The sequence below is a fragment of the Mauremys reevesii genome, linkage group 2 (genome assembly GCF_016161935.1).
Source record: "Mauremys reevesii isolate NIE-2019 linkage group 2, ASM1616193v1, whole genome shotgun sequence".
Classification (NCBI taxonomy): domain Eukaryota; kingdom Metazoa; phylum Chordata; order Testudines; family Geoemydidae; genus Mauremys; species Mauremys reevesii.
Genome location: NC_052624.1, coordinates 252,274,255 through 253,274,125, shown reverse-complemented (window position 1 = coordinate 253,274,125; position 999,871 = coordinate 252,274,255). Strand labels below are relative to the sequence as shown.

Sequence of the window (999,871 nt, the reverse complement as noted above, 5' to 3'; positions counted from 1 at the left end):
CAATGTTTAACTAACCTTAGAGCTATTGGGAAAAAGTTTTTATCTAACCTAAATCTCCCTTGCTGCAGATTAATCCCATTACTTCCTGTCCTACCTTCAGTGGCCATGAAGAACAATCAATGACTGTCTCCTTTATATCAGACCAGAACATATTTGTTATCAGGTTGCTTTTCAGTCTTTTTTTTTTTTCTCTCTCTCAAGACTAAACATGCCCAGTTTCTTTTTACTTTCCTCATAGGTCATTTTTGTTGCTCTTCTTTGGACTCTTTTTTCCAGTTTGTCCACATCTTCCTTAAAGGACACATTACTTCAACTGAGGCCTCATCAGTGCCAAGTAGAGCAGGACAATTACCCCCCAGGTTTACATACAACACTCTGGTTAATATACCCTAGAATACTAGCCTTTTTCACAGCTGCATCACATTGTTGGCTCACACTCCATTTGCCTACATCTACCTTGTTAAAATATTCTTTAACCTGTCCTTTCCCTATTGTAGTTTGTATTAAGTATCTGGTCCCAGTTAGTGAAGACTGAAGCAAAATAGCCATTGAAAAGCCTTCTTGGTGGTGTCCTTTCTTAGCTCTCCTTCCCTGACAAGCAGTGGACTTCCCTAACAACAGATTTCAGCAGCCTAAAATGGAAGTGATTTGTTACATTGTTGGTGAGAGGAAAGACCAGCCCAGCACACCCTTTCACTATTAACAGTGGTTAACACTTCATCAGCGTGAAAAGAAACAACTCTGATTTTGTGTCCTCCCTACCCCTCCTTTCCAGTATTGTCCATGAAGAGGAGTCATCAGCTGCACATTTATAGTCAGTCACAAGTTCTTATACTAGTTCCCCTAGCCAATCAGACTTCAGGTTCATCAGAGATCCACCCACCCTAGATTCAACCTGTGTGGATAACTCATTGATTCCCTGGCCATATGAAAAAAAATTGGTTTTGGTCAACCTGAAATGAAATTTTTTCAAAATGTTTGGTAAATCAAAACAAATTTAGATTTGGTTCAAACAAAATATTTTGTTTTGTCTGACATTTGCAATTTTTATTTTTTAATAAAACTGAAGTAAATTTTGAAGTAGTTTTAAATAAAAAACAAGCTGTTTAATTTTAAAAATGACAAAATGAAACATTACAATTTTCAGAATTTTTTTTATTTTAAACAATTTGGTAAATTCTATATGAATCTGCAAAATGCCAGTCAATCCAAATCAGCATGTTTTTTTTTGTTTGTTTGTTTTTAATGAAGAAAAAGCCTTGGATGAAAACTTTCACCAGGCTCTACTCCCGATACATTGATTTCATAGGCATCAGCAGTGAGAGAATTCCAGGCCTCCTGCTCTTAAAGTAGGTAACCCCTCTGACTTGAACTAAAGGAGAATCTCCACTGACAATCGTCGTATTATGGTGTATATCTTTTCAGACCACGGGAAGGCAGTTCTGATATTACATATCTAGTGGAGGGAAGTTGGTCACAAGGACATTAGGCAGTACATTACATACTTTCTACTACTTTATAGCCTATTATGATCACCCTCATTAAGGTACCACCCTGACTCACAGGCTTATTTTAATAACCGCAAATTAATTTGTTTACCCTGCTTTTTAGAACTTTGCAAAATTCAGAGATTCCAAGGCCATAAGAGATCATTGTGATCATCTAGTCTAACCTCCTGTATAACACAAGCTATAAAGCTTTCCCCAAATAATTCCTAGAGCAGCATATCTTTTAGAAAAAACATCCAATTTATATGTAAAAATTGTCAGTGATGATACAGAATCCACCATGACCCTTGGTACATTATTCCAGTGGTTAAATACTCCCACCGTTAACAAAATATGCCTTATTTCCAGTCTGAATCTGTCTAGGTTCAACGTCTAGCCATTGGATGTTGATAATGTAAAACAAAACTGGAAGCTTTTTATAATGTTTAATTTCTTAGCATATAACTGCCTCTGGGCAATTTAGACTGTACTGAAAATAAAGTGAGTCAGCATGTCACAATATTTGCAAGGCAGGAGCAGAGTAAGAGCCCAGTGTAAGCCCTGCATCCTCACATCTACAAGACCTAGTCCACCCCAACAAAATTCAGCAACAACACTAACAGAGAAACAAAGATTTTAGCCTGGCCTTGAAGGAAGTCAAAGCTGGAGTGTGGCATATTTAGTAGTGAGGGGAGAGCTACACAGACTCAGACCATTGATGGTTAATGCCCTTCTGAATCCCTGTTCACCTCACTTAGATCATGCCAATCTCAAGAGTCAATAAACAATCAGGTCCGCTTTTCATTAATTTTGTAAACAGTAATTGATTTGATTTGGGGATTTTTCACAGTAAACTAAGCACCTTCCTTACTGACAAAGGGTGTCTAAAAAGGGAAGCTGAGTGCTGGAGCATCAGGTGAAAGAGAAGGGACAGATGAATCAAAGGGAAAATCCAGCCGTCTGGTTCATTCTTTCTGTCTGAGTCTTGGCTGTGTGAGCTGTACTTCTGGGACTCACTATGACAGAGAGGTTGGAGTGGGTGGTCACAAGCAGCAGTGAGAGAAATGTGTCGTGGGTGGAGAGAGAAATGCTAGGAAGTAAATTCATTAACAATTGGCTGCAAATAAATAAATCCCTTAATTTCACATTTACATTGAGTGAATCAATGTTGAGTTGAAAGAAAAAAATGATTTCTTGCATCTGGAAAAACTCGAATAAAAAGGCTGGTGGCTGGGAGGGACCAATGCAACTTGGACAATCTGTAAAAGGAGCGGTAAAATCCACCAAAACAAACAGGAAAACAGCCAGGGAGGAGCCGAGGGATGGGGGAGAAAATATACTGTTCTGTGTTGTTTGGAAATGTAAGGGAGAGAAAGAGCAAGAGGTGAGAGAGAAACAGTCTCTGGAAGCAGGACAGCCCCGGAACAGTACTGTGGTGGGGCATGTGGCATAAAAACATAGGGCCAGATTCTGTCACCATTACTCACATGGTATAGGACCTTCTTCCTTGGGTAATCAATTGGAAATGAATGGGACTAACCATGAAGTGTGAGTATGGATAACAAAATCTGACTCTTGGCGAGCTAGATCTCATGCGCCCACCACAATCATGATTCACCCTCATAGCTTATAGCTGCTTGAGCACTCTAGTTTCCTACCTCCTCCAAGTCAAATCTGTGCACAAGTGCTCTAAGCACAGAAACAAACAAATGGTCATAGGTGCTCAGGTCTTACTGGTCCTGCAGACACAGGTGCCAGTCATACATTTTTCATTTAAATTCAATGAAAGTTTATTGGCATGACAAATTATGCAAGTGTCAGCAAAGTATCAGGGAGACCTACCCCTTGAGTATCTGCCAGAGATAGGTATGTTTCCCCCATGGAAGGGCTGTATAGTGTATTTGATCTACCACACTTGCACTGTACACTGGGGACTTGACCTCAGCTCATATAGACAGGCGGTTACCCTCCTCACCAAAAGCATTACCAGGATGGAAGATGAACCCTCCTACCAGAACTTAGACTTTGTCTGCAGTTGTAAGAGGTTGAACAGAGTTTACAGAGGCAGCTGGTAACAGATTTCACAGCACAGACCTTTTGTAATTAAATATGAGCTATGTATCAAAATTGAAGATTATTCAGATAGCACCATATGTATGTATGACAGTTTGCAGGTATGACACAAGCTGGGCCAGCTTCAGCTTTTTTGCCGCCCCAAGCGGTGAAGCAAAAAAAAAAAAAAGAAGAAGAGAAAGATAAAGCTGTGATTGGCGGCACTTTGGCGGCAGCTCTACTGCGCCGCTTCATTCTTTGGTGGCAATTCAGCAGCGGGTCCTTCACTCCGAAAGGGACTGGGGACCCACCGCCGAATTGCGGCCGAGGACCCAAATGTGCTGCCTCTTCCCATTTGCCGCCCCAAGCACCTGCTTCCTTCGCTGGTGCCTGGAGCCGGCCCTGGACACAAGAGTGCTTCCCAAAGGAGCTTGCAGTCTGATAAAATCAGAAGTGCCACAGACTCCATTTTTCACATGCAGGCCTCATAATTTATTCTCAACTTCACCCCTTATGTCAGCCTTTCTTCTGTGTTACCCAGTGTGTAATTGCCATGCATTGCAATTGATTCCTTTTTGATGAGCCTTCAATATCTCCACTACCTGATTTGTACAGCCTCTTGCAAAACAAACTAACTCCATAAAGAAAAGAATATTCCCCGCAGAGAACCCATATGGGAACATTTACCACAGAATGATACCACTGTTAATGTACAAAAGAGGCAGGCCTACACCTGCCAACTGTCCTGGTTTTCCTGGGACTAAGTTGGATGGTCTCAATCCCAGGTGAAGTCCAGGGCAGCTGGTTTAGCTCATTATATAACAAAGTGGACTTCCGGTGACAAGGAGCCACAGTGGGGAGCTGGAAATAGATACAACAGTTTCCTGGGCCTGTTGTGAGTGATGAGGGAGATGGTAGTTCAGTTTTCCCACCCCATCCCAATTCATGGAGATGGAGGAGGCTATTGGAGGATGTGGGGGATATTGGAGGATGTGGAGCACATGGGAGAGGAACAGAATGTTTTGTAGGACACTCACAAGAGAACATAAGAGGAACACGGGCAGCAAACACACTTGGACATACACACCAGGGGATGAGGAACACTGAAGGGGGATATGCAGACAACACACTGAGGGGGCATGGGAGATTAAGAAAACCACAAACCTCCCCAACTCAGGACAGAAACAAACAGGAGAAAGACCAGGAGGCTGATACCCCCACCTGTCCCCTGAAGACTCCAAAGGGGAGACAAATCTGTCTTTCCTCTCTGAAGGTTCTAGAGGAAGGCAACTGAGATAAAGAGGGTAGTTAAGGAACAGAGGATCAAGGAGCCTCCGTAGGTTCAGTTCTGTATCCAAATTTCTCAGTGCTGCTCTGAGCCCCTGTCTCTTTGAGGCCCTGAAGATAGTTATATTTAGAACACAGAAGTCACCAGGAAGCATAGAATTCTCCCTCTCCCCCTGGGATAGCCAAGCTTTTGTTAGAATGTTCCCTAGAAATTGTTTTTCTTTAAATGTTGGTAACCAGGCAGACTGCTCACCAGAAAACGAGTATGGAAGACACAGCTGTGAGTCTGGCAGTGCCCTAGAAGAGCAGCATAGCTTTCCTCATCATCCTTTAGCTGTTACTCGTTCATTCATCACCAGTGGTTTGAGGTAGGTAAGAGGGCAGGCGAGCAAGTGACATGTCAGTTAATTAAAATATTCCTCAGAGAACTGGGTGTAACAATGATACAGTTTAGGAGAAAGCACCCTAGAGTTTGCATGTTAAATTCACAGACTAACCCAACCTTTGGTAGTACATTTCTAGCCATTTACATTTATGGAAACCTCTTTGAGAGAGGAGTGAAGCAGCTGGCTAAAAGTGAGTATATAACTCATCTGAATAGTAATTACAATTTTATTCTTAGCTGTTCAGAGCAGAGATTTGTCTTTACCTTCTATCTCGTAAAACATCAACCATATTGTCAGGCTAAGTAAATAATAATTGGCCAACCAAACAGCAAATAACCAATGAAAAACTCTTCCAGCTAGCAGCAACAGCAGCACTTCCAGCTGATGCTACACTTTGTAAACATTTCTAGCCCAGCTGAGCTGGTAAGGACCAGCAAGCTGTTATTTCTCAACCAGCTATCCCAGCAGGCCTAGTTTCATTAAAGAAACACTAACATGAATGCAGTATTAATCTAGTAGTAAACTCACAATCTATAAAATCCCCACACCCTCTCATTGTAGGTGCCTATCCCAAGTATAACCCCCTTCTGGCTGTTGTGGGAGAACTTTACCATTACACCATGAGGCTTTCCTAGCCATATTACAGAGACGAAAGAAAATCTAGAAAGAAGAGCCAGATAAACAGCCACTCAAAAACAGACACACACACACATACACACACTAGTCATTTAAGGTAAGTAGTTTTGTATTCCTGCTACCAAGTATACCACAATCCTTCACATCCACATTAGTATGTCTGCCAAAATAACTGCTTCTCTTTGGTATCCTAAGCAGTGCCAGGGAAGGAAATACGAGGAGGACGATGGAGCCCCCCCTGCATCCACCTGCTCTAAAAGCTCTTCTTTCAGGGATCACAAAGAATCACACCAGCAATGAGTTTGTCAGTACTCAGTCAACTTGCTAATCAATTCTTCCTGAGAATTAATGCCTTTTTGCCATCCTCTATCACTTTCCATGTAATAACTAAGGCAGAGGAATGTGACCCCTCCACACCCCTTTTTATTCTATTTTAGCCAAGACTATCAATGGTGCCAGAGGAGCCCGCTGGCTTTGTGTCATTCATATATGGAGGGCAGGATGGACACCTCCCAAGGCTGCAGGACTGGAGGGAAATTTGGAGTTTTCCTCCTATACTTTTCCCCTTCTAATCTGCTCCATTCTCTCCATCCTCACTAGTACTATGGCAGTACTCCTTACCATTGGTCCATTCTCCCCCGCCCCATTACTAGCCACCCTCCATGATCTGCCTGGCACACATGGTCAGAGTGTGGGAGACAAGCAGAGATGTTTAAAAAAGCCCCTGCAATGATTGGGGCTTGTGTGTCAAGCAGAGTGGGGAATACTGACAGAAGTCATTTAAGGGGAGGAGAACAACAGTAACTCTTCTGCTGACTGGTTTCCCTCTCTCTCTGTTGCCTCTGGCCTCTTCCCACTCAGTTTTCTTCTTGCTCTCCAGTTGCACTTCAAAGTGAAATTTGCTGTTAGCCCAACTAGAGACAGCTCAGCAGTACTTGGTGACTACATGGACTTCTGTAGCTGCCCAGTATCAGGCAGTGTTAGCCAGGACAGGGTCATGACCAGGACACCCGGAGACCACACTGATTCAGCACATCCCCTAGGAAGCCTACGTTTGTACTCTAGCGCTCAAGTGTCTACAGTCAAAAGGCTGATGCACTAGGTCACTGCAACACCAATAGCCACACAGGACTAAGTGTCATTTTAGAATGAGTAGTAGTATATATGGACCAAATGGACTTTGATGCTTAGCTCTAGCCTTTGGTAAAGATGTGAGATCTAACAGGTGACAGCAGTCAGTAACCCCTGCTTAAAGTAGACAACAAAATTAAAACTAGTTCTCTATTTTTGACTTGCCTTGGCAAGGAAGTTCAGTTCAGCATCAGAGTGTTCCCAAGTAGCTGATGATGACTAATCCTGTGCAGATTTACTTCTCTACACTGCTTTGTGTTGCGCAATACACATTCATGCTGACTCATCATAAATTCCTTCATTGGGGTGGGGAGAGAGAACTGAATGGTTTGGGGTAGCCGGTATGCATTTATTAATACCAGTCTGTGGGGACTGACCTATTCAAAAGCAGGGTAGAAAAGCAATATCTCTCTGCAACAGTTGTTACTTACCTATAGGGGTTTATTAGCTTCATAAGACAGCCATTTGCAGAGAGGAACAACATAGTCATACATCAGGGCTGGAAAACTTTGGCTTTATTACTGTAGGTTGGAGAGCCTTGTGTTAATGACTGAATGGAGTTTGTGCACACATTGCAGAGTAACGGTGTGTAATTGCTATTTTGAGGTTGCACAGAGCGGGAAGATGGTCTTATGGCTAAAAGCACAGGACTGAACTTCAGATGTTTTGGGGTCTAGTCTTAGCTCTGCAATAGACTTCCTGTGTGATCTTGGTCAACTCATGTGTAATCGGTCTGTACCTCAGTTTCACATCCAGTAACAGAGATCTTTTAAGGCTTAATTTATTAATGTTAATAGAGTGGGATTGTAAAATGTACTCAACAGTGGCCTACCACTGGTCCCATTGAGGTTAATGGAACTTTATCACTGACTTCTATGGAAATAAAATTACGTCAATGCTAAGTACTTTTGAAAATCCCATCTGCTAAATCCATTTGAGATCCTCAGATTGAAGATTTCAAAGTACTGCACAATTCTTCCTCTACCCTTGCTACATACACTCCTCCTAAACCTTCTTCACAGAATCATCTCCCTCTGTGCTCACCTCCATTACCCTCACGTTGGGAACACGCTCCTTTCTTTGTTTGCCATGTTCCCTCTCTCCCCATTGTCACAGTTACTGGGCTGGACTTTTCTCGTAATGGCTGCTCTGGGCCAGGGCGGGGCTGGGCATTGGAACTGAGAGCAAGGGGCCTGACTCTCCTAGGTGATTAATGGCATCCCTGCTGAGACCCAGACAGCATGGAGGAGGAAGCCACAGGAGTTGAATGCAGAAGATACAAAAGCTGGACTGTGGGGAGGAAAAGGAGTAGATTGTAACAAGAAATTTGGTGAGACTGGAACTGGAGTGAGGAAGAGAGAAACTGCGACTGGGACAGGCTGGGAAAAGATATTGGGACTGGGGAGGCTGGCCTGGGAACTGTGGGGGAATAGAGGTTGTGGACTGGGAGCCAGGAGGAAGGGAGGGGAGGATGGATTTGGAGCTGGTGAAGGAAGTTGGGGAGGGACTGGGAACCAGTTGGCTGGGGTATGACAATAGGATCAGGCAAGGAGCTGGAGGGAGATGGGAGATTGGGACTGGCCAGAAAAAGAGACTCTGAATCTGTGGGTGGGGGGAATGAGGGCAGATGGAGGTGAGACAGATCTCAGAAGGAACTGAGGTGCAGGGGAGACATGCAACTGGCTGGGCAAAGACAATTGGGCAAGGCACCAGAAAGGGTGTAGGAGGGAGACTGAGATTGTATGAGGGGGCCAAGGAGTGAGATTAGGATTGGGAGCCACTGGGGTAGAGGGAGACAGATCAGACAAGGAACTTGTAAGGAGGCACCGGGACTGGCTGAACAAGGAAACTGGACATGGGATGAGAAACCTGGGAATGGAGATTGGCACTGAGTAGGCAAAGAGAATGGGACTGGGACAAGGAGCCAAGAGTAGGTCAGAGACAGAACTAGGAAAAGGACAGGTTGGAGGGGATGGGACAGGAGAGGTCAATCTTGAGGCAAATGAGCAGAGATTCTCTGTCCCCTTTTGAGCACATTCTACTCCAGGACTTGGAATGGAACCCAAGATTCTTTGAGTCTCACCACTCTTCTACTGTCAGTAAAGTTCTGGCAAAGTGCTTGTCCACATAGAGGATAACAACCTACTTCTGCTGTCAGTTACTCTATTAGTTCAAGTGTCAGAGGTCTGTGTGATAGATCTAAAGATTCTCACCTTGCAGATGAATAATGTCATGATGGAATTTATGTTTTTATAGTTTTCTTTTTTAAAAATCTAGGAAATTACAAAAAAATAAAACAAAACAAAAAAATCCCTATGTTCACAGAACATTATTAATATTGCAAGAAGAAAGTTAGGAAATGCCAGAATCAAGGTTGTTCAGGCAAACTTATATTACTGTAATCTTATATATGACCAGTGTAGTTCCTTGAAATTGTTTGTCCACTAGTGCTTGTCCACATAGAGGATAACAACCTACTTCTGCTGTCAGTTACTCTATTAGTTCAAGTGTCAGAGGTCTGTGTGATAGATCTAAAGATTCTCACCTTGCAGATGAATAATGTGGGTATCGACAAGCTGCCACATGATGGAATTTATGTTTTTATAGTTTTCTTTTTTAAAAATCTAGGAAATTACAAAAAAATAAAACAAAACAAAAAAATCCCTATGTTCACAGAACATTATTAATATTGCAAGAAGAAAGTTAGGAAATGCCAGAATCAAGGTTGTTCAGGCAAACTTATATTACTGTAATCTTATATATGACCAGTGTAGTTCCTTGAAATTGTTTGGAGAGAATAAGTTAGTCCAAGAGAAAACAAGGACACAGAAGGCCTGATTTTCCAGTGCCTTGCACTTTGTGGCATTTATGTATGTGTAAAATTAGTCCAGAGTGGTTGTCAGATGCTACTGGTTCAGAATAGTAGCATCTTGCTCTCACTTCACATATGTGTAAGGTCACCAGTTCAGCAGGATACTTAAAAATATGTTAGGCTCAGTGATTTCAATGGGCTAGCTCATGCTTAAAGTTGGATTGGAGACTAAAAGCCTGATACCTATTTTACAGTACAGCCACTTTATACACTGTGGTGCTACTGTAAAATAGGTAGAAGCAAATGTAAATTATAGAGTAATACTGCCACAACAATGTATGGTGGCCTTACCAGGAATGGGAATCAGGCCCTAAATGGCTGCACAAGGTGCAAGGCAGTGCAGAATCAGAGTTGAAATGGATTAAATAATAGGATTAAATATTATTACAGTTTCCCAAATTTTACCAAAATACTGGAGGCTGCTATCTTTTGACATCTATTTTTACTCATTTAAAATGTATATCTAATATGCAAATTAACTGGCAGCACTTTATGGAAATATTTTTTAAAAGCAAGAGCAATACAGGTGCAATATATAGGGACCTGTTGACCCAAAGAACTGTGAATGTATCCGAAAGGTTACTTGGCCTTTTTCAAACATTGTTGATGTTTATCATGTCTTTTTCTTTCTTCCTGACCATTCCCATTGCCTTGAATACTGGGAACCAGAAATGGAACTGAGAAGACAGAAAAGGTGGGTTAGTGACATGTTACCACTGAGTACCAGTCCTTCACAGACCCTGCCATCCAGCATTTTAAGTGCCAAGAGCTATTTTTTGCATAGAAATCCATTACAATATATATATGTGGGTAGTTCATTGTTTTTTGCACATGAAAATAAAAAGTTCTTCTCGCTATATGCTATTTGCAGTATCCATCCAATTGTGTTTTACACACAGAATTGCATTAACCATAGTGCAACTTGATCTGCTAGAAACTGAACATTGTTAACAGTAAGAAGCTGATTATTAATACCAATTATTTCATGTTTGGATCATGAGAACACCATTTATAAAGTAGGCACTTTCCACACATATATGAAGACACAGGGCCAGTGCATGATTATCTGGCCTGTTTAGGTGTGCCTCTGTGTTCTAATATAGTTCATGTGTTGTGTGGATAGGACAACATGGTGATAGAACTACAACTTACCTCTGGCCGCAATTCAGGAAAACACTTAAGCATGTACTAAAATCCATTTCTATTCAGGAAAGTATATTAGCATGTGCTTAAAGTTAAGCTAATGTTTAAGTACTTTCCTGAACCAGGGCCTTTATGATCAAGCAGACCAAGACCCTGGATTCAGCTACACCTGGACTTTGGAAAAGTTCTGATCTGCATCTGAATCTGAACTGTGAAGTTATTCTGAGAGAGAGTGCGAGAGAGAGAGAGCTTTTTTTTCCATAGTGTTCATGGCTTACCTTTGTAGCAAATGAATTCCATTTCCTTTTTACATTTTTCTGTGAAATCTTTGATCTTTTTCTCAGTATTTTTTTATGCAGATAACGTATCCGTTCCATCTCTATGTTGGGATAAAATGAAGTTGACACAAGTATTTTAAGTTTCGTCAGGGAGGTGGAGAATAACGCAAATATTATTAGACAAAAGATGATGCATCCAAGCTGGAGCCATGTTGAGGAGAGCGAAAAATCTGGTTTAGGGAGGCATTCATGCTTAAATAGAGAAGAGTTAAAGGAAACATTTGTTGTCTTGCGCTCTCCTTTGTTGAAAATAAACATGTTTTCATTTTTCTGTATGGGGGAAAAAAGCTGGTTTTAGTACCAATTAATTTCTTTTAAAATAGTTATTGCATTTCATACTCAGCTGTGCAGAGTGATCTGTATTAGACATGATGATCTAGCCCATCTCCTGTCAATGAAGGATTGTTCATAACAGTATGTTTACTTGTGAACTCCCCAGTTGTGTGTGAAATGTGCCAAATGATAGGATTTGCACCAAGTCTCTTTGGAGTCCCTCAGTCTAAGGGGTCAAACTGTCAGGAACTTTTTCTTGATGATATTGTCCCTCTCCTTAATTTTATCCTTTTCCTACTGTAAACCAGTCAATTATTCCTCTCTGGTGTTTACAACCTTCAGATATTTGTAGACGAGTCTCTGCTTACTTTTCAATTAGGCAAGAGCTAATTACACTCTCCTTTAGTCCAGCTTTACAGGGGTGTAAATGAAAGTGGTATTTTGCTGCTTGATCTTTCCTCATAATTTACTCTCTCTGCCTGCATCCCTCACCCAGTAACTTTTGTTGCTTTTTTCTGATCTCTTTGATATGTCTGATGATTAACAGCTAAAGAGGGGCTGAGGGAAATTTATTCACAAAGGTACTGTGTAAATGAGCCAGTGGATAAGAGAAGAAAGACCACAGTAGATATTCAGTATGAAACACAGATACAAAAAATGGAGCCAGATTGTGCCTGTCTTTATCAGGATTAAAGTGCTCAAGAGGTTGCAGGCTTCATTCTGCTTGACTAGTCTTTGGCCTCTATCTCTGAAACTGACCACTATGGGGCCAATTGTGGTGAAGACAGGGTAGGTTTTTTTATGTGGATACCTGCCTACAGGGTATTAGAGCCACCCCATAGGATCCAAATTCCATAGACTTCAAGGAAGTTGATATAAAGGTTTAAACTTTGCAGCCTGGGCTCCAATCTACTAGGAATTGTATTAATTTCCCACACAGCAGAAAACTGAGCAGTAATCAGAAGGCTACATTGTTCAGTCAAATCCATCTCTATGTGACCAGACAGCTCTCTGCAGAACACAGTTTGGATTACCCATAGATTATCCTGTTTGTATACTACTACCCTCTATTACAGAGACTCAGTACTGCTCATTTGTCCAGTGCAGGTAGAACTGATCACAAGTCAGAATCTCCATCCCATGAAATTCTGATATTTTGACAATTGCTTATGTCCAAGCTCAAATATTGAGTGTTTTGGGGAAATGAAAAGTCCTGAATGAAATGTAGAAACGTTTTGCTTCAGCTCAGTGAACTGCATTCCTTCACCTGAGCTGCCCCAATGCCTCAAAGGAGTTGCAACTCTGGTGCCTCAAATCCCCATTCTCATCTTTGGGTCAGGCCCCCCAGCCAGATTACATCCCCTATGATGCACTGTGACCAGGGGATTCCCATTATATCCCACAGAGGTCCACCCAGAGGGGAAACTGCAATGTATCATGTATGTTATCTGGACAGGGAGTCCACCCAATAGGGGAAAATGAGGGCATGAAGCCCGCAAACTACAAGTTCCATGAGAGACTGCAGCAGTACAGTAGATTTGATTAGACAAACTGAAAAGTTTCAGTTGGGGAAAAACCCAATCCAAAACATTTTGTTTCAATTTTCCCACAGAAATCTTTGATTGTGCAGAAACCACGTTTTCCATAGGAAAAACATTTTGTTTGAAAATTCTTGACCAGCTGCAGTTACAAGTCTTAAAAAGCGAACAGCTCTCTGCCTTTGGAGAGGAAGGAGCGAGGGTTGGATTAAGGCAATCGCCTCTTAGTAGCCCCATTCCCTTGCAACCCCATCCACATCCACTCCTGTAACAAGGTGGGGGGAAAGAAAGAAGCACAGAGCCTGCTGCTTATAGTAGGGTGGAGGTGGAGCTAAGCACACTCATAGATGCCACTGCTTGGGAAAGTAAGAAGGGTGTGAGAGTGCCATAAAGTGAACTGATTGGGAAGGCTGAGGGACCGTTATCCACAGAAAGACCACTGCTCAGGAGGGTGGTGGATCAGCATTTTCATGGAACCCACTGCATTGGGAATTCCTCTCGCCCTTCCTACAGAACCTATTGCTGTGCTGGGGGATGTGCCCCCAACAGTCCTCTGTGTGAGTGGGGGCTGCCACCTACAAAGGGATCTGGGGGTGGGAACTTCCCTGTAAAGCCTTCTGCTCAGAGCCAAGAGCATCGCTCTTCCCCAGGCCTACCATGTTTACTGCTCAGAATTTGTAGAGGCAGGAAGTCTGTCTCTTTGAAGAAGGGGGAATCTGAGGTTGTGCCCCATGCTTGCTGTGAAGATCAGGGTGGTCATGATGTGCAGTACAGCTGCCATAGTTCGTTCCATTATACTCTTTATGCTAACATACTTTCAGAAGCTTTGCAAATTGATTTCAAGGCCTATATATGAGAATCCTTTGCAGTGCTCACTGGCTAGGGAATAAAAGAGCAGTAAATGGGAGTGAAACCTAAACTCAGGTTTTCTCCATAGCATTGTAGAACACCCTCAGAAATATGAGAGGCAGTGGATTTGAATTTTAGTATACTCTGGGTTTTTAAGGTGAGTGTCTTCTATACTTCCCTTTTGAAGATGGGCCATCAATTTAATTTTATTTATTGAAATGAGTAAAATATGTGACACATATGAGAGAAAGGAAAAAAATATCTTGGCAGATCAAATATTAAGTAATTTTAAATCCCTTTCTGTTTGGTTGTAACTTGAAGCAAAATACCTAATTATTTCCCTCATTTTAAGAACCCTCCTCTTCAGAACACCTGAGATTTTTATAATTGCTTCTTGTATAAATTAACTATTGGGGGGGGGGGGGGAGGGAATTAGTGTTAGCACATTTAACCCTGAGAGGAAGTAAGAAGAATTGTACCTGCTGAGCAGCAAGAAATTAACAGTAGAAGAATGAACATGTGCTACACTGTACACACAGTTAAACATCTTGAAATCCCTTTGAAACTTCTTGATCCTAAGGGATCGAGAAGTTGTGTACTTTATGTAAGGTTTTTAGGCCCTAATCCTGCAAGCCACCCTGGGTGGGCAGACCTCCTGTGCCTTTGCAGGCCCCACTGATGTCTATGTGGCTCCACCCATGGAGCAGCTTGCAGGATCACAAACTTTGTTTGCAAGTATAAGAATGTGAGGGTAAAATGTTGATTGTTCCCTCTCTGTGGCATTCCATTGTGAGATCCACTTAGGGTGACCAGATGTCCTGATTTCATAGGGACAGTCCTGATTTTTGGGGCTTTTTCTTATATATGCACCTATTACCCCTCACCCCCTGTCCCAATTTTTCACACTTGTTATCTGGTCAGCCTAGATCCACTGTAGGTATTTAGAATGCAAATTACTAGAAAATGCATAGAACATTTAGATGGAATCCTCTTCCTAGTACACAAGCTTTCAATGCCTGTTAGTCAGCTTGAGTGGCTGATGATGCTGTTGTTATGGGTAAAGCAGCCCAGAATAAAGAGTATAAATTGTTAAAATGGCCTCCAGTACAAAAAATATTGTGTATAGAGAGCAGGAATCCTTGTGTGCTTAAAAGGAAATGAAGCTATTCATAAAGAGGAATTAAACACTAGAGCTTTCTTCTGAGATATATTTTCCATCTGTTGCCTTCCTCTGTGATAAACCAAGGGCGTTACCATTTTGTGTCAGAGTACTGGTTCCTGTTTAAAATATTCTGATTTCAATCCTTCCCTAAGCAATCTTTCAATAATGTCACACTTCCAAGATTTCATATTTAAACACTATGGTCAGGGTAACTTGTTGCTTCAGGGTAACTTGTTGCCAAAAAGTTTATGGTGATTGGGCTCAAGTGGCACAAATTTATGAAGGGGAAGCTGTTGTGAACAGAAACCAGAGGGAGGCTGGAAGTTCCTTATGGAGGACATGACCTGGAACTTACTTTGTGTAAGGGTCCTACTAGAATAAAGTTGCCACCCCACCTGTTTACCTGACTGATTTTGTTTGGGTCACCCTACTTTGGCCTACTGCAAGTTGCAGGGTGGTTCTTTTAGATGGGAGCCATTTCTATGTTATAAATTCTTTAAATAAAATGTGGCCACAGAGATCTTCTTCCTCACTCAGGAGCAGATCCAAGAAGGAGACTGCATGGAATACATGCATAAGTGTCACTGTGCAATATACTTGAGGAACACAGTGGGGTTGATAAAACAGTTTTAACATTTGCTCCTGGATGATTCAGTATTCCGTTAAATGGTGAAATCTTTAAACAACTCAGCTGCACACAGAGACATCTCATCTGTCACTTTCATGGTGATATAATTTACTATAAAAGTGGTGACCTACAGAGACCTTATCACTAATAGGCTTCCAGTATTATGCTCTTGGGAGCAAAGGACAGATTGTTTCAAGCAGAAGGACCTCTCTTTGGAACTCCATACCACCAGAGAGCATCTTGTTAGAATGCAATGCAAAATTTGTCTCTTTGTGTGGACCTTCCCCACAATACATCAACATACAGAATGGCTGCTGAAACTGTCCCTTCTCCTACAAATCTTGCCCTAGAAATATGAAACCAAAGAAAGAGCAGAGAATTGTCTGGTCCCATACAGCAACATTACTTGAAGCATTGTATTTGGTGCACAGACACTATGGTAATGACCCTACTAGAAACACATGAATACATGACTAGATGGGTAACGGTGACTTCTCTGGAATGAAAAAGTCAAGGGAAGTATCTATGGGCCTGATCGAGCATCCACTGAAGTCAAGAGGAATTTTTCTATACTAAAACTTATCAGGAGCAATATATTGTATTATAGGTAAGGTACTTACTTGGTACTTGACTTTCAAATTAACCTCTAGCTCTGGTAATGCTTGGAGATTCTTGCTCACTGACAAAATTAGCCAGTAAAGCAAATAATCTACTGCTGAAAACAGAACCCAGATGCAAGGATTAGTAAATACAGGGATTAGAACGCGTCCTATGCTTTTCCTTTCCTTGTGTGTAAGGCAGAGGGATGGGCCTATCACATACTTTTTTCTTTCTTTTTTATTGAGTGGAAGAACACAGGGCTTTTGTTGCTGCTTTTGGTGCTCATCAAATTCAATGAACTGTTTTGTAATGTAAATATTCTTAAACTTCACACCATGAGTACCCAAGAATTTTCTGAAGAAAAGGTATGTGCCAAGAGGAACTAGAAGAATTCCTATTATAGGCAACAATCCCTGGTTTATATAGGGCGGTATAGAAGATATATGGTTAGTAACACTCAGGATTTGTTGTTTTGTGTTGTTTAACTTCATTTTCAAATCTTCATCTGAAATTAAGTAAGAGACATTGAATTTGTCACTCAATGATGCTAGTTCTTCCACTGGGATACTTAAATGTTTAGCCTCATTATAAATCCACTGAATTATTTTCATATAGTCTTTTATAAAGGAAAATTGCTCAATCTCTAGATTGCAAGCTATACTGTCTGCCAATATCTTTAGGTTGTGAAAAATACTTTGGATGTTGCCAGCTACCACGACACCAGTCCCAGCAGCAATAAGTGCATTTCTACCTTCACGCAAGCTGCAAGAAAGAACAAAGAGTGTGCCAAAGCAGCGCATGTGCTTGGAGGAACACAACCCAGTAGACAGACCAATCCAGGTGGACCCAGAAATTGCTAAGGAAACCAAAGGATAGTGTGCTAGAAAGGATTTCAAGCCAAGAAATAAGAAGCCGCTTATGATGAAGCTAACAGTAGAGCAAACTGCAAAAAGCTGCAAGAGATTCTTCCAGCCAGGCTTCCTCTCTGATGCAAAAAGTCCCCAAATGTATCGAGTTATTGAGGCAAAAATTCTCATTTTCTTCTGAAGGTTGGTAATCCACTGATGGCTCATACTAGAAATAAAGGAAAACAAAACACGTCATTAGTCACAGTTAACTGCAGTCTATTAGTAGTATGCTTTCAACTGACTGACAAACAACACTTTGCATTACAAAATCTGCAGGGGGTTGGGGAATGGGGAAGAGAATGGGGCAGCCAGAGAGGACTCTGAACCAGAAGGACCATCTCTATGGTGCAAAAGGATAGCTCCATCTGTATGTCCATTCAGTCCTTAACCTCTCACCAACTGTATTGGCAAAGTGGCTGAACCAAAAGATACTTTAGCGTTTTTCAAAATATTTGCGTCCTTTTTCTTAAATTGTATATATATAGATTTAGTATTTGACTTTATATATATTCATTTTGGGCTAGACTGGGTCCTCATGCTACAGGGCGGTGCATGGGAGTAAGCCCCACCCTTCCCCTCAAACACAAACATACTCCCCGGCACAGTTATGTTAGCTTTGCCAGAAGCTGTGAGCAGAAGATGCATGCCCAGTACTTCCCATTGTGACGGGTATTTCCCTACACCCCCTCTGAATTTTCCCAACACCCCCACCCCAAGTTTTATAAACTAGTTACGTGCAATGTTGCCAAATTAGTGATTGTTTGGACATTTGAATTGAAATTGAAACATTAATACACACTTTAAAAGCATATACAGTGTATGATAAAATACATGTATCTGAAAAAGTATAATAGATTTGAAAAGTATGAACATAGACTAGCTTCCTTATACAGCTGTTGTTTTTTATGACAATGCCAGTGCATTCATTTCGGTGATGTTGGCCAACCTAATCATTTGAAATTATGATCTGTAAGCAAAGTCTAAATGAGCTCTCCCTGACAGCTAGTGATGAAGTGGCGGCTGGGGGGAAAGGTTTCAGGACCAGATTCTATTTACATTCACACCTAATCTACCTAGGCATCCAGCAAACAGAGCTGTGTTGCCCAAGTGATAGATTTTGGCTGGGGTTGGGTTACAAATCACTTGAATGTGGGGGTGGGGGGGAGAATGAAATGTTGTTATTCTTATTGTATGAGTAAAGGGCAGCAGAACTGTACTTACCCTGTGCTGATTGAGGGAATCAAGAGAGATGGTGGGGACAGGTGTTTTGCTTGATGGTCTGCCTAAGTCAAAAGTACTATTTGACCTGCCCCTCTCCACTGTTTAAAGACAGAGCTGATTAGGCTCCATGTTAGTCTCTTGTTTTGTTAAGCGGCCACGACAGCTGAAATCACTGATAATCAGGTCTAAGTGCTTAGATCTGCTGTGGGACAGTGTTTCTGTGGAAGAGACGGCCCAGTTTGCACTAGCAGCAAGGTTCCCCCACTGAGAGCTCAGCTGAAATCACTGAGAGCTGGGTGGAACCTCGAGAGACCGACTCACAGTGGTCACAGTGGCAGGTGGCAGCAGAAGGTGACGGCACAGGGCCATTGGCAACAGAGCAATGGAGTGAATGGTGGCAGAATGAACAACAGTGGCCAGAGTGAACAGTGAACTGCTGGAGGAACGAGCAAGGTGCCTTCTTGCCCCCCACCTGGGAAGTGAACTCATGTGAAAGCACCTCTGAACTCTGAGTCTCCACTGACCAAAGACAACACCGGTGAGTGTTAATGAGGCTGTTAAGAATGCTGGAGAAACAACACAGTTCCTATGAACAAACATGGCTGTGGCATCATACTTTCTATTTAAGCAAGAGATACCACACACTACAAACTGGAGGCCAATGTTAAGTGCATTGTCACTTGTTCATCCTGAAGTTGAACACTGGTTCCGAACAAGACCAGCAAATGCTCACTATCTTTCGGCAAGAAATTCAACTGACTGGCTAGAGGCATGTGTAACCCTAATCTCTCCTATACACACTGCAGAGGCCATCTACTCCAACTAGCACTAGTACGAACTGCAAACTCTTCAAAAGACATTAAAAATCTATAAATTTAACGTCTTCATTATGTTCTTTTTTCAGCAAAAGTCCAAAAAGACTGAATATCTTGGAAAATATAAAAGATACACTGGAACTGAAGTTCAAATTAGTCCAACCTGGGAAAACCCTCTGGCTTTCTCATGAGCGATCCTTGGCTGTTGTCTTAAAATTACTCCAGCTGTTATTACTGGCTTTGGAAAGTATCTACCAAGATGGAATGGCTCTAAGTAGTGAGGCTTGTGGATTATTTTTGCTACTAAGTTCAGAGAAGACTATTGCCATTCTCTCTATTGTAAGTCTTCTGTTGAAACCACTTGGGTCACTAAACAATGCCATCCAGGCATCTGCTACAACAGAAGTAGATCTTTGTCCAGCGATAGAAGCTACATTTGGATCAATCAGAGAGCTATCCATTGAAAAAGTACTGGAAGAAGCAAAGACTTCAGTCCAGAAATTGACTAATGAAAGCATTTATATTGAATCCTTAAGTGAAGAGGAAAAGAAGTGTTTGTTAAGACATCTGAAAAAGTACACAGACCTGATTCTTAAAAATCTACAACAGCGACTTCTAGATTCTACTCAACCTCTATGTAACTTTTACAGATCCCTGTCCTATAAAACACTGACAGTTGCATAGAGTGTGGCACTACCAGCAATGGGGCTGCCATGTGCTCAGGACAGAATAGAGAATTTGAACACAGAGTGGAATATCATACAACGAATGAATGGAGATTTGACTTCAACTTCTATTTTATCATCACTAGTGGCTCGACCAGATCTTTATGCTATGTTTCCCAGGATGAAAGAAGTAGGAATTCTTGCTAGTCCCAGTCACAACAGCTACTGTTGAGCGTTCTTTTTCATCACTGAATAGAATTTTGTGTTATGAAAGAAGTCGCCTTCTGCCTGATCATGTGAACAAACTAATGAGCATATCAGTTGAAGGAATGGAAGTTCCGGACACACGAGAAGCCACCAAAGATGAACGCATTGCATTCAAGAAGTTCATTAACAGAGTTGTGCAAAATTATAACAAGAAACCAAGAAGGATGTAGATGTAGTGCTTCACAGAAAGCTTGAGTAGCCAACTTTAATTTCTGTGATGATTTTAAAACATGAGTTAAATCTAATAAAATGGTCATGAAACATTTTTCAGTTTTTACTATGGTGTCATACAACCCACCTTCACCCTCATGGTCTCACCCCTCATCAGCCCTGAGGGACCCCCGCTGTAAATTCAACACCCCCCCAATTTCAATTCCTGGGGAAAACACTGCATTGTGAACAACTGAGTGGGTTCATCCCCTTCCCCAGTGCACCAGCCAATGGAGCTGTCTGGGTGAGGGTGAGGGAATGTGCTGTCTTCTGAAACGGGATGTAGCAAAGTACTCCTTCCCCCTGCCCTGGAGGAAGAACCATACCATCTCCCAGGGTGACGCAACTACATATCGCCCTTAATATATACAGCGAGGGTTAACATTTCAGGTATCCCAAAAGAGGACACTGCCAGAAGGGGAAGAGCTGTGGGGAAAGGGGAGGGAGTATTTGGGGGAAGAAAGAGGGGAGGGGGAGCTAGATGGGGTACCTGTGGAGGGGGTACTCACTGGAGGTGGGGGGCAGTGTTACTTCCTGTCAAGGTGGTAGGATGGCTGGCGCAAGCCCAGGATGCAGCAACAGCTGTCAGTCAACACTTCCCTGTGGGACTCCTGACCCAGAGCTGGAAGCTGGGGCCTGTGTGGGAGGGATTCAGCACTTGTGGCTTGCAGAGGAATGGACCAATCAGCTGTGGATGCAGGGGAGAGATCAATTGGGAAGCAAACCAATCGGAGCATTTTCTGAGCTGCAGCTTGCCTGCTCTGCAAAAACCTGGACACTGCATGTTATTTGAGAAATCTTCCCACACAGAGAAAGGGAAAAGAGGCAGTGTCAAGGAAAACCTGGACATGTGGTAACCCTATAACCTTAAAGACCCACTCTTGCCTTCTATAACCTTATTTTCTATGTGCCACTGTGTGTGGATGTATGAATATGTTTAAATTAGAGCATTCTTGTGAAATTAAATCACAATTCAACATTTGCTAGGTAATAATATATTTCCTGCAACCACATCTTTTTTTCCCTTCATTTTTTACAATATGTTTTTTATAGTGAGATTTCTCCAAAAATACAGGACAAATTTATACGCATATTAAAGTTTTAACATATTATGATGTCGGATACCAATTAAATAAGATAAACTATTGCAATTTTGGCCTGTAATAGGAAGCTGCTGTCTTTACAAAAACCATTTGAAGATATTACACTGAGTTTTCTTTCGCCTGAACACAGCAGGTTACCAGTAATTAGGCTAATAGTTCATACAAATACAGTATTTTACTTGCACTTGAGTATATGGATTCACTGAAGCATTCACTGTATTGCGTGTCTCTTCCTCTCCTTGTTGTTACTTGTTTGGTTTTAGCAGTACCAGAGCAGGGGCCTGATTCCAGCTATGTTCTAGTCTGAGACTTCTTTGTTCCATTCTCCACGCTGCCATTGCCTCATTGTGGCTTGGCCATCCAGGTGTGGAGCATAACCTAATGGCTGCTTTGTGCTCTCAGTGCTCATTGACTTTCAATGGGAATTTAGGGTGCACAACAGCTCTTTGGAAATGCGGAACCCCTACCAGTATCAGGATTGAAGAAGTCATTTAATCTCAGTTCCTGAGTTTACTCAGCTGTAAAATGAGTGCAGTAGCAGGTGGTAGTTATAATGCTAGACACATCAGAGGAATGTTATAATTAATGTTTGTAAAGTATTCTGGGACCTTCAGGTAGAAGGTGTCATGTCAGGCTTCAGATAAGTGATTCAGGGATAGAACTGGGAAGGGAACATAGAAGAAACAAAATTCTTACCCTAGCCACTAGAAAATATGTTCCTTCCTATCTAATCTATCATGAACATTCTCATCTCCTTATGTATTGTCTGTATTGCTGTGTGAGCTCATGATCTCCTTTCTGGTGGGTTAGTACACACGGACAGAGTCATATAAGAACATAAGAACATAAGAACAGTCATACCGGGTCAGACCAAAGGTCCATCTAGCCCACTATCTGTCTACCGACAGTGGCCAATGCCAGGTGCCCCAGAGGGAGTGAACCTAACAGGCAATGATCAAGTGATCTCTCTCCTGCCATCCATCTCCATCCTCTGACGAACAGAGGCTAGGGATACCATTCTTACCCATCCTGGCTAATAGCCATTTATGGACTTAGCCACCATGAATTTATCCAGCTCCCTTTTAAACATTGTTATACTCCTAGCCTTCACAACCTCCTCAGGTAAGGAGTTCCACAAGTTGACATATTGTATGTATAGTTGGGGTTATTTTTTCCAATGTGCATTACTACCAATGTGCATTTATCCACATTAAATTTCATTTGCCATTTTGTTGCCCAATCACTTAGTTTTGTGAGATCTTTTTGAAGTTCTTCACAATCTGCTTTGGTCTTAACTATCTTGAGTAGTGTAGTATCATCTGCAAACTTTGCCACCTCACTGTTTACCCCTTTCTCCAGAGCATTTATTGAATAGGATTGGTCCTAGGACTGACCCTTGGGGAACACCACTAGTTACCCCTCTCCATTCTGAGAATTTACCATTAATTCCTACCCTTTGTTCCCTGTCTTTTAACCAGTTCTCAATCCATGAAAGGACCTTCCCTTTTATCCCATGACAGCTTAATTTACATAAGAGCCTTTGGTGAGGGACCTTGTCAAAGGCTTTCTGGAAATCTAAGTACACTATGTCCACCGGATCCCCCTTGTCCACACGTTTGTTGACCCCTTCAAAGAACTCTAATAGATTAGTAAGACACGATTTCCCTTTACAGAAACCATATTGACTATTGCTGAACAGTTTATGTTTTTCTATGTCTGACAATTTTATTCTTAACTATTGTTTTGACTAATTTGCCCAGTACTGACGTTAGACTTACCGGTCTGTAATTGCCGGGATCACCGCTAGAGCCCTTTTTAAATATTGGCATTACATTAGCTATCTTCCAGTCATTGGGTACCGAAGCCGATTTAAAGGACAGGTTACAAACCTTAGTTAATAGTTCCGCAATTTCACATTTGAGTTCTTTCAGAACTCTTGGGTGAATGCCATCTGGTCCCGGTGACTTGTTAATGTTGAGTTTATCAATTAATTCCAAAACCTCCTCTAGTGACACTTCATCTGTGACAGTTCCTCAGATTTGTCACCTACTAAAGCCAGCTCAGGTTTGGGAATCTCCCTAACATCCTCAGCCGTGAAGACTGAAGCAAAGAATCAATTTAGTTTCTCCGCAATGACTTTATCGTCTTTAAGCGCTCCTTTTGTATTTTGATCATCAAGGGGCCCCACTGGTTGTTTAGCAGGCTTCCTGCTTCTGATGTACTTAAAAACATTTTGTTATTACCTTTGGAGTTTTTGGCTAGCCGTTCTTCAAACTCCTCTTTGGCTTTTCTTATTACACTCTTGCACTTAAGTTGGCAGTGTTTGTGCTCCTTTCTATTTGCCTCACTAGGATTTGACTGCCACTTTTTAAAGGAAGTCTTTTTATCTCTCACTGCTTCTTTTACATGGTTGTTAAGCCAAGGTGGCTCTTTTTTAGTTCTTTTACTGTGTTTCTTAATTTGGGGTATACATTGAAGTTGGGCCTCTATTATGGTGTCTTTAAAAAGGGCCCATGCAACTTGCAGGGATTTCACTTTAGTCACTGTACCTTTTAAGTTTTGTTTAACCAACCCCCTCATTTTTGTATAGTTCCCCCTTTTGAAATTAAAGGCCACAGTGTTGGGCAGTTGAGATGTTCTTCCCACCACAGGGATGTTGAATGCTATTGTATTATGGTCACTATTTCCAAGCGGTCCTGCTATAGTTACCTCTTGGACCAACTCCTGCGCTCCACTCAGGATTAAATCTAGAGTTGCCTCTCCCCTTGTGGGTTCCCGTACCCACTGCTCCATGAAGCAGTCATTTAAAATATCGAGAAATTTTATCTCTGCATTTCATCCTGAAGTGAAATGTTCCCAGTCAATATGGGGATAATTGAAATCCCCCACTGTTATTGGGTTCTTCATTTTGATAGCCTCTCTAATTTCCCTTAGCATTTCATCATCACTATTACTGTCCTGGTCAGGTGGTCGATAATAGATCCCTAATGTTATATTTTTATTAGAGCATGAAATTTCTATCCATAGAGATTCTATGGAACATGTGGATTCGCTTAAGATTTTTACTTCATTTGAATCTATATTTTCTTTCACATATAGTGCCACTCCTCCCCCTGCATGACCTGTTCTGTCCTTCCGATATATTTTGTACCCCGGAATGATTGTGTCCCATTGATTGCTCTCAGTCCACCTGGTTTCTGTGATGCCTATTATATCAATATCCTCCTTTATCACAAGGCACTCTAGTTCACCCATCTTATTATTTAGACTTCTAGCATTTGTGTACAAGCACTTTAAAAACTTGTCCCTGTTTATTAGTCTGCCTTTTTCTGATGTGCCAGATTCTTTTTTATGTGACTGTTTATCATCTGATCCAGCCCTTACATTGTCCCCTTCCATCCTCTGCTCCTGACTATAACCTGGAGATTCTCTATCATCAGACTCTCCCCTAAGAGAAGTCTGTGTCCGATCCACATGCTCCTCTGCAGCAGTCGGCTTTCCCCATCTCCTAGTTTAAAAACTGCTCTACAACCTTTGTAATGTTTAGTGCCAGCAGTCTGGTTCCACTTTGGTTTAGGTGGAGCCCATCTCTCCTGTATAGGCTCCTCCCATCCCAGAAGTTTCCCCAGTTCCTAATGAACGTGAACCCCTCCTTTCTACACCATCGTCTCACATCCACGCATTGAGACTCTGAAGCTCTGCCTGCCTACCTGGCCCTGCGCGTGGAACTGGGAGCATTTCTGAGAATGCCACCATAGAGGTCCTGGATTTCAGTCTCTTCCCTAGCAGCCTAAATTTGGCTTCCACCCTTCCCTGTGTGATCCGCAACCTTCGCACCAGGCAGGCAAGTCACCATACGGTTCTCCCGGTCATCACAAACCCAGCTATCTAAGTTTCTAATAATCGAATCTCCCATTACTAACACCTGCCTTTTCCTAGAAACTGGAGTTCCCTCCCCCGGAGAGGTAACCTCAGTGCGAGAGGCAACCCCAGCACCATCTGGAAGGAGGGTCCCAACTACGGGAAGGTTTTCCTCTGCTCCCATTGACTGCTCTGCTTCCCTGGGCCGTTATTCCTCCTCAACAGCGCAGGGGCTGTCTGAGCGGAGGTGGGACAATTCTACAGTGTCCCGGAAAGCCTCATCAACATACCTCTCTGCCTCTCTTAGCTCCTCCAGTTCCGCCACCCTGGCCTCCAAAGTCCGTACATGGTCTCTGAGGGCCAGGAGCTCCTTGCACAGACTGCACACATACGCCACCCGCCCACAGGGCAGATAATCATACATGCAACACTCAGTGCAATAAACTGGATAGCCTCCACTCTGCTGCTGGGCTTCTGTCTGCATTGTCTCCTAGTTAATGGAAGGGTGGTTTACAGAAAGAGGTTTTGAAATGTGGTTTGGTTTATAGGTTTTAGGGAGACTACAGAGGGAGGGTTAGGACCGACAAGGGACTCCCGCTCCCTTCCCACTCCCCTTCCAAACTCCCTTGTGAAACTCCCTGTTCACAAAGCTCCCTGGTCACTTGTGCGTGGCTTTATAAAGCCCTGGCCTGAGTGAATGCCCCGCCCACTGATTAAGGCTCAGCCAGTTACCAGAGGCTTCAAGCTTTCAAACCTTCCTTTGAAGCTCACGGCCGCCAACTGCCAGCCACAGCACACGGTCCTTCAAACAACCAAACAAACAAACAGACTGACAAACACAAGCTCAGCACACAGCAAGTAACCCCCAAACACAAACAAACACACACTACAGACAGTCACTTACCCCACAGATGCAGTATTTGCTCCTCCTTCACCTGGAGAACTCCCTTGCGAAACTCCCTGTTAGCAGCCCCTGTTCGCAAAGCTGGAATGCATGAGCTCAGTCACAGCAAATCATGTATTTATTATTGGAAAAGGGGACAGAATCACACCCTGTTGCTGCAAACTTCCTTTCAATGTTACTCCATGAGTCAGGGTTCCTTCCAGATGGGAGGAGCCACAGCCTTTAGGGGCTGTCTATGGATGTGATGCACATGCATAGACCCAGCCAGCACAGTAACTCTGTTACAGTCAGTGGTGAGCTGGAGCCAGTTCGCACTGGTTCACGTGAACCGGTTGTTAAATTTTGAAGCAGTTTTAGAACCGGTTGTTAACCCGCTTCCCCGTGAGGGGGCGCTGCAGCTTTGATGGGCTCCGGCCAGGAAGTGATGTAATTCCTCCTCTGGCCACCAGAGGCGCTGCGCTGCAGGAGCCATGTGGACTGCCACCTGGCCCTGTGTACGGGCCCTGTTGCTGCTGCTGCTCCCACAACCCCTGGACCTGGGGCTCCCGCTGCTGCCTGGTGGGTCCCCAGCTGCTCTGCTGGGCCTGGGCAGTGTCCTGCTCCGAGCCGCTCTCCCCATGAGTACCCACCACCCTGCCCACAGCCAGGCCCTGCCACACCCCCTGCCCAGGGGTGGCTCTAACCATTTTGCCGCCACAAGCACAGCGGCACGCCGCGGGGGGGCGCTCTGTTGGTCACCGGTCCCGTGGATGTGCCTGCGGAGGGTCCGCTGGTCCAGCGGCTCCGGTGGACCTGCAGGCGTGCCTGTGGATGCTCCACAGAAGCCACGGGACCAGCAGACCCTCCGCAGGCACGCCTGCGGGAGGTCCACTGGAGCCGCCTGCCGCCCTCCCGGCGACTGGCAGAGCGCCCCCCGCTGCCCCAAGCATGTGCTTGGCATGCTGGGGTCTGGAGGGGCCCCTGCCCCTGCCCTGCCTGCAGCCAGCCCCTACTGCACCCCCCTGCCCTTCCCATAGCCAGCCCCTGCCGCACTCCCTGCCCTGCCCTCAGCCAGCCCCTGCCGCACCTCCCTGCCCGAAGCCAGCCAGCCCCGCACTCCTCTGTCTCCAGCCAACCCCTGCTACACCCCCTGTGACCCTGCCCAAAGCTAGCCAGCCTCTGCCCTGCCTCCAGCCAGCCCCACACCCCCTTGCCTCCAGCCAGCCCCACACCCCCTGCCTCCAGCTAGCCCTGCCCCATGCTCCTGTCTGCAGCCAGCCCCACAGCCACTGGTGCCCTTCAGTTCCCAGGGCAGTAACCCTGCACACCTGCTTCAATGAGGGGGGAAGGGAGCACCTAGGACCCACACATGTGCACACCCTAGGGTGACCAGACAGCAAGTATGAAAAATCGGGATGGGGATGGGGGTAATAGGAGCCTATATAAGAAAAAGACCCAAAAATTGGGACTGTCCCTATAAAATCGGGACATCTGGTCACCCTAGCACACCCCCTGGGAGTGGCGGGGACCCACACATGTGAACCGGAGCTCATTTCTAGTTCAGGCCCATCTTTTTAAAAAAGAACTTTAGGTGGGGTTAACATACATCCATATTTTCCTGGACATGTCAGGCTTTTTGGTACTTAAAATTTTTTTAAATTCCTCCCAGGAAAATACGGATGTATGGTAACCCTATTGGTACAAAAAATACATACTGTGGCACATCCCTTAAATCAGAACTTTGTATCCGGAACTGGCTGTTAAGATTTTGGCAGCTCATCACTGGTTACAGTATGTAGTCTAGTTCAACATTTCTCAGATGCGGCCACCAGGCTTTTCTTGTGGCCACAGTCCCCTGGACTGTGATGGGGAGGGAGGGCTCCCTCCCCGTGCCCCTCACTTTTGTACCTAGATGCACTGCCTTGATGTTGGTTGCTGGGGCTACCAGCAGGGATTGGATCCTGCCCCCCTCTGGAGTCACTTGGGCCACAATGGTTGAGAACCAGGCAGACAGGGAGTTTCCTGCCTTCCCAAGGGCGGTGGGGCTCAGGCTTTGGGTTGGTGGGGTGGCAGACTCTGGACATGGGGCTTCGGGCTCCAGCCCTGGCCCCCGTCCTCCAGCTGTGAGACTTCAGGCTCTAACAGCAGGGTCTCAGGCTCCAGCCCCCTGCTACTTCCCCAGACCCCATCTCCCCTGGCCCCGTTGCCTCCCCCGACCCGCCATTCAGGGCTTAATTTGTCCCCAGGCTTGCCAGGGCTGAGTAAGACTGCTGTGAAAAGTGATACCTGTATGTTTGTTAATATCACTTTTCACAACAGACTTACTTGCTAGCAATAAATAAATACATCTCAAAATCATTGTAATTTGTGCATATTTATTTGGTTTTCCTAAAGCTAATTAAGTATTTTATGAAAAAGTGTGAGTGTGGCCACCAGCAAGAGTTGGTGGCCATATTCTGAGGCCACCAAAAATGTTGGTAGCTGGCACAGGTAAGGGATTACTTACGTATTATTATTGTAGCAGGATTTTGTAAATGGATTATTATAGTTTCACCTAATAGGGAAACCTTTAATCTACACATGAAAACAAATACACGTATTAAAGTTTTAATAGTAGGCATGTGCACGGTGGCGGGACAGAGGGCCAGGGTCAGTGGAGGGCCAGGGATCAGAGGATTTGCAGCTACGCAGGTACTTTAGTCTTTCGCCTCAGCAAAGGGAGTGGATCCAGGACTGTGGAAGCTACTCCACCTATTAGGCTGGTGTAGCATCTAAAGGGCAGCACAGATTTCACCCCACAGCTTCTATGGGAGGATTCCTGCCTTTCTTGCCCCATTACAATACTCCAGTCCCCAAATGAGTTAGGTTAAATAGATCTGGTATTCCATTTTTTTCAGTCTCAGAGAACTTCTGTGAAACTCCTAAGATACTTTGGGCTGTAGTCCTCTGTGATGGTACAAGGAATTTTTAAGCTCTGCTAAGGAAGCTGGCAAATCTTATAAACTGTGAAAACCAAATTTCTGCAAACCAGATCAAGGAGTCTGCAAGCTCCGACGGCGAAGCTTTGGTAAGTTCTATGGGTCAGATCCTCAGTTGGTGAAAATTGTCATAGCTCTACAATGGAATCAAGCACAGAACTGGAGGGCCATAATGGAGGTAAGACTGGGGGTCTGACCCAGGATACTGAAAAGATCTGGATTTCTGTTCTTTAATTAATAATTATATAAATCAAATGCAGATTTTTTTAGCATTAATGTTACATTAAGATAAGCACGCAAATGTGAGATAATCACAAATTATAAGGTTGATTTCTCTTGCATCATCCCTTTTACACAAGCATATTTTCTATTCCTCTTCTCCTTGTTATATAGATACTTCAGTGCATTATTGTTTGTTAATGATTATACTCCCATAAAATATGTAGGCTGCAATACATGGCCGGGGAATCAGCATACAACACAGAAAAAATTGGCCGGATCTAAGATAGCTTTTGAAATTAGGGAGATGAAAGAGAGGGAAATACCAAAGCAAGACTTTGGACACAAGAAAAGCATTAGAGCCAGGATGGTGGATATTTGACACCCATGAAATATACATAAACTCTGAAAACAAACTTGAATGTCTAATTCCAGGAAGAATGGGCTGTTGTTATGAGTTACAAAAATTGGCACGTGTTTGCATATCACTTTGCTACAGTTTAACAAATACAGGGCCAGATTGTCCCTAGTCTTTGTGCTGATACACAGTGTGGAGTTCACAAGGGGCTATTAGTGATCAGATTCCCATGGCCCCTGTGATAAATGAATTGGGTGTCTGCGCGGGGGAAGGGGAGGGAGAAGCTCCCTTTTATGAACACCCAGCCAGTTAGCTGTAAAATCCCTCTTGGTGTCTGTTCTCTGCTTGCTTTACCTGGAAAGAGTTAACAAGCCCCACAGGTAAAAGAACAGGAGTGGGCACCTGATCAAAAGAGCCAGTGGGAAGGCTAGAACTTTTAAAATTGGGAAAGAAACGTTCTCTTTCTCTGTTGTTCTCTGGCGAAGGAGATAGAGAGAAGCAATGCTATAAGCAGGAATTCTGTGTAAGGCTTGAACCAGGTATAAAAATTCATCTTCCATACCTGGAAGAAATCATTGGACCGGGCATGTTTAAATAGATGTGATTAGGTTTATTTCTTTGTTTTGGTGTGTGGATCTCCTCTGTACTAACCCCACCTGCTTTTGTTTGCTTGTAACCTTTAAGCTAATCCCCAAGAAAGCTATTTTGGGTGCTTAATTTTTGGAATTGCTCTTTTAAATTCTAGCAGAAGCCTAAGTTCCAGATGTATTTTCTTCCTTTTTGTTTTTATTAACATTTACCTTTTTTAAGAACAGGATTGGATTTTTGGTGTCCTAAGAGGTTTGTGCATGTTGTTTGATTAGCTGGTAGTAACGGCTAATTTCCTTTGTTTTCTTTCTCAGCTCTTCCCAGGAGAGGGGTGTGTGAAAGGGCTTGAGGGTACCCCACAGGAAAGAATTCCCAAGTACACCTTCCTGGGTTCAAGGGGGTGGGGGTGCATTTGGGTGGTGGCAGCCGAGCCAAGATCAGAGAAAAGCTGTAACCGTGGGAGTTTAATAGAAGCCTGGAGTGGCCAGTATTAATTTTTAAATTCCTTGCAGGTCCCCATCTTCTGTACTCAAAGTGACAGAGTGGGGATTCAGCCTTGGCAGCCCCATTTTCCTTCCGTAGTCACCCAGGGCAGTCAGTACAGTGCCTGCGTTTGGGAGTGCTCGGAAAGCGATTGTGCACAATCCCGTCCCCAGTCCCCCCAGCTCCACCTCACAGCCTACTCCGAACAGTGCCAAAATCACACCATCTAGATCACTGATTGCAACCCACCTGCTCAGCAGCTGTTTGTTTTATTCCCCCACTACCCAAGTCTTAAATATAAAATGTCATCACCTGAGTATAGCAGGATCACTATAAACGGTGAACACTGGGGACTTTCTTTAAAAAAAAAAAAGCCTTGAAAGCCAAAAATTCTTTGGAGTTGCATCAGCTACTCGCTCTCTAAAACAGCTGATCATCCTTGGGGCTAGAAATTAACACCCTGGTTCAGAATTAGAAACAGATCTGTGTGAAATGATTCAGCTAAAAATCATGCATCAGTCCTTAAAACAAGTGGTAAATTCTGAGAGCTTTCTGGAACTTCTAAAAAGGAAAAAGTAAATCAGTGAAGCTATGCTGAAGTATGTCTACGCCGCATTTGAGTAGGAGGGAAAAGAACAACCCCTCTATACCTGCTGTAATATTGAGGCTAAGTGCCCTCCACCAAAGAGCCTCATCCTTTTGTGTCTGTTGCCTACTTTTGGAGCACTTTGCCCACCAGAGACCCTGCACTTTCATTTTTACAAGTCCTGTGTCTTCCTTTTAGGAATGCAGCATAGTTATCCTTGTATTCCCCAGCAAACACAGATTGCCATTATACATCACAAAAAGAGAAACCAGTCTGGGACAGCAATTCCCCCTGCCCCCAGATTCTTATTTTCAGTCGGCATCTATATATTATATTATTGAGGGAAGGTGGATCCTAGTGATCTGAGCAAAAGATGGGAGCCAGAGACTGCTGAGTTCTACTCCTGTTGCTGGCCTGATTCTTCCTGTGTCCTAAGGCAAGTCACTCAGTAAATCTGTGCCTCAATTTCCCCACCTGTAATTTAACTATTTAAAACAGGAATCCTCATAATCATCTACTTTGCTGGGTACTGTAAGGATTAATTATGAGAGTGATGCCAGTGGCATTTAATGTTTGTCATGTGTTTTGATGATGTAAGGATTACAGACTGGAAGAGCTAAGAACTAGTATTTAATCTCATTTTTAAATGAAAGACAAGAATATTGGGAAAGGGCTTTTAGCCCAGATTGTAGTCTTCAGACACTGTTCACTGTTGTTGAAGTGGGATGAAGAACAACAGCATAGTACCAGAAGTTCCTGGAGAACATCATCTCACTCAGCCACAATCCCTCTGCTAGAACAGGAGTTCTGTCACCCTTTTAGAGCACATGCTCTCTACACACCCTGTTCCAGGCCCCCCACCACTGTTGGGTATGGAAGAACATGGGCAATAAGCATTCTCTTTTGGGGAAGTCCAGCATTATACCAGCCTGTGCTCCCCAGCTCACTGTAGTTGTCACCTCTGTGGGATCACAGGTTGGGGAGGTTGCTTCTTGTACCCTCTCCCAATCTCTTGTTCACCGATAATATAGCCATTCCTTTATATCTCACATTCATATCCTAGCACTAAAATCAAAGACAAGAAGTATCAGCGGTGCCAAAGGGAGAGGAAACCAACACGGGGACATTTCTGAAAACATCTCTATATGTTGTAAACTGCTACATATATAATGTAATGAGAGCTATACTACTGATATACAGCTTCACTACCCTCATCCAAATTCTTTATTGACTTTTTTAAAAATGATTTCCACCTTGGAAGGAGCATGCAAAATTCTGTCTCATAAAAATGAGAGAATTAATGGAATTTGCCAGCTAATATAAACTAGCTTCCACAAAATATTTTGACTTGTCAGTACAGATTCTAAATCAAACCACTAGACAATATAAACATGGCTCATTTGAAAGCCGTGATTGAATATCGTAAAGGCATACAGTCAAATACTGAAGTCCTTACTCCATTTTGATACAGTCTTTGCTTGGGAAAAGCCCAAGGACTGAAATGTTGCCTAGTCCATACACAAGTTGTTGGGTGGGGGTGCGGGTGGGGGTACTTGCATAATCACAGTCTGCTTCATGACTATATATAAGTCAAGTATAGTTTGACCACAAGTGGCCCCATTATTTCAACAGCTACTTGAAGGGAAAAGATTACTCATAAGGAAAAGGGTGGCATTATGAAACCATTCCCCCATACAATACACAGTATTTTTATACAAAGCAAAAGTTGTATTAATGGCTGCATTTTACATTGTGATTTTATCTCATGCATTATACTTATGCTTTGCATGCTGTTTAATTTGTTTTTTAAAATCCACAGAATACATAAAAGTAGGAAAAATAAAATCACATCTGAGTTTCAAAATATTCCCCTCCCACCTCTCCACCCCGTTTCAGCCGTCAGGGTTACACTGAGACTTAGAGTAGTTATTTCACCTTTTTAGAAGTACCAGGAAATGCTAAGAGGGTTTTATGAAGAGAAAAAATAAATGTAGAAAAGTTGCTTAAAACTTCTGTTTGCTTGGTAAGTGTGGGGCATTCAGCACAGAAATTAGAGCCTGGCCCAGAAGCCCACAGAAGTCAATGGAAAGACTCTTAGGGTATGTTTGCACAGCAATAAAATACCCACGGCTGGCCCATGTCGGCTGACTTGGGCTGTGGGACTATAAAATTGCAGTGTTGACGTTTGGGCTCAGGCTGGTCCCAGAGGTTCCTTGATCCTAGACTCCAGCCTGAGCCTGAATGTCAACACTGCAATTTTATAGCCCTGCAGCCCCACAAGCCCAAGCCAGCTGATACAGGCCAACCATTGGTGTTTCATTGCACTGTAGACATACCCTTACTGACTTCAGTCGGGCCCTTGGTGTTTAATGGAAAGTTCGTATATTTAAATTGTATTTAGAGAGGGGAGCGAAGGTAACAAACACACATCTCAATTACAATGCATAATGATACATACATGAATGTGTAACTAAAATGCAAACATACAGCAATACAAAGAAAATGAGGTACAATAACTATCCATATACAGACAAAAACAAAGATGCATCTAAACACCACACATTCTTAATAAGGGCCAAAGGACAATAGACCACCTTTGAGGTATATGACTCGGTAAAGATAATAAATAGTGCAAGATGGAATGGATTTATTTTATTCTTTAGGTTAGTAAGTTTCTTCATTGTAAACACATCCAATACTGAGCCAGATGTTCACAGAGGACACATAGTGATTATGCCATGGGGCAGCAATAGTAAGTCTTGCAGCTACTAAAAGAAAATGGAGGAAGGAATAAATTTTTCTAGTAGGAACATTGCTATCAACACCCCACAATGTTATGGACACAGGCCCCGATGCTGCAGACCTTTAAAAACATGCTTAACTTCAAGCACAAATGTAATTTTTTGTATGTTTGCAGCCATAGTTAATTGTGTGGGAAATCCCAAATGTAACTTGTATTTAGATTAGTTCCCCAAATATTTGTATGAATGTACAATCGAACCACCTATGTTCTGGAAAGAGCCTAGAGCTGAATTGCAGTGCCATCATTTAGGATCAGCTCTTCAGCTGGTGTGATTTGCTGTAGCTTCACTAACTTTACCGGAGCTAGTGTAATTTACACCAGCTGAGGAGCTGGTCCTTAAAGTGAATGCTTAGTCCTGGAATATTAATTTAAATTTTTAACAGTGAAAAATCAGTACTTAATAGTTACAAACCGTTAACTGATTTTCCACTTCAAGCCCTTGTAGAATAGAACTCTAAAGATTTACTTACATGTTCTTCCGTAAAGCACATGAAGATTCTTTGGGTTGCTGTACTTCTTGATTTTGGTGAGAAGCAGGGACTGGAGCTAATAAAAAGTTTCACATGAGCCACTTGTCCCTCTACTCCCCTGCTGAGTCAGGCACACCACAGTTGTGAAATTATTTTGGTTTTGACAAAGATAAATGAGGATGTAACTCATGCACAAAACTGAAATAATGTATAATTTGCAAGTGCCATTTTTTCCTAAAACTTTCCTCCTGTCAGAATAACAGAGATCAGCAAATGAGATTTAGGGACAGACTTGGAAACCTTTAACTTAGGACCAGGACTCCCCTGCTTCTAACGCCCCAACCCTTTAAATAGCTCTCGGAGCCCTGGGGTAGTGGTGGCGGGGCTCCAGGGGCTATTTAAAGGGCCCAGGGCAGTAGAGGCAGTGGGAGCCCCGGCCCTTTAAATAACCCCTGGAGCCCTACCGCCGCTACCCCAGGGCTCCAGCAGTGGGGCTCTGGCAGCAATTTAAAGGGCTTGGGGCTCCAGCCACTGCTGGGAGTCCCAGGCCCTTTAAATTGCCACCTGGGGAAGCCGTACCGGGGCGTACCAGCTTACTTTCACCTCTGACCCTTACACACACCTTGATTCTTGGTACAAATTAGAGCTTCTCAGGGTTGCTTATGGCCCCAAGGGGCTGTGCTGGCAGAACGGTTAACCAAGACATAAGGATGCTCAGTCATACACCTCTTTCTCCCAGACATGCCCTTGCACCAGATTATAACAATGGGAGTTCACCAGAGGCCAGATCAACTGGTTTGAACAGTTTCGTACTGCCAAACCAGCACAAAGCTGACAGAGTGAGGACTGGAATCTGGCCTATGGACCACACACTAGATAGAGTGGAAACTGCCTGGTGCTCCGCCTAATGAGAAAGTGCCGGGGAAGGGCAGGTAAGCTGTATGGGTCACATGGTGACATGATTCAGTTGTACATGGGAGGGAGAAGAAGGAGAAGTGCTGCTGTTTTGGATGGTTTTATGTTTTGTATCACCTGTTGAAATTAGACGAAGGTTTCTAAGCATTACAGGAGTGAAGTTCTGGAACAGCCTTCCAAAGGGAGTAGTGGGGGCAAAAGACATATCTGGCTTCAAGACTAAGCTTGATAAGTTTATGAAGGGGATTGTATGATGGGATGGCCTAATTTTGGGAATTAATTGATCTTTGATTATTAGCAGGTAAATATGCCCAATGGCCTGTGATGGGATGTTAGATGGGGTGGGATCTGAGTTACTACAGAGAATTCTTTCCTGGGTGCTGGCTGGTGAGTCTTGCCCACATGCTCAGGGTTTAACTGATCACCATATCTGTGGTCGGGAAGGAATTTTCCTCCAGGGCTGATTGTCAGAGGCCCTGGAGGTTTTTCGCCTTCCTCAGCAGCGTGGGGCATGGGTCACTTGCTGGAGGATTCTCTGCACTTTGAGGTCTTTAAACCACGGTTTGAGGACTTCAGTAACTCAGACATAGGTTAGGGGTTTGTTACAGGAGTGGGTGGGTGAGATTCTGTGGCCTGCATTGTGCAGGAGGTCAGACTAGATGACCATAATGGTCCCTTCTGACCTTAAGTCTATGAGTCTATGTTACGTATGTCCCAAAGCTTTAGATAGGGGTCTTTTGGTGTGGAGTTTCTTTTAGACTGAAATCTAAATAAATAAATCAACTCACTCTTTGGCCCTGTGCTATGGAACATTTTTATCAATGCCCTGGTTCACTGGGTAAGTTGGGCAAAAGCATAATATTTATTTACTATGGCTTAATGTAAATGGAGCAAAGAATGTAGGCATAGGCGCTGACTCCGTGGGTGCTCCGGAGCTGGAGCACCCTCAGGGAAAAAATGGTGGGTGCTGAGCACCCACTGGCAGCCCGTCTATCATCCCCTCCCCCTCCCCCTCCCCCTCCCCCCAGTGCATCCTGCCCATCAGCGGGACCTGCCCATCAGCGCCTCCCCCTCCCTCCCTGCACCACTGCAATCAGCTGTTTTGCAGCATGCAGGAGGCTCTAGGGGATGGGGAGAGCGAAGATGTGGTGTGCTCGGGGGAGAGGCTGGAATGGGGCAGGAAGAGGCGGGGTGGGGGTGGAGCAGGGGGTGGGGGCAGGGTGGAGGTGGGGCCTTGGGGGAAGGGGTGGAGTGGGGTGGGGCCTGGGGCAGAGCCAGGGGTCGAGCAGCCCCTGGCACATTGGAAAGTTGGTGCCTGTGATTGTAGGCCATACTTACAGGATGGGGGGACTGAATCCTCAGAAGCAGTGACACTGAAAAAGATATGAGGGTTATGGTGGATAATCAGCTGAATATGAACTCTCAGTGCGGTGCTGTAGCCAAAAGAGCTAATGCAATCCTTGGATGCATAAACAGGGGACTGTCAAGTAGGAACAGAGCGGTTATTTTATTTCTGTTTTTGGCACTGGTGAGACTGCTGCTGTAACACCGTGTCTAGTTCTGGTGTCCTCGATTCAAGAAGGGTGTTGATAAATTGGAGAGGGTTCAGAGCAGTACAACAAGAATGATTAAAGGACTAATAAACATACATGAGTGATAGACTCAAGGGGAACAAGCTGTGTAGCTTAAGAAAGAGAAGTTTAAGGGGTGACTTGATCACAGTCTGTAAGTACTTACATGGGAAACTAATATTTGATAATGGGCTCTTCAATCCAGCAGAAAAAGGTATAATGAGCGCTAATGACTGGCAATTAAAGATAGACAAATTCAGGCTGGAAATACGGCATAAATTAGGGTAATTAACCATTGGAACAATTTACCAGTTCCCCAGCACTGGCAATTTTTAAATCGAGATTGGATGTTTTAGGAATTATTGTGGGTAAATTCTATGGCCTGTGTTATACAGGAGGTCAGAATCAATGATCACAGTGGTCCCTTCTGGCTTTGGAATCTATGAAAGTTTATTAACTAATATTGGGATTCCTCCATGATCTTTCCACGTGGCATATCCAGACCACCTCATCCAGTTCTGGAAGAGCATTCTTCTAGTTCCCTGGGATCCAAAAAACTCAGTTTGACTCCAGCTTATCACTCAGGTTACTTTATTATGCATGTAACATCTCTTTGCCCACCCCAGCGAGGCCCAGATGCAGGGGTTTAGGTACAATTCCAATTCATGTCATACATTACACAGTTTATCTAGATCTTCCCTAGCTACTAACATCTATACTTCTTGCACATAAGGACTAGGTTTGCCAGGTGTCCGGTTTTTGACTGGAATGCCCGACCAAAAAGGGACTCTGGTGGCTCTGGTCAGCACCACTGACAGTGGTGCAGCAAGTACAGTCAGTGGCGCAGCAAGGTTAAGACAGGCTCCCTGTCTGCTGTGGCTCTGCACAGCTCCCGGAAGCAGCGACATGTCCTCCCTCTGGCTCCTACACGTAGGGGCAGCCAGGGGGCTCCGCACGCTACATCCCACCACAAAAGCCGGTCCTGCAGCTCCCATTGTCCAGGAACTGCAGCCAATGGGAACTGTGGGGGCGGCATCTGCGGACAGGGCAGCACACAGAGCTGCCTCACCATGCCTCCGTGTAGGAGCCATAGTGGGGACATGCTGTTGCTACCGGGAGGTGCTTGAGGTAAGCGGCGCCCAGAGCCTGCATTCCTGACCCCCACCTGTGCCCCAACCCCCTGCTTCTGCCCTGATCCCTCTCCCACCCTCTGAACCACTCAGTCCCAGCCTGGAGTTCCCTCCTGCACCCCAAATCCCTCATCCCCGGTCCCACCCCAGAGTCCTCACCCTCAGCTGGAGTCCTCACTCCCCCACACCCCAACCTCCTGCCCCAGCCCAGAGCCCCCTCCTGAAGCCGCACCCCCAGCCCAGAGCCTGTACTCCTTCCCACACCCGAACCTCCTGCCCCAGCCCAGAGCCCCCTCCTGAACCCACACCCCCAGCCCAGAGCCTGTACTCCTTCCCACATCCCAATCTCTTGCCTCAGCCTGGAGCCCCCTCCACACCCTTAACTCCTCATTTATGGCCCCACCCAGAGCCTGCACCCCCAGTCGGAGCCCTCATCCCCTCCCACACCACAACTCCCTGAGCCAGCACTGTGAAAATGAGCAAGTGAGTGAGGGTGGGGAGAGCAAGCAACAGAGAGAGACGGGAATAGAGTGAGCAGGGGGCAGGACTTTGGAGAAGGGGCGGGACCTCAGACAAGGGGTGGGGAAGGGGGTGGAGCAAGGATGTTTGGTTTTGTGTGAGTAGAAAGTTGGCAACCCTAATAAGAACCAATCGCTTTGCAGCTTGAATAAGGCAAGTTAATCCATTCAGGGTGTACCTGTCTACTTTGTTTACTATAAACATATCCACAATAGTTAGTTCAGTTAATTTCTGCCTCGCTTACTATAAACATATTCACATTAGTTAACTGTTTCAAGCAGTTACTTGTTCAGCAGTTGCTTGTTCAGGCTTGTCTTGTCTTAACTTGGGCCTACTCATGTCAGCTAAGGTAGCCCTGCAATGAAGAGTACAACACAAGTTCACTCAAATATTCTCATTAAACTTGGCTACTCAAAAAACCTCCTCCCTCAGGCTTGCTCTTTCCACTAGAAAGCCACTCCCACATCCCTTATATCAAAGTGGAATGACAAGTCACCTGCCTCAGGGAATCAGCAGAACCTACTTAACCCCAGTGTCAATGGTGGGTTTAGAACTCAGCTGTTCCTGGCTTCCACTCCCAAGTTTGGATCACAGCCCTCAAGAAATTGACTTCTCAATTTGTTTGTATATGGGCCCGATCCTTTATTCATAGTGCATCACAAACCTTCAGTGACCTAAGTGAGAGTTTTGCTCTGGCCCTAGCCTTACAAGTAGTGTTTGTTATTTGATTGTAGGATGTCAACAATTTGGAGCAGAATGTGTATTTTCTCCTGGTACAGGATTAAGCACATGGAAGGCACTTAATAAATACTAATTATAAGCAGCAGAAATGACACTGTCAAAGGCATTCTCATAAATCATGTTAGTCGCATAATAAACATGAGCGATGATTTACAACAAAATACCTCAGGGCTGATTGACTAAGCAGATACCGAATCATTCAAAATCCTCTTGTGATTTACTTCATTTCATGTACGGTTTCACACGTGTATGTGATGTTCTTGTGTCATGTTCAATTTGCATAAGCAGCATCCCAAACCAAATTTAAAAAAAAAAAAAGCAGAACCTGGCACAGATATTCAGCCCTGTTATTTTCAGTAGCTTAACATTCTAAAGGCAAGTTGAGATATGTCCATCCTCCAGGACTTTGCCCTCATAATGACTGAGCAGGGACTCTGGGACTTGGCCATGGTGTCTTAAATGCCCTAAATCCTTTGTGATATGAATAAATTGGGATACAGGCTGTTATTCTGAAAGAGAAAATAGCTCCACCATGGAGGAACGATGAGTTAATTTGAGGTGTTAATAGAATGTATTCCTTGTTCATGACACCAAAAACAAAAAGGTGAGCAGTGATCATTTGTATCCAAACATGATGCGAGAGTGTAAAACCTGGCAGTGCGAAGAGGACAGAATGCACAGCAGAGCCCTTTATTAACTACTAATTCATGCCGTAGCTGACAAATAGCTTCACATATCTTACATCTCGCTGGGAAATCAACAGAGCTAAACAAATGAGTTCAATTCTTTAAACTTTCAAACATTTAGGTTTGACACTCACATGGGGGTGATGTTTGTGTGTATGTGTGTAAGAGAAAGAAGTTTAGGTCCCAAGCACATTTTTAGAGCCATCTTAATAAGGAAAAATAATAGAGATTTACTTTAAAAAAATGAAAGCTGAGAGTCTTTTTACAAGCACCAAAGAATAATTCTATTAACAAGGGGCTCATATCAACCCCCGCAAAGTCCTTTAGTCAGTATACCATCCTTCTAATAGCCAGTATATACTGATAATTAATGTTCCCTTCAGAACATATTTAAGACTGTGGTTTTAATGACTTTATTAGACATGGACTTACCCACAAAATTCAGATCCACATTTGGAGGTAGAAATATCCATTCCTCTCCCCCAGAAAGATTCCAGGTATTTAGATCTGGGCCTATGGTGGTTTGACATGACCTGCCACAGTTACAAAACTCAGGTCTAGATTTGGACTCACCACACAAAGACTCTGGGTTTGTGTTCAGGCCCATCTCTGTGTTAGACTCAGTTACTGAGTACAGAGAACAATTCAGTCAGCAAATACAGAACTGCTGACATGAAAATTAACTGGTTTGTGATTGCTTCAGGGACCTGGATCTGAGTGTAATTCTTGGACAGCTGGTTCTCCAGCAGGTGCTGATAACACTGAAGCAGCAGGTCACACTAGCTCACCACTGGAACGGGCTTTACATCCACAGTGTGGCCATGCCCCTGCTGTTTCAATAGTCTCTATGGAACAAGGCAGGCAGCAAGATTAGAAAGCATGGTCTCTACATTATGCAAAATGTGAGTATAATTAAATATAATGCAAGTAAAAGGATCCTTTATATTTGACGACTCTCTTCATCATTAGATCTTTCAACAGCGCATATTCTGCATAACATTAAAGTGCGGGTACGTGTTAAATTTTCTAAGTAGATCTGTGCAGAATAGAATACAAACTATTGCATAAAACCTGCAAAATGCAATATTTGCCTCCATTCTAATACTGTTTGCATCTGAGTCATTCTATGAGTATCATATAGCAATGTCTATTATAGAAGCAGGATTTACCAAGTAGGCACTGGCCTGCATTCGGGGTGGTACAGAACTGCACATCCCCAGGAGACACAATGGCTCTCACAGCTCCCTAGCAAGCAGAGAGAGTGTGTTCACTGCACTAGGTGCAGCATGCATTCCCTTCCATGGCCAACCACCTGTGCTAGCTGATATGGCAGGAGAGCACAGGCATAGACCTGTTTCCTCCCTGCTGCCTTTGGAGAGCCTAGTGTCCTAGGGATGCTAGCGAAGTGCAGTCTCTACATCAACACCAGGGGTCTCAAACTCCTGGCCCACAGGCCATCTGCGGACCGCGAACCTCCCCAGTGTGGCCCGTGAGGCTCCAGCAGTTTTGGGGCCGGGTCTCTCCCTTGGCCCCACCTGCTGCCCCCAGGTGCTCCCCTTCCCTAGGTGACTTACAGTGGTCTGGGGCCCTGGCAGCGTAGCGGAGTGGTGTCTGCCTGCTCACTCCATGTGTCTGCTGGCCCCTCCCTACGGCCCCGGGGTGGGGCTGTGCCTCCATGCTGCCCTCGCCCCGAGCGCCCCTGTGACCAATGGGAAGCTGCAGGGGTGGTGCCTGGGGGGCAGCAGCATGCAGAGGCCCCCCATCTTGCTCTGCCTTGGAGCTCCAGGTAAGTGCTGCACCCCGACTCCCTCCCAGAGCCTGCACCCCCACCCCCTCTTCACATACCCCCTCTCACCCCGAACTCCCTCCAAAAGCCTGCATCCGCTCCCCACACACACCCCAGCCCCCAAACTTCCTCCCAGAGCCTGCACCCCTCTCCCTCCTCCCTCTCAGAGCCTGCAACCCCACCCCTTTCCCACACCCCCCCTCCTGCCCCCAAACTCCCTCCTAGAGCCTGCAACCCCACCCCCCTGCAGCCCCATCCCCTGCCCCAGCCCAGAACCTGCACCCAAACTCCATCCCAGAGCCTGCACCCCAGACCACCTACCCCACCCAAACTCCCACCCAGAGCCCAACCTCTTACCCCTTCTGCACCCAAACTCCTTCCCAGAGCCTGCAGCCCAATCCCCTACCCCAGACCTCCTTCCCCATCCAACCCCCCCCCCCCAGAGCCTTAGGCAGGTGGGGGAGTGGAGTTTTTTGGGGAGTAGAGTTTTGGGGGTCAGTGACATTGGCCCACTGGGAGGATTTGGGGACTGGCACTGGCCCTAAGATAAATTGAGTTTGAGACCCCTGCTCTACACAAAGGAAAGCACAGGGCTTGTAACTGTGCTTGACTCCTGCATGAATGAGGGTGTGGCATCCAGACAGATTACTGGAAAGAGAGATGGGTGTCAGTTGGCTGGTGGGGGATTTTATACACTTACAGTTCCAGATTGCTGGAACATAGAGGTGTGTGCTCTGTCCCCAGTGGCTGACTGTTGAAATGGGTTTCATCACTGAATGTCAGGGCATGTGATCACATAGTGGGGATTTGCAGAAGCAGTGTCACGAAGAAGAACAAATTCTCCCAGTGTCTGCTCATTCTTTCTTCAGATCCGAGTAAACTTGTAAAATCCATGTGGCAAAAACAAAAAAACCCCAACCCTGTAGCCCAGAAAATTCTTAACAACTGGAGAGTCAAGAGCCCATTAACCTATGTGTGTTTTGTCCTTCTAATGCCAGATTGTTATCCTTGGATAACTAGGTTCTGAACCAGGGGTGGCCAATTTGTGGCTCCGGAGACGCATGCAGCTCTCCAGAGATTAATATGTGGCTCCTTGCTAACTTTCCAATGTGCTGTGGGGTGCTCACTGCTCAACCCCCTGCTCTGCCCCAGGTCTTAAACCACTCCACCCCTTCCCCCAAGGCCCTGCCCCTTCCCCCGAGCCTGCCATGCCCTCGCTCCTGCCCCCTCCCCACCAGAGCCTCCTGCGCACTGCAAAACAGCTGATTGTGGTGGGCGGGAGGCATGGGGAGGGAGGGGAAGGCGCTGATTGGTGGGGCTGCCAGTGGGAGGGAGGCGCTGGGGGGGGGTAGCAGATGGAGGGCTGCTGATATATTATTGTGGCTCTTTGGCAATGTTCATTGGTAAATTCTGGCTCCTTCTCAGGCTCAGGTTGGCCACCCCTATTTTGGACAGTAACCACTAAGGATGCCTGATGCCTGAACTGGTGTATAAAACCTGTTCAGGAGTGACCCTTGCAAAGTGATAGGAACTCCCAACTTACTGATTTGATTAGCAATGCTCATAACTGCTGTTCTTTTTCTTTTCACCTCTGCCTGGTTGAGCACTGCAGATCTATCTGCTCCTCAGAATTGGTACTCAATGAGGACAGATGCTGTTGCCACTTCATTTTGACCTCTTTTCCTCTTAACTATTTAATCCCTGTAGAGTGTAAGCAAAGTTCTTCTCCAAAACAGAACAGAGTATCTTAGAAACTGTCTCCAGCTGTAGGTAATATAGTTCTGGCATATTTCCTCCTGGTCTCTTTGGCTTTATGCGGTACTGCAATTAATATAACTGACAGAAGGCAGTATTTTAGCTGTTATAAGATGCAGTATTCATACATTTACTGGTGTTCATTTTGTCCTCATGATGGTGAAGAATATTTCATTTTGTGACACAATGTGCTGCAGGAACAAACAGCAGTTAATACCAGTCAACATTGCATTACATTTTGATCATTTACTCTTCTGATCAACCTGGATCTGTCTAAGCAAGGTCAGCTTAGATTGTCCTTTCCAGCATTTAAATTCCAGGGCAGGCAGAAGCGAAGATCAGCTTTGGTAAATGTTTGTTCTCTGAGTCATTGTTTTCATACATGGGTCTGCTTTGCTGTTACATTATATATTTCAATTAAAAATAAAAGGAGAAAATTAACTGTTTAAAAATATTAAAGGAAATGAAATAATGGTTTAAATTGAACAGCAGTTACTTGCATGAGTTAACTTACAGGAGCAATGAAACTATTCCAATGAATAAATGCTACTCCGTGTGAGTAGAAGTTGCAGGATCTGGCCTATTATATTACAGACAGGACCCAAATGAAAATCTTGGGGCTGGTGGGCATTTAAAAATTAGATTGACCTACCTATGTGAAACATTTTGTGCACTGTAAGCCATAATTAAGTTAGCTAATGCCTCCGGAGAGGTGGATTAACTACAGTGATGGAAAAACCCCTTCTGCCAATGTAGCTGTGCAGCAGCTGTACTGTAGACATACCCTTGAATCCAACCTGCTGAAAGTTGAGGAAGTTATGGCTAGCGCTGATCTTTGTACTTTCCAAGCAAATATTGTTTGAGCTGTGACTGAGGTGAAGGCTAACATCATGATGAGACATTCAGGGTCAGCGCCCTGAGGAACATAACAGATGATTGTAACAGAGCAGTTAGGTGCAGATGTGGCTAACACATCTGTTATGGGGACATAGTCCCTTTAGAACCAGGAGTTGCTGGGTGTTGTAATCTCCAGACAGGGAACAAAGTGGTCGGCTAATGAAACATCATGTGACTGTCTGCTGGGGACTATATGTAAGGGGACTGTTGTCCCCTTACTAAAACTGGGGGTGTTTTGGTTGGCTAGCTCCCAAAAGAAAGGGGAAGGGTCAATGGGAATCAGGAACCTGAGACTGACAGTCCCCAAGAACAATGAGGAGAGGCCAATGCTCCAGGTCAGCCTGATTGACAGGGCAGGAAGGCTAATCTGGGAGTTAGGAGGCCATGGGGGTCCCGTCCTCCATGTGAGCTGGAATTGCCTGGGTCAGACAGAGTGGGGCAGAGCTAAGGAGAAAGCAGGAGTGCAAGCTGAGCTGGGGAGCAGAGTCATGCCAGCCAAAGGGGCCAGAAAAGCAGGTCAGTGCTGGGAGCAGAGTCACAGAAGCAGCCCACAGAGCAGACCTGTCCTGGGAGGAGAGCTGTAGCAACCAGAGCCAGAGGGGCCAGAGAAGCAGCCCAGGGAGCTGGAGGCAGAGCAGCAGCAGCAGCCGTGCTGAGGCAGAGTGGTGGAGCTGGAGCAGTCCAGAGCCGAGTGCGGTGAACAGTTGGGGAGAGTGAGGGGGACCCTGGGCAGAGGGCCCAGCGCAGGGAGACACTCCCAGCCAAGAGGCCTAGCAGGCCAGACTTGGAGGGGGATCATAACCCTGACGGGGCAGGGGCGACGCTGGGAAGAAGGGTCCTGCCACCTAAAGCCTGAGAGCGTGTGGCCACCGCCAGAGCAAGTGTCTGACCCGCAGCATCCCTGCAGCACAGCCAGGGCCTGAGAAGGGGCCTGGGACTTGTGAGGAACAGACTGTGAACTTCCCTTACATCCCAGAGACAGCTGGTTGTGATGTCCCTGTGCCACAGCGAGGGGTGACATGTTTTCCTTTAACCATTTTTTAAAATTGGTTGCTGTTTAATAAATTGTATTTGCTTTGAACTGTATGTAATGATCAGTGGGTCAGGGAAGCATCCAGTGCAGAGAGAGTACCCCAGAGTGGGGACACCCTAGCCCCTGCCCTAAGTGACCATGACAAAGTTGGGGGGGTCGAGCCCCCCAGGAATCCTGGGCCCAGCCTTGTTGGGGTTACAAGAACTCTGACACACAGGAGAGTGGAAGTGGAGCCCTCGAGGTCAGGCAGGCCTCTGGGTAAAGGAAGTTGGAGCAAGGACTCAGATCCTTTTGCTAGCCCACTTCACCAGGTAGTGTATAAGCCAGGAAAGTTCCCCACAATAGTGGGACCATTCCCCCGCTTACATATATAAAGGAATGTAACTGGCTCAGTCATGGGAAAATGAGGATGGAGGTAAGACCCTGAGGGAAATCTATACATGGAGTCCTGGCAGGAAGCATAAATGATATCCAGGAACTATTACATAAGGGGAAGAATGTGTCTGATCCTGCTTGCTGAAATCTGGAAAAGCTGCTCCTTGCTTAGCAAGTCTTTTGTGTTATTTTGATTCTATTTTGGAATTTGTTTTAAGAACTGCAGCAGAATCTGGACTTTGCTTTAGTTCCTCGACTGGTGTATCTGACCACTAGCTTACAATGGCCATAACTTTATCCAGTTACGCTCTAATACACCAATGGGCTTTTCTGAACTGTCTGAGTTTGGCTTCCCCTTAGTGGGAATCAGCTGCTCTCCTTGGCTGTGGCTCCTTGAATAGGGAAGAAAGCATGTGGCCTGTCTGCCAAGCACTATTCATGGTGCCATAAGGAGCAGTCACTCCCAGTAGATTATGCAGATAATTCTCCCTCTCCTTTCTTCCATGCTTTAATCAGCGGTGAAATAAGTTAAGTATCAACACTGTTAACTATTATAATTGCATATTGAACTTAACTCACTTAGATAAATGGGGCAGTTCACATGCCCTAAAGCTATTCTTTCAGGGTACCTGCAGATGCAGTGTATGTCTTCACTGCAGAGTTAACTCAAGGTATCTACACTCAAGTTACTCCTCTTGAGTTAACGGAGCTCAAGTGAGAGCAGTCATGCTGTGAAGTAACAGTTGAGCTGTTGTCTAGGACTGCATTGCCTTGTATGTGGTGCTAAGATGTCTGTCTTGGTTATAGTTTACCTTGATCTCCAGAACCTTAAGGGCTAGACACTTTTTTGTTTTAATTAAAGTGGAGAGTCTGCAGTGTAAGATGGCAGCTCAAAAGAGGTGGTGGTGTTGTAGTACAGCCATGAAATCTCTAAATTCTGGCCCCATGCACATACTTCAGTGCTTTGCTGGATCATGGCTTAAATGCAGGATTGCAAGTCTCCGTCTACTGTCTTAATCACAAGAATATCCTTCCTGTCATGCATGCAGACTGTTCCTGCAAGGTGCTATGCACCTACTGCAATATGTAGAGTGTATTCAACTTCCATTGAGTTCAATGAGAATTGGGGGCACTTTGCATATATCTGGAGTGCCAGAAGAAACCCAACAGCTCACAGGACACCCAAACTCTCATCAGCAGCCTAAAAATGCCCCTACCCCCACCAGGGCTGCCTGGGGGGGGACAAGTGGGGCAATTTGCCCCGGGCTCCGCAGGGGCCCCCACGAGCATGGCTGAGGCTCCCTCCCCGGCCCCACCCGGCCCCATCTCCTCCCGGAGCCTCAGCCCATCCAGCAGCATCCCGGACAGCTGCAGCGTGTCTCCGGCAGGGACCCTGAGCCCCACCCTGCTCAGAGCCGCGTGGTGAGGGGGCGGGGCTGGGAGCTCCAGGCTGAGCGGAGGGAGCTGAGCTCAGCGTGGAGCTCCCAGCCCCGCCCCCTGACCACGCGGCTCTGAGCAGGGAGGGGCTCAGTCCCCGCCAGAGACATGCTACCTCTGTCGAGCGAAGCTCCTGGATGCTCTGAGGCTCCGGGTGAGAGGGGAGCCTGGTTATGGGGCCTGGGCTGGGGGGGCAGGGTTGGCTACGGGGCAGGGTGTTCCGGGGACAGAGAGGGGGCAGAGGTTGGGGGGGGCAGTCAGGGGACAGGGAATGGGAGGGTTGGATCGTGGGTGTTCCGGGGGTCTGTCAGGACTCAGCGGGGGGGGGGGGTGATAGGGGTTGGGGCAGTCAGGGGACAGGGAGCAGGGGTGGGGTCCCGGGGTGGTGGTGGTGGGATCTCTGGAGGACGGTGAGGGGCAAGGAGCAGGATGGGTTGGGGATTCTGAGGGGGGAGGGCAGTTGGGGGGCAGGAAGTGGGTGGGGGTTAGATGGGGGCAGGGCCAGGCTGTTTGGGAGGCACAGCCTTCCCCACCCTAAAGCTCATTCAGCAGTTTGAGGCTTGCAGAAGAGCCAAGCTGTTAGCTTTTCCATTAGGGCTACCATCCCTTTCACTTCTCAAATGCCAAATTATAGTCTACATTTAATTTCAGTGCCATAGGGAGATTCATGTCAGGGGAGGGTAGCTTCATTTAAAATTAGCCACTGGAGGAGGGATCACATGAGAAGAGCAATCTCCTTCCCAACCCAACCAAGGGAGACCCCCCCTTACATTTCCTGAGGCTCCAGAGGGGTTAATTCAGTGGTTCTCAAACTTTTGTCCTGGTGACCCCTTTCACATAGCAAACCTGTGAGTGTGACCCCCCCTTATAAATTAAAAACACTTTTTTATATATTTAACACTATTATAAATGCTGGAGGCAAAGCAGGGTTTGAAGTGGAGGCTGACAGCTTGTGGCCCCCAGTAATAACCTCAGGACCCCCTGAAGGGTCCCAACCCCCAGTTTGAGAACCTCTGGGGTAATTTAATTTTAACATCCTATGCCCATTCACATGCATGTGCTATTTTGAGCATTTCAGTTTTCACAGCATAGGCTCATCCCAGATTTGGAACAAGCTGAAATGCTCAGTTCATGGAGTATGAACATAAGCTATACTAAAGACAAACCCACAGTAACTGTCTCCAGTTTGTGAGGGACCCGATGGAGCCAGTCTCTAGGAAACAGATAAATGCATGGAGGTTAAGTCCATTAATAGCTATTAGCCAGGATGGGTAAGGAATGGTGTCCCTAGCCTCTGTTTGTCAGAGGATGGAGATAGATGGCAGGAAAGAGATCACTTGATCATTACCTGTTAGGTTTACTCCCTCTGGGGCACTTGGCATTGGCCATTGTCGGTATATAGGATACTGGGCTGGATGGACCTTTGGTTTGACCCAGTATGGCTGTTCTTATATTCTAACCTAAATGAACCCAAAGTTATGGAGACAGATATGAGTCAAGGAAGTCAGCAGAGTATCAGAAACCTGGAAAAATCTCTGACTGGATGGGCTCAGGCATTTGGTCACAAGCTGAGGTTGTTCAAAAAGTTTTGGATTCTTTTTTAAGCAGAATTTTTTAATTGTTTCTTTTAACAATCAAACACAACAAGCAGCAGATATTTGGCCACTCACTTCTGAAACCCCAAACTATATTCAGGTTATGGCAGACTAATTTCAGCTTTTCAATTAAAAAAACCACAACAAATTTTGAAGGAAAGCAGACGTTGTCCGTGATTTTTTTCTGCTTTTTAAAAACCCCAAGTTTTCGATCCAGAAAAAGTTTTGACGGCACATATTTGTCCAACCCTTTTAATGAGCTTTAGTGCCTTTTAGCACTAGCTGATGCTGAGAACCAGTGATACCTTGTAAAGACGTTTTCTCAAAACTGGATTTGTGCCGAGATGCAGAACGTTTATTTTTCCCAGGGCCGCCCATGGGGGGGTGGGAGCAAATGGGGCAGTTTGCGCCGGGCCCCGCAGGGGCACCCACGAGAATATAGTATTGTAATTTTTTTTATGGAAGGGGCCCCTGAAATTGCTTTGCCCCAGGCCCCCTGAATCCTCTGGGCGGCCCTGACCCCCGCTGGTTATAAGTTGTTAATATTTTTATTATCTTGTTCATTTCTCATTCTCTTTCTTTTATCCTATTATCTTTTCCACCAATACAATGGGCAGTACGCCAAGGAAGTGATTATTCTGAATGCATCTAAAATAAAAGCAAATCAAATATAATGCAGCCGCAATAAGATTTTTCCCCAGGCAATTAAGCTTAAGTGATTGATCAGAATATTCCAATCTAATTCTCCCATAATGTACACAATTTTGGATACCTAAACTCAGTGGAGAGGCACATACAGTTCAGAAGGCCAAAGCAATTCAGAAAAAAATTGTATTAAAAAATAAATAGAGAAAAGTAATCATAGCTTTTGATGGAGCATGTCTGGAGAGATACCAGGAGATCTGATAAATTACTAATAAATTGCCTACTGTATGCTATTCAAAGGATCAATAAGATAAGGAAAGAAAAAATGATCCAATGTATAATAAGTGGTCAGTAATTTTTGCTTAGAATATTATAAGTAAAATGTATAATGGATATTTCACAGTGCCTGGCAATGCTGCTGTACAGTAGTTCTGTTTCTGTCAGCATTTCCACAATTATTTCTCATCTGTTTTTAAGAATTTTATAACTTTTCTGATTCTATTCATTATTAAATTAAAATATTGTTTTCCAGTTGTGGAAGTTTGTTTCTCACTACCTATTGGTGGCCAGCAAAGGCCTCAGAAACAGCTTTCCATAAAATGGGTGGGAGCGTTGCACACACGGGACTGTTGGGCTTCTGGGCGTGTAGAACTGTTAGAACTTGCATTTATAGATGGTTAAAAAGGAATTGGATGCAGCAATGTGAACTGACTGTAATGTTAGCAGAGAGACTAGACTCCAAGTGCTCAGGTGAAGAGGTAGAGACTGACCTCAAAGAAAAAGAAAAAAAGGCAAGTAGATGACACAATGCTTGTGTACAGCATCTTTTTGATGCTATGTATACACTTGGGATTTGCTACAGATAGGTAGAATTGCTCCAGTAAAGCAAGAAGTCAGGCACAGAGAGTGGTGCCCTTAACACATGGGAGAAGTCACTGTGGAATGTCTGATATCGCAAGGCTATAGAATGAGGTAGGGTCTGATTTGCCAGTTACAATGACACTTGGCTGTTCTGTAAAATAACTATGTGTAGAAACCACACACTGTGTCAGACTAGGCATCAACCAGCAGCAGTAGTAAATGGTCAAGATTTTCTGTCCATTAAACAATTATTAACCATGCGCTGTGTTAACATGAAATGTGTTTTTAGCAGAGGTGAAAGTAAGCCGGTATGGCCCGGTACGGAGTACCGGTAAAAAAAGGTGCAGCAGTGTACTGGAAAATAAGTGGAGCATTCAGTACTGGCTTACTTTCACCTCTTTTGGCTGCATAACAAAAAGTTCAAACTCAAAGCTAACAAAAGCTTGGAAAGGGAAAACTCACTGTCACATTTGTTTGTTGTTTCTCTCCCTCTCCTCCTCCAGCCAGGCTGCCCGATGAGGCTAGGCTTTGCATTCCCCCGACCCTCCCACTCAGCAGGGGCTGCAGGGGCTCCCAGCTAGCTTGTAGTAGGGAGCAGGGGGACTGGCTGAGGGAGAAGCCTCCCCAGGTAGCCTGCTGCCTGCATAGGAACAGTTTAAACTTACTTGTTCACTCTGCGGTCTGAATTGGGATTTGGGGCTATTTCTGGCATCCTTGTTAATTTCACAGATGGTTGTGGGGGTGTGTGTGTGTGACCAAAGCCAGGGCAGTTCTTTTCTGCCCCCTGGATGAGATGAACTTCAATAATATAACACACAAAAAATACAATCAAAATCAGGAACCATTTCCAAGTTCAAATCTATCATGACTTAGGAGCACCCAGCCTAAGAGGTAACTGGGTGACTGAAACACTGCCCCACCCAGAGGAACCTGGGACTTCAGCAGAATGCTGCCAAAGGTCCATGAGGGGGCACTACTAGAGACAAGCCACCACAGCAACTTGGATTATAAAGGGCCATGTCCCAAACAGAAGGGGCAACAGTAGAAAGTAGCCCAGGGCAGTGGGCATAGACTCCCCAGTGGGAGGTCTCCTTTGAGTGACCACTTGTCCCTAACTGCGTGGGACAGTTGCAAAATGTAGATTTCAAGTCCTGGCCCCGGGCTGAATGACCCCGGGACAGCATTTGTCCTGGATTCCCCTTAACACAATTCAAATGTACTGCTTAGCAATGGTCAAACCATAGCAATAACAGTGCAGTGTAAAGCCCTCCCACTACCACATTCACAGTGTTTACCCAGCCCCCAAATGACTGACACATTGTGTAGCCAATCTAAGACATAACTTATTGTCTCAGTATCACGTGACTTGTTACCCTTTTCACGTGTTCCCAAATGGATGAAACTAATCTGCTTTGGAGATGCAGATGGAAAACAAAATATAATTCATACATAGCAGTATCATTATTTAAATTTCAAACCAGTCAGTGTTTTCTTTTTTATTTTGTGAAATGACCGACTCCAAAAGTGGAAGAGGCACTGACAGAGTGATACATCAGACTCAGAGAAAGAAGGACCCTCGACCTCTACAACTCCACCAAAGAAAAAAAGGTAAGTGCCTCTGTGAATTCAGAGAGATAGGTCATATACATGAATTCAGAAAAATCCAAAAGATTCAACTACAGATTTTTGTGCTTTATGTCGAAAAGATGCTGGAATTGGACATGGAGGTGAAAATGATATAAAAAAGCATTTAAAGTCAGATGGACACAAAGCGAATGGTGTTTCTGATACCAGACAGATGCTGATGACTCCATTTGCTGTGAAAACAAATGATATAGATCAGATAAAGGAATGTAGGGCAGTGGAGATAACCATGGTTTATCACACAAACCAACATCACCATTCTTATAGAGCTCTAGACTGCACAAGCTTCGCAGTATGTTTTGTGATTCAGATGTATCAACGAAAACATTATGTGGACACAAAAGCTGTGGCCATAACTGAAAATGTACTTGCTCCATACAGCGTAGAGCTTATGCCAAACGAATTAAAGAAGCCCTACATGTCTTACAGTGTATCATCTGATGCATCAAATAAAGGAAACACTAAGCTCCTCTCCATTGCTCTGAGGTATTTTCTGCCAACACAGGGTATTCAGACAGGTCTGTAGGATTTTTACAGTGACCACAATGAGACAGCAGTTGATTTCATAGATAATAAAACACGCGCTGGATTCTAGAGGGTTTGACTTATCCCTCATGTCTGCCTATTGTGCTGACAATGCCAGTGTGAATTATGAAAAACACCATTCAGTAAATCAGTTGCTTAAAAAAGAAAACAGCAAACTCATAGCTGCCAACTGCCCAGCACAGATAACCCGTAACTGTGCAAAATTTGCTGTTGATCAACTGGAATATGATGTGGAGACTGTGATCATTAAAATTTTCAACCACTTTTCAGTTTCAGCAAAGAGAGCAGACTACTTAAGGGAGACTTCTGAATTTCTGAGATAGAGTGGGTAGAGTTAGTAAGATACATGCCAACTCGATGGCTTTCCCTCATACCAGCAGTAGATAAGATTTTAAAGTCCTGATCAGCGATCAGATCTTATTTCCAGTCACTGGGAAAGGAAGAGTGCCCCAACATTAGCTGGAAGTACATAGCAGATGAAATTGGTCAGCAAATTGCTACATCCATTCCAGAGCTCTACATGCTGTTTCTGCAGAATGTGTTACAAATTTTCCAAGAAACCATTCTTAAACTTGAAAAATAGGGTCCGCCCATCACTAGTTTATACTGTACAATGGTGTCATTAAGAAACAAATTACAGAGAAGGAACGAGGACAAATTCTTCAGCTATTTGATGAATACAAGTCTGAAAAAACTGGCAGACAATGATGCAAAAAAGATGAAACATGATCTCGGTTTTTATGGCAGAGTGCTAAGATATCTTGAAAAGTAGTTTGACTTCTCAGATGCCAATCTCTTAACATTTTTTGAAGTACTGTCACTGGAAAAAGACTGTTGACCTAGGGAGGTTTGTGCAAAGACCCTGAATTTGATGGATTCCTTAAAGATTGATTTGGATGAACTTTAAGAAGAAATTTCAGATATTGCTCCAATACTTAGCTGTGTTATAGAGACCAGTATGACCAGTGACCAAAAATGGAAGAATATCTTTGACAAGTTTGAACAGCATTTGAAACATCTTTTAAAAATTGTTTCATTTGTACTCTGCACACCTTGCTCTAATGCCTAAATTGAGAGAGTAGTCAACTTGATGAACATGATATGGCTGTATCAAAGAAACAGATGTTCTGTGGATCTGATAAAAGCTGAACTGCAAGTAAAACTAAACTACCAGTTCACTTGCTTTGAGTTCTATTGATTTGTCAGATCAAATGCCTAACTCTTGAAATCTGCAAGTTCAGATAGGAAATACATATTTAAAATCGAAATGAACACTGTCATTTTATTTTTTATTTTATTTTTTACATTTGTCAGAGAACTGTAACATTTTTACTGCAAAAAACATGAATTTCTGAAAAACAATCTGATGGATTAAAGTGAAAAACAAGACACATTGATAAATTGATATTTAATTTTTAATTACCATTATTAAACATAGAATATAAAATGTGCACACATACAATACCTCTCCTCCACAATTTTTTTAAAATGGCATGTGTGTTGTATTTTGCCCTTTGAAAAGGTCACTCTAGGTCACCTGCTTGGGGGTTAATTCACCCAGGGCCCTGGGCTGGGAATCTCACGGAGTGGGAGAGCCCAGGTCCCCCTAGTCCCGTGCCTTAAAGTCCGCCTCTGCCTCCAAACACTAGGCTGCCCAGCTTTCCGAGACACCCTGTTACAGTGAGTCTCCTTTGTTTCTGACTAGACTGTGAAATAATCTCTCAAATATGTAGCCTTTTTACGGACCTAGCTTAATTTCCCTCTTTAAAGTTAGTTTGCTATAATTACATTTACACATGAACTACCAGTTCATGAGTATTAATATTCATTGACAAACTTAAATGAGATTTTCCAAACTTCTGTGTTTTAAGATTTGTAATGAGAATGGCCTTGCACAGCTGCATTTGTAAAAGGGAATAACTTAGCAGTTAAAGTTAAAGACTTTTTAAAAAAAAAATTTTTTTATACACAGTTATTTTTTAAAGTCTATTATTGGCCATTTTAAAACACACAAGGAATATTTGTGATGGGTAAATTCTTCAGAGATAATTAAAATTATGGTAAAACAGGCTGAAACCGCAGGTGCAGCACTTGGTACATCTAAGAGGACAGCAAAGGTGTCTTGACATCTTTATGCTCCTCCCCTGCACTGATCCAGTAGGCAGGAATTGGCTGGTTTTGTCCTGGATGAAACTTAGAGGCCTCAGGGCTGCTCTAAGTTTCACTGGTAGGAAACAGTCACCTAATATTCATTATAGCAGTGGGGCTTGCCTGAAGGGAGCGGGCCTGAGGCCATGCCCCTTTACATCTCCAGCATGCTCCATATGATGAAGGTGGGGAGTCTGGAGGGAGGAGGTATAGAACTGGATACACTGGTTCTTCACAAGATGAGGATTCTCCTACAATGGAAGACACTGTAGAATCCCTTTACAGCATCGAAACAGTGCAAATGGGAGTTAGCAAAGCCAAGGCTCTGGCTCATAATGTTCCGGATAGGTTAGGTAGTACGGCTCCAGCAAAAGCAAATTAAACCACTAATTCCTGATGCATATGTTGATTCAAGTTGCAGTGTGCACTTTTGTGTACATTTCAAAGAATTCTCAGACGTCTCACCAAAAATGCAGGGTTATTGTTTCCTTTTGCTTCTGGTGGGCTGTAAATATTTATATCTGTGAGGAGGACAGAAAAAATCTCAATGCATTGCAATCACTTTTCCTTCCGTGATCTGGTTCCTGTCATCGTGTGGTCTAAATATTCCTGATGGAGTTTTTCCCCCCTCATCATAATTATATTAAAAGCTTTCAACAAGATCAACCATTCTGTTTCTGTCAGGTGGAGATTATATAAGCATTGATTGGTGCCATATCTGTAAGGTGAAATATCAGTCAATCTCTTTAGAAGCAGAGATAGTAGAGCCCCAGGCCCTATTTCACTGAAGTTTCATAAGAAGATTTATATCTTAGTCACTTAACTAATAGACGGAGAGCACAGACTTAGATCAGTGAAGAAAAGACCCTTTGCAATACTTCCAGTCAAATTGATTCTCTGCTGTTTGTTTAGCTACCCTATGCCCCAGAGAGTTTAATCTTGCTCTCATATAATGGACTTTGTAGATAAGCAGCTCCATTTATGTATTAGCTCTTTGCTTCCCTTAACTCATTGAGCATGCATTCTGTTAAGGGGCAAGGATGTACTTGGGCTGCTCATTGGGGCTATAGCACTCTCCAAAAACAATCAACACTCCTTTAATAATAGCTTAGAGTTTAGCACCTTTCATTGAGAAGGATCCCAAAGTTCACTACAGACTTTATATCCTGGGATCAGTTGAAATGCAGCTGCCTCTGGCATGGAGCAGAGCAGTTCAACAGCACATAGCAGTGGTATACATTAGTTTAGGACAGGAAGTGAAGAATACTATATTCAATGGAAGTTGTCAGGATTCAGGTAAGCAGAATGTGATTACTCAAATGGGAATTCTGCTAGGATACTGGATCTAACACTCAACCTGTATGGGACCTTTAATGAGCTCAAATAATGAAGGGATCTTAAGATCTGATTCTCTTCTCCTACCAGCGTTACGTTAGTGTAATTCCATTGATTTCAATGAAGTTACTCCTGATTTACACTGGGGTGACAGGTGAATCACATCCTCATTTTTTTTGGTGGACCAAATCTAACTTAATTGATTCAATGGAATGACTCCTATGGACTTCAAGAATGCTGGATCAGGCCCTCAATTCCATCTGAAAGATGCACCTCTAAAAGCATACTATAGCCTAACGCCAGGCTGGGACACTGGCATATTAGTGACTCACCGGAAAGAGCACCAATTAATGAATTACCCTGTATTTTCTTTGAAGTATTCTCATCTAAATATTGACTTTGCTTAGTTCATGAGATCTGATGAGATCACAGCCTGAAGTGGTATGGCTGCAGACCGTATATATCATGCAACTGCACAGTACAGCCCAGATATGGAAATGCTAAACAGCCTGTTGAAAATGGACCTGGTTGCAGTTTCCAGTGTGATAGATGATGCAGACCTGTCAACTCTGCAAGGTTTCTCTGGACAGTGTGGTCTGCAGGGAGTTTGGGCCTGCAGGGAAAGCCCCAGTCTCTGGGGAAATTCCAGGTGATTGGCTACTTTTCCCAGTATCCTTGCCCTTGGGGAATGGCAGACAATCAGAGCTGCTGCATGCGCTGAAGCCCAGCCTCAGCATATGTAGCAGGGATTGCTCTCCCCACCTCCCTTTCAGGAAATACAGGGCTGCAGCAAACCTGCAGCACTGAGCCCTGCGTGCGCGTAGCTGGCTAAGGAGCAGCTGCTCCCTGCCATCTCTGCGGGAACTCCTGCCCCCCTGCTGGTCTCCTCCCTTCGGGCTGCTGTGTGTATGAAGAATGTCCAAGGGGCAGAATCAATTGCAGGGCATATGGAAGTGTTGAGAATCAGAATCAACAGTGTGGGAGGCCCCAGAATTAACTGGGGGCTTGGAGAATGCCAGAATCAAGTTCATGGGAAGTCCCCACTATCAAAATGTGTGGTTGCAGGGGAAGGAGTGCCAGAATCAATTTGTCTGTATTGTTGACAGAATAAATGGTGGGAGAGTTGTAAGGAGGCAAAATTAAATGGCTTGTGTTGTGGGGGGCAGATTAGACAGTTTGGGACAGGGAAGAATGAGAAAGTGGTGGGTGGGGAGGAAAGAAGGAAACATTTAGAATGAAGAAAAATCTCCCTTCTTCCCTCTGCCCTCCCGCTTTCCCATGTAAACTACAATCACTAATCTCCCCCACATCCACGCCCAATCCTCTTTCCCAGGCCACAGTTCCCTACTTTTTATCCCTCTTATAACATAAGGAGAAAAAGATTGACAAGGTGCAAGGGGTCTAGAGGGAAAGCACATACCCTACCCTCATCCAAAGTGGGAAGAGCTGCTGTGGCACCAGGACCAACCATATCCACTTCCTGCCCTCAACCCCCGGGAAAGGAAGAGACATACACCCCATACCATTGAGGGCTCCATCCACATGAAAGCTGGATTCATCAATCATTAGCAAAGTCTTGAATTTGGCTATATATGAATGTATGCAAATTTGAATTCTACTGGGTTTTTTTGTCAGGTAGTGTTAGCGTATATGTGATGGCAATGAAATATGTAATAACCTTTGGGCACCTCCTGTGAAGATGCCCCCCACACCCACCCGCTGCAAAGACATCCTAGAGTTTAACTATTAACATTTGTCAGCTTGACAAGCTGTGTGTGTGAAACAGCTTCAAGGTCTGACTAAAAGCTCATATTGTCAGTTGTTAAAGTGGTGTGAGAATACAGAGAGCAAAGCACCTCTTCACCTCACTCTTACATAATAGGAACCACTGACTAACCTGCTAAAGACTGTATTTGATGCAAGATGTGCTTTGTAGTGCAATTGTGTGGCTAGAAACTGGTGTTCCTCCCCCATATTCAATTGCAGAAGATTTGACTGTAGCTTCTACTAAAGATTTTGGAAGATCCTAGAGAAACACAGCCATCATGTTTAATGCCACTTATTAGCCTGGGGAGCATATAATAAAATGATATTTGTTGCTGTTTCCCACCTCACAATTTTTAAAAAAATAAATCTCTTTTGCAGCATCTTTTGGGTTTGTGATAATACTTCTCAATTTTGTATCGCAAAGAAGTTGCTTCTTAATGTAGATAATTCACATTAATTCACTCTTTTGTGGCTCTTTTGTCCTGCTACTAGGTCAGGAAATGTATTTCACCAGCCCTGCATTAGTTTAGTCACTGGTGACAGCTGTAATCATTTGCTAACCCAGACGGTGCAGAATTAAGCAATAAAAAAAGACATAGTATTTCTTAGTGATTATAATGAAACCTGCTGAGGAAGTAATAATTGCATAGAAATGTTTTGTCTGAAGAAGTGTCTTTTTGTATTATGTGGAAGTAGTCAGTACAAATGGGGATGGGTTTATGAATCACTGACAGCCAAGATCAGAAGCTTCAAAGTTTACAGAGCTTTCAATCCTGTTGCCCTTGAAATCAGTGAAATCACAACTATCATTGACTTCAGTGGGAGCAGGATGGAAGACTTCATGAACTACTAACATAAGGTTGTATAAAAAGTCATCTACTTCAGAGTTAAGGTTGCTACTTTAGACCCACATACTATTAGAATTCAGAGAAAGGGAATTCTGTACATAGAGACATGTTTCCTCCAAAACAGCTTCTCTGAAAGCTTCTCAACTTCAGGGGAAAAAATACCACTGCAAACACCATGATGTTACACCCAGCCCCCTATAGGGTATAAAAATTACAATATACACCAGAATTTGTTTAAAGCAGAGACACACAGCTTTTCAGAAGCTCAGTCTCTAAATACTTCTGTCATCAGTTGTGGGGGTGGAGGCGAGATGGAAGGAATGCATTCACCCCAACATCCTGTACCAGTCTCATTCTTCTTATGTATTAAGAATTCAGCATCGGTTATGCTCCCCCTCACAATTCTCCCTAATGGTGTGAGGGATTTCCTAAGAATGCCCAAAAGAAAACATAGGAGATAGAACTACTCCACCATGCCTCCCACTAACTGCATAACATAAACACACACATACACATAGCCACATACACACATTTCTGCAAGGTCCTGACCATCGGCAACAAGTGTATCAGAGGTAAATATATTATGGGTACACCAGTTGTGTCTTCCTAGTTGAGGCTGAGTCTTGTTCTCCACTTATAGCAAGGATTCAAACTCTATACTGTATATGAAAGTACAGCATATCTTAGCCTAAATTATAATACTTATTCTTTGAATACAGAATGTTTTTTTAAAAGAATTAACAAGTAAATCTATTAATTAGTTTCTAAGTTAAAGGACTCAACTTCTAATTAACTTTAAGAAATGTAGCATGTGTGTCAGTCTTTTCTTTGTCTGGAATGATCCAGACTCTTCAAATGTTAGATATAGTTAAAAATCATTGAAATCTTATGCATTGGCTATATTTGAAGGCATTAGTTCATAATTAAGCCAAGTTATTATTGATTGTATCTAACTGTCATGACTACAAAGAGTACAGAAAAGGTCAGGTCAATAGTTGAGGTAAATCTTAAATGTGGCCATTGTGACACCACAGTTAGCTCAACCCATCACCAAACTTCCCCTACAGCTAATTTACCTGCAACAATTCTGTTGCTTGTGATGAATCAGTGGCATGAAGGCGACTAACAAATGTGTGAATAACACTTTTTTTGGTAATTCCAACAATAAAAATAAAAACTTGTTTCGGGTCAAACAAAGAGAAATTTTTCAGAATTTTTGGTGAAGCAAAAAGTTTAACAAATGTTTAGACTCAAATGAATCATTTTGTTCAACCTGAAATGAAACATTTAGGTACAATTTTGAGCATTTTGAAACATTTTTGATTAGGTATTTTTAATAAAATCCAAAGAAATTTTGTAATGAAAAGTTCTTTTGAACTTAAAAATTGAAACATTTTGTTTCAAAAATGTTGAAATTAAACATTTAGATTTTGAAATTAAAAAAAATTCTCCTGCAACAATTTAGTGAAATTGACACAAGATGTGAAACATTTCAGTGTCACCGAATGTATATTTTCACCAAAATGTTTCATATGAAAATATTCACCCACCTATAGGCAGGAGTTGGCATTTGCAGGTTAACTGATCCAACTGACATTGCTCCTGAAAGGTTCTGTGGCTACATGTTAACTTGGGCACTAGAGGTTTAAAAAGGCTCTCAACTTACTGCTGCCTCAGCCTAACCACAGGACTGGTGGAAGTGAGGCAGGCGCCTTGTTGAAACCCTTAAAGTGCAGAGACATTTCAACTGAGCTACCCTTGCACCTCCTTTCACAAAGCACTGATCCATGGCTATGGCAACATGATAGCTGGGTATTATACCTGCCCTCTCCCTGATTGAACTAGGGTACTAAAAATAGAATAGTAGCCATGGCCGCCCAAGTGGCTGGCAGCCCAGATGCTCAAATACAATCCTGTCCAAGACTCTAGGTACACACTTCAGCAGCTAGCTCATCCTGCAGCTTGCACTGCCATGGCTAAACTTCTATTTCTAGTGTGCTGCTAACTCAGAGCAAGCATAGGTATGTCTACTTGAGACAGAAATTATGCATTCCAGCTCCAGTGTAGACATACCTTTTGTAACCCAGTCCTCTAAGCCAATAAGTCAATTGCAAAATAAAGCCAGATTCACCAGAACACTTTAGTTGTTTTTCACTGCTCTGGCAGTATGAGGCAGCGGTAAAACACAGCTTATCTGGACAGTGCACTCTGGCTGTTTGGTGCTGTTGTGAATCTGCCTGCTTTATGCTGCTCTGAATCTGCCCTTAAAATATTTTTTTTTTAGATTTAAGGTTGATACTGCATATCTTTAAATCATTAGAAATAGCACATGGGTCTCTTTGGGTGTCTTCTTAATATATGGAAATTTTAATGATTTTTAAACCTAAGGAAATTCAGAAAACCACATTAAAATGGAGTTGAGGTTAAGAGTACTTATCATTATAAGGGTAAAAAAAATCCCCAAACTAAGCATAACAAAGTAAACCCAGAAAATTCAGCATTAAGGTTACACTTTAAAAAATCCAGTTATTAATCTATCAAAATAAACCATTAAAGCACCCAAACAATCTTGACTCTGCCTATGATTGGAGGATGGGACAGAACATCAGTCAACTATTATACTGATGTAGTTCTGTCCATGTCACTTAGTTGGCAGGTAATTGTCCTGTTCCCTTGAGAGTTCTTGTCTTTCTTTTTGAAGCCATGGTATTTGGGATTGGAAAGAAGACTGTACAGTGATTTTGACATCCTCCAAAATTCCTTTATAAATCCCTTGTAATAGCAAAGGATCCCAACCAATTTATTAACTACCCTCCCCATGGAAGGAGTACTTTCTTTCAAAGCCTGTACCTCAACAATGTCTTTTGGTCCATTTTATACCCCTGAGCTGGCACCATCTATCCAAACTAGCACACTGTCTTCTTGAAAAAAATCACATTTACTTGGTTGCAGTTTGATACCACATTTCTGCTGACTTTTGAGAATTTTCCTAACATCCTCCACATGGTCCCAGAAATTTTTGCTGTAGATGAGTACATTATCAAGGTAGGGTATGTACATTTCACCCTCAAGTCTTCCAGGCATTCTTCAGTGCAGTGCTGGGATTCTGCAGGGACATTAGTAAATCCAGAAGGAATGAAAACGCACTCCTATAATCCCCAGGGTGTGATGAATGTGTGCACTTTGTTCACCTGAGAATAAGTTTTATTTTTATCAAGGACAGAGATCCATGAGTTTTCCACCAAAGCAATCAAGGATCTCTTGAATTCTGGCTATAGGATGTCTTGTTTAACTTTGTATAGTCTAGACATAATTGTAATGTGCCATCCTTTTTTTCTGACACAAATCACAGATAATAATATGTTGACTTAGACCTTTTTATCCACTCTCTCATAAGAAGATATTTTATGTAGCTCTTCCCTTCATTATACAATGGTCGGGGAATTGCATTAGCATGTTTTCTAGACAGGAGTCTTCTTAGCCAGTTTAATATCCATTGTTAAAGTTTCAGTACACCCTACATCTGAATTTTCCTTTACAAAGGTGTTGCATTCTTCAAACAGCATTTCTCTGATCACTTCTTGATCTTCCTCTGTGAGGTGTTGCAAGTTGACACTAGGGTCCCATACTTCCCTAGAGGTTTGTGATGTATCTTTATGCTTGGCCAGCATTGTTGATTGGTTATTCCAATATTCATTTCCTTTCAATGGGGGCCCACTTCCTGGCTCCGGTGGTAATTACATAGGACAGATAGCAATGCCCATCTGTAATTGTCCTATTATGGTTCTCGTGTGTAAATTGATACTACCTTTAGTGACATTCACCCTAATCTAATGAGAGTTTCCTTTTCGGAGACATATTAAGTGTTCTGTAATATCTGGCCCTACAGGCCAGGGTGCTGTTTCCTTTGGAATAAATAGTCTCCCTTTGTGCAATTGGTTCTTGCTATACTCTTCACTTCAGCATCTTGTCCTCTTGGAATAGTGGTATCTCCTATTCCTTTCTTCACGTGCAAATATCTGCTGTCCTTTTGTCTTTCTGCTGTATGACATTAACTATAGTTTTTGCTTGATTTAACTCTGTCTGAAGTGCACACAAGGTGAGAAAGGGACATTAGCCTTTATAATTTCTTCAGTGACATGGAAACCTATTACAGGTTGCTCCATCTTCCCACGTCACCAGCATAGGGATATTTTTCTTAGTTGTATGATTGGTAATATATCATGATAAGCAGAATTCTATTTCAAACCATTCTTCAAAAGGAACTTTGGTGTCATTCACTGCTTTTATATCTACTCTCCCTTCAGTATCTAACAATTCTTCAATGGGTCTTATGTCTAGTCCTGGGAGATGGTCCTCTTTCCATTTTTTAAATCAGTCATTGATAGCTGGGCACCTGTTCCCCATAATGCTGTTACTTTCTTGTCATTGAGATAATACCACACTAAATACTTTTTCAAACTAACTTGGCAAGTTTTCCTGGCTCTCTAGGAGCATCTACATTAAAGCTTTGATGAGCCTCAGGGTTGGGTAACTTATTACTGTTCTCTGTGGAACCTTGCTGGGTTTGGCAGGTTATTTTATATTTTCTCCAGTGCTGCATTTGACAGTCTCTTGAACAATACATTTCCTGAAGACACTTTGAACTGTCTTTCATTCCCTTTATGTTGACTAAAGGAGCAAATATACTGGAGCTTCAATTTTGAATTTTGATCACTCCCTCTCCCACTGGTTGTGACCCTCTTTCATTTACTGATTGCTACTATTGACCTTACCCTTGCCATCTTCTTGGCAAGTGTGCACTGCTATAACACCTGTAGCAGCAATTGCATCTTTCAGTTGAGTTTCCCCAATTGGTAATTTTGACAGCAGTTCGGAAAATTATTTTGCATTTGTCCTCTCTGGTTAGCATAACTAGGGGAATTACTATAGGTCTTTCCTGAGATTGTGGTCTTCGTGAACACAACTATTTCAATTGCTATATGTTGGATTGCTTCATTGTTCTGTTCCACTTGAGTAACTAATGATTTTGGCTTTGACAATATATGTTCTTTGATAGTGGTGACATGTTCCGTTTCTCCTTCTCTCAAAGCGACTGCATAGCATTTACCTATAATGGCCTCAGTTGCTCTGATGCACTTATTTTTTTGCTGTCATATTCTTATTGTGTATACCAGTGCCAATAGATGGTAGAAACTGACTTTGGACCAATTCAGGTTATTTTAGTTAGAGTTCATCTTCTTGATGTTAAGATAATTTTGTGATGAAGATCCATTGCATGTGCCAGGAAATCCAATGGAGTCTTTTTGGGTTCTTGAACAGCCTTAATTGATTTCTGATAGAGATTGGTGGCTTTTTTTTCACAATAATATGCTCATAGAATCTGCCTGTGCTTGGGCAATGTGGGATCACACTTGCCCTCCAGATGACTTGGGAGTTTTAACCCTGGGATGACTGTACATCTTCTATAATGTCTGGCTCTCAATAATCCTTCTTTAATCCATTTTCAGTGTGGTATTCCAGACTTACTAAAACTGAACCTCTCCTTTTGTGTGGAATCACCAATCTGTCCTGTAATTCTGAAATCTTTCCTAAATACTGATTGCAGATTTTGCTGGATCCAAGGCTGTGTTCCCATATTACCTCAATTTTCAATAGGTTGCACTGATTCAGTTTTCATCAGTTTAGCTCCAAATTGCTCTATTGTTTTTTGATGCTGCAGCTCTGCCTGTTTCAAGTTCTGGTTTCCACTCCTGAGTGGGGTTTTCCTGTTTAGCCTTTTCTGGGTCTTGTCTGCCCTTCTTTTTCCGAATCAGATCCTGTGATCATTCTGATGAAGTAGTATAGACATTCCCTCATCGTCCATTGAGCTAACAGATGCACCCTCTAACGGCTGCAGATTACACTGGAACAAACCTCTGTGGCTTTTGCCCCTTACATTTGTTTGATCATCCCCTGCTATTTGCAGCCATTTAGTCACAGTGAGGAGCCCCTACTTAGCCAGGAGTCACAGGCAGCTTACAGTCTCAAGCAACATGTTTTCAGTCACTGCCATTTTTGTGGCCTGCTCAATAGCACTCCTTCAAAAGGGCCCAGAACAAATAACCTTAGTAGGATGTTCACATTTGTTACACCCTTAATGACAGGAGTCAGTTTTTCAGAGAGAACATTGCTTATTCTGGGAATTGAAGCTTTCTGCTTTAGGTGCTTCTTGCAGGCAGAGACCTCCCCAGTTCCCAGAAACAGGGCAGCCGCCTCTTGCTGCCACAGCAGCACATTATCTGAGCACTCCAGCCTCTGCAGTAACTCAGTCAGCCTGCCCCCACTCTGTTCTTAAGGGGCACCTCCCATTTCTCTTATTATATAATTTATATCCCCATTAACAAAAATATATACAATGATAAACAAATATTGAAATTATTACTGAATACCAACAATGTGAACATAGTTCTAAAATGTCTATTCCACGGACCACATATAGCCGTGGGGATTCTTTTTTTGATCACTAGTGAAAGGCCATATTGCATTGTATTAAGGTGGATTCCACTAAAAGGCAATATTTCACTCCTGCAGTGTTGTTAAATACCGCCGGATTTCATGTTCTAAGAGCCTGTCCCAAAGCCCATTGAAGTCAGTAGGGTTTGGCCCAGGCCTAAGTATAGGGAATAATGGAAGGAATTTGGCAAGTCACATGACACACTGATTTTTTTTTTAATAGTGCCTATGGATGTGCTTAACTCTTGCAAATGTCTGCTAGAAAATGGCAGGCACGGAGGCACAGTGTACTAAATGAATCAGAGTGATGGTTCAATAGCACCTTGCAACATTAAACACCAGTTCAGGATAGATAATGAATAATTACATTCTCAACTAAAACTTCATGGGGACTCTCAGAAGGGAGTATGTAGTTATGTAAGTTGAATTTGTCCAGGACACTCGTACAGACTAATGTAGACTGTTTAATGACCAAAAATGGCCAGGACTTCAGTATGGTGTCATGTCTAGAAACAAACAAGAACAGCCACAACAAAAAAACCCAGCTCCTTCAGCTGAATAGTATGCCTACCTCCATGCTGGGGCAGTGGTTCAATACTGATGTGATGGAGACCATGCCACGTACTACATTACCAGTGCTGCTTTCCTGTACCATTTCTCAGAGCTTCCCTTCCATCCCCTCCTTAGGCAACTCACTTGGCCTGACCCTGCTCAGCTTGTGAGATCTGATGAAATCACAGTGCAAGATAAGGCTACAGACAATCCACTACCTGTGCTTTGCTGATATCCATAAGATCTGTATGTGAGCAGGCACACATTGGTACAAAGGGTAAATCAGGAGCCTATATTATGCTATTAGGTGAATACCGGGATGTAATACATTATATTTCTGAAAAGTGAACATTAACAATGCATGCTGAAGAGAAGCCTGTTTCTGTTTCATACATTGTGGGAGTCTTAATGCCTACTTAGACACCTACATAGATGGCTGACTTTTAAAGCTGCTGAGAACCCCAGAGCTCCCACTAAAGTCAATAGGGATTGGAGTTGCCTGGTGTCATAAACAGATAGTTAAGGGTTAAAGTCTCTTTTACCTGTAAAGGGTTAACAAGCTCAGTAACCTGATGAACACCTGACCAGAGGACCAATCAAGGGACAAGATAATTTCAAATCTCTGTGGAGGGAAGGCTTTGTCTGTGTCCTTTGTTTGATTTGCCGTTCTCTCTTTGGATTTAAGAGAGGCCAGACATATTCTTCAAGTTCTCCAAGGTTTCCTGAAGTATTTTCTTCTATTCAGTATAGTGAGTATTAGAAGGCGGTTTAGTCTTATAATTGATTTCTACATTTGCAATTGTGTGTTTGCTGAAGAAATATCTTTATTTCTGTTTGCTGTTACTTTGATTATTCTGAGAAAGGGGGGGGGAAGCCTCTCCAGGTTTATAAGTTAGACCCTGTATTTTTGCATCCTGGTAATACAGAGATAGTGTACTTTTTTTTCTTTCTTTAATAAAATCTTTTCTTTTTGGAACTTGATTGATTTCTTCCCTTGTTTGGATTTTCAGGGAAGGAGGGGAAAAGTGAATCCCTCTTTGTTTGATTCAAGGAGTTTGAATCAAGGTATCTCTCCCAAGGACAAGGGGAGGGGGAAGAAGGTGGGGGGAATGGATTATTTCCCTTTGTGTTAAGATCCAAGGAAGTTGGGATCTGTGTTCCCCAGGGAAAGTTTGGGGGAACAGGGAGTGTACTAGACACTGGAATTTCTAGTTGGTGGCAGCGTACCAGATCTAAACTAGGATTTTAGTTTAGAGGAGCCTATGCAGGTCCCCATCTTGTGAATGCTAAAGTTCAAAGTGGGGAATAAACCTATGACACCTGGCGTCTCTGAAAATCAGACCACTTACAGTTAGGCGCCTAAATAAGGATTTAGATGCATAACTTTGAGCACCCAAGTTTAAAAACTTTGGTCTGTATGTAACTGTTACCTCTGATCATGCTGAGACCAAGGGTGACCTGCTCTGGGGGCAGTTTGAAAACATGGACTCATTTCTTCCAGGAACTTCAGTATAATTTGCAGAAGAGAATATGTTTCTTGTTCATTTGAGCCTCATCCTGGGAAGGAGATACACTACCTCTCTAGGGGCCTAATCCACTTCCCACTCGGTGAATCAGAGGAAGACCCAAGTGAGTTCAGTGGGAACAGGATCAGGTTCCAGATGTCCAGTGCAGCCTCCTGTGTCAATCTGAAAGACACAAAAAAGGGAAGAAAAAAATGTTGGGATGGTTTGGGTTTTGCAAATCTTTGTTGGATTACTTTGCAATACCATGAATGGTTTGTAGTTATTCTTACCATTTTTGGGTCCATCTGCAAAATGTTTGTTTTTAGCTGTGTTGATTTTCCCATTAAAACTAGTAGAGTTTGTATTCAACAGTTACATTATTTTAGTCTTGTTATGTAAATGTGTAAACACACAGGAACAACCGCTTGCCCTTTACCTGCAGCCTGTAGCTCTTTGTTCTTCTCAGCTGCAAGGCAGCCTAGGGAGTTTGGGGAAGGTTGGTGAAATAATTTGTTGGGTTAGACCCATTTTACCAGGGGCGGCTCCAGGCACCAGCGCAGCAAGCGCGTGTCTGGGGCGGCAAACCGCAGGGGGCGGCCTGCCAGTCGGTATGAGGGCAGCAATCAGGCAGCCTTTGGCAGCACGCCTGCAGGAGGTCTGCCGGTCCCACGGCTTCGGTGGCAATTCAGTGGCGGGCACACCAAAGGCGCGGGACCAGCAGATCACCCTCAGAAACGCCATTGAATCCGTGCTTGGGGCGGCAAAAAACATTGAGCCGCCCCTGCATTTTACATAAAATGTGGGAAAGTGAGAGCAGATTTAGGTTCCTCAAGCTCCTTCTGCATCTGTGTAGCTCACCTGCTTTTTTTATTCTCATCCTACTGATTGGTTAGAATGATTTCCACTTTCAAGGTTATCTCAACATGGCTGGATATGTATTACTTATAAAAAAGGAAACAGATTCCCCTTGACATTATGAGCTTGTGCCTTGTGGACCCAAAGCCAGCATTAGCAGTTTAGATGCACGTGCTTTCTATGCGTTCCATACCTTGAGCACAGCCAGATTTTCTTACTATATTGTACTGTAAACTGCTTTCAGTTAGCGGTGAAAGACAGTGGTTGAAACACAGCTCAATGGAAGTCTTTGCAGTGAAGCACTGTAATGGCTGAGCATGTGGACTGTCCACCACTTTTTATGGAGTGTTGCACTTGAAGAAAGCAATAATCAAACCTGAAGCCTGGGAGTGTGCCTGGAAGTGTGACTGCTGTGTATTGCCACATAGGGACAGGGAAAGGAGGCTACAAGGGTACACATGCTAGGAGAGAGGCTGCGGGCTGGCTGTGGTCTTTGTAGGTACTATTGTGAGTTAATGACCTTTAATATAAGCATCTATTGGAGTGGGGTTTTGTTTTTTGTTTTTTTCTTTTAATCGTGCTGAGATCTGCAGTGGTATGAACTAATCCTCTTGTGCAAAACTCTGTCCTCTGCAAGGACAAGCAGCGAGCTTAAGCTCCTTTTCCACAAGCAGTGCAGTGCCCTCAGAACTAATTCGCAAGAAACAAAAAATAGAGATAAGTTGTAATTTTCCCTTTCTTGGGCAAGTGAAAAGGAAGAAGATCCAGAGCAGCATTAAAATAAGAATTTATTGTGAGGAGTCAATATGAAGTGGGAGGCTATCTCCTGGAGATAAAACCATGTTTTGATTGCCTGCCACTGTATAGTGCAGGGGTAGGCAACCTATGGCACGTGTGCCGAAGGTGGCACGTGAGCTGATTTTCAGTGGCACTCACACTGCCCGGTCTGGGGGGCTCTGTAGTTTAATTTAATTTTAAATGAAGCTTCTTAAACATTTAAAAAAACCTTATTTACTTTACATACAACAATAGTTTAGTTATATATTATAGACTTATAGAAAGAGACCTTCTAAAAATGTTAAAATGTATTACTGGCACGCGGAACCTTAAATTAGAATGAATAAATGAAGACTCAGTACATCACTTCTGAAAGGTTGCCGACCCCTGGTATAGTGCATAACCCAGACACACTTTAAGCCTGTAATAACACTCCCTTTCTCTTAAGCTCTGTAGGGCCCTTGCAAACTCAGGCAGCATAGCTCACACACTCAGTGCAAATATCCCACCACATCAATCACTGTCAGCCTGCTGCAGGGTAAAAGCTTCTCCAGGAGGCCTACTACTCTGCTGATACTGCTCATCCAGTCTGGGAATCACTGGTATCACCAAGGGAAATGTTTTTATTTACCTTTCCTAAATTCTGAAGTAGTCCAGTAAGCTTTAGTATAGAAAATACATTGCATTCAGCAGTGGTTGTCAAGAGTGATTTAAAAGCAGGGTATAAAACTTTTATGAGACGCTTTACACTGCGCTGCCTTAAGCCAACAGAAATTATTTAAACGCTGCTTACAGTGCACTGGGCCAAATCCCACTCGCTGACGTGACACCACGGGTGGCTTTGTGCCTATTGTGTTTGACATTCATGTGTATGGTTCGGGGCCCACTGCTGCAATTCGTCCATTCACAAAACTCCCCTGAAGTTGGGGGCAGGGCAGGGTGTTGTTGACCGTGAAAGGTGAGCAGGCAAAGCCCTCTTTTGTGGATCACAATAATAAAAAATAATTAATAATAAACAATTAATAAAATGACAAAAATCCTTGTACATTTTTGCCCTTTCCAAATGTGTACATGATTACCCTGGCGTAACAACCCTTAAAATTCAGTGTACAAAACCCAGAGAGTGAAGTCCTGTAATCAATAGGAGTTTTGCCATTGACGTCAGTGAGGCCAGGGTTTCACCCAGATATTTTCAGACTTGACTCCTCAGGTACATATGTTAAATTGATTTCAATAATACAACACAACTTCGGCGCCTGCTCATGCTAGCTCTCTGTATTCATAGCTTGTATTGAAATCAAAGGGACTGTTTGTAGGATTCACCCCCTTCTTATACACAGTGTCTTTCAAACAAGCTGTAACTCAAAATAAGGGGCAGAGTTAAATAATGCATTTCACCAGCTCAAAAGAAAGCTAACAGCAGAGGAAGAGCGAAAGTGAGAGGTGTTTTGAGCTGATGTTGGAATGTGGTGAGACAGAAAATAAAGGAAGAGATATGGGAACTGACATTTCAACCTAATCCACTTTATAGATAGTGTATATTTGTGTGCGCGCGCACACACACACACACACACACACACACACAGACACACAGCAATTACTATTAAAAAGTCATTGTTTACCAATATCTATGCACAAAGGTGTTTGGAATACTGTGGTTATTTCCTGTACTTTTTCAGTATGGATTAATAGATTCAAAGGTGAGAAAGGACCAGTAAAATCATCTAGTCTTACCTCAAGTATAACCCAGGCCATAACCCCCCCTCCCCTTCCTGCACCAAGCTCATGGCTTCTGTTTGAACTGTAGTATGTCTTTAGATAGACAGCTCATCCTGATTTAAAGACTTCAGGCAATGGAAAATCCACCATGTCCTTAGGTAAAGTGTTCCAATGACTAATTACCCTCACTGTTAAAAATGTGTGCCTCATTTCAAGTCTGAATTTGTCTGGCTTCAGCTTCCAGACATTGGATCTTGCGATACCTTTTTTTCCTACTAGATTGAAGAGCCATCTGCTAGCAGAAATTTCCTCCCCAGTGTAAGTACTTATAGATTGTGTTCACCACCTCTTAAAACTTGGGAGGGAACCTGTGGAACTATTGGTAATGTACAGAGCTTAAATTCAACCAGAGCCCACCAGAGCACTGGTAAATATTTTCAAAGCTGTGGAAGCCTGGCTAAAGCTCCAAGCCCTGGAGTCCCCCCATCCCTGTGGGGCTAAAGCCCTAAGCCTCTGTGCTCCTTTCCCTCCCCCCCACTTCGCCCTTCCCCCTCAGGGCTAAAGCCCTGCGCCGTAATGGGGGGCAGGAACCCTGGAAATAATCTTTGAGAATTTAAGGGCTTGTCTACACTACAGGACTATTTCGAATCTACTTAAGTCGAATTTGTGGATTCGACCTTAATAAGTCGAATTTGTGTATCCATACTAAATACACAAATTCGAACTTCTGAGTCCACATTCACGGGGCCAGCTTCGACTTTGGAAGCGGTGCACTGTGGGAAGCTATCCCACAGTTCCCGCACTCCCTGCTGCCCATTGGAATTGTGGGATTTCCCCCCAATGCATGCTGGGGGGAAAAATGTGTCGTCATTGAACCGTCAATCCCGCCCTCCCTCTCTTCCTTGAAAGCGCCGGCGGGAAATCTGTTCGCGCCCTTCTCTGGTCGGTTACAGCGCGGACGCCACAGCACTGCGAGCATGGAGCCCGCTGCGATCATCGCTGCACTTATGGCCGTTGTCAACTCCTCGCACGTTATCGTCCACCTCTTCCACAGTCAGATGCTGAGAAACCGGGCGAGGAGGCTCCGGCAGCACGGTGAGGAGAGTGGCGCAGACCTCTCACAAAGCAGGGTACGCCGGGCAGTGGAGATCATGGTGGCAATGGGTCAAGTTCATGGTGTGGAACGGCGATTCTGGGCCCGGGAAACAAGCACAGACTGGTGGGACCGCATAGTGCTGCAGGTCTGGGATGACACAGAGTGGCTGCGAAACTTCAGGATGCGTAAGGACACTTTCCTTGAACTGTGTGACTTGCTGTCCCCTGCCCTGAGGCGCCAGGACACAAGGATGCGAGCAGCCCTGACTGTGCAGAAGCGAGTGGCCATAGCCCTCTGGAAACTTGCCACGCCAGACAGCTACCGGTCAGTAGCGAACCACTTTGGCGTGGGCAAATCTACCGTGGGGATTGCTGTCATTCAAGTAGCCCACGCAATCGTTGAGCAACTGCTCTCAAAGGTAGTGACTGTCGGAAATGTCCAGGTCATCATAGATGGCTTCGCGATGGGATTCCCAAACTGCGGTGGGGCTATAGATGGGACTCACATCCCTATCCTGGCACCAGCCCACCAGGCCAGCGAGTACATTAACCGAAAGGGCTACTTTTCAATGGTGCTGCAAGCTGTGGTGGACCATAGGGGACGTTTTACCAACATCAACGTCGGGTGGGCGGGCAAGGTTCATGACGCGCGTGTGTTCAGGAACTCTGGTCTGTTTAGACGCCTCCAGGCAGGCACTTTCTTCCCGGACCACAAAATAACGGTTGGGGATGTGCAGATGCCTACAGTGATCCTCGGGGACCCGGCCTACCCGCTAATGCCCTGGCTCATGAAGCCCTATACAGGCGCCTTGGACACTGAAAAGGAACTCTTCAACTACCGGCTGAGCAAGTGCAGAATGGTGGTGGAGTGTGCTTTCGGACGTCTCAAGGGAGATGGCGGACCTTACTGACTCTCGGACATCAGCGAGAAGAATATCCCCGTAGTTATTGCTGCTTGCTGTGTGCTCCACAATCTCTGTGAGAGCAAGGGCGAGACCTTTTTGGCCGCTTGGGAGGTTGAGGCAAATCGCCTGGCTGCTGTTTATGATCAGCCAGACACCCGTGCTGAGAGAATATCCCAGCGGGAAGCGATATGCAACAGGAGGCTTTGAAAGCGAGTTTCCTCGCAGAGCAGGGTAACCTGTGACTGTCCACTTGATTTTAAGAGAGCCTGATCATAAACCAAGTTTTCCCCACTTCCCAAGGACGTTTTAAAACTAAGGACATGTTTTAGTAATTAATAATAAATCTTTCGTTGACTTTGCATTTCTGTTTCTTCGTTGAAACATGGAAGCATTCTGTGCTGGTTAAGGTGTGCACTGATGGGTGGGTTTGCAGGAAGGGGCGAGGGGTGCCGTCCTTGGATAGGGGTTACCATGATGGCTGTGGGTTTGGGCGTTGGAAGGGGTGAGGGGTGTGGGGGAAGGGTGAGTATCTGCCCCTGGATGAGGTCTCTTTTTGGGGCTCGGGGCACCGGGGAGGATCGTGACTACGGTCCAAATGCATGTGAAGGGAAGCCTGCCTTTACATTCAGGGATGTCAGGCACCAGGACCCTACACATCAAGGAAAGAGCCGGGGCAGCATACACCACACACACTGTCCCTGGTGCCTAGTGACTGCAGTCTGTGTGTGCCCTGCAGTTGACCCTGCCCCCAAGTCTGTACCCTGGTAATGTGGGCTATGCACTGTAATTAAAAATCCCCCCCCCCCACAAAGTCTTCTGACACGAGAAACGTGACGGAAACAGAGAGTAACAGCAAACCGCTTTTAATAATGTTATACACAGTGGGGGGTTGAAACTTGGATTTGGGACTGGGTGATCCTGTAAGGGAAGAACTTCTACAAATTTACAGCGCGAGAGGTGTCTTGTACATTAGCGCTCTGCTGCGGTGCAGTGACAGTTCTCACGGCCCCTACCGCCCCTCCTTCTTGTCACTTTGGGTGAGGGGGGGACAGGACTTCTTGGCGTTGGAGGGCGGTTGCAGATGCACTGCAGGGGGGCTCTCTCCTCCTGCCTGTGGTCTTGCAGAACATCTACAAGGCGCCGGAGCGTGTCCGTTTGCTCCCTCATTAGACCAAGCAGCGTTTGAGTCGCCTGCTGGTCTTCCTGCCGCCACCTATCCTCCCGTTCCAGGTGTGTGCGATGCTGCTGACACAGGCTCTCCCTCGACTGTCTCTGCTCTGCCGCCTCCGCTCTGGAGCTGGCCATCAGTTCCTGGAACATGTCGTCCCTTGTCTTTTTCTTCGGCGTCTAATCTGAGCCAGCCTCTGCGTAGGGGATGGCGGGCAGTCCGTGAAGGAGCGAAGCTGTGTGATGCGAACAAGTAGGTGATTTCCTTGAACAAATACATGTTTGCCAACAGTAAACACAGTCTAGTCATTTTCAGTTAAGAAGACCAAACAGGGAACCAAGTCTCAGGAGATCTCGGAACTAGTCCGAGATTTCGGAATACGCTCTCATTGGCGGCGCGATTGCACTGGATAGCGCACAAGCGAGGAGAGACAGCTGCATCCCTCTTGCACAAAGTCCTGGTAAGCCTTACAGTACAGACTGCTTATCAGATAGTGCTTAGCTGTGCTCTCCTGCTGGAGGCAATGTGCAAAGCAGAAAAGATGAGCGTTATGCGGCATCTCCCGCCAGTGAGCGCGAAAGACCCCTGTATGCTTTTCCTCTGAGGCCTGCAACACGTGGCTGTTAAGCGAGGGTCATTCTTATGCAAAGTAAAACTCTGTTAAGCGAGGGTCATTCTTATGCAAAGTAAAACTCTGTTAAGCGAGGGTCATTCTTATGCAAAGTAAAAGTCTACCATGCACAATAGTAACAGTACACTAATTCCACTAATTAGATGCAGCACTTCCACAACGACATCACCCTGAGGCGTGTCAGGCGCACACAGAGAGAGCGGATGTTAATAGAAGCCCTGCACAGACCAGGACCCTACGCTGCCATGCTCGTAGAGGCGATGGTCCCCCTCTACCTGAGGATGGCATGGCGCGAAGAGTGTGCTTCAACGGAGCACCCAATAAAGCACCTCTCCCAAGAAACCTCTTGCTGAGGCTTTTCCAGCTGCTCTCTGAGAGCTTTTTTGAAATATCCCCAGAGGACTTTTGCTCCATTGCTGTTTGTGTAGACCTGCTGTTTGTTTAGTTTCATATTTTAAAATGTTTATATAGTATTTCTATTTTTTATATAAATCCCTGTTTCTTAAAAAAATAAATGTTTCCCTGTTTGTAGCACTTACCGCCTGATCCTTCCCCTGATTCCGAGTCCTGGTTAACGGGCGGGACGGTTGGTAGGGGATCTCTGTGAGGGTGATGAAGAGATCCTGGCTGTCAGGGAAAGCGGGAGTGGGTTCGATGTCGCCTGCGCCGTCCTCTAAAGACCCTTCCTCATCTTCCCCATCGGCGAACAGGAGGGGAACTGTCCCGGTACACTATTCCGTCCTCGGAGTCCACCGTCACTGGTGGGGCACTGGTGGCAGACCCACCTAGAATGGCATGCAGTGCCTCGTAGAAGCGGCATGTCTGGGGCTGGGCTCGGGCGTCCGCTTGCCGCTCTGACTTTTGATACCCTTGTCTTAGGTCCTTCACTTTCACGCGGCACTGCATCGCATCCCGGCTGTATCCTTTGTCTTTCATGGCTTTAGAGACCTTCTCGAAGGTCTTAGCGTTCCGCTTGTTGGAGCGCAGCTCCGAGAGCACAGACTCCTCGCCCCACACAGCGATCAGATCCTGGACTTCCCGGTCACTCCATGCTGGGGACCTCTTTCTATTCTGGGATTGCCCGGACTCCTCTGCTGGAGAGCTCTGCATCGTTGCAGGTGCTGCGGAGCTCGCCCCGATGTGCAACCAGAACGTCAGATTCAAACCGCCCAGACAGGAAAATGAATTCAAATTTTCGCGGGTCATTTCCTGTGTGGCTGGCCAGAGAATCCAAGCTCGGACTGCTGTCCAGAGCGTCAACAGAGTGGTGCACTGTGGGATAGCTCCCGGAGCTGCTAAGTTCGATTAGCATCCACACCAAGCCTAATTCGAGCTAGCAAGTGCGAATTTAGCGTTACTCCACCTGCCGGGGTGGAGTACCAAATTCGAACTAAAGAGCCCTCTAGTTTGAATTAAATGGCTTCCTGGTGTGGACGGTTGAGCGGTTAGTTCGAATTAACGCTGATAAATTCGAATTAAAGTCCTAGTGTAGACCAGGCCTAAGCCCTGGTAAGGTATAGAAGGAAACTGCAGAAGCTGTTGGGAAATGTTGACATTTTAGTGCTGACCACTGTCTGTAAATAACTATGGTTTCTAGACTTTGCCTTCAGGCACAATCCTGAGCACGGGGCGGTGTGTAAACTGCAGCAGCTACAGTAGCTCAGGAAGCTCTGTGCCTCAGGGACACAATATGGCTCATCCTGCATGCCTTACTCTAGCAGAACTTTCCTGGGCAACAGAGAGTCAAGCACTGGGTTTGCACACAGGCGTGGGGGGTATGACCTTTCAGGGAAAGATGATTCTGCCAGCATCACTCACGTTAGGGCTTGAGCACACCTCGAGTTGAGCACGAGGAGTAAAACCAGGCATATGCACTGTATGTTAAATAGCAATGTTACACTTGCTACTAGCCCTCCTGTATTTGTGTGTGGATGTTTTGACAGGGTCTGCAGGCTAGTCTTTAAAAATTAAACTAGCTCTCTTGCAGGCAGCTGGGTGTGGGGGAAGTGGTGGTATTTTAGGCCATGGCTGTACCGATGCAGCCGCGCCACTGTAAGATCGCTCGTGTAGCTGCTCATAATAAAACCACCTCAATAAGAAGCAGTAGCTATGTCGGCAGGAGAAGCTCTCCCACTGACATAGCACTGTGCACACTACCACTTATGCCAGCAAAACTTATGTCACTCAGGGGGTGCTTTTTTCGGTTATGTTTGATGTAAGACATGGCCTTAGTCTCAAGCCTTATTTGCCAGGCCAGTCTGGAATCTTTAGATACAAGTAAAGGGTCCAGGCCAATAGCAGACCACTATGGATATCTTTTAAATATATGTAAATCTGTGAGCACAGGAGCAGCACCTCCAACCTCTATTTAGAAATAAGCCCCGCCTCTATTATGACATTTGCACTTTTAGACCAGAAGTGCTTGACTTCTCCATCCCCCATAACCATCTTTCCTACAGGGCCCCCCAAGTCCTCTCCCCTCTGTCCTACGGCTGCTTAAAAACAGTTTTGTTTGACAGTTTGGCAGGCTCCCCTAGCTGATGCCATGAAGGAGCCCTAGTTGTCATATGGTGGACGTTTCACTGGTTGTGGGCAAGAGGAGATCAAAATCCTGACGCCTGCCAAAAAAAAAGTTTTTAAACCAAGTGAGGCTCAGAGAAAAGGTGATTCCACCTTTGTGTTTTAGTTGTAGGAGGCATTTTTGAGGATGCAAAAGCCTGCTGTATTTGTTAGAGTTGATTTATTACCAAAGTATTAAAAATGCACATGCACAGGACACAACCTTTAAGGAAATGTAATAAGCCACTTTAAACTCCAGCTACTTCTCCCAAAACCCATATTAGCCAGATGGATAAGCTCATGTGTTATAAATCTTTCTGTTCAGATGGGTTCTACTGAGCCTCTTGTTTGCATGTAAAACTTTTTTTTATTTGACAGGAGTTCTTCATCCATCTAGAAAAATAAAAGCATATTTTAAAAGTGTAAATGCATGTATAATTATTTAAATTAAACTATATATCAGCCTTTAATAAATATACATTTTTTGCTTCTAACTTTCTCTTCTCAGAAGTGTTGCCTCTTCCATCCTCATGGTGTCAAAATTGCTGTTTCTCTCTCACAGAATGTGGCTTTCTTGAAAAGAGAAGAACTCTGAGAACTCCTTCACTGCTGATGCAAAAATGCAGTAGAAGGTTATTCCAGAGAATGTCTTTCATACCAGCTGTACCCAAAGTGTATCATGGAGATAAAATGAGATGGTTTCAAAGTGAAAATAGCAATTGAAAGCAGAGGGAGAAAGAAATGATGAGATTTGGGCATGGTAGAAAAAATAAGCTGCACTATGAGAGCAGCTTGTGTGCTCTAACAGACAGGGCACTGGACTGGGAACTAGGATGCCTGGGTTCTACTTCTGGCTCTACCACTCATCTCACGTGTTACCATGGGAAACTCATTTCACCTCTATTTTCCCCTCCTAATCTTTGTCTTGCCTAATTGCGCTGTAAGCTTTTGGGGGCAGGGCTGTCTCATGCTATGTTACAAATAGTGACTCATTGGGGTTTCAGTGGTTAGAATGCTAGCCTGGGCTGGGAGACCTGGGTTCATTTCCTGCTCTGCCACAAATAGCCAGGATGACCCCGAGTGAGTCTTAGGGCTTGTCTACACTACGGGGTTAAGTCAGCCTAAATTATGCTACTCCAGCTATGTGAATAACATATGTGTTAAGTCCTTGGGGCAGCCGGTGTAGGAAGCAATCACTTGAGGCCAGAGAGCAGGCAGCTAACCAAAACCTCCATTTTATTTACAGATATACAGAGAGCTCACTCAGCCGGTTGAAACCGGTTGAGCTAACCCATAATAATCTAACTCAGTTGCCATAGCAACAAAAACCATGACAACCAAATACACAACATATTCCTCCCCCCCAATAAGAACATCCCCTAAATAAAACACACACTAGACTAGAGAAGGAGGGTAGACTGCCTCCATTCCCGGCTAAACCCTGGGGATTATTTTGCCCCATAACCGTGGGTTCGCCCTAGCTAAAGATCCAGCCGATGAGGAGGCCTTCTTTCTCTAGGTGGATTACGGCGAACTTCTGGTGTTATTGCACCCGAAAGCACTAGGGGCTCAGGGTCCGCAGCACGAACAGGTGAGGAGGTGGTATCAGCTCGTGCTGGGCAAAGGGGTATCTCAGCCGCCGGCAGTAATGGAGGAGAACAGTCAGAAACAGGTGACTCGTGATTCGGTCCCTCACCAGAAGAGGTGAAGTCAGACCCCTCAACTGCCGATGGGTCCTGAGGACTGGCATGACCTGGCAACAGCTGATCTACATGTCGCCGCCAAGTAAGATTCTCTGCAGTCCGGACTGTGTAGGAAACAGGTCCTGTTTGAGTGATGACTGTGGCCGGAACCCATTTAGCTCTGGAAGTATAATTCCGAGCCAAAACTGGCTCTCCCGGGCTAAAGGTTCGGTCTTTTGCTCTGGGTGCCCGTCTGATGACTTGATATTGCTGCTGATGTTGCACAATTTGTCGGGGTTCAGAAGGTTTCAGCAGATCAAAGCAAGTGCGCAGCTGTCGTCCCATCATTAGAAAGGCCGGAGATGCGTGGGTCGTAGCATGAGGTGTGTTTCTGTAGGAAAGTAAAAAGGTATCCAGACGCTTTTGAATGGAGTGTTGTCCCCTTGCTGATTTCAAAGCGTTTTTCATTGTCTGCACAAATCTTTCAGCTAATCCATTGGTGGACGGATGATATGATGCTGACGTGATGTGGTGTATCCCATTTGCCTTCATAAAATTTTGAAACTCCTGAGAAACGAACTGCGGTCCGTTGTCGCTCACAAGTTGTTCTGGCAGACCAAAACGACTAAAGAGTCCTCGTAGTTTTTGGATAGTACTCTCTGCAGAAGTGGACTGCATTATAGAGACTTCTGGCCATTTAGAATGGGCATCTATTGCCACCAAGAACATGCTTCCTTCAAGGGGGCCAGCAAAGTCAACGTGAATACGTTGCCACGGGTTTTCAGGCCAGTCCCATGGGTGTAGGGGTGCCCACTGGGGTGCATTCCTCACACCCTGACATGACATACAAGCTTTTGCCTTCTCTTCAATAGCGCTGTCCAGGCCAGGCCACCAAAAATAGCTTCGTGCAATTTCCTTCATGCGCACTATTCCACAGTGACCGGAATGTAACTGTTCTAACATCTGTGATCTCAGTGGTGGTGGAATAATGACACGTCTCCCCCACAACAAACAACCAGATTGGACTGATAACTCCGTCCGCTTGGACATGTAGGGAACAAGGTTGGATGAGACCGGAGAGGTTTGTCGAGATTTTCCATGCATCACCAGGTCCATAACGTGGGACAATACTGGGTCAACGCGAGTTGCCTTCTTTATCTGAGTAGCAGTGATGGGTGTATTCTCTACCTGTTCAAAGTAGAAGATTTCCTTTTGGGCACTATCTTGGTGTTTGACCGGCAAAGGCAACCTGGAGAGGCCATCTGCATTGCCGTGCAGAGTGGATTTCCGATATTTGATTTCATATGTGTGTGCTGAAAGTAACAATGCCCAACGTTGCATACGACTAGCAGCTAATGGGGGAATGCCTGTGTAGGGTCCAAAAATTGATGTCAGAGGTCGATGGTCTGTGAGAAGAGTAAATTTTCGCCCAAACAGGTACTGATGAAACTTCCGAATTCCAAAAACAATTCCTAATGCCTCACGTTCGATTTGGGCGTAGTTAGTTTCTGCTTTGCTTAGAGTGCGTGAAGCAAAAGCAATAGGTCTCTCTTCTCCTGAAGGCATAATATGTGACACGACTGCTCCCACTCCATACGGGGAGGCATCGCAGGCCAATTGCAGTGGTAAGGATGGATCAAAGTGCGTTAGAACTTCAGAATTTAGCAATGCATCCTTAGCTTTGTTAAACGCAACATCACAGGCTTCAGTCCACTTCCAGGCCTTGTTCTGCCCAAGGAGCTCATGAAGTGGTTTTAGCAGTGTGGCTAACTGTGAGATGAACTTTCCATAATAGTTCAGGAGTCCTAGAAACGAGCGCAGCTGGCTTACATTTCGAGGTGGGGGAGCCTCCACAATAGCTTTAACTTTTGCAGGGGCCTTATGAAGACCTGCAGAATCAATGATGTGTCCCAAATATTCAACAGAGGGCTTGAAGAATTCACACTTGTCTTTGCGAACTCGTAGGCCATACTCTTCCAGTCTTTGTAGGGTAGCCTCTAAATTCTTTAAGTGATCCTCTTCATTTCTTCCAGTGACCAGGATATCATCCAGATAGCACTGAACTCCTGACAAGCCACACAAGATCTGGTCCATAGCCCTCTGGAACAGGGCGGGAGCAGATGTTATTCCGAAGGGTAGGCGACAGTATCGATAAAGCCCCTTATGAGTCACAATAGTCAACAGCTCTTGGGACTTTTCATCGATGTGCATCTGTAAATATGCTTGACTCAGTTCAATCTTACTGAACTTTTGTCCCCCAGCCAGGCCTGCGAAGAGGTCATCGATGCGGGGAAGCGGGTATTGCTCTGCACACAACACTGGGTTGACAGTGACTTTAAAATCACCGCAAATCCGGAGAGAGCCATCTTTCTTCACAATTGGAACGATAGGAGTGGCCCATGAGCTATGGGTAACTGGTATTAGGACTCCATTGGTGACCAGGCGCTCCAGGTCTGCTTCAACTTTTGGCCTGATGGCATATGGCACAGTTCGGGCTTTCAGATATTTTGGTGGACTGTCAGGTTTAATGTTCAATGTCACAGTGACTCCCTTCATACTTCCCAAATCATCTCCAAAAACAGCAGCATGTTTCCTTAGAATAGGGGTTAGACTGGTTTCTTCTTTAGTCATCCGGTGCACTTCTGCCCAGTTCAGTTGAATCTTCCCAAGCCAAGACCTACCCATTAAGGCTGGGTAGTCACCTCTCACCACAAACAGTGGCAATTTAGCTGCCTGTCCATTGAGCTCCACCTTAACATCAATAGTGCCCAACATGGGCACAGCTTCACCTGTATACGTCTTCAGAACAGTTTTTGTTGCCTTAAGCGGAAGATGGTGTAGCTTTTCCTTATACACAGTCTCAGGAACCAGCGAGACAGCTGCACCGGTGTCTAGTTCCATGCGTATAGGTTTGCCCTCCAATAAAGGGGTTACCCAGTATTCATGTGAGCCCGCTGCCAAAGACAAAACATGCAGTGGCACTTCCTCTTGTGAGGAGGTGTCACCTTGATCATCCTGGGTCTGCTCTAGGGTATGCAAGGTTCCTCTTTTTGTCGGCCAGACCACAGGCCTCTTTTTCTTTTGTTTACAGGCATACTCAATGTGTCCCTTTTTGCCACAGTGTCGACACACCAGGTCCTTACACCAGCATTCTGATGCCTGGTGACCCAGCTACCACAGCGGTAACATTCTTGACTATGCACCGTTTTGTGGGTCAGTTCTTGTGACACTTTTTGCACCCTAGGGGATGCACCGATGTATTGTGCCTCCCTTGTAGCCAGTTCCATGGAGACAGCAATATCAACAGCCTTCTGTAATGTAAGCTGAGCCTCTGTCAGTAGGCGCTTCCGTATAGCTTCACTGCAGAGGCCATACACTAACCTGTCACGCAGGGCATCATTTAACATCTCTTTAAATTCACAGTGTTCTGCTAGCTTTTTTAAAATGGCTACAAATTGTACAACTGTTTCATCTTCCTTTTGGTCTCTTTTGTAGAACCTATATCTTTCAGCAATTACCAGTGGTTTTGGGGAGAAATGAGACCCCAGGATTTCCACAATGTCACTGTAAGATTTAGTCTCAGGCTTAACAGGGTGCAGTAAGCTGCGTAGCAGAGAGTAGATTTTAGCCCCTACAACAGTTAAGAATATTGGCACCTTCTTCGCTTCTGTAATGTCATTTGCAATACCAAAAAGCTCAAAACGCTCAGTATACACATGCCACTGCTCTGTATTCTCATCAAAAGGCTCCAGGGGCCTGGTCAGAGTAGCCATGATTTTTAGTTTCACTTTCACAGTCAGTGCAAACAAGCAGCTTTTTTTGTTTGTTTGTTCTTTACCGTGACTACTACTTCCTTCTGTTACTGGAGCAACACCAGGATCCCATCCTCGTCGCCAGTGTTAAGTCCTTGGGGCAGCCGGTGTAGGAAGCAATCACTTGAGGCCAGAGAGCAGGCAGCTAACCAAAACCTCCATTTTATTTACAGATATACAGAGAGCTCACTCAGCCGGTTGAAACCGGTTGAGCTAACCCATAATAATCTAACTCAGTTGCCATAGCAACAAAAACCATGACAACCAAATACACAACAATATGACATAGCTTAGGTCGGCTTACTGCGGTGTCTGCACTGCACTGCATTGACTTACCTTACTCTTCTCGGGGAACTGGAGTACCAGAGTCGACCAGAGTGCTTTGTGATCGATTTAGTGAGTCTTCACTAGCCCTGCTAAATCGACCCCCCACTTACTACAGTAAGTGTAGACATGGCCTTAGTCTCTCTGTGGTTCACTCCCCATTTGTAAAGTAGGTTAAGTGCCTCCTTACATTACAAGGGTGTTGTGCACATAAATACATGAAAAGATGGTGGGGCATTCAGTTAGACAGTGACGTGGCTCATATAAATATGTTAGCAAGATTTCAGTTCAGACTGTGAGGTCCCATCCCTACTGTAATATAAGAGATTTAAGAAGGTGTTCCAGCTGGCAGGAGCTGCAGAGCAGACAGGTGTTGTACTAACATTTGTAAAATCGTGTGAAGACACAGACAAAGGCTGATTGTAGATGAGCAAAGGGAGTGAGGGGGGATGGAGGGAGAGAGAGAGAGACTGTAAGGTAGTCTGGAAAAAGTCCATGGAGGCTTTTGAAACCACAGAGGAGAGTTTTGACCTGGATTCTGAAAAAGAAAGGGAAACCAGGAAGGTGGGAGCTGGATGAGGTAATGTGTTTGTTCTTTGTAGGTGTGACAAGTCAGGCTGGAGACAGTGCTGTACTGTAAGCGTTGTGGTGGCAGTGATGTTCAGATCGTCAGACACAGATGTGTGTCTGGCTATAGTAGGTTTCTCCATAGAACCAGTTAGAATAGCTGAAATCAATGGAAAGCCTCCTACTGTCTTAATGGACTTTGGATCAGCCCTTAAGCCAGGGATCGGGCACCTTTGGCCAGGGTCAGTTCCAGGGGTTTTGCCGCCCCAAGCAGCCAGAAGAAAAAAAAAAGCTGCAATTGCGATCTGTGGCAATTCAGCGGGAGGTCCTTCGCTCCAACCGGGAGTGAGGGACCCTCCGCTGAATTGCTGCCGAATAGCTGGACCTGCTGCCCCTCTCTGGAGTGGCCGCCCCAAGCACCTGCTTGCTAAGCTGGTGCCTGGAGCTGGCCCTGCCTTTGGCACACAGCCCATCAGGGAAAGCCACTCGCAGACCGGGCCGGTTTGTTTACCAGCCGCGTCCACAGGTTCGGCCAAGGGATGTGCTGGTCACCGCTTCCCACAGCCCCCATTGGCCTGGAACGGCGAACCGCGGCCAGTGGGACCTGCAATCGGCTGAACTTGAGGACATGGCAGGTAAACAAACCGACCCAGCCCGCCAGGGGGCTTATCCTGGCATGCCGTGTACCGACAGTTGACAATCCCTGTCTTAAGCAATGACATGGGAAGAGAAGGAAACATCAGCGGCATGGAGCTACCAAGATTACATGATAAGGCCCAGGATCTCTGCAGAACTACCCATTGATCCCTGCAAATCTCTGGGAATTTGTGAATTTTTTGAGGGTCAAAGCAAACCCCTTATCATTCCCCAGGGCAAACATCAGCTCCTTTACCCGCGGAGGAATGTGCCCATGAGAATTCACTGAGGGATGGGCAACGTTTAGGTCCAGCATAGAGAGAAATTTTGGGCCATGCTTTTTCTTTAAAAGAAAAAAAAAAGCGCCTATCCTCCAGTGACAGTGAGTGAAATTTACCTTAATTTCATTATTGTACAAGCTACCCAGGATGACACTGTCCCTTTAATTTTACTACTGAGTACTCTTCAGCAAGGCAGTTCAGCCTGGGCAGTTCTCTGTTCCTTTACCATTTTATTCCTTTCACTACCAAAACCTATTGTATATATTTCTTGAACAGTGGCATTCATCTGTAAAGGGCTCAAGCTGGTAATAGTGATAAGCCAGATAGATGTCATCAATAAATTATATGCTACTAAACAGAAAAATGTATTGCAAGTTTTTCAGAGGGAAGTGGTCTGTAGGCAGCTGCAGACTCAGAGTTCAGCCTTTTCAACAGAATGGTATTTATTGTCTTTCATCCTTACAGAGTTCAGACCAGAGGCAAGATTAAGGAGAGCTGCAGTGTTAGGCTAAAGGAAAACATGTAAGAACATACGAATTGCAAGCAGGGGTGCTGGACCAGGGGTGCTTCCGCTGATCCTGATTGCCAGACGGGGTCAGCCCCATCTTGGCCAGTGTCCATCTCCAGCAGTCCAGCAGTGGCATGAATCAGATGCTTCAGGGGAAGGTGTAAAAACCTGGCAGCAGGCAGATGCGGGCTCAACGGCCCCCAGGCTCCTGCCATGAATGTGTCAGCCTGATCTCAGAGTTAGAGGTTGGCTTAAACCCTGAATCACAAGGTTTAATATTCCTTCCAAAATTTGTTGTAATTACCGGGTAATTTGATACCTCTGGGTATTCTTCATAGCCATATAAATATTCAATCCTTTTGAAGTTCTTAACCTCAGTGACTCTCTGTGGCAATAAGTTCCACGCTTTAATTACATGTTGTATGTAGCCATTTATTTGTTTATTGGGATCTCATTTGTTTAAACAAGTAGGGCCTGTGTTCGATCTATTTTTCAAATGCCTGTAGACTAGACTGGACAATACAGTGAAGAACATGCTGAAGGGAACACCCATCTAGATAATGGGTTTTTTTTCTCTCTCTCATTTTTACTGTCAGTTACTTAGAGTTGCATGTAGTAGTCATCCTAATTAACAGAGATTAATAGGGCAGGAACCCTCTGCTCCTTTTACAAACAATTCCTATTACAGTACTTCCCATTCCTCAAATGTCTTTGCATGCTGACCTTCTCCCTTACTAGTACTAGCTGGGAATGAAGGAGTTGATATTAGATGAAGGAGGGGTGGCAGACTGATCTTGACAGTATTGATGCTTCCTGCTCCCTTTTCTTTGGGGGTGAGGGGTGTCATTCCTTTGACCACATTTCTCTTGGGCTAGCACTGCATCCACGAGTGCCTTTTTAAATTAACAGTCGCCTAGGTGCTTTCGATTCTCCTTTCATCTCGAGACTCTATCAGAGTTACCCTTACCTTTGTCGCCTTGAAACTGGATTATTGTCATAGACTTTAAATACTGGCTAGACTGAAAGACCACTCAGACACTACAGCTGGACCACAGTTAGCCACCAGGGAACATAAAACAGCAATTCTGCTGCAATTGTACCAGCTTCTCTTTTGTGCCCCAGTGAAATTCAAGGTGTAGGTTTTGGTCTATATGCCCTGGGTATCTGAGAGCCAGCTCACACCCCATGATTTGTCACAGAGGTTGGGCAGAACTAAGGCACTGGAGCTGACAGTGCTGATATTAAAATATGAGGGGCTTTGACACTTGAATGTGCTCCCCCATCCTGCACTGACAAAACTCAGATTTGCTCTCCTTTAGAGTTCAGTACACAGACCATTTTTTTCTAGGCATGAGGGGAGGAAGTGCATGGCCAAGGAGATTTTTGGCTGCCCTCCGAAATGTAGGGTTGGAATTACATTGTGCTTATTGGATTATCTATGTAAACTTTACAGAGCAGGCCTCTTATAAAAGTAAAACAAATCAACATGTGGCATTGGGATTCACTGAGACAGTGCTTAGATCTAAAAGACCCATGAAATAGGTATCCCATTCCTGGCATCTTAAATGCAGGTTCAGGACGTAACTGTATGAGAAAGCTGATATTCCAAGTACAATACCAATGTTATGGTGTCAAGAGGGAATCAACACAATGGATATATATGACCCAAGAACCCCTTAACACCATGTGGCAAGGGGGTTACAGGAATATACTGAATCTGGTATGTACATGCTGGTTCACCAAGGAATGTCATGTGAAGTCCTAAATGAAAGCTGGAGTCATACCGGTCATTAGTATTGTTGTGAAATGTATGTGAAGATACTATGTAAGGAGTTATGTGTATATACACTGAGCATATGTTCCTAGATTCTGTTTCCAGGCATGAGTCAACAGCAGAGGTGAAGAAACAGATTTTCTGTCAGACAAGAGCTGTTTAGTCACCGCTCTCTCTCTGTTGTAAATACAGCACTGTAAGCTAACACAATGGATGCACATTTAAAAATGAGGTTATTGAAGAGATGTGAAGTCAAGAGGGAAGAAGCAGACAGGAAAAAGAAGCTGTGGGTGGTTTATGCTGTCTCTGAGTGTAGAAAATGGATTTTGCAGATATAAGTAGAAGGCAAAGAAGACACCTAATCCTGCACCTAGGAAGTAAATGGGCAGTATGTTTACTTTCATGAAAATGGGATATCAGGTAACCTTGGTTGAAAAGCTGCAGAAGACATTGAGTGAGATAAACTACTTTAGACAGCCTAGCCACTATGGATGTAGAAGCCCTCTACACCAACATTCCACACAAAGATGGACTACAAGCCATCAGGAACAGTATCCCCAGTAATGTCACGGCAAACCTGGTGGCAGAAATTTGTGACTTTGTCCTCACCCATAACTATTTCACATTTGGGGACAACATATACCTTAAAATCGGCAGCACTGCTATGGGTACCTGCATGGCCCCACAGCACGCCAACATTTTTATGGCTGACTTGGAACAACGCTTCCTCAGCTCTCGTCCCCTAATGCCCCTGCTCTACTTGCACTACATTGATGACATCTTCATCATCTGGACCCAGGGAAAAGAAGCCCTTGAGGAATTCCACCATGATTTCAACAATTTCCACCCCACCATCAACCTCAGCCTGGACAAGTCCACACAAGAGATCCACTTCCTGGACACTACAGTGCTAATAAGCGATGGTCACGTAAACACCACCCTATACCGGAAACCTACTGACAGCTATACTTACCTACATGCCTCCAGCTTTCATCCAGACCACACCACACGATCCAATGTCTACAGCCAAGCTCTACGATACAATCACATTTGCTCCAACCCCTCAGACAGAGACAAACACCTACAAGATCCATATCAAGCATTCTTACAACTCAATACCTACCTGCTGAAGTGAAGAAACAGATTGACAGAACCATAAGAATACCCAGAAGTCACCTACTACAGGACAGACCCAACAAAGAAAGTAACAGAGTGCCACTAGCCGTCACCTTCAGCCCCCAACTAAAACCTCTCCAGCACATCATCAAGGATCTACAAGAATCATAGAATCATAGAATTCAAGATCAGAAGGGACCATTATGATCATCTAGTCTGACCTCCTGCAAGATGCAGGCCACATAAGCCGATCCACCCACTCCTTAGCAAGCGACCCCTGCCCCATGCTTCGGAGGAAGGCGAAAAACCTCCAGGGCCATTGCCAATCTTCCCTGGAGGAAAATTCCTTCCCGACCCCAAATATGGCGGTCAGCTGAACCCCGAGCATGCGGGCAAGACTCTCCAGCCATACCCTCTGGAAAAGGTTATATCATATCATTGACCCATTGTACTATTTACCAGTGTGGCACTTAATTGACCTATTGACTAAGCCCGTTATCCTATCATACCATCTCCTCCATAAACTTATCTAGCTTAATCTTAAAGTCATGGAGGTCCTTCGCCCCCACTGTTTCCCTCGGTAGGCTGTTCCAGTATTGCACTCCCCTGATGGTTAGAAACCTTCGTCTAATTTCAAGTCTGAATTTCCTGACTGACAATTTATATCCATTTGTCCTCGTGTCCACATTAGCACTGAGCTGAAATAATTCCTCTCCTTCCCTGGTATTTATCCCTCTGATATATTTAAAGAGTGCAATCATATCTCCTCTTATCCTTCTTTTGGTTAAGGAAAACAAACCGAGCTCCTCAAGTCTCCTTTCATACGACAGGCCTTCCATTCCTCGGATCATTCTAGTGGCCCTTCTTTGTACCCGTTCCAGTTTGAATTCATCCTTCTTAAACATGGGAGACCAAAACTGCACACAATACTCCAAATGAGGTCTCACCAACACCTTATATAACGGGACTAGCACCTCCTTATCCCTACTAGAAATACCTCGCCTAATGCAGCCCAAGACCGCATTAGCTTTTTTAACGGCCACATCACATTGCCTACTCATAGTCATCCTACGATCAACCAGGACTCCTAGGTCCTTCTCCTCCTCCGTTACTTCCAACTGGTGCGTCCCCAGCTTATAACTAAAGTTCTTGTTAGTCATCCCTAAATGCATGACCTTACACTTCTCACTATTGAATTTCATCCTGTTACTAATACTCCAGTTTACAAGGTCATCCAAATCTCCCTGGAGAATATCCCGATCCTCTTCTGAATTGGCAATACCTCCCAACTTGGTGTCATCCGCAAACTTTATCAGCCCACTCCTACTCTTGGTTCCCAGGTCAGCAATAAATAGATTGAATAAAATCGGACCCAAAACCGTGCCCTGAGGAACTCCACTGGTAACCCCCCTCCAACCGGACAGTTCCCCCTTCAATACTACCCTCTGCAGTCTCCCCTTTAACCAGCTCCTTATCCACCTCTGGATTTTCATTTCGATCCCCATCTTTTCCAATTTAACCAGTAATTCTTCATGCGGTACCTGAAGGACGATCCATCACTCTCACAGATCTTGGGAGACAGGCCAGTCCTTGCTTACAGACAGCCCCCCAACCTGAAGCAAATTCTCACCAGCAACCACAGACCACACAACAAAAACACTAACCCAGGAACCTATCCATGCAACAAAGCCCGTTGCCAACTCTGTCCACATATCTATTCAGGGGACACCATCATAGGACCTAATCACATCAGCCACACTATCAGAGGCTCGTTCACCTGCACATCTACCAATGTGATATATGCCATCATGTGCCAGCAACGCCCCTCTGCCATGTACATTGGCCAGCCCAGACAGTCTCTACGTAAAAGAGTAAATGGACACAAATCAGACGTCAAGAATTATAACATTTAAAAACCAGTTGGGGAACACTTCAATCTCCCTGGTCACTCGATTACAGACCTAAAAGTCGCAATATTACAACAAAAAAAGTCAAAAACAGACTCCAACGAGAGACTGCTGAATTGGAATTAATTTGCAAACTGTACACCATTAAATTAGGCTTAAATAAAGACTGGGAATGGATGGGTCATTAGACAAAGTAAAACTATTTCCCCATGTTTATTTTCCCCCCTTCCCCGCCCACACACACTGTTTCTCATAACTTCTTGTCAACTGCTGCAAATGGACCATTTTGATTACCACTACAAATTTTTTTTTTCTTTCCTGCTGGTAATAGCTCACCTTAACTGATCACTCTCGTTAGAGTGTGTATGGTAACACCCATTGTTTCATGTTCTCTGTGTGTGTATATATATATATATCTTCCTACTGTATTTTCCACTGCATGCATCTGATGAAGTGGGCTGTAGCCCACGGAAGCTTATGCTCAAATAAATTTGTTAGTCTCTAAGGTGCCACAAGTACTCCTGTTCTCTTTTAGACAGGAGATTAGCCTGTTGATTAAGTTTAGGTGCTAGAAAGTGTGTTATGATTTTGTTTTATGTTTAAGCTTTTGGGAGGCTAACAGGCTCCAGGTGGCAGGGAGCTGATATCAGTTAAGCTCAAACAAGACTCCCTTGTGTTGGAGGTGGGGGGGGATAATAATATGATTCACAGACCTGACTACCCTGAGAATGTCACAGGAACTCTTTGGGATGGGGATGGGGAGAGGAGAGGATGGGATGGTGGGGTGGGATGGTCAATGTATAAACTACAGAAGAGTCACAGTCAACAGCACTGACACACCAGTGTCAGTATGAAGTTTTGTTAATCAGACACAGGGTAGATATTGCAGGATCTTGTGGCAGGCAGCTCACTACTTCTGCCAGCCTGGGGCTCACCACTGGACAAAATAATGTGAGGGACATTGCTGCCTCGACGGTGGGTTTTTTTTTTTAAATAGCATAAAAACACCTCAGTCCTTAATTATGCTACCGTGTGAGCGAACAACCCGAATAGTAACTATCACCCCACTGCTGGGGGATGGAATGTGAGGGTTAAACACGGACAGCTCATTTTTTTAAAAAAGGTTCAAAATAGTTGGTCAACCATGCACATTACAGGCCCAAGAGTCATGGGACCCAGGCTTACTAGTTCTTTTAATCATCAAAGCTGGGTGGCCAAAGTTAGACACTCAAATAAATGGCCCATTTTGATAGATGCTTGTTGGAATTGTTATTAATATTGGCAATTATTAATATGGGAAACCACCAGACACCAATTTAAACATAATTTTTCTTATTAAACCCAAAGGCCAAATGACTAATTTATAAAATTGTTCTAAACAGCCTAAAAATAAGCAGCTACTGCACCCAATACACTAACAAAGTATTCATAAGCATGTGATGAGTATACTTACGGTAAACAGCCTGATTGCGGTGTGCACCAGGTAGGGCTGACAACACCTTCAAATTCATAATTCATGTTTAACAAACAAGTGATGTCGTTGCCAGTCACTGCCTTCAGCTGCAAACCAATTTGAGACAGTTCACCCTTGTTCCAGTCTTAAGCCCACTAAGATTTACAGCTGCCTTTCTTCCCAAGGCCTTTCCTCCTCTCCATCTTGCTGACCAAGTGTTTGTCCATTGCACCTAGGGTTGCCAACTTTCTAATGGCACAAAACCCACCCGCCTCCTGCCTTGAAGCCCTGCCCCTGCTGTGCCCCTTCTCTGAGGCCCCACCCCCTGTTCGCTTCCTTCCCCCATCCCTCGCTCTCCCACACCCTCACTCACTTTCACCAGGCTGGGGCAGGGGATTGGAGTGTGGGAGGGGTGGGAGGGCTCTGGCTGGGGGTGTGGGCTCAGGGATGAGGGGTTTGGGGTGTGGGAGAGGGCTCTGGGCTGGGATAGGGGTGTGGGGGTGTGGGAGGGGTGTGAGCTCTGGGCTGGGGGTGTGGGCTCTGGGTGTGGCCATAAATGAAGGGTTCAGGGAGCGGGACAGAGTTCCAGGCTGGGGCAGAGGGTTGGGGGGGCAGTTAAGGGCTCCAGCTGGGGGTGTGGGCTCAGGGGTGGGGGGCCAGGGATTATGGGTTTGGGATGCAGGAGGGGGCTGCAGGCTGGGGCCAAGGGGACCCCTCCTGCACCCAGACTCCCTCCCAGAAAGAAACTCAGCTAACAGCTGTTCTAAGGTAAGAATTAGGCTGTTTTGAATTAACTTCACTATATTCTACATGTTTTAAGACTGAAATGTAACCACAGAACAGCTTTATGTTAGTTAAAAGGCGAGTTTAGTACAGCGTTAATAGCCTCGATGCCATAATTGTGATAATTGCCCAACAAAAATCGCAGGCAGACAGCAATTATATTTTTATTATTTATACTTATTTATTTGTACTAAGGTGATACTGCCCATGTTCATCTGGGGTACCAGATGTCAGTGCCTTTTAAATCTGGTATTAGACAGAGTTGTGTTTTGGCCCCTGAACTCTTTTACTGGGCAATGGATTTCATAATGCAGCATTCCATCAGGTCTATCGGCATTGAGACTGATGATCGCTCATTCACAGACCTTGACTACGCTGATGATGATCTTTTATTACAGAGCCCCGACAGCATATGGAGACACTCCAGCATATGGAGAAGGAGTCAGCTAAGATTGGTCTCCATGTTTTATGGTCAAAGACAAAAATGGAAAAATTTAAGCCCAGGCCCACCTGCGACTCCAATCTCTTTTAACAATGAAACAGCCAAATCAGTTTACAGCTTTTGCTATCTCAGTTCTATACTTAGCAGCTCCTCCAATTCTCACATGGAGGATCTCCATCAGATTGGCATCGCAGCATCTGCCCTGGGCCATTTACAACGGATATGGAATCAACATCATTGTAGTATGACAACCAAGTTCAGGATTTATTCAAGCTGTGTCCTTCCCATACTTTTGTACGGCTGCAAAACATGGACACTATGCCACGCAGACTGGACAAAACTGGAAGACTTTCCACACAAAATGGCAATGTCAGATATTGGGCATAAAGTGGAATGACTTCATCTGTAATGCAGATGTTTATGGTCATTCGGGTTTGCAGACTACTGGGGCCATTGTCCACAGGCGGTGCCTTACACGTTTCAGACATGTTGCAAGGATGCCACAAGACGTTCCAGCAAACGCCATTCTCCGGGTGGCTTGTAGCATCCAGGATAAAATTCCACCAACTGAGGGGTGGAGGCGACCCAGCGCCCCCCCCCCCATTACATGGGTTCATCAAGTCTGTTCCAATGTTGGACTCTCAGGCCGGCAAGCCTTTGCAGTTGCTCAGGAATGCAACAAATAGTGAACGATCACTACAGCCAACTAGCTGGCTAAGCATTGAAGAAGAAGAAGCATTTGAATGAATCATTTCTTCCAATCCATGCAAGTGCCTGTGCATTTGCCAAAAGCCATTTAGATGAATCTGCGTCTACCATCCCTAAGTTTAACCCTCCTTGGAGAGTCATCCTAATGGGTAACGGTGAACTTAGTATCACTGGCGCCTTCATCTACCATTTCATCCTCAGCACATCACCAATAGTTGCAGATGCTGTTATTAAGGACAGGCACTTCTGACTGTGCCTCCTTAGTCCTCTGTTAGAGTTACAGGGCTTTTTACAGCACTGCAGGTGCCCTCCCTAAAGTCCAATGGTGTCTTTGTATCTTAGTAAAATGCCAAATACACATAAGGACACAACTGACTTGCACAGAGCTTTCATCAGCAAACTCTACATGATTAAATTAATGGAGCTGAATGAAGGTACATTTACTTTATCATGCTTTACTTTCCCTTTCTGTGCGTGGCTGGACTCAGGGAGAGGGGCAGTGGTTCAGTAATTCCCAATGGTAGCATTGCCACCGGTCCTTATCCCCTCAGTCAATTGGTTACTAGTTGGTTGAGGCCAAAGTTAATAATGATGCAGGCAGTTCAGATAGGACTTCTTCAGCTGAAGGATGTTTAAACTATGTAGGCAATTGCTGGCAGGATCATGGCTCCTTCACTCTATTAATAGTATCAGAGGGGTAGCCGTGTTAGTCTGGATCTGTAAAAGCAGCAAAGAGTCCTGTGGCACCTTATAGACTAACAGACGTATTGGAGCATGAGCTTTCATGGGTGAATACCCACTTCGTCTACATGCAGCCGACGAAGTGGGTATTCACGCATGAAAGCTCATGCTCCAATACGTCTGTTAGTCTATAAGGTGCCACAGGACTCTTTGCTACTCTATTAATAGTTACTAAATGTGGAACATCTCTTGCATGGCAAAATAAATGCACAGGCACTTGCATGGATTGGAAGAAATGATTCATTCAAATGCTTCTTCTTCTTCAACGCTTAGCCAGCTAGTTGGCTACTTTCTCCTAGCATTCTGCTTCTGATACAGGCACACACAGCTGCGAGCCAAGGAATGCCTTAACCCCCTGCATTGCAATCAGTTCCCAGGGAAACCCCTCTTATGCACAAGTTAGTCCTTGTTCAGGCCTTCCATGTAGCCTCTGATTTCAGCTTCTATTATTTCAGCCATCTTACTTCACAAAGGTGCTTAATTGCTTTTTTCATTTAGCCAGAATGAAGGGCAGCAAGCACATGCCTCAGCTTCAGCAAGGTCTATGATTGCCCATAAATCACATACACTTGCTGGCAGGTTCCAACACCCTCCGGCATAACAACATATATTCTGAATGTAGTGCTCACGCGTCGAGAGATGTAGCCTGGAAACTAATGTGTAAATTCATAAAGATTTCATTGGTATTTATACCTACATAGTGTAGTGCCCAGTAAAGTGCAACATTGTTCAGTTCCTACTAAACAATCTTTGCTAGGCATTCATGATCTGAAAGCTGGATGGATGCTTTACTGCTATATTGAATCTAAAATGACTCCCTTTAGTCATTCATTAGTGAAAAGTAGCAGATACACTACAGAACTTCTTAGAGCAAAACACTTGAATTTTGGCCAAAGCCTGAACAAACAGCCTTTGTACTGTGGTTCTGTAAAGGGATCCAGGAAGAGACTTCCCCTCCCCGAGCCACTCAGCGCTGCTCCAGTGTTAGTACTGCAGGCTCAGGGCTGCAGTACTGTCCAGCTCAGCTCTATGCTTCCCCTTTTCAGAGGAGTTTGGCCAATAGCTCTGCATAGCTAAGGAAGCACTGGCAGCACTCTCCTCCCAGTTCTCAAACTGCTGCACACTGCCACTCAGGGTTGGGCTACACTTGCAAGTTAGAGCGCATTAAAGCAGCCCCAGGCACCCTAACTTATGACCCGTCTACACTGGCAAGGCATTTAGAGTGCCTGGACTCTGCAGCTGGAGCGCTCCTGGTAACACCTCCATGAGAAATATAACGCTTGCTGCACTTTGATCGGCCTCCAGAAATGTCCCATAATTCCCTTAAGTGAAGTGGTCACTCTTGTCATTGCTTTGAACTCAGCTGTAGGAATGCGGCTATCCCCTTTCAAAGTTCTGTTTCTGACAGCCGGCATGCTTATCTGCTCTGGGACAAAGCAACCATTAGTGCGGAATGTTGCTGCTGTGAGTGTGTATGACAGCGAAGCAGGGGAGGAGGGGGAGAGGGGGCTGCTGCTGTCTAAACTTACAAGACAGCATGCTGACATGCTCTGAGCCAGGGGCGGCTCTATGTATTTTGCCACCCCAAGCATGGCAGTCAGGTGGCATGCCTGAGAAGGTCTGCTGGTAACGCACATTCGGCAGCATGCCTGCGGGAGGTCTGCAGGTCCCGCGCCTTCAGTGTACCTGCCGCCGAATGGCTGCCAAAACCGCGGGACTGGCAGACCTCCCGCAGGCATGCCGCCGAAGGCAGCCTAACTGCCGCCTTCATGGCAACTGGCACACCGCCCCCGCCCCATGGCTTGCTGCCCCAGGCACGTGCTTGCTGCGCTGGTGCCTGGAGCCGCCCTTGCTCTCAGCCCCCCCCAAAAACCCACTCTCTCTCCCCCCACATACACACAACACAGTCCCTGTCACACTCCACCCTCCTCCCCCCATTTGAAAAGCACATTGCAGCCACATGCATGCTGAGATAGCTACCACAATGCACTGCTCTCTGTGGTGTTGCAAGAGCTGTTAATGTGGCCACACCAGTGCGCTTGAATCTGACAGTGTGGACACTCGGCAGCGCTTTCCCTGTTGTGCTCTCCGAGGGCTGGTTTAACTCGCAGTGCTCTACATCTGCAAGTGTAGCCGTGCCCTCAGAGCCTGCAATGTGGCACAGAGGGTGTGTGGGGGCTTGTGCCAGGTTGACCTGTGCTGCCTCATCCCATGCTGCAAAACTGGACTGGTTTTCTCCTGCATTTAGGGGTGGAGCAGAATGTTGTCCTTAGAAGTTTAATTTTTGACAGTGTAATATTACAGTACAATAACTGAAGAAAACCTCTATTTCTTGCAATGAGAGCACTGCCGTATTGCTGCAGTATTGAGAATTGTATTTCATTTACATCATTGTGGTTCTGAAAATGAAAGCTACATTATTCTTTTGTTTTCCTGTGTGATGCTCTATGAAGATCACAACTTCTTTTAAAGAATGGTGCAAGTCATTCCACTTAGGAAAGAAACAAAGCATCACATACCAATTCTGTAAAGAAAACATTTTATTTAAAGTGTTAAATACCATCACCAGAATGAATTTGATTTACATTAGTTGGTGTTCATTACAGGCCTAATCTGCCCTTTTTTCCCCAACTGTAATTCCCTTTAACTTTTAAAACGTACTATGTACAAGACAGCAGTGATCACTGGAATAGTGCTATTTACATGACTAAATCATAAGTAGAGTTGCAGATGTGTGACAATTAAAAAAATTACATTAAATTTTAAAATAAATACTGCATAATGCAAGTATGTACAATCCTTCCATATGGTCGTATCCTCCTTTTCAAAATTAGAAATAATTTATAGAGGCATATGCATAAAAGAATGTGTGACTGCATCTGATAGTATTAGGAAAACAGTTTTGTACTTTTTTTAATTCTGGGGGATATCGTAGACTGTATGTCTTTAGCATTTATTTGTTGCTGGTACACAGGTGTCTAAATTATTTCAATAAACATAGTTTTACCGGTCTGTTCATTAACTTAACATTCATCCATCATATAATCTCAGAATGACAAGACACAGTCTTGATGTGTATCATATTGCACCACATAAAGGAAAAGGCATATAAAGTGATACTGTTGTTACTTTTATGAAACATGGACAGTTTTCTGATGGGCACCATTAATAGATTTTCAAACAAAATCAGAATAATTCGGTGTGCATGGCCTTAATTTAAAGTTAAATGCAATGTGTATTTCTAAAATTATTGCAAGTTTTCACCATTAAATAATAATTATGTATTAAAGGCATATAAAGACCAAGAAAAAAAGAGAAAGTTTATCATTAAATGTTAGCCAGTTACCTTCCCTTTAAATATGAGAAGTGAATGCGCAATCTAGACTTGCAGCCCCACCCAATGGTAGTAAATGCCTACTACATGGCGACAGATATTTTATAATCTGTTGACTTTGCATTTAGGCTTGTGATGATGGTGTCAAATAACTGTTCGATGGTACATCTTCTACTTTCTTTAAGGCAACTACAAATCAAAGTTTGACATTTTTATGGCAGACCGATGTTCACTAATTACATTGTTACCATCACAAATATAGACCATGAAAAACTGAACTTTACAGCAGAAGAGTTATGAAGAATTAATAATCTTTGTTGGTTATCATGACTCCAAATATGTAGCAATTTGTTTGTCTCAGTGCAAATGAAACTGCTGAAATTTAGTTCCTAAAAATCAAACATTTGGTTCATTTTTTTTCTCTCTCCAAAACCTTCAAGAAATTATAGTTCAACCCTTGAATGAATGATGCTGGTGCTGAAAACAAATTTATTGAAGACATATTACAATGGCCACATTATTCCAGTATTTTTGCTGTAGAATTCAATTTGCAGGTGAGAAAAAAATGAAAATAAGTTACCATGCACTGTACAATTAATTGCAAAAAGTTCAAATATCTTCTTTATCAAATACATGCTGAATTACTTTAATGAATCCCAAGCCATGTTGCAAAATCCTTTTCAACATGCTTGAAAAAAGTAAGCTCTTAAACAATATTTTTGACCAAGAATTCAGAAATGCAAAACAATCTGCAACTCTGAACCAAATATGGGGCATAAGCAAGTAATAAGTCAAAAGGTAGCAGTTTTAGGATATAATGGATCATCCTGGAAAATAAGAGGGAGAAAAAGAGCCAAAGGAAGATTCAGAAGAGAGAGAAAGGAGGAAGAAGTGTACAATTTGCACATAATGTTGAACTTTACAAGGCTTGTACCTTTTACATTTAAATAAATTTAATATATTACACTTATTTCTTGTCACATAAACAGAATTTTAAATATTAGCTAGAAATTATCTTTTATTTTTAATATCTGTCTGCAAAAACACAGATCATGATTGGTTTAAAGAATGATAAACATGGTGTCTTTGTATCACCCTGTTGCATTCTCTCCCCTTTAAAACCATGCACTAGTGAAATTTACTTTTAAAAATAATATAAATTGTTGAAAATGGCTGATTTATTCTTTTTTTGCAAGTTGCAGCCCCAAGAAAATAATTTAAGTGTTCAGCTAAATCTGTGTCCATGCAAAAAAGTTTCTTTAATTTCATACAGTACAGTTTATCCAAAGAATTTTATTTTTCAAAGACTCCTTCATATCTGGGGTTTCACTGTAGCGATAGCTGGAGTTATGAAGCCTGCCACTATAACTTTTAAAGCATTCTAGTACAAACAGTTTTCTCTGGTCTTTGTTCCATATGACAGCTGACTTTTCTTTTTCGATGGTCTTACATTCTTCTGTTGTTCTTCTGATGTCTACTATTCCACTGACTTGTAACATGGCTTCATAGGGGAGGAGTGTAGCTCCATTTCTGTGGCATAACCAGGCTTGGGGTAGGGGCAATTAAAAGGGAGCAACAAAATAGATATGCCATTGAAAAGGACTTTTGTTGCATGAAACACATTGATTCTTTTAGTTTAATCCATGGCTTCAGATTGGACCAAAATTTAAGTGTCACTGATCTCCAAACCTGTTAGTTCTTTACAGCTCCACTCTTTCACCTGAGGGCCTTCCTTAGTGCACAATGTGTGCAACTTCCTCTGAGAACACAGGATCGCTTGGTAGCCCTAGAAACAGGCTCAGAAGACACAACATTAAGCATGCAGTGTTACCAGGGTTTGCGACCTGTAATTTTTTTTTGTAACGCTGGTTGCTATGACAACAGTTTCACAGCTGCTATGAGCGAGCATAAGAAGGTCCTGTTGAACTTTCAAGAGATGACTGGGAAGCTCTTCTAGTCAGAGGAGCCAAAGTTGGATCTACTAAGGAGGAAGGGGGGAAAAGTTTGAACCATCCAATCACCATATTTGACAAGTCCAGTTCATCTAAAAGTATCTGTGCCACTCCCATAAAAGATTTGTGATCCATACGTCCATAGTCTCCCCAAACAATTATCTGTTGGTAAAGGAAACAAAAGATAGAGACGTTTCAGCAACAAATATGAAAGCTGTGATCTGATGCAACCAATTCTTCAGATGTAACCAGTTACCTATTCACAAACAACAACCCTAAAGAAAGATGGTCTGTTGGACTTTTGGCATGGTCTAGCCCTGGTTCTGCTATAGTGGTGCAGCCATAGAAGTCCTCTGGGCTGTAAACCTATTTAATCATGTTAAATAAGAACTAAAAGATTGAGACCCAGTGTGAAATGAGCCCATTTATCATCCAAATACATCCAAAATATGCTTGTACTAATGCCACCCACACAGTTTAATAGGTGGCTGAATCCACAAAGTGCTGGACAGCTTTGGAATGGAAGAGGGAATATACCGAGAGCTAGATCCCCCCTCTCCCTGAGCACTCCACCACCTACTGCCCAGCCAGAGGGAGATGGGAATAGACTGGTTCCTTGCTCCCCACAATCATTAATCTCAACAAGGGTCCAGGGTTTCTTGAGCCTCTTGCTCCATTTTAGCTGAGCCCACCTGCCCTCCCAGTAGTTATATAATATAGGAACTGTGTTTCTAGGATGCCATGGAACTGTTTTAGAGGTCAGGAAGGATTTTTTTCCCTGTCTGTGTCCAACTGGCTGAGGCTTATTAGGTTTTTTTCACTTTCCTTATAGCATCATGGAGACACAGTCAGGTTACACAGGAACAGGAGTTAGAAATGTGTATGAATGTTTAGTTCATCACAACTTGCAACCACTGTACAGTGCAGATAAAAGGCCAAACGGGCCAATGACTAGAAATCAGAGAACTGGGATTTCGTTGGTGAATCTCAGACCTATGGGAAAAGGGGAGACCTGAAGACTTTGCAGACTTTGAAGACTTTTTGGTATCTTCTGTCCCCTTTACAAGAGGGGAGGGTGAGATGATTCAGCAAAGTGAGCTGAACCATAGGGGTAAGCAGTGGAAAGTCTACCCTGTGTTAAGGAATATCTGATAGGAGCCCTGTAAACCCCACACTGGACCCAGTTAAAGGCCTAGTACAGGGAGATGGGGAAGATAACACCCCACTTCGATATTAAAGGTTAATAAAATTGTGGCCTTACAATTAAATCCATCCCTGTGCCTGTTCTCATTTGCCTGCGTGTCCTGATCAGTGTTCATGCAGCACCTCTTACTGGCTAATCATCAATAGAGCATAAGTCATTGCTATGGTAGCCATCTGCTCAGCAAGGCTTTGAAATAACAGGACTCGTAGAACGAGGCATGGAAGGAAGTCTTGGGCTCATTCAGTGAGAATTGTACAAGTGACACATTTTCAGATAGACAAGAATATTGATGTAAATTACCTGTAAAACTTTTCCTTGGGGGCTGTCTTCAAATGACAAAAGTTGCTGATAAAGAGGTTCAAGCGTTTTTCTTGCTACCTTTGTTTTCTTTTTGGCTATGCAGGCTCCATTTTCTAATAGATACACCTTTACATATGGTGCTTAGAGGGGAAGAAATGAAGAAGAGTAAGTGAAAGGCTAATCCAGATTTTGCAAGCTAGCTGCAATGTTCTATCGCCTTTTGCTGAGTCCTGTCATTTAGTAGATAAATACCTTAATTAAACAAGTGCTCAAATATAGTATTCAGTAACTATGAACCTTTATCCTTATGTAACATATTCATGTCTATCAGATTACAAACCTTCTCTATATTTATCTCTCTTTTGGTACTGTCTACTTTATGAATCAATTCAGTTTTTTAACTGAAAAAAATCAAACATTTCTTCAATGAACAGTATGTGCCACAAAACTGATCCAAAGCCCCTTAAGTAAATAAAGGACACATATTTCAATGGGCTTTGGGTCAAGCCTCAAGTAGTTTATGCTTTCAAATAATCTGCAAGACAAAAAGCTGTGGAGAGAAAGATTCTAAACTGATTTCTATTTTGACAGAAGAACTTGCTAAACATGTCACTGGATTGTCCCCTTCATTCAACACTGTATACTAACATAGTAGGACAATATATTGTAAAAAGAGAAGAAAATAAACATCAAGTATCTGTCTGCTTTCTAAGTTATGTATCTGTTCCAAGCATTTTGTTAACTTCCTCCTCTCCCTTAAATTACTTATGTCACATCTTCAACACATGCTTCCTTTCCCTTCCCTATAGCCAAGGAGGCATTTGCTGTTATTAAAATAGCTGTAGTCCTTTACTGCGAGCCCAGAGCACAGCACCACCAAAAACATTCGCTGTTAACATTTTTTCCGGACGTTGGGGCTGAAATGAAATCTTTTTATGTACATGTACAGGTCAGTACATTTTTACTTTGCAATGTACAACCAATGCTATAACCCACTGCTATTGGCTATTTGTTAATAGATTTCACTCAACTTGAACAGTGAAGCCTCAGAAATTTTTCTGCAGACAAAACTTAGTGTGTTAGAAGGTATTCCTATTCACATAAATGTGTTCTTCTTTTCTTACCTGGCAGTGTCTTTGAACCTGGTTTTACAACAAGGCCACGAGCTCGTATTATTTCTACCTCCAACTGTCCTTTTTTGTCCATCATTCCTACCTGGATATCACCTGGGAGAGGAAAATGTTGAGACATTGCAATTCAAGAACATCCAATCATGTATAAACTAGTGACATGTTATGGAATTAATGTATGACATCTTCTTTCTTTCACATAACACCAACAAAGTCAATAAGGAATTAACTATAATAGATACTTTTAAAAGATTTTTTCCCACTGCTATTTGAGGTCCTGTATAGTACAAAACCCACTACAGATAATATTCTCATCTTGGTTTCTCTCCCCTAATCCAAATTAAATTTCGTTTCCCCTTTACATACACTTCAGTGAGCTAAGAGTCACTAAAAGAGCCATTAAAATACATTTGTAAAGCTGTTGCAATCTATTTGCATCATGCTTCTAGTTTAAAAAAATATGCATTGAAAGATGTTTGTACATTTAAAGATTATATGAACAATAACTACAAATGTTTGCATTTAAATAGCACTTTTCACTTGACAATCTCCAGCTGCTCATACCAGTGGGTAAGTAATAATATCCCCATTTTACAGATGGGAAACTTAGGTACAGAGAGATTAAGGACCGAATTTTCAAAACCACACCTCTAGTTTTGAGTATCTGAATATTTCAGTAAGTAACTTTAGTCACCTAGGTCCTGATTTCAGAGCTGTTGAGCATTGACAATAACCAATTTCATCTGAAGATGAGGTCGTGATAGGTAGAAGACACTTCTGAAAATTTGGCATTTGGTGACTTGTTCAAGATCACACAACAAGTCCATGGCATGGCTAGAACTAGAACTCAGCTCTCTTGATCCCTATTACTGTTCTTTAATTACTAGATCACAAAGATTATGCTGAAACTGCAAGACATGAATTCTTACCCATAGATGGTGTCGCCAGTGTTTGGCGTCCTACTAGCTGGGCAGGGCCAAGTCCATCTAGAAAATCACTGAATTGGCTGTCAGAGGCCAAGCGCACACCTGGGAAGATCAGACTAAAGGAAACAGAACAGTTTAAATTACCAGTTTGCAAGCTCTTTTTAACAACCTCAACCAATGGCAACTCAGGCTCCAGTACACAGTTGATTAGGATGATCTAATTCTCATGTTCTTTCCTCCATTATGACATTTCTCCATCTTACTCCTTTTTTGTTACATCAAAGATATTGTTAATTCCTGCGGTATTAATAAGGGCGTGGATTCCACAAGGTACTTAAGCACATATTTAACCTGAAGCATGCGAGCAGTTGCATTGAAGTAAAGTTTTTGGCAAATATTTGTTTACATTTTTAAATGAACTCACTTTGACTGTGTTTGCTTTCTACAAATACTCAAGCAAATGAATGCAAGTAATGTCAGAAATGTTTGGTGAAATAGTGAACTTTAATTGAGCATGCAAATATTCATGGAAACAATTTTCAGAATCACATGCATGTGTATTTGCACCTGAAAACTCTTCTTATCTAATCAGGGAAGAGAAATGCACCATAAGGCTTATATAATTAAACAAAAGAACTCATATTTCATATACTAAAATTTGCCCGTGAACAACTACAGACCAAAAATTAGTCACAGAAATTATCTGGTTAATAACTAATACTTTTGACACAATCTTTCTGTGGATGATTTATGAACAGAAAAAACAGGAAAAATGGGTCAAATTAATTATTCATTACAAATTATTTTCACAGCTCTAGCCACATAAAAATTATGTACTTTGATACAACAAGCTCTGTAGAGTATATTGCTTGGTAGAGTATACCACATTCACATAAACCATACTTTGTAAGACATTTGTGTAAACTATTTGTGCAGATTTTATTTAAAGAATTATTTAACTTGGGCCCTCTTGAAAAAGCAAAGTGTAGGAAGTTAAAACCATAGGGCCAAATCTTTACTCTTGCCCATGCAAAAACACACAAAGGGTCACCCTGATGACTTTCTAACAGGTTGTGTCAGTATAGGCAGGGGTATTTGGAAAAAGAAGTAGGTTCAGATTATAGAATGTGTGGATCATAGAAGATGTGCTAGAGGTCCTCTGCCTGAAGTAGGTTTCACAGAATAGAAAGACTCCTAATGGCAGATTCTCCACCAGGTTACAAGAGGTACGATGCACTTAGTACACCCATCTGTATTCCTCCCAACCTGTACACTCAGATCCTATACCGACTGAGAACTATCTGCAGGTCTTAGTGATGGTGCTGCAAAGTGACACTAACAACTGACACATAGGCGGTAGGAGATTCCTCCATATACAGATCATAGAAGAACATTTTAGACATGCATCCGACGAAGTGGGTATTCACCCACGAAAGCTCATGCTCCAATACATCTGTTAGTCTATAAGGTGCCACAGGACTCTGCTATTTTAGACATTGTTTTTACTCGGAAAACCTCCCACAAGCAAACTGATTTAAATGGGAGTTCTGCCCTGAGTATGGACTTTAGGATTCAGCTCCTGTTTTTTTATAGGACTAGTTTAGTGGAGAAACATAAGACAAGAACATCATAACCAGTCAACCTTACTCACTTTCCCTCAGAACTGTAGCTGTTCATGCTGCCATCTGTAGATTCCCGGCTGGCCTGACGTGTCATCCAGTTTCTCATTTCCACAGCCAGCCCAGTCTCTGTGCTTCTCTGGACAGTGCTCCGCAGCTTCTTACCACCGGCTTCTGTAAAAACAGACCAAAACACTTAGTGGTATCTCACTATAATAAATAGATTTACTTAGAGGGCAATAATATAGACAATACACATTATAGAAGGATGCCAAAGTAGGAATATACAAATATATATTAAAAATATTGTGCACATATATTTGAGCAACAGACACTTTGACACAACAATCAGCAGACTGTGATATTGTATATCTTTTTAAATATATTGGTTCTACGAGTTGCTGTTTTTTATGCCAGCTTTGAGAGAACGAGAACATAAAAACCCTTGAAATATATTCAACTCACAAAGGTAATTAGATTTATTACATATACAATTGAGTGTACTTACAAATATTTTGTCCTTTCTATCTCTATACTAAATGTAGACATCAGTGCTTACATATGTTCTATTTTAATTTTAGATACTGAGACAGACAGATAAAGAAGAAAAAACGAATAAAGTAGAATTTGGGTGTAGTGATTTGACATTAGGGATTATAATCTATTCTCCAGGTGCCACACTTGTTGATAGCTTTTTTGTCAAGGCTAAGTACTGAAGCGGCATAGAGAGTGAACTTCCCTCTTTCATGACTAGAGGTGGTTATTCCAAGTTATGTCTGAGGTGCTATAGTATCTCTAATTCCAGCGAAGGGTGTAGGGAAGCTTGAATTCCAGTTGCTTGGCCCTGATCTATGGATAAATAGCTGACTTCAGCCTGTATACTGCCCAAGGCTTTTACTTTTAATCACTACAGTGATATGATGAATAATAGGACAATTAACTTTGCTGCAAAATTTTGGCCACTCATATGAATTTAGCATCCAATAAAGCAAAATCAGTTTTTGCTACATCAAAACTAATTACATCCATCAATATCAATAAACATAAATACAAGAACTAAGAGCTTTGTATTAGATCTGAAAAATGAAGGGCAAAGGGTGACAACTTCATTTATATCTGCTTGTACTGTTCCAAGTGTCTACTGGTTTTATTATTTAGATTAAACTAATGGAAGTTGACAGCCAACTTCCAACATTGGTCCAGAATTGATCTAAAATCCAGTTACTATGACAGGAACAAAAGAATATTCTTACACAGCTACATGACCAAACAGGCATTTATCTATTGTACATTGCATTACAGTGGAGGCCACATTAAAGGTTCACAATATCGGAAACCCCATACTCTTCACATTATGAGATATTACACTCTTAAAAAAAATGTTCTTTTCCCCATTCAGTGTTAGTTTTTGTTCAGTTTATATTCAAGTACTGATCATTCCCAAATCAGTGTTGTTATACTCTCTAATGCAAACAGGATAGAACACTTCCACTGTGCATGATTCTACAAGGTCACTATAATACACCTTCAGAATGGTCTTTTGGTCTTGTCGTTAACTGTTATTAATCATGTAAGGAAGAGTGACAATTCTAAATCTATTTGCCTTGACTCTTCAACAAAACTTACATTAAGAATGAACACATATGTCACAACTTGATTTACTGCAAAATTATGGAAGAGGCAAAAGAATCATCAGAGCAACAGCTGCTCAAGGCTCAGCACATGTGCACCTATTGCACCAGCTGTTCTGAGTGTGGCTATTGTGGTTTCTCATTTTAAAATATTCTTCTTTTCCCCTATCCATTTTATCTGAAACAAGTGATTCAGTTCAGATGAGAGGCCAGAGTGATGGCTGAGTGGAAGAAGGAACATTGCTGTTGCACGGAAGTTACCAGTCCAAAACTAACCTAAACCTTTATGTGTGTTTATAGGTTCCTAATCTGGAATAACTTTAAACACCCTCATCATCCCCAGCCCTTGATTGGGGTTGAAAGAAAGTTGTATGAGGAATCATTGGTAAGCGCTCAACAGAAGTCAATTTAGAGTTGTCTTATGGTCTCAAAAGAGACTGTCTGTCTTCTTAACTGCACAACACCACACCTTTATTTTTTCTGGGTATTTCTGAGCAGCTTCCTTTTCTCTTTTCCTCTCTGTACTCACTTGTATTTGCATTAGTGACAGTTATGTCTGTGCACCCATAAGGAGAATATATCCCTCTGTCTTGCCTCTTGTTACTCTGATAATTCAAACCTTACTATTTTCACCATTAAACTGTTATTGTTGTTAAGTGACTCATTGTAAGATACAACAAATATAAAACCCATAATAGTTGCAATTCATATTTCATGTGATCATCATTTATCTAAGAAAATCTAAGTGGAACAGCGAATAACCCAAGAATAAAGTTTTATAGTTGTACAGAAAAAGTACTTGGCATTAAGGCACTAATATAAAATACTACTAATACCAAAAAAAAATAATCTGTGCTAAATCTTTAGTTGCTTATTTGGCCAAAATGAAACAAGGATAGACCCACAATACTTATGATGGAACACTTTCTGAAATTTTTGCCCAAAGCTACAAGGAGTAAACCTCAATTCACCACTCTGCAAAGTAAATTCCAGTACAGCTGCTGATTTGGGAATATACAAAACACACTAAATATAATCACAGCTTCTGATCTTTTGTCTTTAACTAACTCCTAAACACTTTAACCTAGCTATGGCTAACTTTATTGATATTGTTACAGCACTGAGTGGTCCATGCACTGGAACCCAAGAAGTTGGTTATTTCTGTTAGGACAGAAAAATAAGTGGATGGCAAATGTAGGCTTATTAAATTATCCTAATCTACTTTTCTTTACAAATGTACAATTCCTGATAATAGGATATGAACAGACAGCACAACTCCTCACAGCAACTCTCCCTGGCTATCGTCCAGAGTCAGAGTAATGTTCTCAAACCTCATGCACCATGGGCCTGATTCACAACTGCCTTGTACTTTGCATAATCATCTACACCTATGCAGAGTGAGTATAAAATGCTGCCATATTAGAATGGTACCATTTTACATCCACCTTGAACTGTGTATGCACAGACTACACAAAGTACAAAGCAGTGGTGAATCAAGCCCACCCCAAACTATTAAAATCCCTAAAAAAAATAGAGCAAGTAATTTTGTTGACTAAAACTCTTATTTTATATAGTCTATACGAGGATTAGAGAAGTAGATATATATCCCCATCACTCAAACCATTCAACTCCCAGACTTGAATTTTGCTAGTTAGAGAGGTCAAAAGCTGATCATCTTCAGAGATAGTCTATGTTAAAACTACTAAGATCATTGCATTTCTGGGTTATGCTGTTAAATGCATTCATATAATTTTAGGCGGTATACTCTCTTCATTTGCTCATTAATGTTAACAGGAATTCTGTAGTGTCCTGGGTAGAATACACTTCTGTAAACTGTAAATGTTGTACATATTTAGGAGAAATCCTGCCTTTTTAAAAATTGTTTTTATTGCAGTTTTATTACTATTACATATATTAGAAAAGTATACATTTGAAACATGCAATAATCAGTAAAACCAATCTCTACCCAACTTTTGTTTATTGTTAGAGTTGCAAAGGACCATTATACACATTATCAGCAGGATCTGTGTCACATTTTTGAGCAATGTAGAGAATGTTTAAATAACTCACCACCCTCTGTTAGGGCTTAATGAGAGAAATCTTGCCAAACAGTTGGATGACATTACTGACATTACACAAATTAGACACAGTCCTAAAGCCTATTTTTGCAGGTGAGATATAACAGATGAATATCTATACGACCCCAGCCAGCACAAAGAACATTATTTAAACAGACCCCTGCTGCCAAGGTTTCGTCCCAAACACTCTCCTAGATATAGTGCAAGTTTCACAATATAGTGGGGACTGCAGATGTTTTCAAACAGTTCCAGATACACATTTGTAACTCCAGCTGAAGCAATGGTGCCATTGGGTTTTACTATTCTGACTATATCGGAAACACTCAACGAAGTCAAAAGAGGAATAGTTTTAAAGCTCCATTCAGTCACTTCAGTCAAATATTCAGGTTGCGTTAGGCTCTGACTCTAATAGGTCTAGTAAATGTCAGCCTGCCTGCAGATCTTTTCTAATTTTCGACCTTGGTTTTCCTGGTAGACTTGGGTCCCAGAATGTGCAAGCTATGTTTCAGTCACATTTTTTTCAGCATTTTTTTAAAGAAGATCTAGACATTTATGTCGCACTCATCGCCACGGTATCTGACTGCAGTTGGTTAAGTCCACTTGGGGATGAGGACTCACGTACAAGCTGCCTGAAATCACCTCCAGCTCTGCCAGAACAGCTGTAAAAGCAGGTGACGCTGACCATGGAGGGGCTAAGTCCAAGGCAACTGAGAGCTTTGCTGATTCAGTGCATCTTCTAGGCAGCTTTGCCAAGCTGCTCTTTAACATCATACACCAATATCACAATACTATTAAGAAGAGGAAGTAAAGGTGTTTTTATGAAAAAAGCCAAACTGCAAAAAGCTGGGAGTTCAGAGTGGAAGGGGCTGGGTGGGGTGTTTTTATGAACAAGTGCAAGGGACTGGGTGGGGTGTTTTTATGAAAAAACAAAGCCCAAGCTGAATCCCTTATACTCCGACGGGGAGGGTCTGGCATGCGGGGGCGGGGGGGGGGGGGAAGGCAGGGAGATGCCTGGGTCCTCTGGGAAAGGTTGCAAGGGGAGGAGGTCCCCAGTCCAAAGGGGTGTAGGATAAGAAGGCATGGGGAGGGCTTCTGGGGGGAAAATGGGGCGCAGCCTCCTAATCAGAATAATCGCTTTTTACTATGTTAGAATGTGTTTCTCTTAACCAGGCTAGATTCACTGGTGCACTCCAGTTCCTATGCCACATTTTGACAATCGAAACCTGGTCTGATCAGCCAGTTAAAGTGGGGGCTTGTCTACACTACAGACATTACTACAGCACATTTATGGTGCTGCAGCTGTTCTGATAGAGCGCAATAGCACAGACATGCTACAGTGGCGGAAGGTGTTTTTCTGTCACTGCAGTTAATCCACCCCACGAATGAATTCTTCCTTTACGCTAGCAGTGTCTCTACCAGGGCTTAGGTTGGCTTAACTAGTTCACAGCCCTAAGCAACGTAATTAGATCAACCTAAGTGTTAGGTGTAGACCAGGCCTGGGTTAATGAAATGGCAAAAAGTAGGTGGAGTATACCAATGAACATGTCCCTATATGGGGAAGGATCAAATCCTACCCAAACATTGTGTGTATCTCAGTGGTATTTAGAAAATGTTTCAGTTGTTGGTAAGGGCTGGCTTTCTATCTAGGTCAGGTAACATTTCTATGATATGGAAGCACACATACCATCGGTGCCTGACTTAGGCCTTGTCTAGACTGATGGCGGCATTGCTGGCATGTAAGATATGTGAAGTTACACACTGCAGTAAAAATCAGGCTGGGTCCACACTGTGGTATGTAGCTACTTGTGGTAGTGAAAATCAGGCCTTCCTTCTGCCAGAGCCCAGAAAAGGCTTAGAAAACTCAAACTCACCATTTTTACATCATGGAATAATCTCACACAAACTCAAGTCACAGGGTGAATTCCTGAGTTCTATGAAGTCAGTGTCAAAATTCCCATTCATTTCAATGGGGCCAGGATTTCATATTCAAAAGTGGCTGGATTAGACAGGTGGAGATTGTCACCCAAACCCTTCCCCATGCTAAATGTGATTTAATTTTGTTCCAAATATCAAACACTTCTTTCAGTAGGGGATAAACTTTAACTTTCAGTTAGTGTGACACAGTAATGCTAAAAAAAATTCCTTTGATAGCATCTATATGTGACTCAGGCTTTTCTCTAATACCATATGGATGTCTACTGATGTGTGTGTGTCTACCATACACTTCTCCCTGGCTTAGGGTGACCAGATGTCCCGATTTTATAGGGACAGTCCCGATTTTTGGGTCTTTTTCTTATAGAGGCTCCTATTACCCCCCACCCCCTGTCCCGATTTTTCACATTTGCTGTCTGGTCACCCTACCCTGGCTGTCTAATCTAGAATTAGCTTCTTAATAATGTTTTTTACTATACATACCATAGATAAACATAATAATGAAATAAAATGTTATTCAGAATAAATAACTGGCTGAAACTTCAATGTCCACACAGATTCTTCAACATAGAGGCAACTAGGAAACATAAAGCACTCTGTATACCGGAAAAGTTGCTCAATTTCTTATCTCTTATTCATGATTGTTACAATCATTATATCTCAGCAATACAATTTACATCATAAATTGACTAAGGGCTAGCTTTTCCAGTCTGATAAGTGGCGCAAAGTAGTCTTAAAGTGGCTGAAGATTGCCAGTGGAGAATTCTTCCTGTGCAGGGGAATTCTGAGTTACCTCTACCACCTTCTATGCCCAACTGCCACCCCCTGGGGGCATTCTTGCAGACAGGCTGGGTGCACGGGGGGATGTGGTAAAGTAGAGTAAGCTTTGTTACACCCAATTGTCCACTGTCATAAATTCTCTGCCTATGGGCAGGACCTAACTTGCACTGAGGGTCAAGTGATTCTGAATCAGGGAGCGCCCTGTGTCCATCCTTCTCTACTATATTTGAGCATAACTTGGATGTAATGGGGAGTCAGGAACTAAATCTTTCTATAATCAATTTCCATTGGGCTATGTTCTCTCAAACATGGTATTAAAAATAGTAGCTTAACTCTTATTAATAAGTTTGATTGACTTACACTTTGATCACTTCTAAAATGAAGATTATTATCCACATTGTATCTTTCCAGATGTAAAAATACATATATGTGTATTCAGTTCAATGGTTTATGGACCAAAGGTCCTCCAGTCAGTTTCACAAATCCACACAAATGTCCTGAAAGACAGATTTTCCATTTGTACTAGTATATCTGATTTAGCTGAAAATTTTTGTAAAAGCTCATATGGTGAGACATCTATCTTTTGCCTACGCACCACATGCAGCAGTTATTTCACCTCAGGGCTGGAACAGTTTACTCATGAAATGAGTTTGGGATCTGCCTTTTCAGATGACTGCATACAAAGATCATGGAGGGGAGAGGTTGTTTGCTCACTTTGGATCAAACCACACCTACTTATGGGATCTGACAGCACATGAAAGTAATGATATAAAATGTGTCAGAATATGGCAGATCCTGATCTGTGTGCAGAGGCTACTTGGAGCCCATCAAATACATCTAATGTTTATTTGCACAGATTCACTGAGTGTGTTTGAGAGATGAATTTGACTTCCACGCCTTTTCATTCCCTTTATAACCTCATGTGTATCCAAAATATCAGGCAGAAGAAACCCAAATTCACACAAATTCTGTGGGAAACATATTTCAATGTTTTCATTTAAATTACATGAGAATCATTGTCATATATGGTTGAACTCTGAATATGATCAGTTATTAGAGATTAACAAAACACTGAAAAGTGTACATACATTTTTTTTTGTTCTGATAGAGAGTCAAAAACAACCCGGATGGGAAAATATACAAACTGATATTACAAAGTAAGTAAAGGAAGGACTGTATATATGCCAATTAATTTTTAATTAGATATTCTAGTTGTTCCTCTACTGACTTACTATCCATTCACTGGAAAAGTTCTTTAAGGTGGTTGAAATTTCATTAAAATACCAATCATCAGTTTTTAACACACAAAGGCACTTACTGAATAGTAATTATTTACCTAGAGAAACTAAGTAAGTAGGCCAAAATAAAATAACTAGGTGCACAGTACCATGTTGATGAGACAGGATACATATAATAATTGTAACCCATGCTAGAAAATGGAAGAATAACTGTTCTGAAATGTACAGAGATGTTCTTTTAAAAGAAAAACTAAATACATTCAGCATAATTGATGGTAATTTAATTGCTTTAAAAACAGCATGTTTTTAACAAGAAATTTTTGGAGCATATTTTAATTACTATTTCTGAAGACATAAACCTTAAATTCCTTGTGATAAATGCCAATTACATTTAAAATAGTTCTACCTGTAAAATTATGAAAATGCCCATTTTTTTTTCTGAAGTCAATTTTCAGAACATGAGCTCAAGAAAAATCATTTGTAGCCTAGCAAGAATTTGGTATTATGCGTTAGTACATACATTTTCTATGCGTACACTCCAAATGGTAAATGATAAAAAGATACAATTTTGTTTTCAGGTTCTGTGTTAATTAGGTAGCTCAGTTTTCCTAATTTTCCATTATAATTATCTATTTTAACTACAGTCAAATCTGAGTTGAATTAATTTACTACTGTTATTTGGAAAAAATATATTTCCAGTATTTTTCATGTAAGGGTCTGATCCTGTAACTCACATAAGTAAATCATATTTATGCTAGTAGCCCTACTGAATTAACTGGGGTTACTTTCATGAACGGAGATTATTTACATGAGCCAGCATTTACAGAATCTGGCTCTAAAACTAGGTCTTCTGCCTACATCCATGGAATGAATTACTAAGGAAATGTTAAACAGGGACCGTATTTAATTATTCAAACCGGACTGGAACTGTTTTGGAACTGGTGTGTTAACTTCAGAGTAAGAACTGGTGGCAAGCTCAATATTGCCAACAGAGTCTTAGAAGACTGTATTTACTGCTCTCCAGACAGTTTACTCAAGAAAATAAAACCGAAAAACCCAGGAACACTTTCCTGTATAAATAATACTTAGCAAATGATCTAATGTCAAAATTACTCTTAACGGTTTCATTGACCATGTAAAAGGCTTCTTCTAAATTACAGCTCAGTGCTGATTTACAAAGCAGCGTGTCATTAATTACACTCTTAACACAAAGAATTCCGAGCGCATTATTATTTGTAATAACACATAACAGATTCAATTATATATACTTGGGGGCGTTCAAAATGTAAACAGGAAGCAATTTAAAAGTGGGAAACAATCTACCGTCGAGGTCCTCGCACTATGCTCATCTGAATGGGGAAAAACGAAGCTTGACTGTTAAGCACTGAGCTGGTTTTGCACGTTAGTGCCTCATAAGAGCCCAACCACCGCTTTACACAGCGAAGTGACACTTTTCCCCGCTTGCGGGTTACAGGGCCAACCCCCACCCTCGGCCCAGCGCTCCCCGGCCAGCACGGGGCATGGCACCGCGCTCCCCACCCGGAGCTCCCGGCGCACGGCGCTGCGCGCTGCCTGAGCTCACGCCTGCCCCGGGGACCACCCCAGCTCTGGCTGTCACCCCGGGGGTCAGGGCATCCCGCGCCGGGGCCGGCGACTCCCCCGTACCGCTCCTGGGAGTTGGCTAAACCGCCCGCCCGGGGCGTCCCCGCGCCCGGCTCCTCACCGCCATCGTCCTCCTCCTCCTCCAGGGAGCTCATGCAGGGGAAGTAGACGGCGAGCGCCTCGAAGGAGGCGGAGAGGCTGCTCCGGCTCGGGGACCTCTGCACGCTGCGCCCCGCGCGCGGCCCCTGCCGGCCCATCCTGCCTTTGGCGCGGTACAAGAAGCGAGGCGTCTTGGCGGCTTCGCAGCCGGGCAGCGGGGAGGGGGCAGGCGGCCCCTTTCCCCGGGCTCCGGGGCTCGGCGGGCGCACAGGGAGCGCCCGGCCCCGCCAGGCAGCAGGCGACCGCGCTCCCGGGCGTGGCGCTAGACCCAGCGCCTCTCTGCCCTCAGCGGCTCTGCGGCTGGCTCAGGGGAGAGCGAGCGAGCGAGCGGCGTCCAGCCGAGCCGGGAACTAGCCCTCAGCGAGCCCTGCCGCCGGGACTGCTGCTGCCGGTCGGAGCCAAAGCCAGGTCATGTGCAGCGCGCCCGGGTCGCAGCTGGGAGTCAGCACTGACCGCTCCGTGCGGGGTGAAGGCAGGAGCCCAGCCAGCCCCGGCTCTGCTGGCGCCCAGCAAACTCTCTGTCGACTCCCCTCGCTGTTAATAGTTAAGCTAGCGAGTGAGTCCCCTAAACCCAGAAGATGAAGCAGCGGGAAAAGGGCCGCGGGCTAAGAGGAGACAGTGCTAGAGAGAGCAGCTGGTGTCAAGGTTTTTCTTTTATCACATTTGTGTCTACTTTACTTTTTCGATAGGGGGCTCCCAGGGAGCAGCACTACTGCCTCTGCTCATTCACTAAATGTCATGTGTCTTGTCAGCACTCAGGGCGTGGACGTCATTGGTTGTTAGTCTACACCGGGGTTCTGAAACTGGGGATCGGGACCCCTCGGGGGTCATGAGGTTATTACATGGGGGGGGGGTCACAAGTTATCAGCCTCCACCCCAAACCCCACTTTGCCTCCAGCATTTATAATGGTGTTAAATATATAAAAAAGTGTTTTTAATTTATAAGGCAGGGATCACACTCAGAGGCTTGCTGTGTGAAAGGGGTCACCAGTACAATAGTTTGAGAATCACTGGTCTACACTTTTCACCCCAACTTTGTTAAATGGTATCAGAACATATAGAATGTCTCCTTGGTGGTGCAATCTGTTAGCATTATTAATAGACTATATAGTACTTTGATATGAAGTAATATGCAGTATTTGGGGGAGAGATCGCTCAGGGGTCTGAGTATGGGGCTCCTAAACCCAGAGTTGTGTGTTCAATTCTTGAGGGGGCTATTTAGGGATCTGGAGTAAAATCAGTATTTGGTCCTGTTAATGAAGGCAGGGGCTAGGTTCAGGTCCCTTCCAGCTCTATGAGATAGGTGTATCTCCATATATTCAAAGCACTGGCTATCTTAAAAAAGGGCTATTTACTATTGTAAAACTTTCACTGTATTTAGTGAATTATTATACAACAATCTGCGACAATGCAAAAGATGCATCAAGTTGACAAAACTGCTTTAGAACTCATACAAGTGGAGCTTTCTGAGTGGCTATTTTATACCTATATATATATAATGCCCAGTAAATGAAACATTAACAGTTTTTAATGTTATGTATTAACTCCTCAATAATAAATTATTATTATATAGGGTCTGAATGCAAAATGCCTAACTGATGTTCATGCAAGATGCTTATAGTATCAGGTCATTGGAGCAAATTTTTATTGGGTTGGTCTCTTGAAAGGAATATTCATGCCTAGTAATAAGAAGTTATAAATGGTCAATATTCTTCTTCTTCCACTATGGTAAAGAATCGCTTTTAGATGGAACATGTGATCCCTCTTTACTCATAAAAAGTGATTCTTGTGTATTTGTAATCATGTGCCACTAGCTATTTTTACAGTGTGCATCACATTTTTTATTTTCAAATCATTATAATCTAGTATTCCTAAGTTATGTTAGATAGGACCAAATAAAAAAAGAGAAAGAGCCAAATAAATGGAGAAAACCTTGCTCTTCTTCCGTGAGCAACTAAACAAGAAAAAAACGACATTAAAATTTCCACAAGAGCGTACACAATTGAATGTTAAAATGAGGCGATGGGTATGCCTACCCTGCAATGTAAACCCAGGGTTTGAAATCAGGCTCAAGCCTAACTTCTGTCTACACACAAATCACACTAACCCAGGGCTTGGTCCCAGGATCCCATGCAGGTGGAGGATCTGCACCTGACTCAAGTCAAAGCCCAGGGTTCAAGCCCTGTTGCTTTGCAATGTAGACGCAGCCCCACTGCACTCATGCTTTGGAAATCTGCCAAAAGTATTCCACAATCCCACAGTCTGACGTTCTTTGTCCTCTGGACAGTCAAGTTTTTCCACACCGTGCCATGAACAAAGGGCTAGAGGAGCCGCATTTTGGGAGAGCACTAGGAAGCCTGGAATATGAGTGGTTGGACTTAGGCCCGCAATGTTGGAGCCCCAGGTTGGGACCCAGGGTTCAGCAATTCCTAACCTAGGGTTACAAATGAGCGTAGATCCTGAAGCCCTAAGTTAACAAACCCAGGGTCTGCTAACTTGAAGTTTACTAACCCTGTGCTTACATTGCAGTGAAGACATACCCTGTGGCAAATTTTGTCTATAATAACACATGCTGCATTGATATTCAGCCACTCATATTACATTATTTTCCTTATATTTCACAAGGCTGTGTATCTCTATATTTTTATTAGAACAAAAAAAAACCCCACCCCAGATATTCCATGCAGTACATTTTAAATTATGCATATTCCTTGTCAATGATAAACCTACTTGAGCCTGTTTGTCATTTATGTTTAGACACCTCCTTCTCCCACCCCCTGTGCACCACTGGGGCAGCATAAAGGGGCTTTAAAGTGGGTGTAAATGTAATTTATGCCACTTCAAGGCCCCTTTTCACTTCCAGAGCTGTGTAAAGGTGCCATATATATTAGTTTCTATTATAAAATCATCAATAACATTTAAGGGTTAAATTCCACTGGGGGGACGGGGTGGGAATAGCAAGTAACAGATTGTACACATTATTGGTTCTTTCTATATAATTGGGATAACAGGTCTAATTTACCCAAATAATGGATTTGTCAGAGCTAACTGTGACAGAATTCTCTCTAGTTAATCCTCTCCACCTTGGACTATTCTGCATTATATTCAGTTACTTGTAAACGGCAGATAAACTTGGTTTCAAGCTAAGGATGGAATGCGAGTCAACATTTTTTGTTTGCAGCTCACTCTAAAATTTAAATCTGTCCTAAAATAAACTCTAAAATACAGTATTGAAATCAATGGCTAAAAGACTTGTGGGTCAAGTTTTCTACACCTTTACACCTGTCTTCAAATAAATGGTTGAAGCAGAGATGTAAAATGGCCTTTGTGTTTGCAGATCATTCTGCCTATTAATATAAACTAAAGTGCACTAAAAATAAAATATTTGATATGTGCAAATACTGCAAAATTCTGAACAGAATTGCCCATGGTTTGATTTATTTTAGTTTTCACTAAAGAGTCCTTTTGGGATATGGAATGTAAAAACAGTAAATCTTAGTTCCACTTCAGTTGAACTATCACTGATTTCCATAAAAAACTGTTGCATAAAAATGAAAAGAAATATGACAGGGACACAGAGGGGAAAAAAATCCCACTGGTTGAGCAACTACAACTGTGACTTTTACAGAAGCCAGGACAAACAATAGAATCTGCTTTCAAGCATGCCACAAGATTTACAACATTTTTAATCTATTTCTGCCATTTTCCCTAAAGCATTTCCAGGAAATTTGTAGCACACCTTTTGTATGACGAAAAAGAGACTATATAAGCTACTGGACAGAGTATGGAGTTGTGAGATAAGAATTCCAGAGTTCTAATACTGGTTCTACACTTGCAGATGTAGAGCGCTTTGAGTTAAACCAGCCTTCGTAGAGTGCAGTAGGGAAAATGCTGCAATCTGTCCACACTGACAGCTTCAAGCATACTGGTGTGGCCACATTTGTGGTACTTGCAGCAGCATTCGGAGTGGTGCATTATGGGCAGCTATCCCAGCATGCAATTAGCTGCAACGTACTTTTCAAATGGGAGGGGGGAGTGGAGTGTGACAGAGAGTGTATGGTGTGTAGATGGAGGGAGAGAGAGTGTGGTTTTGGGGGGCCGAGAACATGTTAGCATGCTGTCTTGTAAGTTCAGACAGCAGCAGACTTCCCCCTCCCCCCTGCCTCTCTCTCTCTCTCTCACACATAGCATTCCACAGTAATGGCTTGCATGCCGGCTGTCAGAAACGGAGCTTTGAAAGGGCATTTCTCCATTCCTACAGGAGTTCAAAACAATGACAAGAGTGGCCACTTGATTTAAGGGGATTATGGGACGTTTCCGGAGGCCGATCAGAGAGCAGTAACGCAACACCTCGTTCACACTGACGCCTGTGCATTGTAGCCTAGGCACAGCAAACGTTATTCCTCTTGCCGAGGTGGAGTACCAGCAGCGCTGTAGCCGTGGAGTCAAAGCACTCTACGTGCTTTGCCATTGTGGATGGGTAGTGAGCTAGTGTGCCTGGGGTTCCTTTATCGCGCTGTAACTTGCAAGTGTAGCCAAGCCCTTACTGTGTGCCATGGGCAAATTGTGTGTCTTCTCTATGAACAAATTTCCTCTTCTGTGAAATGGGTATATTATTAATATTTACCAGTAATTATTATCTCCATCTCACAGAAGAGATAGAGTTGGATAGATTATAACTAGTGCTTGTACTGAACTTTGAAAATATTTAACACAATTTTTTCAATCTTTCCTTGTAGGTCAAATTTTCTACACCTTTAATCATTTTTGCTGCTCTCTGCTGGATTTTTGGCAATTTGTCCACATCTTTCCAAAATGTGATGCTTAGAATTGGACACAGTACTACAGTTGAGGCCCTACGAGTGCTCAATAGAGTAGAAGAATTACTTCTAGTGTCTTGCCTACAATACTCCTGTTAATACATCCCAGAATGATTGGGTTTTTTTGCAACAGTATCACATTGTTGACTGATATTTAGTTTGTGATCCACTATAACCCCAGATCTCCTTCCTAGGCAGGCATTTCCCATTTTGTATTTGTGCTCAGGAACATAAGAATGGCCATACTGGGTCAGATCAAAGGTCCATCTAGCCCAGTGTCCTGTCTTCCGACAGCATCCAATGCCAGTTGCTTCAGAGGGAATGAACAGACTAGGAAATCGTCAAATGATCCACCCCCTGCTATTGCTATTGATTATTCCTTCCGATGTGTAGTACTTTGCATTTATCCATATTTAATTTCATCCTATTTATTTCAGACCATTTCTCCAGTTTCTCAATTTCTTTTTAATTTTAATCCTGTCCTCCAAAGTGCTTGCAACCCTCTCCCAACTTGGTATTGTCTGTAAGCTTTATAAGAGTACTCTCTATGCCATTACCCAAATAATTTATGAAGATATTGAATAGAACCAGACCCAGGACAGATCCCATGTAGCTCTGGGACAGACTATTAAACTTCCTTACTTTGGACCACATCCATGCTTCCCATGATTAAAACCACTGGGAGGAGGTCTGGGAGAGGAAATCTCTGCAAGGAAGCTTCCCTCCACCCGCCTCTAAAATCCTTCCTAATTATCTCATTAGGGAAGCCACTGCAAATCTTTTTGTCTCCTCCACACTTCGCAGATTTAGGAAACCATCTGCACTTCCCCCTCACTGTCTATGCCCCTCAACATTTCCCTACCTGTCTCCCTGGCGGTGGGGCTCCATTGGAGCTGCAATATGAAAGATTTCTCTTGACCATGGTTGCCTCCAGTTTCGTCTACATAGAAGATATAGCTGCCTAGATAATACTGTTATATGAGAAAGATAATTATGCCTAAGCCCTCTGGGACTTGAGAGAGTTCAATGTAACTCCACCCCTGGCCTGCCCCACCTCCGCACATTTTCCATGGCAGAGAACCCAACACTCATGGAACACCCTCCATGGCGTTTGTCAGGAGGAGATGTTGTAGTATTACAGAGGAGGCCAAGTCCCCTTCCATATGTAATGGGCCTCTTTCCACATGTTGGAGGGCCCCATCTATGTATGGATCTTATAGACACAGTCCAGACCTCATTATATATTTTATATGTTTTAACTGAGTTTTGTCCTGTAACCTGTTTGTCATTCCAGCTTCAGCCTTCACTAAGCAGCAGGGGCTGGTCTGGCTATAGGCAAAGTAGACAGTTGCCTAGGGCATCAGATTTCTGGGAAGCTGCCCAGAGCAGCGGAGTTGGCCCAGTTCACCCTCCATGACAGAGAGGCAGCTAGGCCAAATTTGAGTGGATTTGTGTGCCAGGTCACAGTGCCATTCACTAAAATTTGGGACAGAAGGGCAGCCAGGCCAAATCTGCTGCAGTAGGCCCAGACCTTGGCAGATTGTCTTGAGTGTCTTCAGACTGCCAATGCAGTTACAGAAGGAGAAAAGCATTTGTTTCTTACCATAAAGAAACCATTGGATAAAGGTCTGGAAGGGGGTTCACAGACTGATATAATAAGCTAATAGGAAAACAAAAAGAGAATACGGGAAGCCCGCAAGTACCTTATTCTTGAATATTAGAACAAAGGACTAAAAAATATTCACTGGAAAAAAACATTATTTGTGGTAATATTGTTTTAATTATAAACACAGTTAAATGTAGGAACAGCTAGATTTTGCCTGTAGCCTATTTACATTCAGTATCATGCTTACTGAGATGTAAACAAATTCTTACATTTGAAAGAGAAAAAACAGTCTCTCACACAAAGAGTCCATAAAATGTTGCCCACGTCATGTGGAATAGTGTTTGATGTGAACTGAATCTAACAGCATACACAGTGACTCACACCACTGAATACTTTCCTTCAGATTTTAGTCTGAGGAAAATAGTGCCGCTCATACCACTGAAAGCAACTAATGGCAGAACATTCATAATAGAAGTCAAAAACACTGACCAAATTCTTCCAATATATGAATATTGATTATCACTGGACAAAATGTAAATGCTTTCTTTGATAACTTTACGTTGGAACCAGGGGCGGCTCTACAAATTTGGCTGCCCCAAGCAATGCCGCCCGGAGCGCCGGGGCGGAGCGGACATGACGCGGGCGCTGCGGGCACGGAGGAGCTGGGTCGTCTGCTGGCTCTGCTCACTGGACTGGCCGCGCGGGGGGGGCTGCGCTCGGCGGGCGGTTCGGCTGAGCCTGTCGCCCTGCGCGGGCGGGCCGTCCAGCCAGCCAGCCCAGCGAACAGCGCCGCAGTCTGGCTTCAGGTCGGTCGTCCGCCGCTCCCGTGGACCTCCCGCCCCAGGCATGACTGCGCAGCGGCCACTGGCCCCAGCCTGCCCCCCCCAGAAAGGGGCCCGCGGCGTGCTGTGCCCCTGCTGGGCTCTAGAGCCGCCCCTGGTTGGAACTCCGCAAATGATTTTGTGAAGTCAGAGTTTCAGTGTGTGCTATTTTATAGTGTGTTTCATTTGTATTTGGAGTGACAGACTAAGTGTTTTTTTTCTAACTGGTCATGCAAGAGATTGTGTGAATATCCCATGACTCACATTTCTTTTCATAATATCATATCAAATCAATTGATAATTTCAGAATAAAATTGTTATCTTGCTAAATGTGACTTTTAAGCTCAGCTAGACCAAGAGAATAAAACAGTGGAACACCCAAAACCAGATTCCTTAAGACCCTGCACAACACTGCCACTGGAACTTGCATGGAATAAATGTATTTTAGAAACACCATCGAAGGACTATTCTGAATCTCAAAGAGCTCCAGAAAAGGAGTTTTTCATATCCAGAGGAGACTGTTGTTCTGAAGCCATTAGACAATTTCCAGACCAGGCTCTCAAAAACCTGGAATAGCAAAAACTTTATACAAGACATTCTACACACCATATCATGGACTATACTGTGCACTTATTTTAGTCCTCAAATTTACATTCGGTAAAGGAAATGCCAACTATGAGATGTATATGGTCTAATTTTTAGAAGTTCTGAGCACCCACAGCTGTCACTGCTATGCATTGATGATCTGATTTTCAGAGATGACCAGTGGGAATTGGAGATGCCTGGCACCTCTGAGACATAAAGTGCAATAATTATATACTGGTTTATATATGTAGTAGAAAGAGTAATGGATTTAGCTCTCTGTTTGCTGTGAACCTAAGATGATTCCTACTTTAAACAACTGTGACTTTTATCCCTCAAACACATTTAGTTTTGACTTTTTTTCTGTATGGATCCATACATGTTTGATGTTTTAAAGTATGTCACACTAAGCTGCAAAGTTTTGTTTTTACTGAGATATAAAATGTTTATTGATTTAAAAATGCTGTTTAGAAAATTATATACATTTAATAGACTATTTAATGAATTAGTAAATAAATTTATAAATTACAAATTAAAGGTACATTAGGTACAGGATTAGCCTTCAGTGGTTAGCTACTATCTTGTCTCCATATAGCTTCCCAATACAAGGACTTTTCCCTCAGTATTCCTTGAGTAATTGCATAGCAATTGGTTTGATGTCATTTTTCTAGCTCCATTCTTTTTTCAATATTTGATATTTTCTGAGCATCCAGTGTTTAGTAATTTGATATCAACCCTTAAATATTTTTGCTATTATACAACTGACAGTAGTTGATTTCCATTCTCTTGATTCTCATGCATTTCCTACTTTGAGGATCAACTTCATCGCAAGTGTTAGTCTACTGCAGTTAATGGATGACTTTAGCCCCAATAACTATAATCTGAAAATCCTGATTAATGAATGATTGAACCAGCAATTATTTGAAGATCTCAAAATGATCTTCCCTGCTTCTCTTTTGAACACATAAGTCTCAACCTCTAAAGGTGAACTTTTGAGAGAAGTTAAAAAAATACCTAAAATGGAAAAATAATTAAAATAGTTTGATTTTTCTTTATGAAAAAAAAAGGGGGGCAACAACAAAAAGAAACAATAACAAAAAACACTCTTAATTAGACATTTTAAGATCCAAGTACATGTTAGATGTTCAGATTTTTAAAAAGCAACATAGCAGAATTACTAGCTCTGCACATGACCCCCCCCTCCTTTATTATACCTTAATGACCATCAAGGAGCTTTGAAAAAAATCCCTATGGATTATTTTAACATTTGCAAAACGTGAAGGCTTTTTGTCTTATTTAAATAAAATATCCTCACCATTTCCTTCTGGTGTTTATAATGAAACTACAAAGTAGGGTAAGTCACACTCTGTATAATTAGACCATGTGAATGGTCTTCTGGCACTCTATATAGTTCAACAGTAATTAATTAAGGCTTATGAACCAGAGCAGAATACTTAAGTCAGTTAAAGTAATGCTGTTTTGATTAAAATAATATTGCACCTTGAGATCACAGGACAATTTGCAAACTGGGGAGGAGATCAACAAAATATGTTAATTAATAATGTTTTCAGTAAGGATGAGAAAAGAAGGTGCATAGAAATCAAAGCATATATCTTTTTAAAAAGAAATATATTTTAGAAAAAACATACACTAAACAATATAAATAAATATATAGATAATATTTAGTGATTTTAAAGAATTGAAAATTTACACAGCCTATCCATTTACTTCATTCTACCCTTGTCCGCCCTTCTTACTTAGCACATGAATCCAGATAGTCTAAAGTATTCTATAATATTCAGAGCCCTCAAATAAAAAATAAACTGACAGCATTCACAAAATAAAAATTCCTATTTATATCTTTATAACTGCATGTATTCCACACTGTAGGGATCCAACACATATTAGATTAGTACAGTGTAATTGAATTTGGTTCCTGAAACCATGTCTTTATGAGACATGACTTGTCTCCACCCATAATTCAGACTTCACTTCATAAATGGCAGAAGCTGTCTAAAAATGTTGACTTGATAGTAGCCTGTGACGCATGCTGCATAGAGTTATTGTAGCTGTGTTAATGCAGCAGTCCGCTGGCTTTATTTAATTATACTGTGGAAAAGCTCCTTCTGATCTATATGCTGGTATTTCTGACAGTATTTGGTCACAGAAACATATTCCAGTATAATGCTGTTACAAGTTGCATAAGAAAATAACAAATAGCAACAATATGACAAGAAAAAGAAGAAACAGAAAACAAAATAATTTAGGTACCACACCCTGCTTCTGACTAAGATAAGTGCTGTAATGTCTATCAAGAAAAAACATACAAAGTTTGCTGATAATTTTGTTACTGGAGTTCATGTTCAGTCAGCCATGGCAGCCATTTTCCAAGTTAAGAAAAATGCACTATCATAAAGCAATGAAAGCTTTTGGAGAATCTGGTTGTCAGCACTTAAGTGAGACATTTGAATGTGAAAGTCTATGCCCTAATTTTGACATCACCTTTAGAAACTTAAAAGTCCTCTACATGCTAATCATGGAAGCAACTCTATTTCAGGCACCTTTATACATAACGAAATGGTCTGTTTTTCTTGATATGACAATTAATGTGTGTTGGATATGTTATACTATAGAGGGCATTGCTTTACTGACTAGCCATAAAATGGCCCTGAGATTTCTTTTGGTTTATAGGGCCTTGCACAGCCCCTCAGAGCTACTGCAAATTTCACTTAGGGCTCAATCTTGCAAAGTGTCTGCATTGACTTCAGTGGGTATTGAGGGCATTCAGGACCTCATAGGAATGTTTCACACAATTAGCCCTTAACTTTTTACCCATTGACTTCAGTGGGACTCCATGTGGGTACAGAAGTCCATAGTGTGGAATCAGATGCAGGACTGGGGCGTTAATGTGGGGCTGAAAGCACAAAAAGCCTTATAGCACATAGGACTGTCTGCACACGGGGGGTGGATTTCATCTCCAGAGTTCAGTTCTCTAAAGGGTCATCTTAATCTAAAAAGGCATACATTAACTCACTGACTACAAGAACTGGAGTTTATAAAGCTGCCAGTGTAGATCAGGACCCATCCAATATTCATCAGTTTTTCCTACCAACTTAATTTTTAACTGACAGAATCCCAAATTTTAGTTTTATTTTATACAGGGCCGGCTCCAGGCGCCAGCCCAGCAAGCAGGTGCTTGGGGCAGCCAATGGAGAGGGGCAGCACGTCTGGCTCTTTGGCAGCAATTCGGGGACGGGTCCCTCACTCCCTCTCAGAGTGAAGGACCAGCCGCCGAATTGCCGCTGAACACTGAAGCGGCAGCGTTAGAGCTGCAGATCGCGATCGCAGGTTGTTTTTTGTTTTTCTTTTTTGCTGCTTGGGGCGGCAAAAAACCCTGGAGCCGGCCGTGATTTTATAGATCTTACAATTGCTGTTCTGTTATATTTAGGTACTTATACTGCACTCATCACTATAGGAGCTGAGTCCTGGAAGCATCTTGCAACTTGGTTCCCAAAAGGACTTAAGAGTGGCACTCACAATATTGACACCCCCTTCTTCTGCTCAAGATCTCCAACCAACCAATACACAAACAACCCTTCCCACCCAAAACAAACAAAAAAATCCTGATACAAATCAACCTAAATAAACCCCCAATAAATGTAAATTAATCAAATAAAAAAATCACAAGCCCTCCCCTAAGCAGAGTTTTAACCCAGAAAAGATTGAAGTGCCAGAAACTCCATTAAGTCCATTACGGACTTCACTATTGCTACAGATTTTACATGGAAAGTGTCAGATACTATAGTAATGTGCAGCAGTATAGTACCCTAAGGCAGAGTATCTATCGAAGGTCCAATGACCACTCAAGTCAGTGGGAGGAATCTCATTAACATCAATGGACTTTGGATCAGATCCTCTAAAATTTCCATTTCCATTAAAATTCTGCTTTTAAACAGCATTAACAAAACAGAAGTGTAAAGAATGAGGCTATATGGCATGTGGGGAAAGTCTGACACTATTCTGGCAATCAATTTGCTCTCAGAAGTCAGACACTACCATAGGTTTGAAACTGCTGAGCTAGAAAAGGATTATGGTTACTGAAATATAAAAATAGCGTACAGCAAGCACCATTATTTTTTGTTTCAAAACTCCTCTATGCAGTACAGCACAAATAACTTCTGAACAGAGTTAAGCATTATGAAGGCTAGGTGTAGATACCTCATTGTGTTCCTGAACTCTAAGGTGATTTGAAAGTTTAATTCTGAATTCTGTTGATTCAGTTGCTTCTGTAAGATCACTGACAATTATTTTTAAAGTATTTCGGTATATTTACTGTAGTCAAGGACAAAGGTATGCTCTCAGTTACTCTGGTGTAAATCCAGAGTAGCTCTATTGAAGTCAATGGAGTTACTCAGCATTTACACCAAGATTAATAGGAGCACAATATGGCTAAAGAGCTCTGTGTTTAAAGGTATAATAGTCTGCAGCCAAATTCTACCGTTAGATACCAACCAAAATGAAGTACTTTTTTTACTGAAATGTATAATTTGGAATCTATAGAAACCCTTCCCACTCTAAATAAAATTGTGTATCAAATCCACGCGGCTACTGGCTGGAACTGAGTGTCACCACGGGGTATATGGTTTGGGCAAAAGGGGGCATTTTCAGAATCATCAGACATCATGAAAATAAGTTGTTCCATCCAAACATTATAGCCTTTAGGTGGAATAATTAATACACTGTCGCATCTTCAAATGTGAAGCTACTAAGCAGATGGCAAGTACATATCTTCACACATATATCTGTTAATTTAAAGGTTACATCACACAATCATTATCACACAAACATTATGTAGATTTTAAATGCTCCCCAAAGAATTTCAGTTTCATTTAAACAAACCCTGGCAGTTTAAGATTAAACTTGCTACCCTAGATTTCATGTAAGTTAAAGGGAAACTAACCCTTTTTCTTAGATGAGCACTACAGTTTATAAAGATACAATGCACTTTTCTGCATAAATAATCTCTGGAATATGTAAGATGCCTAATTTTGGCATTTCAGAATTCTGGGATGAGAAAAATTGATATGTGTAAACACTAACCATTATTATTATTTGTATTACCATAGCATCTAGGAGCCCTAGTGATAGACCAGCTGGTGTGTATCTGGCTCTTTGTGTTCACATATCTGGGCTCAATCCTGTGCAATGTGCTGAGCACTCTCAGCTCCCACTGAAGGCACCCTACAGAATCAGGCCTGTAGCTAAGGAAATGTATGTCTATATCTAATAATGTATATAGTGTCGTGGTAGCCTTGTGGGTGAGGTAGTTGGTCCAATAAAAGACGTTACCTCATCTACCATGTCTCTAATAATGTCTTTCAGTATAGCATGCCGTATGTGACAGAGTGGTCTGAAACGATCTCAGACACAAAGTGCCTGAAAAATGCATTAATAGTTTAGAATAATGTAATAAAAGTGGAATTTGTAACAGGAAACATCATACAAAATGCTTTAAGCATTTACGTCTGAAATGTTGAGGTAAGTGCCTTAGAGGTTTTATATAATGTACTGAATGGTTTATTAAATGTTCTATACTATATAAACCATGTATACATTATAATGTTCAATATCTTGTTATACATGAATTCTTGTATAAGGTATAGGTGCTCTTCTCAAAGAGGTCAATTTCAGGTCCAAAAACTGAGCACATAACACATATGACAGCTGCATTTACTCTTTCTGAGGTCATTCATGTAGAAATAAAATCAAGCCAGGCAACAATTAATATAACTCCTCAAGCAGAAATCAGACATTTTTGACTGTCATTTTGAACTAAGTGTAGGAATCTGATTATCATACAGAGAATAAAAATAGATTGACTATATTTCCATGATATTCAGCCAATGCAGTGAACTTTGACAATTCAGGTTGCTGAGTGGTAGCCATGTTAGTCTGTGTTAGCAAAAACAACTAGGAGTCCTTGTGGCACCTTAGAGACTAACAAATTTATTTGGGCATAAGCTTTCGTGGGCTTCCACTTTGCCAGATGCATGGAGTGGAGCCCACGAAAGCTTATGCCCAAATAAATTTGTTAGTCTCCACAAGGACTCCTCATTGTTTTTGACAGCTCAGTTATAGATATCAAAGAAATAATGGAACCAACTATCCTACAACACAACAATGAGGACAGGGGAAATTTTGGCCATGTACAGTTGGGCAAACCTCTACTCTTGTGAAAAGTGCCATGGAATTGCAAATATCTCTACACAGCAGACAAGTACTCAGTTTATTAAGGTTTCTTTCAAAGACCTCCATACAGCAAAATTGCCTGGCACTCCTTTTAGCTGATTCAGATAAGGGATAATGCGCTGAATCAATCTTGCTGAGGATTGATCCTTTGGTTCAAAAGAGCTGAGGTGTTCAAACTTCATGCTTCTGGCACTAAATTATCCCCCCACAGATATTTATCCTTTTAAAAAATGCTACCATAATACATTTGATATTAGGCTAAACTACAAAATTGTAAAATACTTATAAAGTGTTTTTCAGAACTGCACTGTGCTGTCTGCTGACATCACTAAAGAAAAACCCAACAGCTACCTAGCTCCAAATCTGTGTTTTTTCTAAAAGAGACTGTCAGAACAGAAGAGAATGTCTATAAATTGCCATATTTTAGCTACTTAATGTTAGAAGATATTCTTTAATTGGGTTTATTTGATTGTCTCCTCGCTCCCAAGCCCTCATACAATGCACCAACACATAGTTTACATTAAGTGTCTAAACCCCAAATTGACATGCGAGCTGAATTTCAAAAGCACTGATAGTTTGTACAAAATCTTTCAAATATAATTCAGGTTGTTCCCTGCAGTGCAAGCAAAAGGAGGTGACAGGAAAAGAGAGAAGTGTCACCGATGCACTTCAGATATAGATACATTTTCATTCTCTAGCCTCCACTTGTACATGTGCATCTGTGTATGCAGCGGAACAATTTTAACACTTGCACAAATGCATTATTTGCCATGTTATTTGCATTTTAATTAGTTTTAATATTATTTTATTATATTGTAAATTGATTGTATTTTAAAAGGTTGCACAATGCCCCATGTGCTTCAGCTAGGTTAGGAATGCATTTATTGTCATTATTTAATATTTATATTGTGATAAGGCCTAAAGGCTACAACAAGGCAGGGCCCCATTGTGCTAGACACTCTGCAACAGGGGTGGCTCCAGGCCCCAGCACGCCAAGCGCGTGCTTGGGGTGGCATGCCGCGAGGGGCGCTCTGCCGGTCCCGCGGCTCCGGTGGACCTCCCACAGGCACGCCTGCGGAGGGTCCGCTGGTCCCGCGGCTCCGGTGGACCTCCGACAGGCACGCCTGTGGAGGGTCCGCTGGTCCCGCGGCTCCGGTGGTCCACCAAAGCCGCGGGAACAGCGGACCCTCCGCAGGCACGCCTGCGGGAGGTCCACCGGAGCCGCCTGCCGCCCTCCCGGCGACCGGCAGAGCACCCCCCATGGCATGCCGCCCTGCTTGGGGCGGCGAAATGTCTAGAGTCGCCTCTGCTCTGCAAAGACATAATAAAGTCCAGTTCTGCCCCAATAGCATACAGTCTAAATGACAAGACATAACAGGTGGACAAGACAAACAAGTGGGTCACAGAGATAGAGTAACAAATTTAACAGGATGCGTTCAATTCTTAGGGCTCATCTGTATAGAGAGTTAGTTCTCGGCAAGCTGGAGTGTAAATGTACAGGACACCAGCCTGCCATGCACTAAGTTTCCATGTGGACCTTTCTACCACGCACTAGAAGTTCCATAATGCTCTATGACCTGCTGCTGTTCCAAACAGCTGCAAGTCAAAACATACTGTGGAACTAATAGTTTGCTGTACCAAGGAGACAGGTTACTGCATGGCAGGTTAGAGTGCTGGAGATTTATACTCTAGCTTGCTGAGCACTAACTCTCCGTACAGACAAGCCATTAGCTAGTTAGAAGCAGTGATCACTACCTGCCATCTGCCTAGCCACTATCAGGTTGCAGTTTTCTGTGTGCATTAGCAGTAACATTGGTAGCAAAATTTTTGTCATTTTTAATATTTAATATTTTATGAGCCAGATTATATTGATCTAAATGTCACCAGTGTCAATCTGGAATAGCACCACTGAAGTCAGTGGATTTACTTCAGATTTCACCCAGTAAAATGGAAATCAAAATTTGCTTCTTTTTTTTAAAATTAAAAATGAAGAATAGTGTTACTGAGGGAGCTAGGATTTATAGCAACACCTGCTGAGGACAGCCATTAATTCAAGATTTTTGGAAGAATGTGGTCATAGCAACACTTATGGTCACTGGTAAAAGGATCAGACTAAGTACTACAGTACTGTCCCCGGGTTAGAGATCAAAGCAGAAAAAAAGGTCTTATTTTGTAGGTGGTATATCCTGTACGGCACACATGGAAACTTTTTTTTAAGTGCCTAAGTGACTTAGGAGCTGAAGTCCCACTGATTTCCATGGGACTTGGGCTCCTGAATCAAGTAATGTTTTTGAAATCGTTACCCACAATCAGGGCTGGCTCCAGCTTTTTTGTTGCCCCAAGCAGCGAAGAAAAAAAAAGCAAAAAAGAGAAACCCAATTGAGCTGTCGCTGAAGTACCGCCAAAGAGGAAATGAGGGACTGAACGACCCGCCGCCGAATTGCTGCCATAGACCCGGACGTGCCGCCCCAACAACGGATGGAGTGCCGCCTCTTTCTATTGGCCGCCCCAGGCACCTGCTTCCTTCACTGGTGCCCGGAGCCGGCCCTGCCCACAATATTATTCTGCTGGAAATCAACTCTAGAGTTGGAGAATTGGTTATACTAAATGAAAGAAATTTCAGTTAACTGCTGGTATCAACTGGAATTAATTTGCAAACTAGACACCATCAAATTAGGCCTGAATAACGACTAGGAGTGGATGGGTCATTACAAAAAGTAATTTCTCCACACTAATTTCCCCCTACTGTTACTCACACCTTCCTGTCAACTTGGCCACCCTCATTACCACTACAAAAGTGATTTTTCCTCCCTTGGTATTCTACTGTTGAGAATAGCCTACTTCCACTTTAATTTAATTGTCTCGTTAGCACTGACCCCCCACTTGGTAAGGCAACTCCCATTTTTCACATACTGTGTATATATACCTGCTACTGTATGTTCCACTCCATGCATCTGATGAAGTGGGTTTTAGCCCACAAAAGCTTATGTCCAAATAAATTTGTTAGGCTCTAAGGTCCCACAAGGACTCCTCGTTGTTTTTGCTGATACAGACTAACCACCACTCTGAAAACTGGAAAATGGAAAGCCATAATTTTACCTAGACCCCATTATGGGACATAAATAAGAACCAAACCCAAACAATGAAAGAGGACCCAAGACTATACCGAGAATAGATAGAACAGACTGAAAACAGCATTTAGGATTATAGCTCTTATCTTTATATCTCATGGTGATGTATATTTTTGTAGGTACCTTCCAACACCAGCAAGCAAAACAATATATTAAAAAAATTAAAATCATAAATGAAAATAATATTTTAATAAAACTATACTACTGTTAAATTCTCAAAATACATCTATTTTGGGAACAAAAGACGACAATCATTTTGTAAATTAAAATGCCTTTTTTGCTGAATGAACTCTCTGGCAATTGTTACTTTCTAAAAAAGTATTTTGCAGATTTAACAAATGCCAAATACTTATCAGCATTCTGAGCCAGCATTCATGTGTAGCCTTCTAATAATGCTGAGAAACCTCTACAAAATCCAATTAGAATAGATACAGCTCACTAATGCAAATTGATTATTTGAATATAACTTTCCTTCATCTGCCTGTTATGAAGTGCATCAAACAGAGTTCTCAACTCTCGTCTCATTGCCTTAAATTTACAAATCTGGATTTTAAGCTAATGTTTCAACTATACCTTAGTGAATTACAAAAAAAAGGCTCACTTAACTTTCACTACATATGGTTCAAACCCAGTCTGACCATAATTATTAACTGCCATGCGCTATTGAACAACTTGGGATATGCTTCCAGTCTTTGGGTTATATAACACATGGATTAATTCAATATTGTATGTATGAAAATAGAGGAAAGATGTTCTCTACCTTTGAATGTGACAAATGCACTTTAACATTATTTTAGTCCCTGCAATGTGACAATAATGCGTAGTATACTGAAGAAAACATACTCTTATGATAGTTTTCAAAGCTCCAGTTTCAGATCTTGGGGCAACAAGAAAGATATGTAGTTCCCTCTCACCCCCCAATATACAATCCCCCAATAATACAGACAAAAACTAAGCAAATGATTTAGCTTGAAACTCAGCTGAATGAAAGGGAGAAATTCAGTTTTATACAAAAGCTACCCAGCCACTTGGCCCAAGCCAGGGAAATGCTGCAGATGTGACAGGGTTACATATATTTAAGCCTGGAGTCACTCCAAGGACGTCAGTGGACTGCAGAAGAGCTCTGTGTAAGCTCGAAAGCTTGGCTCTCTCACCAACAGAAGTTGGTCCAATAAAAGATATTACCTCACCCACCTTGTCTCTGCATACTAGGATGGTAATTTTCAAAGGAGCCTAATGTACTTAGGTACCCAATTACATTGAATTTCAGTAGGAGTTGGGTGCCTAATGCCCTCAGGCTGCTTTGAAAATCAACCTTACATTGGTATAACCAAGATCAGAATACAGCTTGTGGGGATAAGAATTTTTAAGAAGAGCAATAACTGAATGAAACCTTAAGCCTGTCTAACTGGAGTGATGAAAAATCAGCTTAAGATAAGGTGATTAAACTTCCATAAAGAATCAAATAAAACCCAGCATGTGCCAATGCAAAGCTTAGAATAAGAAAACAGAAAAGGTTCTTTAGAAACTAGAATAATCTTTAAAGAATAAACCATATATAAACTTCTGTTTTCCAGCATCCATGGAGTTGGATGCTGAAGAGCACTGAAGATGAGGACAAGCAGCTTGAATTTGATGCACTAGGAAACAGGGAGCCAGAAAGGTGATATAGTCAGATCAGTAGTTAAGGAAGGTGATTTTAGCAGTTGCATTATACAGCAAAATAAAGTAGTGGAGTGAACGAAACAAAATGGGAAACTGAAGTGTGCCATGTAGAATTATACAGTAAGAAAGACTCTTATTTTTGCCTTTTTTCCTGTTTTTCCCTTAGAAATATTATTTTGTGTTCAAAACGCCCTCTCTCAGTCTGCTCTCAGTTACATTTATCTAAGTAGCATCATTGACTTCTTTGGAGTTACATCTGAACTGATGTAATTAAGAAGAATCTGAACCGGTGTCCACAGCAATTGCACCTGCTTTACTCATGATGTTTCTTTCCTATACCTATTAAATGTTGACTGGAATTAAAGGGCTCAAGTGATTTTCATGGATGAATTAAGTCATTTGACAAAACAAGTAAATTTTTAACCACATCACTGCCTTTGCTTCCCTCGCTCCTGCCCTGATATATTTTACTTGTATTATTACTATGGTAATAACACCTAGCTCTTATATAGTGCTTTTCCTCAGATCTCAAAGCACTTGGCGAAGGAGGGGAATTGTGGGTGCTCAGCACCATTACTCATATTTACTTTAAAACATTTTAATACCATTCCTCCTCCTCCTCCTTCGTCAGTATACAGTGCCTCTTTTGAAAGGGGCTCAAAGAGTTTTACCAGCAGCGAGGACCGAAGTATGATTTGCTGAGCATCTAGAGCACTCTGGTGTAGGCAGCATCTCTAGCAGTAACAAATGGGCATTCTGGGATGCTAGGGCTAATGCAATAAAGGGCAGGTCTTTTTAGATAATTAAAAAGCTGTAGCCTGAGTTTCTTCCTGAATTCCACTGCCAGCATTGTCTGTTCTCAGGTGGATCTCTGGCTCCACATCTACTAGGTTGATACATTCTGCCAGCAGCGCTCTCCAGCCTCCACCCTCTGTGCTCCCGAGCACAGCCAGTCAAATTATGGCTGCCTTCTGAACAGGTTGTGTATGTGTATGTGAGGAAGGGGCTCACTGCACCCTCTGTCTACTGTGTTGCACCCATGAGAGCAAGCTATAATTTGGTTCTAATTGATTAAACCTATCAATCCCCTAATTTACAGATTAAGAATGGGAGAAAAGGAGGTCTCCTGACTGCCTGGCTTCTATTCTAACAACTGGACCCCCATCTATCTACCAAAAATATATCCCAGATAAGAACCATTAGTAGAAACCTTTGCCCCAAAATATTCAATTATAAAGATCCAAATAGAGTACAAGCAAATACAGCTCAGATAATAATTAATAATGACTTCTTCATGCTCTCACTTTTTCCTTCCTTCCTAGCGCTCACAGCTTAACAAATGGGGACCGCTGCGTATTTCCAACCCTATAATAAGTATGTGAGAGATCATTCCCTGAGAATGTATTTTCAAAGGATCATATCTGCACATGGATCTCATCTTTCCTGTGCGGAATGAGTCAGCAGCATCCACAGCACCTATGTCTCTGGACCTATGGAGGTTTGCTTGAGGATTCAGTGATCTGTGTGTGGGAGAGGTATCAACTGAAGTCCCCTATAAACAGGCCAAAGAAGCACAGCCCTATTTCGTGCTTAGTGAAAAAGTATTACAAACCAGACTGCATAATCAACACAGTACATAAGAAAATATCAGCCAAAATTATTATACAAATTGCTCTGCTCCCTGGCTCTTGGATGGCAGAATCTGTTACACTAGACACTCAGATCTGACAAAGTGGTGTCTTTCCTGTTGTGAACTATTCAGTTCAGAGAAAATAGATGAGGGTGGAAAATTAAGGCAGAATAGTATGTACCCATAAATATGTATAATACAATATTTCAGAAGGCAGAATTATAAAAATTAGGAATAGAAAAAAGCCTATTAGGTCAGTTAGTCTATCCCACTGCTGATGCAACATTGTTCACTACAGGATGTAACGTCTTTGCAGTACAGAACAGAGAATAATCAAAGCACAGTGACAGTCCCAGGGCATGGTGCTGCAGATGCTGCTATTCATCACATGAATTGTATTTTCTTAAATAATTCAACTTGACTACAATGCAGGAGTAATTGTTAAAAGGGGCCTAGGAAGTAAAGTGGTTAATAGACTAGGTTTTGCCCCTTTGGAGAGCTGGGTTTAAATCTGGTTTAGGGCACAAGTGAAGTGAATTCAGTGTTCTCAATTTAATCCCTAAGAAAAAATAATAAACACAATGACCAGCAAATCCCGTTGGCAGTCTCTGCTCAGCAAAGGCTTAGAAGTGGAACAACAGGAGACTCCCAAGTCAGGACAGAAATATATCAAAAGAGCATAATAACAGCATGAATATATTATTTATTACTTGTATTGCAGTAGTGCCCAGATGCTTGAGTCCTATTGTGCTAGGCACTGTGCAAACATATAACAAAAAGATGGTTTTTCCCCCGAAAAGCACACAGTTTAATTAAGGTCTTTAACCTTGGGGAGAGACATATACACCTTTATCAAATGCCCACCTTAGTCTTTTTTATAGAATACTTAGCTTCATGAAGAATGCTCCCTGCCCAGAATTGATTTACATAGTATTCAAAGAGTAGAGTACAAAGAAGGATCATCCTTTTGTCAGAGGAGCATCTGGTTGATGACTATAGTGTTTGTTTCAATGCTGCACTTGGCTGCATATGTTACAGACATCTGATTTTAGAATAGCCCTTAAACCAAATTCAGACTGCTCCAGTTGTGACATGATCTATATTACCACAGAATACTGGCATGTGATGGTTAGTTGAGATTTTTAGGGCCCTCAAAATGTCATGACACTTTTTAGTTCACTTTTGCATTTAGAAGAAGCAATATGAAAACCAAACATGGGTACAGGAGGGCACCAGCAGAGGGTCAGAGCAAAGGAAGTTTTTTCCTCAACCCAGGAAAGCAGAAAGAGGGCAACAAAATCCCATCACAGCTTGAGTTACTTAAGACAGCTGCATTTGATTCCTTTCCAAAGGGCTTCTGAATGAGAGAGATCTATCCCTTTGGGTATGCACTCGTGGTGCTAGCCCATGCTGAAGCCCATGCTGCCGCAACTTTACTGCTTTTTGAAATTGTGCTAGCTAGATTAAAAAGACAGGGCAGATATGCCTATCCAATCACACCTCTGATTGCAGAGTAGTGTAGTGTACCCTAAGCTGTATTTTCTTTGTTATTTAATTAGCTAGTTCACAGGCTCTGAGTGGAGTCAACATTCAGGACATGGACAACCAAATTTTCTTTTTCTGGAACCCTGTGCAATGAGTGAGAGTGGGCTAGCAACATGAGTACATCTCCGGAGGACAGCACAGCTTAATACTCCTGGGGGAATTCTGTGCCAAAAAGTTAAAAATTCTACACCAAAAAATTAAAAATTCTACACACAATATTTTAAAATTCTGCATATTTTTTTCAAAATAATGCAATATAATCAAGCTGGTTTCAATTATTTTGGTAATTTATTTAATTAGGTGCATGACTGCTCTTGTGGCTTCCCTGTTAGAAGTCATTTCTCTGCGGGAAAGCAAAGAAATCTGTGGAGGCCATGAATTCTATGCACGCACAGTGACGCAGATTTCCCCCAGGAGTAAGCTTAAGCAGCCCATGCTGAAGACCATGTTGCTGCAGCTTAACTGCTTTTAGAGAGGTTTGGTTTCCCAGGTACATACCCACATGAGCTGAGTTTGGGAGCAGTTTGCCAGCAGTTTCTCTAAGAAGGACTCTAGGGTGATTTGTAGGGAGCATAACCAGAGCCCAGGGACAATGCAGCTTTTGCTTGTCACTCCTCAGAGACTTGTTCTCCTGAATTTAACATTGTTTAGATTACACAGATGAACCTGTTGGTAGATGTTTATGCTCATCTCCCCATTGAACAAAGACAGTAAACCCTTATTTTAAATAGTTGCTAAGAAGCAACTTCCTGATATGGTGATGTCCAACGTGTTGCAGAATCTCACAATACACAGCATCAAAGCATCTAGTACAGGGAATAGTAGAAAGCATGAAAACTAATGATTTGCACAGTGTACTCCACTGTATACAGATGTTTTCCCTAAGAAAGGCAGTTACCTACTTGTTTGAATTGCGTTCTGCAGACTGTTCATTGCTCATGTCATAAACAGATAATTAAGGGTTAATGCCTCTTTTACCTGTAAAGGGTTAAGAAGTTCACCGAGCCTAGCTGACACCTGACCAGAGGAACCAATGGGAGAACAAGATGTTTCAAAAGGAAGGAGGGAAGTTTTCCTTTGTTTAGAGTTTCAGTTTCAGCCGGAGTGAAAAAGATCAAGGAACCAGCCTCTTATCAGAGTAGTAAGAATTAGAAAGGAATAAATAGGTTTATGTTTATTTTCTTTGTAACTTGTCTTGATACCATTAAGGGAATTATCAAAATTGGGTATTTGGGTATTTTTTGTGTAACTAAGTTTTTGCCCAGGGGAACATCCTCTGTGTTTTGAATCTGTTGTCTGTGAGAGTAGCTGGTATGCTAATCTCTCCCAGAGGGTTTTCTTTTACCTTTCTTTTCTTTAATTAAAAGCCTTTTTCTTAATACCTGATTGATTTTTCCTTGTTTTTTAGATCCAAGGGGTTGGATCTGGATTCACCAGGAGTTGGTGGGAGAAAGGAGGGGGGATGGTTAATTTCTCCTTGTTTTAAGATCGTTTGGATCTGTGTTCACCATGAAATTGGTCAAGTTTCTCAAGGCTACCCAAGGAAGGGAGTGCTTGTGAATGGTGGCAGCGATACCAGATCTAAGCTGGTAATTAAGCTTAGAAGTGTCCATGCAGGTCCCCACATCTGTACCCTAAAGTTCAGAGTGGGGAAGGAACCTTGACAGCTCATCATAATCATTACTCAAATTGACCTTTGTTTTGCTGCTTTTGCTGTCATCTGGCTGTTCTGAGCGTGTTCACAGAAGCAGCAAAATATTTTGGCTTGAATACTACCTAAGCAGTATTGTCTTCAAGAGTGACTCCTGAGCTGATATTTGCGTTCAGCCAGCAGGTAGGCACAGTGATGACACGGTGAACTGTTGCTGTTACTAAAGGATGGTCTCCTTTGACAATTTGAATTTGTCTAACTAGTTTTGCCCATTAGAGTTTTATTAGTTCCTTGGACAACGTTTACCCAAATGTGCAAAACTTCAGTTTAAACTATCTCTTAATTATTCTTTATGGGCCAAGTCCAGATGCATGGGTTCAGGCAAAACTCCTAACAAAGTAAACAGCCTAAGTGAAGACTAAATAAAAAATTAAAGACTTCACAGTTTGGTCCTTCCAACAGTGAGCCTTGGCTGATCATTTAAAGGACTAGCAAGAGAACAGATATCCTCCACCAATGGTGGGTCTGCCATTCACCATCAACTTATACATTATTGCCCACTATCAAATACAAGAGAACATCTTCCATCCTTCATAACTCAAGAGAAAATGTTATTATTAACCAACAGAGGCCCAGCCTTCAACTCCTTACTAATTACTGCTTACATGAAGTGAATGGAAGTTTGGTCCATGGTTTCCCCCTTATTAGAATAATTGAGGATTGAGTAACTTTGTCTGTAACTTTCCAGTTTTTTTAAGAAGAATTTACAACTGTTGGTTTTGCATGCCTTAAGAACTGTACAATGACATTCTATGAATACTTATCTAACACAGGAAGATGTTCATTGAATAGCTGCTCTGAAAGATACAATCTTCTCAAGATTTACACCATTTTTGTTCCATAATTTCGGGGCGGGGGGGCATATATCACATTGGCTATGAAAAAGTTTTCCTTTCTGTATTTATGGCAGGAGGGGGAATACTACCAATATGCTATTCATGTTTCTTGGATTCTCCTTCTGCCCTTGATCCAGATGTGGAATAGATTCAGCTACATCATCTCCCTCTTAATTTCACCACATTTTTTTAATTCTTGTGGAGAAACATGTATTGGTGTGAAGTTTTCTGCTTGATGAAAATTCTGTCTTTTCATGGAGGATGGTACATCCTCAGTTGCTGCTTCAAGCTATCATTTATAAAGTATTAAGCCACCTTTGTGGGAAATGATATCAAAAGTTGCCAAAATATTTTGAAGAAACATCATGGACACTATCAATAGTCTCAGTTCCATATTTAACTTGGATGTATAGGGAAGAAATAAAGCAGAGGAATCCAGGTACAGTCAGAACTGACTTTCTCAATTACTTTCCATAAAAATGGAAGGTTCAAAACAGAGTAATTCTTGAGCGAGTATTTGTTGTAAAGCTACTAACCAAATAGCCAACCTGTGTTGTGCTTAACCTACTGATTACACAAGATCAATGACTGGCACTTACTTCAGTTCCTAACCACCCCTGCACTGCTTTATTTCCCGTTGGCCTAACTTTGTTCCCTTAACTTCCCCTCACTGCCTACTCAGTTCCTCCTGGATGTTAAAAATATTTTATTCTAAAGATGAGATTAAGACATGGCATATTAATTTACAAAGCTGACTGAAACGGCTCCTGAAGCAATGAGAGCTGTAGCATGACTGTTTTTATAACTAATTTATTTACTCAGAAAACCAGAGCTTAATCACAGTGTCTGGTTTTCAGTGAGGTCTTGCTCTTTAGCCGCTATCATTTTGATATCAATATGTTTCTAAAAGGGCAAAAACAAACAAACAAACAAACCCAGCCAACTAACCAAACAACAACAACAACAGCAACAAAACAAAAATAAACAACCACTGCTTTACCTAGGTCCTAGGCCTGGGAAAACTGCATTGTATATATAATATTCAGAATTGCTTTGTCAGCAGATCTTCAGAAAAAATCCTATTTCAGTCAGCCCTACCATACTTTTTTCAGAATTCAAGATCAGCTGAAGCAAGACTGGCAAACATGATTCCTTTCTTCCTTAGTGTTTACATCTTTCAAATATTTGTAACTGGTATGTGCCCCTTAGTGGGCTCTTAGACACGTTATACATACCAGATGAGCTGTATAAACATTTGCTAAACACAGTCAACCTCTTCCAAGTCAACATCAGTTATTTTAGCTTTTTTCATCTTTCCCCATGTCAGAATCTTCAGCCCCTAATTGTTTTTTACTCTTCTCTAACTTTTCAATTTGTTAAAATGTTTCTCTTAACATAGTATCCAGAATCAATAACTATTTTCCAAGCATGGTCACAACAGAGATGAATGGAAAGGGAAAATATTGGTTTCCATCTTCATGACACCTCTAACTATGCAGCCCCAAATTGCACTCGACCTTTTTGATGTCATGTCACATTGCAAACTCAAATTCAGAATTGTGGCTATGGCTCTGGGAGGCGGGGGAATGCGGACAGGGCAAGAGGGCCTGAGGCTGAGGCCATAGCTGGGGGCAAGGGTGGGAACAGAATCTCGGCTGGGGGCCGAGGCCGGCAGCCAATGCCCTGGGCACAGGGTTGGCAGCTGTGGCCAAAAGTCAAGCCTCGGGCGCAGGGCAGGCAGCCACAGCTCGCAGATGGATCCCCAGGCATGGGGCCAGCAGCTACAGCCAGCAGTGGGAGCCGGGACCAGGAGCGGAGCTGGGTGGCACTCCTTCTGCGTGCCCTGTGGCGGCTAGCTTGGGCCCCAGCTATGTCCCCCCGAATGTTCCTCCATGCCCCCTGAGCGAGGCACGCCCCACAGATTGGGGACCTCTGATCTAAATGCTGAGTATGATGCCAATATACATGCTCAGTTTACAAGCAGAAAAAGAACCATCAAAGATTGTTGTTCAGCTGAATGAAAACCAACTCCTCTAACTAAAACCATTGAATTTTAACACCCTCACTGCTAGCAGTAGCTTTTCCCCTCTCTTCCTGCAAGGATTCAAACAGGAAAGCTTCCCTGGACGGAAAAGAAAGGATCATTTTACAATCAACATTAGGTCCCAGTTCAGGAAAGCCTCCCTCTTCATGAAAGCATTTAAGCATATGCTTCACTTTAAGTACCTGCTTAAGTCGCTTTGAAGTGGTAAGGTTAAGCACATGCTTAAATGCTTTCCCAAATCAGGGCCTTGCAGACTATGGTCTTCAACGAACGGTTGAGAATCTAGTTTCTTCCTTATGTAGGGAGGGTGGAAGATGCAAATACACTGGTTGTAATGAAATAAGTCTTAGGTAAAGAATTAGAAATGTTACAGTCTGAATAACATGCACCTTAGCCCTAACTTTGTCTTTTATTCTATTTATTAATTTAATAGATGTTTTTATGGTGCTCAACACCAGAGTACCTGAGTGCTTATACAGATTAAAAAAATGAGGTGATCCTCAACTGGGTAGACATGGGGAATCTCTGTCAGATGACATAATGTATTTAATTAAAGATGTATAATTTTACACTGTGCAGAACATTATTTAATATATTTTAATTATGTGAAGAAAAAGTAGATAGTATCACCACAGATTTTTTCCATTGAATTAATTTTTAATTAAATTGAAGAAGGAAATTGTAGATGAGAGATATGATAATAGGAGCCCAAATTCCCATCTGATTTCTTCGAGAAATAAGACGAATGACTGGGAAACCGTTCTCACATTTTTACTTTTGAGGTCACATTACCAGGAGAGGCCTTTTCCTCTGAATAGCCAAGAAAACATTACTCAGTTGTAGTAAAGGAGCTAGTGAGGAGAAGTAAACAGACAGATTTCCATGAAGTTTAACTGTATATAGCTTACAGCAAAATTTGTGTGAAATGAACCACAACCCAGAAACCTTTGGCTCTTTTGTGATATGCATTAGATCAGTATTTTTTCCATGCTGTGACCCCATATCAGGACTGCCCGGGGGGGGGGGTAAGAGCAAGTGGGGCAATTTGCCCCAGGCCCCACAGCCCCCCCCCAGAATATAGTATTCTATAGCATTGTAACTTTTTTTTTATGGAAGGTGTCCCCAAAATTGCTTTGCCCCAGGCCCCCTGAATCCTTTGGGCGGCCCTGCCCCATATTATACAAGTAAAAGGCTTCAGAATCCCTTTCCCATAGTTTTAGGACCAACCCCTCCCACCTGACTATAGAGAAAAAGAGGGTGGTTGTGGCCCTTTAGACCTGTTAATGTCCACCATGAGGTAAATGACTCTCAGGCTGAGAACCCACATGGAGGTGAGTACAACCCACTGAAACGTATGGCATATTTAAAAATGAAACATATATTTGTTTTATTTTCAAGTTGCTGAAACTAAACATGGGTGAGTATGCTACAGTAATTATAAAGACAATTACAGTTGGCTAAAATTGCAATCCTCTAAGATAAATCACACCTATCACCTATTACCAAGAGATCAGGAGATCTCCAGAACTCCCACTGATGTAAAGAAAATCCCATCCCTTTCTACTGCCACCCATCACCTTAGTATCTGAATGCCTTTCATGTAAAATCAATAGCAATAACAAAATCCCTAGTAGACTTCACAGACTTTCTGGCTCTTCTCCCTTTTGGGGACAACAAATCTGCTTGGCATATGTGCTGGAGTTTAACCTTGTTTTTTGGTTAGCTGATATGTTTATTTCAGGTTTTTTGGGGAGGCAAGAGCATTTGGGAAGAAGGGGTTGTCAGTACTGTGAGTGGCATTCCTGCTATGGTGGAAAGGCTTTTTCAAAGAGAGGTTTTGCAACATATCCTCAAGATCATCAGAGTCTGGATTTTCCTCACTGAGTCTGGAATTCCCACCCTTCCAAATGATCAACTGTTATCTGGCATTTTAAAAAGATTATGGAACTACATGCAGCATTTACCGAGAAGTTTCTGTCTGATTATTGACAAGCATGCAGAATGAAATGTATGTTTGTCATAATAACAGGCTCAGTAGATCACACTTTAAGATACAAAGTTTACTTATGAAGACTATGGAAGACCATTTTATGGGAAAACATATTTCTGATTATTTTGACAAGTGTACAGAATAGCCTTATTCAAAATAATAACGAATATTTTATAAAAGTTATAAAAATAAACTAATATTTTATTAAAAAAATCACTCATAGAATAATTCAGTTGGGTAGGAATTTCTAGAGGTTTATCAATAACTAGCCAAACACCCCATGTTATGGAATGATTGCTTTAATTATTTATGTCACTTTTAATAGGTGGTTGCCTAACTTAGAATAGCCTTGAAAATGCTTCAGCAGTCTCCATTGGCAGTTTGTCCTACTGCCCAGGTGGTGTTATAATTATTCATGTTTTCTAAGGCCTGGTCTACACTAAGGGGGGGGTGTCGAACTAGGGTACGCAAGTTCAGCTACGCGAATAGTGTAGCTGAACTCGAAGTACCCTAGTTCGACTGACTTACCCGTCCAGACGCGGTGGAGTCGAACTCCGCGGCTCCAAGGTCGACTCTGCCACCGCCGTTCACGGTGGTGGAGTTCCGGAGTCGACCGGAGCGCGCGGGGAGTTCGAACTATCGTGTCTTGATTAGACGCGATAGTTCGAACTCCGAGAAGTCAAACTCACCGCGTCGACCCGGATGGTGAGTATAGACCTACCCTAATATTAAACCTGAAGTCTCTTTGCTACATCTTAAATCCATTACTTTTGTTCTGTCCTTGTAGACTAATGAGAATTGATCCCTTTTCTCCACAGAACATCTCTTTTCATTTCAATCATTTTTGGAAGATGCTTAGAAATAGAAGACTCCTATTTAAAAAAAAAATCAAGATTTTTTTGTTCCACTAATAGTAATTGTTAGTAAGGCTGAGTTAATATTTACTTTATAATATTTTAATACTACTTTGCACTTCTATAGTGCCTTCTATCCAAGGATGACTGATCGCTTTATAAACATTAATGAATTAAGCCTGCCAACACACATTTTACAGATGGGGAAACCGAGACACTGAGCAACTAATGCCACCATTTTTATTCTTGGGTTTCCATGTACAATATTGGAATAAATACACTAGACTATATTACGTATGGACTTTTATAAGCAGCTACATTTTTGTGCGTCTTTTGCTAAGGGGAGAAAAATCCAATGATAATGGAGAGAAATATCAACCAAACCTGAATAATCTTGATGTGCGTGAGTTACTGGAAATGTACAGAGGCATCTTCAGACATCTGCCATTTGAAATATGGGGCATTTCACCTCAGAAAAGCCCTTGTGTAAAAGGTCTAGCATGGGTAGGGCAATTATTACCATTGCCTCAGTTATTTTTCCTATACCACTTTGTTTCTATTTCTGATAATCAGCAATGAACCAGATCAAGCATGAACATCTGCTTATGTCTGTTGAGTCTGGGTGTACTTGGTATGATCTCACGGGAACTTAGCCAGAAACAGCCAAACATCCCTAAAATAACAGGTGCAAAACAACCTTAAGAAACAGATTTTCTATGGTCATTTCCCTAGGAGAAAATGCGACCTGCATGTAGCCAAGCAACCAGACAGTGAGATAAGAATCAGAAGTTAGAAGAAAAGGAGTATCTCTGTTCCTGTCCTTTTTCTTTGCATTTCTATAGTTTTCTATGTGTTTCAAAGTGATGTGCATTACTGTTTGTGTAAGAAACTGATGAGATATGACCCAGTATGGATACTGCCAGTAACTGAGCACAGGAGTATTTTCTATACCTCTTATGCGTGGGTAGCTGAATCTCTTCACCAATAAAGAACTGAACTAGCATATAAAATATGATGGGAAGAGTTAAACTACAAGTCACAGTAATTGATGTAATGGAGTATTTTGAGGCTGCACAAAAAAGGTAGTGAAGCTCAAGGGCTGTAGTCACTTTTGATCTCTATGTGGCCCGAGCAGAGAGAGAAAGGGAGTTTAAAATATGGACTAGGGCTGCTTTTGAGTAGGGCATGAATTTACATTATTTCCCCACTTCTTGAGTATCTCTGCATCTCCCTGCTGTGCAGCAAGTACCACTGACTTCAATGCAACTGTTCAGGTGCTTGAAGCTAAGCATGTGCTCAAATGCTTTGCTGGATCAGGGCCAGAGTGTTCAGCAGCTTTCAGGACTGAGCAGCTCATAAATAATATCAGAGTGCTTCTGTCACACCTCCATAATAACATAGTTCAGTTCTAAATCCCCTAAACTACCTTCATTTTCAACAATGCTACTTATTCAGAAAAACTATTAGACCGGGAGAAAGGGTAATGGATCCATTCTAGGTCAGGTAAAGAACAATAATCCAGTATGCAGATCACTGTGCCTCAAGCATCTCTCAAACCTCAACAAGCAAAATGCTGAAATTCCTTCGAAGATACTACTGCAGATTTGCACCCAGAACAATGAAAACTCAGTCTTGATCAGATCTATCTTATCTGAGAAACAGACAGAAATTTCCTAATGCTGAGAAATACCGACTGTGTCTGAGTGGATGCAGCCTGGAGGAGTCTGATGCAACAAAGAAATGCAACTGGCATCAGGAAAGCAGAGTCTCTATAAAATCAATTTCCTTGTCTCAGTGTAGAAGCCACATATATTTTTTGTTAAATTACAGGCAATATTATTAACTAGAACTTCAATAGTGGTTTTACTTTAGCTTTAAAGACCTTTTCAGAGCGTATAAATTTTAACAAGATAAATTATTCTAATTACTGTATACGGAGCTTGAAAAACACTAACTAATCTTGCTCACTCTTGACATTACTAAAAAAATTAAAAGACTATTAATTGATTTCAAATTATAAAATGTTGACATTTAAATCAAGTGGGTACTGTATTGTAAGTATGCTTATTACAAGGGAGCTTATTATCATGACTAATATACTGAATATATCAATGGGTAAATACATGCAATATAAACAAATCTACGGAAAGTAATTCTAATCCTTATGTACCATAGCACAGATTGATGCTATATAAGAACAGAGGGACAGTCAGCTTGTTAAAACAAAAAAATATTTTAACGCTACTTAAAAATCTGTACAATAAAGAGTATCTGAAAAAAACATAACTCTAATAATGATGTGCTAATGTCATCTAATTTACTCAATTATTTAGATGTCATTTTCTAAACAATATTAGGTTTCATGAAAATACTGCATGAGTTTTAAATTTAGTAATATATTCAAGATAGTCATGAAAGTTGAGCAATTAAGAGGCAAGAGGGGGGTCAGTTAGATTGTTTAAAACTCTGGTTTTGTTTATTTTTGTTATCAGCTATTGAACTTTAATAACTAATTAACATTCTGGATAAAACATCTTGATTAAAGATGCCACAAAACCTCCGGTTTAACAATTAAGGTGTTAGAGCTCACTATAAACATGTTCTGAGTCTTCAATTAGATCCTTCAGCAAAACAGACTAAGGCCGTATCTACACTACAAAGTTTTGTCAATGCAAGTTACGCCAATGTACAGCCACTGCTGTCATTAAATGGCTGTTGCATGTCCACACAATTTTCCTTGTGTTGGTAGAGTGCATCTGCTATAGTAGCTCTTGCATCAACACAGAGAGCAGTGCACTGTGGGTAGCTATCCCACTGTGCAACTGGCCACAGGGTAGGGAAGGGTTTGCAATGCCTCATGAGGCCAGGTACAGCATCACATGATGAAAATTTCTCAGTCCCATCATTCCATGGGCACCTTACTAGAGTGTCAGCTGCTTTTCAACTGCCCTGGTTACCTGCAACCCAGCCATCTCTGTCAGAAGCATGGATAGGATCTGTTCTTCAGTACTGTGCTGTGTGTTATGAACACAAGGCTATCATAGGAGCACGGTGTGGGGGCTATATGGCTGGGGGAATGCCTTGAAGGAGCATATTAACACTGAGTCACAGTAATGTGATGATGCTGTAGTGCACTGAGCCTGGCATTGCTTGTTTGCACCAGGCTCTGAGGCTTGTAATGGTTGCGGTATGTGCCCGAAAAGTAACATATTTTAAATCACTATTTAAAGTTGCACTCGGTAATATGACCAAACTGACATTGTTGAACACTAACATAAGAAGCCCATAGAAGGGTGGAGGGTGGGAGAGGAGAGATTGTGTGTGTGTGTGTGTGTGTGTGTGTGTGTGTGAGAGAGAGAGAGAGAGAGAGAGAGTGTGTCTTGGGAGAGTGTGTGAGTTGGGGGAGAGTGAGTGTGTCAGCATACAGTCTCTAAATTCAGACAGCAGCTGGAAGCAGCCAATCCTGAGGCAGAAGGTAGTGCACAGATATCTGGTGTCCCCTAGTCTCCCCACATCAGTTCACTGGCAGGGGGAGGGGACACCCCGACATCAGCCCCACCTCCCTCCCTGGCTCTGTAGAGCACGAGTCTCTCCTACCCCCCACCCTCCAGCAGCAGCCCACCCTGCCTGCCTGCCACTGTGATCCTAGTACCAGGGAGAGTCGAATTCTGCATTACTGTTTTGATTCCATGATTCCCTCAGAGTTCTCCCACAGCTTCCTCTCCCCACAAACCAAGGAGATCCACCCTCTCCCTTGTAGTCCAGGCAGGAGTGTGTTTGCTGCTAGGAGCCGGCATGCTCAACTGGGCAGTAGCTATGTAAGCTGAGCAATTTCAAAAACTTCCTGGGGTTTTGAAAGAGGAGAGGCACATGCCTGTATAGATGGATGCAGGACAGCGCAGTTAAAAATGGTGAGCACAGCGGATACAGTGGACATTCTGGGATACCTCCTGGAGGCCAGTTACGGTAACATAACAAACGCAGTATCTATGCTGCTGCTTTGTTGATCTAACTTTGCCTCAAAAGCTCTATGCCTCTCGTTGAGGTCATTTATTTTGTTGGCAAACCAGGAGAGTTTTGTTTGTGGGAGGAGCACTGTAGGGTGTACACCTCCACGGTTTTATCAACAAAAGCTGTCTTTTGCCGACAAAACTGTGTAGTGTAGAGAAGGCCTATATTCCTGATATTTCTAAGGTTAAAAAAAAGGCAGAAAAAAAGTTTTAAAAAGCTTTCAGGATTCCTTTATACATCATTAAAAATTGGCAAAAGGCCATTAAGAACACCTTTGCAAGATCTGAGAGTAAAGAACAAGGGATGACCATGGCTTTGAACAGCCAGTGGACAGGTAGGGCCAGGACAACAAAATCAGACTGGGAAACCAGGCTTGGTGTAGCTACAAAGGAAATAAATCCTGCTAAGGTCTGACCTATGCTTCAGCTGTAATATGACATTCCACTTTCAGCAGGAATGCTACTTATATTCCATTCTTCCTCAGTAGATTTATATCTACTTTATGAAGTAACATTGTTTACATTTTACAGACAGGGAAATGAGGGATAGAAAGGTTAAGTGGCTTTCCCCAGGTCACTCAGCAAGTATGTCAGAGATGGGAACAGAACCTTGGTTTATGGAAGCTCAATCCAGTGCTCTTACACTACAGAATCACAGTAAATGTAAGGGTTAAGGGGTGATTGTTTTAAAAGAATGATATTAAAGTAACTACATTTTAATGTTTCTTGGATAATGCAAAGCAACTGCCAAACTAAATCTGTTGAATTCTGTACTTAAATCGTTACAATCAAGCCCCTAACTAATGTGATAATACTGATATTTGAATGCACTGTGTGATGTCAACCCTGACGTCATCTGGTTTTTCCCACACACTGTTTTATATGTTCTTGAATGACCTTTTCCTGCTGTCTGATAGGCACAGGGCTTAGAAACAGCTGAAACACACCCATGTACCATACTGGCACGTTTCTGAAGCTATCATCTTATTCTCCAGAAGAAAACCTAAAAAATGTGAAGCAAGTGTATGCAGATATGAGTCTGTAGACACCCTGGAACAACAGCTCTGAGAAGAGAGGTGCAAACTGACTCATTCATCTCAGGGAGGTGACAACTCAGGGGCCGAGTGATGATAATTTAAATGTCAAAATTGTTAACTATTTCATTCTTCCTGTAAGAGAGGAAAGGAACAATCACCAATCTGTACAATTTACTGGGAGCGAGTCTCATTTTGGTGCCCCAAGCAGGTGGCATTTGGGAGATACCACCATTATTCTTTCCCCAATTAAGAGAGAGCCAAGGCCAAGGAGTCTAGCAGCACCTATGAGTATATTCAAACCACACTGCAATAACACACCTGTGGCTGGCTCATGTCAGCTGACTCAGGCTCATCGGGCTTGGGCTGCAGGGCTATACAATTGCAATGTAGACATCCAGGCTTGGCCTAGAACCTGGGCTCTGGGGCCCCACAAGTAGGCAGGGTCCCACATCCTGGGTTGCACCCCGAGCCTGGACGTCTACACTGCAATTTTATAGCCCCACAGGTCGAGCCTCGCTATCCCAAGTCAGCTGACATGGGCCAGTCATGGGTGTTTTATTGCAGTGTAAGCATACCTTCAGAGGGAGTCAAGCTCAAGGATCTCAGTGGAGTCAGTGAGCACACACAATCACATTTTGAATATCTGCGCAAACTATAGTGAGCAGCATGTCATGGATACAGTTTTGGAAGGTGGAGCTTGGAAGAGTAATATTAATACTTTTTGCCCTCAAATCTGGATGAGGGGGGCCTCAATGTAAAGTCCCATTTATTACAGTGGTTTATTATAAGCAGACAGAAGGCCTGCTCAAAGCTGCAATATTTTACTTGCTATGCTAGCAAAAAGGTAACAGAAAAGTTTTTATTCTGCAACCATTGTGTAGTGTACACGGTTGAGTCTGCAGCACTGTCTTGAATTATTCTGCAAAGGATGTTTGTTAACATGAGCTTTACTTTTTTGGATTACCCTTATTATTGTCTGTTGAGACCAATTAGTTTACAAATTACTTTTTGTCCTTAGACACAAATCCCCATTTACCATAAGATCATTATTGTATTGCTGATTGCATGGATGATGGTTAAATGTAATGTCACTAGTAAGATTTCACTTGCTAAAGAGCACTGCACATCTCTTTTGAAAGTACAACAACTTCTATGGTAATAGAAAATTACTGAATTAAAAATATACAGCCCTATAAAACTCTACTGTTTCAATTATCACAATAACTCCATAAAATAGTATCACACAGAATGTAATATATAGAATGTAACTCAAATTTTGAGCACCGTTCAAAATATGAATTGAATCAAAGTTCAAATGCTGTAATTTTTTGTAGTTGGAACAAGTTTCTGATTATTCACACACACAAATAGACCCAGTAGCCTTCCTTTTGGCCAATCCTAATAGCCCTCTCCTCATCAGCCTATTTGGAGCTAGAGCAGTGTCTCCCTCCACAACACACAGCCAGCTGGTGTCCCTCCAACGCCCTCTGGTGTCCTATACCAGCATTTCTGCGGTGCAGAAGGTTTTGTGCAGGCACTCTGTGGGTGAATAAATGTCACCCTTTATGGATAACTGAGGTTATTTTACACAAGCCTTGACTTTTGGGAATGGCCATGTAAACCCATGGCAATACTAGAAATATTGCTCCATCTGGAAACAAGAAAAACTAAAAGCTTATTCACTAAAGTATAAACTATGTACTGAATATATACACAGTGTAGTGATCTGGAATTCAAGTATCTTGGGAATATTAGCAGATTGGGCCAAAAGAAATATGATGAGGTTCAACAAGGACAAGTGCAGAGTCCTGCACTTAGGACGGAAGAATCCCATGCACTGTTACAGACTAGGGACCGAATGGCTGGGCAGCAGTTCTGCAGAAAAGGACCTAGGGGTTACGGTGGACGAAAAGCTGACTATGAGTCAACAGTGTGCCCTTGTTGCCAAGAAGGCTAATGGCATTTTGGGTTGTATAAGTAGGGGCATTTCCAGCAGATCGAGGGATGTGATCATTCCCCTCTATTCAGCACTGGTGAGGCCTCATTTGGAGTACTGTGTCCAGTTTTGGGCCCCATACTACAAGAAGGATGTGGATAAATTGGAGAGAGTCCAGCGGAGGGCAACAAAAATGATTAGGGGGCTGGAGCATATGACTTATGAGGAGAGGCTGAGGGAACTGGGATTGTTTAGTCTGCAGAAGAGAAGAATGAGGGGGGATTTGATAGCTGCTTTCAACTACCTGAAAGGGGGTTCCAAAGAGGATGGATCTAGACTGTTCTCAGTGGTAGAAGATGACAGAACAAGGAGTAATGGTCTCAAGTTGCAGAGGGGGAGGTTTAGGTTGGACATTAGGAAAAACTTTTTCACTAGTAGGGTGGTGAAGAACTGGAATGAGTTACCTAGGGAGGTAGTGGAATCTCCTTCCTTAGAGGTTTTTAAGGTCAGGCTTGACAAAGCCCTGGCTGGGATGATTTAGTTGGGGATTGGCCCTGCTTTGAGCAGGGGGTTGGACTAGATGACCTCCTGAGGTCCCTTCCAACCCTGAGATTCTATGATTCTATGATTCTATGATTGAAGAAGTGAATAATTACTAGAAGAAAAATATGAAAGTAGCTTATACACGTATTTATTATGCTCTCAAGTTTTTTTAGAGTTCCCTTCGGCAGAACATCCGTCAAGAAATTCATATGTACTAAATCAAGTTAGCAGGAGGCTTAGAAAATCAGCAATGGGGTGGCCTGCCCGGTCCCTTTCAGTTCAAAATGTAGCTTCTGTACAGGAAGCCAAAATTGTTTTTATAGAATAGAGCTCAGCTGACATAAACAAAACAAAAAAATGGGGCCATATCCTCAGCTGATATAAATCAACATCTGAGGATCTAGGCTGTGGTCCCAGCTGAATTAGATTATAAGGAATTGTCACAGACTCTTCTTATGTAACACATTTTAGAAAAACCTGTTTTATTGTGAAAACAGATATAAAAAAATCTGAAGACTTATTATAATGAGGTGTGTGTATTTTTTAAGCACAGATCAAGCTAATTTAGCAATACTCTTACCAACAAATATCACACTACATTTATCTCACTGTTCATACTGCTAATTACAAAACAAAAAGAAGACTGGTAGAAGAAGGTCAAACTAGAGTTTATATTTTACTTGCAGCTTTTTCCACATTTCAGTTTTGTCTTGATAATAAAATAGATGACCTGGTGTAAGAATATAGATTCTATTCGTTTTTTTAAGGAAGAGGCTGACAACATTGAAAATCATTTGCAGAAAATATTGCTCAGGTTTATTAGTCGATACCATCCTGATCCTGCAACCACTTATGCCTGGGTTAACTTTACTACCATTGAAGTCAAACAGAAGATTCATATGCATACATTAAGCATGTGCCTAACTGGACTGGGCCCTAACTATTACAGGGCACATTTTTAAATGAATTAGGGCCTGAGTCAAAGCTGGCTGAAGTCATTGGAAACACTCCTACTGACATCAGTGTACTTTGGAACTGGCCTTTAGTGAGACTAGAATCATAGGTCTAGAAAGGACTGCAAGGGTTACCTAGTCTAACCCCCAGTCAAGATGCAGGATAAGAAGTTAGCTAATAGAACAGATCTTTTCTATAGCTAACTTTGATAATACTAGAAAATAAATAAATAATAAAAATTATGGCAATACATTGGTCCAGCAGGTACCAAGTTGAACTATGTCCATGGAACTCTTTGATTTGGCACCTCTGTTTGGAAGAAAGCATCAAGTTACACAGAACACAAAATGAAATCTAAGAATACCGATATTTTCCAGCTCGCCAATTATGTAAATGCTTACTTTGATATATATCTATATCTATATATCTACACACACTTTGTTCAAAGATAAATCCTTTTATTTTTCTTCCCACTCCCTTCAGAAAACATTCTTCTGATATACCTGCATCTTCAACCCATGTATGGCATATGGAATGTCCTATATTTTATATAAGGGAAGGGCCTCCTATGGCTGATTGGCCACAAAACCACTGTTGTACAACAATAGTTGGTCTTTTTTAAAGTCAACATGAGTTTTGTCTAAGTATAGAGTTAAGCATTGAGCTATGAGCCATGTATTTACTTTCAATGTAGGCATCCCTTATAGGAAGTGCAACCATTGAGAGGCAAATATGCACCTATGTTCTGTTCAAAATTACTGTTAGGCATGAATCCATTAATTTCCTACTTTATTTCCTATTTTTCTACTCCAAAGAGACACATCTTACTTGTAACTTTTCTACTTACAGGTTAAAAAAATGAAATGAAATAAAAGTCAACCACACACATCAGTGCTGGGTGCTATAGCCACCCCAAAATTTGCCTTAATCGCCCTATAGCCACCCCTCTCAGCAAAAAGGTCAAACGTTATGTAGAAGTGAGGGTGGTGTGGTATGGTATTGACACCCTTACTTCTGTTCTGCTGCTGGTGGCAGCGCTACCTTCAGAGCTGGGCACTCGCCCAGCAGCTGCCAGTCTCTGGCCAGGCACCCAGCTCTGAAGGCAGGGCTGCTGCCAGCAGCAGCGCAGAAGTAAGGGTGGCATGGTATGGTATGTGTGTATCTGTGTTATATGTATAGTACAGACCCCCGCAATTTTCTGTCTAGCTCACCTCAGCTCCCCACTGGAAAGAGGGTGGCACAACTCCTACAACTACATATCTGAAAATATACAGGCAAAAATCTTGACTTACTAGCCTTTGAACTTTGCTATTAAACAAGTATATGCTTTTATTATGGCACTCCCTCCATGTTATTTAGTAAAAGCTGATTACTCTTTTTGGTAACATTATTTATTATAATAGTACTTTCTACCTGATAAAGGATCCAGGTCACATTTCACAACTAAAAATTGGAAATTTAGGCCCTAATCTCTTATCCATAGTTAAGATGATATTTCTTATTCTCAACATGTGTGGTTTATTTTGAAATTTACTCAGAATAAACTTTAGAAATACTTATAAAAGTGCAATATTATAAGCAAAAATAATTTACTAATCTTACATAACTTTCTTTGGGAAAAAATAACTTTGTACAAATTCCTTTAAAGATTTCTTTAAGAATGTAAAAGGTACACAGTTAAAAAATCATGAGTAAATCCTCAGCCTTATATTATTGTAGCTGTTACCAACAACAGTTTAGATTATAAAATCCAATTTGCTTTTCCCTATCTAAACTCTGGGTTGGGTTTTTTTGTTTTTTTAATGTCCCTCATTTTGGACAATGACAGTCAATTGAAATCAGACTCACTTTCAGTTTCAGTGTTAGGATTGCTAACCTTGCAGGCGAGTAAGCAAACATTTGGTTAAAAACAACCATGTCAGCTGGAATTGGCGGGGGGGGGGGGGGGCGAGGAGAACAAAGAAACATTTCTGATGTGCATTTGGTAAAAGCTTGATTTTACAAAATCTAAAGTCTGATATAAATTTGAGATGAGAAATTTAAGATCCCAGACATGACTGTGGCCAGTACTTGGCTGATTCCCTTCAATTATTTCAATGATTGTGAAACGCGATCTAGATATACTGTACATTTTATTCAGGACAGATATCATCATAACTAAAAATAACAGAGCAACAACTACTATGCAGAGTCCAAACTCTCCAGTTTCCTGCAGTTTGGCATTATTAGCACAGAAAGTTACAGTAGGATAAAATTCAGCTCAAACCTTCTACTGAATGCTTCATTGTTCCTAGGTTCTTTCCCCTGGATCCCTCATTCCACTCTACAGCCTCTTCATCTAAATAACATTCCCACTTCCCTCATGCCCAAGTGCTGTAAAGAACATAAAATACATTTACATGTTTGACAAATTAGAATTGCAAAAGGCTTCTGTCTAGTTTTGCTAAGTTTACATGCTGGGTCTCCAAAAAAGCTCTGTAAAAGTAACTGACTATAACTGAAGTGCTTCTTTGCATGCACTATGCAAGACACTAAAGTAAGTCAGCCTTTTTCCATTTGCAGTGGATTGATATTATTTTCCTTTTTACAAACCAGAATTTCATTGGTATAATTTCACGAGTATCATTATGACTTTCATAATTTAACAAGAATATTTATAAAAAGTAACACCTGTTTTGAAATGTTACCAGGTCCGAACAGTAATACTTTACACACATCTTTCACTGGTGTAAATGATTACACAGGGTAGATGGAATCAGAAAACCAGATCCTCTTTCACCACCTTCTACAGCTGCTGCCCCTTCTCAGTTGTATCTCAGCCACAACATGGCACACCTTCTACCTCTGACCTCCTTGGGTGCGTACCCGACCTACTTGCTACACTTGGGGGCCCATTCACTGTCACCAGCTCCACTTCTAGGTTGCTGGCCTCCATATTGTTCCTCTCTGGCTCATTGCCCCAAATTCCCAAAATAATCTGTGCTGTGTCCTATGATCAAGTGAAAAGAAGGTCAGTGCTTACTAGTTGTTTCAGTCAGGTTAGCTCTCAGATCTCTCACAACTGCCTGAGTCCTAATGCTGCACTGGCAAGTTACTTTTGATGAGCTTGGTCAGCAGGGTTAATTAGGTTAGCAATTTATCATCTCCTAAGCATTGCAAGTTTGTGTTATTACTGGTCCCAGGAGACCACAGCATTGCTTATCTAGGCCTTTGTTACATTTCAGATGGATTAGCACCACACTCACTTTGGAGTCCTTCCAGACCAGAATATACACTAGCTACAACTGAACTGATTCAAACTGCCTATGCCGGGATTTAACATTAACTAAATAACTTCTCACGCTTGACTTGTATTGATAAATATGCACTAGCTTCTAGTTAAATACTTTAATAATTTTTAAATGTTTGTGAGTTTATTTAAGATATTACATTAACTCAATTCATCTTCTTTTAAAGAATTTACCATGCTTTACTGTGGTACCACATCCTGTCTGCTGCTGATTTATCTGTTCATGAAGTTCATCATTACTATATGCAAAGCCTTCAAAATTTTCAGCTGTGGATAGTCAGCTGGATGACTATTTGTAGTTTTTAAATTAAATTTTTAACTTTAACTAATTTTAAACAAGCTGTACCCTAAAATATGTATTTGTATTGGTTAGCTGAATTTTTGGACATGAGCAGGGGTTTCAGTGCTGGAAACTACAGTCCTGAACAGACACTTTCTTGCACAAAAGTCTAATTAAAGTGAATGGGATTCCACTCAGGAGTAAGGACTCACACTAGAAGACCCTTTGGGAAAATCAAGCCCTGTATCAGTATGTTGACTATTGCTCTGTCTAGGAACTTACAGTATTTCATATACCACGCTAGGTAAGAGATTCAGAGAACTCCTTTCTTCAACTAAAACAGTTCTTTATTAAAGCAACTATTTAAACAGCTGGTCAAACTGGAGTTTAACATTCCCACAGACTGACTTCCTTGTGCCTCCTTCAAACACTTCCTCCATGCAACCTATGCTGCTCCCTCCAGGTCCCATGCAATATCTGAGCACTTATTAGATTGCGATGTAAGCTGCTTCTAATATTGACACAGAAATAAAGATGGTTTTATTTTTGTATTTTAGGGATAACATAGAAATCACTATACAATATGTAATGCTAATAACAAGGCTTCAGTAGCCACATTTGCTTATACTGCATGTCCAAATACCGATTATGATATTATGTTCCATCTAAGCACCAAAGGAAATACTTTGTGAAAAGGTGGCTGAAGTGTAGGACTGGGAGTCAAGAGTTTTGGGTACCATTTTCAGACTTGCTGTGTGAGCTTGAGTAAATCACTAAATCTCTCTGTCCCTCAAGAATAGAATGACAATAATGACAATACTAGACTGCCACAATAATTTGAAGATGCATCTTACAATTCTTTGAAATTGATTTTAACTATAGTAAATGTATGCAGAGAACATATAGGGTGCATATTAAATATAGGAATTGTTATACCATGCGCCATTTAAAAAATAAACATGCACATAGGATATGTGCTGCTGGACATCGGTCGGGGAGGTGTACTGGGTGGTGGTGGAGTGTTAGTTGAGGCATGCCAGATGAGACTGGTGAGTGTGGGGTGTGCTTGGTGATGATGACAGATATTGCTGGTTGGGGACTGGGAAGAATGCTAGATGCAGAGAGTGGGAGGATTAGTGTTGGGTGGGGGTGCTTAGAACTGGGTGTTGCTAGGATGTGTGCTTGTGAGTTGGATGGTAACTAATCTCTTGGGGGAGGTACCATTTAAGGATGGCATTTGATCAACTGTGGGGCTGAGTGCTTTTGAGCAGTGTGAGCCATGAGGTCCAGGCAGCTCCCTGGAGAAAATTCCACACCATCTTTAAACTCAGGATTTGAATATGGTACAGAGGCTAGGGGAGAAGTGAAGATCTGCAGTGGAGGGCAGCAGTAGCTGAAAGAGGGTTCTTCTCATTCTCTCATCCTAGGCCCTAGCAACCACTTCTAACCAGTAGGATAATTTAAAAAAAATAAAAACAGGGGTTTGTTGATTTTGTACTCATTACCTTCCCCTCTTGATCTACTCTGAGGTCATGACCCCAGTGATGAGGACTGTTGATATTGGGGCAATAAATAGATCTCCTTTTCATGGTGGATCAGTATAGCATGTGCGCAATGCTGTATTCATAAAAACATACCTAGACTAGTATTGCTAATATTCTAATTTGAAAGACTGTACAGTCAGTCACAGGGCCACATTACTAACTTACTTCAGTGGTGATTCTGTCTAAGTAACAACTGAATATGATTAGTCCTGGCCTATTGGTCTTGGGATACCTGAGTTCAATTCCCTACTACACCACAGGTTTCCTGTGTGACCTTGGACCTCTCTGTGCTTCAGTTTCCCATCAGTAAAATGGGGATAACAGTACTTCTCTATCAAACAGGAGTGCTGTGAGGATTAATATATTAAAGATTGTGAGGTGCTCATTTACTACAGTGATGGCCCAGGCAGCATATAAGTATCTAAAATAGATATATATGCTTCAGGATATGGCATGTAGGGTAAGAAATCTTTCTAAACTTGAAAGAAAGCAAAAGAGGATTGTCCTTCCAAGTATGAGACTCTTTAGTCCCATAAGGAGCATGGTCTTTTTCCTGTTACAACATCTGTTTATTCATTTTTCAAGAAGGAAACTTACACCTTTTAGAGTCTCAAAAACACCATATTAGCACAAGGCAATATCACATTAAAATGCAAGCCTCTGGAGAATGCAAACATATACTACATGTTCTATATGCAGAATACTCTGTGTGGCAGCCTTGAAAAGGGCAGTGCTCTAAAGATTAACACATATAGCCTGTATCCATAATCTCAGGGCCATTCTATCACAGCAGAAGCATGAGGTGCGCTTCTAAACCCGCTAAGTGACAATCAAAGCAGCAGCAATTGGTGAGCAGCAATCAAAAGGGATTACAGCATCTGTGAGTGAACAGGGTATACGAGGGTTGAGAGAAGAAGCATGGCTAGCAGTTACTGAATAGAGGATATAGAGTGAGCTGGACTACATGAGTTCAACAAAGGAAAAGCCAGGTGAATAAATAGGTGAATGAGGTGTGGACTTTAAACATTAATTTTATTTTAAAGCTTTTTTTTTAGAGCGAGAAAGTAAACAATTATCAGTTTTCCTAAAAACAAGACCTACAAGTTATATGAAATGGAGATTTAATTCTCCAATTCTCTATAATGTGCACAACAGTACTATCCCAGCACAGCTAACTCTGGTCCTCCTGAAGAGATCACAAGGTGGGAGAAGGAAGACCCTGTGAGAACACTACGATAATGGAGAAGCAGTGCACATGGAGGAACAATAGCAATAACGTTAAAAGGCAACACTGTCAAAATGTCTTTAATAAGAACATTTAAAAAGGGAGTATTGAAATTAGGAATGAATAAAAATATTGCCTGTAGACAGGAGTCGGTAATGAAAAGTAGGTAGAGTAATACTTGGAAAAAACCGAATACACACACACACTCACTCACAAAGCAGCAGGCCCAGACATTATGAATCCAGAGTTTTAAGATATTCACTAATGAACTTACTAAACCATTGGCAAATGTCTTTGAAAACTTACAGATAGTCAAGGTGATACTAGAGGACTGGGAAAAAAATAATGTTGGACCAATCTTTAAAAAGATACTAACTGATAAGTCTTACTTGAATCTCTAGTTAAACAATTACAAATATTCAGAGAACTAATCTTCAAGGACAAAGGGACTGTTGGATTTTGAGTATGGCTGGTTGAAAATTATCCATCAATATTTTTGACATAAAATTGGATTTTTCACTAAATGAAAATGTACATGTAAAGGGTTTGCTTTCTTTGAAAATATTTGATTATTTATTTTCTTCATTTTTTGGCAGTTTTCAGACCAAAAAAAATCTGGTTTTATGTTTTTGATTTTTTTTGACAAAAAGTATAAATTTTCCATAGGAAAGTTCTGTTTGCAACCAGCTTTAATTCTGAGAGTCTCAACTCTGAAGTCTGTCAGTGTATTGAGCTTGTTAAAATCTCCTATAATACTTTGTACTTATGCTAAGTTTGTCGAAACTTACTAAGATATAAATTGTTGTAACCTTTGTTCTTCATATATGCAGAATTTATCTTAAGCAAGAAGTACATTCTGTTGAGGTTTGCCAAATATGAATTGTATGGTTGGTACAGTTAGTGTAGATGTCTCCATGGCCGTGGTCTCCAAACTTTTCAGAGTCGTGTCCCCACCTTACCCGTGTCATAAGAACATAAGAACATAAGAAAGGCCGTACCGGGTCAGACCAAAGGTCCATCTAGCCCAGTATCTGTCTGCGACCAGTGGCCATGCCAAGGTGCCCCTGAGGAGTGAACCTAACAGGCAATGATCAAATGATCTCTCTCTCTCCATCTCCCATCCCCATCCTCTGATGAACAGAGGCTACACCATTCATACCCATCCTGGCTAATAGCCATTTATGGACATAGCCACCATGAATTATCATAGTCCCTTTAACATTGTTTATATCCTTAGTCCTCACAACCTCCTCAGTAAAGAGTTCCACAAGTTGACTGTGTGTTGAAGAAAGAAGAAGAAACTTTTTTTTTTTTTTTTTTTTTTTAAACCTGCTGCCTATTAATTCCTAGTTCCTCTAGTGGTTATAATAATAAATAATAACTTTTCCTTTTCCACTTTCTCAACATCACTCATTTTATATATATACCCTATATCATCTCCCCCTCTCTTCTCTTTTCCAAACTGAAGAGTCCTAGCCTTTTCCTTTTATCATACTCTCTATACTCCTCTCTCTTTTTCCCCAATTTTTTTTGCTCTTTTTTTTTTCTAGACCTTTTTTTTTAGGAGATTTTTTTGAGGTAGAGGACACCACATCACAGTACACAGTATCATGGATGTTTTATATATGATTTATATTATATAGTATATATCTCTATCTCTTTATTCTATCCCTTTTTCCTGTTTTCCTTTTTTTCCTGTTTTTTTTTTTGGCCCTCTGCACACTCTGAACTATCTTCTTCAGAGAACTATCGAGAACTATCCAAAGATCTTTTTTGACTCCTCATCATGTTGTATGTATAGTTAGTTGTATGTATTATTGGGGTTATTTTTTTTTTCCAATGTGCATTTTTTTTTTTATTTTTTTATTTTCATTTGCATTTTTTTGCCTTATTTTTTAGTTGAATGACTTTTTTTTTTTTTGGTGTCCACACCACCACTCCCTCCCCGAGATGAGGCTGGGAGTGGGGCCACAGCTCTGGTGGGGAGAAACACAGAGGTAAGGGGGCGGAAGCTGTGGCTGCAGCTGTGGGCGGGTAAGAGGCAGGGAGCAGGGCTGGGGCCAGGAAAAGACGGTTACTCACCGTAGTAACTGTTGTTCTTCGAGATGTGTTGCTCCTATCCATTCCAGTCAGGTGTGCGCGCCGCGCGTGCACGGCTCTTCGGAACATTTTTACCCTAGCAACTCTGGCGGGCCGGCTGGCGCCCCCTGGAGTGGTGCCGCTATGGCGCCTGTTATATACCCCAGCCGGCCCGTCCGCTCCTCAGTTCCTTCTTGCCGGCTACTCCGACAGTGGGGAAGGAGGGCGGGTCTGGAATGGATAGGAGCAACACATCTCGAAGAACAACAGTTACTACGGTGAGTAACCGTCTTTTCTTCTTCGAGTGATTGCTCCTATGCATTCCAGTCAGGTGATTCCCAAGCCTTACCTAGGCGGTGGGGTCGGAGTGAGACGTGGCGGAGTGTAAAACCGCGGAGCCGAAGGCTGAGTCGTCTCGTGACTGCTGCACCAACGCGTAGTGGGAGGTGAAGGTGTGGACAGAAGACCAGGTAGCCGCTCTACAGATGTCCTGGATGGGGACATGGGCCAGGAAGGCAGCCGACGAGGCTTGCGCCCTCGTGGAGTGAGCGGTGAGGCGGCATGCTGGCACGCGAGCAAGCTCGTAGCATGTGCGGATACATGCCGTCACCCAGGAGGAAATCCTTTGTGAGGAGACCGGCTCGCCCTTCATGCGGTCGGCGACTGCGATAAACAGCTGGGTCGAACGTCGGAAGGGTTTCGTCCGCTCGATGTAAAAGGCAAGCGCCCTGCGGACGTCCAGGGTGTGCAGCTGTTGCTCACGAAGTGAGGCGTGCGGCTTCGGGAAGAAAACCGGGAGGAAAATGTCCTGGTTGAGGTGGAAGGCTGACACCACCTTAGGGAGGAAGGCCGGATGTGGTCGAAGCTGCACCTTGTCTCGATGGAAGACAGTGTATGGTGGACCAACCGTTAGAGCACGGAGCTCAGAGACTCGTCTCGCTGATGTAATTGCGACGAGGAAGGCTGTCTTCCAGGAGAGGTAGAGCAGAGAGCACGTGGCCAGAGGCTCGAAGGGCGGACCCATAAGCTTGGCCAGGACGAGGTTCAAATCCCAGGCCGGGGCAGGACGCCGCACCGGCGGGTACAAGCGGTCCAGGCCTTTAAGGAAGCGGGAAACCATCTGGTTGGAGAAGATGGACCGACCTTCCACAGATGGACGAAAGGCGGACACTGCTGCCAGGTGTACCCTCAGGGAGGAGACCGCAAGACCTTGCTCCTTAAGGTACCAGAGGTAGTCCAGGATGGTAGGGACAGGGACTACGAATGGATTGAGTCCTCGTTGGTCATACCAGAGCGCAAATCGCTTCCATTTTGCAAGGTAGGTGGAGCGAGTGGAAGGCTTTCTGCTCTCTAGCAGGACGTGCTGTACTGCCGCCAAACAGTCCCTCTCTGCGTGGGTCAACCACGCAGGTACCAGGCTGTAAGATGGAGGGACTGCAGGTTCAGATGGCGGAGTCTGCCGAAGTCCTGTGTGATGAGGTCGGGCCATAACGGAAGGGGGATGGGATCCCGAACGGAGAGCTCGAGGAGCAGGGTGTACCAATGCTGCCTCGGCCAGGCCGGAGCGACGAGTATGACACGGGCCCTGTCCCTCCGAAGCTTCTGTAGCACTCGGTGTACGAGCGGGAACGGAGGGAAGGCGTAGAGGAGGTGATCCTTCCAGGAATAAAGGAAGGCGTCCGACAGGGAGCCCGGGGCGAGCGACCCTGGTACGAGCAGAACAGGTGGCACTTCCTGTTTGCCTTGGAGGCGAATAGGTCTATCCGGGGAAACCCCCACCTCCGGAAGATTGTGTGGACGACATCGGGACGGAGAGACCACTCGTGGGAGAGGAACGACCTGCTGAGATGGTCGGCCAGCGTGTTCTGCACTCCCGGAAGAAAGGACGCTTCCAGGTGAATCGAGTGGGTCACGCAGAAGTCCCACAGGAGCAGCGCTTCCTTGCAGAGGAGGGAGGAGCGGGCTCCGCCCTGCTTGTTCACGTAGAACATTGCTGTTGTGTTGTCCGTGAAGACTGTCACGCAGCGGCCTTGCAGGCGGGTGCGGAAGGTATGACACGCCAAACGGATCGCTCGCAGCTCGCGGATGTTGATGTGTAGAGCGAGCTCTTGGGGTGACCAAAGACCTTGGGTGTGTAGGTCGCCCAGGTGAGCTCCCCAGCCGAGCGCTGAGGCATCCGTGGTCAGAGTGGCGGATGGGCGAGGAGGGTGGAACGGGACTCCCGCACACATGACCTCCGGGTCTAGCCACCAGCTGAGGGACTCGAGGGTTGGCTTGGTGACTGTGACCACCATGTCGATGGGATCTCGATGCGGCCGGTACACCGACGCTAGCCAGGACTGGAACGGGCGTAGGTGGAGCCGCGCGTACGCGGTGACATACGTACAGGATGCCATGTGGCCCAGGAGGCGGAGGCAGGATCACACCGTCGTGGTAGGGAAGGTGACGAGGTCTCTGATGATGGAGACCATTGTCTGGTGCCGCGATCGTGGCAAGCAGGCCCTGGCCAACGTGGAGTCGAGAACCGCTCCAATGAACTCCACCCGCTGCGATGGAATCAATGAGGACTTCTCGGCATTGATGAGAAGACCGAGTCGTTGAAAGAGGAACAGGATTTCTGTCATCTGGTCCATTACCAGCCGCCGAGACTTTCCGCGAATCAGCCAGTCGTCGAGATACGGGTAGACGTGTATCTGACGACGGCGGAGGGCTGCGGCAACCACCGCCATGCATTTGGTAAACACCCTCGGTGCGGTGGATAGGCCAAATGGTAGCACTGCGAACTGGTAGTGAACGTTGTTGACTACGAACCGCAGGTAGCGTCAATGGGGAGGGTAGATCGCGACATGGAAGTACGCGTCCTTCATGTCGAGGGCGGCAAACCAGTCTCCCGGATCCAGAGAGGGAATGATGGTCCCCAGGGTGACCATGCGGAACTTGGGCTTGAGCAGATACTTGTTCAGCTCTCGAAGGTCCAGTATAGGACGTAGCCCTCCTTTCGCTTTGGGGATGAGAAAATATCGGGAATAGAATCCCCTGCCCCGCCTGTCTTGAGGCACTGCCTCTATGGCACCCACGCTCAACAGAGTCTGGACCTCTTGTAAGAGGAATTGCTCGTGAGAGGGGTCCCTGAAGAGGGACAGGGAGGGTGGGTGGGAAGGGGGGGGGCGAAACAAACTGAAGGCGGTATCCCGACTGGATTGTTTGGAGCACCCAGTTGTCCGTAGTTATATGGGACCACGCCGAAAAGAAATGGGAGAGGCGGTTGCAAAACAAAAGGGTAGGATCCGGTGGAGAGACTGATGGGCCGTCCTCGGGCGTCCCATCAAAAGGCCTGCTTGGAGCCTTGCGGGGCCTTGGAAGGGGCCTGGGTCTGGTTGCGCCTGTTGCCGGATGGACGACGGCGATTTTGGCCCGGTCGCCTGCTGTTGTAAGGGCGATACCGATGCTGAGCGAAAGGCCGTGAGGGTTGCTGCCTGAAGGACCGGCGCTGTGGAGCCGGTGTGTGCATCCCGAGGGTGCGGATCGCTACGCGACCGTCCTTCAGGGTCTGGATCCGGGCATCGGTTTTCTCGGAAAAGAGACCCTGGGTGTCAAATGGCAGGTCCTGCAATGTGTACTGCACCTCCGGTGGCAGTGTGGAGGACTGCAGCCAGGAGATGCGCCGCATCGTCACTCCTGAGGCTAGGGTCCGAGCTCCCGAGTCCGCGGAGTCAAGGGCGGCCTGGATGGAGGACCTGGAAGATTTCTTTCCCTCATCCAACAACGCCGAGAACTCTTGGCGGGAGGCTGTTGGGAGCAGCTCTGTAAACTTCGCCAGGGACACCATGATGTCATACGTGTACCTGGCGAGGAGGGCCATCTGGTTGGCGATGCGAAGTTGCAGGCCTCCGGCCGAGTAGACCTTGCGGCCTAACAGGTCCATTCGCCGCGCCTCCTTTGACTTTGGCGCAGGGGCGGGTTGACCATGCCTCTCCCTGTCGTTGACCGACTGCACGACCAACGAGTCTGGGGTCGGGTGAGTATACAAATACTCATAGCCCGTAGGGGGGACTGAGTACTTGCGCTCGACCCCGCGGGCCGTAGGAGGGATGGATGCCGGCGACTGCCAGAGCGTGGTGGCGTTCTTCTGGATTGTCCGAATGAACGGTAAGGCCACCCGTACTGGAGCCTCCGCTCCAATGACGTTCGTGACGGGGTCCTCATCCTCCTGGACCTCTGCCACAGGGAGATCTATGGCCTTCGCCACGCGGCGAAGGAGGTCTTGGTGGGCCCTCAGGTCTATCGGTGGAGGATCCTTGGCAGATGCTCCGGCCACCGCCTCGTCTGGTGACGACGACGAGGACAAGCCCTGGACGACAGCCTCCGTGGATGGATCTTCCAGCGGTTGATCGGCTGGCTCGGGCTGAGGATGCCTCTGGGGGTCAGGCGGTACCGAAACCGAACCCGGTGGCGAAGGGGGCGGTCGGCTGACGGTGGCCTCCGGCACCCTGCGCTCAGAGGCAGGGGCTCTTGGAGGAAAGGGTACCCCCTGAGTGTCGTATTGGGCCCAGGGGACCCAGAAGCCCCACTGTTGTGCACCCTGAGGCTGGCTCTGCGGAGTAGGTGGCAGGTGCCCGTTGCTGTCTGCCCCGGAAGCGACCGACGCGGGGCGGGATGGCCATGGGGGTGCAGAGGTGCTGACGGACTGCGCCGTGGAGAGAGGCAGTCTGGCCCCGGACGGTGCCGAGGATCGGTGCTGGGCATCACGGTATCGGGATGGTGACCGAGACCAACGTCCGCCACAGTGCCGGGAGCTCGACCGGTGCCGGGAGCTCGACTGGGATCCGGACCTGTGGTGCCGGGAGCGGCTGCGCGAGTCACAGTGCCGGGAACGGTGCCATGAAGCAGACCTCCGTCGGTACCGGCGCAAAGGCGATCGGGACCTGGAGCGACGCCGGGAGTGCGACCGGTACCGCGATGTCGAACGGTACCGGGACTGCGACCGGCGTCGGGACGGTGACCGGTGCCGCGATGGTGAGCGGCGCCGGGATCTTGAGCGGCGGGACGGTGACCTGCGTCGGGACCGTGAACAAGACCGGGACCGGGAGCGCCGTCTGTGTCGTCCGTCCGGAGAGGGGGGCCGCATCATCACTGCCGGCTTTCCCGCCGATACAACAGCCCGTACCGGCGGTGCCGGGGGCCGGAGGCTCGGAGCGTCTGTGAGCTCTATGAGCTCGCGCGCCATAGAGAAAGTCTCCGGCGTGGATGGCAGCCGAAGCTCAACCGCGGTCGGTGCCAGGGAGCATGGCGGTGCCGGACTCGACGGCCCTTGCGGCGCCTGAGTCAACGGCCCGGTGCACATCCTGTGCACGGCCACAGCAGAGACCACAGGTGGCGTAATTGACTTGGCTGCTGGGCCCTCAGCGTGGGACTTGGCAGCTGCCTTCGCCGGCTTGCGCTTCTTTGATGGCGACAGGGAGCAGTGCCGGGCCTTCGGTGCCGGTGGCTGAGGTTGCGGAGCCTCGGTGCCGGAGCGGCTCAGGGCCGCCGGTGCGCTCCGCACCGATGTAGTCTTCGGTGCCGGCGCGGACGGTGCCGGGGGCTGGAGCGACGCCTCCATTAGGAGCTGCTTTAACCTAATGTCCCGCTCCTTACACGTCCGGGGTTTGAAAGCGGAGCAGATAGGGCACTTATCTGTCCTGTGACTCTCCCCGAGGCAACAGAGGCAGGAGTCGTGAGGATCCCCGACAGGCACAGGCCGCTGGCAAGATGTGCAGGGCTTAAAGCCCGGTGCCCTGGGCATGAGCCCGCACCGGGAGAGGAAAGGGAGGGGGAACCCCCCTTATCCTTATCCTAAAACTAACTAACTAACTAACTGAACTATCTACACTAAGTAATGAAAGAACTATATACAGGAAAAAGTAGCAAGAGCTAGGGTTGTGGAGGACAGAGAGCACTCCACAGTTCCAACTGGCCGTCACGGGTGGTAAGAAGGAACTGAGGAGCGGACGGGCCGGCTGGGGTATATAACAGGCGCCATAGCGGCGCCACTCCAGGGGGCGCCAGCCGGCCCGCCGGAGTTGCTAGGGTAAAAATGTTCCAAAGAGCCGTGCACGCACGGCGCGCACACCTGATTGGAATGCATAGGAGCAATCACTCGAAGAAGAACGGAGCTATGGCCAGAGGCCAAGGCTGGGGGTGGGGCCAGGTCCTGGGGCCACGGCTGGGGCCACAGCAGAGCTGGAAGCTGAGCGAGGCTGGGTAGTGCTCCCTCGCTGGCCAGACCCACACTGGACCCTCTGTGCCCCTCTAGTGGGGTGCGCCCGATAGTTTGGGGACCTCTGCTCTATGGTTTACTGACCTCTGGAATGTTGTAAGAAAAGGTGTGTAGGGTCTATTGAATCTGTGGAATGTTCTACCTATCACAAACAAGGGGAGTGTAAATATGAGCAAAACTGAGCTCATAATTTGGAACCGAGTGAAGATGTAACCACTAAAAGACTGTTCTTCAGATTGGTAACGTATTGACCTTTCTGTATTATGCTGATTTTACTTTTGCTAAATAAATCCACTGAGCCTGGTTATCTGACATCTTGACTCACTTACTATCAAACCCCAATAGCTGATAAGTTTATTGCCAGTATGTAAAGCGTGTATATCACCACGGTATCTGTGTGTTTTTACAATGCTTCAACTAAATCATCAAAAATCCAAATAGGAGCAACAAAACACCATGGTCCTGATTTTAAGGGGTGCTTCAATGAGAGTTGTGTGCGCTACCATCCTGGAAAATTAGGTTCCATGTTGCCTGATGCCAACATCCAACATCTTTTAATCTAACCAGTCAAGTAGGAACTAGATTTACTTTAGTCAAACAGAAGATATTGAGCTCAATATTGGGCTAATTTGATGAAAAATAGTGACCTGTGATATACAGGAGCTCAGACTAAATGATCTAATGGTCCTTTCTGCCTTTAGAATCTATGAACCCAAGATGTCATTGGTCAGTGGGAAGGCCTATGGAAAAAGATGACAGCTCTTTCTAAGTATGGCCAAGGTTCATGCTTAATTGTATTTATGGATGATGCACGTTTTAGAGGGCCAGGCCTAATAACAAAAATGTCCTGTTTCTAGCATCTAGGTGGGCACTGCATTCTCACCTACCCACAACTTCTGAATAGAGAGCATGAGTCCAGCCAAGTAGTTACAAAGTGTGGATGATCAACAAAAGAGCCTCATATGACTGAAAATAACACAATCTAGGAGTATATAGGATTCTTGTAAAGCCCAAGATTGTGGACCACATGGAGAAAGGCCAAGCAGATACTTGCAACTGATGGAGTAGCTATAGATTTTGCCAGGCCCTCAAAGCAATTTTCCCTGACCATCAGCAACACCTCCAATTTTCCCATGCCAAGCTATAGCCAGCTGGCTTTCTTTCAACTTCTAACTTCTGCCAGGCATTGAGAAAGCCTAGAAATAACAGTGCCTAGGTCAGAATAGAAGAAACAGAATTGGGTGTTATCAGCATACAGATGATGCTGCAACCCATATTTTCTCAGTCTCCTTCGATGGATGTTGTAGAGGTGATAGGACTGATCTGTGCAGGACCTCACAGATGACAACCCTTGTGTGGAGGAACCAGCAGTTACCCATTATCACTTTCAAGGAACAATCTGAAAGAAATGTGTAGAATCATTCTGTAACAATCTGTCCATACCAGGTAGGTCATAAATATCAGCAGTGATCAGTAGTGATGAGGGTAGCTAGAAAACCAGTCTGAGAGCCCTTATTGGCAATTGAATACTCTTAGCACCTATCTGAAGGCATTCAGCTTCTGTAGGAGCAAGCACCAAGAGAATAACAAAACTGTAAACAAACAGCATTAGATCATAAAGGACAAACTGGTCAAAAGACCATATACAAAAGATGATGATAAAAGGTACCGTGTCAAGTTGGGTGAAGAAGAAATATCCATTGGGATAAGTTTTTGGCCTTGTTTTATTTAAAGTATTTATTAATGATATTGCAAAAGAGGTAACTAGCACATTGAACACTCAGAACATACGAACTTGGGAGGTACTGCAAGTACAAATGAGGACATAAAAATAAGGGGACCTAGAGAGATGAGATATAAAGACAGAAGATAACAGAACTACTCGTGAGATGCAAACATTCATCCTGGGGAAAGTAATCTAACAGAGGTTCAGTGGGAGGCTGATATTTGGAAAGCAGTAAAGCAGAAGATAGAAAATTGGATATGAGCTTGCAATATGATACGTTGGCAAAAATTCAGTCTGAGTTTGGCCTGTATACACAGAGGCATTGTGTCAAGGACTTGTTAGGAATAGTTCTTTTATATAGTAGTGAGTCCTTTAATAAAGCTAATGTTAAAATTATATAATACACAGGTTAAGGAAAGTGTCTGTATATTTGGGAATAGTGCTTATATTATTCAAAGTACAAAGGTTGGCTTAAAAGTAATACAATATATACAGACAGTTCTAGGCCAATTCAACATCAGAATAACATCTACAATAAGCTTACAACTAGTTACTAAGGGCATAGGAAGGGACTGATTTAGAATGAAAGGCTCAATGAAGAACTCAAACTGTACAGCATAGCTAAATAATGACCACAAGTATTTGAAGGGTATAAGTACCAAGGGGAAGAGGAATTGTTTAGGTACAGCACAGTTTCATATGACCAATCGGGAAAACCTATGGTGCCTTGTTAAATAACTATTCCCTCCCCATTATTTCTTCCTCCTCCTTCCCCACACCTCCCATCCTCCGTCTGGACAATCAGTCGAGGAAAGGAGAAGGCAATAGGAAAAGTCCTGCACAAACCCAAATCCAATCTTCTAGATTTACCATCCCAGGGGTGGGAAAGTTTTTGTTATTATCATGACCAACGCTAGGGTTGCCAACTTTCTAATCACACAAAACCAAACACCTTTGCCCAGCCCCCTACCCTGCCCCTTCTCTGAGGCTCTGCCCATTCCCCATGCCCCTTCTCCAAGGCCCCGCCCCCATGCACTCCATTCCCCCCCCTCCATCATTCACTCTTCCCCAACCTCACTCACTTTCATTAGTCTGGGACAAGGGGTTGGGATGAGGGACGGGGTATGGGCTCTGGGCTGGGGATGCAGGCTCTGGGGTGGGGCCGGGGATGAGAGGTTTGGGGTGCAGGAAGGAGCTCTGGGCTGGGGCAGGGAATTGGGGTGCAGGGGGGTGAGAGCTCTGGCTTGGGTTAGGGCCAGGAATGAGGGGTTTGAGGTATAGGAAGGGGCTGTGGGCTGGGTTAGGTGTTGGGGTGCAGGGGGAGTGAGGGTTCTGGCTGGGGGTGGGGCAGGGGATAAGGGTTTTGGGGTGCAGAAGGTGACTCCGGGCTGGGGCAGGGTGCAGAAGGGAGAGTGGGGTCCCAGCGGCGCTTACTGCAGCTCCGAGGAAGCAACCGCCAGGACCCTGTGGCTTCTAGGCACATGGGCACCAGGAGGCTCTGCACGGTTATGCATTGGTTGCAGTTCGAGGCCAATGGGAGCTGTGGAACCGGCACTGGGGCGGGGGCAGTGCGTGGAGCCTCCCAGTTCCTGGCCACACCAGTGTGTAGGGACCGCAGACATGACAGCTAATTCCAGGATCCATGCGGAGCTAGGGAAGGCAGGGAACCTGCCTTAACCTCAGCCCCTTGCTGCGCTGCCGACTGGACTTTTAACGGCCCAGTCAGTGGTGCCGACCGAAGCAGCCAGGTCCCCTTTCGACTGGGCATTCTGGTTGAAAACTGGACACCTGCCAACCCTAACCAATGCCCCTTCTGTTGAATGGAAGGGCCTGAAAATGGTGCATAAGTGAATCAGGCCTTTTCACTATGTGGAAAATTTAGCTGTCTCTTATAGGCATTTCCCACCGAAAAATGCCAGTGAAAAAGAAAGATTAGATATTTCCTGAAAAACTCATAAACCTTGTCCACATGGGGAATTGGCCCTGTTATCAGCTAATGGAGGAGCTACATTAATGCAAATGCCTAATGTAGACAACTTACCATGGCTTGACACCAGTGTGAATTCCACTAATGTATGTTTCAGCTTGCTTTGTCTACACTTTGGGATGGCATCGAGCACCAGTGTAGCCATGCCAATCAGTGGTTAGAATCTGGGCTAAATCCAACTTCAAACTTTGGAAAGTGGTACTCCACAGGAGGGAATTAATTTCATTATTATGAAGCACTCAGATACTATGGGGATGGATGTGGTATGAAGATATAGATGACATCACATATTGATTAGATAGAAATAATTCATTTATTCAAAATAGATAAATTGGAGACCAAGAAAAAACTGAATTGTCCTATTGTAAACTTACTGCAACATCGCTATTACAAAATCATTGTAAATCTACTACAGGATCACTACGCTTTGCAGTGTCCTCTGATGTATTTAGTTCAATTCACATCTGGCACTTTGGTTGACAATCCCAGCAAAAAGGTCAAGGATCAAAGCAGCCTGTTGACAAATATGTCCTTTCATGACTGAAGGTGGATCTTTAGAATATGTCTGAAGTAGGGGAGTATGAAGAAGCATAGTCCCTGTGTTGTATTTGTTCTGTGGAGATAGGATCTTGGTTTCCAGTGCTGTCAAACTAGCAAGATAGCACCTTTCAGAGTACTGAAAAAAGTCACTTTAAAACTAAAAATAACAAAACATTTAAAATCAAATTCAGTCCTCTCTGCTTGCTTTGCCTTCATGGCCATACATCCTAGACCTGATTTACTTTAATGTTACCCCCTGCCATCTCCACTCAACCTATGATGTAGTCTTGACAACCTCAGACATCTCTGTGCCTTCTTCCATGCTTGGAATGCCCTTATCCAACCTATTCATGAAGCCACCTGTCTTGCCATATTCAAATCCTTCTTGAGTACTCACATCTGCCACAAAGCCTATTAGCATGTGCGCGTGCACACACACACACCCCCCAGAACCATAAAGATTATGATGTGTACATGCTTTATCGAGTAGCAATCTGATATTGTTATTGTCTCCTTGCCCCCTTTTCTCCCCTCTTGTGGATCATAAGAACATAAGAACGGCCGTACTGGGTCAGACCAAAGGTCCATCTAGCCCAGTATCTGTCTACCAACAGTGGAACAGAGTGACATCTGTTCACTCACTTGTTATGTCTTGGTGAATTAATCTTTTCAGGGCAAGGACTGTTTTCATGTGTATCTAACACAATTTTGGGACTTAAAAAAAATTATAACAAAAATATTTGAATACATTAAACAAATGTTAAAGATCAGAATACAGAGTACATTAATTTATTCATCCCTAGAGTCGAAATTTCCCAATTCCACATCTCCTAACAACAAAGAATGCATTCAGTTTGCCTGTAACATGAAGTTAAATTCAAATGACAATAGAAATTAGCTCTTTTATGGAATTATATTATGAATTTACAGGCTGTTTGACTCATAGCCACAAAAACAGTCATGAGATGAACTCAGCTTTTTAAACAAAGCCACATTCTGTCACAGTTTTTAGCCATTAAATATAAACAAAGAACAACTACAACATATAACTTGGAGGCATCAGAAGGCAATTTTATAGTGACACTAACCTACCGCTATGTAACGACTTAAATTTGCCAACATGTTTCGGACAGTAAAAGTTAAGTACTTGTAAGTGTGATGGTAATTTCAACAAATGCTGTGTTGTTATTTCATAATTGTTGTTTCAGCCTTGGCATACCAATTTAAGAGACGCTTAGCTGACAGCTTAAGCATGATACCCTGTAGCGAGGCCGTGGGACACCCCACTGCCCCGCTGAGGGACAAACCTTCCCCAACCCCGCTGTGGGAGGGGCCACCGGGTCCTGCGCCCGCCCCTCAGAGGTCACGGCACAGACCCGGAAGCATTAAAGCTGGCTTGCAGAACTCAGTAGGGGCCCAGCCACCGCAGGGACCAGATGTCTGTGGCCGCGGCCCACCGGGGCACACGCCTCCCCAGCTGAGCCTGCCCCACGCTCGCTACCCGGAGGAGGACTAGCCGAGCCTGCCCCGCACTAGCTACCCGGAGGAGGACTGGCCAAGCCTGCCTCGCACTAGCTACCCGGAGGAGGACCGGTCGAGCCTGCCCTGTGCTCACTACCCGGAGGAGGACTGGCCGAGCCTACCCCGCGCCAGCTACCCCGAGGAAGACTGGCCGAGATCACCCCGAACCAGCTGCCCCACGGAGGAGCCGAGCCTGCCTCTCGCCCGCTACTCCAACGACCTGCTGGACCTACCCTCGAACCCTTACACCGAGGAGCCGATGGTGGTTGAGACCGCCGGGGACACCACAACGACGCAGGTACTCGACGAGGGGGAGAGGGGAAGTAGCCCGGGGGTAGCCGACCCCAGTCTGGCTGCAGCACTGCCAGAACCAATGTCAGTGTGTTGCGGCCAGGATCCCCACTGACACAGCAGCAGGCTGCCTGCTGCTGTTAGGGCCCCGGGCTGGAACGCAGTGGAGTGGGAGGGCCTGCATTCCCCTCTGCCACCCAACTCCTGGGTGGTGGACTCCCCCTTTTCCCTGGCCTGAAGAGGCCGAAACTTCATTGTGTTGCCCCCCCCCCCCGACCTAAGGGCCGGGCTTATAACTGTGCTGCTCAGCCCTGCCTGAGGGCCTGAGCATAGTGACTCTGTGTTTGCTGCCCCGCCCTGACCTAAGGGCTGGGCTTAAGACTATTGCTGCTCAGCCTTGCCTGAGGGCCTGAGCCTATTGACTCAGTGTTTGTCACCCGCCTTGACCAAGGACAGGGCTTAAGGCTATTTGTAGCGATGCCGTGGGATACCCCACAGCCCTGCTGAGGGACAAACCGCGGCCGAGCCGCATTACATACCCATTGAACTATGTTGGTACTGCTGGAAATTAATTTCCTACTCCCTTTATTTCAGGCAGTTTCTATATCATGATACTGCTTTGCTATTTTAATTGTATCCATTACTTCCTAGTTATACTAAAATCTATTTACAAGAACATTACAGCACGTTCAGTGTTTTGTCATTAGGTCTTATAGCTATTGTACAACTACACTAAATGCCATGGCCCCAGTATCAAGGAGCTTATAGTCTAAAGACTGGAAAATGACCCAGTGATAAAATAGACGGAAGTTACAAGTACTTGTAAATAAATTAAATTTGAAAAGCTTAACACTCTGTTCTTAACTTAGTCCCTCACTCCATAAGGTTACAGAGTTAAAGTAATTATTGTTCACCTGTTGAAACCTGACTGTTATTTGGAATTAATCAAATAAACTTACATCCTAGCAGGCCTACTTTTTATCCAGTAAAGATTTGTCATCTCCAGTACCCACACAGAAATAGGTATAGCAGAAGATACATGGGAAAATATAGACAGATAGGAAAAGTCTGCATGTCTGCCATTACTGTGAAAGTGAAATGCATTTGTTTATATTTGTGAATTATTTAAAATACCACCTGCTTCTCAGTCCAGGAAAATCAATGTCAGTTAGACTCCTACTTCAGTGAGGAAACTCTGAAAATTGTACCCCTAGTTTTTGTTTATAACTACAGGATACAAAATACCGACAAACTGATTTTAAAAAGTAGTGATGGCCACATAAATATCTCAACATGATATTTAGTCTGATCCTGTCTTACTTTGGATCCAGGCTATGGCAATCTTCCGACTCTTCTAAGAGAACAATGTATTACGAACTGAACGTCCACCCTGAAATCATTTGATGCCTCTCCTAGTAAGGGAGTCCTGACAGACTATCCCTAATCATGTAGCACCTTATTTTCAGCTCTGAAATCCACACACATCTGCACATTTACATTACAAGAACATTATTGCATGTGCAAATCCTTGATTTGCTTGTACACCGTGCCTAGGTGGACATGCATCTAGCCATGGGCAAACTGTACACCCAGTTAGCGGTTTCCCAGAACTGTGCCAGGGAGAGCTTCCATAAGGTGGCACCAAGCCCTTTGTAACCTCATCCTTTCCCACTCAGACATGTGAGCTTGGGGAAGGGAGAAGCAGCAGAAAGCTCTGCAGTTTCTGCAACCAGAAACTGAGCTGGCAGGAGCTGAGACAACTAACTGCAGCATGATGTCACCAGTGTCTGACTGTTTGTCATAGGTCTCACTCCAACTTGGAGCTGTTGGGTTCCAATGTGGGGACCTGCCTTGGTTTCCCTCTAAACTAAAATCCTAGTTTAGATCTGGTTCTCGCTGCCACCAGTCAGGTTAAAGTGTCTGACACACTGCCTGTCCCCAAGCTTCCCCTGGGGAACCCAGATTCAAACCCCTTGAATCTCACCAGAGAGAGAGAAACAGCCATTTCCCCTCCCCCCTTCCCTCTCTCCAGCCTGCTCTGGAGAGATTACCCCGAGTCAAATCCTTGACTCAATACAAAGAGGGACTCACCTCCCCCTCCCCTTCCCTTGAATCTCCACAAGGGAAGGAATTAACCAAGTCCTTAATAGAAAAGAATTTATTAAAGAATAAAAAGAAAGTAACTTGTCTCTGTAATCCAAGATAGAACAATTCAGGGTCTAAACTTATCAATCTCTGGAGAGAATTCCCCCCTCCCCCTTTCTTTCTCAGTGAAAGCAAAGTAACAGCAAACAGGAATAAAGAATTTCCTTTAGCAAACACACAATTGCAAATATAGAAAGCAACTCAAAAGACTAATCCGCCTTTCTAATTAATACTCACTATTAAACAGTAGAAACTACTCCAGGAGAACTTGGAGACATGACTGACCTCTCTTAGATCCAAAAAGAGCTCTAACAAAGAACACAGACAAAGGCTTCCCTCCACAGAGATTTGAAATTATCTCGTCTCTGATTGGTTCTCTGGTCAGGTGGTCATCAGGTACTGCATGTTAACCCTTTACAGGTAAAAGAGACCTTAACCCTTAACTATCTGTTTATGACATGCCCCCCAAATCGCAGACAGTGGGGGAACCACACTGGCGGTGATTTCCTTCTAGAACTTTAAAATAAACAGATTAACAAAACACATGCACTATTACATATACTACTAAGTATGTAAACAACAAGATATTTGACATTTAAGAACACTTTTTAACCATTTGACCGGACATACTTGGCAACGTCCTTGCCCATCCCCTCCCAGTGGAAGGACTTCCCCAACCTGTCCTTGGTTATGTTCACCCCAGAATGACCACTGGGATGTCATGGCCCAAGCTTAAGAGCTTGTGCTGGTACTTAGTTGGAACTACCAACTGTTTTTAAGGATTCTGGCCTTTCTGGTGTCCACCAGAAAGAATCTTGTTATGTAAAAGTCCTTGTTTTACAACAAACTGGGATCGATTAGAAGAGCTGAGAGGCGGTGGGTTGCTCCGTGCCGCCGCCCAAGCTTTTTTAAGGCTGTCATCAGCTTCCTGCTCAGTCTGGAACTGTTTCCTTGAAGCTGGAGACACTAGTTCCTCTTTAGACTGTGGATTTGGGCTTGGTCCCTCTGGAAGCGATGTAGGTGATGAGGTTGTTTCCATTGACTGTGGACCGCTCTCCGCTGGTGCACAAGGTGATATTTTAGGCTCTGGCTGAGCCTCTTGGGTAGGGTTGTTTGCTGCTTCTGCCAGTTCAGGCTCTTTGGCGCCCCCTGGCAGTGGAGTTGCAAGCGCTGGCGTCAGTGCTGGCGCTGGTTCTGCCGCTGGTTGCTCTTCCAGTTCCGGTCCTGGGACTGGATGTACTATGGCTGCTGTAGTTGTTGTCATGGGATCCGGTTCCACCACCTCTGTCTGGGTCTCTGGTAACACAGACGGGGTCCTGGTGGATGGCTTAGGAACAGGGATGGGAGTGCCTGCTTGTTTGGCCTGGCTGCGGGTGACCACTCCCCCCTTCTTGGCCAGCTGCACATGGTTGGCCAAGTTTTCCCCCAGTAGCATGGGGATGGAATAATTGTCATAGACAGCAAAAATCCACTTTTCTGACCAGTCCTTGTACTGGTCTTCAGGGATGCTGTACCCATGGCAGGTCCTTTTAAAATTTTTCAAGAAGGCCTTAGTGTCCTTACCTGCCATGTAGGTGGGAAATTTTTGGGGATGGAGAACAGTGCCTGGAGAAGGATTGTTAGGGTTGGCTGGAACATGTGGGTTAGCTCTGGCTAATTCCAGGTCTTTGTTTTTTAACTCCATTTGTTTTCTGTGCTCAGCCTCTTTGGCTGCCTCTTTGGCTCTGTGGTCAGCTTCTTGTTTCTCCAGCTCCCTCTTGTGATTAGCCTCTCTGGCCTGTTGCTTCTCCATGTCCTTGTGCTTTTTGGTGCTGGCCACACCCCTCTGCATTCAGTGAACTGTATTGCTTGGTTCACTTTTGCTACCCTTTCTATTCACGACTGAATAAAAAGAAACAAAAAACTTTTTATTTGCAAATGTGTAGCCCCTGTTTGCTGATATACTGAGAAGACCAAAAAAAACCTGGTTTGTCCTGTTTCTAGCACTTGCTAAGTACCTCACAGTGGGGGTCCTTCTAACAAGCCTCCTAGAAAACTTACACCTTTTTGCTAGCTGTTTTTTTTTCAAGCAGACAGAAAGAAAAAAGGAGAAAAAAGAAAAGAAGAAAAAAGAAGTCTTTTCCTAACACAGCCCGTTAGAAAACTTTATTTCCCTCAGCTAAACCCAGCTGAAAATCTGTTTCCAAAAAAAAAAACAATCTCCCCCTCCTGGCTCCCAAGAAGGTAGAAAACCCGGTTTTGCAACTCTCTCTTACAATTGCTAAGTACCCTCTCAGCAGGGTGTTCCTTGTAACAAAAGCCTGGTTAGAAAAACTAATTCCCTCCAGCCAAACTTGCTGAAGATTCCTTCTAACCCTGAAAAACTGCTTTAAAACTCCCTTTTCCTCAAGCTGCCTGTCCAAGCAACCCGAAAGAAAAACTGCTTCCAACAAAGCCTGCTGGAAAACTTAATTCCCTCCAGCCAACCTGGCTGAAGATTCCTTCTAACAATACCAGTTAGAAACTGAATACTTGTGAACTCCTCCTCCTCTCTCAGGTTGCTTTCCTGCTCTAGAAGAAGAGAATAGCTCTTTTCAGCTTAGCCCAGCTGAAAAAAAAACTGCCTCTAACAATACCAGTTAGAAAACCTGTGTCTGTTTGCCTTCGGGGTCTCTCTCCCTCCTAACCTGCAGTCCTGCTTTAGGAGAAGAGAATAGCAATGGCTGTTTGGTTCAGAAAAATCCCACCTCTGCCACCATGTCATAGGTCTCACCCCCACTTGGAGCTGTTGGGTTCCAATGTGGGGACCTGCCTTGGTTTCCCTCTAAACTAAAATCCTAGTTTAGATCTGGTTCTCGCTGCCACCAGTCAGGTTAAAGTGTCTGACTCACTGCCTGTCCCCCAAGCTTCCCCTGGGGAACCCAGATTCAAACCCCTTGAATCTCACCAGAGAGAGAGAAACAGCCAGTTCCCCTCCCCCCTTCCCTCTCTCCAGCCTGCTCTGGAGAGATTACCCCGAGTCAAATCCTTGACTCAACACAAAGAGGGACTCACCTTCCCCTCCCCTTCCCTTGAATCTCCACAAGAGAAGGAATTAACCAAGTCCTTAATAGAAAAGAATTTATTAAAGAATAAAAAGAAAGTAACTTGTCTCTGTAATCCAAGATAGAACAATACAGGGTCTAAATTTATCAATCTCTGGAGAGAATTCCCCCCTCCCCCTTTCTTTCTCAGTGAAAGCAAAGTAACAGCAAACAGGAATAAAGAATTTCCTTTAGCAAACACACAATTGCAAATATAGAAAGCAACTCAAAAGACTAATCCGCCTTTCTAATTAATACTCACTATTAAACAGTAGAAACTACTCCAGGAAAACTTGGAGACATGACTGACCTCTCTTAGATCCAAAAAGAGCTCTAACAAAGAACACAGACAAAGGCTTCCCTCCACAGAGATTTGAAATTATCTCATCTCTGATTGGTTCTCTGGTCAGGTGGTCATCAGGTACTGCATGTTAACCCTTTACAGGTAAAAGAGACCTTAACCCTTAACTATCTGTTTATGACACTGTTTTTACAGCTTTCACTCTGAATATTTTTTCCCTCTGGTGATTGGGCTGTTTGGTACAACAGCCTCCCGACCCACACAGTCTCTTCATTAAACCTCACTCCATGCTCCTCTCCACCCCCTTATTCTGTTTTTTCCTATCCCCTCCCTTCATTGTCCCTTCTCAATTCCTTTGTTCTCCCTTTCTCAGTTCAGCTAATCTCCTCCTAACAAAACACCACCCAAAAAAGTTGACAAAACAACAAAAAATTGTGACACCTGGAAATCATTCCATTGTTCACTCTGTATGTATGTTATATTCCTTCTCTCCTTCCCTTTGTCTGTAATTTCTGTTTAGATTATGAACTCTTCAGGGCAGGGACTGTCTCTAGTTCCACGTCAAAACAGTGCTTAGTACAATGGGGGCCTGATCTCAGTTGGGAATCCTAGGTGCTACCATAATACAAATAATAAATAATAATTTCTCCAGGAATGTATGAACAGAAGAGAGTGAGCTGTTTTTTACTGTATTTAGTATAAACCACATACCAACATAACACACTACTTTTGTATGAATATTAATGAGTATACAATATACATCGCATACTACACAGAGACACACATTTAAATATAAAATATCCAATTTCCTTTGTAAGAAACATTAGTTTTACTCAACTTCCTTAATTGCTAATGACAGCTTTTCAGAGTGAATTATACATAAGTGATTTTTTTCCAGATGTAAGGCATTTAATAAACAAAGTATCTAACACTGATTCTGGATGTCCTGGTATTAAGTCAGAAAATAACTCTATCCCTGCTTATGTAGAACATTTCAGTATTGAATTTTAACTAGTAAATGTAAAAAGCAATGAGGAAGATTTCTACCAATGACAAATGTGTTTGCAAATTGAAAAGGGAAGTATTGAGCAATTAAATGGTTATACTAATCCAATAAAATATAAGATACCATCTTGGTAATTAAAACTATTTCACATCAAATAAATTTTGCGTGTTCAAAAGTGAGAAAACGAGGACTGAAATATACAAAGAATGTTTATAACAAATGACAAACAATTCTGCAACTGCATTTCAGTGATCCTTCACAAATCATTAATAACAATCCCCAAAACATAAGCATAACAGCTCACATTGGTTCCTGAGAAGGAATGGATTATTGCATTAGGTGTGCTCTAGTAAGCATAAAAACACAAGCCACAGTCCAATCTGTAGGAGGATCTTTGCTAAACAAACAAACCAGTTTGGTAAATGTTCAGCCAGGTAAAAAGTTCCCACTCTCCTCTTTTCCCCTACAATATTGTTAATTAGGAAACTTCAGCATTACATTCAAATGACTAAATTGTAATATATACATATTATACATATTTAAATCACAAAATATTGAAGAAAAAAATCTGATTCCTACCAGTTTGGCTGAGTTGAGAAGTGCTGCGGCTTTTTCGTGACAGACCCACAATCGCTACCATCTTTGCGCCGATGCTGGAGCGTCGTTTTTTGCCACTAGTGCCCACAGTGCCCACTGCTGTGTCAGACTGGCTGCCATCATTCTTCTCTAGCGTGTACATGTCCCCGCCGATGCTGGTGCTCTTAGTCATGTTCTTTCCTGAGGCGCCCATCTGTCTGCTTTGCATTTTGGATGTAAAGACACTGTCAGCCGATGGATGGACAAACAATGTAGACAACAGAAGAGTGAAAAGGGGAAGACAGAAAAGGACAGGTTTCAGATGAAACATTTTGGGAGACTGTAGGGGCAAAGCAGCTAATTCACACAGGTGGGGTTTTGCTTTTGTTAGAGGTAGAGAGGAACAACTTTAATTGTCAAATTTCTGCTAGCACTTCATTGTTTTTCTCTCTTTAACCATAGACGTCACTTGTTAAACTTTTTTTTTAATTAAAAGGTTTTCCTTCTATTTATGAAAGTTCTTAAAAGTACATTATCTACATATAGCATAATGATAAATACACTTGTATACCATTTGTAAATGTAGGGAAAACATCATGTATTTTCATATTTAATATACAATTTATTAGTTCAGTATTTCCTTTCCATGTTTAACTCTTGGCCAGTCAAATTACACACATCTGTTCCTCCGGTCTGCCACTAGGCAGATTCTGCAAATCAGTTAAGCAAAGATTGCCTAGACCAGGCAAAAGAGGCAAAGCAAATAAGCATCAAAAGTGTCATCTGTAATGTCATTTTTCTGAACTAAAAATCTAGTGCTGCAGAATCCCTGAGTAGATGAGTAGTTTTTTGCACTGGATTCTCTTTCCTGAGTAGGCTCTTTCTTGATTCTAAAACTTATTTGCACTATATTGACATTTATGTATATTATCTTATAATTGCAAGTGATCAGCCTCTCAGATCAGTGATTCCCAAACCATTTCACAGTGCAGACCCCTTGGTAAGAAAGACTTGCTCTTAGTCACTTCCCAATGATCATGAACAAGTTATTCCCCAACCTCCGAGTCTTGATCCCTCGCCTTCCTTTCAGGAACTATGGTGCACAATTACATGAAAAAGCAATATGAGAGCAGGATTAGGAGACTAAATAAAAATAAGCTTGCTTCAACATGGTGGGGAGGGCTAATTGCTTATTTTCCTCCCCTGCATTTTGTATCTGTGCTGTGCCATACATTTATTAGTACCACATTCCTATTGTTGTCTGCATCTCCCATTATACTGCCTAGGTGACACTGCAATTTGATTCTCTCCTTATGTATGTTTGCTGCCACTACAACATAGGTGTCATCCACAAATTTATTATTTACACTAAAGAAACATCCTACACAGAAAGACACAAAGTGGCTGCACAGCAGAGTGCAGATGGGTACTTCTTTTTGCTGGAGTCACAGGTGGGTGTTTATTTTTGTTTGTTTAGTTTACTTGGTCAAAAGATCCTCTGGAAACCCTAATCATCTGTGACTGGGGGTCAACTAACATGAAGTATCACAACTTAAAAATTGGTAAATGACAAAGCAGTGTGACAGACGCAGCTCCATGCTCACCTATAAGTGTTCCATGAATCATGATGTGAGCGCTACATAGATCAGTGTTATACCATTTGGTGAAAAAGGACTGTCTGAGATGCATGATGTGGATGGTTTGGGAAAAAATTAAAGTCCTCCCTTCAGAAAGAAAGAAATATATGGAACACTTTACAGTACTGCACTTTTGTGTTAACTTTGAGCCTGCTGCTACAAGGTCTCCATGTTGACTTCCATGGGAACTCCTTGCACAGGATTCGGCCCTTTATTAGTTCGATTTGGTATGGCACCTACTCTTGGTAACTCTGCTTTAGACACAGGGCTGGGTAGAAAAACTAGAACAAAGTGGAATATTTTAGTGAGGCAAGGAAAATAATTAACAGTTTTGCTTACAAATAGTGATGCCACAAAGATTAACAAAGGCTTTTTGTTTGTTTGTTTTGAACACAGAACTGAGATAGGGAGTGAGTGATTTCCGCCAGCAGAGGGCTCCAGTGTGGCTTTTAGCCACAGTCCTAAGTAGTCAGTCCTCCTGGAGCTCCCGCTACTCAAGGAGAGTGGATCCACTTCGGGGGGATCCAGCATGTGCTCCCTGTAGAGCCAGCCAGCTCTGTTGGTTAGTGCAGAGGAGGACTGGGGCCATAACCTTGCCTCTTACTGTCTTTGGGGTGAACACTGGGGTTGCAAATGTCTTCACCCCTACATGGGGTAATGCTGTGACTCTCTCACTTGTGACCCTGCACAGGCAACAGCAGCCCCCTGGCCCATAGTTATTTTGTTCCACATCCATTTGAAAAAGCAGTGATGGCATCTTTGCTTTTTGCAGTTCCCACAGTAGATGTTACACTGTTATAAACATATTCACTGAGTCTATGTGGTGCCCTCCAGAGCGCACACATTCTTCCATTATTATACACTCACACAAATATAGTTTCCACTGTACTGAGTGACTGAGTCTGTTCCTCCCTCCCTGGAGAAGCAAAAAATTCAGCATGAACAAAGCAATTGGTATGTCAGTTCACATTACTGGAAGTCTGCTATTATGTTTGGGTACCTACTTTACAAGCTAATCTGCAGTAGTGGCCTGACTAGGCATCCCTGGGCACTATCTATAAATAGTAAAGCGCAAACATCTGGACAAATACTGCATACTTGAATATGTTTAATTGTGAGAAAAACAAAACAAGTATGCTGACTTTCAGAGCAGATCTGCCTCTTCTATGACTAGAGATACCACAGGGATAGTGGGAGCTGTTAGTGGGCCTGAGGTCAGGGAAACCCAATCCCCTAATGGGCAGGGTTCCCCATTTTAGGAAAACTCTTCCCTCAATGATGATGCCTATAGAAGCAGAGTGAGACTTCATCTACCTCAGGGTGACAGCCGGATTGGGCAGAGGAAGGACAATAACCAGTCTCCTGACAGTTTTAGAGAGTGCCCCCTTCACTGATCTGGCTCCTTGAATAAGGAGGTGGGCTAGCCACTCACTTCAACATGATAACTACAGGGGAAGGGAGACTGAACATCAGACATCTCCATCCCAAAGATTCCAAGGATAAGTCATGGGTGGTCCAGGATCATGTAATTAAGTGGGTTTATTAGCAAAAGGAACATAGGAAATATATGAAAATTAAGAGGTGGGGAATCTGGATCACTGCAAATCTCTGTGATTATCTTGGCAAAGTTTTGGGGGAAGAGTAAACATATTCCCCTTCAGTATCAAGGAAATGCTACTTCCCATCCTTCTGTGAATCCTTAAGTCCTTTTCAAGGACTGGGAAGCTTATTGGAGAATCAATATGATGTGATTAATGAACACAAATCAGAACTGAAGAATCCAACAAGGTTAGGCTCTTTTGAGGAGCAAGATGATAGAAGATGAAGAAGATATTTTCTTTTGGGCGAAGTGAAGGGATACAGGGTGTGAGGAGAGACAGAATTTGCAAATTACAGAGCTTTTCCTTTTTGATCCTGACTTACATTTACAGTGTCTGATTGAGGAATGGAGGATGAATCAGACAATTAAAAGAGGTGATGAGTAACTGTATGGAGACAGGGTAGCCTCATTAGTAAGAGAAGCCTTAGACTCTTAGACAGCTTGACCCATTAAGGATAAGATCTCAGAGTAAAACTCCTCTAGAAAAAAAAATTCTTATTGCTTGAAATTCACTCTCTCTCAACTGAAGGCCCATGCTTTAGGAGTAAGGGCCTTAGACAATGTTCCTTGTTGCCCCACCAAGGGGAGGTAGAACTAGAGTGCTCACATGACCTGAGCCTTACAGAAACTTTTTTATGGGTGACTGTCCCTAAGGTGCCAGCAGAGGTGCTCTGTCCCTGCAGAAAGAGAAAGGTTGGTGTACTGAAACCTGTCAGGCTGCTCAGCAAATAAACAGTAAGGCCCGTTTAATGCACCGCTCACCCTGAAGAGGGAGCAAGATTGCTGAGGACCAGAACAGTTTGGAAAACTTGTGAAATACATTGTCTGCACTGAAGTAGGAGGAGAAGCAGGAGCCTGAGGTCCCAACATGCCTGATGAGGTGAGCACAGGAGGGTGGACACAAAACCCAGGGCCTGAGATGAGCCTGATGGTCTGCCAACACTGCTATGGCCTTTGTTATAAGAGTGAAGGGAGACTGAGACGGCTTCTTCCACATGGTATCAAGGGAAAATGAGAGGGGGCATAAAATTTGGCACCAAGAACCTTCCACTGAAGAAATTTGGGGACCTATAACTTTCTGTCATTTGGCTGATTGCTACATGAGGAGGCAAAGGTCTCTACCTGGAGCCCAGGCAGTGCTTAAGCAGAGGAAAGTGCAGGAGCTAGTCTGTAGAGGAAATACAACTGTGGGGTGAGGAAAATTTTTTTTGGAGGCCAGTGACTGGTCACTCAGTTTAGCAAGTCTGTAAAACAGGAGGGATACCCATTGGTCCAGATTGTTAAATAAGTAGGTAAAAAAAAGGAGCCATAGAAATGTTAGGCAATTTGGGAGAATAAAGAGTCACCTTTGAGGCTTTTAATTTCCAATGAGATTTACACCAGGAGATTATGAAGCAGTGAGGGTTTTTTATTTTTTAACTGTAAAAGGCCTCCATAATCAGCCTTCAAGTAAGACTTGGCTGCAACCTTAGCTATGGAGAGGCTGCTGCCTCTCTAAATTACATAAGAAATGGAGATTAAGTAGGAAGGAGCAGCTAAAACGGGAGGGGGGGGCAAACTACGGATCGTGGGCCACATCTGGCCCATAGCACCCTTCCCTCTGGTCCCCAAGCTCCTGCCAGCAACCAGAGGAGCCAGCCCAACTCCCTGGCAGCACGGCGGGGTGGAGGCTAGCCCTTCTGCTCCCCTCCCTTCCTGCCTCCCTCGCAGTCACAGTTCCCCCCGGTGCCTGGGCAGTGTAGCTGCAGCTCCAGCATGGCGGCACGGCTATAGCACCGCCAGACCTGGTGCTCCAGGGTGGTGCGGTCAGGGGGTGGGGAACAGGGGGCATTCCAGGGATGGGAGGGGCAAGGAGCAAGGAGGGTTTAGGGGGGTGGTCAAGGGCCCTGGGGCCTGCTGCCGGGGACAGGGGCAGAGCAAGCCAGGGCCCCCCTCCACCTCCAGCATGCTTGGTCCTTGTCCCCAGCAGCCAAGCCCAGGCAGGGAGTTAGCCCTGCCCGACTGCCTTGGAGAGCAGCCAAACGAGCAGGGGAAATGCACAGGGAAAGGACTGAGCTCCCCTTTCCCCCATCCCACAGGTAACATAGGGCAGGGAGAGCAGGGAGGGTTGGATAGGGGGCACGGGTCCCCAGGGGGCGGTCAGGGGGTGGGGAGCAGGGGAGATTGGATAGGGGACAGGCATCCTGGGGGGATGGGCAGGGGTCAGAGAGCAGGGGTGTTTGGATAGGATACAGGAGTCCCAGGGGGCAGTCAGGGGTAGGGAGCAAAGGGGCTGGATGGGGGCAGGAGCCAGGCCACCCCTCGCTGTTTGGGGAGGCATAGCCTCCCACAGCCTTCCCTACCTGACCTGCCATACAATTTCTGTATCCAATGTAACCCTAGGGCCAAACGTTTCTCACCCCTGAGCTAAAAGCTCAGGCCAAGCCATATCCTACACAGGAAAATCCCATAGTAGGCTTAAGAAACTCTGAGAGTTAACTTGCAGTATCCTACTCAGAATTCTATTGTTGGCGCCAAGTGTGACTTGCCCTCAGAGGAAACAGGCTGTTGTCTCAAAAGGCCATTCCAGGTTCAGCACATGTGTAAAGTGTCCTCCAAGAACTGAACAGAAACCTAACAGGAGTTGGAATGGGGTGGGATAGGGAGGGAAAGAAGTGGTTGTCTACTACCAGGGTCTTTCACCTATGGCAGCATATTCTCTTAAAAACTGTCCTGTCAACTGTTATGAGAACCCAACTGTGTCTATCTTGGACATCTTTAGGGGTTACAACACAGAGGGACAATTCCAGTCCACACGAAGTAATGCTCAGTGTCAGCATCATCTGCATGATAAAATCCTTGTAAGATCAGAGAAGACTGATAATGGGAAGAGCAACTATCTGCATGACTACCTTACAGTAAAATCCTTGCAGGACTCAGAAAGTGGTATTTACATCCTGTGGTGCCATTTATCAATTATAAACTTTTAGGGAAAAATATTCAAATTGTGTTAATAAAACTGTTAATTTCCAAGTAGCAAATAAAAATTGCATTATTTAATACATGAATGTAATGCTGGGGAAAGGAAAGGTCCTAGAGTGGTAGCACTCCAAACTAAAGTCTTCTGTTTACCCACAAAATATGTACAGCAGTGAATGCTCCTGCATGACTTAGAAATATGCCATTACTAATCGTTAGGCTGAGCTATTCAGTTCCCCCTAAATGAAAGAGGTTCAAACAGTCATCCCCATTAAATAAATCTGTAGCAAGGTGCTTAAAATGGCTGTCAAACAAAGTTACTATAATTCCATTAGACACAGAGTACTGTACCTCATCATTAAAGAACTACATATTAGAAAAGCCAGCTAGTTCACTACAGTTAGGTACCTAAGAATTGGAAGCATAAGGTCATGTTCTGCTTTGTCTACCTGTAGACAATGAAGTAGATTTCAGTCAGGTAGGTTCTGTCAAGCAAACTAGTATATAAGGAAAGGGCTTCAGCTTCTGAACTGTGTGTAAAATCTCAAACTTTCCATTGTGTGAAAAGTAAAAATTAGTAATTTTGAAAGTTTACTTGGGTCACAAAATGTAGGACAAATTCAGATTTTACCAGTAGATTTTTGTAAGTATTTGCCTGAATCGTACATTTTCCACTACCAAAAACAGCTATTCCCAAACACAAGTATTACAAACCCAGGACATTCAGAGTTAAGGTTAAATTTAAAAGAAATCCAAACATGTTAAGATATATAAATGCATAAATAAAGCAACCAAACAACTTTAACTCTGACTTGTGGTGAGAAAATCAGGTGAGCAGGGGGTGGGGATGGGGTAGGAAATGGAAAAATATAGTGTCTTTAAATATCAGTTTAATCTATCTGGAACTACAGATACTGTTGTGCACTAATCATAAATGTGTGGTTATTGCATGGCATTGTTTAGGTCAGGGTTAAGATTGTTTGGGTGCTTTGTATATACATTTCTATACCTTAACATGTTTGGATTTCTTTTGAATTTAACCTTATCTCTGATTTTCCTCGATTGGTAATACTTGTTTGGGAATAATTGCAACACCAGTGTAATGTTTTTACCCTTAAGTTGTTGAGATGTACAAACTTTAAATCCATGTTAATATGGCTTTATCTGAGAATCAGTACATGCTTTCAAATCTGCATAAAATGCCTGCCCACCCCCACAGGGAGAGATTTTATTTTGTCAGAATGGCAGGGAGCAAACAGCCCTTTGAGTCCTGATGGGCAGGAAGAGTGGAAGGCACCGGTACCTTTCACTGTCCCACAGTTAGCAGTGTGTTCAGCCCCCTACTTCTGCTCCCATCCTCATAGGCATGAGAAGTGTGTACATTGTGGGCTTGAGGGGGCACTGGGAGCGGGAGAACTATGCCTCCAAGTAAGGCTGTGACTGGCCAGTCTGAGTGGAGGTTGCAGGAGTAGTTTAGCTCCTGCCTCAGCTCCCTCTAGGGATAAAAGGTCTCTTTCAGGACTGCATGGCCATTCAGCCCTCACGGAGTTGTACTCATCCATCCCATTCTTGATGCCTGTAGCTTGGCTGGATTTCCAGGTATGCTGTGGGCCTAGCCAGATTGCCTTTTAGGATATCAGGAAGGGATTATCCCTGATGGATCAGATTGGACCATGTTGGGTTGTGTTCACTTGGGCTACTGTCCTCAGCCTGGATTGGCTTGGGACAAAGGATGTTTTAAGTCTTGCACAGACCAAGTCATTCTCAGGGGCACCCTTATCCCTCACACAAGGGGAAAAGTATTGGGGGTTGGGCTGTGTTGTCATTTCCTCTCACTCTTGGTTAAATTGGACGGTTTTACAGCACCATTCTTGATTTGTATTACCACAGTGCCTGGGAACCCTAGTGCTGGACAAGGACCCCATTTTGCTAGGTGCTGTACTAACACAGAACAAAAAGATCATCCCTGTCCACACATAAATAACTACCTGGTATTCTAAGGGGGCATTTTCTGTCAGAGAAATGTAAAGAGACCTTAGGGTAGAAGAGACTCAGCCCCACAATCTTTTCTTTGATAGAAAAAAGATGAGACTTCTCTATAGATTTTTTTTCTAAAGACTACAAAACTATTATTTTTCTCTGATTCACAGATCTAAATGGGTCTGATTATGTAAAAAGCTGATAGGTACATGGTAATAAAAATACATTTAGTTTTAAGTTTAAGAAATTCCCATATATAGTACTTGAATCATAAGTAGTCTATATACACCAATATGCCACATGTCTGAGCCTTGGAATGCAAATACAAACCCGGGCTTGTTATCAGGGTCAGCTCCAGGCACCAGCGCAGCAAGCGCATGCCTGGGGTGGCAAGCCGCGGGGGGCAGCCTGCCGGTCGCTGTGAGGGTAGCAGGCAGGCAACTTTCGGTGGTGCGCCTGCAGGAGGTCTGCCAGTCCCGTGGCTTCAGTGGCAATTCATCAGCGGGGATGCCGATGGCACGGCACTGGCGGACCTCCCGCAGGTACGCCACCGAATCTGCGTGACCAGCGGACCACCCGCAGGCGTGCCGCTGAAAGCCGCCTGCCTGCCGTGCTTGGGGTGGCAAAAAACATATAACATGCTTGTTATACTTCATTTTATCTGTGTTGTTGTAGCTGTGTAGGTCCGAAGCTATGAGTGAGACAAAGTAGGTGAGGTAATATCTTTTACTGGACTAACTTCTGTTGGTGGAATGTACAAGCCTTTGGGCTACAAAGACCTGAAGAAGAGCTCTATGTAGCTCAAAAGCTTGTACTTTCCACCAAGAGAAGTTGGTCCAATAAAAGATATTATCTCATCCACCTTGCTTCTTTTATTTTAACTGGTATTTTCATAATACTTGCATATCAGGTACACTGTGCATACTTAGACTATCCAGTGTAAAAAATAATACAGTATTTTAGACAGTCACTGTACAGATGTAATTATTGAGGAAATATGATTCACAGAATGATAGAAGGGAGCACAAAATACAGCTTTCACCACATGTGCATTCATAATAAATACATTACCACGAATTTGTGGGCACTGGGAAAAATACACAATAAATAAAATATTAAAGAAGAATGCCATTTCCAATCAAGTCAGAGCAATGTTATGTGTAATAAATACTCTTAAAAACCCAGGGAGAACTAAATCATTAGGCAAATGATAATTGTCTGGCAGACCACAATAACAACAAAGTGGTCCAGAAGGTGAAATGTACTTATTACATAGACAAGTGACTAACTTGCACTTACAAAGTCTGGGTTCATTGACTGACCAACAAGTCTAACCCAGTGGGCTCAAAAATTGCCTCCTAACTTAGGCCCCAAATCAGCAAAGCACTTGAATATGAACTGTAGGCATGTGTGTAAATAAACGGGATTTAAGTATGTGCTTAATTGTAGAAATATGCTTAAGTGCTCTGTTGAATCAGGTCCTTAATATTGTAGTGAATACAACTGAATGGCAGAAGCGAATGATTTCTCCAGCTGGTCTTCAACATTGCTAAATTTATTTTCTAGCTCCACTCACTCAGTTGTGAGTCTTATGCACTTTTCCCAAAGTGCAGCATGAAATGCAACTATTGTTTGGTGGTACTTACTGTACGAAGGACAAGTGAAATGACTAATACCAGGTAAATTAAAAAGAAATGCATAGATCCATAACATATATATGACTACAACTTTACATATATGCAATTGAATATAACAACTTGTTCCGAACAAACTAAAAAATAGATAATTGGGACATTCATATTTTCTCATGGAATAATCACGTGTCATAGCCAAGTTTTCCCTTGAACAAGTCGCTTTACAATGTTTTTTTCCTAACTTTCATAAAATTAATACGGTAATTACATACAAAACAGCGAAACTTTGAAGGAACAAATTCCCAAAGCTGAAGCAGAATATAGTTTTTCAACAAAACAAATGAGAGAAGGCAATGAATTTAAAAAGGAATTATTGCACTTGGACTGTACTTATATAATTAGTACTAGATCATGGCTTTTAAAGACATGGACCATGTAGGAGGTTGAGCGTAGATGTACAGCACCAGCATGCAGGAGCATAGCATCAAGTCCATACTCCAAATGTATGCAAAATATACTTCACCCGTAGGTAGAACCAGCTTTGCTGGCCAGTTATAGAAGGTAGGAAGCATGGCCATAGTACTTAGACAAATCTTGTGCTGTCCTTGGTGCTACTATAGGCTCTGGAATCCTTGCTCTCTCTAAGCTCCTTGTGCACTCTCTCCATCCATGGTCAGGCAAAATCTAGTATTGACGCATTTCCTAAAATGTGGAAGGTACAAAATTCAGAGTGGGTAAGCTTGTACCTTGAGTCCTTATTTGTGGAGAGATGAAATTATGTTTCTGAATGCATCAGCTTTAAATGCATGGGGCTCAACGTCCTCTTTGTCCAAGATCTAACTTCATCTCAAAGCAGGGAGTGTTATCTGTCTCTGGGAAGAGGTTTCCTACCTCTTCAGAGCTGCCCAGAAATTTGAGACATCAAATGGCAAGAAACTGCCTTCCCCATCACTCTCTGATATAGGAAGGACTGGGGAAATGAGACAGAGGAACACTCCCTGAACGTAATGTCTAGAGTGGTCTCTTCCTGCTTTGACTGACCCTAAGAGTTCTCACCTGCCTAAAGGAGATCCTCTTAGAGAGGTGGAAGACAAGTAGGCGCCCCATGAGGGCTGGAAGGCAGGACTAAGCTCTGCTTCACTTCTCTGCTTCAGTCATGGTGTCTTCCATTTTAGACAGGTCATTGCCTTGTATCTGCCTAAGAAGGAAATTCAGTGTTCTGTAACGTACTATTGAACACAATCAAACTGGTCATAGATGAAAAACTGTGTACTGAGCAAACAGGCTTTAGATAAAAAAGACTGTGTATAGATCGCATCTTTACCCTGATGTAGGCATAGATTTTGCTGGACATGAGTAAACTTGCATATGTCTTGATTTGAGTGCTAAATTAAGCTGTAAACAAGGGTGTGACAGATTGTGTGATGGAGACTGTTTTTGAGCTAGTTGAGATAAGTAGGAACACCCTGAATGGATAAGCTTGAAATGTAGGTAAGGTGAGGACATAAGTGATTGGGCCTTACATGATCCATACAATATTCAAACCAATTAGATATAAGACATATAAATGTTAGTAGCTAGGAAAAATATATACAAACTGTGTATCGTGTGACATGATTTGGAATTATGGTTTCACCTTGAACTTAACCCCCCTGCTTCTAAGCCTGTATAACATGGGCATAGAGCTGTAAAATAAAATAACTTGCTTATGAGCAGGAGTTGAACTGAATTTTGTTATCTCATAAAACTGGAAAAAGTGTTCTCCGGAACTGGACGAGATGTTCTGGATAAGCTGAGTGGAAATGGTCTCAGAGGGAATCATAACACCTGGGATGACTGATTGAGAAAGGGCTTGCTTACCAAAGAAGATCAGTCTTGAACCATCTAGATTTCACCAAAGCTTTCAACTATATTCATAGAGAATTGCTAGGGAAGATATTGTGACAATATGGACTTCTTAGAAAGATAGTGGCAGTGGCTAAGATGCTGTATGAAGGTTCAAAATGCTGTATAAAGACAGAAAGTGCAGAGACCAACTGGCTTGATATTGTCTCTGGAGTAAGACAGTGATGCATCTTATCACCTCTCCTCTTCTGCATTGTGATAGATTACATAATACAGACATCAACATCAAAGGAAGATACAGGAATTACGTGGAGTAGATGAAAACTTCAAGATCTCTACTTTGCAGATGACATTGTTTGGTTGGACACAGATGATGATGTTAGGAAAAAGGCCATTAATCAATGTCAAATGTGAGGCCGCCAAAGTAAGATTAAAAATCAGCTGAAAGACAGCAAAAATCATGAACATTGAAAGAGGAGTCAGCAATGATGATGTATATGTGATCGATAATGAAGAATACAGCATGGTTAACAAGTCTGTATATTGTGGAAGCAGAATTTAGTACTGATGGCTAACTCCATAAGGAGATCAAAGCAAAAATTGGGAAGACAAGTAGTTCCTTTTCAAGACTGGCAAATATCTGGAAAAATACGGAGATTCACACAAGAAGCAGGATAAAGTTATACAATGCCATTGTGATCCCCACATTGTTACACTGTTCTGAAACTTGGCAAGTGCTAGAAACCCACATAAGAAATTTAATGCATTCCATCAGAGATGCTTGTGAAGAATACTTGGTGTCCACTGATAGGATAAAGTAACCAACGCTGATACGTTACAAAGGACTGTCCAGCAGACTGTAGAGACAATTATTGGAGAAAGAAGGCTGAAGTGATTTGGATATGAAAAGTGGTATGATGTCAAAAAACTGTATTCCTAGACAATCTGTTGATTGGATACTACCAGGCTGAAGACAGAAGAGAGGAGGAGAAAAGATGCCATATAAGAAAGATCCCACTGTCATGGTAACAGGCTATGTCATAGCAAGAAACTTGGCAGTAGCCAGATGAAGGTGGAAAGACTGGGTTGTCGCATGTCAGAAAGCACAAAAGCATCTAATACAATCATTCAATCAATCTAGTCTCTCCTCCTCCGTGGGGGAGAGTGAAGGTCTCATAGGGCAAAAGGGACCAGCTGCAGAGGACATCATGCCTGCTACATAGTTGCAGAAGCACCTTAGTGTGCTGCACTGGTCCTAGGAGCTATTGTACCATGTAAGAGGGGCTCCATTAGGAGTCAAAAGCATAGCAATTTCTGGGGGCTGTGAAGAGTTGGAGCTACCACAAAAATGTAGCAATGGGGAGCTGCTGGTGGGTTCCTAGCGGAAATTTATTTTAGCTCTTTTTTTTTGTACCTTAAACAGAGAAACCAGGCAGAAACTTCATCATTCCGACTCTCCCTGTCTCTGACTGATTCATTAGTGTCTCACAGGCACCTTGCGTGCCTGCAGAAGTTACTTATTTTAGAGTTATTCAAACTCACTGAAGGCTGATAGCACACTGTCCTTTAGCGCAGTCAAAGCTCAGACTCCTCATCTGTTTCAATGTTCTCAACTAGGAAATATTTCCTCTTCACCCATATCTGAAGAACATACTTTGCCTTTTGACTGCTACTTTTCTGCCCATTTCTTAAGATCAGGTGGTGTCCTCACTAGCTAGTCAGATTCTTGCCTTAGAAAATAGGTTCCAGGCAGAAATTGTTTTACATATGCGGGCTGGATAGTACTGCAAATGCCAAATTTATGCAGAAAACCTTTCCTTTATGCCAGTGAAACATTGAGATTATGTGTCTCCTTATGCTAGATAATGCCACTTGAAACTTATAATATGTGGCAAACCAACCAGAATTGTATTGAAGGAATGGAATGTGTTAAGTCCACAGAAACATTTTGCTGCTATACAAATTAGTTATATAGTCTCAAGTACATGACAAGCTCATTGAGATTTCCATGGTCATCATACGTTGTAGAAGAGGGAAGTACTGCCCACTCACTCTGTATACACACAATCCAGTAGCCAGTGGAACAAAGAGCAAACTAAGAAAAAGTACTAAATCATACAAGCTTCCAATACAACAAGCTTAATTGGCAAGGAATGAACAAGACAAAAATGCATAAATATAACTGAACATCAAAGTGAGTGATGCCTTTTGATGTGGGACAAAAACAAATGAGAAATATTCTATGTATTTATTTTCCAGACAAATGTCTCTGACTGCATGGGGTATGTGTACATCTTGTTAAAGAAATCATCACGTGCTGTACCACAATCCTTCCATAAATACAGATTGTATTAGGATTGTACTTGATCCAGCATCATACCCTGCCACTCTCTTTCCCTTCTTGGGGTTCTCAAAAACTGCACCCTGATTCTTGCTAGTCAAACAATACCCCTTCTTTCACATCTGGTTTATTCCAATAATATTGCATTTGCAATATCAACTTAAATCAAAACAAGTCTTTCTCCAGCTCTACAGTTCATTCAGCCACTTTCTAGACTGAACAATTCTTTCCTGTAACCCAGGTCCTGCTGCCTGGCCTTTCTTCAAGCCTCTTCATCATAAGGCTCATCGCTGTTGGTAGCTCAAGTCAGGCCTTTGTGTCTAGCTGGTATAGAGAACCCCTTGCCCTCTCTGATTCTCCAGCTCCTGCAGTCATGACACCATGCTCTCCCTCCTCAGAGGTCTTTCTTACCCCCCAAACTGAGCCGAGCAAATTCCCTCAATTGGTGGAAGCAGCTAAAAAGACACACATGAAGCTGAGCCCAATTCCCTTAAGTAGGTAATCCATCCTGTGACAGTTCAATACAATGATTTGCAAATATCATATTCCAAAGCCTACAAATGCCTTTTTGCAAAACTCTTTTTGAAATAAACCCAATATATATACATCCTTTTAATCTGCTGAAATACTGGTTTTAGTCAATCACTACCTGCATGTCCCTTCTCATGTGTTAGAATATGCATTCTCTAACAGTATGGGTCAGCCTTATGTCACAAGCCACCTCCCATATAAGTAAGGTTGGAAGAATTAGAGATTTATTTGTATGTGTCATAAGCATCAGTTTCACCACGCACACATAAGCCAAGGAAAAAATATTTCCATTGATGATAACAGAAATTTACAGATAGGCAAACTAAGAAAAATGCTGTGTGAGGATTTATTAAAATTTAATTTAAGGATATTTACTTTGTATATTTTGACATGTGATGTTGACAATTTCTGTTTTAATGGTTATAAAGCTTCAACTTTTTGAATCTCAATGTCTGCTGTCAGTAAATAATTGTCTGACTCTTCCCCATTGTCAGACCCGCAATAACAACTATGAAAATGTACAATAAAAAAATGCTTAAACCCCATAATTTTGAGGAACTGTGAAAATTTTAAATAAAAAAAATTAAAAATGCTTAAAAATAGATATTGATATAGACGTCAAAATTATAAAAAATAAAAATTGAATTATGCCAAGCCTACATATAAGGGTATGTGCTAGTTATGCGATTTCTTTCTCTGTGTAATTCATGATGACATTGCTAAAGTCCAGTTTCTGAATATTGCCAACTTAGTGGTTGGAGACAGACTGTGGACACCTGACTCACGTAAAATAGTTCCTTGCCCTTTGGGTAGTTCCTCTGAGGTCATCGTGACTACTTTTTGAGTACAGTGCTACTAAATGTGACTAAAAGTATTTATTGGAATCTGGTTCTGAATCAAGAATATCTGTTGCAGGAAACAACATAGTGGACTCCACATAGGTTACAGAGCTATAACTGAGAAAATGGAATTTTGAAGTTCAGTAACTGCATAATCAGTGGAAAGTTACTTACAGAAGTATCTAATTTAATTTTCTTTTACTAAGAAAAAGTAAAAAAATGTTATCATTTGTTTTCCACAATATAACTGAAAGCCAACAATTGATGTGTATGTATCAAATATTTTACTATTTATAACTTACTTGTGAAATACGCTTTAATAAAAACTTTATGACCAAACATTGCCTCTTTTTTATATTTGCAATATTGTTAACATAAATAATTTTTAGAGAATCAAAAGTTAGATCTAGATTATAATTCTTTATCTAGTGATATAATCTAAATAATTGTATCTCACTTATTGGATATCTTGTAGAATTTTGTTACTGTTTATTTTTATTTTTTAAAGCCTGAATTGCAGATTAATTTGTAAAATAAATTTGGGCCAGCAATACTTTCTTGTCTTTATACTAAAGATGTAAATATTAGAATCTGATTTATATTGAAGTCATTTGCTTTTCTCCAATAAAAATGCCAATATTAATACCTCCTTGTGGTTTTTCTTACTTCTTTAATGAATGATTCTTTATTGAAATGAAGCATTTACAACTAAGGCTGCAAGTAAGTCATGGAGGTCACGGAAGTCATGGATTCCATCACTTTCTGTGACCTCCGTAACTTTTGCAGCAGCTGGTGGGCCTGGCTCAGGGGCAGCTCAGGTAGCCCCTGCGCCAGGTGCACCGACTGCTGCTGGGGCAGTCTCCCCCACCCAGCAGAAGAGTTTGGGTGTGGGACGGGGTAGGGGGTTGGGGCACGGGATGGAGTGAGGGCTCTGGGTCCCAGGCCACGCACCACTGTCCGCACCCCAGTGGGGATCCCAGGATGTGCCCCACTGCTCAGCACACCTCAAGCACCTAGGCCACCCTCCCTCAGTACCCACGGGCTGCTCTGTGACCTGTCCATGACTTTTACTAAAAATACCTGTGACTAAAACGTAGCCTTATTTATAAATCTAACATTTCATTTTGCCATAGAATTGTAATGAACTAATATACTATGATGTTTTAGGGGGAAAATGATTTCTTAATTGCTGCAGAAAGATATTTCATCATAGTTGTCTCTTATGAGGTCAGCAGACCCCTCAAGATTTTCTTACACAGCTTTTTACAACTGAGAATGAAATTTAAATCTTAATAGATGTTTTATATTCAAAGATGCTTTCATTACATTGATTTGCTGAAGCAATTGAACAATAACAGCATTTTTGGGACAACTATGAGGTAGAAATTAACATTTCCATGGAAACTATGCTTCAGGCTAATACATGTATTCATCTGTCAATTCACATCAGAGAGAGACATTACAGTGTGAAAGTACAATGACTTGGTCCCCAGAGTCCTCATTTGGCCAAAAAATATTGTATTGACTCATTCTTAACTATTTATACAACTGATGTAAACTTCTAACAGCTACCCTTTAAACCATAATTATTAGATTTATTTAATTGAACTTATAATTAGTAGGTTGATTGAAAATAATTGAGCACTTAATTAGTATCTTTGTTAAAAAGAATGCTCTCAACACGCAATATTTTTCTCTTTCTCTAAAGAGAAATTCATCAGTGAATGAATAGGTGACTTCAATTTACTCTCTTATATATAGTATTATTCAAGCAAAGCATGTGTGTATAAAAATAGAAACAACAGGCCACACACAAAGTGCACTCTGGGACTTTTAGACTTCATCTATACTTGCCTACACCTGCGGTAGCCTGGAAGGTATTTGTATCTACAAGCCACAGCAAAAGGCAGACTGGGTCCAACCTCACTGTGGTGTGTAGCTACATGCGACAGTGAAAGGCTCCAGTGGGGGACAGGCAGCAGCGATATGCTCCAGCAGTTCCCTACTGCCAGAGCCTCTCACTGCAGTGAGGAAAGGCTCTGGCAGCGGGGAGGCGGCAAGGAAAGTCTATAGCAGCTCTCTGCTGCCAGAGGCACTGCTTGAGCATTTAAAGAGCTGTCTATGGTATATACCCTAGGGTTCAGGAGTGTAGGGAACTTTACCCAACTCACCTACCCACTGCCTCACTACTATTTATATCTGTGCTAGCTGGGGGTGCAGTGATGTTACTACATGGCAAGCTACTGCGCTGTAGATTCATACCCTGGCTTGCTGGGCAGTAAAGTTCCATGTAGTCAGGCCCCATGAGATCCCTCATTACAGTGTTATCACATATGTATCTGTATTGAAACCCTTTGCTAGGATAAACTGATATTAATTTCATAGACCTGATTCTGTGTTATAACCTTTCCCTCACTTTGGCATTTCAAGACAATAATTCACTACTAACATATCTTGGCACAAGTTTCTATTTGATAAAATTACACTATATAAGGATTTCAGATATGCAAATTCCTTTCTCGCATATTTATTTTTCTATTCTTTAGGACATTATTTTTCAATACCTTGTACAATTTCTAACAAAGACAAAATCTGAGTGCCAAATTGCATGATAATATTTTTCTTATTTGTATAACCTTTCTGTAAACAAATTCTCCTCTTGCTCTAACACATTTTTATCACTATAGAACTATTAAAAAAAAGGTTTGACCAAGTGAACTAAGTAAGGTGCCACAGGATTCTTTGCTGCTTCTACAGAACCAGACTAACACGGCTACCCCTCTGATACTAAGTACAGGATTGGAAGTAAATAATACTTAATTACTGAACTCCCAGAAATGTAGCAAGGATTAGTTAGTACTTTTATATTTTTTTAGTTTCATATAAATCTGTAGATATGGGGGGGTCAATCAGAGATCAAGGTTAGGACATAAGTTAAAGTGTGACTGAATTAGTGGAACAGAACTCATGAGGCTGATCCACCTAGCAGTTATTCACATCTTTCAGCTAAGAAGGTGAACAACCTATTTGCCCAAACCTGTCAACCAAACAAAACCATTTCTCAATACAGTGGAGTCGCATCATATGTGCATTTAACTTATATGAATTCAACTATATGCACACAATGAGCATATGCCCCGGAATAAGCATGAGATGGGAGAAGTGAATCTGCTGTTCCCTCAGTTGGTCTCAGTTCCTGCGTGCCTCTCATAGTGTGAGCATCTCTCCGCGCTAAGTGTGATTCTAGTGTTTAAAGATACGTATTTTTCGTACGACATGGCCCCTAAACACAAGCCAACTACTTCATCTGGTGCTCAGCCAAAGAAAAAGCGATCTGTTCCAACGCTGGAGGAAAAACTGGCTGTGTTGGACTTATTGAGAGACGGTATGTCAGTCTCCAACGTGGCACATAAATATGGCTGCAACGAATCTAGCATCTGTGCCATCAAGATTCGAGAGAGAGAAATTCGTCAAGCCGTGGCATCAAGTGCTCCAATAACTGCTAAGGTGACAAGCCAGGTGCATGATAAGACTTTAGTGAAGACTGAAAAGGCATTAAACTTATGGCTGGAAGTCATGAACCGTAAATATGTGCCTATCGATGGCAACACATTGCGAGAAAAGGCTCTTAGCACTACGTGCTCTTCAAACCTCCCACCAAAGAGGGACGGCCTTCTGATGAGAAGGAATTCAAAGCCAGCCAAGGTTGACTTAACAGTTTTAGGAACCGCTTCAACCTCAAAAATGTGCAGACTACTGGTGAAGCTGCATCTGCCGATGAAGAGGCAGCAAAAGCCTACCCCAAACAATTACAGAAAATCATAGAAGAAAAGGGCTATCTTCTGGAACAAGTTTTTAATGCCGACGAGACTGGGGTCTTCTGGAAAAAAAATTTGAAATCAGAAAGACAAGCCCCTGGCTTCAAAGCAGCTAAAGACTGTGTGACTGTGTTGTTCTATGGCAATGCGGTTGGACATTTAATAAAGCCGGGCTTGCTCTACAGGGCTGCAAATCCCCATGCCCTGAAAGGCAAGAACAAAAATCTCCTGCCTGTGTTCTGGCAATCAAATAAAAAGGTTTGGGTGATGGCCATATTATTTCTGGACTGGTTCCACAAGTGTTTCATTCCGGAGGTCAAGTGGTACCTCGAAGAGAAAGGACTTGACTTTAAAGTGTTGCTGATTGTAGACAATGCTCCTGGCCACCCTGAGTCACTCTGGTTTGTGCATAACAATGATGAAGTTGTCTTTCTCCCCCCCAATAGCACCTCCATCCTCCAACCTCTCGATCAAGGTGTGATTCGCTGTTTCAAGGCCACATACACAAGGCTTACGTTTTCACAGATACATAGTGCTATGGATGCTGATACCAATCTTAATGTGATGGAGGGTTGGAAGTCTTTCAACATTGCCGATTGCATCACTTATATTAAACAGGCAATGGATGCAATCAAGCCTGAAACAGACAATGCATGTTGGTCAAACCTATGGAAAGAATGTGTGAATGATTTTAAGGGTTTCCCGACCATTGACAAGGAAGTGAAATGCATTGTTCAGGTGGCCCGGCAAGTGGGTGGTGATGGCTTCGTCGACATCCTTGAGGAAGAAATTGAAGAATTAATTGAGAGCCAAAGAGAAACATTGACTAACGAAGAGTTAGAGGAACTGATAAAATCGTCTACAGAAGACGAAGATGATGACGATGAACAGGAAGAGCCAGCAAGTTGGAATCTTCATAAATTTGCTGAAATGTTCCAAGCAGCAAAACACTTGAATGATTTAATTTCTGAATATGATCCCTCTATGGAACGAAGCCTCAAAATCACACATAGTATTACGGATGATTTGAGACCATATCAAGAAATGTTTGAGCAGCTCAAGAGACAACAGCGACAGTTGCCGATCACCGTGTTTTTCAAGAAAAAACAACCAGCAGCAGATGAACCTGGCCATGACCTCTATCTCTCTCTCTTTTTTATGTAATTAAAATACAGTACTGTAAATTATATTTTGCATATGTACTCTTTATTATATACTGTACATTAATGTATATATTATACATTTATACATATTACTGTACAGGGTTGCATACTGTACACAAAACCATGTATACTGTACTTTACGGGCGATTTAAGGGATTTTCAAGGGTAATTTTGACTATACGTGATTTTCACCTTACGCGCTGACTTTAGAACCTAATCCCCGCAACTCCACTGTAGTGTGTTAACAATGAAGTTTCCACCTTTAAAGAGGGCAATGGGCCTTCTACAAGCCTGCACATTATGGCCCTGAAAGCATCCCTATTAAAAATGCACTTAGGCACAGGTTTAAATTTGAAATGAAAGTTAAGCACATGTTTAAATACTTTTTTGAATTGGAGTCTAGTTTATTGACAGTGGAAAGTCAGAGAGGAATGCTTTTTGTTTTCAATTCTTACAATGCTTATTAAATCACAGAACACAACTAAGCTGCAAGGTTGTTTAGGACTTGGTAGGTTTATTTGTGGAAGAATTGGAAAGTTAATTTTGAAATGAAGAGAAGTAGTGAGCTGATTAACCACATCCTGAATCTACCTTGTGTCCCAGAGCTAAAACTGCCAGAGACAGAACTTTAAATCAAGCCAGAAAAGTGAGAGAAATCTTGTAGGAAAAAAGATACTGTCTCCCATGACCTTCTCATAAACGAACTGCAGAAAAATAGCCTAGATGAACCTACTATAAGGTAGGTACACAACTGGTTGGAAAACTGTACTCAGAGAGTAGTTATCAATGGTTCACAGTCAAGCTGGAAGGGCATACCAAGTAGGGTGCTGTAGGGACCTGTCCTGGGTATGCTTCTATTCAATATCTTCATAAATAATTTGGATAATGGCATAGAGAGTGCACTTGTAAAGTCTGAGGATGATACCAAGCTGGGATGGGTTGAAAGTGCTTTGGAGGACAGTATTAGAATTCAAAATTACCTTGACAAACTGTAGATATGGCTGGAAATAAATAGGATGAAATTCAGTAAGACAAATGCAAAGTACTACACGTGGGAATAACCAATTGCACAAATACAAAATGGGAAATGACTGCCTAGGAAGGCAAGTATCAGTATGTTAGTCTGGATCTGTAAAAAGCAACAGAGAGTCCTGTGGCACCTTTAGATCTGTTAGTCTTAAAGGTGCCACAGGACTCTCTGTTGCCTAGGAAGGAGTTCTGCAGAAAAGAATCTGGGGGTTATAGTGGATCACACTAAATATGAGTAAAAAATGTAATAAAATGTGAACATCATTCCGTGATGTATTAGCAGGAGTGTTGTACACAAGACACAAGAAGTAATTCTTCCACTCTACTCAGCACTGATAAGGCATCTACTGTAGCAGTGGGTCCACTTTTGGGCATCAGACTTTGGAAAAGATGTGGACAAATTGGAGAAAGTCCAGAGGAGAGCAACAAAATTGATCAAAGTTCTAGAAAACATGACCTATAAGGAAAGATTGAAAAAAATGTGTTTGTTTAATGCAGAGAATAGAAGAGTGAGGAGGGGATATGACAACAGTCTTCAAGTATGTAAAGGGTTGTTATAAAGATGAGGGTGATAAATTGTTCTCCTTAGCTATTGAGGACAGGACAGGAAGTAATGGGAAGCTTTTATTGCTTCAAAGGACATCTGTTGGGGTAATTAAGCACTGGAACAAATTACCTAGGGACGTTGTGGAATCTACATCACTGGAGGTATTTAAGAAAAGCTTAGACAAACACCTGTCGGAGATGGTCTAGATAATATTTAGTCCTGTCTCAGTGCAGGGGACTGAACTAGATGACCTATCTGAGATCCCTTCCAGTCCTACACTTCTAAGAGAAAAATCATGTACAACCTTAGGGTAAGAGAAGCCACAATTTATCATTCTTTATTTGAGTAAACACATTAGCTATAAGGAAGCGTTCTCCTAATTAGCAAACACACCAGAAGCTAAAACATTTGTTAATTAAATTATGCAAGAATCAGATGGCAATGGCTACTGGAATTAGATTATTTAATATCTGATATACACTCTAAAGAACAGATACTTGCCCTACAGTAACTGTGGTTATTCAAGATGTTGTAGTTAGTGTGGATCTCACTATAGGTTTGCATTTGAATCATAAATGCAAGATTGGAGTCTTTTGAATAGCTATGTCCATCAAGGCTACACAGGTGCTTCGTGCCTTCCTGTGCACCCATTCGAGGGCATAAAAGATGGGGTGGTCACCTCCCTACTTCAATTGCTTCACAATTCAAAGTGTGAGGGTATGTCTACACTGTCCACATGGCAGCACTGTGATGTGGGTTGAGTAGACATGCTTTATCGCCAGGGGAGGGCTCTCCTGGTGATAAAAAATAACCACCCCGAATGAGCAGTGGTAGCTTTATCGCTGGGAGTGCGGCTCCTGGCAATAAAGCACTGTCTATAGTGGTGCTTTTCAGTGCTAAAACTTTTGTCGGTCAGGGTGTGTGTTTTTTCACACCCCTGAATGACTAAAGTTTTAGCACTGAAGGTGGCAGCGTAGACACAACCTGAGTTGCTGAGGACTCTGAAAAGCAGGGATGGAAGGCAGGTCATGGGATCCACATTGACGGCAACATCTGAAAAAATACACAGCTACTCTAGGGTAGCCATTCTCTTTTCTTCATGCCTCAGGTGGAGCCCACTGTAGGTGACTGAAAAACAGTATTCCCTCTGGACAGTGGGAATGAGCAGTATCAGCTACATCTGTCCAATAATGATTTGAATACTACTCTTGCAAACTTGGCATCAGATCTCGCCACCATATCAAGGGTGTAATACTTGAGGGGCATAGTACAGAGGGTTGTTCCACATTGCTGCTTTACAGAGCTCAAATACTGGCACATTTCTGAAGCACACTAAACTTGCTGTATGTACTTTGGGGGAGTGTGCCGTGATGTTTGGAGTGAGTGGCTCACCAGCTGAACTAATACATTACTTGATCCACTTAGAAAGTCTCTATGATCAGACAAGTTGGCCTTTCAATGAGCTGGCTACAGCCACAAAGAAACGAGGAGACAATTTGAAGGATTTGGTCCTATCCAGTTAATAGAGCTAGGCTCTGGAAACATCCAACTTCTCCTCTACTAGTGTTGAATGTGGTTTTGGAAAGAATACTGAAAGATTAATCAACTGATTCAGGTGAAACACTGGACTAACTGAACGATGAACTTAAGGTGCAGTTTCAGAACCACCTTGTCCTTGTGAAAGCATGAATATGGAGGTCTGGCCACGAGGGCTTGAAAATTTGCACCAAGCTGATAGCCACCAGACAGACTGTATTGAGGGTAAAGTGATGTATCAAACAATCCAATAGCATCTTGAATAGAGGTTCCATGAGGAGGAGGATGTTGAGATCTCATATAGAAGTCAGGTCTCTAACAGGTGTGTAAGTATGCAGGAAGTCCTTGAGGAATCTTGATACCATTAGATGTTGAAAGAATGAGTATGAACATATCAGAGCATGACATATTGTTATTGCTGTAAGTGGACTTTGAGCAAAATAAACAACCAATCCAGCCTGTTTTAAGTGCAGCATGACGGTTGAGGGTCTGTGGTATTGGAGCCTCAACTGGGCCCGGATTATGCTGAGCTGACGGATAGAGAACTGCTTCTATATGAAGGAGTAGTCTTCCTATTAGACAACTTCCTGTATTGGATGAGAATTTCTTGAGCCTTCCAAAAACAGTATGTCAATGGTGCTCAACGAGCCCACATCCATACTGTAAGATGTTATGACTGCAGGTCTAGATGTAATATCTCTCTGCGATTCTGGTAGACAGTGTTGTGGCAGATTAGGAGATGGATGGGGTGGGGACACAAATGGACATGTGCAAGAGGTCTCACAGCCAAAATTCCCATCGTCAATAGTTTAGCAATTCTTAGCTGATCACTGGTAGATAGCAGGCTATGAAGCACCAAAACAGCCCTTTAGGAAGAGAGTCTTAAAGTATATAATAGACCCTGACATTTTACTGTGTATTTGGATGGCACCTAGCAGGAAGTATTGACCTTGATAGGATCTACCATAATACAAACCATAAATAATCATCTTTATCACTGTGCACCCTTCCCACTAACAACAATTTTATTAATATAGTTTCTTACTTTCTTCAGGTTTGGGCCTATGAAATCTTGCCAAGTTCTTTCACAGTCATATTGTACATTGCCAGGCGGGATATATTTGCAGAATTTGAATCAAATGCACAAACCTTCAAAGAACATACAGCAGTTCAGTAAAGGAACTGAAGAATGAGGTTTTACAAGAGATGACAGTGGATCTGAGTTGCTCATTTTTCAGAGAAATGTCATTGCTTTGAAACAAAAATAATTAGTGTAGGAGGGAGCATTCTCTACTAGAGCTAGTGTTATGCATGACAAGGCTGGCATGACAAACTGACCTATGATTCACTGGAGCAACACTACAAACAGTTCAAACAATACACTAAACTTCTAATCAGACACACAAAGTATTATCCTTTCATAACGTGAGGACTGAATTGTTTAATTAACTATGAAGTCCAAATAAAGTTTTAAACTAGAAGCTATTGAATAAAGAGATGTTTGAAGGTAAACGTTTCAAGAGTTCATTTCAGAATTAGAATTAAAACTAAACTCAGGCAAATACATAGTAAGGACCAATTCACAGCTTCACTTTGAACTCACAATGAAGTCTCTTGAAGTTTTTTTAAATATAGATAACTTTTTAAACCTAATGAATATATTTTATTATTGTTATTCTTGGGTAACTGTGGTTTATAGTTCTGGCCAGGAGTGAAAGCAGAATGCCAAAGTAACTGAAAGCTAACATACACCTGTTCATGCAGCCCTACAAACACGGTCTCTAACAAACAATAGCTGCAGGCAAGGTGAAAGCCTCACTAGAAAAAACTGAAATGCTAAAGTTATTATGCAAAGGAAATCTAAAGGAAATCTGTGTACTATTCTGAAATTCTGCAGATTCTATTCTCAATTACTGCTCAGCAATCCAGTGAATTTGTGGTTGGACTGGTGTAAGTGGGAGCAAAATTAGGAGGGAGAGGAACATACTTGGAGTTCCCTATAAAGGAGAGGCCACAATGGGCAAAGGGAAGACACAAAAAGGGTGGGTGATTATCTGAATCAATACATTTTGGACTGATGTTTAATGTGGTTCCAATAAAGGGCTTAGGTGAAGGACAGTTTGATGCAGATTTACTGCGGTGGTGGCCATGAACTCTCACAAGTAGTTAATCATTGTCTAAGTGTCACACACACCTCCTGGGTGTGGTGTTCTGTCCCAGCTAGTGGTACTGAGACCACTTAGAGAAAGAGAGAGCATGCAATTAGTGAGTCTGCTCTACAGCCTTAGCTAACAGCCAGTTGGCTTTTAGCTCATGCATTAAGCTCCAGAAGTCCCAAGTTCGATTCCACCCGCCAATGACCGGGGTCTGTTGGCCTTACATAGGGATTCTTCCAGTTACTTTATTCTCAGAGTATTATTTATAAGGGACTTTAAAATGAGTTAGAATTAGAAACAATATATTTTTGATACAAACAAAAGGACACAGCAGCATGGATACAGAATACCTTCAAATAAGGGAATCCTAGAAAAATTATTTAAGAAGTTTGATCTATGCTGTGATTTTGCTATACATCAAGCAGAGGCCAAGTTTTTAGTTTCATAAGGCTTAATCCAGGCAAAAATTGACTCCAGAACTATTTTTCCCAGGAAGATGAATTGACTTTCACTTCTCTAAAGCTGTGGGGGCTAACTGCAGTTCTCTGGGAGAAACCTGCTCTCTTCAGCAGGCATGGACCATGATTAGCCATCCTATACTCCCACCTTTCTCCATAACAGTCTGAGTCTGTGTCTGATCAGGGTCCCCATAAGATTTTGACTTCCGAGGCCCACCTCCAGCAGTTTTCAATTTTGTACGTCTTAGTTGCTTATAGCAAGTAGTCTGTGTTGCCATTATTCCTGAGTATTATCAGCGCTTTGCTTAGATGTGTGTGGGGAGGGGTCTCTAACATTCTAAAATCTGGAGATCTGACAGCTTCTCAAGAAACCAATTTTTGATGATGACTAGGTCTCCGTGACTTTCCGTGACCATTGTGACTTCTGCAGCAGCCAGTGTGGGTGACTCCAGGGCCAGCGCTCAGGTGGCCCTGGGGACAGCCACACTGGCCACTGCTCAGACGGTCCCCCTCCCCCCGAGCAGCGGCCCCCTGGTTTCCTTCCAGCAGCAACCCCCTGGTTCTCCCATCAGAGGCAGGTATAAATACACAACATGAAAAGATATATCTGCCTCTGTATTTTCCACTCCATGCATCTGACGAAGTGGGTTTTAGCCCATGAAAGCTTATGCCCAAATACATTTGTTAGTCTCTAAGGTGCCACAAGGACTTCTCGGTGTTTTTGCTGTTACAGACTAACACGGCTTGTGGCTGAACTGGGGGCTGGAGCTTCCCATGTGATTGGGCTTCAACATTCTCTAAAATCCCACTACTCATGGTAAAATAGCAAGAGTTGGCAATGCTGTAATAAAAAAGAAAAAAATCCCTTCTACCATGTACAACAGAGCAGTTCACAGATGTCTGCACATCCTATTGCACGAGGACACTTTTCTATTGAAAAAAAAGTGGCATTGATACTGTTTCTTTAAATCAATAGCAGGAAGCAAGGCAAGAGAGGTCTGATGTAGGTCCTAGGCAGAAGCTCTGCAGTGAAGCAGAGAGACAGTGTGAGAGAGTAGCCGAAATGATAAAACTGCTTTTCTTATTCTAAAAGAGTTCCTTGTTCAGTGTTAAAAGAAAGTGACTGATTTTTTTCGCTATTGTCACAAGACCAAAAGAGGGGCAGAAGCATTCAGCCAATCAAGAAATCCAAATGTTTTATCAATGAGTAAATCAGATAAGGAATATTGCATTTTCCCATTATAAACTAAGTGGAAAACACAGCAAATGTAATGAATGTATATTAAATATCACAATTCCAGACTATTTCATTGTAGCCATAGTGTAACTCTGAGTGTGCTGGCGTAGAAACTGCATTGGTAAAAGCATATCTTATAATAATGTCATTGCATGAAATGAGCTCATCTAACTTCAGTAGTGTAATAAATGTCTAACTCAGTCTCTCACTGACCTAAATGCAAAGTGCACTCGGAATTAGGTGATGACCAGGACTGGCTTCCTGGGCTAAGGCAGAAGGAGGATCCTTCCTCTCTCTTCTCTCCTGGTTTCACCCAGGACTGCCACAAGATAGAAGCAGCCAGTCCTTTTTATATGGCCTGCAGAGGCATCAGTGGCTTCTGCCTGTTCCCAGTCCTTCTAGCATGCTGGAGTAAAAAGTCTCACTGGTTCCACCAGCAGCTGACCCTAGGAGGCCTTTCTAGACAACTAGTGAAAGTCCAAACTCTTCTGTCCTTTTTAAAAAGCCTGTTTCCTAGGGCATGGCACATCAAGATAGCAGGGTCTCCAGTAGGGGGCAGCAAATGCATAGGACACCCAGTCACAGGCACCTAAACATATTTTAGGCTTACTACAGCTGTAGAACTACACAACATGCTACCACCTCACAGCACATCAAACCATTAATGCAAATGGGTGAAGGAACCATTTTTCATTATTCATGTCCACAACTGATCCACACAGACATTTATCAGCCTATACAAAAGTAATTTCAGTACATATAAGTCTTGACGTTCTCTCTGAATTTGGGCTCAGCTACTCCTATTCCTCCCAACCAGCACTGCCTTCTTGTGCCTTTGTATCAGTCCTCAGCTAATGGGTTAATTAACCCTCTATCACCTCGAGACTGCCAGCCTGGTTAGATAAAATTACATACCAATATCCAATCAGATATCTCTAGGGGACCTAAATATAGTAGAACTTCAGAGTTATGAACACCTCGGGAATGGAGGTTGCTCATAACTCTGAAATGTTCATAACTCTGAACAAAGCATTATGATTGTTTTTTCAGAAGTTACAACTGAACATTGACTTAATAGAGCTTTGAAACTTTACTATGCAGAAGAAAAATGCTGCTTTTAACCATCTTAATTTAAATGAAACAAGCACAGAAACAGTTTCCTTACCTTGTCAAATCTTTTTTTTTAAACCTTCCCTTTATTTGTCTAGTAGTTTATATTTAAGACAGTACTGCACTGTACTTTTTTGTCTCTGCTGCTACCTGATTGTGTACCTCCGATTCCAAATGAGGTGTGTGGTTGACTGGTCGGTTCATAACTTTGGTGTTCGTAACTCTGTGGTTCTACTGTAGTGCTCACCTGCTAGCTCCCCAGCACTATGTCATACAGTCAAACACAAACTATAAACCAGTTCAAAAGAGGCTGTGGCTGCCTGCATCCTAAAGGGTGAAGTTAAGGTGTTTAATTATTCTGTTTGCAGAACCATTCCATTACAATCAAGAGATAAATTTGTTCGCTATTAAAGAATTATGGTTGAAGGTGAAGGTGGCTGCAGGGAACATAAACAACAAACTATAGCAAATAAAATACAAATGGGAAAACAAATAGGATCCAGGCATTGGAAAAAGAGCTACAGGACCACAGGGAACTACTGTATCTACAAACGGAAATATATTTTACCTGACATCATCTTGTGAGAATCGCCTTTGTAAATCCTCTTTTTTTCTCTGTGTTTTCTCTTTCCCTTCCTCAGTTTGATCATCATGGATCTTTTCATCATCTCCTGATTCTTTGCTTTCCTCCTTATCACAGTTTTCTGTCACCTCTTGCTCTTCCCCCTTTTCATTAACTTGTTCTTGCTTCACTTTTTCCTCAAGCTCCTGCTCCTCCTCCTCCTCCTCCTCAGGAAATATCTCCTCATGCTCATCCCCTTCCTGTCCCCCCTCTTTTTTTCCCTCTATATCCCTTGACCTTCTGAAGTCAACACAAATTGAGGAAGGCATGCAAACAAAAAAGAAGAGAAAGTGAAGTTAGGGTGTAGAGAAGAAGCATTCATGCAGTACACAAAAAGAAATTTAAAAGAAAAGAAATAAATTGGAAGGGAAAATGTAGTGAAAGGTAAAAGCATGCTGGCCAACTTCCAGCACAGGCTAGACAAAGATTAAGATGCAACTATTTTTTCAGGAGAGTCTGTAATGTACATATTTTGTATACAAAGTTACATGCTGATAAATAACACAAAAGTGTGCATAAACATATGGAATGCACAGTTCTGTATTCCAGACAATATCAATTATGCAAAATGAGAGATACTTAAACCTACTCTTTTTAAAAAACATAATTTATCTTGGGAGGGGAAATTTCCCAGAATTAGGAATATTAGTGCCAAATATTTAAGGCCCAATCTTACATTCCTTTTGTGCCCAAACTCCCACTGAGTTTGATTGGTGTTTTGAGTGTTCAAGGAATGGAAGGTGAGCCTATTTCTGCTTTCAAATACACTGTTCAATTCTTATTGAAGACTAAACAATGAGAGTTGCACAGCAACATATTTATTATTATTACTGGGTCCAGTATCTATAGAAGCACTTTACAAGAGGTTTTAAAAGTATGGCAATTCAAGTAGGGCTGTCACGATTAAAAAAATTAATCACAATTAATCACACGATTAATTGCATTGTTAAACAATATTAGAATACCATTTATTTAAATATTTTTGGATATTTTCTACATTTTCAAATATATTGATTTCATTTACAACACAGAATCCAAAGTGTACAGTGCTCACTTTATATTTATTTTATTACAAATATTTGCACTGTAAAAAACAAAAGAAATAGTATTTTTCAATTCCCCCATTACAAGTACTGTAGTCCAATCACTTTATCGTGAAAGTTGAATTTACGGGAGATAGTGCTGCCCACTTCTTGTTTACAATGTCACATGAAAGTCAGAAAAGGCATTCGCATAGCACTGTTGAAGCTGGTGTCGCAAGATATTTATGTAGCAGATGCGCTAAAGATTCATATGTCCCTTCATGCTTCAACCATCATTCCAGAAGACGTGTGTCCATGGTGCTGATGAGTTCTGATTGATACTGATCCAAAGCAGTACGGATGGACGCATGCTCATTTTCATCATCTGAGTCATATACCACCAGCAGACAGCTGATTTTCTTTTTTTGGTGGTTCAGGTTCTGTAGTTTCCGCATCAGAGTGTTGCTCTTTTAAGACTTCTGAAAGCATGTTCCACACCTCGTCCCTCTCAGATTTTGGAAGGCACTTCAGATTCTTAAACCTTGGGTCAAGTGCTGTATATATCTTTAGAAATCTCACATTGGTACCTTCTTTGCATTTTGTCAAATCTGCAGTGAACGTGTTCTTAAAACGAACAACATGTGCTGGGTCATTATCCAAGACCGCTATAACATGAAATATATGGCAGAATGTGGGTAAAATGGAGCAGGAGACATATAATTCTCCTCCAAGGAGATCAGTCACAAATTTAATTAATGCATCATTAAAAAAAATGAAGCATGTCTTCTGGAATGGTGGCCGAAGCATGAAGGGGCATACAAATGTTTACCATATTTGGCATATAAATATCTTGCAATACTGGCTATAAAAGTGCCATGTGAACACCTGTTCTCACTTTCAGGTTACATTGTAAATAAGAAGCGGGCAGCATATCTCCCGTAAATGTTAACAAACATTTACAAATGTTTGTCTTAGTGATTGGCTGAATAAGAAGTAGGACTGAGTGGACTTGTAGGCTTTAAAATTTTACCTTGTTTTGTTTTTGAGTACAGTTATGTAATAAAAAAAATCTACATTTGTAAATTGCACTTTCATGCTAAAGAGACTGCACTATAGCACTTGTATGAGGTGAACTGAAAAATACTATTTCTTTTATCATTTTACGGTGCAAACATTTGTAATAAAAATAATAATATAAAGTGAGCACTGTACACTTTGTATTCTATGTTGTAATTGAAATCAATATATTAGAAAATATAGAAAAACATCCAAAAATATTTAATACATTTCAATTGGTATTCTATTATTGTTTAACAGTGCGATTAAAGCTGTGAATAATCGTGATTAATTTTTTTATCACAATTAATTTTTTTGAGTTAGTAGCATGAGTTAACTGCGATTAATTGACAGCCCTAAATTCAAGCATAGAAATTGTGGAGATGCAGCAGTATAGTCTCTGCTCCATTTGTAAAGTATGTTGTAATGACTCTGAGACTGCTGGCAAGTATTTTGCAAATAAAATTATCCTTTAAACTGCTTAATATTTTTTTCAAAAGATGCAAGTCTAAGTGTAACAAATGCCCTCAAGACGCTTAAGTTTGCACGCAAGAAAATCCCTTTATTGATTTACAAAAAATACCTTGCATAAGGAATCAAAAAAGCAGTAGAAACACAACAATAAATGAAAACCTGTATTTTGGAAAGCCCTATAAGTTTTATTAATATTATATAAATTAAAGTTTAGCAAAATTTTCACATGCACTCACCTGAAAAGTATTCTATAAGGATATAAATGACCAACTTCCTAGTTCTGTTACTCACCTTATTTTCTTGTTCCCTCTCAGTCGTTCTGATTGGACAGACATGTAGCTTGTGCTGCTGAAACGAGAAGCGCTGCTTGTCCTTGATACTGCTGACACATCACTGACATCACTGTCTGAAGATTTATTGGAAATATTGTCTGAGCCTCGCTGAGGATCCCGTCCTGACCGATACTATAAAAACAGAATGAAAAAGACATAGACATAGTCAGTGAAACCATCATAAATCAGCTGTTGGGGCTTTTCCATAACAGTATGTTAATTGACTCCATTACCAAATTCTGCCTGCATTCTTACAATGAAGTTCTTAATTGGTCATACTGCCTGGAATACAAATCTTGTTTTTGTATATCTCAGTTATAACCTTACTGCACTACCCAACTCAAGATATTACATTAAGGTCCTTGCCATGGGCCATATGTTCAGTAACTTGTACAACACCTTTCTTCTGAGCATTTTCAAGGGCTCTGCAAATTTTACTGAAGACTCCCAACATCACTGTGAAGGATTTAATTATTATACCTATTTTACAGATGGGTAAATAGAGTCATAGAGAAGATAAGTGACTTGCCCAAGCTTGTTCAGCTAGCAAAAAGCAGAGCTAGGAATAGAACTCACATTCTAACTGTTAAATAATATTGGTATTCTAGGGAACGATACTGTTTACCTTCAAAATAATTTCTAACAAATATTAACTCTTGTTTACTTAAAACAAATGGAAAGATGAGATTATTAAACTAAAACTGGGAACAATATTTTAGTGTTCTAACTGCAAATTTAACCTGCAAAACTATTTAGACTGGGAATTTTAAAAGATCTTGAGGGAGCTAATGGCCAGATTCTTTTAAAGTCAGTAAGCACACAGAGATGCAGATAAACATCACTCCTTTAAAAATTTGGGCCTAAGCATTTAACTCACATTGACATTCAAGGTCATGCAGAAGGTTTGTGACAGACCCAGAAATTGAACCTGGGTTTCCTGAGTTCTAGACCAGTGTACAATCTGCTAAATCAGCCTTCCCCCACAGCTAGCTATGCTAGGCTATAGCATAAAGGCCATGGCATAGCCCCAAATTTACATTAGGTATAATCTGTATGATTCTTAAATATAACCAAACTAGTTCAGATAACAGTTAAGATGTTTTGTGAAATTTAGGATGCAGAACCAAAAACAGGAACAGTGTCATTTCTACCGACATAGATTCCAGGCTTTGACAGCTCTGTCCCCTCAGACCTTATAGGGGGAGGTTCTATGTATTTAGCCATAAGTTTGGGAGTACACCATATATTTGAATGTCACCACATTTATTGACTTGTACTGTAGCCACATAGTCAAACTTTTCTGACTGGTAGAATAAAATAAATTCATCTTTACATTCTTACTAAGAAGATCTCTTCTCTGTGTATACTTAGTCATATCTACTTCTGTCTACTCCATTTGATTTATCCTAGCATTCCAGACCCAAAGCAGCTATACTATGGTGAAGTAAATTGGATTATATTTTGGAATTTAAATCTTCAACAGTTGTTAACTAAATTCCAATGACAGGATATTTAATTACTTGTGGTAATTAATGCATTGACACAACTTGACTAGCAGGTGCCATATCAAGCTTGCACCACTAGCAGGAAAAAAAAAGTATAAAATGAACAAATGAGAATAGCATTAAGTGTAAAGCAGTGCCAGAATTCTGAGAGAGTCACTTTACAATGTATAACTGCACTTCAAAAATGTTTTTAAAAAACTGTATTAAGGTCATGTGACTTTTTGTGGCAGCCATAAACAAGCCAGAAAAAAGCATAAAGTGAATAATGGGACACTCAATTAACAGGGTTGTAGACAACATCCAGCAAACCATTCAAAATGCATTTATATAATTTGGTGTACTTTCATTCCACTGCTCAGAGGCATCAAAAAGAGTTGCCCTGGTTCTGTTCCCTGGCTATCAGCCCAATTTATCAGGGTGCTTATGAAGGTCTAAACTATGGCAGGCCCTAGGCATCTGGCAATGGGAAAGAAAGGAGTGAGGACATTCACCCCAATCTTATGCAGCCAATATAAGTGCTACCCTGAACTGCAGCCCCCATGCCTCCTAGATATCTGCTCTGGGAAGTACTGTACTTTTCTGAAGCAGAATGTTCTCTGATACTCTACCCTGGTGGTGAGGCTCTGCAGTGCACCAAGCACAGAGCTGTGCCTAAATGCCACAATTCAGCCTTAGTATTTTTTACTGTTTGTACTTATTGTTTTTTTATAAAATCCCTTACAAAGTTTATGAGATACACAGTTCTGTAGTGCACCTATATTTATAAACACACACATGCGCACGCACAGGAGAAACGGGTGGACAGATATTAAATATGTTCACCTCCCTTTTTCAAAATGATTCTAAATCCTCGATTACCTTTTATCATTTGTTATTCTGACAGCTAATAACTGCTCCTATAATGCATTTAGGTATAAATTTATAATTGATGCAAGCATGTAAGTCCCACTAGTTTTTATTTTATTTTGATTTATAATAATATATACAAAAAGATACTTTAGACATCTTTGCAAAAAATATTAATATTATTATAATCCCTCAGTATTACATCATGGAAATTATTTTTTTTAAAACAGCCTTCACAGCATAAAATATCTTTAAGCATAGAAAGGAGAGAGCTACTGTTTAAAATTTATCCGCATGAGTCACCAATAAATCCTGACCGCAAACTGACTCCACAGGTTTGGGGAGCCAGGAGTTTCATTAAACTCTGCAAAATTTCTGCATTTTAGGTGCTCAAATGCATTTGTTCTCCTCTGACTTTCATTAAAATTCTTGCAGTGCCTAAGAGTGCTGACTTCTGGAGGTCACTGATTGAGATGTCTTGCATTCCTAACACGTTCTTGCATTGCTCAATCATACCCTTAGTGATTGTGCCAAGTTCTCCAGTAATCATTGAGATCATCTTTGTTTTAGTTTTCCATAATCTTTCCACTTCATGACAGAGTTCTTCATACTTCTCTTGTTTCTTTTTTATGTTTCTGTCTGCTGGTATTTCAATATCAATTAACACAGTTTTGTTTCTCCTCTTTTCTGCAACAACAATGGCCAGCCTGTTTGCCTGCACCATTCAGTCTTGATAATTGCCGGGTCAAATAAACTTTTACACTTTTCGTTCTCTAGAGCATTTTCAATTTGGTGGTTATAATACTGCATTGTTCATTTAAATCTGTACTTACCACAGAGGCTTTAATGCAGACACTTGGCAACCTCATTGCGTCTGTTCATATGTTCCCTCCCAGCCAGGTGCTCAATACATTCTCTACCCTCTCTTTCTTTCTGGAACACATTCTGCAGTTTGGGAAGCAGTTCTATTGGTCAGTTTTGTTTTAAATGTAATGAAACCTTAAGGACTGCTCCTGTGTACTCATAATGAAACTTTCTGTCACTCCGTTGAGGAATCCTTCAACAAGCCATGAGATTGTTAATCTTCGATATAATGGGTTTGATCTCTCTCCAACAGTGTATGTGCACTGATTTCTGTGTAAATCTTTCAAGTCTTTCTTTAGTGGTTTGCTTTTTCATTTCTTTTATGCTTCTGGGATGCATGTTTGGTCATCACTTGTTATCATAACCAGATAATCTTTTATTCTGTCTGACTCCTCATATAGTTTGATGTTATAGACTTTGTCAATTGCTTTCTCCACAGATAGCAGACTTTTTCCTCCATCACATAGTCGGATGTACATCCTGTTCACATCTTCATTGATATTCATTACTCTTTGCATTGCCAGGAAATTTTTTGTTTGGATGTCAAATTTTGTTGTTTTTTTTTATTCCACTTGATCTCTCCAGCAGTGTACCATACTATCACAAATTGCACACGTATTAATGGCTGGGATCAAATTCTTTGAGATCTGTACTTAGAGAAATTCTTATTCAGCTGTAATATTCTTCCTCACTTCTTTGACTTTCTTATATTGTAACTTGTATATTGAGTTAGAACATACATAGATGTAAAGAGAATAAATCTTTATCATTTCAGGATAATGTGAGTTTGGGATGAAGGCTGTTTTTAGCAGAAATAACATTTTGTACTCTCTATGAAAGTTTTAATATACAATACCTCTTTCATTAAAAAAGGCAAAGTATCAGTAACAGGTTCCACTACATAGTCACACATGTCCTCTTGAATCTATGATATCAGCATCTCAAAATTGCATTCCATAGTAATATCTAGACTCTGCAACTTCGCTGCCTCCATGGACTAAGTTCAAATGCCTCAATCAAGGCATGCACAACTCTGCTCTGAGTTACTGTTAAGACTTTGTTTTCTTGTAGTACAGATCTAAAAAATCTATTTCTGCTCTTGTATCTGACCCCTTGATTAGGGCAAGTATCACAATGCTAAATGTTGCATGTCAGGGTTTAAAGGGTTGATTTGCACTACTGAAAGCAATAAGAGTCTTGCCATTGACTTGAAAGGAGCAGTATTGGGCCCTATGATTCCAATACAGGGAAGCTTCCAAAGTGCCCCTCTGTATTATGCTTAGCCATTAAATTAGTCCTTCAGTTTTATGAGTAATGGTTAAAAAAGAGATCGGCAATATTTTTCCTCTTGTGATGAAGCCTTATTTTAAATGTATATATTTGCCTAATTCAATTTTTGTGAAGTTTTAGACATTAGCCTGAAGATGCCAAATGAAAGCATTCCCTTCCCATTTCAACTTGTTCAGAATCTTCTCAAGGTGTTTTTACTTTATGGATTACAAGTACCGTAGTGGCCTTTAGAAGGAACAGAGTCTACCTTTGGGTGACATGCTTTATGAAAGTTGTGGAGAAATTGGACAGAGTCTAGAGGAAAGCAGCAAAAATGACAAAAGGTTTTAGAAAACCTGGCCATGTTTAGTCTTGAGTAAAGAAGGCTGAGAGGGGACCTGGTAGTAGTCTTTCAAATATATTAAAGAGGACAGTGATCAAGTTTATCCGTGTTCACTGAAGGTAGGACAAGAAGCAATGGGCTTAATCTTCAGCAAGGGAGAATTAAGCTAGATATTTGGGGACATTTTCCAACTCTAAGGATAGTTATGCATTGAAATAGGTGTCCAAGGGAGGATGAAAATCTTCCAGTAATGGGGCTTCCACAAACACCTGTCAGAGATGGTTTACTTGCGCTAATGTCAGTGCAGAGGGCTGGACTAGATGACCTCCAGTCCCACATTTCTATGATTTACCAGCAGCTATCATGTCTTGATATCTGAGAGATATAAGTTATTTCTCATCTCAACCAGAGGGAGGGATTGTGGTATCTCAGACATGTTGTGGGAACTGCTGTTAAGTACTGACTTATCTCTTTATTTATTTAGGATATTTTAACAGGTTTACAAATCAGTGCCATTTAAATATCAGAGACAAAATGATAATCAAATATTGCCTTTTTAATCACAACCAGTGTACTGAAAGAAGCAGTGCTTTCCTTTCCTTCATTTGGAAGTAGATATCTTTTAAAAAATATATTATTTAGGGTAAAATTTTCAAAAATACTTAGGTGAATTATGAGTCTAAGTCCCACTGACTTTCAATGAGACTTAGGCTGCTCAGACACTTGGGTGCATTTGAAAATTTTACCCTTCGTCAGATTCACGCAGGCTGCTGAAAGGAACCAAGCTCTGCTGTCATTTCAGTTTTAGCTATTGCAACATTATTGCAAATAGGAGGGCTGACAAGAATCACTCCTGATATGCCTATAAGCAACCAAGTTAACACTTCATGGTTATACTAGTAACAAGTACTGTATCTAACAACAAGCGTTTGTGGACTCTTAAAATCCTATCCTCTGTGGTAGAGAAAGTATTCATAAGAGGTTCTAACAAACTGATATTGAAGTACTTTTGTGATTTCTGATTTCTTGCATTGGCAAGGGAATATTTTTCTGTGGTGACAAATCTTACAAGAGTATTAAATCTGAAAAAGGAATAGTTATTCTGTTTTCTATTACAATGGGCTTTTAAATGCAAGCACAATTTCTGATTGATCTGCAAACTGCCATTACATGAGCAATTGATGGTGTGTGAATCTGAAACCTTCTTACACTAATTTCTTGAAGTTAACTACCCTGGAGCACGCTACACACAGTTAAAGAAATTGCTATTGCTCAGTTTTAATATAGTGTTACTGACCTTCCAGGTTGAACTAGATAATTTGGCTGCCAGATAATCACTCAACTCCCAGACAATTGACATTTGCAGGGATTTCCAACTCCCTTCCTATTTGATTAGTATGGTTTCTTTCTCATGTTATTGTCATCAGTTTTCATTTGTTAGCATTTATATTGGAACATATTGATCTGGTCAATTCTTCTACTTTCTTACTAATGGATCAGATTGTTGTGGGGTTGTTGCAGACTACAGTACTTTGCTCCACAATACCAAGATTAAGGAACTGTCTCAACCTTTTTAGGGCTTTATGCTTGCTAAATTTGTCTGTGACTGCAGAATCTACAGAATCTCTGTCAGCAGCTCAACAATTGCAGGGGCTGCTTCTTGATGTGAAGGGAAATTTCTGGTGCATTTTACAGCCTCAAAGGGCTGTGCAACTTTCAGCTGCAATACCGCACTGTGCTTATTCTCATCAGATTGTTGTTTTTTATTTAATACCTTGATAATGGCTGCACCACACACTAAGCCAATAAAATAAATACAAATGACAATAATGATAAATAGCAATACTACTAATAATATTACTTTTATATTGCACTATTGACCATAAACCACTTTACTAACATGTACAGATAAGGGATACACATATAAGATACATGTTTGTATGTATACTATATACTCACAAAATACATGCAAAAAGCTACATAAATGATGTGATATGGTTGCACACTGCAGATATATCTTATATTATGTTATCTATTTTAATATAAAATATTTTCAGCTACACATTTAAGAAGGGATATGGAAATAAAAATAGTAAAGATGTTTAATGTGGCTTAGTTGTAATTTTAATTGGAACCTTAGGCTAAAAATTTCAGATGGGGATACCTAAATAAGCACCTAAATCCATATTTAGACATCTAAATAAGTGATTTGATTTTCAGAGGTTTTGACTGCCCCCAGGTACTATTAACACTAATGGTAACACCACATGCAAAGCCACTCTGAAAATAAGACCACTAATTTAGATGCCAAAAGAAGCTTCCCAACTGAACAAATCCTGTGTGTATATAACACTCAACCACTTGAAAAAATACTATTCACTTTCAAGGGTACTTGTTTGTTCTCACTTGGTGTTTGGAGCCTAAGACTTATCAGTTCTGCTCCCTCTCACAAATCAGGGAGGCAAGTAAGTATTATGTGTAGGATTGTCTTGTATGAGAGGTCCTAAATCAAGGGGGAGGTCTAAGGAACATGCCTCCATTACGTGATGTAGGTTATCTTGTGGAGAGCATCCTAGTGCCAGGTTTGGGAGCAATTGAAACCTGAGCACTGAGAAATAGCAAGTGAGTCATGAAATTCTGGAAGCTGAAGGAGAAACTGCAAGCTCAGCAGCTGATATTGAAGCCACCTCTGGTACATTGTCTGGGAAGAAAAAACCTAGAGGGAAATAGTCTGGAGGTGATCCAGAAAAGCACCATCTGCTTCAGATACGCAAGCAGATGGTGCAGTTCTTTAAGGACTTCCTGGATACAAATGGCAATTTGAAACAACGATAATACAGCACTATAAAGGACTCTCAGATTACACTAAGCAGAAGATCCTGAGCCTGAAGATAGATCCTAAAATGGGAGAGGAGTAGGAAGACACAAGAGGGTATTCAGTGAGTTTGAGAATTAACTTGTCAACACCCAAATCTGGCTGTTCACATTCAGTTTCAGGACACTGAGTAGTCTCTTGCCCTAGCTGTTCATTAGAGGGAGGCAAATAATGGATTTTTTCAGTTCACTGGCAGTTTCAAAAAACTTGAAAACAAAAATTCATTTTGGGTCAAACCAAAGATGACATTTTTTTTAAATCTATCAGCAAATCAAAAAGTTGAAGAAAAAAAAAAGTCAAGTCAAAACTAATTGACATGTTTCAACATTACTGACATGAAAACTTTTGAGTTTAAATTTATTGACTTTCAAGCATTTTGATAAATGCAAATAAAGGATTCACATACATCTGGAGCAGGAAGAGGTGATGGCACCGCCGCTACCGCCTCCCTCTACAGACTTTAGCTCAGTCATTCATAGTGGCAGTTCATAGTCATTCATGATAACAATGAACATAAGAACGGCCATACTGGGTCAGACCAAAGACCCATCTAGCTCAGTATCTTGTCTTCTGATAGTGGCCAATGCCAGGTGCCCCAGAGGGAATGAACAGAACATGTAATTATCAAGTGATCCATCTCCTGTCACTCATTCCCAGCTTCTGGCAAACAGAGGCTAGGGACACCATCCCTGCCCATCCTGGCTAATAGCCATTGATGGACCTAACCTCCATGAATTTATCTAGTTCTTCTTTGAACTCCATTATAGTCTTGGCCTTCACAACATCCTCTGGCAAAGAGTTCCACAGGTTGACTGTGCACCGTGTGAAGAAATACTTCCTTTTGTTTGTTTTAAACCTGCTGCCTATTAATTTCATTTGGTGACCCCCAGTTCTTGTGTTATGAGAAGGAGTAAATAACACTTCCTTATTCACTTTATCCACATCAGTCATGATTTTATAGTCCTCAATCATATGCCTCCTCAGTCGTCTCTTTTCCAAGGTGAAAAGTCCGAGTCTTATTAATCTCTCCTCATATGGAAGCTGTTCCATTCCCCTAATCATTTTTGTTGCCCTTCTCTGAACCTTTTCCAAGTCCAAGATTTCTTTTTTTAAATAAGGCGACCACATCTGCACGCAGTATTCAAGATGTGTGCATACCATGGATTTATATAGAGGCAATATGATATTTTCTGTCTTATTATCTATCCCTTTCTTAATGATTCCCAACATTCTGTTAGCTTTTTTGACTACCACTGCACACTGAGTGGATGTTTTCTGAGAACTATCAACAATGACTCGAAGATCTCTTTCTTGAGTGGTAACAGCTAATTTAGATCCCATCATTTTATATGTATAGTTGGGATTCTGTCTTCCTATGTGCATTTTCCAATGTGCATGAATAGTCATTGGGCCAGGGAAAGAGAGGGAGAATGACGCTATAGACTGGTAGTTAGGCACTCATCTAGGATGAGTGAGATCCAGGTTCATGTCTGTGCTCCAATAACTATTTAATTGTTGATAAAAAGTGGAACAGACTCAAGCGGAGAGATTGAGAAAGCCCTGTACAAGGACATCTAATAATCAGGACACTCTCCTACAATGGGGAATGACTGAGTTTAAATTCCTTCTCAACAACAGGCAGAAAGGGGACTTGAACCTAGGTTTCCCACGGCCCAGGGAGTTCCAAAACCACTGGGCTAAAGCTTACATGGGAAGGGATGATGGCACCATTGCCGCCTCCTTCTCTTGCCATTTTGTGAAGCCTGAAAGTCAAAACTAATTTTTTTGGGTCAAAACAAAACAAAAAATATTTTGTTTCAATGTCAGTGAAATGTTTATACTTTTTCAGTTTGGCCAAAAGTATTCAGTGAACTCGACATAAATTTGCAAATAGTTCTGGTGGACTTGACAATGCATTTTTTGGAGAATAAACAATTTGATCAACAAATTTTCCAAGATCTACTGTTCATTTTCAAAAGAGAGGAACAAAAATAAAAGGCAATCCCTAATTCCAGCTGTACAAGCCCCTGTAGTTGCTCAGAAGAAATCTAAACTCTGAGGCCCTGATACAGATCTCATTCACACCCGTTTTTCACCACTGTAATTTCACAGACGTCAGTGGAGTTACTCCTTCTGACATCACTATGACTTAGATAAATCCAGATCTTATGAGTTTTGAGAGGAAGAGGCCACTGAGAATTTTATCTTGAGATTTGAGAAGTTAGAACATGGTTGCCAAGAGAGGAATGGACAGGAGCTTCAGAAGAAGAATCCTTTATGGAGTAGCATTAGGTAGAAGACTGTGCATCCTCTGTCCAACTCACCCTTTCCCAAATTAAAAATTAATGAGGAAAGGCAGGAGAAAAGGAAAAGAAACAAAACTCTTTCTTGGAGCTATTTGGAACAGGTGGCACATCAATTTTCCCCCTTCACACTAGAGGCTCATTTCCTGGTTTGTCAACTGCCATTTAAGAGAGATTGGATAGTTTTCCATCTAATTTCACTGACAAGATTGATTAAAAATAACAGGTAAATATACCTCCAAGTAAGTATGGCATTCTGTTTATTCATCAAGTGCCTGATGAACTCTCCCTGAAGATAATTCTTCAACCCGTCCAGCATCCTTTTGTCACATATTAACTTCTTGATTCAAACATAACTGGTCTCTGGAGGAAATTGCTTTTGTTTAAAGGAGGAGATAAGCAGTTCTTTATTCTTCTGGAAAACACTGTCCCAAATTCTACTAGAAATGTATCATCCTGAATACAGTATTAGCTGCTGAAAATCTCAGTTGTTCAAGCCAGGACAATCTCACATAAGCTGTTCTCCTAGGCTTGAAAGTCACTTCACAGTCCACAATCTACTTCACTTTATTAGATTTTGCTTTCAGAACTGGTCTCTTGGGGGAATTGCAAAGGTGGAAAATGTGGGCTAAATTGTCTAATTCAACTTAAAAATCCCTGGAAATCTCTGACCTTCATTAGCATCCTTTGGTCTGTTGTTCAATGGATGGGTTAAGATTTTACATTTGTGGTTTAACTTTCCCATTATGTAACTCAAGTACTTCATCTCCTGGTGAACCCAAGCATACACATTAGGGTTTGCTGTCAAGCCCACCTCTCAGATATTTTCTGGCACAATCTGCAGTAAATCCACTAGTTAACTGGGTTAATTCTTGTTGACGGTCAGCAGTTCCATTTCTGGTTTCCTCCCACGAGTAGATTTGGGATAAATATCTTCAAATACAGCTCTTGCATTCTCTCCTTTCCATCTCTCCGAAACGTCACATGCCATATTTGTTGCCTCTTAAATCTGTCTGGCATAAACCTTTAATAGATGATGGAGCTCACCTTCTTCAGGACTTTATAAAGCTTGCCACTTTGCTAGCAGTTCACTCTATTATCTTCTGCTCTGCTTTAAAGTCCCTCTTCTGGCTATGATTTTCTGAATGGACTGGATTTCTTCCAGATGTTTCTGGGTAAGTTCCCTTATCAGAGTCCAACAGTCACACAAGTTGAACATCTTCAGGATGTATGAAGCCACACTCTCCAGAGGCTTGTTTTTGACCAGCAGTTTCCATGATTACATCTGTTGGCCCTTTCACCTGTCACAAAATGTGAAAAACCTTTCAAGGCCTGTCAGTGAAGCAGAAGGAAGGCAGGAAAGTCATCTTTCCTTGTCACATCAACACTTTCCTTTAAAAAAAACAACACATTTCCCTTGAGGCCCAGTAAAACTTCCAACAAGCCAGTTGGTTGAGACAGCAGGGTGAGGTTTTAATCACCTTAATCCTCAATTCTTTATATAAAAGTTTAATCATGCTTTTCGTAAAATGTGTACCTGGACTTGTCAGCAACTCCAATGGCATTCCTGCCTAAGAGAACAGCTGGACCAACACAGACACCATCTGGTGAGTTTTTACTCCCCTAAGCAAAAATGCCTTTGTGAAATGTGTGGTTCAAGAACAAGATATAAATTCATGTTTACATGACTCCACCCCAAGGGTCCTCAAATGGCCACACCACAGATATTCTATCAAGCAGGGCTTCCAAAAGGGGTAGGATTACAGATTTTTTTTTTCCTGAGTGCTTGTTTTTATTGCCACTCAGGACAAACCTTGAAAAAGTCCTGCACAAAATAGTATGTACCAGGTCAAGACTGCTCTTTGGCTACAGGTTTTCTGATGACTCATATGAAATCAGCAAGAGGAAATCTGCTAATTTGGGACCCCTCAATGCATAAAATGTAGTTTCCTAAAATAAATGTTGCTCCTGTCAGGTAGATTTCCTTAGCATCACTACCCCATTTACCTTGAGAACTTGGGAGGGGGAAGGGTCTACAGGGATAGATCTTCTGACTCGCTTATCTAGGGATTGGAAAAAACACATCACTCTCTCCATACCTTGAACTCCACCTCTGGAGGAGAGAGAAACTAGAGAGAGATAGATTGTTTACCATTAAGCTGGTGAAAGCCACCTAGCACTTTCTAAATATTCTAATTTGATTGTTTTACTCACTCTCAAGCTGAAACTGTAGTCACTTTTTAAATTAACCTAAACAAGCAGCACATGTTGTAACTAACCAACTGGAGGAATGCAGTGTAGTTGTAGTCAGGGGCGGCTCTACGTTTTTGGCCGCCCCAAGCAGTCATGCGCGGGAGGCGCCCCGGAGCCGCAGGAGCAGCGGACCTCCCGCGGGCATGACTGCAGAGGGACCGCTGGTCCCGCGTGGCTCGGCTGGACCTCCCGCGGCTGCGGACGGTTCGCGGGTCCGGCGGCTCCGCTTGAGCTGCCGCAGTCATGCCTGCGGGAGGTCCAGCCGAGCCGCGGGACGAGCGCCCCCTCCGCAGTCATGCCTGCGGCAGGTCCAGTCATCCCGGGGCTCGGGTGGACCTCCCGCAGGCATGACTGCATGACTGCGGCAGGTCCGCCGGCCCAGCCTGCCACCCCCCCGGCCGCAGGGGACGCCCCCTAGATTTTGCCGCCCTAGGCACCAGCTTGTTTTGCTGGTGCCTAGAGCCGCCCCTGGTTGTAGTCATGTCAGTTCCAGGATAATAGAGAGACAAGATGGATAAGGTAATACCTTTTATTAGACCCAATTCTGGGAAAGAAGAAGAGCCTCAAAAGCTTTCTCTCTCATGAACAGAAGTAGATCCAATAAAAGACATTACCTCACCCACCTTGTCTCTCAGCTAGAGGAATGAGTATTACTTACAACCTCTCCTCCAGATTACACAAACCAATTTGACAATACAGACCAAACATTTGTAACATTTTAGGACAAGAAATGAAGACTACCCAACCAGTTGAAATTACAGGAGGAATTTAGGCCATTTCAGAAAATAGTTTAGCCACATTAGAATTTGACTAGGTATTGGGGTTGATGCCTTTACACTTGTGAAAATGTTTTGAGATCTTTCATGACTAAAAGGGGAGAGAACCTCGTTTTACATCTCATTTAAAAGATAGCCTCTCCCTTAGCACAACATTACATAACACCATTTTAGAGTATTGGTTTAATACTGAGAAAGAAAGAAGAATGCCACCAACACCACTTCTTATACATTTACCAGCTTTTTACCATTCTTGAAAAACGTTGATTCTGCAGATTTTTAAGTAATCAATTAAAGTCGTCTCTCCTGAACTTTAGGTAACTATAAATCAAGAAAATGTGGGAGTTTTCTGTTTGTTTGTTTGTTTTTGGAAAATCTGTCCAGAGTGAAAAATATGTAGAAATTAAACAAAGAGGATTCTGTTGTGGGAATCTAAAAATTGATAGATTTGGTCTTTAAATAATAAATGTGATTTACCATTCCAAACAAAAAAAGATTTCAGGATGACAAACCAAACTCCTAATTCCAAAAAATGTAATTGGTCTAAAATACTGAACACAAAGAACGTTAATATAATTTGTTTTCAACATTTAACAGAATTTTAAGTAGAAAAATACAATTTTTATTTTTTACTTATGAGTGAATCTGTGTTGAACTACAGAACAAAGGTAATGTAGATATGACTACTTGATAGATGTTTTTTCCTAACATGGTTTACATGGGGACAAGTTCTTTGAAAATCATTTGTTTTCAATGTATGTTGCAAAAAAGTTTTAGATGAAAAATCATATATACTCCAAGATAAGGAAAAAGGGGAGAAGATTCTTCTGACTAATATGTGGGAAATTTCTTTTTTGCCAGAGTTTTGATTTTAATTTTACTTATAATCTATATTGATTGATTATTACTTAATTATGAGGGAAGATTGACTCCAAAGTAAATTTCACTTTACACACTTGGAATTCTACTAATGGAATTAAGTTTATTTCAATAATCTAACCATTTCAAAATCTAATTTATAAAAAGATTTATATCTCATGAATAGGAATTAATGGTGATGCTGTAACAGCTCTCTACATCTGTAAATATGCTTGGGGATGAGAAGAAGAAGATATCTCTTGGGAATTTTTTGTGTGTGATAATTATTACCTCCCTCTACAACTGGGGACTTTCAGCATGACTTGTGAAGTATTCTTATTCTTCTGGTTCTCCTCATTGGGCCAAGTCTGCTCCCACTAAAATCAACAGAAAAACTATGTTTCACTTCAATAGGAGAAGGATGGTGCTCTTTCTGATCTACTGTTATCTAGCAATAAATTAATACAGTTTTTTAAAAAGTGAAACTTTCTTTCCCACAGGCCGATAATGCAGGCAGGCAAGAAGTGCTGTATTTCACATCTCATGTTATAATGGTGTTCTCAATACAAGTGCTGTTAGGGGGAGAAAAGGTTTTTTTTTTGAAGAAAAGAGCCATGTGGAACAGGGCTTCTAGGTCTGATTCTGCTTACATTGACTTCAATAATGCAGCATCTGGATCCAATGGAACAAAAGCAATATATGACTATTTTCATTATTGATTAGCTTTGTTACATGTTCAGGTTAATTCTACACTTGCATTGGTTTCAATACACATGCTAAAAGTCAGGATAATAGTCACTAGGATTAACTGTAATAAATAAACATATATAAGATAGTTCAACATGTGAGACAAAACGTGGAGTGCTTTGGAAAATCTGATGCAATTCCACAGCTTAAATTCTTGTATAACAGATGGCAAAGATTTGTAGAAAACTATAAAATCTGCTCTTTGAAAAGAGCCTAGAAATGGCCAGACTCCCACTGATTTCAATGGATGCAGAATTTCTGCACAGAAAATCAACTTCATTGTATTTTATGTTATTTTTACTTTAAATGAGGACTGTTTTTTATAAAATTAATCAATCACCCATGATAAAACTATTACATATGATCCACTATTGTAATCAAACTGTCTTTTGTGAACCAGCATGCTGGTGGCCCAATTCTGCCAGGAGTAACTCTACTGAAGTCAGTGTAGTTACACAGTTAAACTGATGTATATGAGAAGAAAAAGACCCCGGTATTACTTGTTGTTAATGTCACTGTATGCATAATTCTATACACATGTATAAGTAAAATATGCCTCACAACAGTTTCTTGGCATAACATATTTAGGCTTGGGGCTAAAATCTCAGCTGCACCTAAGAGCTGCTCTAACTTGCCCCAGCTCCCGAGTGGCTATTATGCCAGTAAGCACGGCAGAGTACTGTGAACTCTGGCTCTGATATCCCAGGGGAAGGGAGTAAGAAGCTGGCACAGAACCAGCTATACCAGCTTTGCACCAGCTGAGGATTCCCCCCCACATCCTCTGCTACCTAATTTGGGCAGCTGTAGGGTCCTTTTTGAACCACCTGTCATGGGCAAACATCCTGGTCCTTCACTTTCAATCCCACACACTTTGGCATATTCCATGTAATCACTGTACAATGACTTCACACCCTACATTTTATACTTTTGCCCACATGGATTAATGCCTGATTTGACATTTTCAAATGGAAAAAACCGACTGGATTCAGGCAAATATGTTTCTGGTTTATCTAGTTGTTTGGGAATACACTCAGCAATGGCTTTGCCATTGCTGACCTTCATCAGATGTCCATAATTTTCTTACTCCATCTGTTCTGGCTGTCACAGAAAATAATTAGAACTAAAAGTCTCTGGACTGGATACACAACATTCATGTTCCCTTTCTTGACATGTTCACCCCTCCATTAATTAAATTAACTCATTAAACTGTTAATTTACGAACTGTTCTATGAATTTTTCACTTCAGCACTCAGATATTTATCTAAATTATACCCAGCTAATTTTATTCCTGGCTTTTCCTAGGTTTTATTGATAGATATAGGGCACCATTTTATTAACAATAAGAAATGTAACTGTGGTTTTTGTGTGCCTTAGACAAGTGAAACAAGTTACTTCGACAGTGCTGTTTTATGTAATGATAGCAAATTATTTGTATATAACACTTGATATCACAAAGAATTTTACAGATTAAACTAACATATAAACTATATAGAGAGATCATTTACTTCACCATGAAAATATAGCCATCTTGGATCTAAAATACACTAATGGTTAATCGGTTCATAACAACAGAATAGCTTTGGACACAAAATGAAGATATTATATTTAATGAAAATTGTGAGAATAAATCAGGTAGGCAGAGTATGATTGCCCTTGTTGGAACTTGGCTAGGACAATAGCATTAACACTCTTATCTTTTTTGATCATTAGTAGGGATGATTGAATTTTTCAACTAAAATTGTTTTTCGATGGGAAATTGGGTTTTTGACTAAACAACATTTTCCATGGAAAACATCTGCATAATATTTATCAGTATCCTCACTAAGCCTATAATACAGGAAACACAAAATAAAAAGGAGTGGAAGCAAAATAAACTAACAGAACAATACCAGAGTTTGAACTTCAGCAGTGAAGAAGAAACTACAGCGAATCAGATTAGTGCTACAGATACAACATAAATGCTTATCTCATAATTTGGATTTCAACAATCCCAGAAGAAAAACTAAAGTTACTGATGGAAAAATAAATAACCATATTAGATTGAATTTTTATCCAAACACATTTGATTAATATTGTAAAAACTGATGATGGCCTTGGAGAGAAGGATAGAAGGATAGAAGGATAGGAGAGAAATTTCCCAAACCATCATCATCATCTTGCCCTTGAAACTCAAATCTAGAACTTTGAAAAATGCTTCACCTCATGTAAATCTTGAAAATTACATGTTTGGGTCCTTCCACATTGAACAAGATTTAGCAGAAAACAGATCTGCAATATCAGCACCCTGGTCCACAAACTTTACTGTTTATAATAAGTATTCTTGACTGGAAGTTTGCATGTCATAAGCGACACAAGAAAAGGGATGAATCCATTTCTAGAAGTATAATTTTTTGCTTTATTGATGTTATCACATGCCATTTATCATCAACCAATTAAAAGTCCTAATATATATCAAGAATCAAAAAAGTTGTGTTGGGTACCTTCAGTGCTCACAGACTGGATGGGGACATAGGAATCGCCACACTGGATCAAAGCCACGGTGCCACACTAGTCCAGTACCATGCCTGACAGTGGGTAGCACCAGATACTTCACAGGAAGTTACAAGAAACCTTGTAATGGACAGTTACCAAATAGCCTACTCATGGGGAAAGTTCCTTCCTAATCCTAATTAGTGGTTGGCTTATTTTCTGAAGCATAGGGGTTTATTATATCCTTTCTAAACATACTCCATACAGTGTAACTGTGGATGTTCTCATTCATCTAAATGTCTAATCTTATTATGAATCCTATTAGAAATGTAGCTTTTCTGGATCTACGAGTTCCACAGGAAAATTAAGTGTTGTGTTATCAGTGTCAATTTTTTCCCCTCTCAATTATTCTTCAATGTACCACTGCGTGGCTCCATTTTAATTATTTAGCCCTTTCAATCTCAGGCCATATATTTAGAAGTTTACTCCTTAAGTCTGGAATTTTAAAAGGAGTCTAAGGACTTACATGTTTACATGGTGCCGTAGTCTGCATCAACATCTGGGGCATTAACTGGCCCTTGTGATCCTGCTGGAGTATATTAAAAGTTCCCTACTGTGTGTTTGAAATGGGAATACATTAATAGGCACTAGGGAACATTTAGTGCATGTCAGCAGGGTCCATAAGGGCAAGTTAGTGTGCAACATGCTGGTGCAGACTAAATATTTAAACCTCACTGGTGTGGTCTAGCACACTGTGTAGACAAGCCCCTTAGGGAGATACATTTCCAAACTGCATTGAATTCATTGGAATTTGGTGCCTAACTCCCTTAGGAGCCCTTAGGATGACCAGATGTCCCAATTTTATAGGGATAGTCCCGATATTTGGGGCTTTTTTTTATATGGGCTCGTATTACCCCCCACCCCCATCCTGATTTTTCACACTTGCTATCTGGTCACCCTAGATGTTTTCGATATTCTAATGGTAGTTTCTATGGTTCTTATGGCTGTCATTTGTCAGATATGCAAAATATTGAACAACAAAGAGAGGTGACAAACTCTTCTCTAGTACAGCAGTTAATCAAATGTTTTAATAGATTGTAATGGGTACAAATCAGAAGGGCAGCACAGACAAAAGCATCACTGAAGCAAATATCTCAAGCAGTGCACAAAAATAGATAAGAATGACATTTCCAGGGAGTGGGATGAAAGAATAAATTGTGGCCAGACTAGCAACTAAAGAGAACCAGTAATGTGCATGCGCCCTCAAAGGAAAGCATCTCCTACCGAATCACTAACTCCACCTCTTGAACACCTAGGTGTTCCAAGGAAGTATTTTGTCCACAATTTAACTTGGCTTGACCCAGTTACTTTATAAGTTCTAATGGGATCACAAAGTAAATATGGCCTTAGCTTTTTTACTACCTTTCTCCCAAATCAAATACAGCGCATTCCTGGTTATACATGTATTTTGCACACAATATTTGGCAATTGTGATACTTGGATTGTCATTACGTATTAAATGGAATTACAGTATCATACAAAACTGAATATATAGAGGGTTTTTATTAAAATATATACATCAGTTATATCATCAGTTTAATAAAAGATTGTTCTCTATACTATGAATTTGAGTTCCATGAACACGAAGAGTTTTTCCTCCTTTCTTTCCTCCTATTTTAAATCCAGCCTCTTCTTTCTCAATAATAACAAAGGTTTATTCTCTTTTGTTATAGAATGCCTCAATGGCCCCATCTTGACCTTTCCCTCATCTCCATTTACCTTCTCTTCTACTGCTTCAAAACACTATAGTCCTCTTTCTAGGTAACAAGTCCTTATGATAGAGTATACTGGATCTAGGAATACTCTTAGGGAAAATACCATAAACCACATAAGCATTGCAGAGATCTGGTATAGCCACTGGCTGTAATCTTGGAAGATAATTGTTGAAATACTTGTGTGGAACTGTGGTGCTGTTCCACAATACCAAAGTTCTTACTGAGCCACTGAGATCCCAAACCACCATCAACTACCTTGGTGCAGATCCATCAGATTGCCAGTGGAAGTAGATGGTGGTAGTCAGTGGGAAGACATTCATTTGATGGAGAAATACTGGGACTGCTAAGATTATAGTTAAGCTCCATGCCATTAAACCCCATCAAATACTCCCAGCATGTGAAATCCAGGTTAAAGTTGCTAGTGTAAAAGCATTTGCTCTACCTACAGCACAGATTTAATTAGATCCAAGAACAGTCAGGGCTGCTGGTTGTAGGTGTATTGTCAGATATGCCATAGTCTTTGCTTTTGAGGAATGATTTTATGGCTTTAAAGGCAGAAGCAGTGAATCAGACCTTCTCAGTTAGCTCCAGATCTACAAGAGACTGTGTTCACCAAAATTCAAATAGAGTAGCTCACAGGAAGGAGTGGGAGGTGTATCCCCCCTGCCATTATCCAAGAGAAATCAAGTTACCTTCCCAGTATATGCAAACCAGTATCTGAGGAGGGTGTGTATGTTGTGTGTGTATGACAGACAGCATCCTACTCCTAATGAGGAAACCTAATGACTTGAAGGGCACAGGCCAGGGAAATAAGCTCTCTGCCTACCCTGACCAGGGGACCAAAGGCAGTACAGAGCATGGTTACTCATATGTCTAATCCTTTTTGGAATCCTCCTTAGCATTTTACTTCAGTACTATCTTGTGGTAGTAAGTTTCACAGTTTCAGGGTAACTACACTTGTATTTCCTCCTCCATGGTCCCTCAAGGGCAACCACTTAAAGGTTTCCAGCTCCCAGGCATCACTTCTCCTGGGCAGAGCCCTATGTCTCACTCCCTTCTGCTGTGGGGATTTTAAGTCTGCACAGCTCCCTATCTTACACTGTGACATCCCCAGCCAGCTGGTCTGCCTAGAAAGTCAGCTCCTGTGCTTTGGTCTCTTTCTCAGGGCTATGACCAATGTATTGCTAGCAGTTACAAGTTACCACAGGAGCTCCTTCTGAGCAAGCATATTTATTCTTAAGGAAAAAGTGTTAGAGGGAAAGCATATAAAATAATAAAAGACCCTACATGCCTGCCGAAAAGCATGCCAGAGGTAACCGTTAACTCTAACATAAGGCTGCAACAACACTGGATAGATAGATAGATAGATAGATAGATAGATAGATAGATAGATAGATAGATAGATAGATAGATAGATAGATAGATAGATAGAGTCTGCACTAACACCAGCTAAAAGAAAATTTTATAAAGAAAAGTCAAAAAGTCAACTTCATACTGAAGTCAACAGCTAAGATCCCTGGGGTTAGGAAAAATCTTCTTCCACAGACTTATTATTGCACAATTATCTATTTGGGTGGCGGGGTTGTAGCTTCCTCTGAAGCATCTGGTACTGGCAGCTGTCAGAGACAGAACAATACTAGATAGACCATTGGGCTAATCCAATATGGCTAGTCCTGTTGTTGGTACACCTTTCCACTTCCTTAGCAATGATAATTGGAGGGTTATTTTACCCCAGCAAATAGTAATTATGTTTATTTCCACCAAAAGAAAAAAATAGAACTGAGATACAACAGAATATTCCACCTGCTAAACTCCACTTGCATGCCATCTCCAGCTTAGTTAAAGAAACTTGTTCTCAGGTGAGGGGCTGCAGTAAACAAATTGTCTTCCCAAGAAAATGGCACACTTGACCTTATGCTAGTTGACAAATTTAGAAAATCAAAGCCATTTGCAATAGCTATAGACCAGGAGTTTTCAGTTAGTATCTGACATACCCAGATCAGTTCATTAATATAAAAGATACTTGGTAAAAACAGGTATATTATATGTATTTATTAATTTTCCTCTCTCTATGTAATATTAATATTTAATTGAGAAAAACTGGACCAATAGGGAAATGGTGAGAAAGTGAAGACTGAACTCTTTTGGTATGACTTTATGAGATCTTAGGGATTCTATGAGATTCTATTGATGCACACTCAGTGAAGTTTGTGAATGTGCCACTGCCTGTCTTCCTGGGCTAACTGGTAAGGCAAATCATTCCCTTTCCAATGGTAAAAAGTGGAGCCTGGCAGGGACATAAATCTGACAGTATACTTCTAGAGACAGTTTGCATAATTAAGAAGTGATTATTTTAAAAAATCAATCCTATATCAGACTTCCCATCCTCAATGCAGGAGGATAATGGTGAAGATAAACTCATATACAGGGGGAGACAGCAGAAATGATGAGGCACAGAGAGATTGCAGGGTCAAGGGGAGGAAGTGTTTCTTTGGAACTACAGTGTTCTATATGGTTTCCTTTGAAAAACACTTTTGAGGGCCTAATGATGCACCTTCCTGCACATGTAGTCCCAATGCTGTCTTATGGAGTCAGGAACTACACAGTGTGACTAAAGGGGACAGAATCAAACAGTGAGGAAGCAACTGGCTGAATAACTGCAGATCTATTTATATATTCACAATCCTTATATGGTACATAGAATCATAGCAGTTATTTATGGGGAAGTCTGGTTACAGCACCAAGTCCATTCCCGTACAAGAAAAGATAATGCCCTTCAAGAAAGGATATAACTGATAAATGTAAGAGTGATGGTTCTATATAAAATAAAGATGAAAACATTTTCTGACCCAAACCCCCTTATAAATGTTATTACATTACATATTAAGTACTATGAGTGAACCCATCCTTTAAGTCATGCAATACATCTACTGGTCTAAATGTTCAGAGCATAACAATATAGTGTGCCCTTTGTTCCAATGAATTCTAAATCTTTTCAGTAATAGACTCTTCCATTTTGTCTAGGACTTCTCATGAGGCGTTCATGTAATACTCCCACAATATCATGTACATTTTTTACTATGAGGAATTACATTATTAGAAAGCAATTCAATAAATTAACCTGAATTCTCTACAAAACTAATAGCACTTAATACAATTAATGGCTTCTTTATTTTCATATATTAAATAACATAGTTTTACCTTATCTTCCCCATTGAGCAATGAACTACACAATTAACATATAACGTTTGCCACAGAATTCTTCTCCTCAGTAAGTCTCAAATCAATTTTTCAGGTCTCAGAGAGGTCACTTAATTATTTTGTGGAATTATATAATGGAATTTTAAAATAATCAAGGTATTTTCAATTCAATTAATATATAATAGATGGCATGACCTAGTTCCAGATAACAAGAAATTTGGATCATAAATTTAGAACTGCATTGCTACATGGCCAACCTGATTACTTGCAAATTGCCACAATTAAGTTGGAATCTTGTGTATTGATTTGACTGGGAAGGTTATCTATCCAATGGCTAAACTTTCACTACCAGAATAAATAAAAACTATTATGTCTGTGCTGTAGAACTCTTTAGAAGGCCAAGAAAACAATAAAAAAAACCCCCAGTTTGGAGGGTTATATGATTATTTGCTCCACAGCATGGAATCCTGGCACAGGTTTTAGTGGCTCTCATTCTGAATTAGAACTCTAGGTACTTCCTGAGGCCTTGTCTACACTACAGGGGAAATTCGACCTAAGCTACGCAATTTGAATTACATGAATAGCATGGATCTACTTACCGCAGGGTCCACACTACGTGATGTCGACAGGAGATGCTCTCCTGTCAACTCCCCCTACTCTTATCGATCCAGTGGAGTACAGGAGTCGACAGGAGAGTGATCGGCGGTCGATTTAGCAGGTCTTCACTAGACCCGCTAAATCGACCGCTGATGCATCAATCACTGCTCATTGATCCCCTGGTAAGTGTAGACAAGCCCTGAGTCTATTGCTCCTTCTTTATGTTTTCTAAACTTGGATCTTAATGCTCATTCCACTGGACAACTAAATGATCATTTCTCACTTTTTGAAGCAGATGAACACTACATTTGATCAATTAACTCCTATATCTTAAACTTTAGTAATCAAGACTGTTTTATATTAGAGAAGTTTGTATGGTTGTTGCACTTATTTTAATTACTTTGCAACAGACATGTAAGAACCCCTTAGTGAAACAAAAAAGCCCACCCTATGCAAGGTTCATTTGTCTACATCATCCTAAAAGGATATCAAATGTTTCAGATTAGCATATTTTGCTGCTTTTCAAAACAAAACTCCCTTGCCTTAGAATGATAATCTTGCTCCAGCCTGGAGTCTGATCCTGCTGCCTGTTTGTACTTGCTTATTTTCATTTGACGATTTCTTTCTTCTACATCCATACCACCTGTCAAATAAACATAAATAAATAATCAATTAATTTTCAATCCTGAGTTTAAAGTGGTGCTCATACAATTTCTAACAGAAGGGATACAATCTGACTTTTGCTTAAATTACTGTATCTGTATCTCCAGGTAAATTAAAAACATTTCAAAATTATCCTTTTGTGGAAAACCTGGGAGAAAAGCCATAATTGCAAGAAATAGTAGTAAAGAATAAAGTATTTTAACAGTACCTTGGCAAATATTTTATTCTCCACAGTTAATATTAAGAAAACTTCCAAATTAGGAGAGAATGTAAATGGAATAGAATGTCTCACTGAATAATTTATTGCTGCTACAGGAGAAATCAAGACTTTTATTTAAAGAAAATAAACAGAAATGCAAAGGCAACATATTTATTTCCAAAAGGAGATATTGATCTTGTGATATGTTCTATTATGGTGATTTTAGCTCTTTTATATGAAATGACTGATTTTAGTTTCTATCAGTAAATAAGGATCACTGGAAATAATCTGATTGATTGGCATAACTTTTATTTACCATAATTTAATATGTTTGTAAAAAAAATTTAAAATAATTTTGGAAAGAAATGCTAACAAGCTGCCCAGTGGTGTTGCTGTATCACTCTATAATGACATTCAATTTCAAGAGTGATTTCAGGATTTCATTCTTCCTGGACTACAGGAAACTAAGCACGTAGTTAGCCTCAGTCTGGGGAAAGGATGCTTGCTATGTCGTTCAGGCAGCAGCCCTTTTCAGCCAACCTGCAGTGGCTGAAAGTACTAATAGTGCCAAAAGAAAGTCACAAAACAAATGCGTGAGAGAGAACACTGGAGGTGGAAGGTAGCAGCCCCCCCCCAAAAAACAATGGTGCGCAAATGTCCAAGCAAAAAGGGCATCTCTCCAATCAAGCAAAATATAGATATGTACTATGTACATAAATGGTCTGATTCTCCTCCCACTTATTCTGATGTAAATCAGGAGTAACTGATTGGAGTCAATGGAGTTACACCAATGTAAACAAAAAGAAGGGCATGGAGAATCAGGCCCAAAGTTTCTAGCTGAAGCAATGTAACTAATAGCATTACTTTTCATACAGTATTGTGGCTAAGTCACATTAGTTTTGACTGACAAACTTCACATACTGTACATTTTTCAGAGGAAGATGAAGATTTGCAAAGGAAAATTTCATTTCTGAATGGAAGCTGCTGTGTATTCAGCATTGTTGAAAATCTGCCCATTTATTTAGGCACCTAAATATAGGATTGGGGGGAACCTAACTTTATTTCCCCCGTACCACTGAGTCTTAAGGAGAAATCTAAGTGGCAAAACAGGTCCATGTGCAGGTCCTCTGAACTATGCTTTAGTTCTACTGATGCCACTACTTCGTACAAGAGAAGCCTGTTGACTACAAAACCTGCAACTCTTAACAGGAAATTGTGGGTGAGGGAGGGTGTGGAAAATAAAAAATAAACGTGATGTCCTATCAGCAGCATGCCCTTATGGTCTCTGCTTTTCCTTAAAAAAAATCTAAAATAACCTAAACGAAAACAGCAAATCCCAAATACGAATTCTTGGAATGAAAATCAATGGGGGAAATGAATGAACAAGAAGAAAATACAGGGATAGAGGCAGCTAATAATAAAGCATACAGTGAAAAACCCTAAAAGAAGATATCCCACAACGTTTAAATTAGCTACTATATAAACCTGAACCAGTAGTTGGCAACCATCAAGGGACCACACTGACTCTTCAGTAATTTTCTATTTAATTAAAGTGCTTTTGATAGTGATTAACTTTATTTTTCAATAATTATTTTATTTCCTACTTTGAAAAGGGAGATGCAAGCGCTCTGATTAAAAGATTGAAAGCTAGTTGAATTTCTTGGTAGCTTCTAAAAAGCACAGCTAAAATGCATCCTCACTTGGAATATTTTTCTTCTTTTGAATGACAGAAATAACACACCAGTGTCACTAAAGATGAATGAAAATACTCCAACCCCTAGCTAAAAAAAATAAATTTCCATGAAAACAGAATATTTTGCAGATTAATCCATACTTTTTTGGTGTTTTTAATGAAAAGAGAAAGGGATTAAGGGTAAAATATTAGAATTTTGGTTTTGCCCTATAATGAAATCATCATTTCTGTTAAACTTGGAAGAGTCCACATTCTGTCATTTTTTGCCATGAAAAGCTGAGGAAATTGTAAGAAATGGAGAAATATTACCTCTTGTATATAGAAAATCTCACAAATATTTGTGAGAATGTCTGTTTTTATATATGAACACGTGGTAAAGTGAAAGCTGATACTTTGCACAGCTCCAGTTCTACCCCTCTCTACTGTAATACAGGACTTGAACCTATAGCAAATATCAGCCATGTACAGAGGCCCTGCTCAAGGCCCAATACACCATTTAAGCCCTTTACTACAGTGAAGGAAGAATCTCTTCTGTTGCTGCAGCACATGCAGTAGTGAAGCTGCAACTCCGTTGCTGTAGTGTTTCTAGTGTAGACGTGTCCATATATTGCACCTCCTACAGAATCTCTGGGGTGAATGTCATTCCTAAACTACCCGAATAAGATTATCAATATAAACATATGTAAAAGGTTTTTGTTTTATTTTATATTCATATTTAGCCCAATGTATAGACTCACAGTTGATTTAATTATGCTGGGATACTTTCTGTTTATTGCAGAGAGAACTTTGCAGACCTACATTGTTTATAGATCCTCCCTTAAATTCTAGCATTATTGTTGAATTTTTGAATTCCTTCCTCCAAGAAATCTTCACTCCTACTAGTATATCAATGAAAACTCTACAACTCCTATTTACACTGCCCCCTATGTGATTAATACCTAATTTGTTCCAAGCCCAACTGTTTATAGAGTCAGATTTTTGCATGCAAGGAGATAAAAGCTCATTCAACTATATTTGGAGTGAGACAGTGTGAATGTAATTGCCTATTAAGCTCAAATAGAGGTTTCATTCTCTAGGGAAAGCCCCAAATGTATTTCCTAGGTTATGTTTTCTACTCCTAATTTTGTATTCATCAAAGGAAATACAATACTGTATACCAGCTGTATAATACACATTCTGGCTAAATATTGTAGTTGTACATCGTCTAAGGCAAACATACACTGAGATTTTTAATAAGCTGCCCTACCTGCATTCCCATTCTCTGGATCTGCTTTCTTTTCTTCTATAAACAAATGAAAGCAATGTGTAAACCAAAAACAAAAGGAGAGAAAGAATGCAGAAAATAATAATAAAAGTAATAGAAATCATGCATTAAAGAAGTAAAATCCATCAAATTCATTTGAATTCATGACTTTTGTCAACCAACCATGTAAAGTGTGCTACACTCAGAAGATTATTCACTGCATATTAGCATGTACATTTTATCACCCTTATTAGAGATTTACTGGAGGGAACCCATGGGTATTTATGCACTTCCAGTCTCATTAACACAGTCCATACAAAAGACAGCAAGGCAGGTGTCAAACACAGTTAGCCTATGGTTCTCATGAATAGTATGTCATATAAAGAAAAGCCAAAAACATACTTGTGCTATATGTTTTATGAAGCATATACGGGATTCAGCCAAGTGGTTCAAGCAGGAATATTAAATGTCTCATTTCCCCCCCTTCCCCCCAGTAACTACTTTAAACCTTTCTTTAGATAACCAATTCCTGTAGCTCCCACAGGTCACCAGATTTAATGACAATGCTACTGTAGTTTTGTCTTCAAGCTGGGGTATGATGAAAAATAAAACAAAAGATAATAAAGGCAGTACACAGCCCTCAGTTTTTGCACATAATTCCTACTGACTGATGTCAACAGACATTTTGAATGCAGATCAAGGGCTGTATATGGACCTATGTGTTTCTGTGGAAACAGGAAATGAAAATTAACTGAATCCCTATCCAAAAAGTTTGCCAGGACATACACTATACTTTGAAATCTAAGTTTGGCAATTAATGTATAAACATTCAATGTCAAAAGGAAATTTACTTTTAATTAGAATTAGAAGTATATTTATTTTTCAACTCAGTTTCTCTCTTTCTTATCATAAGCCAAAATAAGATTAATTAAAAAGAAAACTAAACCAAAAAAAAAATCACTGAAATGTTGATGGAACAAAATACTCCTGCAGGTCACAAATCCAAAATGGTATCATTCAAATTATTAAACCTTTTTTTTTCAGAATTGCCACTTATTAGGGGAGCGTTTCCACATTATCATTATTTATAGTGCACAGAATATATATTATTTATATTCCTCTGTCCTAGTGGAATAATACAAAAGATAAATCTTAAATAAATATCACAAATCTGACTTAATCTATAATTTGTAGTTAGCTACCAAAGGGCCAAATCGTGCCTAAGGAACAACTCAAAGCAGTGTCAGAGCATTGTGCATCATACAAATATAGGCTCTTGGAATGCAGGGAAGGCATGGATAGTACATCATCCTTTGATGCAGCACAGCTTTCATTCACCTTCCTGCGGGGAACCAGCTCTCCTGGTCAATGTGGAGCGGAACATGGGAAGCCATCATTCTACCCCCTCTCTGCTCACTTGGGGAAGTCACTATTCTGTAAGGTATATTAATATGATTGGTCCCTGTGTATAGGTGCAGGCCTCCTATCCAGCCTTGTGCTCTCATATACAATAGGTCTTCATATAACCTACAACATGAATGGTATTAGAGAGAAAAGGTGGGTGAGGTAATATTTTTTATTGGACCAACTTCTGTTTGTGGGAGAGACAAGCTTTCAAGCTACACAGTGTTCTTTTTAGAAGTACGTCCAATAAAAGATATTACCCCACTCACCTTGTCTATCTAATATCCTGGGTCTGACACAGCTACAACAACACTGCATGCAACATCATTTGGTAGTAAGTAATGGTAATAGTAATGGTAATGGTAAGTAATGTATATGTTCCCCACAACTAGTCCTATAGGAAGAGGGGAAGAGTCAATGGAGATAACAACATCAAATATGAGCCCCAAGAGGATACGGGATGAGTTGCAGAGGACTGCAAGGGAGAATAGGAATCGAGAGGACTTGCAGCCAGAGGGAACAGGGGATAGACCGGAGAATTGCACCGTCGTCAGGAAAAGGCAGATCTACGTGATTGGGGACTCCTTACTGAGAAGAATAGACAGGCCTGTAAAAAGAGCTGATCCAGAGAACAGAAGGATGTACTGTCTGCCGGGTGCTAAGATAAGGGATGTGGACCTGAGGCTGAAGAGGATCCTAACGGAAGCGGGAAAGAATCCACTGATTGTCCTTCATGTAGGAACAAATGATATGGCTAGATTCTTGTGGAACGTATCAAGGGAGACTATACCATGCTGGGGAAGACACTTAAGGAAACTGAGGCTCAGGTGATCTTCAGTGGGATTCTGCCTGTTCCTAGAGAAAGGCAACAAAGGTGTGACAAGATTATGATGATCAACAGATGGCTCAGGCAGTGGTGCTATAAGGAGGGCTTTGGAATGTATGGCCCCTGGGAGGCATTCATGGACAGAGGACTGTTCTCTCGGGATGGACTTCACCTGAGTTGGGAGAGAAATAGACTTCCAGGATGGAAGCTGGCACAATTTATTAAGATATCTTTAAACTAGGAATTTGTGGGAGATAGTTGGGAGATGTCCAGGTAATCTCCACAACGAATTTTAACACTGAGAGGGAAGAAAATGAAGGAGGAAAGGATACAGTCATGGGTAGGAGAATGGACATAAGGAGGAAGGGTAGTGTAGATACCAGTCTAATAGGTGATACTGGCAGTAGAATGTCTATGCCTAATTGGGTAAAGAATGTGAGCGAAGCCAAACAGCAAAAATTAAGATGTTTGTACATCAATGCAAGGAGCCTAGGTAACAAAATGGAGAAACTAGAGTTACTCGTGCTGGAAGTGCAACCAGATATTATAGGGATAACAGAAACATGGTGGAATAGTAGTCATGACTGGAGTACAGGTATTGAAGGGTATGTGCTGTTTAGCAAACGTGGTAGAGTAGAATTGTATATTAATTATGAGGTAGACTGTAAAGAAATAAGAAGTGATGGAATGATAAGACAGAATCTGTCTGGGCAAAAATCATATTGGGGAAGAAAGCTACTAGAGCCTCCCCTGGGATCGTGCTTGTGGTGTGCTATAGAACACTGGGATCCGAATTGGATATGGGTAGAGACCTCTTTAATGTTTTTAATGAAGTAAGTACTAATGGGAGTTGTGTGATCATGGGAGACTTTAACTTCCCAGATATAGTCTGGAGGCCAAGTGCTAGTAACAATAATAGGGCTCAGATTTTCCTGGATGCAATAGCTGATGGATTCCTTCACCAAGTAGTTGCTGAACCAAGAAGAGGGGATGCCATTTTAGATTTGGTTTTGGTGAGTAGTGAGGACCTCATAGAAGAAATGGTTGTAGGGGACAACCTTGGTTTGAGTGATCATGAGCTAATTCAGTTCAAACTAAATGGAAGCATAAAAAAATAGATCTGTGACTAGGGTTTTTTATTTCAAAAGGGCTAACTTAAAAAAAATTAAGGAAATTAGTTAGGGAAGTGGATTGGACTTAAGAATTTGTGGATCTAAAGGTGGAGAAGGCCTGGAATTACTTCAAGTCAACATTTCAGAAACTATCAGAAGCATGCATCCCAAGAAAGGGAAAAAAATCATAGGCAGGAGTGTAGACCAAGCTGGATGAGCAAGCATCTCAGAGAGGTGATTAAGAAAAAGCAGAAAGCCTACAAGGAGTGGAAGATGGGAGGGATCAGCAAGGAAAGCTACCTTAATGAGGTCAGAACATGTAGGGATAAAGTGAGAAAGGCCAAAAGCCATGTAGAGTTGGATCTTGAAAGGGAATTAAAACCAACAGTAAAAGGTTCTATAGCCATATAAATAAGAAGAAAACAAAGAAAGAAGAAGTGGGACTGCTAAACACTGAGGATGGAGAGGAGGTTAAGGATAATCTACGCATGGCCCAATATCTAAACAAATACTTTGCCTCAGTCTTTAATGAGGAGCTTAGGGATAATGGTAGGAAGACAAATGAGGATGAGGTATGGAGGTAGATATTACCACATCCCAGGTAGAAGCCAAACTCAAAAAGCTTAATGGGACTAAATCGGGGGCCCAGACAATCTTCATCCAAGAATATTAAAGGAACTGGCACATGAAATTGCAAACCCATTAGCAAGAATTTTTAATGAATCTGTCAACTCAGGAGTTGTACTGTATGACTGGAGAATTGCTAACATAGTTCCTATTTTTAAGAAAGGAAAAAACAAGTGATCCGGGTAACTACAGGCCTGTTAGATTGACATCTGTAGTATGCAAGGTCTTGGAAAAAATTTTGAAGGAGAAAGTAGTTAAGGACATTGAGGTCAATGGTATTTGGGACAAAATACAACATGGTTTTACAAAAGGTAGATGATGCCAAACCAACCTGATCTCCTTCTTTGAGAAGGTAACAGATCTTTTAGACAAAGGAAATGCAGTGGATCTAATTTACCTCTATTTCTGTAAGGCATTTGATATGGTTGCAATGGGGAATTATTAGTTAAATTGGAAAAGATGGGGATCAATATGAAAATTGAAAGGTGGATAAGGAACTGGTTAAAGGGGAGACTACAACAGGTCATACTGAAAGGTGAACTGTCAGGCTGGAGGGAGGTTACTGGTGGAGTTCCTCAGGGATCGGTTTTGAGACCAATCTTATTTAATCTTTTTATTACTGACCTTGGCGCAAAAAGTGGGAATGTGCTAATAAGTTTGCGGATGACACAAAGCTCGGAGGTATTGCCAATATAGAGAAGGACCCGGATATCATACAGGAAGATCTGGATGACCTTGTAAACTGGAGTAATGCTAATAGGATGAAAATTAATAGTGAAAAGTGAAAGGTCATGCATTTAGGGATTAATAACAAGAATTTTTGTTATAAACTGGGGACGCATCAGTTGAAAGTAACAGAGGAGGAGAAGGACCTTCAAGTATTGGTTGATCACAGGATGACTATGAGCCGCCAATGTGTTATGTCTGTGAAAAAAGCTAATGCGGTCTTAGGATGCATCAGGCGAGGTATTTCCAGTACAGGTAAGGCGGTGTTAGTACTGTTATACAAGGCACTGGTGAGACCTCATCAGGAATACTGTGTGCAGTTCTGGTCTCCCATGTTTAAGAAGGATGAATTCGAACTGGAACAGGTACAGAGAAGAGCTTGGCTAGTTTAGCCTAACCAAAAGAAGGCTGAGGGGAGATATCATTGCTCTCTATAAATATATCAGAGGGATAAATACCAGGGAGGGAGAGGAATTATTTAAGCTCAGTACCATGTGAACACAAGAACAAATGGATATAAACTGGCCATCAGGAAGTTTAGACTTGAAATTAGACGAAGGTTTCTAACCATCAGAAGAGTGAAGTTCTGGAACAGCCTTCCAAGGGGAGCAGTGGGGGAAAAAGACATATCTGGCTTCAAGACTGAGCTTGATAAGTTTATGGAGGGGATGGTATGATGGAATAGCCTAATTTTGGCAATTAATTGATCTTTGACTATTAGCAGTAAATATGCCCAATGGCCTGTGATGGGATGTTAGATGGGGTGGGATCTGAATTACTACAGAGAATTCTTTCCTGGGCGTCTGGCTGGTGAGTCTTGCCTACATGCTTAGTGTTTAGCTTATCGCCATATTTGTGGTTGGGAAGGAATTTTCCTCCAGGGCAGATTGGCAGAGGCCCTGGTGTTTTTTTGCCTTCCTCTGCAGCGTGGGGCAAGGGTCACTTGCTGGAGGATTCTCTGCACCTTGAAGTCTTTATACCATGATTTGAGGACTTCAATAGCTCAGACATAGGTTAGGGGTTTGATGCAGGAGTGGGTGGGTGGGATTCTGTGGCCTGTGTTGTGTGGGAGGTCAGACTGGATGATCACAGTGGTCCCTTCTGACCTTAAAGTCTATGATTCTATGATTCACAGATCTCGTAGGGGCCTTTTTCAGTTAGATTCTATATATCTATTTAGGAGATGGAATGAAGAGTACAGAATGCTAATTAAATTCATAGCTGATTTTAAAGCTCAATGAAATATTTATCTCAAGTGTTTTTGACAAAATTTATTAGTATAAATGTGCACAGTGCAGCAAAAATTGCAACAAAAATAATATGAATTGTTGAGGGCTATTAATATAAAACATTATGGCAGTGATGCTCAATTCAGGGGCAACATGATTTAAAGATATGTGCACTGGGCTAGAATCCCAGAGCTCCTGACTTGCATTCTATGTTTTCTGTAAAAAAATAAAAAGAAAAATAGAGAGAAAGAAAAATTCTGTCAAAATTAGTATTGTATTTTATGGAAAGAGTTTTATGTGAGATTTTTGTTTAAAGGGATAGTATCAGACATAATGGGCTCAAATAATTAAAAAAACTAATACATTTATTTTCATTTAGTAAAAAGCAAATGGCACTAATTTTTAACTATTTTCTTGCTTTTTAAATGTTGATGAGTTAATGAATATATATTGTTATAGAAAACTAGTATTTGGAAAAGGGCATTCTTTGATATTAATGAAGTTTTGGTTTTCTATAAATGGGTAGATTTAGATTATAGCAATGAGTGCAACTGTCAAAGAAAAGAATGAGAAGCTGGTTAAAATGTCAGAGCTGTGTGTAAATATTGTACTTAGTGAATATGAATGAATCTCTGAAATGCTGTTTTATTTCTTTTTTAGTTTGATTTTATATTAATATATCAATTAAAAACACTCTGGGAATGTCAGATCATCTACCAATAGCAAATAAAACACATATTACTAAAACACTGACTATGATTATCCCAAACTCATGCCAGTACACAGTACTCCATGTTTTCCAGTGGTTGTGGTGGATTCTCAATCACTGGCAACTGTTCAATCAAGATTGGACGTTTTCTAAAAGATATGCTCTAGGAATCATTTTGGGCAAAATACTCTGGCCTGTGTTAACAGGAGGATTAGATGATCACAATGGTCTTTTCTGGCCTTGGAATCAATCATTCACCTATCACTAGCTTCTGCAATATAAATGTTTCCCCCCCCTCAAACTTATACTAACATACAGCATTAGATAGGTGAGTGCAACTTTTCTTTATGAATGTTGTTGAATCATTTTAATAAACATCATGCTGATAAGCAGAAAATATGAACTTTTAATTCTAAAGGAAAAGACATTGATTAAAATGTAAAAAATGATTAAAACATAAAAATAAACTAGAAGCACTTCAGCATTATGAATTATGGCCAACCAATAGCAGCAACCTCCTCACCCCAACATTCTTTGTGATAAGAAACACTTAGGTCATTTACTAACCCCAAAAGATAAAAAATATATATTGTTTACATAATATAACATATTTTTTCTAAACCCTTAGGCTAAAATAAGTGGTGTAACTATAGTAACACTGGTCAAGTTAGACCCTAAATCCATATTTAGGTGCCTATTTTTTTTAAAAAAAATTATAAAGGGGTAGGAGACTGATTTTCTGAGGTGCTGAGTACCCACAACTTCCATTTCGAGATGCCTCAATATGGGTTTAGCGACTTAACTTTAGGTACTCACTTTATAAAATGTTAGCCAAAACTACTGTAAGTTACCACACTTGTTTCCATACAATGTAGAAAAGGAGGTAACCTTTTTGTAATTTGCTTTATAAAGAGTATAATAGCAACTTTGTGTTAAAACTCACTGAAATAATAATCTTCTGAAAACAGACAAATATTTTACAAGAGTTTTTTGGTCTCATTTTTTTAAAATGTTTGGTTTCAAATAGCAAAACTGGGACATATCAACAGCTCTGTACTCCTCTTACATGCAATAACAAAGAGTTAGGATTCCTTAAATTCTTCAAAGCATTCTAACTAATTCAATTTCCACTTCTATTTCTACCCCTTCCCCTGCCCCCCCAAAAAACCCTATCACTTCCTCTGTGTTCCGAAAAAAATATTTTACTGTATGCCTTACCTCCTGATTCAAGAAAGAGACTGGCTGGGTATTTGCCACTACTTTTATTCTTATCCCATGAATAGCATATATTTAACAACAGTACAACTCTTCCTAAGGGTATGTATACACTACAGGATTACTCTGATTTTACAGAATTCGATTTTTGGCAACAGATTGTATAAAGTTGAGTGCACGCGGCCACACTAAGCACATTAATTCAGTGGTGTGCGTCCATAGTACTAAGTCTAAAATCGACTTCCGGAGTGTTGCACTGTGGGTAGCTATCCCATAGTTCCTGTAGTCTTCCCCGCCATTGGAATACTGGGTTGAGATCCCAGTGCCTGATGGGGCAAAAAACATTGTCGCGGGTGATTCTGGGTACATGTCGTCAGGCCCCCCTCTCCCTCCCTCCCTCCATGAAAGCAACAGCAGACAACCATTTCATGCCTTTTTTCCTGGGTTACCTGTGCAGACACTATGCCACGGTAAGCACAGAGTCCGCACAGCTGACCATCACCGTAAGTCTCCTGGGTGCTGGCAGACGTGGGACTGCATTGCTATACAGCAGCAGCTTTTGGCAGCAGATGGTGTATTAGGATTGAAAACCATCATCATCATACAGAGATAAGAGTGACTCAGCCAGGCCATTTCCCATCTTCTGCCAAGCACCCAGGAGGAGATGATGGCTAGCAGTCATACTGCACTGTCTGCTGCCAGCCTAAGATGTAAAAGATAGATGGAGTGGATCGAAACAAGAAATAGACCAGATTTGTTTTGTATTCATTTGCTCCTCCCTCCTTCCGTGAAATCAACAGCCTGCTAAACCCAGGCTTTTGAGTTCAATCCTTGAGGGGGCCATTCTGTGTGACACTTGTTTGTGTTTCTCCTTGATGAAAAGCCTCTGCCTTTGTGGAATATAGGCTGAGCAAGTGCAGAATGGTGGTAGAATGTGCATTTGGATGTTTAAAGAGTCGCTGGTGCACTTTACTGACTTGCCCAGACCTCAGCGAAACCAATATTCCCATTGTTATTGCTGCTTGTTGTGTGCTCCACAATCTCTGTGAGAGTAAGGGGGAGATGTTTATGGCGGGTGAGAGGTTGAGGCAAATCACCTGGCCACTGATTACGCGCAGCCAGACACCAGGGCGATTAGAAGAGCACACCAGGAAGCGGTGCGCATCAGAGAGGCTTTGAAAACCAGTTTCATAACTGGCCAGGCTATGGTGTGACAGTTCTGTTTGTTTCTCCTTGATGAAAACTCGCCCCCTTGGTTGACTCATTCCCTGTAAGCCACCCACCCTCCCCCCTTCAATCACAGCTTGCTTGCAAACGAAATAAAGTCACTATCATTTAAAAACCATGTATTCTTTATTAATTGATTATAAAAATAGGGAGAGAACTGACAAGGTAGCCCAGGTGGGGTGTGGAAGGAGGGAAGGAAAAGGCCACTTCAAAACTTGTTGAATGACACCCTTCTGTTGCTTGGGCTGTCCACTGGGGTGGAGTGGCAGGGTGCATGGAGCCTCCCCCCACTTCTTGGGCATCTGGGTAAGGAGGCTATGGAACTTGGGGAGCGGGTTAAACAGGGGCTGCAGCGGCACTCTGCGATCCTGCTGCTGTTCCTGAAGCTCCACCAGACACCAGAGCATGTCCATTTGATCCCACAGTAGCCCCAGCATTGCATCCTGCCTCCTCTGATCTTCCTGCTGCCACCTCTCATCTCGATCATCCCTCCTGTCCTCACATCCATTCCTCCTGTCCTCACGTTCGTCCCTCCTGTCCTCATGTTCATTGGCTGCTTTCCTGTACTGTGATATTGTGTCCTTCCACTCATTCAGCTGAGCTCTTTCATTGTGGGTCAACTGCATGATCTCAGAGAACATTTCATCGTGCATGCGTTTTTTTCGCTGCCTTATCTGAGATAGCATTTGGGACAGCGGAGGGAGGCTTGAAAAATGTGCAGCTGTGGGAGTGAAAAAAGGGAGAGAAATATTTTAAAAGATACATTTTACAGAACAACGGGTATACTCTTTCACGGTGAACAACACTATTCACATTACATAGCATGTGTGATTTTGGTACAAGGTCGCATTTTGCATCTTAATATTGAGTGCCTGCGGCTTTGGTGTTAGAGATCACAGATGCAGGGCTGAGTAACAGAATTCGGCTTGCATGCGGCCATGGTAAGCCATAGTCTTTTGGCTTCTGTAACCTTCATAAAAGCAGATCCCTCCTTTCCCATATCAAGCAAAGCCCATTGAGTGCTGCGGTTTTCATGTTAATGTGCAGCAGCAGAAACCAAACTAACTCCCCCGCCCCATCCAAGTCTCTGGGATGATCGCTTTACCCCTCCCTTAACCACGTGGCTAGTATCAGGGAAGATCTCAACTAGCCAAACACGAACAGCTCAGCGCCACTGCTCCCCACACACACCACTTGGCTAACTGCGGGGAGGATTTCTTTTCAGCCACAGGCAAACAGCCCAGTAGGAATGGCCACCTCTGAATGTCCCCTTAATTAAATTCCCGTATTTCAACCAGGTTACCATGAACGATATCACTCTCCTGAGGATAATACAGAGATATAAAGATGTTGCTTGAATGCCAGCAAACACTGGGATCATACACTGCCAGGCTTTGTCATGCAATGATACCAGATTACTTGCTACTAGCATGGCGTGGTAAAATGTCCTACCATGGAGGACGGAATAAGGCTGGGCTGCCCAGAAACCTTCTGCAAAGGCTTTTGGAGTACCTCCAGGAGAGCTTCATGGAGATGTCCCTGGAGGATTTCCACTCCATCCCCAGATACGTTAACAGACTTTTCCAGTAGCTGAACTGGCCACGAATGCATCCCAAGTCCTCAGGGCAAATTAATCATTACAAACCACTTGCTTTTAAACCATGTTTTATATTTACAAAGGTACACTCACCAGAGGTCCCTTCTCCAGCCTCATGGTCCAGGATACCGCCTTGGGAGGGTTGGGAGGCTACTTCAGTCAGGGTGAGAAAAAGATCCTGGCTGTTAGGGAGAACGGTGTGCTGTGTGCTCTCCTCAAGCTTGTCCTCCTCCTCATCTTCCCTGTCCGCAAAATCCTCAGGCATGGCTGAGAGTACCCCCTCCTCGGAATCCACGGTCAGGGGTGGGGTAGTGGTGGTGGCCCCCCACAGAGAATTGCATGCAGCTCAGCACAGAAGCAGCATGTCTGCGGCTCTGACCTGGAGCATCCGTTTGCTTCTTTGGTTTTCTGGTACGCTTGTCTGAGCTCCTTAACTTTCATGTGGCACCGTACTGAGTCCCTATTGTGACCTCTCTCCATCATTCCCTTGGAGATTTTTTCAAATGTTTTGTCATTTCGTCTTTTGGAACTTAGTTCTATTAGCACAGAATCATCTCCCCATACAGTGATCAGATCCAGTACCTCCTGTACGGTCCATGCTGGAGCTCTTTTTCGATTCTCGGACTGCATGGTTACCTGTGCTGATGAGCTCTGCATGGTCACCTTTGCTGATCAGCTCTCCACGCTGGGCAAACAGAAAATGAAATTCAAAAGTTCCTGGGGCTTTTCCTCTTTACCTGGCCAGTGCATCTGAGTTCAGATTGCTGTCCAGAGCGGTCACAATGGTGAACTGTGGGATAGCTCCCGGAGGCCAATACCGTCGAATTGTGTCCACACTAACCCTAACTCAAACTGGCAATGTCGATTTCAGCACTACTCCCCTTGTCAGGGAGGAGTACAGAAATCAATTTTAACAGCCCTTTATGTCGAAGTAAATGGCTTCTTTGTGTGGACGGGCACAGGGTTAATTCGATTTAATGCTGCTAAATTTGACCTAAACTCATAGTGTAGACCAGGCCTAAAAGTAGGCCAAGCTGTGGTGTAACTGAGGAAAATGCCTATGTTTACCACCTGTTTCCACGGGATCAGCTAACACAGGTTGCATTTAAGGCCTTTAAGGACAGCCTCCAAGGAAACTAGCACTGCTATTCCTAGAAGAAGCATATTGGCTAAACTGTCCATTGTACCTGAATAAGGAGGATGCTGGGGTAAGAACACTGGCAAGCCTCATTCATACTCTACCTTGCATTATGAGTCTATCCTGATGCTCTTTATTCTTGCTGTCCATAGTTCCAAAGAAACTGCTGGTGGTGGCTGTTTTTAATGATTGTTGTACTACAGTCAGGGGTTGTACAGCCAAAGTAGGCAAGTGTGTAAAAGCCATCTTCAGTGCCAGCTGCAAGACCTACAGATATCTGACCCCTGACCTCTGGAAAGACACTGTATGCAGTAATTCTTTCCAGGGGGGTATATTATTGTCATCTAGCTATGACCTACACACAGCCTGAGTGCAGAGAACTTGAATAGCTGATGTGGAAAGAAGTTAAATGTTTCTGTACAAGAAACAAAATATTTTTTTCAGAATGATCTTTATTATTTTGAAAGGAAATTTAAAGGAGATTGAAGAGTCAACCACAGTACTCACAGGGGAAGGGTGGAAGAAAACTCTTAAGTCAGTGGAGTCCCTCAAGAAGGAGAATGTCTTTACTGTTTTCTGTTTGAGAACTAGCCACCAGGTCTATTCTTAGCCTCTGACTGATGCATTAAAAAAAGAGACTCCAAGGATATTTCTCATCAATTACACCAATTTCTATCACAGTGCCTAAAACATATTAATGATGTTACTTTACATTGACTGTAATTTGCTAAATAAATAACACTGCTTAGTAAAACCACTGAAGGAGATGACTTGGTGATCTAAGCCTTAGGACGGAAAGACCAAGACTCACTAGAACCACAGGTTCAAAAAATGATAGGGCCAACTCAGTTCTATCTTCTTCTGAGGTAGATACATTGAGATGGTAAATTGCATATGTCTTTTGGAGGAGGCCTTAAAAATGAGGTCCTGACTGAGCTAAGTACAGTAGGAAGGCACAATCCTTGCTCAGAACAGCTTACAAATGAATTGAATACAAAAACCAATGTAACAAACATTAGGGTGAAGTAGGAGAGGAAAGACTAAGGGCAGGTCCATACTCACAGCGCGGGTCGACGCGGTGAGTTCGACTTCACGGAGTTCGAACTATCACGTCTGATCTAGACGCGATAGTTCGAACTCCGGAAGCGCCGCGGTCGACTCCGGTACTCCACCACTGCAAACGGCGGTGGTGGAGTCGACGGGGGAGCCGCGGAGTTCGACCCCGACGCGTCTGGACGGGTGAGTAGTTCGATTTAGGGTACTTTGAATTCAGCTACGCTATTCCCGTAGCTGAATTTGCGTACCCTAATTCGAACCCCCTTTTTAGTGTGGACCAGGCCTAAGGTAACTACTAGGAGTGTGCAGTTATAGAGGCTTGTAAAATGCAAGACTGGATAATTCAGAATTATTTAAATGTTATGTTCTTAAACAAAACAAATAGTCATTGTGTGTGAGAGAAATTAGGATGCGGTAGGGGACGAGTGGTAGCAGACACTTGGGAAGGTTCATCCTTGCATCAGTGCAAGTGCCAGTAGTGGCAGATCATACTGCTCCCCATTTCAGGGATGGCAGGAATCAATGCAGCCTAATTCACAGGCTTGACCAGCTCTGAGTATTTTGTGGAGGCAGAGAACCAACTCAGGTCTTCTTTCCTCCTATTCCTGTTCGCCCCTGTGTCAAACACCCTCTGAGATGTTACATAAAATTATTTTTGGCAGAGGTGGGAATAGAATCTACATCCCTTAATACAGCAGATCCAATTCTCATCCACTTGGATGGACTGCCTCTTCGAAAGGACCTGTAAAATCCCTGTGGTTGGCCATGATATCTGAAAAATGGAGCAACTTCTGTTTATATAACTATTTCAAAATGTTATACTTCCTCCTGTAGTGGCTTGTGCAAAGAGGATAACAGCCTACTCTAGCTGCTAGCCATTGCAATTACTCCTTTAGTTCAAGTGGTAGAGGTTTAAGCTGTATTGCTGAAGGGCTAGGGTTCACTTCTTTCTGATGACCCTGAAGGAAGTAATACAACTGCACGTTACTTACAGGGCCGCCCAGGGGGGGGGCAAAGGGGGCAATTTGCCCCGGGCCCCGGGCTCCGCAGGGGCCCCCAAGAGAAGAGCAGAGGCTCCCGCCTCCGCCCCTCTCTGGGAGCCTCGGCGCATCAAGCGCCGAGACTCCAGCCGAGCCCCTGAGCCCCGCCCCGAGCGCCGTGGGGAGGGGGCGGGGCAGCTGCCTCCGCTCGGCGTGGAGCTCACAGCCCCGCCCCCTCACCACGCGGCTCTGAGCCGGACGGAGCTCAGGCCCTGCCGGCGACGCGCTCGGTAAGAGGCCGAAGCCGAAGCGGGGGCCGGGGCCGGCGGGGATGGAGAAGCGGCAGCCGGGGCGGGGCGAAGCGGGACCCGCCGCCATCGGCGCAGCCCGGTCTCGGCGGCGGGGCCTTCTGTTCCGGGACCCGCCGCCGAAGTGCCCGAAGGCCAGCGGCGAGAGCCCCCGCCACCGCATGCCCGCCGGAGCGGGACCCGCCGCCGAAGCGCAGCCCGGTCTTCGGCGGTAATTCGGTGGCGGGGGGCTCCCGCCGCGGGTCTTCGGGGCACTTTGGCGGCGGGTCCCGGAACGGAAGGGCCCCGTGCTGCCGAAGACCTCGGGCCCCCGGAATCCTCTGGGCGGCCCTGGTTACTTAATTTGTTTTTTTAAACAACCCAACAAGCCAAACAACACTAGGAAATTACACACAGAATCTAATTTTGTAGAATGTTATTAAAGTTGCAAAATCAAGCTCTCAAAAGTTATGAAATGCTAGAAGTAAGATTGCCTCCAGCAACCTAAGTTCTGTCTCTCTGTGCACATTCCTTATGGTACAGTCTTTAATTACATGATCACATACTATTTTGTCCACAGGACCCCTGCCTCATTCAGTCCACAGGATGGACAGTGCTCAGGCAACTGTTCAGTATGTCTTTTTTATGCTCATCACTCAGTTGTGGCCTCACATCTTATGTAGTACTCATCATCCAAACTCTGTACTGAATATGGAATCATTAATGTTCTCATAGGGTTTTCTATGATACTCATCACTGAAGTATCTGAGTGCCTCACAAATGTTAATTTATATCCACAACTCTCCTTTGAGATACAAAACTATTATCATCACTATTTCACAGATGAGTACAAAGAGCATAAGAACAAAATGTGCATGTGTTGACCAATTATGGTGCATAATTTTTCAAATATTTAGCATTTTATAGTTTTAAATGAATAGTAAATGAATCTTCACAACACTCCTGCCTGAGAGGTAGCTGGGTAACTATTACAGATGGGCAACTGAGCTAGAGCAGCACAGCAAACTGCTTAAAGCTACACCGTGAGTCACCATCAGATTTAGGATTAGACAGAGGGGCCTCCTGACTCCCAACTCTGGCCAGAGGTTCCACAGCTGCCACTTATTTTCGCTGCAATTGTGAGTGCTCAGCACTTGTGAAAATCAGGCCCCCCTTCTCATGTTGGTTTCAGTAACTCACCTAGAAAATATGTGGCAGAGGCAGGGAGAGAATCAAGCTCTCCTAGGTGGCATTCACTTGCTTTAACCACAAAATCATCCTTTCTCTGCCTTATTCTTTACACTCCTCCTACACCTTCTACAGTAAATATGACACATTGCTACATATTTCTGCCTTATTCAGCACACAGCCCTAATTCATTTAGTGAGCTCAGTGAATTCTGTGCACTGAATAATGCTTTGGTCCTTTGGAAAAAGTAGTATGTGATCATGTAAATAAAGACTGTATCATAATGCATACACACCATGGGGCAGAATGAAGGTTGTGTGACCTACCTCAATTCTGTCTTTTCCTAAGTTTTGAGAACTTAATTTCGCAACCTTCATAAAAGTATTTAAATATAGCTTTATTGTCTGCAATGTACTGCACAGCTGGAGTGCTAGATATAGTTAAAACTGGCTAATAATTTCTATCCTAGATCATTTCTATTCATACTTTTCTGAAAAATAAAATGTTCCAGGCCTTGTCTCTGATTTAGATGAATGTTGAGATAGGGAGGTGCTAAGTCATTTACTCATGCATTATGGGTGGTACATCCACATCTGAGTATGAGAAAATAGTGTTGTCAATTAATAAGATACCACAGAATTACAATATATGCCCATGTACTGTATCTGACCTTGTTCCTGCAAAAATTAATGTGTTTACCTTGGTATAAATGAGTAATTGAGGAAAACTACAATCATGCATGTGTCACAGAATCATAGGACTGGAAGGGACCTCGAGAGGTCTTCTAGTCCAGTCCCCTGCACTCAAGGCAGAACTAAGTATTATCTAAGGCGTTTATCTAACCTGCTCTTAAAAACAACCAATGATGGAAATTCCGCAACCTCTCTAGGCAATTTATTCCAGTGCTTAACTACTCTGACAGTTAGGAAGTTTTTCCTTATGTCCAACCAAAACATCCCTTGCTGCATTACAAGCCCATAGCTTAAATGGGCTTGTTTATAGGATTGTGACCTCTCGGGGCACATACACTGCAGCAGGCATTGTGGCTCTATTGTACAAAAAATATGAGATACTCTTTTTTGGTTGCACATTCCTAAATGTTTTATTCATTCATTCCTTATACAGACATTATTAGCATATTTAAACATTCCCTGGTTTGAACTTTGTGCTCAATTAGATATGTTCATATTAATATTAAAATAAGTTAGCATTATATGTAGCATTCTATATGTATTATTACAGAAACAGAAGAGAACATCTTAAATAAATCCAGGTCTCTCTGTTCCCCTCCTTTGACAAGTATAATTTGGGCTTCCCTCTTTCTACTTCGAATGATTGTGTCCTTGGTTCTCCTGTTACCCTCTCTCCCAACTAATGAACTATGGGCTCTTCTATTTCTCCCCACTATTAAATTAATTCTGCGCACTTCCCTCCTCCCTACATTTCTTTGCAGGCTCCTCTATTGCAGTCAGTGTTACCAACACTTCCAAATTTGATCACAAGTCTCACAATATTTGTTTTTTTAAGCCCCAACCCCAGTGGTCAGTCAGCTGCGAACCAGCTGAGCGGCAAACAGCGGAGAGGCTAACAGAGGGAGTTTGACTGGGAGTTCACCTGGGGAGAGCCCACTGAGGCTTTCATCTTGAAGGCTTCTCTGAGCAGTTCCTGCAACAGCTGAGGAAGCTTTTAAAAGGAAGGTAATATGGATGGTGAGCCATCGGCTGTTGTGACCTTCACAGGATGTGCCATGTTTGTCTTTCTTCCACAGGACAGAAGCGACTGTGTCTGTACAGCGTGCAAGCTGGTCTCTGTATTGGAAGAAAAGGTTCAAGGTCTGGAGAAACAAGTATTACCCCTGCATTGCATAAGAGAAAATGAAGATTTCCTGGACATACGTCAGGATATGCTTCTATGGGCACAACATTCTGAAGAATCAGAGCAGGCTGTGCAGCAGGGACAGAAGGATGGTGAAGTAATTTGGCAGCATGACCACCAGAAGAAGACAGAGGAGTGTCCATGTACCAGCAATGCAGATACAGGTGAACAACCATTTTCATGTTCTCTCACCAGGTACTAATGTGGAGAGTGTACTAGATGATACATCTGAGGGAAGGGAGCAGAAGGAGACTCCACTGATTGGAAGGCATGAGATGCACTGTCCTAGGGATGGGGGTTCCACGACCACTGCTCGCAAGAGAAGGAGGCAGGTGGTGATGGTCGGGGACTCCCTCCTCAGGGGGACTGAGTCATCTATCTGCCGTCCTGACCGGGAAAACCGAGAAGTCTGCTGCTTGCCAGGGGCTAGGATTCATGATGTGATGGAGAGACTGCCGAGCCTCATCAAGCCCTCGGATTGCTATCCTTCCCTGCTTTTCCACACGGGCACCAATGATACTGCCAAGAATGACCTTGAGTGGATCACTGCAGACTACGTGGCTCTGGGAAGAAGGATAAAGGAGTTTGAGGTGCAAGTGGTGTTCTCATCCATCCTCCCTGTGGCAGGAAAAGGCCTGGGTAGAGATCGTTAAATCGTGGAAGTCAACGAATGGCTATGCAGGTGGTGTCAGTGAGAAGGCTTTGGATTCTTCGACCATGGAATGGTGTTCCAAGAAGGAGGAGTGCTAGGCAGAGATGGGCTCCACCTAACAAAGAGGGAAGAGCAGCTTCGCAAGTAGGCTGGCTAACCTAGTGAGGAAGGCTTTAAATTAGGTACACGGGGGGAAGGAGACCAAAGCCCTGAGGTAAGTGGGGAAGTGGGATACGGGGAGGAAGCACGAGCAGGAGAGCACAAGAGGGGAGGACTCCTGCCTCATACGGAGAAAGCAGGATGATCAGAGAGTTATCTTAAGTGCCTATACACAAATGCAAAAAGCCTGGGAAACAAGCAGGGAGAACTGGAAGTCCTGGCACAGTCAAGGAATTATGACTTGGTGGGATAACTCACATGACTAGAGTACTGTCATGGGTGGATATAAACTGTTCAGGAAGGACAGGCAGGGCAGAAAAGGTAGGGGAGTTGCACTGTATGTAAGAGAGCAGTATGACTGCTCAAAGCTCCGGTCTGAAACTGCAGAAAAACCTGAGAGTCTCTGGATTAAGTTTAGAAGTATGAGCAACAAGGGGGATGTCATGGTGGGAGTCTGCTATAGACCACCAGCAGTAGCGTAGCTAGTGCGGTTCAGTGGAAGCAGCCGCTTCCCCTCAGGGCGGCAGGCGCGGAAGCGGCGCCTGCCAGCCAGCGCTGCCAGCAGTTCCTGCTGGCCCAGGAGAGCCCCACCAGCGCGGCCACAATGCAGAGGCAGTGGCAGAGCCCGTGCATGCTGGAGGAGCAGACGCCGCGGCTCTGCGCTGCTCATGGCAGCCACACCAGGCAGAACCGCGGCCGGTCACTCCCAGCAGGAGCTTCGACGCCGCCCGCGGCTCACCAGAATAAAACTCCCCCGAGGAGGGGAGAGCGCTTCCCCCCTTCCGCTGTGGCCTGTCAGTGCGACCCGCCCACAACCAGGCTCCGCCAGCAGCCCTGGGCAGGGCAGCGCCTCCCGGGCTGAGCAGGTGAGCCGGGCTGCAGCTCGCTCGGACCACGCCTGGCGGGGATCACTGCCTTCTTCCCCCACCCCTCAAGGGGTAGGGCCAGCGCTGATCTGGGCTGGTGCTGCATGCGGCGAGCCCCTCCCTGGCTCTCCCGGTTCCGGGGGCAGCTCCAGCCCCCTCTGCACAGAGAGCCCCGGGGACCCCAGCCCACTCCCATCCCCGGTAACCCCTCCCCAAACTCCATACCCCATGTACTCCTCCCATGTACCCCGTGCCCCTGCCTTTCCCTCCCCTTCACCTCCCCTCGTACCTCCGTCCTTTGCCAGCCTCCCTGTACAGCCATGGGGGGGGTGGCGTGGCCGGGGGGCCCAGCATGGCTGCAGTGTGGCTGAAGGTGCCAGCCAAGGGGGGGAGAGGGCACGGCATGGCCAGAGGAGCTGGGGGGCGTGGCCGGAGGAGGAGCCAAGTGGGGGTGCCTTTTTTATGTTTGCTTCCCACTGCTGTTAGAACCTGGCTACGCCACTGACCACCAGACCAGGGGGATGAGGTGGATGAGGCTTTCTTCCGGCAACTAACAGAAGTTACCAGATCACAGGCCCTGGTTCTCATCGGAGACTTCAATCACCCTGATATCTGCTGGGAGAGCAAAACAGTGGTGCACAGACAATTGAGGAAGTTTTTGGAAAGTGTAGGGGACAATTTCCTGGTGCAAGTACTAGAGGAACCAACTAGGGGCAGAGCTCTTCTTGTCCTGCTGCTCACAAACAGGGAAGAATTAGCAAGGGAAGCAAAAGTGGATGGGAACTTAGGAGGCAGTTACCATGAGATGGTCGAGTTCAGGATCCTGACACAAGGAAGAAAGGAAAGCAGCAGAATACAGATTTTGACTCTCTCAGGGAACTGATGGCCAGGATCCCCTGGGAGAATAACATGAGGGGGAAAGGAGTCCAGGAGAGCTGGCTGTATTTTAAAGAATCCTTATTGAGGTTGCAGGAACAAACCATCCCAATGTGTAGAAAGAATAGTAAATATGGCAGGCGACCAGCTTGGCTTAACAGTGAAATCCTTGCTGATCTTAAACGCAAAAAGAAGCTTACAAGAAGTGGAAGATTGGACAAATGACCAGGGAGGAGTATAAAAATATTGCTCAGGTATTCAGGAGTGAAATCAGGAAGGCCAAATCACACTTGGAGTTGCAGCTAGCAAGAGATGTTAAGAGTAACAAGAAGGATTTCTTCAGGTATGTTAGCAACAAGAAGAAAGTCAAGGAAAGTGTGGGCCCCTTACTGAATGAGGAAGGCAACCTAGTGACAGAGGATGTGGAAAAAGCTAATGTACTCAATGCTTCTTTTGCCTCTGTATTCAGGAACATGGTCAGCTCCCAGACTACTGCACTGGGCAGTACAGCATGGGGAGGAGGTGACGAGCCCTCTGTGGAGAAAGAAGTGGTTCAGGACTATTTAGAAAAGCTGGACGAGCACAAGTCCATGGGGCCGGATGCGCTGCATCCGAGTGTGCTAAAGGAGTTGGCACATGTGATTGCAGAGCCATTGGCCATTATCTTTGAAAACTCATGGCGATCGGGGGAAGTCCCGTATGACTGGAAAAAGGCTAATGTAGTGCCCATTGTTAAAAATGGGAAGGAGGAGGATCCGGGGAACTACAGGCCAGTCAGCCTCACCTCAGTCCCTGGAAAAATCTTGGAGCAGGTCCTCAACAAATCAATTCTGAAGTACTAAGAGGAGAGGAAAGTGATCAGGAACAGTCAGCATGGATTCACCAAGGGCAAGTCATGCCTGACTAACCTAATTGCCTTCTATGATGAGATAACTGGCTCTGTGGATGAGGGGAAAGCAGTGGATGTGTTATTCCTTGACTTTAGCGAAGCTTTTGATATGGTCTCCCACAGTATTCTTGCTGGCAAGTTAAAGAAGTATGGGCTGCATGAACAGACTATAAGGTGGATAGAAAGCTGGCTAGATCATCGGGCTCAATGGGTTGTGATCAATGGCTCCATGTCTAGTTGGCAGCCGGTATCAAGCGGAGTGCCCCAGAGATTGGTCCTGGGCCCGGGTTTGTTCAATATCTTCATTAATAATCTGGAGGATGGCGTGGACTGCACCCTCAGCAAGTTTGCAGATGACACTAAATTGGGAGGAATGGTAGATATGATGGAGGGTAGGGATAGTATACAGAGGGACCTAGACAAAATAGAGGATTGGGCCAAAAGAAATCTGATGAGGTTCAACAAGAACAAGTGCAGAGTCCTGCACTTAGGACAGAAGAATCCCATGTACTGCTACAGACTAGGGACCGGGTGGCTAGGCAGCAGTTCTGCACAAAAGGACCTAGGGGTTACAGTGGACAAGAAGCTGTGCCCTTGTTGCCAAGAAGGCTAACGGCATTTTGGGCTGTATAAGTAGGGGCATTGCTAGCAGATCAAGGGACATGATCATTCCCCTCTATTCGACATTGGTGAGGCCTCATCTGGAGTACTGTGTCCAGTTTTGGGCCCCACACTACAAGAAGGATGTGGAAAAATTGGAAAGAGTCCAGTGGAGGGCAACAAAAATGATTAGGGGGCTGGAGCACATGACTTATGAGGAGAGGCTGAGGGAACTGGGATTGTTTAGTCTGCAGAAGAGAAGACTGAGGGGGGATTTGATAGCTGATTTCAACTACCTGAAAGGGGGTTACAAAGAGGATGGATTTAGATTGTTCTCAGTGGTATCAGATGACAGAACAAGGAGTAATGGTCTCAAGTTGCAGTGGGGGAGTTTTAGGTTGGATATTAAGAAAAACTTTTTCTTTCAGAGAGTGGTGAAGCACTGGAATGGGTTACCTAGGGAGGTGGTGGAATCTCCTTCCTTAGAGGTTTTTAAGGTCAGGCTTGACAAAGCCCTGGCTGGGATTATTTAGTTGGGGATTGGTCCTGCTTTGAGCAGAGGGTTGGACTAGATGATCTCCTGAGGTCCCTTCCACACCTGATATTCTATGATTCTATGATCTTATTACATAAAAACCTCTGGTTTTAGCCATAATAGCTGCAAAGAAAAATTTGAAAAATTGAACCCTAAAGGCTCAAAAAACTAGAATGGAACATATATTATCTTTAAAGTATCACAATTTTTATTCAGTGTTGTGATTTCAGAGCCTGACTCATGATTTTTGATTCCTCAGAGTTGACAATACTGCTGCTTATAGTGGGCTCTCACTTTCCTAGGTCTTCCTCTCCACCTAACTCCTCTGCTGTCCATTCTCCATCCTCACTAAGGAGAGCAGCAATGGCTCTAGTCACTCCTTCCCCACTCCTTTTAAAGGATAAGTAGCAATTCAGTTGTTATAGGTCCTGTAAAAGAACTCTGCTTCCTTTCCTACACTCCCCTCCTGAAAAATGGGGTGGGTGAAGGGCTGCTCAATAGTTATCCTCCCTCATCATCTACTACTAAAAACAGCAGCAATGATATGAAAGATGAAATCCGCAGAAGAAATAAGAGGTACACAGCCTTGAGAAAAGTACTGAACAACATAGATATTAATCACTACATAAACAGCTCTCCAATGTTTAGTCATTACATCCTTATATTCTTATCTCACCCTTTTTGGTATGGGAGAACAGTGCTTGAACTCTAACAAGTTTATCTTCTAAAATCAATGCTGCATTTGATTAAGCTAAGATCAGGATCTCAGAGCATCGAATGCAAGCTAATGAAAATCTTCAATTTTCAAACTACCTTTTCCCCAAGAAAAAAAAAGAATGCTAAAATATTTGAGTTTCTGTAACTTCTGGAACAGTTTTTAATGTAGTGATAAACCACACCTCACCAGTAGGCAATGTGAGTTGACAGGGATCTTAGAAGCTAATATGGAAAGAAAATGGATATGGAGAATAAACAGTAATTTGGGAAAAATATAATAGATAGTTTGAAATGAGTAAGATAAGGTATTTTTTTACGTGTATGGCACCATTCCATTTACTTTAACACTTAGTATTTTTTGTGCAGTACATAGTTTACATGCACTGGTAAAATAATTATCTATATACAAACGGTAAACATCTAAAATTAAATTTTTACAATCATGAAGTGTTCAAATATATTGAGGGGACAAAAGAGGGGAATGTATGTGAGATGGGATATGATAAAATATACAGGACAAGTAAGATGATAAAATCCACAGGACACGTAAAATGAAAAAAGAGAAAAGCAGTAGAAGAGACAGACCTGAGTTTCTTCTTCTTGATGATTCCGCTTCTTCTGTGATCACATCATATAATGGACAGACATAGACAAAGGAGATGGGCGTGAGTGGATCTACTCAGAAGGTAAAAACTGAAACTCAGGGAAAGGGCTGAAAATTGTTTTAAAGACAAGCTTGTTGTGCAGAGTTAGTATATGGCGGTAAAATAACACAGCAGACACCAAAAGGAAAAAGAAAGCTGAGAAAGAGCTGATTAACTACTATTGGAGAAAAAGAACCAGAAAGACAGAGTTAGTATAAGAGATGAGGAAATAACAAATGTTACAGTTGACTGCAATGCCAGTCCTGGCAGCGAAGCTGAGGAAAGACTTGGTTAGAAAAAGGCAGGCTAATTAGCAGTTACTACTTTGTTCATGACATGGATTAAGCTTCTTGAAATAATATCTATTTAAAAGCAAGTAACTTTTTTCTTTCTTTAAATGAACCTTAAAGATAACAAACTCTGATTTCATTCTTAAATTGCCAACATTGGGAACTGTATTATTAAAGTGTTTTAATTATTTCTTTTCCTTTCTTATTTATGCTGAACCAAACTTCAGTTTATCCAAAATTATTGATTAATAACTGGAAAAGGACAAAAGCCCAATATTTTCCAGAATTCACATAACACACCCTGCAAATAATCTGTGTTATCATAACATTGTGCTATTGCAATATTATCCAGCCCAAACTGTAGAACAAGGACAATAAAAACAGAATATATGATTATTTTCTCTGACATTCAAATGAGTAGATAACTTTCTGGTCCCCTGACTTGTAAACCAATTATATATGACTTACAATACAGGATATTTATATAAGTCAAGTGCATGAAGCAACTGTGTCCTGTACCTTACATTAAAATGTAGCATTCAAAACCATTCACTGCCATTTAAGATATGAGTATATTTTGGGGACAGTTACACTCAGTGTATTATATGTCTATTTCCAGTTAGAGGGTGGAGGGAAGTCATCTTCAAAGGTAGTGGAAATTACACAAATGTTGGTGACCTGCCAACATCAGCAACATAAATGCATTCTTGTCTTCCAAAATGTAAGCAGAGCCAAAATATCCTGGCCTAGCTTTAACTTGCAATCCATACTGATCCTGAGACTTTCCTCATATATTCATCCCCCAATCAGAATTCATCTGCAGGCACTATATAAAGAATCCCAGAAAAGCTTGGGAAGTTGTTTTGCAATCAGTATTGTCATTCCAAAAAAAATTATATAAATTGGAACACATCTGCATAAGTCAATAAATTGAAAATGATGCTAAAGACAAAACTTAATGTTACCTGTTACCAATTCAATGTTGTGTGTTCTAAGTGCCTTGAATGACATTTCTAACTTTATTCCATGTTAAACTAGAGCTGGCATACTGTAACCTATTACATACTGACAAAGCCAAGATTCTTCAAATCTTCTGTAATAAATCAACATCTGATATTTATTTGCGCTAATTGAATAGGAATTTGTTTACAATATGGGTGCTAATCAATGAGCATACTGTATATGAAAGGAGTAAAAACTTAAACAAAAAAACACCAGAGCAGCTGAAAGCTTTGATAAGGACTGTTATGTACCTACATTTTGAAAAGGTAAAATGTTAGGATGAGTATGTATCCTTCAAGATAGGCAAGACATATATGTCATAAACCAAGATAAGAACAAATAAATACAACAGCTCAGCTTTTCCTAGGTACTAGATATCCTGTATTGGCAATATGCTAACATAATTGCCACAACCATATAAAAAAGTCCAACTTTGTTAAGCTCTTTGAACATGTTTTATGTTGTATTCACATATCCCTGAAACCCACACTATTAACTCAACTAAAAGTATTATTAGAAAGTGTTAAAATGAATATGGAAAAATATAATCTCTCTCTCTCAACCTCCTTATATTTTTCACTGGCTATTTTAAATATCCAGCCATTTGCTTATCTTAGAAAAAAAAACTTGCAGTTGGCCAAATCTCTCTAAGACGTAGTGAAGGGGAGTTTGGCCTGAGTAAGGAATAAAGTCCCAGTTTTGCAATGGGATCTACCTATGAGAAGTTCCAGCAAACAGGACTCTGTGTGGGCATAAGAGTCCATGAGAGAAGTTCGTTTGCAGGATCAGGTATATGATTTAGGCCCAAATGATCAATATCTAGTTTCAATAATATTAATAACATGTTACAATATTTGCTGCCAATTCTTGGGCAACAAATTGTCATGAACATTTGTGTGTATTTTATTTACTGTATATACTCGTTTATTAGCCCGTTCATTTATAAGCCGACCCCCCAAGATGGTTAGGTAAAAATAGCAAAAACTGTATGACCCTATATTTCAGGGGTTGGCAAAGTTTGGCTCCTTGCCATCAGGGTAAGCCACTGGCGGGTTGGGACATTTTGTTTACTTGAAGCATCCGCAGGCATGGAGCCCCTCAGCTCCCTGTGGCCACGGTTAGCTGTTCCCAGCCAATGGGAGCTGTGGGAAATGGCGCCACTTCCCGCAGTTCCCATTGGCTGGGAACAGCGAATCATGGACACAGGGAGGTGAGGGGCTCCATGCCTGCAGACACTCTAGGTAAACAAAACAACAATGTATTAGAAATTCAATTCAATGATTCCATAGAGTTTAAAATCATCAAATTTTGGTGTAGACCCATTTATAAGCCGACCCCTGCTCTTTGATGTGTCACTTTTTTACCAAACATATTTGGCTTATGAATGAATATATATGGTAAATTTTAACAATCCAACAGTGTCATCATCAATTAAGTGAAACAAATTTTAACAGTACAAATGTATTGTTCTTCTTCTGCTTCTGTTACAAGACAGAATATATTAGAAGCCCAATATTAACACAAGCCTGGCAGGAAAATTTAAAAAAAGTTATTTGTTTACTTGAGGATATCTGTCAGCTGGTGTCTCAAGAACTCAGAAGATTTTGCCATTGGTAATATTTTACTTTTTTATAATGACTGATTCGTAAAAGTTCCGTAGCAGCTAAATTAACAGTGCTATTAGGACTTCCTTCTACTGATGGTTAACTGAAAGGGGTTGGTGTGTTGCCATGCCATAACTTTTAGTGAGTAATCTATGAATATTTATAGCAGTTTCCTTTTAAGAAGCTATGCCATACATCCCAAAAAGTTTAAAACTCTCTCTCTCTATTTCTTTTAATCTAATGAATTAAATATTTGTTGATACAATTTATTAGCATCTGAGAGCAAAATTATGGGGTGAAAGCTGTTAAATTTGCATGGTAGTAATAGCAGTTGGTTCATTTACATAGTCATTGCTTTTGTAAGGAACTAGCATTTATTTGGATCTATTGTTCATTCTGATGTGGAACAATGCTAAGTATAAATGCTTATTGCACAGAAATTAAGAAACAAGTGAGTGTCTTCTACTGAATACATTTATAAAGAAAAGTCATGCCAATTATTGTACCATAAATTTGAATAAAACAAAAAAGTTAATTGATTATTCTTTTATCTTGTTCTGACACAAAATTCTGTAATGTTTTTCATGACAAATAAAATGTGAATTACTATAGAAAAGTATTTAATGAAAGGTATCAATCTCAGTTCACAAACAACTCTACCTGAAACTTTGCATATTATTGAGGTCAAACTTTGCTTTAACCTGCCACAAGGCAGGATAATTACACCAATCAGATATGCCCATATTAAACACTAATGGTAGTACAGGGCATAGAAGTAAAGGGCAAATATCTTCCCCTCCGGACAGATTTTGATTCCAATATTCTTTGCTCCTCACATACACTGATCTTCCATTGTATCTTGGCGCTCAGCAGCCTCTATGGATCCCAGTTCTGCAGTGCTTCATTGCCTGATGCTGTCCTCATAATATCATTAACTGCATTTAGAAGCACAGTGTCCTGTTCAAAATCCTAGAACATGGAGAAAATTCTAGGAAAGGATTTTGTATGTCTCATAAATGCATTTGATTAGCACACATCTAATTGGATGAGGAGAATAGAGGCAAGTGGCACCCCACCTCCAGGTCTCAAGAAAGGCAGCTGGTCCCTGAGGCCATGTGAACTGTGAAAAGGTGGGGATAGTGTAGGTGATCTGGGAGTGGGTAAGAGCAAGGAGATAATTATTAGAGGAGGAGTTTGGAGAATAGCAGTCAATTATAATGAAGTGGGAATAAAAATCAGTTTTCAGTATAATCTCCCTATCAAACAGAGACAAAATCAGATTATAATTATTTTAGACCCTCCTTGAGGACTAAATCCAAGACTCAGACTTCCAGTTCTTTTTCCAATTAGATAAGATCCTTACTACTAAAGGTGAGTTCTTTAAAGTTCAGGATCATCTACCAACAATCATTACAGCAGACTGGACAGCGACTGAGATTTTTTTGCACAAAACAATAATCAAAGTACTATGATGTAAAAATCCCTACAGAGAACAAAGAATTGGAATACTGGATTTTGTAGTTTGACCTTTCAAAGTAAATATATGACTAGATAAAAACAGAACGGGAATATAGAGAAACTACAGACACTCCTTTACATAGATAAGGCAATAGATAGAAAGGAGGTTGGGAAACACATAAAAGAACAACCTTTAAATAATTTGGGTGCATTATCTCTGTATTGCATGAAAAATATCCAGTGTGCATCAAACTTACTGCTTTACAAATCTCGAGATATATTTGATCACAGAATATAAGAAATACAAATGAGAAATGCAGAAATACTGCAGTTATAATTTTGTTCCTTTAAACCAAGTTCAGATTATACGTTTATATAAAAAAAACAGAAAGAATTTGCAAACAGTCTATTGCTATTACACACTGAGGGGCTTTTTGAAATCCAGTTAATAAAAAGTATGTCATTGATCTGGGCTGAGAAGATGGTAGATAACTCCCACCAACAGGTCATCTAATTTAAGTTATTAAAATTCTAATTCTGCCTCAGAAAATAAATTTTTCAGGGTATGTTACCACATTTATATACAATCTACTTGCACTATAGGCTATATTAGCTATTTTGAATTGTAATAATTGCTGTCAGAAAGTTGATCTTTCTGGTCTAATCCTACTCCCAGAGATGACAGTGGACTCAACTTGGGATAGAATCAGGCCTTCCATAGGCCTATGATAAGAGAGTTCACAAGAATTCTGTCCAAAGCAGCAGTCAGAAATGGAGTTAGGAATAACTATACACAAAAAGTAGTATGAAAAAGAATGCGACATCAGACAGTTGGTCTGTCATGCATACAGAGTCCAAGAAGCCATATGTGTGGTATGCTGTAAAATTCCTTCCTGACCTCTGTACAAGTTCCGTTTAAACTCAGAAGCCCAAGATTCCATTAAAACTGTCTCCTATGCAATAGCACCACAGCAGCAATCAACATACAGACCCCTGATTTAAAAGGAGACACGGAGATGGCAGGACTTTTTCCTATGAGAAGTCCTTATACTCTGGAACACATTTCCCCATCAAGTCTACTAAGCCTGGATTTGTTTCCATTCTTAGAGGCCATGAAAAGTAAACCTCTTCATGTGGACTTTTGACAAGGATGTGTATTAAGGGCTGCAGGTGGTTACATATAGGAGGGGGGTGTTATATTGATTTACTCAATTGTTATTCTACTCTGAATGATTTGGGCTGGGCAGTTCATTTGCATTTCATATTTGATTGTTGCTGCTGCTTATTTGAAGTACTATAACTTAGAGCTGTGGGTTATTAAGAAATCTAAATAAATATAAAAATCAATACATTAATGGAGTATTTGTTTTAAGTTTGCTGCCCTGGAGCAGCAAGGAACCACTGAATGGTTTTTGATAATGCCCTTTCTCATTCTGAGCAGAACGGGGTAAATAATTGATTTTTTTAGTTTATTGGAAGTTCTGAAACATTGAAAATATAAGTGTTGGTGAAAATAATAGGTAAAGTTCAGGTTGAACTAAACATTTTGCTTGACACAAAACATTTAATTTCTAAGCATTTTTAAAGGACTTGATTTACAAACTGACTGGAGTAATAGATGGCATTGCTACTGCCCTTATGACCGTTAGCCCTCAGCAGGGATGGGGGAGACCCAGGTTCAATTCCCCTAGTTTGCCTAATGTGGAAAAGGATTTGAACAGGGATCTCCCATGTTGCAGGAAAGTATTCTACCTACTGAGCTAGTCTGATATGGGTCCCTCTCAATCTCTCCTGTAGAAGCTGTTCCACTATTTATAAATAAACTTAAATAGCCATTGGAAAGGGACATGAAGTTAGGTCTCTCAATTCCCAAGTCAGGTGCCTTAACCAGCAGGCTATAGAGTCATTCTCTCTCTCTGGCCCAGTGACTAATTATTTATATAAAGTGGAACAGTTCAATGGGAAAGATTAAGAGAGACCCATACCAGAATATCCATATCCCAGTGGCTAGGGCAGTTTCCTGTAATGTGGCAGACCCATAGTCAAAATCCTTCTCCACATCAGACAGACGGGGAACTGAATCTGACTCCCACATTCTAAGTGGATGCCCTAATTAATGGGCTGACACTAATCAGGGGGCTGCTGCCACCACCTCCTCTGGATGTTTTGTGAATGGTCCCTCAGTCCTGAAATATATATAGGCCAAAACTATTCAGCATGTCAAATTTGGGAATAGGTTTGGTGACTGGAAAAATGCATTTTTGGTGAATTTATTATTTGCCAAAAAAAGTCGACAGCTGTAATTCTGAGTACTTTAATCGAGCCAGCTCTTACTCTTCCCATGTTTAATAATCCTAATTTTTTAAATTGCTCCTAACATGTAAATCCTGCTATAAATTTTAATCACCTTCACTTTCTCTCATGACCTTTTCAATCTTTGCTGTACCTTCATAGCCTCCTCTATCCATAACTTCTCTCTTTCCCTTGTCATGACCCAGTGGGGATGGTGTTAGCAATGAACTCTTTTTCCCTTACAATTTCTGATCCCTACCTCTTCTCTTTCCCACCCATTTCCTTTGAATCCCAATCCACTGTGTTTTCCTTTATCCTCTCTAAGTGAACATTATCTGCTCCCCACCTTCTTTCCCATCAAGCTTTAATGGCTGGTGCCCTTTCTTCTCATTACTCTAAGCTGCTATTTTAATACTAGGTAATTTCAGTTTCAGTATCGGCTACCCTTCTGATTCTCCTGCCTCTCCACTTTCTTTCACAAACCTCCATGTTTAATCACCAATTTTTGATGGGATTTTTTCCCCAAACACTGCTCTCTCTATGTATAAATTTCTTCTGATCACCATTTTCTCTTTTCATTATTGCTCGCTTCTCACTTCCAATCACATCCACCATTTGTATTCTTCCGTCTATCAAACTTTCCGACTTTTCTGCTGCTCTGTCCTTGTCCCACTCACTGCTACTGATGTCACTGTTTCTACTTTCAACTCTGTGCTCTTCACTCTCCTCTGACAGCAATCTTCCAATTGTTTAATCTCTAACCTTGACTTTTTCCCATCATTCATTACCTTCACATGTTTCTCAGATCTCTGCACCTTTGTACAAAGTCCCGTAACTACACTGACTTCCTTCTCTCTTCTCTCAGTTTCAATTTCCTCCATTCTAAACAAATTGATGTCATCTCTCTGATGGACTGCCATGACACCAATCTCCACTTAAGAGTTGTATTCTTACATGGATTCTTTGTGCAGTCTGTTGGGAAATATGTATGTCCCCCTCTGGACCTGCTCCCCACATGTGACTCTGGTGAGGGCGTTCTGTGAGAGCCCAAGAAGGGGAGATGGTGCCACAGAGGCACAGACCTTCTCCTTCTATATGTGAAGAACTTCTATATGCCTGGATCATGGGGATGACTAAGGACATCAGGATTTAGTCAAATAAAAATAATAAACTTTCTTAATTCAAAGAAATAAAATTTGGACACTATATTTCAGATAGCTGATAAAATGTTCGGATGATACCTACTGTATTATTTTCTATCTTGTTTTTGCAAATGGAAGCATCCTATTTTCTATTTTAATTGTTGTTGCACAATGGACAGATAAACGGTAGTCTCATTTTAAAATCCTTCTGCGTGATATTTTCTATACACAATTGGGAAATACTTCCAAACCAGAAGAAACAATTTAAATGCAATCACTAAATGTACTGAGCTATCCATGACTCCTAAGATTTCTGTCTTCATGATCCTCTAAGTTCAGACATTCAGCATATACGAATTTAGACTATTTTTGTGAATGTTCATTACCTTTCTCTTATTCTAGCTAAATTCAGTCTACCACTGTGCTACCTCTTCTAAATAATTAAAAATACATTAAACAATATTGCTCTCCAAAAATGACAATTGGGACTCCCAACTTTTAACGTCTTTGTACGCTGAAAGGCAGAAATCCACTTCAATTACTGTTTGCTGAATTGCTTTTTAATAAATGCTAAGACTTTCCCTCCCACCCAGAGATTATTCATGTTCCCTAATTGTGGCTTGTAAACTGTGAGTGCTTGTGGCAAGGTCTACATCTTTGATTAAATGCTGCAATTTCTTTGACAGAGAAAGATGAAGGAAACCAGTCCTGGTTATTGCTGTACTTTACCATATAATAGCAGGTAGAGATACAACAGGACCCTGACTGCCCAACTTACTAATAAAAACAGAGAGAAACCCAAATATCAGCTTTGTCATCTCATCTGGATATTTTATGAATCACTTTTATCATGTCTGGATTGAGCTTTAACTAGTTAGACCTCATTAAATCCCCAATTTTGTCTGGACACTGTGAAATCTGAAAGACTGCACAATCCATATAATCATTTCTGTGTCACGTTACTCATATCACTGACATATTACTGGCTTGGTAATCTAAACACTTCAATCTCTCCTCCAGTTGCTTCACATACACATTGAACAAAGAAGATGAAATAATGGGGACCTGCAGTATCAGCCAAAGAGAGCTGTTGGGATCAGATGATACTATCCTTTGATCTCTTTCGCAGAGTATAGACCCCCATCACCCTTTCACAACTCTTCATCTATCCTTGCAAGACAGTACAACAGTATCAACAATACATCATGAGATATAATATTAAAGGCAACTGACAGATCTAAAGTAAACAACTGGCCACTTAGTTTTTGTCCATTGTCAAGAGATCACTGACAGATGATCATCGATAGATCAGTTCTATGTCTGTATCATTATTAGTTCTAAAACCAGGGATCCAGGAAATCTGAGAACCAAGAACTTCTTCAGCACAACTTTAGCAATTACCTTCTCAAAAAATGGAATAGTAGAGATAGGGCAACACTGGCAAGATTACCAGTATCAAGATAGACCAATCCGGGCATCTTGCCCTACTTTATTTCCATCAACATAGGGGATACTTTCCATCAACATAGGGTATATATTTTTTATTTTATATTTTTATACCTATTCTCTGTCCACATACCAGTAACTTTTCCTCACACTCTTGAGAGTAATAAACCAGGCATAAGTTACTACCTCTCAATGCAGAGGACTATGCCCAGTGGTTAACATTGCTCCCAAACATGACCTCCACTCATACTTAATGTAGAGAGCAAAAGACTGAGGCTTTGTCCCTCTCCTTGCACTACACAAGAAAACAGAGGATTGAAGGCCTCAGAATGTGATTCCTGACACTGAAACTCTAACCCACCTGCCTTCATGCTTCATCCATCATAGCTCAGAAGGACGCAGTGTTTACAGCAGAAGCCACTATATCAATAGTTAAGGACAAAAGGTGAGTACTGTATTGCATCAGGTTGTTGACTCAGTGGTGCACTGACTGTGCAACATTTTCTCTCACAGAGCCATGAAACCATTTAAAATAAGGCACCACACTAGCCTTGAGTTGTTATGGTTCTTAAGGATATATTGCTTACCTATATCAATATTTCTGCCATTCTGCACTTAATTTCTTTCAAAACCTCTAGGTAAATACTATCTACTCTTTGTGATTTACTGAACAATAGCCACCAAATTACCCCATAACTTAGAGATTTCAATTTATGTTAAAAAACTCCATTGATTTACCATTAGGAAAACCTTAGGTATAGGAGTTTCCCCATCTTCTTCTATGGTAGAGACTGATCCATTTACTTCCTTTCATTTCTCCACATTTTTATTATAATCTTCACTTGTCCCCAAATACCCTTGCTAGACTCTAAAGCATTTCTAGTCAAACCTGCATCTGGCTTCTAATGCTTTTATAGGCTTTCTAAAATTATATTTCTTGTGATTCTTAGCTATTTCTTTTTATTTTGATCTCTTTACCTTTTTACTTACAATTTACTCCCACCTGACCCAATTAATGGTTCACTATATATATATATATATATATATATATATATATATATATATATATATATATATATATATATATATATATATATATAATTCAACTGGGATGTCTAGTTTTTAAAAAGATGCTTTATAAATAACAACAGTACCATGCTCCATGTGACCATGTAGGTTATATTGTCAACTGCATCCTGCACAAATTGGACTAGATTCATTATGCCAGAGCTGGCTATGGCACAGGGTCTTTAGCAGTGGAAAGTCCATCAGGAGGGGGCTGCAGCAGTGCAAAGTGCCCACAATCTCCCCAATGCCAGCAGTCCTGCAGATAGTTCAATGTAGCCTCAAAAGCAGATGGCCTGGCCAGGGACTGTGTTGAATTAGTGGCTCCCTGCTGCAGCTTGTGCAGCCTCAGTTCCTAAAGTGTTCTTGGTGAAAATTAAAGCCAGTCCTACCTTGAATCCCATCTTGGAAAGTTTCAGGAAATCTGCATCCCTTCTGGAGTACAGGGGTTCCTGGCAAGATTACTCCACTGTATGTATATATGGCAGGTTGGTGATTTTCTAATGGCATACAGTCTACAGGGGCTTCTACACCACCTCTCCTCTCAGCTGTAGTTCACAGAGGGTGGGCTGAAAAAGGGGGATAGTCACAGTGCTCCTATGCTGTCTCTGTGCTGATACTGGGCTATAGCTTTGGTCCATTGTAGCCATTATCAGTAAGGTAAATTAGAACAGTCTTTAGGCTATTTTATCTTGTCAGCCTACATCTTCCTGAGCCTCTAACCTCCAACTATCTTTGGCACTGGGGAAAGGCAGTGAGACAGGAGCTTCACAGGAGCTTGCATGAACTCTCTCAGTCTATTTATGAGCCCCACATGCCTGTTGAGTAATCATATGACCCTTCTTTAGTTCTTATTCCCACCCTCTCCGGCTGACAAATAACTATCTAATTTCTAACCAGGTGAAATGAAAGTGACTAAGTGGGCTCTTAACCCTTTCTTGCCTGTGATGGGGGTTTCACCCCATCAAAGGCCAATACTGTGCAAACCCTTTGAAGGTAAGAGTAAAATATGTCACTGACAGCAGAATTTGACTTACCAAACTTTGTCACTGGTAATGATGCCTGAGAAGGAATGAATCTAGCTTGATTCTCAGAGCTCAGGTTAAGTTTACTAGACTAATCATTAGAAAAAAAATATCACTTTTATCTGTAAAAGAGCAGAACTGAAATGGAAATCACTGACACACAATAAATATAAAACCTCACAATGCGTCTTTTTAAAAGCCACTTTTCAGAACAAAACCACCTTTTAAGCTTTGGCTTGAACTATCTTTCCACACTGTTATTTTTAAGTCATATTCCTGTAGACACCTCTTTAAGGTTCTGACACAATATAAGATTTTGTATAATAATTAATTTAAATCAGGGGGTTAAAGATTCTGTAATATCATGGTGATATGTGTAGAATCAGATCCTAAATAGATTAGATAGAATATATAAAATAAAATAGATAGCCACTCCTTGGGAAATAATACATAGGGGATCTTATCCAGATTAATTTAATGAGTGTTGTTTAATCTCTTCAACCAGAACAATATCATTCAGATTAATTCTATCAGCCCATCTTATAAAAATCTATGGAAAATAATGAAAGCGTTTAAGTTTAGGTCATTACAAAATTAGTCCCTTTTCATTAATGATACTTTCAGAATTTGATACTTACATCTTGGCTATGACAAAGACCTGGCTGAGATCAGGAAATTAGTTTGTGTCACTTAATGGTTATGTTCCACTAGTTATATTTTCTTTCATTATCTTAGAAATAAGGCCATTTCAGTGGTACAGCACAGGTTGCTCTACATCATTCCCATCTCCATTACTATATTTTATCACCTTTGGTAAAGTTTGTTTAGATTTCTGACTGATTTTCTGCCGAAATCTCTATTTCTCAAATGTAATGTGCTATATAAGGTGCAGATCATCCTGATTGTTATTCATTCCAATTACCTGAAATACTTATCTATTTTTTCAAACATTTTTATATATTATTGCAGATGTATTCTGTGAACAACTTGCAGATGCTATCATTTTTAAATTTAATTAAAAATATTTCTACTTAAAACACATTAGAGATCATATTCCTGTCCTGGTTATTTCTGTAGGTTTTATCTTATTTTCTGATTACTTTTTGCTACTATATCAAATCTTTAATTTAAAAAAAAGTTTCTAGCATTTATTTGTGCAGAAAATAATCGGAATGTGAACAAAGTGTAAACTGATGCAGTGCAGTGTTAATGAGTCTACAGAAAGACAACTTGAAAAAATACCTTTCAGAGAAGTGTGAACTGTCTCATTCATCAGAACAAATTGTTGATTCTGAAATCTAATTTTTGGCAATGTAGTAATTTTTCAGTGCTGATTAACAAAAACATTCAGCTCATGTGCGTATCCAAAATTTCTGGATGCAGAAATGGGTGTTGAATGGGGGATCAGGGCAAGTTATTATTGTTAATTACTAAGATGGGGAATTAACAATTCAAGGCTCCCCAAAAATTCAAGTGAAGAAGTTCTCTGACCCACAAGTGGAAGGAGAGAAAAAGTCTCTCTTCCCCAGTACCAAATGCCTCAATCATTTCATGGATTCAAAAACCCAAACTGCATCCCACTGTTCTTAATGTATGTCCCTTAATGAAACTACTCTTTATACAGCTGCAAAATCCTCCTGCTTCCCTCTGACAAATTCTAAAATGCAATTATGTATAATCAATAAAAATTCTGTGTCATACTCAAATGAAAATTGGAGGCAATTAAAAACTGGAAAACATTCAGTAATTCTGTAATTGTACTGATTTTCATATCAACCAAATCATACAAAGAATTACATACTGACTGAATTATTAATGTTTATATTTAACTAAATCTCCCTGGTTTTCAATTTACTGGGAATTGACCTATGATCAAAAGATTACATGAACAAAGAATATGTATGGCTAACTGGCTTCCCCTTCAGCAAACTCCCTGAATACAAATTCTCTTACATCATGTGTTTCTCACTCAACATCTCCTCTCCATATCCAAAATTTCTTTGCATTCCTCCTCAAGAAATCAGAAGATGGGGAGTCTCTCTCAACTAATATTTTATCACCAAAATCTCAGAGTCAATCCTAGTCATCAGTCCATAGCAACACAGTTACTTGCAATACTATTTAATTCAACCAAACATTCAGCAGATTATTGTAGTCCCCCACCTTGGTCACGTGACCACCCAAGTTGGAGGACTGAAACAATCTGTTGAGTGTTTGGTTGAGTAACAGTGTCTAATGTAACTGCTTTGTTATTCACAGGGAGAATCCCCCAGTGATTGGCTAAGCTAGCTTTAGAGCAGTGTTGCAATAACAGAATAGTGCAAAGCTGCTCAAATGTAGCCCAGAATCTGGTCTTACATTTTTAAAACCATTGAAGGGCTTCCTACATGCAGCTTCACAAATCTTGGTCTGTATTTCACTTTACACCATTCTTTACACTTGTTGAGCATTTATTTCTTATCTGTCCTTCCATACAGTCTCACCATGTGAGACCCTTCTCCTCTGCAGCTCCTACCATTTGGAACATCCTCCACTATTTCTTCACCTTTCACTTTCTTGGCTTGTTTCAAATATGGACATCTATATTTTCTCCCTGCTATTGATTTATCTTAATGTCTAACATCTGATGCTATTAATTAAAATTTAATTCTGCGTGCAGAGAATTTTGAGCTACCGTATGTTCGAAAGATGGTATGTGATGTCATATGTTGGATTATATTATTGGATTATATTATTGGATTATATTGGATTATATTAATAACATAACCCAGTATTTTCTCATATAGCATCTTTTTTAACATACTGTAGCTCAAAATGCCCTCTTGATTGCAGAACTAAATGGTTAAACATCCATTTCATTTATTAATTTAAAACCTTTACCAGAAGATATACAAAGGGTATGTTCAGAATATGTAGCAGGCTCATATATTCAAAATTGTTTAAAAAAATTAGGATTATTTTCCCAAAAACGTGTATGCTTTTACCCAGCTAATTTATTTTAGAATGTATATTTTATATTTGGGAACAGAACTCAGTTAGAAAATGCATAGGACTCATTTTGATGGGTCTTAGTAAGTCCTTACAATGACAAATCCCCCACTGAAAAGTAGGGACTACATAAAAATGGAGTAAAACTCTCCCAGTTGGCTTATAGCAGTCATCCAACAGACAGCAACAATTCCGTTGCACAAAGGCCAATCCTACAAACCTTTTCTTGCATGAGTAGTGATGTGAGTGACACCTGCCACATGTTGTTTATTCTCTCATGCTCTCCCCAAGGGAGAAGTGTGTGCTGTGTAGTGTCTTGTTTGGGTAGGGTGTTTGTGTTTAGAAATGTGCCAGTGAGGTTTGCAATAGTCATTAGTTCCTGGGGTAATTCATTCCACAGTCTTAGACTAGCTCCTGAAAAAGTTCTGTCTTTTGCACAGAGGAGCTTTATCCATATTGCAGGTTAGGATTCACAGAACTAAGTATATTCTAAACTTTGAGTATGTGAGTAGACCCATTGAGCTCAATGCTATGCACATCTCTGTAAGATAGGGGCTACATTTCCAAACCCAGATTTAAGAGTTCCTATCTTGGATACATGCAAAGAGTGGCACTGGAAAGACAGGAATGGTTGAGCCTTGTTTATGCTTTAAGCAACATCTGACATAGCAGGAAGGATTCTGTTTCAGATCTTGGGGAGGTGAGTGTCCCACTTCCTTATATACAGTGTATACCTTGGTTGGGATTAACCAAGATAAGGATTGGATGAACTCAGATTTGGATTCCTGAGACTCACACACATATAGAAATCAAAATAGAATTGAAACTGAAAAGCAAGCTAATGCTAATATTAAGCCAAATTATTTCTTTTTCTAATGCATGTGCAGTCTAACACAATTGCTTACACAAGTGGATCTAGTTTTGCTAATCTAAAACAGAACTGTGTACAACACTAAACTAAATGGTCTCTACATACTAAAAATTTCACACCAAAGTGAAAAAATAAGGTACATCAAGCACACACTCATTACAAAAGCATGAAATGTAATGCAATGCTTCTATAGTCTCATGCTTTCATGTGGTTTTCCAAACCCTGACAAACCTGGCTCAGAATGGTGTTTCTTTTTCGGCAATGGTTTGTCATCAGTTATTGTACCATTCACCTTTTTCTGCTGGTCCTCCCATGTAACTTCTAGCATAAACCAAAAGAAATCAGAGCTTGTCAGAAACATTATGTAACTTCCATTATAAGACACCTAACATCATTTGGAACAGCTTAATCTAAACAGGTAAACTGTAATTGGCAGGCCAAAACTTGAGTTCTTTAATTACTTTTCTTTATCAAACGTCTTAAAATACAGAACAGGACATACAATGTATATTAATCCCCATACAATCTACCAACTATTTTGGTTGCTCTCTCTGCTATATTTAACATTTTGAATAGGAAAAAATGTATATTATTGTTCAGTGGTTCTCAACCAGGGGTCAGGATTCAGGGGGTCCACCAAGCATGGTGGTATTAGACTTAATGGGGCCCAGGGCAGAAAGCCGAAGCCTTACCATATAGGACTGAAGCCCGGGGTCCACTGTCCTGTGGGGCCATGAGCAATTGCCCTACTTGTTATCCCCTAACACCAAGCCTGGCTTTTATATGCAGAAAAACAGTTGTTGTGGCACAGGTGGGCCATGGAGTTTTTATAGCATGTTGGGCGGGCCTCAGAAAGAAAAAGGTTGAGAACCTCTGTTATAGTGCACAGTGTGTTTACAGTCTATAGAGTTTTAGGATATTTTTATATTTCTGTAAGTTAAAAAGACCTTTACCAAAAATATTTTGGTAAAAAAGGCTTTGCAAATCTATAATTCAAACAAACAAAGAAAAAATGAAACCATCCACTATGTATGTTTCTTTTCAAATCAACAGCCTATTTTTAACAAATACATTATTTGAGTTACGTGCAGTATCTATTAAAATATTTATGCCAACTATAGTTGAGGTTGCCATTTTAAAAAAATCATAAATATTTAGTGTTTTAACTTACAGTTCATGGTAAAGTTTTGGGTTTGGTTTTCTTTCATTTGGTATATTAAGGGTAATATATCACTCAATTAGCACTCTCATAATGTGTAAATAGCCTCCAGACTCCTATATTGTGTAAATGAGCATATCTGACCTCAACACCAAGGTAAATTGTCAATAGATGCTTATGTACCCTCCGCCATCCAGGACACCATTCTCTTGATTCAGAAGGATTCTGAAATTTCTTTCTTTGGCTGTTATACTATTCTGGGCCTACAGGTTTACTCTCCATCTTTTGCTAGGGTTAAACTAGCCTCAGCAATCTCCTTTTTAGGTTTTAACGCTTTTTTAACCTAATCTCTTACTAAAGGGGAATTTAGACTCAGACTTTAAGGCCAGAAGGAACCATCCTGATCATCTACTCTCATCTCCTGCACATCAAGACCACAGAACCTCACCCAACCACTTCTGAATAGACCCATAACTTCTGACTGAGTTTCTGAAGTCCACAAATCTTGTTTTAAGTCTCAAGTTACAGAGAATCCACTCTAGTTTAAACCAGCAAGTGACTCATGCCGCAGACTAACATGAAAAAAACCCAGGGTCTCTGTGAATCTGACCAGAGGGAAATTTCCTTCCCAACTCCAAATATGACAATCAGTTAGACCCTGAGCACATTGGCAAGATCCACCACCTAGACACCTGGGAAGGAATTAACTGCAGTAACTCAGAGCCCTACCCATCTAGTGTCCCATCATCAGCTGTTGGGGATATTTGCTACTAGCAGTCGCAGATCAGCCACAAACTATTGTAAGCAATCTCAGCACACATCCCCTCGATAAAACTCAGTCTTGAAACCAGTTAGTTTTTCTGCCCCCACTACTCCCCTTGGAAGGCTGTTGCAGAACTTCACTCCTCTGATGATTAGATATATTTCTCTAATTTCAAACCTAAACTTGTTGATGGCCATTTATATCTGTTTGTTTTTGTGTCAGCACTGGTGCTTCTTCTTCCCTGGTATTTATCCCCCTGATGTATTTACCGAGAGCAATCATATCTCCCCTCAGCCGTCATTTGTTTAGGTTAAACAAGTAAAGCTCCTTGAGTCTTCTCTCATAAAGTATGTTTTTCAGTCCTCTCTTTATCCTAGTAGCCCTTCTCTGCACCTGTTCCAGTTTGAAATCATCTTTCTTAAACATGAGAGACCAGAATTGCACACAGTATTCCAGATGAGGGCTCACCAATGCTTTGTATAATGGTAACAACACTTCCCCATCTCTACTGGAAATTCCTCACCTGATGCATCCTAAGACTGTGTTATCCTTTTTCATGGCTGCATCACATTGGTGGTTCAGTCATCCTGTGACTGACCAATACACCGAGGTGTTTCTCCTCCTCTGCCACTTCCAACTGATACACTCCCATCTTATAGTAAAATTTCTTGTTGTTAGTCCCTAAGTGCATGAACTTGCACTTTGCACTATTAAATGTCATCCCAGTTCTATTATTCCAGTTTTCAAGGCCATCTAGATTTTCTTGTATGTTATTCTGGTCCTCCTCAGTATTTAGGGCAATTCCTCCCAACTTTGTGTCATCTGCAAATTTTATTAGCACAATCCCACTTTTTGTGCCAAGGTCATTGATGCAAATGGTCAATAAGATTAGTCCCAAGACTGATCCCCAAGGAACTCCACTAGTAACTTCCCTCCAACCTGATAGTCCACCATTCAGTATGACTTGTTGTAATTTCCCCTCTAACCAGTTCCTTACTTGCCTTTCAATTCTAATATTAATACCCATCTTTTCCAATTTAACTAATAATTTCCCATGTGGAACTGTATCAAATGCCTTACTAGAACCCATGTAGATTAGCTCCATTTCATTTCCTTTGTCTAAAAAATCTGTCATCTTTGCAAAGAAAGAGATCAGGTTGCTCTGGCACAATTTACCTTTTCTAAAATCATGTTTATTTTATCTCAATTACCGTTTATCTCTATATCCTTAACTACTTTCTGTTTCAAAATTTGTTCCAAGGCCTTGCGTACAATTGAGGTCAAACTAATGGACCTCTCATTTCCTGGATCACTTTTTCTCCCTTTCTTAAACAGGTACAACCCTCAAATTTACAGATTCATTAAAAATCCTTGCTATTTGGCTTGCAATTTCATGTGCTAGTTCCTTTAATATCGGCCTAATAGCCGTTGGATAGCATTATGCCCCTGATAAATCTTTGTCTTAATTTTGGACTATTTGGGCATTTTCTTTGCTGACCCAGAAAATCATTTGGACTACTCACAGATGTTATTCATGGGCATATTTACAGGATCACATCCACAATCACCAATAGGGAAAAATCATGAGAGTAGTGAAGCACATTTCCCACTGTGTAATCACAAAATCAATTTGCCATAAAGGGGTATTATTCCACACTTCCATTGTTATTATAAAGGAGGACGAATACACCTTTGTGTCAAAATGTAGAAAAGCACCTATACACATCCTTCAAGCTTCTGATCTGATGCTGCTCCATTTCACTTTTCAATATTAGAAAAGCAACCCAAGCCCATTATGATGACTATATTACTAAACAGATTCTGTAATTCTATGGTGATATAATATCTAAATTTAACTTCTGAAAATTCTGGAAGTATTAATTTAATGAAATGATCTTCCCCAGTTCTATCTATTTCTCTCCTATAAACAAACAGTGACTTAATCTCACCAGAGTATATGCACAACATCTGTAGTGCCATTTGAACTATCAATGCAATGCTGATAAAAACTAATATCGCTGTCATCTATGCTGATCGTTGGACACATCATGGAATGAAGAATAAAGTGTTGTGTAATCTGGCATTATCAAAAAGAGTGGTCACTATGGAAGTCACATCACAACACATATTCTGATGTTATACACATAACACTGAGGATGTTTTGAAGGCCAAGACTATAACAGGGTTCAAAAAAAAGAACTAGATAAGCTCATTGAGGATAGGTCCATCAATGGCTAGGATGGGCAGGGATGCAAAAGCATGCTCTGAAGTGTCCTAGCCTCTGTTTGCTAGAAGCTGGGAATGGGTGACAGGATGGATCACTTCATGATTACCTGTTCTGTTCATTCCCTCTGAAGCACCTGGCACTGGCCACCGTCAGAACACTGATATTGGGCTAGATGGACCATTGGTCTGACCCAGTATGGCCGTTCTTAAGTTCTTAATTTATGTTATTTTGGTGTAGAAAAAAATCAGTATAGGTAACAACTTACAAATTAGGTTTCAGAGTAGCAGCCGTGTTAGTCTGTATCCGCAAAAAAAACAGGAGTACTTGTGGCACCTTAAAGACTAACAAATTTATTTTAGCATGAGCTTTCGTGAGCTGCAGCTCACTTCTTCGGATGCATAGAATGGAACACACAGACAGGGGATATTTATACATACAGAGAACATGAAAAGGTGGAAGTATTACAAATTGACACCAAGGCCATACCTCAACTAGCAAAACAGGTTGCTTTCTAAAATGTATTAGCCAACATCCTTTAATTAACAAGATTTTAAACAGTACTCTGTACCTACTATAAACATGACAAGTCATGTTTAAATATGTATTAGCTGGTCATGGTCAACCTCAGGAGGGAGCCTACTTTCTTAGTGTAGATATTGCTTATATAGAAGATGATGCAAAATGTAAAATTCCATGTTCCATAATGACTGGCATTTCAATTTTAAAGCTATTGCATTGCATTTTATGATCACTTGTTTCAAGGCCAACTAAGTCTGAAATGATTCTCTAAGATCAGATATGCAGAGATTCTCAGAGGCATTAAAATAGATTTTTCCCCAACAGTGCTGAGCATCTACAGCAGCACCAGTTGGACTCATCACCCTCATTAGGAGTTGTAGGGACTCAGCATCTATGAAAATCAGGTCATTTATCAAAGTACCTCTTTATGCACCTAAGTCTGAAAATGTTATCAGAAGCCTCCAGTCCCTGTGGACTTGGCTAGCACATTTCAGTTCCCATAGGGGACCACTAAAATCGACGCTACTGTGTATATGAAGTGCATTAATGTTGGATATTTAACCAGACAAAATAAAAAAGAAGAAAGTACCACATGGCCAAGTTAACTTGGATGGGGGAACTTTAGTGTTTCCATTTTCTTTCATTTGTTAAGTTCAACCCAAATCTTCTGAGGAACTGCAATCCTCCATGCCAAAGGGGGTATAACAATGATGGATCCAGCCAATGAAGGATTTTCTTTGCTTAGTGGAATTCATAGTAACTCCCATGCCACTAGGCTAGAGGACGTGGTCATTAAGGGGGCAGGGGTAAGATATCCCTGACCTTTGACATTGGAATGGTTTTGGGGGCCTGATGGCAGCTCATGTAAAGTAGACCAACCTAGAGGCTTCTCTTGTTCATGCTGAGGACAGGAGTGGTAGATAGTCAGATCCAGGAGAGGGAAGGACATAAAGATGGCATACAGCAACCTTTGATCCCACCTTGACCTGCACCAAATGCAGCTCAGATGCACCCCAGCATCTGGCCCTTAACACTGCATTATGGAGGTCTCTGCATTTAGGACCAAATCCAGAATCAAGTTCCCACACCAGCTAATTGAACTTAGCATTGGGCAGAGGGCTAAGGAAAATATGGGAGGCATCTTCCCCTAAGTCTGGAATAGCTACAGAGCTACTATTCAGTCACTCTATTCAGCAATTTCAAACCAATAATGTAGTGATGCACACACACCCAAAATGTCCCCCCTGCAAACATAAGCTCTGAAGGATGCACATTGCAGTGGATCACTTGTCCTCTTCTTCCCATGGAGCTGAGCTACGTGCTGTATAAAGGGTGTGGAACTCCTGCACATTTCTCCAGAATCATACCCATCTCTTATGGAACAGAGTAATGCCAGTTCTGCTTTCATATGATCCTCTATGCACACAGTAGCAGAATTTTTGCCTCAGGTGAGTAATATGTTGGTTGGTAGTGGCATTACTACTACCACTAAGGAAGAGTCCATTTTAGCTGTTTCTGGTTTGAAAAAAAGGTATAAGTAGGTTCTCACTAAACCATTTCCTGGACTCCTGTGAAGCTCTACAAAACATGTCAACGAAATTCTAAAAGCTTCTAGTGCTCTTTCTTCTGTTTAATACTATCATAATCATGCCACAAATAATGATAAACTGAACTATTTTATTCAGCTAACTAGGCAATGGTTCCTTAACTGTTCTCCTCCTCTCTTCTCCAATGAGTGCACATGAAGTACAGACAGTATATAACAATTTGACCATTTAGTCTCTCCTGTATCAAGTGTTTGATTTCTGTTTACAGAAGATCTAAGATCAATGAAAAAACACACAACAGAGCCAACTTAGATGTTGTGGGGTCCTGCATCAAGTAGAAGATAAAATCTTCATGCAGAGTTCTATAGCCTTCAAAAGCAACTCTGGGGCTAGGATGATTTGACAGCTGGAGAGATCCAGGATGCAATCACTGACCTTAGTATTCACTGGGTTCCCCATGTCTTTATTCAATATGCAGTGTATAACACTCTCTTGGCCATATCAAAATAATAAATTATAATAACATGTAGATCTTTGGACTTTGTGACTGCCCTTGTCCATGTCCTTGGCTACTTCTTAGCATCCACCAATCTTGCACATGAGTTGGGATGAAGCAAAACTGCAGTGCTAGAGATGATGGAGCAAAATTTCAGGATTACTAAAGCTCCAGTTCTTTTCTATGTAAGTTCTCCTCTTTCCATGTGTTTTTTAGTAGTAGGAGAGAAAATGTCCCTCGGTAAGATAAAATCATATGTTATTTACCCGTGCATGTGTTATTTTTCATGCACTTTCCATTTTATCCAAATTTCCAATATTTTAGATTAAATCCACTCTCTCTGAATCTGTTTTTATCAATTCAGTTCCAAATTTCTAAAATTTCAATTAGATCACCAGAAAGTCTTCGCTTTTCTAATTAGAACAAACTTAAGGTAGTGACCTTTCCTTACAAATGAAAACCCTGAGAACTTATTTCTATTCCTCACACTATAAGATGAATCCCCAAAAAAGGAATTATAGTCTTACTAATGTATGGAGACAACTACTGTAAAAATTAATCAAGGGTGGCTCTGACTAGTGACTTATGAAATACAAAGCAGCACACTGAAATACTGTTAATCCTATTACATAAATTGTCAAAGGCAGAGAAATTACATGTAACGTCAAATGCTTATGCACTAATAGAGTAGGAAAGATGAATGATGTGAAGTAGAGATAGATTTATTAGGCCATCGAAAAGACCGGGTCCACATTATACAAATTTTTACTTTACAATGAAAAATCCTCTTTGAGCATTACGAGAATGAAAAAAGCCAGTGTTGTCAATACATATGCACACTTTAGGCCAGATTCTCAGCTGTGCCAGAGCACCACTTGGCATAGGAGTGGGAGGAGGGCAAAGGTGGCTTTAAGACACCTTTGTGCTTCCCTCATATCTGAGCCAGCCAGAACCTATTATACTATCTGGAACAACTCCAATCCCACCTTCCATCTTAACATGCTGCTCATGCCATGATGGCCAGGAAGGAATGGCGTAGACCCAGCTGTGTTGGCTTTATGCCAGTTAAGGACTCCCTCACACCAGAAGAATCTGCAGCTGCCCCATCAGAACAGCTTTCCAGACCCTTTGTACTCAATATGTTATATAAATAATATTTCTACACTGTGTCTTATAAAAATCTAATTATATCAAAATTTAGTGAAGATAACACAATTTCTCTGGGCTGTGTCATACACCAGCTTGTATTCAGTCATGTAATGAACTCTGAAAATAGGATTTTATAATGGAAATCCTATCACACTTTTAACCAGAGCATTTCACCCATGCAATACATTCACCCAGCAATACTCAAATATTTGTATGTCTTACAGTGCCCATCAATAGTTGATAATTTGGCTACAAGTTTTTATGGATTATTCAATAACTCTTCAATGTTTATCCTAGGTAGTATAATACACACATACATTTGCTATACGTTTCATTTTGCTATAAATTTATTACTGTGTTCTTTGTTTAGAGATTATTACAAATCTGATATTACAAAACTTATCATAACTCATTGATGTAACTATTTTTATCTTAGTAAGCCAGATTCCTAGAATTAATTCCAGAATGGCATAGCCTGTTTAAAGCTGCAATTTGATACCACCTCAAGGAACCGGTTTTCTTTCTTATTAAAGACTCATCATAGAGCTTGTGTTACTAACTAGTGCCTTTTGCAGGAGTTCATTGTTTTGACAAAATGTGACTTTGAGTGTCAAATGATTTTTCATTAAAAGAAATCAATCCATAAGGTTCAGATATTAAGAGCCCTTCTTCCTACTCTCTTTATGTGTGTAAATAATTCTGTGTTAATTTTAAAAAAAATCTGGCATATTAGTTTTAACTATCTTTAATGTTATAGAAAAACATATACAATACATGCTCTCCCAACTGTTTATTGTTCTGGCTTGAACTTCCTTGTTGAGTCTATATGTTCTGAAAACAACTTGTACTTTGTTCCTCCCTGTGACTGCAGTGGAAATGTATATGAACAACACTTACTAAGGCTCATGAAGAGTTTTAGTGTAAATCCTTTGGGCACTGTTAAAAATAGAGCCACCTGTCTATATTTTATATTATTACTATAGCTAGTATTCTAATACAGTTTAGTTTAATTTTTTTCCTCCAGTTATATTTTCTTTGACAGACTTTGGATAATTCAATTATTTGTAGTAGCAAATCACTTGGTAACTTTGGGAATGGAATGGGAATCCTTATCGCAATACTCTCAACGCAAATACCATCCATGTCGGGTTATTTTTTAAAAAAAATAATGTACTGTACTGGTGGTTTCTTCCATTTTTGTGGGTGGGGGGGAAGTGTATATAGACTTACTTATGTACCATTACTCAAAAAAAATACTTAGCTGAACATTACTTGCATCACCGCTTAATTGACATCACCTCTTCCCAAAATCAAAGTGCATTGCTATTGTTAGTATAAATATTATTGATTTTGCCAAATATTAAGAAACACTAGATACATTTCATAAAAGTATAAAATCAATAGATTTGAAGTAGTAATTTAACAGATAAATGGAACTTTCAAATTATATGAATATATTTAAATAACAATGAGCAAATATTAGAGAGACAAGTTGGGTGAGGTAGTATCTTTTATTCAACCAAGTTCTGTTGGTCAAAGAGACACTGCAAATAAGCAAATGTGTTGTTTTTAAGCCAACACTGAGATTTTTCCTTACAGCTGGGTAGGTTTTTTAAGTTTTTAAATATTATGACTCTGTTTTTAAAAGATAGAAGTTTTGCTCCCTCTTCTGGTTACATGCACATAACACATTAGAAGTAAGTATGATGCAGCAGGCCTAATGGCCTGATCCTGCAGGCCTTAATTAAATGAGTAGTCCTGTTAAGGTAACATGAGTCACTTTGGTAGGCGAGTGCTGCAGGATCGGGCCCCAAATCAAAATAACTGTTTAGTGGCTTTTGGTTTTGGTGTGTGTGTGTGTGTGTGTGTGTGTGTGTGTGTGCGGGGGGGTGGGGTGGTTTGGAAGGCGGGAGGAATGGAGCAAGAGGGAGGGAAAAAAACAAAACATCTTCAGACCAACACTGCAGCCCTAACTCCTATTGAATTCACAGAGAGGATTGCCTGAATCTGGACAGGACTGGGCCAGCAGTCTCCATCAGAGTGGACTTTAATAAAACATCTGACAGTTAGTAGTCAAGGAATTTTGCAAACATTGTAATAAAGAAATTTAGGGGATTACGGACAACACAAATGTGGAACAAAATTCTCCCTTCTGCTGGGCACTACTTCAGATCTCTGTTGCTACATTCATTTTGCATTCAGCACTCTCATAAATGTCAGTGAAAGTTCCAAGCATGGCCTGAAATCACAATATGCAATAAAGACCTACACTGCAGAATGCAGAGGATAAGTTTCTACGTGGTGCAGATAGTTGTTAAAGTTATACTTCAAAGATCCACACTATACATTGCCTATACAGTAAACAATGTAATACATAAGTGGAATCTGTACAAAAGACCTTCTCTTACAAATTCTGAAAATATAACATTGTGATTCATCTATCTATATTTCTTGGCACATTTGAGGAACTATTTCTGCTACATAACATAATTCTGCATCTATAGTGTTTATGATTAATCTGTTTCTTCATGAAGTTTTTGCATAGGTGCATCTACAACCAGAAAACTATAGATTTTGTTCAAACTATTTAAAATACAATAGTTTATACATGTTATTATATTTACAAGATTATTAAGACTTTATTTAGCTATCATATAGTATATGGCAATGATTACAAGATCTCATTTAAAGCTAGATTAAGCAAGACAAATCTTGTCATCTATAGTGCATACTTTCCTAGCTGAATAATACTTTCATACAGTAAGCTGTTCCCGCTTTACTGAAAAAGGTGTGTTCTTAATAAAGCAGTCAAGTTTAGCAAATTACTTAAGAATTTCTTAAGCAGAAGAACAATTAAAATTAATCATTACATGACAATGCAGCATGAATGCAGCATGAAAACCAGCAACTGGTTTGAAGAACAGATACCAATTAATAGAAAAAACTCATATTGCTTATAGAAGGATGATAAATGTACAGATTTGTTTACCCAGAAAGCCTTGTGTACGTCTCAATATCCTGGTACCTACATATCTACTAACTGACACAATGGATAGTTTCATTATTCAAATTTCATCCAATCCCTGTCTACAGCAAAAAAAACCTTAGTCATTGCTTTCTAAATCATACTTTTGGGAGAGACAAATCCAAGTTAATTATGTTTGATTAGCGATAAGGTGCCATCACTTCTGAATGTGCCACTTTTAGAGGTGACACTACTAACTGTGACACAACCTGGAAAAACCTGAATTGGAAGGAGAAGATTCCCACACCTGAGCCATTCTTTTTAAGTGATAAATCAGAGGAAATGTCCCCTATTGAGGTATCATTAGAGGAGGTTTTGGAACAAATGGATAAATTAAAAAGTAATAAGTCACCAGGACCAGATGGTATTCACTCAAGAGTTCTGAAGAGCTAACTGTGGCATGTAACCTATCACTTAAATCAGCCTCTGTACGAGATGACAGGAAGATAGCCAATGTAATGCCAATTTTTTAAAAAGGCTCCAGAGGCAATCCCAGCAATTACAGGCCTGTAAACCTAACTTCAGTACCAGGGAAATTGGCTGAAACTATAGTAAAGAACAGAATTACCAGACACATAGATGAACATCATTTGTTGGGAAAGAGTAAACATGGCTTTTGTAAAGGGAAATCATGTCTCACCAATCTATTAGAATTCTTTGAGTGTGTCAACAAAGATGTGGATGGGGGGAATCCAGAGGATATAGTGTACTTAGACTTTCAGAAAGCCTTTGATAAGGTCCTTACCAAAGGCTCTTAAGCAAAGTAAGCAGTGGTGGGATAAGAGGGAAGGTCCTCTTATGGATCAGTAACTGGTTAAAAGATAGGAAACACAAGGTAGGAATAAATGGTCAGTTTTCAGAATGGAGAGAGGTAAATAGTGGTGTCCCCTCGGGATGTACTGGAACCAGTACTGTTCAACATATTCATAAGTGATCTGGAAAAGGGGTAAACAGTGAGGTGGCAAAATTTGCAGATGATACAAAATTTCTCAAGATAGTTAAATCCAAAGCAGACTGTGAAGAGTCACAAAGGGATCTCACAAAACTGGGTGACTGGGCAACAAAATGGCAGATTAAATTCAGTGGTGATAAATGCAAAGTAATGCACATTGGAAAACATAATCCCAACTCTACATACAAAATGATAGGGTCTAAATTAGCTGTTACAACTCAAGAAAGAGATCTTGGAGTCATTGTGGATAGTTTTCTGAAAACATGTACTCTAAAAATTAACAGAATGTTAGGAACCAGTAGGAAAGTGATAGAGAATAAGACTGAACATATTACATTGCCTGTATATAAATCCATGGTACACCCACATCCTGAATACTGCATGCAGATGTGGATGGCCCACCTCAGAAAAGACATATTGGAATTGGAAAAGGTACAGAGAAGGCAACAAAAATGATTAGGGGGATGGAACAGCTTCAATATGAGGAGAGATTAAAAAGACTGGAACTCTTCAGGGGGATCTGATAGAGGTCTATAAAATCATGACTGATGTGGAGAAAGTAAATAAGGAAATGTTATTTACTCCTTCACATAACACAAGTAGGGGTCACTCAATGAAATTAATAGGCTGCAGGTTTAAAACAAACAAAAGGAAGGACTTCTTAACACAATGAACAGTTAACCTGTGTAACTCTTTGCCAGGTGATGTTGTGAAAACCAATAGTGTAACAGGGTTCAAAAAAGAACTAGATAAGTTCATGGAGGTTAGGTCCATTAATGGTTATTAGCCAAAATGGGCAGGGATGCAAAACCATGCTTTGAGTGTCCCTATTCTCTGTCTGCCAGAAACTGGAAGTGGATGAAAGGGATGTATCACTGTTCATTCCCCCTAAAGCACTTGGCACTGGCCACTGTCAGAAGACAGGATACTGGGCTAGATGGGCCATTGTGACCTTGAACCAGTATGGCCACTCTCATGTAACACTGACTCAGATATCTGATATACTTCAGATAAGTCAGTCAACTGGAGGTTACATTTGGGTGGGTTAGTGGGCAGACTAGGTCACATTGAGCTTAACTTTATTTCCAGAAAAAGCTTTAATCCTTATAAATAGATCAGCATTACATTCATCTTATATTTTGAAAAATAAATGAAGCACATGACAAGTGCATGACAAATGTACCAGGTAGGAATACAGTAAAAAACTTTACATAAACATATCACTTATAGACTGATAAGGACAGGGCATGTACAGAGAGGAATGCATGCATTATAAAAAGCATAACACACAGAGCCAGATTATGATTATGCCAGTGGAGAGAAAACAAAAAGTAGAACAGGAGGCATAAAAATGCTGCCCCTGTAGCATTCTTACTCTCCAATCCTGAAACTCTGCAAAATTCTGTGGGGTTGAGGCTCTGTGGGTAATTGGGAGCAGAGCCAGCAAAGGAGATGGAGATGGGAAGCAGCTGCACTCTCCAACATGCTCCACTCCAGACCCCACACATCATTAACTCCTGCTGGGTCCCCTCTGTGACTACCAATATTCAGCCAGAGGAAGAGGCAGCCAATGGCACACTATGGTGTGGCCTGTGTAGCTTTATAGAGGCAGTCAGGTTGGGATTCAAAAGGTGGACTTAGGAGCCACAATGCTTAGTGCTCAGGTTTCCTAATGTGGGTTGTGAGGGACTTGGGATTTATTTTCTCCTCTGCCATATTAAATATCTGTTGGGTAAGAGAGTGAGAGAGAGAGAGAGAGAGAGAATGACTCTATAGCCCAGCAATTCAGTAACTCACCTGGAAAAGGGGAAGACCTTAGTTCCAGTTCTCCTGCTCCACTGAATATTTAATTATTTATAGACAGTGGAACAGCTTTAACAGAAAAGACTGAGAGATGCATAACCCATAGTCCAGTGGCTAAGCACTCTCCTGAAAGGTGAAAGACTCAATTCCCTGCCCTACATTAGACAAAGGAGGATTTGAACCCAGGCCTCCCACATCCTGGGTGGCCGCTTTAACCATTATGCTAAAGATAATCAGGCAAGCACCCCCACCTTTCTCTAGTGTCTTTGGTGGGGGTTTAGGCATGCTCTGAGTACACCTTCCAGTTTGGGTCCCGAAGACAAGATAGATGGGGGAATGCCTAGTTTATGAACCCCCCTGTGGCTTGGGCACCAAGCTGTTGGGGTACTATCAGGACTGAGATAGCTGTGTGCATGCCCAGATACCTGGGGGACTTTAAAACTCAGGTGCCATGGGACTTTAGTCAACTATAGGGTTAGGAAGCAGCTGAGTGGTAGTTTTGTAAATGCCAGTGACACCTAAATGTTGGACTGAGGACCTAAAGTGGCAGTTAGCACCTAAGTCCCCCTTGTGAATCCCTCCTCTGGTATCTACACATATCCTAACATCCACATGGACCTTGGGACATTTGCTGGCTTGAGTGGACAAATTATATGACCACTCTGGGATAGAGCAAACCCTTTTTCCTTATAAATTGATTAGTAGGGAACTCTGTGAGCTGAAATTTGTTCTTGCTCCAAAGAAACATATACAAGCATAAAAAGATTTCCACTAGTATTAGATATTTCATAGAGGCAGCAAGCAACATTTCAGACCTCTACGTTGAGCCTCTTCCTAGTGGGTATCTGCACTCTCATACCTTTAAAATTTTAATGGCTATATGAGATATCATGTGATTTTTTCGAGGTTTACTTCATGATACTCTTCCTGATGCAATACAGAATCTTTTGCAAAATCTACTCTGTGAATTCCTTTTAATTTATATCAGCTCTCACCATACTTCCCAATTGATACCATATAACTCCATCCCACGGCTCAAGTATCACAGTAGAAGTTGACACAAATATTCAAATCTAAATTAAGTAAAACTTTATAAAGAACAAGGGAAGAAAGGTTTTCAGTTCTAAGCATGTCATCTATTATGAGCCCTAATTAAGACATACAAAAGAAGGAGAACAATACCAGCAGCTTTCTCTCAGAATCCCAAACCATTATTCAACACTGTCACATAAGAGAAATGAAAAGGGAACAATTACCCAGGAATGGAGCAGAGTCAAGGGGGACTTAATGTTTTTGGAAATAGGCTGTTTGGGCCCAAGAATCAGACACAAACTCTGCTGCTTTGGAGGCAAGGAGCTCTGAGGTGCATCAGAAGCTTTTGAAAGAAACAAAATGTAAACTGGTCCCATTAGTCAGATGACTAAATACATAAAAGTGAACTATTCTGAATACAGTTTAGTAATATACAGTTCATTGTATAGAGTAAGCCATTTTATCTATATAAGTATGCAAAGGACAGGTTTGTAGTTCAATTAATGAAGACAAATTGTGCTTGAAAGCAAACTGTATACACTATAAACTGAATCAATGAGAACCAATTTCTAGACCTACTGAAGCCAATGGCAAAACCACCAGACTTCAGTAGGACCAGGATTTGGACCTACAATGCAATATAATCAGTGAACTATCTGGTAATTACCACTGAAGCACAGAATCTGATCAATAATGTTTACACAGTAGAATTCAGTCAGGGCTAGATTATGGAGTATACAGTAATAGATTAGTGCAAGGTACACTGCCCCATTGTGTGTAATATGACAACCTGGCTGCACTGGGTGTGCTAGGGAGAGAGGGAGGGTAAGGGGAATATTTACTCTTGTTTCTGTGTTGCTGCATAAATATAGGGCACTATCTAGTCCGTAATCAGCCCGCTGATAAAAGAAAGCCTTCTTAATTGACGGAATAGGGTCAGTGTAATGCATTTTTCAGCATCTCTAAAAGCTGGATAAATGGCACACAGGATATCTTCAAAGCTATCACAGTAATTTACAAACATGAATTGGTATTTTCTAGTATAAAAATCTTGTTGTTAAACCCTGTGGGTGCTTCATGCTGCTTTCCTGTTCGTGTTATGACTGATGAGTCAACCTATATGTTTAAAGGTCTGAGTGCTTTATACTATGCTTATTTTCACTAAATAAAAGCGAAAATTTACAAGAAAAATGTATTCCTATGAGGCCCAGATAATTGGGAAGATTGTCTAATGGCATGAGCCTATTTCCACCAGGATGTACTAATTAAGGGGATTCCACTATAATGTAAAAATGTGCCAAACTTGCAAAATATATAGCCTGATTAGGTAAATGACTGGTAAAAACTGGATGGCAATGCAGTCTACTCTGTAAATTATTATAAAGTTTACTCAGTCCCTTTGGACTCAGCAGATTGGGAGCTTCTGCATCTGGACTAATGGAAAGCATCAAGATGGAAAAACTTGACCCCCTGCAGTAAATAGTTAACTACATATTAAGAAGGTGTAAATTCTAACTTCAGTATCGTGTCATAAATAAGGGTAAAAAATGTTGGAACTACTAGTTCCAAGAAAGATTAAAAATCACACTGATAAAAATTTTTTAAAAGAAGTTCAAGAAAGTAAGACAGAACATAAAAGCTAAACATGAATGGAGTTACTTATTTTAAACTAATATAACTAAGAAACACAGACACATGCAATACAAAATACAACTGATAAATCTCCAGATACCCAAAAATCCACTGTTATAAACTTGCCTTTTCTCCCATTAATCGGTGGATTTTGTTGTTTTTCCTCATAATCTTTATGACATTAAAAACAGACAATGATGATTAATAATTAAGAATAATGATAACATGAACAACTTAAGCATAGCACACAAGGAGAAAGTGCAAACTATGAAAACACAAATCCATGCACTATGTTTGAACTATCACATGACTGCACAATACATATACACAGACACAACAACAAAAACAATAATGTAAAATGTGCAACTTAATAAAAATAGCAGGTGTTTATGATCACAAAGGCACAACTACATTGCTCTAATAATTCCACTCTGAAAATAAATAAATGCAATAGGTCAAAGACTACATCCACAGAACAAATTATTTGTGAGATGAGCTTTAACCTGAAAATTGTAACAGATAAACTGTCTTTGACCTATTAAATTGTAACACGTATAACTATACATTTACATCTTTTTAACATTCTTCCTTTAAGGAAGAATTTTGAGAGCCAGGCTGCAAAAGTGTAGACAGCTGAATAAATCCTTTTGAGCTATGTGTGTTATTGTAACTGTAGGAAGCATGTTTTCTGTTATTAGAATAAGCTATCCTAAACATTTTGAGCACAATAGTATTTGGGACAATTTAAAAACAATTCTTTACCATTTGCATCTCTTTGATTTACAAGGGACAGCGTCAATCATAAAAGTTTCAAATTTTGTTGTTTTAGCCTCCAAGTGGGCCTGATTTCCCATAGCCCTCCTCATCCTTGACCTTCCATTTGTATCAACTGAAATTTCATGCAAGCAGGATCAGGGCCATTGCTTGAAATACATACTTAGGAGCTTTAAAATAACATATTCTTCTCTGCTAATTTTGTACTTCGCAATCACTTCCTTACCGATCTGTATTTTTTATGGACAACAGAGCAATATGACAACGTCTTTACCTCCTTGCTTGTCAAAAGCACTATGACTAATGTTAGCACAGTTCTGTGACAGGGCTTGTTAATTAACCTGGGCTCATTCTGATGATTGGATGGCTATCTCTGCAGCAACACAGGAAAAATATTGCAAGACTACGCATTTAATAAATGGTGCGATTTGTTCTTGGTGACAGAACAGAGGATTTTTATGAAAATGGATCTCTAGAATCCAGGTGACAAGATTATAACAATTTTGTAGGTTGAACATTTGGTTAGGAAATGCTTGACAGTGTTCCTGTAAGCATTTAAAATAATCCATGATGCATTGGTTTTGTTTGCTTTGGTCTTAAATAAAATGAAATTATTACTGTCTGGCTTTTGCATCTTAATATATTTCCAAGCTAGCTAGAGAAGTTTGCTCATAGGGAAACATATCTAAAGGGGATATGCAAATTTGGTCAGACAGACCTGCCTCAACCTCTGACCCCTGCTCTCCAAAATGCTTGTTTTCTTCATCTCCTTCTGCATTCATATAAGCAAAACAAAAAAAAAGTGAGACAAAAACATGTATACGTTGTTACAAGCTGATCAAATAAACAATAAATGTCAAACAAATAATATACAATTCCTCACTATTTGGCACAATTTTTTTTGAGTGAATCAAGGGTGAAATAAATCCTGTGTATGTGGAAGCACCTAGTTCTAGTAGCACCAAATCCTGTTTTTCTTTTTTATGCATGACTTTCATTTAGTTCAATGAAAGCTTTGCGCAAGGAAAGAAGGTAGGATGTGGCCCTTAATATTCCTGACTTGGTGGTTTCTGAATTAATTAGTGATGCATAGAAAAGCGGACAATAATATTGAAGCAGAGAAAAGCAGACACAGCATAAGCTTTAAAGATCTAAAGTAAAAGCATCCACTCTAGTTTTGTTTTGTTTTTTCTTGCAACAATCCTCCAGTCAGTGAACAGCTGATTTAAATATGTGGGCAGATCATCAGTAAGAATTTGAGTTACCTGCATATGCCCCCAAAGAGCAATGTAAAAATAATGCCTCCCCTCCCCCAAGTTCAGTCAATTGCAAAGAAAAAAAAAGGAAGATGATCAATTTGTAACAAAACAGCAAGTTAGCTGAATTTCAGAAAACCTAGAATTCAACGAAAACATTAACTTAATTCACTTTTCTTTAGAACTACAATTAAAATGAAAGTGCTAGTATAAGTATATGTAGATTTACTGTCATCTGAAAAAGTGCAAAAGAATCAGTAAAGACATCAGATAGTATATTACTATAAGATAAACAACATAAAATATAAATCTTATTTGATCTATTTAATGTACCAGTGAGTACATATAAAAAAAGAACCAGAACTCTTCCTATACAAAATATCTGTGACCATAGTAACTACAGTAGACAGAGAAAAAGCATGTTGAGTTGGACACTTATCCTTTCATAAACCCAAATTTTTGAATGCAATTAATTTATTTGGTTTGTTTTAATGTATTTTTAACATTACATTTTTCTGTTACTTATTGACAGTTTCTTGCACAATTTTAAAAGAAATATTTGTATTTTGCTTTCAATGAGTGTGATGTTCTGTTTCTAATTCTTTGTTAATGATTCCACTACTACATAGGTTTATTATAATTTTACTTGTAAACATATTGTGCAACTAACCAGTATACTGAATCCCTATATATTGGGATTTTCTAGTTTGTACTCACAACTTAAAATTACTGATACCAAGGCATTAATATGAATATTTAGACAATAAGTAGTGTCAGTATAATGGAAATAGATTGGTGCTTAGATTTTTCTCTAGAATTCTACAATAAAGTTATGGTATTTCAGATTATTAATAGCAGAGACGGCTCCAGAATGATGGAAAAGAGAATAAGTCTGAGTCTCAATATATCAGGTTTCAGTTTCGAGTTATACAGTAGAAACTCAGAGTCACAAACAACAGAGTTAGGAACTGACCGGTAACCACACAGAAGTATGCAATCAAGCAGAAGTAGAGACAAAAAAAATCGTCAAATACAGTACAGTACTGTTAAACATAAATTACTAAAAAAAATAAAGGGAAAGTTTAAAATAAATTGACAAGGCAAGGAAACTGTTTCTGTGCTTGTTTCATTTAAATTAAGATGGTTAAAAGCAGAATTTTCTTCTTCACTGTAAAGTTTCAAAGCTGTCTTAAATTAATGTTCAGTTGTAAACTTTTGAAAGAAGAACTATAACGTTTCAATCAGAGTTATGAAAATTTCAGAGTTATGAACAACCTCCATTCCCAAGGAGTTTGTAACTCTGAGGTTCTACTGTACTTCCTATTCAGCATCAGGGTTATTGTGTTAGACTTCAACATACATTTTTGTTACAACTCAACTGTAATGATCACATATATCATATATATCTAAATATCTATACCTTTCTATCTAGTGTATACAAAAGAGACAAGATGGGACAGGTAATATCTTCCACTTCTGTTGGTGGAAGGGACAAACTTTACACAACTCTTCTTCAGGTCTAGAGAATGAAACTAGAGTTTCAAAGCTAAATACAAGGTGGACAGATTGTTAAGCATAAGGGTTCAGACAAGTTGTAGGAGACCACTTAAATTGAAATGGGCAATCAGCATCTCTGCACTTGTAGGACAAGGAAAGGTTAGTAGGCATCAGGGTGTGTTGCAAGTTGTTGTAATGAGCCATAAAACCAGTGTCGCTGTTAAGTCCATGGTTTTTAGTGTCCAGCAGCATTCTGAATTTAAGTTTCCAGGCTTGCCTTTTGAAGGTGTTACACAGGTTTCCGTGGAGGATGAGGACTGACAGGTCATATATGGAATGATTGCTTTGTGAAAAGTGTTAACCCACTGGTGATAGGGTGTTTTTCTCTTTTATCATTTTCCTATTTGAGTTCATTTGATAGTGTAGTAATTGTCTGGTTTTGTTACCCAGGGTTTTCAGAACCCAAAACAGTGGTAACTTTACTGTTTCTCTCCAGAGGATGTCAGGAATAAATCAGTGGGGGCACAGCTCATCCAGCTGATATATAATTGGCACAACAGAGTGCTTTCACCTAATCTTTTATAGCCAAATTCAAACAAAGCACATTGACTCCTAGTCGGTCACCTATTTTCCTAATTTCAGCAAAACTACTCCTTATCTCTTACCATCAAAACATTTCTAGTCATAACAACAATGTGTCGAGACACTTAAAACTGATGTTGCTATTTGCTCACTCTCTTCCATACTTATAATCTGTTAACTTTCTGTCCCATCCTCCCATTGTGATAGCAAAGCTGCAAACATGCAGCTGCATGGCCTTGCCTCTCAGGGCCTAAGATTTTCCTAGCTATGTGATGTTTGGTTTTCAGCTCGCAGTAGATGAAGATACAGAATTGCTCACTACACTACTGTCCCATCTGGGGTTACATGCAGTAATGACAAATTCTCGGGTAACACTCCCCTCCTTGCAGATTGTATATCTTTAATATTAAGATCTGCACACACATACACAACAAGTTCAATGGGTTACTATAGAAGCCCAGCACAGGCTCAAAGCTCTACAATTGAGACCAAGCAATAATCTTCTTGCTGGCACTCTCAATTTTCACCCCTGATTCTGCTTCATTATAGACCAGACCTCATGTAGGTTCCCTCGGGGAGTACCCAGGGTTTGCAAAAGCACGGGCTTTGGTACCATTTTATCTTCCTTTGAATCTAGCATGTCAGCACCAGGAACAAAACAACCAACACTATTTGAAACACCAAATCACCACAATTGGTTGTAAAGCCAGATTAAAAATGCCTGTTGCCATGGGGGACCATCCCAACAATGTCTCTCACCATTCGTTGTTCTGAATTTTTGCTAGCCCTCTCAATTACATGTTTAATTTCACCGGCAGAATGATGGACTGTGACCATAATCCTACATGCCTCTTGTTTAGTAGCATGTAAGTAATTCCTCAAAAGGGGATGCTGAAGCAATATCTGAAAAGAAGTTCATTCCAATGGGTTCAGTTATTACATTTGAATACAATGTGTATTTCACTTTTAATTGGCTATATTTCAACTCAGGCACTTGAAATTTAAAATCATATCCTTCAATAACTACAATATGGCAAAATCATCTGTTTTCATGGGGATCATGAGATACATGATACACATAATTAATTACAAGAACCAGGCACAAACTTCTAAGACATATGCAATTATCACCCATTATCAAAAGAATAATAAAGGCACCTCAACTTTTCCTCATTTATGGAGGACAGTCTTATAATATGCATCCAGATATCCTCCAATCACACAAGCTGAAAATTGTTCCACTTTACCGCAGCTCTGTAACCATATGGGACCCAATCCTGTCTGTGTTCTGTGCACATCCAAAATTCCTGCTGAATGACCTGCCCTGGGAGCGAGTTACCAGTGACCCAGGGCTGCGGCAGAAGGAGGGTGCAGGTGTGTGTGGGGGGGAGAGCCCAGGGCTGAGGCAGCAGGAGGTGTGGGGGGGCACTGGTGGGGGGGCAAGGGGGGAGCCCAGGGCTGGGGCGGCAGGGGGGTGGGAGGAGGGCACTGGTGGGGGAGAAAGGGGGAAGCCCAGTGCTGGGGTGGCAGAGGGTGTGGGTGGGAGGGGAGAGCCCAGGGCTGGGGCAGCAGGGGGGTGCGGGGAGGAGCCCACGGCTGGGACGGAGGGCAGCCAAAATTTTTTTTGTTTGGGGCGGCAAAAAACCTAGAGCCGGCCCTGATTAATAGCACATTGTAGTCAGCAGAAAAACTGATTTAAATGGGAGAAGGATTAGGTCTGCTATGGCTGTGTTAGTGGAAATACAAGATTGGTTCCACTAAAGGTTTGCAGAACTGAGCTAGAATGTTATTGGTACCCAAGGATACTAATACAGGACTCAACTGTGGGCTGTCACAAGTGCCAAGCAAGGGGAATTGCATTGTTGTACTACCAGAGGAGCAGACTGGAAGCATATTATAACTGAGCTACTCTCCTCTCTGAGCTTCTGGCAATAATCAAGGTAGCAAGTGCAAGGAAATAAGGTGGCATAAACTGGGCCACAGTGATGTGCACTTTATCCCAGATTAACTCTATGTGGAATGAGAATGTCCACACATGGAGCTAATTAAGAATGGTTAATCAGAAATAATTACATATGTAGACAAGCCCTAAATGACTTGTCCAAGGAGAGACGGGGTGGCAGAATGGTATGTAATTAAAGGCTGTATCACAGTTCATATATGCAAGGAAGACAAATTAAAGTTACATGAACAACCTTAACATGTCTTCTTCCTAACTTCTGAGTATTTGACTTTGCAACCTTAATGTTCTTTTAAAATTATTTTTCAACTTTATAGGTAATTTCCCTCTTTTCCCCACCCTTATTTTTAAGAGCAACTGAAAAACCAGAAATTCCATCATATGGACCCATATTGATTATCATTGGTCATCAGTAGGGTACACAATACCTTTAGGTTCATAGCACAGACCTCTATAGACTGAATTAAAGTAGTAACCAACACTACAGGGGAATGCAACACACTCTTTGCCAGTAGTTTATACAACTAATTGATAGCAGAGAAATACTGGGAATCAGGAATTCAGAGTTTAATTCCCAGCCTGGAGTAGAACCTGCAACCCACCCTGAACCCAAAAGAACCCAACTATTTGTGGGTTGGGTTGGGTGTGAAAAAAAATGGACTGTCTCAGGCTTGGGTTGGCTTCCCTCCTTCTGTCTTTGAGGTTGTCACCACATCAGCTGCGTGTCCCGACCCTGCAGGCCAACGCCACCTTGCTATGTTGTGTGTGCTCCGGAGACAGTGTGCTGGTGAGTCAGAGCACCTCTCACTCTACAGCATGCACAGCGCAGACGGATGTGACAAACATCACAAGCAGGGCACACAGCCACTGTTTTGCCCACCTCATGGGCAGGAGGAGGAGAGCTGATCCCATAGGCCTGAGATGGCAGCAGTAGAGCTGACTCAGGTTCAGGAGGAAGGCTCAGGATTGGGTCAGAAAACAACCTGACCCTCTTAGGTTGGGTGGGCTTGGGTCTAAGTTGGTTCCAGGTCAGACTTAGAGGAGACCTCTACTCTAGAGGATTATAGAATATTAGGGTTGGAAGAGACCTCAGGAGATCATCTAGTCCAATCTCCTGCTCAAAGCAGAACCAACACCAACTAAATCACCCCGGCCAGAGCTTTGTAAAGCCAGGCCGTAAAAACCTCTAAGGATGGAGATTCCACAACCTCCCTAGGTAACCCATTCCAGTGCTTCACCACCCTCCTAGTGAAATAGTGTTTCCTAATATCCAACCTAGACCTCCCCCACTGCAACTTGAGTCCATTGCTTCTTGTTCGTCATCTGCTACCACTGAGAACAGCCTAGCTCCATCCTCTTTGGAACCCCCTTTCAGGCAGTTGAAGGCTGCTATCAAATCCCCCCTCACTCTTCTCTTCTGCAGACTAAACAATCCCAGTTCCCTCTGCCTCTCCTTGTAAGTCATGTGCACCAACCTCCTCATCATTTTTGTTGCCCTCCTCGGGACTCTCTCCAATTTGTCCACATCCTTTCTGTAATGAGGGGACCAAAACTGGATGCAATATTCCAGGTGTGGCCTCACCAGTGCCTCAGTAGAGGGGAATAATCACTTCCCTCGATCTGCTGGCAATGCTTCTACTAATACAGCCCAATATTCTGTTAGCCTTCTTGGCAACAAGGGCACACTGCTAACTCATATCCAGCTTCTTGTTCACTGTAATCCCCAGGTAATTTTCTGCAGAACTGCTGCTTACCCCAGCCTGTAGCGGTGCATGGGATTCTTCTGTCCTGAGTGCAGGGCTCTGCACTTGTCCTTGTTGAACCTAATCAGATTTCAGGCGGTTCACCGTTCCAGGCCAATGAGGGATGTGGGAAGCCATGCAGGCTGAGAGATGTGCTGGCCACTGCTTCCCGCAGCCCCCATTGGCCTGGAATGGTGAACCACGGCCATTGGGAGCTGCAATCAGCTGAACCTTGGACACTGCAGGTAAACAAACTGTCCCACCCTGCCAGTGGATTACCCTGATGGGCCACGTGCCAAAGTTGCTGATCCCTGGACTAAAGCTATTGCATCTCCCATCTGGTGTTCTTGCACTATGCTTAACACATAGCATGTTCAGTAGAGGATGGGCATATATTCAGTGCAGTTGGCATGTAATGAGCTCATGTTGGGCTGGAAAAGGTTTAAGGCACATGGAACATTCAGACATTTTAGTATCCCTGCTCTAAAGGCTATACTGAAGATATGTAAAGGATGATGCTCACAGACTTAGAACTTGGATAAATCTGAGTGGGTTTTCATAAGGACAGAAAAAGGAATTGGCCCTCACACTATCCCCCTGCTAAATTTCAAGTCCCTGCTCTATAGCATGGAGGGATTACAGCTCTTCAAAGAAACAGTTGGACAGTAGTTTTTGCAAATCAGCCTGAGACAGAGAGCAAACATGGAAAATTTCTGCCCCAACACTTAAAGTTTGGTGACATTATTAGCAATTGAAAATGGGATCTTACAACAGAAAGTATTATGAAACTTTAACTACAGATGTTGCTACCAGTTCTATTATAATTTCAATGTAGTATAGATCTTAATAAATAATTATTTACAAATTAAAACACAGAAGATTATCAATAATTTATGACTTCTTTGGAGAATAATGAGTGAAGCATCAATCACTTCAAAGCAGTTCAAAATCTTTTGAAGTGGAAAGTCTTATTGCTATAATTGAATGTAGTGGACAGGTCTAAAATATGGGAAGTCAAGAAGTCCAATATTTGAAATAGTTTTAAGAGTAATTTCATGGGGTTTATATTTAAAATATAGACTGCAGGCAGTTACTGAATTTAGCCTTGTTCCAAAGCCAAGTAGAACCAAGACTTGCATTTCAGCAACATATAAAGTAAAACCTCTTAGTTTCCTCCTGTTAGATTAGTAATAGTTGTAAACATTCACTATTAACAAGCTTTTGATGTCTCCAACACTATTATAAAATTGTAGGAGGTGTATTTTCAGCTCAGTACACACAGTCTTAGCTATGTAGCTCCACTTAATGCTAAAAGGAGTTGTGTAGCTAAAGCCCAGAACAAAATATTGAGAATATGCCTAAAAATGAGAAAGGCTCCAACATAAAAAATAGTGTTTTCTAGTCTGAAAATGCCCTTGAAATATTACATACTTAAAAAGCACACAAATGAACCACCTTCTAGATCTAGACACTTCACTGCAGTACAACGCTTTTGTACTGGTTCATCAACACAAAGAGGTCATAAATGTGGCAGGTCTAGCCAACTGCCGATTCCCTACTATGCTCTTGAGAATGGACCGGCCTCTGGTTGCCACACGTAGTCACCATAGTTTAAAGCAAGCTTTCAGGCTGTTCCACACTAAAAGCTGAGTTCTCGGCTACAACAAAAGGGGACCCAGATTGGGGAGCTGTGAATAGCTCATTTGTTCCCACCTAGAATCACAGCACTTTTACTATTTTTCTTTCAGACATGTGTAATAAGTATCTGACCCTGAAATGAGTACAGAACATGCTCTTTTTTTTAAACCTCTTTCCTTCTAGTAAAATACAGAGATGACATGGACTAACTCCTGTTTGTTACCCTCTGATACATTTTAAATTATCTCTTTTGTTACATTAACATCTGAACTTCAACTGGTCAAAGCTAAAATGTTGGATTTTAAAATGCAAGGAAGTTATATAATACAGCATATTCCACATACAGTACTCAATCCTATATTTTACAGTCATTTTCTTTAAATCATGGGAAAGTTTGCCCTGTTTCTAGCCACATTTACCTTACTTTTACAGACCAATTCTTAGCATGTGTTAGTACAATACTTAGCACGGGCATCTGAGCCTGACTGAGGTCTCTGCGTACCTATCGCACTACTTATAATGATAAATAATAATCTGCAGAATTCCTGACAACTTTCAGTTTTACTTGCTATTGCCTTTAATGCTGTTCTTTTTCTCTCAATGTTCTACTCAGTTTTGTTAATTATTTATTAATTAAATAACTCTTCCATTGTGGTCAATGTTCTGGGTTCCACTGGTTTTCAATCTGAGCATCATCAGAATCTTGCATGCTTTTGTTGTTGTTGTAACAACAGCAATATTTTGGGACATAATCCACATACTTAAAATTATATCCATTTTTTTTTGTAAAATGCAATCTTCCTTTGCAATCAAGCCAAACAGAATGACAGCATAGTAATCATAATTTCATTGAATCGCAGTCAGAGGTTACTTACCAGTAACTGCATAAAACGAATCACAAAATGGAGTTACCTGGCTCCTGAATTACCACATTAAAAAAACTATGTAGAATATTGAGACAAAGATTGCATAGCTGAAGGTTACGGCAGATAAGCTAGGGTATATAAAAGTAAAATATTTATATTTATTCTACATATTCCCTTTAATTACATTTGTACTTTTTCTTCACATCTTATAGAAAAAATATATATATACAAAATTTAAAATGCCACAGGTCTAGCCATTGTGGCCTGAATGTATGATCATACTTTGATTGTATATTAAACTCCAATATCTATGTACTTTACAGTTCTCTGTAACCCAAATCTTCAGAAAAATTTACTTTTTAGATTGATGTTCATAATAACAAAATACCGCTTCATCCTTTGAAACCATCAGTGTAGTGTCTCATATATCAGTACAGCCAACAACTCTAGATTTCTCATAAACAAATATTATAATCTTTAAAAATGTATTTATCATGGTAGTGCCCAGGAGCTGACTGAGTACAGGGCCCCATTGTAGTAGGCCCTGTACAAACTCAGAGTAATCGCCAGCCTCAGCTGCAAAAGCTTACAATCTAAATAGATAACACAGACAAAGGGTTGGGAAAAAGGATAGAACATACAAACATAGTGAACAATGGCACAGACATCATGTTAGTATATTATCTCCTGGCAAAGCTAGACTACATTTAACTGTGATATAAGCATTTGCACAACACAAAAGATACTGCAGAAAAGTACACACTAGGGTAATGATCTAGAGAGTCTGATTCCAAAATTGAAATAAACACCATAAACACTAAATAAAAAATCTGTTGAGACAGATACGTATAGACCCTCAGTGACATAAAAAAGGACTGCAATTGATATCTTCTGGTTTGTCATGAAGCAAATTGAGTATCAAAGCTGGCATTAATTCTATGAAATATTTTTCACTTCTGTGGGGAGATTAATTTTTAGCAAAATTCTTATCGCTTTTTGTTTTAAGACTACCTTGATTCAGGGAATTTTTACTTCTCGGTCCAATGGGTGTGACTTAAAATTCAGCAATTGCTTTAGACAACAAAATAATGTTACATGTGTACTTGGAGTGAACACTAATGCCCCAGTCCCATAAAGATGTATGTACAGGCTTACTGAGAAGCCCAATTGAAATTAATAGGACTACTGTAGTCCTTAAATTTGAATACACGCCTAAGATCTTGATACTGCAAACAGTAATACATGTGTTTAACTTCATGCACATGAGTAGTCCAATTGACTTCAGTAGGACAACTCATGTACGTTTGTGCAAGATCAGGCCTAAATATTTCCTATACTATCTAAGAAATCATATACAGTCTGATTCTGTAAGGTACTAAAGCATGTGTCTAACTTTAAGCACATGAAGTGGTTTTATTTAATGCAATGTGACTACTTATGTGCTTAAAGTTAGGCACATGCTTAATTACTTTGCTCAATTGTGACCATATTTAGATAGTTATCTAAAGCAAAATTCTACATTTTTAGGGCTGACCACTGTACAATTTATGAACTACAAAATACATGAGTGAATAATTATCACACAAATTCTTCTACTGACCTAATAACAGTCTATGCAATCAAGAAACATCAATTGCAGTTGGGTTTATTTTTGCTTATACAGCCTCCCAAAAAGACTTTCAAGCAGAAAACAAACCCTCCTTTATGTACAGACCTTCATAAGGTTCTATCTCCTTGTCTCCATTGTCTACGTAGAATAAAAATAAAACAAAAAAGGGAACCAAAGAATAGGGGTTAAAAACAACAGCACTTTTACAAAAGGTATAACACACTTCTTCATAAGGAGAAAAAAAAGAGAGCGCATGGGCATTTAGACTGATTTTGCAAAGCACGTCTATATATTATCAATAGAAAAGCTGAAAATATATTTGATGTCAAAAATGTAGTTTTATTCCTATGATTTTGAAGATTCCTGAAAATGTTTTGTCTACTGAACAATGCTTTCATGAGGCATTCAGAGGAACAGTATTGACAGTATCCATAAAGTATGCATCACCAAGCATCTTGCTGGTATTTATTTTTGTTGTTAAAGATGATGACCTTTTTCCTGTTCCTTCTGTGTCAAGAGTGATATCTATATTTATGCATGAGCTAATCGTCCTTTGTACTTGTGAGATTTTTCCTTTATTGTTGTTAGCATAGGAGCTTTGTACTACTATTCTACCATACACTGATCCTGATCCTAGAAAGGATGCTACATTCTCAACACCAGGGAAGACAGTGGGCACTCAGAATCTTTCAAGATTTGACATTTTATGAAACACATTCATTACACCAGAGTTTTATCAACTAAATGCAAAGCAACTGATATAGGACCTTCTGCTTCTGTTGAAGTCAGTGCAAAATGTCCATCAACTTCAATGGGAACAGAATTGAGTCAATGCATAGTCCACTTTGTCTCTGTTTATTGAATTGTTTTGATGATATAGATTAGTTTAATTCATGTGGCAGTAGATGTTAGACTGACTTTGAAAGAAATGGTGGATGGTACAAAACACAAAACTATTGGCAAATACTGGTTCTACACAGGAAAAACGCAAGACCTTTAGGTTTTAATTCCAAAAAAAGGCAGTAAATAATAACCAATCCCCCCTTTATCTTAGCAATCCACAAACAATTCTGAAGTCACAAAAAAAATCACTTACTTCTTTCCAATGTCCCCTTTGGTGGGAGCTGCGGTAACTGCCTGCCCCTTCGTCCTGCTACTGGAGTACTTGATGGGCTTGTTTGGACAGACCCAGTTCGAGGATGTGACCTACAGAACACACATCAAAACAAAACATGCCCTTTTAAAGTCACATTCATCCTTAGGTACCTACAGAGCTAATACAATGACTAAGAAAATGTTGGTGCACTTAGGACCTTTGAGGTACAGTAATGGTACTGCTGTCTTTTTTCATAGAAGGACTAACTGACAATTAAACAGAGAAAACTCTATCTGAAGAAAAAAGCCAAAATAAGGCTAAATATTGACACGTAATGTATTTGTGTAGCTGACTCTGCATATTTTCTGTGTGTGTGTATGTATTCATGTAAGTGCATGTGCACTTTTATTATATACACACATACATATAAAACCATCTAGGGGCCACACGCTAAGATCCTTATTACATTATATTCAGTTAAGCTTTGGGTTGGACTAAGTAAAAATGAAGTAAAATAGTGAGAAATGACATCATGATTTGATTCTTGATATAATTAGCTTTCACTATCAGAAAGCCAAGAAATATATTTTACAATCCTAAAATGAGGTGATGGTTCATTCAACTTCCTACTCGACCAAACTGGCTGCACATATAGTCGTATTTTCTTTACTGTAGTTGCACTAAAGGGAGTTTACATAAATTGGCAAAATTCTTCATCAGTAGTAATATAATGTACTTAAACGGGAACAAAACAGACTATGGCACAGTAAAATGTAGTCAGAGAAAACAGTGGTTAATACACAACGTTAGTACAATCCATTTAAAGAAACTTTTTTTAAAAAATAGTTTCGTTTAATGTTGTTATGATGGTTGTTCCATAAGCGATGTCTGATGAACACAAACAATTTCTCATTCTGCAAGAGAAGAACATGATAGTTATGAGGTGCTTTATGTGGGAAATCACCCGGGATTCCTGATAAATGAGAAATCACAAAACAAATGTAGTTAAATACGTTAGTAAACAAATTACAATGGCAGCCACACCATTATATCCACAAGAGAATATAAGTAGTGTGTTGGCACTGACAGGGTTAGTATCTACTGCTACTAGTGATCAGCCAAAGATGGAAGGCGATACCAATTAGCTACTGGGAAAATAAAATGTGAGTTGGTGGGGCAAAGGGAATTAGTCTGATTGATTTGTCTGTTTCACCTCGATAAGGCAGGTGAAGGAGGGGCAGATCTTCCAGTCATTAATGAAGGCATCGACCTCATGAGGTTTGAGTCAGGACGCTCTGTGGATCGGGAGCGGGAGTTGGTCCGCTCTAGCACAGGACGCTGTTCTGTTGATCTGGATCTTTGATATGGCTGTCTATCTGGTGCTTCACAATTCCTGTAATGTTAGTCAAAAAGCAGCTCAGTTGACCTTAACTGTTCTGTTAGTTATAAAATATGATGCTTGGGATTGATTTGGAGAAAAATCATTGTTAAATACATTTTGGTAACTTTTCTGAGTTCGCTTCTTGATAACATACAGTATTTATAGATGTATGCAGTCTCTTATCCAAAACTCTGGATAAATGGGCTAAAATGTTTTCTGTGTCTCAATAATGACTTTCCATGCTATAATCTGTTTCCAAGCAATTTCTCAGTAAAACACTATTATTTTGTTAACCAACTACACCAGTATACCAAACATTGAAGGAAAAAGCGATTTGATTAGAGAATATTAAGCCTAGTTGATGGTAATAAATTGCCTGGTTCTGCATTCTCGCTCATATAAGTAGTTCTTACTGATTACATTAGCTTCATTAGCACTACTCATATGAACAAGGGTTTGCAGGATAAGGCCCATAGTAAATATTTACAAGCTATATCTGATCTAATTACAGTATGTTGATGTCAGCTGTAAGAGTTAACTTCAGAAGCAAAGGACATCTGTTAATATATAGGCCATGCATTAAGGATGGCTTCATAAAGCTAGAGTACTCAATGTTCTGGTTAATAGAGACCTCTAGTACCACTATCAAAGTACACATTCAGATGTCCCATAGGGTAACATAAGATTTGTCTCTGGTAAAAGTTATCTTCCTGTTTTCTTGACCTAATGTATGGTGCCAATGTAATGACAGAAAGAGGAAAAAATTGAGACGTGAAAGGAAAAGATGGGCAAAAGAAAATAAGAGGTTCCAAAACAGCTGACTAAATTAAGATATAGTGCAAAATAATTTGTGGGGTTCATCTTCATTTGTACTGAAATAATGACTGGATTTCTATAGTACTTTTCTGTCTCAGGTCATTGTCTGATCCTTTTGCTTGCAAAGAGAAATACAAAGGGGAAAAAGTTGGCTAGCAACTTCCTTAATTATACACATCTATTTTAAATTTTAAAACTAGGTTGTACATATTAGTTGGGCTGAATCTGTAATCATTTGTACTTCACACACCTCCAATGGAGTTGATGGAATCTTGACAGAATTACAAACTCTTAACCTAATAGTACCTTTTAAGGCTCTTCCTACAGCTAAGTCCTGTATTTTACAATGAAGATGGTTAATAAGAAGAGTGACTGGATGGTGATTAAATGTAACAAAAAGTCAAGTTTTAATTAGTATTTTAAATAGAGAGAGAGACTGCAGGCAGCCTCATTATGAAGAGTCTTACGTTATTAACAGCATTATTTTTATAAAAGACTGTACTGAGGCAGAGCAAAGTTTTCTCTAGGGCTGCTAACTTTGCTGAGTGCTTTGATAAAAGGGTCATTAAAATGAATGTCTGTTCGCACCTTCCATAAGGTATAATTGAATTCATAGAAAACAAAATGAAATTCCCCCAGACAGGTCCAGAATAATGCCAGTCACCATTACCCTATTTCTAAAGCTCCCAACAAACAAAACACACCACAATGAGACACATAATGGTAACTATGAACTGAAGGCACTGACAATCAGGGGAGAAGTAAAACTAGCCTGGCACAAAACCACAAAGATTACCTCATGTCTTCTTCTGGCTCTATCAATTCTGTTTCTGAATGGGAAGCTTGATCAGCCAAAACATCCACTGTCTCGCTTCTTTAACATTGTGGATAAACAAAGAAGTGTAACCTTAGCTTTGTAATAGATGTTGCTTAGCTTAGATAACCGTTTAAAGAAGGGTTTCAGTGCTACAAATGAGTAAAGGAGTCAAGCATCCACATGGTGGTGAAAAAATAAGCTTTCTTTGGTTACAGAAATAAATTCTGAAGAAAGCAATTCCCCCCTAGACCTGAATTATAAAAACAGTGCATGACTGAAGCCAGACTGTGCCTAGTCCTTGTGCAGGTGGGAAAGAGAAGGAGTTGGCACAAGGAACATCTCTCTCTCTTCCTTCTGCCTTCCACAATGGGGCCAAGCACAACAGGAGTTCTTATACTAAGGGAGTGAGAAAACTCTTGTAGCACTAGTGCTGCTTCTGTGCTCATCTCTGTAAAAGAGGCAATCTCTGCCCACTGTAGAAGTTGGGTTTGCTGTCTGGGATCAGGCAGTGGCTGGTCCTTGCACCCTCTTCAGAAGGGGTGCACATGCTGTAATCTGCAGAAGAGATACAATGCCAACCAAAGAACCAGCTGCAGAAATGCAGCTCCACATCACCTATAATATATGGTTGTATTGGTCACAATCTGGCCATAACAGTGGATGGATGAAATTTTTTAAAACCCCTAAGTGACTTAGGGGCGTAAGTACTACTGTCAATTGACTTTCAGTGGGACATGAGTGCCTGAGTAACTAAGGTGCTTTTGAAAATCCTATCCAATATGAATATAATTTATTGCATATGAACTACTGAAAGCCATTTTAAAGGGGAAAAATAGATAGTCAAAGTTAAAGCTATCCAACACCCACAGTATTACTTAAAGTGTTTTGAAACTCCTTTGCATTACCAATAGACTTTGTGCAAAGGTTTTCATTTTTAAATCTAATGAAATGTCAGTATGGCCTCCCACTTCTCCTTTAGTACTACCTACTTCACCATCCTTCTGTCTCTACTGGCAAAGAGCATTCACTTTAGGTGGTCTATTCTCTTATCAGCGTGTGGGAGATTTGTGCATATAATTCTCCCACACACTGATGGAAGAATGGATCAGTAGGTGTTTACATCTTAACCAAGCATATCTATCACATTGACAAAGTTTCAGCTTTCTGTAAGGCACCATGTAGAACAGCACTCAGGCTATTCTAAGTTTAAAATAAACACTTTAAAAGGCCAAAATTTAGAATTACCAAGATGTTATAAGGAAAGTCACCCCTAGTATACAGTAATAATTGTAAATTCTGTTCACTAGCATCTAACTTGAAGGGTTACAATGCCTTGAGTTAACTACTAACTTATGTGCATTGGTTCATGCTCATATTCTGGGAATGTCCAAAGTTAATAGTTTTTTCGATACACAAAGTTACCGTTTCTAATTTTTAATTATTCAAAAATGAATGTTACTTTTCTTAACAAGTAAAAAGGAGAATCTTCATCAAATGAATAAATAGTAACTTATCCAAGTGCATTTGTACAGAAGGACTTTTAGGAGGCAAATAACAGTGTGTAATCATAAAAGCTGTCAGTGCATGCACACAGACATCTCACTATTTCCCAAAACGATTGGACGTTCTTCCCATATTTTAGCTGCCATCTCATGTGCAATATTAATTTTACTGTGCACAATACATAAAAAGTAGGTTATAGTAGTAGGCCAGTTAAAATCAGTTTGTTAAAATTTCAAAAGTAGTTAATATGTCCTTGTAACAAAGAACTGAAGAAAAAGAAGTATAAATGTACACTATGGAAGGGTTTTTAATGCAACTTTTGTGATCATATCAGGCTTTCACTACTTCTAGAAACACTTAGCAAATAACAAGAGAAATACAAAAGGTACAATATCTAATAGTCACTACTTCAAGAATAGGCCAGCTATTATCCAATGGGATACCTGTCAGTGTCCGTGGAAGGTTGCTGGATTTCAATCCTTGGATATGCTGTTCTTCTACTAGCTATAGGAACTCTGCTGTTTAGTCACAGACACAAGATCCTCTGTTAGCATAACATAAATAAGCATGTCTGCAAAAAGTGAGATTTCTAGTAATAACCATTGAGTCATGAATGTTGTAACAGGAAGTGTGTGAAGATGTGAAGAAGCAGTTCATTGTAACAGCACAGAGATAGAGAAATACTGTAGCTAGTTAGAAGCTGCAGGTTAATTTCATTTTTAGGAGGATCATAATCAAATAAGTATAAAGAAGCTTAACATAATATAAAAGTATGTTCTGGTATAGTATTTAGTGCAGAAAAGAGTTCAATGCTTGCATCTACTCTAGAAAATAAAATATAAATAAAGTAATGTATATGAATAGTCAATCAAATATTATATGGCATATACTATTGTGTGTGTTATAACTATATAGAGAATAAGTAATGATATAGTATAAAAATTTTCAGTAGAACTACACTCATTATCTGACTCTTCATTGACATCAGTTTGGGACGGTTGCATTACATATGAACAATGCCATAAGTGAATTACACTAGTCATTCCAAGCAAGCGCCAACAAAACCTTTATGCCACACCACGGTCTCATGTCATCTGTTAATGTTAGAACTACTATTACAGAAATATTTTAAGAAGTTTTTAAAAACTGATTTGGTCCATTTTTTCCTATTTTTTCTTCCTATAATGCCAATTCGCTTAATTCTGTTGCCCATCTTTGACCTGAGCGGATAGTCAAATTTCAGGGCCCTGGGGACATTCTCCTTGGAAGCAGAAATTAATGAAGACTGGTATTCTTTAGAGTGACCATACAGCAAGTGTGAAAAATTGGGACGGGGGTGTGGGTAATAGGAGCCTATATAAGAAAAAGACCCCAAAATCGGGACATCTGGTCACCCTAGTATTCTTTGATGCAATCTTGTTTATTTATAAGGACTATACAAAGTCCTCCTTCAACAAATGAATGAGGAACCAAAAGAAAGAGAAGCAGTTTCTCAGTTTACAGCCCCAAGCCTCTTTAGCCAACATGCCAAGAATCTCTCTCTCTAACTTTTCCCATGGTCACCCTGTGCTCACAGGCTCCTGCTGGACTTGCTTGCTTTTTGACTCTTTCTCTTTCTCTGTTCTCATCTGTTCTCAGCGTGCGTGTGTTCTGCTTTCCCTCACACACATCCACATCCACCTATTTGATCATAATACCAAGTGGAATCTCCCGCTCACCTGGTGCTGGTTTCCAGGCACACACTATTTGACCTTGTTTTAGGTTTGGCCCCTTAAATATCTCTTACAACTATCTTAAATGAAGGGCGCATTCATACATCAGTTTGAATGAAGTTTTAACCCATTGCAAGGTTTTACCCAGCTCATAATAATACCATGAGTTCAACAACATAGGCCTTGGAAGAAAAGAGAAAAAATAACTAATACATTTTTAAAATACTTCTAAAAGTTACCTGAATAGCTTTTCCTTACATTATATCTCAGTTTAAATATTAAAAAAAAATCTCACTAACATCCAAGACTTGGTACAAGTAGAGTGTGTACTGTTCAGAAAAGGGATTCAGGACTTTCTAATTATTAATAAATCTTTCTAATAAATCTTCAGTTGTCACAGATCATATTTAATACAACTTTAAATGAAAGCAGACACAGCACCATGAGGTGATGACATTGTTTGCTTATTTTAAAGAATCCCACTTTCCACTTTTAGAGTATGTCTATACTACCCGCCTTGAGCTAGCTGACCTGTAAGGAGTGGGTAGGTTGAAGCCTGAGTGATGCTGATGCTCCAGCTATTAATGCGTTGAGGATGCAACAGCTCAAATTACAACAACTCAGCAGCAGCTAATCCAATCACTCTGCTAATCCAATCACTGTGCCACTAATCAAATCAATGTGAAACTCCAGTGCTGTTTTGAAGTGTGGTCCCTCTCATTCAAGCGACCATATCTTGAGTGCAGTAACCTGAGTGTACTAACTCAAGCTAACTGTTGCAGTGAAGACAAGCCCTAGCAGTTCTGTAGTGGACTCTGACAGCAGAAGGTCAGAGTGCACTACAGAACTTTTAGCGCACACTAGCGGGGTCCACAGTGCCAGTTAGTACTCAGCAGGCTACTGCACAGTAGATTTACACCCCATCTTGCCATGCACTATGTCTATGTGTGGACAAGCCCTAAGATTATTTCTCAAAAAATTAGCATACCAATCCCACATGGTACAGGGACCTCTGCATGCATACAATGGCATGGCTTGACTTATTTTTATTTCAGTATGGCTCCTTAATTTTAAATTTTAATACAAAAATCTTTGAAAAACCAATTTGAGTGGTTGGACATTTATGCAAGGTATCCTTTCACTATGTGAATATGAACAAATGTAAACACCCTTTTGCTATCATTTTGAATATATTAATTAAAAAAAAACACCCCAGGTTTCTTGTATTCATGGGACCTCTTCTCCCTCCTCCCACCACCTATAGAAACACAACTGTCTTTCAGCGGTGCTTTGTATCTCAACAACCACTTTTGGCTCTCTCCCTCTGATCTCACTTCTCTTCTGCTGCCTTCTCCTCTCCCACAGCCCATTCCCTACAACTGAGTATACTAAACCTCCATCACTGTTAATAGAAATACTAAAATTATTCAAACATGAAAAACCAGAATGAAGTCTTACATTATATGTTTAAAATGATATTTTCCCCTAGGTAATTCAGTGTATACACAAATTCACCCACTCACTGGAAAGCTCTGAAATATTTAATTAAAATGGCACCTTAAAATGGAAAGATGTATATGCACGGTAGCAATTTTCAAAATTCCCTACTGACCATGTAATTTAATGAATGAGAAGCAAGGGCTATATCAGGCAATACAAACAGAAACAATGCCCAATAAGGGCTCAATTCCTTAAAGGCGCTGAACACTCTAGTCCAACCCAGCAAAACACTTAACTACATGAGTATTCCCACTGATGTCAATGGGACCATCTCAGACTCAGAATTAAACGTGAGTGTTTTGCTGGACTGGGTTTGAGTGCACAGAACCTTTCAGGGTTGAACACTACATTTGGATGAAATACATGACATATAATTCAGCCTACAATAGTTAGTGACAAAGGTTCAGCCTCTGCTCTGAACTTCTGGGGTTTTGTTCCAAATCTTATATGCTACTAATAACACAATTTCTGATTTAATTTTCCTTTATTTTTCACTAGTAATTTGCTTTAAAAGACTGATACCCTGGGAGATCTTTAATTATAATTGTAAGAGTCCACAGAAAGGCTTCGATTCTGGAAAGATTTATGTATCTGCTTAACTTTATGCACCAGGCCATAGTGCCATATGTCAATGGGACCACTTGCAGGGTGTAAATCTGGCCCCACTGAAATCAATGGGAGTGTTGCCATTGACTTTAAAAAAGATCAAGATTTGGCCCAAAGTCCATGGAATTAATCCCTTATTTAATTCCTCTCATAATAATGTAATTAATTTCATTATTTGAAAAGTTTGCATAATTAAGGATTTTTAAAATATTCAAAATATTCTTAATGGTCTGGTTAAATGTCATATTGAACCATAGCTTCCCCAAACCAACTTTTGCTTTTTTTGTAACAGCTGTGCTGATCTTAATTAAAATTGGTACACAGTGTACCAACACAAACTGTTTCTTGAATTACAAACTTTGGTTATTTTTTCCTCTGATACCTTACCATATTAACCTCTATTATGAGCTGAGCCTAAGAAAGATCAGATAAATAATAAAGGTATTCTAAGTTTCTAGTGCAACAAAATGGCTTAGACTTTCAACTTTTTTTTTTGCACTCCATAGCATTAGTTTAAATGGACCAAATTAATATTTTTTCTAATTTGGAGTTTAAAAAAACAACAAGACAGAGCTAGGACCTGCTACCTCAATTTTCAATACAAATATATTTTTATACTACAACTACTGATAGATCACTTAATTGCAGATGTGCTGATGGAATCTTGTATTGACGGGAAACTGTCAAATTGGAAAACAAATAATCAGTGGAACATTTTGTACCTAATACCGTCAGAAGGAATATCTTATATATCTAGAACAGAAAAAGATAATAAAAAGCATTCATTTTTTAATCTCATTTGATTGGCTCATGTACTGCTTCAGGAGGAGCTCACATGCATGCTCTACCCCAGGCTCTGCAAGAGGATGTTCCCCATTACCAGTTAAACTGAAATTGAAAAGTCAGCAGGCAGGTGAGTGCACAGAAAGAAAAGGGACAGGAAAGGACGTTGGATGATGTTGCTCTGGGGCACAGCCAAAAGTCTGTTACAAACATAGCTGCAGAGCAGGAACACTGATTAATTTTTTTTTTACTTTTGTCATAATTCTCTGGGTGAGTGGTGTTGGTGGCCTGTGATATACAAAGATGCCAGACTAGATGGCTAACAAAAAATTCTCATTAACACTGGAACACACAAAGCAAATACAAATTACTATTGTAGTTAAATCTTTAGTCCTAAAGATATTAAAATAAGTGATCACGTATCTACAATTTCTTTCAATATACATGGTCAATCGTTCACACTTGTAGTCTACAATAATCAGATCAGCACAGCTTGAGACTTGTTCATCTGTTTTATACAGGCAAACATACATTTGACTAAATATTTCTGCAAAGTTAAATGTCTACTTTCTGCTGCTATAGAAAAATGAATAAATACACCATTTCCATACTAGAGACACAAATAATGTTACTAAAGAAACAAAATGAAAATATAACTTTTTACTCTTTCAATGGTTATGGAATTTTTTCTACACTACTTTATAGTTGAAAAATTGGCACAATACATGTAGCATTTCAAATATCCATTTATATTTACAGGCTTTATTTTGTGTAATTTAAAACACATTTTTGAGATTTAAAATATTATAGGACAGAGACAGAGAAGTGGTTATTATTTTTATATAATGAATTCATATTTATCCTAAAATAAATGTAAGGCATTTTTACATAAAATTATTGTTAAAGAAAAGGAAAGAACACTGCAGGTCCACTGATGAAGACCTTAACCAGCCCTCACTACAGAAAAATTCCCAGTAAATCAATGAGAGTAAGGACTTCAGAACTGACCGCATCGCACTTGATCCCCCAAGATCCCACTCAACAAGCCCCCAATGGGGATGCTCACTGCAGTAAGAGCTGGTAGGATCAGGTCCAATTTCTTTAAGCTAAATTCAGTACTGGACTTAAATTTATCTTGTTCCAAATTGTATGTGTCCTTTGTCCACCATAATCCTTTTTCTCAAGAACAACCCGACATATTGAAAAGATTCACATAAAGTAGTTCAAGCATCATCACTGTTCTTTCTATCCTCATAATAGAAACCTTGTATAGAGACAAGCCAACAAATATGCCTTTTCTGAGATCAGTGGAGAAAGAAATGGAGGATGATTTACATGATGTCAGAAATAAAATTTGTTACTACAATTAGTCAACTCTACAAGCAGATTAGGAACACATATTTGGTAACATTACACTCTTTACTTACCCATAGTTTTCAGCTGAACCATTGACTACATGATCTGCCCATGAACTTGCACCATTGTACCACCTTTACAATGCAGTTAAAATAAAGAGGTGTTATAAATAATTATAGGTAATATTAAAAATACTATAATTCATGTGTCATATTTGCTTCTCACTAATCTGGAGATTTTTTTCAATTGCTTCCAATATGTTTTCTGCATTTCCTCTTCTTTGCTAAGAGGTATCAGGAAAAACAGCTGCTTTCTGGCAACAGTTATGTATACTTTTTCTAGATCTAATTCTCAACATATTTCAGTAAGTGAATTCTATCATTTTCAGCAAGTTTGCCTAACTCTTAACTTCTTTCCTTAAGGTTTGATCCTTCAATGCTTTCGCATGCAATATTTCCATTGCCTTTGAGTCTTTGTGGAATGCTTTTAAGATTAGACCATAGAGGGATAGTGTCAAACTTAAAAGCCATATACTGTAAGCCAAACCATTTTCTTTACCTATGTCCTAAAAACACCTCTAAAAAGTAAAGCATTTTTAAAAATGCTGTTTACTGTTATCTATTGATGATTTTTTTTGGTGGGATTTTTTTATTTGTTTTGGAGGGAGGCGGAGGGGGGTGTTGCATTTCATTAAGCCCCCACAATGAAAAATCAATGAAATGACAATCATTATTACTTTGCACTGCTCTAGATGAGCTAAATGATTTAAACACGTGTAACATGACATCAGCAACATCAGTCAAAAACAACATCAAGCGGTTTGTATAAATGTTATTGTAGTGGGGTGGCCATCCCCCCTCCTGCCCTGAAGGGCTTAAAACAGCCCTGGGAGAGGGCTGTGGTAGGGGAAAACCTGGGCTCATTGGGGAAGTAGCCACAGCTGGGCCACACCACAATCAGGCCACAGCTGGCCCTATAAAGAGTCTGTGGGCCGGGAGCAGAGGCAGTCTCTCTCTAGGCATAGAGAGAGAAGGGCCTGGATGCCTGGGACTTGAGTAAGGTACCAGAGTAGAGCAGTTCTGGGGAATGGGGCAAGGGAGCTGAGGAGCTCCCACCTGGAAAACCCCAGGCTGCAGGCCTAGCCAAAGGCCTGAAAAGGTACTGGGGTTGCAGTGGTGCAGCCCGGGGGTAGGTGAAGGCAGCAGGTTCAACCCCCCCCCCCCACCAATGATGAGCGATATGGACTGCAGTCTGCTCCAGAGTGCAGGGGCTAGATGAGGACTGGCAGTGAACACTGAGGCAAGGTGGGGATAGAGGGTGGGGATTCCCCTGGGAGGGGAGCCCAGAGAGTGGGGTACTGCCAGGGAGCAGCACCCAAGGGAGAGGGGTACCTGGGGTCTGGGAGGGACACAGGGCCAGTGACACATTGGCCTGCAGAGGGCGCTCCAAGGCTGGAAAGTTAATTCCCTTACCGGACCAGCAGGAAGCGCTGCAGGGCTGAGTTGCGCATCGCTACTGTTATGTTTGAATGGAAGCAGAATTGGAAAAAGAGACTCTGGGCAGATGGACTCACAACCTCTAAGTTAAATACCTGTCCTTCTTCCAAAAACCACATGACAATCTTCTTACCATTCATTACCCTAAAACTCTGGAAACGTGCAATTCACATAATTCTGGATTGAGAGATGGTGATGCAAATCAACTTTGGTACTACATGGAATCCTCAGATCTCCTGCAAGTGGCCTGGGTATGAAGCATTGAGACTACAGTGGTTTCATGGATCAGTGATCTTCTGAAGATGGTGAACAAGAACCAGGACTGGGATTTTCAAAGAAGTCTATGGGATCCTTGAAAACCAAAGGGAGTTGGATGCCTAATTTCTCTGGACTCCATTGAAAATCCCAGACCAAGTGTCCATGCTGAACTTCTTAGTGATTTTGATACTGTTGAGCACAAGGTATTTGCTGAAACTATTGCAAAACATGGCAAGAATGAATGGAGTAGTTCTTGAGTAACACAGTTCTTTCCTCTGAGGTCTCAGGGTGTAGAATTGGAGCAATCTCATGTGGGGTATCACACAATTCTGCTGTCTCCCTTCCTGATCAATGTGTATATTAGGTAGTTAAGGGAAGACAATGAAGTGGAATGGACTTAACTTGCATCTTTACTATGTGGATGTCACTCAGCAGTTCATCTCCATTTCATATCAAACTTGGCTAGAGCAGTTGATGGGGTTATGTAGTATCTGGCCAGGACCAAGACTTGGATGAGGCAACTTACACAGAACCCACCAGCTTCTGGATCACAGATTGGCAACTTTTGTCACGCAGCCCATCAGGGAAATCCGCTGGCAGTTCACCAGTCCAGGCCAAGGGGGCTGTGGGAAGTGGCATGGGGCCAAGGGATGTACTGGCCGCCGCTTCCCGCAGTCCCTGGTGGCCTGGAATGGTGAACCATGGCCTGTGGGAGCTGCGATTGGCTGAACCTGCGGACGCTGCAGGTAAACAAACCGTCCTGCCCGCCATTGGATTTCCCTGACGTGCCAAAGGTTGCTGGTCCCTGTTCTGGATTATCAGTCAATAGCAGAAGGCAAGAGTGCTCCTGATCATGTGTGCTTGACCAACATGTTGCAAACTTTTGTTTCAGGTTCAAAATTTGTATCAGTAATCTGCTATTTTGTCAACTCAGGTTTGGATTACTGCAATGCATGCCACAGGAGCTACTTCTTAGGACTGCTCTGAAACCATAGAACATGATGGTCCATTCATTAAAGGGTGTTTCTTAGAGGAGGTGTGTTATGCTTGGTGATCTTCACTGATTTTTCAATCCATTTCTGGTTTTAATCTGTAACGCCTTAACTGGGTTGGATCTTTGGTTACCTTTGAGATTCCATCTCTTTTCATATTTTAACATGACAATTGAGATCATCTTAGGCACTCAGTATCTTAGTTAAATTGGGAGAATGCTAGGGGTGGGGGAGAGGTGCATTTTCAGTTAGGGATCCTCAACTGTGAAATCAGATTCTCATATCAGTTTGCTAAACTGAGAATTTGTTTACTTCCAGGTTATACTGAAATGCCCATTTGTTCCCTCGGCCTTTTCCTTCGGGATAGGAGTAAGCTGATGGGTTAGGGTTTGATAAAGTTCTAATTGTGGCTTGATCTCATGGATTTGGTGCAACTGAGTTGGTTTGATTTTTGTTTTGTTTTTCTATCTCAGGTGTTTTGGACTGGATGTAGATGCATCCAGAGCAGTGGATGAGACCATTTGTTAAAAATTGCAATACATACATAAAATACAGTCAACTCCTGTTGTCTGCATGATGGCTCCATGGCCTTGGAATGGCTCATATTCCATTCTAACTCAATGACCTTGCCTAATAAGTAATTTACATTATGATAATGATTATGCTTACATTTATTTTTAATTATTTATAATATAATAATTTTAGGAAGAGAAGTGGCATTTCTTGAAGGAAATCTAGCTGAAGTTCTACACCATATCTTAAAAACAAAGTAAGGAGTGGATGTCACTCAGCAAGGAAAAAAGGAGATGGAACACCTGGATACCCAGAGAAGAAGAGTTTTTCTACCTGAGTTAAATTCAACCCTTTTTGTGTCTTTATTTTTATTAATAACAGCATTTAAAACGAAATCAGTGCTGTATTAATTATAAAGTTGCCATAGTGGCTGTTTATGAAATGATCAAGACCATCTTGATTTTAGAAAATTAACTGTTTGGATTAATTATATTTTAATAACTATATCAATAAAACATCAAACCTCTATTTAAAAATACTGTAGAGGTCTTTTACCATAGACAATTGTAATCTATAAATACGAATCTAAATTTTACAAAAGGGATATAAATATGATTGTATTTGTGTATGATGTTTGAATGTAGACTAAATTGTTGTTGTTAATGAGTTACCAATTCTCTCAACTTTTCTCACACTTTTGAGCTGACTAGATGTAGTCTCAGAATTGTGCAAATTTTCAGATGTCCCTCCTAAATTTTGGAGGGACAATAGTGACTTAGTCTTCAGTTCAGCAAAGAACTCAAGCATGTGCTTAATCACACTGAAATCAATGCAACTACTTGTATGCTTAAAGTTAAGCATATACTTAAACATTTTGCTGGATCAGAACCTTAAAATAATACAACTGAGAAAACTATACTGCCCTTTTAACAATAAAATTACTTGAAAATCCTAGATATGTGAAGCATATTGAAATTAAGGGGGAAACCACCTAACTCACCTATATTGTTGGTATTTTCCCCCACTCCTCCCTACCAATAAACATGTTTCCAGGTAACATTTGTACTTAAAATACAGAAAGTAGTTCATGTAGTGCTAAAATAACATTTAACTTTTCAAACCACGAAGCCTGATTGCTCCAAATGTAAACAAATACTCCATGAAATGCATTGCAAATCTCAATATCATGATTCTTGGCCAATTCATAATTCTACAGTACACTGCTCACAAAATGTTATATTACTAAAAAATATCTATTTCTACTATATAAATGAAAATACCTTTCAGGAGTATGGGTAGTGTCGTCATAATATGTATTAGGCACTCTTCTCTCCTGCCTAGTCCTCCTGAATATGAAATAAATAGCACAGATATTTTAGACATTTTAATAGTGCCTTATAATTGAGTGTTTTTCCTTGTTGTATCATAGAGATGATGTACATACAGTATGCTAGTCCACTTCCTGTACAGCAATAGCTACTAAAAACATAAATATTCAAAGCCAAATTAATTAATTTTTTTTCACATTCAATTAATAATGTATTCAGGCCTTGTGAGCTATACAAAGGTTTTTTCTATCAGCTCAGTCATATCAGCATGTAAGTGGTGTTTAAGCAAGTGAGTATTTCAGCAAAAATAAGATATGGTTGGATGTTGTAAAATTCCATGATTGCTAACAGAAATCAAAAGTTCATTTCCTTACTGTAAAGTGGAGCAATAAAATAGCTGAATGGATGAGAAATACATCTCCTGTACCTACATGCATCAATCAGCTTCCATTGTTCTCCAAGCACAATCCCTTCAATGTAAACAAAAAGGATGAAAATAAAAGGGTCATGAAGGCATATTAAAAGAATAAAAACCAATGTGGTCTCTTAAGTGATGAAGCTGGGCTTTGAGATGCCAGATGAGAAGGGAAGCATTCAAAAGAGTCCACCCAAAACTCAAGTTTGATATGAGTGTGACTAGTGAATATTGGCATAGCTAGACTAGATACACAACATGTTTTCCTTTTAAAATGAATTTGTAATAAAAATGTTGAGACCATTATGCTATACTTTTGAGTTCTTCTGAATCTATTTAAAGGGAGTGACTGTGGAAGTGTGAACTGTGATCTGAACCAAAATCATTGTATTGAGTTTGTGAATAAGGAAAGAAATGGAGGAGGAAAGCAGCTGAACAATTTCCCAAGTTTTTATAAAAGGGCAAGTAAAACTCTGAAAGGCCAGCTGACTTTGATCTGAGTAGAAATTAGGTGCTGTGTGGTAAACTGGGGTACCAACTAGTTCAACCATCTGGGCTATTACATTAAAAGAGGTCAACTACAAGTTGGAAACCAGGAGTTCATGAATTAACACAGTATCCTGGTATTAATGGGTTCCAAACAAAAGACAACCTGCAGTAATAGCAAACTGCCATAAAGAATGGCTATTGAAAGATCGAAGACAGTTTAATGTGGCATAGGTTCCCTTTTTGTTTGTGAACAAAGATCTTGAGAGCTATACGTGAAGTAAAAGTAGATTTTTACTCTGGAGACACAGGTGGCTAAGTCACTGAAAGACATAAAGAAAGCTGAAATGGTTAGAGACCAAATTAAATGATTATCAGGAGAGTTATGAAAAGCTGCAAACCTATATGGAATGGAGACATAATATAAAGGAAGGCTGAAGAATACAACATCTAGAAAAACTAGAAGCTAAAGGAAGAGCAAAAGAGGAACACGCAGGCAGCCATCTCAAACTGATATCAACAACGGCTAGTCTAATTGACAAGAAAGGAGATTCCAATGAGGAGAGCTCACGGGAGGTAAGTAGCTGGCCCTGAATGATTAACAACAAGCACTGCACGGCAACCATCAAATAGACAGAAGCAGCAAGTAATCCTGATTAATGAGTTCCTAGTGAAAAATATGCTACAAGATACCTTTGGGCCAGAAAAAACCAGGACTGCCTGCCTTTTCCTAGAAGTCAGTACAAAATATGGTATAAAATAATGCTTGATAGCCTTATGAACTGTGGAGAATTCCCAGTGATTGTAATCCATGTGAGAATAAATGACACCTGTGAAGAAATATTTAGCATAATGAAGAATGACTTCAGGAACTGAATTTGGAATTGATGTAGCTTGTCTTCTCAGACATTCAGTGTTATGTGAAAGAGGTATGAGACTAATAGTGAAGACTAACAGTATAAAAAAAGTGGTATTTGGATTTAAGGAACAGTTCTTGAGGAGAGGCAATTGCATGAATTAGCCAGTCTTCACGCGGGTTGTAAATTGGATTCAGATGTGGTAGTGCTTGTTAGACAGGTGTTAAACTAAATATGAGAAGAGCAGGAAAGATTTTGCATAACTGAATAAATTTTTCATGTACTCCCAAAACATGAACTCAAAACAAGAAAGAAGATTTAAACTATTTTGATTTTTTTAACAGATACTGAAGAATAAGATAAGTACTGTGCATTAATTAACACTCAAGTGTCTATGAACAACTGTCAGAATACAGAAGAAAAACAAGAAAAAATAGGACAAATGATGGAGACTATAATCTATTAGATTTAACTAAAACTTGGTGAGATGATTCTCATAACTGGAATGTCAACATATATAGATACACACCACTTGGATTGAAGAGATCGACACTCTGAACCTCAATAGGCCATTTTGATAGTTGAATTAAGCCTGCACAGGGCTATTTTTGCTTTACTAGATTTCTTTTCTGACTCCAGCTGAAGTTTGTTACAACTACTCAGGGCTTTGAGCAAAGTTTCAAACTATCCCACAGTTCACATATGGCTTTTCTGTTATACATATACATACTTTCATGTTCTAGCATTACTGTTCAAATTTTTTCTCTTTTAGGTGACTAGTACAGGTGCTAAAATGAGAACTCTCAGAGTGAGATCCTGAGCTAGTATAAATTGGTATAGCTCCATTCTTCAGTTATGTTGATTTATACCATCTGAATATCTGGCCCACAGTCTGAAATCAGACTCAGACAAACCAGGGTAACTGCTTTTTTATTATGTAAAAATAAACTAATGAATTAAGATAGCTATTTTAATTGGCTAAATTCTTTTCATGCTTTCAAGAAATGCTTTATATATGCAACAATTTGGTTGAATTGTCTCTGTCTTCTTGAATCACAAGATTGTGATTCAGAAGATCTGGAGCCAGATCCTCATCTGTTATACATCAGCGTAGCTCCAGTGACTTTAATGGAGCTATGCAGAATTATACCAGTGGAGGATCTAGCCCCAGAAATATATTTCCTGCTCTGCTGTGAAATTGTTATGTGATCTCTGGCAAGCTGCATACCCTCTTTCTCTCTGTGCCTTTGTTTCCCCATTTGTAAACTGGGAATAATCACACACAGAGTAATGTTGTGAGGCTTGAATTATATTTGTAAGCAATCTTGAGGGCTTCAAATTGAAGGTACTTTGGAAGTTGTAATCTGATTGTTATTTTTCTCTTTTTGGTTACACAGCAATGACTGAGGTACCTTTTGAATATTCTGTGTAATTTGGAGATAATACTAATGTGTCTGTTGCTTAACTTGTTTACATGTTGATCTAAACAGCAAAAAGCACTATTTCTTCATATTAAATGCCAGAATCATACCTATAAAGCAACATAACTTCAATGCAAAAGTTTCACCTGAGTCTGAAAGGCTGTTAGGGAGCCCTTTAAAATATAGCTGTAGAGGATTTAATGAACAAGATTGCTTTAGGCTAACAAGTAAAATAGAAGATTCAAGCAGAGAAGAATGCTTCTGGATCATCTGTTTATGATTAAGGGGGAACTAATAGAGAGTGTGGGAATAATGAGGAAGCTTAATACCACTGGCTGTTAATTACGTGCATACACCATAATAATCAACGGGTTCAAAGGCTACAGAAGTACAACACCTACTTAGATAATCAGCACAGCAGATTTGAGAAATTAAGAAATCTAGTGAGTAAATTGCAATGGGAGGACGTAAAATGCAACAATGGGGAAGAATACTAAAAGACTTCATCAAGATACAACAGGGCACAATAACCCACAATTCCTATGAAGAATCCAAAGTACAAAATGTGGCTAATTTAGTTTCAAGAAGGACTGCTCAGTGCTCTGAGGTTAAAAAAAAACCCTACTTGTAACAGCTTACATACTCTGCTGTATAAATCTCTCTAAACTCTGATTAACCCACTTTATGTTCTCTAGGAGCTTTACCAAAATTCCCAGATAAAAATCTGCATATAAATCCAAAATCTTTTTTTAAAAAGGAACCATAGTCCTCATATTAGGCAAAATAAACTGTAAGAAGCTTGCCAAGTAATAGCTATTTTTATACACGCACACACACACACACACTATTAAAGGAAGAAAACATTATAAAGAAAATAAAGTAGCTATATTAAAAATTAATGATCATTCAAAATTTTCGTGAAGGAGTCAGATTCTAATCTCAGATGTACAGGGCATATTGCCATTTATATGAATACATATTCTGTTTTGTTCCTGAGCAAGAGCAGATATTTAGTTGCACAGTGAAATTGCTTTATTAGTGTCATGCTCCCTAGAAACAGAATACAGGACTTTTTTCTGTCAGGACAACGATCCCCAAGAACATTTCTATGCAAAGAATGACCTGCTCTACTTGCTTTGACTCGTACACCCAACAATAACAGGTAATCTACAAACCTAACTGTGAAATTTTAAGCAACTTAACAATACATATCTTTTGCTCTTGCACCCAGAAGTGCAAGTCTTATCATTATCACAACTACTGTACACCACAGAGAAGACACCATAACTTAAACTCTTTCCCCCTTTCATGCTTCTGCCCACACCACTTTACCAGATTACCTCCCCCATCCTGCACCTACACAAGGAGTTGTGAATGCCTGGTGTAGTAATTGGTTTGGCTTGGAGACCGTAGGTTGGTAAATGGTAAAGTGATCCAGTTAAAGTGGATGATGGAAGACTGGCATCCCCAGAGGGGACAGAGTTCATACTGTGGTGCATTGCTGTGATGACAGAGAGGGACAGTCTCCTCTGCTCTGAGTTCCAGTTGTCCATGCCACAGTGGCTGGTGGTAGCCAGGAGGAGCAGGCTTGCAGCCCTGGCAAGACCATACTTTGTGCAGTGTTTTTGGAGACAAGTGAACCATTGTATCATATATATTAATAATATAATCTGCCTGAGGCTAACAATCATCATGGAAAGTTTTAGCCGAAATGGTCTGGCAAAGTTATAACCACCTGAAAACAGAATCTTGTAATAGAAAGTGTTAGGAAAGTTTCTTCTTAGCATGTGTGCAACATGCCTCAAATGGCATGTGGCCAGGATTCATCACTGAATTTGGTCCACTGGTTGGATCATTAGCTTCCCCAGCCAGGGACAGGCACTGACGGGGCGTGTGACATGAACGCATGCAGCACTGCCTTGAGAACTCTGTCTGCGCAGTTATGGCAGAATTAACCTACTATTAATTCACTTGGAGAATGTGGCACAAGCCACAAAAACAACAAAATCTATGGTGATGATTTATGAATCATTCAATTTAGAATAGCCAAACTCTACTTTAGGTAGCTTCCTAGGTAACAGCATTTCAGGGTGTTCAGTCTCTAACTCATAGACTTTAAAGCCAGAAGGAACCATCATGATCATCTAGTCCGACTTCCTGCACATTTTAGGCCACAGAACCTCTCCCACCCACTCCCTCCTGTAATAGAGCCATAACCTCTGGATGAGTTACTGAACTCCTCAAATCATGATTTAAAGACATAAAGTTACAGATAATCCACCTTTTCCACTAGTTTAAACCTGCAAGTGACCCGTGCCCCATGCTGCAGAGGAAGGCGAAACCCCACCCCCCAGTCTCTGCAATCTGATCTGGGGGAAATTCCTTCCCAACCCCAAATATGGTGATCAGTTAAATCCTGAGCACGTGGGCAAGACCCACCAGCCAGATACCTGGGAAAGAATTCTCTGCAGTAACTCAGAGTTCTCCCCACCTATTGTCCAAACACCGGCCAATTAAAATTTACATAGGCAGGCAGGCAGAGCTTGTCAAGCTGTCCTGACATGGAAGGGTCCTGAGAGGAATTGTCATGCCAAGGAAATGTATGAGAAGGAATATTTGAACAAGGTACCTTTGGGATTTGAAGAGTTCTGTGGAACTGTAAAAATTCTGGCTACCATTTTATTTTTGTTTTTATCTTGAAGCCAGTTCTACAGCTACTAACGGGATTTGATTTTATGCTGTTTTAATACAAAACAAAGCTTTAAAAATGCTATGAGGATTTGTCCTTCTGATTGAGTGAGACCAAGATGGCAACCATGAGCGAGTGTAATGCACTTCTTCCTGCAATGGATGAGTGCAAAAGAGCTACATATCAGCTCCTCCTTTAAAGAAATGGCAATATCTACCATTAAGTATACTAAATGAGATTAGACTCTGGCCTTAATAATTTCATAGCATGTTGGAGTGATATCTTCATATTGTAGCATTCCTACAAAACCATTCAGACATTTTTTTATACATTTAGTGTTTTGTAGCAAGAACTGTATGCTAATAATCCATTCCCAATGCAGCGCCATACTAGCACTTCTTGTTACTTACTACAAGGTAGTGCAAAATATGCTATGTGAATTTAAAGTGTAATAGCTATTCTGCATAAATCCCCATGTCAACTCTTATTCTGCACAGAGTGCTTTTTTTTTTTTTTTTTTTTGCAGTTTAGCTTAATCCACTTCCAAATGCACTAGCTATGTCGGGCTATTTCCCCATGTAGACAAGCCTTAGAGGCAACTATATTCCACATGTAATATTTTATATTCACTGATATTGGCTAAATAATAAATTAGCTACTATGGGCTAAACTTCTTTCTGCCTCATCTTTGCCATCTATAAAACAGAGTGAATAATGTTCCCTACTACAGATGGGTGTTGTGAAACTAAATTAATTAATGCATGTGAGGTACTCAGAAACTATTGAATGAGAACTTTAGAAATACCAATAATTAAAATGAATGAATAATAAAAACATACTTTACAAGTATTAAAAATAATCTCTGCCAGAATTTTTCAAACAAACAAAGAATTTTCAAGAATTTAACCTTTGTCTCCAATTGGAGCAGAGTTAGGACAGCAATGAGCACTTTTAAAAATCCCAACCAAAAATTTACGCGCTATTAAAAACCCCTTATATTTATTAATACACTCTGTTTTCTAAATATGGCTGTTCCTTTTAGCAAACCATTCAGTTTTTCTTAGTATTTAAAGATATAAATATACTTCTACGTAATAAATCTTAGATTAATATATTTGCCAAATAATAACAGTATATTGTACCGTATCTTTATTGTATAAATGTACTTCTGAAAAAATACATTGTTTAGTTCTGAACCTGAATGGATTACTGCCTACCTAAGTATAAATGGGAAAATAAATAATATACTCCACAACAATTATACCTCTCAAGATCACAGTAAGCACCCTCAGAATAAGTACGACACATCTTACGGGAACGGAGTAATCTGATTGCATCTTCACAAAAGAGAGGATACATTTTGTGATCCTTGCTGCCAAAACAAAGGGTGAACACAATGAAAAGCAACACAAAGATGAATGAGGACAAACAAACATGAAAAGCAGGAACTTTCAGCAAATGAGGTAATCATCGGAAATAGAACTCAGCTTATACAAATTGAAATAAGAAACAGATCATTGGTCAACTTAGAAAAATTACTGGAAATAAAAATATATAAGACAAATTAACATGCAAGTGATAATATAAAAATATACACCTCTACCTCGATATAACGCTGTCCTTGGGAGCCAAAAAATCCTCCCACGTTATAGGTGAAACCGTGTTATATTGAACTTGCTTTGATCCACCGGAGTGCACAGACCCGCCCCCCTGGAGCACTGCTTTACCGCGTTATATCCAAATTCATGTTATATCAGGTGGCGTTATATTGAGGTAGCAGTGTAATTATCACACTTAGGATTTATCTGTTGTAACCCTACAGTGAAAAGGGTTATACAGTTTAAATACTGTATGTGGCAGATATATTTCCATTAAGTGTTTATGTTGATTGATTTTAAATAGTTGTCTTTAATAACTTTATTGAAGAGAGAACACTGCAACTGTAAAAATGTAGTTTCATTTTTATGTGGTACCAATTATAGACTTTTGAGGCTGAAAATGTAAAAAAATACGTCTTACAAAAACATTATCCTAATCAATTGTCTGCCAACTAATAATCCAGACATCAATTTTTTCTAAAAATACATTATTTATTTGGGTACTAAGCACAGTTCTTCAGAATTTTATCTTCTACCACTATACAATGTAGGTACACACAGGTACATGCATTTATTCACACCAAGGAAAATATATACCTGGCATCTCTGTGGTGGTGGTCAAAGGACTGAGTATATCGAGAGCGAGGTAGTGTGAGACAATGACTGAAAGCATGGCAGAAACAAAAATACAGAAATGAGACAATAAAACAAAGAGGGAATAATTTACATCACACAACAGAAACATGAAGGTCAGATGTCTTGTGGACAGAGCACCCATAAAAATATTGCCTGGAAGTACTGAAATAATTACCTACTCTTAAATCTGAAATATCAAAACTACGTAAAATACTTATATATTTTCAAGGAAAAGTTATTAATATTTTGAGAAAACTAGGTTACTTTCCTATAATGAAAGTTTTCAATTTGTTTTCTCAACAGATTCCTCTATATAACTGGAGCATGCATAGCATGGCTATGTGGGACTCCATAAGATAAAAAATAAGGTGTTTTTTAAAATGTTGATAAAATACATGGATTGTAAGGCTCTATGTGTGAGATGGAAACAAAGCATTGACTATAAATCCAAAGTCCAGCGAACCATCCTCCATTTCTCAGGTAGCTTCCACTTAAGAATGAAGATTCTCATACAAGCAGAGATGCCGGACGCAAATATATAATTATAAAGGAGACAATTTATGAAAATTCCAGTTACAGACCAAAAACCCAGTTTTCACTTTCATAACATCCATCCATAGATAGCAAATCTAAGAGGCAAAAAAGTAATACCCACTAGGTTTTTAAATTTCTAGTTAAAGAGAAATGAAAGAGTAGCCCTACCAAAGTAGGTGTGGTAATCTAAATAATATTGTTTTTAAAAGCTGGTCTAAAGACTATGTGGAAATCTTTTATGAATTATATGACTGGAATCTAATGAACACAGCTTCCAAAAAGGGAGAAGAATCCGAAAAGCATCCACTCCTTCTAAACTCTTCCTGATTCTAATGCAGCCCAGATCTGGGTCCTGACATTTCTCTTTGGAAAGATAATCAATTACCTGGATGACAGATTTCTTCCAAAGCTACGATGTGACTGCCATTAAGGTTTGCAGTTCACAATGTGAAAGGTTACAATGACAAAAAAGTAAATCCTTCATTCAAATGATTCCAACCACTGCAAGATGAGGATTCTGGGGCAGAGAACTTTAGCTATGGCTGGCTTCCCTCTAGCCATAGCTACCTCCACTTCCTATTTCTCATGTGAAGCGTGAGAGGAGTTGGCATTGTCTTTGAAGTAGTTATACTTTTTCTTTATCAACTTGGAAGCAGCTGGTCAAAAATAGGCTGCAAGGACATGGCAACTCCACTTGGTCAGGGATTCCTTCCCCAGGTATCTCTTGGTTGTGGCCTTTGTACATTCCTGTACAAAATTTAACTCAATATCAGTTGCCTTGGATAGCTTCTGCAAAAACTGGAGAAAAGTAGAAACATCCTCTTTGCCATTGCTATGTTGGTGTTTTTCCACAGAGAACATTAATTTAGCATCAGATGAGTCCTCCAGACCAGTGGTTCTCAAAGCCGGTCCGCTGCTTGTTCAGGGAAAGCCCCTGGCAGGCCAGGCCAGTTTGTTTAACTGCCACGTCCACGGGTTCAGCCGATCGCGGCTCCCACTGGCCGTGGTTCACCACTCCAGGCCAATGGGGGCTGCGGAAAGCGGCACGGGCCAAGGGATGTGCTGGCTGCCCTTTCTGCACCCCCATTGGCCTGCAGTGGTGAAGCGCGGCCAGTGGGAGCCGCGATCGGCCAAACCTGCGGACGCGGCTGATAAACAAACCGGCCCAGCCTGCTTTCCCTGAACAAGCGGTGGACCGGCTTTGAGAACCACTGCTCCAGACCAGTGCCTCTCAATCTTTCCAAACTACTATACCCTTTTCAGGAGTCTGATTTGTCTTGTGTACCCCAAAGTTTCACCTCACTTAAAAACTACTTGCTTACAAAATCAGGCATAAAAATACAAAAGTGTCACAGCACACTATTACTGAAAAATAGCTTACTTTCTTATTTTCACCATATAATTCTAAAATGAATCAACTGGAATATAAATATTGTACTTACATTTCAGTGTATAGTATATAGAGCAGTACAAACTAGTCATTGTATGAAATTTTAGTTTTTACTGACTTTGCTAGTGCTTTTTTATGTAGCTTGTTGTAAAACTAGGCAAATATCTAGATGAGTTGATGTACCTGCTGGGAGACCTCTGCATACCCCCAGGGGTACACATACCCAAGATTTAGAACCACTGCTCCAGACCATCAGTCCCAAGCAGCAGCTCTGGTCATCTAATCCTCAGCCTAACCCCTCCCAACCATCCGGAAGTGTCATCTGGATGGGAAGGCATAGTGTGTCACCAGACCTTTGGAAACTGGCTATACTGCAGTCTTTGGCATAAGAGGCACTGACATGAAGTCCTGAATTTCCTGTCCCAAGAGCACCAACTTTTAAGACAAAATCATTAATCTTGGTGCAAAGAGCACTCTATGTTCTGAGAGACACCCCTGTAGAGACAAGGAGAGAACAATGCCTTACTGTGGCCATCATGGCAGTTTCATAGAGAACTAGGAGCAGGCACTGATCAGAATCCTCCTCTTCCTCCTCTCTACTTTGAGCACATGGGTGGTAGGAGGGGAAATCCTTCATCCTCAGTACAAAACTGTGGATTCAAGGCCTTCAACAGGGGAATGTCTCTGACTTCTCCAATGAGCTGGGGCCCTACTATTGAGAAGCCAAATGCTTCATGGAGTCTGTATCTGAGCATGTTACTCCACCTGTTACTTCAAAAAGCAAGTTGCCCATCTGGTCTTATCAGAAGAGACCATGGTCTGCATTAGTATAAGTAATACCTTACATTGGACTTACATGAATATCCATAGTGTTCTTCAAAGGGGGTATGGAAACGCTGCTCACATTGGTGGACATCAGCAAGCAAACTTGCCGATCCTACACACCATAGTCAATTCAAAGGCAGGAGACACATGGAACATAGCTGTCCATCTTGGACACAGTTCTGCTGCACTAACATGATCAAAAGTTTCTTTCTTTCTTGACATATATTAAAAGGAAAAGTTGGGTGGTGGAAATGAACAACAAAAATCTTTCACACCAAGAATATGTAGTAGGAGTCAATGTTCCAAGAAGCCTACTAAACACAAGGTGCTGGAAAACCATAACTTAGGTGCTAGTGGGTTGATAAAAACTAAACTGGTACATTGACACACTAACAGAAATTGCATTTTTAAATAATTCAAGAAGATGCAAAAGCATGGAGGCTAGTATTGAAACATCTTGGCAGGTGCAGATGCACAGAGGAAAAGCAAACAGTTGAGGAAGCACCAAAAATGCTGAGGTGGAAGCTGAAGCACTAAGACACAAATGCTGAAGTGCCACAAAATGCTCTTGACAATTTAGGCAACTGACCAGACTGGCTGGAATCTAGTGAGTCAATGGCAAAGGATATCAGAGAATGTGTGGAAGAGCTGGAGTGATGCAGAGGCACAGTGATGGGGAGCTCCTTTGCTGACTCCCAGTCAAGAAGAAACTCACTGGAATGTTCAGAAGGCAGAGCTGATGCCCAGCAGGGGATGATGTGCAACAGTAGCAGCGTGGCTCATTCTCTCCCCAGCTACTACTGTCCGCAGGGGTGCAGCAGGAGTAAAACTTTTTTAAGAACTGAAGAAGAACCACTGGTCTTAGATAAGGTGCTAAGATTCAGGGCTGAGAATCCTCATAGATAGTATGTTTAGAGATCATTTACAGTAGAATTTTAGAGTTACGAACACCTGAGTTACAAACTGACCAGCCAACCACACACCTCATTTGGAACCAGAAGTACGTGATCAGGCAGCAGCAGAGACAAAAAAATAAAAAGCAAATACAGTACAGTACTGTGGTAACACACTACTAAAAATAAAGTGAAATAAGAAAAAAGATTTAGCAAAAAGGATTTGTGCTTCTTTCATTTAAATTAAGATGGTTAAAAGCAGCATTTTTCTTCTGCATAGTAAAGTTTCAAAACTGTACTAAGCTAATGTTCCATTATAAACTTTTGAAAGAAGAACCATATGTTCAGAATTACAAACATTTCAGAATTACGAGCAACCTCCATTTCCAAGGTGATCGTAACTCTGAATTTCTACTGTACTTCCACATGCTGAAGAGCTGACTTCGGTAATTGCTGACAAAGAATAAGATAGGATGCTTGTAATCATTGTACCCCATTTTGAGGTTATGTATGGGTTATGACATATTAGAGAATTGTCTGAAATCAGCAAGATGAAAATCAATAAAGACAAGTGCAAAATACTATACTTAAGAAGGAAAAATCACATGCACAAATACAAAATAGGGAATAACTGCCTAGGCAGTTGTACTGCTGACAAGGATCTGGGTGTTATAGTGGATCACAAACTGACAATGAGCCAACAATGTGACACAGTTGCAAGGAAGGCTAATATTATGAGGCGTATTAACAGGACTGTTACATAAGACAAGGGAGGTAATTCTCCCACTCTACTCAGCAATGGTGAGTCCTCAGTTAAGTACTGTGTTCAATTCTGGATACCCATGTTTTAGGAAGAATGTGGACAAGTTGGAAAGATTCCGGAGGATAAAAATAAGAGTGATAAAAGCTTTAGAAAACCCAACTTACGAGGAAAGGTTAAAGAATGGGCATGTTTAGTCTTGAGAAAAGACTGACTGAACAGACATTCTAGGCTTCAAAGTGACACATAGGGACACTGACAATCCTGGAATTTTCTTGACAGGCAGGGGGTGATCAATCAGCAACATGAATACATATGTTATGCTGCCACAATGACCATGGTGAACACATGCTGACACTGTCAGGCTAAGTCTAAAAATAGAAATTGGCTTGATTGCATGGCAGCATGACAGCCAAAAATGGTATTTATGAACATTTGGTTAAACTAGTATAAAAATGTACAGGAGTGATGTATTAAATACACTAGTCAACACCTGAAGTCTAATATGATCACAGATCCTTTACAAATTACTGATGATCACATCTGAAGAATAAATGGTTAGTAAAAACATTTAAAGAAATTAACTTTGTGAATAACTTGTTTCTAATAAATCCTCCTTAGTTCTACCATAAATAGGCAAGGGTAACTTTAATTGATTCTACTCTTTCAAAGTTTTTTACACTCTCTTATAAAAATTAAAATACTTAAAAACTGTTTGAATGCAGTCTGAAACATCATACAGCAACTTCACAGATGAATAAAATAAAGAATGGAGAATAGAGAAAATAGAGAAAAAGATGTGGCAGGCAATGAGTAATTAAATACTTGTTGCAGTACTTGTTTTGAATTTTAAAATTTTTACTCTAGAAAAAAGAACAACAAATGCAGAATAATTCCTAGGTTTGATTTTAGAGGCATAAAGGATAAGCAAGACAGCAATAACTGTTGTTACATAACAGTCAGGTTGATTTATGTGTAATGTTGAGAAAAAAAGGAAAAGTAGCATTAAATATGACCATGCCCTCCAGAATCAGTTTAAGCGAACATCCCTTTATGCTTTTTTGCTACACGATCTTTCTAGTGAGTGACCGTGTTTTCACTCAGATCAGAGCACTAACTGTTCAGATGTCTATTTCAATTTCTGAAGGCCACAGTGGATAAAGCTAGATTTTTCCAGTTCAGTACCAGTCTTATCAAGGTGACTTTTTTTCCCCAGTAACACTGTTCGGAAGCATGGACAAAGTCATAGATCAGGCACTAGTCTTTCATCTCAGGAATCTCATTTTGGCAGTTTCACCTTACTCTGTAACAAGCAGTAGCCCTCATCAGAAACTAACTACATATATAGTGCAATGCAGCATGATTTGCAAGTCTCAGGAGAGACTCATGACTAAAGCCTGCATAAAAACTAAACTGTCTTTCACCTCACAAGGCTTGGTTTGTCTGCCAGGAGAATGCCACATCATTATATCTTATTTTTATCAAGATGGAGTATACTGCAGGCTACTATTCCATTAGAAAGTGACATGAAATAGAGTTTGCAGATTTTCAAAATCATGTTCCCATATCAGTAAAAACATAGTGCACACTGACATTGTAAAAGCCCACCCTAGACATGCAGGACAATTTGATCAGAAATACAGAAAAAGAAATAACTTTGGAACTGTTTTTTGTCTAAATTGATGTGTTTCTCACTTGTTATGTTTCTAATAAGTGATTGGGCATTAATCAGACAGACACATCCACTGAAGGAGGCCATTGCAGTACCATAGCATATTTTACACAACTATTTGCCAGGTTCCCATTCTGATAAAATACATGGATACAATATGCCACATCACAGTCATCATCTTGACAGTCCTCCTTCTGAGGAAGTCAAGAAGATTACTGGGTTTCTCCAACCCATATAATAGACTGCCGTTAAAACATTATCAATAAAATATACCGATACATAGTAACTTGGAAGGATAATGAAATTCATTGTGCATTGTTCATTTATTAGATGGCTGTGCTTTATACTATTAAAATATGATATTAAATTAAGAGAATACAATATTTAAAGTATTTTGTAAATACTTAAGTACTAGTTATTTACACTGTTCCTTTAAAGTGATTGTTTTCATAATCTGAAGTCCAGGTGATGTACCTATTACCCCTTGGGAATCTGAAGTAAGGACTAGTACTCATAGAGACTCTGCTCTTCAGAGAAGGTTTTGAAATGCTCACTCCGTACCCCTACAATTTTTGCAGCAGCCAGAAAGAAAGAACCGCCACTTTACAGAAGTACTTTAATGGAATTTTAAATATGAAAAATTATGTCTTAACCAAGTTCTTATTAAGAATGTCTCATTCAAAAGCTTTTTCACCACCACCACCACCACCACAAAAAAACCAAACCAAACCAAAACAAAAACCCTTTTCTTTAACTGAGGACATTTCTTCCATAGGAGTGCAGTCTTAATTCAGCTTACACAACCAGCCCGGCTGATGCTAGAATTAGCTCAGTCAGAAAAATGGCAAGATGCTGAAAAAGACCAGGACATGAAAAATTAATTCTCCATAATATTCCTAAAATATCTTTTGGAATATTTAAACATAAAATGATATTTAAGACCCTGTAACAGGTTATTTCATTTTCTATTATGGTTTTAGTCACAAGGCATTAAATAAATTATTTTTATTTTAAAGTATCTGTCTACCTACCGATCTATTTTCTTATACTGCTCCCATACCATGATACCTAAGTAGTAGATATACAGTGGAGTCGCATCTTACATGGGGGTTAGGTTCTAAAGTCAGCGCGTAAGGCGAAAATTGCATATAGTCAAAATTAGTCTTGAAAATCCCTTAAATCTCCCATAAAGTACAGTATACTGTACATGGTTTTGTGAATACAACCTTGTACAGTAATATGTATAAATGTATAATGTATACAGTAATGTACAGTATACAATAAAGACTACATACGCAAAATATAATTTTACAGTACTGTATTTTTAATTACAGGGGGTCGTCAGGGCTAGACGTCGATCCAGGAGATGGAGGTGACGGAGAGCTTGGGTGACGGAGAGCGAGTCGTAGATGAAGTGGTTGACTCTGGTTCAGATCGAGAAGTTGATTGCGTAGGCATTGCTGCTGCTGGTTGTTTTTCCTTGAAAAACATGGTGATCGGCAACTGTTGCTGTTGTCTCTTGAGCTGCTCAAACATTCCTTGATACGATCTCAAATCATCCATAATACTATGTGTGATTTTGAGGCTTCATTCCATGGAGGGATAATATTCAGAAATTAAATCATTCAAGTGTTTCGCTGCTTGGAACACTTCAGCAAATTTATGAAGATTCCAACTTGCTGGCTCTTCCTGTTCGTCGTCATCATCTTTGTCTTCTGTAGATGATTTTATCAGTTCCTCTAACTCTTCGTTAGTCAATGTTTCTCCATGGCTCTCAATTAATTCTTAAATTTCTTCCTCAAGGATGTCGACAAAGCCATCACCACCACATGCCTGGCCACCTGAACAATGCATTTCACTTCTTTGTCAATGGTTGGGAAACCCTTAAAATCATTCACACATTCTTTCCATAGGTTTCGCCAACATGCATTGACTGTTTCAGGCTTGATTGCATCCATTTCCTGTTTAATATAAGTGATGCAATTGGCAATGTTGAAGGACTTCCAACACTCCATCACATTAAGATTGGGATCAGCATCCATAGCGCTGCGTATCGATGAAAACGTAAGCCTCGTGTACGTAGCCTTGAAACAGCGAATCACACCTTGGTCGAGAGGTTGGAGGATGGAGGTGGTATTGGGAAGGAGAAAGATGGCTTCATCGCCGTTATGTGCAAACTGGACTCAGAGTGGCCAGGAGCATTGTCTACAATCAGCAACACTTTAAAGTCAAGTCCTTTCTCTTCGAGGTACCACTTGACCTCTGGAATGAATCACTTGTGGAACCAATACAGAAATAATGCTGCAATCATCCAAGCCTTTTTATTTGATTGCCAGAACATAGGCAGGAGATTTTTGTTCTTGCCTTTTAGGGCACGGAGATTTGCAGCCCTGTAGAGCAAGCCCGGCTTTATTAAATGTCCACCCGCATTGTCACAAAATAACACAGTTACACGGTCTTTAACTGCTTTGAAGCCAGGGGCTTGTCTTTCTGATTTCAAAATGTAAGTGCAGTTGCACATTTTTTTCCAGAAGACCCCAGTCTCGTCAGCATTAAAAACTTGTTCTGGAAGATAGCCCCTTTCCTCTATGATTTTCTGTAATTGTTTGGGGTAGGCTTTTGCTGCCTCTTCATTGGCAGATGCAGCTTCACCAGTAGTCTGCACGTTTTTGAGGTTGAGGCAGTTCCTAAAACTTTTAAGCCAGCCTTGGCTGGCTTTGAATTCCTTCTCATCAGAAGGCTGTCCCTCTTCAGCGGGGGGTTTGAACAGCGCATAGAGGCTACGAACCTTTTCTCGCAACGTGTTGCCATCAATAGGCACACATTTACTGTTCATGTCTTCCAGCCATAAGTTTAATGCCTTTTCAGTCTTCACTAAAGTCTTATCATGCATCTGGCTCATCACCTTAGCAGTTATTGGAGCACTTGATGCCACGGCTTGACGAATTTCTCTCTCTCTAATCTTGATGGCACAGATGCTAGATTCATTGCAGCCATATTTATGTGCCACGTTGGAGACTGACATACCGTCTCTCAATAAGTCCAACATGCCAGTTTTTCCTCCAGCGTTGGAACAGATCACTGTTTCTTTGGTTGAGCACCAGATGAAGTAGTTGGCTTGTGTTTAGGGACCATGTTGTACAAAAAATACTTATCTTTAAACACTAGAATCACACTCAGTGCGGCGAGATGCTCACACTATGAGAGGCACGCAGGAACTGAGACCAACTGAGGGAACAGCAGATTCACTTCTCCCATCTCATGCTCACTCCGGGGCATACGCTCATCGGGTGGAATCGCCCGAATTATTTATAGTTATCTTGTTGTTTTTCTTTTTTTTGCTGAGCGCATATAGTTGAATTAGCTTAAGTTAAATGCGAGTATGTTGCGACTCACCGGTACAACTTAAATGTCTTTCAGATACAGCCTGCCTGGAGAGTAAGGAGGGGTTTGTTCACGGGGAGCATGTGGACATCAAAAACCCTGGGGGAATGCTCAAAGCAATGGTATTTGCTAAATTCTTTTACAGGAGTAGTATACATTCCCCCCTCTCAGTGGTTGCCCATGTGGAGAGACGACACGGCTATAGATCACCCTTATCCTGCCCCAGGACATTTTTAGCAGCATTATTGGCTTTTCATGCCACTCTTCAGCACTCATATAGGACTGTGTATTCTCTGTCCCATAATGTTGACATTAATTAGTTAGTTCTTAACAGTGCATCATCTAACAAATGAGAATGCTGTATCTGATTTAGGAAAAAAACAGTATAGCACTTGAAACAGTATTTTGTTTACTATAATGCAGTTACCACAAATCAAGGGCTATATAACCTAAAGCAGAGGTTCTCAAACTGTGGTCCGTGGATCACCAGTGGTCCTCAAGCTCCATTCAGGTGGTCCGCGGATAGTTCCCTCTAAGGTGCGCGCCTGGGCAGCCGCACATGAAGAATGAAGACCCACTCACCTAATTAGTGGAGCATCAGAGGCGTGGCACCACTAATTAGGTGCCTGGACCCTGGAGAAGACACACATGTAAGGTGAGGCGGTGGCCTTGGGGGGAATAGGTGGTAAGTGGGAGGGGGCAGTGGGCTGAGAAGAGGGGGTGGGGGGAATTTGGGACATGCAGGGCTGCGGCGGCCAGAGAAAGAGGTGACTTTCCCCAACTCCAGGGCTGTGGCTGCTGGGGAGAGATGGCCTTCCTTCCCAGCCTCAGCTCTGTGGCTGCTGTGGCAGGAGAAAGACCCCCCTCCTTCCCAGCCGCAGCTCAGGGGCTGCCGTGGCACAGGAGAGAGGGCACATCCATTGCATTAGAAAGGTAAGACTATTGATATATGAGTTGTGATATATGAGTTGTGTTCTTTTATTTGTAGAACAACAAACATTAATTATTATTAAGAGGTTTTTTTATATAGTGCTTTTATCCAAAGCACTTTACAATAGTTAGCTAACAGTACAAACAACATTTGGAAAGATCATTGAGTGATCTGCCGAGACCCTCAGCACTTTTAAGGTGGTCCACAAAAAAAATATTTGAGAACCACTGACTTAAAGTATCTCTATTTTAGTCTATAAAAATAGTACAGTGGTGTGTTAGTAATAGTAGTTTAATTGGCTCTCTTTGTAAGGGGCCTGTTCTCATTGATGACGCATGATAATGATTTCCATTAATGTTGGTGGAAATTATCTATGTCCATTAAAGACATGGGGGAATTGCACTCTAAGGCTAAATCCTCAAGTGTACCAAAGCAGTGCTTCGCATATCTGGGTGGAAAAGGGGGCAGCTGGGAAGTTGGGAGTCAATCCAGCCCTTAGCACAATTTAGACCAGCTCCAGGATTATTATAAAATATATTGGCTTGCAACATCTCCTTTGAAGCAGCTAAGTCAATGGGGATAACCAGAGCATGGTGTTTTTCAGCCATGGCCCCTCCCTTCGTATAGCAGTTCTGAGTCCCCTTCTCACTACCAGCACAGAGCAAAGAGGACGTAACTAGGTCTAGCCCTGTTTGTTTTCCAATTCTCTATAAACTAAAACATATAAATACAAATATGTAAATGCATTAGCGCAGGGACAACATATTATTCTATGTTTTATACATCAACATGTGAATTTGCAGGACTTTATGCCAACAAAAGAATAACAAGAACAATAATAATCAACACCCAGTATGATATCTCTACTATTTGTTTGCAAGTATTGTATGTATTTTAGCTTAAGAACATTTCTTTATATTTAAAATGATAAATTAAGTATTTAAGCAGGAACATCTGTCATCTCTCTTTATAATACATTTATACAAGGGAATGTAGTAAATTTTTGAAAACTATTTTAATGGCAAAATCTGACCTGTGATCTAATCCAGGTTCATAGCTGTTTTATTTGCTTTCCCACAAACGTTTCAATGACTAATTATTGTCTAAACTAGAATTATGGGGATGGAGTTTTATTCATGCAAATATGAGTCTGTGTATGAACAAGCAGAATCACATTTAATTATGCACTTTTGCACCTGAAATATAAGGATTTAATGCTGCTTTAAATCCTAATGTACAATGCTGCAATAGCTGTAAACACACACACACACATGCACAAACATACCAGTATTGCATTTTTGTTTGAGAAAACAATGATTTTTATGCACACTCAGGTTTTGTGGGTTTGTTAGTAAAGATGGCGGAGGAACATGTTTTAAGATCAGATACAGAAACTGCCTCTGCAGTAGAACTACATGTCCTTTTCACCACACCAGTCTCACATGTGTTCTGTATATACTACATAAGAATGATCGTGGTCAATAACTGGTGAAAGTAGGTCAAATTGATAGGCTAGTTTGACAAAAATAGAGACTAGCGGATTCAGTCCATATTCTTTTCAGGTATATGGACGAATATGCATTGTGATGTATATAGGAAAAAATACATGGCAGCAATTAATTTCAATTACACCCATGTAAAGATAAGGCTGTGGTTGTAATGTTCACAAATATGACCATTCATATACACAGATATACAATTACTTTGTGTGAACGTGAGGTCTGTTATACAGCAAATAAATCAGACATATCTTTCCTCTCCCTCAGTCAGGAAGGAATCCCACTGTATTTATATCTGGATTCCACATATATAGCTAAATGTAATGCTTTGTTATACGCAAAAAAGGACAGGAAAAGATTTTAAATGTCTTAAATACCAAATACCCTGAGAAAACTTGCTTCAATACAGAAATAAAACCCCCTATGGGCCTGCGTCCTCCCTGTCACCCCAACCCGGGGGTGACAGTCTCCCTTCCCCAGGCCAGAAGCCTGAGCCTCGGACTATTTCCTGCCCAGCCTTGATCCAGAGCCTGGGCTAATTGACTGTTTATTTGCCGCTCAGCCTGCACCCAGGCCTGAGCCTCAGATTCTTTGTTGCCCTGCCTTGATCCAGGGCTGGGGCCAATTGACTGTTTGTTTCCCACCCATCCTGAGCACAGGGCTGGGCCCCAGCTGCAAGCAGAGACCACTTTGTTCCCCAAGGCAGCCGACGTATCAGTGACATAGTGAGGCGGGGTGGCCTCCCAAGGATCCGGAGAGGGAGGGCTCCTGCACTGAGCCACTATAAACCCATATAAAGTATCATTAAACAACTATAACCCATACTAGATGGGGACACCACCTTGAAAGAAATCTTTCTTTAACTCCCTCTAATGGCCTCAAAACAACCCTCCAACCTCTCCAAGCTCATCATCAGAAGCAAGCTCCCCACAAACCAGGACACACCAACTCAAAGCAACACCAGACCCTGCCAGAACAACAGATACAAAGCTTGCAGACATAGCTCCACTGCTATGATGATCAACACCCTTCACAACACACCTTTCAAGATCCATGGATCCTACACATGCCTATCTCAACATGTGGTATATCTCATCCAGTGCAGTAAATATATAAGTAGGGGCATTGCCAGCAGATCAAGGGATGTGATCATTCCTCTCTATTTGACATTGGTGAGGCCTCATCTGGAGTACTGTGTCCAGTTTTGGGCCCCACACTACAAGAAGGATGTGGAAAAATTGGGAAGAGTCCAGTGGAGGGCAACAAAAATGATTAGGGGGCTGGAGCACATGACTTATGAGGAGAGGCTGAGGGAACTGGGATTGTTTAGTCTGCAGAAGAGAAGAATGAGGGGGGATTTGATAGCTGATTTCAGCTACCTGAAAGGGGGTTCCAAAGAGGATGGATCTAGACTGTTCTCAGTGGTACCTGATGACAGAACAAGAAGTAATGGTCTCAAGTTGCAGTGGGGGAGCTTTAGGTTGGATATTAGGAAAAACTTTTTCTCTCAGAGAGTGGTGAAGCACTGGAATGGGTTACCTAAGGAGGTGGTGGAATCTTCTTCCGTAGAGGTTTTTAAGTTCAGGCTTGACAAAGCCCTGGCTGGGATGATTTAGTTGGGAATTAGTCCTGCTTTAAGCAGGGGGTTGGACTAGATGACCTCCTGAGGTCCCTTCCAACCCTGATATTCTATGATTCCATGATTCTAAATGGCCCAATAACAACTATGTAGGTGAGACCAGACAATTACTATGCTCTTGCATGAACTCACATTGGAAAATGATAAAAAGACAAAAACACCCAATCACCTGTGGGTGAGCACTATCTGACCTATCAGTCCTCATCCTCAAAGGAAACAACTCTTTCAAAAGATGAGCATGGGAGCTTAAATTAATTACTCTGCTAGACAATATAAATCATGGACTGAACAAAGAGACTGGATTTATGGCTTGTTACAATAATCTGGAATCCACTAACCCCCCCTCCAGAGATGTTAAGAGGCCACTCTACCTTGAATGGTCCCTTACAATATGTGCTAACTAAACAGTTTGTTCCAATCTTGCATTTTGCTGTGATGCTGGGAGTACCTTTCGCAGACCTGAGGAAGAGATCTGTATGGCTTGAAAACTTTTCTCTCTCAACAATAAAAGTTGGTCCAATAAGAGATATTACCTCACCCACCTTGTCTCTTTAAAATTTCCTGGTCTCACTTATCTCCTGCTGTGCATAAGGTCCTTACAATGCTCCCTACATCTTTAAATGGTCCAAATAGTTCTTTAGGCACTCCACTTCTTTATAAAGGTTCAGGTAGCCAATAAAGGAACAGAAACCATGCTATGTGCTTCAGGTGACCAATCACACAACACACCAAAGTCCAGGTCTGAACACACACACACACACACACACAGTAAACACATACACATTAACATTAAAAGGTTATAAGTACACTGTATTGTACTTCTTTCTGCTCTTCTTATAGTGCAAAGAGTTAAATGTTTTTGACTTCTGTGATTTTTTTTTAACAACAGAACTGAGCCCTTAGAAAATAATTATCCTCTTTTCAGTTTCCATTCCCCTCTGAGCAGGCCTTATGCCACTGCCTAATGTTCTGCCCCCATCCTGGCAGAGGTGGTAAGTCAGGGACCTGGCTGTGGGAAGGGAGCATGGCTGGAGCACTGCTGCATTCTGAGGATCCTCAACCACTAGAAACCACAATAAACAGGCCCAGGAATGGGTGCGGGGCTTAACTGTGGCGTAAAGCCAATTTTGTCTGTCCCCTTTGAGCTTTCACCAAGCAGCGTCTGTCAGTCCATGTTTTTGGGTCCAATCTGCATATTGTTTACTCAGGTTGTTTATCTATCTTTTCCAATGTCTTGCCCAACCATTTTTACTTCAGTTGGTGCTCTAATTACATTAGTCACATTAGTAACCTCCATTTTTATCAGGCACTAAGTACGAGGGTGGCTATAGTTTTAGCTGTTTCTTTTTGTCTTTGGAACCAGGCTAAGAGTGTCCCATTCTTGTCTCCCCAGTCATATCCATATCTTTGTGCCTTTCATATGAAGTGCTCCTGTGGTTTGAGAAACTGAGTAGTTTCGTTCCTTTTCTAAAGCTAAACCCTTCTGAAATTTTTGGTCTATAGTCAAGTGTTTATTAAGAAATAACATGTAGGAAATGATGGAAACACAGGAGACTGCCTTAAAGGCTTCCCATCTACTATCAGGGAAAGTTTCCTGTCCGTATTTTTGAAAGCATATTTGCTCCTGATTATATTTTTTAAAACATCAAAATAGTTTTATTTATAAAAATAGACAATTATTTCAATAGAGATTCTTAAGGATACATGGGTTGAAGAATCAGATACAATCTGATAAAGAAAGGCCATGTTAGAAGCAATTTTCATTTTGGTCAGAAAGTGATCAGAGCAACTCCATGCTACTTATTCAACAGAAGTAGTTGTGTCCTGGGGCTTAAAAAACAAACAGTTATTGCAAGAAAGAGACTCAGAAACACATGAATAACAACAGTACTACCAAGTTTGTGGTTTCAGGGTTTGCTTTATATCTGTGAGACCCAGGAACTAAACCAAGCAGAGCCCGAATCTTCTCCATTAAGATAGTGCTGAAGAGAAACAACTTGAGCTTTCATTTATTGAGAGGTTGAAGTTCCTTGCTGGGGAGCTCAGTAGTACAATCACTTGAGCACCAGCATATATTAAAATACAAACAAAAAAGCCATCTGGCTCAGAACATATGATCTAGGTAGGTTTGTCTTTCCTCCCTGCTTAGACTGCCCTTCAGTTGCTCAGAATCTACCTTCAGAGTGCTTTTTAATAAAAGCTAATTGTAAGGAGAAGTTTTTATGGCTAGATAAAGTAATACCATCAAAGCTGGTGGTGTGACAGCAATTTATATACCTTTCCCAACCACATCTTTTTCATTTTACTGATATTAGTTTGTAGGAGGTAAAATTGGTGCAAAATTAGAGTGCAAAAGGTCTTTTCTTTTTGACTAAAGTGTTTAAGGCATGGACACTCCATGAGATGCAATTAACATAGTTGCCCATTTTGATATATGTATTTAAAACATCAAAATAGTGATTTAGAATATAATAATAAAGCAAGGTTTTATATTTCTTAACAAGATTGCTTGTTTAATTCAAATTCAAATTGTATAATTATAGCAATTATAAAAGTGCTTTAAAAAAACTCTGTAGACTTTTGACCAAAATTAAACAATACACATATATAAATTCCATTGTTAACAAAATAATTTAAACAATTAAGTTTTGGGGCTATAAATACACTCACTAAATTTCTGACATATATCAAATGATCAGACTGCGCGGTTATCAATTTTAATTATAGTTTAACTCTGTCATCAAGACTACATGCCAGTGTGTCTATTAAAATTCAGTAAATCAAAGAAGGAATATTGGCCTTTAATTAAGATATATAAACATGACTTTTAGAATAATTAATGTTTTAAAGGATTAATCATAGAATCACAGAACCATAGGGTTAGAAGGGATTACAAGCATCATCTAGTCTATTCCTCTGCCAAGATACAGGATTTGTTGTGTCAGATGGCTATCCATCCTCCTTTTGAAAACCTCCAGTGAAAGAGCTTCCACAACCTCCCTATGCAGTCTGTTTCATTGTCCTACTGTTCTTACAGTTAGGAAGTTTTTCCTGAGATTTAATTTAAATCTGCTATGCTGTAGTTTGAACCCATTGCCTTGTCTTGCCTTCTGTGGCAAGAGAGAACTATTTTTCTCCATCTTTCTTATGGCAGCCTTTCAAGTATTTGAAGATCAATATCATGTCCCCCCTAAACTTCCTCTTTTCCAAACTAAACATACTCAGTTCCTTCAGCCTATGCTTATATGGCTTCCATTCCATCTCTTTGATCATTTTTGTTGATCACCTCTGGATCCTTTTCAGTTTCTTTACATCTTTTTTATATAGCAGTGACCAAAATTGGACACAGTATTCCAGCTAAGGCCTAACCAGCCCCAAGTAGAGCGGTACTATTACCTCCCGTGACTTGCATGCTATTCCTCTGTTAATGCAACCCAAAATGGCATTTGCTTTTTTTGCAACAGCATCACATTGTTGACTCCTGTTCAGTTTGTAATAAAATAAATAATAAAATAAATCACATTTCAGTGGTTGAGTGCTAAGGATTCAGCCTACATCCAGGCAGAAAAAAGTTCATGTCTTCTTTGCTGCTTTGTTAGTATTTTGTTTTTCAGTTCTGAGTATTAAATTTTCAGGGAACATTTACACTGCCATTAGACTTGAAAGTAGTAAGAGAGTCTTGTCTGTGTCAATAGGAAATTGTTCCTTCTGCATCACTAACTGAAAAATGTCAAAATTACTGCATTTTATGAAAAATATATATGACTTAGTTCCCTGCTCACTTTTGTATTGTGTCCTACTAGGACTGACGGGGTTAATTTCTTCTTTGGGGCTGGGGAATAAGAGATGGATGTTGGTCATGTAGGCATGTCTGGGTAGGTATGAATGAACTACCAAGAACTGTCAACATATGAATGGAGTTACCCTCAGACATACAGTGGAAGATCAGGGACCAGACATTAACTTGTACCACCTGGCAGCTGAGGGAGGCAGAATATGTGAAAATAGTACAACTAGAACTTGAAACAAAGAACTAAGGTGTCAGGAAACTGTTGTAAGAACTTTGCTTCCCAGTGCAGAGAGAAAGAGATGGCATCCTGGACGTTTTGGGCCAGAGTGGCAGGTAGTTCTGCCACTATGGATGTAGTGGAGCCACTACAAAAATTGGAGGCCTCAGGCCTTGCTCTAAAGAGGTATACTCTCTGAGAGTCTGTATAAAAGCCATAGGTAGGCTCTCAGTATGAATCCATGACACAAGCATTCTTATATTCCTTAGGGCTGCCAGTAAGAAAACCACAGTCCTATGACGTTCTTGTCTCAGCTTCATGGAATATAGCAAAGAGTATATTATTCTACATTCTCTTAGGAAGTTTTCTGTCCTCAGAACTCTCATCTACATCACTTACAATCTGGGTTGAATGAAATGTGGGAAGTGTTTTAGAAGGTGATAGATTCTACTCAGGCATACTTAAGTATATTTTCTTTATCTCTGATTCAGGAAGTGAAAGATGACAGTTCTGGGGAAGTGGTTTTGAGAGGTTTTTGTACATTTTGGGTGAATTCTTTAAATATATATTTTAATAACGCTAAATGTAAAACTATATATCTAGGAACAAAGAACGCAGGCCATCCTTACAGGATGGGGGACTCTATCCTGGAAAGCAGTTACTCTGAATAAGATTCAGGGGTCATGCTGGATAATCAGCTGAACATGTGATCCCAGTGTGATGCTGTAGCCAAAAGAGCTAATGCAATCTTGGGATATATAAACAGAGGAATCTCGAGTAGATTCAAAGAGCTCAATCTATTTAGGTTAACAAAGAGAAGGTAAAGAGGTGACTTGATTACAGTCTATAAATATCTACATGGGAAACCAATAATCAGCTCTTCACTCTGCCAGAGACAGGTACAACATGACCCAATGGCTTGAGGTGGAAACTGGAAAATTCAGACTGGAAATAAGGCTTAAGTTATTAACGGTGAGAGTAATTAATCACTGGAACAATTTACCAAAGGTTGAGGGGGATTCTCCATCACTGACAATTTTAAATTTGGATGTTTTTCTAAAAGATATGTTCTAGAACATCAGTTCTCAAACTCTGGGGCAGGCCTCCCAAAGGAGGCATGGAAATGTGTCAAGGAAGGCACGAGCTGTGTGCATTTTTTTTTATTATTATTAATAGGTCTGCCAGTCAGCCCGGTGCACACCTGGGTGGCTGGGGGAGAGGAGATAAGGGGAACAGCCTGAGCCCCGCCATCCTGGGGCTGACTGCCAAAATCCCAATCCCACCCCTGGGGCTGACAGCCCAAGCCCTGCCGCCCAGGCTTGAGCTCTCCTTCCCTGCCCCTCAGTCCCTCACTGGGAGACAGCCAGGGCTCTCATTTCCCCTCAGGCTCCAATCCCTCACCTGGAGGCAGCAGGGCTCCGGCTGTCAGCTCTGGGGTGGCAGCAGGAGCACAGAAGTAAGGGTGGCAATGGGGCACTAAACCTGCTGTGAAAAGTGATATTGACAAATATCACTTTTCACATTGCCACCCTTACTTCTGTGCTGCTGCTGGCCTTCAGAGCTGGCCTTCACTGCCTTCAGAGCTGAACGTCCAGCCAGGAGCCACTGCTCTCCGTTCTGCCTTCAGAGCTGGGTGGCAGTATATGTACTTAGGGGAGGAGGGCAGAAACAACTACAGACCCAATGAAATAAGTTTGAAAACCACTGCTCTAGAAATTATTTTGGTGAAGTTCTACTGCCTATGTTATACAGGAGATGAGACTAGATGATCAGAATGGTCCCTGCTGGCCTTGGAATCTATGGAAAAGACATATTTTAGCAGGTTTCCCACCAAGTTTCTCACACTGGTGTGTTTTGCTTCTTCTAAGAAGAAAACAACTCTTCCATTTCTCATTCTGGATCTGTTTTTCAGATCCTCTCAATTCTCTCTTTAAAAAAATAAAACAACAACAAACACTTATTTTTGTTGGATGATTTTAACTGCCTGGGTCTGTCTTTACTGAAGTTAGTTTAGTCTCAATGTCATCCATTTTTACTTAGAGTTCTTCTTTTATTTCTTTGTTACCATTCCTAATTGCTTGCAGGATCACTGAGGAGATAGGGGACAAGAGTTTCCTGGTCCTGCCAGTTGCAATGGGATTCTCAATGGAAAGGTGAGAGCATATGCTATCGGGTTCTGGGCAGCAATATCTGCAGTGTGAGGTGGCTTCAATACAGAAATGTGGAATTTGCTAAAAGTAAATATCACTAATGTCTGTATGACCTTGTGTGTTGCTGAGAAGCTCATCCCCACCCTCAGGAACATCATTTAGCAGCTCTTGTGATATAAATAGTGGGTTTTCTGGGATATTTCAGGGGGTGTGTTGTTTGTTTGTTTTGAATTTTTCCCACTCTGGGTTTGATAAACCCACTCAAATATTTCCTGCCTGACCCAGGGCACGATGAGTTCGCGCAGTGCCGTTCAACATATTCATAACTGATCTGGAAAAAGGGGTAAATGGTGAGGTGGCAAAGTTTTCACATGATAAAAAATTACTCTGGATAGTTAAGTCCAAAGCTGACTGAGAAGGGATCTCACAAAACTGGGGGCTGAGCAAGAAAATGACAGATGAAATTAAAATGTAGATAATTGCAAATAATGCACATTTGAAAACATAATTCCAACTATACATACAAAATGATTGAGTCTAAATTAGCTGTTCCACTAGAGGAAGATCATGGCATTATCATGGATAGTTCTCTGAAAACATCTCCACAATATGCAGCGGCACTCAAAAAAGCTAACAGAATGTCAGGAATCATTAGGAAACGGGTAGATAATTAGACAAAATATCATAATGCCACTATATAAATCCATGGTACGCCCACATCTTGAATACTGCATGCAGATCTGGTTGCCGCATCTCAAAAATACTATTGTTTTGATTCTTTAATTACCTTCCCATTCACATTCCTTCTGTATTTCACAACAGAAACTTCAATGGCTGAAAGTTTGGGTTATACTGCTAATAACACACGATAGACAGGATACATGTATAGTTGGTTGGCTTGTTTTTAAATACAGAACAGTATATAAAGTATTTGTTTGGAGAGGGAAAAAACAAGAAAAATAATTCTTCAAGTGTTGCCACTTATGGAAGTTCAAGAAAATCATGAAAATAAGCATAAAACCAAAAAATCATTAATCTTCATCCTTACAGATCTGGTGAGCCACTCTGTCAGCTAATGAAGTTCCAGAGTGCCATAAACTAAGAAACATCGTCCTGAGCATCTACTGTCTTGTTTGCATCATGATATTGCATGATCACAGTACAGAGTACCTTTGTACTGATACAACACTATGCTACTGCTGCAAACATCCCAGTGCAATGCCAAAACATAGTGTCACAACTCTTGTGTATTTTTCTGACACACCTGTTAACAAAATGTCCATTATCTAATTAATGCTCCCCCACCCAAAGTGCACTGAAGCAGGATGTATCTGCTTGAAGTGATGAGGAGGGATTCTAGTGGTTCTGTTCAGCACTCCCTGCACTGTTGTGTGTGCATTTGTACGGTAACAAGGAGAGCGTCTGCCTGAGACCAAACTCAGGCATGAAAACAGTTTCTACAAGACCTATATGTGGTGCTTCAAAGAGCCAGAGCTTCATGACTATTGACTATATAATAATACCCAAGAGCACTCTGGGTTTTTTTCCCCCATTCCAAAAAAAGACATTCATTAGTTACAATCCTGAGTTAATTGCTTTAGGATATCAAAATTAAATAAACTGGCCTCAACACCCAGCTAAGTAATGTTTCTCCTGGTGATGGCATAATTACAAAACCCAGGCAAAGATTCTAATACAAGAAATCTGTAAAGATAAATACACAATCTATGTATATTTCTAACAAATACAGTTATAAATCTAGAACAAAAAAATTGTTTGCTTTTCAGTATTTCACTTTTATGCATTTGCTGTTTTGTCAAAATTTTTCTGATACTGATTTTTTCCTAATATTTTTACACGGATTATATACGGGGTGCAAGTAACTTAAGGGATTTACTGCTATGCAGGGCTGGGGTCCTGACCAGGTGTGTGGGGGTCCCCTTGGGTGGAAGGGGTGGGGCCTTGGGCAGAAGGGAGGGGGCCTTTAAATCGCTGCCGCTACCCCGGGGCTCCAGCAGCCATTTAAAGGACCCGGGCTCCGGCTTCAGTAGCAGAGGCCAGGAGTTCCGGGCCCTTTAAGTCACTGCTGGAGCCTCATGGTAGCAGTAGTTGTGGCGCTGGCTGGGAACCAGGGGACTCTGGCAGCAATTTAAAGGGTCAGGGGTTCTGGCCACTGCCACTACCCTAGGGCTCTGGCAGTGGGGCGCTGGCAGTGATTTAAAGGGCCCAGGGCTCCGGCTGTGGTAGCCAGGGGCGGCTCCAGGCCCCAGCACGCCAAGCGCCTTCTTGGGGCGGCAAGCCGTGGGGGGCACTCTGTCGGTCGCCACGAGGGCGGCAGGCAGGCTGCCTTCAGCAGCTTGCCTGCAGAGAGTCCGCTGATCCCGTGGCTTCGGCGGACCCTCCGCAGGCAAGCCACCGAAGGCAGCCTTTCTGCTGTGCTTGGGGCGGCAAAAAGCATAGAGCCGCCCCTGGCGGTAGCAGTGTAAATCACCACTGGAGCCCCGGGGCTCCTGGCCATTGCCGCTACCTGGGGCTCTGGCAATGGGGCTCTGGCAGCGATTTATAGGGTCAGGGGCTCCAGGCGCTGCCGGGAGGCCAGGGCCCTTTTAAATTGCCTGCCTGGGGAAGCTGCCCCCTGCCGATATATTTGGCTGTATACCGGCTCTATGCCGGACCGGATCACCTCTGATTATATATAAAATAACTACGAGTTGAGATTTGCCTGGGGATTGTGTGCCTCACATTTATGGACCATAACATTAATACCCTTTTAAAACACAATGGTCTTTTCTGTTCAATATACTTAACTCAATTTCCTAAATTCTTAATTGGATTATTGTTAACAACTTCAGTTATGTAATTTTGATGTCACTTATTAGATAATCCATCTTTACTAATAATCTGCAAAAATATTAATTTGGCATACAGCAACTACATAAATTCCCACGACGTATGATAAGTGAAGATGGGAAAATATATCTCTATTGCTCATTGGTATCTGTAAAAAACAAATGCTACAGTATTTAGCAATCTTGCCTGCATAATTGTGATGGGTATATTACCATCTTGATGCTCAAAACGTACTCAAGTGAAGAAGTATTTTAAAACTAAGGGAGACAAATGCTTTCTCTTTTTGTTTTATGACCCAAAGTCGTGGTGGCAAGCACACAGACCTTTTCTTTTTTTTTAACTAAAGGCAGAAGATACTTCAGGTAATACAGCAAAATGAGCTACACTATCCGAGATACTATAAACTGTATCTCACTTCTAACTCAGTAATATTCAGATAGGTTGATATGTCTCTGCTCATGATTTATGAAGCCCTGTTCATCAGAAATCTTTCTATCATGGTGAGATGTGCACTGTAAACACACAAGGCCCAATTCTGATCTCAGAGAACAGCAAAGAAGCTTATTGTAAGGGTAAATGGCTCATAAAGTTAAGAACAGATAAGAACTATGCCATATTTTACTTTTGCTATATGCATGCTACTTCCACTATACCCAAGGGGAGTTTTTCACAAACACTGAGTACAAAATATGGACTTTTATGTAATTTTCATACAGCAGTGAAAATTATCAACTAAGAATTCTGCTACATATTTTTCAACATATTCGCCAGTTTGGAGACATTACAAACACAGTAAACAACAAACATTGTTTAAAGAATTGAAAATAGTCAAAATAAAATCAAATGCACAGAGAATCAGTCTTGCTGCTGGTGTAACAGATACACCTCAAAGATTTTCTGTTTTCTTTCTTTCGAAGAGGATACAAGATGGCAGTTCAGGCAGCCCTGTACACACTGTGAATTTTAAATATTAAACCACTAAAAAGAACAGCAGAGATATCATCTATGGAACTCTGAGGCTATGTAGGTTTCTGTGGGTTTTTTGTTTACTTTAGTTACCTGAATTTAGGGTTAATACATCACACTGATATAATTCACTTGTGATGACTATAGACTAAAGAGGTTTCTAATTCCTATATGATTTTTACCTCTCTCTGTCTAGGGAGTAGTGGTCATCTATTGCACGATGTCTATCCATTCGGTTCATGGTATTATAATGTGCAGCAGTAGATCGAGTCCCTCGGGGTCCCTGTTCCACATTCCTACTGAGGACATAAAAGCCATCAAAGTCTTAGGGTGAGTAGTGCACCATGTCCTTATACTGATTTGTAAAATTAGTTCTGTTAATGAAAATGTCCGCTATAAAAAAGCCTTAAAAGGTCTATCTTTCACATACTTGTACTGTTACATAATTATAAGTCTCATGGTGAATTGTTTTGATGTAAAAGCAGCAAAGAGTCCTGTGGCACCTTATAGACTAACAGACGTATTGGATAATGAGCTTTCGTGGGTATGAGCTTTTGATGTAATGGCTATAATTATTTCAAAGAAAAAAGGCACTACCTTTGTGCCACAGATACTGCGACTTTAACACAGGAGAGGATTTGAGCCATTGTACTTATAGAGTGATACATTGTAGCAGAAGTCTGCTTTCTAACTGAGAGATTTATTGTAGAGAACTAGAATGTTTCAGGGTCCATCAAATACAGGGCTGGTGTTTTGCCATATTAGGCAGAAGCAATCTACTATGGAGTGAAATGAGGACTACTAAGTAAATTCAGCCTTCCAAGCAAATTATCACCTGTACAAATCACTAGATATATGTTTTGCAATGAAAGCAGCACAATAATTTAATTTGCATAATCTAGGAGTTTAAAGGAAGATGTATTTAAATTAAACATTTTCTATATTCTAGTAGCAACAAGTAATTATTATAGTGATGAAATCCTGGCTACACTGAAGTTTTACCACTGACTTCAGTGGGGCCAAGCTTTCACCCATAATTTATTCAATATAAACTCTGATAACCAGTGGTATCCAATGACCCCTCTCCTCCTGCTGCACCACAGAACAAATCAACCAGTAGCAGGAAGAAAGGAAGATAGTACTATCAACTGCAAAGTTTATCAGGTAAATGCAATAGGATATTTTCATTTGTATGTTCACAGAGTTTATTAAGAAAGATGTTTAAAGACTATCATGCAATGCAGGAAATGCATATATTTATTACAACTGTGTTATAATTTTAATGATGCAAACAAGATTAATCAGAATAATAAGGTATTTCCGTATTCTTGGCATTTTTGGTCCGTACTATGAAATCATGAAGTATGCAGTGACAATAATCTTCATAGAAGATGTATATACCTTAAATATTTATTTAAGTATATTTTTGTTACATATGCATGTCTGCATTCGTGTACACATAAATACATATGTGCATACAAAGTTATGTTAACAAAATAATACGGTTGTAAAGTGAAACACTCAAATGTTAGGAAGTGCCAGAATTAAGGCTTGTATTACTCCTGGGGGAATTCTGTGCCAAAAAAATAAAAAATTCTGCAACAAACAAATAAAAATTCTGCACCCAGTATTTTACAATTCTGCAGAATTCTGCATATTTTCTTTGTCAAAATAACACAATATAATCATGTTAGTTTCAATTATTTTGGTAATGTATTTAAACTACAGTACAGTGGATGGAGAATGGGAGTGGGGAGCACTGGAGGAAATCCCCAAACTCCCTTTGTCTAATAGTAATATAGCTAGTATTGGCCCTTTATTTCTAGTTATTAGTTAACAAATATATGCAGTCATATGCTCAGTGTTACATTATAGGCAACTGAAGAGCAAGTGAGGGCTGGGGACTCAAACTCACAATTTATATTCGCCACTGATCATCTCCAGAAAGGTCAGTCACAAACAGTTCATGGAGCACATTTTGATAGGAAATTATTCAGTCCAAAAATTTGGACCAGTTCTAATCCCTAAAGCACCATAAACATTTATAAGGTCACACTGTCCTTTACAATGAAGCTCCTTTTCACCACTCTGGCAATGTCAAGGAGCCTTAAAATTTTTACACCTGTTTTATATTCCTGGCGGTATTCACTAAGAACAATGGGAACGATTTACTAAGCAGGCAGGCTGCTACATTCTGCTCTGCCTGAGGAGACAGAGCCAGCTCCACACCTACCTCCTCAGAAACACCCCAAAGCCCTTCCCCTCCATGCTGAGAGTGCTGCAATAGCGAGTGAGAGGGACAGAGTGTCTCTCTCTCACTTGCACAACTGCCCAGCCCCACCCACAATGGTGATTTACATCTCTATCAGCTGCTCTGGACACCCAAATTGACCTTCCTGCACTGCCAGGGAGGGGCACCTGACTGCTCTTGCAGCTTCCCTTTGCTTCCCCATCAGAAGTAATTTTTCTGCGGGGAAGCAAAGAAATCTATGGGGCCATGAATTCTGCGCACACACAGTGGTCAGAATTCCCTCTGGAGTATGGTATGTATGAATTATGATAACCTAACTCAGCATCATATACAAAGTCTGTGGCAGAGCCAGGAATAGAACCCAGTTCTCTCCTGTGTCTCAGTCCAGGGCTGCAAATACAAGAAAACATCCTTTCTTTTCTTGCAGTCTTCTCTCTCATTAAATGTTCATCCTGTGCATTGAATGAGGCACAACTAGTATGTGAGCACATAATTAAAGACAGAATGCTAATGCCATGCAAGGGGACTGAAGAAGTTTGTATAGGTAAACTTAATTCTGGCATTTCCTACGTTTTGAGTACTTGAGACTGTTGCCTTAATGTTATTTTAACGTTTAAAAAATGGTATTTCCTAGGTATACTAAAGGCAAACTGAAAAAAAAATCCTATCTAGTGGAATCATATTGATCCTCCCCAAAGGTCATCAGCAGTGTTGGAACCCAAGTACATTAGATCCATACAGAACACTTGCTAAATTATTTTCTAATCATGTCATATGTTCATAGATGTTAAGGCCAGAAGGTACCATTGTGATCATCTTATCTGACTTCTGACATAACACAGGCCATATGACTTCCCTGTATTAATCCCTGCTTCAAGTTCAATAGCTATGCTTGACTTAGAGCATATCTTTTAGAAAAATACCCAATCTCGATTTAAGTAAATGAGACCAGAATAAGCTCCTCTGTGTGTCCTATTTAGCTACTTCCTAATTAGGTTTTTATTTATAGTAGGGTTGTAGTTATTTATTTTACTGGATTTTTAGGTAGGAACCTATCATCAGTTACCCGTATGTGATGAATTATGATAATGTGTGTGATGTTATCTGTGCATAAGTAATAAAAAATAATAAAAATATGTTTAGTGAGAAAATAGTAAGTAACTAAGTAAATAAATAAATGAATGAATGAATGAATGAATAAGAGGACGAGTACGTTAACAGTTTAATCTAAAAAAAGAACAAAGGAGAAAAGGAGAAAAGGGAAAACAAAAAAAGAGAGAGAGAAGTAGAATTCCTATGGAAGAGCATGCCAACATGTACTTGGTTCAGAATATTCGACACTGTGCACTCAAAGTTTAACAGGCAATATTAACAGTATGGCCAGATCATCAGCTGGTATTAAATCAGTGCAACTCCACTGATTTCAGTGTAGCTATACTAAATTACAGTAGCTGGGGACCTGGCCCTTGAAAGTAACACTAAACACCAAGAGGAAACCCATTCTACTCTATATCTCTATTTTTGCATCCTCTTGAAGGAAACCATTTCCACGAGGGCAATGTCTGTCCATGTTTAACAAGACTGTTTTTAAATAGTATTTTCAGTCCTGTAGTAGTCTTTGCCTTATGTAGTTGGGGTATAAGAAAAATGTCCTGATCTTTGTTTCACAGGATCAGAGGCTGCTTGAGAAAAAAGATGTATATTCTTTTCTGTATAAAAAGTGGTTGTAGAAGTGTTAATCTATTTTTGTTGCTTCCAAAATGTGTAAAAAAATATTGAGATACAGAATCTTTGGATTTCCTCAGGCTTGGTCATTTACCATAGTGGTAGAAAATAGCCATTGAAAAACTGATTAAAAACAAAAACAAGAACACCTCAGATCATAAAACCTTTAACCTTATAAATCTCTCTTTAAAAGAAAGGAGATAAAAATTTCTATTGCTTTCGATTGGAATGTATTTTGTGTCAGACTGATGTAAAAAAAGTGAAGGAATAATTTACACATGGCTATATTATTAAAAACTCATTTTTCATTATTTCATAAAGAGCAAACCAATTACTCTGTGTTTCTGTCATTCACTATTTTTCTTGGGGGTGACGGTTATTTCAGACATCCTCATGGATTTCAACAGCACTTAATTTCATACCCTCCCAGGCATTGAATCTATATAGTGATTTACCTTTGTGGAGGAGGGACACTGGGAGACCAAGATCTAGTCCGTCCTATACTATCTGTACGGTGAGGGGACCCTGACCGAGAGCAGTGATTGGATGACATCACTTGTTCTGGCACTGATAACGTTGAACTCTGAAGATCTCTTCCATTATGTCGGTAATCTAAAGAAAATACAAAAGATGAGCAAAACTAAAATCACATTTGGGTTTGTTTATTTTCTATTTTATTAAATATGTAGCACTTGTTAAAGATGCCATAAAACATGAAGAATATGGCAATGTTGTTTTGACTGTTGACAGACATATGTCTGTTTTAAAATGCATGAACCATAAAATATGTGTATAGGTATGTTTCCTACATTTATGATGGAATTTCCTTTAAATGACCAGCACTTAAATTGTCATATATCCAAACAGTAATATAGAGTAAAAAGATCTGTGAAGAATATGATGCATTAATTACATTAATTTAAAATAGAATTTTTTATTAGAACAAATATTACAAAATTAGTTGCTGCAATTTCTAACAAATGGTGTAATGTCATGATCCATCACTTTTCATAATTCAAAATAGTTCAAAAATTGATGATCCTAAAAGAAAAGTAAAACTCTAGGGGTCAGGGGAGGGTGCAGGGGGAAGGTTTGGGAACTCCTACTTCAGAAATAGGTTGAGCAACACTGACATACTGAAATGGGATTCCACTCTTGGGATCAAATTTAAGCAATAGTGATTGCTTTGTAAGTGTATGTAAGAAGGAAAATGTGGATGTCCTGAAGTTAACATCCTTGATGTTTAGATAGTATGACTCATGAGAAGTCCTAACAGAAAACCTACCAAGCTATAGAAATAGAAAATGGAATCAGATGGCAAAATGCAAACAAATGGTCCTTTTTATGACAGCTGTACCCATTCTACAGACATTAACAGAAAGAAATGGAATCAAAGGGGAAAAAACGAAATGGACAGACTTTCTAAGGTATTTCATATACACAAAGAAGAAACTCATTTAATATCAAGTTTATGGAGAAGAGACTCAGCAGGATGAACATATGAATATGAAATAAATGTTGAAAGGATGATAGACTCATTAAGGTGGAAATATATCTCCAGCCTTGGAAGGAATTGCAGATAAGTAAATATCATCATATTGTCCTACTTAAATCTGCCAGTTCCTGAAAATGAAGTCACTGCCCTAGGAACATTATCTTCTAGGTAATAAATATGGGATCACAGATACTGAGCAGCTGTAAAGGAGCTTTCATGACATTTGTCGGGACCATACTAATATCCAATGATACAGGGAGCTGTGTCACAAGAGATGGAAGAACTTTAAAACTAATCTTGATGACAAGGGGCTGCAGAGACACTGGTCTTCAAAGAGTTTATGACAAGACATAGTAGTTACCCAATAAACATGGATGGAATTGATTTTTCATACAGAAGAAGGCAGTCAAGTAGTTTGGCGAGGGGTACTGAAAGGGATCCACAATGGCCTGATTGCACCATACTGAAAAATGTTGCCACTTAAAGTTATAAATCCTTCTGGCAAATATCTGAGATAACAGCAGGACTTGAGATAGAACACCTATGGAACTCTACCCTGACAGAACCAAACTTTCCAAAGGTTCTCAGCATGGGAGAGAGCAAGACAGTCTGGTTCTGAGTAATTATCTGTGGGAACAGTCACTGCTCTCTGCAACAAAGCTAGGAATCGTACAAGTTTGAGCCTATATCAGACTACTAGGATAATCAAACCCTTACATCTAAGCTTGTCAGAACCTTTGCTAACAGAAAGGTACCGATAGAGAGGCATGCAGGCACCACCATCACCATGTCCTTTAATAGTCTGGTCTCTTCCTGGTGTCACGAGCAGAAGAGTTGTAGTTTCTTGTTTAGGTAAAAGGGAAAGAGATTCACAGCTGTTGTCCCTGACTGCCTTGCTGGATGTCTCTAGGCACACTTGAATCCAGTCAGTGTGTACAGTGGCATACAAGGTTGCTTCTGCCTTCACCTCTCATGGGGAGGAAAACAGGGTGATCCCAGAAACAGCAGGGTGACCTCACATTCCTTTGCATTCTGTAGAGATGTTCCACTGAATTTTGAAGTTACCCTTTCTGGTGAATGGAAGATCTTGAAGCTTTGTGGAATCCCATGTGGAATTCAGATGCCTACAGCAAGCAGACCTTCAGGTATCCACTCTTCAGCCAATAATTCTAGGCAATATATCATATACATCAAAGGCTGCCCGCACCTCATATTGGGCCAGATCCATAACCTCATTCACAAAATTGATAATCTCTCCTGGCATTCCCTGCCTGGAGAATAAATTCAACTAAAGCATGAGCATTCATCCACACCCCAGTTTGCTCTCTGGCCTTATAGACTGCAGACCATAAGAGAGCAGCCACAAAACAGTAAATCCACTTCCAAAAGGACTGCAGCATTGAAACTCTGTCCTGGGGTCCAGTTTCACGGATTCAGGTGGTTTTCTCTTAGCCACAGCAGGTCTCTGTCATGTCTTCATTAACTCATCAGAAATAGGACAATGCCATATTATTCCAATGTGCTCCTAGTCCAGGTACTTCTCAGTCTTGGCCATTGGTAACAAACTAAACCAAACCCAACTGACTTAGAGTCATGGTTCCCATGAAGCATGACCTCGTCAAGCAAATCTAGTACCCATATATATCATGCTTGACTCCAAGACAAAGGATGCAGCAATCATGTTAATCTGCAAGCAACTTCTTCCTGCTACATACACACATCTTCAATTCCTGTAATAGATAACAGTATAAATACTAGCTGCATTTATTGACGAAGATGTATCAACACAAAAAACACCAAAATACTCAGTGTAGCAGATGTCTAACAGAATGCTCACTGAATGGGTCAAGATATACAAGCTTTAAAATGTTGAGAGTTGACAGACATATCTATGTGTGGAAGACTACTGGAGCAAAGTCTTGACACGTCAAAGCCTTGATACCAATATGCTGATACAATTCCTTGTAACAACAATAGGGTTTTCAGAACTTGAGTCAAATATTTAATTCAAATCCCTTTAATTAATATTGTGTTTTCCTCATCATCATTTAATCAGAGAAAACCAATTTGGTGTGTTTCTGGCTTTTATTCAAGAGCATAAACAATCAGAAGTTTAACCAATTTATTATGCTTCCATAAAATACTAAAAAAAAATGAAAATTTGATTGATCTTACAGTGTAAATCAAGATAGCCAAATCAAGGAATTAACAATAATACAAAACAGAATTGGAAAGAACAACTTGAGATCAACAACTGGTCAAATCCTTGCATGAGCACAATCACTAATCAAATCACATAGTTAACAAAATACCAGAGATTAAGTGGATTATTTGGTCTTTCTTTCTCTATGCAGTTTATTTAGCAGCTTATACTTTCCCTTGTTGAAACAATGGGTTAAGTTTTAATGTGTTAAATACCATAGTTAATACCTCTAGTGATCTGTGGTAAGGTTTTCTTTCAACCTAGGTTAATCAATGCCCAATGGTAATTTGATTATGGGCTTATATGCATGCACTATTACTGGCTATACATACATATGCATGCACCCCTAAAAAGGCTAGGATAAGAAGTCTTTTCCTGGCAGGCGTCTCTGCATAGGTATTCAAGTATCCTGTTAAGGAAACAAACAAAAAAAGCAAGTTACTTAGAAAAAGATAAAGGATCTGCTCTTCACCTTGCTTGGTTGTGGAGCTTTACTGTCAGTCAGGAATGGCAGTTTGGGGAATTAGGAGATGTCTTGTGGCTCAGGTATTGTCAAGCTAGCAGGCATCATCCTCTGGTCAACTGGCCGTTCTACAATGTCTTGGTCTCTACTTTTCTTTGGAGGGAAAGTAGGAGTATCAGCCATCTGGCTGTCATCGTGGTGACCTCAGGAGGAACACACTCTCTTTCTCATTTACCAGGTCTTTTAAGGGAGAAACCCAGCCTGGTGTTGTTCCAAAGGATCTTCTCAGCAATCTTCTGATCAGAAGATCACAGACTTTGGACTCCAACTGCATTGTCCAGTCCTGGTCAAGTGAGGTCAGTCTGACCGTTGGTCCCCTTTAGGGGCCCTACTTCCTAGGGTACTGGTTCTTTGTCACATGCACAAATCTGGATATTTTTCCCAAGCAAGCATTGTTAGGGGAACAATAGGAGGTGATGACTCCACTAAAATGATTTCAGATCCCCTTATCTGGGTCAACAGTCAGAGCTCCTAAACAGCTTCTTGATCATTAGGTTCTGGCCACTTTCTTGGTCCTAATTTATGACCCACTACCCTCTGACTTAGAAAAATTCTTCCTTAACCATTCATATGTTTCATGCACATACTTTCTCAAGGTCTATGAGGCTTCATGAGTCCAATAAGAAATTGTAGAACTGTGTGATAGGTTATTTCACTCTATCAAGTTTCTGCTTAATGTCTTCATTCCTATAGGCCTATATGTCCTACATTCAGAAACAATCTGAAGTCAAAATAGAAGACACACTGATGCTTAGATTAAAAGATTAGTGGAAAAGGTATTTTAAGGCAGTTTGAGGCACAGACCTCAAGAAAGTTATATTGTGTGACCACGTAACTCAAAGCATCAACAAAAACAAACTATAATTTATTACTTAAGTAGTGCCATAGAAATACATGCTGCTTTAAAAACAAGGAAATATTCTTCTGCACAAAGAAATAATGTTCAGAGACTAATTTCTTATTGATGAAATTGGTATTTGTAGAGAATGAAGGAAAAAGGGAAGGTTGATATATAAGAGACGCCATGTACATGAGGCTTTTATTGGGGCTTTCTGGAAGTCAGCAAAACCAGAAAGCATACAACTGAGCACTGATAGGCAGATAAGATAAACTAGCCAGACAAATGGCCAGGTATTGAGCAATGGTCTTTATATGACTGGGATAAAGAAGAGTGGAAAGTTCTATAGGTGATATAGGGCATATGGCATATGACTGACCAGTAAGAGGTTTTGCAGGCTATCATCTGCTACCTCAGAGGGCCAAAAAAACTATGACCATGTTGGGAACATAAGATACAAGAATGAGAATTCCACGCAGATTGTATCTTGGATAGTTTAGACGTTATGGCAGATGCTCTCATAAAATATTTTTATTTTAAATTGTTATATAAAATTAAGAAATTAAGCTATGTTGCTCAACAAATCAATAAAATGGCATTGTGAACATAACTCAAAATATGTTTTAAAGGTCTAGGAATTTTAAAAAGTGTTTAATGTTATCATGCCACATTTGAAATAAAATGATACCTGTAAATCAGGTTTATAACAGAAATTCAAGACTGAGCTACAGAAATAGAAATAATTAGAAATGCACTGTATCTTAAAAATATTAATTTGTGTATTATAGCCAGTATGCTCACAATGCACTTTCTTTAGTTCCACAGGGGATCCTATTAGCTCTGGTAATATTTAACATCTTCATTAAAAATCTTAAGAAGGAGTAAACAGTATGCTAATTCAATGTGTTGATTATATTAAATTGGGAGTTGTTGCAGGCACTCGGAAGGACAGAAAAATAATATAGTTTGTCCGAGGAGAGGCTACAAAAATGGACAGCATTAGGTTTAACTTGGAAAAACACAAATTAATACATATGGGAAAGAATAATGTCAGAGACATATTCAGTGGACGTCAGAAAGCTAGGAAGTCTTAACTCCAAGAGAGGCCTAGCAACGATTGTGAACTGCAAATTAGAGACAAGTTTACAATGCAATGTGGTATCAAAAATATCAATAAGCTCTTCTCTGCATATGCACAGGCAGAGTGTTATGTATCATAAATATGAGAATTCCTTTTTATACAGCATTGAAGAGATGGCTACACCTATGGACAGTATTTAAAATTTGGGGAATACAAAGAAGGATAATAAAAATGAGTAAAAGCACAAAGTATTTATTTACAATGAACGATTTAAAAAGCTGAATATTTGAAGGCTGGCCAGAAATATTACTAAAGCAATCATTTTATATCAACCTGATCTCTTTCTTTGAGAAAACTGATTTTCTAGACAAAGGAAAGGCAGCAGATTTAATCTACCTGGATTTCAATAAAATATTTGACACAGTTCTACATGGGAAATTATTAAATTAGAGAAGATGGTGATTAATATGAGAATCAAAAGGTGGGTAAGGAACTGGTTAAAGTGGAGACTTCAGTGGGTTGTGCAGAAGGTGAATTGTCAGTCTAGAGCAGGGATCGGCAACTTTTGGCACATGGCCTGTCAGGGAAATCCACTGATGGGCCAGGACAGTTTGTTTACCTGCAACGCCTGCAGGTTTGGCCAATCGCAGCTCCTACTGGCCGTGGTTCACCGTTCCAGGCCAATGGGAGCTCCGGGAAGCCGCAGTCAACACATCTCTTGGCCCACGCTGCTTCCCAAAACTGGAGTTGGTGCATAGGAAGAATGTCTTGGTACCAATGACAAGATGTGTATCACGTCTCTAGCAGGCCTACTAACTGGTACAGAAGAAGGCACAAGGCCATACGGCAAAGCAACAAATCCAGATTGCGCTGGTACCAGTGAGAGTACCCTATAGAAGAGGACTCCTGAAACAGTGCAGAGTTGGTGTGACAGGGGCCCACTTGCCTCTTGTGAGCGCTTCTTCATGGTCAGGTGCATGCTGGCACTTTTTTCTCAGTTCATGTCCACTACTGCCATCTTTAGGTGGATCTTTGGTGACTCAGCCCTCTGGCCAAGTGACATTCAGTCCATGTGAACATAAATAAATAGATCCCTTCCGGGATAAACAGTCCAACAGGAGCTATAGCAGTACCCTCAGTTGGAACTCACTGTAGCCTTCCCCAGGCTCAGTTCTCAATCTGACCAACCAAGGCTATCACAGTATCCTGGTTAGCCTTTTCATCTGTAGCCCTCCCTGGACACTGTCCTTGTTCCATCCAACAGGGCCTATATCAGGACCCTCAGTTGGTATCAGCCTGCAGCCCCATCCCTCAGCTCAGGTCCTTAATCAATCCAACAGGGCCCATCACGGTACCCTCGGTTGGTTGAGCTGTGGCTCTCCCTGGACTCAGTCCTTAAAGTACAACAGGCCCCATCATGGTACCCTCAGTTGGTTGATCTGCAGCCCTCCCTGGGCTGGCTTGCAAGGGTCCCTACTCTGTTATGGAGCAGCACCCCCAGGTCTTCCTACCTGGAGACTCTTTGCCTCTTGGCCCAGCACTCCAGCTGAATTTGTCTTTCAATTTGATTTCCTTTTGGGGTATATCAGGGTGGGCCTGATTAAACTCCCTGTGCTCTGGGCTTTTAAGCCACTTCCCTAGTGGCTGTAGGGGGATACCCAGGCCCACCCACTATTCCGGGTCCCGACTCAGGAACCCTATGAGAATCAGCTGCTTTCTGCATCCCTTTAACTACTCACTATGTTCCTCTGGGCCACTTCCCCATGGATCCTGCACCTTCTCCCATATTTGAGTCCCAGCAGCCAGCCAGGAGCACCTTCCTTGCTCTCCTGGTGCATGCCAGCAGGCTGAACTTCTCTGTCCAGCAGCAACTTTTTAGGAGCCTGCTGGGCTCTGACTGGCTGCACCCTCAGCCTCGCTCTCTGATTGGCTGCTTCCCACACAGCCTCTCTATAAGCTTGGAGGACTACATTCTTCTGCTCTTTTTCCTGGGCCGGGGTGTGGTAGAATCATGAGACCTCCAGCCTGGGGCTTTCAGGCCTAGTACACCCTGTCACAGTTGGGAACAAAAAGGCAGAGTAAATCAGTTGCTGTCTGATAAGCAAGCAGGGTTGAGACTGTCAGTACTGAAACCAAGGTTGCTACCAGACTCACCTGATGGACATTGCTGGAGTAAACAGTACAATGCCACTCTGATCCTGCTTTGGTAATGAAGAGCATCCCTGCTCTATCTTGGGCACTTGGAGAGCCATAGTGATGTCCCCAACTCTTCCTACAACAGGAGGGAAAGTATCTCTGAGCCCTGGAATGGCTCCAATTAGTCTTCTGAGGTCTTTTCTTAGGGCAACCAAAGGAAGGAGAATGGTCCCTTTCTTTCCAGAGAGAAAAGTCTGAAACCAGTGGCATGTCAGGAGGCTGTGTCCTTTTCTTAAAGGACTGACAAATGGAGCACTTTTCCCTAATGTGCCCCTTGCCTAAACACAATAAACACTGGGTGTGGGCTTCATTATTCCGCATACTTACCCCACACAATGGGCAGTGTTTGAAACCTGGTGAGGGAATAACTATGTACAAAAGCTGACAAAGATCTCTGTGTTCTCAAAAACTGTGAGGTAAAATCTGCATGGAACGCTTTGACTCGGGCCATGTGTGGTGAGAAGGAACTGAGGGTGACGCCATCCTTATATAGCCATGGGATAGGCTAGGAGGGCCAGAGGGTGCAAGATACCACTAAGCAAAATTCTCTGGCTTCGGTGCTCTGGGCCCATGCACACCTGAGTGGGATATACATTTGCAACCCCCTAAAGAAGAAAAGATTGATCTGGAATGTTGTAAATTCAAATGTAAGTTGACTTAGTAATGCTTCTTAATAAAATTCCTGTATAATAATTTTAAGAGCAACCACTTCAAGCACATCACTTCATTCAATTTAGTATCAATAGAAATAACTAACAGATATCGGATAGTGTTCTAGAGCTGGATTAATATGCTCTATGCCTTGTTGCCATAAAATAATCTTAGCAAATTTGTAATTAATTCACTCAAAGGAATAATGACTGTACGTGTAAACCTCTAAAAATTTAATAATTAGCAAAATTGTGACATTTTACACAGTAGCAATACCTGTTACATTTTATATTAACATAAGCTAGTACCAAAGTAGTCCCTCAATTATGTAGGAGTTAATGCATCCATCTGCCATTATTTCCTATAAAAAAAATACCTGTGCCTACAAGTCCTGTGCCTACAACATGGCATGCAAAATTGTATGCCATGTCATACTGGAAAAAAACCATGTGGTTGGCTTCAACTGTATGTACAGTTAGTTTTCTGCCAGCATTTTTGGGAGGTAAAATTATTATTCCATTAAAATGGGTATTCTGTATGTTGCAAAAACACAGCACATTAAAATGGATTTGACTTTTAATGTGGAGATACAGGGCTCAGAGATTAGCTAATAACTGGATTTATGATATAGTTGGAGAGGGATGATTGTACATAGCTATCATTTAGCTGCATGTTCTTTTTGTTGGGAAAACATTTATTTTTTAAAATATCCTCTATTTTGTGGGCATTTAGGACATCACTGAAATCTGATTTCCATGTAACTTTTGGTTTTAAAGTGAGAGAAGTCAACTCAAATTTATTTTAAAAAATCTGTATTTTCACATGGATTCTTCATTGTATATTAGTGTATTCTCACATTGTATAATAGGGTGCAAGAGTCTAAAAGGCGGTGAAGGATGAGGAACGAAATAATCTATTTCAAAGTAATACAGAACACTGATTTTTAAATAAACATTTACTGCTTAACAATTTAAACTGGCTCCCCACATCTTTAGTATGTGTGATTGGCACTTGTATATCACATAACTCAAGATCCCTCTCTTTTACACAGCATTACATGGATAATCCTTCTGAGAGAATGAATTATTGCTTACAAATACATTTACTGTATCAAGCACAGAAACACTGGTGCCCAATATCAGATATTTGACACAAGTTTTTCTGGTTCTCTATGTTTCCTCCTTACAGCCCCTTCCTTTCTTTTCTTGAATAATTTTATAGAGTTTTTATGGTAATTGTAAGGCAATTCCTACTCTACATCCTTGGATGAATTTTCCTATGATTATTAGAATATCACAACATGTTAACGGTATGAAAGACCATGTTTCATACGCATGTATTTCATGAATCAAAGATGTTTCTTAAATCTCTCAAAAAATGTATACAAAAAAAAAGAGAGATAGAAATAGCTAATAAAGACTTAACAATACTGGCTTCCCTTAAGTAAAATGTTTGCACAAAAGTTTATATAAAGACTATTCCTCTACACTACATTTTAACACAGGTCTTATTTGAGATAGTGAAGATACGTAAAAAAATAAAACATTCATTTTTAAATTTGAGATAACAGTATTGTTATTCAGCATTTTTTATGTAGAAGTCTTCTTTCAGATCTCATTACAATAGTAATGCTTAATGCATCTTCTGCATCTAGAGTTCTAGGTCCGGGCAAGGGAGAGGTGTGATTTAAATTAAGTCCACCCACTTTAGCATATGAAAATTCAGCATGTGCCATTTGTCTTGTTATCTTTGGGTGAAATCTTGGCCTCATTAAAGTCAATAGTGAAACTGCCATTGAATTCAATGGGGCTAGGCTTTCATCCCAAAATTATGGCATCAGAAGATGTAGAGGCAGCAGCATTTGAAGCACTGTAAGTGACAGCACTATAAATATTACCAGGTAAACAGTTTACAAACTGCAATGGAACCCACTTAGAGTGAACTCCAATGTCGCAAAATTCTGCTAATAATGTAATAATGGAACAGTCTGAAAGTTTTTAATTGATTCAATCATATTTCATTCTGCTTATAATTTCAATCCACTATTAGTTGGTTCCATTGGCATTTGCTGCAATTAACATCTAACAGGTAAAATACTTTTGCATGTAGGAAATGTTCATCTTTCACTATCCCCTTGAAACTGCAGAGGGAGAAGTTAGGATGTCTCTGGCTCCCCTGTGGACTTCAAGCCTGGGGGCAGTTGCAATAGTACAAGGCATCCCATGCCCCTGATTTGCTGGGAAGTTTGGTAGGGGGCATGGAGTTAACCAGAGTAGCTTCAAAGTGGGCAGTGCTGGCACAGGTGCCCAAGAAATAATTAGACTCAGCACAGTTTGAGAGCAGCAGCCATCAGGGACTCCTACAATGTCCTAATTGTACTTCAAAGAATCCCTCCCTGACAGAAGTGTTCATGGAGGAAGGAGGTGCAAACACTGCCTGCCTACCTTCTCTGGGGGAATGAATCCCCTTCAGAATGCAGCTGCATTCCAGCATTGTCCAGGAGGCACAACCATCAATCCTCTATGCCAACAGAGGTGACATTTCTAAAATGTATTATTTTAAGCCTGTCAATTTAAAAATATGCTAATTGTCTTCAAAGATAAAAAAATATTGTAGTGTACACTGAAAATAAAGGGTGGGGGGAGAAACAGGAGATCTAAAATTACAAGGGCACTAAAAATAAGGCTTAAAATTTAAGCACCCCAAAACAACAGAGAGAACATAGACCTGGACCCAGGAAAGCACCAAGTTTCAAATCCTGCATACATTTACATGTTTAATATTGATCACCTGAACAACCTCAGCAAAGTAACTGATTTCAGTGGGATTGCTCACATGCTGAAAGTAAAGTGTATGCATAAGTGTTTGCAGGAATGGGGCCTCAGTGTTGTGGGCTTGATGAAAACATTGTTTTAAGTTGGTGAGTGTACCTTTCATTCAGGGTGAATGTAAGAAAAAATAGGGGCCTCAAACAAAAACACTGGGACATGTCTCTGACCAGAACAAAAGCACATGTGAGTCTGCTCAAGAATTAGCACTTTGTGGGGAAGAGGGTTTTTGCTGAATATTGTTTGATGTGTGGGTGGATGTCTGTGTGAGAGAGAGAAGGGGAGAAACACCAGACAAGAAGACAGAAGGCAACAAGGAAGCTCCAGACACAGAGTGAATAAGCATGGCCCTGAGATAAGCCTAGGGAGAACTTTTGGACTGAGTGCTGACTGAAAGGGGCTTGGAGCTGTAAACAAATAAACTATCTCCTGTTGTTGTTTGATTTTTCCCATGTCCAAGGAAACAGGACTTTGTACATTGTAAATATGATTGCATCAAAGATGCCTGACTCCATCTCAGCTTCTTTGACTTGCTGCTCAGGTGCAAAAGGGTAACAATAACTTGCATAACTTTACACATATGAACATTTCCAATTAAATCAATTGAAAAATCTTTGAACTCTTGGAAGTCAATGGGAATATTGGCGTGCTTGAAGTCATGCACATGTTTAAGTGCTTTGCTGGATGAGGGCTTTACTCTTTTCATTTTTCATTCCTACCTATTTTTAAATTCTCTATACATTTCTGATATCCTATTTACATATTATTCTCAAAGAGCAAAACTAGCTGTGACAATGTTTGATCCTTTTTACTATACACTTGTTATTAAATAATTAGCCTAGATAAACAAATAGCTATTGAGGGCACTCACTGCTTGTCTACACACAGAATTTTCCTGATCAACTGTATGTGTGGATGCTCTCATTCTGAAACAAATGTTCCTAGTTCCCGTTTAGGTTAAGCCACTTTGGGTAAGTCTACACTTCAATTAAAAACTGGTGGCTGGCCTGTGACAGCTGACTTAGGCTCGCAGGGCTTGGGCTCATGAGCTCTTCAGTTATTGTGTAGACATTTGGCCTCAAGCTGGAGCCCAGGCTCTAGGACCCTGAGATGTGGGAGGATCCCAGAGCTCCAGCTGTTGCACAAGCCCAAATGTCTACACAGCAATTACACAGCCCTGCAGCTCAAGCCCCGCAAGCAGAGGTCAGCTGGCCCGGGCCGGCCGTGGGTGTCTAATTGCAGTGTAGACATACCCTTTGAAAGGCACTCTTGTTCCAGGATAATCTGCATTAACTTTCAAGTGTAGGCCAGTCCTTAGAAGGGACACAGGAAAAGGGTGTTTGCAACTTTTCTTCACTGTTTGGTTTCATTAACCAAAATTAATTTTAAAATACAGCAGGGATCAAATTAAAGCATAGTTTCAAAAATATACTTATGGTCCAAATGTGTGAGGTGGTGAATAGTTCCTATAAGGTGCTGAATGTCCTCAGCTCTCATTGAAACAAACTTCAATGGTAGTTGAGGGTAGTCAGCACCTTGCAGGATTGGTTCCTGAAAATCACTAAATTACTAACAGAATCAGTAACATTTTCCCATGAAACTTGTTTTAAAATCAGAAAATATTACTAGCTACTAATATTTTATATTGCATTAGAAAGTAACATACAGTTTAATTTTCCTTCACATATGTATACTGCCATTGTACAATATGATCATATTTACGGTGACTCCTGTAATTATTTGTCCTGAAGTGCTTTATAATCTAATTTGTATTCCCCAGGGACCATGATGCAATTTAAAATGAGTCAGCTTTTTAATTTGTCTTTCAGAAGCACATGCAAAAATGACTTTCCTAGCTACATATTTTCATGGAAATGACTTCATTAATATTTAATTATCCCTAGTGGAACTCCAAATTCAATACAGGCACAAGAGTACTATATCAACTCTTATATAAATGTTTGGATATAACAGAAATGTGGGTGTGTGTGTGTGTAGGTACAGGAGCCTTCTTGATGATTACAATAAAATAAAAGTATTTTACATATGCGTTCTGGATTTCATATTCTTCTCCTGAGAGAATTCTGCATCACTGCATGTGTGAAGAATTTATGGCCCCCATAGATTTTTTTACTTCCCCACAGAAAAATGACTTCTGACAGGGAAGCAAAGGGAAGCTGCAAGAGCAATCATGTGCCCCTCTCTGGCAGTTCAGGCAGGTCGATTTGGTCACCCAGAGCAGCTGGTAGAGATGTAAATCACTGTCAGGGGGTGGGGCTGGGCAATTGTGCAAGTGAGAGAGAGACACACTCTGTCCCTCTCGCTCAACTATTGTAGCACGCTGGTGTGGAGAGGCAGGGCTTTCCAGTGTTTCTGAAGAGGTAGGCATGGAGCAGGCTCTGTCCTCTCGGGCGGAGCAGGCTCTGTCCCCTCGGGCGGAGCAGAATGTAGCAGCCTGCCTGCTTAGTAAATTGTTCCCATTGTTCTTAGTGAATTCCCCCAGGAGTATAAAACAGGTGTAAAAATGTTAAGGCTCCTTTACATTGCCAGAGTGGTGAAAAGGAGCATCATTGTAAAGGACAGTGTGACCTTATAAATGCTTATGGTGCTTTATGGTCTAAAGTTTTGGACTGAAGAATTTCCTATCAAAATGTGCTCCATGAACTGTTTCTGGAGATGATCAGAAGCAAATATAAATTGTGAGTTTGAGTCCCCAGCCCTCACTTGCTCTTCATTTGCCTATGATGTAACACTGAGCATATGGCTGCATATATTTGTTAGCTGATAACTAGAAGTAAAGGGTCAATACTAGCTACATTACTATTAGACAGAGGGGGTTTGGGGATTTCCTCCAGTGCTCCTCACTCCCATTCTCCATCCATTGCATTGTAGTTTAAATAAATTACCAAAATAATTGAAACTAACATGATTATATTGTGTTATTTTGACAAAGAAAATATGCAGAATTCTGCAGAATTGTAAAATATCGTGTGCGGAATTTTTATTTTTTTGATGCCAAATTTTAAAATTTTGGTGCAGAATTCCCCCAGGAGTAGTATTCATAACATATGTGGGTGCAGACTTACTAGACAGAAAAAGGGAGAAATCAATAACATCCAATTGTATAGTTTTGACAATTACCAGTATCTCCTTTTTTTCTCATTAGTCTATGTGAAGGGGAGAAAGTGAAACACATGACTGGGGAAAATGATTTGGGGATTTAGAAGACATCCATCATATCTAACCCAAAGTTTGTGAAAAGGGCATTTTATTTTACCTTTCCACAGGCCAGAGTTCATTTTCCCACAGATATTCTATATTCCAGTTCAAGTTCCTGGTATTGTCTAAACCACAAATAAGTTCCATTACTTAACGGTTTGAGTAAAGCTAAAAGGAATGTCATGTCAGGATACTTAACCATTATTGGACTGGAGACCTAGATAATTATTAAAACAAAATAAAAATATTACCTGGTGGGAATCATTAAAGGGAAGAGATGCATGGTTGACCAGCACAAGAAAGACAACATCTGGGGTTCTAAGAGGATGAGGAAGGAAGAAGCAGATTTGTCTTTGCTGCTCTGGAACCTTTCTCCTTCTCCCACACCCAGAATGCAGGTAAATATTGGAACATGTGCAGGGGGAGGGTCCTGACGGAGGAAAGAATGCTCCATCTCTCTCCACTTCCATTGGCTAGGCTGCATGCGTTGGTGGGAAGGGAGAGTTGATTGTCTTTTGTGCTCTCTCCCCTCCCCTTCCTGCATGTGAAACCCTGGGCCATGCAGCAGTCATTCTGCTGAGGTTGTTGCCCCACCCACTCTGCTCTAAAATGAAGTAAATTTTAACTGTATTATCAAGATGCTGTGGGTCTGACCAATCACCAGTTTTTTGGATAAATAAGCAAGTTTTCCATTACAGCAACACTGACAAACTATCTGGTGGGTCTTTCTTCTTCTTTGAAGCTTCCTTGTTTTAGGTAGAGAGAGCTTGACAGGATTTTAAAGTTGTTAATTTATGAGGGAGTTTAAAAGTTTGTTACAATTTGCAGTCAGTGTCCAGTGAGGGTGAAAAGCTCAAAGGGGCCAGCTCCTAGAAGTAACAGGAGGAGGATGAGAGGATTCAGAGGTAGCCTGGATCCTATGGGTTAGGTTGCAGAGGAACAGCCCCAAATACTGGTTATTTGGCATGAAGTTAATTTAACATGCACGGGACCTAAGTAAATCGTTGGTATTTGGGGGGGCGGGGGGAGAGGAGGGGATGTTAGCCCCTTTCCTCATTAATGTTAGAAGTTAATAACATTGCAGATTTCCTTTTAAAAATCCATCCCTATGTCTCTATTTCTTTCTCCTCTGTGTCCTGAGGAATATTACTCTCACTGGTTACACCTTGCCTTAAATTACACTGTAAACTCTTTGGGCAGGGAACATGACTTCTGATGTATTTACAGAATGCCTAGCATAATGAAGCCCAGTCATAATTGGGGCATTTGGGCATTATCACAATTCATATCAATAATACACAATATTAAATAATAACAACAATCACCTTGAAATTAAGAAAATACATCAAAAGCCTACATGCCCCATGGAATATTGTTGCACATGCAGAAAAAAGAGCACTGCTGTCTTTGAACTTAAAAGTTCTATTACCTTTTTCTTTAACCTTTGCACAGAATATTGAAATTTTTATTTCTAGCCATGGAAACAGCTCCCTAGTGTTTTAAATAATACTCTCTCCCCGCCCCCTCTCTGTCACTCTTTCTCTTTTAGATTACTAAGTGGCTGAATGAAGGGAAGTTAATTCACACAGGAACATAGGAGGGTTTTTTCTCATATTTGTTCTTGTACAGCACCAAATACAGTGTCAGTGTTAACCCATTAGTATTATTATTAACTTTTTCATATATTTTATGTTTGAGCCAGCATACAACTGTCATTCGCAAACCTTAAAATGTGTGAGGTACACATCAATATCTCTAGAATAAACCAGCAAACACCAATGGCAGAGCCTTTATGAACCTTTAGAGTTACGAAATGTCTTGTTGCTTGCTTGTCTATAGGGAAAAAATAGCTTTCAACCATGTAAAAAACTCATTAACTGTACTATACTTCTGCATATTAAAAATACCATAATTGACTTGTTTCAGATTGTGATGCTAAATGTCATTTCCTTCTTTAACATCTGTACTGTCTGAAGCTTCCAGCATTATCTTTGTATGCTATTTAATTTTTAACACTTCACTGTTAAAATTAGTAGAGCAAGTATTAATTAAAAGCAATAATATAATCAAGTTACCAAAAATATTTAACATAGCAAAATTTCATACGTGAGCATGTCATGGAAAATCAAATCCCATATTTGGACATGCATGTAGATACTTGCATCCACATGCATGCCCCTGCTTACATACTGATTTGTGCATCCAAAATGCAGGCTTTGGATGTCCTATTAAAGAACTGTGATAGACATTAATCAGACAGACAAGATGGGTGAGGTAATATCTTTTATTTTACCACTTCTGTTGGTGAGAGAGAGACAAGCTCACAAGCTTACACAGAACTGTTCTTCAGGTATTACTTCACCCATCTTGGCTTTCTAATATCCTAGGACCAACAGAGCTACAACAACACAGAGATACTAATCAAGCATAACTGAACTTTAAATGTAGGTACATTATATGTTTTATTTATTGTGCTTATAGTATACATAGAAAAAAAAGAATAAATAAGGAAAAAAGCAGAAATGATTTTTAGTGGTGAGGAACTACTGATGGTAAATGTTTTGCAAACAATGTGAGTTTCTCTTTTAAAGATAAATTGTATGTAATTGACTATGTTTTGTTGAAAGATCAATTGAACAATTGCCACTAACAGAAAGAGAGAGTCTAATTTTCCCTTTTACTTTTCTTATGCTTTATAGAAAAAAGAAGAGAATGCTCTTGATAAAATTTTGGAAAGTAACAAGTTTAATAAAGTTTTTGAGAGTATAAATTAAAGTGAAATTTTATTTGTGTTTTGGTTTTATAATACATTTTATATTTATCAAATTAAAGGTTGTTTTAAGATATACAATACCTTAATATATTCAAGTTAAAGATATTACTTGAGGTTTGAAGTAAGAGAAATTCTTTTTTGAAAAAAACTGCTGTGCAGACTTGAAAACAAGCAAACACAATTAAAGCTCCCTTGAATAAAGACAGGTTTCAGAGTAGCAGCCGTGTTAGTCTGTATCCGCAAAAAGAACAGGAGTACTTGTGGCACCTTAGAGACTAACAAATTGATTTAAGCATAAGCTTTCGTGGGCTACAGCCCACTTCTTTGGATGCATGGAATGGAACATAAAGTGAGGAGATATATATATACACATAGAGAGAGCATCTCCTCACTATATGTTCCATTCTGTGCATCCGAAGAAGTGGGCTGTAGCCCACTAAAGCTTATGCTCAAATAAATTTGTTAGTCTCTAAGGTGCCACAAGTACTCCTGTTCTTTTTTCTTGAATAAAGAGATGAATACAGCTGGCAGAGATCTTAGAATACATACCCTAAACATTGATGAAAAAAGTGTGAATGTTTATAAAAATTGGAATTATGTAAGTTTTACAATAAAGAATGCTAAAAAGCTACAGCAGTGACATCTATGGATGATGATAGGATTGTAAAGCACCTTTGGATTGTTTTAACATTAAGAAGGGAAGTATCGTTGGTGTTCAAGCCTTATCAACATATATGAATCAGAAATAATGTAAATAAGATTATTGAGCTAATGTCTTCAAGATAATACCATCTAAAGCAGGTAAAATCAATGAAAAACAACAACAAAAAAGCATTAAAAAAGAAGGCCCCAAAATGTTAGTGGTTTGGCATGAAAATGACAATCACGAGAGGAGCAGGGATAGAAAGAACTCTGGCTGCAGAATCTGCAGCCAAGACAACCTGAAATTATTTTTTTCTGGGGAACTGCTTGTTGAGGTAACCAGTCTCCAGGGAGAACCCATCAAGGACAAACTATTCAAGAAAGAAGCAAGAACTCTCTTGAAGAAGCATTGCAGCTTCATTAGCCAAGAAGATTAGCTAACAGTTTGTGGATGACAATTTAAGCTTGCTGAAACATCACAAAGAAAGTTAGTTAAATGGTTTCTGCCTCTCTCAATAATAGTTAGACACATGAATTTGGAAAACCAGTTATTTCTAACTTAGAGACAAGAAAAGGTATTGATTATAGTTACTCTGGCCATAGACCAATTTCTAAAACAATTTTTATGGGACTTGTAAGTTATAAAGACTTTAGTATATTGATACTTAAATAATTTCTCTTTCTGGACTCTCTAAGCCTTTTGCTTCACAGAGGCAAACACATAAAAAAAGGTGGTCCTCTTATGGAAAACATAAAGCACATTTTGAATCAAAAGCTTAGCATAATTATATACCCATGAATTATGTGATGTTAAAATATGCTGATAAGATTTATTCAGTAACTGATAAGAACTAAACAAGTATTTCTAAGCAATAAATATGAACTGTGTATCCAATAACTGTTGAGTAATAATTAAATAAATATTACTCATTACACCAACATATACTGTGTTAATAACTGCATTTTTAGAGTTATGAATGAAAGACATTTAAAAGTCACCCTTGTTTCATATGAAGAATATAAAATGAAACTCACACCAGTATAAAAGGCCAGCATATGACCTCTGCACCATTTACGTTTCACTTCAGAAGTATTTTGGTTGGTTAAGTGGGATATAGGCCTTGGACTGGCCCTTTACACAGAGGTGAGTTACCTCCGTCGAGACCAGCCAAGAATTCACATAGAACAGTATTAGATTATGGACATAGACTTTAGGAATTAGGCGAATGTTTGTCTTGGTAATTATTGGGCTTTCTGAGTGCACCCATTCTGTACATTTATATTTTGCTTTAAAATAACTTTCAAACTCCACTTGGTTTCAAGCATGGACCAAAGTACTCTAGTGTTTTACATCTGCAAAGTAATTTCCCTACAGAACCCACATATGAAAATTCAGACCTCATTGTGAGCAATTTAAAATGTCTAAGATAACTACTGAAAATCAGACGCTACTAGAAAATCAGCCTTTAGCTTCAATTACAGAGAAGGATGTGAAGGGTATGCTTGGGTTCATTTTAAACAAAATGTTTGATTTAGAAGGTACCTATGCATAAAGAAGCATGCTGTGGCTCACCACCCTAGGAACATTCTAGAAAAGGCCAAGGGGACGGGGGTGAGTGGAGTGGAGAAGTATAAGCATGTGATGAACAAATCCATATATGGAAAGTTAAGTATGATTGGCTAGATGTTTATGTTATGTAACTTGTTATGTAACTGCCATGTGCTATAAAATAGCAACGGGAGGGGCTCCTTGTTGAAGGGAGTCTGGCTGATTTTTGTACCGGGGCTCTCCCTTTGTGCACATTGAATAAAGTCTTGTTGAATTGAATTGAATGAAGTATTGAAGACCCTTGATTCTGCCCGGCATCTGATTCATTTGGTTATTACCGGGAACCACAAAATCCCAACAGTTGCAATGTCAAAAAGAAAGAAAGCCATTTTTTTGAACAAAAGGACAACATAGGTGTTTCAAAAAGTGAGGAAAAGAGAAAAAAGTGGTTTTCGTTTCTTTTGGAAACAGAGTAGTTTTGTGAGCTAGAGAAGAGCTTTACATGTTCTTACTTTTTCTAATCTAGATGGTTCTGAACACCTGCTGAGTAATACCTCATTTGTATTCTCATTTTGCTCCTCAAGCATCTCATTATCTTTTACACCGTGAGAAATGCTTAGGGCAGTCACTGATAAATGCTGCTGTCTTCTCAACACTGGACTAACGCAATCCTTTACTTGCAGGAATTCCTGAATATAAAGTGTCCAGAACACAGATGTTCAAAATGTACCTTGTCTTTCACTTGTACCCCATAAAATTCTGTAGTATTGATTATAGAGTTTAAAACATTTATAAGCCACTTAATAGCTGAGAGCCATTATACATCTTTTGTCCCTGTTTCTTGATTCTGACCTCCATAAGCAGGTTATTTACCTAATCCAAAATATAACCTACTGTAAAATACCATGGGGGGGATGCTCTTTAGCAACCATGTGCCACAATTTTTTGAACTTACTTAATATTTCTAATTGCAATGCCAGTCAGATTTGGCATTTAAAATAGGGCTAAAGAAAAATGTATTAGCTTTTCATTCAATCAGTTTTCATATTAGGATAATTTAAATAGTATCTTATTATAAAGCACTCTCATATTCTTTTAGGAAGAACACAATTTAAAAGGCATTATATTGATATTATCCAATAAAAACATTATACAGATGTGGAGAGAGAAACACACATAAATGGTCCAGATTCCCTTTTGCAATCTGGCTTCTTTGCCGCACTCTGATGTCACAAAAGAGCCAGAAACAAGACAAATCTCCTCAGCTCAAGAATTTCCTGCCATTGAAGAGACTTCAGCTGATGTACATTAGGCACAGAGGGCTCCTTTACTACCCTCTCTGCCATCTCTGCCTTGCATAGGAATTTTTCTAGAGACAGGAGGGGCCTGGCAAGATGTTCCTATGCGCTAGCTATTGTCTGATGCCAGTCAGCTCCTTGAGGGCCAATATCAATTGGTGTAGTTTAGGACTGCTCTGAACTACACCGGGGCCAATGTACAGCTAATCTGAAAATCAGGGAGTTGCAAGTGCCTTCTCGGTAACTACTCCCACACTGCACCCAGCAGAGACTGGATGCAGCAGAGAATCTGGCCCAGTATTTCTAGTTTCCCAAGCATGAACTCTATATTGTATGTATTGCATATGAAGGGGAAAATTTATCAAAAAGCACTATAACAACATTTGTTATTTTAATTGCTGTAGCCCTCTCTGGGAAAGGTAGCCCAGAATAGATAAATAGGCAGAAAAAGTAATTTGAAAAAGATTTCTGAAGTGCAGTAATTTTTCCTAGTCTGATTTATAACTATTTTTTTTTATTGTTATGAAAGGTATGCTTGCCTTGTCGAGGTACAGGATAAAACAACACTTTCCTTAATAAACTGAAGAATACTTATTTGTCTAAATATGACTACAAGTGCAAAGCAACAAAAGAGACACCTTTGTAAACAGCTCTCACCAGATATCTTTGAAGTTCATAATGCTCAAAAGCTAGAGAGGGCAGGAAACTAAGAAAGGATCAGATATAAAGGGAGTTTAAGAGTCATTTCTTTACAGAGTGTGTAATTAAATATGTGGCTCAAACTACCATAGGGAGAGGCATAATCAGCATTTGTGAACATATTGAAAAAGGCGTTAAAAAGGCACTTCAAGGAATTATCATTTGTAAGGTTCCTGCCATTTCATTTTCAAGCACATATGAATGGATATAATTTTGTTTACATATGTGCACTAAAAATTGCTTTAAGAGCGTCCCATGCCAATATCTGATTTCTAGTCACAAGCAGTTTAGCCAGACTGATAGAAGTAACTCACAAGGTGCCATGATTTTATGAGACCAGTAACAGGGTACACAAATATTAAGAGGTGGGTATGGCTAAAGAAGTGCATCTAAAATGATATAAGGAGTAACAACAGTAGATAAAGACCAACTGTCATTTGGTAGAAAATAAGTAGACGCATAATGGACTCAACAAGGTGCCTCATGCATTTTCTCATGTTCACATATGAAATCTGAATAAAAATGAAATATAGAGCAACCCATAGGAGGCTCTTGTCCTTAAAAGGTGGAAGAATGTCTTGCCAAATGGAAATTGGATTGTACAGTAGGCCAAGAAAAATCATCCATATGGAGGACAGACAAGTGTAACTATTTCTTAAGCATAAGTACCGAAACATGATGAGTCAAAGCCTAAAGGTTTCTGGGGGGTTTAGGTTGCATGTGCAATACTTTAAATAAGCAAGAATGGCCATGGAAAGGGTCAAGACAAATACTTGACAGATGTTAGCAAACTTATTTGAGGTAATATAGTATTTATATGACAGAAGGAACAAAGAGCAAAGTGAGCTGTCATGCTAAATAAAACCTGCTGTTAAATAAAAACCAAGAACACAAAATGAAAACATTGGGATAAGGAGGAAAAAAAGAAAAAATTGAGAGGTAACACTTGATGAAATGAAGGCAAATATTTAAATAAAGATGACACTGTGATGAGTTTGCAAACTGAGGATAAGAAATTTAAATGAGAGATGTATGTGGATGATGAGACAAGGCAACAAGGAATACATTTTTAAAAAAGTACAGCGTGACAGTAGTACTGAAAAAGAGAGGCAATTAAATAGATTTTTCAAGGCCACAGGAACATTATACCTTTCTCACCCACACAACCAGCCCCAATTACAATGCAACCAAGGCAGTAGAAAAATCTTTTATGGCTTGAATATGCCAGAAACATCCTCTCCTCACTGTTTTCTAGCTAGAGAGATGAGAGGGCCAGACAGAGACCTGGATATTCACTAAATCCACAAACTAATCTAAAGAACTCACCAAATGAACCTAATGGTCTTCTGAGATCTGTACCAAGTGCTGTCTGAAGAAGGGAAGTGGAAAACTTTTCTTGAAAGGAAAAGAGGACGTTTCAGAGCCCTGGGATCCAAAGCTCTCCATGGCTTGGTTTGCAAACTCTTGCAATTTTGATTTGTTCGTGATGTAACCCTTCTGCGCGTCAGAGTTGGCAGCAACAAGGGCTGTGTTCAGTATTTAGGAGTTACGTTTCAATAACACAATGCAAAACTGGATCAAGCCCCCACCCAGAGAACTGGGACAATTACATACCGCTCCCCTGGGTACCTCTAAGAGGCAATACTTCCCCTCTCGCAAGCACAGAGTCTCAGTGTAGCAAAAGCCTTTTAATAAAGGAGGGAAACAATGCGGCATTATGCTGGGGACCCACCACAAACAGGATTCATAACACAAACCATGAGCAGAAGACCCACCCCCAAGTTAGTTTGGCAGTGTCCTTTTCCCCTCAGGGTCTTAAGTCCAGCAACCCAACAGTCACCCCACCCACAGTTTCTGTCCTTGGTCAGTGCAGCACCAGAGTTCAGAAGTTCATTTGCAGAGTTTACCTCCCCCCACACCTCCAACACACTCTTAACACAGCTCTCAGTGATTTCAGCTCTTAGTAACATCAGCTCTTTAGTGATTTCAGCTCTCAGTTAGTAGGGGAGCCCCAGAGCTGGTGCACTCAGAACCACTAGCCCAAAGTAGGTCTAATGCTTAGACCTAGATATCAGTGATTTCAGCGCTGCAGCATGTAATAAGACTCTGAATGGATTCAAAATTAACTCTGTTATTACACAGTGGAGAGAGGAGGGGTCAAAGTGGTGTTTAGGGGCCCACACTACCAGGTACACATACCTGCCTCCAGCCTCTCTCAGTTCACTGGGCTTTGGAACCCATGTCCCTTGCCTAGTGAGTGCTACTTAGTTGAGGGCAAGTCCCTCCATCATAAAATGCCAAGTATAGTTCTACTGTCCTTGATTCACATAACCAGGATAACAACACCTTATTACTCCTGCCCCAATAACAAAGAGACTGGGGATCCCACAGCAGCCAAAGTGACCATTTGGGCAAGCAGTTCCATCATGCAAATAAAATCAGCCCCTGAAATCCTTTTCCACAACTCACCACCAGATGTGAGGGTAGAGCTCATTCTGACTGCTTACACTGAGAACTATTTCATGGTGAGATATTTGGAACCTTGGTCTTTAGTGAGACTTGAAGGGAAACTAACAGCAACTTGAGTGTTCTTTATGCTAGAAGGAGGAATATGATATTTTGGTCATTCTAGAACAGAATTTTTCTCACCCTGGACAGTCTACAGGGTTTGCTCTTCCCTAAATAGCTTCTCTCCTATAAGGAGCTGGCTATAGGGCACTGTTCAGCTTGGAATTTTGCTTTTCATAAAATTCTTCTGCCCATAAGATTATTGGTAAGCATAAGAGAGGAAAAAGTCACCAGGCCCAAGGAGGAATCAAGAAAAGCTAGCTTCAAGTCATGATTCTCCCAGGATTGCTCCATAGTTTCCTTGTGGTCTGGGAAACATGCTTAGGGCAGAGGAAACCTATGCCCTCTTTGGCCACTGAAAATGGTGCCAGGCAAGGAGAAGGGTGAAAGAACTCCTAAAGAACACCTTGCAGGGTGAGGAGGAGTACCCTACAACTATCCTTCCTGTACTCTCAAGCATACAGAGCCTTATGGGGGCGGTGGGGGACAATGACTGGCTGCATCCTGGAAAGCTGAATTTAAATGAATTATGGTGTAATTAAACTGGGATGACACCAAGCATTTTCAGATCACCTCCTTGTACACAGTTTTGTGAACCTTGTCCCAGGAACCTTGGCTCAGGCCTGGTGCTTGCTATGGAGGTTGGGCTGTCTGTTTGATGCCTGACCATGGAGGCAAAGAAACCAGAATGAAATCCCCTCTGAGGAGACAGAATTGGAGCCGGGAGACAAAAGTTACAAAAGCAGCCAGCCATATGGAACCATATCTCAGCTGCAATCCATCAAACCATCAAATATGCTTCTTCAAAGGCACAACTGCTAGCTGGTTGTGTCTACTATGCAGCAGAATTCCCTCTTAGGGCTTGTCTAGACCAGGAAGATGCATCATGTTAGAAATGTGTTAACTAATATGATGTGTAGCAACTAGTGTTGACAAGGGCAAGTTTTAAAATGTATTCTCTGGTTATGGTAGTGCGGATCCTCAAGTTACTCATAATTAGTGAACACATTAGTACACTAGGTACTAAGTTGTGTTTTACATTCTGTTAGTTAGATGTGTTAGTTAATAATGGTTTCTAACATAATTCCTTTCTCCACTGTAGACAAGGCCTACAACCATAAGGTAGTGATAGATATGGGGCCAAAGGTGGGCTGCCAGAAAAAGGGAGAACTGGGTGTGAAAAAAACTAGAAATGTTGTGGACTGAGCTAACAATCCAGACAACTACGAAGCACACCCCAGTCCAGAATGGTGCCTCTTGTAAAAGAAAGAGTTAAACATGACTGGCATAAGGACTTCTTCCTGTCACAGGATGTCCCTTTTCTTTTCTCTGTGGAATGTTTAAAGACCCAAAAGGATAGTGTATGGGTTTTATTACTGTTATTTTTTCTTGATAAAAACAATTGTTATTTTTTTCTATTTATTAACTTAGAAATATCCAGAAATGCAAAATGTAGTCTCTTCTGGTTTTACTGATGGATGTCTTGTAGAACTCAGAGTTGTTTATTGCGAGCGCTTTGCATCTTATTAGAAGAGGCGGGGTGTGGGATCTTTGCCAATAACATTTCTTGTCTTAAATACTCATGAAGCACTGAAATTAAATATCTGTTAACAAAACAAATAGACTTTTTAAAATATATGGCTAAAATTCCCTTCCCCTCTCAAATGCTCAGCTTTCTGAGTCCTTGACTCCAGTGTTCTCACTATTTCACCATAGAGTCTTCCAGATAACATAAGACCTGAATTCTGAGTTAAAAAGAAAACACAACAAAATAAAACTCTTTTTTCATTTTTCTGGACAAAATACATTATAAAGAAGCCAAAAAGGAAAAGGGGTCATTGCTTTTCCCCTTTACAAGTCATCTTTGTAGTTAATGCGTTAAGAAAAGCTAGCTCACAGCATCCTGGGTATTTGTGCTGATTTATTTTTTACCAGGAGAAAAGCAATATTAAATTAGTACATGATAAATAAAAAAGCTCTTTACTGAAACTAGAAGAATGTATTTAGAAATTCATACCTGAAACTACACCAATTCCATCATCACAGTCATAGTCAGAGACTTCACTATCACTGATTCTTTTGGACCCTGCAGAAAAATAATTGTCACAAACATATCAGTGTTATTACTGTAAGTCTGAGCTGCTCAGGTGATAATAATAACCAAATGAAATGTATTTCAGACTACACAACTTGGCAAAAATACATAGATAAATACAAGGAGAATCAGTACAGGATCCTTGGAACAGAAAGATATGTACATTATTGTAATGGTTATTAATTAGTGGCACATTAACTATTTTCCTCTAAATCGATAAATAATAGTTCAAAAGTGAAAGAATGAAATCCAGCTGCAAATGACTGAAGTTATGCTATGTTTGCATATGTTTGTGCTTGTTTGCAATATGGCTAAACTCATATATAAACACTTGGAAGATGAACTATAGCTATTATGTTAAATGAATGCTACATTTTCTAAAAGGTAATGATAATCATTATTAGGGCTTAGTAGGTTCATATGCATAGTTTGCATCCTGCAAGACAAATTATAGCTGTGAAAATTCAGAGGAAAAGAGGTATTTTAATGTTACCACAGCAAGCACAACACTTGTTAAAATAGCTAGAGCTTAGTTGGCAAAAGCAGATTCTAAATTCATAATTAGACCTAAAATGTAGGTCATGTATGACAAATAAATGTGTTAGCCCCTGTTTGGCTTAATTTTACTTACACACACTTATCTCTTTCTTCTTTGGCATCTTGTAAGTACAGGAGGGGTGCATGCTCTGCCCAACCAGTTTTACTGCTGATATTGGAGTGTTAAAATCTGTATACTAACATGTGGGTGATACTAACGCATTCATAAAAGAGAATGTACTTTTTGAAATGAGGACAAAGCAATCTGTATTTTTTAGCATTCTGTAGTAATACATATTAACAAATGATTACATGCTCACAACTGTGTGTCAGCTCAGGCTGTTTGCAATCATCTAATAGGTCACTAGCTATGAGACTTAACCTACTTGCCACCAGTCCTTGTCATGTGTCCAAGGTTTCTGATGGGTAGGAAAGGGACACAGAGACTCAGAAGAATCACTACTCAGGGGAATGGAGATTATTTACATATCTCTTAGAGTGGATCCTAGCCCCCTCTTCCATAGTAGGAAGAACCCTATTGTAATAGAATCAGGGGCGTATAGCCAGATTGGGGATCCAATGAAGAGGATGTGTCCCCCTGGCACATAGTGCATGCCATTTTACATAGAATCACAGGGTTAGAAGGGATCACAAGGGTCATCTAGTCTAACCTCTCCACCCCCACCCCTCTTCCCAATGCCAACATGCAGGGTTTGTTATGTCTAAACCATCCAAGACAAATGGCTATCCAGCCTCTTCCAAATCATGAATGAAACACTCCGTATTTATAAATGTTTTGAAGACAGACAGCTTTAGCAGGCAGAGAATTCTGGAAGACCTCCTGAAACTACTTTCCACATTGGACCAGATATTAGACAGTGATGTAGAGACCTGTGCATAGTTCTGTCATCAATATCCCAGGGAGATATTGCTTTTACATGCAAGGTAGCTCAGACATCTCCCAGGTTTACCACCTCTCAGGTGAGTGCCTTAACCACTGGACTATGGACTCATTTCTCACTGTCTCAGGCCCAGTGTATATTTAATTACATATACAAAGTGGAACACATTCAACAGGACAGCCTAAGACAGACATCAGAATAACATATTGTCCAGTGGTTAGAGCTATCTCAAGATGGTAGATGGCCTTTTGGTGGGGCTGGATTCACAAAAGGACTTAGGCACCTAAATCCAAGATTCAGGTCCCACTGGGAATCACCAGACCTCCCCCGCCTCCTTGGCTTCCACAAAACCCTGGAGGTGCCTAAGCTTGCTTGGCACCTAAATGTTTGCAATAAAGTTCCCAAGGCATCTATGTTTCTGTCTCTGATCATGTGCAGAGCAGCTCCACACCAGGTATCCCAACATGTAAGCCCCAGAGCAATGCAAGAACCAGGGGAAGACGTGTCCCTCTGCCTAACTTGCCTGCGGAGCATGATCTGGTAAGTGGACTCAGAGTTTGCCTACCAGATTGGGCCCCTATAGGCAGTCTTACACGTGATGATGATGAGGAGAAGTGAATGTAGTCCTGTAGCGGGGCAGTAACCCCACTTCTGCCCAGAAGGGCTTAAAAAAGCCCTGTGAGAGCGCTGTGGTGGGGAACCAGTAAGCCTGGGCTGACTGGGGAAGCAGCCGCAGCTGGGCCACACCCCAATCAGGCCGCAGCTGGCCCTATAAAGGGGCTGCTAGGCTGGAGCTAGAGAGTCTCTCTCTGGATGTTGAGAGGGACGGGCCTGGCTGCTGGGAGCTGAGCAGGGCACCTAGACTGGAGCAGGGCTGGGGAAAGGTCAGAGCAGCTGGAGAGCTCCACCCTGGAAAACCCCCAGACTTCAGGCCTGCCTAAAGGCCAAGAAGAGTACTGGGGTTGCAGAGGGGCATCCCAAGGGTAGGCGGAGGCAGCCGTTCCAAACCCATTTGCCGATGGTGAGTGGCAATTATACTGCAGTCCACCCCAGTGAGCGGGGGCTAGATGGTGACTGGCAGTAGCCAAAGACTGAGGCAAGGTGGGGATAGGGGGTTGGGGGTTCCCCGGGGAGGGGAGACCCTGAGAGACTGCAGGTACTGAAGGGGCAGAAACCCTGATGTAGAGGGGCACCGGGGTCTGAGAGGGACACGAGGGCCAGCGGCAAGGCGAGACACTGGCCTGCAGAGGGCGCTCCAGAGGATGGTGAGCTAATTCCCTGGACGACCAGCAGTAGGTGCCACAGCAGTGAGTCCTCACCCTGCTACAAGCCCCTTGGTCTAGTTTAGTGCAGCCCCTAAATTATTCTAATTTATGCCACGCTTGAAACAGAAACAGCCTTAGACTTAGGAAGCTACAACTGACTACCATGCAGCTCGCTCTCTCAGTTTCATTCAGGCCCTGAGTATCAGTGGCTGAAGAGATTTTTGTGGGCATAGTATTAGCTTTAATTTCTTAGTATTACATTTATTAAACATAATTAAAATATAATTAGGTGAACCAAATCTAAGTGAGGTTCATGTAATTAAAACTGTTTGACCTGGAAAAGTCCCACATGAAATGTGTGATAGAATTAAAGTTTGTATTCGGAAGGCTTTACATTATTGGGTTATTCATATTTAATTAAGGAAAGCTAAGAGCATCACTTTTCTCTCTCAGATATAGCAAAATGATTTGCAACTGGGACGGTATAATATAACTATATACAAAGACACTTATGCTGATATTAACAGTATCTTACTTACCACATTTCTGCATTCTTTAACTATTTAAAACAGTTTACAAAGCAGCTTCAGTACAAGTTTTCAATTTTAATAAATCTCTGACCAAAATAACTTAATATTTCCTCAGTATAATTAGTAAAGCATACTACAACTTATCTATCAAATCTCTATCTCCCCTCAAATAGAAACAGGCAAAACAAATATTATACTTTCAAAGTCACTGGAATTTCAGCAAGGTGTTCCCAATACTAAGATGTTGAAAAAATAAAGCCAGTACAAAGGACATGACTGAAAAGCACACAGGAAAGCCAAGGAACTCTTTAGCAATTTAAAATATGCACAGTACGTAGCATAAGCACATCAATAAAATGTCAACTTAAACTGTGCATATATATGCAAGCAATAAACACTTCAGGCATGCTGAAAATTTACCTGAATTATATGAATATAAGCCTTTATCTGCAAAACAAATATTAAAATGAAGTGATGTCATGAAAAAATACATGAAATCTATACATGTAACAGGGATGCTTAGAACCTGTGAATTTGCAATCACTTTTCTATTTAGAGTGGAGGAGTTATGGCTGGCCATATTAATGCTTAAAGATTTCCATAAAGGTATTTACTTCAAAGTAAATTAAATATAAAAGAGGAAAACCACAGTAATTAGCTGAAATTAAACCACAACAATGATACTTTGGTCACCAATAGAAAGTCAACTTTTATTCCCAGTAACTGAACAATGTTGGCAAAGATACTCCAGTTGTTGCCTATTCTGAACTATAACTGTGAATAAATGTTTACTTTTAATGGCAACCAGTCGTTCAAATAATATTCAGTGATGTGAATTTTAATATAATAAAACAATAAATTACTATCCTTAAGTGATTGTGCAGTGCTTTCGAATTGAAGGCATCTCCAGCAGAATATTATCAGCAGCATTCTCTTGTGGCAATTAAAAGAGCCCTCTTCTCTTTCTTCTAGACAATATAGTTTCCAGGGACCTATAATCACTGTATTCGCTGATTCCTTCAGCAGAGAATTAGGCACCTAAATACTTTTGTGAATCTGGACCACAGTTCCTTGATGTAATTACAGAGGAATGGACTTTCTAAGGCTTTAGTTCTGCAAAGAGCTGTACAGAGGCAGATCTCCTGGAAGGCACAGGCCTATGCCCATGTGGAGATCATTGCAATATTGCAGCCTATGACTATTGAGCAGCCGCCTTTGCCTTTACATGGTTACAAGATAGAAACTGTAACATTAGAATAATTAAACTTTTAAACATTTTTCCAGAAATTATTATAAAATTATATATGATAGTTTATTATGCATAATCATTATATCAAGAGTCTGAACAGAATGCCCCCTTCTGGAACCAGAAACTTTTAAACCTTTTTTAAAAGACAACTTAATCTGCTATTTATATGGTGTTTAGCAAAGTAAAGTTTGCCTCCAAATGGTTTAATTTGCTATGAAAACATTTTTTTTTCTCTTGTGATTTCCATTTTTGGCCCTCTTGAATCAGAATGAAATTACTATGGGAGGAGAATAGTTTACGAACTTGATTATATAAAGTAGCCAGACCTAGAGAACTATAAAAATACCCTAATTCCCTTTCACTGCTTTTGGAAATTTTTGCTGGGCCTTCAAATGTTTTTGTGGTTCAATCACACTTCACTGTAGCCTCTTTTTAATTATCCAAAACAGTAGAAAATTCATAGCCTAAACAGTTGTCCTTTCAGAAGGAAAAATATTGGTAGTTTAAAGGCTCTCAAACACCCCTGTATCATGTTAAATACCTTTTGGTTAAAGGATTTAATAACTCATCCATGTATAATAAGAATATAATACTGGTATTGATATTAATATCCTATGAACAAAACATTCATACATGCAAACCAAGATAACATGCCCAAGGCCTGTGTTCCACAAAAGAAAGGGGGAAATTATGTAAAAAGCATGAAAGAAAAAAGTTGTTCTTGCTCACTAGAGTTAAATATCTGTAATATATTCTCCACTTGTGGGTCTGTGCTACTGCATGTAAAATGCACGTAAAATGCTCCATATTATAATATTAAAAAGTCATATGCCTCTCCATTAAGTGTCCCATGGCTACTGACTGGTGAGATAGAATGGTTATAATTACCTCTACTTAAATTTGATGGTGGTGGCATTGATTTAAAATTATTTTATTGGCTTTCCATATTCACAGTACAGGAAAGATGATATGTAAGGTCCTGATCCAGCAGTGAGATGTACGTGAGCAGACATCTGCCTGTGCAGAATCCCAGTGAAGTCAATGGGGTTTCTGCCAGCATGGATCTCATTGCAGGATCAGGGCCTACATGTACAATAGCCCTGTTTTCACAGGGTAAAATCGCAAACTTGTTGCAATACTTATCTCAGTTATTATTAAACTTTTCAAATTTCAGCAATAACAATCAAGTCTCCTGTTTTTCACAAGTTGCAACACTACTGATTTGCAAACTTCAACATTACGGCGCAATAGGAGGGATGGCTTGAATCTTCATTATAAAATTCCATTCATCCCCACTTTGCTGAAGATAGAGAGAAAGCATTGCCTCTACACTCCAAAGAACTGAATCCAAGATCTCCAATCCAGTCAGTGAAATTAATTAACAGAGGAAACTTCTTTAGATTAGTTACCTGTGAACGGAGTCTTCTAGTTTGTTAAATTCCCCATGTTTCTGGTTGGACCTGAAGGTTTCTAGTAATTTAAAATTTGAAGCTTAGCTCCAGAAAAGATAACCTGCCTCCTGGTAAACTGTACAACACTTAGCCATGAAGAGTACTGCAGAATGTATACCCTCGTATCCTTTTTTTAGGGATACCAATTTTTTTCTTCTCATCCAAATTAATCAGGCTAAATTTGGGAAAGAAATGTTTTGTTTTCCTATACTATATGGAGATTTCTTTTGTTGCATATGCTGCATTCAGTCTTTGTCCCGAAATGCTGACGACCACAATTTCTCTCTTACCAGAGTTCTTTTCAGTATCTCACTTTGGAATTATATAGGTTGGTAAATGAGGTCCACACTGACATTAATTCTAAGAACAAACAATATAAGATTCTTCATGTAATAAAACCAGTTAGGAATTTTCTTATTTTCAGATATTTTAAGGACTCTAATTTGACTTTCTAGATACTGCTTTTTAATTGTTTTGGCAGTTACATTCACTTTCATCTTTTCAGGATAATGCAGTTTGTCCATTATTTGTTGGTTCTCACAGTTAATTCCAAATGCTGTTATTTCTGAAAACTGCTAAGTTTTTCTTTGAAGATCACAGTTTGACATGAATTCATTTTTCCCCTTAGTGAAAGTGCTCAGAATCTAAAACTTTTCTCCTTCAGGATCTCAGCCATATTACGTATCTTTATGTCTGCAGGTTTCCACTGCTGTGAAAGTGCTAGAGAAGGTGTGTTCCAGAGGGACTGAAAAATTCTGTTTTGTACATATTTTTCTTTTTTGGCATCTCACCATTATCAATGTTGTCAACCCACACTCTGTGGTTAACAGATCAATAATTCAGGGAAGAGTGTGGTTCTAAAGCTGTAAGAATTGAATCTGTTGGTTTTTTAACACTAAGTAAAAATAAACAATAATTCAATTATTTAAAAAATATCTGAAACACGTTTTAATAAACAAAGGGTATATGTCTCTATAAACAAAGCAGAATTAGTACAGAATTAGTGCCTCAAAATATTCAATAATCTTACACCTTCACCCACTACTCAATATCAGCTCACATGACTCAAATATAAAACACTGTCCACTCCTCATACCTACAACTGCAAATAATTGTAAAATGTGAAACAAATATATCTTGCTTTTCAATGTGAAGAATACTACATATGTACCCTGGGAAACACAGAGAGGAAAAACCTTCCAGATTTGCAGGCCCACAATACAGAAGACTTGCCTCTCAACCTCTTGAGTTTAAATTGTAGAACTACTGGTTGTCTCAGTCTCATTGGTCTGAACTGCTGTATTGCATAAATGTGATACCATACCACAATATTTACTTTACCTTACTTTAATTATTAACTTTTCCATGGAATTTATGTTATTTTCTACATCCTGTATGAGAAATGTCACAAATACCACAGTATAATGATCAACTACAGGGGGTAAATGCCAATATTTTTTTAATTACCTATTATTTTGTGCCTACAATCAGTTGTCAGAAGGAAAATAATGCAAATAACTCCCCAGTTACACTATAGAATTGCCTGGATTTTTTTATGCACAGCTGATTTAGGGTGCATAATTGGAAGCTGGGTTGAGCCTGTAGTAAAAATTTAGCCCTAAAATCCACTTATGATCAGTGAGATGGACTATTCATGGGCACCAGGTTTATATAATTTTTGGTGGTGCCCAGAAGGGAGACGTCCCATCCATAGGACGGACCAGGGTAACCACAGCGGGCCCCGCGCTTCAGGGGGATGCAGGATCGAGGGTGGCCTGGGGGGCGGGTAGTGGAGGGCCTGGTGCCAACAGCAGCAAGTGACCCGGCCCCACTCCATCCTGCCAGCTCCCGGCGTCACTCAAGGGAAGGGGTGGAATGGGGGAAGGGAGGGGGTGGAGCAGGGGCAGGCTGGGTCTGAGTTGCTCACTGCTGCCAGTGCCAGGCCCCCTGCTAACCCTCCAGGCTGCCCCAGACCCAGAGCCTCCCGTCCATAGGACGGAATGGGGCAACAACACTTCAGGGGTACTCGTGCTTCAGGAGGAGGCGGGGTCTAGGGCAGCCTGGGAAGTTAGCGGGAGGCTTGGCGCCAGCAGCAGCAAATGACCGAGCCTGCCCCTGCTCCATCTCCTCCCCCTGGAGATGACTGAAACTTGTTACCATCTGTTGTATGTTCAGTGACATAAGTGAAAATCAATGATAGACTAATTCTTAGTGGACATGTCTGTATCACAAAATCTGTCTATTCAGAAATAATCGAGGAATAAATGGGTATGGAAACTGAACTACTCTCTGCTAGAGTTGGCCACTGCAAACCAGCATATGGGGTACTGTGGAAAGCTTGCTCTACACCACTGGCTGTGCATAAATACAGAAATGCATTCTTCATTCTTCTGTCAATCTGGCAGTTTTCAAGATCACTAAAATTCACTGAAGCTAAAAAGAGAATTGGAAGTGCCACAAGTAAAATACCATATCCCCGACTCTAGCAAGAAAAGAAAGTGGGTGGGTGTAGGCGATTCTTTTATATTACCTTCAAAGAACAAAAATTAAGTAATTTTCTTTCCTTTAAAGGTAGAGCTACACTAATTTGGAGACTATAAAGCCCAGATATGTCTGCATATGAAAAGAAAAACAAATATCCTTGTAATTCAAAATCTTTTTTGAGAGAGTTACAGTACCTCTAATACAGTAAAAATACCTATATTTTTAAAATGAGGAGTAAGATATTCTAACAGCAACAACTTTTGTATACATGAACTAAGACCGCTCTTATTTTACAAACTAACAATAATGTACTTAGTGTCATTCCAAAATACAAATAGAAAGTGGGAGGGTTGAACAACTTTTGTCTCAACCTGGAGACAGTTTTTGTAAGCCCAGTAGTTGAAAGCAAGATTCACTATGCAATACACAGTTGAAGCAATAAGTGCCAAATGAAAGAAGATAGCTGGACTGACTTTCTAAGCGATTTTGTCTGCTCCAAAACAAACACTGGGGACTTTTAAAAGTCTGCACATGTAGAAGTACACCAGGACAGAGCTTAGGAAATAGAAAAAATATAAACAGAATGACTGATTGTGGTGGAACTCTGAGACCAGCTTGGAAGGTATCTGCATATCTAACACAACATCACTGTCTCTTCATAAAATCATAGTCACTAAAGCTCGGAACTCAGTTGCCCTATAGGTTGAATTCACTGACACCAGACATAACATTTTCTGTCTAAGAAACTTGATTTTACAAGTATCTCTTTGCTCAAAATTAAGTTCCATAATCTGAGAACTGCATTCATATTCCATTATACAGAAGACTTTTTATCATAGCATTCAGTAAGACCTTCATAAGTCAAAAGACATGGTAAGGCCTTCAGTTTAGCTGAATCATCTGTTGAAACCTCCAACAAAAAGAACAGGAACCATTTATTTCTTCACCATTATGGTGCTATTAGTAGAATATAAACACTCTCTTCTTGGTGAAGTCAGAGGGATATGCAAGTCTGTTCCCTAAGCACTCTCATGGCTCTCCCACTTTCTTCTGCAAGAAACTGATACTGATAATTTTAAACTTGGAGATGTGGCAAATAAGTTTAATTCAGGCATACTCCAGTTCAAGAAATATATAATTTTCCAATTCCTGATGCAGGGATAACTCATGAGATTTAATACTGCTCAATGGTATTAGTTATCACATAGTCCTTTTCCTATAAGAATTTCTAGTGAATACTAAATTTCAGTTTGGACATTTTCCCAGTCCCAAATCTGGAGAATTTCAGTTCCAAAAGTCATTGTTCTGTATTTCTGTGCTTGCAAAACTATGTCAATTTAAATTGGGACTAATTTATGGGACACCAGTTTTCAAAATCTTGAAGTACATACAGTCTAGGACAGTGAGGAGAAGTTTGGACTACGAGAAGGATCATGATTCTGAAATTCTTCTGAGTGGGCTTCTCATCTCAATTTGGACACACATGTTATTACTGAAATTTAGACAGCCTTGTGTCATAAAGAGAACTGTATGAAGGTTCCAGCAATTATAATGAGCACTTTAAACTTCTTCTTTGGCTTTAAACTACTTCTCTGGGTCAAAGCTACATTGAAATGGAGAAGGATTTCTGCACTAAGTCCTGACCTCCAACCAGAGCAAACATTTGACACCATGAAACCTTTGATAAGGCTTTCCATACTTGCTTTCATACAGGCTTACAAGATTGTTCCGGTGAGGCCAGGAATACAGAATATACCCCTTAGATCTGAAGGTATAAGGCAATATATTTGCTCACATCTTGAATCTAGTATCATTATGAGCTTCCCCGTGATATCATCTGATTAAAAATGACCATGTAGATCATTGTTGCTACCGCTGTTATATACTTTTAACAAATCTTGTACAAAGGTTGTCAAGTTAGGTGTCCATGGAAAGGCTATGATTTGCTGAATATGATTATGCTATTTGTATGCATGTATCATTTTTGTATTTGAAGTTATAAATATTGGCTCTATGCCTGGATTTCAAATGTTTGCTCCTCGGGTAATGTCCACAAGGTATTTAGCCTGCATATCTTGAAGGAAATATTCAAATTAAGTGGCTCATCGAGGAACACTTAACTCACAATGTACCATGGGAGACACCTATTTACACTTAATGGACTTTCCTGATATGACTAAGCAAAATCATGCATAGACATGTGAGTTGACCATGTGACTCCAAACTCCACCTCTTACCTGTTATTTTCCACTAGCTGTGTTGAGGGCTTTGTTTGAAACAATGGATTTCCCTCAACATGGCAGAAGCTATAAAAGGTCCTGGAAACATCTTCATTTTGCCTCTTTCCTGCTCAAAACTCTGGACTATGGACTTATACTAATGGGAGCATTCTAACCAAGGGACTGAGGTCCTTCCAATGATTTGGAAGCAAACAGAGACTTGATTTAAGCCAGCAGTTTATTCCATCACTGCTACAAGCCTGAACCAAAACTTTGCAATTATTGAATGTATTTGATTCTTTTAACCAATTTTAACTCTCATCTTTCTTTCTTTTTATAAATAAAGCTTTAGATTTTAGATAATAACAGATTGGCAACAGCGTGATTATTAGGTAAGATCTGAGTTATATATTGACCTGAGCGTGTGGCTGATCCTTTGGGATAAGAAGAACCTTTCATTTGATGAAATTGGTTGTAAAGAACCACTTATCTTGAAGTCTAGTGTTTTTGGTGGTGATACAAGGACTGGAATGTCTAAGGAAACTGCTGTTCTGACATCTTGTTAACCAGTGTGGTGAAACAGAAGTTTACTTTTGTTGCTGGTTTGGTATATCTTAAGGGAGAATAACAGCCAATTTTGGCAGGGCCGCCCAGAGGATTCAGGGGGCCTGGAGCAGGGGCAAGCCTTTGGCGGTAATTCAGCGGCGGGTCCCTCTCGGAGGGAAGGACCCGTCGCCAAATTGCTGCCGAAGAATGAAGCGGTGGTGGTAGAGCAGCCTAAGTGCCGCCGATCATGGCTTTTTTTTTCCTGCCACCTGCGGCACTTGCACTCACTGGGCGGCACTCCGAGGCATCGGCAGCACTTCAGCGGTGGGTCCTTCACTTGCTCCGAGTCTTCCGCTGAACTGAAGGACGCGCTGCCGAAGACCCGGTGCAAGCAAAGGGCCCGCCGCAGAAGTGCCGCTGAAAACCCGGAGCAGCTCGTGGGGTCCCTGTGGGGCCTGGTGTCTGGGGCAAATTGGCCCACTTGCCCCTCCCCCCCCGGGCAGCCCTGAATTTTGGGGTGTATCTGCCCTATTTCTCAGCAGTTTGTCCTGAATTTGGTATTCTCAGTTGTGACCCACGGAGGCATGGTTACATCCCCAAAACAAAGCAATTAGCTGTTATGGTTATCCACAATGGCCAACATTTGAATGTACATATGTCAAATGCTAAAAATAAATGGGCTTGCTACTCAGGGTTTAATTTTTTTCTGAAAGCTAGGGAAAAAATGAACTAAATGCCAAACAGAAAGCTACTCTAGCACACCAAAAAAGTTGAGTTTAATTTTTTTTTAATTTACAGAAAAATTAACTGCAGGAAATGAAGAAGGAACAAAATAGTTAAAAACCATAAGAATTTGTCAAAAACAACAACATAGCTACTGAGAAGGATACTGGATTGAAAAGGAGAGCCTCACCTGTCAGTCAAAAAAAGAAAATCTGACTAAGTATAATGATAATCTCACTGGTAGAAAGTTATGTATCACAACTTGATGCAGTAGTTTATCAATTTCAGAATATTATGATATGGAGCATTCCAATCCCTCTTATAATCAGCTGCACAACTCAAAGTAGACAACTATTACAAATACTTATGTTTATGAGCTTAGTTACTGGACAATCCATGTGGCGTTTATAATATACTGAACGTTGTTTGGGCTCCACTGTCAAAAACAAAATTTAAAAAATAATTATCTTTTCAAGGTACGCAAATATGTGCATGGAGGGAGAGATTGAGAGAGAGAGAACGTGAACAAAAAAAATCTTATAAATTGATTTACAATTTTTTTTACAAAAATATCTATAGGACTTACAAAGGATATTTTACAATGCCTACAGAAATTATGTAAGGGTAAATCACAAAGCACAACTTTGAAACACTGACTCAATAAAAAGCGACAACGAGTCCTGTGACACCTTATAGACTAACGGAAGTATTGGAGCATAAGCTTTCGTGGATGAATATCCACTTCGTCAGACACATGTAGTGACCACATATGTCTGATGAAGTGGGTATTCACCCATGAAAGCTTATGCTCCAATACTTCTGTTAGTCTATAAGGTGCCACTGGACTCTGTGTCGCTTTTTACAGATCCAGACTAACATGGCTACCCCTCTGATACTTGACTCAGTAAAATAATTTAAATGGTAAAAAGAAAGAAGGTGATTAAACAAGATTTGGTCATACCACTTATTTTCTGCCTTAAGTACCCAATTACATTTTCCTCTACCAACTCAGCGTAAGTTCTTTTGTTAACACTTCTGCTATTTACTTCAACCTACCACTGACCTCTAATATTGTACTATGCAAAATAGAGTTATGAAGCACACTTTTACTTGCAAAATCAAACAAAAACTTTTGCATGGCAAATGGTCTGACAATTCAGAATTGTCAGAATTTAACAAAATGTTGAACATGCTCTTTTTACTGTAGTGATAGTATCAAAAGGCAGTAATAAACAATTGTATTAAATTCAATACATGCAAAGTTACATACAAGTCATTGTGCTTCATTTTTTAAAAAAAGTTTAGAAGACAAAGTTACTGTGCTTTCACTTTGGGTGTACAAGCAGATTACAAGGTCCTCAGCTGGTGAAAAGTGGCATAATTTCATTGATTAAATTAATTTCCTTCAGCTGAGGATTTGGCTCATATATTTTAAGAAAGAATGCATTGTCATTCACTATGCGGCGTTAGTACTTCAGATGCTCATTGGCAATCAAAAGGCACTGATTAATGGCAATGAAAAACAAACACACAATCTCAACTTCTGCTTTTACAAAGCTTTAGCTTAGAATGTAACATACTGTACACACTAATTTACATGAGATACACATGGCATTAGTAATCTTAATAACCTACTTTGTAACCTCCGTGTAGGGCTTTCACCATGTAGCTGTCTGCGTGGCAAATATGGCGAGGGATGGGGAAGTGGCAATGAGGAAACATCATGTGTCTGAAGTTTGTACCAGTGAGGTTCATCATCTAATAGTGCTGTCTCTAGCTCAATAAGAATCTACAAAAGAAACAACCACAGGTGCTACAGTGGAACACTATTTTAAAATAGGTATTTCTATACATTTTATTCTATTCATTCTTTTAATGTTAACATACACATTTGAAATTAAAGAGTTCTTGCATTCACTCAAAAATGAGCCATCACGACACTTATGAATATAGTACTTGTAACAAATCTTGACACCGAATAAGACAAACACTTCTAGCTTTAATAGCAACCTTAGCAACTTAATGACAATCTGAACAGCATCTAAACATCTTGGGACAAATTAATAAACAATCATATTTCAACATCTTCAGTAAAGTTATGCCAGGGACAAATTTGGACCATTATCAACAATCCTCAAATACTATGACTTTTTGAAACTATATGCATGCTGTTATTAAAACAGAACAATTAAAGAATGTATCTGATACCAACATTACATCATAAATTTCAGGTAACGTTTAGGAAGAGTTACTCTTAAGCAGTCAAATACGTGCAAAAGTGTCAGCTTTTTTTTTTTACATCAGATAAAAATATTTTATTCACAAGAGCCAAGGAAATCATCACTCATCCATGTACTATTGACAGAGTCCCCAAAATACTGATTGATTATGAAGAGTCAAAACAGTTCCAAATACCTCTCCTAAAAATTCACTTTCTTCCTCACGAACTCGTGCTTGGTCCCAAAGAGTAATCTCCAACATTCGTTCTCGAAATTCTCTCCGATGAACCGGAGAATAAATGAATGTTTGGTTCCATTTGGGTTCCAATGTTTTCTTTACTGTTTTTGTTCTTCTTTTGTTTTTATCACTGCAAAGAGCAATTTAAACATTAAAGACTTCCAAAACCTACTACACTGTACTAAGCATTTTGTTAAATGCATGATCTCTTAGACCAGTGGTAATTTCTGTGTAGTTTGAAAGACTAACAATAAACCAGAAGGACATCAGAATAAGGAGTTTCTGATGAAAAAAAGATTAGGCCCTGGGACTGGTCATAATTTACAGTTTTGTATTCATGAAGTGTGTTTACAAAATTCATTAGTTTAAAACTTGCTGGATTTTTTGCATCATTCAACTGCTGTACTAATCAGGGCTGGCTCCAGGCACCAGCCCAGCAAGCAGGTGCTTGGGGTGGCCAATGGAGAATGGCGGCACGTTGGGCTTTTCAGCGGCAATTCAGCGGCGGGTCCCTCGGTCCCTCTCAGAGCGAAGGACCAACCGCTAAATTGCCACCGAAGACTGAAGCGGCAGCAGTAGAGCTGCAGATCACAATCGCGGCTTCTTTTTTTTTCCTGCTTGGGGCGGCAAAAACCCTGGAGCCGGCCCTGGTACTAATTTATATATTTTTAACAATATAATGAAGATACTGGCACATTTGCAAACACTCTAAGTATAACATACTAATTATATGGATAACAATTGTGTTATTTGTAAACTCCTGGTAGATAGATGTTGGAACAACATGTTAACTATGTAATTGAATTTTATCCATATTGGTAAAAAAAAGAATTTTAATTGCATATTTCAACACTCAAGATTTGTTCACCATAGAGAACTAAGTTACATTGGACATGTTTTTCCACTGAAATTTGTTTAGTCGGAGCTTCACATGCTCACCTAATTAAATGCTTGAGTTGTTTAACTGCACTTTTCCTCTAGCAGGTTACTTTTCCATGCACAGGAGATTTATTTTAGCCTACTAGATTTATTCTTCAGAGAGAAAAAGCAGTTTGGCTGTCAGAAGAAAACTAATTCAATAAGACAAACTGCTGTTTCTTTTATATATGAGAGGAAATACCAGGAATAATTAAAGGAAAAATTCTATACTCCTCACATAAAAGAAAATAAAAAGAATAACACAAAGTATTTCTTGTAAAACATTACCAAATCATAGTAAAATTCCAAAATATATCGTTATTGGTATTTTATACATTATTTTATTTTAATAATATATTTCTATTTATTTTATATTATATTTGGGGATTTTTTTTCTTCTTTTCATCACCTGACCATCCATTTCCAACCTAGGGTACAGGGGTCTTTCTGCCCATATCTCATTGCACGATAAAAGCTCTAATTATCTAACCCTATGAAAAAAGAAATTATTGGTGGGAATATTGATCTTCAAAAAAGTGGACAAGATAAATATAATAAAACAATGAATCTGAACCTCAGCTTGCGCAGATCTTTGCATACTCCATTGTCTTCAGTGATACTATGCCAATTTGCATGAGCTGAGGATCTAGACCAGTATATTTTATTAGGCCAATGGTTTAAAAACTTTTAAGGTAAAGAGGCCTAACCGGGACCTTTTTGTAAAAAAGCTTTTGAAATACAGCAATGCATAAAAGATATCACAGTATCCAAGTTGACATAAAATGGATAAACCATTCTTCTTCGGCTAACTTCACCATTTTATCCTATTTCAGGTTACTTTACCATATTGAATATGGTGAAGATGAAAAGGGCAATCTTGCAAGGAGTTGAGGACCCTCAATTCCTATTGAAATCAATGGAAACTGAAGGTACTTAGCACCGTTCATGATTAGACAATTCTTTCTAATTAAATATTTAAGGTTAACTGGCTCTGCCCCAGACAGGGCTGAGGAGAGATGGATAGGAAGGCAGAATCTCCAGGCTGGGAAACATTTATGTACAGTATAACAAACAAATGCAGTAAAAATACTTATTTTAAAGATGCATATTATTCTATCGCTCCATCCATCAGTTTTTCATATACTGATTCCATAATTTACAGCAAACCTCTGCTATATTTCACAACATACCACAAAATAAAGCCAAATGTTCCCCTCTGCCAACAAGAGCAGAGGAAACACAGATGAGCAGTTCCAATCAGAGGGACTCCTCTAACTGTTCCTCTTCCTTCTGACCCAATGGAAACAACTACATTCACAGAATCAAGCACTGAGATAAAAGGGGGCAGGGGCGGTAAAGGCCCCCTCACACCATCATCTTCTCCTAAATGCCATGGGGATTACTGGTGTAAATTAATATCAATACTGTGTAGTGAGAAGGGCCTACAGTTAGAGCTGAGGGTTCTCAGTATGTCACAGGTTTGGGTCCTCATCAGCATTAACTTGTCAGTATCACAATTTGAGACTCATGGTTTTTGGATGCGGGGACGGGGATGGGGGGAAAATGAATGTCTTGAAGAAATTATCAGTCAGAAATTCAATGAATCTATATCTGTGGAATTTCCTGTCTTCTACACAAGAATAACCTACCAGATAATATGGCCTTAAAATATTAACAACAGAATTTGCAAACAACAGCTCCTCATGCAATGCAGACAGATTTATCTTTAGTTTTCCACCCAATAGTTAATCAAATTAACTTCTGTTAGATTATTTTATCAACAGAAAATAGTATTCAAAGAAATGTAAAACCTGTTCTTCACTGTTATACATGTTCAATCACTAAATTCCATTCTTTAAGACTATTCTATAAGATCTCATGTATGACCAGTATTAGCTAGCAATCTCTTTTCAACTCTGCATGCCATCTGAATATCTATTTTAACTTCTACTAACATATCCCTTACTTTTCCCTTGACCCTACCTTCTGTCTGGAAGAAAGTAAATTTTAACATAAGGATTCCTTGGCCTCCCATCTTCCCTTGAAGGAAGATCCTTTGCTCCCAATATTGTGACTATCAACTGATGACCAACCTTGTCATACCACAGCTTTATCTGTAACGAGAAAATATGCATTAGTCAGTTAATTTCTTTAACAATTTAGCACACTATTCCTCCTCCCAATATGCATTTTACTCTTCAACCCCTCAATTGTGATGGTTTTATTGACTATTACAACATAATAATTTGTATTCCATTTTGTAAATTGTAGTGAGGCAGAAAAATGAAAGGATACACTGTAATAACTTCAATGTATAGCAAAAGTTATTTCATTAAAAAAACAAACATATATGCATATTACTTCATTCTCGTTGATTTCCAAGTAGTGAACTGTTTAAAATTATGTTCCTTTTGTAGTTTTGGGTTCTGCTGTATGGTATTTAGCTACATGGGGTCTTTAAATATTTTGCCATTTCTAAGGGCTCTATTCACAATGAATGAATGTTTCATATCCTGTTGGGAAGGAAAGACTATGGAATGAAGCCATAGGCATTATGGATCTGTTCAAATGATATTCAGAATAATTTTGGAGGCATGTTTATGTTCAGTTCTCAGGAGCTTCCACAAACAGATGAAAGGGTGGGTGAATGTTTCATTATGATGATTCCCTCCTCAGTCCAACTCAGCATAATAACCAAACCAACAGGCCAAAAATTATTTTATTTAGCTGTACAAATTGTATTTATTATTAACTAATCTCAGAGCTAGATTAGCCATGGAGTATCCTTTTAACTGCAGGTATTAGAAGCTCATAACAAACTGCTATTTAGACATTCCAACCTAAACATTATGCTTCTAAATATATATTGCTCACATACAGGGCATATCTACATTAGACTCTTACATTGCACTCTTTCAGGGGTAAATGGTGTAGCCATAGCAGGATTAAGTATTAAAAATAATCAGGATATCACATGATAGTGTGATAACATCACTTTGACATCATTCAGACAGGCTCTGTACAAGAAAGTCTGCTCCAGACAGAAGAAGATCTAGAGGTTTTAGAGGAAGCAGCAGCTATTAGTGGCACCTACTAAAGCCAGGAGGGGAGTGCTCATTCCTGTCACTCCACACCCACCATAGCAGCCCATTTCCAGGCACAGACACATCCCAGCAGAGGTAAATCTTGTGATGGGAGCTGCCACCACTACAACTCTTGATGGGCAGGAGGCTGGGGGCTGACGCTACCTCTGCTGATCCCAACTCACACTCTTTGGTTAGGCCAGGTGAAGGGGCACCTCAGCTGGCACCACAGCTGCTAGTCTTCAGGCAACCAGAGATAGGCCTTGGCAGCTGGCACACTTCTCAGGTGATATGACAAAAACACAAAAGGCTGGCTCAGGCTTCTGTAGTTCCCAGTACTTCAGTGAGTTTGGTAGAACATGACCACAAACACTCTACTTATTTTCTGGTAGGACAAGGCCTCTCTCCTCCCAGGTCCATGACTATGGTGCCTAACATCAGCCAGTGATATTCAAATGGATGCTCAAAGGAAGGAGGAGGCCTCTGTTCCCCACTACCACTTCCTCTAAAATTTCTCTTCAGGGGAAGAGGGGGCCTCACTAAGAAGCTTCGTGGAGACACCTCTATACTCCCAGTTAGGTGGCTCTATGACTACTCCAAACAGAAGATGGAGGGAGCAGTGCTACCTTCAACATCTTCAACTCACACAGAGAGCTCTAGAGGGCTGTTCCCCCAACCACTCAATTCAGAGGGCTCTAGCAACATTCCCCCAAACTGAGGATTGATGTTCATTCAAGTTGGACAGCTGGGTGAGGAGGGCTGCACTGACAACACCACAGCAAAGGTGGCCTTAGTCTGTGGGGTGCCACCTTTACCACGCACCCTTCAACAGACAGTCCTGGGAAAGGTGTTACTCTATCCTACATGCAGTAGGCCTCTGTTGGGAAGTGCCCACTTCTCATCATCCAACTAGAGGAATCACTGAGTCTCCTTCAGCAAAGGGCTCTGAGAGGGGCTGTCCCTGACCGAAAAGATGTCTTGGAAACTCCACCCATTCACAGACAGGTCATTAGGGAGGTTCTGCCTCACCACATCACTCCCAAGCAGAGAGCTCTGCAGGTGGGGCACTGTCAATATCACCCCTGCCTAACCAAAGAGTACTATATGGGTTGCCCCTGCTGCTACCACCAACACACCTGAGCAGGATTTTCCCTGCTCTGGGTTGCTGCAGGCCAGACCAGGCACTAGAACTGAGAGCAAGGAGCTGGTTTCACATATGTTCTCAAAGCCCTCTCTGCTGGGCCCAGGCAGCATGGAGGAGGAAGCTGCCTGATTGGAATGCTGAGGGAGAAGAGAAGGACTGAGAGGGGCAGGTTACAGGAACAGATTGAGACAAGGAGGCTGGAATGGGGAAGAGGGAAAGTGGGACTAGGAGTTGAGGTTGAGGTGGGGAGATTGGGACTGGCTGGGAAAGAAGACTGGCGGTGGGAGCCCAGGAGAGAAACACAACAAGACAGGGTCCAGTAGGTGGTGAGGGAAAGAAGACTGTGATTATATGAGGAGCAGAGGGGGAGGCAGGGTCTGGAAGAGGAGACTGGTAACCACTGGGGCAGTTGGGAGAGGTGAGGGGAAAAGGGAGGCAGATCTTACGAGGAGCCATGCGCATAATAAAGGTAGCTATTGTATGCATGATCCCTGCTTCTGCTGTTGCAGAAATTGGAAGGTCTATAGTGAATGAGGCAGGGAATTACAGGAAGAAAAAGGAGGGTCTCATTTTTAAGGCAGTTGAATACTCCCCTCAGGAACTGGATTCTATCCCTGCCTTGTCAAAAAGATTCTATGCAATGGTGGGCAAATCACTTAAACCAAACTTCTTATAGGTGGTCACTAATTCTGTGTTCTACAGGTGCCCAACTTGAGACCCCCATGGTCTTATTTATAGAAAGGCTGAGCACTCACAGCTGGAATTGAAGTCAATGTAAGCTGTGCTTTGAACATATTAACTGTTATATAATGCTAAGTAGTATGAAAAATCAGGCATACTAGGCATCTCAAAGTGGACACCCAAACTAGTGGATTATTTTGACCTTAATCTCTTTGTGTCTCAGTTCCTCATCTGTGAAATGGGGATAATGCCACCCCCCACATACACCTCCATCTCACAGGGCTGGTGTGAAAACAAATTCATTAATGTTTGTGAAGCACTCAGATATTATTGTCATAAGCACCACAGATATTCCCATGATAATTTTGTCTTCAGAGCAGGATTTGAATAGTGTGCAGTACTTAAGGTCTAGAGCCAGACATTGAACAATGGAGTGAAAATAACTATTGAATAACTGCTCATTGATAAAGCACTGTCTATCCTATGCACTGAATGAGCCCGAGGTCCAATTGAAAATATAGTATGTGATAATGTAATGAAAGACTGTAGCATAATGCATAGGCATAAAGGGACTGGGTTAAGATTGCACAGACAACCTTAATTCTCACATTTTGAAATTTTTGAGTGCTTGACTTTGCAACCTTAATAATATTATTTTAATGTTGGGTAGGGGCACATGTTGTGTGTATAATATATGATATACTTTATATAGACAGTTGTATCTTACAGATGTAAAAAGAGAATGTATTTATACCTGTTAACATTATGGTATCTTTGACTTCTTTACTGATTTGTTCCAATCATTGCTGCACATGTCCTGAGGTGGGGAGATGCACTCTCACATAACTGCATGCAGAAGTCACAGTTGAAGGTGACCACAAGCTTTACCGGCATTCTTTGCCATACAAACTCTGGCTCTGAGATGACTATGGTTAGCACCACCAACCTTAGGTGGTATTGAGCTTTGCTTTTTTTCTCCTTTTATATATAATGTGCATAATTATTTTATGCATTACAATTATTTTTATAATTATAATGTTTTGTAGGTGAAATAATATGTTATTTTCTATTTTGTGTCATTTTCAAGCAAATGATACCTCAGGAGGATGATTTTGTTTACATTTTTATTTAGATTAAGCTTCTATAAATGCAGATGTTACTCTTCATGTGGGAAGTTTGTAGTGTAGCTGACATGAGCTTTTGAGTACCTTCCCAAAAGAAAGAATGGCTCCTGAGCATAGCCAAAACCAGATTAATGTTGTCTTGGCTGCTCTCTGGCCTGCTGGGAACAAGTACAGAAGGAATGCTAACAAGTAACAGTGGGTGCAGCTGTTACTGAGGGCGGGAAAGAGTATTGTAGGGCTGAGCTAGGAGAACCAACATCACCTATATTTCCTGTCTACATGCACAATGGAATGTCATGGATTGATCTGCTATAGAAATGTATTTATTTGGAAATGTTACTGTTCCTAGTAACACTTGTGAACAAGAAAAACCAAAGCTCTCTATGGAGATTTCTGGAAAACTACACACATGAATAACTTAAGATAATGCCCAAGCACTCACAAATTAGGGCTGGTCTACACTACAGGGGGGATCGATCTAAGTTACACAACTTCAGCTACATGAATAACGTAGCTGAAGTTGACATACTTAGATCTACTTACCGCGGTGTCTTCACTGCAGTGCATTGACAGGAGACGCACTCCCACCAATTCCCCTTGCGCTTCTCATTGAGGTGGAGTACTGCTATACTAGACACAATAAATTGACCCCCACTGAAACGATTGCTGCCCGTTGATCTGGCCAGTAGTGTAGACAAGCCCTTAGATTGATCCTAGTTTAAAGGCATAACTGCCAGGAAATCATAGCTATTCAAGGTGCCTACCTACACATAAATGTTTTCTCTAGCAGGCTCATCCTGTTTGCCAGCACTGATATATTGGCAGTGTATACATTGTTATACTTGATTAAACTTGTTGATATTTGTGTGGCAAATTGAAACTGCAAGGTAAGGAAGAACAGGAGTTCACCGCCAATTCTGGCTGTCAGGCTAATTAAAGATGGTGAATGGGAAATATGTTTAAGACTATATAATTTCCCAGGAAAATATTGCCTAACAGCGCTTGGTATGCATTAAAAAACTTTACTGGGAGTTAAACTGATACACAAAGATGTGAATACATCAGAGTTCAAGATACAAGCTTGTACTTTTCCAAAAACAGTATAACCAGCACAGATCAAGGAGGAGGATGCCAGTAAAAGAGAAACAGGAAGCTTTTTTTGCAGTGAAAAAAATAATAATGAACAAAAATTCTGATTGTTGGGAACATAAATGAAGGTTACTTACCTGAAACTGGTGGTTCTTCGAAGTGTGTGGGCCCTATCTATATACCACACCTGTGTATGCATGCATACCACACACCAGAAATTGTAAGTAAGCAGTGCCTGTTGGACTGTACATTCACAGTTGTTCTCTTCATGCGCCAAGCTGAGAGTATAAAGGACAGTGTGGACCGATGCTTCTCCAGTTCATTTGCAAATCTGGCTATGATCCGCAGCAGAAGGGACAGAGGTTGGGTATTAGAATAGGGACCACATTAGCAATAAGGGATCACAAAGCAACAACAAGTCTAGGTGTCTTTCTAATTGCTTTTGTTCTCTGCAGATAAAAGGCCAGTGCACATCAGATGTCTAGGGAGTGAAGCCTTCTTGCCTTATCAGCAGCATGTGGTTTTGGAAAAATACCAGTAAGAGGATGATTTGATTCACATGAAACTATAAAACTACTTTAGGGGTGACTTTTGGGTGGAGGCAAAGAGACACCTCTTTATAAAAGGTGGCATATGGCATATCTGACATGAGCATTGCCAGTTCAGTCACTCTTCTGGCTGATGTGATGGTGACTAGGAAGGCAACTTTCACCAAGAGATGGGACATAGAGCAAGTGGCTAATGGTTTGAATGGAGGTTTGGTGGGAACTGAAAAAGCAATGTTGAGGGCCTACTTAGGTGTTGGCTTCACCACCGGTGAAAAAGATTTAATAAATTCATTCAGCAATCTAGTCATTGCAGGATGAGTGCAGACAAGTTGGTCTGTGACAGGAGGAAAAGCACTGATTGCTGCCAGATGGATCCATAGGGAACTGATAGAGAAACCTGATGTCCTAAGGGTAAATAGGTAATCTAGGATAGCAGGGACCCCAGCAGACTCTGAAGATAACTATTGTCATGACCAAAAGGAGAAAAGTTTCCATTTGGCTGAATAATATTTCCTGGTAGAATCCTTCCAGCGCTGGTTGAGAGCGGATTGAACTGCTATTTAACTTGAGCACTTCATCCAAATACCAGGCCTTGAGTTGGAGTGGCCCTGAATTGTAACGTTTGATCATGCCATTGTGCTGCATCAGCAGATCCAGAAATGGTCAGATGTCGGTATACAGACAGGATGAAATCCTCAGGAGGCCCAAGAACCAGAACTGCCTCTGCCATTTGGGCACAATGAGCATGACCCAAGCCCTGTCAAGAGGGATCTTTTGCAGGACTATAGTATCAGTGGGATGGGAGGGAAGCTGTACCTGAAGTGGTCAATGCAGGGTAACAGAAGGGCATTGTTCTTCAAGCCTTGTCCCAGAGCTGCTCTGGAGCAGCATGGGTGAGTTTACTGTTTCCTTGTGAGGCAAAGCAATCCCAGGACAAAGTTTCCATTGGTTGAAGATCTCATTGAGAACAGGATCATTAATCTTCTATTCCTGGTCTGTTGAAAAATGTTTGCTGAGACTGTCTGCTAGGGAGTGCTGAATGCCTGGTAAGTATACTGCTGAGAGAGTTATGTGATATCTGAGATACCAGTTCCAGAAGTCAACTGTCCCTACACATGGGGCAGGGGAGATCTTGTTCCCAACTATTGTTTATGTAGAATACATTAGTCATATTGTCTGACATTACTTGGCTATGTCAGGATCAGATGAGTGAGAGGAATGCATTGCAGGCCTGACAGACTGCTCTTAATTCCAGTAAGTTGATGAGTATCCTGGCCTCTTAAGGGGCCAAGGTGCCTTATGCAGTGTGATTGTTCATATGAGCTCCACAATCTCATAGGGAGACATCTGTGATTATAGGTGTAGGTGTGAGGAAAGGAATACCCACCCAAACTTTCTCCAACTTTGTCCACCAGGCAAGAGAAGCCAAAACCTTGGTGGAATTGTTACTTTGGCATTGATGTTGTCTTTTTCTGGTGAGTAGATGAACTAATGCCAAGTATATAGGCAGCTTAGATGGAACCTGGCAAATAGTATAATGTGGGTGCATGAGGCCATGTGGCTGAGGAAGGGAAAGGCAAGCCCTGACTGAGGTCCACGGTCTGAGGGTGACCTGTTTTATTAGATCACTCATAACATGGAATCTCTTGGTGGGGAGATAGGCTCTTGCTGTAGTTGAATTCAGGGTTCCTCCTAGCAAACTTGTAGGGGTTAAAGTAGACTTTTCATGGTTGAATCAGACTCCTAAGGAAGAGAAAAGATGGAGTAGGAATGCTATTGCTGACTGGACTTCCTTGCTGGATCTGCCCATCAGGACCCAGTCACCAAGATATGGAAAGATGGTGAAACTGTTTTGTCTTATCCAAGCTGCCACTGCTTAAAGGACTTTTGTGAAGCCTCTGAGTGCTGCAGCTAGCCCAAATGGAAGTACTCTGAATTATAAGTGGTCCTCCCCAATGAGGAATCTGAGGAACTTTCCGTGGGATGGGTGAATGTCTATATATAACCTTCTGTGGGATGAGTTAATGTCTATATGAAAGCCCCCAAACCAAGTGCCCTCTTCCAGATGTCTTCACCACTAGCCTGCCTTCCTCAATAAGGGTTTGAAACTGGGCCCTGTCTACCTGGGGAAGTCTGTCTTTAAAGTCTGCAAATTTGGCACAGTTCAGGAAATTGTATTTTGCTAGCAATGCCTGGTACTTAACTGTAAATTGGAGACTAGACAGTGAATACTTTCCTACTCAAAAGGTTGAAGCATTTAACACCTTTATCAGTAAGGGTAGTCTTGGAGAACTGCTTCTGGACCTTTCTGTAGCCACTCGCACAACTATGGATTTGAGCGCTGGATGAGTGAATAAAAATGCTGCCCCCTTTAGCTGGCATGAAATATTGTTTCTCAGCTTTCTTCAGGTTTGGGGCACAAGAGGCAGGGGTGTGCCACACTGAAATGTCAGTGGCTTGTTTAACTGGAAAGGCCACCTTTGAAGGGCTAGAAGGCTGGAGGGTGTTTAGTAATCTCTGGTGTGTGTCCTGGACCTCTTCAAGAGGTATCTGGACTTCAGTAGCCACCCTCTGCAACAACTCCTGGTGCTGCTTATGGTCATTGGGTGGAGAGAGAGATGATGGAACAACTGCCTCAACAGTGAGGAGGGTGGCATACCCATTGGAAACATTGGATCTGGCTCAAACTCCTCGTCCAGAGATTCTGACATGAAGGGTCAGAAGGAAGGGAGAGTAGGGTCAGTGTGATTCTTGCATGGATCCATAAGACTGTGGACATCTTGGACTAGATGTAATGTGCTTAAACTTCGATTTTCTTGCAAAATATGAGAATTCATAACCATCAAATTGTGGTCCATTGGCTGACATGACCACTTCTGGTATGCCATGTCTAGCAAAGATAGATTTGATACTCACAATAATATGTTTTTCTTTAGTGTTCTCAAATCCTTTTATTTCTGGAAAATGAGACTAATAATCCAGAACCAATATATAAATTCTTGTCAGCATAAGTAAACAGACCCATGCCTACTTTGGACCAGGGTGACAAAATGTCTTCATTTACCATCATAGGCCATTTTATTTGGTTATCTCTGTATTGTTGGCATGTTTCACAAGCCTTCATGGATTTTGCTCTATCTGTATTCATTTGTGGCCAGTATAGAACATTTCTAGCCCTTCTTTTTCATTTTTCAATACCCATGCTACGCCGTACACATCTTTAACCATAATATAGATTCACATTTCCCTGGAACTATCACAAACTTAATCTTTTCATTTTTATTTTTTACCTTTACCTCAAGATCACATTCACCAACAGTAGGAATCATCACTCCACTGTATGTGTTATCTGCTTGCTGTCAACATTTGTTTTTTTCTCCAGATCTTTTATAATAGAGTCTGCTACAACACTGGCTTGTGCACCAGTCCAATTCAAAAGTCACAGAGGTTCCATTTATTTCCAGCATAATAGTCCAGTCATTTGATGCCATTAGTTCTTGCAAAATTCCTATGAAAAGTTCTTCTTCATTGTTGCTTGCACTGTAGTGATCCTCCTTTCTGTGCAACAAATGTACACTATGTTTCTTTCTGGATCCACACTCCTCTTGTTTGCAAATTCTTGCATAACACTTCTCACCTCTTACATCTGTTGCAACATTGTCCAAAGGTAGGACACTGCTGCGGACTATATCTGTGACCACAGCATGTACATCTCTTTATGCTGTCTTCTCCAGACTTTTTCTGATTGTGTTTCATAGATGTCTCCCTGGAATTTCTGTTCTGTCTCTGCTCTTTTATCTGTGGATATGTTACCCTGTCCACTATTTCAGTGCCTTGCTTTCCCTCCAAAAGCTTCAGCCTGGTCTGTTGCTTGGCAGATGCTGATTGCTTCTTCTATCTTGAGATCATAGAATCATAGAATCATAGAATCATAGAATTCAAGATCAGAAGGGACCATTATGATCATCTAGTCTGACCTCCTGCAAGATGCAGGCCACATAAGCCATCCACTCAACAAGTGAACCCTGCCCCATCCTTCGGAGGAGGCGAAAAACCCTCAGGGGCCATAGCCAATCTTCCCTGAAGGAAGATTCCTTTCAGCCCCACCAGCCAAACCTCTGGAAAAGGTTATATCATACCAGGCACATAATTGACCTATTGACTAAGCCCGTTATCCTATCATACCATCCTCCATAAACTTATCTAGCTTAATCTTAAAGTCATGGAGGTCCTTCGCCTCACTGTTTCCCTCGGTAGACTGTTCCAGTATTGCACTCCCCTGATGGTTAGAAACCTTCGTCTAATTTCAAGCCTGAATTTCCTGACTGACAGTTTATATCTGTTCGTCCTCGTGTCCACATTAGCACTGAGCTGAAATAATTCTTCTCCTTCCCTGGTATTTATCCCTCTGATATATTTAAAGAGTGTAATCATATCTCCTCTCATCCTTCTTTTGGTTAAGGAAAACAAACCGAGCTCCTCAAGTCTCCTTTCATACGAAAGGCCTTCCATTCCTCGGATCATTCTAGTGGCCCTTCTTTGTACCTGTTCTAGTTTGAATTCATCCTTCTTAAACATGGGAGACCAAAACTGCACACAATACTCCAAATGAGGTCTCACCAGCGCCTTATATAACGGGACTAGCACCTCCTTATCCCTTATTCAGGATCCTCCAGAAATCTTTTTCTGAGCTGCAGCTCTCTGATCCCCATGACTATCTGAGCTCTAATTAGGGAATCTATGAGTCCTCTGAAATTACACAATTGACTCAACAGTCTGACATCCTTTACAAATTCCTCAAACGATTCTCCCTCTTTTTGTGACCACATATGAAATTGATATCTCTCAAAAGTCTTATTTTTCTTAGAATGCAGCACTCCTCAAACTTTCAGAGGATAATAATCAGCCTGCTCTGCTTGGCTCAAGTGCAGACTATTATAGACATTTAACTCCTCAGGCCCCACTATATTTAGAAAGAGTACCTTTTGCTTACATGACTTCTCAGTGACTCCACTCACCAGCATGTAAAGGCTGAGTTGCTGCTCAAAACTCCTTCAGTTGCCCACTGCAAGCCTAGAGAGTTGCTGCTTCCCTGGAACCCTTAGTTGCTCCATTTTCTTTTCATCAGTGTTCACACCACATGATCCAACATGTATGTCCAACCACTTCTGCTACCATGTTGTGTTCTTTAGGGTTCTCATGAAGGAGTCAGAAGCCCATGCATGAGATAGATGATTTTTTATTGAAGTAAACACCCATGCTGGTCCAGCATGTCTAACTAGGAAGGGGAGCTGCTAAAAATAAAAAATGAAACCAGAGACTGAGCTGAGTAGCAGATTAGTTCTTAAATAGACATGAACCTCACAAAGGCTTTGGTCCTTTATGGTGTTTGAAGGGCTCCTGAGGAGGGTACCAGCAGATCTGAGTCATCTGAAGATCTAGTGTTCAGGGGATCCCACACAGTTGGTGCTGTTGGATAGGGTTCCAGCACTGAACTCCCAGACAGAACCGCTTGGTACTGCTCATTAGGTTTGTGGGGTGGCATCAGAGCCAATACCCTCAGATCTTCTTCCTCTGATCTTTACTTCTTGGACAGTTTTCTGAGGACCTAATTCTTTAGGACCTGCACGTGAGGACTCGCCCAATTTTTGACCAAGAGAGGGAGGGATCCTTTCTATTAGAGGCATATCTAGGTAGAGATATGACCATATCTCTATGTTCATGTCCCTATTCTTATGAGAGGATTTCTCAGGCTTAAGAGTTTTACCTCAGTTCTGAAGTTCATGTTTAGAGGGGCTCTGCTCACTATCTGAGGCTGTTGGTGTAAGGTGATAAGTCACTTCTGTGCTGGGCTCCAGCCAATCCACAAGACAGGGACTGATCTGGTAACTCCCAAGGTAGGTATCTAAGCCCCACAGGAGTAACAGCAGCTCATTCTGCTCAACATCACTCCAGGTCTTGGAACTCACTCCTTCCTGTTGGTGGCAACAGACTCCCAAAGCCTGAGTTGTTCCAGCCTTGCTCTCGTTCCAGCCCTATTCCTAATCCTATTCCAGCTCTGCTCTCACTCCAGCCTCACTCCAACCCCACTCTGGATTCATAATTCCAGTGCTGACCCTGGCTCTGACCACTAGACCCAACTGCCATGGCTCTGACCACTAGACATGATCATCCCCATCATGGTTTCTTACAGTTATATAGGTAGGTCTTCCCAGCCTGAATCTGAATGGGGTCTCATGGGCTGCTCCATGAGTGCTTCTGCAGACCAAATTCTGGTCCCTCATGAGTTCGGGGAGGGAAGGAGCTGCAGATACTGCAAACTGGAGGTGATATGAGCCTCTGCAAGGCAATAGAGGCAGTGCTGGAGATTGTCATTGACAGAGAAGGAATAGGAGGAGGAGACACAGTTCTTGAACCCCTGAACTCGTGGCTAAGTCCCTCTTTGAAGGGAGAAGCTCCCTGGAGCAGGAAGAATAAAACTAACTGTGTTAGTGTGCTAACCACAAGAAAGTACCAAACTGTCAACAACTATTTACAAAATGTATTCATAGGTTCACAGTAAAGGAAGATTGAAGTAGACATGTAGGATTCCAACTCAGGCCATGCGGCGATAAGAAGGAACTGGAGCGGTGTCTAGCCACACTGCCCTTTATACTCTTATTTTGGAAAATAACTGTGCATGTGCAGACCAATGGAAACTGCTTACCAAAAATTTCCAGACTCAGGTGCATGGTGTGCATACATAACACACATACCCAGGTGTGGAATACATCGAAGTAGAAGTGAAGCTTAAAAGAATACCCAGGGACTCAGGGGATAGAGAGGGAGTGTGGTGGTGATGGTGAGAGGTGGGAGGGTGTGGGTGAACAGTGGGGAAGCTGACAGTGGAATCAGGGGCACACACCATCTTTCAGAGTGATTAAATGAATAGGTATTAACAGTGATGTGTGAACATCCCTGAGGTCTGTACACTAATCCCGATTAATCCATCTACCTTCCTACTGAATATGGGCATATTGGGAGGCATGACTTTGTCTCTCATGCTAGTTAGGATAATGTTGTCAAAGCCATGAGTATGAGCTTCCTGAGAACCATGCCAAGCAACATTTGACTCTTTGACCAGAATTATACTCTGTAGAAGATTATGTAGAGAGGTCTGTAAAGGCTCCGTGTACAATGTGCAAAAATAAAATTTCATCTGAATAGAGCCCTTAATTAGAACTATAATAAATAATCAGTGTTGGAGATGCTTATTCCTTACACACTCATGTCATTTGCTGTGTATGCTGTATACAGAATTATTGTTATTTTTACTCTCTTAATCATGAGTAACACGATCATTGATCAAATAAAGATACCTTTCATACTGTAATGAAATAAATTATTTTAAATGGGATTTATATCAGGATTTTTGTCATATTTAATGTAATTTAAAATGATGGGCTACCACATGACCCTTCTAAATTATAATACTTCATAAAATAATTCAAGTTTCTTTTGAAAATATCTAAGCAGAAGAGAAACATAAGTGAATTATTTAAATTATACATAAGGTAGTGGCCAGTACTTAGCCTTCCTTGGCTTTTAACAATTTGTGTTAGAATTTGTATATAACTTTTGTTTTCCATTTTGATTACTACCTTTATAAACCAGTATTATCAGTCACATATTAAAGGATCTGCACTGAAGTTCTTACTAGATGCCCAGTACATAACAGTAGCACATAGTAAGAATAATTATTTTAAACACTATTACCAAGCTTTTAACCCTTTGCTCTGAATTTTTCTCACATTTTTATTCTGAACTTATACTTATGCATTTGTATATACCACTTTAGGGAAATCATAAATTGTTCGGAAACATTAGTCAGTATGCTTAGCTTATTAAATCTTAATCCCAGCCAAACCATTTTCTGCTGTCTAACCTATCTCATGTAACGTTTCCCTTCAAGTTAATACTATGGTCACTTCTCCATTTCACTGTGAAAATTAAAAATCTCACTCTCATCATTTGGAACCTTTCATTTTCACCTTTCCTTGGGCAGTGATTGAGCAATATAAGAAAAAATTATACAATTCTCAAACAAAAGATGAACATTTCCATAAAAATATTTTGTAACAAAAGCAGGTAATATTCTACATACAGAAAACTGAAAAAACCATGCAGCAAAACAACAGAAGCGTTGTAACGTATTAGTACAACCTACATTTGAGTTAATCTACAGTACCTTAAGGGCTTCCTAATGAAAAAAGGCAAACAACTTGTACCCAAATAGGTCTGTAAAACTCCATAAACTCAATGATAAGAGGCAGACAGAAATTATTTTTAATTAAATCAGGTTTTGATTAAATCATCCTACTTTTCAAAATGCAAGTATTGAGTATAATATACAAAAAATTCATTTCTTTAGAAAGGTACAAATTTATTTGCCGATCTTCCACTGAAGGAGCTACTATTAATTGGAAAATGCAAAAAAGGATGTGTTAAGTAATGATAACGAATGATTTAAAGAGACATCAACCTTGGTATAATGAGATCAAATATCCACAGCACAAGATTATTTACTACTTGTACAAAATACATATGTATGTATGTATGTATTGTGATAGACTCAGGCCAGTTGGGTACAGCAGAATAGCTGAAGGCAGATATACTGGCCACTGGATTAACAGTTTTCTGTTCCCTGACTGACCAGAGCAGGGGCTGCTCCAGGCTAATGAGAACACCTGACTCTAATTAACCTGTAAAGAGTCAGGTGAGGCCATTCAGTTAATGTGACCACCTGACTCTAAGGCCCTGCTGTTACTATAAAAAGGGCTCACTCCAGTCAGGCAGGGGAGCCAGGGAGCCAGAGGAGAGGAAGTGCGGCTGAAGGGCTGGTTACTGAAGACACCCTAAAACATCGTTAAAGGAGCCCTAAGGTAAGGGTGAAGAAGGGAGAAGCAGGAGAGCTGTGGGGAAGTGGCCCAGGGAAATGTAGCAACTCTGGCAGTGAAAGGTCGGCTGCCAACAACTGCTACCATTAGGGTCCCTGGGCTGGAACCCGGAGTAGAGGGAGGGCCTGGGTTCCCCCCAACCCACCACTACAGGAACAGCTCCTGGAAGGGGAAGTCAGGTCCCTGTCAGGACAGGAGGCTGAACAGAGACTGTGGGAGTTCTCTCACCAACCTCCTTGCAGCCTATGATGAAAAGGGCTCAGTAGACTGTAACCCTGGCCCTAGAGAGAGAAGGGCTACGTGGAGGGTCACAGTGAGCCACTGAGGCTAAGCATAAACCGCCTAGAAGCGCAGGACCCACAGGAGCAAGGTCAGAGCTCTGCCACAGTATGTATATATGTATGTATGTATGTATGTAGAACACATAGCCATTATCACTGCTGAAACCTGTGTGAGTTTAAATATATATCACAAAAGTAGCAAAACTAAAGCTAATTGTCTCTTTAAATTTTAATGTAATATTTAACCCCCATGCAGAATTTTACAAGCTGCTCACAAGATGATATGAAACTTGTTAATATGGTTTGAAGCAACACAATAAAACAATGGGAAAATGGACCAAAACGTAACGTTTTCCTACTATGCATTTTCCAAAATAAACAAAAGAAAAAACCACAACTTTAGTTTCTGTCAGGCAGATGAGGCCTTTACCTGAACCCTAGGAACAAAAGGCGTTGTTCTTCTACTAAGGCTTTGGCTCTGGTAAGCAAAATTAAAGAAAAAGCAATAAAACAAAACCAAAAAAGACAACACGCTGGAAACTAAAAGACCAAAAGTAAAAACAAATACACACAACTATTACTTTAAACACAGTTTTACACCAAAGACATAGTTATCCAGAACAAACTATTTTAATGCAGTGCATAAATTAAATCTGCACATCTGTTACTGAAGCATGTGAAAACTCTGTGGTGAAAGTCTGGCCCCATTGAAGTCAGTGGAAGTTTTGACATTGACTTCAACAAAGCCAGGATTTCACCCTGTATGTCTGTCTACTGATTACACTTTCAACAGATTAAGAAATAATCTTAACTAAAAGCAAAAAATGAGTACAGTGGGAATTAAAAGTGGAATAGAAAATATTAATTCAGACTGAATATCTCTGTCAGAAAGCTTAAAGTGTGCACTGAGAGGCTAGAAACTAATACAGCAATACCAGGTTTTAGTCCCCTTTTCCACAGTTTAAAGTAGTATTTGTATCGGCAGCCCTCATACAAGCTGTAGCAACCCTTAAACTGAAGGTGGAGCAGTTGGATATTCGCAGTGGGAAAAAGGTGTGATAATGTATTTCCATTCCCTACCAGTCATAACAGGAATGACATACAGTGTATACAGAAAACTTTTGCATGAAATGAGTCCTGAAAAATGTAGCAATAGTTAGGAATCACACTCTGTACAATTTGACCGTTCTGTCACCTTATTCTTACCTTCCTCTACAGGTAATCTCAAGGATTTCAGTGTGACTATTGACAGAGTAAGGTATTATCCAATAGGCTAGATACGGCTGTGCAAGGAAGAAAGAAAGAAAGTCCCATTCACTCCACCAGCATAGGTGGAAATAGGGGTGCTTCTGCACCCTCTGGCTTGAAGTGGTTTCCATCATATACAGGGTTTACAGTTTGGTTCAATGGCTCTCAGCATCCCCACTATAAAAATTGTTTCAGCAACACGGTTCATCGGTTGGCCCAGCTAAGACTGTTGCTCTACCACAGGGTCAAGAAAGAAGGGACTACTTGCTCAGCACTCCTTCCTGTAAGGCAGAAAAGGTGTGGAGAGGGGCAGGAAGTGGGAGGTGGCTTTTCTTGCTGGAATACGCTGCTCCATGAAAAGAGGAGAAGAAACTCACACCAAAGCAAGGGGGAGTCTAAGAGGAGTTTGTGACTCTCTCAGGGTACATCTACACTGGAGCTGGAGGTGTAATTTCCAGTGTGGGTAGATGCACACACACTAGCTTTGGTTGAGCTGCCATGCTAAAAATTGAAGTGGCAACATGAGCGGTGGGATACTAGGTTTTTACTCCCCATGTACAAATCCAGCCGGGACACTGGGCATTTACTTGGGAGGCTAGCCCATACTGCCACCCATGCCACTTGTATTTTTAGCACACTAGTTCAATCAAAGCTAGTGCACATACATCTAGCTGAGCTGGAAATTACACCTCCAGCTCCAGTGTAGACATACCCTCTGTCACAGTTTGTCCCGTGGTCTGCTCCTTCAGTGGCACAGCTGCATACTGTCCCTCACCAAAGATAGACTGTAAAGTATAATATTATCTAGCCCAATGTGAGTGAATTTGTCAGAAACTGTCTCCAAAGGAAAAAATAGGATTTCAAGGTCTTCATGATAGTCCTATATAGTAACAACTTAAAAACAAAATACAGAGTTCCTCTATTACAGGTCTGCTCCAATGTCTTTAGCCTCACAGACAGGTCACAATCCTAAGAGACTGAATTGCCCCTACAATGAACTGAACATCCTCAACTTTCGCTCACTGCAGTGGGAACTGAGAGCAGGGGTGCTTATCACAGGTTTGGTTGGGCCCTAGGTTAACAATGGTAATCCATCACTGATTTTCCTAAAACAATCTTAGACATTACCATATGCCATTAAAGAACAATTCTAAAACACAGAGACAGCCTTTGTTAAACAGGTTTTGTTTTTTAAATTAATGCAGCCTCCAAAAATAAGCCAACCAATAATAAATACCAACTTGTTCCAATTTTTTCCCTTCTTTTACAGAACCAATCAAACCTCATCTCCCTCAACAAACATACAATCTATGCACATCATTATGACTAGTGCACCTATCAATCCCCTTTCCAGTAGGCCACAGAAATTAATTTGTGATGAAATATACCTTTGTTATAATGTTTTTAACTGCTAAATATACATGTTAGATATAATGAGGTGCATAGAGATATAATGGGGTTCAATTGTATAGGCAAATAATGGTATACTTTATACATGACAGATCTATCTTCTCTGCAGGGCTTCTCCATCTGGTGCAAAAGTGAGTAATTGTGATTTTACATATCTACTCATTTTTGAGTTCTAAAGAGCATTTTTTTCAATCTTTAATTCTAACCACTGCAGCATGGTCTCCAACTTATTCTTTTCATGAAGCGCCAAAGAAATAGCCAGAATGTAGTAATGAAACAAACAGCACCAAGACTCAAATGCTGCTTTTTTGGAGCAAATGAAAGCAAATAAATTTAAAGAAAAATAAGTAAGTGAAATGTAAAGAGAAAGGCAGCAAGTAAAGCAAATAATGAAAAAAAAACCTACAACATGTTACTCCCTGCAAAGAAGCCAAATCTCTGCAAAACATGGACAATACATTATTCAAATAAATTAGCAAATGATAACATACACAATTTTTGTGTAACTATACAGAATTAGCTTAAATGAAATATGTATCTGAACATGGTAAATATTTATGGAGATGGAAGTTTTTTATTAGGCAAGATGATCTCCTGCTGATTCTCTCAGCCTCTTGTTGGAAAAGTGAGTCTGGTAACAAATTCCATTACTCCCTAATGGTCAATTCTGGATTTACAGTATATCCTCAGAGGACATAGCCTGCCTTTCCCGTTACAGAATAAGTATAGAGACATTAACTGCAATGAAGAGAAAATGAGTGATGAGAAAGAATAAACAGGGAATGAGAATGCAAAATATAGGGGGACTGCATCACACTCAAAGTGTCTAAATAACACTTATATCACAGCCTTTGAGAGATGAGAATCAACTCAGTAAACACTGCCCTCCAAAAACACACACTAAAGATTTTCTTACTTTTGTTTGGGGCATTAGGGCAAACTGAAATGCATAAAATTAGGAACCTAACTCCACATTTAGACGCCTAAATAATTGGCCCCTTTTTCTAAGATGCCAAGTAGTCAGGGCTTTTATTAACTTTAATGGGAGTTGTGGATGCTCAGTCTTTTTGAAAAAAGACGGTTACTCACCGTTGTAACTGTTATTCTTTGAGATGTGTTGCTCATATCCATTCCAGTTAGGTGTGCGCACGCCACGTGCACGTTCGTCAGAAGATTTTTACCCTAGCAACACTCGGTGGGTCGGCTGGGCTCCCCCTGGAGTGGCGCTGCTATGGCGCCGGATATATACCCCGCCGACCCATTCGCCCCTCAGTTCCTTCTTGCCGGCTACTCCGACAGTGGGGAAGGAGGGCGGGTTTGGAATGGATATGAGTAACACATCTCAAAGAACAACAGTTACAAAGGTGAGTAACCATCTTTTCTTCTTCGAGTGCTTGCTCATATCCATTCCAGTTAGGTGATTCCCAAGCCTTACCTAGGCGGTGGGGTCGGAGTGAGATGTTGCAGAATGCAAAATTGCTGAGCCGAAGGCTGCATCATCTCTGTACTGTTGGACCAGTGCATAATGTGAGGCAAAGGTGTGGACCGAAGACCAGGTAGCTGTGCGACATATCTCATGGATAGGAACATGAGCCAGGAAGGCAGCAGAAGAAGCCTGAGCCCTGGTGGAATGAGCGGTAAGGTGGCTCGATGGAATATGGGCCAAGTCATAGCAGGTACAGATGCACGACGTCACCCAAGATTAAATCCTCTGGGAGGAGACAGGTAGACAGGCCTTTCATTAGGTCTGCCACTGCGACAAAGAGTTGGGGCGTTTTATGGAAGGGCTTAGTCCGCTCAATATAAAACGCGAGCACCCTACGGACGTCTAGGGAGTGTAATTGTTGCTCTCGTCGTGAAGAGTGTGGCTTCGGGAAGAAGACCGGAAGGAAGATATCCTGGTTGATATGAAAGGCCGATACAACCTTAGGGAGGAAGGCCGGATGTGGCCGCAACTGCACCTTGTCCTTGTGAAATACCGTATACGGTGGTTCCACCGTGAGAGCCCGAAGTTCAGAGACTCATCTAGCCGATGTAATGGCTACAAGGAAAGCTGTCTTCCAGGACAGGTATAGCAGCGAGCAGGTCGCCAGCGGCTCAAATGGGGCAGTCATAAGTCTGGTTAGAACCAGGCTGAGGTCCCAGGTTGGGGCGGGGTGGCGTATTTGTGGGTATAAGCGCTCCAAGCCCTTGAGGAACCTAGAAACCATAGGGTGCGAGAAGACGGAGCGGTCACTCTCCTCTGGGTGGAAGGTAGAGATGGCTGGCAAGTGCACCCTCAATGACGATACCGCCAGGCCCTGCTGTTTGAGAGACCAGAGGTAGTCCAAGATGGAATGGATCAGGACCTCGGTAGGAGTGACGTTGTGCGTTTCGCACCAGCAGGAGAAACGCTTCCACTTGGCCAGATATGTTAACCGAGTGGAAGGCTTCCTACTACCCAGTAGAACTTGTTGTACCGAGGTAGAGCAACGTAACTCGGATGGGTTTAACCACGCAGCAGCCATGCTGTGAGGTGCAGGGATTGCAGGTCTGGGTGGTGAAGTCTGCCGTGATCCTGTGTTATAAGGTCTGGGAGGAGAGGCAGGGTAATGGGGCTGGTTATCGACAGGTCGAGCAACATGGTGTACCAGTGCTGCCTGGGCCACGCTGGAGCGATCATGATCAGGTGCGCCCTGTCCCTGCGGAGTTTTATCAGGACCCTGTGAACCAGCGGGAACGGCGGGAAAGCGTACAGCAGTCGGCTCGACCACGGCATCAGAAATGCGTCCGACATCAAGCCCGGGGAGAGGCCTTGGAATGAGCAGAACTTCTGGCACTTCCTGTTCTCGCGAGAAGCAAAGAGGTCGACGTGGGGAAAGCCCCACTTCTGGAAAACCGAATAGATGATGTCCGGGCGGATCGACCGCTCGTGAGACAGGAAGGATCTGCTGAGGTGATCTGCCAGAGTGTTCTGGACTCCGGGGAGAAAGGACGCTACCAGGTCGATCGATTGGGCTATACAGAAATCCCAGAGTCGAACGGCCTCTCGACAAAGGGGGGAGGAGCGTGCTCCGCCCTGCTTGTTTATGTAAAACATGGCCGTTGTGTTGTCCGTAAATACTGATACACAACGGCCTTGGAGATGGTCTCAAAACACTTGGCATGCTAGACGGACCGCCCTCAGCTCCTGCACGTTGATGTGCAAAGACAGCTCTTGAGGTGACCAGCAACCCTGAGTGTGAAGGCCCTCAAGGTGGGCACCCCAACCCAGAGATGATGCGTCCATGGTTAGGGCCATCGAGGGTTTCGGTGGGTGGAATGGCATCCCCTCGCAAACTATTGTGGGGTTCAGCCACCATGTTAGGGAGTGCAGGACCTCCTGCGGAATGGTGAGTACGGAGTCCAGGCTGTCTCTGTGCGGTCTGTATACCGAAGCTAGCCAAGTTTGAATGGTGCGGTGGCGTAGTCTCGCGTACTTGGTCACGAAGGTGCAGGAGGCCATGTGCCCTACCAGGCGGAGGCAGTTGCATACCAACGTCGTCAGGAAGGTCTGAAGACCTCGAATAATGGAAGCCATTGCTTGAAACCGTGACTGTGGGAGGCAGGCTCTGGCCAGATTGGAGTCCAGAGTCACTCCGATGAAGTCTAGTCTCTGTGTGGGTGTTAGAGTAGACTTTTCTGCGTTGATCATGAGGCCGAGACTCCCGAAGAGGTCTTTGACTACGTGCAGATGCTGCGACACTTGTGACTGGGACATCCCTCGAATGAGCCAGTCGTCGAGGTACGGGTATATGTGTATCCGACGACGGTGGAGGGAGGCGGCGACTACGGCCATGCATTTCGTGAACACACGCAGAGCTGTAGAAAGGCCAAACGGGAGTGCAGTAAACTGAAAATGTTGATGGCCGACCACAAAACGGAGGTACCGTCTGTGCGGCGGGTAAATTGCAACGTGGAAATACGCGTCCTTCATATCGAGGGCGGCATACCAGTCTCCCGGATCCAGGGAGGGAATAATGGTCCCCAGGGTTACCATACGGAACTTCAGTTTTATCATGAATTTGTTGAGTTCTCGCAGGTCTAAGATCGGTTGCAGACCTCCCTTTGCCTTGTGGATTAGGAAGTAGTGGGAGTAGAACCCCTTGCCCCTCATGTCTTTTGGTACCTCCTCTATGGCTCCTAGAGCTAGGAGCAATTGGACCTCTTGTAAGAGGAATTGCTCGTGAGAGGGGTCCCTGAAGAGGGACAGGGAGGGTGGGAAGGTGAGGTTGAAAGAAACTGGAGGTGGTATCCCAATTCCACCGTGTGCAGGACCTAGCGGTCAGAAGTGAGCTGGGACCAGGCAGGGAGGAAATGAGAGAGACGGTTGAGGAATGGAGGAAAAGGATCCGAGAAAATAACTGGTGGGCCGCCCTCGGGCGTCCCATCAAAAGTTTTGTTTAGCCCCCGCTGGTGGCTTAGGGGGCACCTGATTTTGGCCTCCTTGAGGGCCAGACTGCCTTCGACGATTGCCCCTGCCACGCCATCTGCCAAAGTCCTGACGCGGTCTAGGCGGGGCATATGTTGCCTCCGGTGCCCGATGTTGTGACGGGACTGACCATGGAGGCACTGGTGGAGCACCTTGGGATTCATGGTTGGAAGGTCCTGTGTTGGGTCACTGGTGTGTGCATACCCAGCGAGCGCATTATAATGTGATTGTCCTTCAGACTTTGCAGTCTGGGGTCAGTTTTATCTGAGAAAAGGCCGTGGCCATTGAAGGGCAGATCCTGAATTGTTTGTTGCAATTCGGGGGAAGGCCGGACACTTGGAGCCAGGAGATGCGCCACATCGTCACGCCTGATGCCAAAGTTCTGGCTGCAGAGTCCGCTGCATCCAGAGAAGCCTGGAGGGAGGTTCTTGCTACCTTTTTACCCTCCTCGAGGAGAGCGGTAAACTCCTGGTGGGACTCCTGCGGAAGAAGCTCCGTGAACTTCCCCATGGACACCCATGTGTTAAAGTTATACCGGATTAGGAGGGCTTGCTGGTTCGCCACCCTAAGCTGGAGGCCTCCAGCAGAGTATATTTTATGGCCTAGGAGGTCCATGCATCTAGCCTCCTTTGACTTAGGGGCTGGGGCATGTTGGCCATGGCGCTCCCGTTCATTCACCGACTGAACCACTAATGAGCAAGGAGTTGGGTTAGTGTAGAGGTATTCGTATCCCCTGGAGGGGACCATATATTTCCTCTCCACTCCCCTTGCTGTAGGTGGAACTGAGGCCGGGGACTGCCAGATGGTATCTGCATTGGATTGGATGGTGCAGATAAAAGACAGGGCTACCCTAGTGGGTGCATCAGCCAAGAGGATGTCCACAACAGGGTCCTCTACCTCAGGGACCTCTTCCACCGGTAGGCTCATATTCAGGGCCACTCGTCTCAAGAGGTCCTGATGGGCCCTGAGATCCATCGGCGGGGGGGCCGAGGAGGATGTTCCTGCCACCACCTCATCAGGCGAGGAGGACGAGGAGAGGCCCGGTACCAATGGGTCCTGCAGGGGTTCCTGTACTTGTGGAACATCCTCTGCGTCAGGTGGAGTCTCGGTGTCCGCCACTGGTATTGCAGCCTCATCCGTGCCCGCAGGTGGAGGACGGCTTATCGTTGCCTCCAGTGCCCGATGTTGTGACGGGACCGACCATGGAGGCACTGGTGGAGCACCTTGGGATTCATGGTACGCCCACGGTGTCCAGAAGGGCCAGTGATGAGGACCTTGGCTGGGGATGTCAGCATCCCTATCTTGGTGGTAGGATGCACTACCGGCCTGAGAAGACACCGACGTGTGTCTGGAAGGCCACGGCGGTGCCGAGAAATCTTGGGGAGGCGCCACAGATGCGGATGTGCGCTCTCGGGTCGGTGCCGGAGAGCGGTACCGCGAGCCTGAACGGTACCGTGAGGGAGACCGGGACCTTTTACCATATCGGTGCCGGGAGGTCGACTGGTATCTCGAGTACCTTCGTCTGGAGTGACTGCGGGAAGCATGGTGCCGAGATTGGTGCCAAGAGTCGGATCGGTACCGGGAGTATCTGGTCGGTGACCAAGATGTCGACCGGTGCTGCGAGTACGACTGGTACCGGGATGGAGAGCGGTACCGGGACTGTGAGCGGCGCCAGGAGCAGGAACGTCATGAACGAGAGCGTCTGCGGGATCTCGATCTTGAACGACGCCTCTCCGTTGGGGCAACGGAAGGTGGCCTTATCAGTGCCAGTTTCCCCACTGATTGAATAACCCACACCGGCGGAGCCGGGGGTTGAGGCCGCATGGACTCCGTCATCGCAATGAGCTCCTGTGCCGTGGAGAAAGTCTCTGGTGTAGAAAGCAGGGCAAGCTCAACCACAGCATGAGCTGGGGAGCTGTCAGGCACTGGACTCAATGGCCCTTGTGGGACCGGAATCGACGGTGCCAAGCTCAGCAGAAGCAACAAAGAATCCTGTGGCACCTTATAGACTAACAGATGTTTTGACACCAAGCTCAGCAGAGTCGCAGGTGGCAGTGCCACGAGTGACGGTGCCTCGGCAGAGGACGGTGCCGGGCGAGCTGTCTTCGAAGGGCGCTCCTTCTGTTACACTGTAGAGGTCGGAGCGCTCTGCTGCTTCCTGGGTCTCGGGGACAGGGAGCGGTGCCAAGCAGATGTCGGTGCCGGCAGAGGTCGGTGCTGGGGCTCCTTCTCGGTACCGGAGCGGTCCGAGGCTGAAGGGGTGCTCCTTACCGAAGCAGTCTGTTGGGCACTCGGTACCGACGCTGCAGGAGTGAGTGCTGACTCCATGAGGAGCTGCTTCAATCTAAAGTCCCGCTCCTTCTTTGTCCTTGGTTTAAAGGACTTGCAGATGCGGCACTTGTCCGTAAGGTGGGATTCCCCTAGGCACTTGAGGCAAGAGTCATGGGGATCCCCTACTGGCATCGGCTTCTGGCACGCAGAGCACGGTTTGAATCCCGGTGCCTTGGGCATGAGCCCGCACCGGGGTGGGGAAAAGGGGCTAACCCTGATCCCCCATTTAATTATATACACTAACTATCAATACAATAACTAATACTAACTGAAACTATAAAACTTTGAACTATAATACAATTAACTGTACAGAACTACGAGTAGCTAGGGATGTGGAGATCAGCGAAGCCGCGCTCCACAGTTCCAACAACCATCACGGGCTGTAAGAAGGAACTGAGGGGCGGATGGGTCGGCAGGGGTATATATCCGGCACCATAGTGGCGCCACTCCAGGGGGCACCCAGCTGACCCACCGAGTGTTGCTAGGGTAAAAATCTTCCGACGAACGTGCACGCGGCGCGCGCACACCTAACTGGAATGGATATGAGCAAGCACTCGAAGAAGAACCTTGGGTACCTACTTTTAGGTACCTAAGTCTGAACACTTTGGCCAAGGAATATAGCAAGTTATGGGCTCAGGCAACCTTCTTTGGTTTTATGTTTCTAAGGCCAAAATAAACCTCCAGGCTCTTGGCATTGCCCTGCTACACAAACATATACACAAAATTCCATCCATACTGATGCCAAAATACATGTGAGAGCACACAAGATTTCACCCTCAGCATTTAAAAAACATTGTACACATAGAAGCATGCAGGAAGCCAGCATCAGGCATAGCCAAAGTATGTATGAGGAAAATGAAATCCTGGCCATAGCACTGCCAAAATACATATAGTAGCATGCAGGAAATCAACCACATATCATTACTTTTGCTGCGCTGGGACTGGTTTAATGTGTGGTGTTATGAACATTTTTTGCTGGAAGAGCAAGCAGTAAACCAAACTGAAGATAGCAAAAATATATACTGTAGTCCCATACTACCAATAAAAACTTTTAAAAAATGGATAGTAGAGTTTGGTTAAGCACACACAAATGCAGACACGTATCCAAACTATGCACACCTCTAACAGAACTATGGAGGCCTCCACCAATCCCAGCAGCCCTCTGTTACAGCACATCCTACAACACACTAACTACCCTGACAATATCTGATAGTGTCTACTGGTATGGGAGGCCAGGCAGCCTTCTATATGCTCCAAGAATTTTCCAAGAGCAGACAGGAGGCCATCACCCCTTTTCCTTTGACGTCTCCTACCCAGACCAGCACTATCCCTTGCACATATCCACACCCACACAATGCTCTCACAATGCTCACACCTACAATAGCATCTTCATGTATCCTTCTTCCCATCTAGACCCAGGATTCTGCAGTATTTTCCTTCCCAACCAGACACCATGCCAAAATCATTCCAAGTGGTTCTGAAATATTAGTCTTTCCCTCCTTCTCTAACATCTCAGATAGCTGCTCTTCAACCTCTAGATCTTCAGAGCACAGCTGATGAAAAAAATGGAAAAAATAATTTCACAAAAAATGTTGAAGTTGCTTCCATTTCTCAGAATTCAAAATGGAACAATTTTTCATTTTTTTGTCAAAAAATGGTAAATATTTTATCAGAATTTTCAAAATTTCAAAAATTTGAATTTTGATGCCATTTGCTCCAACTTTGGGAAAAATACAGAAAAAAATAAAGAAAGACATGGTAAGTGAGGTAATATCTTTTATTGGATCAACTTATGTTGGTGAGAGAAGTTGGTCCAATAAAAGATATTACTTTACGCACCTTGTTTCTCTAGTATCTTGGGACCAACACAGCTAAAACAATACTGCTTACAACAGAGAAAGAATGAACGAATGAAAGACAGACACCAACTCTGTAACTGATCAAAATTTCCTCAACTTCTGACAAGCCAAGTTAGAATGTCTCATTTCTCTTTTCCCACTCTGTCCACTTCCAAAATTGAGTAAGTTTTGGAAAGCTACAGTGGGAAAGATGAAAAAAGAAAAGAAAACGTGTGTTTAAAGGGGAATCCAATTTATAGCACTGCTTTCAGTGTCAAAAGGGAAAAAAGAGACAAAGGAGGCTGAAGGGGAAAAAACAAAAATCCAAAATTTAGACATTTCAATAATTTTAGTTTTCAGAAAAACAAAACTAAATTACAATTTCAATTCAAAATAAAATTAACCATATTTCCATAAAGTTTTTACTCTCAAAAATGAAAATTGCCCATAAAATATTTCATTTCTAATTAAACCCATTTTTTTTTCTGGGAACATTTTTCAAATTAAAAATTTTGACCAGCTCTATTTCAGAATAGGACAGCTGCCTAGTAAGTGCCACACCTCTAGGGTGACAGCAGACATCTCTATGTTCCAGGAGGCAGGGACTAGCACAACCCATACCCCACTACATCCATCACTAAATCATAGGGCCCCTGTGGCAGCTGCAGCAAAAAGTGAAATGTGCAGATAGCAGGAAGTAGGCTCTGCCAATCCATGGCAATAGGAGTCGTGGCTGCCTAATACAACCCCAGAATACTTTATGGATAGACATACTCTACTTACATCTTTTTGAAGAAAAGTAAACTGAGGGCTGTAAGTATTTTCAGATAGAACGTGATCAAGGGAATTTGAAGAAATAATACACTTCATACTAATCATCTCCCTACCTTAACTTTCTTTCTGCTGGTAGTAAAAGATATCTGCTTTTCAGAAGTGTCCACTAATTTTAGGTGCCCAGCTTAAGAGAGCTAGAGCTTGATTTGTAGAGATACTGAACACCTGCAGTTTCCATTTCAGTCAACTGAAGTTGTGGATGGTCAGTACTCTGAAAATCAGCTGCTTTATTGATTGAAACAGGGAAAAGCTCATTAGTAGACAAAGAAAACGTGAACTAGACTTATGGATGAAAACAAAAGACAGGAAAGAAGACTTTGTATGACTCAAGAGGTTTGTCTATCCCCAAAAAAGGAAGAATTAAGTGGTTCCAGAAAAGGTTCTGTGAAAAATATTTGTGAAAGAGAACTCATTTTTGCTTGATGCATGATAAGTCAGTCCCAAGAGGGCAAAGATAGTGAAGATTTCTCTGAATTCTTCCTGATGCCATTTGGTTTTCTTTGATGGGAAGGCATTTTAAAAAGGAAATATTTAAAAGACATTTAAATGTACAGACTGAAAATAAAATTCATTAAAAAATAGGTAAACATCAACCCTGAGTAATATGTCTTTTTGACGTTTACTTTTTTTTGGGTGATTTCTGCAATTGCAGTGACTAAATCAAACCATTCCTCCAGATCCCCTAATATTAGCTCATAAGCATCCTGGGTTTTCATTATCTCAAAGTGTGACATCACAACAATCTGGAGAATAAACAGCATTACTCTCGCTCATCTCAAAAATCTCACCTTAAACCTATGCAAACTTTGTATTTAGATACAAAGGGGGGGGGGGTGTTTCTGGAGTCAGGAAAGCCAGGAAGTCACTCTTTTCTTGTCCCCTGCTTTGAGGCTGTAGCCATGCCCATAATATTTTTTCTTTTCTACATATGATTGGCTAAGTCTTTTTTTATTTTTGTTTTTATTACGTTTTGCTGTACTTGAAAAGTTATTCTATATATTAATCCTTAAATAAAGAAACTTTAATGGTTGTATCTTTGATAGCCCAAGTTTGTGTCCCCTTGTTCTTGTATTTTAAACTAGCGCAAAGATTTTTGCAGTCTCCACACCTACTAGTCGCTCTATATTGAGGCTATCTAAATCTCATTTTTCCAAATAATACAGCCTTGCAAAGTAGTTTAACAGCAGAGCAGTGCAGGAAATTAAAGAAAAATAGTTACAGGTGGCTGTGCTGATAAGCAAAACAAATAATGTCTCATCCATAGCTAAAAAGTAGCAGAAAAGACTACTGACTACACTGGAAAAAAAAATTCGCTCCCCTCATCTCTACATAACATTGCATCAGATATGAGAATTTTATGAACACTTTATCTAGATTCTGTATGTATTTTTATATCACACTGATCATCAATCTTTATATTTTTTTAAAAATATAAAGGTGAGATTTTTCAAATATCTTCAACAGCGGCCTAACTCTGCTCCCACTGAAATCACCAGTAGCTTCACCATTGACTTCAATGGGTATAGAGTTAGGCCAACTCAGAGCACTTTTGAAAATCCTTCCCTAGAGTTCTAAATGTCATTTGAGAGCATAAAAGTCCCCCAAACCTTTAGCTTAGTCCAAAAATCATCATTTCAGAGGATGTATTTGTGGATTCTTTGGATGAGCTTTGGTCACAGTGAGGATGAGAAGAATGAAAGTGAGCACCATGAGGAATCAGTGGAGAGAACAGTACTCTTTAAATTGTTGAAAACATCGGCCAATTTTTTCACAGAATGGATAGCTGAATATCTGCAACTTTATATGCATAAGCACTTATGTGTGGATTTTTCAAGTATTAACATCCAGGCATGCGGTGAAAAAAATTGTCAAATGCATGGGTAGGCATTATTGCTCAAAAAGTGTGTGCACTCAATTGCACAAATACAGCTGGAGGCAAGATTCAAGCACATTTGAAAATTTGGCCTTAAACGTCTCAGAATATCACTCTAATAGCTTAATGGATACATATAAATTCCCAATAGATGATGAAAAGGCTGCACTTTAAAAGGCATGCCCTGCCTATACTGAGAAACATGCACTAAAGAAGAGAATTAGGTTCTTACAAGATCTTTATTTTACAGCTAGCTGTCATATTGCATAAAAATTGTGAACGTTATAAAAAACAATTTGAGAGGATTAAACAAATGGTTACATACTGAAAGTTGTCCAGACAAGAACTGTGGAACATCCCTCAACATGCCAGGACTCATGGGAGAAGTCACTGAAATAGATGGTCGGTCCATTTTTTGAGATTCAAATGAACTAGAACCTGAAATTATAAATAAATATAATTTATAAAAAAATAGTAACAATTAGCACTTGTATTGTGCTTTATATTTTCAGAGGTCTGTAAAAACATTATTTCTGACATATTACAGAACACAATTATAGCCACACATATAGTAAACATGGAGTATATGGTGGTGAAAACTGGAACCTTATTTTAATGTGTTCAGGATGACCAAATAGCTTGCAAGGAAAAGAGCAAAATTTAATAAAAACTAAGCTGTCAACATTCATGTCAAGCACATAGCATAAATAAAAAAATTCCACTACTTATGACTGTATATTATGCTTATCTGCTGAGCATCCTCAATTCCCATTGACTTTACCGGGAGTTCAGGGTACTCAGCACATTGCACAAGTGCTTAGCTCCTAGTAGAATCAGACTCTAAATGTTGTTGCAAATTTTATAAAAATAGCAGAATGAAGATGCTAGAGTTTGGGGATTTTAATCTGGAGGCTGCAACAACTTCTGCAAAGTGGGAGATGACATGTCTGTGATGTTACAAGTAGAGTAAAAGGAAGATATCAAGTTATTATACAATACAGAACACTGGATATTAATATCCCACATCTTGTAAAAAAACATAATGGATTTTATTGTAAGGCTTAGCTTACCAGTGAAGAGTTATTGTAGAAGCTTGTTCACATTACTACAATTAAATTTGTGCCACCACTTTAATTGGTGGTGTTTATTATAACAGCACAGTAAAACAGCCATAAAAAATAACTCCAGATGAAATCTGACACACGGGTTCTAAGCCAAGCCACAATTTCTTTTTTCCCGAAATACTGCTTTGGTCAGTTATACTGAATGGTCTAACTAAAACAGAAGTGTGCAGATTTCAAAATATCCATCTCCTTACAGTTGAAATGCAAAACAGCAAAGTACAGGAAATTAAACATTAGAATTGACATTCAACCCTTTATGCACACTATTTACCACTATGTTTTTCTTTTCTTTTTATTAAAGAGCAGCATGAGTTTATAAGAGAATGTCAAGCTTAACTTTAAATTTCCTGACTTTTGACAGTTCATTATTAAACACACAGAGAGAGAGAGAGAGAGAGAGAGAGAAGGTAGATGAGACAGATATGTAGACAGACACAGAGACAAGAGTTACATTGAAAATAGATGACATCTTTTCCATTTGTGCTCACATAAGGGAGATTTAAGTTTTTCCTACTCAGTATATGAAACTTACTGGACTCCAGTTGTGCATGTGTACTGTCAGGTATTCTGGGAATATCCCTGTAAGTACGAAAAGCAAGACAGTTGGATCCTTTATCTAACAATAGTATTAAAACTTCTGTCAACTATAACACATTTCAAATCACCACATAGTACTTTGAGAAAACCATACATCTACTGACTATCGTCAGCCAGAGGGAATATTTACCTCCTCACATTTTTACATAGCTATGTCTATATCTATCTATATATAGTTCAAAAACAAGTAAAGGTCTATGTTTAATGAATGTAACTGAGAACCCATAAAGTCACAGACATTGTGGCTGAGTAAATAAAATGAAAGAAAAAATACAATCATTCCAAAGTTAAGCACAAACTAGAACTGTGAGTTTGTTGTGATGATATAAACCACCTTAAACAAGTTGTATCCTTAACACTGGTTGTCTCAGTGTGTCCATTACTAGCAATGGTCATGGCATTGATAAAATCTTACTCATTCTGTAAAAGTCCATAATTTTGTTTGACAACAGGACAAATAGACAGGAATAGCCTGAATATATTATCTTCTAATATGTGAAAACTATTGGCAATCAGTCTGAGAATGAACACAGGTGATAAAAAACATACAGATCACAAATAAATTTATGCCCAAGTAAGGGTAAGGATTTGACTTGAATCCCCGAACCAGGATCTTCATTGTGCAGGCTAACACAGCAGATATAACTACTTAATACTGTCACATGTACCTACTACTATATGAGGCAAAATGTCATGTCAGATGCAGCTCCATGTACCAACTATGTCACTTTGAAGCACTGATGTTCCAATGATTAAGTACCTCATTATGCCTACAGCACACAGATGTCTGTTTTCCCCAAGATATGCATATGTAACTTGCATTATATGCTGGTAAGAACAAATACTTTCAAAAGCACTGTAAGGCTATTTGGACAAAACAGGGTCAAATAAAGAACTTCAGCTGTGAGTCAGACTAAAAACAACATTAAAAGTAATTATTTGTGTTTAAATGTGTTTGAGTTTGTGTATATAAGAGGAAAATGCAGCATTAAAAAAATCTTTCCAGAAACATCTGGTATCTGACACAGTAAAACAAGTCTATAGTATGATTATCAAACACCTAATCTAGTAAAAAAAAAATTGTACAGCCTTACCAAATGCTTCTTGAAGTATTACAGATAATTAGAAAGATACCCTTATTTAATGATGCAGGGATCTTTCTAAGTTCAGTGGTGTTGCAGTATCCTATAATCCAAATGCATCACAAGAGATACAGCTGGCACAATAAATCATGTCTAAGGAAATGTTGCAGTCTATCATGTTAGTAAGTAAATGCATGTAAGGTACTTATTAAGGCTATTGTATAAAAACATATTCAGGCTTTCACATATTCCACAGACAAAAAATTTACAGCATAATCTGCTCCTTGCTCCTTGGCTCTGATTTGTGGTACAAAATCTAACCTAAGAAGCAGCAAAGAATCCTGTGGCACCTTATAGACTAACAGATGTTTTGCAGCATGAGCTTTCGTGGGTGAATATCTTTCACCCATGAAATATTCGTGGGTGAATATCTTTCGTGGGTGAAATCTAACCTGTCATTCAAAAAATGTATTTTTAGCACACAGGGTTGTGAATAAAACCTTGAAAATATGAACCAACGTGAACAGATGAAGTAGTGTCTTCCTGAGTCTGCAGATAGCTGAAACAAGAAAACTGAAAAATATGAATCTTCCATTCAGCCCCCAAAAACCTATAGCTTCCAAGTTCTGCCCAGCTACATATGTGACATTCCTTATGGATGAGAGTCACTGATGTTCCTCACACATCCTGCCCACCAGTGGTGTGGTTAGGACACAGAGCTGCAAAAAAGTTTGCAGCTGTGACTGGGGTTGGTATGTGTTGTTGAAGCGTGTCTAGGTATCACAATGTAGGTGTGTGGTTGTTTGTGTATTTCTGGGGTTGGTGAGAGGGTGGGTCTGAAAGTTATTGGGGAAAGTAGGTGTTGTCTGGAAGGGTATACCTGGGGTGGGAGTAATGAGGGCAATGTGGTTAGCAAGTGTTGGGGGATATCTGAGATGTTAGGAGTGTGTTGAGGATTAGGGAAGTTGAGAAGAGGTTAGCTCAGGTCAATAATGGGCCCTTAAATATTTGTCCCCACGAGCCGTTCCTTTCCTATTTGGATCCAGCAGGGACAGCAGTGAGTGGAGAAGCTAAAAGGATAATTTGCTGCATGTAGAGCATGCAGCACAGCAGCTCCCTACAGCTGGAAAAAGCAACTGTGGGGATATCCCAGAAGCCCAGCTGGCTATATGAGAATCCAGCTAGGCTGCAAAAATGCATCACAGGGCTGCCTGATATAACATGTAAGATATGTGACACCTGGCAGCTGTAGGAACCAAAAGTGGCTAATTTAAATTATGAACATTATTAACTGCTGCATTGCTCACAATTTCAGTAGAAACATGAAGCCAATGTGCTTATCCCAAACTGTCTCCTATGCCTCCTCAGATTCCAAAAGTTCCAACTCTCCCCTACCAACTTTCCAAAACCTTCATCTGACAACTTCTGCAATACAGTTATGTGTTGTGAATTCAAAAGTTTGTGGTATATTGCAAATTGAAAATGAAGGACCAGTTTAAAATAAATTGAATTTAATATAAAACCAACACTGTACTGTACTGATTGTTCTTTCAGTTTCATATTGAGCTAAACATTCTTTTATTAATTTAAATGAAGCTAGCGTATAATTACTACTCTACTGTACCAGAATGCCACAGACTTTAGCGACCTAAGTAGCAACCTCCATTCTAGGACACCACTCTAGAATATCTCTATTACAATTCAGCTCCAGTACAATCCAGTACAATTCAGCTTTATCTTTATTAGTACACTATCCTTAGTAGGCAATTTTCCTTTTTTATTCAGCTCTTGATTTGCCATTTAAGGTGTGTTTCACTGTATGCACATTTGATGGGATACTTAATAAAATATATCATGTTAGGCCTTGGTTTAGACAGAAGTTCTCAAATTTTTGTACTGGTGACTCCTTTCACACAGCAAGCCTCTGAGTGCGATCCCCCCCTCCCCCATAAATTAAAAACACTTTTTATATATTTAACACCATTATAAATGCTGGAGGCAAAGCAGGATTTCAGGTGGAGACTGACAGCTCGCGACCCCCAATATAATAACCTTGCAACCCCCTGAGGGGTCCCAACCCCCGGTTTGAGAACCCTTGGTTTAGAGCTCTCATCTGCGTTAATACCATATATATTAACATTTTTAAAAAACTGAAAAAGCTACTGTACTTGAGAAATAGCCAATCATCACTCAATAGCAGCTCATCCATTAGTATTCATTTTGAGAGAGAGAGAGAGAGAGAGAGAGAGAGAGAGAGAGAGAGGGACAAGCCAAATGCAGAAATCATTAATTCATTTCATTTGTGGGAGATCTTCCAGTATCTACCATTTCCCGCTCCTTTACTACCCTAACCTATTATCTTCAGCCTCCATATTAAGCAACCCATTGTGCATTGAAGGAGAACTGAATATAGCTCTCCCTGGAATATGTCAATACACTTCAAATGTCAGAGTGGGTCACTTAAGAATTCCACAAAACGCTCTCTTTCTTACACAAGCTAATTACCAGGCTCTGCCAGTCTGGACAGTTCTGGCAAAAAGCGAGGTCTGAACTTGAATTTATCACGCCAAAAGAAGCCCCACAGGCTATCTTAATAAACAATCTGAGAGATGGACATTGGTGTCAGTGTAGTTAGAAAGGTCTGGCAGGTGCAATGTGAGATATTGGTGATTTTAACTGAATTAATGGCCTTTTAAAAAACTTTGTCAGGTCAGGAACCTCAACTCTGATTCCTTTCTAATTCTGCATTGATTATGATTTGACTCCCATCAGCACAACCTAGCCTTATAGATTTGTGTCTGCTTGGATCCAATCCAGTACGACGTATGTTATCCAGTCACAGTCTGGCTGTGACTGGAAATCTTCCAATACCACCTGACAGTCTGATATTTCCAACACATTAGCTGAAATCTAGTAAGAAAAGTTTGTCAGATTTAACTACAACCAAAACTGAACTATAATACAGTTTTAGTCTCAAATTCCAAATAGTACCTAAATCTAATCTGGATCTAGAACTCAACACAGCCTCCTTGGCTTACCTGTAGATGAGACAGAGAATTAATCATATGAGAGTCAAGTAAGTACCTGAAAAGGGAAACCAATCATTCTGAATTAGGACCTCACCTATAAACCCACTCAGATTAGCCACTGGAGTACTGGGGATGAAATACCCCATCTCTTCCAACAGGCCTGCAGCAACACACCCTGCCAGGGAAAAGCGAATAGAAGTCTAGCATGCAGAACAGACACCTCAGCTCTGTCCCTGCTCAGTTCTTCAGCCAATGCAGCACACTGTTGTTGACATGGGGAATGAGAGTGTCTTGAGAACCTACATCATCTTCCTAATGCAATTACAGAAAAACTGTTCTGGTAACAGCATATGTGGTGTCAGGATCAATAAGGGGACATCATGGGGAGGGGAACAACAGCAGAGAGGAGATGGAGCACTGGGAAGAGAGGAGAAAGAGGACACACAATGATGGGAGAGCACAAAAAGAAAAGAATGAAAATGAATGACTTAAGTTTGGGACGGGGATTGTATTTTAGCTTCTTTAGGTTGCCACCATGAACTATAATGCTAGCTGAAAGTAACTGAGATATAAAACTTACTCCTATCTGAAAAAAATGTGACTTCTCCCCATCTGAAAAAGTGTGCATGTTAGTGTGTGCCTTATTATTATTAATGATCATTTTTACAGCTTCCCAAAGTGTTAGTTTTTACGGAACAAACAGAAAGATCTAGTCCTTGCCTTTTGCAATCTAACACATATGTAAGAGACATTCTCCCACCCTACAGACAAGACAGACATTAAAATTTTTGTTCATTATTAAATGAAGCTTTAACACAAAATATCCTCAAATTAAACCCATGCAAATACTGTAACAGGAAACTGAACCCACATAGAAATATCCCAACTGAAATATCAAACCATATTACATTTTTTCTTTGGAATTATGGTTATTCATCACCATGACATTCAGAGATCACAAATCTGTAGTTTGAAGCTAGAGGAATTTTGTAATTATAAATTCAAAACCAAAGAGATATCATCAGATACACAGGGCTATATGCAACAATATTAGATTCAATACAAATTACGCAAGGCCATACGCCTAGGGAGAGGAAATAAATTAGGGAGGTAATAATGCCCCTCTTCACAGTCATGTGGAATAATTCAGATACTACTGGGACCCACAGGCTAGGAAAAATATAAACATAATAGAGAAAATAAAAAGGGCAAAGAAAATGATATAAGCATGGGAGAAGAAAACATATAAGGAGAAAATGAGGGAGCTAGGAAAAGGAGGACATGGCCACCATCTGTAAATACTTTTAAGGAATTGTATAAATGAAGGAAGGGATTTATTCACAGTCTCTAAAGACAATAAAGAAAAGAGAAATGGCCTGAAGCTAAGAAAATGTTTAGGCTAGATATTAGAAAATAAATCTCAAAGGTAAGAGCAATTGGGCAAAGCAATACACTAAATAGGAGGTGGGAGAACAGTTTAGATAAGACATTAGTGTTAATTATGTACTGAGTTGTGCTAATGCTTCACTGAGGGATATCATGTGCTAGATGCTAACCAATCATTTATTAGACTGTCTATTCACAGCTGAGCAAGAAGAAAATCTGGTTTCACTACATGAGAGAATACTCCCTATGCATTATATTATCATTGTACACATTCTGACAAAAACTCTACATTGCAGCATATCAGGAAATGGGTCCGGATTCATTATGGGTCACACTTTGATCAATCCATGTGTGGATACAAAAGTGTGGAGCAGAGGCAAGGAATAAGTTGCTTCCCCTAAGCAAGAGCCAACAATAATTGCAGTGCCTTTACTGCCCTGGACAGGGATTTGCCATCCATTGAAAAGAACATATTCTGGATCCTCTCAAGAGGTGATGTAGCAGGCATGTCCAATCTGTGCATCAAGAAGCTCCAGAATGCCTCCTAGAGCTCTCTCGACCACCACCCATTTGAACCCATGCCTAATGGGGACAATTTGGCCCTACACTCATGCTTTTTGATTATAGAATATTGGGAACTATTTTATAATCTCTATAAAATCTGCACAATACATGTTGGGTCTAAAGTGAAATGTAACAGCACTTTATTTTAATCAGTAAGAAAATTTAGAAAACAACTCACCCAATCGGCCTTGAAACGACAAGCTCCACTTGTGGCTCAGGCTTGGATTCTAAAATGATGTTATATACCTCCTCAAAGGTGGCTCCTTGCAATAGCCTTCCATTCCATTCTAACACTTCATCGCCTGCAATTGCAGTAATAATTATCTTCTTAGGAAAAAAAGCTAATCCTATGAACTGCACTGGTAGTGACAACTTCCCTATTCTACTACAAGCTTTCTGAATTGTGCAATCTGTACTGTAGAACAAGTCTAGTGTCTTAAATATAGTAGAGGTCTGGAGAACTAAAAGCTTCCCATATGACATCTTTGTTTGGATAAATACCAGCAAAATATTAACATTGCAACTAAGACAACTACTGCCTAGTAAAACTAACACAGTTATTCAACAGATATGGCATTGTTGTTCTGGGTTGTTTTTTAAAAGTTAGTTGCTTTTTTGAAAAAATGTGAGAGTTGATAGAGCCTGTAAAAGTGTCAACATGGATAATCTAGTTCTAGTGACTGAATGTAGGGCTTGGTTTTAACTTTCAAATTTATCAGCTGCACTACTATCACTCATCACATTTAGTATGATTTATACCGGTAAATTTATCAGAACTTATTCTCTTGCTTATTGTCTCCTGTACAGTAGCTCATTTCTAAAGCAGACACATACCTGGTCTAAGATGTCCCACTGTATCAGCTAAACTTCCTTTTTTTACTTTGGTGATAAATGCACATAGCCGACCAGTTTCAGTCATCTTTCCTCCTACAACCTGTTTGGAAGAGAAGGGTTTTCACATAAATAGAATTATGTGTAATGATTCAGACTTTATGGCAATATAAACAAAATAATTACTGGTAGTTGATTTATTTTTTTTAAATGCAGCCTAGGTGAGGTAGATTCTGGTATACATGTAAGAAAAAACAAACCCCTCAGAATATTGGCTGACTGGCATCTACTCTGGATATTTAAGTGGTTTAAAGATAAATCATTGCAAATATAGAATTTTTAAGTTTATAAACTATATGGTTCATGTAAACTGTGTAAGCTTACAGTCCCAACACTGGAAACTGCTAAAAAAAAAACGTTTAATGTACCAGAGGCTAGACTGTTCACATCAATAAAAAAATATACCCTCACAACTGTAATTTTTAGGGGGGGAAATCCTAGTGTATGCTGTTCTATCTGAATGCATACAGCTCAGATTGGTATTACAGGGTTTTGGATGCAGGTATTCAGAGAGACTATACTTCTTAATTTGTAACTGGAAGGCACAAAATTCATTGCTATTAACTGACGATGTAATCTTCATTTGAAATCATTTAGTTACAAAAAGAAGCATTTTTGTAAAATCTATTTTACATTATGTTTCTCTTCCAGGAGAAATATCATAAATGTTGACTATCACTAAAAGTAAATAAGTCTCCAAATATTTAATATTTGTATGAAACTTTCCTTTCTTCCTAAATCGTTTTTCACACATACACCCTCTTCCCCACTTTTTCTGCTTCTTCTCTCTCCCCTGCATACAGTAAAAATATATTTAATCTGTAAATGACTGGTTTTGCCTCAGACAGTTTTCCAAAAAAACCACCCACCAATCTTTGAGTGCCTCATTTTGTGAAAAATATAATATTCTGTAATGTTGACTCTTTTTCTTTGTTTGATTTTCTTTGGCTCTAAGGTGGAGCATTTTTTTGATGAAGAAAAATGTTTGTTCAATCTATTTGAAAGTGAACTTTTAATTGCATAACAGAATTTGTGCTTATAACTCTATTTTCTGCTTGAATCATTTACCTTTAATATAAACCTCTACCTTTAAGGTACAAGTAATTTGCAAAATGATATTACTAAGCATAAGAGTTTATTCAAAGGGGTAAATTAATTAATTAATTGCTCAATCAAATCTAATTTGGTTCATTACGTTTATTAAAAATACTTGTTGTATTAAGGGTCTCTCTCTGTATGGAGATGAGGCACATTGAATTTACTATGTATCTCTGAGAATCAGGGAAGAATTTATTATACTGTATAATCTTCTAATTCTATACCTTAGATTACTTAGTTTTTATGCAGCAATAAAATAATAATATTAAATCTGTTTTATGGTTAGTTTTACAGCTTAAAGAAACAACCTGATAAAATTAAAATCCATGACAGGCAAAATTATTTTAAATAATTTTTCAGAGCAATTTACTGTGGTTAACACAATAGTAATTCTTGAGCTCAAAGTGTTGACATATTCCACAAAACAAAAAGTACATCAATATAACAGAATGCAAAGTATTTAATAATTATTGACAGTGATACTATTATACCCTTGTCTTAAATTTTCTGATCCTTAAACAGTGCAATACATACCAAAGCAATGATTCAAGCTTGCATTTTCACTGACCTTGTTCTCTCACAATGTAAACATTTTTCAATTAGATAAAAATTCCAAAAATATGCTAAAGCAGATTAATATAGTTCATAATAAATTATGTTGACATAATCCCTATTTATAGTATCCCATACTACAGACTAAGCTGTGCACTTGAACTGAAGCCAGTACTATGTTAAATGAAGAATATTAGATTAATCAAACTTGTTGACAATTTGCCATAAATAAAGAAGTTCAAACCACATTTACAGGTTTCTCTGCATTCTTTTTTACAAAATGTTATTAATTCTTATTCTTGTGCTAGTATTCTGTTAGGATTACAAACTATTATCTCAAAGTCCACAAGATACACATGAAATGAGTAACATGAGATACAGATATGTAAGTTATAAGCTGGCAGATATATATTAGACAACAAATCATAATAAAGCTGAAAATGTATTGCTTAACAATCATATAGAATAAATAAATACAAACTAAATCACAACTTTGTTTATTTAAAACATAAAAGTCCATAAATGCAATTAAAAACAATAGAGCATTAACATGAACAATGTTCCAACACTCTTCTAGTAGACATTTTATTAAGCACATCTAAGACCTTAAAAAAGTAATCATTTTGATAATTGAAGATAAAATGTCATTATACTGTATTTCTGAGTGTAATGGCAACATTTAAAATAATGTCTTCCTTACATATTAACCTAGTTTACTGAACTTTAAATGTAATTACTTAACATTTAGCTAACAAAGTAATACATATTTTCAAAATTGTCAATTACTAACCTTCAGTCCAAGCACTGCTCCCGAATCTCTAGGCACGCTTCCATCTTTTAGTCGTTTATTTAATAAAATCCGTCCAATTAGACGGTCTCCATCTTTGGAAGGTTGCCAGGTCACAGGATGCTATGATAAAGTGTTAATGGAAGACATAGTGAACACACTTTCTCAGAAAAAAATCTCAATATTAATTTTTTCATTTCCAGATAAGTTTACAATTTTTAAAAGCAGTATGATTACACCATGATTAGTTTCTTAGAAACATAGAAATAAGTCCTGGAAAAGACATATTACATCATTCATTCTATCCCTAAGCCATTTAAAGAATGAATAAAATCTCTACCTCACAAATGTATTCCTACACCCAATTTGTGGAATATCTATAACTATCTTTATGCATAACATGTTTGTTTACATGTTGTTTTAGCTGTATTAGCCCAAGGACACGAGAGCTGCAAGGAGGGTGAGGTAATATATTTTACTGGACTAACTTCTGTTGGTGAAAGTGACAAGATTTTGAGCTTCGCACAGATCTTCTTCAGGTCTGGAGAAGGAAACTAAAATGTTTAAGCTAAACAGAAGGTGGGACAGATTGTTAAGCATAAGAGTTCACAGATGCTATAGGAAAATATTTAAATGAAGTGGGCAATTAACACCTCTTCAATCACAGACAATGGAGGGTTAGTATGTAGCAGGGTATGTCACAAAGTTGTTGTAATGGATGATACAATCAGTGTCAGACTTGATGAGGATTTATTCTGAATGAAATCTTTTCCAAACTCCTTCTTCTAGCCTTCAAACAAAATCCTAACCTCACCAACCTCATCAGAAGGAGCAAGCTCCCCACAGACCAGGACACATCAACTCAAAACAGCACCAGACCCTGACAAACAAAATATAAAAAACCCATAGATGTATCTCCACCCCTACAATGATCAACACCTCCCCCACAAAATACTTTTCAAGATCCATGGGTCCTACACATGCCCATCATATGTGGTGTACTTCATTCTGTGCATCAAATGTCCCACCAACACCTATGTGAATGAAATGGTACCCCAGAATTTGACATTCCTGCATGTAGCCCAGATGGGACAGTACTGCAGTCGGTAATTTTGTATGTTCAGCCACTGCCAGCTGAAAACCAAACATCACATTGCTAGGAAAATCTTAGGCCCTGAGCAGCAAGGCCACGCAGCTTCATGTCTGCAGCTTTGCTTTCAGAATGGGAGGATGGGACAGAAAGTTAACAGATTATAAATATGGAAGAGAGTGAATAGTGACCTTGATTTTAAGTGCCCCAACATGTTTAAACCCCGGGGACCAAGGCATGACCCAGTAATGAGGGAGAAGGGGAGGGGGATTGGGAGTACCCCCAGACGAACTTCTAGAGAGAGCTAACTAACACACACCTACTAAAACTAACTATATCAAACTATCTACAGGAAAAATCTTGCTGAAGCTAGAGATAATGAGCATTCTGGCTAACCGTCAGGGGCAGTAAGAAGGAACTGAGGTGTTGGCGGGTTGGCAGGTTCCTATATTCCATGCCATGAAGGCATGACTCCGGAGGTACCTGGATCGACCCAAGGGGTGCTGCTAAGGGAAAATCTTTCCAGCTGTTGTGCGTGTGGGGCGCTCACACCTAATTGGAATTGACATGAGCAATCACTCGAAGAAGAAAGAATGTTTGGATAATAAAGTTAAATCATGTCTTGATAATATGGTTATTCATTTGAAGCCCAATATGACAGGAAAATGGCTCCTTCAGGGACCCCATGGAGTAAAAGGTATAAAAGTGTGAATTCTGGAACCACCTCTAATTAATTTGATCAGTACATATGTGGTTCAAACCAATCTAAAGAAACAATTGGTGATTAATCCAACCCACTCGCTGAATAAGGTTATTATGGACCTCATCTTAGCAAATATCTCAGTAATAGAACCTCATTTGGAAAGTTTTTCCAGCCATTATATGAGGTCTGGAAAAATTGGATGAATCTTCATGATGTCCCCAGACCATGCAAGGACTGAGTAAAAAGGGACATACTGGAAGCATTGGCACCAGGGTAGGGCTTCTTAATAGCATAAAGGAGGAAATGGCTGTGAATAAAATGAATTCGGCGGGGCAACACCTAAAGGATTTAGCAACATCTCTGAGGGAATCCTTAGATCAGTTAAGCTCCATACAGGATGGGGTGGCACAGTTATTAGAGGAATGGGAGCAATCCCAAGAAAAAGATCATCTCCGTCTCTTGCAGGCTGCTGGTGCCCTCTAGAGTAATGTTTCCTTAGCCTTGGCATTCATGCAAATGCAGATGTGAATTAGTGATGTGGTAAAAGACATGATTTGAGATGGTATGTGAGGGATACTCCCATTGGAAATTAGGAGCATTATTTGAAAAATTCCATCCAGACTGAGAGGGATTTATAATCCTGGTGGAAAATGGTAAATTTTGCATATGATAAAAGATCTAGAGAGATTACTGTATTTGGTTTACTAGTGTCAGAAGCAGAGATAAGGTGGGTTTCCCCCATTGTAGTCTTCTGCCTTAATGCTAATCAGATAGTGATAGAGCCCATGGATCATAGGGTATGGGTACAAAAGAGGCCCGGGGTGGAAGAAAGTACAATTGGGAGTCTGCTTAAAAGAATCTGGGATTGGATTTGAATTCACCACAAACACCTACAGCCACAGAAATTATGTTTAGAAATAATAGAGGGAAAATATCATTATGCTGTTAATCCATTTGTAAATGAATCTGTGATTGTGTATATGGGTGATAATTGCATATGTCTTAGAAGTTAGTGCCTGGTTCTTGTAATTAATTATGTGTATCATGTATCTCATGATCCCCATGAAAACAGATGAGTTTGCCATATTGTAGTTATTGAAGGATATGATTTTAAATTTCAAGTGCCTGAGTTGAAATATAGCCAATTAAAAGTGAAATACACATTGTATTCAAATGTAATAACTGAACCCATTGGAATGAACTTCTTTTCAGATATTGCTTCAGCATCCCCTTTTGAGGAATTACTTACATGCTACTAAACAAGAGGCATGTAGGATTATGGTCACAGTCCATCATTCTACCGGTGAAATTAAACATGTAATTGAGAGGGTCAGCAAAAATTCAGAACAACAAATGGTGAGAGACATTGTTGGGATGGTCCCTCATGGCAACAGGCATTTTTAATCTGGCTTTACAACCAATTGTGGTGATTTGGTGTTTCAAATAGTGTTGGTTGTTTTGTTCCTGGTGCTGACATGCTAGATTCAAAGGAAGATAAAATGGTACCAAAGCCCGTGCTTTTGCAAACCCTGGGTACTCCCCGAGGGAACCTACATGAGGTCTGGTCTATAATGAAGCAGAATCAGGGTGAAAATTGAGAGTGACAGCAAGAAGATTATTGCTCGGTCTCAACTGGAGAGCTTTGAGCCTGTGCTGGGCTTCTATAGTAACCCATTGGACTTGTTGTGTATGTGTGTGCAGATCTTAATATTAAAGATATACAATCTGCAAGGAGGGGAGTGTTACCCGAGAATTTGTCATTACTGCATGTAACCCCAGATGGGACAGTAGTGTAGTGAGCAATTCTGTATCTTCATCTACTGCGAGCTGAAAACCAAACATCACATAGCTAGGAAAATCTTAGGCCCTGAGAGGCAAGGCCATGCAGCTGCATGTTTGCAGCTTTGCTATCACAATGGGAGGATGGGACAGAAAGTTAACAGATTATAAATATGGAAGAGAGTGAGCGAATAGCAACATCAGTTTTAAGTGTCTCGACACATTGTTATGACTAGAAATGTTTTGATGGTAAGAGATAAGGAGTAGTTTTGCTGAAATTAGGAAAATAGGTGACCCACTAGGAGTCAATGTGCTTTGTTTGAATTTAGCTATAAAAGATTAGGTGAAAGCCCTCTGTTGTGCCAATTATTTATCAGCTGGATGAGCTGTGCCCCCATTGATTTATTCCTGACATCCTCTGGAGAGAAATAGTAAAGTTACCACTGTTTTGGGTTCTGAAAACCCTGGGTAACAAAACCAGACAATTACTACACTATCAAATGAACTCAAATAGGAAAATGATAAAAGAGAAAAACACCCTATCACCAGTGGGTCAACACTTTTCACAAAGCAATCATTCCATATATGACCTGTCAGTCCTCATCCTCCACGGAAACCTGTGTAACACCTTCAAAAGGCAAGCCTGGAAACTTAAATTCAGAATGCTGCTGGACACTAAAAACCATGGACTTAACAGAGCCACTGGTTTTATGGCCCATTACAACAACTTGCAACACACCCTGATGCCTACTAACTTCCCTTGTCCTACAAGTGCAGAGATGCTGATTGCCCATTTCAATTTAAGAGGTCTCCTACAACTTGTCTGAACCCTTATGCTTAACAATCTGTCCCACCTCGTATTTAGCTTTGAAACTCTAGTTTCATTCTCTAGACCTGAAGAAGAGTTGTGTAAAGTTTGTCCCTTCCACCAACAGAAGTGGAAGATATTATCTGTCCCATCTTGTCTTTTTTGTATACACTAGATAGAAAGGTATAGATATTTAGATATATATGATATATGTGATCATTACAGTTGAGTTGTAACAAAAATGTATGTTGAAGTCTAACACAATAACCCTGATGCTGAATAGGAAGTACAGTAGAACCTCAGAGTTACAAACTCCTTGGGAATGGAGGTTGTTCATAACTCTGAAATTTTCTTAACTCTGAATGAAACATTATAGTTCTTCTTTCAAAACTTTACAACTGAACATTAATTTAAGACAGCTTTGAAACTTTACAATGAAGAAGAAAATTCTGCTTTTAACCATCTTAATTTAAATGAAACAAGCACAGAAACAGTTTCCTTGCCTTGTCAATTTATTTTAAACTTTCCCTTTATTTTTTTTAGTAATTTATGTTTAACAGTACTGTACTGTATTTGATGATTTTTTTTTGTCTCTACTTCTGTTTGATTGCATATTTCTGGTTCCAAATTAGGTGTGTAGTTACCGGTCAGTTCCTAACTCTGTTGTTTGTAACTCTGAGTTTCTACTGTAGAACTCGAAACTGAAACCTGATATATTGAGACTCAGACTTATTCTCTTTTCCACCATTCTAACCATCTCAGTTTTCCTCTCTCTGAGTATGTAAGGCCTTTCAGACACCTTTACATTCTCAGTGCTCCAAAATTATCAAAAGGACAAATTGAATGTAAAGGTATAAAGTAGTAACTCCCCTTTCTGATGTAGTATTTATTGAAATAACATTATCATTTCTAATAGTTTATACATATTAAACATATTCAGCACAGCTACATTTGAATATTCCATCATCCCACTACAGTGTGTGTGTGTCTGTGTGTGTATACACACACACACATATATATATATACACACACATACATATTATTACAGTATATTATTATAACATGCTGAGTAAAACTCTAAATAAACTTATCATTTATTTGGTGTAATCATAGCACTTTTTCACAACTATCCACTAGTTTCATGCTCCTCTCCATGCAAAATTAAATGGCACAGGACATCTCCCCTCCCATTACGCCTAATAACGCTAAAAAGATTTATCACAATCCCCACCAAATGAAAGGCAATACTAACAAATATGAAAGCAGATGGCAAAGACTCTAATACTACACAATACTCCACAAAAATGGCATGACAACAAAACAAAAGAACAAACATGACAGTGAAAGGGAAAAAAGAAAAACAACTTTTCTGTGCAAATGGACCAATTTTTCTCCCTTTTTTTACCTGGGATTTAAACTATTAATTTAATTTTAGCCCCAGGAGCACATATGGAGGAAATCATATAAGCCAATCCAACAGAATCCTCATTGTTAGTTACTTTATAGTTGAAGGTAACATCACCAAGTACTATCATGCGACCATAAGACCAAACATTCCTTTGTGCCTGAATATTTTTTTCTTATGCTACCAAATAGTAAAAGTGACAAAGCAAGCAGGAATTTTTGGTTTTGTTTTTCTTTTCTGCACCTTAAGAAATGCTACATTGTCTCTAACCCTCCCCCCTCCGTCTTTTTATTAAATGCATTGTTTTAATGAGCGACACAGAGCAAACGAAGACCAAATGAGAAGTTTAAAATGCAGGCTCCACAATCTCAGTACCTTCTCGCTATGGCTATGCTCCTCATTTAGAGTTGTGCTACTACACGTATCTACCCCAGAGTCTTTAACTTGAGGCTCAGACCATTCCAAGTCCTCTTCCAAAGAGTGGCCGCCAAAGCACACCATTTTCTTTTGTCTCTCAGATAAGGTGTTAGAATCCGACAAAACTGCCTGCTCACTAGTTTTTCTTTTTCCCCTTTGACTGTCCCCTACAAGTGTGGGATAAAAAAAAGGGATACAAAAAAGAAAACGTGCAAAGGTATAAATAAAACAAAGGAAAAGTGAAATGATAAAGTAAACTGAATGGTAAGGCTCCACATGTCTCACCAAAGACATTGGGGATGCCTCACTGCTATGCCAAGACGTATGGTCCACCCAGTTGTAATCCATGTCTCCTGTGAGAATCAGACAGACAAGATAGTGCAAGTAAAGGAAAAGCGAAAGAAAGGACAGACACATATATAATAAACTTTAAAAAATTTGTGGTTATCCTGCCTGATTCATAACCTTTGTCTGTAACACATGCTATATAATGTTTTCAAGAGAAAGCTGAGACTCTAAAACAACGGAATACACAGAATGTGGAAAACTGTGCATGTATATAGGAGTGTACGTGTGTGTATACATATTCAATATATGTAACATATAAAGACTATACCATTAATAGTTCTTTGATATTCTTATGAAAATACCTATAAATATCACAAAAAGATGTGACAACTTATTGTGTACACATTCAAAACTCTCTGGAAATTGACAACACTAAGTGTAACTTGCATCATCTTTGTCTGTATTGACCTAATAATGGGTTTGTCTTGTTGGAAGGGCCTTTTTGCCTTTTTCAGATCAAAATAATGATTTATCCCTACACAGCTATAACAAAACATCAAAACAGTGAAATTCTATATGTCACTTTATTGTAATAAGCTTCAGAATGTTGAAACACCTGTCAAGAGATGATAGATCGTTAAGAAAAATAAAAGGTATGAAATACTCAGAATTGATTGATATTAACTTTGCATAAAATTCATAGAAAAATTTAACATTCATGAATTAATGTGGGCAAAATTATTGCTATTGTACTGTTATCTCAAAACATGGACTCAATGGACTGTATTTTGATACATAACAAACTTTTAAAATATTTTCATACAATATAAATGTAATTTTTATACCAGAAAGTTGACTTCTTAGATAAACTGAGAGTTACTCATACTTTTGAACAGTTGTTCCAAAGGATTAATGCTAATGTCAATAGAAATGAGTGATAATACATGACTATGTGCTATATAAATATTTTCCCATTTATCTAGGTTTGTAAATTGTAGAATATACCTAAGTCTTTTGGCCTTATAACATTTTCCTTATACTTTAGAACGATAAATATCATGTTACTATACTTGAGAATTTTTATTTTATCTTTATTTTCTTATTCAAGGCTAACTCCTGCCTCCTGCATCTAACTGCAAGTGTAGGGTCCAATAGGCAACAGAACCCGTGTGGTTCTGGAATCCATGGTACAGGCCCCTAAGACACCTTGCCTGTATCTGCCTTGTACCTCAGACCATTGCTCTGTGGGGACTCAATGTGTGCTACTGAAACAGCTCAGAGAAGTTTGGGATAGTTCACATCAGGTGACAGGGAAGAGTATGAGTAGTGAATCTGATATCACTCTGATCCGCTGACCAACACATCTTGCATATAGGATGCACAGATACAGACCCCACAGAACTAACTACCCTACACAAAGCTTATTCATGGTTTGGCAGGAGGAAGGAATGAGGAAGACAGAGTTCTTGGCATGGAGGGGAATAGAGAACATGGGAAGAAATGGGAAAGGAGGTGCAGAAAATGCAGCTGGTTTAGGTAAAGAATGGGAGAACCTGTTATGGGAGTTGGGGAGTACACAGAGAATCTGGCAGATAAAAGATTGGAAAGACTGGCAGGGAGACCCTGAAAAGAAGGGGATGAGAAGCTGGCTAGGGTGGCCAGATGTCCTGATTTTATAGGGACAGTCTCAATTTTTGGGTCTTTTTCTTATATAGGCTCCTATTACCCCCCACGCCCGTCCCGATTTTTCACATTTGCTGAAATGTGCAACTCCCTAATATACAACAAGCACTGCATGAAAAACAGAAACTTGAAATGTATCTACACTCTTCAGTATCAATCCCTTAGACCTGCAAACTTCTTCAAATTAAAAAAACAAAACAAAACAAAAAACCCACCTCTTTATGTATACATAAAAATGGCACTGAAATAATATTAAGGGTTGGTTTTAAGATCCCAATGGGGCAAAATTCAGGGGGGAAATATGAAAATCTCTCCTTAACTCTGTCTATACATTATTTAGTGCATATAGTGTATAAGATCCCCATTATTATGTGGTTCTCTGGAAAAAAAGTCTTCATCAGTTCTACTTCTATTTCTGGTCATGTTTAAGATCCTCAATGATTCCCAATCATATCTGCTCAGATTACAAATAAGAAAGATTGTGGGGGAGGGTTCTGATATAACTGACAACCTCACAGACTTAACCTGGAATTTGAAAGTCCAGCTAAGCTCTGTTTAACACATAAATTATGGAGATACTAATGATGGACCCATGGCTAAGGTTAGAGTTAAACCGCACTTAAAGCAACCGGACTACTGAATATGTGAGTGCTATTTTTACAGTCACTATTCAGAGGTGAGTTGCACATTAAGCTTGACCCTTGATGTTATGTTGACATATTTTAGCATGTGAGGTTTCCTTTGATTTCATAAAACTTAGCTAATGTTGAAAACAAATCTCATGAAAGTATCTAGAAGTTTACATATTATAAATATGTATTATTTAAAGGTCTGAGCCTGCTGTCATTCAAATCAATAGGAGTTTTGCTTGATTTCACTGAAAACAGGATTAGACCCTACTAATGAAAGGACTTCTTCAAAGCCATGGTCATCTATCATAGGAAGAATAGTAAAAGATCAATATGGCTCCAGCAGGAGCTCTTTAATGACCTGAAAATCAAAAAGAAGCCACCAAAAAGTGGAAACATAGACAAATTGCTATGGAGTACAAAATAGCAGCTCAAGCACATAGGAATAAAATCAGACAGTCAAAGGCATAACATGAGTTACACTTAGCAAGGCACACAAAAGGCAATAAGAAGAATTTCTTTTAACAGAGAAAGATGTAGATGTAGGTCCTCTACTTAGTGAGGAAGGAGAGCTAATAACTGATTAAATCAATAAAACTGAGGTGTTTAATGCCTATTTTGCTTCAGTCTTCACTAAAAAGATCAATGGTGACCAGATACTCAACACAATTATTGTTAACAACAAGGAGGAAGGAATGCAAGCCAAAATAGTGAAAGAACAAGTTAAAGAAGATTTAGATAAGTTAGATGTATTCAAGTCAGTGGGACCCAATGAAATTCATCCTAGGGTACTTAAGGAACTAGTTGAAGCATTCCCACAACCCTTATCAACTATCTTTGAGAATTCCTGGTGATGTCTCAAAAGATTGGAGAAAAGCAACCATAGTACCTGTCTTTAAAAGGGGGAACAAAGACAACCTGGGGAATCATAGACCAGTTAGCCTGACTTCGATACCTGGAAAGATACTGAAACAAATTATTAAACAATTTGTAGAGAATCTGGAGGATAATAGGATTATAAGGAATAACCAACATGGATTTGTCAAGAACAATCATGGCAAATGAACCTAATTTCCTTCTTTGACAGGGTTACTAGACTAGTGGATGGGGGGAAGCAGTAGATGTGATATACCTTGATTTTAGTAAGATTTTTGACACAGTCCCCAGTGACATTCTTATAAACAAACTAGGGAAATGTGGTCTAGATTAAATTACTATAAAGTGGGTACACAACTGGTTGAAAGACCATATTCAAAGAATAGTTTCAAGCATGTATCTAGTGAGGTCCCACAGGGGTCAGCTCTGGGTCCAGTACTGTTCAATATTTTAATTAATGACGTGGTAATGGAGTGGAGAGTATGCTTATAAAATTTGCAGATGACACCAAGCTGGGGGAGGAGGGGAATTGCAAGCACCTCGGAGGGCAGGATTAAATTCAAAATGACCTTGACAAAGTGGAGAATTGGTCTGAATTCAACACGATGAAATTCAATGTAGATAAGTGCAAAGCATTTCACTTAAGAAGGAAAAATCAAATGCACAACTACAAAATGGGGGGAACTACTGAGGTGATAGTACTGCTGAAACAATGTGACACAGTTGAAAAATGCTAATGTCATTTTGGGGTATCTTAACAGGGGTTTTGTATATAAGACCCAGGAGGTAACAGTCCTCCTTCATTTGGCACTAGTGAGATCTCAGCTGAAGTAGTGTGTCCAATTCTGGGTGCCACATTTTAGGAAAGATGTAGATAAATTGGAGAGAGTCCAGAGGAGAGCAGTAAAAATGATAAAGGGTTTAGAAAATCTGACAAGAGGAAAGGGTAAGTAAACTGAACACAGTAAGTCATGAGAAAAGAAGACTCAGCAGGTGACCTGATAACAGTCTTCAAATACGTGAAAAGTTGTTATAAAGAGAATGGTGATTAATTGTTCTCCGTGTCCAGTGATAGTAGGACAAGAAATAATGGGCTCAATCTGCAACCACATTAGATATTAGAAAAAACCTTCCAACTTTCCAATTATAAAGGTAGTTAAGATCTGGAATACACTTCTAAGAAAGATTGTGTAATCCCCATCATTGAAGGTTTTTAAAAATAGGATGGCCAAACACCTGTCAGGGATAGTTTAGGTCTACCTAGTCCTGCCATTGCACAGAAGGCTGGATTTGATAGCCTCTTGAGCTCCCTTCCAGCCCTACATTTCTATGATTCTATGTTCATGTAAAGTAGTTAAGTTTTAAACTACCTAAAATGTTTCCTTTTAATTTATTGCCATTAAATATGGTATTTCCAATATTTCTGGTATTCCCACAAATGAGAATACAGATAAAACTGTAAATTTCTTAATGGGAAAAGGGAATTTTCATAAGAACACTCAGCGTATTATACATATATTATTTCCTGAGTAACCAGGTAGGGTGGAATTTTCAAAAGCATTACATTTGAACCCTCCTGATGGGGCTTCAATGGGAGCAGAGTTATCCCATCAGTGATCAGTGGAAAATTTCACCTATACCATATAAATATATATGTAGGGCTCTCTAGAAATTAATTATTTTTTTCCTTAATAAATGGCAAGACTCCTTCCTAGTGATATGATCTATCTTATAAATCCCTGTTTAGACATATGTTCAAAAGAGAATTTCAATACGAAAGGGAAATTTATTCCATGATTCTCAATTCCATGACTTAAGACTCTTTTGTACATGAACTAAAGGCATAATAAAGTATAATTTTCAAAGCAATTATTATTTGTGTCATCTATATAACTGCTGTGCCCCATATCCAGACTCAGGTCAAATTTTTCTAGTTTAGTTGCCTATATTTAGACACCTTAATCCAGATGTAAGCATTCAAATAAAACTGGCCTTGTTTTCAAAGGTTCTAAGAACCTGTAGTTCCAAAGGGCTCCAAAGGGAGCTGCAGATACTCAGCACCTCAGAAAACCAGTCCACTTTCATTTAGATGCCTACACGTAGATTTAGGTATCTAACATTAAACACCGAAGTTTGAAACTTTTGGCTAAAGTGTGGTTTTAAAATTCTAGGCACCGAATCCTGGCTTTGGTTTATGAATATACCCCAGAAGGTGCAGCCTGAAGAAGAACCAAAAGGCAGAGCTGTTGGGTCTTCGTCCTAGCTCCACCAAAACCAACAGAATTTACACACACACAAACTTTTGAATGGAAGACCCCAATGGAGTGTTCTAGAGCACAGTGTCATCCTCATGCTTTTATATGTATCCCTCTAATTTCTCACAGCTCAAAAAAGCCCTCCTGCACTTTGAATATTCATACTCATATTAAAGGTATCATTTGTGGTGGTAATACAGGCAATCCTGAACTAGCCAGAATTCATACACAAAATAATACAAGATAATACTGCTTTTACAGCCTATATTTGCCTGTTTTCAGGGTAAAACCAAAAAGACCCAGGATGTTTAGTTATATGACCTTTTTTATTTGTAAAAAGAATCTGCGCAGGTAAATAACCTGGATATTTCTGAAGTATTCTTTGTTACAGATACCCAACATGGTGCCAATGCAAATGCCTTATTTAATTTCTTGAGTGAAAACTTTTAGTTTAAAATAACTTTTTTGATGTTCACAAGCCCAAGCATAAACATCAATAATTTCTATCCTTTGTTAACACTTGGCATTTTCTATTTCTTTCCAAGCCCATGAAAAGAATGCTTCCCTAAGGCAAGGCTTTATACATTTTATTTCCTTTTAAACTTGAAAGAACTTTTTATAGTCAACTTCTGAACACCTGATACCGGAAGTTATTATTGACAGAGCCTCAACTACGATCATGGAAAGCACTCAAATGTAGTAGGCCTAAAAAACACCAAACTTAAGTCCTGTATAGAAGGATAAAGAACAGCTACAAAATGGCAAAAGAGAAAATCAAAGATTTTACTCAAATGTTTTAATATAATCAGAAAAATCTGTTGCTCATTTATGATATCCTATTTGAACATGCATACTTTATTTTTATTTAAAAAGACCAGATTTTCATAGAATCAAGAAATAACAGAATATTAGGGTTGGAAGAGACCTCAGGAGATCATCTAGTCCGATCACCTGCTCAAAGCAGGACCAACACCAACTAAATCATCCCAGCCAAGGCTTTGTCAAGCCAGGCCTTAAAAACCTCATTTTGTAGCATATTAAGCCAAAAGCAACGAATTGCCTAAATTTGTACTGATTTCTACCACATGCACCTCCACTAAAATCAGTGAGATTACATTGGGTGTAAAATCATCAAAGACTTTGGTTCAGTCTTCCCAGAGTTGAGCAGGATTTTAGCCATTAGTCTACCAGTAAAGTCAATGGAAATCACAGCTGAAATTCCAAATTTCAAAATTTATTTCTCTATACCTGTTAAGAAAATGTCCCCAAAATTTAGACTGTCTTTGATAAGCATCATTTGTCTGGCTCTACTGTCCCATTATTGCTACATATTTAAATCATTCCAATTAGACGTTTCTTAGTCAAAGACAAACTGTCTGTTTCAGGTAATTACTTCTATATCAGAAATGAGAGAGAGATGTGAGGTTGTTGCTGGCTGCTTTAAATACTCACAACCCCCTATATTCTTTCTTTCTTTCTATTGTTGCTATCCAGAATTTTTCTGAAGCAAATTGTTTCCTCTTCAATTTTAATCAAGCTTCCCACAGTGAATATCTATCCTAAAATTTCAGAACTTCAAACTATAATAAATAATAACAACCACAAGGGCTGTCAATTAATTGCAGCTAACTCATTCGGTTAACTCAAAAAAATTAACTGTGATTAAAAAAGTTTATCATGATTAATCACACTGTTAATGAATAGAATACCAACTGAAATTTATTAAATATTTTTGGATGTTTTTCTACATTTTCAAATATATTGATTTCTATTACAACACATAATACAAAGTGTACAGTGCTCACTTTATATTATTATTTTTATTACAAATATTTGCACTGTAAAAATGATAAAAGAAATATAATTTTTCAATTCACCTCATAAAAGTACTGTAGCGCAAACTCTTTATCGTGAAAGTATAACTTACAAATGTAGATTTTTTGTTACATAACTGCACTCAAAAACAAAACAGTGTAAAACTTTAGAGCATACAAATCCACTCAGTCCTACTTTTTGTTCAGCCAATTGCTAAAACAAACAAGTTTGTTTACATTTATGAGAGATACTGCTGACTGCTTCTTATTTACAATGTCACCTGAAAGTGAGAACAGGCATTTGCATGGCACTTTTGTAGCCTGTATTGCAAGGTATTTATGTGCCAGATATGCTAAACATTCATATGCCCCTTCATGCTTCGGCCACCATTTCAGAGGACATGCTTCCATGCTGATGATGCTCATTAAAAAAATGTGTTAGTTAAATTTGTGACTGAACTCCTTGGGGGAGAACTGTATGTCTCCTATTCTGTTTTACCCACATTCTGCCATATATTTCATGTTATAGGAGTCCCGGATGATGACCCAGCACATGTTCATTTTAAGAACATGTTCACTGCAGATTTGACATAACGCAAAGAAGGTACCAATGTGAGATTTCTAAGGATAGATACAGCACTCGACCCAAGGTTTAAGAATCTGAAGTGCCTTCCAAAATCTGAGAGCGATGAGGTGTGGAGAATGCTTTCAGATGTCTTAAAAGAGCAACACTCCAATGCGGAAACTACAGAACCCAAAACACCAAAAAAGAAAATCAACCTTCTGCTGGTGGTATCTGACTCAGATGATGAAAATGAACATGCATCGGTCCGCTCTGCTTTAGATTGTTATCTAGCAAAACCCGCCATCAGCATGTACACATATTCTAGAATGGTGGTTGAAACATGAAGGGACATATGACTCTTTACTGCATCTGACACATAAATATTTTGCGATACCGGCTACAACAGTGCCATGTGAACGCCTTTTCTCATTTTCAAGTGACATTGTAAAAAAGACGTGGGCAGGATTATCTCCTGCAAATTGTAATCAAACTTGTTTATCTGAGCAATTGGCTGAAGTAGGACTGAATGGACTTGTAGGTTCTAAAATTTTACTTTGTTTTATTTTTAAATGCAGTTATTTTTTGTACATAATTCTACATTTGTAAGTTCAACTTTCATTGCAAAGAGACTGCACGACAGTATTTGTATTAGGTGAATTGAAATATACTATTTTTTTGTTTTTTACAGTGCAAATATTTGTAATAGAAAATAAATATAAAGTGAGCACTGCACACTTTGTATTCTGTGTTGTAATTGAAATCAATATATTTGAAAATGCAGAAAACATCCAAAATATTTAAATAAATGGTATTCTATTATTGTTTAATAGTACAATTAATCATGATTCATTTTTTTAATCGTGCGATTAGTCCCAATTATATTTTTAATCATGCATTAAACGCGATTAATTTTTTTAATCACTTGACAGCCTTAATAACAACAATAACAACAATAGCAGCAGCAGCAAGCAACAATTCCAGCAAAGCCAAAAATTGTTCTGTCCATCACATATGCTCTGCTCCTTCATGCTCTCTTTTCATTTAAAATATAGAGCTCTACATTAGTTTCTGAAAAAATGATCATAGAAATTGACCTTTTCCATGAAAAAGACCATTTAGGGCATCCATATTTTGCCCTTACTAGTGCAATAACACCATGCAAGTTAATGAAATAGAGTACAATTATTATTTATTAAAGCATATAAACTAATACTATCCCCACAAGTAGTACCTGGGAGACTACATAGTCATCAGGTGGTTGTTAATGCAACCCGAGAATACCAGACATGGCAGGTACTGCCAGAACAGCATGACACCAACCTCAATCCCGCCCCACTGGTATGACCTTGCATGCACAGTACATGTGAGGTCAGGCTGCAGAGGATGCCATTTTGCAGAGCGTGCCTGCCCCCCACTGCCATGACCTCGCGCACACACCAAGTATGTGAGATGAGGGCAGTGGGGGCAAAGCAGAGTGCTCTGATACCAGACAAAACCAAGTCTGGTACCGAACAAGGAAAAATCTTACCAAAACAGGACTGTCTGGCTTACAAGTGGACAAATGGCCTGCCTACAAAGAGAATAATTCCCCTTTGTCATGGGAGACATTTATTGCCTTGTACACCCATAGTATTTTGAGATGCAATGAATAACTTCAATGAAATGACTAAGCATATATATTTTGCATATTAAACGTTAAAATCTTGAGTGTGTTTATGATGTGTGAAATCTTGAAATTAAGAATAATGCATGAAAATGCATAATTCTTTGCTTCCTACAGAAAAGAGTTGTATATCACAAATCTTTGTATATGAAGACAAAATATGTTCAATTGTCTATTATGACTAGTGGAGAGCACCATTACTGGTCTTTGCTCAGAAACTTCTCTGCCCTAATAGCAGGCTCTTTATTACTGAGACTAAGTGCATTTCATGGCTAAGTACAGTACCCAGCAGAAATGAGTCAAGGAAAAATGTCAGACTATCAGATAAATTATATGCTTCTGTACCAAACTTTTTGTTTGTAAAAATGTATAGCAAGCTTTCCACACTAATTCCCAAAATCAACTAGTATATTATCAAGTACAATACAATGTTAGTATAATTATCGTAATACTCAAACTTTAAATAAATAAGTTCAGGATTGGGAATGGGGGAGGAGGTTAATCATCTCATTGATATGCAAGTTCAGTTCCTAATAATGCCAGTATGAGGTACATATGTACAGGAAGAGTAGAAGAAATCAGTTTGGAAAAAATAAGCAAATCTATGATTTGCCCAATGTTCTTTTCTATGGAAACCAAACCAAATCGTTCTGGAGGTTATAAATTGTTTCAGTGAATTTTTCCCCATGTTATATTTTCCCCTCTGAGTTTTGGCCAGAACTAGAGTTGCTAGAATAGCAAAAGAAAAAAAATACATTTCCACTCCAACAGGAAGCTAAAAGTAGTGAAAGTCTCAAAAAGAAAGAATCTTCGGGAAAGATTTCCAGACATGTGATTCAGATAAGCTTCCAATTTTTTTTATTTTAAAGTTTGATTCTACAATGTTTGCCCACTAGAATAGCCTCCTAGGAGATACATCTCATTTTCTGAATATTCTTATCCAAACCACACTCCAATCTTTTTTTGGTTTGCCCATTAACAGACTGTACCACTGAAAAAAAATATTTCACTGGGTGAAAACTCTTGTTTAATTTCCTCATACAGAATGCTATACATTTTAATGGTCTTTTATAAGAGCAGATTTGTATCAAAATGACCTTTCAACAGTGAGGTATTATAATTATTAGGTATTTCCACAATATATTATATTCTATTGAGATGTATATATCACACCCAGACTGTGGTATCTGAAGACCTTCAAGTGAAGCATTAAGTAATGACTGGGATATACTGTTATCCTTTTGGCCCGACTGGTTAGCCAACTTGCGGGTTGTTTCCAGTGGAAGAAGAAATTGATTAGAATGGAATCAGGTATTTATTTGAAGCAATCCTATTTACATAAAAAGAATGTACATGAAGTCTTGCTTTCCTGAACAGAGTAGGAATCAAACAGCAGGAGACAGTTTTTCTGCTCACAGTTCCAAGTCTCTTTCCAATCAGCACTCTACCCAAAAGCACTGTCTTTTGATTTTTCTCACTGTCATTGCACAAGTGTTTCTCTACAAGTTCACCTCATACATTTTCAATGTGTGCTTCTCTCTAAGGGGAGGAGAGCATAAATAGGCTATGAAGAGTAGTGGGGTGTGGTCTCCAAATCCGGAAGATACCCCCAAATCCTCAAGCAATTAAAGTTGGAAGGCTGCAGAGTATCCATTCCTCCACAATGGTGAAAAGCTATAATCTTTAATGTCTACACACACCATGTACTATGCTTAATCAAAATACATGAATACTATACTACAAGCATAGTATAGAGTATATTCCTGCTAAAATCTTAAGGAACAGCAGTTAAGCACCCAAAATCAAAGTCTACACAGGCTGGGATGTTCAAAGGAGCCTGAGGAAGTTAGGCACTCAACTCCCTTTTAAGTAGGCTCCTATGAAAATCTCAGCCATAATGAACAAATACTTTACCTATTGTTACCTTTTCACATGAGGCTGTTTTTAAACTATGGGAGTGCAAATAAAAATAGGGTCAATAGCTGTTTTCACTGAAGCCAGTGACAAAACTTCCAGTGACTTCCAGGAAATAGGATTGAGATCTATCTGACCTGGCAAAGTTTTTTTCTTCTTCTTCTTTTTCTTGTTTGCCCTTCTACAAATCAAAAAACGATCAAACCAAGTTAAATCAAATATAGCAAAAGACAAACAAATTATGGATTTTCTCTCAAGCTCAAAATTTACTGCCAAGTTTCTGTCAAGAAGAATATTTTATGGCCATTAGAAGCTCCTGAAAAAACAAGGTTTATAATGAAAACACAGGCAAACTCTGAGGTAGGGTAGCTATAGATTGTGTCACTGTATTAGAGAAAGATGATATACCCACAGAGGCCTACAGTAGAGAAGTTAACTGATGGTTTAAATGTTTATGAAAAGATTACCCAACAGTACCTATGACTTCTGAGTTTTGTTTTCAGATGGATTTTTCATGTCACAGTAAGAATTAAGAAAAGTCTTGATTTACATTTGATATTTTTTATGAATTTAAAAAGAATAGGTGGTTGTTTGAGGAAGAAATATATAAGAAAATGAGATCCTTAGTTTATCCTCAAGCCAAATGTTTCCACACACTACTCTACTAATTCAGCTCAACCTTAATATAAAGGATGAGCCTCCAATACAGTAAAAGGGTTTTAACCTGAATGTTCACATTAGCCATGCTCTCTCTTTCAATTAGGGATTCTCAGCATCATTGTTCAGAGTTCAAACATGACCTAATGAAACTGCTTTCTTAAGTGTGCCACTCCCTCCCCAGGAGGGTTTAAAAAGTAGGAAATACGTTTGTAAAAATTACATTTACATACACATTCCCACAACCAAGCTCAAGCCATCAATCTTGTACATTTTGATAAAAGCCTTTATTAGAGAAAGGGAAGGAGGGAAAGCACATCAATATCCCAACCACAGTTTGTGTGACTGTATGTCCACTCACAATTGAATGTTGATAGTTATTTGAGTCAATGGGCTGGAGTTCAAAAGAGGAGGGCTTCTTCAAAGTAAGGACAATAAGGGAGTATCTTTACAGAAAGAAATAACAACTGTGTATGGTTTTATGTTTGTTTGTTTTTCATTTTAAGAGAAAAAGCAGTTATTGTCAGGAAGGCACAGGAGGCAATCAGGCATTTTGTATGAAGTAACCAAGTTACCTTGTACACGTTATATTTGGTTCAACTGCAAGTTTTTTGTGATTGATTTATACATATTTTCAAATGACTTGTCTAAACTAAAAGATCAAATGGAAATCTGCTGAAACTTTAGGCAGAGTAGGAGAACATAAAAATGGCCATACTCGATCAGGCCAATAGTCCACCTAGCCCAGTATCCTGTTTTCTGACAGTTGTCAATGCTAGATGCTTCAGAGGAAATGAACAGAACAGGGCAATTATCAAGTGATCCATCCCCTACAGTCCATTCCCAGCCTCTGGCAGTCAGAGGCTTAGGGACACCCACAGTATAGCATGGGGTGTATCCCTGAACATCTGGGCTAAAACGCATTGATGAACCTATCCTCCATGAACATATCTAATTCTTTTTTAACCCAGTTATACTTTTGCCCTTCACAACATCCCCTGGCAATGAGTTCCACAGGCTGACTGTGCATGGTGTGAAGAAATATGTCCTTTTGTTTGTTTTAAACCTGCTATCTATGAACTTCATTGGTTCTTGTTTTGTGAAGGGGTAAATAACAGTTCATTATTCATTTTCTCCACTTGTGATTTTATAGACCTCTATCATATCTCCCCTTAGTTGTCTCTTTTCAAAGCTGAACAATCCCAGTCTTTTTAATCTCTCCTACAGAAGCTGTTTCATATCCCTAACATTTTTTGTTTTCCTTCTCTGTATCTTTTCCAATAATAATATATCTTTTTTAAGATGGAGTGACCAGAACTGCACACAGTGTTCAAGGTATGGGCATACCATGAATTTATATAGTGGCATTATGATATTTTCCATCCTATCTGTCCCTTTCCTAATGGTTCCTAACATTCTGTTAGCTTTTTTGACTGCCGCTGCACATTGAGCAGATGTTTTCAGTGCACAGCCCCCCCAGACAGACCACACTATAAACTTCAGTAAAGCTGGCATACAGCAAGCAGCAAGCACCCATCAAACAAACAAATTAACAAACAATAAACACACCTCAAGGAGTCACATAGTCACTCCTCCTTCACATGGAGAACTTCCTCACAAAACTCCTCTGTTTGCTGCTCGTGTTCGCTAGCTCCTCAGGAACTACACATTTAGTGTTCAGTACTAAGGTATGGAAGACAATTTGTCTTTAGTACTTCCTTTCTTTCTCTCTTCTCCAACCCATGCAGGAGGCCAAGCCTTCTCCTTCTCCTTTTTTTCTTCCTCTCTTGAGCACACTCTTTTTCTCTTCTTACCCCATCTAGCACTTGGAACTCACACACATATTTGGGCTCACAGCCTCACACATCTTTCCTGCCACCTATACTACCATCCCAGTTTCCTCATGGTTGGCTTCCATGCTAGTTCTTCCAAGCCCTTGGCTTCGCCTAATGCAATTCCAGCCTCCTCTTAATACTGCCTGGCCTAGGAAAGGACCAGGAATTGCAAGCTGTGGGAAACAAGTAATATTGGGAGTGCAGCCAAAGGATATTTCTGGTAGAAAGGAAGACCACCACAGACGCAGTCCCATATCCAGCCTTTATTTCAGCAGCTACTTTCTACACATCACAGTGCCCCGCCCCTAAAAGTTAACAACTCTCTGATGTCATCTACTTGGAATTAGCCAGTTTCTTGAGGGCTGAAAAGAAACTTCATAACTGGATTTTCATATAAATTTGTGAGAAACATCTGAAATGTTTGAGAAATGGGAATATATGATTAATGTTAAATTACTATGTATACCCCACCTACCTATCTCCCTGGTGTGATGCAAGGCTAAATTAACTAACTAATCTTTATAAAGTCCACAGAGAAATTCAGATGGATTGTTCTGACTCCCTGGTGGGTTTGGCAGCCAAAAGCTATTAACCATTTCCATCAGATGCAAACTTTCCTGCAATTATATATGCATAGCGTGTTCTTCATGAGGCTACCCCAGACACCTGGAGGTTTCAGTTGGTGCAGAATGTGGAAGCTCAAATTATTGGGGTTGGTAAAGAAAGCCCATTACACCAATGTTCAATGGATTGCAGTGGCTTCCTGTTTGCTTTCACATGCAATTCTACATGTGTGTTTGGGTGCTAGCTATCAGAGCAAACAACTCTCCATAGTCACAGTCATGACAACTGGGACTGGTTGATCTGCTGTTGCACAAATGATGGCCACTAGCATTTTCAGTTAGAGGTTCTCTGCTTTGGGATTATCACCCCTACCTGATAATACTGGACTATGACAGTGCCTGATGATAGTGGCTAACAAAAAAAGATTAGACGCTGCCCATCAAAAATGGCTGAGGAAGATATTACACATTTCATGGAAAGAAAACAGTAAATGTGGGAGGAAAGGAACAGATAGAGCAGGACATGTTAGAAAATGTCATAAAAGAAAGAAGCCTTGTACACTATACGGAAGATTGGAGACATGCTAAGCAAGCATTACATTGAGTACCCAAAGGAGGAAAAGCAGCAAAGAGTCTTGTGGCACCTTATAGACTAACAGACATTTGGGAGCATGAGCTTTCGTGGGTGAATACCCACTTCGTCGGATGCATCCGACGAAGTGGGTATTCACCCACGAAAGCTCATGCTCCCAAACGTCTGTTATTCTATAAGGTGCCACAAGACTCTTTGCTGCTTTTACAGATCCAGACTAACACGGCTACCCCTCTGATACCAAAGGAGGAAAGAGGAAGCAAGGAAGGACAAGGAAGAACCAGCACAAGCTAGTGACAGAGGACACTGAATGCATTGGCAACACCTGGAAAGAAGTACCACAATTAGCGAACGACTGTAATCAGTGGAAGAAGTGGATAGCCAAATATGTCAGTAGCACTGGAGGAACTAAGATCTAAGGTAAGGAAGTTTATTAACAAACAAGACATGATGCAAAGTTAATGTTTGTTCAGACTTTTTTCTGAAAGACTGAGAAGGGTAAGTTTATATGTTAGGTAATGTAGTGAATGTTTTGTGCAGTTTTAATTTTTGCATCATTTGGATTCCTATATGTACCCAGAAAATTGTGATGGGCATATCTGAAAACTGAAAAATAAAATTTTAATGATGGGTCTTTAGACTTGGAATTGACAAAGAAGGGATTCACCAGCTGTACTCTAGCCAGCATGAACTCCTTGGCTACCAGCAAAGATACAGGCATCAGGAAAGGATGGAGAATAATGTACCCATTGAAGAGTGCTCTTTTGGACCCTAAGGGCATACTTGCATCATAGATTCTTTGACTACAGAGATATATTCATCATTAATTGTGGGAAAGGGTGAGGCAGGGTTGTAGAGCTGTTAGATTTGGTCTGAGAAGCTGAGAATGGATCGTGTGTGTTGCATATCACTTATTTTCCTCTTTGACTTCTCATATTTATTAGCAATTTTCTGTGCCCACTGTGGAGTCCTGATTAAACTAAGGAAGAAACAATTAGCTTCAGGAAAATTCTGGATGGCAACAGTTGAGCTAACCATTTGTACTGTTTGCTCTGAGATGCTTAGTGTAACTGAAGAAGCTAATGGAAACCTCGAGACTACCTTTTCCAGCACTCAATACTTAGTACTACTATGCTTCTCTTGTTCCTTTTGTCATTTGTGCCTATTGAAGTCGGATGCAAGTGAAATTCACCTAGTTTGAAACTGACTTGTACATTTGTAGCTAAACTATAGCAATCTTTTCTCCTATTAATTAATTATAAGCTATTACAATAGTCAGAGCCAATGCAAATAAACATGGGACCTACTTTCCTATAACACACACACACATCTCATATTAATATTAATAGGGCTTGAGTATATACATCAAATGTACAGTAGCCTCCTATTGGCTATTTGTCTAGTTCCAATTTTTAGTGTGTTAAAATCAATGCTAATTAGTTAAAAAAATCTTAAACCACACTGAACCAGTACATCCCAAATGTAAATAAAACTTAAAGTCAAAAGCCCCAGATAGTAGAGGATCAACAAAATGAGTGAGGGAATGGACTGTGTCTCCTTTATAAGATATGACATCAGATGCAAAACCAAGAACATTTTAAGTCCAGGTTGTGAATTATACTAACATAGTTGTACTAATTCTACTACTGGAGCTGTGGTGCCTAACAGGTCTGATTTTTGGCCCCTGAATATGAAATTTTGATATTTTTACTTAGAAGTTATAAGGTAACGATACAATGAAATAGTTCGCACTTGACTCATATATACTTGTATTAAACTCGCACAAAGGCCTGATTGCAGACCACGGTACCTTCAATTGAACCCTGAGATGCTTTAAACGGTTTCATTTTCTTTTTCCTGCATCCTGAGCTAACAGTCCTTTCTAACTATATGAAAGTTATCTTGTTACCTTCAAGAGGAAATATATGGCTATAAGGGAAGAAATAAACAATGGCCTCTCAACTTCCCCACACAATCCTTCTATCCCTTCTTCCTCCTTTTCTTCATTTAGATTTCTATTTAACACTGTGAATAAGCCCACATTAGCTAAAATGTTAATAAAGTTGGAAATAAGACAAAATACACCAAAAGGCCTCAAAATATAATTCATATCAAAACATATGTTTCAATTCATTTCTTAATAAGTGACACAGAAGCCTACACAAATGATGCTGCAATTTGTTTTCTCTGTGTCATTGCAAGCAATACATCCTTGCTAAAAGGATCAAGGTCCCATATAAAGAAGCTGTACAATTAAAGCTTAGCCAGGAAAGTGAGACCATAAACCTGAGTGTATCTATAAATAAACATCTTCAACATTGTTTGGGGAAAATTTCTTATCTTTGAACAAATTAGGCACTATGGTTTCATCACAACCATTAATGCACATCTTTGCAACTTGCATAGGAATGCATTAATTTAAGAAGTAATCTCACAACCGTCCCTAATTCATAACATTCAGAAAATTGCACAATCAATATTTTAGTCATCCAGAGAACAAATAAAACCTTAAAGCCAAATCAAGGTGTTCAAACAAAGGCTTTTTGTAATACAGTAGGTATTCATGGGGATAGATAGTTGGATAAATTCATTTACATATGAGATGTTTTTACTAAAAACACTTAAAGATGTTGGTGTATAAAACTGTTGTGTATGCTCTAGTGAATCTAGAAATGATGTATAAAGGTCAAGAGTAGCAAGTGTGAAGTTATATTAGGATATGGTATTAGTAAGAATTAGCACTTTTGTGTCACTACTGTTTTGAAATATCTAGGACAATGCTTAACATAAAATAGAATATTCCAACTATTTGGAATTCAGAGATTGATTTTATAATTAAACTGGAAGTTGTTTAAAATTTGAATCAAATAAGGGAAAACTCTCCCTACTCTTAAGAGAAAGAAGAGAGGAACTTTCCTCAAATTAAGTGTAAGAAGAAAGAAGAATGTTTTAAACCTTGAAATTAAGTAAAACTTTCAGAAGATAATTACCTACATATAACAAAGCATGTGAAAACTTTTATCCTGTTGTTAAATAGTTCAGGAACTAGCAACAGAAAATTGAACTAAAAGTCTTTTAAACAACTGTTAGTGTATATTTTAATTACCAATGCTAAGAAGAAATTAAGGAATTCCAAAAAGTTTGAAAACCCTTGGAATGGTGAACTTTTTAAAGCTTGGTTGCCACCTACTGGCTGGATAGGAAATGTGCAATGACACTTTGACCTGTGCAGTTGGTAAATTTACATCCTGCAACAACATCTGCATACATACCAAAATCTTGGACTGCCCAAAAGGAAGATGTTAGAGGCATCAAAACTTCCTTTTTTGGAACCAGTCTAGTCCCTCAATACAACTGAATGAAGAGACAACCCATAAAAGTGTTGCAAAATCACAACTCATTATTCTCTCTCCAATAAGATATCTGATTTCCTTCACCTGAAAAATCAAAACTTCATTAAAGGTCCTAAGATTCCAAACTCTGAGACATCCCAGTCCTGACCCAAGAAAAGCTGTTCTATTCATGTAAGCTGTTTTCAGTGACTTTGTTCTTCCAAGACACAGATTCTTTTATCTAAATCTCATTTACAGAGAAGAATCTAGGTATTGGAAATTTGAAGGTCCAAAATAGAAAATGTAAGTAGCCTTAGGAAAGAAAGTGCCTTTCTAAATATCATAAATACCAAACAGATACCATCACAACACCAGAAAACTCCCTGAACAAAGAAAGGAAAGGTGAGATAAATCCCACTTTGCTTTAAAGCATAGGAAGTTTTAAAAGTCAGTATTTACTGCTAAGTTTCCATAGGGAATTACTCATTTATTTACCTTTCATTGTATTCATTTGCATACTCATGATTATTTTGTGTATTCGTTTTTTCTCATTATTATAGTTACTTGAATAAACATTTTATTTATTTCAAAGTCAAATTCAATTGTTGATTTTGAGGCATCATGTCGTGCATTAAAAGAACCACTATGACTAAAATAGTGGGAGTCACATCCATTGATATAGTCTCATGACCAGCCTGTATCAATCATTCCATCTTTTTATTTTGTTTTCCCCTGAACTAGTCACATGAGAAACAGTTAGTTAACAATTCTATTTATTTAACTGTTGTTTATCCCGGTTACCAATTCTGATAATTTGATTTGTTTTCCTTACATAATTTTTAGATAAAATTACTTAATGTTCAAATATTCCTTTTCAACCCACAGAATGAATCAATCATGAGCAGAGGTGAAATGGTAAAGATCAGACTTACTATCAGCAGTGAAAATAAAATGTTGAACTACTTAAAAAAGTATGAATTCATAAGGGCATTGTATATATTTATCCCTGAAGTCCTATAGAAACAATTCTCATGAAAGGTGACACTGCTAACATGAAGATGTCTGCTACTGTAAGAACACCATCATCTAGAATCAATTCCCATTTGAACATAACAGCCTGCCTACACAATGTGATAGAAGATCAGCTAGTTGTTTTATTGATCAAACCTGGTTTCCCCTCTACCCTTGTTCTAGTCAAGCTCAGTGATATTTTGCACCCCAAAACTGGAATTGAGAACATAACATTGATCTCCTGGCTTGGTTGCCAGCATGAGGTAACTAACTAACAAATTAAAAGGTATTTGCATTTCTAGCAGATTAATGCAATAAAGAACTATGGTAAAATATACTTTTACAAATCATCAATATGAATGTTAATAAATTTCAAAAGTGAAACAATCTCTTTGCACAATTTCTCATATAAAATACTAGATGGCTACCAGCTCATCTCAGCCATTGCTGGCTCAGTTGTTTGCTGCTTAGGGATTAGAAAGGTCCTATACTTTTAGCCTTGGATGTAGTGATAATGGTGTGAGGCCAGCTACTGGATGGAGGTCTCAACAAACTGGCAAAGGGCCCAGATCTACAGCTTTAGGCATAGTATTCCCAATGAACTCAGTGAGAGTTCCTTGTCTGAGAGTGGCCGCATAATGGGACCCTAAATTTGTTCCGAATGTCTTGATTATTGATTAGAAAACGCACATTTTATTATTATAGAAATATAAAATAAATTTAGAAATAAAACATTGTGCATGTTTTAACTACTAAGTATACTGAATAGCAATGTTCTGCCTAGGATCTAAGTTTGTCTATAATTTGTGATCTGTATTATACAGAAAGCCAGGGGCAAGTTTAAAGTTCTACCTAAGAAGTAGGATGGAAATACAGACACAATGGTATAATCATCTGACTAAGGGGAAGCGATTAATTACAGGAAAAAAATACAGCATTCAACTACAAATCACAGCTACTCTTTTCTCTGCAAGGCTTTTTAATATTACACATACAGAATACTAACAATAGCCTTCCTAATGGCCTAAACAAATATAATGTTTAATTAACACGAGGTGTCAGATTATCAAAATGTGGTTATAATGGCAGTTCACACCATTTCAACAGTGAGCCTAGTTTGTGGAGTTTGAGAGGCAGAAAACACATCACAGCAGTAACTCCAAAGCAATATTAATCCCTGGCAGCACACATACCACACTCTGCAATGCATCTGCTGTTTCAGTAAACTGGAGTGGCAGCAGAAAGGTTCAGTGCCAAAGTTCATCACTTTGACACTTCAGTATAAACTTCTGTAACCTAGTAATTGGATCATTAATTATTGATGTCCCTTTTCGCTAGTTGCAGTAACAGGAGCAATCTGATATATTTAAACAACAGTTCTTCTTTTGACTTTGGTCACATGTTATTTTTGTCTAACCAGTGCATCTGAAGGTAATTATTTCCTTGGAGACTAATGGCAGAAGCAGCAACATTGAAAATGAAGTTACCATGAATTCCAATAATAATAATCATTGTAAGTTTTCAAATTTAGCTTTACCCTTGTTGTTTATGATCATCTTAGGAAAAAAATATTACTACTAAAGCAAATTAATTAACATGGGCCATGATTAAGGATACGATTTAGTCATGGGTATTTTTAGTAAAACTCATGGACAGGTCATGAACAATAAACAAAAATTCATGGCCAGTGACTTATTCACGACTTATGCTATAAATACCCCTGATTAAATCTCCTGTGGAGGGGGCACCCGTGGGAGCCACTGCTTCGGGGTGGAGGAAGGGAGCAGAGGGCCACTGCTTGGAGAGGCGGGATGCCAGCTGCCCAGGGCCGCCCGAGCAACGGCTGGTGCAGCTGGCCCCAGCGCCTCTTCTAGCAGAGGCCAGTGAGGCTGGCTGCCCAGCTGCTGGCTGCGCTGTGGGCCTGCTCCAGGAGCGACCATTGTGGCTGGCCCTGGACCACTTGAGCAGCTGGCCCTGGAGCGAGCTGCTTTGGCAATCCTGGGATCAGCCATACTGACCGCTGCAGAAGTCACGGTGGTCACAGGAAGTCACGGAATCCATTACTTCAGCAATCTCCATGACAAGCCATGATCTGTGATGTCTTGTTTAACCAAAAACTGGAAAGTAGCAACATTTCAGGGATTTCTTTTTAAGAGCTCAAGCTTATTTTATATATGAAAAGTATGTGCATGTGTATATGTGTACATACACACAAAACATTATTAAAATGTTAAGGATGCAAATTTAAGCACTCAGAAGCTATGAAAAATATGAGACTTAAGGATGCCCATACTCTCCTAATTTGGCCCCTGCATTTTGATACAGTCTTTAATTACATGTTCACATACTATTTTTTCAAAGGACTGCTGACTCACTCAATGCACAGGATAGACAGTGCTTATTCAATTGGTATTTAATTGCTACATGGAGGATAGGTGCATCAATAGCTATTAGCCAGGATGGGCAGGGATGGAGTCCCTAGCCTCTGTTTGCCAGAAGCTGGGAATGGATGACAGGAGATGGATCATTTGATGATTACCTGTTCTGTTCATTCCCTCTGGGGCACCTGGCATTGGCCACTGTCGGAAGATAGGATACTGGGCTAGATGGACCTTTGGTCTGACCCAGTATGGCTGTTCTTATGTTCTTACATTAAATTAAGTATGCTTCTTTTTCCATATCAATGTGAACCCACACATTATTTACTGAACACTGTCTAAAACCCGCACTGAATATGGAATTTATTTCCTCATGCGCTATTCTGTGGTGCTCTCAGTGTAGTATCTCAATTCTTTATAAACACTAATTAATTTATCTACCCAACACTCTTGTGAGGTGATATAATTATCTCCATTTTATATATTGGGAACTGACAAACAGAGGTTAAAGCCAAAGGATCTATTTTCCACAAATCCATGTTGATTTGCATTAATTACATTATCCTCCTTTACATTTTGTATTAATCGAGCCCTGTATCAGCTGCTCCATTATCTTGCCTAAACACTATGTCAGGCTGAGAGATCTATAATTACCCAGACCATCCCAATTACCGTTTTTAAAAATTGGTTTATGTGACGAAGTGGGACTGGTCGTACTGGGGGCTGGCTACAGATCCTAAGTATCTATCTAGCAGCAAAAGGCCATGCAGCAAATGGCCTTTTGCTGCTAGATACTTAGGATCTGTACCCAGCCCCCAGTACGACCAGTCCCACTTCGTCACAGTTTAACATTCATTTTCTTCCAGTTTTCTGGAAGTTCCCAGTGCTCCAAGACTTATTTAAAATCAACATAGTGAGCTCCTCGGCCAACTCCTTTAAAAATCTCGGCTGCAAATTATCTGGACCTGCTGATTTTAAAATGTCTACCTTTAGTAGCTTCTGTTTAACATCCCCCAGAGATACGAGTGGAATGAAAAGAGTGTTATCATCACCATATAATGAGACTATATCAGTGTTTTCGCCCTACATACAGAACATAAATATTTATTGAACTTCTGCCTTTTCTGCATTATTGATAATTCTACCATTTCTATCTTGTAATGGAACAATAGCATTTTGAAGATTCTTTTTATTCCAATATATTTAAAAAACCTCCTTCTTATTGTTCTTAACTGCTGGCCATAGATTTCTTTTTTGTGTCCAAAATTCCTACCTTCTAATTTATATTCATTACTATTAATTTCCCCTTTCTTCCATTTGTTTTATATATATCTACCTTTACTTCTTTAAACCATGGTCAGTTTTTTTAACCAGCACAGCCTTCTTCCTCAATTATGAGATTGTGGCTTTGGGGGCATATAGTAAGATGTTCTTAAATTATTCAATTCCTGCGCTTGGTACCAGAGTGGCCTCTGACTATTGGGAAAAGCAACTGAAGGGAAATTGCCCATCAGCCTCTGCAACCTTAGGATGGAGCATGTTCAATCAGTCTGTGTGCATGATGCACACACAATCTGGTCAGCACCAGCAGTTGAAAGGGGAAGGAGCAGACTCACAGATAGGATATTTTGATAAGTTAGGTGCCAAACACTAAACAAGTCTCTTCTGAGCATGTATGAACTGCAATTTTTCAGAAGCTTGTAACTTGGACAAATTGAGGTGAATTTTCATAGGGAAAGCAAAAGGGTGAACTAAGAAGAACATCCCCTCCCCGTCCCCGACAAATTTCAATTCTCTTTTCTAAAGCACAGAAGCATTAGAACTTCAGCAAAATGGTAGTATGACATTTTTTAACATGAGTAAAAAAGATGTTTTCCCTAATCTCATTCTTGAAAACTGTTGAACCATTTTAGCTTAAACTTCCCAAAACAATTCAGCCTGAGACAGATACCTAATATGAGAAATTTTAGCCTGACTGGTTAAATTTTAAAAATAACTGACCTTGCCTTCTTTGACATTGCCTTCTCTAACATAAATATTTAGCAACATGTATATTTAAAAAACAAAAACCAAGCAAACAACCAAAATAACCCCAAATGCTACTGAAATGAAACACCCCATTGCACATGTTTCTCCTGGGAAAGGAGGAGAGGACAAACAACATATGACATATCTTAGTCATGTTGTTTAATGCACCATTGGAAGGTGTGTGTCAATAGTTGCACCGCTTATTTATACCTCAAGTTGTTATAAATATAATCAAAAGGCAGCATCCATGCATGGATAGCAATACATAGTTAAGGTTTCCTAAGCATTTCCAACAGTGGTAGTCACTTTCACTTGTCTGTAACTTTCTCCTTCTCAGCTGAAGTTTGGTATGCTCAATTAAGGATCATTTTTTCCTGAAAGTTTTATTAAAAAACAATTGAGATCATAGGGTTAGAAAGCCAATGGGACTTAGGCTATTAAGTGCTTGCCACTTTTGAAAATGGCACTTAGGTTCCTGTGTTGCTTGGACGCTTTGCGAAATTTTATCTTTGGTCTCCATTATTGTTATATTTGTAATAAAGATGAGGCCTTAATGTGTGTACCTTTTGGTGGATTGTTCTTTGCATGTTTCAATTGGAAATTTACAATTTCTCTCCTGCAAATTGTCCCAGCTGCAGCCCCTGAGCCTGTCATACTGCAGTTTGTGCTTACTCACACAATATGGTTCTTGTAATGAACACTGGCAGGCTGGGAAGCTGGGCGCTAGAATGTCAGAAAGGAGTTTGGGCTCTATTAGCAGTTGTCAACTGAGTTTGCTCAAAAGATTTTTCAATTGCTTAAACTTTTTTATTTAAATAATTTACCTCCCCGCTCCAGTCTTGTAAAGTATCTTCTCTTCAGTAAAGACTATTAACACTCAAAGGCCCAGCTCCTCCGCTGCTGATGAGGAGTTCACAGTGCAGCTCCAGAGCAGAGAGGATGCCAATCAACCTTTGTGCTCTCCTGCTCCTAGGCTAACTCTACACCTGTGGCACAAGGCTGCTCTAACTAGCCGATCTGTCCAGGGCCTTAAGGGACAAATATGGCAGGTAGGGATCAGTGGGAATAGGGACCACCCATATATGCCCCCCATTTTCCTTCACATGTACTGGAAGAGAGGGCAGGAGTTGCAAAGGAACTGCTACACTGGCTCTGTGTCTCTGGGGGAACCTACTGCATCGGAATGAACCTCCTGTGGCCAGTTATGCTAGCTTTAGAGCCACTTCATGCAATTAGTGCAATGCATAGCACTGGGTCTGGACCAAAGCATGAGGTATATTTTTCATCTCTTTTTGAGTTATCAGAAAATTGAAAAAGGCTTTATATTATGGGAATGTGTTTCTCTTCCACTTGCTTTCTGCCTCCCCTCACAACTCACCAAATGTCTATCCAATAATTTGAAGATGGCTGAAAGAATTTTCCTTAAATTTGAAAATATTGACTTCTGGCTGAAACCAGCCATGGAAAAAATTACCCTCAATAGATATATTTCTGGAAAGTTATGAGCATATGAAAATAGAAGGGTATGATTACATTCCCTACACAATTGTTACTGTGCTTTCATTACCACGAGGGCTATAATTATGGGAATAATTCTCAGTGACTGTGAAAATATCCCTAAACACATGCTTATTTATAATTTTGACTAAATGAAATAATTACATAGTTCACACTAAGCAACAATACTTTTGTTGAAATTTCTTGTATTATTTTGAAACCATGAACACACTGAAAATTAGTATTAAAAAACTAATGATAAAAGTTACGATACAAATTAAATGTTGAAAAATGAATATATGCCCATGCAACCTTAGCAGCCCTGCCTCCTTACATACACACCTTCGGAGATCATCCATTTAGTTACACGTGCATGTTCTTATCCAAGCAAATCCTTAGAATCTTCTATTCAGTGGAAATTTCTGTCCGGTTTATAGATGCACAAATGCACAGTGGCAGTGGAATGTTGGGAAATAGAAATTGTTAGTTTTAATCATTGAACATAATTCTGTGAACTTTCAGGAAGTAATTTTTTTAAACCCTTTTAACTTGGTTAAATCAACTCTGATTATCACCAGACCAACATTTACAACCTAGGGACTTTGGTTCCTGGTATAACTAAAGCTTCCAACTGGTAGAGTAGTTAAAAAAAAAAGGACACATTTATTTTCCTTAGCTGAAAAACTTCATTTTTTAATTCCCAATTATTTTTTAAAAATCTAGACTAACCCCCTGAATTTAGGACTCTTGTGGTCCTTTCTAACCCTATGATCTCAACTGTTTTTTAATAAAACTTTCAGGAAAAAAATGGTCCTTACTTAATTGAGTGTCATATTGAAATTCATTTGTAATGGATTAATACAATATACAAATCTTACCACAGTTATGGCTGAAATTGTGGCTGCTTTGCATGGTGAGAAGGAGGAGCAGAAGCAAGCTGGGCAAAGGAAGCCTCTTCTCTTTCCCCGTTCCCTGACACTCCCAGCAGCCCTGCACAGGAGCCAGGCACAATGGAGATGGTTGTGGGGCCAGCTGGCATGTCCAGTGGCATTCTGTGACCTAAGGGGATATGGCCAGCTGGATTCCCAGTAGCTATAAGGACCACTCCCCTAATTTAAATCTGGCAGCAAGCCCTTGGGAGAGCACCCACTGCTCCTTTCATATGCAAAGAATCCTTTCATCTGTCAGGGCTGCTTAGTACACTTTTGCTCAGTACTCCCTGAAGCATTCTGCCATTCTGCCTGTGTCTGCATGAGAGCATTTAGGTTCAGCTGTGAAAACACTGCAGTCTTTCTCCCCCCAACTCAAGACCACTTAAAAGGAGCAAGAGCCTAATGAACTTAGAAATTATCACATTTAGTAAAAAAATATTTTCTATTTTGTGCTTAGCCAAGTCCCACACTAAAAAGAAGGGTTCTGATATGTACTTTAATGTATTTATTTTGCTGAAATTTTAAGCAATTGTATCCACAGTATCCTTTTGCTGGTATTTTCATGTATGAAAGCAAAACTGGATTGTTTAGATCTTTCCAAGAAATATAAAATTGTCTCTAAAAAAGAACTTGCTGATTAATTGTGCTACTAAAAGAGAAAATGGAACCATTAACGTTTGTTATTCAGCATTTCAGAACAGATCATGGTTTATAATATTTTATATTTTTAGCACTGCAGTTTCTCCAATATGGGAACACCACAAGTTTTTAGCAAATCTAAGCTCAGCAATGTTCATCGGTATACTAACGTAAACAACACATTGAGCAGTTAATGACCTTTGAGTGTGATATTGCTGCTCCTGCAAGTCTTTTTTAGATTAGGAGCTTCACCCTTTGTCAAACCCAATGGAGAACTGGCAAGTATGACATGCTTTAGGAATAACAAGTTTGGCAAGCAGCACATCTCAACTGAAACTGTTGAATGTAACTCTTTCTCTGTCACAGTTCAATCACATTTTCTTTTATCTTGTTCTTTTCAAATGAGACCCTATTTAAAAGACGTTCATATATGGTTCTCTGTTCACAAGGACAATGTCCTATGATTGTTTTCTGTAACCCATTTTTAAAGGCTATGGTGTTGTTAGCATAATTTTTTTTTAAATATATTGGCAGGAGCAACTGGCAGTATAAAACAAGAATTTCCACCTGCCACGCCCATCCCATATCGCTACATGGGAGACAGCCCTGATTAGATGAAGGTGGGAGGGAGAACTCCCAGTATGGATAAGAGGATCCCAGAAAAGATGTGGTTGAGAACTACTATGCTCCTCCTTCTGCCTCTGTCATGCCCATCTGCCACAAGGCTGATGTGTCTGCTCTGCCTTATACTACTGTACCCTAGGGTAATTTCCCAGGGAACTGTTCCAATCCTTTAACAGTCCTTTTTAAATGCCAGAGGAGCACAAAGGGTTCTCAGCAGGGGCCAGACTCTGGCCCATAAAATGTTATCCACCCACAGAAAGATGTGTGTCTTGGCTTTCTAAAAAGGTATAGTATTTTTCCTAGCCTCATGGTTTACAAGGTGTCAGACTTTAAAATAACCATCTTGTTTTTCCCCCACTTCAGTTCTGACCTCATTTTAACTGTTTCCATATTGAAAACTGTTTGAGCTGAAATTAATGAGGAATAGAATATCATCTGAAAAGCCTTAGTATCCCACCTTTCAAGTGGTATAAAACCTTAATCTGTAAGCCTAGAAGTTTATGAAAATACTGTTAAAGACATACTTCTAATGGTGTTAAGAAAGCAAGAGGATATATCCAAACGATGAGTTTAAAGGGTCAGAGCATCATCTAGTATATGGGATAAGTACATTGACTTCAACTGAGCTACGATGATTTATGCAAGGTGAAGATCTGACCCAAAGAGTGGCTGTTGTCTAGTTTATTAAATTATTTTCAATATTGTTGTACTTACTAAATATTAACTATGTAACATGTCTCTGTATCTTTACTAAACTTGACAAAAAGTAAATATTTGTACTTGGGCTGTGATTTTCTCTCAGTAAACTCTGAGAATCCATTTGAATGCTTGCTCACTGTTGCTGTCACAGGCAGTTCCTGTTTCCACATTAATGGGAAATACAATGGCAATTAAATGAAATTAAGAAAATATCAAACTTCACATTTTTTCCTCCAAAGTCTAATAATTTCTCCACTTAATTAGATGGGATAATAACAGTGATTTTGGAATGTGGAAACAGGAATGCTTATGACACCAGCTGCAACAAATGTTAAAACTATTGAATGTTATGTCTACACTACAGATTTCTCTGTCAGCATACCTGTGTTTGTCAGAGTGAAGAGATGTGATCCCAGCATCACTGTGCTGGCAAAAGCCCCTAGTGTAGACACATTATGCTGGCAAAACTGTACTTTTACAGGTATTGTTTGTTTCACTCAGGATGCATGTGTGTAATAAGCTAAAAATGCAGCTTTGCCAATATAAACTGTGTCCACTCTAGAAGTGCTTCTATGAGGTCTTCACTATTCAGATTTGGTTTTGGTGAGTAGTGAAGACCTCATAGAAGAAATAGTTGTAGGGGACAACCTTGGTTTGAGCGATCATGAGCTAATTCAGTTCAAACCAAATGGAAGGCTAAACAAAAATAGATCTGTGACTAGGGTTTTTTATTTCAAAAGGGCCAACTTTAAAAAATTAAGGAAATTAGTTAGGGAAGTGGATTGGACTGAAGAACTTGTGGATCTAAATGCGGAGTAGGCCTGGAATTACTTCAAGTCATAGTTACAGAAACTATCAGAAACCTGCATTCCAAGAAAGGGGAAAAAAATCATAGGCAGGAGTTGTAGACCAAGCTGGATGAGCAAGCATCTCAGAGAGGTGATTAAGAAAAAGCAGAAAGCCTACAAGAAGTGGAAGATGGGCATGATCAGCAAGGAAAGCTACCTTATTGAGGTCAGAACATGTAGGGATAAAGTGAGAAAGGCCAAAAGCCATGTAGAGTTGGACCTTGAAAGGGAATTAAAACCAACAGTAAAAGGTTCTAAAGCTGATAAATAAGAAGAAAACAAAGAAAGAAGAAGCGGGACTGCTAAATGCTGAGGATTCTGTGGAGGTTAAGGATTGCATTGCATTGTATGTAAGAGAGGAGTATGACTGCTCAGAGCTCTGGTATGAAATTGCAGAAAAACCTGAGAGTCTCTGGATTAAGTTTAGAAGTGTGAGCAACAAGGGTGATGTCGTGGTGGGAGTCTGCTACGGACCACCAGACCAAGGGGATGAGGTGGACAAGGCTTTCTTCTGGCAACTAGAAGAAGTTACTAGATCACAGGCCCTGGTTCTCATGGGAGACTTTAATCACCCTGATATCTGCTGGGAGAGCAATACAGCGGTGCACAGACAATCCAGGAATTTTTTGGAAAGTGTAGGGGACAATTTCCTGGTGCAAGTGCTGGAGGAACCAACAAGGGGCAGAACTCTTCTAGACCTGCTGCTCACAAAGAGGGAAGAATTAGTGGGGGAAGCAAAAGTGGATTGGAACCTGGGAGGCAGTGACCATGAGATGGTCGAGTTCAGGATCCTGACACAAGGAAGAAAGGAAAGCAGCAGAATACAGACCCTGGACTTCAGGGAAGCAGACTTTGACTCCCTCAGGGAACTGATGGGCAGGATCCCCTGGGAGAATAACATGAGAGGGAAAGGAGTCCAGGAGAGCTGGCTGTATTTTAAAGAATCCTTATTGAGGTTGCAGGGAAAAAAACATCCCGATGTGTAGAAAGAATAGTAAATACGGCAGGAGACCAGCTTGGCTTAACAGTGAAATCCTTGCTGATCTTAAACGCAAAAAAGAAGCTTACAAGAAGAAGATTGGACAAATGACCAGGGAGGAGTATAAAAATATTGCTCAGGTATGCAGGAATGAAATCACGAAGGCCAAATCACACTTGGAGTTGCAGCTAGCAAGAGATTTTAAAAGTAACAAGAAGGGTTTCTTCAGATATGTTAGAAACAAGAAGAAAATCAAGGAAAGTGCGGGCCCCTTACTGAATGAGGGAGGCAACCTAGTGACAGAGGATGTGGAAAAAGCTAATGTACTCAATTCTTTTTTTGCCTCCGTCTTCACAGACAAGGTCAGCTCCCAGACTGCTGCACTGGGCAGCACAGTATGGGGAGGAGGTGACCAGCCGTCTGTGGAGAAAGAAGTGGTTCGGGACTATTTAGAAAAAACTCGACGAGCACAAGTCCATGGGGCTGGATGCGCTGCATCCAAGGGTGCTAAAGGAGTTGGCAGATGTGATTGCATCTGTGTGGCCATTATCTTTGAAAACTCATGGTGATCAGGGGAGGTCCCGGATGACTGGGAAAAGGCTAATGTAGTTCCCATCTTTAAAAAAGGGAAGAAGGAGGATCCGGGGAACTACAGGCCAGTCACCCTCACCTCAGTCCCTGGAAAAATCATGGAGCAGGTCCTCAAGGAATCAATTCTGAAGCACTTAGAGGAGAGGAAAGTGATCAGAAACAGTCAGCATGGATTCACCAAGGGCAAGTCATGCCTGACTAACCTAATTGCCTTCTATGAGGAGATAACTGGGTCTGCGGATGAGGGGAAAGCAGTGGATGTGTTATTCCTTGACTTTAGCAAAACTTTTGATATGTTCTCCCACAGTATTCTTGCCAGCAAGTTAAAGAAGTATGGGCTGGATGAATGGACTATAAGGTGGATAGAAAGCTGGCTAGATCGTAGGGCTCAACAGGTAGTGATCAATGGCTCCATGTCTAGTTGGCAGCCGGTTTCAAGCGGAGTGCCCCAAGGGTCGGTCCTGGGGCCGGTTTTGTTTAGTATCTTCATTATACAATATCTGCATATGCATTATGACACAGTGTTTAATTACACAATCACATACTAGATTTTTTTTTGCAGGACCCCTGTCTCATTCTGTGCACAGGATCAATGGTGCTCAGGGAATGAATCAGGGCTGTGTAGTGAATGAGTTTGTAGGGTCTTTGTCTCATTTGCTCTAGTAATTGAAAGGTACATAGAGCGCAGGTCCTGCAGGAAGAGAAAAGTTGGTTGGATTGTCTTCTAAGAAAGCAAGTGAATGTTACAGAGCAGAACTCAGTTCTGTTACTGCCTCTTTTGACAGTCTTCCAGTGTGATGCTGAGAAAGAAACAAGACAAAAATTTAGCAGGTGGCCACAAATTGTGTGTTCCTCATTTTCTGCATGCCCAACTTGAGTCATCCAGGCCTTGATATGGAGAAGTGCTGAGCCTTAACATCTGCAACTGAAATTGAAGAAGCCGTGATTGCTCAGCAACTTGGGCAGCATGGCCTGGAGGAATGAGCAGAAGGGTTGGAAATCAGGAAGACCTGAACGCTAAGCTTAACTCTACCACTGATTCACTGATTCACCCAGTCAAATGTCTAAGTTTTCCTATCTGTAAAATTGAGATAATGCTCTCATCTCACCATGGAGATTAATTGATGTTTGTGAGGCACTCAGACTACAGTGAAGCACACCCTAGAAAAGAATTTGAGGAAATTAATAGTTCTGTATTCAGTGTAGGGTTTGGAAGTCTGCAGTAAATAAGGTAATAACTGAATGATGAGGATGAAAAGATTGAATAGCTACCACATTTTATGAGCACTACCTATCCTATGCACTGACTCAGGCAGGAGCCCTGCTAAAAAAGTACTATATGATCATGTAATTAAAGAAAGTATCATAACACATATGCACAAGGAGGCAGAATTAAGATTGCATGTGCAACCAAAATTCTGCCATTTCCTAACTTTAGAATGCTTGATTCTGAAACCTAAATAATATCCTTTTAATTTAGTTTTTTGTGTATTATTAGAATATACTGTGATTTGAGATACTGTATCTGATCAATATCACAGGTACTGTAATTATGGGACTGGATAACTCCAGCTCAGAACCGTTATAGGTTCCTGAAAGCTTTTATCCTCTGATGGCTGTTTTGTGACCTGTGTAAAATTAGTCAGTGGCCTCAGTTTAGTTTCTAGAAGACTATTGCAATAAGCACTCTCACTAACAGTCTGAGTAGAGAGCAAAGATTGAATGGGAACGGGAAACAGAACTACAGTCTCACTCCTAGAGGCAGATTCTTATGGTTGAGACACATTGGGGCAGCTTGATGAAGCTTACGTTGCCATTACCAGTGCTTAATCTGGTAAGTGCAAAAAAAAGACTAGTAGGCAGATTTGTCACAGCAGCTCTTTTCACAAAATTAAATTCACATTCAGGGGCTGAATTCTGAATCAAACCACATTCCAACGGGATAACTTATAGCAGTGATGAAAGGCACAACTTGCAAATAATATCCCAGCTCAGCTGTTGCCACCATGTCTTTCAAATTTTGCTACAAAAATTAGCCAATGTGTATTATTATTTATATACAAACATATGTAGTATCTAAAAGTATTTACAATAGAGAGTTTATGCATACTGTGATACAGGGGGACCAGGAAGCAGTGGGAGGGCGGTAAAGGGGAAATATATAAGCCCTAGGCTAATTAAGGTGTGGTTCCCTGTAGACTAGGGAGGGTTGCTACAGGTTAATAGAAGCACCTGTAGTCGATTAAGGCCCTGTCAGGAACCTAATAAACCCCTGTCATGAATAGTTAGTTAAGGGTTAAGTTTCCACCTGTAAAGGGTTAACACATAGTACCTGGTGAACACCTGACCTGAGGACCAATCAGGGAAGAGAATTTAAAATTCCTAGGAGGGAACTTTTTCTCTCTGTTTGTGTGTGTGTTGTTCTTAGCTGTTTGGAATCACAAGGGTCCAGAAGTTTAATCAAGTCTTCTACAAGTTTTCATCTTTCTGAACTAATTTCTTCTAGTCAAGATAGTGAGTATTAGAAAGATACTTTGTGTCCTCATCTAATAATCCTATGTTTGCAATTCTGTGTGTTTGTTATTGATTATTCTTAATTCTGCCTGTATTGTTTGTACTGAGAAGGAGAGAGGATTCTCTCCAGAACTTAGCAAGGTTATCCCCTATGATTGTCCAGCTTGGACTCATAGAGATTCTGTATTTTCTTGTTTTTCTTTTAATAAATTCTTTCTAGAAAGATTTGATTAAGTCCCTCTACTGTGGATACAGGGGGAGGGGGCTAAGAAACTCTCTCTTGGTGGTGAGACAAGCTTATCTCCAGGCAGAGAGGGGAGGGGGTAGGTTTCTCTCTCTGTGAGTTGATCTGTATTTCCCCAGGGAACGTCTCTGGAAAGAGGAAGGGGGGAAAACAGGGGTGTCTCGGCCCACGTGAATCGACCGAGTGGTGGCAGCAAAAAGGGGACCTACCCTAGGATTTTAGGGTGGGAGGATACATGCGGGTCCCCACATTGGAACCCAACACCTCCAAGTGGGGGTGAGACCTATGACAACCCCCTTGCTTCAAGCAGTCAGGGGAGGAAGGACTAGAGCTGGGAGGTATGCTGTAAGATTTGAAAACCCAGAGAACTGAAGTAAGGGAGACCCTGCCCCAGTGTCTAAGGACTGAAGGTACCCCACCCAAGGGAGAAGAGGGTAAGAACCTGCAGGGGTTGAGAAGGCTGGGGCTCAGAGTGAGGAGCAAACCCATACCCTTCCCCTGCTTCCCTTCTCTACCACCTTCCTGGGCCACTAGCAGGGACCTTAGTGCTCCAAGAGCAGGGCAAGGGGTAGTGTCTTAGTCCTCCCCCCACTGCCAAGAAAAGTGTAGGACCTGCTATACCAGGGGTGGGCAAACTTTTTGGCCTGAGAGCTGCATTGGTCCTGCTTTGAGCAGGTTTGGTCCTGCTTTGAGCGGGGGGTTGGACTAGATGACCTCCTGAGGTCCCTTCCAACCCTGAGATTCTATGATTGGGTTTTGTAAATTGTATGGAGAGCTGGATAGGGGAGGGGGTTGTGGCCTGGCCTCCACCTCCTATCTGCTTCCTCCCCTCCCCCCCCCCAGACTCCTGCCCCATTCACACACCCCTGCTCCATGTCCCCTACTGCCACTGGACCCCTGCTGCCCCATCTAATGCCTCCTCTCATTCTTGATGGCTCCCCTGGGACTCCTGCCCCATCCAACCACCCCTTCTCCCTGTCCCTTGACTGCCCCTGGAACCCATCCTCCTTCCTGACTGCCCCCTTGGGATCCCTGCCCCTATTCAACCCCCTGTTCCCTCCCTGACCCCTATCCACACTCCTGCCCCTGACCACCCCCAATTCCCCTGCCCTCTATCCAACTCCCCCGCTACTCTCTGTCCCCTCACTGTGGTGCCTGGAGCACTGGTGGCTGGCGGTGCTGGAGCTGGGCCACGCCGCTGCCACTGTGCAGCACAGAGCACCGGGTCAGGCTGAGCTCTGCAGCTGTGCTGCTCCAAGAGCTCACAACCCTGCCACCCAGAGCACTGCACTGGTGATGGGGTGAGCTGAGGCTGTGGGGGAGGGCGGAGAGCAGGGGAGGGGCTGGGGGCTAGCCTCCCAGGCCAGGAGCTCGGGGGCTGGGCAGGACGGTCCTGCGGGCCAGATGTGGCCCATGGGCTGTAGTTTGCCCATCTCTTCACCATACTAACATCAGCCATCTTGCCACAATACCTAATTATCTAATTCAAATTGGGACATTATTTGCTCCAATATTAAGATATTGTCATTAGGCCCAAGAGTATATCATGTTTTATTGAACAACAAAAAACTGTTTTCCATCTATGTTGGACATCAGCCAGAACATAGTCAGCTGGCATTGCAAACATTAACATAAACTGAAATTTCATTAGCATTTCTCAACACTTGTCTAAGGAATATTCCTGATCATGCTTTGTATAAATATACATTTTTCTCATATACAAAGATACAAATATTGATTATTCCAGTGCTGATAGCTTTTTTTATTTTTATATTTTATATATAAACAATTACAAAAAATGGTAGACTGAATCATAAATATATATCATGATATATGTATGCCATCAAGATATATCATATATTATATATTACAAAAAATGAAAGACTCTGAATCATAAAAACAAGATTCATATTCTAACTGGTTAAAGCCATGGAATATTTAAACAGTTATTTGGTGTGATAACTGTGCCTCTGGCAGACCAAGTATTGGAGATTTATAAAAATGTGTAGCATTTAGACCTTATGAAATGCTTGCAAGTTGCTGCATGCATTCATCTCACTTACGATATCTGTATCCCAGGTTGTAAGGTAATTGTAAGGGCCAGAAAGGGTTACCCAACTAGCAGGCTAATTGACCCAGATTCAACTTTTAGAGACATTACTAGATAATGTGTGTGTTTTTGTGTGTTTACATATATATTGTTAGAGGTTAACAATGGAACCAAACATTTTCTGCCTTTTGCTATATTCTGTTAATTCCGAGATCAAAAGAAGAGGTTAACATTTAAATGAACGGTATATGTAGTAATATCACTGTCTTTTTCTCTTGCAAGTCTATAGCAAACAACCTGCAAATGGTGGGAAATAGGCAATTCTTATGTTAATCCATGTAGCTAATTACCGGTGATGTTTAGGAAATAGGAGGTTATTTCAAAGACACTATTGTTCACCCGAGGACTGGTGCTGTCAAAAGGCTGCCCAGAAAATGTATAAAGGGCTTTTGGACCTGATCCTTTCATCTCAAATTTGCTTATGCTTCATCAAAGAACAAAATATTTTGATTGCTCCCCCAACACCCATGAAGAAGAGATGTGCACAAACATTCTTCCCATCAGCTCAAGTGCTGGGGGAAGGGACTAAAAATCCCTGTCCAGAAGAAATTGTTATCTTTATGCTGCTTGGACTTGAGCAAAAGGGCAAAATTTCTAAGCATAAGCAAGGGATTCCTGGCTGTTTAGCTTGGGTTAGCCCTAAAAGGAGAGCTTGCATGCTATAGCAGTTTCTATTTTTTTAAACCTAAGACTATCTCATTTGTATGACTGTTTACCTGCTTTAACCTTGTAAATTGCTCATTTTTTCTCCTAGTTAATAAACCTTTAGTTGACTATAGGATTGGCTACAAGTGTTGTCTTTGGTGTGAGATCTGAGATACCCCAGTTCAATATTAAGTGACTGGTCCTTTGGTACTGAGAGTAACCTGAATATTGTCCTTTTTTGTGTAAGGGACCATCTATCACAACAGCAAGTTTGCCTGGATGGCAAGATAGTCTTAGTACACAAGGGGACTGTCTGTGACTCCAGGTTAAGGCTGTTACCGTGCTTGAGGAGTTCATATTTGACACTTGGTTGATGAAGTATAGAATTCACAACCTCTTTTGGGTTTGTGACCTGGTGTCTGCCCTGAGGTTGCCACTCACATTCATGAGTAGGGTGACCAGGTGTCTAGTTTTTGACCGCAACACCTGGTTGAAAGGGGACCCTAGTGGCTCCGGTGAGCATCGCCCACCGGGCCATTAAAAGTCCAGTCAGTGGTGCTGCAGCACTAAGGCAGGCTAGTCCCTGCCTGTCCTGGCTCCATGTTGCACCCTGGAATTGGCCAGCAGGTCTGGCTCCTACGTGGGGGGGCCACAGTGCTCCACGCACTGCCCTCATCTGGAGCACCAGCTCTGCACTCCCATTGGCCGGGTTCAGCCAATGGGAGCTGAGGAAGCAGTGCCTATGGGTGAGTAGTGTGTGGAGCCTCCTGACTCCCCCTCCCCCCAGGACCCAAATCTGTTAGTTGCTTCCAGGGCACATGCAGCAAGATGCCCAGACAGTCAGGCAGCCTGCCTTAGCGCACACACCCCGCACACACCACTGACCAGGAGCTGCCTGAGTTAAGTCCCCAGCCCTGAGCCCCCCAAACCCAGAACTCCCTTCTGTACCCCAAACCTCTCATTCCTGGCCCCTCCCCAGAGCTCTGCACCCCAACCCCCTGCCCCAGCCCAGTGAAAGTGAGTGAGGATGGGGGAGAGCAAGCCACCAAGGGAGGAAGAATGTAGTGCACAGGGCCTCAGGGAAGGGGCAGGGACTTGGGGAAGGGGCAGGGGCAGGGTGTTGAGTTTTGTGAGACTAGAAAGTTGGCAGCCCTATTCCTCAGCCACTCCAGATACACACCTATTATTATTGGCAGTATGATGAAATAGCTTGACAAAGAAAGTGTAAAGATAGAATTTAAGAAAGTCACTACATAAATTAATCTACCATACTTTCAGCTATCAGGTTAATTATTGTTAGGGTTTGAAAAATTATGCTGCAGGGAAACAATACTATGGTTATGAAAAATGTAAAATGATATAATTACAATAAAACTATGTTCATAGTAACAATCCTCTTATCTTACACAGCATACAGTACTGCATATGTTATTTCATGGATGCTAAAATTGATTCTCAATTTCTCTCAAGCAAAAGTCCAGGTTTAAAGTTAAAAGCCTATCTATTTTACAAAAAAATACAACTTTATTTGCAGTTCAAATTAATATTATTCTCCTCTCAGATTGCAAACAAGTTCTATTTCTGTTTTTTCTTCAGATGTTTATTTCATTTGTATGCACTCATGTGCTCCTAAGGGCAATAGCTGAACTAAGGGCAGGACAGATAAATTCAAACTATTGCAAGACCTGGATTTGTCAACACCTAAGAAACAACAAACATTATACATGCTCTAGTTTATTGAGCGATAGATGTCTACTGTATAGTAAGAGTTTTACACTATTTTTAATACATCCAAAATTAACTTTCCTTAAATTTTAATTATTCCATATAATGTGCAGAAAACTCCTCAAATCTGGACTTTTATTTATTAATTTAAGACCTATCCATACTGTATTGTGTAGCTTCTTCAGAATGTAATAAAACTGATAAAGACTGATTTTTATATCTAATCTTCACAACACTACCAACTTAGACATTCTCCCTTATATCTCACCCTCTCTTTGTGGGCATATATTTATTTTATGATGTATATGTTTGTAGGGGGAGAAGGGTGTCTGGGGTAAATTATGGGTACAAATCTGTTAATCACAAACTTCAGGATTTTATGGCACATCAGCACTGTAATTATAGAGAAATATCCATGTTAAATGTCTCCAAAGAACACAGAGAAACTTCCAGTTAAGATCTAAATATATGACTTACACTGTGCCCTTTGGTATGCCATGTTCTTTATTCATGACTCAAATTAATGAACTCTAATTCACATTAGCATTTGCAACTGAAAGGTGAATTCAAATTTTCATATTCCCTTCTACCAGTGATATTTTGCAATACAGGCAAAATTTGTCACTGTATACGCTTGCTAAAATCGAGTCTTTTCTCAAAAGTGGGCTCCTCATTTTTAACAAAATATTTTCCACAAGAACATAAATTAAAATATGGATTTCCATTTTGGATTTGGAAGCACTTTGATTTACAGCCACTTTGCACCAGTGTAGGGTATCAGAGAATCAGGCATTTAATCTCCTAGAATCTGGTTGGAAGAATTATAGTGAAAACATTACACAATTCCTGATCTCCAGGCCAGAACAGCAACTAACCAGGACCCTTGAAATAGAGGGAAAGTGACTGACTGTCCCAGCCAAAAGAGGAATGCTGGCAACTATGACACTCCAAGGAGTCACTTTTCAAGTGCAGTTCTCATTTGAACAGCGACTGTGTAAGAACAGCATTTATTGACTCAATGATTTGCAGACCAAATCTGCTCAGTTTATACGATTTTTTTTCAAAGTACTTGCATTGCAAACTCAGTCTTCAATCTGAGAGACAAGCAGAGTCCTTTTGTCACAATAAAATGCTCCCCCCCCCGCGCCTTGGGGTCCCCATGGTAAGCACCAGCATTGTATATTGCAAATGCCTTATATGCCTTGGAAAGTATCTGGGGAAGGGTTGAAGGTGTGAGTGTGGAGTGGAAGATTCCTTTGCAGGTTACAAGAGGCCAAAAGGGGAGGAAGGGAGAAAGCAACAGGTTAACTCAACAATCCAGCTAGGCCTGAAGATAAGGAAGGAAACTTCATCCCAAGGCCACCATACACAAACAAGCTCTCTGTTGCCAAACAGCCAGAAGCCTGTGTCTCAACCCTGGCCAGCTGTGAGAAAGGAGAAGTGAGCCAGACAGAACTGAAGGGGTACAAAACTTGTAAGACTGTGAAGGTCAGTGAGTTGAAAAACAACAGTCTTGTAGCCCTGAGACCGGTGTGTTTTGGGGAAACTAAGGGAGCCATGGAAGGCTGGTTCAGACTAGTACCGAGAACATGGGGGACAAGGGTCCCTGGACAAAAACGCCCCTGGAAGAACCCAGGGCTTAAAACCCTCCCAAGAGCTGAAGCAAGTCAGAGATTACAGCGGACCCTAACCTGTGCACAGGGCAGAACTCTTGTCTACCCTTCCCCCTCTTTTTTCTTGCGTTACACCCAGGCTTGGCTAGCCTTGGGTTGTGCATGTGTAAGTATGAAAGTGGGTTAGGGCTCGGGCACTAACGCTTCCTTCCTTCCTCTGAGTGATGTGGGTCACACCCAGCACTCACTGCGGTTGTTTGGTTAATAAAGCTTTAAACTTTAAACACTTGGTGTGCTCCTTCATCTCCTCCCCTAAAGATCCTGTGGCCCCAGGCAGATTGGTAACATGAATCTGTCTCACTTTCTGGCTCTTGCATCTCCAACAATAAATTATTCTGTGAGTAGAACTTAACAGAATTTTTGTTAATGATGTGTGTGCCAGAAAAGACTCCAGCTCATTCTTCCAGAACTCTGGTAGCTATGCAGTGCTACAAGAAGTGTAGTAAATATGTATTTTAGTCAGCACACTGAGGATATCTGAGGAGATCAGCAGGTCTCTTGAGTAAGAAGGTTTCTGCTTTACACAGACTTTTTTTTAAGAGGAGAACCACATTTTCAGCTGCATACAGAGAAGATCATGCACCTTTTGAAAATATGACAACAGACTGTGTTGATGAAACACCCACATGAGCTTTATGAACACACTTTTTTTTTATTGAAATTGCTACTCAACTGGGAAGGAAGAACTTCAAAAGTTGGCTTTGCTCATTGTTCTGGGTCACCCAACATACCATAATAATTCTAAAAATAAATGGCTTACTGTAACATATTAAATCAAAGGCCTGTAGACATATTAATAATTTGAAAAAAATAGTGCTAAGGCACCATTAAGGTTGAGAAACAAGTTAATCAAAAATCAGGAAATATAGTGTTAAATGCTCAATCTCACCTCGGTCTCTTTGTGCATATTCCTTAAAATATGCACTCTATATGTATAGTCAAATAACAGACAGATTTTACACAACAGTATGGAACACTACTTTCCTACTGTTGTGTTTAATAAAAAAAAAAGCCTGATAGCAGATCAGAAATAACATGTAAACTTGGTCCTATTATTGTGTTTGTTTCATCACCTTCTCTTTTGAAACCGAGATTGTACTTGTATTGAGGGCCCAATATTTTAAATATCATCTAATAGAATGATTACATCATACATTAGATAACTGACAGTGCTTTCATCTCTCCATTTTCACAATACATAAAAACACAGAGCTTACAAATGATTAGCACAGTATTTCTATCACTAAATATACTGTGCTCATTTACCAAAATCAATGAGGAATAACATGTTACCTTTTTTCATTACTTCTCAAAGTACAGTACTGTCTGAAATGTTGAATGGAAAGCACTAAAACGCTTTTCAGATGTGCATTTTTGCAACATTTGCTTTCAAATTCCACTCTCTTCAAGTACTCAAATTTTGTGAAGCATGAAAGTCACTTGTCACATTTATCTTTCTTTATTTCAAATGGTTGCTGATTTCCTTTGTTTGTTTTTTTTCCAAGTCAACTTCATTATTTTAGTTTGCATAGTTAAAATAGTTAAAATAGTTTTTATATTTAATAGTTATGGATTCATCAGTACTATTACTTTCTTATTTTACCAAAGATTATAAATGTATATAAATCAGGACCATTCAATTGTATTTCTTTATTTCCTGACTTTGTAAGACTTGGTTTTTGAACCTAGATGTAATATTAAAGCTAGATTAAAAAAAAAACACCACACATACTTTTTAGATCATCCAAAAAAAAAAAAGGTTGCAAAATTGTACACCACGATGACAATAATAAAAACCTCAGTTCTATATACATACAACACATTCATTTTGATTTCCCCCCAGTTTGTTTTGCCATGTACTTTTCTGAACCATATGTATGTTATAGAAGCACATGATGACAGATTTGTATAGGTGAATATCTGTTTGTTTTTCCTTCCTTCCATTTTAAAGCCATACATTCATAGAATCATAGAATATCAGGGTTGGAAGGGACCTCAGGAGGTCATCTAGTCCAACCCCCTGCTCAAAGCAGGACCAAACCCAACTAAATCATCCCAGCCAGGGCTTTGTCAAGCCTGACCTTAAAAACCTCTAAGGAAGGAGATTCCACCACCTCCCTAGATAACCCATTCCAGTTCTTCACCACCCTGCTAGTGAAAAAGTTTTTCCTAATATCCAACGTAAACCTCCCCCTCTGCAACTTGAGACCATTACTCCTTGCTCTGTCGTCTTGTACCACTGAGAACAGTCTAGATCCATCCTCTTTGGAACCCCCTTTCAGGTAGTTGAAAGCAGCTATCAAATCCCCCCTCCTTCTTCTCTTCTGCAGGCTAAACAATCCCAGTTCACTCAGCCTCTCCTCATAAGTCATGTGTTCCAGCCCCCTAATCATTTTTGTTGCCCTCCGCTGGACTCTCTCCAATTTATCCACATCCTTCTTGTAGTGTGGAGCCCAAAACTGGACACAGTACTCCAAATGAGGCCTCACCAGTGCTGAGTAGAGGGGAATGATCACATCCCTCGATCTGCTGGAAATGCCCCTACTTATACAACCCAAAATGCCATTAGCCTTCTTGGCAACAAGGGCACACTGTTGACTCATATTCAGCTTTTCGTCCACCGTAACCCCTAGGTCCTTTTCTGCAGAACTGCTGCCCAGCCATTCGGTCCCTAGTCTGTAGCAGTGCATGGGATTCTTCCGTCCTAAGTGCAGGACTCTGCACTTGTCCTTGTTGAACCTCATCATATTTCTTTTGGCCCAATCCTCTAATTTGTCTAGGTCCCTCTGTATCCTATCCCTACCAGGGCCGCCCAGAGAATTCCGGGGGCCCGGGGTCTTCGGCGGCGGGGGGCCCCATCTGTTACGGGACCCGCCGCCAAAGTGCCCCGAAGACCCGCGGCGGGAGCCCCCCACCGCGGGTCTTCGGGGCACTTCGGCGGCCAGTCCCGGAACAGATGGGGCCCCGCCAAGACTGGGCTGCTGTGCGGCGGCGGCGGGTCCCGCTTCCCCGCCCGCCCGGCCCCAGCTTCTCCCGCCCGCCCGGCCGCGCCCCGGCCGCCTCCCTCCTGGCCCTCCCGGCCACGGCCCCGCTTCACCCGCCCGCCTCGCGGCCCGGCCGCCCGCCTCCCGATGCCCCGGCCGCCGCCTCCCGGCCACAGCCCGCCCCGGCCGCCGCCCCGCCCGGCCCTCGGCCCCTCCCGCCGCCCTCCCGGCCGGCCTCGCCGCCTCCCGGCTGCGGCCCCGGCCCCGGCCCCTTACCGAGCGCGTTTCCGGCGGGGCCTGAGCTCCGTCCCGCTCAGAGCCGCGTGGTGAGGGGGCGGGGCTGTGAACTCCATGCCGAGCGGAGGCAGCTGCCCCGCCCCCTCCCCACGCCGCTCTGAGCGGGGCGGGGCTCAGGCCCCGTTGGAGCTCCCAGCCCCGCCCCCTCACCGCGCGGATCGGGGCGGGGCTCAGGGGCTCGGCCGGAGTCTCGGCGCTTGATGCGCCGAGGCTCCAGGAGAGGGGCGGAGGCGGGAGCCTCCGCTCTTCTCTTGGGGGCCCCTGCGGAGCCTGGGGCCCGGGGCAAATTGCCCCCTTTACCCCCCCTCTGGGCGGCCCTGATCCCTACCCTCCAGCGTATCAACCACTCCTCCCAGTTTAGTGTCATCTGCAAACTTGCTAAGGGTGCAGTCCACACCATCCTCCAGATCGTTAATGAAGATATTGAATAAAACCGGCCCCAGCACCGACCCTTGGGGCACTCCACTTGATACCGGCTGCCAACTAGATATGGAACCATTGATCACTACCCATTGAGCCCGACCATCTAGCCAGTTTTCTATCCACCTTACCGTTCATTCATCCAGCCCATACTTCTTTAACTTGCCAGCAAGAATACTGTGGGAGACTGTATCAAAAGTTTTGCTAAAGTCCAGAAATAGCACATCCACTGCTTTCCCCTCATCCACAGACCCAGTTATCTCCTCATAGAAGGCAATTAGGTTAGTCAGGCATGACTTGCCCTTGGTGAATCCATGCTGACTGTTTCTGATCACTTTCCTCTCCTCTAAGTGCTTCAGAATTGATTCCTTGAGGACCTGCTCCATGATTTTTCCAGGGACTGAGGTGAGGGTGACTGGCCTGTAGTTCCCCGGATCCTCCTTCTTCCCTTTTTTAAAGATGGGCACTACATTAGCCTTTTTCCAGTCATCCGGGACCTCCCCCGATCGCCATGAGTTTTCAAAGATAATGGCCAATGGCTCTGCAATCTCATCTGCCAACTCCTTTAGCACCCTTGGATGCAGCGCATCCGGCCCCATGGACTTGTGCTCTTCCAGCTTTTCTAAATAGTCCCGAACTACTTCTTTCTCCACAGAGAGCTGGTCACCTCCTCCCCATACCGTGCTGCAGAGTGCAGCTGTCTGGGAGCTGACCTTGTCTGTGAAGACAGAGGCAAAAAAAGCATTGAGTACACTAGCTTTCTCCACATCCTCTGTCACTAGGTTCCCTCCCTCATTCAGCAAGGGGCCCACACTTCCCTTGACTTTCTTCTTGTTGCTAACATACCTGAAGAAACCTTTCTTGTTACTCCTAACATCTCCGGCTAGCTGCAACTCCAAGTGTGATTTGGCCTTCCTAATTTCACTCCTGCATGCCTGAGCAATACTTTTATACTCCTCCTTGGTTATTTGTCCAATCTTCCACTTCTTGTAAGCTGTTTTTTTGTGTTTAAGACGAGCAAGGATTTCACTGTTGAGCCAAGCTGGTCACCTGCCATATTTACTTTTCTTCCTACACATCGGGATGATTTGTTCCTGCAACCTCAATAAGGTTTCTTTAAAATACAGCCAGCTTCCCTCAACTCCTTCAAGTGGTTTATATCTAGGCTTGGCAGAATTTGATTTTTTTTCCTTTTTTATAATTTCAGTGGATAATATCAATGCTTATTTTAAAGAATTTTTATTTTTATTTACATTTTCATAGTTGCATGAAATTATGCATTTTAAGCATTTTTCTTTATTTTTGCAGATTTAAATGTTCACGGTGGAGGAAATTAAACAGGATCAGACAATAGAGGAGGACAGAATGATAGTAAAGATTGAGATTAAAGAAGTTAAAGCTTTATAACCGTTAAAACACAAAGTATCAACATTACATGCCAAAATATACAAAATAAATACCCTTAAATCAAACTAAGATGTTCTTATGGATCATTTTCTTACTTTGCCTATCTGTAAATTTTGAGTATCATCAATGGAAATTAGGGTTGCCAACTTTCTAGTTGCACAAAACCAAACACCCTTGCCCTGCCCCTTTCCTGAGGACCCATCTCTTCCCTAAGGTCTCACTCCTCCCCCCGCTCACTCCATCCCCCTCCCTCCATCGCTTGCTCTCCTGCCACTCTCACTCACTTTCACCGGGCCAGGGGTTGGGGTGAGTATGAGGGGCTTGGGGTGCAACAGGGGACTCTGGTCTGGGGTCGAGGGGTTTGGAGTGTGGGAGGAGGCTCAGGGCTGGGGCAGGCGGCTGGGGTGCAGGAGGGGCTGTGGGCTTGGGCTGGCAGTGCAGACTCTGGGGTGGGGCTGAAGATGAGGTGTTTGGGGTGTGGGAGGGAGCTCAGGGCTGGGGCAGGGGAGTTTGGAGTATGGGAGGAGGCTCTGGGATGGGGCCGAGAGGTTCGGCGTGCAGGAGGGAGTATAGGGTTCGGGCTATGTGAGGGAGTTGGTGTGCGGGAGGGAGCTCAGGGCTGGGAGTTTGGGTGTGGGAGGGGGTGAGGGGTGCGGGCCAGGTGGCACTTACCTCAGGTGGTTCCCAAAAATGACTGGCATGTCTGGCTCCTAGGCAGAGGAGCCAGAGGGCTCTGCACACTGCCCACGTGCACTGCCTCCGCAGCTCCCATTGCCGCGATTCTCAGCCAATGGGAGCTGTGGAGCTGGCATTTGCGGCAGAGGTGGCATGCGGAACCCCCATGGCCACCCCTGCACCTAGGAGCTGGATGTGCTGGCCACTTCCGGGAACCACATGCAGTCAGGTCAGGCAAGGAGTCTGCCTTAGCCCCGCTGCGTTGCCGACTGGACTTTTAGCGGCCCAGTCAGCGAGCTGATTTTCAGTGGCACTCAAACTGCCTGGGTCCTGGCCACCGGTCCGGGTGGCTCTGTATTTTAAATTTAATTTTAAATAAAGCTTCAACATTTTGAAACCTTATTTACTTTACATACAACAAAAGTTTAGTTATATATTATAGACTTCTAGAAAGAGACCTTCTAAAAAGGGTTAAAATGTATTACTGGCACGCAAAACCTTAAGTTAGAGTGAATAAATGAAGACTTGGCACACCACTTTTGAAAGGTTGCCGACCCCTGCACTATGTAATCATGTAATTAAAGACTATCATAATGCACATGCACCAGAGAGTTGAGTTTAGGTTGCACAAGCTACCTGAATTCTGGCATTTCCTAACGTTTCATTGCTTGAGTTTTCAACCTTACTAATGTTCTTTTAATGTAGTTTTTGTGTGTGTAATTTTCATAAGCAGTAGTAAAGTAGTCATTTTTATATGAATCACTATATAATCAGTCATTTGTTTTATTCTCAGTTCATGTCACTTTGCTTCATTTTTTTCTCAGATAGTTCAGTTGTTAACTAGTACTAGAGTTGCCAACTGTCCAGTTTTTGACCGGAACACCTGGTCAAAAATTGACCGCTAACTGGGCCGTTAAAAGTCCAGTTGGTGGCACTGCTGGTACAGTGGGGCTGGCAGGCTCCCTACCTGGCTCGGCGCAGCTCCTGGAAGTGGTCAGCATGTCCAGCTTGTAGGTGGAGGGACAGCCATGGGGGCTCTGCGTGTTGCCCCCGCCCCGAGTGCCAGCTCCGCAGCTCCCATTGGCCGAGAACTGCAGGGACTCAGGGAAGGGGCAAGGAAGGAAGTGGGGCAAGGATGTTCGGTTTTCTGCTATTAGAAAGTTGGCAACCCTAACTAGTACGGACAATAATTCTTTGTTTCTCTTAAATCTTTCATTCTGATGAAAATGCAAAATCTTCATTTTATTTAAATCTTTCAATGGAGCTATGCTAGCTAATAGTACCTGAGGATCTGGGCCAACATTTCTACAGTGGGCATTTGTTTTGCATCCACTATCCTCCTTATTTTAAACCCTGATTTCAGTTCGTATTGTATGTTTTTTCATATAATAAATCATTACAAAATTCAGTGTGATTTTACCCATTTTTGCTCAGAAGAAGCCCAAGGTTGAGGAAAATAGAATGCTGCAGAACCAAATTGATATTCATTCACCAACAAAATTTAAAAAAAAATTCTGCCTGTGCCAGTAGTTTGTCCTTTCTAACAAACAGAAATATGCTCATACTAACATAATTTAAACCATAAAATTAAACAATTAAAGTTTGTTGAACAAGAGATTTGAATTAAATATTCATTTCTGATCTAGAAAATTAACATTAATTTTCAAATTAGCATCCTTTTCCAATGAAGTTAAGTGTGCCTGCTTAGTTCCTTATGACACAGATCACAGAATCATAGAATCATAGAATCTCAGGGTTGGAAGGGACCTCAGGAGGTCATCTAGTCCAACCCCCTGCTCAAAGATGACTACATGTCATGTTTAAAGTGTACTATTCTCCATTTTGGCCAGCATAAATTGTAATGTGTTAAATGTTTTTTGGAAAGTGTTTTTTTTAACTGCCTAAAATACAATTATTATTTATTATCCCTTTTGATCCACATTAATCCTGTTACCTGAGGGGTTGCAATTTCTTCTACCAGTGATTTCAGGCTCCTGGTGCTAATGCACTCGCAATTAGTGTTAGGAAATAGTCATTCCAGCACCAAGGGGAAAAGATGGAACATCGATGGAGCAGACAAACTTTCTTACCCTTTGTACACAATCCTCATCAAACTGTTGTGTGGGGATGCATCATCCCTATGCTGCCTTGGTGGAAAGTTACAGCAGCAGCACATCACAGACAGAGGGATTAGATAAAGTTGTTGTGAGAAAGTTGGGAGCTAGCCCGGAGGAGGGAGACGCCAGGTGGCCTAGCTGGGATCGGTTTCAAGGTGATAAACAGGACCATAATCAGATGGATTGCATGGGAAATGGGGAATCAGTGAGCAAAGGGCCATGCATGTGAAAAGCGTGTGTATCGGACAAAGAACCAATCAGCAGCAATGTAATGTTGGTGTGTCTGACGTTTGCTAATATGGAGAAGCCTATATAATATGATGCATTGTACTCAATAAATGATTCAGCTTGCAATCATATTGGTTGTTGTGCTTTATCCGGCCCGCATGTAACGCAACACTGTTGCAGTGGGATCAGCAAGCTAACAAACAGTGCTACACATGCTAACTACAGTTAAACAGGGTTCTAAATATTTTGTTCTCTTCTGCAGACATATAAGGTTTTCTAGTAGTTTCCCGACCTTTACATACTTCTGGATGTGGGATCTTTCTTTCCTCCAACTTCCCTTAGAAAAATCTTTTGCTGGGAGAATGTTAGTTGATTAAGATTTATCCTTATAATGAGAACATCTAGTGCTGCTGGCAAAATAACTTTTCTCTTTGTGTCTGTCAAGTCACTTTGCAAAGAATTTGAAATGAGATGTCTAAGAATGAGTGAGACAGGAGAATTAAACTCAGTTACAGAAGTTAAAGAGAGAAGTTGACACCACTGCCTCTATTTGCAGGCTTTGACTCCATGATCAGCTACAGTTGATATCTTGTTTCTTAATATGTTTATATAATATGTAACTACTATGGAGGGGAGGGAAGTCCCGGGGGCCAGCGGCTGCTCCGGCCACAACAGGGTCCAGCTGCTGCTCAGGCCACCCTGAGATATCTGCTTGGAGCCATTGAGCTGTGGCTGCTCCTGCCACCCCCGAGACTGCTGGTCAGGCGGGCCCCGGGACCAGCCACATCAGCCGCTGCTCAGGTGTTCTTGAGGGCCAGCTGCCAGGGGCCGCCAGAGCAGCGGCTGGTGCAGCTGACTGCAAAAGAGCCACTCCAGCAGTGGCCAGTGTGAAAGTTTAGAATGTGATCCAGATAAGAATCTGGTTAGATAGCAGCTGTTAATTTTACATACAGGGTCCATGTGATGCCTAGAAGTTGTTGAAGCTAATCTTTTTTTCCCTGCACAAAATTTTGAAAAAATAAGATTTTGTTTTACTGCATTTTTTGTGAAAATTTTCATTTTTCCCAAAATTTTGTTTTGAATTTTTTTTCAAAAAAATTGTTTTCAACTAACCCCCAATTTTCAATGAAAACAACTATCAACATTTTTTGGACAAACTCTAATTTCTGTTGGGAGGGAAAAAAGCAGACAATCTGACAGTTTTGTACTTCTCTGCTCACTATAATGGAAGAAATTTGACAGTACTAGATTGTCTTTTCATAAAGATGTGCAGATGTGGCTAAGTGAGGCACTTGCAGCTCTCTACTTGTAAAACATCTCCGTATCATTGTTAATTGCTTCTAAAGCTAAATTGAAACTTTTCTTGTGTGTAAATTCAGAGTTCTCCTTTCTGGCTTCAACATGGAATGATATCCACAGTCATTTTTATATGAAAATACATTGATATTCTTGATAACTGATAATTCCTGAAGCACATTTATGTTTGTGCTGCAAGATCAGGGTTCTAATGGGTATTCCCAATGATTATTAGAGTATTACAGGCAGAATTTAGCAAAAATTATGTCACAAAAATCAGCTAAAAACATGTAATTGGAAGTCTGTCTATAACAGTCAGGGCTGGTGCAAGGATGTTTCGCGCCCTAGGCGAAACTTCCACCTTGTGCCCTCCCCCGTCCCCGAGCCCCTGTCCTGAGGCACACCCCCCCAGCGGCAGCTCCCCCCTCCACCCTGAGGCACCCCACGGCAGCTCCCCTTCTGCCCTGTGATGCCCCCACGGCAGCTCCCCACCCTCCCGCCCTGAGGCACCCCCACGCCCCAGCTCACCCCTGCTCCGCCTCCACCCTGAGCATGCCATCACCACTTCACTTCTCCCGCCTCCCAGGCTTGCGGCGCCAATCAGCTTAGGCGCCGCAAGCCTGGGAGGCGGGAGAAGTGAAGCAGTCATGGGGTGCTCGGGGAGGAGGTGGGGCAGAGGTGAGCTGGGGCGGGGAGTTCCCCTGTGTGCCGCCCACCCCCCCCTTACTTGCTGCAGGCGGCCCTCCCTGCCCCCCTCCCCGCCCCAGCTCCCTCCATCTAAATGCCAGCGGCGACTGGGGCAGCCGAAGATCCGGCCACCGCAGTCACTGCCGAAGAAAATGCCGCCCCCCAAATCCTAGCACTCTAGGTGACCGCCTAGGTCGCCTAATAGGTTGCACCGGCCCTGATAACAGTGTAATATGAAGGATAGGAAAATCCACACTGAATGATGGAGGCCAGCAGTACAATATATGGTACCTGTCTAATGAGAAGTTGTAAGATTTGCAGCATTTTGTGGCATATCCTGTATGTCTGTGAAGTTAGAGGCCTGTCACACATAGTCTTTTAGCTGTAGTAGGCTATGGCGTAACACTGCTGGTTTATGGCATGATCCAACATAGGTGTCATTCACACTATAGTTAAAAGGGTGTGTGGACAACATGCCTCCAACTTCCTTGACATGCATTCCACATAGGACAAAATGTTCCTGTACCACCTCAGAATTTGGATAAGTGTTAGAGGGGAAGAAAGGTAAATGATCTGTTTTACTTTTTATATAACTAGCTAGAAGTCATTGAATAAAAATAATTGTTTTACATCAACAAATTGAGTAAGATCAATAAAACCAGCATTAAATGTTTTTTTTAGACTTTATCATGCTCAATCAAAAATATAATGAAAACATTGCATTGTAGTAGAAATCTGTTTCATGTCATTTTCTGCCCTAAAATACATTGCAATTTTAGATACTTATGTCTATGCGGGAACTTTATTTCCCTTAACCAGTATTTTAATTCATCTAATTAATACACTTACTATGTATTGTTATCCTTTGCTTGATATTATTCATTTTCACATTAGCAGATTTTTTTGAATAGGTTGTTAAGTTAAGTCACTGAGGCAAATAGCATGAGACTGTTAGATCTTTTAGGGAGAGCAACGAGGATTGAAGGATATACAATGAAAAGCAGGGAGCAGACAGGCTTAGAGGACAGGCTTGTTAGGTCTGAGGACCTTTTTTCTGTCCTGTTCTTCTTTGGTTCCTTATGTTTCTTGTTATCAATTCAAACCACAAAGAATTGCTGTAGACCACAATTACACTAAAATACTCATGTAATATAAATGTACTTTGGGTAGATAAACAAAGTTGATAAATAAATAGGGCCCCCATTGTACTCTCACACTTACATTTACTAAGCACCCTGCAATTTTGAAGTACAGTATCTTCATTTTTTTACTAGCAATTGGGAGATTTCTAATTTGTAATCCCTACAGAGCTATGCACTTTCCTCTCTGTTTGGTTTGCATGCTGTGTGGCATGAATAACAAACTACCTGTCCTACGCAATCCCCATGATGCTATATAGCCTACTGTTTGGAATTAACCACATTTCATCTGAACAAGTTCCTGAATCTAATTTTTAGTCATTACTATGCTTTCCTCTCTCTCTTTCTCCTATTTTTAGTGTCAATATTGCCATAAAGATCTGCAATATAACAGCCATCTTGCAGGATTTATGTATTAATGTCAAAAAGATTCTATTCTGACCTTCTTCAAATATTTAAATTGCAAAGGGAGACGGAGAAACTGGAGTTTGCTGTCCCTGTAAAATAAGTGATGTGATTGTAACCTGATTGAACTTTTAAAGTTGACAAAAGTATTGCATAAGATTGACTGAAGCAAACTCTTCCCATTTGCAAAGAAGGTACCATAAATTACCAGCATACAATCTGCAGCCTATAGGAGTTGAAAACAAGGAGCTATAGCTGTGGCAGTTATCCTAGGCCATGGCTTGAAGTGTGTGTGTGTTGGGGGGTTGGGAGGGGTCTGGCTGTCAGCATTCCCATCAGCTGGTCTGGGTTGCTGTGCTGAATAGCACAATGGATGTCAGTTCAGTAGCAGCAGTAGTAAGAGGTCTGACAGATGCTTTCTTTGAAAAGGAGCCAGTGTGGGCCAATCCTGAACACAGCTCTGGCTAATGAAATCATCATACAGTGCCTCTGCCAGCATGAGTAGACATGATTGATGCCTTGAGGAGGCCTTTAGCCACCCTGACATCCTATTAGAAGAAAAGGGCAAAAACAGGTGAAATGGAGAGCAGAGAGGAAAAAAGAGGCACCAGGGGTCAGGGAGAACAACACGAGTGTGGAGCAAGGGGAAAGAGCAGATGTAGGGGGAAAAATGGTATAATGACAAGGCCAGAGGGGTAATATGAGTGGGGCTTCTGCATATTGGGAAAGAAGGCCAGTAAATCCTGTGTGTAACCCAGGTTTTGCCATAAAGGTTATAGAATTAACATGAGGCGAATGAATAGGTGATGCTGAGGCATTGCCACTGACCTTAGTGGGAGCAGGCTTGGGCCCTTAAACTGAACAAAACTAGTCCTAATGTTATGTTATCTAAGTGATCCCAGTGCCACTCTATGGGCCAGAGCACCACACCCAGGAGGTATGTGGGCTACTTTAGCATTATCTACTAGTTAGCGGAGAGAACTCTGAATAGATCCTGAGGGGTTCTATTACTTGCTCTGCCTCATGCCTCCTCTGGCAAGTCACTTTAAAAGGACACCATCAAATTGACATGAGGAGGTTACTCACCCTGTGCAGTAACTGATGTTCTTCGAGATGAGTGTCCCTGTGGGTGCCTCACTCTAGGTGCTGGTGCGTCCCTGCACCTTTGATCAGAGATTTTTGTAGCAGCATTTGTACCGGCCACGCATGCACAGAGCCTGCCCCCACACTCTGAGTATAGCTATTTAGTGAGCATGCGCGGCCGGTCTCCTCAGTTCCTTCTCTACAACGGAGGCTACCCCAACTCCGAAGTAGAGGGGAGGAGGGTGGATAGTGGAGTACCCACAGGGACACTCATCTCGAAGAACGTCAGTTATTGCACAGGGTGAGTAACCTCCTCTTCTTCAAGAGAGATGTCCCTGTGGGTGCTCCACTCTAGGTGACTTAAAAGCAGTGTATCTCAAGGAGATAGGGACTTCGGATCTGATAGGAATGCAGTAGATAGTACACCTCTGCCTAATCGTGTATCAGAAAGAGGGCCCTGATTAAGGGCATAGTGTTTAACAAATGTGTGTTCGGAGGACCACATGGCTGCTTTACAAATGTCAGTCAAGGGAACTTTCCGTAAGAAGGCTACAGAGGTAGCTACAGATCTAGTGGAATGAGTTCTGATGGATGCTGGAGGTGGTAACTTGTTTTATCTGATAGCAGAGTCAGATGCAGTCAGAGATGAAGTTTGAGAGTCTCTGGGTAGAGGCCTTTGGAGCGCTCCGTGATGGAGACAAAAAGTCTAGAGGAGTTTCTAAAGGGTTTGGGCCTATCCAAATAGAAGGACAAGGCCCTGCGCACATCCAGCGTATGCATTGTGGCTTTGAAAGAGTTTGCATGTGGTTTCGGGAAGAAAGTTGGTAGGTGTATTGGCTCATTAATGTGGAATGAAGAGTGAACTTTTGGAAGAAATTTGGGGTGTAACCTAAGGGTAACCTGGTCCTTGAAAAAGAGCATATGTGGTGGACTGCCATAGGGGCTTGTAGTGGGGCGGACTGCCCCACTCCCTGTGAGAATGGGCTGCAGCAGGCCAGGGCACCTGCGCAGACAGGGCTTATTGTGAGCCAATCAGGGCCCAGTTTAGAGACAGCCAATCAGGGCCAGGCTCAGAGGTATATAAAGCTTGCCCAGAGCAGGAGCAGTCAGTCTGACCCAGGCCTTTGACAGGGGAAGGTCAGTCTCCAAGGGAGGAGACTAGCACCACGGACAGAGCAGTGCTGGCCAGGCTCAGGGAGGCTAGGGAGCTTGAACCCATAGCCTGCCAGGCTGCAGGCCCTGAAGAGAAGGGGCTAGCGGGTGCAAGGGGCCATAGGGGAAGCGGCCCAGGGAAACAGACAGCGGAAGGGGAGAGAAGGACAGCGAGGCTGATGCCAGAGGGTCCCTGGGCCAGGACCCAGAGTAGAGGGCAGGCCTGGGTCCCCCCGCTTCACTCCTTGCAGTGCACCCAACCATTGGCCATAGGGAGCGGCCATATTGCTACGCCAGATCCCTGACAAGAGGGATTGGACTCAGGGCGGTTGGACATAGTGACTGGGGTGTGGGACTGCTGATCGCCGACCCCCGGAAGGGGGCGCAGATGGACTAAGGGGCATTGCCGGAGGGCAGTGGCCTCGAAGAGGATGCCGCCGAGCACGCAGCAACGCGGGTCCAGAGACAACGACAGAGGACAGAATGACGGATGGGACACCACCAGGAGGAGGCGCTCCACTGGAAAGAACTAATTCCCAGAGACACCAGCAGGAGGCGCCGCAGGGGTGAGTCCTGACCCGTTTACAGGGCTGCTATCTCTCCTGCCCGTCTGGCGGAAGTAATCGCCACCAAAAAGGCTGTTTTCATCGAGAGGTGTAACAGAGAGCAAGTGGCTAAGGGCTCGAAGGGCTGTTGGGTTAGAAAGGACAATACTAAATGAAGATCTCACGGAGGGGTAGGAGGTTTAATGTCTGGGTATAAGGCTTGGAGTCCTTTAAGGAAACGCTTTGTGATGGGATGAGCAAAGACCGAGGTGTTGTCGATTGTCATGAAAGGTTGTAATGGCAGCTAAGTGGACTCTGATGGAGCTGAAAGAAACACCAGATTGCTTAATGTCCAATAGGTAGTAAAACATGGCTGTTGTGTTGTCTGTGAAGACTGCAACACAACAGCCCTGAAGGTGTTCATGGAACACCTGACACGCCAGGTATACTGCTCTCTGTTCCCGTACGTTGATGTGCAGGGTTATCTCTTGTGTGGACCAATGGCCCTGTGTGCGAAGGTCCGCAAGGTGAGCACCCCAGCTCAGAGATGATGCATCCGTGGTTAGGACTAGGGAGGGCTGTGGGGCATGGAATAGCATCCCCCCCACATACGAAGTTGGGGTTCAGCCATCAAGCCAGGGAGGTTAAGACTTCCATTGGTACCGTGAACGCTGTGTCCAGATTGTCTCGGCCCTGGACAGTAGACTGATGAGAGCCAGGCCTGAAGAGGACGGAGGCGTAGTCTGGCATGTCTGGTCACGAAGGTGCAAGACGCCATGTGTCCCAGTAGACCAAGGCACGTGCATGCTGTCAGGGTCGGGAAGCTTCGGAGGCCATGGATAATGCTCACCATGGACTGGAAGCGGGCATGCGGTAGGCATGCCTGGGTGAGATTTGAATCCAGGACTGCTCCGATGAAGTCTATTTTCTGGGTTGGCTACAAAGTGGACTTTTCAACATTGAGCAGCAGGCCCAGCTGTCTGAACAAGCTCATGGGAAACTGAACATGAGATTGCACCTGGAGCTCAGAGCGACCCCGAATGAGGTACAGAAATACTTGGATCCAATGTCGACGGAGCGAGGCAGCTACAATAGCCATACACTTTGTAAATACCCTTGGTGGCCTGGATAGGCCGAAGGGGAGGACGGTAAACTGGAAGTGTCGTTGACTGATCACAAAGTGAAGGAAGCACCTGTGCTGTGGGTAGATCGCTATGTGGAAGTATGCATCCCTCATGTTGAGGGCAGCGTACCAGTCTCCAGGATCCAGGGAAGGGATAATGGTCCCCAGGGAAACCATGCAGAACTTCAACGTTACCATAAATTTGTTGAGTCCGCGCAGGTCCAGAATGGGCCGTAGCCCCACCTTTGTATTGGGGATTAGGAAGTAGTGGGACTAAAACCCCATGCCCCTCAGATCCCTTGGAACCTCCTCTATAGCTCCAATAGCCAGGAGCGTCTGCACCTCCTGTAGAAGGAGTTGCTCGTGAGAGGGGTCCCCGAAGAGGGACGGGGAGGGAGGGTGGGAAGGGAGGTACAAAACAAATTGAAGTCGGTATCCACTTTCCACCGTGCGTAGGACCCAGTGGTCTGACGTTATGCAGGACCACGCAGGGAGGAAATAGGAGAGACGGCTGGTGAAAGGTGGGGAAGGATCCTGTAAGGAGACTAGTGCTCTGCCCTCGGGCACACCTTCAAAAGTTTTGTTTGGGCCCCACCGATGGTTTCAAGGGCCCTGGTTCTGGCCTGTCGGAGGACCAGATTGCCTCCTCCTACCACCGCAGCCGCGTCTTCTAGAAAAGTCCTGTTTCAGCCGGGGGTAGGTGCGCTGTGGTTGGGGTCGGAAGGGCCTATGTTGCATCACCAGGGTATGCATGCCCAATGAGAGCATGATGGCCCAGTTATCCTTCAGACTCTGGAGTCTGGAGTCAGTTTTGTCTGAAAATAGCCCCTGGCCATCAAAGGGCAGGTCCTGAATTGTTTGTTGCAGCTCTGGTGGAAGACCAGACACCTGCAGCCACGAGATGCAGCGCATAGCTACGCCCAAAACTAGAGTCCTAGCCGCCGAGTCTGCCACATCTATCGAAGCCTGCAAGGATGTCCTGGCTACTTTCTTGCCCTCCTCTAGCAAGGCCCCGAACTCCTCCCTGGACTCCTGAAGAACCAGCTCTTAGAACTTCCTCATCGAGTTCCAGGTATTATAATTATAACGGCTCAAGAGGGCCTGCTGGTTAGCCACCCTAAGTTGTAGGCCGCCAGTCGAATAGATCTTGCGCCCAAATAAATCCAGGTTTCTAGCATCCTTGGATTTAGGAGCAGGAGCTTGTTGACTGTATCTTTCCCTCTCATTAACGGACTGTACAACGAGGGAGCACGGTTGGGGGTGAATGTACAAGTACTCATAGTCTTTGGAGGGGACCAAGTATTTCCTCTCCACCCCCTTGACAGTGGGAGGAATAGACGCCAGAGACTGCCAGATTGTAGTGGCATTAGCCTGGATGGTCCTAATAAACGGCAAGGCTATACGTGTGGGAGCATCGGCAGATAAAATGTCCACCACCAGATCCTTGACCTCCACCACCTCCTCCGCCTGGAGGTTCATATTTTGTGCCACCCTACGAAGCAAGTCTTGGTGCACACAGAGGTCTATAGGTGGTGGGCCAGAGGAGGACGTGCCCGCCACCGCCTCATCAGGGGAGGATGAGGATACGACCGGGACTAATGGGTCCTGGGGCAAGTCCTGCTGCGGGGGTGGGTCCGGCAGCCCTAGGTCCTCCATGCTACAGGCATGGCCCTGAGCTGAGTATAGGGCTGTCGCATCCGAGCCCCTTGGGGGGGGGGGAGGGGGCAACTGACAGTTTGTTCTTAGTGGACAGAACAAGAAGCTCCCGGTGGGACACTTTGGGCCTCATGGTATGCCCTATGGGTCCAAAAGGACCATTGTGGGGGTCCCTGAGCAGGATCCTGCTCCTTGTCGTGCCATTGGCTAGTTCCATCCGCGTGTTGGTCATGGACGCAGTAGCCACTCTCCACTTGGGACGACCTCAAGTTGGGGCGGGAAGGCCAAGGTGGAGCCAAACACTCATGCTGGGTTGCATTGTCATGCGTTGTTGGCCCACGCTGCAGGGATGGAGATTGGTGCCGCGGTCTCAAGCAGTACCACGATCTGGACTGGGACCGACGGTCGTATCGGTGCCGGGAGGTAGATCAGGACCTCGATGAAGATCTATGGGCGAAGCGGTGCCGGGAACGACTCCGAGGAGACCAGCGCCAGGATCAGTGCTGGGAGCTGGACCGGTACCAACCGTACCGGGAAGGAGATCTTCTTGAGGCAGAGTGGCGCCGTAAGTACAACCGGCACTGAGATGGTGATCGGTGCTGGGACTGCAAGCAGTGCCGTGGAGGAGACCAGCGCCTGGATTGGGACAGTGACCTAGACTGGGACCGAGATCGGTGCCGACCCTTTTCGCTCTGCGATGGAGGGCGCATCACGGAGGGCTTCCCTATCTATGGAACAGCCCGTACCAGTGGTACTGAAGTTTGTGACAGTCCCAGCTCGGTGAGTGCAATCAGGTCACGAGCAGCGGAGAAACTCTCCGGGGTGGAAGGCAGGCCGAGCTCGACCACGGTGCACACCGGGGAGCTTATGTGCATCGGACTCAACAGCGCTTGCGGCGCTGGAATCGATGGTGCCAGAGTTGGAGCCTTCGCGGAGCGGTCCGGCATGGGATGCTGCTCCAAGGGGGGCACAGGCAGTGCCGGCAACTGTACAGGAGCAGCAGGTTGCTTGTGCTCCTTCTTGGCTCCCAGAGACAGCAAGTGGTGCCGTGCTGGTAATGGTGCCAGAGATGTCTGGTGCCGGGAGTCTTTGCCAGTGCCAGGTCGATCCGGTGCCGGAGGTGCACTTCGGACCGATGGCATCGGATCTTGGCGCGGGGCAGAGGGCGTCGGGCTAAATGCCGCTTCCATGAGGAGCTGCTTCAAATGAAAGTCCCGCTCCTTTTTTGTCCGAGGCTTGAATACCTTACAAATGCGGCGCTTACCTGATTGATGGGATTCCCCAAGGCACTTCAGACAGGAGTCGTGGGGGTCTCCTGTAGGCATCGGCTTGAAACAGGCCGAGCAGGGTTTGAAACCCGAGACCTAGGCATGGGCCTGGTACCGGGAAGGGGAAAAGGCCCTTACCTCCAATTACTATTTACACTAACTAAAAAAACTACTATTAACTACAACTAGAAACTACTAACAACTACACTATAACAACTATCTACAGGTATAAATGAGCTAGGGAAGTGGAGATCAGCTATGCCGTGCTCCACAGTTCCAACGACCGTCACAGGCGGTAAGAAGGAACTGAGGGGGCGCTGGGTCGGCAGAGGCATATATCCAGCGCCATAAGGGTGCCACTCCAGGGGGCACCTCAGCCGACTCACCGAGTGTTGCTAGGGTAAAAATCTTCCAACAATCGTGCATGCGGCGCACCTAATTGGAATCAATAAGAGCAAGCACTCGAAGAAGAACATGCTTTCCATACTGTAAGGAGTGTAGTTTTGTATCCTATTAATATAGATTTAGTTCATCAGTCTCAGATTTAGTTGAATGTTTATTACTAAAGATATATAAGAAACAAATTTCAACTCTTACAATTCAACAATATATTTGTTTGAAAAATTAAATAATACATCTTGCTGTAGTTTGCTTTTTTCAAGTATGTCAGACTGGCAGGGTAAAGCCTCAAGGTCCAGATTTTCAAAAAGGTTTAGCATTCAACATGTTGAGAACATTTGAAAATTTGCCCCTAAATGTACTGAAATGTTAAAATCCCAAGTAATTCTAGAACTCCTGGAATCTGTAGCATGAAAGCATTTCTGTTATTGCTAGTGTATCATCTGGTCAGCACACATAGACGGCCCAATGCCACACACAATTACTTTTAGAGTTGGATGTAGAGGGGCCTTCTTTCTTGTTATAGAAACACCCTGATGTACATAAATATGGTCAAGGAACATGCAGTAGAAAATAGTCATGGAGCATTGTGATGAAACTGCAGTTTGACTCTAATTCATATTATATAACTGATGTCCACATATTCTCATTTCCAAGTAAACAGATTATATAACTAAAGCCCTCAAAGAGAATCATAATCTAAATGTTCATTGCGGCATCTAATGTGCCAGTGGAACTATTTTTAATGACTTTTTCCTTAAGAATATTATTGAACTATAAATGTTCATTAAGAATTACTATGCAACTCCAGTCTGGACAAAGTTTCAATGTGGAACTCAAGTTATTTTCATATCCACATATCCACTAATTTCATTTATCTTTATAAATCTACAACAGTCAGTCACTGCATCTTCACACACAGAACACTGCATTAATATAGGTTGTTGGATGAAGTTTTCCATTGACACCAGATTAAAAAGGTAATCCAGGAACTGCGCCACAATGTGCTCTAGAATAACCTGTAAATCTCTGTGCTGGCAAGTGGTGCTCACCATGTACTTGGCAATGAACTATTAAATACAAAATGTGAAGCGATGGAGTCAGATACATTTGATAGAATAACTGATTACCAATATAGCAGCAGATTCCAGCACACATGAAAATTCACCAGGTTAATCTGAAGTGTGTAAAGTATTTTCTTAATATTCTCTTAAAATGTACAATCCCTGAAGTTGCACCACTCACATTATTGCCTAAACTAAATGTCTTTATAATGGGACTAAGAAAGAGAGCAACAAGAGAGAGCAAACACAAATTCTATAGAGGAAAATGAAATACTGAACAGTGCCAAGATCTGAATAAGTAGTGCTAAGAGGAAGCACACTGCTATGCAAGTAATGCAAATCTCTCTTTAGGAACCTCAAACAATTTCTTTTATCCTCTCTCTTTAATCTTGTGATAGCTTCAAATACAATGGCCAAACATAATCACCTAGATTTTATGACAAACACAGCACCTGCACTTCATACTCCATACTTCTGGATTTACTGTAATATGACTATTTTACATCAGAAGCTGATAAATTCTATCACAAACACTTTAAGAAATAAAACAAATTATAGCTGTCAAGCGCATTCACCTTTTCAATTTTAAATTGATTTGAAGAAGAGTGCTGCAACTGACATGACTGGATTTATATCTTATTCCACCATAAAATCTCATATGAAGACACCATTTAAGCAAACAAAAACACAAAAGAAGTTAAACAAAAAGACAATGTAATATCAAACACACTCTTCTCATTCTTGAAGGTGTCTTCATTTGCTCTCTGCAACAGTACACTACCCTGCCCTTTACCTTTCTGTGACAAATAGGATTAGTTCAGTAGCATATCAGGAAAATGTTAGCATATCACATTTAAAATTTCACACTCAGGGGAAACGTCTGTTCTGATGTAGTTAGTGTCTAATACATGTCAAAATATATTTCTCCATGGAAGTTTACAATATAACTGCTAACTACCAATTTGACAAACTGCAATATCTCAATTTTATCCACACAAATTTGGTAATTCCTTTATATAATATTTTTTTTCCTTTTATTGAAAAAAACATTGCAATTACTGCAAGACTCCTGTACTTTATCCCCCAATTTTGGAATTTTTCTATCAAATGAAAATACTGAACCAGTGTGGAGAAAAAAAGTGTATTGATCATATTGAAATATATTATCCTCCCACAAAAAACCACCAACCCCCCCACCCCCAAAAAACCATAAAACTGAAATCAAGAAGCACAAGAAATCATTGCGAGTATTTCTCTCAGTTGAAAACACAAATTTGTAAAAGAAAAACAAAACTTCAAAACATGTAAGTTTTGTTTTCTTCTGAAGAAAATACTACTGCTGATTACAGTATAGGACAAGTATACATGCATCCGACGAAGTGGGTATTCACCCACGAAAGCTCATGCTCCAATACGTCTGTTAGTCTATAAGGTGCCACAGGACTCTTTGTTGCTCGTATAGGACAAGATTTTCATAAATAGGTGCCATATTAAGACACCCAAAATGCATAGCCTGATTTTCAAAATTACTGAACATCCTGCAGCTCCCATTGACTGCTGGATACTCAGCACTTTGGGAAAATGTTATTTTATTACTTTACAGTAGTTGAAACTGAGTCATGGTTAAGAGATTTCCCCAAGGTCATACAATTAATCTGTGGCAAAGACAGAAATAAAATCCAGATCTCCACACTTCCAGCCCTAGATTTTAACCACTACACCATATTTTAATGTACTGCGGTGTCAGGGTACACAGCATGCAAAGGAGCATCCCTTCGCAGATGCGAAGTACCCTGTATTTTGGATCATTGCAAGGTTAAGCAAAAATTGAAAGTGTTAGTCAGCCTCTTTTAAATTAGTTAATTAAAATGAAAATATACCTGCAAGATTTCTGAGGGCTTTGAATGGGTAAAACAATTATACTGCCACACATTCCTTCATAATTAATATCTTTAGCACTTAAATGTCCCCCTACTGAGGCACTTGGGATGCTATACAATTTTCAAAACCACAGGTGCTCAAGATACTTGCAATTTTCCCTTCTGTTGCAATTCATACCTGTTACATGGATGTTAACCTTGTCGCAAAGAACTGAAACAGTAGGCCTAATTCTGAATCTAATTTAAATCAGTGTAAATAAAGAATAACTCATTTGAAGATGGTGCTACACAGCATAAGATTTATCTGGCATAAGTGCTATAAAAATCAGGCCCATTGTCACTTAAAATTTTGAAGTGAGATCACTGGCAAGTACATTGCCACAGATAAATAATATTCCATTTTTGCTTCCCACTGTTCAAACAAGGAAAACATTCACTGTTCTTGTAACAGCACTCAGCAATATAAAGTAAGCTTTTTTCTCCTCAAGCAATGAACTAAACTATCAGTTTTAAAATTACAAAAATAAATTGTTTCCAAGTGGATATTAGTCTGCTGAAAACTAAATATTGCCTGCACTTCACAAGTTGATTTGTTTTAATTTTGCAAATGTAGATAACTGCAATAGAAAATTAGGCCCTAATCAGGGCCAGCTCCAGCTTTTTTGCCACCCCAAGCGGCGAAGCAGGGGGAAAAAAATATAAAGTCGCGATTGGCGGCAGCTCTACCGCGCCATTTCATTCTTCGGCTGCAAGTTGGTGGCAGGAGTTGGCGCTCCGAGAGGGACTGAGGACTTCCTTCACTGGTGCCTGGAGCTGGCCCTGGCCCTAATTCTGCAGTCAGTTCTGTGCATTTGTGCACCTTTGCATATCCACAGAACCCCATTGACACCAATGTAATGCTATTCACCACACAACCTTTAGTGAGGTAAGCACTGTTAGTCAAATTTTGGAAATGGGCACAGTGAGGCACTAGTAGGTTAAGTGACTTGTCCAAGGTCACAATGCAAATCACTGGCAAAGCTAGGAAAAGAACTGAGTCCTGGATTTTTCCCCATGTGCATGCACCACCCCCCCCCCCACACACACACACAAACACACACACAACCACTTGTGTTCTGTAGCCTTCAGCCAATTTTCTTTTAATAATTAAAATGTTTTTAAAATAGCACGATGTAACAATGTAGAGACTTCATAGCACAGAAGTATACTTGTCTGCATTTTTTTTTATTTGGATTTCTACAATAATAAAAAGGGCACTTATCCAGAGCTCTATGTGACCCCCATACAGTTTAAAAACAAAAATTAAATTAAACAGCAGTCAACAGAACTCAACCCCCTACAAACTATAAAACACAAACCTCACCTCTGTGACACCCCCACAGCAACCTATGCAAATAGATGCAGCCTCCATTATGCCCTGAGAGGTAACAATTTCAAACAAAAAAAGACATGGACCATTGCAACAGGTGCCTCACCCCAACCTAAAGATGCAAGAGATAATAGTCAGTCCATGTCAAAGTCCTTGTTTTTAGTTGTCTCACTTCCAGTCCTGTCACATCTCATACACTAGATCCAAAGCACAGCCAGCTACGTGAGTTGAGAGCCAGTACCAAAGTAGGATAGCTCATGGTCATCATGATGGTGGCCATGAAATCCTTAGCCAATTCTAAGGATTCCTCATCCACATGTCTGTTGAAGCCATTAAGCACTATCAGCCTCAATCTAGGGTTGCCAGGCATACAGTTTTTGACCAGAACACCCGGTCAAAAAGGGACCCTGGCAGTTCCGGTCAGCACAGCTGACCATGCTACTAAAAATCCGGTTCGCAGTAGTGGGACAGGCAGGCTCCGTGCCCAGCTCTGCGTGGCTCCTGGGAAGCAACCAGCATGTCCTTCCAGCTCTTAGGTGGAGGGGCAGCCATGGGGGCTCCGCGTGCTGCCCCCGCCTGCAGACACCATCTGGAGCGCTGGCTCCACAGCTCCCATTGGCCAGGAACTGCACCCCGAACCTCCTCCAGGACCCCAACCCCCTGTCTCAGCCCTGAGACCTCTCCCATATTCTAAACCCTTTGGCCCCAGCCCAGAGCCCCATCCTGCATCCAAACCCCACATCCCTAGCCTCACCCTCAGACAGAGCCCTCATCCCTTCCCCCAGCTCTGAGCCCCCTCCCACACCCTGAAACCCTCATTTCTGGCCCCACCTCAGAGATCACACCCCCAACCCAGAGCCTGTATCCCCTCTCACACCCCAACCTCCTGCCCCAGCCCAGAGCCTCCTCCTGTACTCCAAACCCCTCACCAGAGCCCATAAGCCCAGCCAGAGCCCTCACACCCTCCCGGACCCCAACCACCTGCCCCAGCCCAGTCAAAATGAACGAGTCAGCGAGGGTGAGGAAGAGTGAGTGACAGAGGGACGGGGACACAGTGAGTGGGAGCGGGGCCTTGGAAAAAGGATGGGGTGGGGCCTTGGGAAAGGGGCAGGGGAGGGGCAAGGTGTTCGGTGTTCTGCAATTAGAAAGTTGGCAACCCTGCCTCTGTCCCTTCAATGACACCATGGTAATGAACACAATCCACTCATTTAGGATTTAGAACAGCAGAGTGATTAGTATGCCAAAATTTCAATCCCATCCTGGAACACACACACACGACAAACACACTGTATCCTATGCAAAATTGGAGTGGGCACCTTCTGCATTTCAGCTGGATGCAAACAGCAGAGTCATAACTTGAAACAGATGCAGCAACAATCAGACCAGCCTATGGAAGGTCTGGTCCCTTGTTCTGAATTACGGTATACTATGGATAGTGGATACTTTATTGGCCAACAATCTTACATTAAACAGCATGACCCTAAGACTAGGTTGTTGGTTAACCAATTCCCTGACTTTATGGGAGCTAACTGCAGGTGAAATGGGTGGTATTGAGATTAAAAATCTTGATTCTGGCTTCTGCCAATGGCACCCTTCCTTTCCACCTCTCTTCCCTCATCCACTACCACAGGAATAGAAGGTCCCTTATACCCACTGCCACCCCAACTCTCTATATCCCCATCATCTGGCAGCTGTAAAACACCTCACACACTATTGCACTAGAGCTTATATGTGATATTACTATAACAATTATATGTTAGTTTGATTTCACTATATGAATTTTTTTAATTCAAAATAGAATATTTGGAACTACAATACACCCTTTATTTGCTTTCATGCATCAAAACATAACTAACGATGTGTTTGTACATGCTTTGCTATTATGTGGCTGTTTGTATGTTCTATTTACAATTATTATGCACATCAAAATTAATAAAATGATTTTATTAAAATAATGTGTTATCTTGCTCATTTTAACAAGATAACTATTCATATTACAGAGTGCAAGAAGCAGATGAATATTCACTTTCTTAACGACCACCTTACTCTTCTGTGGGATCACTATATGTATGGGATAGGAAGCTGAGTGAGTTCTCATATATGGAGTTCCCATTATATTATTTCACTAGAGGGGGTTATGTAGTGATAAGGGATCCTGGCGGCTCCAGTCAGCACTGCTGATCGGGCCATTAAAAGTCTGATTGGCCATAGGCCCCGACTCCATGGGTGCTCCGGGGCTGGAGCACCCACAGGGAAAAATTAGTGGGTGCTCTACACCCACTGGCAGCCAAGCTCCCCTCACCCCCTGCCCCACCTCCTCCCTCTCCATAAGCGCGCCACATCCCTGCTCCTCTGCCTACCTCCCAGCGCTTCCCTTCACCAAACAGCTGTTTGGCCGCATTTAGGACTTTCCAGGAGGGGGGGGAAGCGGGGATGCAGCGCACTCAGGTGAGGAGGTGGAGAAGGGGCAGGGACTTGGGAGGAGGGGGTGGAATGGGGGTGGGAAGGGGCAGGGACTGGGACTTTAGGGAAGGTATGGAATGTGGGTGGGGTGAGGGCAGTGCAGGGGTGGGGTTGGGGCAGGGGTGGGGGTGGGGTCGAGCACCAACCAGGAACAGTAGAAGTCGGCGCCTATGCGGTTGGCAGTGCTGCGGGTCTAAGACAGGCTAGTCCATACCTGTCCTGGCACCGCGCTGCAACCCGGAAGTGGCCAGCAGGTCTGTCTCCTAGATGGGGGGGGGAGCCATAGGGCTCCGCATGCAGCTCCCTCCCCGAGCACTGGCTCCGCACTCCCATTGGCCAGGAACCACAGCCAAAGGGAGCGGAGGGACAGTGCCTGCAGGCGAGAGCACCGCGCGGAGCCTCCTGGCTGCCCGCCTAGGAGCTGGACCTGCTGTCCACTTCCAGGGTGCAGCGTGATGCCAGGACTGGCAGGGAGCCTGCCTTAGGCCTGCTGTGCTGCTGACTGGGAGCCATGCAAGGTAAACCCATGCCCCAACCACCTGCCCCAGCCCTAAGCCCCCCCCCCAAACTCAGAGCCCCCTCCTGTACCCCAAACCCCACATCCCCAGCCCCACCCCAGAGCCTGTACCCCCAGCCCAGAGCCAAGACCCCCTCCCATATCCCAACCCCCTGCCTCAAGCCACAGCCCCCTCCCACATTCCAAATCCATTGGCCTCACTCCCGAGCCTGGAGCCCTCTCCTGCACCCCAAACCCCTCATCCCCATAGAATCATAGAATATCAGGGTTGGAAGGGACCTCAGGAGGTCATCTAATCCAACCCCATGCTCAAAGCAGGACCAATTCCCAACTAAATCATCCCAGCCAGGGCTTTGTCAAACCTGACCTTAAAAACCCCTAAGGAAGGAGATTCCACCACCTCCCTAGGTAACCCATTCCAGTGCTTCACCACTCTCTGAGTGAAAAAGTTTTTCCTAATATCCAACTTAAACCTCCCCCACTGCAACTTGAGACCATTACTCCTTGTTCTGTCATCTGCTACCATTGAGAGCAGTTTAGATCCATCCTCTTTGGAACCCCCTTTCAGGTAGTTGAAAGCAGCTATCAAATCCCCCCTCATTCTTCTCTTCCGCAGACTAAACAATCCCAGTTCCCTCAGCCTCTCCTCATAAGTCATGTGCTCCAGCCCCTAATCATTTTTGTTGCCCTCCGCTGGACTCTTTCCAATTTTTCCACATCCTTCTTGTAGTGTGGGGCCCAAAACTGGACACAGTACTCCAGATGAGGCCTCACCAATGTCAAATAGAGGGGAATGATCACATCCCTCGATCTGCTTGCAATGCCCCTACTTATACAGCCCAAAATCCCCAGCCCCATCCCACAGCCCACACTTCCAGACAGAGCTCTCACACCCTCCACACCCCAATCCCCTGCCCCAGCCCAGTGAAAGTGAATGAGGGTGGGGGAGAGTGAGCCACGGAGGGGAAGGTAGTGAATGGGGAGTGGGAGCTCAGGGAAGGGGTGGGGCTACGGTGTTCAGTTTTGTGCAATTAGAAAGTTGGCAACCCTATGCCTCCTTGAACAAATGGCAAAGTATTTGGCATATGGAACCCACAGATCTTCCTAGATCCCAGTGAATCTTGGGGGATCTAACAGAGGCTAGCACCAAATACACAGAAGCCCTGTACCACTGCACTGAGTCCCAGCCCCTCAAGCTTCTTTAACAGCATGGCCTAATTTCCGAGAGTGGTCACTGCCCTAAGAATGTGTCTCCCCACACCCTGAGGGTTTTAACATTGCAAGATGGAATCCACTTAAGTTAATGCTGACATAGATAGTCAACATAACTTAGACTGGGAATCACTTCGAGCGAGGTTGGAATGGATACTGCTGCAGAGACTGTCCATATCTTGGCCCAGCTCTAACTCCTTCCAGGCACAGATTCTGAGCTCCTCACTTTGGATGATTATGGGAATCATATCTGCAGCAATAGTGGCAGTTTCCATTCCACTGAATGCAAGCAGAATGGTCAATTTCTCCCAAAAGCTACTATTAGGGCCTATATTATTTTTTACAAATGTTACAAATAAATAGTACTACCGGTAAGTTCTTTCTAGGACTGCACACTGAGGACATAGTGAGAGTCTCATTGTTCACTTTGCCACAGTTAATACTGTGACAACTTTTAATGTTATGAACATTGTCTCTTAGGGGCTTGTAACGAGGCTCTAAAAATTGGTGTAATCTTGAGCGCTTTCTTTGGGTTTCTTGCTTTTTAAAACCAATTTAAAGCACACCTAAACATTCACCTTGTTAGAGAGAGAGAAAGTGGATGAGGTAATATCTTTTATTGGACCAACTTCTGTTAGTGAGAGAGAGAGAAGCTTTCTAGCCACACAGAGCTCTTCATTTCTTCATGTTGTGAAAAAAGGAAGCAAAACTTAAAAGCAACATCTACTTTCTGAACAAATTCAAGGAACAAAATATCATCCCCTGAGGTCTTACTATCTATAACCCTCTAAGATCCACCTTGTCTCTCTAATATCCTGGGACTAAGATGGCTACAGCTACCCTGCATTCACCTTGTTGTAAAACCATACAATTAAAAAAAATAGTTTAGTGATTTAGGATCTTTTTTTTACAACTCACATATGATTTGATAAGAATACTGACATCTGAGGAATTGTTTTTATCTAACTAGCTAATAGCTTTTGCTCCTGTAATTTAGGAAAAATATAAATGTGTGTAATATTTAGGTTCCAAATACATATTCCTGCTGTACATATTCTAAACCTTTGTTATCTGAAATGGCATATGTATTTCCTATTTAAAGTTCCCATTTAGAACTGCACAGAAGGGAAGTCTGCCCTCCAGATATGGCCTTTTGACAGCAGACAGTCTGCTACATCTTCCCCTCAGGACTGACAGCAGTGTTGAAAAGGCAGGCATGACCTAGCAATCTCACGGACCTGACATGTGCAGAAAATGAGAGTGAAGGCTCTATGAATCTCAGACCCTGTCCTCTGTTGGATCCCACTGCTCCTGACCTGTCCTCCCAATTAATGGCAGCACCTGACCAGTTCCCATATTCACTCTATGATTTGTTAAAGGAGCAGAGTGGAAGTTGCAGCTTCTTGTGCTGACAGTAACTTAAAAGGCAAATTGCACTGAAAGCTCTAATGCCCTGACAGGGAAGTTATTGTTTTCAGCAACTTTGTGTTCCCCACAAACCTACCCTACTCTAGTTGAATTAGCCATATCCCACCTGGCAGTAATGGAGCTGAACTTCTATATGGGAGCTGGACAGATAGGGGCTAGAGACAGTGGCGCACTGGTGGAGAACACTACCACCTTTTTCCTGCACATATTCTCTAACTTGTCACCTTCCTCTACACAATTAGGTTACAGTTATGACGCCCTGCCCCAGTTTCAAACTGCCTACTGCACCCTAACTCCCTCCCAGACCCCAACCTCACCCCTACCCCTACCCCGCACCCAAAGTCCCTCCTGCAGCCCACACCCCCATCCCGCACTCCAACCCCTCACCCCATCCCTGAGCCCCCTCCACACTCGGAACCCCTCAGTACCAGCCCGGAGCCCCCTCCTACATCCCAAACCCTCAGCCCTGGTTCAGGATTGGTTTCCGCCTACCTGCTCTGGACCAAACAGCTATGCAAGAGCAGGCTTAGAGAGACAGGGCATATGTGGTGCTGCATCTTCTGGGAGAAGCAAGCCCAAAGGCACCCCAAACCTGGGGCTGGGGACTGATCTAGGGAGCAGGTTGGGAGAGTGGCCCAGACCCAGCAAGGGAACCTTGACCACCATAGTAACTACAGAGACAGATACCAGACAATATAGCAGAGACCTTGGTTCATGAAAGATTTTAAATTTTCTTATTTTGCCATGTTTGTAATCACTTTTATGAAAAAGGAAGTAGAATGGAATTCTAAAGGAAAGGCTGATGTCCTTGCCTTAATTTATATCATGAAGCTTGATCAGCTTTAAGTTTAAAAACTCAGGGGTAGGGTAGGAAAACAAATGCAATGCCTTGTTTAAGTCATACAATTTACCATTATTTATATAATTTGACATCTTGTTAGAAAGTGAAGCACATTGATAAATGTAACACATACTCTAGTAGTATACATAGACACTATACTTCATTGCCAGAATATTAACATAGATTAAGTTCCATAAAATATGTTTTGTATTTGTATATTCCCTTCCCTTCATTGACTGAGATTAAACCCAATACTGAAAACCAAAGACATTCAATACTCCTTTAAGCACTCATCCTGCAGCCGTTACAAGCACACAGAGCCAGCCTTTCAGGCCTATGGCTGCAGGTGATAACTGCTTTTGGGCCTAATGGCAATGCTAATTTTCTCAAAAAAAAAAAAAAAAAGACAGTTTGTAGCCTCTTCCCATACAAGGACTGCCCTGAAAATGTAAAATGACTGAAAGAGCTGAAAGTTTGTCAGTGCAACTTTTCCTAAGGTTTGCAAGTTATTCATGGAATTCACTGGCAGGTGTTTGGGGCCTGCAAAAACTCGCATCCACGGATCACTCAATTCTGAGAGGACACTGGAACAATTCCTAGATGTAAGAGGCTGCTACAGCAAGCTCTGTCATAGCAAGATTTGACATCTGAGCAGGTTCTTCTGTTTAGCTGCCAATATTGCCTGTGGTGAAAAGCCAGGAAAGCTCAGGAACCCAAGAGATGGCCTTGTGCAGTGGACCAACCATACAACTCTGAGACGAAAATACTTCTGCATTCTAATCCTAGTTCTGACACCACCTGCCTCTGTGACCACAATCAAGTCACTTACATGTTCTGCCTTAAGGTCTGATGATCCTTGAACAAAGGGACGTAAAATCCGTCCTAATGGAATAGTTGAGGATTCCCCTGGTGTGGGGGATCCTTAGAGAGCATAATGCAAGCGTATTTTATTTGGGGCAAATTTTGTTGGAGCAGCCAAGGCATTTGGAAAACTTGCTATTTTAAAAATATTGCAATAGAAGGGTTTTAGCTAGGTCTTTATGGAGAATTCCCTGTGACAGATGCTTGCATAGGATTCTGAGTGAACGTTTTAAGTCCAACGAGAATGCTTGCTGTTCATGAAAATAATTACTCAAGTAGTATGTGCTATACAGTATGTGAATTAACTCACTCAAGGTCAACTCATAAAACAGTTTTTATTCTCATGGCATTTTTGTAGGAATTACATTTCTTTGATAGCCAAGATCTTTTGATTCCAGAGAATTCTAGTATTATCTAGTATTATATCATATTTCCCAAGATACACTAAGTGCACATTTCATTAATATTTTCATTCGAGACACTAGATTGGGTCATCTCCCTGCTAGGTTAAGTCATAAACATTAGGGATGAAATCTTGACTCCCCTGAAGTCAATGGGAATGTTGCTATTGATTTAAAGGGGGCCAGGCTTTCACTCTAGGAATTTAAATGTAAACCCTACGGTACGTAACTGAGTAGTTTGATTCTTGGAACCAGAATTTGTGTAAGCCCCAGAGCTAGACTTACAGGGATGGAAAACTCTGCTTCCCCCTGTAACCTAGCCCTGGTTGCCACCATCAACATCTATCAGAGGGACTACATGTATAAATGTCATTGACTTCATTGGGTAAGTTCAGCTGAGTTATTCAGATCTTTACTGTCATAACTGAGACAAGATTTAGGTCTCAATATCTGTAATGCTATTTGTATCATAAGATTGTATGATTGTCACTCTGTGTGTCAACTCTGAAGCCTAGAATGTCTATTGAGTCAGAGTGAAGCTGCAAGCATGGTTTAGAGCTCTTTTTGTTCAAAATATCACTGAGTTCAGTCATCACTGGGCTCTGCAGTCTGTTACTGTCCAGTTTTTAAGTTCTCAATCCTTTGGGCTTCACAAATTACAGCCGTGCAGTGTACAGCTTCAGTAAGCATGCATCTATCATGCTGAGTCCTAGACTATTGTAACATCAAAGGTAACTCAATCAACCACCACCCTTACTCTACAACTAATTTTGCAGGCAACAATTGCATTGGTTGTATGAAGGAGACTGCACAGATGGGGGATTACTTGGCCCAGTTGCCACACCTGTGCAACAGCATGGGATTTCAGCTTCTGGATAATAATAATAGCAATAAGTTTCCTGATCTCAACTCACAAAACTGGCTAGGTGTTGCCACTCTGTAAAAGGCAAACTGGAATGAATGTTGTAGTTTCCTATTCATAGTAGCTAATATTTTGTACACTACTATTAAAGAACCCAAAATATTTATGAGCAGTTAGGTGAAGATAAAATTATGACTCTTTGAAATAATATTCATAAAATGTAAGTTAAAAAGTTAATACAATCATTATACTTTATACCAACACAGAAAATGTATGAAGTTAAGTGATATAAATATAGCTTGATTCTTCTCTTACACTAGTTTTATATTTGTGTATTATATTGGTTTCTGTGGAGTGCCTCCTGTTTACACCAATGTAAGTTTATTAGACCCTCTTTCTACCAAAGAAAAAACATCTGCCAGTTTTGGTGGGGATATCAAAAACAATCTGTGGAAAGAAAAACAGTAATTTTTTATGCTGGACAATATTTAGCACAGGGTTTCTCAAACACCCAAAATCCCTCCCAGAGCCCACACCCCATACCCTCTCCCACACCCCAACCCCCTGCCCCAGCCCTGAGCCCTCTGCCCCACTCCGAGCCCCTTGGCCCCAGTCCAGAGCCCACACCCCCAGCTGGAGCCCTCACCCCTCTGTACCTCAACCCCCTACTGCAGCCCAGATCCCCCTCCTGCACCCCAAACCCCTCATCCCCAGCCCTGAGCCAACACCCCCATCTGGAGCCCTCACCCCTCCCACACTCCAACCCCTGGCCCCAGCCCAGAGCCCCCTCCCACACTCCAAAACCATTGGCCCCACCCCCCAGCATGAAGCTCCCTCCTAAACCCCTAACCCTTCGTCCCTGGACCAATTCAGGAGCCTGCACTGCCGGAGCCCTCACCCTCTCCTGCACCCCAACCCCTACCCCAGTCCAGTGAAAATGAGTGAGTGAGCAAGGGTGGGGGGCAGTGAGTGGGCGCAGGGCCTTTGAGAAGGGGTGGGGCAGGGATGGAGCCTCAGGAAAGGGCCGTAGCAGGGGTGTTCAGTTTTCTGCAATCAGAAAGTTGGCAACCGTAAGCACTACTGAGACTCCCAGTCCAGTTTTGCTATTCTGATTTTTCATCTGCTTTTTACAGCAGCATATTCAAACCATTTTAGTCTGTAATGGGGAAGAAATGTTATTTTGTAACGTTAGATAAATAGAGCCATTTTTGCATGTGCCTAACAAACAGACAAATTGACTTCCTGATACACAGGTCAGATAAGCATTTCTGCTACAGGAACATAAAATTTGTGTGTATGTCTTCTCTGAAGCACAATCCATACCAACCACTAACCTTCACCTCCTCACCTCTCAGCTACATAGATTCACATATTTAACAAACAGGGGTCATATTCTTCCCTTTCTTTCATCTACGCAACCACACTGATATCACTCAGCTTTCACAAGCGTAACTGAAGGAAGAATTTGGTCCTAAATGTTTTACTGTTTCAGCCAACATCATTAAAAATGTAGCCTTTTGACAGGTTTGTGATTTCATCCAATCATTTGACCAAGAAAATCTTTTGTGACAACACAACCCAGATACTTGAAAGAGTTAACTGAAAGATTCAACAGGCACAGTTGTCCCTGTCAAAAATGAGTAGCATATTCAAATGAATTTATAAACTGTAATGTTCTTCTCCATGTTACCCTTACTGCAATTTGTCATTAAACATATTTCAAAATAAAAAAACAAAGCAAAAAAAACCCCACCATGTGAAACTGAAAACCTCTTGGGAACAGCTATAGATCACATGATTCAATCAAGTATATTAAATAAGATAAAATACAATGGAATAAACAATGACCCATATTAAATATTGAAATAGTAAAAAAAAATTAAGTCTTACCTTTTTCACTAACACTTTCACTTTCAATCTCTACATCATCACAGCTGGTATATTCTGGAGTAGAAGCCAATTCTTCTTCTGAGCTGCTCAATGAAACCTGACGCATTTTACCTCCCTTTTTTGTTTTGTGTGGCTTTGGTGGTGGAGGTCTGACTGACTCAGATTGATCTGAGCTGAGTGAATCATTCCTTAACATGGTTTCCATTTTTTCACGTTTTGTTTTCCGTACAGCAGAACTGGGATCCAAATGGTGCTGTTTCCTTAATGAATCAGTGCGCCTCATGTCTGGCCTATCAAGAGGAATTGGACTCCTCCTAGGTGTTGGAGGGCTATGATTTGTTGTCCTCGGACGGTTGGGACTTGGTCCCTGAGCCTCTCGAGTTCTTTCCACAGAATATGAACGTTGGTTTTCCATGGCAGCTCTGCGCTCAGATATAGATCTTTGCCTTGACGGTCGTTCCATCCTCAGCATAGATATCCGGGACTCCTCCAGTTCAGTGTTTGCCAACGAGACATCACTGTGTCTTCGTTCATGGCGTGCTCGGGATACTTCAGCATGGATACGCATTTGTTCCTCATATGGTTGTGGTTTGACAGGATAACGAGCCAAATTAGGATCACTTCGGTATCGTGCCTGGTACTCCTCTTCTCGCCTCTGCCTCTCATATTCCTCTCTGTTCTGCACCTCATCTTCCTCTACAGAATACTCTTTGGAACGTCTGCGACTTCTTCTGTTAGAATCTCTGTAGTCACCAAGTTCAGGTTCTTTGTACAGCTGAGACCCACGCTGTGATCGCCTATCTGTATAATCTGATGGTGACCTTGGCATTGCACTGTCTGATGTAGCATGCTGTGAATATTCGTCTCTCTCGTCCCTTTGGTCGTATCTTCTATTCTGATCTCTCGATACTGATGGGCTTCTTTTCCTAAGTAAACAAAGACAAACAGCAGGTAAGAAAATTCTGTTGATACTTCCAATAGCATAAATATATCTGTTACTTTAAATGGATTAAGAAGGTACTGTAGTCGGCAGATTCAAACACAATCATTCCACTGATTTCTTTTCTGATTGCAAGTATGCTTGCACCTCTTTTATTTACTTTTTTTTTTGAAGAAACTTAACGAGAGTATGCCATGTTGTGTATTTATTGAAGGTTCATAATTCACTGAAGCCAAAAATGTTACAAAGAAAAATGTTAATGTCGTAATAATTAAACATTTTAAAAATAGAATATAAGTATTTACACCACTTCCACAGCATGACAACCATCTTACAAACTTCTATATTTCCTGGTGTAAATTTCAAGCCAATGAGATTTCACACCTGCCTCAGTAATTTGTTCTAGTGTTCAACTACTCTTACAGTTAGGATTTCTTCTAACAGTTAACCTAAATCTCCCTTTCTGAAATTTAAGCTCATTACTTCTTGTTCTGTCCTCAGGGGTAAAGAAGAACAATTTATCACCCTCCTCTGTATAGCAACCTTTTATGTACCTGAAGACTGTTTTGTCCCCACTCAGTCGTCTCTTCTCCAGTCTAAAGAAATTCATTTTTTCCCAATCTTTCCTTGTAGGCCAAGTTTTCTAGACCTTTAATCATTTTTGTTGCTCTCTTCTGGAGTTTCTCCAATTTATCCACAACTTTACTGAAGAGTAGTGCCCATAAATGGACATAATACTCCAACTGAGGCCTTATTAGTGCTGAGTAGCATGGAAGAATTACTCCTTGTATCTTACTTATGCCACTCCTGCTAATACATCTCAGAATTATGTTTGCTTTTTTTGCAACAGTATTATGTTGTTGACCCATACTTAGTTTGTGATCCACTCTAATCCCCACATCCTTTTCTGCAATAGTCCTTCCTACATGATCATTTCCTGTTTCATATTTGTACAATTATTCCTTTCCTACTGCAGTATTTTTTATTTTTCCTTATTGAACTTCATCCTATTTATTTCAGACCATTACTCCAGTTTGTCAGGATAATTTTGAATTTTAATCCTGTCTTTCAAAGCGCTTGCAATCCCTCCTAGCTTGATATTGTCTGAAAACTTTACAAGTATACTCTCTAGGCCATTATCCAAATCATTTATGAAAATATTGAACAGAATCAGATGCAGAACTGATCCCTATAGGACCCACTCAATATGCCCTTCCAGCTTGATTGTGATCAATTGATAACTATTCTCTGAGTGTGGTTTTCCAGCCAGTTGTGCACCCACTTTATAGTAGGTTCATCTAGGCTATATTTATCTAGTTTGTGAGAAGGCTGTGAGAGGTAGTATCAAAAGTCTTACTAAAGTCAAGATATACCATATCTACCAATTCTCCACTATCCACAAGGCTTGTTACCCTGTCAAAGAAGGATATTAGGTTGACTTGACATGATTTGTTCTTGACAAATCCATGATGACTCTTATTTATTACCTTATTTTCTTCTAGGTGCTTACAAATTGATTGTTTTCATATTCGCTCCATTATCTTTCTGGGTACCGAAGGTAAGCTGACTGGTTCATAATTCCCTGGGTTGTCCTTATTCCCCCTTTTAAAGATAGGTACTATATTTGCCCTTTTCCAGTCCCCAGTTATGTCTCCCATCCTCCATAAGTTCTCAAAGATAACTGCTAATGCTCAGGGATCTCATCAGCAAGTTCCTTAAGTATTCTGGGATGTATTTCATCAAGCCCTGACAACTTGAAGACATTTAACTTGTCTTAGAAATTCTTAACTTGTTCCTTCCCTATTTTAGCTTCAGATCCTACCCCATTTACACTGATGTTCTCTATATTAGTCATCCGATCAATGCTAATTTTTTAGGTGAAAATGAAACAAAAAAAGGCATTTAAAACTTCGGTCATCACTGTGTTTTCTGTTACTGTCTTTCCGTCCTCATTTAGTAATGGGCCTACCCTGTCCCTGGTCTTCCTCTTGCTTCCCATGTATTCATAAAATGCTTTCTTGTTATCCTTTATGTCCCTAACTAGTTTAATCTCATTTTGTGCTTTGGCCTTTTAAATTTTATCCCTACGTGCATGGTGTTATTTTTTTATATTCATCCTTTCTAATTTGAACTAGTTTCCATTTCTTGTATGATTCTTTTCTGAGTTTCAGGTCATTGAGGATCTCTGGGTTAAGCCAGGGTGGCCTCTTACTATACTTCCTATCTTTCCTATTCATAGGCATAGTTTGCTCTTGTGCCCTTAATAATGTTGCTGTAAAAAAATTATCAACTCTCCTGAACTCTTTTTTTCCCTTGGACTTGCTTCCCAGGGGATCTTTCCTACCAAGTCTTTGAATTTGCTAAAGCCTGCATTCTTGAAGTCCATTGCCTTTATTTTGCTGTTTTCCCTCCTACCATTCATAATCTTTGACCCCTTCTTGGTCTCACAGTGAACCCACACAGGTGCCTAGCCCTGCGACTTCACCTCTCTCAGGGTGGAATCACACCTTATCTCTCTAATATCCTGGGACCAAAATGGCTACAACACCACCTTATATATCTGTTGTTATTTTTAGATTACAAGCTAATTCCCACTGATCATTATGAGCTTCCATCTAATCCATTCTTTGCTGTTAACTACTTTTAACGTATCTTATAAAAACCCTTCATTTTGCTCCCCCAACTAGATGCACTAATCATTACTGCTGTGCTTACAGAAGTACACTGGCACATTCAAAGCTAATATGGCCTTGAGAATGTGTCAATAATTCTGATGTGCAACATCCAACTATCAGGTCAAAAAGGCAATCTTTGTGGTAATTTTTCTGAAAATTAACACGTTTTGAAAAGGTCACCATTTGATTGTAAAGTGAGCACAGGCAGCTTGATTTCTGCTCCTTTTAATTAATAAAAATAAATAAACATATATATAGTATTTTTCAACTTCCAAGTACATCACAAATATTATATTTAAACATGTATGTGAGGCACATTACATAAATATTATCCCAATTTTCCAGATGTGAAAGCTGAAGCAGATTAAAGATAAACTGTAAAGAAAAAAATCCTAACAACCTTCACATATATTTGCTATTAATTCACACTAACATGTTTTTAAAGCTTTCCCTTTTTTTCCGCCAGATCTAAGATATTTAGCTGTGTGTCCCATCCTTACCTTCAAATCGGGGGAAAACTTGTTTACAGTGAGGTAGTGACATCATTAGTACCATAGAAATTCAAATAGCTCAGCTGTAATCTGACCTCCATCTGCTCAAACAGTCAATTTACTTGATTCCCTTCCCCACACCATGCTGGAAAAGTTGGAAGATAAGTACTTAAAGCGAAGTATAGAAGGAATAATTTGCCCCACCCCACCCCCACCTTCTCTGATGGCAATTATTTCAGTGGGTGGAGCCTAAGCCTGATGAGACTCTCATTCATGTGGAAAATCCACAGTTGTATTTTGTTTTTAAATCAGTTCAAGAGTTTTGTGAAGAAACAAAATAGGCTGAGGTAAGTTTCCATTAAATTTTAAAAAGTGACTACACTCAAAAATCCCTTGCAATTCACCAATACTGCAGTATAAAGGGTATCTATATCACATTCAGAAATTGTGCTCAGCACTCTCTGGCTCCCAGTTCTGTGTTCAGACCATCATACAGCTCAATTAATTGGTTATCATCTTATTTTGTACTACATACACTACAGGAAGTGTTGAAAAAGTTATGCTTGTAACCCATGTAAAAATAACAGTTGGGCGCTACATTTATCTACACAGGCTTACAGTTTTCACACAGGTGAGATGTTATTGCATAGCTAAACATAAAAAGAAATACTTGGTTTAGCCTGGACCATAGTCATCTATTCACAAATACAATAATTAATTGCCTAGTTGCATAGTCTAGTTATGATTTACCAAAAAGTTTGCTCTTCATTTCCTACAAACCAAATTACTGAGAAACAAATATAATTTTAATAACAATGTAAAAATGTTTGCATCATACATAATGTAACAGAATTAGAAAGATGATGGATTTACCTTGTTAGGGGTTTTGTGTGTATGTTTATTATTGTGAAAAAGATTATTTTTTCTGGATTTTCAAAGATATAAATATTTCAGTGTTATAGATCTGACAAATTATGTTTAGTATCTATAAAGAATTAAAAGGAATTTCTTGGGAAAGATTATTTCTGTTCCCAGCATTAGAAAAACTAGCTTTTTTTTTAATCACAGGTGCCATTGTTTTGCTAAAGAGAAAAAGCCATTTCAACACTGTCATAAATGAGCATGCAACCAGGGGAGAACATTTATAATAATGAGCACTGACGAATATGCAATATGTACAAAACAAATTTACTTACATGTTTTCAAAATATATTTTCCATACACAAATGAGTTACTTTGAAGTAATATGAAAACTGTACCTGCTCAGTACTATTTTATCATCAGCATTGCCAACCTCAAGAGATCAAAAGTTAGGTCAGCGCCTCAAAAACTGTAAGATTTTTTTTAAATTGTGGTTTTAGTTGGTCTTTTTTACTTTTTAACTCCCCTCTAGTCCTCTATCAACATGGGTGATAATTGCAGGTTGAAAAGTCAGCCTTTAATGCACACAAAAATGTACACCTCTCCTTGGCTGCCCAGATGGTGACGTCATTTACCTTATCCTCATCCCTGAGATAGGAAATGGATGACAGTTTCCCTATTACCATTTTAACTCAGCAGCAATCTTCTCTGCTTCCTACTGTCCAAAGACTTCTCTAGCTGGGACCAAGGAATACCACTTCTCTGGTCACCCCTTCTCATGCCTTCTACGCCTTTCTGTGTTATAAGGCCATACATGAAGGCAGGGATCAGTGGCAGAGCAGGTCTGTGTCCTTAGTCTCGAGGCTCATACAGATTTCTGGCTTTGTGCTCAGCCCTGGAAACTGTGGGATTGCGAAAGTTTCTCCTTCAGGCAATAAAATCCCATGACTCACAATCAGTTTGTGAGAACTGGCAACACTGCCTTCCGCTGGCTGCTCAGAGGGATTCTCCTTACCCACCACTACCATCAGGCTGAGGGAACTGCCATTCTGTGCCCGCCATCTCCCACCCCCATCATTGCACCCCCTCAGCTTCCCTCCTGCCCCCACATTCCTCTGCACCCCATTCTCCTGCAACCCCTAAATCTTCCTCCTGCTCCCCCCACTGCCCTGCTCCTCCTCAAAATCCTCATCTGCCTTTCACAATGTCCTACTACCTGCTGCTCCCCACTAGGGTTGCCAATTTTGGTTGGATGTATTCCTGGAAGTTTAAAGATTATGTCATGTGATGAAGGATTAATCTTTAATTCCTGGAGATTCCAGGACAATCTTGGAGGGTTGGCAACCCTAACACAGTCCTTGTGTCCTATTCAGCCTCTTGAACCATAGAATGGCACCATTTTGCTTATGGGCATGCTTCAATCTCACTGAAAACAGGAGGTGGCAGCCAACTTTATTAAGGACAGCCTCACTTCCACATTCAGTTACAGTAAAACCTGTCTTAGTAACAACCTCTGAAAAGAAACTACCTGTCCCAAATGACTACTTGCAAAGGCCATAGAACTTTTCCCCCTATAATTTAACTGTGAAGAAATTGTGAAGAGCAACCACCTGCTATCTATGACCAGAGACCACATTTTCTTACGCTCTTCAGAGCTGGGCATAGCCAGCAGCTGCCACTCTTCAGCCACCCAGCTCTGAAGGCAGCTCCACCAGGAGCAGCAGCGCAGAAGTAAGGGTGACAATACTATACCTTTGAAGAGAGACAACCTCTTACAAGTGACTGCTTTTGCTAACTCCCATGAGTGATCACTCTTGGCAGGTTTTATTGTAGGCTGTAGGGAAATGGTTGCCATCTTGCAGGCTTCAGCCCCATGGACATCATAGGAGATGGTGGCCATGAATATGGGAAAATTTTTCACTAGAATCATGACAAAAATCACAAAAGTTGGCACTATTGTAATCCTCAGAGTGACAAACTAGACACTTTAGAAGCAATGCATGCATCTAGTTCCCTCCAGTTTCCCCTGGAAATCTACAAGGAAAGCTGTACAAGATACAGGGTATTATGCAACTACTTGTAAGAGACCACCCCAGAAAATCTCCAAATATATAGAGCAAATTTTGCTCCTCCTTTATGAGATGATCACTTTTATTTGGTTACCAATATTTTGGTTCCTTTGAGAGATTGCTTAAGAATGGTTCCAATGCATATAGGTTTTAAGGAACACATTTTAAAGGTATCTAGGTGCTTAAAGATAAAGACAGGCACCTAGTGGGATTTTCAAAAATGCTTAGGTTCCTAACCTCCAGTAAGTTGTAAAGAAGTAGTTGAGAAACCATCCTTTAGAGATGTGCAAAAAAAAAAGTGCCTGGACCTGAGCTGGAGAGATTCAGGACCTTGCACGTTTGGATCCTGAAAGACATTTGGGCCCAAGTGACGAAGTGCTAATCAGTGGCACTTGCACCTGTATGCACAGTACATCCGTATCAGGAAAGAGAAGCAGGGTAGGCCATCCTACTGCCCACTCATGTTTAGCCCTGCTGGCCCTCTGTCAACATGGGGGGGTGGCAGGATCAAAACTGAGTGAGTGGTATTGCAACGTGGTACACATGGGGTTGCAGCACTGCTCAGATTTGGCTTTGCATCATGTCAGAGTGGCTGTGGGGCCAAACTTGAGCAGTGCTGAAACCCCAGTGAACCAGGTTGTAATGCCACTAAGTTTTGGTCCCATATTGCCCCCCCCCCCCATCTTGAGGGAGAGCTGGTGGGGCCTAGCTTGAGTGGTCAGTGGGTTAACTGTAGGATAGCTCTTGCACCAGGGCTACCCCCAGGGCACTTGGCCAGACTCGCCCCACTTCCAGCAGCTTGTGTCACCTATCACAGATGAGGAGGGTGAGCTAGAAGGCAGGGGCTGAGGATTGCATGGACTTGGCAAGTGAGGCACTGGGGCCACTGGCTGCAGCAGGAATGACTCCTCAGAAATTGATGGTCTATTCTTGTGTTCCCCCTTATTTTAATTATTCTCCTATGTAGGACATGGAATCCTCAAGTGCAAATGAGCGTAGAAGCTGAATGCTCAAAACACCACAGATTTTGGACCTAAAGAGAGAAAATCCTGCAGAGTGCAGGAGATCAGGCTGAAATATCCAGGGTCTTTTCTGTGCTTCTGCAATGAGATTCTTTTATCAAAATATTTCCTTGTATTTTCTTTTCCACAGTAATGAATCCAGCCAAATTTTAACTGTTTTGTAAGTGTTACAAATGCTGTATCTGTATTAATTTCAGTCATTTTCTCATTCTGTGTACATAATGTTCCTGATGCAGTATTGCTGAATCATATTCTACATAAGCAACCATTTGCAAACATTTCAAAAACAGATATTGCTCCAGCTTATTGAGAATATTAACCTCTTCCTGTAAAAATGCTTTAAACTACCGGTACTTTCACTTTCACCCCAGACCTCCCTTTTTCCAATTCTTACATACTGTACAGTGCTATATTGCATGGAATCTTTCCTATATCTGTGCTTTTTATTTGGTTTCTCACTCCACTGGGAAATGGGACACATACAGCTGACCCTGTGTTTTTTGTGCTGAGTCAATTCAGCAGCCTACAGTGTGATACACAACAAATATATTCATTTTACAGGCTACTTTAACTAATAGTCCTTTGAACAGACAGTGCTGCAGTTGGTCCAGCATTGAATTGTGTAAGCAAATCAGTAAATAAAATTTATCTGAAATATCACTTAATTTCTCAATTCAACAATCTCCTTACAAATCACATTTTATAACAATACCTTGCACCAATGTAATGCTTTCTATCTAACAATTTTGAGGCAATACTGAGTTAAGTCTGCAATGAAGGTTATAACGTTTACTGAAGCATGAAAAAAATCACACTGCAGTTGCTGATCTGTGTTAGCTTTAACTGGAATAGAGAAAAACACTCACTATGGGCTTAGTCTGGTATCAACAGAGTGAAAGGACATTTGTGGTAACAAAATCATTAACATAATGACATTTATCAATGATAACCTCATTTTGAACAAAATGTGATTGCAGAGATATACAAAACAACCTGGACTTTCATTGTGAAAGAATATACACCTTATAAAAAAATGCAGCATCCAATACATGTTTAGTCCACAATACCACTGATTCTAGGATAATTTAACTTGTGTAGGAAACTGGCTAAACTGAGAAAGAGAAGCTTTGTGCAACCAAAATTATAAAATATTCTGCCATTTTAAGTTAAAGAACCAAAAGGACTTTAGACACTCCTTTGTTTGTCTGCAAAGCTTCTAATCTATGATTCCTTTGTTTAAAAATCACAATTTTCAAGTTCAAAAATAATATTTTTCTTTATTTCATCAAGAGCATTGCATGTGGGAAAATGATACTGATAATGAAAGATGCTGTAATCATTTTATTATGACTGATATTTACAACAAATATTATTAATGTTTAACTATTTAACTTAGAGAAATATAAACAGAATTAGCCTCAACAAATGAGCAGAATTACTTTTATAGTTATGAAACATGAAGTTTATAAAATGTCCTCTTTGAAGATCATGTAATAATTTTGAACTGTAGCCCCAAAGTATATACTTAGTTTTATTTGAAAGTTCACTAATTTACCATGATTTAGAAAGAAACTGGAAACAACACACACACACACACTTGTGAATTCACTGTAGCAAATAACTATGAACATAATAACAGACAAATTAATAGTTTAGATACTTCGATCTCATAGTCTTTTTAGTCAGCTTCACAGATGAACACTTACCCCTCATAAGACAGGTAAAATATTCCAGAACTTTTCTTTGGTTTTTAGTTATTAGTGAACATTTTCAAACTTACTGATTTCTATGTTTTATAGCTCTATGAACTGTAGTTGACTTACTTTTTCCAGAAAACAATTTATTTAACATGTTGAATATAATACTAAAATGCTAAATTCCTTTACTAAATTAACTAGTCACAATGCACATCAAAATTATTAGGTTCAATCCTGCTCTGATTGCAATCAGTGGGAGAAGAATGAGGCCCTCTACCAATTATAATACAGTAATAAAATAAAAGATGAGCTAAATAATAATTGAGTGCTCCATGTAAAGGAGATCACATGAATAAAAAGGAAGGATGTCCACAAACTATGTACTGAACTATTAAGAAATGGCATTTGAGATACAGAAAAACACTAATATTAATAGTAGAATTCCAAAAGTTTGCATAAACTACAATTAAAACAAATGCAGTATTGCAAGGAAATTCTATAAGCTGTGGATAATGTCATTCAAGTTAAAATACCGAATTAAAAAATCAGCAAGTGTATGAGACCTTGCTAAAGACACAACAGCTATACTCCTGTGCCTAATGCTCAGTACATTATCTTCCAATCCCTGAGATAAATCTTTTGTTTAAAATAAGATATATTTTCCTAATTTCCCCCAAAAGGACAACAAATACTGAGCATAATACATTGTTTTCACAAAGCATATTCAGCACCTTTCTTCCTGGCATTACCTTCTGAACAGCCACTGCACATCTGGGAAGTAGCAAGCATCATGATCATGAGAATACATCAATTTCTGTGCTGACTAGCACTTTCATTTAATCCTTCTAGCTTCAGTGTAATCATATGAACAGTCTCTTAATGAGTAGATACAACTTGCTGGATATTTCTTTACAATCCTTTTCCCTCCAAAATATAATTACAAGACATAAGGCATCTAGAAAAAGGTACAGTGCATAAAACAAAACTAATACTAATAATTCAAGACAGAGAGTTGACCCAGTGGGGAAGCTGTTGAGAGTATGAGAGGAGGGCTATAGTTTAATACTGTTATCATGTGCTGTATATAGCTGGAGGTCAAGTAAGAATTTACCCTATAAGGAGGATTATGGTACTTAGCTGATTAGTGCCTTGCTACAGTAGTACTGCCTGCAAAATGTACACTCCAGGCCCAGGCATTTTTTAAAAACTATTCTTACAACTGCCTAATTCTAGTATTTGTATTTAATGGTACATCTGTTCAACCTCTCTTATTGTGTTATGATATTTCTCAGATAATAAATAGATAATATTTATTATCTTAAAATATTTGTTGGACAAATTTTGATATACTTTTTGAAAACTTAGGTTAAAACCAGCTACAGGATCTACTTTAGTTTCATGTGCTGAACATATTATACAACTGAAAATATTCACTTTACATTATTTTTGCTATATTCACCCATTTGAAAAATCAGTGAAAATTAATGTTAGTATTTCTTTCTAGCAACTGGCAAGCATCAGAACATACCTTCAGAAGCAGATGGGAATGTGACAAGAATATAAAGCAAACACATGGCTACCCTCGTTTGCATTAAAATAAAGAGTTCTGCAGTACTTTCTAAACAAGTACTCTGACCCATACCAATTTCTTCTTATTATTTCATAATTAAGGCGCCCTCTGTCTACTAAAAACAGACTCAATCTTTAACAGAATTTGTGGATTGAAAGCACCACCTCTCAGTTTAAACGTGATTTAGAAAATATACTAGCCATGACAATGTGATATCTCATGGGAAAACTCAGATTCAGAAACAACATCCACCTTGGATGGGAGAGTGGTGAGGACAAGGAGCATGAAGAGATGACATTCTCATGGCTCAGTTCAGTTCTCAGATATAAGGGGAAGTATATCATCATACATATTGCAGCTAATTTTCAACCTGAAAGGTAAAAAGTATTTAGTTAGCTTACCACCAGAACCATTTAGCATGTAGATTTTTCTCAACATTTTGAAGCATTTTAATTTTGATGAAGAGGGTAACTGTCCCTCTAAAGCAGTGTTTCCCAAACTTGGGACGCTGCTTGTGTAGGGAAAGCCCCTGGCAGGCCGGGCCGGTTTGTTTACCTGCCCCATCCGCAGGTCCAGCCAATTGTGGCTCCCACTGGCCGCGGTTCACTGCTCCAGGCCAATAGGAGCTGCTGGAAGTGTCAGTCTGTACGTCTCTCAGCCCGCGCCGCTTCCAGCAGCTCCCATTGGCCCGGAGCAGCGAACTGTGGCCATTGGGAGCCAGGATCAGCCAGACTTGTGGACGGGGCAGGTAAACAAACCGGCCCAGCCTGCCAGGGGCTTTCCCTACATAAGCGGTGCCCCAAGTTTGGGAAACACTGCTCTAAAGAAATAATCCATTGTTGCAAGGAAGTTTTCACAGTTAAAAAACTGACAAGCCAAAACAAAAATGTAAAGAACTACTTCCACAATCATAAATCAAATGATGCCTAATAAGCTAAGATACTTCTTATTAGGATATGATTCTCCTCTCACTTGAACCATAGTCAACTTTGCTTCACAGTACTCTAAACCCAGACTTTTCACAAGATAACACATGTAACCAAAAGGTGCAGCTACATATAACAGTATGATGTGAACACAACTAAGAAAAGTTGAAGTGGGTATGTATTTACAGACGGCAGTTAAGAATGAAAGAATGAGTAAAGCCACAAGTACACTATTCAGAGCATAAAGGGAGCTGAATTATTGCATGTATAAAACCATGAGCGAAGGAGAATGTGTAATCTGATGTTTTGGTGGGAGGGGAGGTTCAACATTCCTCAACCCAGCCTAAAGAAAAAAGGAGTGTCCTGGATCTTCTCATACAGCAGGAGTACAGAATATACATTTTGTAAACTTGCTTGTACGGGGATCATGCACAATACATAAAAATTAATTCCATCTTCACAACCCTGTCACAAACATATTATCTGACAGACTCGATTTTTCAGATTCAACCAAAGTCAGAATATGTAGAATGAGCTTGTGGCTAAAGCCCAAGAATGGGTATTAGAAAATCTGGGATCTATTCTTTGTTCTCAGTCATTTCTTCTATGAACTAAGGCAAATTACTGAAAGCCCTCTGTGTCTCAATTTCTCCATCTGTAAAGTAGAGCTAATGCTTGATCTATCTCGCTCAGAGCTGTTCTTAGGCATAATTTATTAATATTTGTAAGGGCTTTCAGAGTCTTGGATGAAAGGCATTATGGAAATAAAAAGTAGTTTTTATTATTATAATTTGTTATGGTGCAAGATTTACATCTGCTATTCAGTAAATTGACAGGAGTACTGGCAGGATGAACAATACTAAAGAAGGAAAGTAGAAGACAAGTTGAACTGTGGATATTGAAAGATGCACAGTAAGAGGAGGAGGAAGTAGACAGTACATTTCCAATCCAGATTCCCAGCTATTTGAATTTGATATTCTAATTCTAATGTCATGTTTCGGATGAAAAATACTGGGGGAATTTGAGGCATCACCACTGCGTGATTTGTGCCTATCTAAAAGATGCAAGTTGGCCCGTTCAGCTGGTGATTGTGTAGGAACTGTTGGGGGACAAAGAGTGGGACACTTGAGTATTTATTTAACCTCTAGAAATGTTCTCAGAACTGATCAAAGAAGACAACTGAGGCCATCCAGAAGCCCAAATGCCAGCTGGTGGAAAAACATGGGTTACAATTGTTCAATGGTGTGACAGCTGGGTGCCTTACACAACTCCAAATTACCAAATGAAAGTGGAGTAGAATGTGTAGAACCATTGGCCATAATTCAGTCTCCCAGTAGAAAGTGAGCCATCAGTTAACAGAAAATGATGCATTCTGATAAGGAAAGACATGTGTGAAAACACTTTGTGAAGATGCTGATAACAGCTTTTAAAATACTAGCAGTACTACATCAGTACAACTACTGGCGTATTTCTGGAAGGTGTAATAATTTAGAAGAAGTTAGAGTCACTATATACATTGTTACCCTAGGAATCAAGAAAAGCTAAATATATATTTCATGGAAGCACTTTTCAAGTATGAGAGCCTCTGGGTGTTTCATTAGACAAGGAGTCCAGGTCAACTTTGAGAGAGGAGATAAAAGAATGTGTGAAGCCTGGGATGTTTGAGCTGACAGAAGAAGCAGAAAGTGGGGAACAGGAATCTGTTGAAACATCCTCTTTACAGTAAAGACAGCTTCAGGGGAGTGTGCAGCCTTGTTGATTTTTAATAATTTAAATGCATTGTAAAGAATTAAAACATTCAGAATGGACAGCTTGAAAGATTTGAAGGTTGCAGCCTGCAAAGAATAATTAATGGCTACACCATCTTTTTAAAATGCATAGCCAAGTGTACCAATGCATGAGAGGTACAATCAATGCTGCTTAGAGAGTTGGAATTTTGAAGATTAACTATCAATTTGGTTTACATAGGAACAGAATTTCCCTCAGGAAAGAGAGGAAAAACGATAGCTTTGTCAAAAAATCATGACCACAGAAACAGACACGTAATGAAAGTTAGATAAAATCTTAGGAGAGGGGCTATCATAACTACCTATATTTTGGATGACAACTTTTATTACTTGGACTGCAAGCATGTCTGCTCCAGGAAAGAAAGAAACAGAAAAATTGGGATCACAAGGTTAGTCTAACAGAAGTGAACTGGAGAATATCTACTGTGCTGGAGGTCATTAATGATACTTCTTCAGCTTCATTCTTTTCTGCCACTTTTACCACCCATTGTTTTGGACACAGCTTTCCAAGGATGTGTTGGAAAGCATCTCTAAATGGACAATTCAAGTAAGGTGATTGGTCTGCAGTGGAGAGAAACAGAGTATAAACTAATCAGCATTAATAATTTGGAAGCTTTCAACATTCTACAGATGATTCATATGTGGCTTCTGAAAGGCTCTAATGGAGTATACAGACCTTATCTGAACAAGAAAGAAAAATGCAGGTCTGCACGGATGAGAAATCTATCAGTGGAAATATCCAAAGAATTATGATCAAGAATCTGTATTTGTAAGCAGGGCATATCCAAGGGAGAAAGAATGTGGTGGCAGATTATGTTAACAATTATATTAACAATAGCTATATGCGCAAAACCATAGGTCTGAATCTAGATATTTTCCAGAAACTGGTAGAGGTATGGGGAAAATAGGAAACAGATCTGTTTGCCAGCAAAGAGAACCAGTAATTATCTCTTTGTAACAAGGCATCTGTGGAAGGAAATATACGAAGACAATACAGACTCTCTGTTGGAGAATAGTTACCTTCCCTTCTTTCTCACTCATTTAGACTGTGTTACATTGAAGTAATTGAATGGGCCTCTGCTTTATCTTATATTTTCTTGCTGGTTGCTTTTTCTAGTACAATCTTACCCTTCTGCTCTGTCAGGGAGCATCTACGCTAGAGATGGTACCATTAGTAAGTGAATTAGTCAGACTGCACCAGTATAAATAAGAGCAGTACAGTGCCTCCAGACTAACCATCCTGTTTTGAGTGCAGTACTATGTCATGTCCACGCATAGCACTCTTGTCAAGCATCAGACAAGATGTACTGCTTTCTGTATACTTATCATCCAGCTCAAAGTACACTTCCTTGCAGCAGTGACTTGTGGGAATTTTGAAAGCAGTTCTAGAGAAATGTGAGAAAAGAGGTCAAACTCCCATAAGTCACTAGGATATACACACAGTTTTGCAACACAATGGCAACCAAACAAAACAATCAGGTTGCTCATAGCTCAGAGACCCAATTTTTTGCTGCAGCTCCTGAAAATTCTTTATCTAGTGCCATTAAAGGCCCAGGATCATGGGCAATAGAAGCTGTTCCAGGTATGCAGCTGGAAAGCCAGAGACAAAGACCATCAGTAAATGGAATTTGTGCTGCATCTCCAGTGAGGTGCTCTGTTGCCCACTCTATTGCCTCCATGAATTACCTGAAAAGGACATTTGCTTGGTGCAATGCCATTTTTGAGTCAAGACTTCAACCCCACACTCGTGGGCCTTTATTGTTCTCAAGGCCTTGGAAAAGTAGCAGTGGCTGCAGAAGTTCTGGATGAGGAAGGAAACCTTTATCTAAATAGGGAGCTGGGCCTGAAGTTTCAGTGCCAGACTAGCAGGGATGTGAGCTCCACTCACAGGGGAAAAGGAAATGGCAAGACAATTGTAGAAATGTGGCAGCACCTGCTGACACACGACAGTGCAATCCACATAAGGTTATCATAATATCTCCTGGTTATAGTCGACACAACATTCATGAAAGCAAGGTAAAGTGTTTAAAAGACTGTGGAAGTCACAGAACTTGATACAAATTATGCACAGCCAGAGAGACAAGCAGAGGAGCCTGATACTTTAAATGCCACTAGCACCAGGTATGTAGACCTATTCAGAAATACTATGCAGTTTATTTGTAAATGTAGGGGAATGTGAGGGGACAAAGAGGGGCACCTATAAATGTACCAGACTATAATATATTCATTGGTTATTGTTATTTAGGATTGTTTTATTTGCAGGTGGCAGGATTAAACATGGATATTCAGTAGTAATTTGATTATATAACAATTGCAAAAGGAAGCTTATGGAGTAGTGAAGACTAAAGTAATCAGGTGCTGAATATAATTTAATGAGGAGATGCTTGGGGGTTAATAAAATCTTCTTATTGACATGTTGATAAAGACAAAGGCTGAGAACCAACTTTCTTTAATATAAAGTATGCAGAACATCCTCAATAAATAATAGTGATCAGAACAAAACAATGCAAGAAAATCACAAACAAAAACAAAACATGGTCTGCCACTAGGGCTAGGCACCATGGGAAAGAAATGCTGTGTGGATTCCTGATTTCCATTCTCTGTAAGTCTGGGGTGGAGTTCCATGATTATGCCCCTTGGGAGGAAATAGGTGAAAACCAGAGGGTGTAGTATGCACTGCTATTGGCCTGTGCCATGGTACTGAATTCAGAAGCTGATACATGCTGCATATGTGAATCGACTTGTGCAGGGACAGGCTAGGGTCCTCTAGTTTGTCTTGATGTCTGTATATATTCTCTGAAGAGCTCACTGTAGAATTTCTGCTACAAAAAACACATTTTCCTCTCATGACGATTTGCTCCATCATGGCATCCATTGCTGTCCTCAAACCTGAATTTCTTCTGGTGTTCAGACAAAGCCTTTTGTTTCTCCTCAAACTTTTGTATCTTGCTCCCCTTCTGATAGGCTGTCACTAACCCTTTTGTATTCTTCTTAAACTCAAGAATGATTTTGCCCTTGTTCTCCTCTTCTTGGCATGGATATTGGTCATTCTGCCACTTGAGCTCCTGAATGCCCATTTAATTACCTGGTCTGAGATAGGCTGGCATTTCTTGACTCTGGCATTGTTGCAGCAATGGGCTGTGAACTGAGAAAGAACAAACAGGTATGAATGCACTACCCACACCTGGAATAGCAAATAGTACAGCAAAATTTATTTTATGTTCACTTTTGAATTCCAACTACTTTTAGGAAGGTGGTGTGATGGAGGATTCAAGATAACAAGGGCATTATCACCTACTTTCTCTATTTCATTGTCATTAATTCCCCTTATGGAGTTTGGTGATTGGGAAGATGTGAAGTGTTGAGAGTTTGGAAATGTGGTAGTACCATGTTTACTTACTGCAGGCCAAAACAGCTTTTCTCAGATGAGTAAGGAAGGAATGACCCTCTTAGGGCTTGTCTACATTACCCGCTGGATTGACAGGCAGCGATCGATCCAGCAGGGGTCCATTTATCATGTCTAGTCTAGACGCGATAAATTGACCGCCGAGCGCTCTCCCGTCGACACTGGTACTCCACCAGGGCGAGAGGCACAGGCAGAGTCAACGGGAGAGCGTCAGCTGTCGACTTACCGCAGTGAAGACACCACAGTAAGTAGATCTAAGTACGTCGACTTCAGCTGTGTTATTCATATAGCTTACGTTCCGTAACTTAGATCGATTCCCCTTCTCCCCCCGCTCTGTAGACCAGGCCTTAGACTGAATGGGCAAAAGACCAATATGTTTTCTCTATAGCTGCTTTTAACATGAAATTGCCTCAGGAGGTGAAGAGTCACAAGTGAATTTCAATGGGGACATGGGGAAAGTAAATTTGATCACCCAATTTAATTACCAAGTGGGAGCGCTAATTTAACCAGAGATTACCTCTAAACACTGAGGGCACATTAGTCCATGACATTACTGTCCTAGGCTTGCAGGCTGACAGAAGGGAGCTTGGACAGATCTATGGTTCTCACTGCCCCTGTCCCTGTTTCCTCTGCTTGTTGCTAAATAGGTGGCTATTACACATGTTTCATGAGATTAACAGAACACAGAATGAAAGGTGATTGCACTAGACAGGTGTCCTGGTCTGGTTGCTGACAGCAGCCTATGGACTGTCTCAAACAACATAATCTACAAACCAACCTTATTGAAATAAATATATATCCTGACATTTTAAATGCTTCTGTGTTGTTCTCACTTTTACAAACACTTACATTTACTCTTTTTGTCACCATATTGAGGCTGGTCATGTAGCACAACTCATCCAATCAATCTTACAAAGCAAGCTGTGAATATGTGGGGGAAATGCTGCCATGTATGCTACAGTGGTGAAGTCAGTAGAGGAAGTGGATAGCATCTCCACCTTCTTGTAAGGATGCACCTGCCTATTTAACAAAACAACAAAAGTGGTGACAATACAAAGCAATATATATGTGCAGAAAAAGCTGAAATCTGCAAAAACAATAAAAAGCAACATACCTTATGTAGAGGGACAGCACATCTCCTTAGTCCTCCTCTTTCTGAACTTCTCACATCCCCTTTCTGTGCCATCTACCTGAGAAAGTGTCTTGTGATCATGGCATAATCTCAGCCACATACTCAATTTTGCTCCTAGTACCCAGCTGTGACATCTTCCTCCCTCCTGATCTCTCAACAACATAGTGTAGGGTGCTGTAGTGCTGTCCACAATTAAATCCAGCTCCTGTGTGCCATGAATCAGCTTTAAATTTTCAGAAAAGGAGAAAGCTTTCCTCCTTTCATCAGAGCATCTTTGCAGTAAAACACAGCCTGAAAATCTTTATTTTCTCCTGGGACTCTTTCACAGTGTCCATGATACCCTGGGAGAGGCCAGCTTCTAAGATACTGTATGCTTCAGTTATGAAGCGGTATATATGGGATTTTATCTCTTCACCAAGCCAGGCGCATAGAGGCTTCTCCTGAGTTATGATCCAAAACCAGCATGGGAGGCTAGCACTGAAACATAGGGATCGCACAGAAACGGAGACAATGCACACAGTGAGATTTAAGAGGCACAGTTTGTATAGGTGGAGGCTCCCAGAATACTTGATGGCAGATGATAGTCAGTAGAGTACAGAAAATCAACCAGTGAGGCCACTGCAGGAGAGACTGGTGCACTGAGAGACCCATTAAACTGAAACAGCTACTACAGGGGTAGACAACTTATGGCACGCGTGCCGAAGGCGGCACGTGAGCTGATTTTCAGTGGCACTCACACTGCCCAGGTCCTGGCCACCAGTCCAGGGGGCTCTGCATTTTAATTTAATTTTAAATGAAGCTTCTTAAACATTTTAAAAACCTTATTTACTTTGCATACAACAATAGTTTAATTATATATTATAGACATAGAAAAAGACCTTCTAAAAATGTTTAAATGTATTACCGGCACGCGAAACCTTAAATTAGAGTGAATAAATGAAGACTCGGTACACCACTTCTGAAAGGTTGTCGACCCCTGAGCTACTATGTCAGTTTGCTATACACGCTATCACTACACTAGTGCAAATTGACAGTGTTGAACGAGAGGGTAGTTAGCCTTGTACCACAAGTGAAGTCCCAACAGTCATGTGAACACTTATGTACCACTGATATTAACTCAGCATGTAGAAGCATAGTGTATTAGAGACATATGAGGATGTTTCAATTATGTCTACAGAATGCCTAACTTAGACAAGGCCTTGGTATGTAAGTTATACCAATTTACACTTCCACTGACTCACCAGTGTAATTTACAATGCCATTTGTATCACCTTTAATTTCCCTTGAGTATTGGAATGGAGAAAGAGGGAGTGGCTCCTTAGTGAAGGATAAAATCTTTATTTTAGATTTAATTGCATAATGCAAAGGAGGGAAAAGTAGGGTTGCCAACTTTCCACGTGCACAAAACCAAACACCTTGCCCCGCCCCGTCGCACCCCTCCTTGGGGTTTGGAGTGCAGGAGGGGGCTCCGGGCTGGGATCGAGGGGTTCAGAGGGTGAGAGGGGGATCAGGGCTGGGGCCCGGAAAGGGGCCGGGTGATGGCTCGGGGCGGCACTTACTTCAGGCAGCTCCTGGAAGCAGCGGCATATCATCCCTCTGGCTCCTATGCAGATGCATGGCTCCTGTGCGCTGCCCTGTCTGCAGGCTCCTCCCCCACAGCTCCCATTAGCCATGGTTCCCAGCCAATAGGAGCTGCAAGGGTGGAACTTGGGCTGGGGGCAGTGTGTGGAGCTCCCTGGCTACTCCCATGCATAGGAGCTGGAGGGGGGACATGCTGGCTGCTTCCCGGGGGCCACATGGAGGCTAGCAGGGAGCCTGCCAATCCCGCTGCACAGCGCTGCCAACCAAACAGTCAACGGCCCAGTCAGTGGTGCTGACTGGAGCCACCAGGATCCCTTTTCGACCGGGTGTTCCGGTTGAAAACCAGACACCTATTTACCCTAGGGAAAAGAAAACTTCCCCAAGTAGGTGTTTTTTCATTTGTTTTCTTTTGTTATTGTTTGTGAACATTTTTAGGTGTGTCTTTTGTCAAATTATGATAATTATTATTTATTAAATAATAAGAATTATTGAGATTCTACTAGGAAAACCATCTGAGGAAGCAAATATAGTGTACTCACAACATTCATATGAAAAAAATGTAGAAAACATTCAAAAAAGAAATATATTTAACAACCATTTCCTCCTACAGGTCTGGGAAAGCTATTCTTTTTAAAAGATTACTTTCAACAGGTAAGGATTTTAAATTCATTATTTGTATCTCTGGAGGCTGGATGCTGTTCTTGTTGGGGCCTTTCAAAAACCAGTTGAGATCCTGCCTAGCAAACCAAGGCAAATCACTGTCAGGAGCTCTGAAATCTAACTGAAATTATTGCTTTTAGTAAAACGTCTCCTGAAAAAACATTAGCTATGGTATAATTAATTTTCTTACTGCAAAAATCCTCACATGGTCAAATACTATCAAAATTGCCTGAATTATCATACTCTTGTGAAACACTCAATGTTAGGTAACATAAAAACTAGGGGACAGGGGGGAAATGTAATGCAGTTGTTCTTACACTGCTAAGTATATGGTTAATATGATTAATGTCTCAATATATTGTTAAAGATTTTCTCTTTTATTAATATAGCGAGTGATCTCTGTTCTTGTGTCACGTGCCTGGATTACAAAATAGCCACTACCCTGAACACAACCTTGAATGTGTCACACAGTTCTCTTGAGAGAAAATATCCCACATTCCAGTATTTGGTAATGCAAAACATGCTGACACAAGAGCTAACCAAATACTTTCAAGGGACCTATTAAGACTTGTTCATAGAACCAAACAGAAAACATCCAGGAGACATAATCTCTTTAAATTTTAAAGAAACTGGAATTATTTTTTCAACAGCAAAAACTGAGTGAATTGGAAATAATTATTCCATGGATCACTGGATTATTTGCCCTCCTTACTAGAGCTTCCAATTTAGTTGATTTTGTTGCTGGAAGTAAAAGCAGACTGAAAATTAAAGATATTGGGGAAATATAACTCTGGTATAATTAGAGTGACCAAATAGCCAGTGTGAAAAATCGAGACGAGAGATGGGGAGTAATAGGCGCCTAAATATTGGGACTGTCCCTATAAAATCGGGACATCTGGTCACCATAGGTTTAATTCAATTCAAAACAATATAGTGGAGTTACACCACAGCTTAATTTAAGCCACTTTATCTCTGAACACCTTCTCTAGGATCACTGCTACAGTGACAATTGTTAAAGATATTCAACTTCCAAGATATCTAATGATTTTCTATGCAATTATCATGATACTTTTTTTAAAAATGAGTAAGGCTAATCTATTGCTGAATCCTTTGCTATACTAAGTCTCCTGCAGAGAATCACAGAGCCAAGAAAAATATCCATGTGTAAAGGCCCTGCCTCTCCCTTGTCCCTTTTTTCAACAAGGCTTACATTTAGCTTATGTGGGGAGCCAGATTTTTAGAAGTGTTTAGATGTCCAAGTAAGCATAACCCTTTTTGTAACTCCAGAAACAATCAAAGATACTGCCACATTTTCAGTATATCACAAGAGGTATGACAGGGAGATGAAAACAGGCTGAGACCAATGGGTAATTATCCCTATACAGCAGAACCTCAGAGTCACGAACACCAGAGTTACAAACTGACTGGTCAACCACACATCTCATTTGGAATGGGAAATACACAATCAGGGATCAGCAGAGACAAAAAAAACACACGCAGTACAGTACAGGATGGAGATCTAAGCCCTGAGATAAGTGGGGAAGTGGGATACTGGGAGGAAACACAAGGAGTTGAGTGCAACAGAGGAGGCCTCCTAATTCATACTGAGAAAGTGGGGCAATTGGCTAGTTATCTGAGGTGCCTGTACATGAACACAAGAAGCCTGGGAAACAAGCAGGAAGAATTGGAAGTCCTGGCATAGTCAAGGAACTGTGATGTGATTGGAATAACAGAGACTTGGGGGGAAACTCACATGACTGGAGCACTGTCATGGATGGGTATAAACTGTTCAGGAAGGACAGATGGGGGAGAAAAGGTGGAGGAATTGCACTGTGTGTTAGAAAGCAGTATGATTGCTCAGAACTCCAGTATGAAACTGGAGAAAAGCCTGTTGAGAGTCTTTGGGTTAAGTTTAGAGGCGAGAGCAACAAGGGTGATGTCATGGTGGGCATCTACTATAGCCCACCAGACCAGGAGGATGAAGTAGATGAGGCTTTCTTCATACAACTAGCAGAAGTTTCCAGATCACAGGCCCTGGTTCTCATGGGGGACTTCAATCACACAGACTGCTGGGAGAGCAATACAGCAGTGCACAGAGAATCCAGGAAGTTTTTGGAGAGTGTTGGGGACAACTTCCTGGATTGCTGGAGGAACCAACTAGGGGCCATGTTCCTCTTGACCTGCTGCTCACAAACAGGGAAGAATTGGTAGGGGAAGTAGAAGTGGGTGGCAACCTGGGCAACAGTGACCATGAGATGGTAGAGTTCAGGATCCTGACAAAAGGAAGAAAGGACAGCAGCAGAATACGAACCATGGACTTCAGAAAAGCAGACTTTGACTCCCTCAGGAAACTGATGGGCAGGATCCTTTGGGAGGCCAATATGAGGGGGAAAGGAGTCCAGGAGACCTGGCTGTATTTTAAAGAAGCCTTATTGAGGGGGCAGAAACAAACCATGTGCAGAAAGATAGCAAATATGGCAAGCAACCAGCTTGGCTTAACGGAGAAATCTTTGGTGAGCTTAAACACAAGAAGGAAGTTTACAAGAAGAGAAAACTCAGACATATGACTGGGGGGTGGGGAATTACTCAAGCATGCAGGGGTGTAATCAGGAAGACCAAAGCACAACTGGAGTTGCAGCTAGCAAGGGATGTGAAGGGTAACCAGAAGTGTTTCTAAAGGTATGTCAGCAATAAGAAGGTCAGGGAAAGCGTGGGACCCTTACTGAATGCGGGAGGCAACCTAGTGACAGATGATGTGGAAAAAGCTGAAGTACTCAATGCTTTTTTTGCCTTGGTCTTCACAGACAAGGTCAGCTCTCAGACTGCTGCACTGGGCAGCACAGTAAAGGGAAGAGGTGAGCAGCCCTTAGTGGTGAAATAACAGGTTAAGGACTATTTAGAAAAGCTGGACATGCACGAGTCCATGGGGCCAGATCTCATGCATCTGAGGATGCTGAGAGAGTTGGCTGATGTGATTGCAGAGCCACTGGCCATTATCTTTGAAAATTGGTGGCAATCAGGGGAGGTCCCAGATGACTGGAAAAGCGCAAATATAGTGCCCATCTTTAAAAAAGGGAAGAAGGAGAGTTCAGGGAACTACAGACCGGTCAGCCTCACCTCAGTCCCCGAAAAATCATGAAGCAGGTCCTCAAGGAAACCATTTTGAAGCACTTGGAGGAGAGGAAGGTGATCAGGAACAGTCAACATGGATTCACCAAGGGCAAGTCATGCCTGACCAACCTGATTGCCTTCTATGATGAGATAACTGGCTCTGTGATATGTGGAAAGCAGTGGACATGATATATTTTTACTTTAGCAAAGCTTCTGATACGGTCTCCCACAGTATTCTTGTCAGCAAGTTAAAAAAGTATGGATTGGATGAATGGACTATAAGGTGGATAGAAAGCTGGCTAGATCATCGAGCTCAACGGTTAGTGATCAACAGCTCGATGTCTAGTTGGCAGCCAGTATCAAGTGGAGTGCCCCAAGGGTCGGTCCCTGAGCCAGTTTTGTTCAACATTTTCATTAATGATCTGGATGATGGGATGGATTGCACCCTCAGCAAGTTCGCGGATGACATTAATTTGAGGGGAGATGTAGATACGCTGGAGGGTAGGGATAGGGTCCAGAGTGACCTAGACAAATTGGAGGATTGGGCCAAAAGAAATCTGATGAGGTTCAACAAGGAAAAGTGTAGAGTCCTGCACTTTGGATGGACGAATCCCATGTACTGCTACAGACTGGGGACCAACTGGCTAAGTGGCAGTTCTGCAAAAAAGGACCTGGGGATTACAGTGGATGAGAAGGTGGATATGAGTCAGCAGCATGCCCTTGTTGCCAAGAAGGCTAACGGCATATTGGGCTGCGTAACAGGTTGCAGACTCACTACCACGGTGCCTCCTGTTGGCTGCTCTGGGAATTAGCTCTGGCCAGCTCTGGAGCACCCTCTGCAGGTGGTATCTCACCCCCATTGTCTGCTCTGCTGTTTGTCTGGGACCCACATTGTTCCCTGGCTTGTGATGTCCTCTTCTGGACACAGCCCTCTGGCGGTGCTCCACTTGGTTCTCTCCCCTTCCAGGGGTATCCACAGTCCTCAGTCTGCACCTGCCCTCGTGGCCAACTGCAGCCCCAAAGTCTAGCCCCTGGATCAGGGGCAAGCCACAGTCTGTATTGGGCCATGCTCCTCCACGGCCAGATGCAGTGTAACGGGGGAGGAGGGGACCCAGGTACGCCCACTACTCTGGGTCCCAGCCCATGGACCCTCTGGCAGCAGCCATGTCCTACCATCCTTCTCTCCCCTCTACTGCTCACGCTCTCTGTGCCACTTCCCTTTGGCCCTTGCACCTTCTCAGCCCTTTCTTTCAGGGGCCTCAGCCTGGCAGGTATCAGGCTGGAGCTTTCCCTCTGCTCCCCTGAGCCTGCCCAGTACTGCTTTAAGGTGCTATCCCTGGGAGCCAGTCCTCCTCCCTTGCTGGTCAGGGAGAGACTCTTATCTCTTCTGCTTTGCAGTCTTTATATAGGGCCCAGCCTGGCCCTGAATGGCTGCCTTTAAGCCTTCTCTGATTGGCTATGTTCTACACAGCCACTCCAAGGGCTGCTATTAACCCTTTGTCTGCCAAAGTGGGGCAACTGCCCCACTACAGGCTGCATTAGTAGGAGCATTGCCAGCAGATCAAGGGAAGTGATTATTCCCTTTTATTTGGCACTGGTGAGGCCATATCTGAAGTAGTGCATCCAGTTTTGGTCCCTCCACTACAGAAAGGATGTGGACAAATTGGAGATAGTCCAGCAGAGGGTAACGAAAATGATTAGGGGGTTGGGGCACATGACCTATGAGAAGAGGCTGAGGGAACTGGGCTTATTTAGTCTGCAGAAGAGTGAGGGGGGATTTGATAGCAGCCTTCAACTACCTGAAGGGGGGTTCCAAGAAGGATGGAGCTAGGCTGTTATCAGTGGTGGCAGATGACAGAACAAGGAGCAATGATCTCAAGTTTCAGTGGGGGAGGTCTAGTTTGGATATTAGGAAAAACTATTTCACTAGGAGGGTGGTGAAGCCCTGGAATGGGTTACCTACGGAGGTGGTGGAATCTCCATCCTTAGGGTTAAGTTTGGAGGTTTTTTATGGCCCAGCTTGGTGATGTTAGTCCTGCTTTGAGCAGGAGGTTGGACTAGATGAACTCCTGAGGGCTCTTCCAACCCCAATCTTCTACGATTCAATGATACTGTGTTAAAGATTAACTACTAAAACAATAAAGGGGAAGTTTAAGAAAGATTTGACAAGGAAAGGAAACTATTTCTGTGCTTGTTTCATTTAAATTCAGATGGTTAAAAGCAGCACTTTTCTTCTGCATAGTAAAGTTTCAAAGCTTAACAGTCAACATTCAGCTGTAAACTTCTGAAAGATCAAACTTTTGTTCTGAGTTATGATCATTTCAGAGTTACAATCAAACAACCTCCATTCCCGAGATGTTCATAACTTTGAGGTTCTACTGTAAATGAAGTGAAAATCTTTTAACTGGTAGACTGTTGGCAATTCAGCTAGGTAGTAGCATTTTAGGATAGTTTTCAGCTGTTAAATATCTAAGATCCCGAACTGACAATGCCATCAGTATGGGTGGAACCTGATGCCCACAAAAGTTCCCATCGTAATTAGTGGAACTCCATGTCAATATAAGGATTCACAAGAATAGATCTCGTTGAAGGATTGAGATCTAAATTTTTAGATACAGTAAAAAATATACCATTGGATATCTTGGGAATCATTAAGAAAAGGATGGATAAGAAGACAGAAAATATCGTATTGCCTCTATATAAATCCATGGTATGCCCACATCTCGAAGATATATTGGAATTGGAAAAGGTTCACAAAAGGGCAACAAAAATGATTGGGGTTGGAACAGCTGCCATATGAGGAGAGATTATTAATACTGTGACTTTTCATTTTGGAAAAGAGATGACTACGGGGGATATGATAGAGATCTATAAAATCATGACTGGTGAGGAGAAAGTAAATAAGGAAGTGTTATTTACTCCTTCTCATAACACAAGAACTAGGGGTCACCAAATGAAATTAATAGGCTGCAGGTTTAAAACCAACAAAAGGAAGTATTGTTTCATACAATGTACAGTCAACCTGTGGAACTCCTTGCCAGAGGATGTTGTGAAGGCCAAGACTATAACAGGGTCCAAAAAGAACCACATAAGTTCATGGAGGATAGGTCCATCAGTGGCTATTAGCCAGGATGGACAGGGATCCTTAGCCTCTGTTTGCCAGAAGCTGGGAATGAGCGATGGGGGATGGATCACTTGATGATTACCTGTTCTGTTTATTCCCTCTGGAGCACATGGCATTGGCCACTGTCAGAAAATAGGATACTGTAGATGGACCTTTTGGCTGACCCAGTATGGTGGCCTTATGTTCTTACCATTCTACTACTAACCACTTCCTTTCTCAGAAGACACTACTGCAGCAGGGACAGCCTTAACTAACAAGCTCCAAGAAGAATGGCAACAAAGATGATCGAAGGAATAGACATGAGTCACACTAGTAGGAAAACATGGTTGACAATTTGTAAGCTGAATAACGACCTGAAGACAGGAGAGTAACACCACAACATCACAGCCAATCAGGTGGCACACCAGCTTCTGCTCAATGGAAAAGCTCTGAATAAGCAGCCTAAAATACTAATCAGACAGCAAACTGACCTGGATCTTCCCCTCTGGTGGAACCCACAGTCTGGGTCAACTCCTGTGTCTGATCAGGAGTTGGGAGGTTTGGGGGGAACCCGGGCCCGCCCGCTACTCCGGGTTCCAGCCCAGGGCCCTGTGGATGGCAGCTGTCTATAGTGCCTCCTGTAACAGCTGCATGACAGCTCCTTGGGCTACTTCCCCATGGCCTCCTCCAAACACCTTCTTTATCCTCACCACAGGACCTTCCTCCTGGTGTCTGATAATGCTTGTACTCCTCAATCCTCCAGCACCACACCCTCTCACTCTCAGCTCCTTGCGCCTCTTGCTCCCAGCTCCTCACACGCGCACTTCACTGACTAACTGGGAGGCTTTTAACTAGTTCCAGCCAGCCCTTGATTGGCTTCAGGTGTCCCAATCAATGTAGCTATCTCCACTGCCTTCTAGAAAGATCTTAATTGGCCCCAGGTGTGTTGATTAACCTGGAGCAACTGCCATTTGGTTACCATGGTACCAGGGATTTGTTTAGCCTGGGGCTAACATACCTGTTCCTCACTACTTTACTGTAGCCATCTGGCCTTGCCCCATCACAATACCTTTTTAACAATTGCTCATCAACCCTTAGAATACCTAAATTATGCCAACAAGCCTGCATAATAGCCCTATTGAAGCCAGGGAAGGATGCTCTGACCCAAAGAACTTTAGGCCAATATCACTCCTATGCCACTGCTATAAACTTTATGAATGCCACATTCTCAATCGCCTCTCACCTTATATCTAACAGCATATAATACAGGAAAAAGCTGGATTTAGACCAGGAAAGTCTTGTACTGGCCAAATACCAACAATCACCCAGCACACAGAAGATGGATTTGAGAGGATGATAACAGGTGCTGTGTTTGTAGACCTATCAATGGCATATGACACAGTCAGCTACCAAAACCTGCTTCCCAAAGCCTATGATATGATGCATGTCTTCCACCTAGTTCAACTCATCTGATCTCTTCTGGAGAACAGATCTTTTTATGTAGAACTATGCAAGAAATAGAGCCACTAGAGTATCAGGGGGTAACCGTGTTAATCTGTATCCACAAAAACAAAAAGGAGTCCGGTGGCACCTTAAAGACTAACAGATTTATTTGGGCATAAGCTTTGTGGGTAAAAAAACCTCACTTCTTCAGATGCATCAGAGCCACTAGGGACAACAATGAAATGGCCTCCCACAGGGCAGTGTGCTAGCACCACTCCTCTTCAACATATATACCAATGACCAGCCCATACAGAGAAATACAAAGAGCTTCATATACACTGATAACCTATGTATCATGTCACAAGAGAAGGACTTCACTACTGTCGAGACTAGACTGCCATGTGCATTGAGCAACCTCTCACCTTATTACAATAAAAACTACCTTAACTCTAACCCAACCCGCAGATGATGGTCTTTCAACTACGTCATCCAGAAGCTACGCAGAAACTAAACATCACCTGGGATGGAATCCCGCTGGCTAACCACCCGGACCCTGTCTACCTGGGATGACATTGGACGGAACACTTTCCTTCAAAGCACATGTAGAGAAGATGAATGGCAAAGTTAGCGCCCACAACAACATCCTCCTAAAGTTAGTCACTTCAAAGTGGAGAGACAACTCAGCTACTCTGCAAACCACTGCTACTGCCTTGTGCTACTTCATAGCAGAATATGCATATCCACTTTGGGAACAATTCATCCATGCCAAGAAACTAGACTCTGTTCTAAATGACTGCTGTTGTGGAATAACGGGATGTCTAAAGCCAACACCAAAGGATAGCCTGTACTTACTGGCTAGCATTGCACCACCTGATATCAGGAGGAAGGTAGCAGGCCAAAGGGAAAGAACATGGCAGATGGAAAACCCAAGGCATCCACTATCTAGTCACAGGAGTAACCAAATGCCTTAAACTGCGAACGAGTTTTGTATCCAAAGACACAACACTGGTCATAACAACTGGCAAGGCATGACTGAGGTTATGGAATGAAAGACCACACACAGTTGGACACACTGAAATCAATCTGGAACCCCAGGAGGACCTTCCCAGTTGGGCCTGGTCAACATGGTGATGCCTGAACTGTCTACACATGCAAACTGGCAAATGAAAGACTAACATGATCAAATGGGTCTATTATGAAGACACATATGCATGTGAGTGCAGTGAAGTGCAGACCATGGAGCACCTGCTCGTTTGCTGACTCCTTGGGGAGACCTGTACTAAGGAGGACCTCGCTGCAGTGACAGAAAGAGCCATCACTTGTGCACAGTTCTGGAACATGACAAGTACAAGGACATGTGAAGAAGAAGAAGAAGAAGAAGAAGACTAACATCTGCAAAGTAGAGACTTCTGTTATGTGCTTTAAGTGGGTATATAAGGCAGGACATATGAATTTAAATGACCTTTAGATCCCAAATGTCTTCTGTTGCATCTCAGGTTAATTTTTTTCTAGTGTAGCAAATCAAATCTTCTGTGTCTCTGTGGAGGTTACTCTCTGTACAATGGTGAAACACAAGAATCAGATAGAATTACTTGAGTAGCACTTTTAATTTAATCCATATGGAAATCTATTAATTAACATAACTCAATATGCCCCTCAATTTAAATTCCAGTTGAAAATAATGTTTAAATATGTTCAAAAAGGGAGTTGTTGGGGCCATGGTAGTTATCTAGGGGCTATCTACCCATTGCATCCATCTCATCAAGGCAAGCGATATGAGGCAACATTTCTCCTATTATCAGGTAAGAACAAAAAACACATTGTTGAAGGAACAATCTAGTTGAAAAAAAAACCCAAAGTTTTCTAATATTTAGAAACAAATTGTTTTTGGAGGTTGTTTGTTAAAATAGCTGTAGCAATATTATTATGATCTTAATATCCTTGGCATAGATTATTTAACCCATTTTACCTAAACTAATTTTTCTTAAATATCAGAACCCCCTCAAAGAAAACCACATGTGGTAGTTTCAGTATCAGAGTATTTTTATAGTCCAGTGTTTCCCAAACTGTGTTCCGCAGAACACTGGTATTCCACATGATGTGAATAGGTGTTCTGTGAAAGAATCATAATTAGTAAAAAGGGTCTTTAATTTTTTTTTAATTTTAAATTTGCATATTTGAAGCGTAGTTTACAACTCTTTTTGAATGACTATAATTTAACAAAAAACTCTTTTTCCAGTTATTGATAGATCTCGTATTGAATATGATGGCATAAAGAGAACGTGGACCGCAAGCATGTTGACGTCTACCCCTTTCGGGCACGTTTCAGTTAGTGACATTGTACCCCTTCCGCTCAAGGCTGCACAAACTGCAGTGGTATGCACACACCATTCTCTTTATGCCATGTTGAATATAACAATATAACAATATAACAATCACATATATAACAATCACAGTCTTCTGTTGCCGAAAAATCTGTTAGTACCAGTGAGTTATCCAAGGTGAAAGAATTTCCACCGAAGTATATAAAAAAACAAGAAGAAGCAGGTGTTAAAAGACCGAAATGAAAGTATGATGAAAGTTATTTGTCTTTCGGTTTTACGTGTGTTGGAAATAAAGATGTTCCTGATGCGCAGTGCATCGTGTGCAACAAAATACTAGCAAACAGTTCACTGGCTCCTGCTAATCTTCATAGGCATTTGGAAACCAAGCATGCTGAATACAAAGAAAAAAATATAAGTTTTTTCAAGAGGAAGTGTGACTCACTTGGAAATTGTAAACTTTTGATGATTAAAATTTCTAAAACAGACAACAAAAGTGCAACAGAGGCATCTTATCGAGTAAGTTACCATATAGCACTTGCCAGAGAAGCTCACACTATTGGAGAAACGCTTATCAAGCCTTGCGCGAAAGATGTTGTAACGTGCATGTTGAGCGAACAATCTGGTAAAAAAATTGATGCAGTACAGTTGTCAAATAATACTGTTGCACGCCATGTTAAAGATCTTGCCGATGACACAGAAAAAGAGCTAGTTTGCTGACTGAAAATTTGCCATGAGTATTCACTGCAGCTAGATGAGTCCACTGACGTTTCAGGACTTGCTGTGCTACTAGTATTTGTCCAATATAGACTTAATAATATTATTGAAGAGGACCTGCTCTTATGTGAATCTCTGCAAAGCAACACAACTGGAGAAGAAATATTCAACTGCATCAACAATTTTATCAGAAATCATGAAATTAGTTGGGGAAAACGTATTGATATATGTACTGACGGTGCTCGGGCAATGATTGGGAAGATGAAGGGAGCTGTAACACGAATCATAAGTGTGGCACCAAAAAGCACTAAGAGCCAATGTGTTCTACACAGACAAGCTCTTGCAGTTAAAAAAAATACCAGCATATCTGAAAATTGTGCTTGATGAAGCAGTACAAATTATCAATTTTGTCAAATCTCGACCACTTCAATCCAGGTTATTTAAAATTTTGTGTGAGGAAGTGGGTAGTCAGCACAAAGCGCTTCTTTTACATATGGAAGTGAGGTGGCTATCCAGAAGAAAAGTGATTGTGAGCTTTTTGAGCTTCGTAGTGAAGTACTGGTATTCTTCACTTCAGATAATTCAGGATGAAAATTTAATGACTGTCTGACAAATTCCTCATGGCTAATGAGACTTACGTATCTTGCAGATATTTTTGCAAAATTAAATTAAATTAATCTGTCGCTGCAAGGAAAGAATGTGACCATTTTTACTACAATGGATAAAATTTCATTGTTAAAAAAGAAACTGGAATTCTGGGCAACTTCTGTAGAACAGAATAACTTTGACTGCTTCCCTACAGTACATGAATTTCTGACTGAAATAAATTCTACAGTCCATGAAGAAGTTTCCAGCACCATTTTACAGCACTTACGTGACTTGCAGGCCTCTTTATTAGAATATTTTCCTACAACTACTGATGATAATGCTTGGGTTCGAAATCCATTTTTAAATACAGCCATACCAGTCAGCTTTACTGCGCATGATGATGAAAGCCTAATTGACTTAATTTCTGACTCTGATTTGAAAAAAAAGTTTAAGAATCTTCTGCTGAATAGTTTTTGGAGCAGCCTAATTGAAGAGTACCCTAATGTGGCTAAACATGCAGTTCGAGTGCTCCTTCCTTTTGTTACAACTTATTTGTGTGAGACGGGATTTTCGTATTATACTGCAAAAAAAACAAATATAGGAATAGACTTGATGCTGTGCCTGACATGAGGATTCAACTTTCCAGCATTATTCCTAATATTAAGCGAATTTGTGATAGAAAAATGCAGAAACACTAATCCCATTAAATCCAGATTTGTATTTCTGTTTATAAAAATAGATTTTCCTAGTAAAAATCGAATTTGTTTGGTGTTTGTGTATATATAAAAACAGTTTTTTTAAGTAGAACACTGTTTTTAATTTTGACTCTGGCACTTGATTTTTGTAGTACTTTATACGCACTTTCCAGTTAGAAATTGTTAGTTCAAGTTATTTTAAATTTGTATTTTTGCTTTGTTTTATAAAATAAAATATATTTGAGCATAAATGATGCAATTTTTATTTGAAAACCAAACGACTACAAAATAATATTATAAGTGTTCCGTAATAGGCTAAAAAGTGTTCCGTGGCCAAAAAAGTTTGGGAAACGCTGTTATAGTCTATTAATGTACATATTTTTTGAAAAGTTCAAAGACTTTTTTATTGGGGAAGTGATAAAGTTTTTCAAATAATACTGCATTTAGTCAATTGTCTCTGATTCTCCATACTTTTCATGTCATTATCAAAACTACAGAGTACATGCTGGGACTGCATTGTACTTTAATGGTTCAAAGAACAACAACAAAAAGAACTGCAGGTTTACTCTGATTTTCACTTTAAAAAACCCACCTTAAAAACCTATGGAAAAAAACATGTATTTCAAAAGGTTCACTCTAAGGGATACAATAAAAATGTGAACATAAATATCCTTCCAGCAAATAACCCATGCATTTAGTCTTTGTTGATTTTCTCTTACCGCACATATAAATATAACAAAATACTAGGTCACTGAATACACAAAATGTAATGGCATGTGTACTGTTACAAAGGCATGCTTTTTTAGCAAATTTTTAAAAAATAGGAAGTAGCTAATCCAATGAAAATATACAATGCTTTGTACTGGATATGCTACTTCAATCCAAGAACATAAAATGATATGCCTCAGTCCATTTGTGTCTATCTTTTTTTTTAATGTAAGCAATTGGCCAAGAAAAAGATCAATCCAGTCATGGCTAGATTGTTTGGGAGTGTTCTATGTATTGTAGAACAAAACAATGTTTTAGTGAAGGCCTCACAGTGACCTAGTGAAAATAAAAACATCAGAGAAAACAATATTGTAGAATATAAGCAGTCTTTTTTTCCAAATTGCAGGTAGCGAAACAGAAGTATTGGCTACAGGAATCAAGGAAAATTTTCTTCATGTGTTTAATTTGAAATTAAGGTGTAATATGAGATAGTGATAGTGGAGCACTATATTCCAAAATATGATTAATGGTACCCTGGATTTAAGAGCTTAAAAATAAGTTTAAGGGCTTTTGAAAGTTGTTGCTTTTTACCATTTCTGTAAGCCTCCAAATATTTTACGACAGCACTGGGGACTCTTCTACCTGTGTCTAATAAATAATAAAATAAAATAATAGCAATTAATAATATCCTTATTCAGTACTTAGATACTACAGATATGGGAGATGTAGAAAAAATCTAAGAGAAAGCCAAACAGATTTTTTTGGTTTGTTTTTAAGAAAAAGAAAATACTCTAATGAGAAAATGAGTGTTTATTTTAAACCAAAAGAATATGATTTTTGCTACAACTTATAAGCTTTTTTAAAAAGTTATTACTGAGTTGCAATGTGCTGTGTGCGATACACAACACAGAAGAACTTATTGTCATGCCATAAGTAATGCACTTCAGAACGTATCAGTTGACCTGAACATGGAGCCATCACAAACTGGGTCTATTTTGATATTTTAATAAATAGACAGGATTGTATTTCTTAGCAGAGCGATCAACACTGATAGTCTTCCATGCAGCCTATTAGAGTAGGACAAAAGCTTTAAAAGGGACACATCTTAATCACACTTCTGTTTGACATTTTTACCTGTTACAGTTACAAGTAATGCCTAAAATTACTATAAATGAAAGGGATTAAAGAGAATTATTTTCTCTTCCTTCTTTTAGTTAATTTTTACAGTTGTCAATACTTCATGTACAGTCAGTTTCACAGTTTCCCCTATATGGACAATTAGTGAGTTTCCTTGTTAATCGGGGTCTTTCACACTGCAACAGGGACAAGGCAGTCAGGGCCGGTGCAACCACTAGGTGAACTAGGCAGCCGCCCAGGGCGCCAAGTGATTGGGGGTGCCAAAAAGTATGCTCAGGGGAGGCGGTGGAGTGGAGGTGAGCTGGGGCAGAGGGACATGGGGAGGGCTGCCCGCAGCAAGTAACGGGGGGAGGGGAGCGTGCAGGGGAACCGCTCCCCACCCCAGCTCACCTCCGCTCTGCCTTCTCCCCTGAGCACACCGCCCCCGCTTTAATTCTCCTCCCCTCCCAGGCTTGCCATGCCAATCAGCTGTTTGGTGCAGCAAGCCTGGGAGGTGGGAGAAGTGGAGCTGGGGCGGGGAGCTGCCGCGGGGGGGCTGCCCAAGCGGAGGGGGGGAGCTGCCGCAGGGGGGGTGCCGCAGGGCTGGAAGCTGCTGCAGGGCTTGGAGCTGCTGCAGGGGGGGGCTCCCTGGTCGGTATGGGAGGTGGTTTGCAGGTTCTGTGTGGGTGGGGGGGTACGTGACTTTGTAGCGGGGGAGGGGGGTTACAGATCTCATGCAACGGTCCCTGTCCTGGACCACAGAGCCACGCAGCAGAGGAATCTGTATCCGTCCTCCCCCGCCACAAGGCCACATAGCCCCCGCACACAGAGTCCCAAAAAGGAGGGATGGCAGGCTCCGTTGAAACAACCAGTCCGGCACTGCAGACCGCTCTGGGAGCAGGAGCCTGTCATTCCTCGAGTTTAGAGGTGGTCTTTACATCACCGCACACCCTACCCAGCACAGTCTGCGTCCCAGTTTCAACCATTTAATGCAAAGTCATCAATAAAGAAACCTTTGTAAAGTTACAGTGGAACATGTATTTTATTTTTAAACGTGTGTTGGAAGTGGGGGAAGCGGGGTGGACGGGGTATGTAACTGCAGATGCTAGTCAACAGTAACTTGGTAAAGAAACGGGCAGGTTCAGCTTCTCTGTAAAGAAACTGAACAGTCACAGGTCACGCTGCTCGCTGCTCACTGGTACTTGAAGAGTTCCTTGTCGCTGTGCAAGGCGCCTGCATAGAGCTTCACGAGCCAGGGCATTAGCGGGTAGGCTGGGTCCCCGAGGATCACTGTAGGCATCTGCACATCCCCAAGAGTTATTTTGTGGTCTGGGAAGAAACTACCTTCCTGCAGGTGTCTAAACAGAGCAGAGTTCCTGAAAACACGTGCGTCATGAACTTTGCCTGGCCACCCGACGTTGATGTGGGTAAAACGTCCCCCATGGTCCACCAGTGCTCGCAGCACCATTGAAAAGTAGCCCTATTTCTCAGCAGCTGACTGTGGAAGAGGTGGACGATAAGGTGCGAGGAGTTGACAACGGCCATAACTGCAGCAGTCTCTGTGCTCGCAGTGCTGTGGCGCCCGCGCTGTCACTGAGCAGAAAAGTGCACGAACAGATTGCCCGCAGGCGCTTTCGGGGAGGGAGGGAGGGTGTGATTGACGGTTCAATGATGACAGTTACCCAAAATCACCCTCGACACATTTTTTCCCCCAGCATGCATTGGGGGGAAATCCCAGAATTTCAATGGGCAGCGGGGAGTGCGGGAACTGTGGGATAGCTTCCCACAGTGCACCGCTTCCAAAGTCGACGCTGGCCCCGTTACTGTGGACTCACACAGTCGAATTAGTGTATTTAGTGTGGATACTAATAGCATTCGACTTCATAAGGACTTCATAAGGTCGATTCCACAAATTCGACTTAAGTTGATTTGAAATAGTCTTGTAGTGTAGACATACCCTCAGGGGGAGAGTGAGTATAGGCTTGTGTTGTTCTGTAACTCTTCTAACTCTTGTTCTGTAAGATATGTATCTCTTGTATGCTTTGACAGTAAAAGTTACTGTGATTTTGCAAGCTCCTGGGCAAATCCTGAATTGCTCACTTTCCCTTCCACATAGTCCCTGAGGAGTTAAACTGTAAGCCAGAGTGCTCATGGAGGTGGGACTCTGGAGGAGCAAGCATAAGCCACCAGGGAGGATTGGGAGGTCTCAGCATTGGTTTCAGAGCCTAGAGGAATTGGCCTGCAGAGCCCCACATCCCAAGGAAGGGGGCCAGAGAGTCTGCAATCAAGAGTGTGCTCTAGGGACCCAGAGTTAGAAACAATGACTGGACACCGCCCACACACAGCTGGCTTGGAAACATGCAGGATCCAAAGCTAGTGTCCAGTTAGACGGTAAGTATCCACTAGGGTGATTCGACCAGGTCTATATAACAAGCTCTTTTTAAAAACTGGTTAGATTTCAAGTTGACGGTGCCCCTGTATTATTATAAAAGATTTTTCCTTCCATGCACCACCAACCCGCCACACACAAAAAAATAGTGTTTTCATATTTTCAGGAAGACAGTCAAAAATACAGTATTCACATACATATTAAACGTGTCCTTCCTCCAGGACATTCTTTACAAGAATAATATTTTTCTGTCAGTCTATTGAACTCAGGCTCTTGTTTAATTTCTTTTTCCCCACTCATTTATATAAAATTCATTATATCAATGTATCTGTATAAACACATACAATGGCAATGTTTTCTTTTGTCTGTGAACTGGGCTTCAAAATTCAGATACACTGAAGTAGAATGCAAGGTTTTTTTTCTGCTTCTTCTCCTGCCAATCAAATGGTGAAGAAGCAAAGTGAGAGAGGGAGCTTGCCAGGCCACCCCAAAACTGCCCCAGGAAGATACCAGGCTGCTCTATCAGACTGTCATACAGAGTAGAGGAGACTAGCTTTCAAGCTACACAGAACTGAAAAAAGAGTTCTGCATAGCTCAAAAGCTTGTCTTTCTCACCAACAGAAAATTGGTCCAATAAAAGAAATTAACTCACCCACATTGTCTCTTTAATATTTTGGGACCAACAAGGCTACAACAACACAGGGTAAACTCAAGAAGGGCTCCCTACCTCAAGAAACACCTCAACATCCAGAAAAGGGAGCCAAGGCCTGTTCAGGGAACAAGGAATTGTGTCGGGAGAGAGAGAACAGTACAAAGAAATGAAAGAGAATAATAAATATTTGCATGTCTATTGTTCCTTCCAAAAAGGACATCTAAAAAGTGCTTTACAATCATTAATTAATTAAGACTCACAACACGCACTGAAGACTTTAAAGGATTTATAGGAATTAATTTACCTATCACCTAAAATGCAGTGGAAGGAAGGGCAGTCACCAGGAGATACAGAATAGATGTTTACTAGTACATATGACTGCCCCACAATTTTGGTTAATAATTGAAACTATTAGGAATATTTTAAAAGTCAGATGTAATTACAGAGATAGAATTTGGACAGGACATGCAGATTAATAACCTGACTCTATGAAAAGTATCAATGTTTTCAATAACAACAAGTGGTCAGGACCTTAATTTTACATGTCATCCAAAAGAGAGCAGTGCTAGCAGCACATAATGCCCCCTAACACCATTCTAGCGTATTTATTCAGTACTCATTCAGAGGGCAAAATGCTACCTACAGAAGCACTCACACTTTTTTCACGGGGGCTTAACACACACCTGTTTGGTATATCACCTTAGAGAGTATTTCTGATGCATTCTATTCTCCACAAATGATTCCTTTTTTTTTACAAAAGATTACTGAGATTATTAAAGGGAATGAAGAATAGATTATTATTATTAGGATTTATCAGGGAGAGCTGAATTTCACTATGGGGCTTGACTTTCAAATGTTTACAAATTATTTCAATGTTAAGCTTATGGCTTCCATAAAAGGAGTGGCTCCTGAAGTTTGGCGGGCGCAACAGAGAACTGAAATAAAGAGTGTGGGGAGTGGTTATTGATTCCTTGGACTCATTGTGACAATAGTTTTAAACCAGGACCACTGAAAACAATTTCTTACAAACACAGCTCCTAAATGTCATCAGCGGAACCACTGTTCCTAGTTGGCAGCAGGAGTGATAGAATAGCCTTTAATGACAGCTACTTTTGTTAATTGCAGCCACTTGAATGCACATTTGCCCTAGCTCTTATGATGTGTGCTGTGCTCATCAGCTCCCACTAGGCATGGTAAAAATTGCAGTTTACATTTTTTACAGTCAGGTGAGGTATTTACAGTATTCCTTATATGCAGAATGGAGATTACTGGTAGTATCAAAAGTACTGTAATAAAAAAAAGCAATTGACAGTTTTTTAACCGTGCCCACTTTAGTGTACAAAATAAACCAGAATTCCACTAATTGGGGCTAGGGTGACCAGATGTCCCAATTTTATAGGGACAGTCCCGATATTTGGGGCTTTTTCTTATATAGGCTCCTATTAGCCCCCACCCCCACCCCGATTTTTCACCCTTTCTATCTGGTCACCCTAACTGGGGCCTAGATCACCCCAGGGAAGCAGTTTAGGGGATTAAATATTTGTGAGGATTCCTTCCTGGAGTTTCTCCTCTTTCATTCCATTACATTGCAAAGTTCCACCATTTCACCCACTGCAGAACAACAAGAGGGGACCAGACCAGAATCCCCTGGCAGTTTCTGAGAGGCCAGATCCCTCTGCACAGACTCTGTACATCAACATTATTATAGCTGAGAGCTCCACTCCAAATTTCAGCTTAGGGAAGACAATCCATTTTTTACTCCAACGTTTTAGCTGCCTAAGGCAGCAGACAGAGGCAGAGAGCAGGATGTGGCTGCTATTTTGAACAGCAACTTACACAAGTCTCCCCCTCACCCCCACCTGGCCTTTTCTGTTGCTTGGCTCAGCAGCACTCTTACTAACTACAGCTTCCCATCACCAAAAGTAGCTCTGTCCTCCCGCTGGGCAGGCAAGAGGGTGCAGTGTGACTGTCTGCCACCGACTCAGCTCCCTCCCTAAAGCTATGCTTCTCCAGGCTTGGAAAATCTGAGAGCATGGAGAGAAGCAGTATAGGAGCTAAGCCAGCCATGCAGGCCATCCTTGCTACCAGCCTCCTATCCAGCAGCAGCAACAGCTTTTTCTATCACTATGAAGTCAAATGTTAATGAAGGCAACAGGAAAGGAGCACACCAGAAAAGCAAGCCACAGGGGGTTATTCTGTCTATAAATAAAGACAATGAACTTGGGGATATTTCTAGGAGGCAAGGATGACATCCTGGTACCCTGCACCTAGGAAGTAAATGGACAATGTGTTTGCATTCATGAAAACAGGGTCCCAGCCAACCTTGGTTGAAAACTCTGCAGAGGACTTTGGCTGAGAAACTTCTTTAGACAGGAGGTTAACCTGCAAGTTAAATTTAGTTTCTAGAAAGTGTATTATGTTTTTGTTTTATATGTAACCATTTGTTTCCAATAGTCTTACTCACTATTACTTAATCCTTGTTAAAAAAAAACACTTGTTCTTGTTTTCATTATAAATATCTCTAAGTGCTGTGGCATTAAGTGAAGTGCTGGTCCAGAGCTGAAGTTTACCAACTGGTTTATAGTGTTCCTTTGGAAAGAGTAGACCCCCACTTGTGAGTGTCCAGTGGATAAGGGATTGGACATTGCAGGGAATGTTCTGAGGACTCGAGGTTGGTGTGTGCCTATCATTACCTACAGGGAGAGAGCAAGGCCTGGGAGGTAGTGGTTATGCTGCCAGAGACTGTTGGTTTCAGGGACCTGATCCACAGCAGGCAAAGACTCCTCAATTCTGGGGAGCATCACAAAAGCAAAATATAAAAATTAACCTAGTAATCTGAGGATTTAAATCAAAATATGTTTATCTTTCATTAATGTGAATTCACATGTTTCAGATTAAGTTATAGACTGGAATATTCAAAGTACAATCCAGTTGAAGATAAAGAATTGTGAGATGCTGGGAGCTTAGTTATCTTGGTCTGGGCCCATCATCCCTATTTATTTCACTTAAAAAAATTGAAGACAAACAGTAGCAGAATTAATTCTAATGACTGTATGCACTAGTTTAGAAGTTAATTGGAGGGAAACATCAGAGTGCATCTTCTAACTCAAACAGAATCCATAATTATACAAGAAAAGGTTAATAGTAATTACCAACTTTTTTCTTCTTCTTTACACACAAGCAGATTTGACATGGATGATAGAGCTGTGAAGATTATTCTTCATCACTCTTAACAGCAAACAGAATGGTTTTCCATATGATTTATCCAAGCTTGGCTTGTCATGCAGTAATTGTGTCTATTTAGCATTCTCACTCATTTTAAGAGTTATTTTTAAATATATATTTTGCTTTCAAATATCATCAGAATAAAAGTTTTGTTCTCATGATATATATGTAAGTATATATACACAAAGACTATTTTTAGATAGATCTAAACTGTTTCTACATAAATAAGGCATCTACTGAATTTATTTTTTAAATTGTTAGAATTATTAGATCTGTACAAAACAAACAAACAAACAAACAAACAAAAACCCTTCTAAGCTTGCTATTGTCAAGACAAAACCCAAGATTGCACAGCAAGTTTGGTTCTAGTAGACTGGAATAGTAGCATGCTTTTTTTACTTGGCTTTGAATTACAACATGCCCACAATACACAGCTGGTAACTGTGGTATAAAAGCCATTTATATGTCTGTGTACTCATAGCATCAAGCTGCCAAATTTACACAGCCTGTTATAGTTTCCATACTTGGAAAGTATAGGCTCCTAATCTACTTCTATGACTGGATATTTCCTAAAAATCAGATCAGAAAAGAATTATTCCCTTATATATGGAACTCTCTGAAGGTACAAAATGAATCTGAAAAATTCCAAACTTCATGTATCTGACCTTGAAATTTTAGATGGTAAAACTCTCAAACTAGCTACCATTATTACAACCAATCAAATCAAATGATCCTTTGAGCTTCAACTGACAGCCTTGAAAACAATATTAGTATGAAGACATCATCATCTCAGTTTTTTTACAGAAAAACTGCCTTCATTGACACCAATGGTGCAAAATATGCTAACAATCTTATTCACTTAATATGCAAAACTAAGACAAACTCACCAAATATAGATTCAGGAAACAGAAAATAGAGGTGAAAACTGAGACACACAAAGAAAATATATTCCAAATGCAAAGAAGCTCAACTACAACCAACGTGACAGAGGGCAGATTGAGTTTGAGTGGCACTTTCTTCTGCAATTTGTGAATTGTGAGAGAATCATAAAACACGTCTTAGGAAAAGGCGATGAGAAAAAAACTGTGCTTAACCCTGGGACTGAGATGACTAAGTGCACTAACCACTGTGTAACAGTTTGCCACTGGGTCAGAAATGGACAGTAATAATAAATGGACACAGGGGGTTGAACTTCACAGACTCTGTGTAGTCCTGTCCTGGGTAGCCCCTATACTTTGGGATCTGTCTCTTGCTTACAGTTTGGCAACACTTGTATGGGTTCTCATGGCATAATGGTTTTAGAATCATAGAAGATTATCCCAGCCAGAGCTTTGTCAAGCTGGGCCTTAAAAACCTCTAAGAATGGAGATTCCACCACCTCTCTATGTAACCCATTCCAGTGCTTCACCACCCTCCTAGTGAAATAGTGTTTCCTAATATCCAACCTAGACCTCCCCCACTGCAACTTGAGACCATTGCTCCTTGTCCTGTCATCTGCCACCATTGAGAACAGCCGAGCTCCATCCTCTTTGGAATCCCCCTTCAGGTGGTTGAAGGCTTCTATCAAATCCTCCCTCACTCTTCTCTTCTTTTATTGGTTTGAACTGACACCAATACAATCTGTTAAATGGAGCCACTGACTCCCAGCCCTAGCGTGTCAACTGAAGACATATGCAGTTTCCCCTCTGCTTTGGCATCCTTTCCATTATACAAGAAGGTTGATAACCCCAACTTGCTTTCCTCAATCTGGTGAAATCATTTCTGCCACCAACAAGATCAGTTGTCTCTTACTTGGCCTTGACAGTGAAGGGTTTCACAGACTGTGTGCTTGTCACTGAAGCAAGGCAAGTGGAGTACTCAGATCAGAGCAATCTACACATGAGTATTTAACAGTCTGACCATGCTCCAGGAGAGGACAATCAAAGTGGCTTTCAAAAAGTCTAGCAAATTTTCTCAATCTCACCAACTCCCATGTAAATGTTGGGATAGCCATCTTTGATAGTTGAAATAAAAGAATGAAGAGTTATATGGCAACACAGCAAAGGATCAAATAACAAATAATTTTGTTAAAGCAACCAATTATTTTTAAACCATTTAAAGGGCAGTGCATTTTGTAATCTAAATCACATTCATAATATTTTATCCATAGTAACTGATGTTCCAAAACAATGACATCTGTCAGGCTGTCATATGAAAACTAGTTTAGGATGAGCATCCTGGTAACATGAAAGCACTATGTAGTTCATGTTTATGTGAAGTCTGTACTTCTTCCCACACAACTGATTTTTTTAAGAAGCCCTGGAACTAAAAGATGCCCTTTCCTGTATGACCTGATACATTATATAATTTTAGTAGAATGTATAAGACTCTATTGTAGAAAAGAAACCTGATTTGATAGAATAGATTACACTTCTGATTAACTATTAACCTGGTAGTAGGCCTTTCTGCACTGGAAGATTTTACTCATGTAGACTGCTTCCTCTAAGGAATGAGAGATCCTTTCTCACTACATTGGCACCTAATCCACTATTCTGCAGAAAAGCTGACTATCGTAGCTGTTTGACATCTATCTTAGTTTCTTCCCTCCTTCATCACACTCCCCTGCTTTCCTGCTAATTAAGATACTGCCTATCATTGGTACATATTGGACAAAGAGAATGAAGCCATGTGGCATGAATGTCTTTGCTCAGTCTATAGTGAGTGACAAATAGGAAGATTTCACTGCCTTCCAAATGCCTACCTTGAACTTCCAAAAAGAAAGATGACTGGCTCAGACATTGCAGTTTGTGATACACCACATTATTGAAGAGTCTTCTCTGCTGGTAACTGGATAGATTCCTCAACAGAAGATATTTTACAAATTCTCTTATGGTTTTAGAATCACTATCATCTGCAGAATAATTTAACTGTGAAACTGAACCATAGATCTTGACAAAAAGTCATTGTAGGATTAAGTTATGGTTTTCAAAACTTGACAATGGCTTCACATTCCATATAAGTCAAGCTTTAAGACTTCATAGTACCCAAGTAAATTGTTCCCCTTTTATTTTTTTAGCCAGTATTCATAAAGTTTGCCTAAACATGACTAATTCAGTAAACTAGAAAGAAAAAGGGAAAAAAAGGAGGAAGGAGAGAAGAGGGCATTGGCAAATGTCCCTGGTCTATTTTGTTTTTCTGTTTGTAACTTTTTATTAATAAAATGCTTTTGATATATATTAACTTTGTTTCAATACCATTGAAACAGGAACACTGCAAGAGTTTTGATAAAAAGGTATTAGAATAATTCTATTTAAATTGCTCAGAAATTTGTTTTAAGAACCTTTCACATGAGTTAGAGTCTTACCATGACTATTACAAAATGGATACTAACAAAACAGAGATTTCCAGGAAGGCTCTTTGGTCTATGAAATAGCCCAGCAGACCCTGGAAATTTCCTGTTACCTGATTATTCTGGTGAAGGTAAATTTTAAAGTGTTAAATAGAAAGGAATCCATGCTATTAAGAGTTTATGCACAGTCCACTGTACCCAGTGCATTATTATTACACCTGATACCACTGTTTTCTCAAGGCATAAACCAGCAAAACTATATAAAAAGTTAAGTTTTTAGATAATGGCAGAGTTTATTTTTCCCTTGATATGCATTTTCAAATCTTATATTGTACAGTTGTTGTACTATATAGTAGTTTCAAGTAATGGCAGTATCTCCAGAACCTGGGAGACATTTCAATCAATCCACTGGAATAATATTAAATGGTATGGAGTGTAACAATTTTATTTGACTAAGAAACTACTTGTGAAATATGAACTACTTCATCCTCCAAAGGACAGCCATATAACAGCGGTCATCAACTTACTTATAAGATTATCTTTTGCAGTCAACCAATCTTGAAGTTCCATCCTCTAACAGGGTCAGGCATTCTAGCTGTCATGTGACTTCACCAGGAAATCTTATTGTGTTTAAGCATGATTGGAAGGGATTGAGTTAGCTAAGTGACTGGCTGATGGGTGTAAGCAAGTACAAGACAGACATGTTAGGATTGTGTCAGCTAGTCATTGTAGCGGGGTGGCTACCCGCTCCTGCCCTTTGGGGCTTTAAAACAGCCCTGGGAAGGGGCTTTTGGCTGGGCTGATTGGGGAAGTGGCTTCAGCTGGGGCCACACCCCAAACAGAGCAACAGGGCCTTATAAGAAGGCAGGGAAGCCAGAAGCCAAACAGTTTCTCTCTGCCTGTAGAGAGAGATGGGCCTGGCTGCAGGGAGCTAGACCAAGTACCTGAGGGAAGCAGGGCTGGGGACAGGCTAAGGAGCTGGGAACCTCTGGCCTGGAAAGCCCCAGCCTGCGGCCTAGCAGAGGGCTAAAAGGTACTGGGGGGTTGCAAGGGGCAACCCAGGGGTAGGACAAGGCAGCAGGTCCAAAACCCCTTTGCCTGTGATGAGTAGGCTGATACTGCAGTCTGCCCCAGAGTGTGGGGCTAGATAATGACTGGCAGTAGCCACTACTGAGGCAAAGTGGGGATAGTAGGGTGGGGGTTCCCCTGGGAGGGGGAGACCCAGTCAAAGGGGCACCGGGGTCCTGGGAGGGACACGGGGCCAATAGTAAACAGGTGGATCACCGGCCTGCAGAGGGCGCTCCGGGCTGGAACAGAGCTAATTCCCAGAGTCACCAGCAGGAGGTGCCACAGGGGTGAGTATGACCTTGTTACACGTGGTGGAGAATGCGGGCATAGCGGTCCGACCCTGATACAAGGGGCTAGAGAAAGGACAGTAGAACTAAGGCCTGGACATTAAGAAGGTGGAGAAACTGAGGCAGGGAGGGATGGATCCCTGTTATACTGGGGTCTTGTTTGCGGAGACTCCAGGTGTTGTCCATGGGTGGGGTTTGGAGTCAGCACCCCAGTGGAAGGGGACTGATGACCCACAGGGACTGCGGGAGGCGCAATGGGCCCTCCAAGGACAGATGGCCCAGCTGGTGGAGGAACAGCGGGCCTTGCGGAAACTCCTATGGCAGGTGTTCAGGAGGAACCGCCAAGGATCAAGGGAGGAGCCTGGCTCTAGGGCCAGGAGGCCTAGGGCAGAACTAAGGACTTGTTTCGTCTGTGCCAGGAGCGGGCACATAAAACGGGACTGTCCCTATGGGGCTGAGGGCAGGGTGCCTCATCCCAGATTGGGACAGCACCCAGTCCCTCAGACGGCGCGCTGGGTAAGGGAATCCTGGCGGCTGTGGGCGTGTTGGGCCTGTGGGAGGCGGGGCCACCTTTGGCAGGACTGCCTGGCCCCAAGGAACACAACCCAGGGCAACCCAGGACGGGTTGGACCAGGGAGGGACAATGGGAAGAAGCAGGAGGCCCGGGCAACACCAAGGCGGAGAGCCTGTTGGCATTGCCAGGAGCTGGGCCACCTGAGGAAAGACTGCCCCCTAGTGGGGAGGGCAACGCAGGTGGAGGCAGCCAAGAGAGTGGCTGACCGGCCAGTGGGCCACCCAGGGGAGGTGGTGAAGACCGCAACTGGGACGGTGGGGACCCTGCGAGAGGGTAAGACCCAGACCATTGCCAGGGAGCTCATGGACAAGGAGACCCAAATGGACTGGGCCCAGCAGGAGGCCAGGACCCAGGTGGGGGTGGACAAGGTGACTGTAGGAACCCAGACCCTGAGTGTGAAGGGTCAGGAAGACTGCCTGGGGGACCAGGATCTGCAGGCGCGGCTAGAGGCCACGGAGCGGGCCTGGCAGACGGCACAGGCAGAGCTCCAAAAAGCCCGCCAGGAGAAAGAAGCCCTGGTCTTCAAACTGAGAGACAGTGAAGAGAAGCAGGCGCGGCTGGCGGGACACCTCCGGGTCGCACAGGCCAGAAGACCCCTTGATTCCCTGGGGTGGGTGTTTTGAGGGGGGAGGTGTGTAGCGGGGTGGCTACCCGCTCCTGCCCTTTGGGGCTTTAAAACAGCCCTGGGAAGGGGCTTTTGGCTGGGCTGATTGGGGAAGTGGCTGCAGCTGGGGCCACGCCCCAAACAGAGCAACAGGGCCTTATAAGAAGGCAGGGAAGCCAGAAGCCAAACAGTTTCTCTCTGCCTGTAGAGAGAGATGGGCCTGGCTGCAGGGAGCTAGACCAAGTACCTGAGGGAAGCAGGGCCGGGGACAGGCTAAGGAGCTGGGGAGCTCTGGCCTGGAAAGCCCCAGGCTGTGGCCTAGCAGAGGGCTAAAAGGTACTGGGGGGTTGCAAGGGGCAACCCAGGGGTAGGACAAGGCAGCAGGTCCAAAACCCCTTTGCCTGTGATAAGTAGGCTGATGCTGCAGTCTGCCCCAGAGTGTGGGGCTAGATAATGACTGGCAGTAGCCACTACTGAGGCAAAGTGGGGATAGTAGGTTGGGGGTTCCCCTGGGAGGGGGAGACCCAGTCAAAGGGGCACCGGGGTCCTGGGAGGGACACAGGGCTAATAGTAAACAGGTGGATCACCGGCCTGCAGAGGGCGCTCCGGGCTGGAACAGAGCTAATTCCCAGAGTCACCAGCAGGAGGCGCCACAGGGGTGAGTACGACCCTGTTACAGTCATGGTTTAACTCCAACGGTTTTTCTTGTGTAGCTTTTTAATTGCCATAGAATTTATATTGTTTTGATAGTCTATAACTGAGAATTGAATTGCATTGTGAAACTCTTAGCCTGCCAACTCAGTGTCATGGCTCATGATTCAAGAGGGATGTTTCAAATCCCTCGTCCCCCACATTCCCTAAACAGAAAGGATGAGCTCTTGTTAAGAGGTCTTCTTCATTAACCATTCACTTCAGTTAGAGTTGTGGATGCTCAGCACTTATGAGAGTCAGGTTTAGGTGTCCCAAAGCTGAGAAACAAAAATCTGAAGCACTCAAAAATTACGTCACTTTTGAATGTCTTGATCATAAGCTCTTTGTAGCTCAGTTAACTCAGCTGGGAATAACAGTACTTGCTCACTATAAAGTGTGTTTTGGTCTTCTCTTAAAAAGGATCATAGTAAATAAGGCAGAAGTAGTATCAGTAGTTGTGTTATAAAATAACTTCAATCGCTTCACAATGGGTTGAAGTTGTCTAGTGTCACTGCAGCTTTTCCATATTTGTCTGTTTTTTCTGTCTGAAATATTATTTGGAGCAAGGCAATACACCTTAAATGAATCACAAGAGACATTCCTGGGATTGCAGCAGGAACAGAATACTAATGAGCTTACTATATTTTTCCCTCTTCTCCACGGGCAGCAACAGACCAATGTCACAAAAGAATTTTGTGCATCTGCACATCTGGATTCCAGCCCTCTCTTCACTAATATTAATAGATCCTATGAAATGAAAAGACTGATATTAGGGAAGTATGGAAATACTCAGTTTCCTGAGAATAATGCTATTGGAACTTGGTTCCTGCTTTCTTTTATAGATCTCTTGAACTCCAGATTGAAATATTTGGGCTCAGAATATGAGGTGCAGGAGATATTAAAAGGACCCTACCTTTACTGAACTTCCAAAAGCAGTTTTGGAAGAGCCCACTCAGATATTTGGGCAATGCCCTGCTTAACCTTTCCTTTTCCCCCTATCAAAATCTTTTTATTACATTTGGATTATTACAGTGAGGAAAAGAATCTGATGCTGTGAAGGCCATGGGCACATATACATTGAAAAGCTGCAAAGAATATGCATACATAATTTCTTTCCATTTTAATGTGTAATATATTAGAAGGAAAATAGAATACAGAATGACATTTTTAATAATTTATCATGTAAATCTATGGAAACTGAGGCTATTTACAGCAAAATGGTAAAAAAAAAATTAAGGAAATGATTTTACAGAATGACTGACTGATTCAAATAACAAATGCTTTGTTATTAATTTATTTATTTAAAGATAAACCAAGGCTCAACACTGCAATGTTAATATAATAAAAAATGTAGTATGTACACTATATCAATAAACCATTTTCTAGTAATGATCATTTGATTCAATGATAGTTAGACTTCCAAATGGTTAAGTGAATATTTTGGCGATCACAACTGAACAAAGTCCATGTGGAAAGAAGTGCGTCTATTAAGAAAATACAAACCTATTTAAATGTGATAATCCAGATTAGTTGATCTAATTACGGCTGGTTGAATGATTTGGAGGCTGTTAACTGAAATATATAGAGAGATGAAATATTTCAAGTTCTGATTATTCTCATTACCTGAATACCATTGTACTTTCTCATCTTATCATACTATGACTACTTAGTACACTCTTAATTTTAAGATCATCTTTTCCACCATCAGTTTCAGCTGACATTTTTGTGGAGTCTTCAAAACATCTTTTGAAATTAGCAGGAGAATAATGCTTCTTGTAGCATCTTATAAATAACTAATAGAGCACTTAAAACACAGTCAAACTTGAATAACGTCCTTGTTCTCTAATTAGAAAAAGGCACTTTGTTCTTTAGCAGACTTAAACTGAGTACTATATAACCATTTTAGTTTAGCATACCTCTGCTGCTGGTTGAAAATTCTACTCAACCATTCAAGAATAGTGTAAGGGTTTAAGGTTAACTGTACTGCATGAAGACATTTAATCTTTTTTGTCCTTCGTACCATGGTTTGTCAAGTGAACAATTTTCCTTTGTGATATAAAAATGTAAATGCTAAAAATAAAATTAAAATTATACTTGACTTATTTTTGTCTCTGTAAACAGCATTTTCATGTATAGAAATACTCATGTTAAAACCAGAAGCTAAAAGAACACCTTACCAAGCAGAAAACATGATGAACTAATTAATGTACAGTGTGATCTCATTTATAAAATGAATTCACAGAAATACTAGCAGAGCAAGCATTAACTATTGATTTATTAGAACCACGTGCCTTTGAGTAATTTCACAAACAAACAACAACAACAAAAAGACAGTGGAAGATATTATGTACATCCTATACCTGCGTATGACATCATATATGCATGACATGTCACAACTCAGCCCAGTACTTGAAGTAAAGTGTACAATGCCACAACAGTGAATTTCTTTAAAAAATGAACATGCCAAAGCTCAAGCTGCCTATCCGAGCTAATTATGTGGCCTACAAAGACAGTTCATGTACATGTTTAAGGGCATTTAGAATAAAAATACATTTCTGAACAAGTCACAAAATCCAGTTTATAAGCTGGTTGTAGCTCTAATTGAACTTCTTTTCTTATAGGACAAAAGCATTATCTAACTGTAAGAAAATAACTACAGTTTCTTTAAAAAAAGAAAATTGTTAACATCCATAATTAGTACTCAGTTTTTAAGTAAATATATAGTAGGTCATGTGCACCAGAAGTGACAATATTAGGCCTGATTCTCTACTCTTTTACACTAAGGAAACTTCATTGGAGCCAATGAACTTGCAGTGATATAAAAGTGAAGTAGCATAGTGGAAAATGAAGCTTTTTAACTTTTGAATTTCATTAACAGTGATTGTGTTCTGAACATTCAAACACCAAGCACATTTGAATGAAGACTGGACTACTGTATTCACTAAGCACAGTCATTTCAAATGGTGGCTATATCATCTTAACATCCAGTAAGAAGGTTCTATCAGCTTTACTTCTCTAGATACCACATTTATAGAACTATCAAGTAGCTAAGAACCATATGGCAAGGTGCATTAGAATAGGTATATGTTACATTCATTCACACCACTTGCCCCTCATTTTCAATATTATTTGACTTTAAGGCAGGGTTGAAGGGTGATAATCCCCAACTCTGTAGCTCTGAGAAAAATTGTTCTAATTTATCTTATTGATGTACTGGCATCTTCACGTGATGGCCCAACATTTCAAGAGCTCAGTACCCACAAGTGGGCCACATTGAAATGGACAGATTTTTGAATGTGCTCAGTACAGCAGCTCCTTGTAACAGCGTGGCATGCACCCTTCACATGTGCCCCCTGGTCGAGTATGTGCATGCCTGCAGTTTTTCTTGATTTCCTCTGCTCATGGTGCCTCCTGTCGGCTGCTGTACTCATCAGGCAGGCCTTCAGTGACTCAGCCCTCTGCCTGAATCACACTCTGTCCATGTGCAAAACAAACCCCTTCCAGGGTATACTGTCCAACCAGGCCTATCTCAAAGGCCTCAGTAATGTCCTGCAACTCTTACTGGGCTCAGTCCCTTCACAGTCCAACAGGGCCCATCACGACCCATCACAGTCCAACAGGGCTGTTGTGTATTTAGTTGTCATGGTTTTTGTTCCTATGGCAACTGAGTTAGATTATTAGGGGATAGCCCAGCCAGTTTCGGCCGGTTGGGTGAGCTCTGTGTCTGTAAATAAAAGACTGTCTGTTGTTAGCTGTCTGCTGTCTGGCCTCAAGTGATTTCTTCCTAAACCAGCTGCCCCCAAGGATATAACAAGTGGCGACGATGGATGGGATTCCGGTGCTGCTCCAGTAACAGAAGGAAGTAGAAGTCAAGATAAAGAACAAACAAACAAAAAACCTGCTTGTTTGCACTGACTGTGAAAGTGAAACTAAAAATCATAGCTACTCTGACCAGGCCACTGGAACCTTTTGATGAGAATATAGAGCAGTGGCATGTGTATACTGAGCGTTTTGAACTTTTTGTTATTGCAAATGACATTACAGAAGCGAAGAAGGTGCCAATATTCTTAAGTGTTGTAGGGGCTAAAACCTACTCCCTGCTACGCAGCTTACTACACCCTGTTAAGCCTGAGACTAAATCTTACAGTGACATTGTGGAAATCCCATTTTTGGGGTCCCATTTTTCCCCAAAACCACTGGTAATTGCTGAAAGATATAGGTTCCACAAAAGAGACCAAAAGGAAGATGAAACAGTTGTACAATTTGTAGCAATTTTAAAAAAGCTAGCAGAACACTGTGAATTTAAAGAGATGTTAAATGATGCCCTGCGTGACAGGTTAGTGTGTGGCCTCTACAGTGAAGCTATACGGAAGCGCCGACTGATAGAGGCTCAGCTTACATTACAGAAGGCTGTTGATATTGCTGTCTCCATGGAACTGGCTACAAGGGAGGCGCAATAATTGGGTGCATCCCCTAGGGTGCAAAAAGTGTCACAAGAACCGACCCACAAAACTGTGCAGAGTCAAGAATGTTACCACTGTGGTAAGCCGAATCACAAGGCATCAGAATGCTGGTGTAAGGACCTGGTGTATCGACACTGTGGCAAAAAGGGACACATTGAGTGTGCCTTTAAACAAAAGAAAAAGAGGCCTGTGGTCTGGCCGACAAAAAGAGGAACCCTGCATACCCTAGAGCAGACCCAGGATGATCAAGGTAACACCTCATCGCAAGAGGAAGTGCCACTGCATGTTTTGTCTTTGGCAGTGGGCTCACATGAATACTGGGTAACCCCGTTGTTGGATGGCAAACCTATACGCATGGAACTTGACACCGGTGCAGCCGTCTCGCTGGTCTCCGAGACTGTGTATAAAGAAAAGCTACAGCATCTTCCGCTTAAGGCAACAAAAACTGTTCTGAAGACGTATACGGGAGAAGCTGTGCCCATGTTGGGCACTATTGATGTTAAGGTGGAGCTCAATGGACAGGCTGCTAAATTGCCACTGTTTGTGGTGAGAGGTAACTACCCAGCCTTAATGGGTAGGTCTTGGCTTGGGAAGATTCAACTGAACTGGGCAGAAGTGCACCGGATGACTAAAGAAGAAACCAGTCTAACCCCTATACTAAGGAAACATGCTGCTGTTTTTGGAGATGATTTGGGAAGTATGAAGGGAATCACTGTGACATTGAACATTAAACCTGATAGTCCACCAAAATATCTGAAAGCCCGAACTGTGCCATATGCCATCAGGCCAAAAGTTGAAGCAGACCTGGAGCGCCTGGTCACCAATGGAGTCCTAATACCAGTTACCCATAGCTCATGGCACACTCCTATCATTCCAATAGTGAAGAAAGATGGCTCTCTCCGGATTTGCGGTGATTTTAAAGTCACTGTCAACCCAGTGTTGTGTGCAGAACAATACCCGCTTTCCCGCATCGATGACCTCTTTGCAGGCCTGGCTGGGGGCCAAAAGTTCAGTAAGATTGATCTGAGTCAAGCATATTTACAGATGCACGTCGATGAAAAGTCCCAAGAGCTGTTGACTATTGTGACTCATAAGGGACTTTATCGATACTGTTGCCTACCCTTCGGAATAACGTCTGCTCCCGCCATGTTCCAGAGGGCTATGGACCAGATCTTGTGTGGCTTGTCAGGAGTTCAGTGCTATCTGGATGATATCCTGGTCATTGGAAGAAATGAAGAGGATCACTTAAAGAATTTAGAGGCTACCCTACAAAGACTGGAAGAGTATGGCCTACGAGTTCGCAAAGACAAGTGTGAATTCTTCAAGCCCTCTGTTGAATATTTGGGACACATCATTGATTCTGCAGGTCTTCATAAGGCCCCTGCAAAAGTTAAAGCTATTGTGGAGGCTACCCACCTCGAAATGTAAGCCAGCTGTGCTCGTTTCTAGGACTACTGAACTATTATGGAAAGTTCATCTCACAGTTAGCCACACTGCTAAAACCACTTCATGAGCTCCTGGGGCAGAACAAGGCCTGGAAGTGGACTGAAGCCTGTGATGTTGCATTTAACAAAGCTAAGGATGCATTGCTAAATTCTGAAGTTCTAACGCACTTTGATCCATCCTTACCCCTACAACTGGCCTGCGATGCCTCTCCTTATGGAATGGGAGCAGTCGTGTCACACATTATGTCTTCAGGAGAAGAGAAACCTATTGCTTTTGCTTCACGCAATCTAAGCAAAGCAGAAACTAACTACACCCAAATCGAACGTGAAGCATTAGGAATTGTTTTTGGAATTCGGAAGTTTCATCAGTACCTGTTTGGGCGAAAGTTTACTCTTCTCACAGACCATCGACCTCTGACGTCAATTTTTGGACCCTACACAGGCATTCCCCCATTAGCTGCTAGTCGTATGCAATGTTGGGCATTGTTACTTTCAGCGCACACACATATGAAATCAAATATCGGAAATCCACTCTGCGCGGCAGTGTAGATGGCCTCTCAAGGTTGCCTTTGCTGGTCAAACATCAAGATAGTGCCCAAAAGGAAATCTTCTACTTTGAACAGGTAGAGAATACACCCAGCTCTGCTACTCAGATAAAGAAGGCAACTCGCGTTGACCCAGTATTGTCCCAAGTTATGGACCTGGTGATGCATGGAAAATCTCGACAAACCTCTCCGGTCTCACCCGACCTTGTTACCTACATGTTCAGGAGGACGGAGTTATCGGTCCAATCTGGTTGTTTGTTGTGGGGGAGACGTGTCATTATTCCACCACCACTGAGATCACAGATGTTAGAACAGCTACATTCCGGTCACTGTGGAATAGTGCGCATGAAGGAAATTGCACGAAGCTATTTTTGGTGGCCTGGATTGGACAGTGCTATTGAAGAGAAGGCAAAAGCTTGTATGTCATGTCAGGGTGTGAGGAATGCACCCCAGTGGGCACCCCTACACCCATGGGACTGGCCTGAAAACCCATGGCAACGTATTCACATTGACTTCGCTGGCCCCCTTGAAGGAAGCATGTTCTTGGTGGCAGTAGATGCCCATTCTAAATGGCCAGAAGTCTCTCTAATGCAGTCCACTACTGCAGAGAGTACTATCCAAAAACTACGAGGACTCTTTAGTCGTTTTGGTCTTCCAGAACAACTTGTGAGCGACAACGGACCGCAGTTCGTCTCTCAGGAGTTTCAAAATTTTATGAAGGCAAATGGGATACACCACATCACGTCAGCACCATATCATCCATCCACCAATGGATTAGCTGAAAGATTTGTGCAGACAATGAAACACGCTTTGAAATCAGCAAGGGGGCAACACTCCATTCAAAAGCGTCTGGATACCTTCTTACTTTCCTACAGAAACACACCTCATGCTACGACCCAGGCATCCCCGGCCTTTCTAATGATGGGACGACAGCTGTGCACTTGCTTTGATCTGCTGAAACCTTCTGAACCCCGACAAATTGTTCAACATCAGTAGCAATATCAAGTCATCAGACGGGCACCCAGAGCGAAAGACCAAACCTTTAGCCCGGGACAGCCAGTTTTGGCTCAGAATTATACTTCCAGAGCTAAATCGGTCCCTGCCACAATCATCACTCAAACAGGACCTGTTTCCTACACAGTCCGGACTGCAGAGAATCTTACCTGGCGGCGACATGTAGATCAGCTGTTGCCAGGTCATGCCAGTCCTCAGGACATATCTGCAGTTGAGTGGTCTGACTTCACCTCTTCTGGTGAGACACCGAATCATGAATCACCTGTTCCTGACTGTTCTCCTCCATTACTGCTGGCGGCTGAGATACCCCTTTGCCCAGCATGAGCTGATACCACCTTCTCACCTGTTCGTGCTGCGGACCCTGAGCCCATGGTACTTTCGGGTGCAACAACACCAGAAGTTCGCTGTAATCCACCTAGAGACAGAAGGCCTCCTCATCGGCTGGATCTTTAGCTAGGGCGAACCCATGGTTATGGGGCAAAATAATCCCCAGGGTTTAGCCGGGAATGGAGGCAGTCCACCCTCCTTCTCTAGTCTAGTGTGTGTTTTATTTAGGGGATGTTCTTATTGGGGGGGAGGAATATGTTGTGTATTTGGTTGTCATAGTTTTTGTTCCTATGGCAACTGAGTTAGATTATTAGGGAATAGCCCAGCCAGTTTCGGCCGGTTGGGTGAGCTCTGTGTCTGTAAATAAAATGGTAGTTTTGTTAGCTGTCTGCTGTCTGGCCTCAAGTGATTTCTTCCTAAACCGGCTGCCCCCAAGGATATAACAAGGGCCCATCACGATACCTTCAGTTGGAGTGTCCCTGCAGCCCTCCCTGGGCTCAGTCCTTAATCTGACCAATAGGGCCTATCTCAGTATGGCCTGCTTATGTGCAAAGGTTCTTGCTCTGGGCTGGAGCAACGCCCCCAGGGCTTCCTCCCTGAAGACGCTTCATCTGTCACTTAGTCCTCTGACCTCAGCTCTCAAGCTCAGTCAGTCTCAGTTCAGCCCTCTTCTGGGGAGAAGGGGGAGCAGTAACCGTTCCAGGTACAGTTCCTCCCCTGGGCCTATCTGAATTCCCTTCTCTCAGGGCACAGCCATTTCACCAGTGGCTGTTGGGAGGGACCTGAGCCCTCCCACTACTCCAGGTCCCAACCCAGGGACTCTCTCAGTAGCAGCCATGTACCATGTCCCTTTAACTAACTGCGTTTCCCTAGGCCACTTCCTGCAGCCCTTATCTTTGTCGAGTCCTAGCAGCCAGCAAGGAGCACCTTTCTTGCTCCCCCTGGTCCCTGCCAGCAACTACCTGCCTTGGCCCTTGCAGCTCGTGCAGCCAGCCAGGAGACACTTCCTCTTAAATTTATTTAGAAATATAAATTGGCTATGTGTCATCGACACACACTCACACACAAATACTGCATAAAGAAATAACTTGAATGTAAGATAAAAATTGTTTTATGTGCTACTCTGTTAGCCTTTTACTAATAAAGTCTCTTTTAGGTTTCCATTTTAAAGGCCCAGTTAGTACTTGTGATGTTGCACTCTTGTGATGTTGCACTCTATATGCTTATGAAAATATGCTTATAAGTATAAATATAACATAACTGGAATATGATTTATGCTATATATGCCATGTAACATATCTTTGCAAAGGTTATGATCTACTGAATATATTCATCCTATTTGTATGCATGTATCACTTTTATATCTGAAGTTAAGAGCATTGGCTCTATGCTTGTATTTGAAGTGTTTGCTGTAGGAAACACATAAGGAAGGCTTGGCCAACATATCATGAAGGGACTATTCAAGTAATGGGGAGTAATAAACTAACAATGGACTTTGGGAGATGCCAATCCACATCTGAGCTTTCCTGGGAATATTCAAACTAACATGTAAACAGTGGCGTTGGCCTGCAAAAAGCTGAATCATTCATGGACATGTGACTTGCCCAGTTGGCTACAAACTCCATCTTGTTGCTGTGATTCCACTCACAAGAGAGAGAATATAAAAAGCTCTGGAAGCCTCTCCATTTTATCTCCAGCTGGCTCAAGAGTGTGAGTGATTGCTGGACCCAGGCCATAAACTACAACCTTGGTCTGAAAAAGATTTTACCTGAGATAACATCTAGGGTAAGAAGTTAGTATTTGTAGATAGATCCTTAGTGTATTAAGTTAGCCTTGCGTATTTTGTTTTATTTTGCTTGGTAACGTACCTTGTTCTGTCTGTTATTACTTGGAACCACTTAAATCCTACTTTTTATACTTAATAAAATCACTTTTGTTTATTAATTAACCCAGAGTAAGTGACTAATACCTGGGGGCTCAAACAGCTGTGCATATCTCTCTATCAGTGTTATAGAGGGTGGACAATTTATGAGTTTACCCTATATAAGTTTTATACAGATTTATTCGGTGTTTGGATCCCACTGGGAGCTGGGTGTCTGGGTGCTGGAGACAGGAGCACTTGTTAAGCTGTTTTCAGTTAAGTCTGCAGTTTTAGGGGTGGGTGGTTCAGACCCTGGGTCTGTGTTGCAGCAGGCTTATGTGTCTGAATCAATAAGGCAGGGTTTTGGAGGCCCAAACTGGCAGAGAAAATGGGCTCAGAGGTAGTCTCAGCACATCCGGTGACAGTCCCAAGGGGGTCTCTGTGACCGAACCTGTCACAGAACTAGGGTAAGAACTAGTGTCCAGACACAGCAGAAATCTCTTTTCTGTGAGCAGTCTTTTTCCACTTCTGTTTTGAGGATACAAAAATCATAGGTACATGTAGTTCAGTGTGTGGGCATTTGGGAGGTCAGTCACTTTTGGAGTTGAGAAATGCCTTATGAGAAACACTTAGGCCTGGTCTACACCGGGGCGGGGAGTCGATGTAAGATACGCAACTTCAGCTACGGGAACAACGTTGACTTCAGCAACGCATCTTATTTTAACTTACCTCCTGTCCTCACAGCGCGGGATCGACGGCCACGGCTCCCCCGTCTACTCTGCTACCGCCGCTCGCCCTGGTGGAGTTCCAGAGTCAACGGGAGCGCGTTTGGGGATCAATATATCGCATCTAGATGAGATGCGATATATCGATCCCCGGCAGATTGATCGCTACCCACCGATCTGGCACGTAGTCTGGACGTACCCTTAAAGTTGGTGAGGAAAAAAGTGATCTTGTTTGGACTGCTTCCTTTTCATGGACAGATGATTTCAGATATAGGAAAAGGCAATTAACTAGGAGCTAAAGTGGCCAGGTATACTCCTGATCAGCAGTATGTGGAAGAAACAGGGTCAGTAAAGAACAGCAGAACAGACAAATCACAATACCCAATATTATAACAGTCTACATGTAGTAGCCTTATTGTAGTATATGGTACTACTGAACCTTTGTAAATGTGTTACTTATGTTACAGCTACTTCCACCAAGCTTGCTGCTTTCTGTCCTTTCTACTTTCCAGCATAGCTGTCTGTCAAACACCTCTTTTTAATAAGCATTGTCTTGCAGATTTGTTAATAAGGCTGAGTTGTCTTTCTGCAAGATCCAAGATAGGTATCTGCAAAATCTAGCTAGGATTATGAGGGTTTGGAAGCACTCTCCAAGTTCCCAGTACCAGTCATACCATCATTGGATGCCATTGCATATTCCAGCACCTTATACACTAACAATGGAAACTTTGTCTAGCATGAAAGGATAAGATTTTCAAAACCGGATAGTGATTTTGCATGCCCCAGCTCTTGAATGCCCAACCTGAGACATCTTTAAGTTGCCTGTTTTTCAGAGAACAGGTGCTGAGCACTTTTGAAAATCAGACCCTTTACGTTATCTCAAGTTGGGCAACCAAAAACTGACACTCCCCAACTCATTAGCTATTTTAAAAATCTTGTTTTAAATATAAAAAGAATTGGCATGTCCGTCTCTTAGAAGAGATCACCCATTGAATCTGAAAGCATGCTCCATCACAAAGCATAAAAAGAAATAACACATGTAAGAGGTGGGAAAGATCTAGTTAGTCATCTGGTGTATTTCCCTGCCAAAGCAGGATTGTCATTTACAATATTTGCCATTGTTTTATGTAGTCTAGTTTTAAACTGAAGTATGTATTGCACATACTTACTCATGCATCCTTCAACATCCATCACCATAGTATCCAATAAAGTAAACAACCTCCCACCACACACACTTACTCTCCTGCCACAAAAATCAGCCTACACATGGGTCAGTAAAATTACTATCATATATCAGCCATGTAAAATACCCTATACACTTACCCTGACATGGTGGTTGTGACTTTAAAGCCTGATTTAACAGATAATCCATACACCAGGCTCTGAAGGTCATGGGTTCCCACAGGGTATCAGAGAAAATAAATTTTGTAAGTAAGACTTCAATATCTATTGTTAATTGTGTTTTCCTTTTGGTACTAAACATTTCTAACCACAACAGACAACAAGCATGCCCCAACTAATTCTAACTGTCCCAAGCAGATGTAGAGGAATAGATGATTTCAGATAACCAAATCCCAGCCTACTTAGGGTTTTTCAGGGAGAGGGGCACTATTTGTTGTTGGGTTTTTTTGGGGGGGGGGTTGGTTTTTTGGCTATTCAGCCAAATATTTTCTGTTGCTTAATTTCATCCCATTTCCCTTAGTTTTATTCTGTTGGACAACCTTGAGCAAATACTTGTTGAAAGTATACCACTGAATGAGAAAAGTAGGCTTAGCATTTTTAATTTCTCCTCATAAAAGTCAGTCCTTTAGTCCCATACTCATTTTTGTTGGTATTATCTAAAATCCCTTCAGATATGACATTTTTTCTAGTACTCAGTGGAGCTGTATCCAGCATTTCTGGAGAAACATTGACATATATAAGACAACCCCATCCTTCAACCATCTTCATATGCAATCCAATACTGGATTGCCTGTTTTGCTGCCATGTAACATTACAAGGTCATCATCCATGTATTTGGTATTATTGCTTTACAAAGGATAAATTATGGACTAGAGCCGTAGCCCTGCAGAGATTCATTAACCCAATATAAGCTCAAAGAGTCATGCCTCCTAAAGAACCTGGGGTCTAAAGCTACTCTACCACCCTTAAAGAGCAGAGCATATACTCCCCCATGCAGTACGGACGGGGGCGCTGAAAGGAGTGAAGTCATTGGCCTACCTCTTCCTAGAGACTTTTCCAGAAACTAGTGTTGCTTAGCCAAATCCTTGGACTTGTTGAAAACAATAAACCCCCCATGCCCGGCCACAGGTGTGTGTGTGTGGAGGGGGAGGGAAGAAAAGCTTCAGTCCCTCATTTGCATACTTGCATAGGAGGCAGGTACCAACTTGCACCAAATCTGACTCTACCACTGAATTGCTGTGTTCCCAGTTTCTCCCCCCCCCCACCCGCCCAGACCTTAGGCTCTGATTCAACAAGCTATTTCATCACCTGTCTATTTTACACATGACTAGACCCATTAGAACATAAGAACAGCCATAGTGGGTCAGACCAATGGTCCATCTAGCCCAGAACCCTGTCTTCTGACAGTGGCCAGTGACAATAACAAGTGCTTCAGTGGGAATGAATAGAACAGGCAATCATCAAATGCTCCATCCCCATTGTAGTAGTTTCATTGACTTCAATGGGACTACTCCATGTTTAAAGTAAGGCACATGCTCAAGTAACCTTGCTGAACTGGGGTCTTAACCTCCATTTTTCCAGGTTATATCTAGCTATACATCTAACTTTTCTAGGTTTCATTCTATTATTTCTTTTCTCTCTGCTGTTGGCAACAGTCCCAGTTAGTATAATCTGTGAATTTAATTAATATATTTACCCCTCTTTGTTGTTCATTAATAAAGATGTTGATAAAGGTGTTGCTTTAGATCAAGCTTTATGCTAATCTCTGTGGCACTCCCATTCCACACACTGCCATATATCCTTACCTATAGTTAACAGTCCTTCAGTCACTTTTCAATATATGTAATAGAGCTCATATCCAAATGAATTTGAATAATGGTAATTTTTAAAGTACCAAACAATTTTTAGAGCACTACTGCATTCTCTTCATTCATTAATGTAATTTTATCAAAATAGCAATAGAGCTTGTCTAGGGAGATTTAGTCTCTATAAATTCAGGCTGGTTATTTGTCTTTGTTCCATTAACCTCTAGATGCTTACAGATATTCTCTCAATATTTGTTCTATTACTTTGCTAAGAATCGAAATTGGATTTAACAGACAGCAAGTGACAGGTTGAAACCTTTTAGTTTGAAGATTCATATCACTTGTCCTTTCCCACTTCACCACAAGTTCTCCGTGACTTTTTAAAATTATAAAGACTCACATATAACTGACTGACTGAGCAAAATTGAGAGGTTGTTTCACTGGAACTCTTTTTGGAGATCTGAAATTGTCCAAAATACATTAGAGTAACTATGAAGATGGGAGAGAGGAAATGGACCTGGAGGATAGGATTATTGGGCCTGACCCAATTTCCAGTGAAGTCAATTAGAGTCTTTCTATTGATTTCAATGGAAACTGAATCTTGTTATTCAAGTTAGCAGAGGTAGTTAAGTTGAATAGCAAAGGTAATGGACCTCAAACAGAGTGCTTATATTTAAGGAATTGGGTTAGGGAAGAATTTAAAGAGCAGGAAAATATATCTGCTTTTCTTCCTGGTTAAAAATTTAAATTACCTGGTTCATATGATCCCCAGTGTCAGAAGGAATTTATTTTAGCACAAAAAAATGATGGAAAATCTGAAGGAAACAAAGGGGCTTTCAAAGGCAACAGACACTCACAGAATCAAGTACTCTGAAAAAAAATAAATTAGTCTCTATTTTTAAAGATGTTACCCACAAGACAACAAGACCAGGAAAACCTACTGGGTTCAGATTGTTATTACTCGATTCTATTTTGTGTAGAATTGAGATGATGTCTAGCTAAATTACAATGGATCAAACTCACCCTGTGGCCTTATGCACTTTGAGCCAATGGATACTAACAGCTACAGTACAACAAAAACACATTAGAAAGTGCTTTAGTCCACCTACTTCTCTAGCTGACATCTTCCTTGGTTTTGTTTGATTTGGGAGGCACTCAGTTACTATGGTGATGGGCTCCAGATAAATATAAAAAGGAGAAAATTGCAAGCACTGGAAAAGATACAATAGTGCCTTTGAGTCAGATAGTCATGTTCGTATGTAGTTAGAAGACAAAGCATTGAGCATATAAAGGAAGAACAAGGAGAAAGAAAAGTGAAAAGCATAGAAAGGAAAAAAAAGATTGTAAAGAAAATAACATACAGATAGAATAAGCTGGGCCAAATTGAGATTCCGTGTCTGTGGGGGGAACTCCACTGAAATAAATGAAGCTGCATCCATTTACATCAGGTACGTATATTTTGTGGGATACACACATTTGTTCCCAAAGAAAGAATAAACACTTTTGAATAATCACAGTTCAACACAGTTTGTGTTTTCCAGTGTTCTCTTTAGTCTAATCTGTCTCTCTCCCTTCTTTTACTTCTCCCATTCTCTCCCCCCAACTTTTGGAGGTAGATGGCATGTAGCTCTTAGGTGCCTGCTTGGCACAAAGTATGACACAGTGATGTGCTGCCAATATTTTAAACAAAGAACTCTTACCAAAATGTCTTCCTTAAGCTTATGATAAACCCCACTTACTAGGAGTGCACGTGCTTACATTGGGTGGGGGATACAGAATTGGGAATCCATTAATGTGTCTTCCTATTTAAACAAAATCACTTTGTCATACCCATAATCTGACTGATTCCTGAATGTCGATCTTATCCATTTTAAGAAGATATGAATGGGTGACCAGTTGCTGCCCTGCAGATCTCCCAGGTGCAATCTCTCAGGGCATGCAATGGATGTAGAATCTGAGGGCTCTACAAGTGTCCAATGTAGAAACAGAGAGTCCTTTTCAAGTCTAGGATATGCAAATGAGCTTCTTCTGTGTGGGCCTGGGCATCAGGGAAAGAGACAAGGGGAAAAATACACTGGTTCATGTAGAAGTGTGTAAATATTTGGGAATTAAGTTAGGATGTGACCTAAGAGCTACTTTGTCTTTGTGTGCACTGGTATATGGTAGACTAGTCATCAATGCTTTCAGTTCGGTAATCCATCTGTGAGAGGTCACCAAATGCACTGAGAAAGGCAGTTATACATGATAAATGTGCACTGGAACCAAACATCTGGGGATCCAAATGCTGGTTCCAACCGCTTTTTCAGCATCAAAATTAAATCCTAAGAGGAGACTGGTTCTCTCATAAGTGGAAAGGCATAGGAAAGGCCTTTTAGAAATCTGGAAACTGCAGTCTGAGTGAACACTGTTGTTCCTTGAGCATGTTGATAATGGAAACTGCAGAAAATATCTCTGAAGATCCAGCTGGTCAGCTCTACAGGACATACCTGTAGGTGACTGCTCAGCCCAATCCTAAAGACAATCAAGCATGCCCACAAATATCTTCAACTGTCCAAGGAAGATAGAGGATCCTTGTTGAGCATTCTATGCTAAGCAGAATTAAAAGAACATTTTGCAATGGGCAGAGGGATAACAGGATGCTGTCTTTCCAGAACCAAGATATGAGATGTAACTAACACTGTAGAGGCTTCTGAAGTCAGTGAACAAGGACCCAGTATTGATGGTGCATATTAGCACTAATGACACCCATCACATGACACCTCACAGATTATATATGACTTCAGGGAAATCAGAAGGGCGTTGAAGGAAAAGAACATCCAAGTGATATTCTCTGAGATCTTTCCTGTCTTGCATGTGAAGGAAGTCAGAAAACTTAAGATTTTGGAAGTGAACCACTGGCTAGGTACATGGTGTAATGTAGAAAGGTTTGATTTTGTGTGGCCTCTGTCTCAGTAGAAGGGGAATCAATTGTCTAGAAGACAGGCTAGCTAAATTATTTAGGAAGGCATCAAACTAATAACAAAGGGGGAGGGTGAAAAGGGGGAATCAATGAACGTTCATTTAACACAAAAATCAAGATGTTGAGAATGAAATTAACCAAGGCACCAAGAAATGTTAGGAGAATAAATTCCTTAATTGCCTATGCACCAATGCTAGGAGCCTGGGTAATAAACAAGAGAAGTTAGAATTTCTCATTTATGAGCATGCATTTTACCTAGTTGGTATCACTGAAACCTTGTGGGAAGATATACATGACTGGAATGCTAAAATCACTAGTTATAATCAATTAAGGAAGGATCGAGTGGTTAAAAGGGTAAGGGGAAGCATCACTGTCAAAAATGGCATTATCTATACCAAGTCACTGACAACTCAGAAGTAAATGATCTTGAATACTTATGGATGAAAATTCTAATAGATAAAGCAGAAGATGGATTACTAGTTGGTGTATGCTAAAGACCAGCAAGTCACATGAGAGAACAGGACCACCAATCCCTTAAGCACCTATCTACATTATATAGGAAAAAGGCTGCATTATCACAAGGGATTTCAATCTTACTAAAATATGCTGGAGGCCTCAGGGTGCCAATACTAACACATCACTTGGAATTTTTAAAATGTATAAATGTCAATTTCTTAACTCAAAAAGTATTGCATCCAGTACAGGGGGATTCTATATTAGACCTCATGCTGACAGATAAAGAGGACAGGAGAATGGACTCTGTCCTGGGAAGCAGTGACACTGAAAAGATCTGGGGGTCATGGAGAACAATAAGCTGAACATGAGCTCCCAGTGGACAAAAGGGCTGATGGGATCCTTGTATACATAAACAGGGGAACAGTAAGTAGGAAGAGAGAAGTTACATTACCTCTGTATGTGGCACTTATGTGACCCTTGCTAAATAATGTATCCACTTCTAGTGACCTTGCTTCAAGAAAGATTTTGAGAAATTGGAGAGAATTCAGAGAAGAGCAATGAGAATGATTAAAGGATTGGAAAACACACCATACAATCAAAGAGCTCAGTCTATTTAGCTAACCAAAGAGATGGCTGAAGGGTGACTTTATCACAATCTATAAATACTTACAAGGGGAACATAAAATTGATGAGGGATCTTCAGTCTAGTAGACAAAGGTATAACAAGATCCAATAGTTAGAAATTTACACTAGACAAATTCTGACTAGAAAGAAGAGGCAATTTGTTTTAACAACAAGAGAAATTAGCCATTGAAAAACTTACTAAGGTGACTAAAGGTTGGGGAACTGGTAAATAACAAAAGGGTACAGCTCACTGATACAGAGAAGTGGTAGATTCTCCATCACTCACAAATTTTAAATCAAGACTGAATGTTTTTCTAAAAGATATGTATCAGAGGGGTAGCCGTGTTAGTCTGGATCTGTAAAAGCAACAAAGAATCCTGTGGCACCTTATAGACTAACAGACGTTTTGCAGCATGAGCTTTCGTGGGTGAATACCCACTTCTTCGGATGCAAGTGAAGTGCACTTGCATCCGAAGAAGTGGGTATTCACCCACGAAAGCTCATGCTGCAAAACGTCTGTTAGTCTATAAGGTGCCACAGGATTCTTTGTTGCTAAAAGATATGCTCTTTCTTCAACCACAGCTATTGGACTTGAAGCAGGAATTAATTCAGGCAACACCTATGCATGTTTTAGGCAAGAGGTCAAACTAGATGATCACAATGGTCTTTTCAAGCGTTAAAATCTTTCAATCAATATAGAAGCCAAATGGATTTTGATGGACCCAGATTCTTAAAGTGTAGTAAATAATCCAATATGGGGAAAGTGATGACAAATCAGATAATAAGCCTTTTTTCTCTGGCCAAAACAGAATCTCCTCCATTTCTGTGTGTAGCATTTTGAGGTAGATGGCTCTATGGAATGTAATAGGTCACTTGGATTTGATGGTGCAATCTAGTGAATTCCAAAGATAAATAAGTTGATTTTCAGAAGTAATATGAGCCCCCTATTTAAAAGATATCTCTGGCTGAGCTGATTTAGCAGAATACAGAGAGAGGATGAGCTTCTTCAGAAGCAAAGAAATCACTCCTAGCCTCCCTTCACTTTGGTTGCATAACTTTAACTACAGGTTTCAAAAAGTCCCCTCCAGTGCAGCACTGGCTTTGCTAGCTTTCAGTTTGATTATGAATATTTTTAAAGCAAAATTTTGTTGTCAAGGAGACTAACATTTCCTAATTGTCTCTGTGTATTAATATCTGCATATGAATTCTCTGTAATTCCCATGTAAGATGCAGCAGAAATATCACTGTGCAAAGGGTTTCAAAATCTGTATTATTCCAAAAAACATACACTAGTTCATTTTTAGGTCATAACCAGTCTGTAGCCAGTTTCACTCGGAGGCTATCAGGCCTAGGGGCTGGCAGTGGCTCTGCAGTCCTTCCCACCAGGTTGTAGCGGATTCCACTAAAGGCCAACAGGGCAAGCCGTGGCTCAACACTCTTTCCACCCCCAAAATCCTGGGATGGGCGTGCCTGGAATCAGCAGACCCAGCAGTCAAACTGCAATCTGTCGTTCCCCAGACAGATGAGGGAAGATGGGGAGGTGGGAGGACCCAGGCCATCCCACTCCACCAGGTCACTGCCCAGCGCCTAAGTGAGGGAGGCAAGGAGTGTCTCAGTTGCCTCTTCCAGGTGCAGCAGACCAGCCTTCTGTGGGTCACTTCTTACGTCCCCCATCTCTCTTCAGCTTGGAGTGTGATTGCAGTCACCATTTCCTCTCCAGCAAGGAGCTCCCAATCAGCTTCAGTAGCTCCATTTGTCAAATAAGTATTCCCCAGCTCTCTTCCCAATGTTCAGTTATACTCCCCTAAGCAGGGAGTGGGGAAGGGAAAAGGGTCATGCCTTGGAGTCTTACCAACAGTCCAGTGTCGCAACCTGATACATCTTGGACCAGGTTCTTGTTGCATAGGAAAGGGCAGAGACCTAATCCAGCCCAGCAACACTAAATTGCTGTGTGTACTTTCCTGGTTTTTTTTCTGTTGGGCCGTCTAAAGGTCAGGCTAGTGCAGTGTGCAGAGACCTGATTCTGCCCAGTAACTCCGTAGTATGCATTTTCCCGCTCTTTTTGGGCCCAGTCGTCTGGAGGTCAGGCTAGTTCTGCCCAGCAACTCCAGAGTACTGTATACAGAGACCTAATTCTGCCCAGATACCCCAGTGTGCCGTGTGCAAATCCTGCCGGTGTGGGGGGCAACAGCTCGGAGCCTGGAGGGAGGGGGAACCAGGGACCAATCAGACACGAGGACAAACGGATATAAATTGTCAGTGAGACCCTTTCTATAAAACTAGGTTTCCCAAAATCTGTGTGGAGTATCCACGTGTCAGCTGAAGGACCTCCAGATCAACCTTTCGGCCAGGGTCTCCTAGGATACCCGGTATAGCAATAGTCAATAGTGTCAATAGTAAATAGTACAATGGGTCAATGGTATGATATAACCTTTTCCAGAGGGTTTGGCTGGAGAGTCTTGCCCGCATGCTCTGCTGGTCAGCTGACCGCCATATTTGGGGTCGGGGTAATTTTCCTCCTGGAAGTTTGGCAATGGCCCTGGATTTTTCTCCTCCCTAACCCAGTACCAAGTGTGTACACAGTGTTAAGGATTAAAGTATTGAGCTGCATCTTGCAGGAGGTCAGACTAGAGTCATAGTGTACACAGTGTTAAGGATTAAAGTATTGAGCTCATAATTGCACAATTGCCTAGGTGTATAGTTGTTCTAAGGTTTTAATAAATTGTTTATTGTAAACTGTTTTAAGTGTGTGAGTCACTGCTCTGTCTTTGTCCGGAGTGTTTGTGTCTGGGAGCTGTCTCCACCTGGAGATTAGCTGACCAAGGGGTTCCTGTCCCCGCGGTCTGTGTGAGTGGAATCTGCCCAACTGCAGCCGCACCACACTCTGGGTTTACCCTTCGTGTGAAAGCAAGGGCGGTTGAGGCAGTGGCCTGTGGGTCTCTTTCCTGTGTTGCACCGGGCACCGCCCTGACGAACCCGATTCCCGTCTTGTGTGATTGGTGTGTCTGCCTATCCAGTGTTGTGCAGTGAGCAGTATAGAATTGTACTCTTAATGATTTTTGAGTTGTTTATATTGCCTAACAACATCCCAGCTAAAAATTGCCTCTCTCCCTTGGCCCAAGTTGTAACTTTCCCCCAAATAAACACAGCCACTTGGCTTTGCACTTTATTCTGGTCCTGCCTGATTTTCCTCTCCCAATATAAAGCTGATCGAACCGCAATCTATTTCGGACATCCAGAACCTTCGGTGGATTGCTTTTTCCCCAGAAACTGCAAACTGGCTTCCTCCCTTCAGACTGCCTCTCTTTCACCCTCTTCCCTTGCTTGACTGTCAGAATCCTTTTGAGCAGATTCTCCATTTGGAGCATGCTCAATGGCTGCTGAGGAAAGGTGCTTTCTTTGCCAGTACTGCTCCTTCATTCCCTTAGACTCTGTCTGGAGTCTGTAAACCGCATCACACAATCGCAGATATTGAGGTAGATTAAAAAGGTAGGCTTTGTGATTTGTTTTTTAAACTAAACCTACTAAAAATGTTTTTTTTATTTTTAATAATTACAGTGAAAACAGTTTGAAGGGGAAATGGTCAAATCCAAACAAATATCTGCATCCCCAAACATCACATTATTGTTTAAGAGCATGAGAAACAGAACATGAAAGTGTCTGAAACTGACCAGTTTATTTTTATTGTGAAAACTGACAGTGGTGCAAAAAGGAAACAAACCTCATAAATTATTAAAATTTTTAAAACTCTTCCAAGTTTATTAACTTAGTGTGTTACTAGTAATACTGATTAAGTTATCTGTCTTCAAAATGTATTATTTTTCACCTGATAGAATAATACATGTTTAAATTGTCAAACTGGAATTAATATTACTTGAAATATATTTTATCTTTTTGCTGGATGACCAAGTTCACAACACCTACTCAGAAAGATTCTTTCACAACAGAGTATGCCAAAGAATATCGAAGATATCATCACAAAAAGCTCAAAGATCATGTAACTCAATTGTCAGCTTTGCTGCTGACCAGCTGTGGGACTATAAGCAATTCACTTCACTGCTGTGTACTTCTCTTTCCATTCCTACTCTTGGTTTTGTCTGTTTAGATAGGAAGATCTTTCAGGTAGGAAACTCTGTGTGATCAGTTGGAACTTCTGGATCCTACCATAACATAGAATCTCAATACTCGAAGATTACTAATATCAGCCACTGTATTAAGAAAAGTTACCTGTAATGTGACTTGTTGCGATGGAAATTATTTCCGATGGAAATTATTTCCTATGAAAATTCCCTTCCTTTTCTTTCCTCACATTATGGTAGAATTGGCAAGCTGCATTTTGGGAGGGGACAGTTGTCTAACACTGAAACCCCAAATGTTGGCCCCGGCTGGAGAGAAGATATTGGACCTGATTCACCAGTAGTCTTTCTAGCATAGAAAAATCCTATGTCATGTCATGTATCCCAATCCTATGCCATATATCCAGCATGACAAATCCTATGTCATACTCTTCTGCTCCTAAATATGACAAAACTTATTGCTACATTGTAAATTTGCTAACATCTAACTAATCCCTTCTTTCTCATCCTCTCTCGTATCCAATCTTCCCTCACTTCTCTCATCTGTTATCTTTTATAGTTCTTTTTTCCCTCTGGGTCCTTTCCATTTGACTATAAGCACACTCTTGTATCTACTATTCTGAAAAAATTCTTCAACAACTACCCTTGCTTCTCTAATTACAATCCTGTCTCCCCTTTCTCTCAAATCTTTGCAGGTTCTGCCTATTCCACCGACACTGATTTTCCATTTCTGACTCTTCCACTCTGGTTTATGTCCACTTCATAAATACATAGATTTTAAGACCAAAAGGGACCATTTTGATCATCTAGTCTGACCGCCTGCATAACACAGACTGTAGAATTTCACCAAGCATTGCTACACCACAGCCATAATTTCTAGTTGAGCTAAAACATATATTTCAGAAAAACATCCAATTTTTATATAAAGACTTCAAGTGATGGAGAATTCACCACATCTATACATAAGTTCTTTCAATGGTAGGTTATCATGACTATTAAAAGTGTGTGCCATATTTCTAGTGTGAATTTGTCTAGCTTTAGTTTCCAACCACTGGATTATTTTATGCCTTTGCTTACTAACTTAAAGAACCCTCTACTATCAGAAATCTGCTCCATATATAGTTATTTATAGATGGTAATCAAGTCATCTCTAAATAGAACATGCTTATTTAGGCTGTCATAATAAGGCAAGTTTTCCAGACCTTGAATAATTCTTGTAAGCCTTATCTGAAGCCTTTCCAATTTGTCAGTATCCTTTGGAATGTGGTTGAACCACAACTGGATGCAGTATACTGGTAATTGTCCTATTAATGCTATATACAAGGAGTGACCAAACTGTGGCTTGTGAGCCGAAGGTGGCTCTTTTACAGTTAAAGTGCAGCTCGCAAAGCCCCACCATGCCCTCCCATTCTCTACCTACCAGACTTGTGCAGGGGAACTTGAGACCTCTGTCTTGCAGCAGGATGATGGGATAGGAGCTTCTGTCCATTGGGGAAGGAGGTTTTGGGGCTTCAGCCCTGTGGGACTTCAGCTTCTGTTCTTGGGTACTAGTACAAGACTTAGGATAGAAGACAGGCAGAAAAGTGTCCTGGCTAGAGTGAAATTGAGACACTACTTTGGGAAAGAAGGCTGGGTGAGTTCTGAGTTGCACCTTGTCCCTGTGGAAGACCATGTAGGGAGGGTCTGAGGTTTGTGCCTTTAACACGGACACCCTCCAAGCTGATATGATGGCAACCAGGAAGGCCACCTTCCACGACAAATAGAGAAGGGAGCAGGTCGCCAAAGGTTCAAAAAGGGGCCCTGTGAGTCTGGAGAGGACCAGGTTAAGGTCCCATGCCAGCACAGGTTGTCGAATCTGTGTATATAACCTTTCCAGGCCCTTGAGGAAATGCCCTACCATGCGGTTGGCAAAGACGGAATGTCCAAATGCTCCCGGATGGAAGGTCAAGATAGCAGCGAGGTGTACCTTAATGGATGCTGCTGCAAAGCCTTGTTGTTTCAGGTACAGGAGGTACTCTAGGGTGAGTGGTATGGACACCTGGGGTGAAGGTGTGTGATGCTGGGTGCACCAGCAAGTGAACCTCTTCCACTTAGCTAGATAAGTGGCCCTGCTGCTGAGTTGGACTTCCCTTACTGGTCCTCAGCAGAAGAGATCCATTAGGTTTAACCATGAAGCTTCCAGGCCATGAGCAGGGCTGGCTCTGGCTTTTTTGCCGCCCCAAGCAAAAAAAAAAGGGGGGGCCCTCCAGAGTGGCAAAGCAGGGGAAAAAACAAAAACAAAACCACAGCGGGGCCAGAGCGGCAAAGCGGGGTTGTGGGGGACAAAAAAATGGCGGGGCCGGAATGGCAAAGGGGGAGGGGGGGAAACTGTAGCACAGCCGGAGCAGCAATGCAGGGGAAAAAAAACAACAACAACATAAAACATAAAACATGGTGGGGCTGGAGCAGTAAAGGGCAGGAGGGAACAGAGCGCTGGAGCGGCAAAGCAGGTGAAGAAAAAAAAAAGAAAAAGAAAACACGGTGCAGCCAGAGCGGCAAAGCAGGGTGGGGGGAACAAAAAAACCGGCGAAGCTGGAATGGCAAAGCTGGGAAGAAAAAAAACAAACCTGCAGCACAGCCAGAGTGGTGAAGCAGGGTGGGGGAAAAACAAAAAAACCTGCATGGCTGGAGCAGCAAAGCAGGTGAAAAAAAAACAACCTGCGGCACGGCTGGAGTGGCAAAGCTGGGGTGGGGGAATGGCGCGGCCGGCAAAGCAGGGGAGAACAAAACAAAAAACCCTACAGGGTGGCCGGAGCCAGGGGACTCCCTGTGCTGCAGAGTGTGCGCCCGCTCTAATGGGGGGAGGGGAGGGAGCGAGGGGGAAGAGAGAGAAGGGAGCAGCCAGGGCTTCAGGGGGGCGCTCACCACCTCCGCGCCGCCTGCCGGGAGGGCTCCGAGCTGCTCTGGTCGGTGGGGAGGGAAGGACGCGGGCTGCCCTGCCAAATTTGCTGCAGGGTGCTCCCCTCCTCTGCCCCCTACAGGGCGGCCAGAGCAACAAAAAAAATGTCAGTGCTGCCCTAGGATTGGGCGGAATGCCGCCCCCTAGAATCTGCCGCCCCAAGCACCAGCTTGCTCAGCTAGTGCCTGGAGCCGGCCCTGGCCGTGAGATGGAGGGACTGGAGGTCTGGGTGGTGAAGGCAACCAGGGTCCTGTGTGATCAGATTGGGGTAGAGTGGTAACATGATCGGGGTGTCCACTGACAGCTCCAGAAGCCTGGTATACCAATGTTTGCGGAGTCATGCTGGGGCCAGCAGGATTACCTTCGCCTTGTTTCTGTGGATCTTGAGCAGCACCTTGTGCACAAGTGGGACCAGTGGAAAGGCATACATGAGGCAGTCTCCCCAGGGTAGAAGGAAAACATCTGAGATTGAACCCGGGCTGTGTTTCTGAAAGGAGCAGAATGTTGGGCACTTTCTGTAGCTCCAGGTGGCAAACCCCCACCTTTGGAAGATGGAATGTATGACATCCAGACGGATGGACCACTCATGATTGTGGAATGATCTCCTGAGATGGTCCGCTAGTTCATTCTGCATGTCTGGGAGATAGCCCACTCCATTCACTTGGAGGCATCCTATGCAGAACTCCCATACCTGGACAGCTTCCCAACATAAGAGGGGAGGAATGGGCTCCACCCTGCTTGATGTAAAACATGGAAGTGGTGTTGTCCGTCATCACTGCCAAACACTGGCCTTGCAGTAGGGACTGGTAAGTTTGGCATGCCACTCGCACCGCTCTGAGCTCCCAGATATTGATATGAAGTGAGAGCTCATCCTGTGACCACAGGCCCTGTGTTTGGAGATCTCCCAGATGTGCCCCCTAACCTAGTGCTGATGCATCCATTACCAGGGACAAGGCGGGTTGTGGGCTGATGAAGGCGACTCCTATACACCAATGGAGGAACTTGAATACTTGCTTTGGAACTGTCACCACTGAGTCCAGGCTGTCACACCCCAGGTGACAGGATGAAGCAAGCCAGACTTGGAGTGGACTGAGCCTCAGTCTGGCATACTGGATCACGTAAGTGCAGGCTGCCATGTGGCTGCAGAGACTCAGGCATCCCCTTGCTGTAGTAGTCTGGTACCGCCTGAGGTTTTGAATAATGTCTGTTATGGCTTGGAATCGGGTCTCTGGCAGGATTGTCCTTGCTTGTATCAAGTCCAGCTCCACCCTGATGAATTCTATTGTTTGGGTCGGTGATAAGGTTGACTTGTTCATGTTGAGAAGAAGTCCCAGTCTCTCGAAAGTGGATCTGTCTAATCGGACTTGAGACACTACCTGCTCCCTGGAGTGCCCCTGTTGTAGCCAGTCATTGAGGTAGGGACATACTTGCACCTGACTCCTCTGGAGGAAGGCTGCTACCACCAACATGCACTTGGTGAACACTTGGGGGGGCCGTTGATAGACCAAACGGGAGGAGCATGAACTGATAATGTTCTCATAGATAATAATCCCACAGAAATCGTCTGTGCACAGGCCGAATGGCTATGTAAAAGTGCACGTCTTTCATGTCATGGGCGGCGTACCAGTCTCACGGATCCAGGGAAGAGATGATCATGCTCAGGGAGATCTTGCAGAACTTGAACTTCAGCATGAATTGGTTGAGCCCTCACAGGTCTAAAATAGGTCTGAGACCCCCCTTTTACTTGGGGATTAGGAAACAACAGGAGTAGAATCCCTTGCCCCTTAGCTCTTGAAGAACCTCCTCCACTGCTCCTATGACAGGGAGCGACTGCACCTCCTGGATAAGGAGCTGCTTGTGAGAAGGGTCCCTGAAGAGGGATGGGGAAAAGGGGTGGGAGGGTAGGGAGGAGCAGAATTGGAGAGAATATCCCACTTCTGCCATGCGAAGAACCCAGCGTTCTGATGTTATTTGGGACCATGCACGGTAGAAGTGGAAGAGACGATCCGTGAAGTAAAGGGAAGGATCTGGTGTCATGGCGGGTATGCCATCCTCAGGCACATTTTCAAAAGGCTTGCTTTGAACCTAGCGATGGTTTGGTTGGGTCCTTGACCTGACGGGGAATGGGAAGGTTTGTGCTTGCCATTCCTACCCCTCCGTCTGTGTAAGTCCTGTCTGGATCAAGGAGGGCAGGAGCGCTGCTGTTGAGGCTGCAGTTTAAAATGTTTACCTTGGGTTGCTGGGGTGTGCATACCCAATGACTTTATGATCCCCTGGCAGTCCTTCAGGCTGTGCAGCTTGGAGTCTGTCTGCTCCAAGAATAACCCTGCACCTTCAAATGGCAGGTCCTTCAGGGTTTGCTGCACTTCAGGGGGCATCCCGGATGCCTGGAGCCATGAACCCCTTCTCATGGCTAACCCCGATGAGAGGATGTGGGCGGCAGAGTCCATTGCATCTAGGGAGGCTTGTAGAGAGGTTCCCATCACTGCCTTCCCTTCATTAATAAAGGCCATGAATTCAGTCCTGAAGTCTGATGGGATTAGCTCCTTAAACTTCAACGTGGAGGTCCATGAGTTGAAGTTGTATCTACTGAGGATAGCTTGTTAGTGAGCTATCCTCAGCTGTAGGCCTCCCCATTGAGTAGCCCTTTCTACCAAAAAGGTCTAATCTTTTAGACTCCTTGGACTTTGGAGCAGGTCCCTGCTGTCCCTGTCTCTCCTTCTCATTGACAGCTATCACTACGAGGGAGCAGGGCTGCAGGTGCGAGAACAAGTACTCATATCCTTTAGATGGGACAAAGTACTTGTCCTCTACGCCCCTTGCTGTAGGTGGGATCGATGCTGGGGTCTGCCACAGGGTTTTGATGTTGCTCTGTATAGTTTTTATCAGGAGCAGAGCTACTCTGGAGGGACCCTCCGACATTAGGATATCAACCACGATAGGGTCCTCTGGCTCGATTACCTCTTCCACCTTTAATCCCATGTTACGGGCGATTCTACACAGGAGGTCCTTGTGTGCATGACAATCTATCGGAGGAGGATCCGAGGCCGAAGTCCCTGCAACACCTTGTCTGGGGACAAGGATGAAGAGGCTAGAGGTGGTACAGGGTCCTCCTGACTTTTCCAGCTCTCCAGTGTCCTCCTGGTCTGTGCCTGGGGCCTCAGTGCTCATTGTTGTTGCAGCAGCAGTGGTCTGCCCATCTGTCGGAGCTGTCACCGTGGTTGTTTCAGCAGTGATATGGATGGGCTGTGAACCCTGTGCTGTTGTCATTTTCAATCCCTGGGGCACCAGGCAATCTTTAGGTGGCTGGGGTGCTTGGGTTTCAGAGACCACTGAACGGGAGCCCCTGGAAAATGAGCCCAGGGCCGGTGATAAATCCAGGGAGTCCAAAAGGGACACTGAGGCTGTGGTTGCCAATGTGGACGCCATGCCACCGGTGCCTCACTTCTGCGCATATCTGATCTTCGCCTGCTACGGTGGGAATAAAATGAGTCCCCATCCAAGTCAGATGACACTAATCTGGACCATAACGACCATGGCGGTGTTGACCGGTACTGTGCTGCGGACCAGTGCTGATGTGCCCACACCAGGGATCGGTGCTGGGAGACCGATGTCGGGAACTGATACCGGAGACTGGTGCCACTCTGCCAGTGCCAGAGACTGGTGCCACTCCGCTGGTGCTGGAGACCAGTAATGGAGACCGGTGCCACTCCGCCGGTGCTGGAGATCAAGATTGTTGTCTCATTGGTGGGGTCCGGCGCTGGGGATCGGTGCCTCAGTGATGTCGAACCTGAGCGGTGCTGACAGGGCCGGCTCCAGGCACCAGCTGAGCAAGCTGGTGCTTGGGGCGGCAGATTCTAGGGGGCGGCATTCCGCCCATTCCTAGGGCGGCACTGACACTTTTTTTTTGTTTGCTGCTCTGGCCGCCCTGTAGGGGGCAGAGGAGGGCAGCCCGCGTCCTTCCCTCCCCACCGACCAGAGCAGCTCAGAGCCCTCCCGGCAGGCGGCGCGGAGGTCGGGGCCGCGGGGTGAGCGCCCCCCTGAAGCCCTGGCTGCCCCCTTCTCTCTCTCCCCCCTCGCTCCCTCCCCTTCCCCCCATTAGACCGGGCATGCACTCTGCAGCACAGGGAGTCCCCTTGCTCCAGCTGCCCTGTAGGGTTTTTTTGTTTTGTTCTCCCCTGCTGTGCCGGCCGCGCCGTTCCCCCACCTCCGCTTTGCCGCTCCAGCTGTCCCGCAGGTTGGTTTTTTTCCACCTGCTTTACCACTCCAGCTGTGCTGCAGGGTTTTGTTTTTTCCCCTGCTTTGCCGCTCCGGCAGCCCCTCTGCCCCCCCCTTTTTTTTTTGCTTGGGGCGGCAAAAAAGCCAGAGCCGGCCCTGGGTGCTGAGGCGAGCAGTGCTGGACCAGAGAAGATGATCACCGCATCATAACTGGTTTGCCTCTAGATGGTACCAGATGCGGCGACACTGAAGGCTTGTCTCTGATAGCCAGAGGTTGAGGGGCCGTCATCTCTATTAAATCCCTGGCGACTTCAAAAGTGTCCAGGCTGGAGGGGAACTCCAACTCCTCCACCTGGCACTGCCTGTCGAGGGAGTTGCTGGGCTCTGGACTCAACAGCCCCCTCTAGAGAACTGAAGTCAACAGCGCCAACTCCTGCTCCTTGGGCACTGAGTGCTCCTTCAAAGGACACACTGCTGTTGTGCCTGGTGGCTGGCTGCCTTCAACACCGGAGAACAACCCCTATCAGTTTTCTTGTGCCGCTTGTGTGGCACTGGCGAATGAGAGCAGTGAGGCGTGTGCACTGCTTATGGTGCCAGGAGTGTCTGTGCCAAGGCTCTCTTGGAGCAGAGTCTTTCCTCAGCACCGTGTTGTGCACAGAGGCCGGAGCACTCTGCACTGACGCACTCAGTGCCTGATCCTGGTGTTCCATGGTGGACTGGGGATGGAAAGCAGACTCCATCAGAAGTTGTTTCAGATGGAAATCCTGCTCTTTCTTCATCCTAGGGCGGAAAGACCTGCAAATTTTGCACCTGTCTGTTTGGTGCTCTTCTCCCAGATACTTCAGACACACATCATGGGGGTTGCCAGTTGACATGGGCTTACTGCAGGTCCGGCAAGGTTTAAACCCTTGGCCCCGAGGCATGCCCTGGAGCCGAGAGGAAGGAAAGTGATAGGGGAAGACCCCTCTCCCTAACCTTAACCACTATATACACTATGTACACTAAAACTATACTAACTAAAACCTAGAGTAAAACTACAAACTAGAGAAGAAACCTAAGGGAAGCACCTGTAAGGCAAGCGAACGCAGTTCCAACAGCCATTGTGGGTGGTAAGAAGGAACTAAAGGGGGGTTGGGTCGGCAGGGTCATATACTGAGCACTATAAAGGCACCACTCCAGGGGGCTCCACAGCCAACCCGATGGGAGCTGCTAAGGGAAAAACTTTCCGACAACTATACACGTGGCACGCGCACACCTGATTGGAATTGACGTGGACAAACACTCGAAGAAGGAAAAAAAGTACTGGTTTGCCAACTCACTGTGAACTAATCCAGTATGACCCCTGGATTACGTTTTCAGCGTCTCTTTACCTGAATTGTTGGGGAAAGGTTCTATTTTGTATGCAATACATTTTAAGATAGGGCTGCCTATCTCCACTATGTTTTCAGAATGATGTGTGTACTTTTAATGCCTTATAATAATTGGATTCTGGTCTATGTTTAAACTCGTGCAACTACATTCACATTAGTAGGACTGAACAGGATATAAATCATGGCATAATTGTGCTCTAAATGCTTAATAAAATAACAATCTAGTTCTTTAAAAAAGTAACATTAAAATTAATTTTTACTTGGGATACATACAGCACTAATTAATTTTTAAAATCATATTTTCATATAAAATTCTCACTTTGCTTGTATTCACCTCTAATGCACTGGGGGGCTTAAATATAAGAACATAAGAATGGCCATATGGGGTTAAACCAAAGGTCCATCTAGCCCAGTATCCTGTCTTCTGATAGTGGCCATATGCAAGGTGCTTCAGAGGGAATGAACTGAACAGGTAATCATCAAGTGATCTATCCCCTGTTGCCCATTCCCAGCTTCTGGCAAACAGAGGCTAGGGCCACTATCCCTGTCCATCCTGGCTAATAGCCATTGATTGACTTATACTCCATGAATTTATCTAGTTCTTTTTTTTTTAACCCTGTTGTAGTCTTCGCCTTCACAACATCCTCTGGCAAAGAGTTCCACAGATTGACTGTGCGTCGTATGAAAAAAACGGTTACTTACCTTTGTAACTGTTGTTCTTCGAGATGTGTTGCTCATATCCATTCCAGTTAGGTGTGCGCGCGCCGCGTGCACGTTCGTCGGAAGATTTTTTACCCTAGCAACCCCAGTGGGTCGGCTGAGCGCCCCCTGGAGTGGCGCCATAACGGCACCGCATATATACCTCAGCCGACCCACCTGACCCTCAGTTCCTTCTTGCCGGCTACTCCGACAGTGGAGAAGGAGGGTGGGTGTGGAATGGAGATGAGCAACACATCTCAAAGAACAACAGTTACAAAGGTAAGTAACCGTTTTTTCTTCTTCGAGTGATTGCTCATATCCATTCCAGTTAGGTGATTCCCAAGCCTTACCTAGGCGGAGGGGTCGGAGTGAGACGTGGTGGAATGCAGGACCGCAGAGCCAAAGGCTGCGTCATCTCTTGACTGTTGGACCAGAGCATAGTGAGAGGCGAAAGTATGAACCAACGACCAGGTCGCCGCTCGGCATATTTCTTGTATCGGGACGTGTGCCAGAAAGGCAGCGGAGGACGCCTGGGCCCTGGTAGAGTGGGCGGTGAGATGGCCCAAAGGGACATTAGCCAAGTTATAACAGGTGCGTATGCACTCTGTGAGCCATGAGGAGATCCGCTGCGACGAGACAGGAAGACCTCGCATCCGGTCAGCAATTGCCACAAACAGTTGAGAGGATTTACGGAATGGTCTTGTCCGATCAACATAGAAAGCCAATGCCCTACGAACATCAAGGGAGTGAAGTCGTTGTTCCCGCGAGGATGCATGAGGTTTTGGAAAGAAGACCGGAAGGAAGATGTCTTGGTTATTGTGGAACGCGGACACTACCTTCGGGAGGAACGCTGGATGTGGACGTAGCTGCACCTTGTCCTTATGAAAAACGGTGTACGGTGGGTCCACCGTGAGTGCTCGGAGCTCAGAGACCCGTCTGGCTGACGTGATAGCTACCAGAAAGACCGTCTTCCAGGACCGGTACAGCAAGGAGCAGGTGGCCAACGGCTCAAAGGGTGGGGACATGAGCCTGTTGAGGATCAGATTGAGGTCCCAGGTAGGAGTCGGATGACGCACCTGGGGGTAGAGACGGTCAAGGCCCTTTCTGAATCGGGTAGTCAACGGATGAGAGAAAAGCGTATATCCTCCCTCACCGGGGTGGAAAGCGGAGATGGCCGCTAAGTGCACCTTTAGAGAGGACAGTGCAAGGCCTTGCTGTTTCAGCGACCAGAGATAGTCAAGGACCATCGGGAGCGGAAGCTCTGAAGGAATAGCATTGCGCACTTGAGCCCAGCAAGCGAAGTGTTTCCACTTGGCCAGGTAGGTAGATCGAGTGGAAGGCTTTCTGCTGCTCAATAAAACATGCTGCACGGGAGCAGAGCAGCGCAATTCCGACTGGTCTAGCCACGCAGGAGCCACACCGTGAGGTGGAGGGCCGTCAGGTCTGGATGACGAAGAGTGCCGTGATCTTGGGTTATAAGATCTGGGTGAAGCGGCAGAGGAATTGGGCTGGCTACCGACAGACGGAGCAGCGTGGTGAACCAGTGTTGCCTGGGCCACGCTGGTGCGATTAAAATGAGACGTGCTTTGTCCCGTCGGAGCTTCAGCAGGACTCTGTGGATGAGGGGGAACGGGGGAAAGGCGTAGAACAGACGACGAGTCCATGGAAGGAGAAACGCGTCTGACAGAGAGCCCGGTGACAGGCCTTGAAAGGAGCAAAACTCTTGGCATTTGCGGTTTGATCGGGATGCAAACAGGTCTATCTGGGGAAATCCCCACTGTTGGAAAATGGCATGAGCGATGTCCGCTCTCAGCGACCACTTGTGGCAGAGAAAGGATCTGCTCAGGCGATCCGCGACGGTGTTCTTGATGCCGGGAAGGAACAACGCCACCAGATGTATCGAGTGGGCTATGCAGAATTCCCACAGTAGCATCGCCTCGTGGCAGAGGGGGGAAGAGCGGGTCCCGCCCTGCTTCTTGATATAGTACATGGCCGTTGTGTTGTCCGTAAAGACTGAGACACAACGGCCGCGGAGGCGAGTTTGGAACGTCTGGCATGCCAGGCGCACTGCACGTAGCTCCCTGACGTTGATGTGCAGGTTCAACTCCTGCACCGACCAAAGGCCCTGAGTACGAAGATCGCCGAGATGAGCTCCCCATCCGAGGGACGAGGCGTCCGTCGTCAGGGAAAGGGAAGGTTGAGGAGGATGCACATACGTGTGATGGGGTCAGCCACCAGTCCAGGGATTGAAGGACGCTCGTTGGAATGGTGAGCAGGGTATCCAGAGGGTCCCTGTGCGGACAGTATAGTGAGTTGAGCCACAACTGGAGGGGGCCGAGGTGGAGCCTGGCATACGGAGTTACGTGCGTGCAAGCCGCCATGTGACCGAGGAGGCGGAGACAAGTGCGGGCCGAGGTCATACGAGAGGTCTGAAGGGCGCGAATTAGCTGTGTAAGGGCCTGGAATTGTAGCTGAGGAAGGTAGGCTCTGGCTAGAGAAGAGTCCAGGGTCGCGCCAATAAAGTCCAACCTCTGAGTGGGTACTAAGGTGGACTTCTCTACGTTGAGAACCAGGCCCAGACGCGTGAATAAATCTTTGATCACTGCCACATGTTGCTGGACTGTGGCCTGCGAGTCCCCCCTGATAAGTCAGTCGTCTAGGTAGGGAAAAACACAGATGCCGCACTGACGGAGGTGGGCGGCGACAACGGCCATGCACTTCGTAAACACCCTTGGGGCCGTGGAGAGGCTGAAGGGGAGGACCGCAAACTGGAAGTGAAGGTGAGTGATTGTAAATCGGAGGAAACGTCTGTGTGGTGGAAAGATGGTGATATGAAAATAAGCGTCCTTCATATCGAGGGCGGCATACCAGTCTCCCGGATCCAATGTAGGAATAATGGTCCCCAGGGATACCATGCGGAACTTCAACTTCAGCATGTATTTGTTGAGGTCTCGCAGGTCGAGGATGGGCCGGAGGCCCCCTTTGGACTTGGGGATCAAAAAATAATGGGAATAAAACCCTTTGCCCCTTTCCCTCTCCAGAACCTTCTCTATCGCTCTGATAGCGAGGAGCGAGTGCACCTCTTGCAAGAGGAGTTGCTCATGAGAGGGGTCCCTGAGGAGGGACCGGGAAGGAGGGTGGGAAGGTGGGGGTGAAATGAATTGGAGTTGGTAACCACGTTCCACAGTGCGTAGGACCCAGGCATCGGTGGTCAGCCGGGCCCACGCCGGGAGGAAATGGGAAAGACGGTTGGAAAAAGGCAGGGAGGGATCTGGAGAAAGATCTGGTATGTCATCCCCAGGCGCATCTTCAAAAGGATGGTTTAGGCCCCGCTGGTTTGGAAGGGGCCCGCCCTTGGGACGGTTGGTGGCCAGGTTGCCGTCTACTTCCCCCACAACCCCGTCGCCAACCAGAGTCCTGCCTGTAGCAAGGCATATAGTAAGGCCGGTTAAGCTGGGGGCGGAACTGACGCCTCTGGGTCGCAGGGGTATGCATCCCCAAAGTACGGATAATGACCCTATTGTCCTTTAAGTTCTGGAGTCTGGAGTCCATCTTTTCGGAGAACAGAGCCTTGGAGTCAAAAGGAAGGTCCTGAATGGTGTACTGTACTTCAGGGGGAAGCGTCGAACTCGGGGGCACGTACTATAGCCTCGGGCGTTACCATGCGCTGGATCTCTTGGCTCCAGAGTCAGCTGCGTCCAAGGAGGCTTGTAATGAAGTGCGTGCTACCTTTTTACCTTCCTCTACGAAGGCTGCGAACTCCTGTCGTGAGTCCTGAGGTAGGAGTTCTTTGTACTTTTCTACCTCAGCCCATGTGTCATGTCCGTAACGGCTCAACAAGGCCTGCTGGTTAGCCACTCGGTTCTGCAGGGCACCAGCAGAGTAGACCTTGCGACCAAGCAAGTCCATACGCCTGGCTTCCTTCGATTTAGGAGCCGGGCCTTGCTGGCTGTGGCACTCTTTATCGTTGACAGATTGGACCGCCAACGACGAGGGGCTAGGGTGGACATACAAATACTCATATCCCTTGGAAGAGACCATATACTTGCGTTCCACCCCCCTGGCAGTGGGCGCAATAGAGGACACAGTCTGCCATAAACTATCAGCAGTTGCCTGGATAGTCTTAATGAAAGGGAGGGCTATGCGGGTTGGGGCATCCGCTGACAAAATGGTCACTATCGGATCGTCCACTTCTGATACCTCCTCAGCCTGTAGGTCCATTCGCAAGGCCACCCTGCGAAGAAGCTCCTGGTGTGCCCGTAAGTCAATTGGAGGGGGACCTGCAGACGACGACCCCGCCACCGCCTCATCCGGGGAGGAGGAAGAAGAGACCCCGGGAATGATGGCAACCCGCTCAGCGTCTGGGACCTGGGAAGGTTCTTGTTCCAGAGGTTTCTGAGCAGGCTGATTACCTTCCTCTACGAATGATGGTACCTCAGTGTCAACTGGGGGCAGCTTATCGTAGCCTCTGGGATGCGTGGCTCGTGTGGTACGGTGCACGTGGTAGGCACAGGAGCGCCTTGGGCTTGATGGTAGGCCCAAGGGGTCCAATAACCCCAGTGATGAGGGTCCTGGTCCGCATAGTGGAACTGCTGGAAGACTCCCGAAGGGACCTGAGGGTCATGGTCGTCGACGTAATAGCTGTCGGCATGTGAAGAGGCCAACGCGTGCCTGGAGGGACAGGGAGGAGTGGATAACCCCTGTGCCGAAGTGCCAACTGATCGCGTTTCCCGCCTCTGTGGCGACCGGTGCCGGGAGGCATCCCAACACCGAGAGTGGGAGTGACAATGGGACCTCCGACCGGCGCGGTGCCGGGAGGTCGACCGAGACCTCCACACGCGGTGCCGAGAGCGGCTTCGTGAGTAGCGGCGGCCGTAGCGATACCGCGATCTGGAACAGTGCCGGGAGCGACGAGTCAGAGAGCGGGAGAATGACCGGTGCCGCGAGTCTGACCGGTGCCGCGTAGTCGAGCGGTGCCAGGACTGCGAGCGGCATTGCGATCGGCATCTGGAGTGAGATTGGCATCGGGACCGTGAGCGCTCGTGAGACCGGGAGCGGGATCGGTGCCGGTCGGACTCGGTGCCGGCAGGTGGTTTGAGCATTGACGGCTTGCCCAAGGAACGGGGCGCCCGCACCGGCAGAGCCGGGGGCGGAGGCACAGCTGGGTCCGTCAAAGCAATAAGGTCCCGTGCCGCTGCGAAGGTCTCCGGAGTCGATGGCAGTGGGATCTCTACCGCGGCCAGAGCCGGGGAGGCCACAGGTGCCGGAGTCGACGGCCTCTGAGGGGCCGGAGTCGACGGTGCCGGCAAAAGCGTCTGTGCCGGAGCAGCCGGTGCCGCGGCAGGTTTCGGTGCCGGGCGGTCCGGTCGGGGCGCACTCTGGTGCCTCGGAGCAGGCGGTGCCGAAGAGGCAGCGGCCTTCCCTTTCTTCGCCCTGGGCGGATTTCGGTGCCGATGGCGCTCTTGGTTGCTGCACGGAAGAGTGGCCCGGCGCCGTGGCGGCACTGCGAGAGTCTGGAGGGACGGCGGGCGGTGCCGCAGCCGGAGGGGTTAAGGCTGCCTCCATGAGGAGTTGTTTGAGCCTAATGTCTCTCTCCCTGTTCGTGCGAGGCTTGAAAGCCTTGCAAATTGGGCACTTAGAAGACAAGTGCGACTCTCCCAGGCACTTTAAACAGGAGTTATGTGGATCCTCTGTAGGCATAGGCCTGCGGCAGGCCGAACACGGCTTGAAACCCGGGGAGCCGGGCATGCGCTCCGGTCCCGGGTGCGGGTGGGGGCTAATCCCCGAACCCGCTAACTATCAAACAGTAAACTAATGAAAAACTACTAAAAACAAGAAAACCTAAGACTAAGATATCAACTATGTACAATTTTTACAGAGAAGAACTATGAGGAAGCTAGGGAAGCGGAGGTCAGGCAAGCTGCACTCCACTGTTCTAATGACCGACACGGGCGGTAAGAAGGAACTGAGGGTCGGGTGGGTCGGCTGAGATATATATGCGGTGCCGTTATGGCGCCACTCCAGGGGGCGCTCAGCCGACCCACTGGGGTTGCTAGGGTAAAAAATCTTCCGACGAATGTGCACGCAGCGCACGCACACCTAACTGGAATGGATATGAGCAATCACTCGAAGAAGAACAATACTTCCTTTTGTTTGTTTTAAACGTGCTGCCTATTAATTTCATTGGGTGACTCCTAGTTCTTGTGTTATGAGGAGGAGTAAATAACACTTCGTTATCTACTTTCTCCACACCAGTCATGATTTTGTAGACCTCTATCATATTCCCCCTTAGTCATCCCTTTTCCAAGCTGAAAAGTCTCAGTCTTATTAATCTCTCCTCATAGGGAAGCTGTTACATATCCCTAATCATTTTTGTTGCCTTTTTCTCAACCTTTTCCAATTCCAATATATCTTTTTTAAGATGGGGCGACCAGATCTGCATGCAGAATTCAAGATGTGGGCATGCCATGAGTTTATATAGAGCAGGGGTCAGCAACCTTTCAGATGTGGTGTGCCGAGTCTTCGTTTATTCACTCTAATGTAAGGTTTCGTGTGCCAATAATACGTTAACCTTTTTAGAAAGTCTCTTTCTATAAGTCTATATTATATAACTAAACTATTGTATGTAAAGTAAGTAAGTAAGGTTTCAGAATGTTTAAGAAGCTTCATTTAAAATTAAATTAAAATGCAGAGCCCCCTGGACTGGTGGCCAGGACCCGGGCAGTGTGAGTGCTACTGAAAATCAGCTCGCGTGCCACCTTCGGCACCAGTGCCATACGTTGCCTACCCCTGATATAGAGGCAATATGGTATTTTCTGTCTTATTATCTATCTCTTTCTTAATGATTCCCAACATTGTTCGCTTCTTTGACTGCTGCTGCACACTGAGTGGATGTTTTCAGAGAACTATCCACAATGACTCCAAGATCTCTTTCTTGAGTGGTAACAACTAATTTAGACCCCATCATTTTATATGTATAGTTGGGATTATGCTTCTTTACAATATGCATTACTTTGCATTTATCAACATTGAATTTCATCTGCCATTTTGTTGCCCAGTCACCCAATTTTTTGAGATCCCTTTGTTAACTCTTCACAGTCTGCTTTGGACTTAACTATCTTGAGTAGTTTTGTATTAACTGCAAATTTTGCCACCTCACTGTTTACCTCTTTTTCCAGATCATTTATGAATATGTTGAACAGTACTGGTCACAGTACAGACCCCTGGGGGACACCACTATTTACCTCTCTCCTTTCTGAGAACTGACAATAATAATTCCAAGCCAATTGAAAGGTTGCAGATTAAGTTCCTAAAAGTGAAAATGGAGGAGCATAATCTCTTTTATATCAGAAATTCTATGTAAAAGTGTAGTGAGGCGGTGTGGTTCCCCACCACCCTGGAGAGAGACGAGTCCCTCAGGACACCAGAGTGGGTGGAGCCAGGGAGCTCTGGGCCCGCCCCCCAGAGGTTCAAGCATTTCCCCGGAAGTATAAAGGCCTGACCTCAGAGCTCACTGGAAGAGCAGCCGCCAGGGAGGCCAGATGCCTCTGGCCTAGCTCGCGATTGGGAAACCCCAGTGGCCTGCAGTAAACCCGAGGACTAGCCCGACCTGCCCTGCACCAGCTACCAGGAGGAGTTGCTGAGCCTGCCCCTCGCTAGTTAGCAGGAGGAGTTGCCGAGTCCACCCCTCGCCAGCTATCCCAAGGAAGCCAGGCTGCTGGACCCCCCTGAGGACACCACCCTGACCCAAGTATCTCAAGAGGGGGAGTCTGGAAGTAGCCTGGGTAGTCTGGCTGCAGCACTGCCAGAACCCATGTCAGTGTGTTGCGGCCAGGATCCCCACTGACGCAGCAGCGGGTCTTCTGCCACTGCTAGGGCCCCAGGCTGGGACTCATTGGAGTGGGAGGGCCTGCGTGCCCCTGCCACCCAACTCACGGGTGGCAGTCTTCCCCTTTCCCAGACACTTTGGAACCTAGGGCCTGGGCTTACCATTATATACTGTTGTTGCTCAGCCCCAGCCAGGGCCGCCCGGGGGGGCACAAATGGGGCAATTTGCCCCAGGCCCCGCAGGGACCCCACGAGAGTTTTTGGGGGCCCCTGGAGCAGGGTGCTTCACTTGCTCCGGAGGCCCCAGAAAACTCTCGCGGGGCCCAGGCTCCCGGAGCTTCTTCCGCTCCAGGTCTTCGGCAGCAATTCAGCGACGAGGGGTCCTTCCGCTCTGGGACCCACTGCTGAAGTGCCCTGAAGACCCACAGCAGGGGGTCCTTCCGCCCCGGGACCCGCCGCCAAAGTCCCAGGTCTTCGGTGGCAATTCGGCGGTGGGGGCCCCCCGCTGCCAAAGACCCCAGGCCCCCTGAATCCTCTGGGTGGCCCTGGCCCCAGCCTGAGCGCCTGACTCACCATTGCCCCGCCCTGACCTAGGGCCTGGGCTTACTGTGTTATTTCTACCTTCACAAATGCCACAGAGGACAACTCCTGTGGCCAGACTAATTCCCCCTAAGATCTATTCCCCAATTTAGTGAGGCAGTGTGGTTCCCCACCGCCCCAGGGAGAGACAAGCTCCGGTTAACCTCTCTACACATGGTGGAGAATGTGGGCACGATCTCTCAACTCCTGTGAGAAGGGATTTGGGGGGGAACGTACCCCAGAAAGAGCCAGGGATATGGACAAACTTATCAAGCTCCTGATGGAGAGCCAGGAGTGGCAGCAGGTGGCCCAGCTCCAGCAGCAGCAGCAGGCCACCCAGCTCCAGCAGCAGCAGCAGTAGTAGTATGCGACCCAGCTCCAGCAGCAGCTCATCCACCAACTGGGAGCATAGCAGCAGCAGCTGATTTGGGACCTGGGGGGTTCAGAACCAGGAACACCAGCGGCAATGCATACAGCAGCTGGCGACGGTACTGCCTCGCCCTGTGGAGCCCCAGCCAGGAGATGCGTCCTGGTCACCCCGCACTACCACGCCGGTGCGGCTAACCAAGATGGGACCTGATAATGACCCCGAATCCTTTTTGGTAACTTTTGAAAGGGTGGCGCTGGTCGCAGGGTGGGCCCCTGACCAATGGGCCACTCTCTTGGCCCTGAACTTGACCGGGGAAGCCCAAATGGCATATCGAGGGCTGTTACCAGAGGATGCAAGGGACTATAGCCAGGTAAAGGCAGCAATCCTGGATGTCTTGGACGTTTGTCTGGAAACCTTTCGGCAGCGATTCAGGAGCCAGACCTACCCCACGGGCACCAGACCCCAGCTGGCGGCCTAAATGCTGAAGGAAGCGTGCAAGCAGTGGCTACAGCCGAAGAGGAGGATTGCGGACAAGGTCACAGAACCAATTATTTTAGAACAGTTTGTACACATTCTCCCGGCAGCAGTGTAGTTGTAGCTGTCCCAGGATATTAGAGAAAGTGGGTGAGGTAGTATCTTTTATTGAACCAACTTCTGTGAGCAAGAAATATAAGCTTTTGAGCCACACAGAACTCTTCTTCAAGTCTGGGAAAGGCACTCCTACTGTCACAACTAAATGCAAGCATAGTTAGCTCATTCAAGGGTCCATTCAAAATAGAGTGGCCTGTTAACATCTCCACAGTCATAGAACAAAAAAGAGGGAGTTAGTGGGTTACAACAATCTGTCCTATGACTGCAGAGTGTCAATGGGCCACTGTATCTTGAATGGTTCCTTAGCATATGCAATAGCTACAGGGCCGGCTTTAGGCCAATTCCCCCAAATCGGGCCCCGCACCTAAGAGGGCCCCATACCCAGCCAGAGCACGGCAAGCCCGTGGCCCCGCAACCCCGGCTGGAGCACCGGCCGGAGCCCTGCAAGCCATATTGCCCCACTCCCCCAGCCAGAGTGCCAGCCTGAGCACGGCAAGTCCCGCAGCCCCGCTCCCCTGGCTGGAGCGCCGGCCCAAGCATGGCAAGTCCCGCGGCCCCACTCCCCCGGCCGGAGCGCAGGCAGACAACTCTAAGCATGTGGCCCCACTCCCCGGACCAGAGCGCGGCAAGCCCCGCGGCCCCACTTCCCCAGCCGGAGCGCGGCAATCTGAAGTGTCGCCGAAGACTCAGAGCGCCGCCCAGTGAGTACAAGCCCCACAAATCGGGCCCCGCACTTACTAAAGTCAGCCCTGAATAGCTACTTATGTTAAACAAATCTGTTCCACCTTGCATTTAGCAGTGAGCCACTGAGTATTAATCTTGAGGTGAGTGAGCTTGTTTGGCTGTTTGGGTTTTGGCTGTTTGTGTATTTTCTTTATCTTTCAGCTTCCCTAATGTTACAGTGTCAATTGGGATTATGAGTTTGTTCCCTTTGTCCCCTTGATCATCCTCGATTAGCCTGGATCTGCCTTATGGCCACCCACTGTGTCAACAGTGTAACACTGTTGCACAAAATGCAAACATCATTCTGGGATGTATTAGCAAGAGTGTTGTAAGCAAGACAAGAATTCTTCTGCTCTACTCCATGGTGATAAGGCCTCAGGGGGAATATTGTGACCAGTTCTGGGTGCCACATTTCAGGAAAGATGTGGACAAATTGGAGAAAGTCCAGAGGAGAGCAACAAAAATTAGTAAAGGTCTGAAAACATGACTTGTGAGAAAAAAATTGAAAAAATTGGATTTATTTAGTCTGAAGAAGAGAAGACTGGCAGGGGGAGGGACATGATAACAATTTTCAGGTTGTTACAAGGAGGAGGGTGAAAAACTGTTCTCCTTAACCTTGGAGGATAGGACAAGAAGCAGTGGGTAAACTGAAGGAAAGTCACTTGTCCAACATTATACAAGACATACTGGCAGAGGCAGGAATTCCTGGCCCCCAGGCCTGTGCCTGAACAACAACATACTCTTTCCTCCCTTGAATTATTAAAAAATATAGATTTGGGTTACCAACTACAGATAATCCATGTATACAATTGTTTTGTCTTACTCTATGAATGGACTTACTTTCCAATCAAAACATATGTTAAGAACATCAGTTTGTGTGTGATCAAATAATTAGATTTTAAAATAAACTCCTCTCTCCAGTTATGTTCGAAACCCTCTCTGTCCTTCTTGACATTATCACAGATCTCACAAAGTATGAAGGGCAAGGCCAGGCCAATACCTAAAAAGAAAAATGTTTGGGGAAATCCAGGTTCTATAGGAAGTAGTTTTGTTGACAGAGTAATTAGAGCCATATACTGTAAGTCAGATCTGAAATCTATGATCCAACATAGTGTCAGGGGCACAATGCCATTGGAGATACTGTCTTTCTGAGGATTTATGAAACACTGGTCCTGATTACTTGGGCCTTGTCAACACAACATACATTTCTTAAAATTTTACACCACTCACAGTAACAGTGGAGGCTATTGTGTAGATAAAGCATTGTTGGCCATATGCTTTTTAACCACCTACACCTGCTCTGATAAGGATTTTGAAAACATGGAAGTAAAAACACCCAATGGCAGGTCTACTCAAGCATTCTCATCAATAATAGCAACAGTTAGAAATTGCAAGGAAAAACCTCTCATGTGGATACACACTTTCTCATCATTAAAGATCCTGTGGTACTTTTTGTAAGAGTAGAGATTCTGACGCTGTTATGCTAGCTAAAATGTTAATTGGATATAATTATATTAATTATAATTAATTATACTCTAAGAAGTCCATAGCTTGAAGAGCAAATTTACATCCTTTTTTGGAGGATTCCCCTGCAATGTCTTCAACGTCATCAAGCAATTACACAGTTACCATGAAGTTCTGGAGTTCCATATTTTTGGATTGTGATTTTCTTCATCTTCTTACAATCCCTTTATGCTAATAATTTCAATATATTTTAATGGGGAAAAATGTTCTGATTTTTATATGTTTTTTACTTCATTTTTTTTGTCCATTACAGAGTATTCAAGAGATATTATTTTCCTTTCAAATAAAAGTACATGTCAAAAGACCTTGACTTTGGTGTATGATATTTATAACTTCAACTTCTTTATTTTAGATTATTTTGTTAATTTTTTTATTGTTTTGGTTACAAGAGTATTTTTAAACCATTTTTAATTCAATTTTTAATTCAATTACTATTTTTCCATTTAGTTGCTGATCCATTTCCATTTGTAACCATTTTAACTAGTAAAGCCATTTATTCTTGTACATTATTAATAACTATTAATATAAAAAAGACACAAACTAAAAATGTTTTACTGAAAATACTGATTGAGCTACACAGGAACAAACCTATTTGGAATTCCAGAAGAGAGGAGGTTGGGTTACATCCTCATCAGAAAGATCAGGCAAAAGTTTTCTTTGTCCTCCTGTTGCCAGGAAGATAAAGTGTTTACATCAAGATATCTTTTAGTGTTCTCACAAATGAGGATACCATACCTGTTCAGATCCAAAATAACTTTGAATTCTGCAAGACAAAACTCCACATAGCCCTCACCCCAAAACCTGAAAATTCTGGTTTCAACAAGTAAAATCCGTGAGTGAGTCACATATCCAGGACACATGAACACAGTACTCTAAAACCAGAGAATATTTATTTCCTTATCTTTCTCAAAATTTGTCTCTTCACTTCTCAACTAAAGAAAGGAAACAAAGAGCCTATAGCAGGTCAGAAAGTGATCTTTTGCACCGGTTACAAAGCACACCCTGAGGGGAGGCCAAAAATTTGAAACACTGTTGTGACTTCTGTATCAAACTTCATATCTAATATTTCTTCAAAGGGTATCAAGACACTATTAATAGTGTCACCATTCTCTGATTACTCTGGTTAAGCAAATATCCATAGATTTTGGACCCTGGACTTATTCTGCAATATTTACACCTTTCTTTGTATTCCTTTTATTAAAGCCCTGGAAGTTACATTAAGGCTTTAACGTGAGGAAGTAAGTGACGTCAATTTCTTTGATCTTTGCTCATCATTTGTGTTTTGTTTAGGAAAGTGTCTGAATTTTCAAATTTTTCAAAGCAAGGGCATCCAAATTGCCTTATTTATTTGTATAGCCTCTTTCTGAGCTCAAGTAGTGGCTGAGCAGCTTTTGCTCTGTTTTGCTTTTTGTTTGCAGTGTTTCCTGTGCAGTTTTATCTTCTTATGCAGTATCATCACTGCCCAAGTAGATCAAAAGTGAAAAAAGCCTGTAAATCAAGAAATCAATACCAGGAGAGCCCACACTGTAGGAAGTATCCCTTCTGCATCTCACTAACTGCTTCAACAAGCCAGTAATGTAAGCAGGATCAATTGTGCAGCTTTCTCCACCCAGGTTGCACACCCTAGAATGGTTTTGAGGACAATATTTTGCTTAGCTTCTGTTTGAAACAACAGGTAGCACTTGCTTTGTAACACTTTTATATTAATAAGATGTATGTATGCTTACTTGTGTGCATTGAACATCTTGTTCTTTTAAAGCCCTGTCAGTATGAGCATGTTTAACAATCCAGTGCCTGCTCTTGGGAACTACCATAGGTGCTGGAATTAGGGGTGCTGGGAGTTTGATTCAATGGCTCTCAGCACCCCCACTATGCAAATTGCTTCAGTGCTTAACAGAAAATAGTACCAAACTATTTTAAGGACACATTTTTACCCGTTTGGGATGACATAACTGGAAAAAAAGGGAAAAGAAGCAGTTTTAGATCTGTTAGGACAGAAAGGAACAGCCACAAAACACTAAGTTTTCCCCTATTTTACAGTTCAGCTAAGGTAAATTTTACTTCTTGAAAGATCATGTTCCTGTGATGCATTACAACTATTATTACTGAGGGGGGAAATAATTATCACCATTATCATCTATATAGTGTCATAAATTTTAACAGAGCTCTGCTGACATTGAATAAGTCATGACCCTGAAAAGGAGATGAAAGGATAAAGAAGGGGTAAGAATTAAATGGTGAAAGACAACATGAGTTTTAATACCAATTCTGCCACTGACTTCTTGTGTGACCCTGGACACAGCAAGTATCCTTTAAGCTCTCTGACCAAGATTTTAAGAAGTGATTGGTAATTTTGAATGTCTCAGTTTCTGGAAGCCCAACTTGAAACACCTTAAAGGGGCCTATAATGGGGTTTGCCTCCTGCTGGCTGTCCTGGGGATTAGCTCTGTATGCCAGTGCGCCCTCCTCTGGTGGTGTCTTGCCGCCATCACTTCTGCTCCAGGGACCCACATCACTCCCAGGACCGCGGCGTCCTCTTTATGACATAGCCCTCCAGCTCTGCCGCACTCTATGCTCCCCTCTTGTGGGAGAATGTCACAGTCCTTTAGTGCAGCCACTTCCTCAGAAGAGAGTGAGGGTGGGGGGGACCCGGGCCCGCCCACTACTCCGGGTCCCCAGCCCAGGTACCCTGTAAGTGGCCACTGCTTGCAGCCAGGGCCATCCCTACCCATATGCAAAGGACGCAGCTGCGTGCTGCTCCAGTACCAGTCACAAAAATAAGAATAACCAATAATCTGGTGCATAACATGTGCGCAGGCTGCTGCTTTGCAAATGTTGTCCTGAAGCAAAATGGAGAAGATGTTACTGGTCTTAACTTAGAGCCCCGTTTACCATGTAAGACACAACCTGACAAAAGAATGAAAAACATAATAAAATTTTATACTCACTAATCCTGTCAGTCATTAAAAATTATCTACATTTTAAGACAGAGACAATTCAAATAAATGTTTTGTCCAACACTGCAGGTTTTTGTATATGATTAAGCTGATCATTCACAACTGTCAGGAAATGGTTGATCCAGTAAAAAAATTAAAAACGAGGAAGATATGAAAATCTCAGCAATAAAATCTGTAAGGAGGTTAGGCATGCTAGATTTCTAAAGTAAGGAGAGGCAGATCTACTTGCTGCTCATTAGTGTATGTCTGTATAGTCAGAATAGGCAATACTCTCAGTTCTAATGCTAGCAGCATGTCTTTGTCTTTTTCTCTTAGAATCATAGATTATATCAAGACAATATATCTTTGGAGTTATAGCACACAAGTTGTATCACACACATAGCTATGTTGCAATGATACAGAGAGTCCAAATCTCACAAATTGTGCATATTGTGCACATATAACTACAAAACTGTTTCCAAATAAATAAAAGAAAAGAAAGCAAGCACTCTTGTTCCTTCAATGTCAAAGTAATCGTTAGTGCACCATGATGAATAACAAATGTCTGTGCCAATAATCCTGGACATCACATGATGGCTTCATTATAACACAAAGTGATAGTAAATTAGAATTAGAAGACAAAAGGTATGGGCCAAAATACTCTTTTGTAAAATCAACAACACTTTACTTCTAGAATTACTGTAGTTTCAGTGTAAAATCTGATTTCATCTGCTGGCTAATATTTTAGAGCTGATAGTAATCCTCTTCTGAAAAAAAATGTAAAGAATAATTAATATCATATCCAAACATGCTTATTGTCCAGTTCCTCTTTCAAAAAGAACATGATCCTAAGAATCTCCAAGCCATTTTGTTTTTAGTTAAATAAAAAATATATTTTACTTTTTGAAGCTAAAGTCCTTCTAATTTTATGGAATCAAAATACAGACTGCTACTGTGCCTATGTGATAAGAGAAACCTTTCTACTATCTATTCTGGGAAATTGTTAGATGTCTTATGCCCCTATGTGGCCAACCTGCACAACAAATTTGCCTTCACATTGCTAGTAACAAAGAAGCAATAAAATAGAAAGGGGAGTATTAGTTCTCCATTTCCATTCCGCAACAAAAGCTATTAATATACACTGCAAATGGTAAATTGGACTGATATTGTGTTGTGCAGTTTATATCAATTTTAGTCAGAAAAGATACTCATCATTATGCGGTGGTGTGTTAATTTGAATATTGCCCAAAGCCACTGTGAACTCCAATGCACTGCAAAGTATGCTGCTACAAATAGAGCATCTGATAGTACAATATTTGTGCATTCAGCTCTAAATGCAGAATCACAACCTGAAAATCCAGTAAATATATCCAATAATTAAGGGTTTTTAGTAGACATAAGTACCACTTTAATTTGGTATTCTTAGTACTTTAAATTTAAAAATAAAGGAGTTTAGTCATCAAAAATATGTAGAGGCCCAAAATCAAAGGGCCTTTAAAATTGGACTGGGGCATATACAAGCATTTAATTATAAAGACATCAGATGAGGTTTAAAAAAAAAAGGATGTACTGATTTCTGTTCTGCACCTTTTATTTCAACTGCAAGATAAAAATCATAAACAAGGGGAGTTTATTCCATACACTAGCTAGTCACCAGGTGGAGAGCAAACACATACTCTGTGCAGAAAAATTCTGCTTTCACAGTAATAATCACAGTTAGATAGAAAGATCCTATTTAACCCAATGCACAAGTATGTATCACCATGATCCACAATTCAGAAGACCAGAGTTTCTGAAGTAAACTCATGGCTCTTGCTGCTTCAGCCAGCTGGAGTTGGGAATGTCAGGGAAGTGATACTCAGCATCTGGGGGAGGGCACAGCATACAGAACATCGCTTGTTTGCACACCACCACAGCAGCTTATGAAGCAGTGTTTCAGTTTATGTAGCAGAGGCTAACTAAACTCCTATCTAAATGATAGCATCATTCTACCACCACAGGAGTTTTGAGTCAATTGAGACTTCTAGGTGCTACTATAATATAAATAAATACTAAAAAGACAGCAAGTCCAAGTAGAGTTCCTAACTGGGGGAGATAAAAGCCAGCTTGATATACATCCTTGCTAGTAGGTGTTGGTGGGTTTGGGAAGCCAATGTTAGGATACTCAGTGTCTCTCAGAACAAAACACCAGCTCTCCTTATGCCCTCCAAAAAAGACTAAAGTCCCCTAGATTAAGAACCTAGATCATGTTAACATATTAATAGTGATGTGTCTCTTACTAAGGTTATATGTACCTACTTTCTCACCCTCTGATCCTTAGTTTGCATTCTATATTGTATTTTATACTATATTAGTATGTTTGCTGCACTGTGCTAGTTTATGTATTAACAGATTAATTTTACGCTTAGTATGTCAGTAGTTATCTTTCTATAGTCTGATTTTTTCAAATATGAAAACTGAAAACTGAATGAAAAAAATTGAAAAAGCACGAGGACTATTTCTGAATTGACAATTAACTTCAGGTCTTGGGACACAGATCACATTTGTACATCTCAAAAGCACAAGTTGTTATTTGTAAAGATATTTATGTGCTTGCCTATCCATAGTTCTGAAAAATTAACTGTATGTTTGAGCAATTAGTTTAGAGCAATAGTTTTACACTACTAATCAAAGTTTTCAGTGAAAAATCTACATAAAGAAGAGAAAGATGCCCATTATAACTGTATAATTAGAACATTTAAATTGCTTTTTAAAAATCATAAAATAAATAACATAGGTAAGTAACCTCCAAAACAAATTTAGGGAAGACCTATTGCTTTCGATGACCATTAAATAAATTACTTCTATAGAGCCCTACCATCAAGGTGCAAATTTAAAATACTGATACCTATCCAGAAGACAGAAAAAAAAACTACTTACACAATAGCCTTAAATAACTTTCAATTAATCAGATAGTTTAAATTTAATTACCACAGCAAACATGGCTTAGTCTCTCTATGCTATTAAAAACAGCACAACAGCAAGGCTTCCTGAAGCCCAAAATCACTAGCTTGAAAAAACACCAAATTACTGTCTAAAGAGGTAGAAATATCCTCAGTTTAAAATTATAAACAATATTGAGTTTGAGACTGAGCTTCCTGGTAATCCTCTTTCATTAACCAGTCCCCTGGAATAAACAATTTTAAATCTCAGCCATATTAAATGCAATAAAATATTTCTCTGAATGTCTTTGTGATTTGAAACTTATCATTTGCAGCTTCTCTCTTACAGACACACACACACACCCCTAAAAGTGTTAAATTTTCCTTTTTAAAAGGAACGTAGTCTGATTACTGCAAAAGCAGAAATGAGCAATTCAGGAATAGGTTCATGAATGCTGAGAACAGTTGCTTAGGCAGTGTTGATAGCTGCAGGCCTAAGACTATGCACTTGGAGATGTGCACTGTTTTACAAGCACAGTTAATAATATACAAATTATTGCTCCATTTTGTAGATCTTCAAAGATGTTAAAGCATGGAAAAAAAGCCATGTTAGGAGAAAATCTTACCTTTGACTACAGATTTTCATTTATGTTTGAAAGGATACCTAAATTCCTTAAATGGATTAATTTAACTTTGCTATTATCCCTAAATTAAACATGGTGACAAATACCAGCTTCATAAATTTGCATGACTAATTAGAAAATTATCTCTAAGATAGTAAAACTTGTGAAGAACTACATTAAATAACTATAATGATTGTATGTAAAAGAAATAGCAGCAGTAATGGAAATCCTTAGAATAATAGTCTGTGAAATAAACAGATAATAGTTTTCTGATTTTTTTAAGTGGAAATGTGGTGGTATTTTAGAGAAAGAAAATCCCCTTTAACAATGGCCTTTCTTACAGATAGAGAGGGGAAGATTAAAATGTTATTTATATGTTCTGTACACTATTACTTCCTCCTTTTTCCAAAATGTTTCCATTAATGCATTATCATTATACGAAACTACAGAATTCTCTCTCCTTCCTCTGCCTTCACTCATTCTTTTAGATAAAACTATTTCTTTCACCTTTAATATTTAATAATCATATGAGAAAAGTTCTAGACATCACTTATACAGCATGTGTTTACTGAATAAATGTAATAAAAGTAATAAGTAATATTTAATAGAGTTCACCACAAAATGAAGCTAAAAAGCTTGTTTAGAATTCAACTACCCCATCACAATTATAAGCAACACCACTCTTTGCCATCTCCACTTCCCACAAAACAATAGCTGTTCATAACAAAATAGCCTTCAGAACTGACTGACCTACTGCAAAGCATCTACTGATCTTCTGTAATATGGCTAGTTATTTATGATTAAATAGTCACATCCTCATAGCTTTAATCTTTTCACTGCCATAGCCACATACAATTGTTTTCTCAGACATATTTGTCTGTGAATATTTAATTGTTTTTAGGATTTCACCTAATAATGCTGCCTGGTATTGGTAGCTAATAGGTTTGAAAGAGACATATACATCTTAAATATTTTATTTTAGTTATGCTGTTTTTATTCCTGCAGAACAAGTTTCATTTAAATCCTGATATAAAGCATGAAATTACCAATGGAGGGGACTCTCTGCTACAATAAAATATTAATATTTCAAAGTCAAACTATAGAGGTACCAGAAAACATACATATAGATATACTGTTGTCACGAGCACAGAAATGCTAAAGGAAAAATGCTTTATTTCTACTTACCTAATGTTGTTCAATGTTTGTCCAAAAAGATCATTTTGTAAAACATTTGGAGGGGATGAAAAAACCCCATGAAAATGAGATAAAACAGAATTGCAGACCTGGCGCAATGTCTCAAATTGCATTTTCTTTCTTTCCTTCCCTTTTATTTTTCCTCAGCACCTATCTTAAAAGTCATCTATTTTGCAGACACCATCAAACACAAACATGCCAGTCAAGTTCCATATTTCTCCTGATCTCTGTAAAAACTGTGTCTAAATGAGCAGGGGTTGATAGTTAATTGTACAGTCATTATTCTTTTAATTCAGTCGTAGAAGATTTAGTACCCGTGCCGCTTTCTCCTGACTGTAGCAGGAATTCTAAACAGCAGTAAGCTTTTTGGGCATTCCCAGCTGAAGTGTGAAGCTGAGCTGCTTTCATGTACTCTACTCATATTTCTCTAAGCCTATTAAAAACACGCAGTGAATAGATGCTGTCGTCAGGAGTTTCAGCACATCTGGCTGCCAGCAATAAAATCTCAGAAGTAATAAAAATGAGGACAAGGCATCCTCACAGTGTTACTACTGTCTAAGAGGAGGAAGATTTCTGCATCTTCCCCTCCTCTTTCCCTCCCCTGTAAAAATGACCAACCCCTGTGACCAAGTATGTAGGTCTTTTTTTTAATGTGGAGGCAGCTGTACAGGACAGACAGACCATGCTAAAAATAGCTATTGTATTCTTCATACGATAATATGTAGTGATGAGACTGTAACAATAGGCCTTTTGTCTCTTGTATTTGAAAAGCTATGCTGTACCTTGCATGAGATAATAGGATATTAATCTCTTAACTATTTTAATTTATTCTGAGTTCTATTCTGTAATACTGTTCAGTTACATTCTATACATATAGCATTGAGGCACTGATTTGTCACAGATATTTAAAAAATAATCCAGAATTAATTGTCACACATCTATACAATATACTCCAAAATAAGAAGCCTTCAGCACCTTTTCAAAGTTTATTGCACATAATCAAGCATGTTAGTAGTGATCAAGACAATGATTGCATCAAATATTCCATACCTGTCTAACCCCAAGGAAAGCTATAGGCTTGGAAACCTATTGCTTTGGTGCATGGGTAGTACAGTAAGTCAATGAGCAGGAGACAGAACTGTTCATTTGATGGAATACAGTTAGATTTTGCAGTGTAATGTGCTCAGTGAACACTGTTTAAAATCTGACAAATAACTGTCCATGAATGCAAATTATTTTTTTCCTTTTTCTTTCAATACTCAGTTAGGCCAAATTATAGCATAACATTACAATATATCCAATTACTGCCAAACTGAAGAATATCAATTAATAAGATTTTCCTTAGAATCTCTTGTTGTCTATGTACTGCTTTAAACATTTCACCAACTAATTACAAAATCCCCAAATAAACTATCATAAAATTAGGGCTATTATTAAAGCCTGAGCATGAAAAGCAATTTTAACCCTCAAGGAAAAGGAAATAAGCAACCTTCCAACTAATTAAAAAGCTGCATTGATGGGCTCAGAAGGGAGTCCCTATCCAGTCTTCCCAGGCCAGAAGGATGGCAGCCACAACACAGCGCTTTCACAGGAGAAGGTGGATAGTGGGGGTAGGAAGTGGGAAACATTTCCAAGTTTGTGAAAGAGATACAGAGGATTCCCCACTGACACCTGTGTTAAATAATCTTTCAAAAAACATAATGGAGAAAAATTATGAATTAAATCTAGACAAATATTATTGAAGTCCATATTAGAAAATATTGGGAGAAACAGTCTTTAGCTTCTTTAATTCAGGTAATAGCAAGATACCATGCATCACTGAAATATGTTTATATCTGAGAAACATATGGAGGAAGCAAGCTTGAAGCACAGCTATATAGGGCAACTGTAGTAACTCATTCCTACAGAGCACATTCTTTATGGATATTTTACTGTAATAGAAAGAATGAGAACTTGACTCCTGAAATTAGCTAATCCGGATGAGGGGGGAAATGACATTTTTATATAATGCATTGAAATTAATCTGTCTACATTCCATCACAAAGATATACAGCTAAAGATTCCATTGCATGAGTCAAGGTGTATAACTGCTTCCTGCTAAATGTGGTCCCAAGCCTCATACAATTACTAGGCTTGTGAAAGTCTGTTAATAGTACTGAGGCAATGTGGTCCAGTGATAAGGTACAAGACTGGTAGTCTGGAGACCTCTGCTTTATTCCCAATTCCAGATACATAACTACACTGCTGGGTGACCTTGCTCACATCACCAAAGCCAAAATGCTCACAGTTGGCACCCAAATATGAACATTTTGGCATTAGCCTCTCGGTGCTTTTGTTTTCATATCTGTAAAGGTAATGATATATATCCTACTTTGTAAAACAGGTTGAGAACTACTGATTAAAATGTAGTACATACTTTAAAATTTTCCTGTTATATTTTTACTCTTGCATAAGGAATTAACAGTAAACTTCTCAAAGTGTAGAGAATACCTACTCATTCAAGTAATACCATTCCTAACGGTAAAAACGTAAAAGAAAACCTATTAAAATCACCCACCTACTGTAACTGCTACTAGAAGAGAGGTAGGTAATGGTTCTATTTGTGCAAACACACATAAATATACTTTTTCTTACTCTTATTCCTTTGTCCCTAATCTATATAATAAGATTCTAGGAATGTCACTCTGTGTGTCACTCTGAAGCCTAAAATGCCTGTTGGATGAGTGTGAAGCCATGGAAGCAGCTACAAGCATGGTTTAGAGCTCTTTTTCTTCAGAATATCACCAGGTCGAGTCATCACTGGGTTTTGTGGTCTGTTACCACCCAATTTTTAAGTTCTCAGCCATTTTGACTTATAAATTACACTTGTGAGGTGTACAGACATAGTAAGGTATGTACTATACCATGCCAAGAGAACATTGTGAGATCAGAGGTAACTCAATCCATCACCACCCTTACTCTACAGTCAATTTACATGCAACAAGTTCATTGGTTGTATGAGGGAGACTGCACAGATGGTAGATTACTTGGCCCAACTGCTACACTCAGGCGCCCAAATGCCACCTACACAAATCAACACACATCTCCCAGCTCAACCCCCCACCCACATAATACCCCAACCAGCATACACAATAACCCCAAGCACACACAGGCCCTCAGCACAGCACACACCCCTCATTCTTTGCCCGCACAAATCCCCCAATAGAACACAACCCACACATAAATCAACCCAGCCACCTACACAACACCACAACCAGCACACACACTATTTTGGGGTGTGGAAGTATATTGGGACAAAGAGGCAGGTGAGACCAAGATGGGAGAGAAGATAAAATGGGGCTGAGACAGGTGGGGCCAGGAGACTGGGAGTGGCTGGGCAAGGAGACTGGGCCTGGTAGCAGAGGGGAGGATGAGACTAATTGGGCAGGAAGGCTGGGAGCCAGCGAGGGATACATGAGGATACTGGGAGCCAGCTGAATGGGGGTGAACACTGAGATTGGATGAGAAGCTGGGACAATGGGGGAGATTGCGACTGGTTGGACAAGGAGCCTGTGACTAAGAATCAGTATGGGGGGAAATGAAGGCAGGGGAAAGGGGAACAGATCTGACAAAAGACAGGGAGAGACAGATCAGAAGAAGAGCTATGAGGGAGGAACTAGGGCTGGCTGGGCAAGGAGACTAAGTGTGGGAAGAATGAAAGACTTGGAGTGGGTGGGGAGATTGGGACTCAGATGCCAAGCCCAGAAAGGGTGGCTAGGACTTGGCTGTGCAAGAAGACTGGGACTGGAATTAGAAGTCTGAGACTGGGGCTGAGAAGGTGAGGAGAATGGGACTGGGACAAGAAGCCAGAGATTCAGAAGACACAGTACTGGGAAAGGGACAAGTTGGAGAGGATGGGGCATAAGGGGTCAAAACTTGTAACAAATGGGCAGAAATGTCTGCGCCTGCTAGATAACACTCCCCTTCAGAGCCTGAAATGGATCCCAAGACTCTTGAAATCACACAATTCTCTGTTGTCAGCAAAATATGAATCTATAAATATCTATGAAACCCCCTGGTAAAATGTGTTTCATTCTTCTCTAATGTCGGTCCACATAAAGCATGAGCCTAGTACTGCTATCAGTTATGTCATTAGCTCAAGTAGTAAAGGTCTGCGTAGTGGATCTAAAGACTCCAACACTGCTGATTCATAGAGTTCAAGGCCACAAGGGACCATGGTGATCATCTAGTCTGACCTCCTGTATAACACAGGCCATACAACTTCCCCAAAATAATTCCTAGAGCATATCGTTAGAAAAATGTCCAAACTGGATATAAAAATTGTCAGTGGTAGAGAATCCATCAGAACCTCTCTGTAAACTGTTCCAACGGTTAATTACCCTCACTGTTAATAATGTTATTTCCAGTCTGAATTTGTCTAGCATCAACTTTCAGCCATTGGGTTGTGTTATACACCTTCCACCACTATACTGAAGAGCCTACTATTAAATATTTGTTCCCATGTATTTACTTATAGACTGTAAGCAAGTCACCCTTTTAACCTTCTCTTTGTTAAACTAAATAAATTGAGCTTCTTGAGTCTATAAAGGCATGTTTTATAACCATGTAATCATTCTCATCATGCCCAAGCAGTACACCAGTGCAATGGAGGTAGGCACTTGGAGTCTTAGGAGAATAAGGATTGCAATGCAGCCTTGGACCTGGAGACTTCAATAACAGAGTAGTGCTTGGTAAGTGTATGAATAGACCTTCCAAGATGTCTGGCACACAAATGTCCGAGATAGACTCATTCTTCAAACCCACTGCTTGCATCCGAAGAAGTGGGTATTCACCCACGAAAGCTCATGCTGCAAAACATCTGTTAGTCTATAAGGTGCCACAGGATTCTTTGCTGCTTCTACAGAACCAGACTAACACGGCTACCCCTCTGATACTTGACATCATTCTTCAATGACAACACTGAAGCTGCTTGAGTAGTAGGTGGTTCTAGTTTGGCTAACTCAGAAAGTTCTTACACTGCCAGAAATCCATTTTGATAGTCTCTGAACTGAGATTGCCTTGTTTTTCAGTCTTTCCATTATAGCAACAAAGAGTCTTCATGAAGACATGAACTGCTTTGTATTTGAAGATGGAATGCCAGAGCATGTCTGATGTCTAAGATGTGGACAATTACTTCTATCTTGGAAGTATGTGCCTTGGAAAAGAAAATGCACAGGTGAATTTGTTGATTCAGATGGAATTCTGTGACCATCTCATGTAGAAACTATGGATGAGCACTCAGTCTTACTTCTTGTTCAGCCAATTGCTCAGACAAACAAGTTTGGTTACAATTTTCAGGAGTTAATGCTGCCCACGTCTTTTTTACAATGTCACCTGAAAGTGAGAACAGGCGTTTGTATGGCACTGTTTAGCCGGCATCGCAAGATATTTACGTGCCAGATGTGCTAAAGATTCATATGTCCTTTCATGAGTCAACCACCATTCCAGAATATATGTGTCCATGCTGATGACGGGTTCTGCTCAATAACAATCCAAAAGCAGAGCGGACCGACGCATGTTCATTTCATTATCTGAGTCAGAAGTCACTAGCAGAAGACTGATTTTCTTTTTTGGTGGTTCTCATTCTGTAGTTTCCACATAAGAATGTAGCTCTTTTAAGACTTTGCTCTCAGATTTTGGAAGGCATTTCAGATTCTTAAACCCTTGGGTCGAGTGCAGTATCTATCCTTACAGATCTCACATTGGTACCTCCTTTGCATTTTGTCAAATCTGCAGTGAAAGTGTTCTTAAAATGAACAACATGTGCTGGGTCATCATCTGAGATTGCTATAACATGAAATATATGACAGAATGTGGGTAAAATAGAGCAGGAGGCATACAATTCTCCCCCAAGGAGTTCAGTCACAAATTTAATTAATGCATTTTTAACGAGCGTCAACAGCATGGAATCATGTCCTCTGATGGCTGAAGCATGAAGGGGCATGTCTTAGTGGTTGGCTGAACAAGAATAAGGACTGAATGGACTTGTTGCCTCTGAAGTTTTACAGTTTTGTTTTTGAGTGCAGTTATGTAACAAAAAAAATCTACATTTGAAATTGACACTTTCATGACAAAGAGATTGCACTATGGTACTTGTATGAGGTGAATTGAAAAATATTATTTGTTTTATCATTTTTACAGTGCAAATATTTGTAATAAAAAGTAATAATATAAAGCACTGTACACTTTGTATTCTGTGTTGTAATTGAAGTCAATATATTTGAAAATGTAGAAAAATATCCAAAAATATTTAATAAATTTCAATTGGGATTCTATTGTTTAACAGTATGATTAAAACTGTGATTAATCGCAATTAATTTTTTTAATCTGTGAGTTAACTGCGATTAATAGACTGCCTTAGCATCAAGGTGTTTCCACACCACCTTTCCCAGTGCCCAGTAGGGGAAACCAGGCCCTCCCTTTGAGTTCTGATTCTGGGACCGTGTGGTGAGCAGCTACAGTTCCCTTAGAATCCTCACTGCCTGCCTAGATTTCTTCCTAACTTGGTTTTCTTTCAGGTCCTTTCCCACAGCTCCTCCCTGGGCTTACTTTACATATTCCTCTCTATAGGCCCTTCCTTCAGTTTCTAGCAAACAGAAAGGGACTGCAGAGTTCTTCCTCTCTTCCCTGCAGTCCCCTTTTCATCCAGCTTTCTTCCTCCCTCTTCCTGCAGTCCTCCTCTCACCCAGGTTCCTCCTTTTTACGTTTACCATACAGTTCCTTCCCCATCTGGGCTTCATCTTCAGTTGGGCCTTATTAACCCTCCAGGGGCAACCTGGTGCCTTAATGGAGCTCGCTAGTTCCAGTTAACCCTTTTAGTGCCAGTGTGAGGCTTATATCCCATCCCAAATGCAATAAGGAACATATTGCCATTAGTCTGAATGGAGGTCCCATAAGAGCTGAGGGTATCAAGTTAAGGTCCCATGGTGTGACTGATTCCTTAACAGGTAGGAATACCTTGATCAGATCTTTCAAAAATATTATCAGTCTGATGAGAAAAAACTATTTCACCTTCTGCTGATGGGTGGTGTGCTGACATAGCCACCAGATATACTTTGACTGAGCTCAGTGATAAGTTTTCCAGCAAATAGTCTAGAAATACAGGTATAGACTTCTGTCTGCAACAACAGACAAATTGTGTCTGTTTCACTAGGCAGGTTTTGCTTGTAAAGTATTTAAGGTAATAAAAAAAAACCCAGCTTTTCCTGCTGTTGACCAGAATGTCCCAGACTGGAAAAGAGCAGACTTGCTCTACAGTTGACACCCATCCAACGGCTATACCGTGAGCTAGAGGGACTTCAGATCTGGATGTGGGCTCTTCCATTTGCTCTGTGATAGCAGGTCTGGAAGTAGAAGTAAAGTCTTGGGCTGGGAGGTCAAGAGGCTCAGGATATCTAGGAACCAAAACTGCCTTGGCCACTCTGGAGCTATCAAAATCAGCTTGTCTGAATCTTGTCTGATATTAAAGAGACAAGGTGGGTGAGGTGATATCTTTTATTGGAACAACTTCTGTTGGTGAAAGAGACAAACTTTCAAGCTTACACAGAGCTCTTCTTTAGAGCTCTGATCTTGTGCAGCATTCTGGGAAATAATGGGACTGTCAGGTAGGTGTACAGTATACACCCTGTCCATTAAATTAGAAAAGCATTATACAGGAAACCTGGGCTCAAGTTCCCCCTGGCACTTGCTGTTTTGTGTCACAAACAGGTCCACTTGAGGATAACCCCATCCAAAAATATGTTTTAGAAGACTGAGTCTTTGATTCTCCACTCATGGTTTGAAGAGAAGTGCCTGCTCAAATTATCTGCTACCCTGTTCTGCAGACCAGGTAAGCGTAGAGAGTGAGAGAGAGAGAGAGCTGGTGCCTGATGCACCAGTTCCACAGCCTAATTCAGCATTTCTCATATGCGGCCACCAGTGGATTTTTTTATGGCACAACAGTCTCCAAAGCCTGGGCAGAGATTCAGGGAGGGACAAAGCAGCAACCTCGTCCTGCAGCACTAAGCTGTTGCTCCTGAATAGCTGTTACCAAGGGCAATGAAATATGCTGCCCTCATGTTTGTGTTTGTGCCGCCAGCAGGGATCAGCACCCTTCACCATGCAGCCTCCTCAGAAGCAATAGGCAGTGCCTCTGGAGATGCATGGGGTTGGAGTGTGTGCTGCCAGAGGCAGCTATTGTCAGTAGAGGCAGCTGTGGTGCTTGGTCACCAGGATGCTCCCCTGGGCAGCTCTCCCGCTCCCACCAGGCTGGGGCACAGGGAGCTAGGGTCTCTGCAGGCAGACGGTGAGTTCCTGACCCACTTTCCCCAAGATAGGCTCTCACTGAAGAGACGCGGGAGGCAGGGACAGAGAGATGGGTTTGTTGGAGCCACCAGCGAATTGGTGGCCACACTCTGAGGCCACCAAAAAATTTATTGTGAGAACCCTTGGCCAAATTGCTTCTTGGCATAATGGGGAGAATATCGCCACCTACCTGCTTGTGGATGTAGAACATGGTCATTGTATTGTTCGTCATTATCTGGACAGACTGATCTCTGAAGTAGAAGATGAAGGACTTATAGGTTTTGCAGACTGCTCTGAGTTCCAAGAAGTTGATATACATTCACACTTCTCTGCATATGTAGATCATCCATATATGCTTCCCATCCCAGGAACAAGGCTTCCCTCCCTATAGTTTTGGATGGGAAGGGACATGTGAAGGGAACTCCTCTACAGGCATTTGTGGGGTTCTTCTATCACTTCAGGGATAATAGAACTAGTGGAGGCAAACAGAGGGCCATATCTACATGATGTCTAATTGGCGCATACAGTGATCTCAGCCAGCCTTGCATGCATCAGACATCATGAAGACTATGTATCTGAGAAAGGCAAGGTACGTTCTCACCACGGTGTCTGGATTTGGTTCTAGTTGTAAGATCAGAATAGATAAGTTTTGGAATCTGTCCTGCAGCAGGCTATGGACTAGGTTGAATCTAGGATTGCTCTGATTAATTTGATTCTTTGGATCAGGCCCTATGACGAAGCTCACCTGAAGTCTGTCAGCAGACTTCAGGGAGAGTATTTTGATTCCCCTAGTCACTAGGACCTAGTGCCAATGGAGGCAGCTTGGGGAGCATCCATGAACTGGCCTGGTGGTTACACCAAAAGAACTCAAGGTCTTGAGTTTCACAGGCTGCAAAAGTAGTTCTGGATGATTATAGGGAGACCAGGAACAATCCATTTATATTTAGGAAAAAATACAAGGATAAACTTTTAACCTAGTGATCAGTTTACATTTTGTACGTTTAAATTAATCTAGATCTTTTTAACAAGCCCATCGTTGAGGTATTTGAGCCCAAGGAATGTAATCTTCACAGCAAAAAAAAGGAAAGCAAATGTCTTTTTTTTTTAATGAAAGCTGAAATTAACCTTGACATTTCCCCCAAAAAGTCAATAAATGTAGACTTCACAAGTCCCAGAGGCCAGCTTTGGATAACAGATTCCAGTTCAGTCTTGGAGTTTTCCTTAGCAAAGAATGCCAACCATACCTAATTATGTGCTGCAGTTTTGTGATGAGATTGAATAATTCATTTCCAAATTACTAGTCCCAGTCTCAGAGGTAAAGAGTAGGGGATTAACTACTAACTACTGACCATTCTGGCTTTTTGATGTTGATAGAGGTGACAAGCAATTTAAGCATAAGATTTTACCTAATTGTTACAATTTGGAAGGGAAGCCCTCTAAACTGGACATAATTATGAGATGAGGTTATCTTCATGACTTTGCTGTCACCAAATTTCAAAGGTTCACTGACCCATTGTTTATGATCAAATTTAGGTGTTCCTTAAAGGAAAAAAAAGGAGTGAATTACAAAACTTAATTTGAATAGAAATGTTTAAATTAGTTTTGTTTTAATGTGAATTAATTCAGATTTTATTTAACATTTCTCTGCACTGCTGGAAACCAAACAATATAATTGTGGGTCTGATGTTGCTCGCACTAAAAGTCAATGGGAAATATGCCTCAACTCAAATGGGAAGTCCTCTTATTGATATTAATCTGGCCCTGCATGAGAAACAGAAACTGACCTTACCAGTCTAGTTTCACTTTCCAAGATGAGTGAGATACAAGAAACAAATAAAAAAAACACCACAAATGTAACATATACTTTAAAAATTATTTCAATATTAATGTAAATTATACAAATGGGGTATGTATTAATTTTTATCCACAACTATAATTATTTCTAAGATATTTTAACAAAAACATTTAGGTATAGATAAACTTCCTTAAGTCAATGTTTCAATGGAATTTTCAAGTACTTTAATATATAAATTGAAGGAAGACATGGGCAAACTTTTTCAAATAAAATAAAAAGCAATGCAAACCATCACGCAACACGTATGATTAAAAACAATGGATAATCTTTCTCTCCTTTATTTTTCATCTCTCTCTAACCCTCATAAGAATTACATGATTCCTGGCTTCTAACTTGCAGTACTGGAGCAGAAAACTGCTGCTGTATTTAGTGGTTGAGGTACACAGTTCAAAAGAGAGCAAAGAACCATAAAGGGTCAGATTCTGCTCCTACTTACTAGTTATACACTGATGTAACTACACTGTGTTAAATAAAGTTACTTCTGATTTACATTGGTGGAACAGAGCAGAAACATGAAAAGGAGGGCTAAAGTCATAGTGTAGGCATGGTAGCTCTGTAGTAATTCCCTGCACCTGAGAGATTATCGATGGCTCACAGTTAGAGATCTACAGGCAGAGGCTGGAATGGAAATCAGCAGGTCTTTGTGGCATGCTCCCCATAAACCCCCAAATCAGCAGAATTTCACTCAGAACTCTAATTGGACCAGAATTCACTTTCCCTTCCCAAAGGAGTATATGGCTCAGGAATGGTAAACAGATAATAAAAAGGAAGAACAAATCTCCTGTGGAAGTGAATGACAGAGAGTTTTAAAAATCATTATTTATTCTTTCTTCTTTAATGTTATTGTTATAGTTGCTGCTATGGTTTATCATGCACAGTAGATATGTATTTTAAAATCATGTAACCTAATACACCATAAAGACTCCATGAGTGATTATAGATTAATTATTATTAATATTAATGACATAATATGTACTCCAGAGGTCCTACACTTATGCTGTGTCATATGCATCCTTAATTAGGAATAAAGTAAAAACTAACAAAAGCCAAGCAAGGAATTAAAACCAACAGTAAAAGGTTCTATAGATATATAAATAAAAAGAAAAGAAGGAAAGAAGTGGGACTGCTAAACATTGAGGATGGGATGGAGATTAAAGACAATCTAGACATGGACCAAAACCTAAACAAATACTTTGCCTCAGTTTTTAATATGGCTAATGAGGAGCTTAGGGGTAGTGGTAGGATGGCTAATGGGAAAGAGAATATGGAAGAAAAGGTTACTCACCTTGTGCAGTAATGTAGATTCTTTGAGATGTAGGTTCTCTGTGGGTGCTCCACTGCACTCTAGGTGTTTGTGCGCCCCTGCGCTCATAATTGTAGATTTATGGTAGCAGTGCCCGGTTGGGTCACACATGCACAGTCCACGTTTCACACCACTTCAGGTAGTTAACTAGCACTGTGTGACCAACCTCCCTCAGTTCCTTCTCTACTGCAGAGCCTAGCAATAACTCTGAAGTAGAGGAGAGGAGAGAGGGTAGTGGAGCACCCACGGGGGGACACATCTCGAAGAACCTATGTTACTGCACAAGGTAAGTAGCTTTCTCTTCTTCTTTGAATGATGTCCCTGTGGGTGCTGCACTCTAGGTGACTTCAGAGCAGTGCCCTCTGGTAGGAGGAGGGAGCTTCAGAGTTGAAGTCATAGCAGATGAGTGTACAATGAGTCCAAACAGGGCATCGGAGGTTGCCTGTTGTTCTAAAGCGTAATGTTGAGTAAATGTATGAACTGAAGCCCAGGTTGCAGTCTTACAGATTTCCGCAATGGGGACATTGTTAAAGAACACTATAGAGGTTGATAAAGCCCTAGTGGAATGCGTGTGAATCCCCATAGGGGGCTGTTGACTATGTTGGGAGTAACATAGTTTTATGCAATCTATTTGGAGAGCCTCTGTGTAGATATGGTGTTCCCTTTGGATCATTCAGTGATTGAGATGAACCGTTTTGGAGACTTATGGAATGCTTTTGTTCTATGTAAAAGGTGATTGCCCTGCGTACTTCCAGGGTATGTAGTCTGGATTGTTGTCTACCCTGATGGGGCTTAAGATAGAATGTCAGAAGGTAGATAGGTTGATTGAGGTGAAATGATGAGACAATCCCAGGCAAAAACTTTGGATGTGGTCTCAAAGAAAATTTATCTTTGAAAAAGATTGTGTATGGAGGGTCTGCCATAAGAGTGCCCACTTCTCCCACCTGTCTGACAGATGTATTTGCCACAAGGAATGCTACTGTCATAGAAAGATATAACAAAGAGCATGTCGCCATGGGTTCAAATGGAGGGCCAGTGAGGACTCGGGAAATGCATAAAGGAGAGGAGCGTTCTACTTCAGAAGGAAGGTATCACCCAGAGAGTGGCAACCAAGCCCCACCATGGAGCAGAACTGTTGGCATTTGGTGTTTTGTGTGGTTGTGAACAGGTCTATTGTCGGGAATGCCCAATGTTTGAAAATGTTCCAGAGCACGTGTGTGTCAAATTCCCACTAGTGGTCCTGGGAAAAATTCCCGCTTAATTTATCTGCCATAGTGTTCTGGCAACCAGGTAGGTATTGTGCTGTAATGTGGATATTGTGTCTGATGCACTATTGCCATAGTCTCATGGCTTCTACACAGAGAGAGTGTGATCATGCTCCCCCTTGTCTGTTTATATAAAATATGCATGCCACATTGTCCGGGAGGATCTGTATGGTCTTGCCTTTGAAGATCAGTAGGAAGTGGGAGCAAGCGCTGCGAACGGCTCTTAGTTCTAAGAGATTTATGTACAGAAGAGTTTCCACTGGGAACCAGCATCCCTGGATACAGTGTGGGCGCAGATGCGCTCCCCAACCCAGAAGTGATCCATCTGTCATGATGGTCATCACTGGGGGAGTTTGCGTGAAAGGGACTTCTATGCAGATGTTGTCTGGTTGAGTCCCCCAGAGAAGGGACTCCTTTACCTGGTTTGGTACCATGAGGTGCTTGTTTATATTGTGCCTGTGTGGGACATAACTGAGCAGACCCAGGCTTGAAGGCACTTCATATGGAGTTGTGCATGTCTGACAATGTATGTCGTAGAAGCCATGTGGCCTAGCAGTTGTAGGCATGTTCTGCAAGTGAATTGTGGGCTGATTTGTACTGTAGCAATCAGGTTGGTCAATATGAGGAATTGCTCTTGTGGTAGAGAGGTCGTCGTCCCGAGACAGTTGAGGGAGGCTCCAATGAATTCTATTTCTTGCACATGTGCTAGTGTGAACTTTTGTGCATTTACTTGGAGGCCTAACCTGTGGCATCTATCGCTGCTTGCTGCATTGGTACTTTGAGCAGACAATCTTCCAAATACAGGAATATCATAATCCATTTTCTGCATAGATGCGCCTTAAAAAAAACTTGAGGGGCAGTGGATAGGCCAAAAGGAAGGACCTTGTATTAGAAATTATGTGGGCCTATTACAAATTGGAGAAAACGCCGGTGTGAGGGATTGATGGTTATATGAAAATATGCATCCTGAAGGTCAAAGGCAGAGAAGCAGTCCCCTCTTTCTAACGCTGGGATTATGGTGGCTAGCATGACCATCTTGAAGTGTTTGGTTTTCATGAACTTGTTGAGAAGTTGGAGATCGAGAATGGGTCTTCATCCCCATTGTTTTCTGTGTGAGAAAATAATGTGAGTAGATGCCCTTCCCTCTGTATTTTGGTGGTACCAGTTCTATTACACCTAGATGTATAAGGTGGTCTACCTCTTGTTGCAGTAGAATTTCGTGAGAGGGGTCCCTGAAAAGGGAGAGAGAGGGAGGGGGATTAGGAGGGGTAGAAGTATATGGGATGGAGTATCGACCTTGAATATCTCCAATACCCATCTGTCTGTTGTAATGGACTGCCAGACTAGGTAGTAGGGGATAAGACGGTCAGAGAAGATCAGAGAGATTGGAGTCGGTTCCAGCATTGAAAGACATGGCATTCTTGGGCTCTCAACCGACACATCAAAATAGTTGGTGGGATGTGGCAGCTTGTGGTGGAAGCTGTTGTCTCCTTGAGGGCTTCTGTTTATGACCCTGAGGTTCATATTGTCTGTTGGGCTGGGTGGATCGGAACCTTGTGGGATATAATATTTACTCTATCTTCTCTTATTCCTAAGGGTATGAATACCCAGGGATTTCAAAGTTGCTCTTCAGTCTTTCAGTGTGTGTAAAGACTCATCAGTCTTGGCCATGAAGAGTTTGGGACTGTTGAACAGAAGATCTTCAACCATCGATTGAACCTCTCTGGAAAAGCCAGAGAGATGCAACCAAGCAGCTCTCCTCATGCCAATCGCAGTAGCTATAGACTATGTTGCCATGTCTGCGGATTCAAGGGGCATGATGGTGTCATCAGGAGAAGATGAAGAAAAGTGAAGGGTAGGTTCAATGTCCTGGTCCTGGTCAAAGCATTCATCCTGTTCTGCTGGTACATCCTCAGGGGGCTGAGACAGTCCCACTACCAATGGTGCAGGTGATGGATGTGGGCTCTTCATGAGAGGGCTGGGAGGTTTGTGATGGTAAGCAGGATGTGCCATCCATGTTTTCAATGGGTACCCGTACCATTGGAGTTCTTTGTGTGCAGTATAATGGCCTCTGTGTGATGAGGCATGTGCTGCCATACTGCAGTGGGAATAAATCACTCCATCATTGACATCTTCCTCGTCGCTTGAAAGAGGGGAGGCTGAGCTAGGTGGAGTGGAAGGGTGACTCGGTACCAAGCGAGTTAGGATAACATCGGTGCTAAGGATAGGTGAATCAGGCATTGAGGGGACTGCCAAATCCTTTTGTAGTACTTTTGATACTGAGAGTGGCAGTGCCGTTGAGGTCATAGCAGTTGGTGCCGCAGATTGTGTTGATATGGACATGCATGCCAGTTGCAGCATACCACCTATAGATGGAAGCATGTTTTTCAATTGCACTGAGCTGCTGGGTGCAGTCCATCTGGCTGGCTCCAGTAGTGCTGAGGCATGGGATTTCACTTTCCCCTTACTGCCTGTGTCAGAGCTGGCTCGTTTAGAGTCCTTAGCTCTCACGGTACCCACGGTACTGAAGAGTGCCGCTACGTCAGTTGGAGAGACTGACAGTATGGTCAGTACTGATTGAGCGTGCCGGTGTAGGGAATGCCTTTTCTTTGCCATTTCTCGAATCGGTGAAGCTGCAGGCAACTTTTTAGCAACCTTCATGGTAAGGTGGTCTGCTGTCTGAGCCTTAGAAGTAGAGCCTCTGTCAGAGGCTGCCATAGGGGACTTCTGTCCAGGGAGAGTCCTGGCTTCTGGCTCAGATGCTGGCCTGAGGGACTTCTCCATTAGGAGCAGCTTTGCTGCAAGTCCTTGGCTTTCCTGGTCCTGGCTGTTTGCTTATGGCAGTGCGGACATTTTTGAGGAACATGTGTCTCGACAAGGCAGCAGACACACTGAGTGTGCCCATCAGACACTGGGATCGATAGCCTACAGGTGAGGCAACATTTAAAGCCTGGAGAACTGGACATACCCCGGAGGGGAGATTTTCGTCCTCCTCCGAGGGATGAACCAGGTGTAACTATTCAATGAAAACCTATTTCTAGTCAGAAAAACAAATACTTTTTTTTTAAATAAACGGGGACAAAAACGAAAAAGAGTTAACTATCTATAACTAAATTAGAACTAACTGGAGTGTACTATGCTAACTAAGCTCTGAAATGCTGCTGAATGCTCTGACTCATAGCCAAAGATAGTAGAGAAAGAACTGCCAGGGTGATTGGTCGCCCAGCGTTAGTTAGCCACCTGAAACAGTGCGCGACGGGGACCATGGATGTGAGACTCAACCAGGCACTGCTACCATAAATCTCCAATTATGAACACAGGGGCGCACAAACACCTAGAGTAGAGTGGAGCACCCACAGGGATGTCACTCGAAGAAGAAGTAGAAATTACCACATCCAAGGTGGAAGTCAAACTCAAATATCTTAATTGGACTAAATCTGGGGCCTGGATAATCTCCAACCAAGAATATTAAAGTAACTGGCACGTGAAATTGCAAGCCCAATAGCTAGTATTTTTAATTAATCTGTAAACTCAGGGGTCATACCCTATAACTGGAGAATTGTTAATATAGTTCCTATTTTTAAGAAAGGGGGGAAAAAAGTGAACCAGGAAACTACAGGCTGTTGGTTTGACCTCAATTGTATGCAAGGTCTTGGAACAAATTTTGAAAGAGAAAGTAGTTAAAGACATAGAGGTAAATGGTAATTGAGATAAAATACAATATGGTTTTACAAAAGGCAGCTCATGCCTGACCAACCTGATCTCCTTCTTTAAGAAGGAAACTGATTTTTTTAGACAAAGGAAATGCAGTAGATCTAATCTGCCTGGATTTCATTAAGGCATTTGATACATGGGAAATTATTAGTTAAATTGGAGAAGATGGGGATTAATATAAGAATTGAAAGGTGAATAAGGAACTGATTAAAGGGGAGACTACAATGGGTCATACTGAAAGGTGAACTGTCAGGCTGGACAGAGGTTGCTAGTGGAATTCCTCAGGGATGAGTCTTAGGACCAATCTTATTTAACATTTTTATTGATAACCTTGGCACAAAAAGTGGGAGTGTACTAATAAAATTTGTGGATGACACAAAGTTGGGAGGTATGGCCAACATGGAGGAGGCCCAGAATATCATACAAGAAGATCTGGATGACCTTGAAAACCGAGTAATAGAAATGTAATGAAATGTTATAGTGCAAAGTCATGCTTAGGGACTAACAACAAGAATTTTTGCTATAAGACGGGGACTTAGTTGGAAGAGACACAAGAGGAGAAAGACCTGGATGCACTGGTTAATCACAGGATGACTATGAGCTGCCAATAGGGTGTGGCCATGAACAAAGGTAATACAATCCTAGAATGCATCAGGCAAGGTATTTCCAGTAGAGATAGGAAAGTGTTAGTACCATTATACCAGTCACTGGTGAGACCTCATCTGGAATACTGTGTGCACTTCTGGTCTCCCACGTTTAAGAAAGATTAATTCAAACTGGAACGGGTGCAGAGAAGAGCTACTAGTTTGATCCAAGGAATGGAAAACCTATCTTATGAGAGGAGACTCAAAGAGACTGGCTTCTTTAACCTAACCAAAAGAAGGCTCAGGGCAGCTATGATTGCTCTCTATAAATACATTAGAGGGATAATACCAGGGAGAGAGAGAGGTTATTTAAGTTAAGCACCAATGTGGACACAAAAACAAATGGATATAAACTGGCCATCAACAAGTTTAGGCTTGAAATTAGATGAAGGTTTCTAACCATCACAGGAGTGAAGTTCTAGAACAGCCTTCTAAGGGGAGCAGTGGGGGCAAAAAACCTAATCACCTTCAAGACTCAGCTTGATATGTTTATGGAGAGGCTTGTATGAAAGTGCCTACAATGGCATGTAGCTGATCTGTGACTGCTAGCGGCATGTATCTCCCACTGCTGGTGATGGGTCACTAGATGGGGAGGGCTTCAAGTTACTACAGAGAATTCTTACCCAGGTGCTGGCTGGTGGGTCTTGCTCACATGCTCAGGGTCTAAATAACCACCCATTGGGGGTTGGGAAGGAATTAATCCCCCAGGTCAGATTGGCAGAGACCCTGGGGGCGGGGGAGGTTCGCCTTCCTCTGCAGCATGGGGCACGAGTGACTTGCAGCTTTAAACTAGTGTAAATGGAGGATTCTCTGTAATTTGAAATCTAATCAACATTGTAATTTTTCAGGTTTTTAACTTACAAGATACAACTCAAAATTACCTTTAAAATAGGGAGAGAATTCATATTCATATTTTCATGGCTCCGAATTTTTTTTTAAAGACCAAAAAAAAAGAGATAGTTAATGACAAGCCATTAACTTGCAATAGCCTAGCAAGGCTAAAATCTTATATTAAATATTTTTAATTTTTCAAAGGGAATAATACAGAGACATATTGTTCAAAGTTTTCACTGCTGTAATATATTCACAGACCTCAGAAAGACATAGAACAGAAATAAAGAAATTTGGGTATCAACAGATTCTTGTGGTCTGTGGTAAATTTTGCATAATGATATTGGAATCATAAGCAAATCGTTGAACAAATTAGAAGTGGACCTTTTCCTGAATGAAAGTGAGAGGCTATAGTTATTTTCCACTGAACTGGGAATATTAGTATTATTAGTGCACATAACAGATGCTCTATGCACTGAACTGATTATTCACTTATACTGCAATACAAGCTATTGGTTACATTCTAAAACTGTACATACACAAGAACAAATGGATATAAGTTGGCCATCAACAAGTTTAGGGATCCAGTTGTAAGAGATTGCTTTACTCCATCTCTCATTACGGGAGTTATGATCCCCAGGGTTGCTCTTGCCTTCAGTTGCAGTGGTTAAAACAATTCACAGATAGGAGCAGGCACTTTCCTGAAAAGCACACTCTCTGGAACTCACTCCCTATGGAGATCCCCCAGAGCCTGAGGTTAACACGCATTAAAGCATGGTGCAAGTGTTCTCTTTTTGCAAGATTTTTTTCCTCTAAGACTGGTTTTTTTTATTTCAGTGAAGTAGAAGTGGTGGTAGTTTCATTGCTGGCTATTAAGCTGAAAGGTGCAGATTGTGTTATTTTATAATTGATTTATTTATAAACGTAAGGCACCAAGTTGCTTGGTGATGCTCAACAATATTAATTTCTAAATAAATAATCTTCCTTTCAGGGAAAGTGTATGCACATGCCACATAGAGCCTTATTTCTACAAGCTTGCACTTGAGGGAAATTTCAGAAGTTGTGTCACTTTCAGCATGATTCTTTCTGAGAATCATGGTCTCCTGGACCACTGAACAACTACTAATAAAACTGAGGTCTCTTTTTTCTGATATTTTTAAATTATTTGAGAGACTATAAAAGTCAGAAGATAAGCATGAGAGAGTTAGTAAGGCTGATTCTTTGACAGTGCATCAATCACTACAACATTGTGGTCCTATATTATCCAGAGCATCTTTGTTGAATAGGGTTGAAATGCTGCTAGTGCTAGTTTCAATACGCTGAATGCCACACCATTTATGCTTTGAAAGATTATTGTCTAGAGAACACTCTTTGGGCCAAATGTTTCTCTTATAGTGTTTTTTTATTCTGTATAGTTTCTTGTAGCCTGTCCATCACCAAATGTAAGCACCTGAGATAATGTGGGCATAGTGCCTGCTAATTCTCACATGCTAAAGAAGGGTTCTGATGTTTAAGCTAATTCTCTACCTTTTGCCGAATAGTATCTATCATGATGATCTTGTGATTGACTCTAGAGTACAATCTCCTGCATTAATACAGTCTCTGAAACAACATGGATGAAAGCACTTGAGTTAAGAGGAGGGGAGAATAATTTTCTGTCCAGGTTCTCTCTCTCAGTTTTCTTTTTCTTTTCTGTATTTACACCATCTTCAACATGTACTCTGAGCATTGTACAAATTAATTAAATGAGCCAAGGGATTCTATATTTCTTTCCCCTCCATTCTTCTCCTGGTATGATACATTTTCCCCCATAAGAAGAGTCAGATTGTTCAATCTCTTCAGTTTGCACATGTAGAATACTTCCGAGTGAAAAATCTCTGTGCAAGGGACCATCCTCCCTAGCAGTTAAATCAAATAGATTGGTAGAAGTAAATCAAATAGAAGTAAAGTTCCCTTTACTTGATGAATTGTGGTTTGGATCTTGGTAAATCTCTTCCAAGACAAACAAACCAACACAAATATACTCCCAAATGTGGAATATATTTGGACTCCTATATATGGAAGTCACCAGGAAAGGCTAAGGCTGTCTCTCTAGAAATGTATCACGAACCATGCTGACATAGGTTACAGGTTGTTTGTATGGTTAACTGTAACGGTTCTGTTTGGACTATTCCCTGATGAGGATATCATCTAAGAATGGAAACTGTTATATACCCTGGGTTCTTTTTCAGACAGATAAGATTATCAGAAATTTGTTGAAGAGCAAATTCCTCAATGCTGTGGAAAGGCTAAATGGAATGATGTTGAATTAGTAATGATTCCTATAGTAATCTAAAATAGTTCCTATGATTATGGCTGATTGGAGTATAAAGGTATGATTCAGCAAAGTTAATAAAGGTCAGAAAATCACCTGATGGCATGGCTGACCGGGTTAAGGGAATTTAATGTGTCTGCAAAGAAAGGTGCTTTATGGTCTTGGTTAGTACTTTCAGATCCAAGGCCTCTCTCTGGTCCCCCAGTTTCTTTGAAACTACAAAGAAAATTGTTTTGGGTTTTTGTTTTTTTGCTTACGCTCTTATGCCTTAGTGGCCAATTTTACATTTTTATTGGACATCAAAGAGCCCCACACTTCAAAATACAATTAATCGTTTCCTCAAAATTATTCAAAAACAAAAAGTTTGGCAGGTAAAACTCACTGTTCAACAGATATCTCAGCAGATTTGCCTTTCATCATACAATTCAGTTTTTCTCAGTTAATTAGCAAAAAATGCACAGTTTCACAAAGAGACCAAGGAGAAGTGCTGTCACAGCTTTGGTGATGGTGGTTACAGCCAGATGGGAGGTACCTGAGTGAATTGCAGTGGGCAGAAAGAGGTAGAGACTGCATTCTGCTGCAAGTGAAGAGGCAGTGGAAAGGAGCCTGTGAGAACATTATAATGGCCATAATGGGTCCATCTAGCCCAGTATCCATCTTCCAACATTAGCCAGTGCCAGATGCTTCAGAAGGAATTAACAAAACAGAGCAATTGTTCAGTAATCTATCTACTACTACTACCAACTTCTAGCGGTCAGAGCATAGTGTTGTGTCCCTTACCATCTTGGCTAATAGCCATTAACGGACCTATTCTCTGTGAATTTATCTAATTCTTTTTTGAACCCATATATACTTTTGGCCTTCACAACATCTCCTGGCACCAAATTTCACAGGTTGATTGTGCATTGTGTGAAGAAGTACTTCCCTGTTTCTTTTAAATCTGCTGCTTATGAATTTCAGTGGGTGACCCCTGGTTCTTGTGTTATGTGAAGGGGTAAATAACACTTCCCTATTCATTTTCTCCACATCATTCATGATTTTATATCTCTCTATCATACCCCTTTACCAAGCTGAACAGTCACAGTCTTTTTAATCTCTCCTCATCTGGAAGCTGTTCCATATCCCTAATAATTTTTGTTGCCCTTCTCTGTACCTTTTCCAATTCTAACATATACTTCTGAATTGGGGCAACCAGAACTGTATGCAGCATTCAAGGTGTGGGAGTACCATGGATTATATAGTAGCATTATGATATTTTCTGTCTTATTATCTATCTCTTTCCTAATACAGTAGTTCCTAATATTCTGGTAGCTTTTTTGACTGCCACTGCACACTGAGAAACATCCTCAGTATGTTTTCAGAGAACTATCCACAAAGACTCCAAGATCTGTTTCTTGAGTGATAACAGCTCATTTAGACCCCATCATTTTGTATGTATAGTTGGGATTATGTTTTCCAAAGTGCATTACCTTGCATTTATCATTGTTTAATTTCTGCCATTTTGCTGCCCAGTCACCCTTAATGATATCCCTTTGTAACTCTTCGCAGTCAGCTTTGGCTTTCACTAACTTGTGTAAATGCAAGGCCCAGCAGGTCTCAGACTTGAACCTACAGAGCTACCAGGTAGTGGATGCCTCCATTCTGCCACCCAGAAGCACCTATAACTAGTTCATGCTTCACTACCCATGACCAGTTGTGGACACAGACCAGAGGCATTCACACCTCAAGGGGTCTGATAGGCAGCAGACTCATAGCTCCTGATTGGCTCCCCGTCCTATATAAACACAAGGGGCATTCCAGAAAGTGTCTGGGCATCAGTGTGGATCTCCTGTAGCTGCCATGACCATTCCTGCTCCCAAACTCCTGGCTTTAACCTCAACTTGATTTGGATCTTGCCTCCTGACTTGGACTCTGAAAGCTGACTCAGACTCTGATCCTTGGTATTGACTCCAGCCTGGAACTTGACTACAAACTCCTCTGCTACTCGTAGCCTCAGGTTTGACCCTGCTTTGACTGGTGATCATGACTGCCCTTGTCAGCATCCTGACCACAATTTTGTATCACCTGCAAATTTTGCCTCAACTATATTACTTTGTATTGGTACCTGCAAACTAATGTCTTGTTCTATCCCAGTGGGTTTTTTTTTCCCCACTTAGAATACAGAATAAATTACCATGCCACATTTTTTCCACTGATAACATTGTGCACTTTGATTCAAGAAGTTGACTCAGCATAAAGCCTGCCATCAAGATAATACCCATGATTCAGCATAAATCTCCTGGAGTTGTGCTCCCATAGGACAATACTAATTCTACAAATGGTGTTGATTCTGCTCAATGCTAAGAATAAAAACACCATGTTTACTCTAGACATTCATGTTACAAGTGAAAGCCTTTTTGCAGGAATATTTGTGGTCTTCCTGATAGCTACACAGCACAAGAATAGAGATCTTATATTATATTTACTTCTGTATTATTCGTCAGCCACTGAGAGATAGTAGACAGACACTAGTTGTTAGTCTATTTTTAGTATAACCAATATGCATAATTAGAAAAAGAATTTCCATCCAAAAATATATAAAGCAAAAAAAAAAAACGTTCAGGCAATCTGTATAAGCCAGATATTAAGTTACAGTTAAGTAATCAGAAAAAAATTACCATCACACTAAATAATAAAAAAATAACTTCCCTTAAATAATATAACTGTAAACACAGATCTGCTCATTATGGTGGAGATGGTCATGGCTCCATAGTTAAAGCTGAATTTAGATTTGCATTTAATGTAGAGATTCAACTTCTTTATTACTGAAATTCATTCCAAAACACTTTTTAATTTTTTTTAAAACCCAACAATATTTTTAGGCCTATTTTTTCCTATTGCAACAATAGTGGGTTTCTACTTGGGGAAAAAAATTAGTTTACTGATGAAAGCTTAAAAAATTCCACTTTCCTACTAGTCAGTGGCACACAGAAAGCTTTCCCTGCTTACAGTCTGGGGCCTATGGTATCAATTTCTGCAGAATTTAAGCTTTAATTAAAAAAAAATCCCCCCTCCCTTTTGCTCAGAAGATAATATGTTAATCTAATGTAAACTGATGCAAGTTGTCTTTCTGACTGCTCAGCATGTCTGCTGCTGCTCATACCTTTGCCAAGCAGCAGCAGCATGAAATTAACAAGACTGGTTAGTTTGACGGCAGATATATAGAACAGGTGGGCAGCTATGAAATTGTCCAGAATTATGTCAAAGTCACAGTTACTGATGATCCTATCTTTAATACTATGAGTAGCAGCAGAAGTAGGTACACAGTTATTCACTGAGGAGGAGATCTTTAAAACTGAGGCTAGGAGATGGATATAGTAGCGGAGAACATCAAGGCCCCACAGCACACTAGCTCTACAGTGGGTAGAAGAGATGGAAAGCTCCCTCTCCATTCCAGAAGTTAGACTAAGGTGGTGCTGCAATTTATAAACTACTAAGAAGAGACTAGCAAGAGATATAAAAAATTAGGCCATAAGAGCAAGATCAAAGGACAGGATTGTTGGTAGCAATGACAATTCCTCACCAGCAGCAAGGGTGGCTGGATTTCTCACAAGGGCTCTGCACTTAGAGCTTGCAGACAGACTCCATCTCCCTTGTCATTTTTCATATCTACCTCTTGCTAATAGATTTAGTTAATTGACTAGTAGGTATCTGGTCAGTTTTTTAAAATTTTCTCTGTGTGTTGCCATGACATGGTGAAAGATTTCTCTTTTTTTCACCAATATCCAGCTACTGTTTCTCCCACTGCCTCTAAGTACTGGATTTTCTCTGTCTTCCTCCTTCCTTCATGTTGCTGCTGCTTCCTGTAGCCAAGACCAGAACTGAACTTACTTTCGTTCCACTCTCAGCTTCAGACAGCTAATAAACCCAGCTTGCATGAAGGAAGAAGAGCACTGACAGCATTAAAAAACTGTGGGAATAGCCATAAGGATGATAGGGAAACAGATCCACACTATTATATACTTGAAATGTCTAAAAGTGGGGTTGAGATTCTAATAGAGCTGTTCTGACATCATTATCTCTAGAGACATATGGCACCCTAGAGTTGAGACACAGACAGCACAAGATGCAGACAGAGAAGTACTGAAACAGCAATCTGCATATAGATATCGATTTTATTTCAGAATTCTTAAAAGGGGATTCCTTTTGAGCTAATTGTATGGATAAAGCAGCAGGTAGATAGCAGGGGATGTAAATTGATGGAATAGAAGCAGGGAGACAGGGCCAAATGTAATCCTCAGAAACAGATTTGAGATTCGCACCAAATTCAGTCTTAAACTTGATGCTGAGACCATTGGTAGTGTTCCTCTGATATTGTGCACTTTTTCCTCTTGTTCTAGCACTTAAGTCAATGGGAGGGGAAAGACTGTCCAGTGGCTCAGCATAGGCCTAGGATGTGGAAGGTCTGGGTTCAACCTCCTGCTCTGCCCTAGACTTCCTGTGTAACCAGTTATTTAGCCTCTCTGTGCCTCACTCCCCCATCTGTAAAATGGGGACAATAATGCTTCCCCGCCTCACCAGGGTGTTGTAACGATAAATATATTAAAAGGTTGTGAAGTTCTTTGAAATCTACTGATGAAAAGTGCTATAAAAATAGGCATTATTATTATTAATGGGAGCTCTGTGCCCCCATCCAAGGACAGAATTCAGGCCCAAGACTTAATTTCAAACTAACCTATACAAATTGCCTAAATACTTGTGCTAATTTCATGAAAATTCAGCATTTAGAATACATTTTTTCTGTTTACCTGACAATTGATTTCTTATTTATTATGGTCAACAGTGTCCATAACAAGAAGACACTCTTACACATGCAAACTAACATATCTACAAATTGCAGAAACTGTATATGAGTACCACTTTCTTTACATGATAGCCATTGTCATGAACTATAAATACGAGAAATGTACATGATGCATTGTCAGTTAGATTCTTGAATAATATTTCTATAGTCATCTGAACCAAAAACCCGAAAATATTTCACTGCTACTTCAAGAAAAGTTAAGGCAAAAATGTTAAAATGTAGCCTCTGAGTTTGAGTGCCTCTGTTTTGCTCAACTTGAGACTCCTTGGTCCTCATTGTCAAATGTGCTTAGAACCACAACTCCAAATGAAGTAAATGAGGGCTTTGGTTCAGTATGTTGGAAATTCAGTCCAAAGATCTCTCATGTCGGGTAACCAAAATCAAAGGCCACGTTTCAGTATTTTGGCCCAAATGTTTAAGTGAAATATGAAAATATGGATAATTTTGGTAGGTAAATAAAAAAAAAGAAATTTAACTGATCAACTCTTGTTAGGATTTCATGGTTTAAGATACAATAAATTGAAATCATAATATTTAGTGAATTTCTTTAAATCTTATGCTGTAATAACTGTCTGGAGTATCTGGACAATCACCTCATTGCCTGCCATTCCAAATTACTTTATGTAAACTCAAAGGCATAAAAACAAATAGTGATGCAATGTCATGTTGTATGTGTTTGTGCATACAAATGTTTGTATAGCACTAAGCACACTGATAGTGCATAATAAATAATAGAAGGGTGGTTTATTGCAACATACATACTGATGAAATTTTGATACTCCCTTAACTCAACTACTGCTTGGAAGCCACCCTGAATAATATTACTCCAAAATCTTCATTAATTCACTGTAAAAAACTCAGCAGCTTGCATTTGACAGTTTGTATTTTCATGTAGTTTGTTTTGGCAGCTTGATTTTGGCAGGTTTTCTTTTCACACAACTAATTATCCTGTACAGGTACATTGCAGTTTTTAACCTTAACTACTGTTCCTAATTTTTCTGCAGCAGATGCTCTTTCTTACTGGATTGCTTTTCATATCAGTAGATTTACTTAGACTTGATGTTACACATTCCTTACACCTATGGAACACATTTTTGACCTTGTCAATTTTGAATCTGAAGTCTCCTAGATGAAGATATTTGTTTTGGCCCATTCAAAGACAATTCCCAATGAGTGACAAACTAGAAACAGAACTACACTGGAATTCCTCCTTCGGTCCCACTGACTTTTCTTTCACTGGAGCTATTTATAAATTAGGATTATTGGGAGACGGAGGGGCTGGGTTTTTGTTTAGTTGGCTGTTCAGGTAAATACAGATCACGACTGAATTATCAATGGCATATCACATTATAGTCAACTAATTCTAAGAACAAACAACCATTTCAACATGCTTATGTGGAGATTCTGCCCACAAGACCATATTCCTTGTACATACATGGACTCTGGGCTCCCAGTGTTCATGTCCATCTGTTATGATGGACCTTTGCCTGCTTAATCATTATGAGATCTTGCTTAAAGGCATAAGTGCCAGGCAACAATGACTTTGAATGAGCATCCTGCATAATACTGAAAATGGCATCTCATCAGCAGGAAGTCCTTCCTCTGTGCCAACACTGAAGAACTGGCAGCACATTTGCTTACACTTGCTAACATCTGTTCATATATACAGTATGTGCCTAAAATAGAATACCTGAACAGTGAAAGAAGGAAGAACATTGAACTCATGAATACTTGTGGCTGATGAGATCCTTTTTGAGAACAGGCAAAAAAAAGTCTGCAAATATTATAATTCTGATATGTGAAAATTAAGATCAGATTGCCCCAAATTTAGGATGCTAATTATTATTCTAGAGCTTCCTCCTCCAGCATTCTCTATAATTACTCTTATTTTTCCCTTTCTTCTTTCAGATCAGCCAGATCCTTCACCCAAGTTCCCTGATCCAAGCCAATACCCTTATCAGTTCTTCAAAATACATTTTGCATTCTAATTCTTAAGCCTCCCCCATACACACACACACACACACACACCCTCTCTTTCACCATAAACCTATTTACTGTCATTCTCTATTCTGTTGCTCCCATAATCGCTTTCTTCTTCCACATTCCCTTTTCTCTCCCCTTATCATCTCTCTCTCTCTCTCTCTGCCAATATGACCACTGTTTAAGTTCATCAGATTACATAGTAACTGTTGGGCTATGGGAGTCTGCAGTCTTCAAATCTTGCATTCTTCATATCTTTCCTAGGTCAAAGGTGAGCTAAAATGTATTGTATCTATCTGCCTCTAGAGAAATCACAGGGAACAAGATTTTAAAACAGCAGGTAGCTCAGCAGAGTCTGACATACCTGCTGACACCCAGGAATGGAAAAAGAAAAAACTTGGATTTTGGGTGGAGGTTGGTTTTTGGAGGAAGGAGGGGTTTGTATGTTTTGTCTTGTTTAAGTTACAGAATGTGCTTATCAGAGCACTCAAAGGATATGTTTACACAGCACATGAAGCCTGGGCTTTAAGTCAGGTTTGAACCTGAGCCCAATTTACATCCACACAAAATCAATATGACTCAGGTCCGCAAGTACTCAGGATCCAGGTCCTAAGACCCTAGTAGAGGGGTGGGTCAGAGTCCAAGTCCTAGCCCTGTCCTTTTGCAATGTGGATGCAGGTCAAACTGCAGATCCGAGTCAGAAGATCTGCATAATGCAGTATGGATGCATTAGCACAGTTGTGAGACCCAAGCCCAGCAATTACAAACCCAGGTTTACAATGCAGTGTGGACACTAAAGCAGGGGCTTGGAAACACCAGGTCCACAAGCCCAAGTCCCACAGACCCGGATTTAGTGTGCAGGGTAGATATACCCTACCTGTTCAAACAATACTGCATTTAAAATATAGACAGAAAACCTCTTTAAAGGTTTGTATCAGTTTACAGTTTAACCAGTTGTTGTTTTTCCTGAACTGGTTTTATATTGGAAAAACAACAACTGATTAAACTGGATATATTAAAAGTTATGGGCATACAAGAAAGGTAGGTCAGCTGACTTTCAGCCACAGAAGCAGACTGACACAGCACATTGTGACCACTATGAATCAGAGTCCAAAAATTCCATTTAAGAGAAGAAATATCTATATTTGTCTTTAAATTCAAATCACTCACGGAGTTGTTCTTACGTCTGCTTCTGACTAAGGCTTTTCATGAGACTGAGAAGCCATCTCTCATCTACCAATGGTGTTCTCTTAGAGTCTATCATTGCTCATCATTTAGTGGCTAGGGGAAGGTCACTTGGGAATGATACAATACAAAACAGATGAGGACAGTGCCATTCTCATCAATTTAATTCATGCTGCTCCCTGCTGCCTCTCAGCCTCATCTTGCACCCTTTCCCTCCCTCCTTATTTCCAACCTCTTTTCCTCCTTCCTGGCTTTTCTGTTTCTTTATTCCCTCCCCAACAACCCCAGTTGCAATCCCAAAAGACTGTACCTAATTGCCTGCACATTACTACTGCTCCTTCAGAAGCACTGAATGAAAGTGACAAATATCAGTTTCTCTCTGCTGTCTGTGCTGGTGTTATGGGGGAAAAAATGTATAGGAAGCACATGTATATACTGACCAAATATCCCATTTTGGCTAGAAATTCCCCACGTTTATCAGTCCAGTATTAGATATTTTAAACACATATCCTGTCAAAGTCCCAGGCCACTTGTATAGAAGGAAACAAATTATGGAGAGCTAGCAGGAGTTCTTGTCTGTCTCCACTTCCCCTCTCCATGACTCAGCTACTCTGCTCTATGCTGGAGAGTTGGACCAGCTAGATAGGCAACAGAGAGCAGTCAACAGACCTCAGCTGCCCAACTGCACACCTCAGCCCCTGCAGTGAGTAAAGAAGGAGGACATTTTCCATTTCTTCCTCAGAACCCATCTCTTTGGAGATTTTTTCATGGCAAAAACACCTGTATTATTGCCAATATACTCCTTGGACTGTGGAGAGGAATAGAGTGGCGGGGAAAGAGACAATCTCTATTCCCTCCTGTTTTCATATCATCCTCACAGAGCACTCATGCAGCAGCAGAGGATTTTTCCTGTATCCTAGATATAGTACAGCACTTCCCTATAGCACCGGCAGGAACAGCATAACTATGAGAATTGTGCTGTTCTCATCAGTTTCTTCTGCTACTCTCAGTGAATTTGAGAAACACAAAAGCACAAATTCTCTTCCACAAAATTTTTTCTAGGATACCTTATGAGGTGACAAAGGATCATCTCTAGGGCCCTACCAAATTCACAACTGTGAAAAACACATCATGGACCATCCCCCGTGAAATCTAGCTATTGGAGAGAAGAGGGAGGTGCACAGCTGGGGGCTACCACCATTCGCCGAGCTCCAGCTGCTAGTCCGCTGGGCTGGGGAGGGATAGGACTTCCTCTTCCCCTGCACGGCCACACGTGGGAGGCAGATCAGACCCACCTCTGGATACTCCCGGCTGCAGGAAGCTCCACAGCTGCACTGCCTTCAGATTTTTGTCCTTTGGCTCCTAATAAAGGAAGCCACTATAAGCAATCCACTTTTATTGCAGAAAAACAAAAGGAGGAGAGAATAACCTGAGAATACATCTGCATTTTTTTGTATGTGGAGGAGAAAGAGTACAGGTTTTATGCTATGTCTGCTGCCTGGAAAGCAGATGCTACTGTTATGATGCTGCTTGATCACTCAAGAAAATTTTTTAGTTTTGGCTTACTGATTTAATTTTGTTTCCCTTCTTTTAGTTTGAAAAGGGACAGAGAGCCCAATCTACTAGTCTTGGTCCAAACCAACTCAGCACTGGCAATTTCATGAAAACAAGATTTCTTGCAAGATTTTCACTACTTCCTGCACTGGACCTGGTAGGATATACTCCGAGAATAGCCTTCCCTATAGTATATTGGCCAAATACGGAAAGTACAGATGTATGAAAAATATATTTTTTTAAAAGTTAACCTAACTTATTCAAATCTCTGAAAGGGTTTGGGGTTTGTATGGGATGAACAATGGATGAACAAGAATGTAGCCAACTCTTATTTGTCTGAATTGAATAACCCATTCCTACTGCCTAGCTGAGTCCCTGTTATGTCATCACTGAGTGTCATATTTTCTATAGTATCAGAGGGGTAGCCGTGTTAGTCTGGATCTGTAAAAGCAGCAAAGAATCCTGTGGCACCTTATAGACTAACAGACGTTTTGCAGCATGAGCTTTCGTGGGTGAATACCCACTTCTTCGGATGCAAGTAGTGGAAATTTCCAGGGGCAGGTATATATAAGCAAGCAAGAAGCAAGCTAGAGATAACGAGGTTAGATCAATCAGGGAGGATGAGGCCCTGTTCTAGCAGTTGAGGTGTGAAAACCAAGGGAGGATAAATTGGTTCTGTAATTGGCAAGCCATTCACAGTCTTTGTTTAATCCTGAGCTGATGGTGTCAAATTTGCAGATGAACTGGAGCTCAGCAGTTTCTCTTTGAAGTCTGGTTCTAAAGTTTTTTTGCTGCAGGATGGCCACCTTAAGATCTGCTATTGTGTGGCCAGGGAGGTTGAAGTGTTCTCCTACAGGTTTTTGTATATTGCCATTCCTAATGTCTGATTTGTGTCCATTTATCCTTTTCCTTAGAGACAGTCCAGTTTGGCCGATGTACATAGCAGAGGGGCATTGCTGGCATATGATGGCATATATTACATTGGTGGACGTGCAGGTGAATGAACCGGTGATGGTGTGGCTGATCTGGTTAGGTCCCGTGATGGTGTTGCTGGTGTAGATATGTGGGCAGAGTTGGCATCGAGGTTTGTTGCATGGATTGGTTCCTGAGCTAGCCGGTGTGCAGTTGCTGGTGAGAATATGCTTCAGGTTGGCAGGTTGTCTGTGGGCAAGGACTGGCCTGCCACCCAAGGCCTGTGAAAGTGAAGGATCATTGTCCAGGATGGGTTGTAGATCCCTGATGATGCGTTGGAGGGGTTTTAGCTGGGGACTGTATGTGATGGCCAGTGGAGTCCTGTTGGTTTCTTTCTTGGGTTTGTCTTGCAGTAGGAGGCTTCTGGGTACACGTCTGGCTCTGCTGATCTGTTTCCTTATTTCCTCGTCTGGGTACTGTAGTCTTGAGAATGCTTGGTGGAGATTTTCTAAGTGTTGATCTCTGTCTGCGGGGTTAGAGCAGATACGGTTGTACCTCAGTGCTTGGCTGTAGACAATGGATCTTGTGGTGTGTCCGGGATGAAAGCTGGAGGCATGAAGGTAGGCATAGCGGTCGGTAGGTTTTCGGTATAGGGTGGTGTTAATGTGACCATCACTTATTTGCACCGTGGTGTCTAGGAAGTGGACCTCCCGTGTAGATTGGTCCAGGCTGAGGTTGATGGAGGCGTGGAAGCTGTTGAAATCGTGGTGGAATTTTTCCAGAGTCTCCTTCCCATGGGTCCAGATGATGAAGATGTCATCAATGTAGCGTAGGTAGAGAAGGGGCATGAGTGGACGGGAGCTGAGGAAGCGTTGTTCTAGGTCGGCCATAAAAATATTGGCATATTGTGGGGCCATGCGGGTGCCCATAGCGGTGCCACTGATCTGGAGATATATATTGTCATTAAATTTGAAATAGTTGTGTGTGAGGATAAAGTTACAGAGCTCAGCAACCAGTTGTGCTGTGGCATCATCAGGGATACTGTTCCTGACAGCTTGTCTATATATAGACAATATACTTTCTATATTGGCATAGAGGGAGGCATGACTTCTTATTTCATGCTCATGGCAGTATTCAAACATGTTAACATCTGTTATTCACTCCATGTGAATAACTCCAGACAAACAGTATGGTGCCATGCAAAGAAGCTTGAGTTTGGGAGCAATCATAAGGTTCCCCTTCCCTTCTCTTTAATTGCAGAGTATTATCTTGATTTGTCTTGGATTTGGATGAGGAGCGGGAAGACTGAGAGTCCTCTACATAATGATTAATGAAGGGATATTACAGGTGGCTTCAGAAAAGACAATATTTCTATCCAGATGATATTAAGATCACAGTTGTTGCTGGGGTGGAAATGTAATGTATTAGAAAATGGCTACAGAGTTGGTTTTGAAGACAATGACAGACTGTATGGTGCTATTAATAACAGTAAAATAAAAAGGACCTTTTTGAGTAATCCAGGAAAAAAATAAATTGGATAGTACAAATCAAAGAACTGCAGTGCGCAGCAGCATAAATAACCCATCTATGCACAGCAGATCTAAAAATGGACCTTCTGCATCTACTGTTTAGATTGTATTTAATATTTTAGATTACTTTTCTTGGATTCACATTGCTCACCAATTTTCAGAGGCCCTGGCCCTATGTCCCCATCAACACCTATAGTTTGTTCAAAAACTGATTAAATCTTTCAACATACTATATATTTCCTGTCCATCCGTAGGATAAAATCTCTGCATGATACAAACAATGCCAGTGTAGCATCTATCAATGACAGCTATAGGTAGGTCACTAACTCAAACCAGTGTAACACTGGGTCCAATCATAAACCTTCTGGCTCTGACTTCTCCATAGATTTATTTCACAAACAGCAATATAAAAATATTTTAAGGCATATTACAACTACCATATATATACTAGAAACATATTTAGTAATGGAAGACCGATCTGGTGGTGACAAGTGCAACTTTCTGTTAAGTTGATTTTGACTTCTGTTTTTAGTAGACATGGGCCCAAACTGAAACCTCTTTTCCAAACAGCCTTGAGGAAGGTCAGATCTAAATTTTCCAGTTCAAACCCATCTCAAGAGTTTTAAGACAAACTTCTGCTCTTAGGTCAATAAAATAGGATCTCCACTCCAACACCTTGCTCTTCCTACAGCCACAGTGTTCACACTGATATCAAACTGGAGTTCTGTACATGTAGCAGGAAAAGAATATTAGTCAAGATATTGTTAATATTGAATATTCTGTTAATCAAGACTATTACTATTGCAGTAGCACCCGAAACATGTTAGATGATACACAGATATTCAAGAAGATATGGCGCCTGCTCCAAAGAACTTACAATCAAAGGAGACAGACAAACAGATGAAAGGTGGGAGAAAGGGATAAACAGGGCAGTGATAGAGAATAAGGCAGGGACAGCAAGTATGGTTTCATGGTGAAGGAGGTGAATGCTACCCACAAGAGCTCAGTTCTATTCTTAACTCAGCTACAGATTTCCGGTATGATGCTGGGCAAGTGACTTACTCCAATATTTTCTCAGGTGGCCACTAACTGTGTGTTCCTCATTTTCTGGGTGCCCAAATTGAGACATCTGGAGTCTGATATGCCGAAGTGCTAAGTGATGACTACTGCAATTAAGGTTAATGAAAGCTGTGGGTGCTCAGTAAGCAAAAGCTCAAAACAAATTAAAGACACCAATTTTCAAATTTAACTGGAAAAATATATTCATCTGTAAGCATACTTATTCTTTCTTATATGCTATGAAAAAAGCAGACAGTATGCAATTTATATCCTCAGCCATACTGTACAAGCCACTTACTGGAGATACAGCAAAAATAATGAACCAAATAACCCACACAAACTCAAATCAGTGCTTGAGACTTCAAAATTATAGCAAAATTACATTCAATACATCAGTATTATACACTATATATATGCTAATGTAAGTAAATTAATATATTTTAAGAAAATAAAAACAATATACAGATAGTCTTATTTATATAGCCTTTTGGATGTATATTGTCGGGTAAATTTTGAAAGGGACCTATAACTCTCATGCAGTATTTTGAAATAGTTCAGCACACTATGTCCTGGGGACATATTCCTGGTCACAAGAAAGCAACAATACACCACAGTCTTGGAGATTCTTTGGGATAATGAATGAGCTCTCTCACACATGAGAATAAATTATTTTATTTTACTGTTTTAATTTTCCAAAATTAAGTCTGGTGTAAACACATTAATAAACTTGGGGACGCTGAAAAATTCTGGAAACATGTTATTATATCATGTTATTTTTTATATTCTTATTTACTTTCTGACTACTTACTGTGCTCTGGATATAAGTCCCCTTCTCAAAACACTGCCCCCACTATTGCTACTTCACTGTCAGTGGGGTCATTTTGATTTGTCTTCTTTCTCTTTTGATTTATCTTATGCAGAAAAGTGAGAGGAACAAAAATGGCCTCCCATACCAGTCAGGAAAAACTCACTCCCTTGATTGAGCTCTTTTATAATAAAATTCTATCAAGGTGATTTCACATCCAACATGCTTATCTAGTGGTTGGTCATTTTAATCCTTCAGTTGCACTTAAAGAGATACATCTGTATTATTAGACATTCTAATTTAGATTTTTAAATAGAAGATACAATATCAAGCCTCACACTCTTTAAGATACTTTGGATATGCTAGCTTGACCAAAACTGGAGGGATTAGAAGATGGAAAGAGGTTCTTAGAGCACGATCAGCAATCAAAAAGAAAAAATAATACTTTAGGCTGATCGGTACTGCTCCATTAGCCTAAGAGAATACCACAAAATACTTTATAATTTAAAAAAGAAAACATTTTATTATTAATAAAATACTATGTACTATTTTAATAAAAGGGTAATAAAATGAAAGTCTTAACTTTTAAAATTTTGTTTTAAATATAATTATAATTCCTTTTTAAAATATTGATACTGTTAAGACTACCACATTGGTAATGCAACACACTGTCATATAATGATTAATGTTTGAGACTTAGCTCAGTCCCTGGATTTTAGCCCAGCACCTCTTAGAGACCCTGATATAGGGAGAGTCTGGCATCCTTTTCTAATAGACACTCTGGCCAGCTTAGGAAAGAGATGGTCATGCATCAGGAGGTATCCTATTTCAAGCTCTCCTTCAATGGAAGGAAGATTGGCTCCATGAACATTAAGACAGGGTATTATAACCATAGAAAAATAAAGAGAGATTTTCTCAGTACTAGAGGCCCCTCTAAACCTCAAGGATGTGCAGCACTTACCATAGATACAATTTTAGGTGTGGTTGTTACACAAGATTGTATTTATGTTAGTTAAGAGATAATAGGATGAGTAAGTATACAAATAAAACTGAAAGAGGAGACTGGGTCTGAAGGAGCCAGTGTTTGTTTGTTACCCAAGACACATACATTAGGTTAGTATATACCACATTATGTGAATGCCTGCTAGTAATAAGAGCCGAATAGTCCTATGTTTTTCCAAGAGTTCTGTCTGCTAAGCTACATCCCACAATACCCTGCAATAGTATAGCTCAGTATTTGGCATAAGAGAGAGGAAACTTGTCAAAAATCAAGCTACATTTGTTCTATATCTTGGTACAAGCTGAGGAAGTAGCTTCACGGATCACGACCTGGAATGCTAGTGTCCAAAACAAGATAAGGAAAGGTACATAAAAGTTAAGGGATTAGGAGAAACTGATGGGCTGGATTTCATAAACAGTCCTAACTGAAATAGGTAATTTTGGGAGCACATCTTCTGTATAAGAGGAATGTAACAACCCTGTGTGAGACAGCTTCCCTGAGACACTGTAGTATTGAACCTTTTCCTACACTATATTAATGGCTTTTAGCAATAAACATGACTGATTGATTATTTGATCTCTTGAATATATTTCATAACGAACCAAGTGTAGTCAAGCAATTGACCATACAGTTTATCAACAAGTTGGATACTGATGATCTTAACGGGAATGGATGGAATTAAAGGACAGAGTATTTTTTCCTGTTGGTCTATTTTATTTTGAACTGTGTATATTTATATTATACCTGTAGTTAGAGTTTTAGACAATAGCATTTTAAAAATCTATCTATCTAGCCTTTATACAGGAATTGAAATACTGCTAAGGAGATGGGGCATTATCATTATAATACTATAGGGGATGCATGATTCCATTTTCTAAGCATAATTAAGAAAAAAAGAGAAATAGAATTAGTCTTTTTTTTCTCCCATTGTTCCTGCTGCTCTTTAGCAATGAGTTCAACTGCCAGCTTCAGTATTGTGCAGCTCAGAGACAGTGAATATAATTAAGAAGCACTTGGAGCCACTCAGCACTGAACCTGTCAGCTGAAATCAGAGCAAAGGGCAGCAGGCAGAATAGGTGAAGCAAAAACGTCTGGTTAATTACATTCAACTTTTTTCCAACCAGGACAGGAAATAAAGATTAGAATTTGGTGAGGCAAGTGGAAGGAAAGTTATAATTATATTAATTTAAAAAATAGTTGTAGTTTCAGCCTGTGATAGGTGACACTAAGATGAAAGGGTTAAGAGTTATTTTATTTTTTTATTGATGAAGGGGACTGAGGTTTAAACCTGAGGTTGGAAACTCTGAGGAAGATGCAGTGCTGATGTCATCACTCAAAGATATTACAATCTTGCATTCAAAATACAGCAGGTATTATGCAAAGTAACATTGTGACAATCTGAATGACTACTAACTTCCAACAACATACCTTGGCATGCCTTGTTTTTTAAGTATTGGCAGTAATTACAATAATTATGCCAGAAAGTTAGTGATCACACAAAACTGCGGACTACATATTTTATAAAGAGTATACAAAGAGTGTTTTGTAAGAGGGAAATGATCTAAGCACAATATATACTTTCAGCATCACATTTTTATTTTTTGGCTGGCTAATACCTTTTTTGAGAAGGAGAGGATGAAGAAGAGAGCATGCTGTGTGCAACTTTCTGACCACAATGAAAGGCTCCTCACATGCTTACCAATTAGAACTGTTTAAAAAAACAACCTAAAATATATATAATCAGAAGATGCAAGAGTGTCACATAGGATTTGTAGAATAAAGTCAACTTCAACAAACTCTCTTATCAGTATGAAGATGAAACCGTTCCTTACCTGTCTGAAGTTGTGTCACTTGCAACCTGGTGCTTCACTCCTGAACCATTTTTAATTGAGTCTTGTCTTGTGAGCACTTGAGATCTACTTTTGTCCAAAGCTGGTGTTGATATGTCACCTGAGGGTCCTTGGTACTGGGACTGTTCCTGCAGCTTTGCTTTTTTCTCCTGAGGTGCTTCCTCGTTCCGCAACCCTCTAATACGTTCTTGATCAGGCTGCTGTGGTGTATTTGATCCACTGTTGTAGAACCAGGCTCCTGATTTTGTGAGGATTTCTTGTTGTTTTCGGCACAAGTTACATACCCACATTACCTAGACAAACATGGAAAGAAAAGTTTCTTTAGTAAAATATAATGCAAGAAAGTATTTGCATTTACAGTAATTGGAAAGATGGTAAATCATAAGATCATAAGAACGGCCATACTGGGTCAGACCAAAGGTCCATCTAGCCCAGTATCCTGTCTCCCAACAGTAGCTAATGCCAGTTGTTTCAGAAGAAATGAACAGAACAGGTAACGATCAAGTAATCCATGCCATGTTGCCCATTCCCACCTTCTAATTAGTTGGACATACTAATTTTCAGAAGAGATTCAGTTTTGAAATAGGATTAATAAAGATTAACTTTTCAACTGTTTTTAAATTGAAAGTATTTTCAATGATACAAAGGTTCTTTCTAAATATTTTCCCTTCAGCTAAAACACTAATACACTCCCTAATTTTGGTCCTCTTTGACTTTTGTTTTAGGATCTTTTTAAAATAACCATTGGCTTTTTAAATGAATTGGTTGCTAAATCATTAATGGACTCTACTTAATACCTGTTACATCACATCACCATTTAACAACAGCCTTGAAAAATAGAGAGCAATATTATAAGTCTTTCATTTGTGAATGCTCCCCCACTCCCTATCATGCATACAGCCCAAACAAACATTCCACACAACAACATTTATTGTTAAAAGGATTCTGGCCAATAATATGTTCTAACAAACCCTGTAATGCAAAATTAATCAGTCACCGAGCCCAATTAATCAAATACACATTTCAGAGTGCTAAGACGTTCCATTTTCATAGATCTTATCATCAAGTTGAAAGCTATGTTTGTATTTTTTAAAGTGTTAAATTTTATTTCTTTGAATTTAATAACCTAATGGTATCAAAGTACGTCAGGATATAATAGGGTAGATGATTTAATTTTGATTTAATTTTTTTTAATAAGGCAATTACTGTGGTTCAGGTTATAAATATAGCTTTTGTCAAATTCAAATCCAAAACGCAGTTAAAGCTAATATTTTTAAAAGGTCCCAACATGAAATTCAAGACCATAGATTTTTATTCTACAGTAGATTCTATGTAAATCTGAGCTTCTAATGATCAGATAGAGGGGAAAAGATTATTATTAAGAGAGAAGGGTACCATGACAGAAGCAATAAGAGGGGGTAAAAATATAAGAAAATGGATTAAATTAATGAAAAATCAGGATTAGAAACTTTGGATCAGATCTTCAGCTGGTGTAGATAACATAATTCTACTGACTTCAACTTTGATATGCCGATTTCACCAGCTTAGTATCTAGACCTCTATATTTAATTGTAGGGCTAAATGGGGGCATGTGACTTGATTTTTTTAAACTGTTGTAAATTAAATTAAACTGCTGTAAATTAAATTACATTGATTTAATAAACACAAAGGTAAAAATTCAATATTTATGAGAATGATTTTTAATAATGAAATGGAGAAATTATTTAACTCTTGTTTTGTGTTAATAACTGATTATTCAAACATTTATTGAAACTTCCCAATTATGTAACTATTACATATTTTGTACTTAGTTATTTATATTATAATAAAATGTGCTTGCCTACAGGGTCTTGAGATTGTAATTGATTACACTAGTTCAGGTCATTTCCAGCACTAGGTAATTTGGAACTTGATTATGTAATACAAAGCAAATATATAAGTCTATATGCCAGAACATGTCCAAAGAGTAATAAAACAATACATCTGTTTCAGTTTGTTTTAAAACATTTAATGTATATAGTACTCATTCACTAATCTAGTCTTTTAATTTCTTCCTCTTTTCACATATCTCAGCTTGTCTCCTTTTGTATACTTCTTTCTACTATTTTGTGGTCTGTGTGTTCACATTTTTATATATCTTATGTACATATTTTTAGGAGAACCACACTCAGCCGTAGGTATGGCTAATCATCCCCACTAACCACAGCTTGATCAGCCATTCATTTTTTATTTTGCACAATAAAACATTCAACCAGAAATTGCATAATGCTCCAGACCAGTTTTTTAGTAAATGTAACTAACTAGATGATCAGGCTATGGAGGTATAACATTCAATGTCTTAGTCAAGAAGAGAGTTCCAGAATAGAGAAAGACATCACACTGAAAATGTAGTACCTGTCTCTTAACACAACAGCTCGAACCACCTGAAAATATCCAGTATGAAGAAGCTACAAACTGTACAGTTCTTTTAATCTCCAATGAGTTACCCAGTTGAAAACTTGGGCCAGGATGCCTAATCAATCCTGACCAAAAATATTTCTATGGAAGCTTCATTTGGAAGGCAACTTAAAAGACAGAGGTCCTGCTAAACCTGGACTAAGTGGCTTCCTCGTTTGAAAACTGCCAGAATGATGCTTGTTTCTTTGATGTTCTCAGGGGGTGTCCTTTTCATTTTGACTGTGACACTATCCCCATCATTAATAATTCAAGCTTTCAGAACTCATTTCAGTTCAATTCAGTGAGATTTTATTGACAAACTATATAAAGCTTATCCAAGTGTCAAAAAGAGAGGGACCCCCTCAGGTATCTGTATGAGGTAGCATGTTCTCCCCACAATGAACATCAATGAACCACTTGACGTGTCAGACTTGCTATCTTCTATATATAAATATCCCGAAGACAGGTCTGCTATGCATCCCACAGATAAGTCAGAAGATAAACCAAAGCTCCAAGATGAAATTTTAGAACCAAAGCAGGGAGACCATTTTGCCTTCTGAAACAGGATTAGGTTTTGTAATGGGTGACCACTGAAACTTGTAATTAGAGTTGGTCAGGAATTTTTCAATGATTTAAAAAAGAAAATCAGAAAAAAAACCAATTAATCAAAAACCAAAATTTTTTTTGTGGGAAAATGTTGATGAAACTTTTGTCCAGAAGGTTTCTCAAGTCCAAGATAGAATTTCTAGTCAAAATAAGCGAGATAGCAAGAGACCCCCTAGAACAGTGATTCTCAGCCAGGGGTATCTGTACCCCTGGGGGTACTCAGAGGTCTTCGAGGAAGTACATCAACTTATCTAGATATTTGCCTAGTTTTACAACAGGCTACAGTAAAAAGCACTAACAAAGTCAGTACAAACTAAAATTTCATACAATTAGTTGTTTATACTATTCTATATACTGTACACTGAATTGTAAGTGCAATATTTATATTCCAATTGGTTTTATAATTATATGGTAAAATGAGAAAGTAAGCAATCTTTCAGTAATAGCATGCTGTGACACTTTTATTTGTATGTCTGATTTTGTAAGCAAGTAGGTTTTAGACCAGTGGTTCCCAAACTGGGGTTTGTGAACCCCTGGGGGTTCACAAAATGTTATAGGGGGTTCTTGGGAAAAAATTCCCTAATGGCGGCCAGAGCTGTCCTTAGGGACCCCAGGCAGCACAAGGCCAGCAGCCCGGAGCCCCTGGACTTCCAAGAACTAAACAGATCAAAGCAAGCATATCTATTAGACTGAGGAGATTTAAACTTCAAGACTCCTTATAAGAAATGGAAAGGGAGGTGGATATTTTTTGCTGTTTTTAAAATTAGATAGGCAGCTAGTACTGTTTATAAAATTATTATGAAGAACAAGTTTAAGTTTTGTTGTAACGTGTGTTATTTGCCTGGACTGCTCAAGACCTGAATGCTTGTATAGGAGGAATTCTTTGAGTTGGCTTCCTAAATACCTTCATGCTGTTTCACATCTGATACTCCTTGATGAAACATAGGCGCCTTGATACAAGTTATGAAAGTGAGATCTGGGAAGAATGTTGCTATTTTCATAATGTAATAAAAATACTGTAATAATAAATAGTGTATACTAAGCGTGTCATAATTTTTTTTTATATTTTGACGATCACTGCTTTTTTCATTTATACTCAGGTAAAGGAGAAAATCTCTGGAAATATTCATTTTTAGGAGGGAGTTCGCAAGACTTGACATTTTAGTGAAAGGGGTTCACAGGTTGTTAAAGTTCGGGAACCATTGTTTTAGACAAATGAGATGCCTGAAAAGAGTACAATTGTGTGGAAAGATTGAGAGTCGCTGCCCTAGAATAGCTAAATAGTTACAGAATAAGGAAGAGAAGAGACTTGAAGCTAGGTCTTACACAACCCAGCTGAGTACACTAACTATTTGGTTATTATAGTATCTTTCTTGTTCTGTTTTTTTTCCATGAAAAATTTTCCTGGGATGGGAAACCATTTTCCACCCAGCAATAGATTTAATGTCTCTAGCTGCCTTCTCCACAGACAGAGTTTCCACTGAATAAAGCGCTAAACTTTTCACATACAAGACACTGTAATTAAAGACCCAATCCTGCAGTCATTACTCAGGCACAGAAATCGGTGGCAATTTTGAACGAGTAACCCACTGCAGTATCAGATCTTTAAAAGTCTTCTTACAGTATTTTCCTGGTATTGTTAGAGATTTAAAATGACTCACTGAAACCAAACAGCACAAGCTGAACCACTCAGTATAGAAATCCTTAGTCCCCAGCTACATTTTTCCCTTGAAGAGGGGCACTTCAGGATGCCTAGCATTTTCACCCTTGCCACAAAGCAATGTGGTACAGTGATCAGTCCTTCCAACAGAAGATGGTTGGAGGTTTCCCTCTCCAGGAGTCATGAACTTGCTGCTGGGTTAGCTACAGTGGGCTGTCAGAGAGAAATATACCAATTTCCTTCCCTTATAGCCATGTGTGTGATTTAATGAGCTACTTCTGCAGTAATACTAGCCTCTGCTGGGCTGTGTAGCTGAAAACCTAGCTCAGCACATGGCAGCATAGTTGCCAGTGCCACTAGACAGCTGAGGAAACAGATATTTTTATGAAAAAAGTTGGATCAACATCTGTCCCTTTGTTTAAAGGCACTACCCAATCTTAAAGTGATAGGAATCTGTGGTATTCTGGTTTGTCTTTTCATTTCCACTCTAAAGTTTGGAATCTGTTTCTCATAGACTGCCACTGAGATTGGATCAGCTCCTTTGTTTCTGATCACACTCCAGAGAAGTAATCATAGCATATCCAACTGTCATAGGTCTCACCCCCACTTAGAGCTGTTGGGTTCCAAAATGGGGACCTGCATGGACTCCTCTAAACTAAAATCCTAGTTTAGATCTGGTAAAAGCTGCCATCACCCAATAATGTACGTGTATTGGGACACAGTCCTTCCCCAAAATCCTTGGGGATCCCAAGAGCCCCAAATCCATGGAGTTCTTACACCTAGGAGAAATAAACCATTCCCCCCTGCTTCCTCCCCCCTCCCTTTTCCTAGGAGAGATACCGGGATTTAACTACAGAGGGATGCCTCCCTCCTCCCCTTTCCCTGAGAATTTACCCAAGGAAAGATCAACCAAGTTCTTAACAGAAAAGATTTTATTAAAAGAACAAAAAGAAATTAACTGTCTCTGTATTACCAGGATGGAACAATACACAGAGTCTAACCTATAAACCTGGAGAGAATTCCTCCTCCCCCTTTCTTTCTCAGTAAAAGCAAAGTAACAGCAAACAGAAATAAAGAATTTCCTTCAGCAAACCCACAATTGCAAATGTAGAAATCAAATTATAAGACTAATCCGCCTTTCTAATTAATACTTACTATTGGATAGTAGGAACTACTCCAGGAGAACTTGGAGACATGTCTGGCCTCTCTTAGATCCAAAAAGAGAACGAACAATCCAACAAAGAACACAGACAAAGGCTTCCCTCCACAGAGATTTGAAATTATCCTGTCCCTTGATTGGTCCTCTGGTTAGGTGTTTCTCAGGTTACTGAGCTTGTTAACCCTTTCCAGGTAAAAGAGACCTTAACCCTGATCTGTTTATTTATGACACGCCCCCCAAATCGCAGACAGTGGGGGAACCACACTGGTGGTGATTTTCTTCTAGAACTTTAAAGTAAACAGATTAACAAAACACATGCACTATTACATATACTACTAAGTATGTAAACAACAAGATATTTGACATTTAAGAACACTTTCTAACCATTTGACCGGACATACTTGGCAACGTCCTTGCCCATCCCCTCCCAGTGGAAGGACTTCCCCAACCTGTCCTTGGTTCTGTTCACCCCAGAATGACCACTGGGATGTCATGGCCCAAGATTAAGAGCTTGTCCCGGTACTTAGTTGGAACTACCAACTGTTTTTGAGGATGCTGGCCTTTCTGGTGTCCACCAGAAAGAATCTTTTTATATAAAAGTCCTTGTTCTACAACAAACTGGGATTGATTAGAAGAGCTGAGAGGCGGTGGGTTGCTCCGTGCCGCCGCCCAAGCTTTCTTAAGGCTGTCATCGGCTTCCTGCTCAGTCTGGAACTGTTCCCTTGAGGTAGGAGATACCAGTTCCTCTGTAGACTGTGGACTTGGACTTGGTCCCTCTGGAAGCGATGTAGGTGATGAGGTTGTTTTCGTTGACTGTGGACGGCTCTCCGCTGGTGCACAAGGTGATATTTTAGGCTCTGGCTGAGCCTCTTGGGTAGGGTTGTCTGCTGCTTCTGCCAGTTCAGGCCCACTGGCGCCCTCTGGTGGTGGAGTTGTAAGCGCTGGCGTCAGTGCTGGCGCTGGTTCTGCCGCTGGTTGCTCTTCCAGTTCCGGTCCTGGGACTGGATGTACTATGGCTGCTGTAGTTGTTGGTATGGGATCCGGTTCCACCACCTCTGTCTGGGTCTGTGGTAACACAGACGGGGTCCTGGTGGACGGCTCAGGAACAGGGATGGGAGTGCCTGCTTGTTTGGCCTGGCTGCGGGTGACCACTCCCCCCCTCTTGGCCAGCTGCACATGGTTGGCCAAGTTTTCCCCCAATAGCATGGGGATGGAATAATCGTCATAGACAGCAAAAGTCCACTTTCCTGACCAGTCCTTGTACTGGTCTTCAGGGATGCTGTACCCATGGCAGGTTCTTTTAAAAATTTTAAGAAGGCCTCAGTGTCCTCACCTGCCATGTAGGTGGGAAATTTCTTGGGATGGGGAACAGTGCCTGGAGAAGGATTGTTAGGGTTGGCTGGAACATGTGGGTTAGCTCTTGCTAATTCCAGGGCCTGCTGGTGGGCCTCCCTCTGGAACTCCAACGCCCTCCTGTGGTTAGCCTCTTGCTTTTCCATGTTTTTCTTATGGTCAGCTGTTTGACTGGTACTCATGTCTTTGTGCTTTCTGGTGCTGGCCACACCCCTCTGCAGTCAGGGAATTGGGTTGCTTGCTTCCCAATTCCTACCCTGTCTACTCCCGACTGAATAGAAAGAAACAAAAACTCTGTATTTGCATTTGGTGTTATGCTGATGTAGCTGGTTCACAGCTACCAACTGTGCTTTAGACTGAGAAAGAGAAAAAAAAATGTCCCCCTCCTCCTCACAGCACTAAACAAACCGGTCTTGCAACTGTTTTTTGCAAATTGCTAAGTACCCTCTCAGTAGGTGTCCCTTCTAACAAAAGCCTTGTTAGAAAAACCTTACACCTCTTCCCTAGCTGCATTTTTTTTCAAGCAGCCAGAAAGAAAAAAGGGAAAAAAAGAAAAGAAGAAGAAGAAAAAAAGTCTTTTCCTAACAAAGCCTGTTAGAAAACCTTATTTCCTCCAGCTAAACCCAGCTGAAAATCTCTTTCTAACAATACCAGTTAGAAACTGAATACTTCTAACCCACCCTCTTCTCTCAGGTTCCTTCCCTGCTCTAGAAGAAGAGAATAGCTCTTTTCAGCTTAGCCCAGCTGAAAAAAACTCCCTCTAACAATACCTTTGTTAGAAAAACCTTGTCTATTTGCCTTCGGGGTATCTCTCCCTTCTAGCCTGTATTCCTGGTTCTTAATACATCCCACCGCTACCACCATGTCATAGGTCTCACCCCCACTTAGAGCTGTTGGGTTCCAAAATGGGGACCTGCATGGACTCCTCTAAACTAAAATCCTAGTTTAGATCTGGTAAAAGCTGCCACCACCCAATAATGTACGTGTATTGGGACACAGTCCTTCCCCAAAATCTTTGGGGATCCCAAGAGCCCCAAATCCATGGAGTTCTTACACCTAGGAGAAATAAACCATTCCCCCCTGCTTCCTCCCCCCTCCCTTTTCCTAGGAGAGATACCGGGATTTAACTACAGAGGGATGCCTCCCTCCTCCCCTTTCCCTGAGAATTTACCCAAGGAAAGATCAACCAAGTCCTTAACAGAAAAGATTTTATTAAAAGAACAAAAAGAAAGTAACTGTCTCTGTATTACCAGGATGGAACAATACACAGAGTCTAACCTATAAACCTGGAGAGAATTCTCCCTCCCCCTTTCTTTCTCAGTAAAAGCAAAGTAACAGCAAACAGAAATAAAGAATTTCCTTCAGCAAACCCACAATTGCAAATGTAGAAATCAAATTATAAGACTAATCCGCCTTTCTAATTAATACTTACTATTGGATAGTAGGAACTACTCCAGGAGAACTTGGAGACATGTCTGGCCTCTCTTAGATCCAAAAAGAGAACGAACAATCCAACAAAGAACACAGACAAAGGCTTCCCTCCACAGAGATTTGAAATTATCCTGTCCCTTGATTGGTCCTCTGGTTAGGTGTTTCTCAGGTTACTGAGCTTGTTAACCCTTTCCAGGTAAAAGAGACCTTAACCCTGATCTGTTTATTTATGACACCAACTGACTCCCAGCAAAATCAGATTGGCTCCAAAGATATTTCATTATGTTTCTTATAGACTTTCACAGCAAAATGGATCAGATCTGAATGAAATTATACTATACATGTTAAAAAAACAACCCTACAAAACATGAAAATAAAGGAAATTAAAAACAAAAAGCTATATTAAAGTGTTGTATGCTAGAGTCAACTTTTAAATATAGGATGCCAAAAATATATAGCCCTTTGCTTCTCATATATTTTTCATCATTTTACCTGTTTGCTAATATCAGAAATACCAGCTATAACGAACACTTATTTTCAAATACACTGCATAATTTATTCATGAGGTAAACTACTTCTTACATTTAGATGTTCAGATTGTTGAGATAAGCAGTTACGGTTTTCTTTTAAAGTAACATTAAAGAACTAACAAAATGCCACTGTCACATATGTAGGCAAATGAATTAATGTACACAAATATATCCAGGCTCTGATTTATTAGAGGTCAGAGTTGATTTTTACATCTTATTCCTCAGTCTCTAGTAGCATTCCTGTTATAAAAGATATTTATTTCCAGTAGCACACACAATATGCTAAGGTTATATTTTGTTTTAAAACTGAGAAGGACTGATTCATGCTCTGACAAAATCATAATCTAAAGACAATTTGCAAACTGCATTTGCATTTTAACTCCTCTATCCATTGTTTAACAGCAACCTGGAAAAAAATATATACAAGAAAATAATGTGTGCCTATACCAACATGGAAGATTCTAGGTGTGAATTATTTTAAAAACTAGTATAGTGTCCATCTTAAATGGAGAAAAATGCAAAATTCTGCTCTCTAACACCTCTAATAATTTTCATTTTCTGAAGTTACTAAAAAACTTGCATCCTAAAAGTTGCCAGTATCTTTTGAAATACACAAATGTACCTTAATTCACAGTAAAGGCTGAAACACCATCTAGTGCCTATAGTAGGTATTGCTGATGTTCAAAAAAATTAAACAGGAGTACTTGTGACACCTTAGAGACTAACAAATGTATTTGAGCATAAGCTTTCATGGGCTACAGGCCACTTCATCAGATGCATAGAATGGAACATATAGTAAGAAATATATATACATACAGAGAACATGAAAAGGTGGAAGTAGCCATACCAACTGTAAGAGGCTAATTAATTAAGATGAGGTATCATCAGCAGGAGAAAAAAAACTTTTGTAGTGATAATCAAGTTGGCCCATTTTAGATCAACACGGCTGCTACTCTGAAAAAAATTAAATGTTCTTTACTAATATGTCACAAGATATATCAAAGATGACATTTCAGTAGCAACTCTGAATTTAGTTTATTTTTTAAAACACATTTTCTTCTTTTTTTACGTAGCTCTGTTTTTAGCCAAGTACTGACCCAAATTGAAGTTAAGATATAGATTTATCTCAAATCTCCACTTTAGTTTGACTCTACATAATCCTAATCTGTACAAGAAACAGAGAAGTTCCAAATGTTTTAGCATGGGCTTTCCTTTACTCCATCATCTCTTAATGGACATAATATGATAAGCTTCTGACTACTACCATCACCTCCGAAGAGCACTGGTGGCTAGTAACTCTACATTTGAAGCAAGCTTTTTGAATAAATAATTATATCCCCTACTTTCACAGCTACTATCTTAACATAGTTGGAAAGATAAGAAGACTCCTCAAAGACAGAAATGTCAGTCTAATCAACCAATGTCTGGAGAAGGGCAATGAACATTTACATAGAGGATAAGAGCGACACATCTGTAGCAGTCTCAGACACAGCTAGACTAAGTATGATCTGTGTACTTTCTTACACACCAATTTACTACTTGACAGTATGTAATAGTAATTCTTCTTAACAATAGAACAAAATTTATCCACTATTTTAAATCCATTTGTAATTGCAATGTATAAACAGGGGCGGCTCCAGGCACCAGCACCCCAAGCGCATGCTTGGGGCAACAAGCCGCGGGGGGCGCTCTGCCATTCACCACAAGGGCAGCAGGCAGGCTGCCTTCGGCAGCATGCCTGCGGAGGGTCTGCTGGTCCCGTGGCTTTGGCGGACCTTCCGCAGGCATGCCGCCAAATTCGCGGGACCGGGGACCTCCCGCAGGCAAGCCGCCGAAGGCAGCCTGCCTGCCGTGCTTGGGGTGGCAAAATGCCTAGAGCCCTCCCTGTGTATAAAGTATTGCTTATTTATAAATAATCTTTGCCTGCAGATTTCTTGTAAAGTAAAAATACATTTTAAATTTAATCAAATGGATTGAAATTCCAAGTCATTTTTATTTTAAACCTTTACAATAAATTATATGAAAAGTAAGATTGCTATATCTTGCCAAAAACTACCATTTGCTATACTTCTAGATAATATTAAAAATATAGGATGTATTACATTACATTATATGAAAAATATAGGTCTTATAATAATTTCAAAATACTTGAGATTATCAGTAGAGGGGCGTAACCAAAATCACAGATCATGTATTTGATTGTATACTAGTTACAAGTTTGATTGTGATCACAAGTGCCCTATATTCCAAGAACAATAAGACCAGATCACCTGCTTATGTTTAACTAAGAGACAAAAGTTTATTTTTAAAAAGGCCCAACACATGTTCAATTTGTCACTTGCCTTGTACATTTGTAGCAGAAAATAAGTACCTAAATAAAACTAAACCAAAGTTAACAAAAACTATTTTGGATCTATTTAACCAGCATCACTTTGTACCTTTTATTTGGTATGATTCTTTTTATAACACTGTTGCAATAACTAGGCTACTTAGCTGTAATAATAAAAAGTATGCTAAAAGTGGATTTTGGGCCACAAAACTATGCTGAAATGGCACTGAGGCTCTTGGAGTGAAGTCAGTGCCGATTATTACAATGCTGTCAATCCTCTGGCGATCCCAGGTCACATATGTAGGCAAATTAATTAATGTACACAAATATATTCAGGCTCTGATTTACCAGAAGTTGGCTGAGGAACTTCACACTGAAGCTATTTATTGGTAGGTAGCAGAGCAGTACCATGAGAGGAGTAGAAAGGAAGAAGGCAGAATTGAGACCTTTCAAAGTTTTGGCCCAAGTGAGAAGACATGGGGGCATCATTTGAGCTCCCTGCCTCAGGTGCCAAAATGTTGTGGGCCATCCCTGACAACACACCTGGAGAGTGAAGGCCACCAATCAAAGATCAACAGCTATGTCCTTATGTCTGCAAGGCATCACCCCAAATATGGACTCATGATGTACATAAAACATGACCTTAAAGTTTCCATCCAGGTCATGCCTATCACAAACCCCTGCTCAGTTGCCATCAAGATCAGCTATCTGACAGTTATAAATGTGTACAAGCCACTGTCAATGGAATGGCCATGTCTAGAGTTACCAATGCCAAGCCATCCTACCATCCATGTCAGTGATTTCAATAGCCACAACAGCCTATGGGGCTATAACAAGAACAACTGTGTTGGAGAACAGCTGACATCCTGAGCTTTCACTGAAGACTGGCACCTCCGCTACGATACCAAAGACTGTGGCACATTCAAGTCGGCCCAATGGAGGTAATGCTATACTTCTGACCCTTGTTTTGTGTCATGTGACATCAGCAGCCACCCATGCCATCCAAAAGGTCAGTTCTCAATGTCTTTACCAATGGTCAATACTACCTATTGTGATTTGTATAGGCCTACAAGCTCCACGCATTCAATCCTTCCTGAAACCATGCTGAAATCTACAATCTGTTGATTGGTCCTTCTATGTGGTGATAATAGTGAGGGTTCAATAAACCAGATTTCACCATATACAGCTCAATTACCACCACTTTGTAGGCCTACTAGTATCAGCTGTGAAATCAAACAGTGCAAGGGGATTTAGAAAAGCATTCACTCCTTACTCGACAAAAGAGTGAGGTACTCTTCTGACAATATCAAGCCAACAAAAGCCCCAAAACCACAATGGCATTTCCTGAGTTTTTGAACTCAGCTAGAAGAAAAAGTTTGTGCAAAGCCATGATGGTGCTTGACTTCAAGACGCAAAGCCTGGAAGTTCCTCAGTCTTTTAGGCAGTGCAGCTCCAGCAGCCTACAAACCACATCAGTACGTGCAGGTGCCATCTCTGCACAGTTAATTACCAATTCCCATGTGCCAATGGATAAAAACATCAGGCAGCAAGTCCACAACTGACTTTACCACACACCAAATCAGTGCCAGTTGTCTTCATCCTGTTCTGCCCCCTGCACAGTAGATGAATCATGATTGGTGTACAGCAGGGGTTGGCAACCTCTCAGAAGTGGTGTGCCAAGTTATTCACTCTAATTTAAGGTTTTGCATGCCAGTAATACATTTTAACGTTTTTAGAAGGTCTCTCTCTATAACATATAATTAAACTATTGTTGTATGTAAAGTATATAAGGTTTTTAAAATGTTTAAGAAGCTTCATTTAAAATTAAATTCAAATGCAGATCTTATCAGTTTAGTGTAATCCTTGCCCTTCCTTTTCCTTGCTGAGTTTTCCAATGTCTGGCACATATTTGGATACTTTAAGCTGCACACGGGCTTCTGAGTGATCAGTTGTTAAATGTCTCTGAGAGGGACAGAGGACAGATTTCATGTGTGAAAATACTTGTTCACACAGGTATGTGGATCCAAATGCTGAAAGCACTGCAAACGCAATTTTCTTCAAACAGAGAAATTTCACTGGCAGAGACGTCCAGCAGGTCAGAATAGAGGCCCCATGTTCTCTCTTAGTACCTTTAAGTGCACTCCGCAGATCTCCAAATGTTGACACTCACAGTTCTGAGCTTTTCAACTGAATGAGCTGCATTTTGAAATCTTCAACACTCATCCACTGAAATACAGTCAAATCCAAGTTGCTTTTGTTGAACTTTTCAGGTTTAATTAGAAAAGAAAGCATTGGGCCAAATCGCAGGAAATCTTGAAATCTGTCCGAAAATTCTGATTCCAGTTCTTGCATGTACATTCCAATCTCATCGACACTGACAGTGCAATGTGTCAATAGCTCTTTTTTGTGTTGGAAGTAGTGGAAAGTCGAAGTTCCAATATCCAGAGGAAAAACTGCTAGTTTTATAACAAATGCCTTCCAGGTTTCATAAACATCCAGAACCATTTGCCCTCCACCCTGGAGATGGAGGCTGAGTTCGTTTAGGTGAGCAGTGATGTCATCTATAAACATGAGCTTCCACAGCCATTTGTCATCATCCAGTTCAGGGTAGTTTTGTCCTTTTTCTGATAAAAAGGCCTTGATTGCATCAAAACAGTTTACAAAGCGCACCAAAACCTTGCCACAACTTAGCCACCAAATGTTGCTGTGAAGTGGAATGTCATCATAAGCACTGTCCATCTCTTCTAGCAGTGCTTGAAACTGCCTGTGAGTCAAAGCAGATCGAGCAATAAGGACATTCACAATTTGCACCACTGTATTCATCACATTATTAAGCTCTGAATTAGAAATTTTAGCACACAGGTTTTCTTGATGGATGATACAGTGAAATTTGACTGTCAGGCAGCCAATTTGATCTTCAACTAACTTTACAAATCCCTTCTGTTTTTTGACCATAGCAGGAGCACCATCTGTTGTCACACAAAATATTTTTCTGATGTCAACTCCTTGTTCTTCAAAATGGTTTACAAAAGTTTCTGCTATATCTTCCCCCTTTGTTGTGCCATGCAAGGGTTTTAGGTAATGAAGTTCCTTTTGGATTTCATCAGAAGCACAATATCTTGCAACAACTACCAAACGTGGAATGTCATTTATATCTACTCTCTCCTCAACTGCAATGCTAAGCACTGCTGTGTCTTTTAGTGCAGTCATCCTGCTTTTCATTAATGTTTTCTGCCATTTTGCTTACACGTCTCTCAACTGTTCTGGCAGAGACAGGCAGTTCTTTTATTCTAGATACGCATATTTATTTGGCAAATCATTGAACAAAACCTCTGAGCCACTGAGAAAAACTTCGTTTATATATGCCACATCTGTAAACGGCTTTCCATTTTTTTCAATCCTGTAACTTACTTCTGTGGCTTGATTTTTACTTACACTTAAGCATTTAAAAACACTGCTTTGCTTCTCATATTCTGCTACTGCCTTCTTGATCGATTCAGTCTTGTCTGCTTTGTCAAGAAAGGTTTTCTCGTGCTTTGTTTAAAAACATCGAACACTGATGTGCGACAAACAACACTTTCACAACAGCAAAGAGTCCTGTGGCATCTTATAGACTAACAGATGTATTGGAGCATGAGCTTTCATCAGAGCATGAGCTTTCATGGGTGAATACCCACTTGCATCCAACGAAGTAGGTATTCACCCACGAAAGCTCATGCTCCAATACGTCTGTTAGTCTACAAGGTGCCACAGGACTCTTTGCTGCTTTTACAGATCCAGACTAACACGGCTACCCCTCTGATACTTGACTTTCACAACAGAAAGCACAAACAGCACGGTCGTTCTTTTGAATAAATCCAAATGTGTCTGTTCAAGAAGGCTGAAATGAACGGACATCTAACTTTGTTTTCTTAGGAGCTGACATTTTGTCAAATGTGCCCCTCAACTTACAGTGGGAAAAAAAATCCTGACAGATGTCACGCACAACGTCAAACGTAATGCACTGTTCCACGTGATGTGATAGTGATGTAAGCAGCAAATCAGGACTTAAAAATATCCCAGTACAGTGGCGCTGGAACAATTTTTAAGGTGGGGGTGCTAAGCTGCGCCCCCTCTTACTCCTGTCTACATCCCTTACTGCCCCAGGCTGGGGCCAATGGGCCACAACTGGGGGCAGCTGTAGAGCCCCAGGCTGAGGCCGGGACCCCAGGATGGCAGCAGAGCCCCCGGGACTAGTGGCCGGAACCCAAGGCTGGCAGTGGGCTGAGCAGGGCTGGTGGATGGGACCCCAGGTGGCAGGGGGCCAGCCGTAGGACCCCAGGCTGGCAGCTGAGCCCCTGGGAGCCCCACTGGCCAGGAGCCAGGCAGTGTGAGTCCACTCAAAATCATCTCATATGCCACCTTTTGTACGCATGCCATAGATTGCTAACCCCACGTGTAGAGAGAGTAGATAAGGAAATGTTTTTTACTACTTCTCATAACACAAGAACTAGGAGTCACCAAATGAAATTAATAGGCAGCAGGTTTAAAACAAATAAAAGGAAGTATTTCTTCACACAACGCACAGTCAACCTGTGGAACTCCTTGCCAGAGGATGTTGTAAACACCAGGATCATAACAGGGTTCAGAAAATAACTTGATAAATTCATGGAGGACAGGTCCATCAATGGCTATTAGCCAGGATGGACAATAATGGTGTCCCTAACCTCTGTCTGCCAGAAGCTGGAAGTGAGTGACAGGGGATAGATCACTTGATGATTACCTGTTCTGTTCATTCCCTCTGGGGCATCTGGCACTGGCCACTGTCGGAAGACAGGATACTGGGCTAGATGGACCTTTGGTCTGACCCAGAGGGGCCATTCTTATGTTCTTATGAAGTGGACAAGGTTCTCTCCAACACTAAGTCCAGGAAAGCAGCAGGAATGGATTGAATATATCCCAAATTCCTGAAGAACTTTGGTCTGAAGGCAAGAAGGTGGCTGCCAGACTTCTTCAGCGACATCAACTCTTCAGGCATAATACCAAAAGAGTGGAAGATAGCCAAGATCATAGCCATTTCGAAGCCTGGTAAAAAACCCACTGACCCAAAAAGCTACCAGGCCCATCTCCCTCCTTAGCAGTTGCTATAAATTATTGGAACGGCTCCTATTTCTAAGGTTACAGCCAATCCTGGAGCAACCAGTTCCTAAAGAGCAGGCCAGATTTAGAACTGGTCACAACTGCTGTGACCAGGTGTTGGCCTTAGCCAAATACATAGGAACTGGCTACCAGCAAGAATTAAAAACAGCAGCGGCATTCATTGATCTTTCTTCTGCATATGATATGGATGGTCTAAAGGTCTTCAGTTGAAGTTAGCATTAGCTTTCCCATGCCAGTCAACCATCAGATGCAAGATGCTGAGTAACAGAAAATTCACCATACACCTATGTGCAAATTATGAAGATTGAACATGGCCTCTCAGAGGGATACGTTTTAGTGGCTGCACTATACCAGTAATATTACGGTCACATCATCCTGTAAATTCGTCTGTGCAGATGACATTGTGCTAGCAATTGACATTGTGCTAACCCTAAGCATTCTCTCTGGAGGCCACAGAAGAGTCCATGAACTGAAACCCAGTGCTTTGAAAACACTCATCTCTGCCTTCCACTTGAAAAACTGTGAGGCCAAAGTGCAGCTGAAAGTAAACTTTTGTGGTCTGCTTCTTTTGCATGACCACAGTCCCCAGTACTTTGGAGTTACCCTCGGTCAGATGCTGAACTATTGCCAACACCTTGACAACACAAAAAAGAAGATAAAGACAAGAGTTAACATCATCCAGAAGCTTGCTGGAATATCCTGGGGATGTGATACATGCATGCCTCAAACATCAGTACAAGCCTTGGTCTTGCCAACAGAGGCATATTGCATACCACTTTGGTGCAACAGCTCCCACACCAGTCTCGTTGATACTGAAATCAGTACCATGCTCAGTATTACTAGTGACTCTCTCAAATCAATCCCAATACTATGTCTTCTATCGCACCAGCCAATGTCAGACAAGATATTCCGGGAGTGCAAGATTCTGGCTGCTCAAGACCTGCCAATACACCAAGACTCAATTCACTGCCACTCCCCCCATCTCAAATCAAGGAAGCCTTTCTGAATCCATGTGTCAGTGCTGCAGGCCAACAGAAAGGACACCAGCACTTGCTGGCTTGAATCATGGGCTTCCTGTGAAATCCTAAACAAAGACCTGATTGAAGATCCAACAAAAAAAATCCCAGGATTCTACCTTCCACATAAACAGTGGACTGCACTCAACCACATTTGGACAATGCACGAAAAGTGTGGTTATCGCCTCCACAAATGGAAAATAAAGGAATCATCAAATTGCAACTGTAGTGAGGTACAAACCCTATGTGACACATCATGGACAACTGCCCCATTCATGCTTACAATCGGTATGACCATATATTCTAAATGGCTATACCTGGTATGGAAGATGGTCTCTCATTTGTCTCCTTCCCAGATCCTCACCAGGTTATAAACTTGGTGGATGTCCAACTTTGTGAAGACTTTGGCAGAGTGGTGTCTTTCAAACAGCTGAGATGCGGAGGGGCAAATTAACCCCTTCTGTAGGTTTTCCCTGAGATAGCATTGGAGTGCCTGTCATTCAGGTTAAGAGACTGAGTAAGTGAGCCCAAAGGGAACCTCTGCTCCTGGCTGGATGTTGATGGGACAGTCATAGCTGCAATAGGTTGGTAGGGTGTTGGCTTTCTTTTTGTTGAACACATTAACATGGTGTTGATATTTAACAGGAATCCCTGGAGCCACTGGAATGTCCCAGGGGTTGCTGGGTTTACTTTTGGATGCTTCATTCATGTCTCTAAATTCTTTAGAAGATCAAATACTGTAGAACCTCAAAGTTATGAACACCCCAGGAATGGAGGTTGTTCATAACTCTGAATAAATATTATGTCTGTTCTTTCAAAAGCTTATAGCTGAACACTAGCTTAATACAGCTTTGAAACTTTACTATGCAGAAGAAAAAAAGCTGATTTTAAACATCTTAATTTAAGCGAAACAAGCACAGAAAGTTTCCTTACCTTGTCAAATCTATTTTTAAAATCTTTGTTTAATAGTTTACATTTAACACAGTACTGTACTGTATTTGCTTTTTATTTTATTTTATTTTTGGTCTCTCATACTGCCTGATTGTGTACTTCCAGTTCCAAATGGGGTGTGTGGTTGCCAGTCAGTTCATTACTCTGCAGTTCTACTATACACTGCAAATGGTTTCTGGTCTCAGGTCAGCTTTTGGGAAATAGGATTGTCTGCAGAGATCTTGGGTGACGTGTCAGGGGATGCCAAGGGCAACTGATGAATGTGGTGCACAAATTAGTCCAAACTGGAGAACTTCTCGTGGTCTCAAAGGATAGTTGCATGTAGGAGAGCTTCCTGGTGGATGGCCAGTCCTGATGAAAGGAGTGACCCATATATGGACTCTACTAACTCAGCGAGTCCTCGCACTTGGTGGAGATAGTGTAATCAGGCAAACTCCAGGTCCATGAAACTACTTGAGGCACCTGAGTCCACCAGCAGCTCTATGCTGATGTCAGGCATCACAAGATGCCAGAGCTAGAGAGGGAGTTGGAGATATGTAGGATGCTGATTGGCCATCACCAAGGTACTCGCAGACAAGAGTTGGTGTGGGTTGCTGGGGAGAAAGGAAGAGCACCACTCAACCCGATCCCTCCTCCCCAGCCCCCAATCAGGGCTCGGGTATGGTATTTCCTGACCAGGGCACAGATTGGACCTTGGCAGGGCAGCTTTATGCAAAGTGTTCTGGCTCCATGCAGTATATGCATAGGCCCAATGCCCAGCATCATTTTTTTCCACATTACAGAGGTGGAGTTGGACCTTATCGGCTTGCATGGGTTTGGGCGACAGAGGGAGAACTGGGTCAGAGCTGGCAGGATCCGAGAAGGCCACCATTTTTCTTGGGGCCATTTGGTCAGGCAGTTGATCTTGATGCACAGGTTGATCAAGGCATACAATCCAGATGGGGATTCCACCTCAAGTTGTTCCAGAAGCAAAGACACCCAAGACCAAGAACGCCAGAGTAAGCAGGTTAATAATCAATCCCACTTGGGCTTGCATCTCATTCTGCGATGCAATCCAGACCAATGAGGGGTTGTGCCACCACCTGCCCTGCAACCTTGGGTGCCTCACAATGCTTTACTGCTCTAGCTCCCAACCTGGGCCCCTCATGAACAGCCAAACAGCATGCAGGTCAGACTCTGAGTAGCTGTCACCTGCCAGCTGTACATTAGCTACACTCTGTCTTCCAGCAGCCTTGGTTACTCCTTGCAGCATGACCCCAACACACTCCCAATCCTGAATTTTCCCCAAAACGTGCGTTCTGAACTATCCAGCCCTCCCCTGGACAGTTTGGATATCAGAGATCTGTTGCCTCTGTAAGGGATCAATGTACAAGTGTTTGTTACTTTAATTGGAGTTGCCAAACAATTCAGTTTAAACAGAACACTAGATTAGTTTTGATTAAAGGATAAAGTAAGTTTATTTAACTACAGAGATTTTCAGTGAGTACAAGTATAAGGCATTAAAGTCAGAAATGGTTATAAGAGAAATAAAGATAAAATGCTTTCTAGTGCTAAAAATTAAACTAGACTTAGTTCAAGGTAAAAGCTCTTACCCCAGATTCCCAACAACATTGCTGACCAAATTCTCAAGAGAGAATCTGCTCTCAAAGTACAAAGGGCTGGTTCCTTTGTCTGCTTAGTTGAAAGAACGAGAGTAAAAAAGAAAGAAAGAGAGAATACCTGGGGTGTTTTTGCCCCTCACTGTTTTAGTCCAGTCACCCTTTGAGATGCATTTTCCTGAGAGTTACCCGAGATAAAGTTCCTTCCAGCTGTGAGGATGGAGACATGGAGTCTCGTGGTGAAAGAGGTTCATTTGTTGTTGTTTGTTAAAATCCAAATCAATCTGTTCCTGCCCCGCTTTGCTGCCAAAGAATGGCCACTTGACTGCTAACTGCCAATCAGCTTTGAGAACACCTGGCTAGATGCATCAGCTTGTCTTTTGTCTTTGAGTAAAAGGTTTACCCCCTCTCCAGACTTCTGTGGTAAACACATTTCAGTCATAATTTCTGCTTATGTTCATAACTTTACATTTAATGTTTCTACACACATTTTACCATGATATTATCATCGACCAGCAAGTTATTAGTTTTCAAATGATACCTCAAAAGGCCTGGGTGCAGTTGGTCACAGCTTGGTCGATGGGGTACAGCTGTGGGTATAGCAGAAATAGGAGCCAACACTGATTTATGACCCCACAAAATTTGTCACAATCACCATTGTCCTGGTCTGTTAGAAGAAGAAGGGGCTGGCAGGGAGTGGGGGTCAGAGCTGAAGGTGGTGCAGCTTGACCACATTCTGTGCCTGCAAGATGGTAACCTGGGCCTGAAAAGTCTGTAGGTTTTCCACTATCTCTGTCAAATTTCTTCTTAAAAAAATTATTCTGTCAAGCTCTTCAATGGTGAGCCACCAAAATAAGATAAGGAAAAACACAAAAAATATGTTCTGCACCAGCTGGAGATCGGATTCTCATCCAATACTGTGTGTGTGTGTCTGAACTGTACTGCCTGTTAGAAGGTAAACTCTATGTGGTAGAGAACATATTTTCTTCTAAAGTGTGCACAAACTGACAACGTTCAAATAAGAATTGCCAACAACTAGATGCAGCTCTGTTACACTGGTATAAATCCCAACTAATTGTTCTGTTGATTTTGAAGTCAATAGAATTATTTTGGATTTACACTATTGTAACTGAGTACAGAATTTCCCCACAGTGAGTATTATACTTAAATTTTTAGTTTTACTTTAAAAATAATTTAGTTTACATTCACTATCAAATGATTTTATTGCTTCTGTTTTAAAACAGAATAAATGTACATGATTTAATATTCTTTACTAAAAAAAACATTTACTGTAAGATGGATTTTCCTGCTCTTGTACAATATCAAATAGAGGTTATATTTTATTATGTATCCATTCAGCCATACCTTAACACACCCAGGCCAAACTCACCACTGGTGTAATACTACTTACTTCAGTTAAGTTATACCAAGGATGAATTTTGCCCATTAAATCAATTACAGGAACAAAGCCATCTCTTAAAATTGTAATTACTTGTTGTAAAATAGCTGATAAAAATGATTGTTTAATGATTTTGCTATGCCACTAATCTGTGCTGTACTATTTTCTTTCATGTAGAAATGAAGATGTAATCAGTTTGGCCAAATGTCATAACTGTTTCAGTGCTTACTTGTCCTACAGCCACACTGATGCATTTGGCTGTTTATGTTTGCCCCCAAAAACTAAAAAGAAAACAACTCTTAAGTAACCACAAGGATTCCAACTGCTGCTGTTAAGCAAAAGATGAAAAATGTCATTACATGAGAAGGAGTTTAATGTCTTAATAATATGTATTTAAAAGTGTGTGTGTATTAATGTACATAATAACATATGGATAGCCTTACTGAGTCAGACCAATGATTCATCTAGCCCCATATCCTGTCTCTGACAGTGGCCAGTGCCAGACACTTCAGAGGGAATGAACAGAATGGAGCATTTTCAAGTGATCCATCCACTATCATCCAGCCCGTTTGTGGCAGTTGGAGGTTTAGGGACACCTGGAGCATGGGATTGCATCCCTGACCATCTTGCCTAATAGCTATTGATGGACCTACCCTCCATGAACTTAATACTTTTTTTACCCAGTTATACTTTTGGTCTTCACAACATCCCATAGCAATGAGTTCCACAGGTCAACTGTGCATTGTGCAAAGAGGTACTTCCTTTTGTTTGTTTTAAACCTGCTGCCTATTAATTTCATTGGGTGACCCCTAGTTCTTATGTTATGTGAAGGGATAAATAACACTTCCCTATTCACTTTCTCCATATCATTCAAGATTTGATAGACTTCCATCATATCTCCCCTTATTCGTTTGTTTTCTAAGCTGAATAGTCCCAGTCTTTTTATTCTCTCTTTGTATGGAAGGTGTTCCATACCCCAATCATTTCCTCAGGCCTTCTCTGCTCCTTCTCCAATTATAATATATCTTTCCAGAACTATGCAATATCCAAGATATGGGTGTACCAAGTTTTGAGGGAGGAAGGGGGAGAGAGAGAGAGAAGATGACTATGGAATGTAGCATAAAGGGCTTAGTGCATCAGTTTTGGAGGGGTTGTGTTACTTACAAGGACATAGACATGTTAAGTATCAGAGGGGTAGCCGTGTTAGTCTGGATCTGTAAAAGCAACAAAGAATCCTGTGGCACCTTATAGACTAACAGACGTTTTGCAGCATGAGCTTTCGTGGGTGAATACCCACTTCTTCAGACTTGCATCTGAAGAAGTGGGTATTCACCCACGAAAGCTCATGCTGCAAAACGTCTGTTAGTCTATAAGGTGCCACAGGATTCTTTGTTGCTTTTATAGACATGTTAGAAGTCATTCAGATTACCCCAAACAAATCAGCAAATTCCAAAGTTTGTAACCTCAAACTTCTAACCCTTTCTATATATGTATTATGACACAGTCTATAATTATATATTATTTCTCTAATAAAATATCAGAACTTTTTCCTACAATCTTAGAAACATACACAGCATTTTGTAATTTGTGGAAACAGTCTTCTCTTCCTCACTATATCTACAAACATGGAAGGAACACTGTCCCAAGCTATCTGAATGCTTGATAAAAATGAATAACTACAGAGAAAGGATGTTATATTGACTGGTAGAAGAAGGCACTTTGGGAGATTGGCTGGGACTCTAATCACACTCTCTGTTAAGGATATCAGTGCTCATATAGTGGAAGTGAAGCAGAATGTCTGAGTCCTATTTGATTCATCACTACAATGGCAGCCAGAAATACTATTTTCTATCTTCAACTGGTCCAAACACCAAATACTTTCAAATCAGATTTGTACTTTGCCTGAGTTATTCGCGTGCCGGTCATCAGCAGACAAAGCTATTGTAATGATCTCTACCAGTGAATGACCTTGAAAAACTCTGAAAACTACAGTTGGTGTAACCTGAAGAAGACCATCTCCTGCATTAAACACATCAAGGAGAGCACTGTACACCAGTGTTCCAGATTCTATGTTGGGTTCCAATACACGACAGTATCTATTGCAAGGTCTTTTCCCTTATCATTAAAGCCCTAAATGGGTTAGGACCCAGTTATCTCAGTGACTATTTCAAGATTTGCTCCTCAATATGTCAACTGTGCTCAACAGGGATGTTCCAGGTGATAGAATCCAGGTTTAGCTTCCTGGAAATCAAGTGCAGGACATTTCTGGAGGAAGGCACACACATATAGATTAGATATCATGAGACACATGACTGAATCCAAGTCTCCTCACCTTTACTACACAGGTTAAAATGCACCTTCTTACATGACATTTCCTAAATAACCTCTTGATAATTGATCCTGACAGTGCTGCACTAAAATGGGAAGCAGAGATGATGTGGCCATTTAAAAAAAAAAAAAAAAACAGTTTTCTTGTTAAATTTCTGAGGCACCCAGATACCATAGTGGAAGGGCATACTAAAAATAATTAATACATGACCATAAATAATCAAAAGTAATAATAAAAGGACATTACAACAAGTTTTTAATTGTTATAGTTTAAGGCAATTTAAAATTCATAATGCAACCGCAGTATACTCGCCTCAATATTGTTCTTCGTAAAGTGGTCAAGTGTACTGTCCAAAATTAACCTTTGGCATAATTAAATTAAAGTAAGTCTAAAGATCCTGGGTCAGAGGTTGGGGGGGATTGATAGAGTCTCCTATGATTAAACAGCTACACATGCAATTAAGATAAATAAGTTAAGAAACTAGAAGGCAATGGTAACCATCACATTAATTTAGAAAAAAAACTGCAAGATCGGATTATCACAAAAAATAAATCTTGTGTGCCTTTTGTTCAAACACAACAGTACAACTCTGTCCTGTGGAGGAAAAGTAAACTAACTCTGCTTTGCAGTTCTCTTTAAAATGTACTATAGAATGGTGCGGTTGATGGACCTACAGGCTAAATGGCGAGCTGATTGTATTTGTTCCCTTAAAAGCATGTATGTTTGCAATACTCATTCAGTAGCAATGTTCCTTTATTGAAACAATTAAGGATATCTGATATGCAAATGTTTTTTCTACCTTTCCCAGTTCTGTCTGCCAAGTAATGTAGGATTACATATTACAAAAAGAGAGAGAGAGAGAGAGAGAGAAGAAAAAAAACAGCTGAAAAAAACACTTTGGATGGAATACAATTTTCCTATTCATACAAGAATATAAAAAGAAGTTATTAGTGAATACATAGGTTTCTCCATGTGGTTTACAGTTATAAAGATGAACTAAAACTCAACATCAATAAACGATTGTACAAACCTTGAAAAAGTTATTTAAACCTGAGCCTCAGAAACACTGTAGGAGCTGATATGATCTGTGGGAAAGACACTATGGATAATTTATACTTTCCCCATCTAAAAACTATATGAAAGCTATGCAAAAATTTGGTAAATAACACTCAATATAGTCTTTGATACTCACATGATGGAAATGTTTGGGATCAGGAATGCCTTAATTAACCAGTCACGACTCTAAATGTATCTGTCTATTGAGGTGAAGTTGAAAGATGAGCAGATAAAAGAAGGATGTTGATGAATGGTGCCCAAGATGTTCAAAACATGTAAAGATATGTGGTAGATATGTCTACATACTGATGGCAAGTTCATCACATTCATAGTTAATATTTTAATTTCAGTTAACAAGATGACATTTATGACTCTCTCATAATTACAAAATGTTCAGCAACTTTTATAGTTAAGGTGCTTTGTATTACTCCCAGCCTGATTCAAGATTTGTATTAATCTTATGCATATTTTTTTTAAATTATGTAATTAATTTATTAAAGACCTACAGTGACAAAAAGATCTTAACTATGCTGAAACTATGTTTACAAGAATCCACAAACATCAGAACATATCAATTGACTGAAATTCAATTAACTACCTGAAATCCAGGCTTCTCCGTTGAGCTCCTTTATCCTGAATGAAGGCATCTTTATAATTGTGAAAGCCAAGGAATTTGTAGGTTTCAAATCTTTATTTTTTAAACTTTGGTGAAACCTTGTTAAAACATAGTATTTTCCCAGTTTACATAATCTCTCACCATAAACTCATTAAAGTCCAAGGTCTGCAAAAGCTGTCTTCATAAAGCCACTTGAATTAGCTTGGTAACAACTGTCAGACTTGCATCTCCATTATACGATGTGCTTGACACATAAATTCCTATTTTCACACAGTAGATAGAAACAGCAGGCAAACACATTAACTCAGTATTAAATTAGGAACCTTATTGCAGGTGTAAGTCAGGCCTTTTTCACTTAATTCCTCAGGCTATCATTAAAGTACTCCTTGTAGACATTATCCAAATAAAGCTCTAAGCAAACAGCTCAGGAAAAAGAGAAAACCTGACTATGTTTTCTACTTTACTCTATTACTAGTAATGACTTCATTATTTATATATATAGGTGCTGGTTTCCAGCCGCTGAAGCCAAATTTAGCTGATTAAATATTCATAGAGTCTCCTGCTATGCCATAATGCCTAACTGTGCTCAAAGAATCCTAGGTGTGCAGTTACACACCTGTGACTGAAACAAGGGATTTGCTGAACTAACTTTGATAAAGGTCTACACCTGGAACTTAATAGCACTTGATATGGTTTCTGAATACTGTAACAGGTTGCAAATATAACTTAACGCTCAAGAACTGTTTAGTCTTCCGGCTCTGTAATTGCAAAGATCTCTATATTGAAAAAATGAAGTGCAACTTTACTGTATATGTTCTTCTGATACAACATCATTTTTAAGTAACAAGGCAACATTTTAAAACAACTTGAAGAAATATGGAAGAGACAAGCATATTTATTTTTTGCTACTTGGTAATTAAAGAAAAAATATCCCAGTGCCTAGAATTTCTTTTTCCATCAGTATAATTGCCTTTAATATGAATAACTAAGCTATAATTTTGTTTATAGGAGGCTTTGCATTAATCCCTTATTTACATGTTTGTTTCAGTTTCCTACATGATCAGGCAAAGTATTACTGATATCTTTGCTATCACAAATGCATAATGCCAGTATCTGTATCTGGCTGTGAAAGGATATTCACATCTGCACACTACTTAACCACGTGTCAGTTTTCAACCAAAAATTAGCATCATAAGTGGGAGTGCACTCCATGAGTCCAGCAATCCATGAGTGGAGAGGGGATATGCCAAAAAAGTATTGAATGTGGGGAAGAATATTTATTAGAAAACTAGAATATTCTCCTCAAATCTCCCTCCTGGCAACCCCACAGAAATCAATACAGATTCAAGCTGTAATGACTGACTAATCCCTACTTCATGATGGCGATCCCGATTGAAGAGGGGTTCTATAGGCAGCCACAGGCTAAGGAAGCCATGGCAGGTAGCTCCAGTACAGCACTCTCGGGATACTGAGCCAATACAGAATTAGAAAGACACCACCCAGTTGGTTTAGGGTTTGCAGGATCTGCGGGGTGTGTGAGCAGACTTCATTAATTGTTTTGATTATGGGGAAAAAAGGATAAAACCTACCCCTTTAACAATTCAGGAAAAATTTCCACCAGAAAAACCTTGCAAACATTTCCTCCTGTACCACAATACCTCCTGTGAATGTTCCCAAATGGTATGGCACAGGGAAATGGGAGGGAGGGAAAGAAGATCAGGCTCTGTCTTCGTGTGCACTTTCATTTTTATTTGTAGTTTCTAGACTGCTTTTATTAGAAGAATTTGCTAAAAAATATCTTTCTTTATATAAGCAGTCTATGTCTTGGACTCAAAAAGAATTCAGTGTTCATACAGAACTCAGGGGTCAACCAAGTTATTATGAGGACTGACCTGAGAAACTACCCAAGCGGTACCTTCTGTTCATAGTTTGTTTAGAGGACTGTTTGAAAGGAGTTTTCTAGTAAAGAATCCTAGGATTCCTGAAAATAGCAAAGGTTAAAGACTGAACTTTGGCAGACATGTTATTTGCCTTTTTCTTAAATATTTCAGTATGCATAACATTATTGAGACAGAGGATCTACTTCAAAGAAAGTGTTGAATGTTTTATCAACTTTTCATAGGAGATAAAGGAAGAAAGGGGAGGAAGTTTCCTGACTTGGCTCTGCATGGGTTTATTCTGTACAGAATTCTAAATTGTTCTATTGAAAGCTTTGATTTACCTGGAGCAGTTTAAAAACAATTCAGAAAAAGCAACTTCCTGAACCCTACTAAAAGAAATTAAAGAACAAAGAAAATAGCAGCCTCTCTTATGGCAGCAACTGAAGTGCCCATTTTGGTCACACTTTTTAATTAACTGATTAGGAAGAGATCCAGGTAGCAAAAGAAAAATAATTCTTCCTTTTTTAATTACAGCTGTAGGTTAGAATCTAAGGGACTGATCCTAAACCTGGTTGAAGTCAATGAGAGTCTTTCCATTTACTTTGATGGAGTTTTGATCAGGCTCTAAGTTCTCCAATGGTTGCTCTTAAGAGATCTATCTATGAAAGAAAAAACGAAAACCAACCCTTGAAAGGCATGGACTGACATATCCAGACCTGGAATATCCGAAACTGTGTATTTTATTGTGGCCATTATTACGGTAGCTAAATGTCATATCGTAATCAGAAAAATCTCATTTCTCCCAGCGTGACCACATTCTTCACATCCCTCCATTTGTTTTCACAGATTTTGTGAGGCTGCTTGCTCACTTGCCTTTTACCTGAAGTGTTGATGGCTACTTTGAAGCTATTGATATTAAGAAGAAATATGCATATCAATTCAAATTAAGTTGATTTTCAGTCAAAAGACTTGGGAGTCCACAATTAAAGCAGATTTTACTAGTATTTGCAATAAAATTATATCTTCCACAAATTTAACTGCAAATATTTTTGCTTAAGCCCTAATCTTTGAATTAGGTGTCTCATGTATTTTTAAACAGTTAAGCACATATTTCCAATACTATTTATACATGGGCTGTTTTTAGCAGAGGAGTTTAAGCAGGGAGATAACACTGAAAATCCAGGCAAGAGAAAGCTATGTCTTGAATCTTAATCTATTTAAATAATTTCAGTTCAATTTACACTTAAAAGTTAGACTTTGGTTTCTCAATTCACTGAGTTATCATTCTAATGATCAAAGTAGGATAAATCTAACAGAAATCCAGAAAATTCAAAAATGCGGTAAAGTACTTTGATCGTTTAAAAAAACCTAAGCAGTTTGAAAACCTTTAACTAAATAAACTATTTTTAATTAAATAACTTTGACAACTACTTTTAATTGGTTGTCAGTGGTTGTCTTGCACTTTTAGAACCTGGATGAGGAGGTTACTTGCCTGTAACTGGAGGTTCTTCGAGATGTGTGGTCCCTAATTGGATTCCAGCGTGAGTGTGCATGCATGCCATGTGCCAGAGCCAGAAGATTTTGTCCATGTGTCCCCTCGTGCTTGCAGCTGAGGTTATAATAGGCCTTGCAGGTCGATGCCCCTCCAGATCCCTCTTACTGCTAAGCAGTGGAAGCCGCAGCAGAGGGGGATGGAGGACGGATATTGGAATCCAAATAGGGACCACAAATATCCAAGACCCTACAGTTACAGGTAAGTAACCTCTTCTTCTTTGAGGGACGGTCCCTATATGGATTCCAATGTGGGTGAGTAGTGAGCAGTGATCCTCGAGTGGAGGTGGGTATGAGGATGTGCTCGGGAGTGCAGCTAGGGATGACGACGTGGGCCCTTGAGCCTGGGTGGAGTGCGACATGATGATGTCAGTTGGCATGAGGTTGGAGAGGATGTAGCATTCACGAATGCACCCAGAGACCCATTTGGAAATGCACCGAGAGGAGAGGGTGTGCCCGTTACAACAGTCAGCAATGGAGATGAAGAGTCATAGCAAGTCATGGAAGGAGGTAGAACACCAGGAAATGGCGGATGTCAAGGACTCTGTCCAGGGTTGGAGTTGTGATGTTTGGAGTAGAAGACTGGGAGGACAATACACTGATTCAAGTGGAACTCTGACATCACCTTATGGGGGAATTTAGGGTGGAGAGGCAGGGAAACTTTCATCTCTGTTGAAGGTCATGTAGTGGGGGTCAGCCATCATGGCCCTCAGTTCGCTGACTTGTTTAGCCAAGATGATGGCTACTAAGAAGATCACTTTCATGGAGAGATGAGATGAGAAAGGGAGGACATTGCCATGGGCATGAATTGAGGTTTCAAGATTGAGGTCTCAGGATGGCGTTGGTTTGATTATAGGTGGGAAGATATTGATTAACCATTTTAGGAAGGTGTGTGAACACAGAAGTGCCATCCACCAGCGGAAGAAAGGCACTGAGTGCTGCGAGGTGGACTTGAATGGAGCTAAGGGCTAAGTCAAATGTTTTGAGTTTGAGCAGACAGGTGAGGACAGTAAGTATGGATATCATAGATAGCAGGTATTGGTGGCTGAGAGTCTAGGAGGTGAAGCACCTACATTTCACTTGGTAGCATGCCCTGGTGGAGGACTGTCTGCTTTGGTTAAGGATACATCGTACGGGGGTGGAGCACACCCTATCTCCGAGCTCCATCCAAAAACTACATTGTGAGGTGAAGTGGGGTTGGGATGACAGAGGTGGCCCTGGTCTTGCATGCGGAGATCCAGTAGGGTGCAGAGGCAGAGTGGTACAAGGACAGAGAGGGTCAGAATGTCTCTAAACCAAAACTGGCAGGACCAAAATGGGACTATGAGGATTACTGTTGGATGATCCAGGCAAATCTTACAGAGAATTTGCAGCAGAAGGAGGATGGGAGGAAAGTGTCATGGAGAAAGTCTGACCAGGGGAGAAGAGGGGCATCACCCACCAAGTCCCACCCTATTGCCCTGCAGGAGCAGTACATTGGATGTCTGTGGCTCTTGCGAGTGGCAAAGAGGTCCCATCACAGCATGCCTCACTTGCGGAAGAGGCACCAGAGTGTGGTGTCATGCCGTTCCCGCTCATGACTCAGGCAGAGTGTCTTGCTGAGCACATCTGCCAGTGAGTTCTGGGGCTGAAGCGTAATCTGATGCTTGATGCACCAGTTACAGAGACGGATAGACTCCACACAGAAGTAGGGGGACCTGGTGCTACCCTGTTTGTTGCTATAAGTCACTGCAACAGTATCTTTATGCTCTGTCTGGGGCACCTTAGGAGCTGAAGTAGCAAGGTCAACACAAAACTTCACTCCCAATCGGCCATGGCTCAGGGAGACAACACTGCATTTGTGCTGAGTTATGGATGGGGACTTGCCCTTATACCCATAGTCATGCTTCTTGTGCTCAGGGCAGGATTTCATCAGCACTGATGGATCTGCCACCTGGAAGGTAGCCAGAGTGGCACTCGCTGCTAGCAAAGGTTGCCACACCAGTGATTCTGCCAGTCCTGGATCCAACTGCAGACATGGACGCATAGTTTGCTCCATGAGGAACTTTTGGAAACTAGGGTCCCTGGCCTTCCGCATCTGGGGTGGGAACGAGAGGCAGATGGAACAGCAGGGGGCAATGTGAGGGTATGTCTACACTGTGAAATTAGGTCAAATTTATAGAAGTCTTTTTTTAGAAATCGTTTTTATACAGTTGATTGTGTGTGTCCCCACACAAAATGCTCTAAGTGCATTAAGTCGGCGGACTGCGTCCACAGTACCAAGGCTAGCATCGACTTCCAGAGCGTTGCACTGTGGGTAGCTGTGAGCAGCTATCCCACAGTTCCCGCAGTCTCCGCTGCCCATTGGGATTCTGGGTTGAGATCCCAATGCCTGATGGGGCAAAAACAGTGTCGGGGGTGGTTCTGGGTACATGTCAGGCCCCCCCTCCCTCCCTCTCTCTGCGAAAGCAACAGCAGACAATCGTTTCGCGCCTTCTTTCCTGGGTTATCTGAGCAGACGCCATACCACGGCAAGCATGGAGCCCGCTCGGCTCACCATCACCGTACGTCTCCTGGGTGCTGGCAGACGTGGGACTGCATTGCTAAACAGCAGCAGCTCATTGACTTTTGGCAGCAGATGGTGCATTACGATTGGTAGCCATCATGATCATATTCCTGGGTGCTCTTTTAGCCGACCTCAGTGAGATCAGTCAGGGGCGCCTGGGCAGACATGAGAGTGACTCAACCAGGTCATTCCCATCTTCTGCCGAGCACCCAGGAGATGACGATGGCTAGCAGTCCTACTGCACCATCTGCTGCCAGCCTAAGATGTAAAAGATAGATGGATCAAAACAAGAAATTGACCCAATTTGTTTTGTGAAATCAACGGCCTGCTAAACCCAGGGTTTTGAGTTCAATCCTGTGTGACAGTTGTTTTTGTTTCTCCTTGATGCAAAGCCACCCCTTTTGTTGATTTTAATTCCCTGTAAGCCATGTCGTCAGTCGCCCCTCCCTTCATCAGAGCAACAGCAGACAATTGTTTCACGCAAAACCAGGCGAGGAGGCGACGGCAGCGCAGTGACGAGAGGGACATGGTCATAGAGTTCTCACAAAGTATGGGCCGGGCTTCGTTGTGTGGACAGGTCCAGGGTTAAATCAAGGTAACACCGCTAAATTCGACCTAAAGTCGTAGTGTAGACCAGGCCTGAGTTTCACCGAGGCAGTATAAACTCATCGCACACAGAGAAGGAGTGCAGGCACAAGGCACAGTTTTTAAATCTGGCTTTCAAGGCATACTTCCCAGGAGGGCAGTTGTCCCCAATGGGGAAAGAACTCTGAGACTGAGATAAGAGAGGATTACTCACTCTGTGCAGTAACTGAGGGTCTTCAAGATGTGTGTCCCTACGGGTGCTCCCCTGTAGGTGCGGTAGTGTCTCTGCACCTGAGTTCTGAGATCTTCAGTAGCAGTGCCTGCTGGGCCGCACATGCTCTACTCCCAGTTTCATGCTGTGAGCCACAGCTATATAGTACTGTGTGTTCCAACTTCCCTGAGTCTTCTGTACCGCAGAGTTTACATTTGAACAACGAAGTAGAGGTGAGGAGGGCAGGTAGTAGAGCACACATAGGGACACACATCTCAAAGAACCTCAGTTACTGCACAGGGTGAGTAACCTTCTCTTCTTCTTCTTCGAGTAGTGTGCCTATGGGTGCTCCACTGTAGGTGACTCTAGAGCAGTGCCCCTACTTGGAAGGCTGGGGCTTTGGAGTGACATCTACTAAGGAGGATAAGACACTGTGTCCTAGTAGGATGTCTGAGGCCCTGTCGTGGGTGATTGTGTAATGTTGACTGAAGGTGTCCATGGATGTCTAGGTAGCTGCCTTACATATGTCCATAACAGGTACGTTATTCAGAAAAGCTATCAAGGTGGACAGTGCTCAAATGAAATGCCTCTGAATTCCAGGTGGAGACTGAAGTTAGTGTCATCAGTAGCAAAGGTGGATGCACTCTGAGATCCATTTAGAAAGATGTTGTTTGGATACGGTTGATCCCTTTGATCTTTTGGCAACAGAGAGGAATAAGCATGGTGAATAGGTTGCTTTAGATGGAAAGAGGACAGTACTGTAAGAAATTCGGGTGTAATCGTATCTAGGGCTGTCAATTAATCACAGTTAACTCAAGTGATTACCGTATATACTTGTTCACTAGCCTGTTCGTTTATAAGCCGACCCCCCAAAATGGATAGGAAAAAATAGCAAAAACTGTATGACCCGTTCAAAAGCCAACCCTATATTTCAGGGGCTGGAAAACTTTGGCTCCCGACCGCTGGTGGGTCAGGACATTTTGTTTACTTGGAGTGTCTGCAGGCATGGAGCCCCTCAGCTCCCTCTGGCTGCGGTTCGCTGTTTCCAGCCAATAGGAGCCGCAGGAAGTGGTGTCACTTCCTGCAGCTCCCATTGGCTGGGAATGGCGAACCGCATCCACAGGGAGCTGAGGGGCTCCAGGCCTGCAGATGCTCCAGGTAAACAAAATGACAATGTATTCAATTCAATGATTCCATAGAGTTTAAAATCATCAAATTTTGGTGTATACCCGCTTATAAGCCGAACCCTGCTCTTTGATGAGTCACTTTATTACCAAAAATATTCGGCTTATGAACGAGTATATGTGGTAACTCAAAACAAATTAACTCGATTAAAAAAATTAATCATGATTACTTGCAGTTTTAATTGCACTGTTAAACAAGAATAGAATACCAATTTAAATTTATAAATATTTTTGGATGTTTTTGTACATTTTCAAATATATTGATTTCAATTACAACACGGAATACAAAGGGTATATTGCTCATTTTATATTATTTTTATTACAAATATTTGCACTAAAAAAAGATAAACAAAAGAAATAGTATTTTTCAACTCACCTCATACAAATATTGGAGTACAATCTCCATTCTGAAAGTGCAACTTACAAATATAGAATTTTTAACATAACTGCATTCAAAAACAAAACAATGTAAAACTTTAGAGCAGGGATCTCAAACTCACATCACCATGAGGGCCACATGAAGACAAGTACATTGGCCTAAGGGCCGCATCACTGAAAACGTTTCATACAACGATACAAAAATATAGTCAAAAATGAAAAAAAATGAAGAGTAATATAGTATGCTATTTAAAGTCATACTATATGACTTTTTAAAAACTAATGAGAAGAAGGGTTTTAAAAAAATATAAACACCTGTAACTATTTCTTATGTGGTCAGTAATACTGATGATGATCTACACTAACAGTCTATCAACATAGCTGTAATGGCAGGGACTTTTTAAAGTAACTATTCATACAAAATACATTACCACTTTTGACAAACATTCTTCCCAACTACTCACAGCAAAGAATCATACATGCTGAACTTCATACCTCAGACTGCTCATCTAGTCCATGAGGCCCCGCCCCTCCCCTGCCTCTTCCCACCCCTTCCCCGCCCCCATTCCAACCCCTTCCCCAAAGTCCCCACCCCAATTCTGCCCCCCACCCCTATTCCAACCCCTTCTCCAAATCCGAGCCCCATCTCTTCTCCACCTCCTCCCCTGAGTGTGCTGTGTCCCTGCTCCCCCGCCCCCTGGAAAGTCCTAAGTGCTGCCAAACCGCTGTTTGGCAGTGGGAAGCATTCGGAGATAGGCGGAGGAGTGGGGATGTGGCACGCTTGGGGGGGTAGGGGGGAAGAGGAGCTTGGCTGCAGGTGGAGTCAGCGCCTATGGCAGGCTGCAGGAAATAACTCCATGGGCCACATGTTTGAGACCCCTTCTTTAGAGCCTACAAGTCCACTCAGTCCTACTTCTTCTTCAGCCAATTGCTAAGGCAAACAAGTTTGTTTACATTTATGGGAGATAATGCTGCCAGCTTCTTATTTACGTGTCACCTGAAAGTGGGAACAGGCATTCACATGACACTTTTGCATCCAACGTTGCAAGGTATTTATGTGCCAGATATGCTAAACATTCATATGCCCCTTAATGCTTCGGCCACCATTCCAGAGGACATGCTTCCATGCTGATGACAGGTTCTGCTCGATAACAATCCAAAGCAGTGTGGAGTCAGATACCACTAACAGAAAGTTGATTTTCTTTTTTGGTGGTTTGTGTTCTGTAGTTTCTGCATCAGAGTGTTGCTCTTTTAAGACTTCTGACAGAATATTCCACATCTCATCCTTCTCAGATTCTGGAACGCACTTCAGATTCTTAAACTTTGAGTTCAGTGCTGTAGCTATCTTTAGAAATCTCACATTGGTACCTTCTGTGTTTTGTCAAATCTGTAGTGAAAGGGTTTTTAAAATGAATAACATGTGCTGGGTCATCATCTGAGACTGCTATCACACAAAGATATGGCAGAATGCAGGTAAAACCATAAAGCAGGAGACATACAATTCTCCCCCAAGAGTTCAGTCAAAAATTTAATTGACACATTTTTTTGACGAGCGTCATCAGCATGGAAGCATGTCCTATTTTTGAGTGCAGTTATGTAAAAAAAATTCTACATTTGTAGGATGCACTTTCATGATAAAGAGATTATCTTTTTTACAGTGTAAATATTTGTAATAAAAAATAATAATATAAAGTGAGCACTGTATATTTGTATTGTGTTGGAATTGAAATCAATATATTTGAAAATATACAAAACATCCAAAAATATTGTGTATTCTATTGTTTAACAGTGCGATTAAAACTGAAATTAATCGCAATTATTTTTTTAATAATTTGACAGCCCTAGTTCTAACACGACCTTATCTTTGTAGAAAATTGTGAACGGGGGATACACCATGAGGACACCTATTTCTCCTACCCTCTGAGCAGTTGTGATGGCTTCAAGAGGCCGTTTTCAATTATAGATGCGTTAGCAGGAAGTTGCCATAGGTTCAAACAGGGGGCTGGTGAGACAGTGTAAAATTAGGCTGAGATCCCAAGGTGGGCTTGGGTCTAATACTTCAGGGTAAAGGTTTTGAAGGCCCTTAAGGAATCTATTTGTAATTGGGTGGGTAAATACCAAATGACCTTCTATCTTGTAGTGGAATGCAGTAATGGCGGCCAGATGTATGTGAACGTAGCTTATGGATAGCCCTAATCTTCTGAGCTCTATAATGTAATCCAGAATGAGTAGTAAAGGAGCGCTCATTGCTGAGACATGTGTGGTGTCAGACCAAGTCCAGAATCTTTTTCACTTATGTAGGTAAGTATAGCATGTTGTTGAACATCTGCTATTTAAAAGAATCTCCTTTACCTCTTCTGAACAGGTCATCTCCAGATCCTGGAACCATGAAGGAGCCAGGCCTTAAAATTGAGACATTTTAGATGCGGATGGAGAACTTGGCCTGCATCCAGCAAGAGGAGTTGTGGAATCAACTGCAGGGTGATCAGTGGACAGACTGTCATGCACAAGAGGTAAGGATGACCTCTGTCATGGCCATGTTGAGGCTGTGAGAATTACTCTGGCTCATTCCACTTGTATCTCGTAAATCATTTTGAATAGTAAGAGAAAGGGTGGAAAGGTGTAGAGGAGGGGTGCATCCCACGTAACAAGGGAAGAGTCCCCCAGATATTGGTGGGTATTTGGTGGGTTTGGGTGTGGCAAATAGAACCTCCTGCTCAGTGAGTCTACCATTGTGTTCAGGTGTCCACATAGGTATGCTGGCAGAGAGGTTGATGTCATGTTGGATGCATCAGTTCCACAATTTTAGTGCTCCCTCTTGTCAATATAAAACAAGCAGGCAATGTTGTCCATCATTACTCTTATGGTCTTTTGCCTGATTATTGGTAGAAAGTGAAGGCATGCATTCTAGGAAGTAGATGTGCAACATGCAACACTTGTCCTGTACCATGTGAGTCTGTAGATGTGCTCCCCAACTGAATAGTGAAGCATCAGTATCAAGAACAGTGGTGGTTGAAGGAAGGGAATCCCCATGCGGACATTCTGGGGTTGTGTCCACTATTCTAATGATTGCTTGACCTTGAGTGGTATCGAGACAAGTTTGTTCAAACTGTGTCGGTGGGGTATGTACACTGTTTGTAGCCATCCCGGGAGATAGCGCATATGTAATCTGGCATGTTTTATCACAAATGTGGTTGATGCCATATGAGTGAGTGTAACAGGGTGCTGGCTAGGAGAAACAAGCCAGGCCCCTGTTAGCCCTGTTCCAGGGGAAGAAGGGTAGTAGTTGGGCTGGCTGAGGGACCACGCCCTAGTTACCAGAGTTGGTCCACCTGCAGGCCTGGGTAGTCAGCCTGCCCTGTAAAGCTGGCTAAGAGACAGGAAGCAGGAAGAGACAGGAAAGGGAGGAGTGTGGGTTCTAGATCCTTGCTGGCTGGGAAGTTAGTCTCCCAGAGTGTTGGTCTCTGTAAATAATAGGTGGTGGGAATGGACTCAAACAATAAAAGGACATGGGTGCTGCACTTCAGTTGGTCTCCGGCTGCGTTTGTGGAGCTGGGAGAAGGCACCGCTACAGTGAGCAACTGTAGGCAAGTTCTGGTGGAGATGTGTGCTGGTCCTCACGGTGGAGATGAGACTGAGAATATTGTGGAGAATCTGAGCTGAGAAAAAAGTTCTTGCCTCTATAGCATCTAGTTGGGGCCTCAATAAACTCTAGTTGTTGGACTGGTGTCAGCATTGATTTTTGTATGTTTATCTGGAGGCTGAGTTTCCAGAAAAGGTCCGTCATTTTTGTTATGGCTTTGAGCACGTCAACTCTGGGTGGAGCCATGAGGAGGCAGTCTTTTAGGTATGGGAATATTATAATCCCTTGTTTGAAGAGGTGCACTGCCATCTCTTCCAGGACTTTGGAAGATACCTTGGGTGCTGTAGAGGGGCCAAAGGGTTGTACCTTGTATTGACAATGGTCAGACCCCAGTCAAATCTGAGGAACTTCCTGTGGGAAGGATGTATGATAATTTGGAAGTACATGTCTTGGAGGTTGAGAACTGAGAATCAGTCCCCTTGTTCCGGTGCTGGGATTATTGTTGATAGTGTGACCATCTTGAACTGTTGTAGTTTGACAAACTTTTTGAGGTTCATCAAGTCTAGGATAGGTCTCCACCTGCCAGATTTTTTGTGGGGGGGGGGGGGGAGATTACAAAATAGTGGGAATAAAAGCCTTTCCCTCTGTGTTGGAATGGGACCAGTTCTACAGCTCCTAGATGCAGAAGGTGGTTTATTTTTTCTCATAAATTTTGCTCATAAGAAGGATCTGTGAAGTGGGATGGGGAGGTTTGAGAGGAGGTCTCTGTCACCTGCATTGTGGATCATAATGCCATTGAGGGGAGGAAGGGGAAGGTCGAGATCTCGGGGTAGGTTGATATCTACTGTCTTCTCTTTGGTGCTGGTATATAGATACCAAGTGAGCACAGTGTTGCTTTGGAATCCGTTAGTGAATGAAGGGACTCAGTGTGCTCGGCAAAGAGTTTGGATCCTTCAAACAGGAGATCCCCCTGGGGAATCCCAAGAGGTGAAGCCATGAAGCCTATCTCACTACAACAGATGTCACAATGGACCAGCCTTGTAGTGTGATACATGCCAGAAGTTGTCCTCCTGTCACCAGTGCCTCTTCTTTGTCCTCTTGGAGATGTTGACTAAACTCATGGAATTTGGAATAGTTCACATGATTATACTTGGATGGAAGTGCTTCATAATTAGCAATTTGAAACTGGAGTATGGCTGAAGAATATGACTTGTCACTAAAGTGGTCTAGAATCTTCCAGTCCTTGTCATATGGGGTTGTTTTAGGACAACAGCAGTGCACACTTTCTCATCCACTGCATTTGGAGCAAGATGTGAGAAGAAGAATTCCATTATGTCCTTGGCAGGGACACAATACTTCTTGTCTGCTTGCTTGCAGGTAGCTAGTATTAATGCTGGGGTCTGCCAGATCAGCTTGCGTGGATCCAACAAGGCCTCATTGATTGGAAGTGCCATCTTTGCCAGTGTGGAGGCCTGCAATATGCCAAGCAATATTGTGATGTTGCTCTCTACCTTCCCACATTGGGATTTGGAGAGAGTCAACAATCCTTTGGAACAGTTCTTGAAACTGTTTAAAATCATCAGCTGATGTTGGAGATAGTGGGATGTGGCTTTTCAGGGGAGGATGAGAAGATGTTGGCTGGCACTGTAACCTCTTCCTTCATGTCTTCCTCCTGCTCTTCTAACAATTCTGGCTCTGGATCAGGAGGCCTAAATACAAGTGAGGATGGAGAGTATATGTGTCTGTCTGTGATCGGTGGCGGTTTGGAAAAGTGTGGCCCAAGAGTCCCAATAGGGCCAATGTGGGGGAATAAGCATCCATGGGTTCCCGTACCAAAGACCTGGTTCACTTCTGGTCTCTGGATATCAACGGTGCGAGTATGAAGCCCCTTGATATGATGTGGAGGGTGAGAGGCACAATTGAGTACTCTTCTTCTTCCTTCTCACTGGGGAAGGGCAGTGCAGTCATGGATAGTGAAGGAGAGTGGCGTGGTATAAGTTGCAGTTCCAGGGAAGAGAGGCATGAACCATTGGGAGCTCAGTACAGAGGAGAGGAGACTCTGGGTTGTCAGAAACGATCAAGTCTATTGAGAAGTGGAACTCTTGCAGTACTTGGCATAAGCATCATAGATACTGATGGTTGTGTGTTTGTGGGGGGAGTGCCATGCAAGGTCTAGGTAATGGTGCAGATGTTTTGGATGTTGACAGTGCCGAAGTTAGAGTTCATTCTGTCGAATGACCAGTAGATTGCACCACGGACTGCGTTGGTGTTGGAGGATGCATCGGTCATGTGTGTCAATGATGCAGTTGGTACCAATTTTGAGATCTTTGATTTGTCCTTATTGGTCCCGAATGACTGTGTCCCATTTGCGGTCCTGCCCTCTTAGGGTCCTTGAACCTCTCAACAATACCAGAGATACCTAGACAGTCAAAGGAACTAGGTCTCATCCCAGATGATGTCAAGGCTACCGAACTCACAGGGGATGCCTTTCTTTGAGGTAGCAAGAGAGTGTAAATTTTCTTTTTGTAGTGGGGGTCAACAGATGACAGTGCTGATGGTGGAGGAAAGGTATCGCGGCCAGATTCTGAGGCTGGTCGCAATGAGCTCTCCAGCAGTAAAAGTTTTATTTTCAATTCATGGTCCTTCCTGGACCATGCCTTCAATTTGAGGCAGTGGGTGCATTTCTGAGATACGTGCCCCTCACCCAAACAGTGGATGCACCCTGAGTAGCCGTCACTCACACTGATGGCCTCATAACAGGAGAGGCACCTTTTAATCCCGGCAGATCCAGGTATAACCCCAAGTAGAGAGAACTTCTCAGTAGGAAAGGGCATAGAGAAGGAAACCTATGCTAATCTAAAGAGTAACAGGGAGAAAACAGCAAAAGAAAAAAAATTGAGAGAGAAGGGGTAAAGCGAAGAAAAAAAATAAAGGAAACACGTACATACTAAGAACTTGCAACAGAAGCAGTAATATCACTACAGATGTATGAAGGCCTCTGCTAGGGATTCCATCCCTGACCAAGGGTGGGTGAGAAGGAACTGAGTATGATTGGACCACACAGCGCTATATAGCCAGAGCTCACATCAAGAGACAGGGAGGAGCACATGTGCAGCCCAACAGGCACTTCTACCAAAGATCCCCAATCCCAGGTGCAGGGGCACTATTGTACCTACAGTGGTGCACCCATAGGGACACTACTTGAAGAAGAACCTAACTAACTACAACTCTAAAAACAGGCTACAAAACAAGAAAATACTATAACTATATACAAGAAAGGAAGAACAGACAAAGTCACTCACTTAGCTAAGCTAACAGCATGAAGGAACAGGGGTTCCAACTCAAGCCATGCAGTGGTAAGAAGGAACTGGAGAGGCATTGACCCACACAACCTTTTATAACCTGAGCTGCAAACATGAGGGGACACATGGCTCACATGTGAGTCAACAGACACAGCTACTAAAACCTTCCAGCTCCTGTTCATGCGCACCTATGTTGGAATCCATATAGGGCCATCACTCAAAGAATAGATAATTTCTTTCCTTACAGATTTGGTCCTCCATTTGGCAAACATATTTTGCTATATCCAATTATGCAAGACTGAGGCATGGCTGGGATTTGTTTTTGCTTTTTGACTTGTTCTCACTATACCATCGTCGTCATCATCATCATCATCATCAACATCAGCAGAAATGTGCACATAAAGTACAATATGTGGAAACAATGGTTTAAAGCAGGAGGAGTGCTGTAAGAAAAGGAAATAGGTGTGCATAGAAAGCCTCTTCCCTCCACATGAACAGCAAAGCAGGAATCCTCTTTAATGTATCTGAGTGCCTTACTAGTTGCATCTAATTAAATTCCTACCATACATGTTCAATAACAGAATGGGAACCATATTCTGACAGTCAGAGGCTATGTGCAGCTCCCATCTAAACTGCTGCATACATTGACTGGCAGCTAACTTCTACACACATTGCATGCTGAGCAGTGCCCCAGCCCTTCTCTTGAAATCCTGTCCTTGCTGACAGGATCCCTATGGCACAAGGCATGGTAGACTGTTTCTCTGCTTCTCATCTCTGCATGGATCTGACTGCTGCAGATTAAACTATGGGAGGAGTTTCCTGATCCACATTGCTCAGCCATATGGTCAGTGTTCAACCATTAGCCACCCCCACTATCTATAGCTATATTTAAGAATGTATTACAGTTACCAAAAATAGAACATGACCCTTAAGATACCGGACATAAAATTGTTATGCCACATTTGTGTTTGTACTGGAAAATGAGGGACAACAAACAATTATGACTTTTCTGTGTTGGTAAAACACTAGCATAATCCATATTTTATATCACATAAAAGCCAAACATTGTACAGGATATCCATTCTGTGAATGTCTGAGTGCAAGGTGCTGAGGAATATAAAAGCTCTCTTGACACTATAGGGTGCAAAATCTGGATTTCTGCTGTTCCTTTCACAGATGCACATAGGAGAGCTTCTTTTATTCTTCTCTTACACTCACACTCAGGGGCAGCTCTATGTTTTTTGCCGCCCCAAGCCCAGCAGGCAGGCGGCTTTCAGCGGTTCCTTCCCCCAGGCCAGCAGCGGGTGCTGAGTGGGACCCTGGCTGGCAAGGGGCCAGCAGTGGGAACCCCAGAGCGGCGGCAGGCTGAGCCGCTCTGCCCACCCCGCATGCCATCAAAAATCAGCTCGCGTGCCACCTTTGGCACGCGTGCTGTAGTTTGCCAACCCCTGACCTAAAGCAATCTGAGATGCAATCATTAACCATTAAAAGGTAATCTAAATACTACCCACTCTCAAGATTCACACACCCCTCCTCCCCCCACCCCCAAAATGTAACCATCATGATACATACATCATAAATCCAGGTATTTGTGTATCCTCTTCACTGCATTGTTTAACTGAGGGCTTACTATCTTACTAAATTTAGAGCTTGATACTCTAAACATATAGACAAAAATACCTTTATAGATACGAGTGGTTGTGTTGACCACAATGATACTACTTGTGTGTAAGTACTTTCAAGACCACTCTTAGATTCTAAGCTCTTTGGGGTGGAGGAGAGTTTCTTTTATTGAACTGTTACATACCTAGCACACCTTGGGTGCTACATAAATAATAATAAGTGATCATGTGCCACATGGACTATGTTTGAAGAAATGTATTTCTAAACCACACTAAAATACAGTCTGTCACAGCAATTAAAAACCTGTGGCTGGCCTGAATCAGCTGACGGGCTCACAGGGCTTGGGCTGTGTGATGCTGTATGATTGAAACATGAGCCATTATATCATGAATATTGCCACTGTTAGTAAATTGGAACAAATCTTGTATAAAGTATATCATGTAAGGTGTCAATGGAAAAGCTACAATCTATCAAATATGATTATCCTGTTTGTATGCATGTATCATCTTTGTATCTAAAGTTATGAATATTGACTATGTTCCAATAATTCAAATGTGTTTGCTTCTGGGGTAACGCCCACAAGGTAATTTACATCCAGTCTGGCCAGCACATTGTGAATGGACTATTCAAGTCGATGGCCCATTAAAAGACACTTAGCTCACACAATAGACCATAGAAGAACCTGTCCCTGCCGGATGGACATTTTAGCCAAAATAATCAGCTCCTATGATTCATCAAAGCATGCAAGGGCATGTGACTTGCTCATGTGAGCCTGGACTCCACCTTGTGCCTGTAATTTTCCACAAACTAAGACTGAGAGAATTCCCTACACATAGGAGAAAGTATAAAAAGCCCTGGAAGCATCTCTATTTTGCCTCTTTCCTGATCTGATCTCTGGACTTACACTAAAAGGAGCATTACAACCAATGGACTGAGGATCTTCCAATCTTTTGGAAGTTAAGAGAGACTTTACAAGCCAGCAGTTTATTACATCATGACTACAAGTCTGATCCAAGAACTTTGCAATGAGTGTATGTATTTGTTTTCCTTGACCATCATAACACTCTCCTCTTTCTTTTCTCTTAGATGTAAGCAGGGTCTGAACAAACTCTCCCCTGACAGCTAGTTGGGGACAAGGAGAGACTTTAGGAGCAAACTGTATTCACATGGACACACCTACTCTGCATAGGTATCTAGCAGACAGGAGCTGTGTAGCCCCAAGTGATCAGCTTTGGCTGGTGTTGGGTTACAAATCACTTTAGTACTGAATGTTCGGGTAGTGAAATGTTTTCAATGTTGTCTTTATTGTCTGAGTAAAGGGGGGCAAAACTGTGCTTAACCTGCCCCAAATGAGGAGGCCCCCCTCAGCTGAAAGGACCTAGTTAAGCCAAGGACTTGAATGCCAGATGCCAGTGAAAGCAGAGAGTGGTGGGGACACGTGTCCCAGCCAGGTGGACTCTCTCTAAGGGTCCCCAGTCTGGTTTAACCTATTCCTCTCCACTGTTCAAACATAGAGCTAAATAGATTTCATTAGGAGTCTTTTGTTATTTTAAGTGCAGAAATCACTTGTGGTGGGACAGTGTTTCTGCCCAGCCTGATGAGAGCTAAAAATCACTAAGAGCTGACAATCACTAAAGGACTGACCTACAGAGGTCACAACAGAGAGGCAGGTGGCAGCAGAAGGTGACTGGCAGGAGCGGCTGTCAAAAGTTGCAAGCAGTAGTCTGGCGGGAACAGCCAGTGGGAGGCGGTGAGGAACAGTGGCTGGTAGGGCAGTCAGGTAGCAAGGAACAGGGCTGGCAGGGTGGCCAGCCAGAAAAACTGCTCAGAGACAGAGCAAGCCAGGAGCCTTCTTCCCTGAGTGGGAGGTGAACTCATGCAGATACACTTCTGAACCCTGGGTCCTCACTGACCAAAGACAACCACTGTGAGTGGGGTATGGTGAGGGAGCAGAGGGGGGCACAGAAAATAAAGTTTTGGTTGTAGAATTCAAGAACATGAGGCAGAAGACTGTGCTCCACGCATTCTCCTCACAGTTTTACGTTTATGAATCCTGCTTGTGGCATTTTCCCTAATTAATGTCAGGTGACTTTTCTCCTTTAATTAAAAGTTTCTTTTCTACATTCAGACTCTGTGCTTGCAAGTAGGGAAGAATTGGCTCTCAGAGGCACCCAGGGGTAGTGTGTAATTTTCCCAGGTTACTGGGTGGGGACTTGCACCAGTTTTGTGTTGTATTGTTGAAAAGGAATCACTAGATATTGAACCTGACCCTGGCTGCTGCCGGCTTCACCTGTCAGAAGGGTTACATATAAATAAACCTTTAGATATTAGAAACTAAAGGATTAGCAACAGTGTGATTATTAGGTAAGATCTGAGTTATATATTGGCTTGCCTGTGTGGCTGATCTCTTGGGATTAGAATAACTTTTGTTTGATTAAATTGGTATTAAATAACCAGTCATCAAGTCTAGTGTCTGAGTGGTGAAACGAGGTCTGGGATGCCAAAGGAGACTACAGTTTGGACTTCTTGTTAACCAGTGTGGTGAGACAGAAGCTTAATTTTGTTACTGGCTTGGTATATCTTATGAAAGAATAACCACCTGTTTGGGGTGGATCTGCCTCACTTATTAGCAGTTTGTCCTAAATCTGGTATTCTCAGCTGTGACCCACAGACAGAGGCATGGTGACTGGCTGTAAAATTGCTGTGTAGATGTTTGGGTCCAGGCTGGAGCCCAAAAATCTGTGAGGGGAGAAGTTCCCAGAGCCTGGGCTCCAGCCTGGGCCCAAACATCTACACCGCAATTAAACTTCCCTGTAGCCCAAGCCTCATCATCCTGAGTGAGGTGACATTGGACAGTGAGGGATTTTTCACTGCAGTGTAGACATAACCTGTGAGGCCTGAAACAGCTCCCAATGAAAAATGGTAACAAGCTCCCATTTATTTAAATGGGAGAGTTTGTTCTGTGTGTACGTATTTGGACATATGTAAATTGTAAAAAACTTTTTAGTCTGCAAGTGACAGAGATTTAATTGCTAAGCACTAGAGGACAAGAGCTTTTATATTTGCAGTTGATTTTAGAATGTTTATAGTCACTTTCATGGAAAAGTAGATTTAGTTTAACCAGGATATTTTGTTGTTTGTATTTTTTTTTAAATGAAATTTAATTTCTTTCAATAAATGTTTAAAGCTGTCCAGGCATATTCATATTCTCTTACACATCCTCTCCTAAACATAGCTAGAATAAAAACAGTATTTTAAGAGAATACTTTAGGTTTAGTATTCACAAAACAAACTAGCAAAATATTAGTGGCATGCATAACTTTTAACATTCTTTCAACATTATGCTCAATATAATATGTGCAGTAGGACTTGTGGAATGACAAACCTATGCTTATAATTTAGTTTAAAGAACAAAAAGAAGTTAAACACTATTTCTTAACTTCACAATATTATAGGGATTAAATAGTATCTGGTAAATTAAAAGTTTAGGATAGACATGTTTTCTTGATGATTTTTGATGATTAATGTTTTGAATTACTGTGAAAAAAACCTCAAACTACTGAGCTGTCATTCCATCAAAATCATAAGGATAAAATGTAATTAAAAAAACTAACCAATTTTAACCATGTGGGTGTTCATAATACAATCAGAGCTATCACTTTGAACAAAGCTGATATTACTAAATTTGTGCCACTTAAGTTGTAAAATTGTTGTCAAATTCTTTTGGAAGAAAAAAAATCAATAGTTACTGTATTGCATCAATTATCCAGTTTCTTTTCTTTTTTAAACTGCACATATAGAATATTGCAAAATTAAAGAAGGAAAAACAAGTGCATGCTCACAAGTTTCTTAACAAAAGAATTTTCATGCATAATATCTACAATACTTTAAATTTTATGGTTTTTAAGATGAATAATTATTAAACACATAAGGCCCATTCCTGCTCTCACTTAAACAAGAGCAACTCCTTTTTCTTTCAGTGGGAATTGTATCTGTATAAGTGAGGGCAAAATCTAGCCTTTAGTATTAAGACTACTCATAAAAATAAATAATGTTAGACAGAAAAAGGCTCTAACCACTTTGTCCTCCTGGAGTTCATATCCACGAAAGCAAGAAAGGACAGAAAAAGACAAAGAAGGAAAGATAGTTATTTCCATACCAAAACCAAGCACTAGTATTTGTTAGTAAAAATAAACAAATTTCAAGGAAATTGATTCACATACTGCTTTTTGTTTCTTCTAATTATGAAAAGTATATGGTGAAAGGGATGTTATTTTACTGGTTTTCTTCAAGTTGTTTATGGATTAAATTTTCAAAGAAAGTCAAAGTACAAATACATGCACAAAGAAAATTATTTTAATAAAAACAATTTAACAGTCAAATCCCACCTGCCTTATTAAAACAAATAGTGGAGCGCATGTGACTAAAGAATGCAGGATTTGGCCCAACTTTGATAGGTCCTAATCCTGCAAATGATAAGTCCCAGGCACAGCTTATCTAGCCCACATTGATCATATTTAGAACATCTGGCTATTAGACCAACCACAGTCGAGACAATGGGCTATATGGACATAAGTTATCTCCTTGTGCATAACTTATAAAACTAAAAGAACAATTGGCCACAAGAAAATAAGTAAGCGTGAATTATACAACTCTAATCACATTAAAGATTTGGCCTAACCTGATTGGTTGACCTGCTTCAAAACACGGCGGGCAGATAAATGTGTAGAGCCTCAGGTGGGTGTATGTGTGTGTCTTGGTCAAGGATGTGGTTCTCCTTGACCGTCTGACCCACACCCCCTAAACTGAGGAAACCTGAATCACGTGGACTATCTGTATCTGGCCAGTGCAAAAAGCGGTCGACTAAAAGGTAACATATTCTTGGTAGGGTAAGGTTTTAAAGTAAAATAGTCTGGTTGAATGCAGTATAAGTTTATGGAGTAAAGAAGTCTGGGTTGCTCGAGCTAATTAGATCTCAAGTTGTACTGACACTACAGTATTAAAAATGGTGGTGTCGGAATAATTTGATCTCAGGTTATATCAATGCTGCAGTATTAAAAATAGTAAAAGTACCTGATGTATAATATTACTTGTACTTGTGGTTGTCTTCCTTATTCAATGCTGGTCTTTAAATTTTCTTTTCCTATTCTGTCTGTATTGCATTTGTAGCCGTAAGTCATTAAAACGCTTTCTTAAGGAATAATCAGTAGTTTTAATTTCTTTATGCGGACACCCCTTAACCTCATTACATCTGTGTTGGGTGGTGGGAAGTAGCGATTACCCAGGGCACCTTTGGGGCCCTAATGCGTGCCTTCGCCTTCCATTAATCTCCACAAAAAACATGTTGTATTTTGTCCCAATTACCATTAGAACATAAGAACATAAGAAAGGCCGTACCGGGTCAGACCAAAGGTCCATCTAGCCCAGTATCTGTCTACCGACAGTGGACAATGCCAGGTGCCCCTGAGGGAGTGAACCTAACAGGCAATGATCAAGTGATCTCTCTCCTGCCATCCATCTCCATCCTCTGACGAACAGAGGCTAGGGACACCATTCTTACCCATCCTGGCTAATAGCCATTTATGGACTTAGCCACCATGAATTTATCCAGTCCCCTTTTAAACATTGTTATAGTCCTAGCCTTCACAACCTCCTCAGGTAAGGAATTCCACAAGTTGACTGTGCGCTGCGTGAAGAAGAACTTCCTTTTATTTGTTTTAAACCTGCTGCCTATTAATTTCATTTGGTGACCCCTAGTTCTTGTATTATGGGAATAAGTAAATAACTTTTCCTTATCCACTTTCTCAACACCTCAATGTCCTTAACTACTTTCTCCTTCAACATTTTTTCCAAGACCTTGCATACTACAGATGTCAAACTAACAGGCCTGTAGTTACCCAGATCACTTTTTTTTTCCTTACTTAAAAGTAGGAACTATGTTAGGAATTCTCCAGTCATACAGTGCAACCCCTGAGTTTACAGATTCATTAAAAAGTCTTGCTAATGGGCTTGCAATTTTATGTGCCAGTTCCTTTAATATTCTTGGATGAAGATTATCTGGGCCCCCCAATTTAGTCCCATTAAGTTGTTCGAGTTTGGCTTCCACCTCAGATGTGGTAATATTTACCTCCATATCCTCGTTCCCATTTCTCATCCTACCATTATCCCTAAGCTCCTCATTAGCCTCATTAAAGACTGAGGCAAAGTATTTGTATAGATATTGGGCCATGCCTAAATTATCCTTAACCTCCACTCCACCCTCAGTGTTTAGCGGTCCCACCTCTTTCTTTGTTTTCTTCTTATTTATATGGCTATAGAACCTTTTACTATTGGTCTTAATTCCCTTTGCAAGGTCCAACTCTACATGGCTTTTGGCCTTTCTCACTTTATCCCTACATGTTCTGACCTCGATAAGGTAGCTTTCCTTGCTGATCCCTCCCATCTTCCACTCCTTGTAGGCTCTGCTTTTTCTTAATCACCTCTCTGAGATGCTTGCTCATCCAGCTTGGTCTACAACTCCTGTTTATGAGTTTTTTCTCCTTTCTTGGGATGCAGACTTCTGATAGTTTCTGCAACCTTGACTTGAAAAAAATGCAGGCCTCCTCCACCTTTAGATCCACAAGTTCTTCAGTCCAATCCACTTACCTAACTAATTTCCTTAATTTTTTTAAGCCCTTTTGAAGTAAAAAAAAACCCTACTTACAGATCTATTTTTGTTTATCCTTTCATTTAGTTTGAACTGAATTAACTCATGATCACTCGAACCAAGGTTGTCCCCTACAACCATTTCTTCTATGAGGTCCTCTCTACTCACCAAAACCAAATCTAAAATGGCATCTCCTCTTGTTGATTCAGCACCTACTCGGTGAAGGAATCCATCAGCTATCACATCTAGGAAAATCTGAGCCCTATTATTACTACTAGCATTTGTCCTCCAGTCTATATCTGGGAAGTTAAAGTCTCCCATGATCACACAATTCCCATTAGTATTTACTTCATTAAAAACATTAAAGAGGTCTCTACCCATATCCAGATCGGATCTCAGCAGTCTATAGCACACCCCAAGCACTATCCCAGGGGAGGCTCTAGTAGCTTTCTTCCCCAATGTGATTTTTGCCCAGATAGACTCTGTCTTATCGATTCCATCCCTTCTTATTTCTTTACAGTCTACCTTATCATTGATATACAGTGCTACTCCACCAGCTTTGCCTTTATTTCTATCTTTCCTAAACAGCACATACCCTTCAATACCTGTACTCCAGTCATGACTACTATTCCATCATGTTTCTGTTATCCCTATAATATCTGGTTTCACTTCCTGCACCAATAGCTCTAGTTCCTCCATTTTGTTACTTAGGCTCCTCACATCTTAATTAATGTACAAACATCTTAATGTACAAATCTTAATTTTCGCTGTTTGGCTTTTCTCACATTCTTTACCTAATTAGGCACATACATTCTACCACCAATATCACCTATTAGACCGGTATCTACACTACCCTTCCTCCTTATGTCCATTCTCCTACCCACGGCTGTATCCTTTCTTACTTCATTTTCTTCCCTCTCAATGTTAAAATCCGGCATGGAGATTATCTGGACAGCTCCCAACCATCTCCCCCCAATTCCTAGTTTAAAGATCTCTTAATCAGTTGTGCCAGCCTCCATCCTAGAAATCTATTTCCCTCCCTACTCAGGTGAAGTCCATCCCGAGAGAACAGTCCTCTGTCCATGAATGCTTCCCAGTGGCCATACATCCCAAAGCCCTCCTTATAGCACCACTGCCTGAGCCATCTGTTGATCATCATAATCTTGTCACACCTTTGTTGCCCTTCTCTAGGAACAGGGAGAATCCCACTGAAGATCCCTGGAGCTTCAACTTCTTTATGCATCTTCCCCAGCCTGGCATAATCTCCCCTGAGATTATTCCAGTGAGAATCTAGCCGTATCATTTGTTCCCACATGAAGGACAATCAGTGGATTCTTTCCTGCTCCTGTTAGGATCCTCTTTAGCCTTAGGTCCACATCCCGTATCTTAGCACCCAGCAGACAGCACACCCTTCTGTTTAATTCTTTAGAAAATGCACACTCTACTGTTCATGATTAATCTGACTGACACAGAAAGATAGCATATTAAATAGTGTAATATTTGTTTAAAGATGATCATTCTTGAAATTCAAGTTAGTGGTAGAAGTGACCTGCCAGGCAGTCTCATTTTGTTTTTGTAGCTTCCAGAATGAAACTTCCCCAGCTCAAAAATGTTGACCCTCTTAATGACAGTGGTAAGTCTACAAAAGGTGCACACCAACAACTGCATGTATTTGGGTGACCAGATCATTCCACCAGATCCTGAACCGTGTTAGAATCAAGAGGTCACAACAATCACCAGTTCTTATTTTAAATAAAGGAAGCTGGACATAATGCATAGCAAAATAGCAAGGGATGTAAGCAAATAGAATCCAACTCCCTCCACCCCCGACCATCTCACAAACATCCCTCCAAACTCAGAATGTGGTGGGTTAGTGAGAATCCTGTGTGAAGATAGGATTCAGAGGAAGGAGATTAAATAAAAATAAAAAACAGAATACATTTGGGAGAAAACATCCCTTCCTGACTCCTACAGGTATTTTACTGAAACTTTGAAGTACACCATCTCTGCAGGAGTCCTATTCTTTCATAGTAAACAGCTTGAATAATGTCCCAAAGTAACAACAAACACTGCAATGGACACTGTACAAAAATTAAAACATTTTTGTATTACACATATAACAGTACACACACACACACACACACAATTGTATCTATATACAAGTTAAATATGTATTTTATATATGTAATACAAATATATTTTTCCTCTCTTGAAAAGAGAGGTAGAAAAACAAAACACTGACCCTAAAGGTCCTGCCTCACTGAGTTGGCACTTTGTGCTATTGAAAATTATATCAATTGGGCAACAACTTATCAGTGCATGAAAGCTGTGTGTCAGCAATTAATTTTTCAGCTGCACATGGCTATGCACCTGTTGACACTGCCTCTTTCACTGTGCAGAGTACCAGTCAATATACATTTTACTGTGTAGCCCGACCTCATTCAATGTGCAATTTACACATTTACAGTCACTACTCAGTTATTGAACATACATGAAGAGTGGAGCCTCATGTTAGCAGATCGTTGTTAAAAATGCTCTGCATATTTGCAAAGTGTAATTTACAAAGCTTCATAACTTTAACAAATCAAATCCATTGACATCAGAACACTCAAAGGCATTTCTAGGTGAGTGAGTGCTCTCTGTCAAATTACCCTCCGCCATTCAGGCTGCGAAAGGGTTTAAATACAAATTTTAGAAACTTAACACAGCACTGTTGGGGACGGGATGTTTTATCCCAATCATTTTATCCCATCAATAGTAAAAAAAAAAAATTAAATTAAATTAAATAAAAATTGCATGGCCTGGTTTTCCTCTCACACCAATGTTAGTCAGGAGTAACTCTATTTAAATGAATGAAGTTTATGAGAGTGTAAGTGATATCAAAATTATGTCCAATAAATCCAAGTCACCTGATCATTGCCAATACCATAGACTGTAAAATATCTCAAGCAATCATGCGAGAGGCCCAGAAAAATTGATTGTTTAACAGAGGTAGTCTCATAATAAGATGCAGAAAATTTATACTCAGTTGGACAGCTTCTCTTTTTCACAAAGTTTGCACTTGGCAAAGCAGAGGGGGAGGCTGTCAGGGAACCACTTACAGCATTCTGATTTTTAGAGGGTATTTGGCTAAAGCACAGATTACAGCAGACCTGGAACTGCTCTAACCTGAGGCAGCAGGCAATTGTCCTCAAAGGACTTTCCACCACCTGAGGGCAGTCAGAATATAACACACTTCAGCCACTCCTCTTCCCCACCCCCAACTAAGACCTAATACTGAAGCCTGTGAGAAGGATGGTATAAGAGCCATCTCTATATCTAGTGGAGACTCCCACAATGAAATCCCCAATCAGGAGGATGTGGCCAGCCTCAGCACACTTTGGCTCACCCAGTCAGTACAAAGAATTTAACTCACTATGACTGTGGATGCTTTGAGACGTCTCTTAAAACAGGAAGTTACCTAAAAATTGTTGCTTCTTTCATTTTCCCAAATTTCTCTGAAAATTAAAACTTTGCTCTGGCCCTGTTATGCTCTAAAAATCATTGTGAGGAAGTTATATGGCCTGTGTTATACAGGAGGGCCGACTAGATAATCACAGTAGTCCCTTCTGGCCTTGGAATCTGTGAATCTGCCAGTAACAATAAAAATATTTTTTAAAAGTATTTGTATTGTGGTCATGCCCAAGAGGCCACAATTAGAATAGGAGTCTCTTTGTACATGGTGTTGTATGCACACATAGGAAGACAATCCCCTCCCTGAAGAGCTTACAATCTATATTAAGACGAGGGAGCATGACAATGACTAGAAGAATGAAGGCAACAGTAATACAATTACAGTTACAAAGACTAACAATATGCATAACTTAATGATTTTAAGTCATGTTATTATGTACTCAGAGTGTCTCAGCTAAATACAAGATCAAACATATAATTTAGCATAAGTAGTTAGCACATATTCTAAGGGACCAGTTGAGGTGACGTGGCCCTTTAACACCCCTGTAGTCACAGGACAAAAAGGTGGAGGACGGGGGTAGTGGTTTATCAATTATTGTAATAAGCCATAAATCCAGTTTCTTTATTAAGACCATGATTTTTAGTGTCTAGCAAAGTTATGAATTTAAGCTCCTAGGCTCCTCTTTTGAAGGTGTTGTGAAGGTTTCCTTTGAGGATGAGGACTGAGAGGTCAGATATAGAGGGTTGGTTTTGTGAAAAGTGTTCATCCACTAGTGATATGGTACTTTTGTCTTATATCATTTTCCTGTGACAACTAGGGGTGTGTGGTCAGAGCGGGTTTTCCTTCAATATAAAAATAAACCCCTCTCCAACGGCATGCCTTTAGTTGTCACCTACCACCCTCTCTGGAACCCTTAAGGGGTATCATCAACAACTATAACCTGTACTCGAGGGGGACCCCACCTTGAAAGAAATCTTTCCTGATCCCCCTCTTCTGGTCTTCAAACAACCCCGCAACCTCTCCAAGCTCATCATCAGAAGCAAGCTGCCCACAGACCCAAGACACACCAACTCAGAGCAGCACCTGACCCTGCCAGAACAACAAATGCAAAACCTGATGACATATCTCCACTGCTTCAGTGATCAATAACCCCCACAACACATCTTTCAAGAGGCATGTATAGGACCCATTGATATCACATGTGTTGTACCTCATCCAGTACACTAAATGTCCCATAGCAACTATGTGGGTGAAACCAGACAATCACTATGTTCTCGAATGAATGTACACAGGAAAATGATTAAAGACAAAAACACCATATCACCCAATATCTGTGGGTGAACACTTTTCACATAACAACCCCACTGTATCTGACCTCTCAGTCCTCATCTTCAAAGGAAATCTGCCCAACACCTTCAAAAGAAGAGCCTGGGAGATTAAATTCATAACTTTGCTAGACACTAAAAATCATGGTCTTAATAAAGACACTGGATTTACGGCTTATTAAAACAATTTGTAACCCACTTACCCCCTTTTTTGTCCTCTGACTACCATGGTATTAAAGCGCCACATCACCCTTAATGGTCCCTTAGAATGTGTGTTAACTATTATGCTGAACTATATGTTTGATCTTGTATTTAGCTGTGACACTCTGAGTACCTTTCCCAGGCCTGAGGATACAGCTGTGCCACTGCAGCATGTCTGGTGAAGATACTCTATGTCGTAGGGAGAGAGCTCTCTCATCAGCATAATAAAACCACTTCTGAGATATGTGGTAGGTATGGCGGCGGGAGAAGCTTTCCTGCCAACATAGCGGTGTGCATGTGAGTGCTTATGTCGGTGTAATTTATGTTGCTCATGGGGGTTGTTTTTTCACACCCCAGTGACATAAGTTATACCAAAAATAGGCTGTAGTGTAAACATAGCCTAAGAGAAGGGCAATTGTGGCTGCTTTGCACTTCAGCAACTTCCTTTTCCAATGTTTGCTGCCTCTACATGACCTGCGCTGATGTGTATAGCAGCAAAAGCTGGCATAAACCCGGATGAATTTGGAATTATGGAAAGAGATCAAACAGGTCCATCAATGATCTTATTTTAGACACAGGAAATAAAAACAACCCAGTCTTTGAATGAATTATCACATGGCTGTGTTCCAGTCATTTGTCATCTACTCCATGGTTGTAAGTACAGCTTCCCTCTTCTATCTTAAATGATCAATCTGATGGACTTTGAGGATACAGGTAAAAAAAGAGTCAACCATTAGAGTTGATCAAAAAATTTTAATCGGAATTTTTTTCTGATTAAAAACTCCCTTTTTTGTACAACTGAAATTTTCAGTGGGGAAATTTCAGTTCTTCTATACAATTTTGACTTTCCCAACTGCCTGGCAGGCTCTTGTCAATTTCACTTTCTGCCAGTAAAATTGATTTCTTTCAACAGAGTAATTGACAAAATGTGCACATAGCACCCCCACATTTAGGAGCGTTTTTTCTGGGTGCCAATTGGTGACACCTTCCCAACACAAAGGTGTCTTCTCATGACGTTTGAGTGTACAGCAATAAAGACTATCTAATTTTGCTTTCGATAACTAGATAAAATTATCACAGTATTTGATGGTATTTCCTATACTAAAAATATTGTTGTAACCTTATTTAGTTATCAAAAGTAATAATTGTATGTCAGATCCTTCAGGATAAAAGGCTCTACAAAAACTTTAAAAATATATTTTAACTAACTTTCATTATGTTCAACATAGCCTGAGAGATGTATACACCGTCAGCTACGTTTAGCCATCACTGAGCAGAAGATTTCTGTGTACTCTGATTTATAACTTGCATTACTGACATACATATTAAACCTTATGTATTTATACCTGCTTCTGTATTTTTTACTTCATATATTTGATTAAATGGGTTCTAGCCCACGAAAGCTTATGCCCAAATAAATTAGTCTCTAAGGTGCCAAAAGGACTCCTCGTTTTTTTTTTGTTGGGTTTTTTTTTTTTTGCGTATTGTCCCTGTTTTTCAGCCTAATGCTATGATAAAGAAAGCAACTTCCTGTAAAATACATACCAATTTCTCTTACTCTGCATACTATGTGCATGTTGTGCCAATTACTCTACTCAAAGTAATCATGCATGTTCCAATAAAGACTCACATAAAAAAAAGAGTTCAGAACAGTGCCCTGAATATCTGAGTATCAGAGGGGTAGCTGTGTTAGTCTGGATCTGTAAAAGTAGCAAAGAATCCTGTGGCACCTTATAGACTAACAGACGTTTTGGAGCATGAGCTTTTCGTGGGTCAATACCCACTTCGTCTTGCATCCGACGAAGTGGGTATTCACCCACGAAAGCTCATGCTCCAAAACGTCTGTTAGTCTATAAGGTGCCACAGGATTCTTTGCTACTTTTACTGAATATCTGAATCTGTCTGAATCTGAGACAGACTTCTATGCTGAATGTGATTTACATTGTTATGCCATTATTCCCTATTTTATGTCAAGTCATCATTTTGGGAATTTTATTTAAAATTTTTAGTAAACTAATTTCTCTACTAAACTAAAATACTTTGGTAATTACTTGAGTTCTGCTGTACTGGTTTTAATTAAGTATTTTTTAACTCAACCTGGTAGTCCACTTGATTTCTCATAATACAAATCATTATGATAGCTGTGAATATTATTTCTTAGCACAATAATCTTTTAAAAATGAAACATACTTTCTCAAACGCAAAAAAAAATGTGATATATTTTCCCTGTACATACTTTGCATTTTGTGGTGCTTTGTACAAGAAAAAAGCAGTTTACAAACATCGTTTAATTAGCCCCCTCAAATGACAATATGGAGGTAGGTAAACATTATAAGACCAATTACTAAACTGAGGTAAAATGAAGCTAAGTGTCCAAGTGAGCCTGGGACAGGCAAAGCCAGGAACAATTTCTTGCTCTAACCTCTAACTCTAAATACCCCAACACGATTGTCACTAAATAAATTCCTTTCCTTCCATATATAGGCACTGATCTTGTAATTGGATCCACACAGACACAAGGATCCACATACACGGATCCTGCAGCAGAACTGTGGTATGTGTTAAATTAAAAGCAATATTCACTGGTCCCCAGGTGGACCCAGAGTTTTAATGAAGATTCTTTGTCAAAGGGACAATGGCCTAAATAGACCCTAAAACAGTTTCCTCCTTGAAGGAAATATTGTTTGAGCAATAACCATAAGGCATTTACTAGTGATTCTGAACAACAGATACCGAACTTGTGGACCGGCACAGGTATGTCCTAGGGAGCCATTTTTTCAGCACATATATTTCCAATAACTAAAGTAACTGACTGTGGACAAATTACAATAATAATCTTCAGAGAACTTCTGTACCAAATCACATCACACTTCACATTAAGCAACATCAATATGAAAATTCAGTGATACTTATTTTAAACAAATTATATACCTTATTTGAGCGTAAAGACACTCTTCCTCCGCAACGAGCACAGAATTTAGTTTGGCAATATGAACAGTTATGGCCACAGCCATCAGCAAATTTTGTTTTGTGGCAGATACCACAGGTGGGGGCATCGCTCTTCTGCTCCTGCTGCTGCTGTGATTCTTCACCCATCTTCTTCACCTGCTCCTTATACATTTCAAATTGTTGATGCAATTTCCTGCAGAAGAAAACAGATCAATGAAAAGTTGTTTTATACAGGTTCATGCACAAATTTGTTCATCAATTTTCAAAACAAATTTAAATAAGAAGTACCACAGTAAAGAGAAAGCTGAAAAAAATGAAGTGCATACATAATGCAGTTACTTCATGTGTTACATGAAGTTCTACCTTTTATCATCCATTTTAACAGAACTAAACATAAGGGGCTTAGGTTGAGTCTCAGCTGCGATCATGTGCAAAGCACATACACAGTAAGTCCAGCTACTATAAAGGGGACTTCACTGATTAGTTAACGCTCCTCTAGTGTGTGACCAACTATTGGCAGACATAACAGCAGTGGAACATCCTGACAGTGAAATCAGAAAGACAGGGCTAACTGTTAACAAACCAGTAATTACTATGTAAAAGAAAGTCTGGTTTGATTCTTCGAGGTGCCCTTTTCCCTATTTTCACCATTCATAACTTAATATGCCTACATTATTTACCTTGCTTTTCCCACTACTGCTGTACAGATGAATTATTCTCAAATGTTTTAACAAACACATGCCTTGCAAACATAGCATCCAAGTATTGTGCAGCTCCATACATAACATTTCTTACCAGTGAGGAGTTATCATTATCTCAGTGTTGCCAACTCTCACTATTTTATTTTGAGTTTTGTGATGGTTGTTTTTTCTGAAAGCCTCAGCTCCTGGAGTCAAATGATTACAGGAGATTCTCAGCTTTAATGTTTAAAAAAAATTAAGTCTCTAGCCCTTAGAGTTCCTGAAGAAAGCTGAAAACCTGACCTGTGTATACCTATGGGCTCAGAAATTAGATGGCAAATAAAAATAATTGCACATTTTCTTATTATTAAATCTCATCATTTTAAGGGGCCTGACTCATGATTTTTGAATGTTAGCAAAATTGTCACTTATTTCCCCTTCAGGGTGCCCTGGAACAGTGGGAAGGGCACAGAGAGAGACATGAGACTATCCCTTATACCTTTCAGAAATGGAGATTGGAAATGGACAGGGGTGACTGGGGAATATGGAGACGTTACTAGAAGCTAAAGAGAGTCAGGTTGCTGTCCCCACTCTGCTCCTCGTCCCCCTGCATTTGTGTCAGGCTGTTTCCTTCAATGCACCTTCACTCCCTGGGGATCATCAGAAGCTGCACTGAGAGTACAGGAAAGACTACAGAAGAGAGCACTGCTCTCAGTGCTGGTACCCAGCACCACAGCCATCTCCAACAGATACAAGCAGTAATTGCAGGAATATTCTTATTCATTCTCTGAACCTGGCTGGGAGGAGCAAATATGAGACAATAGCTTATATCATCCCCTCCTTTGGAAAACCTGCAGCAGTGGAAAAGTTATTATGAAAATGCTATGGAGTCAATGACATGGAATTCCCAGAACATCCTCTTTGGGATCATGCTTCTGAGAAGGTAAAAGGGAGCATACCACTATAAAAAGTATATATATATCACAACATACACTGAGAAATCCCACAGAAATCCCACGGCTCTCTAGGCATGAGTAAGATGACCTGCTCCACTTCACTACTTCCTGCTCCCTGGCAATACGTTTGCTCAAGAACTCTCTGATGTAGGCATAGGAAGCACATAGCAGGAGATAATGCTTAGGCCATCATCAACTCCCACTGGAATTTCCAGTGAAAACATGGCAGATTTGCTAGCATCTGAAGCAAAAGCCACAAACATTTGAAATGTGGGGTGCCTCCATCATATCCTAGGCTTGGCAAGGCTAACCAGACTAAGAAAGATATACCTGCTAAAAACTGAATGTGCAATGTGTGACTACAATCTTTAAAAAGATGCCAACTATAATAGTTTGGCCATGTTGCTAGTATGACCCCATATTGACTACCTAAAATGGTTCTCTATGGAAGAGTCCACAGCAAGAGAGGCTGTGGATGTCCAAAGAGGTATAACACAGTGGTATAACACAGTATATAAAACCATCTAGGCAACCCTCCAACAGGCTCAAATGGCAGATCAATGGCTGAAATTTGCTCATTTCCTCAGCCTTACCCAACCCTGATGTGGGAAAAAGGAGATGACGATGATGATTGAGACACAATCTTGCTGAGTCAGCAAGTAAATCAATACTCTACCAAAAACTGTTAAAAATGAATATTTTAATTTTTTTTAATGGGATTTAAAAGACACGGATATTGGAAGCACCCCCGAGGAGGTGCCAGCTTACTCAGGTCTGCTCCCCTCCTGTAACTCACAACACTGCAATCACATTGCTATACATTTATGTACATTTTATATATGGGCAGTGTAAGGGGAGGGGCAATTGTGTGAGTGTCATACACAATGCATAAATACTGGATAGTTTTACTACATAATATTATAGTATATATAATGCATTATACACAGTCTCATACATATGGCCATTATGAAACAAGATTTTGATTTGATTGGCTAGTGACTTTATGACTAGGTATCTGACATACCTGCTAAGGCTGCATATTGTAGACTGGAACTTGCATATATCTCAATCGATATCCAACAGCTACAAGGGATTCTAGTTAAGAGGTCAGATGCTTATTAAAAGAAGAAAAAATAATCCTCTGGAATTCTACAGGAGTAGCTCTCTACTGCTTCTCAGCCTTCCCAGCTATACAACACTCATCTTCATGACAAAGGAAAACCATGTTTACCAGACGCCCATCTACCCCCCAAAAGAACCCCCAGCAGCTTTTCCACCCACTCAGCAACACTATCACCTGACAGCAGAATAAGCTGTCCCACTCCAGGCACCCAAAAGCCTCCCATTACTTATTCACATGACCTATATCCCACAGACTTGTGGAATATGATGCGTCATATATATATTTTGCATTCTGGGAGTTGCAAACCCAGAAAAAGTAGTTAACCATTGTTCTACAGTACTACTCCAACACACTACACTACAATCACAATACAAATACAGTTACAATGGTATTATTACTAAGATGTATTGAGCCATTATTATGGAATATTGTGGGTCTACTGAACTATGATTAATCTTTCTCTCCATTCACCCTTCCTCCTCCTGGAATCACTTTCGTGCTCTGACTCTTTTTCCATATTAGGCTCAAACTCCTTGTCCTCACCATCAAGGCTCTACACAGCTCCACTCCTACCAACCTTTCAGCAATCATTTTCTCTGCCAACCCTCTCTCCTTAGTGCAGTATCCTCACACCTTCATCTTCATGTCTCGTTTCAGACTGGTTCTTTCTTCCTATAAATTCACTTCTTTTGGCTAAACACTAATGTCCCAATGTAGCCAGTTCCTTAGTTATCTCTGTATTCTAACTAAACTAAATCCTAAGGGATAAATCTGTGCTCACTTACACAAGTGCAGCTCGCATTGAAGAAAATGGTAACTGCAGGTTTTCAGTGATTCTGGAGCCTAACTTTTGGCACTCGGGTTTGTAAACTTTGGCCCTTGTTTACTCTGGGTTTATAAAGTGCCAAACATTGCCTACTTATTGCACTATGTAAACAACAACTACTGCTGGCAAGCAGGGACCTTTCCAATGAGGGAAATAATAACAAACAAAACAAGATATTAACAATAAGAAATGTGCAGTTTTTACTTTTACCATTTTGATTTATACATCAAATTTACTAGCAAATCTCAAAATGAACATATTTTAAATGATCACTTTCATATAGGCCCCAACTCAGCAAGGTGCTAAAGCATTTGCCTAAGTTCCAGCACACAAGTAATCCCCTTAAAGCCAAAAGCCTTCCTATGCTCACGCCAGTGATCATAAAAAGCAAGAATAGACAGACTCTCGCTCTATTAGACCAAGGAGAAGGGAAAGAAATCAGAGATGGGCATGTGCTTAAGTGATGCTGCTGAGGCAAACTGAACTCTAGTGTAATGAGTTTTGTCACTAGCTTCTAAAGATGTAGGTAATATATTAATATGTATTTTATGTATTCCTGAAGGACCCACATTGTGTCAGGCACTCTTCACATGCACAAGAAGACATAGTTCCTGTCCCACACAGTTGATCACCTGAAATAGTACAAACATGGTACATTTAAAGCAAAATGAAAAATGTGTATGAGGGCTTCACATTTGTTTGATTCTTTATCTTTCCCAGACATTTTGCAGATTGGATTATTAAAAAAATACACATGAAGCATAATACAGTGCAATACAACCAGTCTCCCAAAGGAAATTAAATCTGGAAGACCAACTTCCTTTACTATTTTTGAATACTGAGATACAAACTACTTTGATCCAAAATGTTCCAATCCCTTTCCCTTTTTTTGAATCATACAACTTCAGTTAAGAAAATATTCCTGAAGGTGTCTCAGCCATACACATGGCTATGCATTGTGCTCTGGGCTGGATAGAGACCTTCAGATCCAACTCTAGCAGCTACTTTCACTGTTCCACTATCACCATATGAAAGAAGAAAAATAATATCTAAAACTGTATTTGCTTATTTATATCTAATGACAATTCTTTTTCAACCCAAACAGATATTGTAGAAAAAAATGTAGGCTTCAAGTATGTGGCAAGGCACCTCCTTTGCTTCACTGAGCTCAGTGATGGGGGGAGGCAGGGACAGTGCCTGAAGTAAATCAATCCCACTCCATAGAATTTTTTATTCTTCAGTATTTACAAGGTGGGCCTCAGGATAGGCCCAAGCACCCTCTTCAGCCAAACAAAAGAAACAAATTCATAATACAAAAAGGGAATACCTTTCCCTGCCCCCTCTCTGGGGGTGTTGCCTTCTTATGCTAGCTTATGGGTGCCAGCCTTTCCTCAAGCACTCAGTTAGCTTGGCTGCTTCCTCTATGGGGGAGAAGCACAGCCTTCCACCCAGAAGCCTTTTCTCCATACTACCCTTGCTGCAGATATATGTATAAAACCTTCCTCCTCTGTGTGTGTGTGTATATGTATATACACACACACACACACACACACAAGGAAGGTTTTAAAGTCACTGGCAGCCCTTAACTGGACTCAGGTGTCCCTAGTTGACCTGAGGTAAACTCTTTTCAGCTCTTAGGAAAAGGGGACTTTATCATTCTAGGGCTGAAATACACACCTTCTACCACTCTCTTAAAGTAGTCCTGCCTAACTTTGTCACAAGTGGAATGAAAAACATGGGTTAGAAGCAAATCAAACAGTGAGAACAAGGACTACAATTCTGGAGCTAAGTATTATTGCCATTATTATTTTTAAAAGACATTTCTGATGGCCTGGATCATAGTGATTATCCACAAAGTGGATCTATTAACTGGTCAGTGCAAGACAAGCAGCAACCTTCCTACTGCTGCATCTCAAAAACATTAGCACTCTGGTGAGTCTGAACTACATTGACTCTCAAGATTTCTAGCTACTTATATATATGATCCAATTTTCAGAGGGAGCACAAGCTGAATATCAGGGGTGAGATCTTAGCTCCATTTAACTCAACAGCAAATCTCCCATTATCTTAAATGGAATGAGGATTTCACCCCAGATCTTGAGCGGTATAACACAGATGGCTCTTAGCAGGTTATCAACCTGCTATTATGCAATTTATCAGGAAATAATTACAATGTCAATATGCCAGTGTATACTTTTTATGTCTTACAAAACTTAATACTATGGACCTTATCTTGACTTTCTCACGTACTCAGAACTCCCACTGAATTCCTTAGGAGTTTTTAGTGCACAAGGAATGGTCTCTAAATGTTCTTCATGTTAACATGTTTAATGTTTATGATAACAATAACTTACAATTATAATTTCATTATATACCATCCCTCCTTCAAATACACACAAACAATTGTTGTAGCAACCCTAAAGCAAATAACAATGTTTCAGTACCTGTGTCTTTTTCATTGTCTCAGCAGAATGAAAGGAATACATAAACTTATTCTGTACTCAAGCCACTTTTAGAAATTTTCAAAGCCATCAGTGTAGTTCTTCTCCAGTAATTCTGTTATTGTGGAAAAATTAAGATTGTCTCCATCTTGGCCATATGAAGACTAAGAAAGGGCAGTTTACTTTAAAAAATATAAGAAGTGAACTTTCCAAAAACTTGAACTACATTTTTGAAATCCAAATTTATTCTGATCACTGTTTTCGCTTATTATGTTTCATTTTTGCACACTTCTAGTCCTGGAAGCAGAATATACTACAGTTTCACTTGTCCAATGACACCCAATATCCCCTGAGAGGGGAAAAATAAAATATTAAAGCCCCAAAACCAGAAAATAAAGGTTCTTGTTGTGAAATATATAATTCATAGAGTGTGCCTGTTCACAAGCACATTAAACCTCAAGTTATATAGGTTGCACTAAGAATTTTAATAGCAATGTCCTTCTTGTATTGTAATGATAGTAAATGAACAAAATTGTCATAGGTGGTTTCTCTAGCACTTTATATCAACTAAATTCTGTTTATTTGCTTTTATAAACTATGAAAGAGGGAAATGTAGTACACACACACACACACACACACACACACACACAGAGTAATGCAGTCTATGGAGCTGCATGGGTGTAAATGAAAACAGAATTTGACTCTGGAAAATGTTTGGAATCTGGCACATTTCCACATTTATATACACTAGAGTATATAATCATACCAGCAGTATGGCACATTTCCATATAACACATGTAATCTTTGAGAGCTTGCTTGCCTCTTTATTCCTGCCAACCATTGTGTTCTTGATTTGAAATGTGTTATCTGTAATGAACCTCGAGTGCAGCGGCGTATTATCCCCTAGGCCAACAAGGCCTAGGCGTAGGGCGGCAAATTTGCAGGGGCGGCAAATTTAAAATAGCAGCCCAGCATTTTTGTAATCGCGTGCTGCGATTCTACCAAGCATGATAGCGCGTATTGAAACTGCCAATGACGGCGCGACGGAGACGCCATTTAGTAAACAACATACTTGGGACTGGAGTTGTGACAATCCTAAGCGTTAATTAACAATATGACCGGAAGGTGCTCAGTTAAAAAAAAAAAGCTATACAGAAGAAAGGGAAAAATGAAATGATAGCAAAAATGCACAAAATTGATTCCTTTGTTGTATCAGTTAGTGCCGACAGTGAGACAGAAAAAAAAGTTGAAAGAAGTAGTGAAGTAAAAAGTGAAAATATTGGTGTTGATATTGAAAATATTGATGTGTATAAAGTACATATTAAAACTAATGAAGAAATTCCGGCTGTGGTTAGTGTTGAAGAAAATGTTCCAAATACTAGCGTATCAGAGACTACCGGGAATCATGTTGCTCTGGATATCTTTGACAATACTGCAGAGATTTGCGAATCACATCAATCAGAAATTCAATCTGACATTGGAATATCTACCATAAGTGACGACCCAGCCCAATAGATATTGAATGATGCTACAATTGAGTATTTATCAACACATGGTATTAAACAAAATATCGATAGTGATTTTACTAACTCAAAAAGGCAATATACTGATAAAATGCGTGTTCTAACAAAAAATGTGTTTGAACGACATCTTTTAAACGGTGAAGTAAAGCCACGGCAATATCTTGTATATTCGGAGAGCAAAGGAGCCGTGTTTTGTGCCCCATGTCGATTATTCGGAGGGATCTCTAGTCTGGCGATGAGTGGATACCATGACTGGAAAAACATGTCAGCTCGACTACGTGAACATGAACATTCAACTGAACATAAAACGTGTGTACTGACAATGGTGAGGAGAGGCAAGATATCCGGAAAAATTGATATGAATTTAAAATTTCAAATGGAAGAAGACATTATGTATTGGAGAAATGTGTTGAAGAGGATTGTAGCAGTGGTAAAGAAACTTTCAAGCAGAGGACTTGCATTTAGAGGTAAGGTTGAAAAATTTGGATCACCTTATAATGGCAATTACATGATGGCCCTTGAGCTTGTTGCAGAATTTGACCCATTTTTAGCAAGTCACATTGCATGTTATGGAAATGAAGGTCGAGGTAACGTATCTTATCTTTCATCCTATACATGTAATGAATTTATAACATTGATGGCTTCAAATGTGATCTCAAATATTATTAAAGAAGTAAAAGAAGCCAAATATTTCTCAATAAGTGTTGACTCAACTCCCGACATATCTCATGTTGATCAATTGGCTTTTATACTGAGATATGTAAATGATGATGGCATACCAGTAGAGAGGTTTCTTTGGTTTTTTACCAAATACTGGCCACAAATCAGAACAGTTAGCTGATGCTGTACTTTCAACTTTGAATTGTTATGGATTAGATATCACAAACTGCCATGGACAGTCATACGACAATGCCACTAACATGTCCGGTGTATATAGCGGGTTGCAAGCAAGAATTAAGAATATAAATCCTTATGCTGTGTATGTGCCTTGCTCTGTGCATTCTTTAAATCTGGTTGGAGTATTTGCAGCAGAAAGTTGTCAAGAATCATGTTCATTTTTCTCAACTGTCCTATATCTTTATTCATTTTTTTCTGCCTCTACTCACTGGTGGGAGATTTTACTATCTAATTTGAAGCCAGGCAGTAAAGTAATAAAAAGACTTTCTGAGACTCGCTGGTCATCTCGAGTGGAAGCTTATCATAATTTGAGTGAAAACTGGAATGCTATAATTAAAGCCTTAAATACAATAAAGGAAGATGCTACTGAGAAACCTGTTACACGTAATGAAGCTGCAGGGCTGCAGCGAAAACTCGATCGACTTGAGGCAGCTTTTATGGCTGTATTTTGGAGCTCACTCTTGGAAAGATTTCATATAACTAGCCAAAAACTGCAAAATGTTTATATTGATATACAGACAGTTGTAGAGTTCTACAACTCACTAATAGGATACATTAACTCTATACGGGACTTGTTTGAGATGTACAAAGAGAAAGCCAAAGAAAAATCTGAAATTGAAGACTACGAATTTGACACAAAGCGAAAAAGAAAGCGTAAACTGCAAGCTGAGGAGATACGCGAAGTTGAAGTGAAAATGTGTGGTAGAGACAAATTTAAAGTAGATACCTTTTTAACAATACTAGACCTTGTATGTTCTGAATTGAAACACAGAAGTAATGCGTATCAAGAAATTTATGGCAGATTTCAGTTTCTCTCTAACATTACCAATATTTCAACAGCAGATATAACAGTTCATGCTAAAAAAATTACAGCTATGCTACCAAGGAGATTTAGAAGAATCATTCGTGAACGAGTGTCTACATTTTCGATCATATTTGGAAGGTGTTGAAATTCCTGAAAATGAAAAGAAGTCAATTCTAAGATATTGCAGCCTTCTTCGAAATCGAAACATTCATTCATCAGTGTATCCAAATCTTGATATTGCCTTCAGAATGTTCGTTTGCACACCTGCTACAAACTGTTCAGTGGAACGATCATTTTTGGCATTAAAAAGGGTGAAAAACTATTTGAGGGCTAATCTCAGTGAAGAAAAATTAAACTCCCTTTCTCTCCTGACAATTGAAAAGGATCTAACAACTTCTCTGGATTATACAGAATTAATTAATGTTTGCCGCTCAAAGGTGTAGGCATAAACAAATGTAATTACTTATTACTCAAATATTTTTATTTCCTTCATTGTATCTACATAAAATAAGAAATAAATATTTGATATAAAACCGGACTCCCGCTTGAACGCGGCGTTTTGGATCCATGCGCGGTCCCACGCTATAACCGAAATCGCGCTATACAGACTAAAACTAAAATAACTAAAACAAGTTCATATGGGGCCAGCTGCCGGGGGCGGTAATTATTTCAGGGCCTAGGGGCGGCAAAAATCATTAATCCGCCACTGCTCGAGTGTAGATTTTAGTCCATTAAGTATTGTGTTTCTTTGTAACCTATAGCTTCTATTATTATTATTCTGTATTTTGTCACTGGTCTCATTATATACTTATCTACATAAAAAGCATAAGCCCTTTGCCATTCCATAAGCCAAATATATTCAAATAGCCTTCTCATTGCCATACATGAGTACTTTGTTTTACTTGTAGCCTCTGACTCTTTTTCAGGGTCATATACAAAACTAAAACTATATGTACTTTTAACAATCTATATATTGCCTCTCTCCTTTATTAATATTTTCTATTAGAAGGAAAATACTACATAGATTATTGTATTGACAGTTGTCAGAGGGGAAAAAAGCAACAACACAGGACAAAATTTCATAGAGACTCTTATAAAACACATGCCATATATATTCACTTAATTAACAGAGCAACCCGGGATAAATAATCATAGCTTAACAAAAATTGTGAAGGCCTCAGTTTAGGAAACTCATAAAATTACTTGAACCACTTTATTTCATACTTCAATATCTACTATTTCTCATAGGTCTCGCAGACAGTGGCTTAACACAAAAACTAAATGACTAATGTCACCTCATGATAATAACGTTTGCTTTTTTTATAATAGCACAGAATTTAATAAGAATTTTGTAACTGAATTTTCATAAAATATTGTGAAAATAAAACTATAGCTTGTTCATATTATCTGTATTCGGGTCTCTACACACAATATTTCTGTCTGAAAGTTCTCAGGAGCTTGGTGCCAGCACACTAGAAGTAATCACTTTATAATTTGGCATCAAAGTAGTCTCAATATCAGGCCAAAGTACAGCACAAATAACCTCAATCAACACTTCAGGCTGTTGTCCAAGGGTTATATCAGTTCACTGAGTCCACATCTTCATATGTTCACCTAAGAATGTTTAGCTTGGTCATAGAGAGACAAGGTGTGTGAGGTAATATTTTTTATTGGACCAACTTCTGTTGGTGAAAGAGACAAGCTTTTGAACTACACAGAGTTCTTCAGGTCTGGGAAAGGTACTTCCAATGTCACAGCTAAATATAAGATGAAACAGACTTTCTAGTATAAGTAGTAAACACATATTCTAAGGGACTATTCAAGGTGAAGTGCATCATTAACACAACTACAGTCATAGGACAAAAAAGGGCAGTTAATGGGCTATGGGTTGTTGTAATAAGCCATAAATCTAGTGTCTTTGTTAAGACCATGATTTTTAGTGTCTAGCAAAGTTATAAATTTAAATTCCCAGGCTCTTCTTTTTAAGGTATTGTGTAGGTTTCTTCTGAGGACGAGGACTGAGAGCTCTGATATAGAGCGATCTTTTTGTGAAAAGTGTTTGCTCATGGGCGATATGGTGCTTTTGTTTTTTTATCATTTTTCTCTGTGAATTCATTTGAGAGTATAGTGATTGTCTGGTTTCACCCACATAGTTGTTATTCGGGCATTTAGTGCACTAGATGAGGTACAACACATTGTTATAGGCATGGATCTTGGCTATTGGATCTTGAAAGGTGTTGTGGTGTATATTTGATCATTATAGTAGTGGAGAGACATCTTCAAGTTTTGTATCCATTGTGCCGCTTTAAGTTGGTCTGATCTGTGAGGAGCTTCCTTCAGATGATGAGCTTGGTGGGGGTGAGGGCTGTTTGAAGGCCAAAACAGTCAAATCACAGCTTGATCATATTCAGAAAATTTATTTCTTTTGCACAAAGGACTAACTTTTGCAGGGTACAACCATGTAGCTTGTATAGCCTGTTGCTGAAACTCAGAATTTAATTCATATTCTTTTATCCTATTGTGTGCCAATTATAAGATGTATAGTATATATTTCTGCAGGGGAAAAAAAGCAGTCTCTCTCTCTCTCGCTCCCCCTCCCACACATGTGCATGCACACACACAAAGACAAAAATAATGTTAACATGCATATTTTCTCCACATTTCCATCAGGTTTCTATTTTTTTTCCTCACACAATTCTTTCTGATTTTGTAAATTAATTTGCTATGTAGAACAGAATCTGAAGCTTTTCTACATACTATTTCACCCTTGTCTATCATTTTAGCGATGTATTCAAAAAAAATCCAAGCAAATTTGTCAGACAAAAGATCAAATACCATTCATCTTATTCACTTGAGAAGTTTTATTGACTTCAATTGGCCTAATTGTATGAATAAAATGAGCTGGATTTAGCTCACTATTTTTGTTTTTAAATTAATGTGGTTTTCAAAATAAGCATTACTAAAATATTTTGCAAGCTAGCCTTTCAATTTTCTATTATCTATCCCACAATAAAGTCTTATTTATCAGTCTGTAGACTGAAAGTCTAATATCAGCTCTAAAGGGCCCAATAAAAATGAATAGAAGTCTTCCCCAAAACAGATCATTACCCATCTATGAAGATGGGACTGTGTAAGTACCTAGTGTCTGACCACTTCCCAAGTGGTGAGTAGTAACAAAATCTTTCTCACTCTGCCACCCCCATGTTTTCAACACATATAAGAGTAAATGTGAATGAATAGAATTTTTGTAAGGGAGAAGAGGGATTGTCATGTATTTATTTGAGCCACCAATTCTTAATCCAAGAGTTGATGCCTTGTAGTCATTCTGACAGCTCTATCATGTTATTGGTTTGTCTGTGCAAAATGAGACATGCAGCTGGGTACCATCCATGTAGTGTGACCATTGGTGTGTGCAACATCTCACCACCTCTCATGTGGTGAATGGATCCTTCTGGAATACATCAGGTAAAAGGCCCTTCCTTAGGTGCTTTCTATTTTCTCTGTCTTTTTTGAGATGGGGTCTCCAGAACTGAACACAGATGAGGACATACTTATCGCATCAATATATTTTCAGTATTGCTTCCTACCTATTTTTATAAATCCTAGCTTTGCTTACTTCTATGACCACTACTGTATGTCGTCCCTGTTCCCTGCACACACACACACACTTTACTGGTCAAATTTAAGTGTTTTATAATAAAAACATTATGCTGTAAATGTATAATTTTACATCTGTTTGATCCTTTTATATTTTATTCACTGTACTGAATTCAGTAATCACATGAATATTGGCAATCAAAAAAGCAGGGCCTTAACTAGACAGGCTTTAGAAGGTCTTAGCCTGTGTTGGTGAATTTCACACTGACCTCATCTTTAAACAATCAAACTTTATTTCAGATAAAGAGAGTGAGTTAGCATCATGCAACAATTTCTCTCTTGGCAGTTTAAGTGACTAGACCTTCCTCTTTAAAACTTTAGCCTCACCACTTACAACTATACAGTTTACTGCTTTATTATCAGAGATCTGTAAGCTTCCCCATATAAAAGGGCCACAGTTAGTTTTACGCTTTACTTGTTTCAGTAAGTTATATTTTTGATTTACTGTGCACAGTGGTTAAAGTAACCATTACTTTTAAGAGGCATACAATATTTACAAAATGTACTTTTAAGAATAACTAACTCAGTCACTGGCTGTTAAGTACATTGAAACATTATTACATTTATGAAGAGTCTCTCTACCAGAGATAATATTTCTGACAAGTCACTCAAGTTACTTTATTTGCATTATCAGTAGCTGTACATTAGCTAGTTATAACCTTTATGACCATGTTATTAGAAGAACAAAAATACTACAAAGTTGCTGTGTTAAAGATATTTTTGCCTTTATTATTGGATGCAAAATTAACTTTCTGTAACACTTTATTTGACACGACTAAAGTAAATGTGTACAAAATACTAGGTCACTCTATTTTAGCTCTGAAACTTAACACTCGTTGACATTACAGTATCATGATTAGAATGAGTTCATTCCACTTCATTTACAACATTCATGAGAGTTTTCAATTATTAAGTAACCCCTATCCTTTTACTACTGTGACAGCATTGTTCTTATCTGGATGGTTTTCCTTTTAATGAACAGGAGATAAGTGTGGGCAATGTTAGGAGTCCTGGTGTAGACAGGGCTCAGGAGTATTTACCACTTTGTTGTTTAACCCTGCCCAGAGCAGGTCGTGATGACTCCAAATTAAAAAAGGTCTGAGCTTTGTCTACACCAGAACTCCTACCCCCCATACAATTTTTAATCCTCAATGTGGCCTTCAGGTCAAAAACTTTGCACACCCCTGCAATAGACGGTAGTTACTGATCCTGCACTTGTTCTAGCTGCCACTTGCAAAGAGGTATTTTCTCCTGTTGTACTTCACAGACTAGTTCATCTTGCCATAGGACCTGTATTACTTTCTATATTGTCTGGCAGGACCCAACTTTTCTGATGACCCTGAACAGCATCAGCTCTCCATGACATTTCCCATTATATCAGTAAGATAGCTGGGAACTGACTTGTCTGAGCATCTGATCCCAAGGACCAAAGCCCCTTATAGCTTCATGAAACAGATCTGAATCCTACTTCCCCAGGAAGGAACTGTTAGGCCAAACAATTTGTTACATTGAGAGGAACCATTCTTGCAATATTGCCCACCCATGTTAGCCTTGCTTATGAAATCATGTGGGGGAATTTTGGGTATCAGATGACAGTTGGTTTTTATTTATTTATTTTTGTTGGCCTGACTCTACATGAGAGTTTTCATGCCCAAAGAAAGGGACTGAGATGATGCCTGCCTATGACAGGTCCATATATTGAGGATATCACTCTTTCAGGTACAAATTTCCTCTAGCAAGAAACACTGAGTCCATGACCACCAGGGAAAGTAGCCACATGTATCTTTGATAGAGATACTAGATTAAATTTTGACTGCTACACACTGAGGAACCTGCTATTCCAGAAAGTCTTTAAACCTGCAGTGGAGGTCAGGCGGATGGTGAGATAGAAAGAAAGAAATGTTGGGTCAGAGGACACTTAATGCATGCTAGTTCTTCAATATCTGGTCTGCTGTCCTTACCATAACTCCATAGCCATCATGTGGGGGGAGGAGGAGGAGGTGGAGGCATGCAGCCTGTGACAGAAGCTTGAGGCAATTATTTGGACATTACATTAGCTGGTAATGACAGCCAAAAAATTCTCCTCTCGCATGCAGATGTCAGAGTTTGATGTTCAGGTTCCATAACCAGAGGAGAGCCTCTGTACACAGGGAGGCTAAACATTGCAAACTGTCCTCCAGATGCTGAGTTGGGCACTCTTCCAAGATGGAAGTTACTGTCTTCAATCCTGCCCCATAGTGACTGAGTAGGGAGAAAACCAGGCCAAGCTAGTGCATACCTGTAGTGCCTGTTCCAATATCTGCAATCAAGTGGTCAAGGAGTCAGGTGCAGTGACAGAATCCTGATTATTTAGTGGGTTAGACTCTCTTTCTCTTTCCCACTGATCCCTCCACTCTATAAGGTAATAGTTTTCAGCTCCTGGGTGGTGCTGATCATCCATGCATAGTAAAGAGCCTGTAGCAGAGATGTCCAGATCAGCTGTTGTGTCACACGCTAGTCCACAGGAGTGGAATTCCTCCCCTGAATATGAGCAGACTTTTGACTTGGCACTGTGTTTCCTGTCTGAGACTGGGGAATCAGTCAACCAGAGATACAGTGGTTTGTTTCATTTGTCACAGCTCTTCAGACAAACAGTAATGGCCTCTCATCAAAGGTCTGGTGGAGCTCTGTGTGCTAGCACATACAGACTGGAACTTGGTGTATAATTCAAGCAGTCACTAATAATATGAGTAGCCAAATTCAACACTGTGTTGACAAACTGAGTGTGGTGATTGCTATCCCAGATGTCAAAGCAATATTCAGCTGGAGCAAACACCAGGGCAAATACAAATGTACAAAGGGGAAAAGGGTCTGCTCCTTATTTTCCCCAGTTTTCAAACCAAAGTAGTATAGGAAGAGAGCTTCATTTTCAGGTGCTCCAAATAAAACTGATGTGTCAGGCTATGGTTGCATATTACTACGAAGTATGTGACAACTGGATGAAATGTCAGTAGCCATCCTTGGACATGGATCAAGATGGGTTGATTGACAAGCAATTGTTTAGATGGAAAGTAGTTACCATGGTCTTGGTATCAGTGAGCATTAGTCTCTGCTGCTGGAAGTAAGTGGTGAAGGTATCCATGTCTTGTCTAGGATTCCCTTCAATCCTGTGGAAGTAGTTTCCAGTATCAGCAATACAGATGCCTTCAGCATACACTTACTTGTCAGCCTGCATTTCAGGAAGATTGTATATGTACTGTATATATCGAACAAAAGAGGAGCCAAAACTGACCCCTGTGCAAGGCCATAAGGAGACATTTTAGGTGACTGATTTTTCTCCCCAACTTGCAGGATATAGCCTCAGCTGCTAATCATGTCTTGAGTGAATTGCACCATCGACCTACAAGGAATAACTTGCAGCAATTGGCAGTCAGCCTGACAGGCCACACAGTTCTTGTAGGTTGTCATCAGATCAATAGGAACTGCACCAACTTTCTTTCCTGATTCGAATGAGTTTTCTATATCTTGTCTCGGAGAAGAATGCCTGATTTTGGGTGCATCATCCCCTCCTGAATCCAGCGTGAATGTGAGGCAGCTGAGGATCGACTAGCTCATTAATCCACATCAAGATTAATCTCTCCATCAGCTTGTAGATGACACTCAGCAAAGAAACTGGTTGGTAGCTCTTTGGATCTATCAGTGGTTTCACCCTTTTCCCATTTTTCTTAATACCTTCTTCTCTTTCTTTAATTTAATCAAACACTCACTATAAATGTTGAATAAAGTAGGTGACATTACATTACCTTGTCTCACTCGTCTCTTGATCTCTATTAAATTTTCATTTTCATCTCCCATTATAATTGGCTTCTGATTCCAGTACAAATGTTTCATTACTCAGTATTCGTATCCATCAATCCCTACTGATCTTAATATGCTGAGCAATTTGTAGTAGCAGGTTTTGTCAAATGCTTTTTGAAAATCGGTGAAACACAAGTATACTGTTTTCCCCATTTCAACTGATCTTTCTAATATGAGCTATAAGTTCCTAATAGCATTTATCATGCCCTAATCATGTTTGGAGGCCTATTGTCATTTGCTTATTTCCTTAACAATCTTTTCTTGTATTTGGTCTTGAACAAATTGCAAAAGTATCTTAGAGGCATGTGATACTAGGCTGATTGTTCTGTAGTCTTAACAATCCATAGCATTGTTCTTTTACGGGATTTGGATACACAGTGAAGTTATAAAATCTTCTGGCAATTCTTCTGTCTCAAACATATTCTTCATTACCTCCGACAGGGCTTTTAAGCCTTCATCCTCTATATTTTTTAACAATTCTGCTCATATTCTATCACAGCCTACAGCTTTTCCATTCTGAAAACTTCTTACTGCTGCCATGATTTCTTCATCAGTTATTGGCAGGCTCACTTGATTAATCTCTAGTTAAGATTTTTCATGGCTATCATCATCATATGGTTCACTGATATATTCTCACCATCTTTTGTTTTTGTCTTTAGGATCTGACATATTTTCCATTTTTGTGTTTAAGGGTCATATTGATCACCTTCCTTCTGTAATTGAAGGCTCTTATATTTTGATAATCTCACTTGGTTTGTTCTCTTTATCCAGTTGTTCAATTCCTTTGCATTTCTCATTCAGCCATTTAGTCTTTATTAATCTGCATTTATTCTTTATCGTTTTATTTTTACTTCAGTAATACTGTTTTTCTCTTGTCAATCTTTGTGCTTTTACTTTCCTTCTTTTGTCCATCAGAACAATGATTTCAATGAGTTTTTATTAGCTAGTAACTTCTTCCTTACATGTTTTTCTGCAGCTTCTTTGATAACACTTCTTCTTCAAGGTTCAGTCCTAGATAGTGTTTGGTTTTCAGTAACTTTTTCAATTTGATATTCAGTCTCATCAACACCATAATTGATCTGATCCATAATCTCCACTTGGCATAACTTTAACCTTGCTAACACTGTTTCTGTACCCACAGCTGACTGGTATAAAATGTATTTGTTTTTCATACATATAAACTGGTGATTCCCATGTATGCTTTGAGCTTTCTTTTCATTCAAAATAAGTATTGCAGATAATGGGGTCATGTTTCTTGCAAAATTCTATTAATCTTTCTCCTCTGCTGTTTCTTTCCCCACAGTCAAATGGGCCCACTGCCATAGATGTTCTCTTCCTACTTTTGTGTTCCAATCTCCCATAAGGATTACCTCTGTCTTTCTTTCCAACACTGATTTCCAGTACTTCAGTGTTTTCATAGAATTTTTTGACATCCTCATCAGCATCTGAAGTTGTTGTGGCATATATTTGAATAATCCCTGGCAGTGTCTTCTGCCACTGAGTACGTCCGCAGGTTATGGATAGTGGAACAGTTTTTAAATATGGAGGTTAGCCACAATATAAGCAGGGAAATCTGTCTGAATAAGCAGTTGTGGACAATTTGATGAGAGTACTAACAGGATGTGGTGCAACAGCAGATGGTGCTGGTGCACCTATAAAATGCCACAAATGTCCAAAGTTGGTACTGTGATATGGCAAGTGTAGGACACCATTCAGTAAATCAGCTGCCAAAATCCCTGCTGCCTTGTGGGTTAAGCCTTCTGGCTAAAGGCTAGGGTTTCCAACACAAAAAACTTACTGCACTTGATTCTTAGGGCCCTTGTGTGGCATTAGCCCCAAAGTTATACTATGATAAACCAACCTAGTATTCCTCAATTGCTGTGAAATCTGACTGGGCTTCTGCACGAACCAGTGCGCTGCATGGCTGGAAGATTGAAACTGGCAACTACAAGCATTGTCACATGGAATGTAAGGGTACTGAATCATCCCAGGAAGCTAGCCAATATATGCAGAGAAATATCCAGATATTACAATGGTGGGACTGAGTGAGATATTATAGGCAGGTCAAGATGACTTTGTCAAAAGCCTTTAGAGCAGCAAAGAATACAGAGTTATCAGTGTAGGTGGATGTCAAAGTAGGAAAGTAGTGGTAACTATAGTAGACTGAACTAGCTGGAAGGATTGAACAAGTGAATCTATCATCTTCATGTGTAATGATAATAGTGATAAAAGCACATCAAAAAGATATAATGATCATTCAGGTGTATGCCCCCAATAGATACCTGATGAGGATGCCTTCCTTCCCTAAGGAGGAAAAATTCCCTTTGTATGTGTATGGATATTGAGGAGGAAGGGTGTGCACACCTAGAGGAATTAGCATGTGTCTATGGCCTTGTCACGTTTTTGCACTGATCTGCCATGCAGCACATCTGAGGTAAAGCATGGGAAACAGACATTGGGGATTATCTGCCCTGGTGCACTTTGTGAAGGCGAGAAAGAGAAAAAACCACTGGTTATTTATTCATTTATTTCCTGTTTGGAAGTTTTTCCCCATAATTCTGGTTCAGAGGGGGGAACAAAACTGGGTTCAGAGATTACTCCAAAAATATTTCAAGTGGCTAGCACTCCCCTCCCCTCAAAGAGGCTGGACTTATTGTCTCCCTTCCCCCTCATGGACCCCTTCTGAGTCTCTCAGGGAAGATACTGGCCTGAGGTTCAAGATGGGCTACCCAGAAGCTCTACCCCTCTTCACTGTGTGGGAGCTACATGGGCCAGATGGATGTGTGTTTCTCCTAGAGGTCTTCTATCAGTAGGGATCCCCTGAGGTGGATGTACCTGTTACGGAGATGGTAGTAGGGAGAGGGAGCTAGGCCCTTACCATACACTTTGGCACTGGCAGTGTCTGTGCTGTGTCCTCCATCCACTATCCCTGGGGAAGTGAAGGAGGAGGGAGAAGATGGCTGAGCTCTGCAGTCAGGAGAGACTGCTGGTGCAGGCTATAGAGACTCAGGCATTCATCTGGTGTGATGCCCTCCTGGCTTCAGTGACTTCATGGAGATGGGGTCTGGGGGATGCCTGTCCCAGAGCAGGCAATTCCACTCCTGCCTGGCTCCTTTCCAGCTGGTGGAAGAGGAAGCTGAGGTGACCCCAGCCAGCTGGGCTGTGAGGGAAGCTATATCCTGCCCACAGAGCTGGTTGAGCTCCCCAGCAAAGCACTTGATGAGGCAGGGGAGCAGGAGATACAGCCCTTTCTTTTTCCCTCTGTTTTTTCTCATCCCAGTTAAATCCTTGAAGCCTGTAGGACACCAGCCACTGCAAACTCCTTCGAAGGGAAGTAAAGCTAAGGAGGCATTCTCCCCAAAGGGCAAACAAAGCTCTGGGACACAGCTGGGAATTGGACAAACATGTCGTTGAGCTGAACTGTAAGTGAGAAATTTTAACTAAAGTTTGGAATTTCCCTCTGAAAACTCTGCAGCAGGGAGGGCTGGCTGAGCAGCTGACTAATGGGAAGCTGAGAAAATGGTGAGGAAGTGATGGGGGGGCAGTGAGCGACAGGTCTGGTTCTGCCCTCAACCTGCAAGTAGGCCACAGTAACCCACTGTAACAGGACTGTGGACCTTAGAACAAAGACTGATGCCTTCTATTTCCACTGGAGTAATTAACAGTTGAGGATGCTTAACTCATCACAGGAGCACAAAGCACCTCACAAAATTGAGTCCTAAGCAGAAGCTGTTCCTTGTAGGTGCTGAGCCTTAGCACTTTGGTTATGTCCGTTTCTTTCAAAAGCAGTCATCAACATGTAGGGCTTAGATCTTAGGTCCAGTCCTTGTGAGGTGCTGTTGATCCTTCAACTTCTGAAGAAATCAGTTGCAGTTGAAGGACATTCAGCACCTCACAGGATTTATCCCTTAGTAGGTATCACTTTTAAATACGCTAAAGTTATGGCCTACAAGTTGTAAAAGTGTTTGCTAGTTTAAACACCAGAATTTTATTTATAGGATTTCATCAAATTTATCAAAGTTATGAATACAGTTAGTAGCACCATATTTTTAAAGGTATTTAGGTGTTGTTGTGCTTTTGAAAATGAAATTTAGTCTCTTAAATCAGATATGCATTGTTACACTGATACCTTTAAAAATCTTGGGCTAGGAAACTTGTGAAGTTTAAATTGTCTATAGCTAAGGCTATGTTTTAGTCACGGGTATTTTTAATAAAAGTCATGGACAGGTTACGGCCAGTAAACAAAAATTCACAGCCCATGACCTGTCTGTGACTTGTGCTATATACCCCTCACTAAATCTTGGGGGATGGCCCAGGTGCTCAGGGGGGGAGCAGGCCAGGACCCTGCTGGTGCTGGGGGGAGCAGGCGGCGGCAGCGTGTGGTGCTAGGGGCAGGGGTTGGCGGGGCTGGCGCCTCCCTATCTGGCTCCTCGCGGCTCCCTAGAAGCGGCAACATGTCCCTCCCTCAACTCCTAGCTCTGCGTGCTGCCCCTACCCCAAAGGCTGGCTCCACAGCTCCCAGTGGCCGGGGCAGCGGGAAGCCCAAGCCCTGACCCCCTCCCCACACGCATCCAAATTCCTGCTACTGCTGGGGTGGGAGGCGGTGGCCCAAGACTGCCCCAGCAGTGGCTGGTGCAGCTGGCTCGGGGGCTGCAGAAGTCATGGAGGTCCCAGAAAGTCACAGAATCCGAGACTTCCATGACCTCCGTGACAAACTCACATCCTTAGCTATAGCTATCTGACCATGATAGCTAAAGCTTTCCCCCAAAACTTTTATTTTGAGATGCTCATTGTGCTCTTTTCAGTTTTTAAAAATTATTCTCAGGAAAAGTCAAATCACACACAATATTGAAATTTCTAAGTGACTCTTCACTTTAAAACTGAACAACTTTTTTTTAAAGATGATAATTTAGAATACTTGTTACCAAAAATTACTGTTCAATAAAACTGCCGTTTAAAATACCCTTTATTATGTGTAAAAAATAACTGTTGGTTTTCAGAGGATTAATATATTACATATACATAGATTATATAAACCTGATCCCAAATCTTTAATTTGCAATCTAAAAATTGTTTCCCCATCACTGTTTTTTTTCTTAAAACAATACAGATTATTTCAGGAAAGGTGACTGCAATTTTTAACTATTAATATTTATAATTCTTCCCGTTCCATGAACATAAGATATTCCTTATGTTCAGCTACTCAAACCCTTTGTCAGTGTCCTTCCAAAATAATCTGATTTCATTTCCCGTAATTCCTATTAATCTACAAATTTTCAGAGACTTCATTGTTTTAAAAAGATACAAGATATGACAATCAAATTTCACCTCATCATTAACTAACACAACAAAGGAATACACCTACATTTTGTTTTTCTTGTTATATTATAAACATGTGGATAACAAAAACAAGACGGAACAAAGCTATGAGTTTCAGCCAGGTGTGAACTGCCACAATGCAAAGCCATGCTCAAGTTACTGTGTCCTCATTGGCACTGCACTCACCTATGTCTCTAGGACTTCTGGGGGCATATCCCATGGTACTTTGTGCTGCAGTAAACTGAGTCAGTCTAATTATTTCCCAATGAATTGCAAAAGAAATTGTCTTTCTGGGCACCTCGGGGGAATTGTGGGAAGGCAATAGAGGACTATCAGCACTTGAGTGCTTTAGCCTGCATCCTCATTGCAGAGTGGAGTGAGTACCAACTTGAATGAAAGCAGCACACAGGCTTTAGCCTATAGCCCCAAATGAGCCAGCTAGCCAAGGTTGAAAACACCACCGCATTCATTATACAATGTCTCAATTTTCTTGGGTGAGTGATTGCTACACACACCTTTTATGTTTGCGAAGTAGGATTAGGGTTTATAGAGGTCACAGAAAAGCATGTTTTGAAGAGGGACTTGAAGGAGGAATTCTATTAATCAATTCTACAAAAATCACTAGGTCAAACATGCTTAAATTTGTGGGTCTGTTAGACACTTGTTTATTAGTCCCTCCTCCAAACCCCAACCAAAAAGATTATTTTAAAGAGATCATGTTTAGATTTATTTTTAAACTCAATCTACGGGGCCTGAACTCGTAAAGTGATTGTCATGCCTAAAATATGCTGAATGTCCTCAACTCCTGCTGACATTAATGGGAGTTGAAGATGCTTAGCACATAATAGGAAGCACTGAGCATCTTACAGTTCTAGCCTAATCTTTGTAGATTTAATATTTTCCTCAGGAAACCAATTTTTTTTGAAAGACTGTATGTTATTTCAGTACAATTCCATTTACATTTCAGTTAGGGTCCATGTTCCAACATGATGTAAATAAGCCACTGGCACTGCGGAAAGATATAACTTGTTTTTAATTGAGTGCTACAGATAAACAGAGGGACTAATAAACAAGTGTCCCCCCTGCAAATGGCATCTCTACATGAATATGCCACAGGCACTATGGACAACATCATGGAAAAATATGGTGAGCAATGGTGTCCTCGGGGTTTAAAACAGAAAATGAGTATCTCAGGCCTAAGAGCCAAAAAAGGAACTACTGTGGGAGAGACCTCTTGGCAGAGTGAATGGCCATAAGAGTCTGAACTAGAAAGAGAGAAAGCTAAGCCAGAAAAATGTGGCCTATGAGAATATTTTTGTACTACACTGAATGAATTGCCTCAGCTAATCAGAGTACAGTGATGCTGTACAGTTACTGACCTGCAACTATATGGCTACAAATCCCTGCTTCCTGCATAGCTGAGAGAGTTTGATTTACATATTTTCTGTACAATACATAAGTCTCTTCACTGTAGATTCAGTTGACAGAACTCCATAAAATGAACACAATAAACAGTTGGTTCATGTTCTGTGCATGCGTGTGCTCTCTTGCTCGCTCGCTCTCTCTCACACACACACACACACACACAGAGTTAACCCCAGATATCCCTGATCCTTGCAAACTGCTCCTCTTTGCATGCTATTCCTTGCGCCTGAGGAAGGCTACAACTCTCTCTCTCTCTCTCTCACACACACACACACACACACACACACAGAGTTAATTACATTACATTATATATATAAAATATATATATAAAGCTCCCTTCATTTCATAGAACCAAAGGAATGGAATGAACTTTCAGAGGTCATCTACTCCAGCCCCCTATACTGAGCCAGGACCAAGTGCACATAAGTCATTCCCAACAGGTGTTTGTCTAATCCAGTTGTTCCCAAACTTTAACAACCTATGAACCCCTTTCACTAAAATGTCAAGTCTCATGAACCCCCTCCTAAAAATGAACATTTCCAGGGATTTTTTCCTTTACCTGAGTATAAATTATAAAAGCACTGATCTTGGAAATATAAAATTTGTTTTTATGACATGCTTATTACACATTATTAATTATTATTTATCATTACAGTATTTTATTACATTATGAAAAAGGCAACACTCTTCCAAGATCTCACTTTCGTAGCTTGTATCACTTTGAATAAGCCTGTTATAAGACAAGGTTCCTATGTTTCATCAAGGAGTATCAGATATGAAACAGCATGAAGGTATTTAAGAAGCCAACTCAACGAGTTCCTCCTACACAAGCATTCAGGTCTCAAGCAGTCCAGGCAAACAACAGACCGTTACAACAAAGCTTAAACTTGTTCTTCCTAATAATTTTAAAAATAATACTAGCTGCCTATTTGATTTTTAAAACAGTAAAAAATACCCACCTCCCTTTCCATTTCTTATAAGGAGTCTTGAAGTTTGAATCTCCTCAGTCTAATAGATATGCTTGCTTTGATCTGCTTAGCTCTTGGAAGTCCAGGGGCTCTGGGCTGCTGGCCCCCGGCTGCCCAGGGTTCCTAGGGACAGTTCTGTCTGCCATTAGGGATTTTTTTCCCAAGAACCCCCTGTAATATTTCACAAACCCCCAGGGGTTCACAAACCCCAGTTTGGGAACCACTGGTCTAATCTGTTCATAAAAACCTCCAATGATGGGAATTCCACAACATACTTTGGATCTTATCCAGTACTTATCTATCCTTAAAGGGTATGTCTACACTACAAGTTAGGAGTGTGATTTCCCTGCTCATGCACATATATTTGCACTAGCGCTCATTAAGCTAATGCAAGTATAGTTAGCAGTATAGCTGCAGTAGCAAAGGTAGGAGCAGCAGAGGCACGGCTTAGCCATGTCAAGGACAAACCCACCTAAAACAAGTGGGTAGATATTCGGCATGGCTAGGCCATGCTACTGCTGCCACTACCTGTCCTACAGTGGATACACCGCTATTTATACTTGTGCTAGCTCAGTGAGAGCTAGCATATGTGTACACAAGTAGGAGATTCACACCCCTAGCTCACAGTGTAGATGTAGCTGTAATTAGAAAAATCCTAATATCTAATCTAAATCTCCCTTTCTGCAGATTAAGCACATCTTCCTACCTCCAAGGGATGTGGACAACAATTAATCACCGACCTCTTTATAACAGCCATTAACATATTTGAAGATTATCATGTTCCCACCTCAGTCTTCTTTTCTCAGGACTAAAGATGCCCAGGTTTTTTAACCTTTCTTCATAGGTCAAGCTTTCTAAACATTTCGTCGTTTTCATTGCTCTATTCTGAACCCTCTCCGATTTGTCTACATCTTTCCTAAAGTGTGGTGCCTAGATCTGGACACCATACACCAGTGCTGAGTAGAGCAGGAGTTACGTCCTGCGTCTTACATATGACGCTTCTGTTAATATTAGCCTTTTTCACAACTGTATCACATTGTTGACTCATACAATTTGTGATCCACTAGCCCCCAGATGCTTTGCACTTGTCTTTATTGAGTTTCATCTTGTTGATTCCAGAAAAATTCTCCTGTTTGTCAAGGTAATTTTGAACTCTAATCCTTTCCCCCAAAGTGCTATCAACTGCTCCCATCTTGGTGCCACCCACAAATTTTATATGCATACTCTCTACTTGAGTATCCAAATCATTAATAAGCAATAACCCACTTCGTCAGATGCATGTGTGGGTATTCACCCACGAAAGCTTATGCTCCAATACGTCTGTTAGTCTATAAGGTGTCACAGGAGTCTTTGTTGCTTTTTACAGATCCAGACTAACACGACTACTCCTCTGATACAAATCATTAATGAAAATATTGAACAGTACTGTACCCAGGATTGACCCCATGGGACCCCACTAGATATGCCCTCCCAGTTTGACAGCAAACCATTGATCACTATTCTTTGAGTATGGACTTTCAACCAGTTAAGCACCCACCTTATGATAATTTCATTTAGCTCACATTTCCTCAGTTTGCTTATGAAAATATCATGTGGGACTGTACCAAAAGCCTTACTAAAATCAAGACATGTCACATCTACAGCTTTCCCCATACACTAAGCCAGTAACGCTATCAAAGAAGGAAATTAAATTGATTTGGCATGATTTATTCTTGACAAATCCATGTTGGGATGATCACAATGTCCCTTCTGACCTTACAGTCTATGAGTCTGTTATCGTCTAGGTGTTTATAAATTGATTGCTTCATAATTTGTTCCAGTATCTTTCCGGGTATTGAAGTTAGACTGACCAGCCTATAATTCCCCAGGTCTTTTTTCTTTCCCATTTCAAAGAAAAGTACTGTGTTTGCTTTCTCCAGTCTCCTGGGACCTCACCCATCCTCCATTTCCTTACAGATTCAGTAACAGCAACTATGGTTGGGGGGAAAGAAAGAGACCCACTCTTCTACCCTTTAACCCATTTAGCATCTCAATAGCATCGAACGGGAAAAGTAATATTGTATTTTTGAGAAGATAAAAGAAATGATCAAGGAAGGAAAAGGATCAGAAGATACATAGGGAAGGAGAGAGAAAAGAAAAAAGATAAGAAGAGGGAATTGGGGATGCTGAAAGGAACAGAATGAATAGAGGATCAGTATTTAAAATAAATATAATGTAAAAAAATTATTGATAGGAATAAGAACTAAGGTTGCATGGTGCTGTGGGAAAAGCATAGTTCATCATAAGAACTTGAGGGCCTCTTACATCATTAATTACTATATCCTGGGCTGATAATCCTAAAGGTTTCTTAAATTGCTCTGGGAGCTAAACAGGCCCTCAGATAGTTCCAGGATTTGGGAGCCAAGAAGCCACTTTTGTCCACCCTTCCAGTCTGCATCAAGCACAGTTTCGCTGGATCGAGGATTTTTATTTTAAGTTCTATAATATGTTAGAACCAAGCAGCTTTTAAGACTTTGCCATGCCTTAAGAGATGGTAATTCTATATTTATCCTAAATCTATCTTTACACACCAACAATTCTTTCTCCAAACACAAAACTCCTGAAGTAATTAGCACAAAGGCAGGGCCGGCTCCAGCGTTTTTGCCACCCGAAGCAGCGGAAAAAAAACAAAAGCCATGATCAGCAGCACCTCGGCGGCAGGGATCCGCCGTCAAATAGCCGCTGAAGAGCCAGACGTGCCGCCTCTTTCCGTTGGCCGCCCCAAGCACCTGCTTGCTGCGCTGGTGCCTGGAGCCAGCCCTGCACAAAGGAATAGCAACAATGCACAGTACATGATAATCAACATTTTTTCCTGGTAAAATATTATTTACTGACAATTTCAGATCCACTTATTTGTCTTCAGAGATTCTAGGTTCATAGGTTTAAGGGCCAGAAGGGACCATTGTTATCATCTCATCTGACCTCCTATGTAACACAGGCCATAGAACTCCCCCAAAATAATTCCTAGAGAACATCCAATCTTGATTTAGAAAAGGCCAGTGATGGAAAATCCACGTGACCCTTTACACCTTATTTCCCATCTGAATGTGTCTAGCCAGTGGATTTTGTTATATTTTTCTCTGTTAGACTGAAGAGCTCATTATTAAATATTTGTTCCCCATGCAGGTACTTATAGACTGTATTCAAGTCATTCTTTAATCTTCTTTGTTAACAAACATAAATTGAGCTCCTTGAGTCTATCACAATAAGGCAAGTCCTTTCTAATCCTTTAATCATTCTCATGACTCTTCTCTGACCCATCTCCAATTTATCAACATCTTTCTTAAACAGTGGACTCTAGAAGCAAACACAATATAGCAGTGCCAAATAAGGCCACAAAATTACCTCTCTACTCCTATTTGATATTCCCCTATTTATGCATCCAGAGATCACAATTAGCCCTTTTGGCTACAGCATCACACTAAGAGTTCATGTTCCACTGATTATCCATGTAATTGGCTGACCCTCAGATCTGGGTTTGGCCACAGTCTCTTCCAGTCTCTTCCTCATGATCCCCTACAGGAGCCCTCACTTCTGGACAAGCTCATTGTTCCTGCAGGGGTTGATCTCACTCCTGGGGTTCTTTCACAGTCTAATTAACTCCAGTCCCTGGAGCTGCTCCTCCAGTCCAGCTACAGAACACTTATGGAGAGCAGACACCCAAGCCCCTCTCAGGGCTGCAGTGTCTGTCTTCCCTAAACAAGAGGTGTGGGGAGGGAAGGCTAGTCACTGCCTCAGGCAGAGCTCCCTTGCCTACTGGGCTCCCTAGCAGTCCCTAGCAGCCTCTACTCTTGAGCAAACTCCCCGAACTCTTTTGTTGCCAGCTTCACCTTTTTAACTTCCCCTTCTTCAGAAAGAACATGCTCTGCAGGTGCACCTTACTTGCCCGGCATGAGTGCAGGGACACTTGTTAGGTTTGCTGTCAGTGGGATGAGGGCATGTCCCATCACAATCCACCACTACTCCAAAATCTTTTTCAGGGTCACTGCTTCCCAGGATATTGTCCCCCCATCCTGTAAGTATGGCCTTTGTTCTTAGATGTATACATTTACACCTAGCCATATTAAAATGTATATTGTTTCCTTGTTCCCAGCAAGCAATCCAGATTGTTCTGTATCAGTGACCTATCATGATCCTTTTTTTTACCACTTCCCCCAGTTTTTGCTGTTTCTGCAGTGTTCATGGCTCAAAGAGCAAAAGACCAGAATCAGACATCAAATCCAGGTCTAGCACAAAGATACCAGCACACCTGCCCCTACACTCATCTGTTCATGTTGGTTAATTTCAAGAAATTGAGATGATTAGAAAGGGAGACCTAGCTAGAGTAAGTCATAGTTCAGTAGGGACTGGGAGAACATTTCTCACTCACTACTCATTTTTTGTCCTGTTCTGAGCTCCCCAAATAACACCGACAAACTTCGGTCATTGGCAAGTGGGATCGAACCTAGGATCATTAAACCTTAGTGCGTGAGACTATACTGCAGTGGTTCTCAAACTTTAGCAACCTGAGGACCCTCATATTTATTTAAAAATTTTGGGGGACCCCCAAGACACCCACTCAGCCCTTGTCCTACCCCCTTTCTCTCCCCTTCCCTTCACTCTATCCCTCATCCCTCCATCACTTGCTCCCACCCACCCTCACTCACTTTCATTTTCACAGGCTGGGGCAGGGGGTTGGGGTGCAGGAAGGGGTGTGGGGTGCAGACTCGGGGAGAGAGTTTGGGTGCAGGAAGGGGTGCGGGATCTGGGAGGGAGTTTGGGTTTGTGGGGGGGGCTCTAGGCTGGGGCAGGGAGTTAGGGTGTGGGGGGGGTGAGTGGGGCAGGGCTTACCATGGGACACTCCCAAAAGCATCCGGCACATCCCTCTGACTGCACTGCTCCTGCCCTCAGGTACTGTCCCGCAGCTCTCATTGGCCGCAGTTCCCGGACAATGGGAGCTGTGGAGTCAGAACTTGGGCCAGGGGCAGTGCGTGGAGACTCCCTGGCCTCCCCGCCCCAGTGTACGTGCCTGCTGCTTCCAGAGGTGGTAGGGAGCCAGGACAGGTAAGCCAGTTCCCCAGTATGTTGGAGGCATGCCTGGGAAGGAGGGAAAGGAGCTGAGGGAGGGAGAGGGAGGAGTTTCTCAGCAGAGCCCACGGACCCCCTGGAGTCCCCCGGGGACTCCCAGGGGTCCGCAGACCTCCGTTGGAGAAATGCTGCTCTACTGCATGAGCTAAAAGCCACGTGGTGTTTAGCTCAGCCTGTAGCAGACTCATTAAACTCTAAGTGGTCTCAGTGCCACTAGAGGGGACAGAACACCACACCCAGGAGGTATATGGGTTACATACTTCACCTAGCTGAGAAAACGCATCCTGAGCTTCAGAGATTTCCCAGTTGAAATCCCGGATGAGATCCCACTTGTAACACTGACAGACCCCAGTCATCAGTGGGCAGGATCGAACCTAGGACCTCTGAAGCTTAGTGCATGAGCGTCTACTGCATGATCTAAAAGCCACATGTGCTTAGCTAAGGCTGTAGCAGAATCATTCATCTCTAAGTGGTCTTGGTGCCACTAGAGGGGACAGAACACCACACCCAGGAGGTGTGTGGGTTACACCCAGACAGCTCAGCCAATACACCTCAATGACTTACACAATCCTTGCTGACAGGGTCTTCTACCATATCTGAAACTAAACTTGGTTAAGTTAAACTACACCGCTACCTCGATATAACACCACCCGATATAACACGAATTTGGATATAATGTGGTAAAGTAGTGCTCCGGGGGGGCAAGGCTGTGCACTCCGGTGGATCAAAGCAAGTTCCATATAACACGGTTTCACCTACAACACGGTAAGATTTTTTGGCTCCCAAGGACAGCGTTATATCAAGGTAGAGGTGTATAATAAACTCCTTTGCAATTTTGTAACGTAGATCAATATTAGAATGTAAACTCTTCACGGCAAAGACCATCTCTTTGTTGTTTGAGTACTGCACCTAGCACAACCGAGCCCTGGTCCATGATTGGGGCTCCAAAGCACCACTACTACAAATAATACATTATAATAATAATAATTCAACAGAGAACCATTCAAAGTCATTTGCACTTGCAATTCCATACAGGATTTGAATCCAGCTCACAAGAAGTAGAAAGTAGTGTTCTCACACTAGCCATTAATTCTCAGAATACAGACAGAGTTCATTACATAAAATAAAACAAAACAAAAACAAAAAACTTATCTTATCAAAACACCTGTGGAGCTTGATAGCATTGGATAAATCTGCAGTCAGTTAGCAGGGATTGGTGCAGTTCAGATTAATCTCTTAGATTGTGAAACCAAGAATAAATAAATGGAATGGATACAAAGCAGTGACTATCCTGGTAATAGTATATTTATATTACACTGGAAACACCTTTTAACAACCAGCTTAAAAGAAAAAGTTTGCTGCATATGTACTATAACCACAGAAGATGGCTTCATGCAACCATCTGAATACACTAGGATTTTGCCTGGAATTTCCACATAGCTTCCAACTGCCAAGTTGGAACTGTTATTCTAAAATAACAGAATTGCTTCATTACCTTAGTTGGGAATTTTCTTGTTCAATTATATAGGAATTTCAGCATCATATTTTCTAGAATGATGTGTTAATAAATCCTATCATGCACACGGCAAAACCTTTAAAATACTGTTAAAATAAAAATCCTCCAGAAAATATATTCAGAGGTAAGAGAAATCAAAGAATGAGATGAAGAGGTATAAAATACTATTAACAGTTGCTAGATGTGACTAAAGTTAATCCCTTTGACTATGTAAAACACACAATTTAACTTACATTACAAACAATTTTAATCAATATTTCCAAATTTATCCCTCAATCACATATCCGTAACTACTTCACACAGAATATAGAAGATTGTGCCAATAAATGTGACACTAATCACTGGGAACATTTTAATATACCATCATACTGAAAGGCCACAACAGGAACAGCCATGAAAAAAATTCACACTGCTTTATTCTAGAAGTAATAGGTAGGCTCTGAGGGATGACTAGAAAACATACTTCACAATATGGTATCCAGTGTCTGGATATGTAGAAAAAGGAACATACTTTTGTTTAAACCCTTGAAACATCTGCATTTATTTCCCACTTTAATATTAACTCCTTGTCATCTGTTCATGCTCTCCAACCTGACATTATTGTCTCAAAATGGAAAAGGAGTTAAGAGTAAGAATTAAGTAAATAAGTGTAGTTTTCCCAGAACTGGAAAAATAAGTATGCACAACATACAATACAAAATACATATCACTAAAGTCATTTACCCTATTCAGACTAAGGAAAATCCTATGAATGTTGGGAACTTTGTTTTGAAAACTGAACTTGTTAAAAATATACTTTGAGACTGTGATCAAGGACACTGTGTATACAAAGTTGTGTTAAAAAATACAGAAGAACTCTGAAAAGAGCTGCTATGCACAGCTTTTTGTAGACTAATGAAGTATAAAGTGTATGAATAACCCTGAATGAGGAACTTACTCTTCACTTTTTATTCCTTTATGTCTGTCTCTTTTGTAAATCTTCTCTAATTTACATCTCTAGTCAATGTAAAGCCTACTGGAATTCAGGCCACTGGTGTTTCTTAGGTCATACAATGTACCCTAGACAGTCCTGAATTTGGTTTTTGCCTGTGTGTCTGATACCACCTTTATTGGTTCCTACTAGACAACTGAACCTTGCACCTCTAGATCTAGCTTTCCAACTAGACCTCAGATAGATATGGGGCTCTCCCAGCCTGAGGAAAAAACCAAGATAGCTTGAAGCTGACAACAATCACCACATACCACCAACCAATATAAAGAATCCTTTCCCCTTCCCCAGTTTTCATTAATCTGAGTTTGTCTCCCTGTGATTGGAGAATTTTAATTTAAAAAACTAACAATTTGTTAGGACATTTTGGTTGTAATATTTCCATCATAAAAAAAAAGAGTAAATCATAAGAACAGGTTTTATAGCTTGCAAGTTTTTCTGTATGCTTAAATTAATAAAATAGATTTACATTATGCGTGACTATTGAAAAATTAAGATTTAATCCATGAAAAGAATCCTGCATTTAGCATTAGCCATGGGGTACATTAAGTAATGGCGTCTATGTAATTATCCATAAACCATGATGTTTACCAATTGAAATTTATTAAATATTTTAGATGTTTTTCTACAGTTTCAAGTATAATGATTTCAACTACAATACAGAATACAAAGTGTACAGTGCTCACTTTATATTATTATTTTTATTACAAATGCACTGTAAAAATGATAAACAAAAGGAATAGTGTTTCTCAATTAATCTCATACAAGTACTGTAGTGTGATCTCTTTATTGTGAAAGTGCAATTTACAAATGTAGATTTTTTTTTGTTACACAACTGCTCTCAAAAACAAAACAGTGTAAAACTTTAAAGCCTACAAGCCCACTCAGTCCTACTTCTTGTTCAGCCAATCCCTAAGAGAAACAAGCCTGTTTACATTTACAGGAGATGATGCTGCCTGCTTCTTATTTACAATGTTACCTGAAAGTGAGAACAGGCGTTTGCATGGCACTTTTGTACCTGTCATTGCAAGGTATTTATGTGCCAGATATGCTAAACATTCATATTCCCCTTCATGCTTCAGACACCATTCTGAAGGACATACTTCCATGTTGATGACACTCATTAAAAAAATGTGTTAATTAAATTTGTGACTGAACTCGGGGGAGAATTATATGTCTCCTGCCCTGTTTTACCCGCATTCTGCCATATATTTCATGTTATAGCAGTCTTGGATGATGACCTAGCACATGTTTGTTTTAAGAACACTTTCACTGCAGATTTAACTAAATGCAAAGAAGGAACCAATGTGAAATTTCTAAAGATAGCTATAGCATTTGACCCAAGGTTTAAGAATCTGAAGTGCCTTCCTAAATCTGAGAGGGACGAGTTATAGAGCATGCTTTCAGAAGTCTTAAAAGAGCAATACTCTGATGAAGAAACTACACAACCTGAACCACCAAAAAAGAAAATAAACTTCTGTTGGTGGCATCTGACTCAAATGATGAAAATGAACATGTGTCCGTCCACGCTGCTTTGGATCATTATTGAGCAGAACCCGTCATCAGCATGGACACATGTCCTCTAACATGGTGGCTGAAGCATGAAGGGACATATGAATCTTTAGCACATCTGGCACGTAAATATTGTGCGACTCCTGAAACGACAGTGCCATGAGAATGCCTGTTCTCACTTTCAGGTGACACTGTAAACAAGAAGCAGGCAGCATTATCTCCTGAAAATTGTAACCAAACTTGTTTGTCTGAGCAATTGGCTGAACAAGAAGTAGGACTGAGTGGACTTGTAGACTCTAAAGTTTTACATTGTTTTATTTTTAATGCAGTATTTTTTGTACATAATTCTATATTTGTAAGTTCAACTTTCATGATAAATAGATTGCACTACAGTCCTTGTATTAGATTAACTGAAAAATACTATTTCTTTTGTTTTTTACAGTGCAAATATTTGTAATAAAAAATAAATATAAAGTGAGCACTATACACTGTGTATTTGTGTTGTATTTAAAATCAATATATTTGAAAATATAGAAAATATCCAAAAATATTTAAATAAATGGTATTCTATTTTTAACAGCATGCTATTAATCACACTGTGATTAATCACAATTAATCGTTTTAATCCCGCAATTAATCACAATTAGTTTTATTTAATTGCTTAACAGCCCTAGTTGCAACAGCATAGCCTAACTCCCTTCCCTACTCACTATAACAAAATGCCTCCGAACCCACTGTGGGAAGGTGGAAAAAAAACCACACTCCACCTTGGCCAATCTGGTGGTGATGGAAAAACTCCTTCCCAGCCTCCCTAGAAAGGAGTGATTAGCATGATGCCCACAGCAGGTCCTGACTAAACCTGGTATTTTTGCCATCTCTATGGGAAAGGAGGGTGGATGCTGCTCCACCTGGTCTGGGAAAAAGCAGCTTCTCCTACCAGGCTTGCTCCTTTTCAACTGGGAATGTGTCAGCATCACCACGGCAAGTGGGACAATAGCACCCCCGCTTAAAGGTCTGGTGCAGTCATTGTCTGGCTGCTTTATCTGTGCATTTCCATACTTTATATTTAGATTTCTTTTAAAGTTAAGATTAATTCTGTATGACAATTGTGGGAGAAAAACGAGTCCTCACTCTGAGTTTGAAGCAACAAGCCAGAGGCAGCTTTATTTTCGAGCAATTGCAAATGCACGGCAGAGTACACAGGGGCAGATCTCCGTTAGATAAACAATTAAGGCAAGCTTTTATACCTTTTATCACGTACAATAATGAGCAACAGCGGCATTTTGTTATACATATTTCTTCCTGATATCTCACTTTTCTCATTAATTTCTGCTACAGTCTACATTCCATTCTTATCTAACACAAGGCCAAAACAGTATCTCTTACTGTCTGTGCCCATACGCTTTCTCTCTTTCTACCCGCCTAGACCTTCAAATCTCGCATTATTAGAGTCAGTGTCAGCCTTACTTGTTAGCCTGACTCTTGCTCTATTCCTAGGGACTAAGATCTCTATGTCCAAATTCCCTTTATCCTTTTCTCCAATTCCATACATATAATTTTTATTTTGAGGATAATTAAAACATCCCAGCAATGTTTGCTTTACTGTGAATTACTCATATTTACTCTCAACTTTACCTTAATATTAATATAGTTTTTGTTTGCAAGTACAAACATTGGATTTGAACAAGAGCTCATGTTTGTAGTACCATGTGTGTCAGTTGAAAGTACACATTTTTGTCTTAAGAAAAGTGTCGCTGCAGTGTGAGTACCTAGGCTTATGAAGTGCTACTTTTATTAAGTACTATTTAAAATTCATTGCTATTGAAAAGAGAATGTTACTCACCCTGGGCAGTAGCTCAGGTTCTTTGAGATGGTTGTCCTTGTGGGTGCTCCACTTTAGGTGTCTTGGCACCCTGCGCTTGTAATCAGAGATTTGTAGTAGCAGTGCCCTGGCTGGCCGCGCATGCCATCTCACACCGCTCCAAGCGGCTACCTAACATGTGCAGCCAACCAACTCTCAGTTCCTTCTGTACCCCACAGGATCAGTGTGAAACTCCAAAGTAGAGGGAAGGAGCGGGGGTAATGGAGCACCCACAGGGACAACCATCTCAAAGAACCTCAGTTACTGTGCAGGGTGAGTAACCTTCTCGTCTTCTTTGAGGAGTGCCCCTGTGAGTGCACCACTTTAGGTGACTATGGTGCAATCCCCCTCAATGGAGGGGGGGCTTCGGAGTTGGTTTATTTACGGCGGCTAGCTCCGAGAGTCCAAACTGTGCATCTGCAGCTGATTGTTGCTTGAGAGCGTAGTGCTTAGTAAAAGTGTGGGCAGAGGCTCACATAGCTGCTCCGCAAATGTCCATAACGGGTATGTCATTGAGAAATGCTACTGATGTTGATCAAGTATCAGGGGGTAGCCATGTTAGTCTGTATCCACAAAAACAACAAGGAGTCCAGTGGCACCTTAAAGACCAACAGATTTATTTGGGCATAAGCTTTCGTGGGTAAAAAACCTCACTTCTTCAGATGCATCTGAATGTTGATGTAGATAATGTTCTGGTGGAGTGTGTGTGAACGCCTGGTGGAGCAGGGCAGTTGTTCTGCTGGTAACACAAATGGATACAGCCCGAGATCCATTTAGATAGTCTCTTTTTAGAGATGGTCTGACCATTCAGTAATTCTGTTATGGAGAGAAAGAGATGAGACAATTTTCTAAATATTTTTGCTCTTTCTAGGTAAAAAGCTAGTGCTCTGTGGATGTCAAGCATGTGAAGAGAATCCTCTCTGTTGTTGGCATGTGGTTTCAGGAAAAACACAGGTAAATATATCAGTTGATTTAGATGAAAGGACGAGGCTACCTTGGGTATGAACTTGGGGTGCAACTGTAGGATCACTTTGTCTTTATAGAATGTGGTATAAGGTGGGTGTGCCATTAAGGTACCTAGCTTTCCTACTCTTCTTGCCTACATGATTGCAATGAGGAAGGCCACTTTCATCAATAGATGTAGCAATGAACAAGTCGCTAAGGGTTCCAATGGTTTCCCCACGAGGCTACAGAGGACGAGGTTAAGATCCCACAAGGGTATAGGGTTTTTTAGCATTGAGTAGGTATTCATCATGCCTTTTAGAAAATGCTTAGTCATTGGATGAGCAAAGCATATTATGGAACAAGGTGGTTGCAGCGAGATGTACTCTGATGGAGCTGTTGGATAGCCCCGATTTTTTAAGACCCAGTATATATTCGAGGACCCTGGGCAGTGGGGCTAATTGTGGATAAATATGGTTAGCCTTGCACCAGATGCAGAATCATGTCTACTTCTGTGCATATGTTTTCCGTGTGCTTAGTCTGAAGCTGTTCAAGAGTATGTCTTTAACTTCGTCAGAATAGTCTTTGTCAATACCCGGCAGCCATGGAGAAGCCAGGCCTTGAGATAGAGAAGAGCTAGGTTGGGGTGTCTGACGGGTCCTGTGTCAGGAGGTTAGGTATTAAAAGAAGGGTTTGAGGTGGTTTCACTGCCATCTGTCTCAGGAACAGGAACCATGTTTTTCAGGGCCACACAAGGGACCCTGGCCTTTTCTTGCCTGATCTTGTGTATAACCTGACTCAGAAGTCGAATTGGAGGGAACACATACATTAGTGGCGCATCCCATTTCATGAGGAGGATGTCGGCCAGAGAGTGGTGTCCCAGCCCCACTCGGGAGCAGTATTGAGGGCACTTTGTGTTGTGAGCGGTGGCAAATACATCTATAGCTGGGAATCCCCATAGGTTGAATATGGTGGTGAGAGTTGCATAGTCCGTCTCGCACTTGTGGGTTTCTGAGAAGGCTCTTCTCAATTGGTCCACCATGGTGTTCTGGTGATCTGGAAGGTAGGATGCTGAGATGTCTACATTGTGGAAAATGCACCAATTCCAGAGGCGTATAGCCTCCATGCATAGAGGGTATGGTCGGGCTCCCCCTTGGTAGTTTATGTAGAACATGTATGCTGTGTGGTCCATAAGGACTTTGATAGTTGTGTTGTGGATTAGAGGTAGGAAATGCTCACATGCATTTCTAACTGCTCTTAGTTCTAGTACTTTTATATGCAAGGTGGTTTCTGTTGCAGACCATCGACCCTGGATTGTGTTGTCGCCCAGCTGAGCTCCCCATCCCATAAGGAAGGCATCCGTGGTAATTGTTACTGTAGGAGCTTTCTGTTGAAAAGGGATGCCTGTTTTGTGGGTGTGTCCACCACGCGAGGGAATCCTTTACCTTGTGGGGCATGGTGAGCTGTCTGTTGAGGGAGTGCTTGTGTGGTATATATATATATATATATGTCCCAGCTCCTCCACCAACCTCCCAGTGCTTGCCGCTGCCAAACAGCTGTAGCAAGCTCCAGGAGGGAAGGGGGAGGAGTGGGAACATGGCACGCTCAGGGGAGGAGGCGCGGAAGAGGCTGGGCCATGGCTGGGATTTGGGGAAGGAATTGAATAGGGTCAGGGAGGGGGCAGAGTTGGGGCAGGGACTTTGGGGAAGGGGTTGGAATGGGCGCAGGGCAGGGGTGGAGTCGGGGTGGAGCTGGGAGCAGAGGGGAGTCAAGCACCCACCGGCACCATTAGAAGTCAGTGCCTATGGTCTGTGTGACCTCTAGTGCAGCCTGCTGTGTTGGTACTCTTAACAGGCTGTCGTCTAGGTATGTGTAGCAGGGTAAAACCCTGCTCCTGCTGTGAGGGGTTTAAAAGTGGCCTGGCAGGGCTTGAGAGCAGCTGCACTCAAGGCTGGGCTGATTGAGGAAGTGGCTGCAGCTGGGGCCACGCCCCAAACTGAGCCACAGGCCTTATAAAAAAGGCCAGGGAAGCCAGAAGCCCAGACAGTCTTCCTCTGCCTGAAGAGGAAGAAGGGCCTGGCTGCAGGGACTGAGACAAGGTACCTAGGGTGAAGCAGGGCTGGGGAAAGGCTGAGGAGCTGGGGAGCTCCAGCCTAGAAAGCCCCAGGCTGCGGCCTAGCGAAGGGCTAACTGGTACTAGGGGTTGCAGAGGGCAGCCCAGGGGTAGGCCAAAGCAGCAGGTCCAAACCCCTTTGCCTGTGATGAGTAGGCTGATACTGCAGTCTGCCCCAGAGTGTGGGGCTAGACAATGACTGGCAGTAGCCAATACTGAGGCAAGGTGGGGCTAGAGGGTGGGGGTTCCCCAAGGAGGGGAAACCCAGAGAGAAAGGGGTTACTGCCAGGGGCAGCACCCCATGTGAAAGGACACCGGGTCCAGGGAGGGACATGGGGGCCAGAAGACAGGCGGATCACTGGCCTGCAGAGGGCGCTCCAGCGCTGGACTGAGCTAATTCCCGGAGTCACCAGAAGGAGGCGCCGCAGGGGTGAGTCCGACCCGTTACAGTATGGAAAAATCATGTCCCCTAATCTGTGAAGGTAAGCTTCAGCAACAGTGAGGACTTTGGAAAAACTCTTGGGGCAGTCCGAAGGGTAGCATTTTGTATTGGTAATGTTGATGTCCCAGGGTGAAGCGCAAGAATCTTCTGTGCGCTGGGTGAATGGTGACATGAAAATAAGTGTCTTGTAGGTCGAGGGACGAGAACCAATCTCCTTTCTCTAATGCTGGACTTATTGTCGATAGGGTCACCATTTTGAATTACTGTGTTTTCCCAAACTTGTTGAGTTTGCGAAAATCCGGAATGGGTCTCTCTCCGCCATTCTTTTTCTGAGTGAGGAAATAATGGGAATAAAATCCTCTTCTTCTGTGTTGAGGTGGTACTGGTTCCACGGCCCCTAACTACAGGAGGTGGTTTATTTCCTCTTGTAATAGGGGCTCGTGAGAGGGGTCCCTGAAGAGGGATGGGGAAGGGTAGGTGGGATAGAAATAATTGGGATGGAGTAACTCTGCTAGATAATTTTCAGGACCCATCTGTCTGTGGTGATATTGTTCCAGACTAGGTAATATGGTGACAGGCAGTGCCCAAAAAGGTCTTAAAGTGGGGTTGAGATCCAGAATTAGAGAGTGTAGAGGTATCGGGTCCTCGACGAGACCTTCAAAATGATTGCCTAAAAATGGAAGGCTGGGACATGGAAGGCTGGTTTTGATTTTGCCTTCATCCTGTCTGCCTCTCTTTGCAGCGTTGGGTATAGTGTCTCTGAGGCAGGGAGTATGGTGCAACCTAGAATTTTTGGTTATAAAACCTTCCTTGCCTTTTCTTGTTTACAAGGACATCGATGCCAAGTGTCTTTAAGGTGGCACAGGAGCCCTTTGGACACATTGGTGGATTCTGAAAACAGTTTCTGACCCTCAAAAGGTAGGTCCTCAACTGTAGTCTGTACCTTCCTTGGAAATCCTGAGGTGGAGCCAAGATGCCTGATGCATGACTATAGGGTCACAATGGAGCGTGCTGCTGTGTCCGTGGAATCGAGAGAGGCTTGGGGGGCCATCTTTGCAATGAGACAGCTTAAGAGATGTTGGACTTATACTACTTTCTTGTCCTCTGGGAGATGTTCAATAAAAGATTACATTGTAGAAAACAGGTTGTATGTGTATTTTGTGAGTAGTGCAGAGTAATTTCTGATGCGGAATTGGAAGGTGGTGGAAGAATAGGCTTTGCGCCCAAAGAGGTCTAGCCTCTTCCAGTCCTTGTCGTAAGGGGTGGATCTAGACTGTTGCTGTTTGCCTCTCTGATTTACTGCCTCCACAACCAGTGAATTAGGAGTGGGGTGGGTAAAGAGAAATTTATCCCATTTTGCTGGAACGTAGTATTTTTTGTCTGACCTTTTACAGGAAGGAGGGGCCTTGGCTGATGTCTGCCTGATGATTTTGGCAGAGTCCATTATGGCAGCGTTAATCAGCAGTGCTATTTTTGCCGATGGGGATGCCTGGAGGATGTCAGTGAGCTTATGTTGGGTCTCAGGGAGTTCAGACAAGGTGATGTCAAGGGAGTCTGCCACCCTCTTGAAAACATCCTGAAAGAACTTGAAGTTATCCCCCGATGGGGGGGGGTGGCATGATTGTTTCATCTGAAGATGAAGATAAGATATGCATAAGTAGCAAGGTGTCTCCTTCAGGTACGTCCTGCTGTTCTTCAGTCTCCTCATCCTGGGCTTCTGAAGGTGCCGGGTCCATTGGTGAGGGACAGCATGGTGCTCTGGAGACCGATGGGTAAACAGTCTAATGTTCTGGGCCCTATTAATGGCCCATGGGTCCCAATATGGTCAGTTGGGTGGGAGGACCATGGGAGGTGGCAGCCAGGATTGCAGCTTCCAAGGTTGCGTGTCTACTAGTGACTGGTGATGTGAGGGACCAGCTTTAGGAGAGGAGTGGTGAGACTGTACAGTCCTGGATTGTCCTCCTCATCATCATCACTGGAGAGAGGTCATGATGAAGCCCCTGGGGTGATGATCTGGCTTGGTCTGGGCCCTGCTGGGGTACCATCGGTTCTGAATAGCGGGGGTCCCTGGCGTAGAAGAAACTGCCAGGTCTGCCTGTCTAGTGAAAAGTTGCACTACCAGGAAGCTCAGTGCTGGGGATGGCAGCATAGTCTGAGAGGAGACCGTCAGAACCGTCGGTGCCAAGGTCTTGCTGAACTGTGTATGTGCAGCAGGTGGCACCATTACAGTGGTCAGTGCTGGGACGTTCTTTGGCATGGTCCATGCCAAGCTAGGGAGCTTGGCTTTAGATCACACACCTGACTAAGAGCCTGCCCGTACTGGGTCCTTGGCTCCTTGGGAAAGTCTTGGTACGGAACATTCCTGATGCCTCTCAGTCTGAGGCTCTCAGTACCGTCGGTACTGGGGCAGATTTTTCACCAGGAGACCGTTTCTTTTTTGGTGGATCTTGCTGTGGAAATGACTGACACTGGTGTTTGGTTGCCTTTTTAGGGGCAGGGTCCTTGGAAGCTGCCTTGGTAGCGGAGCCCTTGTCTGAGGCTGCTGCTGGCAACCATTGGCCAGGAGGCATCCTGGACTCTGGGTCGGAGGTTGGCTTGAGGGATTTCTCCATTGTGAGTAATTTAAGTTGGAGGTCCCTGGCTTTTAGTGCCTGACAATCAGTTTTTTACAGTGAGGACACTTTTGAGGAATATGGGTCTCTCCGAGACAGCAGACACACTGAGCATGGCCGTCTGAAACATGGCCTGATAGCCTGCAAGTCAGGCAGCATTTAAATTCAGGGGAACCAGGCATGCCTGAGGAAGGTCCAGCTCTGGAGAAAAATGGGGTAGCCCATATTTAAGCAGTCATTGTTGGAGAAGGCCCACCAGGGGCGGGAGGGGGAAAAACTACCCTAAAAAATTTTTTTTTAAATATGGAAGAAATTAAAGTAATGTTAACCAAAGTTAACTAGAATAGAGGGGATAAAAGAAAAAGGACAGAATATGAACTTTCTACGAAGCTGAAGGGGCACTGCTGGTGCTCCGACTCAAGCCAAGAGTGGTAAAGAAGGAACTGGGGGTCGGTTGACTGCGCATGCTAGGCAGCCGCTTGGAGTGGTGCGAGATGGTTGCTGCACATGCACGGTCAACTGGGGCACTACTACTACTAATCTCCGATTAAAAGCTCAGGGCACTAAAGCACCTAAAGTGGAGCACCCACAGGGACACTCCTTGACAAAGAACCATTTTTTCCAGGAACTAAACATATTGTAAATAAAAGACTGAAATAACTTATTAATCATTTATCTATGTTCATTTATTTCTGTGCTTGAAGTAAATAATCTACTGGTGGACTTCCCAATTATCTGAAAGTCATGACAATGTTTATGCATCATGTCCAAAATTCAAACAATAAACAACCATTTATTTCTATTAATAATTTTTGAGACACTTCAATATATTTTTCTTAATATATTTTATTTTAACTATCAGTGTGGCAATCTATTTTAAAGATTTTTTTATGCAGACACTGATAAACATATCCACTATCATTTTCTTTAATGACCATTTTGTAATTTTATGTAGAAAATAATGTGTATCATATCAAAAACCTCTACCTGTCAAGTGTTCTCCTATGGGATTAATGAGATGGCACGGAGTTCATAAACTGAAGCAATGTTATATCCTGATACTGTTTTACAATTGATTTCACTCCTTTGTTTTATTTTAGGCAACAGTGCTGTCATGAACATACAGCTAAAGGTAGCATAAAATCCCTCCTTTTCCTGTAAAGGGTTAAGAAGCTCAAATAACCTGGTTGGCACCTGAGCAAAAGGACCAATGAGGGGAGAAGATACTTTCAAATCTGTGGGGGAAGGTTTTTGTTTTGTCTCTCTCTCTGTGTTCTCTCCAGGTCAGCAAGGAATCAGGGCAGGGAAAATACATCTCCCAAAGCCATACCTGAACTAAGCATCTAAGATTACAAATTGTAAGTAATAGGAAGGAAATGCATTAGATTATCTTTTGTTTTAGCTTGTGAATTGTGCCTATGCTAAGAGGGAGGTTTATTCCTGTTTTTTTGTAACTTTAAAGTTTTGCCTCGAGGGGAATCCTCTGTGTTTTGAATCTTATTACGCTGTAAAATTACTTTCCATCCTGATTTTACAGAGGTGCTTCTTTTACTTTTTTCTTTATAATAAAGTTCTGGTTTTTTAAGAATCTGATTGGTTTTTAGTGTCCTAAAAATCCAAGGGTCTGGTCTGGTTGGTATATTATTCTCAAGCCTCCCCAGAAAGGGGGGTGAATGGGGCTTGGGAGAATATTTTAGGGAAACAGAACTCCAAGTGGTCCTTTTCCTGAATCTTTGTCTAACTCACTTGGTGGTGGCAGCAGTACCCATCCAAGGACAAGGAAGGATTTGTGCCTTGGAGAAGTTTTTAACCTAGGCTGGTAGAAATAAGCTTCAGGGGTCTTTCATGCGGGTCCCCACATCTGTACCCCAGAGTTAAGAGTGGGGAGGGAACCCTGACAAGTGCCTTGAGGGAGATGAACTGAACAATTACATTGTTTGCTGAATAGATACAGTGCATGATTGTTATGACAGAAACTTTTATAATTCCAAATTTTGCCCACTGTAACCAGAGGCCACTCTATTCCAGTGGGGTAGAATACACATGACAAAAATGTAGGCATGTGAGCAGGAGATCACAGTGAATGAGTATATATGGCAGAAATCAAATATTACTCAAACTGCATAGCAAAAATTTTATATCATTCTTGAGTGACTGAATATCAGTTTATTTCAAGGTTTGTCTCTAGAAATAAACTAAAATTAATAAACAATCTGCTAGTGGTTTATTTGAGGTTCTTGGCCAGAATGAAAACAGATGTTTAATAAATGAGCATTTTTCTGAAAATATTTGTTTTATAATATATCAGGTTTGGCTAATAATAGAAAAGTTACCTTGGTTTGTGGAGATTTATCTTGTAGAAAAATTAAGATTCTGTAACATCTCATTTTGTAACAAATTTCATCCATCTCCCCTACAAAAGTAACAATAGCCTCATAAAAAACACAAGATATCTGTCTATTAACATACTATTGTTATAAGCAGAGAGAAAGCACTGAATTTAACATGCTTGATTTGAGAAATCTTTTTCCATGTGTGGTCACTATGTTGTGATAAGTAGTGTACTTTTATTATATCTGGCTCCCCACCCCCACTCAAAACTAATCTTACAAATATAAGAAAATACTTTCTTGATTCAAATTATTTAGATAATAAATAAACAAATAATCAATAATACCCTCTGACATAGGATGCATTTGTAACTAGTAGCTGAAAGTCTGTGCTGTCACAGATATAATTAATGAAATCATGTGTGTGTAAAAAGCCAAAAATGGCTGAGAACTTTAAAAATTGGACTGCAACACACCATGAATCCCAGTGATATTCTAAACAAAAAGAACTCTCAACTTTGCTTGTAGCTCTTTTCATCACTTCAGACTGATTCATCATGCATTCTAGGATTCAGAGTGATATTTAGGGTTACTGTTTGTGCTGTCATGTGGGTGGTTGTGTTGATTTGTGTGGGGGTTGTGAAGTGCTGGGAGAGTTGTGCGTATTTGTGCAGCTGGTGAATCAGGGGTGTGTGCTGTAGTGAGGTGCGTTTGGGATTATTGTGTGTGCTATTGTATAGGTAGTTCTGAAGAACTGTGGCAGTTGGGCCAAACAAACCACCATCTGTGCAGTCTCCCTAACAGAACCAATAAAATGGTAGCATGAAAATTAGCTGTAAAGTAAGGGTGGCGATTGGTTGAGTTACTTGTGATATATACCACAGTGGTCTAGGATTTATGGCATGGCATAGATACATGCCTTGCTGTCGCATGGGGGGACCACAAATCCCAGGGATGATACAACCTGGTAATATTCTGAACAAAAAGACCTCCGAACCATGCTTGTAGCAATTTCTATCGCTTCACACTGACACAACAGACTTTCTAGGCTACAGAGTGACACACTCTGGAATCTTATTATATTAAGAATGCCATCCTCCTGATAAATTATCAAAAGCCAGGAAAGAAGGTTTGCTCCTGTTCATATTGTAGGCAATGAGAGTTCTACAAGGATCATCAGCAGAAGCAGTTCTAAGGTGACTTTAAAAACTCTACCAGTCATTGATGCAGTAAATTATGTATATTCTCTCTGCTGTAAACACATAACTTTCTTTAGTAATAGTGGGTGTTACACATGTGCACCAAAATAAAAATATGTTTACATATTTCAAAAAATAATTTTGCAACTGGCTAGAATAATTTTTATGTATTTCTTTAACCTTAAATGTTATTTAGGGCACCTTGATATGTTTAAAATATGGTATTACTATATTCTTAAATTATCTTTAACAGATCAAGTTGCATTACTATAGTAATAATTAATATATTATGCAACACTTCAAAAAATAAACCACCATGTCCACATGCAGAAATAAAATATTTATATTCTGGACATTTCTTTAAGAAGCACATTTTATAAACCTTGTTCTTTTGAAGGGAGCTTACTATAGAATACAATTGCACAACTTTTCAACTTGCTTACAATACAAAATATTATAAACTCAGGCCCAAATCCTGAGGCATACTGAGCACCTGCAACTCCCAGTGAAGTCAAATAATGTGAATCTACTTTTCAATCAAAAATACACTAAACCTATTTGCATTAATCAAAAATGATAGGCCAGAGGCTGATGGTGAAAAGGGGCCATAAAGCTGCATAAGCTGGGCAGCTGAGGATGTCTTCAGTGTGAGGAATCCCTGGCTGACATACAAACATCCGGGACAGTGATGAAGATGAAGTATGTGAGAGCTGGGGGACAAAACATTCTAAGTCAAGAGGCTATGCAATAAACTCCAAGGGGAAAGCAAGCAAATTCATAGTCAGACTATGTTTGGAAAATGCTATGAAACCTTCCTCTTAGAAAAAGCCTTTCCAACATAACGAGAATGACATTCACAGGATTAACACCACCCTATATCCCCCCCCAAAATAGTACCCCACACTGTTTTTTCCCCCTAAAAGGGAAGAGAGCAAGAAACATGTAGCCCACTACAGACTCCATTATTGCTATTGATTTTATGTGGGAGATGCTCGGATACTATAGTGGCAAGCATTAGTATAAAACTCTACACAGAGTGAGTGAGTGTAGCCTGCTCCATGCTATTTCCCAGTCTCCCCCAGCAATCCCCAGCTGCAACAGCCATCTGCAGGGCATAAAAAGGCAGAAAAAAGTTAGGGAACCCAGATAAATTATACCATTGGCTGAACCAAAATGAATTGAAATGCTAGCATTACTACTTAGGCTTCAGACCTGAAAAGTGGAGTGAAAGCTGCTTCATGATGAGAATTCTGTAGTGTTAATAATTAGAGTCCCCTCAGGAATCAGGATGTCTCCCCTTTTATCAAAGTCCTAACTGGGAAAACACTGCAGGTTTCTGTCTCCTCCCGTGTAACAAGACATTTCTATACAGGATTACATTAACTTTTTCACAAATGTACCAATTCTGAACACATCACCTATTTCTTCTCCTCCGTCTCTTCCTGCTGGCACGACAGAGCAATTTGGGACATGTCTTAGGGAGAAGATAGCATACTGGATGGCCCAAGTTAATTGTTTTGAAGGGGGGGTCTGAATTTTTTCTTGAGCCAGCCCTCACAGAGAAGACATATTGCCAGGATTGGCCTGCTAAACCCAGGGTTGTGAGTTCAATCCTTGAGGGGGCCACTTAGGGATATGGGGCAAAAATTGGTCCTGCTAGTGAAGGCAGGGGGCTGGACTCAATGACCTTTCAAGGTCCCTTCCAGTTCTAGGAGATTGGTATAACCTCTGTCAACTCAAAAGATCAATTTAAAAACAAACACTTTAACTTACGTTACCAATAATGAATGAGAAAAGTAAAATTTCAACTGGATTTTCCTTCTCCAAGTTTATCTGCTAATTCTTATTCAAATTAGAAAGTTTGTTTGTAGGCCATGGTACTTCTAGTTCATATACAGCAGCATAACAAAATATCATGTTCATGTACTAGTCTATCTAGAAGTTTTTGTATGTTATTTCCCATATGCTCTAGAAGAACAGTATGCAGTAGCTCTTCAAATCTGTGTTACTAGAGATGTGAATGTATAGCACTGCTAAATTAATGGTCAGTTAAAGAGTATTTTACAAGTGTGTAGATTTCTTGTTTTTATTTTTGCTTGTAATAGACACCTAACATTATGGTTATGGACCAACAGGGAATGCCTTACTGCCTTCTTCACCTAGTATGCATTTCTCCAACACACAGAGTCCCTTCTGTATGTTTCCATCCTCAATTCCTTCAGCACCCCACCACACCTTCCTCCCGTCCCCCACTGATTTCATCTTGGGAATTTTAGAAACAAATCTAGCCAGCTTATTGTCCCTCTTTTCATCTATACATACCCCTATTTGCCAAAGACAACAGATCAATTGTAGTATCTTTATACACAGGTTTTAGACGTTATAGGTACTGAGGTGATGTATCTGAAATAATACAATACACAGTACTTTTATGTCTTGAAAAATATCACACTAGACTTTTTGTGTGAAGATTTTTTTCATATTGCCTGTTAATAGTGCAAAAGCATTACAATCAAACTGGTAACCCTAATTCATCCATTAATCCCATTAACCTCAGATGAATAAAGGTTGAAGGATCAGACCCTTCAATGACTTCTGAATACTTGTAACTGAATGTCTGAAGAAACCACGTAAATGAGTTTTCTTCCAGTAACTGAATTTTATAGATATTTATTCTCTATTAGATTTTGTAAGCTTATTTTTGTCTGAAGATACTTGTCAATATCAAAAGAACATTTTTTAAATAATGAAAAAAAATATTAAATATTTTACCACTTCGTTCACAGATTGTCACCAAATTTTACTCTCAATTAAAGGTGGTTAAAGTTTTTCACTAAAACTTTTTTGCTGAAAAATGGCCTTTTTTCCAAAACATAAAACTTTCATGAAAAGTTATGTATGTTTGTTTTTAAAAGTTTGTACTTTTTCACTGAAACTGAAAATTGCAAAATTTTTCATGTTTTTCACACATTTATCCTCCTTCCTTTTCATTACTGAATACAAAAGAATGAATGATGTTTTGTTTTCCCACACACACACTTTTTCATTCTTCTCCTCCTCCATTAGCCATTTTGTAACTTTTCAAAATTTCCTCACCTTTGAAAAGTGGAGAAAACACACACACAACCTGGACATCATTTTATTGTACTCACTGACAAAAAAAGAAAAATAGAGGAGAAAGGAAAAAAAAATATTTTTTAAATTTTTCAAAATATATTTTGGCCAAAAAGCAATTTTAAAAGGAAAAAATTTTGAACCCTGCAAGAAATTTTGAATTTTTTTTGCAGAAATTGTTTTTCCACTTTTTGACCAGCTCTATCCCCAGTTCTAGGAGCCCTGCTGTCATGACTTCAATGGGAATTGCGCATACACCAGAGCAGAATTTGGCTCAGTGTTCACTATGCCAAATATCTTGGTGTTTTAAGTAATTTCATAGCATAGTGAGCTGAACGTAAGCAGTAACTAACAGAGTTATATTCCATGAAGAAAAAGAAAGGATCTTCTATAATTTTACCAGAAATCTATGATTTTAGGATTACAAATTATACACTCTCCTGTAGAAATTTTTAAAAGGATGAAATCATAGCTGGAGGATGATGACTACTCTTCTATTTTTCCCCTTCCTTTTCTGATTCTAATTGCTGCATAATAAATCATGCTAATTATTAGACAGCTATTATAATGTTAAAAGTGAATATTCCTCATAGTAGATCGCTGGAAAGTAATACAGCCAGGGGCGGCTCTAGGCACCAGCAAAACAAGCTGGTGCCTAGGGCGGCAAAATCTAGGGGGCGTCCCCTGCGGCCGGGGGGGGCGGCAGGCTGGGCCGGCGGACCTGCCGCAGTCATGCCTGCGGGAGGTCCACCGGAGCCCCGGGAGGACCGGACCTGCCGCAGGCATGACTGCGGAGGGGGTGCTCGTCCCGCAGTTCGGCTGGACCTCCCGCAGGCATGACTGCGGCAGCTCAAGCGGAGCCGCCGGACCCGCGAACCGTCCGCAGCTGCGGGAGGTCCAGCCGAGCCACGCGGGACCAGCGGTCCCTCTGCAGTCATGCCCGCGGGAGGTCCGCTGCTCCCGCGGCTCCCGGGCGCCTCCCGCGCATGACTGCTTGGGGCGGCCAAAAACGTAGAGCCGCCCCTGAATACAGCCTACAGAATAATTGAGTGAAATTAGATACTTCAGATATCATAAAAAAGTATGAATAAAACTGAAATAGTTAGTGTGTGTCTGGAAAAATATAAGTAAAACAAATATATAACTTTATAGTTAAACATTTCTGCTGCTGTAGTTTAGGTTGTCAATATTTCCATTATTAACCCTTTTTTGAGGAGGTTATTGCTTTCCTTTAAAAAAAATTCTAGCTGAAAGTTTTAAAAGTTTCACATGAAATTTTGCACTCAAGTAGTTTTTTTATACACTTACAAGCTAAAAGATAAATTTGATAAAATCTATACTGTAATTTTCTCTCTCTCTCTCTCTCTCTGTATATGTATTATATGTAGTTATGTGCCAAATCATACAGCCCTTTCTAAAGAATGTTTGCAAGGACTGCAACATTCAGGACTTAGTAATACCCAATCCCATAAATTTTTCTCCTGTGCAATTTTTTGAAGATTCTTATGTTTCTCAATATATATATTTCACAATAAACTAAAACTGCCATTGCCTATAATAACTAAAAGAAACTCAACTAAATATATATTTAACAAAGGGACCAGACATGTCTTTGAAAAATATATAAAAGAAATAATAAAAATGCCTATTTTAAAACCACCTAAGCATGTGCCCAAAAAGATGTTTAAAATTCATTATATAAACCAACAAGACTTTTCCCCATAAAATAAGTAAATAAATAAAATAAAACTTCATAAATTAAAAAGTGATACTTGGTTAACATTAAGGCTGTAACACTTATCTAGGAAATTTGAAATTAAAGTTATTCTTAACTTTCTTCTCTTTTTATTTTCAGCTGCATGATTTAAGTTCAACCGTAAGTCTGAATCTCCTAGCTTTGCCAGGTTCTGTTCAACCTTAACATTAACTGTTAATTTCTCATATGGTTCTCCTTAAAGGAAATCCATCATGGCATGGCACTGTAAAAGGACCATCAGCGAAATCCTGTCCACATGATGTCAATGGCAAGACTCCCATTGACTACAATAGGACCAGGATTTCACCTCATATCTGTCAAAGCTCAGAAACTTTACAGATATTTCAACATCATGAAAAAAATGAAATGGAAAATTCCCAGCTCTTCAAATGTATTATGTATATTTTAGAGCATTCTATGTATGACCCATATCATAAATACTGTGTATCTACATAGACCTGCTACATATAATACTACATGTCTGATAATTCAAGCTTCCCATGCATAGAACTCATGTTAACTTCATCGGAAGTTTTTCAAAAAGAGTACTTGCAGGGAAAGGCATTAACTGGAGTAGTGAGAGTTCCTAAGATTTTTTTTTCTAATCTAATCAACTCAACTGTCTGGTAAAAGTGGGCCCTCACTTAATTTGCATATTTTTCTTTGCTAATCAAAGCTCTGAAAGCAAAGGCAGTGTCAGCTTGTAAAATGCTCTTATAAGGATGTTATGAATGGGAAAGTATTTAACACATACTCTCCAGTATGTTTTAATGCTAGAGACATTAATTAGTCTACAGAGAGCAGCTTACTTACGTCTGGGGCTCCTTTTCATTTTGTTGTTTTTGCTGTGGCTGAAGAACGTTATTTACCAGCTCAGTGATCCCACTAAAGGGAAACCACCTGTTTAAATAAGCAAATAATGTGACTGAATAACCAAATAAATCATACTAGTTTAAATGTTTTCTTACCCAATAATAATAGAAATATACAGGTGGAAAAGCTACAGCCAATGGGAATGTTAGCTGCAATAATAAGTCAGCCACTAAGGATGTAAGGGAAATAAAGTTTTACACTTAACCAGGCCACAAGCAGGCAGCAAGAAACTACATCCAGTTAACATGTGGATGAAGTAAGAAGCTGCAGGCAGCTCTCTTACAAGCCAATCAGGAAGCAGATGACAAACTAGCTGCAGCCTATCAGGTATTAGTGAAAGCTAATACCATCAAAGGTGCAGAAAGCAGAACATGGCAAAGGTAGAAAAGTCAAGCCTACTGCACTTTTAAGATATTTTACTTACTGTGTTGGTTGTGGTTTTTGTTCTTCTTTGACCCTAAAAAAATAAGTTTGCACAACTGAGTGCAATGTACTGGAAAACAGTTTCTGTCTGCAGTTCTATAATCTACATCCAATGGGCAAAAATAGTTTAATTTTGTATTAAACTAGATTTACTTAATACTTGTCCATATATTTGTAGTGAACTGTATTCTTTGTTAACTTTCACTAAGACTAAAAAATGAGGTAATGTAACATTAATATCTAAAATTCTGTTGAAATGAGTAGAGTGATGTACTGTGATTGATTCCTAATCTTTAGACAGAATAGTTTATCTTATTAGAATATTTTTAGAAATATATTAACCTACAAAATGGAAAAAGGGTGGAGTTTTAATCATAAACTAATATATTAATATTTTGTGCTTTTATATTTCTGATGGAGAAAAATATTCAGGGTCTACATGTATAGTTAAATTTTCACCGATTGTAATTCAAAGTGAATTTAAACTCTTAACCAAATATTTAAAATCTAGTTTCCTGAACCAGTAGATTAATTTAGAAGATAAACCTTGATTTCACTTGCTAAATTACATTTCTATTTCATGCACATCAGTGTACAGTACAGCTATGAAAATTAAACAAGTCAGTTTTGTTTGAATAAACCTTATTAAGACTTGAAAAAGGCTGACAACTATTTATTACCCACCATAGCTATTAAGCAATTCTAGTAAGGTCAAATGTCTTTAAGAAAACATTTCATCTGAAGTACATGCTTAGTTTAGCAGTGCTCTACCAACACCTAATTACGCTCCCATCTCACACAGCAAGGGCCACATATACACATAGAGTCCCATGTTGTGAAGTACAGAAAGTCATAGAACTTTACTATAACCTGTGCCAAAAATTCAAGCAGTAGCCAACAGTTTCCTGCTTTCTATGATGCCATAATGAATTACTACTGTGAAAAGGTTCAATGAACATCCACACAAAGGAAAACTAGGAAAAGAGTCAGACACATATAAGATGGTTACTCACCGTAGTAACTGTTGTTCTTCGAGATGTGTTGCTCCTATCCATTCCAGTTAGGTGTGCGCGCCGTGCGTGCACGGCTCTCCGGAACATTTTTACCCTAGCAACTCCAGCGGGCCGGCTGGGCGCCCCCTGGAGTGGCGCCGCTATGGCGCCTGTTATATACCCCAGCCGGCCCGTCCGCTCCTCAGTTCCTTCTTGCCGGCTACTCCGACAGTGGGGAAGGAGGGCGGGTCTGGAATGGATAGGAGCAACACATCTCGAAGAACAACAGTTACAACGGTGAGTAACCGTCTTTTCTTCTTCGAGTGATTGCTCCTATGCATTCCAGTTAGGTGATTCCCAAGCCTTACCTAGGCGGTGGGGTCGGAGTGAGACGTGGCAGAGTGTAAGACTGCGGAGCCGAAGGCTGCATCGTCTCTAGATTGCTGCACCAACGCGTAATGGGAGGCGAAGGTGTGGACAGAAGACCAGGTGGCCGCTCTACAGATGTCCTGGATGGGAACATGGGCCAGGAAGGCGGCCGACGAGGCATGCGCTCTCGTTGAATGAGCAGTGAGGCGGCATGGTGGCACGCGAGCAAGCTCGTAGCATGTCCGAATACATGCCGTTACCCAGGAAGAAATCCGCTGGGAGGAGACCGGCTCACCCTTCATGCGATCGGCGACTGCTACAAACAGCTGGGTCGAACGCTGGAAAGGCTTCGTCCGCTCGATGTAAAAGGCAAGGGCCCTGCGGACGTCCAGGGTGTGAAGCTGTTGCTCCCGAGGCGAGGCACGCGGCTTCGGGAAGAAGACCGGGAGGAAGATCTCCTGGTTGAGGTGGAAGGGCGACACCACCTTAGGGAGGAAGGCCGGATGTGGTCGAAGCTGTACCTTGTCCCCGTGGAAGACGGTGTATGGTGGATCCACCGTTAGAGCACGAAGCTCAGAGACTCGTCTCGCTGATGTAATGGCAACGAGGAAGGCTGTCTTCCAGGAGAGGTAGAGCAGGGAGCACGTGGCCAAGGGCTCGAAGGGGGAACCCATCAGCTTGGCTAGCACGAGGTTCAAATCCCAGGTTGGGGCAGGACGCCGCACCGGCGGGTACAAGCGGTCCAGGCCTTTAAGGAAGCGGGAAACCATCTGGTTGGAGAAGATGGACCGACCTTCCACAGATGGACGAAAGGCGGACACTGCTGCCAGGTGAACTCTCAAGGAGGAGACCGCAAGACCTTGCTCCTTAAGGTACCAGAGGTAGTCCAGGATGGTAGGGACAGGGACTACGAATGGATTGAGGCCTCGTTGATCACACCAGAGTGCGAATCGCTTCCATTTCGCCAGATAGGTGGAGCGAGTGGAAGGCTTTCTGCTCTCTAGCAGGACTTGCTGTACTGCCACCGAACAGTCCCTCTCTGCGTGGGTCAACCACTCAGGTACCAAGCTGTAAGATGGAGGGACTGCAGGTTCGGATGGCGGAGTCTGCCGAAGTCCTGGGTGATGAGGTCCGGCCACAATGGAAGGGGGATGGGATCCCGAATGGAGAGCTCGAGCAGCAGGGTGTACCAGTGCTGCCTCGGCCAGGCCGGAGCTACGAGTATGACGTGGGCTCTGTCCCTCCGAAGCTTCAGGAGCACTTGGTGTACGAGCGGGAACGGAGGGAAGGCGTAGAGGAGGCGATCCGTCCAGGGGTAAAGGAAGGCGTCCGACAGGGAGCCTGGCGAGCGACCCTGGTACGAGCAAAACAGGTGGCACTTCCTGTTCTCCCTGGAGGCGAATAGGTCTATTTGGGGAAACCCCCACCTCTGGAAGATTGTGTGCACGACATCGGGACGGAGGAACCACTCGTGGGAGAGGAACGACCTGCTGAGATGGTCGGCCAGCGTGTTCTGCACTCCCGGAAGAAAGGACGCTTCCAGGTGAATGGAGTGGGTCACGCAGAAGTCCCACAGGAGCAGCGCTTCCTTGCAGAGGAGGGAGGAGCGTGCTCCGCCCTGCTTTTTCACGTAGAACATTGCTGTGGTGTTGTCCGTGAACACTGTCACGCAGCGGCCTTGCAGGCAGGTGCGGAAGGTGTGACACGCCAAACGGATCACTCGCAGCTCGCGGATATTGATGTGCAGAGCGAGCTCTTGGGGCGACCAAAGGCCTTGGGTGTGAAGGTCGCCCAGGTGAGCCCCCCAACCGAGCACTGAGGCATCCGTGGTCAGAGTGGTGGATGGATGAGGAGGGTGGAACGGGACGCCCGCACACACGACCTCCGGGTCAAGCCACCAGCGGAGGGACTCGAGGGTCAGCTTGGTGATCGTGACCATCATGTCGATGGGATCTCGATGCGGCCGGTACACCGACGCTAGCCAAGACTGGAACGGGCGGAGGTGGAGCCGCGCGTACGCGGTGACATACGTACACGATGCCATGTGGCCCAGGAGGCAGAGGCAGGATCGTACCGTCGTGGTCGGGAAGGTGACAAGGTCCCGGATGATGGAGACCATCGTCTGGTGCCGAGAGCGTGGTAGGCAGGCGCGGGCCAACGAGGAGTCGAGGACCGCTCCAATGAACTCCACCCGCTGCGACGGAATCAAGGTGGACTTCTCGGTATTGATGAGAAGACCGAGTCGCTGAAAGAGGGACAGGATTTCTGTCATCTGGTCCATCACCAGGCGCCGAGACGTTCCGCGAACCAGCCAATCGTCGAGATACGGGTAGACGTGTATCTGACGACGGCGGAGGGCTGCGGCAACCACTGCCATGCACTTGGTAAACACTCTCGGTGCGGTGGATAGGCCGAATGGCAACACTGCGAACTGGTAGTGAGTGTTGTTCACCACGAAATGCAGGTAGCGTTGATGGGGAGGGTAGATCGCGACATGGAAGTAGGCGTCCTTCATGTCGAAGGCGGCAAACCAGTCTCCCGGATCCAGAGAGGGAATGATGGTCCCCAGGGTGACCATGCGAAACTTGGGCTTGAGCAGATGTTTGTTCAGCTCGCGAAGGTCCAGGATAGGACGTAGCCCTCCTTTCGCTTTGGGGATAAGAAAATATCGGGAATAGAATCCCCTGCCCCGCCTGTCTTGAGGCACTGCCTCTATGGCACCCACGCTCAACAGAGTCTGGACCTCTTGTAAGAGGAGTTGCTCGTGAGAGGGGTCCCTGAAGAGGGACAGGGAGGGTGGGTGGGAAGGAGGGGCGAAACAAACTGAAGGCGGTATCCCGACTGTACTGTTTGAAGCACCCAGTTGTCCGTTGTTATTCGGGACCACGCCGAAAAGAAATGGGAAAGGTGGTTGTAAAACAAAAGGGTAGGATCCGGTAGGGAGAGTGATCGGCCGTCCTCGGGCGTCCCATCAAAAGGCCTGTTTGGACCCTTGGGGGGCCTTGGAAGGGGCCTGGGCCTGATTGCGCCTGTTGCCGGATGGTCGACAGCGATTCGGGCCTGGTCGCCTGCTGTTGTACGGGTGATACCGTTGTTGCGGGAAAGACCGGGAGGGTTGTTGTCGGAAGGACCTGCGCTGAGGAGCCGGTGTGTGCATCCCGAGGGTGTGGATGGCGATGCGACCGTCCTTCAGCGTCTGGATCCGGGAATCAGTTTTCTCAGAGAAAAGACCCTGTGTGTCAAAGGGCAGGTCCTGCAACGTATACTGCACCTCCGGCGGCAGGATGGAGGACTGCAGCCAGGAGATGCGCCGCATCGTCACCCCTGAGGCCAAGGTCCGAGCTCCCGAGTCCACAGAGTCAAGGGCGGCCTGGATGGAGGACCTGGACGATTTCTTCCCCTCCTCCAACAACGCGGAGAATTCCTGGCGGGAGGCTGTTGGTAGGAGCTCTGTAAACTTCACCAGGGACGCCATGATGTCGTACACGTACCTGGCGAGGAGGACCATCTGGTTGGCGATGCGAAGTTGCAAGCCGCCCGCCGAGTAGACCTTGCGGCCTAATAGGTCCATTCGCCGCGCGTCCTTCGACTTTGGCGCAGGGGCAGGTTGACCATGCCTCTCCCTGTCGTTGACCGACTGAACGACCAACGAGTCCGGGGTCGGGTGAGTATATAGATACTCGTAGCCCGTGGGGGGAACAGAGTACTTGCGCTCAACCCCACGGGCCGTAGGAGGGATGGACGCAGGCGTCTGCCAGAGTGTGGTGGCATTCTTTTGTATCGTCCGCATGAACGGTAATGCCACGCGCACTGGAGCCTCTGCTCCAATGACATTCGTTATGGGGTCCTCGTCCTCCTGGACCTCCGCCACGGGGAGAGCCATAGCCGTCGCCACGCAGCGAAGCAGGTCTTGGTGCGCCTTTAGGTCTATCGGCGGAGGCTCCTTGGCCGACGCTCCGGCCACCGCCTCGTCAGGTGAGGACGAGGAGGATAAGCCCTGGACGACAGCCTCCGACGATGGATCTGCTGACTGCTCGTCGGCTGGGTCGGGCTGCGTGTGCCTCTGGGGTTCAGGCGGTATGGAAACCGCGCCTGGTGATGAAGGGGCCGGTCGGCTGACGGTTGCCTCTGGTACCCTGCGCTCGGAGGCAGGGGCTCTTGGGGGGAATGGCACCCCCTGAGTCTCGTACTGGGCCCAGGGAACCCAGAAGCCCCACTGCTGTGCCCCCTGAGGTTGGCCTTGTGGGGTAGGCGGCAGGTGCCTGTAACTGTCTGCCCCGGAAGCAACCGACGCGGGGCGGGATGGCCATGGAGGAGCCAAGGCGCTGACGAATTGCGCCGCCGACTGAGGCAGTCTGTCCCCGGACGGTGCCGAGGATCGGTGCCGGTCTGCACGGTACCGGGATGGTGACCGAGACCACTGTCCGCTGCGGTGCCGGGAGCTCGACCGGTGCCGGGAGCTCGACCGGGATCCGGACCTGCGGCGCCGGGAGCGGCTGCGCAAATCGTGGTGCCGGGAACGGTGCCGGGAAGCAGACCTCCGTCGGTGCCGACGCGACGGCGTTCGGGACCTGGAGCGACGCCGGGAGTGCGACCGGTACCACGATGTCGAACGGTACCGGGCCTGCGGCCGGCGTCGGGACGGTGACCGGTACCACGATGGCGAGCGGTGCCGCGATTGCGAGCGACGGGACGGTGACCTGCGGCGGGACCAGGAGCGTGACCGGGACCGGGAGCGTCGTCCGTGCCGTCTGTCCGGAGAGGGGGGCCGTACCATCATTGCCGGCTTTCCCGCTGAAACGACAGCCCGCACCAGCGGTGCCAGGGGCCGGAGGCTCGGTGCCTCTGTGAGCTCTATGAGCTCGCGCGCCGTGGAGAAAGTCTCCGTCGATGGCAGCCAGAGCTCAACCGCGGCCGCTGCCGGGGAGCATGGCGGTGCCGGACTCGACGGCCCTTGCGGCGCCGGAGTCAACGGCCCGGTGCACGTCCTGTGCACAGCCACAGCGGGGACCGCAGGTGGCGCAACTGTCTTGGCTGCTGGGTCCTCAGCGTGGGGCTTGGCACCCACTTTCGCCAGCTTCCGCTTCCTTGACGGCGAGAGGGAGCAGTGCCAGGCCTTCGGTGCCGGTGGCTGAGGATGCGTAATCTCGGTGCCGGAACGGCCCGGGGCCAGCGGTGCGCTCCGGAACGATGAAGCCTTCGGCGCCGGCGCGGACGGTGCCGGGGGCTGGAGCGAAGCCTCCATGAGGAGCTGCTTCAATCGTATGTCCCGCTCCTTATGCGTCCGGGGTTTAAAAGAAGAACAGATAGGGCACTTATCTGCCCTGTGACTCTCGCCGAGGCACCGGAGGCAGGAGTCGTGCGGGTCCCCTACTGGCATAGGCCGCTGGCAAGATGCACAGGGCTTAAAGCCCGGTGCCTTGGGCATGAGCCCGCACCGGGGGAGGAAAGGGAGGGGAAAACCCCCCTTAACCTTATCCTAAAAACTAACTATCTAACTAACAGAAACTATCTACACTAATCACTAAACGAACTATATACATGAGAAGGTAGCGAGAGCTAGGGTTGTGGAGGACAGAGAGCACTCCACAGTTCCAACTGGCCGTCACGGGCGGTAAGAAGGAACTGAGGAGCAGACGGGCCAGCTGGGGTATATAACAGGCGCCATAGCAGCGCCACTCCAGGGGGCGCCCAGCTGGCCCGCCGGAGTTGCTAGGGTAAAAATGTTCCGGAGAGCCGTGCACGCACGGCGCGCACACCTAACTGGAATGCATAGGAGCAATCACTCGAAAAAGAACAGGGTAGAACATGATATCCTGAAAATATTTCATAATTTACTACATCAGAGACAAAACATACAGCACAGAATCAATAACTTCCTATCACTGCTTTGCCTCTTTAGTATATTACAATATCACACACACACACCCCACTATGTTAAAAGAAAGTTACAGTTGAAAAATCAAGCACACAGATGCAGAAGTTAGGAAATGTCTGAATTAAATTTCCCTGTGCAACTTTAATTCAGCCCATATATTTGTAGTGAATTGTACCTATGTATTATAATTAAGTCTTTAATCACATGATCAAATACTATTTTTTCCATAGGACCTCTGCCTCATTCAGTGCCCATAACGGACAGTGCCCACTGAATGGGTAGCTATTCAATACAGTAACTCCTCACTTAACGTTGTAGTTATGTTCCTGAAAAATGCAACTTTAAGTGAAACAATGTTACACTAATCCAATTTCCCCATAAGAATGAATATAAATGGGGGGTTAGGTTCCAGGGAAATTTTTTTTTTGCCATACAGTGCAGTACTATAGTTGGGAGGTGCCCCCACAGGCAAGGAGGCTGAAGGTGCTGTAGGCTAGGAGAAGCATGTTTCACAACAGCAGCAGCAGCAGCTTCCCCTACTTTGCAAGCACCAGGGGCGGGAGGCTCAACCCTCGGCCCACCCACTCCACCTCTTCCCCCAAGCTCCGACCCTTAACCTGCCTCTTCTTCCCCACCTCCCCCTTTACTCCGCACGCCACATCCTAGCTCCTCCCCCCTCCCTCCCCTGCCTCCTGCCCAGGGCAATCAGCTGGCTTGTGGCGTTCAGGAGGCAGGAAGGAGGGGGAGGAGAGAGGACATGGCATGCAGACTCCCCCTGCCTCCTGAACACCGCAAACCAGCTGATTGCCACAGGCAGGAGGAAGGGCAGGGTGGGGGAGGCACGCCGCGTCCTCGCTCCTCCCCCCTCCCTTCTGCCCGTGGCAATCAGCTGGCTTGTAACATTCAGGGGGCAGGAGGGAGGGGGTAGGAGTAAGGACTTGATGCACAGCCTCCCCTCTCCCTCCCCTTGCCTCCAGTCCACATCAATCAGCTGGTTTGTGGCGTTTGGGAGATGGGAGGGAGGGGGAGTCTGCGTGCCAAATCCTCACTCCTCCCCCTCCCTCCTCAATGCCACAAGCCAGCAGATTGCCATGGGCAGGAGGCGGGGGGAGGAGGGGAAGGTGCTGATCCGTGGGGTCTGCTGGCAGGCAGGAGTAGCTGTGGGGAGGGCATAGGGGAGCTGATAGGGGGGCTGCCAGCTGTGGATAAAGCAGGCAGCCAAATAACATTATAGTGAAGCATTGCACACCTTTAAATGGAGCATGTTCTGTAATTGAGCAAGGACATAAGAGCGAAACAACGTTAAGCGAGAGGACGTTAAGTGGGGAGTTACTGTAGTTCTTTGTATCCTTCTCATTCAATGTAAGGTCCAAGCCTTATTTACCACATGCCATCTGCACTGAATAAGAACATAAGAATGGCCATACTGGGTCAGACCAAAGGTCCATCCAGCCCAGTATCCTGTCTACCAACAGTGACCAATGCCAGATGTCCCAGAGGGAGTGAACCTAACAGGTAATGATCTCTCTCCTGCCATCCATCTCCACCCTCTGACAAACAGAGGCTAGGGACACCATTCCTTACTCATCCTGACTAACAGCCATTAATGGACTTAACCGCCATGAATTTATCTAATTCTCTTTTAAACCCTGTTATAGTCCTAGCCTTCACAACCTCCTCAGGCAAGGAGTTCCACAGGTTGACTGTGTGCTGTGTGAAGAAGAACTTCCTTTTATTTGTCTTAAATCTGCTGCCCATTAATTTCATTTGGTGGCCCCTAGTTCTTATATTATGGGAACAAGTAAATAACTTTTCCTTATTCACTTTCTCCACACCACTCATGATTTTACATACCTCTATCATATTCCCCCTTAGTCTCCTCTTTTCCAAGCTGAAAAGTCCTAGCCTCTTTAATCTCTCCTCATATGCGACCCATTCCAAAGCCCTGATCATTTTAGTTTTCCTTCTCTGAACCTTTTCAAAATGCCAGTATATCTTTTTTGAGATGAGGAGACCACATCTGTATGCAGTATTCAAGATGTGGGTGTATCATGGATTTATATAAGAGCAATAAGATATTCTCTGTCTTATTCTCTATCACTTTTTTAATGATTCCTAATATCCCATTTCTTTTTTGACTGCCGCTGCACACTGCGTGGACGTCTTCAGAGAACTATCCACTATGACTCCAAGATCTCTTTCCTGATTAGTTGTAGCTAAATTAGCCCCCATCGTATTGTATGTATAGTTGAGGTTATTTTTTCCAATGTGCTTTACATTTATCCACATTATATTTCATTTGCCATTTTGTTGCCCAATCACTTAGTTTTGTGATTTCTTTTTGAAGTTCTTCACAGTCTGCTTTGGTCTTAACTGTCTTGAGCAATTTCGTATCATCTGCAAACTTTGCCACCTCACTGTTTACCCCTTTCTCCAGATCATTTATGAATAAGTTGAATAGGATTGGTCCTAGGACTGACCCTTGGGGAACACCACTAGTTACCCCTCTCCATTCTGAAAATTTACCATTAATTCCTACCCTTTGTTCCCTGTCTTTTAACCAGTTCTCAATCCATGAAAGGATCTTCCCTCTTATCCCATGACAACTTAATTTACATAAGAGCCTTCGGTGAGGGACCTTGTCAAAGGCTTTCTGGAAATCTAAGTACTCTATGTCCCCTGGATCCCCCTTGTCTACATGTTTGTTGACCCCTTCAAAGAACTCTAATAGATTAGTGAGACATGATTTCCCTTTACAGAAACCATGTTGACTTTTGCCCAACAATTTATGTTCTTCTATGTGTCTGACAATTTTATTCTTTACTATTGTTTCAACTAATTTGCCCAGTACTGACGTTAGATTTACCAGTCTGTAATTTCCGGGATCACCCCTAGCACCCTTTTAAATATTGGCGTTACACTACTATCTTCCAGTCATTGGGTACAGAAGCTGATTTAAAGGACAGGTTACAAACCATAGTTAATAGTTCCGCAATTTCACATTTGAGTTCTTTCAGAACTCTTGGGTGTATGCCATCTGGTCTCAGTGACTTGTTACTGTTAAGTTTATCAATTAATTACAAAACCTCCTCTAGTGACACTTCAATCTGTGACAATTCCTCAGATTTGTCACCTACAAAGGATAGCTCAGGTTTGGGAATCTCCCTAAGATCCCGCAGCCAAGAAGACTGAAGCAAAGAATTCATTTAGTTTCTCCGCAATGACTTTATCATCTTTAAGTGCTCCTTTTGTATCTCGATCGTCCAGAGGCCCCACTAGTTGTTTAGCCAAAGAGATGTCCTGACCAGACTGGGCCAGAGAGAGAGGGACCTATATGATATCGCCCTCTTCACTGGCTCCAGCAAAATCCCAAAGACCACCTAGAATGTGAGACTTTGTCACACTCCTCTCCCACATGTATTTTCCTGTCCCACCATACTACTTCTCTTTACTATCCCTCTCTTTTGACTTCTGTTCAATAAAAGTCTGACTTAGCCAGGCAACACTGTGTATTTTGTAACACTGCTGTAAGAGAGATAACTGAAAGTAATGCCCTAGAACAGCCAATGTTGATACAAATTTGCCAGGTCTCTGAGTGGCTAAGACCATTTGCTGTGCCTATGTTTTTCCAGCAGTAAAAATGTAGTAAGAGTTGACATCAGAGACAGAAGCAATATTTTCCATCTTTACTATCTTTTCTTTCCCTATGTATTTTTGTTTTGTTTTGTCTTCTAGGAAATAGGACAGGACTTTAACAATAACAGCAACAATGATAGCTCCAGCCCATCTCAGCTAACTTATCTTTTCCCCAAAAAAGACACTTATTACCATCTAAAAGACTGTCAAACAGGGGTGCGGGTGGATTCCTTCTGAAGACTCTCGACAGGGAAAGGGACAGGGAACAATGAATGTCGTTAAAATGAAAGCCTTTCTTAACATTTTACATTTCAAATGCCTTAACTGTTTTTCCTGCTTTTCTGTATCTTAAATAGAAGAAAGATGTTAATCGTGTGTTTTCCATGGTACTAAACAGGTTGAGGTCTCTATATAAAACGCTCTAAAGCTTCTTTAACACTGTTCAATGTTGAACAGTGACAGGGTCATGTTAATACTTAACTCTTTGGGCCCATGTATTCATCTAAATTAAGACAAGAGGTCCTACAGACAACAGACTCATGCACTACACAGACCTAATAGATTCCTTGAGCGCCATCTATCCTCTGTGCTGAATGAGGCAAAGGTCTTCCTTGACTTTTTAATATAATTTCCTAGGTTTAATAACAACAACAAGAAGAAGAATCCTGGAAAAAATGAAATGCTACCATACGAACCCTTTACAAGGGTCATCAACAGAACTGGAATCTTTAGATCCAGAGCACAGAGCTCTATACAACTTGAGCTAATGGAGTAATTGATAGCAGTAGAAGGCTGTTATCCTCTATGTGAACAAACCACTAAATGGGGATCTGACACACACTTTTCCAGCAGGTTTCAGAGCTATTTGCTAGACAGCAGAGGAATGCTGAGATTCAAGGTTCCTGGGTTCAACTCATATTCTTGAAGAGAATGTGCTTTTGTGGTTACAAACCAATATTCACACATTGTCTCTGTTCCCCCTTCTCTTTCCTCACCTTGCAGCCTGTTTCTGCCTCCAACCACCTCCCCATATTCCTCCCTACTGCTCACCCCTCTTTATGCTAGACACGATTCTTCCTTCTCTTGTGTGCCAGCAGTGGAACCCTTGAGGGCACAGAAGAGACATTCTCAGTGCAGCTGTAATCTGAGAATTTAGCTTCCAAATTCCATCAAGGCTCAGTTGAGTATGTGTGAATTGTGATTTTTCAGATGCTAAGTACTTGTTGAAATTTGGGCAGATTTTCATGGTCCACCTGCCAAATTTGAAGCCCATATTCCATATTTTATTTAACATAGGCAAAACAAAATATTTTCCCTAACCCCAGTCTGAGAAATGGCAAAATTATAATCAGATGAAAACAGGTTCTTAGAATGGAAAGTATTAGGCAGCCTTAAGAATAGTGGTCCTGCCTACAACCTACAGTAACAATGATTACCCACTACTGAGAGATTATTTACAAATGGAGGGCGCTCAGACAGCAGAGATAAAAAAATGGCTAGTGCTACTCCACTTGCAGGAACATGTAAAGAAATACAATACTCTATTATGCTCAATACAGGGTCTGTTGTTTTTAGCTTTCTAAAATAGATTTTGTAGGCCACCAATTTTGTCCAGTGTCTTTTGGGGTTCCTTCTCCTTTAATCTTCAGCATGTGCTGACTAACCAGATCCATTAGCAATGTCTTTAAGGGGAGTAGATCTCGGACAATCCAGTAGAAGGAGGCTCTGGACTGGCAAACAGTTGCAGGACACCAATTCCTCCCCCCGCTCCATGAAAACACCTGAGGTAAAGTGGGGAGGGATTTGTCTTTGAGAAAAGTATGTGTGAAGGAAAGAGGAGAGAAAACAATGTAACAGTCAGATTAGGAAATCTCAATATCTCTGTATTTAGAAATCATAGTATCCTTATGAAATCCAAATGATACACTATTCTTCTATTCATATAAAACTGTACTTTAAGATTATTGATTAAATTGATGATTCTCCTAAGGCTGGAACTTGCGCCATAGTTTTGTTTCTGGCATTTGGCATGGGTATTAATAACAAAGAAAATACTACTACTTAGCACTTTTAAAGACTTAACTTCTCCAAGCACTGGACAAACATAGACTATTAATCGTCATTGCACCCTTTGAGATACTGTAGTGAAGTAAGATACACTTGATATCTGATACACAAAGATTAGGTGACTTGACAAAGGCCAGAATCAAGTCAGTGAAATAATCAACACAGTAACTGATAGATTCCAAAGTGTCACAAGGCGCCTCCATCACTACCCAGTGAACCTCACTGCCTGATTAGTTCAGGTGATTCCACAATCATAAACACATGCCAGGCTGTTTATCCTTCATGAAGGTGTGCATTTATTTCCCCCTTACCTCCCCATAACATGAAACACAGGCTTATAGCAAAGACAAACTTCCCTGCAGCCCTCACTCCCCAGCCCAGGCTCACTCTCTGAGTTACCTCCCAAGAGCTCCTTCTAAGCTCCCCAATTACCTTGTTAAACCAGTCATTATCACCCAGGTGCTCACAATCCCCCACCAGAAGGTGTGTCATTGCCTTCAGTTGGGCCTGCAGCCTCCTCCAGGCTGCAGCAATGTCAGTGACCAGGGTGCTGCTGATAGCATCCTGTCACACAAGGCCAGACGGGACCATTGTGATCATCTAAACTGACCTCCTGTATAACACAGGGCATAGAACTTCCCAAAATAATCCCTCTTTGAACTAGAGCATAGAGTTAAAAATTGCCAATGATGAAGAATCCACCACAACCCTGGGTAAATTGTTCCAAAGGTTAATTGCTCTCACAGTTAAAAATTTACAGTTTATTTTCCATCTCAATTTGTCTAGCTTCAACTTCCAGACATTGGATCATGTATACCTTTCTCTGCGAGGCTGAAGAGCCCATTATTAAATATTTGTTTCCCATGTAGGTACTTAAAGACTGTCATCAAGTCGCCCCTTAATTTTCTCTTAGTTAACCAACTAGATTGAACTCCTTACATCTATCATTATAAAGCATGTTATCTAATCTTTTAATCATTCTCAAGCTTCTTCTCTGAACCCTAATTTATCAACATCCTTCTTGAATTGTGGACACCAGAACTGGATACAATATTCCAGCAGTGGTCACACCAGTGCCAAATACAGAGGTAAAATAATCTCATTACTCCTAGTTGAGATTCCTAAGTTTATGCATCCAAGGATTCCAGTGTCCCTTTTGGCCTCAGCATCACACTGAGAACTCATCTTCAGCTGATTTATCCACCACAATCCCCAAGTGTCACTGCTTCCCAAGATAGAGCCCCCTCCCCCATCCTGTAAGTCTGACCTGCATTCTTTGTTCCTAGATGAATACATTTACATTTAGCCATATTAAAATGCATATTGTTTGCTCGCACCCACCTATGACGCAATCCAAATGCTCTGTGTAAGTGACCTATTCTCTCCATTATTTACTACTCCCCCAATTTTTGTGTCAACCGTAAATTTTATCAGTATTGATTTTATATTTTCTTCCAGGTAATTGATAAAAAGGTTAAATACTGTAGGGGCAAGAACCAATCCCTGTGGGACTCCAGTAGAAACACACCCACTTGATAATGATTTCCCAATTACAATTACATTTTGTGAGACATATCAGTTAGCCAGTTTTTAATGTGTACCATGTTAATTTTGTATCAGTCTAGTTTTTTTAGTCAAATTGTTGGGCAGTATCAAGTCAAATGCTTTACAGAAGCCCTAGTATATTATATCAGTGCTACTACTTTATCAACCAAACTTGTAATCTCATAAAAAAATCAAGTTACTTTGACGGGATCTATTTTTTATAAACCCAAGTTGATTGGCATAAATTATACTAACCTCCTTTAATTCTTAATGAAGTCCCATTTCAGCCCATTTCTCCTTTATCTTGCCTGGTATTGATGTCAGGCTGACAGGCCTATCATTAGTCGGGTCATCCCATTTATCCATTTAAATACTGGCACAACATTTGCTTTACTGCAGTCTTCTAGAACTTCCCCAGTGTTCCAAGAATTATTCAAAATCAACAGTACCAAAATAGTGAGCTCCTCAGTCAGCTCTTTTAAACTTTTTGCATGCAAGTTATCTGGACCTGCTCTTTTTAAAATTATTTTAAAAGTTTTTAAAATGTTTTAGAAAGTCAGTGGTTCCTGACTTACCATCCCATTATTAGATCATTAGCACTTCCCCTAAACAAGTAAACCATTGTGTCATCGGCATCCACTGCATTTCGCAACTTGCACAGCCTGAAAAAATTGGCTATATCAAGCACTTACATACAAAATTAAATTACAAAAGTTAATAAACTGGAAAAATAAATAGATAGGTAAGTAGATGAGCTGCACAGCTTCCTTCAGTCTTAAAATGTTCGTAACAATATTTAGCTTTACATAGTTTTTGTAATCTTCAAAGTGATGCACAAATATCAACCAGTTTTCAAAATACCGCTAGGACTTATCGTTATCCTTATTTTACAGAAGAGAAAAATTGAGACAAACAGGAGTCAAGCGATTTGACCAAGGACACAAAGCAAATCAATAGCATAGCTGGAACTAGCAATCAAGACTGCTACTCCAGTGCTAATTCCTGTAGACTGCCCTGATTCCCATGCATTACTTTTATTCCATAGTATTATTATTGTATGTGGGGGTGTTGGTATTTTTCTCGTTTAAAAATTAGTTAATTAACTGTTCATGAAAGGGATTGGATTGACCACTCTGGAGAGAGATATATTCCGTTTACCCAAAGAACAAGTACAGCCTGGGCAGTATGGTAGTGCAATCTCTGCCAACATGACTTTGCTCTGACAGAATAGTTAGTTTCCATGTCTATTCAATCTTATCCTCTCTAGGGACATTGCGAGTTGTAATGAGTAAACTGGTGCACTGAAATTGGACTGAGATCACCAACTCATTTAACTTAGGCCAGTGAACAGATGGCACATGATAGTAATTCTTTTTTTATTATCAAAAACTAGGACTCCGTTCATTCCAGCAATCTAAAAGGTGAAAGATTCTGCATCCCATTTCCAGTCTCATGAGACATCCAGTTCCACTTATGGCAAATTTTAGATCTCATCCAAAATAACAGCTGGAACATCAGCCTCACATTTCCATTTTCTCAATTAGACCCTGATCCTGCAATTGTTTACCCATGTGTTTAAATTTGAACATGTGAGTGATTCCACTGAATCACTGACTCATATCAGTGTTTGTAGGATCAGGACCATTTGTCAGAGGATTTCAGTCTCCACAACGTCTACCTGGCTCCTTTCACAAAACCAAGATTCACTGTAAAATATTAAAAGAAGAAATTGAGGCCTTTAGTACTTCCGTGGCAATTTTTGCAGGCGTGGTAATACTATTTTGCATATATTCTGCATCTTTTATTCACGTGTCTCAAATCACTTTACAAACATTAATTAAGCCTCCAAACTCTTTTCTGAGGTACTTTTAGTTATGGATTTTTTACAGCCATTACAGAGAAGTAAGCTGAAGAAAGAAGGCCATGTAGGCCTTATGTAACATAGCACAGTACTTCATGAAAGGTCCCATTAACTTCAGTAAGACTACTTATGAGCAAGATTACACGACAAGTTCGTAAAAGGAAAGAATAGAACCTATTCGTCTCAACTCCCAAGCATCTGAGATTAATCCCTTGACAATACTGTCCCTGGTGTACTGAATAAATTTAGCTTGGATTCATTCTGCCTACTTAAATTTTCTCTGTAGTTTTAAATAGATCAGTTGGGATGGCCAAACATTTTCCTCCAGTGATAAAAAGTCAGATTTGCATGCAGTGAGCGACCACATTCCCCATTCACCCTCCAGAGAATGAAAAGGCAGAGGCAGAAAGAAAAGAAAAAAAAGAAAGAAAGAAACAAAAACAGAAAGAAAAAAGAACCTAGAAACAAAAAAAGAACATAGGGAAAACAACCTGTACTGCCCAGAACACCTACCCTGCTGCACAAATATCTGATATAAAAAACTACAGACGCTAACATAGAATTATAAGTATTATGAGTCAGTGTGTTTTTTCTAATAAATAGCCTTCATATGTTTTTCTTTTCAGTTCCTTACCTCTCTTCTTCAGTTCTTCATGCCTTACTCAAAGTGGTTTTACAGAACATATGTGAAGGGAACACGAACACTGGGAAAGCAGTTCAATTGTTTATTTAGATTTCTAGAAGTGTGCCTAGCCCATGTGCCAGATACACATACAAATATTTTTATACAAGAAGAGATCATTATAATCCTCTAGTCTGACTTCCTGCATAACACACTTTCACCAAGTGATCCCTGCATCAAGCCCATAACTTCTGGTTCAGATGTAGTAATATCTTCTAGAAAGACATCCAATCTTGATTTAAAAACTTCAAATGACAGAGGATCAACCACCACCCTGGGTAGGTTTTTCAGTTTCCAACTATTGGATCTTTTTAAACTTTTGTATGCTAGATTAAAGAGCACTTGACTACCATAAGAAATCTCCCCATGCAAGTACTTATCTTGAAGAAACTACATAGGTTGAACTTCTTTAAGTCTCTTACAGAATGGCAGGTTTTTCAGACCTCAGATCACACTTGTAGCTCTTCTGACTCTTTCTAATTTATCAACAGCCTTGTGAAAGTGGGCACAGTACTAGACCCAGTACTCCAGTAGTGGTCTCACTAATGCCATATACAGTAATAAAACCACCTCCCTACTTCCACTGAATATTCTCCTGCTTACACATCCATGGATTACGTTTGCTCTCTTAGCCACTGCACTGCAAGATCACGTTCAACCAGTTGTCCACCACAATCCTATAATTCTTTTTGGAGTCACTGCTTTCCATATACAGGTCCCCACATGTAAGTGTGACCCATGTCCTTGTTTTCTAGATGTGTGACCTTACATCTAGCTGTATTACAGCTAGAGTTCACCAGAAAAAAAAAAGTCAATGAAACATATTTGGCCTTTTAGTGGAAACAGAACCATTTCCAAAAAGTTCAGACAGAACCCTGCCTGGTTTCCTGTCAGCTCACCCTCTCAACTCTGCAGCAGCCTGCTGAGGAGCCCAAGCTTCCAGGCTTCTAGTTTCTCAGCAGCCACACTCAAGGGTCCCCTGCCCTGGGACAGCCCTTCAGGCAGATCAACCTAGAGTGAGGAACCCCAGGGCTTCCAGGCTCAGTGATTCCAGGGCAGCCCAACAAATGGACTGTCTTGGAATCAGGGACCCCAGGGCTTCCACGGTCCATGACTTCAGGGCAGCCTACAGATGGATTGCTGCTGAGCTGGGGACCCCAGAGATCCCAGGATCTGAGGCTCGGGGGTACACTGCCCCATTTCCTTCTGTGGAACATTTTGAAATATTTGGGTTTTGTTCCAAATCGTAATGAAATCTAATTTCAAAATCCTGCATGAAACAGAATTACTTTTCTCTAACCAACTCTAATAAAGATGCATGTTATTCAAGTGAGCCCAGTTTACCATGCAATCTAGATCACTCTATGTAACTGACTCGTCCTTATTCTTACTTACCATTTTTCATGTCATCTGCAGACATTACTAGCATTGATTTTATATTTTCTTCCAAATCATTAACAAGAATATTGAATAGCACTGGGCCAAGAACATATCCCTATGGGGACCCTATTAGAAATGCCTCTTCTGGTTGATGAACATCCATTTACAGTTACTTATTGAAATCTATCATTTAGTCTGCTTTTAATTCATTTATATATGCTATTTTTAATCAGAATATCATGTGGTCCTAAGTTAAATGCCTTACAGAAGTCTCAGAACATTTATCAGCAGTTACCATGATGAACCATACTTGTAATCTGTGACAGTGCAGAGAGGCCCCACATCATGAGAAGGGGTTCGGGCAAGCCTATGGGTCCAGCTAGACTTGCCCCACTATACCTGCAGCCAATACCAAACCTGCAGGGGAAATAAAACAAAAGAGCCTGGCTCCATTCAGGGCTGACTGGCCAGGAAGGAGGATGGAGTTCTGCCTGAAAGGAGCTTTGTCTACAGAGTTGCAGAGAGATGGGTCTGCTAACCAGTGGGCAGCAGCAGTTAGACCCCAAGCAGCAAGTTGTATGAGTAAGAAACTGTTTGGGAACCAGGCCCAAAGAAATAGACTGAGACACCACCTGGGAATACTAGTGGGCGGCCCAGTATTGAATTGTGCTTGCTTTTTGTTTAGAACATTTCAGGGGTATGCCTCTCCAGCACCCTATCCCCAAAGGGGAGAGGACACAAAGGGACATTAGCTGGTAGGCCGGAGTCTGCCTTTGTGGATACCCAAGATAGAGACTTCTTCCCCCTGGGGAGATCTCTGGGCATCTTGGAGCACCTGGTAGTCTACAAGGGGGGCGCTACTCCAGCCATGCCACTACCTAGTCTCATAAAAAATTACAGTGTTTGTTAGAAATTAAATTTTAAGTATTAGTGCAGAAAGGTTATAAAGCTACACACTAAAGTTTGCATTTTAGTAGTTACTTGGTCACTGTATATAAAACCTGTAAACTTTCTGAACTCCTTCATGGTGAAAGGTGCTGTTATTAATATGCTTTATTATTCACATCATGGTTTGTTTTATTGTTCAATTAGGTGAACTAGTAGCAAAATGATTTATCAACTGTAACTGACATTTCTGCCTTTTTTTGATTGGTTTCACAATCCCAACCTCAACCACACAACAAATCTCTGTGGGGAGAAGTGATTGTTTTTCCTCAATTTGGTGTCAGCATACAAAATTAGACCTTCCCCTTCTCCCTCCCCACAACCCCCCCTTCCTACCCCCCAACATACAGATTAAATTGTATCCCTTTAAAGCACCTGTACTTTGTAGGGGATGAGGATAAAAAGTGAATTCGCTACGTTCATACCAGTCAGTTCAGAAATAGCCTTAGGCACAGACTAATTATCAGCTTCCTGGGGCATCCCCTCTAAGGGTCCCTGGAACTGGACTGGAATCACAATCTTAAAGGCCAGGCCTGAATTGTTCTCTTTCTGGAAGGTTCCTGTGTATCTTGGTCCCTGCCCCTCCCTACATGGAATCTCTTTTTCTGTTCAACTTTTGTCAGAAAATATCTTTCACTTCCCAAATGCTTCTCAGAATCCTCTATACTGGCTACTACAGCACTTATTTCAAAGATCAATACATATGATTCAGCGACATTTTGAGGAACTTAAACATGTTCACTACCCATGAAGGAGCAGAAACAGACACATTCTGTAAGAAGGGGTGGGGCACCAGTTAGTTGCCTAACAGGACTAGGGAATACTAAGTCATATTTTTGTTTGGGATACCAATACCTAGAGGATAAAGCTGTAATCACTAGCAGCCAGCATGGATTTACTAAGAACAAATCATTAACTTTGAGTCTGAATTTTTCATGCTTATGCTCTGGCTAAATATCAATGTATATGAAAACTAAAATTATTTGACAGATTTTCTTGAAAAGTAATTTTATTTTGAAATTTGATAAAATAAAAATGAGCATTTTACAAAGTAGAACTTTTTTCACCTTAAAAAAATAATTCCCAAATACTTTGGAGGTCCTTCCCCCATGTGTTAAAAAGTCCAGACTCGACAGCATGCTCCCTTCAAATCCTGCTGTGTTTCTAATTGAAAAAAATCACAAACACAACTACAACCCTTTCACTCATTGTGTGGAGCAGAGGTTGAGTGCCGCTGCGAGGGAATAGTGGTGTCAAGATATAAGAAAAGAACCTTGATCTGTATTCAGTTGTTACTGCCCTCAAAAATGTCTCGAGAACCTCTGAACCTCTAAGGGAATAAACTCCTATGAATTAGAAAAAAAGGGGAAACTCTGCCTCCCCTGCCCCACTTCTTGTGGAAAAAATTGGAGGAAACTGCAAATTTGGGGAGTTTGTTAGCCTCATGGACCAAAAACTTTAATGTGGCATTTAAGTATAGTAGTTCTCAATGAGAAATGTATATTTTGCTAAAGTTTAAATAATTTGGTTGAGAAATAAAGAGATTACATATTGCATACAGTGCATGAGTAGTACTGTTTATTGCCTCTACAGAAAGAAGCACAGAACAATGAGGGCAAATTCTTAGATCAATATAAGAAGAATCTTGATATTTTGTTTTCTCTATAGGCACAATACCAACTCTGATCACAAACAGTGTTCACAAAAAAGGATTAGAGACTTTTTTGATGAGAGCCAAATAATGCAGATCTGAGAAAAGATTTTTGTCCCACATGTTGATTTCCATTTAAAATACTTGTAAAAGTGTATCTGCAGAAGTGCTACACTTGTAATAAACATAACTGCATGTATTCCAATTATTTGACATACATATGCATTACAAAGCTGATTAAACTCAGCACACTCCTCAGGATTTGTAATTTGCACTGCATCACACTCCAGGTTCCCCAAACCCAGATGGTAATGAAGAACCAGCAGGTAGCTGAAGAGAAGGGATGCCAGCATGAAAGCTCTGAGGGAAAATGTCTTTCTGGCTCTCCTAATTAACCAAGTCCATAATTATCAGGCATTTTCAACTATTCTAAGACCTTTTGAAAATCAGGGTTGTAATGTCTATATAAAGATAATGAGAAGCATGATCTAAGCACAACTCTGGAGTTTTAAACTTGGTGCCACTATCTCCTAAACAACCTTGAGTGTCACTTACTCTCTGCCTCTGGTTTCCATCTATAAAATGGGGGTAATATTTAACTAATTCACGGGAACACTATCAGGCATTTGTAGGAGACTTTGAAAATAAAGAGCTACACAAGGAATAAGTATTACTATTTATTTAGATTTATAAACAGTGAAAAAGAGCACATCCCCTTGCTCAATTTTTTTTCTTAAAAAAAAAATCATAAAATAGACAAATCCTATAGTAGCTCTACAGCTAACAAATGGCCTGGCACTTGGAAATATTTTTAAGACTACCCCTCCTGCCACATTCTGACATTACCACTCCCTGACCTCACAAGTCTCCCAACTCTCCCAAAGCCAGGAAAGAGAGATGGGCCTCAAGGTAATCAGTTTCAAGCTACTTCAGTCCAGAGAAAACTAAATAAAGTGGAGAGGGCCACACAGAGAATGCCCTGCCAATAGATTCTTCTTTTATCCAGGAGACTCCAGCTCAAGGACCTTTGCTATAACCATATCAACATGGCATGGGGAGGCAGACTGTCTTTCAAATAGTTGGATCCCAGATTATTTTACCCATCTAAGTCAAAACCAAATCATTCAGATCTACACTGAAACCAAGTGGTAGTCAGTGCAGACTGGAGAATGTATTTGTAAAATGCTCATCACAAGAGAACTTTGTAAGTATTCTTTGATAATACTGTGCAAGAAAAGAAGGGTGGCACCCAAGAGTAGCCTTTTCCACACATGCTGAGGCTTGCAAGCAAGTCAACATAACCTCAGGACCAATGGTATCAAAGGCAGCTAGTAGCTTAACAACAACATGGACAAATAGTCTTTATCACCAACAGGATATCTACTGCCAATGCAACTAGAATAGTCTGTGTAAAAGCAAGATTGACAAGGTTCAAGGAGATCTGTGGCAACAAAATATTCAAGAGTTCTTACATCACAGCCTTTTTAATAAACTTAACCAAACAGAGAAGATTAAATATGGGGTGGTAATTAGCCAGAGAGTCAGTATCTGTTAAATTACACACCCACAGGACACACATCTCAAAGAAGTCCAGTTATTGCACAGGGTGAGTAACCTCTCCTCTTCTTCAAGTAGTGCCCCTGTGGATGCTCCACTTTAGATGACTCCCTAGCAATAAGCCTTGAAGAAGGTGGGAGTTTTGGAATAGAATTCATCACTGAAGAAAGAACTGTGTTACCTACTGCTGCATCTGATGTTGCAGCATGAATTGGGGCATAGTGATTGGAAAGCATGTGCGCTGGGGACCATGTTGCAGCCCTGAAGATTTTAGCAACTGGAATGTCTTTGAGTTGAACTACAGACATAGACTTGATCTAATAGTCACTCTTAGGGGAGGTGTAACCCCAGCAAAACCATATCAGACAGCTGCAGCGGCACAGGCCTAATTGGGTAAAGAATGTGAGCGAAGCCAAACAGCAAGAATTAAGATGTTTGTACACCAATGCAAGGAGCCTAGGTTACAAAATGGAGGAACTAGTTACTGGTGCTGGAAGTGAAACCAGATATTATAGGGATAACAGAAACATGGTGGAATAGTAGTCATGACTGGAGTACAGGTATTGAAGGGTATGTGCTGTTTAGGAAAGGTAGAAATAAAGGTAAAGGTGGTGAGGTAGCATTGTATATCAATGATGAGGTAGACTGTAAATAAATAAGAAGGGATGGAATGGATAAGACAGTGTCTGTCTGGGCAAAAATCACATTGGGGAAAAAAGCTACTACAGGCTGCTCTGAGTTAGTGCTTGGGGTGTGCTATAGACCGCTGGGATCTGATTTGGATATGGATAGAGACCTTTTTAATGTTTTTAATGAAGTAAATACTAATGGGAATTGTGTGGTCATGGGAGACTTTAACTTCCCAGATATAGACTGGAGGACAAGTGCTAGTAATAATAATAGGGCTCAGATTTTCCTGGATGCGATAGCTGATGGATTCCTTCACCAAGTAGTTGCTGAACCAAGAAGAGGGGATGCCATTTTAGATTTGGTTTTGGTTCAAGCGATCATGAGCTAATTCAGTGTAAACTAAATGGAAGGATAAACAAAAACAGATCTGTGACTAGGGTTTTTTATTTCAAAAGGGCTAACTTTAAAGAATTAAGGAAATTAGTTAGGGAAGTGGATTGGACTGAAGAACTTGGGGATCTAAAGGTGGAGGAAGCCTGGAATTACTTCAAGTCAAAGTTGCAGAAGCTATCAGAAGCCTGCATTCCAAGAAAGGGGAAAAAATTCATAGGCAGGAATTGTAGACAAAGCTGGATAAGCAAGCATCTCAGAGAGGTGATTAAGAAAAAGCAGAAAGCCTACAAGGAATGGAAGATGGGAGTGATCAGCAAGGAAAGCTACCTTATTGAGGTCAGAACATGTAGATGGGATAAAGTTAGAAAGGCCAAAAGCCATGTAGAGTTGGACATTGCAAAGGGAATTAAAACCAACAGTAAAAGGTTCTATAGCCATATAAATAAGAAGAAAACAAAGAAAGAAGAAGTGGAACCGCTAAACACTGAGGATGGAGTGGAGGTTAAAGATAATCTAGGCATGGCCCAATATCTAAACAAATACTTTGCCTCAGTCTTTAATGAGGCTAATGAGGAGCTTAGGAATAATGGTAGGATGATAAAAGACGATTACTCACCGTTGTAACTGTTGTTCTTCGAGATGTGTTGCTCATATCCATTCCATGTAGGTGTGTGCTCGCCGCGTTCACGTTCGCCGGAAGACTTTTACCCTAGCAACTCAGTGGGTCGGCTGGGCGCCCCCTGGAGTGGCGCCACCATGGCGCCGGATATATACACCAGCCGACCCACCCACTCCTCAGTTCCTTCTTGCCGGCTACTCCGACAGTGGGGAAGGAGGGTGGGTTTGGAATGGATATGAGCAACACATCTCGAAGAACAACAGTTACAACGGTGAGTAACCGTCTTTTCTTCTTCGAGTGATTGCTCATATCCATTCCATGTAGGTGATTCCCAAGCCTTACGTAGGCGGTGGGGTCGGAGTGAGATGTTACAGAATGCAAACTGCTGAGCCAAAGGCTGCATCATCTCTGGACAGGAGACCAAAGAGCAAAGGTCCGGATCGAGGACCAGGCAGTAGCACGACATAGCCCCTGGAAGGGTATGTGAGTCGGAAAGGCAGCAGAAGAAGCCTGAGCCCTGGTGAAACGAGCAGTAAGGTGGCTCGACAGAACATGGGCCAAGTCACAGGAGGTGCAAATGCATGACGTCACCCAAGATGGAAAGCTCTGGGAGGAGACAGGTAGGCCCTTCATCCGGTCTGCCAATACAACGAAGAGTTGGGGGCGTACAAAAGGGTTCGCCCACTCAACATAAAAAGCGAGCGCCCTACGGACGTCTAGGGAGGGCAGATGTGCTCCCGTCGTGATGAATGGGCTTCGGAAAGAAGACCAGAAGGAAGATATCCCGGATGATATGAAAGGTCAACAGCACCTTAGGGAGGAAGGCCGGACGTGGTCACAACCGCTCCTCGTCCTTACGCCACATAGTGTACCGTGGGTTCACTGTGAGAGCCTGAAGCTCGGAGACTTGCCTAGGCGATGCAAAGGCTACAAGGAAAAACTGTCTCTCAGGACAGGTACCTCAGCGAGCATGTTGTCAGCGACTTGAATGGAGCAGGCATAAGTCTGCTTATAACCAGGTTGAAGACCCATGAGTTGGTGGGGCGGTGAACTCGGGGGCATAAATGCCCCAAGCCGTTGAGGAACGTAGAAACCACAGCGTGCGAGAATATGAAGCAGCCACTCTCCCTTGGAAGGAAGGTAGAGACGGCTGCCAAGTGCACCCTTAATGATGAACTGCGCCAGGCGCTGCTGTTGGAAGATCATAGGCAATCCCAGAGGAAATAGATCGGAGCCTCTGTGGGGGAAACATTGTGTTTCGTAGCAGCAAGAGAAAGACTGCCAGGTGGGCAGATACGTTAACCGAGTGGAAGGCTTCCTACCACCCCGGGGAATCCTATAGGACCAAGGCCGAACAATGTAACTCGGATCGGTTTAGGCCCACAGCAGGCATGCGGAGATGTGCAGGGATTGCAGGTCTAGGTGGTAAAGTCTGCCGTGATCCAGCGTCATGAGGTCTGGGCAAAGAGGCAGGGGAATCAGATGGCTACCGACAGGTTTAGCAACCTGGTGTACCAGTGCTGCCTGGACCATGCTGGAGCGATCATGATCCGATGCACTCTGTCCCTGCGGAGTGCTAGCAGGACCTTGCGAACCAGTGGGAGCGGTGGGAAAGCGGACGGCAGACGGCTCGTCTACAGCATCAGAAAAACATCCAAGATCGAGTCCTGGGAGAGGCCTTGGCATGAGCAGAACTTGTCTCTCGCTTCGTTCCCACGAGAGCGAAGTTCCGGAAATGTAATGAATAACATCCAGAGGAATCAACCACTTGAGAGATCGGAAGGAACTGTTAAGGTGATCCGCCAGAGAGTTCCGGACCCCTTAGGAGAAAGGGTGCTACCAGGTCCGTCAATTGAGCTGTGCAGGAGTCCCAGAGCTGGCAAGCTCCCTGCAAAAAGAGGAGGACCGTGCTCCTCCGTGCTTGTTTATGCAACGGGTGTCCGTTGTGTTGCCTGTGAACACCGAGACACAAAAGCCTCGTAGGTGCTGCTGAAGCGCCTGGTAGACAAGGCAGACTGCTCTCAACTCCCGGACACTGATATGCAAGGGCAGCTGTTGAGCCAACCAAAGGTCTGGAGTGGGAAACTAACCCAAGTGAGCACCGCAGTCAAGAGATGGGGGCGTCCATCCTGAGGGACACCGAGGGTGAGGAGGATGGAACAGCACCCCTGCACACATCAGGGAGGGCATCGACCCCCAGTCGAGGGAGCCTAGGATGCTTGGGGGGATCGAGGCGACCATGACCATGCTGTCTCTGGCCGTGTGGTACACTGATGTGAGTCACGGTTAAAGTGTACAGAGGCGAAGCCTTGCATGTTCGGTTATGCACGTGCAGGCAGCCATGTGGCGCAGAAAACCTCGGCAAGTTCAAGCCAAAGATGCTGGGAAGGTCCGTAAACCTTGTACAATGGTTACCATCACGTGAAAGCAAGGCGTAGGTAAGCAGGCTGTGCGATACTGAAGTCCCGGGTGGCCTCAGTTAAGTGTATTCCCTAAGTGGGAATCCGGGTGGATTTCGCTATGCGGATTCTCAGGCCTAAACGCAGGAATAGGACCTCATCGACGCCCACAGGAGTGGTAACTTGGGCCTCGGTGGTCCCTGAAATGAGCCAAGCATCCAGACACGGAGAACGTGTATCCGACAGTGGCGGAGTGGGCGGCGACTACAGGCAGACACTGTGAATACACATGGGGCTGTATAGAGGCCGACCGGGAGGACCATAAACTGGAAATGACGGTTGGCCACAAACCGGAGGTACCTTCTGAGCGGAGGATAAATGGCGACGGGAAAATACGCGCCCTTCATATCGAGGGCGGCATACCTGTCTCCGGGATCCAAGGATGGGATGACGGTCCCCATGGATACCATGCGGAAGTCCAGGTATATCATAACTGGTTGAGTTCCCGCAGGTCTAGGATAGGTCTGAGACCTCCCTTCACCTTGGGGATCAGGAACTAGTGGGGCTAGAACCTATGCCCCTTTCGACCGTGGAACCTCCTCTATAGCTCCAATGGTGAGGAGCGCCCGCACCTCTTGTAAGAGGAATTGCTCGTGAGAGGGGTCCCTAAGAGGGAAGAGGAGGGATAGGCTTCTGCCCGATTGGTGGTTGGGAGGACTCTGATTTTGGTCCCTTAGGGGTCCCCACCAACTCCTACGACTGCCTCAGCGTCGCCTGCTGGCAAAGCCCTGTCATTTTCTAGGCGCAGGGTAAGGGCGGTGAGGCTGGCGGAAAGGTCGGCGGTGAGACATTGGCATGTACATGCTGAGAGGGAGTGCATAGTGACCTCGCTGTCCTTTGGGCCTTGCAGCCTAGGGCCAGTTTTGAGAACAGGCCTTTGTCATTGAAGGACAAGTCCTGTATAGTGTGCAGCAGCTGTGAGGGAAGGCTTGATAACTGGAGCCATGAAATGCACCTCGTGGCAACACCCGAGGCCAGAGCCATGGCTGTGGAGTCCGCTACCTCCAACAAGGTGTGGAGGGAAGCTCTCGCCACTTTGAGCCCTTTTTCCAGGAGGGCATCAAACTCTTGACGGGAGATCTGAGAAACCGACTCCGTAAAGTCTCCCACTAGATGACAAGGGAGCAGGGGGAAAGACGTACATATAGGTGCCCGTCGCCCCTGGAGGATACCATGCACATGCATTCGACTCCCGTGCCTACGGGCGGGATAGTGGCCACTTGGAGATTCATAGTGAATGCCACCCGTCTCGGGAGGTCCTGATGGGCCCCCAGGCCGATTAGGGGAGGGCCCAAGGAGCACGCTTCTGCCACTGCCTCATCTGGGGAGGGGGCAGACGAAAAACCGGGGCAAATGGGTCTTGTGTGGGCTCACGCTCCTGGACGACCTGCTGATCTGTTGGGATGTGGGAATCCGGTGGCAGAACCGGACTCCTGCCGTACCGGTCGGAGGGGGACGACTAACTGTCGCCCCTGGTACCCAGTGCTCTGATGGAACAGAGCGCGATGGGAGCACAGGTAGCGCGCCTAAGATGTACAGGGCAGCCACTGATGGGGTTCAGGGTCCTGTCCTGGAACACCCGGAAGACTCTGATGTGAACATCCGAATGGATGGCCATGGAGAAGTTAAAGCCCTGAGCGGAGTCTCCCTCTCCAGCTCATGGCGCTCGACGCGGCACCGGGAATCGGTACCGTGAGGCCTACCGGTACCGGGAGCGAGAATGGGACCTGCGACCGGAGCGATGCCGGGAGGCTGGCCGAGATCTCAAGGCTCGACGCCGGGAGTGGCTACGTGAGTCCAGTGCCTGGAGCAGTGCCGGGAGCTGGATCTGCACCGAGTGTACCAGGTCAGGGAACGGGCCGCTGATCGGTGCCGCGGGTACGACCGGTACCGATATGGGGAACGGTGCCATGACCGTGAACGGTGCGGGCAATGGGCTTGGCGACAGGACCGAGAACATCTGCGGGACTGCGATCGTGAATGGTGCCGCTCTGTGGTGCCGACGCTGGGTGGCGTGAGCAAGACAGGCTCGCCGATAGACAATATAACCCGCACCGGCAGTACCGGGGGTTAAAGCAGCGCAGGTTCTGCCCTTGCCATTAACACCCTCGCTGTGGAAATGTGTCCTGCGTAGAGGGAATAGTGAGCACAACCACAGCTCGCATCGGGGAGCGTTCAGGTGCTGGACTCGACGGCTCCTGCGTGGCCGGAGTCTACAGTGCTGATACTGTCGGTGCCGCAGCAGGTACCGGTGCCGGGCAGTGCGGCGTAGTAGAGCGCTCGGGCTGCGGAGCAGGCAGCTCGGATGCAGCCTAACAGCAAGCTCGACCACGGTTCGTACCGGGGAGCTTTTCAGCACTGGACTCGACGGCTCTTGCCTGGCCGGAGTTAACGGTGCGGATATCGTCGGTGCCGCGGCAGACATCGGTGCCGGGCGATCCGACTGACCATAGCGCTCGGCTGCGGAGCAGGTGGCTCGGACGCAGCAAGGATATTGTGCCTCTTCATCCTCCAGGCCGAGTGGACGTCGGAGCCAGCGACGGTCGGCACCGAGAGGCCTTGGCGGTACCGGCGATCCGGTGCCGAGGGAGCGCTCCTTGAAGATTAACCGGCGCTCGGTGCTGAGAGCGGAGGAGCAAGAGCTGCCTCCCTCAGGAGCTGTTTGGGACGAAAGTCCCGCTCCCCTTTGTTCTCGGATTAAAGGCCTCACAAATGCGGCACTTATCTATGAGGTGAGATTCCTCGAGGCACTTAGGAGAGGATCTCTTGTCGGCATCGGCTTGTGGCCGGCCGAGCATTATAAAACCCTGTGGACCGGGCATCGGACCCGGCACCGGGTGAGGGGAAGGGGATAAACCCCGAACCCTGTGAAATAAATACACTATACTTTACTATAAACAAATAAAGTTAACTACAACTATAAACGTCTGAACTATATACTTAACGAGAGAAACTACGAGTAGCTAGGGAAGTGGAGGTCAGCTAAGCCGCGCTCCACTGTTCCAACGACCGACACGGGCGGTAAGAAGGAACTGAGGAGTGGATGAGTCGGCTGGTGTATATATCCGGCGCCATGGTGGCGCCACTCCAGGGGGCGCCCAGCCGACCCACTGAGTTGCTAGGGTAAAAGTCTTCCGGCGAACGTGCACGCGGCGTGCACACACCTACATGGAATGGATATGAGCAATCACTCGAAGAAGAAATGGGTAATCTCTCTCTCATCTTGTCAGTCAGGCAGATCAGCAACCAAAGAAATGGATTTCCTCTGGTGTCTATTTAGTCATGGAAAGAAAGGTTGAAGATTGCACAGGATGGAGATAAAGAACATCAGAGCAAAGAAATCACCTTACAAATAATCTTTGGAATTTTTTAAAAAGTTTTTTTAATACTCTTATTTGGGTACTTTAGGGCACCCAGCACCATAGTATCTGGGCACCTTACAATCTTTTAGAAGTATTTACCTTCACAACACACTTGTGAAGTAGGGAAGTACTTATTCCCATTTAACATATGGGATATTGAACACAGAGAAAATGATATGCCCAAGGTCACATAGGAAGTCTCTGGTACAGCAAGGACTTGAATCCAGGTCTTCTGAATCACAAGCTTACATCCCAACCACTCAATCATACTTTACCTTTGTGGGGAGAAATTATAAATGTATTATTCCAAAAGGGGCTATAACCACTACAAATCAATTATTCAAGACATCTGGAAAGGTCTATGGAAATAGTTAATGGTACCCTCTATGGTCTCTACAAGAAGATTATGAAAACACAGTATTCCTCATAGCAGAGTGTGTACTAAATCAAGGAATTTGCCAGCCCAAGTGGGAATATTATGTCCTTTTCCCACCTGTTCACTCCTGAACTTTTTTTTCTTTCTTCCATATTTGCATAATATCACTCTACTGACATTCATGCAAAGAGTGGGAAACAGAGGATTACAGTTTTGTCTGAGGATTAAGCCATAGGGACTAGCTGCTTAGAGGTCTGAAGATTAAACATACGTTGTGCATACTGTATGTAACTTTTCACACACACAGGGCTTGAACAATATACAAGTTTTTCAAATGGCAGTTAGTACCTCCTCTAGGTAATTTTGCTTATTTGTTTTTATGTCCAAAAGTTGTCTTAAGAAATTAACAAGCAAAATGCAGATACTTCACAGTTTGTACTAGAATCTGACAGATTGGCATGACTATTTTTACTTAAGTAACAGAAAACAGTCAAACCTGTGTAAATGATGCTGGACAGAAGAGACTTCTTCAGCTGAAAAATAGCCAGGAAAAGATACAGAATATCAAAGGAGAACATGAGTATTGCCCTGGGTAAGAAGTTGTAATTAAAAGTATTTAATAAACTATGTTTGATTCCTAGACTACAGAGTGCAGTAGATTAAGTGTAATTGGCACATTAATTGGATATTTAAATCTTAAAAGACAAACTGAACTGATTATCCTAATTATGTTAGAGAGAACAATTGAGGTCATCATATAACTTTAATTAATTTGCTAATTGATTTTTGTTCATTTTTTATGATTATGCTCAACTCTAAATTATATTTTAATCAAGTCAGAATCTTTATATTACACAATTGTTGCTTCTATTGTTTGATAGATAAGTGGGCATGAGAAGTTCGAATACAGTCCAAGATTCTTATATTTGGATACCCTGTTAGTGACTACTTTAAAGAGAAGGTCTTGTTCACAAAAAGCTTCCTCAGAGTGGAGTGATTTTCACAAAAAACAATATAAATACAAAAAAAGGAACCACAGTAAAACCACATCTTAGATAAGGAAAAAAGATATCCATGGATATTTGGGGAAGTTCCAGAAGACTGGAAGAAATCTAATGTTGTGCCAATATTTAAATGGGTAAATGGGAAGATCTAATTATAGGACTGTCAGCCTGACATCTATCCCAGGTAAGATAATGGAGTGGTTGATATGGGACTTGATTTATTAAGAATTAAAGGATGGTAGTATACTTAATGCCAATCAACATGGGTTTATGGAAAATAGATCCTATCAAAGTAATCTGATATCTTTTTTATGAGATTACAAGTTTGGTTGATAAAGGTAATAGTGTTGACATAATAGACTTCTGTATGGAGTTTGACTTGGTGTTGAACGACATTTTGATAAAAAAAATAGAATTATATAAACTTAACTTGGCACGCATTAAATTAATTAAAAACAGGCTGATAGGTCTCAAAATGTAACTGTAAACGGATCTGTTTCCAGTGGGGTCCCACAAGGATCAGTTCTTGATCCTACGTATTTAATATTTTTATCAGTGACATCTGATAAAGTTTACAGATGACACATAAATTGAGAGAGTGGTAAATAATGAAGAGGACAGGTCACTGATTCGGAGTGATCTAGATCACTTGATAAACTGGGCACAATCAAACAATATGCGTTTTAATGAGCCTAAATGTAATGTATACATCTTGCCACAAAGAACATAGGCCATACTTACAGAAAGGAAAATTCTATCCTGGGAAGTAATGACTCTGAAAAAGATTTAGGGGTCATGGTGGATAATCATCTGAACATGAGTTCTCAGTGTGATGCTGTGGCCAAAAGAGCTAATGTGATTCAGGGATGCATAAATAAGGGAATCTTGAGTAGGAATAGAGAGGTTATTTTACCTCTGTATTTGACACTGGTGCTACTGCTGTTGGACTACTGTGTCCAGTTCTGGTTCCCATAATTCAAGAAGAATGTTGATAAACTGGAGAGGGTTCAGAGAAAAGGCACATGAATGATTAAAGGATTAGAAAACATGCTTTATAGCAATAAGCTCAAGGAGCTCAATCTTGTTAGCTGATAAAGAGAAGGTTAAGGGTGACCTGATTACAGTCTACAAGTACCTATATGGGGAACAAATATTTAATAATGGACTCTTCAATCTAACAGGGAAAAGTATAATACAATCCAATGTCTGGAAGTTGAATCTAGACAAATTCAGACAGAAAATAAGGCATAATTTTTAATTATGAGAATAAATAACCATTGGAACCATTTACCAAGGGTTGGGGTTGTTTCTCCATCATTGACAATGTTTAACTCTAGAAAAACATCCAATCTAAAAGATATACTCTAGGAATTATTTTAGTGAAGTTCTATGGTCACAATGGTCCTTCTGGCCTTAGATCTATGACGCTAGTAAACAAGAAGGAGGATAAAGTTAAGTTCTCAGGCTTGGAACAGTATCCATAACATATTCATAATGAATTTAAAATGCTTCTAAGCATAAACTAAGGCAGGAATATTTATGAAACACATAAAGAACACCAAGTGAACACCACATAGCATTCAAGAGACAGTTGACCTAAGGTTGGTTCTCATCATTGCTGCTGTATACTACAGCTGGTTGAATGAGTTCCAAATGAACCCTCAAAGAACAATCATCTCATGACAATAACTATAAAAAATGTAGGAAGACAACTATTTCAACAAAATCTCTGAGATCAAGGCTGTTCTAATATGTAGGTGATAAAAATTGGATAACTTTACCAAAGACTTAATGTTCTTCAGATAAAATTCAATTTAGGCCAATCAATTCACAAGGTGGAATTTTCACACCACTATTTTTAGCAATTATATACTAAAAGGGGGGTCATTTTATCTTAAGACATAATAAAATAAAGATATTGCCAGCAAGTAAGCAGCCCCATATATACTTTTTAAAATTCTAACACTATGGAGACTGACCAGGAGCTTTCATTATTTCCATACCAGATTAACAATTCAAAATTTGTTTGCAGTGCTTTTGTAGCCATGTTGGTCCCAGAATACAGCAAAGAAAAGGTTGGTGAATTAGTCCATTAAAAGATATCAACTCAAAATTTGTCTATCTTAGAATGTTAATTCTTTAGGACAAGAAATGCTTTTTATTCTATGTTTATAAAGCCATATGTACATTTAAATGGAGGACTAACATCAATCCTCTGTTTTGATGATGATCCAAAACTGGGAGTAAGAAGACTCATTCAGGGAAGTGAGACACCGAGGTCACCATTAAAAAAAAATGTCTAGCTTTTGCCAAAAAAATTACCACGTTATTCAATATGAGATACTGCAGCTTTTCCCTATATTTAGCAAATAATGATATTTCAGATGCCACAATTACAGTATCGTAATTGGTCACCATGTAGAATATGCCAGGTGCTTCACACTTGGGCATCTTGTGTCTGTTGAGGGAATCATGAAACAAAAAGAAACAAAAATCAGCATCGGTTAAGTTTTAAAAGGCAAAAGCAGGAATTAGCTTGTTGTAGAATGCCAGTGGAATGCCCGCTAGGAACAAAGGAGAGATCTAATCAGAAACATTCGATGGGTGTCGGGTGGGTGTTTAGAAAAGTACAAGCAAGCTCCTAACAGTCCCTGAACCATATTCAATATCATTTTTAAAAAGGTTGTACAAATTTAGCTCCTACTAGTTCATTTAAATACTGTTGCTATTAGGGAAACCTTACTAGAACTATCCAATTTTGAGAGCAGGAGAGCCAATCAAAACCTCTTCCATTTCAATCAGTATGTTGTTTTAGTGGAATCTTTTCTAGGCAGAAAGGATACAAACTTTTAAATACACTAAAATGTTTCAGTAAATATCAATTTTCTTCTCCTCAAGGAGCCATGTGAGATAAATTAGAATAGAGATTCTGTATGGCTTAACACTCCTATCTCTCCTGTTGTGCGTGGTGTTATACTATACTATTGCTTCTCCAACATGAATTGAAAATATAATTTTATTTTGATTAACAGAACTTGGCTCTACTCTGCAATGTCAGTGTCTTATCCCTTTAAATGATAGAAAGCAATGCATACAGATGTCCCTTTTATTTTTTGTCAGTCACTGATTTGTGGATGTCTTCAGTGGCAACTTTCTGTTTTTACTAATAGAGAGATAAGGTAGGTGAGGTAATATCTTTTATTGGACCAACTTCTGTTGGTGGAAGGAACAAGCTTTCAAACTTCAGAGAGTTCTTCCTCAGACCTGGACTATACTAGTAGTATACATATTTGCATCTCCCATTAAGGAAAAAAACTCAGCCTCAATATTTATTGACTGATTCCCTTTTCTTTTTCTGGAGGTGGAGAAAGGGAGAAAGCACCATGAGACATTTTTCTTCATGTTAATTACCTTTCTTTCTTTGAAATTGTTCACGTCAGTCCACACACTTAACTATTGTTCCTCCCGACAGAAGATGGAGACACTGAGGCTCTGTCTACACTACAGAGCCGTGTCGCTACAGCCATGTTACTAAAAGCCAACAAAAAACTTCCACCCCAATGAGCGGCTTTTGCGTTTTCAGCAGGAGTGCTCCTACCAACAAAGTGCTGTTCACACTGGCGCTTGTCATCAGCAAAACTTTTGTATTTTGGGGAGGGGAGGGTTTAACACCACTGAAAGAGAAAAGTTTTGTCGTTCAATTGCCAGTGTAGTAGACATAGCCTGATAGACTTTGGAGAGTAGTAATAAGGGGCTTGCTAGCTCCCAGAACTCAGCTGAATCTTCAAAAGCAGTTCACGTTATTTACAAAGCAATATAGATCTCAAATTTTGAGCCTTTGAAATTGTAACATAAAACTCTGAAACTTGTAAAAGAGTGCTAGTCTCCAAAGGAAGAGGTGTGGAGTGACTAGAAGACCGCAAATACAGTAAATTAAACAGATCAAGAAAACCCCAACCCGCCCTTTCAATTTTCTATGCCAGTCTTGAGGTTTGGAACTTCCCAAAACAATGCAGTACCATGCAATCAGAAAGGATTAATGCCTCACACTCATCTACCTCATTCTCTCACTAAATGATGCATTAGCTAATAAATGCATATTAACCTATAGTGTTTAGAGAATGTAAGCAGGGAAGAATGTAACCTAGGAAGCTACTTTATATATCTCCAATCGTAAATATGTACACCTTAGACCATGATGCAGCTAACATTTTAATGTAATAGACTGAGAACACAGAGGACTTCTTTGCCTGCATGGAAGCAAAACTGAACTGATTAGAAGTTTTATTCACTTAGAATGAATTAATTTGAATGTTGTGCAGTGTTTCTTTTCCCCTCTTCTCTTTTTACTCTTTTTTATAGACACCATGACCTCCTGCCTTTTTCAAGAGATTCATAGACTTGTTTTTTGGTTTTTTGGCTTTTTTTTTTTTTTGGTCTACATCTAAGTTAAAAATGCTTTATCTAGTTTAGCTTATGAGAAAGCATATATCTAGATATGTTAAGCAAACAGTTTTGTTGGTTTAAATTAATTGTCTCTCTGTTTTTAACTAAATAGATAAAAATGGAATTTATTCCAGAAGGTGGGATTTGGGTTTTTTTTTATTTTTTAAGATTTCATTCTTATGCCTGATAGGACATGGAGATTTGGAAAGAAAATGTTCTAGAGAAGTGATCCTTCAGACAATCACTCTTACAATTGTAATGTGTTATTTCAAGAAACTAAGATGCATCATAAAAGTACTAGTAAGTACGGTATGTTAAATTTATTTAGTTTTGCAGTTATCTCTTGGAATTTGTATAATAGAAGAAAAAGTTTTGATATCATTTCTAGAGTGTTTGCAGTATATAAAACTGCCTGCAGTAGGATGAATCCTACTTTATTGCTGGAAATTAGGATTGCTGTAGCATTGTGGTGGTGAAACTACTGATCCCTCAATTTCTTTTGGAGCAGTAGGCTTAAAGAGTTAGTCAATAAAAATGAAGTTTTAAACAAGGCAATAAACATGAAATTCTGCATGCACAGACATCAAAGGGGCTGATTTAAGCTTTTTCAGCACAACATGTACAGATTTACCAGAACCATTAATGTTAGTCAGTCATGAACGGCTCAATCCCTATGAATCGTAACACAGATTTACCCCTGTAAGTCTATAAAAGGCCTCTATGCGCAATTTCTCCAAAACAAATTTCACTGACGATGATAATTTCACAACAAAATACCAGTGTGGTTGTCATACATCAAAAAGTGTGCAATTTTAAATTACTTTATCACAAGACAGAATTGTTTTGCAAAAAAATTATTACATTTAAATGAAACATTATAGAGTATGCACAGTGCCGATCAACTCAGGGGACTTCCCTTTCGGTGTGTGTCTGTTGGGGACCAGGAAGTTACATAGGCATACACACTGAGGCACAAACATTGTAAATAAATAGCATTTATTTGAGTTGATCTATATTTCTGTTTACAAGTACTGCTTTAAGAGGGATGTCTGAATATTTATTGTAGTGTCTAGACTACTTTTTCCAAATGTAACTTTCAACATGAAAAATACATGGAAGGTATTTTGGTTTATTTTTTTTTCCTGTTTCTGTCTAGGTCTTTTTTAGACTGGCTGAAATTCTTAATAAACTTTGTATAAAAAAATTAAAACAATCCTTTTTTTAAATCATGCCAAAACTAGTATATTGAAATTAATAGTTAAAACCTCAGAGTATTACCTGTAGTGAAATATAAAATGTACAATAACTATTAAAAATGTACTACAAAGTTAATTTTTTAAATGATCGCTCAAGGACTATCTGTTTAGGCTTAGACCATTACAAGTAATTTCTTAACAAAATATTTAAAAAGCAATTCTTGCTATGTAGCTGCCATGATCTGAGTTCAGTGTTCTGTGCCTCTCCTTCAACAGCAGATGGCATCCCAACCATATACTGTGGGAAATACTTTCCTATGTGCTTGGTAATGTCACTGGTTGCTTCAGGGCATCAAGTTAACCCTGAATTCAATGCTTAACATTAATTGTCAAACTATATAATTGATTTCAACATTGTAATTTTTATAAGTCTTCATATGCTAGGTATTCTGTTAATATTTTAGGATTTTTTTGCAGTATCCTATTAAAATAAGTTTGAAAATAGATCAATTTACCGTAAGTTACTTGCTAAATCATAGTATTCAGCAGTTTGGAATTATACATGCTAATTGTAATATTACAACAGTTATAAATAGACATTAAGTCAATATTTCTCAAACAGCAAGGCTGAACTGCCTAAGCATGATCTAACCATCTTCCATCTGAGGCCTCCCAGCTCTGTCTGGGTAAAGTTTCCCCTTCTTCCTCCTCTGCTACTAGCTGCAGAGGGAGCCCTTAATGGGGTAACAACCCCTTTTCTTCTGGCCAGCCAGACAAAGTGAGCATGTTGTCATATGTCCCAAAACAGCTCTGTTTCTGCTGTCTCAGTGTTATAGGAGCAATGACACCACTGTTTGATAATTTTCTCCACTGAGAATGCGTTACAAGAAATGGTAGTATTGCCAATATCGTTACACAATAATTAAGGAAAGCCCAATAATTATACTGCATTGAAAACAAAACCACGCCACAGAAGAAATAGACAGTCTTTGCCCTGAAAGTAAGATTACAATCTAGAATTTAGACATGAAATGACAAAGTGAGGGGAAAAACAGATGAGAAGGGAGAAACGGGATGTGGCTGCATTGTGTTACAAAAATAAGATCAAGAAGTGACTCAGCTGATCTATATACAATTTGTGAAATAAGTTTAATTACATTTTAGGACTTTTGCTTTTTAAGTCATGGTTCAGGGATACTATACAGTTACTGAAACAACATTTTAAGTTTTTCCCAATTATGTACTTTTCTCAACTCTTGTTAACATCTAAGTGTGTGGTTATTTCTATGTCCATATAATATGCAAATCCCTGTGTTGATTTAGCCAAAAATAAAGCTCTTCAATTTTTTTCTAAATTTCAAATTTGAGTAAATACTGTAATCAAAAATTGATTTTTATTAAAAAACAAACAATAAAATGTTCGAGCATTTGGGGGGGTGGTATTTTAAACCAGCTCTAGCTAATAACTGCATGACTTTAAATACTCACTGTATAGCAATTTTTTCAGTAATTGTATTCTGAATACAAAACTCCTTCTAGTCTTTTGTGCTATTCAGCATTTTCAAATTTTTTGCCAGCAACAAAGATGCTGCATCATTTCCATCTGAATTTGAAAAATCCTAACGTGACATAAAATTAACTTTTAAAAAATATTTAAAAGTCCATCAACTTCATTCATCAGGCCCAATCCTACTCCCATTTAACTCATGAAGGAGTTTTGTCAGTGCTCCACAATGCCCACTTTCCCTTCCTACACATCATCAGGGTTTCTCCCCCCAGATACTTTCAAATACTTGTGTTTACGTTGTTTGTTTATATTAGAATAACTCAAGCCTATTCCTCCAAATTCAGCCTTGAATTGATATATAAACTTGTTGGGTAAGAAAAGGAGACAAGAAAAGGAAGAAGAAAAGAAGAAATATTAGGCAAGGGCAGGAGAGAGGCCAATTTTTTTTTTTTTTTATTTTATTTTTAATTTAAAAATTTAATTTAGAGAATGTATAATAATAATAATATAGTAATCTTCTTCTTTCCTGTGTTAATTGAATATTGTTGTATTAGTCAACTGATGATGATTGATGCTTTTTTTTTTTTTTTTTTTATACTTAAAAACTTTTAAAAATTTTAAACTTTTTTCACTAAACTGGTTAATCATGTTTGTTTTTTACAGCCACACAGCAGCCACATATCAGAGGGGTAGCCGTGTTAGTCTGGTTCTGTAGAAGCAGCAAAGAATCCTGTGGCACCTTATAGACTAACAGATGTTTTGCAGCATGAGCTTTCGTGGGTGAATACCCACTTCTTCGGATGCAAGTCATCCGAAGAAGTGGGTATTCACCCACGAAAGCTCATGCTGCAAAACGTCTGTTAGTCTATAAGGTGCCACAGGATTCTTTGCTGATTCAAGGCTGACTCTCTCATGAACAGCAAACATCCACAAGTTTGATACTAGTTCCACTGTTTGTTGATCCCTGACCAGGGGCGGCTCTAGGCACCAGCAAAACAAGCTGGTGCCTAGGGCGGCAAAATCTAGGGGGCGTCCCCTGTGGCCGGGGGGGGCGGCAGGCTGGGCCGGCGGACCTGCCGCAGTCATGCCTGCGGGAGGTCCACCGGAGCCCTGGGAGGCCCGGACCTGCCGCCGGCAGGACTGCGGAGGGGGGGCTCGTCCCGCGGTTCGGCTGGACCTCCCGCAGGCATGACTGCGGCAGCTCAAGCGGAGCCGCCGGACCCGCGCGCCCCGCGCGCGGCGGAGGGTCAGCCAGCCACCCGACCAGCGCGCCTCTCCTCTGCATGCATGCGGGAGAGTCCGCTGCTCCCGCGGCTCCGGCGCCTCCAGCGCTGACTGCTGGGGCGGCGAAAAAAACGTGCCGCTGGTCCTGACTATTAAAAGTATTTATATTCTGGACACAGATAGGCAAGCACATAAAGCAACAGCATAAAAACATTGAGGGACAAAAAAAAAAACAAAATGCCAGGAATGAGAGGAGAAGATGATAGAATGTATGTCACTGTGGCTCTGATGTGTGTAGTGTGATATAAAAAATCTTTTTCTGCCACTCTAAGATTCTTGTGCATGTAACCAAGGATGAAGATACTGCAAAAAAAAAATATATTATATTATATATATCTGTGAAGTTTTTTTTACATATTTACAGTGTAAATGCAAAAAGTAATGCACACACTGAAAACATAAATCAAACTATACATATAAAAATGATGGGTCTAAATAAAGCAGTTACCACCACAAGAGAGATCTTTGTCATTGTGTGGATAGGTTCAAAAAAAAAAATCCATTCAATGTGCAGCAGCAATCAAAAAAGCGAATGGAATGTTGGGAATCATTAAAAAAGGGATAGATAATATGACAGAAAATATCATATTACCTCTATATAAATCCATGGTACGCCCACATCTGGAATATTGCATGCAGATGTGGTCACCCCATCTCAAAAAAGATATATTGGAATTGGAAAAGGCTCAGAAAAGGGCAACAAAAATTATTAGGGGTATGGAACCACTTCCATATGAGGAGAGATTAATAAGACTGGGACTTTTCAGCTTGGAAAAGAGACAACTAAAGGGGGATATGATAGATGTCTATAAAATCATGACTGGTGTGGAGAAAGTAAATAAGGAAGTGTTATTTACTCCTTCTCATAACACAAGAACTAGGGGTCACCAAATGAAATTAACAGGCAGCAGGACAAACAAAAGGAAGTATTTTTTCACACAACACACAGTCAACCTGTGGAACTCCTTGCCAGATGATATTGTGAAGGCCAAGACTATAACAGGGTTCAAAAAAGAACTAGATAAATTCATGGAGGATAGGTCAATCAATGGTTATTAGCCAGGATGGGCAGGGATGGTGTCCCGAGCCTGTTTGCCAGAAGCTGGGAATAGGCGAACAGGAATAGATCACTTGATGATTACCTGTTCTGTTCATTTCCTCTGGGGCACCTGGCATTGGCCACTGTCGGAACACTGGATACTGGGCTAGATGGACCTTTGGTCTGACCCAGTATGTAGCTTATTTGAACTCTGCTCAGAGAATACAGGACTGATATTAGAATATAGATGTTAGTGTGGGCCAATGGAAAAGTACTGGACTGTAATTTAGAGGACCTGGGTTCTATCCTCATCACTGCCATTGGCCTACTGGATGCCTTGGGCAAGTCACTTCACCTCTGTGACTCAGTTTCCCCAATCTGTAAAATAAGAATAATACCTCCTTTGTAAAATACTTTGCTATCAGTAGCTGGAAAGTGCTGTATAAGAGCTAGGTATGATTCAGACTCTTGCAGGGGGAGGGATAGCTCAGTGGTTTGAGCATTAGCCTGCTAAACCCAGGGTTGGGAGCTCAACTCTTGAGGGGGCCATTTAGGGATATGGGGCAAAAATTGGTTGGATGATTTAATTGGGGATTGGTCCTGCTTTGAGCAGGGGGTTGGACTAGATGATCTCCTGAGGTCTCTTTCAACCTTGATATTCTATGAATCCAGCAAAGCACTTTAAGCAAGTGAGTAGTCCCACTGGGGACAAAAAGTTAAAGCACTTGCTTTGCTGGATCATGGCATTAGAATCTGTCTATGCTACAGAAAATGTCATGCTTAAAAATTGTTTCCACTAGAACAGTTTTTCCATCAGTTCAAAGTACAACTTTGTCAAAATTGATTTTAGTCTTAAGGTTTTAAGAAAAAAAAACAAAATGTAACAAAGTTATGCACCTTCCAGGCTGATGGTAATATGTTAGCTGAAATGGTTTTTTAAATGGTTGTTTCTCTAGTATAGATGCAACATTATTAAATTCCTATATTCTCTTCTCCCCACACCATTTTAACTGAGTATGCAAGGCACTAAAAAGGACTCTGTCACTTCAGAGGGTGAAATCTATGGGCCTATTTCTAAATTCCTATGGAATTTACCTGTGTATGGAAATAGAAGCTCCATGACATTTCCTCTTTGGAAGTTTCCCTGGTATCTTTTCCTAATGGTGTGTCTACACTGCAAATGAAGGTGTGATTGCAGCACAGGTAGTTATAATGTGCTAGCTTTAATTTAGCTAGCACAGGTAACAATGGCAGTTAAGACCTAATAGCATGGACCCGCAAGTGGGCCAACAACCCAACTATGTGCCAAAAGGCTTGCACTGGGATTGTTAGCCTGTGCTGAAACCCGTGCCACTACCTCTTCACTACCACTATAATCCATGCCAGCAATCACACCTTCATTTATAGTGTAAACATAATCCTTAGAGTGGGGTTTGCACTTTGTCATGAAAAGAAAATGGAGCACCTTAAACCAATAGATCTTAGGAAACTCATAGAAGCGCATGACCAATGATACAGAGGTCTTGTTCTCCTCCCATTGACTCCTGGATCTTGCTGATAGCATAATCTCTTCAAAAGCTGCACTATCAAGTACCTCCCCTGTAGAAGATCAATACTAACTCACCTTTAAATGACCCACTTGGTTGAGAGGAGGATAATGCTAGTTTTTCATTTCTTAAAGAAAATTAAAATATAGTTGTATGTTAACTGATGATATGCATATTTTACTTAATGTACATTTTAGTGCAAGTTCAGTACAATTATCATTATGAAGAGAACTGGACTAAATAGAGCTGTGATGGTCTCTGAGGGCTGGTTCAGATGCCTGAAATCAAAGTCCATGTCCTTTTGTTTTCTGTACATAATTAGATAGAGTGTGATATCTCTTTAAATTAAATACCAGTCTCTTTTTGATGACTGATTTACTACAGCTGTCCACTTGTGTGTGGACAAGTGTAAAAAAATATTATATTATTGGAAGGTCTATTTTAAAAGACTTTTGCAAGGAATAACTTGGAGACTCCAAAATACTAGTTAAGAAAATAGCACATGTAAAAATGTATAGTTTCAGAGAAATCTTCTGTATATATAAGGAAACAATAAAAGCATAAATGGGAAAATATTTTGGCTTCAGCATCTCTATTTAAGCCTTCTTTGATAGTTATTAGTTTATGACTAAATAAAATGGAGTTATCTAGTAGGTCATTGAAGTATGGTCTGATCTCATTTGCAGAACAACACTAACTGAAACATGAGATACTTGGAGTAGCTCTGATGTCTATTCAGACTGTAGAAAGATGGCACAAATTATTAGGTTAGATCATCCTGCCTTTGGGCTGATTGCCCTTTTAAAAGCAGCCTTCTTTGGGCTATTAATTCTAAAGAAATATAATCTGATGCCTGAAGGAGTTAAAATCGGTGAGAATAGTATTGCAACCTACAGATTAAAAAATAGGCATGTAGTTATATTTGATATATAGTTATACAAATATATATATAATTTATATAATTACATAATTATATTAACACATAAAAAATATTGTGCTGAAGGACCTATTTCCCTTGGCTATACAAGTCTGGTTTTATGTTCAATTTAGAGAAGATAAATCAGTGTCTTTTTGTTGATTGATTTGCTTTTGTTGTCCACTTATCTTATTTGATCATCACTTAGCTCTTTTTAAAGTGAATTAGGGATATACAAGACTCTGAACTCTAGAGGAGTCCTTTATAAGCCCATGTGCTTTGTGTTAAATGCTCTAGGAGCAAAGTTCTCCTTACCTGAAAAGCTGGAGGTTTTTGTAATTCATGGATTTTGAGGGGCTTAAATTACTCTTGCCTGAAAAGTTTTTCTCTTTATAACTAGGAAAGAAAAAGTGTTGAAAATGCCATTTTGATCTTTGCTCAAAGCATTGTAAGACAATACTGACTCATCCTGTCTAATTCTTCAAGAGAATTCAATTTAATCAAAAGGTTTTTTTTTATAAAAACAAATTTGTGAGACTGCCTTTTAAGCTCAACTGAGTCCATGGTCCCAACAAATTCTTTGCAAGTAGTTTCAATATCAAACTTTGTGAGGACATTGAAGTAACAGAGTGACGAATCAGATTACAAAGGTTTCGGCTAGCTGTAAAGCTATTAGAATCTGGTTGACCTGTTCAGGCCCTCATCTCCAATCCTACTTATTGTATCCTCCTCCTTGGCCTCTCCTACACCTACATCATGCCCCCTCACTTTCCAGGCCATGAAAAATACACCAGGACCATCATCTTTGCCTGACAATCTGATCACACCACACACACTTCTTTGATTCTCTCCAGTTTCCCCATTCTCCTCGCCATCAAACTTAGGTCTTTTGTGATCATCTTCAAGGCTCTTTATACCTGTTCTTCATAATTATCCCCCCTTCTTTCTCATTGCAACAGCCCAAAGAAGACAGATTTGCCACTGATTTGCCCATTTACTCCAAAACTGTATGTATGCTTTCTTCTCCTCTGGCCACTAAACATGGAAAGCCACTCCTGAACTGGTCTGCATAACCATTTTCCTGTCCTATTTATGCCCAAACCTGCCCAGGCAGAGCGCCTCATTGATTTCAATGGAACTCCATGCAGATGTGCATATGGATTCACTTGCAGGATCAGGGCCTACTGAAGATCCATGTCTTCCATGAAGCAAGCCTACAAAAAAGTAGGCGACTAAAGTCATCTACTTATCTATTTCATTTATTTTTTTCATGAGAAAAACCACTCATCTCTATGGAGAGATGAGCTGAAGGACACTAGAAGTGAAGCTGGGATTTCTTTTGGGGGAAGACCACAGAGGAGGAGAAATTAATGGTCTTTCCTTTTTAAAAAAATCAGTGACAACAAAGGTGTAGTTAGTAAGATGTGCACTTTAGTAAAAAAAAAACTTCTTATACATTACAATCCCATTCCCCCTCTTCATCTTTGTCATTTAAGGCTGTAATGCTCTTTAGGACACGGGCTGTTTCTGGAAACCTACCATATTTTGGATATTAACACAAATAATAAATAATTTAAGGACCCAGATCTTCTAGCCTGATAGGAATAAAATCCTGTACCCATGTAAAGTGAAATCTCAAATTACATCAGTGGGACTACTTGCAAGTAAGGTAAACAAAATTTGACTCATGTAGCATATACAAATAGTTAGAAACTTTTCACAACCAGATTATTTTTTAATCTACTGGTTCCACAAGGAAAAAAGGAAATCCTTCCATCATAAAGGCCTTCTCTTTATCAGAAACGACATTTACAGAATGAATACTATTTTTTCTAACTTTTCTTTTGGCAGCTTATAAACATGTTTAATTGCCTTGAATAGCTAAATATTTCAAGGGAAAGATCAATTTCTGGGTACTGTAATTACTTATCTCAGAGTCAGATAACCTGGAAAAATTGTGTTTTAGATAGTCCATAAACATTTGGTTTGGACAATTAAAAGGTGAGCTACAAAGGTTTTTAAATGGGAATACATATGTTTGTAAATTCCAGGAAAAGAAAGTGTTACATATCTAGTTATTTAAAATGTATTCAGCACTGGACTTTAAACAAATTTGAAATTATAATCAGTTCCAATATAGCATCATGAGGAGATTGAGATGCAGATTGTTCTGATGCTTTAGTCACCATAGATATGGATGAAGTGCTGGGCAGAAAAAAAGAACAGAAATTGCTGAAATAAATCAAAAATAAATCCAAATGGATGTTAAATGCTGAGGAAGAATCCAAAAGTTAATCACATCTAAAATATTGTAGGATTTGTATGGAAAACACTATGTTTTGTTATAAAATGAAAGATTCTAACAGCAGCAGTGATTAGCATAGCAAACTCATGTACATGAGACTAACTATATATTCCAGGACAGAAAATATCCTTAGCAGGGACCCTTTGTGGATACTAGCTAGAAATGGGCAAAAAAAATATGCAAAGGAAAAGTTACTCACCCTCTGTAGTAACTCTAGTTCTTTGAGATCTGTGTCTATATGGGTGCTCCCCTTCAGGTTTGCATGCACCTCTCAAGCCCTTGATCAGAGATTTCTAGCTAGCAGTGTCTGTTCGACCCTCGCACGCACCCTCTCCCTCCTCATGGCTGACACGGAGGCCATATAGGGGTGCATGTGTGAACCACCCCCAGTTCTTTCTCTACTCAGTCATCCCCTAAGGAACAACTCAAGCAGAGGGGGAACAGATACAACCACAGTCACCAACTTTCCAAAGTGCTAGGGAGTGCTCAACCCCCGGCTCTGCCCCAGGTCCCACCCCCACTCTACCCCTTCCCCCAATGCCTCACTCTCACCCCGCTCCTTCCCACCCCACTCCGCCCCAAGAACTGAGTAGGGATGAACTCTGGGCAGTCTATGACCTACTGAAATGCTTCTTGCTCGTAGGTGTATAAATGTCCAAGGAACATAGGATAGCCCTGAAGTCCTTGAATATGTGCAGGGAATCATTTGTGGTCACTGACAAAAGTTTATGATCATCAAAGCAGACATCAGAGGGTTTCCCTGCGGCCACGACAGCTTCCTGAGTGGTGATGGGGGGGGGAAGGCAAAGCATCAGCCTCCCCCCGCACTCCCAGTTCCTCCTGGATACACAGCCCTACATGACTCCTGGAAACTGGTGGGGCTCAACGCTGCAGGAGCATGGTGAGTTCTCTACCTGAGAGTTCTCTACCTGAGCTCTCTGTGGGGAAAGAAGTAGTTCGGGACTATTTAGAAAAGCTGGACGAGCACAAGTCCATGGGGCCAGATGCGCTGCATCCGAGGGTGCTAAAGGAGTTGGCCGATGAGATTGCAGAGCCATTAGCCATTATCTTTGAAAAATCATGGCGATTGGGGAAGGTCCCGGATGACTGGAAAAAGGCTAATGTAGTGCCCATCTTTAAAAAAGGGAAGAAGGAAGATCCAGGGAACTACAGGCCAGTCAGTCTCACCTCAGTCCCTGGAAAAATCATGGAACAGGTCCTCAAGGAATCAATTCTGAACCACTTAAAGGAGGGGAAAGTGATCAGGAACAGTCAGCATGGATTCACCAAGGGCAAGTCATGCCTGACTAACCTAATTGTCTTCTATGATGAGATAACCGGCTCTGTGGATGAGGGGAAAGCAGTGGATGTGCTATTTCTGGACTTTAGCAAAGCTTTTGATACAGTCTCCCACAGTATTCTTGCCAGCAAGTTAAAGAAGTATGGGCTGGATGAATGGACGGTAAGGTGGATAGATGGTCGGGCTCAACGGGTAGTGATCAATGGTTCCATGTCTAGTTGGCAGCCGGTATCAAGTGGGGTGCCCCAAGGGTCGGTGCTGGGGCCGGTTTTATTCAATATCTTCATTAACGATCTGGAGGATGGTGTGGACTGCACCCTTAGCAAGTTTGCAGATGACACTAAACTGGGAGGAGTGGTTGATACGCTGGAGGGTAGGGATAGGATACAGAGGGACCTAGACAAATTAGAGGATTGGGCCAAAAGAAATATGATGAGGTTCAACAAGGACAAGTGCAGAGTCCTGCACTTAGGACGGAATAATCCCATGCACTGCTACAGACTAGGGACCGAATGGCTGGGGCAGCAGTTCTGCAGAAAAGGACCTAGGGGTTCCGGTGGATGAAAAGCTGAATATGAGTCAACAGTGTGCCCTTGTTGCCAAGAAGGCTAATGGCATTTTGGGTTGTATAAGTAGGGGCATTTCCAGCAGATCGAGGGAAGTGATCATTCCCCTCTATTCAGCACTGGTGAGGCCTCATCTGGAGTACTGTGTCCAGTTTTGGGCACCACACTACCAGAAGGATGTGGATAAATTGGAGAGAGTCCAGCGGAGGGCAACAAAAATGATTAGGGGGCTGGAACACATGACTTATGAGGAGAGGCTGAGGGAACTGGGATTGTTTAGCCTGCAGAAGAGAAGAATGAGGGGGGATTTGATAGCTGCTTTCAACTCCCTGAAAGGGGGTTCCAAAGAGGATGGATCTAGACTGTTCTCAGTGGTAGAAGATGACAGAACAAGGAGTAATGGTCTCAAGTTGCAGAGGGGGAGGTTTAGGTTGGATATTAGGAAAAACTTTTTCACTAGTAGGGTGGTGAAGAACTGGAATGGGTTACCTAGGGAGGTGGTGGAATCTCCTTCCTTAGAGGTTTTTAAGGTCAGGCTTGACAAAGCCCTGGCTGGGATGATTTAGTTGGGTTTGGTCCTGCTTTGAGCAGGGGGTTGGACTAGATGACCTCCTGAGGTCCCTTCCAACCCTGAGATTCTATGATTCTATGAGTGAAGGGGGGGCAATGAGGCTTGGGCTTCAGCCCTGGGGTGGTTGGGAAGTGGGCTCCAGCGGCGGGACTTAGGGAGCCTGGCTGCACAGAGCAGAGCTCTAGTCATGGGGCTTCATGCACCAACACCCGGCTCCAGCTGCAGGGTTTTGGGTGCTGACCCCAGCTCTGGCCCTGAGTGCGTGGCAGCAAATGCTGGCCCCAGGCGCCAATCCCCAGCCCCAGGTGCGCAGCAGCGGGTGCTGGCTTTGGCCTCATGGCAATGGGCATGAACCCCTGGGCTCCAGCACCCAGCTCCAGGCTCTGGCTGCATGGCCGGGAGCACTGGCCCTGGGCTCCAACTCCCTGCCCCGGCCATGCAGCTCCTCTTCTGCCCATGGGAACTGATCCCCGGCCACACAGCAGCCAACCCCCGGCTCCAGTTGCACAGCTGCAGGGCTCACCACTCACCCTCCTTTCTCTTGGCCCCGCATCCATGTCCCCCTCCCCATCACCCCTGGACCCCACTGCCTTCCTAGCCCTGTATCCACCCCTCCATTGCCCCAGGGCCCCACTTTCTCCCCCAGCCCACATCTATCCCACCATGTCCCCCACTGCTTCCGCCTCCGTCTCCCCCACACTCCCAGAGCTTAATTTGTCCTGGGACTTGCTGAGAAAAGTGATATTAACAAACATGCAAGTATCACTTTTCACAGCCTTCCTGATAGCTACTAAATGTACTGTGAAAAGTGACTGATATTAACAAACGTACAAATATCACTTTTCACAGTAATATTTTTACTACTGAGTCTGCAAAAAAAACCTCTACATCAGGCCTCACTGTGCGGCCCGCTGGGGGATTCTAAATCCCCCCCACACGGCGCTCTGCGGGCAGTCCAGAGCCCTTTGAATTCCAGCGGTGGCAGGGAATCAAAGGGCTCTTGGCTCCCTGCAGGAGAAGGGAGCCCAGAGCCCTTTAAATCTCAGCAGGGGCCGGGAATCAGAGGGCTCTGCACTGCCCGCAGGGGCAGGGAGACCAGAGCCCTTTAAATCCCAGCCGCGGCCGGGAGTCAGAGGGCTCTGGGCTGCTGGCAGCCGTGGGGAGCCCAGAGCCCTTTAAATCCCAGCCGCGGCCAGGAATCAGAGGGCTCTGGGCTGCCGGCAGCCGCGGGGAGCCCAGAGCCCTTTAAATCTCAGCCGCAGCTGGGAGTCAGAGGGCTCTGAGCTGCCTGCAGCCGCGGGGAGCCCAGAGCCTTTTAAATCCCAGCCACGGCCGGGAATCAGAGGGCTCTGCGCTGCCCGCAGGAGCAGGGAGACCAGAGCCATTTAAATCCCAGCCTCTGGCTGCTGATTGCCCCCTCCCCAGACCTCTGCCCCAACTGCCCCCCAGGACCTCCACCCCCTATCTAAGCACCACTGGTCCTTGTCCCCCGATTACCCCTCCCAAGACCCCTGCCCCAACTGCCCCTTGGGACCCCAGCCCCTATCTAAGCCTCCCTTCTCCTTGTCCCCAACTGCCCCCTCCTGAGACCCCACCCAACTGCCCCCCAGGACCCCACCCCCTACCTGTCCCTTGATAAACCTCCTGGACTCCCATGCCTATCCAATTGCTGCCTGTCCCCTGACTGCCCCTCCCAACCTCGGCCTCATCCAACCCCTGCTCCCTGTCCCTTGACTGCCCCCGGAACCCCTACCCCTTCTCCAACCCCAAACCGCTTACTGTGCCACTCAGACCAGCATGTCTGGCTCCGTGCAGCTCCAGACAGTTGCTGCCATGCTCCCCATGGAGCCCACAGCCCTCTCCACCCCCAGCACCTGCCTTCCAGATTTGAACACCTCAAAATTCAGGAGTGCTCAAGCTCAGTTTGGGCAGCTTTACTTCATTTCTCCCAAATCAAATATACTGATCCACTGTAACTTGCTGTAGAAAAAGTAGGATAAAATTGAGCAAGAAATGCTTATTAGGACTGGAATTGCTATTTTCAACAGCCATTGCCTTTTTGTTTGTTTGAAAGGAAGACAGTGATATTGCATTGGCAAATTCCCCATAGAAAGAAAGAGTGGAACAAAAGAATAATAAAGGCACCTCAACTTTTCCTCATTTATGGAGGACAGTCTTATAATATGCATCCAGATATCCTCCAATCACACAAGCTGAAAATTGTTCCACTTTACTGCAGCTCTGTAACCATATGGGAACCAATCCTGTCTGTGTTTTGTGCACATCCAAAATTCCTGCTGAATGACCCACCCTGGGAGCGAGTTACCAGTGACCCAGGGCTGGGGTGACAGGAGGGGTGGAGGGGGCACTGTTGCGGGGGAGCCCAGGGCTGGGGCAGCAGCAGGGTGGAGGGAGGGCACTGGTGGGGAGGAAAGGGGGAAGCCCAGCGCTGGGGTGGCAGGGGGTGTGTGGGGGTGGGGGGAGAGCCCAGGACTGGGGCAGCAGGAGGGTACGGGGGGAGCCCAGGGTTGGGAAGGGGGACAGCCAAATTTTTTTTTGCTTGGGGCAGCAAAAAACCTAGAGCCGGCCCTGCCGGGTTCCCCCAGCCGCCGGAGCCTCGAGCCCTTTAATTTGACCCTGAGGGCTCCCAGCCACCTCTTTAGCTGGGAGCCCCTGGTTGATTTAAAATAAAGTATCACCTCCCCACCCCCAACCTTCCTTTTTGGCCCACAGCTGTTTTGGTGGGGCGGCGCTGGGGAAGGAGGGTTTGTTTCCACAGGGCGGGGCGGCCCTGGGGCGGGGTGTTTCCTCAGGCTGGGAGGTTTCGGCCCTCAGCTGTTTTCTTTGGAGGAATGTGGCCCTCGCCGCTTTACGAGTTGTGCAGGCCTGCTCTACATCAATAAATTACAATAATGTGGATGTATATATGTGGTATTTATTTGTTTTTCCTAAAGTTCATCTAGTATTTTAGGACAAGTGTCAGTGTGGCCACCAGCAGGAGTTGGTGGTCACACTCTGAGGCCACCTAAAATTTGTTGCGAGAACCCCTGATCTAGGGCCACTCGGAGTGCCATTCTGGCCAGAAGCTGACCCTCTGCAACAATAGACTGAAATTGTTCCCTGCAGTCATGTAGTAGTTGTTCAATAAAGGCTGTTAGCTTGTTGTAATTAGTAAAATTATATTTGGCCCTGACAGGGCCAGCTCTAGGCACCAGCCGAGCTTGGGGCTGCAGATTCCAAGGGGCGGCATTCCAGCGGCCCTTTTTTTCTTTTTGGTTTGCTGCTCCGGCCGCCCTGTAGGGGCGGCGGTGCAGAGGAGGGGAGCACCCTGCAGCAAACTCAGCAGGGCAGCCCACCTCCTTCCCTCCCAGCCGACCAGAGCGACGCAGAGGCCTCCCGGCAGGCGGCACAGCAGGAGGGGCCAAGTGGCGGGCGCCCCACTGAAGCCCTGGCCGCCCCCCTTCTTTCTCTCCCCCCCCCCTCAGTTCCCCTCCCCCCCCCCCCGCTAGACTGGGCGCACACTCCGCTGCACGTCTGCAGCACAGGGAGTCCCCCTGCACCCTGGCTCTGGCCGCCCTGCAGGGTTGGTTTTTTTTTGCTTTGCTTTGCCGCTCCGGCCGTCCTGCAGGTTTGTTTGTTTTTTCTGCTTTGCCACTCCAGCTGCCCTGCAGGTTTTTGTTTTTGTTTTTCTACTTTGCCGTTCCGGCCGCCCCACGGGTTTGTTTTTTTTTCCTTCCTGCTTTACCACTCCGGCCACCCCGCAGGTGTTTTTTGTGTGTGTGTGTGTTTGTGTGTGCTTTGCCGCTCCGGCCACCCCACACGTGTTTTGTGTGTGTGTGTGTGTGCTTTGCCGCTCCGGCCACCCCACAGGTGTTTTTTTTTTTTTGCTTCGCCGCTCCGCCTCCCCCCCACCCATGCAGTTTTTGTTTGTTTGCTTGCTTGCTTGGGGTGGCAAAAAAGCCAGAGCTGGCCCTGGGTCCTGACCACCTGATAGTTCACAATCTGGAACTGCAAGGTTGTGGATGAATAAGACTTTTGTCCAAAGAAATCCATTTGTTTTTAATCTTTGTCATAGGGGGTAGTTCTCAAAAAGTGCTGCCTACCCCGTTCATTCACAGCATGCACCATGAGGGAGTTAGGTGGGGAATGGAAAAATTAAAATTCAGAGTCCTTAGGTGGTACTTAGTACGTCTTTCCCTCCCTTTTGCATGTTGGTGGATTAGTGGCTGGCATCAGCCATACCATCTTAGCTGGATCCAGGAGAACCTCATTAATAGGTAATGTTACTCTGGGAGGTGTTGCTGACTGCAAAATATCTAGCAGCCTGTGCTGCTGGTCTTTGACCTCCTCCAAGGGGATCTGCAGAGTGTCATCAACCCTTCTAATGAGGTCATGGAATTGTCTGAAGTCATCAGCCTCATACAGCAACAACAAAATGGGAGTGCCAAGGGTGACTTCCTCATCTGCCCTAGTCTCCAACTCCTCAAAGTCTGCTCCTGCCTTGGAAGGGTAGTGGGAGGATGTGAAACCCCAGTTTCCCTAAGGGACAGTACAGTGGTTTATTTAATTGTTGACAATAGGCAGCCCACAGGCCCCAGTGCAGAAGTCCATAAGGGAGCAGGGTGGCATAAAGGTTGGTTCCACCATCCTTGAAACATCACAAAGTCCTCCCTGTCCACAGGTAGATTCCCAAAGGAGTGTGTAGGAAAACCCCTAACAGAAATCAAGGAGATCCACCGGGAGTCCTCTTCTTCTTCCTCCATGTGCTCCCATGGGGGCAGCCAGTAAGGATAGAGGACAGTCCAGTGCCACAAAGTGGCCACTCAAAGACCAAGGTCTTGGTACCATGAGACTCTCGATACCCGACAGCAATGGAGACTCTCGTGTACATGAAACTAAGTGATCCCTCAATTATTTCATTTCAAAGCATTTTATTGCCAATATTAACTATGCTAAAAAAAAGTGAAAACCACCCAAAAGCTGAACAAAAAGATACATTTTGGATCAAAAATAAAACAAAACAATTATAAGACTACTTAATTAAATGATTAAAATCTCATCATTTTGTTTCAGATTCTCCTATCACCACTACCCCTTCCATTTTTTCACTTCTGCTATCATTTTAGTTCCTCTGCTTTTCATCTCTGCAGCTCTTCAGGCATGGAGAAGTCGCAATGCCATTCCAAACATTGCAGTATCAGTGAAACAGAGAGAACTGTCAGCAGCTGTTATTTTTCATACTAAATCTTCAGTAAAAATATTAATCATCTATATTTGTATTTTATTTGTTTATTTGCCATTCAGGTTACTTTTGACTTTATTTGAGTTTTAAAATATTGTAATAAATCCACAGCCACCTAAGAACTTAGCACTGGCCTCATGACTTCATGACAGTGAGGAAAGAACTTAAATCCTTGTTCCCCCAAAACAATGGCACCTGCCAGTTAAACTAAAGCAGAATCTCCACTACTTGATAAGAAAATAAGAATTTAGTATCCAATGGCATTTCTGCTGTTTCTGCTAGATTTCCTCTCTCTTCAGCCAGGCCTCTCACTTACCAAATCTCTTGCTCCACTCATATGTTCCCACTGTATGTTATTGGCACTTTTGCTGACATTTCTTATGTGTCCTTCTCTGTCAGGATGTATCCTTCTGCCTAATTTCCCAATCCCTTCCTTTCCAGCTGTTCTTAGATTATAGATAGATAGATAGATAGATAGATAGATAGATAGATAGATAGATAGATAGATCGATCACTTTTGGAATCTTATAAGTGCCAGTTGCTTTTTTACAAAACATTTTCAAGTCACCTTGTTACATAAAAGACTGAAATAAAATGCACTTAAATACAGTAATAGTGTGCACATTGTAAAATACCTACATTTAAAATTATCCTTTTGATATGTTGAACAATCTTGTTTCCCTAAACAGAATTCTTTGGCCTCTATATAATTGTTACAAAGGTTTTTGGCAAGGGAAGTCATAATTTTAAGTGTAAAACTTACATATAATATTCTCACTAGTTCTACTGGAATATGAGCCTCTGTAATGCCAATGGCTGTATCTAATTGAGATGTATTTGCAGCTCCAGTGAGCCATGTTTCTTGTTCATTCTGCTATAACCTTGTAGTACCAAAGCTAGCAAGGAAGAGTATTTTGGTTGTAATTGATCTGATGTTCTGGAACATGTTTCATTTGCCTGAATTAAGCACTGCTGAGTTTCAAAAGGTGTACTGCCATTCATGCATTTCTCTCCTGTTTGAATTTTCATTTTCTTCAACATCTATGTATACTTAGAGATAGTCAATAAATTGATGAAGTGGTCACAGACGCAAATTAACTCATTTAAATCTACATCATGGACACACAATACAGGAAAAGGAGTTGACCTGGATTACTAGCTCCTAACACCAGGATAAAACACACAATCCATAGATAGGTTTCAGGCAAAGGATCAGATGACCAAATTGGACAGCACTGACTGCTGTAAAGCAGAGACTTAACAACCATGCACCAAATTCTGTGCTAATTTACACTCTATCCAATGGATTTGCCCTCACAGTTTTTGACCTCATAGATGTCTTTTCCTGGTTCCTGTATGTATGTAAATTAGTCTCAAAGAAAAGAAAAGGTTTTCAAACATCTCTACTTGAGAAACACATAATAAGGGTAAGGAGGCCAGGCCCTTGAAAATAGTGGAGGTTCTCTTCTGTAAATACAGCTGTCCTCCTCTAAGAATCCATTCCAAGTTTAGGAAAAAATGGGAAAAGGAGGGATTCTGTGAGACATGAAAATCAATACATCATTTAGGAGGGGAAAATATAGCTTTAAAAACTAATATTTTTAGTTTTTATTTTGTTTTATTCTCTTACTTTGTGTAGCTTTGAATAATTTTTATATTTACTATCACTTTTTCTTCCAAAAATGATAAACTCTCTACAGGATTACACTGAAAATTTAAGGATGTGCCTTTTTTTTAAATGATGGTTGTCTCCAAGATAGCTTCACCTAGATCATTATCCATATGATAAGGCCAAAAATTAAGATATCAGAGGCTGTTATCACTCAGAACTCAGGTTCATTTCTGGAGCTGTGTTTAGAAACTTGTACAACAACACCTGCCTTGTACTACTAATCACTTTTTTTCTTCAAACACTAAACTCAGCCACAAAATTTAAATAAAAATTAATATTTTTTTGATTGTTTACTATCTAACTGCAAAAAACAGCTAAAGAATATAATTCTAAAAATCAGCCTGTTAATGGCTAACTCTATTATACCTATTTGGGCTGCAAGGTTGCTTCCCCAGTAAATCCTGCTGCAGAGGAGGAGTAGGAGGCAGTGCCAGAGGCTTCCCCCAATCAGCATCATCCTTTTCTGGAAGAATTTGTAGCCCTCTGTGGCCTCTACTAATAGGAACATAGGACTGGAAGGTGCATCCTTGATCATCAAGTCCCATCCCTTGCTATCATAGGGAACATCATCATGTAAACCCAGCCATACATATATCAGATTTTATCATAAAACTAGTTAGTTGTTTGCCCCTCTGCTGCTCACTCCTCTGATGGGTTAAGAATCCTCTTCTAATTTCTACCCTACATTTATTCATGGCCAGTTTATATCCATCTGTTCTTGTGCCAACATTGTCCTTTAGCTTACATAGTTCTTCTCCCTCCCTGGTGTTTGCCCTCCAGCTGTATTTATAGAGAGCAATCGTATCCCCTCTCAGCCTTCATTTTACTAGAATAAACAAGCAAAGCTCCTTTAGCCACCTCCAAGTTTGAATTAATCTTTGCTGAAGATAGATGACCAGAACTGTACACATTATTCCAGATGAGGTCTTATTAGTGCCTTGTACATCAGCATTAATACCTCCCTATATTTACTGGAAATATCACGCTTGATACAGCCTACAATTGCATTTGCCTTTTTTAAGGACACACTATACTGGTGTATCGTAGACATTCTGTGATTGATTCATACACCCAGGTCTCTCTCCTCCTATGTTGTTTCCAACTGATAAGCTCCCAGCTTATAGCAGAAATTCTTGATATTAGTTCCTTAATTCATGGACCTTGAACACTGTACTACTAACGTTTGCCCCATTTCTACTACTACAGTCCTGTAGGTCATCCATTTCTTCCTGTTTAATATTCCAGTCCTCTATACTGACAACCAATATCTCTCAACTTTGCACCATCAGCAAATTTTATAAGCACATTCCTACTTTTTATGCCAAGGTCATTAATGAAGATATTAAATTCCCAAGACAGATCCTTGAGGAACTCCACTAGTACTCTCCCTCCAGCCCGACAGTTCTCCTTTCAGCATAACCCATTGTTGTCTCATTGGCCAGTTCCTTAATCACCCTACAATTTCTGTACTAATCCCCCATCTTCTCTAATTTAACTAATAATTTCCCATATGATACTGTGTCAAATGCTTTAGTAAAGTCCAGATAGATTAGATCTACTGCATGTCCCTTGTCTAATAAATCAGCTTTACCTCTAGTGTTTACCACCATTCCACAATCAGAATATAAATGTAATGCCATCTATACAATATTTATCTTTGTGTGTGTCACTCTGTATAAAGATGGGTTAGTTATTCAAACTGTTCTTTAAAGAGAAATGCTGAATGTTTAATAACGGAGTCCTGAGTCACAGCTTCAGACAATTTAATCCATAAATCATTATTGTAAAGCAGGGACTCACTGTTCTTGTTACTAGCTAATTAGAAGCATTCATTCATGTCTATTTGCAGTTGGTGTGCATTTAAAATGAATCAGACTATCATTCATGAAGAAACAATATGCAAATGAAAGACAGTAAATACAAAATGACATCAACAGCAGGCTAGACAAATAGTTCAATGTAAGAATGTGGACATCAGCAGTGTCTTACTAAAATCATTGGTAATAAACGCTATTTTTACAGAGTCACAAATATGATTATAATTACTCCCAATGCTCATTTCAAATAAATGCACATCAGGAGAAAATTAAAGTTTACACTTCAGTGTTTTCTTTAACACGCACAACTAATATAAATGAAAAATATAAGAGATTGGATGAGAACTTACTTTTTTATAATTTTAAAAATCACCTTTTTAAAAAACAAATGTAAGAAAGTTGTTGGGATTGACTCTATTAAAAATGCCAACTCCACATTCAAACAGAGATCGTGCGGAGAAAAGAGCTCCTCTTTGTTCTGCAAACTGCTGCGCATGCTGTTGGCATACAATCAATAACACCATTTGTTGTGTTCTTTCCTACCAGCAAGGAAAAATGCATTTCTGCTTTGAGAAATAGAAATATTAAGTACATGTAAAAACCCTACATTAATTCAACATTAAAGGTGGAATTTTCAAAAGTATCTAAATGATTTATGAGGACAAGTTTCATTTCCTTTCAATACTACTTGTGCTCTTAACTCATTTACATGCTTTGGAAAACTCCATCCTAAGATTATAAATTAAACACACATACAACCTCTGTGCAATTACAATGCTTCACACAGTATATAGTAGCAGTAAATATACTGTAGTGTATTTTGTACAGATAATCAAATGTTAGCATTTTAACACTCTGTTAATGAATCTTTTCTGAGAAATTAAATGAAGATGCTAGGAAGTTTTCTGTGAGAATTAAAGAGCTTTGCAAATTAACAATTCTTGCTTCAAAAAGGAGTTGTAGTATGAAGTTACTTTTGGAATTGTAAATGTGGAAAACATTAAAATTATATTTGAAAAGTTAATGTCACCATATATTTGTGATTGAACATATCATAAATGTACTGGCTGTGGAAATTTATTAAAAAAGGACAATAAATATTTGTACTAAAACTTGCATCATACTGCTGGTAAGTTGTGTTCTTACCTAAGCAAAACACATCTAAACAATCAGCAATACCAAGCAACCTGACAGGTGGTCTGTGACAGATGCCATTGATCTTTCTTTGTTTAATATGGAACAAGCTGTTACTGAGTAACTTAGTGAACAAAACATTCCCAACATTTGCTGTTTAAAAAATTTACTGAAAATGGCAACTAGTGTGCAGGCTGACCTAATTCTGAAATTATTTCTTCTGATAGCAGTTATATAACACAGTTGTAAAATATTCTCTCTTTCACCTGATCATTAACAAGTAGGTAAAGATGTCATGTGGCGATTCCTCAGTGACACCTTAAAATACCTTTTGCAGGAGGTGCAAAAATGCTAATCCATAACTTTAATGTTCATGGATGTCAAATGGGTATTTCTACCTCTTCAAGCTGCAGTACTGGCAATAACCATCTATAATGGTCTTGTCCACAGATCTGCACATGGAAGGTGCCTTCACATGTGGCTATCTGACTTTCTGCCTGAAAACAAGAGAGTTCTGCCTCTGTACCACCTTCCCCACAATGGGAACTCCTAGGAGATTGGTGTAGGTGAGTAAGGAAAATGCTACTGTCCATGGTGCTGTCCCCTGCTTTCCTCAATTCCAGCAAAGAAATACAAATACAGTACAGACCCGTTTACGCGCAGATGTCAGGAGTCAAGCCGTCACGACCATGTGTTAAGAGACTGTGGTTTAAGAGGACCATGATGAAATATCTTAAGATATCTATATGTACATGTATAATTATCTATGATTACATACATATTCACAGCGTCCCAAATACTGCAGGCCTGTTAATGGCACTTTGCAAGAATATAAATTCAAATGTGTAACCTCATAAAAACATTATTATTACTAAACAGGGGTGAAAGTAACTCAGGACACTTACCAGTATGGGGGGGCGGTTCTGGCCCCCGGAAGGGGCGGGGAGTCAGGCGGAAGGAGAGGGGCTAGGGGTCAGCATCCCTCAGCCAGCCCTTCCAGGCTGCCTGGTCCGCGCCGCCCGGGGTTCCTGTGGCAATTTAAAGGGCCCGGGGCTCTGGACACTGCTGCTGTGGTAGCAGAGCCCCAGGCCCTTTAAATCGCCATGGGACAACTGCTCCCTTTGCTCCGCCCCCGACCGGTGGTAGCCAAGGGGGGGCAAAAGGGGCAGGGACCTTAAAGCACTGCAGGGTCCTTTGCCACGGCAGCGCTTTAATGTTGCTGCACGCCACCACCCCCCATCGGCGGCCCAGCGCTGCTGCAGCAAAGGACCATCCCTAAAGTGCTGCCATGGCCCTGGCCCTCCCCTTTTTGCCTCCCCCACCAGCAGCCCTGCTGGGTCCCTACCAGCAGGGCCGCCATCAGCGGGGTGGGGGGAAAGAGGTGGCAACATTAAAGCACTGCTTTAAGGACGGTCCTTTGCCGCAGCAGCGCTTTGAGGAGCCTTAAAGCGCTGCTGCATCAAAGGACCATCCTTAAAGCAGCGCTTTAACATTGCCACCCCTTTTCCTCCCCCTTCCCTCCCCCGTCGGTGGTAAAGACATACAACATGTTTCCACTCTGCACTTCCTGTCAATTTCTAGGTCAGTGAGTTAGTGAGCAAATCTGTAGCGCTACATAGCAAGTTCTTGTACCGCGTGTTAACGAGTCTCGTGTGTTAAATAGGTAGCTCTGGGAGGCATGGCACTACCGCACATTAAGCGGATTTGTGCCTAAACAGGTCTATACTGTAGAAGGTAATACAAATAGAAGGTAATACAACTGGGGACAGCATTACATCCCCCTGCCAAAACCCTGACAGTACTGCTGTGCAGCAGCAAAAAGAGACTCATGGCCCAATTCATCATTGCTCTATGGTCTATTTGTGCCAGCTATCCCAGTACAAAAGATTCATAGTGCAGGTGAAAGCCCCTGCAACTATGCCCCCTGTAATGAACAGCACCAAGCGGAGGAGAGGGGGGAATTCTGAGAAGGATAAGAGTGGATTGGAGATAGATTGGGACCAGACGACAGCATGGCTGGGATGAACCTGCATCTCAGAATTAGTGCACTGAGGTTTCTGAAGCAGGTTAGCCTGCATCACTTCCCAGTAGCCCCTTAACAGGGAAGGGATAATTCATCTCCCTTCTGATGCTGCATCAGCACAGCAGTGGATCTGGCTCAAAGTCTACAGAAAAACAGATCCTGCTAGAGGTTCAGTAAACTAACAATGATCTAACTCACTCTGCTAGGAGCTAACTAAAAAAACCCTCTAAGTAATGGTTATGCCTTAGCAAGTTGTTATAGCTGTCATAGCAGTTACTTTTATTTAGTAAATTATTTAGTTAGAGTGCTCGTTAAAATTGCTGTTAGTTTTTTTAAGTGTTAGTATCTCATAGTGTTAGATTTTTATTAGTTTCAAGTTTAAATATTATGTGTGACCTTTCCCAGTAAAATATCTATTTCAACACTTCCACTTGCTGATTATTAGTATTTGAGTAATACCTGGAGATCCCAGGCAAGATTGGGGTCCCATTGTGCTGGGCACTGTACATATACACAGCAAGAGATTAACCCTTCCCCCCAAAGAGTAGGAGAAAGGACTATTGCTCCTCAATTTGAAGGACACTGACCTCATAACTTCAAAAATGGAAGACATGGAGGGTAGTATGGGGGGGGACGGTTACTCAACTTCTCGTAACTGTTGTTCTTCGAGATGTGTTGTTCATGTCCATTCCAATTAGGTGTGTGTGCATGCGTGTGCACAGCAGCCAGAAGATTTTCCCCTAGCAGTATCCATTGGGTTGGTCCAGGCACCCCTTGGAGTGGCACCTTCATGGGGCCCAATATAAGGCCCTATTAACCCGCCACCCCCTAGTTCCTTCTTGCCAGCTACTCCAACAGAGGGGTCAATGGGTGGGTATTGGAATGGACATGAACAACACATCTCGAAGAATCATAGAATATCAGGGTTGGAAGGGACCTCAGGAGGTCATCTAGTCCAACCCCCTGCTCAAAGCAGGACCAGTCCCCAGACAGATTGTTACCTCAGTTCCCTAAATGGCCCCCTCAAGGACTGAACTCACAATCCTGGGTTTAGCAGGCCAATGCTCAAACCACTGAGCTATCCCTCCCCCAGTTATGAGAAGGTGTATAACCGTTTTTTCTTCTTTGAGTGCTTGTTCATGTCAATTCAGGTGATTCCCAAGCCTAAGTTCCAGAGGAGGGGTCAGAGTTCAGATGTCTACTGACAGGAGCACTGCTCTACCAAAGGCCACGTCGTCTCTGGCCTGCTGGGTGATAGCATAGTGTGATGTGAAGGTATGTATTGAGGACCAAGTCGCCACTCTGCATAATTCCTCTATGGGAACATGCACCAGGAAGACTGTTGAAGAAGCCTATGCCCTGGTGGAGTGCGCTGAGCAGTGGGGTTGGCACCTCCATCAGGTTATAGCACTCACGGATGCAGGAAGTGATCCACAATGAAATTTTTATGAGGAGACTGGAAGACCGTTCATCCTGTCTGTCATGGCCACAAACAGCTGAATGGAATTTCAGAATGGTTTCATTCTTTCTATGTAAAAAGCTAACACTCTGTGGATATCCAATGAGTGAAGCCTCTGCTCTCTGCCACTTGTGTGCATCTTAGGATAGAACACTGGGAGGAAGATGTCCTGGTTGATATGAAATTGGGAGACAACCTTTGGGAGGAATGCAGGATGTGGCCTGAGCTGATCTTTGTCCTTATAGAACACTGTGTAAGGACATTTTGCTGTTAGGGCCTTGAGCTCAGACACCCTGCTGGCTGAGGTTATCACTACCAGAAACGCCACCTTGTACGACAGGAAGAGCAGGGAGCAAGTCGCCAGCAGTTCGAAGGTCAGAAGCCGATACACCAAGGCTAGCACGATTGGAGAGGACGGAGTCTGAGTCTGGCGTGTTGTATCACATAGGTACAAGCAGCCATGTGCCCAAGAAGTTTCAGGCAATTCCTTGCTGTGGTTGTGGGAAACTTCCTGAAACTTTGAATGATGTCACTTGGGGCCCGAAAGCTCACTTCCAGGAGGTATGCCCTGGACTGTGTCGAGTCCAATACCACCCCTATGAACTCTATCCACTGAGCAGGGGACAGAGTTGATTTCCCCATGTTCAGGAGAAGGCCCAGTTCGTCAAATGTCAGTCTTAAGAAGTCGATTTGTGCCTCCACTTGAGCCCTGGACAGGCCCTTGATCAGCCAGTAATCAAAGTACAGGAATACCTGTACCTGTCACCTGCACAGGAACGCAACAATGACTGCCATGTATTTGGTAAAAACTCGAGGCACCGCCAATAGGCTGAACAGGAGGACTGTGAATTGATAGGTATTGTTGGTCACCACAAACCTGAGGTATTTTCTGTGGGATGGTGTGATTGCTTTATGAATGTACATGTCCTTCAAGTCCCCTGGATCCAAGGAGGGAATGATGGAGGCCAAAGAGACCATGCGGAACTTGAGTTTCTTCATGAACTTGTTGAGCTCTTGCAGGTCTAGAATGGGCCAGAGCCTATCTTTGGCTTTCAGTATTAGGAAATACTGGGAATAAAAACCCTTGCCTTCAGCTCCTGAGGAACCTCTTCCACTGCCCCCAGCGAGAGGAGCAATTGCATCTCCTGTATAAGGAGTTGCTCATGAGAAGGGTCCCTGAAGAAGGACAGGGAAGGGAGGTGGAAGGGCGGGAGGGCAGAGAACTGGAGGGAGTATCCCCTCTGTACCATGCAGAGCATTCAGTGGTCCGATGTAATACAGGCCCACGCAGGGTAGAAAGGGGATAGTTGGGACGAAAAGGTAAGGCCGGGTGGATCCAGTCTTTGTACTGGTGCGCTGTCCTCATGTGCACCTTCAAAAAGCCAGGTGGGTTTACATTGGCCAGAGGCTGGGCCAGAGGAGGGATGAGGTCTCTTTCTAGAGTTCCTGTTCCTCCTGTGAGACCCCTCCTGCATACTCTGAGGCTGAAAATTCCTTGGTGGAGGCTGAGGTCTAAAATGCCTCCATTGGTTGGCTGGGGCATGGAGGCCAAGGGATCTCAGGGTGGCCCTAGAGTCCTTGAGCCTGTGTAAGTGAGAGTCAGTCTTCTCTGAGAATAAAGTCTGGACCTCGAAGGGAAGGTCCTGGATTGTCTGCTGGACCTCATATGGAACGCCAGAGATCTGCAGACAGAAACTCCTTCTCATGGCCACTCCAGTCATCATGGTGTGGGACACTGCGTCTGCTGTGTCCAAAGCTGCCTGAGAAATCAGTTTGCCTCCTCTATTGGAGCGGAAAACTCCGCTCGAGAGTCCAGGGGCAGGAATTCAGCAAACCTTGTCATGGCCCCACAGGTGTTAAAATTATATCTGACAATCACCGCCTGATGGTTAGTGATACAGAGTTGCAGCCCCCCACACACACATTCCACCGAATACATCTTCCCCCTGAAGAGGTCCAATTTTTTGGCCTCTCAATTCTTTGGGGATGGCCCCTGGTAGCCAACACTCACAATGGTTAGCCACATCCATTACCAGGGAGTCCAGTGGGGGGTGCATGTACAGATGTTCAAGCCCCTTTGAGAGCACGAAGTACCACCACTCATACCTTTTGGCGGTAGGAGGCAGTGAGGACGGGGTCTGCCACAGGGTCTTAGTGGTGTCGCTGATGGTTTAATCAGTGGCAGCGCGATACAGGATGGCCCAGGAGGGGAAAGGATATTGACCATTGGGTCAGCCTCCTCCACCACCTCCTCTGGTTTTATGTTCAGGTTCTGGGCCACCCGTCTCAGCTGCTGCTGTAAGACCCTGCTGTCCTCAATCGCTCTGGAGACAAGGACGACGATAGGGTGGCCGGTACCAGAGCCTGCTCTCTGCCCTCAGCTCCCCTGGGGTCCTGAGGAGCTTTCAAAAGCACGAGCGATGGGTAGTTCCAGCTAGCCGTCACTGGCAGTAAGAAGGAACTGAGACGGTGGCAGGTCGGTAGGGCCCTATGTTGGGCGCTATGAAAGCGCCACTCCAAGGGGCGCCCGGACTGACCTGACAGATACTGCTAGGGGAAAATCTTCCAGCTGCCGTGCACACATGCGCACACACACCTGATTGGAATGGACATGAACAAGCACTTGAAGAACTTTTGTTTAACTCAGAGAATATGGCACTTCTTTGGTCTACAATAGAAAATTAAACAAAGGAAAACCAACATACTGAAACATTTCTATACAAATGATATAAGAAATATCTAAAAAATTTGAAGTGTTAAAGGCAGAGATTATAATTTAGGAGACATAACAATTCTGATGATGTAACTATAAGTGGAATATAAATATGGAGAGGTACAGAAGAAATAGAAAAAAAGAAGAGGTGGAGGTCTGGCAGTATGTGTCCAAAGTATTTTCAAAGTCTTTGAGATACAATATGGCAATGAATCAAAGCGCAATGAGCGCAAAGTACTTGGAGTAATTACACTACGAATGAAAAAGAAAAGAAAACCTACAGTGGCCATCACATACACACATACAAGGAGGAAGGCACCTGGAAAACAGTGTTTCTAAAAGAAACTGGGAGTTGATAATGGAGAGCAAATTAAATACTAGTAATCAAAGGAAACCTGCGCACTTTCAAAAGATGAGCCTGGGAACTTAAATTCATAACTCTGCTAGACACTAAAAATCATGGACTCAACAGAGACACTGGTTTTGTGGCTCATTACAACAATTTGCAACACACCCCACTGCCTGTTAATCCTTAATTGCCCACTTCTTTTTAAGTGGTCTCCTATAGCATATGTTAACCCACTTATGCTTAACAATCTATCCCAATTACACTTTTAACAATAAATGGCTAATTCAGTTTCTGTATTTACTTCATTTTATTTGAGATGCATTTATTTCCTCATAATTCAGCTTCTTCTGCTTAACCAAAAGTGAAACCATAATTCTGTAGTTGTTGGATCAGTCTTTTCCAATTACCTTGACTGATTTCAGTACAGTGTTGAGTACAAAATCAAAATGGACTGGGAAGGAGCAAATCTATCTTTACACCAAGGTACAGTATCTTTAATCATCAAATGTCAGTAAAAATTATGAAAAATGTCTTTAACATGATAGATGTAACTGTGAAGGACCATGTTTTTGCTTTATTGACTGTAATTGTTTACCTCATAGTTAACAATCATATACAGTAACTCCTCACTTTAAGTCATCCCGGTTAACATTGTTTCGTTGTTACGTTGCTGATCAGTTAGGGAACATGCTCATTTAAAGTTGTGCAATGCTCCACTCTTGCGTTGTTTGGCTGCCTGCTTTCTCCACAGCTGGCAGCCTTCCCCCGCCTCCTGCCCATAGCAATCAGCTGGCTTGCGGCGTTTTGGGGACAGGAGGTTGGGGGGAGGAGTGAGGACTCAGCACACAGGCTCCACCTCCCTCCCTCCCTTCCAAACACTGCAAGCCAGCTGATTGTCCCGGGGAGGAGCGAGGACTTGGCGTGCCTCCCCCACTCCCTCCCCTGCCTCCTGAATGCAGCAAACCAGCTGATTGCCCCAGGCAGGAGGGATGGGGGAGGAACAAGGACTCAGTGTGCAGGCTCCCCTTCCCTCCCCTGCCTCCTGCCCAGGGCAATCAGCTGGCTTGCTGTGTTTAGAAGGGAGGGAGGGGGAGGAGCGAGGACGCAGCATGGGAAGTAAAGGGGGAGGAGGTGGGGGGGAGAAGAGGCAGGTCAAGGTTGGGGGAAGGAGGGGAGTAGGTGGGCTAAGGGTTGAGCCACCCACCCCGGTGCTTGCAGAGTAGGGGAAGCTGTCGCTGCTGCGCAATATGCTTCTCCTAGCCTACATCACCTTCAGACTCCTTGCCTGCGTCATCTCCAGTGCCAGTGGGCTGTACCTGAGTAGGGTAAGGCAGGGGCACCTCCCAACTATAGTACTGTACCTGTATCAAATTGCTTGTTTAAAATGTATATAAGGCCTTTTTTCTGGCAAAAAAAAAATTTCCCTGGAACCTAATTCCCCACCCCCCTATTTACATTAATTCTTATGGGGAAATTGGATTCGCTTAACATCATTTCATTTAAAGTTGCATTTTTCAGGAACATAACTACAATGTTAAGTGAGGAGTTACTGTACAATACTGTCTCTACAAGCACCTACACACTTTCCTTAATTATTAAAAGCATACAGGGCCCAACTGATCTCATTTACCCTTTGTTAGCCATACTGACTTCAGCAAAGTTACTCCCAGTTTATACTAGTACGAAATCAGAATCAAGCTCAAAATTTAAATAGTCCTGCCCTTCCTGGCCTTAGGATCTAAGAATACATATACAAAAGAGAGGTGGGTGGAGGAGAAATTGTAGTAAAATGTTAATAATTGCCAATTAGAAGCACTATTCAAGATACCATGGATTTCTCTGTGCCCAGAATAGTAGGTTACTATGGTGTCTTTATGCCAGTGTGATAACTATGGGTAAAAAGAGGGCTCTTCAATGCTGAACACTATAGTTCAGGGGTTCTTAACCAAGGGTACATGTACCACTGGGGATATGCAGAGGTCTTCCAGGGGGAACATCAACTCATCTAGATATTTGCCTAGTTTTAGAACAGGCTACATAAAAAGCACTAGTGAAGTCAGTACAAACTAAAATTTCATACAGACAATGACTTGTTTATACTGCTCTATATACTATACATTGAATTTTAAGCAGAGGAGCCAAATTTCTGATGTGCTGGGGTGCTCGCCCTGGCTCTACCCCAGGCCATGCCCCACTCCACCCCTTCCCCCAAGATCGCACCCCATCCCACCGCCTCCCCTGATCGTGCACTACTCTCCTTCCTCTGCCTCCCCCCCCCAGCACCTCCTTCACACCATGGAACAGCTGATCACGGCAGGTGGGAGGCACTGGGGGAAAGGGGAGGCACTGATAGGGGGGCTGCCAGTGGGTACTAAACACCCACCATTTTTTTCCCATGGGTGCATCAGCACCTATGAATGCAAGTACAACATTTGTTCCAATTCATTTATTTTATAATTGTATGGTAAAATGAAAAGGTAAGCAATTTTTCAGTAAGTGTGCTGTGACACTTTTGTCTTTTTATGTCTGATTTTGCAAGTAAATAGTTTTTAAATGAGGTGAAACTTGGGGTACACAAGACAAATCAGACTCCTGAAAGGGGTACAGTAGTCTGGAAAGTATGAGTACCACTGCTATAGCGTGCAATAGACAGACATTCTTAAGGTTAAATGGCCTAAAATAGACCTACAGTACCTTCTGTTTTTCTTTTAGAAAGTGTGCATTTTACAGTGTCCCTTAGCTTTGCCCATTTGATTCATTCATATCAGCATGTGCAGGATATTGAAATGCTCAGGAACCCTGCCCTTCTACAGGAACAACATTCTTATATATTTCATTTCAGTATCCTTCCTGATCAGGAGAACAGTACTCTGAGCACAGTAACAGCACTATCGTGTACAGACAACCTCCTGGTCACATTTTGGTTATTTTGTGATTAGTTATTTGTATTGTAATAGAGCCTCCAACGTATTACGTGCTGTGCAAAACATAAGATAGTCCCTGCCCCAGAGTTCAGAATCTGCAAAGCCACAAAACAGATTGAAGGGCGGGGAGTAAGAAATACAATATGCTACTAGATAATCAAAGTGAGGTTCAGCACACAACTTGTTAGCTTGAGGTTCTTATAAGGTTCTTATTTTCACAGTACTAGTGTGGGGAAATGCATCTATTTCAATAGATAAAATAAAAAAAAAATCTTAAGCTGGATAAATTTTTTTATCTGGATCCATCTCAAAAGAAAAAAAAACCCATAAACAAATTTAATTTCTCATTTTACCAGCTACTATAATGCTGAAACTACATTTCAAAAAATCACCTTTAAACAGATCTAGAGTCATAGAGTAAAAGGCATTTGGTGCTAGATATAGTGTTTGATTATGCTTATACATATAAGGTATAGAGGGCTAAAGAGAACTATTGCTCTTTGAGTTGAAAAAGGGGCAGGTTTGTGGGGTTTTTTGTTTTGCTTTGGTTTGGGGTTGTTTTTGTTTTTGCAAAAATTTTCCTTACGTGTAAGTTAATCAAATTTCCTGCTAAGTAAGCCACAGCAACCAGCATCTACCAGGCTCTAAAATGCCCGTATATCCTTTTTACAGGGCACTGCAACACTTCAAAGGAGACACCATTTGTATGGCATTTCTTAAACTAGAAGATGCCCAAGATCCTTTTGCAATACAGGAAGCTTTTGAAAGAAGGTATTACAAGTACCACCTTCAAGTCTCTGGTGCATCCAGGAATCTCTTCTTTTAGTATTCCGTCTCCCTCCCAGCCTTACCAAATCTCTTGCTCCACTCATATGCTCCCTCCAAGCACTACTAAAGTCTCCTACCCATATCAGCCACCTATATTCATCTAACCCCATACTTCCCTCCTTTTCTAATCAGTCTCCTACCTTCAACATTCTCCCTTTATATCCCTATTCCCTTGCACTCTGTCTCTCTCATGCACCTCCTATGCCTACGTCCCTCAGTTTCTTACGTGTCCTATATTCCTTTGTATAGCCCCCTTTTCACTTTTCCAGCAGCCATAGAGGAAAACTATTTGTTTTCCTAACTATAGAGTCCAGGAGGTAACAACCTGTTCTGACAGCATTCTGGTTTCAGATGTACTGAAAATGATGGGAGATAGTGACCATCTGTAATAAGGGCTACCTCACTTCAACATGCAATGACTATAGGAAAACAGCAGCTACCTTGTCTGAGAAGCAGTCTGTGGCTTCAGTCCCATTAAAGTAAGCTGAGATGGTGGCTGTTTTTATTTAGTTACTGCTGGGGGAATTTTGCACCACTGCGCAATTCAGAATTTGTGCACAATTAATGTTCTGTGCAGAATTTCATTTTTCCCTGCAGAATTGGTGTTGCAGAGAGGCTGGCTGCCATTATAGGATGCCTGACCCTGAAGAGCCTAGCTCTCCAGCTTGAAAATAGAGGACATTGCTGAGGGATAAAGGGAGTTGGACAGTTCTGGGCAACTGCGGTTCCCAGCACGTGCTGAAGGAAGGAGATAGCATGCAGTGAACATCTAGGACAGCATCAGGCTGTTTCTCTATGGATCCCTTGGATCTGGGGAGGTAGGAGGTGCAGGTGTCTGGGCAGGGGGTGCCCAGTGGCTAGGCTCTGGGGGATGGGGGTGGGTGTCTGGGTTGGGGGGTACCCTGCAGCTGGGCTCTTGAGGGTGGGGTGTCTGGGTTGGGAGGTGCCCCACAGCTGGACTCTGAGGGAAGGTGGGGTGTGGATGTCTGGGCTGGGGGGCATTCTGCAGCTGGGCTCTGGGGGGTAGGTGGTGTGGGTGTCTGGGACCAGAGGGACCGAGTTTTCCCCCAAGATATGCCCAGCTGGGTGTGACACAGCCAGACTGAGGCGCACAACAAAAACATAACAGAGAAACAGGAACTGCGTTGTCATAGGGGTTTTTTTAATTCAGTACTCCTGGGGGAAATTTTTATGTTGTCTGTATTGTTACAGACATACTTGCTGACAGGTATTTTTAAATAAATTACCAAAATAATTGAAACTGATATGATTATATTGTATAACTGTTTATTGTATTATATATTTGATAAAAATAACATGCAGAATTTTGCACACTTTAATTTTTAGCACAGAATTCCCGCAGGAATATTTAGTGCACAGATATTTAAGAAAACTGAAGTGATCATGTGAAGTGTCCCTTTTTTTTAATCTCAATAAAAATGAGGGAGTGGGAAACTCTGGTTCCACAAGCCACCAAAGTATGTGATTTTTCAAACTGCAGTTACTTTCTCAGTGCATTCATAGAAGCCAGTTGATCACAATTTACACAACTTGCTTTAAACAAATTTAAACTATGATATACAAACACTTTTTTGTTCTCAAACATAAGACTTTCAGCATTTCAGAACACCGCCACTTTATCTGCATCAAATGCACACTGTTAGAATGTGTTAGTAGCATTGATACTTTGTCATTTCATAACTAAAATGCAGATAAATACTGTACCATCCCAACAACATACAACCCAGTAAATGGTTATACTGAACACTTATTCTATTGCACATTATTTGTAGAATTTCTAAGTAACACAGAAATTGTATAGTCACATAGAATTTGTGATGAGAATGACATTGATATATGTTGGAAAAGTGTGTATGAGACCCATTTGTTTTTATGCAATCAATTTACAACAGATAGGTCATTAACAACTGAATTACTTTATCCCATTATGTTGTTTCAATACAGCTAGCAGCTCTTCAATATGAGATCAGTAGATTTACTCCTAACTTGGCTAATAGAACTGGGCAGTATTTAATTTTACAAAAACACTAGACATGTCCAAAAATCCTTCATTCCTTTATATTCCTAAATAATATAAAACTATGTACTGTATCATCTGTTACACCAAACAGTTTTAGATGTACAAATAATGTTTTAGATACAGAAGTAATAGCAAACTACTGACCCTCAGAGAAAAATCCCTTCAATATGTGGGAAAAAAGATAACACCAAAGCAAAATTAAAAGGAAAATGAAACTATCTAAATATGAAGAGAAATATTTAGTGTATATATAATGTTACATATCTTATTAATGCACCTATACAGACTACTAGATATTGTTCTATGTATGATTTAACTGCAAACATATTTTATAACATTTAAAAAAAAGACTCCTCCATGCCTGTCTTCAAACATTCTGGTGTTCTGTGCTATTGTAATCCATGAGATATGATAGAAGATCTTAGTTTAAAGAGTGATTATGATCAGAAGAATAGATACATTCTTATTTAACACAATCTGCTCCTTTTGTGTATTCCAAGTCATATTTGTTACTTTAGTGACTATATTTTTGCTAAAAAGCCAACAGAGCTGTGAGAGAATGAATTGAATTCTACCCTGGTTTGTGCACTTTCATCAGAATTGTTAGCAAGTTCCTATTTGCAATATCATTATTATTAGTGGTGATGGGTAAGCCAGGAAGAATAAAATTTTATTTTTATTTTTTTGCAGTTTGATATTAAAGGACTAGTAGTTTACTTGTAAATTAAGCAAATTTTACATGGAATCAATGAGATGCAAACATGGAACCTCATGTTGCCATTTTCACATACTCACTTTTCATAGTATAATTACACTCTACATGGTCTTTTCCTTCTTTTGAGCTCACATACTGTACTAGAGGCATGCTATTTCAGATTGCAGAGAGCTAGACTGTATGTGATTTTGGCAAATATCAAATGAACCAGCTTATTTTTTGTGACTCAAAATCTTCTTTGTGGCAGTATATCACACACAAACTTCACATTTGTGCTTGCTATATTTCCCCAAAATGATCTGCTTTTCATGGCAAACTAAATGAATGAGTAAGGATTTAATAACTTTACTGAAACAGCAACAAAGAATCCTGTGGCACCTTATAGACTAACAGACGTTCTGCAGCATGAGCTTTCGTGGGTGAATACCCACTTCTTCAGATGCAAGTATAAAGTATGAAGAAGTGGGTATTCACCCACGAAAACTCATGCTGCAGAACGTCTGTTAGTGTATAAGGTGCCACAGGATTCTTTGTTGCTTTTACAGATCCAGACTAACATGGCTACCCCTCTGATACTTTACTGAAACAGTATTCTTGGTTCTGATTGTTTTTATGAGAAGAGACTATAATACTACACAACTACAATAGCCAAATACCAACCAAACATAAGACATCTGTAAGCAGGACCACTATAATACTGGTGCTGAAAGGGAAAACTAAATCAAGGGTCTAAGCTCTCAAGTGCTGTAATCTAATTACATTTCTTGATCTGTACTGAAACGTGTGCTTGTCTAAAAGTTGCATACTTAGTTTGGGTCAGTTGCCAACATCAGTTTCTTCAAAATCATAAATAGCTTTGAAATACAGCCATTTGTAACATAAATTAAAACTCGGTTTACTTAAAATCACCAGTTAATACTGTTTTAAAGAGATTCTTTACCAAATGTAGATATATATTGTTCATTGCAGTAAACATTATATACATGCTTAGCCTCTGCAATCCAATTACATCTATATAGCAGATTTTAAAGAGATTCTCATTTAAATATTTCATATCAGCTTCATGTAAAAATACTACCTGACTCCACAGAATAATTCTAGTATTATAGGACGATCATCTTTGAGATCTATCACAGAAAATTTTAGAAAAATAACAGATTTCAAACTCCAAACTGCATACCAGTAAAACACAAATCTTTTTTGTGTATATATAATTATAGGCAAGACCAGTAGCAGCGTATTATTAAGGTTACAAGACAGTTTACAGTTGCTTATCTCTGCTAAACTTCATCCATTTGGGCAGATATTTTCCATGCTGGGTGTCTGCCTTAGACTGGCTTTTTTTATTTATATATTTCAGCCAAAATGATTCAGTTATTTCCAGGGTTTGTTGTTCTGCGCACGTTAAAAAATTCTGGTGACTTAAAATGTGAAAGGGTGGTGGCTGCTTTGTGTCAGGGATGTGCCTTTTGCTCTCCCTGTGAAAATCTCCCCAAATTTAGCCAAGTTATAAGCCTCTGGAAAAAATGCAGTTTGCACCTGTTCTGCAGAGACTTAGATTACAATAGCTAAATTCTTCAAAGATTCCATCTGCACTAGGCATGCTCTAGCCTGGAGCAGAGTATACTTTCCATGCAATTGCAGCTCTGGGCTGCTGTGGGCTGTGCCAGGTCAAAGTCTTGGCACCTGACTTGAATGCAAGGAGACTGAGAGCACAGGAGAGAGAATGGTTCTACCATAGTGCCCAGGCAACGTGGAGGAGCAGCCCCCTGATTTCAGTACGCAAGGAAAAGAGACAGCCGTGGGGGGAGAGGAGGAAGGGGATAAACTGGAAGTTGGGGTGGGGTAGGATATTGGCACTGGCTGAGCCAGGAGACTAGGACTGGGAGCTGGGGAGATGAGACTGTGACCTGCTGGGCAAACAGATTGGTCCTGAACAAATGGGGCAAGGAGAAGGAGGTGAGTGGGAAGGGGAGATAGATCTGGAAGTGTCATGGGAGTTTGGGATTGGTTGGACAAAGTTTGGGGGCACAAGGCACTGGTAGTGGCTAGGCAAGGAGATGGAGTAAGTGAGAGACTAGGACTGGGCCAGGGCCTCTGAAAGAATGAGATTAAGATTTGCTTGGCAAGGTGGCTGGGACTGGGATGAGAAGCTTGAGGAGTGGAGACTGGGACTGACTGGGTGAAGATAATGGGATTGGGAAGAGAAACCTGAGGTGGAGGAAAGACAGGACTATGACAGGAATAAATTGGAGGGGATGAGACAGAACAGACCATACTTGTGAGGAACGGACAAAGGAGTCTGTGCTCACTACAGCATATTTCCCTCCAAAGCCTGGAATGGCATCTAAGATCACTGAGTCTGACCATTTCTCTTCTGTCAGCCAGGGCGGCTCTATGTTCTTTGCTGCCCCAAGCACAGCAGTCAGGCAGCCTTCGGTGGCATTTCCGCAGGAGGTCCGCCGGTCACGCAGATTCGGCGGCTCTGCAGGTGATCTGTCAGTCCTGTGCCTTCAGTGTACCCGCCACCAAATTGCCACCAAAGCTGCAGGACCGGCGGACCTTTTGGCGCCCTCACGGCGACTGGCACGCCACCCCCCAGGGCTTGCCGCCCCAGGCACATGCTTGCTGCGCTGGTGCCTGGAGCTGCCCCTGCTGTCAGCAAATATCTGCGAAACCCACTGGCAAAGCGTCCTATCGCCCTCTAGTGCTGATCCACATAAGTAATGAAAATCTGATATTGCTCTCAGTTAGCTAAGTGACAGAGGTGTGTGCGGTGAATCTAAAGGTTCCAACCCTGCCCATGTGAGTATCAATATGATGCCACATGATGAAATTTTTTTCACTTTGCTTTTTTTTTAAAAATGTAGGAGATTACACACAAACAGTTAAAAGAACATTAAGATTGCAGAGTAAGCACTCCAGTCAGGAAACACCAAAAATAATATTGCCTGTGCAACCTTAATTCAGTCTTTAATTACATGATCACATATTTTTCCACAGGGCCTTGCCTCATTCAGCACACTGCATGGCTGATGCTCAATTTATGAGCAGTTACTCAACGTTTTGTTCTCATTGTTCAATGTGTGGCCCAATCCTTATTGACTGAACACTATTCAAACCCTTCTCTGAAAAACAAATTAATTTCCTCAGAGACTTTTCTATGACACTTATCACTATCATATCTGAGTCCTTCACAAATATTAATAAAATTATTTTCACAACATCTCTGTGAGATGAGGGGTATTAATATCTCCATTTTACAGGTGGGGAACTCAGGCACAGAGAGAGTACGGTCAAAGGAATCCACAAATTTTGCATGGATCAGTAGCTGGTTAAAAGATAGGAAACAATGGTCAGTTTTCAGAATGGAGAGAGGTAAATAGGGGTGTCCTCCAGGGGTCTGTACTGGAACCAGTGCTGTTCAATATATTCATAAATGACCTGGAAAAAGGAGTTAACAGTAAGGTGGCAAAATTTGCAGACAATACAAAATTACTCAAGATAGTTACGTCCAAAGCAGACTGCGAAGAGTTACAAAGCGATCTCACTAAACTGGATGACTGTGCAAAAAAATGGCAGATGAAATTCAGTGTTGATATATGCAAAGTATTGCACATTGGAAAACATAATCCCAACTATACATACAAAATAATGGGGTCTAAATGAGCTGTTACCTCTCAAAAAAGAGATCTTGTAGCCATTGCGGATAGTTCTCTGCAAACATCTGCTCAATGTGTAGTGGCAGTCAAAAAAGCTAACAGACTATTAGGAACCACTAGAAAAGGGATAGATATTTTCTGTTTTACTATTATAATGCTACTATATAAATCCATGGTACATCCACATCTTGAACTGCTTGCAGATATGTTTGCCCCATCTCAAAATATATATATATTGGAATTGGAAAAGTACAGAAAAGGGCAACAAAAATGATTAGGGGTATGAAACAGCTTCCATATAAGGAGAGATTAAGAGACTGGAACTCTTCAACTTGGAGGGAGGATATGATAGAGGTCTATAAAATCTTGACCGGTGTGGAGAAAACGAATAAGGAAATGTTTTTTACTCCTTCACATAACACAAGAAGTAAGGGTCACCCAATGAAATTAATAGGCAACAGGTTTAAAACAGAAAGAAGTACTCAATTGCTATTAGCCAGGATGGGCAGGGATGATGTCCCTACCCTCTGTTTGCTAGAAGCTAGGAATGAGCGACAGGGGATGGATCAGTTGATGATTACCTGTTCTGTTCATTCCCTCTGGGGCACCTGGCATTGGCCACTGTCGGAGGACAGGATACTGGGCTAGATGGACCTTTGGTCTGACCCAGTATGACTGTTCTTATGTACTACTTCACACAACACTGAGTCAGCTTGTGGAACTCTTTGCCAGGGGATGTTGTAAAGGCCAAAACTATAACAGGGTTAAAAAAAAGAGTCAGAAGTTCCTGGAGGATAGGTCCATCAATAGCTATTAGCCAGGATGGGCAGAGATGTACCACCATGCTCTGAGTGTCCCTAGCCTCTGTTTGCCAGAAGCTGGAAGTGGAGGACAGGAGGTGGATCACTCGATAATTGCCTGTTCATTTCCTCTGAAGTACCTGGCCTTGGCCACTGTCAGAAGATAGGATAGTGAGCTCGATTGACCATTGGTCTGACCCAATATGGCTGTTCTTATGTAATTGAGTTCCACCACTGCCCTTAGAAGGCTACTCTATAAACTAAGAGGAAACATTTTCTGGCAAAGAGGTCTAATAGCTATCCTAATCTTTCTTAATTTCATTCCATTACTTCTAAAAGTGTGTAGACAGCTACATTCCCCTTCATAGTTTAGCCAAGCAACAACATATTTCATTCTTTCCACAGTCATCTCTAATCCTTATCCTTAATCCTTCCTCATTCTTTCCCTAATATCTGTAGTTCTCTTCCTCAGTCTTTTCCTAATCTGTAGCTCTCTTAACTCCTTCCAATTTGTTAATATATTTCTGGTAATGCAGTGCTTAAGAATGAATGCAGTATTCTAGGTGACTCACACAAGAAGTAACAAAGATGAAGGGTAAAATTTTCAAAAGTGCCTGAGTGATTTAGGAGCCTGAATCCCATTTTGAAAGTGACTTAGGCACATTTTAAAATGTTACCCCCTGTCTTCATGTTACAAAGATAACTCAATAAATTTTGTTTTCAGGAATCTGAAGGCAGACAGGTTCAGTGCCTCTGCTGTTGCTACTCAGAACTTTGCCTAGCTGCTACAGAGTAAAATTAACAAGACTCTGGTCAGTTTCACAGCTATATATGGAAAGCTGTGGACAGCAGTGAAACTGTCAATTTTATAATTCTGCTGATTGGGAAAGTTATGAGCAGAGACAAGTAGTGGTATGCTTCGTGCAGAAGAGGATGCCATTAACAGGTCGGGGGAGAACAGAGTACTAGGGATACACACTCCATCCACCAGCATTCAGAGAATTTGGAAGGGAGAGAAGACTCAAAGTTCATTCTCCCTTCTGGAAGCAATATGGGCATGGAGCTTCCATTTATTAGCCTACAGCTGCTAAAAATATGCCCTCTCCCTCCACCCCAGCAGGTCCAAGGGGCATTCCTTTGGTAGAACTCCAGCACTGTGCATGCGTGTGTGCGCGCGCACACACACACACCCCCTTCCCAGCAGCAAAGAGTTAACAATGGGGATCCTCAGCTTTTGAAAAGGTAGTTGATCCTGGAACTCACCCTTAGGACAACACCCTAGTCTTTCACATTGAGGTTGAAGTCTGACTACTAAATTGAATCGTCTGGCTAGCAGGTATCTTCAAGAGCTGCCCTTATTTATAATTAGAATTCCCTGCAAATTAGTACAGTATGTATCAGCCTTCTTAAAGATTTATAAGCTTCTCTATGGTAACAGAAAATGTAACAATGCCAAATTTCCAATAAAAAAATGGAAATGACTATTAAAAATTAAAACAAAACACCAAACACTTGGCAAAAACAGCACTCCTTCCATTCTGTTGTCTGAATTACAGGCACATACACCATTTTAACAAGATTCCCAGTGAGGTAAGCTGTAATCATATATAAACACTCTGTATTCTAATTGTCATCCATATTACTCCTTTTAATGCAGACAGTAAAATCTTTATCAAAATCCTAACCAAAAAGGTGGAGCATTTTATAACAAAGCTAAATCTTCCAAATTAGACCAGATTCACCATAGGTAGATATATACAAAACGTAATATGAAAACACTTGTTCTTGGTTTAGAGGCTAATCAACAATACTTTGCTTCTGTCAGTCAAAATCACAAACAAGATGTTTAACAGAACCGAGTTATCTTATATTGCACATATTTTGTGAGGACAATTTGCATACTTTTGTGAGAATTACCAAATATTTTGACTATTTATGACAATCAAATATGTGTTAAAATATGTCTATGTATTGAAGGTTTAAAACCTCTATGTACTATCAAGTTAAAATGTATAACCTTCTACTCAATTTTGGGCAGTGAAGATGCAGATTAGGGAAGAACAAGTTGTCATTTGCAATAGGAAGTGAAACTGCTGTTTCCCTTCTAAAACTATTTTGGTAGAGTTATCATGGCTATGCATTAACTAAATATTTATTGGAATAAGCCCCCAATATATATCAGAATATAAATACACTAAGATCATTGTCTGAACATGGGGTCATGTCTGGCCATGGCATTTTTACAAATGCTCGTGGTAAATAAAATATTTTGAAATGCTACAATGCCCTCCCATAAGTCATCTCTTTTCCAAGTTGAAGAGTTCCAGTCTTTTAATCTCTCCTCATATGGAAGCTGTTTCATACCTCCTCTGTCTTGGAGTTACTCCCTGAGACTCCTGCTTGCTGTGCAGGGGAGAGAAGAGAAAAAGGGGGGCCTAATGGCAGGGTGCCCCCCTCTCCCCTGCTCCTGCTTACCCAATCTTCCATAGGGGACACACGACAGGGCTCAGGACAGAGGTAGCTTGCTGGCAGCAGCTGTGGTCTCAGCAAGCTGATCTAATTAACAAGGCAGTGTACTTAAGAGTAGGGTCAGCGTACTTAAAGGGGAAATGTGCATCTCTCTCACACACACACAGGGCATGTCTCTGTCTCTGTCTGCAATGCTGTCTCCCCTCCCTCCATTCCTGTTGCCTTGTAGAGTATGAGAGTTAACCCTTGAGGGCTCAGCCAATTGCTAGTTCATCATTTAGCAGTAAGGCATTCCCTGGGAAATATCCCACCCTCTGACTCCTCCACCTCAACCAAGCTTCACAATCATCATCACTGTGTACCAGTATTAAATTGTTTGTTTAAAACTGACAGTGTGTGTGTGTGTGTGTGTGTGTGTGTGTGTGTGTGTGTGTGTGACATTATATATATATATAAAATAGTCTTTTGTCTGGTGAAAAAGATTTCCCTGGAACCTAACCCCCTCATTTACATTAATTCTTATGGGGAAATTGGATTCACTTAACATCGTTTTGCTTAAAGTCGCATTTTTCAGGAACATAACTACAACGTTAAGTGAGGAGTTACTGTATTTGATTCTTAATAAAGTATTCTAATACTAGACTATTATGGGTAAAAAATATTTCAAAGAGATGTGTTTATTTTCCATTCTGAAATTATAATATTTTGTTTAATAAAAATGTATAAGATTCTTAATCTGAATTTTAGCTAAACCCTATATCTACAGAACTAGGAGAACTATAATAAGGGTAATTTAATTGGTTAATTACAATTACTTAACTAGGGCTGTCGATTAATCGCAGTTAACTCACACAATAACTCAAAAAAAGCAATCGCGATTTAAAAAATTAATCATGATTAATCACAGTTTTAATCACACTGTTAAACAATAGGAAACCAATCTAAATGTATTAAATATTTCTAGATGTTTTCTACATTTTTAAATATATTGATTTCAATTACAACACAGTAGGCAAAGTAGATAGTGCTCACTTTATATTTTTATTTTTTATTACAAATATTTCCACACTTAAAAAATGGCAAACAAAAGAAATAGTATTTTTCAATTCACCTCATAAGAACATAAGAACGGCCATACCGGGTCAGACCAAAGGTCCATCTAGCCCAGTATCTGTCTACCGACAGTGGCCAATGCCAGGTGCCCCAGAGGGAGTGAACCTAACAGGCAATGATCAAGTGATCTCTCTCCTGCCATCCATCTCCATCCTCTGACGAACAGAGGCTAGGGACACCATTTTTTACCCATCCTAGCTAACAGCCATTTATGGACTTAACCACCATGAATTTATCCAGTTCTCTTTTAAACACTGTTATAGTCCTAGCCTTCACAACCGCCTCAAGTAAGGAGTTCCACAAGTTGACTGTGTGCTGCGTGAAGAAGAACTTCCTTTTATTTGTTTTAAACCTGCTGCCTATTAATTTCATTTGGTGACCCCTAGTTCTTGTATTATGGGAATAAGTAAATAACTTTTCCTTATCCACTTTCTCAACATCACTCATGATTTTATATACCTCTATCATATCCCACCTTAGTCTTCTCTTTTCCAAGCTGAAGAGTCCTAGCCTCTTTAATCTTTCCTCGTATGGGACCCTCTCCAAACCCCTAATTATTTTAGTTGCCCTTTTCTGAACCTTTTCTAGTGCTAGAATATCTTTTTTGAGGTGAGGAGACCACATCTGTACACAGTAGTCAAGATGTGGGTGTACCATGGATTTACATAAGGGCAATAAGATATTCTCAGTCTTATTCTCTATTCCCTTTTTAATTATTTCTAACATCCTGTTGCTTTTTTGACCGCCTCTGAACACTGCGTGGACATCTTCAGAGAACTATCCACGATAACTCCAAGATCTTTTTCCTGACTCGTTGTAGCTAAATTAGCCCCGATCATATTGTATGTATAGTTGGGGTTATTTTTTCCAATGTGCATTACTTTACATTTATCCACATTAAATTTCATTTGCCATTTTGTTGCCCAATCACTTAGTTTTGTGATTTCTTTTTGAAGTTGTTCACAATCTGCTTTGGTCTTAACTATCTTGAGTAGTTTAGTATCATCTGCAAACTTTGCCACCTCACTGTTTACCCCTTTCTCCAGATCATTTATGAATAAATTGAATAGGATTGGTCCTAGGACTGACCCTTGGGGAACACCACTAGTTACCCCTCTCCATTCTGAGAATTTACCATTAATTCCTACCCTTTGTTCCCTGTCTTTTAACCAGTTCTCAATCCATGAAAGGACCTTCCCTTTTATCCCATGACAGCTTAATTTACACATACAAGAACTGTAGTGCAATCTCTTTGTCATGAAAGTGCAACTTACAAATGTAGATTTTTTTTCTGTTACATAACTGCACTCAAAAACAAAACAATGTGTGGCAGAGCTCTGACCTTGTCCCCGTGGGTCCTACGCTTCTAGGCAGTTTATGCTAGCCTCAGTGGCTCACTGTGACCCTCCACGTAGCCCTTCTCTCTCTCTAGGGCCAGGGTTACAGTCTACTGAGCCCTTTTCATCATAGGCCAGCAAGGAGGTTGGTGAAAGAACTCCCACAGTCTCTGTTGTCCCTGGGGCTTATTTCAGAACAGTTTAGCCTCCTGTCCTGACAGGGGCCTGACTTCCCCTCCCAGGAGATGTTCCTGTAGTGGTGGGTTGGGGGGAACCCGGGCCCGCCCTCTACTCCGGGTTCCGGCCCAGGGACCCTAATGGTAGCAGCTGTTGGCAGCCAACCTTTCACTGCCAGAGTTGCTACATTTCCCTGGGCCACTTCCCCACAGCTCTCCTGCTTCTCCCTTCTTCACCCTTACCTTAGGGCTCCCTTACCGATGGTTTGAGGGTGTCTTCATTAACCAACCCTTCAGCCGCACTTCCTCTCCTCTGGCTCCCTGGCTCTCCTCTGCCTGACTGGAGTGAGCCTTTTTTATAGTATCAGTGGGGCCTTAATTAGAGTCAGGTGGTCACATTAGCTTAATGGCCTCACCTGACTCTTTGCAGGTTAATTAGTGTCAAGTGTTCTCATTAGCCTGGAGCAGCCCCTGCTCTGGTCAGTCAGGGAACAGAAAACTGTTAATCCAGTGGCCAGTATATCTGCCTTCTGCTATTCTGCTGTACCCAACTGGCCTGGGTCTATCATAAATGTAAAACTTAAGAGCCTACAAGTCTACCTAGTCCTACTTGTTGTTCAGCTAATCACTAAGACAAAAAAGTTTGTTTACATTTACGGGAGATAATGCTGCCCTCTTCTTATTTACAATGTCATCTGAAAGTGAGAACAAGTGTTCGCGTGGCACTTTCATAGCTCGCATTGCAAGGTATTTACATTCATATGCCCCTTCATGCTTTGGCCACCATTCCAGAGGACATGCTTCAATGCTGAGGATACTCATTAAAAAAAATAATGCATGAATTAAATTTGTGGCTGAACTCCTTGGGGAAGAATTATATGTCTCCTACTCTGTTTTACCCGCATTCTATCATATATTTCATGTTACAGCAATCTCAGATGATGACCCAGCACATGTTCCTTTTAAGAATATTTTCACTGCAGATTTGACAAAATGCAACGAAGGTACCAATGTGAGATTTCTAAAGATAGCTACAGCACTCGACCCAAGGTTTACGAATCTGAAGTGCCTTCCAAAATCTGAGAGGGACCAGGTGTAGAGCATGATTTCAGAAGTCTTAAAAGAGCAACACTCCCATGAGAAAACTACAGAACCCGAACGACCAAAAAAGAAAATCAACCTTCTCCTGATGGCATCTGACTCGGACAATGAACATGAACATGCATTGGCCCACACTGCTCTGGATGATTATCGAGCAGAACCCGTTATCAGCATGGACACGTCCTCTGGAATGGTGGTTGAAGCACGAAAGGACATATGAATTTTTTTCTGCATCTGGCACATAAATATCTTGCAATGCCGGCTAAAAGAGTGCCATGAGAATGCCTGTTCTCACTTTCAGGTGATATTGTAAACAAGCAGGCAGCATTATCTCCTGCAAATGTAAACAAACTTGTTTGAGCAATTGGCTGAACAAGAAGTAGGATTGAGTGGACTTGTAGGCTCTTAAGTCTTACATTGTTTTATTTTTTAATGCAGTTATTTTTATACATAATTCTACATTTGTGAGTTCAACTTTCGTGATAAAGATATTTCACTACAGTGCTAGGGTCTGTGTTTTAGGAGAAAAGCAAGAACCTTATCTATATTTACCTTCTGAGATGGGTCTCTCGGGGCCTCAAGGCATGCAGACCCTGGCTTTGAAACTGCTTGCTTACCAATTTTTTTTGACTGACGTCATTGTCTATTAACAGGGATAAATAAGCAGGGGAGAGGTTTGGACTCTTTGGGATTTTTTCCATAGACACAGTTTGGGTTCCCCAATGGCAGCTGAAAGATGGGCCAATCTGAAGGCTGCCGCTGTACCACCTGAGAGCCACACCAAATTTCAGTAATTATTGAGGGTTGGGGTGTTTTACTAACCAGTTGCAGACATGTATAAGTGCTTGAGACTAAGAAAAGTATTGCTTTAAGTGAGAGCAACCTTGTGTTATAATATTTGTGCCAGCCATCTATTTGTCGGACACCCGTGTCTCCATTGATTTATTTCCTGACACCACCTCACACAGAGTAAAGTTACCAAGAGCTTTGGGTTGAAAGAACCACGGGTAACAAGCTGACCATGATCTCCCACTCTAACGCTGTGGCCAAAAGAGTTAATGCAAATTTGGAATACATAAATAGGGGAATCTCAAGTAGAAATAGAGAGGTTGTTTTACCTCTATATTTGGTACTAGTGCAACCACTGCTGGATTACTGTGTTCAGTTCTGGTGCCTGCAATTCAAGAAGGATGTTGATAAATTGGAGAGGGTTCAGAGAAGAAGCACGAGAATGATTACAGAATTAGGAAAAATGCCTTATAGCAATAGACTCAAAGAGGTCAATCTTGTTAGTTTAATAAAGAGACAATTGTTGGAGAAAAACAGTTCCACACAGATAATGGGTCACTTGATTACAGTCTATAAGTACCTACATGGGGAACAAATATTTAATAATAGGCTCTTCAATCTAGCAAACAAAAACATAATACAATCCAATAGCTGAAAGTTAAAGCTAGACAAATTCAGACTGGAAATAAGGCACAACTTTTTAAGTGAGGGTACCTAGCCATTGGAACAATTTACCAATAGTTGTAGTAGATTCTCCATTATTAGCAATTTTTAAATTAAGATTGGATGTTTTTTCTAAAGATAAGTTCTAGGAAATATTTAGGATAAGTTCTATGGCCTATGCAATATAGAAGGTCAGACTACATGATCACAGTGGACCGTTCTGGCCTTGGAATCTATGAATGAGCCACACCAAGACTAAGGACAGATGGAGAATTCCTCATCCCTGACACCACAAAATACATCCCAAAAAAGTTCTCCAGTTCTGGCACTTGAGACAAAGTTGAGGTCCAGGAGATGACACCCCATTAAGTCCTGCTTATCTGTCTAACAGGAAATAAGAATTGGAACAAATCTGCAGGTACTAGAAAGAAACTAGAACACAAAGTATCCTGGAGAGATCAGAGAGCACCCAATTGTCCTTTGTGATCTTTCCCATTGCTGCTAGAAGAAACAGAGTCTGCTCTTCAAAGTGAGGGGGCTGGGAATAGCTTCCCTCCCTAGCATAAAATCTCCTGAGCCAGTCTAATAGACTATTCCAGCTTGGGTCTGTTACTTCAGACTTGCATAATAGACCCTCTGCAACCCTGTCTTGTAGAAAAAGTTAAAGATGTATCTCTGTGGACTTGAACAAACCAGGAGAAAAAACAACAGCGAAGAAAAGTTCCTGGGTTCTAGCATGATATTCTTCTACATACAGAAGCCCTAAAAAGTTTGATCTAAGACCTCCTTGATAAGCTTTCCATCTTTAAAGGGGCGATGATGATTTCTTCTTGGTCAGGAACATTTGGCACTAGGGCCTTGACCAGAGGGTCCATCTCTTTGTGAATTTACTCATTAGTAGAGGGAGGCCAGGGTGACAGATAGGCATCAAACAAGAAGTTGGAAATCAAACAAAGGTTAGCCCTGACGGCTTTCATCTATTTGTGATTTGCCAGAGAGACCAGATACAGAGGCTATAGTCAAATGGTTCATACCATAGAGTATAGGGCCATGACTGAAATCCAACCCCCACACATAAAAACACTTTCTAAAACAGCACACAATTCCTCCTGAGTTTCTACCAGAAGGAACTTTCAGTGAAACCAGCTGACTTTTTCAACAAAGTGACTGCTTCATTATATGTAGGATGCATCCCTTAGATCTTGCATCATCTCTTAGGTAACTGTTTTAAAAACAGCCTACGGAAAAGACAAGCATTTGGCTTTTCTCAGGACACCTTGACAATCTCCTCAATACTAGTATAGAAAAGGGAAACAGAGTGTAGGCTTTTCCCAGAGCTTAAACAGTTTCCTCATAACGACACAGGACCAGATCTTCAGCAGGTGTAATAAGCCAGCATCTTCCAACTGAACCTTTTCAGCCAGGACAGGCTCAAATTTTCAATATCTAACCCAGGGTAATGCTGTTTCAGCCAGTGTCTCAGGACTGTATAGTAGAAAGTTTCTTCTTTGCCAAGTTATCTATCTCCCAGTAGCTAAGCAGCCATCTCCTTCATGCCCCTGGTTACTTCTCTCTTTCCCTCTCTCTCACACACAAAGCTGCCAACTCCATTCCCTCCCTCTGCAGCCACTTCTTGGTGTTCATAACAGAAGAGAAGAGGCAGAACTAGAACTGATGCTACTGATAGTGAGGGGACATCCAGTAGGGACTGTGGCATGGGCCACTGAACTATTAATAGGAGAGAGCCTGAATAGCCATCAAGGTCAGTCCAGAGAGGCAGAGGAAGCTGTAAGAGAGGGGACATGAGGAACTGGCCCGCTGACCAATTTTGTTTGGAAAACTGTCCCAAGTTAAAACTTTCAAATATTGGTAACTATGCTACAATGACAAAAGTATTTTCATTTAAAAATAAAAACAAAGAAAAATTATTTCCTTATCTTAATCTGTTTGAATTCTAGTCAGTGATACATGAAAAAACAAATGAGTCTTGGCTTGGTAATCAGCACTAATTCTATTTAAAGACATTGATTTACAAAGCTTGCTGTTCTTTGAAAGAATATTAGTCTTAAGTGGATGTTAGTGCTAAGAATACATTTATTTACTGTTCCTTTATTCAATTGTAATGTTTACTGATGCTTTTTCTTATGTTCTCAATGAATCGGTTCACTCTGGGTGGTTTAAAAATTAATGGGAGCAGACACACACGAGAGCAGTTCCCTCTGAGTTTTTAATCACAAAAGGAAGTTAGTGTTACATTTTAAACCATCAGAAAGGTAAACAACTACTAGAATAGTACCCATAGAAGACATAAAAAGATTCTGTCCTTGCTCCAAAGAGCTCACAATCTAAATTAAATCAGGTGGAGTGGCAGAAGGGGGTGCCAGTTTAATTTGATCTCTTTATTCTTGTGTGAGCATGGGAATAACTAATTAGTTTTCTGAGGGTTTTAAATAGGATTCTTATTCCAAATGAGATGCTTGGGGGTTACTTGTTACAGGTACAAACAACAGCTAGAAATTTCTATATTATTAAATGCTTGCGTGACTAAAAATGGAAAAGAATATTTAAATATTGTAGGTTTTAGATAATAAATCAGATTCTGTACCTGAGGATCTGGCCCCAATCACTTGTCATTTTCACATGCTCACAAAGTGTTGATTTCAGCAAGTGATTTTAGCTGCAGAGGTGATAGCTAGCTAGATAGAATGGACAGAAATCATTTGAAACCATATGCTTAGTCTGGATGGAAGCTTTTATCTCTTTTACACATGTATGATTTAGTAGATGACTGGAGGTTTTCTAACCCCATTGTCAGACAATACACCTGGGACAGAATGAATAATAATCTGTCGCTGGATAGACTAATTGGATTTAATTGTTTTACTAAACCAATGGACGTGTCAGATAATACATACAGTGCGACAAATTGTATTCTGTTACGTACACTTTACCACACTGACTTGTTTTGGGGAATTTTTGTGTTTCTTTTGTTTATATGTAAACATGAACTATAACTGCAGTTCCCAGAAGTCTCTATTTTTTGTTCCTTGGGCACAAATACTTAATTGTTTGGAGAAGGCATGTGCCTGCAACACCAAAGGAAGAATATGTTTCCTTTTGAAACTGCTTTGAGATGAGAAAATTCAGTTAAGTAATTTTCACATCAGAAATGTAACTGTGAGGGAAGAATTAGATTTCTAAGTCAATATATAAATCAGAGTGGAAACTGCAGATTTCTGAGGAATTTCTTGTTGGAAAGGACGAGCCCAATTACTGGTTAACTTTTTGGAAACTTTAAAATAACTGAAAAGTTTTGCAATGAAATACAAGTGCAGAAAAGTAAAAGTAAGTATTCAAATCCACCCCTGAAAAGTGTAGGTAGTATACAAAAGATTGTGCCCACAATATATTTGACTGCAGATATTGTTGAAACTGATGTTTCATTTTTATTTTGCAGCGGGTGTACATTTATTGCAGTGCAATCTGGGGGGACTGCAATTTAAAAATATTTTGCAATACTACATTTTATATTACTTACGCTTTTTGGCAGTTCTGTTTTTCTCTATTCCAGACCAGTTTCCTTCTATCCAAATTAAAATCTCAGCCTGCCTCTCTGCCATCTCCTCATGGATTTCTAGCCATTAGCTCAAGGTCAACATGGGTAAAGCAGAGTTCTTAATCTTACCCTCAAGCTTTCTCTACTACTTCCTTTCTCAGTCATTGTGGGCAACACCACTAACCTGCCTGTAACTCAGGCCCATAAACTGGACCTCATCTTTGATGTGGACCTCTTCTAGGTACTCATTTCCAGGCTACGTCTAAATCTGGATGATTCATATCACCTCTAAGATATGACAGTTCCTATCCATCCAGAGAGCAAAAACTCCTGTCCAGGCTCTCATCATATGTTTCAGTTATGCAATATCCTTCTCTCTGGCCTGAACAAATGCAATCTTGCCCCCTCGTGTTCATTCAGATTGCTGCTCCAAAGATCATTTTGCTTTGACCATGTCATCACTCTCCTTGAATCCCTCCATTGATGCTAGAGAAGGAGGAGCCAAACATAAAATTACTTAGACAAGTTAGATGTCTTCAGGTTACCAAGGCCTGATGAAATCATTCTAGAATACTTAAGAAACTGAGGAGATTTCTGAACCATTAATGATTATCTTCAAAAAGTCATAGAAGATAGGAGAGATTCCAGAGGACTGGAAAAGGGCAAATATAGTGCCCATCTATAAAAAATGGAAATAAGGACAAACTGGGGAATTACAGACAAGTCAGCTTAACTTCAATACCTGGAAAGATAATGGAGCAAATAATTAAGTAATCAATTTGCAAATACCTAGAAGATAATAAGGTGATAAGTAACAGCCTGGATTTGTCGAGAACAAAATTTTGTCAAATCAACCTAATAGCTTTCTTTGACAGGGTAACAAGTCTTGTGGATATGGAGGAAGCAGTAGATGTGGTATCTCTTGACTTTAGTAAGGCTTTTGATACTGTGTTACATGACCTTCTCACAAACAAACCAGGAAATACAACCTAGATGGAGCTACTATAAGGTGGGTGCATAAATGGTTGGAAAACCATCCCCAGAGAGTAATTATTAGTGGTTCACAGCCAAGCTGGAAGGGCATATCAAGTAGGATCCCACAGGGATCAGTCTTGTGTCCAGTTCTGTTCACTATCTTCATCAATTATTTGGATAATGGTAGAAAGTACACTTATACAATTTGCACACAATACCAAGCTGGGAGGGGTTGAAAGTACTTTGGAGGATAGGGTTAAAATTTAAAATGATCTGGACAAACTGGAGAAATAGTCTGAAGTAAATGGGATTAAATTCAATACGGAAAAATGCAAAGGACTCCACTTAGGAAGGAACATTCAATTGCACACATACAAAATGGGAAATGTCTGCCAAAAAAGGAGTACAGCGGAAAGAGATCAGGGGGTCATAGTGGATCACAAGCTAAACATGAGTGTAACACTGTTGCAAAAAAAGCAAACATCATTCTGGGGTGTAGTAGCAGGAGTGTTGTAAGCAAGACATGAGAAGTAATTCTTCCGCTTTACTCCACACTGATATGGCCTCAACTGGAGTATTGTGTCAAGTTCTGGGTGCCACATTTCAGGAAAGATGTGGACAAATTTGAGAAAGTCCAGAGGAGTACAACAAAAATGATTAAAGGTTTAGAAAACATGACGTATGAGGGAAGATTGAAAAAAAATGGGTTTATCCTGGAGAAAAGAAGACTAAGGGGGGGACTTGCATAATAGACCCTCTGCAACCCTGTCTTGTAGAAAAAGTTAAAGATGTATCTCTGTGGACTTGAACAAACCAGGAGAAAAAACAACAGCGAAGAAAAGTTCCTGGGTTCTAGCATGATATTCTTCTACATACAGAAGCCCTAAAAAGTTTGATCTAAGACCTCCTTGATAAGCTGTTTTCAAGTACATAAAAGGTTGTTACAAGGAGGAGGGAGAAAAATTGTTCTTGTTAACTAGGCAAGAACAATGGGCTTAAATTGCAGCAAGGGGAGGTTTAGGTTGGATTGTCAAGGCAGTTAAGCACTGGGATAAACTGTCTAGGGAGGTTGTGGAATGTCCATCACTGAAGGTTTTTAAGAGTAGGTTAAACAATCACCTGTCAGGGATGGTCTAGATAAATAGTTACATGCCTTGAGTACAGGGGACTGGACTAGAAAAGCTACTGAGGTCCCTTCTAGTCCTATGATACTATAAGCTATTTTTCTTCATTTTCGACACCCTTCACGGGCTATCCCCATCCTACCTGTCATCTCTCATTCATTATCAAGATGTTGGCTTCCATCTCCGAACAGTCCACCTGTCAAACTTTCAGACAAGTACCTTCATGCTTTCTGCCGTGCTTCCCCTCATACTTGAGAAGAGCTCCCCATGAACATTCATAAAACTAATACATTTTTCTCCTTCAAACCCTCCTTTTCCATTATGCCTACAGAAAACTTGACAACAGTAGGTTGCTTGATAACAGACGGTACGCTGACACCACCACCTATCATGTTGACCAACACTGTCTAATTTTTTCCTTGTATTTCCTCCTCTGTCTGTCTATCACCACCTGTCTCCATCTCTTGTCTTATATTTAGTTTGTAAGCTCTTTGGGGCAAGGACCATCTTTTTGTACTGTGTTTGTACAGCACCTTGCACAATGGGGTCCTGGTCCATAACTAGGACATCTAGGCACTACAATAATACTAATAGATGATTGATGATGATGATGATAATAAATAATATCAACATTCTATTTCTTCCCTTTTTTCCTTTGGCATTCTAGGCACAATCCATGTGAGAACTTGAACTTGTTCTCTGTACTGGCTAGAGATGTGGGGAGTTCTAGGAACTGCAGTTTTCCTGTGTTCAATTCAGGTAAATATACTTCACTCTCTTGGTTGAGAACCAGGATGAGAGAGTTGTTGGGAACTGTTTCTTTTCTTTTTCCTTCTGTGTACACAGTACTGAACTGTATTCAAAGAGTAGTTATCAATGGCTCACTGTCAAACTGGGAGGATGTATCTAGTAGAGTGCCACAGGGATTAGTCCTGGATCCAGTACTATTCAATATTGTCATTAAAGACTTAGATATTGGAATGGAGAGTATGCTTATAAAACTTACAGAAGATGGCAAGCTACAAGAATTTGCAAGCACCTTGGAGGACAGGATTAGAATTCAAAAGGACCCTTATAAATTTGAGAACTGATCTGAAATCAAGAAGATGAAATTCAATAAAGTGCAGAGTACTTCACTTAGAAAGGAAAAATCAAATGCATGAATACAAAATGGGGAATAACTAGTTGGGCAATGGTTCTGTGGAAAAGGATCTGGATGTTATAGTAGATCACAAATTGAATACAAGTCACCAATGTGATGCAGTTGCAAAAAAAAGGCTAATGTTCTGTGGTGTATTAACAGGAGTATTGTAGCAAGACATGGGAGGAAATTGTTCTGCTCTACTCAGCACTGGTACTGTGTCCAGTTGTGGGGGCCACACTTTAAGAAAGATGTAGAAAAACTGGAAAGAGTCCAGAGGAGAGCAACAAAAATGATACAGGATTTAGACAACATGACCTATGAGGAAAGGTTTAAAAAACAAAACAAAAAAAACTGGGCATGTTTAGTCTTGAGACTGAGCGAGGATCTCATAACAGTCTTCAAATATGTGAAAGACTGTAATGAAGGGGATGGTGATCAATTGTTTTCCATGTCCATCAAGGATAGGACAAGAAGTAATTGGCTTAATCTGTAGCAAGGAAGACTTAGAAAGTTTTTTTCCTATTATTACTGGAATAGGTCACCAAGAGAAGTTGTGGAATCCCTGACAGAGGAGGTTTTTAAGAACAGGTTAAACACCTGTCAGGGTTGGTCTAGGAATACTTGGTCCTGCCCCAAGAGTGGATGGATGAGACGATCACTCAAGGTCCCTTTCAGCCCTACATTGGTATGATTCTATGCATAGCATAGAACTACAGTTCCCAAAATTCTTCACTTCTTGTATTCTGAGGAAATTACATGGACTTGGACAGATTTCAGGTCTTCATAATTTAATTTTTTTTTCATGTGTAGTTGTATATACCAAATGCACAATGTGACACTCTGCACCTCAAGGTAGCACCCTGGAACCCCCATATTCACCACTGTGATATAATTATCATATGTTTTGTACAATGCATGCCTTGTGAGGCATCATTTTAAAAGTCTTGACCTGCTGAACATTAATATTCTGTTGGAATGTGTGTTATGAAGTATTGCTGTTACTGAAATATGTTGTAAGGTTGGGAACACCCACAACCCCCCTTCAGTTGCAATAAAGGAGGGCCCAAACAGTTCATCAAGAAGAATCAACTACTCTGGTGACTTCTCAGAGAAGGCGCATACACCATGGGAGCGGATTAACCCACATCGTAGCAAGGATCTTTTTAGCAGCTGGAAGAGAGTATAAAAGGGGGGCAGTGACATCATCACTTGACCTCTCCCCACCCCTACCCTGTCTCAACACCTAGAACAACATCTGGAGGAAAAAGACTTTGAACGGGGGAAGAATAGTCCCAGACTGGAAGGGTGTCCAGTCTGTATATTAAGGAACTGTAACCTGCTTGTACCATCTGTCAGTGTAAAACACTGCTTGATTCAAATCCTGCTTAGTTTGTAGATTTTATACTGTAAATTTATTTCTTAAGTAACCAACTTTGATCTCTGTGAGTGCTACTTATAATCACTTAAAATCTATGTTTCTGTAGTTAAATAAATCTGTTTGATATTTTACCTAAAACAGAGTATTTTGGTTGAAGTGCTTGGGAAATCTCAGCTCAGGTTAACAAGGGCTATTGCATGTCCACTACCCTTTTGTTGGAGTAGCAAACTAGGTAATGAGCTCACACTGGCCAGAATTCTGACCAGTGCAAGACGGTATAGTCCTAGGGGTGCAATATTGGGAAGCTGGGGGAAATCAGCTGAAATCCCCCTATTGATGGTTCATGATTGGCTGGGAGATCATTCATGTAACTCAGTTGGGTGTGTCCCTGTCTGGACATCTGTGTAAGTGCAGTGCCTGTCAGAGGATTGTAGTTTGACATCAGCATCACAGTGCAAGAGGCAGCCCAGGTTGCTGGGTTTGGAGGGCTCAGCAATCCCATAGTCCAGGTTGCAGCCTGGGGACCACAGACAGGTCACCTTAATTCTGGCATGTCCTAACTTCTGAGTACTTGACTATGTAACCTTAATGTTCTTTTAACAAGGGGAAGGGGGGGTCTGATGCAATTGTTTATAAAAACTGACTTCTTACGTCTTTTCTTAAAATGTAGATCATCAGCTTCTAGGGGCATGGAATATTTTCTATTCTGTTTGTAAAGCACAATGGGCTCCTAATCCCAACTGGGGCCTCTAGAACCTATCATAATATAAATGCATTAATAAATAATGAAATACATAAAATCTTTTGAAGGAAATCAAGAATCCTAGAATGAGAGAGAGACCTTACTAATAACCATCTCCCAAATCTGATACTGCTTTGAGAAAGAGAACCCATCTCTAATACCTCCAGTTATCTAAATCTTTGCAGCAGACTAGTTATTGTAGAGGCAAATTTCCAATCCTTTTGGATCTGTCTTTCAAAAGATAAAAGCAGAATCATATCATGGCAATCTTGCCTTCCCCTTCCCTACCACTTCCTTCCATATTTTCTCAAATACTCAAGTGAGTCACACTTCTGATTCTGCATAGCAATTGCCAGAATTATTAGGAAACAGCTGTCTTGCAGGAGCATAGTAACAATTACACTGAACATTAACATGCATCTGTTACAGAGGGTGATTTTGAGGAATAAAAACTGCATCCCAAAGCATGATGGTGATAAGATGGGTGTCTGCAAGAGAGAGACAGAGAAAGGAGAAAAAGAAGTGTGTTACCAAGTTGAAAGGGAAAAAAGTGTGTTACTTAATGCATGTAGCCAAAATGAACATGCCCCACCCAAAAATATTGAAAAATAATTGAAACCTTTTCCACGCCCCAATTTGAAACTACACAAGGACATTGTCCCCAGACAATATTAAACTTAAAGCACTGGAAGACGAATCTGAATTAAGGTGGAGTATTAGATCATTGAATAGACTAAGAAAGGAAATTTTGTAAACAGCTGAGCTAGATCCTTGAACAAGCTCCTTTTAAGAGCTATCTGAATGACTCAAGCTTTGCCTCACCTAATCTTTTTGAACACTTTGGGCAGGCAGAACAGCAGAGAAGATAAAAAAAAGCCAAGAGGGCATTTATTGATGTGTTTCTCTTTTGCCCAACCTGCTTCAGTCTTGAGTGGCTGCTTGTTTTATTTTGAGATGTTGAATCACCTTCATCTCTGGACCAAACAGACTTAAGACAGTGGCCCCAATTCATTCCTCAGATAACGCCACTGAAATAAATGGACATTCTAGGAATAGTTTCTTGCCCACTGTGTGCAAGGCCCATAGAAACAGACTAAATAAGCTCCACCTAATAGCATTCAACAGGAAGAAGGTTAAAATTAAAATAAGTGCCATTCACTACTGGAATATGGCTAGGCTCAGGGTGAACTAATTGCTCCATTACAATGGAAAAATTAGACTATTAAGAGTGAACTCAACATTCAGAGCAAAGCCTTGGGGGTCATGCTGTATTCCTCACATCTCTGGGAAGCATAGTTTGAAACAGTGACAAAGGGTGTCTTCTTTACAACCTTAACTAGCCGGGAAACTTCATTTTTTCTCTTAGATGAGGATGCTGCCATTATGTTTCATTCTTTCATCACTTCCTGATTAGACTTCTACAACTCTGTCTACTGGGGATGAAAGTGAAAGCCACATGGAAATTACAACTTGTACAACATATAGCAACCCACCTAGTAAGCAAGAAAGACCTGTGATAACATCTTACCATACACTCTATGGTTCCAAACTCAATTTCAGGCCAAATTCCAGAATTTGCTATTTTAGACACTGCTGATGAATCCACAACCCACCGACACAATGCCAATAAGGAAATCCCAGGCAAGACTCTCAGGGGCCAAGCACAGAGAATACTCAACTCTGGGACACCAGTTTTGGAATTATTTATCAAAAGTCATTACACTAAACCCAAACTCAATGGTTCAAATTAAAATGCATCACCTGGTTCTTCAGTGAAACCTTCAAGTAATGGCATCTTTTCTCAAGAGCAGATTACAATCAGAGGATAAGGAGAAATACAGATAGGGAGACTGAGACTGGAGGTCTCTTTGGATAATGTAAGTGTTACCTTATAGTTGGATTGTATTCTTACTACAAACCATGGAAAAAAGACAGCCCCTAGTTATGATACCCCAGAAGCACACTAAGTTACCCACTTGTTCTAAATTGTGAATGGGTGTGTGGAGCGGGGAGGGAAGAGAATAGGGGGTTAAGGAGTAATCCACAGCAATCCTATTCCTAGCTCAGTTCACTTCTCCCTCCATGCCAGTTCAGATGGCTGGCACATTTAGGGACAGAGTATACGGTTCACCCCACCTCTGCCCCTCAAACTCTCAGCCCACCTGCACAGAAGAGGTAGTGGCAATCCAGCAGAGGCAGCACTCTACAATATCAATAACCCATTCAGGGAAGTAGAGGGAGCCTTATATCCCATTACTCTCCTACTGGGAACACAACCTAGATCATGGTTGTGTCCTTAAATTGTGCAGTCAGCACTTCAATACTACTATTACAGGTGCCTTGTATTTATGGATGCAGGTTTTTTAAAGAATTTAGATTAATATGAAGACTACACTCTATCTGGAACAAAGAATGTGTATAACAACCCTAGAGCAGTAGGAACTCAATACACAGAGAGTCCTAAAGCCCAGGTGCCAACAAGGCCCAATTCCCTGGTTCCTTCCTCCAAAGAATGAAACTCTTAGAAGCCTTGGCAGATTCTTCCCATCACAACAACAATAGTACAAGTAGTCCCACAATTTTTTCCTTACTTTCCTGCACTCCTATTTCTTTGCCTTGTCAATAACTGGATCACCTGTATCTGGAATAAAACAACCAAGGAAAAATAGAATTGCTCCAGAAGCCAGACCTAAGAGTTGCTGTAAGCATCTCTGACAGCTTGAGAGAATGCAAAAACCAGGTGACAGCAGCACAGGAGAGTGAGCATGTAAACAATCAGAAACTGATGACATCCAGCATCTCCAGTTTTGATTGGTGTTGCTCCCCATCTGTCATATCTGTAATCAAGAACAGCACTTCAGTTTGAACTGGTGCAGCTGATGGTACAGAAATAAAAGCTTAAGATAAGAAACATCAAATGTGGGCGATACCTCTATTGGGACAAGAATAACTGAAGTCAATCAGACACCATTCTTACATAATGGACTAATGAAGTGTGGGAGAACAGTGTGAGTATTTTAAAATACTATACGGGGTAACAAAATGTTTTAATGAGTAAAAGAGAAAAGGGCTCTCCTAGAGCAAAAGCAAAGGTATCGATTTGTTATTGCATGTTTTATGAAAATATTCATTATGCTCATCAAAAAAGATTATAATTAGGGCTCTCTAATTGCAATTAATTCCTGTGATTAACTCAAAAAAATTAATCGTGATTAACAACAGTTTTAATCGCACTGTTAAACAATAGAATACCAATTGAAATGTATTAAATATTTTGGACGTTTTTCTACAATTTTCATATATATTATATTCTGTTTTGTGATTGAAATCAAAGTATGTTATTTTTATTACAAATATTTGCACTGTAAAAATGGCAAACAAAAGAAATAGTATTTTTCAATTCACCTCATACAAGTACTGTAGTGCAATCTCTTTGTCGTGAAAGTGAAACTTACAATTGTAGGGGTTTTTTTGTTACACAAGTGTACTCAAAAATAAAACAATGTAAAATTGTAGAGCCTGCAAGTCCACTCAGTCCTACTTCTTGTTCAGCCACTCACTAACAAAAGTTTATTTACATTTACGGGAGATAATACTGCCTTCTTATTTATGTCATTTGAAAGTGAGAACAGGCATTTGCATGGCACTTATGTAGCCGGCATTGCAAGGTGTTTACATGCCAGATATGCTAAACATTCGTATGCCCCTTCATGCTTCGGCCACCATTCCAGAGGACATGCTTCCATGCTGATGATGCTCATTAAAAAATAGTGCGTTAATTAAATTTGTGACTGAACTCCTTGGGGGAGAATAATATGTCTCCTGCTCTGTTTTACCTGCATTCTGCCATTTATTTCACATTATAGCAGTCTCGGATGATGACCCAGCACATGTTCATTTTAAGAACACTTTCACTGCAGATTTGACAAAACGCAAAGAAGATACCAATGTGAGATTTCTAAAGATAGCTACAGGACTTGACCCAGGGTTTAAGAATCTGACATGCCTTCCAAAATCTGAAAGGGACAAGGTGTGGAGCATGCTTTCAGAAGTCTTAAAAGAGCCACACTCTAATGCGGAAACTACAGAATCCAAACCACCAAAAAAGAAAATCAACCTTCTGCTGGTGGCATCTTACTCAGATAATGAAAATGAACATGCATCGGTCCGCACTGCTTTGGATTGTTATCAAGGAGAACCCCTCATCAGAATGGATGCATGTCCTCTGGAATGGTGGTTGAAGCATGAGAGGACATATGAATCTTTAGCACATCTGGCACATAAATATCTTGCGATGCTAGCTACAACAGTGCCATGAGAACTCCTGTTCTCACTTTTAGGTGACATTGTAAACAAGAAGCAGGCAATATTGTCTCCTGCAAATGTAAACAAGCTTGTTTGTCTGAGCAATTGGCTGAACAAGAAGTAGGACTGAGTGGACTTGCAGGCTCTACAATTTTACATTGTTTTATTTTTGAATGCAGTTATTTTGTACATAATTCTACATTTTTAGTTCAACTTTCATGATAAAGAGACTGCACTACAGTACTTGTATTAGGTGAATTGAAAAATACTATTTCTTTTGTTTTTTTACAGTGCAAATACTTGTAATCAAAAATAAATATAAAGTGAGCACTGTACTCTTTATATTCTGTGTTGTAATTGAAATCAATATATTTGAAAATGTAGAAAATATACAAAATATTTTAATAAATAGTATTCTATTATTGGTTAATAGTGCAATTAATGGCAGTTACTTTTTTTTAATTGCATGTTTAATCACAATTAATTTATTAATCACTTAACAGCCCTAATTATAATCTATGTATTCCAGAATTCAAATGCTGGACAAGCTCAGTGGCCAATTACTACATTGTACTTCCCTCAAAAATGCTGTGACTATATTAGCCTTACAATCCAGAAATTGTCCGTAAGCATTTTTTAAAACTTCAAGAATAAATTGAACAAAGAATGGCTTGAGTAACTGATACAGATGGCATCTCTGAAGGTCTAATTAACAGTCAATAATAAAGCTGAGAAGCATCTTATGCAAAGATGAGCTACTTTCATTATGGACCCTAATTAAACCAGTAGCTCTATCTGAAAGTATTTACAATAGACCCAAGATTATTTTATAATTCTGAAGATGGGATCACCACTCCCTTCACTGTGAATTTATATTTATTGTACTTTGCTGTACATGCAATGTTTCTTGAGCTTTGACCCCCAAAGTTGTATCGCCCTTGTGAAATGTGTGCTGATAACACTGTTTATTATCATAACCTCCATACCTTAGATACTCCAGACTCTGAAATTATGCAAAATATCTGGAAGTAGCACACTTGCCACAGATACACGAGAGTCATAAAGAAAGTTTAGATGAAGAAATAAGACAGGAAAAAGTCTGGAAGTTGAAGCTAAACAAATTCAGGCTAGAAATAAGGCACAGAATTTTAAGTGAGGGTACTTAGCCATCGGAACAACTTAACAAGGGTTGTGGTGGTTTCTCTATCACTGGAAATTGTTAAATCAAAATTGGATGTTTTCCTAAGGCTACATCTACATGGCACACCTTACAATGGTGCCACTACAGCCATGCTGCTTGCTCTTGGGGGAATTCTGTGCCACTGTGCAATGCAGAATTTTGTAGAAATTAACGTTGGGCATGCAGAATTTCCTTCTCCCCCCCAAAAAATGGGCTGCAGATCATGGCCACCACTTGGGGCTACTGGACCCAGCAGAAACCAGTTTGCAAATAAGACAAGGCTGGGGGCCGGGGGGAGGGAGAGAGAACTGGAGGGTTCCCAGCAACTGCAGTTCCTAGCACACCCTAAAGGAAGGAGGCAGAGGCGTGCACTGGAAACTCCATGGAAGCTCTGGACCCAGCATCAAGCTGTTTCTCCCTCTGGATCCCTGGGCTCTAGGCGTGTAGGATCTGAAAGTGTCTGGGCTGGGGGGGAGGCAGCTGGGCTCTGGGGTGTGTGTGTGCATGTATAGGCCAGGGGGGACCCTGTGCCTGGCCTCTGTGGGGGAGAGACTGCGAGTGTCTGGGCTGGTGGGGGAGCCTCAGCTGGGCTCTGGAGGGCGACAAGGGGCAGAGAAGCAGGAACTGGGTTGTTGTAGGAGTTTCTTTAACTCACTACTCCTGTGAGAATTTTTGTGTGTGTCTGTATTGTTACAAATGTGCTTGCTGGCAGGCATTTTGAAATAAATTACCAAAATAATCAAAACTGGCATGATTATATGCTGTTATTTTCACAAATAAAATTTGCAGAATTTTACAATATTGTGCACAGTATTTTTAATATTTTTGGTGCAGAATTCCCCCCAGAAGTAGCCACTGTAAGACATGCAGTGTAGCTGCTCTTTGGCGCCAGGAGAGAGCTGTCCTGACGACAAAATAAAACCACCCCCAAAGAGGGGCAGTAGCTTTGTCAGTGGGAGAGAGTCTCCCACTGATGAAGCGCTATCCACACCAACGCTTTTCATCATTAAAACTTTTGTCATTCAGGGGGGTGTTTTTTCACACCCTGACTGACAAAAGTTTTAATGACAAACGTGCCTCAGTTTCCCCATCTATAAAATGGAGATTATACTTACCTCCTTTGTAAAGAGTTTTGAAGTCTACTTATGGAAAGGGCTATATAACAAATAGGTGTTTATTATTATTACACTGTTCTAGTAGGGAAGGTAATACCTCAGTCTAAAGGCAGGTCTACACTAGAAGCACTACATCAGTGCAGCTGATGGCTTAGAGCATCAGAAGATGCTCTACGCCAATGGGAGAGTGCTCTCCCATCAGCATAATTATTCCACCTCTGTGAGACGCGGAAGCTATGTTGGTGGGAGTGCGTCTCCCACTGACATAGTGCCAGGGTGGACAACACTTAGGTCACTGTAACTTGCGTCGCTCAGGGGGTGTCTTTTTCACAACCCTGAGCAACATAAGTTAGATCGACTTAAGTGGTAGTGTATACTTGCCCTAAAAAACTACTGTTGTATTCCACCCTAAAACTGGAAAAGGCCTTATCTCATGAGCTCCTTATAGACCCATATCATTACTGAATCATGATGATCTTAGCAAAGATACTAGATGCAATCTATGCTGTCAGTTTGCATACATCCAGATCAAACTGAGTTAATTGCAATAAGATAAGTCTAAGAATACTTAGACTCATTCGTATCAATGAATTAAGAGAAAATCCATTTATTTTGTTATCACATGATGCAGAGAAGGCTCCCGAGAGCACCAAGTACACTTCTGATAGGACAGAGTGGAATTTTTGTTTAAAGTTCTGTTCATTTAAGGAAATGAGGGCCAATGCTCACATTGGATTACAGTAGAACACAGTTTTATTAATATCAATCTCATGACTGATGGGTTATATGAACCATCTTTCTGCCACAGAAAGTGACTTAAATCCTTCAGTCAATGTTCAAGTGGCTGTACAGGTTTAAAAAGACAGATATTTGATGGCAAACTTGAGATGCAATTTTCTCAAAGGAAAATAAGACACACTGTACAAATCTGTTACTATTTGTTATGCACACTATCATTAAAAGAATTGATTTATCCACCGTACCTTCTGTAATTTTGAGATGTTCAATTTTATGAAATTTTTTATTTTATGAACTCCTCAATCCCCAGTTAGTTCATAAAATAGGGATACTACTGTACTGTTCTTTACACCAGTCCACAAGCAGCAATGCAAGTTAAGGGGTTAAGTTTCCGCTGTTAGAATTATATAGCAGAACTAGATAGGGTATCTGCTGCTCCTTTTATTTTTGCATTGACCATGGAGACTTTTGCATAGAGGATTCAGATGGCAATAAGACTAACGTAATCAAAAGTTACTGAAGTCAATGAAGTTAAAACAATAAAAAAGCAATGTAAGCTAGATCAGAATCAGGCTCAATAAATTTATTATGTGAATAAAACTTTCAGGAACACATAATCAAATAGCTTTATTTGCCAGTGATATCATTTAATTTTTTATCTAACCCAAACATTTCCCTACAAGTATTATCTAAAGAAATTCAGGATTTGACAAAATGTCTGGCTTTTAATAAGTTATGTTAAATCTAAAATGCTACCTATAAATCTGCTAAGATTTAGAGAAATCACATGTCCAGAAAACCTTTGGATATAAATGGATAGCAAATTCTGTAAAGGAAACTGGGAATTCACATCACAAATAACCTAGAATATCTGTACAATTTAAATGGCAAATTATTCATTTCAGATAAAACTCCAGTAGGAATACAGAGAATGATGTTAAAATGTATAAAGACTAAGAAAATTTGGATAATCAGGAGAATGGGCAAAGAGCTTTCTATCCCTTATTTTAAGAGGCAGAGTTGCTTTTAAACTAGCTGGCACCCCACTCACCCCCTGGAAAAGCATGAAAACATACCCCCTTCTTATCTACTTAACAGAATACACAAACCCCTTGTTCTTGCGCATCGGGGCACAAGCCCACCCAGTTCGGTTAATACAGAGAGCCAGATAATGGAGGCATATTAAAACAGGGTTCTACTGTATTTTCTATCATCAATTAAACCAACTGCAAACAATTCAGACTTTAACCCAGAGAGTTCTGAAGACTAAAGAGCCATGGAATACATAAGGTTGATAAGTTATTTACTAAAGAAACTTTTCTAACTTAAAAGAAAATCAAAACCAAAACTTTGTTTGGCCCATTCTCCCATGGTACCAGTATCTTTAAGCTAGACATTATATGGGGATAGATATTAGAGAAATTATAGGGGGAAATCATTTTATAAATATATAGAGGTTATATCCAGTTATAAAAGAATATTGGGGTACTATTTTAAACCAAATATTACAAATTGTTGAATATTTATTTAAAATTATTGGATCTTTAGTAATCTTATTGAGGCTTTCTAGTGAAAATGTTCACTTAAGGAACTGAAGAACTAATCTCACATCTGTAAGTAGCTGCTAGACAACTGGTAGTTTCTCACTGGAAAAGGAAAAGTCACACTAAATTAGAGAAATGTTTAAAAATAAAAAAGGATATAGCTGTTATGATATGATATAATATGCTGTTACACATCATGTATTAGTGCTTTATGGTAATATTTTTTTAATTGTTTATACTTTGTAAATAGTTATTTTTTTAAATATTTCTATTAATTATACTTGGTGCCCCACCTCACCTCCTGCAGATCACTTTGCAAAATTGGAATCTTAAGAAAATGGTCCATAATTTTAGTAAACCAAATTACATTTATTGCAATTTCTTTGTAAATTTTTTGGAGCAGGAACATCCTTTTATTGTATGTTTGCACAGTGCCTATTACTGTGAGGTCCTGGTTCTTGCCTGGGATTCTTAGGCAAATACTAAATAATAAAATACTTTTTAAATTAATTCATACTAAATTTTTGCTGCCCAAGACCTTTAAATGGCATTTTAATTACATCTGTAAGGTTTGTAATTTACAGAATTAGCCATTTAAAATACTTTATTCAGAGCAGGTTAAATTACAACAAAAAGTTCATATGTACTCTTTTTTAAAATATATAGGTATATATTAAAGGGACACTACAAAACATGAATATAAAAATCATTACATAATTAGGAACAATTGGAAGGTCATTTCATCCACCGGCAATTGAATTACTATTAGAAAACCAGATCCCTCGTTATTTCAATCAATAAACATATCCCTCAGTCCTTACATAACCTGTGAAGAAATACTAGAACGTCTATGAATTGCTACTGGACATTGGACCTTTTGTAGATACATGTATTTTGTTCCCCATGCCTCAGATCTCATCACAGGTACTTGAATCCATAGCAAATGAGATGGAAATCTCCAGTGCAGTGTATTTAATCTGCTTCACAAGCAACTCTTCCCTCTCCACATATTCTGTCATCTATTCTAGAAGAAAACAGGTTTGCTCAGAAGTTTAGATCCCACCCTCATTTTATTATGCCATGTAAGATCAAAATTTCAGAAATGCTTAAGACAGTCAGCCATTCTTGAAAATTTTACTCATACTGCCATGAGGAAAACCTGTTCAGTAAAAAACCATTCATTTTGTAGGAGATAATTATAAAGCATTATTATAGTACTGTAAAGTGCAATGTGTGTTTATGAACTTTAGCAAGACATTTCATGGGCTCAAACAATTACAATCTAATTGAAACAAAACATAAAACAACAATCCAAGATAGGAAGGTTGTGGGGATTTTTGAAAAGAACAAAAGGATTGTTTTAATAGGTTGGTTTTAAGGGGAGATTTGAAGGAATAGGAGACCTGACAGAAGACAACAGGGAAACAACACAATAGAAGGCACAAAGCAGTGTGGGAAAAGAATGTAGAGGAAACAGTAAGATGAACAGATACGGATGAATGTAGAGGAGCAAGATGGGAATAGATGGAAAGTGAGAGTAGAGACAGGGTTTGGGGCAAGAGATTATTGGATTTGTAGGTGAAGACAAGTTGATTAAATCAGATGTTATAAGGCACAGGAAGTCTACCGAGGAATTCAAAGAATGGGGAAAGAGGAAGAAGGAGATTTCAGTAGAACAAGTTTGGAAAGATTTGAGGCAGGTAGGTGGTGGAAAGGAAGTCAGTATAAAGGCCAAACAAGAGCAAAGGTGATTACAGTACTCATACATGAGGCCCAGAGGATTCAGGGGGGCTGGGGCAAAGCAATTTTGGGGGGCCCTTCCATAAAAAAAAGTTGCAATACTATAGAATACTATATTCTCCTGGGGGCCACTGGGGGGCCCGGGTCAAAATGCCCCACTTGCCCTCCCCCGCAGCCCCCCGGGGAGCCCTGACATGAGGACAGATAAGGAGGAAACACCATTCTAGATGCATGTCAAAGCAAGACACTTACTTTTTCTCTTCCTAACAACTGAAATACACATAGGGATTTGAACATCAATACCTCTACATATTTTAAATGGGAGAAATTAACCCCTACATTTTGTTGACCTCTACAGAATTTAGGCACACAAATCTAGGAGTTTTATGTCAACCCTAATAAAATGTAACATTACTATAAACATAACACTTAGGTGCATATATACACCACACTAAATATTAGTGTGCCCAATAGGGGTCATGGCTTCTAAAAGTTTCAAAACCACTGTGCTAGATAATCTGCAGCACGGATACAGCATCTGTGCAGTTGATCATAGAATATTAGGTTTGGAAGGGATCTCAGGAGGTCATCCTGCTCAAAGCAGGACCAATACCAACTAAATCATCTCAGTCAGGGCTTTGTCAAGCCGGGCCTTAAAAACCTCTAAGGATGGAGATTCTACCACCTCCCTAGGTAACCCATTCCAATGCTTCACCATCCTCCTAGTGAAATAGTGTTTCCTAATATCCAACCTAGACACCTCTCACTACAACTTGAGTCCATTGCTTCTTGTTCTGTTATCTGCTACCACTGAGAACAGCCTAGCTCCATCCTCTTTGGAACCCCCCTTCAGGTAGTTGAAGGCTACTATCAAATTCCACCTCAGTCTTCTCTTCTGCAGACTAAATAACCCCAGTTCCCTCAGCTTCTCCTCGTAAGTCATGTGCCCATGCCCCCTAATCATTTTCATTGCCCTCCACTGGACTCTCTCCAATTTGTCCACATCCATTCTGCAGTGAGGGGATCAAAACTGGACGCAGTACTCCAGGTGTGGCCTCACCAGTGCCAAATAGAAGGAAATAATCACTTACTTCAAGTACTGGCAATGCTCCTACTAATACAGCCCAATATGCCATTGGCCTTCTTAGCAACAAGGGCACACTGCTGACTCATATCCAGCTTCTCATCCACTGTAAATCGCCAGGTCCTTCTCTGCAGAACTGCTGCTTAGCCAGTTAGTCCCCAGCCTGTAGCAGTGCATGGGATTCTTCCTTCCTAAGTGCAGGACTCTGCACTTGTCCTTGTTGAACCTCATCAGATTTCTTTTGGCCCAATTCTCCAATTTGTCTAGGTCACTCTGGACCCTATCCCTACCCTCCAGCATATCTACCTCTTCCCCTAGTTTAGTGTCATCTGTAAACTTGCTGAGGATGCAATTAATCCCATCATCCAGATCATTAATAAAGATGTTGAACAAAACCAGCCCCAGGACCGACCCCTGGGGCACTCCGCTTGATACTGGCTGCCAATTAGACATCGAGCCGTTGATCACTACCAGTTGATCCCAACAATCTAGCCAGCTTTCTATCCACCTTATAGTCCATTCATCCAATCCATACTTCTTTAACTTGCTGGCAAGATAGGACACAGACACCTGATAGGGAAATGAAAAGTTTCAGAGTGGTAGTCGTTTTAGTCTGTATCAGCAAAAAAACGAGGAAATGAAAATGGAAATGAAAAGGTTTCTCTCATGCCATACATCTTACTCTACCCATATAGATATAGTCTATCCAAAACAATGTAACTAAAGTAATCCGGTGGTTCTGCTACTCTGTGTTAACTTCCTTCAAAATTAGAGGCCAGTTTTGAAAAAGTGAGCCTAAAATTATATTATCCATATTGTACTTCTGAGACGATTTTAATACAAATTACTTTACCTCTCTGTATTTCAGTTTCCTTCTCTGTGAAATGGATGTAATACTTATTAGCACAAAAAATTATCAGATTTAGTTAATGAGTGTGATGCATTTTAAGACAGCCATTTTGAAAGACAAATTCTTCATGGATTTCTCTATAACAGAATATTATTCTTCAGTCTCTGTTCAAAGAGAAACTCTCAGTTATAAATAATGGCAAAAAAATGAACAATCCTATGAAAACTTCTTCTAATGTAGCTAATGCATAAGATTTCAATGTGTGTGTTGTAATTTTATGGGAAGTGTGCAAGTCTGTGTTATTCTGTTTTCAAGATAATTTGAGACAAAAAAGTTCTAACAATACTTAATTTATTAAAAGACATTTAATTAATTTTAACTCAAATTAATTAATTAATCTGTATTCTGTATTAATTAAATGCATTCTGTATTCAAATAATTTTGGGGAGGATACACTGTATTCTTCATTTGTAACTAAGTGGTTGAATTCCTGCTTTAAATGCAAAACTCTACTGATCATTAACTATCAAACTGTGACTGTTGCTTCCATAATAATATTGAAAGCTCTTTGGGACACGAGTGATAGCATTTCTTTTCTTCAATTTTGAGCTGTAAAATGCGTACCACACTTTTAGACTACATATAAATAATAAACAGAAGTTTACAGTATCATGGTTGTAGTAATTTATAAACACTTGTGCACTTAACTTCACACATGTTTCCATTTAACTCAATAGGACTACTCATATGCACAAAGTTAAGCATGTACATAAGTGTTTGCAGGGTCAGGGCCTAAGTATTTAAATTAATTTATTTTTATCTGACCAATCAAAAATGCATTTCCAATTGTGATAATTACAGTAAGTCCAGTTTATATAGAACAAACGTAAGCTTTTAAACAGAAAGTGCCCTTACCTAATGTTATTAACCGTTAATTGAATTATCTGACAAAGGGTTTATTTTTTCCTGGGCAAACATGCATATGAATTTAGGATCTGTTTCATACAAGGGAATATCTGTGTTTGTGAATATTTTTCAGATATATAAGTAACAGCATGTTTAGACAAGAACCCCTAGACGTATTACAGTAAACTATGTGGATAACATAAATGCAGAAGTACAATATGGAGTTAAGATCCAAATTCCACCACTCTGTCTAAATATATCTGAATAGGCACAAATATATGTTGCCAAAGAACTATCATTGTTCCTCCATAATCCATTCAGCTATGATCACCTGTGTAGGCCCATCTATAAATATTGATTATTTTTGTCTGTAACATGAATAATCAGCACAGAAGAGATGCCTCGCGGTCACTGCTGTGTCAGAGGATGTAGTGCCCTGCATATCAGAGCATTGTTTCTGAACTCTTCCCTGAAATACCCCTTCTTGGCTGAATGCCTGCAGAGCACCCTCTCTATAAATTTGTGTTGGAAAAGCCAGTACCAGGGCATAAAACTTCCAGCCCTTTCCTCTCAGGTTTTCTGTCATGCACTTCTTTGACTCTGGAAGACATAATTTTGCCAAAATCATAGAATCACAGAAGGGACGTCAACAGGTCTTCTAGTCCGGTCCCCTGAACTCAAGGCAGGACTAAGTATAATCTAGACCATCCCTGACACGTTTGTCTAACCGGCTCTTAAAAATCTCCAATGACGAATATCTATGATCTTCCTGGGCAATTTATTCCAGTGCTTAACTACCCTGTCAGGAAATTCTTCCTAATGGCCAACCTAAACCGCCCTTCCTGCAATTTAAGCCCATTGCTTCTTGTCCCATCCTCAGAGGGGATATTTTTTCTCCCGCCTCCTTGTAACAACCTTTTATGTACTTGAAAATTATCATGTCCCCTGTCAGTCTTCTCTTCTCCAGGCTAAACAAACCCAATTTTTTCCAATCTTCCATCATCAGAGATGTTTTCTAGACCTTTAATCATTTGTGTTGATCTTCTCTGGACTTTCTCCAATTTGTCCACATCTTTCCTGAAATGTGGCACCAAGAACCGGGCACAATATTCCACCTGAGGCCTAATCAGTTTGGAGTAGAGCCAAAGAATTACTTTTGTGTCTTGCTTACAACACTCCTGATAATACGCCCCAGAATGATGTTTGCTTCTTTTGCAACAGCGTTACACTGTTGACTCATATTTAGCTTGTGATCAACTATGACCCCCAGATCCCTTTCCACAGAGATCTGCAATACATAGATAGTAGCAGAAAATATAGCTTTTTTTCCAAATACACTGGAGGAGAGGTTGGTTTATTTTAAAGCTTCTTAACCACTGATTCCCTATACATTCCTTAATATGTATTTAACAATTAATATTTTCAAACACATCTATTTAAGGTGATAGATAACGGAATTACTCTCTGACAATGCTCTTCCAATGCCAGATAGACAGACTTTAGAAAATATGACTGCTGAGAGAATGTCTCCTATTCTGGTATATTTAGATCTGTGAATCTGCAGCTTGTATTACATGTGAAACAAATTATTAGCAATGCCCCTGCAGATATCGATATAATTTTACAAGTCATCTAATGAAAGATTGAAAAAAGCAACGAAAATATTCAAAAGCAAAATCAAGAAATATCATTCTCTGCACAAAAATAAAAGGGAATATTTACTCTTGAATAGCTTAGACTCTTTGTAGCTATCTTTCACATCTATTATATCATCACTCGTGAGAAAAATAAGGATGTTCATTAACTATTTTTATGTTAAGTATCAGAGGGGAAGCAGTGTTAGTCTGGATCTGTAAAAGCAGCAAAGAGTCCTGTGGCACCTTATAGACTAACAGACATATTGGAGCATGAGCTTTCGTGGGTGAATACCCACTTCGTGCATCCGACGAAGTGGGTATTCGCCCATGAAAGCTCATGCTCCAATACATCTGTTAGTCTATAAGGTGCCACAGGACTCTTTGCTATTTTTACGTTGGTTCAAGATATCAGTGTTCAGTAGAATGAACAGGAGTACTTGTGGCACCTTCGAGACTAATAAATTTATTTGAGCATAAGCTTTCATGGGCTACAGCCCACTTCATTGGATGCATAGAATGGAACATGCATCCAATGAAGTGGGCTGTAGCCCATGAAAGCTTATGCTCAAATAAATTTGTTAGTCTCGAAGGTGCTACAAGTACTCCTGTTCTTTTTGTGGATACATACTAACATGGCTGCTACTCTGAAACTGTTCAGTAGAATGTAATTCTCATCCTTCTTAATATGACAGGATGCTATTTTTCTAACTGTTAGGTAATGTATAGTTCAACTGTCACTTACTGTGCAGCAGCTGGTTACACAGAATGAAGTAAATCATAATCACAATGACTAACCAAATTAATGAAAGCACACTGAATTTAAAAAAAAAAAGCTGTCTGAGGGCCTGATTTGGCAACAATTCATTTGATTTCCGTGCTATACAAGACTGCAGATACCAGTTTTTCTAAATGTTCACAGTGCTGAATTCAGCCTTTAGATATTGCAGATATTAGAATCAATTCAGCAATATTCATGTTAAATTTACAGAAACAGACTACTGTCAAAAGCTTGTGTATACATGATATAGATACAGAATAGCTACATAAATAACATTAGGGTAATGTTAAGGCAATGACCAACTTACAAAAAGCAAGAAATTCACATCCAAAGTTTAAATCTCTTTAACACATTGTATTGGGGGGGGGAGGGAAGAGAGAGAGAGAGAGAGAATGACAATATGTGAGCTAAAGAGAGAAATTACAGTCTTAATTGAATGCTGATTAACGTAAACTTGTGTCACAATCTTAACGATAAACTGTTTCCTTAATGTTATTGGAGGAGGAATCTAAATGAAAAATTATCTCCTGTATTTATAAGATTTAACCTAGAGACGGGACTAGCTTCATCCATATTATTTTAGCCTATGGCTTGAAATATCCGCTCACCACTCTCTAATGGTGAGTAGAAGGCTTTCCTTAGCAAAATAGAATGGTGACCAGGGTCCCAGGGAGCCACTCTGAGGTTACTCAGGTAGGGCAAACTGCAAAGAATGGGGTAGACAATCCCCAAAGCTGGTGGATATTCCAATACTTAGATTCATCAAACCAGCACAAAACAGCTTTTATAATACCTTACTGGTTACCCAGAAGCCAACAACACAGTTCCCTTAAATCAATCCAGCCTTAGGCCTCCACCCAGACGCCCAAGTCAAATATGATGAGGATTACTGAAAATCTTATTCATCATATAAGAAAGTTCTACCAGTCCCAAAGGATTGGACACATTACCTCCCAGGTTAATGAATATTCCAGATCATACCCAAATACACAATTCTAATCAGTCGTTATTAACTAAACTAAAATTTATTAAAAAAGAAAAGAGAAAGTATTGGTTAAAAGATCAGTATACAAACAAACATGAGTACAGTTATGAGATCAGATTCATAGTAGAGACAGTGAGCTTTGTAGTTGCAAAAAGTTATTTCAGAATTAGTTATAGGTTATAGTCCAACGTCCATATTCAGGGTGATCCAGATGGGACTGGAGATCTCAGATCTTACGACTCAAGGTTCACACTCAAACTCAAACTGAAGTCATCTAGGAGGAATTCCAAGTTCTCTCTGGTAGAGAGGCATAGTTATACACATCAGAAGGATCACATTCTCCAAATCTCCTTACAAGCATGATTCATTGAACGTTTTTAGAATTTGAGCAAGAAATATACTAGTATTAGGAACAGACCTGGTCTAGAAAGGGAGAACATTCAGGTTCTAGGTAGTGTGTCTCAGATGCTGGAGGTCTGAGTGAGTGAAAGTACCCTGATGAATCAAGTCTTTAAAGATTGGCAGGAACCAGGGTTGGTGAACAGGAATCAAAAGAAATCTGGGGAACCATGGGAATCAGGGCCCATATGAAGGGAGACCATTATTACTTTTGCTCAGTCCTGGTATATCTTCCTTGTCACCCTGATTATCAATGGGAATGTATAAAAGCAAAAGACCAACCCAGGGTGATGACAATGTGTTCGCCCTCTAGGCCTGAGCATTCCATTGTTGTAAACAAAACTTTGTTATTTTCATATTGTATCAAGTAGTGAACAGGTCCACTTGCAACAGAAAATCTGAAACTTTTCAAAAACTCTTTGAGATCAACCCTGGGCCCTGATGCAGCTGCTACCAAGGAGTAATGTAGGGGGTAAACATCAGTATTGATGCACAATTGTTATTAAAATTATTATTTACAGTAACTCCTCACTTAACGTCCTCCCGCTTAACATTGTTTCAAAGTTACGTCGCTGCTCAATTAGGGAACATGCTCGTTTAAAGTTGTGCAATGCTTCCTTATAACGTCGTTTGGCTGCCTGCTCTGTCCACTTGCAGTGGAAGAGCAGGGACTTTACAGGGGAGCATTGCACAAGTTCCTCTTCTCTGCCTCCTCCCCCTTCCTCCCAGCTCTTCCCCCACTGCTGTTTGGCGGTACTTAGGACTTTCTGGGAGGGAGGGGGAGGAGAGGGAAAGCACTGCCTCCCCCACCCACCAGAAAATTCTAATGACTTTCGGGGGCGGAAGGAGCGGGGATGTGGCGTGCTCCGGAGAGGAGGTGGAGTGGGGGTGGGAAGAGGCGGGCATGGAGTGGCGACAGGAAAAGGCAGGAGCATTCCTGGCAAAGTCGGCACCTGTTCTTCTGCAGGGAAGCTGCCGCTGCGAAGTTGCTTCCTAGTGTCCTTGCCTACAAGGGGCTGTGCCTGTGTGGGGTAAGCCAGGGGCACTTCCCAACCACAGTACCGTACAGTACTGTACAGTATATAATGCCTTTTGTCTGCCCCAAAAAAATTTCCTTTGAACCTAACCCCCCTGCATTTACATTAAATCTTATGGGAAAATTGGATTCTTTTAACATTGTTTCACTTAAAGTTGCATTTTTCAGGAACATAACTACAACATTAAATAAGGAGTTACTGTATTCTTGTAATTTTAAGTCATTATAATTTTGACTTTGTCTTTACTGAATTTTAAGATATACAATTGTTTTCACACACATGATGTTTGGAGAATATGGTAGTTCACATGCTTATATTTTTGGTTGCATATTTAATTAAATCATAGAATATCAGGGTTGGAAGGGACCTCAGGAGGTGATCTAGTCCAACCTACTGCTCAAAGCAGGACCAATCCCCAGACAGATTTTTGCCCCAGACCCCTAAATGGCCCCTTTAAGGATTGAACTCACAACTCTGGGTTTAGCAGGACAATACTCAAACCAGAGCTATCCCTCCCCCAAAAAATGTTCAAGCTAATTAAAGGAATTTCTAGAAAATCTCTGCTTTCTGTCAACCAGTGACAGGCTCCAAAAGTGTCAAAGATTACACTTCCTTAATCATAAAAGCATATTTATTACCTCCATATGTATTTACAGAGACTCTGGGATGCAGTTTTATAACTTCTATTTTGCTTTATCAGTCTACATTAATATAAAATAAAGTATGTTTGGAAAATGCAAATAAATGTTAGCTATTGTGATTTGTTCCTTGTATAGAATATTTGATAGGATTCTTTAACTATAAATGTACTACAAATGATAGGTTGTAAGTTTAGGAACCATTTGATCAAAAGGCCAACAACAAACAAGATTGTCTTCTCAAAGAAGAGGTCACCTTCCCTTCATACAAGACACCAGTGTGATACAGACATCATCTTTATCTCAAGAATGCAAACTTCTGAAGATATTGATGATTTAGAAAGACATCTGGTTGTGTAAAACAATGTGAGGATGCTCTTTATTCAGGACATTCCAAAAAGAAGTGATGCTTAGGTTGTGTTATCAGAGCTTTAAACTAAGTCATAAAAGTGGGCCTCTTCACCCCTCCTCTTTGCAGGGGAAAACCCTTAAATTTTACACCCACACAAAGAATTCTACAAATATTCTAACTGAGACTGATTTATTTTTATAAAGACTCTAAAGTCTTCATTCTTCAAATGTTAAGAACAACATTTATGGTAGAAAAATGTTTTACAAAAGATACTAGTTACTTCTAACTCATGTTTCCACTTGAAGGTGAAAACCTTTGTTGTCCCTCAAATGCTTAAAATGCTTAAGCTTCTCTTGAGATGTATATTTGCAAATATTTTGTATCTAAAAGCAAGCCTTCAAATAATAACCACCCTATTCATGTAACATTGTATGTACAAATATAGCAAGATTATTTGATGATAAGAATCCATTTGAATATAAAAATATTCATGTTAATTAGGGAATTAGTTATCTGGCAACGCTTGAAAAATTCAATAGCAAACTCTCCGAGGACGGTAAGAAGAAAGGACAATAACTTCTTTGATGACGATTTAAGTTTAAAGACTAAAAAAAACTCATTTAAGAGCTGAAAGACATATATATAGAAATGTGAGTATCTGGACTCATCTGAAACAAAATTTCAACTCCTATGATATCCCTAATGGAATTAAAGGACTATCTCAGCAAACAGATTGAATAGAAGAAACAGTTAAAACTCTAACAATGATGTTCTGAGAGTTTCCAACCACAAAGAACTTCATAACCATGAAGTTCAAGAATAATTGCAACCCTGTCACATAGACATTGGCAGTTTGCATGTTCATGAGCTGCAGATGCCACCAAGATAATGTGTTGAGCCAATGGAAGGTGACAGCAGCTGATATTTAAATCCAATCAAGCCCCTGAGAGAAGTGTCTTCCATCTTTAATGAAACTATGGAAAAAGAATAGTATAAATTGCTCTGAACCCTTATACTATCATATTACTAAACCCTTATGTACTATTATGCTTATATGCTCTCTTATGCTTTTACACGAACTCTTACCCTCACATCTCAGCCTGTTCATCTCAACACATCTTCAATACAGCACCTCTCCAAGCAAACAAATAGCAAGGGCAGCAAGAAGTACAACTAAGACAAATAAAGAAGCCACAACACAACATCAAGAAGAAGCAACCTTCCAGTATAGCACAGTCAGGGGCAGCTCTAGGTATTTTGCCGCCCCAAGCACGGCAGGAGGCTGTGGGAGATCCCCGGTCCCGCGGATTCGTCGGCATGCCTGAGGGAGGTCCGCCAAAGCCGCGGGACCAGCGGACCCTCCACAGGCATGCCGCTGAAGGCAACCTGCCTGCCGCCCTCACGCTTGGCGTGCTGGTGCCTGGAGCCGCCCCTGAGCACAGTTGCTGCAACAGGATGACATCACCAAGACTTCAATATCATTGGTGAGAAGAGGTGGAGTTTGCAAAAGCACTGCCAATAGATTAGATTTAAAATTGTTGTGATAGTTTTAATGGAATATTGAAGTGCTATTGTAATGTAAGATGCTAACAGGTTTTCTTGTTAAACATGAGATTGTTTAGACGGTGTACTGCTGGAAAGGAGACAAACTAATCTTGGTAAACAGAGATAAATAGTGAGATTTAATTTGAACTTAAGATTTTTAATATTAATAACATCAGAATGGCTAAACTGGGTCAGACCAAAAGTCCATCTAGCCCAATATCCTGTCTTCCGACAGTGGCCAATGCCAGGTGCCCCAGAGGGAATGAACAGCTAATCATCAAGTGATCCATTCCCTGTCACTCATTCCCAGCTTCTGGCAAACAGAGGCTAGGGACACCATCCCTGCCCATCCTGGCTAATAGCCATTGATGGACCTATCCTCCATGAATTTATCTAGTTCTTTTTTAAACCCTGTTGTAATCTTGGCCTTCAGAACATCCTCTGGGAAAAAGTTTCACAGGTTGACTGTGTGTTGTGTGAAGAAATACTTCCTTTTGTTTGTTTTAAACCTGCTGCCTATTAATTTCATTTGGTGACCCCTAGTTCTTTTGTTATGCGAAGGAGTAAATAACACTTCCTTATCACTTTCTCCACACCAGTCATTATTTTAAAGACCTCTATCATATTCCCCCCTTAGTCGTATCTTTTCCAAGCTGAAAAGACCCAGTCTTATTAATCTCTCCTCATAGGGAAGCCGTTCTATACCCCTAATCATTTTGTTGCCCTTTTCTGAACCTTTTCCAATTCCAATATATCTTTTTTTAAGATGGGGCAATCACATCTGCATGCAGTATGCAAGATGTGGGCATACCATGGATTTATATAGAGGCAATATGATATTTTCTCTTATTATCTATCCCTTTCTTAATGATTCCCAACATTCTGTTCATTTTTTGACTGCTGCTGCACATTGAGTGGGTATTTTCAGAGAACTAGCCACAATGACTCCAAGATCTGTTTCTTGAGTGAGAAAAAGAGTGTCATGTCCTTCATCACTCAAGTTTCTTCTTCCTATATCTTCCTATACTTTCTATTTTCCACTATTTCAAGACTACATTTAAATTCATCTTCACTATATACATATGTTGTACAGCATAAGTAAACAAAAACAAAACAAAACTGTACGCTCCATCCTTCACTCTGTATTCAGCAAAACACATAATGAAATCATGGGAATGCTGCCTGAATAAGAAATGTTGACTACAGTCCTAGGTTATTATCTACCTCAAAAAATACAACACTTTAATAGATTCCAAGGCCAGAAGGGACCTTTCTGATCATCTAGTCTGATCTCCTATATAAGACAGGCCATAGAACTTCTCCAAAATAATTTCTAGAGCATATATTTTAGAAAAAAAAAGTAGACAAGAATATTCCAGAGAAAGAGTATCCAGTCCCATCTGCAATATCCTCATCTTCTTTTGGTGAGGCAGAAAATCCACCTACATCCATCTTTGCAGATGAATAATGTTTTCAAGTACTTAAAGTGCATGTAGAAATCTTAGACATTCCCCTGGAGACTATTCAAGAAAACCACCACAAGCTCTTAAACATATTGCATTAACTAACACCCAGGAAATTAGCCATGCCAATAAAGAATGGCATGCTGAAACCTGCCAAATCCATCTAGCATGAGCCTGCTTCCATCTAAACTACCTCTAAGACAGCAGACAGAAGGTCAAGTCCCTGCAAAGGATTTGAACACTTACTCTCATCCTGCATCTGGCTCTCCTGCTGTGCAAGTAGTACAGGAGAGAACAAAATAGCAAAGTCTACTAAAGTCACCCCAAGGAAAAAAGATCCCCAAAAAAATGGATCTTTTCATCAAGCCTTCAAATGAAAGCAGCAAATTATTAAGTGCTGCTCAACATAGGTCTTTAATTTGTGACAAACTGTCTAATTTTGTTGATCCGTTACTCAAGGAACTCCAAGAGTTACTGAAATAGCTTATGGCCAACTGGTTGCTCAAACATCTTGCCAGACTGCACTGGACACATGATACAGCAGGGCACACCATGGCTACTGAAATAAGCAGGACAAGGTTGTCCTGGCTTCAGTCCTCTGGAACTTCAACAGAGGTTCAGGCAATAATTGAGGACCTCCCATTTAAGGGAAAGCTTCTTCAGCAGTGGGACAGACAAAGCTCTCCATATTTTAAAGGATGAAAAAGCAACTCTGTCCTTCCAGGGCTCTGTATCCCAGCACCCATATTTTAGGCAGTGCTCAGTTACATTCAACTCAAGAACTTTAGAGCCACTGAGAAAGAGGCAGAGATTCCACCAGAGGCAACCCTCTGCCTCCTCCGTGGCTGCCCCACAGTCTGAGGTTTTGAATAGGCAGGAAGTTTGATGCATGCTTGGACTAAAGGATCTTTGTTCTACCCTTTTCCCCACTCCGCCCCTTTGGTAACCAGCTGTTTTATTTTCAAGAATCTTGGGCGGGCATTACTCAGACCAGTGGGCCCTCAAAATTTACAAAATCTTACAAATTTTGAATCCCTCAGACCCCTATTTGCACTTCAGAAAAAACATACAAAGAATGATCACTTTATAGGCATACACACCCAAAATATTCAAAACACTGAGCATTTCATGTTTTTCTATCTTTAAAAAATAGTATAAATCCTAACTAATCAATTTGCATAACATCCCTGTGAGGTAGGGAAGCTTTAAACATATTTTATATAGCAGTAACACATACAAATATTTCATGTAACTCTGAAGACCACAAACTAACAGATCAGGATTAGAACTCTCAGGCAACAATCTCCTCCCACATCAGCACTACTGCTAAATCCTAAGTATTTTTTCCTTTACTTCTCCAAAGTCACTTCATTCCTGCAATTAAACACTTGATCATCTTTCCTCATGACTACTGAGAACTCCTCTTCCCTGAACTCCTTAGCTGTCACTTCACTGCATCAAAAAAAAAAAAACAGCTGTGAAAATCATCTTCTTTGTCCACTGTGCTATCCATACCTACTTCCTCTTCCAATCCGTTAATCATGCCCACACCCCACTCAGCACCATGTGAATGAACATCTAATTTCAGTTTATTTATAAAATAGGATTACAATATGTCTCTGAAACAATGAAATGTACGTTTTCAGAGCCTGTTCCTGTTGGTTTTACAGAGAACAGCATTTTATCCTAGTTTTTATAGACTATAACAGACTGGTCACCTGAAATAGCTGCCAACCTCTGGTGACATTGAAGGTAAACTGGACAAGCACATATGCACCTCAAAGACCACTCCCAAGTCTGTTATGCAATAATGTTGCCACCTTACTACCCTTCATGAGACCTCCCAATAAACACTCCCCTCAAGCCAGCCCTCCCCTATAAAAGTCAGATTCATACAGAGACTTAAGTTAATTTGCATTTTTTCTAACATAGGGCCCAATCCTGCAAAGTGCCCTCAATGCCAATCAAATCAGTGGAAGTTGAAGGGCACTCAGGACCTCACAAGACTGGGATCATAAATTCATTTATATAGAGACAACATGACCTGAAAAACTATTAGGAAGCTTACATGGATAAAACTAGAAAAAAGATGCAGAACATATATATTGTAAATGAAAACTCTTCATGCAAATTCTACACAAAGTCCCTACAACAACAGAGGTTAAAAACATTTGCATTTTTGTAGTTTAATTAAGATGAACTTGTATACATTGTAGAGGAAAAATTTACTGCATCACGAGTACATATATTATGTATATTAAATATTGCTCAAAAATCTTTTTCTGTCCTGTTACATAAATTAAATAACTTAGTATCTTTTTACCACACTACATTTACTTTGCCTGTTAATTCAAATACTTTTGTTAAATCTCAGCAAAATGTTTTTTCTATGGGAGGAACATTTTTAAAATGTTCAGTTTTTCAGATTAAAAATAACAGTCCAATATCAAAACATTACTCTAGTTTCTAGTAAAGATAAATTTCCTCACAAATAAATTACAATAATATATGTTTAAATAGCTTTAGGTTGAAACACAAATCAGCAAAAGCAAGGAATCTCAAATTTAGGCCTATAGTTGATTTAGGAAAAAACAAAACACAACAGAGTGATCTAACTATAAAATGATAGCCTTAATGAAGGGGCAACTGCAGCAACTCTTACACTGAGCCAAATCAACATTCAATAAAGCAGGAATGAAAGAAACAGAAACCCCACTCCAGTAGTACCAAAACTTCCAGAGGAGAGGCTCAGAGTAGAATCAGCACAGTATCCTGACCCCTCCTCCTCCATGGGAACACTGCATGGCTACAGCTGTGTGCATTTAGGAGACAGAGAAGGGAGCAGATCTGGTAAACAGCCACTTTACATGTCATCTTCCCCCTACAAATCTCAGCAGGAGTTCATGCTGACCTTATCAAAATTAACTCCTGCAGATTCAAACTCTATAGCATCTATCTCCACTCCCCAAAAGAGATTAGTGCATGTAGAGAGAGGGATTTTTTATATATCCTTTTTTTTTAAAAATAGACATACACATTTCTGCCTGGGGACAGAAAAGGGAGGAATAAAAATAAACAGTCCACATGATGGATACTAGTCACACTATTTAATGAATGTCTGGAAAGTTCTAAAATATCACAGTGATGGGCACCATGCAATAACTTGAAATGGCACGGAAGAAAGCAGGAGCATGGAGGGAGGGGCTAGCCTCTCATACTGACATTCAGTCATCATAAGTTTCCCCAAAGTTTACAGGAAATCCATCCTTACCCCCTCAATTCTCTAATAAGAATGTTATCACAAGACCTCTCCAAGTGTCAGCTCAGACTTTCCAGCATAATTTTATCCACCCATGTTTTATTTTCATGAAATGGAGTGATATAGCCTGTAATTCTTACTCAGATAAAAGTCCATTTCACTTCAAAAGAAGTTTACCTTCAATGGAAATTTTGCTTGAATAAGGAGTGCAGAATTTGGCTCTATCTGCATCATAACAATAATAGTTAAATGTATATGTTGTATTAATGTTCTTGTTTTCTTTTAGAAATTGGGGAACATATCTGTCAAGAAGGTTAAACTGCAAAATATTTACTTAAGAGAGTAGAATAAGTTTTTGTATGGTATTTTTTCTAGTAAATATAGAGAAAGAGAACACTTTTAGAATAAGCAGTGCTTTGAAACTATCAAGTGCATATTTCAAATTAAATAAAGTAAATAAAATGCCTTTAGAAAATAACATTGATAAGTTGTTTACCTGAAACCATATCACTTCTCAAGGTCTTGTAAATTATTATTAACTCCCATTGACAACAATACTTCTATAAGATAGTTGTTTTAGTCCATCCTGTACATACATATTTTGGCATATAGTCTTTCCAACACCTTACACACAATTCTCAACCTCCACCACAGCAACCACACACTGTGTCAAGTGAAAAGCTGAAATTACAGCAATGACACTCCTTAATGGGAAGACCCACCGTCTTTATAAGCTGTTATAAATTGACATAGCTCCATCAATAAGAGGTTTGAGTGTGAAACCAATGGGAAACTAAGCCTCATAGAATGCATATGCTTCTCTCAATGTTCTAATGGAGGGTGTGGTATCACCTTACTTTATTTTGCAACTGCATGCATTCCTTTCCCCCACAAACTTCCTTCTGTTCTGAATGTGTTCTCAGATAATAACAGAGCAAACTTAAATTAAAAAAAAAAAATAGAAAATCTGTTTACACTTATAATCCTTACACTTAAACCATTTGATGTTAGTTGAATCCTCTCCCTTTCTTAAAATTACTGGGAAATTACCCTGCCTATAATATGCACATTAGTGATAATGTATGAAATTCTTAGCCTTGTAACAACCTTACTCCTAAAAAATTATATGACTCCTCATGCATATAGGTTACAATCACATTTAAAACACACATAACATATGTTTAGATTTTAGAATTATACATGATTTTTACTATTAAAAAATCAGTGATATTCTTACTTTCTTACAGTAAATGTAATTATAAAATCACAAATATTATAGAATCCAAAACACAGTTGCCAGCAATATTTGTTAATCTTTAATGCTACTCTCATATATTGAAGCTATACCTCTGATTAATAACTTGTAATTTAATTTCTTGTTAATGTTTTTAAACACAAAACTTTTGAGTTAAAAATGTACATTATTTTATTTTGATTCTCCATATTATTCAGAAATGTAACAAATCTTTTAAGTACTTTAAAATGTGGGTGCCACAATAGTGCAAATTATATAATATTAAAATGTCAGCTATTTAATACTCTGAATTACTTTTGATTATTTAGAATTAGAATGACAAATTAGATATGTAATTTGATTTCCAGTGTATAATTCACACTGGTGTTCTTCAAAATGTTGACATATTAAAGCATTTTTTAAAGCAGAGGCACACTGAAAAGGATTTAAGAAGTGGAGCACTCTTTTGCCTTCAATAACTTTTATTTAAAGACTAACCATAGTTTAAATTTCCACTAGCATATTTCTAATGAAACAATGACTGGAACACACACACTTCCAACCAAGCATCAAGGCCCAGAGATAGCTTTTAGCTAGATTTTGAAGGAACAGTTGAAACCCACAATGCTCAAGAGACAGTGCTAAATCATAGAGTTCTCTCTTTTTTGCATTAACCATTGACACTGTGAAAAATATTATGTCACCTCTTTTCTGGCTTTTTCATATTTCTACACATAATATTGTATAGAGTAACGTGATGTTTTACTTCTAAATCATTAGAGGTGAATGTGGTGGTTTCACCAGATAGGGAAGTGTTTACATGTGTTTGGTAAGTTTCATGAGTGTTTGGTAAGTAGACATATGGGACAACCCTACGGATTCAGATTACAAACCCAGTATCTGCACATTAATCTGCAAGCAATAGATCTGAATGCCTCTCCAAGTGCTTTAGATAGGTAAAAATAACCGAAGACCACAAGAAAAAGTTTGCATTTCCTTAGCACCCTTCACTTCCCGCTGCACCAAGAAACAAAAATGCGTTAAAATGTACAGCCTTCCGAGACAAGCCTCCCCCGATCCCTGACAACTGCTGAGAGCTGGACCCGTCTGCAGACGGAAGGGAGGCGATGGAGAGACATGGAAGGACAGCAGGGCCATAAACGCCCCACCCCCCCGGTCTGGACAGCTCCCTGGTGCTGAAGTTACAGAGCCGCTGTGGAAACGTGCTTCCCTCCTCAGCGTCCCAGCCGCTAGCAGCCGGCAGGCCCCGCCCGGCGTGTGGTTAGCGGGACAGGGTACTACGAACCACAGGTGCCAGGGGCTGAGTGCCCACCCCACGGAGACGTTTTCTCAGCTAGAAAAGAGGCGCGGAGCGGGGGCGGGCGACGCTGGTAGAGGAAGATGGCGGCTCTTGCAAACCCACTTGGAGACAGTTAGAGCCTAGGCCCTGTCCACAAATCTCCGGCCCGAGGTGTGGGGGCGAGCGGTACCAGGGCCCCGCCACACGCTCGCAGCCAGGAACGAGCCCGCGGCCTCCCACCCGCCCTCCGGCAGCTCCCCCGCTGCCGAGACCCTTTTCCTTGCACACGCCGGGTTAGAACAGCAGCACCTGTGCGGCCATGTTGGGTGCCTAGCCCCAGTCTCTGCCCGATACCAGCCGCCTCCCCCTGTCCCCGGAGAGCAGGGGGGGGGGGAGGACAAAGCACCGGGGACCTGGAGCAAATACCACAGCCGAGCGGCCTCATCTCCACACCCCCATCAGCTTCCCCCCTCCCCACAGCAGCTAGGGCCCCGACAGAATCAAGCTCCCAATCCCCGCAACACCTCGGCGGCTGGGGTCGAGCCCGCCACCCCGGCTCTCTCTGCGGCCCTGAGCGGGTAGGAAAGGAGGGGGCTGCCCTTACTTGAGCACGGACTGCTCCTTCTCTTCCTCCTTCTTCTGCCGCTCCATGACGGCCAGGATGATCTTCCTCTCTTCCTCCGTGAGGTGGCTGAGGTCGGGCATCTCCGACTGCGGGGCCTGAGGTGGAGGAGGCTGAGGAGGAGCAGGGCCGCTCCGCGGCCCGACAGGAGCCGACATGTTTGGTGGAGCTCAGCCACGCGACGGGAGACACGGGGCTCGCTCGGGCGGCAGCGGCAGGAGCAGCAGCCGCCGGCGCGGGGAGCGATACATACAAGTCAATGCACGCGGATCAATGGGCAGCCTGATGAATCAACAGCGCCCCGGGGAGGGGGCTGACCGGGGAAGCCCGGCCTCACACACACACTCTGCCCACTCGTGAGGGGAGCCGCGGGGGGAGGGGGAAGGAGAGTGACGCGCGGGAAGGGGGCTGAAGCAGAATGAAGAGGGGGTGGGGCAGGGACTCTAGGGGGGGGGCAGCGGAACGGGCGGAGACCTGAGGGGATGGGCAGCGAGGGGGTGGCCAGACAGAGAGCGGGGGGACGGGATTGACCCCGGGAGAAGGAGCGAGGCCAGATTACGCTAACCCCGGCGCCAGAGGAAGAGTCTGAGCCCGGAAACCAGCGGCTGCAGGGACGCCAGGGGCAGGAGGCCGGTTGCAGGGGAAGAAGCGGGGTGTGTGTGACAGGAGCCCTGCCGCCCAAGAGCGCAGAGCCGGGGCAAAGCCCGTAGGGTGCACGCGAGCCCCAGCCGCCGGCAGCTGTAGCCGGCTCATAATTCCACGCCGAGGTCCGGGGCTGGGAGTGGGGCGCCGCTGACGGCCGCCGCCGCCTCCTGCTGCAGGTGCTCCTGTGCGGGCCTCGCCGCCGCTGCCGCGCTCGGCTGCTGGAGACAGTCCGCCTAACCCATCGCCGCGCTGAGAGCGAGCGGGAGTCACGGAAAGGGGGCTCCGCGTCCTCCTGCCGGCCCCGCGCCCGGCCCGGAGCGACGCTTCTTCCTGCCGCGGGCGTTACGGGGCTCCGCTTTTCGCAGGCGATCGACGCCCAGCGAGGGGGTGGGGAGAAGATTTATTATTATTATTGTTATTTATTTATAAACGCACAAAAATGGACGCGATAAAAATCACGCGAGGAAGGACAAGGAGGAGCCAAGCGCCGCGGACGCGCTGGGAGGACCGAGCCCAGCTGCTCAAGGGGCGGACGCACCGAGGGAGGGGGGCGGAGAGAGACTGTGCACAGCCGCCGCTGCCGGGGCTCTCCCGAGAGGCGGGGGTGGAGAGGAGCTGGGGGCGGAAGAGCAGAGAGTGAGAGTGGGAAAGGCGGCCAGAGAAATCGGATTAGGGAGAAGGGGGTTACGAGAGGGCGAAGTGGCTGGGAAAGGAGGTGGCATGAGATGCAGCAGCCCCTGGGGAAGGAGGCGATGGGGATGGCAGTGGAGGCGAACTGGAGCAGACAGCGCGATGGAACAAAGGTACAAAGGGGGTGGGAGCTAACCGGGTACAGTGCACCGCGGGACATAAGGGGGGAAACGGTGCACGCCCCTATCTTTATTCACACCCAGGCACATACCCCCATAACAGGAGAAGAGTCACAACAGTGCAGTTATTAAAAGCAGCTGAGCTGAGCTCTGCCCTGACCTGCGTGCGGGGTTCTGGAACTGCCGGTAGCATCCTCACTGCTAACTGCTGAAGAGCTCAGTCCTTGGGGAGAGGGCTCAGGTTCTTCTTGACTTAATTTTTTCTCCTTCGGAAGCTGACGACGGTACAGGGCCCCACCCCTTAGATCCAACACATTTAACGCATTTTTGTTTCTTGGTGCAGCGGGAAGTCAAGGGTGCTAAGGAAATGCAAACTTTTTCTTGTGGTCTTCGGTTAGGAGACAGCTAATAATACCACCCAACCACAATCCAAACTCGGGTCACAGAGAAAGAAAAGTCCAATTTGTACATAGCCACGTACTTTACCGATGTTTGTCTGGAAGCGGAGTAACCTACTGAAAAGATAACGGCAACGGTGAGTCCTAAACAAACGAAACAATAAAAACATACTCTTTGAATAATGTAATTCCTCTGAGTTTTCTTTTCTACTCTAACTACGTCTTAATACTCTCCTTCAATTAATATATCTAACGTCTATTTCAGGGGTCGGCAACCTTTCAGAAGTGGGGTGCGGAGTCTTCATTTATTCACTCTAAGTTAAGGTTTCACGTGCCAGTAATATATTTTAACACTTTTAGAAGGTCTCTTTCTATAAGTCTATAATATATAACTAAACTATTGTTGTATGTCAAGTAAATAAGGTTTTAAAAATGTTTAAGAAGCTTCATTTAAAATTAAATTAAAATGCAGAGCTCCCCAGACCGGTGGGCAGGACCTGGGCAGTGTGAGTGCCACTGAAAATCAGTTTGGGTGGCGCCTTCGGCACCCGTGCCATAGGTTGCCTACCCCGGGTCTATTTTCTCTCTTACCTAATTTACTCTAATGAATTTCCTGTCTTTCTTGCTTCACCTTCTTTAATATAGTACTTTTATTCTTACTACTTTTCAGTTTTTCTTTCCCTTGTTCATTTTAATTACTTTGCTTTCTCCATCAGCGGCTCTTTATCTCAGTTTACCTAAACTACTATTACCTGTCACAGACTCTTAACTGGAGCATCATTCCCCAGCTGCAAAAGGTAAGATTTGCTCCAAACTGTATGTGTTGGGGCTGGGGTTCTTTTGAGCCTCCCAAGCAGAAACTCAATGGCGCATTACAATGGAAAAGAAAGGGAAAGGAGGAGGAAGTTTTCATGCACAACCGAATCTTTCTTCTACAATAGGGACCAGGTTGCACGGGAGAAAGCCTCTCAAAGCTCACATACTCATCCCACCCAGTCCCCAGTTTCTATAGGAAGCAATCACACCTGGGAAAAGAACCACTGGATGCCAAAAAAATGTCATGTAGCAAAAATAAATGACAACATATCTGGATGCAGACTTAGAGAACCATATTTAGTCCAAATCTATTGGTTTTCAATATATTTATTAAAAGTACATTAAGATAGTCACCTGACATTCTTTTACATGATGTGTAATAGAAGATATTTCTAGTCAGCTTTATTATTACTACACACTTTATTTGGTGTCCATCAACATATTACAAAACTTAAACTGAGAGATTCAAATTCCCAGTAAGAGACCAAATAGCATACTCTGCTGCTGCCAGCAGCACCCTTTCAACCGGGCTAGGAAGCAAAGATTTAACCATGTTGAAAAGCCTGAGCAAAGTGATGCCTCTTTCTAAAAGTGGCCAGATTTATCCTTAATTGTGTTTCCACAAGGCATGAATTCTAAGGAACAGCCTCAATATCAAAAACACTCTGCCAGCAGCACTTTTAAGTGTTAAGTCTTTGGGACAAGAAGTTCTAGTGTGCTGGAAGAACACGGACCAATGGTAGGTTAGATATGGTGGAGCAGTCCTTTCAATACTCTATGCCTAGACCATTCAAGTGTAACTGTATAAAAGAGAACCAGTGCCTTGAATTTCACCTAGTAAGTCTATTTGTCAGCCTTAGGTGAAAGAAGGATATTCTGTTACCTGATGTGACTTGTACATATAGGAATAGTGGGGAGTCTAGTAAGACCCTCCCTTGACTGTGAACCATTTTGACACCAGTTGAGCAGATGCAGTCAAATGATAGAACAACTATAGCTTTCACCAGGTCCTCAAAGCACTTTCATTTGCCAATGAACATTACCTTTGTCTTGCCAGATTGGACTCCAACCAAATGGCTTTCATGCCATGTCCAGTTTTTGCCAAACACTGGGTAAGTTTCTGGGTCAGAAGAGAGAAAATGTAGAGCTAGGTGTCATGAGCATAGGGACTATGTTATAGCCCATAGCATCTCATGATCTCTACTTATGGAATAACAGATGTTGAACAGAAGGGTCAACAGAACTGGTTCCTGTGCGATACCCCAAGTTAGCATTCAGGAAGGAGAAGTAATCACTCATCACTCTCTAAAAACAGTCAGAAAAATTAGCAGAACCCCACTCTATGACAACTCTCTCCACTCTGCCAGGTCATGAAGCTGTGTCAGTAACTGCTAATGCCACAAGGTGGAAGGGATATGAAAATAAAAATTTATAAAAATCAATTTAATCTAATCTGGGACCACAAACACTAAAATTGCCTTAATCATAGCTGTTATTAAAGGATGACATCACTGTAGGAAGAGTTAAGGTTGCTTGTGTGCATTACATACATGTTTAAATTTATTTTAAGTGTAATCTTAACTCTGAATTTTCTAAATTTATAATTATTGGTTTTGAAAATGTTAATATGCCTATGATTTTTTTACCCTTAAATTACTAATATGTATTCTCAACCTTAGTTTAAAAATATCAGATTTCCCCTCTTCCATCAATAAAATAATTATAAATAAATAAATCTGAGAATAGGATCCAAAACCACATACACCTTCAGAGCCATATCCAGGTATTTAATTTGTAAGTGAAGCAAGATCCAGAGCAGAAAATATTCTATGACTCATTGAAGAAATGGTCCCACTTGACCTTTCTATGCTCCATAGATCTGAAAAAAATCTACCTTCTCTTTCTTTCATCAGATCTATCCATCATTATGCTAATTTTCCTGCAATTAAAGGGCAACATTACCTATTTATGGCCATGTCATCTTGCATATAATTTTCTCTAATGCTGTCATTGATATCTACATTAGATGGATGACTTACAGTTGAAAATGTACTTGAAGCAAACTTCTTACCACATAGTCCAGAACAACTCCAGCAATAGCAATCCATAATTAAACAAACAAACTAAATATCAATACTGGGTCTTATCAGCTATGGAACTCATTTTCAAGAAACATTAATTAGTAATTCTCTCACTAGTGACATTTTTAAAAATGCTGAGCTTGATTTCCAGAGGTCCTGAGCACCGGCAGCTCCTATTTACTTCAGTTGGATTTGTGAGTGCTCAGCACTTCTGAAAATCAGATTCCCAGTTTTTAATCCTTCTCTTCCAATGTTCTATTAGACTTGTTCTCCTGCTGCACAGCCTAATTTCATTCCAACTGACTGGTGTCAGATACATCCTCCAGTTTCTTTCGGGTGGCCTCCATAAATCCCAGTTGCCTAAAGTATACTCTTATATACTCTTGGGGTTATTAATTCAAGTTTTCTGGTCTCATCCTTCTCCTACAAGGTCATGCTGCTTTCTCCAGTTTCTTCAAGATTGCTGCACAAGAGGAGCTCCCAGTGAAATAGAAGCACTTAATTTTGAAAACTCTCACAAACCTCCTTTAATAGAGGTCTGGAATAATTAAATGTATTTTTGTTGTACTTTAAATGTTAACTCTGTCAACAGTATCATGCCCCAATCCTGCAAGATTTATGCACATGCTTAATTTTAAGTACAAGTAGTCCCCTCAAACTCAGTGTGACTGCTCATATGCTTAATGTTAAGAAAGTGTGTAAGTTTTTGCAGAATCAGGAACTTACTCATATTTTCTACCTTTAGCTTATGGAACGTTTCCTTGAGTCAGAGTGTGGTGCTGCAGTATGTCAGCAGAGTCAGTCTGAACTCAATGGAGAATTAAAAAAAAAAATCTAAAATAGCCTTTGTTGTAATAGAATGAGAAAGTCTTACCAATATCAAGTTTAGTGGGCAAAAGTTGGTATTGAGTGCTATCCATTACAAGACATAAGAATTACAGGTATGGAAACTAAATTTCTTTTTTACACAAACCACAAAATCTTTTGTATTTTACATGGCAAATTAGTGCTTGGCAACAAGGGTGTACGTCTACAGTGCACCTGCTTGATAAGTGCTATGGGCTAAGCTGCAATCTGGGACTTTCACTGTGCTTTTAGCAGAGTACACATAGTGAGATAGCATGCAGCAAGCTGGTGTGCTGTAGATTCACACGCTGGCTTGCCACACACTAATTCACCATGTAGAAAGCCCTATATTTCATCTGCCATTGCATTGTTCACTTATCAAGCTTTGGTAGATCTTTCTAAAGTTTCTTGCAGTCATCCCTAGACTTCACTAACCTAAGTAATTTTGCATCATCAAAATTTTTTGCTATTTAACTGCGCAACCCCACTTCCAGATCATTAGTGAATTTCTAGACAAAAATGGCATTAAGGATGAGAATACGCATCAGTAAACTAGGGTAATATACATCAAATGCATGTTATAATTGCACCCAAATCAACTGATGCACAGTTAGGGCACCCAAACAACCTTATCTCTGCCCTGTAGTGGCAGCATGTAATAGCAATATTATATTTGTGGATTATGATTAAGGCATTTTAATGTTTGTAGTCCCAGATTAGATTAAACTGATTTTTAAAGAAATATTAGATGTTTTCCTTTATCCTGGTATTACTCCAGGGCAGAGGAGTTAAGGTGTTAAGTATCCACAGCTACCAATGAAGTCAGTGGGAACTATGGAGCTCAGCATCTGTAAAAATCAGTTATTTAGGCACCTAATATGGGGGTTGTGTTGGTGCCTAATTTATGTATCCAAGTATTAAAGTATTGGCCTGTGGGTGAGTGAGAGACATTTTTCAAACCCCACAACCAATTCTGATTAAAGCATCTAAGGTTTTCAAGTAAGGTTAGCTTTCTTGGAACTGGCATATGGTTTCCTTTGGAATGAGAATATGCCTGAGAGAGATGGTCATAAAACCTTTTTGTAAGTAAATTTCTAGATAGAAAATGTCATTTCTGCCTGGGCTCCACATCTGCCAAGTAGCCACAAAAATCTTTCATGAACATCATTTAATTCAGATGATAAGTAGAGTCAGAGATGGAAACACTGCTAAATTGCTACCAGAAGCAGATCTGTGAAGAGAACAATCAACTCCATTGTATTTAAACAAATAAAATCCTCCATTACAATTTTACCATGGTGTACCATGAGGAAAGGAGCCAGTATCTTATACAAGTTCATTTTATATTCCAAAGGCAGAGCCACTAGAATTATAAAGGCTAATATCTAATTGGACAACATTTTTTTCCTTGTGCACTGAGATCATTAGCACTCATCTGACACTTTCTGGTATCTTTTACTGAAGACGGTCCCTGTGGTGCTCACCGACATACCTCAGATTAAAATCAAACATACAAGTGCAGCGTGAAAGTTTATAAAGACCAGCATTAATCAAACCTGGCATTTTACTATGCTAAGGGGAAAATTGCATTAGATGAAATTAGAGTCAGCAAATGCATGGTAATACTACAGTCACTTCTCTCCAGAAGAGGGTCCTGCTAGATAGTAACAGACTCACACAAGATCTCACTGTATGGTTATATTTTAATACTATTTCCATTGAAACATTTGCATTCATTATAAGAAAGTTAATAAGTACAGATGAGATGTCTAAACATTCTTTACTGTATGCTGTTCATTAGAATCTCATAAAAGATAATGGGAGAAATATACTTTAGGATTTGTGGATTGTTAAAAAATTAATATCTAATTATTCATTTTGATAGTTGAAAGGATTAAGAGTTTGGCTTTTCCTGCTTGTACAGGGGTTGAATAAAAAGTAACTTGAATACATTATTTATATCTGTGCAAGAGGTGAAGTCCTCTTGCACAGTGCAAAACAACTACACATGGTTGTTTTGGGAAGTTGGGAAAAGAGATGATAAAATAGCAGTTTCCGTCTTTGTGATTGCAACTTGCACCTTAAAAAAAAAATTTTAGTGAACTTTGTTTCATTAGAGGTGAAGGGAGTTCCTTCAGTTTTAATGAGATTGAAGTATCTATCATTGAGAGATTACATGAGACAGAATGCCAGCCTGCCTTGTACTTTCAAAGCCTGCCTGGTACTTTTTGCATCTTACGTAAAATAGGGGTCATGCTTTCAAAATCAGTTTTCCTTGAGATGGAAAGAAAATGAATAACTGTACTAATACTTATAAAGCCTACATAAGTATATTGGAATAGCTATAAGGCACACAATTCTTTAAGCAGGATCTTACAAAGGAGGTTAAAAGTCTGATGTGGTAGGGGGCCTAAATAGGACACATTGCAGTCAGACTCTACAGCTCCCTGTGTACAACAGAGAAGATATTCATTGCAAGTTTCATGGTTTACCACAAGAAAAAAGGTGGAATGTAGCTAGGTTTTGAAGCCTGGGGCACGGCCAGCGGATCTATTCTGGCCCACAAAACCTGTTGTGGACCAAAACCTACTGGCCCACAAAACCTGTTGTGTGTGTAGCTGGTTCCATCCATTTGTAAACCCTAGGTCCCCACATAGGCTGCTGTAGTGATGTGATTCAGATGCTCACAGGTACATTGGGGATAAAATTCCTCTGACCCTCAGTGTCTGCAAAATTACTGTAGTATCTCAGATGCCTTAATACTCGCTCACATCAATAGCTCTTCCTGAACTAATATTACATTAGAGATGAAGAAAGAAAGAAATCTCTCTCTGCCTCCTTTCTCTGGTTCTGCCAGTGTGCATTATCTTTTCTTTGTCTTTTAGACTGTACGCTCTTTTAAGGAGGGACTGTCTTTTACAGTTTCATACAGTGATCAGCATGTTGTTGTTGGCTAACAACTAATAAACTAGCAATTATAATTGTTGGCATTTTAACAGTGACTGTTGTGGATTTCACCAGGACCCATCCTTCACAGACTTCTATTGTCAATGGTATTACAGGCCCATGACAGATATAAAAGAACATCTGATTTTTGTCTATCTTTAGATATTCATCCACACAGACCAACATTGTCTCTGCGCAACAGCCAGGCCTAAAAATTGACTAAAAAGATAAAGGAAATTTGAAGATTATAGATAACAGTGCTGCTTTGTTACAAGTTTTACAATCACTGTGCCCAGCAATGAAAGGTTGGGACAGGTTGAAAATTAGCAAGATCACACCAACAAAAATGGTTTCTCCTACCACCACCTTGTTTCAGTGAAACTGGCAACCTCTCGCTAAGGAAACATTAATGATCTAAAGCAATAATGGAGCCAATACTCCCTGTTTGCTTTCATTAATCATTGCGCCAACTTGAAGATGGCAGGCTGAAGCTCTCCCAGCATCATCTCTGGCACATCAAGTAAGCAACACTCAACCAAAAATGGCAGGACATTTGTCTCCTATGTTCTGCCTTAAAAGAGACAGCTAATCCACTCCAAATCCAAATTATGTAATCTATGAAGATAAAGATTGCTTACAACAGGAAATATTCCACTCCATTTCAAGGTAGAAGCAGCTACAGCCCGGGTTTGCCAAGCTGTTACTCAAAATAGTTCAGTTGGCCAACACTCCATAGTTTCTATCCTGGAGGAGAAGGCTGCCTTCTTCACTCTTCCCAATAGCCATGGCATAAGATTTCAAAAGCTTCCAGTGCTGCAAATGATAGCCAGAGTGGATCTTTGTAACAGACTACTGAGTGACCCTCCAAGGAGATCATCAATGGGCTCATACAGCTAGATAGCAACGAGGAAAGTCTGGGTACATGGTTAAATGTCTCCCTCACAAAAAACTTTATTTATCATCTTATTTCTGTTTGATACATTATTTGGTGTGGCTTTGTTTACTTGGCATAACCGTCTTTTCCTCTTATATTCCCCTTTGGCATGAATGTCTATACAACACTTGGATCCCGCATTTTTAATGCGATGGCTTTATGGCTTGTGCTAACAATCATATAGGCTGGCTTCCCTTGTATTTGTTTCTTCCTACACTGGTACACATAGTGGGAAGTAACTTTTGTTGTTGTTGTTTTGAGTGATTGTCCACACTGACTCCACTCAGTGACCAGCAAGTAGTTCTCTAGAGACTCCTCTCCCTCCTCCTGCTGAACGAGTGACTTCAGGACAGCTCTACTGAATCTGGCATCTGATCTGGAAGCCTGGACCAAGGAGTAATGGAAGGTGAAGGTGTGAAATGAATTCCAAGTAGCAGAGTGTCCTGTGGCACCTTATAGACTAACAGACATATTGGAGCATGAGCTTTCGTGGATGAATACCCACTTCGTTGCTGCTTTTACAGATACAGACTAACACGGCTACCCCTCTGATACTTGACACCATGCAAGGCACTGCATTTAGCCATATGGAGTGAAAATCCATTTTAAAAAAGTGGGTATTCACCCACGAAAGCTCATGCTCCAATATGTCTGTTAGTCTATAAGGTGCCACAGGACTCTTTGCTGCTTTTACAGATTCAGACTAACACGGCTACCCCTCTGATACTGAATTCCAAGTAGCAGCTCTGCTTATTTCAGATATTGGGAGATCCCTAGGGAAGTTGCTGGGGCTTCATACACCCTAGTGGAATGGGCCCTGACATTAGCCTATAGGGTTATTTTTGGCCAGGCTCCTCACCTGGGATAAAACGTGAGAAAGACCCTTCAGGAATTTCAGTACTGTAGAATGAGGGAATATGGGATAACCCTGTACTGGCAGGTAATTTGCAGAAATGGCTACTGAGTACACTGTAAGCAAGCTGATAGAGCCTAGACTGCTTCAGGTAGAGTAGATAGTCCAGGACATTTGGGACTGACGTGGATAATGATGAAAATTGCTATTGCATCACCTACATTGAGAATCTCTTCCATTCTGCAGTATCTCTGAGCTCAGGTGGAAGTCTTTTCTGCCTTGCAATAGGATCTCTCTCACCTCTGATGAACTGTGTCACTCCAGATTCTTTCTGAACAGCTGGATCCCTCATGGTTGTGCCTGTGGCCCTCATGCCTGCCTGACTCTTGTAGCCAAGGGCATAATGAGTGAGATGGCTTCACCTGCCATTCAGTTACTTTGGCCATAAGACTCCCCAGGTGTTAGGTCTCTGATTAGGAGGCATAGAGAGTGGGTCATGGAATCTATGTGGATAATACATCTTGGTGGGGAGAGGCACAGAGAGTGGAACTCTGCTGCACACCTGCCTAAAGGGGATATGTGGCTCTGTCCGCCACCCTAAAGAGGCTAGCGCTCCTGAAAGAACCATGACCAGCTTGTCCATGCTGTGTCTGTTGAGTAGATATACTGACCTCAACTAACCTTGCAGAGGCCAAATATGAAGATCTGGCATGCTGTGTCATAAGTGCACACTGCTAAGGGCCCCCATGGGTTTCAGGCTCATCCTCATGGGTGTTTTGGGGTTGGTGCAAAGCTGATTAATGACATCTACCATCATCTGGAATGATTGTTGAGGCAGGTATCACCTTGCTGATTTGTAATCTAACACTACTCTGATAAACTCTATGGCATGAGCATGGTCAGCATAGATTTGTCGCTGTTGACCCTGAGTCCCAGGAAAGTGAAGAGATGAAGAACTATGTGAATTGAGCCAGTAGCTTGCTGTGGAGGTTTCCTCCAAACGAGTCAATCATCGGGACAGGGTATACTTGTATTCCCATCCTGCATGGATGGGCATCTACAAAGGCTAGAACCTTTGGAAGACTCAAGGAATCATCAAGAAGCTGAAAGGTCTGACTCTGAGGACTCATTGTGGGTTCATACACTCAGAAAAGTAAAACCCGCAGCTGGCCCGTGCCAGCCTACTCAGGCTGTGGGTCTGTTTCATTGCTGTGTAGACTTCGGGCTCAGGCTGAATCCCAAGCTCTGGGACCTTGACACTCTGCAGGGTCCTAGAGCCCAGGCTGTAGGCTGAGCCTGTAAGTCTACACAGCAATGAACCAGCCCCACAGCCTGAGCTGCACAAGCCCAAGTTGACTAGCACTGGCCAGCTGCAGGTGTCTAGTTGCTGTGTAGACATACCCTGTGAATGGAAATATGCAAGTACACATCTTGAAGGTTGGGAGCTGTGAACCCGTATAAAAGATCCTGGGAAGCAGAAATAGGCTAAGCTGAGCAAACCAAATTTGAAAAGACAGAGGGACACATCGAGATGTCAAAGATCAAGGATTGGTCTCCAGCCCCTTTATTCATTGGAACTAGAAAGTAGCAGGAAAAGAGAAGCCCCTACCTCGTGGGCTCCCAGATGCCTGGCACCAGGAAAAACAACTTATGGCAATAGTACATGCTATAGTCCGTGCCGCCATGTCAGAGCTGTCAAGGGTAGCTTGAAGAGATGTCCTGTCTGTAAGCTGGCTCTCTGCCATAAATGTCTTTTATTCCTCATAGTGTTTTTTCAGTCATTTATCCATCATGCTGGATATTCTATCTCAAAATAAAAAGTCATACTCCAGGGGCAAGGTTTGGTAGTTGGCATAGACCTTATGGTTATGACTGAAAAGAACTAGCTTCTTTGGAATCTTCTCACAAAGTCAGGTGCTGATAGAAATATTCAAGCCCCTCCTTGGGACCTGGTACTTTCTATCCCCTCTCTTTGTAGTGGTTGAAATAGAAACAGGAGGATGTCAGAATACCTTAGCAGGCTGGAGGAGACCCTCATTAATAGCCACTGCTATTTGGCCCAGTGTCACCTTCCAGAAAGAGTATTAAGGTTTTTATCTAACTTCTCTGTGAGTATGCTGTGAGCATAACATTGGGAACCAAGGGTCTTGGAGCCACAGAAGGTGCTGGAGTGCTTTGCAACAGTGTAGTACCAAGGGCAGGATGATCCCTGTGGGACAAAGGAAGAGTCAGTCCATTTGCTTTTTAGTGCCAAGGCACTGGGAAGTGATTCCGAGCCAGAGGTCTTAGTTGTTGTAGCGTGAGGAGAAGTCTTGAGTTTTTTACTCAGGGGTTTGAGTAACAGTAAGTGCTCTGCACCTGGATTCTTGACTAGAACACCATTCTTTTCTCTCCCTTTCTGAAGGCACAGAAACTGTTGAGGAATGTGGTCTATAGAAAGAGACCGCTTGAGAGGTATAGGAGGAAACGCAGCTGGTTGGTGTTGAGGTGAGATGAGGCTGATCCTTTCCAGATTTCTAGAGGGTGGGAACTGGAGCTTTATGGTTCTTTCCAGCAGGAATAACTTTAGCTCTCTGTTCTTGATGGCTCTCTTGCAGAATGAGCAACATGGAAACACTCTGTTGTATGTCCTACTCCTAGGGAGTGGCCATCTTTAACGGGAATGGCACAATCAAATGAGCAGTTCTTAAAGCCAGATAGAATGCACCATGATGGAGTACTCCCCTGGAAGGGAGTGAAGGAGTGTCTCACTACACATAACCCTTAAAAGGTTTGTGTTTATGTGACATTATTGACATGAACTGTGACTGTATAGACCATTGTTGCAATCAAGGTCATATAGTGGCACCAAATCTTGTACAGTGGAGGCAGCTGAGGCCATTTTGCCCTTTAATGCCCTCAGCTTCGGTGGCTTGGAGGACTTGAGGGGTGCAGCTGCAACCACAATGGAGAAAGAATCCAATCTCATGTGCTGAGCCACCAAGGGTGGATAATCACTCAAAGAAGAATCTACATTCCATTAGCTTTTTCCTGCAGAATGTGTAATGTCTCAAACAAAATGTTAAGACACTTAAAACTAAGACTGGATGACCTGGAGTGCCATATGTTAGTCATGGCTGTTACCCCAAAGTCCCAAACCATAATCTTAAATTCCTTAGTAAATGTATTGCCATCCTCAGAATTAGCTTACTCTTCATGAGAACAGATTACTTAAAGATAAACTATCCGCTGGAGAAAAAGAAATAGTTCATATTTTTGTGTTTAAATTAAATGCAGATCAATGAGAAAGTCAAACTCCTATGCAGTGAGAGAGAATAACAAAGGACTCACATTTTCAGATGGCTTCTTTGTTTGCTTTCACTTTCTCCCTCTTTGGGTTGGTTTCCGCTTTTGTTCTCCCTACCCCTTTCTTTTTTTTCACTTCACTCATACTGCTCTTTTCAAGCATTTATTTTGGCTTCCTATTACATTTCTGCCTTAATTTTCTGTGTTTGTTGCCTCCTCAAGGGGGTTCAGCAGTTGTTACTATGCTTTCTTCAGTAATAATGAATAATAAATAATATTCACATCAACCTCTCTCCCTAGCTACCCTCTCCTGACTTAGGGAACGGCAATTGTGGGATGGACTATCTGGCCCTCTCCCATGTTGGAATCAATCTCCTGATTAAAAGGGCTGCACCCAAGACATTGAGTTTGCTGTTGGACCAGTAGTAAGTAGACAGTTACACCACCAGCCAAAAGCAGAAAGGGGAAGGCAATGGCCTGGCCAAGGCAGCAATACAAAAGGAAGGCAGTGGAAGACAAGAGTAACTATAGAAGGGAAAGGGTATGGGGAGTACAGGAGGGAAGGGTGTTAGACAGTGAAGAAGAACATGCAGAGGCTGGAGAAAGCAACATGACTGGAGAAGGAATGAAAAACTGTACAGGGCATAAATCTGTGACTCAAATCCATATATAGAAAATAAGCAAACAGGCAAATTTTGATTTATGGGCCTAGACTTCCATTGAGAGTTTCTAGTAACTGTACAAATAAACCATTTGAATTTTACTCTTGTGGTTTTTGACATCACTGCAACTTCTTGTTATAGCCACATTATGCATAATAGCCTGATATTTATTCTGTTTCATGTGTTTGTGGTTGACTTTATTGTTATAACTGAAAATTTTTAGGAACTTCTTGAAGAATCAGTTGGGATACCAAAACGTTCCAATTTACAAAATTAGTAATCACACATCCTGCAGCTATAAGAATAGTAGAGATTTATTTCATAGTCAGAATTTTCTTTTACTTCAGAAGAGTACAGAGAATGTATAAAAAAAGAAAAAAGTTTGCAAAGTAAAACAACATTTAAAAAGTCTACACAGCAAGCCATAAAAGTTGCTTCCTATATGAATTAAACCAAATGAAGACAGACTAGGAGTTTAGAACCTCTTTTTATATTAGATATCTGAGCAAATAATAGGAGGAGCTAAAATAACCAACTTCATTCTGGGGTTTTGTATATAATAAAAAATGAGAGCTTGAATGATTTGCAATTTCTTTCTAGTAGTGCTCTCTCAATAAAAGATTTAACTAGTTATTTTAGCATTCTAGTATGACGTTAACACTTTCCAAATTGGGTATCAATTTCTTGGTTAAGCAGCAAAATTTTAGCAGAAACCTTTTTTTAAAAACTCTTATACTGCATTTAGTGAAGACTGTTTCTAATCTATTCTGTCTGGGTTTTATGCCATGCCTATTACCATGATATCTGAGCTGGTTGGTATCTCTATCCCATTAGGTTTTGACCCAGCCCCATCTTCATTATGAGGATATGTCTGCTGCACATGCAGCTCAGTAAAATTACACGTCTAACATACAATTTGCATAAAGGGGATAAAATAAAGCTGCAAAGACAAAAAAAAGTCTCATGCTTGATGCAGCAAGTTACCATGTGCTGCTTCATAATTCTAAAAATTGTCATTGGGCCAGAGTTTTGTTTTTTACTCTTTTCATTCCTGAAAGAAAAACAATCTTGACTAAACCTTAGTTTGAAGTCACACTTAGACTTTCCCAACAATTGTATTAAATTTATTCCACAATTTGACATAAATATCCCAATCCAATTACCTACTCCATGCTTCTTTAATTTTGGGTAGTGAACATTTACTGCTCAGGATATTTGTATTGAAGCAGCTGGATTCTTATGGACAGCCATAACAACTAGGATTATTTAAAAGCACTGGTTTATCAGGAATGTCCTCATATTTCCTGATTTAAATTCTCTATTGAGAATGACGCAACTGCAAATATTGCCAGTGGTTTTCTTTGCCAAGGTTACATTTTGCCTTAAGTGATGCAAAAGAACACAGGCTCTGTTCCTGAAATAGCTGGTCTATAAATACGACACCTTTAGTTATCCAGCTGAACCACTGAATCTTTTCACCATCGCCCTTAAATGCTGGATCATACCCCTTTTGAAAAAAACAAACAGATTTTTGTTCCCCAATTATTTTACCTTAGATGGTAATAGGAAAAATTTTCCTGATTTTTCCTGTCATCCCTGCTCAAACTTAGGGAGGAAAACTGCTGGTATGCTCCTTCCCTCCTCCTCTGTGACTTGATACTCCCATCTCCCTACAATACCAAACCTCTGCCTTTTGGCCACCTCAGTGCTCGCCTACAAAATCCCTGCTGCACTCAGGTAATCACCCTTCCACCTATAAGGCTCTCCTCTCCTCTGATCCTCCAGCACTTTAGATGCCAGATATTTTCTCCCATGATGCCCTCCTCTGGCACTAGAGATACCAGACTCCCTTTGGTGTAGACTTGCAAACCAGTAACCCCACTCTCAATTAGAAATAATTACCCAGAAGCTGAAAGTGTATAGACAAGACCAAACACATGGTGGAATATGCAGGAATCATTCATTTCAGACCTCAAAGATCATCATTTCTTAGGGGAATGTTCCACCAGAGAATATTTTATGGCAGAATTGTCAGTAATAATGCTGAAAAAGCAGAAATGTTCTATAAATATTTCTGTCCTATATTTGGGAAAAAGCCAGATAATGTAGTCATATCTGATGATGACGACGACGACGACAAAACACTTTCCTTTCCAACAGTCAAGAGGATGTTAAACAGCAGTTACTAAAGTTAGACATTTTTAAATCAGCAGGTCCAGATAACTTGCATCCAGGAATTTTAAGAGCTGGCCGAGGAGCAATAATGTTGATTTTCAATAAGTCTTGGAACACAGAAGACTGGAAGAAAGCTAATGTTTTGCCAATATTTAAATTAAAAGGTAAATAGGATTACCCAGGTAATTATAGGCCTATCAGCCTAACTTTAATCCTGGCCAGTTAAATAATGAATTAAAAGAAGGAAACAATACCAGTCAACATGGATTTAATGGAAAACAGGCCTCATTAACATAACTCGACTTAAAAAAAAAAAGAGATGAGCTGTTTGGTTGATAAAGTTAATAGCATTGATGTAATATACTTAGATTTCTGTAAAGCCTTTGACTTGGTACCACATGACATTTTGATTAAGAAACTGGAAAGATACAAAATCAACATTCCACACATAACATGGACTAAAAACTGGCTAAGATGTATCAAAATGTAATTGTAAATGGGAAATCATCATTAAGCAGGTGTGTTTCAAGTGGGGTCCAGCAGAGGTCAGTTCTTAGCCCTATGCCATTTTACATTTTTTATCAATGACTTGGAAGAAAAAGTCATCACTGTTAAAGTTTGCAGATGATAAAAATTGTGGGAGCAGTAAATAAAGAGGGCAGGTCATTGGATCACTTGGTAACAATTTTGGCCTACCTGACGATGCATCATTTCAAAGAATCAGAGGGGTAGTCGTGTTAGTCTGTATCCACAAAAACAACAAGGAGTCCGGTGGCACCTTAAAGACTAAGGGATTTATTTGGGCATAAGCTTTCATGGGTAAAAACCCCACCTCTTCTTATGCATTTCAAAGGAGTGTATCTGCCACTTTGGATTCCAGTCTCCTCTGCAGGCCTGTCCACTGCTAATAGTTCAAAGGCAGTTTAAGAGATTTTGTGCACCTGTGTTTGGAGGACTGATTATAGGCTCAGCACATGATCTTAGGAAGAGCTTGAAGAAGGAGAGATCTAAAGTAACCAAAAAACAAATGGAGGAAAAACCCAACAGATGAGGGATCTGCACTTCTTTGAGCAGACCAATTTACAGGTAGGACAAAACTGCCCTGGCTTCAGATGGATTGCATCCTCCAGTCCTGATCCCACAGTGCTGGAAGGCAACAAAATCATAGCTCCTCTAGAAAGGAAGGCTGGGAAAAAGAAAGCAAAAATCAATTAGGAGAAACCAGCTAGCTATTTCATCAAGGGCTATTTATAGTGTGTTGTAAAGGGGTGAATGGATGATCAGGCTGAAGCCATGTGCCAAGTTCTGAGTATGATTCTGTGTTTTGAACTGCTTGCTGAATACAACATAACGGAAAGAGTGGACTCGAATAAGAGTGGGCCTATAAATCTTTGTGTAGGCCTTGGCTATGTTAACCCAGTGGAAAATAGAGAACAAGACCAAATGATTATTAGATTTACAGATGGGATCTGAAGGGCAGAGAATGAGGGAGGTTTTCTGTTGGATTTTTAGGCTTGGGATATAGGGAGAGTAGGGATATGTCTTCATAAACAGTGAAATGAGAATTAATCTTGAAGATGAATTGGGGAGCAGAGGCCTAGGCCCAATTTTGTCCAGAAAGAATACAAAAGAATACAAGTAGAAATTTTCAGTCACATGGGATGTAGAGAATAAGCAGCAGTAATTACCACTAGAAAGGCAGAGAGGCTTGAAAGGGAATTTCTTTAGGGTCTGCAGAACCAAATGGAGGTTTCAGGTAGAGAGAAGAGCTTTGATTTATGACTTGATATTGGAAATGTTTTTGGGAATGGGAAACATGTGGATGGACAGCCATAGAACTGTCTCCCCCATAAAGTCTAATGCTCCCAAAGCCAAGACATGGCTCTTCAGTGCACTTATAAGGACTCCACTGAGGAATCCAGAAATACACATGATGCCGGTAGAAGATTCAGGCCCCATGCTTGGCACCAGAAAAGAAAAGAGAAAAACTTTTCACATACCATCTAATAATGGTAAAGAACCAGAGTCAATTTTCTTCTAATACTAAACAAGGAACTTTGACAGAATAAAAACAAACTATATTATCCCTTAAACTATTCTCTGTGTGTGTGTGTTTTACTACAGAGCTGTCTAGAACCTACCCAAACCCCTCCTGTTGCCTGACTTCTTGCTAAAGATTTAACTAAAAAGTACCCCAAATCACACATTTTCTCCCACCCTTCCATCTGTATAAATAGGGCTTGGCAGAATCTGGGTTTTATTTTTGTTACAATTTCCATAGATAATATCCATGGTTATTTTTAAGCATTTTTTATTTTCATCTATATAAATTTTCAGAGTTGCAAAATAAAATGGATTTTATTTTTTATACATTTTAATCTAAATTTTCAGAGCTGCAGGAAATTATGGGGGCAGCCAATAATTTAATAATGGTAGATGTTGAAATTCAAAAAGTTAAAGCTTTATAACCATTACAACACAAACTGTCAACATCACATGTCAAAATATACCAAGTAAATATCCTTAAATCAAACTCTAAGAAGTTCTCAAGCAGCATTTTTCTTACCTTCACTTTGAAAAAAATTATTATGCTTTGCTAGTCACCATCTCTACAATTTTGTCCAGATCTGCTCATCATCTGGCCTTGAGGAAGGGTTTGGCAAACTATTTTACTTGGATTGTCGAATTCCAAGGCTCCAGTTCAATAGCATTAGATCTCTCCCTCCTTCATTAATACTGTTGTGCAAATACCATTATTACCAGAGTCCCATGGTAGTTCAATTGATTTTGGAAACAGCTGAAGATGCCATCTGATTTTTTGGGTACCTTAATCAGTGTCAACTGCTTAGGGTCTCAGGTTCAGCTAAGTACAGTGACAACAGCTGGGATTTCCCTATTTTTTTCCCCTTATCCAGCTTTTACCAGCAGGGGCAGCTCTACGAATTCTGCCGCCCCAAGCAGGGTGGCGCGCTGCGCCGCTCGCGCTGCCGGGCGCCGGTCCCGTGCCTTCGCGGGACCTCCCGCAGACGTGGCGCTGGTCCCGCACCTACGGTGGAGCTTCCGCAGGCATGCCTGCGGGAGGTCCACACGAGCCGCAGGACCAGTGCACCCGCCGCAGTTATGCCTGCGGGAGGTCCGGTCTTCCCGCAGCTCCGTTGGACCTCCCGCAGGCATGCCTGCGGAAGGTCCGCCGGACCCGCCTGCCGCCCTCCGGTTAAAATGCCGCCCCAAGCACGTGCTTGGGTCTGGAGCCGGCCCTGTTTACCAGATTGGATCTCCTGGTGTAAGCTTTAGGCAGCATTACGACAACTGAATAAGAAAGCTCTTACATCTGGCATCTTTAAACTTCACATTCTTTAAGCAGAACCACTTAGGATGAATATTTACCACATTTTGCTTCGTCAACCCATAAGAAGGTGAACTGGTCTTATTCTGACTACTGAGGTAGTTACCCTCAGCAGAGCTAGTATATATATTTTTCTTTCAGTTATGTTCTTCTTGTCATTCTGCCTCACACCGTGACACCACATCAACATTTATGCTCACCACCAGGATTTTGTAAGTTCCTGACATCACACGTGTCCTTTCAATATGTCACCTTACAAGAACTGTAGTATTAACTACAGTATGATTGCCATATGTAATGAGACTTTCATCTTCAGAGTCCCCTGCTCCTTCAAAAGAAATCACAGGTTGGAAGGATGAGACACCCCTAATAAATATATGGGTTAACCATGTCATATAAACCCTGACAGAATCCGTAGTTGTCCGTCAGCAATAATGACTTTTTAAAATCAGTTTTCTTAATGAGGCTGGGAGACCATTTCAAATGGCACTCATCTGTGTTTTGATATCATCTTAAACTTCTGGAGAATCTGGGTAACCAACAGGACTCCTAGATCTAAGATGAGATCTTCACTGGTTTCTTTAGGTTCCTTAAAAGGAGCAGGCAATGTGGAAGACAGCTGTATGATTACATGCCAAGGACCCCCTCACAAGCCCTGGAGTAGAGTGCATGCCAGGGACAGAGCTGGGGGTTTGAAGGGTGTGCCATGGGCAGAGCATAATATACAGTGCTGAGGGGACTCTGTGCAGCACTACAGCCTATAGGGCTGCCCAAGGCTGTCCTGGCCAGGTCAACACTTAAAACGTTTGCTGGTATAATTTCAGTTAGGAGTGTGATTTTTGTTTTTAACCAACATTTTTATATAGGGAAAAGCCCTAGTGTAGATTGAGGGATACCACCAAAAAAGTGCTTTTGTTTGTATAAACTTTGTCTACACTAGGAGGGTTTGTTAGTACACCGCTACCTCAATATAACGCCACCTGATATAACACAAATTTGGATGTAATGCGGTAAAGCAGTGCTCCAGGAGGGCAGGACTGCACACTCCAGTGGATCAAAGCAAGTTCAATATAACACAGTTTCACCTATAATGCGGTAAGATTTTTTGGCTCCCAAGGACAGCATTATATCAAGGTAGAGGTGTATCTCTATGTAGGTAAAGCTATTTTGGTGTGTAGTTATGCTGGAGGGGGTTTTTTCCAGCCTTCAGAGCAACTCAGGGTTGGGGGAACATGAGTTATCATGAAGCCACTTTAACCCTCCTTCCCCGTGGGCTGTAAGTTCTGTGCTGCCCCTATGCGCTGTGAACAATCTCTGGCATTTAAACCAGAGTATGATGCGGATCTATAACAACAGATTGTTTTGTAGCTATAAACATATTTCTGTGCCCTATCCCAGATCCACATATGCAGCCTGAATTTCTAAGGTTCTAAGGCTGAGAACCTGTAGCTTTTGTTAAGTCAATAAGAGCTTGTGTGGGTGCTCAACATCTTCGAAAGTAAAAACCCAGGTTATGTTTTAAGTTGTTCATAAAAAGCTGGCATTGTGAAGACAGGGTAAGTATGAATTTCCACCAAAATTTTTTTATCATACTGCTGAACATCAGTTTGGATATATTTTTAGTGGTTGGCACTTGAACTATGGCTTTGACTTTTTCTAGATTTCTGTGTATTTCCTCTGTACAACCTTATGGCCAAGATCCATAGATGAGTTTGTTGTTGCATACATTTCTATTTAATTTCAGTCCAGCAGCCTCAATTGCCTTCAGAACTTGTTTTAACCTTATATTGTGCTTGTCTTCAAACTTCCCACAAACTGTCATCACTGAAAACTTCCACTCCCCTCCTTACAGAACCTAATTTATTTCCTTTTGGAAGATTTTTGGGGAGTTTGTGATGATGGACAAAAGCAATAGCTTCCAAATGGAATTATAAAAGTTGTTGGCTTGACACTGTCAGGGCAGAGTGAAATTTACTAGAATCTACTATGCTCAGGGTTTCCTACACTTTAAATAATAATAAATAATAATTAAAAAAGTGTAGATCACATCTTTATAAAGAATCAATTCCTCTTCCACTCACAATTACACTGACCACCCTCTTTCCATTCACAATTACATAAGATAACTGGGACAAACATAGCTAACAACTGCTTACATGGAAAAATAATTCTAGGAAAATGTACTTTTAACAGTCTTTAATACAATTTAGCAGCTGGAAACAAGTGGATATGCCAACATCATGTAACCAACTTTCTGCACCTTTTCAGCAATTAATCCATGGAGCACAATTTCAGAACCTCTGATACAAGTGGTTGGTTGTGGTGACACCAATAATTATTTACAAAGATGTCAAACACACACTCTTTGACTTTGTAGCTAGTACAGGCTTTGAATTGTCTCAGGCAATTTACCCACTCCATTGGGCCATTCTAACCTGGGTCACTTCATCTAGGTCTTTCTTTTCCTTTCCCTATCACCATCATGGCCTCTGCTTTTTGCCCTAGTATTCTATTTGCCCTGTCTCACTCATGTCCTTCCTCTAGAAGCTTCCTCCAAGGATACAGAAGGGCCGAGAGAGGAGTTTCTAAATCTCAGTCTACACAATGTGTCTGGAAACATCCTTTTAAAATATGTCAAACTTCAGGTGGGGTTTCATTAATCTTATTAGATATAGAATGGCATTTACTGTCTTTTGAGACTCTACACACAGTATTAGCCACTCATCAAATCTTTACATTCCTTCTCACTCAACTTTTATTCCCTTGATATTATTACTTCCCAAAACAACTGTGTTTGGCTGTACAGCCAAATTATATAATAATTGAGATAACAGAAATCTCTAGATAGTTATATAATGAAAAAGCCTTTAAATTGTGTCCCCACATGAGGCTACAAATGTGTCTGTTTAAAGAAGCCTTTAAAAATGTTATTTCCAAACCCAGATCTATGTTTAGGATAAAATATTTTAAGTTTACCCTATGAATTACTTCCTCCATGTCAAGGATTATTGCTACCACTGGATCCAGGCAGGCTATGTTGGTCTGTATGAAGTCAATCAATATTCTTGTGTTATTGAGTTCCTATACAACCTAAATAGGATGCATTACTATGAGTAGAATATGCTTAGTCTTTCTGGCTAATGCTTTCAATTAAAAAATATAAATACATGATCATTAATTTTAAATTGTGTTAATACATATTAATGTTTTGTAAATTAATCAAATATGTGAAATGACAAAGTAATCAGGTTGTGAAGAGGCTCTGTAGTCCCAGTGCGGGCATTCGCTAAAGAACAATTAAATTGGATGGAAACCACTTCCATCAATCAGTTCTTTTATCCCTTCCCTTTTATTACACATACTACACACACCATCAAAAGGGATGTATATACACGCATGATGTATGTGTATTGTACAAAGTCTAGAGATCATTTCACCACACAACAAAATACATCTAGTTTAGATAACTCCACCTATCTTTCTTACATAATTACTGTATCATCCATTTCAAGCTGGACCCATTTCTAAGCAGCATTGCTGAATAATTAGTATCAGCTACCTAAATTAAACAGACTTTCATCATAAGCCAATTCGACACAGAAACTCACATCCAAGCCTTCATCGTATTAAGCAATAATAGCTCTACAAAAATAATTTTAAAATTGAGTATTTGAATATTGGTTCCTGAGCTCTGATCCAGTGGATTTGTCTTTCTGATTTAATATTGTTTTAAGTCTGCAAAAGAAATATCTTCACATAAAATAAATAAATAAATAACCATTCACATAGGGACACTGGCAAAAACTCTAAGAAAGCAGTTTACTTTACCTTGACTTCCACTGATTTATGTTATTTTCAGAATCTTCTGTAGCAATTTATTTGGTTCTGGAAATGCAGAACATCATAAACACATGCATCCACAGTGAAAAATCTCTTATTTGGTTTAAATTTTTTAAAAAATCAACATATTTTAAATGTGTATTATTTAATCTGACTAGGATAAGATAGGTATAAAATTTGAAGACAGCTGGAAGTATGTGCATGATGATGTGGATCTAACTTGCTTAAAAAGCCCTCATCACAGTTCCTTTAATAGAGAACTATTTACATTCATTTCCCTGTTGAAACAGTGTAGGGAAGATTGCCCTTTCTAAGTAGGATTCAGCCAAGACCTATGTTTGGCGTAGCCAATATTTGTCTATTTCTCCTTCACCACATCTTCTGCCATTCTGCCTATTTATAAGCATTATAATATCATGTAAGCAAAATCCTGGAAACAGGATATCAGCATTTTCTTTTAGTTCAAATAAAATACAAAAATATTTAAGCTGATATGTATACATACTATAGAGAGAGTTTATATGCATGCACACAGTTTCTATTTTCTTAAGTTGTAAATTCTATAAATCCCTACATATCTCCTTTAGCTAGTGTAGATTTTCATATAAGTGGCCATGACTGGAAAAAAGTCATTTTTAATTTCTGGAATATCATTTAAAGGAATTGTGCATAAAAGAATAATTGGTGAACAAAGCCAAGTCCTTCTCAGAACAACAGCCACTAGTTTAATATCCTCTATTTCTACTGGAACATTAGCATAAAATGACCTTTGTACCACTGAGCAAGGTACTGAAAATAAGCTGCCAGATAACATTCTAACAGAATAGCTGTGATGAAATAAAAAGCTGCAGCCCTAGAGCTTTCTAAAAAGGAAGATGTCAGTGGTGCTCAAGATAAAATACTAGATATGCATCCTGGATTTAATTGAATTAAACTAGAGTTCAAGACCCCAAAACACAATCCTTGCCACAATTTTTCCACCTGTAAGAACAGACCACATTTCAGGTGTCTGGTGACAAACTGGATTTTAAGAACACTTCTTGGAAGTACAATTTTTTTTAAGCCTTTGCTCTTGGGGGTAGATATAGTTTTTCAAGTTTTGATATGTAGGAAGAAAAGGTCACCAGATTGTTAAAGTGAGGGAACTGGCCAAGTTAATAATGGCCAAAACCCAACATCCTTATTCCTCTAGTTTGAAAATTGTGTAGGAAGAATCCAACTAAGTAAAAATGCACTGAACAACACATCATCCCAGTCCCTCTGCTTTAGTCATTGAGACCTTGATCCTGCTCCATTAAAATTAATGAAAGCTTTGCCACTGACTTCAATGAGCATAGGATCAAACTCTGAAATAATTAGTTGACAGGCAGCAATAGAATATACTGGCTTTTTACTTCTGTCAGCTTCTGTGATAGAGAATCTCATGTTGTTTTCAAACAGTTTCATAAATATTTTATTTTTCTCCTCTTTTAAAAACGACATCATGCATGAGCCAATGACAAAATCTACCTCTGTTGTAAGTTGTGGTTTTGGTGGAGAGACAAACTATCCGACACTTCTATTGTAATTTTTTGGGCAGGAATTGCCTTTTTGTTGTTTGTACAGTGCCTCGCACAATGGGGTCTATAGTAACTTTGCAGGAATTTCAGAGGAGTTATTTTAACTTTTAATCTAGAAGAGGACCTGTATTACCCCACCTGTTATAAAAATGGTTAGCGATAGCTCCATAATGAACCATACAACTGAGCGGTTGGACTAGAAGCCTGAACAGAGATCCAAACACACAAGCCTCCACCATTGAGCTGAATAAAAACCTGTTATAGTTAGTAGCTGTAAGAGGACCTCTAAATAGCCTAAGTTACAACCAGCCAAAATACAACTCCCCCATCATACCATAAGTCTATGGATAGGTCTTCACAACCTGTTGCAGCGAGCCTTCCAGCCCCAGGCATCAGATTTGGGGTTGCGGGGCTTGCACTAGCTTGGGCTTGCACTCTAAAAAATAGCTGGGTAGATTGTTCTATGACTCAGGCTAGAGCTCGGGCTCTGAAACCCACCCTCCTGCCTAGGCTTCAGAGGCCAAGCTCCAACCTGAGCTGCAACTTCAAAGCGCCATCTACACAGCTACTTTTAGAGTACTAGTGCGAGCTGAACAATCCCAAATCTGATGACCTGGATTGGTAGGCTCACTGCCTCTACACAGGCTCATGGGCTGTGTAGATTCAGAAGTACCCTAAATTGCCCTTGCATCAAAGGGCCATGGGATGCTGTTGTGTGGTTACTTTGAAGTTACAAGTGAAACAGAAATCAAAATGGTTGATACCTTTTGCAAAAACAGGTTTATATATACTAGCTGTGTAGACAAGTTGCTCTTGGATCAACCATGGCTTTGCCTTATGCAATGACAGCCTATTGTTAAGGGAGGTTGTAACTCAGTACAGTTCCCCCATGGCTCTGGAGGAGGAGTAAATTGCATTGGGTTTACACTACAGAGTATACTCCCAGGCGCACAGGCCAGGATGGCTCAAACCCTATCCTGTCACTCCCACCCACCTGTGCATCACTCAGCAGAGCCTGCTTCCTTGATGCCCTGAGCCCTCTGATGTGGGTAGCCAGCAGAGCATGTGACGCCACATTGTTTGCTGAGCCACAATTTGGCCCTTAGTGAGAATTAGGGACCCCTGCCCAGGATAAGGGAAAAAAGAGCAAGCCAGTGAACTCATGGTCTGGCGTACACAACCAACAACTACAGCTTGAGACTGTTACGAAGTGCAAATTGACAAGGCTACTAGATATGTACGTGGATATTAGTTTTATAAGATGAATTAGACATCTAGCATGAACTACAGTAATAAATCCCCTGATTGATATTTCCCCAAATCTTACAGAAACAAAAAGAATGTGTCCTGGTTTTGTTTCCAAAAAGCTAACATCTGCAATTTAACTCAAATCGACTAATAGACTAATTCTGTGACATTTTTCTGAATGGACTCAAGACTAGAAGTCCCATATTCAATGTTCATGTAACATCACATTCACATAGCATTTTTATCCCCAGAAGTAGCCACCAAAATCACTTTACAAACTAATGAGTGAGATACTGGTAGTGCAGTGACTGTACGTATAGTACATTTAAAATCTTTAACAATGCTATTTAAGTTTCAAAGTACAGCCCTCCAAATCTGGCATTTCCTAGCTTCTAAGTTGCCCATACAACCTTGATTCTGTTCCCTTTAGTATCCAACCTATGCAACAAATAAGGCAGGAGTTCTGCAAGGGGGGAAAAAAAACAGTATGTGATCGTGTAATTAAAGACTGTCATAATAAACAGGCAGGTTAGACCTTCTCAGAAAAGGCTGCAAAAACTTTTATAATAGACAGTGTTCGGCAGCCTAATATGGGGGTTGCTACCAGCTCCCCCTTAATTTGATGTTTGTAGAAGTCATAGATTCATAGACTCTAGGACTGGAAAGGACCTTGAGAGGTCATCAAGTCCAGTCCCCTGCCCTCATGCCAGGACCAAATACTGTCTAGACCATCCCTGATAGACATTTATCTAACCTACTCTTAAATATCTCCATGATGTCAAAGTTACTCTATAGAGATTGCAGCCTTGCTTTGAAAGACTACTTTGTCCTGAGAATAAAAACAGTAATCTCTGTATCATCCAGTCAGACATTTCTTATTAGCAACTGCTTTTTATCTTTATATGACAAATACTTTACTACTGCTTTGCCCATATAGTTGAGTAAAGGGGAAGTATAAGGGGAACAAAATATTACCACGCCAAATTGGGGTTTGAGCAGGATCTGAAGGCTAACTCCTCTGACTTTTTACTGAAAGTGTCATGAAGGCATAGAGTTTTCAAAGGTGCCTAGAGTCACTTTTTTAAAAGTGACAGGCATTTTATGGAATTTTCAAAAACGCTTAGCACCTAACTCCTATTGAAATTAATGGGCGTTTGGTAGCTATCTGCTTTTGAAAATCCCTCTGGACCAGTGGTCCCCAAACTGTGGGGCGCACCCGCCTAGGGGGCACAGAGGAACACTAACAGAGGTGCATGGCAGAACCCAGGCCAGTTCCCATGGGGAGATGGGGAGGGAACGCCACCCAGCCCCCAGTCTAGCTTCAGCCACAGCTTCACTTTCCCCTTGGCTCTGGCCCCAGCCACACTCCACCTCGTTCCGCCCCCCAGCCCCTGCTCCACTCCACATTCTGCTCCCAGCCCCTGCTCCACTCCACCCCCAGCCTCTCTCAGCCCCCAGGCCAGCCCCTCCTCTATCCCTAGCTCCACCCCCACCCCAGTTCAGCCCCCGGCTCTGCCTTCAGCCCAAGCTCCTCTGCCGAGCCAAGGGGGCACTAATGGGGGTGGGGAGGCCAGACAGATTCAATTACTGGTAAGGGTGGGGATGCAAGAGGAGAAGTTTGGGCACCACTGCTCTAGACACCTTTCTGTATCTTTAGACACCTCACTGTCTGTAAAAATCTGACCCTGAGGCACTTAGGCGCCTAAGCCTCATTGAAAGTCAATGATGTTTAAGTCAAGCTGAAAATGGGACTTGTGTGCTTTTGAAAATTTTACCCTGGATTTTTAATAATCAAAAGTGATTAGGGCCTCAGTTAATACTCACCCTAAAGGAAGTATCTCCAGCAGCACAGTGCTCCTTAACACTAAAGCTCTGAATATTTGTGGTCATTAAATATCTCAAAATTTCTGCAAGGATAGAGGTATTAGATCAAGTAACCTTGTTGAATTCCAGCGTGGATAATTACAATCTGCCCAACTAAACTACTCTGTCATTTCAATAGGAAGCCACTTCCCTTTCACTGCTGGGGGTGAAGTGATACACACATACAAATTAAAGAACTTTGGGATGAAAGTATGTTATCAGAGTGGGGGGATTTTATGCAATCTTAAACAAAAGGTTTACAACATATCTCACATGAAGGGAAATTTCAAGGTTTTCTAAGACCTAAATGAGAGAGATACACAATCATTTTAAGAGGTTTTAATTAAGTTGAGAAGTAAAGACATTTATTCAAACAACTCTATTAATATTATCGGGATACAACAGCCCTTGAAGGTTTTGACTGAGTACATAGGAAAAAAACCAATAAAGTCCTGTTATTTACGTTGGTCAAAGAGTGCTGTTGCATCCCTTCTAATCAAAGAGAAACAAGAGCATGTTGCACGGTAACAAGTATCATGCAATGTATAGTTATTGAGCATAATCCTGATTTACCTAACTGTATGCAATATTCATTTTCTTCACTTCTACCAAAAATGTTTTTCCTTTTATAATTACCATTGTAAAAAAACAAGGTAGTTTGTAATTTCTAACATCAGGGGAAGTCTATTTGCAACAGGCAATGCTGAAGCACGTTCACCCTTTTTCTGGTAGGGAAGGTGGCAGGGGAAAGGGCTGATACACTGATGTACCACCCCTACGGTCAAATTTTCTACTTGTATTACAAATGAAGTTCCACTGGGATATATAGGGGTGGATTAGTTTACATCAGCTGCAAGTCTGATTATAGGACTTTAAAGGAGCCAATTCTTCTGACCTCCCAAACTGGATGATGACCTGAGAAATGAAGGGGGATATACAGAGAAGAAAAGTGAGCCGCACCACTTGTGGCAGGGCCTGCAGCAGATCCTCTAACTTTTGTACAGTGTAGCTAATTATTTAAATAAAAAATTACACACAATGCTGTAAGCCAGCAAAAAATTATTTCACTACAGCCACAATGTGCTTCTTCTTTTCTGACACAAATGTTGAGGATCCTGGCTTGCTGTGTTTACGGCGATTCAGTTCCCTGGAAACAGACAGGAGAAAGAGAAAAGTTAGATTGAGAATGTCAGCAGTAGATGTGTTCAAGTTCAGAAATACTAGCTTCTTGCTTAGGGTACTACAGCAAGTGTTCCACCGTTTCTAAAAATAAATGTCTTCAGAGTCAAAATCAATTGAGGTGGCTAAAATTTAATAAATATTTCCCTTTAAAAAAGGAATACTGTCCATCTGAAAATCCTTTAATCTGCAAATTTAGAAGAGTTCACATTTTTAAGAGTTTTCTTTCTAGAGCATGCACAGCTTTATTTATTTATTTTAATTGTAAATAGGATTATCTGCAGGGAGCAGATATTTATAGGGGTCTATCAGCTGGGAAGCGTGGCCAAGCCAGAGTGTAACAAACGCATTCAGCCCCACCACTTCCCATTTCCTCTCCATGCATGTGCCAGCCAACTTCTCTTTCAATACCATGGCACCAGCCATGCACAGATGCTTTCAGCTCCTCATCCCTTTCTGCTCCCAGGGACCTGTAGAGATGTCCTGGGGAACTGAAAAACTCTCACACTGATCTTGAGGCCTAGCACCAACAAGGAGCCAGAAGACCTTCATCCTCCCACACCAAGACTAATCCCTCTGATATGACTACACATAAGGCTGAGAGGGGGTGTTTCCTCCCCTTATAACCTTATGTCCTTTCCCACCCTTTCAGAGGGCCTGAGAGGGAAACTAGTTCTTGTTACTACTGGCAGCTTGGTCTGCACTTACCACTCCACAGAGTCCAAAACAACCAGTCTAATAATTGATTTATTCACTTGGACAAATTGATACCAGTCATTCATAAGAGCTGTTCCCTTGTTAGAGGCCCCATGCATTAGTGCCACAGCAATGGGACAGCATACGTTTTACTAAGACAAAATGAAAACAAATAAAGAGTCGTACTTCCGCCGACGAGCTTCTCGCATGATGCGCAGCTCCTTGGCCTGGCTGTAGATGGGTTTGGGCAGGTGACGGTGACGAGCTATGCGTTTGATCTGAGGGTGGTGTTGGAACTTCTCCTTCAACTTTTGGTTGTAATTCATAGCTGCTCTCTCTCGTGGTACAAGCTACAGAAGACACAAGCGTGTTATAAACAGCATCGGTTGCAACGACATGACCTTCTCTGAAAGCAAACTACAAGTTTAGATCGCTTCAGTGGTTTCTTCTGGCCATTTCTCTCTATGCATTATAAACCTCAAAGCAGAGACTTTAAGGCTAATAAATATTTTTACAAGTGTTACATTTTGTCACCCTACTGCTCAAATGCAGAATATAGTACCATAATTTTAAGTTTAACAAAAGTTACAACGCAAGTTCATTTTTCTTAGAGCAGACTTTATTCTGCCACAGAGGAGGGAGAGGGAATGGAAACTGGTGACCTGCCAGTATCTTGCAGAGCAAAGGATTTGCCCTCAACGTAGGGGAGAATGTGGAGCATATAACAGCAAACAGGGAAAAAATATTCTTAACTCCCAGCTAGTGATGAGCTTTTCCTATGAAACAAAAAATTCACAGCCTTTTCAGTTCTTATCTACTGTAACTAGAGATGCTGCTAAGTGTCTAGCTATAGCCTCTCCTTACAGCAGGAATGTTCTCTTCACTGGGTTGGGGGCATGCTGCAACCTTACCCAGCATCTTCATCCACTTTAATGGAATTAATCCATTGGGAACTGAAATGTGCACATGAGAACTGTAAGTTTTAACATGCCCAGATTGCACATATGGAGTAATTTTTATTTCTCACTTTCACATTCCTTACTAAAAAGCATTTTAATTGGTCAGTCTCCTGCTCCATTTTCAGTCTATTCCTTACTTTTATAGGAGAGGGAACAGAACCAGCTATCGGTGAGTTCTGCAGCTTTTACTTTGGTGAGTAATCCTGTTAAGGATTCATCATCTATAGGTTGCTGAATCATAAGTTACCAAATGTCTTAACAATTCCTAGTTTAGTAAACATCTTCAAAGCCTCAGTGTATCCTGTTTTCAAAAATTCAAAAAAAAAACCCAACAGACCTTTTCCAAGATATATTTAGAGGAGACTTACTTGTTTTAGTCCATCAATGCTGCCTTTTCCACTTTTCAATTTAAATGCTCGTTTCCTCCAAATCAAACTAAAGGCAGTCCCCTTTTAAATTCCTAGACCTCTACAAGACTAAAGTATGTGCACATTAGAAGTCACTTGAGGTACTTCAGTTTATACGTTAATAGGACTCTAAAGTACCTGAATTGTAAGTTATAGCTTTTATGACACCCATGATGAATGTTTTTTTACGCTACAAAGTCCTATTTTAAAATGTATTTTTATGTAGCTACTGAAAAGTGTTTAACTTCTATTTTGATGTTTCAACGTGCTAAAATTGTATTTAAAAGGCCAATCTCTCCTGTGGCTCTAACGACTAGGTTTAATTTAACTCCAATCCTTACACAGAATCATGTAGATTTAATTGTCAGTGGCGTGTAGACATGGTATGCCTCTGGCTACTGCAGAGACTTTGATTCTTGAACGTTTCACTGATTTTGCGTAATGAGAGCAATGCCAAATGCATTAACAAAACAAAGGAAACATGCATGTCAGAACTGATGAATACTTGGCAGCCACAGTGCTGCAAGTACAACTTTCCAGTCAGACAAACATTCACCAGCCACAAGACACAAAATAAAGCAGTGCACTTTTAGCCTCATTTCTATTGCGCCTGAATGGAAAGTAAAAGACTATGCACAAGCCAAAGAATAATTCTCCAATTAGAAAAAAAAAACCAAAAAACTTAAATTGCTATTAGCAATAATAAAACATCACGATGACCCAGGCCTCCCCAGCATAAGTAAATCTTAATTCAACAAATTACCTCATTTTACAAGGTGCTGATATATTAGAAATGCAATGATATTTGTATGAATCATTCAATCAAATCCTCCCACCTAAGAAAATAGTGCAGCCCAAACACCCCCAGTATTTATTACAAATACTCTGACTTTTTTTTTTATTATTATTTTTTTTTTTTACAGAACAGAGTTCCACAGACTAACTGCATGTTGTGTGAAAGAGTATTTCCTTTTACTGGTTACGAATTGACCTCCTTTCAGTTTCACCCAGGATCCCATTGTGCTTGTGTTATGAGACAAGAAGAAGAGGAGCTCCCAATCTAACTTCTCTGTACCATTCCTTATATCCCCTCTTATTTTTCTCCTTTCTAAGGTAAACAATCCCAACCTTTCCAATTTTTCTTTATATGAGAGTTTTTTCGTGCCTCTAGTCATTCTCATTATCCTTTTCTGAACCCCCGCTACATTTTGCAGTATCCTTTTTTGAGATAGGGACACCAGCGCTGCACACAATAGTCCAAATGCGGGCACACCACTGATTTTCTGATTGATATACAACAGCATTATATTTTCCTTATTGTTCTTGGTTCTGTTCCTCGTGCATTTTAACAGATACATCTATGCACTGAAGTGACAAAGAACCTTAAACTCAGTTATATAGCAGCTGATGGGGCCAAATTCTGGTTAGCATACATCCCCACAAACAGTCATGCATACATGCTACAAAAGCTGTGTGAATAAGAACACGTGGTGGATTGGAGACTCACAAACAGCCTCCAATTTCAATGCACAACAATGCTTAGATATCATTCAGAGAGGCACATTAGGTACTAAACATCTAATCTAAATAGGAAAAAAATCTGTGCAGGGTGTTTTCCTCACAAGTTGTTGCTGGGTCTGGAGCGGAACTGCACTAAGTATGCAGACCACAGCCCAAAACCCCTTAGCCAGGCTTGGAGATGCCCCTTTTGTAAAAGCAGCTTCTCTACAGTGTTTGGGAGGCCAAAATTAGGGAAGCCAGCTTCCAAGTGTACTTCTGCTATCTAGCCTTGTGTTCTTTGACATGTATCTATGCACCACACTGGCTAGAATTTAGCGTTGTATTCCATTTCAGAATTTAACTTCCTCTCTCTGACTTGTATACACATAATTCCCTCTTTATCCTAGTGTAACATTTTCAAAAGTGTCTAAGTGACTCAGATTCCTAAGTCCCACTGAAAGTCAATGGGATTTATGCTTTTTAAGACATTTAGGCACTTCTGAAAATTTCCCCCAGAAATAATGCTCTTATACAATCATAGAAACGTAGAGCCGGAAGAGACTTTGATAGATCATCCAGTCCACCCCCCTGCACTGAGGCAGGACCAAGTAAACCTAGACCATCTCTGGCAGGTGTATAACCTCCAATGATGGGAATTCCACAGACTCCTTGGAAGCCTATTCCAGTACTTAATTATCTTAATAGTTAGAAAGTTTTTCCTAATATCTAACCTATATATCTCTGGCTGCAGATTAAGCCCATTACTTCTTGTCCTATTTTCAGTGGACAATGGAGAACGATCAGTGACCTCTTTATAAAAGCCCTTAACATATCTGAAAAGGGTTAGTGGGTCCCCCCCAATCTTTTTATCTCAAGACTAAATATGCCCCTTTTTATATCTTTCCTCACAGGTGAGGGTTTTTTAAAACCTTTTATCATTTTTGTTGCTTTCCTCTGGATTCCAGTTTGTCCACATCTTTCTTAAAGTGTGGTGCCCAGAACTGGATACACTACTCCAGCTGAGGTCTCACCACTGCCAAGTAGGGTGGAACAATTATCTCCCGTGTCTTACATACGACTCTCCTGTTAATACACCACAGAATACTAGCCCTTTTTGCTACTGCATCACACTGATGACTCATTCAATTTGTGATCCACTATAACTGCTAGATCCTTTTCTGCAATACTACTGCTTACCCAGTTATTCCCCATTTTGTACACAGGCATTTGATTTCCCCTCCTAAGAGTAATACTTTAGCTTGTCTTTAATTAATGTCATCTTGTTGATTTCAGGCTAATTCTCCAATGTTTCAAGGTTGTTTTGAATTCTAATCCTGTCTTCAAAAGTGCTTGCAACTCTTCTCAGCTTGGTGTCATTTACAAATTTTATAAGGATACTCTCCATTCCATTATAGAAGTCATTAATGCAAATGTTGACGCGTACTACACCCAGGACAGACTCTTGCCAGGGGGGCAGGCCTCCCAGTTTGACAGTGAACCACTGATAACTGCTCTTTGAGTACTACGTTTCCAGTTAGTTATGTGTCCACTTTATGGTATTATTAGGGCCCTACCAAATTCATGCTCCATTTTGGTCAGTGGCAATACTGCAAGCCCCCTAAAATAACCTTGTGACCCCCTGCAACTCCCTTTTGGGTCAGAACCCCAATTTGAGAAACACTGGTCTCCCCTGTGAAAGCTGTATAGCATAGGTTAAAAGCACACAAAACACCAGATTTCACAGTCCGCAACGTTTTTTTCATGGCTGTGAATTTGGTAGGGCCCTAGTTATTACATAAAGATATAAATATCTTGATATTCTGTCATTCAATTTTGAATTATTCAGACATATCAGCTTCTAGCAGGGGTTTCAAACCCCACATATCCTGTTATTGGGATATATTAATTCAACAAGGCATTCGTACTATGTGTTTGTACAGCACCCAGCACAAAGTAGCTAGACCATGATTAGATCTGTTGGACACTACAGTGATACAAATTATAAAATAGTAATCAATGTAGAATCCTCAAATTAAATAATACAAATTGTATAGAAAATGGCAGATTGTATACCAAGCTTACAACTTAACTATTTTCAAATAGTTCAGAATACACTAAAAGCTTTGTTAACCGGCATGTTGGGGGAATGGAGGGTGCTGATAAGTAAAAAATTTTGGTTAACTAAGAGGGAGGGAGTTTGGGTGCGGGAGGGGGCCCAGGGCTGGGATGGAAGGGGGCTTGGGCTCTGGGAGGGGTCTGGGACATGGGAGGGAGTTTGGCGTTCCGGTTCCCGGCCAATAAGAGCTGTGGAGCCAGCACTTGGGGCAGGGGCAGCACCTCCGCCTAGGAGACAGCAGAGACATGTCGCCACTTGCGGGGAACCGCCCAAGGTGAGCACCGCCCGGATCTGGCACCCCGAGCCCCCTCCCATGCCCCAACCCCCTCCCACACCCAAACTCCCTTACAGCCCGTGCCCTGCACCTCCTCCCACACTCCAAACCCCCCGTGGCCATTCCTCCCCCTAGAAGCAGCAGGGACATGTCGCCACTTCCAGGGAGCCACATAGAGCCAGGTAGGGAGCCTGCTGGCCCCGCACCAACCGGACTTCCAATGAAAATTAGAAATGCCGGTTTATAGAGCGTTCCAGTTGGTAAAGTGCTGGATAACACAGCTTTTACTGTACTTAGTGTTAAGTAGCAGCGTTCATTACACGCAAAAGGTATGCTGCCTTTGTCCATAATTTCCTAAAACCAAGTACCCATCCTATTAAATTCAAAGCAGCAGTTCTTAGACTGTAATCCATTGCCACCAGTAGTTAATAAAATGAAACTCCAGGAAGCTGAACCTAAAGATTCTGCAAAACAGCCTAACTGCAGATCATGTATCTTGCCTCTGTCCACCTACCAGGGATAATGGAATATTCTACATTCTGCAACAAAAATACCACATCATCATTCCTATCAAATGTTAGCCATTCTATATGTATATCAGTGGTTCTCAACCAGGGGTACGTAGAGGTGTTCTAGGGGGTACAGCAACCCATCTAGATATTTGCCTAGTTTTACTACAGGCTACATAAAAAGCACTAGTGAATTCAGTACAAACTAATATTTCATACCGACTATGACTTGTCTATACAGTTCTATATTCTATATCAGCAGTTCTCAAACTGTGGGCAAGTCCATTTTAATGGGGTCATCAGGGCCAGTGTTAGACCCACTGGGGCCCAGGGCAGAAAGCCCAAGCCCTGTGACATGGGGCTGAAGCCAAAGCCCAAGTTTTTAAGTCAGGTGAAACTTGGGGTATGCAAGACAAAGCAGACTCCTGGAAGGGGTACAGTAGTCTGGAAGGGTTGAGAATCACTGCTTTAGCTACTCATCTGTGTCCACTGTGTGAGAGTGTGCAGAGTAAAGGTGCACATCAAACCTGTTTCTGGACAGCACCTGTTTTAGAGCCATATGGGGGATGGAGAAGGTAGATATAGTGCTTTTCTCAGTCAATATTCAGATGATGAATGAAGCAGATGGAGTTCTGGCTCATTCTGTGATGCCATATGTGAGAGGGTGCATCTGTATTGTATATGATGAGCAACCAGTGGGATAAACAAATTATTTTTAGCGTGTTGTACTTCCGTCCATCACTGCAGTAGCTGAGCCCCTTCCACACTAAATCAGCAGCAACAGAGAAGTACACAGTGGATGTCACACAGTCCCTACAACTAGGGGTGGTTTTTTGTCTGATACTCACAAAAAGACACTTATGTGGACCGCTACATATAAAACTCCCTATAAATACAGCCAAAACATAGACCAAAAAGTGACTACTGCAACAGCCTAAATAAAGAAAGTGGCCAATCAACATTTTATAGAAATTTAATTTCAATGATAATTTGTTACTATATAAATGTTTATAGGCTACATATATTCTGCTGGTCAGATTATAGTTTAAGATTCCTCCCTTCCTGGCTTTTACAAAAAGAAAAACGCATTACTGTGAAAAATATCAGACTGACAGCTCTGCAGACCGATATAGAATAAGCAGTAGCAGCGCAAGCATCTCCCAACTACCCTACTAATATGCCACCACCAGGACCTGAAGGGACTACTCCAAGAGAGGGAGAGGGCAATTTCACTCTCCATGCCTGTTCAAACCTTGATCTTCTTACTAAGTCTGCTTAGGAGTGTACAAAATTAGCATCAACTGCGATATCAGATTTTGCCTTTTACTGTATTATACAACTTGCACTGAGGTAAATAAAAAGTCTGTCTAGTTATGCTGGTATAAACCCCTAACAGACATGTTTAAATCAACTTTAAGTCACACTTAAAACAGATTCTGTTCAGTGTAATAAACTAATTACACACGTCTGTATTAGGGGTTTGCATAGACTAACTAGACAGATATTCAGTTACACCAGAGCAAGTTGTTCAGTATATAAGGATCTATCCCACTAGGAACTATACAAAGAGCACCATCTTATTTCACACAGATCACAGAACAGTTTTTGGCAAATAACACTGCACTCTAATGGACATCGGTCTTGCCAGAATGTGTATGCGGTGTTGTTTGTAGCCATGCTGGTCCCATGATATTAGCAAGACAAGGTGGGTCAGGTAATATCTTTTATTGAACCAACTTCTGTTGGAGAGAGACACACACACACACACACAAAATTTGGTCTTTTGTCACTACTGCTCAGGGCTGAATTCATACCTGCATCGTAGATGTGAAAGGCTCAAATCCTGTTCAGACTGGTATAAGCTGAATAGTATACTTCAATAAAATATGACAAAAAAAAACTTTACAGGGCAAAAATGCATGATTCTAATATTATAAACAATGGAGGTAGCAGTAAAGGTCACAATGAGTGAAATATTTGCCCATACTGAGTATGCTGATTTGCATATTATCTCAATTTTCAAAAGAATTTTTCAATTAAGTTTTCCTTTTAGAAAGTTCTGAATTTTATTTTTAATTTTGAAAAGATACTGTTTCAGATCTTAATCTGTCTTGAGATAACTGGTAAAGCTAGCACAAAATCTTACCACGCCCAGTTTTTCAGAAGCATTAGCTTTCCACAGACGAATATTCATCTCATCTGAGCCACACAGAATATACTTGTTGTCAGAGGTCCACTTGACAGCGATGACATGCTGCATTCGCTTTGTATGATATACCTCTCTAAAAGAAGCCAAAAGAAACATTAGAAAATGTGTTATAGTTACCTTCCTGATCATTGCTGCCTTTCAAATATCATGACGTTCTCCCTTCAAGCTCTGAATATTGTTCTACAATAACTATAACTGATTAAAATGGTTTTGTTTACAGGGGAATAGTCTCCAAACTGATACATGGCAAGTTCTCCAATTAAATTCTGCCTAGAATATATTGACAAAACACTGTCTAGATAATACTTAAAATAAAACAAATAAACCCTCATCTTTTCCATAACATCTAACTAGAAGAAGAATTGCTCTCTTTAGATTACCAAAGTCGGTCATACAGACATACACTAACTACAAATCCTAGACAGCTGTTTCTTTATAAATTTCACTCACAATATTTTTAGTATAATGTCCTGTGTAAGCATTACAGATATGGGAACTGTAGAGCTAAACTTTGTCTGTCTGGCACCAATACTGTGAATGAGTGAGAAGATGTTTGAAACCTAAAAGCAGTAATATGAATTTAGAGATGTGTCAGTTACTATTCTCAACAATTTTCCTCCTTGTCCCCAGAAAATAGCCTCCTCCTTTGTCAGTCAATGAGGAATTTGCAAACCATACGAGAAAATAGCTTAAAATAAAAATGCTTCAGCACACACTGGGGAGTGGCCATTGTTGACAAGTAGGTGAAGGATTTAAAACAGTAATGTTGCTTTTAAACCAATAACTAATAATTTCTGTAGACAGATAACAGATCAACCTTTTGTTCAACAATGCTAGCAATATTTGAAAAATAAATTTGCACTGACCTTCAGAAATGCTTCATTTTTATGTTCAACAAACTATAGATTTTTCAGCTAAATTATGAGTGAATGTTACATTTAAATCACTATTTAAAACAAACTCCTATTTGGATTTCATTCAATATTTACCAAGCGAACAAGTGGATCAATAACATTCACATAAAGCAATAACTTGGTTTCAGCTACATAAATAATTAAACAAACATTTACTATGTCTTATATATTTACCAATGTTCTAAAGTTTAGAACATTTTTAGTTTAATCAAACTTCATGTTTTAACCTTTAAACTTTAATTTTTGTATTATTTAAATCTATATTAGATCAATAAACCAGATAGAAAATAGTTTTAACAGATAATTAGCATGTATTGTGCCTTTTACACAAACATGTGGGGGCCTAATGACCTCAGTGGACTTTAGATCAGGCCCAAAATACACTACAGTGGTGGCCAAGTATCATTATTGCTATTTTAGAGTTGGCAAAATAAAGGCTTATGTACACTTGAAAATTAATTCAATTTAAGTTAGGGTATGATTTAAAAGCACAATAGCTATTCCTGACCAATTCCATTTGTGCACACTCTTATTCCAAAGGAAAAGTGCCTTTTTTCCCTGTTTAGCTTAATCCACTTGGCTAAACTAAATAAGACCAAGGCATACTTATTATGGAATAAGAGGACACATGGAGCTAGTCCTGAGTAACTCCATATATAGATGAGCCCTAAGGTACACAGAAGTTAAGTGATTTGAACTAGCTACACAGGAAAGCAATTGCAGAGCCAAGAAAATGCCTAAGTCTTTTGACTCATTGCAGCATCCATTACACTGGACCAGGCTGCCTCCATTAAAGTCCAAGCTACTGGTCTTGTAAAACAAGTCAACAACTATAAAGAGTTAGTTAGTATCCTGTATCAAGGGCTAAAACCTCACCTGGTGTGAACAGACGTAGCTCCATAAACTTCAAAAGAAATACAGATGCTTATGCAAGCATTCCATTCCAGAACGCCTTGCATAACTCAAATTTTGCGTAAGTCGGGAACGTATACCTGACCATTATGCAAAAAAACCCACCACTTTCTAGCTTACGGAATTTACGGAACTTTTTCCCTAAGTGCGGATTTGCGTAAGTCGGGTTTGCGTAACCCGGGGAGCGTCTGGACACCAATTTACATCAGCTTAGGGCTTGGCTACACTTGCAAGTTAGAGTGCATTAAGTCAGCCCTGGGTGCCCTAACTCCCAAGGTGTCCACACTGGCAAGGCACATAGAGCGCTCATATTCCACAGCTGGAGTGCCCTGGTAATCCACCTCCAGGGTACCTGGTAAGTGGCTTTTATTTTGTGAAGGTAGTTGTTTGGTGTGGGCTCTTGGGGCGAGGAGGTTTGCAGAAAGAAGGGTTAGGGTGGTGTGCATGCCTAGATGCGGAATAGTGCGTTGATGTGCTCTCTCACATCACGGTAATCAGCCTCAGCACTCTTCAAAGGTCTCATGCAGAAGCTGGGCAATCCGCTTGCACAGGTTCCTTGGCAGAGCTACTGTGCTCCTTGTCCCAGTAAGGCTAACATGTCCACGCTAGTGTGCCGTGAGGGGTGGAGGGACCATTGCTGCACACAGGCAAGTGGAATAAGGGCCAAGGCAGAAGCCGCCTTGTAGTAGAAGACCCTCCCTTGCTTCCCAGGTCACCCTCAACATCGAGATATCTTCCAGGATGAATTCATCCTGTGGAAAATGTGGGGACAGTGTTCAGTATGGGGGCCCCCTGCAGCTGTTGGGTGTCCCCAAGGTACAGAACCCCAGAGGATAGTACAGCCGTGAAACAATCAGTCCCCCTTTCCCCTGTGCTTACTCACCATTTTGGGACTCCTGGGGGTCATGTGCGCTCGCTTTGGGATGGGCAATTTCTGCTATTGTGTACACCATACTTGTCTTCAAGTATGGCCAAATCATTGCTCTGTCTGGTGTGAACAATGCTGCCTCTGTTAAGTGTTGCATTTTGGCTTTACAGATGCAACCTTAAGATCCAGACGTCCTTGTTATCAATGGCCGAAAGACTCCAAAGAATCAGGAAACGTCTGTGAAAAACCAAAGAGGACCTGCTGCACGAAGTTATGCAGCAGTCCCTGAATGAAAATCAAAAAGTGCAGGAGTGGTGGGAGACTGAAAGGAGGCTCCACCAGCAGAATGCGGATCGCCAGCACCAAAGCACAGAGCAGCTGCTAAGCATCATGGAGCACCAAGCGGACTCAATACAGGCGATCGTAGCATTGCAGACAGAGCAGATCCGTGCCTGCCCCCCACTGCAGCCCTTGTCCCAAAACTCTTTCCCTTGTGCCCCCATGTCACCAACCCACTTTCCCCAACATCCAGGTTCTTATCGCCACCAGCTGCCTCCACCATCTGTAGCTTCACCACCCAGCCCTGCAAACTACGACCCTTACCCACTGCACTCAACCTCCACCACCATGCATTTTAGCCAGCCTGAAGTGCAGCACTCATTACACAGCTCTCCAGATAGGAAGGCCGAGTATGATAACAGGACATACGCAAAACTGTGATTGTCCTGTTCCCTACCCTGCCCCCTTCCCTCCTCCTACACAGCACAGATGTGTTGTGCCTTTTCTGTTTCCCATGCAGTTGTGTTTCTTTTCAATAAATGAATTTTTTGACTTTGAAAACATTCTTTATTGCATTAAGTAAAAGATACTGTAGCCCAGGAAAGCAACAGGCACTGCAAGTCAGTGCATCATACGTAGCAAACACAGATGCCTACTAGCATTGGAACCACTGCACTTCACTCCCATGCAGGGCACCAAACATTACTAGTGGCTTTCAGCATCAAATTGCTCCCTCAAGGCATCCCTAATCCTACAGCCCCACGCTGGGCCCCTCTAATAGCCCTGGTCTCTGGCTGTTCAAATTCAGCTTCCAGGTGTTGAACCGCTGAGGTCCATGCCTGAATGAAGCTTTCACCCTTCCCTTCACAAATGTTATGGAGGGTACAGCACGTGGCTATAACCGTGGGGATGTTGTCATTGGCCAGGTCCAGCGTCCCATACAGACAGCGCCAGCAGCCCTTTAGATGGCCAAAGCCACGCTCAAGTCATTCTGCACCGATTCAGCCTGTTGTTGAACCACTCCTTGCTGCTGTCAAGGCTCCCTGTGTAGGGTTTCATGAGCCATAGCATTGAAGTGTAAGCGGGGTCTCCAAGGATCACAATGGGCATTTCGACTTCCCCTACATGATGATCTGGTCGGGGAAGAAAGTCCCTGCTTGCAGCTTCCTGAGCAGGCCTGCGTTCCAAAAGATGCATGCGTCATGAACCTTTCCGGACCAGCCTGTGTTAATGTCAATGAAATGCCCACGGTGATCCACAAGCTCCTGAAGAACCATAGAGAAATACCCCTTCCAATTTATGTACTCGGAGGCTACGTGGTCTGGTGCCAGAACTGGAATGTGCGTCCCATCTATCACCCCTCTGCAGTTAGGGAAACCCATTTGTGCAAAGCCAGCCACAATGTCATGCACGTTTCCCAGAGTTACGGTTCTTCTGAGCAGGATGCAAACGGCCCTGCAAACTTGCATCAAGACGATTCCAATGGTCGACTTTCCCACTCCAAACTGGTTAGGTGTCTGAAGTTGCCAGCTTCCAGATTGCAATAGCCACCCACTTCTCCACCAGCAGGGCAGCTCTCAATCTTGTGTCCTTGCGCTGCAGGTTGGGGGTGAGCTCAGCATACAGTCCCATGAAAGTGGCTTTTCTCATCCAAAAGTTCTGCAGCCACTGCTTGTCATCCCAGACTTGCATGACGATGTGATCCCACCACTCAGTGCTTGTTTCCCCGAGCCCAAAAGCGGCATTCCACTGTGGTGAGCATGTCCGTGAATGCCACAAGCAATCTCGTTTGGTATGCATTACGCGAGTCGACATCATTGTCGGACTCCTCACTGTCACTTTGTAGCTTAAGGAGTAACTCAACTGCAATTCATGACATGCTGGCGAGACCCATCAGCATATTCCTCACAAGTTCAGGTTCCATTCCCGCAGACCGAAAGGGAAGACAGAATGCGCAGTACAAAAAACATTGAAAGATGGCACCAAATGTGGACGGAAATACAGGGATTGCTGGGATGCGAAGTGATGCATCATGGGGCATTGCAATAGGACACAGAATGCCCTGCACGCCCCCCTTCCTACAAGTCACAGTGCCAGAATGGGAAGAGGTGCTCTGTGGGATAGCTGCCCATAATGCACCACTCCCAATGCCACTGCAAGTGCTGCAAATGTGGCCTGCACTTGCAGCTGACAGCATGAACACACTGCAGCGCTTTCCCTGCTGCGGTCTCTGAGGGCTAGTGTAACTCACAGAGCTCTACATCTGCAAGTGTAACCATGCCCTTTGAATCTGGCCATAAATTCTGCCTTTTCATATCTGTGTACAATGGGAGTTGTGTCTACCTTTGAGGGCATATGTCTTCAAGGCTGAACTTTGGAATACCAACAAGAGTGTTTACTGCTTCCTCATATCATGTAAGGTCTTCCACAAAGGCTCCCCTCTGCACTTAAGATATGTCTACACTACAAGTAAAGTGTGATGGATAGACAATCTATTGCTAGTTTTAATTTAGCTAGCACAGGTAACTATAGTGTAGATGTGGCGGCACAGGCTTCAGCGTGGGCTAGCAACAAGAGTATGTAAACAGGCACCCCGGCGTGCTTGTACTGTGGCATCTAGCTGTGCTGAAGCCCATACCATCACATCTACCCTGTCGCTGTTACCCGTGCTTGCTAAATTAAAGCCAGCACAGGTATGCCTGCTCATGCTACAACCACACCTTCACTTGCACTATAGACAGACACAAAAAGAAAAATTCTCTCCATACCCCAAGTAGGAATAATCAGGTCTAGGTCTTCCCTACTGTTTCAACTTTCAAATTTAAGCTTTCCTTAAAAAGAAAGAACAAGTTCCTAACCCACCTGACTGTGAATCAAGTCTTCTGAATTAACAGTGGCAAGCCTGTGGTCCTGGTTTAAAAAATGTACTTAAGTCACGTTGTTCAGTTCTCAGAGCTACTAGTGCACCAGGGACACACACAACAAATATACTTCTGGATACACAAGTGGATACCATCAGCTCAGACTTCTTTTGGCAAGCTTCCTGGTAGTTGGCACTTATGCTTTCCCTCTCCCCCCTTCAGTGCTACACAGTTTTACCTCTTTTCCCTCTCTATGGATCAAAAATATTTACAAAAAACAATTAAAATAGTTATCTGATGGACATAAAAGAAACAGCTACCACTTTGATTAGCAATACAAAAATAAAAAATAGTCAAGGAACTGTAGTGGGCATCTGCAACACAATTCCAGGACTGAAGGAAAACTAAAGTTTTGTAGATCAATTATCAAGGACTCTGAGGAAGAAAAAAAAACTTGGCCTTTAATAAGACAAAGGGGCATCTGAACAGCTTGGAGAGTACACTAAAGAAGCTGACTCTACAGAATCAGCTGGTCTGGTTAATATGCATTCCAACATCCTAGCGGAAATAATTACTAAACTTAAACCCTGGCAACTATTTTTGAGAAAAGGAAAAAAGAGTAAGTCTTGCAAACGCTAGTTGGCAAGTCTTCTCTAGTAAAATAAAGCAGCAAGAATAAAAACCAGAATAATGGAACCAGACACAAACAATACAGGTTTATGGAGAACAAATAATGCCAGACAAACCTGATAACTTTCTTTGATTTTGATCAAATTGAAAAAATAATTAAGGGAGTGCACAGTCAATGAAATCTAAACTTTAGTATAGTACTTAATATGCTTATGAAATCTTGCACAAAAAAAATAATTCAAACTGTGTTGGATATAAACACTGTCACCTGGCTAAAAACCCAGTTAGAAAAGCATGAACAAAAAGATAAGTGGAAATTAATTAGATGGGAGAAGTGTCCAGAATGCTTCCACAGGAATCTTTTACATCCTGTTGTATGTAATCATTCAAAGGAGGAGAAAAAAACAGCCCATAAAAAGGCAAATGCTACAAAATTGTAGGTGTTCCACACATCAGCGGTGACAAAGATATACAAAGGGACCTACACAGATCAGAAATAAAGGCAGGAAATAAAATGAGATTCTGCCTGGACAAATGCAAACTAATACATCTAGGAATAATAATTCAGAACGGATATTCAATGCAAGACATATTTGGAAAGCAACAGTGTCAAGAGAGGTCTGAGGTGACAGCAGAAATCAAAGGTGTGTTTGCTACAAGATATATTGCTTGACAGAGAAGTAACATTTGCCTGCCTTCCCAAAGGACATCACATCATTAAACAAGGAGTGTATCTATCCCGTTCTATATGAAATGGTCAACGTTTCACTTAGACTACTTCTGTCCTTGGCACCTTAGTACCAGAAATATCAGTCAGAGGAGAAAAACACATGATTTAACAGGCTAGAGAAATTTCATCCATGGATTCCACTTATAATTTTCACTCAAAACTAGAACACAAAGTTCACTGCTCATTAAATAGGAGTTTCACTCTAATATATTTAATAAAAATTTAGACAGTGATTTAGTATTTACATGCATTCATATGAGGAGACCCTACAGGCATGCAATAGGAATCTATTGATTATATAGGTTAATGAGAGCGCTAAGCATCGTTTTTGGGGAAAGAGACCTGAGAGAGAGATTTGGAAAAAAAAAAAAAAAAAAACCACTGACCTGCTGCGACCTTTGTCTACAGGAAAAATGCGAATAGATTTATCAAAGCTGGCAGATACAAATTCTTTCCCAGTGGGGGAGTAATCCACATCAAGGACTGCAGATACATGATCCATGTGAACCATTACAGGCGACTCAAGAAAGCGCATGTCAAAGGTATATAAGCTGTAAAAGAAATTTGTGATTTAAAAGAAGGCACCATGCTTTAAATACCATCTCATATAAACACTTACGTGAAAAAGATTAGTGCTTTTCAGATACCAATTTCCAAATAAACTGAATTATCAAGCGCATGTCATATCGCCATACATTTCTTCGAAGTACATAATTATATGCACCCACAAAGCTCAGCTTTTAGATCCTAGGCCCTAAAACTGTTTATTTCAAGTCAGACAACTGCTAATAAAGCATGAAAAGAAACTTAAGACCTGAAAAAAGGTACAGAACTCATAGTAGCTGGTAGGTTTAGCTGTATTGCTGGAGTTAGGATTCCTTCCCTGTTCCTACAGGAAAAGAGAGTCTCCATTACTCTACTTCTCCCTCAGCCTGTTTTTGGATCTCTGGCTCAATCCGCTTCATAAGCTACCACATCGTCGTCCTCCACTTCGCCCACCTGCAGACTCAAACGTACCATCTACAACTGTTGAGTGTTTCTCAGACTCCATTTGACAGACCTTCTGCCCTGCCTGCCACCCTTTCTTCTCTGCTACACTGCCCTCATTAACATCAGGTCTACACTATACATTTACATCAGTATAACTAAGTCACTCAGGGTGTAAAAAAATCCACCCCCTGAGCCATGCAGTTAATCCAACCTAACTCCTGATGTAGACAGCGCTGTGTCAATGGGAGGGCTTCTCCCATCAACATAGTTACCACCTCTAGCAGAAGTGGATTAACTATGCCAACAGGAGAAGCTCTCTCATCAGCATAGTAGCATCTTCACTGAAGGCAGGCCAGCCAACTCCACAGGTTTTCCCAGTAGGAGCCTACAGGGAAATTCTTGCCTGCTTGGAGAATGGGGAAGGGAACCAATCTCCTGCAGAATGCAGGATGATTAGAATGGCTGCAGATGCTAAGGGACAGCCTGGACCCCCAGCATGTGGAGCAGCTACTGACTTTGCAGCTTTATTCTGGTTCCTGGTGCTGGTCCTCCTGCCCTGTAAGCAGGGTGGTGGGAAAAAAATTCTCTGTGCGGCCAACCCTAGGCTGACAAAAATATGAGGGAAAGCCATTTAGTACTGAACTGGATTGGGGATGTGTGTAAAGTGTCTTTATTTTATTTTTTTAAACAATATAAAAATTTAAGGGAAGGGGAGTGTGGTTTGTTTGTTTTTTAAAATAAAATCCCTGGCTTTTGGGCCTGTTAGTTAAAAATAAAATTGGATTGAGATATTTTCATAATGAATAATATTGGTTTATGGGAGAAGAATTTTTCAAACGTAAGTGAGGAGTGTATTTGAAGAATGAAATGGTCTTTGAGGGAAAAGAAGAATGATGTATTTTGGCAAAGAGAAAGGAAAAGCACTGGGGTTTCTCCCTAGGGTGACCTGTCTCTTTCCTTACCTATATCTAAGAATATCTATGCAAACGTATGAACACGCAGATTTACATAAATCTGCCTCCTATTATTTTTGTTTTTGCAACGCTGGCAGGTATGACAAGGTCTCTAATTAGTGAGACAAATCAGCCGAGGCAATATCTTTTATTGGACCAACTTCTGTTGGTGAGAAAGACAAGCTTTCCAGCTTCCATAGAGCGCTTCTTCAGGTCTGGGAAAGATACTCAGGCTATGTCTACACTACAAAATTATGTTGACCTAAGTTACGTAGGCATACAGCCACCACAGTAATTAAATTGCTTTTGCGTATCCACACTACGTTCCTTGTGTCAGTGGTGACAGTCCTCACCAGGAGCACTTGTACCAATTGTATGGTCTGTGCGTCTGCATCGCCTTTGTAACTGCATCAAGTTCAAATCCATCTTTAAAGCCTTCCCCCTTCTTTGATCACTTCCTCCTACTACACACATCTTTTGCTCTGCCAATGATGCCTCCATAATCATCCCTCATTTATGTGCTTCACCACAACTGTCTTCTGCTTTCTTCCACTTCACCCTTTACATATGGAATGCCCTTGAGTGGGCTCACAAGGCCCTGACTCCCAATTCAAATACCTACTCAAGACCACTTTCAACCATGTCATCTACAAGACAGACAGTAATGACTTGCTAGAGCTGAGGAAAGGATAATTAATATGTGGTTTAAAAAATAAAAAAGATGGATCCTGTAACACTACACCACCAGGCCCCTCCTCCCTACACATAACATTTATACAGAGTTTTTCTTGATTGTAAATAGCGTGCAGCAGGGACTGTCTTCCTAAATTTGTGTCCAGCATTTTGCTCCCTCTGAATACTACTTTAATACATACAGAAACAGCAGTAAATTGCTGCACTGCAAGGTTCTGAATTGTATCCGTAAAAATGAAGTCTTGTTAATTTCATCCTGTTGCTGCTTGAAAAAGATAGCAGGAGTGGAACTTAAAAAAAAAAAAAAAAAAAAAAAGGCATCTTCACTTATACTGAAATTGGCTTACACCTCTCCAGTCACCAAGGAAAGCGCCCCAAAAGAGTGGGCAAGTAGATTTTTTCAAGCCCTGTCTAGATGGGTTTTGAGAAATTAGTAAGGGCTTGTCTACATACAAAGTTATTCTGGAATAGCTACTGTACTTTAAATTCACACCCTACCTTAATCTAAATTAACTTTGTACCCAAGCCCTAAAAATGCTCTTTCAAATATAAAAAAGACAGAACTCTTCACTGAGAGAGAACCTGACACATATCAATCTAACAACTAACTGGATTATTCATGTGCATAGTGCCAGCATTCAAGAGTGCTTTATAGACACTGATACAGAACATTTATTGTGGCTAATATTAAGCTATGATCTTCACCCTCTTCATCATAGATGGATAGATGGCTGGAATTAATTTGATGCATAGTCTTTTTTCCTACGTACTTTTCCCTTCTGAATTCTCCCACTCACACCTGCTACTCCACCACTGAATTAACTAATGCTTGTACAATGTGTTGAAGATATACAACAGTATGCAAGTACTGTTAGCCACTGTATTTTTTTAAACACAAATTAGAGGAATTAATAGTGGTTGCCAACTTCATAAAATTTTGACCACTTCAGTGGTGCTACAAGCTATGAGTTGTACTAAACTGCTTAGGAGGCCTTACTTTTCCCATCACGCGAATAAGGAATAAACAGAGCATCCAATGTATGCCCCTTTTCAAGGACATGGCCAGTTACCAGTTCTTTGGAAAAGTATCCTCAAGAAGAGTCACTATATTAATGTATTCTAGAATAAAGTGGTGATCTCTGTTTTTGGACCACTGGCTCCTTGGAAAGAAAGGTACGAAGAGCATCTTGAGTGCTTCTGGGTTTAAACACCATTAGAGAGAGAGAAGGCTTTTTTTCCAACATTAAGTTGACTGTTCAAGTGGCCAATGCCATCCAAAAATTTAAAAAAAAAAAAAAAAAAAGTGCTTTAGGAGACAGGAAGAGCTAGCAAAGCATAAGTACTAAAACCTTTTGTGGAAAAAAAAAATCAAGAGGCTTTTTTTTTTTTTTTTGAAATGTTCATGCCAAAATAGCTGATTAGCACACTATGCCAGGACTCATGATAGCTGGCAAGTAAATAAGCACTTTCATTGCGCTGGTGGCTGGATCAATGGTGTTTAATTTCCAAGTGCCACTGTAGGTTACACTTACATCAATTCACTTTTTCTTATTGTGAGCTAAAATGGTGACCGAAGAGCTGTCATCTTATATTCCCATTTCCTTCTCCTACAGAAATAGTTACTCTGATTTTGATGATCATGCATAACTTTCAGTGCAGATAAGTTACACAGGCATATCAAGGACAGACAGACCTTGTAAATATATGAACAGTGGATTTAGTTTGAGAAAGCAAGTTTAGAGTACAACAGTAGCTGGTGGGTACATAGTACTACAGCCCTCCGTAGTAGCACTATCTTTTGGTCTTGCAAAGGCAGGGGACAAATCATGCAGTCTTTCAACAATCTCACTGACTTTAAAGCTAAATAAGGACTGCTTCACTAGGCCCTTAGCGAACAAAATGGTGGCTAATTTTTAGTAAAAGACAATGTATTAATTCCAGCTATTGAGTCATGTGGAAAGAGTGGTATGCTACTTAATACAAGTTTTATATCCAATTAGTCATTTACTTAAGTGACTCAAACATAAAATGTGAAGAGATTTTATAAAAATAAGAAGATTTAGGTAAATAAACTAACAGGGATCACCAAAAAGTGAGATCATGCTTACTTGTGGTCCTCATTTGCTGAAGTGAAAATAAAAGCTTCCATGGGGTTCCAACAAAGTGTATTTGTCCTCATGTCCAAGATAACCTGAAGAAAGTTACATGTTACTACATTGTTATAAGTAATAAATAGTGGCCATTCTCCACACACATCAAATCTCCCAACACCTCTGGGAAGCAGGTAAACAACTCCATTCTACAGATGCAGAAACTGAGGCAGAAGGGTGAAGTGACATACCCAAGGCCACAGAGCATTTCAGTAGCAGTGCAAGGATTAGGACTCAGGACTTCCTGTCCCAAATTATGAGGTCTTTCCTTCAGATTATGCTGCAATTAAGGTCTCTGTAGAGACATGTCATGTAACAAGGGCTTTATGCCATGCCATGCTACCCTCTACCCAGGAAATACCATACCTTAGCTGGTCCACCAAGCTACTTTTAAATCTCCCCTGCAGGCCCATTTCTTCCACAATACCAACAGGAACCTTTCAAATCTATTATCTATTCAATATATTTATTTCTTTAAGACATCTTTAATGGATGATTAAATGGATTAGTCTTTGCTAAGTAATCACATAAAATTAATACTGCCCCTGTCCTTTCTGCAACTACTCCTCACCCCAGTTATCTTCTTACTATGTCAGAAATTATTGTTCATTAATTCCTCAGGCCAAGATGATATCTTGTCTGCTTTGAGAAGTGCCTAGCAGTTTTTGGGACGGTGCAGTTAGTATAATACCGTAGATATACTAAGTAAAAATCGGACCTGTACCACTGGCAGTAAGTTGCTTCATGTGTCAGAAATTTTGCATCCTGAGCTTGTGAAAACCAGATGGCCACAGAAGAGACCAGCTTCATCTTAAAGTAGTAGAGATGGAGCTGACAACTACCCTCGTAAGACAACCCACACATTTTGCTGATAGCCAATTCGGAAGCCATGTTCTATTCTCCCACCCTGAAGTGGAGTCCTGCAAGTGTAAAGACAGCTGGGGAATTGTTGAGGGAGGAGAAAAAAAAAGAGTCATCTGTCATCTAGTATCAGAGTTAGCTCTGGTCTCTGCTGAGGCTTGGAGGAGCTTCCAACCACCATATCAAGAGAGTTATTTGCCCACAGTGATTCTTCCTGCCACATATTAGATGGATAACTACACGGAAGTTATTAATAAGTGAGCAATTCAAACAGAATGGCCACAACTCAGTGGGTCAACTCTAATCCTAGTCAAAGTTTTGTATTTAATCTTTATTCTATTCAACTCTCTCTCTCTCTCTCAACTTATTACAGGTGGATGAAAATTTCAGGGTCTTTTTAGCTAGTTAACAGTAAGTGAATACTGCCTGGCTTACACCAAAGCCACAAAAATAAATGTATAGCCAATTTTTATTACATATATGATCAATATTCTAAATTTAAATTTTGGTAAAAAAGTAACTATTTGGTATTACTGGTGAATCAGAAGTGGCTAAGCATTTGTTGGTTTCGATTTGGGTCTTAGTATGGGTAACTCCCTCTCAAAAGGAGCCAGATTTGGTCAAAGTCTATGCCTTGGCCTCTTGTTTCTTTATAGTTCTTTTCCAACTGAATGTCTAGTATATCTTGAGTCCACTGTTTCATACATGGCATCATTCTACATTTTTCCAAGTAAAAACACCAACTGAACAAATAATGTTACCATACATATCTAATATTATGCCTGACAGCAGCTGTAGAAATCAGTTTGGGGCTTGAAGAGATTTGAGTTACTGTGGATGTGATTTTTTTACACAGTCACTACAGCCAGGGCCGGCTCCAGGCACCAGCGCAGGAAATCTGGCATCTTTGTCTGATAATCAGGCGAGGAGTTCACCCATTCACAGCCACTTTGTTTTAAACATAGCACAGATTTTTCTACTGATTATTTCTCTTAAAAATAAATCGTTTTCAAAGACTTCCAGATATTCTTGCATTGTATCATCAAAGTACCATTTATCTTTCTTCAGCAGCAATGCTTCTAGTTTTGAATTCCATTTTTTTTTAAAACTGCTTTTCTATAAGAAAACAGCACCTCATCATAATTGCTTTAAAAGCTACTCATCTGCAAGCCAGGATTTTGTGGTGGAGTTTTTTTAATTTTACCTCCTATCATAGTTTTATATTTACTATTGCTAAAATAGTTAAGCCACACAGAGCTCTTATCATAGAATATCAGGTTTGAAAGGGACCTCAGGAGGTCATCTAGTCCAACCCCCTGCGTTATAGGTGAAACCGCATTATATCGAACTTGCTTTGATCTGCCGGAGTACACAGCCCAGCCCCGCCCCGCCGGAGCGCTGCTTTACCGCATTATATCCGAATTCGTGTTATATCGGGTGGCGTTACAACGGGGTAGAGGTGTAATACTACCAGGAAAAAGAACTTATTTTAAGTATGAAAAATAAACAATAATGATGGCTTGGAATAGAGTGAATGTAGAGCTATAGCTGCCTCCCACTGAAAGCACTTTCTTACATACTAAAAATCTTGAAGTATTTCCATTCTCTTACAAGAGACCTATGCTTCTGTCAGGATTTTTTAAAATCAATTAATTTATTTTAAATCAAAGAGCAGATATACTGTTCTGTTAGGACTTTCTAGGCAGATTATTTTGGATCATCACTGAGGATCTACTGATCATTCTGTGCTTGTTTCCCCAGACAAGGCTCCCACTCACATCAATGACAGATTTTTTTTGTGGGGACAGACTGCATAATATACCATAGGGACTCTAAGTGCATAACAAATAGCCAGAACACTGCGCTCCCATAGAAGCAAAAATGTCATCAAGCTGAGTCAGTCCTTGAACTCAATAACCACATTATTGGTTCATAAATACTCAGCTATGAATTATCTTACATTTAATGGTTTGCCTAAAACAGGGGTATGCAAACTATGGCACGTGAGCTGATTTTCAGTCGCACTGACACTGTCGGGGTCCTGGCCACCGATCCTGAGGGCTCTGCATTTTAATTTAATTTTAAATGAAGCTTCTTAAACATTTTAAAAACCTTATTTATTTTACATACAACAACAGTTTAGTTATATATTATAGACTTATAGAAAGAGACCTTTTAAAAATGTTAAGATATATTACTGGCACGCGAAACTTTAAATAAGAGTGAATAAATGAAGACTCAGCACACCACTTCTGAAAGGTTGCCGACCCCTGGCCTAAAATGTTTTTGTGAAGGCAAGTGACAACTCACATGTTGTGTATAAAATAATTTATATAACTATAAATGTTATTCGACAAAGTATTTATTCAGTTTTAACTAGAAATGTATCAATCATACCATTTAACTCAAGAAAGCTCAAGAAAAATGTGTCATTTCCATTTGTAAATATGTGTAAGCTCAATTTTTCAGCACAGCCCAAACTGGATCTCCTTTTCTGAGTGAAAATCTTTTAAGAGTTAAAAAAATTACTTTGTCTCCCCCTCTTGCAAGAAAAAACATCACATGTGTCGGAGCACTACAATAAATGAACACAACTAAGGGCTTCTCTACCATACCGGGCGGGGTCGATCTAATATACACAACTTCAGCTATGCAATAGCATAGTTGAAATCGACGTATTTAGATCTACTTACTGCAGTGTCTTTACTGCAGTAAGTCGACAGCTGACGTCGACTCCGCTTGCTCTTCTCATTCTGGTGGAGTACTGGAGTCGACGGGAGAGCACTCAGCAGTCGATTTATCGCGTCTATAGTAGACGCGATAAATTGACCCCTGCTGGATTGATCGCTGTCCACCAATCCAGCGGGTACTGTAGACAAGCTTTAAGACTCTTATGTCCAGTCTGACATCATTCACAATGATTTACAGAGAGAGTATGACAGTCAATTTGAAATGAAAAGAGGGCCCTTTTTAATCCCTTTGCATGGCTTAAATCACAAAAATTTACACCCCAGATTAGTCTAAATTAAAGAGGTGACACTCACAGAACTCCCACTTTGGTCCAAAATCCCCAACGCTTAGTATGTCAGGGACTAACTTTAAACTGTCTGGGGCCTCTCCATGCTAACATGCTACTTAAGTGTTGATTAGCAGTTTTGGTAATAGAGCAACATTTTATGAACAAATCATTAAAACAGCAAGAAAACAAAAAGTTACCTTCTTTAATGGAGTTGATTGCCTCATGTCATACAGCACAATATTTCTGTCTGAAGCACAGCTTCCTAAAAGATGCGTCTAAAAAATAATCATGCCATTATATCAGGTAACACCTTCTAAAGTTATGAAAACAAAAAAAAAATTGGACACTGAGTATATATTTTACACTAAATATTTAAGCAACTATTTTGCTAACTTAAGTACAGACAGAGACACTTTTTTCCAATAAATGACTCTTAAAATTTTAAGAAAATCGTTTGAAGAAAAGCAATCATAGAACAGGAACATGATCTTGAACCTCCTTTGACAAAACAAAATGTTGGTGTCAAATGTGTTCTATTTGCTTTAACCATTAGTCAACGGGTTCACTGTTCTTTATTTACAGCTGAACAGTCAATCCGAGGGCTTCTCTCAGAAATAGCTTTGTTTTTGCCAAACAGAAATCAGAACCAATCCATTTTTCCCCACTTGTGAAGTGGTAATTCTCTCACATATTCACCAGCTAATGTAAAGGACAGTACATCCAAAATTCCCCTCAACACGATGTTGGTCATTGATTTAGTATGTATACAAAAGACTATCTTTAGTATTATCTACTGAAGCAACATCACCACTTTAAATCAAATAAAAAAAAAAAGCTATAACAGGTGTTAAAAGTACTGTTTTGGAAATTTATAGTTGCAACAAACAGTTGGAGAGTTTCATATGAATCTCTGAATGTTAATATGATTTAATCCTCGTACTGATCAAATAAAATATTGACATATAGTATGTATAAAGAACGCATTACCTCAATTGGATTAAATTTAACGCTGCTGATGCTATCAACACCCCATGTCAAAGAGCATATGGGACTGTTCCTTTGTTCATCCCAGATGTCTATTTGATGCCCACAAGTTGCAAATACAGCTTCCTTCCAATGGTGATCAATGCCTGTGTACACTGTCTTTAAAGGCAAAAAAAATAGTTACAGGAATGATCAATTCCACTTTGTATAACAACAAGTTTTTCAAGTTGTTACATTATTTAAATTACTGATGACCAAATTGTCATCCCCTGCTGAGCAGTTAACATGTTGTAGTCTTTCACATTTAGCTATTTTAAGACTATTGTAGCCTTTAATTTTCTATTTGCAAGTTCTTCTTTGTAAACTTTCATTGATTATATTTATAGTGAAACCTGTATTAAGTGGTCACCAGTCTGACTGAACATTTTAATTTGAAGTACAACATATTAAAAAGTGTGGTAATATAACCTACACACACACACACACACACAAAAGAAACCCTTAAAAATGTTTAATATATTTCCAGAGGCAGTCAAATAGGTCCCATATGTTACACAAAAGTGTATAGATGAATCTTGTTAGCAATTTTCCTTATGTCTGTACCCATAGTTCATTTTAAAATCTCTCTCTAGCTCACATACAAAGATAACCCACCAAAACATGTGCACTGTGGTAGAGGATGCCATAAAAACCATTTTTTTTTTTTTGGCATCTCATGGCTGCAGGCCAGAAGGAACCACATCATATAGTCTGATCTCTTATATAACGACCTATGATAATTTCACCCAGTTAACCCAATATTGAGCCCAATAACTTCCATCTAACTAAAGAATAACTTGTATTTGACTAAGGCATCCAGTCAATAAAATGACATCAAGAGATGGAGAATCCACCACTTGCATAGGTAGTTTGTTCTAATGGTTAACCACCCTCACAGTTAAAAATCTGTCCTAATTCGAATTTCTCTGGCTTCAGTTCACACCCACCAGTTCTTGCTATGCCTCTCTCTGTTAGAATAAAGATCCCTTTAGTATCAGTATTTTCTCCCCATGAAGGTACTTATACACTGTATTCAAGTAATCTCTCAATCTTTTTGATAAGCCAAACAGATGGAGCACTTTAAGGGCTTGTCTTCACAGTGATGTTAACTAGAGATATATCTCAAGAGTCACCTCTAACCTAACTCCCCTCCACACATACATAAGAAGGGCCCTACTTGGTCAGACCAAAGGTCCATCTAGCCCAGTATCCTGTCTCCCAACAGTGGCCAGTGCCAGGTGCCCCATAGGGAATGAAGAGAACATGCAATCTTCAAGTGATCCATCCCATTGCTCATTCCCAGCTTCTGGCAAACAGAATGGACCTATGAATTTATCTAGTTCTTTTTTGAACTCTGTTATGGTATTGGCCTTCATAACATCCTCTGGCAAGGAGTTCCACAGGTTGACTGTGTTTCGAGTGAGGAAACACTTCCTTTTATTTGTTTTAAACCTGTTGCCTATTAATTTCATTTGGTGACCCCTAGTTCTTGCGTTATGAGAAGTAGTAAATAACAACACTTCCTTATCTACTTTCTCTACACCAGTCATGATTTTATAGACCTCAATCATGTCTCCCCTTAACCATCTCTTTTCCAAGCTGAAAAATCCCAGTTTTATTACTCTCTCCTCATACGGAAGCTGTTCCATACCCCCAATTGCTGTTTAATTTATTAATTTGTTCCAAAACCTCCTCTAATGATACCTCAATCTGGGACAGTTCCTCAGATCTGTCACCTAAAAAGAATGGCTCAGGTTTGGGAATATCCCTCACATCTTCAACCATGAAGACCGATACAAAGAATTCATTTAGTTTCTCCACAATGGCCATATCCTCCTTGAGTGCTATTTTAGAACCTCAATCGTCCAGTGGCCCCACTGGTTGTTTAGCAGGCTTCCGGCTATAACTTTTTGAGTCTTTGAAAAATATAAAACATTCCCAGGAGAAAATGCAGAAATGTAAATCCCAGACCCACAATCAATCAGCTTCCGCCCCACTAGTCGATGCTTAAGTAACCTACGTAGTAACAAGAAAATAGAAGTGTGAAACCAAAACTAAACTTTTAATACCTTTCCAAGAATTGTATGCAGTGGTTCTTCTTCTCCCCCATATCCTGGGCCTTCCATTTTCCAGTGCTTCACAGTTTTATCATCACCAACCTAGAAGTATTGGAGAAAATGTATACAGCTAGCTCTTTCAGTATTTAACATACATTTATTCTATTTACAAGATTCAAGCTCCTATGTTATGCAACTACCCGAACCATTTTTTTCCTTCTCATGACACTTATCTAGTGTCTACTTCAGAGCAGTGGATACACGTTCCATTGTCGGTAGATGGACATACAAGATTTTTGTTAACAAGAGGACCCATCAACTCATTCTGTTCTCCCTACTTCATTCTTTTCACTGTTAGATGTAAGTCCTGTTTTCATTTGAACACCAAACACTGATATTTTATCACAGGCAGTTTATGTGCACTTGAACCCATTATACTTGATATAAAGTGACAATGAAAGGATGTTTTACTGACAGAACTTTGACTTTAATTACTCATCTGAAACCATCTTGAATCATAGTAACTATTCACGTCTTTCAATTAACACAGTTTACCATCAAAACCAGTATGTAAAATAACATACTCAAATTAATTGAGTTGCCCTTATTAAAGGGAGAACACCAGAAAATTTCTAGTCTTGGTTAACAAGAAACAGAAAAGGCTAGGTTTGCAATATAAATGGAGTTTAGTGGACATTATTCCTAAATACTACTGACATTTTAAACATTCTACCATAGAGAAGCTCACCAAATGATTACAATAAGTTTCTGATTGGAAAATCAATGTGGAAGTACACTCTACATGTCATACCAACATTATACTTACGGTGAAGAAAGAGGTACCACAAAAGCGGGTACATATCCCTCGTACAAAGCCCTCATGCGCTTGTAAAGTACGGATGCATTCTCGTTTGGTCAAGTTCCAAATTTTAACCTGTTAAAAGCATACCAAAACATTTTTCCATTTAGCAGTTTTCTAGCTGTAAGATGTCATGAAAAGTCATGTCAAATGGCACCATCAGTCTGAAATCTAGCTAGTTTTAGACAATGCATTCCAATGAGTTTGAAACAAACTTTCCCCTGAATATCCATGTCTATTTTTTGTGGGCTTACAATCACATTTCCTTTATATTTTTTAAAAAATTCTTTATTGAAGTGAGTGTCACTGCTACCACTAGCAAGAATTCAATTTTACAAACCCAATACTGAAAGCTGCTCCACATGAGTACACCTGCTTACAAGATAGGGACCATAGAAAGTGCAGTGTAAGGATTTACTGTATAGCATTGTTCCTATCCAAGAGTTCATGATATTTTAAAAAAGTTGTAATATCTCACTGTCCACAAACAAGTTTTTAGAAATTTCACTGTGAGCCACCAATGATCTAGCTCCTTATATAGCCACACTTCAACATAGTAGTTGTAACTTCTGGAATTCAGGTACCGCTGGGACTTTTCCACTGCCTTCAGATACATAAAATTACACAAAAGAAGAGAATATGCAGAAAATTTGTTTCTGAGAAAAAAGTAGAGACAGCTTATAAAATGAGAAAACTAAGAGAATAATCTTTGGATCCAACGCAAAAATTTCATTTCATTTCAAATGTTCTTTCACGGCTTATTGGGAAACAACAATACTTTTGCACTTGTACAGTTTCATAGTGAACATATTAAGTCAGCATTTTCTGATTACATCTCCAATATCTGTTTATCTCGAATAAATATTTCTGTTTCAGGCTTTTTCAGAATCCAACTGAAATGAATAATAAAAATGTACTTAGATTTTATATATTTTATTTTGTGTTAATGCGCAAGACCTCTTCCATTCTACAACGTTGAGTCCTGAAATGTTTCCTATACATTTATTCCCATGGTTCCAACTCATTTCCCTCCCCTTTTTCTAAAATGTGTTCCCCAATAATTGTGTATATAATACCCACAAATAGTGGAAAATGAATGACCATCAAAGGAAACAATTACAACACTGTGCACAAAGTAAATCAAGTGGGGTGGGATGGAAAATGAGGTGTTTATTCTGTAATTGTTTCTAATTATCACAGTAGTCTTATTTGCTACTTATAACAATACAAAAATAGACAGTCATATTTAAGTTTTGTGCTACAAGAACAGTAATGGATAGATTGCCTGCTCTATGCAGAAGCTTAAAAATGACAGCTGTGAACAAAGGCACAGGACAAAAATACAGAAGTCAAATTCTACCAGGGAAAATTGAAAGAAACTCTGGCAAGTCAAGTGTAAAAGTATAATTAGGCAGGCCAAAAAAGAACAAATATGAAATTGCAGAGCTAACTGTGGCATGTAACCTATCACTTAAATCAGCCTCTGTACCAGATGACGGGAGGATAGCTAATGTAATGTCAATTTTTAAAAAAGGCGACAGAGGCGACCCTGGTAATTACAGGCCAGTAAACCTAACTTCATTACCAGGCAAAGTGATTGAGTTTATGGTAAAGAACAGAATAATCAGACACACAGATAAACACAATACGTTGGGGAAGAGTCAATACAGCTTTTGTAAAGGGAAATCATGCCTCAATCAATTAGAATTTTCAAAGGAGGTCAACTAACATGTGGACAAGGATGATCCAATCGATACAGTGTGCTTGGACTTTCAAAAAGATTTTGACAAGGTCCCTCACCAAAGGCTCTTAAGCAAAGTAAGCGGTCATGAGATATGCGGGAAGATCCTTTCATGGATCAATAATTGTTTAAAAGATAGGGAACAAAGGGTGGGAATAAATGGTCAGTTTTCACAGTGGAGAGAGGTAAATAGCAGGGTCCCCCAAGGATCTGGCCTGGGATCAGTGTTGTTCAATATATTCATAAATGATCTGGAAAAAGAGGTAAACAGTGAGGTGGCAAAATTTGCAGATGATACAAAACTACTCAAGATAGTTAAGTCCCAAGTAGACTGCAAAGAGCTATAAAAGGATCTCACAAAACTGGGTGACTGGGCAACAAAACGGCAGATGAAATTCAATGCTGATAAATGCAAAGTAATGCACATTGGAAAATATAATTCCAGCTATTCATACAAAATGATGGGGTCTAAATTAGCAGTTACCGCTCAAAAAGAGATCTTAGAGTCATTGTGGATAGTTCTCTCAACAACCACTCAATGTGCAGAGACAGTGAAAAAAGCTAACAATGTTAGGAACCAGTAGGAAAGGGACAGATAAGACAGTAAATATTATAATGCCATTATATAAATCCATGGTACGCCCACACCTGGAACACAGTGTGCAGTTCTGGTTGCCCCATCTCAAAAGAGATATTAGAAATAGAAAAAGTACAGAAAGGGGCACAAAAACAATTAGGGGTACGGAACAGCTTCCAAATGAGGAGAGATTAAAAAGACTGGGAATGTTCAGTTTAGAAAAGAGATGACTTAGGCAGGATATGGTAGAAGTCTACACACCAGACATGATTTTGGAGTAAGCGAGTAAGGAAGTGTTATTCGCTTTTTCACATAACACAAGAACCAGGGGTCACTCAATTAAACAGGTTTAAAACAAACAAAAGTACTTCTTCGCACAACACACAGTCAACCTGTGGGACTTGTTGCCAGAGGATGTTGTGAGGGCCAAAGATATAACTAGGTTCAAAAAAGAAGTAGATAAGTTCATACCAGGTCCATCAATGGGTATTAGTCAGACTGGTCGGGGAGGAAACCCCATGCTCTGGGTATCCCTAAACTTCTGACTGACCGAAGCTGGAACTAAACAACAGGGGATGGATCATTCTTTAATGCCCTGTTCTGTACATTCCTCTGAAGCATCTGGCACTGGCCACGGTTGGAAGACAGGATACCGGGCTAGATGGACCACTGGTCTGACCCAGTATGGCCATTCTTATATACAAAATATATTTAAAAAAAAAAAGATTTTATTCGGGTGTGTGTGTGTGTGTGCGCGCACGCACACGCGCAAATTCACTTACCTCTCCATCACAGGCCCCAGAAAGTACTGTAGATAAACTCTGTGGATGCTTAGCCATACAATTAACTCCATCCCTGTGACCATCCAGTGAAGCAAGAAAAGGTTTTGCAAACACGCGTTCTAATTTTGTTGCATTCAGGGCTCGCATATACTCTCGTGGAACCTCAAACGGATGCAATGCAGGATCATAGTTTCTTGGAACTGGAATAAGATGGATAATCGTAAGAACCCATGACATCCTCTGTGGTGCAAGTTAGGTTGAATTAAGATAAAGTCCCCTTTGATTTTTCCCTACCATTCTGGAAACAATACATTTTCCTGCAACACTGGAATTTCTGTCACGTTGATAACTGCAAAGTGACCTGTAGGATCACCTGCTACTGAAATGTTTAAGTTTAGAGTTAGTCCTACTAGCTTTTTTTAAATTAAGAAGTTAAAAGGACAGTGTCAAGTAATGTTTAAAAGATTTTACTTTTACATTAGACTTCTAGCTATCAACATTTGTCTTATATTTCAAAAAGAGCTGAAATTCAAATGCCCATAATTTAACTAAACATTGGATTTATGCTAGTCATGTAAGCAGGCTAGGAACTGAAAGTTAAAAGGCTCTTGATTGTCAAGAGACATTACCTGCTCAAAGAACCAAAAACAAAGCCAGTATTGAGAATACCAATGGACAAGGATATTTTGTAATTATTTTGTTTCTTCCACGCTGTTGTGGTTTTCAGTCCTTCCCTTCCCACCCACAAGAATAAGGGATTAATAATTTTCATGCTATCTGCAGCAAGAACTAAATATCATGTGTTGTTAATACACACACACACCACTATATAACCACAACTCTAGCCATCTAAAGGCTAGTTGTGGTTCTAAATACCTATGGCTATGCCTACACTACAGCCGGGATCGACGCTTTGAGATCGATCCACAGGTGGTTGATTTAGTGGGTCTAGTGAAGACCCGCCAGATAAACAACAGATCGCAGATCGCTTTCCAGTCGACCCCTGTACTCTACCCCCAACAAGAAGAGTAAGGTAAGTCGATGGGAGAGACCCCGTGGTAACTTGACCTAACGTATGTCAACTCCAGCTACATTATTCACATAGCTGGAGGTGCATAGCATAGGTCAACTTACGGTAGTGTAGTGTAGTGTAGACATAGCCTATGAGACCTCATCTTCAGCACAACCAAAATAGCCTCTGGTCTAGTTAAGGTAGGAGACCATGAGTTCTACCCCAACCTCTTCCAAAGAACAACAACATTTCCCTGCATTTCGTAACACTTATTACTGAGCAAGGTACCATATCCCTACATTATGAGACTTAGTTTCTTCCTTACCCTATTATACAAATGAGATAACTGAGGGGCAAAGAGTTTGCATACATTCATATCTGACAAAGCTGGGAAAAATCATACAAATAGAATATAAAGTGGAAGACCCAAATCTCATCCACTAGACCAGTTATTTTCAACCAGGGGTCCGGGGCTCCCTGGGGGTCCACGAGCAGGTTTCTGCAGTCTGCCAAGCAGGACCTGTGTTAGACTCGCTGGGGCCCAGGGCAGAAAGCCCCTGCCATGTAGGGCTGAAGCCCTGGACCCCGCCACCTGGGGGTGAAGCAGAAGCCCAAGCAACTTAGCTTCATGTGGCATCCTGTGGTGTGGGGTTCTGGGCAACTGCCCTCCTTGCTACCCCTTAATGACTTTTATATTACTCCTGAGGGCATTTTGTGCCAAAAAATTACAAATTCTGAACACAATATTTTAAAATTCTGCAAATTTTGTCAAATAAATGCAGAGGCTCTAGCATGGAATTGGGGAGCACAGGCCACTGGCTGCACAGAGGTGGGAGATCACTGTGCAGCTCCCCCGGGACACTGACTCAGCAGTGAGGCTACACCTAACCTGACACAGCGTAAGAACCAGGCCTGCCCCAGAACACCTCAGGGTCCTGCCCCTCTGTGCCAGGTGCGGGCAGGCAGGCTCAGCAAGTGTGAAAGGGCTTAGTGTGGGGGGAATCTAGGTGTGAGTTAAGAGGGTTCTGTGTGGGGCAATCTGTGTGTGGGCGGCTCAGTGGGGGAGCGAGCTGAATGCACAGGGGTTTGTTGGGGGGTTCTGGGTGCAATAATAATGGGACTCTGCAGGGGGGTCCAGGTGCAGCTGGTCAGGGCTCGGTAGGGTGTGGATCCAGGTACAGGTGCCTTGTCAGGGTGGTCCAGGTGCAGTGGAAGTGAGGCTCATCAGGGAGGTTCTGTGTGGGGGAGGGGGGGGGAGAGTTAGGCTTGGCAGGAGGGTCTGGATGCATGGTGGTTGGGCGGATAGGAGAGCAGCTCCCTGTACAGTGATCTCTCCCCCTGCAGCTGAGGAGCGATGGGTGCAGGAAGTGCAGGGGGGTGGAGTTACAGAGCTTCCTACAGCCGGGGGAGAAATTGGGGGTGGGTCTGACACAGCCCTGAGTGCCACGCAGGGGAAAAGGAAGTCAGATCCTCCTCAGCCCAGCCAGGACTAGCAACTGAGCTTGGTGCTGGGTAGGCGCCACCAGCTGGGTCTTCCCCAGTCCTGTCCCCTGCCCCACAGTGATTAACTTCTCTGTCTGCTGCCCTGGGCACCCAAAATAATACTGCTAGGGAGGGTCACATGACCGCTTTTGTAGCTTGCCTTTGCTTCCCCATCAGAAAGTCATTTTTCTGCGGGGAAGCAAAGAAACCTGTGGGGACAAATTCTGCGCATGCACAGTGGTGAAGAATTCCCACAGGAGTATTACATGCAGAAAACCAGTTGTGGCGGCACAGGTGGGCAATGGAGTTTTTATAGCATGTTGGCAGGGCCTCAGAAATAAAAAGGTTTAGAACCCCTACATTAGACCACGTTCACAGCGTCTCTCAAAAAGAATGTGTCAAATCTGACCAGGACGAGACTGTCTGTAATATGGTAATATTCTGACACACCCATCTTTACTAGATGCCATTGGATCCACAGATGAACAAGCGCTACATAAGGGCAAAACATCACTGAAAAATAAGTAGCAGGCTGGAGTCATAACTCCCAGACCCTTCCTTTAACCTCAGGGTAGCCAATTATTTTTGTCAATGTCCGAATTTCTTGGTCAAGGTATAGTCAAGGTCCAGACTCCAGAGAAAAATAGTAATAAATAATAAGTAAATGAAAAGATTTCAGGGTCCATTCAAAACATCTGGTGGTCCAGATTTGGCCTGTGGGCCGCCTATTGAATACCTCATCTAGATCATGATCCATATCAAGAGTCAGAAACAGAACCCTGCATTCCCAATTCCCAATACATTATTGGGGCATGTCCTTATATAGAAAGAGGCAGTCCTTTTCTCATTGTGTAATGCAGAACATTATACACCTGTCTAGAAAAATAAATGCACAAGATGAAAACTCAGCCTGGGAAATTTCATAGAAAAATATATCCCTACACTAAAAGAATACTGATGCTGTAAAGCGAAGCATTCAACTGTTCAGAAATGTCAAAGTTAAGCTAGTATACACATCCTTAATTCTGATATCTTATTCACTAGCATTATGATACCATGATCACAACTATTTTTTCCATAAGACCCCTGACTCATTCAGAACACAGTTTCATTGGTGAATGAGTTCTTGTTGGGAGTAAGTTGAACGATGGATTGTGGCACAGACTGCAGAAAGGGAATGTAGTGTGTTCTGGTGAAGGTACTTGGGCAGGACCCAGTAGAACCAGTTTCTAATCCAGGCTTTGACACAGACTTTCTATGCCATGGTAAGGAAATTACTTAAACCAGACTTTGCAGAGGAGAACACTAATTTTATGTTCCTCAACGTCTGAGTATCCAATCTGAAACATCAAGAATCTGATTTTCATTCTCAACTCTGACTGAAGTCAATAGGAACTGCAGGTGCTAAGCATTTCTGTATATCAGGCCATAGGTGCCTCAGGCACCAAGTTACTGAGATATCCAAAATCAGCAGACACTTTCGTAGGTGTTGGCTTTAATCTCCCTGAGTGTCATTTACTAATCTGTAAAGCCTGCATAATAATACCTCCCTGTCTCACTCAGGTGTTGAGATGGTAAATTCATTAGTGTGTGAAATGCTCACACAGGACAACAAGGAGAACCACAGAAGAGTGCAAACATCCTCAGGCATTGCGGGGCTTGGAGGTGCGCAAGGAGCGTGGCACCATCACTTGCACTAGACCAGGGGTAGGCAACCTATGGCACACATGCCAAAGGCGGCACATGAGCTGATTTTAGTGGCACTCACACTGTCCAGGTCCTGGCCACCGTTTCGGGGGGGGGGGGGAGGTAGAGGGGGTCTGCATTTTAATTTAAATTTTAAATGAAACTTCTTAAACATTTAAAAAACCTTACTGACTTTACATACAACAATAGTTTAGTTATATATTATAGACTTATAGACAGAGACCTTCTACAAACATTAAAATTACTGGCAGCAAAGAGTCTTGTGGCACCTTATAGACTAACAGATGTTTTGGAGCATGAGCTTTCGTGGGTGAATACCCACTTCGTCGGATGCATGTAGTGGAAATCTCCAGGGGCATATTTTGCTTATATATACCTGCCCCTGGAGATTTCCACTACATGCATCCGACGAAGTGGGTATTCACCCACGAAAGCTCATGCTCCAAAACGTCTGTTAGTCTATAAGGTGCCACAAGACTCTTTGCTGCTTTTACAGATCCAGACTAACACGGCTACTCCTGATAATTAAAATTACTGGCACACTAAACCTTAAATTAGAGTGAATAAATGAAGACTCGGCACACCACTTCTGGAAGGTTGCTGACCCCTGAAATAGACAATGACACCAGATGCCAAAGCACAGTCCAGCCCGGCGCCGAATGGGGCCGGGCTGCTGCCAAAACCAGCAGGGGGTCGTAACATATAAGGGGGGTAGGGAGGTCGGTTTGGCACTGCACCCGCCCCCCGACAGTACTATCATTACTTACTTGCAGCCTGGGAGGGTGCCACGTCCGGGACCCGGGCCCTGCTATGCCAGGCGCTGTACACACACGCGGCCCAGTCCAAGGGGCTCGCAGGTCAGACCCTCGCCTAGCCCAGCCTGCCAGGCCCAAGCTCCCCCTTCTCTGGCGGGTGGCCCCAGCACAAGGCGGGCCCCGGGGAACGGGGCTCAGCACCCGGCCGGCACACGCAGCCATTGCGCCAGGATCGGCTCAAGCCCCTGTCCATCGCGCGGACCGAAGATTTCCCCAACCGCCCGCCTGCCCGCGCGCGCGCGCTCACCGCGCTGGAGATCCTGCTTGGTCTCGCGGACGTAATCATCGGGGTTCCGGCTCAGCACCTTCACCCTCATCCCGCCGCGCGCCGCTCCTCACGGCGGCACAGACCGGAACCAGCCCGCCACGCTTCCGGGTCAAGCCAGCGCTCATCAGCCACACCAACCACCGGAAGAGCTAACGTGGGGCTCACGTGACACGCTCCCCAAGCCCTACGTAGCACCTGGGGCAAAGGTCTTCGTCTCTTGCCCCTGCCCACGTGCGTGGCCCGGCTCCACCCACCGGCGAGGGAGCTTGGCCGGCGCCGCGGACTCGCCCGCCCACGCCCCGTGTCTCTGTCGCGGGCCGGTGGCGCGGTGGCCGAGTGCTGATGAATACGGCTCCGGGCGCGCGGGGGCCGGTGTGCGCGGTGGAGTCCCCGCCGGCCCCGCCCTTGCGGCCCCTGTTCAGACACGTGCGGTACGAGAACCTCGTGGCGGGTCTGAGCGGCGGTGTCGTCTCCACCCTGGTGCTGCATCCGCTGGACCTGGTGAAGATCCGCTTCGCAGGTGAGGCGGGCCCCCTGCTCCCCCCGTTCCCTGCAGAGGGGGCCCCCACGCCTGCTGGAGCCACTCCCACTGGGGAAACTGAGGCACGATTTGTAGCGCAGCCTGGTTTCCGATCTGCCTCTTCCCACCTTCGCTTCAGAGCACAGATTTGCCATGCGGCTGGAGTGTTTCAGCTAGCTGCGACCGGGCGTAGTGCGTGTCCGCTGTCCTTCACCGGCGCCTGCAGGTGTCGGAAACCAGCCACATCTCAGGACAAGGTTGAGGGGACGGGGAGAGGGCTGCAATTACAGCAAAGCCTGGGCTTGAGACTCTACTAGAAGCATGATCTAGCACAATACAAAGTGACACTAAACTTTAACTCAGGGATTCTCTGGGGGTCGGGACCCCTAGGGGGTCACAACGTTATTACATGGGGGATCCCGAGCTGCTACCCCCCACCCCAAACCTTGCTTTGCCTCCCGTATTTATAATGGTGTTAAATATATTAAAAAGTGTTTTTAATTTAGATAGGGGGTTGCACTCAGAGGCTTGCTATGTGCAAGGGTTCACCAGTACAAAAGTTTAAGAACCACTGCAATCTTGTTACACTGACTGGATCTAAGCACCCATCAAACCTTAATACAGCATTATAACAAGTATTCGGTTATCTTGTTTGGATGTGATATCCACTATTAAATTCCATATGCATTACATTCACTTCCCCGTGGTACATAACTGGGCAGTTTTACTGTCTTTAGAGACAATAAATTAAATAGTAGAGGCAAAAGAGTATTTAATTTAGCCCCATTGTTATAGGCTGCGGTGCTGGTCAGCAGAGAATGAAGTTGGAATTGCAGTTTTTCTGCAGGGAAGGGTGCCATCCTCTTCCAGATGAGCTATTGTTGATGTGGCTGATGAGTTCTTTTGAAGCCTCTATTTTATCACATCAGTTTATATATAGGTTAAATAACTGCCTCATTTCTTTACATTTATTTTAAATGGATTTGTGGATAATTTAGCCTCCAAAATTAAATGTGAATTTTTGAAGAGTTTTACAAAATATGTTTTCTGTATCATTTAAAGATTCAAGTGGAATTGTATTTTTTGGTGTGGATTTAAACACTTTTTCTTACAGTTACAGAGGGAGCATTGTGCCTAGCATATGGACACTGGAAAATGCAACTGACTAAGTAGAAGCAACATTTACTAGATTTCTTTTTATTATGAAAATTTCATTGATACATTAGCACTAGATAGCATAGGTGGTGAAAAATAAACTAGTTTCAGTAGTCTTAAAGGGCTGGTAACACAAGATTTTTTTTTTAACAGGAGAGTGTCCCTTCCTCTAAATCTTGTCTCCTTCCACCCTTCTAAGTGTTACTTTCCCTGACATCTAATATCACATTTTTGCCTTAGTTTGGCAGTGATAGCTAGCTAAACTTCTCTATCCCTCAGCCCAGCTGTTATTCCTAACTGCCACAGACCCCTGTAAGTTTTGCATTCCATCTTTGTTCTTGAGCTTTGACCATTCCATTTTAGATTGTATTTGTGATTTCCTAAGCCTTGGATGCTGCCTGTTTCTCAAGAGCTTTATTGTATGACTGGACAAAAGTGTGTATCCGAGACCACTGAGCCTTGGACTCCTTCCCTCACTGGAATGGCCCCTTCACATGCTCTTTTCTGATTCCCAGAAATAATAGGTGGAGGGAGCATGCTGATGTCTCAGGTTTTTTTCTGAACCAAGGCCTCATCCAATGATAAAAACTCCAGTGTCCCATGTGATTCCTGCTGCTTGTGGCCACAGGTGGTGGGTTTAAGCCCCACAACATCACCAGTCAACCCGTGGGTTTTGAGCTGTCCCTTTGAATTATTGGTTGGAACTCTGATGCCAAATATGTCTCCACCCCACCAAGATGGATTCTCACTGAAACAGTGTAGATGGAATGGAGGTGACAGTTTTCATTTACCTAATAAAAATAATAATATATGGAGATATAGCTGTCTCATAGAGCTGGAAGGGACCTTGAAAGATCATTGAGTCCAGTCCCCTGCCTTCACTAGCAGGACCAAGTACTCTCTCTGACAGAGGTTTTTTTTTTTTTTATTTTTATTTTTCCCCCAGGTCCCTAAATGGCCCTCTCAAGCATTGAGCTCACAACCCTGGGTTTAGCAGGCCAATGCTCAAACCACTGAGCTAGGGTTGAACCCACAAGAGTCTCCAGCCTCTGCCTTCAACCAGGAAGTGGAATTAGGGACTGAGAAATTAGGATAGTGATTAAAAAAAACTATTATTTAAAGTGAAAGTTTAAAAACAGGTTTAGGGTAGGAGCTCCTACACCCCAAAGATCTAACTAGTTTAATTAGGGCGGTTAAGAAGATTTTTAAAGTTAAATTAAATTGATGATCTGAGATTAAGACTATATGGGTATGTCACGGAGTGTGGGGAAGTCAGGGCCCTGAACCCCTCTTTCTGAGATTCACCATGACTCTCAGCCAGCCAGTAAAACAGAAGGTTTATTAGATGACAGGAACACAGTCCCAAGTGGAGCGTGTAGGTACAACCAGAACCCATCAATCAAGTCCTGCTGGGGGGGTTCTGGGAGTTTAGACCCCAGCTTGGGTTTCCCTGCGTTGCACCACCCATCCAAAGACTGAAAACAAAAACTCCTCCAGCAGCTCTCTCTCCCCTCCCCCCAGCTCCTCCTCTGCTTTGGTCATTCTCCCAGGCAGAAGGTGTCACTTCTCCCAACCCTCCTCCTGGGTCAGGTTACAGCTCAGGTAGCTTCCTTCAAGGGAAGTCCCCCGTCCCCATTGTAACTCTCCTGCAACATTCCCAGGTCAAATCTGCCCTGCTTCCTGCTCCGTCACAGGGTAAACAACAACTTCACGGACCACCCTAATGTATGTTCCAGGCTATGACTTCCCTGTTGTTTTGAGGTCCTGCTGAGTCATTTATTTTTTCAAACTTGGTCTTTCTCAGAACATATTATGTACATGAGGCGAGTCAGAGGATGGATGTAATAAACAGAAAATGCTGTCTGTGTTTTAGTTACCAAACTACCATTTCTGATGGGGGCATAGTTCCTCTGCATAAGCAGGGCAGGAAGCCACTCTGGTTGCAAAACTTTGAGCTGATTTTCTAGTTGTGACACAGTCTTGGGAAAGTTTGCTTTAGTTTGAAGTTTAGGTCACCCTGAACCCCACCTCTGGTTCCTACTTTCTAGGTAAATTCCTGGTATCGCAAATACTGTAGCCATCAATTTTACAGTCTTACATTATAGTAAGAGCAGTAGCAACTGCTATAGTGGCAATAGTCAAGGCTACACAAACATTTCTGTTCCATCTGAAATCTATCAGGCTAAAACTCTCCATACTTCCATCTTTTCTTAAGGTGAATGTCTTTGAAAGTTTGGGCAAAAACAGTTCAGCTGTTGAATAAAAAAGGGCCAAGGATACACTTTTCCAATTTAAAAAAAAAAAATTCAATGCAGCCCAGCTAGTGAGGAGTGGCAGAGAAAAAATTAGAATTTAGCACAGAAATAGCCTTTGATTGATCTGGTAAAAACTGATTTTGAATTCACCAGCTCATGACCTGTTGAAAATCGTACTTCAAACATGGATGATGCATTTTAAATGGGGGATTCTTGCTAAAGTCATAATAAAAATTCCAACGGACCAAAATCTTCTGGGGGGGGGGGGAAAGTAGTAGTCGTAGAGGACCACAAAAATCTCAGATTATAGGTTAGATGTAGCATAAAACTCTTAGGGCCATTAAGAAAAGAAGACAAACTCCATCCCCTGTAAAACTGACAAAATGCTTCAAGTCAAGGATGCTACTCATCTATGGTATGCTGCAGTAGAGTTACCTTCTAAGTGAGAGGCACTTCCATCCTGTTGACCATAGGCGGTCTGCAGGACAATTGCATCAATCCATTGTAAAGTTCCCCTAACCCTAACTCACATTCACCTTTGGAATAGAGCTACAGTAGAACCTCAGAGTTACAAACACCAGAGTTACGAACTGGTCAGTCAGCCACACACCTCATTTGGAACCCAAGATATGCAATCAGGAAGCAGCAGAGACGGGAGGCGAGGGGGGGGAGTAAATACAGTGCAGTAGTTTATTAAATGTAACGTGCTAAAAATATAAAAGGAAAGTTTAAAAAAAGATTTGACAAGGTAAGGAAACTGTTTCTGTGCTTGTTTCATTTAAATTCAGGTAGTTAAAAGCAGCATTTTTCTTCTGCATACAATGTTCAGTTGTGAACCTTTGAAAGAAAAATCATAATGTTTTGTTCACAGTTATGAACATTTCAGAGTTACAAACAAAACCACCATTCATGAACTTTTTGTAACTCTGAGGTTCTAGTATAAATAGCTATGCCAGCTGTTTCACTACAACTTTCTTTAATATTGCACATTTCCCTGCTCAGCCTAGAGAAAAAGTTATTTGCTTTGTAGTTTTTATACAGCTCGCTTTCACTCTTAATGGAATGATGGGGGTTTTTTCAATGTAATCTTTTTTTTTTTTAAATAGTAAGTGACGGGTTGGAATTGAGACCAAAATACAATGGGATTCTACACTGTTTGACCACTGTCTGGAAGCATGAAGGACTACATGGCCTGTACAAAGGGGTAACTCCAAATATTTGGGGTGCAGGTGCCTCCTGGGGACTCTACTTTTTCTTGTAAGTGGATCTGTAGAATATTAATATTCTATGCAAAGTGATCCTTGAATGTAGGTTGCACTTTGATTTTGGGGAGATGGTGTGGGTGCATAAATATAAATGTTTCCTTTTGTCATCACTTGCTATTTTAAGTCTTATTTAGACTGTAAGCAGTTTAGGACAGGGACCTGTAACTTTTGTAAAATATAGTGCATGCCTAGGAGGGTAGCGTGGCCTAGTGAATAGAGTAGTGGATTGGAACCAGAGTGGATTGATTTAAATCAGTTTTAATCATCCTTTAACCAACTGTATTCATGATTTATTTTAGCAAGCAGGAGACTTGGATTTAATTTAATTATTTTTAATGTTGTCTTGCGTTTGTACTTTCTTTATTTTCCTAAAGAAAGTTCATTCTCATTGGTTGGTATAACTATTCAAAAATGTTGATTTACAACTAGATAAACCTTTACATGCAATGTGGTAGTTTTTGCTACTCAGGAGAATGCACTATTTCTACTAATAGGGTCAGTCCTAGGACCAATCCTATTCAATTTATTCATAAATGATCTGGAGAAAGGGGTAAACAGTGAGGTGGCAAAGTTTGCAGATGACACCAAACTACTCAAGATAGTTAAGACCAAAGCAGATTGTGAAGAACTTCAAAAAGATCTCACAAAACTAAGTGATTGGGCAACAAAATGGCAAATGAAATTTAATGTGGATAAATGTAAAGTAATGCACATTGGAAAAAATAACCCCAACTATACATACAACATGATGGGGGCTAATTTAGCTACAACGAGTCAGGAAAAAGATCTTGGTGTTATCGTGGATAGTTCTCTGAAGATGTCCACGCAGTGTGCAGAGGCGGTCAAAAAAGCAAACAGGATGTTGGGAATCATTAAAAAGGGGATAGAGAATAAGACTGAGAATATATTATTGCCCTTATATAAATCCATGGTACGCCCACATCTCGAATACTGTGTACAGATGTGGTCTCCTCACCTCAAAAAAGATATTCTAGCACTAGAAAAGGTTCAGAAAAGAGCAACTAAAATGATTAGGGGTTTAGAGAGGGTCCCATATGAGGAAAGATTAAAGAGGCTAGGACTCTTCAGTTTGGAAAAGAGGAGACTAAGGGGGGACATGATAGAGGTATATAAAATCATGAGTGATGTTGAGGAAGTGGATAAGGAGAAGTTATTTACTTATTCCCATAATACAAGAACTAGGGGTCACCAAATGAAATTAATAGGCAGCAGGTTTAAAACAAATAAAAGGAAGTTCTTCTTCACGCAGCGCACAGTCAACTTGTGGAACTCCTTACCTGAGGAGGTTGTGAAGGCTAGGACTATAACAATGTTTAAAAGGGGACTGGATAAATTCATGGTGGCTAAGTCCATAAATGGCTATTAGCCAGGATGGGTAAGAATGGTGTCCCCATCCTCTGTTCGTCAGAGAATGGAGATGGATGGCAGGAGAGAGATCACTTGATCATTGCCTGTTAGGTTCACTCCCTCAGGGGCACCTGGCATTGGCCACTGTCGGTAGACAGATACTGGGCTAGATGGACCTTTGGTCTGACCCGGTACAGCCTTTCTTATGTTCTTATGTTCTATACACTTAAGCAATTGTTTAGTGTAAAACACATTCAGAGTCTTGGGTTTCTTACATTTTTATTAGAAAATTGTGAATGATGCATTTTATTTATTAGATTAATTTTTTTTTATCTTTTCTCAGTTCAGAAATTGAAATTCAAGTAAAAGTACACAAAAACAGCATTTTAAAGTATTTTTTATTAGTTGAATAAAACTACCTTAATCTTTTCCTTATGTATCCAGTACATTTATCAAAACATATTTTATATTTAAAACTTATAGCTTTATTAAGGAAATACTGTCTATAGTTATTGAGTTGACACGATTCTGGTCACCATGTCCTTCAAGATCTTAGAACTAGTAGATCTCATCCTCACACCCCATTTTTATTCATGGATTGGAAGAGGGGAAACAAGTTTTCCTGTTTGGAAGTTGGAAAAACAAAAAACAATCAGATTCTTAACTTTGACTGAACTAGTCGTTGAACTATTTGAATAGACTAAAATGAAAAATATAGTCTCTGCACCTGCAGAAGAGGGTACTGCTGTCAATAGCTGGTTTATCACTTCAGCAAACTCTGGCTCCAGGTGCTTAGCCAGTGACTTTGACCGGATCATTGGTTCGACTTTCTTTAAAACTTTGTCAGCAAACATAGAAAACATAGCAGTGTAGGTCTAGAAGGGTCTTCAAGATCATGTAGTCCGTCGCTCCACACTGAGGCAGGAGCAAGTATACCTAGACTATCCCTAATAGTTGTTTGTCTAACGTGTTCTTAAAATCTTTCCATGACAGGGATTCCATAAATTCCCTTAGTAACCTATTCTAATATTTAATTTCCTTATAGTTAGAAAGTTTTTCTTAATTTGTAACATCTAACCTAAATCTCCCTTGCTGTAGCTTAAGCTGATTACTACTTGTCCTACCATCAGTAGATATGGAGAACAATTGATCACTGTCCTCTTTATCATGGCGCTTAACATTATTTTAAGACTGTTATTGTATCATGTGCCCTCCCTTCTTCCCCTCTTGTCTCAGGACTAAATGTATTCAGTTTTTTAAAACCTTCCTCATAGGTCAGGTTTTCTAAACCTTTTATCATTTTGTTGCTCTCCGCTCTCCAATTTGTCCATGTTTTCTTAATGCCTGGTGCACACAACTGGACACAGTACTCCAGCTGAGGCCTCACCAGTGCTGAGTAGAGCCGAACAATTACCTCCTATGTAGTATGTATCACATTCCTATTAATATACCTCAGAATAATATTAACCTTTTTCACAACTGCATCACATTGCTGGCTCATATTCAATTTGTGATCCACTATGCCCCAGAGTGCCTTTTCAGCAGTACTGCTGCCTAGCCAGTTATTTCCATTTGATTTTTCCTTCAAAGTGTAGTACTTTGCACTTGCCTTTACTGACTTTCATCTTGTTGATGTCATAAAAATTTCCCAGTTTGTCATGGTCATTTTGAATTTTAATCCTGTCCTCCATAGTTCTTGCTGCCCTTCTCAGCTTGGTGTTATCTGCAGATTTTACTAGCATTTTCTCTGTTCCATTATCCAAATCATCATCAGTGAAAATGTTGAGGAGTTCCGGACCCAGGACAGACTGCTGCAGGGCCCAACTAGATACATTCTCCTGGTTTGACAGTGAGCCATTGATAACTACTTTTTGAGTACAGTCTTTCAACCAGTTGTGCACTCACCTTATATTAAATTTCATCTAGACTATATTTCCCTAGTTTGCTTATAAGAATGTCATGTGGAAGACTGTGTCAGAAGCCTTATTAAAATGAAGGTATATCACATCTATAGCTGTCCCCAACCAGTAGGCCAATAACTATCAAAGAAGGAAATTAGGTTGGTTTGACATGATTTGTTCCTGACAAATCTATGTTGGCTGTAGCGTATTACCCAATTATCTTCTAGGTGCTTACAAATTGACAGTTTAATAATTTTGTTCCAGTATCTTTCTAGGTATCAAAGTTGGGGTGACTGATCTATAATTCATTAGGTCCTCTTTGATTCCTTTTTAAAGATAGGTACTATGTTTGCCCTTTGCTAGTCCATTGGGATCTCACCTGTCTCAATAAGTCTTTGAAGATATTCATTAACGGTTCTGAGATTGCTTCAACTGGTTCCTTAAATACTCTAGGATGAATTTCATCAGGCCCTGCTAACCTGAACAGATTAAACTTATTCTTTTCTGACTTGTGTGCCTTCCCCTGTTGTAAATGTTATATTAAGTGTCTGGTCACAATTAACCTTTTTAATGAAGACTGGAGCAAAATAAGCATTAAAGAGCTCAGCCTTCTTAGTGTCATCTGTTATAAGCTCTCCTTCTTTTTCTTGCTCCTAATGTATTTATGGAACCTCTTCTTACTGCCTTTTATGTCCCTTGCTAGGTGTAATTAGCCTTTCTGATTTTATCCTTACATGCTTGCACTATTCTTTTGTACTCATCCTTTGCAATTTTTTCATGTTTCTGCTTTTTGTCAGATTTCCTTTTGATTTTCAGGTCATTAAAGAGCTCCAGATGGAGCCAAACTGGCCTCCTGATATTATTTTTCGCTTTCCTTGGCATCAAGATAGGTTGTTGTGCCTTTAATATTGTCTCTTTGAGAAATTGACAGGTCTCCTGAACTCCTTTAACATGTACTACTTACTTTTTAATGTATGCTTATTTGCTTTTTGTGGTTATAATTTCAAATTTAAAAATTGGATTTTTTAAAAATTAGTCTAAATCAGATTTTTCATTTTTTTTAATTATTGATTTTTATTCACTCTGACTGGGATTCAGGAGATCGGGATTCTATTCATGGCTTTGCCATTGGCCTGCTGGGTGATCTTGGGCAAAGTATTGCCTTGATGTGCCTCAGTTTCCCCATCTGTAAAATGGGGAGGGTAATGATATTGACCTCCCTTGTAAAAGACTTTGAGATCTGATGGAAAGTACTATATAAGAACTAGGTTTTATTATTATGATGCTGCAGAAATATTAAATAACTTCACTTGTAGCTTGTCTTACTTCAGTGGGAAATGGTGAACAGCAGGTTCCCCAAGGATCTCTACTGGTATATGTGCTGTTCAACACATTCATTTATGATCTGGAAAAGGGAATTGTAATGGGGGCACCTCCTGCTGTCATCCTAAGAATTAGCTCCTTCACAGCCTTGGAGCGCCCTCTGCAGGCCCCTGTCTCGCCTTGCCAGGGCCCCCTGTCCCTCCTGGACCCCAGTGCCCCTTTCCACTGGGGTTTTGCCCCTTTGCCCCACAGTATTGGTGGGTCTCCCCTCCCCAGGGAATCCCCACCCCTCCATCTTGCATCAGTCTTGGCTACTGCCAGTCCCCATCTAGCCCCCACTCACGGGAAGACTGCAGTCTGATTGCCACTCATCACTGGCAAGGAGGGTTTGGGCCTACTGCCTCTGCCTACCCGTGGGCTGCCCTCTGTGCAACCCCAGTACCTTTTGGCCTTGCACTAGGCCGGTAGCCTGGGGGGTTTCCAGGCCGGAGCTCCCCAGCTCCTCTTGCCTTCCCTCAGCCCTGCTCCACCTTAGGTACCCAGGTACACTCCCCAGCAGCCAGGCCCTTCTCCCTCTAAAGGCAGAGAGATAGTCTCAGAGGACCTGGCTCACAGCCCTTTTATAAGGGCCAACTGTGTTCTGTTTGGGGCATGGCCCCAGCTGAGGCTGCTTCCCCAATCACAGCCCTCTCCTGGGCGGTTCTAAGCCCTTTAAGGCGGGAGCGGGGCGACCACCCCGCTACAGGAGTGAACTGTGAAGTGGCAAAGTTTGCTGATGATACAAAATTATTCAAAATAGTTCAGTCTAAAGCAGACTTTGAGGAGTTACCCAGTTTTGTGAGATTCCTCTGTAACAAAATGGCAAATTAAGTAAGATCTTGGCGTAACCATGGATAGTTCTCTGAAAACTTCCACTCCATGCGCAGCAGCAATCTGAAAGTCTCTCAGTATGTTAAGAACTATTTAGGAAGGGGATAGAAAATAAGGCAGAAGATATAATACCACTTTATAAATCCATGATGTGCCCACACCTGGGATACTGTGTCCAGTTCTGTTTGTCCCTTCTCAAAAAGTATATAGTGGAACTGGAAAAGGTTCAGAGAAGAACAACAAAGATAATCAAGGGTATGGAATGGTTTCCATATGAGGAGAGACTAAACAGATTGGGGCTGTTCAGCTTGGAAAGGAGACTTCTAAGGAGGGATGTGAGAGAGGTCTATAAAATCATGAATGGTGTGGAGAAAGTGAATAGAAAAATGAAACCTTTTCACACTATTCAAAACCAGGAGTCACCCTATGAAACTGATAAACAACAGGTTTAATACAAACGAGGAAGTACTTTTCACACAATGTGAAATTAATCTGTGGAATTTATTGCCATGGGATGTTTTGATGGCCAGAAGTATAACTGAGTTCAAAAAAGAACTGGATTGGTTTGTGGAGAATAGGTCCATCAATGACTATTAACCAAGATGGTCAGGGATATAACCCCATGCTCAGGGTGACCCTTAACCTGTGACCATCAGAAACCGAGAGTAGAGAACAGGATGGAGTGGATCACTCTTTAATTGCCCTATTCTGTACTTTTCCCCCTGAAGCTCTGGTACAAGCCACCATTGGGGACAGGATACTGGGAAAGATGGACTATGGTCTGACCCAATATGGCAGTTCTTATTGTCAAGTATCATGAATCTTTTTTTCTAGAACCTGAAATAATTTATGCTAAATAAAAAATAAGAACCTAAACTTAGACAGATATTAGGAATTAAATAGGCACTTTAAATTAAGTCTGCTGAAGCTGAAAGCATTTAAGATATGCATAAAGAAATCAATGTGTGCAAGTCAGCTTTTCAGAATTTTTTGTGAGCTGATGGTTTTTTGCTCTTTGGGGCCTTTCCTTCAATGTAAAGTGTCTTAAATTTGTTCATTAACTATAAAATGGAAAACTGATTTCCTGTTGATTCAAACAAAGTAGAGGACAGTTATTTGTGCAAAACTATTCTACTGATTATCTAGAGCTTATTCTCTTCTGACTTCCACTTGTTCACCTCCCAGTGAGAGTTCATTCAAAATCCAGAATGCAGGCCAAAGGGCATGAGGTCAATCCAGCAGATAAAGACTGAGATAATGTAGTGCTAGAAAATAAATACCTACCGTCTAGGGTTTATGAAGAAGCAGTCTTTCGTCTTATAAACATCTCACACAGACTAATTTTTCAGTTCAGATCAAAGTTACAGAGTGCTGTCCCATTGTTGTTATCTAGGAATATTCTGGCACTTTAAAGGGTGCTGTTGTAACAGATATTTAAATAGCCTTGAGCTACAATTCAGCAACTTGTATTGCATCTGACTGAGACAGGTTAATCTCTGACTGTGTGTGCTCTCTAAGGGCAATGGTGCATAAAGTAATATATAATCTTTAGAAACCTTTTCCTAAATGATCTGTATTTCTTCTATCTAAATATGTTTTACCTCTTCCAGCTATAATGCCATCAAAGCCTATAAGGAGGAAAGAAAGCTAGAAAGTCTTGGTGCAACGGAGCACCTAGTGTCAGCTGCTGAGGCCGGTGAGGAAAATGCTAACAAGATTAATGTTTACCTTCAGCCTGTCCCCATATGCTGTTTTTGCCTTTGTCTGTCAATGTTGCTTTTTCTTCCAGATGGCAAGTGCAAGTGTTTCAGTCCAGCTGCATTCACTTACAAAGTAATAAATAATTTAATAATGTTTGGTTGGACAGCTGTGTGTTTTACATTTTTATTCACAAATAGCAACCACTAAAATGTTTTATGGCTGCATAGCCCTCTTTTCTTAATATTTTATACAAATTCTAGTGCATAACCTATATGCAGCTGTACAATAAAAGGCCAAAATTTATTAAACACATCCTTGTAATATAATGTATTAATGTTAATTTTGAGTACTTAGAAGATATACAAAAGCAGATATAGGACCCAATCAAGCACCCATTGAAGTCAGTGCAATAACTTGATTGGCTTTAATGAGAATTGGATTGGACCTGTAGTGTCAATCAGATCTCAAATTCAGATACATTTAATACTTAAATAATTAAATGGATCTGAATTCCAGAAATATTAAATGGATCTGAATTCCAGATCTGATCAACACTACAGGTCCAATCCAATGCTCAAAATATCTTACCTACAAAATAAAAATATCTGATCTCTGCAATTCTTAATCTAAGAATTAAACATCATTTCTAATGTTCTTGTGTTCTTGTATACATTTCTCTGATATAGATGGTAATCTTGGAGTTTTGGAGGAGTTCTTGTTGCAATACTACACATTAAATTGTATCATTAGTTTGTCATTACTTTACAGTCTTATGGCTTAAAGTAATCTGTAAAGCTACATCAGGTTAATCCAGGGGTCGGCAACCTTTCAGAAGTGCTGTGCCGAGTCTTCATTTATTCACTCTAATTTAAGGTTTCGTGTGCTAGTAATACATTTTAATGTTTTTAGAAAGTCTCTTTCTGTAAGTCTATAATATATAACTAAGCTATTGTTGTATGTAAAGCAAATAAGGTTTTTAAAATATTTAAGAAGCTTCATTTAAAATTAAATTAAAATGCAAAGCCCCCCGGACTGGTGGCCAGGAGCCGGGCAGTGTGAGTGCCACTGAAAATCAGCTCGCATGCTGCCTTTGGCATGCGTGCGATAGGCTGCCTACCCCTGGGTTAATCATTCTGACAGAGTTAGGTGGTTCATTACATGGACAATTAATTTCTGTGCACCCTTTGTTTAATTTTGAAATTTTGTATACCATAAGGCTAAATTGAGAGTATTAAAGCACATATAAAATAAAACTAGCTTCTTATGTCCAGATTCCACCATTTGGACCATGGTGGAGTAAAGGAGGAGATTACGTTGGGGCCAGTGGATAAGGATACACAGGGAGCCCTGTGGTCTGCAGCAGGCACTTCTGCACAGACGCCCCAAATTATACCAGTTTCCCCTCCCATCCTGTGTTCAGCAGAACTGTTGCAGTAGGATTTGGCTCTCAAAGTGAAGAGGAAAAGAGTGGAACGCCTACATTTTTCTTGTTTAGTATTCTTGTAGGATGGGTGTGTGTTGTACTGAATTGAACAAAATGGTACAAACTTTCAGCGTGGCATTCGTAATATTACCCTAACTTCCATCTGTTCTTAGGAGTCATGACCCTCTGTATCACAAACCCAATATGGGTAACGAAGACGCGGCTTGTGTTACAGTACGATGCTGGCATTGATTCATCAAAGCGCCAGTACAAAGGAATGTTTGATGCTCTTATAAAGATATACAAGCTGGAGGGTATACGTGGCTTATACAAGGTAATATAATCTGACATAATGGATAAGAATTCTGGAATTTATCGTGGGTGTAATAGCACTGTGGCTCTTGTGGAATTGGAAAGTTGTTACATATTACTATAAAAGCTACCTTTCATCATCTCATAAGCCTATTTCTACCACACCAGAGGATTGCAACAAAAAAGGCTTAAAATGGTAAGTAAAGGTTGCAGAAGGATAAGCAGTAGTGAAACTGGAAGTGGGGAGACTATGAGGTACATGGACAAAAACATCGTGGGCTGAAACTCCGGTGAGAGGAATACTATGGCTAAAATAGAAAAGTTGAATCAAGAACTGCTTTTGTTTAATAATCGTGAATTTTTCCTCTGTAGTATTCTCTTCTAGTCGTTTGAGGAGAGAGGTGGCGGCAGCAGGGCATAATTTCTAGGGCAGATTGAGGCTGATATTGATCAAACTGTTCCTTCATCCAGTCCCATCTATCTGCCTGTCTTTCTGACATCTCATGAATGTCCAACCATCATCTTAAATGCAGTATGACTGAAATAGAGTTATTAATCATCCCTCCATTACTGTGGACAATACTGCAGTCACCTCTCACATCCCATTCCCAGGCATTTAGGCCTGTAATGTGTCATCTTCAGCTCTGGATCCACACATTTTGTAGGATTTTAAATTTGACTACAACAACTAGGCTACACAACTGAAAATGTGGCTCTTTTATTCTTTCCATGTGAGAATTTATTTAGGGAAACAAAATAATAGCTGGATTTGAACTTCATTCTGCCTCCCTCCCTCCCTTCAAGCTATGACATTAGGACAGTCGTCAGTACCTTGGAGACCTGAAGAACTCTGGTTCTTTTAATCCAACTAATGTGGAGGAACAGGCTTGCTGGCTCTTAGCAACTGTGGGTAGGTTACTTGAATGTTCATCTCCCTTATTTGCTGATCCCAGTACTCTGAGATTGTTCTAGCAGGTACCAATGAATGCCAAGTTCTGATAACTCTGAAACAAAATATTTCACTTACTCCTTAACCTGAAGTTGCTGGGATTCTTTGGTGTGCCTCGATAAATGTTTGTTCTGTTCCATGTAGATCCGTTCTAATTTCTTGCATCTGTTAGAACTTCTTAAATTCTGTTCCATTGGGGTGCTTTTCAGATTTTCCATGTGTTTTGGCCCTGGATGCTTCTCTCTAGTGCTAACCTTACCTGCAAGAGTAGGGATCCAAGCTAGGCTCTTCCTTTGAAAGAGCCTATAATAGCTGTTATCTAAAGAAGGTTACCCACATAACTATCCACATCAAGCAACTTTTGCTTGAGATAAGGGCTGTCTGAACCTGTTATATTCTAGTATAGAGTACTTCAGGCCTTTTTTTTTTTTTTTTTTTTTTTTTAAAGAAATTAAAGCACAGAATGACTTTCCCTGCTGCTTCCCCCTCTGTGTGCCATGTTTGAAGCTTTGCAAATGGTGGATGAGTGACTTGGAATCTAGCCCTCCAGCCAAACCACAGTAAAGAGTTCTCCCGTCTGGACTCTCGTTATCCCAAAAGCAAAATGCATCTCTTTCACAGCCCACTGACGTAGGGTTGCCCTCCCTGAACTGAACAGTTTCTTTTGCATTCCCTGAAACAGCTTTCTCTTTAGCCTGTTGTGCAGATGACCTCACATCCACAATTTTCAGCCCTGCCTGGGATTGGTAGTTCATTTGCCCTGTTGATACAGGGTTCCTCAATAACTTGCCTTCCCTGAACTAAGCAGTTTTTTTCTTGATCCTCCCCAGGCCCAATCAGTCGTCATTCTGTTGATGTGGGGTAAAGGAGGCTTCATTCAACCCAGCTTGCTGTCCCAAAATAAACGCAAGTGCCCAGTGCCAGGTCTCAAGCCTGTACCCTTACTGTATTGCCTCAGGCCTTTTCCTTCAGATACTTGACTCTAGAGTTCTGTTCCGTTCACCTGCCTGTTTCTCTAGTCCATCCACTAGGTTGTTTCTTTGGTGAAAAGACCAGAGGGGGAGACACTCTGCCAAACTGAGGCAAGAACAGCTCTCTGTGTATAGCCTAGCCGTCACATAATATGCCCTGCCCATCATTGCCTCCTGGAGACTTCGTCTGCCAGAATTCCCTTGTTTGAAAGGGTGAGGCCCAGTAAACAGTAGGCTGGTCTTGCCAGGTCTTAAAAGAGCCAGCACAGTAATCGCAGGCCTGAGCATGCCAAATCATGATTTAGGCCCCAAAAATATCATGAGATTGGCTTAAAAATAATGAGATTTAAAATTATACTAATTTTTTGGTTCTCTTTATTTGACTTTGAGACTTCAAGGTTTATGTTCTCTAGTTTTTCTCCATAACCATTAGGGCTAAAAAATTAAAAAATAAAAACAGATTCTCATATAATCACAAGACCCCAGGTGCTGGAGTTTTAAGAAAAACAGCAAATATTGTGAAACTCATGATAAAATCACTTGAGTTAGCATGTCAGCTTTTTAGCCCATTTTGGGTTTTTTTTCTTAGATTAAAGCTGCTGACTAACAATAAATCCTTTTGTCAAGAGGATATGTAAACATATCTTGAAAGAGACTATAGCAGAGGGTTTTTTAAATCTCATGCCTTGGCTACTGCAGTCTCCTCCTGTGGCCTTGGTGCCTCCAAACCTGCATCCTTCAAGTTCATCCCCGTTCAGTGGTGAAGTGACAGCAGCAATTAGAAATAAAAAAGCAAAATGTAACAAATGGAAAAGGAGGGAATAGATAGCTTCCCTTATCAATTTTGTGCACTTCATAATTTGTAATTCATTGATTCCAAAGAATACAAGGGAAAAATCCATGGTTGGCAGGGCTAAGGACAATAAGAAGACATTTTTAATTATATTAGGAACAAAATCCTAGCAATGATATAGATCCTTGAAATAGTATAATTGTTAATGATGATGGAGAAAAGGAAGAAATGTTCAATAAATATTTCTGTTCTGTATTTGGAAAGAAGCAGGATGATCTCATATCACATGACAATGATAATACTTTCCAGTCCATTAGTAATGGAGAAGGATGTTAACATCTGCTAGCGATAAATATGTTTGAGTGCAAGTTATCCAGGCCTGTTGATGTAAGAGTCCTAAGAGAGTTGGCTAAGGAAATCTGGCCCACTGATGTTCTTTTTTCAGTAAACCTTGAATATCAGGGAAATTCCAGAGGGCTGGAAGAGTGCTAATATTGTGCCAATATTCAAAAAAGAGCAAATAGGATAACCTGGGTAATGATAGACTGGTTAGCCTGACATCACTATCTGGCAGAATAATGGAAAAGCTGATATAGGATTCAGCTGATAAAGTAGTCAAAGATGGGACTATAATTAATGCTAGTCAACATGTTTTAGGGAAAATAGGTCTTGTCAAGCCTGATATTCTTCATCTTTGAGATTACAAGTTTGGTTGATAAAGGTAACTGCATAGATATAATATACGTAGTGCCACACAACATTCTCATAAAAAAAATTAGCATTATATAGTCTCTATAGAATTCACATTAAATGAATTAAGAAGTGGATAACTGATGGATCTTAAAAAGTAGTCCGTGAGGAATTGTTGAATATAGGGGTGTTTCTAGTGGAGTTCCACAGGGATTGGTGGTAGGCCTGATGCTATTCAGCATTTTCATCAGCAACAAATAAATATAAAATCACTGCTGATAAAACTTGCAGAATTGCTGGGCCCAGCTTCCCTTAAATGGCCAGCCATTCTGTGATGTATTCACAAGAACGCAACCTGATAGGCTAAGAACCTGAACCCATTCTGTTGGATTTGTTACCTTGTTTCCCCTGGCCAATTATTTGTCTTGTCCACTTGTAGCATAGTTTAAAAGACATGACTTCTCCCTGCTCTGCACCCCCCAAGCACCTCAGAGGGTGCACACTCAGGAGGGGTGGGGTGTGTTTGACCTCTTGAGGTCCAGGATCATTCTGCCATTGTGGGTCTCCGTGTTGAACTCATGACTCCCCGCACTGGAGATCTGGATTATTCAAACTGCTACTTCATTGGCAGTGCCTCCTGGGGAAAAATGGGTAATCCACCCTAACAGGATATCATACTCCATTCATACATAAATACATAATTCTCAAATTACCAAACAGCTCCAATAAGCTTTATATAAACAGTAGAAATTATAAACACAAAAAAATGTCAAGAACAAGATATACTAACTAAATATATATGAACCTGGATAGATTTTTAAAATATATACGCAGCCATCTGTAGAGGATGCCATAAACCTGTTTTTATTTCTCTTGGTCACTTAACACAACCACCCACAAAGTCTCTCTGACTCTAGTTGTTATGTCAGCCCTCTAGCACAGGGGTTCTCAAACTGGGGGTCAGGACTCCTCGGGGTCACAAAGTTATTACATGGAGGGTCGCAAGCTGTCAGCCTTCACCCCAAACCCCACTTTGCCTCCAGCATTTATAATGGTGTTAAATATATTAAAAAGTGTTTTTAATTTATAAGGGTGGAGGTCGCACTCAGAGGCTTGCTATGTGAAAGGGATCACCAGTACAAAAGTTTGAGACCCACCACTCTAATGTGTCAGTCCCACATCCAGGTACCTGTCAGTGGTGCACTTGTAGACATTGCAGGCACTGTGGCCTGGTGTCTTGTCTGAGGGGTCCAATGATCCACAGAGCAATCTGAATCTCGGAAATAGCTTTGCAGCTCCAAGGGCTGATCTGAATCCTTCTCTGGGGTAACAGTCTCCACATGGACTCCTCCTGAGGGTCGAAATGACAGTCTGGACCTATACATTGAATGCTTCCGCCGACGTGCACAGGCAGAAATTGTGGAAAAACAACATCGCTTGCCTCACAACCTAAGTCGTGCAGAACGCAATGTCATCCACAGCCTCAGAAACCATCCTGACATTATAATCAAAAAGGCTGATAAAGGAGGTGCTGTTGTCATCATGAACAGGTCTGACTACCAAAAGGAGGCCGCCAGACAACTCTCCAATACTAAATTTTACAGGCTACTTCCCTCAGATCCCACTGAGGAATACACTAAGAAACTGCACCATCTACTCAGGACACTCCCTACACTAACACCAGAACTAATCAACATACCCTTAGAGCCCCGACCAGGGTTATTCTATCTACTACCCAAGATCCACAAACCCGGAAATCCTGGACGCCCCATCATCTCGGGCATTGGAACTCTCACTGAAGGACTGTCTGGATATGTAGACTCTCTACTCAGACCCTATGCTACCAGCACTCCCAGCTATCTCCGTGACACCACTGATTTCCTGAGGAAACTACAATGCATTGGTGACCTTCCAGAAAACACCATCCTGGCCACCATGGATGTAGAGGCTCTCTACACAAACATCCCACACACTGATGTAATACAAGCTGTCAGGAACAGTATCCCTGATGATGCCACAGCACAACTGGTTGCTGAGCTCTGTGGCTTTATCCTCACACACAACTATTTCAAATTTGCTGACAATATATATCTCCAGATCAGTGGCACCGCTATGGGCACCCGTATGGCCCCACAATATGCCAATATTTTTATGGCCGACCTGGAACAACGCTTCCTCAGCTCCCGTCCACTCACGCCCCTTCTCTACCTACGCTACATCGATGACATCTTCATCATCTGGACCCATGGGAAGGAGACTCTGGAAAAATTCCACCACGATTTCAACAGCTTCCACCCCTCCATCAACCTCAGCCTGGACCAATCTACACGGGAGGTCCACTTCCTAGACACCACGGTGCAAATAAGTGATGGTCACATCAACACCACCCTATACCGAAAACCTACCGACCGCTATGCCTACCTTCATGCCTCCAGCTTCCATCCCGGACACACCACAAGATCCATTGTCTACAGCCAAGCACTGAGGTACAACCGTATCTGCTCTAACCCCGCAGACAGAGACCAACACCTAGAAAATCTCCACCAAGCATTCTCAAGACTACAGTACCCACACGAGGAAATAAGGAAACAGATCAACAGAGCCAGACGTGTACCCAGAAGCCTCCTACTGGAAGACAAACCCAAGAAAGAAACCAACAGGACTCCACTGGCCATCACATACAGTCCCCAGCTAAAACCCCTACAACGCATCATCAGAGATCTACAACCCATCCTGGACAATGATCCCACACTTTCACAGGCCTTGGGTGGCAGACCAGTCCTCGCCCACAGACAACCTGCCAACCTGAAACATTCTCACCAGCAACTGCACACCGCACCATAGTAACTCTAGCTCAGGAACCAATCCATGCAACAAACCTCGATGCCAACTCTGCCCACATATCTACACCAGCAACACCATCACAGGACCAAACCAGATCAGCCACAACATCACCGGTTCATTCACCTGCACTTCCACCAATGTAATATATGCCATCATATGCCAGCAATGCCCCTCTGCTATGTACATCGGTCAAACTGGACAGTCTCTAAGGAAAAGGATAAATGGACACAAATCAGACATTAGGAATGGCAATATACAAAAACCTGTAGGAGAACACTTCAACCTCCCTGGCCACACTATAGCAGATCTTAAGGTGGCCATCCTACAGCAAAAAAACTTTAGGACCAGACTTCAAAGAGAAACTGCTGAGCTCCCGTTCATCTGCAAATTTGACACCATCAGCTCAGGACTAAACAAAGACTGAATGGCTTGCCAATTACAGAACCAGTTTCTCCTCCCTTGGTTTTCACACTTCAACTGCTAGAACAGGGCCTCATCCTCCCTGATTGATCTGATCTCGTTATCTCTAGCTTGCTTCTTGCTTGCTTATATATACCTGCCCCAGGAAATTTCCACCACTTGCATCCGAAGAAGTGGGTATTCACCCACGAAAGCTCATGCTGCAAAACGTCTGTTAGTCTATAAGGTGCCACAGGATTCTTTGCTGCTTTTACAGAACCAGACTAACACGGCTACCCCTCTGATACTAGTCTTAGAGATATGAGCTTTTTCACTTTTCCTCCTGGCTGAGGTAACTGTTAGTGATCAGGCTGTTAGCTGTGGCAGCCAGCTGAACTGTCCCATCAAGCAGTCACTGCCCTCCCAGTGTCATGGCAGGCCCTGTGGGAACCCAGTTTGATGAAGTTTCCCAACTGAGGATTGGGAAAATTGAAAAAAGGTCAATCTGTGAGGGGAGCTGGATGCTCCCTTCCTCTCTGGTGCTCTTTGCCACCATCTCTCTCGACCCTTTCCTCTGTCACCTCAAAGGAGGGGCTACCTCCTCGTATGTTTCTCAGCTATTTGGAGTGGTTTTAGCCGTGCTGGTTCCAGGATATTAGAGAGACAAGATGGGTGAGGTAATATTTTTAATTTAATTTTATTTAGAAGAACTCTGTATAGCTGGAAAGCTTGTCTCTCCCCCCCAACACAGGTTGGTGCAATAAAAGATATAGCCTCATCCACTTTGTCTATCTAAACTGTCATCCCAGAGGGATACAGAACCATTTTCTCTCTCCCTGATTCCTGGGGTAGAGAACCAATCAAAGTCCTCTCTGTCAGGACATCTGGGGCTGCTGGTTTAGTTCCCTCCCTCCAGCCTCCTCTCTGCTTGAGAGGGTTGCCTGACAACAGGGCAGCAACACTTCTGGGAAGCAATCTTCGGCCCTGGCCGGCCCAGATAAGTTTCACCCCCTTATGGCAAGGAGGCGGCGGGGTTACTGCTGTAAATTCTTTGTGGCAGGGGCTGACATTTAGATAGATGTGTTTGTACGGTGTGTAGCACAACAGGACCAAACCTGGTTGTAGCCTTTAGGTTTTACAACAATATAAATTTCTGAGTTGTGTTTCTTGGGAGGGGAGCGCAGAGCGTATGTTGGAATAAGAAGATGCAAGCAGGTTGTCTAGGTTTCAAGGGTTACAGATTAACCTGTTTTTTTTTTAAAAAATAAAAATGTTTTAGGGATTTGTGCCAGGTCTGTTTGGAACTTCACATGGAGCACTTCAGTTCATGGCATATGAAGATCTGAAATTGAGATACAATAAGCATAGAAACAGACGATTGGATACAAAATTGGTAAGTTGCCTTAAATGGAAACATTTATCTTTTATAGTATGTGTGTATTTGGAAACCAGAAATGTCTAGAACACAGATCAGATGAGATTGTACTGTTGTGCAATTGCCACAAACTACCAATTTTATTAGCTATTAATGTTATATTAACTTTTGGCATATCACACAGGAAAAATAAGGAAAATATTCATTGTTTTTTTCACTTTCAATTTTTAGTACAAATTACCTCATCACCAGCCAATTAACACTGTTTTTACATGTTGGGGAAATCCACTTTTCATTTGAGAACTTGGCAAATCTTGTTTGTTTTGTTTCATTTTTAAATTAACTTTTGGGAGAATGTTTGTAGTTCCACAAATATAAACAGATAAATAAATAATAACTATACCAAAAAAGTAATTTATAATATACTTTTTAGGATATTAAGTATGCTATTGAACTTGCGATATAAATGAGGACATCAGTATAATCCGTTTTTACACCAAAATAAGTACCTCTAATGCTAGTATTAATGTGTAATAAACATCAGCACTTATTGGAACTTGTATAGCCTTCTTACAGAAAAAAAAATCTAGAGTTACTGCTCTGTTCGTGCTTTAAAAAGCAGTTTGATAGTTCCTAGCATTTTATTTAGTTATCTGTAATTTGACTTAAACTAACATTGGTAACTTTCTTATAATTTTAGACTGCTTTAGAATACATTACCATGGCAGCACTATCCAAAATATTTGCTGTGTCAGCAACATACCCATATCAAGTAGTGCGAGCTCGTCTTCAGGATCAACACAATAGGTACTCTGGAATGGTTGATGTTATTCGCAGGACGTGGAGGTAGGCATAGAGAAGTAAAAATGCAATTCTGAAAATGACATCACCTTAATCAACAGATCTGCTCCTGGTGTGTAGTCAGTGTTGTGGCTGCTGACTTCAGTGACACATTTTTATTACTGTTTTTTTCTGTTGGCTGTGTTGGTTCTGCAGGGCCAAGTGTGAATTGGATTCTGTTCCTCCTAGTGCATCACCTACTCAACAGTTATTTACTTGTAGCGCTGTACGTGAAGACAAGCCATATCAGCACAGCTGCACTGGTGTGCCATTGCACCACTTCAGTGAAGACGCTAACATGCTATTGGGAGAGCTTCTCCCCTCAGTGTAGTTAATCCACCTCCCCGAGAGGAGGTACCTATGTCGATGGGAGAAGGTCTCCCATTGACATAGCGGTTTCTACACAGAGAGTTAGATCAGTATAACTACGTTGCTCAGGGGTGTGGATTTTTCGAACCCCTGAGTGACGTAGTTATACTGCTATAGACCTGTAGTGTAGACCTGAACTTACTTAATCTTAACTCTTGGTAGTCAGTGGGGTTGCACAGGTGCAGAGGCTAGAATTTGAAGACACAAGAGAGGTGTAAGACTGTATATGGGGGGCGGAGAGAGATATCGTGGGCTTCCACATTTGTTTGTCTCGGTGATTTTTTTCATTAAAATGTGCTTAAAAATGCCCTTTTTTTCCCCCCCACAAAGGAAAGAAGGAGTTCATGGATTTTACAAAGGAATCATCCCCAATGTGATCAGAGTGACTCCTGCCTGCTGTATCACCTTTGTAGTGTATGAAAATGTATCCAATTTTTTGCTTAATTTTAGAAAAGAGACTAATTAAATTAAAGCTAGGAGTTTGCATCCAGAGGAGTTTACTGTCCTTTATTTTTTGAAACGTAATCTGAGAGAAATATTGTACAACTGTCTAGCTTAAGATTGTGAACTGTTCCAGTAATCAAAGCAAGAATTTGGGGATCAGAAAACCCAAACTGCCTTCTCTTCTATTGGAGCTCTTCTGACCCCTCTTTTCCCCTCTTCTCTGTGAATCAGCAGCCTCTGCCTGAAACAGCTGTTCCCATGCCAACCTTAAAACAGCACAGTGACTGGATAAAGGCAGACTTGCAACAGCTATGTCCTTCGATGAACTGATCTCTCTAAATCATCTTTTCCTATACAAGAGCAAGAAGCTGATGATGTCCAGGGTTAATTGAGTGAGGTTGTGAGGACATCAAAAGTTGTGATAGGTTCCAGATCTATCAAACACAGGGCCTCTTTGGCAGTCTCCCCACAGAACTGTGTACACGTTTGTCCTCATGGTGATCTGGAGTCTTCTAAATCCCATCCATGTGTAATTTGTCAGGTTTCAGAATTACAAATGCCTTGATTGCAGTGTATGCGCAGTGCAATCCCTGACTCACTGGAGGAGACTGCGGGAGTAGGGACAGCATAAACATTTAGAGTACCTTTTAAGGTACAGTGTGGCTGGAGACAGTGAGGAGAATGGCTGTTCACCCAGCCCATTATATTAAAATCTAATAAACCTCCAGTTTTAGTATAATGTCCAAGGCATCTTGCAAAATTTTTGCAGCATCAGACCTAAATCAGCAGTTACTGTGTCACTGGCCAATTCTCCAGTTTTTCCTCTTAGAGGGAAAGACAAATTCTCTCTCTTAGTTACAGAGATTACATGTAAACTCCAGGTTGAGTTTACATTGAAGTAAAAGGACATGTTCAGACACATAGACATGTTTAGCAAATAGCTTGGTGCTTTTGCACTAGTTTTTGTAAATAACAGCATTTTTCAAAGTCTTATTTTAAAGATGGCTTTTTCAAAATGTTGGTCTTATTTATTCAGAGTTTCAGAGTAGCAGCCGTGTTAGTCTGTATCAGGAAAAAGAATGAGGAATACTTGTGGCACCTTAGAGACTAACAAATTTATTTGGGCATAAGCTTTCGTGGGTAAAAACCCACTTCATCAGATGCATGGAGTGGAAAATACAGTGTGTGTGTGTATATATATATATATATATATATATATATACACACACACACACACACACAACATGAAAAGATGGGAGTTGCCATACCAGCTCTAACGAGACAATCAGTTAAGGTGGGATATCAGCAGGAGAAAAAAAGCTTTTGTAGTCATAATCAGGATGGCCCATTTCAAACAGTTGACAAGAAGGTGTGAGTAACAGTAGGGGAGAAAAATTAGTATAGGGAAATAGTCTTTAGTTTGTGTAATGACCCATCCACTCCCAGTCTTTATTCAAGCCTAATTTAATGGTGTCCAGTTTGCAAATTAATTCCAGTTCTGCAGTTTCTCGTTGGAGTCTCTTTTTGAAGTTTTTTTTTTTGTTGTTGAAGAATTGTGGCTTTTAGGTCTGTAATTGAGTGTCCAGGGAGGCTGAAGTGTTCTCCAACTGGTTTTTGAATGTTATCATTCTTGACGTCTGATTTGTGTCCATTTATTCTTTTGCATAGAGACTGTCCGGTTTGGCCAATGTACATGGCAGAGGGGCATGGCTGGCACATGATGGCATATATCACATTGGTACATGTGCAGGTGAACAAGCCCCTGATGGTGTGGCTGATGTGATTAGGTCCTATGATGGTGTTTCTTGAATAGATATGTGGACAGAGTTGGCAACGGGCTTTGTTGCAAGGACAGGTTCCTCAGTTAGTGTTTTTGTTGTGTGGTGTGTGCAACCCCATCTTTTCATGGGGTGTGTGTGTGTGTGTCTTCCTACTGTGTTTTCCACTCCATGCATCTGATGAAGTGGGTTTTTGCCCACAAAACTTATGTCTAAATAAACTTGTTAGTCTCTAAGGTGCCACAAGTACTCCTTGTTCTTTTTATTCAAAGTATTACTTGACACCACAGCAGAAATGCATGAGTCCATATGTAGTCTTCCATCATAAGCAGTGTGCATGGGAGAAGTTGCCTTTTTTAAAAGAGAAAAAAAAATGCCATTTTGCCTCTTAATTTAAGAGTGTGATTGTCATAACTTGCGTCAGCACTTTTCCCAAAAACAAAGATTACAGGACATTTTGTAGAAGAACATTTGAAACAGCAGTGGCATCCCAGGGTTCAGGATCCAGGGTACATGTTTTTGGGAGTTAGCAGACTTTAGTTATTCTTAATTCTGCATCAGGAAAATGTGTTCTTTGCAAATATCCACGTTTGTAACAGCATTTAATTGTTTTGTATAAAGTATCGAATGAGAGGCAGGAGTTAATAAATGTTAATACAAGAATTATTCAGCCTGTAAGTTAAATAACTTGGAGCCTGGCAACTGGTTTACCTTCTTAATTGCTTAGGAAATTGATTATTCCAAAAGCTCATCCTTTCATAATAAGTAACCTAACCTATGGCAAGTTCGTTATACATAAGAAGTAATTTTGGAGTGAGCCTGGATTGAGTAATTTTATGATCCTGGAATTTAGGACATTGCAAAAGGTAAAATGTTGAGCATTCTTAATTCAACCATCTGAAGAGTAGCTTGATATTGAGAGGAATGTTTGTTTCAATTGACTAATCTTACTGCCTTCTTGGTTAATCTTTCCTGCATGTTTGTCTTTACTAACTAAGCTTCTTGGGGCAGGGACTATCTTCATTCTGTGTTTTTACAGCACCTAGCACTATGTGGTCCAGGTTTGTGACTAGAGCTCCCAGGTGCTACAGTAATACAAATAATAAATAACCCATTCCTACTCTCACTCACACAGACCTGAGAACATAAATGTCTAAATTATGAAATTGGTGGCGTTCAGCAGAGATGGGATACTGTTAGGGTTCCATTAGCTAGCCTTTATTATCTAGGCATTTTTAATATTTACATTTCATTTGTACTTGAATGATAACTGAACTTACTCAAAGGCCATCATGTGAATTACGAAACTTAACATCTCTGTATAATGCAGTTTTAACTTCATGTGCCTTATGAAGTTTTTATTTAAAAAAAAAAAAATCAAGTACATATTATGTAGGACTAATTCAATAGGGCATTGCATTATTAACCACTTGGTGAAACCCCATGAAAACAGTGGCAATGAACAAAGTTCTAGGGAGATATAGCCGCTGTATAGGTTGCTGGACCTCAGCAGCAACACTGGTATTATTTCCAGGTAGAAGAGCCTGACAGCCCTCCTAGTTTCAGGTTAGTTTATATGGTACCAACTCACTGCAAAATGGAGGTAGAAATTTGAGAGGGAAATGCGGCGACAATCTTAAAAAATATGTATTGCATATTCTCTTCAGAACCTGGCTGAGCCAAAGTGGTTTTTTTTTTTAAGAAATAAAGTTAAAACCTGAATCTAAGCTGTACATGTTTGTTTTTTTTCTTTTTAATTCTAGGGAAAACTAGTCATTACGCTTTCACATGTTATACATGTTTTAGTGACTTTTCCTTTGGATTGTGTCTTCAGTGCAAAATTTGAGTTCTTCTTAACCACTTAGCTTTTAAGTTGTAAAAATTTAAAAGGGCCCCACTTTTGTGGGTACTGTCACTTGACAGCTGCATTTTGGAGTGAATACTTAGAATGCTACAGTTAGCTATGAGAAATGCTGAATGACCAACATGATCACCTTCATAGTGTGATTGCTTCTAACACTTGCAAACTATTCTGAAGGCCATAGAGCATAGGCATTTGAGCCTACCCTTAAATATTTATTTTTTCCATTCCTATTAATGTAACACACTTAATGCTTTTGTGTTGCTGATTTATAATTATCTTAGCACCAAAGTGATAAGTGGTGACTGGCTAAGAAGACTATGAAATAAACTAGTTTGTTGGGGAAATGAAATACCTTAATTATTAAGATAAATCAGCATTTGTTGTAGTAAAATTGTACACCCTTATTAGTCTTCTTCAGTACTGACTGACTTTCATACTAAAAATAAATTGAGTGCGGAGAACTTCTTAATGAGTTATTTAACTTAGTGGTGAAAAAGCCAAAATGGTATGCTGAAAACTTAATCTTTTAAAATGAGATGTTTTCTGCTTCTTATCGGCCTGGATCCAACTCTCACTAACATCAATGGGAGTTGAATCAGAACTATAGTAAAGTTGAATAATCTGGTGCTACAGTAGTACAGTCAGGTTCGAATAATATGATTTGATGCTTTTAAGTAATGCTCTTGAAATCTGAAATGAAGAATAAAGTATAGTATTTTCTCCACAGATACTACTTTAATGTCTGACAAGCTACTCTAATACACCTGTTTCATAATAGTCATGTAAAAAGTAAAACCCTTTGCATTTTGCTGACAATAAAATAGCCTGGATTTTTGCCTCTTTTTATAAAAGGTCTTATTTATTTAACTGATATAAAAAGATTTAATCTCTAGTTTTTACAAAGGTGATAAATATTCAGTCCAAATTATAATAAAACAACTGGACAAACTTGTTTCTAATATTCTAAACATATATTGTAGAAGAACTTGCCAGGTGTGCTTAACAGTGATGTGCCTACCTGTTAAACAGTTCAGCTGGAAAAACTCAACTAGGGTGCTTGTAAGCAAGTCTGTGTATTCTGGCCAGATGCTTACAAAGCTCTACAGAAATATTCAATTTCAAAGTTAATTGTACAAAATGTGTATAAAAAATTGATATGGGGGGCTTGGGAACGATGGGTTATAAGGAGGTTTAGAAAAAACTTCTATTTCGGCAGCTCTTCAATGATGATACGAGAGACAGAATTCCATCCAGTAGAAGCATCACCTCTTGGGTAATCTGCACAAGTACCAACCCAAATAGCAACATCCACCAACCCAGCGCTGATTCCTTCACACAGTCCTTCCACTGTTTAAAGACAAACGTATCTTATTTCAAATAATCAGTATCCTTTATTTCACTGATTTTTTTTTTCCATATCCTGACTTTCACATAGTTAACATGCCAAAGAACATTAATTCAGTGCAACTCTGTATAGAAACTCCATTAGTTAGCGTTACTATGTTGCTACTGTATAAATCTTTGCGGGGCAGGGGACATTGTCTTCCAGGGTACCATGGCCTCGGTAGAAACTATCTGCAGCCAAATGTTTTTTAAACCATTATACAAAGTTTTTTAAAGTAATTTTATGATCTATAGGACTAGTTTAACCATACACAGTTCCTTATTTCTGTTCACTTTTTCAACAGTCTCCATTGTAGTGGCAATGCTAATGGGAGACATGAATACAGCGGTAACAAACCCGTTCTGATACTTCATGGAAAGACCTACTATGGCCACACAAGTGGGTTTTCATGGATTTTCTTGTTACTGTAGTGAAATACTGCTCCAGCGGGAGGAGAGACAGAGAGTCAGAGACCTTCTGTCATAGGCAAAGAGCTGAGCTGCTAACTTCCCAATAACCTTAGGCCTGTTACAAGCAGCAGTTGTTTTCCTGTGAAATCTTTTAGCCTATTTGCTGCGCTGTGGTGAATATTCTCTATGCTACAATATCTGATAAGTTAGATGTTGCAAGCCTTTGGTTTTATATACAATTTCTCTCAGTATATGTTTATAATTCAAGGTACTAAGGGGACATATGGTGTAGGTATATTTTAGTTGTTACTCCCATTTTCCCCATATCATAATTTTTTGATATTGAACAAGAACTGTTGTTGTGATTTGCCCCTTTCTTAGAAGAGGGCATCATATAAGATGTGGATAACTAACTGTTCCTGAATATGATTTGGTTTTAGCTTTTAACATGATAGGCCTCACTGGTAAAGATGGGTTTGTGTTGGAAACTCCAGCAGAAATTAGTCTGTCTTCCCAAGAATATTGCATGCAATTCCATACCTGATGCACATAACTGCACAAAAGACAATACAGGTCTAATACATACACTGCCAACTTAAGGTGGTATTCCAGTTTCACCAAAACACTAGTGCTATTTAGTTATACTGCAGTTGGGCATAGTGTCACACATGCCTTTTTTATCCTAATTTGAAGCAGCAGTAGTTGTTCAATAGAATCCTATTGAAGCTCAGTGGGTTGGACCAGATAAGGTAAGTCTCTTCATCTCTAACTTCTTGCATTTACATAAAGTATGACTAAAGCTAGTAAAACCGTAAAAATGGAGTGGCAGTAAACACAAATCCACAAGAAAATCTGCTGTTACTGTATTTTTAATACTGATACTGAATTCCAACAAAGGTGGGAAAAATCAACTAGCAACTGTCTTTCTCTGCCTCCCCTTTATGGACCCTAGACTTCTAAATGGAGGTCCTTATGAGGTTCCCCATGTCACTTGTTAACTGCATCCTTATATTGAACTCCATTCCTAAGCACATGGCTTTAACATACATACCTGAAGAAGTGCGATGTATATTAATAGTTGAATTCAGCTCTGGGCTTCCTTGGTCTAAATAAATTATGGCTTCAATAGGAAGTGGCCCAGAGCATTCGGCTCCATTAAATGTAAAATACCACCGCTGGCAGCATGCATTTTTGCATTTGAGTCGAAGTGATCCACTGAAGAGAACTCTTAGAGCACTGTTAGAGCGCATCTTTGTGAATGTACATTCCTAAGGAAAATAAGAACGAATTGTTGGCTGTGGCTTTTGAACCCACTTCACTAATTCTTTTGAGAATACATTAATCACCTTCTCTGTTCTCCCCCTTCATTCCCCTGCTCCTTTTATTAAAAAAACAGCACCTGAGAAGTAAGTCGATGCCCCAAAACACTGATCTATGTTTCAAACACCCCAGAGAATGGGGGAATGTTAGGGAATGAGATCCTATATTTTAATATGAGACGATGTATGCTTTCAAGTTAGGTATCTACATAATCTTTGGGGTTTTCCTTTCTTTCTTCTTTCTTTTCCCACACTCCCCTTCCTTGCAAGTAAGGATAGTGTTACCAGCTCTCTCAAGCCAGTCCATACTCAACACAAAATGTTAGCCAGAAGAGGTTGATGAAAAGATGCATCTTGGTGCTGTACAAGGTGGATAAATTAGTTGTTTTTTTTTAAGTTTTAATAGGGATGATTTATTTAAACCAGATTTTCTAAAATTTAAGTATTTGCTTTTAAAAATTACTTAAAATTATGACATATTAAAGCCTTCATTAACTATTTATTAAATATTTTAAAGTGATCTTAATATTAAGTTCTACCTGTTTGCTACTGAAGTTTTAAAGAACATCAAACCAGTGGCTCAGCCCATGGACATTAGAGTTTGCTGAGGTGTTAAACCAGCCTGTGACAACAGTAGCCTCTTCTGCGGTTGCAGAGAATTTTTTCTTCATTACAGTTTATTCAACTAGTTCAATGACTTGTTCACTCAAAGTTAAGAAACTGATTGGAAGTTGAAAAAGCAGGAACCTGTTTTCCTTTTCCGATCTATGAATAAAAACTAGGTGTGAGAGGATGAGATCTCCTAGTTCTAAAATCTTGAAGGACGTGACCAGAAACAATCACTTCATTTACATAAGAAAATAAAAATAGCCATACTGGGTCAGACCAAAGGTCCATCAAGCCCAGTATCTTGTCCTCTGACAGTGGCCAATAGAAGGTGCCCCAAAGGGAATGAACAGGTTATCATCAAGTGATCTATGCCCTGTCACCCAATCCCAGCTTGTGGCAAACAGAGGCAAGGGACACCATTCCTGCCCATCCTGGCTAATAGGTCCATCAATGGCTATCTTCCATTAATCTATCTAGCTCCCTTTTGAATGCTGTTATAGTATTTGCCTTCACAACACCCTCTGGCAAGGAGTTCCAGAGGTTGACAGTGTGTTGCATGGAAAAATACTTTCTTGTGCTTGTTTTAAACCTGCTACCTATTAATTTCATTTGGTGGCCCCTTGTTCTTGTATAATAAGAAGGAGTAAATAACACTTCCTTATTTACGTTCTCTATACCACTCATGATTGTAGACCTCTATCATATTCCCCCTTAGTTGCCTCTTTTCCAAGCTGAAAAGTCCCAGTCTTATTAATCTCTCCTCATACAGAAGCCGTTCTATACCCCTAATAATTTTTGTTGCCCTTTTCTGAACCTTTTCCAATTCCAATATATCTTTTTTGAGATGGGGTGACCATAGCTGTACACGGTATTCAAGGTGTGGGTGTACCATGGATTTATATAGAGGCATTATGATATTTTCTGTCTTATTATTTATCCCTTTCTTGATGATTTCCAACATTTTGTTTGCTTTTTTTTGACTGCTACTGCACATTGAGTGGATGATTTCAGACAACTATCCACAATTACTCCCAAGATCCTTCTTGAGTGGTAACAGCCAATTTAGACCCCATCATTGTATATATATAGTTAGGATTATGTTTTCCAATGTGCATTACTTTGCATTTATCAACATTAAATTTCATCTGCCATTTTGTTGCCCAGTCACCCAGTTTTGTGAGATCCTTTTTTGTAGCTGTCTGCAGTCTGACTGGGACTTAACTATCTTCAGTAGTTTTGTATCATCTGCAAATTTTGCCACCTCTTTGTTTACCCCTTTTTCCAGATTGTTTATGAAAACAGATGCTCTGCGGGTTACGCAAACCTGACTTACGTAAATCCGCATTTGCAGAAAAAGTTCCGTAAGCTAGAAAGTTGTTTTTTTGCGTAATGGTTGGGTATACATTCCTGACTTATGCAAAATTCGAGTTATGCACGGCATTCCGGAATGGAACACCTTGCGTAAATTGGGGAGTGTCCATATGTTAAATAGGACTGGGCCCAATACAGATCCCTGGGAGACGCCACTATTTACCTCTCTCCATTCTGAAAACTGACCATTTATTCCTACCCTTTGTTTCCTATCTTTTAACCAGTTACCAATCCATGAGAGAACCTTCCCTCTTATCCCATGACTGCTTATTTTGCTTAAGAGCCTTTGGTGAGGGACCTTGTCAAAATCTTTTTGAAAATCTAAATACACTGTATCCACTGGCTCTCCTTTGTCCACATGCTTGTTGACCCCCATCCCCCTCAAAGAATTCTAGTAGAGTGGTGAGGCATGGTTTCCCTTTACAAAAACCATGTTGACTATTTCCCAACAAATTATGTTCATCTATGTGTCTGACAATTTTGTTCTTTACAATAGTTTCAACCAATTTGCCTGGTACTGAAGTGAGGCTTACTGGCCTGTAGTTGCCAGGGTCACCTCTGGAGACCTTTTTAAAAATTGGTGTCACATTAATTATTCTCCAGTCATTTGCTACAGAAGCTGATTTAATGATAGGTTACAGATAATAGTTAGCAGTCCTGCAATTTCACACTTGAATTCCTTCAGAACTCTTGGTTGAATACCATCAGGTCCTGGAGACTTATTACTGTTTATCAATTTGTTCCAAAACCTTCTCTAATGACACCTCAATTTGGGACAGTTCCTCAGATCTGTCACCCAAAAAGAATGGCTCAGGTTTGGGAATTTCCCTCATATCCTTAACAGTGAAGACCAATGCAAAGAATTCATTTAGTTTCTCCACAATGGCCTTTTTGTTTTTGAGTGCTCCTTTAGCATCTCAACCGTCCAGTGGCCCCACTGCTTGTTTAGCAGGCTTTCTGCTTCTGATGTATTTTAAAAAAATGTTGCTATTACTTTTGAAGTCTTTGGCTAACTGTTCTTCAAATTATTTTTTGGTCTTTCTAATTATATTTTTACACTTCATTTGATAGAGTTTATGCTCTTTTCTATTTTCCTCATTAGGATTTATCTTTTTAAAGTTTTTAAAGGATGCCTTTTTGCCTCTCACTGCTTTTTCCTTTCAACAACTACAGCTATTTCTTTTGTTTAATAACTCAGTTTTAAATGCAAATCATGTTTTGATCAAAAAAAATTCCTTATGTATCCTCCACATTTTAGTTTTAACTAATAAAATTAAAAAGCTGTGTGTATGTATTTTTACTTGAAGTCCCATTTCCACTCAAGTCAAGCTTAAAATAAATCACAAGTAAAAAACCCCACCATCACCTAGTAAATAAATACACCATTCATTATTTTCTGACCTACAAAATTTAAAAATTAAGAATTTGAATAAATTTTGTAGTATAACTTCTTAAATATAGATAGATGTGGTTAGCAAAAAGAAGTATCAAATTTCATGTAAATGCTACCTTTAGTTGCCAATCAACATGTTTTAATGGTTACCTACCACTAAGAATCAACTTTTCTTTAGAAAAATAACTCAAAAGTATAAATGCAAATCAAGATTCAAATCAATTACTGAAATCAAGGTTTTCTGCATGCTGGTTTAAATCATGATTAAAACTGGTGACTTACAATCAGTCCATCCTACTGCACTACTGTGATGCAAGGGAACAAGGGATGTGTTTGAAACCTGACTCCCTACATAATATAATTTTATGATTTCTCTCTTCATCATTTAGGCTCCCTGGATTTAGCAGTCACAAGACACTGTTTTTGTGAAAACTGAAAGACTCTTAATATTGACAGTCTATACAATTTAGTAGAAAACATTTTCAGTTGAATTTTTAAGTGTGCCCCTTCTACCCAATGCTGAATAACTTGCTGATTGGGCCCACTAAGGGGCAGTTCTAAAGTAAATAGAAATTAGATATTTATTGTGTCTATTGAATTAGTTCTCACACTTAGGCCTGGTCTACACTGGGGGAGGGGGGAGGGAAATCAATCTAAGATACGCAACTTCAGCTACGAGAATAGCATAGCTGAAGTTAACGTATCTTAGATCGAATTAAAATTAATTACTTCGTGTCCTAGCGGCACTGGATCGATGACCGCAGCTCCACCGTCGACTTTGCTTCCGCCTCTTGCACTGCTGGAGTTCAGCAGTCGACAGGAGAGTGATCAGGGATTGATTTATCGTATCTACACTACATGCGATAAATCAATCCCTGATAGATCGATCGCTACCTGCTGATCCAGTGGATAGTGTAGACGTACCCTGTGACTGCACCTGTACTACTTAAACAAAGTAGGCCTACCAATCTCAGGCTTGATGTATAGCTACTATGGGGTTGGGAATTTTTTTCTTCTTTCTGGCCATCTTGCATACCTATTAATGTCTTGTTTTTTTCTTATTTTAAAATCTCATGCTCAGAGGCCTGCACTAAGGATCACAATATTTTTGTTGAACTGATTAGGACTTGTCAATGCTGCACAAGTCTCGCCAGTAAGTTAGCCAATTACCTCTATAATCCATGCAGCAAAAACCTTGGCTTCCAGTTCTACTGCTTCAAAAGGGAAAACTGAATACAGGTCTGCTGTATGTACCCAGAACAGCCCAGCTCTCTCACCTGCAGCTTTATTACTGAAATGAGCCACCTGGAATGTCCAATCAGTTATTATGCATAATAGAAATGGGCCTGAACTAAAACTCTACATGGGCTCAACCTTGAATGTTGAAGAAAGTTTCCATCAGTGTCTGCTATGGTGTTGCTTTACATCAGACTGCAACATCACGGGTGCTTACTTACTGCAATTTTCCCAAGATCTATGCCATAATTCAGCGCACTCCATGAACACTGTTTAAAGTTGGGTGTCCAAGACTCCTCAATGCTTTCTCGCATACATTCTCCTTTTTCTCCTTTCAACCCATCCCGACCAGGAATTCCAGGTGTCCCAGGAATTCCATTGATGCCAGGGTTTCCATCTCGTCCAGGAACACCACCAGGTCCTTGTAAACACATTCCATTGTACTGAAAAATACAAACTTTTTTTCACACTTTGCTTATTGAGGCTAAGGCTTAAAAATAGTGTTGCTTACTTTGTACAAGATAGGAGTCTTTTATAGAAGGCCATGAACATTCCTCTATTAGTGAGGAAAGAGTGGCAAGAAATCACATTGCCTCTTAAATACTAAAAATTAAATGAATATGTTAAAATTGGCAGTTGAGTTTGCTGTTACTGGGGTATCAAAGACAGATGCAGGGCAGCAGTTTCATTAATAGAAAATATTAATTTATGTTAACTACAAAACTGCATGGAAAAGTGTACAATGTCCCCTACCTTCCAAAAAAGTTTCCCCAGATTACAATATTAATATGATCAATTGTTGGCCTCAGACTACGATGGTACACTTTGCTTTCACATTTGAATAGGGTGACCAGACAGCAAGTGTGAAAAAGCAGGATGGGGGTGGGAGAGTAATAGGAGCCACAAAGACACAAAAATTGGGACTGTCTCTATAAAATTGGGACATCTGGTCACCCTACATTTTAAACAACTAGACTATGAGATTTAACAGTGTAAACATAACATTTGGGAGAGAGGAAGATGAAACTCAGATGGGGCTATCTCTTCTCTGCCTTCAATCCCCAAACTATTCTTTGGACCCAGAGCTGTGCAGGGTGGACCCCATGCAGTTCCACCTGTCCCCCATCCATGCAAGCTCCAGGGAATAACTCCAGGGAGGAGACAATTTGGGGGGTGCAGACAAAGCCAGGAGAAGCAGACATAGAAGACGCTGCAACAGGAATCTTCAGACAGTGCTGATGTCCACTACATTTTTTTATCTTGAACATTCTTTCCCATCTGCTGACTGAGTGCTTATTCCAATCTTCATCCCTCCACAGAGCCCTGGTCTACGCTACGGGGTTGGGTCGAATTTAGCCGTGTTAGGTTGATTTAAAAATGACTGCATCCACACAACCAGCCCCGTTCCATTGACCTAAAGAGCTCTTAAAATTGACTTCTGTACTCCTCCCCAACGAGGGGAGTAATACTAAAATCGACCTTGCTGGGTCGAATTTGGGATAGTGCGGACGCAAACTGACGGTATTGGCCTCTGGGAGCTATCCCAGAGTGCTCCACTGTGACCGCTCTGGACAAGCCCCCCTCATCCCTGGCCCCACCCCAGAGCCTGCATCCCCAGCCCAGAGCCCTGACCCCCCTCCCGAACCCCCTGCCCCAGCCCTGAGCCCCCTCCTACATGCTGAACCCCCTCATTCCTGGCCTCACCCCACACCCCTCATCCCCAGCTCCTGGGTCGCCAGGAAAAAGGTCTGAAAACCAATGATACAGAGCAGTATAAACAAGTCATTGTCTGTATGAAATTTTAGTTTGTGCTGACTTTGCTAGTGCTGTTGGTGTAGCCTGTTGTAAATCTAGGCAAATATCTAGATGAGTTGATGTACCCCCTGGAAGACTTCTGCTTACCCACAGGGGTACATGTACCCCTGGTTGAGAACCACCACTTTAACGGACCTGGACATTTTAGTTTTCTATTCCACCAGGGGGCAGAGCTAGCCAAAAAGAGGGTGCTCCAAACTGATCTAACATTAAAGAAATTTTGAATATTTCCAGAGAGGGTGGTTTAAACTTTTGCAGACCCAGAAACTCACATATGCAAAAGAATTACATGGGCTTTGGTCTCCTCTTCAGCCAAGCCGATCTGAACTCACCAGATCAATTATTTTCACATATGGTATGCTGCTTTTGAAGTGGAATGAGCATATTGTTGTAAAATGACAATGTTGTGTCTGTTGAAGCAAGGCGGCCCCTTGTCATGGTTTTGGTTCTATTTTTGAAGGGGTCTGTGTCAAAGTTATTTTAGCTGACACAGTTAGCATACATCTACTTAAGTATGTTTCCTTAGCTTCCACCGATTTATCTGAGTTATAGATCTCAGCCAGCCAAGGCTGAAAAGCAGGATGCAGTGCCAGGCAAATATTCAAGATGAGGGACACAAAAATATTTGTTCATACAGAAAACTTAAGATGTGGGATTCGCTCCTTTAATTTCCCATAACCTCAGATTCATTATTCCTTTTTTTATATATAAAAAATGTCCAACAATGAAAGTGAGATGGCACCAAAGCTGTGTGGAACACAGGTGGGTTTAGGACTGAAACTAGTGATAGCCCTCAAACTGAAGTAAATTTGAAGGGTATGATCTAGGTACATCTGCTGACAATGCCATCTACATACCAAAACCAGCAGCATCCTCTCCATCCTAAACAAATATTGTTGTTAGTGAGTACATGTGGGAGATCCCTGCAAAGACTTACCTTTGGCTGGAGGGAAGAAAAATCCATACTATTGGTTTTCTATGGCTCTATAGCCTTCAGTGCATTTGTAGTTGCAATGAAACGGCATCCAGAAATGTGCCATGTATAAGCACCAATGTGAATTTGTTTACACATAGGAAAGTGGGATTTAATAAAATGAGAATCCTGTGGCACCTTATAGACTAACAGACGTTTTGGAGCATGAGCTTTTGTGAGTGAATACTCACTTTGTTGGATGCACTTGCAGCCGACGAAGTGGGTATTCACCCACGAAAGCTCATGCTCCAAAACGTCTGTTAGTCTATAAGGTGCCACAGGATTCTTTGCTGCTTTTACAGATCCAGACTAACACGGCTACCCCTCTGATAATAAAAATGAGAGTTTTTCAGTGCTTGTGGCTCTTTAGTTTAAAAGTAATCTTTTTTCTTTATCTTGTCCTTTATTTACTATTCTAGTTTAGTTAATCAGGGCTTCAAATTTTCAGTTTTGCATAGGTGATGTTTTAGTAAGGAAGGATAGCAGTTCACAGTCCACTCTTTTTTATTGAAACAATCCAGCCACATTAACTTGGCCTTGCTTCCTCATGCGGACATGACTGGAGAGAAGGGTATGTATTACTTTAACCACAGACTCCCGACTCTGCTATGTAAAAATCTGAGGAACATAATCTGCGTCTGGAAAGAAATAGCTTCCATGAAAACAAATCCATTCTAAACATTTCCCTGAATCATCACAATTAGTGAGCAATAAAATGTAGAAAAGAAGATAAATCAAATTACTCATCCTTCCTGCAAAAATGACCCAGCATAACTCAGATGTGGAAGCCAGTAAATAATTAACAAGGTTTTGAAGAGATCTTAATGAATGTTAGTTAGCATGAGTTAGGTTAACTGTGACCCTGGTGACGTGAGGAAGCAAGATAATGTAAGACAGAGTGAATTGTGTGAAAGTTATTACGACCTTGCAATGTGCAGTCTTGCAGTCTTGTTTTTCTAGTGAGATAGCAGAAAAGCTTATGTATAAACAAAATGTATTTGTTGCTTTTTACTGTCTGTATTATTGCTAGAAATCGTCTGAAATAATGGTATAAAGGCTTGATGTAATTGTTTACCAGTTGAGAGACCTGTCCAGGACCCTGTGTCCTATGGCACTCTCTCCCTCCATGGTAATTACTGGAGAAATAATAAAGTATTTAATTTTGCTGCATCCAAACAAAAAGCGAGAACTGAGTTTTTCTTCGACACAGACTATGGTCAGATCTTCAAGTTACAACTGGGTTTGGGAAGGGGAACTGTCCTGGCTGGCAGAAAGGAGCTGTTCTCCCAACAATGGACACGTTGCAGAGACTGGCCCCTAGAGCTGCACTAGCCTCTTCCTGGGCTAAAGCAAAGGAGAGGATTGGGTGGTTCCAACCCTTTGAACGAAAAAGCAGCAGAGAAGATTCTCCAGCAGCTCCTCACTTGTTACTGTCACCTCAAATCCACAACATCACTCCCAGCCTTGTCTACCAGCTCCCCCCACATCAGACCCCTCTGTCCCCAGGCCCCCACTCCAGTCCTCCTAAGCCATCTCCAGGCCCCCTCTGCCCCATCATCTACCCCTAGCCCCTCTCCAGCCCCCTCAGCTCTGTCCCTCTCTCCCGACCCCTTGCTCCAGACCCCTCCATTCCCATCCCCTGTTGCTGCGGCGCGGGCAGGCTCACCAAGTCCACCACCTCCCTCTGGCGCAGCGGCTTGTGCTTCCCCTTCGGGCTCTCGGACTCCCCGAGCGGCGGCGCAACCAGCAGCAGCGCGGCCAGGAGCAGCGAGGCGGCGGCGGTGGCGGCAGCGGCGGGCGGAGAGCGCATGGTGCGGGCTGCCGGGGGCGCGGGGCCGGGCTGGCTGGGAGCGGAGCGAGCCGGAGCGGGGGGATTAGTCAGTGTCTGCAGCGCCCCGCAGCAGCGCGCTGGATAAATGAGCCTTTCACAGCCCCGAGCCCGAGCTCCCTCCCTGGGGACGCCAGGAATTTCCATCCTGTAACCCGGCAGCAACTCCCAGCCTGAGCCGTCCGGCCACAGCCACAGGCCCGCCGGGCTTCCCGCCCCCGCAGTGCCCGCCAGCCTCAGGCACCCGCAGCCGGCACTCGCGGGCCAGGGGTGCTGGGGCTGTGCGCCCTGGCCCTTAGCACCGGCACCGCACAACCGCACCGCCCGTGCCCCTGGCCCTTAGCACCGGCAACATCCCATCTGTGCCACTGGCCCTTAGCACCGGCACCGCACAACCGTGCCCCTGGCCTTTAGCACTGGCAACATACAACCATGCCGTCTGTGCCCCTGACCCGTAGCACCGGCACCGCACAACCGCACCGCCCGTGCCCCTGGCCCTTAGCACCGGCACCGCACAACCGCACCGCCCGTGCCCCTGGCCCTTAGCACCGGCAACGCACAACCATCCCGCCTGGGTCCCTGGCCCATAGCGCCGGCAACATCCCATCTGTGCCACTGGCCCTTAGCACCGGCAACGCACAACCGCACGGCCCGTGCCCCCGGCCCTTAGCACCGGCAACGCACAACCGCACCACCCATGCCCCTGGCCCATAGCACTGGCAACATACAACCGTCCCGTCTGTGCCCCTGACCCGTAGCACCGGCAAGGCACAACCGCACGGCCCGTGCCCCCGGCCCTTAGCACCGGCAACACACAACCATCCTGCCTGGGTCCCTGGCCCGTAGCACCAGCAACGCACAACCGTCCCATCTTTGCCCCTGACCCGTAGCACCGGCAACGCACAACCACACCGCCCGTGACCCTGGCCCTTAGCACCGGCAACGCACAACCGTACTGCCCATGCCCCTGGCCCGTAGCACCGGCAACGCACAACCACACCGCCCGTGCCCCTGACCTGTAGCACCGGCAACGCACAACCGCATGGCCCGTGCCCCCAGCCCTTAGCACCGGCAACGCAGAACCGTCCCGCCTGAGTCCCTGGCCCATAGCATCGGCAACATCCCGTCTGTGCCCCTGACCCGTAGCACCGGCAACGCACAACCGCATGGCCCGTGCCCCCGGCCCTTAGCACTGGCAACGCACACTCCTACCACCCGTGCCCCCGGCCCTTAGCACCGGCAACGCACAACTGCACCACCCATGCCCCTGGCCCATAGCACTGGCAACATACAACCGTCCCGTCTGTGCCCCTGACCCATAGCACCGGCAACGCACAACCGCACCTCCCGTGCCCCTGGCCCGTAGCACGGGCAACATACAACCGCACGGCCCGTGCCCCTGGGCCTTAACTCCGGCAACACACAACCGTACTGCCCGTGCCCCTGGCCCGTAGCACCAGCACCGCACAACCATACTGCCCGTGCCCCTGACCCGTAGCACCGGCAACGCACAACCGCACGGCCCGTGCCCCCGGCCCTTAGCACCGGCAACTGTCCTGCCTGGGTCCCTAGCCCGTAGCACCAGCAACGCACAACCGTCTCATCTTTGCCCCTGACCCGTAGCACCGGCAACGCACAACCACACCACCCGTGACCCTGGCCCTTAGCACCGGCAATGCACAACCGTACCACCCATGCCCCAGGCCCTTAGCACTGGCAACATACAACTGTCCCATCTGTGCCCCTGGCCCTTAGCACTGGCAACGCACAACCACATGGCCCGTGCCCCTGACCCTTAGCGCTGGCAACGCACAACCGTGCCGTCTGTGCCCCTGTCCCGTAGCACTGGCAACATACAACTGTACCGCCTGTGCCACACAGCTACCTTCCCTGGGGTCAGACAACTGTACCGCCTGTGCCACTGACCCTTAGCACTGGCAACATACAATCATACTGCCTGTGCCATGCAGCCCTCCTCCCTGGCTTCAACTGTACCGCCTGTGCCACTGACCCTTAGTACTGACAACAGACAACTGTACCACCTGCGCCACGCACCCCCCCCCCCCGCCCTGGAGTCAACTGTACCACCTGTGCTACTGACCCTTAGCACTGGCAACATACCACTGTACAGCTGTGCCACACAGCCCTTTTCCCTGGGGTCAGATGAGTGTACCACCTGTGCCACGCAGCCCTCTTCCCTGGGATAAGACAACTATTACGCTGATGCCATGCAGCCCTCTTCCCTGGAGTCAAACAACTGTACTGCCTGTGCTACACAGCCCCCCCTTCCCTGGAGTCTACTGTACCGCCTGTGCCACTGACCCTTAGCACTGACAACATACATCTGTACCACCTGTGCCATGCAGCTCCCTTCCCTGCAGTCAGACTACTGTTCTGCCTGTGCCACACAGCCCCTGTCCCTGGAGTAAGACAACTGTACCACCTGTGCCACGCCACCCCCATCCCTGGGGTCAGACAACTGAACTGCCTGTGCCACGCATACTACAGCCCCTTCCTGTGGGGTCGGACAACTGAACTGTCTGTGCCATGTAGCCTATAGCCCTTCCCATGGAGTTGGACAACTGAACTGTCTACACCACGTACCCTAATGCCCCTCATGTGGAGTCAAACAATTGAACCATCACCTGGAGTCAAAAAACTGAACCGTCAGCACCATGCAGCCTACAGCCCCTTGCATGGAGTCAGACAACTGAACCATTTGTGCCACACAACCAAAACCCCTCATATAGAGTCACACAACTGTACCATCTGTGTCACGCACAGGCATATACCCCCCACACATGGAGTCAAATAACTGTACTGTTTGTGCCATGCAACCAGAACTCCTTCACATGGAATCATGCAACTGTACCAGCTGCGCCACAAAATCTACAGCCCCTCACATGAAATCAGACAACTGTAACATCTGTGCCCAGTGGTGCAGGAATAAGAGGTGCCAGGAGGCAATGGCCCTTCCACTTTTTGAAAGAGGATGGGCCTGTCCTGTCCATTTTTTGGAGGGGGCCCCGCCCCTGAATCACCTCTTTCCCCCACCAAGGCCCTACCCCCCCGGCCAGTCCGGCAGCTGTGGGGCGCTGTGGACCCTTCACCTGCCCGAGGTAGGGTGTGGTTGAGAGCAGCCCCCAGCCCGTGTCCACACGCTGTGGGCTTCCCTTCTCCCGCCTAGGGCAGGAGGGCTGCAGCTCCCCAGAGCTGCCCACGCACAAGCTCTTACCTGGTCCCAACTCCGGCTGGGGGGCCATAGCGCAGCCATGGTGGGAGCCACGCGGGCAGGCCTGGGGCTGCACTGTGGACCCTCCACCTGCCCTGGGCAGGGGACCAGTGGGGCAGGGACATGGGCCAGGGGCTGCTCTTGACCCTCCCCACCCCAGGCAGATGGAGAGTCCGCAGCTCCTGGCCTGCTCTGGCTTCGCCAGGGAGTGTTGCCCTGGATTTAAGGGGTGTGTATATTCCAGAACGTAATTAAGTGAATTGCAGCCATATTATGTGCATTCAGCCTCCATGTAGCAATGAAATAAAACACCACATAGTTGAGGCTTTCAGAAGCAAGGTCAAAACTAGTTAACAGCTTCTGCTAATCAGAATGGAAGGAGGGGACAGACAAGTAAGCAAGTGAAACTGAAAACCTTGGTGGTTGGAAAACCTTGAGTCTGGGCTCCTCTGATACTAGAAGTTTATTGCAAGATAGGAAAAGTAACAATTCAGTAGTGGTCATTGTAACTATGGCTTAGATTTTGTCACAGATATTTTTAGTAAAAATCATGGACAGGTCACAGATAATAAACAAAAATTCACTGAAGCCCATGACCTGTCAATGATTTTTATTAAAAATATCCCTGACAAAATGGGAAGGGAGGGAGGGTCCAGCACCCACAGCAGCTGGGCTGGTGCAAGGTCCAATCCCTGCCCTGGTGACTGGGCAGCTGCAGGGGCTCCTGCTGCCCCCCTTGGCTGGGGTGTTTCGGGGGGGCTCCCGCCGCCCACTGCAGCTGGGCTGCAGCAGGGTCCCCCTGCCCTCCCCTGCTGCTCGCCACGGCTGGGCTGCTGGCAGGGGGGAGGGAGGGCTCCTGCCAACTGCTGCAGGAGCCCCTGCTGCCCACGGCATGTGGGAGCACTGGGGACCCCCAGGGTGCTCCGGAGTCCCACTGCTGCCCAACAGTTAGGAGCTGCTGGGGGCCTCTGCCAGCAGTGGCTGAGAGCTGCGGGGCTGCCTGCTGACAGCAGTCCAGCCCCAGGGCAGAAAATGTCACAGAGGTCTCTGGAAGTCATGGATTCCATGACTTCCATGGCTGCAGTGATGTAATTGTAGCCCTAATTATAACCTATGTGTTTTGCAGAAGTTAAGCATAAAAAATTAGCTAATATATTAATATTAGCTTCTGAAGCCATTTTGAAAGACATTTTTCCTGACACCTTTGCTCCCCGGTGGGTGAGCAACTGGCCACTGCAAACCTGCTGTTAATTACTCAGTACCGTTCCAGCTGTTTGATAATATCTGGGATGTTCTAAATCTATTGCTTATGTCTGTGTGTGCTTAAATCTAATAAACTGCAGTATTAGACAAAAGCATGCTTACTTGCATTTAATCCTTAGAAAGAATTGCTGTGTTCCTATTAGGGGTTCTGAAAACCCAGGGGCAGAAGAGGAAGGGCGGGGGTGGAGGCCCCTGGCCCTCCCACTTTTGGTCAGTCTCTGCCACCCTTGTCTGTGCCACTCAATTAAAAATATACACTGATATTCATGAACTAATTCTGAAAATAGGAATGGTCTACCAAAGCTACTGTCAAAAATCTTATGCAAATTTATATTTAGACACCATTTTAAAAATAGATTTATGGAGTTGTTACTGTCCTGTGAATCAATATGGCTGCCATGCAGAAAATAGATTAATACAGAAAATTGCCACGTAGGCCTATATTTGGAAGATACTTTATACTTTTCATATCTCATCCATTATTCCATCATTTGTCTGACAACCCTAGAGATCCCACTATTATAACCCTCCTTTTAAACCTTTGAGGCCCTGTTTTACAGTTAGTATCTTTCTGGTTAAGGAGCTATTTATCCAGGAACTCACAGAACAATTCTACAGAAGGAAGAATAATGTTATTTTAGCTACAGCAAAGATTCCGAGCAGAAGCATAATGTGGCATGAGTATCATTACTTTTGAAAATACTAGCTAAATATAAAAGTTTAGATGACAGGATCTATTTCATTTTAACAGGTATGGAGCATAGAAGATAAAAAAAAATCTTTTTTCCCAGCAGTAGAAAATTAGACTTTTATGAAATAACATTATACTGCCTCTCACTGAGTACTTTTGATCTTGTGCTCAAGGAAATGCCACAATACTAAGAACTACAACCAATATAATTCATATCACATTGTATTAATTAAAATAATATTTTATTATGAAGTCATATTAGAAATAAAATCAATCCAAAATAAATTATATTATATGTTGCCACTGATTAGGACTGGAAGAGTCGGACAGTTACTTGAGAGATAATCCATGCAGACATCAGCCTGAGTAGGATTATAGAGGTAAGGTTTCCACAAGGATGAAATATTCTTGAATATTTCACATTACTATTTTGTATTCATATGTGTGAATGCCTGTGTGCAAGGCTTTTTAAGTGAGAAGACCATTGCATATCTCTCTCTCAGCTGCTGAAGTCAAAGACTAGTGGCACAAAAGGTCGCAAAGACTGGGAATTTCATTAGCTTGAAATTCGGCGGCATGCCTGCAGAGGGTCTGCTGGTCCCGCGGCGTCGGCGGACCTCCTGCAGACGTGCCGCCGAATCCATGGGACTGGGGACCTCCCGCAGGCAAGCCACCGAAGGCAGCCTGCCTGCCATGCTTGGGGCGGCAAAATACCTAGAGCCACCTCTGTAGCCATTGACATGTTTTGTACCTTGTCAAGCCTTACATACTCAACAATATGTTGTTGCAGTGCCTTTCCAACCATTGCATCAATAAGTCTTCTCCACCCAGTCTGCCAAAGCAGATTTAGTATGTTGAGGGTAGACATTTCCCTTCATGGCTATCCTCTACCTGGTTTATACCACCAATTGAAATTCATTTAGATACTCAGTGCCAGCTGTGTTTGGACATTGCTCCTGGGAGTCTCTGTGCTTTATTTTCATGCAAGAACAACCATCACAAAGAGAGGGAGAGGGAGAGAGAGAGAGAGAGAGAGAGAGAGAGAGAGAGAGTGTGTGTGTGTGTGTGTGTGTGTGTGTGTGTGTGTGTGTGTGTGTGTGTGTGTGTGTGTGTGTGTGTGTGTGTGTGTGTGTGTGTGTGTGTGTGTGTGTGTGTGTGTGTGTGTGTGTGTGATCAGCTTGTCAGAGGCTCCGGTGAAGAAACAAAGCTAGACCTCATCTGGCAGGCTGCGTACAATCAGTGCCAAATAGGGTGGTGATTTTGTGATGTATGGTCCACTGGGAATTGGAATGAAACTTCCAACTCACTTCACAATGGCCAAACAACAGCTAACAGATAGTAATGACTTGGGACTACTACCTACCTGGTCCAGCTATGTACATTTATGGCATTAAATAATGCTTAATAATATTTGCATCCATGGTTGAAGTAATTGTTTCCATTGTGAACTGTGTTATCCTCATCTATTTTTGAGACCCTTGAGATCTGAAACCACTAACTCTTACAGACATTTTTCCTTACTATGAGAACACCCCTGAGAACTTTTTTATAGTGAAGGAATTGACTGTTTCCACTAGTTGTAGCATGTACTCTATTTATTTAATGAACATTGGATGTTTTTGAGCATTGAGCGAGAAAAGTGAGTCACTGAGGAATAGTGTAGAAGATGCTACACGTTCCAATAAGTATGCCTGCTTTAAAATCCCCAGTACTCATTTGTCTGCCATTCTGGGTTGCTATCTGGAAGAAATTAAGGTAGACATAGTCCCAAACCTAATCCAGTCTGAACCCTATTCTCTGACAGGCTGCATGGGATGTGATTTTTGACTTATTTAAATGCTCTCTATTTGCATATCTGAGGACAGTCATCATTGTACAGGTTTAGTTGTAATACTCAGATGGCATGAAATTCAATCAAGTAATATAGATAGATTTTAAGGCCAAAGAGAACTATTCTGATCATCATTCTAGGATGACCTCTTTCATATCACAACCCACAGAATGTCACCAAGTGATTCCTGCATCAAGCCCATAATTTCTGGTTGAGGTAGAAGATAGGGGCCGGTTTTGTTCAACATCTTCATTAATGAGCTGGATGATGGGATGGATTGCAAGTTCGCGGATGACTTTAAGCTGGGGGGAGAGGTAAATACACTGGAGGGTAGGGATAGGATCCAGAGTGACCTAGACAAATTGGAGGATTGGGCCAAAAGAAATCTGATGAGGTTCAACAAGGACAAGTGCAGAGTCCTGCACTTAGGACAGAAGAATCTCATGCACTGCTACAGGCTGGGGACTGAGTGGCTAAGCAGCAGTTCTGCAGAAAAGGACCCAGCAATTACAGTGGATGAGAAGCTGGATATGAGTCAACAATGTGCTCGGGTTGCCAAGAAGGCTAACGACATATTGGGCTGTATTATTAGGAGTGTTGCCAGCAGATCGAAGGAAGTGATTATTCCTTTCTATTCAGCATTGGTTAGGCCATATCTGGAGTATTGCGTCCAGTTTGGGGCCCCCCACTACAGTAAGGAGGTGGACAAATTGGAGAGAGTCCAGTGGAGGGCAATGAAAATGATTAGGAGGCTGGGGCATGTGAGCTATGAGGCGAGGCTGAGGGAATTGGGCTTATTTAGTCTGCAGAAGAGAAGAGTTGGGGGGGATTTGATAGCAGTCTTCAACTACCTGAAGAGGGGTTCCAAAGAGGATGGAGCTTGGCTGTTCTCAGAGGTGGCAGATGACAGCGCAAGGAGCAATGGTCTCAAGTTGCAGTGGGGGAGGTCTAGGTTGAATATTAGGAAAAACTATTTCACTAGGACGGTGGTGAAGCACTGGAATGAGTTACCTAGGTGGGTGGTGGACTCTCCATACTTAGAAGTTTTTAAGGCCTGACTTGACAAAGCCCTGACTGGGATGGTTTAATTGGGGGTGGTCCTGCTTTGAGCAGGGGGTTGAACTAGATGACCTCCTGAGGTCTCTTCCGACCCTAAAAGTTAGTTGTTTTTTTTAAAGGTTGCGATCAGAGAAGACAGTTGGATATTTCAAATAGTACTGTGCAGCCTGTGTGTCTGATTCAAGAAAGAAAGAACAGTCTGTACTTCAGTAGTAGAAAGCCAAAATATGAGTTTTCTAGGAACTAAAACTTACTGCAGGCTAGGAAATATATTTAATTTTCTTACAAAGATCCTCAGAACAATATAAGAAAATGACTGTGCTCTTCATTGGTGAAAACTTTCTCTTCAATAGCTATATTTGAAATTTTAATTAAATACATTTCATGTGTGCACTTGATTTGAATAAAACACACGTAATAGTAATTTTAAAGGACACTAGAAAACTGTTTCTCTGTTGGTTACTTCTACTGGCAGGGATAAACTGTGTTAGATGTTTGTTGACTGAAAGAGGTTGATTCCTGGCACAGCTCACCATTTAGGGGGTGTAATATGTATAGTAGTTCTTTGTAAGACATGTACTCTTTTAAGACTTGACTCTAGAACTAGTTCTGAAGGCAGATGTAATGGTTTTACAAAATGTGTCAGTTCGTGTTGCCCTCCACTGCACTGTACTCGGTTGTTCAAAGACAGCAAAGTCACAGAATTCAGGGTGCGTTTATGTGGGTTCACCTCAAATCCCTGAAGGGAGGATCTGACACAGCGGGCTCTTGGCAAAAGGGTGCCTGGCTTTTGAGAACATCTCTTGCTTCAGACCTGACAAACTCACTAATCCAACCACATGTCTTGCAGGCTATTTATCCATAAGGAGTAACATGTAAGGTATCTACAGAAAGCTCATAGCTTGTCAACATTCATAATCATTGCAAGATGTATGTATAGGTAATATTTATGGAATAATGTATTTATACTGAAAATACACTTTAGGGATGGAGAGTAGAAATTAGTTGCCAGGTGACAATTTGTCTGGGTGATGACCCGTTCGGGCAAGGGGGATTTGTCAGCCTGCCCTGTTTGGCCAGTGATGCAATGCAAGGCTCAATTGTTTAGCCTTGCACAATAGTAAGACTTTGCAGTTGCCTCTGATGGTTTCCCAGTTAAATGATTGAAACCTCTGTAAAGGTAAAAAAGGAACTTTACAACAAGGCAGGAGTTTGCCTTGTGTGTGAGTAGACATAAAAGGCTGTTTTCAGTACAACAAAGAGGAAGGTGAAGCACTCTGCGCCCTTTTAATAAGGAAACTCCTGGTGGAGTGACATATTTTCATGAATATTTGGATGCTGATTTTTGTGAAACCAGCAAGCTCTGCAATAGACTGAATTTGGGATTGGGGGTGGGGGGTGGGAAGGGAGTATCTACTTTATTAGATAGGAAAGGAAACGTATTAATACGTCTAGACTCATGTTCACATTTTATGACTTTGTTTTGTATTGGAACCATTTGTTTCACCCCTCTCTCATTTTTTATTAAATCTTTATTCTTTCTTAAATAAGCCTATTTTTGTTTTATTATAAATGCTCACAAGTGCTGTGTGGTTTAAAGGAGCAGTGCTTTAAGATAAAACTGGTAAACTGAGGTACACTGTACCTTTGTGGGCAGAAAATTGCTGGGACTAGCCAGTGTCAGGGGCTGGATATCACAGGGCAATGGTTCTAAGGGACTCAGGGGCCTGCAAGGTAAATTTAGGGCTGGCAGAGTCCAGAGGAGAGGGCTTGAATGGCTGAAAGGCTGGAGATGTGAGGGAGCTGATATCTGGCTACCACTTGCTGGAGGCAGGAGGTAACAGGGTACCCAGGCCTGTGAGTCATCTTAAGAATCAGCACAAGGACTTGTGCAATGCAGCTGCTGCTGCTCACCACTGCCACGGCTGCCTCTACTGCCACTTGCTGCTGCTCACCACTGCTGCTGTTTGTTGCTACCATCTTTGCTGTTTACTGCCCTAGCTGGTATCTCTGCCACCGCTTGCTGCTGACCCTGTGGCTTTTGCTGCTGCTACTCCCTGTTGTCTCTTCCTCTAGATGCAATGCTGTGTCCTGAGGTTCCCCCACTTTGCCCAGTTTTCAGTGATTTCAGTTCTTAGTGATTTTACCAAGAAATGGGGAACATCACTGCTGTTGCATTCTCCTTCACTGCAGCACTGTCCCCACACCAGCGTCTAAGGTTCAGCCCCTTAGACCTGCTCATCAGTGATTTCAGCTCATGTTCGTTGAGCAGAAACAAGGCATCTCAATCAGTCCCCACTTTCGGAGTTGACTCCCCCC

At 41.5% G+C, this 999,871-nt stretch overlaps 5 protein-coding genes and 3 long non-coding RNA genes across 25 annotated transcripts; 4 read left to right on the top strand and 4 right to left on the bottom strand.

The window, feature by feature from the left end:
* Nucleotides 1-9,647: 9,647 nt before the first annotated feature.
* LOC120396361 (dendrocyte expressed seven transmembrane protein) lies at nt 9,648-34,908 on the bottom strand. 2 transcript variants are annotated; one of them, XM_039521140.1, is made up of 5 exons: nt 34,801-34,908; nt 20,978-21,156; nt 16,403-17,456; nt 11,273-11,602; nt 9,648-10,528 (listed from the first exon to the last, which is right to left on the bottom strand). In XM_039521140.1, exons 3-5 carry the CDS (start codon nt 17,453-17,455, stop codon nt 10,445-10,447), a joined length of 1,467 nt encoding a protein of 488 aa, XP_039377074.1. In that variant the 5' UTR covers nt 17,456; nt 20,978-21,156; nt 34,801-34,908; the 3' UTR covers nt 9,648-10,444. The 2 variants fall into 2 exon arrangements, with proteins under 2 accessions (XP_039377074.1, XP_039377075.1); XM_039521141.1 differs by lacking the exon at nt 20,978-21,156 and having other exon boundaries at nt 34,801-34,861.
* A 48,182-nt stretch (nt 34,909-83,090) lies between these two features.
* On the top strand, nt 83,091-85,536 carry LOC120396679. The gene is made up of 2 exons (XR_005593297.1): nt 83,091-83,230; nt 85,063-85,536. It is a non-coding gene; the product is annotated as an uncharacterized LOC120396679 (long non-coding RNA).
* Nucleotides 85,537-96,551: 11,015 nt separating this feature from the next.
* RIMS2 (regulating synaptic membrane exocytosis 2) lies at nt 96,552-884,329 on the bottom strand. Of its 14 annotated transcripts, XM_039525805.1 has the most exons (39): nt 883,374-884,329; nt 762,169-762,255; nt 711,390-711,600; nt 700,909-700,920; nt 654,365-654,675; nt 519,987-520,912; nt 446,800-446,867; nt 440,316-440,435; nt 437,819-437,918; nt 437,163-437,286; nt 430,859-430,905; nt 429,528-429,640; nt 415,649-415,696; nt 400,316-400,446; nt 397,373-397,544; nt 396,593-396,746; nt 386,706-386,732; nt 382,974-383,042; nt 356,849-357,005; nt 352,600-352,716; nt 328,879-328,944; nt 327,948-328,055; nt 320,768-320,833; nt 316,300-316,362; nt 308,748-308,825; nt 306,968-307,147; nt 305,755-305,864; nt 294,227-294,280; nt 276,662-276,751; nt 238,117-238,152; nt 234,858-234,958; nt 211,594-211,766; nt 208,697-208,990; nt 179,713-179,930; nt 104,527-104,668; nt 102,879-102,991; nt 101,944-102,045; nt 100,820-100,959; nt 96,552-99,477 (listed from the first exon to the last, which is right to left on the bottom strand). In XM_039525805.1, exons 1-39 carry the CDS (start codon nt 883,547-883,549, stop codon nt 99,259-99,261), a joined length of 5,523 nt encoding a protein of 1,840 aa, XP_039381739.1. In that variant the 5' UTR covers nt 883,550-884,329; the 3' UTR covers nt 96,552-99,258. The 14 variants fall into 14 exon arrangements, with proteins under 14 accessions (XP_039381739.1, XP_039381751.1, XP_039381752.1 ...); XM_039525817.1 differs by lacking the exons at nt 208,697-208,990; nt 308,748-308,825; nt 327,948-328,055; nt 328,879-328,944; nt 446,800-446,867 and adding exons at nt 261,189-261,221; nt 304,764-304,796; nt 446,473-446,681; nt 762,653-762,685 and having other exon boundaries at nt 179,713-179,954; nt 352,600-352,713; nt 883,374-884,328; XM_039525807.1 differs by lacking the exons at nt 386,706-386,732; nt 700,909-700,920; nt 762,169-762,255 and having other exon boundaries at nt 99,259-99,477; nt 352,600-352,713; nt 883,374-883,549.
* LOC120398403 lies at nt 742,497-751,400 on the top strand. The gene is made up of 3 exons (XR_005594354.1): nt 742,497-742,610; nt 747,719-747,801; nt 751,176-751,400. It is a non-coding gene; the product is annotated as an uncharacterized LOC120398403 (long non-coding RNA).
* Nucleotides 884,330-884,678: 349 nt separating the features above from the next.
* Nucleotides 884,679-889,107, top strand: LOC120398402. The gene is made up of 4 exons (XR_005594353.1): nt 884,679-884,839; nt 885,189-885,380; nt 885,960-886,040; nt 888,571-889,107. It is a non-coding gene; the product is annotated as an uncharacterized LOC120398402 (long non-coding RNA).
* Nucleotides 889,108-912,021: 22,914 nt separating this feature from the next.
* DCAF13 (DDB1 and CUL4 associated factor 13) lies at nt 912,022-949,900 on the bottom strand. 4 transcript variants are annotated; one of them, XM_039525819.1, is made up of 11 exons: nt 949,709-949,900; nt 944,446-944,645; nt 941,313-941,420; nt 940,499-940,588; nt 938,394-938,549; nt 937,604-937,681; nt 933,485-933,567; nt 929,127-929,291; nt 921,484-921,619; nt 913,759-913,922; nt 912,022-912,844 (listed from the first exon to the last, which is right to left on the bottom strand). In XM_039525819.1, the coding sequence occupies exons 1-11, from the start codon at nt 949,776-949,778 to the stop codon at nt 912,757-912,759; spliced, it is 1,338 nt and encodes a 445-aa protein (XP_039381753.1). In that variant the 5' UTR covers nt 949,779-949,900; the 3' UTR covers nt 912,022-912,756. The 4 variants fall into 4 exon arrangements, with proteins under 4 accessions (XP_039381753.1, XP_039381755.1, XP_039381756.1 ...); XM_039525821.1 differs by lacking the exon at nt 949,709-949,900 and adding an exon at nt 949,414-949,548; XM_039525822.1 differs by lacking the exon at nt 944,446-944,645 and having other exon boundaries at nt 949,709-949,887.
* A 23-nt stretch (nt 949,901-949,923) lies between these two features.
* SLC25A32 (solute carrier family 25 member 32) lies at nt 949,924-973,542 on the top strand. The gene is made up of 7 exons (XM_039525823.1): nt 949,924-950,249; nt 954,766-954,916; nt 961,997-962,082; nt 963,684-963,844; nt 971,748-971,861; nt 972,544-972,689; nt 973,383-973,542. The coding sequence occupies exons 1-7, from the start codon at nt 950,072-950,074 to the stop codon at nt 973,516-973,518; spliced, it is 972 nt and encodes a 323-aa protein (XP_039381757.1). The 5' UTR covers nt 949,924-950,071; the 3' UTR covers nt 973,519-973,542.
* Nucleotides 973,543-976,479: 2,937 nt separating this feature from the next.
* On the bottom strand, nt 976,480-989,659 carry CTHRC1 (collagen triple helix repeat containing 1). Its single transcript, XM_039521507.1, has 4 exons — nt 989,315-989,659; nt 985,082-985,303; nt 979,984-980,200; nt 976,480-978,485 (listed from the first exon to the last, which is right to left on the bottom strand). Exons 1-4 carry the CDS (start codon nt 989,621-989,623, stop codon nt 978,343-978,345), a joined length of 891 nt encoding a protein of 296 aa, XP_039377441.1. The 5' UTR covers nt 989,624-989,659; the 3' UTR covers nt 976,480-978,342.
* Nucleotides 989,660-999,871: the final 10,212 nt, after the last annotated feature.

What these genes read in the sequence shown, in the direction of transcription:
- LOC120396361 (XM_039521140.1), bottom strand. Translation starts at nt 17,455, where the DNA reads ATGAGCCATCAGTGGATTACCAACCTTCAGAAGAAAATGAGAATTTTT. An exon ending in ATTTGAAAGTCAAGTACCAA is followed by an intron (nt 11,603 to 16,402) that starts GTAAGTACCTTA and finishes TCCCCCATACAG; the next exon opens with AAAAATGAAAACATGTTTAT. An exon ending in GGAATTCATTTGCTACAAAG is followed by an intron (nt 10,529 to 11,272) that starts GTAAGCCATGAA and finishes CTGTCTTCTCAG; the next exon opens with TTCCATTTCTGGTTCCCAGT.
- SLC25A32 (XM_039525823.1), top strand. Translation starts at nt 950,072, where the DNA reads ATGAATACGGCTCCGGGCGCGCGGGGGCCGGTGTGCGCGGTGGAGTCC. An exon ending in GACGATTGGATACAAAATTG is followed by an intron (nt 971,862 to 972,543) that starts GTAAGTTGCCTT and finishes TTATAATTTTAG; the next exon opens with ACTGCTTTAGAATACATTAC. An exon ending in GTTATTCGCAGGACGTGGAG is followed by an intron (nt 972,690 to 973,382) that starts GTAGGCATAGAG and finishes CCCCCCACAAAG; the next exon opens with GAAAGAAGGAGTTCATGGAT.
- CTHRC1 (XM_039521507.1), bottom strand. Translation starts at nt 989,623, where the DNA reads ATGGAAATTCCTGGCGTCCCCAGGGAGGGAGCTCGGGCTCGGGGCTGT. An exon ending in AGAGGGAGGTGGTGGACTTG is followed by an intron (nt 985,304 to 989,314) that starts GTGAGCCTGCCC and finishes TGTATTTTTCAG; the next exon opens with TACAATGGAATGTGTTTACA. An exon ending in TAGATCTTGGGAAAATTGCA is followed by an intron (nt 980,201 to 985,081) that starts GTAAGTAAGCAC and finishes TATTTTCCTTAG; the next exon opens with GAATGTACATTCACAAAGAT.
- RIMS2 (XM_039525805.1), bottom strand. Translation starts at nt 883,549, where the DNA reads ATGTCGGCTCCTGTCGGGCCGCGGAGCGGCCCTGCTCCTCCTCAGCCT. An exon ending in AGTGACACAACTTCAGACAG is followed by an intron (nt 520,913 to 654,364) that starts GTAAGGAACGGT and finishes TTGTTTACTTAG; the next exon opens with GAAAAGAAGCCCATCAGTAT. An exon ending in TTCTCACAAGATGATGTCAG is followed by an intron (nt 179,931 to 208,696) that starts GTAAAATATATT and finishes CAAAATGCAAAG; the next exon opens with CAGACAGATGGGCGCCTCAG.
- DCAF13 (XM_039525819.1), bottom strand. Translation starts at nt 949,778, where the DNA reads ATGAGGGTGAAGGTGCTGAGCCGGAACCCCGATGATTACGTCCGCGAG. An exon ending in GTGGTACCTCTTTCTTCACC is followed by an intron (nt 940,589 to 941,312) that starts GTAAGTATAATG and finishes CAATACTTCTAG; the next exon opens with GTTGGTGATGATAAAACTGT. An exon ending in TGCATACAATTCTTGGAAAG is followed by an intron (nt 938,550 to 940,498) that starts GTATTAAAAGTT and finishes TTGCCTTTAAAG; the next exon opens with ACAGTGTACACAGGCATTGA.